Here is a 1,061,444-nt window from a genome sequence, read left to right as displayed (position 1 = left end):
CTTATCTCAAATGGGATGTCTGTCTCCTATGCCTATTAATTCAGAAGATATTTGTTGTATTATCCTGAGAATTTTCAGGGCCAGTATCATTGACAATATTTTGGTTTACATTCTGATTATGCCATACACCTTTTCATTTCGTGTTTAGGTAATCTTCAGATATCTTTGTTTTTTCATAGATGCCAATTCCCAAAGGATCCCCTGTTCAGGAGCATGCTCGCATTGTGAGATCAACCCCAATGCTATTGTTTCCATTTTAATTTAATCCTGTGATAAAAGCGCACATATACCCATTCTTGTCAAGGTTTATATGTCTCGGTATCAGGCATGTTTGCCTGCACGAAGCCCCATCATTGGTGGCATCTGAAATGTACCATAATCGCAATCTTTTATTTAGGTAACTCATTCTTCAACAGGGTTCTCCAAAGTCTGTCCCGGCGGGCCGGATCAATGCCAGATTTCAGGATAGCTACATTTATTTAAATTGGGATGAGATAAAAATCTAGCATGGATCCGGCCCTCCGGGACAGACTTTGGAAAACCCTGTTTTACAACTGTAGACTCTTGTGCTTTTTGCTACGTCTGGGTTGTCTGACGTTTGAGGAGCAAATGTTATCCTTGATAGTGGGTAAGTGCACTATTATCACATCCCCTATGAAAACACCATGGGCATAATCTGTTTTATTTCACATTTCAATGTAATACTTCACGCCCACCAACATTTCTATAGCTCAGAGCAGATGACATTGGAGTTCTTTACAATCCATAATCAGGATGCTGTCCTGTTCAAATGCAGCCAACCTACCACACCTTATTTGAAGGCACAGATCCTATCCAGCCACCAATCTGACTGCCAGTGAACATCTTTTTGTGTATGCGAACATTTCAGTTTGAACCCCATTTGCATGCCACATGTAAATACGCTCGATCACCTCAAATCGCTGGGACTCCTAGAAAATGTAATCCCTCAAGCCTCAACTAGCTTTAAGATAACTTATGAGCCAGGTACCTCAGACGGCATCTTAATGTGAATGTCTTATCCAACACTCCTGCTTCTTACGGTTATATCCTCCTATCTCCCATCCCTATAACATTGTGTAATGTGGGGGATCAGCAGGAGGAGAGTACCTTCCTTTTAGTACAACGAATGGCAGATTCTCTTTTAAAAAAATTTTTTTGAGGAGTAGGGGCCTCAGGATACACTTGTTACTGGTCTCACTGACTGGATTTTTCCCATTCAGTGATTACAATATCTGCTTCAGCATCAACCCCCACACAAATAACAGGTCCACTCTTCTTTGCTAAGTAAGTTCTACATTGGAAACAGCTATCTAGACTGACTGTGTCCCACCTGGGCCTATTGGATGCCCTCATTCAATTCCTGTGAGTTTGTTCTTATTCTATAGACCCATCTCTGCTCAAATTTCAACAGGATATTCGCAACATCATTAGTCCGGGATTCAGTTTTTCCAAGATAAACTCGCTGAAATGGTCTTCCTGATTACCTTGTTCCAGGAAATGCCTCATTTTTTGCAACTGTTTTTCTTCATCTGAACATACAACCTTGTTCCAGGAAATGCATAATTTTTGCAACTGTTTTTGTTCATCTGAACATACTCCGGTGTTCATTAATATGTATTCTTACTTTTCTCGTGGTCATTCCTATATATTTAAGCCCACATTTGCAGATCACAATGTAGACCACATCACTTGTATTGCAGTTATTATGATGTGTGATGATCCAAGGGGTTAGTAAGCCTAAGTCGATTATCTGGTTTCTTCTTGAGAAAAAACACATTACATGTGCCTCATGGCTAATTCCCTGTACCCGCAGGCATATCCCATAGGGCTCGTCTGAGTCTTGTTTTTTTTTTTTTTTTTTTTTTTTTTTTTTTTTAGTTGTCTTATGTCCCACTAAATCTTTTATGCTTCTACCACTTTTGAAGGAAAACCTAGGCTTGGCCAGCTTTAGTGGTCCTGAATTCAAGAACCAATTGTGTTTGTGTTTTTTTTTATTATGATTCATTTCTTGATGTTAGAAAATGATCTGCAAGCGGTTAAAATAGATTACACCCTCCCCCATGTTCCCAGATTCTAGTCTGTAGTTATGGGTACTGTTCCGTGCTCTTCTCTGCCCTTTTTATAATTTTCTCTGGATATCTCTTCGATGCAATTTGTATTTATAGTTTGCTACACCCTTTCTTTTAAGGTCCAGTGTACAAGCATGTATCTCATGAAAAGTTTATAGAACTTCCTGCATGGAGAAGGTGCCCAATTAGGCCTGGAAAAGAAATGGACTGATACTTCATTTTCTGACGTTTTCTGTTTTCTGATGTGCACTGGCTAAATATGCTTTTACTTCTAGTGGGACACCAACACTAAAACCAGCATCTCCTCCATGTATGGCAAGCTGCGTAGGGGCCTGGAGGGTCTGGAAGTAAAGATGCATGATGAACTTTGTGCCAAAGAGACAGCTCAGTTTGGGATACAGGAGAGTCTGAAAGAGGTGAAGGAACACTGTTTGCGGATTCAGGAGACCATAAGTGCTGCACAGACTATGCTGAATGAGCAAGATCCCCTTACATTCCTCAAGGTAAGCAACAGATCTATGTTCATTGTTAATAATCTTTTTTGCTTGAATAATGACTATTGATCAAAGTAAATAGCCAAGCAAAATGTGTTTGTTTATGGATTTTGGATCCAGCTCTTTGTTTGAAGGGACTAAACTCCTTTAAGCTTCTGCCATACCATGTGTGGCATTTCAGATTCTTTGCTTCATAGTCCATGCAAGCTAACATATAAAATGTATACGGTTGTTGTGATTTTACCCGCCATCCCATTAGATTGATTACCAGGTAAACTTAAATGGGATCAATATGTATTTATGCAGTTCATGCATTGCAGTTCTTGACGTACTACAGCCATCTGCTTAAGTTAGCACTAACTCCAGCTCTTAAGATGGATGTAGTTAGTAGTTGTGCTAGCCTAGATGGCCCCAACTCCCTCCTGCTGGTCCTCTGTGAAGCCCATCATTACGACCATTGTTTCTACGATTAAAGGCTAGAAATACCTGCATATTTTTGTTTGTGCAGCTCAGGGACTACAGTGCTTCATGGCGGTGCAGTTTCTGGAGCGCTTTATGCAGTTTTGAGGTAGTTTCTGTTGAGAAGTCTTACACCAGTCTTTTCAGCATAGGTCCACTGATGGTATCAGGAAGGTGGAGTTAGCTTCAAGAGAGCACAGCTGAGCCCTAAACCACTCCCACAGCTGGTTTTAGCTGCTGCACAGTTTTCTTTTGTTGTAACCTTCAGTTAGTTCCGCCTATGTCATTTGAACTGGGTTTGATTTCAATACAGTTAACTAAAATGGAAGGAAAAAATGTTCATGTTGAGTGAGTGTAAACAAACATCTCCTCCACCAGTAAAATAAAAAGTGGTAGATTCTAATAAGCCCTTGTCATCCAACATAAATGAAGAATTACAGGCTGTTTAAATGCAGATACTGTGTCAGAAGTTACAAATCTGCAATGACATGCCTAGTCTTTCTCTGATAGTGTCGAACAGTATAATTAATATTCAAGATAATAAATCCAAAATTGACAACGCCCATAGCAGCATCAATTTATCAATGAGTAATCTACTATTGTATTTACAAAATCGTAATCAACAGTATAACCTGTGCATCTTTAACTTGCCGGAAGAAGTCGACGGGAACAATAGCAGACAGTATTTTGAAAAAGTATTGCCTGGTCTTTTGCATTTAAAGTTTCAAGAGAAACTTGAAATTGCCAAGGCACACAGAATTCCCTCATAATCCGCGTCATGACTAACTGCGACAAATGTTTTTTAAACCTTTGCACTACAATCATTCAGTGATGATTAGGAAAGCAGCAAGAGATCCCATCTTTAATGGTGAATTGTAATAAAATGTATATCTATCAAGACTTAGCCAAGTAAGCTGTACAAATTTGCAAATAATTCAGAGTTTAAACCACAACTGAGAGGTTTTGGTTTTAAATATGGACTTTGTAACCTATCTACTATGAGAATCTGGAAAGATGGTATCTTCAGGTCATTTCAATGCCCAGAAGATCTTTGTGTGTGGCGGAAAGTAGGATCTGCTTCTTATAGTTACCCCCACTTTCGCTTGATGTTACTGTTTTTGACTAGTCTGACTGGGATCCTGCTAATTGGGCCCCCAGTCTATCTGCGTTCTCCCTAAAATGTTATGCCATGTACTTAGGTACACTCCAGATTGGATACTGGGGTCCCCTTGTCAGTCCCTAGTATCTGGTACCCATGTACCCAGGGCATAGGTAACCCAGAAGCCTCACATGGGCTGAAGCATGTATTATGCCACCCATGAGAGGCCATGCAAAATGGAACTACAGGCCTGCCATTGCAGCCTTTGTAACATTGTTCATGTACCTCTTACTTTAGATGTAGGTTTACTATCTATAGGTCACCATACTTAAAACCTATAAGTCAACCCTATAGCAGGCCTTGACAATCCTGAAGGCAGGGTGCTGGGTTTTACATGAAAGGTTGCCCCTGCATAAGCAGAGCACACCTGCAGCCTTCAGAGACCATTTTCCTGGGTTGTCGGTGACACAGCCAGACCTATAGGTAGAGGTGCATTATATGCTCGTGTAAAATTCTGTCTCAAACAGCTGCAACAAACCATGTCTCAAACAGCTGCAACAAACCATGTCATGTTTGGTATCAAACGACGTGGAATCATACCTCCACATTCGTAACCTGTGTGGGAGGTTGTAGTATCCTGATGTTATGGATTGCCTCTCACATGTTTCCCTTGAGAATGTTCTTTACAGGGGTTAGCTGCACTTCACATGGCCCCTACACAGGGGTGGAACCCTTTCACAGGGCAACGTTTCCTGTGCATGAGGGTTGGCCCTACGTGGGGTACATTTTTGGATTTTCTCCCTTACATACATTGTGTAAACTCACTTTGAGGTTGATTGGGTTTTGTTTTTTCCCCATGCACAAGTTTGTTTTTTAAGTCCCACTTTACGCCTTATTTACATTTGTACCCTTACGTGAGGGTGGTCTCTTTGACTTGTTGCAGGGGTGGGTCCCTGCGTGCTTAAGACGCCTTGCACCGCACAAATTTATGTTGCGGGGTGGTCCTTTTACGCTGCATGGGATTTTTGTTACAGGGTTTTCAACCTGTCTTGACTTCTCACATTGGAGAGCTCTCATGCTCTCTTCACAGGTTGTCGCATAGTTACTAGTTTGGGCAGGACATTGGGTTTAAGTCCCTTTGTTCACATTTATGTACACATTGTCCCCTGTTTTGTGTGGGGCAGGACTTTGGGTGCAAGTCCCTTCTGTCCACATTGACTTTACTCCTTACATGAAGTGGTGTGGCTCACTGGTTAGAGGCGGCAGGCCCGGAAGCAGAGGACGGCCCGGGACCAGGGTTCAATTCCCAACGCGGCAGGGTCGTGAACCAGGGTCAGCAGACTCGATAATTCTCGCCTCGGTGCCTACTCTAACCAGGGATCACACTCTGCAACTCTGGGCATTAGCATGCCTCATCTCCACAACGGCCCCCCACAAACGCCGGGGATGCCTGGTTTCACCTTGGAGATACCCAGGAGGGAACATCTCACAGGGAAAGCCAGGACGGGTTCCCCAGCGGTCTATAGCGCCAGGACGCCTCAAGGTAGCAGTGCGCTTTACAAGACACACACATTTACATTTACATGGAGATATTACATTTCTACGCCTACTCATTTTTTTTCATTAGAGGACGGAGATGGGTAGTATTGTCTATCTGTATTTCTCTTTTGTCATCTGTTCCTTTACCTCTTGTGATGTGTGTTTTCCGCCATCCCTGGGACTGGGCTTTAGATTCATCTTTGTTAGTTCTTTTCCCCTTGCGATGTTATTTTTTCCTCATCCCTGGGTTGTGAACTATTAATTCTTGCTGTATTTTGATGTATATAGTTGTTTGCTGTTTTTATCTCTTATGCTTTGTTTGTTACATCTATCTTCTGTTCATTAGGGAAGAGGCATGTAGTAATCTGATTGCCTCTCCCATGTTTGCCTGTCTGCTCAGCCTATGTGAATGTTCTGAATGGAATGTTGGTGTGTGGGCTATGAGTGGAATGCTTGGGTGACTGAATAAGAGATGACAGTTGATGGATCGGGCTGAGCAGCTAGCAGGCTGCTCCCATGGTTTTAGGTATGACTTACATCTGGACTTGCTTATCTAATACCTGAATAAACCTACATTGGCTTCATCACTCCAGTGAGGTTTCCTGATTACTACAGAGGTATTATTCCACCCCTCAGAAGCAAGCTTCGTGGGTCCCGGCCTTCCTGGAACCAGCCTTCTCGACCCGGACAGCACAAAATGGTTGCTGCCGACCAGAGACACATTTCTGCCCTCCTGCTGCTGAGTCAAGCTCGAGCAGAGGAAGGCAGCACAATAGGCATCCTGTCACAGGGAGGTGTGACCACCTCCCAGACAGGTTTTAGTGTGTTGGGGCTGGGTGGGTGCATTTCCAAAGTACCTGAAAGTCTGCACGAGGGGCACATTGGGTGTCCCTGGGCATAGTTTAGTTCAAACCAGTCCTGGGATCTGTTTGCTCCTGCTCTGGCGTGAAACTGGACAAATACATTGGAGTAACCTCCCCACTGTCCTGACCCTCCCCATGGAGGGTCCCCTGAATCTGTCAATCCCTCTCCCGTGGGTACTTAAGGATTTACCTGGCTGTAGGACCCTAGATGTGATGGAACAAGATTCTAAACAAAAAACCACTGACCTTCCACCATCTGGACACACTGGACTTTGAGTGGGCAGAATTCATCTCCCTCTTTGTCCAAAGCATCGTCTGTTCCTGTATACCACACAGGCTCCGTGCAGGACCTGTGAAGCATCAAGGACAACTGAAGAATCTCAATTGGAGTGAAGGAGTCCCTCCCCTACATTCACAGGCACTGTAACGCTACTGACTGGTCTGCTAATCCTGAGCTCCTGCAGACTGCGAGGGCTCCAGCAACACAGGAGGTAGGATCCTCGAGGTAGAGCTGCCCTCTCACCGAGTTTGAGGCCACTTTCCCTCGTGGGGATCCACATAACCCGAACAACTTTGCACCTCCTACTTTTGCAAGTGCATATGCTTGTTTTTGTTCCCCAACTTCGTCCATTGGGCGGTCGATAGACCCCACCTCTGCCTACTTTTTGTACAAAGGACTCCAACCTCCTCGTGCCCTGCAAGCTGTGACTTTGTGAAACTCTCACGGGGTCCCCTCACAACTCCTTTTCCTTCGGCCTGTAGGTCCTTTTGAGGGACAGCACTGCTTTACTTTGGCTCCCCTGGTTGCTCGAGGCCTGCCCTGACTTCCCTTGCTGTGGTGAGTCCTCTGGTCCTTGTTGGGCCAGACCGTAACCTAATTTGACCTTCTTCGTGGGTTGCCGCTTTCAAGGCTTGTTGGTTCTCCCGCCGGACACCAACCCTCTTAGCACTCTATATCCTTCAAGGGACAACTCCTATCCAGCTCCTGGTTGTCCTTGATGTCTCCTGTTCCCTGCAGCTGTAGAGTCAAGGTCTCATCACACCTGAAGCACCCAACAGAAGTTGGCATTAGTCTACTGAGCCCCTGGTCACTCCTGAGTGACCCAATCTCTGCCCCCTCTGCTTTCAGGTTCCTTCCTTCAAGAATCCACTTGCTGGTTCCACCGGACACTTCTTTCCAGCATTGGCATTTCTTTAAAGATTCCCATTGAAAACGACAGCAGTTTCTGACGCCACTTCAGCCCTATGCACCCGGCTTCCCTGGGGATAGGTAACTCTGGTACTTTGGTATAGACTGGTGGGGTGGCTCTCCAACCTTCTAGGTTTCAAAGGGTTTCCTCGTAATCCAATGGGAAGGGTCCTTGAACAGTAAAACTACAACCGCGACACTCCCATTGAATTGTGTGTAGCACCTGGTTGTGTTGTCACACTGCACCCGTCCTCTGTGGGGTCCCTACTTACTCACCTTGGGTGGTTCCTTGGTGTCCTAGCGAGTCTAGAACCTCTAGATACTGTCTTGACTCAAGTCGTGATTCTTATACCACTATTTTAGTATATGGTTTGGTCTCCCCCTGGAGCCCACTATGTATTAGTGCTACTTAAGATTGTTTCTTTGCTACGATATTGTGTGCTTTGTGTTTATCTGCATATAGCAGATACTGTGAGGTGTTCAAGGTGTGTTATAATAATGTTATTTTTATAACAACTGTGTGGTTCTCCTTTCATTTAACCAACACAAGGTTGCATTCTGGTAAACACAGCTGCCTAACATTCCTTCAAGACAGCCTGAAGGCTGCTCTCCACAGCTACCACATTGACAGCTTTCTAAGGTTCTTTGAACTCTTAAATCACCATAAGGGTGATTTGAACTGGTGCAAGGTGCCCACTTTAATTAGTGGACATCATATAGCAGGCTAACTTCTCGGTGTGTTAGGGTTTTTTAGGTCTCGCGACCTATTGATGTGCGCAAGCGCATCGAGCGGAGCGAGAATTCCTGTGGCGAAAACATCGTCAAACCAAAGGGCTTTCAGCCCCGCGGTTTTCATGTAGTTCACGTGAACCACGTGATTAAACATGCATGCGCATTCAGGGCCAGCCCAGCACATCAAAGAGCTTCTCCTCCCCTAATTATTCATGGCCGGCCGCAGGCCGGCCCTACTTTCAGTTTCCCGAAACGGCTTCTCCTCACCTAATTAGGGGAGGAGAAGCCCTTTGATGTGCTTCACACCAATGCGCCTCAGTCATTCCTAAGTCAGTACTCTGCCTCTGCCCAAGACCTGCCTTGTATGTGTTTTATTTATTTATTTCATTTGTTGCCACAACTCTTAGCGGGATGGCATAAGTCCTCAGACTCCACGATCTGCTCATGTGACATGGTTGCTCCACAAGACGCTTTACACATTATACTCATCTGCCTGAAGTGGGAGAGCATATGTCATAAGTACATATGTCCTCTTCTTTTGCCTCTGAGTTTTAAACAAGCAAAGCTGGTCCTTCTGTACTTGCAGTTTCACTTCTAATGTGTGTTGTTATTTATCATGATTTTTAGCTGAGGTGTATCACGCTCGTTCATGAGTTTGATCTTTTCATACTGTGAAATGTTTTCTAAGTTGTTTTTGATTGTCTTACCGCTGGAGGTCTCCCTGTGCTACATTTAGCCTCTGACACATGCAACGCCACTCAACCACGCAACGCCACTCAACCACGCAACGCCACTCAACCACGCAACGCCACTCAACCACGCAACACCACTCAACCACGCAACGCCACTCAACCACGCAACTCACACATGCAACGCCACTCACACATGCAACGCCACTCACACATGCAACGCCACTCACACATGCAACGCCACTCACGCATGCAACGCCACTCACGCATGCAACGCCACTCACGCACGCAACGCCACTCACGCACACCGCGCCACTCACGCACGCCGCGCCACTCACGCACGCCGCGCCACTCACGCAGCGCCACTCACGCAGCGCCACTCACGCACGCCGCGCCACTCACGCACGCCGCGCCACTCACGCACGCCGCGCCACTCACGCACGCCACTCACGCACGCCGCGCCACTCACGCACGCCGCGCCACTCACGCACGCCGCGCCACTCACGCACGCCGCGCCACTCACGCACGCCGCGCCACTCACCCACGCCGCGCCACTCACCCACGCCGCGCCACTCACCCACGCCGCGCCACTCACCCACGCCGCGCCACTCACCCACGCCGCGCCACTCACCCACGCCGCGCCACTCACCCACGCCGCGCCACTCACCCACGCCGCGCCACTCACCCACGCCGCGCCACTCACCCACGCCGCGCCACTCACCCACGCCGCGCCACTCACCCACGCCGCGCCACTCACCCACGCCGCGCCACTCACCCACGCCACGCCACTCACCCACGCCACGCCACTCACCCACGCCACGCCACTCACCCACGCCACGCCACTCATCCACGCCACGCCACTCACCCACGCCACGCCACTCACCCACGCCACGCCACTCACCCACGCCACGCCACTCACCCACGCCACGCCACTCACCCACGCCAGCCACGCCACGCACCCACGCATGCCACGCCACTCACCCACGCCACGCCACTCACCCACGCCACTCACCCACCCACGCCACTCACCCACCCACGCCACTCACCCACCCACGCCACTCACCCACCCACGCCACTCACCCACCCACGCCACTCACCCACCCACGCCACTCACCCACGCCACGCCACTCACCCACGCCACGCCACTCACCCACCCACGCCACTCACCCACCCACGCCACTCACCCACCCACGCCACTCACCCACCCACGCCACTCACCCACCCACGCCACTCACCCACGCCACGCCACTCACCCACGCCACGCCACTCACCCACGCCACGCCACTCACTCACCCACGCCACTCACCCACGCCACGCCACTCACCCACGCCACGCCACTCACCCACGCCACGCCACTCACCCACGCCACGCCACTCACCCACGCCACGCCACTCACGCCACGCCACTCACCCACGCCACGCCACTCACCCACGCCACGCCACTCACCCACGCCACGCCACTCACCCACGCCACGCCACTCACCCACGCCACGCCACTCACCCACGCCACTCACCCACGCCACGCCACTCACCCACGCCACGCCACTCACCCACGCCACGCCACTCACCCACGCCACGCCACTCACCCACGCCACGCCACTCACCCACGCCACGCCACTCACCCACGCCACGCCACTCACCCATGCCACGCCACTCACCCACGCCACGCCACTCACCCACGCCACGCCCCCACGCCACTCACCCACCCACGCCACTCACCCACCCACGCCACTCACCCACCCACGCCACTCACCCACCCACGCCACTCACCCACGCCACTCACCCACCCACGCCACTCAGCCACGCCACTCACCCACGCCACGCCACTCACCCACGCCACGCCACTCACCCACGCCACGCCACTCACCCACGCCACTCACCCACGCCACGCCACTCACCCACGCCACGCCACTCACCCACGCCACGCCACTCACCCACGCCACGCCACTCACCCACGCCACGCCACTCACCCACGCCACGCCACTCACCCACGCCACGCCACTCACCCACGCCACTCACCCACGCCACTCACCCACCCACGCCACTCACCCACCCACGCCACTCACCCACCCACGCCACTCACCCACCCACGCCACTCACCCACGCCACTCACCCACCCACGCCACTCACCCACCCACGCCACTCACCCACCCACGCCACTCACCCACCCACGCCACTCACCCACCCACGCCACTCACCCACCCACGCCACTCACCCACCCACGCCACTCACCCACCCACGCCACTCACCCACGCCACTCACCCACGCCACTCACCCACGCCACTCACCCACGCCACTCACCCACCCACGCCACTCACCCACCCACGCCACCCACCCACGCCACTCACCCACGCCACTCACCCACGCCACTCACCCACGCCACTCACCCACCCACGCCAAGCCACTCACCCACGCAAAGCCACTCACCCACGCAAAGCCACTCACCCACGCAACGCCACTCACCCACGCAACGCCACTCACCCACGCAACGCCACTCACCCACGCAACGCCACTCACCCACGCAACGCCACTCACCCACGCAACGCCACTCACCCCCACGCAACGCCACTCACCCCCACGCAACGCCACTCACACCCACGCAACGCCACTCACACCCACGCAACGCCACTTTCACACACACTGTGCAGTGCACAATAGGTCTCGCAGTAGGAAAGTTGGAGATATTGGTTTTGTAAATGACAAAGCCCTTTATGTTTTTAACATGTAAAATAAAAATAAAAGGCATTGTTATTTGCAATTGTAATAGCTCCAACTTTCCTACTGCGAGACCTATTGGCAACGCCAGTGCTTGTTCTTTTTAAGATCAACATTTTCCACTGTCCTTGGAAACAAATGTACCTGATATTTGTTTCCTCTGCTATGTTTTCCTTAGAACTTGCCTTTCTCATTAAGTTTCACTTTGAGGGCATTGTCGAGGCAGATCATTCTTGCTTATGCGTCTGCATGATTCATAAGTAATATTTGTTTCTATGTTGTCTTATTTGTTTGGCATGGTCTTTCATTTTACTCCTTTCATTTGTTATTAGAGCTACTCTTTATTCTTCTGCACTTTGATTTTCCTTTCTTTCCTCCTTGATTATGGATAATGTTAATAATTAAATTGTTTCTTTAAATGTTAACGGTTTAACACATCCTGTTAAGCACATTAAAGTTTTGGATTACTTAGCAATATATAAAGCGGACAGTTGTGTACTACAGGAGATGCATATTGATACAGTTTTAGAATACATGAAGAAAAAGTGGGTTGGTAATGTTTCTCTTCCTAAAGTAAACAAAAAAATTGTTGATGCAAAAAGATTACATATTCAGATAATGAATTAATGTTCAGATGCAGTTGGTCGTTATATTCTAGTCCAAATTTCAATCGAAAATAGTTCTTCACCTGATTAATCTTGACTTGATTTAAGCTTGATTAATGTATATGGTCCGACAATCAATGACCCTATTTTCGGTTCCTTTACCTCTGAGGTGCTCAAATTAGGTAATGTTTTACTTATCATTGGGGGTGACTTTAACGTCCTATGTAACCCTTTTAGATAGAACATTGCAACTGTCTAATAACTTTATTCGGTTTACAGAAACCATAAAAGCATACAAGCAATTGTTAAAATCAGAATATAAAAAACATTTGGTTTCCTGCATCTTCCATCGTCTATTGTGACCCGGATACGACTCGAACTAGCAAGCCTCCACACACTGATCCGTCCTTTATTAGCAGTTCTGGCGCGTTTATCCTCGCTAACCAGAATCGTAAGAACCGGCAGAAAAACATCCCATAAAAAGACGTGCACATACTTGGAGTCAGTAACAGATGACGTGTATCAGAGCCATCTTCTAACTATGCCGGTTCGGAACAGTGGAGGCGAGGCATATTAGTCTAACAATCACGTATTCTCTTTCTTAAAAAAAAGTACAACAGGAGAGCGTGTCTTTTATTTATCCTACACCCTTCGCCATCAAAGTTTCATTTTGAGCATATTTTTTTTCTCGAAGATCTTAGAATCCAAAAAGAATATCCTGTTCGCATTTAAGAACCACCGATGCTAAATTATTAACACGCATCAATTGAAAACGCCGTAGCTTTTATTTTATCGTGAGAAGTCTTGTCAACAATATATATTGTGTGCATGTACCAGTTTGCATGAACCTGAGTTTTGTTTGTCTTGAAGAAGGCGCTGGTCGCCGAAACGCGCCTCAACAGCATACCTATTTGTTTGACACAGGAATTAACATTATGCTTTTATGAAACTGTGACTGTTGTGGACTATCTTTTGTCTTGTATTTAATTTAATTGTTCATATGTATTGCATGTTTTCACATGCTTTCTTTAAAAAAAATTATTGTCACTGTGGTTTTTTTAATGAATTTTGTCCTAATAAAAGAAACTGTCTTTTGCTACGGAAGTGGGTTGTTGTGTCCTATCACTATTACGTGGGCAAGTCCCCTCTATTACCGCCTGGGTTGATACCTACACAGTGTTTTTTCCCTGACCTAGGGGTTATTACCGTATTGATCACAGGGAACCCTTGTTTGTTACAAGTAAAAAATACATTTGACCAGCAAGAATATGTGGAAATAATTGCAGAAAGTCAGAACTAAAGTGTCGAAGTTCTTCATTTAAATGTTTAAAAAATCGTTCCACAGTCTCCGCTTGATTTGAAAGTATACTACATGTAGACATCATCTGCTCTTACTTGCTATCCATTGCTTAGCTACTAAAGAGCTGATCTATAGCATAAAATTGCATATTCTACAGTAGTTCTATTCCTACCGAGGCATCTCTGACCCGGCTAGATCATATGGTACCAACTGATAATTCATCATTGAATAAAATACAGTACCTCTATGAAGAATGGTTTCAAGAAAAGTTTCAGAACACGTATTACTGGTCAATTGGACATCATAAAAATAACAAATAATATTCAGATTTCCCCACAATTCTCCAATGTTAAACAACGGAAGAAATACATCTATATACTGCTAGACGTACTAGGTTAGTCTGGAACAATATTGGGTAAGCCAAAGCCTCTTTACACTTTCTAATATTTAAGGTTCTCAAGAAGTAACAGACTATGGGTTTTTTATTCTCTATAAAGCTCACAGAAAAAAAGACCTGCAATTTTGGGGCAGTTCAGTTGTATGCGTACGGTATTGTATCTTTCACAGCAAAAGCTTTGGAGGCGTAAGACTTCAAATAGTGGGCCAGGCCTAATCTAAATCGTGTGTGACAGTATCTCTGATGGAGTGATACTTTTAACAAGTATGGCTCAATCTCAGGTGTTGTGCAGAGAGGGACGTAAGCTGTTGCCACCCCTTCCTTCACGCACCTTCCCATCTCAATCCAACCATCCGATTTAACAATTCTCCTTTTACCGGAGGTTTTTGCAGAATTTCTATGGTCAGCAGGTTGAGAAAAAATTCTGATCAGTCTATGGCATCAAGTTCCTTTTTTGACAAACCTAAGCCAGATGGCTTTTTTGCCCCCTGCTGGTTTTAAGCAATCAGAAATCACCATGTGTGTAAATGATTCCTCTGGTGTAAACCAGATTGACAGCCAATGTAAGGTTGGTGCCATACTTACTGCATCACCTATAAAATCTAAGACCTAACTTCATGCACTATAGTGGCCGGTTACGCTTGGAGTAAATGACATAAGGCTGCGCAAGAACTTATTTTCACTATTCTGCACGGGTGAAGGGTCAGTGTGCGCCCACAACCAGCCCCATAGGTAGAGATTGATGGCGTCTGGCATTATATATAGCAATCATTATATCTAGACCTTAGCTTGGTTGCAAATGTGCACAAGGACACTGTTGCTTGCTCGAACTGCGTGGCCCTTAACCCCCCTCTCCCGCCTCCTTAAGATACAGCCAAGTGTTCTGCTAGCAAATGGTACTCTCAGAAAAGAAAATGTGGAAACCCATTTTAGAGCTGTTCCGTTGATATGAAACTGAGTTGGCCGACATTCCGGATGCCCACAAACCATTGTGTATGATATAGTTTTATTGGGAAAAAGGCCCAGAAAGAACGCAAGACACAAAACCTTTAGGAAGTTTCCGGAGACCCCTCCCTGTTTGTACCATAAGGACGCAATCATCGGCATTGTCCCCATCTTAGGTGAGTCAGCTGCAGCTTCAATCAAACAATCCTCTATGCTATTGATGTAAAAACAAGAGTGCCAGCACACAACCTTGCATCACACCATTTGCTGATCCTACCTTCTACATCAGTGTGCAGCTGTGCAAGAAGATGTACAATTTTGAGTTTGGCACCCTTACATAACAGCAAGGTCCACGGATTCCGTCTAATGCTTCATTTAAGTCCATGAAAAATAAGCAACACTGTTTAGTGACCACGTACTTGCCCATAATTAACTGTAGGTTCAGTCACTGGTCACCCTTCCCTAGTTCCTCCCGGAAGCCATATTGTGCCGGTGTTAAAATATCTTTGGTCCAGTTTTCGAAATGATCAAACAGGACTCTGCCTAATATCTGTGTGGCATCTATTTGGGATATTGGATGATAGCATTATGGGTCGCTTCCATCTCCCTTTTTTTAAAATTGTCAATCGTTGCCCATGACCAAGACTTGGGAGGTGATGTATTGATCGGACTCCTTATTACATCTACCTAGACGGGCCCAGAAAGTTAAATTATCTCTAAATGATCAACCAGGACACCATCCGGTCAAGGAGCTTTAAGGGCAGAGCATCTACTTACTACTGTGATACCATCCCCAAGTGTTATTGTCAGCTCCTTATTACATGCTGGGCTGAATGAGTCTGGTTTGGTTATCTGGTCATTAAAATCGTACAGCTTGGTAAAATGATTCACCTTGCTCCGGTATTGGTACCTCTATGCTGCAGCTAGGGTTACTGGCAAGAAATGGGGAGTTAACTATCTTCCAGAACTGTGCCTCCTCATTCCTTGTGGAGGCACTGGCCAATTGCTCCCAAGACTTATTATTTTCTATGCCTAATAGCTTCTTCGTAAAGCACTGTACAATGTCTGATATTTGGCACCATTGAGAAACATTTGAGGTCTTGTAGGAGGTTAGATGGGCTTGGGATCAAATTCTATCAAACTACTTATTAGGACTCCAAGGATGTTGACCAATAGGTACAGTTAATTACTCTCTGGCCTTATCACTGCTTTCCCAGAAAGCACCTAGAATTGCCCCGACTTCGGCTTGTCACTAAACAGAGCTCAAACTGAGACCTTTGGTTCACCACAAGCTAAGCTAGGAATTTGCATCAAGATCCATGCACTACCATTGTATTACCCCATTCTCTGTGTATTTGATTGGGCAATGTATCGTATTCACAGGTATTGGCACAGCTCCACACTTGAGGATTATGGTCACTAGTCGGACAGTTCAGAATCTGGAAATGTAAAACCTTCCTGGACCATTACTTGGACAGTGACTATGGAGCAGCTACCTCTCCCTGTAAATGTTACTTCCTGTAGTAGTATGAACTTTATTCGATGAAAAATTATCATAAAAGCATGTACATATAAAATTCAAATGCTAAAAACATGTAACATCATAAAAAGGCATCATACTATACAATAAACATTAAATTCTATACCGATAAAAAGAAAACGAAGGATAAAAGAGGGGAATCCATTTTCACAAGGCCAATAATATCAGATTGGGGCCATAAAGGCTATTGCACTAGACATTATTCTCTCAGAGCTTTGCTCTTATCTTATCTATCAACCATGCGCATCCAGGGCGTTGGAACATGTCGCGTTTTTCGCCTGGATCTTTAATCTAATCAACCATGCGCATCCCAAACACTTAGCTACTCCACAGATCAATGTGAGAGAAGAAGTATCAGTTTTTAAAATACGTAGTGCAGCACAAAGGTTCGTTAGGCCTACCATTTTACAGACCGTTTTGAGCCATTTGACTCTAGCCATCCTGTAGGCCGGGCATGCAAAGAAAAAATGGGCAATAGACTCATTATGATAGGTGCAGCAGTGGGCAGGGCGCTGGTGTTGAATTGGGCCCTTTCCAAGATGCTGTCACACTATTGAGTGGCAGGGTCCCTAGTCTCGTCTTCATATATAGGACCCTGTCCCTGGGAACCTGTATAAAATCGCGGTAGGGTTCTAATTTGCAGATTAATTTATGCTCGAAGAACCCCTCAGTAAGTTTCCCGGTTTTGGGATTGGATAGCTCTTTTTTATCTGCACCCAATCCCAATAGGCACGCTTCAGGTTCTGTTTGGAAGGTGGGATCTGGCTAGCCCAAGCCTCTCAGAATCCAATATCTATTCAAAGCTGCCGAAGGTCAGCTATCCATTTGATCCTGCTCCCTGTATCCCCTATTACCAATAATCGAGGGCAGCGGCATAATTCGACTACTCGGCGGTCCTTCTTATGCGTGCCCAAAAGAGCAGGGGATGAAGACGTGCAATGTCCTGGATGGAACGTCTTCCCATATCATAAAATAAGGGGTTCAACGGGGTGGAAATAGGAAGGGAAATAAGATCTCATAAAAACTCATTTTGTGATTTAGCAAGCTCGCTAGTATTCTCGAAGCCCCAAAGTTCGGCCCCGTATAGGGCCGAGGGTAGTGCTTTGCCGTCATAGACCGTAAGCGCCGGGGCAACTGGCCTACTCGCAGACAGGTGTTGTTCTCTGACGATGGCCCCAGACACCCGCTTGTGGCTTAGGAGCATTATGGCTAGATGGGAACTCCATTTCATATCAGATAGTCAAAAGACTCGATGGTGTCTAAAGGGGTATCGTTCAGGGCGATGCCATTTCTAAAATGTTTTGATGGGTTGATAGTCATTAATTTGGTTTTGTTTGTATTGATTGTCATCCCCAGAGAATTGCAAAAAAAGACTAAACCATTTAAGAGTTTTTGAAGGCCACTCAGTGACTTGGAGATCAAGAGGGTATCGTCGGCGAACAGGAGGGTTGGTGTCTTCTCCCCCGCCAAAGTGGGAGCGTCAGCTGGTTCCTCTTTGAGATGGTCTACCACCCCATTGAATAACGAAAACCGGGTGGGGGCCAGCACACATCCACGATCCTCTGTCAATTGGCCCTGTGATCCCCACCTGATTTTAGCATAGTTGTCCTTATGCAAGCGTTTTGTGAAGTCAAGGATCTGAGTGGAGATGCCCAGTTGTTGTAGGACCTGCCAGAGCTTATCCCGAGGCACCAGGTTGAATGCAGTCTTCAGAACTGTGACGGCCAGGTACAAGCTGCCTTTCCCTATAGTCATTATTTTCCAATAGATAATGAAGAATCTGAACACCTGGTCCATTGTTGCCACCTTTTGCCTTAGCCCCGCTTAATAACGAGACCGGATGTTTCCATCCTCCATCCATGTTCTGATCCTCATAAGGAGCACCCTGCCAACCACCTTCTGAATCCCATCGATTAAACTAATCGGTCTGTAGTTGGCAGGGTCCTCCCTATTTACCTTCTTAAAAACCTCTGCACCTTTCCAAGAATCTGGGACAGGAGATGTCCTTGCTATTAAATTCATTACAAGTAAAATAAAATGGGCCCAAGGCTTAGGATCGTACAAAAGCAAGTCCCCAGGGAGACCATCAGGTCCCGCAGCCTTTCTGGGAGTGATGCTATTTATTGCTAGCTCCACCTCCTTGGAGCTCAAAACAATCCAGTGTCAGGTGAGCACCAGTGATAGTTGGGGAGGGGTCAGCATTTGGGGACGCATGACATTCTTCTCCCAAATTAAGATTGGAGAAGTGCTCGTGCAATGCTGACCTGTAATATGGTTAGGGATTGGGTCTGATCCTTTTCTATTCCCTCTATTAATTAGATCCCAAAATAGTGTTGCGTCTCTGTGCTTGGAAGCATGTTTGAGTACCTGCCAATGAGCCTCATGCCTCATCCCAATTGCGTTTAGCTTCCACCAGTGCCTAGGAGTAATCTTTTCTTGCTGTTTTTATTGTTGATAATTCTTTCTTTCTAACAGCAAGAGACAGTGCCACCCTCTTTTCCCTACAGCCCAAGGAATACAATGGGTTAGTAGGCCTTGCTCTATCCCGCCTTGGGGCCAGTTTCCCTTCTACAATAAAAAATGTACTTATCAATTGAATCCTATAAAACTGATGAAAGTTGGATTGCTTCCCCATTTCACTATAAAGCACCACAAGTTCCTTGTTCATAGACTCAAGGACTTCCCTTATGCTTTGCAATTTATATGCTTGTTGGGAGACTTTATGCCATTTGAGGCGTCTATTGCTATTAGAGGGGTTACCTCTCTAGATGACATTAAAGGAGGATTGTGTGCCTTTGTACCAAGGGATCGCCAAACACTGTTAACTTGTAGACAGAGGGGGTTATGGTCACTGTCTATAGAAGGCGTAGCTACCATATCCTGGAGGCCCCCCCCCCCCCCCCCCCCATAATCGAACATCCATAAGAATATAATCAATTCTGGACGGAGAGCTTATCCTATTAAAAGTATTGGCTCCACTTGAATCAGAGCATGTCCTCCCATTTGCAGCTCTTAAGTTAAATTCCAGGGTGAGGGCATTGATTTGGATGGCCCTCTGAGACCACTTCTTAATGGGGTCTAAACTAAGGGGCGGAAAGCCCATTTTACATCCTCTTCGGGGGCTCCCAGAAGATCGTCCGCACTCAGAGGTTTGAACGTACAGTTGAGGTCCCCAGCTACAATAATGTTGGAATGTGGCGAAATGCGAAATAACATACTTACCAATGCTGTTATAGTCGAAGATAACTGGGCACCTACAGAACCTCTTGCAAAGATGTTAAATAGTTCTAGGGCTGTACCATTGGGTGTACCTCTAACAGTTTTGTGCAGAATGTCCCGTGTCAGACAGGTGTGTGTGTGTGTGACAATCGTCCAATTTAGGGAAATACTAATCCAGATTTGTAACCCCCTTGAAGAGCGACCCTTGCCTGAACTAGTTGCTGGAATAAAATAAGAAGTATAGCCGGATTTGTATAAGGGAGTTAGACTTCATGTCTCCTGAAATAGACATATCTCAAACTTTTGAACAAATTTGTTCCATTCGGGGAGCAATAATTTCTTCTCTAACCCCGCTACATTCCAAGAGAAGATTAAGCACATTTGAGTTTGTCGTGGCCTCCACTGCTATACTATCTAGGGCACCAAGCGGTGCCCATACATCTTCCGCATCCAGTCCCTGTCCCTTTAAGATTTCTATATATCGGGAGTTAGCAAGGGCATTAATCTCTCTGCATCTGGCTTCTATTGTAGCAATAGTATTATTTTCAATGGACCCTAGAATTAGTCAATCCACCCTTTTCAGACCAGACCCCCATCCCGGTCTCCCTGATGTTTCATGGTCAGCCAACCTAAATGGTGTCCAAAGTGGTAAGTGTCTGATCTAAATGGCAGAATGCTCTGGAGAGGAGGTGCGGAATTCCAAGGCCAACAAATTCTCAGTGAGAACAGCATCAATTAGCAACAGCTCAATGCAGTCTGGCTCAGAATTTCGCAATTAAATCCTCGTTCTAAGGATATCCTTCCGAATTATGGATCTGCATCCCCTCACATGTCGCAACCAATGTATTGCCTTATTGCGAAGGGACTCGCTGCTTTAGTACCGCTGCCTTCATGAAGGTTTTGGGACTTTCACCATATAGACTGTAGCCTGAGTGTTCATGGTCATGCCCGAATGAAGTTGCCCCTAGGGCCCCATGGTGTTGGAAAGGGTGTGGCCAGCTCTTGGATCTTTCATTGAATCGGCATATGATTTTTTGGAGCTACAGACAGGGGCCATAGGAGGGATAGAATTTCCTTGATCTCGCAGCCCGGAGGAGATCCCACCACCCCCCACAGAGAAAACATCAATCGTTGGTCTGTTCAAATGTGGAGAAGATGTAAGGGGAAGAGTCTGAGACAATAAGATGGTAGCTGGAGGGGGAGTTTGGCCCTTCAGTTTAAGGCTTCCACCATTTTCCTCAAGGAGTCAACATCTTTTTGGAGTAATTCCATTTTCTGCAACAACCCTCATTGGAATCTCTACATTTACATCTATTTGCCAAGTCCACAGCGCAAGTAGGATTACATTTGTTCCTTATTGGGGGTACAGTTCAGTCTACCAAATACTCCAGCGCTGCAAATCTATTAGAACAAGGGATTGGTGGAGAATACTCATCCGCTCTACTGGCACTTATGACCCATGAATCGTTTCGATTTAGAAGTAGTGACGAAGATGTAGATGGAGGAAGTCCCTCAGTGCCCTCTGCCGGTAGGCTATGAAGAATTGGGTTAGTGGATTGGTGAACCTGTTTTTTGAACATAGATGGAATTATTCGTTGAGGATTATTAACGAATACCTCCTCCTGATGATCTATGCCAGTGTCAAATGCTAAATTGTTGCCTCCTAAAATCTCTTCACATTCGCTTGCTATTGTCTCAAATCAAGGACACAGTTGCTGGCTGCATGTCTCGCTTTTTTTACCTTTTTGCCATTCTTGTACCCGACTGCCCCCCCACCCTCCATTGACTTCCTTTTACCCATTGGGTGTGTGTAAATATCCAAATGGGGCTTTAACAACAACTTACTAACAGAACACAACTTTTGCTGCTTAGAGTTTGCTAATGATGGTAATAGATGATAAGAAGTCCTCCAGGTATGTACCGAAAAAGTCCCACGACAAATGATGCTAAAACAGTACCTTTGGTCCCGTAACCTAGATGAAAGAGGGGGGAGGGCCCTGCCTCTTCCTGACAATGACGGGCTAGGACAGGCCCGCCCTTGGTCCGGGCATCGCCCGGCACGCGTCCGCATACCTCCTGCGTTGCGGGAGGCATGTGATGTTTAAATAGCACTGCCGGTATTTAGGGAGGTGCTCAGACACACCCTGGCTGCTCCGCTGTCTCCTGGGGCTTGAAGTACTCACAAGGATACCCCCGCCAAATTCATGAAGCATCTCCCTGTATTTCATTTGCCACTAAATCTACACCACGGATAAGCTCATAAATCACAAGGATCCTATTCAGTTTTTCTCTGAATGTGTTGTGTACAAAGTGCGAGAAGTTGGAAACATCATTAGCCACTAAGATACAGTTCTGATCATCAGCGATACCACTGAGTCTCAAATAAAAATTCCCACCCCAAAATATTATATAATCCTCTAAGTTTCGATACAAATGCAAGAAAGGGTGGAAAGGCTCCGGGTGCAGATGGAGTACAGGTTGACCTCTTTAAACATAACATAGAGCTATGGGGTCCATTATTAATACGAGTGTTAACTGCCTGCTGCACGATTGGACTTCTAAAAACATGGTCAGTCCATCATGGTACCAATTTTCAAACTAGCATTGGCATAGCCAAAAGGTCTCGCCCTTTGGACCTTATAAGTGTTTAGCCATGCAACAGTTGATGTTTTTGCATGAAGGATATTGTGCTGCATAACTAAATACTTATAAGCAGGGGCGGCTGGTGACATTTGAAAATGGTGAGGCATAAACTAATTTGCATGCTGCACCGTAGCGAGCGACCCCGAACTCCATAAGGGGGGTTTGGGGGGGTTCTCCCCCCGAGAAAATTTTAAAAAGAGAAGAAAAATTGTGCATTTCCAAGCAAATTTGAGAAAGCAGGAAGGTTAATAAAGCAATTGTGAAAGTGCAGTTATTACATTAATAGATGCATAACCTAGGTAGCTGCTTATTCAGTATAAACACAGAGCTTCATACATTCCACCTATTACGCTGCTGAATTCAGACTATAAGACTTTCATGAAAATCTCAGCTCTAAGAGTAGAAGTCGCACAGCAGTTGGGAAACAGCCTTCACAAAGCATTGGGAACCACACATTACCTTTACCACGTTTCCATTAGAACGCATGTGACTTAATCACGCATGTCTTTCCACTCAGTTTATAGTGTTTAGGTGAAACAAAATGTACTTAATATGCCATTTGATCAGTAAAATCTGTTTAGTCCCCAAATAGAACAAACACTAGAAAACAACATAACCCTCCAATTCTTTCCTTGCAGTTTTAAGTTTGCATGCAGCTCTTAGATGACAGTTAATAGCTTGCTGTTGTATGTTAGGATTTTAACTTAGAAACTGCAAGTAACAAAAGGATCTTTCTGACAAAAGCAGTGACTCACTGACTCACTGACCTATTACATCATATACATTTTGTGATCTGCATCAGGTATATGTTCTTTGCAGCAGGCACATTAACCTTCTGCGCTGCCGCCGCCTGCTGCTATTTCACTACTGGGACCACAAACATAGTCTGGCAGACTGCCAACGCACCTACTATAGGCCAACAACTGATATTTCTATTTTTTGTTTTACATAGCGAAGTAGACCCGAGACATCGGGTATCAGAGCGATATATATGAGCACCGGTTTCGTTACATCACCATTATTGCCTAAATAAACATTAGAATAAACATAAGAATAAAGCTTAAAATCCATGCCGGGGTAATGTGGCCCAACATTGTCAGGAACGTGAAAAACAGAAATCAGATGAAACCAGGCAAGATATTCAATGGCACAGTTATGAAAACCACTATGCTTGATGAAAACATTAACCATTGTCAGCCAGAAGTAAATATTTGCGCTGTAATTGTTTTCCGGCATCACGCAAAACTTCATCTATCTGAATGGACTATTATCCGGGAATAAACAATCTGCATGCCTTGCATGTTCACATGTAAAAACAGTCTCGACGTTCACAGCTCTGCATCGCAAAGCAGTTCTGCAGTTCTGCTGAGCCATAATAAAGGGCACCCAGTTCGAGCTTGGGAAAATCCAATTTACAGCGATCATCTAGGCTACTATCAGGCACTCTGGCACTCAGCCCAATCCCAACAACTCAGTCCTCACCCCAAAGGTAGACACAATTGCATTTTACGATGCTGCTTTTCCTGGCAGCCTCTTAACTTACGTGCCTGATTTTTGAGTGATTGTCCTATGCAAGAGGCACAGGGAGCGATCATCATAACTGTGCCAGGACATAACTGTGCCTCTCTCGGCCACCCTACATCTGCACCCCCACCCATACCGCCATGTAGAAACGGAAGGCTGGATAAACTGCTGTCTCTGTTTTACATTTGCTTTCTGGTGCTGGTTACCATGTTTGAGCTTCATACATACATACATACATGACTACGGGTCCCAGAATGTAAAGAGAGAGGATGAGTCCGACACGATGAGGTCTGCGTTCTCTTTCCTTTTCTTAAAAGTGTTTTATGGGGTTTATCTACTGCGAAGACCTGGCCGGCTGGCCTCAGAAGATTGGGACTCCGTTTAAGCACAATGTGGTACCACGTGTGCCACCCCCTGATGGTTACCCATGAAGCACGTGCATTTACGAAAGTGAGCACATACAAAAATGACACTTTAACTAATTAACTCCCCTGCTAAGCTAATTACCAAACATCATGAAAGCCTCTGGAAATACTTTAGTGGATTCTCGCATACGCTGCGGTCGTGGTGGCAGGGACTGGGAGGTTTCATGGTGGAGGGGTGCGGGATTTGGTTTCGAGGAGGTGCGGCGTCATACGGCTCCTCAAACAGCCTAGGCCTCTAGCTGTACAAGGCCCAGCGTAGTCGTTCTAGATTAGATTGCACTCTTTTCCCCCAATCGGCTCCTTGAATCGATTGCCTTTTCTCGGGTGCTCTGGCCGCTCCTTCGCCCTTCACCTGCGGCTCTGGGCATCAAAGCCGAACACAAATAAGATCTCCTGAATGCAATATCTAGGGATAGCGAACGCTATAATTATTGCTCAATTGGCTTGAGCACTCTGTCAGGGCAGATCCGTAAAGCTGCCTTCACACAGTGTCAGAAGTGGAATCTACAGTGAGGGTGTCGGTAGTAAGAAAGTGAAGCACATTTTGTGTTAAGCCTGTGTGTGCGTGCCCGGGCAGCATTTATATCCTTGAACACTGTTCATGTGTTCAAATGTGCACTGACTTTTGTGGTGTGTGCCTGTGTGTTTGATGTGTGTGCACACGTTTAGAACCTGCAAGGCACCCGTGTCTGAAAGTAAAAACAGTTTAAGAGCCCCACACGAGTCAGGTGGTGGAGAGGTGGACCCCACAGAGTGTTAGTACAAGGTAGGAGAATGAAGCGAGAGGTCGTGGGGGACCGGCACTAGAAGATGCAGACAGCGAGGTGTGAGGGCGCCGAGAGGTGGACTGAAGACGGGCTCAAAGCGGTCATGTGTCCGGATACATTCCCCAGTGCACACAGAAATAATGCATTACATACTATAAAATGCTGCTTTGCGTCATGTGTTGAGCGAACATTTCCCTGGCCGCCGGGCCGGCCCCTGGAAATAGAGGCCACATTTCTGGTAGAGGCCAAGAGCGGATAGACGTATGCAAAAGTAATCAATGAGGATTTATATTGGTTATGTAAAGTCAAGAAAACCATATTCAGGCTTTGGAAAGTACAAAGAGTCATACGTGCGTAATAGTTTCCGTCTCCTAAGCATGTAGGGCCATAACTGTATTTTCCTCACATAATGTCTGTCCTTCCATCCATTATTTTATGAATCTTTACTGCACTTTACAATCCGCCTCAACAATAAATTACTTATAATTATATCAACTACTGAGGAGGTACACTATGAAAGAACTAACTGATACTCACTAAAAAAAGAGACTAGTGCTGAACTGTAGTAGTCTGGTGATGACGACGGGTCGAGAGCACAGGCTGGCTGAAGCGCACACACCACCAGGCGAGTCCCAGTCCCAGGGCCCCAGAGGAAGTATGGAACCGGATCCACAACGTCCGCAGCGCTGCGCGCCGCGAAATGGCCAATCACTGCATGACTACATGAAGTCAGACACAGTGTTTGGCCATTATGCAGTGTGGCTGAGCCACTCACGTGCGGCATCCAATAATGGATTGCCCTGCCCTGCTGCACGGTGTAGGCCAATCCTGGTGCTGCATGCAGCTCCAGGATTGGTTAGGGGGGCACACTGAGTGCTCGCCCTGTCGCCCTTTCTAACGCCGGGAGCTGCCGGCCGCTTAAACCAGCACCCCCCTGGTCACTCACTATCAGGGAAACTCAAATGCGCATGCTCGGGCTAGTTTCAGCCCCAATCTTCACTTGCACGCTACTAGGTACCTGTCGCTGCTGCTGCTGCAGCTGAGCTGAGTGCGTGGACTGTCACTCAACTCAAGCTGCGCAGCAGTCCAGCCCCCCTGCGTGCAGCGCACTTCCCAACTCCCGGATAAGTAGGGTGCTGCCTGGATTCCAGGAAGGCGCTCTGATGATCATGATCATTATTTTTAAAGACCGTGTGTGACAAATTATTTTCCTTGCAGCCGCGGGACCATGGGCTAGTGGAGCTACGCCCCTAAGCCCCAATGGACGCACCGCAGCTGCTTATCAGGCCCCCAAAGGCGAGACCTATTGGATATGCCAATGCTTGTTTACTATTGCTGTAATATCCCATGTGTTTTGGGTTGCTGTCCAAATTTATTACCACACACCTATTACCAGCGCTTAGCCTAATTCTGAGTATTTTTGAAAAAACTAGAAACGGAAGAATATGTTCAAAAAGTAATTGCCCAAGGGCACACGATTTGGTCACATGGGTAGACCGGGATTTAAAACAATTTCTTAATGTTTTAAAGCCGTTCCACAGCTAACTTCAGGAGGTAGTAAATAGAGTGATATCCAGAGACAGTAATGACACTGATAAATTCCATGTCTGGTCAGTGCTTAAGTTGTAAAAAAATAAGTTCCAGAGCCCTCGTCAGTAGGAGAGTGCATCTGGCACCATCCATCGATCCTGCCAGCACTACCAACTTCAGTACCAAGGCAACAGAACTACTAACCATCACACTTTTAAAAGTGTGGCAATTTATACTATTACAGGCCCCCATAGCTATAAGAATGGTTTGCGTGGCACCCATTAGTCATTGTACATTGTTTTAATGAACGATTGTTGTTGTGCACATACCTAAATTAAGCAAACAGCGCCACTATGTGGCAATGTCATAAGCACTAGTGCTGACAATTAAGTGCTGCGGCCGAGAACCAGAAACCACTGGCTCAAATTAAGCACTGGGTCAGATTTGTATATGCTAAAATGACTGCAAGCCTGGAGTGGCCAAATATCTGGGGTGGGCTTGGTCAATCAGGCGGAGGTTGATAGGTAGGCTTATTTAATCTAAGGTTATTTTTAATGTAATTCTAATGCAATTTTTTCTTATTTTTGTGTGCAATTCTTATTGTCTAGTATTGTATGAGCTTGCACAACTGTTTTTTAGAATATGTATAATAATGAATGAATTAACTGTTTTTATCTGTATTGTATTTGATTATATGTTGTGCTTTTATGAGAAGTTATCTCGAATAAAGCTTGTACTACTACTACGACTGCAGGCCTGATTTAAAGGCGGCTGATATGGAATGAAAGTCCAAAAATGTCAATTGCGACAAGTTCACCGGCATGGTTTTCTTTACTGACTAAGGTCTAACTCAAAGTGCCCTAAAATTCCATTTCTTCTAACTCTACATATCGCGGTGTGTCCTCGAAGTCTGGCCTCAATTTTCTTGTCACAAGGAGGAAGTACGTCATCAGACTGGTACATGGTCGGAAGAATTTCTGACCCAAACACTAATGCTTTGCCATCAAACTCCTCTTTTAACAATAGGCAGGGTCTAGACAAGAATGCAACGCATTGTCCTCTTCATGTCAATCCTCTGTTCTTTCTGAGCCCTGTTTTACTACCTGAACAGCAAGGAAGAAACTGAACAGCGGCAGAGCTTTACAACGCCCAGCAAATGAGTGCCATAGGTTTAATTATCCCAGGACTTCACAATGCCACTGTGAGGCATTTTGATTCATTTTTATGAGAATTAAAGAGCGAACGCCCTGGATTCACGTGACCTCACCACTCTCTTGTGATCATTGCTGATTATTTCTCTGTTAATTGCCACAGTCTCTGCAGCTGAGTGATTTGTGTGCACACTTGGAAGTTTCATGTACCAATCTGAAATCAACAGATACAAACCAAGAAGGACCTGCTCGCTAACACACAGACGCAGTGAAAAGTAAGCTCTACTGTACAAAACAATTTATGTTGACTTGGCCTCAGAGGAACAATTCAATAATATTGTTTCGGCTTACAAGCATCCAATGAATTCTGCTGCTGTGGAAATGATTAATACTGGACTGTGTTCTTCATATTTGAGGACTTGCTATATGGCGTACCAAGCAACCGCAATTGGACTGGTGAGATTGATTGGGCTACATTACAATGTAAATTTTGTTCTTGGGGAGAATATTGAAATAGACGGTCTCGTGGATATGTCTAGGAACAAAGTCCCTCTTTTTATTTTTTTTATACCTGATTTACTAATTACCGCCAGTGTGTCATGGTTTTTAGGTCTCGCCTTTACCATTCCGCAGGAATGGGAAATGGGGAGAATTCAAGTCGTCAAAATCCTCTTCAAACCAAGGGCTTTCAGCCCCGCGGTTTTCTTGCAGTTCACGTGAATCACGTGAGCAAACATGCATGCGCATTCACGGCCAGGGCTTCTCCTCCCCTAGCAGCACTCCTCCCACACCAGCAACTCCCCCCCTCCCACACCAGCACCTCCCCTCTCTCTCCCCGCAAACACAGCCTTGCCCTAGCAGCACTCCTCCCACACCAGCACCTCCCACACCAGCACCTCCCCCCTCCCACACCAGCACCTCCCCCTCCCACACCAGCACCTCCCCTCTCTCTCCCCGCAAACACAGCCTTGCCCTAGCAGCACTCCTCCCACCCCAGCACCTCCCCCCCCTCCCACACCAGCACATCCCCTCTCTCTCCCCGCAAACACAGCCTGGCCCTGAGAGCGGCTTCCTGGGGTTCAGAATATGTCACCCGTCAGCCTCTGCCAGCACAGTTCTCAGACTTACAACCGTCAGGGGGAATGGGTAGCCATCACCACCCTACCATGCAAGACGGGCATGGAAAACTAAAGAAATATGGATTCATTTCAACTCTTTATTACCATCAGAGACTTGGGCGGGGGCAGGACTGTGTAGCTATCACCACCCTACCATGCAAGACGGGCATGGAAAACTAAAGAAATATGGATTCATTTCAACTCTTTATTACCATCAGAGACTTGGGCGGGGGCAGGACTGTGGCATTGTTCCTGCGCGCACAGCTGCGTGTGTAGTGCAGACTCAATAACTAGATCATTTATGCTTCCAGTGTTTCCGTAGCTCGCATTGATTGACTGTTCTTGGCGCTCCTCAGACGTGAGTGCGCGGGATGCACCACGTCGTGCCGCGAGACCGCTCTACAGGGTGAATGAAGCGGTGCCAGACGTCAGCACACGCAGCGTCACTGATAATCGATAGGTCCATTCACAAGCCTGTGACAGTGCCCTCCTCCTATCCATTCATACCGGGCCTTCCCGAGACCAGGGCCAGAGCGCGTGACGGGGACAAAACACAGCCTGCCCGAGGGCAGGAAGCGCTTCGCGGCGGAGGCACGCGTGCTGCGCAGAACTTTCAACTTCCCCTCGCCCACCACTTAGTGCCCCCGCAGCAGACCTCGATTCTCTACTGCTATCCACTCTCGCAGCCTCCCGCCACTGGCAGTATCCTCCTCGTGCAGCCCTGGGCAGTGAAGGGTTAATGCTTATCTCCGGGACGCTGGCACAGCTCATCCACAGCAGTGACTCATCTGCCCATCACCGGCAAACCCCTCCAGGCCCACACTCCCCACCCTCGGGCCATTCCGATTTCCAGAGTAGGTAGGCAGGGACACGGCCACATACGATTTCATGACACCTGCACCTGCCCGCACACCTACCAACCAGATAGAGGCCGGTATCTATGCATCAACCACACCAACCACCTCCTCACGCAGGCTGCACCCCACCCAGAACTCCACATGAAAGCCACACACACTTCAAAGGCTCCACTCCCCGCCCCCCGCCTGCACTTCGCACTTTCCGACTTCCCTTCCCACCTCCCACGGCTCTTCCCATTCACGCGCTCGTTACCATTTGCTCCCGAGCCGCATTTCTCCTCCCCCCCCCCCCCCCTAATCTTAGCAATGCCAAGAGCTTGTTTTCCCCAAGGTCTCTGACCCGATTTCATCTTGTTCTCGTGCTCGCCAAGGATGTTTCACCGTGATCAGTTTGTGCCTTTGATTTCTCCAAAGAGAGATCCGAGTACAAGGGTTCCCTGGTAGTATTCTGAAGCAGGCAGGGATGTCTTTCGTATAATCCTGCAGCAGCAGCTGAATGACCCCTTACTCGGCGGTGCCTGAAGATCTGCCAGTGTGGGGAAGTCAACTGTCCTTTGCTGTGCTGAAGAAGCTGACTCAGGGCCGCCTCTCTTTTCAGGGTCTTTCTAGAGCTTTATTCTTCGCAGACGTGTATTTGTTGTTGTCTCATCATCTGTGCAGCACCCACCACAAGTGAATTAAATTATTAGCATCTTACACAGTTGTTTTTGACACCAAGACTCAGCCAGTGTTTTCGAAACACCAGCAGACCTGGCGCTCATTCATCGTAGCACTGCATTTGAAATAAAACCTATGATGGGAATATATGTTTATATGCAAGAATTAGGAGGGAACTTCACTCTGCCTTATGTAAATATAATACCACCGAACTTCCAACTTGCCACTCACCCACGCAACGCCACTCACCCACGCAACGCCACTCACCCACGCAACGCCACTCACCCACGCAACGCCACTCACCCACGCAACGCCACTCACCCACGCAACGCCACTCACCCATGCAACGCCACTCACCCATGCAACGCCACTCACCCATGCAACGCCACTCACCCATGCAACGCCACTCACCCATGCAACGCCACTCACCCCCGCAACGCCACTCACCCCCGCAACGCCACTCACCCCCGCAACGCCACTCACCCCCGCACAACGCCACTCACCCCTACAACGCCACTCACCCCCACACTGTGCAGTGCACAATTGGTCTCGCAGTAGGAAAGTTGGAGCTATTGGTTTTGTAAATGACAAATCCCTTTGTTTTTAAAATGAAAACAAAAATAAAAGGCATTGTTATTTGCAATTGTAATAGCTCCAACTTTCCTACTGCGAGACCTATTGGCAACGCCAGTGCTTGTTGTTTTTTACAGTATATTTCCACTTTTTGTATTTTGAAAATACGCACGATCGATTGCCATTAAAAAGATTTTCCAGGATATGTTTTTCATACCAGTGTTTCGAGTCTGCAAAAAATGCATTGGTTCGCACGCAGGGGCAGGAGCAGGCTTTGACAAAATGCACAGTTTTAAAGCCTTTTATATATACAATTTTTGATGCGAGCACTACTGCTAGCAGAGGGTCCTGAGAAGGAAGTGAAACATTCATGTTTCAGATCCCCAGTGGTCAGAGCTTGAGGTGTGATTAGGGCTAAAAATCGAGGCTGTTATATTAGGATGGTTCCACTAACAAACAGCAGTGCGGAAAACAGAGTTGGTGGCTGCCCAAATAAAAAACAGAAACAGAACAACCCACGCTCGATGACATGAACCTTGATAGCTTTGCACCCATAACTTTCACCAAATGCCAAATCATTTGGGTTCAACCTAGGTGCCAACCTCACCCTCAAGGAACACACTGCCAAAAAAGATGTCCTGGTACCTGTTCCCTCTTGCAATGCAAGTAAAATGGTTTAGTCTGTAAGGTGATTTCAAGCCCTTGTACTCTTGCATCTGATGGTGGTAATACCCTGCTACATGGCTTTGTATATTCCACACTGGCCATCCTTAAGGGGATCCCACACATGCAGCAGACCTCATCCGAGGCTAGAGGACATATGATCACAAAACCCCCATGAAAATGAAACTCCAATGATCCCCTTGTCGATCTGCACCATCTTCAAATTGAGCGGCATTGTTTACAAAGCCATCACGACCAGTACCAGACTTATCTTGCAGACACGCTCATCATCTCTGTGGGTTGTGACCACACCCACTGACTGCACACCATAAGCCTGGAGACTAAAATATGTTAAAAAGAAAAAAAACAAGGCAGCAGGGCTTTTCAATTTATGCATCCAGGATTTGGAGCCACATGACTATCAATCCGGCCTGCCTCAACGGTGCTTTGATTCAGGAAAGAGTTATAGTTGCACCTCTTTAAAGAACACTGCATCACAATCCAAAAACAGTACATTTCTACTTCCAGAGCGCAGCTACCTTTCCTATCACTTGTTGGCTGTGTGCTTGCATTTGATCCAGTACAGTAGTATACTGACTTTTGCTAGGTTTTCACTATAAAAGTAACACATACATTCTTACAGATGCTGAAGCAGACACAGGAAGTGCCCACCTATTGCAAAGGATGCTGGGAGAGGAGTAGAAGTGTGTTTGGAGGTCTTGGTCAGCATGTCTAGGAAATGACTAGAGTATTTTTTAAAATTGCCAGGCTAAGCAATGCTCTTGGGTTCTACTGTTTGCAATATAAAGAATGTACTTACATAGAGATAAAAGCAAGTGATCGCCAATTTTGGGGGGGGCCTCAGATACATGAAATAAAACACACCAGTATTATTAGTTAGGAGTCCTTATAACTTCAAAGAGGCTTACAACTTCATAACTGTCTTTTTTAAACTGCATGTGCTTTGTGAAGTGCAAAGTTCACAAAGTTTTAAAAAACTGAATGGGGAAACGCTGGGGGCTGTGGTCCAGTGGGTTGGGTGAGTTCAATTCTACCTCAGACCAAGACGAGAAACTTCATGGCTTCGCTGAAGCAACGTTTTCTGACACTGCCTAATACCAGGGGATTGGTGAAACCTTTGTCAACCTCTAGTATTGTTGAATTCATTGACTACTGATGGCGCATCTGTGACAGTCTGCTTTACACAACACTCTGACATACAAGTGTGTCACGAAAGGTGACAAGGGTATACAAGATAAGAGGCCTGCCCACGAAGGGGGTTTGGGAGCTCGACAATATATCCCGGCAGGGGCTTAAGTGCCCAGTGGGCGAACACGGAAGTGCCCAACAGCCAAAGTAGTGACAGGAGCCACAAGAACAGAGGGGGTCTCCTGGCCAGATGTTGGGAAGGGGAGTGCCGTGCAACCCATCAAGTAAGAGTGCGAAATTCAAAGGGCACAAACCTCAAACAATAATTGACCTGCGGGTCTTGACTGGCTCAACCAGGACCTCTTTACCAACCCCAGGGGATGCACCAATCAATCATTGGTGAACGGCTCTGATCCACTTACCCATGTCCTGAAGGAAAGACACGAAGGTGAGAAATAAAAGATCAGAGACATGAACAGTAATCTCACAATCAGGTGCATCATAACGGGGCGCCCGCCCCTACCTGTCAGGGAAAGGGTTGGGGTGATGGTGTACAGCAGCGAGCCACGAAAGGTCAAACGGCAGTGCCGGCTGAGAAGAGGACGATGTGGGGTTAACTCTAAGCGGACAGCGCTCGCAGGCCAAGCTCGGTCAGAGCCACCAAGAACTATCAAAGGTGCGAGTTAAGCCTACCATCCGCACTGGTCCCCCAAGACCGAACTACTCTGAGTGACTCAACTTCGCCTGATTATTGATTATTAACAAGTTTAAGAAATATTGAAATTCGTATACACTTGTGGGGCATGAGTTTCTTTAACACTTAGATGAACTACAGCCACAAGAATTCCAAGAATGGGCTAACGTCAACATTTAAAAACGAGCATGCGCGCGCGCACCTCGCGCTGGAAGTACAAAAACAAGGTGTGCAGGCTGCAGCTTGAGAGCGAGGCAGAGGGGTGCACCCACGAGTGGTGTGCGTGCTCTGGAGAGAGCAGCTTGTTCTTTTTCAAAGCACATACTCGTGCTTGTGGCCCGCCACTGCGCACTCCCGCAAGGCGTATGCCGCCACAAGCACGAGTATGTGCTTTGAAAAAGAGCTGCACAGTGGCTAAAGGTCCCCTATGCAGCGAATGCGTGCTGTGTAGGCGAGACCTAAAAAGGTGACAGGCAGAACCCGGCATGTTACCAACACATTTCTTTGCTGGATTCGGAAGGTAAAGTGGCAGGCCGTATAGTCCTCAACCAGATCCAACAATGGGCCGAGGACAATAATGTAATTTCTGACCTTCAATTTGGTTTTATGGAGGGTCTAGGTACACTAGAACAGGGTCTCAATTTAACCATATTAATGGGAAAATATACAAAAGCTAGAAAGGGAAAGATGTACCTGGCATTTGTTGACCTCACTGCCGCATTTGATTGCATATCCCATGAAAAACTTATGGAGTATCTTCGAGGCAATAGGGGTTGAGGTACCTTTTTGATTAATTTCTTAAGAGACCTTTATACAAATGCAAGAGCTTGGGTACGGTATGGGTCCAATGGAGAATGTACAGCGTCAATCCAAGTGGAGAGGTGGGGGTCATACACATACAAGGCTGTGTCCTGGCACCTTTACTGTTTACGCTCTATACAAATGGCTTGGAGAAAGCCATGCTGAAAGGGTGTCGGACCTACCTCAGTTGCAAAAACTCCTTGTACCTGCCCTACTCTACGCGGACGACACTGTATGGCCCAATCTCCTATAGGCCTACAGCGGGCTCGAAGTACCTAAAATAATTTTATGAAAAACTGAGCCCTAAAAAAAAATACCACTAAAACCTTTATAATGAACTGTCGGAGGGGCGGAAGGAAGCAGAGGGACATTTTCGTAGAGAGAAAAAAGGTAGAAACCACTACAACGTATTCCTATTTAGGAATTTTAATTGATCACAAGGGATCGTGGTTTCAGGCCATTAAAGCTAGGAAACTTATTTTCATGAGAATGACGACAGCCCTAGTAAATTTCTAACAAAAGTTAGGAAAGAGGCCCCAGTAGAACTGATTAAAACCTACCAAGCTAAGTGCGTTAGTACAGCTATTTACAGAGCTGGAATATGGGGATATTGTTTATTTATTTATTTATTTATTTATTTACGCAACTTTTATAGCGCGACAAATACCCGAAGGTGTCTCGGCGCTGTGGAGCAACTAAAGTTCATCATCCTACCGTCTTCTCACTGGTTAAACAACCATGTTTTCAAATGCCTACGAAAACTAATCAGATTCGGAGCGGCTTTAATGGCAATTGGCAAGAGGTTCCAAAGTTTTGGAGTGGCCACGAGAAAACGCCTGTCGCCCCAGGTGACTGATCTTGTACGTGGCACCGGCAGGAGACTGGTATTGGCCGATCTTAATTGCCTTCTGGGGGTATAGAGCTGAAAGGCTTCGATCAGGAACCTGGGTCCTGTGCCATGTATGGCCTTATAAGCAAAACAGAGGGCCTTGAATTTAACGCGGCTCTCAACTCTCAGCCAATGAAGCTGACGAATACCAAGAGTGGTAGATTTGCGGCGAGGGATGTTAAGAAGAATCCTGGCAGCCGCGTTCTGAATAGATTGCAGCTTCGTTATGACACGCTTCTGAGTATGGAGGAAGAGAGCGTTCCCGTAATCTATTTTTGAGAAGACTAAGGTAGAAACCAGAGTCTTCCCAGCTGACGGAGGGAGGTAAGGTAGCAACTTCTTAATCTTTTTCAAAATGAAAAATGAAGATGACACAACCTTATTAATATGGAGGTCAAAAACCAGCTTGTCAAAAATCACTCCCAGATTTCTGGCTTTTTCCACTGGGACAGGTGGATGGCCAAGCTTTTCTGGCCACCAACCGAGAGACCATTCAGGGGAGAGTTTTCCAAAGGTCATAATCTCGGTCTTGTCAGAGTTAAGCCTGAGGCAATTCAAGGCCATCCAAGTACTGACCTCGAGCATAGCTTTCTGGAAGTTGGCTGCTACAGTAAGGCCATCCTTATGGATACCCAGCACCAGCTGGGTATCATCTGCATACGATGTTAACTGTATCCCATAGGCCTTTATTATCCTCGCTAAGTCCGCTACATAGATGTTAAAAAGCATAGGACTTAGCGAGGAGCCTTGTGGGACTCCACAAGGGAGTGCAGAGATGGGAGAATAAAAGTCTCCGAGCCTTACTGTCTGGGTACGGTTTGCCAGGAAAGATGAAATAAGATCCTTGGCCCGACCATTGATCCCCAGAGCTGTGACACGGTCGACCGTGTCAAAGGCTGCTGACAGATCCAAAAGGATAAGGACAGCCGCCCCTCCCTGATCCATGATCGTCCTGATCTCATCAGAGGCCTTTATCAAGGCAGTCTCTGTTCCATGCCCTTTCCTGAACCCAAACTGCGTTTCGTCGAGAAGTTGGTGAGTCTCGACGAACTCTGAGAGCTGCCTATTCATCAGATATTCGCATACTTTGGCAGGAAAGGGCAGGCACGCAATCGGTCTATAACTTGCGACGGCTGTAGGATCTAAGGAAGGTTTTTTTAAAAGGGGTTTAATAACAGCCTTCTTCCATATACTAGGAAATTGGCCTGTTAGGAATGTATTATTGCAGATTTCCATCAAAGGGAGGGAAATCACTTCTGTGAGCTTCAGCATCACAGACTGAGGACAGGGGTCCAAGGGAGAGCCTGATTTAATAGTGGAGATGATTTTAATCACATCCTGATGTGAGACAGGTGAAAAACATGGGAAAGAGTCAGGATTAGGGTGCAACAGTACATTCCTGCTGTCACCTCTATGTTCAGTTCTGATATCATCTTCAAATGAAGCGTAAATATCTGCAACCTTGGTGGTAAAAAAGATGGCCAATTCATTGCAGAAAGTCTGTGAAGGCTCCACTCCAGGCCCGATGGAGGGGGTGAACAAGGTGGTGACGACGGAGAAAAGTTCTCTGGCAGAGTTAGCAGCGGTCTCAATTTGTGCTGAGTAAAAAACTGTTTTTCGGGCCAAGATCGCCTTTTTATAAATCATAAGGGCATCTTTGTAAGTTTGTCTAGCTGTGGGACAGTAAGCTTTCCTCCAACGCCTTTCTAAATTCCTACAATGTTGGCGATGTAGACGGAGATCTTCATTATACCAGGGGGCCGAAGGAGATACTCTATTAGGTTGCGTGAATTTCTCTGGGGCCACTAGATCAGCGGCACTTTGGATCCAGTCCTGAAACTCTGAAGCTGACGGTGCCAAGCTATTTCCTCCCTGAGGACAGGAGGAGGCCAAAGAATGCAACATCTGAGGGAGATCTGCAGTTTTCCAGGCCCGGGTACCCATCCTAGTGCGAGGTCTGGGGAGTGGAAAGGTAGCGGATCGTGTATCTAGTTGAAAGATAATAGCCCTATGATCTGACCATGTAATTGGAATAATGTCTGATACAGTAATGTCAGGATCATTAGTGAATAGCCCGTCAAGGGAATGTCCAGCTTGATGTGTGATACCCTTGACTAATTGGTGCAGTCCAAAATTGGCAAAATCAGTCGTAAGTTGGGCGGTGTCTGGGTTGTCCTGATCTTCCAAATAGAAATTAAAATCTCCCAGTATAGTGAATTTATCTGAACAGATGACGTTGTCACTCAGGTCGGAAAGGGTAGAGAGAAAAGAGTTACGGGGGCCAGGGGGGTCGATAGAGTATTATACCCTTTAGTGTCCGCTTGGGATTAATACTAATAGCAAAAACCGCTGATTCACAGTTAACCGAGTTTATAGGATCGAGTGTGGTGCGATATTTGTCCTTGTAAATAATTGCAAGGCCCCCACCTCGTCCTATAGGCCTATCATGTTTGGCGACACTATATCCAACCGGAGTAGCATTGCAGAAATCCGGACCTGACCCGGCATCTGCCCAGGTCTCAGTAACAAATAATAAATCCAAGTCATGGGTGACAATAAACTCACTGATGTAAAAACTATGACATGGGAGCGAGCGCGCATTGATAAGCGCAGCTCAACAACCATGTGGAGTTGTATTCTCTCTGACATATGGTATGCCATGGTTTAGATCAGAGTAGGCTGGTAGACAAGTTAGGGAAAATTGATAGCTACAGCCTGGGCACATGAAAGGGCGAGTGGGTATTGCAGCGGTCAGGACGGCACTAGTACAGGCCTGACATGGCTTACCGGGATTCAGCTCTTGTAGGTGCCGGGGAGTGTACAGCAGTCGGGGACCAGGGGTTGTGGCCCTGGGCCGGGTCCGGCCGCGGACGGACGCAGACGGGCTTGGCTTTGGCGCGGCTTCGGCGCGCGCCCGCTGCGCCAGCCCGCTGCGCCGTCTGGACATGGTTCCCAATATATGGGGCGTGAGGAGGGTGGGAGGCCGGCGCGACTGGAGCGCAGCCCCAGCCCACACCCAAGATGGCGCCCGCCGCCGCCTTTCGCGCAAACAAAAGCGGCTAGGCGAGGCAGAAAGAAAGTAGGTCAAGCGTGAAAGGTGTCAGTGTGCCTAACCTCAATTCCCGCTACAGAACAGTCTAATTAGAAGCCCCCAATGAATTTTCACACATTAAAAATTTCACAAGTTTAAAATCGATATTTCCAATTCTAAAATCAAGCAGAAATGATGGGTGAACACAGTTTGCTCGCAGCCCTAGTACTCCCGACTAGGGAGAGCTCTAAAGGTGTGATGTAAACGAAATACAGAGGTCTGAGAATGCATTTTTAAGGTGTTTATTGGCTGTTCCATGATGTACATCAACTTATATTTGCCACACGGAGTTGGGGCTACCATATATTACGGACATATTAAAGGTGCAACCAGTCTTATTATCCGATCTGGACCACCTTAAAAATGACATTCAGCCGGCACGTGTTAAGTGACAGTCTTAAGTTAAAACACACCTTAGCGATTAGGTGGTTGAAATACATAAAAGAATTTGACTGTACAATCTCTAGAAAGGTTTTTTAAAACCATGTATGAACCACATGGAGGCAAACGATTCGGCTGCGAGGCATCAAAGCCTACAGTTCAACGAAACCAACTGATGTGTTCTACACTCTCTATTCAACCATACTTAACATACACAACAAGAGGGTATGACAGATTTGTTCTCACACGCCTCAGACTCTATGCATTTCATCATTTGGCAAGCTTTCCGACCACAAACGACTGGTCTAAAACCTTACCAAATTGTCCTTGCGACGGGTCTCGCCCCAATCAACAATCCACACAGTATTTAGCAAATTTTATCGAGAGCAGAAGGCGAGGTGCATTAAAGCCATCTTGAAAATCTGAGGTATGAGGCAATGTCATGCGGCCTACCTTGCACTCCAGTTTTTAGACAATTAATGTTTTGTAAAAAAACATTGTTTTGTTTTTGAAACGCACTATTCGATGTAGGAAACATCTCTGAACTCTGTCCTACTTTTAATGTATGCTCCAAGATCTTAATTCTTAACTATTTTTAAACCTGTAATTTTGTTTACATCTTTAACTTCCCTCGTATAATCATTGTGGGTCCGATTCACAGAATTAACTTAAGACAAAATCCTAAACTTACTACTTTTGGTATTCACAGAAGGCATTTAGTAGTAGTAAAGTCAGGATTTTGACTTCAGACCGACTTCAGACCGGATTGTGTCTTGTGACATCAGTCTGACCTAAGTCAAAATCCTAACTTTACTTATTTTTATTTTATTTTAGAAGTTTTCTATAGTGCTGTCAAGACTCAAAGGTATCAGAGCGCTTTACAGTAGGAGCATAGTATATAATCAACAGAAACATTACAAGTGAGCGATGTACAATAAACAAATTACATAGTATAGAGCGGCATAATTGTCATGTACAGCTGCCTTGGTTTCAAGGTTCTTAGGGATCACATAACTCTATGCTTGCTGTCTGTCCCGTGTTGTCCACATCTAAGGGAACGGGTAAGGAATAAGTATTTGAGTTGACTTTTGAATTCCATAAAGGAGGGTATGGTTCTGATGTGCGGAGGGATGGAATTCCAAATGTTGGGGGCGTTTCCAGTGAAAGAGCAGTCAGCTGTTCTTTTCCTTTTAGTTTTAGGTATGATGAGTAGGAGGGAGTTAGAGCTTCTCAGATTTCTGGCTTGACCTGCCTTATTGAGTTTTTTTGCCAGATATTCGGGTTTGCCTGTATAGAGGGCTTTATGGGTTAGGCAGGCCTTTCTGAAGTTACTTCGCATTTCTACTGGAAGTCATTTGAGTTCTTTAAGTGCAGGGGAGTGATGATCAGATTTTTTGATGCCAAGGATCATTCTGGCTGCCGCATGTAATATTGTTTTGATCGGTGCCAGATGCGCTTTAGGAATTCCTGTTAGGACTGCGTTCCCATAGTCCAGTCTTGACAGTACCAGAGATTCTCCAGTATTAGGGGTGTCTTTCATAGATTCACATGCTTGAATATTCCCCGTCGTCGAAGTGGGAGTCCCACGGTACATAAATAGCAGTAATATATATGCATGTATACATGAGAAATATCATAAATAAAATATACATACATATAATGCAATAGAAATGAAAAAACTTGAAAAAGTACCATAGAACAGAATAGGCCCATTGAAAAGCCCAAGGGAGAATTCACTTTAGTAACATATTAGTCATTATGTGTTGGTCCACATTCCAGACAATCAGGCTGTAGCCTCCTCTAGAACCTTCTCCTCAGAAGCCCAAGTCCTCAGATTTTCTACCGCACGTTGTGTGAAGGGAGTCTCCCTGAGCTCTGCTCAGTTTTTTCCAGTTTCTAGCTGTTTTTCTCTTCAGAAGTGTCTTCTACTAAGAAAACCTTGTTCAAGGCTTGTCCATCCTGTGGTAAATTGCGCCTTTTTCATGAGGACCCTCACAGTAAGTGTATTTACTGTCTTTACCCGGATCATATTGCCTCTACCTGCAAGTTCTGTCGCACTTTTCCCCCTAAAACATTGAGGGATAGAAAACATCTGAGAATGTGGTTTCTGATGCTGAGAGTATGTCATCTGGATTTTCTAAATCCTCTCAGAAGCGTGGGTCTGAGACTGAAGTACCCTCTCCTTTTCTTAAAAAGAGTAAAATGTTGGGTTCTTTCAAGGATGTCTCCCCACAAGACTTGCTTCAGGGCGCGCCTACGGGACCTGGCTCTCTGGCGTCTAGACCCAAGACTTTGCCCTCCTCTTCAAAAACGGGCACTGGCTCGTCGACGGGCTCATCGACGCGTCCGTCGACGTCTTCAGCGACTACAAAGTCAGTTTTGGCGGTTTCAACGTCGACGACCACTTCTTCCCTGTCAACCAGCTCTGCAACGACGACGACCATCTCGTCGACGAGCAGCCAAGAGGTGAGACCCATCTCGTCTATTATTAAGATCTCGTCGACGATCAAACCGTCAACGAAGAAATCATCGTCGACGCGCCTTCCGTCGACGGTTCCTCCGACAAAGAACAAGCCGTCGTCGACGCCTGCTCAGACGACCGGATCTTCCTCGTCGACGACTGCCTCGTCGACGGTAACATCTTCGTCGACGGTGACCACCCAGTCGACGGCTGGTCCGTCGACGGCTACTTTCTCATCGTCAAACATCTTCGTCGACGGCGAAGAATGCAACCTCGTCGATGACCTCGTCAACGACCAAATAATCTTCGTCGACCAAGACTAAGCTGCCATTTCATACGCCTGTTTCTGCGGCGTCGACGCAAGAACAACCGGGTGGTGCTAAGACTTTGGAAATCTCGTCGACGGGCTCGTTGACGACGCACCAACCCCTACAGACTACTGCCACCTTCAAAGTGGTTACTGCCTCGTCTCTCAAGACTGTACCACTCATTCAGTTAAGTCCAGTAAGGAGTGGATCTCAGCCTCCGGAGAAATTGTTTCAGTCTGGAGAAGAGGAATCCGGAAATGATTCTGAAATGGATCAAACTTATGAGCCAGCATCCAGTCCTTCTGAATTGCACATTAAGTGTCAAGAGTACAGTGACGAGGATGAGGATGTGGATAATAACGTCGAAGATGGGAATGTACTTTTTCCAGTCGATACGGCACAACCAACTACTTACGAAAAGGTTACGCAAATTCCTCTGTCATTGGTGCAAAACCTGCAACATATGCTGGACGACTACAATCGTAGGTTTCCACCGTCGTTGCCTCCTTCTCCGGCACCTCAAGTGCACCGATCTCAGTCTCCAGTGCCACGACCTCAGTCTCCAGTGCCACGACCTCAGTCTCCAGTGCCACGACCTCAGTCTCCAGTGCCACGACCTCAGTCTCCAGTGCCACGACCTCAGTCTCCAGCGCCACGACCTCAGTCTCCAGCGCCACGACCTCAGTCTCCAGCGCCACGACCTCAGTCTCCAGCGCCACGACCTCAGTCTCCAGCGCCACGACCTCAGTCTCCAGCGCCACGACCTCAGTCTCCAGCGCCACGACCTCAGTCTCCAGCACCTCGGCCTCAAGCTCCGGCGCCTGTCGCACCTACGTCTCCTTCGGGTGCTTGCCCTGATACTGATAATGAGAACCAAACTCCTCATAACACTGGGGATAACAACACTGATGATGACATGCAGGATTGGGACAATTATAGGGCACAGACACCTTCTACTCCACCGGCATCACCAAGAGCTTCGCCGCCAGTGGATATTGCGAGTTTCCATAACCTTATGGTTCGTGCTGCGAAGAGGTTCCACTTAACAATCGAGGCGCAACAAACTGAATGCTTTTTGTATAATTTTAAGGACTTACCTCAACGACAAACGCACACCATTCCTATCATAGACCACATATGGAAAGAAGGTCTAAAGTTGATGGAACGTCCTAATTCCATACCAGCTGTTCTGCCCAGATTGGACAAAAAATATAAAGCGCCACCTACATCTCCGGCCTGTTTGGTTTCACAACCTAAGGCAGATTCTGTTATCACTCAGGCGGCACAAAAAAGATCTCGAAATCCGGCCATACCTCTGACCTCTCCGCCTGATCAGGATGGCCGAAAATTAGACTCAATTGGCAAAAAACGTTACCACTATGGCAGCGACAACTGTGAGAGCGTCCAACGCCTTAGCTATTCTAGGTCGCTACGACCGTCAAATGTGGTCTGAGATCGCTGGTCTGATCACTCAGATGCCCGACTCCATCCGGGATGAAGCGCAGGCCATCATTCTCGAAGGAGAAAAGATTTCAGCAGAAATAATCGACTGTGCCGTTGATATATCTTCCACTGGTTTCCGGCAACTAGCGGGTGCTGCAGTCTTGCGCTGTCAAGGCTGGCTAAAATCAACCACCTTCCGTCCGGAGGTCCAGTCCAGAGTTTTAGATTTACCTTACGACGGTGAATCTTTATTCGGTAAGCATGTTGATGATGCTTTGGAACTTATAAAGAAGGACACGGATACAGCAAAGTCCTTGACAACTCTACAATATCGGAAAAGGCCATTTCGTGGGGCAAGCGGTAGAGGAGGAGGAACCTCTACTTTTCGTGGAACAGGCCAATATCGAGCATACAATTACAATGATAACAGAAAGAGGGGCTCCTATCAGTCCCAAGGTCGTTCATCCACCTCCAGACCTTACCAGCGTAAGTCCAATTACAGAGGCGGTGCGAACACCAACAAAAAACAGTGACAAATCCAAACTTTATCCTCTGACGACTCTGCATCTTGGAGGTCGAATCTCAAAGTTCTTCTGCAATTGGTAGCACATTACCAACGACCAATGGGTCTTGGACGTTGTTTTAAAAGGACATACCCTGGAATTCACGAAATTCCCCCCCACTCGTCCACCTTCGGGTCCACCTTCTCCCCATTTCAAGGAACTGTTAGCCCAGGTGCAGCTTATGATCTGGAAAGGAGCCATAGAATTGGTACTGCAAGGTCAACGTGGCAGGGTGTTTTACTCCAGTTTCTTTCTCGTAAGGAAAAAATCAGGAGAGTGGCGCCCCATCTTAGATTTGAGAGCTCTAAACAAGTTCATCGCATCAGACTTTTCAGATGCTAACCCTACTTCAAATCTTGAATTTCCTCATTCCAGGAGAGTACTTTTCAACGATAGACCTTCAAGATGCATATTTCCATGTACCTATTCATCCCAGGCACAGGAAATATCTCTGTTTTACAGTCGGCCAATTTCTTTATCAATTCAAGGTCCTGCCATTCGGCCTTCGATCAGCACCGAGGGTATTTACCAAGATTCTAGCCCCGGTGGCTGCCTACCTGCGTTTACAGGGCATCCAGTTCTATCCGTATCTGGACGACTGCCTGATAAAGGCCAGAACTTTTCAATTAACGGAACAGCACACTCAAGTCTGCATATCCCTGTTCGAAACGTTGGGTTTCTCCATCAATTGCCTAAAGTCACACTTTCAACCATCTCAACAGCGAGATTTTCTAGGAGTCTCGCTCGATTCTCGGCTGGGGCAAGTGTTCGTTTCACAGGAGAGACAAGATCGAATGATACAGAAAGTACAGTTCCTGCAGTCAAGACAGTACGTTTCTGTCGGGATGTACAAATCATTCCTCGGCATGGCTTCTTCGTGCATTCAGCTAATTCCCAACTGCAGATTGCACATTAGTCCTACAAGAGGAACTAGACAAGCAGTGGAAGCAGATATCGGGGTCGTTCGAAGACAAGATCCATCTAATGCCCCGCATTCAAAAAGCTTTGGAGTGGTGGGCTCATCCTCCAAACCTAGCGACAGGTCGTTCATTCAAAGACAAACCACCAACACTTACGCTGACAACAGACGCTTCCCTAGAAGGTTGGGGGGGCACATCTCGACGGGATGTCCGTGAAGGGAAAATGGACGGCGTCTCAGCGCACTTGGCACATAAATCGCTTGGAACTACTGGCGATTTTCTGGGCCTTGAAGTCCTTTCAGAGAGTAGTGCAGGGACAAACATTGCTGGTGAGGACTGACAACACCACCAGCATGCACTCCATCAACAAACCGGGCGGCACAAGGTCTCTCGTGCTGTCACAACTGGCACAGGAAATATAGGATTGGGCTATCCAACAACAAATACATCTCACAGCTGTCCATGTGCCAGGGGTGGCCAATGTTCTGGCGGACTCGCTCAGCAGAGCCCTCTGACAACCACGAATGGGAAATCAACCGACCAACGTTGGATTTCGTCTTCCGACAGTGGGGCCGACCACAGTTGAATCTCTTTGCAACTGCTCTCAACAAGAAGTGTCAACGGTTTGCGAGCCGACATCCACACAAGGAGTCGAGCGGGAATGCCTTTTCAATAGACTGGTCGAACGACTTCATCTATGCATTCCCTCCACTTCCGCTCATTCCTCGTCTGTTGCACAGAATGAGGTTCCAACCGTGTCGGATAAACCTGATCGCACCCAAATGGCCGAGACGTCCTTGGTTTTCAGATCTCCTTCTGTTCTATCTGACAAATCCGATACAATTGCATCCTCTGCCACATCTTCTCACGATGCAGCAAGGTCAAATATGCCATCCGGACCCAGCATATCTCCAACTTCATGCTTGGAACCTGAGTACAATGAATTTGCACACATGAATATCAACAAGGATTGTAGGGCGGTGCTAGCAAGTGCTCGCGCTCAATCTACCATCAAAACTTACCAGCTGAAGTGGAAGCGTTTCTGTGCTTGGTGTTCCACTAAAACCCTGGATCCCATGTGTGCTCAGCCTGAACAGATCTTGCCGTTCTTTTTATCATTAGCAAGATCAGAACTATCACACTCCACTCTAAAGGTGTTTCTGGCTGCAATTTCTCGTTTTCGCCATGATGGCGTAACATCTTTGTACTCCTCCAGAATAATCAGACAATTCTTCAAGGGCCTCTTTCGGATGTTCCCACCAAACCGTTGGCCCCCACCTTCTTGGCGACTGAACTTAGTTTTGTCTCAACTACTTTTGCCTCCATTCGAGCCCATCCATTCTTCCAATCTAAAATTCCTCACTTGGAAGGTGGCTCTTTTGCTAGCTCTGACTTCATCTAGGCGCGTCCGCGACATCCAAGCCTTTACTATACAGCCACCGTTTCTACAGTTCTCCAACGAGGCTGTTACTTTGACAACAAATCCCAGTTTTATTCCTAAAGTTCCCAGTGACTTCCATCTCAATGAACCAATTGTTCTTAAGACTTTCTTTCCTGCACCTCAATCTGCAGCGGAACGCTCTTTGCACACTCTGGATGTGAAGCGCTGCCTCAAATTTTACATTCAACGCACAGCTACATTTAGAAAGACTGATCAATTATTTGTAGCATATGGCCCAGTGTGCAAAGGACAATCTGTAACCAAACAGACTATCACCAGATGGATATTGTCTGCCATATCCTACTGTCATCAACGGGCTGGCAAGCCCCTTCCTGCTCCGGCTCGAGCTCATTCCACGAGAGCTGTGTCGACTTCTGCTGCCCTCTTTGCGGGGGTACCTCTGAGACACATCTGTAGAGCTGCTACTTGGTGTAGCAGCCATACTTTTACGAAGCACTACTGCCTGCAATCAACAGATGCCGCGCATGCGGCAGTAGGTCAAGCGGTGCTGCGGAATCTTTTCCGATAAAGGTGAGCCTCTGTTTGCTACCCGCCTCCAGTCATAAAGGTTTTGTCATGATTTTTGGTATTTATTACTTATTAAGTGATATGTTTTGCCAAGACTTAAATTGTATACTTCCTTTATGACTAATGTATGATTTACTGCTTTCTACTCTTATTCAAGCTTGTGAATCTATGAAAGACACCCCTAATACTGGAGAAGAACAAAAGTTACTTACCTGTAAACTGTGGTTCTCCAGTATTGGTGTCTTTCATAGATTCACATGCGACCCTCCCATCCTCCCCTCAGAGGCTCTCTTCTCCTCAAGCATTTATACTTACTTGTGCTACAAAAATCTGAGGACTTGGGCTTCTGAGGAGAAGGTTCTAGAGGAGGCTACAGCCTGATTGGCTGGAATGTGGACCAACACATAATGACTCTAATATGTTACTTAAGTGAATTCTCCCTTGGGCTTTTCAATGGGCCTATTCTGTTCTATGGTACTTTTTCAAGTGATTTCATTTCTATTGCATTATATGTATGTATATTTTATTTATGATATTTCTCATGTATACATGCATATATATTTCTATTTATGTACCGTGGGACTCCCACTTCGACGACGGGGAATATTCAAGCATGTGAATCTATGAAAGACACCAATACTGGAGAACCACAGTTTACAGGTAAGTAACTTTTGTTCTTCTGTGGCCAGTTTGAGATCCTTTGTTGGAATATAGGGTTTGATTGTGTTCAGATGTCTAAGGTTAAGGAATGCACTTTTGGCCGAGTTCTTAATGTGTTTCATCATGTTCAGTTTTGGGTCTAAGGTGATGCCTGGAGATTTGACAGTCTGCTAGAGTAAGATTCCCTTTGAGCGCTGTTCAAGATGAGGAGTGTCTCTGTCTTGTCTGGATTTAGTTTCAGGTGATTGTTTGTCAGCCATTTTTGCATATCTTTCAAGACATCGTTTAATCTTTAGTTGTCTTTGAGAGAGGTTGTTTCCAGATAGATCTGCGTATTGTCCGCGTAAAGGTGGAAGCGGATGTTGGATTTTCTGAGAAGTTTGGATAGCGGTTCCATGTAGATGTTGAGCACCGATCCTTGGGGGATGCCCTTATTGACTTCCTGCGTTTCAAAGGTGAAGTTCTTGATTTTGATTTTTTTTGTGTGCGATTGTGTATAAAGGAGGAAAACCACTTGAGAACTACCTTGCTGAGACCAGCTATTTCTTGAAGAGCCCCGATGAGGAGTTTGTGGTCCACCGTATCAAATGCTGCTGAGAGGTCAAGGAGAATAAGGAGGCAGCATTTGTCAGTCTAGTGATCCATGGATATCATCCATGATGTTCAGAATCGCAGTTTCTGTGCTGCAACCTTTTCTAAAACCAGACTGGTGGGGGTCCAATAGGTTGATGTTATCCAGGTGCTGTTGGTTGATGAAGTACGCAACGTTCGAGTGTTTTTGAGAGCAAGGGTAGATTTGATAAGGGTCTGAAATTGTTCAAATCAGTCGCATCTAGACCGGGTTTTTTCAGCAGGGGGGTGACTTGCCCCTTTTTAAGGCAATTGGGAACCACTCCATTTTTTAAGGAGCTGTTTATGATTTTGCCCCAAAGCGGTGCAAAAGTGGGTTTCATTTTTTTGTTTAGAATGGGATCTGAGATATGCGCTGATGGTTTGGAGGTGGACATCAACAAGATTATCTCCGTTTCTTGAACGGGGCGAAAGCTCAGCCAAGGGGGTGGGCGAGGAGCCAGGAGAGAGAGCATGGGGATACAGCTGTGATACTCTTTATGGGGAGTGAATTGTTGAAGGCTAATGATAGTTCGATTTTTGTGATCTTGTTGTTGAAGTGGGCGAAATTGTCGCAGAGTTCTTTTGACGCCTGTACGGATGAGGTCACTGGCTACTACTAAATGCCTTCTGTAAATACCAAAAGTAGGAAGTTTAAGATTTTGTCTTGTTCTCTAAATCGGCCCCTGTATGATTGTGGCAATATGAAATGTTAAAAAATGTCTTCACATTTTAAATTAAATTTTAATGACTATTCTGCAATAATTATGATATGGTATTGTAAAATGTGTGCTTTTATGAGTTTTTTTGTGCACAAAATTAAACTGTATAAAGCTAAATTTGATTTGAGTGATACAAATGCATCTATACTGCATGCTAGTGATTCAAATATGAGCATTACTACTTAATAATATTATTGTGGTATAATTTTACAAGAACTGCCACAGCAGGATCAGTGAGACCGCTACGAACATTTTGCATCTGCTTGCAGAACGCTATCAGAAAGCTTCACCTATCGCTCGACACGAGAGAACACTTGTCCGGACTTTTTTTCATTTATGGTTTGTCCATGGCTATTAGGACTCTGCATTTCTAGCTGCATATTGAGGCAGAGATTATCGCCCTCCTCTCCCGTCCTACCCGTTTGAATTTGGGCTCCTTAAAGCTGTATTCTATGCCCAGCCACCTTGGTCATCAGAATATCTGACTTCTATGTGGATATTTATTTGATACTTCCCTTCTTGGATCCAAGGACAACTGTGGCATTTTTCTCTAGAATTAATGGCTTGTGAGCTTATGATACCACATATCCGGTGGTTGCTCCAGTTGTATACAGATGACCCCCGAAACTCCCGCTACTGTCTTTTCGCCCTGAAGAAGGAACAGTGTATAGGTTTGTTTTGTGTTCCGAAATGCGTGTAGGTGTTTTTGATAGTTTAGTCTGTGTATCTGTATTGTTGTTTATCACACTTATATATATATATATATATATATGTATATGTATATGTATATGTATATGTATATGTATATGTATATATATATATATATATGTCTTTGTTAGGTGTTTATTATTAATGGTTTCTTTCAGGTCCATGTCAGATATGTAACATTGTGTATGTTTAGGGTTTCTTTTAAGGGCCACTGTTTTGTACAGTTTATGCTGTCACATGTAAAAAGCAAATGATTTTTAATGTGTTTTTTAGTGTTTACCTGTATTTAACTTTTTGATACTAATACATGTGAATTGACAACATGGTGTAATGTTTCATAATCTGCGGGACAACAAATTATTGTGTGGAGTAATTACCCACTAGAGTTTAATTCTATGGAGGAAGACTCTGTTTTGTAACCTGTGTTTACCCCTGCTCTCTTCCTCCCCATTGAGATTTCAGGGTCCCTCCTAAGTTTTCGAATAATTTTACAACTACCAGAAGTTCCCCTGGCAATGCGCAACAAATTATTTGAAAATAGGGGGATTCCCCAAAGGTCTTTACCACCTTGGGTGTCAAGGTTTAAAATTTGAAGGTAAAGTTTAAAGGTCACTACTATGGTGCCCATAGGGAGATAAGGTTGCGGGTGTAAACCCAAACAAAACACCATTTATATGGATATTCATTTGTGACCAAGTCTCCTGGAGGCATACAATCTGATATTTAGAGATTGCCCAGTTTCAGTTAATTTGCTGCGGATTCCTTCAATGTTCCCAAAAAGGACACGGATTTCAGGGGTCATGGTTGCAGCGTTGGAAGCATCTTGCGCCATCCAGCAGTGGGCCAAAACTGCCCCTTCCATTAGAAGGCCAAGAGGTGACTGGATAATAGCTCATTTGTCATAATCCCCAACTTCGAGTGTTAAGAACTTGGGGTTGACCATTTGTTATAATTGATAAACTAGGTGAACAATCTGGGTTGGCAAGGTTAGAAATGCTACCAGATGATTCTACAGCCTCCAAGACCCATGGATGCAACTTCTACATGCTCAGCATTGGATCCTCTAAACAGTTAACATCGTCCAGGACAGTAAAACAATTGTGTTGGAATAGTAAATCTCCTGCTGTTACGTTGTGCATGAGCTGTGGCTTGTAAAAAAAACCAAGGGAACCAGTTGGATTCTTTAAAGAAGGCCATGCAGATTTCCAAGCCGTTCCATTATGTACCCTGCTAGGATTGTATCCCAACAGTAAACAATCTCCCGCATCCATCTTGTGTGTATAGCCCAGCCATTGCACCCTTCAGACTCCTAATATTCCATTTGAAAGAGCAGTTTGAGTGATTCAGCCACGAGTGGTGCCCATCCAATGGATCTCTTTATCCTTCAGCGGTTAACCTGATTCCTCTTAGGTTAGCTGTAAGGTTGGAAGTTCTATAAAACTACATATGGCGTGCACTCTAGGGAGAGCTGTAGTGTATGTAGCTTTCTGCTTGGGGCTCTATTTAATGAAGCTGCTTGGGCTTTTCTCTGGAGCCCTGCTCAGGATCAACCCTTGGGAAACGAGTTAATGTGGACGTGTCTGCCAAACTGAGAGGTGAATGTTGCCTCTTCTTGACAGCTTCTGTATTAACAGTTGAGGCCAGAGTAGTAGGTTTGACTGGGCAGGAAACATGCTTGATGGTGGGAGGTGGCAAAAAAGGTTTGGACTGCACATTTATGAGAAGCTCTTTCAATGTTCTAGCTATACTTTGAAATGCCGCAGAGAGGGGAGATAATAGTCTTGCCAGTAGACCTTCTAAGCACAAAGCCCCCCGCAATCATTTTCTCCTTGTTGCACACTTCCAGATGCCCCTCAGATTCTTTTGACTCCGGGGACCCTCCCTTGTTCGTCGCATAGGCTGGTTTAGTGAAGCTTTTCCCAGTGCTATTCCCCTCATGCCTTGTACATACAACAGCTTTTTTTGACTTTTGTTGGGCTGAGAGGCTGCTATATCTGAATGGTAATTTTTGTCAATGGTATACTGAAGTCTCGACTATTCATTAATATGGTCTGGACCCCACACAGGAACACAACAATTCGGTGGGTCAGAAGTGAATTCCCTGAGCTCGCTGATTTTCTCCCCCCCCCCCCCCTCCCCATTCAGAGCTAGTAGTTAAACCCGAATCAGTTCTTAGCAGATTAGCACTCTTGCTATCGCATGGCTGAAGTGTTGGGGATTTCCTTACAGCCCCCAGCCTCTCTTCCACTGACTCTATCCCGGCATTATTGCCAACATGGCAGTGGTCAAATAATGAGTGATTCCCCCTTGGTATCATTGGTACTTGCAGTAATAGCACTAGCTTTTCTCATACTCAAGGATCGTTGCTGTCTCTGGTAGGAACTCTCGGGGGTAAAATCTCTGCACCAGGAGAGGTGGCCCAGCCAGCCTCCTTCAGTCGCCGACTGGCCCGCTCTGGGCACTGCCCAGGCTCATCCCGCATAGCAGGTCAATGTGGTATTCTACCTTTACTTCGTGGCAACTACTACGATTTACCGTTTCTACACTTTTTTTAATTCGCAGGTACAATTACTTAGCATGCTTTTACTATTCATGCTTCAAGTACGCAAATGCAGTTACTTTGCAAATTGATTTGCAGGCTATCCACATCGTTTTTTTCATTTTGAGGTGCTTCTGATTCCAAATAACGCCGTGCTACTCTGACGCAGGAAGTGAAAGGTGAACCAGGAGAAGAGAGTGAAACACCAACTCAGCCATCAGTTTAGGCACACAGCGACATTATCCACTGTAGGCACAGCCATAGCGAAAAAAATATCACAGGTGCGTGTGTGCGTATGGGCACTGCGGCAGGAAAAGGTATGAAAACTGCTTTTTGAAAAAGAGACCGTGATCAGGGAACATTGATGAGCAATGTAATAAAAACTGCAGCGTTTTAATCACAAGCAAACATAATTCTTACAAGGCACACAAAGGAAGCACATAAATGAGGGAGATGTAGTGTCCTGTAACGCTCTAGTCTACATTACGCACACGCACCCATGCACCCGCAGGCCAGGCGTGGCCTGCGGCGTACAATAAAAGGAAGGGGTGCGCTCGAGCACGTCACTTCCGACAGTGACCCTGTGTCCGAGCCTCCTTGCTACTGCGGCGCTGCCAGCCCCCGCGCAAGGACGCTAAGCCACCAAGGCCATTGGTGGCCCTAAAAGGTCGCAGCAGAACACTGGCGACGAGCGGAGGGGGCCCAACCCTCGCCCGTGCACACACGACTTCCCGGAGCCGGCTCGCTCCTTCCCGCGGTGCCGACCGCGCTCCCGTGGCCTCCTGCTCCTGGCCGCGCTGGAGGCCTGTGCGTCTATCTGGGCCTTCGATTCAGGCCTGCCCACCCCACCCCACCATACTCTGTATGAGGGCCACCTGGGGCGGAGGAACCCCCCTGCATCAAGGGACATAGAGCGCAGCGGCTGAGTGCGGAGCCGGCCCGCCCATTGCGACTGCCTGCTGTATCTCACGCATCGCGCGTGAGACGTGCATCGGCTCGGTGCCCCGTCTTCCCCACGCATTGAGCGTGTGAAACCTGCAGCAAGCTGGGAGCAGAGTCAGTGGTGCCTGGGGATTGAGGACTCCGGCGGAGGGCGTGCCCGCCACGTCCCTGAGTGACCCCTACTGTGTCCAGCAGCGGTGCAGCTGAGGTGCCGACGCGCCACACCCTGTGCGCTCTTCGAGCGTTGTCTTCAAGGGAGAGACACACCCCACGGCTGGGTCATCACGAGGCGCCCCGAGGCGTACGAACACGACGGCTACAAGGAGGTGAGCGGCGCAACGTTGCAGGGTGTGCGCAAGGGAGGATAATAGCAAGAGAGATCCACTAGCAACCACGGGGTCCCAACGCCATGGCGGACGAAGTCGCACCGGGGCCGGTCATCACCATCCCATTCCAGCATGCTGCGACAGGGGTACTTCCACCATTTAGCGAGGCGGCGGACCCGTCTACGGCTTCCCCGAGATGGAAGATATGGCTAGAGCGATTGGAGAATTATTTCATCGTCACAAGGGAGACAGATAAAGCAGTGAAGCGATCACTTCTACTACACTACGTAGGCGATGAGATATTCCGACTGTTCAAACACCTGCCCAATACTGGAGATGATTACGACACGGCGGTCGCCGCGCTGAACGCACATTTCGACCCCCAACTAAATGTAGACTTCGAGGTTTTCAAACTAGGCCAAGCACGTCAAAGGGAAGGTGAGACGATGGACCAATTCCACGCCCGTGTCAGAGAGCTGGCCAGCTCCACCGATGAAGATCAACCAAAGGCCATAAGATGACCGATCATCCAGGGATGCCGGGACAAAACACTGAGAGGAGCGATCCTACGCAAGCCGGGCATATCGCTAGAAGACATTCTGATCCTTGCTAGATCCCATGAACTATCATGCGTCGAGGCCTCCGCCATGGAACAGGCCCTCCGCCCACCACAGGCAAAAACAGAGGCCATCAAAGTAGAACGGGCGGACGCAGTACGACCCCAGCCAAGGGGATCACCGCGAAGGGAATATCGGAGAGACCCACCGCGGACGCGATGTGGGTATTGCGGACATGAACCTCATGGGGCAAAAGACTGCCCGGCTCAAGGTAAAACTTGCGCGAACTGCGGGATACCTAATCATTTCGCCTCAGTGTGCCGCAAAAGGAACACGACGAAACCATTCCGGAGGCCACGGGCACCCGCAAAAGCCGTCCGTCAACTGTCATTGGAAGAGGCAGCACCAGCCAGAGCAGAGAAACACCTTCCCACGGTGTACGATGACTCGGAGTCGGAGGACGAAGAGGCGTACATCGTGTCATTCGCACGAGAGCTAAAACAGCGACGACGGCCTCAGCCCACGTGCATTGTGCAAATGGCGGGAAACTAAGTTAAGGCCATAATTGACACTGGAGCTACTGTAAACGTGATGGGTTTACAGCAATTCAATAAACTACGCCCATGGCCCGAAATATCACCGTCCAAGACCAGGATATTTGCTTATGGAGCGGACACTCCTCTGCCTCTAAAAGGGAAGATAACCATACCAATTCAGGCCGACGAGACCCAAGTAATGGCAACAGTCCACATTATCAACCGTGAAGCCGATACTTTGATCAGTAGCCACACAGCAGAAGATTTGAAGCTCATAGCTTTCGCCAACCGGAGAAGATCGCACCAGGTGGATGAACTTTTGGCGCGGTTTCCTGAGCTGTTCCAGGGCTTAGGCTGCATCAAATGCGAGCCTATCAAACTGCACATAGATAAATCGGTCACTCCCACCGCTTTGCGACACCGCCGAATACCTTTCCATCTGCGCCCGCTGGTGGAAAAAGAACTGGAGAAACTAGAGACTCTCGGGGTCATCGAGAAAGTCACGGGACCCACACCATGGGTGTCCCCCATGGTGATTGTCGAAAAACCTAAGCAACCAGGTGCTATCCGCCTGTGTATCGACATGCGATTGCCAAACGTCGCCATCCGAAGAGAGAGACATCTGACCCCGACCATGGATGACATCGTCGCCGACGTAAACGGGTCGAAGTGGTTCTCAAAGATAGATCTAAACGCCGGATACCACCAACTGCCCCTAGCGGAGGAAAGTCGTTTCATAACCACCTTCAGCACTCACCTGGGACTTCGGCGTTACAAACGACTAAACTTTGGCATTTCGTCAGCGGCGGAGGTATTCCAAAATACCATTCGTGAACTCCTCTCAGGGTTACCGGGAGTCATCAACGTCAGCGATGACATCCTGATACACTCGGCCACCGCCTCAGAACACCACAAGCACCTGAGAGACGTCCTAAAAAGACTCAGCGCCTATGGAGCAACACTCCATAAAGAGAAATGCCAATTCTTTCAGCCCTCAATAGAATTCTTCGGATACGTGTTCAACCAGGAGGGAATTCAGATTGATCCAAAGAAATCCAAGGCCATCAAAAACGCCCTTGCGCCAGGATCTCCGACAGAGGTGAGAAGCTTCCTTGGTATGGCCACATACTGTGGCCGGTTCATACCAGGCCTAGCCACCCGGAATGAACCGCTGCGAGCGCTAACGAAGACTGATGTCTCGTGGCAGTGGGGCCCGAGGGAAGAAGAGGCCTTCCGGGGGATCAAAGAAGCGCTTTTGGAAAAGGCCACGCTGGCCTACTTCGACCCCAAGAAGCGCACAGAGGTGATCGTGGACGCCAGCCCGGTGGGACTCGGCGCAGTCCTGACCCAAGAACATGTGCCGGGCCAATGGACGGCACTAGCATTTGCCAGTAAAGCCCTGACCCCGACAGAGACCAGGTATGCCCAAATCGAGAGGGAGGCCCTTGCCATCAAGTGGGCCTGCGGCCACTTCCACTTCTACTTACAAGGACACCCGTTTGTAATGGTCACAGTTCACCAACCACTAGTGCCCCTGTTCAAAGGAACCGCTCCACACCCCCCACCTTGCATTGAACGGTGGGCAATACAACTGCAATCTTACGAGATGGAAGTCACCTATCGTCCGGGAGCCAAGAATCCCGCGGATTATCTGTCACGCCACCCATCCCCTCAGGAACAGGAGTCAACGGAAGATGACCGAGAGGAGTACGCTCAGTGGGTGGCCCTTGCGTCATGCCCGAACAGCATGACCATAGATGAGATAAAAGAAGCCGCGACAGACGACAACGTGTACCGGAGGACGATCCAGGCAGTCCAGGATGGCTCGTGGACAGAATACCTACGCCCGCCCACATCCTGGGGCGCAGAAGACAAAGAGTCACTCACCAGGTTCTGGCGGATCCGGCATGAGTTGAGTGCCACGGAAGACGGAGTACTACTGAGGGGCTCACGACTAGTCATACCCCACAGCCTGAGACACCGGGCAATACAATTGGCCCACGGAGGACATCAAGGATCGACGAAAATGAAGGCGCGCATGAGAGAGGAGGTCTGGTTTCCTGACCTGGAGACCAGGGTGGAGGAATACGTACGTGGGTGCATGGCCTGTCAGCTGACCAGTGACCTGGAGAGACCCGTGCCCATAATCACAGAAGAAGCCTGCACCTCCCCTTGGACCAAAATCAGTATAGACTTCGGTAGTTTTCCGGGAGAAGGACACACACTGGTTGCCATTGACTCCTACTCTAAGTATCCAGTAGTGGAGAGAGTTGCCTCCACGGCTTTTGCTCACGTGGGACCGGCGCTAGAAAAGATCTTCTCCCTCTTCGGCTACCCATCGGAAATCTGAAGCGACAATGGGCCACCGTTCCAAGGGGCAGAATTCGCCACTTTCCTCACGACCAGGGGAATTCAACACCGCCGCATCACCCCTCAGTGGCCACAAGCAAACGGAGACGTGGAGAGATTTATGCGGACTCTCAACAAAGTATTCCGAATTGCCCTGGTGGAGCAAGCTGATCCCGAGCAGAGACTACACGAGTTCCTGAGGGAATACAGAGGCACACCCCACTGTGCGACACAAAGAAGCCCATGGACCCTGATGTTCCAGGGGCCACGGAGAGACCTCCTCCCGACTGCGCCAGGATGGGCGCCACCCCCGGCTGACATGGAAGAGGCCCAGTCACGGAGGCGACAAGAAAACCAACGTGCCAGCACACACCGGAGGGCCCAGCCGAGGAGCATCAGCCTGGGGACCCGAGTGATCGTTCGCAACAGACGTCCTGGTGGGAAGTTCCAAACCCGATATGAACCAGGTCCGTGGACAGTCACGTCTACCAAAGGTACCATGGTCACCGCCAAAAGAGGAGGAGAGGAAATATCACGGAACACGTCATGGTTCAAGACGCTTCCGCAGGAATCCAGTCAGCAACCGGAAGCGGCAGGAGAGGAAGCCCAACCCACTGGAGTGACAACGACCAACGAAGAAAACATCAACGTCCCGGAGTGTCGAGTGGAAGAACGTGACTCCGCAGCAGCGCCCCAAACACCGGCGGCTGCAAGCAGAGACACTTACCAGAATAATGAAGGTGGTAGGGGCAACGCCCAAAAATACAATCTGAGGCCCAATCCCCCACCGAGCCAGATGCTCAAAGACTATGCCTGCCGACTGATGTCCTGAGCTCCCCACCCGTGGACACGCAAGTACTCAGACACTGTCATCCTACACGTTATAAGACTGAATCTGCTCTATTGTTATCTGTTTTGAAAATTTGCAAGTTGGATAGGGATGTAGTGTCCTGTAACGCTCTAGTCTACATTACGCACACGCACCCATGCACCCGCAGGCCAGGCGTGGCCTGCGGCGTACAATAAAAGGAAGGGGTGCGCTCGAGCACGTCACTTCCGACAGTGACCCTGTGTCCGAGCCTCCTTGCTACTGCGGCGCTGCCGGCCCCCGCGCAAGGACGCTAAGCCACCAAGGCCATTGGTGGCCCTAAAAGGTCGCAGCAGAACAGGAAACACAACTAATCATTTTGTGTTTTATTTGGTGAGGTTTAATCTACTGGCTACAGGTGGGCCACGAAGACGCTGCATGTGTCTTCACAACGTATTGTCTTGGGTGAGATTAGAGCAATTGCCCCTTCATAGAAAAGCTTAAAGAATAATTCCATTTTCCGTTAACAGTGAAAAAAATCTCATTTAAATATTCCACGGGTGGCGCAGATAAAGCGCCTGGTGATTAATGTGCTCACATGCACAGATTCATGCGACTGCTTGATCAATGTCCCTCAAAGAAAGTGCCTTTCATTCAGTCGCTAAAAGTCCACACAAAAAAAACGCTGTCAAAAAATGCAGCTAAATGTTTAGGGTCAGTCAAAGCTACAGTTTGTGTTTAGGATTCAAAATCAAACGGAAGGGGTCACGCAGTGAATAAAACGGATTTTCTAAAGTACTCCTCAAACACAAGACCACTATTACGTACTAAAAATGTTTTCTTGTTGTGTGTGTACTAATGTTAAGCGAAGTAAAAGCATATTTATTTAATTTCAATGAACTTGCGAAGTAAAAGCATGCACAAAGAAAAGATGCGTACTAATGGTAATTGAGAAGTAAAAACATTGCACTAATGAAATGCGAAGTTACGTCATATATTCGGTCAACGCAAGTCTTTAATTAGGCTCAAGAGAGAACAGCTGTGGAATATGCAGGGATTGTGGTAGATGGAGTCCCCAGCGGCCGTTCGACACAGTGGCTTAACACTAACATCGTCTGGGACATTGTGAGAACTGCAGGTGTTGGCTCCCCAGCAGCCTTTGGTATGGAAAAAAGAACTGGTACATTTCCTCCGACTTATGCACATCAACCAGGACTCAAGTTTCGTTCATCGAAACTAAAATAAAATCCACTCAAAGCTTTTTATTTTGTGCTTTTTTTTTGTGCTTTTTTTTTTATACTTTAAAGTGTTTTTCTATTCATCTACTAAGTTGGTAGATATTTGCATTTACACTAGAACACAAATATTTTACAGTTTTCTCTAATATTCATAATTCATATTCATGAACCGTTATTAGTTTCCGATCACTTAATTCATTCAATTTCCACTCTTGGCACAACTCAACATGTTCTATATGGATGGCTTATGAATATACATTGTCCTTAATGAAAAAAATAAACCAAACCTTTTGCTGGCACTTCATAATTCTTCTTTTAATGCAGAAGGCTCTACTTCTATTGTAACTTGTTGGGATGCATTTATGGCATATATTAGAGGAGTTATCAAATCTCTTATGGCTCATGAAAATAAATCATTTAATTCTACAATTAAAGATTTGGATAACAATTTGAACGATTTATATTACATCCAATGAACTCGAATATAAAATACAATTGCAAAAACGTAATTCTGAATTAAATTTTAATATTAAGTAAAAGGGCTGGCATAATCGTTTCTAATAAGGTCAAAATGTATTTTAGTGCTAATGGATCTGGTGGACTTTTGGCAAATTACCAGCGTATTAAAGATAAAACACAAATTAAAGCAGTCCTTCGTTTGAATAGCAAGATTGCATTATTTCACAAAGACATAGTCCTTTAACTTTTGAGCTATTACTCCACCTTATACAAAAATCCTCCATCAGGTGATTCTTCACATTTATAGTTCATTGAACAGTTGTGGATTACCAAAAATATCCAGATTCGTTAAAGATGAATTGCATCTACCGATTTTCTGTGGAAGAATTTGAATTGCCTATTAAGTCCCTTAATTTTCAAAAACTCCTGGTCCAGATTGTATTCCAGTTGAATTTTACAAGGAATTTTCTTTACACCTCAGACCTCATTTGTTAAGCTTTTTATCCATTTAAAACCTCAGATTCTATATCTGGGTCCTTTACTGAAACATTAATTATAGTTCCTCCGAAACAAAGATCCCACTATTGTTTAAAATTATCACCCTATTTCCTTAATAAATCAGAATTGTAAACTTTATGCTAAAATGCTTGCAACCAGGTTGATCTCTGTGTATAATTTCCTTATTAATATTGATCAATCTGGTTTCATGCAATGGACATTCTGTAAATCATACTAGATTGTTATTCCCTGCTATCGAAGAAGGTCCGTGCTTATCCTTGAAAATCTAGACTATTACATTGTCATTACATGCTGAAAAAGCATTTGACAAAGTTCATTAACAATATTTATTTTGAACCTTTATTTGCATTTAATTTTGATGGTTCATTTATGTGCATATCAGCACTTTATTCTAACCCTGCTCGACTTTTCATTAATGGTCAAATCTCTAGTAAATATTTCCTTTTTTGGGGGACTAGACCAGGTGGTCCATTGTCTCCCTTCCCTTTTCCTTTTGTTATTTAACCTTTACTTTCATCTATAAAACTGTACAGCTGTTGAAGGCATCAGTATTGGTAATATAAAAACTATGCGAATGATAGTGTTAGTAATTCAGAATCTTCCTTTCCACCTTCCACCTTTATGATCTAATTTTTTCATTCTCACAGATTTCAGGTTACACTTTGATTACTGATAAAACATATTTTTTCCCTTTTAAATGTTTGTTGCACCCCTGGTATGCTACCCATAAATTAATTATGGCAAAAGTTAAAACGTAAATATCTTGGTATTTTATTCTCCCACCGTAAAAAATATGTTCACATTAAATTGTATAAGTAATATAAATTCTATCCAAGACAAAATTCATAAATGTTACATCTTGCATCTATCATGGTGGGGGAGAATTTGATTCTGTAAAAATAATTATTGCTCCAAAATATTGTACCTCCTTGCTAAAATACTTAATCTCCTGCTGTATCAATAATCTAAAAAAAAAAAAAGAAATTAACACTTTTCAAGGGCATCATTTTTGTATCTACATTTTGGAACAATGAACTAACCTTATTGTAATCTCTTGATATATGGAAGACAAAATTGAAGAATAATATGTGGTTAGTTGTCTCTGTACCAAACAGACTCTTTCATACTATTTAATTGCTTTTGGAGTCCCTTAAAATTATTTCATGCTAAACTTGTATCTTCTAATTGTAATTTGAATCCAGGTTTGGTAAAACATGTACTTTGTGAATGTAATGTTTTTTAGGTTTTGTTGGGGGGTTTTGGCTGTCAATAAAAAAAATATTTAAAATATTTAATTTCTCTGATACCCTTTGGTATAATATGCTGATTTGTAAATTGGTAGCTCTTCCCACACATATGTCTGATTTAAACTGCAAACTTCTGGATTTTTTTTTAAATCACTGCAGCTTTTAAATCTGTAACTGTGAATTGGAAAAATTCTTTGTCACTCCATACATTGTGGTCATGGATAATTTTTACTAGAAGAGGTGCTAATCTGTCTTTATCAAGTGTAGTAAATAACTCTACTTATTCATTTTGGAAAATGACTGATGACATTAGAAATATTTATAAATATATTGCTATGTATTTGTTTATTCATCGATATATAAAATTTAAGGTTCAGTAGCTCTAGGACAAAATATTTGTATTGACACTAATATGTACTTTCCCTTCCCTTCATTTTATTTTTCATGTCCTATTAAAATTGTATAGATACATTTATTATATCATTAATGTTAATCTTGCAAGTAACTTTTTGGTGCTTTGTTTTGTATAGCCTGTCTTATTATAAAATTCAATACAATATTTTGAACTAAAATATGGATGTGCTCCAAGGCCAACATACCTCCTGTTTTCTATTGCTTGTTGTATGAGGGACTAATTGAGGAGATACTCTTCATTGCTTTTTATTTAGAAATGATTGTGTTAATCTTCAACCACTTTTGAAGAGTATTGGTCTTCAGAGGTTCTAGCTGTACTGCTAGAGTTAGTTCAACTTGATTAATTTCCACAGTTTCCCTAGCCACCTACAAGTACAACTCTGGGAGGATTTGTAGGGCATGTGAGTTGAACTCTGACCCAAGAAAATGTTTCACTTACCGAATTATCAATGTTTCTTTCTTATGCTCTCAAATCCTGAATGTACTTCTCCCTCCTTACCCGTATGCTATTTGAGTTTAAAATTTGCCAATCTTATGAAAACTGTCCAGTACTATTTTTATTTCCTGGTCCTTCTTATGAAGACCCCTGTGATGCATTGATGGGTGTGGTGGAAAATTTGAAGTAAAGTGTAAAATGGGAAATCTGCGGTGACTTGGTCCTCCCAGAAACCTCTACTCCTATCTGGTGAGAAGAGACGGTGACTTCTCCCACATTTTCAGGCTGCCTTTCAGCCTAAAATAGACTGTGCTTGTTAACCATTCCAAAGTCAACTTCTTCATTAAGGCCCCATCTTTCCTGTACATTTTGTAGAGAACTAAAATAATTAAGTTGCGGTCACTTTCTGTGACTAACCACTTAAGTACTGTCATACAGTGAGCACCGCGTTCTCTCATTCATGCATTTGTACATTTCTCTGTAATGACAAGTTAATCATTTGCATCACCCTACATGGACGATCAAACAATTTTGAGGTAAAAAAACAATCGACCAAGAATCTCTATCAACTATTCAAGTTGGTCCTAAATCATTAAAATGGTGCCATCCTGTCCACTGGCTAGGCAATGATAATGCCCATAAATCTGGAATGCAGGTATGAAATGAAATGCTCTACTAGTGACTAAGCTCAAATTATCAAAACTGCAAAAACAAATCCCATAGATAGATGACGTTGAGGTTTGAAAGAATACAACAGCAGTGTTTAAGCCACTTCGTGCATTGGCTAAGCCAGGTCAGTATTTAGAGTAATGAATAAAGGCATTAATCCACCCGTTTTAAAAACCCAAAAGGGAGAGATCTAGCATTTAATGTATAGTGATCGGTGTACTTTTCAGATATAAAATGTCCTGCTTATTACAATACAAGCATGCCAAATGAGTTTGGGGTTGATGCACAAAACAACCAGTAGCGTAAAATGAGCTAGAACTATTCCTCTGAAGGATTTGACATTAGGTGCTCAAGTCAGACTTACAAAGGTGTGTTAGTCAAATGATCCACTGCAATGCATAACACCCTGGTTATTAACCTTCTGACTATTGTGGCCCCACACTGACTCACTGCTGGAAGTAGGATACCCCGGCCAAAGCACTTTTTACAGTTTTAACCTCAAAACCTATAAATACAGAGGCAAGAATGTTAAATACACAAATTCTGAAACACTTAATTTTGTTCACAATGTAAAAGAAGCATTTGCGATAGCCAATAGGTCTCGCCTTTGGGACATTGTAAGTATTTAGCCATGCAGCACATTATCCTGGGTGCTACAACATCTATTTGATACTTCATGTGCCACTGGGGAGCCTGAACTGCCGACCAACCCAGTTAAGGCTTGTATGGGTCACAAGAGTGAACAAGTTGTAAGGGTTGATTACTAAACCATAGAACACACAAACAATTTGAAAACTTAGCAGTTATCCCTATGAAAAAAGCTTAAATGTACACTGGAGCAACTCCCAAGGTATCTGGGAGGGACATAACCTATAAAGAGTATACCAATTACATTTTCCACAAAGGCAAAGGTCACATAATACGTAAGGGGTTGCAAACTCCCAAAAGTGGAAGCACTAACACTGCCTGTGGAGAATGGGTCACACACCCTGTCCCTGGTCCCCAAACAACCATAGTCCTGCGACACCAACTCCCAGTGCATGAAGCATATCAAGGCTTCCTACGCCAGTGAGCTCCTGGGAAACTGAGGCCGAAAGCAGCTGCAGCTTGGGAGCAATGTTTGAAGCAAAGATGAGGCACAGATCACTGTTATGATAACAGTGCAATAGTGACCACATTTAATCCAACACTGATATCGTACTATAGCAAATATGGTCTCCCATGTTACCCTCTGATTTCCCTTTTATAGCCAAATTGACACTATGTTGGTTCTAGATCGCATTCTTCCATCGCTGTCCTTGGCGGGGGTAATTGGCTAATGAAAGGCTCTGCTGGATAATCAGTTTGAAGTTCAGAAACGTCAACAGACCAGATTTCAAAAGCCAGTCCTTGGAAGTGTACATCTGTTTTTTTTATTTGTAACTCAATATAAATCACGTTGTTAAATAAATTGCATTAAATTAATAATTGCCTCTTTCTCCACGAAACGAGAAACTACTCTTGCCATGAAAATTTCTCACTTAATCTAGTTCACTGTGTTACCTCATTTGAGCAGAACACCCACCCTGCTATTTGTACGTTTGCTCTCATAAACCTGCTTGTAGCTCAGGATCGCTGGCAGGTGGGTTACCCCCACTGCGTACACAGCCCTAAGCTTGAACAATACTTTACTGGGCCGTGTTGTGGGTATTCACCTTTGATTAGATGAGTTGTTACTAGACTGTGTACCAGCCTAAGGTGCCCGGCCATTCAGAGCAATAGGTCTCTCCTTTGGGGCATTAGAAGTGTTTAGACAGAGCTACTGGCTGTAACGTTTTTAATGTGTTTTAGAGCATTGTGAATGTTGTGCAGCATGTTGAAAATGTGTAGGTTATAATAAACAAAGTGTTATAACTATTTCTGTCACCTTATATCTAACCGAAAAAAAACATTATATACAACTGAAGTATTGTACTAAAAACCAAAATGAATAAAAAAATGTGTTGTCGTTTATTGGTTTATTCAATGCGGTAAATTTTTCCTTGCCTGTTGTAATTAATTTTTGTTATAGTTTTTATTGTTGGATGTGGGATATAAACAACGGGAGGGTGGATGTTGTGAAATAGTATTTTAATTAGATAGGAGTAGTGGAGAGTTATTTGTGGAGAATTATTAGAAGTCAAATTTTTATGCCAAACTGAAGTGGTGTGGAGTGATGCTGAGGTGATTGTGAGTAGTGGCGGAGGTGATGCTCAGGTGATCCGGAATGATATTGAGGTGATGCTGAAGTGGTGGTGCGCTGGTTACGAGGTGATACATATGTGATGCTGAATGATGCATAGGTGGTACTGAGTGATGCTGTGGTGGTACTGAGTGATTTTGGAGTGATGAGTTCTGCTGATGTTATGTAGCTGAACTGGTGCTTATGTGGTGCCAAGTGATGTTGTTTTTGTTCTGTGTTGAGGTGTTTCTGTATTGATGCTGAAGTGGTGCTGCTTTCGTTCTGAATTGCTGCTGGTGTGGGGCTGAGCTGGTGTTGCACTGGTGGTGGTGCACTGATGTGGAGGTGGTGCTGTGCTAATGCTGAGATGGTGCTGTGTTGATAATGAGGTGTTGCTGCAGTGCATCGGAGGTAGTGCTGTACCGATGGTGACTTGTTGCTACACTGGTGGTGGTGCACTGATGAGGAGGTGTTACTGGGTTCATGCTAATATTTTTATGTGGTGATAAGGTGCTTAGGTGGTGCTGAGTGATGCAGAGGTGATGCTGCGGTGGTGCTGAGTGATGCTGTAGTGGTAGTGAATGATACCTAGGTGGTGTGGAGTGATGTTGAGGTGGTACTGAGTGTTACTTTGGTGCTGTGTTTAAGTGGTGCTTAGTAATGGAAGTCTGGTGCTGAGGTGATGCTGCATTTGTGTTGATTTGGTCTGTCTCCTGTTACAGTGGTGGTACTGGTGTGCTTCTTGTCTGGGCACCACAGGGGCAGAAATGTTGCTGCTGCTGATTTAAAAACGAACAAATAGTGTAATAAAGGGCCTCGGCTGGGGTGGGGAAGACGCGCCTTGTAAGGAAAGCTGCACGGTCCAACCACACCTTTCGGGCGCATTATAATCCAGCTTATGGCGTTGAGGTCTGTCTCTCAGCTGGGGTGGAGGGGACACACCTTGTAAGAAAAGCTGCGAGGTCCAGTGAGTTTACAAATGCTAACATCGGAAACCTGGGCATCTGTGTGTGAAATTTGTTTAAACAGAAAACATGAGAACCACGTAGGTGTCATGGAGGGGGCACGTGCAGTTGATTAAAGGAAACGCGCACAACAGCTGTGCAGTGCTGTGAAAGGAAGCACGCACCACTACTGTGCAGTGGTGAAAGGAAGCACTCGCTACAGCTGTGTACTGTGCAATGGTGGAAAAGGAAGCATGCACCACAGCTGTGTACTGTGAAGAGATGTCAAAGGTAGCACACACCACAGCTGCGCAGAGGTGTAAAATGAAGCGCGTACCACGGCGCTGAAAAAACGCGAATGTTAAAATGTGCAGTCAGTTTTTAAGCTGTGTACTGTGCAATAAGGGGAAAGGAAGCACGCACTACAGCTGTGCACTGGGTAGCACGCACAACAGATGCATAGTCATTATTTAGCAGCCGCTGCCAGCAAGCACGCACAAAAAGCAAGTGCTAATGAAGAGGTGCCCTTGTGCGCACCGGCAGACACCGGCTCAAATTAAGTCCCCAGCAAGGGCCTGCGTTATGCCCCTGGATCGAGCTAGCACCAAAAGCAATGCGGGGGAAAGGAAACCTGCACCACGGCTGTGTACTATGCAGAGATGTCAGATAGCACGCACCACAGCTGCGCAGAGGTGTAAAAGGAAGCACGCACCACAGTGATTAAAAAAACGCTAATGGTAAAAGGTGCAGTCCATTTTTAAGATGGTACCGAAAAAGAGGCGACTATAGAGGCCAACTACAGAGTACAGCAAATGTCTTTACAATAACATACTAATATAAAGATAACTGTACAGGAAGAGAGTGCTGACCTAGATGAAATGTGAGTGCTGGAAAAGAAGCGCACACTCTTGTGGCGGTGGGGTCTGTCTCTTGGCCGGGATGAAGGAGACGCGACTTTCAACGAAAGCTGCTAGGTCATGAAATGAAACATTATCCACAACAGATGGCACGCTGTGCACTGCTGCTCGCTCCTGACTGCTTAATGCTGTGGGAGTAAACATTTTAAAAAATGGTGGGACATGTACCCGCCTTTGGCCAATTGCGTGCTTTCATTTTTGAAAGCCACACGCAAAGGCCAATAGTATGTGTGGAAAATAAAACGCCACACGCACGAGTTTGCAGAAAGTCTGAAGTGATTCCAAGAGGCCTTCTCCTAGAGCAGCGTATGCGCGCTGCGCTAGGCTAGACCTAAAAAGGACGAGCGTGGAAGTAAGCGCGCATTCGTCAACTGTAAGCAAACAAAGCGGAAATCTTCAAATATTTTAGATGTGATGAAAATATGCTAGAAAAGTTTCATCTTACCACTAAACGGATTCAATACCTCCAAAAACACACATTTAGCTTAATTAACGAATACAAATAAAACACTGATAGGATGGAAACTAGTACATTCATTTCTAAATAATGTTTAGTATAATATGTTTATATATATATATATATATATATATATATATATATATATTTTTTTTTTTTATTCAACATCGCTGTCACCATTTGTCCCCGTGCGCTATTCACCCGATACACCAGGTATCAAAAGCAAATATACTCTAAGCCACAGAGACATGTGTGGGATCACCTCGCAAGTGTATTAGACATATCCAGTGCAACAGTACTTGGATATAGGAGGTGTCCATATAGCAGTTATAATTCCACTGGTGTGTTCACGATCTGAGGTATATCACCGACTATGTATTTGAAATGCCATGTGTCATTCTCAACATGTTTGAAATCCAACCCTTTGCAATCCTTTGTTTAACAATGACTTCTAATTTGTATTTTTATTTTAATTATGGTTTCACAATTTTTTGAATCACAGAACATTATGTGCAGAGTAATGAACTATAGAATGTGACATTAACATTTTTGTGGGGTTTATGCACATCACTACAAAGAGTTTTGAAATAACCATGACACATACAGTAAACTCTTCTATGTCTGTTTAGAGCTTCATGACAGGGTGGCAACCAGAACCAGTTGCAACCGGTCAGAAAAGTTATGCTAAGTATATAAACCTATGTATGGTGTTAGCCAGATGTAGTGAGCAAGGCGGGAGCTAACCGCCGAAACGTGTCTGAGCAGTAACTTACAATAAAAATCTTACTTTGGCAAGAATTCACGGTGTCCGCGCCTTTCTTGGATCAAGAAGTATGGACTGGTATTGGATAATAAGGATTCGAAGTCCTGGGAATCCTTACACTGCCCCTCCTCGTTTTGGATGCACTGTGTCTCCAGGATATCGTTTGGTTTTACTTTCGAGGAGAAAGATACACGGCTCCCCCCGGAACCGTCATTGGGGACCAGAGTATGCTGATCACTGGCACCGAGCTGCCCGGCCGAAAATCTGCAATCGCTGGAGGGTAATCGCAGGCTTTCAGGTAAGAAGGCGAGTGCAGAGTGTGACAGCTAGCGGGCCACGCAGGGGTTTATGGGAAAGGTAGTCTCTGTGTAGCAAACGTACACGGGCAGTGAATTCCCTAAGTGACATTGAATTTCCGAGTATGGCTGCGGAGTGGGAAAGGAAACTGGAAGAGGCAGCACTGGACATTTTTAACGATGTGGACACAGACACAACGGCAAAAAATAAACCTACAACCGAAAATACTGAACCAGCAACAGATGATATTAAAAAATTAACTATGGAACTTGAAAGAATGCGTAAAAATGTTTCAGAGTGGTGGGAAGTGAAATCCTTAGATATCAGGATGTGGGGCGAGTACCCAGAGGACTCAGAATCTTAGTAGCTCCCACATATGAAAACCCTGACCCAGCAATGTTACAGGACTGGGCAGACAACCGCGCGCAATCATCGCAAAACATGCTAAACATCCTCATAAAGTATGCGGCAAGTGACAGGGACAAGATAATAAAAAGAATAGAGGAAATCCTCAAGGAACTTGATTCAAGAGAAAACCAGGAAGAAATCACCAAATTGATTAAAGAAATCAAAGTGAGGGTAACTAAACATGAAGATGAAATAAAGGAAAGAAAAGCCATAAAATTCCAAAGACCCAGGAATGATTACATGAATGGAAGGATCTACACTTTTGCAAAGAAATTCGACAACATAAGGCGCCAACAATTGTCTGCAACAGCGAGTATCACAAGCGCCACTGCAGAACAAAGTGAAACAGAATGGAACTCAGTGTTTGAATCCGATGTGGAAAGTAATGCAAGCACCAGCATAAAAGGAATAATACCAACCCCAGTGCAAAAATTCGCTTTTTTACGCATGCAGCGCCTGACGTCCTTACGACCACGACCGCCACAGCAGGAATGGGTGAAAGGGAAACTAAATCCAAACCAAAAACAAAAAGTAGACGCAGAAAAGACAGACGCTGGGGAAAAAGCGGAACAAAAACAAACAAAGGGACAATACAGAAGAAAAAAACACCGATAATGGACAGTAACAGTATGGGGAAGTTTGGCAACACAGTAATCAACCTGACAAACATGGATTTGACTACCAAAGAATTGGAAATTTTATCGCTTGGACTGACATACCGCTCACACACAAACTTTGACTACGCACAGACTCTGGATCGACCAGTTCCAGTATGTGCATAAACTAAAACTGCAGCAATATTTCATCAACTCAAACAAAAAGAGCACAGAAACACCGTCAATTGGGGAACTAGCAGAGGCTTTAAACACAGCTGACATGGGGACGCTCGGGGATATGACTGCTCTGGAGCAAGAAGATATAACCAGCCAAATCTCACCCTATGAGACAGCAGCAAGATCGAATCTGGACATATACCAGACAATCCGGACTCCATTTAAGCCAAAGTCCGTGTTTATGCCCGTGCTACCGAAAGATGGTCTAGATCTCTTTTCAGACAACATAATCAAGGATCTGAAAGAACTGTCACTTTTGAGCACAAGGGATTTTACCCGCGGCCACAACCAAAGAATGAACTTCAACAGCCTGATCTCAAAAATACAAGTGAGACCAGATATCGTGGTGAGATGGTCTGACAAAGTTGGGAATATTGTCCTGTGGCCGCTCACAATGTACAACAAAGAAGCAATCTTGCAACTACAGGACCATGAGTGTTACAACCGTATCAGCCCAACTCACATTGTGGGGATACAAGAGAAGTACCACAATGAACTTTACCGTTGGAAAGGAATGGGCCTCATAAATAAACCAGAATTTGAATTTCTCATAAATGACTACCCAATAATCCCCCAACTCTACCTGATACCAAAGATTCCCAAAAACGCAGAACAGCCCCCAGGGAGACCAATAATCTCGGCCATTGGAAGCTTATTCGAGAACTCTAGTATTTTTATTGACCATTTCTTACAACCTCTAGTGAGGGAGTTGCCAGCGATCTAAAGAGACAGTGAGGATTTTTTGAGCAAACTGTATGATTTTGTTTAGAATGATGATTATTTGTTAGACACTTGAGGTGCAGTTATTATACACTAGCATAAGACACGATAATGGGCTGGGAGTACTACAGCACTATTTAGGTAAAAGACCCATATCCCTATACCAACACACCTGCATGCTACTAGAGATGACAGAATGGTGTCTCAAAAACAACACTTTCATCTTGGACAGGCTACACTACAAGCAGACACAGGGTTCTGCCATGGGTACTTGCTTCTCCCCCAGTTATGCGAATCTGCATATGGGCTGGTGGGAGGAGCAGGTATTGGGAGTCTCCCACTCAGAAGAAATGAAGAACAATGTAGTGCTTTACAAGAGGTTCATAGACGATATTTTCATCTTATGGAAAGGGTCGTGTGAGAGTGCAGAAACCTTTGCTTCTGAGATCAATGAAAATTCTTTAAACCTTAGTTTCACTTGCACCACCAGCAAAACCACAATTCAATTCCTAGATTTGGAACTCTTTATAGCCAACAACAAAATACAGACCCGAACATATAGGAAGCCCATGGCAGGAAATGCATTACTACATGCCCAAAGTTTTCACCCGACAAAACTCAAGGAATCTATACCATATGCGGAGTGCCTTAGAATGACCCGCAGTTGCAGTACCGAAACAGGCTTGACTGAGGCAAAGGAAAACCTTTTCTCTAGACTTAGAAATAGAGGTTACAGTCAAAAGACCCTAAATAAGGCGGAAACAAAGTGTAGGAATAAGAACAGAAAGGATCTCCTTTTTATGGATAAAACGAACACTGAAAACCAAAAGGAAAAAGGCTCTCAGAACATCCAGAGACTTATCATAGGCTATGACCCGTTCCATGCTAACCTACGTAAGATCCTAAACAGGCACTGGCCCCTGGTACGAAATGACCCGATCATAGGCCCCCTATGTGGAAGTTCACCTTCAGTAACCTTTAGGAAGGCCAAGTCCATGAGAAGCCAACTTGTCTGTAATGCCCCTACCATCATGAAACCAACCACGTGGCTACAGACACAGAAGGGTTTTCAGAAATGCACTAAGTGCAAAGCCTGTAAACCTGGGATCAACACAAGCACTGTAAAACTACCTTTCAGAATGAAACCATACACTATCAGTGGTATTTACTCGTGCAAGACCGAATACTCAGTTTATGTACTTATCTGCAGTTGTGGTAAAAGATATGTGGGGAGCACAATCCACCAGGCACATGTAAGAATATTACAACACCTGAGGGCAATAACTAATGATGATCAAGCATATCCTGTGGCGAGGCACATAAACACACAACATGCAGGAAACGCTCAGGATCTGTCGTATTTTGTAATTAACATACCCAAGAACATCAGGGGTGGGAACCGTCCACTAGCTTTGCGATGTTTAGAGTCAAGGTATATAATCTTACTTGATTCTAAGATCCCGAACGGATTAAATGCCGATGAGGCACTTAATGTACACCCCAAGTCCAGACTGCTTGTCCCAACTCTCAAACCACTCCGGTAACATCTGTGACTCGCCAAACTATCAATTTTTTAATTTATTAACTTTCTTATTTTGACACGTTAGAGCACACTTTTATTTGTACCAAGCATTGCTAACCTGGAGTAACTCTGGACATGTCACACAGGCCTCAATCACAGGCACAGATTTGCATATACCTTACAGCATGCCAAACACGGGCAGTAGATGTTAGAATTACTCCACTTGGAGATGATGCTAGCAACACTGTGTTACACACTGTATGTTGCCTAAATATATATTTCTTATATTTTATTCAACATCGCTGCCACCATTTGTCCCCGCGCGCTATTCACCCGATACACCAGGTATCAATAGCAAACCTACTCTAAGCCACAGAGACAAGGGGAGATATGAGTGGGATCACCTCGCAAGTGTATTAGACCTATCCAGTGCAACAGTACTTGGATATATGAGGTGCCCATATAGCGGTTATAATTCCACGGGTTTGTTCACTATCTGAGGTAGATCACCCACGATGTATTTGAAATGCCATGTGTCATTCTCGTAAAAGGAAATGGGTAACCCAATAGACCCTTGTAGGCTTGGGCAATGAACAATTGAGGTAAGAGGTGGCTACAAGGGATTTGGTTTGTATATTGACTTTTTTGATCAATTAGTGAGTTAGTTAACAAGGATCTAACTCTAATGTATCCAAAGGATAACAGCAAGACTTTCGTTGATGGAGACAATTAATGATGGGTAAGACATAAGGGAAAAAGTACACGGAAGAGTAATTTTATCTGAAAATATTGTATTGAATAAATCAACAAATAAATATACGGGGATATAATGAACAAATCAATATAAGCAAAAAATGTTATGGACAGATGTATGTACAAATCAACAGGTCAGTTCATAACAGTTCATCAGCTCCTTGAATTCATAGGCAATAACCAGGTCAAGCAATGTACGATGGTTAATTCTTGGTGCAGGTGAATTGCTTTTGAAGATGATGAATAGGTCGACGTTTCGGTCTTGGTTGCAGATGTCTAAAAGACCATCATCAGGACAAATGTTTTTGCAATGAGTGCCCCTCTACAATCAGGCGACATATATTCAAAGGGATTAATCACTTTGGATCGGTCACAGCAGGGCTCTAGTCTGTGGCATAGGATTACACAGATCCAATGTTGGAGTCTATGACCAGCAAAAATGTCACGTCAGAGGAAGGCGCGATCTGTGGTTCAGCAAGCGCTTATGCAAAGTGGCGTGTTCCGTGTTTGGGCTGTATAGCATCGGCGCCCGAACAATGAACACGCCACTTTGCATAAGCACTTTGCATAAGCACTTTGTAAGCACCTCGGCATGTCATTATGATTTGTTTACATTTCAGGCAGACGTGGCATACTTATATATTTTCTGTATGTATATCAGGAATTTGATTAAGTTTAATTGTTGGCATTTATTTGCTCATTGCGCAGAATGCAGTTATTCATATTCTTCAATTAACTTCTTGCACTTTGCACTTTGTTTAAGTGTTAAGACAAGTATGTTTTACCAGCATTATTTCCGCCCACACAGACCACTTTCTATGATCATTTATGCCTGATGGAGGTGTGGCGTTCTAATCTAGGATCCTGATCGATACTGTGACCTTATGCCCCTATTCGGCTATAAATCCATTTATTCCCTATATTGGCATAACCGTTCAAGTGCAATATTCAGAAACTCGTCTCTGGCCTCACACGAACAGAGCCACATTCCAGAATAGCTTTCTCTGCCACTTCCTTTGCAACCAATTAGTTGTCATGTTGCACGGTTGTTGGAAAACTGAATCCCTTCTTGTCTGTGCCAGGGAAGCTGATCACTTCCTATTTTAGTCAAGAAAGTTTCCAGTGACCTCTGAGCTAGTTGGTAACAAACCCAATTAAGTTTAGCATAGTCAGTAGAGGCCTGGAAGATCCGCACTTCTACGTCGATACTACTGTTTGTTATTCCAATGCGCAGGGCCTATTGGGAAAATAGGAACTACGCTACATGGCGCCCAACGTTTGGTAAGGCGATAAACTAACGCAAGACGTTAGAGTAACTCAGTCGTGCATATTTCACACAGACCCCTTTCTCCCGTAAATACTCCAATAGACGTCTGGAGTGGGTGAAAGGTTAAAATCCGCCCGAACTCAGTAGGAAGAGATTCCTATGTAAAGCTCTGGTTTATTCAACGTTGAAGGATACAGTGTTCCAAAATAATGTGCACCTAATCTTTGTCTCCTTGGAAACCTACTCTGCAAACCGTGCATTTATACAATGCCAGGAGAAAACGGAACCACTGGGGGCGCAGCAGATGCGACTCAGCAGGGTCCTGAAGACACTGACCCGGATGCAATTATCATCCCAGTCCATTTAAGAAAATCTATAACGTTAAAACTTATAGAAAACGGACTGACACCACAAGGTGGTACAGTAATTTTCGTGATAGAGGCTCACGAATATCGGCAGACAGAGGTATTCTATTAATGGATAAACTTTCCAGCAGCAAACGCTAGAACAAGAGTTTCACTATTACAAAATAGAGAAACCTCCGGAAGAGTACGCTCCTTTCGAGTAGACTGAAATCCCACTAAAATTCCAAGAGCACCTGCTCTCGTTTAATGGCGCCCTAAAACATAATGATCATATTACCAGGCTCGGTCCACTAGGTAGACCAGGAGCAACGTGGCCGGTTCTAGCCAGCTACACACCACATCCAGACATTGCAAAAATGTCTAGAGAAGAGCTGTTAGTACAGCTAAAAACACTTATAAAAATACATAGGCAATTAGTCCAATATGTAATGCGGACTGCAACAGTCCAACCAGCTGTTAATGTACCACAGCTGACCCCTCATCAGGGGAACACTAATAAAATTACACCACAGAACATACAGTCATGTCTTGGTAAAACACCCGTAAAACGGGAACAAATTCCTTTCTGGTTAGCACAGAAAATCACTCAAATAGAGGCAGTATTACCAGATACTACCCCTATAGAGAAACACAGAATCTTGACCATCTGCCTTCCTATGGGAATCGCACCACACGTGGAGGACTGCGACACTTGGGGTACAGTCTTTGCTTCCATTTACACAAAAACACACGGTGTTCCGTCTATGGCGGTAATACCAGAAGTGCTAAAACAGATTCAAAATGAATACGGTCCAGAGCCCGCTTTAAATCTTGGTATGAAATCACTGAAAGACTTCAAGCAGGTCTCGGCTATATTATTAGCCAACATAAAGGGAGAAGCAGCATCTGTGGCGATCCGCTAGAAGTTGAAGGAAACAGATATAACAGATCAGCCAGTTGAGCTTGCCAGAATCATAGAGAAATGCTATGAAGAATTAGGTAGAGACCGCTTGGGTGGGAAACCAGTAAAGCCCCAACTGCTCGAAAATCCTGAAATTTTTTTCATAAAAAATAATTCAAACACTCCTAAAAAGAGCTGGGATGGAAATAAACAATCCACTCCCAAGGAAAAAGTTTTCCAGTCCAGAGGAAGGTCTCCTCGACGGAGGGAAAGAACTCCGACTCGAGAACACCAGTCTCCCCAGAGGGAGCCCTCTGAGAAAAGATATAACCTTAGAAATAGGGATAATTTGAAAAAACCTGATAGATATCAAAGTATTGATACACGTCCCTCTCGATCTTTTTCGCAGAAATCGGAAAGAAGAGGACGGTCAGACCCAGGAGAGCACACCAAGTCCAAAGACAAGGAACCTGCTCAGAGTAAAAAATCTCAATTTCCAAAAAAGAAGGTAGCCAGTATTAGAGTAATCAACCATGCCGAGAATACTGAGGACACAGTTGAAAAACGGGGAGTGGGCATTGACAATGTTGGACAGTGCAGCAGAAATCAGTATAGCCCGCAAGATCTTGATGAGTCATCTGGAGACAGTGGACACGAATGAATACATTCAGGTTGAAACTGCCGACACCAGACTTAGCGAGCCCCATAAAATATACGAAATAACATTGCGTATAGAGGGTGATAAGACTAGGAAAATAAAGGGTCTATTTTGGGACAAACTCTCAAAAGGCTATGATATTCGGTTAACTGAAAAAGATTGGCCCCCAGAGTTTGTCAGGGAGTGCCCTCGTGGTGAAGAAATGATTATGCCTGCCTTCTCGAATCACATTCCGATTCACAAAAAATATACTTATGCAAGGAAATGGGCAGTAGCCCAGGCACTGGCATTATATAAAAATCATGTAGGATGGAATGAGGACTCTCCTCCTCACAAAATCCAATTAAAAAGTGAACCAACTGCCCAACTGCAGTATCCCATTAAGCAAGAAGCTAAAAAACAAGTCAAGGAGATCTTAGATCAACTCGAATACCAGGGGGTGATTGAAACATGCACCTCTCAAATGAACAATCCTTTGTTTCCTGTCTCCAAGCCAGACAATTCATATCGTCTAGTTTTGGACTACAGACACCTTAATGCATGTTGTAAAACATTTGCAGTACAAAACTCGCATAGTGCAGCCCTAATGAATAACATAGTTAGGAAAAAATATAAAACGACATTAGACATATCTAATGGTTTCTTTTGTCAAAACATTGCACCAGAAAGCAGATATTTGACCGCTTTCTCAGCATTTGGGTCGCAGAATAAATTCTGTCGACTCCCACAGGGGTTCAAGAACAGCCCAGGACTATTCTCAGCTAGAGTAACAGAGTTACTACAAATATATGATGATGAGGCATTATCTTACGTAGATGATATCTATCTCACAGACGACGACTTGGATACTCACTTGAAAAGAGTGAACACCATTATACTTGGGTTCGCAGCAGAGGGTTACAAATTCAACTTTAAAAAGTCTCGAATTGCCCATCTGACAGTACTATTCTTAGGGTACGAATTATCAAGTGAAGGAAAAAGCCTAGCGGACAACTTCTTAGAGAAGTGCGCTGTACTCCAAGCTCCAAAAACGCTGAAGAATTTACAATCCATACTAGGTTTTCTGAATTTCGGAAGAACATACATTCTAAATTAAGCAAAGAGGGTTAAACCTCTCTACGAACTAATTAAACCTGATTTTAAACAAATCAATTGGACTCAAAAACACACAGAAATTTTGAGATCACTGCAAACAGACATGTTAGCAAAAACTAAATTAGATACACGTGACAACACACGCGATCTTGTAATCCGAGTCATCCCAGGAGGATGCGGATTCACGTACCTGACCTCTAATGAGGGAGAAAAGGTACCAATTTCAATTAAATCTCACTTGTAAACACAAGTAGAAAAAACATTCAGTCACACAGAAAGAACTGTGAAAGCAGTGCAAATTGCATTAGCAAATGAAAGAGAACTAGCACACGGCAAACGGATTAATATCCTCACAGCGGAATCCGCCTTCGAGGCGCTATTCAGCCCAGTAAACCTGCCTACAGTGTCACTGGATCCGAAATGGATACAGTGTGTAGATTCTCTAGGAGCAGAAGATGTGAAATACTATTTCGCCCCGCAATTCGAAGAACTGAATGATTTAGAATATGAAGAATATCCTCTGCCAATCGAACTTCTGCCTCTCCCACAGTACACCTGTATAATCTATACAGATAGATTTGTACAGCATTTCAACGTAGAGAGAAAATCCTACGATGCAGCCGGTGCGATTGTTAAAGTTTGTTGGCTGTGCGGTAAATTCAGACCGAAAGTAACAAAAACGGAATCAGTAAGAAACTGTTCGGCTCAGAGAGCTGAAATCAGATGTTTAAAGATGGCGCTTGAAAATGCAGAACGTGAATTCCCGACACTTATCGTGTGCGATTCTCATTTATGCGTCAACTCTTACAATAATAAACTGCAGAGTTGGATTGAAAAAGATTACAAAGATGACACAGGTGCCACAATAAAGCATAAATTGCTCTGGAAACAGGTAGAGCTCTTTTACAAAAAGAACTACAAAAGACTCACGTGGTACACGCACAGAGTCTTCAACGTGATGGCGTTCACGTTGAAGGGAATTCATTGGCTAATACAGCCACAGCGGAAGCAACTAAACCGGCTTCCGTAGCCACAAAAAATCGTGCAGAAAAATACATAGACTGGGAAACCATGCTGGCAGTAAAAACAACCGTAAAAGGCGACTGTGCAGCACTACCTGTGAACTATCCACTCAATTATGCATACGTAATCGATGCAAACTCCGTTCCTTTTGCTCGAATCCCTGGAGTGGGGGATAGGGTAATTCCAAACACGAACAGGAGAATATTTTTAATAGCAGACGCACACATGGGTTTGGGTCCTAGGCACAGAGAGATCAACGAATCCCTGACTGAATTACAATCAGTATACTGGTGGCCGGGAATGAGTGTACAACTCCAAATATATGCAAACAACTGTGAAAACTGCAATAGGGATCGCAGTAGTGAACCATGCTACCGGCTACCAATCAGAAACCGCGTAACACTGTCTACACCCCATCCTGCGTCCTATTAATTATTAAGGCTGAACACACTTAAAAGATGTGGCCTCCAGCGCTCGGCTGACGCTAGAACGGTTATAAAAGATCTGCGAGTCTTTATCGGCACATACGCAATTACCACGTTCCATTCTGACCAGGGTCCTGCTTTCAGCTCTCGAGCTTATAAGGAGGCCATGGCCAGCATGGAAATTGGGTTGCGGTATTCTTGTCCGTCGCACCCCGAAGGGAATAGTGTGGTTGAAAGAAAAAAGCGGGACATAAAGCGATCTATAACAGCGAAGGTATTGGGTTTAGGTGCTGGGTGGGTCAAACATTTAATAAGTGTCCAGACCAGTCTTAACAATTTGCCAAGAAAATCTCTAAAAGGTTTCAGCCCATACGAACTATTGTTCGGAATTAGAATGACAATTCAGGACTTAGATAGTCAGGTATCAGTGGTACAAGAAAAAACAACAGACTTTGACATCAAAGATCGTTTGGCTGTTTTACAGGAACTGAATGAAACAAGAAAATCCTTAAGCAACATAAAGTTAAAGCAACAGCCAGATACCACTGACGAGGCACCACAAGCAACAGCCCCAGCAAGGCCTGTCTGGATTCCAAAGATTGGGGATCTAGTCAGAGAAAAAATCGCGGTGAAGAAGGAATTTGGGCCTTCTTACAGAAAAGCAGTACCTGTCTTGGCAGTCACCGGAACAAGATCAGTTGTACTACCGCCCCTTGCTGGTAAAAAGGAGAACAGAGTCGTGTCCATCGACCTGGTAAAACCACAACCATGTGGCCTATAATCAACAGTAGGCCCAGTGGACTCCCAAGGAACAACAGAATACCCAAACTTGCAACAATCCAAGAGGTTCAAACTGAAAGACTAATCACATTCGATCAGCCTGCAGTGCACAGAGATGGACTATGCAATAATGCCATGGAACTCGTGCCTCTTGAGACACAGATTGAAACAGTTCGTCAAGAAACACCAGTCTACAATAATGTGGCATCAAAGTGCTACCGAGAGACAGATTGAAAGAACAATCCCAACAATTGACAGAACTGCCTCTGGTTATTTCATCAACTTCGACAACTTCTCTGAAGATCAAAACGACCCCGAAGTGATGCCAGAAACAAAAAAGACTTTTAAAGAAAAAGCAACGGAACTCTTTCATCAACTGAAGGAAATCTACCTTATTTCACCTTGGTTAGAGTTCTGGTTCGGTCTAGGTGTACTTTTCCTCCTACTTTGGCTCATCATGGTACTTTGTTTGGGAAAATTCATTGAGGGAAAATAGTACAATGGACACAGCAAGTCAGAACATCAACCTAGTCCTCAAACCACACAGATCATCACACGTGAAGAAAAGAGAACTGTCAACAGTAAATGTCACAGCAATTCCAATACCTGGTGGGGTAGTATGGGAGAAAACTGACTATGAGATCTATGGTCCGGTCGAGATCCTGAAGTATCCTCATCAACTGAAGGTTTCCTTAAGTGACTTTGTAAAACCTAGTACATTCTCTGATGATTGGGACTTTAACAGTATTAATGACATGATGTCTGATTTAGTAATGTCAGCTAGATTCACAGAACATGATTATTTACAAGGTTCGTCTAGTTATGAACAGACATTCTGCTACACACATTATGGCGATCATTATTTACATAAATCTGCACAGCCTAGAAATGTTTTTAAGTATAATCAATGGGAACATTGTGCTACAACACCTAAAAGCAGTTCGAAAGCATTTTTTGAGAAATTCAAATACTTCTCAGGGTTTAACACCAGTGATGCAGAAACGTTTTATTACAAACTGTTAGATAAAACAGGAATGAAAACAATGCTGACAAATACTAAATTAATATATTCAGAAGCATTTTATGACAAAATGATGACATTTGGTTTTGATTATTGGAAAAATAACATTGAAACAAAAACCATTTGGGGTACAAAAGATTGGCAGGTACAAGGCCTTGAAGCACTATTCAGAACCTGCATGATACCAGAACAAATTATGTTTTTAAATGACACAATTCACCAAACATCCTGTCTTGGCCTAGCTAAGATCAAAGACCTTAACAAACCGTCTATTCCGAAGCCAATACCTGAAAATGCAACAACAGATATTGAGATAGACGTAACTAAAATTTTACATTTTAACAGAACACATCCTGATTGGAAAAAGTGGTTAATCTGGCCTACTAACACAAACAACTGTCAAGATAGATTCCTGAACGAAACACAGGGGTTAAAAATGACCAGACAAGACCCTAGATACTCCCAGAGACAACATCCAGGGATAGTAACAACATACAGTGTAGGGAAACTCTGCCTCGAATGGCTAGGAACATCCACACTGGCTGAAATTAAGCAACACTTGTCTTTACTAAAAGATGGTGCTGATTCGCGCGATTTCATTCTTGGACCACGCAAACAGCGTCAAAAGCGTTTCATAGCGGCCAGCATCTATGCTGCGTACAACGAGGCTTGGAAAGTCACACAAATTGAAACAGCAGAAAAAATACGAGCAATTGATCGTATTAATTTGGAAAAATCACTTTCTGTAGTGGACAATGGGTAATGACTCTGTCCTCCAGAATATATTCGTTGGACAATATTGTATCTTCTGCCTTTGACATAATAGACAGAGACTTGCTAATGTTACAGCATGGCCAATCTCAATTACGTTCTATTGTACAATTAGGCTGGACGCTGCAAAATCTTCATTCAGGCTATGTGCCTTGGCGTTTAATCAACACAACGTCATTATTTTCCATTTTTAACCTTACTGATAAACAAATCAGTTTGGCACAGAAAGGAGCAGACTATACAATCCTGAGCATCGAAAAACTTGAGAGATTACCATTGACAATGTCAGAGAGTCCTGTCATTGAATGGATAATACACGGAATTATCACAATTCTGATAACAACTTTCCGATTTAAAAAATGCCTTGAATACATACCTACTGGCCAGTATGAACGATTGGGTAAAGGTTATGTTAAATCAGCATGGAAATTACCATACACACATTCATGCTACAGTGACAGCGACAAAAATGTATTTCTTAGTGGTGAAAACTGTAAACGTTCACTAAGCGGTATACTTTTGTGCCAGGGTATTAATTTACACGGCGCCTGTGAAGGTAATTCTAACAACCTTTCATGCCACCAGCTTGTCACACCTGCAACGCAGATAGAGCCCTTCTTTATGCAACTCGCGAATGGGAGTTACATTGTAAGAACGGATCACAGATGTTGTGGCCTTGTTCCAGGGAAAAGTTATCTAGTAAGCGTAACCTCCATGGTCAAATGCTGTATGCAAGCATTGTTCCCGAGCGGGCCTGGAGACATAGAGACTCCCATCTGGCCTCGTCTGAATCTCTATTCTATACGAATTGATACTTTAAGCAAAATGAAATCTGTGCTTTTACAGACAACAGTGCCCATAATGTCATCAAAAGAGACGTATGATCTTCTAGTTGCAAGGACAGCTACGGAGGTTCATGACCTTTTATCAACAAATTGCCCCGTGCATTTCGTAGAAATGCTTAGCCAACTCCTTAACATGTCTAGTGCCACAGGCATCCCAGGCATATTTAAGACTATTTTTACGGGACTGCTAACACCGTTTCAAGCAATTCTGGGAATCGTTCCAAATTTTGTCCACTCTGTTTTTGGCGGCATACCCCTATTTTTGGGACTTGTAGCAGGGATTTTATTTTTGACCCTCCAGCTTCGTTATGGCAAGCCAAAGCTCAGACATGACTCCTATGGGAATGGAAGAGACAATCCTAGCAATACGCTACCGGGACAGAATAACTAGAGTCCTTGGATTGGCCAGGCTGAGAGATCTAAACATGACCTGGTTCCTTTCATTCAGACCTATATGGCAATCCTGTATCATACCGGTACTTCGATGTATGCTATGCGGAGATGAGTGCGTGTTGGACATCTGTCTTTCACTTCTATCAGCAGTACCAATGGACGTTGATACTTTGCTCAGTCCGATAACGGCTCACGCATTGTGTTGTCCCCAGCGGCTACCAATCCTGATGACGCCATTCCTTGAGACTCCTGTGCTACGACTAGGTGGTAACAGTGGAGCGAGTGACAAAAGCAGCATCACCCAGGTACGACCTTCTGAGAGCATTGCTGATCCCGACTATGATGACAGCAATCATTCTCACACTTGCCAAGTTACAGCACTATCGAATTTGGTCGAACTGTCACCTGATTTTGTAGACCAATTCTTTGAGAGCCTGTCTGATATGATGTACTCACCCGAACAGAAATAATAACTTTGGAGAAGCTTTCCGACACACAGCGTTCCCATGAACTCTGAATTCGGCCTTCAGTTTTGAACAACAAAAACTGCTAAAAGCGTTGGAACTCTATTTCCCCGTTCAAGCAATAATTCTTTTGAATTGAACACTTTTTAATATTCACCCTTTTTGGCACGAAAAATTCTTTGCTTAAAGTAAAAACTATTCTTAGAGAACAGAAGCTTCAACTTCTATTTCTAAACACATCTAGAGACATAGCAACTTTACACCAGCCTCTAGCACATGTTATTGCAATGCATTTATATGTGATGATTTATCTCGCCTTTCTTCTGTTTCAGAGATATTTCATGTGTAATTCTTTTGCATAATCGTTCATTGATTTCATATGCTATAATTTTTGAATGATATCTATGCTTCAAAAACGTACAGTACCTAAATTTTCACGTATTACAAATACGCCTATTTCAAATGCATTTATGTATTTTGGGGTGGGCAATGTTACACATGCATCTTATTGCTCTAGTTTTAGTAATTTGATGGACATGAATTCCTGGAGTGGGTGTGGCGTTCTAATCTAGAATCCTGATCGATACTGTGACCTTATGCCCCTATTCGGCTATAAATCCATTTATTCCCTATATTGGCATAACCGATCAAATGCAATATTCAGAAACTCGTCTCTGGCCTCACACGAACAGAGCCACATTCCAGAATAGCTTTCTCTGCCACCAATTAGTGCAATGACAGAGCAGAAGTTACTATCTGAGATTCCTAGATTAACACTGAGTTCTTCAACAAGATAAAAACTCAGCAAACCTGGAAATCCCCGCTTGCTGTGTTTTGACTAGTAATAGAACTCTAATGAGCACTGATAGACGATCACTTCCTAGTGACCTCTTTAGTGACGTCTTATGTCCAGCAAACTTACGTCAAACAAGGCACCTTTCAGGTATAAATATTACCAACGTTGCCTTAAGCAATGTTCTGTTGCCCATCGCCTGAAGTTAGCTGCCTCAACGCCATCGCTGCTATCTTCGCTGCTGCTGAAGCTATCGCTACTGCTATCGCTGCTAACTAGCGAACGATGGTGTGGTGAACTTAGGAGCTGAACAGCCGTCCCCTGCAAGAGCCCAGCAGATGCAAGCTGCCCGCGGACCCTGCCCCTCCTCCTCCTCGACGCGCTGAAGAAAGAGACGCTGCATTTCTCCTGCCAAGAAATCCAGCTCCAGCGTTTCTAGTCTACCCTTGCAGGTGACTGGGATATCGAGCCCTGAGGGAGATACCAGACCTCCATCATTCTATTCCAGAGGTATGGTGTTGACTAAACCCTTGAGAGAGAATTCTTGAAGCAAACCTTGGCAAAACCAACTTAACTTAAAGCTACTTACTTACTCCCCTCCCAAGTATTAGGCTTAGGTCAGGTACACTGGGGTAGGCGTAGTTAGAAGCACCAGTTGAGTATTTTAGCCTAATGTATATATGAATGTATATATGTTTTATTCCTTTTAAACCATTGTATGGCTAAGAAACCATATCAATGCTTTTACAGTATTATTTCGCAATACTTATCTTACTGTACGTACTTTTTATCATAACAAGTCTTGCAATTGTGGCAATTCATTTCTCTTGTACGAGAAGAAAGACTGTTCAATAAATGTTACCCTTTTATTGACAAACGCCCGTCTCTCTATTCTCTACATATTGTGAAAGTAAACTGCACTAACCTGACTGAGTAAAATAACTGTCTATTGTTTCACACGACCCTAGAGATTGACTCTTGATCTGAGGAGCAAAGTTGTCATGTTGCACGGTTGTTGGAAAACTGAATCCCTTCTTGTCTGTGCCAGGGAAGCTGATCACTTCCTATTCAGTCAAGAAAGTTTCCAGTGACCTCTGAGCTAGTTGGTAACAAACCCAATTAAGTTTAGCATAGTCAGTAGAGGCCTGGAAGATCCGCACTTCTACGTCGATACTACTGTTTATGTTATTCTAATGCGCTGGGCCTATTGGGGAAAATAGGAACTACGCTACAGAGGGAGGAGGGCTATATAATCCTGAAACTGTATGACGCCAATTAGATTGACAAAACATGCTGCGCAGGCGAAACTCGTCTCTTTTTATGCGGGATCGAGGGAGACCTGAAGAATAATAAAGAAGCCTTATCCATGCATACCTCGAGTACGTGCCTCTTCGCTGGAGCAGAATTGTTTTTTCTTTCTTTATATATGTATATGTATGTGTATATATATATGTGTGTGTATATATATATTACCTACTGGCGGTGGCCAGTAGGTAGTTATAGTTAGGATTTTTTTCAATGCAAAATCTCAAAATTCTATTGTGAATAACTTTGGCGCCGGTTGACGAATCTGCCTGAAAATTTCCTCATTTTCCTCGCGGAGCTCCGGTCCTTCCCTGAAAGTTTCGGGGGGATTCGTCAAGCGGGGGACGAGATAAAAGGGGGCCCCAAACGTGTTTTCCCCATGTTAATTTCCATAGGGCGGTCAACCTCACTTTTAGCCCGAACGGCTGAATGGATTTCCACCAAACTTGGCAAAATTGTAGAGACTGGTAGCCCGATGTGCCTTTGCTATGTCTCAAGATACGTGCTCCAGTGGTTTTTACGAAAATTACCTTTGAAAAAATATATATTGGGCTACATTGGGCTATGTATATGTTAGAGCCCAATGTAGCCCAAAGATGGCCACCAGAGACAAAAAAAAACAAATGTAGCCCAAATATCAGCCAGATGTAGCCCAACTATAGCCCAATGACAATGTCCCAGAGTGTTCTAAAGAACAACTAGATCGCGAACAGTCTTACTTATGACAAAAGTATGGCACACCTAAAGTCATCTTGATTGGAATAAAGTGTTAACACTTAAAACATTTAATTTGCAAAGGAACAAAATGAGGGGGTTCATTTTGCCATAGAAATTATTATTAGTGCTGAAGAAAGAAAAATTAGGGCACATTTTGAGTGACTTCTCAAATCCTCTTATATTTCTTTAAAAAAATTCTGATATGCAGTCTCCCAAGATGGCCACCAGAGACAAAAGAGCCCAAATGTAGCCCAAATAGCCAGATGTAGCGCAACTATAGCCCAATGACAGAATGTCCCAGAGTGTTCTAAAGAACAACTAGAACGCTAACAGTCTTACTTATGACAAAAGTATGGTACACCTGAAGTCATCTTGATTGGAATAAAGTGGTAACACTTAATACATTTAATTTGAAAAGGAACAAAATGAGGGGTTTCATTTTGCCATAGAAATTTTATATATATATATGTATATGTATATATGTATATGTATATATGTAGGATTGTCCTACAGCCCCTTAGCAGTTTTAATTACGTGAATACAAGAATAGATCTTTTTAAATTTACACGGAAATTGAAGCTCAAAAAACACTTTGCCAACAGCAAATCTCGTAATATTGGCAGAAGGTCGGTGGCTGAACCTGCTACTCAGGGATTGGTGGTGAATGATATCCCTCTGATGCAGGATCTGGCAGTTTTGCGAGCGGAGGCTCCAAATTCTCAGAACACTCAGAGGGAGCTGAATACTCAAACTGGTGGCTTAAGCAACCTCAAGCCACGATCGACATTCACTCCTGTTACCCCATACGACAACATAGACATTTTTCAGGATGCTGTTGTAAAACAAGTGAAGGCATTACATGTGAAGACGTTAAAATCTAACTATGGCAAACACCATGGCAGCAATGAATATCAAAAACTAGTCAAAAAAATAAAAACGGATGGCAACATGATAGTCAGGCAATCTGACAAGGGGGGCAACATCGTACTCTGGCCCAGAGCACTATACCTGGAGGAGGCTTACCTCCAGCTAAATGACCCGAACTGCTATAGACACTGTGATGTAAACTCACTCAGGAAATTGCAAACAGACTTTCATTCTCTCCTGATGGGATGGCGATCCAGTGGACTCATTAGTATGGATGAGTTGAAATGCCTAAAAAGTGATCATCCCATAACCCCTGTGCTGTACTTAATTCCAAAGGTACACAAAAATGCGATCAGGCCGCCAGGTAGACCCATCATTTCGGCGTGCGGGGGTTTGCTGGAGAAAGCCACTACTTACATTGACTTGTTCCTCCAGGAGCATGTATTGACGCTTACGTCATACATTCAAGACTCTAGTGATCTGATGAGGAAATTGAATGAACTACAATGGAGTAATGATTATTGGCTAATCACCCTAGATGTGTCATCTTTATACACAAGCATAGTGCATGCAGATGGGTCAAGGGCTGTTGAGTTCTTCTTGGGCAAGCGGCCAATAGAACTAGCCGAGCACAACAAGATGTTGCTTACTATGATCAGTTTTTGTTTACATCATAATTACTTCATGTTCCTGAACCTGTATTATCAGCAGGTCAGAGGGGTTGCCATGGGGGCCTGTTTCTCTCCCAGTTACGCCTGCCTCCATATGGGGTACTGGGAGAGACAGGTCCTCAATGGTATTCATCGAGACATCTGCACTCGCCATATCATCCGATGGTACTGATACATCGATGATATTTTAATGATTTGGCGTGGGACATATGAAGAGGCTGTCAGTTTCATTGATGTTTTGAATACTAATTCATTCAATCTGTCCTTCACATCTCATATTAGTCAGGAGGAAGCACACTTTCTTGATGTTACCCTGGGGATCAGTCAGGGCAGACTAGAAACCAAGCTTTATAGGAAGCCTACTGCGGGCAATACTATATTGCATGCTGATAGTCATCATCCCCCGCATTTAATTCGAAGCATTCCCTACGGGGAAATGCTTAGAATTCGGCGGGTCTGCAGTATGGACTCCCATTGTAGATCAGCACAAGCTGCTAGTAAACAAAGGTTTCTGGCAAGGGGCTATCGGGAGAATCTGATTGATACAGCTATCAGAAAAGCCAATGCCCTGTCTCGCAATGAGGCACTGACCCACAAGAAAGCTCAGAGAACCACAGCAGCCAGTAGTGAACAGCCAGTTAGACTCATTTGGACCTATAATAGTCAGCACGGGGCACTGAGAAAGGTTATTAACCAACACTGGAATCTGATCAAATTGGATCCAGTCATTGGAGAACATATGCCTAACAGACCCGCGATCACCTACAGGAAGGCATTTTCATTACAGGATGCACTAGTTAAATCTAGTCCTGAGGTGATTCCACCCAAAAACTGGCTGGCAGCCAGTCGAGGGTTTAGGAAATGTTCAAGTTGCAAAGCATGTTCTCAGGGGCTCAATAAGACCGAGTTCCTGACAGCTTTCTCCACAGTGCCTCGCAAAATTAACAAGCAGTTAACTTGCAAAGTATGTGGTTTATGTGCTGGAGTGCCCATGTGGCCTGCAATATATTGGTAGTACCAAATTGCAGGTCCACAAAAGGGTGCTCCAGCACATTAGGGCCATCAACACAAATGACGCCACATACCCTGTTGTGAGGCATTTCAAGGAGTTCCATAATAACAGTGGGCTCCTTAGATATTATGCCATTGACTCTGTAGGTCCTCTTAGGAGAGGTGGCAATCGAGATGGGATCTTAAGGGCTCTTGAGACCAGATACATCTTGGAGATGGACAGTAAAAGTCCTAATGGTCTCAACTCCACGGAGGATTTTTATACATGCCTATAAGGTCACCTACATATGAAGGTTTAACAACACCATCTCTCCACCTGTTTTGTCGCTGGCTAACATTTATGCTTACTGTCAAATTAACACTGTTTGTTGTTGATTAAATATAACTATACAAGAAAGGAAATACTAGGTTATATAATCAACCACAATGTAATTATTTGTTATAGATCCTCAATAGGTGTGTTTAACTGTATATAACATGATAATATCAGCAAGAATTGTTTTTAATCACACTTGTTTCTAACTGCACTTGTAACAGCATTTGTAAGTTAATAGCAGCAATGGAAATCGGGCAATATGGGAGAATGTGAGGTACATATTAGATCGAGCCTTTTTTCTATCCGATTAATCTACTACTACAGAATAGCATTTAGCGATCATAGGTAGTAGTACACAAGATTTCGATTGTGTATAGTTGTATATATATGAAATGCTGTGTATATATTTAAAAAAAAAAAAAAAAGTTTGAGGATTTCCTGATTGTGCATTATGGATTATTGTATATATTGTATTTATGCAGTTATCAAAAAAATCCATTCAACCGATTATATCGCTGTTGTAGAGTTGCACATGTTGTAAATATATGAATTTTGATAGGTATTTTAGGAATACCCAGAATTTCCTCATATATTAATGTTTGAAAATTATCGGATACTAATGTTTTTAAACATGTATTGCAATAATAGGCACTTTCATAAAATAACCTGTCTTCCCCTTTTGCAATTGCAAGCTGCTGCGTAATGATTATGTTGGACACTCCCACTAATTATTTTGTAACCAATCAAATGGTACTGTTAATGCACGAGCACTTTAAATTCACGCAACCTTCTCGGTGCGTCATGTGACCAAGGCCTCTGCGAAGGCCGAAACGTTATGCTGGCGTGGTGTACTGGGAAATAAAAAAACTCACCTGCACTCTGGGCCTTCCGTGTTCTTTCTGGTCGATGGCTGAGGATTGAAAGCCCGTCGCTGTAAGGGTACAAGTGCGGAAAAAATGTATATATGTATGTATGTATGTATATATGTATGTATATGTATATATATTCACTGAAAACACCATAGGTTTCACACCAGTTATAGTTAGGTGGAAATTTTACTCTCATAAAACCATTGAAATTCCCACGTTATAGTTAGTTGGACTCACAATAACTTGCGCGTGCAATGCACTGCTGATGACGTCACATATGACATGGTCAGTGACATCACTCATGACATCACTGATGACATCTCAAATGACATCACTGATGACATCATCCAGTGAATGTGTATCTTTCTGAAAAATAAATATTTTTTATATATGTATATCTAAAGGTTGATGGAAGAATAAATGGGTAAATAAATGTCTAAATGGATTTTTTTTGTGTAAAATTGATTGGTTAACTGACTTATTAAATGTATCTTAGTGAATACATATATTAGCGAGTAATGTTTAAATATTTAAATATCTGTATCTGTGTCTCACTTTGTGTATAAGTGGCTGCATGGGTTGGTGAGTAGCTACATGAGTGTGTATATGGGTTATTAGTTGTTTTTTTGAGTATCAGTATCCGTGTCTGTATGGTTCGTGGGGGATATTACTTAGAGCACAGATGCATGAATGAGTGACTCACTATTTGTATGTATTTTAAAGACCGCATGTGTGCAAGACTGTATGGGTGGATGATTGTGTGTATGGGTGGGTTAGTGAGTATGTGTTTTTATAATTGATTGTTTAAGAGAGTAAATATGTTTCCGTTTCTGTAGAAGTATGTGTAGTGGTGTGTATATAGCAGTATAATCAAGTAAATGGTTTTTTGATAGTTTATTTGCATGTGTGAATTTGTGTGTGAGTAACTATATGGATGAGTATTAATGTGTAACAGGATGTATAGGTGTATGAGTACATATGATGAGTAAGTACATGCATGAGTGACTATATAGAACTGTTGGTGAATGAGTGGATGTGTATGTAGATGTTGGAATTACCTAATAAGTTGTTGTAATTGGTATTTGTTTCTCCTTTTTTAAGAAAATGTTAGTTTCTATTTTTGAATGTGTCAAAGGTTATTTTATGCTCATAGGTCTGCCACTTTGTCACAAGGATGTCATCAGTGATGTCATTTGAGATGTCATCAGTGATGTCATGAGTAATGTCACTGACCATGTCATGAGTGATGTAAAATATGTGACGTCATCAGCAGTGCATTGCACGCGCAAGTTATAGTGAGTCCAACTAACTATAACGTGGGAATTTCAATGGTTTTATGCGAGTAAAATTTCCACCCAACTATAACTGGTGTGAAACCTATGGTTTTTTCAGTGAATATATATACACATACAAGTGATCTTAGGAATCCATGGTTTTAGACCGAATAGTCCTCGAGAGCAGACTTGCACAATTCCAAGGTGCCGGGAAACGTATTGCATGATGAAAGGACCATTTTACCCAGGGGTTAAAGAATGCTGGAGGTCTCGGAGGACAGTCTGCAGCAGGAGGGAGTGGAGGTTTTCGGTTCCCAAGGAAGCCTGGTGCCCACTCAAAAGCAGGGTCAGTATCAGTGACTCATGTGACGCAGGAAACGGCAAAGGACGGATGTTAGATAGGTGTGGCTAAAAAAATGCTAACCCCCCGACCCTGAAATGAGAGCCTTCCTACGAAAACAGCAAAAGAAGTGCAATGAAACGTAAGGCAATGATAGAAAAGCAATAATACGTGTAAGCGAGCCAGTCGCCAGGGACGGGAACCAACCGCAGAAAGGCAGTACAAATGGTAAAATAGCCAGACAAAGGAAGGGGATTTTTTAAAAGCACACAAAGGAATCCGTGGAAAGTGGGGGCTGTGATAAGTGACCGTAGATGAGATCCAGCATGCCAGGCATAGCAGTGCATGGGCGCTGCTAAGCTAAACCTGAAAATTGCAATTTAATTCGGAAGGTTGGAACTTATCATACACTTTTGTTTCTCGAATGAAGTGATTATGCTAGATTCTAGCATGTCCTTTGTCTCTTTCCTCCCAGTGCTTGTTTTTTGTCTGCGCTCATCAGTACTTCAATTGAGGCCAAAAATCGTACATATTCCATGCTTAGTAGCTCTCAGACAGTCAGTCATGCCTATGCAGCAAAAAATCCAGTCCTGAGTCTATTGATATGGCAGAACTCATCTACAAACTGCATTCTTGGTCACTTCTAGATAATTTTTTCAAGAAAATCCTAGGTAGCATCAAATCAGTTTCCCCTCATGACCTTCTACCTACCATGGTGTTGCAGCAACAGCGGCGGCCTTAGGCATGTGCAAGCTGTGCACCTGCACAGGGCCACCAAACCCCTGGGGCCACCACACCAATATAAATCCTTAATATAATAATCCTCTGAGGATGGATACATATTTGCGTGGCGGTCCCTGGCCGGGGTTTGGTGGCCTTCGGCTCTGTTCCACTTCCAAACACCCCACTCCCCTGTTCACTGGCCTCCGCGCTCCGCCCCACCAGGACCCCCTCTTCCGGGGCCCCCTACCAACGCTCCTTGCCCAGGGCCGCCATGAGCCTAGATCCGCCCCTGACAGCAACTTGATACATCTTCTCTCTAATCATGCACTTTCTTAATGCTTCCTTACAGGAAGCAATTGTTCTGTCTGAATGGAAGCACACTATGATCCTTCCGCTCTTGAAGAAGGCCAACGCTGATCCTGCCCAACCATCCAAATTCAGGCCTATCTCCCTACTTCCGATTATATTCCAAAGTTTTGGAAAAGCATATCAATTATCAACTCAGCCAGTTTGTTGAATCTTCCAATTTCCTACATGGTTCCCAGTCCGGATCTAGACCCGGTTTTTCAACAGAGACAACCCTACTGGGTGTTACGGAAATGATGAGACATCATTTGGATATGGGGACACAACCGCCCTCATATTACTAGACTTAAGCGTTGCTTTTGACACTGTGTCTCACATCGTGTTAATAAAATCCCTTCAATCCCTCTGTATTTCTGGCTCCGCACTGGACTGCTTGACATCTTTTCTTACCCATAGTCCGTTTCAAATTTTTTCTTCCGCTGCTACTTCTAAATCTCATTTTTCTCCCTGTGGGGTTCCTCAGGGCTCTATTCTCAGCCTGTTGCTATTTAATATCTGTCAAACCCCTGGCGACCATTGCAGAGGAGACCGGGTTGTCCCTTTTTTCATACGCGGACGACACCCAGATTATCTTCTAGCTTTCCACAGAGGTGTCATCAGTTCTTCAGGGTGGCCCTGAGAAAAATTACAGCATGGATGCAAATTATTATGCTCAAACTTAATGGCGATAAGACCGAGGTCCTCGTTTTGGGGAATAATAAAGATCTATGGGGCCCCCAGCATTGGCCTACCGACATGGGAGCCCCACCCCAGCCCACCCAACAAGTCCGTAATTTGGGCTTCATTATTGACAATCAGCTGTCTATGAGAATGCAGGCAGTAAAGGTGGCGGCTACCTGCTTTACTGTATTAAAATGTCTAAAATAAATTGTCTGGATGCTCCACCCAAAGAACTGGTTACAGTAGGTGGTGGCAGCTCCTGCGATAGCACTGGGGGACAGACTGCGAGGCACGCTGTTAGCAATGATTTAAGATTGCTGTGTTCTCTTCTGTTTTCTCACTCTCACTCCACCGCTATTCTCTGCCTGCTCTTAAATTGCATTACTCGCGCTTTTAAGAGCAACTGCTGGACTAATCTTCCACTTACTTGCTGCGTGGTGTGTTCCCCCTGCCCCGGTCCATCGCGGCTGCATTGCCTATTGTGTGGAGGGCAGAGGCCATCTTGGGTCAGTTCCTAAGCCCGGCAGGACCATAGGCTGCGGTCTAGCTGGAGGCTAGGCTACATATTGCACATGCTACCTCGAACGCGCAGCGGGCGAGCCGTATGCGCGCTGAAGGCCCGCCAAAGGCAAGCCCGTCTGCGCCCGTTCGGGGTCAGGGGCAGGGAACTCTGCCCAATTGATTACCTACGCGGCCCCGGCACTGATCCGCCTCCATAATCACTGGCCTCTCAACCCCCCCACACTAGCCCGGCTCAGCTCTCTGGGGATTCTTAGTCCTAGGCTCGAGCTTCAGGAATTAACATCTCTCCTACCCGTTGCCCAGCCCCCTCCTGGCCCCTGCGACCGCCCGACCCCCCTCAACTAAAAGCGTGGCCAGCCCGATTCTGACTGTTATTTATTTAAACACCTGCTCGCTGGCCAAACACCAGTTGGAGATTTTTCATTTATTAGATTCAGAGAAGCCTGAAATACTCTTTGTGACTGAAACCTGGCTCAATGAGGAGTCAACCCCTGACATTTTGGCGGCGGTGCCCCCGGGCTATTACATTCTCCAGTCTAATAGATCCTCTGGTAAGCCCGGTGGGGGGGTCGCAGCCATTGTTAGGCACCCAACCAGGTTTTCGTCTCTAGAGGCTGTTGATATTCCCTCAGTCGACTACCTCATCCTAAGACTTAATTCCTCCCTCTCCCCCCTTATATGTGTTCTTGTTTATCGCCCTTCCCAACACATGCCTGGCTTTCCATCGCTTTTTGGCGATATGTTTTCCCAACTGGTGATCAACAACTCGAAAATGCTGATCATCGGCGATTTTAACTATTGGCCCTCAGATTCTAGGGAGAGCACTTACTCTTCTGCCTTCACGAATCTCTTAGCGGGCATGAATTGTATTCAACATATCCAGTCGGCAACGCATATTAAAGGCCACGTTCTAGACCAGGTTTGGACGTCCAATTTGGACATCTTCGTACCTCTCATCTCTCCCTGCCCGTGGTCTGACCACTTCATTATTACGTTTTCCCTGGCCTTTTCCCCCCATATCAGCCAAACACCTACGGGGAACCTCCTGGCCAGGAACTGGAACAGGGCTGATCTTGATAAATTTTGCTCCTTACTCAGCGCCTCTTCCGCCATTGAACAGGACTCCCTGAACACCCAGGCTGCCAGTGTGAGGCACTGGCTTGATTCAGCTAGTAACACTGTGGCACCTCTTAGACGCCTTCAATTAAAGCGCCCCCACGACGCCATGAGATGGTTCTCGAATGAACTAAAAGCTAAAAAACGTACACTTAGACGGGCCAAACGTAGTTGGAGGCGTAACTACGCCCCTGAGAAAAAATTGCTATTCATGGCCCAGCTTAAAGACTATAAACTGTCCATCCTCCACGCTAAAACCTTGTATTTTTCTAAGAGGATTACTGACTCCGCTTCCAAGGCAAAAGATATTTTTTCCATATTGGAAGAACTTTCACACCCTGACAAGAGTTACTATTAAACCTTCCCCTTCCCAAGAATTATGTGACTCCCTTAATTCCTTTTTTGTGGAAAAAATTGCAAAAATCAGAGTATTCCCCGTCGCACACCATCCTCTACACTCAGTTGCCCCAACATTTAATATTAGCAACATAAACACAGTGGACCAGCTACCCCCAATTTCTGAGGAGGAATTTCTAGCCTTACTAAAAAAAGTGAGCTCTGGCTCACCTACGGATTGTTGCCCCCCCCCCCATATTCTATGTGAGGTTTTTACTGTTTGTCCCAAACCCCCCCTGGCACTTCTTAATAAATCCCTCCGGCTTGGTCTGGTCCCTGACTTTTTCAAAACAGCCGAAGTGATACCCATTTTAAAGAAACCTACTGCGGACCCCTCTCTTATGAGCAACGTCCGTCCCATCTCCCTGCTCCCCTACCTCAGTAAAGTACTTGAGACTCATGTCACCAACTTCTTGAGCTCGTTCATTGAACGCACCCAGTTCCTCGACCCTTGTCAGGCTGGGTTCAGACCGGCCCATTCAACTGAGTCAGTCATCTTGTCAGTGATGGAGGAGCTGAGGAGAGGAGCGGACCTTGGGATCAACCAAGCCTTGATATTTTGGTCGACCGTGGCGGCGACGCCGGCGTCCGGGGGCCGGCTCTTGGCTGGATTCGCTCTTTTCTGAGCAACCGTCATCAGGCTGTGCGTCTTTCCAACTTCTCAGCGGATAAGGTCAAGCTGTCATGTGGCGTCCCCCAGGGTTCCTCCCTTTCCCCCCTTCTTTTCAATCAATACCTGACTCCCCTCATTCGGGCTCTGCGGTGGTGTAATGTCACTGCATTCAACTACACTGACTATATCCAGCTGGTCTTTGATATTGACTCCTCCGAACAATCAATACATAATTTCCAGTCCACTTTATCATCAGTAACTGGATGGAAAACAACCACCTAAAGCTTAACCCCGACAAGACCGAGTTGGGCTGGTTTGGAGGTACTTCCAATCCCTGGAACCCTAATTTTTGGTTCCCCGCCTTGCCCTGTTAATTCAGTAAAAAGCTTAGGAGTCATCATTAGTAAGGACCTCTCGATGAAGCCTCAGATTAGTGGCGTTGTATCCTCCTGTTTTTTTCATCTTCGGAAAATCCAGAAGATCTCTCGATTTCTAACTACAGAGGCCCTGGCTTTGCTGGCCCTGGTAGTCTCTAGGATTGATTATGCCAACTCCCTCTATGTTGGCATCCCGGCATACCAGCTGAATCGCCTTCAGCTGGTGCAAAATCAGGCCGCGAGACTAGTCTTCCATCAGCCCAGACACTGCCATGTTCGTCCCTTACTCAAATCCCTTCAAGGCTCCCAGTGGCCAAACGCAGCAAATTCAAACTTGGCTGCATTATTTTTAAAGCCCTGGCCGGCCATGGTCCTGGTTTTATATCCTCTTTTCCATCGTTACTCTCCTCTGCGTCATCTCCGCTCTTCTCACTTGGCCCTTGTCACCACCCCCACATTTAACAGTAAAAATCACGGCGGTCTCAGATTTTCATTTCTTGCCCCGTCTCGTGGAATGCACTGCCCTTGGAGCTGAGACTCACTCCTTATCCCCATTTTAGATCCCTTCTGAAAACTTTACTGTTCTGTCAAGCTCATGCATAAACATTTCTTTCTGATCCTTCTTAAATCCACTACACTGTCTTAATGTTTTGCTCACCCAGTGTTCACAGCGCCATGAAACCGTTCAGTGTAAGTGCGCTATAAAAATATTTTTAACATAACTGTGGTCCAGGCACTTGTGACCTCAAGACTAGACTACGGTAACGTCCTCTATCTATTGGCTAATGAGGATGTACTACGGAAGCTGCAGGTGGTACAGAATGCTGCCGCTAGACTACTGTGGCAAATTACCAAAGCTACTTCCATTTCCAGCTATTTACGTGATCTTCACTGGCTGAAAGTGGAAAGCTGTGTCAAGTTCAAAGCCTTGAGCTTTTTATTTACGATAGTCTGGCACTGCTCCCCAATATCTGCAAGCCTTAGCCCAGCCTTACCAACCTACCTACCTGCCTGTTGCGTTGCACAACCCAGGGAAAAGGTTTGGTTCCCAGGGTTAGACTCATGGATGGGCGGCCGCTCATTTGCCTTTCTTGGCCCTACTTTGTGGAACACTCTTCCTGCATCCCTTTGTCATGAAACCACCTTTTGCAAACGTTCGCAAAGGTTTAAAGACATGGCTGTTCAACCAATAATACTGTTACTTTCTCTTTCCACTCCTCAGGCTGGCGATGGAAACCCTTTTTGTGTAGCTGTGCGCCTTATAAAAATAGTTTAACATAACATACTGGATTTCCATTTGCTGAACTTGTAGCTGCTCTGAAGAGTCAAGCTAAAGATCTGAACTTTAATTTCTAGCATTCATTTTCAAATTACTTCACAATGTGAGGTGGTTTTGAAATTTAAAATGTAGCTTTATGCATAAGTAGTTCATCCACTAATACAGAGTTTCTAAACAGTTGTGGACGCCAGGGCTCCAAGGACCACAGGTTCTGATCCTCTGCCGTACAGTAAAGAACTGTTAAGCAGATCAGATGTTGAACGTGATGGCATTCCTGTGCAACTGAATACTTGATTGAAAAGGGATATTGGACGATCAAAGGGCAAATTTAATTTAAATCCATTGCATTGTAACAGGTCTAGGTGCTGAAAGTGTGCTAACAGAATTACTAAAATATATTATATTTAAAGGTACATTTAAATATAATGAAGTATTCAAAATAGATGAAGGGGATAAAGGCAAGTAGTATCTTATTAAGCTATTGATTTCACTCGTTCCAGAGAGCTGTGGATAAAACTCGTGTTGTAGTGTTGGTTTCCTGCACTGGTTAAATTGAGTCTTGCCACCATTTGCCATTTCATGTAGTTTTCACTTTTACTTACTCTATTAGAGGCACTTGGGTATTTACAATTTTGTTTTTCTTCCACAGGGAATAAAATCCTGCCTAGAAAAGTAAGTACTAACTACATGTTTTTCAGAATCTTTCTTTTACTACTTTGATCTCTGTGCAGTAAAAGATGGCATGTTTACTTCTTCCCTCCTCTCGCTAGGTGCTCTGAAGAACATGCTGTGAGAGTCCCAGAGGTATCCATAAGTCAGTTGGCTCCCAGATGTCCAGCAGAATTTAAAATATGGAGACAGCTGAAGCCCAGCAAGCTAGGTAAGGAGTGAGGCCAAGTAGGGTCTCCCTTGGGTGTTAGGGGTGGTCAGTTACTACTGTTGCTCTATAGGCCTAGTACCTAATTTAGTGAGATTGCTATTCTACAACTTATGCCAACCCAAAAAATCAAACCAAACAAAACCAGGGAATCGACTGTATTACAAAACGCAATGCAAGGGCAGCTACGGACTATACCTCTGCAGTTCAGTCTGACGTTAGACTGGAGTAAGAGGCTTAAGCAAGTGTGGGGTTGACTTTCCTAATGAGCATGTGCCCCACACCTCAGGCAGCTCCATTACTGTGAAATGTAAGGACCAACCATTAGTTAATCTGTTTTTCTCTGGTTGACTGTCCTAATGAGCACGTGCCCCACACCTCAGGCAGCTCCATTACTGTGAAAGTGTCTTTTCTGTTGTAAGGACCAACCATTAGTTAATCTATTTTTCTCGGGTTGACTGTCCTAATGAGCACGTGCCCCACACCTCAGGCGGCTCCATTACTGTGAAAGTGTCTTTTCTGTTGTAAGGACCAACCATTAGTTAATCTGTTTTTCTCGGGTTGACTGTCCTAATGAGCACGTGCCCCACACCTCAGGCAGCTCCATTACTGTGAAAGGGTCTTTTCTGTTGTAAGGACCAATGTTGTAACTTATCCCTTGGTTCCTCCCACTCCCTTCTCCCCCCCCCCCCCCCCCCCTTGCCTCCTTCCCACTTGGTATGGCCCGTGCTGTCACCTGAAGGCAGCAGTAGAATGTTGTGGTTGTTACGATCCTGTCCAGCTGGGAGCACCTATGTTTAATAGAACTGAATAAACGTTCTGGAACCTTACAACGTGTGGACTTCATTACTACAACCAACCATTGGTTAATCTGTTTTTCGCGGGGATTATGTCCAAGCAGCGCTTTTTAGTGAATTGTGAATTGGTGCATCAGTCACAGCTGTTGCGCCAACTGTTCCTTTGTTTATTAAACTGTGTGGGAGGTTGTAGACTAACTATAAAACACAGGTATGACATTAGCAATAAAAAACAAGCAATGGTAAAGCTAAACTAGGCCTTCCTATTTGAAAGGGCAGAATTCAATGTGTGAGTGGGCTAATATGAAGTTTCGAGGTAAACAGATGGCTAGAGCAGTATGCACAGGCTGAATAGGTGATTCTGTTCAGAGGTGGTTAGAACAGGTGAGAGGGTGGATGGAAGGGACACAGAGGATAGAGGACAATTCACTGAGGGAAGGTCAATGAATTAATGAATGACTGAGTGCATGTATAAATGACGAATTCATGGATTTGTAGATGAATGACTCCGCAAATGAATGTTGCCAAGGGATTGGGGTTTAGCATGTGAAAATAGGAAGAGGTAGTCGGACTCAAGGAGGTAAGGAGAGGCTATTGACTGCGATCATAAAGACTTGTCGGGGCCTTACCTTGGTATACCTTGACGCACAAACATAGGTTACAAAGACATACCCCACAACATTTATTCATTTGCACATCATTTATCCATGTGAGCTTTCCAGTTGCATTTGGTGGGGGGGCTTGGCAGGTCATAAACTGTGGTTATTAATGATTTCCCTGCTTATTTGAGACTCTAAAATGCATAGATCACACGTCAAGGAAATCTGAAGTGATGTTGATGAGGCATTCTCGGTGCTCGAGAAGTACTTGAAGGAGGAGTTGTGCCGTGTCAGTTGTTGGAGACTATTGGTGTTCAGTGGCTTAGCTGGTGATTTAGCGGTCTCAAATCGCTATATAGTCAAAACTAGTTTCTCCTCCTGGGCGTAGTGCTCTCCATTATTTGTAAATTCTTATTCATCCTTACCAGAGATTGACCAATAGGACTTCAATATGATCACTATAACTGGTTAAATGTATTTATTCTTTAGATTCAAATGTGTTTTTATAGTATGCACCAGTATTCATTTTGTTTTGCTTTGAGCAACCAGTTTGAGAAGGTTCATAGCATCTCTCCTTGTGATAATTCAACACCGTGTTTCAAGATCCCTGCATTGAGTAGGGAGGGACCCGGTAGTCTTGGGTGGAAATTATTCGAACCACACCCCTTTCTTGACCAGTTCCCGATTGGGGCAACTTGTTTTGTCACTTATAACCAGAAGATTGAAGACTTTGAGTATATTTCCATCATTTATTCAGCAAACAGAAGAAATTGCTGAATTTCACGTGCAAGTCAACGAATTAGTAGGTGTACTTGGTGACCAATTTTAAATGCACAGGTTCCTTGTCTATAGTGTCAGGTGGAGGGCGTAAAGTTCACATAGCTACATCTGCCACAATCTCTATATTGTGCAGTTAGGAGCATAGGTAAGCCGAGAATATCCCAGTTTCATTTCCAGTATGGAGGTGACCTACTCTGGTTTATTAAGTATACGCTTAAGATGTTCATATCAAGCAATCGTCTTGATTTACTCCTTGAGCAGGAAATATCTGATGACATAAGTAGTACACCTGCTGCAGCAAGCACACTTTGAGAAGTCGGTGTGTTTTCTAAAATGTATTGATTGGCAAGTAGACACTTTAGTTGCAATGGTTCCTTACTCTGGTTTGGTAACATTACAGAAATGTTTGCCATCTTCATTTTAAAAATGGATTATTACTTTGTGAAGAAATTGCATTATCCTCCTAGTAATCTGTGAAATAACCTTCCTTATAGATGTACGAGCTTTTAAAGACATTCTTCTTAGCATACTGGAGAGAATAAAGTATCTCAAGATGTAACTAGACTGGCACAGTTTGAGCAAGTTCCCAAAGCTGTATGGGGGAATGGCCAACTCCTCCAGCCACGAACAATCTAGATCTATAGCTGAAGGTCTTTCAGTAAGGTATACTGTTGTACGAGGTATATGTTCACTGTGCTTCAGATGGTGTCACTCCAGTTGGGTCTTATGTTGACCCTACCTGGCTTGGGGTCTTCAAGCATTGTGATAGGTCTGACTTTCATTTTGGATCGATGTGCTTTCTTTTGGGCCCAGGTGATTAAGTAGTCTGTTCTGTTGGCAACATCTGTTGGCAAGTTCCCCATGCTTGCTAAATGTAGGGCACCCCCAAACGGAGCCTTCGGCCACAGCAGTCAAGGGTTTAACAGTCTGCACCCCACATCCACAACAGACTCACTAGCATGGTTGCTTTCTGCACACTAACCCCACCCCGTTCATTCCCACATTTGATGTTTGTGCAACATGTTTTATAATAAAGACCCTTTGGAACAGAGGTGCTCTGCAAAACTCAAGTCGGTAACTCTCAATCCTGTGCCAAAAATTCATCGGGCATCCGCACTAAAGCTTCGGTTCACATTTGTCAGGTCATGGCAAAAACAAACCAGCATTTTCAATACAATCGGTCTTGCCTTTGGCACCTTAAATGTATTTAGCTGTGCCACACATTAGCCTTGGGTTCTGATACATCGACTATTCTTTAACATTGAGGGAAAGTGAGCACTAAACTGCGTGACACACCAGGTATGGGAACACAAGGAGAGAAATATTGCCTTTCAACTGGAAATGGTATAGTCCAAAGCTCTGTTTTTAATATAAAATCAGGGCCTTCGGTGGTCATATCACTGAAAATACAAGATTTAAAAAAAATATTGTCTGCGGATGCTCGTGGAAGACTATTTCTATGGACTGGAATCTAGAGAATGCTAAAGTGATTCTGGTATTTTACATACCTCTGCTGGTCTTTTTCTATCAAGACAGTCAAATAGGGGAAGTTGAACAGAAAAAAAAGTCCATAAGCGGAAGCAGACCAGTCCTAGGGCTGATCTCCAGGGCCCTCAAAGTACATACACTTATAAGTATATAATCAGTATATACTAAAGTGTATACAAGAGGTCGCGAATGCTCGACCTAAAGACAGGTCACATTGGCCATCACCACCAGTAATTTATATGCTTTGTGGCTCTCAGGACAATGACTAAAGGAATGAGCTACAGTTTTGTCTTGTAAAGGAATTGTAAATAATGCTATTCATTACCTACTGGAAGGGCCTATAAGGGAACCCATTCAACATCTGGGAAACTTCTCCTGTCTCAAATAACACCAATCTTTGAAGAAAATATCTTGAACCCACCAACACAACACAAACCTCAAATTATTTGTTATATATATTTCTCATATATCAAAACACCTATATAATCTTTTCATATTTCTCTTTTCAACGGCTGTCCAGAAAACATAGAACAGTACATCACATTAACATATACATAGTGAAAATCAAAATCTACCAGTGTTCACATACAGACTTGAGACCTTGGAACAACGTATTATATGGTTCTACAATTTTAGATGCCGATAGAGGTGGAATGTGAAAACGATTAAGGGCCAGTCATTCAGGCACTTTACTTTCTCCCTCAAATTCAGATAGTTTAGTTAATAGTACCTCAAGAAAAAATGAGGTTTTACTCCCATAGAAAAGTTTGTTGTGGCGGTGGTAGTTGGGAAAGGGGAGGGTTGCCATGTGTCATTTATCATCCTGATGATTGTAACTGTTTGATGTGCCATCCAGATTAATCCATTTCCATGCTATGTTTTAGAAATGGTTATTCTCCAGTATTAGGGGTGTCTTTCATAGATTCACATGCTTGAATATTCCCCGTCGTTGAAGTGGGAGTCACACGGTACATAAAATAGCAATAAATGCTAATATATACATAAATGTGAGAACATAACATAAGAAAAACTAGAAGTAAATACACAACTGAACCTCTAAAACAATTCCACAATAGGAATGCATGGTAGAGAAAGAAAACACTAGTAACATATCACTGTCATTATGTTAGTCCAAACTACAGCCAATCGGGCGCCAGCACCCTCTAGAACCTTCTCCTCAGAAGCTCAAGCCCTCAGATTTTCTACCGCACGTCGTGTGAAGGGAGTCCCCCTGAGCTCTGCTCAGTTTTTTCCTCTACTGCTTCTTGTTTCCAGAACTTTCATCATGTCAAGTAAGAAGCCTTTATTCTGACCTTGCTCTTCTTGTGGGAAATTGCGTCTTTTTAAAGAAGACCCTCACAAGAAATGTATTTATTGTCTCTATCCTGAGCATGAAGTTGGCAGCTGCAAGTTTTGTAGAACCTTTTCTAACAAGACTCTGTAGGACAGAGCGTCGTCTTCTCCTTTGGCTCCAACATCTTAAAGACAAGGATTTTGTTCGGTCTGATGCTGAGAGTTTTCAATCTAGACCCTCATCTTCAGCCTCTAAGCGTGGTAGTGTGCAGGATATGCCTTCTCCTTTTCTTAAAAAGAAGAAACTGGCCCTACCTTTGGCCTCTGTGGTGTCCACACTAGCATCTACTACGGCTGCGCCCACGAGACCTGGCTCTCAGGCGTCTTCTGCTATCTCACAGCGTGTTTCCACACCTAAACATGCTTCGATGTCGACGGGAGCGTCTACGAGCATTCCGATGACTAGATCTGCAGTCTATACATAGTCGACGACAACGACACTGACGACGATGTCCGCTTTTAGCTCGTCGACGACTAGCTCGTCGACGGCCTCTACATCAACAAGAGTTTCTTTGGCTTTTCAGACTCTCGTCGACGATTCCTATCACCTCGTCGACGAAGAAACCATCATCGTCGACGAAATCCATCCAAAAGTCTTCGTCGTCGTCGAAGACACCGTCGACGAAGACTCCGTCGACTAAACCATCGTCGACGAGAACTCAGTCTACAGGAGTGACTACTGCGTCGACTACTTCGTCGGCGGTTATGTCAACTAAAATGGTTGTCGACGACGGCACCGTCGTCGACGGCTTCGTCTACGAGCCTACCGTTGATGATGGATTCATCAGTCATCTTTGACGTCCATTTCAGCACCGTCAACGATAACGTCGACGGTGGCACCATCTTCTTTTGCCTCATTGCCCCTTGTGCCTCTATTTGCTTCAGTTTCTGCATCCGTTGGCACTGATTCGTCACATCGCCGTCCACTGTCGTGCCACCTGTTGTCTGCTCCAGATCTGCAGCCTCCATCACCTATGTTTGCCACTACCTCTGAGCCTGACTCTGACAATGATGTGAATGACACTTTCGGGGCGGCTCACAGTCAGTCTGATCTCATCATCAAATGTCAAGATTCCGACAGTGATAACGAAGGTGGCAACCAGGAGTCTCACGCTGAAGACCAGTTCGTTCAAGTTCCAATGGCTACTTTGCCTTTGCTTTGATTCCGAATCTCCAGCATATCCTGGACGACTACAACCGGCGTTTTCCACCAACGCCTCAAGGTACTCCTAGACCGTTACCTGCTGCGACTGCGACAGCTCCGCCAACTGCTCAGCCGCCTTTGCCTCAGACGCCTTCTCCTCAGGTTCAAATGTCGGTCATGATTCACACTACTGTGTATCCTCAGGATGCGGATGATGAGGCAGTTCCAGAACGGGAGGACGGAGAGGTCCACGATGACACAGATAATGATGATGCCTCAACCGGCATGGCAGAGTGGGACTACTATTAGATGCAGACGCCCTCTCCTCAACCAGGAGAATCTGGAGATTCCCCTCCAGTCGATATTGCCAGTTTTCATCTTTTGATGGATCGAGCGGCTCAGCGCTTTAAATTGCCGAGGACACAGAGGTGGACTGTTTCCTCTACGTCTTCAAAAATCAGCCTTTCAAACAAGTCCACACGATTCCAATAATCGATTTCATATTGAAGGAGGGAGTTAAGCTCATACAGGCTCCGAACTCGTTACCTGCCCAAGTACCGCGCCTTGAAAAGAAATATAAGGCCCCAACTGGTTCACCAGAATGCCTGGTCTCTCATCGTAAGCCGGATTCAGTTGTGACTCAAGCGGCACAGCGCCGGGCCCGTAATCCAGCGTCTCCAATCACTGCGCCTCCAGATAGAGAGTCGGCGTCTAGACGCCATTGGACGGAAATTCTCAACCATGGCTTCCACTACAGTACAGGCAGCGAATGCCTTAGCCATCTCGTGGTCGGACAGATCTGCCCTGGTCAACCTCATTCCGGACGCTTCCAAGGCTGACTCTCTGCAGCTCATCCAGGACAGACAGAGAGCATCTGAAGAGATGATTGACTGCGCAGTTGATATTGCGGGCACTGGTTTCCGCCAGCTTGCTAGTGCGGCTGCCTTACGACGCCAGGTTTGGTTATAGTCTACCTCTTTCCGGCAGGAAGTCCAGTCCAAGATCCTGAATATGCCTTATGATGGTGAATCGCTCTTTGGTTTCCACATTGACGACGCTTTGGAGTGCATTAAAAAGGACACTGATGCGGCTAAATCACTGGGCACTTTACAGTCCTTTAGAGGTGCACGCGGACGTGGCACTTCAACTTTTCGAGGAGGACTATCTCAATATCGCTCCTGCAATCAGAGCTACCAACGTTACTCTTCCAATCAACAGCAATCCAATCGACAGCAGTCCTCAAAGCCTTATAGGGGAAAGTCATCCTATTGAGTATCAACCCCCAAACGCCAATGACTTTTGCCATCCCCTAAGTGTTGGAGGTCGAATCTCTCTGTTTTATTCTCAGTGGTCCTCCATCACCACAGACCGCTGGGTTTTGGACATTGTGATGACAGGTCATACCTTAGAGTTCGCCAAGAATTCCTCCTCATACCCCACCGTCTGGCCAGCCTCCTCCCCATCTTGAGGAGCTTTACCATCAAGTCTGTCTTATTGTTCAGAAGGGTGCAGTCGAAGTGGTTCCAGTGTCTCAAAGAGGGGAGGGTTTTTACTCTCGATTCTTCCTCGTACTCAAGAAGACGGTAGATTGGCGTCCAATTCTGGATTTGAGAGCTCTAAACAGATACCTAAAGAGTCAATCTTTCCGCATGCTGACACTACTGGAGATTCTGCGTCTTCTGGCCAGCGGGGATTTTATGACCACCATAGATCTTCAAGACTCATATTTTCATGTCCCAATTCTCCAACAGCATCGCAGGTACCTGCGCTTCAAGGTGGGGCAGACACATTATCAGTTCAAGGTGTTGCCTTTCGTACTCCGCTCCGCCCCTCGTGTGTTCACGAAGGTGTTGGCTCCTGTGGTGGCTCACCTACGCCTCCGAGGCATCCACATTTTTCCATACTTGGAAGATTGCCTCCTCAAGTCTCAATCACGCCATCAACTAAGCCAAGACACTAGTCTTTGTCAAGAAGTGTTTCAATCCCTCGGCTTGACCATCAATGTTGACAAGTCACAGTTTGCACCAGCGCAAACCAGGATTTTTTTGGGAGTGATCTTGGACACTATGCTTTCAAAGGCGTTCGTTTCCCACAACAGAAAATCCTCCGCCTAGTGTCTCTCATTCAATCAAAGCAGTCCGTTTCTGTCCGGAAGTTAAAGTCATTTCTGGGAATGGCAACATCTTGTATTGCACTGATCCCACATTGCAGACTGCGGACCCGTCCCATTCAAGAGGAACTGGACAAACAGTGGCGTCAGGTCTCCGGATCTTTCAATGACCAGGTCGCTGTTACAGCTCGCATGAGAAACGGCCTGTACTGGTGGGCACAGTCGACCAACCTGGCGACTGGAACATCCTTTCTCGTCAACGTGCCAGATCTCACTCTCACAACGAACGCCTCTCTGGGCGGCTGGGGTGCTCATCTTCACGGTCTTTCCATCAAGGGCAAATGGTCTCCACCCCAACGCTCTTGGCATATCAACAGGCTAGAGCTGATGGCGATTTTTCTGGGACTCAAGTCGTTCCTTCCTGTAATTCAAGGGGAGTCAGTGCTTATTCAAACGGACAATACAACCAGAATGCACTACGTGAACAAGCAGGGAGGGACCAAGTCTCAACGCTTGTCTCGGCTGGCTCAGTCGATTTGGGATTGGGCTCCACGTCATCAGTTCACCTTGATGGCAGTGCACCTGCCAGGCGTTTAAAACATCCTGGCAGACTCCCTCAGCAGGTCCACATCGTCGACACATGAATGGGAGCTGCATCAGCCGACTCTGGATGTTGTGTTTCATCGATGGGGTCGCCCACCGCTAGACCTCTTTGCGACACCAGAGAATCGGAAATGCCCATCTTACGCAAGTTGGCATCCCCAACCCAGATCATGCGGGAATGCCCTTTTGATAGACTGGTGCGATCTATTCGCTTACGCCTTTCCGCCGATCCCTTTGGTACCACCGGTGCTCTGGAAGATGAGGAGGCATCCCTGCCACATTCTATTGATCGCCCCTCGATGGCCCAGACAGGCGTGGTTCTCGGAGTTGCTCCTTCTGTCCCAGTGCGAGCCCATCCCTCTTCGTACTCGTCCAGACCTCCTGGCGATGGACAAGGGCCAGGTTTACCATCCGGATCCTTCCACTCTACAATTGTCGGCATGGAACCTTAGCCCCTTGAGTTCGCCAACTTAAATATCTCCCAAGACTGCAGAGAGATCCTTGCTCATGCTAGGGCTCCGTCTATCATCAAAACTTACAAACTCAAGTGGAAAAGGTTTTGTCATTGGTGCCTGACAGCAAATATCCATCCAATCCACTCTACTCCAGAGCAGCTTCTTCTGTTCTTTTTGAGTCTCGCTCAATCGGGACTCTCGCATGCTACCTTGAGGGTTTTCCTAGCTGCAATCTCTCGCTTCCGGTAGGATGGCTCCTCCTCCCTCTGCTCGTCCAGGATTATCTGCCAGTTTTTCAAAGGGCTTTTCTGGAAGTTCCCGCCTATTCGACGACCTCCTCCATCGTGGCATCTCAATGTTGTTCTGTCGCAACTTATGAACTCGCCATTTGAGCCCATCCATAGGACGGACATTAAGTTCCTTACCTGGAAGGTTGCTCTTCTTCTTGCTCTGACTTCATCTCGGCATGTGAGTGACCTCCACGCCTTTACTATCAAACCACCTTATCTTCAATTCAAACCTGACGGCGTGGTACTTCGCACCACCCCATCCTTCCTACCCAAGGTGCCTACGGACTTTCATTTAAATGAACCTGTATTCTTGAAGACTTTCTTCGCTGAGCCGAAGTCTCTGGCTGAGCAGCGATTACATTCCTTGGACATCAAACGATGCCTTAAATTTTACATTAGCAGAACTGCCTCCTTCCGCAGGTCCGACCAACTATTCATTGCTTATGGACGACTGCGTCAGGGGCACCCAGTTACCAAACCAACGATTGCCTGTTGGATCTCTTCGGCCATTGCTTTCTGCCATCAGCAGGCTGGCAAGCCTTTGCAGTCTTCGGTGAGGGCTCATTCTACGAGGGCTATGTCTTCATCCACCGCCCTGTTTGCTGGTGTGCCACTCCATCAGATCTGCCGTGCAGCGACATGGTCCAGCAGACACACCTTCACCAAGCATTACTGCTTGGACGCTATCAAGGAGGCGGATACCGCAGTGGGACAGGCAGTACTTTGTCATCTTTTCAAATAAGGTGAGCCTGTGTGTGTGTGTGTGTGTGTGTGTGTGTGTGTGTGTGTGTGTGTGTGTGTGTGTGTGTATATATATGCACAGTGCTTTGTACATTTGGGAAGAGATATGAATAATGTGAACAGTAATATTTTGCGATTAAATAGGTTATGCCATTTGATCACGTTCACGTACTGATTAACCTGTATTTATACAGTTATCAAGAATAGTGGTTTTTTAAATGTGTATATATATATATTTATATATTTTATTAATTAAGCCACTTGTACATACAACTTTGTATTCTTTGTAAAATGTTTACAAATGTTGGCACATGAAAATGCAGTATTTTTTTCATGCTGATTGAACCCATTTATGAAATTGCGCGCGCATTGTCACTTTAAAGGTTCGGCATTGGCTCTCAGCAACTCGCCATGTGACCAAGCTTTGTAAAGGCGAAATGCGTAGTGGCGGCGGCAGGCTTGCTGGCAAGAATAAATCACCTCGATTAAGCACCATAAATTGGGTCTGTTCTTTCGTCATTCCTGGATTGTTGTTCTGAGGCGGCTGCTTCAGTTGTTGGCGAATTTGCATGCATATGTGATACCGAAGAGGCTTCCACGGTACGAACAGAACCCCTCCTTGTTTTACTGGGCTAAGCGGCAGGAAGCACCACCTTGGCTGGTTACCCGGAAGAGGATCTACGGACTCCGGGAGGAGTAAGCTGCGTTGCCCCCGGGCGCCTTTAACATTCAGTCTGTTTGGTGCCGACATCCGAACGAAGAAAGCGCCGGCTGGCGCTAGCGGTGGTGATCGAGCGATAACGGACTATTCAAGGACAGCCCGGTAAGGAGTGTGCGTGTGTTTTGGTGCTTGCTCACTTGGAAAGCACCGGGCATTGAATCGAGGTGGAGCGATTGAAGCTCCCAGCCTAAAGTGCCGTAATGTCCGCAAGTAAGTTGCGTGAACGAGAGGAGGCGGGGGAAACTATGTTTCTGGACTCCCCGGCTGGGGGGTACGGCCAAGTCCCGCAAACAGCACAGATAACTACAGGGAACCCCACCACTCGGGACATGTTTAAGAAATTGGAGAAATTAATGCTATCAGAACAGTCTAAGTGGTGGGAACACAGGTCCCTTTCCCGGTATTTACAAGTCAACAGAGTACCGAGGGGGCTTAGAATAACATTAGCCCCTAGCTATGAGAATCCTGACCCTGCCATGCTTAAAGAATGGGCCGAATCCAATTTGGAGTCATCTGCCAAGTTATTAAAAATTCTGGTGAAGTACGCTCAGAGTGACCGTGTAAAATTACAAGATGAGATTGACAAATTGGAAGTAGAAATTACAGGATTGGGTATGAATGACCAAGTCAAAAAATTGCATGAAGAAATGATGGTCCGTTTAAATAAGGAAGAGGAAACAATTAAGAAAAGAAAGGCCTATAAGTTTGAAAGAGACCGATTAGACTATTTAAATGGACAAATTTTCACGTTTGCTAGACGTTACGATGGTGTTAAAGCGAGAGTAAAGGGGGCACAAAATAAAGCGCCTGCCGCGCGTGATAACTCCATCTCAAGTTCGGAGTTAAGTTCCAACGTCGAAAGTGAACCGGAGGGAGACAACAGAATGGACCAGGCATTGGGGTTTACCAAGCTTACCATGGCGGAGGAAGTGGATTGCCTATGCCTGGACCGGAGGGACACGTTGCGTTCAAGAACAAAACAAACACCAGGCGCAACTACAGGCGGAACCAACGCCGCAAAAAATGCAGGAGCCGCCAAAGGCAAAGCAAAGGGTCCCCCAAGGGGACGGTGGAATCGATCCCAAAAACTCATTCAGACGCAAGCGGAAACATCAACTCAATAATCAATCTCACGCAGACTATACTTACCAAACAAGAGGAAGCTGTATTGTCTCTGGGCCTGTCATATTGCCCACCAAACAATTTCAACTACGCGGATGCACGAATGGATACTTACAGATTTATTCGTAAGTTAAAACTGAACAAATTTCATTGTCTTCAATCCAAGAAACAAAATCCTGTCGAGACCTACAGCCCCACTTTGCTAACAGTAGGGGACCAAGAGGACGTGAATGCAATATGGTCCCTGCAAAATGAAACCATCGGCAATGAAGGGGGTGATTGTAATTTGGAGAGGGGTAATGCAGCGGCGGGTTTAACATCTTTCAAACCCAAGTCAACGTTTCAACCCACTATGCTCCATGATAACATAGACGTTTACAATGACCTAGTAACAAAAGAGCTGAAATAATTACATATTGCCACAAACAGTAAACGTCATACAATCACCAAACGGAATTGGAGCTACATGCAATTGGTGGACAAATTGAGTGCGGATAACAACATTTTGGTGCGCCAAGCAGACAAAGGGGGAAACGTTGTTTTATGGCCTCGAGAATTATACCTGGAGGAGGCTGAAAAACAACTTAATGACTCTGCATGCTATAGAAAAAGTAATTGGCCAACCCTCAAAGCAACATGGGGGGATCAAATAGCCAAACTTCAAGCATGGAGAAGTGGGGGTATTATCACGGAGGACGAGTTTCGATTCATGAAAAAAGACCACCCTGTGGTTCCTTCGTTTTATCTAATCCCCAAAATCCACAAGGACTGCAATAAACCCCCTGGGCGCCCCATAATCTCCGCAATAGACAGCTCCTTGGAAAATGTATCGAAATACATAGACTTCTTTTTACAGGATTGGGTGAAGAGATTGGGGTCATATGTTCAAGACTCTATGGATTTCATTCGCAAAACAGAACAGTTGGTATGGGGTCCAGACTTTTTGCTAATGACCCTGGATGTGTCATCGTTATATACCTCAATTTCCCACCGAGATGGTCTCAAGGCAATTGAACATTTCCTCAACAAACGTCCCATATATTATGGGGTGCATAACAGGATGCTGTTATCCATGGTCCAAATGTGTTTGGAGCAGAATTTCTTTCTGTTTAACAATCAAATTTACCAACAAATTAGAGGTGTCGCCATGGGGGCCTGTTTCTCCCCGAGCTACGCATGTTTGCACATGGGGCTGTGGGAGGAATAGGTCCTGGCGGGGGATCTGCAACCAACCATGGAACAGCATGTGGTCACCTATTTACGTTATATTGATGACTTATTGTTTGTCTGGAGAGGGACGGAGGAGGCGGCAATTCAATTTGTTGAGAGGCTAAATGTCAATGGTTTGAACCTTTGTTTTACATCTTGCATTCATGCTAAAACTGTTAATTTTCTGGATATGGAAGTCTACATTGCTGAGAACCGCATACAAACGAGATTATACAGAAAGCCCACAGCAGGCAACACCATCCTGCATGCGGCTAGTCACCATCCTGGCCACTTGATACGCAGCATTCCCTATGGGGAAATGTTGCGTATCAAGCGTATTTGCAGCAGTGATGAGGAATGCGAGTCAGCTCAGGAGGCATGCAAAAGTAGATTCCTTGCCAGGGGATATTCTAGATCCTTAGTTGAGTCTGCACAGAAAAGGACTCAACTGATATCCCGTGAAACTGCCCTGGTCCCAAGAAATAGAGAGGCAGAGATCCCCCCTGCTGGGGATATTATCAGACCGTGCATGATTGCCACATATAGCCGACAGCACTCAGCCATAAGAAAGATTTTCAATCAAAACTGGAACCTCATACTGGGGGATCCGGTCATTGGCAACAAAATATTGAAAAAACCACTCCTCACGTTTAGGAAATCTAAATCTATGGCCAATGCTTTGGTCCATAATACCTTGGAACCTCACATGTCAACTACGTGGAAGGCCTTAGGAAGTGGATTCAAAAAATGCACACAGTGTAAGGCGTGCAAATATGGGGTCAACAAGAACAACTATGTTGTCCCATTTTCACGAATACCCAAGAACATTACAAAACGCCTCACTTGCAAGACTGACTATGCGGTCTATGTGCTGGAGTGCACGTGTGGACTCAGGTATGTGGGTAGCACCCGCCTGCCGGTCCCCAAGCGTGTGCTCCAGCACATTAGAGCTATTTCTAACAAAGACCAAGCCTATCGTGTTGCCAGGCATTTTGAACAGGAGCATAGTTCCAATCCGGTGCATCTTTCTTATTTTGTCATCGATGCAGTATGGCCAATGAAGAGAGGAGGAAATCGTGAGGCAAAATTACGTCTCCTAGAGACGAGATACATCCTAGAGTTAGACAGCAAGCAACCGCAGGGACTTAATGCGACGGAGGATCTATACACTTGTCTATAGGAGGTTGGGACAGATGTATATTCATTCCTCATTAGCATAAGAAATCAAATGAATTTAGAACTCATGGAATATAATATAACTGTGCTGTTTTGAGGGTACTTGGCTTTTAATATAATAAGCAATGTTGATGCATTACCTGAATTACCATCGTCTCCTCATAATCTGATCTAAGAGCTTTTTTTCAAGTAAGGAGAGGTAACCCCATGGCGTAATAGCCAGGGGATTGACAAAATATGTTTTTTTTTAAAAAACTTAATCTGTTTTCTTTGAATCAATTTTCATTTTGGTTATAGCACTCAGCACTAGCACTTTAGAAAACGATTTAAATTCTGCACTTCTTTGTTGCCGATGATAGGACAATGCTTGAAGTACTTGTACGCAATTTTCTCAGGGTCATTGCCCACTTGGGCTTTGTTTTCTGCACAGTGCTTTGTACATTTGGGAAGAGATAGGAATAATGTGAACAGTAATATTTTGCGATTAAATAGGTTATGCCATCTGATCACGTTCACGTACTGATTAACCTGTATTTATACAGTTATCAAGAATAGTGGTTTTTTAAATGTGTATATATATATTTATATATTTTATTAATTAAGCCACTTGTACATACAACTTTGTATTCTTTGTAAAATGTTTACAAATGTTGGCATATGAAAATGCAGTATTTTTTTCATGCTGATTGAACCCATTTATGAAATTGCGCGCGCATTGTCACTTTAAAAGTTCGGCATTGGCTCTCAGCAACTCGCCATGTGACCAAGCTTTGTAAAGGCGAAACGCGTAATGGCGGCGGCAGGCTTGCTGGCAAGAATAAATCACCTCGATTAAGCACCATAAATTGGGTCTGTTCTTTCGTCATTCCTGGATTGTTGTTCTGAGGCGGCTGCTTCAGTTGTTGGCGAATTTGCATGTATATGTGTATATATATATATATATATATATATATATATATATATATATATATATATATATATATATATATATATATATATATATATATATATATATATATATATTCACTGAAAAAACCATAGGTTATAGACCATATATAGTTAGGGATTAGCATTTAAAAAACCTTATTTTATTTGCACAAAACCATTGAAATTCCATATATAGTTAGTTGCACTAACTATATATCGCGGACCCGCAATCCACTGCTAATGATGTCACATATTACATCATTCATGACATGGTCAGTGACATCACTGATGGCATCACTGATGACATCTCAAATGACATCACTGATGACATCACTGATGACAACACCCAGTGACTGTATGTTTCTGTAAAGTTAAAATATGTCTTACATATTGAAGAATGAGTGGATGTATAAGTGTCTGGATGAAGGATTTAGTAGGTGCATGACTGACTGTATGAGAGAATGATTAAATGTGTCTCACTGAGTGCATGGGTTAGTGATTAAAGTGTCTTAATTTGGCAATCATTATTTATGTTCTTCTGTAAACTGCTGCATGTTTAAATCAGTAGCTATATCAGTAACTATATGGGTTATTGAATGGTTGCCCAAGTATTTGTATGGGAGACTGAGTATGTGTGTGGGTGGCTGGGAGGTGTATAACTCTGTGCATAGATGTGTGAGCAGTTGATTCCCTAGGTGTATGGGTTCAAAAGTGCATGTAGAAACAGCTGTATGGACAGTTGACTGTGTGCATGAGTATATTGGTGAGTGAATGGATATCTCAGTTCTACATGTCAAAGTAAGTACATATGTAAAACACACTCCATGTGAGAGTTGACATATATAAATAACTGAACATAAGAGCCAGTGAATGTGAGAGTGGCTGTATGAATCATTGTGAACTTGTATCAAGGATTGTATAAGAGAGTAAATATGTGTTAGTATATGTTTGAATAAGTAAGGTGTGTATAACTGTATAGTTGAGGAAATGGAGGTGTGATTGATTCTTTGCATGACTGACTAGGTGTGTGAGTAACTCCATGGATGTGTGACAGTCTGTGAGTGCCTGTTTACACTGAGTGTATCTAAGGTTATATTAGAGTCTGAAGATGTATTATCACATAAATGATATCATCAGTGATGTAATCAGTAATGTCAAATGAGATGTCAGTGATGTCATCAGTGATGTCATTTGAGATGTCATCAGTGATGTCATCAGTGATGTCACTGACCATGTCATGAATGATGTAATATGTGACATCATTAGCAGTGGATTGCGGGTCCGCGATATATAGTTAGTGCAACTAACTATATATGGAATTTCAATGGTTTTGTGCAAATAAAATAAGGTTTTTTAAATGCTAATCCCTAACTATATATGGTCTATAACCTATGGTTTTTTCAGTGAATTTTCAAGGTTTTGTAAATGCAAATTCCTAACTATATATGGTCTATAACCTATGGTTTTTTCTGTGAATTTCATTGTTTTTTTAAAAGCTAATATCTATAGCTGTAAAATATATTCTTTATTAAGTGACGTATCACGTAGCCCGTGAGACGCCTCATGATGCATCGCATAACCGTGACGTATCGTCTCTGCAGCGCAAACCAAACCCAAAACGTAAGCGCGCCAGAACACGCTTAAAGATATATATATATTTTTTTAACCTTAATTAGACAAAATCCACACGTGCACATATCACAAACGTTCAAAAAACACAATATGTTGGACTCCCGTTACGCTGCCGGTTAGCTGCCCGGTTAACGTACCAGGAAGCACCTTTACCGCGAAAAATCGCAATTTGTTTTTTTTTCACCCCTCAGGGAACTTTAATAGCCCCCTCATCAATCCTAGGGGTTCAGGAGGGGTCTGCCTTACCCCTTTCATTCATTTACACCTTTTTTTTTTCCCACCTCTTGTCTCTCGATCCCACAGAGAGACAAGATGGCGGCCGCTCCAGACTGTTTACAATGATAACAGCCAATCAGCTTCTCCTCAGACTCCCGTTACACTGCCGGTTAGCTTCCCGGTTAGCTGCCCGGTTAGCTGCCCGGTTCGCGTACCAAGACGCGTCTCTACGGCGAAAAAATCGGATTTTTTTTTTTCTTTTTGGGCCCGGCGTGGCTCTATAATATCCCCCTCATCAATCCTAGGGGGTCAGAAGGGGTCTACCTTGCCCCCTTTCCTTCATTTCCCCCTTTGTTTTGGCCTCCTCTTGTCTCTCGATCCTACCGAGAGACAAGATGGCGGCCGCTCCGGACTGTTTAGAATGTTGACAGACACCGGAGAGCCAATCAGCTTCGCTTCGCAAAGTTCCGATACGCGAAAAGTTCGCGAACCGGAGCGCTGCCCGGAGCGCTGTTACAGATATATATCTTGTTTTAAACGTTAATTTCTCAAAATTCACTGAAGCACATATATTGAGACCTAGCAAAGGCACATCGGGCTAACAGTCCCTACAATTTTGCCAAGTTTCGTGGAAATCCATTCAGCCGTTCGGGCTAAAAGTGAGGCCAACCGCCCTATGGAAATTAACATGGGAAAAACGCGTTTTGGGACCCCCTTTTTTCTCGGCCCCCCCTTGACGAACCCCCCCCAAATTTACAGGAGCTGCTCAGAAACAAAATGTGCCATTTTCCTGAAAATTTCAGCCAATTCCGTCCACAAACGCCAAAGTTATTAGGCATAGAATTTTCAAAAGTTCCATAGAGAAAAAATCCTAACTATATATACCCACTGGCTATCGCCAGTAGGTAATATGTATGTATGTATGTGTGTATGTATGTATATATATATATATATATATATATATATATATATATATATATATATATATATATATATATATATATATATATATATATATATATATATATAGTTACTGCTCTCTATTCTATTCAAGCATGTGAATCTATGAAAGACACCCCTAATACTGGAGAAGAACAATTGTTACTTGTTACAGGTGGTTCTCCAGTATTGGTGTCTTTCATAGATTCACATGCGACCCACCCTCCTCCCCTCAGAGGCTCTCTTCTCCTCATGCACTCTGGGTCTCTTTGGTGCTACGAAAATCTGAGGGCTTGAGCTTCTGAGGAGAAGGTTCTAGAGGGTGCTGATGCCTGATTGGCTGTAGTTTGGACTAACATAATGACAGTGGTATGTTTCTAGTGTTTTCTTTCTCTACCATGCATTCCTATGGAGGAATTGTTCTAGAGGTTCAGTTGCGTATTTACTTCAAGTTTTTCTTATGTTATGTTCTCACATTTATGTATATATTATCATTTATTGCTATTTTATGTACCGTGGGACTCCCACTTCGACGACGGGGAATATTCAAGCATGTGAATCTATGAAAGACACCAATACTCGAGAACCACCTGTTTACAGGTAAGTAACAATTGTTCTTCTAGTTGGCATCTGTATGCACACTGTCCAAGCAGGAACCACAATCCTAGTCAGGGTCAGTCAGAAACACACCCTAAATTAACCTGTTCCCACGCTGTGGTAGCTTGGTACGGAGCAGTCAAGCTTAACGTAAGAGGCAATGTGTAATGCTTTTGTGCAACACTTAAAACTGTGAAACCACCACTCAAAAGATCCCATACCAGATTAGGAAAATCAAGCTTTATTTATTAAACAAAACCAGACCAAAATGACAAATCCATAGTATAACTGGGGTTATGAATTTTTAAAGAATAAACTGAAATGTAGTGCTTAAAAGCATAAGGCGCCAACTGAGATTAGTTGGTCGCGATAGTTCGGGTCCTATCTAAAAGTTCAGGCTGACTGCGATGGAGTGTGTCAACTACATGGACCAGCCTTGACCTGCTGTAACAGTACCTTGGTTTGCAGTTAAGTCGAGGGCGAAAAATGAGGAGCAAAGGCAGCAATGCATCGGCTCTGATCCTCAGAATGTAGGTGGTGCATCAGCTCTGAGCTGTGCAAATTGAGAGATTCATCAGGAATGGAGATGATGCCTGTCACTGATGCGATGTCCTCAATCCTTGCAGCGACGATGCGTCCGTGTTGGAGATGTGGTGTCCTCCATCCTCACAGGGTCGATGAAGATTCGCCGGTTCCAAGCATTGCAGTGATGCATGGTTTTTGGCAGTTGCAACATTTTATGCCCACTTACAAGGGCCCAGGACTGGATTTGCGCAACTTGGCATGGCACTACTCTCAGATGGCAGAGTCCAGGTGCTGTAGGCAGAGGAGATGAAAGTCTTTGTCCCCGAGACTTCAAACATGAGGTAAGCCAACTAGCCCTTGGTGTCACTTTGGTTCTGGTTTGGAGAGATGCAAGTCCAATCCTTCTCACACCCAGGCATGGAGGACAGCAGGTCAGCAGAGCAGTAGCCAGCAGAGTAGCTGTCCAGCAGAGTGGCAGTCCCTTCAGTACAGCAGACCTTCATGGCAAAGAATCCATAGGTCCAGAAGAGTACCAAAGTGGTGGTGTTGAAGGTCCAGTACTTGTTTCCAGTTGTTTCTTTGTCGTGCAGTGAGTCTTCAAAGAGTTGCCTTTGAAGTGCAGAGTCCCTGCACTTGCTCTAGACTCACTACACGGAGGGGGCTTGGGTATGCTGCCCTATGTGTACAGTACAAAAGGGGTGGTGATGGACGGAGCATCTGAATCAATCAAACACTCGCACCCAGTCAAAAGATCTGGGTTAAATCCATCACCGTTCTTTAGCCCACTCTGCCACCCCAATTCAGACATGGCTCTATGCAAATCAGTCTGACCCTGTGCCTCATGGGAACAGTCCAGCCCGAACCGCCAAGCCATGTCTTCCCTGGACCGGAAACAAGCTTCTGAGGACCGGTTTCTGGCATTCCAGCCCCTTTTGTACCGCTTTTGGCCCCCATAAGTGTCAGGGTATACTCAGACGTGAGTCCCTTGCTCACTTTGCCACTGGATTCAAGCAAGCCGGGCTGAAGACGGCTGGAATGCCAGAAACCGGTCCTCAGAAGCTTGTTTCTTTTAGTGGTGACCCCGTCCTCCTGGGGCCACCACGAGTAGAGAAAACACGGTTTGGACTTGCAGGCCGGTCCGGGCCTGCAAGGTATTATGGGACGCTTCCTTGTCTCCATGTATATTGTAGCAGTGGCTCCCCTGCTGCTTCGGGGAGAGCCGGCATCACTGCTGGCGGCCTCCCACCGCATCTTCCACCCTCGATGGGGGGGGGGGGCCTAGTCCCACCCGGACCCCCAGGTGAGTGCTTCCATGCGGCTCGGGGGAGCCCACCCCGGACACTCGTCCTCCTCGCTGGGGCCTGGTCCCTCCCAGGTCCTCCCGCATTGCCAGGCTCGTTGGGGGGCCCGGTCCCCCCTGGACCCCCGGCCGCTTCTCACTTCAGGAAGGCCCGGTCCCACCCGGGCCTCTCGCAATGCAACTACGCTGGAGGGCGGGTAAAAAAACATGGAGTGATTCAGTTTAGGACAAGTCAGAGGCCGGAATCGTAATACATGTGAAAAAAAAAATTACCTCTGACAAATTTCTTTCCAAAAGATTTTTTAATTATCCTTGGGTTATATTCATTTGTATTGTCTTACTCTTTTTCATTTTTTTTAGAAAACCTTCAATCCTGTCACGGGACAAGCTAGAATGGGGCCCACTTGCCTTCTCTTTTTATATATGTACACATCAAAAACGGGAAAACATTTTTCAGAAAAAATTGTGCTTAACAATTATATACAGTGCAATCAAGAAAACTTAAACAAACTGTGCATTTTTCAATGAAGAATATATATCGCAAACACACTGTTGCCTGACAGTGAATCTAAAGTACATATAACATGCTAAAAGTTACATCAGGCAAAAAGTAGTCCCACTCAATTCTGTCGCAGTGAAATAGAGTAGAGTGAGGTTGTTACTTTCCCGTTATCAACCTAAAATACTAGTTCAGGCAGAGGAGAGGTCAAAGATGGTGGTAAGAACTCAAGGGTAGAGCCCTATTTCATGGGTTCTATTTTGTCCAATTTCGGGACCTAGCTTCAGCTTGGTTCTGTATGGAGCCTCTCTACGGATGTTCCCGTGTGCAGCTGCAGGAGCCAGCACACCCATTCTGGTCTACCTAGACTTGCCGCTGGCTCAGCGAGGCCCTGGAGGAATGCGACAGCATTCCTCCCCCCTGATTCCCACTGCTGCGGGAGGTGCAAAAGACACCCAGCGGTGGCACTCCCCTCGCAGCATCACACGGGGGCCCGGAGTTGGGGATCCCAGGCCCCCTGGGGGCAATCTTCACCGGGAGCATGACTGCGCTCCCCGACTAGACATCTTGGCTTCAGGGCAAAGAAATGGGGTCCCGGGCCCCTCTTCTTCATAGGAGGCGCTCTGGCACTCCCCGTCTTGTGCTTCATTGCCGGGGGGCCAGAGTGGGCTCCTGGCACCCCGTAGGGACATGTTCATGGGGAGCGCGACGGCGCTCCCCGGCTTGGCTTCGGGACCCAGAGCTGGGATCCTGGGCACCCCAGAGACCTCTTTGTGGGGGGACGCGATGGTGCCCCCTGTCCTCAGTTGTTGCCGGGGGACAAGGTGAGGTCCTGGCACTCTGTGGGGGACATCTTCACTCCCAGCTTTGCTTCGGGCCCGGACATGGGGTCCTAGGCCCCCAGAGATCTCTACACAGGGGCGCAACTGCGCCTCCTCCTTTTACTTCATGTTGGAGGCAGCCCCCGGGATCTGACCCACCCCTGGGACTTAACCAGGACCAGCAGTGGAGCCCCACGTGCTTAGTCTGTCTGCCAGAGGTCAAAGGTTGCCTACCTTCTGAGAGGCATATCTCAGCCCCCAGTGGTCCGATATTCACACTTTTTAACTCTTCTTGCTCCTGGTGGTGCTCCCCAGCCCCTGGAAGCACTCTCCTTCGTCCTCCTAGTCTCCAAGAGGGTGGATTCAGCAGGGAGCTGTCTTCACTGGCTCCCTGCGCCAGCCTATCATCTGACTCTCCTCCTGGGCCTTTCTTCTCCTCACTGGTCCTGGGCTCCCCTCCTGGCACTATTCAGGATCTTGGGACAGTCAGGGGGTTCCTCCTTCCAACTGCCCATGGCGCCAGGCTCCAGCACCCTCTGCCGATCACACCCCAGAGAGCGCTCCTCTGCCTGTGCAAGTTTTTTTAAAGAATTGGGGGTGGAGACTGGCAGGAAGTCTGTTTGCCCTATCACACAGCGACACATCACTTCTCTGCCCCTGCGCCCTCCTTCCTGCCCAGGCCTCTGGGCTTGTTCAAAATGGCGTCGTCCAAGGGTCTCCTGCCACATGGACTCTGAAAGCCCCTTCCCCCTGCGCTGACTTCTCCCTTGTGCAGCTTGGTGCCTGGTAACAGCTGCTGATGGATTAGCCTGTAGCTCCATCCATCTTCCCTTCTTGGAGAGGAGGCCTTCGCTCTTGGACGGAAGGTCATTAATCCAGCCTGCCAGGGTCAGCCTCTAGCCAGGCCCTGGTTAGAAGCGGACTCAGAGAAATAGGACATTTCTGGATGACCCAAAAGCAGTACAGAAATGATTTTGGCAGAATACTTCTTCACACCAGTTACAGTGGATTTTAGTGCGTGTCTGGAATTTGTAGGCCTTGGGAAAGTGAAACTAGCCCATGGGCACCACATCCCCATAGGAGAATAATGAAGTGTAAAACACACTGACTTTCCCTGGCATGTTTCTTCCCAGTTTACAAAGCCTATTCCCTGTCACCACCCAATTCTGCATATGTCCTGCCACACCAGTCTATCTGCACCTGCTCCTTGGCTGCACATGACAGGAATCTCCCCTGTGCAGCCCCTACACGTATGCACATGCATGTACACATGTCTGCATGTAACCAGCCCAGTGCCCTTTACTCCAGCTGCAGTGCAGTGGCCTAGGCAAGCTAGGGGGGGACACCATTTAAATCCACATGCAGTCTTTCATAATGAGTTCACTGTGGGTGAGTCCCTACTTATGAGGCTCTGCCACAACAATTAGGTGCTCAAAAAGCAAACTATCTGGGTGGCTCAGATGGTCAGAACCACCATCTAACAGTAGTGTATACCAAGTCACTGTTTTGCACTGCACAAACACCAGTCCTATCCTTGCAGCTGATCACCAGCATTATAAATTGGGTTTCGGGTTGGCAGAGGTATGCACCCTGTCCAAACAGGAACCACAATCCTAGACAAGGTAAGTCAGATAAACACCATAAATTAACCTGTGCTCACCCACTGGTAGCTTAGCACAGAGCAGTCGGGCTTAACCTAAGCAGGAATTGTGTAAAGTATTTGTGCAACACTTCAAACAGTAAAAAAGAGAACGCATTTGGCTAGAAAAATAGAGCTTGATTTATTGACCAAACAGAAAAGAAAAAAATTTGATCCGTTTAACCACATCGCTGCTGTGGTTATTTTTCCCCTGTGCTGAAAAGTCTCCTTTTGCTTTATTCATGACGAGCTCAGCTCTTCATCAGCACAGCTCAACTGTGCATCATGACGAGCTGAGCTCGTCATGAGCATGGAAGGGGTTAAGCAGAGTTAGTAATTTTTAAATACTAAACTGAAATGTAGTGCTTAAAAACAAACTGTTGACAGACTTTTTAGTCATGCTAGACTGGGTCAAATCCTAAAGTTCAGGCTGACCCCAATGGACCGTGGGTCAGCTACAGGGACCAGTCTTGGCCTGATGACACAGTACCTTGGTTCGCAGTTGCATCGACGACGAGATGCAATGAGCGAAGCAGGCAATGCATCTGCATCTATCCTTAGGATGTAGGCGCTCCATCTGCTCCAAGCCACACAGTCTGAGATGCATCCGGTATAGAGGCAATGCGATGTGAGTGATGAGATGTCCTCTATCCTCGCAGCATCAGCGATACATTGATAGAGGTCCGGTATCATCGCAGCAGCATCAATGGAAATGCACTGGTTCCAAACTGCATAACCACTGCAATGTGTAGATTTTTGCAGTTTCTGCATTTTATACCCACTTCGAAGGGCGCAGGACTGGATTGGCACCAATTGGCAGGGCAAAACTCTAACGGCAATCCAGGTGCTGTAGGCAGATGGGTTGGAACGTCTCTGTATCTTCAAATAGGAGGCAAACCCTTGTAGCCCAGTCCTTATCACTCCCAGGTAAGGAGGGCAGAAGGCCAGTCCAGCATAGTGGAAGTCCCTTCATCACAGCAGCCCTTCTTCCTGCAAGAGTATCCACAGGTCCTGAAGTATACTGAAGTGACGATGTCAGAGGCCCAGTACTTCTACCCGATTGTGCCTTTGAAGCGGGGGAGACTTCAAAGAGAGGCCTTCGAAGTGCAGATTCCCTGCACTTCCTGCTCCGGCTCCAGACTCGCTACAGCAGAGTATGCAGCCATTTGTGTGGGGACAAGCCACAGCCTATTTTGGTGTGTGTCCACTCCTCCCTCCCATCCTGCCCAGTATGGCCTATCGGTATCTAGATGGCTCATCAGTCACACCTAAGCTTCCTTTGTGTGTGGCTGTCTAGAGGGAATGCATAACGCCCAGCTGTCAGCTACCCCAGATGTGTATTCAGAGACAGGCAGAAGGCCCCAAATGGCTAAAGTAAGATAATGCCAACTTTCTAAGTGGTATTTTCAGAATTACAATTTAAAATCTGACTTCACCATAAGTTGGTTTTAAATTGCAATTCCATAGACAAACTTGCGGCTTCATCTCTTCCTAATTGGAACTTACACTTAGAAAATGTAATAAGGTAATCCCAATGTTATCCTACAGGAGAGTTTTCACTAGGACATGTTCTACTTTTTACATACACTGCATCCTGCACTTGGGCTGTTCAGGTCCTTCCTTAGGGGTGACTTATATGTATTAAAAAAATGTTTAAAGGGTTACTTAAGTGGTTGGCACAATCAATGCTACAGGCCCACTAGTTACATTTGATTTACAGGCCCTGGGCATATGTAGTGCACATTTCGAAGGCTGTATAAGTAAATTAAATGTCAATTGTAGATATGCCCATTTCGAAGGCTGTATAAGTAAATTAAATGTCAATTGTAGATATGCCAATGTTGCCATGTTTTAAGTAGAAAGCACATGCACTTTAGCATTGGTTAGCAGTGGTAAAGTGCCCAGTGTCCTAAAGCCAACAAACAACTTCATTAAAGAAAAGGGGACGAGTAAGGTTACGTTTGGGGGTGACCTGCAGAAAGGGCCATTGCCCATCTTTTTTGCTCTAGAATATTGGGGCCGAACTGGTGACGGGTTTTGAACTGATCACCTATTCCAAAAGGCGTAACCTTCACTAGCTTTCTAAACCAAGGATCCATCTCAAGCTCCATAGGTTCAAGCAGGGAACTTTCTCACACAACTGGACCTCTAACGCCTTTGACCCTTCCCAGCTGATACAATTGCTAGGATCCTGTTCTGCTTTCAAGTTACCTGTTTGTTTCAGACATCCTCTGCGCCTGTGCAGGGTGTTTCGTGTTTGGGCTCCTACAGTCTGGAATGATCTTCCCTCTGCATGTATGTATGGCAGCCTTATTTTAGGGCTTTTAGATCTTCTGTAAAATATTTACAGACCTTCTTAGCCCACCCTTTCTTGCATAGCTAGGATGCCTGGTGATTATCCAGGGGCGATCTTCAATGTTTTCTTTTTCTCTGGTCTATTCCTAGCAGAACTATGCTTGGGTGAATCTTGTATCTAATAACTAAATTACTCTGTGCTCTGCATTCCCTGCTGTTGGATATAAAGAAATGTAAATGCATGGGATGGTCAAGCAATCAAATGGGGTAGTGCCTGGTCATGAAGCAGAAAAGTAGATTGAGGAAACGGGTTGCTTAGAGCGCTAGATGAGATACCATGGTTCCCTCAAGGTTTACAGACTGGCAAGCATCCTCCACTTTAAGGATTACACTGCACACACACACCCCTAACTGGCTTGTTCCTCAGTGCTAAGCAGTGTCTACTTCTAGTAAAGGCTAAAGCAATAGATCTAGCAAAAGCATTTCACAACAGGACTTATTTCTAGAAAGTAAGATAGAGGCAAAGCATAATTTTGTAGAACATATTTATTGGAAAACCAGTTAAGACAATTAGTCTTCTAAATGGGGATGCAATAAATTTAAAAAAACAGTTACCTTGGCTGTCTTTACAGCAGGACCAGCACCACAAAGCATGTCTGAGTCACAACCTGACATGGGCCACTTTAGCTAGAGCTTTTCTCAGAAGGAAACGTTGCCTTCAAATAAAAAAAATTGGGGGGGATGCGGGGTGGTCTCTGGGTTCAGTGGCAAGAGTCAATTTTGCAAGAGGTAACATGGTTACATGGTCTCTGATATTTATTACACTGAAGAGACAATTTAAATCTGCAAAAAGCAGCAAGAATGAAAGGTTGAAAGAAGTTGATGGTTGGACTTCATCCGGGTTAACCAGAAAGATGGTGGTTTCTGTGGGATCTTTCCACTGTGTGCTTGGTCTTTAGATCACTCCAACAGGTTTCATGGAAAGATGACAACTTAGTATTTTGTTGCCATATGATAAGCACCACTGAATTGTGCTAGGATTAGCTTTCCTGTAAGACTTTATAGCATTGCTTTTTTTCCTAATGTATAATCAATCTCACTAAAGATATTACTTTTTGGGAAATAAAGTTCAATACTTTTTTTTAGAACCTGAAAAAAGAACATAAGCGAAAAAGTTTATGCATTTTCCTATGTAATTTAAGTAAGTCCTTTTTTCTCGCTACCTGCAGTTCCATCACGCCTGACTCTGGATCCTGAATCTGCATACTGTCACCTTGTCCTTTCTCAGGACAGAACCACCGTGCATTTCAGTAATAGATGCCGGTGTCTGGCTGACCACCCCAAGAGGTTCATCAAGGAATCTGCCGTCCTGGGATCGGAAGGCTACACCTCGGGGATGCACTACTGGGTGGTCGATGTGAGCAGTGCAGCTGCATGGATTATAGGTGTGGTTGAGGAATCCATAAGCAGGAAAGACAGTCTTGAACTTTTACCCCGAAATGGAGCCTGGGTGTTGGAGTTGACAAGAGATAACACTTACACAGCTCTGCAAACCCCAGCCAGGATTCTGCCTCTTGCCTCCACGCCCACAAAGATTGGTGTCTGTGTGGACTTTGATGCGGCTGTGATATCTTTCTATTGTGCGAAGGAAATGACCCACCTGCATTCAATTGGCTTCAGCACTAGTTCGAAACTCTTCGCCTATTTCCAACTCTTTGCAGGTGCTCCAAGGAAGAAATGTGAGTTGCTCACCATCTGCCATTAGCCTACAAGGGATTAACTTTTCTTGTGTACCCTCAAGGAGGGCAACAAATGTGCGCTTAACTGTCTAAGTCCTGAATTCCATTCCGTTTGGGTTCACTTGGTAGTATATTGTTTGTTTTTATATATTTGTCTTTTTGAAAAATTATGGTTTCATGGATTTTTTTAATGACTTTGTGAGGCTGTTTTTCTTAAGTATAAAATCAAGCTGGATTTTTTTTATTATTAAAAGTTAGTTGCTCATTGAAGAGGTGTTAAGAGGCTGCCTAAAATTATATGAATTCCATGAAGATGCTATTTAAGAAGATTCAGGCAGTGTTATTGTAGAGCCTGTAGCTCATAACAGTTGTATAATTTAAGCTTCTAAAGGGCTAACTCTGCTTTAAGAAATTAATGGGTAAATGTATTTGAGTCGACAGACCTAAAGGTTGGCGCTTTGGAAGTTCTGCTTTTAGTGACCCCAGAGCTTGTACTAGTCTGGTACGGTTCTTTCTCTTTTAGGGAAGAGACTATACTGCTTACTTGATAGGCCCTACAAAAAGTTGTTCCTTGTTGCTAAGGTGCAGCAACACTGCTGTAAACATGTAGCATAGGCAGATCTGTTCTGGTGAGATTTCAACCTGATTTCCAACATCTAGAACCTACAAGTACAGTTGGTCCTATGCCCCAAAGTTCTAACATTGCTGTAAGTAGTTTATTTTTAATAGCTTTTGTTTAGTAAAATGCGAGCACATTTCCCCTAGTTCGAATCATGTTATTGATCTCTTCAATTACCTCTTTCGCTTGAGGAAGCACAATGTTTTCCCAATGGCTTCCTTAATGCAGGACAGACGCAAAGGTGCAGTGCTGCAGGATGAAGGGAGGCCTTCACTGTGCTGTGACTTTCTCTGCTAAATAATAGGACCAGGTGATGTGGGATTCCTCCTGCCCAAAATGCTTTCAGAAAAGCTGTCGCAGGGGTCGCAAGGGAGGAATATTCCGGGGTTTTAGATGAGACTGTTCTGGCCCTGGTTCAAAACGGATAGAATGATGATAGTGGAGTCGGGAGAGTTGGTGGTGGAACAGTGGAGTTTCGGGATGCCAGATTGTTTGTGCCCCAATTTGTCTCGAACGCAAAGCTAGTCCTAAATTTAAGTGGCTATGAAGGGCATTATCGTGGGATATGTGCTCTACTCTCAAAATTCTTTGCATTCCGCACTATCGAAACACATTGTTCATGAACTGCTTTGTTGTATTTATTTTGAGATTTATCATTCTATTTTTATTTACTCTGAGATTTATTATTCTATTTTTATTCACACTTTGCTGGTAAATAAATGTTATATTTGAATTAATTTATAAATTTAGCCTAATTTTTTTCATCACAAATGTGGAAAGTCTCTACTGTAGGATAACCGAGAGACGGGCAATGCTGCGTGGGTATTTATTGTAATTCAGACACCATTCCCTGGTGCCCTTGTCCTTTCCCTGTCTCAACCTGTGGACGAACCTGCCACTAGTGTAGGCAATCAAAAGTAATTACAGAGCTGTCCGTAGGTGTGCTGTATCGGTGTAACCGGTGCGGGGTTCACAGGGACAGAAGAGAAGGGCAACAGTCGGGTTCTCGTTACTACGGGCTTTATTGACTCCAACAGGTGATCAGAACACGTCTTTCTGATTAGGGTAGTACGTCGGGGAGATCGACTTCAGGACCTTCTCCTAGAACGGGGCTCAGCATGCAGCGTCCTCAGATAGCCGGTCTGGCTTCGTCGGGGCTTAGTGTCCTCTGGGTCCGTCTTGACTCCTCCTCTCCCCAGGGCCGTAAAGAAAACAAAAGAAATGCAGTACGTGAGGCGTTTGTCCTACTCGTACCGATAGGACCGGGAAAAGGGTGTGAGGGAGTTAGACCAACAGGTGCTCCGGATCTATGTACAAGTGTGGGTATCGGGGGTGCTCAGGGTAGGGAAAACCGGGAACCAGGGAATCCGCTATTTTACAACGGTACCGCCCTTTCGTCCCACCCAGCCCCTGATCTTGTTACGCACCTGGGCAAGCCACACACCTCTCCCGGGTGAGTGGCTGGGCGGCTCGTGGGAACGGTGGCCTCCAGGCGTCTCCTCCTCCGACGGGACCTCTTCACCAGGATACGCCTCCTCTCTCCAACCTGCTTCCTTCCTTCGCCGACCTCTCTCCACGTCTCCGCTCCGGGTGTACAAGCACACCTCGTCTTCTTGTCCTTCCGCTTTTGACGGCGCTCCGTCGTCCTGGAACCCCACCCACTCGTCCTCCGCTTGATGGTTAAAGGGCCAGTCCCTGTCAGTTTCTCTGTCCGATGCAGTCTCGGATCCAGCCCCTCGATAGTCCATCTGCTGAGGGAGACAAGAGGGGGTAAGTGAAGCATGTCTCCTGGTCTTGGGGTTGTGATCATGTCCAGAGTTGGTAACGGGGAGCAAGGTCGGGGACGCCCCGTTACAATCTGTGTCCATATGTAACCGAGATCCCACCCTAACCTTATTGGTGCCCTTACCAGTTCCCTATATGCGCTAACTTTTGTGGTTCAGGACTTGATTTGGCATGGTCAGCGAATTTCCCTAGCCATCCTTTGCCGCTTTCCTTCCCTTTGAGCCTATTCCTTTTTCGGATCCTCAAACTCCTTACCCCTTCAGACCAGTAACTTATGCTGCACCACACTGGCTTCAACCAATATACATACCAAACACAAGGAGATGATGCACGGAGCCCTGAAACTTTTCAGACACTCACAACCAGTCACAGATCTGGATTAAATCCATCATCGTTCTTTAGTTCTCTTCGCCACCCAAGGTTCAGACACAGCCAAATGCAAATCAATCTTGACCCTGTGGCTCGTAGGAACAGTCCAGTCCAAACTGCCAAGCCAGGTATTCCCTGGACCGGAAACCAGCATCCGGGTTCGGGGTAACACCCCTCATGACTCTACATAAGCGTACTGTATCATTGTCCATATGTAATGGGGATCCCAGCCTAAGCGTATTGGTGCCCTTACCAGTTCCCTTTATCTGTTCGCTTGTGTGGTTCAGGGCCAGAATTGTCATGGTCAGCTAATTTCTCTAGCCAGCCCTTGCCCCTTTCTTTCCCTTCAAACCTATTTTTTTTCTTCATATCCTCCGACTCCTTATCCCTTAAGACCAGTAGCTCATGCTGCACCACACTGTCTTCAAGCCATGTACATGTCACTTTTGCTGTTTGGAACAGCTGACCTGCATAATGTCTTGATCTCATGCTTGGTTGTTATGTGGTTAACACCTGTGCTCAGGCTGTTCTAGCGACCTTGTACGGATTGCACCCTATCTTGTATACAGATTAATGGTTTACTACTTTTGGCCTCTGTGCACCACATCAAGCACACAATCTGACTGTACAGAGGGAGGTGTTGCCTATACTTCCAGACTCCTGGACCTCCCTCAAAATACCATCCTTTCTTGTGGATCTCTCCATTACTGGCCTGGAAAACAGTGAAAGCCCTCGATTTGAAGACCATTTGTGCCTTATACTGGAGTTGCTTCAGCTGAACCTTAATACGATCTCAGAGAGTACCGGCTGCTTCTGGGAGCAGAGAGTGATTCTGAAAATTAAGCTTGCCAGTCAAGGAGGTAGATCTTTCTAATTTTGGACTGTCCTGCCATGGACAGCTTGCAACACCTCCAATGACTGTGCTTTTAGGAAAATATCAAAACCTGGTTGTTTCTGAATTCCCAGTATGGGGTGGTCCCTTTTTTAGGTGTCCTTTACACCTATCGGTAGCTATAGCGCTTTACAAATGTCATTCATTGCGGTTCTATTGTAATAAACACCCTCTGCTGTCTAGACTGTTTAGTCATTGTCTCGCCTGTTTCTGCTCCTTAGTCTTGCAGTCAACCTGGGTGTGTCTCTGCAGCTCTGTTGTACAAAGCTCATAACCAGACTGCAAGTTGAAACACCATGCCCCAATTCACTTTAGACACTTAAGCTGTGAAGTGTAGCCCAGCTTCCCCTGTGGGGAATTTGACATAGACCATGCTCCCACCTCCCTTTTCTATCCCTGTAGATTAGTTCAGCTCCCACACTGGCCTGCCAGCAAGTAGTGAGATGGGACAGTGGAGGTGTTAGGCCTTCCATGGTTGCCCAGAGTGTTAGTGGGCAGATGCACCAATCCCTACCCAGCTAGCTTTATATGTAGCCCACCTGCTCCAGCCCTTTTGAGGTTCTCTCTCTCACACATACACTTAACCCCAGTGCCCCCAGCCTCCCTTGCTTACTTTTTGCGAGGCTAGTTCATTCTCGAGCAGGACTCTGGGCCAGTCTCTGGTATAGCAGTACTGCAGTTGTCGCTAGTTTCTTCAAATGGCTGTCTCTGCTGGATTTTCCCCAGCTGTTTTCCCTCGGATGGGGTACTGACTTGATGGGAAACTAGTCCAGTTCATGCAGGTGCAACTGAAGGACAATCTGCTCCCCTCTCTGCCTCTGTGGATCTGGCTGCAGGAATTATCTCCATAGTATCCTCCAAAGCTAAACTCCAGTGGGTCTTCTACTCGAAGTTTCAAACTCCAACCGCTGCAGTCCTTGATTGTTCACTCCAGGTCAAAATTAGCCCACATCGCTAGCACCCCAGACTGTCTGTACCATGGAGTTCATGTAATGGCACAGACTTTAGATTCTGGCTCGCAAGGAAAGGGTTATTCCATCATAAATCTGTTTGCTGCCCCAATACGGCTTTGCACATTTATCCTTTAGAAAACACAGGTAAACAGGCTGATACAAGGGACCATGGGGGCAGGCCTAGGATCTGTTGCTGTGAAGTACTCCTGGACCAGGCATTTAGGCTGCTGTCAATTGCAACACTGCATTTGCCAAGACCAGTCCTAGCCATAGACGCTCAAGTTTTCAGGGATGCGTTTGGAAATTTAGGGGAACCCTTTCTTCTGCATCCTGCCGTTGAACACCAGGTACTGAACTGACACTGACTGCCAGTATTTGAGCAGGGAAACTTCTAGTCCCAGTTTATGGAGATGGCCGCTTCCTTGAAGCGCAAAATATTGGCTACCTCATAAACAATTAGTTGGAAATGAATATCTGAAAGAGACACGTTAGTGATAGATTCCTTACCTTAGAATATCCCCAGGCTGGATCCGGAAAGTTTTGCGTAGCAGTACCCTTGCACGTCGGTAGGCGTCATCTGCGGCTCCGCGTCCGTCGTCGGCGTCGTGGGCGCCGTGATGACGTCGTCGGAGTACTTAGACACCGCTTCCGCGTGCTGACGTCAGTTCTTCTTTTTTCCGCGCCAGCCAGCGCAGATCTGGAAAGAGCAGTTCCCTAGTCACTTTTTGACTAACTTTTGGTGATCTTTTGATCCAATTCGAAGTCTGTACGACTCAGACGGTGCCTGTAGGGATGCCCGGATTCAAGCATTGCGACGAGTGCGACCGTACCATGTCGGTCACGGATCCCCACCGCCTGTGCCTGACGTGTTTGGGCGTCGACCATGACGACGAGGCCTGCCCCGACTGTCGGGCCCTTTCGAGGAAGGCCAGGCAAGAGCGGTCCCGCAGGCGACTCGAACTCCGGCAGTCGGCCCGTGCCGTGTGAGGTCCCGGTCCCACGGGAGGTCGAGGGACAGGTCGCGGGGACGGAGCCGTCACAGCTCCAGGAGTCGGCACCACTCCTCCGGGTCCAAGTCGTCAGGTAAAAAGCATAAGAAGTCTAAGAGATATCATCACTCTTCTGACCCCCCGACGCTTGCGCGATGCGGCCGGGGGTTCGGGTGACACCGCCCACGCGGCTCCTCGGGAGTCGCGGGCGCCGCATTCGGCCCCATACCCCCCGGTCCCTGGACTAAATGCGACGCCGGAGGAGATTGAGCGTTTCCTCATGGCCATGAGGTCCCTTTCTCCTCCGACGGGTTCCGCGGCGCCTTCGGGCCCAGCGAACCCGTCTGGGGGCCCTAGTGGGTCGGGGGCTTTGACCCCGACGCCGTTGGGTGCTTCAGCCCCGACGCCGCCGACGCCTTCGGGCCCCACGATCCCGACACCGCACGTGCCCTCGGTCCCGCGCCGCAGGGTACAGCGGCCCCGGCGTCGTCGGCGCCTTCGGGCCCGGCGCCGCAGGACGCCGCTGGACCTTCCTCGGGCGATGGATCATCACTGGTAGACCTTACGACCCCCCCGATGCCGTCCCCGATGCCTCCTTTCATTCGGTTCAGACGTCAGGACGACGCCTATCTGCGCCGATCTCGACACCGTTTGGAGATTTTAGTTTCTATGAAACAACCTCATTCAATTACGACCCTGAATCTCAGGAGATGAGGGATGAGGAGGATTGGGAAGGGTCGGAGGACCCTCTGGCCAGAGAGTGCCAGTCTAACATGGACTGGACAGGAGACCTTGGGGAGGCCAGTGGCCTGGACACATCTCCAGACACTGGATTTGTCTCTCCTCCTACCGTGGCTTCGGAGGAGGGAGCTACCTATGGTGTGGTGTTGATGAGGGCTGCCAAGGCCTTGGGCCTTGAGCTCCCCGTCGTGGCCGTGAGGACTAACCTCCTCACTGAGGTCCTTAAGCCGCAGTCATGCTCCATGGAGCCTCTGCTGCCGTTTAATGAGGCCTTGACGGACGTTCTTTTGGGCACTTGGTCCAGGCCTGCTACAGGTTTGCCTGTAGATAGGAACGTGGCCAGACGCCACCGCCCGGCCCTGGGCGACCCATGTTTCCTGTCCTCCCACCCCACCCCGAGAGTCTGGTCATCCAGGCCTCTAACTCCCAGACCGCCTTCCCGACGGCCCTGCCGGACAGGGAGTCCAAGAGGTACGAGAACAATGGTAAGAAGATCTTCTCGTCCCTTAGCTTGGGACTGCGGTCTTCCAACACCGCATGCCTCTTGGGCCGTTACACCCACTCTCTGTGGGAAACGGTGGCGGAAGTGCTGCCAGAGTGCCCGTTGAAGGTACGGGCCAAACTCGGCCAAGCCCTTGTGGAGGGCCGGGACGGAGCCAAGTATTCAATCAGGTGTGGACTGGATACTACTGACTCGCTGGGCAGAGCGATGGCTACGACGCTGGCGGTACGACGCCACGCCTGGCTGAGATCCGCCAATTTTTCGGCAGACATCCAAAACACCCTCATGGACATGCCGTTCGATGGCCGTCGCCTCTTTGGCGACAAGGCAGACCACGCGCTTGAGCGCTTTAAGGACTCCAGGGGTACGGCCAAGTCCTTGGGCCTCTCGGCCCGCGCCAGCAAATGGGTGCCTTTCGCTCCTTTCGTGTCAAGGAAGGGGCGTCCCCACACGTGCCGCCAGCCACTCGCCGCAAACTGTCGTCCAGTGTGGCGGCGGCCGTGGGAACCGCCGTGGAGGCGGTCGGGGAACAAGCGGAGTCAGTCCACATCTGCCCCCGCGGCATCCACCTCTAAACCCTCCTAGTTCGTGCTTTTCGGCCCATGTGACGCCAGTGGGAGGCAGGGTTCGCCATCACCACTCTCACTGGCGCACAGTCACTTCGGACAGGTGGGTGCTGCAGATCGTCCAAAGGGGCTACTCCCTCCCCTTCGAGACGACCCCTCAAGCCATGCCACCGCAACACCACCGCGTATCGGGGGATCATTTGCGGCTCCTGCAGGAGGATGTTTCGGCCCTCTTGGCCAAGGGGGCCATCGAGCGCGTTCCTGGGCCAGAAGTAGGACGTGGCTGCTACTCCCACTACTTCCTGGTGCCCAAGAAGGGCAAAGGGGGCCTACGCCCTATCTTGGATCTGAGGAACATCAACGGCTTCCTCCGGAAGGAGAAGTTCAAAATGCTGACACTGGCTCAGGTCTTGGCTGCCCTAGACCCAGGAGATTGGATGGTAGCGTTACCTGCGGTTCACGGTAGGCCTCGAGCACTTTCAGTTTACTGTGCTCCCCTTCGGCCTTACCAGCGCCCCACGGGTGTTCACGAAGGTGATGGCGGTGGTCGCAGCTCATCTGCGCAGGTTAGGGGTCTCAGTCTTCCCTACCTAGACGACTGGTTGTTGAAGGCGGGCTCGCCCCAGACAGTAGTCAGCCACCTCCATAATACGGCGGATCTCCTGCACCAGCTGGGATTTTCCATCAATGTGCCGAAGTCACACCTGTGCCCCTCTCAGAAGCTCCTTGTCATCGGAGCGGTTCTTGACCCTGCGCAGTTTCGGGTTTATCCGCCCGAACAGCGAGTTCGGGATATTCAGGCTCTGATTCCGATCTTCGGGCCGTTATCCCGAGTTTCGGTCAGGTTGACGCTGCGGCTTCTGGGGCTGATGACCTTCTGCATCCTTCTGGTGCATCACGCACGGTGGCGGATGCGGGCTCTGCAGTGGGACCTGAAGTTTCAGTGGGCCCAGCACTGGGGCAACCTGTCCGACCATGTCCTGATCTTGGAGGGCACTGCGAGACAGCTGCAGTGGTGGCTCACGGACCGCGATTGGGTCAACGGCAGATCCCTCTCCCTTCCCCAACCGGAGCATGTAGTTGTGACGGACGTGTCCCTCCAGGGCTGGGGAGGCCACTAGGGAGAGGCGGAGATCAGAGGACTCTGGTCTCCGGCGGAGTCCCGGCTCCATATCAATCTGTTGGAGCTGCGGGCGATTCGTCTGGCACTGAAGGCATTCCTCCCGTCTGTCCGAGGGAGCGCATTGCAGGTGTTCACGGACAAAACCACCGCCATGTGGTACTGCAACAAACAGGGCGGAATGGGGTTGGGACCCTTTGCCAGGAGGCTCTGCGTCTCTGGCAATGGCAATGGCAATGGAACATCAGGGCGTGACTCTGGTGGTTCAACACCTGGCAGGTTCTCTGAACGCCAAGGCGGACGAACTCAGCCGTCGGTGCTCGATGGATCACGAATGGCGTCTGAACTCGGACGTGGCGCAAGGCCTCTTTCTGCGATGGGGAGAGCCTTGGTTAGATCTATTCGCCACCGAAAAGAACGCGCAATGTCATCAGTTCTGCGCGTTGGAATTTCCAAGGCGGCACTCGCTCGGAGACGCTTTTCGTCGTGAGTGGAGTTGCGGTCTGTTGTACGCCTTTCCGCCTATACCACTTCTGCCCAGAGTGCTGAAGAAGATCAAGCGCGACTGGGCCCAAGTCATCCTTTGGGCTCCGGACTGGGCACGAAGGTACTGGTATCCCGAGCTACTCAGTATGCCAGTCGATCCCCCGGTTCGTCTGCCTCTTCGGGAGGACCTTCTGTCGCAGCAGCAGGGGACGGTTCTCCACCCGAACCTGTCCAGTCTCCACCTCCATGCTTGGAGATTGAGCGGCGACAGTTGAGGCCATTTGACTTGCCTCCTGAAGTTTGCAACATCATTCTGGCAGCCAGGCGTCCCTCCACAAAGTCGGTATACGCCTGCAGGTGGAACAGATTTGTGGCATGGTGCACAGCAAAGGCTATGGATCCCCTCAATGCCCCTCTTTCTGAGGTTCTCCTCTTTCTTCTCTCTCTTGCCCAGCAGGGCTCTGCTCTGGGCACTGTCAAGGGCTATCTTTCAGCTCTTTCATTCTTTCTAAGGCTGCCTGACCAACCTTCTTTGTTCAAGTCCCCTATCGTTAATCGATTCCTGAAGGGCATAACTCATACCTTTCCTCCTGTTCCCTTTGTGATGCCTCAGTGGGACTTGAACCTGGTTCTAACATTTCTGATGTGCGCTCCCTTTGAGCCACTTCACAACTGTCCTCTTCGCCTTCTTTCTCTGAAGACTGCCTTCCTGGTAGCCATCACCTCTGCCAGGAGAGTGAGTGAGCTCCAGGCTCTCTTTTAAGCCTCCTTTCCTTTCAGTCCATCCGGACAAGGTTGTTTTAAGGACTAGGCCCTCCTTCTTGCCTAAGGTAGTCACGGCCTTCCACATTGGGCAATCCATCACATTGCCCACCTTCTTTCCGCCTCCGCACCCCTCGACAGAGGAGGAGAGGCTCCACCGTCTGGACCCAAAACATGCGCTCTCATTTTATCTGAATCGCACACAACAGTTCCGGGTGGATGATCAACTCTTTGTTGGGTACGTGGGCGCTAAGAAAGGGAAAGCGGTGCACAAACGGACCATCTCTCGGTGGATTATCTTGTGCATCCAGGCGTGTTACTCCTTGGCTAAGAAGGAACCCCCTGTTGGGCTGAGGGCTCATTCCACTCGAGCCACGGCCACTACTACTGCCTTGGGCCGAGGTGTGCTCTTGCAGGACATTTGCCAGGCAGCTGCGTGGGCCTCGCTGCACACGTTTGCAAGGCACTACTGCCTGGACAGTCAAGTCCGGAGGGACGGCTACTATGGCCGTTCCGTCCTCCAGGACTTTCTGGTGTGATTATTGGTTCGCAGACCCACCACCACGGGGATGGTATTGCTGGGGTATCTATTCTAAGGTGAGGAATCTATCACTAACGTGTCTCTTTCAGATGCACAAGTTACTACTTGTGTAACGATAGATCTGTAAGAGACATTAGTTAGTGATAGATTCCTTACCGACCCACCCATCCTCCCCGTTCTGCGAACCGATATCTAGGGTTAAGGTCATCCCCTTTCAGGGCCCTGGTTTCTTGGCACCAGTGTTGGTTTTTGTCATGGCTCTGCGCTTCTGGCGCGGAAAAGCTGTGGCTAAGAACTGACGTCAGCACGCGGAGGCGGCGTCTAAGTACTCCGACGACGTCATCGCGGCGACGCCGACGACGGACACGGAGCCACAGACGACGCCTACCGACGCGCAAGGGTACTGCTACGCCAAACTTTCCGGATCCAGTCTGACGCCTGGGGATATTCTAAGGAAGGAATCTATCACTAACTAATGTCTCTTACAGATATATCGTTACACAAGTAGTAACTTGTGCGATAGGAGTAATTTTCAGTCCAGAGGTCTTTCTCCAGCTCCAAGCTAATGCCAAGGCCATCCTGGCCAGGTAATGTTTCTCTTGTACAAGTTGATCACTGGCGTCCTCCAATAGGCATGGAAGAGAACTCGTTCAGGCTGAACATTGGCATGATAGCTGCTGATGTCCTGGAACTTCACTGAAACAGTTGACAAGACCATGTGTTCATTTGTCTTGGATGTTATCAAGTAAGTTAAACATCTTTTACATTTACAGAATAATCTTCGCATTAATCACCGCAGTTTACACTGAAAACAAAAATTTAATTCTAAAATCAAAATCTGTTCCGGAGAAACAGAAAACAACTCCTAGTCGATAGGCAAGACCTTTCCAGTCAACCAATCCACCTATTCCTCACAGATACTCAAGAAATCAAGACTGTGCTATCCCTCAAATAACTATTCTCCGATATTCTGTTATCCAATCATCCTTTGGACTTTTCGTGTTCAAGGACACACTCTACAACCACACCTACTCCCATTATGGGTTGTATTCCATACCACAGCAGACTTATTGAACAGCACCCTATAGAGGACTTCATCCCAATTGTATCTTGTCTATGCTATAGTTCCCTCTCTCACTCTCAAAACACCAGCCACAGATGTGGTGACGCCCACCAGCATTCATAGGGGAAAGTCTAGTTCCCGCTGTGTCAATTAGATCATTTCTACCCACTTCAGCTAGTCCTAAACCCGTTTATTATTTGTTCTAACTCGTGTCCTTTCAGTTTTACTTTCCAGCCCATTCCATGATGTCACTGGTCCAGCTGCCAGTAACAGATGTCTGGGACTAAGCCAGTGTTGTCAAGGACCATGGTTATCAAGCGGTCTTATGTCTCTAGATTTCTGACCAGAAGCTGAAAGCATATACGTTTGACCCTCACCCTTTGAATTTAAATAACATGTTTGAATCCCCCAACACTGTCTTCCTGTAGTAAACTACTTACAATGTTAAGGGAAAATTGCAGCGCACCATCCAAACAGTACTGATGGATCCACCCCACTTTTCAAGGTGGTGAAGGAATTAGTTTTTAAAGGCTAGGAAGTGTTGCCATTCAAAGACACCAGCTTTACCCGCTTCATCTGGAAGCACGCATTTGCTTTAAAGGCCAAAAAGTCACAGTAAATTCTTCGAACTAGACTCCCTCCTCTATACATTCTCAAAAGGCCCGTTTGATGTCTTTGGTGCCAGACATTTCCCCCACTACCATCATTGGACTGATGACAAGCCACCTAGCTCCTTTGAATGGTAAAAATTGCCATGGTCGTCAAAATATTACATTGGCAGCTACTTGACCCTGACAGCATCCTTCCTGTTATCCAAAGAAGGTTCACTGCCACTCAACCTTGATTATGCTCTCTTTTGAAGTGTCTGCATGGTCTGTAGTGTGCAGCCCACTGTGGCTCTAGCACGAGACCTGCACAAACAAGGGTTCTCTGAACAACCTGAAATCCTATTTCATTCCCGCCTGAATGGTTTCCTTCATACAAGTTAGTTTGGTTGCCATGCTGGCCAAGAAATGACTCCAGAAGGTACTGGATAATAAGTCATAAGCATTAAGCAAATACTTCTAACAGGTCTTTAAGAAATTAACATCTGTCACGGCCACAAAAAAAATCAACATTTTTGAATTTCATTGACTTTTTCCCATTGGGGTTAAAATGCAGGCTACAGCACTACAAATCCCAGTGGGCACTGGGGACTCAATCAAGTAGCCCATTGGAGGGCAAACATTTAAATAAAATGCTGTAGCAGCGCAAATCAATTGAGTGATGGCCTATAATTAAAGAATGTTTTCCGAAACGCGTCCGGCCGACACGGATGGTGGAAGTGTTCCTTGATGCCTGCTGGTTGATTTTTGTTTCCGGAGTGTGCCCTCAATTTGCTGAGCAACTGTGTTTTGAAGGCATACATATGCTAAATGCCGAACCCTGAGGGGTGCCGTGTTTGATGCTCCTAAAATCAGAGGGGGGTGGGGGCAGGGCAAATGTCTGACAACGCTCTGACAAATAGGAGCACAGCTAGTTCAATACAGTACCACATACTCTGATTGAGACAGTCTAGCCAGGAGCGTTTTGTGTCCAATGCGGCTGAGAGATCAAGTAATATCAGGACTGCTGCTGGCCTCTATCTACGAGCATCTTGAGTTTGTCCATGGCTAGGAGTAAGGCAGATTCAGACCCATGTCCAGGCATAAAACCAAACTGCAGCTTCTATAAAAGGGCATGATCTTCCAAATATTGGGATAGTTTTTACTAATCAAACATTCTAGAATTCTTACAGGGAAGGACAGCAGTGAAATTGGCCTAAAAAGCTTTGATCAGAATAGGGGTAACTGTGGCCTTTTTCCAGGCATGTGGTATGATGCCATAGACCAAAGATTGATTACAGATCTGCAGTACCGGTGGGAATTATTAGTCTGCTGTGGCAGGATATCAAGAGGTGAGCCTGATAAGGTGGACAAAGCTATCGTTTGAAAGCAGTCTTCAGTTATGGGATCAGAGTAGTCAAACTTGCTCCCATGGCTATCGGGGGAGTTTGCTAATGCCGACGTTCCAATCTTGGAGTGGATGGACATCGGTTACTGGACTTCCTTGAGGGTCTGTAACATTTACACTGGAATCAGTCTGCTGATGAATGTCCCTAATATCCTCCAGGGCTTGCCTATTTTTTCTCCAAGAATTCTGCAAGATCATCAGAGTGCTTGAGACTGTATAATTTCCTGTCTCATGGCCTCATGATATTGATACTTCTCGCATAATGTCGATTACCTTTTTGACATTTGTAGGAATGCATTGGCATAATAATCTGCTTTGACCTTATGAATCCCTCTTGTATTCATTTAACGATGTCCTTAGTCTTTTTTTGTCCTTCAGCTAGGAAGCAGGCCATTTTCTCTCCAATTCCATGCAATCTTGTTTCAACATTTTTAGTGAAACACTATACCATGGGGCAGAAGGTCAACTGCAGGTTTTTACATTTTAATAGGAATTTCTACATTTAGTTTATATAGAATTCTTCCCTCCAATGCTTTACAGTTATCTTCTACTGATTTCCCAGCATAAAATAGGGTAGACTGTTTAAATAATCTGCCTTGTTGAGTTTATGCCAAGCACTGCCGTAATGTAATTTGGCTCTTACCATACCTCGGTTTAATGGATTCGCTTGTATGAAGAGAAAAGGTTACAAATGCATGATCTGTCCAGCACAGGGGTAGAATTTCTCCCATAGGGGCTAGCCTCACTGGGGCAAAGATGAGATCCAGAGTATGCCCTCTTTAATGGGTGGGGCCATGAACTAACTGTCACAGACCTAGGATTTTGCCGGAGCCTTGTAGTTCCTTAAAAGGAAGATGGAGATCTCCCTCTACCCACATATTAGTCTCCCGAGATAAAGAAATTTGAGTGGGTAAGAGCCATTTTGGTAATGAACTCTATAAGGGGTTGCAGATATGGACTTGTAGGGCCTGCAGGTCGATAACATAGGATACCAGGAAGGATATTTCCTTTATCCGCTTTCAGGGTGAAATCATCAATTTGGGGCCAGCTAGCCGGTCTACAGAGATACAAAATTCCATCTTTCATAAAGGATAATTCCCACTCCTCTCCCTTTCTCCACCCCCACCCCCCCCCCTCTTAGTAATTTGTGGTGTATGAAGGATTTTAAATCCCAGAGGACAAGCCAAGCCCATATCAGCAGGTAGTCAAAGTTTCTGTGATAAATAGTGCATCCCATTTATCGGACCCTAACAATACATTAGTTTCTGCAGAGTGCTTTCCTAAGGGCTTTGCATTAAAAGGGCTACATATAATGTACCAGACGCTAAAGTATTTGTGAGATATGGGGAACTGGATTCCGTTTTGGTAAGCCTAGTTCAGAATAGGGTTTTTAGAACGCTTATCTACAAGTAGTAGCTAGTCTCTGGTATAACTCACTCCAATTTTAAAGGGCCCTCGGGGCTCGAAGAGGTGGTTGGTGAGCTGGCTGGCTTGCCTTTGGCGGCACTGCTGCCCTAGCAAACCACGATAAATAGCCTCCTCCTAGAGGAAGACTAGACTGTCGACAAACACGGTGGCCAAGGTTGTCTCGCTCCTACCAGCAGGAACAAAGTTTTTACAAAAACAACGTCCATGCCGCTAACACAATATTAAAACATATGCTTAAAACCTTTTAAGAAGTGTCCCTGAAGTCTGTGTAAAAATGAGATTCTTGTAGCAACTAGTCCCAGTAAATGCAGGTCAGTCGTGCTAGCATGCCAAATAAGTAACCTGCTCCTAGAGGAATCCTAGACTGTCAACAAAGATGGTGGACAAAGTTGTTTTGCTTTTACCGACGTGTACAAAGTGCCCTCAAAGTCAACAACAATGCTAATAACACAGCTGAACCCTCTGCCGTTTGCACACTTGCGCTTTACCACTCATCTTCCATTTGAACAAGCATTTGCAATACTCTCCTTTGGGACCTTGTATGTAGTTAGCTATGCAGCACATTATCCTGGGTGCTGAAACGTCTAAAGTTCTTTAACATGGAGGGAAAGTAAGCACCAAACTGTGTAACATGCCAGGTATGGGAACACATGGAGAGAAATATTGCCTTTCGGCTGGAAATTGTATAGTCCAAAGCTCTGTTTTAATATAAAATCTGGGCCTTCGGTGATCATATCACTGAAAATACAAGATTTGAAAAAAATGCTATCTACGGGTGCTTGTGGAAGACAATTTCTTAGGACTGGAATCTAGAGAATGCTCAAGTGATTCTGGTATTTTACTGACCTCTTTTGGTTGTTTTCTATCAAGAAAGTTAAATAGAGGCAGTTGTCAAAACAAAATTCCCTCAGCAGAAAGCAATTCTGGTCTTTTATTGACCTCTACTGGTCGTTTTCTATCAAGACAGTTACATAGAGGCAGTTGAACAGAAAAAAAATCCCTAAGTGGAAGCAGACAAGTCCTAGGGCTGATCTCCAGAGCCCACAAAGTACATACACATATAAGTATATACTAAAGTATATACAAGAGGTCTTGAATGTTCGACTTGAAAAGGTGTGCATACATGGGGTCCTGTTTACTTGGTACCAGCATGCTCAAACACTTGCCAGACCTGCCACTAGGTGGCAAGGGTACCCGCATTCTGATAAGTCCAGTGTAAGTCACAATAAAATGTAGCTTCATCCTTTGGGGTATCCAGTATGCTTACGAAGTCCATGGTGACGTGGCACAGCAACTACCTTATTACTGATTTTCTTCATCCAGTTAATCTGATTTTCTAGTTGAGAAATCTAACGATCACATGGTATTTGAAATGCTATTTCGTGTCTGAGCGATGTTTGCATTAACCTGTGCTGTGAAAGATTGAATCTTTCACTAAAAGCTGCCACGACACGCATTAGAAACCCTGCCCAGCTGCGTTTGAACAGACCATAAAAGTGATTTTTGTACTGCTCTTTTCAATTGTTTGGTTTTTGAGAGGACGCAAAGAAGTGAGGACTCCTGTTTTATAAAGATGGCGTTGTATAAACACGAAACCAACCCTATTGTGCAGATACGCTGAATTCTTTTTTGCTTATTTGAGAATAAATTGGGCAGGTCACTGTTTAAAAAGGAAAAACAAAGCAAAGGACAACTGCATGGGTTCTCTGGTTTCTGGGACTTTTAAAGATTTTTGTCTCTGCCTTCTGGATAAAAACAATAGAGTGACCGTCCCATCCCAAGGATGGATAACAATAGTAAAAAAAGTATCAAGATGGACACCCCTTTTAATAAACAGCAATATCTTGGTTGTCTTGCCTTCTTACTAAAGGTGATGTGGAAAACCTTCCTCATGCAAAGTATTCACGGTTAGGGTCTTTATGGGTTCCTGACTGGACCAAAAACAAAATGTATGTTATTTCGGTCTTCCTACGTGTTCACCTGTGATGCCTGCAGATGGTGTAGAGCAGTGGTTCCCAAACTTTTGACTCCTGAGGACCCCCATTGTGTCACCACTGGCAGCCGGGGACCCCCAAGAAAATTGTATGAGTAAAATTTCAAATATTAAAACAGTAATTCGAAAAAAATACACACGTGTGCACACAAAACAAATACTCAAAGTTCTAAGGAATTTGAGGCCAGATGTATGACCATTTCATTTAGCACCCCGCAATTGGCGACACATTGCGAGTGGCATATTGAGTCACTTAATGAAATGTACAACAGTGTGTTTAACACTGTTTGGGATTCCCAATGAGGTCGCACATTGCGAGGTTCATTAATATTAATGAGCCTCTCGCAATTTGCGAGCCCTTTGGGAGTGCCAGCCCTCCCAGGTATAGTGGCCTGCTGGGCTCTGCAGCCCAACATGTCTGGGACTGCTTTTAAATAAAGCAGTTTAAAAAAAATGCAGCCCGTATACAATGCATTTGAGAAAAAGAAAATGAAACATTTTAGTTTCATTTTCTAAGGGCAGGCAGAGGTCCCTGGGCCACTGCCTGCCCGTAAAAAATTATTTTGCATGTATTTACAAAGGGGAAGGGGTCCCCTGGGGACCCCTTTCCATTTGCGAATGCATTGCCATCTACTTGAAGTAGGTGGTAATTGCGAGTGTTTTGCTACCACAAAACATTTGTACATGGTTTTGAGACTCGCTATTTGGAAGGGAATGCCCCTTCCAAATAGCAAGTTGCAAAACCTATTTAGCGAGTCACAAACAAATTGCAACTCGCAAAATAGGCAATGTACATGGCTCTATAGGTTTTTGCATGCGCAAACGGGTTCGCAAACCCGTTTGCCCATATAAAAACGGATCGTACATCTGGACCCTAGTATTTTATATTGAAGTAATAGCCCCTCTGTCACATGTTTATCATTTGCTTCATAGCATTTCTCATACCATTGTAGGATGTCAGAGCACTTTACATCACACACATATAGACATTGAATCATACATGTAAATCAGTGTGTATATAAAATGTTTAAAGAGTGCTTGGTCTGGAAAAGCACAAATTCAGACCAAATACATCTTTTTAGCAGCATCAGGATAATGAATAACTGGGAAAAAACATAAGTTACTAACTGGTACCATGCAATTTGCAAGCAGCTCTTTGACAGTTTATAGGTCCCTCTGCTACATTATGATTGTCACTTATAAAGTGCACAGTAACAAAAGAATCTGTGACATAAGCAGTAACCACGAACCTATGCACATAAAATACTGCTTTTTAAAATGCATGTTACACATTCTTTGCAGTAGGCACATTAACCTTCTGCGCTACACTAGTTAAGTCAAAGCTGCCACTGAACAAAACTCTCCTTATGCTCCAGCAGGTACATTAATCACTGGCATTAACTTGACACTTTTATTGTTGCTGGAAAGCTGCTAATTATACAAGAAACTTTTCTGTGCTTTTAAGCTTTTAAAACTGTTGCCTACGGACCCCCTGGAATGTGTTTGGGAAACACTGGTGTAGAGCATTGGATCCCAAACTTTTGACTCCTGAAGACCCCCATTGAGTCACGACTAAAAGCCGGGGACCCCCAAGCAGGTTGTATGATTTACATTTCAAAAATTAAAACAGTAATTCGAAAACAATACACATGTGTGCACACAAAACAAATACTCAAATTTGTAAGGATTTTAGTATTTTATATTGAAAGAATTGCCAAAAAATGAAATGTTTATGGGAAGGTTGGTACTGCATCTCCGTGACTAACGTTTAAATGGTTGGGTTTATTTTGTAGTACGAGGCTCCTGCTCCTGCCAGGGCCAGACTGAAAACCCAAAGCAGCCTTGGCAAATGTTTTCAGACCAGTCCCCATATGGTGCACACCAAGTTCAGTGAGTGAGCCTGACCACAACATAGGGGGCTTTGGGAGGCTTCCCCCCCCCCCCAAGAAAAAACCTTTTGAGGAGCATCAGGACAATGAAAGACTGGGGTAAAACATGTTCTCTTCCAGGGGATCCTCATCAAAGTCATAAGCATTAGAATATTCCCGCCCATGCGCGGGACCCCGGAAACACTATATTATATGTGCCCCACATATATATACACATATATATATAAACAATATATATATAAAAAAAACAAGCAATAGCAGCCAAATCACATTAGAGCTGAAATATGCTGTGAATAATTTCCACCATACATGAATAATAAGCATTAGAAACATGAGAAACAACACCAAAGATTGTTTAGAAATTGTTTTAATGCTCAGAAAGCAGTAGAAATTCTCATAACTCACTGGAAGCATAGGAAGCTCCCAGGCTGCATTGCAAACACACAGTCTAACAAGACTGAAAAGCTAACCTGTAGCTGAATAGCAAAAACTGACACTGTGCCTTTAAGGCACTCATGACCCCCTGTATCCCATCATGCCCCAGGGGTGGCAGTTAGGTCAGTTGTTCTTTCCGGCTCCTTCAGTGAAGGACCCTGGTTACACAGCTCCACTATTTTTCTGGTTTTTGACAGAAAAATTGCTTCTTTTTGACAACTTTTGCTCTTACTTCGACGTCTTTCACCTAGTCAAGTAAGATACTGCTTGTTTTCAGCAGTTTGGAGAGCATTTTTCTCTAAAAATGCCTTCACTCTTTGATAAATGTCCTTCTTGTGGCAACAAGAAGGCCAAATCAGGCAGCCACGACGTCTGTATCGTTTGCCTGCCTGAAAATCATGATCCAGACACCTGTCCTCATTGTGAGAACCTGTCAGGAAGGACTCAAGGACAGGGAGAGAATTCGAATTTATTGCCTGGCTCACAGAGCTTCGAGAGGGAGATCTCCAGTGAAGAAGGGCTCCAAGAAGGCTCATACCTCTTCAAAAAAGAAGTCTTCACACCCTTCAACTTCAGCGTCGAACTCGGCGCTGAGAAAAGATCCACAGGTGGAATTTTCCTCTTCGAAACTACCGTCGACGCCGGGCTCGCCGTCGAGAAGAAGACCAGGTACGTCGACGACGTCGAAAGCACCAGCTCCGTCGTCGAAATCCCCTCCGCCGTCGTCAACCGGGCGGCGATCGTCGTCGAGGAAGGCTACTCCGCCTCCGTCAACCGGGCGACGTTCGGCGTCGAGATCCATTACTCCTCCGCCGTCGTCAACCAGGCGGCGACCGGCGTCGAAGTGTGACCCCTCCGCCGTCGACAGTGGCTCGTCGATCGGCGTCGAGGACGCGGTCTCCGCCGTCGTCGCACAGGCATTCGACGTCGAGACAGCGATCCCCGTCGGCGGCTGGCCATCGCCGTTCGACGTCGAGGCAGAAAGCTCCGCCGACGACAGGACGAGGTCGTTCGACGTTGAGAGAGAAACTTCCGTCGACGACAGGACATCATCGTTCGGCGTCGAGGCAGAGGTCCCAGTCGGCGACCGGACACGGCCGTTCGACGTCGAAGCAGAAAGCTCCGTCGACGGCTTCTCATCGCCGCTCGACGTCGAGAGACTACAGAACCTCTCATGGCCATTCGAGGTCGAGATTGTTTGATCCGCCGACTCCTCGAAGGCGTTCGGCTGCGAGAAAGGAACGCTTGACGTCGAGACACTCGGATACGGTCATGGTGAGGGAATCTGCTTCTCACCATTCATCTTATCGGTCCTCTGGCTCCTCTACTGAGCATTCCAGGTCCAGAAGCCCTATACACAGAACTCCTGAGCGTCGTCCAGATCCTTCGGCGGGGCGCATCAGGCTGTCACCTAGATGGTACAGGTCCTTGGACCATTGGAGAGACGAGGGGCCTACCAAGCGTATGCAGGAGTATGCCAGCCCACACCACAGGTCTCCTCTCCAGAACCTGGTGGATGAGATGGACAAGCGTAGCCCTCCCAGGCGCACATCCCCTGTGACGCTACCCTCCAAAGCGCCAAGAAGATCCCGTTCTCCTACAAGGGAACCTAGACTGGAAGGTCAGAGAAGATCTGGATCTCCTGCAAGGGAACCTAGACTGGAAGGTCGGAAAAGGTCTGTATCTCCCCGGGGCAGATCTCCCGTGCGGTCACCAGCCAGATCCCCCAGGGCATCCCGGTCCCCTAGAAGGGAACATCGGACAAGAGATCGGGTCAGATCTCGCTCCCCTAGACTAGAGGAGCGCTCCAGGAGGTCGCGGGAGCGAAGACTTAGTTCTCACCATCGACATAGACGTACTCCGTCTACCTCCTCAACTTCGTCTACCAGATCGTCCAAGAGGGACTACTCACCGACTTTGACGGACAGTCCAACGTCCAGGTCCTCCCCAGTGGATGATATTGGCACGTATCTGGATGTTCTGCAGAGAGGTGCGCTTAAACTGAACATCGAAATGTCTGTCCCTCAAGTAACGACGACAGTCATTTTTGAAACATTACACAAGAGGGCCATCTCCAGACCTCTACTGCCTTTGGTTCCGGGGATTATGGACCCTGTCAAGGAGGTTTTCCTAACACCAGCAGCACTCAGAGCAGTACCGGCACGCATTCAGAAGAAGTACAAGCCGGCGGCTTCTGACCCGGTGTTTGTGAAATCTGACCCTCCAGCAGACTCTGTCATCGTGGCAGCGGCGAGGAAGACACATGCAGTTGCTGGTTCATCTTCAGTCCCGCCGGATAAGGACAGCAAAACCCAAGACTCCTGGGGTCGGAAGGTTTGCAACTCTGCTGCTTCCACTCTTAAGGTCGCCAGTGCAGCTGCGCTCTTGGGTCGGTATGACAGAGCCTTATGGGACTCGATGGAAAGATTCAAAGCCAAGCTACCGAAAGAGGACCAGCAAGACTTTGAGGAAACTGTTACGGAGGGGTGTCTGGTGGCAAACCAGATGATAAGCACGGCCGCGGATGGGGCGGTGCTTTCGGCTCATTCCTATTCCCATGGAGTTTGTGCCAGAAGATCGGCCTGGTTGCGCCTTACAGGTCTAAAACCGGATGCTCAGCATCGGATTCTAAATCTTCCCTTTTCGGGTTCCGCTCTCTTCGGTGAACACGCGGACGAAGAGATGACCCGAATGAAGACTGAGCTGGACACGGTGAAGGCGGTGGGCTTGGAGAAGAAAAAGGAATTCAAGCGCTGCTTCAAAACCAACAGGGGGAGAGGGGCTCAACAGAGGGTTCAAACCCCTCAGTGGTCCCAAAACAAAACTCAAGGGAAACCCCAGTTTCGTGGCGAGCCCAGCAGAGGAAGGGGAGGCCACCAGCAGTCCTCCAACACCACGAGAGGAGGAAAGGCCTGAACAGTGGCTTCCTCTGACGCCGTTGCCCACTCCAGTGGGAGGAAGTGCTTCACAACACCTGGCAGAGTGGGTCAGCATCACAAGAGATCAGTGGGTGCTGAATATACTGCGCAATGGATACAGGATACGTTTCCGTGCTCTTCCAAAGAGCGTCCCTCCGAAGAGCTCTTGCCCTCACCAACTAAGCTTGCTCCGGCGAGAGGTAAAAATCCTGCTGCAAAAAAGAGCGATAGAGGAAGTTCCTCTCGCTCTAAGAGGAAAAGGAGTTTACTCCAGATATTTCCTTGTCCCCAAAAAAGATCAGGAGGACAAGTTCAGACCCATACTCGACCTACGACTCCTAAACAAGGTTATCGTCAAGGAAAAGTTCCGCATGTTGGCGCTTCACCAAATATGTCCTCATCTACAAGCCGGAGATTGGATGTGTTCGGTGGATCTACAAGATGCGTACTTTCACATCCCGATTGCGCAACAACATCGCAAGTATCTGAGGTTTGTCGTGGGAAACAAACACTACCAGTACAAGGTGTTACCCTTCGGTCTCAAGCCCGCGCCACAAGTCTTCACCAAATGCATGGCAGTGGTGGCAGCTTTTCTTCACAAGAAGGGTCTCTTCGTTTACCCATATCTGGACGACTGGCTCCTAAAGGGTCCATCTCCGGTACGGGTAACGCAAGATCTGCATCTGTGCCTGCAACAGCTTCACAGGCTTGGTCTCCATGTGAACCTGGAGTAGTCAGTCCAGCGGCCTACGCAATCCATCCACTACCTAGGCTCCGTTCTGGACACAAGCGTGGGAAAAGCGTTTCCTTCGGAGGAGAGACTTTCTTCCATGAACCTGAAATGTGGGATTCTGCTAGAGTCTCGACCTCCAACAGCACGACAAGTGGCGTCTCTACTGGGTTCCATGGCGTCCTGCATCTTTCTCATCCCAAACGCCAGGCTGAGAATGCCTTCTCTACAACAGGCTCTGGAGGATCAGTGGGACCAGGCAACAGGACGTTGGGAGGACCGAATCCATCTTTCCCAGGCGACAAAAGAGTCTATCAAATGGTGGACTCGGAGACACAATGTGATGGTGGGAGTGCCGTTTCACCAGCCCATTCCATCCCAATCTATAGTGACAGATGCCTCCCTGCACGGCTGGGGAGCACACATGGGTCTGCTTCAGATTCAAGGCCGGTGGTCTGCGCAGGAGCAGACATACCACATCCACATGCTGGAACTCAGAGCGGTATTCTTGGCTCTCAAAGCTTTCCTGCCAGCGATCACATCCAACTCAGTCCTGGTTCAGACGGACAATACGACAACCATGTTCTATCTGAACAAGCAAGGAGGCCAAAATCTCGCCCACTGTCTCGAGAGGCTCAGGCAATATGGCATTGGATTCTCGCTCGAGGTCTCACAGTAGTGGCGGTGCATCTTCCGGGCGAGTTGAACGTCAAAGCAGACACACTCAGCAGGCACTTCGAAGATCAGCCAGACTGGGTGCTAAACGACGAAGTAGTAGAAGAGCTTTTCCGTTGCTGGGGACGTTCATCCATAGACTTGTTTGCAGACGACGAAAACACCAAGTGCCACGCCTTCGCGTCCAGGTTCCACAGACCAGGGACGCAGGGGAACGCTCTTCTGTTGGATTGGGCGGGGATGTTCGCATACGCGTTTCCTCCTCTGACTCTGATTCCGAGAGTGGTTTCCAAGCTCCTCAGGACGAACATGGAAATGATCCTGATTGGTCCAGACTGGCCTCGGCAGTGGTGGTATCCGGACCTTCTACATCTGTCTGTGTGTCCACACAAACGACTCCCTTGCAGACCGGACCTGTTGAGCAAAATGAACGGGAGGATAATGCATCCCAACCTCCCATCATTGAACCGAACAGCATGGCTCCTGAGGTCCTGCAATACGGACATTTGAACCTGCCTCCAGAATGCATGAACGTCTTGAAGGAGGCTAAGAGACCGTCCACGAGAGCATCCTATGCCTTCAAGTGGAAAAGGTTTTACTTGTGGTGTAAGGATCATCATGTGGATCCAATTAAGGGGCAGGAGGAAGTCATCTTACCATACCTCCTTTCCCTCGCAACAGCTGGTTTAAAGTACGCTTCCATTAGAGTGCATTTGTCAGCTATTGTGGCTTACAGGAAGTCACCTGACCAGGTGTCTTTCTTTCAGGTTCCAGTGGTCAAGGATTTCCTCCAGGAATTGAAGAAAGTGTATCCCCCGGTGCGAAATCCTTCTCCTCCGTGGGAATTAAACCTAGTTCTATCAAGGTTAATATCTCCGCCTTTCGAGCCCATCCACAAGGCTTCCTTACAACATCTCTCTTGGAAGGCAGCTTTTTTGGTGGCAATTACCTCTGCGCGCAGGGTCAGTGAGATACAAGCGCTCTGTGCAAAGGAACCTTCTACTGTATTCCACCATAACAGGGTAGTACTAAGGGCTCACCCATCTTTCTTGCCTAAGGTCATCTCTGATTTTCATATAAATCAGTCGATTTCCCTCCCTTCCTTTTTTCCAAATCCTGCGAGACCCGGCCGAACGGTCACTTCACTCCTTAGATCTTAAAAGAGTGCTTAAGTTTTATTTGGAAAAGACTAAAGGGATTAGGAAAACGGACCAACTGTTTGTGAACTATGGTGCAATGAGAACTGGCTTCCCAGCAGCAAAGAGGTCCATTTCCAGGTGGATTGTCTCTTGCATTAAGTTGGCCTATCAACTAGCAGGAAAACCTTTGTTGATGTCTCCAAAAGCGCATTCCACTAGAGGGAAGGCGGCTACAGTGGCTTTCTTGCATGACGTTCCCATTTCGGAAGTATGCAAGGCTGCGACCTGGAAATCAGTGCATACCTTTACGAGGCATTACTGCCTCGACTCTGATTCCAGGACCGATACTCAAGTAGGGCAAGCCTCCTTGAGGAATCTGTTTGGGTAGTCTGTTTGTCTACTCAGGCTTATTGATGAGATTTCTGTCTTATCTTTCCTTTGCCCGCAGGGATGAGGAGAGGCTCGCTATTCTATTCTAATGCTTATGACTATTGATGAGGATCCCCTGGAAGAGAAGGATTAGTTACTTACCTGTAATCCTAGTTCTCTTCCAGGGGTATCCTCATCAAAGTCATAAGCAACCCTCCCGCCTCCCCGGGCAAAGGATACTCTTTCGTAAGGAGATATTGTTACCCTGTTTGTTATTGGGTTTGTTTTTCAGTCTCCGAAAAGAACAACTGACCTAACTGCCACCCCTGGGGCATGATGGGATACAGGGGGTCATGAGTGCCTTAAAGGCACAGTGTCAGTTTTTGCTATTCAGCTACAGGTTAGCTTTTCAGTCTTGTTAGACTGTGTGTTTGCAATGCAGCCTGGGAGCTTCCTATGCTTCCAGTGAGTTATGAGAATTTCTACTGCTTTCTGAGCATTAAAAAATTTCTAAACAATCTTTGGTGTTGTTTCTCATGTTTCTAATGCTTATTATTCATGTATGGTGGAAATTCTTCACAGCATATTTCAGCTCTAATGTGATTTGGCTGCTATTGCTTGTTTTTTATGTATATATTGTTTATATATATATATATATATGTATATATATATATGTGGGGCACATATAATATAGTGTTTCCGGGGTCCCGACAATGGGCGGGAATATTCTAAAGCTTATGACTTTGATGAGGATACCCCTGGAAGAGAACTAGGATTACAGGTAAGTAACTAATCCTTACTAACTTGTATCACGCAGTTTGCAAGCATCTCTTTGATAACAATTCATAGGTCACTGTGCTAGATTACAATTGTCACCAATGAACTGCATAGTAACAAAAGAATCTGTGACAAAAGCAGTAACCCACTGACCTAAGCACATAAAATATATTTTTTTTAAATGCATAGTACACTTTCTTTGTGGTAGGCATATTACCCCTCTGTGCTACATTAGAGCAGTCAAAGCTGCCACTGGACAAAACTCATGTCTCTCCAGCAGGTTCATTAATCCCTGGCATTATTTTGACACTTTATTGTGGCTCGAAAACTGCTAATTATACAAGGAACTTTGCAGTGCTTTTAAAACTGCTGCCTGAGGACCCCCTGGGAATGTGTCATGGGCCTCTGGGGGTCCCCAGACCACAGTTTGGGAAACACTGGTGTAGAGCTTGACTGCATGCCTATGCCACTGAAAGTAGACTGTTTAAATGGCACAAAAAGCAACAAAACTAAGGGGACGCAGGGTCAAACACTAAGGTCTTCATATATAGATTCAGCTTCATGCAAATATTTTTAATTTAAAGATATAATCCAGGGTCTCTGGAACACAAACCTCAAGTGGCAGGAAGTGGTTTTGTAAATAATTACCCAGGCTCAAAGTTTTGCTCAGAAGCCCATGGCTGCCGCAAGCGAAGTTCGCTGAATACTAGGGCTGCTCAGTCTTCATTCCACCTCATTCCTCTTTAATCCTCCACCAGAGACTCCCTGCTTCCTTTTCATTCTTCTAGGTTTTTTCATTCCTGCTTGCTCTTTGCCAATGTTTTTCTGACTTCCTCTTCCTTTCCCCTTCTTGTGCTTTTCTCTCTTGCCGTGGATTAGTCTGTGGTGGAAAAATCTTAATACCCAGAAATTGTGTCTCTGGGCCCCACCGGCTACCAACCACCAGCTCTAATTAAGCACTGAAGTGGTTTCTCCTAGACTTTCCTCTAGCTGCCTGTAGCTTTGCTTTAGTCAACCCTTCTCGTTCTGCCTACACTGCAGTTGCTGGAACATAATCCAAGTGGAACACTAAATATACGTACACCCCGCGATTATCATATAATCTGTGCAAACACCACAAGTCTATCCAGAACCAACCAAAGTATGAAGACGCAGTGCAACAGCAAAACTGAGAGGGGTGCCTCATTAAATACAAAGCAACATAGCTTAACCGTAGTCGTAACCCCTTTCTCCATGGGGTTTCGCAGGAGTTACTGGACCCTGCTGTGGTGAGGGAGGCTTCTTATTCCTGATGACCCGGGCCCCGACCTATTATGGATCCTGCTCAACTGGGCCAAGGACATATTCTGCGCATGACTCTCCATGGTAAATGTGGTCTAGCGGTCAAGGCTTCCTCTGCGGTGTGTATAGATAAAGTTAGTGAGCACGACTCTTAACTCAACGAGCACATGGTACAAACAATACATCAATGTCCAGTCAAATATTTGCTTTTATATAAAAAAATGAATCGTTTATTTCCAACTCTACACGTGTAAAGATATGAAATATTCAGAAGCAACAACACAATCCCCCCTTGAGGTCGGGCTTTAGTAGTTAGACCAATCCCTGTCCCACCCTGCTTTGTGTAACATGTACAGGGTTATTCCTCCTTCACTAGTGGCTGCATCCAGGAAATGTGCACTATTAGGCCATACTCAAGTGTTACCATTTGACTCTTCAGGATTTTAGGCAAGTTTCTGTGATGCCACAGCACTATTAGTAGTGAGCCCTTTGGGGTAAAACTGGCCCAGTTCTTATCTTACCCACTCTCGCAATGCAGAGGAGTTTGGTGGAGCAGTGTTTACCCTAAGAGCAAGCACCTGTAATTCCTGCTCAGTTTAGAGAAGCCAGGCTGTTCGCGGCCTACATGGCAGCACCTGGCTGTTGCTGGAGCATCTTCCGGCTTGGAAAGGCAATGTACATTGGCTTTACACAAAGAAAGGGGGTGGGGGGATATCGTGATTTAGTGCAGAGGGCGCTGGGACCCTGCATGCCACCCATGGAAGGGGGTCAGCCACCAGACACCACTTCCAGTCAGGGAGTGGGGACGGGTTATTGTGGGGACACAATGGGAAGCAAGAGGACGTGCCTGTGAGCACAGAAGAATCGCATGCAATAAAGAATAATAACCATCTACCAGTCTCTGCATGTTCCTGGGGTGCGAGGAACATCGGGGACACGACAACTGGAGACTAAAAGGTGGAATCTGCAATGGCCATCAGACGCACCTGCCTGTGGCCTCTGTCATGTTTCAACGGAGCCCACCCTGGTCCACCAGCCACATAAAGGGGAAACACGACATCAGGAGCCCTCCACCCCCCCCCCGATCGCTGGTCAGCATAGAGGAAACTGGTGCATCATCGGGTCGTCTTAGTCTTTTCCTTGCTTCTGGCTGGAGTCCAGTGAGACTGTGATGTCATCCACAGAGTCTTTGGCAGCCCTCTGGTCATTCAGATGCAGTTTCCTCGCAGTGTGAGTCCAACCCGCTTAATGTAGAGTCTCGCCTTCGGGTAGTGACCAAATCTTTTGGTGCGTTGATACTTGCAGCCTCTTGGCATACAGGTTGCCACACTACTTGGGAAAATGTGTGCTGACTTTATTGGTGACAATGCCTGTGCGGAGAAAGTCCTAGCAATTCCACATTGATAACTTTACTTATTTATTTATGAGCTTATAAAGCGCACTTTTCCCCGAAGGCGTCCTGGCCCTGTCTACTGACTCCGTAGCAAGATGGAGGAACTATTTCCTAAATAACCAGGTCTTAAGCCCTTTTCAAAATGAAAGTAGCTCTGAGGTATTTCTAAGATACCCCGGCAGGTTGGTCCAGGCTTTACTAGCACAGAAGAAGCTATTTTCTCCCCATCTGGTCTTTTTTACTCGTGGCACCACAACCAATCTGCCTTCGCTGATCGAAGTGCTCTGCCCGGCACATACCATTTGATACCACTGTTCAAAAACTCTGGTCCTATGCCCTTCAACGCTTTAAAGACTATGCACAGAGCTTTGAACTGAGCCCGTCTTGATACCGGCAGCCAGTGTAGTTGCCTAAGCCCCTCACGTACTGAAACCTATCTGGGGATTCCAAGCAAAAGTCTTGCTGCCGCGTTTTGAACCACCTGTAATCTGTATTCATGCTTCTTTCTCAAATTCAGGTACAGGCTATTACAGTAGTCCAAACGCGACAGTATGAGGGCAGTGACAGCCGCCCTGAATCCCTCCGCTGGAAGGAAACATTTTATTTTCTTTAATATCCTAAGGATATGAAAGCAAGATGACACTACTCTGCTAACCTGGTCTCCGAAATCCAAATTTTGATCAACAATCACACCCAGATTTCTGGCCTTCCCAGTAGGGATAGGGGGACTTCCCAGAACCTCCGGCCACATGTCAGGGGTCCACATGTTGGATTGTTTCCGAGCATAATAAACTCTGTCTTCCCGGCGTTTAATTTGAGACAATTGGATTCCATCCATTCCGCTACGTTCTTTAGACGGTTGTGGCATCACGCTGCCATTTCCACTTGAGACCCTCGTTGTAATGATAACACAATTTGAGTATCGTCTGCGTACGATGTCCATTGCAGGCCGAAAGATCTTATCAAGGCCGCCAGAGGGCTGACATAGATATTAAAGAGCGTGGGGCTCCGGGAGGACCCGTGCCACACTCCACAGGGAAGGATAAAAGGCTCTGATTTATCCACCTCTAGGTCCACTGTCTGAACTCTGTCGGTCAAAAAGGACTTAAGTAGACTCCAAGCCGGGCCCTCCAGCCCTGCCCCCGCCAACCGGTCCATCAACACTTCATGGTGGACCGTGTCGAAGGCTGCAGACAGATCTAACAATCAGCACAGCAGCCCTTCCCTGGTCCACCGCCGCTCTAACCTCTTCCGTGGCCTTGATAAGGGCTAGTTCCGTGCTGTGACCTGCACGAAACCCAAATTGCGTAGGGTCTAGGCCATTGGTTTTCTGCAAGAACGTGCTAAGTTGTTGATTAATGGCCTGCTCTAATGTCTTTGCCGGATATGGAAGACGAGATATTGGTCTGTAACTATTGGGATCCTTTGCATCCAAACTGGGTTTTTTTTTATAAGGGGGAGAATCGAGGCGGATTTCCACTTCCTGGGGTACTCACCCATATCCATGATCATGTTGAACACGGGTGTAAGAGTGGAAGCAATGACCTCGGGCAGATTTTAAGAACAGCAGGTGGGCAAGGATCATTGGGAGATCCAGACTGAACCGTACGCAATAAGTTTAAACATTCTGTGTATTGTAAAGAATTAAACCGATCTAATCTGTCCTGCAACTTACTAGATTTAAGACCAGTTCTAGTTCCTGCTACCACCGCCTCTCCATGGGTTTTGGAAAAGGAGGAGAAAATCCCTTCCACCTTATTCCTAAAGGACGAGGCTGGAGACTCCCTATGGCATACAGGGTCACTGCAGTGCGATGGTATGAGTTCGTCTAGCCCTGCATGTCGCTTCACTGTTGGCTAAGCCCCAGTGACCCTCTCCTGGCATACGGGGATTGTAGAGTCAACACTGCATATGAGGAACAACCCGATAGGTGCACAGCCTCACACCTCGCTCGGGGAATCCTCTCGCAGGACTCCCCGCTTTACCTCGCTCCCTCCAACACTCTCCTCTTCTGCAACGGGCACCCTGGTCTTGGCAAGCAGCCAGGCAATGGTGCTTCAGGCTCTAGGGAAGGTGACTGTGACTAGCAGGTCATGGCCCCCTACTCCTGGTCAGTCTGAAGTCTTGCAGAGCTTCACCTTCTCAAGCAGCCTGTCTGGCTGCTTGGCAATTGGCAAAGTTTGGGTTCTCAACTTCCCCTTCTTATAGTACATTTCCCGACACCAAAATGTAATTTAGGTCTTTGAAGTTTTATGTTGAGGCTCTGCTACTCCTTTTCTTCTTTCCTCATTAAACTGTCAACGCAGGCATGACTCCAAAGCGGATTGTCCCGGAACGTAATTCTTGGGAGCAACAAGAGTTCACACCTGGATGGCAGCAACAATGTAATCCCAGACCCCAACCCTACTCTTTGATTCCCTTATCAACCCCCTCTCTCAAAGACTACAGGCTTTAAGCCATGTAAAGACTGTTTGTGATGGGTCCCAATGAGGTGTGCCCCTGTTGCATGAGTTTCTTGCATAACTCCAAGACCTGCTGCAGAAGAACCCAAAAGTCCAGTTGAGATTGAGAGATTAAGCTCTGTGTGGCAAAGCACTGGAAGGCTGTTTGCAAGTCCTGCTCCAAGTCGGAAGAGTGGACCCATTCCTTAGGCTGATCTTCCTTGCGGTTCAGATCTTTGTGTAATTTGAAGATCACGCACAGGAAATCCAAGCTGAACCCGCCACTCTCCAGATAATGTGCAACAGAGGTCCTCGCCTTCAGATGCACAGAGTATGTAAGTGAATTGAAAGGACCGTTGTGCAGATTCCTACATTGGGATCTTCTATATGGAAGAGACTAATCTGTGTTTGGCTCATACCTAAAAGTCCTGCAGGATCAAGTGGCCAAAATGCCCATTTCAGAGGATCTAACTGTTCAGGCAGTAGTGCTTTGTGAGTGTGTGCACAGATGCCAACATAGCTGCCTGACCGATATCCAGGACCAGCACTGTGTGCCATTGCAGCAGTAGCAACTTTGACTCTGGTGGAGTAAGACTGTGGGCTCTCTGAGAGTGCTTCTTAGCCAGTGTATAGCAGATCTGATGCAGGGGTTCATCCATTGAGAGATGGTCCATTTCTGCACCACCTTGCCCTTCTTTGCCCCAGAGAATTCCACAAAGAGCTGAATGGCCACCCAATTTCCTTGGTCTGATCAATGTAAAAGCTAAGTGCTCTCTTGGGATCCAAGTGCTTTCTTCCGAGGAAGGCACTGAAAGGTTGGAATAGTACAGAGAACTCGTTACTGCCCCACGAGAAAGTAAACGGAGAAGTAGCCAGCATTCGCTTCCCAAACCCTCTATGCGGCTCCTTTGGCAAAAGAAGCCTGTACTTTGGTGTACGATAGACAAATGATCTTCTAGCAGATGTTCCACTGCAGGTGGCAGGTGTTGTGGAGTGGTTAGAAATAGAATAGTAGTGCATAGTCCAGTTGAATGATCTTTGTTTCATGCGTCAGATGTGATGTCCTACCACCTTTGCAGAAAGTGGCTTATTGTAATCCCTCTGCAGGTGCCTCAAAGTGTGGATGGCAGAATGTGAAGTGAATAACCAGTAGCATATCTTAAAGTTCAGGAACCAAAGATCCTAATAGAAACGGTGCCCTCCTTTGAAGACATCCAGAAACTGCTAATGCCCTTGTCAGCCTAGCCATAAAATGATTATCCCAAAGGCTGACGACATCTATGCCTCTTAGCTTGTTGGCAAAGGCCTTGTCAACATGAAAGTTTATCAGCATCTTCATTTTCAACTTTTCTTGTCATTAATTTGTCTCGGCCTTCTACATTTATCTCGATTAAAGAGAACGCCAATTCTTGCAGCACAGAGCTGTGTTATTAGAGAAATGTAATTTTCAGTGTGGATGAACTACACAAAGCGCCAGCACCGCATTAACTGAATGAGAAAATGGTTTCTTTCCTGAAGGAAAAGAGACTAAGCAAATCTAGGGTGTAGGTGCTACTGAGTTTCCTCTCATTGGAGTGAAACAACCGTTCTGTGCCCCTTCACCGCCAAAAGTGCACTATGTATTGAATTTACTAGTGTCCTAAATAATGCAAGAGTTTAGTTTTCCACACTGAAGACCAACAACAGAGACTTAAACCTCACTGCCAAATGGGGCATTAGTATTTTGACCACCACTGCTTATGACACCCGAAGTTCTGCAAACATCTGATTTCTCAAGAGGAATACTTTGGCTGATGTTAATCTATCCAACCCCCACCAAAAGAGAATAAAGGTTGAGCAGAGGATGTAGGTGATGAGAACAAAGGTGATGACCCATGCTCCACACCCCCAGATACAAACCAGCTGAGGGATCTAGTGAAACCTTTCAGAGATTTGTCATCTGATGAGATCTGTAAATTCCACACAGTCCCCTGGAGAGAGCATCATTTGCTTGATTTTCCTGATGCATGCTGCTAAGAAATCCTGTTTTCTGGTCCATTTCAACACTGAACCACCATACTTTCTTTAAGCAGTCCCCAGATGAAAGTTGCTCACATATGAGAGTAATACATGAAGATCTCTGCTATAGCCTCCCCTGACCTCACCGATATGGAAAAAACTATAGGGTGCCTGAAAATAAACCTGGTTGTCGGTTAAACCAAGTAAAATACACAGTTCATTGGTATTGAAGCCCACCACAAATAAACCGCGGTATGTGGCATCCTAAATAACAGATTGGAGTGAGATGAATGCTATAAGTAAGTTCTTAAATACATTTGCAGCAACTTCATTCAAGGTGGTAAATGCTGCAACAGGCCTACAAAAAGCCCCTGAACATCGAAGCAAGAACATGTAATGCAGTACTTCCTTTAGATCAAAGGTAGATGGTGAAATGTGTGACAAGCCCTGTGCTGACCATGACTTGCATGGCATGCAACTTTTCATTACAAGGAGTGAAACAGTCATTACTTTCCCTGTAAAGATGGCAGACGTATGCCAGCAGAGAAGGCTATCTTTGTGATTGTTTTGGCTATATAGTTCATCCAATATAGATGAACCGCATGAAGGCAGTCAGCAACGTTAACAAAATAGGAACAAAGGCAGAAAACCTCTGTAAGCAAAGAGCATAGCTAAGGAAGATTGTTTTGTATGGTTACTCTTCAAGACTTCCTTCTTTGTTCGGACAGTTACAAGTCTATCTAGTCAATGGTTTTAAAGGATGGACTTCCATTTCCCTATCCACCGAAGACCTTGACAAACTGTCTCCTGGTTAACCATCAGCAGTTTGTGTGTTGGCCACAAATCAGCACCTCTTACGTTCACCAGCTGTGTAGTGTCCTTGCAGAGTCCCTCTGGTGTCTTGGGGTGCACATTTATCACCTGGTTAGACAACAGGATACAGTATGTCCCATCTTCAAAGGCCAACAAAGTGATAACTGTAGATTTGAAATTAGCTGTCATCCCCAATGTCTACAAACGCTCATAATTTGGGGGGTGGACATGGGGGGTACCTGTGGTAACCCCCTGCATTTGCACGCACAATGCGGCAGGCACCGCGTGGTGCCTGCCGCTTTGTGCATGCAAATGCAAAATATGCATTTTTAACATTGCTGCGGGTGCTGCTTAAAGCACCGCCCGCCGCAATGTTAAATATGCATGATGCGCCCGCCTGCGTGGCGGGCGCATCATAATTGCCATGGCGGGACCGCCGCTCACGCCGCAGACGGTCCCATTTCCACAGGGATGGCGGACGGGCAAAGTCCGTCCGCCATCCTAATCTGCCCCTTAATTAGAAAAATGAGTCGTTTCAAACTCTGGACACAGTGCGCAGAAACATTTGTAGTTTCAAACACTGGGCACAGGCCCCAAAAGCAAAGCTCTCAAAGGATGCATCTCATTGTGCATTCCTGTAATCCTTCACTAATGTGCATTGTACAGGAAGAACTAGATCGTCTGTGGTGCCCAACTTGAGTGGTTGGAATGTGCATGTATGGACTGCAGACAGACTACTTCAGGAATTGAAATTGTGGCAAATCAAGCTGCATTTGTTCAGCTGCCAAAACGGACATCAGTAGAACCCCCTCCTAGTGTGTTTGATTCTATTGTGGAGGAAATGTACTTCATTTTTTAATCCATTCCTCTAATTCCTTACTTCCTCCAGAAGATGAAAGTCGTGCACCATCATTCTAGTGGCCCCAGCATGGCTCGGAGAACACCAATTCATGCACCTATGGACCATGTCTGCTGATGCACTAATTTCTTTCAGTTCTAATAATGTGGGAGGGGTAAGTTTTACATCACATTCCAGGTAAAACCATGGCTTCTGAGGACCTAGAGTATATCTCTCTTATTATGTCAGATAACTAAATGTATCTTCAAAGCAGTGGGCGCAAAACACAAAGTGAATTAATCTCATGCGTTGAAGTGGAATACATTTTGCATATGGGTACTTTAACAAAACCTTAATCCGTTCTGTGTCAAGCCACTTAAGATTTTGTCTTGTGCATTTCGTTCTTGCATACAGCTGACTTGAATTGATGCTGCTCGTAGCCGCGGACTTGCTGCTGATCGCCTGACATTGGAAGGGTGTTTTCCAGGAGCCCTCGTCCACACTCACCTGGGGATTTTACTGCCGTGCCCTCCTGCACTACAAAGCGGCTCGCTGCCCCCGCCGCGCGGGCGCGCGCCAGGCGAAGCCCGGGCCTGTTTGAGCCAGGTTGAGGCTGGGCTGGGCCCGCCCTCTAAGTCCTTGGACACTGTAAAAGGTAGCCTATATGTTGGTTTTGTTCTTATTGAAGCCCTGCTATCTGAAACAACTTTTGTTTAACATGCCGCTGCGTAATGGTATTGGAAGGAAAGGAGTGGGAGCAGGGTATGTTGCAGGGACCCTTGACCAATTCATTAGGAGAGCCTCCTCAGTCTTGGCACACGAGATAGTTGACGGAACGTCGCCTCTCAATGGACCCAGTATTTTCAAAAAGATCTTCCCTGGGGGCCATTGAGAGCGCACAAACGCCAGACAAACAAGGCCAGAGTGACATTGTAAATGTCCCACAGGAGGAAATTACAGGTACACAGACCATCCAAGCTCCCCAAATTTCACGGAACTTGGAGGCTAATTTATTAATTAATACATCTTTGCGGGGGGAGGAAACGCCTGATGAGTCCTGTTCACTAGCGGAGCATTTGAGGGGGGCCACAGCGAAAAGAAAGCGAGGAGCTACCCAAATGGGCCCCCAACAGAAATGGAAGAAGGCGAAAAACTACTGGTAAAGCACGCAGAAGGAAACGGTCATTGAGGAGAGCGCAAATGCTGATAATTTGCATGGGACACAGGAAGAAGGAATTGCCTCAGAGCTGGCAGTGGCCTCCGTGCAAACTGATGATCCATTCTGGAGGAAGTTGGAGGCCCTTTTAATAGCTCACCAGGAGCCTTTGGGGGACAGACTTAAAGCGATCGAACATAGACTTGGGAAAGCTGAGTATGTGATAATGGGCACCCTGGGAAACATTGATAAGCTAAAGAGGGATGACTACCTGAAAAGTACAGGAAGGGGGGATGAAAGAGAGGGCCAATCGGACCTAATTCTCATTGAAACACCTAGGTCACTCACTGCGGCAGAACTCCCAGTGAAAGACAAAGCAGGGGGGGACTGGAGGGAAAGGGAATAATTGATGATGATAGATCACAGGAGAGGCCTGGTAATGAAGGGACAGAAAGGAATAATGTAAATAAATTGCAGTCCAACTTAAATCTACCCCCAGACTGTGCACCATATGTCGCAGTCCTGACGGGGGTCCCAGAGCTTAAAACAGAAGTTGAGGAATCCTACGATCAATTGAAAAACAAAACAATACACTAGTTTAACTGTAAAAGGCCTCTGCCCCTAGAAGGTCAATGTACGGTTTTGTTTGTAAGGAGAGTGAGCTGGGTGGGAAATAAGCAGAAAATTATAGCAGGGGGACTGTATTGTGGTGAATGTCAATGTCCTAGGGCAGTACAGCATGTTACCTGTGCCCAACAGATAGGTATGCGATCAATTTTTCAGGCGCAAGATTTAAGTTATTTCTATAAGCCTGAACACAATTGGACCACGGGAGGGTACTGGGAAGATAGCGGGGGTGGACACAGCAGCTAAATAGAGGAAGGGGATGGACACATAGAGCCAGGAATGAGAACTGGTGCAACTGTACTCAAGGTTCACATACACATGAAAGTTTGACAGTCCAAATAAGGGAAGGATGTGCTCTTTAGTTATCCAACAAATATGCATCTCTGAGCTGGGGTAGACATCTTAGTGAAGTAGGCGGACTACCTAAGGATATGATAATCAAGGAAAGCGAGCCACAATTAAGAATACAAGGAGGAGAGGGGATCATAAAAGGAGAACCCGAAACATGAAATATGTGGCACCATGTAACTCATCCCAAGCCAGAGCCACGGACATGAATATATTTAATGGGCTCACTCTGACCCCAGGGTCCTCCCCCAAGAGCCATTTGAGTACCCTGGAACTAGTGTCCTGGAATGTGGCGGGTCTTTCAGCCAAATTCCAGAATACTGAGTGGCTGGAATACATCAATAAATTTAATGTAATCGGTGTTCAAGACACCTGGGAAGTTGAACCGACTAACTTTACCCTGGTCGGTTATAAAGCATTTGGAGTCCCAGCTGACAGATCAATGGCAGGTAGAGCTAAGGGGGGTCTCCTTTTATGGGCCCATCTGAGTCTGGATGGGACCTGGAAGGACCTAATTTGGAAATCAGACTGTATGTTAGCGGTGCAGTATAAAACCGAGGATCTCAAACTAACTAGTTAATTTTTATAATGCAGGAGGACGCAGAGTGGGAGAGCTGGAAGAAAGACTGGGGTCACAGAGAGCGGGTGAAGGACGCCACAGCCCCACTGATTTTAATAGCAGGGGATTTTAATTGCCATTTGTGTCCAAATTTGATACCTTTCACAGAAAATTGGACATCTTGTAACATAGAAGAGGGAGCCCACTTTGACCACACGGTGGAAGGAAGGGAGCTAAGTAGTGTGATGAAAAACCATGGTATGCAACATTCAATGGATCGGTTATCTATTAAACTTAACAGACCGGTCAACCCTACCTTTAAAGGAAGAGGATATTGTTCTTACATTGATTTTGTAATTGTATCCCACCTGTTAAAACAGCAAATTGTGGGATTTAATATTGACTGCAGTGGTTTCAGTGACCATAACCCCCTAACAGTGACAGTGTTACGGGTTAGTAGAGAAATAAGGAGGAGAATAGGACATGTTAGGGAGACAGTCACGGATCAGGGGTGTCGCCTAAAATGGTCTAAACTGGATGGAGCTAGCTTTTATAAAACACTTTTGGAAGAGGGGAAACAGCACCTAGAGGTGTGCTTAAACCTAGAGATTAGTGGGCCCCCGCTGGTCGAGGAATTCGAAGAGATAGGGCGGCTAGTAGATAGCCTAATGCATACGACAGGGAGAGGAAAAATAACAATTAAGCCTAGAGGGTGTTCCCTGGCCCAAAAGAGTTTAAGAGCAGCTCTCAAACACAAGCCCAGAGACGGTTTAAGGGTTATACACTGCAGACTACTTTATAAACAGGCAGTAAGGCACCGGAAGAACACGCTCCAAACCCAAACGTGGGAAGATTTAAGAGGGGCAGCAGAAAGAAGAGATCTTTCCACTTTTTGGTCGATAATTAACAGTCCTCGTTTCCAAGACGGAAATAGTCCTCAGATAACGTCTAACATGCTCCCTGAACGGTGGGTGGAACACTTTATTGGTCTATATAATAGAGGGACCTCCGTGATTGGGGAGTATGAGGAAACCAGGGAGAGTGGGTCAGAGGTGCCAGTGTTAACACTAAAAGAGACTGTGGGGGGCATTAAGGGCCTCACTCGAAACAAAGCCCCAGGCCCAGATGGGATTCTGCCGGATCTCTTTTTAAGTAATGTGGAACTATGGGGACCAGTGTTAACTAGTGATGAATGCGGCCACGGCTTCTGGCCTACCCCGCTCATGGTCAACGGCCACAATAGTGCCTATCTTTAAAAAGGGTAGTAGGGAGAGCCCCCAGTGCTATCGTCCTATTACTTTGATAGATGTAACAGCTAAAGTAATGGGCAGGGTTATCCTGAATCGTCTCATAAGCTGCGAAGAACACCATATTCTCACAGACGTCCAGTACGGTTTTCGGGCCGGCAGATCCACGACTGACCAATGTTTAAATTTATATCTACTGGTCACGAAATATACAGTAGCTAACAAGGAAAAGGTATACCTAGTATTCAAGGATCTGGCAGCAGCTTTTGATTGTGTGAATGGGGAGAGGCTGTGGGCCATAATGTCCAATTTAGGTGTTGATGCTGGCCTCATTAATATCCTGAGAGCCTTTCATCAGAACACAACTGCAAAAGTGAGGTACAATTTGAAAGGAGGGCACACTGAGTCTTAAGTGTACCAGTGGGGCCAGGCAAGGATGCATTTTGGCCCCTTCCTGTTTTCCATATACATTAATGGCCTAGAATTTTTTTTAATTAAATTAAAAGTAGACTCACCAAGAATAGGCAGCAGATCAATCCCTGTCTTGCTCTATGCAGACGATGCGATCCTGTTGGCATGCACCCCAGTGGGACTGCAGCGTCTGATAGATGGGTTTGTAGAGTTTATGAACAGCTTAGAGTTTATGATCTGCTAACCTGACTAAATCATATGTCATGGAGGTGGGCCCAAAATATTTTGGGAAACATTTTAATTATAAAATAGGTTCAGCGAACCTGGCAAAGGTACAGACCTTTTTATATTTGGGCATTTTATTTGATAGGGGTTTAACTTTTAAATCATTGATCGAGGAATGTTGTAACAAGTTAGTATGAAGCTCAGGGGTTATAATGAATTTTGGACGTAGACTGGGACGATGATCCCCAGAGCAGATGCTGACTTTGTACAAATTGATCTGTTGTGCTAAAGTAGCATATGAGGTAGAACTGTGGGTGATGGCAGAGGTATCTAAACTACAAATAGAGGAAAATAAATACCTGAGAAGGCTCCTCAAAGTCCCCCAATGTGTATCATCCCATATTGTACATGAGGAATTGGGATGTGATCACATGGAGGACAGGGTGAGGAGTAGGCCCCTTGCCGCCTGGTTAAAGATCTGGGTCAACCAAGAAGCAAGTCTGACTCAACAGATAATCACTGACTGCATGGGGAGGGAGAAAGGAATGTCAATCCCATGGCTCAAATATGTGAAGGAAGGCCTAGAGAGTATTGGGTGTGTAGACCTTTTTTTAACACCATCATGTATTACAAAACGGGACCAAGCTAGAGTAAAGGAGATGCTATCTAAATATAAAGCTACAGCACGTGACGTGGAAGCGAGAAACAAACAGTCAGTTCAGGCACATGCTGTAGTGAGGTCATGTAGTGGTTTGGAGCCCTACCTCGCCCTTGTACATAACCCCCAGGACAGATTTTCATTAAAACGTTTTAGGCTCAACCTTTTTCATCATTTACTAGCTGAGCCTGCGGGTTTCACTAATTCAGTTGAGTCAAAGGGTCCTTGCGGCTGCGATCATCGATCTCCGCAGGATACCCTTTATTTTGTACTATTATGCCCATTTTATCTAATGCCCAGGCGTCGCTTTTTAATAGGTTTGTTCAAAAAGGCCAATCTTAGATTTGTGAAAGAGGCTCTCGTATTTTTACAAATGGCCCGAGATCCCCTGACTATATTTTGTGTGATTAACTTTTTAAGAACCTCATTCAAATTAAGGGCTACCATAGGAATTTGTGGAGCGACATCATAATCATCCTGACTGTAGGGTGTAGAGGAAAATATTGTTTTTATATATGATCTGAAAAATTGGTGGCACTGTGTTATAGTGGATGTTTCTTCTTAAAAATGTTTCTATTCCCTTTTATATTGTACTTTTATGGTGTCATCGAAATGCCGAATAAAGAAAATTAATGAATGACTTGAATTGAAATATTCGTTGATTTAGAGGCCACATGGGTAACCCTTCCCTGATTCCCAAAACAACCAAACCGACTATGGGCCAGATGTATCTAGCTAAATTCGCAGAATTTCATTGTTTTCGATCGCGATTCAGCTGTGTGCAATGTAGGTAGACAAAAACCTACTCACAAAATAAGGAATCACAAAAGTTGGGATTCCCTTTTTTGCACATACATTTAGAGAAGTGCAATTTGCCATAACCTAAATGCTATGCAAGTAGGCATCGCAAATTGTGATATTGCCTTAAGGAATTGCAAAGTAATTTGCAATTTCACAGAAAAAAAGCCCTTTTTTGGCGTTTTTTCAAAGTGCTATGTGGCGCACACACAGGCCCTTAGGGCATGTATGTGTGCCACATGTGCACACATGCACATTTCAGGGGTGCAACAGGGTGTCCTTTTGGAACCCTTGAAATTGCGTGCGCAGTTAGCGAGTACCTATTTGGTACTCGCTAATTGCGCACTCAATTCCCATTCATTCTTATGGGCCTCTTGGCCCATAGAAATGAATGGGAAACAATTCCTTATTTGCGAGTCGAAAATAAAGAATGTGTAGAAATCGCTATTTTAAATGTGAATCCAAACCTACAAAGCAGTTTGCGAGTCCTTAATAGCGATTCGCAAAAAATCGCTATTAATGACTCTCAAAACTGTACTTCGATACATGTGCCCCTACGTCATCCCACTAGATTTCAGAATTTACTGAGATTGGTTAGAACCTCTCGTCTGTAGGTAAATCCGTTCTGGAAGCATGGAGACCTCCATTCAAACCCATTTACTGGGTATCTGTGTAGTTCATTTCGTTGAAGGCCATGCTCCCACTAAGACTGAATTCAATCAAAAAACAAAGTTGAAGACCTTGAAGTTCTTACAATTTAGGAATAATAGCTAAGATTTTACATGGATAAAGTTAGATTGCGATTTCGCAAATATTATTAAATCTTTTCCTTTTCACCTGGATATAAAGATAATGTTGCCTGTTTTGTTTACACACCCTCTCCCAGAAGCAGTAAAAACACTTTACACATCGAACATTAACATTCTACCTGCATTAAACCAAAGACTTTAAAAAATAGTATTTGTTTGCGTCATTTGACAGTCTTTCAAAGTGGACGTAGCATGCTGGCTTGACGTGTATAATTCTTTGCCATTAAAAAGCTGGAAGGCCTCTAGGAGCAAAGGTTGTTTTGACTCATCCAGATGCATGACTGCTTCTACAACTGTTGCTAGTCTTGCCGCTCACAAACACTTTCAGATCTGCAACAAGGAACATTTTAGATCTACAGCTAGGAAAACTGCCAAGCGATCACACGTTACTGGTTTTATGTGCAAGCAAGACACTGCTGTAGGACAAGTAGGCCAATGGAACATTTTGGATGAGTTGAATGTCGTTCCTTCTTACCAGTAGTGTAATAACTTTGCTTGAGTTGTAATACAAGCCAATGTTTATTGGGCTGTAGGAAACAATTGTGCAAGTCCTTACAAAGGTACCAGGGGAGACCTGGGCCATTCTCTCTCAAGCAGTGGCAGACGGGAGAGACGCAGCGAAGTTCACTATGCGTTGTGACCTGGACATGACTGACTCACTGGGCAGAGCGGTTTCGTAGATGGTGGCCATCCGCTCCATGCCTGGCTGAGAACATCTGGCTTTCCAGGGCAAGTCCAGGCTTCCCTCATTATCTTTCTACAGCGGTGAGTGGAGATGGCTGGTTGGACATCATGTTCTACCTAATAAAATTAAATAGTTTGATGACGTTCAGTCAGGGTCTGAGTTCCCTGAACCTTTGGCTGAGAATTCCACACAGGTAAGTGATATATGCCATGTGGATTTGGTGGCAACATTAAAATTCCCATGTTTTAGTGGATTATCCCCATGGAGGATTTTGACTGTCACTACCTACTTGTTTTTAATGTTTTAATTCACACTAGAGTTTGGACGGCTGATACCACTGCGTTGATATTAAGTCAGACAGCTATATTCCTGAGGAAAGCCCAATAATAATTAGGGGTCAAAACGTCAACATTGTTTCACTTGGTTATAAATCAGTAATAATTCTACATGTTGCAATACTATTATATGCACGTTATCAATTTGTAAATATTTCATAGTTTTTTTTGGTGTGTACCTTTTGTGTAAATTGTATATTTATTAACACAATTGAGCACTGCGTTGCCTGCACTTACATATTTATTGTTACATTATCTGCATATATATATTGGAGAATAATACAAAAAAAAACAGCAAAGTTTGTCAGCAAATTGGATCATTATTTTATTATTTTTGGTGTACAAATGCTACAAAAGAGTTTGTGTACGACTTGGATTTTTCAAATAACACATTATTACCTTCCCCAGACAGGGTGTGGGAGGGTGGCGTTTTTCCAAAAACTGTGAACTCTGTTATATAACTACTATAGACCCTGGTCCCCGTGAGCAAAAAAGGGATTGCCCCTGAGACGTATCCATCTAAGAGCGTCCTCGTTGATTTTGATCTGGTGCAGTCGGTTGATGGGAGTGAGAGGGGAGACGGTGTTGAAGGCTGTAGAGAGGTCGAGAAGGATCAGTGTTTCTGCTGGTGTGCCATCTTCTTTCCAGTTGTTTGCATCTGCGCCTCTCTACGCTGAGTTCTGGGTGAACCAGCTGGCTAAATTGGTGGGTCCTTGTCTTCTGGCTGGTTTGGTGGGGGCGACTCGGCCGGCAGCACTGGTGATTCTGGCGTTAAAGTTCTCTACTGCCTGATTAAAGCTGGAGACGTCTGGCTGAGTGAGGCTGGAGGCATCAGTCTGTTGTGGTTTAGTGACCTTGGTCCAGCTGCGGAAGAGGCCAATGTGGCTGTTGTGAGTGGTGCAGGGGGATCAAGAAATGGTGAAGTGCATAATGGATTGGTCAGACCAGTTGAGTTCTGTGGTGTGGCTGAATCTGATTCTGTGGCTGTCCGTAAAGATGGAGTCCAACGTTTGTTCTGCTCTGTGCGTGGGGCCTGAGATTAGCTGCATGAGACCGATGTTGTCCATTTGTTCCAGGAGGTTGGTGGAGTTGGTGTCTGTGGGGTCGTCTAGGTGGAAGTTGAGGTCCCCCAGGAAGACGTGGTGTTCGGATTCGATGGTGAGCGGGGTGAAGAATTCTGTGAATAAATCACTGAGGCTGGTTCACAGTCCTGGGGGTCTATTCGAGTGAGCATCTTTGATGGTTTTGTCATTGGTGTGAAGGTGGAAGTTCATGTGTTCCATGATTGGCGTGGTTTCATCTTTGATGGTGCTACAAATAATTGATTCCTTGTGTACGATGGCGAAGCCACCTCCATGTCTGTTGGTGCGGTTCTTGTGTTGCATTTTCCAGCCGTTAGGGGTTGCAATGGCAATGTCTGGCGCCGATGAGGGTTTCAGCCAGGTCTCTGTGATTAAGGTCACCTTGGCGGAAAGGGTGGAGGTGGTGTTCCAGACTCCAGTGGTGTGTGTGCAAAGTGATCTGGCGTTGATCAGAAGGCATCTGAGTTGTTCCTGGGTGGTCTTGAATGACGGCCTCTCTGCTCTCCCAGGGGCATTTCTTTGTAATGTTTGCCATACCAATGACCTACAGCTAGTCTCAAGTTGTAAAAAAACAGTACATGTAGTGAAATGTGACTCACTGAAGAGAAAATAAATATTTTCTCAGTTGTTTTAACCCTAACGTTTATACTGCTTTACTAACAAAGAAAAGTTGTTTTTGGACGTGCCTCAACAGACCTATGTCTGAGGGGCTGAGGGAAGCTTTTCCACACGTTGTGGACGTGCCCAGTGATCCAAAGTTTCTGGACCGACCTCCAGAAAATATTGGGGAAGGAGACTATGGTACCCACCACCCCTCCCAACAACAGCAAAGAAGTGCATCCTACATATCTAGGCAGAGGAGCCACCAACAAAATATCCAAGAATCTGGCTCTCAATGAGCCATATAGTAGCCACGCCGAACATAGCACAAATCTGGGGAGGGGTCGCGGCTCCGCGGATAGGAGGCTGGGAGTGGGAACTAGACTGTTGTATGATCCATGAGAAGTAAATATACCAGGGAAGGGGCTGCCCACGTAAATGGGAGAACATTTAGACCGGATGGTGCTTCTATAGCGACTTAGATATAGGACCCACCACAGGGTGATATGATGGTGAACATGATACACTTTGTGTCTAGACATGAGTAGACAGTAAAATATGTAGACTGCCTCCTTTCAGATTATTTCCCATAGGTGTTTCCTGGACGATTCCTCCACTAATAAGATATATCAAAAGTCATTATCTAATGGACTCTGCATGCTGCTTTTTGGTTTGCATATTTATATGTACTGTTTGCATCAAAATCGAAAAAAAGATTTTTGAAAAAAAATGTTGTTTGGAAAAATGGGTGGTATTTTCAGAAGGTCTGCACGCAGAATAAATTGTTTCCCATCTGATAAATAGTGATATAAATTAAAAATGTGTAAAAACAAAATGTTTTATGCCTGTTTACAAACTCTTATTCTTTTCAGAGTATACAGCCAGAAATTGTAACATTGTTACATTGTATTGCACTTTACAAGCTGTACATAGTTATTTTATATGCACTAAATTCAGTGTTCCAAAAGTATACTCATAAAATTGTTTGGTATTTATTGAATTTTTCTTTTACAAAGTATGACAATGAAAGAATGACAAAGTCCAATTTCATGAATTCCTTGTTTTTCTCCAGGTCGTGTGGAGAAAAACGTCCATGCAATGTACTCCGGAGTGATCCTCTGGTACTGTTTCTCTTCCGGAGGCACTTTAGGTTGTCCCTAGTCTCCTCCAGATGCCATATTGAAAAAGTTCTGAAGTTTGTTAATCCCCCTAAAACTCCCAAAACTACCCAAAAATATGAACGCTGCAGATATGTACACAAGTGCAGATCCCTAATGAGACTAATAGTGCAGGGCCCAAAACAAAATGAATAAAGACAGTGAAAGGAACCAATCGGAAGTTTTACTGTGAGTCATTTGTACCAAGGTACAAATGTTGGTTGCGGTACACAACAAAAGCTCAGACTTTCATTGAAATTTGAACTCACTTAGTTGCTTGGGTCCGTCAGTAAACTCCTAGGTGCAAATTTGCAACAACAAAAAATCGCCCTTTCTTAGTAAATGTATTTTTTAACAACTGGGTCCGACTGTACTTTTTGTTAGTACTGCAGGTTTCTGGTGTTTTGAAACCAATTCAAAAAGAACAATTGATGTGCAGAATGCAGAACAATGTCATACATTCACACCAGTACAGAGATCTGGGCCTAAATCCATCGTTTTTTTTCTCATCATGCCATTCCTGTTTGGACCCAGCCATATGCAAATCAGCTGTGACCCTGCGCCCAATGGGAACTGTCCAGCTCGAACTGCCACGCCAGTCCTCCCTGGACTGGAAACAAGCATCCTAGGACCGGTTTCGGGCTTTCAGCCCTCATCAGCCATGATAGCTTGACTCCAGTGGCATGGAGAGCACGGGACCCACGTCTGGGCATCCCCGTCTCACTCGGGGCGACAAATGAAAAAATAACAATTGATGGACAGAATGCAGAACAATGTCATACATTCATCGGAGTACAGAGATCTGGGCCTAAACTCCATAGTTTTTTTGCTTACCATGCCATTCCTGTCTGGACCCAGCCATATGCAAATTAGTCACATTTGTGTTGAGATTTTCACTTTCCGAAATATTAAGATTACAAGAAACTATTTTATTAACACTTTTAGTGGAGTTTAGGATGCAAATCTGTGTATAAAATGTTGTATGTATCAGTCTCATGTTTCTGAACAGTAGGTCAGATTGAAGTCCCTGTTTGCCAACAGGGTGTATGTGTTACCCCTTACTCTAGATGTCTTCTGATACTGGTATGAGTTTGAGTTTGCTGCAGTTGCTGTAATTATAAGTGCAAGTGCAGTATATGAGACTATGGGTGTTGGTTTTTCCTGGACCCTCTAAACTGTGTTCCTTTTCTCCATGCTAAAAGGCTTCAGAGCTGTGGCTTCTATGTTAATCTTCTGAATGTCTTTGAGGATAGGTCTTGCTCAGGTGCCTGCAGAGTTAAGGAAGTCAAATGCAACTTAAAGGTGGGTGACCAATGGAAAGCAATGGTGGTAATCTAGTGTAAATAGATATGCAGTGTCCTTTGCTGCAACATGTTGTTCACTGGGATGGTACATTACTTTGTGTTCATGGAAGTTTTCCTTGTATTTGGTCAGTCAATCAAATGTCTGGGTGTTTTATAGGGAGCAGTCGGATGACCTAATGATGCAGTGAAACTTGAAAGGTCTTTAAATTGGTTGTAGTGGCCTGACCTACCTTTTCAACAATAATCAATTCTATTGCTCTCCTCCAATGCAGCAATAGATATGGCACCTCCAGTATTGCATTTTTATATTTTATTTTTGCTACAGCCACCAGTAGAGCATATGGAGATGGGTTCTGTCTCAAGAAAGTTTGGTTGTAATCAGCAACTTTGAATATCTTTTCCTGTTACCATTCAATAGGTCTGAAAGAAGGATCAATTGGAGCCCCAAACCAGTAGGTACGTTGCTGTTAAAAATTAGGTTACTGGTTGACTGGGGTGTAAGCCCATGTCAAGCAGCTACCACAATACTAGTCCGGGTAAGGCACAAGCAAGCTCCATATTATCCTGTGCTTAACTCCTTAGTAGCTGGACACAGAGCAGTGAGGCTTAATCTGGAGGGGATGTGTAAAATATTTGTGCAACACTTCAAACAGTAAACCTGTGAAAACACCACATAAGAAGACCCTACACCAAACAATATAGCAACATTTAATAAATAGAAGACCAAAACGAAAGAATTCTAATCAGTAAAATTGGAGTTAGGATTTTTGATTTTTTTTTTTAAAGTGTAAAATAGAGTTTAAATGTATAAAGCGTCAGCCATAGCTATCTGGTCGTGGTGGACCCGGTTAACAATTGCAGGTCAACTACAGTCCCAGATTAGTCCTGCTGAAGTTTTACAGTCTCAAGTTTTGTGCCAAAAGTCATGTGTGTGTTGGAGAGGGTGGGGATAAGCAAGGAGAGTGGTGTGAAGAGCAGGGCGGATAGGCATACTAGTGCTTTGCACTGGTGATCGCCCTATACCAGTCAATGCTGCAATATAAAGACGTGCTAGTTGTGGCTCACATTGATTTTCAGTGCGAGTGGTGCAGTCTTGTTGCAAATGGGCCCGCTTGCAGTTGCAAAGAGCCCAAGAGCTTGATTTATGAGCTGGTAAACCACACCCAGTGCCCAGGGCCTGATAGGCACCACTAGGGGTCAGTAACGTGCTGCAGCTCTGTCCAGGAGCTGTGTGAGGAGCTGTTTATGTCTATGAGGCTCAGATCAGGAGCCCAGCAAACTAGCCCTTTGAGTCACTCTGGGGTCCTGAGTTCAAGAAGAAGTGTCAGGTCCAGTTCTTCACCAGGCAAGAGAGCAGCAAGGTATAATAGAAGGGCAGCATTTCCTTTAGAACAGCAGTCCAGTAGAGTGGCAGGTCTTCTAGCAGCACAGCAGTTCTTACTCCCGGCAGAGTATCCACAGGTCCAGAAGTGAACTGGAGTTGGTGTCTAAGGTCCTTCTTGTATACACAGTTGTGCCTTTGAAGAGGGGAGAATCTTTTAGATGCATGCCTTTTAAGTGCACAGATGCCCTGCCTTTTCTGTCCTGGCTCCAGACTAGCTATGCAGCCCTTTGTGTGGAGACAGAACACCGCCTATTCAAGTGTAAGTGGGCTATGCTCAGTTCCTTCCTCCCTGCCTGTGATGGCCCATTCAGTCACAGCTAAGCTCCTATTGTGTGTGGCTGTCTAGGAGGAATACACAAATCCCAATTACACCCAGTCATGTGACCATAGACAGACTGCATGCACAAAATGGCTAAGGCAAGAAAATACCAACTTTCTAAAAGTGGCATTTTCAGAGCTATCATTTTAAATCCAACTTCACCACAAGTTAGGATTTTAAATTGGGATTTGAGAGACACTAAACATGAACTAGCTATCTCTTCCCATTTGGAAATTACACTTATTAAATGTAATAAGGTAACCCCAATGCTATCCTATGTCAAATGTCAAAAGCTTTTGTATAGCGCAACAAATCACCAGAAGAGGTCTCAGGGTGCTTGGCAAAAAGAGAGGCAACAACCTTAGGGATGAGAAAAATGGTCAAGAAACGGGGGAATTAATTAGGAAAGAGCCAAGTTTTCAGACTCCTGCGGAACGCTTGGTAGTTGGAAAGAGACAACAAATGAGAGGGCAGATTGTTCCAAAGTTGCGGTGCCATGTAAGAGAATGCCCTGCGTCGATTTCTGGAGATTCGGGCCCTAGGCTGGGACAGAAGGGATTTCGAGCTGGAACGCAATGTTCTGGACGGTCTATACCAAACTAGTTTTTTTGCAAGGTAAGACGGGCCTGTGCCGTAAAGGAGTTTATGTGTAAGAGTTAGAATCTTAAATTGAAATCTCTGGCGCACAGGGAGCCAGTGTAATTTTTTAAGAATAAGTGTAGACGCAGACCTCGGCGGTAGTCCCAGTACCAGTCAAGCGGCCGTGTTTTGGAGGATTTGCAGTTTAGTAAGAAGACACTCATTGATCGAGGCGAGCATGGCATTTCCATAATCTAAATGGCTTATAATAAGCCCCTAAACCAGAGGCTTTCTTGCCTCTAAGGGAAGCCATTTAAAGATTTTGCGCAATTGTCTCAGTATTCCATAGCAGGTACCCGATACTTGGTTGACGTGTGCTTTCATTGAGAGAGTACTGTCAAGCAAGATGCCCAGGTCACGTACCACTTCTTTAGGCTCCGGGCAAGGACCTAATTCGTATGGCCACCAATCCTGTGACCAGATGGTTTTGGCCTTGCCGAATAGAAAAATTTCCGTTTTGCCATAATTGAGTTGGAGCTTATCACTCATCCATTTACTAATATGAACCATGCACTGTTTGAATCTTACACAAGTGTCAGAGATCTGAGAACTGCAGGTGATTAACGTCTGCATACGACACTGTGGAGAAGCCATATGATTTTATAATTTTGGCCAGAGGGGTCAAATACATGTTACACAGGAGGGGGCTGGGAATCGACCCCTGTGGCACCCCCACAGTGAGAGGCATGTTCCTAGATACAAGGGTGTTCATCTTGAGATAGGTATAGCGGCCGGCTAGATAGTCTTCGAACCAGGCTAAGGCGTTGCCCCTGACACCAATCTCCCACAGCCGATGTTTCAAAATGCTGTGGGAGATGGTGTCAAAGGCTGCCGATAGATCCAACAGAACCAGAATGGCAGACTCCCCTCTATCCAGGGAGAGTCGGATGTTATCGACTATCTCAATCACTGCGGTCTCTGTACCATGAGCAGCACAAAATCCTGACTGCGAGGGATCGAACAGTGCATGTGTTTCAATATAGGTGGAGACTCGTTTATTTACTAGATGGTCAAATACTTTTCCAAAGTAGGGTAAGAGGGATATAGGCCTATAATTGGATGGGGGTGGAAGGGTCGCTATTTGGTTATTTAAGAATGGGCTTAACCTGGGCTAGCTTCCAACTGCTAGGAAAAGAAGAACTCTCAAAGGAATTATTAAAGATGGTGGTCAGCGTGCTAGCCAGAAGAGGAAGTATAGCGCTGCATCTACGTGGGGACAGTGAATCGGTGGGGGAGCCCGATTTGATTTCTTGAGGGCTTCTAACACTTAATCTGAGGTAGTGGGCTCGAATTCAAGGGATAGGCCGTGTAGTCGTGAAAAAATAATTAAAGATTTTGGTACTACTAGGACATGTAAAACTTAAAACTACATCTCCTTCTGCTGTCCAGAACCTACCTTAGGGGTGACTTATAAGTATTAAAAAGGAAGGTTTGGGCCTGGCAAGAGGATTTCCTTGGCAGGTCGACATGGTATTTTAAAACTACACACACAGGCTCTGCAGTGGCAGGCATGAGACAAATTGTAAAGGGCTACTTACATTAATGGCACAAGCAGTGCTGTAGGCCGACTAGTAGTATTTAATGTACATGCCTGGGCAATGTTGTGCACTTTACTAGGGACTTAAAAGTAAATTAAAAATGCCAATTGTGGATAGGTCAATCAAACCATGTTTAGGGAGAAAGCATCATGTGCACTTTAGCACTGGTTAGCAGTGGTAAAGAGCCAAGAGTCCTAAAAACCAACATAAACTAATTCAGGAAAAAAGAGGATGAGAAAGGCAAATATTTTTTCATGCTAGTCAGAATTCATCCTGGTGCTTTTTGACATTTAGTTTAGTCACTTCCCATGAAACCTTCAATCACTGCAAGGTAACAACTTCCGAGCTGCACCAAAAAAGAGATTCATTTGTTTGGTTCCTAAACCTTTAAAATTAATTTGATCACTTATATCCTGTTTTCATTTAAAATTGATAGAACAGCAAACCCAATAATATTGTACTCCGTAAAATAGTAGGCAAATTGAATGAATCAAGTAAATAAGATTCAATTTTTCTCGCTTACATTTACTTATTTTCTTACATCTTGCTTATTATAAAGCTGTGCAAGTAGTAAATATGTAGGGAAACTACATTTACACGTGTATGTGTGTATGTGTGTGTGTGTGTGTGTGAGAGAGGGAGATTGCTTACATGATGCTGTTAACAGCAACAGTGAAACTTAACAATAGGCCTCGTTGATACCTGCAAAACACCTGCAAATGAAAAGAGAAAATTGTGCAAAGCTCATAATATTGCGGTGATGGCTCATTTCTACTGCTAGGTATTCCTTAAATTATCACCTAAGCAGACAATAAGAGTAAAGACAGCATTGTTTCCACCATATTTACTGAGTCAGATCATAATTCACGCCTTGGTTCTGCCCTCAAAATGAGCAGGAATTAGCTTCTTTAACTTTAGTGATATTGGGCATTCATAATCTTTTAGCTTGTTGTATGTTATTTTTGTTGCTCATTATTTGCCTTTTTCTTCTTTATAAGATATTGTGAAGTCAATAAGGTCTATGCAACGCAAGCATTAATGCTGGTATACTTTCGATTTGTGAATGATTGTTGTAGGACCCTGTACTAATTATAGTTCACAATGGCATCCCTGCAGCAAGATCAGAGCACTTGAAGTTTGTAACTTTTAAATTATCATGCGAAAGGTTCATTTGCCATTGCTGATAATGTGCAGGACAGTCATTTTCCTCATGTTGGATGAGTTCAAATAAATACATCATATGACCCTAAAAGAAGTAAAAAATGTATTACAGTGCGATAAATGAGCAAGTCGAGCCACCATTTCCCCACCCCGCCCCATTTGTCTAGTACCAACATGCAGAAATTCTTTGTAACAACAAGATTAATATACTTAAAGCCCTTCCCAGAGCTTGAGAAATGTACTGTTCGAGCCTGATCGCAGTGCATAACAATGTTCTAGACCCTTTATCTTCAACATTTTAACCCGCCAATGTTCAAAAGTAGGGGGTGTCTCAGACTTCCAGTTTTGAAGAGTTAGAACTCTGGCTATCAAAGTGACCAAAACCAGCTTCTTTCCATCACCGAACCAAATACTGGCATCTGAGGTATACGTCACTGGCATCTGAGGGATACCTTAATATGATAATTTGCATATCCTGCACAAAATCAATATTAAGTATGCGTGTGCAATATATCCATTAATGGATGTTAGAAATGGGGGTCTTTAGTTGGCAAGGGCTTGCAAATTTTTCCAAGTAGGGACCCTTCTTCCTAGTCAGGGAAGGGAGTTACACTCCTAAAATAACCCCTGCTCACCCCCTTGGTAGCTTGGCTCGAACAGTCAGGCTTATCTTGGAGGCAGTGTGTAAAGCATTTGCACATAACCAACAGTAATACAGTGAAAACACTACAAAAGGACACCACACCAGTTTTAGAAAAATATCCAATATTTTATATACTTAAAACAAGACCAAAACAATAAAAAACTACAACACAGTACAGAATATTGATGATGATGATGACGACAGGTATACTTTGCGAGAATACTTGAAAAACACAGTTCGTACAAGTCAGTAGCTCTGTCCAGGCTACCACGATGCTGAAAACAGAGTCCAACAGTTCCGACCGACCACGTCGTTAGGGCTCAGCGAAAACATGCAAAGACTCTGTAACAGTACCTGGTTGTGGCAACCGTTGTGGTTGCGTGGCAAAATGGAAGCGGTGCAGGGTGTGGTGTCCTATCGATGCGGTGCAGGCAGCAGCTTGGTGGCAATCATCCAGACGGCGTCAGTGAGACTAAGGCTAACGGTGCAGAGCAAGACGGTGCTCGGTGCTGTGCAGGCAGGTTGCGGTTCAGGCGGCAGAGCCGGTTAGCGAGAGCTAGTGTCAGTCGGCCCAGACGGCTGTTTGGAACGAGGTATTGCATAATGAAACTTACCATCGGTGCCCCTGCCATGATGCAGTTACTGGTGTCGAAGTCAGCAGCAGTGACAGCATTGGTGAGACCCGGATGGCAAAGTGAAGTGCAACTGTGCAGAGTGCGGTGCAGACAGGTCACGGTGCAAGCAGAGGCTCGGTGGTGGTGGTCGTCGTCATTGGTGAGACCAGGGTTGTGGTGCGAGATGCGGACGGTGCAGACTATGGTGCCGTCAGAGCACAGACCCGGTGCTGCAGATGGTTGCTGTTCCCTTCTCTGTGGCGCCTGACACAGTGGTTCCAGAAGCGGTGCCCAGAGGTTGTTGAAGTCTTTCCAGTCCCTGAGACTTCAGAACAGGAGGCCAGCTCGATTTCAGGCCTTTGTAGATACTCAAATAAAGTTGCAGAAAGTTCAGTCCAGTCCTTTCACTGCCCAAGACAGAAGCAGCCACTGCAGGCCAACACAGCAAAGCAATCAGCATAGTGATAGTTCCTCCTCACAGTTTCTCCAACTCTTCTTCTTGGCAGTCTTCTTGGTCCAAAAGAGTTCTAATGTTTAGGGGTTTGGGCCCCACTTTTTAGAGGCCAAAATCCTTTGTCCTCTCAGGCAGAGCGAGTCTGTGCCCAGCCAGAACCAGTTCTGTCCTCTCTGCTGCAGCTTCCTGGCAGGAGGTGGAGACAGCATTGTCCGAGGCAGACCAGGCCCATTCAGGTGATGGGAAATCTCCTCCCCCTACTCTAATTGCAGCCTAGGTCTATTCAGCCCATCCCAGACCTATCTAGACTCTCTGGAGCCACTGCTCCACCCCAGCCACTGTCACCCCAAAGCCAAACAGTCAATCCACAAACTCAGCTCAGGCCCACTGGATGGTTGAGCAAGAGCAAGAAAATACCTTCTTTCTAAAAGTGTGATTTTCAAACACAGAATGTAAAAATCACCTTCACCTGAAAGATGTATCTTTAGATTCTGAATTCAGGCATGCTGAACTTCAATTCTCTACCTTGTTCCCAAGGCCAGTTATGTTTATAAGATGTTCTAAACAAACTCCCCCTTCTGTCTGATGGGGTGTAGGGTGCGATGTTCTCTCGATACGGTGCAAGCAGTGGCTCGGTGACGATCATCTAGATGGCATCGGTGAGACCAAGGCTTACAGTGAAGGGCTAGATGGTGCTCGATGCGGTGCTGGCAGGTTGCAGTGCAAGCAACAGAGCCGGTTAGCTGGAGCTGGCATCAGTCGGCAAGACGGCTGTGTGGGATCAGGGGGTGCATCGTGAAACTTACAAGTTGTGCCTCCTGCCACGATGCGGTTAGGGTGTCGAAGTAGGCGGCAGCAACCGCGTTGGTGAGACCAGGATGACAAAGTGAAGTCCGGTGGTCACATGTCGCAATGCAAGCAGCGGCTCAGCGGCGGCGGCAGTTGTCGTCAGTGAGACCAGGGTTGAGGTGCGAGATGCTGATGGTGCGGTCTGCAGTGCCGTCAGGACACAGAGCTAGCGAGGGAGTCGATTGCATTTACCTTCTCTTTGGTGACTGAAACAGCTGTTCCAGAAGTGGTACCCAGAGGTTGGTGAAGTCTTTGCAGTCCCTGAGACTTCAGAATAGGAGTCCAGCTCGATTTCAGGTCCTCGGAGATACTCAAATAAAGAAGTTGCAGAAAGTCCAGTCCTTTCACTGCCGAGGACAGAAGAAGCCACCGCAGGCCAACACAGCAAAGTAATCAGCAAAGTGGTAGTTCCTCCTGCTTGGTCCAAAAGAGTTCTAAAGTTTAGTGGTTTGGTCCCCACTTTTTATAGCCCAAAATCCTTTGTCCTTTCAGGCAGAGGGTGCCTGTGCTTAGCCAGAACCAGTTCTGTCCTCTCTGGGGCAGCTTCCTGGCAGGAGGAGGAGACAGCATTGTCAGAGGCAGACAAGGAAATCTCCCCCTACTCTAAAAGAAACCCAGGTCTATTCAGTCCATCCCTGACCCATCTGGAGCCTCTGCTCCTCCCCAGCCCCTATCATCCCAAAGCCAAACAGTCAATCCACAAACCCAGCTGAGGCACACTGAATGGCTGAGCAAGAAAATACCTACTTTCTAAAAGTGGTATTTTCAAACACAGAATGTAAAAATCACCTTCACTAAAATATGCATCTTTAGATTCTGAGTTCAGGCATACTAAACTTTATTTCTCTACCTTGTTCCCGGGGCCAGTTATGTTTATAAGATGTTATAAATATAACTCCCCCTTCTGTCCTATGGGAACAGGTAGCCTTGCAATATTGAAAAACGAAATTGGCAGTAATTCACTATCAGAACATGCCACACACACCAGGGCATGGCCTACCTTTCACATACACTGCACCCTTCGCACAGGGATATCTTGGGAGTACCTTAGGGCTGACTAACATGCAAGAAAAGGGAAGGGAAGGGTGGGGCCTGGCAAGTGGGTGCGCTTGCCAAGTCGACACAGCAGGACCAGACTGTACACAGACTCTGCAATGGCAGGCCAGAGTTAAATTTACAGGTTTCTGTTGTGGGTGGCACAATCTGTGCTGCAAGCCCACTAGCAGCATTTGATTTACAGGCCCTGGGCACACACGGTGCACTGTACTAGGGATTGACTAGTAAATCAAATCAGCCAATCATGGAAACCCCAATCCATAATACCAATTTACAACAGGAGCACGAGCACTTGCACTTGACACTGAACAGCAGTGAGAAAGTGCGCAGAGACACTAAACCAGCAAAAACAGAGTTAAAACCAGGAGGACAGAAAGCAAAGATTCAGGGGAAACACGCCAAAAGATGTCCAGTCCAATAATAGAAGACCAGTGTCCTGCAATTTTAGGGCAGTCCCATACTATATCCCGCGAGCGCCCTTCACCCTCTTTTAATGATCTAACACATTTTGCTTGTATTTGGAGGTTAATCCAATGCAGACAATCGGGTGTTCTATGAAGGAGCCACTTTGCATAAAATTGCATCCGGCTGATGTTGGTGCCTTTTATCAAAGAAAATTAAACATGTTGATTTTGTTCCAAACCTCAGCCGAGATTAACACTCCTTCCCTTGACTGCTATTTCTGTCTAGCTTTATTAAACAAGTCCTCCTCCTTGTACTTTTGCTATCCAATATCTAACGGCTAGATTGAATCAGTTATTCCACTAATTATGAGCTAGCTTTCATTTTTTCCAAGTCCAACTCTTTTAACAAATGTCTAATACAAATAAAGGACCAACAACCGGCTGTATTACCGTATTTAATGCCTGGTTCTATTTCTGACCACTTTTTTATAAAAAAAAAATCACCAAGTTTTTGATGCCCATTTAGTTCCCATTTGTGGGCAATACTCATGCCGAAAAGGCATGTGATACCTTAAAAATATAGATTAGTTGAGTGGAACCATTAATAACTGGTACACTCAAATATTTGAATAATTGTGCTTTACGTTTTAAGACATTGCATATGTTTGTAACAAACTTTTTCCGGTGAACTTGTCAGGCGTAAGAAATTCTTAATTTTATATTCCTGCATGATTAAATTTAAAAAAAATTATCAATTGTTTTACCCGGACCTAAGGGAGAAAGGAAACCTAATGAAAAATGTGCAAAGTATTCCTTTATATTCTGCAATGCCAGTCCACCTTCTGCAAATGACATGCCACCTTTTGTTATTGGCCTCTGAAGGTGCAAAATGCTATATTTTATTAACCCAAATAAAAGTAGTCCATAATCCCTCAATTTCCTTACAAACTTTATCTGCAAAGAACAGGGCAGGATGGTGCATAAAAAGTGAAACGGAGACAATATAGACAAATGGACCGTTACGCGACCCGATCCATTAAAGATATTGGCAGACCTGACCACCAAAGAAGAGTGCCTTCATTTTCATAATAAGAGGTAGATAATTGAATATAAATAAATCGTCAAGGAACTCTCTAGAGTAAATGCCCAGATATCTCTTGGGCTTCAGATTCACCAACAGGCAGAATTCTGGGGGTAGGGAATCGGTTGAATAGTTACATAAAAGAATCTGTTATTAACCTATTTATTGTATAACCACCACTGACTGAAATTCATGAAAAATGTCCGAAACCCTCTGTTGGGTGGCAACATCAGGTTTTAAAAAGCATTGGAAATGCAATAGGTCTCGCAGTAGGAAAGTTAGAGCTATAGGTGTTATTTTTTTATAATTTTTTTTCTAAATAGCTAAATTAATAGTTTTCTTCTTTACAAAGGCAATAGTTATAATTTTTCTAAATGTGACACCTCTAGCATTTGTAAAGCAACATGTTTTGTATTTACGTGACTTATATGTATTGATATAAAAAAATCAATGGCTTTTAAATGTTTTTAATAATTAATACGTAAATAAAATGCATTTTATTTTATATTGCTATTAGCTTAAACTTTATTAAATATATTTAGTGAAGATTATGTTTATTTTATTGTGGCGAAAATCCAAGAACAGAAGTGCATTTTTAAGATTTAGTTTGACATTTTGAATACATTTTGTAACATTGGCAAAACATATTTGAACTATTGATGCTGTGGTTGCGCTGAGTGATGCTGTGGTTGCGCTGAGTGATGCTGTGGTTGCGCTGAGTGATGCTGTGGTTGCGCTGAGTGATGCTGTGGTTGCGCTGAGTGATGCTGTTGTTGCGCGGAGTGATGCTGCTGTTGCGCGGAGTGATGCTGTTGTTGCGCTGAGTGATGCTGTGGTGGTGCTGAGTGATGCTGTGGTGGTGCTGAGTGATGCTGTGGTGGTGCTGAGTGGTGCTGTGGTGGTGCTGTTTGATGTGGTGTTAAGTGATGCTGTGGTGGTGCTGAGTGGTGCTGTGGTGGTGCTGTTTGATGTTGTGGTGTTGAGTGATGCTGTGGTGGTGGTGAGTGATGCTCTGGTGGTGTTGAGTGATGTTCTGGTGGTGCTGAGTGATGCTGTGCTGTTGAGTGATGCAGTTTACAAAAAGGGGGTGGTGATGAACAGAGTGTCTGAGTTAAACAGACCACTCTTACCCAGTCCAAAGATCAGGGCTTGATCCATCACCGTTATTTATCTCACTGCCCCATCCCAGCTCAGAACCTGGCTATATGCAAATCAGTCTGTCCCTGGCCCAGTGCATCATGGGAACAGGGCAGACTAAACTACCAAGCCAATTCTTCACCAGAAAGGAGACAAGCTACCGGGGACCGGTTTCTGGCATTTCAGCCTTCTTCGGCCCGGCTTGCTTGAATCCTGATGGAGCAGTGAGAAAGGGACTCATGTCTGAGTATACCCTGCCACACCTATAGTGGCCAAAAACGATTTACAAAAAGGGGGTGGTGATGAACAGAGTGTCTGAGTTAAACAGACCACTCTTACCCAGTCCAAAGATCAGGGCTTGATCCATCACCGTTATTTATCTCACTGCCCCATCCCAGCTCAGAACCTGGCTATATGCAAATCAGTCTGTCCCTGGCCCAGTGCATCATGGGAACAGGGCAGACTAAACTACCAAGCCAATTCTTCACCAGAAAGGAGACAAGCTACCGGGGACCGGTTTCTGGCATTTCAGCCTTCTTCGGCCCGGCTTGCTTGAATCCTGATGGAGCAGTGAGAAAGGGACTCATGTCTGAGTATACCCTGCCACACCTATAGTGGCCAAAAACGATTTACAAAAAGGGGGTGGTGATGAACAGAGTGTCTGAGTTAAACAGACCACTCTTACCCAGTCCAAAGATCAGGGCTTGATCCATCACCGTTATTTATCTCACTGCCCCATCCCAGCTCAGAACCTGGCTATATGCAAATCAGTCTGTCCCTGGCCCAGTGCATCATGGGAACAGGGCAGACTAAACTACCAAGCCAATTCTTCACCAGAAAGGAGACAAGCTACCGGGGACCGGTTTCTGGCATTCCAGCCTTCTTCGGCCCGGCTTGCTTGAATCCTGATGGAGCAGTGAGAAAGGGACTCATGTCTGAGTATACCCTGCCACACCTATAGTGGCCAAAAACGATTTACAAAAAGGGGGTGGTGATGAACAGAGTGTCTGAGTTAAACAGACCACTCTTACCCAGTCCAAAGATCAGGGCTTGATCCATCACCGTTATTTATCTCACTGCCCCATCCCAGCTCAGAACCTGGCTATATGCAAATCAGTATGTCCCTGGCCCAGGGCATCATGGGAACAGGGCAGACTAAACTACCAAGCCAATTCTTCACCAGAAAGGAGACAAGCTACCGGGGACCGGTTTCTGGCATTTCAGCCTTCTTCGGCCCGGCTTGCTTGAATCCTGATGGAGCAGTGAGAAAGGGACTCATGTCTGAGTATACCCTGCCACACCTATAGTGGCCAAAAACGATTTACAAAAAGGGGGTGGTGATGAACAGAGTGTCTGAGTTAAACAGACCACTCTTACCCAGTCCAAAGATCAGGGCTTGATCCATCACCGTTATTTATCTCACTGCCCCATCCCAGCTCAGAACCTGGCTATATGCAAATCAGTCTGTCCCTGGCCCAGTGCATCATGGGAACAGGGCAGACTAAACTACCAAGCCAATTCTTCACCAGAAAGGAGACAAGCTACCGGGGACCAGTTTCTGGCATTTCAGCCTTCTTCGGCCCGGCTTGCTTGAATCCTGATGGAGCAGTGAGAAAGGGACTCATGTCTGAGTATACCCTGCCACACCTATAGTGGCCAAAAACGATTTACAAAAAGCTTAATTCAGAGACTCTGTCCCTCACCACCCCTTGTTGTAAATATTTTTGTCCACCCTAAGCGTGGAAGGGTATTCTCAGATGTGAGACCCTTGCTCATTGCACCATCAGGATTCAAGCAAACCGGGCCGAAGACGGCTGTAATGCCAGAAACCGGTCCCCGGGAGCTTGTTTCCTTCCCAGTGTAAGAATTGGCTTTTGTAGTTTGGTTTGCCCTGTTCCCATCATGCACTGGGACAGGAACAGACTAATTTGCATACAGCCAGGTTCTGAAACTGGGATGGTGCAGTGAGCTAAAAAACGGTGTTGGATCTAGCCCTGATCTCTTGACTGGGTGAGAGCTTTCTGCTTAATTCAGAGACTCTGTCCCTCACCACCCCTTGTTGTAAATATTGTTGAGTGATGCAGTGGCATTGAGTGATGCTGTGGTGTGGCGTAATGCTGTTGCTTTGATCGATGCTGTTTTTTTTGTTTCTGTGTCGTTGAGTGATGTCGTTTTTTTTTGGGCGTTGATGGATGCTGCACACTGAGTGTTACTGTGGCATTTTGTGGTGCTGAGTGATTTTGTGGCGCTGAGTGATGCTGTGGCGTTGAGTGATGCTGTGGCGTTGAGTGATGCTGTGGCGTTGAGTGATGCTGTGGCGTTGAGTGATGCTGTGGCGTTGAGTGATGCTGTGGCGTTGAGTGATGCTGTGGCGTTATATGACGCTGTGGCGCTGAGTGATGCTGTTGCGCTGAGTGATGCTGTGTTTGCGCTGAGTGATGCTGTGTTTGCGCTGATTGATGCTGTGGTTGAGCTGAGTGATGCTGTTACGCTGAGTGATGCTGTTGCGCTGAGTGATGCTGTTGCGCTGAGTGATGCTGTTGCACTGAGTGATGCTGTTGCGCTGAGTGATGCTGTGGTGGTGCTGAGTGGTGCTGTGGTGGTGCTGTTTGATGTTGTGGTGTTGAGTGATGCTGTGGTGGTGGTGAGTGATGCTCTGGTGGTGTTGAGTGATGTTCTGGTGGTGCTGAGTGATGCTGTGCTGTTGAGTTATGCAGTGGCATTGAGTGATGCTGTGGTGTGGCGTAATGCTGTTGCTTTGATCGATGCTGTTTTTTTTTGTTGTTTCTGTGTCGTTGAGTGATGTCGTTTTTTTTTTGGCGTTGATGGATGCTGTACACTGAGTGTTGCTGTAGCATTTTGTGGTGCTGAGTGATTTTGTGGCGCTGAGTGATGCTGTGGCATTGAGTGGTTCTGTTGCGTTGAGTGTTGCTGTCGTGTTGAGTGTTGCTGTGGTGTTGAGTGGTGCTGTGGTGTTGAGTGGTGCTGTGGTGTTGAGTGGTGCTGTGGTGTTGAGTGGTGCTGTGGCATTGAGTGAGGTGTGTGAGGGTGATGGGGTGTGAGGGTGATGGGGTGATGGTGAGAGATGGTGTGTGAGGATAATTGGGTGAGGGTAAGTGGTTGTGTGCGATGGTTATTGTGTGAGTGATTGATGGTGTGTGAGGGTGATGGTGTGTGAGGGTGTGAGGGTGATGGAGTGATGGTGAGTGATGGTGTGTGAGGGTAATTGTGTGAGGGTGAGTGAGGGTGTGAGTGTGAGTGAGTGGGGGTTGACTGTAAGTGTGTTGTAAATGTGTGTGTTGTGAGCTTGTGTGTGTGTGGCTGTGTGAGTTTGTATGTGTGTGCGTTTTGAGTACGGAATTTTGTATAGTCCTAGAATTAGTCCCTTTTCCCTTTTTTTTCGTGCGTAAAAATGGCGGACGCTACCCTGTGCGATAACGCTACCTATGTTATTTAGGTTAGCGTTCTAGTTTATTTTGCTGATTTACCTTGCATTTTGATTGACGTGTATTCCGTCCAATCAAATTGTAACGTTTTCTAACGTAGCGTTGCAATTGCGTCACGTTAATTGGGAAACTTCCAGATCTTCAGGAACCGGCGTATGTGTAAGGCGCATCGTGCTTCCGGCGTTGTAGCCGCGTCGTTTGACAGGTAAGTTGTCAATCTAATCCTTTTTTTTGCGTTTTTTACCTAGTGTTTCTTTACTATATATATATTTAGTAAGTTTTGTAATGTTTATTAATGTTTTTTAAAGAATTTACTTTGCGATCGTACTTGGCTTGTGTATATACCTATTATACTTTTATGGAATGTTTCTAATTTTCCTTATGTAATGTATTTTTGCTTACTTTTATGTAAGGTATGTCATAAAGAAAGCGTTTTGGGATGTACTCTTTCTACATGTTCCTATATTTGTTTAGTTGACAATGTTTTATTTAGGCGGTACTTTCTTTTATTGTTTCTTGTGTTTTTGTGTTGATTAAATTGTATTTATGTTTTCTATTTTGTTTTGTTTTCCGTATACTTTCTGAATTTCGACCACCTTTAAATATTTTTATTTATTGTAATGGTACGTAAAAGCTATATTTGCTGTATATTTTGAAACCTACATGTTTTGCTGCTTTTGAGCAGCAATTCCTTATTTATGTTTTGTAAGTACTATAACATTTTAAAGCAATACTTATGGAGTGTAAGCTTATACTTTTCAAAACCTGTATTTTTTTATCTAAAAGAAATGTTATGTTTTCAATATCATTTGAATGACTCTAAAGTAGTATGTATGTTAATTAATAGAAAAGTATACGTATGAAGCCACCTTTATTAATTGTTTAGATTTTTTTGGTTAGTTTGAGTGGAATACTTTATTGTAGTTTTGGAAGAATTGCAATTAGGCTGTGAAGTCTCGTGCTCTTGTGATTACGCACTTTCTTTGTTTTTTGGATTATTTCCGGCATTGTTTAATGGTTTATTTTCCCTTACTTTAGTAAGTGCTTTATGTTGTGAATTCGTGTCCTTTAGATGGCTTTGTCCCCTTTTAAATTGTTGTATTATTCGCTGTGTATTCAGATGTTTCCCTATTTTGTGTGCATTTGTTTTTTTTAAAAAATGTTTTATTTTACAATCCCTTTCTGCATTTTTATGTATTAATTGCTGCACTGTCCTCGCGATGCATTAAGTTTTTATTTTTGAATAGCTACAAGTGTGTAATCCGATTTTTACTTATAAAATAAATGTTGCCTAACGCTACTTATGTGTGGAGTTGGAGGGTGGGTAGTAGTTTGAGGGTGGAGTTGTAGTTGGAGGGTAGAGTTGGAGGGTGGTATTGTAGTTATAGGGTGGAGTTGGAGGGTGGACTTGGACTGTGTGAGTGTGAGGGTGAGTGGATGTGAGGGTCCGGGGGTGTGAGGGTGTGTGATGGTGTGTGAGGGTGATCGAGGGTGACTGTTTGAGTATGAGTGAGGGTGTGAGTGTTGTGAGGGTGTGTGAGGATGAGGAGGTGAGGGTAAGGGGGTGTGAGAGTGTGTGATGATAGGTGTTGGTGAGTGTTGTGAGGGTGTGAAGGTGAGTGAGGGTTTGCGAGTTTGAAGGTTGAGTGTGACTGAGGGTGAGGGTGTGTGAGGGGGTATGAGGGTGAGGGTGTGATGTTGAGTGATGGTGAGTGAGGGTGTGAGTGTTGTGAGGGTGTGTGAGGATGAGGAGGTGAGGGTAAGGGGGTGTGAGAGTGTGATGATAGGTGTTGGTGAGTGTTGTGAGGGTGTGAAGGTGAGTGAGGGTGTGCGAGTTTGAAGGTTGAGTGTGACTGTGGGTGAGGGTGAGGGTGTGTGAGGGTGAGGGGTGATGTTGAGTGATGGTGTGTGAGGGTGAGTGAGGGTGTGTGAGGGAGTTGAGGTTGTGAGTGAGTGTTAGGTTGTGAGAGTGTGTGAGGGTGTTAGGTAGGGTGAGGATGAGTGAGGGTGTGTGAGGCTGAGGGTGGGTGAGGGTGTGAGTGGGCGTGAGTGTGAGTTGTTGTGATGATGCTTCTAAGTGATCATTTTTTATCTGTGAATATTGTCTCAGAGACATACAGGCATTAGAACAGCAAAGCACAGGGACAAGGAAGCATATGTAGCATGAGAACAGAAAAGGGAAGTGAAAGAGATAGGGATAGGAAAGTAAGGCAGAGAATGTGAAACACGGGTGACCCAAAACAGGAAGAAACGGATAGATAATAAGTGTATCCAGCAGGTGTTTGGGACAATTATACCTTGTAAAGAGCACAGTTTTTGAAAAAAAATTGACATGGGGTGTTGAAAATTAGAACAGATGGACTAGTAATATACATGTGAGTGTGTTGCATGTTTTTTTGAATTTGAACGTGTTTGTGTATGTTTTATATATATGTATTTGCACAGTGTGTTAATGTATAGTGTTGTAACGTTTTTAATAACGTTTTTTTTTTAATGGCTGACGCGATGTGTGCCCTTTACGTTTGTTACGTTGTTTTAGCGTTCTAGTTTTTGTTGAGATTTTGTTATTAGTTGAGGTATGACGTAATTTTGAGGCAATCGCAGCGCTACGTTTTGTGACGTAGCGTTGCGTTTGACGTCCGTAAACTGTGACTTTCGTAGATGTTCGTGAACAGTCGCGTGGAAAAGGCGCGTTGTTCTTCCAGTATTGTTCCTGCGTCGTTTGACAGTTAAGTCTAAACTTTAATACTATATAGATTATTTTGCAAATGTGTTAGCCATTTTTTTGAATTTTTTGTTTATGAGTAAAACTGTTTAATAATAATTTGCAATTTTTGTGTATAGCGATTGTTTTTTTAGTTTAGCGTATGTACTTATTATTTACTTCTGTATTTATGGAAATGTGAGATTTGTTGTTTTGCAATGTTTGAAATTATTAGTATGTGATTGTTAGCAATGTATTTATGTAATGTGACTGTTGAAGTGTCACTTTTAGACAATTGGGGCTTTTTTTTTGTAAAATTTTTATTTAGAGTTTGCAAGAGAAGAGAGAAAAAAGGGTGAAGAAAAGCAGGAAAAGAAATACAAGCGACATTTTCATCAAAAGCCCCTCACAGGGATGCCATCACAGTTCCAAAAGGGGACATATGAGAGTGTGCAAGGTGGGGGCAACAAGGCTATATAGCAAAGTCCAGTTCAGAAGTCCAGTGCACTCTCAGAAGTCTCAGGCGGGAATTAAAGCTCGGCCAAGCGCCCGGTAAAGGACAAGTGTAGTACGGTGTGCAATGGTCTAACAGCCCCCTTGGGTAAACAGTGTCACAACTATAACAACCCCACAGAGACAACTGATTCCCCCCTCCCCGCCCCCTCCCCCCCTGGTGGTGGCAACCACACATTCAAGCATAACAAGGCGCAATATCCGTGTAAACCGATCAGACCTGGAAAAGATGAAGGGCGCGGATAGTGGGTGGGCAAACCGCAGATGGTAAGCCCCGTGGCAAAAAGCGAACTAAGGGGCCCCATCGGAACATAAAAAATTTAAAATTGCCCAGGAAGATGTCTGCCAGTCTCTCCATGCTCAGTAGACCCCAGAGTCTTGCATGCCACAGTGACAAGGCTGGGGCATGAGGCTTCTTCCATGCCGCCGCCAGCGTGAGTTTAGCAGCCCCCAAACACAACCACAGGATACGTTTATCCGCTTTGGTCTGATGCTCTAGCAGCGGGTCACGATGACCCAACAACACATGAGCTATGGAGTCCGAAATCGGATACCCCAGGACGTCCTTGATATGAGCTAGGATCGGGCAGTCCCACCAGATGTGGCGGAAATCCCCCAGGAAGCCACAACCCCTCCAGCACCTATCCGAGGATGCTGGGAAAATGCTGTGGAGCTTAGACGGATAGAGACACCAATCGTGCATGGTCTTTAAGTGGGCTTCCCTAAGTGCAACCGAATGGTTGTGCGTCATAATATCGCTCCAGAGGTGTTTCCACTCGTCATCCGAGATGTCACGGTCCAGTATGACCTCCCAGTGCCCCATGTAGCGGGGGCGCGGAGTAATCGCAGTGTCCAACAGCAGCTTATACAAGAAAGAGATCGCCCCTCTCATAGCGGTCGTGCGAAGAAGAAAGGATTCGAACTGGGAGGGCGGCCGGGTAGCAGCCTCGTGCAACCCCGCCGAGGTCGCCCAGTGAAGAAGTTGGTTATGGCGGAAGCGCTCAGTGGGCGGGACCCCATAGTCCCGCATGCAGTTGTGGAATGTAAGCGGGGTTGCTCTATGGAACAGATGCGTAAGTGCCCTACAGCCTCCTTCCCCCCATAGTCGGAAGGGTCCCTCCCGTAGTGCCGGCGGGAACGCTGGGTTGAAGTGAATTGGGGTAAATGGGGACGGAAACGTGGTCCATCGGTCGTCGTTAGAAACCGTGTCCCACACCTTCAGGACTGTGCTAGTCGGAGTGCTAATGTAGGCATTCTTTGGCCTGTCCACCTTGGGCTTCCAGACCAGGTCCCAGATCGATCTCCCAGCCACACTTCTATCCATGTGTAACCAGTGCTTCTCCGAGAGCTGCTGGGACCATTCCACTAGTACACGAAGCTGCGCAGCTTTATAATATAAATACATGTCCGGGAATCCCACTTCACCCTCCCCCCTCGGTCGTCGCAATGTCGAGAATGGGATTCGCGCTCGCCCTCCCTGCCAGACAAACTTCAACATCAACGTTTTCAAACGCCGAAAGAAATCCACCTCCACCGGGATGGGGAGGGCCTGGAAGAGATAAAGAAACTTAGGCAGAAGTACCATCTTAAGAGCGTGGATTCTCCCTAGCCACGAAAGAGACTTCGGTTTCCACCTGTCCAGATCCTTTCGTATCGCGGCCAGCATCGGGGGGAAGTTAGCAGCGAACAAGGATCCCAAAGTAGAGGTCAGGCGCACTCCCAAGTATAACAGGGAGGCAGACGCCCACGGCAAGGTCGTGAGCGAGCGTACCTGCTCCACCACGGCAGGGGGGAGAGTTAGATTCAGCACGTAGGACTTGTCAAAATTAATTTTGAACCCAGCCACCACTTCGAATCGATAAAGTACTTCCTGAACACGTGGCAGTGAGTGGACTGGATCCCCTAGGGACAACAACACGTCATCAGCGAAGAGGGAGATCTTGTGCTGTTCGCCTGTAAAGGGAATGCCTTCGATCCGTTCCTCCTCCCGTATTGCAATTGCTAGAGGTTCAATACTTAATGCGAAGAGGAGAGGGGAAAGGGGGCAACCCTGCCTCGTACCCCGTGAGTGAGGAAAACAGGCAGAGCGATGTCCGTTAATCATCACCCTCGAGCTAGGGCTGCTGTAATTGGCCCGAAGCATGTTGATGAACTGGCGCAAAAAGCCAAAAGCGGATAGGGTGCGGAACACGAATCCCCAGTCAACACGATCGAACGCTTTTTCCGCGTCCAGTCCTACTAGTATCGCCGGAATGCGGAACTTGTTAGCCTTCTCTATCAAATGCAGCACCCGTTGCAAGTTGTCATGCGTCTGTCGACCCTTAATGAACCCGGACTGGTCCGGATGGACAAGAGCCGGCATCAGGTCCTGAAGCCTACGGGCAATGATGGAAGAATACAATTTGGCATCCACATTGAGGAGCGCTATTGGGCGGTACTATGCGCACTTGGAGGGATCCTTCCCTTGTTTGGGAATCACAGTGATCATGGCCTCAGCCATAGATCCAGAAGTTGTTCCAGTGACCGCCATTTTGTTAGTGATACCAGGAAGTCAACCAGTTCTGCCGCGAACGATTGGTAGAAAAGGGCAGTATAACCGTCCGGTCCCGGGGCTTTGTTAGGCTTCAGGGCTTTAATAGCCTCCAACACCTCCTCCCTGGAGAAGGGTGCCGCCAGCAGCTCATTCCACTCAGGAGAGACCTGCGGCATGGGGAGGTCCGCAAGGAACACGTCTTGTGCCCCCCGATCTAAAGAGTCTCCTTCATATAACCCAGCATAGAACCGGCCAAAGATGTCCGCCTTATCCTTGTCCCTATGCCGCAGGGAGCTTCCCGGGCCCTGGATCCCCCCAATGTATTCCCTCTCTCTCTTTTCCCGAAGCTGACGGGCCAAATGCCTCCCCACCTTGTTTCCCTGCGAATAAGATGCACGCCGTAAGCGCAAGAGGGTGAACTCAGCGCGGTTAGTGTAATGGGCCCTCAACTTCCCCCTGACAGCCGTCAGTGGACGCAGGGACGCTCGGGATGGATTCAATTTATGTGCCCTTTCCAGACTGGCAAGTTCTGCCTCTAGTTCTTCCCTCTCTTTTCTCCTTAACTTGTTGAGATTCGCATTGAGGCCTATACAAGTGCCCCTCAAGGACACCTTACAAGCATCCCACGTATTGAACAAGGACGTGTCCGATGCGGGATTGAGGGCTAGGAATTCCCTAACAGCCTTCCTGAGTTCCTTACAAGAGGTATCGTCCCTAGTAAGTGCCGCAGGGAAGTACCACTTCCGAAAGCCATCCCCCCCCCCACCGACCACTGCAACACAAGGACCAGAAGACTATGATCTGAGACAGAGAGTGGAAAGACCCTGGAGTCACGGACATCTCCCCTAAGAGCTTGGCTCAAAAAAATATAATCTATACGGGAGTAAGACTGGTGAACGTGGGAGAAGAATGTATAATCTCGGGCCTGGGTGTGCACAGTACGCCAACCATCGATCAACCCCAGTTCGCCCACTCGGTCTTTGGATTCAACAGAAAAGATTCCAGAATCTGCCCTCTGGGCCCTAGAGCTGTCTAAAGCCTTATCCCAGACCATGTTGAAGTCCCCTAGGAGAAATAAGTGCCCCTCCACAAAGTCCCCCATCCTATCCATCAGGCCCTGAAGAAAGGTGTTCTACTGAGCATTGGGAACATACACCACCACAAACGTACACATACGGCCATACAGCTACCCCTTGACCATCAACCACCTGCCCTCCTTGTCACAACATACCTCCAGAGGCTGGAAGTGGAGGGACGCCCGAAAGAGAAGATCCACCCCCCTATGCTTGGTAGAGGCAGAGGACCTGTAAATGAGGGGAAAGTGCTTGTGGCGGAGCCGAAGCTCATCCCTACGTGCTAGATGAGTCTCCTGGAGACCCACAACATCAAGATGGTGGTCCGACAGGTATTTCGACATTTTTTGGCGCTTCTGCAGAGAATTGAGACCCTTCACATTCCATGTGCCAATGCTAAGAGGCATGACAAAGGTCCAGTCCCCACCGCTTCACACTCGCCAATACCACCCGCCTCCGCCCCCTTCGCACCCCAAGCATCCAGACACCCCCTCCCACCCTGGCCCCTTCCATACACGCTCGGTCAGACCCACTGGGTAGCATCGATAAAGGACTCCAGTACACCAGCTCCAAGGAATCGCCTCTACAGACCAAGTAACACTCACAACAAGCATCAGACAGTTGCCACCACCAATCCCCCTTTCCCAGTCCCCTTCCCAACAGCCCCCCCCCCCCGGGTCCCCACCCCAAAACCCCCAACCCCCCCCTTCCCAAAAACACAAACAGCCCACCAGGTCAAACACAACAGTCCCAGAGGAAAGTAATCCGAAGAGATCTCCTCCAGTTGGCGTCGGGACGCCCTTGTTGGAATACCTAGGGCCACAGTCCGGGGTGTCTTCACCAAAAGTACAATCATACCCCCGGTACCTGAGTTCCCGTGCCCCTCCAGCGCCGTCTGCCAATCATCCACAGGTTAGGCCGCTCCGGAGCTCTGCTGAGAAGAAGCCAGCGTCACTGAGGCTACCGAGGCCACTGCCGCTCCCCTCTCCTGCAAGCTGAGGGCGCGGTCCGGCCTCCCGCCGGACGTCTCCGAGCCCACTCTATGCCAAGAGGAGGATCGCCGCCGCCGCCTCCGGGAAGGAGAGCCGCCAGCCGCCGATGAAGGGGTCGGGTCATCAATGCCAAGAAGTTCCTTCGCCGCCTGAAGGGAACGGATCTGCTCCAGCCGGTTTTGCCATCGAAAAACGATTCGGAAAGGGTGACCCCACGAGTAGGGGATGTTGCGTTCTCTTAGAAATGCGGTCACTGGGTGACACTCCCGCCTCTTCTGGAGCGTTGAAGTTGCCAAATCCTGATACAGTTGGGGACGGTGCTCACGAAACTGCAGGGACGGGAGGTCCCGCGCCTTCCGCAGGATTCGGTCCTTTAGCTGGAAATCATGCACACAAACTAGAATGTCCGGGGGAGGGCCCCCTCCCCGTCGAGGCAATCCCACCCTGTGCCCTCTGTCCAGCTTGATGTCATGGAGATTGTCCTCGCCAAGAATCTGTAAGAAGAGCGCCAGGACATAACCAGGGAGACCTCCCGCCTCACCGTCCCACGGCACAGCACGTATGCGGATGTTGTTCCGGCGGGAACGGTTCTCCAAATCCTCCGCGTGGGTTTGGAGGTCCAAATTTTGCTCCGTGAGCCGGAGCACGTCCTGTTGCAGCTTGTGGACATCGTTCGCCATGCTCAAGTCGTGAACTTCCAGGGTGGCCAAAAGTTCACCGATGCCATCGACATCCCTGCGTACTTCACGGAGGTCCGATGCCAGCTGAGGCCGAAGTTCGGAGATGTCCGCTTTGATCGAAGTGAAGAGTTCCGTCATAAAGGCCTTGGTGGCGGGGGCTTCATCGTCCGAACGCCCGGAGGATGAGCCAGCTCCGGGTGACGCTGGCTTCTGGGATCCCTTGGGCTGACCCCAGGGCCGGACTGAGAATGAAAATCGGCCCTGGCAAAGTGCTCGGCCGGCCCCTTGGGGGTGTGACCGAGCTCTTTGCCGGGGCCGGTTTATGGCCGTTTTTGTTACAGGGCCGATTTTGCAGCTATGCTGCAAAAACGGCCCTGTAACAAAAACGGCCCCCAGGGTCCAAAACCGGCCCCCACCCTTGCGGCCCACCGGGGGATTGCCCGGTGCCCGCAAAGGCCAGTCCGGGCCTGGCTGACCCTCCCTGCCAGGCTTCCCCTTGCGCTGCGAGGCGGCCATCCTCACTCCCCTAACTCTTCCGGCACCCCCAGTGAATACCGTGTCGCAGACCAGGACACTGCACCCCCGTTTTCCAGCAATTTCCGGGGCCTTGCTTGAAAGCCAGCAGTCCAGATGCCACCGAGCGTCGCCAGTCGTAGCCTGCCGCCTCAAATCCACTGCACCCCAAGGCAGAAAGGGGCCCGATGACCAGGTCACCTCCAGTCCAGGCCCGCAGCTCCGGGAGACCTCAGGCCAGCTCCGATGGGCAAAGCTGCCAGACCTGCAGCGAGGCACCGGTTAGAGGCGGTCGATACAAGGCAGGCGCCAATTCCCCAGCATCCAGGTTCAACCCCCGCAGAAAGGGCACACTCCAGGCAGTCGGACAGCACTTATGGGGCTCCGTCCCCCTCAATCACACCCCTGAGCACAGTGCCACCTCAGCCCGCACCGGGGGGTCAAAAGTCCGGTGTAGCGCAGGCTGCAGCTCTCGCTATGTTCCTTCACTGCCACTAGGCCTCAGCCCTCAGCCCAATGCACCTCGCGTTGTCGGGATATGCAGGCTGCCCCTCCTCCACCTCCAGACACCGGTACCTGAGCAGGGGCCGCCGCACTGTCCGCCACAGGTCACAGCCACCTCAGGCTGCCGAGACACCGCTGCTCCGCACTTTGTGGGTCCCAGCCGCAACTAGGCCCTCAACCCAGGGCTCGCGTAAGCCACACGCCGAGGGTAGGCGCTCGCCGCCGTTCGGGCTCCGCCTCCTTCAACAGTAGGGAATCTCCGACGCTGTGATCCGCATAAGGACCGGTCTGTCCTCCGAGGGAGTGGACACCAACCTCCGATTCCTCCAAGCGTCACTAGTGCCGGACTATTCTCGGCGGTCCGCCGTGCAGCGCGGCCCACAGTGCCGCGCTCGTGTCCCGCGATGGGACAGGCCGGGTCCGGTGCTGCTCCGGGCCGTTCTTCGCCTCACGCGACGGCTATCTGCCCCACACGACCTCCATCTATTGCAGGCACAGTCAGGGGGCCGTAAGTGAGCTCCGGAGCGGTGCTGAGCAAGGCTATGTTACGCCTGGCGCAGGAGGGGACTTAAAACACGTCCTGCTCCGTCGCCTTCTTGGCCATGCCCCCGACAATTAGGACTTTATCCAATGTAGTTGGTGATTAGGAATTGAAATGTTCTTAATATTTTATGACCTGCAATGTATTAGTTATGAAATGTATGAAGGCTATTGTTACGCTGATGTCGTTTGTTAATTATTGTAAAAATTTTGGGTTATTTGTTTTTAATTTTGGCACAGCAGGGCCTGCAATTTATACCTGAGTTATATGGCAGTGCAGGCGCATGCTACTCCCTGTTGCTCTTGTATTTAAAGGTGTTCAGAGGGTTGTTGCCTATGTATCCTGTACGTGCTTAAAGGGGTGTTTGTACGATTGTGTGCTTGCGTCTCATAAGTGATTACTCTATGTTCGTAGAAGGTTGCCGTATGCTTTATTGTTATGCAGCAATGTTGCTTGTGCCTGAAATGGAGTATCTTTGTATACAGGAGACTTAAACCTTGTATTTTAGGCATTGTAAGGGGTGACAATAGGGGACTGCATTTTTTTTGGTGTTACAGCAGAGTAAAAAGTGTAGCTGTCTGGTGATATGGTGTCATGGACGGAATATGTAGTCCATTTCCAGAGTATGTGTGACTTTGTAGTAGTGTATGCAGTCTATTTTATTATTGAAACGTGTTTATTGGTGGTCTGCTTTCTATGTGTTAGATGATAAAGTGTATGCCAACTATCTTTGATGTATGCAACAGTGGGCATAAGTGTGTTGCTGCCTATTTATGGGCATAAGGGGATACGTGGTTGGATGTTTTTTTGTTCTTTGGACTTTGCTAGATGTTCGTGAACAGTTGAGTGGGAAAGCCGCGTTGTTCTCCCGGTCTTGTTTCTGCGTCGTTTGACAGGTAAGTTTAAACTTTAATACTCTATACTTAATTATGCGAAATAATTATCTATTTTATAGATGTTGTTGTTAATTTGTAACAATGTTTATTAATAATTTGCAACCTGAGGGGAGGAGCCAAGATGGCGACCTGAACGGACGCGCAGCCTTCGGCTCCGCCGGCCCCGGAATCCCGCACCACGATCCTGCTTGCCCGGCTATCCAGTTTTGGTGCTAAAAGGTGCGGGAGACGGAGCTGCTGCTGCCGGTGCTCTGCCGGCCTCTCCACCCGCCCGGGTTTGGATACAGTGGACGGACGCGCCCTGGCCTGAGACCCAGCTTCTTCCGCAGCGCCCTGCTGCCCTCGCGCCCCCTCCCGCAGCTGCTCCGTGACGGTGGGTGAGGCGGTTGGACGGAGCTTCCCAGGGTGATCGCGACCAGCGCACTGCCTGCCAGCGGGGACCGCAGCACACTTTCCGGGCGATATGATGCCGGTCGGCTTGGGCGCCTCACCAGCGGGACCTTTGTTCTTGGCCACCATTTTATTGCTCCTTGCTCCGTGTCCCTCTGGCTGCCGACGGCTGACCCAGCCCTGATCTGCGGACCCCCCCAAGCAATTGTCGGCCCTCGTGTGGTCCTCTGAGACGGGCGGCCCTTTGCTGACTGGTGGGTGATCGGCAACCGCCTGACCGCGCCTCGCTGCTTCCCCCCCTGCCTCTCCTCGCGCTGGGCTAGATAGAATTCATGAAGGCGCAGCAGATGGCTGCCTACTGCAACACAGTCTACGCAGCCCCCCATCACAGCAGCGAGCTCTCCGGCGCGAAAGGGATCGTAGCAGCACCTCCCCGCGAGTCTGCGACCATGGGGACTTGGCAGCCCACATTCACCCTTGCCGACGTTGTAGCAGCCCTGGGTGAGGTGCAAATGGAGATGTGGGACATCCGTAACGCGCTGGGGGCACGACTCGATGCCTGTTCTCGAGATTCCAGCCTGGAGCAGGGGCATTGTTTTCGACAAGACTCCAGGCGGGAGTTACTACAGCCTGAAGCCGCAACATTGTTTCGAGAGAGTGCAGTGGCAGACATTGTAGCCATCGCAGGAGCCGGTAATGGTCTGTTGCCTCTTATTGCTACCATCAACGACACAGAGTGTCTCCCTTGCTCCACGCAGACCTGTGTACAGCAGCGCGAGGGATCGTGGCCTGGGCTATCAGTGTTTTGTTCTCCTGCCTCACCACCGGCATGCTTGCCTTGGATTTGCTTTGTTCTGCTTTGCGACTTGGACGGCTGGACTATGCCAGAGCGGACTGGGACCGCGGTGGGCTCTTCTCCTGGGATCGGACGCCATTCTTTCTTCGATGGAGCACCTCCCCCCTCCCTCGAGCTGCCTTCCCTTTTTCTCCTGCACTACACCGATCTAGCGAGCGGAGGGGGTAAGAGACTGAGCCCCAGGACTGGCCAGGGATAAGGGACTTTCTTTGCTTAATTCCCGGGCGGGTGTGTGGAGGTAGGGTGGACCCCGAACTTGGCTTACTGTATTGCTGACTACGTATTGATTCACTCCCCACTGTATTGCTTGCTACAGCTTTATTGATGTTGTTATTGGGGTGGGGATTGCTTATTGGACTGGCGGAGCTGCGCGCATGTTTAATTGACCCTCCTCCCGGATCTTTCTTAGGGACGTTCAGGGACGGGGTTCCTGTTCATACTCCCTATGTCATTGGAATTAGTTCTTTATTCTTATTTTCACTTTCGCTTTCTCATCTTCTTCTTTTCTCTTTCCTTCCTATATTTCGGGTTTACGGGGCGACAGACACTCTGCTAGGGGGGGGTAAGCCATAGCCTCTGCATGTGTGTAGGGTGGGGGGTTATTATTAGTTGAGTTTTTTCTTTCTATGGTACCATTTTCGCTTTCTTTGATTTTTCCTTCTTTCTTAGGCCCGTGTTGGGAATGCTGGGGGATGGGTGGTGGTGCCATTGGAGATGGGTTGCTGGGATAGCTTCCTGTGGTCTTACTATTCTGTGGCCATCCTCTGGTCGGGACTTACATGTTGTTAATTGCTCTGCCACACATGGATGTTTTTGTCGAGTCCCGCCTACATGGACCTTGCTTTTTCTTTTCGTTGCTTGAGTGCGGAACAGTATGACCTGACTTTACTATTTGCGCAAAAAAGACTTTGAAAATTAACCTACATTGCTCCTGTGCCGAGGTATGACGGCGCTTTCCAGTCTACTCTTGTATTGCAACCATTGTCATGCCGCATTACCATGGCGTCGTATTGTATGCACCAGTGCTAAATGTGTGACCGTGGCCGGCCGGATGGTTGTGGGCCCGTATTTGTACTGTCTTTTAGCACAATAAAGGTTTTCAAAAATAAAAAAAAAAAAAAAAAATAATTTGCAACCTTTGTGTACAATTTTTTTTTGTTTAGCCGATGTACTTAATATTTAGTGATATACTTATGTAAATGTGATGCTTGCTGCTATCTGTCCTGCTTTTTACAATATGAAAGTATGCTGCTTATGTGTATTTTATATATGCATTTACAGGCTATTGCGAACATTTATTAGGTGTGTGAGGGCCAGAGTGCAAGGAATGATTGTGTGTCCCCTAAGGGAAAAGTGTATTATTGCATGACTAATCCACGTTTAAACTTGAAAAGGAGAAAGAAAACAGTGATAGTGGTGAGTCTTGCTATGTTGATGCAAATTGATGCTGTTTTGGTGCATGGTGTTACTGTGGTGGTGCACTTAGCACCCCCCAAACACTATGCGCAATCGCAGCATTATTCATAGGAACACCAGCATCACTATACAACACATGCAGCATCATTACCACCACCCTAGTAACACTTAACACACCAGCATCACTTATTAAACCATAGGATCATTGTGGTGTTGCTGAATGTTTATGTGGTGATGCTGAGTGGTGTTGTGATAGTGCTGAGTACTGTTGTTTTTTGGAGTTTTGGTGTGGTGCTGTACTTTGTTAATGTGGTGTTTGCGAGTGATGATGTGGTGCCGGAGAGTGATGTTGGGGTGGTGCTGCGTGTTGTTGTGGTGGTGCTGAGCGATGTTGTAGTGTTGCAGAGTGATAATGTTAATGTGCTGAGTGGTGTTGTGTTGGTGCATTGTGTTAATGGTATGAGCTGAGTGTGCGTCTGAAGTTGCTGTAAGCCTGTGGAGAGTGAGTTTCTGTGAAATGAATTGGAGAGTGAGTCGCGCATGCTGTCTATTTAGTGCGTTTAGTATGCAGGTGAATGTTATATTTGTGTGTGTTAATCGTGTTATAAGTGTAAGGTTAGGCCGTGGGCACAATGTTCACCTAGCACGCTGTAGAGGGAGTGGGCCCCTAGCACGCTGTAGAGGGAGGGGGTGAAAGACTAGGCCTGATGAATGGGATTGAGTCTGTGTGTTTAATTGTATTTGTGCACAACTATTTTGTAATGAAAGTTATCCATCCCTACTGTGACTCAAAGTTGTTACCTAATGATGCAAGCATGGAACGTAGAGTGTGAATGTATCCAATATATGCTGTTGAATGAGAGAGATGCTGGATGATTTGTGTATAAAGACCGAAATTTAGACAGAGGTGTGGCGAAATGGTATGAGCTGATGTATGCTGCTGAATGGGAGAGAGGCTGGCTGATTAGGATTTAAAGTAGTTTGCACGTCTTCTTTTCTTTGTTTAGGCTGTATGTTTGAGGCTAGAGTTGAATGTATCCAATGTATGCTGCTGAATGGGAGAGAGCATGGGGGATTTCTGTTGAAAGACCTAAATCTAGACAAAGGTGTGGCGAAATGGTATGAGTTGATGTATGCTGCTAAATGGGAGAGAGGCTGGGTGAATTGTGTTTAAAGTCGGCAATGTAGATAGTGGTGTGGCAAAGTGGTTTGAGCTGATGTATGCAGCTGAATGTGAGCGAGGCTGGATGATTTGTGTTTAAAGTCCTACATGTACATAGAGTTGTGTCTAAATGGTAGGCATGATGAATAGGAGTGAGTCTGTGCGTTTAATTGTATTTGTAGTCAAGTATGTGTTTTTAATGAAAGCTAGCCATCCCTCCTGCGACTTGAACTTGTGACCTAATTTTTGCTTGCGGTGTGGCGAAGTGGTATGATGCCAGCATAGAGCCTAGAGTCTGATTGTCAAGAATGTATGCTGCAGAATGTGAGAGAGGCTGGATGTACCGTAACAAAACGTAAGTAGTAAGTTGTAAGCTTCAAGTCTGTGTGAAAAATGTGCACTATTCTAGCTTTGTAAAAAAAAGCGTAACATTTCCAGTGCCTGTTATTTATTGTCAGGGGGATGTGTGTTGTAGCCCAACTTTTTTTTTTCTTTCTAGGGCTAACTTCCGCCTCGCATCCTGCTGTTCAATTTAGCATATCCCAAATGCAACTTCACAACTGATTAGAATCTTGACAACGGTACTTAAAGCACTCTAGCATCCTGTAGTTTCGTTTTCACAAGACTTAGTCTGTGAATAGAAGTGTATGCCAAGCGGTACAGACGGATTGGTGGGGGGTGGGTGGAGGGTTTAGTCAACTGGATGGGAGAGAAGCTCTGTGGTAGTTTTGTTTGTAAAAAATCACGCTCCCTTATGACCTAAAAGACATAGTGTAAAATTTTGCATGCAGTTCTTGTTGCAAAGCATCCGAAATGTTATACAAACGTTATTTTAATGGCGCCGACATAGTAATTAATTTTTATTTGCAAGGCTCTAGATAAAATCCCAACAATATCCATCGGACGCTGGAGAGGGAGGAGGGGGGAAAGAGTAGGCATGCTGAATGGGAGTGAGTCTGTGAGTTTCATTTAGTTTGTACACAAGTCTGTTTTTAAGTAAGGCTGTGGTGAGTGTGTTTATGTGAAATAAATTGGAGAGTGATGCGAGCATGCTGGAGAGTGTTTGCGTTTAGTATGCAGCAGAATTTTATGTTTGTGTGTGTTAATCGTGTTATAAGTGTAAGGTGAGGCTGTGGCAACAGTGATCCCCTAGCACGCTGTAGAGGGAGGGGGTCCTTAGCACGCTGTAGAGGGAGGGGGTGAAAGACTAGGCCTGATGAATGGGATTGAGTCTATGTGTTTAATTGTATTTGTGCACAACTATTTTGTAATGAAAGCTAGCCATCCCTACTGTGACTCGAAGTTGTTAGCTTCTGATGCAAGCCTAGAGTCTGAATGTATCCAATGTATGCTGAGAGGCGCCCAGGAGGGGAGAGACGGCCCGGCGGCGATTTCAGTTTGAAGTCGTTTGCATGTTTTGTTTTTTTGGACTGTATGAGCGTGCTGGAGAGAAAGGGGAGAGGCGGCCAGGAGGGTAGAGACGGCCCGGCGCCCGTCAAAGCGAAAGCCGTGGCATTTGCATGGTTTTTGTTGGACTGTATGAGCGTGCTGGAGAGAAAGGGGAGAGGCAGCCAGGAGGGGAGAGACGGCCCGGCGCCCGTCAAAGCGAAAGCCGTGGCAGCGAATAAATTAGGGGAGGAGAAATGCCTGAGGCACAGCGCATGCTGGGGGTAGCCGTGGGAGGGAGCCTTGTTGCTTTCATGTGCACGCGCTTTTAATGTCAATGCGCTTGCGCATTGAGCTTGAATTTCACGGGCTCTGCAAGGAATCGCCATGGAATCGCAAGTTGGTTAAAGTCTGTTTAGGCCCCCATAGTCTTGCAAGCTCAATGCGCATGCGCATTGACAGGCGAGACCTAAAAAGGGGGCAACATCATCCGCATATAACTTTATTTTTGACATGCACCCCAGAGGTGGATCTACACGCTCATTGTTTCTAATAGCATTCGCTAAAGGTTCTATAAAGATAGCAAAGAAGATAGGTGAAAGAGGGCACCCTTGTCTGGTGCCTCGATTATCAAACAGGTGCCGATAACATCTGAGTTTACGATTAGTCGCACCTTAACCCACACAAAGATTTTAGAAATGGCCTGATATTTTCTATTTATAAAGTGTTCCAAGTATGCCATCTTCCCCACAGGCAATTCTCATTGACTAAATATTTGGTGACTTCCAACCACCTCTTCTGAAGTGAACGGAGCAGTCAAATCCTGTAATTGTTGTTTTGTTTAATCCCGGGGGTAGGAAGACTACTCAGGAAGCATCCAAGGTGTTAAACTTCAGTCTCCTGCATCGTACTATAAATCTGTTCATAATGTTTCCAAAACTTCGTCAGACACGGTCGCTCCACCCACTCCTGGCCATCGCTTCCACAATCTCTGTGCCATATTGTGCTCTGTGCCATACTCTCCTGCGGTATCGTATTTGCTGCCTGTACATTTGCTGCTATTATTAATCTGTGTGCATAGCGTATTGGCTGCTGGGCGCATTTGCTACTATTATTAATTTGGGGTGCCAGCCTGTGCTTTACATTTGTGCTGGTATCGTATTTGCTGCCATCGTATTTGCTGCCTGTGCATTTGCTGCTATTATTAATTTGGGTGCCAGCCTCTGCTCTACATTTGTGCTGCTAATCGTATTTTGCTGCCTGATTCAGTGTCTGTGGCCCGATCTCGCCCTGCATCACCTTGTTGTTGTTTGCTGCCATTTTGTTGTTTCCAGCCCTCTCTCCTCCCCACTCCCAGCCGCTGCTCCCCCGTGGCCCCACCCCCGCTCCCTACAGCACCTTCTATAGATCCCCTCCCCACTCTTCACCCCACTCCCGACTCCCAGCTGCTCCTCCCTCGCTCCGCCCCTCCACTCTCTACTTATGACAGAGCCACTTACGCGCAGCGTACGCGCCCCATGCGCGCCGAAGGCGCGCCAAAGGTGAGCCCATCTACGCCCGTCCGTGCCTGGACCGCGCCCAGCGCAAGACCCCCTGGCCCCCGCAAAATCCACTCCACCTGCCTAACGTACGACGCCGCAACCCTCTCTGCACTTAACACCGGCCGACTCCCCGACTGCCACCAAGCCGCCCCAGGACGCACCCATGGACCCTTCACCTGCCAATCCTGCAAGTTCTGCTGCATCAGGACCCACACTGCAACCACTACCACCAAACAGAGCCCAAACAACAACCACCTGAAGTGCATCCTGCTCAACATGCGCTCGGTCCACAAACACGCCATTGAACTATGGAACCTACTCGACACCACATCACCGGACGTCACCTTTCTTACAGAAACCTGGATGAACGCCTCATCAGCGCCCGACATCGCCATAGCCATCCCGAACGGGTACAAGATCATCCGAAAGGACCGCATCAACCAAACAGGAGGAGGCATCGCCATCGTCCACAAGAACACCATCCGTATCACGACCAGCTCCGACGACACCCTCACAGTCGCCGAACACCTTCACTTCCAGATACACACCGACCCCAAGACCACACTTAGAGGCACTCTCATATACAGACCACCAGGACCCCGCACACAATTCAGCGAAGACATCACCGACTTTATCAGTCCACACGCCTTCCCCTCCAAGGACTACATTCTTCTAGGGGACCTCAACTTCCACCTGGAGAAGAACAACGACAGCAACACCACCACCCTTCTGGACAACCTCGCTAATCTCGGACTCAAACAACTGGTAAACACCCCCACCCACCACGCCGGACACACGCTCGACCCAATCGTCTCCTCCAGCAAGCATGTTTCCTTCAATCACACCACAGGACTCCACTGAACAGACCACAGCTGCGTCCACTTCAACTTTAGAAAGACCATGACCCACCACCACCCACAAGTCCCCCGCAGAAACTGGAACAAAATTACCACCGACCAGCTCACCACATCTCTAAACGAAAACCCTCCCGCCAAATCATTGGACCCAAATCAAGCATCCATCAATCTCGCACAATGGATCACCCACTCAGCTGACGAATTAGCACCCCTGAAAAACCATCACAACAACAAAGGTAGCAAAAAAGCCTCCTGGTTCAATGACGACCTCAAGAACTCCAAAACGAACTGCCGCACCCTCGAGAAAACCTGGCGAAAAAACCCAACCACAGACAACATGTCCGCCCTCAAGGACGCCACCCGCAAACACCACCAGCTGATCCGATCCTCCAAGAAATCAGCATTCAAGGATCGAATCGACAACAACGCCCACAACAGTAAGGAACTCTTCAGCATCGTCAAAGAGTTTACAAATCCCAGCGCCGTCTCCAACGACATCACTCCCTCTCAAGACCTCTGCGACTCTCTAGCCTCATTCTTCCACAGCAAAATCGCTGACATACATAACAGCTTCGGCGACCAGACCAATCCCCTTACCACCGAACTAAAGGCCCCCCACCACCACCCTTTGCGCCTGGAACCCGATCAGCACCAAAGACACCATCCGCCTGATGAACTCCATTCACTCCGGATCACCAACCGACCCATGCCCCCACCACATCTTCAACAAGGCCGACTCCATCATAGCACCCCATCTCCAAGATATCATCAACTGCTCCCTCAACACCACTACCTTCCCGGAAAGCTGGAAACATGCCGAACTTAGTGCCCTCCTGAAGAAACCTACAGCAGACCCCACCGAACTTAAGAACTACCGCCCCATCTCGCTGCTCCCTTTCCCTGCCAAAGTCATAGAGAAGGCAGTCAACAGTCAGCTCGCCGCCTTCCTCGAGTCCAACGGCTCCCTTAATCCCTCACAGTCCAGATTCCGAGTCAAACACAGCACCGAGACCGCCCTCATCGCAGCCACAGACGACATCCGAACACTATTAGACAACGGGGAAACAGCTGCCCTCATCCTCCTGGACCTATCTGCAGCGTTTGTCACAGTCTGTCATAGCACCCTAGTACAACGCCTCAGCAACGCCGGGATACAAGGAAAAGCATTGGATTGGATCATCTCGTTCCTTGCCGGAAGAACCCAGAGAGTCCGCCTCCCCCCTTTCAGATCAGAGGCCTCCGAAGTCATATGCGGTGTTCCACAAGAATCTTCGCTCAGCCCCACCCTCTTCAACATCTACATGAGTCCCCTCGCACCCATCGCACGCCAGCGCAACCTCAACATCATCTCCTATGCTGACGACACACAGCTGATCCTCTCCCTCACCAAAGACCCAAACGCCGCCAAAACCAACCTACACGAAGGGATGAAAGACGTAGCCGAATGGAGGAAGAACAGCCGCTTAAAACTGAATTCTGGCAAGACGGAAGTCCTCATCCTAGGATTATCCCCTTCAACATGGGACGACTCGTGGTGGCCACCGGCACTGGGCAGCGCACCCAAACCAACGGACCATGCTCGCAACTTGGGATTCATCCTAGACTCCTCCCTCTCAATGACCAGACAAGTCAATGCTGTGTCATCATCATGCTTTAACATATTACGTATGCTCAGAAAGATCTTCCGCTGGATCCCCACCGAAACAAGAAAGACAGTCACCCAAGCACTTGTCACAAGCCAACTGGACTACGGAAACACCCTCTACGCCGGACCCACAGCCAAATTACAGAAAAAACTCCAACGCATTCAGAACGCCTCCGCCCGACTCATCCTAGACATACCCCGCCACAATCACATATCCGATCACCTGAGACACCTCCACTGGCTCCCCGTAAACAAGAGAATAACATTCCGTCTCCTCACCCACGCACACAAAGCTCTCTACGACCTAGGACCCAAATACCTCAGCACGCGCCTGACCTTTTAAACCCCCACCGCCAACTCCGATCGTCCAATAAAGCCCTCGCCGCGATTCCACGCATCCGAAGAGCTACCATGGGAGGACGATCTTTCTCCTACTTAGCGGCCAAGACCTGGAACTCTCTCCCCACCCACCTCCGCCTTACACAGAACCACCTCTCCTTCAGAAAACAACTCAAAACCTGGCTATTTGATAAGTAGTGAACACCCCCCCCCCCCCCAAGCGCCTTGAGACCCTCTGGGTGAGTAGTGCGCTATACAAATCTTGACTTAACTTGACTTGAATCTGTCCTGAATCAGTAGCCTGGATCTTAGTCTCCTTGTTGTAAAGAGACACAATTTTACTATTGGCCGCCTTCTCTTTGGCTAAAAACCTTCCCTTATACTTATTGTAAATAAGCACTATCAGCAACATAAACCTTCTCATAATAATAATCCTGCATTAACAATCACAATCTCTTTAGACCAATCCTCATCCTCTAACTTGACCCTACTAAAAGTCCATCTAACAGTAGGCTTGTCTCCCTAACTGAAACTGCGACTAGGGAGTGGCCAGAAAACCCATTTGGCACATGTATAAAATCTCTAGTTCCAAAGAGTGTATAAAGTAGTCCAACCTTGCTGTTGACTTATACCGTTCTGAATTATAGGTGAATTGGCACCTGGATGGATGTTTATCTGGCCAAACATCAGTAGCGACTCCCCTGCTAAGTCGGCGGAGGAGCGTCGCCCCACTGCTTTGCAGCAGTGAAATAAAGGACGAATAAAAAGATAATATCTTGATGTTATTAATTTATTTTGTCTTGGTGCAGCAGCTTTGCGGGTGCTGCTCTGCTCTCAGAGCAGGGGGAGGAGTGGTAGGCACACTCTGCCTGCCTGAATGTTTGACCGTATCCGGCCAGACAAACATTCATGTACACTTTGCACGTACTCCACCAAGGCTGTATTGGGGGAGCCCGAGTGTGCTTCCTGTTCGGCGGAGTGAGTGACTACAGAGGAGAGATGAGGCGAGGAAGCAGCGATAAGGTACGTGTTTTTCTTTTTTTTTTTTTATACACTCCCCCGCCCCCAAACAGTGTCGGCCATCACTGCCAACCATCCACCAAGTTCAGAACCTTCCTAGAACCAAGTACAAGTTTGCCAGATCGTAGTTTGTTCTGCTTTAGAGTACTTGCTAGACACTCCTTTGCTAGCGCTTCGCCAAGGCCGCAGGCCACGCCCCCTTATAATTCTCCTACCATCTGCCACCTTTCAGGATTCGACAGCTGATATAGCGCTGCTCTACATCCGTGCTAGACACTCCTTTGCTAGCGCTTCGCCAAGGCCGCAGGCCACGCCCCATTATCGGAGGCCACGCCCACCACCACACACTATAAAGCGACGCTGACTGCTAGCGCCGCCATCTATATTGTGCTACACTCCTGAGGCGGAAGCCGGGAGTTTCCTCACTTTTAAAAACTAACTTTCATTGTATTTCTTGTGCTTTTATATTCTCCTACCATCTGCCACCTTTCGGGATTCGACAGCGGATTTAGCGCTGCTCTACATCCATGCTAGAAACTCCTTTGCTAGCGCTTCCCCAAGGCCGCAGGCCACGCCCCCTTATCGGAGGCCACGCCCACCGCCCATTTTCCTCCCTCCATAAATTATGTCTCCCCCTCGGACGCGCAGCGGGCGCGACGTTTGTGCGCCAAAGGCGCGCCTAAGGAAAGGCCGTCTGCGCCCGTCCGCGTCCGACCGGGGCCAAGGGCCAGTCATTCTGCCGTTCCCTTTCAATACTTCTCCGCGCAGCTGACTAGTCTCCAAGGCTCATGGACGCTGGATGAGATTGTTATAGCACACATCAGCAGGTTGGGTCTGTCTCCCCCACCCGCCTCCTCCCATCCCCATTCCTCATCCCCGCCTCCTGCTCGGGTGCTGCTCCACCAGCTTGTTCACCCCCGCCGTTTTCTCGGCTTTTTACCTCAATACCAGATCAGCTGTCAAGCATCACACAAACTTTTTACTTTACTCGATCTACACAAACCAGATCTTCTATTCCTCACAGAAACCTGGTTCTGCGACAGTTCCCTCCCTTCCCTACTGGCTATGCTTCCTGCATCTTACTATGCCCTTCGAGCCGACTGTCCCCCCGGCAAACCGGGTGGTAGCGTCGCTCTGATTGCTCGCAGAGAAATCACTTTTCAAACCCTAATTTGTCCCTCCACCGGATCATCTGATTGTCTAGTGGTCCACTCACTTTCTTTCAAATCCCCACTCACTTGTGTCCTTATCTACCGCCCTCCCTCTTCCCCTCAACTCTTTCTCTCGTATTTCCTAGACCTGTTGGCCACCCTAGTAGTAAATAACTCCTCCATTGTGGTACTAGGGGATTTCAATTTCTGGCCTTCCGACCCGGCCGAATGCTCAACATCCAAAGAGTTCTCGGAAACTCTCCTCTCTCTCAATTTCATTTCTGCTGTCCACGCCCCAACTTATAGCAAGGGTCATATCCTTGACCAGATCTTGTCCCTCAACTGCCCGGTAACCTCATTGCTTATTTCCCCCTGCACTTGGTCCGATCATTTCCTCATTTCCTTTTCCTTATGCCTCAGTTCAGCGTCCAAGCCCCTCCTGCAAAAAACATCTGGATGCGCTCTTGGAATCGTGTGGATGTGGCCTCCCTGTCTGCCACACTCTCCACATCGAGCCCGGACCTCCGCGGACTTTCATCTCTCAGCCAAGCGGACTCCAACGCCTGGCTCCGAGCAGGTTGCGACTCAGTCGCCCCACTAAGGCGGATTTCTTCTAGGCGCCCAAATGATGCGAATCGCTGGTTCAACGAATGAATGAATGAATGAATGGCGTTTTTATACCGCGCAAAACTTAGCCCAAGGGGCATCAAGGCGCAATACGAACAGACATAGAAAGTCCAGACTCCAGATAGGTAGACCAAAGGCCATTTGGGAGAGCAAGAATCTAATATGCTTGAGAGAAAAGCCAGGTTTTGAGAAAATGAATGAATGGCGTTTTTATACAGCGCAAAGGAGGAATTGAAGGCTCTTAAACTCAGCGTCCGCCGGGCCGAGCGCTCTTGGCGGCGAAACTACTGCCCAACTCTTAGGAATCAGTATACCACTCTCCTGGCCCTCTACAAAAAGTCTATTTTGACAACTTAGAAGGCTTATTTCTCGTCCAGAATCCACACAGCCGAAAATCGACCCAGAGAAATTTGTACCGTTGTGCACGACCTTGCATACTCCGACAGGGTCACACTCAAACCCTCCCCATCTCAGCATCTCTGTGATTCCCTCAACTCCTTCTTTCTTGATAAAATAGCTGCTATTAAAGCAAACATTCCCCCTCCCTCCCCCTCCTTTGTTAGTCCCCTGTGTCCCCCAGTTGCAGCCCGCCTCAAACCCATCCCTCTTCTTACAGAAGATTCCTTCCTATCTCTTCTGCCATTGGTTAAATCTGGGTCCCCTCTGGATCCTTGTCCAGCACACATCCTTAAACAAATCTACTCTACCTGTGCTCTACCACCCCTCACCTTTCTTAATAGCTCCCTTTCACAGGGCATTGTCATCTCTCCTCTTAAATCGGCCGTTATTCTACCTATTCTAAAAAAACCTGGTGCTGACCCTTCACTGTCTATCAACTACCACCCCATTTCACTCTTACCATTTCTGGCGAAGGTACTGGAACGTCATGTAACCAGAACACTGAGCACCTTTGTGGAGATGAACAATGTACTGGCCCCAAGGCAGGCTGGGTTCCGCTCCGTTCACTCCAGGGAATCCGTAGTCATATCGGTCCTTGACAATCTCAGAGAGGGCATGGACACCAACCATCCCCAGGCCCTGGTCCTCCTCGATCTCTCCGCCGCCTTAGACACGGTTGATCATACCATCTTACTTTCCCGTGTCAGAGCGGCGGGAATCGAGGGCTCGGCCCTGGTCTGGCTGTCCTCCTTCCTGCACGACCGCTCCCAAGCAGTGCAATTGGGTGACTATTCTGCATATTTCCGTGCAGTTCAATGCGGGGTACCCCAGGGATCCTCCCTTTCCCCTCTGCTATTCAATTTATATATCGCCCCACTTATCTTTGCCCTTCAACAGCTGGAGGTCTCCGTTTACAACTATGCGGATGACCTCCAGCTCATTTTCTCCCTATCTTCCTTCCCCAAGTCAATATCTAATTTCCACTCAGTCATGACCTTCATCCAAGACTGGATGAATCACAACCACCTGACGCTAAACCCCGACAAAACGGAGTTGGTGCTGACGGGTGGTTTGAGGTAATTAAAATTTTTATGGTAAAGTATGTCCCCTAACGTGTACCCCAACGTCTCCATGTACGTGCTTAAAGTACATGTAATTTCCCTCCATGACCGAATATGAAGACGCAAATACATTTGCGTCCAACGTTAACATGTCCTCTTTCAGATCCACCATGAATGGATCGATAATTCAGTTCCTAACCATACCATGCCAACGTCTTTACATGGTACACTTTTACGTTTTTCCTGGCTCTGCCGAGCTAGGCCCTGATTTCTGTCTCCGAGCCCTTTCTGCTTTCTGCCTCCTGCCTCTGAAAGCTGCAGCATGGACACGTATCCCTGACCTCTGCCTTACTTCCTGCCAAGCGAAGCGGTGCCTGGCTCAACCTGGCCTGCCTGCCAAAACCGTATTTTGCCTTCAAGTTATCTGTTCAGCCTCCTCGAAAATACATTCCTGTCTAGTGATTTAGGTAAACATCTCCCCGGCTGCAGAGCAAAGAGCAAGCCTTCCTGTTTCCATGCAAGTAATTTACAGTTCCCGTTGCCATAGTAGGCCCATGACCCTGCACGTAGACACGTAGACACATATGCACGCACTAGCATTCAGTATAGAATAGCCTCTGCCCGAGAGACCTTTTACTCCAGATAATACATCCTCTAAACATAAGATACCAGATATGTTATAGGTCCAGGTCGTTCTGACATCCCAGACTTCTGTCTCCTCTACTAGTGTTAAAGTTCTCCCCAGTTACACATCTATGTCACGTCATGCTAGCTGCGCGCGCATCCGCACTTTCTGCTGATCCTGCAACTTTCTCTATGCACCCACCCACATGTGACGATTCTTGTGACGTTTCTCTGACATGTACAGTGCACGCCTCCGTGTACGCCTATTACACTCCTTCTTTCACGCCTCTTCTTACGCACATGTGTTCTTATCTCGCTCTTTTTCACCTGTTACGCCTACTGTATTGGATTCAATTATGTTACTTTACTATATATAATGTGTAATGTTAATAAAACGTTGACTGTCCCTTCCCGAACCCTAGTGGTGACGGAACATGATCTCCAACCTCGAGGTTTTTCATTAAAACCCGTATGACTCAGATACCACGGACTCTGCCTCTCATTTGAATGAGCTGTCTTGTAATGATAATTATACGGTAAAAATGACTAGGTAAATTTATTTACCACATAATTTGGCGCCCGAATAGGGACCCCTCCCCCACCCCACGCGCCGGCGATGCGTCGCAGGCCTTGCCCCCTGCCACAGCCGTGACGGACACCTATGCGCATCTACAGGTTTTCCTGTATCTCCCTCAGGCCTACGGAGGTGACGGAGACTGCGGTCGACATCCAGACGAGGCGGTGCGGAGGATCCCGACCAGAGCCCAGCCGAGAGTAGCAGTGGCCGAGGTATCCAGAGGCCCACCTGTTCCGATGTGTCGAGGCGCATGCGTAGTAGCAGTACCAGTAGAAGTCCAGTCCGAGGCCTTCAAGTTCAAGTTCAAGTATTGCTCCCGGTGAGTACCGTTGCTAGGGACGCATCTTGACGGGTGCATTAGTTTGTGTCCGGTCAAGACAGGTCTGGGTACACAGTCCTGGTCCGTACGTGTTCACTTAGGTGAGCGCGGTATGACGTGTCTCTTTATGGGACCGGTCTGTACTGTTTAGCAGTGCATCTAGTAATAGTGATTCAGTGATTCAGTATTCAAGCCTTCTAGCATTATTCTCACGTGATTCTAAGTATTGTGTTTTATGTACTAGACAGTATCTATTCGAAATGTTTTAATGTGTTTCATGTCGTGGTATGAATGACTGTTTGCTTTTCATTGCTGTGTTTATTGTGTTAGAGTCAAAGTAAAAATGCCATTATTTTCAAAATTACGTCAGATAGAAACTAGGAAAGGGATACTCGAAGAAGCAGTGCCTGTCCCGCCTAGGGACACTCCAGGATATTTTATGTACCACAAGCACGGCTTAGACGCTGTGTTGTATTTAGATTTGTGGGTCGACTACACCAAGCACTTAGAAGAGAAGTTTAGATGGCCTGTCTCAGGGACATGGGATGCCGAGTGCATCATGAGAGTAGAAGAAGCATTATGGAAAAAGAAAGCCAGACAATCTCAAAGATGCCATAGAATTGTGGCGTAAAGAATCGCATAGAAGAACAGAAAAAGAATTCAGAAAAGCAGAGAGAAGTAGAGAAGAATCCGAAAAAGCCAAAGAAAAAGAGTTACTAGAAGAAGGAGAACAGGTCAGATCAGAACAATTAGACCGTCAAAGAAATGCACTCATTTACAGGCAATGTATCCAGTTCTTGCCGAGGGCCTGCCTAAGGCCAACCCGGAAGTATCCAGTAACTTGCCACCACCATTGGTTCCGACTAAAGTACGCCACCATAAGACCGCAGCAGATATTTTTCTTTCTTCCTATTTAGATGATGTAGCTCCCGCATATACCAATGTACCCGTACAACCTGCTAATAATAATCTGCCACAGCATATTCCTGCTGATCAAGCCACGAGCCCTCCACGTCAGCATATTCCCGCACCTGTTGTCACTTCCCCTACTGTTCCCCCTACTAATCCTTTTTCGACAGATGCAACCCAGGGTTCAATCCCGTTACGTATGCCTGCCCTACAGTCAGTTTATGCTCATGCTTCCGCCTCAGGAGGTGCTACAGGAGGTCCCTATCACACCCCGCCACAATTACATCGAGTGACAATGAGAGAATTAGCAATGCAGCGTACACCTAAAGCAAGCCCAGCCGAAAAGCTTAAACAGTTACTTACGGATTGTAGATATGATCCAGTACCTGGCAAGACAGGACCCATGATGTTAGCCTCATTACGTCTACGCCGTGTTACAGATTATCTGATGTTATTACCAGAAATGCCAGAGCATCTAGACAACATATATCATTTTATTAGAACAGGAGAGAGGCCAGGTTGTGTTCGTGAAGCCATGGCACATCAGAAAGTTGAGACACAAGGTTTAATATTGCGATTTTTGATTAATTGTTTAATAAGGGAACAAGACCAGCCAGGCTTTTCGCAAGAAGAGATGGAGGGATTGTCAAAATGGAGTCAGAATATTGCAGATTGTAAACATGACAAACAGAATTGTATAGATGTCATGTCAAGAAAGATCCGTAAAGAAATAGTAGCAATACATGCCCGACGGGAGGCTGATAGGCCTCCCGAGTCAGACAATAAAGATACCTCAGAGGAGGAAGAACCAGAGAATGCTACAGTAACTCAAGACCTGTTAGCGTATGTAGGTAGAGCGAAACCTCCTAAACAGTATCCTTTAAATAGTCCTTTTGACAGACCCATTCGTCTAGAAAGCAAGAAACGATACCTTTCCCCGATACGAGAGCAATGTTCTCTTGAACATATATTCCAAGTTACTGATAAAATCCTGAAAGAAAGAGTAGGTTATCATGAACTCACTACCTTACGTGATCAGGAACTAGCCCGGTCAGCAGTCCAATGGGCCGGGGATGACAGTATATATAAAGATGATCTAGTAGTGCAAACGTTTTTAAGTCTTACTCCAGAAGAACAGCGACTAGCTGGTATATACATGACCCAACATCTCATTACCCAGTATGAAAACCAACAGTCTGATCCAGGTCCGCTGTATAATCTATTGCAAGACTTACTCCTGAGAAGATGGAGAGGCCTAGGTACCGATTTAATTGATATCATTTTAGAACGTCACAAATATAGTACATTCCTGACTCCACGTCTTGTTTCAGTTCCACCCCCAGTTAGACAGCCAGATCACCTAGACAGACAGAATCCTTTATGAGAAGTACATCCAATCCGGAAGCCAGATGATACGCTTGAACGTGTATTTGTATACACTCCTTTGACTAAAATGGAATTATTGGAAATGAAGAAAATTGTACCTTGTCACGACAAAGATCCTGCAGGGTTCCACCGTGAATTGAAAGATATGTTACTTATGGTCGATTACACATATTCAGACATTCTTAAAATGTTAAAAGTATTATTGCCAGCAGGGATTTACGAAAAACTGAAAGAGAAGGATTGGGAGGTGGGAGATAAAAAGATTAATTGGACCGAATTAGAAGATGAAGAAAAAGGACGTACCCCAGGTTTAGGTCTTGGGGACAAAACTAAAGCATTACCAGGATTGTTAGTACAGGTTTTGCCTAGATTATTGACAGTTAAAAAGGAAGATTGGGATGCAATTTCAGCCTGCAAACAGAAACCAGACGAAGACACTAGTGATTTTTATTCTAGATTCGAGAAATGTTTTATTATTAATAGTGGCCTGAAAACAAGTAGCAAGTCATTCCCACATCTTTTCGTAACCAAATTAGTTGAGAATTCCTTACCCCAGGTTAAGAACAGAGTATTGAAAGTCGAAAGTACATGGCAAGCAAATACGCCTTCTCAAATGTTACAAATGTTACAGTACCACCAGAATAGAATCAGAGAGGAACACGATCATGAACAGAGACGCATGAAAGACACTAAAATGAAAGTATTAGTTGCTCAGTCTGTTCCAGCAGATGGTCAGAAGAGGGGTAACACGCAGAACACACAGACTAGTCGTCCTACAGGTCCTGTTAAAGGAAATTGCAATTATTGCAAACAGCCAGGTCATTTTATTAGTGATTGTGCCGTTCTGAAACATAATATTGCTACAGGCACAACGAAAGAAAGACCACGTCAACCTAGGCCATAATATGTTCAACAGACTATTCAACAGAATCCGCAACCTGCTCCACAACATGTTCAGCAACAGACCGTAGCGGTACCACAGCCCCAGCCCATTGCCGCAACACAACACGTTACACAGCAGATGTACCAGTATGCACAGTCAGAGTATCCAGATTACCAACAGTATTCATGAAACAGCCTAGAGAGGGAAGTGGGTTTGCCTCTCATCGAGATTCCTGTAGATCAAGACGGTCCTTATGTACATAGTCAAGTATTAGGAAAAGACAGAAAATTTTTGATTGACACAGGGGCAAGCAGAACTACCATTAGTCATGACGAGGTTCCAGGGGCACCCCTCTCAGGCTCACAGAATGTTTCCCTTGGATTTTCAGGAAAGCCTATTGTTAATGAAGTATCGAAACCAGTTCCCCTTGCAGTTGGTCCATTGTCCCGTACTACAGATTTATTGCTTACAAAGTCATGTCCAGAAAACCTGCTAGGTATTAAAACGCTGAAAGCTTTAGGAGCTGTAATATGTTGTTCTCCGGAAGGAGTGAGATTGTTTTAACGTGACTTCAAGGGTCACTATGTGTTGAGAGATTTTGATCCCCGATTACAGAATGTACCACAGCATTTATGGGCACAAGGTCCGACTGATGTAGGTTGTATACATATCACACCATATCATGTTACACTCAAGCAAGAAGGTGTTCTGCCCAGAATCCGACAATACAAATTGCCACCTGAGGCTGTAGCAGCCTTATTGAAAATCATTGACGAGCTTATTGCTCAAGGAGTAGTTGTAGAAACTGACTCCAATATTTGCAATTCTCCAATCATTCCGATTCTCAAACGTACTGATCCAAATGCACCTCCTGTATATCGTCTTGTGATTGACCTTAGAGAGCTTAACAAATGTATCATACCTCAGTTTCCAGTGGTCCCAGATATTTCATCCCTATTGACTGCTATTGATTCCGAAGCGGCGTTCTTTACTGTAATCGATCTTAAGAATGCCTTCTTTAGTGTTCCCATTGATCCAGAAAGCCAGTACCTTTTCGGATTCAGTTTAAATGGCCGAAGCTTTAAATTTGCACGTGCACCTCAAGGGTTCACGGAAAGTCCGAGTATCTATAGCCAAGAATTGAAAAGACAACTTGACAGTATCCACATGCCTGCTAACACTGCCCTACTTCAGTATGTCGATGATCTATTGATCACCGCTCGAAGTGAACAAGAATGTGAACAAGCATCTCTGACAGTTCTTTATTTTCTGGCCGACAAGGGACACAAAGTGTCTCCTTCGAAGCTGCAATTCTGTGTTCAGCAAGTTGTGTACCTTGGTCACTTGCTGTCCAAGAGTGGGAGACAGCTTGCACCTGACCGCATTCAGTTAATTGTACATATACCACAACCCAAGACACAAAAAGAAGTACGGGCCTTTATAGGCCTCACCTCTTACTGTAGACAATGGATCCCTCAGTACGCATATCTAGCCAAGCCCCTTATACAGTTGACAACCCAGGAGGCAGCGACATCGACTGTCCTCCCATGGACTCGGGAACATACACAAGCTTTTGACGACTTGAAGAAAGCCCTATGTCAAGCACCTGTTTTAGCAACACCATGTTACAGCAAGCCTTTTACACTTTTTGTAACAGAACGCGAAGGTACTGCATTGTCAGTACTCACTCAAGATCAAGCAGGTTCACACAAGGCATGTGCTTATTTTTCTAGTACATTAGACCCAGTAGCCCAGGCTCTGCCTGCGTGCTTGAAATCAGTTGCAGTAACAGCACTAGCAATTAGACAAAGTGATTCCATAGTATTAGGACACCAATTGACAGTACAGGTTCCACATTCCGTGGAAGTTCTTTTAAACCGAACACAGACTCAGCACTGGACTATAGCACGACTGACAGGTTATGAATTGACGTTATTCCAGCCACACATAGAAATCAGACGCTGCAACACACTGAATCCTGCTACACTTTTGCCGTTAAGTACAACAGACCCTATGGCACATGACTGTGTGGAAGTCATTAACACTATGACGAAGCCCAGACAAGACTTGACAGATATCGCATTACCAGATCCAGACCTGACACTTTATGTGGATGGTTCATGTATGAGAACAAGTACAGGAGAGTTAGTGGCCGCATATGCAGTGACCACTGAAACTGAAGTCATAGAAACACATCGTATTGACACCCTGTCTGCCCAAGCAGCAGAGTTCATCGCTCTGACCCAAGCCTGTATTCGAGCCAAGAACTTGAAAGTTAACATATACACAGATTCCCGTTATGCATTTGGAGTTGTACACGACTTCGGAGTCCTTTGGCAAGAGAGAGGTTTTTTAACTTCCCACGGTGCCAAGATACAGCACGGTCCCCTCATTCAAGCTCTGTTAGAAGCAATACATTTGCCTACAGCCATAGCCATCATGAAGTGTAAAGCACATACGAAAGTCACAGATACCATTTCCCAGGGTAACGACCTGGCAGATCGAACAGCCAAACATACAGCACAGACTCATACTCATACGACTGATATGACAAAGACAGTAGTTCCAACACATTGCATGACAGTTAGGGATCCCGCACTAGATGTAATTGACATACAGACACATGCTACCCCAGACGAAATCAAGAAATGGACAGAACTAGGAGGGATCCAGACAGAACAAGGATGGATGACGAAGGGAAAAGCCACATGGTTTCTCCCCGACTCTATGGTTCAAGTTATCATTAACACAGCACATAGTCCTGCACATTTAGGAGAAAAAGCTATGTTAGACAGTATTCAAAACCTTTGGTTCAATAAGCATTTACGAGCAGCAGCAAAACAGAAAGTGCGTACTTGCATGATCTGTTGTCAGTTCAACCCAGGTAAAGGCATTCCAGTAGAGCAAGGTGGATTTCATCCTCCTGATCACCCCTTTGAAGTCCTTCAGATGGATTATATCCAGATGGACCGTTGTCGAGGATTCAAGTATGTTCTCGTAGGTGTATGTGCACTTTCCCGATGGACCGAAGCATATCCAGTCCCAGATTACACTGCCGTGACCACTGCCAAGCAGTTGGTTCGCGAATTTTTCCCGAGGTTTGTTTTGCCTCGTGTCGTGTATTCAGATAACGGACAGCCATTCTCGTCCGTGCTCATGAAGCAGGTTTCCCTTTTGTTAGGGTACCAATGGAAGTTCCACTGTGTTCGGCATCCTGAAGCAGCTGGATTAGTAGAGAGACACAATCAGACTCTGAAAACACGTCTTGCCAAGGTCTGTGCAGAAAAAGGGAGTAGACTGGATAGTAGCCCTTCCAGTTGCTCTCTTCTATATGCGAATGGTAGCCCATTCTAGGACAGAGCTATCCCCGTATGAGGTTGTTTTTGGCCGGCCACCGAATATGTGGGGGACGCCTCTGCCCCGTAAATTAACCGATGTTGACAGTAATATGCTGACAGATTACCTTGCTTCCTTGATGTCTGCACTACAATCATGTCGTTCACAGGTCGCAGCAGCCTTTCCAGACAACACCGAGGTGAAGCCACACAAGATCGTCCCTGGTGATTACGTGTACATCCGTAATTTTGACCGGTCAAGCCCTCTGGAGCCCCGCTGGAAGGAACCTAAGATCGTTTTGATGACCACAAGGACTGCCGTGAAACTCGAAGGCAGAAAAAATTGGCTCCATTCGAGCCACGTCAAGAAATGTTATTGACTTCCGCCAAAAACTGTTTCCCAGGACTGCCGCATTCCAATCATTGATACTAAACTCCCCCTGGTAGAGAAAACTCCGTCCCAGGAGTACAAATTAAAGTTGAGGTCTAGTAAGTCAGACAGTTTAATTGTTTAAGTCCCCCCCTGGGTGAAGCGGTTAGACAGGTTCCTGACATGTACAAGCTAGACCCACATAGTGAGAGAGATAGACAGGAGATCAAGAAACAGAAATATTGCAAGAATCTCCGAAGCAGATGTATTGTTACTTTACTTGTCATGTTTTTTCTGAGTCTTACGATTATATGCCTAAGCTATATGTTACATGTATATTTTCCTATACAAGCACATTCTTCTTTCAATGACACTGCAGACTACACCTTTAGTGATCTGCCCCCGCACGAGCTTTCTTACCGACTTGCACTGCGTAACAATTTTTTCATCCGTATGTTACATCATTCTCACCAGACCAGCAATGCTACTAATTGTTGGGTATGTGGCCGACTCCCTCCCTATCAGAAAATGACGGGAGCCTTGCCTCTTTTTCCTTACCCGTTTACACATAATGGTTCATGGTTTACATTAATGTCCTCGTTAGACAGTAAGTCCAAAGTTTCCCAAGGTAATTGGATATGGGGAGACCTGAATACAGTTATGAACAAGGCCTGTTTCCCTGACAAGGAGGGTCTTCCCCAAATGACAGGTACCGATCTAGAAAACGAAGTATATGGATTAGGTAATTTTACACTTAGCCTCATGATTTTGAATGTCCAGTCAGAAACTAGTTCGAACTTACCCTCAATATCAGTTTTGCCAGTGAAAGGTGACCTATGCGTTAGAAAGAATGGTTCAGTACATCTAGGACACAGCGATTGTAATACAGTTATTGAATTCAGTGATAAAGGCAAGTCTACATTCAAAGCTTCCCGACATTCCTATTTCATTTGTGGCCATACAGCTCATATACGTTTACCTCCAGACTGGGATGGTACTTGTTACATTGCATTCCTATTGCCACCTGTTTTTCTAGCCCCACCTGATTACCATAGAAATTCTCATCTCATTCATGTTAGACCCAAGAGAGAACTCCCGATTGTCGATTACACTGAAACAACATGGGAACAATACACAGATTTCAATAAAGGATTCTTTCCTTATTTAGGAACTGTCTCAAACAGTAAACTGATATGTAAATTGACCAGAACCCTTGAAGCTGTAGTAAATGAAACTACTTCTGCCCTAGGTAACTTAACAGAAGAGCAGTCTGCTATGAGACTTGTCGTTCTTCAAAATCGTCTCGTCCTTGACGTCATCCTGGCCGATAGGGGCGGGGCTTGTAGTCATCGGATCCAGTTGTTGTGTTTTCATTCCAAATAACGCACCGTCAGTATACAGAGCCATAACTCGGCTCCACAAGATTGCAAGTCAGATACACCAAAATCCAGGCACCTGGACCTGGTCCGGTTGGCTCTGGAGCGTGTTATCAGCCTGGGGATGGAAAGTCCTATCCTTCCTTGGAATAGCCCTACTCATAGTATTCAGCTGTTGCCTATGTCTACAATGTGGGCCAGCGATTTGCGGCTTGTGCGCCACATCATGTATTCCCCGTCCAAGTTCACGTTCTCGTGCCCGAATGAAAAAAGATGAGCAAATGATGTTATATGAGCAGATAGATGGACTCATGAAGATTGATATATCCTGAAGGGAACGTAGGGGACAAGGAGGGAATTGAAATTTTTATGGTCAAGTATGTCCCCTAACGTGTACCCCAACGTCTCCATGTACGTGCTTAAAGTACATGTAATTTCCCTCCATGACCGAATATGAAGACGCAAATACATTTGCGTCCAACGTTAACATGTCCTCTTTCAGATCCACCATGAATGGATCGATAATTCAGTTCCTAACCATACCATGCCAACGTCTTTACATGGTACACTTTTACGTTTTTCCTGGCTCTGCCGAGCTAGGCCCTGATTTCTGTCTCCGAGCCCTTTCTGCTTTCTGCCTCCTGCCTCTGAAAGCTGCAGCATGAACACGTATCCCTGACCTCTGCCTTACTTCCTGACAAGCGAAGTGGTGCCTGGCTCAACCTGCCTGCCTGCCAAAACCGTATTTTGCCTTCAAGTTATCTGTTCAGCCTCCTCGAAAATACATTCCTGTCTAGTGATTTAGGTAAACATCTCCCCGGCTGCAGAGCAAAGAGCAAGCCTTCCTGTTTCCATGCAAGTAATTTACAGTTCCCGTTGCCATATTAGGCCCATGACCCTGCACGTAGACACATATGCACGCACTAGCATTCAGTATAGAATAGCCTCTGCCCGAGAGACCTTTTACTCCAGATAATACATCCTCCAAACATAAGATACCAGATATGTTATAGGTCCAGGTCGTTCTGACATCCCAGACTTCGGTCTCCTCTACTAGTGTTAAAGTTCTCCCCAGTTACACATCTGTCACGTCATGCTAGCTGCGCGCGCATCCGCACTTTCTGCTGATCCTGCAACTTTCTCTATGCACCCACCCACATGTGACGATTCTTGTGACGTTTCTCTGACATGTACAGTGCACGCCTCCGTGTACGCCTATTACACGCCTTCTTTCACGCCTCTTCTTACGCACATGTGTTCTTATCTCGCTCTTTTTCACCTGTTACGCCTACTGTATTGGATTCAATTATGTTACTTTACTATATATAATGTGTAATGTTAATAAAACGTTGACTGTCCCTTCCCGAACCCTAGTGGTGACGGAACATGATCTCCAACCTCGAGGTTTTTCATTAAAACCCGTATGACTCAGATACCACGGACTCTGCCTCTCATTTGAATGAGCTGTCTTGTAATGATAATTATACGGTAAAAATGACTAGGTAAATTTATTTACCACAGGTTGCTCCAGTCCTTGGTCTTCTCGCTTCTGGCCCCCCTCCATAGGTTCCCCCCCACCCCATCTTCCTCTGTAAAAACTCTTGGATTTAAACTCAATGACCAACTTTCTCTTCATTCCCAAGTTAGTTCTGTCGTTTCCTCATCGTTTCTCTCCCTTCGTACCATCCATAAAGTCTCTCGGTTTTTCTCCCCCTCCGCATTCAAACTCATAGTCCTGGCGATGGTTACTTCCCGCCTGGACTATGGCAATGCCCTGTATTGTGGCATGCCTGCGTACAGCGTGAGACGTCTTCAGCTGGTCCAGAACCAGGCGGCCCGCCTGGTTTTCAACCTACCCAAATCACACCATGTCACGCCCCTCCTCAAATCCCTACACTGGCTCCCTATACAGGAACGAGCCCAGTTTAAGCTGGGCTGCATCATTTTCAATACCCGGTCTGGGGCAGCCCCTGCTTATATCGCTTCCGAAATTCATTCCTATGTCCCTTCCAGGGAGCTACGCTCATCTACCCAACAATTGCTCGCAGTTCCCCGTTTTAGAAGGAAAAAATGGGGCGGTTCCAAATTTTCCACAATTGCTCCTACATTTTGGAATTCCCTCCCGGCCCATCTGAGATCTTGCACCCAGTACTCACTCTTTCGCAAGGCACTCAAAACCTTTCTCTTCGCCCAAGCCTTCCCTTCTTAACTACCCTTAGGTGACCCCGTTTTCCTCCCTCAGGAATTGTAGTACCTCACAGCGCCATGAAACCGCTCGGTGTACGCGCGCTCAAGAAATATTTTAAACTCAAACTCAACTCTTGTGGATGAGTTTAGTGTCGGATTCTATAGTAGATTGAAATCCCCACCCAAAATGAATCGACCAGGCATAGATGCGAGAGCCTGGAACAGTTCCGACAGCAGAGTTGGATCGTCATTTACAGGGGTAGTAAATTGTGGGGAGCGAGATTCTAATGTCATTATAATTCCACTTACCAAGGCCCATCTCACCACTCTTAGTCTGGGAAAAAGTATATGAAATTTAAGAATTTTGTTAAGATATACAACCACCCCCTATGTGCTGCTCTAGCACTTGATAAGCATACAATCCAGCCCAGTTTTTTAAACCTAGCATGGCATTGCTTTCTCCCTTGCCTAAAAAGGGTCTCCTGAAGCAAAAATATATATCGGGGAATGGCATTTTATCCAGTCCTGAACTGTCCTACACTTTCACTTGATGTTTAGGCCATTAGCATTATACAAAATTATTTTCATAACATCGGATTCTAACCTCATTAAGTTATATTTTAACTTGTTGCGTGATGGGGACAAAACGGGGTCCAATATTAATATATCTTTGACTAAAGTGTCATCTTTACCCTTAGTAGCCGTTGAGAACAAGCATTGGCATAGCCAATAGGTCTCGCCTTTGGGACCTTATAAGTTTTTATTTATGCAGCACAATATCCTTGGTGCAACAACATCAACTGTTGCATGGCTAAATACGTATAAAGTCCCAAAGGCGAGACCTATTGGCTATGCCAATGCTTGTTTTTCCTGACTGCAGTGACAGCTGGCACATTGATGTGCTCCCTTCTCACTAGTGGAGAAGTAATGGCATGACGTCATGCAAGATGAGCGTTGTAGGGGGAAGGGAAATCCTTTAAAGAGTAATTTCTCTCTGGATTTCCCTTCTTTTTTTGAAACTCAGGAGCAGGAACACCAGGGCTTTGAGTGCAAGCTTTTCCAATATTATATACAAGCCATAGTTGCTGCTTATTTATCTTATGCAACTAACAAACATTTACAAAGCCAATAGTCCCGACTTATAGGTATGATGTTAGCTGCTGTGTCATATCTGGATGCAATGACAGAAACAGCAAAATACAAGTCTAGCGGCACACTATGCAATGCACTGACTTTTAAGCCAAGCCCTTAATTACATTGGTCACGGCCCTTTAAGCGACCCCCCCCCCCCCGTTTTTTCATCCCACTTAAAGCCATGGTGTGCATGGTAACTGTGTCACCACAATTAATAACAAAAAAGCCATTAATCAAAACGACGTGGGATGCGCTTGAAAACTAATCACTACCTGAAGCCTCCAACACCCAAGCCTTCCTTCCACGTCGTACCAGCCATCTGAAAGTTTCAATGGGAGAAACGCTCTAAATTGAAGGCAGTTTAAAAATGTCTAACGAGACGATCGTGGGAATAGATGTCTGTAAGTGACATTTCCTAACCCAGAAGGTTCTGCTTAGGCAGAGCAGCAGCCGCTGTGTTTGCATAGGGCAGCCTGTCTTGCAGCCAATGAGGGGCGACGCTGGGGCTGCTGCGAGGCAATGCCACCTGAGGCTTGGTCACGACCACCACGCAAAACTCAACAAGTGGTGAGGGCACAGGCTCTGCCCGGGGACACTCTACGTGTCTGTCCTACCCCCAAGCTCGCAGCCGTGACTCGGGGCGCACTCTCACCCACCTTCCCAGAGAGCGCCTTACCCCACCTCTGCGCACAGACGCCTCCCGGCAGGAATCGAGCGCTGCTCACAAAAGGGTCCAGGGTAGTGAAGCAGAGCCTCTGCGCCTGCTGTGGAGCACAGGAGCCCCCTCCCTCCTGCGGACTTTGTGCTCCTCTTCAGGTTCGGGACCCCGCCTGCAGGAGGAGGTTCGGCGCGGACAGCTCGGGAGCCGGGCCTTGTCTCCCCCCTCGCCCCCTCCAGTGGTGCTCCCCACGGTGGCTTCCCAGGCGCCGGCCTCCGCAGGCTACAGTGGTTCGCTGGCTGCTCTGTGGGCGGCGCCTGCTGCATTGCATCAGGGGACGCTCATGTGGCAGCAGACGGATCTTGCTGATGTTGGAGCCGAGCTTTCGCTGGCAGAAAATAGTGCATATCAACGGAGGCTTCCAGAAAAAAGCTTCCTCTTTGCCTGGCGATGCCCCCTTGCCTCCGGTGACGTAGGCGGGACTTGGCCAATCCTAGCGGGGCTCCTCCGGACACGGTGGCCTGCTTGTCGATTGCCATGACAATATACAAGGACATTTTGTCAAGGTGCCGTAAAGCAGGTCACCCAGTCCTCGGGAGGCGGGATCGAAAGTGGACAAAACAACAAAACACACCGAAGTTCCAATGGCAGGCCTTCATTTCGCGAGGCCTGCCAATGGAAAAAGGGGGCGTGGCTTCACGCATTACTGAAATCCCCTGTTCACAATATCTCTCTGCCTGCAGCAGCGCATGCGCTGCAATGCAGGCCTCGACCTAAAAAGCGCTTTGCTAGCTGCCATCTTTAAATGTCTTGAATTCATCCGAGCTGTCTCCACTATGGCGTTACTAGGTCAGAAAAAGACTTCACTCAGGAAGCACAAACTGCTAAATGCCATGCAACAAAGTGCAAAAGTTCTTAATTATTTAAAGTACATAAAAGATCATTCGCCCTGTCCAGGCCACAAAAGACCCTTCTCATCCTCTTTCAACAACAAATAAAGTGCCATTAGACAAAGTATGTTGTGCAAAAGTGCTTGAGCATTTAAAATGATTGAAAGGCCTTTCGCCTAATCACGTCTAGCAGTACGATCTTGGGTATATACCAGAGGACGTGAACTCACCATGAAACTCTCCAGCATTGATATACAGCTGCTCATGCTCAATCTAAGAATTTTCTCATCGGTCACTACCTCCATTCACAAGAGATAAGATCCCCTAGACAAAGTGCAATGTGCCAAAGTACTAGAGTGTTAAAGGGTCTTAAAGAGCTAAAGAACCATTTATCAGAGAGTACTCCTCAGATCATTCTTGAGCAGACATAACTGCACGTATATTTTTCCCGAGTGGTTCTCCAACAAACAAATTTGCCTGTAAATTCTCGTTCTCTTAATTTTCTCTTCATGCCACCTCTTCCTATTTTCTAAACTTCTGTCCCCCACTTCCCTTGCACCCCCTCATACTAAGGCCCTCCAAATGTGAACCCTGGGTGTCTCACCCCCCTCCCCCCGATATGACACCTGAGACCCAGCCTTCCCCTGTTTGGCACCATGGTGCTGTGCCACACTTTCTCGAACCCCCTCCCACGCTTCACATACCGCCACCTCCTAAAAACAAGCATTTGCAATGCAATCAGTCTCGCCTTTGGGAACTTATATGTATTTAGCTATGCAGCACATTAGCCTGTGTGCTGAAACATCTACTGTGCTTTAACATGGGGTGAAAGTAAGCACCAAACTGCGTAACACGCCAGGTATGAGAATACATGGAGAGAAATATTACCTTTCACCTGGAAATGGCATAGTCCAAAGCTCTGTTTTTAATATAAAATCAGGGCTTTGGTAGTCATTTCACTGAAAATACAAAATTTGAAAGAAAATTGTCTACGGTGCTCGTGGAGACAATTTCTATGGACTGGAATCTAGAGAATGCTAAAGTGATTCTGGTATTTCCCTGACCTCTGCTGGCCATTTTCAATCAAGAAAGTTAAATAGAGGCAGTTGCCATAAAAATAAAAAGAAGGAAGTCCCTCAGCCGAAAGCAATTGTGGTATTTCACTGTCCTCTGCTGGTCGTTTTTGTATCAAGACAGTTAAATAGAGGCAGTTGAACAGAAAAAAGTCCCTAAGAGAAAGCAGACAAGTCCTAGGGCTGATTTCCAGAGCCCACAAAGTCAATACACATATAAGTATATACTAAAGTATATACAAGCGGTCTTGAATGCTCGACCTAAAGAATATAGGAATTACTCTTCAGTCTGCCAAGTTTAAACATTCTCTCAAAGTTCCTTCAGGAACGTTTTTGCTTTCTCCACCATGATGCACAAGTTGAACTTGCCTTTATGTAGATTTTTCAGCTTGGCAGAAAGGATAAGAGTAGCCTGTACCCCCCCAAGATGAAACTCTAGAAGAAATGGTTTAAAATCTTCTTTACTCTGATCAGATTCCAACGTCATATCTGAAATAAAAATGCATTCAGTACTCATTGTTCACCTCAAATGCTTTCTTCTGGATTGCTTTCATCAAGACTTTGTCTTTGATGCAGAAATCCACAAAATGTATCAACAGAGTACAAAGGTATTTGGGCGAGATTAGCCAGGTACACAATGCGCACACAAAAACCCTGTGAAAAATCCGGAAGTGTATGTTTTTTAATCAAATTGTTCACGTAAGCATTTGTACCTTCTGCATCCTCCTTATGTTCTGGAATACCTGTAATTTTATGGTTAGACCTTCGGGAGTGGTTTTCTATTTCTTCCTGCTTAATCCTTTATGCTGTTAATTGTTTTTCCATTTGCTGCACAGTCCCAGAGGCAATGGCATCTTGACCTCACATTCTCAAAGGAGTTGCTCCATTTCTTCCATTTTATCCAGAGCTTGTATAATCTACCCCTCTAAACTGGCTAGGCGGTTTTCCATTTGCTTATTAATTGTTTGTTTCGTTACCTTCATTGACTTTATTTGTTCCAAAATCTCACATGGAACCCCTTGCAGAGCACCAGAAGCCTCAGTCGCTTGAGCGCTGTTCCGTCCAAGTATTTGATGCATTAGGTACCGCTGCTATCAACAAGAGGGACTGCCCATTGATCTCTACTTGCCCTGATTTATGAGAGTTCATGGGGGTGGAGTGAGCTGGGCCAATATCCAAATCCTGAATGTATGTGTTCATTTTAGATGTGCCAAACTAGTGAAGAGATTTTTGGGATGAGTATATTAATACTCCGTCAAAGCACACAAACCAGTGGTCAAACCATTCCCTGGTCGAGATTGGCTTAGAACCCATTCATCTAGATGGGCAAGGTAAATACCATAGTGTATGGCTTTCCTGGAGTGTCTGTAAACCGACCAGCTTAAATTGTGAAAAGCAATTAAGACTTCATTCTTTTATAATCAAAACTGAGTTTGTAATCCAGTTGTTATTTTGGTGATTTCATTACTCAAAGAGGTCATTTTGATTGAGACAGTCAAAACCATCATTAATCGTGTGTGGGGGAAGTGGGGTTACTTAATAATAAAGAAAAATTGTACCTGTCCGCCGGCTGGGTCCTGCATTTTCTCTGTGTCAGTCCTGCTCGGTGCCCGCTCCTGCTCTCCTGCCTCCGGCAGGAACAGGAAGCAGGCAGCCTTCCTCCCCTCCCCTCCCCTAAGCCAATCACAACCCTACAATGGCAGCGTTGTGATTGGTGGGGACGCCACCCAGTCAGGGGCTTACGGGGAGGCCATTTTCTCCATGTAGGCTGCATTGCAGCCTGCACGGAGAAAGGGAATAGTGTGAGTATGACTGGTTTGAGTGACCCCAGAGGGCTGACCAAGCAGTCATTGTGCCCTCAGGAGTGAACAGACGACTCCTCCCCTGCCCGCAGAGCAGCTCCGCCCACAACCAAACACTTCTGTTCTGCTTTCTCGCAGTGCAAGAAGCAGAAACATAAAATGGTAGTTATTACCATTTTATGTTTCTGCTTTTTGCACTGCGAGAAAGCAGTGGGGCAATGCTCCTCGGCCGTAGTGGAGGAGCCGACCCTGGATTGAGAATGTGCATAAACTGACATTCCTTGACAAATCTTAACTATAAATGTGTAGTATGTGCTGTAAAATGCACCACTGAATTACCACCACTACTCGAGCTAAATTGGTTTGGCTTATTTACTGCACTTGCACTTTAGAAACACCTACATTTTTTAAGGCACAAATGACTTTATGGTGTGTTGTTCAGTGCCAGCACCACTACTTTGAAAATTGTTCCTGCGCCACTGCAGAATAGGGGGTGCCTCATGAGGATGTGGTTGGTTGTCCTTGTGGCGCTGTAGTCCCACAGAGAAGAATGAAGTTGTGAGGTGCAGGTATTTTTTTATTTATCAAGTTTTGTATAGCGCTGACAAAGTCCTAAAGGGTATCAGAGCGCTTCAAATTATAGGGTGAGTATGATACAGTTGTAAAAAAAGCATTCTTTACATAAATGAGTGGCAAGGTATGCGCAGAGATTGAAGGTGTGGGGTGTAGGTGTGAGGCTGGGGGGAATGAGCTGAAGAGCTTTATGGAGCTAACTTCGCCCTCACAAGAGGGCAGTTGTCTAAGACTGTTTTGTCATGGTTTGTTCACAGTCATGAAAGCCACCACATATTTGATGAGTGAATTTTGTGGACTAAAAGTAAGAATCCAACAGTGAAGTTACCTGGATAAGGAAGACTCTGGGCAAAGCTGTAGCGGGGAGGAGCATGTGTCACTGAAGTGGACATTTTGGAGCTCAAATATTGAGGTCCATGTTTTGAGGTAGAGTTGGCGGGATTGGACATAGGCTGTGAGTTACAGAAGTGAGTTTGGATCAGGGTCCTGCTTAACTAGGGCTGACTTGCACAGCATAGGACCCATGAGTGCTGTCCGCTGAAGAATTATTGCTGGGTAAGTTGTATGTCATGAAAAACTCAACAAATTGTGGGGCATATTTACAATAAAATGTTGTAGAATGGAGCTGTGCAAAATTTGGCAGCCCTGCGCTCCAACATTTTAAAAAAGCAGGTATGCACCGTATTCACAAGAATACAGCCGTCCCTGGGTTTCCCCTAGCGCAGCCGCAAAAAATCTGCCTAGCGCCACTGCAGGCACCCTGCTGGCATGCTGCAGAGGTGCCTGAACCAAAGACGATTGTTTGTGCAGCAAGGGACCCCTAGCTGCACCTAAAAAATCAATACTGGCGATTTGCACCTTCAATGTGTGCTGCCTTCTGCATCATAGAGCAAAAAACGAGGAGAAATATATCCTTTCTCTTTGTATTTGTATTCTAACGCCTGGTAGTCATGGCGTTAGTTTGTGGTGCTGCTTCAGCATTATAAATCTGGGGCAGCATCAAAAAAGCAATAGGTGTTGCAGTGGAATGCCCACAGAAATACCCATTGCATGCCCCTTTGCCGCAGAGGACTGCAGCAGAAAGGGGCATTTTTATAAGGTGGTGTTAAGCCACGCAAAATGGCTTAGTGCCACCTTCCAAATATGGAACATGACGCTATGTCAGCAGAGAGTCAAAAACAGTGACACTCCAGTGGCGGGAAGGGCTTGTAAATATGCCCCTTTTTATTCCCACCTGCATGACTCTCATCCAGACCAATATAACCTATTGCTGCACTCTCCTCACTGTTGACCAATGTTCTGCAGCCTCAGGAGGTTGCTTAGCCTCAGTGTGAAATTCACCCTTGAGTAAATAAACTGCTTTGGTTATGAGTACAATTAATCAATGTCCACATTATATCGCCCTAAAAACTGAAATCCTTCTGTTTGGCTAACTATAGATTGAATGTTTTGGTACTCACACAAGGGATTGTCATACTGCCCACGATTTTCAACATCTACATGAAGTCATTACCGGTACTGATCAATCAGTTTCACCTCACATGCTATAACTATGCAGATGACACGCAAATACTCCTTCAACTGGAATACCCCAAAGACATTGGAAACTCGCCAATTTTCAGTTGTCTCAGAGCTGTGGATCAAAGGATGACTTCGAGCCATCTCAAATTGAATGCTTCCAAAACGGAAATACTCACGTGTGGTGATTGGAAACATTATGGCCCACTTGCCGCCTGGCCCGATGTACTGTGATCACGCCTAAAGTCTCGAAAAAAGTAAGAAACCCCAATATAACCATGCACTCCAAGCTATTGATGAATACCCAAGTGGACAAACTAACAAGATCAAGATTTGTTACTATAAAAACTCTGCAATGAATCTTCCCCCTTTTGGATTTCCACACAAGGTCCAAGCTATTATATCCCTTGTTCTGTCCAAACTCGATTACGTCAATATCCTCTATCACAGATCACCTTTAACAACTATGAAAAGACTACAACGGATTTAGAACTCTGCTTCCTGACTACTTTTGCATATCAAACCGTGAGACCATATCTCCCCTGCCTTGAAAGCACTGTATTGGTTACGGGTTGCCAGAAGATCCACGTTCAAGCTGCTTTGTATCACTCACAAAGCGATTCATGGAATGGAAACGCTCTTCATCAGGAATAAAATCACCAAGCACATTCAACAAAGAAACCTCGGCTCTAGTGTGGCACCTCACCTCAAAATCCCAAGATACAAGAAAAAAATATGAGGCACATCCTTCTCTGTTCAAGTAGCCAAAATATGGAACTCTTTACCCCCCAACATAAGATCTACCGACAACAACCTTATCTTCAGAAAACTACTCAAGAATTGGCTCTTCCCCACATAAGCACTATACGCAAACATATATATACATCATATCCCTCTGTTTAAAAGCATTTTTTGTACTATAGATATGTACCAATATATGTGTATCGCTTTGTATAAACATGTAGAATAATTGCCTGAAAGTTTTTTTACAACTCTTGAAAACCAGAGTTTATCGAATGCCTCTTTAATATACATATATTTACTTCCTTTATGCATTTATATACCTTCCATGTACTTGGACCTATATATTTATTACTTTTCTCCCCCCCCCCTCCCCCAAAAGCATATTCAATGCACTACCCTATTTCTAACTCTATACCTCTATCAATATCTTCATAGACGTCCTTCCTTTTTTGCATCTATATAACTTCCATGTACTTATGGATCTATATATTTATTACTTTCTTCTAATTCAGCATATCCAATGCACTACCGTATTTCTCACCCTATACCTCTCAATATATCTTCTACCTCAATTCTCTGACTCATCTCAAACCTCTTTCCAATGCACTACCCTATCTCTCACTCGATACATCTATCAATACATACTCTACATCCAATCTCTCATTCATCCCAAACCCATACAACTACTATGGTCCCCAAAATTGCCCTTTCTAGACTCTCCCCTACTGTACCTCTCCTTGCACCATCTGACACCTCTTTTACTACACTGATGCCCTAAAGCAAGCCTTTCTAAACTCTTTCCTCTGACTCTTCCCCTCCACATCCCTTTTACTCATCCCAAGCATCCTACTTCTGCTATGACCTCCCAAAAAAAGAGAACGTCTGAATCCTTCACTTTTCTTTCCCTTCACTATCCTTTTAAATCAAGTAACAGACAAACATGTCCACTTCTCAAATTTCATATTCCACTATACTAATTCACCACAGAGCAGCCTGCTACTCGCCAAAAAAAGCACTTCAACACCTCATCAGGGGTTGAAAGCACTATATAAATGCAAACCTTGTTTCCCTCTTCTATCCTTCTGCTACTCTTCTCTATAAAAATAACTGAATAACATATCCACCACTCAAATTACTTTCATATTTCACTATACTAATTCACCACTAATCCTTTAATGGGTTCCGGAGTAGCGTGCTACTCACCAAAAAAGCACTTCAGCTCTATTCAGCGCTATACAACCCCATTGGGGGTAACAAGCGCTATATAAATGCAAACTTTTTTCCCCTCTTCTTTTCCTACACTATCCTTCTGAATCTAAATAACTGACTAACCGATCCAACACTCAAATTATTTTCATATTTCACCATACTAATTTAACACTAACCCTTTATGGGTTCCGAGTAGCGTGCTACTTGCCGAAAAAGCGCTTTGACACCTCGTCAGGGGTAGTAAGAGCTATATAAATGCAATTACAATACAATTCAATTACAATACAATACAATTAATGGTCCTCTGTAAAATCTCTCCTATCTAAAAAAAAAAAAAGATATCATTGTTAATTTCTTCAACTCCACATGACCACCATGAGCACTGGACAGAGGGATAAATGGTCCATGGAAAAAGTCAACAGGCAAGTGCTCTGGACAGAGATGTATAGGATACCTAAGGCGACTGACTCTGTCCTGTCCCAATTGGTTTTCAAAGACCTTCTCACCACCTGTCAAGAAATCTCCCAATACTCTTATCTGGCTGGTCTACTGATAAAAAAATATAGCAAAACAAACGCACCCAAATTCTTAATTTAAAGCCACCAATTCATTTGGGGTTCATGAACACAGACACAGCCTTCTAAGATAAAAGGTTTATTGGCAGAAAAATAAAGCAAGAAAGAGTTACAGGAATAACTGCTGCCAACAAACAGTCTGTATTAGAAGGTTTCCATGCACTAATAAAAACAATATGTGAAGAGCATAAGTTCTATGGAGAATATGGCTCCTGCTAATCACTACCAGAAAGTAATTTGGGTTTTTTCTTGATTGTAAAGGGGGCAAACTCAGTGTTCAATACACACCAATGCACACACAAGAGTGGCTAAAAGACAGGCTTTGATACAATTCATATTTTGACAAGTTTTGGGAACACCATGAAAGAGATGTCTAACGAGAGATGGTGAAAGGTTTCACATGTTCATCAAAACGTTCTCGAAAGGAGAACATGCAATATCCGATCAGATCCAAAAATCAACCTTTTCTAACATTTGAAAATTTAAAACTTCAACTAATCATGAATATTCCATTGGCATTGTAATAGGGGATCTACTGTTTGGCTAAATATACTGTGATAAAAGAAGAAAAAAACAATTATTTGAATAAGGGGGCACATTTATCTCAAAATTAATTCATCTTTAAATGGAAACACTTCAGAAGCCTATCCCATCACCAGTCCAGAACCATCCTCCACCGTGGGATCTTGTTTGACTCAAACATCAGTCCAGTTCCAATCGTGGCTGATGCTGCTCTGTCGTAATACCAGCCCAGTTGTCATCCTCTGTTGGGAAACTTCTCCTAGTTGTACACCACATTTTGAGAGGAACGCCCTTGTTCTCCTTGAGGTATTCTTCACTTTCTTCATGGACTTTTATGAAATCTGCCTCCTTTCCTGTTTTATAAAATATTTTTTTTATATTTGTTATATCGCATCCTTTGTACTTTCTGGCTGGTTCTTATATGCAACCTTTTCTAAAACTCTCCAGAGAAGGCATTCCATTTAATTCATCCTTATTTTGATAATCATCTTATCTCTAGTCCATTTTGAACCATCATATGAAAAACCCTTGTACAACTCAAGAGTTACTTAACACCTTCTTTGTAGCTCTCCCTTTTTCCACTGGATGATGACAGCATAATGAACTGTCCAGGAAATTAATAACCCCCTCCAGCGTGAATTCTCATTCTCTACTTTATCATATCACTGTGCCCAAGCTAACTACCAGACTTTCACATTCTATCTGCTCCTCTTACGGAAGTTAGTGGGAAATTCAGAGTGGTATGGGACAGTGAGCTTATGTGACCAAGGCCGACATGTACAACTATTTCCTTTTGCGACTCGAAAATGAAATACACTAATGAGTCTCAGACATATTTTGCGATTCCCAATGGGGTTGTCATTGACCTGCTTCATCAATATTCATGAGGCAGGTCGCAATTAGTGACCCATAGGGATGGGCAATTTCACAGGGATGGTGGCCTGGTGGGAACAGTAGAGCCCCATGTCTGTGTTGGCTTTTTAAATAAAGAAACATTTTTTTTAAACAACCTGTTTAGCCTAAAGGAAAATGGGATGCGTTTCAAAAACAAAAATGAGATGTTTCAGTTACATTTTTTAGGAGTAGGCAGTGGTCTGTTTTTTTTTGCAAATCACAAAAGGGAAGGGGCTTACAACCTACTTGAAGGAGGCGGTAAACTGCGATTATTTTGCAACTGCTTTCTGATCTCACATCAATCGTACATGCTCTTGCAACTCACTATTAGGAAGGGATGCCCCTTCCTAATAGTGACTTGCAAACCCTATCTTGTGAGTTGGTAACAGATTACCAACTCATAAAATAGGATTGATATATGCTACAACCCGTTTTAGCTGTTGCAAATGACGCAAATCTCAGTTTTCCGCTGCTAAAAGCAGTCATACATGCCCCCTTTCCATCCCAGGCAAGCCCAAAAAACACATGCCTCAAAACCTACTGTGAAATATTACATAGCAAAGAGCTATATTACGATAAGCTGGCAAGTTAACAATGTAAGGCCATTTCTCTAGCATCTATACTTGTGATAGAACTGTGTTGTCTCTGTCTCCACAGTTCTTCACACACAGGAAATTAAACACGACGAATTTTCATCTGTGTTTCCTTCAGGGAGTAGGAGAAGCCCTTCCACTGGTACCAGTTGATGCCAAGGGCACTGGCTTGCTGAGCTCCCCGTAAATAAAGCCCATTGAGGTTCGCTAAGTGGCAAGTCTTGAACCAGAAACCTCCAGAAGTGAGGGCTGCACAGCTCTGAGGATAAAGGTCTTGATCGCGGTCCATGGTAGAGAACTTCATCCCAGTGTGATAGGACAAGGCGTCTCCTATAGAAGAACAAAAAAGAAAAATGGTTTAACAGTGAACAATCAGATAAGTCCATCACACCTTCACAAACCCATATGTCCATCAAATAACAAATAAGGCACGTCAGTGGGATGTGCTGTAAAAGCATCCTCTTTAGGCACATCTGTTTATTGTGGTCTTTAGAGGTGACCAGCAGATCATCTTTAAGGTATTCACATTTCACTTGCTCAATTTAGTTATAAAGTTCTTTTAAGTACATTTGAACTATATTCCACTTTGAATGCATTATTTTGAACAGCAAGGGAATGACAAGAGATACTCATTACATCTTCTTTCCTCTCCTGCTGTCTTTTGACATTTCATTGTGTTGCTTCCCACCAAACCATCAATCTCCACAAGGTCATCACTTACAAGTTGCACAAAAATAAAGGAAGGAACAGCCAGCTAGGGCAGCAGAACCTATGCAATTCAGATATGATTGCGTTTGGATATGTGCAACTCAACCCACAAGCTATTTATTGAGACCAGGAATATGGCAGGTAAACAAAGTGATGTGATTCTGTCAAAAACCCTAAACAAACCTTTGAAATTTTGAATTCAAAAACATCAAATATTGGGCGGCTATCAGGATAAACAAGTTAAACTAAAACTGAAACGCTCGGCTGTCATGCCAAAAAAATAAAAACATTTGCTTAAGCCCAAGAGCACATATTTTTTATGACTCCATATTTGTTCCAGAGATAGAGGCTAAGCTATGAAGTCAACTTTGAGAAATTGTACAAGAGCTAGAGTCAGAAACCAGTCATGTCATTTATGTCATTTAAATGATAGTATAATTACCATTTTACCTAAACTGCTTTTTGGCCTAAAATCCGTCCTCCTAACGCCAGTTTTGAAACAAATTATTCAGTAAACTGCATAACTAATTTCTTGTGAGATCATAAAAAGTTCAGGCTTTCTCATGAAAAGCTTATGGCATTACAAGATGAAGGAAGATGGGAATTGCCAATTTAATGTATACTACCATGCAATGACCATCAGATTAACTAATGTTTTAGTCAACAGAAGCAACATTAACCTTCATTACAGGCTCTTTTAGAGAAAGAATCACCACAGAGGATATGAAAATGTTGCCATCATTTAAAAAAAAATAAGTTGAAGGTACTCAAGAAATGTGGAGATTTGGACAGGTTCATTTTCTAAAAGTATACTATTATGCATACTCCCCACATCCCAGTACGGCATAACTCCTTCCTGACGGATATCCTCCAACCTCGCATATTGGACTAAAACTAGGGAGGTGGGTTAAACATTTAACAAATAATTTCAAACCCTTGACTTTTCAGGAGGCTAGGAGGATTGGCAGTAAAACAGTTCAATATACCCAATTATTCTCTTTTGTAGCACCACGTTGCAACTCCATCACTGGTAGATCAAATAAAATAGAGGAAAGAGAGTGCAAGAACCTAATCATGAATCATACTTCCCAAAATGATTAAGCAATTCAGTGTAAGAAATATTCAGGAGATGGAGTAAGAGAGAAATGGTGAAAAGAACTGGAAATACTAATAAAAAAAAACACCAGAATAGTGGAAATAATCTGTTATGTTTATACATAATCTCGCACTGCTACTCTGTATTGTAAAACGTATTACTATGCAACACCTTTATCTAATCCCAAAATAGCTGATTCAAGTCAACAGATAACTGTGCAAGATGTCTGCAAGAACATGGTACATTTACTCATAAGCTTTAAACTTGCTTGAAGCGGGTGAATACACTACTTCTAATCAGAAGTATTATGATAACACCAAAGATAAACTGGCTGGGGATTGCCGGAGATTAGGCATAGAAGAAGTAATCTACAGTATGATGATAGTTGTGGGATAAACGATAATGCTATACTGGAAAACTACTCAGTCCATATCTCCATAGGTGCACGGGAATGGTTTAAAGACAACCATTTAATACAGGGTAACTACAAACCCTCTGAAACATTTCAACAAATCTGCCAAATGGCATTTTTTTTTAGAGAAGATATATTTATTTACTAATCTCGACGTTATCTGCAGAAAAGGGAAATAATGGTTCAAACATTCTGGTCCACACTAGACCTAGACCAAAAACGACAGAAACACCCAATACATTATGGAACACTCAACCAGTACGCGGCCATTTTCCATGTGGCTCCTGTAGCGCATGTCCTCAGACATATAAAGCAGACCAAGTGGACATAGGCACAGGTAACCCATGGTTACTCCGCAAACACACTAACTGTAACACCGAGGAGGTTATATATATATATATATATATATATATATATATATATGATCACCTGCCCGTGGTCACTCCAGTATATCGGCCATACCACACGGAAAATGAAGGTTCGCATTAGCGAACATAAAAGCACAATCCGCTGTCATAAACAGTCCACCTGTCTTACCAACCATTTTTTGGCGATGAAACATCGAGCAGAGGACTTGAAGTGGGTGATCTTAGAACATCCATACATTCCACCTCACATCGGTGATAAATCCAAGTTCCTATTCGTCAAAGAGCAAAAATGGATCTTCAAGCTCCATAGTGACAGTAGAGGATTGAACGACTCGATTCCATGGATTTCAATCTGAACATCTGACAATATCTCCAACCTTTTTTCCTGTCTCTAATTTTTTAAAAGGATGGAATATTCCAATGCTGTCACCTGTTCGGATCATTGCATTAGAAAGATTATATGTGGTGTTCCACTGCGGTTCCTTGCTATGTATGCACCATTAGGGACTCTCTCTACCACACTGTCCATCATTTGCTTATGTCTGGCATGGTTTGTTTTGTTTGAACGGATATACCTAGTCCAGTTCATAAATATCAGACAGATGAAAGATTTCCCCCACTTACATCATTTACTATTGGTAATTCATAATTAGGTCTATGATCCACCGCAGCTAGCGTTTTGTTGACTTAGTACATTATGACGCCCTGTTGGCCCCATGAAACACTACAGTTTTGTATGCGACTGATTTTATTTCAATTTTTATTTCAATTTTCCCTTCGCCGAATCTGTGGTGATTTCATTAGTTGATGCCAGTCAATCCCCCCTTTTTATCAACGTCAGCGGTATCCATTATTTGGGTATTTATGCAAGGCTCACTGAGCAAAGTGACTGCGCGAGGGATTAGCGACTTCACAGTTCTCCGATGCGTGACGCTTCTATCCTCATGCACATGCGTGAATGACTAGCGCACGCTCGTTGACAAGACTCAACAACTACGCAAGTATTTTGAACGAGCCACTACCCGGAAGTGATTATGTACATGCGCAATTTGACAAGCGCTTTGCAATCGCCTATTAGCCCTCATTTTGGCGGGCAATACGTAGCGAAACAAGCTAATTAACCAATCGATTGCGGTATATAAGGGAGGAGCTTGGTCCCACTCGGTACCTCCACTTCCTCTCGGATGTCAGAGAGAGGTACCGACGGACAGGTAAGGTCTCCTCCCTTTTAGGTACTGGGTATTTTTAGAATAAGTCCTCGTGAGGGGAGAAGAAGCGGGGGTACCGTATATGCGGAAGAACGCGCTATTACCAGAAAACAGCACCTGGCAAGAAAGGGATGCAAAGAAGAAAGGGCCAGACCGGTATATAGACGAAGCGGAGGAAGAAGGGAACTTAAAGCTATTCCTGTCTAAAGTTGTCTAAAGGACAAATATATTAAAAGAATTTTAAGAACACAAGTACCTCGACCTGTGCCTCCCCTGCACTCAAAGGAAAAAATAGGCCCCCAAATAACGAACTGCAAGAAGATAGCTGAGAATAATCATGAAGAAGACTTTGACAAATAAATAAACGATAAGAAGCAGTTCCATCCAGGTTCGGTTACGAGAATATAGTGGTGTCGTTGTAGCACTCTGAACAGAGATAGCGAATGATAGCAACTGAACAGTCCAGACAGAACCTGGCTCTCATCTAGTGGAAGATACCCTGCACACACGACATGAGGGATGAGTAAAACTTTTTCTAAGCTGGTCCTGAGGAAGGTGGTATGAACCCACCGAAACGCGCGTAGACCTGGCGTGTAACAAAAACACTGACGGTCTGGGTTACCTCAACCTTAGAAATTGTTTTAGAACGTGTATGACTGGGACACTGGATGAATGAGTGGTGTGTATGAAAGTTGGTGTGTGAGATAGGGTAATTGTTAGTTTTTTATTTAATTTGCTAAAATCAGAGTATACATTGTATAGACTGTTACAATTTCAGTATTAATCTTTGCACTTATTTATATGAATTGTATTAATATCTATGTTGATGAATTGATGTTCAACCTCAAAGATTAAAAAAAAAGAAAAAAATGTTTTAATAACACTTTGATAAACTTATCTCCAAAAAAAGCAATAAAATATAATTGAGAGAAAACACACTGGTGTCCCTGGACTAAATTGAAGGCTATTTGTAGAATTGTTGAAAGCAATGCCATAAAAGAAACTAAGATTTGACCATGGGGGAAATTTGTTATTTGTATTTTTAGAATAAGCCCTTAAACAAACTCTCATTGAATAACCATCTAGTTTGTGATGCTTAGAGCCTTGTGTGCTTGTCCTCTGCCAAGTCCTGTGGGGTTTTCACCATGGTTCGTGCTGACTCTGTCCACATTCAGAAAGTTAGAAATAGGATGCTACAGCTATAAGCATGGGGCATATAACTTTGGGATTTATGCCGTTTTCTTCCTTTTGCACCTTAGAGCGGGGCCTCATATTCCCGAGCGGTTGCCGGGTGAGGTGAGGTCATCTCCCACGCAAAGCGCGGTGAGTATTCACAGTTAGGCTATTTTCTTCTGTGAATGAGTGAGTATACTCATGAACAGTGTATAAATAGGGGGGTTTACCCAAATATAGTCACTGGGACCGGGGTTCTAAAGGTACTAGGAGGAGGGGGTCCCAGTGTGAAAATGATATAATGTACACAAATCAAAAAATATTCTACACATACACTGAATGGATCCACACTGTTTAATTCACAATGGGATTAGGTATACTGAATATACAAACAATTTATCAAAAGTTCTAAGCGGTTGTACAGTGCCCGGGGGAAGGAGCGGGGGAGGGAAGTGGTGATCAGGTGAGGATGTGGTGATGGAAGGAATTGGTGACAGTAAAATCAGCCAGTTGACAAAACTATATTGGTGAATTAGATACAAAACAAAAGGACCAAAATTCGGCGTTTGAATCAAAGTGGCATACTTCACATAATACAATGAATGTTATAATGGTGGCATGAAGTTGACAATGAAATAGGTTGTTGACGTTTCGACCCTCAGAGATATGCGCTGGGGTTAGTCATGCCCTTGCTGTGGGGTCTTCTTTTTTGATTTGTGTACATTATATCATTTTCACACTGGGACCCCCTCCTCCTTATACTCATGAACAAGCAGAGTACAATTTATTTATGCTGTTGTGTTGTCTGTACAGTCTCTTGTAAATATATGGATATACATGTGAATATGTATTTTTTCTTGTGCTTCCTTTCAACAGGATTAAGATATAATGCACATCTTCCTTGTGAACATTGGGGCTCCAAGTTCCTGGTAGATATAAGTATTCCTATATAATTTAAACACTAAATTTTGTTAACATTTTGGCACCTTCAACTTATCATGTTGCAGTAGCTTACCATCTAGGTCCTGAAGAAAGCCGGATAAACTTCCAATTTGGCTAAAACATGTTGACCGTCCTGCACAGCGCCATAGTGTAGTTATATATTCAGACTACCAGGCGTGATTTTAACCTTGACACTCAGACAATCCTTATTAAATAATTTTTTTGCCTGAGTCGTTAATTTTAAGTTTTCACCACAGCACTGCACCACACACCCTGAGCACTATCCTTTGAGTAACAGTCTGGCTAGAGTTTCTATTCCACATCCATATCCGCACCATCATTTGATGGTTTGGGCGGTTGGTTGGATGGATTAACAAATACCCCATATGATGAGACTCCGCCAGAAGGGTGGTCTGATGGGAATATCTCAGCCAGCTGTAACTCTCTCACTATTTGAGTGAATCCTGTTTTCTCAGTCACTAGGTGTAGAGAAACAAGGACCCCCTGGGTAGTGATTACGAAAAACTCCTAGGGCAGGGTAAATCAGATATGTGTACAAAAACTTCCTAGGCAGTCTAAGACCAGAAAACAGGTGATTGGACCAAATAGGGCTAGGAAAAGGGGCAGACAATACAAGAGACCTTAATAAAAATAGATCATAATTTTAATCAACATGTTAAAAATCATATAAAGAACAGGGGGTTCACATTATATGACACAATTACATAAAACAATACAGTATATACTCAATATAATTAAAAAAGACACCAACATAAATTTAATAGTGTCTGTAATAAAACTTGTGATCATAATTATCACAAGTTTTATTACAGACACTATTAAATTTATGTTGGTGTCTTTTTTAATTATATTGAGTATATACTGTATTGTTTTATGTAATTGTGTCATATAATGTGAACCCCCTGTTCTTTATATGATTTTTAACATGTTGATTAAAATTATGATCTATTTTTATTAAGGTCTCTTGTATTGTCTGCCTCTTTTCCTAGCCCTATTTGGTCCAATCACCTGTTTTCTGGTCTTAGACTGCCTAGGAAGTTTTTGTACACATATTCTCAGTCACTAGTACAGCAACACATAGAAGACCGGTCATTTCTATATTTTGTATAATGTCTGATGTAGGGAAATGAAATGACAGGTCGTTAAATATATTACCTTGACCTTCTTCAAATGTAGTTTTTTTTTACATACTAGAAGGCCCCATTTCAGAAGAAGAAATTAAGAGCAGTCTAAAAAAGGTTAAAAATAACAAAGCTGCGGGACGGATGCTGTCATGGGCGAAGTGTATAAGACCTTGGAAGACGTCATATTTCCTAGACTTAGCGAGCTGTTTAACTTTATCTATAATCCTGAAGGCAGGATACCCCCATCATGGAAGGAAGCAGTAATAGTGTTAATCTTGAAGTCTGGCAAAGATCCGCTTAGAGCTGACTCATATAGACAAATCTCCCTGCTGAATGCAGATTATAAGATCTTTACTAGCATTCTGGCAGGGAGGTTGGTCAGGGTTGCCCTTCGGCTGATTAACGAAGACCAAAAGGTTTTTTTTGTGGGAAGATATATTCAAGAGCAAACCTTGCAACTAATTGGCTGTATAGATCTGGCGGTGGCACGGTCGGAACCATTGGCGGTGGCTGCATACACCGCCGCCAAGGCATTCGATCGTGTCAATTGGGCGTACCTTTGGGAGACCCTAAAGATAATTGGGTTCGGACCATTATTTATATGTACCCTTACTAGGTGCTATGAGGGGGCTTCCGCTGCCATTCTCCTTAATGGTTTATTGACATCGAGCTTTAGAATACAAAGGGGAACACGTCAGGGGTGCCCCATTTTGCCCCTGTTATTTAACATCTACATTGAACCCCTGGCTCAGGCCCTGAGACTTGATGTACAAATCACCCCATTTCAGGTATCTGACTACAATTGTAAGCTGGCCCTCTATGCAGATGACCTGTTGGTATATACTAACAACTCAGCAGAGGTGCTCCCCAGGGTGGAAAATACCCTGAATGAGTTTGGCCTGTACTCTGGATATTCAGTCAACTCCTCCAAGACTGAGGTAATGTGTTGGGGTGTTGAGGGTGGACTGGGAGGTGCTATGGGGAGTTCAGCTATTTGGGGATTACCATAACACAAGATATAGAGGATATCCCCTTGATTAACCTGAGGAAAGTTTCCAAGGAAATTGACCATCTTTTCTTGAAATGGCAGAATCTCCCCAGCACTATTTTTGGCAGGGTAAACCTGGTTAAAATGGTTAGCCTGCCTAAGTTGACGTATTTGTTTGGTGCTATTCCCCTAAGCTTTCCGGGGAAACTTCTGGGTAAAATCCAAAGCAAAATAGGGAGCTTCATCTGGTATAATAAAAATTCCAGGCTATCCTGGAAGAAGCTAAAACGGAGGCTACTAAAGGGTGGTCTCACCCTTCCAGATGTGTTTTTGTACTCCCTCGCTTTTCAGTTTAAAAACATTTGTTGCTTAGCTCTAGTCCTGTTGGAACCAGCTGGGGGAAGATTCTGAATGCCATGGTCAATTTCGAGGGAGGCAGAACTGGGTTTCTCTATAAATATGGGGCTCCCAGATTTTTCAAGAAGGTATGACTAAAAGTAATAAGGTCAGCACTCAGTGTATGGCAAAACATTAATTTATGACTCTCCGGGTTTTCCAGTTTGCCTAAATGATAACTTTGCCATCCCTATTAAGAGGGTGGGAATTTCTATCTGGTTCGATTTAATATCTTCGGACGGAGTCCATCCATTAGATGTGTTAAGGGTAAAAATAGGCGATTCCTTTTCTCCCTTTAAATATCTGCAAACATGTTCTTGGTATGCTGCAGAGAAGGACCTTATAGGTGGAAACTGGGAGTTTGAAAACACACTCCAAAATGTAAACCCCAGAAAGAAGGAGGTAGGGCTATGGTATTGGTGTCTTCTTGATGCGGAGGACTCAGATCTCCCTCCCCCCCCCATACAGTATGGAATTCACCAGTTCTGGAAGATGCATCTGTTAATTTTTATCTTCTTTCTCTCCAAAACCTATACAAGTATGTTAAGTTAGCTTCTTTAAAAAAGAATCATTTCTATGTTATAAATAGGTTCTATTACCCGCCCAAAAAATTTGCAAGGTTCGCCCCAAACTCATCCCCTAAGTGTCCATGGTGTGGTTTAGTGGAGGCGGATGATCTACACATATTTTTTGTTTGTGTTCACTTAAGGGTTTTTTGGCGGAATGTGGAGAGGCCACTGGAGGGAATTTTTAACGTTAAATTGAATCTTAATCTTGCATTAGTTGTTTTTGGTACCGATAACAACCTTACAAACCGATTTCCTAATAAATGAATGGGTTTATTCCTTTGCTTGATACTAATGGCCCGTAGAGAGATTTGTAGGTTGTGGAAGGACCCCAGACCACCACACTATTAGAACTCGTTGGGAGTAGCATTCATGATTGCGAGATTGAACCAAGGAGGGAAAAATATCTGGTTACCACTAGTCACCTGGGGTACGGAAATGAGGTTGGTTTAAGCCCTCTATGGTCCAATGATTACACCAAGCCTCGCACAAAAGAAGCTGGCCTGGTCGGCCCAAAAGCGAATGCAAGAGCATGGACCCAGGGCACCCAGGTAGGAAGAGGGTCTTCATTGTGAAAATTGCAGATGCTTATGGTGAAATGAGGACTAAAAAAATAAAATAAAAAATTAAAATAAAGGCTAGCTTGTTTTACCGAATTAGCATCACATCAGAAGATGATTACTTATGTTATCTGCAAGTATAAAATCACATTATTAGAGAATAACATCTGTTCTCTAATGTTGGGTAGAGAGAGGTAGACTGGAGTAGATAGTGGCAGACTGGAGAAGAGTGGGTAGATTAGAGTGGAGTGGGCTGTGGGAGTCACATCAGTGGAGAATTATTGCCCTTCTCCAACATGAGTCACATCGGCAGAGAAGTCGTCCTCCATTGATGTGTAGCATCACATCAAAAGAGAAAGCCTTCTTCTGTCTATTGGAGTCACGTCAGATTAGTAGTAAATGGCTTTTGTTCTATATCATTATGTCGCGTCATTTCAAAATTGTATTCCACAAAAGATTTCTGTCATATAAACGGACAATAGTTTCTGCTTTTGATCATTGTAACATCACATCAATGGGGAATGACTTATTGTTCCACCATTGTTGTTTGCCATCAGTGTAATGTCAGCTTATTAGACTATGACTTGTGTTCTCCACCAATATGGCATACCATCAATAGAAAATTACTTCTGCTGTAGGCTTGGGGGTTAGGGCAAGAAGGCTAATGAGTAACCCCGCTACTGGCTGGCTCCCTCCTAAGATCCGGCGTGATGGAGGGTTGAGGAGCAATAAGCGTAGGCTATGGAGCTTGAATCAGTCAAATGTGCCTGTGCTTGCATCATGTGCCTGTGCTTGCATCATGTGCCTGTGCTTGCATCAGTTTGCCAGTAACAAATCTGCCAGCTGGGGGTGGTTTTTTTTTTTTACAGAAGCTTTACACACCTATGGGGGTGACTGTGCATCAACTCGGCATTGGTGGACACAGACGGTGCAGTAGAAGAGCCCGTTGCAGTGCCACAATGTGAAGAGGCACTCCAGGCATTCCAGACATCCAAGTCATTCAAGGAATGGCACCTAAAACACAAGAGTGGCTTAGGACAAGACGGTGAGAAATGGAAAGAGTCTTCGGCATCCAGAGTCTTTGCTTCATCCTGCTTCCGACTTCTAACCCAGAAGGAATCTTAGTGCGTCACTCCGCAATTGGCACGCAACGTGAGCGCCCATTTTGTTATGGGTTGTCAAAGTTACCAGATCTTCACGGAGCGAAATTGAAGGCTGGCAAAGGCATTATGTCAGCGACTCCAATGCGAGAAACACGATCTGTAAGTAATTTATGTGTGACTCCGGCAGGGGCGGCTCTAGGCTCATAGCGGCCCTGGGCAGGGAGAGTAGGTAGGGGGCCCCGGAAGAGGGGGTCCGGGCGGGGCGGAGCACGGAGGCCACACGGAGGAAATTCCTGAAAACCTGGATTTATTCTCAGTCTGACTCCTCAGTCCTCGCAGCTATTTAATCCATGCGCCCCTAGACGACCTTCTGTGTGCTCAGCGCCAAGATGCTCCCTCCGGAGCGATAGTTAGCGCTCTACAAATGCTAATAAATATCAAATATCAGTGAAGAGTGGGGGGTCTGGGTGTTTATAAGTGGAACAGAGCTGGAGGCTGCCAAATCCCTGCCTGGGGCCACCACGCAAATATGTATCCATCCTCAGAGGATTATTATATTAAGGATATATATTGGCGTGGTGGCCACTGGGGTTTGGTGGCCCTGTGCAGGTGCACAGCTTGCACATGCCTAAGGCCGCCCCTGACTCCGGTGTCTTTGTCTCATTAATATTGTGCTCCAGAGGAATTTCACTCGTTCGTCTCCGTGTTGCAGAGAAAGCCAGAGGAAATTGAGCATTTTCTTTCGAGGTTTTGCCAAAACCGAGCCTTTTTGAGTTTATGCCACATATTTAGAAGACTGTTATAGCATTAAATATGTCACAATACTGCCATCTTGTGGATTTGGGCGTTATTCCTTGTGGATAATATTGCTAATACAAGGGCAACGTCATGACTTGGAAAAGCTCAAAAGCAACTTGGCATATCTAAGGAACATACATTACAGAGTTCTTTGTGTCACATGTCACCATACAGAAAGACTGTATTTAGTGAAAAGAGGTGTTCTTGGACATGTTGGAAAGTGACGAATAGTATTGAAATATATTCACCTGGAGTTGACATGCAGTAAACTAAACATGAGCATTGGGAATATAATTTTGAACAAGTACAGAGAGTCAAGAATCTTAACAGTTAAGAAATGGAAAGAGTTGAGTTGCAATAGTGATGTGATATTGCACATATATGGTAAAGTCACAGATGAAGTGCGGAAAAACGAAGTCCCACGACCGGAGCGAGACAAAGGTCTCATAACCAGGAGAGGACAATTGTCCCGGAAGTAGTCTCATGTGGTAGTGGACTAATGCTCCAGTGCCTCAGTTAATCTGGATGGAGACTCCTGTGGTTTAAGGGGACATATCTTTTAAAAAAAAGTGACGACATAGTAAATTCCAGGACCCGGTGAACCAAGAGGTGGATGGGGACAGGAAAATGTCCCTGGACTTTTAGAGAACAAAGCAATTCCAGGACCCGCTGAACCAAGAGATGGGTGGGGACAGAAAAATGCCCCTGGACTGGAAGAGAACAAAGCAAATTCCAGGACCCGCTGAACCAAGAGTTGGGTGGGGACAGAAAAATGCCCCTGGACTGGAAGAGAACAAAGTAAATTCCAGGACCCGTTGAACCAAGAGATGGGTGGGGACAGAAAAATGCCCCTGGACTGGTAGGGTACAAAGGAAATTCCAGGACCCGCTGAACCAAGAGATGGGTGGGGACAGAAAATGCCCCTGGACTGGAAGGGAACAAAGTGAATTCCAGGACCCGCTAAACCAAGAGTTGGGTGGTGACAGAAGAATGTCTCTGGACTGTAAGGGGACAAAAGTTCCAGTTTTAGGACCAGGAGAGGACAAAGGATGTCCCAGGACCGGAGGATGAGTACCGGGAGTGGACTGATGACGTCCCAGGACTGGTGGAGGACAAAACTCCCACAACCTGTACCGGGAGAGGATGAAGAGCGTCCCAAGTCCGGCAGGGTTCACGACCGTGGTTCGTGAAGGACTAGAGCTTGAAAAATGAAATTTAAGAGATTTCGGAAGCCTAAAAAACAATCTGAGGCACTTAACCCGAAGGAAAGACCCAGAACCTGTACACCTGGTTCAGAACTAACTTTTGGACTGAAAGAAGTCTATATCCAAATTTTCCTCGGGAGTATTCTACCAGAACTGTCCTACCTTCAAAATAGCAAATATCTGCGATGGACAATTATTATTGGAGAAAGTAAACTCTCTATTTCTGTTTTTGGTGGCCACAATGATGGAACGTAGAGAGTGGACTGACTCTTCATTTTTGTCTTTTGAAGGGGAGAAGGTGGTCATAGCGATCTTTATCTTATTTCACTTCTTGATCCTGATTCTTTTCTACCTGTTCTGGAAGTTCATGAGGTCTTCGACCTCCTAAGTGTTATACGTTTTCTTCTTCGTGTTTTCCATGCTTTATCTTCTTAAGTGTTTGAGGTTTTCATATGTGTTGTTTGTAAGGGGTGAAGATGTGTTGTAAATTCCTACTTAGCTTTATATGGCTTCTTGGTTTCTTTAGTCCTTTCTTTGTGTTTCTATCTTCTTACCTAGCTGTGTTCTATCTGGTGTGTTGGGATTCTAGCCCTGGCAGTTGGTCTGGTCAGCTGTGAGGCTTTGTGCTCTGCTGTCTTATCTTATTCTTTGTAACTTAATAAATCCAACTTAACTACTAGAAAACGTGTCCTACTGCCTACTTAATTTATGTACAACAGCTACTTCAGGAACTTTTACGGCGCCTAGTTTGACAAGAATCTCTAGTATACTGAAACCTGATCGAGTGAGCAGTGGCTCGGGTGGAAAGCGAGAATCCGGGGCCATCAGAAAGCAGGAGGAGAATTTGGCATAACCAGGAAAAGTGCTGGTGTCTCCGCAGCCATGGAGGATTTGCAGCGTGGAACCCTGCAATCGGCAATTACATATTTTTTCCAATCAACCTTGCTGAGTAATCCCAGGTTCACCTTCTTGGATGACCAACCATCGATAAATTTCACTGACTCCGTTATTTCGGTGTCTAGTCCATTGTCCGTTATAATTCTTTTTACGGACGTCTTTTGTCCGTAATTCAGGGGTTTGCAGGAATCTGTGATGACCCCTTTGAGAAGTCTCAGGAGTTTCACAGCAGTCACAGTTGGGGGGGCAGCTCGCATTTTTTTCAAGTTAAGAGGCTTCCACAGCTCCACCCAGACCTCGCAGACTTGTCAATTAGCCCCATTGTCATTCTGTCTGTGCTGATTCTTTCATACAGAATGACTATGGGCCATGAGGCAGTTACAGCATGTGGTGTGTCTGTACCTGCATCTCCCTAGGGCACCACAGCAGGAATGCCTGCTCTTTAGGAGACACACAGACTATGAACTTTAAAAAGAAGTGAATTCAATAGAACTTGTCCGTATTTCAAATTAATAAAAACATTGAATTTAAAAAGTACACTTTTGACCTACTTTGTCATTTAAGAGAAAGGAACTATTTGTAGGTAAATATGAACAATGGCTGTGACTTTGTGCCATCGCTCACTCTGAAGGGCGAATGATAAAGTGGGTTGACCTATAGCCCCTTGCTGTATTCTGTGGTGGGCTGAAGCAAAGTGTAAATTTAACAATTTATAATTTAACAGGCCAATGAATGATGCGAGCTCACCAAAGGCCCCATTATGTATTTATACTACTACACAACTTCCACTGATGTGTCTGTAAAATGTACCTTTTTTCCCCTGAAGTTTTGGCCTGAATTTTGACCTTGTGTCCTGAATTTAAATCCTGAATTTTGAACCCAAGCCAGTTGGCCACCCTATAACCTTCAGAGGCTGAGTTCAGTGCTGTGAAAGATCACAAGTAAGGAGGGTAACAGGTTTGTTGTCTCCATGGGCCATTGCAGTTTAATTTCGGGGACAGCAGGGCACGAAACGGAGGCACAGGAGGCTGCGTATGATGAATCTGTCTTAAATGCCCAATTAACGATTGCCCCATCAAAGGCTGAAGCAAAAGGGGAAGCTCCTTCTATCAGGTAAATCTGGATCTCCACAGGATCTATGTCCAGCCACTACGATGGCTCTTGTGTCTTCTATATGTGCCCCAATGGTCCAACGTATTTTCAATGCCTCAATTGAGACCGGCCTCATTCCGAGGGCTTGGAAAGAGGCCTCTGTGCGGCCCATCTTGAAGAAACCAGCCGCAGACCCCCAGGAACTTAGTAATTACAGGCCAATATCCCTACTACCTTTACTGGGGAAATTACTGGAATCAAAAATAAACACCCAACTTAGTCAGTACATGGAAGCAAATGACTTGCTCGACCCTTCCCAGTCAGGTTTTCGACCTGGGCTCAGCACAGAAACAGCAACGCTGGCGGTCACTGACTCGTTAAGACGTACCCTCGATGCCGGTGGCTCCTCCATCCTGATCCTCTTAGATCTCTCTGCGGCTTTTGATACGATATCCCATCAGAGGCTAGCGAAGAGACTAAGTGAGTGTGGCATCGGTGGCACTGCCCTACAGTGGCTGAGAAATTTCTTAATGGACAGATGGTAAACTATTATACTTGGACCATTTGCCTCCAAACAGAAATTCCTGCTGGATAAGGGGGTGCCACAGGGCTCCTGTCTGAGCCCCACCCTATTTAATATATATCTGCCCCCCCTGGCTAAGCTTATCCAATCCTTCGGCTTCGAGATTATTTCGTACGCCGACGATACGCAGCTACTGTTCCCAATCGGTAATAGCATCACTGATGAGAAACAGCGCTTCAGGGATGGTATGCTGGTGATCGCAAATTGGATGAGGGAGCAGTGTTTACAACTCAACCCAGAAAAAACAGAGCTCTTGCTCTTAGGGAAGTCCGCTCACCTTTGGACCCCTGACTGGTGGCCCCCCCAATTGGGTTGAGCACCAAAACCATCTACTTCAGTAAAAAGTCTGGGTATCCAATTGGATGTCAAGCTTGACATGAAGGACAATGTGAAAAACATTGCAGGATCTTGCTACTGCAATCTACGTCTATTGCAAAGAATTATTCCATACCTACCTCTGGAGCACCTTAGAACGGTAGTACAGGCAATAATAGGGAGTAGGCTGGATTACGGTAACGCTCCACTGGCAGAGGTAGGAGTTACTGCTCTATCAAAGCTTCAAGTAATACAGAACACCTCGGCCAGAATGGTCTTGAACTGCCCCCCGGGCACTCCATCCTCTCCCTTGCTCAGCCAACTGCATTGGTTGCCGATTCAAAAACGCTCCCTGTTTAAAATCTGCTGCCTGTCCTTCAAGGCTCTTAGAGGGGAAGGCCCATCCTATCTCAGGGACAAACTTTATAAGAATTCTAGCGAATGTAACCTGAGATCCAACGCTCTCGACCTCTTGAATATCCCTCGGATCCGGCTAACACGTACAGGCGGCAGAGCATTCTCATTTGTAGCACCTAAATACTGGAATTCACTGCCAGTGATGTTGCAAAAATCTACCACTTAATTGTCCTTTAGGAAACAATTAAAAACATGGCTGTTCTGAAAAAGCTCGAACACAGTGTCATCCATTCTGTGTCCTCCGACTGCAGTATTCCCCTCTGGAAAGCGCTGAGATGCCCCTGGGTGAGTCACGCGTTATACAAAAGCCACTAACATAACATAACAAGGGCATTCTGTTTCTGATCAGTTTTGTGATGTTGCTGAGGGGACAACTAATCAAGTTAACTGTAGGGAGAAATCGGGGGAGAATACTGACTTAGCTGACTTTGATGCCCAGGAGTCAGCAAGTTCACAAAGGAAGGAGAGACACATAGAGCCAAGGTCTGATGATGTGTTAACTGGTGGGGGCTTGATTGACTGGGGAGAGATACCCCCAAATGGCACTGGGACAGAGTCTGAGTGATAATGTAATGGGAGTGCGTAGACTCCGGCATAAACAGAACCCATATCTCTCCCAGGAGGTGGAGGGAGAAATTCTATTCTCTCACCAATGAATCAGGCTCAACTGACTTAAACTCCATAACAAGGTTGGAAAAAATCAGTGATTCTCCGTTAGCGGCAGTAGCTTCTCTACGATGCCGGGAGGCACGATAAAGCGCAGGATACACCAGATGCAACTGAGGATATAAGGGGAGCAAGGGAAGTGTGCCACTACTGATAAGAAGGGAGACAAAGAATCCCAGAGGACTGCTACACTAAAATGGTATTATTCGGCTACGCAATTACTGGGCCAGGATGGCTTGCATGAAAATTCAACCATTTCTGGATGCAGGATCCTTCTAGGTACCTTAGAGGCATCAAGTGAGCATGCATTAAAGCTTATATATGGTATTATTAAGGAACATCAGGCAGAGAACAAGGCTGAGAGCAGAAGAGTCAGATTAGCCAATAAACAACTTCAACAGGTGGTTAAAAAAAAGTGGCTAAGTACTGTGTGGAGATTGGGGACAACCTCTGTGTTATAGAGTCATAGAAGAAATAACTAAGGTGGTTGAAATGGATTTGGGGTTCTCAGGGGTCAGGTTGAGACACAGGAAGGTCAACTCTTGGCTATCTTATGGAAGATCGAAGATTTCGGGACCTGCCAAAGGCATAATAATCTATGATTTCTTGGAATTAAGGAAAGAGTCGAAGGCAATGATATCAGATCCTTCATGCTTGATTTGTTAATGAGTGCCTTCTCAAAACTTGGGTCCTGGTACTGGGAGATGCATGTGCAAAGAATGCACCAATTTCGACTGATGCACAAAAATTTGAATCCTTCGGGGGGAGAGCAATTTAGATTCGGCCCATAGCAGTATTGGTGTACTTTGGGAACTTCCTTCCCAGGCAAGCTATTTTTGAGAAGGTTCAACATGATGCTAGGTGGAACTTTAGGGATTTTTCCTTCTTTGAACATCCCAAATTTGGTCATGACACTGTGGAACATCGGTGGCAGACGGTTGATTAAACCTTTCCAGGAAGTTGAAGTAAAGCTTTTTTATTAGCCCCTGCCCGACTGAAAACTATCTTTAAGGGAAACATTAGAATCTTTACCTCAGAGATTCTGGATAAGGAGTATTTAGTCAGCTTTGGTCCCCAACAATAGTTATAGCTATGACAGCTTCGCTAGTGGTAGCTATCAATTTTCATCATTTTTTTATTTGGGTGTTGATTGTTTGGGATGTTTGAACAACTCTGTCGGATGGGGATTGAACATTTCTTGTGGGGGTTGTTCTCTTTGATTTTTTTACTAAGCTTCGAAAAAAAGACTTAAGCATGATTAGCATGTAGATGCTCAAAAATGTGTTTATAGTAGTACACTAAAGACTGCTGAGGAAACATTCTTTAGAGAAGATTTGACTTAGCCCTCGAGGGCCTTTAGCTTTTTGTATTTTATGATGATGATGCGTTTGGTTTTTTGGGAGCCGGAGGGGGGCTGGTAGAGGCATACAAGGGAGCCATCACTCAGGTTAATGGGTGGTGTGATACTCCTTAGTTGTTGGTGGGGGGTAGAGTGTGGAAGGTTGGGGTTGGGGTGAAGAGGGGAGTCCAGGGAGGGTTCCATGGCTCCAGGGGGGGGAGGGGAGGGGGTTGTATTTCACGGCTCGTATGGTCAAGGGGAAAGTAGAGCAGGAGTTACAGCTGAGATGGGAAATGCAGATTTTTTATGGTTGAAGGAACAGGGTGTACATCTTTACTTGAAGGATATTCCCATCAGCACTGGGAGCCGGTGGGGTTTATGAGAGATCTAAGGGTTTTAGTGGGGTAGCCGAATAGATTGATGAGATGGAATCAAGATCATGGCAAAGATGTGTATCGCTACTATAAACAAATGTGGTCTCAATGATGGGGGTAAGCGACGTAGGGTGGCTGAGGATTTGAAAGCTCGTTGGGCCCATTTTTATTCTTTGCAAGAAACATATATAGATTGTTCAAATGTTTAGGCACTAGAATCGGTGGGAATATCTTTGATAGCAAGCACCACCCAGGATACAGAGACAAAGGGGGATGCAATACTGGTACATAGGGATGTAGAGGAGTATATAAATAGCAAGGTTGATAAATATAGACGTTGGGTTATTATTGAATATCGGTATCGCATGGGGTCTTTCACCCTTTGCTCATTATATGGGCCAGTTCTAAAGGATCCCCCTATCCTAGATTTCATGGCATTAGAATTGGCAACATGGACCGCACCTTATGTCCTTTGTGGGACTTTAACTTCATTGTATCCGGGAGTCAGCAGGAGGGTACAACTGGTAATTATGTAGGCCAGAAGCTGCAGGTATTCAAGGTTCTCCCAATTCTGGAAAGAGGGATCGGCCTGGTGGATGTATGGGAAAAATTACAGGTGACTGATCTAGGCTACACTTATTACTCAACTCCCCATGGTTCCCTAGCATGGCTGGATTTTTTTTGCCAACGCCTGATATATTGAAGGGGACCCAGATATCACTTTATCCTAGAGTGATATCTGATCATAATCCTATAGTACTCAAAGTGGCCATGGAAGGGATTATTAGGAATAATAGCTGTTGGTCTTTTGAAAGAGGCCTCCTTGTGAAGCCTCGCTATATTGCTCTTATGAATGTATGGATCCCAGAATTTTTAAAGCTAAATAGGGTAGGTGCCTCATTGGGTCTGGTATGGGACACCTTTGAGACTGGGGCATGAGGGGAAACCCTCAAATTCAGCCTTAATCAGCAGAAGAAGAGAAGAGCCAATTGTTTCTAAAACAATTGTATGAGGATCTCACTAAGGCGCAGGCCTCGCTTGTTACTGCAATCTTGGAAGGGACTAATCCCGAAATGGCTCAGCAGCAAATATCTGTAGCTAAAGCTGCTATTAATGAAGTCACTGCAAAGAAAACGGCAGAGAAATTTCTGTCTAGAAGGCAGAAGTGCTACAACAACAATTAAAGAGTGAGGCATGTATTAGCAGTCTGTACTCCCAGAAAGTAAATGCAGGTTATATAAAGGACATAAGGGATGCTGGACACAGATTGGTTTCAGATCTTGAGGGTATTCGGGATGTATTCAGGGAGTATTATGCAGATTTATATCAGGGTCAGCCTCAAGAGATCGACCAGAGGATGGATCAGGTGTTGGCCTGAATGCCTTTAGAGAGAATATCTCAAGAGGGTCAGGACATGTTAGGGCAACTTTCACTGCTGAGGGTCTTCAAGCATCTCTGAAAGAAGTACCCTCGGGAAAGCATGCTGGACTGATCATATTCCTTAAGAATTCTATAGGGTCTTTTGTACAATTTTAATTTTAGATATGCTGGATCTCTTCGTAGAGGTACAGAAGGATAGCAGAGCTCCTGACTCATGGTCTACTGCTAATGTTGTGTTTTTTTTAAAGAAGGGTAAGATCTCCAGTGATCCAGGGTCTTATCGCCCAATAACTTTAATGAATAGTGATGTGAAGGTTTATTCTAATATCCTGGTCACTCGGGTGAGCCATATTATTCCTAAGGTGGTATGTGTTAATCAACATGATCCTATCCAAAGAGTGATGGCACTCTTTGACGTGACCAAGGTAGCAATGAGTCCATGGCAGTGGCCCTTTTAGTTGCCAAAAAAGCATTTGACAGGGTCACATGGAAACATCTTTTAGAACGTATGTATATGCTCGGATTGTGGATACACTTTATAAAAGCAATACAGGCTGTTTATTATAACCGGTCGGCTCGGTATCCGATGATGGTGGCCAATTGGGTATAATCAGTATTATCAATATTGAAAGAGGAACTAGGCAGGGGTGTCCCTGCTCTCCTGTTTGCAATATATATCGATCCCTTCATCCGCAGGCTAGAAGCTAATCTAGTTATAATTCTGGTTAGATGTTATGGCTGGTAGATGAAACTTTTAGCCTATGCAGATGATATTGCAGTAATCACAACCAACCCAGATGCCATTGTTCAGATTGTGTAGGAGGAGGCCACTGAGTTTGGTAATTTCTCGGGTTATTCGCTTAATAGACACAAGACACAATTAGTGGTGAATTGGCAAATCACAAGTTGAGACCAAAATGTGGTAGAGTAGGCGGTATATCTGGGCATTAAATGAATGCAACAGTAGATCAGTTGGTCAAGAATAATATTTGGCTGATTCTTGGTAAAACAAAACAGGACTTTGGGAGATGAAATAATCTTCATTTATCTATTGTTGGTCGGTGCAATATAGTCAAGGTGCTATTACTACCTAAGATTTTATATCTGTTAGGTCTATCCCATTAGATATTGGGAATGTATGGATTAAGGCTCTAGATACTTTGGTCTCTAGATTCATATGGTAAAACTAGGGAAGGGGGAGTACATTTATGTCTCTGCCCAGGGAGGGGGGGACTCCTGAATTTTAAATCTTACCAGCTCGCTGCTGCTCTTCAACACATGAGAATCCTTTTGGAAAAAAACAATAGAATGTCATTGTTGATGCAGGGTACCTTCAATTCATCAGTTATTAATTGGTCCTGAGGCTAACGGGTGTCTGTGCTACAGTCGGTGTAACCCAGCTACTCCAAGAAAGTTAGATTTAAGGTGTTGGGGGCTGCCTAGAAAAGTAGGGTGGATCTTCAGAAGAAATTCAGTATTGGGAGACTGGACTGGTGTATTCCAGCACGGCGGAAACTTTTGTTGCCAGAGATATTCAATGATACCTGCCTGTTGAGAGTCAAGGTTTATATACATTGGGAGATTTTTTGAGATCAGAGACCAACATCATTTGAGGAGCTTCATGACAGGTTTGACCAGAGCCATAGGGACATTTATTAATATTAGCAAATCCGGGATTTTCTGTATAAGAAAACGGGGGGGCCAGCAGGATTTGAAAGAATTTCACTTCTAGATTTGCTGTTGGGGAAGGGAAAATCTCTATTAGATCAATATACGTCAAATTATGTGATGTGGTGCCAGGTGATCTAGAGAAACATAAAAGCAACTGGCAACAATCTTAATGTTTATGTCTATGGAGTTAAGCCGTACTGTACTCTGCTCCACAGGTACATTGCAAAACAATCTTTGATTTATATTTCATCCCAGCAAAGATTGCAAAGTGGGGGGGGGCATGGATGGGGTAAATTGTCCTCAGTGCCAGACGCCTGCTGCGGATATGATTAATGTTTTGTACATGCCCATAGCTTGTTTCACTCAGGTCACACATTTCAAAATTGTTTAAAGAAATTGTTGACGCTAGGTTGGTTTTCACTCCTCAAATGATGCTACTTGGGGTGGATGGGACGTTGGAGTTATTAGAGAGAGAGCAAGCTATATTTATTACAATAGCAGTATGTTGAATTTGCATTGCCTCAGCATGGCTGGACCCCCAGGCACCATCCTTTCATCAGTGGCAAGGCAGATTTCTCTCAGTTTTTCATTTAGAGATGGCATTATATCAAAGTAAGGGAAAGAGTGCTAGGCGGAAGGGGAGTAAGATTTGGGGGCATTTGGCTGAATGGCTTAGTTCCCAGCAAGAAGGTAAGGTGCAGGATGGGTGAGCAAAGAAAGGGCCCTGAAGCGTTGTTGTTAGAAAGTTTCTTAATGGAAATATGATACAGACAAAAGCACTTTGCCTATATGCCATCAGCACTTTCTTTTGTTCCCTCCCCGGCATAATGCAGACCACTGCAGGGGAGCGCTTGTAAGACCTTGACCTCGATCACAGGCCTGCACTCTCCCCGGCAGCTCCACTCACTCCGTAGCCGCAGCTGAGCCCCCCCCGCCTGGGTGTTCGAGGCTGCTCTTTGCCCATCTGCCACATCACGGTATTGGTATCTGTACTTGGTGACCTCTGACTGTACTGTTTTTTTCTCTTCTCCATTTGACCTCTGATTGTACTGTTTGTTCTCTTCCCTATTTTGTGCATTGTATTTTTATTTCTGCTCCTTACTCATTTTCGTGCTTTCACTGTACCTCTGCCCCTCTCCCTCCCCTCGCCGTTCCCTTCTCCCTGATTCTCGCTGCTGCTGACCTGTGGCCCCTCCCGCTGCCCTCGTCCATTTCCCGCCTCCCAGCTGAGCGCCCCTCCCATCCCCTACATAATGCAGACCACTCCGTGGAGGAGCTTGTAAGACCTTGACCTCGGTCATAGGCCTGCACTCTCCCCGGCAGCTTCACTTACTCCTTCGCCGCCGCTGAGCCCCCCCAGCCTGGGTGATTGAGGCTGCTCTTTGCCTGCCTGCCACATCGCGGTATTGGCATCTGTACTTGGTGACCTCTGATTGTACTGTTTGTTCTCTTCCCCATTTTGTGCATTGTATTTTTTCTTCTGCTCTTTACTCATTTTCGCACTTTCACTGTACCCATGCCCTCTCCCTCCCCTTGCCGTTCCCTTCTCCCTGATTATTGCGGCTGCTTCACTGCGGCCCCTCCCCCTTGCCCTCGCCCGTTTCTCGCCTCCCAGCTGAGCGTCCCTTCCCTCCCCTACATAAAGCAGACCTCTGGCGCACCTACGGCAAGCACGTCTGTGTCCGTCCGCGACCCGACCACGGCCAGCACCAGGAACCCTAGCCCTCCTAGTCCCCTCTGCTACAACCCCGCCACCCTCAACGCACTCAATTCCGGAAGACGAACTGACTGCGAAAGATCATGCCGAACACCACCCATGGGCAGTTCTCATGCTGACCTTGCCGTCGATCCTTCACCATTGACAAGGCCCCCACTAACGGCTACCAACCACTACTCTATGCGGCACCCTCATCTACAGACCGCCGGGACCTTGCACCCAGTCACAACCACCATCGCTGAGCTTGCTGCACCCCACGCCATCACCTCCACGGACTACATTCTACTCCGAGACCTTAACTTCCACCTCGACAACCGCAACAACCCCGACTCCACCACTCTCCTTGATAACCTCGCCAACCTCAGACTGAAGCAGCTGGTCAACACACCCACTCACAGAGCTGGACACCCTCGATCCCATCTTCGCAGGAGGAACTAACATCCAATTCAGCCACACCATCCAGCCCTACTGGATGGACCACCACTGCATCCATTTCACCTCCAACACCCAAGTCCGCCCTGCGCCCGCCACAAAGAAACTGGAGCAAGGTCACAGAGGAACACCTCAACTGTACCCTCCTCCAAGACCCCCCCAGCACTACAACCGTCACAAACTCCGCAGCCAAAGAATTTCACAGCGGGTTCACCTGCGGCACCGACAAGCTCGCACCCCTCCAACACCCAGCCAAACAACGCCCTCTGAAGGCCGCCTGGTTCACCAAAGAACTTCAAGAAGCCAGGCGAACCTGCAGACGCCTAGAGAATACCTGCCAAAACCAGAAAACCACTGAATCACAGAACAACCACAGGAGCGCCCTGAATGAATACCACCAGCACATAAGAGACACCAAATGGACCTTCATAAGACACATAGTCCATACCAATGTGGCTAACGCCAAGGAACCCTTCAACATCATACAGCAGTTCACCAAACCCCCCAGCGAAGCCACGGACGTCACACCCTCCCAGGAACGACGCGACAAGCTCAGCTTCTACTTTCATCTGAAGATCCAGGCCCTCTACGACAACTTCAGCGAACATATGCCGGACACCACCCCCCTCTCCGCCACCACAGACAAGCCAACCGCCACGACCTAGAATCCCGCCACCATCGAACACATCACCACAACCATGAAGAAAACCCACTCAGGGGCCCTGCACATTATCCACAGGGCTGCTGCCGCCATCGCTCCCAAACTAGGACGGACTGTCAACGTCCCCTTCAGATCCGGCACCTTCCCAGACGGCTAGAAGAAGGCAGAAGTTAAACCCCTCCTCAAGAAGCCAACGGCCGATCCAACAGACCTGGATAACTACTGGCCCATCTCTCTCCTCCCCTTCACGGCCAAAGTCACTGAGAGACTCATAAATGCCCAGCTGGCCCCCTTCATCGACTAGAACTCCATCCTTAACACCTCGCAATATGGATTCCGCAGTAACCACAGCACAGAGATCGCCCTCTGTGCCGCAACGGACGACATACGCATACTACTCGGCCAGGGACACACAGTGGCCCTCATCCTCCTAGATCTCTCCGCAGCCTTGGACACCATCTCTGATCGCACTCTTGCAGCCAGACTTCATGACACGGGTATACAAGGAATCGCACTCGACTGGATCCAATCCTTCCTCCAGCAGAACCCAGAGGATCCGACTCCGTCCCTTCCTCTCCAAACCAACTGACATCAACTGCAGAGTACCCCAAGGATCGTTGCTCAGCCCGACGCTCTTCAACATCTAAATTGTAAATTGATACTTGTATAGCGCACTACTCACCCGCAAGGTTCTCAAGGCGCTTGTACGAATACCGCTGTGGAACCCATCCTGGCTTTTTTCCCTGTGAGGCGTCCACTCCTGGGCACCCCCAGGGTGAAGGCCAGGCATCCTAAGCGTTGTGGGGGCCGTTGTGGAGATTAAGCAAGCTATTGCCCAGAGTTTCAGAGTGGGACTCTATGATTAGAATAGGCACCGAGGCGAGAATTATCAGGTCCGTGGAATTTTGAACCCAAGACCCGCCGAGGCGGGGAATTGAACCCTGGTCCCGGGCTAAACCTCTGCATCAGGGTCTGCCGCTCTAATCATTGAGCCACACTTCTCCACCATTGAGCCACACTTCTCCACATGGCCCCCTTGCCGCCTTCATCAGACAACATGGGCTCCTCATATTATCCTACGCCGATAACACCCAGATCATCCTCTCGCTCACAAAGACCCCGAAGACACCAGACTCTGCTTCTACGAAGGAATGAAGCACGTCGCAGCCTGGATGAAAGAAATTTGCTTGAAGCTCAACTCGGAGAAAACTGAGGCCCTCATCCTTGGCCCCTGCACCTCCACCTGGGACAACACCTGGTGGCCCTCCACCCTCGGGAAGCCACCCGCCCCTACAGACGACGCACGAAACCTCAGCATCATCCTCGACTCCTTCCTCTCCATGATCCGCCAGATCAACGCTGTCGCTTCCACCAGTTTCAACTGCCTGCGCATCCTCCGCAAGACCTTCAAATGGATCCCCCCCGATTGCAGAAGGACCGTCACCCACGCACTCATCACCAGCAGACTGGACTACAGCAATGCCCTATACGCCGGAATCAACAAAACTCTTCTACACAAACTCCAAACCATCCAGAACGCCACAGCCAGACTCATCCTTGGAACACCACACCACGAGCACATGACTCAACATCTGCGAGACCTCCACTGGCTCCCCGTCGAGAAGAGGGTAACCTTTAAGCTCCTCATCCACACCTACAAATCCCTCAACAACATCAGAACCAAATACCTCAATGAGAGAGTCTCCTTCCACGTACTCAAGAGGAACCTCCACTCCGCTGACCTCACCCTGGCAGAGGTCCCTCGAGTCTGCAGACACAGAGCAGGCGGGAGAGCTTTTTCCTACATCGCAGCCAAGACCTAGAACGAGTTCCCTGTGAACATCAGACGCTCCCCGACCCTGCACACATTCAGGAAGGACCTCAAGACCTGGCTCTTCGACTGATCCGGAGCTGCCCCCCCCCCCCCCGCCTTGAGACCCTCACGGGTGAGTAGTGCACTTTATAAGCCCCTGATTGATTGATTGTTGCGGGATTGCACATTAACATGCATTGTGTGTCTTTACCGGTTTTATGGTTCTTCAGGATGATGATAAATTATTGACTGTAACATGTTTATCATGTCTATTGTGGTTTCTGCTTTTTTCTTTGAAAACCTTCCCTGATTATGTAAGCTTGGAAAATGAAAAAGAGTCAATAAAAATATATATTGTTCAAATAAAATTACTTCAACAACAGTTATGTTGTATTAACATTAAGAAGTGGTAATGCTTTTCATTCTCTATTGATGTCAAGTTATAATAAACTTTTATTTTAATTGTATCTTAACAACAATGGAGAATGAAGCACATTTTGCACCACTGTGCAACACATTTATCAACACTATCATTAAATCGCTTAAACTCCTTATTAGAATGATTTCACATCAGTGGACAACCTCTAGGAAGGTCACTAAAACCAAACAACCACCTGCAACAGTCCATTCAAAACCAACATTATTGCTAGCACATTTGACTCCTACAGGAATCCAACGGACATTTTTTAGGTTGAGCATACTAGACAACACAGGCTGTCTGGCTGCAAAAGACATATTGTCAGCTTAGCAAGTTCTTACAGTGGGCTTAAAGCCCTCCCATAACTTACCATTGGTTAACATTATTGTCACTCTTGTTTGTTTGCTTCTTATTTGATAGTTTGCTGTTTCCATCCTGTGATTGTCCCTCCCATGGTGCACAACCTGTTTACTTGTATTTTCACTGCTCACTTTTAGGAATCTTCTTTTTAGGTCGAAGCCTACCAGACAGCGCAGCTGTCTGGTTTGCTTATGACTTCTTATGCGGATTCTGAAAGCTTCCCTGGGAATGCATTTCACATGTTGCTTGCAATTGGCGTTGTGGTTTGTAATTCATAGTTGCTTGCTTTCTATTTGCTGGCTTTATTTGTTTTAGGCTATCCAGCTTGAGTTTATCCCTCCCTTGAGCCTCTCTTGTTTACTGTATCCTTTCGAGTACTCATTTTCTGTACGCACGCTTTTAAATCTTGTTCTTATCTTGTCACATTTGCTGGGAATTCAAAGGTCAAATGTCAGGCTCTGTATTCGGAAGAAGATTAGTGTTTACTTTTCTTTCTCTGACTTCAAAGTCAGAGAATTTATGTGATAATTCTGAAAGGACCCATGTGAGAGGAGAGGGCGTAGGATGGGATTTGTTCTAGCACACAACAAAAAACATGCTTATGTTTAAAAATATATAGAAATTAGGAAAGTACAAATGAAGCACATTTGTTTTGTAACTCTGAAGTGTGGTAGAAACAAATATGTGAATATGATCAAGACACATCAATGCCTAAGGTGATGATGTATCCACACATGGTCATTTGTGTGCAGTAAAACGTTATGACAGTGCAAATGTAATAGTCATTTCAATTGGCTACCAAACCATGCATACTCCACACTACGCCATTCCACTTTACACTATTCCAGTCTACAACATTCTACTTCACTCTATGCCCTTCCACTCCACTCTACTCCACTCCACTCTACTCCACGACATGCCACTTCACTCTACGCTCCTCTATTCTAAGACACAATATGACCCACCAAACCACTCAACCCCTCTCCACTCTGCGTCACTCACTCACCACACAACATACCACTCTACGCCACGCTACTCTGTCCCTCCGCTTCACACCACTTACCCAACTCCATTCCAATCTACCTCGCTCCAATCTAATCCAATCCCTCCACTCCAAACGACCCCCCTTCCCTTCACTCCAGACCACTCAAATCTACTCCACTCCAATCTACCCTACTCCGACCATTTTGCCCCTTTCCAATGTACCCCACTCCACTCAATTTACCTCAATCTACCCCACTCCACTCCAATTTAATCTAACCCAATGTATCCCAATCCACCCCACCCCAATCTGCCCCACCAGATTCTATCCCATTCTACAGTGCCCGCCCCACTCCACCCCAACCTACCCAACTTCAATCTGCCCTACCCCACTTCAATCTACCCCATTCCATTCTACCTCAATGCACTCCTCTATGATACAATCTACCCTGCTACAATACACTCTACCCAACTCAGATCTAGTCCACTCCACTACAATCTACCCTACTCCACTCTACCGCATCTCCCCCCCACTCCAATCTACTCTACTCAATCTAAACCAACCCCACTCCACCCCAATCTACCCCCCTCCAATCTATCACACTCTATTCCAATTTACCCCACTCCACTACAAGCTCCACCCCACTCCACTCACCCCACTTCAATCTACTCAGTCAACCGTACTCTAATCTATCACAGTCTACCCCACTCCACCTCAATCTCCACTCCAATATTCCCCACTCCTCTCAAATGTGCCTCACTCCAATCCGCCCAAACTACCACAATCCACTCTACCGCAACCTACCCCATTTCACGTCACTCTAATCTACCCCATTCCAACCTTCCACACCCACTCAAATTTTCCCCACCCCATCTGCCCCAATTTACCCTATTCCAATTTACGCCACCTGAATCTACCCCACTCAAATGTACAGCACTCTGGTTCAATGTATTCCATTTTTTCCCACTCCAATCTACCCCACTCCACCACAATCTAACCCACTCCAGTGTACCCCAATATACTATACCCCAATCTACTCCACTCCAATCCACCCCACGCGCCCCCACGGCAATCTTCCCCACCCCATTCCAGTATACCCCACCCATCCCAATCTTCCCCATTCCACTCCAATCTATCCCACTCCAAATTACCCCACTCGACTTCAATCTACCCAACTCCATTCCAATCAACTCTACTCTAATTCACCCAATCTACCCCACCCCATTCTAATATACCCTACTGTAATTCACCAAATCTACCCACTCAAGTCGTTCCCACTGCATTCCAATCTACCCCACTCTACCTAAATCCTCCCCTCTTCACTTTAAAGAATTTACCTAACTCCGCTCCAATCTACCTCACTACACCCCAGTTCACCCGAATCCACCCACATTCAATCTATCCCACTCCAATCTACCCTACTATAGCCCATTCCACTCTAATCTACCCACTCTTCTTTACTTCACCCCACTCTACTCCAGCACAATCTACCCCAATCTAGTCTACCTCACTCTACCCAATCTACACCAGTACAACCATCACAATTCCACAGCAATCTGCCCCACTTCCCTCTACTCAAATATACCCCATTCCACTGCCATTGAACTCGACTTTAATCTACCCCAATTTACCCTACTACATTTTACCCCACCCCACTTCACACTACTTGATCTGTTCGCTTTGGGACTTTTTTGGTCTGGCTGCGCCAGCGCATGCGCTGGTCGGCGAGACATTTAGTGTTTGGGCTTTCAAAAGGTCTACTAGATGCTTTTGCTGGCCTCGAGCATGGGGTTTCGCGCACAAATGAGGAGCAGAGGCTCCATATGACTTTCCTCTCTTGTCATGGTGCGTGCACATCGCACACCACTCGCCAGCCAGCCTGCTTTCACTTTTGCCTCTCCGTCTTGTCTGCTCGGGCTTCAATACTCCTCCCCCTTTCCCACCACAGAGCACGTCTCGCGGCCGCGCAGCTTTATTCTTCTTCATATTAACACAGTTTAACGTGTCCTGACAATGCACAGCAACAGCATACTAAACATATAAACGCTATTGTTACCAAAGCACGTTTCCCTTACCTGCGTCCCTATCCAGTTCATGGAGCATGTGGTCTGGAGATATTTAGGTATGGGTGGAGGGGTTTTCAGGACACACTCTGCTGCTCACCAGAGGTATAGTGAAACGAAGGATCTGCAGGAGCACTGCATGGGGTACTCTGGGGGGGTGAGACTTCCCGAGGCTTATCAGCATTGTTAAAAAATCCAGTTCACTTCACGGTCAATATTAAAGAGTAAAAGTGGCCCACGCGCCAGCACCCCTCCCAGGGACAGCTTTTGTCTGGTTCGAGTGCTGCTTTCAGCTGAGGGCTCTGGCTGGGGTCGGGCAGTCAGCAGCCCTGGTTCACTCTGCTCACACTGCACATACTTTCTTTCCCCTGTTGAAACTTCCCTGAGGATGTTCCTTGGTTCTCATTAAATGAATGTGCTGCAGAGCCTGGCCGACCTGTCAGTCATCTGTGCTGGGAACCGGCCACACCCCCTGGACCTCCACTAGGTCCTAAAATAAGTCATGAGGTTCAGTGCTGGAAGCAGTGGGTGGGGTGAAGATGTTACAGATCCCCACCAAGACATTGGCGCACTGTAGTGTTGCATAAAAGCAACCAGTTGTTCAATCCATAGGTGGGCGAGCCAACATAATCAATCAATCAATCAATCATAACACTTGTATAGTGCGCTACTCACCCGGAAGGGTCTCAAGGCGCTTGGGGGAAGGGGGTCGCTACTGCTCAAACAGCCAGGTCTTGAGTTGTCTCCTGAAGGCGAGGTGGTCCTGGGTCAGCCGAAGGTGGATGGGGAGGGAGTTCCATGTCTTGGCCGCCAGGTAGGAGAAGGATCTGCCTCCGGTGGTGGCTCTTCTGATGCGTGGTACGGCGGCGAGGGCGAGGCTGGCGGACCGTAGCTGGCGGGTGGGCGTGTGGAAGGTCAGGCGGTCGTTGAGGTACTTGGGGCCCAGGTTGTGGAGAGACTTGTGTGCGTGGGTGAGGAGCCTGAATGTGATCCTCTTGTTGACGGGGAGCCAGTGCAGGTTCCTCAGGTGGCCGGAGATGTGGCTGCGTCGAGGGATGTCCAGGATGAGTCGGGCAGAGGCGTTCTGGATGCGTTGGAGTCTTTTCTGTAGCTTGGCAGTGGTTCCGGCGTAGAGGGTGTTTCCGTAGTCCAGACGGCTGGTGACGAGGGCCTGGGTGACCGTCTTCCTGGTTTCGATCGGGATCCATCTGAAGATCTTGCGGAGCATGCGGAGGGTGTGAAAGCATGAAGAGGAGACGGCGTTGACTTGTCTGGTCATCGAGAGGGAGGAGTCAAGGATGAAGGCCAGGTTGCGTGCGTGGCCTGTTGGCTTGGGCGCGGTGCCCAGGGCTGGGGGCCACCAGGAGTCATCCCAGGCGGAGGGTGATGGTCCTAGGATGAGGACTTCCGTCTTGTCTGAGTTCAGTTTCTGGCAGCTGTTCTTCATCCACTCGGCGACGTCTTTCATCCCTTCGTGGAGGCTGGTTCTGGCGGTGTCGGGGTCTCTGGTGAGGGAGAGGATCAGCTGGGTGTCATCGGCGTAGGAGATGATGTTGAGGTTGTGTTGGCGTACGATGGCTGCGAGAGGTCTCATGTAGACGTTGAAGAGGGTGGGGCTGAGTGATGATCCTTGCGGGACGCCGCAGATGACTTCGGTGGCCTTGGAACGAAACGGGGGGAGGCGGACTCTCTGTGTTCTTCCAGCGAGGAACGAGATGATCCACTTCAGTGCCTTCTCTTGAATGCCGGTGTTGCTGAGGCGTTGGACTAGGGTGCGGTGGCAGACAGTGTCGAACGCGGCGGAGAGGTCCAGGAGGATGAGTGCCGCTGTTTCCCCGTTGTCGAGAAGGGCTCGGATGTCGTCGGTGGCTGCGATGAGGGCGGTCTCGGTGCTGTGGTTGGCTCTGATATCATATTAATCAATTCAGAACCGAGCCTGTTAGGTCTGGCCTAACTCCAAGTGGCCGAGCACTAGCTGAGCCCTGAGAATGTTTTGGCACGTAAATCGTGCAATAAACGTCATGTGAGAATAACATAAAGACTATTCAACAACAAAACAATGAGTATCCCTGCTAAGTATGGGCGGAAAATCCGTTCCGCTCGCGGATTTTGCGGATTTTCGGTAAATTTGCAATCCGCGAGCTTCGCGAATTTCCCGCGAAATCCGCAAATCCGCGAGCAGCGGATTTTATGGCTTGCTCGCACTGTTCGCGTGAGTTCGCGGCTTCCCAGTTCAACTTCGCGCCCCGCGAATAAGCGCTAAATTGCAGAAATACGATCTTAGCAAAACTGAAACTACTTACCAGGTTCAAAAGTTCAAGCTCATCATTAGTAGCTATTTCCTGTAGTGCTTCCTGAGGGGCCCCTCCAGAGTTCAGTTGCCTACTTGCAACTATTATGTGACCCTGCTCTGACCCTCAGAATAGTTACACATATGCCACAAAGGTCCTGAATTACAGCTAAGGGAGACAAGCAGGAGCCAGGCTGGAAGTTCAAATCCAACAGTGACACATTAATCAGCCCCTAATTCATTATTGTTAGTTGGGGCAGGGCAGGTGTTGTAACTAATTTTGCAACAATGAAAGCACTTAGCAAGTGCAAAAGATCACTAATCAGGAAGCACTAAGGAAGCAGGTGCCAGCTAAAAAAATATTCTGTGACACATTAATCAGCCCCAAATTAATTCAGGTCACTTGAGGCAGGGAAGGTGTGCTTTGCTTTGCCACAATAATGTACACTGGACAACCAGAGGGTGCTGTGATGAAACAGAGGGTGGCATGGGTGGGCCAGAGGGTGGCATGAGTAGTCGGAGAGTGGCAGTGGTGACAGAGGGTGGCAGTGATGAAGAAGAGTGTCCCAAACAGGCTGGACACGTAGAAACAACAAGTTCGCAAAACTTGCGACCCGACAGGTAAGTTCGCGTTTGCGAAATTGTACAAAACCCTCGCGAACTGGCAGAAACCCTCGCGAACACAAAAAATCAAAAATTCGGAAATTCGCGAGAATTCGCGGATTTTTGCGGATTGCGAGTTCGCAAATCTGCAAAATTCGCGAACGCGAGATTCGCAAAATTCGCCCATGCTTAATCCCTGCCTGTTTCGAAAGTGCTGCCCTGCACCATTAAATGCAGTCCTGGTGAGACGTTCTGCCACAGTCTCATTAAAAGTGTACCAACCTTGCTGAGAAGTTATTATTCTCCTGCTGAGAAGCACTTGCATTGTCCATTAATGATATAAAGTGTCTATAAAGAGTACTTTACATTCTTAGTAAAAATATATCACTTCTTTCTGTTCGAAAAAAAACTGTCATCATTTTGGTCAAGAACATAAGTTAACCTAGACAGCAGAAATGCATGATCCTTAATTGACGAATAAACCACTGAAATACAAGTCTTATCTATGAGATAGAATGACGCAGTAACCCCTCATTGACATACTAGCTCATTTCCCCAGTCAATGTACACACGGCAGCCAGTCATGGGATATGTATATGAGTTTGAGGGTGATAAGTGACTGCGTCACATCCCCACCCATTTCACACCAGTACAGCTGCGTGGTGTAAAGGACAGGTACTTGTGTCCTCGAGCATTCTCACACCTGAACATTACAACTCGCCTTTAGAGTGCTCGTTGCTATGGCGACCTCTGGCCAGGAGCTCTTTTAAAGTCGCGGACAGTAGAAACTGATGGTTCCCTAAGATCCCTCCTCCCCAATCACTTTTGAATTTCTTCTAATAAAACAGTAATGCTTTATTGCCGTTCCTCCCGGGTTAACATTGTATGGGTTGCTAGGCTTGGACATTCCTGTGTTTCATCACTTTTAAGATAATTTTTAGCCTCTGATGACGTTGCAAGTGGACAAGTACTCCGCTTCCTTTCTCATCAGCTCTGTTATTTCCTCCAGGCATTGGCATAGCTAATAGGTCTCGCTTTTGGGATCTTATAAGTATTTAGTTAAGCAGCACAATATCCTTGGTGCAACAACATCAACTTTTGCATGGCTAAACACTTATAAGGTTCCAAAGGCGAGACCTATTTGGCTATGCCAATGCTTGTTTTTTTTATTTTTCTCGTCCACAAGTTGTTGGCTGCTATTCCTTGTTTCTTTTGAGGTTGCGTTATGTTTTTTTAATGCTATTTAGACCCCTGTACCTCCCTCCTCCCCACGTGCCTGCAGAGGTTCTTAATCTCCCCGTGTCGATCCCCTCTTCTCCTGTGTCGATCCCCTCCTCCCCCTACCCTATTTTTACTATTTTCTCAATAAGCGCCCCTGTTTGCCTAACAAATTTAATAACTGAGACAGGGTGATATTCAGAAGCAGAAAAATCCCTGCCAGAAGCATCTCCGGTTTACATTTGCAGTAGATTTCGGGTGTGTTTTTTCCCTAGCCCTTTTCTTTCACTCCATTTATGTCATGGAAGGAGGACCAGAAGAAGGTACTGTTCCAGGCATTTAGCTGCCACGCTACCCAGTGGAAAGTTAGGAGGGCCAGAGAGGTGGGCGTGCCCCAAGCCGCTACCCTTGAAGACACTGTCCTTTTGGTACATCCGGCGCTTGGCTGCTAACATGGTCGGATGATCCGTGTGCTCACAATGAAGAGCAGTGCTTCCCACCAGTCTCCTCAGGTAAGGCACTGCGGGCATCTCCCACTTCGGCAGATGTTTTTCCAAGTGGAGCACCGCACAAAGCGTGTCAATATTGTAGTGCGATTGTATATGTTTAACATCTCCCAGTATTGCATTACACGATTATCCTCATGGTCTATAAAGTTGCCTCCATGTTTTATGTTGGCACTATACCTCTGGCCAGGAGCTCTTTTAAAGTCGCGGACAGTAGAAACTGATGGTTCCCTAAGATCCCTCCTCCCCAATCACTTTTGAATTTCTTCTAATAAAACAGTAATGCTTTATTGCCGTTCCTCCCGGGTTAACATTGTATGGGTTGCTAGGCTTGGACATTCCTGTGTTGCATCACTTTTAAGATAATTTTTAGCCTCTGATGACGTTGCAAGTGGACAAGTACTCTGCTTCCTTTCTCATCAGCTCTGTTATTTCCTCCAGGCATTGGCATAGCTAATAGGTCTCGCTTTTGGGATCTTATAAGTATTTAGTTAAGCAGCACAATATCCTTGGTGCAACAACATCAACTTTTGCATGGCTAAACACTTATAAGGTTCCAAAGGCGAGACCTATTTGGCTATGCCAATGCTTGTTTTTTTTATTTTTCTCGTCCACAAGTTGTTGGCTGCTATTCCTTGTTTCTTTTGAGGTTGTGTTATGTTTTTTTAATGCTATTTAGACCCCTGTACCTCCCTCCTCCCCACGTGCCTGCAGAGGTTCTTAATCTCCCCGTGTCGATCCCCTCTTCTCCTGTGTCGATCCCCTCCTCCCCCTACCCTATTTTTACTATTTTCTCAATAAGCGCCCCTGTTTGCCTAACAAGTTTAATAACTGGGACAGGGTGATATTCAGAAGCAGAAAAATCCCTGCCAGAAGCATCTCCGGTTTACATTTGCAGTAGATTTCGGGTGTGTTTTTTCCCTAGCCCTTTTCTTTCACTCCATTTATGTCATGGAAAGAGGACCAGAAGAAGGTACTGTTCCAGGCATTTAGCTGCCACGCTACCCAGTGGAAAGTTAGGAGGGCCAGAGAGGTGGGCGTGCCCCAAGCCGCTACCCTTGAAGACACTGTCCTTTTGGTACATCCGGCGCTTGGCTGCTAACATGGTCGGATGATCCGTGTGCTCACAATGAAGAGCAATGCTCCCCACCAGTCTCCTCAGGTAAGGCACTGCGGGCATCTCCCACTTCGGCAGATGTTTTTCCAAGTGGAGCACCGCACAAAGCGTGTCAATATTGTAGTGCGATTGTATATGTTTAACATCTCCCAGTACTGCATTACACGATTATCCTCATGGTCTATAAAGTTGCCTCCATGTTTTATGTTGGCACTATACAAAACAAAAGAATACATGGTGAATATTTCTGTACCGCTTTGAAGGTGTTAGGTCCAAAAATGGATATACTTGTAGTCCTGATTTAATAATGGAATTAAAGAACTACAAATTCCAAAATGCAAAGTAAAAATCCTGGGCTTTAATTTACTGAAGCATGAATTTGGAAAACGGGAGAGCCACGTAAATCACTGGGGAAACTGAAGACTGAAGCTGCCCAAGACTCTGCCCCCCCCCCCCGTTAATGGACATCCAGCAGCATGTGTCCCATCTAGTTCGTTCCATGTCTTCCACTTTTATCACAATTCTTTTAGCGTTCATCTTAATTGATGGTCATATGTACTGGACTAGGGTACCTTCTCCCTTTCCCTTTGATACGTTATTTTTATAATTGGCGTAGACTGGTAATGCCTTGATGACGACTGATTGTGTTTGATTGGCAGGAGGTATTATTGGTGTCGCCTAAGTATGTGATTTTTGGTATCTGGCCAATGAGTAGCGGGATGTACTTCTCATGATGCCACAATCATATATCATGTAGAGCAGACGTCTGTGATGTGTGTGTGATCTATTGATGATCTACAGCTTTCTATGAAACCAGGGTCCCATGGAGGTTCCAGTTTTACTTTGCCAGTTTTACGTGATCTTTGCAAATCACCATATCATGGAGGCTCTTTAGTGTGAGTTTTCAACTCTGGAGCATCCATAACTCATTAACGGCTTATGTAGGTCAGCAGGGCCCATGGAAGTTGCAGTCTTACTTTGCCAATGTTTTTCTATTTCCATTCTTTTTAGGTCTAGCTTTACAGCATAGCAATAGAATGCCTTATTTGATCACCAGAAAAAGAGCTCTCAGAAGTACTATTGAGAGAGGGGCCTACGCTCCTCCCACCCGTTGGTTTTCTTCAGTACATCATTTAATGGGGCTGTAGTTCTATTGTTTAAAGTTCAAGTTTTATTTATTTATGATCTTGGAACTCCGAAGTGATCCATATAAATAGAAATCTTCAAATACAAAACATTAAAATATGATATACAATACCCTAAGTACTATAAAACATCAGATAAAACTAAATTTAGTAATTATATCCTTCATATAAATATTTTAGTACATATTTAAAAAACACTTAAAAAAGTTAAAAACCCTGTGACAAAACATTTCATTTGGTGGTTCATAAATAGAATCTGTTAGTGCAGAGGCCGAAAGAATAGATAACTGTAGACAAATTGGTCTCATCCATTTACGCCGATACAATAATAGCGCAGAGCAGATAAACAGCACATGATTAACAACCTGGATAGAATTATTGCACAGATTACAAATCAGAGAAGAACCAGACCATTTAGGTAGTACGTTGTTTAAAGGGAGTATACCCTGCCTCAATAATAACCAAAAGCGGCGCTCTCCATGGGGCAGGTTCCAAGAGATATAAGTCTGTACTTTATTTATCACACAGGAGTCAATGGCCGGGTGGGCACCTCTCTTTAGAATACGAGCTTCCCTATCCCTGGTGAAACTTAATTTCCAAGTGGCCTGCTTCAAAATGGCCTTTAATTGATATGGCGATAGGGTGAAAAGTACGGATTAATCCAGTTGTAGCAAGTCAAACGCAATTCTAACATTTTTAACAATTAATGACTGCTCCTTTAAGCTTTCTAATATTTCTTTCTGGATTAAAAATCTTAGTGTACCAAGCTCACCCTTTACCAGGCGTGTAACTCATCGCACTATCCCTGCAAGACCCTGTACCCACCTACTTCTTAACCACATGGCTGCTGGGCGTTTTCCCCCCCTGTGCTGGAAAATGCCATTTTAGTGGCACCATGACGAGCTCAGCTCGTCATCAGCACACGACACCTTTGGGTGATGACGAGCTGAGCTCGTCATCAGCATCGAAAGGGTTAAACCAAATTCTAACCTTAGTGCAGCCACGGGGCAAGCAGAGTTGACTGAGGCTAAGCTCCTTAGAATTTTGCCTTCTGTTGTATTTAAAAAGCCCCATTTTCCTATATCAAGTAATTCAATACCATACAACAGGGAAGCAAGGATATTTGCACAAAATACCTCCAATAAAAGTGCAAAGTGTTTTTTTCCAGTAGATCTGTAGGGGGAGCCCAAGCTTTCCCCCTGTGTAATAGCTTTATTAAAAGTTCTATTGTATTGTAATTGCAGTTGTATGGCGCTTACTACCACTGACAAGACATTGTGTGCTTTCACTGAAAAAGTGTTTGTATTGCACTTTTTGTCTTGTGGGAAAGCTTATGCTTAAAACAGCAGGAGTGAGTTGGTTATAGGGGCAAGGTTAGTGATCAAGGATATATGCCTGACTGTTTATAATGAAAAGTTACTATAAAGTCAGTGCGCCTGACATATTCAGTGTGAAAACCAAATGTTAAAATCATTAGGCTTTTAAGGGTGACTTGTTATTACTCTGTATTATAGCCTGCAGAGAGGTAAATTTAGGTCTGACTTGACAGCAAAGGTGATTCACACAAACAAAAGGGACAAGAGATTCCGCCTCCCCTCACTCTCCCTAGAAATCTATACAAATCACTACACAAGAAGGACTCAGAACATGGAGAAAGAAAAACAGGTCTTAAACCTTTGGGCCAGATCTCGCTACTGATGGATCACCTTGTACGACCCTTTCAGTACTTTCCCAATCAGGACTCTTTTTTTAGGCAGAGGGAGAGGAAGAGTCAGGAAGAAGGGACACCGAGTTCAGTGGGAGGACCTGAATCAGCAGGTCACTCGGAGTATAACCAGAGAGGTCCCACCAGGATCCAGCAAAGAAACACTCTGATTATTAACTTGCCAGACATTGCACTTAGCTATGAACAAGAGTGTTCTGAATAGGGGTTTGGGTTTTGTCCCTACTAACCAAATTGACCTCTTCAAACTCAGATGTGAACTTGCTATGTTTTTTAGGAAGATCCATTTAAGTGTCTTCTTCTGGAAAGACAAGAGAGAGAGAACTCATCACAACAGGGAGACACAGAGCTTCAACCAAAGTCTACTTTTGTTCCATCACTTGCTCATGGGGACAAAGATTTGCACTATCATAATCATTTTGAGATCCTCTGAGGAAGGATTTTGTTTTCATTTTGCAACTGTAATTTTGAACCGATTTGTCATTTTATTACAGAGTAGCTAATGTTTTCTTTGTGGAAAAGTTTATGCTCGATATAGTGGGTCTGAGTTGGCCATGGTGATAAAGGGTATTGGCCCAATTGGTTCATTGGTAAATGTTATTTCAGATTCATTGGGGTGTGATTTGCTTATAAAAATGACATGTGTAGTAAGCTTGAGCAAGAATGTGGGTTACTGGTTGAGGGGCATGAAACCCTACTCAAGTATCAACCACAATCCTTGTCAGGGTCAAGTCACAAGCCAACACCAAATTAACCTGTACGCAACACCCTCTAGTAGCTTGGCATAGAGCAGGCAATGTGTAAAGTATTTATGTAGCACTCCAAACAGTAATAAAGTGATACACAACACTAGAAACGTTCCACACCAGTTTAAAACAATAGAGTAATGTGTGATAAATAATTTAAGCCCAAAATGTTATAAATCCACTCAGTAGAACTGCAGATATGCAATTTCAAAGATGTAAGAACATAGTGCCAAAAAGCACAAAATCCTGATTGCTGAGAGATGCGGATTCCCGAGTCAAGGTTGAGTCATGCAGCAGAGGTAATGAAAGGTGTTGGTGTGGACATGCATCCTGTAGTGGTGGTTCGGGAGGCTGCGATGTAAGGCCCTGCATCATGGCTGAGGATGCTGTCAACAAGGGGCTTGTGATGCACAGTCCTGCATCAAAGATGCATGGCGCAGTGGTTCCAATGCAGAGTTTTGCGAGAAGATGCATTGTGCTGCATTGGTTCTGCTTGAGACCACAGCTGGGCTGGCAGAGCACCCTCAGGCCTACTCCCAAGGGTCCAGGACTGGCGTGGCACCACTGGGGAGGGTAGGACTCCCACTTGGCAGAGTCCAGGTCCTGGGTTCAATGTTGTTGGAGCTTTTTCTGTCCCTAAGGCTCTGATCAAGAGGCCAGCCAACTGTCTCTTGGAGTCACTGTGGTGGTCCTGGGTCCACAGCAGAGTGGCAGTCCTTATTCCAGCAAAGCAGCACACCAGTCCTTCTTCTGAGTTCTCCATAAGTCCAGGTGTTAATTGAAGAGTTGGCTCTGAGGCTCCTATACTGATACCTGGTGCCCCTTTGAAGTACAAGAAGGCTCTGGGAGTTTAAACTCCCAAGAGGGGTCAGGGATCCCCTTCCTCCCTGCCCTGGCCACAGCTTGTCTGGAGACATTCCAGACTAGTGACAAACTTTTTGTGAGTGTTTTCAGGCAGGACCTTTGTGATGTACAATTATAGTAGGTGAGAGCTCTGCCCCCTCGTTAAGTCAGAGTGACTCATCCTACCAACACCTATCTGCTCTTTGTCTCATTGTCTGGGAGTAATACACAAGGGCCACCTGCCCCAACACCTAGTCATGTGGTCCGGGCTGCAGGCACCAAATGGTTAGGACAAGAAAATGCCAATTTCTAAAACTGCCATTTTCAGAATTGTAACTTAAAATTCAACTTAACCATTTTAGAGGGCTATACAGTACAACTCCCCAGACACCAAACTCAACCTCTCCACCTTCTCCCAATTCATAGTTATCACTTATGAAATGTAATTAGGAAACCCAATGTTCTCCTATGGGAGTGGTAGACTTTGCAGTAATGAAAAACACATGTAAGAGTTTTTTCACAACAAGGACATGTAAGACTTAAAAGTACATATGCAATTTTTAATATGCACTGCACCCTGACCTCGGGGTTGTTCAGAGCCTACCCTAGGGGTGACATATCTAATACAAAGGTAGATTTGGGCCTGATGAAAGGTTCCTTTTGCCAGATCAAAATTGCAGTTTAAAATTGCCCACACAGGTCTCAATGGAAGGCCTGGGGCATGTTTTACAGGCTACCTAAGTGGGTGGCACAATCAATGTTGCAAGCCCACTAGTAGCATTTAATTTACAGGCCCTGAGTACATAAGATGCCAGTAAATTGAATGTGCCAGTTGGGTGCACGTCAATTTGATCATGTTTAGGTGGGAGAGCACAAGCACTTTAGAAATCATTAGTAGTGGTAAAGTGCTAAGGCTAACAAACATGAGATCCGAAGAAATAGGAGGGGTGTAGGCAAAAAGGTTGGGGAAAGATCACCCTAAGGCTGACAGTTCTAACATGTGTACCCCCAGCATAAAGTGGGGAGAACTACCCAACATCTTCGGAGTCCTCATCACAAAGACAGAAAAACCTGGAGATATCATCATCATTGGTGTGGTCTGACCCAGGGTGGTGTTCCACCGTGAAATCCATTTCCTGTAGTGAGATAGCCCTCCTCAGTAGTTTGGGATTCTCATCCCTCATCTCCATTAACCATCTGATGGGTCTGTGCTCTGTCAGAATCCAGAAGTGAGTCCCACACAGGTATGGTCTCAGTTTTTTCAGTGCCCAGACCATGGCAAAGTCTTCTCTCTCAATAGCACTCCACCTCTGTTCCTGGAGAAGTAACTTCCTACTAATGAAGGCTATAGGTTGGTCTATGCCCTCTTTATTTAATTGTAACAACAATGCCCCTATGCCATGCTCTGAAGCATCTGTTTGCACAGTGAATTCCTGGGAAAAGTATGGGGCCTTGAGTACTGGGGTGTACACATGGCCTAATTAAGGGAGTCATTTCTGAAAGGCTTCTGTCAAGATCACTGTCTTAGGCTGCTTCTTCTAAGTCAGTTAGGTCAAGAAAGCAACAAGGGTGCCATGCCCCTTCACTAACCTTTAATAACCAGTTAGGCCCAGGAAGGCCCTCACTTCTGTTTGAGGTTTAGGGGGCTCCTAGGTCATGATGGATTCTATCTTGGCTTAGAGGGGCTGCACCTTACCCCAGCCAACCAGAGACCCCTACTCTATCTGGCACTTACTTGCCTTGATAGTCAGGCCTGCCTGCTACAGAGACTCGAACACCTCCTAGTAGTGAAACAGGAGGTCTTTTGAGCTGCTAATGAAGACAGACATGCCATCCTGCACTTTCCAGCCAGGACCTGATTCATCAACCTCTGTAAGGTTACAGGAGCATTCTTGAGTCCAAAGGGAGTCACTGTGAACTGAAATTGGCCCTCTAGAGTGGAAAAGGCAGACCTCTCTTTTGTCCCTCATTTAGGGGAATCTGCCAGCACCTAGACGTTAGGTCAGATGTGCTGAGGAACTTGTAAGCCCCTGACTGATCAATGAGCTCATCAGCTTGGGGAATGGGGTTTGCATCAGTCGTCGTGACTGTATTGACCCCCCAGTAGTCCTCACACAATCGGAGCTCTAGGGTGGTACCTGGAGGACGGATCTTGAGTACCAGCACTACGGGGCTGGACCAGATACTACTGAAGTGCTTAATCACTCCCAACTCCAGCACCTTAGAGGTCTTCTCCTTGATACTGACCCTCACCTTGTCTGACAGCCTGTAGATTTTGTTCTTGATAGTGGGCTGTCACCAACATCAATGTCATTGGTACACAAGTGTGTGAGACCATGGTTGAGGGAGAACAGAGAAGCAAACTGCCTCAAAAACCACCAGCAGTCTCTCTACTATTCTGGGGTCAGGGTAGGAGAAAGGTTGACACCTTCCACTGACCCATCTTTGTCGTTAGATGATAGCAGATCAGGGTGCGGTTCATTACCCTCCTCTACTCCATCATCCATCACCAACAGCATGGTGACTTCCGACCTCTCATAGTGGGGTTTGAGGAGATTGAGATGGAGGATCCTTTAAGGGTTTCTGGGTAAGTGTTGAGGTCCGCCAGGTAGGTAGCCTTACCCTCCCTCTCAAACACCTCATAGGGCCCAGTCCAATAATCTTGGAGGACATTGGGCTGAACTGGCTCAATCACCCACACCGTCTGGCCAGACTGAAACTCGACTAGGGTGGCCTACTAGTCATACCACTGTTTCATTACCCCCTAGCTAACTTTTTATTTCTTGGAAGCCTTCTTCAAGATTTTCTGTATTTGGGTGCAGAGAGCTAGCATGTAGCCAACGACATCATGAGGGTGCTTCGTGTGGGCTTGTTTCCACCCCATCCTCACCAAACTGAGATGTCTCCTCACAGGGTGGTCTTATAGGAGTTCATAAGGCTAAACCCTCCTCCCTTCAGTGGATCTCCCTAAATGAAAATAGCAGGCATGGTAAGATGTCTCACTTCCACCTCATGGGCTCAGGCAGGTCCATAATCATCCTGGTAGGTGCCAACAGCCTTACCTCACAAACCCCTTTTTAACATTCCCAGCCAGGGAAGCGAATAAAATTATTTTTCCCACTAGCTAGGGAATTTATAATTTTTATTTTCACATCACAAGGTCCCTACACTTCACAAATCCTATTCACAATGCACTAACACATAGTCTTTAATCACAAAAATAGTGCTCCTGCGTAGCTCGTAGGTCGCAGCACGCCCCGCCCCGTAGAGGGACGGGAAGACCCCCATGATGAAGCATGACACTATGGGATTCTTAGTGTGTGAGGGGTATTTTAAAAGCACATAGTGCCTTCATCTCACCAATCTGAGGAAGAGCCTTATTCCACCCCTTCCAAATTTTTTTTAATACATATATAAAAAAAACAAAAACCAAACACTTGCACCTCTATTTTTTGATAGAATCTTTTTGTTTATGTAGGTCCATAATCATAACCTTGAAGGTCTTGTTGAACTTTGAAACCAGCACATTAGTCTCAGGATAGTAAGTGGTGGAGAACTTATGGGTTATCCCACATTCCTCCCACATGGACTTCATATACGTGGATACAAATCTGATGCCCCAGTCACCACTTCCTATGGTAAACACACTTGGGTAAAAATCCCCATCAGGGTCATAACCACTGTAGGTGCATTCTAGACATGGTCATTAGTGGGATGGCATAGTCCAACAAAAATAGGATTTTCATGTTGCCCAGGGCAGTTTTGGGGTCCTGGAGCCCAACAATTTCAATGCACATCCTCTCAAAGGGGGTGCCAATAAAAGGCATGGGATTCAAGGGAGCCTTGTGCTTCTTCCCTGTTTTCCCACTGACCTGGCAGGTGAGGTGAGTCCTAAAGGAAGCTTCTGAGGCTGTGTTCATTCAGGGACAATACAGGAGGATGACAAGCCTGGCAAAGTTGTTCTCCTTCATCAAATGTCCTGCTAACGGTATCTTAAGAGCCAGGCCTGAAGATAGGAACATCACAACAGTAGCTACCTTGCCTTCTATTAGTAATGAAAGTTTTTGGAACTCCTAGACAAGGTAAAGTTGGGTTCACCTTAACATCCCTGCCACCTGAAAGTCCATAAAACTGTCTATTAGACCCTCCCAGGCACCTGCTCTGCCACGCCTCAATACCTCTCTTCTTCAAGTCTGGGTACCTAGCTCCTTTAAAGATGCTGTGGTTATTCCACTACCGATGAAAGTTGGTGAGGATCCTTCTATACTAAAAAACTGTTGACTGATATCCCTATTGCCGTTCATGGCAAAATTATTGGAGGCTCATGTGGCAGTGTCTCTGCTCCTTTCTCAAAGAAATGAAGTTCTTAGAGCAGTGCCAAGCTGCTTTGCGTCTAGCACATTCCACTGAATCAGTAATCCTTTCAGTGGTTGATGATATGCGTCAGGAGTAAAACAAGGATTCTACATTGGCATTAGCCTTATTGGAACTATCAGCTGCCATTGACATGGTCCATCCCCAATATATTGGTAAACAGCATTGCGGCGGCAGGACCGCGGTTTGGCATTAGACTGCATTAAATCGTTCCTTAAGGAACGCTCACAGTCAGTATGGCTTACCCCCGTTAGGTCAGGAGAAGCTAATTTTGACTGTGGAGTACATAAAGGTTCTTCCCTCTCTCTGCATCCTGTTAACATATACATTTGGCCCCTTATTCATGGGCTACAAAACATGACTTGTACTATCTACAATTATGCAGATGATGTTCAGTTACTTTTTAGGTTAGACAATTCCCACTGTCTAAGGAAAAGTTCCAGAATTCTATGTACTTTGTCCGCGATTGGATGAATAGCAATCATCTCAAACTTAATGTAAATAAAAAAGAGATTGTCATCACGAAAAGTAAAATGATCTACTGGAATGCCCCTTTTTGGCCTACCAATATGGGGGATCCCCCACCCCTAAAGAAATGAGTCAAAAGCCTCAGAGTCATCATAGATAATGAGTTATCTCTGGGACCCCAGCTAGGTGCAGTATTTCATCCTGCTTCTTATCACTTTGCAGGGTCAACAATATCTCTAAATTACTGACTTTTAAAGCCTTGATCAAGGTTGTCATATCCTTAGTCATATCCTGTCTTCACTACGCCCTCTCTCTTTATCAGACTCCCTAAGACTCTTCTCTCTAGGTTCTAAGTTGTCCAGAATCAAGCAGCACTCCTGATACATAAACAGTCTAAAATGTATTACCCCCCTGCTGAGAGACCTCCATTGCCTCCCATTGAAGCAAAGGATTGTTTTAAAAATAGGGTTTATCATTTTAAAGCTCTTGCTGTGATTAGCCCAGCCTTTATAAATTCCAGACTTATGAAATACACCCCAAACAGGACACTATAATCATCTTCTCAGAATTTTCTTTTAATTTCCATGCTCAAAAAGAAATGACTGGGTGGTTCCAGCTTCTCTGTCCTGGCTCTCCAAACCTGGAATTCCCTTTCTCCTAAAATTCGGAGCCCCTAACTATATAAAGTTCAGACAGGAACTTAAGACCTGGCTTTTCCTACAAGCATACAATTAGGGTGTTTCATTTTTACAATAGATGGTTATTGTTATGCTCTCTCTGGCTATTTAGTGCCATGAAGCCTTACAGTGAATGTGTGTTTTATAATTTTTTTTAATATAACATAGCAGACCCAGTAGCAAAGTCCTGTACCATTGGGGGACCGCCAGCACCTGTACTGCCCCATGCTATAGTGCTTAAGGCTCAATGTAGAGGAGGCTGTTCTCCCTGTAAATAAGGTGATCTCCAGAGGTGTCATCAGCTGCCTAGGCTCCTACCTGATGCCTCAGCCCTCTAGTGTTGGACACGCCCTATGCACCTTGCAGAACTTCTCCCTGGAGGGTCCACCATGAACTTACCACCCAGTAAGCCCAGGCAGGTCTCCTAGGGAGCCAATGTCCTTCTATGCCCGGTCTCGGGGGTGTCCTCCTCTGGTGCCCAAGCCACTGGTACCACAGGAGCTTTAGGGGCTGGTTTCCCTCACTCCCTGCCCTTCTCCTTTCTTACAACTCCCTGGGCCATTCCTCCAGGCTCCCTTCTCTCTTGAATCTGCCTCCTGGGCAGCCACGGGCCAAGTTTTCACTCCAACCCATTCAGGCAACCCCAACATTTCCAGTTATGACCTGAGCTCCCTTTCTTTCCAGGGGGTACGCGCCAAGTCATTCCCTAGCAACCAATTCACAGGCATGGTAGGGCTCACAGCTATCTTAAGAGAACCTGAGATCCCCCTACTCATAGGAAACCAGAGCCACCAGGAAGTGGCTCTCGGAGTTTGCTACCACAACCTGGCGTATCACCTACTCTGAGGATACAAGATGACACCTAACAGTAGTCATTCTGGCTCCTGTGTCAATCAGAGACTCCACCTTCTGCCCATTTATGGTGAGCCACTACCTATGCTTGGAAGAATTGGTAGGCAAGAGCGCTTCAAGCACTATCTCTATGTGATCCAGACACACTAAGGAAACCTCAGCTGCCCCCGCCTGGGACCATCTCCTTCCCAAGCGCTACACCAACCCTGGGGACTGCCCACCACTGGGGGCTATGCCATCATAGGACACTTGGTATCTCCCTTGGTTTGCCCATACTGGTAGCATTCATTACACACAGGGACAAACTTACCAGTATCTAATGTACAAAGCTTATTTTTGTCTGGTAGACAGATTGGTAATGCTTTACTTCCCTTGTGAACTATTTTGGGGGCCTTGAGAGAACTCTGTCTTGTTTTTACCTCCCCTCCTTCTTCTGGTGGGAACCCTGACCACCCTTTTCAGAGTCTCCCCTTGATACCTTCTTGTGAACCCTGGTGCTGATACAGTGGCCCGCCTCCCTTGCAAGCTCTTTGGGATCAGTGAGCTTATTATCCACAGGGTGTTAGCGCAGATCTGCAAAACAAAGACTAAACATGTACTCTATAGAAATCAAATTATACAGCCCTTGGTATTTCTTCGCTTCATTGCCCTTCACCCAACCATTCAGTGACTTGCAACAATGGTCCACACAATCCACCCAGGTTAGCTGGGATAGATTGTGGCTGGCCTTAAACTTCTGCCTTTAGTTTTCCAAGGTCATCCCATACTTCTTGGGCAGGTCTTCCTTCATGAAAGAAAATATCTCTGTCCCCTTTCCCTAGGGCTATAACTGGCTATCCCACACGTATTTGGGAATATGACTCCAGAGACTAAAGGCCAGATGCATCAAAGGGTTTTACCCATTCTGTGTCTATTGAAAAATGTGTTCATACATATGGCCCTAACTCTGTTATCTATCAGGCATTCTCATAGGTCTCAAACCAGTTATCTATGTCATCCCCCAATACAAACTTAGGCTCTAGATCTTTTGGGATGTGAACCCACTTTTCTCCAGTGTACACTGGGGTAATGCTGCCACCATAGCTGTTGGACTCTGGGGCTTGTCTACCTTTGAGCTCCAGCTCCTTCAGGCTTATCTCGTGCTTTAGCAGCATTTTCTTTCTGCCAAAGCCCTCCCAGACTCAGCCTTCGCTTTCCTCTCTTCCTCCTCCAGTTTCATATTGACCAATTGCAGCTTGAGCTCCCTTTCTGCCTTCCTGTCCTCCAAGTTCTCTGGGGCTGCTCCCTGCCCTAACAAAGGGCTCTCTCGCAGTGGGCAGATGGTTTCTATCCTCTGGGAACTCCTGCTCAGCAAGGTCCTCCTCTGCTCCTAAATCAAGTCCCTCCTTATCAGAATCTTCCTAATTAAGATCCTCCTCAGACTCCTCAGGATTGGATTGCATCCTTGTAACCTCCAAGGCACAGAGGACTATATGAAGGTCTAGCTTTGTGGCCTTATTTCCTGCACGCAGCCCCCTCTCCTTGGAGAGTTTCTTTATCTCAGTCCTGCTGAGGCTGAACACATTGAACATCTCCATAGTACAATCCAAAGAGGTAGAGAACTTTAATTTAGAAAACAAAAAATAGCTAATCTTAAAACTAGGGAGGATTTAAAAAGGCTTGAAACAGTCCCCGATTACTTGTCTGGGATTTCTGGGAAAACTTGCGTAACACACAAGCTTTGGCACTGCACAAATACAGGTCCTAATCCTCACCACTGAACACTAATGTAAGAAATTGGTTGCTGGTTGAGGGAGGGGAAAACCTACCTAAGCAGCATCCACAATCCTTGTCAGTGTGAAGTCACAAGCAAACCCCAAATTAGCATGTGCTCAACCCTCTGGTAGCTTGGTTCAGAGCAGTCAGGATTAACTTAGAGGCAATGTGTGAAGTATTAGCAGCACTTCAAGTAGTAATAGAATGAAACACAACAGAAGAAAAATCCCACACCAATTTAGAAACAGAGTAATTTCTAGTAAATAATTTAATATGAAAACAACAAAAGAACCAGAGCTATGCAATTTTGAAGATTTTAGTGAAAATAGTGCCAAGAAGCACAAAGCCACAACTGTGGTTATCTGGTAGCGCTAGACTGAGACAAAGTTACAAATCCAGGCCGACCGTGATGGAGTGCGAGTTGCCTACAGGGACCCAGTTATATCAGATGAAAATAGTTAAATCCTAGTTGTGGAACATGCAGAGTCCTGTGTTGAGGGTGCATTGAGCAGCAGAAGCAATGCAAGGCCTTGCTATGGAGATGCATTACACAGCGGCATTCCCAAGAAGCTGAAGGCCTGCGATGCAAGGTCCTGAGTTGTCACTAAGGGTGCCGTCAACAAGACGCCATGCAAAGTCCTTGGCCAACATGTATCATGCTCCGTTATGTTCTGAAGAAGTTTCAGGACTTGTGATGCAAAGCCTTACGTCGGGAATGTGTCATGCAGAAGATCCGATGCAGAGTTTTGCAAAGTGATGCGTCACACTGCATTAATTCTGCTAAGAACACAGCTGAGCTGACAGAGGACCTTCAGGCCCAGGACTGGTGGGGGCCTATGTGGGAGGGAAAGACTCACAGCTACCAGAGTCCAAGTGCTGGCTTCAAGGTTGTTGGAGTCTGTTCTGACCCTAAGGCTCAGATCAGTAGGCCAGGCAACTAGCTCTATGAGTCACTCTGGTGGGCCTGGGTCCAAGATGCAGGTCCAGTCCTTCCCACTAAGGCAGAAGGACAGCAAGGCAGCAGAGTGGCAGTCCTTCCTGTAGAACAGCAGCAAAGTAGCCCTTCTTCTGAGGCTCCCACAGGTCCAGATGTGTACTGAAGAGTTTGGCTTGAGGGTCCAATATTTATACATGGTGACCCCTTAGAAGGAGGAGACGGTTCTAGAGGTTTTCCACCTGCCTGAGAAGTCAGGCAACCCCTTCCTTCCCACCCAGGCCTCAGTTTGTCTGAGGACACACAAGGCCAGTGAAAAACCCTTTGTGAGTGTGTTCAGGCAGGGCCTTTGTAATGTGCAAGCGTGGTAAGTGACAGCTCTAACCCCTCCTTAAGTAAAAGTGACTCATTCTGCCAACTCCTATCTTTCCTTTGTCTCACTGGCTGGGAACAATACACAAGGATCAACTGCCAGCTACACATAGTCATGTGACCCAGAGACAGGCTGGTGGCACCAAATGGTTAGGAGAAGAATATGATAACTTTCTAAAAGTGGTGTTTTCAGAATTGTGACTTAAAGTCTTACTTTACCATTAAAGAGGGCTTTAAATTACAATTCCTTAAACACCAAACTAGAGTTGTGTACCTACTCCCATTTGAATGTTATCACTTAATAACATAATAGGAAAACTCAATGTTATCCTGTTTGAGAGGTAGGCCTTGCAGCTATGAAAAATAGACTTGCACCTTTTTATATGCACAGCACCCTGGCTTCTGGGTTGTACAGGGCCTACCCAAGGGGTGACGTCTGATAAAAAGGAAGAATTGGACCTGGCAAAAGGATTGTTTTGCCAGCTTAAAATGGCAGTTTAAAACTGCACACACAGAATACAATGGAAGGCCTGTCTCGTGATTTACTGGTGTACTTAAGTTAAGTGGGTGGCAAATTCAGTACTGCAAGACCACTAGTAGCATTTAATGTACAGGCTCTGGGTACATGGGGTACCACTTTAATAAGGGACGTACAAGTAAATTAGGTGTGCTAATTGGGTAAAAGCCAATTCTACCATGTTTGGGAGCGAGCACAAGCACTTTAGCACTGGTTAGCAACAGTAAAGTGCACAAAGTCCTAATGCAAAGAAGAACGAGATAAGCAAAAATAATAGGAGGCAAGGCAAACTGTTTGGGGGTAGACCTCCCTAAGGCTGACCAGTCTAACACTCTGACTCATTTATTATTATAAAACATGGTATGTAATGTTGCAACATGTGTTTTACCATGATGGGCATTACAACGCAATCTTTACAATGCATGTACACATGAGGGACTTTTTCTTTGTTTTACAATGTAGATACATGTTTTCAGTTAATATTTATGAAGGGAAATAAGGGGAATCAAGGGGTGTAAATAATTGTAAGGGTTTAGGGATAGGTAAGTGCCTGGGGTCATAAGGGTTATGAAAGGTTTTAAGGGTTCTGGGATAGGTTAGGGAAGGGGTTAGTAAGAAGTGTAGTTAAGGATTCAGGGAAACGTAACGGTATGGATAGTATGGGGTTATAGGATTGAGGGCTGGGTAAGGGTTCAGGGATGTAGGGGCTTTAAGGTTCAGGGATGGATAATGGCATAGGATAGTAAGGGAGTATTTTGTGTTCAGGGATGGGTAAGGTTATGGGATAGTATGGGTTTTTAGAGTTCAAGGCTGGGTAAGGGTACAGGATAGTAAAGGTTTTAGGGTTCAGGGATTGGTAAAGGAACAGGGTAGTAAGGGGTATTTAGAGTTTAGAGATTGATATTAGCAGTAAGTAAGTATTGTTCGTCATTGAAAAAAAAGCAGTAGCCTTTATTCAAACAGTTAGTACAGTTCCTTTTTCACTGAAGTAAGCTCCTTAAATGTGTCCTTTTGCTTCCATTAAAGTGCTTAAGAAGTATAAACCTTTGTAGGTGGTGCTGCTTTGCATACTGCAAAATGTATCAAATAGTACAATACATAGGTAGAGCATACCAAAAGCACAGCAGAAGAAAAACAAATCAACATTCAGTTCTTTTGCAGACAAAGCTGCAGAGGTGAAGTTGAGTTAGAGCAAGGAGAATTATCTCATGCACGCCCCATGTTGGCCCCTCATACTACTCAGGACCCAGGTAGGCAGAAGTATTAAACCTTCACTGGAACAAAAAATAAACTGAACATTTTTCTTCTGGATCTGCTTTTGGGGTAACCGTGGGATAGTACTGGGATCCCTACAACTCTGTATATGCAAAGTATGGAAAGCTTCAACTCACATGGGAAATTAGCCTTGAACTCACCGCCATTCGTGAAGATATATGTAAGTGCTGGTAAATTACATAACTCACTCACTCTATGCAGCACAGACCTGAATCCAGCACTGCTAGACTTGTCATCCTTAGGGAGGTCTCTCCCCACACATTTTTCCTGCTTATCTCCTCTTTTTGCTGTATTTTTTTAATGGCCTTAGGACTCTGAACACTTTGCCACTGCTGACCAGTGCTAAAGTGCATGTGCTTCTTCCCTAGACATGTCACTATTGGTGTATACACAATTGGCATATTTAGTTTACTTATAAGTCCCTTGTAAAGTGGTATAGCATATACCCACGGCCTACAATCTAAATACTGCTAGTACCACCTACACAAGTAGCCTTTCAAAGCTGTCTCAGGCCTGCCATTGCAAGGCCTGTGTGTGCAGTTTACTGCCACATCGATTTGGCATTTACAACCACTTGTCAAGCTTTAAAGTCCCCTTTTATTACACATAATTTACCCCTAAGGCAGGCCCTAGGTAATTCTAAGGGCAAGGTGCTGTGTAAGTAAAAGGTAGGCCATGTAATTCTTAGTTTCACATGTCCTAGTATTGACAAATGGCTAAATTCGTTTTTCACTACTATGAAGCCTACTCCTCTCATAGGCTAGCATTGGGAATTCCTTAATACACGTTTGCGCTGTAATTTGTGGTTAGAAAGAAGTAGCTGCATCATGTTTCATATGTTTGGAATGGTAATGATAAATCCTCTTTACTGGTAAAGTTGGATTTAACATTACTGTTTTAGAAATGGCACGTTTAGGAAAGTGGACATTTTTCTGCTCTTACTGCCCTGTGCGCCTTGCAGCCTGTCTTCATTACACGTATGGGGTGGGTAACAGCTACACTTTGTGCATTTCCTCTAGACAGCCACAAACACAAGAAGTGTTGGTGTGACAGAGAACTCATCTACATTCTGATAGCTCTTCCGGGGCAGGAAGAGAGGGGGAACTTGAAATACACCTGAATAGGCAGTGTTCTTTTTCCCACACAAAGGGTTAATTACCCCCTACAGATAGTCTGGAGCCAGGGATATGAAGAAAGGAGGACCAGTGCACTTCAAAAGGCCTGCTTTGAAGTCACCCCCACTTCAAATGCACAACCTAGTATAGGTACTAGGCCTCTGACCCCACCAAGACAGTATACTACTGGACCTTTGAAGAACTCTGCCTGGAGTAGACTGCTGTGCTACAAGGATTCTCACTCTGCTTGACTGCTGCTATGGAAGAACTGCTTTTCTGCTTTGCTGTGCTGCCCTGCTGCCTGCTAATCTCTGCCCTGCTGAGGACAAGGACTGGACCCATCTCACTTGAGCCAAGAATTGCTCCAAGAGCTTGCCCCCAGTTCTGAAGTCTCAGGGTCATCAAACACTTCCCTCAACCCTGCAAGAGCACCTTGACTCTGCCATCTGTGAGTTCTGCCCTGGCAAGTGGTGCCAATCCAGTCCTGGGCCCATGAAATGTGACTTCTGCTGTGCTTATCTATCAAAACCAAAGCATTGTTGACTTTGCGCTGATCGAAACTGACACATTGCCCTTCAACACAGTAACTCATCAACAACATTGCTTTGATGAACTGCGCAGCTTGAGGACAGCGGACCTCGCGGCTCGATGGTGATGCATCACCTGCATCGTAAAGGAGTTCATTGACGAAATCTTCTTTGCTTGTGTGGATAGAAACTAACGCATGAGTCTTCGATGTTGGAGTTTCCTCCATCCAAAGTAATTCTTCAGTGGGACCTGCCTGAGTCTTGTAGCTAGCCTGTACTCCATCACAGTTGGCCTGAACTTTGAACTTTCCCCGGTCCAGCGCAACCTCAAGTAACCCCTAAGTGCTATTTGTTTCTAAACACTAAATATTGATTTAATTTTAAAAATGCATAACTCCGGTTCTACGTATTGGATTTGTGTTGCTTTGATCTTGTTTTACTCATAAACATATAATGTATATTTCCAACCCTGTGTGGAATATTTTTGTGGTGTTTTCAGAGTGTGTGTGTGTGTCAGGGCCGGACTGGGGGTTGCGGGCACCGGGTGTTTCCCAGGTGGGCCGGTTTTGGTGCAGGGGGCTGTTTTTGATGCAGTGCTGCAATATCAGCCCCCTGTACCAAAGGCAGCAGCAGTGCTTCCCACCAGTACCCCACCCATTCCACCACCCCCCGGCCAGTTTGACTTAATTGCCAGGGCTGGTTTATGTTCCCAGTCTGGCCCTGGCGTATGTGTGTGTGTATTTTGCACAAATACTTTACAGATTTCCTCTTCAGATAAGCCTCACTGCTTTGTGCTAAGCTACCAGACGGTGAACACAAGTTATCTTTTAGTGTGTATGTAGCTTACCCTAACTAGAGTGGAGATTCCTGCTTGTACAGGGTGCATACTCTGACAACCAGAAATATCAGTTCTAACAAATACCTTTATAGATGGTTCTGGATGCTCATTACTCTAATGAATGTGTTAACTAGCAAAGTGATATCCGCCATTTGGCTCTACGTGTGATGAACTATGTTCAAGTGCTCTCTTACATACTTCTACCATGAGCAATAGCTGAAGGACTAAAGTTGCCTGTTGGGGTTAGCAATCTTGGTGAAGTCTAGATACCAGTATAGACCCTGTGGCTTTCTAGTCTAGGTTTATTGTAGTAGAATGACTAGGATTAATTTCTTAATAATAAATTGTGGGCCTTATGTGCAAACAATTGATTCAGTAAAAGTGGTTGTAAATCTAGCACCAACTTTAACTGAATCGTTTTTGATTTTGGGACCCGACCTAGGTACTAATACGTTAGTTCACAAACTACAGAATTGTAGTAGGTCGCAATTTACCTTAATGGAAAACGGAATGTGTTTTAAAAAAAAATGTAGTTATACAAACGTTTTTATCAACATTGAAGCCTGTTTCTGTTTGCAAATGGGTTACCACCTTCTTTGAATTGGTTGTAAAATATTAATCTTTTGCAGCCGGATTTCACAAGCAAAGCATTAATACATACTTTCAGGAAACTTCGTTAGAAAGGGATGCCATAAGAACTCACCTTCCAAATACTGATTCCTTATTGTTTCCTAAACCTATTTAACAATTCGGAAAACCTTTTCGAAAATGGTAATTGGGTTAGTCAATTTCAAAGTGTTTGAGCGGTCAAAATATCGAAGATTTACCAAATGTGAGGGTTTGCAGCAGTTAAAACACTTTGTACATGAAGCCCTGTATCCAGTCCGAGTTGTCCATTTGCACCACAGCACAAGCCACACTCATAGATATGAAGCTAGTCTGCTTCAACGGGAAGAGAGTAGCACTATTGGCTCCAAATAATGGACCACTAGCACTGACAAGAGTTTAAAGTGCCACAAGCATCTTTTTAGGTCTCGTGCTTGCGCATGCGCTGTCTCAGCGAGACTTAAGTCATCTGTATATGTTGGCAAGCAGCCGGTAGTTTCTCCTGGTGCTTGCCATTGGCTTAGTGTTGTAATTGCATTTCTTACCGTTGGCAGTTCTGATTTACGTGTAGTCCGGAAGGAGCGGCTATCAACTACAGTTTTAGTCCGCACTGTTCGGACTTTTTGTTTGTCTAGCGCATCGCTGCCTGACCTAAACATGGCAGCGGCACATGCACAGACCGCTCCCTTTAGCGTTTGCCGTTTACTTTTGTTTGCATAAACCAACTCAGCTATGAGGTTACTCCAGTTTATTTACACGAGGCTTCCCTGCACGCGCCTTTTCTTTACACAAGGCTTCCCTGCCGCGACTTGAGCCCAGGTCGCACTTCGCAGCTGTTCATTCTTCAGAGGTCTACAGTATTAGTCTGTCTTTCACCACTGGCAGTTGATAATTTGATTAAACTGATATATATATATATATATATATATATATATATATATATATATATATATATATATATATATATATATATATATATATATATATATATATATATATATATATTAAAGCATGGAAACTCGCCACTGCAATGGTGTCAGTGCAGCAAACTTCAAATAAACGAGCATTTACAATGTAATGGTCTCGGCATTATTAAAGGTAGATCTATTGGCATTGCTCAGGACATTTCTTTTTTTAATTTTTTAAATCCTAAATAAATGGCATTGTCATTTATATTGCCAATAGCTTAATCGCTTGCATATGCGAGACCTATTGCATTAGCACCCACACACAGAGTAAGTAGTAGAGTGAGTAGTTGTTAGTGAGTAGGAGAGAGTTATTAGTAAAGAGAGTGTTAAAGAGCGAGTAGTAAAAAGTGAAAGCGTGAGTATTAAATAGTGAGAGTGAGTAGTAAAGAGTCCTAGAGCCACACACATTTACATTAATAGCCACACCCTTACATATACAAAGTGTATTTTTAGTTTCAGTAGTAAAGAGTGAGTAGTATAGAGTGACTAATTATGAGTGAGTAATGTTTAGTAGAGTGTGTGTGAGAGCGAGAGTGTGTCTGAGAGAGTGTGTCTGAGAGAGTGTGTCTGAGAGAGTGTGTCTGAGAGAGTGTGTCTGAGAGAGTGTGTCTGAGAGAGTGTGTCTGAGAGAGTGTGTCTGAGAGAGTGTGTCTGAGAGAGTGTGTGAGAGAGAGAGAGAGAGTGTGAGAGAGAGAGTGTGAGAGAGAGTGTGAGAGAGAGAGTGTGAGAGAGAGAGTGTGAGAGAGAGAGTGTGAGAGAGAGAGTGAGAGAGAGTGTGAGAGAGAGAGTGTGAGAGAGAGTGTGAGAGAGAGAGAGTGTGAGAGAGAGAGAGAGTGTGAGAGAGAGGGTTTGTGCTATAAAAAACTGCAACAACAACAAAACAATGCGGAGTCCATTCTTAAGGGAGTCCTTATCCCCCGCCAGAAATCCTGCATATTGTAATATGTCAAATCTAGTTTTTGTAATAAAAATCCCCTGCTGTTGGGGGGCGTGGCTAAGCACGCAATGGCGACGGACGCTTTTGGGTAGAGCTCCGTAATCAGCTCCCCTTCCCTGAGCCGATTCTCCGTTAATTTCCATCGTGGCCGCCTGAAACTGCGAGCGGACCTCCCCGGAGCCCATTGCGGCACTTTTGGCGGACTTTCAATTTCAGACGCCGACGGGGCCGACCCCGACCTTTCCTGCAGCCCTCCTGCGGGACTGGGCGCCCCCTGACCGGCGGAGCAGCCAGGGGAGACCGAGGTTTGGGCCTAGCGTGCAGGCCCCAACGGACCGACTACACTGCGTTGCCTGAGACCCACGGGCCGCCCACTGCCTCACCGGGAGCACACACCGGAGGTCTGGAGGCCGCCCCGCATAGCCGCAGGACACCAGAGACGGGCCCGGACGGAAAGGGGAACAGGCGCCCCCCACCCACATTGCGGCCTCCACACGCCTGCTGCCCCGGACAGAGGTGAGGCACAACCGGGCCCCCCCTTGACACACCCGAAGCAGCCGGGAGGCGGGGATCGACCCAGGAGAGGCGCGGGGAGTAGCGGGAGCCCCGATAGACAGCGGCCCTCCCCCGGGAAACCACACTGCAGCCGGCGCCACCCGGGGAGCCCACCACACTCCAACTCCGCAGAGGGGTCGGCGTGGAGCGGCCGCCCCCAAGCCCAATGCTGAGGACCTGAACCCCCGGCCTGGGAGTCACGCCACTGCCGGGGACGGAACGGCCGCCCCCCCTGCACCGGGGGCACACAGAGAGACATTCAACGCTGGGCCCGCCTGCGGGCCCCCTCCCACGGAGGTGGAGGCTGCCTGGGGGACAGTGGGGCACACGTGGCGGGAGGATCCGGCCTAGACAGTGACGCCCGGACCCCCGGGGCACACGCACCGCACACGCCCCCTCGGCCTCTGCTACACCCAGACCGGCGAGGCGCAGCCATGGGGCGGTAGGGAGAGGAACCGCCTGACGGACCCCCCCCGGCGCAACAACGGCGGCCTCGATTGAAGAGACGGCAGCCGACCGCTGAGCCCCCCACCCAGGAGAGAAGTGATTCCGGGGGCGCCACTGAAGCAGCACAGGTGACGACTCTGCCGGACGGACACCCCCTGCACATGTCCGGGGGAGTGCGGACCCGCACCGGGACTGGTGGGGCCCCGCCAAAGGGGAAGACAGACAAACTGCTGCACAAAATGGCCGCCGAACAATTGGCCACGAGGCTGGACTGCGTGCTGGCAGCTGTGGAACGCATGGAACAGTCACTCCAGCAGACCAGAACCTCTCTGGAGTCCAAAATAAATGGTGTCGCTGTGGACCTGACCCTCCTGCAAGACGACCACAGAAAATTATCCGACCGGACCAAGACCCTGGAAGGCGCAGTGAAGGAGATTGAGCCCAAGGTCACCCAGACGGACAGGCAGGTGCAGGATCTCCTGAACAGAGTGGAGTTCCTGGAGGACAGGGCCGAGGACGCGGAAGGGAGGGCGAGACGCAACAACATCAGACTCGTGGGGGTCCCTGAAAAATGGGAGGGGAACCACCCAGCGCAACATGTGGAAGAATGGCTTCGGACCCTGTTGCCCGAAGGCTCGCTATCACCCCATTTCGTTGTGGAGCGCGCTCACCGAGTGCCGACAAGGCCCCATACCACCGGCGCCAACCCGAGACCACTGCTCTTCAGGATACTGAATTATAGGGACAGGGACACGGTGCTGCGGGAAGCACGACGACTGGGCGAAATACGTATAGACAATGCGACGATCATGTTCTTTCCTGATTATACCATCCAGGTACAACGCCAGAGGCACGACTTCATGGAAGTGAAGCGGAGACTACGCACCGCGGGCCTCAAGTACTCCCTGCTTTTCCCTGCCAAACTGAGAGTGGTGGCGGGGGACAGCACCTACTTCTTCGGCACCCCTGAGGAGGCCAGTGAGTGGCTAGACGGGGGCACGGACACAGCACCCAAACACTCTTGTGGAGGTGAGACGAGGTCCAGGCCACGCGGGCCGCGGCCCAGGCCACGCGGGCCGCGGCGCCGCCGCAGGCACAGAACTCAACAGTCCAAGCGAACGGAGGAGGGGTCGCGCCACTCTCCCCCGCTAGACCAGATGCTCCAAGAACAACGCGATGCACTCCGGAGGGTTTCCCAGCTGAGCAACCCGCCCTCCCAAGAGACGGCCCTAGAAGACGGTCAGCAGACAGTACCAAGCGATGACGACGAGACCATATACGGGATCCCGAACTCGCAGATCTCAGAGGACCTGCCTGTCGTCACGCCACAAACCTCTGACCTGATTCACTGATTCCGCAGAACAACGCGATGCACTCCGGAGGGTTTCCCAGCTGAGCAACCCGCCCTCCCAAGAGACGGCCCTAGAAGACGGTCAGCAGACAGTACCAAGCGATGACGACGAGACCATATACGGGATCCCGAACTCGCAGATCTCAGAGGACCTGCCTGTCGTCACGCCACAAACCTCTGACCTGAGGCTGATTCACTGATTCCGCAGGTGAAGTTTGCAATGGTTTTGCCATGGCGGGGGGGGGCCGGCAGAGGTCAACTGGACGATGGAGCGCAGCTGGCGCCCGCCACTGCTGGGGGTGTCTCCCTCCCCCCCCCCTGCCTGCCGATTGAACAGTGGACATCTGGAACAGTGAGTAATGCCCCTGCGGCACTGGTGGTCGACGGGGTGGGTAATGGCGGGGTGGTCTTTCAGCATGCACCCAACCTTGGTCGTCTCCATGTGCGGGCCCGGGCGGGAGGGGGTTCCTCCTGACAGGGGCCCACGGCCCACATCACATGACACTCTGCCCCCCGCCTGCAGAGACTCACACAAGTGGGGCCCCACACGAGCAGAGTAACTCCGAGCACCGGAGCACAGACGGTGGCCACCAGCACCCCGTATCGTAAGGCTCGGGGAAGGGACTTGATTTCCCTAACTGACTACATATCCTCCATGCCGAGACTGTGCTTAGCGCACGTTGCCCCTTAGACAAGTAAGGTTGTTCCTCTCACTTGAGAGCATGGACGGTGGCCCGTTTTGCCACTGCCCTTTTGGTATTTTAGTGGGGGTCACCTGCTGTTGGTTACTGTTATTCATTGTTTTTCCCCGCCCTAATGTCTTCCCGAACATTGCTGAGTGTACTATGGGGGGTGGATACGAGAGAGCTGGGAGAACCGATGTGAGAGCACTTGGTGGAGCTGCTGTTAGTAGAAATGTTGGGGGGGAGTGTATACTGCCAAAATGACTGCGATAAAGCTGTGTACCTGGAACATCAGAGGCATGCACACACCTGCGCGTAGGTATCAAATATACTCCTACCTGAAAAGGCAACAAGTGCAGGTCGCACTCCTGCAGGAAACACATCTGTGTGGGGCGGAGGTGGCTGCGCTGTGGCGAAGATGGAGGGGACAATTGTATGCCACTGAGTACTCCTCGTTTGCCCGCGGGCGCTAATGTGGGTGAAGCCGGGCACTCCCTTCACAATGTCAGAAGTTCACACAGACCCGGAGGGGAGGTATGTCCTGGTAAAGGGCCGCATGGACGGGCAACCAGTAGTTCTGGCGTCCATTTACGCTCCAAACACGGACCAGGGTAACTTCCTGGCACGCATTTCGGAGAAACTGGCGCCCTGGCACGGCGTCCCATGGATACTGGGAGGTGACTACAACACGGTACTGGACCCTGTGATGGACCGCTCGGTCCCGCCCAGGCCAGAAGCAACATCCCTGGGGGCCACGAGGGCACTCACACAGTGGGCGACACAGTGGGACCTGAAAGATGCATGGCGCGCGCACAATCCCGACGCTAGGGTATACTCTTATTTCTCAGGGGCGCACGCGTTGCACGTCCGCCTTGACAGATACATGGTGTCAACGGAAATGTTGCCGCACATTACTGACTCCCAATACCTAGGCCGGACACATTCGGACCACAACCCCCACACCCCGCACATGGCTTGGGAACGCTCGCACCCACCCATCCCTACATGGCGGCTACAACCTGCTCTGCTATTAGACGCCCCCTTTAGGGACTCCCTGCAGGCCTGCGTAGCACAATACTTCACTGACAACTCGGACACAGCGTCCTCCCCGAGAGTGGAATGGGACGCCTTCAAGGTGGTGATACGGGGACACTGCCTGAGCGCTCAGGGAAGCATACAGAGGAAGTTGGAGGCAGAACTGCGCAGGGTAGAAGCGGACTTACTCCGCTGGGAGCAAGAGGCGGTGGGTGGCACAGGAGACCGGCTGAGGGAGGCCCGAGCGGAACATGAAGCATTGCTGGAAAGGCTGCGGCACGTTAACTTCGCGGCCCACTCGGCGCGAGTGCACCAATACAGTGACAAACCCGGGAGGCTGCTGGCCTGGCTGGTCAGACAAGAGACCCGCACGGAGCCAGTATCCGCTATCCGTACAGCTGAGGGAGAGATAGTGTACACCCAAAGCAAGATACATCAAGCGTTTGTGGGGCACTACCAGGCCCTATACAAATCACAACTGAGGGTCTCCGCGGCCTACATTGCGGATTACCTTGTAGACATCCCACTGCCTTCCCTCATGGACGCACAGCAGGGCGCTCTAGGGGCACCATTCACCCCGGAAGAAATGCGCGAAGCCATTTTCGCACTGCCCAATGGCAAGTCCCCTGGCCCGGATGGCCTACCCGCCGAATTCTTTAAGGCATGTTCGGACACGCTGATCCCGGAGATGCTCAAATTGTACAACAATGCAATTGAGGACTCGGCGCTCCCAGACTCGCTCAATGAGGCAAACCTGGTCTCACTACTGAAGCCAGGCAGGGATGGTACGAACATGGGGTCCTACAGGCCGTTAGCCATGCTGAACACCGACTATAAAATCTTCACCTCCCTCCTGGCCCGACGCTTGGCCCTAGAGGTCCAGACCCTGGTGCATGCGGATCAGAATGGCTTCATGCCAGCGAGGAGCACCTCCCGCAACGTGCGCCGCCTCTTCCGGGTTCAGGAAGCGGCCGCGACGCATTGGCCAAGATCGGGGTGTCTGGTCTTGGACCTGGAGAAGGCTTTCGACTCTGTGGAGTGGCCGTATCTGGGGGCGGTATTGGATAGATTCGGAGTAGGAGATGCCTTCGCAGACATGGTCGGACTGCTCTACCAGAGACCCAGTGTCTGAGTGCGGACGGGCGGGCTGCTATAGGAGAGGGTTAGGATACGCAGGGGCACCCGACAGGGCTGCCCCCTGTCGCCCCTCCTCTTCTCTCTGGGCATTGAACCCCTGGCGGCTCTACTACGGGACAGAGGAGTGGAATGGGGGATCCCGCTGGCCGATGGAATACACACGGTCTCGCTCTACGCGGACGACCTGCTGCTCTATGTGCGGGACCTTACCGCGGTAACCGCCGAGCTGTCGGACATTTTCCAGACCTTCGCAGAGGTCTCGGGCCTCAGGGTCAACTGGACCAAGTCCGGAATATACTCGTTCAGCCAAGACCAGGGGGAATGTGATGTGCACCTTGGAGGGGCTCAGCTCGCATGTTACCCAACCACGTTCAAATACCTCGGGCTACACATCTACAGAGACCCGCAGAACATACTGGAGGGTAATCTGGTGCGTGCTATCTCCTCATTGCGAGCCCAGGTGTCCTTCTGGAAGACTTTGCCATTGAACGTGCCCAGCCGGATAGCACTATCCAAAATGATAGCGCTCCCCAGGCTACTCTACCACTTTGCGAATATCCCAACGTATGTCCCCTCGCGGATATTCCGCGACCTGGAATCAATGCTTCGCGGCTTGATCTGGAACACGGGACGCCCGCGCGTGGCTCTGGCTAAGCTATACTCCCCGACTGCGGAGGGAGGACTGGCAGTCCCCAACATGGAGCTATACTACCTAGCTGCACAGCTACAATGGGTGACGTACTGGCTTAGCGACACACATCTCGACGACACGGCCACCGCGGACTACCAATGGACTCACCCCCAGGTGTGCGCCCTGTTTCACCCACTGACCAAGGGACCCCGCCCTCTACCCCTACATATGGCTGTGGCCCGCAAATGCTTTGTCCGTAGCCTGAAACTGACGCAGAACATTAGACCGTATGCCCCTGCCCTCCCCTTGATAGGCACCCCCAGGAGGAGTGGGATGGTAACACCACGCAACCTGGAACACTGGACTGCAGCCGGGGTAGAGACCATGGGCGACCTGTATGCAGATGGGGCCCTGCTTCCATTTGCGGAATTGTCGGAGGGCACGGGCCTGCCGGCAGGGCAATTCTTGCTTCACGCGTCGATACTACGGGCATATACTGACTCCTGGGGGGACATCCAGGAAGAGCCACCGATGCATCATCTAATCCAATACCTGCATGTCATGGGCAGAGGCTCACACATTACACACTGGTTGGCGCAGGCGCTTCTCATTCACACACAAAAACCCACGCAGCAGATCAGGGACAAATGGGCAGCCCACCGAGGGAGGGACTGGACAGATAAGGAGTGGAACCTGGTTCTAGCCAGCCCTGTGAACGTCCCCCGCAACTCCCGCTTCCGCATCATCCAGTTGTACATATTACACCAGGCGTACTTAACACCAGATAGAATAAATAAGTATTTTGCAATCAACACTGCCGCTTGTCCCAGATGCGACCTGCTGGGCGCGGACATCCTACATATGCTCTGGCACTGCCCATCTCTCGCTACATACTGGGGGGAAGTGACATCACTCCTGACTCACAGCACAGGCCTTGGATTGCCTGACACGTGGGAGGCATGCGTTCTTGGATTGTATAAAAGGACTAAACTGAATAAAACGCAAGCCCGGTTCTGGGATCTGGGCCTCATTACGGCCAAGCGGCTGCTCACTAGGCACTGGAAGCGACAGGAACCACCTACTACAGCACACTGGTTTGCGTCCTTCACTAACTGGGCCAGAGCAGAGGGTACGGCACTTCACCGGGAGGAAATAGCGGGTTTGAGGCAGTTCCCGATCGCACAGCTCTGGGATGGCATCCTGGGGTCCCTGCAGGGGGAGGGCGCGGTCAGAGGGCTCACGTAGAGAAAGCTGTGCTGGGCGAGCGCCACGGGGGAGACAACTCAGTAGGCGGAACCACGCATCGTGCCCCCCCCCCCCCGATCTGGACACCGACCCTTAAGCACGCAGGCCACAGACACGGTCAGCCACCCACACGAGTGCTCTCCATCAGACGCCGCCTCACAATTCGCCCCCAGCTCCAGGCCATTGACACCGCTCCCGCAAGTGCACTCCACCCCCCCCCACCCCTTCCCCTTATATGTTCACATGTTTGTAGTATCGGACTCCTGATTCCCAGCTGTAGCCTCAGCACCCTTCCACGTCACGGTGGACAGACGCCACTAGCCGCGCCCCCGACAGCGAGTCCAGGCGCGGGAGACATCTGCCACAACAACAGCTAGGCTACTCCACTTGACTGCTACACACGCCGCTAGCCAGACCGGCGAGGCACCACGGCCCACAGGAGCTGTCCCACTTCAAGTCCGCGATTATTTGCGCATGCGCACCACTGACCCCCAATATACTGACACATTATCAGTGTACACTGCACCGTATAGAGGGGTCTTCTTTTAGCACTGTGCAAGCAGGACAGTCACGACGCGGCGCAGCCACGAAAGGAACATTGGGACACGCCGATACGAACTGTTCTGTTTAGTTTGCTGAATTCATGGTTTAGTTCTAGAAAAATTGTAAAATAAGACGTCACTTATGGAACTGTTTATTTGCTGAACGAAAGTAATGTGACCGTAATACCTGAAGTCTAACATGCCAGAGACAAGTGGGGCGCAACAGCACACCCTCCCCTGCAGACTTTAGTGAGGTAGTGTGGCTCACTGGTTAGAGGCGGCAGACCCGAGAGCAGAGGACGGCCCGGGACCAGGGTTCGATTCCCGGCGCGGCAGGTTTCTGGACCAGGGTCAGCGGACTCGGTAATTCTCTCGCCTCGGTGCCCACTCTGATCAGCGATCACACTCGGCAACTCTGGGCACTAGCTTGCCTCATCCTCACTAAAGGCCCCACCAGACCGCCGGGGATGCCTGGTCTCACCCTGGAGATACCCATTAAGGGACCATCTCTCAGGGAAGCCAGGAAGGGTTTCGCAGCGGTCGAAGCGCCTTGGGACCCTACGGGTAAGTAGTGCGCTATATAAATGCCTATACATTTACATACATTTACATTTACCTTCACCCTTACGATCTACCGCTTTTTTGCAGCCGTCCCGCAGGGTTGTAGGCTTTGCTATATGTACTGCACTTTTGAACACTAATAAACATCTTACAAAAAAAAAAAAAAATCCCCTGCTGTTCAATTAAGTTAAAAGTATATAGCTCGTCTTTTCACCTGGCTTCTGCCCACTGTCCTGGGGTCATACGCTAATCTTTTACGTCTGCATGATAACAGGAAGAAAGGCAACCCACTCCAAGTAGAGGACATGATGCACGTTTACACAGACTTTAGTAGCCTTCTGACACCTGTTGATTCCAGGCCCCTTACTTGGGCTATTTTGCAACCAATGGTTAAGGGAAATGTTTAGCTACCCCCTACAAAACTCATCCCCCTCAGGAGATGGCAGCGTGCAGCCACATACCACACACAGAACCCTGGGAAAAACCTAGAAACCAAATGCAAGCCTTGGCAAAAACATTCAAACCAGCCCCACGTTGCAGGAGGCCGTGACCAGAATGGGAGAGCTGAGTTTTCACTGCTGGATCAAGACTGCCCATCTTGCTCTGAAAGCAGCCTCTTTGCTTCAAGTCCACCGGAAACTGGCCGAGTGGTCAGTCCGACCCTGGCAGCTCCCTCCATCCTGGCAGAGCTGTGCACATGGGAGGACCAGGCCGTCCACGTGTCACTGCAGCACGGTTCCTGATTTTCAATTCTGTGGTCTCAATTCAGAACCTCTTGGTGACACTCGGATTGACCTTTCCAGTCAAAGGTGTGCATAGATGTGCTCTCTGCCGCGAGACAACATTCCGCTTGTCCAGATGTACGGACCTCTGTAGGGGCAGCCCAATTAGAAAGGGGGGAGGTCTACTAGTATCCGGGGAAGAGTGGCAGGACCCAGTCTCAGGCATCCCTGCCACTTAACCCTTTTGCCAGTGCTTCTTCACACACCTTCTCATCTTCCACCCGCCTAGTCCTTCCTAGCTCACCCCCCCTCTTTCACCTGCCACATTCTCGGCATCTCACACAGATCACAGTAATACTACCCTAACTGTCCTGTCACACTCCTCTCCATTCAGTGTCGCTCTCATATCCAACTGGTACTTTTGTCTCAATAGCCCTAAGCACTCCCCTGCTCGCGGTCCTGTGCCACCTTCCACCCTGTGCCACCTCGATTAGAACTCTTTGTGAACTGCAGAGTCTGCAGTAGCACAATCCCATGCCCAGGCAACTCTCAACAGCCTTTCCCTTTCTGAACTTAAAATTGTGCTTTTCTTCTCCAACGTCATTCTGTTGCGCAGTGTAATCAGGCCCCTTGCTTTTCATGAGGGTGCATGGGGAGGTGTGGGGAGCAGGGGAAGGTGGCGCGCAGCTGGTCCTGAGTAAAGTCCGAGAGGCCTGTCTTGTCCACACAGCTGGCGGTTACTCTCAGCGGGGATGCGGAACAAGATGCCCCCAGGTTTCAGTCTGGACTGAAGGCGGTGGCTAGCTGGTTGACAGGAAACTGTCTCCAGCTTAATGCCACGAAAACGGAGGTAATGGTTGTCGGGAAGGGAGTGGAGCTTTGGGGCGATCAGTGGTGGCCTTCTGAGCTGGGCCCTACTCCGACCCCGGTGACGGAGGTGAAAAATCTAGGGGTCTGGGTGGACGCTGGACTCACCTTTGTAGGGCATACCAAAAAAACTGCAGCCTGTTGCTTTGGACTGTTAAGAGGTTTAAGACCAGTTCTTAAATTCTTTGACGCCCCAACCAGACAGCTTGTAGTCCAGGCAACTATCATCTCCCGCCTGGACTACGCTAGCTCTCTTCTGGCTGGGGCCAACCAGGCTGAGTTAACTACCTTGCAGCGGGTCCAAAACGCCGCGGCGAGAGCCATTGTTGGCCTACCCAGATTTTGCCCGGTGGCTAATGTCCTCCGCTCCCTACATTGGCTCCCTGTTAGGAAGCGTATTCTTTTTAAGGTCCTTTGTTTGACCTTTAAAATCCTGAGAGGTATAGGCCCTGAGATTTTGTCCAACTATATCTCCTTTTATGTTCCCACCCGCAACCTTCGATCCCAAGGTCAGGCCCTTGCTGTTGTTCCCAGATTCAGGCTCAGCAGGATGGGGGGTCGTTCTTTTAGGGTGAAAGCTGCACTACTTTGGAACACCCTCCCAGTTGAAATCCGTCTGCTTGAGGACCTGTTGTCTTTTCGGAGAGCCATTAAAACATTTCTGTTCTAGTTATCCCTTTTAGGTCCTACCTTTTCCTGTTGTGTTTCTCCTTGTCTCTGCGCCGGGACGCTCCTTCGCTGGAGTCGCTGTGCGCATAATAAATTAATATAACATAACATAACATAACACAGCTCACCCTCAACCCTCACCTGTGCGCCTCTGCATGTTGGTCTGCAGCAGGTCCCCACTGCTGGAGTCCGAAGTGCTTGATGATCCTGTCGGACACAATGCATTTCCCGGAACCCGGGGGACCCATGATCACAGCCCGGAACAGCATGCGAGTGGCCATGACTTCAAAAGGTGGCCAGGAAGTGGCCCGAGGGACAGAAGGACGCTCGGACAAGAGGCCAACACCCAGAGTGCAGGACTTACTCAAGAGGCGCGCGCCACTACCCTGACTGCCCGACCTTGCCTCCTGACTGCCTGCCCTGCTCTCTTTTTCTCCCCTCCCCGCTCCCGCCCTCTCCTGCTTTATCCCCACTCTGTTCTGCCTTATACCCTCCCCGTCTCTCCTCGCGCCGCTCTGACGCTGCGGGAGGCGGTGTTGTTCTGGCAAACTTCCAAGAAATGAATACACGCAATGCATGTTAATGCATACCTTTAAATCCAGCCTTGCCCCGACGGGAAATAATAATACAAAAAAACAGTACCCTTGTAACCCCTGGTAGCACCATCACCTATGCGAGCCTGTTCCCGGTTGATGTCTTCCTGTAAAAACAAAATAAACAAGCACTTGCCCCCCCAAAAATGACAGGCGTTTCTCCGAGCCATTTCTGAATGACCTCCGAGAAACATGGTGGGGTGGAGCGCTCCTCTCTTGCCTTCCGGAGATCAGAAAGCAAGAGAAGAGCGCTCCACATCACCATTTTTCTCCGAGGTCCTTCAGAAATGGCTCGGAGAAAGCATCTCTTTTTCAGATTTGGGGGCGTGACTTTCGTTCTCTCCTCTTCCTATTGGCTGGAGGGTAAAATTCCAGCCAATGGGAAGAGGAGAGAAAGTAAATAGAAAGAAGCTTAAAAAAAGGCCCCGAATCCGAAAAAGACAGGGCTTGAACCGAGTGACGCCCCTCTCCTCCAATGGCTGGCCTCCGTTTAGGAAGCCAGCCAATGGAGAAGAGGGGCGGGTTCCAAGCCCCCTCTAAGAAACATTAAATCTTCGGATCTCTGCCCACTGTTTACGCAGTGCGACGGAGTCCTCGACCTAATAAATCTTCGGAGCTCCGCCCACTGCTTACGCAGTGCAACGGAGTCCTCGACCTAAGAATACATTGTGGGACTCTGAATTCGTGGAGTCAATCAATTGACTCAATAGGAATTTGACAAGACTTAGTTTAGTTACCACACAAAAGCTAGGTTCAACTGTTACGTGCGAAGACTGGCGTCCCAAAGGTCCCCGGTTTGAAACTGGCTAGATGTCATTTTTTTTTTATGTGCCATTCAGCTGTGTTTGGGACCAACGATTATTCTTTTTTTTCCAGACTATCTGTGTCTTGTTACATTTTGGAAAGGCTGGTTTTCTTCTAATATACCCATGTGGTTATATGTGTATCCTACATTTGGCTTAATGGACATTATTCACATGTATTACTGCATTTAAGACTCAAGCCTCCCAATTCCACCACTAGGGATCACCCCACAGAGACGGTAGGTACCACGGTGCCTGCCTTTTTATAATTTTGCCTCAAAGGCTTTGCTGATTTCTAATATATGCGACCAATATTGTGGCGACTTCCCCTTTTAACTTCGGTAATATATCTTAGTGCACTCTGTACTCCCATGTCTAATACACATTCAAGCCTTTGTTGTGCAGCTTGAGACCATGCTGGTCAGCGTAATTGGAAAGGGTTCGGTTTTCACGTTAATCATAGTTGTGTACATCAGGCATTATTTCCTTAGTCACCAGGAATTTAAATAGGGCGCACGTAATCGTAAGCATCACGATTATTGGATGATAGCGGCACAGTAAAAGGGGAAGGTTTGACTGAACGCATGGTTGTTTACACTCTTACGTCTGAATCTCCTAGCAACCCATACTTCCTGATTAGGATACACATATACGACATCACGTTTTAGACGTGAAACAGGAAGTGCAACAGTGATTGGTTGAAACCAGTTTAAATAATGAGGCTATTCCGGTTTTCTGTTAACCTTGAACGCGTCTCAGCTCTCCGGTAGAGGTTCACTGACCCCTGCCCTTCCCTCACCTACTGATCCCTGCCCTCCCCCACGCACTGATCCCTGCCCTCCCCCACCCACTGATCCCTGCCATCCCCCACCACTGCCCTCCCCCCACCCACCGACCTCCCCCCACCCACCGACCCCTGCACTCCCCTCACCTATCGACCTCTGCCCTCCCCTTACCCACTGATCCCTGCCCTCCCCCACCCACTGAATCCTGCCATCCCCCACCACTGCCCTCCCCCCACCCACCGATCCCTGCCCTCACCTCAAACATCGGCCCCTGCCCTCCACTCACCCACTGATCCCTGCCCTCCCCTCACCAACTAGTGCTTAAAAACTGGCATATAATCAAGCGAAACGTGTAAAAAATATACATGTTTAAGATTCAAGACCCATGCCCTTGAAGGCAAGCTATTCCCATGCTCTGGTGCCAGCCTGCGCATTTGATGTGTTAATGAATCCTTTACTTGGCACACGGTTTAAAAGTCTTTCACAAACAAGTGGCGGGACATATTTATGACCCCCTACCCAGCTTTGGCCCTTTTCGATTTCCTGGTGTCAAGCTCTGTCAGTTATGAAAACATTCATTCCCCTGTAACACACCCAACAGTGTTCTCACTCTGGAAGGCGTGTGCACAAGTATGATAATGTTCAAGCTGATAAAACAATGCAAACCAAAGCTCAGACATGCAGGGTGTTCCATGTGTGATGATACACAACCATAAACAAGCATTTGCAATGCAATAGGTCTCGCATTTGCGAGAGTTTGAGCTATTGGCATTGTAAATGATGATGCCATTTATTTATGTGTTGGTTGTCAAAACAGATAAAAAAAGGCATTGCCATTAACAACGCCAATAGCTTAAACTTTCGAAAATGCGTGACCTATTGTATTGCAAATGGTTGTTCTTCTTTGGGGTAGTATATTTGTGCAACGCTATCCGTGGTTAGAATGTATAATTTTGGGGGCAATCTTGCCGTCCCTTGCTTGCCTAACCACGAAGCTCTATTTTTCTTTCTCTTGGTTACTCAGTAACGTTATGACCGCCCGGTCTTTAAATGCTCTGTAGTTGATGCTTTGTAAAATCTTTTATCACCCTTTATCTCGGAAAATGAAATTGGGATAGCTAATTGTGCATTAGGTCTTTTACACTATGTTATATAGCTTCAGAACGGATGTATCTACTCATAAGCTCAATATCTTTGTCTGCAGCTAGTGAGAAAACAAGATAATCAGAAAATCTGTTTCCACAGAATCTGCATCCCTCTTTTAATATTGCTGTGGTGTCACTCTGAACTCTTCAATCTCAGGCCATCAAATTGAGGTTACCTGCTCCCCCATCGACAAAGCCGTCTACATGCAGCATGTATCCATCCTCTTCCGCATTGATGGCATGAGGCGAGATGGCAAATTCAGTGTATGTCGCAGAGGCCGTGCCATTTTCAAAATCTGCCAGGTCCACCCTCAGCTCGTACTTCTGCTTTAGGGTCAATAGATAGATGTTGTGCAGTCCTGGAAGAGAGGAAATCATCTTATGCTGAGTGGTGGAGTCTTCCAGAGGAAAAGGTAACTTCATTATACATAGGGAGCCATGCGACACACATCCGTTCTTCATTCAAGGTCATATTACACATGGCAGATTAGAAATAGAAATGTTTCAATCACTAATGCTGAGAAAATAAGCTTTGTATGAGTAGCCAGATATTTGATCCCTTAGAATGCAAAAGTTGACACAATATGAGTGCGCTTGCACATTATAGCATTATAACCAGCTGCCGAGGGCTACACAGGTTGTTAAAGGCCCTGAACCCAAGTTATGGACCCGAGCCACAGGTGAGTGCCTATAATGAGGAAAAAGGCCCTTTTAACAACAGGTATAGTCCAAGGCAGAAGGGCTATAATGATATTAGAACATTCCACCCAGGGGAAAACAAAAAAGACAAACATTGGAATGTTGGAGCAGAAGGCTTATAGCATTTCATAAATTTCACTAGAGCTCTCAATATTCCATTGTCCTGATATAGGCTTATAGCCCGCTGCAGATGGCTATACCAGTTGTTAAAGTCTCTAAAACCAAGTTATAGGCCTTAGTCACAGGCGAGGGCCTATAACGAGTGAGAGGGCCTTTAACAACTGGTATAGCCCAAGCCAGAAGGGCTATAAGGCTATCAGAACATTCCAAAGAGTAAGGGTAGAATGTTTTAAATTAAAGAGGGATAAACATGAAGACAAACATTGGAATGTTTGGAGCTACTCCATTGTCTTCAATGGAGCTCGCAACATTCCAATATTCTAATCTGTGTTATAGAATATTCGCGTTTCAGCTTTGGCACATTCGTTTACCTCAGAGAAAACCGCTGCATTAAAATTACATGTGTAAGGCGTAGAGAAGAAAAATACAGTACATTTCAAATTTGGTGTTATACAAAAAGATACGTTCATTGCTGCAGCTGTGCATATTGGTGCTAACATGGCACTCATTCCTTTCAAGGCAAATTGACGTCATTTGTTCAGGTCTGGGTAAAGGCTTAGTGGCAGAGTTGGGGACAGCAACTAGAGTACCACTTGCATCACTAACTACAACCCCGCCTTGCACTCGTGCCATCCACTAAACCATATGCCACTTCACCATCTACACCCCACACCATCACTTTCATCCTACACCACCACTTATCCCTTGCACCACCACTCATACCACAAATACCTGTGCCATTTCCCTGTCAACATCCACCAACCCACAGAGCACCACCAGCTAGACCACCCCCTAACTCACTACCGCGTATTGATACAAGGATAATTCCAGGGAGCGCAAGTCACTGTGGTTAATAATCTGCAGCTGCCATTTAACCTCTTCTTCAGTCGGAGTTTAGTCTGTGGTGGAAGTAGGAGTGGGGGAATGTGCTTAAGGCTTCCTTCGACGGGCGAGGCTGCCCTGCTGGTGCCTACACTGACGGCAGGTCTTGAAAGAGATGCATTTCCTGAGCCTGTTGGTTGCAGGAGAAATCATGTTGACAACATTTAATAAATGAAGTGGCTTGGTAAGTACAAGTGCACAATGAAACAATGCCCTTTTGCTTACAAAGGTTCTCATGCCAGGACCCCTCACGTGACTGGGTGCCAGCTCACACACTTTTATCTCTTTGCAAACCCCTCTCCCTTGTGTAAAGCAAGGTGGGGCTGGGGAGGGACTTATTTCCCTGGCGTTCGCCTTCGAGGAAGGTGAAGGGGCGAGTGGGAACACACTGCTCCTCCTCGCCTTTGGGCACAGTGGGGATTGTGTAAACAGATTAAAGATATTTGGTTTTTGAAAATAAGCAGTGTTAAACAAACATCCCTGATGCCCTGTTTTTTTGTGTGGATGTTCTTCCAGTGTTTGTGAACTTTGGGAGAGATTTAACAAAGAAAAAACTCCAAAAAACAAATGTTGCCCTTAGGGAGAGGGTTTCATATAAATCCTCTGCATAGGGGAGCTGGGGACACAAAGAGACTGAATGGCCAGTGCCCAAAGTCTACAGTGATGGCAGGGCCCAACAGAAGGGTAGTGCATGGGGCTGGAGAAGGAGCAGGAGCACTCAGGAGCGGCGTTGAAATTCAAGGTGAGCTGTTGGCACCCAGATTTGCTTCAGTGGAGGGAGGGGGCAAATAGAAATTCTGCTGGGCAGGGCTCACCAGCACATATTCGTTGCATTGCTGGAGGCAATCTAGCACACTAAAATCAGAAAGAGCTAGGCTCCCGGTCCTATGATTACACCTTAAAACTCCAGTGCAAGGAGTCAGTCAGTCAGTCAGAATATCTTTATTCGGCTTATTTAAAAGCCATACAAAGAGGAGAAAAAGATAAAAACATTTCATACAAGGTTTTTTCTTAAAAACAGTAAATACAGACAGACAATTTAAAAAAGTATTTACAGACAATTAAAAGTGTTACATTCAAAAATGAGTATAAATAGTAAAACATTTGCTTTAAGGCGAATCTAGGCAGGCAGCTTTCACCCTTGAAGCGGCTACCAGAAAGTTAGCTATACAAAAAGTGATGTAGGGATTGGGTAGTAATTGTAGAAAGAGCAGGGCCGGTCTCACTTGAGTGAAGCCTGCCTGTTTAAGAATAGGCAACAAGTATTTTTTTCTTGGCTCTAAATACAGCCCGCAAAACATGACAAAATGCATTGTATCTTGTACAGAGAACTGGTCGCAGCTACAAGGCAAGGCTAATTCCGGCTTCTGCCAACTTTCAAAAGAACCTAAATAAAAATGTAACAAATTAAATCTGAACTTAGTTAAGAGGAACCTATGGAAGGGAATTGTCACAAAACCAAGATAAGGTGCTAGTGAAAATAGGTTAACAAGAAGGCAATGTTCCCTCACTGACGGTTTTGCCAGTTCACATTCTTCACGGCACGCTTCCCTCCTTCCCATGAAGGACTTTTTTACAAAATCGATATCATGTACCTTGATGATCTCGGGGGAGGAAAAAAGCTCCGGATGTCCCAGGTCTGAGAATGCCCTAGCCAGATAGGCCATCCAGGGGATCTTATTAAATTTGTCCAGGGACAGAACATCAGACATGATCTTATGGTTTAATGGGAGTTCTTCATTCATCCACGTTTTTAACCAAAAGATCAGAGGGGCCATGCTCAGCATGTCAGACAAAAAGTTTAGGCCCACTTCTTTGTGAATGGAGTAGGTTGGGGTCGACTGTGGTACAGAAAGCAGGGTTCTAATGAATCTATTCTCTGCTCTCTGGATTGGTTCCAAGTTTACATAACCCCACAATGCGGAACCATATAGTGCAATGGCCACAGGTTTACTCTTATAGATTTTTAACAGAGCTTCCATAGGCCTAGCCCCTAGCCTACCAGCAAAACCCAAAAGTGCTGATGATGATCTAATGACAGCCAACCTCTTGGCTCTTACCTGCGGGCCCCAGGTCCCTTTCTGATCAAACAGTACGCCTAAATAGGGAAATGTAGATACCCTTGAAACCGTGTCCCCCCTGCATGTGAATGTTTTGCTTCTCTTCTTACTACACTCACGGCCCGCCACCATTGTATGTGACTTGTTTACGTTTACCTTAAGATCCAATCGCTCCATAAACGAACCAAAGGCATTCAAGTGGCGCTGGAGGCCGACACCCGTGCGAGCGATCAGTACGGCGTCATCCGCATATAGGAGCGCTGGGATTTTAACGGCTCCTGCATGCGGGACGTCGGATTCCTGCTCCCCTAGGTGCGCGCCCAAGCCGTTGATATAGATGGTGAAAGAGTAAGGGGGCTAATATGCAGCCTTGCCGTACCCCCTTTAATGATTTAAAGAGGGGGGTACACCTACCCTCATTCGTTACACGTACGGCTGCAAAGAGCTCTTGGTGCAGAGTGGCCATAAAGGTAACCAATGCCTCGTCAATGCCCATCTCCAACAAAATGGCCCACAACTTTGTCCTATTGACCAGATCAAAAGCCGAGGAGAGATCTATGAAAGCTAGGAACACGGACCCCTCCTTGGCCACGGTATATTTGGAGATGAGCAAGTGTAAGTTGGCGCACTGTTCAATGGTCCCTTTTCTTTCCCTAAAACCATATTGGATCTCAGACAACCCACCACAGCTCTCAACATTTTCCCTTAACCTAGATAAAAGGACTCTACCTAAGATTTTTACAGATGAATCCAGGAGGGATATAGACCTATAACAGCCGGGATCATTCCGCTGGCCTTTTTTAAGAATAGGGACGATGGTAGAGGTGTCCCATGAGGCAGGTGCTGGGTTGCCATTGACTGCATTGAACACGTTTGCCAAAACCTCTGCCCACAATTTTGGTGAATACATGTAAAAGTCAGCGGGGACTCCATCGGGACCGGGTGCCTTATGCTTTGTGGTAGCCAAAATAGCTTTTTCCACTTCTTGAAGGTTGAAAAAGATGGGGCGGGCGGCTAAGGTTACCGACGGAACACTTTTAATTACTTCGTCAGTATCCCCGTATACATTTTTAAAATGACAACCATTTTTCGTCAGGGATAACACAGTCCATGGATTCATTATTATCATCTGAGAAAAAGGGTTGTTTAATAATCTCCCAAAATGTCCTACTATCCTTCAGGACTGCTACCGAAAGAAGGTTATCCCACGCTTCATGTTTGATGGTTTCCTTTCGTTTTTTTACGGCTAGCTTGTAAGTTTTCCTTAGTCTGGTGATCTCATCTTTTTCCCTAGGGGTATTTTTAAGGGCTGCCAGCAGTAATCTATGGGCTTTAGAACATGCTGAGTCAAACCAGCGCTTATTTCCTGGGGTTCCTTTTTTTGGCTTAACTAAGAGATCCTGTGACACCTGCCCACATATTGCCTCAAATGCCTCTACAATTTCTTTGCCCTGGGCACAAGGATTTTTACAAATCTCAACCAGCTCCTTAATCTTTAGGAAATTTTCTGCATAGAATTCTCCCGGGACCACCTTTGCCCATTTCACACGCCTGCCTTGATCAGAAGTCCTCAGGGGGTGAGCGGGCCTTGCTAACATTGGGGGTAACCCCATGTGGACTCCCCAAGCCACTTCAAGTACTACCGGGTTATGATCGCTAAAATGTGTTTGTACCGTACGATAGGCAATAACCCGGTTTAAAATACCTTGGGTTACAAAGATATAATCTATTATTGTACCTCGGAGGACACCAGTAAAAGTTGGCAATCTAGGGCCACCATCTGGTTCGTGCAAATTGAAGTTGGCAAGAAAATCTTCTAACTCCTCTCCCTCTGTAGTATGTTCGAAGTGGGGTCCCTCTGATCCTTAGTTCCCATCATCACTACTTCTCCTACAGACTAGGTTACATGGGTGAATGTTAAAATCGCCTAATAAAATATACTCTAAATCATACTTGGTATACTGGCTGGCTAATTTTAAAATACTATCTAGGTTAGCAATGTTACATCCTCAGTGGTCGCTGTTCCCAGAATTATAAAAGTTTATATATATAGTCCTGCTAGTATTATTAGTCACTCTTTCTACCATTAAGATGTTATGGGAATCAGTGCTAATCTGCCTGCAGCTTCCCTTCAGATCTAAGGAAAACAGAATTACAAGGCCTCCCTTAGCTCTCCCCAAACGACTGGGGACAGCTGCTTTAGTAAAACTGGTAAACCCATCCCACCAAAGATTGGCGGATGTGTCTCAGGTTTCCTGGAGGGCAATAATATGGTGGCCTAAAACAAAGCTTGACCATGCCTTATCCTGTCGTTTTGCATTTAGCCCTGCTATGTTCCAGCTTATCATCTTGCAAGAATCTGTGGGTGTCTTAGGCTCTGAGTACCGCGCCAATGCCCCTTCAGCTACTCGTGGCAGTTGGGTCCCTTCATTGGATCCCACTTTCGAAAGGCTCTGCAGGTTATCACTGGCAAGGCTCTGATTCGCACAGTGCTCAAGCAAGTTTAAATTTAAAGTGGGGAGATGTTCGTGTTTTGATGTGACTTGGTCTTCTTGCCATATCTGGGAGATGAACTCACTGGGATCTGAGCCATTAATAAGTTGGGTGCTCTCATCTAGTTGCTGATCTAAGGCATCTTTTACCAAATTAATATCCTCCATATGTCAATCGCAGTCATTTAAATTGGATAAGACTCCAAACCTATTTCCCGTTCCAAATCCCCAGTCAAAAGGGGTGGCCGCCTGACCCCATCCGCTTGCTGTCGTGTTCCACATGGGTCGTGGGGTATTTGGGCGCATCGAGAGATGTTCATGTCCCGTCTGGTCTATAAACCCATTTCCCTGACCTCTGTAATCATATCCCGGGGTGCTTGGTCCCCACCTGTTTATAATGGGCCAATTTAACCTAGGTGTTCTGGCAGTTAGCCCAGTTGGATAGTTACATTGCCCTGTCCCAAGACTAATCATAGGATGGAAACGGTCGTTGTTATATCTGGGTCGAGTATCCCCTCCCCAGTTAGTGACTCTTGTATTCCTTCTAGGTCTAGGGATGTTAGACGAGGTCGCGATCTGATTCTCACTATAAAAGAATTTCAGAGTAAGGGGGATTATGGAACCACTTCTTCGTTGAGGTGGGAAGAGGTTGGCCAGGACATTTGGGAGTACCTCTGTGTTAGCAAAGTTTAATACTACGCAGTCCCCCTTAAACTTCTTTGGCTTGTTCCCAATCCATGATACCCTCCTTGTCATTACAATTTCTCCTGCTAGCTGGTCAGTCCCCTGATATGCCATTTGCATATTATTAGTGAGCCAATGTAAAGCTTTGTCTTTTAGTCCTTGAGTAGATTCTATTTGGCCATGTGATAAAGTAGGGACGTTGGCCAGTACCAGAACTACTGGTGAAGCTTCCATGATGAATTGTGATGAATCATCCCCTAGATGCAGTGGTGCTGGCACAACAGGTGGTAAAGTGGGGTACTCTCTTACTGCTTCCTGGCTAGGCGCAGGTGGTGGTAGCTGCCCTGGCGGGATAGACTGTAGTTGGCCTTCCGTAGGGCCTATGTCCGCACCAGTCTCCTCCTCAGCTATAGCTACTGGTTTAATGACATGAGTAACCAGATTCCCCAATTCGTCAGCCAACTTACTTTGCGACCCACCCATCTTTTTCACCTCGGCAGTTAATTTGTCTATCTTCCCAATCAATGGCTTAATGATGGTCCTGATTTTCATGTCTATCATGTCTGAGATCCTATTGAATAGGTCGTCGTCAATGATATGTCTTAACTCATCGTCATCATCACACTCCACATTTTTCCCTTTGCGCCTAGGCGGTGTAGTGAGCTTTTTTCTTCCTGACTATTTCCCCCCACGTTTAGACTGAGATTTTCTACAGGTTCTCACAGGTCGTATTACGGGCAACGGGGATGAGGGAACTTCCACTACAATATTTTGCTGTTGATCAGGGTCAGACACTGCATTTGTTGACAAGTCAACTAGCAGATCTGAGTTTTCATCATCATTGCCGATGTCTTGAAAATTAAGGTCGGGTATATATGTTGTGGGGTCTTGTGATGTTGTATCAGACATTGGTGCATTAGGGGAAGGGCTCGTTGGGGGCAAAATTGGTGATTGGCTCAGACCTAGGGATTGCCTTCTTTCATTATTTATTTTTTTGACCACTTGTACTAAGAAAGAATCTAAGGTGTTAAGTGACTCTGTGGCTACAGGTGCCAATTTTCTAGGCATGTTTACAGCAGAATAAAGATGCTATCAGAAGTCAAAAACAGCACTCAAATAATTGACTATGGGAGCAATACACAATACTAACAATACTAATTCTAACAAAACGGGGGGGAAACACTATCATACAACGATAGGGAGATTCCTGCTTCAATCAGTTCAAAGGCCAAATACAAACGGCAGCTAGGATCCAACTCAGTATGAGATAACCTCTTCAAAGCGACCAGCACTAAGATCGTGTTCACCTCAGTTAGGTCGCCTGCATAACAGGGTTACTTTTCAGCAAAGTCCTACTTAAGTTCATATAAGGTAGATCAAATCCTCATCTTTAACAGTAACCCCTCCTACTAATCCGGGTTCCTGGGCGATTCAGTAACGGATCAAAACCGTCTTCCTACTGACCCCCGTCTGGTAACCGGCGAAATAATGGAGGGTAAGAATGGCTGGTAATACTGGCCGAAGAAAGTTCAGTAAAGATGTACAGCAATAATCCACGATATTTTCCACGTGTAGTACAGTACCTTAGCTGCTCGAAGATGGAGATATCAGGGAAATGGCCTTGCCTGGCCTTTTTGTGCCTCTGAGGGCCACAGAGGGCCTGCCCTTTACCCGGGCTTAGCCCTGGGCGTCCCGCGACGCGGGGGTGACTGCCAATTTAACGCGCCTTCTGGCGCTCCCTCCCCGCGTCTGTGTCATCATGGACGCGCCGCCGCGAGGCCTGCCGGGTGTTGAAGTCCCCGGAGCGGCGGCGTGATGTTGGAATGCTTCCTGACTCTCGGCGGTGGCGGCTCGTTCTCCTGGCTGCTGTGGTGACACTCGGCGGTGGCGGCAGGTAAGTAGTGCTTCCCCCGCTCTGCCGGGGTGACTGCCAATTTAACGCGCCTTCTGGCGCTCCCTCCCCGTGTCTGTGTCGTCAGGGACACGCCGCCGCGAGGGCTGCCGGGTGTTGAGGTCCCCGGAGCGGCGGCGCGATGTTGGAATGCTTCCTGACTCTCGGCGGTGGCGGCTCGTTCTCCTGGCTGCTGTAGTGACTCTCGGCGGTGGCGGCAGGTAAGTAGTGCAAGGAGTCAGTCGGGGGACCTAAGCATGTGCAGTCGGCCGGAGGGAGCCCATGTCCATAAAACGGCTGTAACATTTTGCAATTTGCTTAAAGTTGAGATGAGGACAAAAAAAACAATTTTTTTTAAAAAAAGAAAGAGCTAGGCATCTATAATCATAGGGGAGAAACATACTGCAAGATTGGCTATTTTGATACGTTACATGATACATGAAGGATGTTAGCTATAGAACAAATGGTGAAGACTGAAAAAATATTCACTGGGACTTAAACGTACACTGTTCAGAGCCATTGATATGGAACTCTTACCATATTGGCCAGAAGGAGCGGAGGCCCTTGAAATTCAGGGTCTAACGTGAAAGGTTCTATGTCACCTTCATTGTCCTGGAATGTGCTTTGTAACTGCTCTGGGAAGTTGTAGGTGCTAGGGCTCTCTTTCAGCCCCCATTCCCTCTTCAGTAAAGGCGACATCAGAACAGGCCTATGAGAGCACATGTTGCCCTGCAAAGAGCTGATGCTGAGACCTAGCGTAGGACAGAGATATCCAATGGAGATGTTTCAGCATTCCTTAAAACATTTACATAGTTCTCTCTCCAGGACTGGTAGCCTTTGGTAATGCACATACCGAGACTTATGTTTAGGCCTTTTTACCCATGATGGGTCTCAGGAGCATGACGAGGGAGCCCATTGGCTCCCGAGGTAATTCATCACTGATGCCTGCCATTAGGTAGATTTGGTTGCTTGGGAAATAAACTGGAACATGAGAAGAAATTTGCCAAGACTCAACTGCGTATCAAATGTCAAAGCAGTGAACGCAGGTTTTATAAGGGCTTGTGATCAAGTGGAATCCCACGTACCCTGCCTTTCGCAGCGGTCGAAGCGCCTTGGGACCCTACGGGTAAGTAGTGCGCTATATAAATGCCAATACACATACACACACACCTCTGGACTTGAATGCAGAGGCTGATGCCAGCCTGCAGTGTACAGTAAAAGGGGAAATGCACACTAGAAACATCTCAAGAGCCCCCATGGCTCTTGAGATTTTTCTAGTGGGCATCTTTCAGGGGCGACTCTAGGCTCATGGTGGCCCTGGGCAAGGAGCGTAGGTAGGGGGCCCCGGAAGAGGGAGTCCGGGCACGGGACAGGCGCAGAGGCCAGTGAAGAGGATGGGGTCAGGGTGTTTGGAAGTGGAACAGAGCCGGAGGCCGCCAAATCCCTGCCAGGGGCCGCCACGCAAATATGTATTCATCCTCAGAGGATTATTATATTAAGGATATATAGTGACGTGGAGGCCCCTGGGGTTTGGCGGCCCTGTGCAGGCGCACAGCTTGCACATGCCTAAGGCCACCCCTGAGCTACATGAGTGGAGAGAAGGTGAACCCAGGATCCATTCTGCACTGGTTAGAGTATGATCAGAGACTGAGGGTTAAGACATGCAGCCAATGAAAGGAGTGGAATTAGACAATCATTGAATGGAAGATATGTGGCCTTTGGTCGCACATGTTTAATCTGCTTATCAACAGTCACTTGTGCGCCACAATGCATCATGCAGTTTATACCAGTTCAGAATTCAGGGGATCCATATGAAATCACATGCTCAGTTTGTCTGCCAGCTGCTGTAAAAAAATACACATCGATTTCACCTTCTAAATCTGGCTTTGTGACATAAAATGAGCTTATTTTACTCACCCAGCCAATATTCCCCGTCGGCTCTTCCAAACCCGAGTTTGTAATCGGACCAGTTCCGGATGAAGCTGACAGAGCCATTGAATCTCTTTTGAAAAACCTGGAGATTGCCAAAACCGTATTAATACACTTGCATTTCAGGACACCATAACATTAATGAAGATCATAGGGGAAGAGAAGACGAGATAAAGTGGAGGGAGATGTAATATCAAACGACAACAAATTAAATATTCGGATATGCTTCTTATGTAGGGAATATATAGATAGAACTTCTGAAAGAAGACAACACAATAATGTGGGAAAACATTAAGGCTCAGTATGGCAAGTATTAAATAAAGACAGACAACCTATGAACAAGACAACAAAATGTGCACTGGAAAATGCAATGTTTTTAAACATATATTAGAATAGATAGGACGCTGTTTCTTCCATACAATCATATAGGTGTCTACAGCCCAACAAAGGACTGCATACAAATGAGTAAGGCAGTACTTTATATGGAATCAATTTTAGACTATAATATATTATAATTTGATTATTACTATACATTTAAATTTGAGCAAGAATTATTCCTGTACGAAGCTTCTACAGTGAGGAAACATTAACCCCTTAAGTGCTGCGTCGGGGCGTTGGCCGACGGCAGCACTACCTCCCCAGTGCTGCGCACGACTATTGGACGTCCATTCAGCACTAGTTCCAATGGACAGCGCAGCACTGGGGAGGGATATTTGCGCCGCATCTATGAGGTTAATGTATTCTGCTGGGTTTTCACCTACAGCCAACACGTGGAGCTCAGACATGTAATGCCAAAAAGCTTTTTCCAGGCACAGAACAAGCTTAGAGCCCATCAAGAAAGTTATCAGGGTTGATCTCAGTGCCATTCTGGAGTTCATACAGTCATTGTGGTAGAAAATGAAAGTCTCTAGAGTTGTTGAGCGCAAAGTCCATGATGCGCATTAGCTTTGTTATTCTGTTCCTTGAAAAAGCCCTTTGGTGTAGCATGCCCGAGCTAAACATGTGTCGTCTATGGCTACAATATTTGAAAACCTAGATGGATCCAGATGTTCCACTTTTCGGATTTTATCAACTCTGAGTAGTTCACCTGGAAAGCGGCACGAGTCACAGGTTTTTAGGTATACTGCTGGCAATGTCATGTGATATCTTTGCAAATGTGTACTTCCCCAGTGACTAATTATACACAGAGTGCAAATACATATCATGGTAAGGCAGGCCTACTGTTCAGGAGGACATTATTTTTCTTTTTGTTTTAATTTCCTTATCGGGAAATACTTTACTTCTGGAGAAACCCCTCCTCCTACACCCCTAGATTTGTGGGTGGTCCTTTCACCTTCTAGGCAGGCTCTACCTTTGTCTAGTGTGCCATATATGTTCAGACTTTTTGACTTTTAATTTCTCAAATGCAGCCTTTACAAAAGCAAAACTTATAAGGGGCTAGCAGACTTCTTTTTTTCTCCTGATAGCTGTACAACCACACATCTTACAATGGTTTTGATTAGCCATTGAGGGGGGAGTGACTACTCTGTAATTTGCGAGTCCAGTTTTTTAAATAGTTGAAGCGTCCTTCCCAGCCGGGACACCAGCAAAGGACTGTGTTATACACAGAACTTAGTAATATACGTCTTTATTTGTCCACGTGTACAGGGCCGGCACTAGGCATGGGCAGTGTGGGCAGCTGCCCAGGGCCTTGCGCTCAGCCCACCAGCATGGGGCCCCGCACCGATCGTGTGTCCTGTTGTTTCCCTACCGATCCAACTAAAAGATGGGTGTCTCCTTGCAATTAGGGTTCATGGGAGGGGTCCCCACCCCGGGCCTCTCAGGGATGGTGTCTGGAGGCCTTGGGGAGGGAGACGCTTACTCTTGCCCCAATTGCAAGGAGACTATTTAGAGACACTGCGGGATGCCTATTGTCCAGCATTATGGCACTCCCACAGTCGGAACTTTTAGCCCGCAAGCAATTGTCACACCTATCGGGCTGAAGGTGTGAGAATTGCTTGAGGGCTGAAAGTTAAAACTGCGGAGGCACAAAAATGCTGGACAATGGGCCTCCCGCAGTATCACTGAATGGTCTCCTTGCAAGGGGTCACTTATGTAAATTAGAGGGGCCTCTCATATTCCCTTTTGGCCCAGGGCCCGCAAATCCTAGAACTTGCCCTGCACGTGTAACTGCAAACTCAACATTCTAAACCAGTCTTCAGTGCACTCTGCTCTAACACTTATGTCACAGTTCTACAGAGTCCATTTGGAGCCAAAAGGATTCCATCATTTCTAAATCGCAAGAAACTACATCTCCCACTCTCTGTTAAATAAAAAATTAAATTATTTACAAAATATTTAAATACATAGACATATACAATCAAATCTCTTGAATCAATCTTCTTGGTGCTTTAATTGTTAGACCTGATCTTGCCCCGTTCCCAATGTCCAGGATCTACATCAATGGTGTAGAAGCAACAGCAGTTACTGATGTTTCAGACAGTCTCTCATTCAACTATTAGATTTGATGAACAATTAGTCTTGTGCCTAAAATATGAAGAGTCTCTGGTAATAGATTTCGCAGGGCGCTGGGCAGTCATCATGTGTCCCTTAGTAGACACCACTTGAAAAGGTTCTGCATCAAAAGTAGCATCAAATTTTGTTTTCTGCATTTGTTGTACGAGCACTGGATCCCTTTTCTTGAAGATGATGTTTTTCGCATTTCGTCTTTTGTCAGCATATGATTTCATCTTTTGTTTGTTAACCAACTCTTTCTCATGAGTTTCTGTCTCATCTTTCTTTTATTTATTGGTCCATTGAGGTAACTAGGAGTGCATTTCTCTACGAAACAACAGGACTCTCACCTGTTGTCGATTGGGGAGTTGAATGATAAGCTGTCAAAGTAGATTTCAGCACAGTTTTCAGATTGAGCTTCTCAAGAGTTGCACTGCTTTCTTTAGAGTACCCATGCAATGCTCTACAAGTCTATTGGCCTGCTGCCAAGAGGGGTGCTCTTCTGATGCTTTATAACCAAATGGTCCAAGAAATCTCTGAACTGTTGAATATTGAAAGGCGGTCCATTTTCAGAGTTAACTATGGCTGGAACATGTCGCAAAGATGCATCTAATCTTTTAATGACTCGTTCTTGAGTAGAAGATGAAAAAGATCTTTAATTAATGGAAATCGTAAGCATTCATCAATATTCAACAGCAGATGATGTCCATTATCTGAAAAAGTCATTGCCTATTCTCTCTCATGCATGCTTCAGGAGTTCTGACATGTTCAAGGTGTGGTGAGTAATTTGTATAGAAAGGCAGTTGCATAGATGGTAGACCTTTAATTCCTTTTCAACCCTGTCATCAAGGTAAGGAAGCCAGACTCAGACTCAGTCTTGGAGATCTTGTTTTGTGGCAACAATTCCATGATGTCCTTCGTGCGCCACTTCAATTATTTTTAGTCTCAGACTGTCCACAATCTGGATTTTTTACCCTTGTAGTGTAACTTCTTCCTGAGTTACGTACAGTTCATTCTTGATATTTGTGATATTCACCACCACTTTTGAGCAGTCGAGTGTGCTGGATCCAGGACTGATGTGTATTTATCCTTCAACTTTAACATGTCCCTTTCATGGCTTGTGGCAGTGATAATCAGGGCTAATGAAATGGCAGCTGGTGTGTTGATTTTACAATAAAGTTGAATCGGCCTCAGCCATCTTGGATGGAGTACCGAGACCTTGTATATGTACTCTGGAGTCAGCAGGGTTCTGATCCTTCCCTGGACAATGCACAAAACAGTAATTAAACTCCTGCAACCGTAGTCCCCATTGTTCAGAGTGAGGAGGCATTTTGGCTTTTGGATTTCCAAATATAATCAGTAAAGCTTGATGATCAGTTAACATCGTGAAAGGTTTTCCTTACAGGAATACATGGAAATGTTCATTAGCCCACACCACACCACAGCTAAGCTTTGTTTGTCAGGTTGTGAGTAAATAAGTTCTGTTTAGGACAAACTTATACTTGCATATGCTACAATATGCCTTCGAGCATTTGGGTGTCCACTGTGCTGTGCAAGACAGCACCTACCCTGACGGGGCTATTGTCAATAACAACCTCTGTATGAAGCTTTGATTTGAAATATACCATTTTATCGGCATTCTCAATCGCTCGTTCTCACATTCACATGCCCAATGAAATGAAACATTCTTTTTTGTCAAGTATCTCAACGAAGCACTTACAGTGGCAAAGTCTGGTATGTATCTGGAAATAACCGACCATGCTGAGAAATGAACACACCATAGAAACATCTTGTGGGGATCAGCATTTGACAGAGCTTGTGTTTTGGTCATACCCCTTCAGAAAAGATATGGCCAAAGAATTTCAGCTTTGTCTTTTGGAACTCTCACTTTTCTGCACTTTTCCCACAAGTAAAACCTGCTTCGGCAAGCAACAAAAAACATACTTGAGCCAGAGCTTTATGGTGTTCTTTTTGTGTAGCTCCACAAAAGCAATAGGTCGGTGCTGTAATTGAATGCAATCATGAGAGGCTGTATCATACATTGAATGACGTCTTGAAACAGTTCTGGAGTGGATGACACACCAAAACTTGGTCTTTTGTATGGCAACAGACCAACATTTGTAGAAAAGTTTGGAATGTACCTGCAATCGTGTTCAAGTTCCAACGGATGATAACCTTTATTTAAATAAAGGAGATAGAAGACCTTTGCACCATTTAATTGCGTTATCATGTCAGCAATGTGTGGGCCTGGATGTCATTCTCATTCAATTGCCTTGTTAGCCTGACGCATGTCAGCTCATATGAGTACAGCTTCTTTATTGTCCTTTTTGGGCATTACTGCTATGGGAGTAACCCATGGGGTTGGACGAGTAGACGCTAACAATATCATGCTAAAGAATCCAAGTTCTTTCTCAACAGCTTCTTGAAAATGAAAAGCAATTTGTCGATGTCTTTGAGCAACAGGACGGACGTCCTCATTATTATTCAACTTTACTTTCATAGTCTTAACTTTTCTCAAACCATGAAATAATAAAGGGAACTGACTTACTATTCCGTGATGAGCATTGATGTTGTGATTCACAGAAAGCAGTCTCATATTAGCGGTAGTGCTAAAATTGAGTCGACAGGCACTTGACGCCATTCCTTGAAGCACATGGATGAGTGCTTGCACCTTCCTTTTCTTGTTTTTCATAGTCGCTACAAATTAACCTTGTTTCTTTAAGGGTGTTGATGCAGCCCATGCATACACTTTGGTTTTCACTGGCGTAAGTCGCGGTACTGAGGAGAATTCATTGTATTTCTCCTCAGGCATAATGTTTATCGATACACCACTGTCGATAATGAAAGGTATCAAACAACCATTTTCTTTTGGTGTAATCTTCAGACAATGTTTGAAAGACTTTGGGGCTTTGGTATGTTGATCTTTCTTTGACTGACATTTTTCTTAACAAGAGGCCAAACCAACATGCACACTATTTTCTGAGGTAACAATCAACATGGCACAATCATTTTCTTCGCTCTCAATTGGTACTGATACAGAAGAACTGTTTGATGATGATGATTGGAATGACCATTGATTTTGTTCAGTGTTGATTTGTCTTCACTGATGTCACTGCCTGACCTTGTGGGTGCTTGTCTAAGGTTACTTCTCTAACTTTTCATGGGCCAATTTGTTTTTGTACCGTAATGCAATTACGTTTGTTTTGGCTTTGCAAACTGTCACAAAATGGTTCTACTTTCCACAGCCTTTACATATTTGCCCAAAAGAAGAACATTTACATACATGTGGAAACAAAAATTCACCTCTAAAACACCATTTCTTTTTACGGATAGGCATCACCTTGTGGGAGTCTTTTGATTCAGTTTACTTTTCACACTCATGTCCGATTCATTCTGAGCACCTCTGACCTCTATGTCGGTAGCTTGTCTATCAGCACACTCTTCAGCTCTGGCAGTCATTCACACCCACTCCAGACTAAGAGTCACTCTCAGAGTTTGTCAACAAAATGAATCTGACAAGCATCCATCAATAACTCTCAGACACATAGCTTCTTTATAAAAAAATTCACAGACCTTATAATGTCTGATGAGTGTGTTGACTCTCTCCACAAGTTCATCAGTGGTTTCTCCAACTTTCTGGCATTCCTGGTCGAAGATGTATTTTTCGCAATCAACATTTGGCATTGGATTAAACTTGAGATTCAACACTTCTTCAGTCTGACGATATGTACTTCTTCATGTGACACAGCAGTGAGGCCTTGTAACGTGCTGGCCTCAGGATCATCTTTAATGATTGCTGGAAACCTTACTTCCTTCTCTACCAGATTAAAAATTTCACTATTTCGAAGATATTGAAGACTGTGGTGATTTCCGCGCACTTGTTTGGTCTGGGTTGCAGCGCCTGGCGCTGAGGTCGTACTGGCTCACTTTACTCAGGTTCTGGTGAGCAAATAACTGTTTCATCCTGTGGTAGCTCTTTGCGCACTCTCTGTCTTCACTACATTCTAATTTTAACATTAATCTGCACTTTGTGGTTATCAAGTTGTATCTTCCTTTAGCGTTAACGCTTCAGATTACACATGACTGTATATTGCGGATCAGCTGAGTACCTTTCCAAACGGTCGATCATCGATATGAAGATTTCTTTGCGATGTTTCTGTAGTTTTTAACTTTTTTACAGAGGCTGGAGTTGCGCTTTGACTCCACATGCGCTAAGCGTCGGTTCTGCATTTTGATTGCAATGCACGTGGCACACACAAGCAGTTTGCTTGGACCACAACAAACTCTTTGGGAGATCACAGTCGATCTGTGGGTTACTGATCCCCTAACTTGTCGCCAGTTGTGGCGTCCTCCCCAGCTGAGGTCCAGCAAAGGACTGCATCATACACAGATCTTAGTATTATACTTCTTTATTTGTTTGCATGCAACTGCAAACTCAACATTCTAAACCAGCCTTCAGTGCATTCGGCTCTAACACATCACAGTTCTATGGAATCCATCTGGAGCCGGTCTACAGAGTCCATCTGGAACCAAAAGGTTCCCTCATTTCTAAATCGCAAGACCTTACAATAGTGAGGTCATTTAGCCCATTTTCTGAACATCTGGGAAGATGCCATGTCTTAAGGATGTGTTCATTAAAAGGTCTGAAACCTTGTGAAGATATGGAAGTTCTGTTTGATGTAAGTGGTTGGGGGACGTATAATGATGCAGTTTTCTGCACTGTTCCATCTAGTAAGAGATTTGTGCACTTCTCTCTGGCATCGTGGGCACCAACGTTAACTTGAAATGTATCTGAATTCATGCACGTTTTTCTCACAAACTGTAACCGTCAATGTGGTCTTCACATAGTCACATTCTCCATATTAGTGAGCACCTCAAGGCTGGATACCCTGTTGGCACGTCTTGGTGCCTTTGGTTTTTCATCAGTGCGTCTGACCTGGTCCACTCCTCCTTCGTGAACCTAGGTAGTTGTGGGTTTATTGTAGCAACTCCCTGCTGGTGGTTGATTCTTCTTGTGGCAATTGTTATCCCATTGGACTTCCTCCTGAGCTTTGGAGTTTGCAGGGGGCTGTTGACAGGCAATGTTTGCACTGCCTTTCTTCTGGAGGTATCCTTTTGCCTACCCATCCAGTCGGTATTGTTGTTGTTGGCCTGGGCTTTTGCCTGGAGCTGGGTTGTGTGGCTGTGGTGCATTTCTGCCTAAATACACCAGGTATAGTGCCATGCATGCCGCAGTGTTTGTATTCAGGGTTTCTGTGTTCCTTTTCTGCTTTTCCCTTTATGCTTTGACTACCGGGCACAAGGTGTGGTTCGTTTTTGCTCCCTGTAGTTCATGTTTCAGGTGATGCTGCCTGGCTCCTGATTAGCTATAGGGCTGTGCATTGTAAACGAGTGTGGTTCTGGTGGGGTGCTATTCACGGAGATGCTAGCTCCCTTTGCACAATCCCTCTCATGTTATGGGGGCATTGGGAGGCGATGCTCGAGGCACTCTTCTAGTTGCCCCTCACTTCTGAACTCTTGTGGTCCTCCCGAAGATACCTCTAGTCCCTGTTGCGATTTATGCTATCAGTGCGGGATAGGTTTGGTAGCTCTTTCTGATTCATCTTTCTGGATTGTGTGCTGGGTCCTCTGACCCTTTAACTCTTCAATTTCGGTGTGGGTTGAGTGGTTCACCACTTCCAGATATAAAGCCTTAGCCACCCAACCACCCTCCCCCTCCCCCATTCTTGACTACATTCCATCTTGCCACCATATGTTCCAACCTATAAAATATCTATAGGTGCCTTTGGAATGCAGAGAATGAATACAAAAGCTTTGGGACTGGGAGTCCGTTCAACACCTGTGAGAACAGACAAGCACTTCCCCCCTCCCTTCCAAAAGCATGATGGGCCAGGGCACTCCCACACTATGCGCTTAAAGCTGCCTATTTGTCTACAACCCCAGGAGCAACCTCCAGCTAGCTTCCCCTATTCGAGTCAGACACTCCCTGGTGAGGTGTGCCCTATGAAGTATTTTCAATTTCACCAGTCTAAATCCTGTTTTGGTTCACACTCCCTAGGAGAGCTCATCACCTCTTCCCATTTGTTTATTATATTTTTCTATATGAGGAATATAGCTTTTCTGGGGAGTGGCTCCAACAGTACCCTGCCTTCTATTGGCATAGATTCTTCTAGATGGGTTCGATTTTGGAATATGGGCTGCTAATGCGTGGCAAAGTTGTATCCACCTGTACGACTCAGTCTGCTAGTTCGTATGCGTCCCTATGCCATTCCCATGTAATGGGTCCCTCTATTCCCCTAATGTCCCCGAGTTTAATGACCGATCATGTCCCATTTTGTTAACACCTTCACAGTGCCCACCTCTCTTAATATATCTCTGACCCAAAGAGGGGTTTCTCATGTCGGAATTTCTTCCCATTTGGGCTCTGATAGTTTTTCCCAATATTTTCAATGGTGATTTGGTGTAGTCAGATAGTGACTTTGGTTTTTCCGAGTGTAGGAGGCCGCTAAGTAACCTTTTGGCACCAAGATATACCTGCCTACTCTTAGACAGGATTTGTGCAGTAGAATTAAGGCCCACTCGTTTCTTGGCACCATCTGGTGGAGAGGTGTGGCTCAATGATTAGAGCGGCAGACCCTGATGCAGAGGTCTAGCCAGGGACCAGGGTTCAATTTCCCGCCTCGGCGGGTCTTGGGCTCAAAATTCCACGGACCTGATAATTCTCGCCTCGGTGCCTATTCCAATCATGGAGTCCCACTCTGCAACTCTGGGCAATAGCTTGCTTAGTCTCCACAACGGCCCCCGCAATGCTAAGGATGCCTGGCCTCCACCTTGGCGGTGCCCAGGAGTGGACGCCTCACAGGGAAAGCCAGGATGGGTTCCACAGCGGTATTCGTACAAGCGCCTTGAGACCCTTGGGGGTGAGTAGTGCGCTATACAAGTATCAATTTACAATTTACATCTTCAAGGCCAATAGTATTTTTGGATATCAGGCAAGCAATGCCCGCATCATAGACCCGCTGACTAACTTTGCGGGTGCTATTTCTGGCAAGTGGGTAGGAATAAAAAAAAAAAGTAAAATGTAGAAGTGAAGATAAATAGCATGAAAATGAAAGTTTATGTGAAACTGAATCTGAATTGATTCCCATTTTAGTCAATATGTAAGAAAATTATACTTAAAAATGCACCATTTTGTAACCATTTTTAAAAGTATGTTCTTTGGACTCCTTAGAAGAAGTTGAGCTTTCTTCTTTTTCTCATGTGGTGAAATTCGGCATTTTCTAAGCACATCACATACTACTGATTGCTTACTAACAAGAGCGGTACAGGGTCACATCCTCTAACCCAACACATAAGCTTTACGGCTGTGAGATGCAGCCACCATCCTAAAGACGTTTATACCATTTTACCCAGCTTCGCTGCTGTTCCGTGCAATAATTCTCTAAACTATCTCACTATCCTACAAGAGAGAAGGCAGTATAGGGCATGAAGCTCACATGCATCCAGCAGTATGATAGTCCACTTGACTAGAGCATCCAGTGTATCAAAATGTGTGTAACCTAAATGTAAAAACTACTAATCTTTGTGGCTCCACTAAGACCCTCATTCTTCTGAGGTCTAAACAATGTGTACCAATTTGTTGAGCAATAATTGACACCTATTATCAGTTGATAAGACAATTTGTAATGTATGCAAACTAAGTGAACCCATTATCAATGTAAAAAGAACCCCGAATGAGGTATTTTACGTAGAAAATATATCAAATACTTCTGATATTATGTTCACATTGATGAATATTCATGAAACTGATCAAGTAGGGCGAATTTCAAGAGACATAACATCTTAATGGCCAACCATTTCCAGAAATACTCACCGTCCACTCCCCTCCATCGGTGGTCATGTCACAATAGACCGGAACAGGTGTTCCAGGTCCAGCTGGATAGATCAGATATACACCATCGACGTCATCTCCTTGTTCACTGATATCATCACAATCCAGGGGGAAGCCCTCCCTCTCTACCACTGAAAAAGAGACTGATTGATAACAGTGTCTAGAAAGGTTAGAGCTTCACAACAACTATAAGGATATTACAGTCAAAGAAGATCATGATTACACATCTCATTACAATCTCTATCAAAATTACAGTATGGGGTAAGCCATCACCTGGAGTTTCCGTCTGACTTCTGACAGTTGCATTACACAATCAACAACACAAAGAAGCAGCGAGAAGTATCTACTGGGGTAAACCCTAGGTTTCCCAAATTATAACCTAGAATCTACTCAAAGGAGGGTTAACCCAATTCTAATAAATCTCATCTCATATACAGTTGTGTGCATGACTGCTCAAATATTCCACGTGATTGAGCTGATGGCACCCAGGTTAATTAGTGCCCACACCACATGTCTTGGATATATTTGTGGGGTGCTCACACAGAGGTACCACTGATGACGTGCTTCATCATTGGACGCACATCCAACTCACCTAGTGTGAGTGGGTGAGCTCTATGCGCTTGTAAGCATAGATCTTAAAAAGTTAAATTGCAGGGCATTGTTGAGCGAGTTAAATTTGCCTCTCAGATCCTAAAGCACTGTTTTAATGAATAAAGGCTAGGGCAAGATTAAAAGCAGTGAGGTGTCATAAGGCTTCAATGGTCCTTGACATCAGAACGTCGACGTGTTTCAGCCGTGTAACTGCCCACAAGGTTCAATTGGTTTTTTTCAGGACCAAGATAAATCCCTGCGTGATATAGCTGGCCTTTCCAGCATATTATAATGCATTCATAGTACTTTTTTTAGAAGCATGCACGTGACATACAGACCATACATAAGGACCTTTTCCGGTAGTGGACAGGGTTAGATACAAATCTTTCTGTATTATTCACAAAACTCTGTATGAAAGGGATCTCACTATCATAAAAAAACTATTTTGATACTGTCCTCAACGGGTTCTACGGTCTGTATAAGCCTATCTGACAAAAGTCCTTCAGATAAAGAAATCTAGATAGGGGGGAATAAGGCTGTGCTATTTTTTTTAACAAATGTTATTAATTATCTCCGATGCAGCGCAGACTTATTCACTTTAAATACATCAACAGAGCCTACTACACTCCAGAGAGATCATGCAGGCACGGGCTCCATGAGGAGGCGTCCTGTGAGAGGCGCCATGCCCAGACAGCAGACTTTTTGCATTTGGCGTGGCACTGCCAAGGAATATATGCGTACTGGGAAGACATATTCAGGGAGCTGGGGAGAATTATAAAGGCGGAACTGACGCCAGACCCTGCAGTGGCACGCCTAGGATATTCCCAAAAACTCGCCAAGGCAACACGCAGGTTGGTGGATATGGGCATGCTTATTGCTAAACGGGTGGTAGCACTATGCTGGATGAGAGGACCGGTGCCCACAATTAAGAGATGGTCACATGACATGCTGTATTGCTGCACACAGTCGGAGAACTATAACAAATTACTCCCCCCCCCCCCCCCCCCCCGTAGCAGACCAAAAAATTTCTGGGGGCTATTCATGGCACAGAGGCTTAATGGAAATGGGGACACCGAGCGGGTGGAGATAACGATACAAAACATAGCGGAACTGCAGCACGGGGATCCACTACATGCAGTAAACACAGCAAGTGGGAGGGGACAAAGAGGGGGATCACGACTGAGAGGGAGGTCTGGGACACGGCTCATTTGTATCAGTGAGTATGCAAGGACGCTGCCTGCCCCAATCGGGTTGTTGGCATTACAGCTGTGTAATTATTGGATATGAGGGGCTCAGCCCGCGAAAAGGAAGATGTGTTAAGGTGTATGATTGTATGCATTTCTGTTTCTATGCAATAAAATTTACAAATATATAAAAATAAAAATACATTATCTCCGATGCAGCAGCTTAATGCATAGTCATAAGGCAATTTGTTTCATTTGGCATTAGTTTTCTCACATTCTTTTCACTTGCTACATGAGTGGTCAATTGGAATGCCCAAGCAACAATAAGTTGACAACAATAACTACATTCCCTTGAGACATCTTGTTAGTGGGTCTCTCGTGTAGTGCTGGGTCGTGTGTATTATTAATTTCCTAGTTGTGTGCACAGAGTAGGGTGATGCCAATGAGGTGTGATATTTGATTGTCTCGTGGTGGCTGGCAATTATGCATATGTATTTGTTGTTGACATGTTTATGTCAGGAGGGTTAATTTTTATTCTGCTTCTCTCTCCTCGTCTGGGGGCTCTGGTTCTCGGTATTCTAGGTTGTGCACTAGGGTCTCCCGGGCTCTAGCTAACTCTGTGTCGTAGCCCTCTTCTAGCTTCTCACATCAATACTCGGCCTTCACATCCCGCCCATTTCAGGACCTCCTTACGCCAGGCTGCTATCCTAGGACCTCTACTCATCTTCCAGTTCCTAGTTATCTGCCGTTTTGCCAAAATGTAGGCTAGGTCTTGAAATCTGCTGGTGGCCTTAGTTTTAGTCGAATCGCGGGAACGAGCCCAGGAGGCAGCGAGCCAGAGTGCATGTCAGTTCTTTGTCTATGACCTCGCTCACTTTTTTGCATTTCTTGTTTACAAAATTCCTGCAACTGGGGGTAATCCCAGAACATATGTATTATGTGGGCCTGGGGTACATCGCATCACGGGCAGGCCGCGTCCTCCACCTGAAAATATCTACTTATGCGTTCGGGGGTCAGGTATGCCCTGTGCAGGACATAATAGTTTATCAGTTTAAAGCGTGCATTTCCGGATACTATTTGTGTCCCAGCTAGTATGTTATCCCAGTCCTTGGCAGGATGAGTATGCGCTATCTTGGCTGTGACTTTGGCATTCTCTTCCATTGGCATTAAGAGCTCAATCCAGCTTGCCATGTTTCACGAAATTGCTCAAAACTTGGCTTTTTCCATCACACTTAAAGTAAAAGGAAGCTTGATTACAACTAGCCGGTTTCAGAGGTTCACCGTAAGCGCTAAGATACTTTGTATTTGCGGGCTTAATAAAAGTTGTAATTACTTACTTACCCACTCACAGTAGGTGAGTTGGGTGTGGGTCAATGATGAAGCAAACCCCATGGAATACCTGTGGGTGAGGAACTAACAAACATTTCAAGGAATGTGGCGGGGCACTAATTTACCTGGGTGCCATCCGCTCGCTTGGAATATTTGAGCAGTCACACATACAACCATACATGAGACAAGATTAAGGAGCATTGTGTTAACCCTCCTTTGAATAGGTTCTGCATTACATAATCAGCCTTGACAAAATTCAATCAGAATGGTCCCGTTTAAGGCAAGGCAAACAAATGGTGAAGTAAAATGGAGTGAAAATACAGTGACAAGAGTAATGTCATTTATACAATGATTCACAACAACATAAAACCATAAAGTAGAAATTGGCATTGCAAAACAGTTTTATACAATTACGTGGAAAATGTAGCTAAAAAATGAGTCAAGGTTTCAGGCCATAGGCAAGTAATTGAGTTGGGCCATCCTCAGGACGCCAGTTGTTTGATAATATCAAACACAAGGAGGAGATGATGGAGAGTGCGCTGAAACTTTTCAGACACTCACCCCTAGTCACAGATATTGGTTGAATCTATTATCAGTCTTTAGATTACTTCGCCATCTCAGTTCAGACCCAACCATATACAAATCAGTCTTGACACTGTGCCTTATGGGAGCAGTCCAGCCCGAACTGCCAAGCCAGGTCTTCCTGGACTGGAAACAAGCATCCTGGCACCAGTTTCGGGGTAACACCCCTTATCAGCAATGCTAGCTTCAATCCAGTGGAAAAGTGAGCAAGGAACCCACGTCTGGGCATAATCCGCCAACTTAGGGAGAACAAAGCAAACACAAGGAGATGATGGCCGGAGTGCTGAAACTTTTCAGATACCCATCCCCTGTTACAGATCTGGGTTGAATCGATCATCGTTCTTTAGTTCACTTCGCCACCCCAGGTAATATCAACCACAATCCAAGTAAATTAGAATGCTCCTAACTGGCATGGGATGCCTGTCTCCACATGCAAGTAAGTAAGTAAGTAAGTTTATTGTGCAGTTAATTAAACCATTACAAAAATTGATCATCTCTATAAGCAATAAAACCTCAGTTTAAAAAAAAAAGGCTGGTAGCCACAGTTAAAAACACACGTTTAAGATTGCAAAGAAGATCCACTCCCCCGGCCTTGACGACCCATAATCTTGTTTCTTCATTTCTGTTGGCAGATATTAGCAGCAGTTCATGAGATAGAATTACCCCCCTTATCAGAGTCTTGGCTGCAAAGTGGTGACAGGCCGAGAGGTGCAAATTTAAAATGCATAGTTTAAAGTCCATAGTGCCACCTCAACGTCAGTTGATTTGTGCAAAAAAATTCATATAGTTAGCTTATTAATGCTTTCCTTTGAGGCTTAAATGTGCAAAAATTCTTACAATTATGAGCGTAAAACACTGTTACGGCTGTATGCGCTTTTTGAATCGGAGGTCAGCTGCAGTAAAATTTTTTATCAGGTAGCAGCTTAGTTGAGTGTCTTCGCCAGAGAAGCTTGCAAGCACCACTTGTCTGCATGACCGTATTTGTTTTTTGTTGAAGATAGGTCTGAGTAGTGACCGGCACTCCCGCATCAGCTCACAGCAAATAGTTATAATATGGACTATGTCCTCCTCTCCTTCTCCGCAAAGGCGGCACATTGCTGGCTTTGGAGGGCAGAGCCAATGGGGCAGATGGTATTTCAGAAACTTCTCTTTGGAGGTTCTGGAGAAGTTAGAAAGGAGGTAGGCTTGAGGAGTCACTTTACTGTAGGATTGTATAGTGAGCCAGCCATGTGAACGTTCTGTCAAGGCCGCCTTGTCTTGTAAGATAGACTCTTTAAAAAAAATTTAATTTACGATTTTCTTGAAGCTTGCCATGGTCCCCGACGTTGCCCAAAGTTGCCGTAACCCCAACTAGTCCAGTGCAGTGTCCAGGAACTCTCTAGCTGGGCAAGTTTCTCTGGTTTCTACTTCTCTCCACAAGTAGAAGTTTAACTTTTCTGGCTGCCCTTTTTAGGGCTCGGCCTACGTCACCACGAAGTGGGGCGGAGCTCCGAGCTCTATTGTTATAAAAAAAAAAAAAAAAGGTTTCTTTAGGGCTCGGGCCAGAAACATTCCTTAGTGCGCGTGGTTGTTTTATGGCATCTGCATAGTGATTCGTCTTCGCTGTGCTGTCTTTGTAGTAGCCTTGATGCGATAGGCTATATGTGATTTGCGTCCGCCATTGTGGGCATTTTCTGTGCGGGTTCGCGCACGGCCGTCCATAAATATCAATTAGGAGCTGTCGGGGTGCCTCGTTAAGTGAATGCAGATGGCCGGGGCGCGTTCACCATTCAGCAGCGCTCCGCGCGCTGGCTCGCTCTGCACTGCAGCCTCAGCCTCACCTCTGCTCTGCTGCCAGACACTCAGTGCTGCTTTTATTTATTGTGCAAGCCGCAAACGCACGGAAGAGACTAGAGTCACTTTATCTCAACATTGGCAGTTGTTTTTAGTTCAGCTCGTCTGACCAGCCCTCATCTTACATCAGCACTTCCACTGCGGCAGCTCCCGAAATCTGGTAAAGACTGACTCGACTCTTCCAGAACTAGTCCGAGTTATTCGGCCCTTCTTGCCTCACTGCACACCGCCTCATCTGCCTACGTGCTGTAAAGCCACAGCCTTGGATACAGCACTTCATAAAAACAAAGTACATTACATTAAAAACCCACAGTGATGCAATCTGCAAAGCATGAACTTTTAGCTCAGTTCATCATCGTGAAGCTGACATCTGTGAGGCTAGCTCAGTGGGTTAGGCGCTGGTAGCAGAGATCTATCACTTAACTTTCCATTCTTCTTTTAAGTTTGAATTGGAAAACGGCAATACAATTTGTGTGTTTGCATGTGTCTGCTTTAAAAATTGTACTATTAATTACGTTTTGTCACCTGTAAAATCAATATAGAATATTAGTAAATTTTTTGGTTTTTCCAGGCTATGCCTCCAGGCTCATCAGCACAAGGCTGCATTCATACATCCTTTCCATTGCTTGTTACCTCATTAAGAATGCGGAAGTCGTCTGCTGTGAGTGTGTTTACGTCTGTCTTTGTTGCTCATGGGACATGAGGCGTGCAGAGTGGCGGTGAGTGCAGAGTGGCGGTGAGTGCAGAGTGGCGGTGAGTGCAGAGTGGCGGTGAGTGCAGAGTGGCGGTGAGTGCAGAGTGGCGGTGAGTGCAGAGTGGCGGTGACTGCAGAGTGGCGGTGACTGCAGAGTGGCGGTGACTGCAGAGTGGCGGTGACTGCAGAGTGGTGGTGAGTGCAGAGTGGTGGTGAGTGCAGAGTGGCGGTGAGTGCAGAGTGGCGGTGAGTGCAGAGTGGCGGTGAGTGCAGAGTGGCGGTGAGTGCAGAGTGGCGGTGAGTGCAGAGTGGCGGTGAGTGCAGAGTGGCGGTGAGTGCAGAGTGGCGGTGAGTGCAGAGTGGCGGTGAGTGCAGAGTGGCGGTGAGTGCAGAGTGGCGGTGAGTGCTGAGGTGACTGCAGAGTGGCGGTGAGTGCAGAGTGGCAGTGAGTGCAGAGTGGCAGTGAGTGCAGAGTGGCGGTGAGTGCAGAGTGGCGGTGAGTGCAGAGTGGCGGTGACTGCAGAGTGGCGGTGACTGCAGAGTGGCGGTGACTGCAGAGTGGCGGTGACTGCAGAGTGGCGGTGAGTGCAGAGTGGCGGCGGTGACTGCAGAGTGGCGGTGACTGCAGAGTGGCGGTGACTGCAGAGTGGCGGTGAGTGCAGAGTGGCGGTGAGTGCAGAGTGGCGGTGTGTGCAGAGTGGCGGTGTGTGCAGAGTGGCGGTGTGTGCAGAGTGGCGGTGTGTGCAGAGTGGCGGTGAGTGCAGAGTGGCGGTGAGTGCAGAGTGGCGGTGAGTGCAGAGTGGCGGTGAGTGCAGAGTGGCGGTGAGTGCAGAGTGGCGGTGAGTGCAGAGTGGCGGTGTGTGCAGAGTGGCGGTGTGTGCAGAGTGGCGGTGTGTGCAGAGTGGCGGTGAGTGCAGAGTGGCGGTGAGTGCAGAGTGGCGGTGAGGTGACTGCAGAGTGGCGGTGACTGCAGAGTGGCGGTGAGTGCAGAGTGGCGGTGAGTGCAGAGTGGCGGTGAGTGCAGAGTTGCGGTGAGTGCAGAGTGGCGGTGTGTGCAGAGTGGCGGTGAGTGCAGAGTGGCGGTGAGTGCAGAGTGGCGGTGAGTGCAGAGTGGCGGTGAGTGCAGAGTGGCGGTGAGTGCAGAGTGGCGGTGTGTGCAGAGTGGCGGTGTGTGCAGAGTGGCGGTGTGTGCAGAGTGGCGGTGAGTGCAGAGTGGCGGTGAGTGCAGAGTGGCGGTGAGTGCAGAGTGGCGGTGAGTGCAGAGCGGCGGTGAGTGCAGGTGCAGAATAAACAGTGTGTGACTATGCAGGGTGGCATTGGGAGTGTGCGGGTGAGCAGTGTGTGAATGTGTAGGGGCAGTGTGTGATCATGCAGGAGACACCACACACACATACACCACACACCCATAGCACACACACACACCATAGACCCATACACCACACACACACCACACACACATAAGGCACACAGAAACCACACACCTCAGTCTCTGAACACCACACACTCGTCACCACTCAACACAACACACTCACCACCACACTCACTCCCCAGGCTCACCCCCACAGACTCACCGCCACACACTCACCAGTACACAGAATACAACACACAGAACAACACACCCCCAGCCGTCAATGAATGCTTTCACCATGCACAAACACCAACAACAATCAGCCATCCGTGCACGCTTTTACCAAGCACACACCCACCAGCCGTCAGTGCACCCTTCCACCAGGCACACACACCTCCAGCCGGCAGTGCACTTTTCCACCAAGCAATTGCAGTATGGTACACTTTACTTTTAAACATATTCATATAAAACACAGCATGCCACCATTGGTAAAATTACAATCCAACCCACATAATTCCACTACACACCACATGCACACACTCCATAACACATGGCGAAAAGACATTGGCATTTACAATGCCATTAGCTCAAACTCAAATAAATCCGAGCCCGATTGCATTTCTAATGCTTGTTTGATCTTGAACCAGGTTTTAACAAAAGCTCCTTCTCGGGCTAGGTCCTGTCTTTGTATCCCGAATTCCAGCCTCCTTTGCGCCGGAGATGTATATCAAGGCAACCCATATATTATTCTCAGCGCTCTTGCGATGGTGCCATTTAATGTTTCCGCGTCCCTCCCATGGCTTCACTTCCATAGGTGATTGATGGTATAAGTTTAGCCTGTATCACCTTGGTCAGAGGGAGAAAGCTTGGGCCAGCGGTTATATATTTCAGGTTTCTTAATGCTACTGCTGTTGTAAATCCCCTCTTTTTTATTGCCTCAAATTGTGCTTTGTAATTGCCTTTGCTGTCGATCATGACCCCCAGATATTTGTACTCTTGTACGACTTCAAGCTTGACTTTTGCCAGGTGCCAGTTGTATTTTATTTTTATTTTCCGGTAATTTACACACATGACTTTTGTTTTGTCTTGGTTGATGCTTAGTTTGTTGGTATCTGAGTATTGAGATGTAATGTCCAGCAGGCGTTGTAATCCTATGGGTGTCCGACAGATGAGTACTAAATTGTCTGCATATAGGAGGTTGGATAGCTGGCGACCTCCCAGCTTGGGGGCATGCGCGTTGCTTCCATTAAGTTGGGCTGAAAGCTCGGCCATAAATAGATTGAATAGTGTTGGGGCTAATACACACCCTTGTTTTAATCCTGAAGTTGTGTTCATCTTTTTCGATAGATAGTCTCCTGCCCACAACTTTACTTGTACCCAGATGTTACTATGCAGAAGGATTAGTTGTCTTAGGAGCAATGATGGAATACCGAACATTTGTAATTGTTGCCAAAAAATGTTTCTGTTTATGTGATCAAATGCTGAACTGTAATCAATAAAGCAGGTGTACAGAGGCTGTTTGATTAAAAGTGCAGCGTCTATCATTAGTGAGAGGGCGGAGATGTTAGTGGCAGTGCCCATGTCTCTACAGAAGCCGGTTTGATTGTAGGGTATTGCTTTGGTTTCTGTGGCACATGTTGTTAATTCTTGAAGGAGAACCCCGGCATAATATTTGGCTTCCTTGTCCAAAAGAGATACCAACCGATAGCTCTTTGGGTCGCTCCTGTTGCCTTTTTTGTAAATGGGAGACATTATTGAGCCTCTCCACAATGAAGGTAATATTGACGTCTGCAGGATTCTATCAAAGACCGGTTTTAGAACTGTAGCCCAAAATTCAGGGTCTTGTTTGAATAATATAAGCGGAATCCCATTTGGGCCAGGAGCTCCTTCACGTCTACCTTTCAAGATTCTTTTGTGAACTAGGGTGTTTGTGATTGTGAAGTTCTGTCCGTATTCTGCCATAAAGTTTTGCTGGAGCGGTTAAATTTCCATACTAGGCGCGGTGGTGTTTAAGCCAATTTGGGGAGTCTGTTCTTTGTTAAAGTGAGATTCGAGGTAAGTTAACCATGCTTCTTCTGAGACATTGGAGGTGATGCACTGACCTTGCGCGTTAGATAGGGCAATAATCTTCTTCCAAAATTGTGCACTATTGTTGTTCTTGATATCGAACAGGAGTTTGGCCCAAAGAGATTCTTCAGCTTCCTTTTTGTTTTGCCAAATACGTTTTTTGCGAGTGGCTTTTAACTGCCTCAACTCTTGTAATGCCGTGGGATCTTTCTTCAACCTCCGCAGTGTGAGGTTTATCCGTGTTTTTAGCTTTCTTGATTTGGCGTTATTCCGTAGGTTGGAGCCTTGCCGTAGATTTTGCTGACATTTTATTCTCCTGTTTCGAGAATGGCCCTTTGGATCCCCGTAGTTGTTACGTAGGGCATTTGTGAATGCATCCCAGCCTCCAAATATGTCGTGGTTGGCTGCTTTCCCTTCTTCCCAGAGTTGTTTCGCTAGATAGAGGAGTCCTTCCGGATCGTTGGTGCTACATTTTACTCTTCTCTCGTTGTTGATGTATTCTGAGCAGAATGTGTTTGCTGGGGACAGTTTGTATGATGATGGCTCTTCTACCGTTATTTCCTGGGGTAAGTGGTCACTAAAATCTTCGCTCCCAATGCAATCGTTTTTTACTTTTGTGAACATGCAGCGAGAGCAGAATGTGTAGTCAATTGTGGACCTTGTTACTGCGTTATTGAATGTTGCTGTTTGTGGGCGATCTCCAGGAAATCTGCAGTTTAATGCACGTGCGCCCAGTTGCTCTAAGAACGACAAAAGGTTTTTTGAGATGTTTGTGAGTCTTCTGTCTGAGTTAATGTCTTGGGGCATTTCCTCCCAAGCAAATGGATCCTCCTCTGAGTTGATGTCATCTGCTCGTCTCCTCAGCATGTTTAAATTGAAGTCTCCTGTGATTATCTAGTTATTTGTTTTATCTTTTGTTATTATTTCACCAACTCTTCCTTTAGTTGTTGACTCCCTTTGTTTTTATCACGTGGGTGCAGATAGAGGTTTGCAAGTATTATATGTTCTTTACTTGTCTTCCCCTGTAGGGTAATTCGAGTTACTTGCATTTCATTTGGTTGCTCTAGGTTGTATGATAAGGGTTCCTTTGCGTAAATGCTGCTTATGGAGGTGTATGTGTATGTGACTAGACCTCCCTTGTTGTGGCCGAATTTAGCATTTCTAGTTGCCGGTAGATAGAGCATGTTAAAGCCGTGCAGTGCCGTAGGTAGTTCACTCCATGCTTCTTGGAGCGAAATTATATCCCATTTCGGCAGATAAGTTAGCAGTTCCGGGTCAGAGGTCTTGTCTCCCAGCCCATAGATGTTCCAGAAACAGATTTTCAATAAGTTCTTGTGTGGGGGTGCATTATGCTTAGAATGTCACGGTCTTCCAGAATTGATGTATATTGTCCTAGAAACACTGCTCTACTCTGGTGTTGAATTGCTTCTGTCCATGTGTGCCCTAGGTGCATTGTGTTCTCCGTTTCCCCTGTACTCTGTGCTGTTACAGCGCGCCCCTCGCAGTACTGAGAATAATCGTGGGCTCGGTTGTCCATGGCCAGGGTTTTCTTCTTGGCACTTTGATTCGGCCAGTAGGGGGTCAGGATACCTTGGTTTTGCAAGTGGCTGAAGTTTATTGCCCCATTTGTTGAACCTGTTTTGTTCCTTTAGGGCTCTCTCAGCTAGGTCTGGTGTAGCACATACTGTTTTCGTTGACTCTGATCCTGGGCGATCAGGTGACTCTTGGAACTCGACTGACTCCAGGTCAGTGGTTTTTGTTTTCTTTAACGTATTGATGGACCTCAGTAAATGCAGGATGTTGCCCCTGTTTAGTATATCAACCAGTCCCTTTGATATATACTCTGGGTGAAACATGATTGCTGTTGTAGCGCCTGAGTGCCCTATTTGTTGGTCCAAGATGTTCTCTGTCTCTGTTGAGGCCACTGCTAGCGGGGATGGCCCCAGTGATAGTGTAGTCAGGCCGAGTAGCTGGCTGTTGCTTACTGCAGTTTTCTCCATGCATGGTGCTGATGTTTTAGTTGTCTCCCCCTCCGCGCCAATGCTGCTCTGTGGTGTCTCCACATGCAAAACAGCAGTGCAAGAGAGCACTTGACATAACGTATCCATTATTAAAATCCAACCTTGGACATGTTAATGCATCTCTATGTGTTTTCCAGTTGTCTGTTAGCTTCAGACGGGTGATGAAATGATCATACACGAAGCTTTAGGGCCTTATTACAACTTTGACTTTCCTACAGCGGACGGTGCAACGCGCCATTTGCGCTGTCCACTGTAAGACTGCCCAAGCCATGGTGCTGCCGCCCGCCAGATTGGGACTTCAATCCTGATCTGGCAGGCTGTCTTGTGGCGGTCTGACAGCAGTGGTCTGTGAGGCTTATAGAAGAGCCGCAGACCGCCTCTGCCAGAGTGTCGACTGCACTTTCCTGCACCGAGTGGCATACATGCCACACCGTGCAAGAAATGGGGGTGCAAATAAAAGAGGGCATTACATGTGCCCCCCCACAGGCATCCCCTGGGCCAATTCTTGCAGGGGGCCCTAAAAGGGCCCCCTTTATTCCCATTATGCTGCACATTTCATGGTGGGTTCACCACCTTGAAAAGGGCAGTGAAATGGCAACTTGGAATATGTTCGGCAGTGCGGGCTGCGGTACTGCCAGCATATTCCGGCCAGTAAAAGACCGCTGGGCCAGCGGGATCCTTGATCCTGATGGTCCCAGCGAACTTGTGGCTGTCCTACCCCGCAGTCATAATACTGCAGGCAGGCCCGCAGTGTGGCAGTGGTCGGAACGGCACAAAGTGTTCGGCTGTCATATTGACAGCCAAACTCGTAAGAAGGCCCTTAGTGTTCAGCCCTGAATTTAAGAAATAATACCCCTGAATCTGCTATTAATTGAGAACTTAGCCTCTGAAACCTTAAAAGCAGCAGAAGTCAAAACCTAAAAGCCTACTCCTTAAATCAGGATTTCCTGACTTACCAGGTGTTTTTGGAAAACTCTGGGCCTTTTGTGAAGCCTGTTTAGGCGGCAACTTGAGCAGGAGTTCTCAGCCACAAGGGAGGTCTGTGGGTTTATACTGCAGGTCTCCTAAAAAGACTTACCAATGATAAAATCTGAAATGATTGTCTAAATAAAATTGTCTATTTGAAATGATTATCTTTTGGCTGATCTGGCATCTAAACAGGAAAGTGTTTTTTAGTAACAGACATTTGATTGGACAATTAGGTATGGCTGTTCAGCAGCAAGACATGTGATGATTGTTTTATGATAATTCGATTGTTGAATTTGTTTTAAGTGTTTGTGCTAAATTTTGCCACAGCACTTTCCGCAATTCCTCTTTGAAGGCGGGTTATAAGGCCTTTGGTTATGTGATGGTTTAGAGGGGCCCTTCACTCGTATTAGGAAAATTTCTCTTCCTACATTGCACATCTTTTATGTAGTTCAGTTTTTACATTTTTGATAAGGTAGTTTCCATTTTGGTGGCCTGGACACTGAATCATTCACTGGACCTTCCTAACTTGAGAATTGGGTTGAGGCTCATTTGTGGCTCACAGAAGATTGGTCTCCTTGATAATGGAGCTCTTCAGCCCTGAATGATTTGAACCTTCACTTCCTTTGCCTGGCTGTTGTATTCGTTCGTGCTGGTGAGTTCACATGGATGTGCATGGAAGTTGTCTAGCAATTAGACTTTGAGCTGTTGCACAACATTTCTCTCTTAATTTGAGATTGCACATCTTTCTCTTGAACCACACCACTACTCTGATTTTTGAGGTTGATGTTTCACAGAAGCCTCAAGAAGCTGCTTCAGTTCTTCCCAGCTGTTTGAGTCTTGTAGCTACACAATCCTCATATATATCACAAACCGAATCAATAACCTCTATAGTTTCACACAGGTTTAGATTCCTGCCCACTGCTATTTCATAGCTAGATTCTCCCCCAATAATTATCTCATTAGTAGGAGATGTATCTACTCTGACTATAACTAGTGAGCCCATTTGGTGATTCTTTGGTAATTCCTCCTCCTTTTCTACACTGCACCACGTCTCATTTTCCACACTACGCCATCCTGGGTTACAACAAGGTGAGAATTTACTTTGACTGTTTTTATAGGTTTTTCCGATCTGCAATCATCAGTCTCAACATAACCTAGTTTGTGGCTTCTCACTTAATCTCCTTAAAATTGGGAGAAAAAGCATTTCCTCTGCCATCATGTCAAGCCTTGGATTTAATTTGTTCATTTGCTATACACTCCACAACAGATCTTTTGAAACCCTCATATTCTTTATATTCATAAATTCCCGCTAATATAGATAGTGGAACAAGATGGCCAATGGTGAAGGAGCTCTTGCTGAAGGCTCTGGGGGTAAGGGATCGGCCATCGGCGTAAATCCCTGAAAAACCCAGCCCATCAAACCAAACCACCTAAGTTAATATTTAAAATAAATAGATCTGTACCTGCGACCTTTAATCACTGGACCCACACTGCTGAGGATACAAGCTGTGATCTTCGGCATCACGGTGGTGGATTCTAGGTAACGATCGCAGGCATCCTGACAGCTGATCCAGTGCTGGCTGACTGCATCTGCAGGGATCTCCCTGAGGATCTTCTCTAACCCTCCAGCCTCGGCCTCCATCCCCCACGACTGTAAACCACAGGTGGACGATCCGATCCCAGAGACACCTTCCTCACCCTATGCCCTCTGCCTTCGGACATGAGGTTTGGTTGAGCCCTGCTTCACCTTGTTGGGACGACGTCAGCCAACCTACCGGGGATGATCTGAGGTGCCCTCCTCTTCCCCACCCTCCGCCCGGGATCCTTCATTTTCTCGCTGGGACGACGACAGCCAACCTCACGATGGTGATCCAATATCGCAGGAGCCGCCCATGTCATCAGCCCCCCGCTCGGGATACGAGCCTGCTACCGACTTTGGGATACAGTAAGGGTGAGCCCTTGCCCCGCCCGCTGCAAGGGAGACTGTTCAAATGGATTCCCAATGAGCCCTGCCAGCGGAACTGCAGCGCCACCTCTCAAGGAGACCCGGCCGCCCTGTTTTGTAGGCTACTGGCCAGCCCTGACTTCCTCACCTGACCACCTTTCGACCAGATTACTCGAGTTTGGGTCTTGGCGTCCTAACTCAACCCATCTACCGGAACTGCTTGCTACTAGCCAGGTCGGTCTTCTTCTTCCCCTGACCTTCCCCCATACAGGGGTGCTGCAAGAGTCCTGACTTCCTTCTGGGGAAGGCCTCTCGAGTCTGGAACCTGGATGGTCGGTCCACCTCTGCCCCCAAGAGCCGATCCTGATTCGATTCACCCAACGGCTGCATGGACCCCTTGTCCTGCTGTCCAGAACCGCTTCCCTCCACCAATACATGGGTTGGAGCAGGCTGACTGCTTTTCCGGAGCATCCCGATAGTGTTGTAACCACAGGAGAGCTGTGTCCCTGTTAAGATTATGGCTTATGCGTGAAATATAATTTAGGTGGAGGGGCCGCTGTACTCCTACAGTGTGGGTCTTATCTTTAGTTGATTCCTGAACCTCACTTCCACTTTACTTACCTCACATTGCTCTTCACTGTGTGGCCATCTTACATTTTTTCCCTCAGCTCCCCAATTTCATAATGCGGCAGCCATCTTGGAAGGACCTGGCACACTGCTGCTGCCACTTGCATCTCAATATCCATCCTGGCATAATATAGATCAATGCTACAGTCCATGTGAGCTTTCTTTTCTGTTAACTCGCTACGACTGAGGAATCTCTGCACCTACTATTTCAACCTCATTTTGATGTCCTGAACCAAAAACTTGGGTTCCTCACACAGCTCTTCATTACTCAATCAGCTCCTCAATATCCTTTATCAGCGGCCATCTTGGAACGATATGGCTCACTGCTGCTGTCTCTTCGAGTCAAATTATCCATTCTGGTAAGGGGTACCACTGCAAGTTTCCTCATTTTCGTAGCTCCACTAATTTGGCACTCCCAATGTCCACATATGTACTAAAGATACACGCTGGTTGTAAGAGAATCCCCTCTCTCTGTTATCCTACTTGTGAGCCTCCTCACCATAGATCCCTACGTCCTCATTATAAATCATGGCCTCCTGTGCACCGAGCAGCCCAGTCTCCAGACTTGAGAGGCTAGGTCAGAATTACTACATAATTAACTATCTACCCAACCTATCAAAAAACGTGTCAAAATCCCTTAAACACAGACTTCTCAAATCTAACCCGGAAACCCTAATCTCTGATCCATATTTTTGCCTAAAAAAAAACTATCACAAATGATTTGATCTTCTACACTAAAAGAAGGGCACAGTGGAGGAAGGCTTTCTATTCACTACTAAGGATCTCCTCTGCTAAGAAATTTCCACGTGGCCTAAGGCTTTCAGCAGTCACTTCACACGCATTCAAGGCTGCTACCATATCCACCTATAATAATGGGACTATCCTCATACAAGCCACTGATCGTAATCTAGGAATCTTTGATGAAAGTTTCTCTGTCATTAAGAATTTCCTTAACAATAGAGACCCTCACAAATAATAAAAGGGACTCTAAGCCCTCACCCATTCCTCAGGTCCTCCATGAAGTCTCCTTACTCAACCCCAATCACGACTTCACTTGCGACCCAGAACAACATTCACATGCCCGCCTCCTGCATTAATTCCCCCACTAACAGTCTCCCTCTCATATCATCATGAGACTCTAGCCCCTCACCCACTCCTCTGGCCCATCAAGGGATCCCCCTACATCACCTAATGACTTCCCCTGAAACAGCACACATCGCTTGAACCTAACACCTCTGCCTCCCAAACTCCCTCACCAGTCCAAAACACCATCCCCCTTCTGCTGCCACCTGGCCAACACCAACAGAACTCTCCCTGCATGGACTCCTTATTGTCCTCTTTTGTGTCCTTCGACTACTACCACCCCTGTGAATGGCCCCTCTCCTTCCTCCTCCACAATCAATGATCCTCAGCCCTGTGCTGCCTCCAGACTTAAGGAAATCAACTGGGAGGTACAAAAACTCAAAACTGACATACAAACGCTCATAATCATCACCTCAGAGCTGGCCTCTGACTTATCGTCCAACAAGGCTTCGAAGTTGATCTTACAAGTGACCAACCAATACCCTATAACACCAACTCCTCCCTCTGAGAAGAGGAGGGACCCTAAGCAGACACCACCCGTCCGGAACTGGAGTACCACCCCCTACTCTAACGCCCCCTCCAGACCCATTAGATTTAAGATCTACCTGTCTGACCCAGACATTCTCTCTCTTCTTCTAGCATACAACTCCACTCAACATGAGATGCCAGATATACCTGGACCTACTCAAACTATGCCTCTAAACCTTTTAGAGCTGCTAGACCTAAGCCATTCATCACAGAGCCTATTCAAACTATTAAACTAAACCCGCATAGAGCCCCAAGACATAACTCTAATGCCTTAAACACTGCCAACCTCATGCAAGTTCACATTGCACAGATTATTTCCACTGACTCCAAAACACACTTGAAATGTATGATTCTCAACTGTAGAGCATCTGTGAAACATGCTGCGGACATTGCCAACTTCATCCTTGATCCGGAACTTGACCTCCTGATTCTCACCGAAACTTGGCTTAATGTCTGCTTAGGACCTGTCTTTGGCATCCTAGTCCCTCCAAGCCACAACTTTATCAGACTTGACAGAGCTAAGAGAACGGGGGAGGCGTCGCCTGTATGTACCATAACAGTCTCTCAGCAAAACAATCTCCCTCTGCAACTCTCTCATCTTGTGAATAGCTGAGCATTGACATCATCAGCAAACAAAGACCCTTATGCAACCTGCACATCTTTTACCATCTGCCAGGAGACAACCTCCCTCTGATCGAACAAACCATGGAAAACATCTCATCCAATTTAGGTCTCCATTGCCCCCAGATCTTCCTGTGAGATATCAATCTACATTGGAATGACCCAAATAACCTGGCCGTGAAAAGTGTTAAAAACTTCCTAGTTAACCTCAACCTGAGTCAATTCTGCAACAGCCCAACACACAACTTGGGCTCAACCCTAGACCTAATCATCTCTAACCCCCGCACCATTCAGATGGAATCCATCACCCCTTGTGACTGGTCTAATCACCACTATATCACCTTCCTCATCCTAGAATGATGGAACACCCAAAGACTCCAACCCTAGAAACTGAGACATTGCAAAAGATTGCTGCAAAATGCAAACATGAATGAGCTAATATCACGCAGCAATCTGTCCCTGCTTCCTCCCACGTGCATGCCAGATATCCCTGAACTCACCGAGCACTACAGGAACTCCATGTAAAAAGGTCTGGATGCAATTGCCCCCTTCAACTAAAAAGAAAATCCAACAAAGATTCCAAACCATGGTTCAATTACAGCTTAAACTCAGACAGACGCAATCTGAGATTAGCAGTTTGATCATGGAGATCCTCTCCATCTATGGAACTCCTTAAGATTTTGAAATTAAGAAGGAGTCTGTACAACAAACACATCAGAACTGCGAAAGCCAAGAATCAATCCAAAATGCTGTTTGATCTGGTTAAACGTCAATCCAATAGCACGCCCACTCAATCGCCAATCATTGCCAGTCCTCAATCTAACTGCGAGGACTTTGCTGCCTTCTTCCTGGGAAAGTCTAACAAGATTGAATCTGATCTAAGGTCTGCTCTGCTGGAACTATCATCCTTACCAGACTCCCACCCAAACCCGCAGTCCCTTCTTCCTACATGCCACTCCCCTAAAGATCCCTGCCTGCTTAAAGTCCGGGATGGTTTCGCCTTTTCTCAAAAAACCCACGGCTGACCCAGAGGATCTGAATAACGTCCGACTAATCACAAACATCCATCCCTACTCTGGCAAAGCTCCTTGAGAAATGTGTACATGTACAACCATGTAAGCACATTGAGGAATTCCAGCTGCTGGATCAATTCCAATCAGGCTTCCGTCAAGGCCACAGCACCGAAACAGCCATCACTCATATAGTTGATGACACTCTTACATTGGTCGACCGGAACGAATCCTGTCTATTAATCCTACTTGACCTCTCATCAGCTTTTGATACAGTCAAACATGACAATCTCTTGAGCCTTCCAGAACGTAGGATGGGAATCTCTGGCCCAGTACAAAATGGTTTGACACTCGTCTCCATAACAGAACACAGAGAATTAAAAACAATCATTCCCTCTCCAATCCCAGTCCTTGCACCCTGGGGGTGCCACAAGGCTCCTTGCTTTCGCCCAAACTTTTTAACCTATTTATTGAATCCCTTACTGCAATCCTCAAAGCATCTAACATCCAATATCACATCTATGCAGACAACACCTAGTTTTACATGAAAATCTCTTCGCCTCACGATATCAAGACACTCAATGAAACCCTGCATAAAAACCTTTAACTGGTTAACCTTAAACCATCTCAAACTGAACACCCGAAAAACAGAATTCCTCCTTATTTCCCTGCCCAAGCAAGCCCCCATCTTGGAGAAATATATGAAAAATCTTTCGGCTCTCAACTGCACACCACTTATTATAGACTCTTAAAAATCCCTGGGAATAGTGCGGGATAAGAACTTGAACATGCAGGATCACATCAGTGCATCTACCAGAGGAGCAAACTTCCAATTGAGCATCCTAAGGAAACAAAAACCTTTCCTTACCCCTGATGATTTCAAGTCTGCAGTGCAAGCATTAGGACTATGGCAGTGCAACCCTCTGTGGTCTTCCAGTATATAGACTGGCCCCCCTCAGAACTTCATTGAATGCGGCCCCAACAATCATCTAATCAAGAACAACCACATCTCCCCTGACTTGAAATATCTAAATTGGTTACCTTTCTTTCGAATCAAGGCTACAACTAAAACTTGCCAGCATGACACACAAAGCCCTTCACTTCAACACTCCTCTGTACCTCACAAATTAACTAGAGCTGTCGGGCGATGCCCATTCCTCCAGGAGCTCCAGTACCTTGTTGCTTAAACCGAAAAGAATTTAAAAAACGAAAACTTACAATCGTTTCTTCTCAGGAATTACCTCGAGAATCTGGAACTCCCTACCCACAAAAAGAAGACTGATTCCATCAACAGCGTCCTTCAAAAAGGAAGGGAAAGTGTTACTCATGAGTACTTTTCTGACTTAGAAGTTTAGCCGGGGTCCTGCATTATATCAGCCTGATACAGATGGGTCCTTCCTAGCCCATTGATCAGCTACACCTCATCTACTGTCACAACGACTCTTCTTGCTGTATTATACTTACATGTTCTTTTGCCCTCCTTGTCGTGCTTCTCTGCTTACCTATGGATATCCTTCATTATTATGCCGTAACGTACCTATTGTTACTTTTGTCTATTGCTGATGTTTGTGACACAAATGCCTCACCTTGTGTGTTGCATCTCTCTTTAAAGAGCTCTAATACCCTATAGGGTCGTGTTTGCGCTATACAAAACTTTTTAAATAAATAAATACAATAAATAACAGGCCAACCACCTTTTCAACCATCAAGGACATTTACCTGATATGTTTTCACACACTTCCATGATCTGTTTCTATGATATTTGTCAATTTTTGGAAAACTCCAAAATATCATCTTTGAAGCACTAAACAAAAACCTCCACAACTTTAAAGATTTGGTACATTGCCCTTTGAAAAACTGACACTATTGACACTAGACAAAACAACATTCTCTTGAATTGAAATAGTCCTTATGGTGTTTAAAATGTCACTAGCAATTTTGGTTCTGAAAGTAACTCTATTTGGTGGTAAGCAGATTCAAGATCGAAAGTAGAGAAAACAGTAGCACCTTCTAGTGTGGCGAGAAATTCATTTATATTATGTAGAGTATGGATTTCTGCAATAATATTGCTGTTTACAATGCCTTAATCTATATAATTTCTCAAACTAATGGGAAAATGTTGCACTATCCAATCCTTATTTAAAGACTCTTTCATGACTACTACTTGTCCTTTGGAACAGGGATTAAAAATTATCCTCAATCCCATTGATCTCTGCCGGCCAACACACCCACTCCCTTACTGCCACATAAAGTGTAGTGTAATGTTTGTGTTTCTGTCTTTGAACAATAAATGAACTCTGCAAAATTCTACTATATCTATGGTGTGAATTTCAAAGGCATCTCGTTCTATGTCAAAATAGTGACCATCAGATTTAAGATTCCCATGTCTTCCTTTCGCATTTCTGTCAGAGTGGTTGAGTCTATCTGTCTTGTAGTTTTTTCTGGATAAATAAAAATTATAGAACTTGTATTGTATACAAATGTATTTTCATAATCTCTTTCAGCTATCAAAACCTTTCTTACATTTTTGCTTTTGATTTCGGCTTGTAATACATTCAAGTTCGGTTTTACTCTGTTAAACATTTCTTCTGTTGTATCACCCAAAATCATAAATAAAAATTCCTGTTCTAAAACAATTGGCTCTTGTTTGAAAGTATCAAGAGCCTTCTCTGCATATTTTACAAGACTTAGCTAAGTCGCAAAGAGTGTAATTTTAAATCCTCATCTTCATATCTAGGTCACATTAAGATTCTCAAGTCATGTTTAATTCTCTTCTTTTATATTCCCACAACTTTTTTCAGTTCTTGTTTACAAAATGTTTCAATTTTCTGGATTTACTTCTCCACAATATTAACATATCATGCCTTACAATTTTTTCACGGAGAATACGGTTTCTTCTTTGGTGCTGATGTCGATAACCATTCACACAGTTTTAGTTCAAAAAGCCAACACATTTTTTATTCAAAAACGCTCTCATTGCACAGAGTTCTGACTCCATAGGATCTTCATATGTTAAAACAATTTCCATAAAAATCAAAACTTTATTCAAAATTCACATCCTATTAAAAACATTAACTTGCAGCAAATGCATCAGTCAGTTTGACCCCCGACTTGGCCCTTCTAATGGTCCCATGAGTAATGCAGATGTCAAAAGAGGAATTCGCATTTAAAGCCACCTTAAAAAGTTCCACAATTCATTATTCAATATGAAATAATTGGGTGCGTATGGCTCCAGTTAATCATCAACCTAATCAAGAATCTAAGTTTAAAATGTCAAGGTAATTAATTGGTCCATGTGTTCATTACTCTCTTATTGGTTCTTTCTAAAAATACAGTATTCAGACAGAATATCGAGTTGGAAATGTAGACTTAAACAAATATCGAGTTGTAAATATTGTGACACAGAAATATCGACAACAAGAATATTGTGGTCCCCAAGAAGACTATGCATCATATCGCGACACACTTGTGCCACATCTGGCCGGCCTGTTCCGGGAAGCCCTTGAAAATGGCTCCTTTCCAGCGGAGACGGATATTGCCACTATTGTGGTCCTCTCGAAATCTCAGCCTCCCTCCCATCCCTGTGCGGACTAACATCCCATATCCCTCCTCAATAGGGAGATCAAACTGTACGCCACCATCCTGGCCCAGCGACTAATGCCATACTTGCACTTGCTAGTCCACCCGAACCAATGCGGCTTTATGCCCGTACGTGCGACCCGTCACTGCCTTCGGAGGTTAAAGCTGGCTCTGGCCCATCGACACTTACTAACTCCTTATTTAGCTCTCCTCCTCATAGATTTCAAAAAAGCTTTCGATTCAGTGGACTGGGCATACCTCCGAGACGTGTTGGCCGTGATGGGATTCGGGCCGCAATTCCGAGCACTGGTCCGTGTACTCTACACACAGCAACGCGTGCGAGTGTTGGTGAACAGTGTGCTGTCTGAAGCCTTTCCTATTGCTAGGGGTACACAGCAGGGATGTCCCCTCTTGCCCTTGCTGTTCGATTGAAACCTTGGGTTCTCTGGTGCGGGCTGAAGACCACATTAAGGGCTGGGAGTGTCCAAACACCGAAACAGACAAGATCGCGCTATACGCGGATGATGTCTTGCTCTTTCTGGCCGAACACGCCTCCTCGGGCCACACTGCCTCCGGTTGTTGCAGGTGTTTGGGCAGGCATCAGGTCTTTGACTGAACCCAGGGAAATCAGTACTGGTCCCACTCCACTTATCAAGAGACTGTTACGACTGGCAGTCCAATAGATCGCATTGGCGCAACTTATTTAAGTATTTGGGGATATGGATTACCCTGCTTCCAGAGCTGGGCTGGTCCCTCAATGTTACCCCGCTGGTTAAAAATGCCTAAGAAGACCTTCAAAAATGGAATACATTACCCCTGAACCCTCTGGTTCGGGTTGCTTTATTTAAAATGATGATCCTTCCTAGGTTCCTCTATGTCCTCCAGAACACCCCTTTCTGTTTTCATAGGTCCTGGTTTAGGGGATTGGACAGCTTAGCTGCCAAATTTCTATGGGGCGGAAGAAGGACGCGTCTGTCCCTGGCCACATGCCAGATCCCCTCCTTTGGCAGGGGCATGGGAATGACGTATCTGTATCTATATCACGTCTACTGGTGGTCCACGATTGGTTTAATGGGGGGAACATCCGATCCGGCCTATTGGCTGGAATTGAGCGAGCTGGGTTTATTCAAAGTCCAGGCCATGATGTACGGGGGGCCCATCCCGTCCCAACTGTCAGACGTGACGCGGTCTGTATTGCTGGCCTGGCGAGTATCCCTATGCCACACCGGCTGGTCGGGTAATCTGACCCAATGCACACCCCTCTGGCATGGGGCTTGGCTCCGGGAAGTAAGTGTCCTGTGGGGGTTCAAAACCTGGGACCTCATCGGTATTAGGCAGCTGGGGGGCATTTGGGCTAGAGGCCATATCCTATCCTTTCAAGATATGCGAGCCCGTTATTCCCTACATCCCTCCCAATTTTATAAATATTTACAATTATGACACACCCTCACAGCACATATCACTGACGGCACTCGGCTCCCGGAATACAGCCCCACGGAGGCCAAGACTCTGTTGGTTTTTTTGGGTTGGGGGGCATCTCCCGCATATACTACACCCTAATCAACAACACCCCCACTTCACTGGACAAACTGAGGGATCAATGGGTGGAGTGGGTGGACCCCCTGGACGAGGTGGACTGGTGCGATGCCCTCATGGCACCTAAGACGATCACCGCCTCAGCCAAACACAGGCTAATCCAACTATATTATCTACACCCCGCATACCTCACCCCATTGCTCCTCCACCGAGCGGGTTTACGCTCTGACACGTCCTGCGCGAGGTGCGGAGTCGCACCGGCAGATTCTTATTGACGTGGTCTAGTCCTGTCCTCAGCTGGAGGGATTTTGGGGGGCCATTAAGGAGGAGTTTACAGAGGTCCTGGGGTGGGTGGTTCCCCATTACCCACGTCATTCACTATTAGGCTCTCGGATGGGTTAGATGGGTCCCGAAATGACAAGACCCTTTTTAACACAGCTATGATTGTATCTAAGCGCGACATAGCGCCGGCATGGAAATGTCCCGTTCTACCAGACCTGGGAAAGTGGCGCAAGGGAGTGGACTGGTGCACAACCCAAGAAAAAGCTCTGTACACGGCACGAGGATGCCCTAAGTAATATCGGAGGGTGTGGGGCAAATGGCTGGGCGATGTGGGAGAAATTGAGTGATTTGCTGAGCCCTTTTTTGTCGTTTTACACTCTATGGGGTGTGGAACTATGGGTTGCATTGATTTCAAAGATGTAATTGATCACTTGCCCTCCGTGTTTTTGCTGATTTGCTCGTATGTTTTAAAACCAATAAAATGTGAATATTAACAAAAGAATATTGTGGTCAAGAATATCGAATTTAAGGTAAGAAATATAGTTTTCAAAAATATAGCAGTCATTAATATTGTTTCCAAAAATATAGTTGCTTAAAAGTTTATATTTTAAATGTATGTAGTTATAATTTTTTTAAATAAAATTCTTGTTTGTTAGTTCTGTAGTGGGTTGTGGGTTTATAAGGGGAATAGAGTGGGAAGTAATTGAATTATAATAGATTAATGAATTGTATTTATTAATATTTATTCAATTGAGATTTTATAGTGTTAATTATGGGAAGTAATGTATTTGTAATAATTATTAGTTGGTTGTTGATTAATATTAGTTAAAGAATTGATAATTAATTATGGTAATTGTGTATTTTTTAGGTGGGTGTTGTGGGGTTATAGGGGTGAAGGGTGGGAAGTAATTTAATTTTAATTAATTAATAATTAGTTAGTTAATATTAATTAATTGAAAATGAAATACGGAAATTGTGTAATAAATTTTAGGTGCAGGTTATGGGCTTTATCAGGGTAAAGGGTGGGAAGTAATGTATTTTTCATTAATAACTAGATGTTAATTAATATTAGTTAATGAATTTAAAATTAAATGTGGAAATTTTGTAATTAATTTTAGGTGCAGGTTTGTGGGATTTATAGGGGTAAAGGGTGGTCAGTGATTTATGTTTAATTAATTCATATTTAGTTGTTAATAATAATAATCAAATTAACTCTAGCAATTTTGTAATTAATTTTAGGTGTGGGTTGTGGGGTTTATGGGGTAAAGAGTGGGAAGTAATTTATGTTTAATTAATAATTAGTTGATCATTAATAATAATTAGTTGACTGTTAATTAGGGTAGTGTTGACTTTTTTTGTGTGTGGGTTTTAGTTTTATATGGGTAAAGGATGGGGAGTAAATTATTTTTTCTTACTTTATAATTAGTTGTTAAATATTACCTTTTTAATTGAAAAGACATTTTATTTGTGTAATTAATTATTTTACAGTTTAATTTTAGCTGTGGGTTGTGATGATTATAGGGCTAAAGGGTGGAAAGGTAATTAATTTGTATGCGTCTTAATTAGTTTTTTTAATTAATAATATTTCTTTAATTGATAAATAATTATGTTAACTATAGAAGTAAATTTTTTTATTTAGTGGGTTGTGAATTTTGTGGTGCTATAGGCTAGGAAGTAAATAAAATAATTGTATGTAATTATTGATGTTTTATCTCTAAATAATTTCTAACAAAAAATATTTATTTGATTGAAAATTATGTTTGTGTTTTATTTAATATAATATTTGAAGGTATTTGTTATACATATTTAACATTATAATATGTTTTTAATTTTATTTTTTAATATTAAATATACTTGCATTTTAATTTTTAACATATGTATATATTTTTATTTATTTATTTATTTTCATTTTTTTGTTGTTTGTTTTTAATTTTGAATTGACTGGAGTGGGAATACTAATTTTTACCCCTCCGCAATCCAACACTTTCTATATATATATATATATATATATATATATATAAGTCCCAAGGTTGCCTACTGTGAGGAGGCCCTCTCGGAGCCTCTTAAAGTGCAGACTGCAGCCCTCATGACACCTCGTTAAAAACAATCGACTGGCTTGACGCGTTTCGGAAAACTCCTTGTTCACAAGCCTCCAGCTTAAGACAACATGGCAAACATGAGTGTTGAATTTTGTTGGTGCTCCAAAAGGTGGCGCCAAGGGTCCAGTGGCGTCGGGCGTATGAGAGAAGAAGTGAAACTAGAGGTGCTCTAGAGTCATCCCTTATTGGGCACACATTCCATTATCTTTCTGTGAAGAAAAGACTTCCATTCAATTGAGTTTGATAGTTTGCAAAAGGTTTATTTGTTTAGCATGTTTGTTTGATTTCCATCGTAGTCTATATCATTACACATTTTTTAAACGTTTATATCCCAGGCAATGTCATTGTCATTTGTCCTATCCAATGCATTTCGGGCATTTAAGGTCATGCCCTTCATCAGGGAATTTGACACTGTAAAAACGAAATAGGGTACCGTTATAATAATTCAAAACAAATAGAGTTGAACAAATTCACATCAAAGCATAAACATATGGTAATGCGAACTGAAAACAAAAAAATCAGTTCGCATTACCATATGTTTATGCTTCGATGTGAATTTGTTCAACTCTATTTGTTTTGAATTATTATAACGGTACCCTATTTCGTTTTTACAGTGTCAAATTCCCTGATGAAGGGCATGACCTTAAATGCCCGAAATGCATTGGATAGGACAAATGACAATGACATTGCCTGGGATATAAACGTTTAAAAAATGTGTAATGATGTAGACTACGATGGAAATCAAACAAACATGCTAAACAAATAAACCTTTTGCAAACTATCAAACTCAATTGAATGGAAGTCTTTTCTTCACAGAAAGATAATGGAATGTGTGCCCAATAAGGGATGACTCTAGAGCACCTCTAGTTTCACTTCTTCTCTCATATACCCAACGCCACTGGACCCTTGGCGCCACCTTTTGGAGCACCAACAAAATTCAACCTAAAATTCAATCTAACAAACTTTTTTGCAATCAATCCGCTGTGCATCTATCCGCCAATTAATTGTACTTTCCATGGGCGTATGCAACTCAGCATTGTGGTCTTTGCAGTTTCAACATCCTCAATAAATCCCCAGTGGGTGTTGTCATGTGTCCCAATGTTAAAACATTCAAATCCCCAGTGGGCAAACAAAGATTATTAAGTCTGCAATGTCATGTCTCACACTTATAGGCATTTCTCCGTCCTGTAATACGTCCAGTACTTGTGACGATTCAGGTCTGCTACTCTGCGGCGGTTCCTCCTCGTGGCTTGAGCATAGCCGCTCAACATAAGTCCAAATGTTGCCCACTGTGAGGAGGCCCTCCCGAAGCCTCTTAAAGTGCAGACTGCAGCCCTCATGACACCTCGTTAAAAACAATCGACTGGCTTGACGCGTTTCGGAAAACTCCTTGTTCACAAGCCTCCAGCTTAGGGCAACATGGCAAACATGAGTGTTAATCACCTGTGTTTATTAATGTAACCCAGCCCTTGTGGGTGTGTCTTCCATGGGCGTTTGCAACTCAGCATTGTGGTCTTTGCAGTTTCAACATCCTGAATAAATCCCCAGTGGGTGTTGTCATTTGTCCCAATGTTAAAACATTCAAATCCCAAGTGGGCAAACGAAGATTATCAAGTCTGCAATGTCATGTCTCACACTTTTAGGCATTTCTCCATCCTGTAATACGTCCAGTACTTGTGACGAGTGAGGTCCGCTACTCTGCGGCGGTTCTTCCTCGCGGCTTGGGCATAGCCGCTCAACATAAGTCCAAAGGTTGCCCACTGTGAGGAGGCCCTCCTGGAGCCTCTTAAAGTGCAGACTGCAGCCCTCATGACACCTCGTTAAAAAAAATCGACTGGCTTGACGCGTTTCGGAAAACTCCTTGTTCACAAGCCTCCAGCTTAAGGCAACATGGCAAACATGAGTGTTGATCACTTGCGTTTATTAATGTAACCCAGCCTGAATATGGTATTCTCACTACCAAATTTTATATGTATTGTTGAATCTTTTAGGTAAAGGAGGGAGCCAGGCTCTTCCAAATGATTGTGCTTTTTCAAAATAATTGTTACACAGCTGATCCTTACGAATTGGTAATTGTTATATGTTATAGAAGAATATTCAGAAATGTCCATTATTTTATCTTGAGTAGTAAGGGGCAATGTTTTTTTAATTAATTTTACTTATTTCCCTGTGACATGTATTATATTCTAGAATGTTGTAGTTTGAGTCAAGCTTTTGCTCCTTTTTTGCTACAATCTGTTGTTTCTTTAAGAAAAAAAACTCTAATAAGGGACTTTTAGCCCACCAATTACTAAGCATTGGTTGACTACCATGTGACTCATTTCCCTGCTTCTCATTGGTACCATTCAGCGTTTGGCAATCTTTGTTAAGCCATGTGGTACAGTAGCACGTCTACTGTGCAGCAGGGTGGGAGGTTTTTAAACAAACAAGCATTGGCAAAGCCAATAGGTCTGTCGTTGGCTATCAGCTTTATGGCTTTGTCAATGCTTGGTTTCCCATAGTTTTTGCAAAACTTTGTTGGGGATGCTGCTAGGACCTCATCAATATCAAAATAGTTCTCAAAAAGGACACATTGCCATAGAAGCCCTTGGCATTGATGGGAACTACTTTTGTGGATGCTTGTGAAAGGGAGAAATCACTCTGAGACACTGCCACTAACATATTTGGATACCAATTAATTACTTCATGGGATCTCTTTCCAGAAAAGGCTTTGCCTACCTGTTTCCCATGACCCTCACAGGCTTGAATACAATCATGCTAGCACTAACTTGTCCTATCAACTATCACGTATGCAGTGTCCCACAATTATCTAACATACCCTGACACCATTGAAATATTGGCACTATACTACATACTGCCTTTGAATATTAACAGTATAATATTTTGAGGAATACTATGCTTGCAAATTATTAATATTTCTTTGTTGTTTCTCTCTCTGTGCAATCTTTATATGTTGCAGGTCTGTCATTTTGTAACGTCACTAATTACCCGGAATTTAATTTTTAATGGATCATTTTCTTTACAATGTATCAATTTATCATGATTTTGTTTATCTTCTTTCTTCTGCTTCTTACTTTTTACCATATGAATGTATTATGTGTGCCTAAATGATACACTTTGAATGTTTGGTTTGGTAAATATTGATTTGCACATATTACAACTTGCTCACCTTAACAAATAATGTAGACAGGGTCTTGAGAAAGCCCCGTGCTTGTCTGCTGCAGGGGATGAAACACGTATTGGCTGGTTGCAACTCACACACCAAATATCCCTCACACTGATCCAATCTCTCTCTGAATTTAGCGATAAGCCTAGTATCCATGACCAGTGTACAGTGCGTCCCACGTGAAGGTATAATACACCATCAGTTAGCAGGGGCATACATACACTTATTAATCTGGTTTCACTAAATGCTGTATATGATGCAATGCACCTCTGACTCATAAAACAAGAATGTGTAGGTATTTGGAAAGCGAGCACACATGAGAATATGTTTACATTATAGCCTGGATTATTATCAAATCTAACATACTAATTTATGAGGTGCTTTGTTCTGTTTGCGTGGTTTTTTTTTTAACAAAGCCATAGGTTTAAACAACAATGCGTTTTCATAAGCCAAAATAGCCTTGGGGTGTATAGCACTGTGCTTGCCCGTTCCCTTGTCACTGCCGAGTGCAGCTTTTGTATTTACGGTGTGGGTTTTGCCAATGCGGGAATTATTGGTGGGGGTGGAGGTTCGGTGTGAAAGATTTAATTACATTTTGCTTTACTCTTGTGAGAAGAAAAATGTGATGGGAAGGGGTTAACAAACTTCTTGGAAGCTGTGACAGAGAGTCCCAACGAGGGGGAAGTGCGACGAGGATCCTCGAAACAAAGGGCCTTCAGCTGAACAGAATGGTAAAGGGAGGGGGGAGATCTAGACATTCTGCCATAGCACACCCCTTTCGCTTTTAGTTATATACAGGGCTCGAGTCAAGGGTAGATGCCGTCTACCCACTATTTTCAGAGGTTAGACGCTGTCTACCCTGCTGCAAAGCTGGCCGGATGCCACATTCGTAGAAATATGCTGAACTCGTCCTGGTGTAATTTTCTGACACTGGGGCACTTAAGGCATCGCCTGCACGGTGTCTGCTTTTGTTCCGAGTAGCAAAGGACCAACACTGCAACCGGCCTCGATGAACAGAGACAGAGGACTACACCCAGAGAAGCTGTTACATGAAAAGAGCGATAGGACCACACCCCAGATCCAAACCATCATTGGTCAAACAAACAGCCATCTTGGAACAGCTTTTCTATTAGTTATTTAAACTATAGCCTACCCCCGACTTCATCCTAGGTCTACCTAAACCACAAAACCACGGATGATGATAAGGCCACATATTCTGACAGCTACTATGTTCTAAGTCAGTAAGATTTACTTAGAATAAAATGGTTGCAAAGCACAAACTCATAACTAGTCCCCTCTGTCTGAGTTCCTCTTCAACGCATCAAATTCTCTCTACCTCTCATACTCTGACCCTTCCACCCCTATCTGAGTTCATCTTCAATGCATCAATTCTCTCTACCTTTCATACTCTCTGACCCGCCCACCCCTTATAAAAAATAAATAAAAATTCACTGTCATAACATACACTACCTTTCTTACTCTCTGACCCTTTCACCCACTCTCAAAAAAGGCTACACCTACAACATGGAGCTCATGGGCCTGCACACATACTCCATTAAATACCCCCCTAACCTTACAAAAACAGTGTCCAAAGGCTTCAAACATAGTCTATTAAAATCTCACCCAGAAATGCCAATTTCTAACCCCTATTTCTCAATCAACAAAGTGCATATGTTAATGTTAATGTTAATGTTAATGTTATGTTAATGTTAATGTTAAAGAAATTTTAGAGCACACTGTTGCCCAAGGGCGTCCTGGCGCTATAGATGATGATCCGCTGTAGGCACGTTAGGATGCCTGGACTTTATGTGGTGAACAGCCAGGTTTTTAGGACTTTTCTAAAAGCGAGCAGCTCCGTTGTGCCTCTAAGGAAGATTGGGAGCGCATTCCATGCCTTGGCCGCGCCCAGAAGGAAGCTTCTGCCACCCCAGTTGGCTTTCTTTGCCAATGGAATCCGAATCAATTTGGCACCCGAGGAGCGTAGAGGTCTTGACCGGACATACCATTTTATATTTTGAATCAGGTGTTTAAGACCCATTCAGTGTAATGCTTTGAGTTATGCATAGGGCTTTAAACAACACCCGTTTCCTAACTGGCAGCCAATGCAATTTTTTAATTTCTGCCGAGATGGATTTGTGTTTTGGTGTAACCGACAGCAGTCTGGCAGCAGCATTTTGAAGGAGTTGCAGTTTCCCAATGAGACCTTCTTGTGCATTAATATATAGGCCATTACAATAGTCCAGCCTGGACATTGCTAGTGCTGTGACTACCGTTTTTTGACCAGCAGTGGGGAGAAAATCCAATATTTTTCTGCAAGATTTGAGGATGTACGACGTTGTGGCCACCACTGAGTTGATATGATCTTTATGGGTTAATTTATTATCAATAATGAACCCTAGATTCCTCGCTTTTCTCACTGGTGTGGGGAGCAGGCCCAGAGAGTCTGGCCACCAATCTGGGGTCCAGAATTGCGGATTGTTTCCAAAAAGAATCACCTCCGTTTTTGCTGAGTTAAGTTTTAGGCAGTTTTGGGCCATCCATCCACCTACAGCTGTCATACAGTCATGAAACCGCCTTCCTGGCTCCTGGGTTTCCTTAGGGTGTACCACTATCTGGGTATCGTCAGCGTGTGAGGTCAAGTTGAGTCCAAATGAGCCAATGAGGGGAGCCAGATGCAAAACATAAACATTAAAAAGCCTGGGGCTCATGGATGATCCTTGAGGGACTCCACAGGGAAGACAGAAAGGCTTAGCACAAAAATTTTCAAGCGTAACTGTTTGCTCTCTATTGGTTAGGAAGGATTTAATCAATTTCTAGGCCGTGCAAGTGACACCAATCTCCTGGAGCCGGTCCATCAATATTTATGATGTCAAACGCCGCAGAAAGGTCCAACATAATCAGGGCTCCGTTCCCTCCTCGGTCGAGAGTGGCCCTAATTTCTTCCGTTGATTTAATGAGGGCCGATTCAGTACTATGGCTCCCTCTGAAGCCATTCTGCGTGGGATCCAATTTATTACCCTCCTCCAAAAAACGACTCAGTTTGGTATTTATAATTTTTTCAGTGATTTTTGCGGGAAGGGGCAGTCTAGATATGGGTCTAAAGTTATTGGCATCCATGGGGTCAAGTTTTGGTTTTTTGAGCAAAGGTAAAATTGATGCTTTTTTCCAAACTTTCGGAAAGTATCCTTCTGAGAGAGACATATTAATAATCTTGGTCGGAGTGTGAGTGACTGGTTCTGATCCCATTTATAATACGGAGGGGGGACAGGGGTCTGTTGGGGATCCTGATTTAATATTCATCAGAATGGCATGGACATTCACCTCTGTGGTAGGTGTAAATTGGGAGAACTGAGGCACAGTGTGCCCCAACTATTCTTCCTTGGCCACTTTTGATTCGGGAATGTAGTTGATATCTACTGTGAAGGTACTGTAGACATCATCCACTTTTTTGAGAAAGAAATTGGCTATTTTGTCACACAGTTCTTGGCTAGCCGCCACAGGATTTGATGGAGGATGCGCTAGTGTTGTGACTGTCTTAAATAGTTCCTTAGTGGAGTTTTTTGCCGACTGTATTTTCTTTACAAAGAAATCTTGTTTTGCTTGTGTAGTAATGTTTTGTAATCTACTGGACAGGCTTCATATTTCTAATTTTCCTCTACATTGTACTCCCTCCTACACCTCCTCTCTTGATGTTTACGGAGGATTTTACTGTTCCTAAGGTCCTGTGAGTACCATGGAGCACTACGTCGTTCTCTATTGCTACGGACTGTTTTCATAGGAGCTAGTTTTTTAGTAGCTCCTTCCAGCCAGGTAGTATATGCCCATGTGGCCTCATCGTGATCCTCTGGAACCCAGGGAGCCGTGCCGGCCAATTGATTCTATGTGTGAATGTGGGTGAATGTCGCACACGTTACTCAAATTAGTCAAGATATTTATGATATGTGTGCTGCTCTGTATTAATGCCTGCTAAGCATTGTAATTGACATTGAGATATGGCCTAACCCCCGCATAGGCTGTTAGGACTACAGTGCGCACTACTTAATTGGAATTCCAAATATTCAAAACAACTCTTCAATTTATCAACTTTGTATTTAATACATTTTCGTGTACTGAACCATCTATAAGATCAAAGATTCATTACATCAATTCATATTCAACGCTAAATCGGCTGAATCAAGTGGACCCTAGGATACAGTTCACATTCACTATCAGTCATGATGCAATTTCCTTTTTGGACGTCATGGTTCAATTGAAAAATCAGGTTATTCAAACAAGGTTGTTCAAAAAACCGCCAGACAGAAATAATGCACTACTGTACAGTAGTTTTCACCCTAAAAGTCTCATTGATAATCTGCCTATATCTCAATTCATGAAAATCAAACGTATTTCTTCGAATGAGAATGACTGTGCAGAATCATTGCTTGAACAAAAATTAAGATATATTCAAAGAGGATGTCCTGAGTCTAACCTTAACAGGCAAATCACAAAGGTCAACAACATGTCAAGACGTCTTTTGCTCACAAAACAAGGGAAAACCAGCACCAACAGAATGATATTTGTTTCTAAATATTCTTCAGCATCTAGAGACATTAAAAAGATCATCCTACGCAGATGGGAATTACTGGAAGTGGAATCTGATTTTGAGAATCTTTTCAAAGATAAACCACTATTTGCGTACACAAGAGCTCAAAACTTGAAAGAATTTCTAACAAAGCCCTCAAGAGCAAAATCAAAAGCAAAAGGAGGATCTTTTCGTGGCACTACTAAGTCCTGGAATTGTAATAACTGTAATAACGTGATACTGGGTAATACATTGTCACATCCCAGAACTGGTGAAAAAATACCATTATACCACACTTCCGATTGTAATACTGAATTCATTGTTTACTCAATCAAATGTCCGTGCGGACTTCTGTATGTAGGGAAAACTACACGTAAATTAAAAACACGATTATCTGAGCATAAAAGTCGTATACGCAATCAAAATTGTATATCACCATTGGCAGTACACTGGATTGAGAAAAGACATACGATTGCGCAAATCAAATTCCAGATTATTGAAGTAGTACTTCGGTATGAAGGCCGCGATAATGATCAGACCCTCCTCCGAAGAGAGGCTTTCTGGATCAAAAAATTACAGACTTTGACCCCATTCTGGTTAAATGACAAATTCGAAATGAGTTGTTATTTATAACACACTAATAGGTGGTCTGGATGCCAGCTTTAAAAGCCCCTACGAATCCTTCAAAGCACACTATCACATACCAGATAACACACCAGATAACACATCGGTTATGAATAATATCCATAGTCATATTGGGCAGGGTTAGCAATTTTGTTTTTGTGAAAGTTTATTATCATGGATGCACAAGGTGTAAATAGGAGGTAGGGAATTGTAAATTATTATCATGTTGCTATCATGAATGGATAAGGTGTAAATAGTAGGCAGGCAATTTATAATCTTCACTATGTTTAGTTTTAACACACACACAAATTATGTTTGTTGCTTTTGATCATAAAATACATTCTGGCATTAGAAGTGAGGAATTCAGTGTTCGTCTTGTTTTCGTTCGTCGATTGAGTAAAGCTTTGCGCTTTTGAATTAGGTCGTTTTTTTTGGTTTAGACTCGGGTTATACTTTTGATCTCGACGCTATAATGATTCGCGTGATTTCAAGAATATGTTTTCTCAACAGCAAGGCAATTTTTATGTTTATCAGCGCTAGTTACAGTGCGAGTGTTGCTATAGTAACACTGTGATTAGGCATAGCGTTTCATGGGTAGTCCGTCGTTGATTATGACTAGTCGCCCGGAAGTTGTGCTTAAAAACTAAGCATGATGACACGGAAGTGCATCGTTGAAACAGCCAGGCTGGATATTCAGGAGCTACTCCGTTTGAAAATAGGTAAGCTTGTCTTGTAACCGTTTATTTAATAGAGTGCTTCTCGGTCACTAGTATTATCTCTAAAGGTACTGATGTTACCTTTATATTTGTAGGAAGCGAGGATTGTTCGATCACATGTAGACGGTATACACTTTTTTCTTCTAGATAGAGGTGAGCATTTGGAGTACCAATGATACGAAATGTCATGCTTTAATATCGTGCTGGTACTGATCATAGACACTTGTTTTCAACAGAGTTGTCTACATTAGCTATTTCACGAGTTGATGATTCATGGCGTTTTTCCACTCTTAGTTGAGGTGAGCACGAGTCAACTAAATTTGTGTATTTATGCTTTGTCGTTCTTGTAGTTTAGTCACAGTGATTGGTTATCTACATTTTTTTTCGGGCAGTGTTCCTTACATCTAAACGAGGTACGCTTTTTTTGCTGTACTGTTATTATTTAATGTTGATCATTATTACAGAATTTACTGCTTTTTCATTCATGTTGTGCTTGTTTTATGATAATTAACTTCACATCTAACTTTTAATCGACCGTTTGCTATGACTGTCATGAAGTTTTTTTCATTGTAAAAGGTCATGAAGTTTTCTCATTGTAGAGAAGAAATGTCACCAGCTTATAGTTTGTAAAATTTGAGAATGTTTCATAACACATGACGTATTGAAAATATGTGGGATGGCATCGTTTATATATTGTTTCCTTGTTCTTTTCAGTTGACAACGGGAACCCCTGACGAAGGGACGAGAACGTCCCGAAATGCATTGGGTGGTGTTTCATGCAATATGAATGCAAAAAATATATTTAGCGTTGAATATGAATTGATGTAATGAATCTTTGATCTTATAGATGGTTCAGTACACGAAAATGTATTAAATACAAAGTTGATAAATTGAAGAGTTGTTTTGAATATTTGGAATTCCAATTAAGTAGTGCGCACTGTAGTCCTAACAGCCTATGCGGGGGTTAGGCCATATCTCAAGGCCAATTGATTCTGCCATTTAATGGCATTAATTTTATTCCATGCTCTGGCAGTTATTTCCTTTTGCCCCTTTCCCCAGAAGCCTTGGACTGGCCCTGTGATCTCAAAAAACACTACCTTGTGGTCAGACCATACCACCGGGAGCGTATGTGTAAACCTCAGATGGCTGTTGTTGGAAAATATGCCATCGAGTATATGTCCTGCTGAGTGTGTGGTCTCTGTTACTAATTGACCCAGATCTAGCGAATTCATTAGTTCTAATAAGTTACATGTTTCAGGATCCTCATTCCTTTCAAGGTGAAAGTTAAAATCCCCTAAAATGGTATGGGAAGTAGCATAAATCCCTCTTTCTAGCCATGAGTCTGCTTGCAGAAGAAATTGCCTCCTGGGCCCCGGCGGTCTATAGATCAGATAGATCAGGGTGCCTTTAAATGTGGAATGGTAATCCAGCCGAAAGCTAAAATCCAGTGCCTCTCAGTCTGTACTGTGCGACGGACTGACGTTAGCTTTCAGCGTCTGTCTATAGATTACTTCTAGTCCCCCTCCCCTTTTGCCTTGCCTGTTTAATGTATGGCAAGCATACCCTTTGGGCGTAGCTTTTATTGGTCAGGCCCTGACACCTCATCTGTCCAGGACTCAGTGATAAATGCGATCAGGATATTTTTCTCCAGGACTATCTCAGCTATCTCAATGCTGTGTTTAACTAGAGATCTAGCATTCAGGAGGGCGCATACAAATTGGTTTCCTCTCGAATGACTAGCTTTGCCCTTACCCGATTGAGTGGAGCAATCCTCCTGGTCAGTAATGTTGTGTGATACATTGTTTTTGCAGGCAGGGCAACTGTCAAGTCTTGATTCTGAGAATTGTAGGGGCCTCATGATAGTGCATACTTGGTTATGTTTCCTAGGATTTAGACTATGTAATAGTTTACTGGAATACACATGGGTATCATAGGTTCCTTTATCTGGACTGGCAGCATGGCTGGCGCTGTGCGCTAGTCGTGCGCGGACGGGCGCAGACGGGCTTGTCTTCGGCACGCCTGCGGGGCGCCCGCTGCGTGCCTCCGCTGCGCGCTTGCACCAGCTTCCGGCTTTGTAGCCCGTGAGCAGTAGAGACAAGCCCGGTACCCCAATTCCCTCCCAAGATGGCGGTCGCGAGAGGCTGTTCCCGATCCTTGGTTCGGGGAAGAGGTAGCCCAGGTAGGTGCAAATTCGCAATAGTTTTTAAAATGGTACAGGATCTCTCTAAATGTTAAAATACAAATAGCAGCACAATAATTTTAAAACAAGCAGCGCAGCGATTGTCTACACGGCTCACGCCTCAGGGGACATCAAATGCGCGCCTGCGTCAGCTTCCGGCTTTGTAGCCCGTGAGCAGTAGAGACTAGCCTGGTGCCCCAATTCCCTCCCAAGATGGCGGACGCGAGAGGCTGTTCCCGACCCTTGGTTCGGGGAAGAGGTAGCCCAGGTAGGTACAAATTCACAATAGTTTTTAAAATGCTACAGGATCGCTCTAAATGTTAAAATACAAATAGCAGCACAATAATTTTAAAACGAGCAGCGCAGCTCAGCGCAGCGCAGCGCTTGTCCACCCGGCTAATGCTTGAGGTGGTATTGCCTGCATACATCGGAACTACCTCTCAGTGAACGGTCCTAACTCCCTGGTTCTCTCCTCCTGTGAATACTTATGTCTAGACATCTCTTAACAATAACAAGCCAATATTCTCACTACACTCATTTTACCATCCACCAGGAAACAACCTTACCTTTATCAAACACATAATGGATATCCTAGCCACAAATGCCGGACACCAGAACATTCAGATATTCCTAGGGGACTTCAGCCTCCGCTGGAATGACCCGGACGACCCTGAGGTCAATAGCCTCAAAGCTTTCTTGGCTGAACTCAACCTGTCTCAAATTTGTGACAGCCCCACCCATGAAAAAGGCTCAACCGTAGATCTAGTAATCTCCAAGGTGTGACTGGTCTGACCATCACATCATCACTTTCCATATCAATGAATCAGTTAAACTACTCTCTGTCCAACCCAAGAGAATGAAAATCTGGAAGAGAAAACAAAAAAACGTCAATCCTATCTCACTCGTAACCGCTAGTCCTATCCTAACACCCCCACCTGATTTTTTATTTTTTTAATATCCTTTATTGAATGCACAGGAGAAAAGAACACTTGAAAGATACATCTTACTCATTTCCACATCTCAGGGATGCCTGTCATGGTCGCGGGGCACATCACAATACATAGCAGTGCACTGCTTCATACATCATGTCAGCGGTTCATTACAAATGTCCCAGCCATGCTGGCGCAACAAAGGAGAAGGCATAACAAGATAAACAACGAAGGAGATAAAAAACTAGGGGAATAAGGAAAAGGGGGGTTATGGTCATTGAATTCGAAAATGTGGTGCGTGTGTCGGGTGGAGGGTGCATCGATGCATAGGGGGCTCGTGGATGCTATTAAATCGCGGTTGTGGGCGTGGGTCCTGTGTTAGGGAGGGTAATGGGTCGGCGGGGTGGGTGTCAGGCGTATGGAAAGTGTTGGGTGGGACATCACCAAGGCGGTCAGTGTGGGATGTCGGCAGCCAGTGCATCGACATTGTCTTCGGGGTGATCGTGTATGGTCCTGTCGGTGGTGCCAAGGTTGTGGCCTATGTGTCCTCTGCTCCGCCCAGTGCCTCTTGGTCTCTCCTAGAGGGGGAATCATTTGGGGGGTTCCTTACTAGTTGGCATTCCTTGTGAAAGGAGCTTAGCGTCGCATCCCACAGCGTCGCGATTGGGAACTGTCTCAGTCCCGCCGTTTCCTCACTGTGTAGGGTGTTGCTTTCCGCTTTCGCCCAGTTGTCTAGGGAGGTACTCCAGTGTTCCGTCAGGGGTGGAGTGGCCCGCTTCCAGTGTTTCGTGATCAGCCTTTTGGCCGTGAGCAGGCCGAGGTCCCAGAAACGAGAAGGTACTTTATTTTGTTCCGCTTGTATAGGCCTAGGAGGCATGCCTCCCATGTGTGTGGTATCGGCGTGGCTGTGCATCTTTCAGGAATCTGTAGCACAGTCTGCCAGTATGCCTGAATATGTGGGCATTGCCACAGCATATGTAACAAGTCTGCTCCCACCAGTGCACATCTGGGGCAACTAGCTGTGGCGCCCGGGAAGTACTGGTTAATTTTATCAGGTGAGAGGTACGCCCTATGTAGTATGTAGAACTGAATCAATTTGAAGCGCGCGTTGCGAGGAATGTTTCTGGGGCCCATGAATACCATTGTCCACTCCTTATCCGTCCAGTCTCGACCCCTGTCAAGTGCCCATTTAGCACGTAATGGCTGTAGAGTATGTTGCGTGTGCGACAAAAGCGCCTGAGTCAGCCAGTGTACGACATGTGTGCCGTTTCCCATGACATGTAGGTGTTGTATCAGTTGATGTGTAGGTAATTCCTCAGTAATGTTACCCCACCGTTGCGTGTATGCCATGAATATTGAGGCGTGCTGTAGGAACTGTCCCGCTGGGAGGCCCGTGTCATTGGCCAGTGTCCCGAAGGGTAACAGGGTACCCTCGGCGTACAAGTCCGCCATGGTGTCCACTCCTGTGCGTGTCCAGTGTTCCAGTGCCACTTCCGTGACAACGGAAGTGGTCTTTGGGGTGCCTAGGAGTGGGAGTGCTGGGGCATATGGCTTGGTGTGTTTCGTGAGCCGTAAGCTTCTGGTGTAGCATCTCCCGCAACTTCTACATGTGGTTGTGACGATTTCCTCGAGTGTGCCAGGGGGTGGAATAAGGCATGTATCTGTGCGGAGGACAGCAGATCTGTTGCCGTGGCCGTTTCCTCCAGGTTCTTTCCCGCAAGCCAAGCAGTCACCCATTGTAGCTGTGCAGCTAGATAGTAGAGTTCTAAGTTCGGTACTGCGAGGCCACCATCACTGACTGGCGCGTACAGTTTCTGTAGGGCCACTCTAGGTCTCCCAGTGTTCCATATCAGGTCCCTGATCATGGATGCCAGGTCTCTGAAGGTGCGGGCCTGCACGTATACCGGGATGTTGGCGAAGTAGTATAGGAGTCTGGGTAGGACAATCATTTTCGTCAACGTTACTCTGCTCGGAACATTGAGTGGTAGGGTCTTCCAGAAGTCAATTTGGGACCTTATGGATGTTATGGCGCGTGTTAGGTTACCGTCCAGAATATCCGGGGGTGTTCTGTAAATATATATTCCCAGATACCTGAATGTGGTTTGATGCCATGGCAATCGTTCACCATTAATCCTAATGTCAGGATCTGGAATGTCGGGATTGAAGGAATACGCCCCAGATTTGGCCCCGTTCACTTTAAGGCCTGACATGGTCTCGAAGGACCGGAAGATTTCTGAGAGTTCCGGCGGTATGCGGGTGAGGTCCCTGACATACAAGAGCAAGTCGTCCGCATACAGCGAGACAATGTGCACACCGTCCGCTAGTGGGATGCCCCAGTGTGCGCCCCTGTTGCGCAATATCTCAGCATGAGGTTCTATCGCGAGCGAAAAGAGCAGTCGGGGCAGTGGGCAGCCCTGTCTGGTGCCGCGACGTGCCCTGATGGCGTCGGATAGCAGCTTACCCGTGCGGACTCTCACTATGGGATGTCTGTACAGCAGTCCAACCAGTTCAATGTAGTCATCCCCTAACTCGAACTTGCGCAATACTGACAGCAGGTAGGGCCATTCGACCGAGTCGAATGCCTTCTCTAGGTCCAGAACCAGGCAACCCGATCTCGGCCAATCCCGTGTTGCATATGTTTGCACCCGGAAGAGTCTCCGTATGTTGTGGGAGGTGCATCTAGTGGGCACGAAGCCGTTCTGGTCACCTTGTATTAAGGCGGGCACTAGGGCTGCCAGGCGATGGGCCAGGACGCCAGTATCTTATAATCTGTGTTCAGCAGCGCTAGAGGTCTATACGAACCCAGGACCGTGCCATCTCGACCCGGTTTAAGAAGGGACACAAGGGTCGACTCATTCATCGACAGGGGCAAGGCCGAGTCTTCCACTGCCGCTGCGTATACCCTGAGGAGCTCCGGGATCAGGCTATCGGAACAGGCTTTATAATATTCCGCAGGCAGCCCATCGGGGCCGGGGGCTTTGCCATTGGAGAGGGCAAAGATGGCCTCACGTAGCTCGTCCGCTGCCAACGGCGACCCCAGGTCGTCTCGTTGGTCATCTGTTAGGGTTGGCAGCGCAACGTCGTCTAAATACGCATCTATGGTGGGTTGTGTCGTTAGAAGGCGGGACTCATATAGCGCCCCATAATGCGCCACAAAGGCCTCGTGGATTTTCGTCTGGGTGTACACCTTCGGGCCGACTACAGGTTGTATCGCCGTCACAGGCGTTGTGCGCTCCTCACGCTGTATCAACCAGACCAGTAGCTTACCAGGTTTGTCTCCAGTGTGATGTGTGCGAGCTGAGTGGGCCGTGTAATTAATATTTTTCAACCTGTCAATCAGTCTGTCATGTTCCGCCCGCGCCTCTAATAAGTCAGTGTCTGCGCCCGTACCTGCTGCCTGTTCCGCTTGTAGCAAGCGCGATTCTAAGCGTCTGAGGTCAGCTTCTAATTGTCGCCGGGAATGGGCCTGAGTGCCTAGACATTGTCCCCTGAGGACCACTTTAAAAGCGTCCCATTCAATCTGTGGTGTCGATGCCGTGCCAGAGTTGTCCTCAAAATATTGTGCAGTTTGTGCGCTTATAGAGCCTCGAAATGGGCTGTCCAGTGGTAGGTCGGGTTGTAACCTCCATGTTGGTATCGGGGCCAGCGGTTGCTCCCATAACAGCTCTAATAGATGATGGGTTGTGATCAGAGTATGTGCGGCCCATATAGGTAGTGTCTGTGACGTGTGGCAGGATCTCACTGGTGACCATGTACCTATCTAGGCGTACATGTAGGGCGTGTGCTCCCGAATAATATGAGTAGACTCTGGAGCGCGGGTTGCGAGTGCGCCACGCGTCATGGAGATCCCATTGTGTGGACCATGCCTGGAGTGTGTTCGCAGTGTTTTGTGCCTGTGAGTTGGGTGGTGGAGGGTTGGAGCGGTCCAGGGCTAGGTCCAATGAGCTGTTGTAATCCCCTCCGAGCACCCAGGGGACACCATGCCAGGGGGCCAATGTGTGTGACAGTTGGGCAAGGAAATCTGACAGTCCTGTGTTGGGCGCATACACTGATGCCAGTACCAGTGGGTTCCCATCTAATCTGCCGTGGACTACTACGTATCTCCCCCCGGAATCTATGTGTACGTCCAGCGTGGTCCACGGAGTGCCCGGCCTGACCCATACCAATGTCCCTTTAGCATAAGACGAGAAACCTGTAGCATATAATTGCCCGCGCCATCTGCGGCGTAGCGTGGGTGTCTCCGTGGCGCTAAGGTGTGTTTCTTGCAGGAGGGCGATATGTATGTGGTGGCGTTTGAGGTACGAGTAGATTTGGTAACGTCGGGACGGTGTATGTATACCCCTCACATTCCACGTACAAATCTTAATGGCCGACATTACATTTGTTTAATAGCATCTCCCTCCCAGGCCGCCCACCACCCCCGCGCAACCCACGCTTGCCATCGAGCAAATATTCCTGCATCAAACAGACACTTAAGTTGGCATACCACTTCGCTGAGACCAGAGGGGGGGAAGGGAACATGGCTAAAGGAACAACGAGCCACTGAACATTATGAACAGTCAAAATGCCAAAAGGTCGGATGCGAAACGTGCTCCCGTCCGTACTCTCTAGGAGAGCAACCAAATTTAAGTCTAAGGGGGTGGTTATGCTATGCGCACTTGATCAGTTGTTTCAAGTCAGTAAAGTTATTGCATGAAGGCCCACTGCCTTCCCGGGAAGAATGTGCCAGTCTATACCGCCCTTGCATACAGGGAGTCCCATTTGTACATGCATTAAACATTATACGTTACGTGCTCCAATCGAACTGCTACCAGGCGAAGTGTCTCTGCAGCTGCACCCCGGTCGAAGGCGGGCACCCAGTGCCGGTTAATGGCCTCTTGCCCATCGGGGAGGCTCCTGGTGTGTGTTCGCCGCTCGTCCGACCTTCAGGGTTAAGGGGGCTTATCGCTGCTGCGTGTGCTCCCTGCAGTCGCTGCGCTTCGGTCCCGGTAGTGTGTTGCTCCAGAGCCGTTGTGGTGGTGTTGGGCAAATGTCTCGGAGGATTGCCAAGCACGTCGTGTGGTTAGCTGATGTAGTCCGCCATTTAGGGAGTGACATCCGGTCGTTCTTCCGATGCAGGGGAGTCCGGTACACCATAAATGGCTTCGTCGTCGCTGGGAAATTCCTGTGTGCCGCCGCCCGCCACGTCGCTCTGCGCAGGTGATCTGCTGAGTTCCATCACTAGGCGGAGGGCATCTTGTTTCTCCTGTCGCGCTGCGTCCGCTGGGGGGGGAAGTCCTTGTCTCGGTGCTCGCCCCAGCCCGCGACCTCTGGCGGGGTCCACGTCTTCTTCTGTTGCCTCCGGATTGTCGCCGGGGCGCAGGTCCCACAGTTTTTCTGGGGTCCGTATCTACTCCACTGTCCAGCCATGATTCCACATCCGCGGGGTCCGTGAAGAAATTAGTCCGTTCTCTGGCCATGACCCTCAGTTTCGCAGGAAACAGCAGAGAGTATTGCAGGCCTAACTGCCTCAGGCGCTTTTTCACCGCCATGAAGGAATGTCTTTGCCGCTGTACCTGTATGGTGTAGTCCGGGAAGAACATTACTGACGCATTTTCAATCCGGATCTCTTGGAGTTTTCGCGTTTCGCGTAGTATGGAGTCCCTGTCTCGGTAGTTCATCACGCGGAGCAGCATGGGCCTGGGTTGGAGCCTGTTGCTAGAGGTTTGGTAGGGACTCTGTGAGCTCGTTCTATTACGAAGTGTGGGGAGAGAGATCTCTCCGGTAGCATGTCCTTCAGCCACTGTTCCATGTGTTCCTCTGGGGATCTCCCCTCCCATTTCTCCGGGACCCCGACCAAGCGCACGTTATTTCTGCGTGTCCTGCCTTCCGCATCCTCGGCTCTGTCCTCCAGGAATTCCACCCTGTTCAATAAGTCCTGTATTTGCTTGTGTGACTGGTTGGCCTGAGGCTGAAGCGCCTGCATAGTGCCTTCTAGAGTCGTGGTGCATTCCGCCAGTTTCTTATGGTCCGCCCTTAGGTGCGTCAGTTCTATGACCACGCTATCAATTTTGGTGGCCAGGGAGGTGCGGGTCAGTTGTATGGATTCTTCCAGCCTCTCCATTGATGCCAACATGGTGTCTAGCTTCGCCGCTGTTTGGTCTGGGTCGTTGCCTTTCCCGGACTTGTCCATTTTGCCCTTTGAGTTCGTGCCTCCGGTCCCAGTTCGTGTTCTAGGCACGTTAGACATCTGTACCACGGTGCTGCTCCCGCTTCAGTGGCGTGGTCCACCTCCAGAGGGCCAGCCGATGCGTGGGTTTGCCGAGTGGCGGGGCAACAGATTATCTCCCGGTGTTCACAGCCTGTGTGTGGGCAGGCGTCAGTGTCGTTGTGGCAGCGGCTCACAGCGTCCGGCGTCAGCTAGGCCGCCGCGTCTCCGTCTGCATGTGGCGTGGGGCCGGCGCGTGCTTCCCCGTGGTGAGTCAGGTGCAACGGTGAGTCGTGCGGGCCACTGCGCTGCCTATGTGGTGCGGGTGGCGCTGTGGGCGCCGTGTTTCCTCAGCCGAAGGCGCCTGTGTGACCCCGCCGCGTTTTGTCTGTAGGCGATTGATCTATCTTGCAGGTGGAGCTATACAGGGCGCTTCGCAGTTGCATCGTCAGGGCCAGCTGCGTCCGCCACCTATTCGCGCGCCACCCGCCACTCGTGGCCGTGCTGCTCCTGTCCCACGGATCGCCGAGTGGAGGGGTAAGGTCCCCAGCCTCCCCGGAGGGTATAGGTAGGCCCCCGCAGCTGGTGGAGCAGCCTTCCCCTTCCTACCTCCGGCTCGTGTCGGTCTGGCCAGCTCCTTCCAGCTACTCTCAGCCTGTTGTCCGGTCGGGTATCGAGGCAGCTAGCACATGATGCGTGGGCCCCCCGGTCGGGCTAGGTCGGATCCTGGGCGCGGTCTCCACTCCACAGCTCCGTGTGGCCGCCTCGTGCGTAGGCCACAGCCTCAGGCCTTCCGGGTTTGTCGAAGCCTCGGGCTTTCCTGAGCGCCTCCCCAGGTCGGGTGCTTCGTGTGCGGCCTCTGTGCCGCGGAATCACCGGTGCTCCGCGTGTGCACCGATCTCTCTCGAAATCGGCAGGGTGTTGAAGGGAGACGTCCCTCTGCAGCGCCGGTGGTTTTCGGCCGGCTGCGAGCGGTGGATCCCCGGATAAATGTGGCCGGGAAGGGGAGCTCAGAGCGGAGCTCTACCCAAAGGCGGCCATTCCCGTTGCGCGCTTAGCCACGCCCCTCCTAACACCCCCACCTGATAGTCTACATGACTTACACAATCTGACTAATCACTACTTCCACTCTGTGAACATGTTATTAGACAATATAGCTCTACTACAATTGAAAAGAGTCTCCAAAAAAGACTCAAACCCATGGTATGACGGTAGGCTAAATGAAGACAGATGTTGTATCCTGCTCTTCCATCTTCCTTGTCCTTTCTAAGTTTCTTGTACTCTGCTGCCCAGCCAGTCTCTGTGAGGTCATCCACCGTTCCATTTTGTGTATGTTTAAGTGTACTGTCAGTTATTCCTGCGGCTGAGCAGCAGGGCAGCTGCTCCCGGTGGGGCCTTTACTGAAGCCTTTACTAGAATTTACCATCTATATTACATGCTGTATCTGTCCACCTTGTAATTTCATTTAATCAATAAATCTACCCCTTGGACACAACAACCAAGGATTCATCTTTATTTTATTGAATTTTGCAGAAGAGCACTAAGATCAATTGAACGTCAATGGAGAGCAGCACCATCTGCTATTCACCTCAAATTACTCAGAAGCACGAGAAACCCCTATTTCGGAAAAATTAGATGATCAAAAACTAACTTCATTAGTAAACAATTGGACCAATCCAAGAATCGTCCCAAAAGACTTTTCGAAATAATCAAAGCTCAATCTAAGGGTGTCTCCCACTCACCTCAAATTAATCCAGAAACACTACCCAGCTGCGAGGCATTCACGTCCTATTTCACAACGAAAACTGAAACCATAAAGACAGACCTACTTACCGACCTATTAGCCCTCACCGATCCTCACATGATCGCCTCAAGGACCCCCCTCAGGAACCCACTTAGTTGTTCCACAAAGCTCGACCTCAAAAACAACGCCGACTGGACCTCCCTCAACTTCTACAGCGAAGAAGCTATTCTAAAAACGCTTACGGCCTTGAATCCTTCCAATCAGTTCTCTGACCCACTCCCAGTATCCCACCTAAAAGACTGCACTCCAATGTTAGTGCCTCTATGTACTAGGATTATAAACACCTCTCTGCTGCAAGGAACCATCCCAGACATGCTCAAAGCTGGTCAGGTATCCCCCATCTCAAAGAAACCATCGGCTGACCCAGCAGACCTAAATAACTATCGCCCTATATCCAACATCCCTACTCTGGTCAAATGTTTAGAAAAATGTGTTCACACGCAGCTTACAAACCACATTGACCACTTCAACCTGCTCGATAAATTCAAATCTGGACTTTGATCAGGGCACAGTACCGAATCTGCCATGACCCACATAATAGACGACCCATTAAAAATATTGGACCAAAACAAAGCCTGTTTACTAATCCTGCTGGACCTATCCTCCGCCTGCGACACCGTCAAACATAACAGTTTACCAGACCTCCTGGCACATAGAATGGGACTATCTGGAACGATTTTCAACTGGTTCACTTCCTTCCTTCAAAACAGAACACAAAGATACAAGACCAATCAATCTTTATCCAACCCAACTCCAGTCACTTTAGGAGTACCCCAAGGATCTTCCCTCTCCCTGACACTCTTCAATTTGTTTATGAAACCACTCACCGAGCTTCTCAACTCTTTAAATGTCCAATATCACATGAGCGCAGACGACACACAACTCTACATTAAGGTCCACTTATTTGAGAACATCAAGTCCCTCAACTCAACGCTCCAAAAAACGCAGACCTGGCTGGCAAATAACCACTTCAAATTAAATACCCTAAAAACAGAATTCCTCCAAATAGCGCCCCCCAGTCAAACAACCATCATCGGAGAATGGATGAAGCAATCAACAGCACTTGACGACCAACTGCTAATTATCGACTCGGCCAAATCGCTAGGAATAACTCTGGATAATAAGGTAAATATGCAGAAGCACATCAGTGCAGCAAATAAAGGAGCACATTTTCATATGAACACCTTGAGAAGACTGAAACCCTTCATACCCGCAAATGAATTTAAACAGGCAGTCCAAACTCTAGTAATCCCCAGAGTGGAATATAGTAGTGTCTCTCTCTGTGGCCTACCCAGATCAACAACAGCTCCTCTAAGAGAATCAATCAACACGGCTGCAAGACTAATCACAGGCTTCAGAAGAAACTGTCACATCTCCCCAGACCTGCGTGCCCTTAACTGGCTACCCTTTGATGCCAGAATCAATTTGAAAATCGCCTGTATGCCACACAAGGCACTGCAGCACAAAAGCCCACAATACCTTGCGGAGAAATTAGTACTATTGGGTGGTAACAGAACTATCAGGAGTTCTTATAACCTTCTATTGAAACCACAACTATTTACCAAGAAGACAACTTATAACCGCACATTCTCAGGAATGATCCCCAGGATTTGGAATGCCTTGCCCCCAAAAACAAGACAGAACCCTCACACGGCATCCTTCAAAAAAGAAGATAAATCGATTCTCCTGGCCAAATTCACTTGAACTATTAGATGCAGTCTTGTAGATATTTGTTATGCTGTAATAGTTACCACAGTTGGACTAATATAACTTATAGTATCTTGTGTATATATATATATATATATATATATATATATATATATGTCTATTTCCTATATTTGTTATAAAGCCCTCTGATACCCACAAGGGTCTTCTTCGCACTATATAAAAATAAAAAATAAATAAAGCAATGTGCAGGCACGGAGGGGGCTTATCAGATGCATGCTGGGCCCATAACAAAAGCCGCAGTTAAGGTGCCTCCAGCCCTCTTTTTGATGGAGTATCTTGGCTGTGAGCGAAAAGGAGCCTCAACCCTAAACACAATGGAGGGGAAGCAAAGGCACCCACAGCTTATCACTTCACAGCTACTTAAGAAAGAAATGCTTTTGACTTTCTTCAGCTCCAGTATATAAGAGACATTCATACATTGTAAGCATGTCAGACATATTGGTCACCCCAGTATTTACACAAATAACAATTTAAATACCACTATTTTATTTCTTTCATAGTGCTTTAGCACTACAGTAGTGCTAAAGCGCTATAAAAGAAATAAAACAAAATAGTGGCGTCCCACCTCCACATGAGCGGATACTTCTGCATAGTATCTCAGGGCTGAATAAAGTGGGATAGAAAGGGGGGATATGGGGGAGAGGACAAAGGGAGAGGAGGGAGGTAGGGACAGTTTAAAAACTTCCTTTACAGATCAGTGTAAGTGGAAGCATTGAACAACTACTACTGAGGACTGGGAAGAAATAGGGGAGGCCATCCCCAACACCTCATTGGCTTCCATGGTCCAAGCGGGTAATGCCAAGGACACATAGGTAGGCCGGGCAAGTTAGCTCCCTGAATTCACCTGACAGGAATCTTACACAAGGCCTCCACACTTTATCAAAGCGTGGTAGCATTCTGGCAATGGCTGCTGTTTTAATTTCTTTATCCCCAGGAGATCCCATAACCTATGGAGCCAGTCTAGTTGTAACTGCACTAAGTCTGATCCCCAACAAGCCAGCAGGACCTGTTTGGCAGCACCAAACACTATTGCGATAGCCTGCCCCTTGAATGACTTTAATGGGTGTAGGACTTGGCCTTTTTGGCTAAAGTTCCCGAAACTTTTTGCTTTCCCCCTAGACCGTTTTCCTGACATAGAGTTGCCAATTTAGATGCTTTGGGTACTGTGCCCCTGCTGATATGTGTCAAAGTACAAGTGTTCCCTATGTAAAATGTAATGGTAATTGGCTGGCCATGATTGGTATGTTTGCCTTTTTAGTAAAGTCCCTAGTGATGTTCACTCTGTGTGCCAGGGCCAGTATTTCAAAGGGGCGCGGAGAAGGGAACTCAGGCCTGCAGTGTAGGGCCTGCACATAGTTTGCTAAGTTAGCATGTTGTCCTGACAAGTGCAACCACTAGTCAGGCCTGACTTTCCCTTTTACATCTACATTAGGCACCCCTGTGGTAGGTCCCGGGTAATCCCTGGGCAGGGTGCAGTGTAGGTAGAAGGCATTACATATCCTAACGTGTGTGTTATGTTCTGACAGTGAACAACACTCCATTTCATTTTTCACTGCTGAAAGGCCATCCTGCCCATAGGACAGAATGGGGGAGGCTGGGTGTTGTGTTTGTTAGACTAGTTTCCTGTAGGTTTATAATGGAGAGGTGAAGTTTAGTATGTATGAACTCACTGTGTCATAGCACATCTTTCTGTGAAGGTGGTTTTGTCACTGTGTGTTCAGAAACCACTCTTTTAGAAAGTGGCTGAGTTGTGTGCTCTAGGCATTTCTGTGTGTGTCTGCTGGAATGTGGGTTGTCCCTCTGGATCTGAAAAGTGAGAGGAGCTGGGAGAGGTCTTGACCCAGGGAGGGGTTGAGATGACACCAGGCTGCCCTGCACCTGTAGAGAAGGGGGAGGAGAAGCCCGGGAGGTGAAAAGGGATGGTGCTATACACCAAATGACCCATCTCTTGCTGAGTGATTAAGGAGCCAGACCCCAGTATCAAAGGGAGGGAGGTGACACTGGGAGGGAGACCCCAAAACTGATTTAGGAAGGGGTCAGGGACCCCTGAGCACAAACGAACTTCAAAGACAGTAAGGGGTATAACTATGAGAGCTGAAACCCCAGAACGTTGGAATGAAACAGAAATGGATTGAGGCTGAAAAGGCTAGGACACATTCTGTGGTCAAGAGGAACCTCTGCTAAAGAAGGTGCAACTTAACAGACTGCGGTGGAAAGGCCAATCCTTGCTTCGCGATCCGGGGCTGATCTGCAGTTTGCTGTTCTAACTAAGGGAGAGGCTGTTGGGACTGCGCTTGGAGGCACTGGGTCCCCCTGATTGAAGAAGACTGTGCTTTGTGCTGTGTCTTGTAAACCCAAGGGCCCGAGGTGAGCTGGCTCCCTCTTTGGAAATACAGGATCATAAAAGTTTCCAGAGAAGTCCCAAGCAACGCAGTGTGCACGCGCTTTTGCAGCTTGAGACCATCAGAAGTTTTGCCTTGTGATCGTGGGCACGCAGGAGTAAGCTGAGACTCGGACGCCCAGGGTATATGTCGTGGTGCAGGCCAGGGCGTTAGTGAGGAGTGCCTGTTCGTTGTGTGCACCAAAAGAAGAAGTGAGTCTTAGACGCGCAGCTTGTATGTCGTGGTGCAGCCAGGGCATTAGTGAGGAGCACCTGGACATCGTGTGCACTGAAGGAAGAGGTGAGACTCGGACGCACAGAGTGCGTGTCGTGGTGCAGCCAGGGCGTTAGTGAAGAGTGCCTGGACATGGTGTGCACAGAAAGAAGAAGTGAGTCTTGTACAGGCAGCGTGCATGTCGTGGTGCAGCTCCTCGGTTGGTGAGGAATGCCTAGTCATCGTGTGCCCGGGAGAAGAGGTGAGACTGGGAAGCACGGAGTGCATGTCGTGGTGCAGCCAGGGGGTTGGTGAGGAGCGCCTGGACATCGTATGCACCGGAAGAAGAGGAGAGACTCGGACGCGCAGGTTGCGTGTCGAGGTGCAAGCAGAGGCGCTGGTGAAGAGCACCAGGTCACTGTGAGCACCAGAGAAGAGGCGAGTCTCGGACACGCAGTGTGTGTGTCGGGGTTCCAATCGAGGCACTGGTGAGGAGTGCCTGGGTCGGGTGTGCACCGCATTTGAAGTAAGGTCTCCAAAGTGCTAAGGGCGGGTCTCTGTGTTCCCTGAGACCGCAGGAAGGAGGGCCAAGTCCTTGGGCCCTTGGAGGAAAACAGCAGTGGCCCAGACTGGCAGCTCCGGAGGAGCTGAGCCGCCAGCCAGAGCTCGCTACACCCGTGACAGAGTTCTGGATCAAGGACCAAGTCGCTGATGTCAGAGTGGAGAGTGTGATTGCGCCCCCCCAGGTAACTTGGATCACCACCTGGGCTGGGGTGCCGTCCCACAGGGACACTCTCTCGGCCTCTCGCTTTTGTCAGCTGTGTGAGCATGTTGCTTTGGCTCGGACCCAAGGAAGGCCAGTACTGGGGCCGGAGTGGGAAGCAGTACTTTTGTCTCATCATTGATCCATATTGGGGGCACTGTAACAGAGCGCCTAAACTGTTGTATTACACTGCATTATTGCTGCTAACTGTCGAACTGTCGTATGACGCCTGACCTTATTTGTGCCTGACGAACTACATGCCTGGTGCGCTTTGCACTGCATTATTTTTCCCTTGCAGATTACCTGATTGTAACGTGGCGCATTGTATTCATTCTTCATATCACTGTATGTGATTATAACGTGGTGCAGTGCATTATTTCTTTATTGCACAATACAGGATTGTAGCGTGACGCATTGCTTTGTTTCTTCCAGGTGCAGGGCATGCTGGTAGTGATATGCATTGCATTATTCCTTCTGTTGCAAAGTACATGACTGTGACGCTACGTTTGCCATTGTTTCGCTGTTGCACAGAACAAAAGAATATTGTTACGCATTGCAGTATTTGTTTTCTTTAGCAACGTGTGTGATTCTAGCAATATGACTGGCTTAACCTTTTGGAAATGGTTAGAAGTGATCTTAACTGTTGGTTAGAAGCGGTAGTTGGGATTAGAACCTACCAACCGACCGGAAAGAATACTACACATTCTTGTATGTTAATTTTGTAGCATGTGGTCATATCGTATAACCTCTTATATGAAGTTTATACTCATTTTCTAAAAACTCGAGTGGAGTGTATTTGTGGTGACATCATTTGATTGCTGCGAACGTGGTTGCACATACTGTACACTCATGCCTGGGAGATAAGCCTGTCTGCTCGTGCCAAGCTACTAAGGGGGTGAGCAGGGCTAGCTCAGACGGTGTCCTTACTTAGCCTAACGTTGAAGCGAGGGGTCGGTGACTCCCGCTTCCAGCATTTGGTGGTGGCGATAAGCGATAAGGACCCCCACTTCCAACAATGGGTATATGATAGTATTCGGTAGTCCTAGAAGGATGTAACTGGGGAATCTGAGGATATCTGTGTCATAAATCTCATTAGAACATTGAAATATGGAGCACTCCATTGAATACAATGGAGTGCTCCGTGCTTCTATGGGCCGGTAAAGGCCCGCAGAGCAACATTCCAATGTTTTTTTAACAAAGGCCTCTGAAGCCCGAGGGGATTTCAATCCCCTCGGGCTCCAGAGGCCTTTGTTTTATTTATTAGAGCATTATGCCCTCTAGTGGCAGAATGTTCTAATAGCCTTATAGCCATTCATAGTTGGGCTATACCAGCTATTAAATTCCTGCTACCTTTAACGCTGGAGCGGGCCTTTAATAGCCAGTACAGCCCACTACGGCAGGCTATAAGGCTATATTAGAAAATTGGAATGTCAGGAGCTCCATTGAAAACAATGGAGTAGCTCCCGGCTTAAAATGGCTGGTATAAGCCCGGAGCTCCAACATTCCAATGTTTCTTTGTTCATAGCTGTGGCTGTGAACAAAGGCTTCAGGGAGCCTGAGGGGATTTCAATCCACTCGCGCTCACTAAAACCTTTGTTTTATTTGGTAGAGCATTCTGCCCTCTAGTGGCAGAATGTTCTAATAGCCTTATAGCCCTTCGTAGCTGGGCTATACCAGCTATTAAAGTCCCGCTCCCTTTAATAGCTGGTAAAGCCTGCTACAGCAGGCTATAAGGCTATATTAATGTCAGCCAAGACATTCCCTCAGAATGATTTTATCTTGGAGCAGTGCCAAAGAAGATGTGTAAGTGTGTCAGGCTGTCCACATGGTCTCCAACAGGTCGCATCCCTGCCCTGCTTCCACTTAGCCACCCTCGCTGGTGTGTAGTATAAATAGTGGGCAATCTTGATCATCATTTCCTTACCTGTTGCACTGCATGCAAAAGTTCGGGCCCTGTGCCAAATTTTGCTCCATTCTTTGGTAGTAAAGGTGTGTTAACTTTCGTGCTCCCAGTGCCATTGCACCATAGACTTAGAGGGCACTATTAGGGCTTATAGAAACGTATAAAAATTATATACGTCAGAGAGTATTCATTTATCGAATGAGTGGGTAAGAAGCGGTTTTTCAAAGGAGGTTAGGGGTCGGCTCACGTGGGAATGAATGTGAGGCTGCAAGAGCCAGCCTCGAAGGGCAATGTATTGCCAGCGGGCAATGGACGGGAAAGCCATAATCAGACTGGAGTTGCGCAAATTCCATAATCCCGCAACCTCAAAGAGATCACCCAACCTTTTGCAGTTGGTAGCTTGTCAGGGAGCAAAGGAAGGTCCCTGTACTGCTGGCAGGACATCAGGTTTGCTTATAAATGGAGTTAGAGGCGATATGTAGGTATATAGTTTACACTAGGTTTGTACCATGTCCCAGACTCTTATTGTGGCACAGGTTACTGGGAGACGTAAACACCAGGAGGGTGGTAGGGTTTAGGCAGCCATGGTATTTTTTAGATGTGTATGCCAGCCACTGTCTGATCTATGAAGCACCATTCCTTCTCTGTGCCCGACCCAGACCATTCCACCATGTAGCGGAGTTGAGCTGCTTGATAGTATCTTACCAAGTGGGGGATGCCTAGTCCACCCTCCGAGGGGGCTAGGTAGGCCTGCTTTTTCGTCACATGCACCTCTTCCACAGGCCAAATAAAGTCATTTATGACTTGCTGCCATTTACCAAAGACGTGTAGGAGGCTAAAACTGTAACGTTTGCATGACATAAAGGATCTTAGGTAGAAGGTTCATCTTGACTGCTGCCAGTCCATTCTCAGCAGCAAGATGTGGTGATGCGAAGAGCAGTAAGTGGGGTTCTAACACAGTTTAGGGATTACCGTGATGGTCGCCAAATGCAATGTATCATTGAGTGTACCGGTTGAACTAAATGAGTTATATAAGCTAACCAAAATAGATGTCTCTATCTAGGTTAGAGGAATCGGTCAGGGGAAGATGGGTTAGGGGTACCTGCGCCAAATAGATTCAGCGTCCCTCCAGGACAGAGCTTCAGCTGTGTAGAGAATGGTGTAGAAGTGATCAAATGTCTGAGCTATGTGTTCCTCTTGGTCAACCTTAGTGCCCCGGGAGTCCTCAATCTCGAATATTTTATGTTGGAGTGTCCGAGACCGAAGACTGTGTTTTGCCCCCAGTATAAATTTCTGCTTCATATGCAGGAGTGCATATTCAGCTTTATCAATGTAAAGGGCTTTTGTGTTGCTTGCAGGCCACCGTTAGCTGCCGCCATGCTTTAAGGGAACTTGTGAGTTTATTTACTTCTTTCAAGTACTTCACCTCATCCTCCAACTGTGACTGTTTGTCCCTCCTATCTCTGTTCATCTGAGCCACCAAAGTGGCCTCAAATTACTGCTTTCAATGTGTCCTTAGCAATGCGAAGGGGGTTTCGGGAGTATCATTGGTGATCAGAAAGTCTCGGACGGCATTTTTCATTTCAATAACAGTGGCATCATGTACTAAATTTACATGATCAAGGTGCCAGGTACGATGTTGCGGTGTGGGAACCAGCAGGCGGCATGTAATGGATATGGGTAGATGATCTGAGAGCGTGGCTACTTTGATAGCAATCGCCTTAGTTGGAGCACTTAAATGCTGGGATATAAGGAATCAATCAACTCTAGCATAAGACTGGCGTGCCGTGGAAAAAATGTATATCTTTTTGTGAGAGGGTGGTGTTGGCGTCATATATCGACTACTCTGACATCTGTGGATCATTGCAGACAAGCTGGTGAAAGTGCTCCCATCTGTCTCATCCTCTGGGTTGATCTATCTAGGGAAGCGTCAGGGATCAAGTTGAAATCTCCCACCATAATAATTTCTCTATATACTGTCGAGCAGAGGGTTGCAAAAGGTTTTGAGTGGGGTTATGGGTCGCTGCCTCTGGAGGGGGCAGTAGTCATACGTGTTGAGACTAGGGAGGATTGTTAATCTGCAGTTCATCTATGTCCAACAGTGATATGGGATTCCTCCAGAGTGCGCAGGCTGCGGGTTTCATTATTCCACAGAAACCTAATGAAGAATGGATACTTCCACTTGTATCTGAACCCTTTGTCGCGTAGAAGACTGGTGAGGGGTCGAAGGGCCCTGCAGCATGGCAATGTAGTAGAAGACAAGTCCTGATATAACCACACTGTCATAGCTATGGGCTGCTTCTCTAGGGGGACTGCCACCATTTTGCCACCATCAGGTGATACTCCTCAAGGGTATGACAAGTAAATGTGCAGCAAGCCTATCTGTGGTAATGTGCATGGACCATATAGCACTGCCAGGTAATGGTGGTATGGCCCTCTAATTTAACCATGGTTTGAACAGAACATATACTCTAGATGGCTGGACTACCTGCATTTAGTGAAAACTGCTGAACGGTTTCTAACAAACATGCTTGTTGGTTTTGTTTTTGATTCTTTGTGTTTATTTCCTTTATTTCCCTTCAAGACTGGAATGTGCCTGATACAGCTCAGAAGCACACACACTGGACTACGTTTCCCGGTAGTGCAAGCCTGACCAGCACAATGGCCAGATTGGGAGGGGCTCGGGTATAAAACAAGCCCCGTTGTCATGTTGTTTCTATAGTACCCATGCAGGACCTGCACACTTGGATAACATAAACTGTGGGATTGGTGGCAGACTGGTTCCATGCACCCTCACCGAGAATGTTAGCATGTTTGCATTAGCTAGCTCACAGTGCCACTAGTGTCTCCTCTTCTCGGGGAGAGAATAGTTTCTAACAACCTTAGAAAATGACAACCCTGATCCCTCGGGATCGTGGAAACAATGTACTACTTTTTGCTCAGTCACTCGTGCTCACTTACTTTGTCTCAGAGATACACAGAATAAACAGTCTGGGTGTTTCAATAAGGATTTATTGAACAGTTGTTATTCTCGTGTAGAATATATGAGCTGCAACAACCGTTAGACAGTAGCAGAGATATATGATTAGCAGTAAAGTGAATATAAAAGGATAGTACAGTTCTACCACCTTGCAATAAATACACAAATATAAAATACACAATAAAAGTGTACGTACTCCTACGATGCCTGTCTAGATGTACCTAAGTATACCTAGCATGTGAGTAGGTGTGAAGCCAAGGATCCCTCTAGGATTTAGTTGAACCCCATTACCTGAAGTGTGAGAATGTAAGAGCCCGTCCTGGTCGCGAGTTGGACAACCCGCGAGGGATGTTTAGACCACTGAAGGCTGGAGCGTCTGCATGCAGGAGCCTCAGCGTCTCTGGTCAGTGTGACGGCCTGGAAGTCTTGGTTCACTCTAGCTAACACTAGTAAGATGTGCTGTATTATATAGAAAGTATCTAGGGCTCCTTTGTCCCTTTTCTTATGTATTAGCCATTGTTAGATGTGAGGATGATGTATGGGATGAACCTTGTACGTAGATATGGTGGGGTAGGTGGTGTAGCTCCTGCCGGATTTCCAAAAACCCTCATAAATATTTATTCATACTGTAAGAGTCCATTGATGAAGTTATAGGATGCTATTGTTCAGGAGAAACCCTCCTTCTGCACCCAGGACTAGAACTAAAGGTATGTTACTGTGTAGTATAAGGGAGATAATGTAGGTGAAGGTGTACCTATATGAAACATAGCACAGGCCGTTGTCATGCGCTCGCTATTCCTTTGGCTGATTGCGAAGAAGACGTGTATCGGTCCTCGTCTTCCGGCCTGCAAGGGGCATGATTTCCCAGGGTCACTAGGCTTGCAGCAAATGTTGGTGAGCGGAAGCTGGGAACCATTGAATAATTCTACGTACCACAATATTTATAGATTTTGATGTCCTAAAAGAGTGGACAGATCTCTGGGGTAAGAGTGCTTTGCTCATAACTAGATTTTATGTCAGCATAATTTTTGGTACAAAAGGGGGTGGTGATGGAGGGAGCATCTGAATCAATCAAACACTCACACCCAGTCAAAAGATCTGGGTTTAATCCATCACCGTTATTTAGCCCACTCTGCCACCCCAGTTCAGACATGGCTATATGCAAATCAGTCTGACCCTGTGCCTCATGGGAACAGTCCAGCCCGAACTGCCAAGCCATGTTTTCCCTGGACCGGAAACAAGCTTCCGAGGACCGGTTTCTGGCATAATTTTTGGACACTCCTTTGGCAAGGGTATCGTTTTTGAGTGCATATTTGCATTGTGCATTTATTTCTTGGACACTTGAACTCTCAGGAATGTTGTTCGTGATTTGGACTTGACAATCCATGTACAAAGTTGCGTGGCAGGTTCCACATAAATAATGAGGACTGCTGGCGAATGCATATCTTCATATGGAGAACAATAACCAGATGACACCATATTTCACAGTTAACAACCCAATCCCAATAAAAGAACAGTAAAGGGTGAAGTCTGGTAGGTAGATTTATCTCTAGAGCTATACATCTGTCATATTAATATTCTATGCTTAGATACACAAGGTGGCTGTTGTAGTGTTCAGCATTGTGCTTCATTTTTGTCTTCTAGCAAAAGATAGACATCACCTCACTATATTTCCAGTCCAATATCCAGGTGATTATCCTTTACTGTAGCACGATGGTGGTGATGGTGGGGGGGGGCGTTATGAAAGAGAGATTTAGGAAGATTAGTCACACTTTCGGTCTTCTTTTACAGGTCTCCTTCCCCGTTATCCGTGTCCCAACACCCTTTCCCCCACATGGCCACTCTAATAGTCTGTAATATAACAGCATTCAGACTTTGCGCTGCCTGGAGGTGGACCTTTTGAAATTGAGCAAGCTCTGAGGTCCTGTACAACCTGACACACACCTTTGCACCCTCAAAGCCAATAACATTTCTTTCACGCACTGAGGACATGATGACTTCTTTCTGTCTAAAATAATGAAGACGGTGAGAATGTCCTGTGCCTGCTATGGGGACAGGCTGAGCGACCAGCTCTGTGTGTGCTATCCAGGACAATCTCCTGGTCGGCCAGGGCTGCAACTACCTGATGAAAAATGTGAGGAACAGAATCTTCCAGCTTCCCAGAGTCGGCCTCTAATGGGGCACCTTTGATGTGGATTTTGCAGCGCCATGCCCTGTTTTCTAGATCTTCCAGTGTGTAGTTAAGATCAGAATGTCCCGGAGGGTAAGGATTTCCTGGCGATGCTCCTCCAATTCTTCATCGCGGGAATTTCTGGCCTGCTCCAGGGAGTCAACCCATTGGTCCAGTTCACCTAGATTCCTCCTGATGTCCTTGACATCGGTCACTAATTCCTGTTTAAGGGCTGCTATGTCATCCCTTAGGGTTCCAATTAGGCTTTCCAAGAATGTCTGCATGACTGGGGCATTGTCCTCACAGAAACCCTCCAAGGCGGTGACGATAGGGATAGATGCCGACGTTGATCCATCTCCATTTTGGTCACTTTTCTTTGTGAAGGACTTTATGAGCAAGTTTCTAATGGAGGAATCCTTCCTAGCATAGCGGGTCAATGACCTGGTGGCTGGGTAATGGTGTTGGTGCCAGACGAGAGCAAAGTGGGGGTCCACACAGGACAGTATCCCTCGTTAGTAGTGGGGGGCCGGGCCCTCTGCGACAAATGGTTCGCCTCACCGCAACGCTGCTGCAGTGGAGGGAGCACGCAATGGAGGAGGATAAATGCCGGATTCGAGGAGTCCAAGAAAGGGTGTCTCATTGTGACTCAATCCCACAGGCCACAGCCCGACAGGCCCTGAGCCAGGGACAAGTCCCGTTCAGGGGGTCCAGAGCCAAGGCCAATGTCTCCAGTGGCTGCTATAATTGGGCTCTCACAGCTGCAAGCCAGCACCCTGGGCGAGTGATCACCACACAGACCTGCGGTCGGTTTGGCAATGCAAGAACTGCAGGGAGCGATTGGGTCGACAAGTGCTCCTTCTGTAGCAGACCGGCAGTTACAAGATAGTACTCAATAACACCGATGTCGCACCTCTGCACCCAGAGCCCCTCCACGCCTGATGATAGCCCTGGGGCAGCAGAGTGTCTGCAGTGGATCATAGATTGCCCAGGCGTAGTGTTCCTGGGAGGCCCCAGACAACATGTTGGGGCCTATGGCCTTTCTGTTACATCCAAGAAGAGGTGCTGCTTACAGGCAGTGGTGCGTTTTGGTCAGCAGCGTGCCGCACCCACCCCACACAAGGAGTCTAGGGGCCCAACTTTGCTCCCAAGAATCTAATCTTGGGGTCTCCCAGCAACCCCCACGTCCATAAAGGCCGACAGGTTGCTCACACTCCACTGACTTGAGGCAAAGAAAGGGTGGGTATGTACAGGTCACACAACACTTCCGGGCAGCATCAATGGAGGCCTCAGCTGACAGCGGGGACCACGGTCTTCTCTCCTTGCACAGGTGGGTCCCGCAGCTGCCAGGAAAAGGGACGCCGAGGGATAGCAGTGAAAGGGGGTGACAGCCCAGTTTGCTTTACCCAGTTGCAAGGGCTCACAGGCCCTGCAGGTGGACAGCGGGTGCACTGGGAAATGCAGCTGATTTCATAGGTCGCTGTCCCCAGGGGGCACTCCCTGTCCTCCTCAGCCGTCCCCATTACCTTCTCCAACCATCTCTTAGGCAGCCATTGAATCCTCAGGGGCAGGCAGGCTCTCTGCTACCCACCGGTCCAAATGGGGAACGGGTCTCCGCACCATCAAGGCAGGGGGAGCAGGATTGCGCAGATCGGTGAGGTCACGTGGGCCATTGCTTCTGATGCAATCAGGGCAGTACCACTGCCACTGTCTTGTACGCAGTGGTACTCAACCTCACTCACCTGGAAAACTGGTATTAGCCGGGTCATCCTACCATGCAACAGGGGAAAGTCCCTGAGTTTTTTGGCGATGCATAGGGCCCTGAAGGGAGCCCGGACCGCCACTGCCGATGATCACAGCAGAAGGGGCTCAGTGAAGACATGTCTTACACAAGCTCCATGTTGGACATGCCCCCCATAGTCTTATATTATAGAGCTTTTCTCAGCAAAAACTACTTTACTTAATGAGAAGGGTTAGGCCTTACTGTTAAACAGCCTTCTTCTGTTGCAAGCCCCAAAAGTGTGCGAAGCTAGAATGGGAGGCAGGCCTTTTACTTACCTAGCATCCAAATTATGGAATTCCCTATCCATTGCTCTTAGGAAGTTCAGAATCCATCTTTAAAAACACTCAATCAATCAAACAGGACTTGTAAAGTGCGGCTAATCCCTCATGAGGTATCCAGGCGCTGAAAACCCTGCTGCTATGGAGGGATCAGTTGAACAACCAGATCTTGGGTCCCAAATTCCAACAGAGAGAATGAGGTCCAGAGGTGAAGGGGGAAGTCATTCCAGGCCTTGGCAGCGAGGTTGGAGAAGGAGTGTCCTCCACTGTTGCTTCTGCGGATACGGGGAGTGTGAGCGGGGGAGAGGGAGGTGGAGTGCAGGTGTCTGGAAGGTTGGTGGAAATTCAGTTGGCTGTTGATTATGGTGGTCCTTGGTTGTGTAGGGCTTAGTAGCTGTGAATCAGCGTGTTGAATCGGCATCTCCTCTGAATGGGGAGCCAGTGGAGCTTCCTGAGGTGGGTGTGCTGTGGGTCCTCTTTGTGGAGTCAAGGATAAGTCTGGCTACTGAATACTTGGTCTGCAGTCTCTCCAGGAGGTGCAAGGGGATTCTTACGTAGAGTCCATTGCCGTAGTCCCGTCGGCTGGTGACTAGGGATTGAGTAACGGTTTGTCTGGTGTTGACGGGTGAGCCATTTAAAGATGTTACAGAGCATGCGAAGAGTGAGGAAGCAGGCAGAGGCAACTCAGTTGTTCTGGATTTTCATGGAGAGCTTGCTGTCTAGAATGAAGCCGGGGATGCAGCATGGTCATGGTAGAGTGAGTATGGGTCCATGGTCAAAAGACCACAAGCCATCGGTCCGCGGGGAGGCAGTGTTCTCGAAGATCAACACTTCATGTTGTCTGTGTTGAGTTTTAGCAGTTGTCTTTCATCCAGTCAAAGGTGCTCATCATGCACCTGTGGAAGTTGACCATCATGATGGAGGGGGCTTCCTATAGCGAGATAATGAGCTGGGTGTCGTCAGCGTAGGATATGATATTAAGTTCATGTGTTTTGACGATATTGGCCTGGAGGGTCATATAGGTGTTAAACAGTGTAGGGCTTAGGGACGAGCCTTGAGGGATACTGCAGATGATGTTTTAGGTTCCGAGGTGAAAGGTGGTAGGCAGATTCTCTCGTTTCTTCCGGTGAGTAACAAGGCGATTCATTTGAGGGCATCTGCTTGGATACCAATTTGGTTCTCTTGCTAAACGTGTGGTGGGAAACTGTGTTAAACGCTGCTTGGAGGAGCAATCAATGAATTATGGGCTTGTATAGCACAGCTACTCACCCGTGAGGGTCTCAAGGCACTTGGGGAGGGGTGCTGGTCCTTGTGGGTGTAGGATCATTCAAAGAGCCACCATTTCTCCCCAGTCAAGGAGGGATCTGATGTCATAAATGACAGCCATCAGGGTGTTTTCTGTGCTGTAGTTGGTGCAGAATCTGGATTGGGTTGTGTCAAGGAGATTGTTATTCTATAGGTGTTCAGTGAATTGTCGGTTGATGGCTTTTTCTAGGACTTTGGCGGGAAAGGGTAGCAGAGAGATATGATGGTGGTTCTTGAGTTCACATGGGTAAGTGAACAGTTTCTTGAGAAGGCGTGTGACCTCTGTGTAGCTCCATGCTTCGGGGAAGGTGGCCATGGTGACCATGGTGATGTATGTACTGAAGATGGTGGTGAGCTTGTTGCTTATCATCTTGCTTCTGAGGTTGAAGATGTGGTGGGGACAGGGGTCCGTGGGAGCTTCTGAGTGGACAGAGTTCATGATGGCTGTGATGTTTTGAGTGGTGATCTGGTCCCATGTGGTGAGCAGGTGGTCAGGGTTTGCATCTGTGGGAGTGAGGAGGCTGACGGCTTTGGTTGCAGTGGGTTGAGGTTCGAGGTGTTTGAAGATGGTGGAGATCTTGTTGTGGAAGAAGGATACCAGGAAAGGAGTAATGTGTTCGGTGGCTGAGGGGTTGGAGAACTGTCTGACAATGTTGAAGAGCTCTTTGCGGTGGTTGGAACGGCTCTGATGCGGTCGACAAGGGCACTCCTTTTGGGCAGTTTAAGGAGTCGGTGGTATAGGCTGACAAATGTGTTGAATGTGGCTTGGTCTGTAGGTTCCCTGCTTTACTTTAAGTCACTAGCAGTAGCATTTAGTGGTTCTCAGTTCGGCGGTATACCAACTGGCTTGTTTGGACAGTCTATTGAGTTTGGTGGGCTTGACGGGGTAACTTCGTTGGCACAATTGATGATCTAGGCAGAGAGGTTATTGACAGCTTGCTCTGGGTTGGTTGTGGTGTCAGAGTGGGAAGTGTTGAGGGCGTTGATCCACTGGCTTTCTAATACTCTGTCCCAACTGCAGTGTGAGGTGTTGGGTTTCTTAGTGGCAGTGATGGGGGATCCTGTGATGGACAAGTGGACGTGGCATGGTCTGTCCAGGTGACCTCGGTGACATGGCTGTACTTGACTCTGTTGCTGGACGAGAAGAGGGGGTCGAGTGTGTGTCCTATGATGTATGTCGGGTCAGGGACCAGTTGAGGGAGGCCAATGTTGTTCAAGCTTTCGAGGAGGCTGGTGGTGTTTGTGTCATTAAGGTTGTTGAGATGAAAGTTGAGGTCCTGAGGAAGATTTATTGTTTGGAATCAATGGCGAGTGCTGTGATGAATTCTGGGATGGCGTCACAGCTGCTGAGGCGAGGTCCTGGAGATCTGTAGGTGAGGGTGCTTCTGATGGTGGTTTTGTCATCAGTTCGGAGATGAAAGTTAAGGTGTTCCATGATCGGGTGGTGTTGTCTGAGGTTGGTGGTGGTGCAGTGGATGGTTTCTTTGTGGATGATGGTGATTCCATCTCCGGGTTAGTTTATGTGGTCTCAATGAGCTATCTTGTAGCTTTCGGGTGTTGCTGAGTCGATGTCAGGCACGGATGCAGGATAGGGCCAGGAGTTGGGGAGGAAGATGATGTTGGGGTGAGGGAGGAGATGGTGTCCCAGATCTCAGTGACGTGCTTGCAGAGAGAATGTGTGTTGAGCAGGAGGCAGTGGAGTTGTTCTGAAGTGGTCATGGTCGACGTGGTGGTAGTTGTCATGCATGTGGGTTCTCTGGTTTTGCAGGAGAAGAAGCGGTGCCGGCAAGAAAACGGCCCTACTGTTGATCCTGGAGAGGTTGGCAGCAGTTGTTGTTGCACAGTCTGGGGTCAAGGGCTCGGAGCTCGGCGGCGTTGTATCTGTGAGTGGTGGGAGAGCCAAGGTGTTGGGCAATGTGCAGACACTACAGGCTTGCCTTTGGCCCGCCTTCGGTGTGCTGCAGCCTCCATTAAGTAGGTCCTGGGAGGATGGAGGGGCACTGGGACTCAATGAGTGGAGACGACGAGGGCAAGGATAAATGTGGGAAAAATGGAGGAAGGCAAGTGGCAACAAAACAACATAAATTACGACAGAAGAAACAAAGGCAGCACAGAACTACACAGGTTGAAAAAAATAAAACAAAGGTGAGTCGAACAAAGATGAGTACAGGCAAACAACTCGGCAACCAGAAAAACGGAGGGAAAATTGCGAGAAGGCGAGCGGGCAGAAAGACAACAGAAAATACAACAGGAGAAACAAAGGCAGCACAAAACTAAACAAGATGGACAAAATAAATGAGTCAACCAAAGAGGAGCACACGCAAACAAGTCACCAACCAGAGAGGCAGCAAGAGGGGACCTGCTCAATGGGACTGCACTGCACTGCGCCCTCCATTAAGTAGGTCTAGGTTGGAGGGAGGGGCTTTGGGAGGCAGTGGGTGGGGCTGCAAGGACGATAAGCAGGAGGAAGAAACAGTAGAAAAAATGGTAGGAAGGCAAATGGGTGGCAAAACAACAGTGCTCGAGTCGGGGTACCACGCGGGTGGACGGCGTAACCCCACTTATTTTACCAGGAGCTAGATTACTGGAGCAAATGAAGCCACAGATTCACTCTTTGGCCTCTCTGGGGCGAGATCGCAGCTCATTCAGAACGAGCTGACGCGCTGGCTTCTCTGATGCAATCGCATCTGAGGGGTGAGTGAGGGGAGGTAATGAGCCTGATGGTGCAAGCCATCTTTCGTGACGTCACTTCCTGACGTGACGTCAGCGTCCCCCCACTTATTTTTTTAGGACTTGTGCCCTGCTTGTTATAAATTTAATTATTACTATTATTATTATTGTTATCCTTCTAACATTCGTTTGTCTATGCATAAAAGCGAAGAAAGACTAGTATGTCCGGATACAACAGTTGAAATAATGGGTGGTCAAATTGAACTGTATACCCGAAGAGAACACGCTGCCGAACATTTGAGTGCACACATGCTAACAGACCCGATTCAGGTGGGAGATTCATGATTTTTAAAGCCAAATTGGCTTTAACTTTGCTCTCCTGCCAGAAATCAGCCCCACTTCAATGCAAGTCAATGTGGAAAATACATTCTTCTGATATTTTGTTTTTAAATCTCACTCTTTTTGCGGTCTCGGTGCTGGTATGTATGCAACATGCTACACCAGAATATTTATTGATAGCAAATCCATTGGAGTTTTTAAGGATGAAATCAGTTGAAATTTCTGGAAGAACTAATAAAATGATGGAAACGTTTAAAAAATCTTGGCTGTAAACTCCAGAAACTAAAAGCTAGATTAAACAGAATCAAATCCTTAAAAGGGGAGCATTTGTTACTTGGGCCCTACCTTGAATCTAAATATTTAGACTCAAACCACAAAATTCTAGAATATAATACAGATCACAGAGAAATTAGTATAATTATTAAAAAAAACATTGCCACTTATTATCGAAGATAAATAATGAGCTTCTCTGAATATCCTTCCATAACAAATACAAAATTACTAAGTCGTAAGGTTAAGCTCTGTAACAGTTATTTTGAAAAATCAGAACCGATTGGAAGAGCATGGCTGCCACCTTTACTTAAAGAGTTCTCCGCATATGGAATTTGATAACTATTTAAAAAATATATATATATAAAGTTGTTTATCGACTAAATTCATCTTTTCTTGTAAATTATCTAAAAAAATATTTGGCAGGCTGGTTTTAAACAAAATCCTTGACTGGGAACGTGACAATAAGATCTTATCACACTTGCAGGCAGGGTTCAGAAACTCAATTAGCACTGTCGACCAGGTGCTGCATTTTGCAATGCTCTACTGGAAGATAGTGACAATTGGTCATGGAAGCCTATATGCCGCTTTTATAGATTTAAGAGCGGCATTTGACCTGGTTCCTCACTCCACATTATGGAACGTTTTCAATAACATGGGTATGCCAGGGACTCTCTTATCCTTGGTAAAAAGATTGCATGAACAGAACTATGCACAGATTAGGTGGGGGAGTCCCGGGAATGTAACCTCACAGTTCCCAGTGGAAACTGGAGTACGACAGGGCTGTGTCCTGGCCCCAACCTTATATTCTTTATACATTAACGATGTGGCAAAAATGTTAATTGACTCCAACGTTGACGCACCAACCATTGCTGGAGCCAAAGTGCCCATTTTAATGTTTGCGGACGATTGTCTTTTAATTGCAAAAACCCCAAGTGGGATTCAAAAAGGTCTAGGTCTTTTTGAAGATTTTTGTACAGCACGTGGGTTAGAGGTAAATGTCCAAAAATCAAAATGTATGATTTTTAATGCCTCTAAATCTTTCAAGGGTACTGTGCTTATGAATAAGCGTCCTCTGGAAAGGGTCCAATCCTTCACCTATTTGGGAGTCTGTATCCAGCATAATTTGTGTTGGAATCAACAAATTGAGCTGGCTACCCTTAAACACAGACAGCTATCGGGTGCACTGAGTGTAGAACATACTAAATCCCTTACCAAACCAATATCCCCAGTATTGCAAGTTTATAATGGCAAAGTGGTTAGTTCCACTTTATACGGGGTTGAAATGTGGGGAACTGAAAACCACAAGGGGATGTCAATCTCAGAAAATTCCTTTTTAAGGAATTTAATAAAATTACCAAAGAGTACCCCCCTGAACCCTCTCTTTTATGATTTAGGGATGTTCCCATTAGCACTTATAGCTTCCTTTCGCCCAATTCTGTATTGGAGGAGGATTTGGACCACCCCGGAACTGGAAACCTACTCAAGGGGTTTACTTGATATAATCAATAGTAACACCTATCACAAAATTAAGTGGTTAACACACATTAGGTGCCTATTTTTTGATTTGAGTTTACAGGAGTTGTGGGTCGACCCTACAAATAGTAGGTTTACTCCCAAAAAGGCGCTAAAGAATTTGTACTGGCAGTTTGTGGCTTCCAGGTCTTTTAGGACTATCGATCAAGGGTCTTTGACAGGATTGTTTATGGACATTAAAAACGTACCCAAATTGGAAGCCTTTTGGGATGTGATCCTAAAACCCCTGGGTCGAATATTGTATTTTCAGCTGAGAATTGGGAGCCTTCCGGTTGGGGCATTTACCAGCAGTTGGTCTAAGACAGCCAAGGCAGCATGTCCGTCTTGCTCAGCGTCCATAGAAACCATAGGCCATCTGCTATTTGAATGCCCAGTGTATGCAGCTCCCCGGAGAATATGGCTTCGCCCAATGTGCAGGTTGATGGGCACCGATAGAGGGTCGGTGGCAATCAGAATTATCCGCTCCTGTACTGATATGCCAGTTTACATAGCTGTGGTTCCTGTGGCATACCAATTTATAGAATATACAATGCTAAACAGCTTAAATAAGCAATATTCACTTGTAGCAGAGAAGGGTTTGGCAAGGAAAGAAGCACACATATGCAAAATTTATAAGAAAGACTTCTTATATTTCAACTCATGAAAGTGTCCATATTTACAACAGCAACACATATACAATAAGGTTATATGTACAGGAAAGTGCAGTGCGTCCCAAGTGATTTCGTGAACAAAAACAAAACAAACACAAATAATAAATGATCTGTACAGTTTTTGCGTTATGGGTATTAACACAGGGAAATGACCAAGCAATGTGATACAATAATTGCTAACAGTGACTATATGAAATCATAGATCACTGTGCTAAAAGGGTTCCTTCCCTATAGCGTCGACGGCGTTTCGACCTGCTTGATGGAGGTCTCGTCAGGACTAAACAGTGAGGGACATCTCGTAGTGTCTCAACTTAGAGCAACCCATGCGTGATAAAATGAATTAAATTGGACTTACAGTGTACCCAGCCGGGCACACTGTGATTGCTCGTGGTAATGGAGTCGGGTGGCACTCAGGTTGCAATTGGAGAGGCAGGGTAATACCTGCTCTTAGGACGCGGAATCGCTCGATCGCACTTTCCCGGTCGGCTGTTTGGTAAACAGTGGACTCCAATTTAATTCATTTTATCACGCATGGGTTGCTCTAAGTTGAGACACTACGAGATGTCCCTCACTGTTTAATCCTGACGAGACCTCCATCAAGCAGGTCGAAACGCCGTCGACGCTATAGGGAAGGAACCCTTTTAGCACAGTGATCTATGATTTCATATAGTCACTGTTAGCAATTATTGTATCACATTGCTTGGTCATTTCCCTGTGTTAATACCCATAACACAAAAACTGTACAGATCATTTATTATTTGTGTTTGTTTTGTTTTTGTTCACCAAATCACTTGGGACGCACTGCACTTTCCTGTACATATAACCTTATTGTATATGTGTTGCTGTTGTAAATATGGACACTTTCATGAGTTGAAATATAAGAAGTCTTTCTTATAAATTTTGCATATGTGTGCTTCTTTCCTTGCCAAACCCTTCTCTGCTACAAGTGAATATTGCTTATTTAAGCTGTTTAGCATTGTATATTCTATAAATTGGTATGCCACAGGAACCATTGTTCTTTGGATATACACTTGCCCTGGTTCCGCTGTGAGTAGGGTTCCCTTGTTTCCCCTTTTTGCAGTTTACATAGCTGTGGCAAAATTTCTAGGCTGGGTCTGGACCATTAGAAATAGATTGACAAATGACTAACATGTACCCAGGGTGCCAAACTTAAATTTAAATTCTAAATCAATGTACAAAGATGAAATGGATACATATTTTAAATGTAAAGTACCTAGAAATTTTAACTCTGTTATATGTTTTATATTTATTTGTATGTTGCTTTTATGACAATCGTCGAATAAAGCTTGTTTGACTTGACTTGATAACAATTTAAAAAAAATATATATAAAGTTGTTTATCGACTAAATTCATCTTTTCTTGTAAATTATTGAATTACCTACCAAAAAATAATGTAGTGGGAGCACGATTGGAAGCCTAACATTACGAATTGCAGAACATGATAGAGCTATAGAATATAACGATTTTAGTTACGCTACAGGCAAACAATTTCTAGATATACATTTTGTTTGGGTCTGATATGGCACCTCAGAATATTAACAGAGGGAAACTAGTAACTGTAATTTACAACAATAGAGAGGCAGGGTGGATATTGTATTTCTGTAAGTAAATGAGCTTTAGCAATAATAACTTTCAGAAATATTGCTGCAAGAATGAATTCTGATTCTTCAGAATATTTCTATCATAGCTGGCAACAATTAGGTATTGTGACATCACAGATGCAATTAAATTATTTTAACGAATCAGTCTTCCTCCAGTAGATGGCAGTAGAGTCTTCTAAATTGTTTCTATATTACTTGGGTTGGCTTCCAGAGAATTCTAATATTACAGTTTCGTATTTGATTAGTTTTGGACTGGCTTGATAGTGAAACTGTTGCCAGACAATTATGTTAGCATCAGTAGAGAGGAGGTTTGACTCTGCCCACATGTTGGGAGCAAGGAGTATAGTAACATCATGGCAACCGGCCCCCATCCCTCGTATTATGCATCCCGCAAATAACACACTATACACTAGTGTTAACTTGGGAAAAGCTGCTGCAGGTTTATTACATACAACGTTATGTAATCATTGTGGGTTAGCTTACGGGCGATCCAAGGGCAGGCCGCATTCTCGCCACCTGCCCGCCCGATGAGCCAGGCAGCTCCGTGGCGAATCACCTATGTGCTGCCCCTGCTGGTAACCCTCCTGGATCACCTGAACCTTGGTCTTTTGTACTCAGCCCCTTTCGGGGCGGAGCGTAGCTAGGCAAGCCCCCAGTTGCACAGGCCCACAACCGCCAGAAGGACTACTGGGGCGCCGACACAGGTTCCAGGAACCTCCCATGTGGCCCCTGGTGTTAGGCTCTGGCACCCCTATGTGCCGCACTTAGGTACACTCTCTGCACCTATCTGCTTGCAGATTGCCCTGTAACTCCGCCTGCAACGAGAAATACAAACATTAAAAAGTTCTTGCCATATCCCCCATGCCGACACGCAGGGTGAGCGGTTGGGTGGGAGATTGCGTGTCCCCACGAGGCCACCACGGCGCGTCCGGTGCTACAAAGAGGCAGGCAACATGGCGAGGGGGACTGAAGTACCCCTCGCCCTGCCTGCTGCACCGGACGTAATGTCATGCCCCACGACCCCTAGGAGACTCCTCCTGTCTCCCGGGGGGGGGGGGGGTAGAAGGGGATGCGGGGGAAGCCCTCTGTTACTAGAGGGCCGCCCTCCTGAGTGGCCACCGTTGGTGGCCTCGGGCAGCCGTATAGTAACATCATGGCAACCGGCCCCCACCCCTCATATCATGCATCCCGCAAATAACACACTACACATTAGTGTTAACTTGGGAAAATCTGCTGCAGGTTTATTAAATACAACGTTATGTAATCATTGTGGGTTAGCTTACGAGCGATCCAAGGGCAGGCCGCATTCTCGCCACCTGCCCGCCTGATGAGCCAGGCAGCACTGTGGCGAACCACCTATGTGCTGCCCCTTCTGGTAACCCTCCTGGATCACCTGACCCTTGGTCTTTTGTACTCACGACTTTTTTGGGGCGGAGCGTAGCTAGGCAAGCCCCCGGTTGCACATGCCCACAACCGCCAGAAGGACTACTGGGGTGCCGACACAGGTTCCAGGATTCTCCCATAAGGCCCCTGGTGTTAGGCTCTGGCACCCCTATGTGCCACACTGAGGTACACTCTCTGTACCTATCTGCTTCCAGATCGCCCTGTAACTCCGCCAGAGCCCTGGAGGTGGCCACCGTCGCCGCCAGGGCCCCCCACTAAACTGCTCTTGTCCTTTCCTGCAACCCTTCTGCGCTAAACGCTTCCTGTAAGTCTAACAGGAATGCCATCACTAGGCATATGAGACCATGTACAAGGCTGCCCTCCAGCACTTGCCCAGCATCCCTTATTCCTTATGGGAATTCCACCCGCTCAGCTCCCTCTGGTGAAGCCCCCTAGGCATACCAGCATAGAGGAACTGTCTTATACGATACAGAGCGCTCTGTCTGTACTATGGTGCCTAACATATAATGTGGGGGATGCCACGCACCGCCTGGGTCATCTGAACCTAAAGGAACACACCATTTTCCCCCGGCGCACCTCTAAATGGGGCTGGCTCCACCCCGCTGGGACGCTCCTAATGGTAAATGCAGCCCAGGATGACTTTAAACCAACAGCTATGCCCATGGTGCTTGGCGCCTTGTTACCCCAGTATTGGGACAGCAGCACACTAGGTTGGCTGACTGCATCCACACCAAGCATGGTCAGTGTCGGAAACCCAGGTTCCCAGTTTCATGCTAGCTGCAGCACACATCCTGTGCGTCCGCCGGGAGGTACCCCAACCGCATTGGTCATGAGAACATAAGAAGCACCCTGGTCTCGCCTGGGCATGCCTCTAAAAGATAGTGGCGTCACACAGCTGAAGGCCAGCGACCCACCTCTTAAATCTACTCACTGGTTCTTGCTACTGGGCACCTTAGTGGTTGAAGCTCTGTGATTGAGCCGTGCAGAGCTGCTGGTACCCACCTGCTGGTACTTATCTACAGCTAACTGCCCTTACTTGGATTGACAGAATGCTGGATGCTTCCTAAGGGCTGTAGACTTAATGCTCCCACCAAGATTGACCTCATTGCTGTGGAAGACCCAGGTAGTAGTCAGGCCCTTCATGGTACATCTACCCCAGTGAGACTCATGAAATAGGGACACCAGGGCAGGAGATGCCCCTTCAAATCTCAAGCTCTAACCCGTAGAATTAGCACCCAGGGGGAAGGCCAGCCTGGGGACCAGATGTGAACTTTCACTTCAAAACCTGCCCCTTCCTGAAATCGAAAATGCCGGAGTCAATAATACCCGGTCGCCATATGGTTCTAACGTTGTGTTTACAAACTTAAATTACACCACCCGCCTGCTGCCCTGACTACGCGGGAGAATGAGTCATCACTGAAGTTACCTGAAACCTGCTCTTTGGGCCGAAGGGGTGCCCCCAAGATTATATCCCGACATGTCTCTGAATGGTGCCAGCCGATGTACCGCATAAAGGCCCTTGTAGGCAATTGCCATAAGCAGTCACAGCCTATCGCAGAGCCTCTTTGTGCATATGATTCTAGGTTGACCAAGTACTAAAGGGCCGGGGGCCCCGCTTACCTGGAAGATACCCAGTACGAGGGTACCGGCTGATGGCCAAATACTGCGACAGCCATTAAACATGGTACAATTTTGCACTATCTCATGCCCTACAAGGCCGCTCGGCGTGCCACTTTGCCTAAACTAAGCCAAGGGTGAATCACCCCTCCTTATAGCCTCCAACCCATCCGTCATCTGCACTGAGGGGTGCTGTGTCGGCACCTCCTAGATCCATGGACAATGCATATGTATGTGGGTGACCCATACGCTGGCATTTCGCAGTTTCTGGTTGAGGTCTGGGTGTCCTAAACTTTTGCTAATGAGTACCAGGGAGCAGACAAGTCAGAGGAACGAAAGGAGGGGGGACATTATGACCGCTACCTGCCCATGATAGGATACTGGAATGCCAGGTGTTCCTACTATGCCGTTGCCCCTTATGCTCTAAACCAGTGTTTCCCCCAACCTCTTGAGTACGGCGCCCTTTTAATGGTGACAACTCCCACACTCTCCATGCTGGCAAGACTAAAGGGCAGGTGCCTCTAGCTAACTGAAGCAACATGCCCAAGCTTGGCATCCTCGACCACACATTTTGGAGCTAAACTACTGCAGCAGTTGAATGGTTTCGATCTGGTTCGCACATGTATGTATGTATCCCCCTGAATCGCTTGCCATGGCTATTTTGTGCTATGTAACTGTGCTCTAATACTGTATCCTTTGTAACGGTGTAACCTGCAACTATGGTCGCCATTCGTGTAAAGCGCTCTGATACATCAGGTTCTAGCCAGTGCTACATAAAACCATTACAGTATAAAACCTTTCACATATAAACCATTCCAATAAATATGTCTACTGTGCACCGACCTGGAGGGGCCCTGCTGTTTCGGCTGGCTATAACCTGTTGCCTGCCCACCCTTACGGCCTATGGAAATTGTGCAAAACTCTTACTTTCTACACTGCTGAGGGAGCCTACAGCATTCCACCCCGTTCCTATAAAATTTCCATGCCCGACTGATTGTGGATATGTTAGCACAATGGTATCCTGGCGCTGAACAACATGGTTATTATTGCCCCGTTCAATGGTACAGTGTCGTTAACCTCTGAAGGATGAATGCTGAGTCCCTGCAGTGCCCCCGGGACCTCACCGGTTTCACTTGTTACGCTGAAGGAAGGATTAAGACAAAGAACCTACTTCACCTCAATATCATACCATGTGGCGGCTGGGGCAATCAGGTGTCCCGGGTTCTACACATGGAGCATGTTCCGACACTGTGACTAGCTAGGGCACCTGTACTACACTGCTGCGAATATACCTGGTGAAGTCAGCGCTGTGCTTCTGAGTGGAAACTGTCACTGTGGCGCAAGGAGAACACACCTCTACCCGTTAAAAGAAAAGTACCAATACTCGAAGAGCAAAAGCGAACGATTTAAACGTTGCAAATATCAGCACCTGTCCAAAATGTACAACTAGCTGGGTGACCCCTCTCTTTAACTTTCCCCGTTATATCACCGGTCACGTGGTATCCTCCTGTACTTAATTTCACAACCTTCCGCTAGACACCCGGGTGAACCAAGGCTTGGTAAAGAGGGCAATGCGTCGTCCTTGCCCAGATGAGCACTGGTTGCACCATCAACCTCTGCCTTTTAAACTGAGTGATCCTTCAGGTTGGCAATGCAAAAGTATCTGCGGAGGACAAAACAGGTTAGTAACTTACACCAGTTTCCCCTGTACTAACTTTAATTAAGGCTCTTCCAAAACAAAAGCACTTAAAACAGCATTGCCCATCTTGTAATGGTGAGTCACCTGACTGTCACCTATTACACTGGAAATGCAGCAATGCGCCAATAATACACTGCCTTCTTGCCTCGCGGGCATGTCTAACGTGATTATGGGTATGGCTTAACTTGTGCAAGCCGACTTCTGTTTAATAATCACCACTTTTAACTTCAAACTCATCCTACAACCGCAGTGGCTCACAGCGCAGCGCCTGGCTGTGATGGGACAGGCTTCCATCTTAAGCAAAAGTTGTAACCAAAATTATGCGAATAGCGCTTGCACCAAGCCAGAGAGATAGCTTTCCAGCAAATTGCCTTCAGTAAGGATGCTGGAATTTTGTACCTGCCGATTGATGCATTGGGCAAGCAATTATGAACCTCGATTCACTCTATTGTCACAATATGCATTATTCAAATTGTGCCTTTTATCTTATGAAATGCTTGCAAAAGTTCAAACAGTTTCACAACAACTCCTAAAGCCAATCATAACTTAGCTTCAGGCCGAACTAACTAGATGCAACTCGGGCGTCGAGAGGCTGTTGCGATATGAGGCAGCTTATCCCTTCTCAATATACATCAATAAATACAAGAATGCATTTCCCTGTAAAACAAGCACTGGCGTTGCCAATAGGTCTCGCAGTAGGAAAGTTGGAGCTATTGGTTTTGTAAATGACAAAGCCCTTTATGTATTTAAAATGATAACCAAAGTAAAAGGCATTGTTATTTGCAATTGTAATGGCTCCAACTGTCGTACTGCGAGACCTATTGGCAACGTGACTGGCGTTGCGTGTGTGAGTGGCGTTGCGTGTGTGAGTGGCGTTGCGTGTGTGAGTGGGGTTGCGTGTGTGAGTGGCGTTGCGTGTGTGAGTAACGTTGCCTGTGTGAGAGGCGTTGCCTGTGTGAGAGGCGTTGCCTGTGTGAGTGGTGTTGCCTGTGTGAGTGGCATTGCCTGTGTGAGTGGCGTTGCCTGTGTGAGTGGCGTTGCGTAGTTGAGTGGCGTTGCATAGTTGAGTGGCGTTGCGTAGTTGAGTGGCGTTGCATAGTTGAGTGGCGTTGCGTAGTTGAGTGGCGTTGCATGTGTGAGTGGCGTTGCATGTGTGAGTGGCGTTGCATGTGTGAGTGGCGTTGCATGTGTGAGTGGCGTTGCATGTGAGTGGCGTTGCATGTGTGGGTGGCGTTGCATGTGTGAGTGGCGTTGCATGTGTGAGTGGCATTGCATGTGTGAGTGGCGTTGCATGTGTGAGTGGCGTTGCATGTGTGAGTGGCGTTGCATGTGTGAGTGGCGTTGCATGTGTGAGTGGCGTTGCGTAGTTGAGTGGCGTTGCGTAGTTGAGTGACGTTGCGTAGTTGAGTGGCGTTGCGTAGTTGAGTGGCATTGCGTAGTTGAGTGGCGTTGCGTAGTTGAGTGGCGTTGCGTAGTTGAGTGGCGTTGCGTAGTTGAGTGGCGTTGCGTAGTTGAGTGGCGTTGCATGTGTGAGTGGTGTTGCATGTGTGAGTGGCGTTGCATGTGTGAGTGGCGTTGCATGTGTGAGTGGCGTTGCGTAGTTGAGTGGCGTTGCATGTGTGAGTGGCGTTGCGTAGTTGAGTGGCGTTGCGTAGTTGAGTGGCGTTGCGTAGTTGAGTGGCGTTGCGTAGTTGAGTGGCGTTGCGTAGTTGAGTGGCGTTGCATGTGTGAGTGGCGTTGCATGTGTGAGTGGCGTTGCATGTGTGAGTGGCGTTGCATGTGTGAGTGGCGTTGCGTAGTTGAGTGGCGTTGCATGTGTGAGTGGCGTTGCATGTGTGAGTGGCGTTGCATGTGTGAGTGGCGTTGCATGTGTGAGTTGCGTTGCATGTGTGAGTGGCGTTGCATGTGTGAGTGGCGTTGCGTAGTTGAGTGGCGTTGCGTAGTTGAGTGGCGTTGCGTAGTTGAGTGGCGTTGCGTAGTTGAGTGGCGTTGCATGTGTGAGTGGCGTTGCATGTGTGAGTGGCGTTGCATGTGTGAGTGGCGTTGCGTAGTTGAGTGGCGTTGCGTAGTTGAGTGGCGTTGCGTAGTTGAGTGGCGTTGCATGTGTGAGTGGCGTTGCATGTGTGAGTGGCGTTGCATGTGTGAGTGGCGTTGCATGTGTGAGTGGCGTTGCATGTGTGAGTGGCGTTGCATGTGTGCGTAATTGAGTGGCGTTGCGTAGTTGAGTGGCGTTGCGTGGTTGAGTGGCGTTGCATGTGTGAGTGGCGTTGCGTAGTTGAGTGGCGTTGCGTAGTTGAGTGGCGTTGCGTAGTTGAGTGGTGTTGCGTAGTTGAGTGGCGTTGCATGTGTGAGTGGCGTTGCATGTGTGAGTGGCGTTGCATGTGTGAGTGGCGTTGCGTAGTTGAGTGGCGTTGCGTAGTTGAGTGGCGTTGCGTAGTTGAGTGGCGTTGCGTAGGTGAGTGGCGTTGCGTAGTTGAGTGGCGTTGCGTAGTTGAGTGGCGTTGCGTAGTTGAGTGGCGTTGCGTAGTTGCGTGGCGTTGCGTAGTTGAGTGGCGTTGCGTAGTTGAGTGGCGTTGCGAAGTTGAGTGGCGTTACGTAGTTGAGTGGCGTTGCGTAGTTGAGTGGCGTTGCGTAGTTGCGTGGCATTGCGTAGTTGCGTGGCGTTGCGTAGTTGAGTGGCGTTGCGTAGTTGAGTGGCGTTGCGTAGTTGAGTGGTGTTGCGTAGTTGCGTGGCGTTGCGTAGTTGAGTGGCGTTGCTTAGTTGAGTGGCGTTGCGTAGTTGCGTGGCGTTGCGTAGTTGAGTGGCGTTGCATGTGTGAGTGGCGTTGCATGTGTGAGTGGCGTTGCATGTGTGAGTGGCGTTGCATGTGTGAGTGGCGTTGCATGTGTGAGTGGCGTTGCATGTGAGTGGCGTTGCATGTGTGAGTGGCGTTGCATGTGTGAGTGGCGTTGCATGTGTGAGTGGCGTTGCATGTGTGAGTGGCGTTGCATGTGTGAGTGGCGTTGCGTAGTTGAGTGGCGTTGCGTAGTTGAGTGGCGTTGCGTAGTTGAGTGGCGTTGCGTAGTTGAGTGGCGTTGCGTAGTTGAGTGGCGTTGCGTAGTTGAGTGGCGTTGCGTAGTTGAGTGGCGTTGCGTAGTTGAGTGGCGTTGCATGTGTGAGTGGCGTTGCATGTGTGAGTGGCGTTGCATGTGTGAGTGGCGTTGCATGTGTGAGTGGCGTTGCGTAGTTGAGTGGCGTTGCGTAGTTGAGTGGCGTTGCGTAGTTGAGTGGCGTTGCGTAGTTGAGTGGCGTTGCGTAGTTGAGTGGCGTTGCATGTGTGAGTGGCGTTGCATGTGTGAGTGGCGTTGCATGTGTGAGTGGCGTTGCATGTGAGTGGCGTTGCATGTGTGAGTGGCGTTGCATGTGTGAGTGGCGTTGCATGTGTGAGTGGCGTTGCGTGGTTGAGTGGCGTTGCATGTGTGAGTGGCGTTGCGTAGTTGAGTGGCATTGCGTAGTTGAGTGGCGTTGCGTAGTTGAGTGGCGTTGCGTAGTTGAGTGGCGTTGCATGTGTGAGTGGCGTTGCATGTGTGAGTGGCGTTGCATGTGTGAGTGGCGTTGCATGTGTGAGTGGCGTTGCATGTGTGTGTGAGTGGCGTTGCATGTGTGTGTGAGTGGCGTTGCATGTGTGAGTGGCGTTGCATGTGTGTGTGAGTGGCGTTGCATGTGTGAGTGGCGTTGCATTCGTGGCGTTGCGTAGTTGCGTGGCGTTGCGTAGTTGCGTGGCGTTGCGTAGTTGCGTGGCGTTGTGTAGTTGTGTGGCGTAGTTGAGTGGCGTTGCGTAGTTGCGTGGCGTTGCGTGGTTGAGTGGCGTTGCATGTTGAGTGGCGTTGCATGTGTGAGTGGCGTTGCATGTGTGAGTGGCGTTGCATGTGTGAGTGGCGTTGCATGTGTGAGTGGCGTTGCATGGTTGAGTGGCGTTGCATGGTTGAGTGGCGTTGCATGTGTGAGTGGCGTTGCATGTGTGAGTGGCGTTGCATGGTTGAGTGGCGTTGCATGGTTGAGTGGCGTTGCATGGTTGAGTGGCGTTGCATGGTTGAGTGGCGTTGCATGGTTGAGTGGCGTTGCGTGGTTGCGTGGCGTTGCATGTGTCAGAGGCTAAATGTAGCACAGGGAGACCTCCAGCGGTAAGACAATCAAAAACAACTTAGAAAACATTTCACAGTATGAAGAGATCAAACTCATGAACGAGCGTGATACACCTCAGCTAAAAATCATGATAAATAACAACACACATTAGAAGTGAAACTGCAAGTACAGAAGGACCAGCTTTGCTTGTTTAAAACTCCCACTTCAGGCAGATGAGTGTAATGTGTAAAGCGTCTTGTGCACATGAGCAGATCGGAGTCTGGAAGCAAATACAAACAAGAGGAATGACTGAGGCGCATTGGTGTGAAGCACATCAAAGGGCTTCTCCTCCCCTAATTAGGTGAGGAGAAGCCGTTCCGGGAAACTGAAAGTACGGCCGGCCTGAGGCCGGCCATGAATAATCAGGGGAGGAGAAGCCCTTTGATGTGCTGGGCTGGCTGGCCCTGAATGCGCGTGCATGTTATCACGTGGTTCACGTGAACAGCATGAAAACCGCGGGGCTTAAAGCCCTTTGGTTTGAAGAGAAAATAGCCGACTTGAATTCTCCCCATTTCCCATTCCTGCTGCTCTCCACTCTGTGAAACTTGCAAAATTGGGGGGCATACGTTTGAAAGCTCATATTGTAGACTTGCGCTTCCCTCTGTTGGGTAACCTGGTACAGTCCAGCCCAACATATATATATCACGGTGCCCAGTGACTGCCACCACTCGTGCACCACGGGGGCCACCGTTCTGCAGGTGGTGCAGGCAGGACACTAACTATAGAGGTATAAATATCATCGTTGGAGCCGGTGCCACTGGCAGGCTCCCTGCAGCTCCCGTTGCGGTTCGTAGGAGCGAAGGATGCAAAAACCTACCCAGGAGAGAGCCGCGAGGCAGGGGCCCCTGTTGAGAGGGGGTAGGTCACGCTGCCGGCCGCAGGTGTGACCCAGAGATGTAAGGCGTTATCCGGTCGGGATTCGACCCCACAGCCTATCCATGGCAAGTGCTTCACTCACCTGCTGGTGCAATTGCACTTCAGGAAGAAGACAGCATAAAAAAATAAGTGGATGGCCAGACAATTTAAAATTTAATTTAATTGCGGGTTTCTAACGCACTAGAATCGACTCCCGAAGGAGTATCTCCGCGCAATAGACCGCTGGGGAACCCGTCCTGGCTTTCCCTGTGAGATGGTCCCTATTGGGTATCTCCAAGATGAAACCAAGCATCCCCCGCGTATGTGGGGGGCCGTTGTGAAGATGAGGCAAGCTAATGCCCAGAGTTGCAGAGTGTGATCCCTGGTTAGAGTAGGCACCGAGGTGAGAATTATCAAGTCCGCTGACCCTGGTCCGCGGCCCTGCCGCGTCGGGAATTGAACCCTGGTCCCGGGCCATTTTCTTCTCTCGGGTCTGCCGCCTCTAACCAGTGAGCCACACCACTCCACCTGACTTCGGTCTAGACAATCCTAGAGGTTCGAAAAACACAAACCGTCATGGCCGCACCTCAGAAGAGACTAGGGACTTAATCATGCAACTTAGACCGCTCGGACACAGTGGAACCCTGGCGGCTTTAATCTTAATGCGGAATGCTCTGCCAGGCAGCGGGAGCTCCCCCCAGGGCATATATCGAGCTCTAACTAGTTGCAGGGTGTTATATAGTTACTCTGCAGCAGACAATAGCAGGAAGGGGGGCCTCGCTGCCCTCGCCACGCGGCAGGGTCCCCCTTCCTAGGGTGTTCTTGGTTTGATAGTCTGCCATTTATTGCAGTCTTATAACTCTACTTGTATTGTGTACTCCTTTGTAACATGCACACGCCACATTCCCTCTTGTAATGTATCGTTTGCTACCTCTTAAGTTGCAGGAAGGGGGGCCTCGCTGCACCCACCACACGGCAGGGCCCCCCTTCCCAGTGTGTTCTAGTGGTTTGAGGGTCTGCCATTTATTGCAGTATTATAACTCTACTTGTATTGTGTACTCCTTGTAACATGCACATGTCACTTTCCCTCTTGTATTGTATCTTTTGCTACCTCTTACATTGTATTTTGTTTGCTTTCGATACCTGCATCGTTATCACTTTTGCCTTATGTTATGTAACGTAACCTTTGCTTTATTAACATGCTCACTTTTAATTTTTTTCTCATGTATCATTACAGTTCCTATTGTAAAGTGCTCTGACACCTTTGGGTAAAATCCGCACTATATAAAAACGCATAAAAGGGGCCCTAGCAGCGGCCTGTAAGAACGACAGGCTAGGAGGGGTGGGGGGGCTGCAGTGGCCCTCACTGCTCCCCCAGCAATAACTGGCCCAGGCGATTCTACCTGTGGCGAGGCAGTCTCCTTGCTATATTCCTGAGCGGCCCGAGTTGCAGCAGGCCGCTCCACCGTTTGGGCATATTTATCTGCAGAGCGTAAACGGCTCTAAAGTGGCCACCATCTATGTTTAAAGTCCCCATGGGGGCTGTGATTGTTTTAGAGCCCCGGGGGCCCCAGCGTGAGGGCACAGGGTGCCAGACCTAGAGTGGCAATTCTAGCCGCTGTCCCGCTCGCAGAGGGAAGCTGCAAAGCTGCACCTCATGGGAATGTTTATAGTAGGGCCGTACGTGGTTCCATCACCTGGCCATAAGGAATGACAGTGCCAGAGGGGCCGGGAAAGGACAAGGCCTCGAGGACCCCCGTGTAAGGAAGGTGCACGGGGCACCACGGCCGCTGTGACCCAGCGTAGCAGTCTATCTGCCAGAAGCCCATAAACGTCACGCGGTCCCCACGGGGGGGGGGGGTCCTGGGGCTAGGAAACGCAGCAGCAGGGCGGGTATAAGCCTCTCTTTGGCTGAAAGTGTCCGCCATATCACCACAAACCCTAATCATCAGTAGCAGCTCTTAAAATGCTTGAGATAAAATGCTTTCCCCCTCCTTGCAGTCGCTGCAGACACTACTGACTATATAGCGCGCATCACTCTGCCGGGTTATGGCGCTATACCAGAGCAAAGGCCACGTTACAATTCAGGGTCGCACCTGTGTGCTGCCCGGGGATAACTGGTTTGTCTCTGTTTGCAAGGCATCCGTACCCAGGACGGCAGTGTGTTCAAAGGACCCAAATTTACCGGTGTTAGCTACGTTTGGGGGTGGAGAGGCAGGTAGTGCCTTCCGGATGAAACTCCCTTGCCTTTCAAATAGCGAGATATCGATGAATGTCGCGGTATCTTTACGTTGTTAGCAGGGGGGATGGGTAATTTTTTGGCATGAAGATGTTACCTAAGGTTTAAGGCCACCTCCTTGCCCCCTACCACGGCTCTTAAGTTAACCACCCGACGGCCCGACGACACTGTTGGGAACGTATTCTTGTTCACTCGAGCTGTCACAAGCGTTCAGGCGTGTCTGGCTGCTCGTGACAAGCTCGTGTTGCTGTTACTATATGTTATTGTTTGAACATCCAGAATGTTATCGGTTGTGCTGCATCTGTTGATGTGGCATTACAAGCTGTAACTTGAAGGCGTGAGCATCTAATAAACTCCGTCTCTGGCTTCAACCTTCTTTGTGCTGTTTTCGACTTCCCTACAGACACCAGTGCCAGAGCCTCGATGCGATCCCCCAGCCAGACCACTATACATACAGGAAAAGGGAGGTGGCGGGGGTCCACCGCTACCCACGGCCTGAGGTACGAAGCATCCCCAGGGCTTTTCCGGACAGCAAATGACTCACCCCCCCCTGCAGTGGCCCGCAGCTAAGCAGGCCGACAGCCGAGCGTCGACCCCCAGAAGTGGGGGGAGCGAGCCAAAGGGTGGGGTGGAACGAGATGCGAGAGGGGGTGGTAGATCAAGGTGCAACGCCCCCCTTGTCCCCTCTCGAGCCCGCAGCGCTTGCCGTGGCTGGGCCACAAGGCGACCCCAGGCTCCGCCTGACTGCCTCTATCTATGCCGCACCATGGGCCGACACCCGTACTAGGGGAGCCGTTGTCTCCCCTACCTCCCCTGATCTAAACATCCGCCTGGTGCTTGTTGCGCCTTCCCGCCATTGCTACCTCCTCGACCTGTGACTGCAGCGCCCTTAGGGGGGGGGGGCCTGCAGACAACGCCGCCAACTCACCCCCTACGGCGGCCCGCGCCTAAGCAGGCCACCAGCCCAGCTAAAACCCCCAAAGGGGGGGAGCGAGCAGAGGGGGGGTAAACAGAGCCGCACTCACCATGCAACACAGTTCGCGACTCATGCGAGAAGGAAACACAGCATCTGGGAGGGGGCCACAACAAGATTGCGTGTCCCCACGAGGCCCCCACTGGGCGTCCGGTGCAACAAGGAGGCACTCAACATGGCGAGGGGGACTTAAGTACCCCTCGCCCTGCCTGCTGCACCGGACGTGACGTCACGCCCCATGACCCCTAGGAGACTCCTCCTGTCTCCCGGGGGGGGGGTTCGAAGGGAGGGGGCGGGGGAAGCCCTCTGTTACTAGAAGGCCGCCCTCCTGAGTGGCCACTGTTGGTGACCTCGGGCAGCCGTAAATGTTTTGATTGTGCAGAAGTTGTGTGCTTCCTACACAGCGGTAAACATTTTGTGTATCTATCCAGTTGCAGAAGCTTGAGCTTTCTGGGGCACACACATGACACTGGAATGCTGTGAATGTGTCTTAGATGCCTAGATAATTTATGTTGTTGTTCTCTGGCAGCAGCACAGATGGGAGGAGGCAGTCATTAACCTGTGTGGAGTTTTAGGTCTGGCTTTGCATTGCTATTGTCAAATGGCCTTTCAACCCATACCAATATAGTTCTACAGTCCTTTGCTTTCACAGAAATACATATTCATTCCTATGCTATTTACCTGTAATGCTTCATTTTACCATACAACATTCTTTTAGAGCCAGACCTATTGGCATTTCCAATGCTTCTTTTAATTAGGTGAGTGGTGTGTATAATAGAAAAAACAATAAGAGAGGCCTGAACACTGGGAGCGATTGCTTATTTAATTTGAAAATTCTGAAACTACAATACAATACAATACAATATGTTTTTATTGTTGAATTAATAAAAATCCTTACAATAAGAAAGGTAAGATTAACCAGGTTACATTATAAAAACAAGAAAATAACAATTTTAAAAAAGAGTTAAAACTAAAAGTCTACTCGAAACCCGCCCAGTCTTACAAGATAAAGATTTATAGAGTGGGCTGAGGGTCACTAGCAACAATTCTGAAACTAGATCCCCAATTGATTTGATTAACTGAAACAATTAGAACATAATTGTTTCATAACGAATAACGGCTGTGAGTGAAAATATTTAAGATGGCCTCAAACGCTCCTTTTGACATTACCCCATGAAACCCTGAAGAGGGGCCGAAACACGTGCCAAAAGAGATTGAGCATTTGCTGCAAGGTTTTGTTTCTAGTGAGATATGAATTTGGAATAAAGATTGAATTTTCTGTGGAACCTTATCAGGATCATTTGCAGTCACAACACCGTGCCTCTTGAGAGCATTTTTGCAGTTAAGACTTGTTGGACTGAAACTCTCCGAGTGGTTATCCACACAAGATGCACGACTCTAGCACCGAGGAATAAACAGTACGCTCCATGTTGAGAAAAAACTTTGGAGATACCAAGTGTCGATTTTTTGAAGACGTTCTTGCAAAGGCAGTCTTGAATAAAAATAAAAAATAAACTTGCTCTGCTCCTGCATTATAGCAGGGGGTATGAACTCCTGTGGAGAGGTACAAGTTAAATGTAAAACAAAAATATTCCCCTCCGAATCCCTTTCTCATAACACTATAAAATGAGAAAACACAGCGGTTAACATTAACCCGTTAAGTGCTGCGAACGTTCGGCGGACGTCGCGTGCACTACCTCGCTAGTGCTGCGCACGTTCGCTGACCGTTCCAATTCCGCCCGCGCAATGGAACGTCCGCACTGGGGCGGAATTTGCGGCGCGCTTAACGGGTTAAACATTGTTACTTTACGAGTACAAAACAGGCTGTTATCATTGGCCATACCGTTCTGGGAAACGCTGGAGGATTGCTGGATGCTTGGCGAACTACTCGCCCACAGGAGAAGCAGCTGGAAAAGCGATACACACAGGGCCTGAAAGAGAAAACACAAACAGACTTGAATTGGAGAATTTTACACAGAGGTGATCCCCAGCTCATCCACATACATAGCCCCACAGTCAGTATAATTTAAAGAACACACAAGGCCCACCTTTCCTGTTTTTGAGATAATATGGGCCGTTATCTAGTAGAAAGAAGACAACAAATATCATTTTGCAACCTTTGCCAACATTGTACATCATCATCTGGCAGGAACTCACCTTTCTATTCTCAAAATAACATGTCCAGTGTAATCACTGGACAACAGCATTATAAACCTCAAAACAAAAAATGAAAATGTGTCAGAACTCCTTGGGCTTGAATTTAGGGGACATGGATGGGGCTTGTAAATTCCAATTATTCAGGGATCCTAATGTGTTGATGTGCTGTTCAGAATATTTTTACATTCAATGAACTTAAATCGAGCTTCTTAACTTAGCTGTTGGTCATCCTCAAAATCAGATATGGATCCCTTGCTCCTGGGTCGGTGTAAGACATCCTTCCTTAGGTAATGCCTCATCTTTCTCTCTTTTGCTCTGTAGTTAGAGGGGAAGCGACTAATATCTCGTGAAAAGTCGACTTTGAAGGCAAATGCCAGGTATTTAAAGCCTAATTTTCCCTAAGGAATTAAAACCTACCTCTTTGAGTCTCAAGGCCGACCTCAGCTTTCCTGTAGCCTAAAACGGATGTGTTGACTTTTTTTTTTTAAATCTTTTATAGTTTTCTTCTACTCTTAGTTCCCAGGTGGAGCCAAAACTTGAGCAGAATCTACAGGTGCCTTGGCCAGGTTCTGTCACAGAGGGGAAGCAACTCCTTTACCTCTACTTTCCAAGATCAAACATGTCATGAATTGAAAGCTTCAACATGACATTCTGCAGCCATGGCAGTTTCTTGTCTCTGAGTGCCGCCGCCTTATTCTGTCGGCTTGTGCAATCAGGAATTAGTGCCTTTAGATTGCTTCTGAGATCTATTAGGAGTCCGCGCCTTGCATGTTTGTGGTGGCCTGCTTTCAGGACACCTGGTCATGCCATAGAATGCCAAGGTGATGGTGGTTCCTTGGCAAGAAGTCAGCGAGAGATACCAGCGCTGAGCTTGGAGTTAGGTCTGGTCTTGGTGGCATCATACTTGTATCCATTTAACTTTTAATAAACCCTCTTCTGGTCAAGCAACATGTCTGCGTATTGAGGTACCAGTTCCTGGCAAGTGTTATGTTGCATTTTGTGATGGTGAAATATACCCATGCTGAATCTGCTTTTGTGTTTTTTATTTATTTTTCTAACATTGTCATGAGCACGTTAGCTGGTACACCCTGGTGATGGTGTATCATGTTTTTCTGACTGTGTGAGGTTATTCCATGTTTTAACGGTTATAAGAAAGATAAACGAGTGGTGATTGGTACTGAGTTTCTTGCTGTTCTGTATGGTGTTTATAGGAGCAGTGAATTATGTAGTGCTTTTTGGATAGAGTCTTGGGTGTATGCCGTTGTGTTTTTTGTGAAAGTCCTGTTTGTAGGTGTGTTCTACAGGGTTCGGAGTTTTGTTTACGTTTGGGTGTTCCACTAGGTGTATTCGTTGTTGTTTAGTTTATTTAGTGTGTGCTCCTTTTTCCTTTCATAAGAAAGGTGTGTGGTGTCCTGCTTTATTCACTTAGTGAAGTTAGAGAAGGCCTAGGCAATGAATGTTTCTTGGCAGGAAGTTTGAGCCAGTGCTGAGCTGAGGGAAAACCTGCTGCTGGTGAGGTCATTCTTGCATTCAGCCAACTTGTAATAAACCCTCCCCTAATTTAGGGATGTGTCTGCATACTTCTACAACTCAACATGCAGTACAACAATGAGATCAAAGAACTGACGTGTGTAAAAGAAGAGTGCACAGTACAGCCAAAAGGAACAACAAACAAGAACAGAAGACTGACAAAAGAGTGCAGAGAGTAAGAAGACACAATCATGCAGAAGGAGACAGCTAAAGGACTGTACAAAGGAAAGTTCACACCGCTGCCTTAGGAATTAGAAAACACCAGTGCCAAAAGGGAAGCAGCACTAGGCGGAACTGTATAAATGTAACTGTGTTCCAGTGCCAGCTGAGTCACTTAATCTGCTGCCGGGCAAGTAGGTGCAACTGTTACCAATCAATCAATCAGTGACATTTATAAAGCGCGCTACATACCCGTAGGGTCTCAAGGCGCTGGGGAGGGGGGGTGCCGCTACTGCTCGAACAGCCAGGTCTTCAGCTTCTTCCTGAAGGAGAGGTGGTCTTGGGTCAGGCGCAGGTCGGACGGGAGGGAGTTCCAGGTCTTGGCGGCCAGGTAGGAGAAGGACCTTCCTCCTGTAGTCGCTCTTCGGATGCGGGGGACGGCGGCGAGGGCGTGGTTGGCTGATCGGAGGTGGCGTTTGGGGGCGTAGAAGTTGACTCGGCTGTTGAGGTAGCTCGGGCCTTGGTCGTGTAGGGCTTTGTGTGCGTGGGTGAGGAGGCGGAAGGTGATTCTCTTGTTGACGGGGAGCCAGTGAAGGTCTCTCAGATGTCCGGAGATGTGGCTGGATCGTGGGATGTCGAGGACGAGTCTGGCTGAGGCGTTTTGGATCCGCTGGAGTCTCTTCTGGAGCTTGGCGGTGGTCCCGGCGTAGAGGGCGTTGCCGTAGTCCAGTCGGCTGGTGACGAGGGCCTGGGTGACGGTCTTCCTGGTCTCTGTGGGGATCCACCAGAAGATCTTCCGTAGCATGCGTAGGATGTTGAAGCACGCCGAGGAGACGCTGTTGACTTGCCTGGTCATGGAGAGGGAGGAGTCCAGGATGAAGCCCAGGTTTCATGCATGGTCTGTCGGTTTGGGTGCGGTGCCCAGGGCGGGAGGCCACCAGGAGTCGTCCCAGGCGGAGGGTGAAGAGCCCAGGATGAGGACCTCCGTCTTGTCCGAGTTCAGTTTCAGGCGGCTGGTCGTCATCCACTCGGCTACCTCTTTCATCCCTTCGTGCAGGTTGGCTCTGGCGGCGGCGGGGTCGTTGGTCAGGGAGAGGATCAGCTGGGTGTCGTCGGCGTAGGAGATTATGCTGAGGTGGTGTTTGCGTACGATGGCCGCGAGGGGGCTCATGTAGACGTTGAAGAGGGTGGGGCTCAGTGATGATCCTTGGGGGACGCCGCAGATGACTTCGGAGGCCTCTGACTTGTACGGTGGTAGGCGGACTCGCTGTGTTCTTCCGTCGAGGAAGGAGATGATCCATTCCAGCGCCTTGTCCTGAATTCCGATGTTGCTGAGGCGCCGTATTAGGGTGCGGTGGCAGACCGTGTCGAATGCCGCGGAGAGGTCTAGGAGGATGAGGGCCGCTGTTTCTCCATTGTCCATCAGGGCTCGGATGTCATCGGTGGCGGCGATGAGGGCGGTCTCGGTGCTGTGTTTGGCTCGGAAGCCGGACTGTGAGGGGTCGAGGGATCCGTTCGTCTCGAGGAAGGCGGCCATCTGCTTGTTGACGGTCTTCTCGATGACTTTGGCTGGAAACGGGAGAAGCGAGATGGGGCGGTAGTTCTTGAGGTCGGTGGGGTCCGCTGTTGGCTTCTTGAGTAGGGCGCTGAGTTCGGCGTGTTTCCAGCTTTCGGGGAAGATGGCGGTGTCGAAGGATGTGTTGATGATGTCTCGCAGGTGGGGTGCGATGACAGCGTTGGCCCTGTTGAAGACGTGGTGAGGGCAGGGGTCGGTTGGTGATCCGGAGTGGATTGAGTTCATCGTGCGGATGGTGTCTTCTGTGCTGATCGGGGTCCAGGCGTGGAGGGTGGTGGTGGGGGGGGGTGGCTGGTCGGTCGTGGTGTGTGTTGGTTGGTTGTTGAAACTGCTGTGTATGTCCGTGATCTTGTTGTGGAAGTAGGAGGCGAGGGAGTTGCAGAGGTCTTGCGATGGGGTGATGTCGTTGTTTCCTGCGCTGGGGTTGGAGAGCTCTTTCGCGATGTTGAAGAGTTCCTTGCTGTTGTGTGCGTTGTTGTCCAACCGGTCCTTGAATGCTGTTCTCTTGGCGGCTCGGATCAGCTGGTGGTGTTTCCGGGTGGCCAGTTTGTAGGAGGTCCTGTTGTCCGGAGTCGGGTCCCTTTTCCAGACTTTCTCGAGGGCTCGGCAGTTCTTCTTGGAGCTCTTGAGTTCGTCGGTGAACCATGGGGCCTTCTTGCTGCCGGGTCTGCTGGGCGGGGTCCTCAGCGGGGCGAGTTCGTCCGCGCAGTTGCTGATCCACTTCGTGATGTTATCGGCGGCCTGGCTGGGGTTCGCTGAGCTGGCAGGAGGGTGTTGGCTCAGGGCGGTGACGAGCTGGTCTGCTGTGATCTTGTTCCAGCTTCTGCGGGCGGTGTGTTGCTGGTGTTGGTGGGTCGTCGTTCTCTTGAAGGTGAAGTGGACGCAGCTGTGGTCCGTCCATTGAAGCTCTGTGGCGTGGCTGAAGTTGATGTCTGTGCTGGATGAGAAGACGGCGTCGAGAGTGTGTCCGGCGAGGTGGGTGGGGGTGGACACCAGTTGCTTGAGTCCCAGGTTGGCGAGGTTGTCGAGCAGGGTGCTGGTGTTGTGGTCGTTGTTGTTCTCCAGGTGGAAGTTCAGGTCTCCTAGGAGGATGTAGTCAGCGGAGGGGAGGGCATGCGGGCTGACGAAGTCGGCGATGTCCTCGCTGAATTGCGTGCGTGGTCCAGGGGGTCGGTAGATCAGGGTGCCTCTGAGGGTGGTGTTCGGGTTGGTGCACAGTGATAGAATGGTAAAAGTAAGAGCAGCAGTAGGTCAATTGACTGGTAGATCAGCACAGTTTGAGAAACACGCACAATTTTGGTCAACATCGCAAAGAAAAATGGCCAATCCCTTACAACCACAAAACAGACGCTCTCGCGCATGAAAAAACACATTATCATAATCATTGGGAGGGGTCAACATTTACCTCCAATCCAACAAGTTGCATGTGTGCACCGACCACAAAACAACTATTCCCATTGTTTCAGGAGTCATTTTCAAAGTCCCCACCAAGGATTGAGAAAAGGATTCTGCAGCTGTGGAAGGTCTTATTCATCACTACATGCATACCCAAAATAGAAACATGTGAAATTGCCTCTGACTTTGAATAGTATGTGTGCCTTATGGTGAATGGACTCTTGTCTCGATCACCAGTACTAGATCAAACGATCACCACCACGACAAATAGGCGTTTGATATCTGCAATAACTGCCACAGATCACACAAAATAGAAACATATCCTGGAAAAATATCCTACAGGGATAATCTCACATCGCAGAAAGTGCACAAAGGAGACTAATTAACCTCAAGCTCTCAAGATCCTAAAAAGGGATGCTTCCAAGATTAAACGTAATGAATATCTCTCCGACCCTAATACTACGCTTACTGATGTCGGCACAAATTTGATATTGAGATTTTATTCAAAATTAAGGATCTGAGAAAATGTCTGAAGAAACAGTAGTTTGCTGACTCCTATACCTAGCCTTGCTCAAGAAGAACCTCCATCCCTCAGTCTTTATAGAAGAAATCTCAAAAACATTGACCAAAGTTAGTGCCAAATTTGCTCACCTCACCAGCAAGTAACAGTTTTTGTACCAGTGGACAAATTCAGCCAGTACCGATGGTGCTGTCCAACTGAGCAGATGAAGTCAAGGCAAATGTTCTAAAAATGGTATTGACCAATCGCCTCCCAGCAAAAGTGAAGGCTGACAATGGCTCGCTATTTAAGGCAATGACTTCACATAATAACTCGGGTACCTGAGAATGGCCCACAGAAAAATAGCATCCAGAATGATGCGAGAGTTTAATGATTTATGAGAAAACTGAACAAAGTAATGCATTGCTGAAATGGAAAGAGATGATACTGAAAGAACCACATACCAATTCATTAGGGAACACTGCAACATGTCATGTCTTGAAAAGCAAAACTCAAGCATCAATGTTCACTGGCAGACACACTATCGACTCAGTTCACACATCGAAAATGGACCTGAGGAAATTCTGAGATGCAGACAAGATTGAAATAATCAGTTGAGAAAATGGGGATGCCAAAGAAATTTAGCATTCTATATGGAGATTTCAAACTAGTATGTGAATGTCACAAGATGAGCAACTTCAGAGTACCATATGAATCTCAATCCTGGACAGTGTAACATGAACAGGTACAATGACCCCACCCAACGTGAAGAAGTGTGTGAGTCGAGAAACATCACTTACTTTCAGAGAATCAGTCAAACAATGCAGTAACATAGTGGAATATTCCCCAGAAACTCTGGGAATTGTGGATAAGTAGTCACACAATCTTGGACAGATATGCTAACTATTGCCAGTGACCAACAAATACCACTCTAGCATCAGAATGTCCTAAATAACCTTTCCTGGACTACTGTTATATTCCAGGTTAGGCCCATGTAGCGAAGCGTCTTATTTCTTACACTGTCCTATTTTTCAGCTTGAACTTTTGCAAATATTTGCAATTTCGGATTAGTTTCTCTGAGACTACTTTGTTTATAAATCTAGCTTCGTACTACATTATCATGATGCCTCGAACATCATGTACTTAGCCTCTTTATGCACTGGGTACAAATGTCATCCTATCTTCATCCACGGGGTGACAGGGCTATGTACATATCCCTAACATTGCTAATCTACACATACATCGCAAGGCAGCTTTCTATTATAAATAATGAGCATCTCGGTAGATTAGCAGAGGAGGCACTTCAGCTGACACCAGGGGTATCTGCATGCTGAGACTTCACATCGTAGCAGTCTGACATCCCAGCGAGGGGGTGTCCAGTTTGTGACCAAGCCGGGCTACTACATTCCCTCTCACCAGGTAATGGGACTGGCTCGTCCCTTGGGGGGTTTCTTGCCTTCTGACCTACACAGACTATAGGTACATTCAGAGTAAGATTTTGCATATTAGGAGTACACCTGATTACTTCCTTCTCTGTATGCCTGCATATGTACACTTTTTTAGCCCCATGGTAGAACCGTATCTACTATTAATGCTCTTGGTGCTTCATCTGTTTCTGTCTACTGCTTATCGCAACACACTCAAATTACTTTCATATTTCACTATAGTAATACAATACATCTATTCTATACAAGAATAACATTGATTCAATAAATATATTAAAAACATCCCTGTGTGTATTGTATACTTCTCTGAGCACATGTAAGCACGAGTGGCTGAGTGAAAGGTTCCGATCTGTTTCCATGATCCCTGAGGGGTCAGGGTTGTCATGTTCAGTGGTTGCCAGAAACCATTCACTCCCTGGTAAGGTTAGTGGGGCTTACGGTAGCACTGTGAACTAGCTGGTCTATAGGCCAACATATACTGTGGGGTGTCCAGAATCAGTCTAGGCACCAAGCCCCTAGTTTGTTGTCCAAACAAACACGCAGATCCTACGGATTAGTAGGAACTACACTACATGGTGCGGCCAACGAATGTTGCCTTCTTATTTACCAGTCTATCTGATTAGTTCAGCTGTGCTTTTCTCAGAGACCGCTATTCACATCAAAACCAGAGACGTACATGGTGGCAAGGGAAATTTGCCTCAGCTGAGTTGGTATACACTATGTATTAGCTGTAGGCTATTCAGCTTGTAGGATAAACATTCCACCACATTGTGCTAACCCTGTCTCCATAAATTCATTTAATTAAATACCGGTTTCTTTAGCAGAGACCTAACAAGCTGAGGACATTGAAGAACAAGAAGTTAGACTAAATATTACAGAAAATTACAGATATGCAGTTACTGTGAAATAATTACATTATGCCCCCTGGCATCATGTGGGGACGTTACCTTTGTGGTCAAGGCACACAAGGCATTCAGAACAGAGGTATTGTATTCTTGGGTCAAGTTCCCGGCTGCACATCCATGCACGCACACAATTGTTTCACACTTTCATTGAAGATGAAACACCATAAGAATACTTTCCATACGTGGACATAGAAATTCCGTTAACTGGCCAAGAACATATAAATTGGTTTGATGGTGCCCTCCCCCACACCATAGAAAATGTGAGACTCGATCCCCTCAGTGAAGAAGGAGTAACCTTGCCAGTCTTAGCTGCTTATACACAGCATGGTAATCTTGCTAATTTAAATGCAGCAGAAATAAGAAAATTATACAAAGATCTTGTAAAAATGTACAGAAACCTCGCGTAATACATTATGTGAACACTTACAGTTAAACCTGTGTGAACAGCTCAGGCTGCACAACTACAATTCACTTCTATGGGTATAAGCCCTCGAACACTGAATGCCGTTATGGAACAAGTTCCTACCAGTCAGGAGCAAATTCCATTCTGGATAGCACCGAAAATTGGTAAGCTTGAAGAAGTTTTTCTCCATATAGGCCTGCAGGAAAATCACAAAATATTAAGTCTGCTTGCCGATAGGGATGGCTCCAGTTGTGGAAGATTGTGCCACTTGGGATACCGTCTTCGCTGCTTTCATACCAGAACACACGGTACTCCTTCAATATAAGTTCTACCTGAAGTATTGAAACTAGTACACAATAAGTACCGGGCAGCACCTGCCCTGGACTTAGGGATAAAACTGGTAGGGAACTTGGGCACAGTATCCTCTATATTTGGAACTAACAAAACCGGGGAGGCAGCAGCGTTGGCTGTACGCCAATGCCTAAAGGAACTTCCTCCTGCATTGCAGGAGCAGGAATTATTATTAAAGAAACCTATACTACACTGGGTAGAGATAATTTGATGACCATACATGGGAAACCAAAGGGTAAGGGTAATTCTGAAAAGGATAACTCCGAGCAAGCACCCGATTCTTCCAAGAAGAAGTGGAATAAACAAAAGAATAGACAAAATAAAACATGATCAAGGACTGGGCGTCCTCAACAGGAACCCACAAGGAAAAAATACAATTTAGGACACTGTGATAATATTAGAAAGCCTGACAGGTATCAGGATACTGAGACACATTCCTCTCGTTCCTTTCAGGATTTATACGATACACGTTCAGAGAGAGGTGGACAGACAGAGCATAGATCTGAAGAGCATGTGAAGTTGAAAACGGAGACACATCGCACTTTGTACTACATCATCAAAAAGGAAGACACAGAAAAGACTCCTAAACCTTGATGCAAAAATAAGAAGGTAGCAGGGATCAAAATAAGACATTCCCTGGCTACTGAGGACTCTGCCTCTGAACGGGGAATGGACACTGATGATGCTGGACAACGTGGCTGAGGTCACAATAGCTCACCGGAACCTGATGGATTATCTGGGGGTGGTTGCGCTGAGTAAGCATAACACCGGAAAACAAGGGTAAGTGTCCCCCATTCTTTATACAAAATTACACTCCAATTGGAGGGGACGCACCCAGGACAGTTAAAGGTCTCTTTTAGGAGAACCTGACTTATGAGTACGATATTCTTTTGGCTGAAAAGGATTGGTCACCTGAGTTCGTAATAAATTGTCTACCAGGAGAAACTGTAATTTTACCTGCTTTTTCCAAACTCGTTCCAGAATCAGTTAAACATTCATACACGCAGGATTGGGCATTAGCGATAGCCCCTACACTATACCGAAATCCTGTTGGGTGGGATGCTGAGTCTCAATGTTTTGAAATCCTATTAAAATCAGTCCTCAACCCCAGAGATAATACCCAATTAAACATGAAGCTAAAAAACTATTTAGAGAAACACTATATCAACTTGGAGATCAAGGTATAATAGAAAACTGCACCTCACCCATGGATAATCCCTTGCTTTCCGTAATGAAAGCGGACAATTCATACTGCCTGGTCCTAGACTGTAGACATTTTGAACACTTCCACATGCACATTTGCAGTGCAAAATATAGTGCCACACTAATGAATAGCATTGTGTGGAAAAAATACAAAACAACAATAGATATCTCAGATGGAATTTTTGCTAAAATATAGCACCTGGAAGCATATTCTTGACAGCATTCTCAACGCTAGGGTCTCAGCTGCAATATTTCATTTACCACAGGGGCATAAGAACAGCCCGGGCTGGTTTCAGCAAGAGTGACAGAGTTCCTTCAAAAAATTTATTTCTTTATTTCTTTATTTTCAAAAACCTTTATAGCACCCTCAAGTTACACAGCGGAACGCCTACAACCCAGTGGGCTGGCCGCTATAGCAGTTTGTAGGTCACATAGCAACACTATAAAATCAGTAGTACATTCTTCAATATTGTAGTCAGTAATTTAGCTGCCACGATGAAAGGGTGCAGCACATGCATATGTATCTCAGAGAGTATTGGTTTTTTTGTTTTTCTTTTCTTTTTTTCTTCCCCCCCCCCCGCCCCCTGAACAACAACAAATCAAAGTAACTGTTAGGAATAGTAATGTGGTCGTGTGTATAATAATACTGATCTTTTGTAGCCACCTCACTGAAATACCCCTTTCTGGTTCCCCTCTCATTCTCGCCAACCACCCCCGGCTGCCATGCTTGTGCTTGAGTAGACATCCCTCTCAATTGGTGATCCATGTAATCCCTCTACTGCCTATCCTGCATGCTAATGTGGCGAGACGCCACTTTCCCCGTCCCTGGTTCCCCTTTCTCACAAGACGTCCAGAATACTAGCCCTCTGTCTCTTCCTCGTCTGACTCATCTTGATCGTCCTCTGGCAAGGGATCACAAATCTCCCCTCTGTATACATTCCATTTGGTCCAGATTTTATTCCACTTCCCCGGGCAGGCACGGTTAGAGTATACCGCACTTTCCGTTATCATTACTTTATCCATATTTAGACACTATAATGATTTGGTTGGCACTTCCGCCACTCCCCATCTTTGTGCAATATCTCGTTTCGCTATCATCAACCCCACTGTAACCCAGAGTTGCCCATGCCTAGAAATATCTGTAGGTTCCCACACGTTTAAAAGGCACCTTTTCGGTTCTGGCAACAGTGATATTTCTAGTGTTTGTGAGATCGTTCGCTGTATTTGCCGCCAATATTCCTGAATCCGGGGGCAGTCCCATATGGTGCGAAAAAACGTGCCTTCCTCCCCACACCCACAAAGGCAGTAAGGGTGTTGTATCCGGTTAATACGATGCAGCATTGTCCTTGTGTAGTATACCCTGTGTAGTATTTTCAATTGTACTAGTCGCAGCCGCGCTGAGATGCCCACTTCCTTAGGTGAAGCTAGTGCTTCGTTCCACTCATGTTTGTCCATCTCACTGGTGTCCCCCTCCCATTTCGCCTTCAAGGATAGTGTTGGGTCTGGTAGGTTGTTGAGCAATTTGCGATATGTGAGAGATGTTGCGCGTTCAACCATAAAGTCGGTAAGGAGGCGGTCTTCCAGCGGGGAAGACTCGGGCAGGTCTGTGTCCGTGGGCAAGGCCGCTAGCAATGCATGTTGGATCTGGATGTATCTGTAGAGCTCCCTTTCACTAATTCTCTCAGTCTATGGAAGGGTATCACCCCTCCCCTTTCCCAAAGATCGCCCACCGTGGAAATTCCTATTGTGTCCCAGTGTGAGAATCCCTTGCTGTTCCTCATGTTGCCAAGGACTCGAGAGTCCCACAGCGGGGTTAGCTTGGTGATCCTCCCCTTCCAACCCAAAGCAGCCGTCGCTTTATGCCAGAGTGCTACCGTTAGTCTGGTGGGTCCCACTAATGCGCGAGTTTTGCGTTGGTCATATAACGGGGCCAGTAAGCTGTTAGTGCCCAGTTGCGCCCTGTCGGCCTGGAATGCCGGCTCGGTTTGTAGAGTATGGATCCATTGGTTGATGGGTTTAAGGTGTGCCGCCCAGTAGTACAATTTTAGATTGGGTAAAGAAATACCACCGTCAAACCACCCTCTATGCAATTTGGATTGTGTGATACGAGCTGGGAGGTTCCCCCATAGGAGGTTGGATACCATTGCTGCAACCTTTTGGAAAAACCTAGGGGCTACCGGGTCGGGTGTATTTTCAAGGACATATAAGAATCTTGGCAGGGCCATCATTTTATAAAGTGCAGCTCGCCCCAAAAGCGTCAGCGGGAGTCTTGACCAAAATTGAACGTCATGTTTGAGCCTTTCTAAGTGGGGTTTCATATTTTTGTCCATGAACTCCGCAGGGTCAGTGGTGACCTGAATGCCTAGGTACTTAAACGATGTACCAGCTATCCTCAAAGGACATTCTGTGTCAAGGACCGGGGCCTGCCCCTTCAGGACATACAATTCTGATTTGCTCCAGTTTGGTGTGTATCCGGATATCCTTCCGTGAGTATCACAGAGGTGTAATAGAGCAGGGATTCCGCTGTCGGGATTGGTTAGATATATCAGCATGTCGTCTGCGTACAGGGACAGCCGGTCCTCCCATACCTCCTTCCAGCATATACCCTTAAGTTGGGGTGAAGTTCTAATAAGAGTGTCAAGGGGTTCCAGCGAGATTGCGAACAATAACGGTGACAGGAGACAGCCTTGTCTTGTGCCCCTGCCCAGAGGGAACTCCCGTGATATATGCCCATTGGCCACCACCCGAGCTACCGGGTCGGTGTACAGCAATCTTACCCATGCAATAAAGCGGGGCCCGAATCCTAAGCGCGACAACGTCTCAAACAAGTATGCCCACTCCACAAGATCAAAGGCCATCTTAGCATCAAGTGCCAAGATCACTGCTTGAGTCGCCACCGAGTCTGCCCGTGCCAGTACTCCGTGCAATCTGCGTAAATTTAGCGCTGTGTTGCGGTGGGGCATAAATCCGGACTGGTCCGGATGTATAAGAGACGGTAGGTGGGGCAAAATTCTCATTGCTAGGAGTTTGGCAAGAATTTTGGCTTCTGCATTAAGCAGCGATATGGGGCGGTAGGAGGAGCACTCTTCAGGTGGTTTGCCTGGCTTGGAGATGGCCACTATTGTCACCGCTCTCTGATCTGGTGGAAGCGTACCCTTCCCCAGACATTCCTTAAACATCCCTAGCAGATGTTTACTGAGGGTCTCAGGCATCGCCTGATACCATTCCACAGGTATTCCGTTGGGTCCCGTTGCCTTACCCGGATTTAAAGCACGGATCGCCAGTTGTATTTCTTCAGCGGTAATGTCTGCGTCCAACTCTTTTGATATGTCCGAGGTCAACGTACTGACCTCGATTGGAGCTAATATTTCTCTGGCCATCTCGGGTGTTACTGTATGTTCAGGGGTGTATACCCGTTCAAAGTGGTCTGCGAGCAGTTCTACAATGTGTCCCAGGTTAGTGTGTACGGTACACAGACAAAATATCGAGTTTTAAATTTCGATATACAATTATATCGAAGTTTAAATATCGATGGGACATAATATACAAGGTAAGTAATATCGACAGTCTTAATATCGATATTAGTATGATATTAGTAATTTCGAAGTTTTAAATATCGATGTCAATAATATCTAAATAAATAATTTCAATGTTACTAAGATCGATTTTTAAATAAATTTTGTGTATATTATATTGTATTTATTATGTTTTATTATTTATTTTTAATATAACTTAATTAAATATTGTCTTTTAGTACTGTAGCGGGTTGTGGGTTTATAGGGGAATAGGGTGGGAAGTAATTTAATTATGTTAAATTAATTATTAATTAGTAGGAATTATTAATTAATTAATTGAGAATTAATTTTTAATGAATTTTAATTAATTGATTAATTGATAAATATGTTTAGTAGCGGGTTATGGGTTTATAGGGGAATAGGGTGGGAAGTAATTTAATTATGTTAAATTAATTATTAATTAGTAGGAATTATTAATTAATTAATTGAGAATTATTTGTAAATAATTTTGATTAATTGATTAATTGATAATTATGTTCTGTAGCGGGTTATGGGTTTATAGGGGAATAGGGTTGGAAGTAATGTAATAATGTTTAAATAATTATTAATTAGTAGGAATCATACATTAATTAAAAATAATTGGTAATTTTATTTAATTATTTTGGTAATTATTTATAATTAATTGATAAATATGTTCTGTAGCGGTTTATGGGTTTATAGGGGAATAGGGTGGGAAGTAATTTCATTATGTAGAATTAATTAATAATTAGTAGGAAGCATACATTTATTTTTATTAATTGGTAAATAAATTTATTTAATTGGTTATTAATTTTAAATAATTAATTAATTGATAGATGTAATTTATAAGTATGTAATTTAAACCCCTACGCTATCCAACACTTTCCCTACTGTTGCACTCTCTGGAGTTGGAATAGTAATTGTTACCCCTACACTATCCAACACTTTCCCTACTGTTGCACTCTCTGGAGTGGGAATAGTAATTTTTACCCCTATGCTATCCAACACTTTCCCTACTGTTGCACTCTCTGGAGTTGGAATAGTAATTGTTACCCCTACGCTATTCAACACTTTCCCTACTGTTGCACTCTCTGGAGTGGGAATAGTATTTGTTACCCCTACGCTATCCAACACTTTCCCTACTGTTGCACTCTCTGGAGTTGGAATAGTAATTTTTAAACCTACACTATCCAACACTTTCCCTACTGTTGCACTCTCTGGAGTTGGAATAGTAATTTTTAATCCTACGCTATCCAACACTTTCCCTACTGTTGCACTCTCTGGAGTTGGAATAGTAATTGTTACCCTGACGCTATCCAACACTTTCCCTACTGTTGCACTCTCTGGAGTGGGAATAGTCATTTTTACCCCTACGCTATCCAAAACTTTACCTACTGTTGCACTCTCTGGAGTAGGAATAGTAATAGTTACCCCTACGCTATCCAACACTTTCCCTACTGTTGCACTCTCTGGAGTGGGAATAGTAATTGTTACTGCTACGCTATCCAACACTTTCCCTACTGTCGCACTCTCTGGAGTGGGAATAGTAATTTTTACTCATACGCTATCTAAAATGTATTTCGCTTTTTTATTAGTATTATGTTGTTATTAATTGTTATTTATGTGAATATTTTATGTAAATAAATGTATTAGTAATTTATTACATTTTTATTTGTTTTTAAGTTATGACAATAATTAATTTAGTTATTATTAATGAAAAATATATTATGTATTATATATTTATTAACATTAATTTGTATTACATTATGTATTAATTTTAAATATTATAGTACATTTTTAAATATGTTTATTACATTTATAAGTATTATTTTGTTAATATTACATTTTTATTATATTTTTAAAAAACGATATTTTACAAAAAACGATATTTTTGTCATTCTATATTTTATTTTCGATATTTTTGTACTTACCTTGTTAGGGATGGGATTCCTATATTTTTGACTTCGATATTTTTGTTCCGATATTTTTGTATATCGATATTTTTGTTTTCGATATTTTGTCAGACATTGTGTGTACCCCCCCCCGCGTTCATCTTTCAATCTTTGGATCCCCCTTGAATTACCTTCTCTTTTATCGAGCCACGCCAGCATTCTCCCCGCCTTGTCGCCCACCTCATAGATCCTATTTTGAGTATCGGCTAGGCTTTCTTTGACATGTATGCGCAGGTGATCGTTGTACAGCTGCTGTTGTAATGTAAGTGCGTCTAAGGTAGATGGAGTGGGAAGCTCTTCATGAGTTTTAGTCAATTCCCGCAAAGTTAATTCCAGGTCAACTAGTTCCTGAGATCGTTCTCTTTTGTAGCCCGTGATGGAGTTTATGGCTTGACCTCTTAGGACCGTTTTATATGCCTCCCATAGTACCTCGGCGGAGCGCACCGAGTGGACATTCTCAGTGTAGTATTGTGCCGTTGTCTTTTTGAGAGCCTTGCGAACCTGGGGGATCTTGAGGATAGGCAGCATGTATGGGGTATATGCGTTTACGTGTTTGTCTCTGTGAGGAAAGTGTGAGAGTAAGTGGGGAGTGATCCGAGATCCCTCGAGGGTGAATCTCCATTGCATCTATATAATGGAGACCATCTCCCAGGGTCAGGAAGTGGTCAATTCTAGACAGACTACCATGTACTGCGGAATGGAAAGTGTATTGCTTCACCGCGGGGTGAAGGTGCCTCCAAATATCAACCAGTCCCATGGCTGTCAGGAACTGCTGGAGGCGGGGGACCACTCCCGTGGAGACTGGTGTTGGAAACCTGTCAAGTTGTGTATTCAGAATTGCGTTGAAGTCCCCCCCAAGGATAACCTCCCCCTCTGGGAGAGACAGAAGAAAATCACCCAGTTTAGGGAGGTGCACCGAGTGTAGCGCCGGTGGGATGTATACCGAAACTAGGTTAAAAAGTCTCCCTTCCCACTGGCCCTGCAGTGCTGCGAAGCAGCCTTGATCATCAGTCTTGGTTTGTAGGGGGATAAACCGTGTGTTTTTTTGCATCAGGATTCCGGTCCCCCTGGAGCCTGATGTGAAATCAGAGTGGACCATCATCCTGTATCCTCTTCTATCCATGGCAGCCCCCCCTGTTAAGTGGGTTCCTGCAGTAGCGCTATGGTGGGTTTTTGTCTCTTAAGCGCGGTTAGTACTAGCCCCCGTTTCACCTTGTCTCCCAGCCCTCTCACGTTCCAAGTCATTAGACGTAGGGAGGGACACTGTATCTCGGTGTCTACATTCCCTCTTTCAGGCGTTGGGATGTCAGCCATTCGGTACTATGGGTTCCATGGGATATCGGTGGGTAAATGTGTCATACGTGGTGGGTGTATAGTCGTGTAAGAAGATGCTGAGTGTCCTCGTGGAGGCTGTAGTCCCCCTCTCTGTCTTCCCACCTGGGAGTAACTCAGGTGGAGGCCTAGTCTTTGTCTGTGACCTAGCATACAAATTCCTAACTGTAAAAAAATAACCCTTCCCCCCCCTCCCTGCATCCCTGCCTAACGGACTTTCAACTGCCCGCCCCCCCAACTGAGCAGAGTGCTTAACCCATCCCACAACCAGAGTACTTGCGTGTAGGGGGGAGAGCATCTCCCCGAGCAGGCGGCATCCTTGCGTGCTTCAGGGGTAGCCATGCCAGAGTCCTTGTGCAGCAGTTGAAATGATAAGGCAATGGTCAGCGATTGTCACTAATACAGATCCCGGGGTAGGGGTTATTCCTCTCCACCCGCCCCTGCAAATCCACGGGAGGGAGAGCTCTCCGCTCCCTCCCCTCGACCAGACGTTTGTGAGCCATTCCTGCTGTCTCCTCTGCGTTCGTGATCCGGTCTGTGAGTTCTGCCCTGCCGGCCAACAGTGTGCCATCCCTCCAGCCAGTCCCGGGCAGTTTCCGGGGAGTCGAAAAACCACACCTTTTTGTCCGCTACTACTCTCAGCCGAGCCGGGAATATCATTGAGTATGGCAGTTCCTTCTCCCTCAATGTTTTTTTCACTTCCAGGAACGTCCTCCTCTTCCTGGATACCTCAGCCGTATAGTCTGGGAAGAAAGCAATTCTCGAGTTCTGAATTTGAATGGCCGGCGCCACTCTTGCGGCCTGTAGAATGGCGTCGCGGTCCCTGAAGTTGAACAGTCTTGCCAGTATTGGCCGAGGTGGGCCTCCTGTCTTCGGTTTCCCTCCTGGAATTCGGTGGGCCCTTTCTACTGAAAAGACGTTCGAGAGTCCCTTAGGCTGGAGTCGGTTTTTGATCAGGTCCTCCACATAGAGGTCCATTGCCCCTGTGTCTTCCGATTCCGGCACACCTAAAATTCGGACATTGTTGCGCCGGGAGCGGCCTTCTTGGTCATCCAGTTTGTCCCTGAGTAGTTTGTTGTTAGTTTGCAGTCGCTCCATCGCTGTTTGTAGTTCGGACACATCCTCGACCAGTGATTTAGTGACTACTTCGACCTGCTTGACCCTCTCGTTCATTTTCTGGAGGTCCGCCCGTATCAAGGTGACTTCAGTGGCCGTAGCTCCCACCGTCGCTTGCACCTGGGCCAATGCCGCCAGGACATCTTCAAGTGTGGCCTTTTTAGCCCCCTCGGTCTCCGTCGCTTTCCCCGCGTTCTTGCGTTGCTCTTGGGGCGGCGTCTGTCTTTCGTACGCGAAGTTGTCCAGCTTGGCTTGGGTAGTGCTGTGCTTGGGGCCCCTGTTTGACATGGTGCGGTGTGTTATCAGCGTTGCAAGATGTCACAGTGGGCCAGTGTTCGGGCCGAGCAGGGCCGTCCACGCATGCACCAGTAGTCGGCTGTGTAGCGGCCTCGTAGTTGAGTCCACAGTGAGGGAGAGTAGTGTCCCCTCGCAGGCTTTCGGCAGCTGAATGTCACCTCAGGAACGACTTGCAGGGTGTTATCTGAGGCCATGATAGTCTATGCGGCACCTCACCCAGTAGTGCTATTAATTAGGCGGTCTGCCGAGCCCTCATACCTGCATTGAGCCCGTTGATAAGTCCGGCGGTGTGCTGTGGGTCGCAGCTAGCGCTGGGTCAAGCCTCTGCGTTTTGCCGAGCCTTAGCGCCCCTTCAGTATGCGTGCTGCCAGGGCCCCATCCACTCCCATCAATGTCCTTCCAGTGGAGTGCCTTATGAGCGCTCGATCATGCCACAAAAGGGAGTCCGCAAAGAACCGCTGTCCCCCGCTTGCACTCCCGGGAGGTTGTAGTGATCGCTGCTCTGTGTGAATGTTCAACAACAAGGGGTGGGGATGGACAGAGTTTCTGAATTAAGCAGAATACTCTCACCCAGTCAAGAGATCAGGGCTAGATCCAACACCGTTTTTTAGCTCACTGCACCATCCCAGTTCAGAACCTGGCTATATGCAAATTAGTCTGTTCCTGTCCCAGTGCATGATGGGAACAGGGCAAACCAAACTACCAAGCCAATTCTTACACTGGGAAGGAAACAAGCTTCCGGGAACCGGTTTCTGGCATTTCAGCCGTCGTCGGCCCGGCTTGCTTGAATCCTGATGGTGCAATGAGCAAGGGACTCACATCTGAGTATACCCTTCCACGCTTAGGGTGGACAAAATATTTAACAACAAGGGGTGATGATGGACAGAGTTTCTGAATTAAGCAGAATACTCTCACCCAGTCAAGAGATCAGGGCTAGATCCAACACCGTTTTTTAGCTCACTGCACCATCCCAGTTCAGAACCTGGCTATATGCAAATTAGTCTGTTCCTCTCCCAGTGCATGATGGGAACAGGGCAAACCAAACTACCAAGCCAATTCTTACACTGGGAAGGAAACAAGCTTCCGGGAACCGGTTTCTGCCATTTCAGCCGTCGTCGGCCCGACTTGCTTGAATCCTGATGGTGCAATGAGCAAGGGACTCACATCTGAGTATACCCTTCCACGCTTAGGGTGGACAAAATATTTAACAACAAGGGGTGGTGATGGACAGAGTTTCTGAATTAAGCAGAATACTCTCACCCAGTCATATAGCCAGGTTCTGAGCTGGGATGGTGCAGTGAGATAAATAACGGTGATGGATCAAGCCCTGATCTTTGGACTGGATAAGAGTGGTCTGCTTAATTCAGACACTCTGTTCATCACCACCCCCTTTTCTGAATCGTTTTTGGCCACTATAGGTGTGGCAGGGTATACTCAGACATGAGTCCCTTTCTCACTGCACCATCAGGATTCAAGCAAGCCGAGCCAAAGAAGGCTGAAATGCCAGAAACCGGTCCCCGGTAGCTTGTCTCCTTTCTGGTGAAGAATTGGCTTGGTAGTTTAGTCTGCCCTGTTCCCATGATGCACTGGGCCAGGGACAGACTGATTTGCATATAGCCAGGTTCTGAGCTGGGATGGTGCAGTGAGATAAATAACGGTGATGGATCAAGCCCTGATCTTTGGACTGGGTAAGAGTGGTCTGCTTAATTCAGACACTCTGTTCATCACCACCCCCTTTTCTGAATCGTTTTTGGCCACTATAGGTGTGGCAGGGTATACTCAGACATGAGTCCCTTTCTCACTGCACCATCAGGATTCAAGCAAGCCGAGCCGAAGAAGGCTGAAATGCCAGAAACCGGTCCCCGGTAGCTTGTCTCCTTTCTGGTGAAGAATTGGCTTGGTAGTTTAGTCTGCCCTGTTCCCATGATGCACTGGGCCAGGGACAGACTGATTTGCATATAGCCAGGTTCTGAGCTGGGATGGTGCAGTGAGATAAATAACGGTGATGGATCAAGCCCTGATCTTTGGACTGGGTAAGAGTGGTCTGCTTAATTCAGACACTCTGTTCATCACCACCCCCTTTTCTGAATCGTTTTTGGCCACTATAGGTGTGGCAGGGTATACTCAGACATGAGTCCCTTTCTCACTGCACCATCAGGATTCAAGCAAGCCGAGCCGAAGAAGGCTGAAATGCCAGAAACCGGTCCCCGGTAGCTTGTCTCCTTTCTGGTGACGAATTGGCTTGGTAGTTTAGTCTGCCCTGTTCCCATGATGCACTGGGCCAGGGACAGACTGATTTGCATATAGCCAGGTTCTGAGCTGGGATGGTGCAGTGAGATAAATAACGGTGATGGATCAAGCCCTGATCTTTGGACTAGGTAAGAGTGGTCTGCTTAATTCAGACACTCTGTTCATCACCACCCCCTTTTCTGAATCGTTTTTGGCCACTATAGGTGTGGCAGGGTATACTCAGACATGAGTCCCTTTCTCACTGCACCATCAGGATTCAAGCCGAGCCGAAGAAGGCTGAAATGCCAGAAACCGGTCCCCGGTAGCTTGTCTCCTTTCTGGTGAAGAATTGGCTTGGTAGTTTAGTCTGCCCTGTTCCCATGATGCACTGGGCCAGGGACAGACTGATTTGCATATAGCCAGGTTCTGAGCTGGGATGGTGCAGTGAGATAAATAACGGTGATGGATCAAGCCCTGATCTTTGGACTGGGTAAGAGTGGTCTGCTTAATTCAGACACTCTGTTCATCACCACCCCCTTTTCTGAATCGTTTTTGTCCACTATAGGTGTGGCAGGGTATACTCAGACATGAGTCCCTTTCTCACTGCACCATCAGGATTCAAGCAAGCCAAGCCGAAGAAGGCTGAAATGCCAGAAACCGGTCCCCGGTAGCTTGTCTCCTTTCTGGTGAAGAATTGGCTTGGTAGTTTAGTCTGCCCTGTTCCCATGATGCACTGGGCCAGGGACAGACTGATTTGCATATAGCCAGGTTCTGAGCTGGGATGGTGCAGTGAGATAAATAACGGTGATGGATCATGCCCTGATCTTTGGACTGGGTAAGAGTGGTCTGCTTAATTCAGACACTCTGTTCATCACCACCCCCTTTTCTGAATCGTTTTGGCCACTATAGGTGTGGCAGGGTATACTCAGACATGAGTCCCTTTCTCACTGCACCATCAGGATTCAAGCAAGCCGAGCCGAAGAAGGCTGAAATGCCAGAAACTGGTCCCCGGTAGCTTGTCTCCTTTCTGGTGAAGAATTGGCTTGGTAGTTTAGTCTGCCCTGTTCCCATGATGCACTGGGCCAGGGACAGACTGATTTGCATATAGCCAGGTTCTGAGCTGGGATGGTGCAGTGAGATAAATAACGGTGATGGATCAAGCCCTGATCTTTGGACTGGGTAAGAGTGGTCTGCTTAATTCAGACACTCTGTTCATCACCACCCCCTTTTCTGAATCGTTTTTGGCCACTATAGGTGTGGCAGGGTATACTCAGACATGAGTCCCTTTCTCACTGCACCATCAGGATTCAAGCAAGCCGAGCCGAAGAAGGCTGAAATGCCAGAAACCGGTCCCCGGTAGCTTGTCTCCTTTCTGGTGAAGAATTGGCTTGGTAGTTTAGTCTGCCCTGTTCCCATGATGCACTGGGCCAGGGACAGACTGATTTGCATATAGCCAGGTTCTGAGCTGGGATGGTGCAGTGAGATAAATAACGGTGATGGATCAAGCCCTGATCTTTGGACTGGGTAAGAGTGGTCTGCTTAATTCAGACACTCTGTTCATCACCACCCCCTTTTCTGAATCGTTTTTGGCCACTATAGGTGTGGCAGGGTATACTCAGACATGAGTCCCTTTCTCACTGCACCATCAGGATTCAAGCAAGCCGAGCCGAAGAAGGCTGAAATGCCAGAAACCGGTCCCCGGTAGCTTGTCTCCTTTCTGGTGAAGAATTGGCTTGGTAGTTTAGTCTGCCCTGTTCCCATGATGCACTGGGCCAGGGACAGACTGATTTGCATATAGCCAGGTTCTGAGCTGGGATGGTGCAGTGAGATAAATAACGGTGATGGATCAAGCCCTGATCTTTGGACTGGGTAAGAGTGGTCTGCTTAATTCAGACACTCTGTTCATCACCACCCCCTTTTCTGAATCGTTTTTGGCCACTATAGGTGTGGCAGGGTATACTCAGACATGAGTCCCTTTCTCACTGCACCATCAGGATTCAAGCAAGCCGAGCCGAAGAAGGCTGAAATGCCAGAAACCGGTCCCCGGCAGCTTGTCTCCTTTCTGGTGAAGAATTGGCTTGGTAGTTTAGTCTGCCCTGTTCCCATGATGCACTGGGCCAGGGACAGACTGATTTGCATATAGCCAGGTTCTGAGCTGGGATGGTGCAGTGAGATAAATAACGGTGATGGATCAAGCCCTGATCTTTGGACTGGGTAAGAGTGGTCTGCTTAATTCAGACACTCTGTTCATCACCACCCCCTTTTCTGAATCGTTTTTGGCCACTATAGGTGTGGCAGGGTATACTCAGACATGAGTCCCTTTCTCACTGCACCATCAGGATTCAAGCAAGCCGAGCCGAAGAAGGCTGAAATGCCAGAAACCGGTCCCCGGTAGCTTGTCTCCTTTCTGGTGAAGAATTGGCTTGGTAGTTTAGTCTGCCCTGTTCCCAGGATGCACTGGGCCATGGACAGACTGATTTGCATATAGCCAGGTTCTGAGCTGGGATGGTGCAGTGAGATAAATAACGGTGATGGATCAAGCCCTGATCTTTGGACTGGGTAAGAGTGGTCTGCTTAATTCAGACACTCTGTTCATCACCACCCCCTTTTCTGAATCGTTTTTGGCCACTATAGGTGTGGCAGGGTATACTCAGACATGAGTCCCTTTCTCACTGCACCATCAGGATTCAAGCAAGCCGAGCCGAAGAAGGCTGAAATGCCAGAAACCGGTCCCCGGTAGCTTGTCTCCTTTCTGGTGAAGAATTGGCTTGGTAGTTTAGTCTGCCCTGTTCCCATGATGCACTGGGCCAGGGACAGACTGATTTGCATATAGCCAGGTCTGAGCTGGGATGGTGCAGTGAGATAAATAACGGTGATGGATCAAGCCCTGATCTTTGGACTGGGTAAGAGTGGTCTGCCTAATTCAGACACTCTGTTCATCACCACCCCCTTTTCTGAATCGCTCTGTGTGAATGGCCGCTTCTGGGACTCGGGGTGATTCTCGCGTGAAGTGTGTAAAATGGCGGCGTCGCGTCTGTAGTCCGCGGTGCTTTCCGCGCCCCTGGCCAGATCCTGCGGGTTTGTAGAGTACTGATGGGTGTCGCGGGGCTCCGTTCGTGTATTCGGGCCGCTGGAGGAAGTTCCGCGGACTTTCTGGGCAACGCGTCCGAGGGGCCGGCACTTCCTGCCACTCACTGCCTCCCCGAGGCCACTTCCGGCCGGCTATAGTCTTGCCGCGACTCCGCTGCTTTCAAGCTGACGATAGGTCCCTCTCCTCTCCGGTCTCCGTCCAGCGTTTCGAGGCGCGTTCAGGCCGTCACCGACCCCAAAGTTGCTGCGCTGATTGCCGCACGGACTCCGGGTCCGGTCCTCCCCCTAAAGCTCGTGAAAACAAGGATAATTATGACGGATTGCCGCGGGAAGCCGCCTCGTATCGGGAGCCTCTCTAAGCTGCGGCCGCCATCGTTGGCTGCTAGCCACGCCCCCCCCCTTCAAAATTTTGATGAGGAGGCATTGTCCTATCCAGATGATAATTATTTGACAGACAATAGGTTAATGGAACACTTGACAAGAGTGAACGACATAATTCTCGGGTTTGCTGACTTCTGTTACAAATGTGAAAAATCAAAAATTGCCCACCTCGATGTCCTGTTTCTGGGATATGAGTTGTTAAGTGAAGGCATAAGACTGGAAGCACATTTGTTTTATAAAAAGTGCACTGCTCCAACCTTCAACAACCCATGAAAAGATTACAATCCATTTTAGGATTCCTAAATGTTGGCAGAACATACATTATGGTTTATGCAGAACAATTTAACACAGTTTAAACAATTTATTCAGACCTGATTTTTCAATCAATCATTGGACACAGTAACATACAAACATTTTGCATTCCATAGAAGCTGACATGATAGCTTCTAAACATTTGCACACATGTGTAAACACGAACATGGTAGTCCGAATAGTCGCTGCACCAACCAGATATACCTATATCACTTTCAATGAGGGTGATACGGTACCGATTGCATACAAATCACATTTGTACACAAATGCTGAAATGCATTTTGCACCGGCTGAGAACATTCTCACAGTGGTACAGACTACTGTAGAGAGAGTGAAAGAGAAAGCACTGGCTCAGGGTAAGCGAATAATTGTTGTTAACCCTGTACCAACCTTAGAGGCCTTTACCAAAGCAAGCGTTCCAAACGCTAAAGCCTTGCATCCAAGATGGATCTAATGGGCTACCTTTCTCACTGCAACAGATGTAAACTACAGATTTGATCGATTCTACACTACAAACAAAAGCATTCATGCAGTACGAACAAGAATAACCTCTGCCAAATGAAATAATGCCTCTAGATTGATATCAATACATCATTTATACCGATGGATCTGCTCAGCCTGCCATAGGGACACAACAATAATATTCTGCAGCATGCGCAATCGTAAAGGGGCGCATGCATGACGTAAAGTTATGTCCCGAAAAAACACACACTCAGTCCCTAGGGGACTGTACAGCACATATAGCAGAACTAAAAGCCCTGATAATGGCACTACAAAGCACGGGTCCTAAATTCCCCACACGAATAGTGTGTGATTCTTACTACAGTGTCTGGTCCTAAAGCAAATATCTTCGCTATTGGGGCCAAAAACAACTTTGAGATTCAAAGGGTTGCACAATCAAGTACAAGATGCTTTGGGAACAAAGCATACATGCCAAGGTTTATTGTTATCCATAGATGGATTCATCATTGTGTTGGTATTCATGTTGAAGGGAATTCAATGGCCAATGAAGCCACTAAGGCAACAGTTCGTACTGCTTCCATTGCTGCAATCACTTGTTTAAGTATGAGAGACATCATTGTGGATGTCAACAACACCCATTTGCCGAAAGGCGCTGCACTCAAGTACCCCCACAAGTTGAATGCATAAAACATACTTTATGCTCATATTCCAGGGGTGGGGAAAGAGTTATACCAAACATTGATCGCAGATTGGGACTGACACTAGATGCACATGAGGGTCTGGGTACAGCTCACACAGGGATTTCGGCTACAGTATCGTTTGTTCGTTCACAAAAACTTTATTCGATTCTCACGAATGATAAAAGTACATGATTACAGTGATAAAATATATACAATGCATAAAAAATTATTCCTTATTACATTTTACAAAAACTAAGTGTAACCAAACAACATATATAGTTTCAAAACAAGGTTTTCTGTAGGCTGCCAATTTCTTTATATCAGTCCAAGGGTATCAGAATAAATAAATAGCTTAAAATTACTTAAAGCCCTATTCCCCGATTTCCCTATCACAATTCATATCTTTTCCTGATTCGCAAAGCAGTTCTAATAAAATTTAACACAGTGCAACAAATGACGCCATTGGACAGAGATAGTAAATGATTAAAACCGTCCAGATATGAACAAGGGACAATTTCCCTCAGAATGTGCCTAATAAAATGTGCCCTTACATCTTTATATAAAGTGCAAAACAGCATAAAGTACATTGTGCTTTGCTCGGCTGAATTATTGCATGGACAGGGAGTCAGTCTCTCACACCAACTCACTGGGATAGGAAAAGCCGCTAGAAACTGCAATGACCAGAGACGAAACCTCGTCAGAAGGAAGCGGGAATGTATATGGGTACTAAAATATAAACAAAATTGTTGAATTTTTGGCGACCCATAAAATGTGGTTTCATCATCCAGGTTAGGTCTAACTAACTCATTATATTAGGCTTTTTTAATCATTGATTTTATAGTAGATGGTGTGGCGTCCGGATTTCAAAAAAAATTACTAGACCGATCTTACTTAAAGCATTTTTGACATAGCAGAGCCAGGGAAGAGATGAAAAATGTTCTAAACTTAAACAATCCCTTATAATCGCTCTGGTAAATGATAACTCTTCGGATGACCACACTTTCCCCCATAAAATCAGGGGCGCGATTTTGACTCTATCTTCAACAAAATCCAATCCCAGCTCTGAATGGCAAACGTTTGTAGGAGAGTTGGTGGGAACCATCAGCAATCTTTTTATGAATTTATTTTCCAAAATTTGCATGTGAGGGGACACCGAACCGGACACATTCTCGGCCCGTAATATATAAGGAACTCCACTCACCTTCTGATTCTAGACGACCGATTCCTGTGCCCTGGACTATAAACACGCCCCTTCATCTGTCCACACAGGAACAAGCATCATGTGACGTCAAAGGAGGAGGGAGTGACCCCGTAAGGACTGACCTGGGGGCGGAGAAAAGGAACGAATCCGCATCCAGCAGGGTCGAAGACGGGAGGAAGCCGGAAGAGACGGAGAGGCGAGGAGACGCAAAGTTGCCGGACATCGGGGAACTTCGAGGTGAAGAAGACGAAGAAGATGACGAGCCGTGGAGCGAAGATTGGTGGACCCCACAGGAGGAGGCTGCAGAGCGGCCGCAACTCACTGGAGGGTTGCGGCTGAGTCAGCGAGTCACTCGGGTCGGGGAGGGGAGGAGGCAGGGGGGAATAGAGAGGGAGGGGGGGAAATTGTCACACGAGCACAAACGTTTTGTTTTGAATGGCACAACCCCGCACGCCCTCACCTTGATCTAAGCACTTCCTCATCCCGGGCATAGGTATTCATGGATTCACATCCTGACATAGTCATTTCCCCGAGTCGGGCACTATTGTTCCTAGGTATAGGACTCTTTTCCACGACCCTATCCCTGGTAAAACCACTGTAGTACTCAGGTCGATAAAGACCTATGTATCAGGTTTGCACAACTTACCTCGTCTACTTTAAAAACCAAACCTCCCGTATCGGCCGGAGTTTTGTTTGTAGCCATCCCACAAGTGGTGCATTGGTGACGGAATAGAATCAGAAAGTGATAGAAATAAATAGGACTGACGGCTCCTTCTTTCCATCTCTCTCATGAGCCTCCGTGGGAGAAACCAAGACCTAGAAGACCTAGTGGAAGAAGAAGACTCAGAGTAGGAAAGATTTGAAGACACTGAAGAAACAACTGAATCCCTTAGCCGTGTGCCTGTTATCTTACAACCTGTAAATAAAAACAGTCAACTGGCCCACTACATACAGCCTCCTCGTCTGTTTATCCGGCCCGCTCTCCCACATTGCAATTGACTGGTTTTTTGACTTCCCCATACCCCTTGCCCATAGGTTGTGACTGACCGACATTTTGATTTATATAAGGTAAGAATTTCTGCCACTGGCTTATGACCCAGTTTAGACGCAAAGCGAAACAGGCCCACTATAATTTTGCTGGTCTGTTGTGCCCTAGTCGCAATCAAATTGTCCCAGTTTAATTTGTTGTTAAAAACATTCCTTAAATATGTAAAAGAAGGGACCTTTTCAATGTTTCTACCGTTTGCCACAAATTTCCTTGTTTTTGTGTTTTTCGGGTCACAGACCATAATAAAAGACTTATTAAAATTGACCTAAAGATTCAACTCCGTCATAAAATCAGTAAAAGCGAACTTGGCACTTTGCACAGCAGAGCATAGCAGGGCAAACGGAAAGCACTGACCTCGTCCTCACGGAACTCCAGGACCTCGGACCCCTGCAGGCTACTTTGTTCTCCCTCCTGCCGCCGCAGCACATCATCTTGCGGCCGCCGGGTGGAGGGAGAACTACGACCCCCAGGATCCTTTGCGGCTGTTGCCGCGAGTTTGGCGCCCGGAGGCGCACAAAAGTGATGAGGCCCTCGGGGGAGCGGGAGAACTTGGCACTTTGCACAGCAGATCATAGCAGGGCAAACGGAACGCACTGACCTCGTCCTCACGGAACTCCAGGACCTCGGACCCCTGCAGGCTACTTTGTTCTCCCTCCCGCTGCCGCAGCACATCATCTTGCGGCCGCCGGGTGGAGGGAGAACTACGACCCCCAGGATCCTTTGCGGCTGTTGCCGCGAGTTTGGCGCCCGGAGGCGCACAAAAGTGACGAGGCCCTCCGCGTCGCGGGACGCGAGCGGGACGCCCGGGGCTAAGCCCGGGCAAAGGGCGGGCCCTCTACGGCCCTCAGCGGCAGGAAGAGGCTGCGGCAGGAAGAGGCTGGGCTGGGCCATAAACGCTGCTGAAAATTTCCTGCAGTCATCATACAAGTAAGACTTACTCTCCAGTTCCCCTTAATCTGCTGTTTAAATATTTGCCCTGTGTGAACATTGTACACTATGCCTAAGAAATCGGACGAAGTTTATTCCAACACCATAAATAACTATTTGGTGCAAACTGTCAAAAAAATTAACATGCAGAGAAGAGAATCCTTGGGATTGAGCCAATCCCCCGATATGAGATGTTTGTCACCTACTACATCTACTTTGACCGACGACATCACCTCGCAAGAAGTTCACTGCGTGGAGATTTCCAGCGGCCCTATTTCCCAGGGTTCTATTGACATATCTATTAATGTTACCCCAGCACTTGAGGGACTACACGAGGAATCTGAGGGTAATATAGACATGGATACTGAACTTGAACTGGAAAAACAGATTAGCGTATCAGCTGATGAGCATTCTCCCACAAGACACGGTCCTAGGCCAAGACGACTTTGTGCTAAAAATCCACCAAAGAGGGTAGGGCTTCGCTCAGGTGCAAAAAGAAAGAGGGTTACTACCCCTAAAGCTAAGCAAGTGATTAGCGATGATGATACACCAAAACTATCTCTTGAGGATGCTTTTTATGAAAAAATTACAGATTTCCTCGAGATAAAAATTAACTCTCATCAAACCCTTAATATCAAAAATTGACAAGTTACAAGCAGAGGTTAAGAAGTTGAGTGGACTTCACACTGGGGTTGCTGGTGGGATAGAAAACATTACCACGCTAGTTACACATCTAAGCGATAATATAGGGGGAAATGTTGTTGGAGATGTTGTAACTGAAAATGTAGTAAATCAATTACCAGGGGAGATATTACCATCTCAACCATCAATACCTACTGTTAACAGCGAGGGCCCCTTGTCTGTCAACATTCCCACAGATATAATCCCTCAGGCAAATACTCCCTCAGTGCAAATTCACCCATCAGACCCTCTACAATTTTTAGTAGAAGCTACACCTGTGGTCTTAGTTTTAGCAAATGTGCCTCCATTGGAAGAGGGCATAGTGGAAAGCCCTACCTCCCTTAGTAGTAAGGCCCTACACTGGCTGACCAGTAATACACGTTTTGCACCAGGGGGAAAGCGCCATCTGGCTGGTGTCATTAAGTCAGTAACCAGGGTCCCTTGGTTGGGAAACCGACCAAAAAAATTCAAAGGGGACTGTGTGGCAGTGAGTTTTTCAACAAATGATGTCCTTCCCAATATCCTTGCAAACATCTTTTCCCCCCCAACGCAGACGGGGTACTGTTGTTCCCTTGACCTTAAAGTTCTTTTACGGTGAACAGCAGAACGTTACTTATCCAAGAACCCCAGCCCCGGGATGGGATAGTAACTGGGATTCGAATTTTAGATGGGATCAGGACTCTAGGCAAAACATAGCCGCTCACCACCATTATCCAGGACATTTTAACCCAGTTGCTCAACCCCTCCAATTGTTCAACCGCTACGCTCCATTATCCTTTATGGATCAGAACGATTGACTCCCCCCAAGACAAGATAATACAGGTGATGGCCCTTTGCCTGCTCCCAGTTCATTAGCACAGAGTTCCGCAGGAGTCAGAGTTTGCAAAATTATGAGTTGGAACATCGCTGGTCTTAGAGCCAAATTAAATGACAAGAACTGGCTGGACATAATTAGTTCCTACGATGTTCTTGCTTTCCAAGAAACTTGGGAAACATCAGACAGCTTGGTTCTGGATGGTTTTTCCCACTTTTCGGTACCTGCGGACCCTAGTAAAGCAGGAAGGGCGAAGGGGGGCTTGGCTATATATATTTCTTTAGATCTCCAAGGAAAGCCAAGACACATTAAGTCTAACTCCACTAACTGCTTAGCGGTAGAACTATCCATGCCAAATTCCACCCCCATAGTTTTAGTTAATTTTCTACAATTCGCTTGTCAGTCAAACTATTAACGAGCATTTGGCAGCTTTAGAGGAATTCCTGTCTATCCACAGTGAGAATAGTACATATGGGTATGAGGTGATCCTTATGGGAGATTTTAATATTCATCCTTGCCAAGTGGATTGCCATGTGGAACAAGAGGATTTCTCTTTTTATTCCTCTCCACCACATTTTGAACATACACCACGTGGACAGATGTTAGAATTGCTTTTAGCCACTTTTAACTTGTATGAGTCATCCTGTTGCCCAACAGGCCCGAGGGTACCGACATACGTAGGCAATAACACGGGCACAATCATAGACTATATTTTTTTATCTTCTAGTTTTCTACCTGAAGTCATTAATTACAAGGTAGAAACTACAGTTTTTAGCGATCACAATCCTGTGATTTTAGAGATTATATCTCAAGGAGTCTTGGGAAAAAGAAAGGCCGATACTTTATGTGCGACAGATCTGGTCTTAAAAGACCAGAACCGTAGACTAAAGTGGGACCAAGTGATCCCTATCGCCTTCCTACAGGAAACCCTGGCAAAAGTCGAGGGGGAGGTTGCAATTTGTCTGGATAATAAGAACCCTGGTCCCAAACTGATTGAGGCATTTGACGCCATTTGCCATCAGGTTAACTTAGATCTAACTGTAAAGACAAAGGCAAACATGATCAGGGGCCCCAGATGGTTCGATTCAAACTGCTCTAAGGCTCACTCAATTCTCTTAAAGGCCTTAAAAAATAAACCAAGAGATAAAGCACAGATAGCTTTGCTGAGGAAGCAATACAATCATGCTATCAGGCTTAGGAAACTTGAGATCAAAAATGACGCCTGGAGTGAATTATTATTGCCCGAAACACAACGAGATAGCGCTAAATTTTGGGCAATCATAAATCATCCATATTTTGCTGGGAAAGATAACCAGAGAGCAGACTGTATCATACCAGACGATCAATGGGTGACACACTTTAGTAATATCTATAGCCACCCTGATACTCGCTTAGATTGCGAGATGTTACCTTTGCAATCATCAATGACTACAATCCCTCCTTTTACCCCTGATGAGGTTAAGAAAGCGATCAATGATACACTCTGTAAAAAGGCACCAGGGCCCGATGGGGTCCCTGCACATTTTCTTAAGAGCGCCCCAGAATTTAGCACCAAGATCCTTACAAACATTTTTAACGTTACAAGGGACCTGATTTTTCCTATTAGCTGGACAAAGTCTACCATAGTACCTATTTTTAAAAAGGGACAAAGGACAGATCCGGCCTGTTATAGGCCAATCTCCCTTATAGACTCAAGCGTTAAAATTTTGGGGAGAGTCCTTTTAGGAAGACTGACCCAGCTCATAGAGAGTAAGGGAAATTTATCAAACGCTCAATATGGTTTCAGAGCAAAAAGGGGCACCATAGACCAATGCCTAAACCTGGAACTAATTTTAAATAAATATGTAATTGCCAAGGGGGGCTCTCTGTACTTGGCCTTTATGGATCTCTCGTCAGCTTTTGACCTGGTCAACAGGGGTAAGCTGTGGGAGATCCTTTTGGTCATGGGCATTGACCCCCCCTTGGTCAATTACTTAGCGGAACTACACAGGGAGCTCAAGACATCGGTCAGGGTGACTAGGGAAGGAAGATGTACTTGCCACTTCAACTCGGAGAGGGGGGTTAGGCAAGGATGTATCCTTGCCCCCCTCCTCTTCACTCTTTATATAAACGATCTTGAGAAAGTCATGGCCGCATCTCACATCGATATTCCACGTGCAGGCGAGACAAAGTTACCCGTCCTCCTGTACGCGGACGATGCGGTCCTACTAGCTCGGTCAGGAGTGGCCCTAAATAAACTCCTCTCATCCTTTGGAGATTTCATGACCTCGTTGGACATGAAAACTAACACAGAGAAATCCCATGTGATGATTGCAGGAGCAGCAGGTAGGAAAAAAAAGACCAAAACATTTTACTGTACAGGGAAAGAGGTTAGGAGAGTCCCATCTTTCCCATATTTAGGTGTGACCTTTGATGAAAAGGGCACTTGGGGCCCCCAGCAATCCGTCAAAAGCAACGCTGTTGCTAGAGCGGCTGCAGGGTTGCTCGGTTTTGCTAAGAAATTAGGTGCCCGTCCCATGGAAAGCATCATCAAAATTTACAAAGCAAAATGTGTGTCCATTGCCCAGTATGGATCTGCTATTTGGGGGTATACCAGCCATGATAAAATCCAGAAAGTAGAAAATAAATTCCTGAGATCTCTGCTTTCAGTCCCCCAATCGACTCCCACTTATGTATTACATGCAGAGTTAGGTTTGGGCTATATAATGGACTCTCTAAAATTAGCCCCTGTTATTGGATGGATGAAAACTTGGCTCAACCAGGAGCTTACATTAAATCATATTATCTTAAAAGATTGTTTAGCCCTGGATAGAGCCTTATATATCCCGTGGATAAAATTTGTACAAACACAGTTGACTCTTGCTGGACGCCCGGAGCTTTTTTCCTCTCCAGACTTAATAACTCAAGATGATCTTAAAACAGTAAAAAATACCCTGACTGAGTTGTATGTTCTGGAGAGGGAAGCTACAGAGTTAAGTAAACCCACGGTAAGGAAACATTGTATGTTGAAATCTGGCCCAGGAATGGAACCATACCTCCTCCTGGTAACTAAACCATACCATCGTTTCCTTTTAACGAGATTTCGTTTTGACCTGATCCATCCTATCTTAGGCAATTATAAAACTTGGAGTAGACCTGTTGATGCTGAACCATGTGACTGTGACCACTTTTCTATTCAGGACACGACACACCTTATTATGTTTTGTGAACATTATATTGATATTAGAAAAAAATATCTGTTTCCAATCCTGCGTAACCAAGGTTTTACCCAGGTTAAATCAGCCATAATATTTCTGCAACTCCTTCCTAATGCAAAAGTTGTCTTCCATGTGGGTAGCTTTTTAGTCGCTGGAGCACGGATAAATAAAAACCGCACTAGAGTTAGGCACCTTACTGACCATTGAATAATGTCTCCCATTTTAAATTCTAATTCCTTGTCTTCCGGAGGGTCTCTTTTTAATATTTTTTTAATATTTCTTAATATATATAATGCATTTCGTTTATATATTGTGATTTTAAAAAGTTTTTTAAAGATGTTTGATTATGTAAATTCATGTAAACTCATGTATGAATTTGTGCTCTGATGAATTGCCATACAGTTATGCTCGTTTCTTTTATGATTTTTAATAATCGAATAAAGATAAATTGACTGACTGACTGACAGTAAAAGCGATCAGGGCTTTTTGTAGACTATTGGCTGTCAAGGTCATCAATACGGTGTCATCCGCGTATGATAAAAGGGGAACCGGATTTCCTCCTACAGTCGGGTAATCCAAGTGCTGCTCCATTAGGAATTTCTCAACCCCATTTGTGTATAAAAGAAATAAGAAGGGGGCCAAAATACATCCCTGAAGGACGCCCTCTGTGGATACGATGGACCTAGATTTTTCTCCTCCTGGTCCATAACATATGGAAACAGAGGTAGATGAATGCATCCTACATAGGAGGGTGATAAGTGCCTCTTCAAAGCCCATCTTTTCCATAAGTAAACACAGCTTCCCCCTATTAACTGTGTCAAATGCACTGGATAAGTCCATGAAGGCCATATGGATCGATCCTCTCTTTGCCTTCATGTACTTACCCATGACTGAGGCCAAATTGAGGCATTGTTCGTTCGTACCCATCCCCTTTCGGAAACCGTATTGTGAATGGGATATCAGGCCAGACTCATTCGCCCAAAGCTCAAGATGGGTAAGAATTACCCTCCCGAAGACTTTGCATGTTGAGTCAATTAGGGAGATAGGCCTGTAACAAGTAGGATCATTCCTGCTGCCCTTCTTGTATATTGGGACCACCACGGCTTCTTTCCAAGAATCAGGGATACTGCCCACTATTACTGATCTAAAAACATTTACCAGCAACGGTGCCCAAATTAGGGGATTACTTTTAAACATATCTAGAGGGACACCGTCTGGCCCTGGGGCTTTTGCAGAAATGCCCTTCAGCATTGCAGCTTTAACCTCCCCAACCGTAATGGACAGACTTAATTGGTTTGCAGTTGCAAAATTAACGGCTAAGTCTTTTTTTGGGTTTTGCAATGATACACCCTTGCAATTAAAACATTTTGAAAAATGGACTACCCATACATCTTCAGTTATTACTGATTCCATGTTCCTCACCTCGTCTGTAAAAAGTGGGCGGTTTATGACTTCCCAGAAGCCTCTGGAGTCTTTGACGGCACCAGCTCTCTCCAGGTCATCCCAAGCAAGGGTTCTTAACTCTTCTTTTCTTTTCCCAATTACTATTTTATAGGTTTGTCTTGCTTTCCTAATTAAATCCCCAGCACGAGGGACCTCGTGCAGAGCTTTTTTGAGATCTTTTTGTGCCTTGGAGCACGCGGCATTAAACCATTTTACAACCTGTGGTTCTTTTCTCTTTATGGACCTTGTCAAATTACTAGCCACGTCTCTACAAATTTCTTCAAAAGTCTGTGTGACCTCCTCCGAACTAAGAACATCGGATAGACATATCATGACCTTATGAATATTAGATCGTACGATGTTCTCTTCGAATTCAATGGGGTTTATTTTACTCCATTTTAATCTCAACCCTTGGTTAGAGTTATAATTTAGGGGAGATCATCACTATTACTCTTTGCTACCTTTATTTGTAAACTGACGACCAGGGGGTTATGATCACTAGTGGGTTTGGGTTCAACCACAACATTTTCCACCAAATGGGAACATTTCCTAGAAATCAATATAAAGTCTATAGTACTTGCCCTACCCCCTCCCTGGAATGTTGGGTACTGATTAAGTGGAGTACAAACCAGAGTATCAAGAAAACTTAATTTGTTAGTTACGATGATATCATCTAGAGCCTCACCCTGGACAGTGTGTTTGAAATGTGGAAGTGGTTGATTTTCAATATCTGGCAACCCACAAACCATGTGCGAGCTATACCGGCATATGGTGCAATTGAAATCCCCCAGCCAAATTATACAAGCATGAAAACATTTAACTACAGCCTTATTTATCTACTCTTTTAAGTTAATAATGACCCCACTATCATTGTGGTCGAAAATGTTATAATACCAATTAATTAGTAAAATTGGGACATCGGTTAGGTTTGAGACCAGAATGATCTGAAACCAAGGAGAGTCCGTAATATTCTCAATCTTTATCATTCCATATTTTACAGAGATTATGGTCACTATACCACCCTTTGCCCTCCCTGCAGCAGATGGAATTGCATGGACACTGGATGGGCAGAAACCATCAATAGCCACCTCATCCCTACTCCAAGTTTCTTGGAGGCAAATAATGTCAAACATCTTAACATATGATAGCCAGGTCTCATCAGAGATTCTTGATCTAATACCCCCAATGTTCCATGAAGCCACTCTTAGAACCTGTGCATTTTGAGTGGGTGTGACCATTTCACCCACACCAGCGTCCATATCGGGATGTTCTAATGACAAAGTACTCATTTCCATGTTGTGCTTCTCGCAGACTACAGGTAAGGGATGATCTGAATTATCTACCTGATTGGTTACATGTAAACAATCCACCAGGTCATTAAAGAGATCAGAAGCTATACCAGGGTTACTATTTAAAATTTCCAGTTTCTGCGGGCCGCTAATGCTAGAAGCCAGTCAGTCTATATCTCCAAGGTCACTCAATGGCTCATATCGATTTGAATGGTACCATTGGGGGTACATAGGATGTTGGTTAATTTGTTACCGGATGGGGAAGCTGGTAGAGCAGACGCTTTCTTTCCCACTTTGGTGGTAGGATTATCATTATTTATTTTGGAACAAGCGCGGCTGCGCTATCTATACCGCTAACATTTTGTTTTCTTGTGGTGAGTGCGGTTCAGTGGCGCATTTCTGCTTCTTGTGTTTGGGAGGTTATTATGCAGCATTCTTCGACCCCTGTGAAGAGACTATTTACAGGTCTGTCGGAGGAAGACTATTGATGAAAGGTACGAGGTACTGTCACTAAACAGTACTTATTATGTGTACACACCACGCTGTACTGTTTCTCCTAAGCTGTGATGTCTAACAGCTTTAAACTGTACTTTAGAGATTCTTGATACCGCCGCTGAACACTCAAGGCAGTTCAAGGATAAACTTTGCTGGCCCTATTATAAGTGCGTTTCAGAAATGGTTCCTCTTCCGTGTGTATGTGTAATGTGACGTTTTCCCTTTAAACCACTTCTCGTTTATGTCTTGTAGTTTCTTCTACGCTAAGAAGATACCAACGCCTTAGACCAGACCTAGGACGTGTGCCATTCCGGCAGAATCTTTATTATTTTGTCCCCTTCCCTTTTCCCCGGAGTGCTGCTTGCCTTAGTTGTGTTTACCTCACTGGGGCTGGTTGCATTTAAGGGAATCGGGAGGCTTCTCTTCAAGCTGTGGTCCCTGCTAGCTGTTACACGAGAGGTTAGTGGCATATGTGTATCTATCCTGGGCTACTAACATTTCTGGCAAAACCTGACACCCGTCTTCTCCCTCAAGAAATGGAGTGATTTGTTCCTCAATGAAGACCAGTGCTCAAAAGCACCTGGTGACAGTGGAGGTACATTGGCTAATATTACCGTATAGGGGGTGGCTTTAGGGGGTAGATGGAGGTTTGTAGGTGCACCCTCAAAAGATTTTTGCTTTTCTCCTATTGGGCGTGGGATATGATGTCGATTGCTCCCTAACTGGTAACCATTTGGGGTATTTACTACTAAATTCCTTTAATATGAAGTGTCCTCCACTCTATGCTGTGACAGCCCTTCCCCCCCTGTGCATGACAGGCTGTTCTGATCATTAACAGTATTAACAGTTATGTTTTTATCCATATTTCTATTAATAACATTAATCTTCCCCCTATTACAAGTGGTTGTGATCATGTTGCTGTTTGTCATTGTTCTTTCAAGGTCCGACAATCTAATCTAATAGCCAACAGCTTTTGAATCAGTGGGTCTAGAAGTGCCGTTACCGTAGTTTCAAGCTTTTTCCAGGAATCATCCTCTATAGGAAGTGGCCCACCTGGTGTTACGACCCACGGTGGTGGGACAATGTGAACACTGCTTAGAGCCATGATTTGCAGCAAAAGACTACAATTCCCATGAATCTCGGGGGCGAGCGACGCGTCTGGCTATGACGTCACTTCACGGAAGCCTCAAGACGGAGTGAATCCAGCATCGCCTCGCCGCTTATTCTGGTTCCGGAATGCTGTCACGGTAGGATACCATTTTCCCGAAGATTGGCTGCGTATCCTTTTCAGTTCCCACCTGTTTTCTACCTTCGTGTGCTTCGTTGTTGTCAAGCAGTAACGTGTTCCGCTCGGGGGGAATCCTCCTCTCAGCGGGTAGCGGAGCCTTGGTCCAGCGGCTTCGTGAGTGTGGTTCCGTTGTTTTTGATGCCTGAGCTCCCTTGACTTACAGCTCCTGAGTGTTATCAAGGGTTGCAGGGAGGTTTTCAGACTGCCGCATTTTACAGTTGACATTTATAGAGTTACCACGGGCAGTGGCAAATTCTTGTGTATTGTTTAGGTTGTCACCATCGGCAGAGAGAGTTTATCTGCTGGGGTGAATGAGACTTTGCTCGCTGGTTCAGGACATAATCAGCAGCGTATATCAACTTTGCTCGGTAAGGCTTCGGGTGACGTAACCCAGAAGTCTTTTATCTTCGTTGTCTCGAGGATACCCAATTCAATTATTGCTGTTATACGTTTTCTTTACACAACAGGGGTATAATGAGCTTCGCCTGGCTGGCTGATTACCATTCTGCCCTCTGTTGAAGCCCCTACATTTAGCAACAATGGTATGTGAATAATACCATAGGAATATAAGGCTGTATTACTGTGCATGCATTTAATAACGTATTGTCTTGTGTTTTAGGATTGTGCTGATGTATTCTACTCTTTTGATGGCCAGGCAAAGCCTACCTTTTCCTACCCTCCAGGTAACTAGCGTTTAACTCAGGACGGTATAGTCTAGAGTATTTATATAGGTCAGGGTAGACAGGTATGCATGCACGTTGTGATTATTGAATCTTGTTCTCATTGCAGCTCCTCCGCCCTCCCGTTCCTGCCCTGCAGTTCCTGTTATCCCTCGCTTGATCACCACTGTGAGTCTGTTTATAGTCAGACCCAGAGGTTATCGAGAGGTGGAACCCTTTTTGGCATCGTACCATCCTGAGGACATTGGGACCTGACAGAATAAGCGGCCCAAGAATTTAGTCCTCCCGGTAGTACGATATCATGTCCACCCTCGAAGACATAATGGCAGCTTTGGCCCTGGTGCAGGCTGAGTTGCAGGCTTCTAGATCTGAAACTGCAACCTTGCAAGCACAGGTGGATAGAATGAGTAGAAACCCTTTCAATGCAGGCACCCAGCCCGCTCCCTCCTTGGTAGTGGAAGTACCCGCCCCTATACCCTTGGCCCCTCCAGAACGTTTTCATGGGGATTGTGATAAAGTGCAGGTTTTTCTTACGCAAGTCCTTCTACATTTCTCATGCAAACCTAAGGTCTTTGGCACTAATCATGCACGGGTGGCCTTTCTTATCTCTTATCTGGGTGGGGAGGCGGCTCAATGGGCGGTACCACTGGTAAAGAGAGACGATCCTTTGTTAAGGGATTGGGAGGCTTTCAAGGCAGATTTTGAGAAAACCTTTAACCGTAGGTCTGCCACCTTGTCTGCAGATAGGGACCTGCTGGGGTTAAGACAAGGAAATAGGGATCTGATAGCATACCTTAATGACTTTAGGAGGTTAATTGCTGAAACAGATTGGCCTGAAAATAAGCGTTTAGCCATCTTTTACAATGGATTGACTGGCGAAATGAAAGATGTCCTGGCCCAAATAGACCCTCAGCCCAGTACTTGCGAGGACATGATTAGCTTGGTGTTGAGGTTGGATCATCGCCTCAGTGATCGAAGGGGAGAAACTCGGCAGAAAGACAAGACCATGTCCAGTTATGAGCACTCCCGAACCACAGAAGTAACGTCCGCAGCAAAACCCGAGCCCATGGAAATAGGAGCAGTCAGATCCCCTCTGACGACGGAGGAAAGGGAATACCGAAGAAAGAGAGGATTGTGTTTATATTGTGGAAGGAAGGGGCACTTCATACGGGAATGCCCAACGAGGACAAAAACCCGGTATGAAACCCGGAAGGTGTCTGTTCTGTCTTCCGATCAGAAGGCGGGAAACGAGAAGGCTTGAAGAGGAATGAAGGGTGCCCTTCAAGTACGTTGTATATCCCTTCTTTGGATAAAAACAGCACAAAAGAAGCTATTCATTTCTATGTGGATATAGGTGTGGACATTCAGGAGGAAAGGATATGGATCAAAGCAATGTTAGACTCGGGGGCGACTGGCTGTTTCATGGATCAGGCCACAGCCAGTAGTCTAGGCCTGGAACTGCAAGAGAAGGAAACCCCTGAAGCAGTGTTTGCGGTGGATGGTCGGAAGTTGAATTCCGGACCTATCCGGTTACAAACCAAGGAACTCTGTATGTCCATGGGTGTAGAACATCAGGAGAGGTTGTTCTTCAACATTATTCACGCACCACAGTATGGGGTGATTCTTGGACTCCCTTGGCTGAGGAAACACAATCCTGTAATAGATTGGGAAAATCAGGCTCTACATTTTTCATCGGAGTTCTGCCAGAGGAATTGCTATCCGAGAACAATAAGTCCTGCTATAGGTTTGGCTAGCATCCATCATATTGCCACGGCAGTTGAACATGATGTGGAACTCCCGGCTGAATATCAAGACTTGGCAGAGGTATTTAGTGAGACAAAAGCGGAATCATTACCACCCCACAGGCCGTATGATTGCCAAATAGATTTAATTCCTGGGGCTAAAATACCAGCAGGACGAGTGTATGCTCTGACGGAACCAGAGACCCTGCATCTCCGTTCATACTTGGATAAGCTGTTAGAGCTCGGATTCATCAGGGAATCTAAGTCCCCGGCTGCCTCTCCGTTATTCTTCATCCCAAAGGCCAATGGTGATCTTGGAGCCTGTGCTGACTACAGAGCATTGAACGCCATCACGGTGAAGAATAAATATCCCCTTCCTTTAATCAATGTATTGCTAGAGCAGGTGAAGGATGCAGTGATATTCACCCGGCTAGACCTAAAGGGAGCTTACCACTTAGTCCGAATGAGAACCGGGGATGAGTGGAAGACAGCCATCAAGACCCGTTTTGGGCTGTATGAATATTTAGTGATGCCCTTTGGGCTGTGTAACGCCCCGGCAGCCTTCCAGTTTTTTTTGGATGACGTTCTGAAGGAGTACTTGGATCGCTTCGTCATTGTATATATAGACGACATCTTGATTTACTCCTCCACCACAAAACAACATACGGGTCATGTGAAGGCAGTACTACGTACTTTATTGGAATATCGACTATACTGTAAGCTCAGTAAGTGTGAGTTTAACACTACCTCAGTGGAATTTCTAGGGGTCATGCTCACACCACAGGGCCAGAAAATGTCAGAAAGGAAGATATTGGCAGTAAAAGAATGGCCTACACCCAAAACCGTAAGAGATATCCAGTGCTTCATTGGATTTGCAAATTTCTATCGCAGGTTTATCGGAAACTTCTCTGCTATGGCCTGCCCTATGACGAGACTATTAAAGAAGAAGGTGGCCTTTGTTTGGACAGAAGAAGCCCAACGTAGTTTCGATGATCTGAAGAAAGCCTTTATTTCGGCACCTGTACTGGTACATGCAGATCCTAGCAAGCCTTTTATAGTGGAAGCTGACGCTTCGGATGTAGCAGTAGGAGCCGTGTTATCACAACGCCATTCTGACACGGGCCAGTTGCATCCAGTTGCGTATCTATCTCGTACGCTAAATCAGGCTGAAAGAAACTACGTGATAGCAGAGAAGGAGCTACTGGCAATAAGAACAGCTTTTCTGGAATGGAGGCATCATCTCATGGGCGCTAGACATGCTGTAACTGTTTATACGGACCATCGCAATTTACAGTACATGGCTGCAGCACGCCATTTAACGCCTAGACAGATGCGGTGGATGATGCATTTCGCAGAATTCGATTTCATCGTGACCTACAGGCCGGGAAAGGATAACCGAAAGGCAGATGCATTATCGCGACAGTATACTGAAATTGACCATGCAGACAGAAAGGAAGAGGCCATCATCAACCCAGAGAAGGTTATAGGGGTCACTTGTACCCAGATGTTTCTACGCAGCGTTATTAGAAATGTACAGAGAGAGGAATGGAAGAAATGGTTAACAGCACACAAAGAGTGGACAATGGTGCAGGGTCTCCCCATGAGAAAGAAACAGTTGCTATTACCCATCCAGGCCCTACGGAAGCAGGTGTTTCAGTGGTGTCACAATGCGCCTTGTGCAGGACATAACGGCAACAGCAAGACACTTGAGCGGATACAAAGACAATTCTGGTGGCCAAACATCAAAAAAGACGTGACGAATTGGGTGGCGGAGTGTCCGGTTTGCAGCCAGATGAAAACGTTGCATACAAAACAGTCAGGTTTATTACAGCCTCTCCCCACGCCTGATGTTCCATGGGAATGCATCTCAATGGACTTTGTGGTAGGCATGCCAGTAGATCAGGGGTGTACCGTCATCCTAGTGGTAGTGGATTATCTGACCAAAATGGCGCATTTTATTGCATGCAAGAAAGTACCTTCTGCTAGTGTGTTGGCGCATCTAATCCTCCAAAACATAGTGAGGTTGCATGGGTTGCCCAGAGTGATTATATCTGACAGGGGCAGTCAATTTACGGCCAGATTCTGGAAGACGTGGTGTACGGCTTTAGGTATAACATCCTGTACATCCACGAGCTTCCATCCTCAAACAGATGGGCAGACAGAAAGGGCAAATCAAACCTTGAAACAATATTTGAGATGCTACGTGGATGTCACTAATGAGGATTGGGTGGGTCGGTTATGGTTGGCTGAAATAGCTTATAATAGCGCTGTTCATGGGTCCACGAAACACGCCCCTTTCTACTGCACATATGGCTTTCATCCTAATTTCACTCCGTTTCATCACCCAGCTTCCGCTTCCCCTGTTCCCGAGGTTCAGGAAAGGTTGCAGAATATTCAGGAGACCTGGCTGAAGGTTAAGGGGCACCTAGCACAAGCCAAGTCAAAGTACAAGACCTACGTAGACAAGCACAGACAGTTAGGTCCAGTGTACAAAAAAGGCGACTATGTGTGGTTATCCACAAAGAACATACGATTCAGGAGGTATAGTATATTCAATCCTAAATATATAGGTCCTTACAAAGTCCTAAAACTGGTGAATCCTGTGGTGGTGAAATTGGCTTTGCCCTCATCCTTGCGAATACATCCAGCATTTCATGTATCACTAGTCAAACCCACGAATGTTGGTAAAAAGATCAGGCCTTCTCCTGTTGATGTCAATGGTGAGGAAGAGCATGAAGTGAGGGGTATTGTGGATTCCAAGATCTATCGCACCAGATTATGGTATTTAGTGGCTTGGAAGGGGTACGGAAATGAAGAGAATTCGTGGGAGCCTGCATCGGGTGTTCATGCTCCTAAGTATGTTCGGCTGTTTCACAAACGTTTCCCTCACAAACCATGTCTCTGTCAGTGTTCTTCGGGGGAGGGATGTACTGTTACGACCCACGGTGGTGGGACAATGTGAACACTGCTTAGAGCCATGATTTGCAGCAAAAGACTACAATTCCCATGAATCTCGGGGGCGAGCGACGCGTCTGGCTATGACGTCACTTCACGGAAGCCTCAAGACAGAGTGAATCCAGCATCGCCTCGCCGCTTATTCTGGTTCCGGAATGCTGTCACGGTAGGATACCATTTTCCCGAAGATTGGCTGCGTATCCTTTTCAGTTCCCACCTGTTTTCTACCTTCGTGTGCTTCGTTGTTGTCAAGCAGTAACGTGTTCCGCTCGGGGGGAATCCTCCTCTCAGCGGGTAGCGGAGCCTTGGTCCAGCGGCTTCGTGAGTGTGGTTCCGTTGTTTTTGATGCCTGAGCTCCCTTGACTTACAGCTCCTGAGTGTTATCAAGGGTTGCAGGGAGGTTTTCAGACTGCCGCATTTTACAGTTGACATTTATAGAGTTACCACGGGCAGTGGCAAATTCTTGTGTATTGTTTAGGTTGTCACCATCGGCAGAGAGAGTTTATCTGCTGGGGTGAATGAGACTTTGCTCGCTGGTTCAGGACATAATCAGCAGCGTATATCAACTTTGCTCGGTAAGGCTTCGGGTGACGTAACCCAGAAGTCTTTTATCTTCGTTGTCTCGAGGATACCCAATTCAATTATTGCTGTTATACGTTTTCTTTACACAACAGGGGTATAATGAGCTTCGCCTGGCTGGCTGATTACCATTCTGCCCTCTGTTGAAGCCCCTACATTTAGCAACAATGGTATGTGAATAATACCATAGGAATATAAGGCTGTATTACTGTGCATGCATTTAATAACGTATTGTCTTGTGTTTTAGGATTGTGCTGATGTATTCTACTCTTTTGATGGCCAGGCAAAGCCTACCTTTTCCTACCCTCCAGGTAACTAGCGTTTAGCTCAGGACGGTATAGTCTAGAGTATTTATATAGGTCAGGGTAGACAGGTATGCATGCACGTTGTGATTATTGAATCTTGTTCTCATTGCAGCTCCTCCGCCCTCCCGTTCCTGCCCTGCAGTTCCTGTTATCCCTCGCTTGATCACCACTGTGAGTCTGTTTATAGTCAGACCCAGAGGTTATCGAGAGGTGGAACCCTTTTTGGCATCGTACCATCCTGAGGACATTGGGACCTGACACCTGGAACAGCCTCAGCGTAGGATACATTTAACTCTTGTATGAGCTCCTTGTCAGTAGATTTATTCTTTCGAAGCTTGGGTGGTGGTGGCTGTTGTTTACCCGCAGCTTGACCCTTTCTCTTCTTTGAAGGTGGCGCGGAGCTATTCACATGGTTGGTTTTAGATTTAGATTTTTGACCCCGGGTAACCTCGTTAGACCCAGTTGGGAGGCTGGAGATATCATCATTGTCCCGTGTTTTTTGGATTTCTGTATTCTCGGTGTCTTGATCTATTATGACTAAACTATTGCTTTGGGTTACAGGTGCCTCTAGAGCAGAACATGAGGCGGGGGCAGAAGCAGTAGAGGCTAGGCCTGTGATATCAGATCTGTTGTCAGTATTTATTGCAGGCTCAAGGGAAAGTCTCCTCCATTCAATTTCGTGCATCAATACCGACTCAGCCCTTAATAGAAAAGCATCCAATGTCCCCACAACCCCCTGACCATTTCCAGGCCTGAACCTACTGATACTAGCAAGAACTTTGATACTATGATATGATACCTATGATACTGATTCTTTAAATTATTCTTTACATTTTTAAATGACTAAGTACATTTAAAAAAAACGAGAGTCCACTGAAAGTCCCCTGTCCACAGTCCGCAGTCCACATGCGGAAATAGATGATAGTAGTATGGCCCAGCCCAACCTCGAACAGTCTTGACAGCCCGCCCTTGAGGGGCAAGACAGTGCTTTAAGTGCAGGATGATGCCTCACCCTCGTGGGTGGCGGCGGCGGCGGCGGCTAGGAGAAAGTAATTAGTGCACCCTGGGACTTGTGGTCCCACCAGAGTGCGGTGCTCAAAATCAAAGTGCGAGTGGCAACTGTCAGGGCAACTGTCGGGTGCTGCCAAGGACTTCAGTCCCAACAGGAAGCTTGCAGGAATGCAGGAATGTCCCAGATATCAGCCCAGACACTGGAATCAAGGTAGCATTATCCTGATCACTAACCTCCTAACAGCGCTGCCAAGTGATCAGTATTGAAGGCATCATAGGAGATTATGGCGTCAGACCTTTGGCATTGATTATGTTGCAGGAAGTGATGTCTGTAAAATATCATAATATAATATTTAATAGAATTAAAAGTGGTCAAGTCTCGGTTAAATAGGCACAAAGTCTCACCGAGTGCCCAATTAATACACAGGTGTTCAGATGAGATAAGAAAAATGTGGCTGCCTGCTGTAGGGGACTCGCTCCTGGCCCCTGGCTCCAGTATCATTATTGAAGCATCGCTATTGGTGGCTAGGTCTTACCAAACAGGGAAAGAGCATTGGCCTTAAATGCAACATCTGGCAGCAGATGAAAGGTTCCACCGTAGCAAGTCCAGTGCCGACACCTCTATTGATCTCAGACAAGCATTTGGCTTGTATTTATTTGTACCACTGCGGCCCCTTAAACTCATTTGGGGCTTACAAGTATATCTTGGTGGCAGTGGACTCATGCTCCAGATTCCTGTGGGTTTGGCCAGAGCGTTCGACTGACGCCTGAACTGTTATAAAGGATTTGCGAGTCTTCATCGGGACATACACAATTAGCACACTACATTCCGACCAGGGACCAGCGTTTAACTCACAGGCTTACAAAGAAGTCTTGTGAAGTTTGGGTGTGACCTTGAGGTATTCCTCTCCCTGCCATCCCGAGGGAAATTCAGTAGATGAGAGGAAAAGCTGTGACTTAAACCAATCCTTAACAGCAAGAGTATTAGGCTTGGGTGGCAATTGAGGCAATCACTTATATGGGGTCCAGAGGGCACTTAATAACATGCAAAAGCAGCTTGAATGCCGTCCTTAATGAATCTGTTGACCCTCTCAACTTGACCAATAGCTTTTGGGCAATATAGTGGTGCTTTCTCTGAATCAATGCCACATTTTTTGAGGAACAACAACAGAAACAAACTGTACTCCATTATCTGACATAGTCACTTTGGGAAAATCTTCCACTTGAAAAATATCCTCCAAAAATGTGATTACTTCTTCAGTACTAGGATGTTCAACAAAGGCGTAATATAGCCACTTGAAAAAATTGTCAATTACAACAATTAAAAATCTGTTTTGGCCATCTACTGGCACCCTACTCCGGCAAGACTCAATCAGGGCAATCCTCTCCGAAGCGCTCTGTGTTGGAGGGGCTGCGGCGCAAGGGGCACTCTGACCCACCTCCTGTGGGACTGTGACGCTCTGCAAGGGTACTGGAAAGCGGTACTGGATGATATTGATTCCACCTTTGAAACTGAAGTCCCGCGCTTTCCTGCATACACTATCCTAGGGCTACCCAATGCGCTCACATTTCCCTTAAGGTCACTGCGGGGCAAACAGATGGGCATCGCCATGCAGGCAGCGTCGCAACACGTTCTGTCACTCTGGGGTTCCACCACATTACCCACCCACACTGGCTGGTTACACAAACTGTGGTTCACACTGGGCATGGAACGCATCCAGGCCACACTCACACAATCGACTGACTCCTTCCAGAAGACCTGGCACCCGCTCCTGTCCCTCTTATCCAGGGAATTTCACGAAATCACTTGCCCCAAATACCTTCGCATTCTGAGGCTCACAGACTCACCACAGACTCCGCCACAACCTTAAACACCTTGCTACCTGTCAGCCCGAGAGTGCACTCAGGGAGACTCCGAACTACTGGCATACTGGTCGGGGTGGGGGGAGGATGGAGGGGCTGTTGGGTGGAGGGTGGGGGGTTGAGTTCTTCCTTTGGTTTTGTTTGATTGTAATTCTTGCATGGCACCTTCAACTATATGCCGGCATCGCTATACTGTGTAGGTGTGATTTATATGCTTCTGAATGGCCTCTCAGAGAAGACGTGCCTGTCTGTCTCGCTCGATACATAACCCTACTGAATGCTTTCCGCCTTACTGTGCCTGTTATTCTTGCTCTTAAACTTAATAAAACAAATTTGAAATTAAAAATCTGTTTTGTATACCCAAACAATCATATGGTCCTGAAAAATCGACAGAAATTTTTTCCAAATGTCTTTGTGGACCCTCTCTCAAATGTAAAGGCTCATCTGAAATCTTCCAGTGTTTATGAGAACATATGCACACTTTGCACCTATCCGCATATAACAACACTTGCATTAAATCCTAGCCACCAATAGTGCTGTTTCAAAATCTTTTTAGTGCCAGACACCCCTAGATGTCCTGAATGCGCTAAATCAACTAATTTCTCTCTAATACCAGCAGGAGGAACAAATAAGTCCTGCCTCATCAAAATATTATTTTCGACACCAGTGGCCGCCTGTTCAGGTAGTGTGGTGAGGCGGGGTGAGAAGAGGGTGAAAGTGACATACAACGGAATAGGGAATATAAAATAAATAAGTAAATAAAACCACTTTCTTTGCCCTCGCTGCATTGCCCCGGCTATGCAGCACTCAAACACCTCTCACACTAACGCACTGCTCACCCAGCAGAAAGACGCTTTCACCTTGCTGCACTGACACAGCTCACCGTACACACACAAACTCTGCTCACAAACCTCTATCATAGCACTCACACACCCCTCACCTTGCATTCATCGCCTCTCACTCTACACCTACCCACTGCACACTCTGCATTAATGCACCACTCGTCACTCAGCAATCACTCACTGCTCACCTGCAGCCACCCACTGGTAATGAGTGTGAATGTATTTTTTTTTAATAATTATCACAGAATCTTTCATTTCATGCTTCTGGCATTTTATTGTTGGGTGGAAAGAAATACGGAGAAAAGAGTGAGACAATACAGAGTGTGGGATCAGCATGGACAACGGAGGGTGTGGGTGAAAAAAGGCTATTACTTGGCCATGCAGTGCCCACGTCATAGCACTTTATTTTGTTTTGGCAGGTGGAAGGACAATACAGATAACAGACTGGGGCTGATGGAAGTGGAAACATGGACAATGGCGGGAGGGATGGCGGAAGGTGCAAGCAACATGGACAATGGAAGGAGGGAGGGCCCATAGGGTAGGCAACACTGACAAAGCAAGGAGGCAGGGTAAATGAGGGCATTCAACACAGACAACAGAAGAGTAGAGTATGGGTGGAGGCAAGCAACACAGACAATGGAAGGAGTAAGGTGGGTGGGGCAAGCAATACAGAAACATAAGGAAGTGGGGGCAAGCAACATGACACTAAAGGGTAGGTGGGCAGAAGGAACATGAAAGGGGAGTAATACATGAGGGAGACAACTGAAAAACATAAACTCTTGTTGAGTGCTTAAATACAAAGAAAACAGTAGCTTCTAACAAAAAGAGCAGCGGAAGAAAGCAAGTAAGGCGTCCATGCTCCAAGGAAGGACAAACGCATGAAGAGGAAGGAACCCTCAGCGACTGACCAACTAAATGAGAGTGGCAATGCAGCCCAATAATGGCAAGCAATGGGCGGGCTCTAAGCCCACTGTTAGAAAACAATATGTCTTGTAATAGACGTTTCATGTGCTGTGTCAGGCGACACCTAAAAACGCCATTCCCTTAAGGAACTCCATGTTGAGGTATGTCAAAATGCATGTAGATTAGTACAGTCCTGGGCCTCCCATACCAATCTAAAACACATAACTACACTCTGATTCGGGACTATAACTCTTGGAGTCCAGCTTATTAGGAACTCTGAGCAACTGGTTTAAGTACTACCCCCCATTAACACTTGACTCTCAATGGTAGCGTAGGTCAAGCAGTCCAAGGCTTTCATCTGGGATTTAGATTGCCAGTGTAGGCATAACCATACAACTCAACTCGCCCTCGAGCATCCCTAATAAATAAATCTAGTCCAGCCGAATACTGAGTTTTATGGGAAAACAAGTATTTATTGCACACAACATTCCAAATCCACCACAGTGAAATAATCAACACAATTCCTTGCAGAGCCGCTTCTAGCGAGTTCACCCTAGTCCTTCCCATGTAAACCCATTCCCATGTTCTGAAGTGTCTAGGTCGTATGGGAGGCCAGCGCCTGCAGGACTATTACACAGTTCTCACATGCAGCACATTGTGCCTTCATTCCCAAGTCTTAATGGGCTCCTGCTCGAGGTTTCTTATCCAGATGGTAACAATAACGTAACAGTCCCTGTCAATACTCTGGTGTGTGTTCCGGGGATTTAAGCACTGGGACAGAAGTGTTGTTGCCTGGCTTCATGATGATGCAAGAAACTCATTTGGCTGAAGGACCCCTTCGGCAGGGGTCAGTGGTCCAGCAGGAAGGCGGGAACCCCCTCCTCTTGCAGAATCTTTCTCAGCATGTCTCACTGAGGCTCTGGCGTCCTGTGGACTCACGCAGCGAGTTAGCGGGGCCACACATCGTGCAGGCCACACACTAGATGGCATTTTCTCCAATGACCATCGTTTGACCACCAAGGATCTGGTGTATCTATCTTGGTCCGATCACCTTGCGGTTCCATTTCTCTTGGAATACCATAGGGTGGATGGAAGCAAAAAAGGGAATCACGTAATGGAAACTGCCAGAAATTTTAGGAATATCAGCAGTGATTCCTTTGCGCCTTGGGTTGCCAGCCTTTCTATTACGGGCATGGACAGCGTACAGACCGCAGTTGGCCATTTCGAACAGGTTACCACTGAGGCCTTGAATGAACTGGCCCCAGTACAGACCCGCCGCCGAGCCAGAAAGAGACCATCTGCCCCATGGTTCTCAGATTCCCTTAGACTCCTCAGGCAAGAAGTGAGGAGGAAGGAGAGGCTCTGGCACTCTAGTTGGGACCTTAAGAACAAGGAAGCCCACAAACTCCTTGTCAGGAAATATAAGGCTGAGATTGTGCAGGCCAAACAAGACTACTTTGTAGCCCTGACAACCTCGCTCTCCTCGCCGAAGGAGCTTTTTAAAATTGTTGATTCTTTAGTCAACCTACAAGCCCCTGACCCTGTTGTACCATCGCAAGATCTATGTGATAGGATTGCCTCCTTTTTCCACACCAAAATACAGGATATCCACCTGGCTCTTGAGGACCAAAGAGCTTGTATCAGTGTGCCCACTGCTCGGGTTGAGATGAATATGACCACCACTGACATCTCCCCATTGTGCACTCTGGACTCCTTTCCCCCGCTGGCTTTGCAAGATCTGGAGATCTTGCTTAATAAGACCAAATCTGGTTCCCCCCTGGATACTTGCCCACTGAAAATCATCAAGCAGTGTAGGGAGACCTTCCTACCACCGCTGCTAGAAATAATGAATCTAGCCATGAGAGACGGTATCTTCCCTTCGGAGTGGAAGAACGCAGTAGTGAAACCCCTGCTAAAGAAGGCCTCCCTCGATCCGGAGGTCCTAAAAAACTTCCGCCCAATCTTGCTGCTTCCTGCTCCAGCGAAGATGCTTGAGACACATCTTAACAAGCATCTCGCTGCCTTTGTGGAAAGCTCGGGCTGCTTGGACTCCTCCCAGCACGGATTCAGGAGGGAACACAGCACCGAGTCGGCCCTCACCATCGTGCTCGATAAAATCCGCACGACTGTGGATGGGGGCCAGACCACCCTCCTGGTCCTGCTAGATCTAACTGCGGCCTTCGACACCCTCTCCCCCTCAGTACTTACATCTCGCCTGAGGGATGTGGGGGTGAAGGACGCAGCTCTAGATCTATTGACTTCCTTCCTCGATGGGAGGGAACAAAGAGTCAAGCTGGGGGAGTTCCTATCTCCATCCTGACCAGTGCTATGTGGGGTCCCTCAAGGGTCGGCTCTTAGTCCGACCCTATTCAACATCTACGTGACCCCACTAGCCAGACTAATAAGAACTTTCGGGATGGAGGTAGTCTCTTATGCAGATGACACCCAAATACTCGTCTCTCTTTCCCCTTCAGATGTGCAGACCGCCTCCAAGTTTAGATCTTGTATGGAGGCGGTTGGTCATTGGATGATTCAGAACTCACTCAAACTGAATGGGGAGAAGACTGAGGTGATGGTGTTTGGAGGTAAAGAAAACATCTGGTCAGCCAGTTGGTGGCCCGACTCGCTAGGAATGTGCCCTTCCCCCACAACATCTGCTAAGAATCTTGGGGTGATGATAGACCCTGCCCTGGATATGGGCAGACAGGTGAGTAGAACCATCTACACCTGCTGGGGCTTAATTCACACCCTGCGAAGGATTAGGAAATACCTTTCTTTGCAGTCCAGAAAGCAAATAGCTGTCGCACTCATTGGCTCACGCCTGGATTACTGTAATGTGCTGTATGCGGGGCTTAGCAGGATCCTCCTGCAGCGCTTACAGGTAGTTCAGAATGCCACAGCCAGATTTGTTCTGGATGTTCCCAGACGCTCCTCGGCCACGCTGGCCAGGAAAACGCTGCACTGGCTACCGGTAGAACACCGAGTACGGTTCAAAGTCTTATGCATGACCTATAGAGCCATTGCAAAAAACAGCGACACGGGAGTTGGTTCCATCATCTCCTACTACACTCCTGGAAGGAACTTGTGTTCCTCCGGGAAATCGCTCCTGACAGTTCCCCGCATACGAAGAGCCAAGTGGGGTGGCAGGGCCTTCTCCACCCTAGCTCCCAAATGGTGGAATGATCTTCCTCTGGATCTTAGGTCCCTACCTTCTCTACAGAAATTCCGTAGTGCCCTTAAAACTCGCCTCTTCTTGCAAGCCTATGTGTAAGGATGTATGTTTCAATTTTCCGATCGTATTGTTAGGCGCCTTGATACCTGCGGGTTATTGTTTTGCGCGTTATAAATTTTTATCAAATCAAATCAGCAGGCTTGTCTGGAAATCAACAGCAAGTAAGCAGGGTCTGCCTCGATTTTGTGGTGCACACAGGGGGTTGTAGATGGCAGCCCCAAAGTCAAGAAGGCACCCTTTCCTGGAAGTGGGGTGGTAGGGAGATAGTTTACGCAACTATACTTGAGCCCTTGGGCAATGGCCCGTATGAAGCACATGGGGCGCGATCTGGTCATGGCAATGACACAGCTCCAACGATGTCCCCAGACGATAGCCCACAAGGTAGGCAGGCAAGCTGGTGCTCCAGGCTCAGGACAAAAGATCTTGGTGCCCCACGTGCCTAACCGGGGGCGAGCAGAGCTCGATCCCTGTTCCTGGTATGCAGTAGCTCAAGTCGTGGTGATCTTGTCCAGCTCTAAAGAACACGTGGGCTTTCAGGTTCCACTTTCACAGTCTCTACAGAACCAAACGTGATTTAGTGCCTGGGTCTTTGAAATTTGTGGTGTGGGTGTTGGGCTCCCTGATTTGCCCACTCCTTGCTTCTGTTCTTAGTCCAGGGGCCTGTCTGACTCAGGAAGGGTGGCACCAGAGCTAATGGCCCCACAATTTAAGTAATGAATGGAACAAAGAGTCACACCTGGGTGTCAGACTACAGCCACACATGCCTCTCAAAGATTCAAAGAATTAAAACGCTCATATCTTTTGATTCTGTTTTCCTGTAGTGTTTACCTTATCAGTGCGACCATTTACCATAAATACTGTGTTCTGGTCTCTCTGCCAAGCACCCTTCCCAAATCATAATATACCTTTGTGGTGCACAGAGGATGCTCTGTTCACATCCAAGTGTAGCTCTCCTTCCCAGCTTCAAGAATGTCAGTTATCCACATCTCCTGTCTGGGTCAGCAGTCTGAACCTCTATTTTAGAGTTTTCTAGTCCCTGTGCTTCCCACAATGGAGACCATGGGTCTGCAAGTCACGTATTCTCAGAGGCACACATACATACAGTCCAAGCACACACAAGCATGTGTGCACTTCACAGCACTACATAACTCTAATAGAAGCCAAGTGATTTGCGAATACAACCAAGTAACAAATTGAGAGGGCTTGTTGGGTTCACTCCTCTGGCAGGGAATACAATCGGGCTATTCTATTGTTAACAAAATGGGTACGCTGCCACCACTGCGCTCATATTCCATAACTCTAGTTGAGGACAGTAGCCCAACGCATTCTGAGGGAAGTGCTTTTGGCACCTTTCCTGGTCTATGCTGGAGCCCAATCCATCAGGGCAGACCTAGGTCATGGCACGCATGCATGATCAGTACATGTTGCATGACCATTTTGTAACCAGGGGTCCAGAGCTACATGCAGCTGGGGCACTCTGAGCTAAGGTGCATGTCTGTTACCATGCAGGTGGTTTTTCCGTCCCAACAGATGCCCCTCCCAGGTCAGACTACCCCGAACCAACTACTCATCTGGAGAGGCTGTGTCTTCCGATTTGTAAACAACAGGGGGGAAACTGTTTTCATTCAAGTAGCTCAATCGGGCTTGGTGTTCCTCTACAAAATCTAACCCTCCCAAAGAGATAGACCATTTCAAAATGTTGGGGTTCTCCCCCTTTCTCGACGTTAATCCAGGTGAGTAGCCAGAAAATTAAAATACCCCCCCTCAGTCATCCAACATTTCACTTATCCATCCCCTCTTTCATCCATCCACCCTTGCACTCATCCACCCACCTTTTCACTCCATCCATCCAGCTTTTCACTCATCCATCCATCCACCCTTTCATGCAGTCATCCAATCTTTCATTCATCCATCCACCCTTTGATCCATCCATCCACTCATCAATCCATTTACCCCTTCACTCATCCATTCATACTTTCACTCACTCATTTTACATCCATCTACCCTTCCTTACACTAACTCATATATTCTTTCACTCATCCTTCCTTACATCCATCCTTTTACTCATCCATCCATCCACCATTTCACTCACCCCTCTATCCACAATTTCAGTCACACAGCCATCCCTCTTTTCACTCACTCATCCATCAATCCACCCTTTCACTCATCCATCGATTCATACTTTCACTCATCCATCAGTCCACTCTTCGATCCAGCCTCCCTTTCACTCATTCGTCCATTCTTTTATCTCATCCATCTATCCATCAAGCCAGCCTTTTATTTTGTCCGTCCACTCATGCATCTATTCATTTACCCTTTCACTCATCCATTGATTCACCCTTTCACACATCCATTCATCCATCCTTTCTTCCAGCTACCCATCTAGCCTCCCTTTCACTCATTCATCCATTCTTTCACTCATCCATCCATCCTTTCACATCGTCTATCCATCCACCTTTTCACTCCATCCATCCATGCATCCACTCATCCACTGCTTTTACCCTTTCACTCATCATTTGTCCGTTCACTCACTCATGCATCCTTTCTCTCATCATCCATCTATTCCCTCTTTCACTCATCCATCCATACTTCTTTTCACTCATCCATCCTTACATCCATGCATCTTTCCAGCCACCCTTTCAATCAGCGATCCATCTATTCATCCATCAACTCACCCACCCACCCTTCCACGTTAATTAGGAGCCTTTGCCTGCTGAGTTGCAGACAGGAGAGTCCCATCAAGAAGCTTACCCCTTCTGTAGCTGCTAAAGTGGAAGATTGACTATGCCCCTGCTTTAACCACTTCAGTGGATTATGATTTGTTTGCACCACAAGCCTAGTACCAAACAAGTAAGGGGGAACTTGTGAAAGGGCCACACAATGACAAAACACTCCTTTTCATGACCCACCCATTTCTGTTTGTGGGTAGTAACCTCCCACTAATAAAAGCTCATCATCTAGTTGAGCTTACACATCCCCAACCCATTTGTCAGAAGCATCCGTTTGCACAATGAAAGGCTGACTGTAATAAGACATTCTCAGCACAGCAGCATTGCACAATGCCTTCTTCAGTTCCTCAAATGCCATTTGATACTCCTCAGTCCAAATCACGTTCCTGGTCTGCTTCTAGGTCATTGCAGCCAATGGGGCAATTCTATTTCCATAATTGGCCACAAAGTTCCTGTAGTACCCAGTGAGTCCTAAGGAGGCCCTTGTCTGAGTCATAGTAGGCACCTCCCACTCCAAAACAGACTGTATCTTAGCATCCAAAAGGTGAATCTTCGCATTGCCCACCTCATGCCCAAGGTAGACTACAGAGGACTGCCCCACCTGGCACTTGGTTGCCTTGAAGGTCAGTGTTACCTCCTGCATACTAGCTGAGAACTGTCCTAGGTGGCTCAGGTGATTCTGGCATGAAGGGTGATGGACAGAGGGTTGCAGAGAGATTCAAAACCGGGATGATCACCATCGGTGAGTGGATGGCAAGGAATTGCCTGAAACTTAATTCCGATAAAACGGAGGTGGTTATCTTTGGCAATCTCTCACCAGCCTGGTCTGTAGATTGGTGGCCATCGGCCTTAGGTACACCTCCCTCCCCCACGGTCAAAGTCAGAAACCTAGGTGTTACTTTTGATGACCAGCTGAACTTCATGGCCCACGCAAATAAGGTGGCAGCCAACGCCCACTTCAAACTTAGAACGGTAAGAAAAATCATACCGTATCTACCAGACTCAGCAGCCAAAACGCTAGTTACCACTCTAGTCTTGACTTCACTAGATTATTGCAACGGTCTGCTGCTCAATGCTCAGAGCAGAGTTATTAAAAAACTACAGACCGTGCAGAATGCGGCCGCTCGCGTACTATCAAAAAAACCCAAATTTGCACCTATCTCTGATACTTTGAAAAATTACCACTGGCTGTCTATTCACAACAGGGTGAAATTCAAAGCTCTATGCACAGTCTACAAGACATTACAGGATCAAGGACCTCGCTTCCTTAAAAATCAACTGATCCCCTACAATCCATCGAGAACCCTCCGATCTACCTCACTCAACCAACTAGTGGTGCAACGTAGCCGTACAGCTTCCTGGGGTGATCGCCGCTTCTCAATTGCGGCCCCTAGACTCTGGAACACCCTTCCAATTCACATAAAATCATGCCCTTCGATCCTTCAGTTTAGAAAAAAACTGAAAACGTGGTTATTTAACCAGTAATCCACATCTCTGTACTTCCGGTTCAGGGTGAGACAACATTTGCATTTCTAGCGCCGAGACGCCTACGGGTATTTGCAAGCGCTTTACAAATATCATTAATAATAATAATAATAATAATAATTGCTTAACACTGCAGTGGCATCCAGATAGGCTACACAAAACTGTTTCAGTCAATCAATCAACAAACTTCATTTTGGTGCAATGAACCATAAAATTTCACAGTGCAAAGGCATTATAAATACATAAAAACTTGATAGATATGAATCACTACTCATGACAATGTGAGTAGATAAAACAATTAAAATCATGATACAACGATTGTCAAAATGCTACCACAATATATGGATGATTGCAGCTGGTTCGGTCTGTACAAGGCATAGTACTGTACTGTTATCTTGTGCGTTAGGTTGGGAGCAGGCACGCAGGGAGGGCATGGGAGGGGGGAGGGAGGGAGGTTTACATATTGACTATATTCTGTGTTCGACAATTTTCCTGAAGGGACTTAATTGTTTCATATGTTTTAAATGTACCTAATGACTTTTTGCAGATACATTGATAGTGGCATTAGCCTCCGGGTAACGAAGCTGTGCACTAAATGTAACCTCAATTTAAAAAAAAAAAAAATAGTTAAAAAAAATGCTACCACAATACGCAGGCCAAAACGGAAAAAACTCAGAAAAATAGTCCTTAGAAGTGGACTCCTCAAGGGTCCGCTATATAAACCAAATTTTATTTATATTTTCTGGTATGGGCAGCTCAAAACTACTCACTGAGATAGGCGAGATTCAAATGTGCACTTACAATAGTTAAGAATAAACAATGTTACAACAATTGAACCTAAGTAGATGTCATTGTACTGGTGCATTTCTCCCAATAGTTCATCATCATCTCAAGGATTTATTCGATTCATCAAGAGCTCCCTGGCACCTTTAAAAGCCTGCCTCAACGCGGCTGCCAGACTTCTTACTAGCACAAGGAAATTCGATCACATTTCACCTCATCTGAAAGCTCTGACTTGGCTTCCTCTCGAGGCCAGAATTCAACTCAAACTGGCATTCATCACACACAAGGCTCTATACTCAAACTCCCCTGCATATCTTGCATAGAAACTCATGGTATCTGGAGGAACCATAAACTTCACGTCCGCCAGAGACCTCTTGCTCCAACCTGCGCACCAGCGGAAAAAAAAAACCCTACAATCGGGCCTTCTCTGGGGCCACACCAAGAGTATGGAACTCTCTCCCCCCCGCCATCAGAAGACTCCCTCACTGGCATGCTTCAAAAAGGATGCCAAAACCTTCCTTATGGGCAAATTCCTTGCTTAATTTTCGCCTAAACCACCCAGAGACATCTGAGACAATCGCTACGAGTAAATGTATAATGCAAAATGTACATTTGTATCCTCTATCCCTTATGTACCCAGCTCCCCACCACCTCATACCCTATTGTACACTTTTGAGACTATCGCCACGAGTAATATGTATAATGTAAAATGTACATAAGTACCCTCTATCCCTTATGTACCAAGCACCCCGCCCCTTCCTATACTATTGTGTACTTTTGTGACTTCAAACCTATTGTATACTGTTTTGTTCCTGTAAAGCGCTCTGATACCCTAACAGGTCAAGTGTGCGCTCTATAAAACACTAAAAATAACAAAATATAAATAATTCAAATAAACCATAAAACCACATAACCAAATAAACAGCAATTTAAACCGGATGTTCCCTCTTAGAAGTATTAGTCAAAGTCAAATATAGCTTTATTCGATTTCCGTTTAGAGAATCATAAAAGCACATAAAATCACATAGATATTACACAAGTTAGCACAGCAAAAGAAACATGAAAATAAATAGATATCATACATTGAATCAGTTAATTCTCAGACTTTTAGAGGTGCCTTATTTGGGTCCTCTTAACATAATTAGATTATGGACAGTCAAACAGTCACATTAAAATCGATTTCCTACCTTTCACTATACTCTATAAATACATTGATAAAAATCATACTGTATACATTTGCAGAAAACTGTAACGCTAAAAAAGCAGGGCGGCATTGTCAAAAAACAAGCTTTTTAAAAAAGGGTAAAATCTATTTTTTCCTTTACATATTATAAAATGTACAAAACAAAACCATGTGGAGTGTTGTTTGCTCTGAGCGGTCGTCACAAGGGCACAGTTGCATAACTCTTGACCAAACATTTATGTTCGAGAAACTTATTAGTCCATGCAGGTTCCCTAGTCTACATCTTGTCAAAAGGGGTCTATCATACGTGCTGCAGACTAGTGTGAGATATGGTTGTATGCTATGCGTAGTTAAGTTCATCTGGTTATGCATTACTGTACGCTTTGATATTTCTACTGTTAGTCTAAGGGATTTGAGTAGGGTTAAGCTTTTCACTTTCAGCACTTTTCTTGTTAAAGAGTCCATTGTACTTGGCTTAGTATAGAACTCTGGGCGGCCTAGATCATGCATGAAGTCTCGGACATGGGGGGGCGTGGCTTGCAGCCCGGCAAGATGGCCGCACGCTAGTGTAGCTCTGCTGGCCACCGCCGAAATCCTTCAGCTATCCTGCTCCACTCGAGCCATCTCCTGGGAGGTTTAGTGCCAGTGGTGTTGTGTGAGGCAAAGGAACGATTTGGGGCGTTCCTGGGTGACAGCGGAGCCCTGCGAGCTGAGATAGCCTGTCAGTGGGCACTGAATTCTTGACCCGCATGGCGCCAGAAAAGTAGGGCAGAGGACCATTGCTTGGGCCGAGCCCCAGGACCGCTCACCCTTGTGTGTGAAACTGCGGGGGCCGGGATCGGAGGCCGGTCTTGCCTTCCTCGGTCTGGTGGGGTGCGCAGTGAACACACCGTGCAGGTACGGCGGCAGCAGCGGTCCGCAAGGAGCGGCGGACTGCTGCGCTGCGCTGGTGCCCGGCGCGGGACTGGGCCTTGGGCCGCGCCGGAGACGCACGTCGGCGGGCCGGCGGCTCGTTTGCCCTGCCTACGAGTGGGGTGGATCTGCGCCTGCATAGCGGATCCTGATTGTGATCATCGGCCACCATCCCGGTGAGCGATCTTGTCAAGGCGCTGCGTGGGGGCGCCGAAGCACAGTGCAGCGGGCCGTGTGGTACGGCAGTGTACACAGCGTGACATAGGTGCCATTTTAAATGACTTGTGGGCCGCATAACAGCGCTCTATGAAGATATCTTCGCCCTGCCTGGGGTGCGGAGTCTGTTTGTTCCCCCCTGCCTCCTAACACTGGCATATCCTGTCATCTGCTGAGAGCTGTGCCGAGGGGGCCACGACAGACTGCTTCTCTCCCCGCTGCTGTGTGGCATAGGACGAGGCGCGATATTTCGCGTGCCTTCTTGTCACCAAAGTACAGCTCCACTGCACATCGAGGCCAGGGGTGCGCCTACTGCCCTAGAAGCGGTGGTGATCTGGGAAGCCGGCGCATTGTCAAATGAGCTTTACTACTGAACCTGGTCCTTGCCGAGGCACCCTGTGGTGCCATTTTAAGACCCCCACTAGTCTGTCTGCCTCATTCATCGGAGTGGCCCTGCCGTTCAGGATCCTTGTCTAGAGGTGCTGTGGCGGCTAGGCGGGCGTCTGCGAGCTGAGTGGCGGATGCCTGAAGTGTTCTCTACGGCCGACTCACAAGTTTTCATGACACTCTACACGGGGTCTGCTGTCTGGGGCCGGCGACTGTAGGGCAACTAAGGACCCGAGAGGGCTCATCTGCTGTGCTACTTGTGGTGATTGTTGAGGTGCCTCATAGGCTGCAGAGTCGGTGGGGGACGGAACTGGCCGGCTCTGAGGAGTGAAATCCGACCTTGACTGGGCAGAGCCTGGGGTGGGGGTCATGGGGAAACCGTACAGGTCCCAACCTCGCCTCAACTTTGAAACACGCAAAGGAGGCAAGCCGACACAGAATGCGGCTTCGGACTCAGAGGTGGAGGCGGCGTTGCAGGGCTCATCGGCCCTGGAGAGATCTCTTGCCGCCATTCAAGCCAGCCTGCAGGCCATAGATGGCAAAATTGAGGCTCTAAACGGCAGGATGGATCACTTCTCCGCAAAGCTGGACAAACATGATGCCAGATTGGATGAGGCTGAACAGCGTATAACAGATTATGAAGATGGGCTATAGCAGGTAACGACCAAGACAACAGAAATGGAAAAATTGCTGGCGGTCATCCAGGCGAAGAACGAAGACATCAAAGCGTGCTCTCGGCGCAATAACATTTGTGTTTTAGGTCTGCCAGAATCGACCAATGTGGGACGCTTGGAGGTCTATATGGAGGAGATGCTGAGAGAGATATGCGGATCGGATGGACTGTCATCTATGTTTGCCGTAGAACGAGCCCATCGCTCATTAGCTGCTTGGCCGCCTCCGGGTGCTCCCCCGCGCCCAATTATCGCAAGGCTCCTAAATTTTAGTGATCGGGACACAGTGCTGAGTGTGACTCGTCAAATGGGCAAGGCTACCTATCAAAATAATGAACTGTCCTTTTTTCTGGATTTTACTGCTAATGTGCAGGCAGCGCGGAAGGAATTCCAAAGCGCAAAGAAGCTGCTCATCAAGGACCAAATCCCATACGCCATGCTGTATCCAGTGCGCCTACGCATTGGAGACATGGAGGGCGGCAAAATGTACACGAACCCCAAGCAGACAATGGATTACGTCCGATCGCTGAGGCGGCGTCGGAAGACACCTGAGCGTACATCTGATGTGGATGATTGAACAGTAAGAGGGCTAGTGATCGGTGATGGATAGGGCTGCAGGTCCACTACATATTGTGAGGTTTCGAGTTATGATGCTTGGGGGGGTGTGGGGGGGTATATGTCCAATTACCCGCTTTGCTCCTATGTTGGCCCAGTATGTTGGGATCAGATTTGGTGGTTGGGATTGCCGGGGGTGTGCTGGGTAGGACATTGAATACTCCGATCCTGCCTCCTTCCACGAACAGTGACTATGTGTTTTTATGTCCAGCACCTCCACGATAATGACAATGTTTGTTCCCTAGGGTGGGCCCTGGGGTGGGCCTGAGATTGGTATATTTTGGTGACCCCCCCCCCTTGTACACTCTGGGAGTGGATTTGGCCGCTGCGCCCCCCAATGGGTATTCCCCACTGGTTGTACTGTTTTTTATCGCTGTTCTTAGGGGGACAGGTTGGAATGATGGGGATTGTCTTTAGCAGGTTGGGTGTGCTGAAGTGGGTGGGGGAGGGGGGTTCGGTTTGTTTTCCGTCTCAATGACACTGCCTTTGCTAACTGGCTATCACACAGAGTTGATGTCAATGTGTGCCTGCAAACACTACACCTCGTAATGCATTTAAGGCTTGACATTTTATATAGATGACAGGTAAAATCTACAACTGTATGACCAGGAATGTCCGTGGATTGAACACGCCCAGAAAAACCAGACAGGTGTTAGCGCAACTAGACAGGTGCAACATACACATTGCTCTTCTTCAAGAGACCCACCTAAACAAACACACGGAAGGGGTGGTTGCACACAGATGGGCTTCGTTTCGCTTGGCCTTGTCATTCTCCACATATGCAAGGGGGGGTCCTTACTCCCATTAAGAGGGGTGTCCCGTTCGCGACGATACAGACCCGTGTGGACACTGATGGCCGATGGGCTGTAGTGCACGGAAAATTGGTAGGTGCACTGGTAACAAACGTGAATGTGTACGGCCCAGTTGTGGATGACACAGCATCCTACATACAACTGTTTAATGTCCTACGGACATGGCCTGAGGCTGAGATTCTGTTGGGAGGGGATCTTAATACTCACCTTGACCCGCAGGTGGGTAAGTCTAACCCAGCTGGGGCGCGCACACAGAAAGAAGCACAGTATATCCATGAAAGTATGCAAGAGTTGGGGCTGGTGGACGCTTGGAGGGTGCGGCACCCGGGGGTCACAATGGGCACGCACATTACACCTGCATTCAACAGCTGGTCCCGATTGGATTACTGGATTCTCAGTCGGGGGGCTAATGGATGGGTTGAGAAGGCACACACACTTCCTAGAACACTGTCTGACCATAACTCGGTAGTCCTGGAAATGGCTGTGCCCCTCGCTCCGCATCTCCCGTTCACCTGGAGATTCCGGGCCGAGGCCCTACTAGATCCTGTGTATGCCGAGACCATTGTGCAGTATTTTGACCTCAACGTGGGCTCTGTTGATAGTGCAGCGACTTTATGGGAAGCCTTTAAGGTGACGATACAAGGGGTTTGCATTAGCACCTCGGCTGGTATTCTATGGGACATAAGGAGACAGTTACATAGGCTGGAAGAGACGTTGAAGGATTTAGAGGCTCAATACAGTGAGGTCCCATCTCTTGAGACACTTGCCTGCATTCGTGAGCATGTGGAGGAGTATAACACCATGGCTGAGACGGAAGTGAAATATAGGTCTAAAAGATATGTACCTAGGTCATATGGAGAGAGTGGTAGGCCAGGCAAAGTCTTAGCTAACAGGCTGCGAGAACAATGGGACACGAGTCCGCTGGATCACATTCTAGACGATACCGGAGTCGATCATCACACGGACCGCAGCATATTAGAGCAATTCCGCATATTTTATGAATCCATGTACAAGACCAGAGGCAGCATGTCGGAATCTGACATGCAGGAATATCTGGCCGACATGGAGTGTGTGTGGCTTTCGGATGTCCATAGAAAATACTTGAGTCTACCTATTGACGACGAAGATGTCAAGATGGCTATCTCCTCACTACCACACCCAACGAGAAGGCACCAGGGCCAGATGGCCTGACTGCAGAATTCTATAAGGTGCATGCGGACCTCTTGGCGCCGCACCTCTTAGCAATGTTTGCGGAGGCTCACAAGACCGGTATGCTCCCCCGGTCCTTGCGGCAGGCTTTGATTATTACCCTACTGAAGAAGGACAAACCCGCCTCATGGTGTGAATCTTATCGACCGTTATCCTTGATAAATCTTGATGCAAAAATATTGGCAAAGATTTTAGCAAGTAAACTGCAGCCCTTGATGCCATTGTTAGTCTTGACGGATCAGGCCGGGTTCATCCCGGATCGTTCTACATCCTTCAATTTACGAACCATATTTGCCATGTTCCATGTACTAAATCCACAATTGGTGGTGGCTGTCCTCCTTGACGCTGCCAAAGCGTTTGATTCAATCGAGTGGAGGTACATGTTTTTTATACTTCATAGGATGGGATTCCCCCCTGATTTTTATCCGTTGGGTACAGGTACTCTATACCGACGCGTCAGCGAGAGTTCGGGTAGGTGGTCTTATATCAGTCGTTTTTTATAGAGCGTGGTACTAGACAGGCCTGCCCCTTATCCCCATTCCTATTCGCCCTTGCTCTGGAGCCACTGGCTTGCAAAATTAGACAATCCCACAGAGCAGCGGCATTAAATTTCAATAACAGAGCGGTGGGCATTTCACTCTACGCGGACGATATGGTCCTCTATGTCCGTTAAACACAGAGATACCTCTCCCCGATGATCCAGGAATATATCAAATTTGGCCTCTTCTCTGGACTACAGGGAAATTGGGAGAAATCGGTTATTATCCCGTTGACGACGATAACGCCGGCGCCTCAGGTGGAATACTCCTTGGTGTGGTCGGAAGATCCGGTCGCTACACAGAGATCCTGAGGTGGTTGTTCGGGAAAACTATGGGCCTGCATACACTGACTTGGTGAAGTTAGTCGACCGCTGGGTTGCCCTCCCACTTTCTCTTGCAGACCGCATAGCGGTGATAAAAATGACTATTCTCCCGAAGCTGGTATAACTCTTCAGTACCATTCCCATTAGGCTAACTAAACATTATTTCAAAACGGTCCAGACGCAGCTACTGCACTTGGTATGGGGGGAAAATCGCCTAGACTGAGCTGGTCTACTTTGACATTGCCGTTTGAGAAAGGCGGCTTCCTGGCCCCGAATTTGTTTTATTTACTATCTATGCTGCCAAGCACAGTAGTCGTATTTCTAGTTTAAAACACAAGATTTTATTCCACATGTAGATGTTGAGGATGGGGACGCCCAACCTGTGCCTCTTCGAGGTATCATCACTCACCCCAATAGAAAAACGCCTAAGATGGAGATTAACACAATTGATAGTACAGTGGCGGCTTGGCAGGAGATTGGCAGGAGAGCCCATAAACTCCCGCTGTATGTCCCTGCGTTACCCGTAGAAGGACATGCCGCCTTGTCGGTGGCTGGCAAAAAGGGCTCGTTAACAACCCTTAGTGAAGCAGGGCTCACACATCTGGGGGACTTGTATGTCAATGGGAGATATTTTGCGGAGACAGATCTAGAGTATATACAAAACCCTACACCTCTTTTTCTTTTCACCTGTTATAGGCTTCGCCGTGCTATGCGAACTCATTATACTAGACCTACCGCCGACGCTGCAGGCGCTTCAGATGCTGGTAATAGCCCCGTCCACGAAAAAACGTACTCACAAAGTTACATAAACTGGTGCAGGAAGAGACAGTTCATGGGGTGGACGCCGCTAGGGAACGCTGGGGCACCATGTTGGAGTCACCGCTTACGGCAGACACATGGGAACAGATATGCAAACTGACAGGGTGCCTGACGTCTAATAGCAATTTAAGGATAATACATTTAAAGTTCATTCACATGGTATACCACACTCCCAAGATACTACATAAAATGGGCCTACGCGACTCAGCGGGCTGTAAGAGATGTGGGTTCGATGGGGCCGATTTCCTCCACCTGGCGTGGCTTTGCGAGTGGGTATATCGGTACTGGGAGAGTGTGGTAACACTTCTAAGCACCATGACTGGGCTGACAGTGTATTGCACACCCCTGGGTTGTCTCCTGGGATACCTGCCGGGTGTGATGGGCAGGGTGAGGAGATTTCTGAGGGTCGCCTTGTGGCTGGCAAAGAGGCGGGTATTATTCACCTGGCATAGTCGGCTACGGACGAAGGTTAATTTGTGGGTCCGAGACATGGTGTATTGTCAGGAGCAACTGGAGCTGTATGCTGAAGAACTTCCGACATCCTCTCGCTCAAAGGACATTTGGGCGCCATTGCGGGAATATTTATTGGCACAATGTGAGCAAGAGGAGGGCAGTCTGAGTGAGTGCTGACCCCTGGTTGTAATCCATCACCTTAACTATTCTGGGTACATGTTTCCACGGACTGGTTTTATAGTCAAGACTCTGAATATATGAACATTGGTGTGTGTCGGACATTGACGAGATATGTCATACTGGGATGGGGGTTACGTTACTTTGGTTGATGTTTACAAAGCTTTCTTTTTGCAATGTATATGCAATGGTAATCTGTGCTATGATATTCTGAACTGCTCAATAAAACTTTGAATAAAAAATGTTTTTAAAAAAAGTCTCAGACATACTTTAGCCACGCAATTCTTAAAATACCATCCAGTTTAAAAACATCATTTAAAATATTCTTGATGCTAGCCGTGTGAGATGGGAGCGGGAACTAGGCAGAACTCTCAGTCACAAACAGTAGGAGGGGATACTCCATAGGGCCCACCACTCGGCGTATCATACGGGGCTGACCGAAACACTTACAAAATTAGTCACCTACTGGTATTATACTCCAGAACGACTTCACTCCATACATCCCACTCAGGTTGCAGACTGCTGGCGGGGTTGTGGGAAGGTGGGCACCTTAGTACACCAGTTGTGGGGCTGCTCACATATCCAGACATAATAGACTCAGATAATGGATGAGGTAGACAAACATTTAGACACACAAATATCACGCTTTCCAGCTTATGTCCTTCTGGTCCTCCCAAACCCTTTGACCTATCCGCTCAAATCCCACCTAGGCCGACTGATAGCAATATCACTGGGTTCTGCAGCACAAAACATACTAACACACTGGCGCACTTCCCAACTCCCTAATTTCACAGGGTGGCTACACCGTCTGTGGCATGTCCTGGGGATGGAGAAGCTGACTTTAAGAATCACAGGGAAGGGATCCATGTTTAATGAGTTCTGGCAACCCTTTCTATCTCTTCTTTCCTCCGAGTTCAGGGAAATTACCTGTCCAAGGTATCTCCGCCTCCTACTGCGAAAGTAATATCCAGACTCCAACTATAAGACTCGAGCACTGAGTATTTTTGTTTCTTTGGTGGACAAGGGACAGGGTGGTGGGAGGGGGGAAGGGGTTATAATGGGTTTCCTTTGTGTTGCATGTTAGGTTTCACCTTAATTTTACTATGTTTTTCATATGCTTCAATCACCTAGCTGTGACCTGTGTTAAATGTGTACTATGGCTGTGATACAGCTTTTGCAACTCCGAACGTATAGTATGTTGATAAAACTCAATAAAAGATTTAAACCATAAAGTATCCTTGATAAGGTTGGTTTCTACAGATGCCCATATTCTAAGCCATAACAAGATTGGTTCCACTTTTATAAGATCTGTGATATATGGAAGCATTATTCAGGCCGCATTCTCATCCGATTATTTTCCTACGTCTCTGCTTTGTTTTCTTCAGTCCCAATTGCTAGGAATGTTTTTTCCTTTTTACTTGTCTAACCTGTTTATCTACTGTTTATTTTATTCTGTATTAATAACCAATTCTGCTGTGTAAGTTGGAATTTGTATTGTTTAATGTTCTTTAAAAGGAACACCCAATTCAGAGTGACAGACGTATGAGAAGGTACAACCCGGGACTGCCAATATGAATCATAAGAACATGGTTTTGACAACTTGGAAGGCCTGAAGATCAGAGTATCCCCAGATCCCGGCACCATACATGGCCGTCGAGACAAATTTGGCTCTGTATATCTGTAGTAGCTCACGCAGAGGTCTCCTACCCAGCTTTCTCAAAAATTAACTAGGGTTTAAGTTGTTTTCATAAACGCCAGTTTCCTGGCTTATACCACTTGAGTCCAGGCACCATTTTGATCAAAGAGAATGTCTGTAGTAGTTCACACAGAGGTCTCCTATCCAGCTTTCTCACAAAATTAACTAGGGTTTATGGTGTTTTCATAAAAGCCAGTTTCCTTGCTTGAGCCACTTGAGTCCAGGCACCATTTTGATCAAAGAGAATGCCCAAGTAACTAAATGTATTTGTAAAATCTATCTTCCTATTATCAGTATACATTTCTCCACATTTATGGCTGCCAGTGCCACACCTCATAACAAAGGTTTGTGATGTATTTACCCTTAAACCCAGATCATGCATAAAAGCCGAAAAACTATTTGGTGTTCTTGTCTTACTCCTCTCTTTATTTGAAATGGGTCTGTGCATTCTCCATTGGCTCCATTACGCACCCTCGCCTTGGTGTTACTATAGATTTGTCCTTAAAAAAAGGATAACGGTGGGCTCCACTCCTATGTCCTGAAGACACACCAAAGCCTACTGTGCCAAACGCAGTCAAGCGCTGATGTAAGGTTTATGAAGGCTAGGAACAGCCTGCCCTTCTTTGGCGGGGTATACTTCCCTATAAACATTTTCAGGTTTAAGCCTTGTTCAACTGTTCCTAGCTCCTTTCGAAACCCAAATTGTAACTCTGCAATAATCTTATTTTAGTCTGCCTAATCCTGGAATCTTACGAGCACTATGCGCCGACTTCTTTTACCTGTTACCTTTTAAGAATCTAAAAGTAATATCGGCCTATAACAGGCAGGGTCCTGGCAATTCCCGTTTTTAAAAAATTGGCACTAAAATTGATTCAGATCATGTGTCAATAAGGTTAGATGAGCAACTGGCTGTGTTAGGAGTGGGTCCATAGCGCTGTATTATTTTTTTAATAAATCTACTGGGATTCCATCAGGCCCGGGGGCCTTTCCACTCAGGGTAGCCATAATTTCACGATTGACTTTGTCCAGGGTTACCTGTAGGTCAATAGAAGTTAATAAGAGTGCCATTTCATCCTCGTACTTTGCAGACATATTGCTGTTAAATGTTTTTGTGAAGTGCTCTACTCAATGTGCCTCTGTTATTGCAATTTCAATAGATGGTGCATCCCCAGAGTCCAGAAAAAGGGCTTTTACAGACCTCCAAAAGGCCACATCATCTTTAGAGGGTGAGGCCTTATGCAGCACCGTCCAAACCTCAGTTCTCAACGTCGCCTTGCGCTCCTTTATAGGCCCTTCTGGCATCTCTTATATCCTGTGGACCTCTAGGGTTTTTAAGTATTTAATGTTTTAATTTAACTTAGGCCCGTGTACACTTTGCAGCAAACCATGCTTTTGTATTCTTACTTGGATTCATATTTTGAACAAATAGAGCCTTTTTTATGGCTCTTGTGATCAGCTAGAATGAGGGCAAAATTGTTTAATGGGGGGTATTTTCACCCAAGCAAGCCCTGAAGGCAGAATTGCACTTGGTTACAACAGTTCGTGTGATTTCTAAAGGGTCTACCCTCAACCGCCACAGGGAGCAACCGTTCACTCTATTTATTGTTACATTTTAAAGAACGTGCAAGGGTTAGGCTCCATAATTTTGGCTGAGTAAGGGAGACACTCTGTGGGAAGTGATCACACAAAATTATGTTATGAGTAGTTAATGATTTGACTGAAGTTGACTATCTGTTTGATACCAATATGTAGTCTATTATCATAGAACATCCTCTACCATTAAATTTGCATTTAAAGGGCGCAGGTGTAACACACATCTCGTTAGCGTAGCCTAAGTCATGGCCAAACATTATTTAATTCAAGGATTCCCCATATTGTTGGTGCAGGAAGTGGGTATCAGTATTCCTATCCTCATTCGAGAATCCGCATATTTCCCTCCGGTTGTTTGGACATAGGGCAGTGTTGAAGTCCCCCATACCCCCAAAAAATGATGAGCGTATCCCTTTTACTATCATTGTGGATGGATTTCCGGTCGACAGCTAATTTTTTCAGAATCATCCCGATCTGGTCAACCGTTATCATAAAAATGTATCAAAGCAATACAGTGGTTATTATCAATATTCAGTACAATCACTTGATAATATATATTGGCAGATTTCAGCTCTATTTTACTCACATTTACCATATTAGATATATATGTGGACAACCCCCCCTTTGCTCTCCCATGACCTCCTGCCACTGCCACAGTTTGAAAGGTTCGATACCCGTTGAGGTGTACTGCGTCCTTTACCCATGTTTCTTGGCAGCACATGATAGAAAATTTTTATATGAAATCACCCCGAGCGGATTTACCAGCTTCGACGGATACCTTAAACATTCCAATAAACCACCTTAGTCAGTTCACTATAATTGTTACCTGTAGTCTTCTTAGGGGTGGTCTCTACAGTGGTTACAGTAGGGACAGTAGTTAGTGTCTGATCGTGACTTATACCTAGAATAGGTGTAGTGTCCTCTGCTAATTGACTGTATCTGGCAATCTATCGCCCAGATTAAGCTGACTCTGCGGCTGAGCCACCTTCAATGATGTTACCTGTGTGTAATTAGGGGCCGAGTGACTTATATTATATCCATGTCTGCTTGATCTAGTATGCATATTTCTGTCTAGGTCTTTCTTATTTTTTAGATGTTGTTCTGCCTCCTTTTTTAGTCAGTCAATGTCTTCGAAAGTGTTAAGGCTATCAAAGCGATTACATACTGATACACCATACCTATAATGGAATCCAACTGGGTAGTTCCTTCTCAAGTTCCCACTAATCTGTACCTTTGGTGGATGATAGAAGTAACCTAATGGAACAATATTTACTTCCTGAGGCATAATAGCATGACTCCCTGCTCTTTCTAGAATAGTCTGCACCAGAAGGGAGATCTAAATGTTAACATCACACAATCCCCCGCCAGAGCTTACAAGTTTTACCTATCCCATCTATTCTTCTGACCATTTTGAATACTGAGAAAAGGGCCTCAGTTAATCCTATCTATTCTATTGTTCAACTGATGTACAGATTTGTTTCTCAAAGCAATGCAGGATTCACCTTCATGTACAGGGAGCTGAGGAACATTTACCAGAACTATTGTGTATGGAGTAGCCTTCGGTGGAAGATCTAATAGCTGAGTAGTGGGTGGAGGACAAATCTTTGGAGTGTGTATAGGGTCAAAGCAGGTTGGCCCGGGAGGGATGGCATGACATTTAAATCACTGCCCCGGAATGTGCTATATATATCTCTCCTATCATAGCTATGGGGGTACCTTGGTGGATCAGGGAGAGTTTTTATCCCTCGTGCTTCTAACTGGATCCCCTGATTCCCCTGGCTCACCAGATTTGGCTCTACTTGTTTCCCTTCAAGTTTTGTTAGTGTTGTTTGTCTAATAGGTTGTTCCTGTTCTGGTACGTGTGATGCTTTATTGGTCCTACTACTCAGAGAGACCACAAATTGTTTGGGTAATTATCTCTGCTGGCAGTTCCTAAGCATTTTTCTAAGCAAGATACAAAAGATTGTAATCTCTCTGCCATCTTGGCTAGGGATACTCTAAAAATGCTCTCTAACACCCCTATCTGCTCGGATAACCTCCCTATGTCATCTTTTGAGCAGTAAGGCTCAGTATAGATTGCTTGCTTCACACTGTAAAAGGAAATGGGTAACCCAATAGACCCTTGTAGGCTTGAGCAATGAACAATTGAGGTAAGAGGTGGCTACAAGGGATTTGGTTTGTATATTGACGTTTGATCAATTAGTGAGTTAGTTAATAAAGATCTAACTCTAATGTATCCAAAGGATAACAGCGAGACTTTTCTTTGATGGAGACAATTAATGATGGGTAAGAAATAAGGGAAAAAGCACACGGAAGAGTAATTTTATCTGAAAAATATTGTATTGAATAAATCAACAAATAAATATACGGGGATATAATGAACAAATCAATAAAAGCAAAAAATATTATGGACAGATGTATGTACAAATCAACGGGGAAAATGGGGTATTCAAATGAATATTAGGATTACAGGGGTTCTCTCCTTTTAAGTACTCACCAGCAATAAAACGACAGAAATCGGCCCATCAATGGAAAAACCAAGAGACGGGGCCCAGCCCGGCTTTTTCCGGTCTAAGACGGGTGCAGACTGGCCTGCCCTTGGCCCGGGCATGACCTGAGCAAGCCGCGCGCGTCCCGCGCTGCGGGGATCCAGCGATGATTCATGCGCCTCCAGGCACGTCAAACTCTTGTCGGCGTCTCCTGTTGCGTGGGCTGCTGGAGGCTGAAGTACCCCGGTTCCGGTTTTAGCATGCAGTAACGCAGCAATGAGGGTTCCCGCACTGCGGGGGGACAGCAATGATGTATGTGCCTGTGGACATTGCAATCTCTCATTGGCGCCTCTTGGTGCGTGGGCTGCTGCGGGCTGAAGTCCCCTGGGTCCGGTTTCAGCAGGCAGTTGTAGCGTCGTCGCTTCGGGGCCTGGTCGAACACAAACACGGGCACACACACAGGCATATAGTGGTGGCCAGAATCACACTGAGCCATGCCCAGGTCCTGGGCTATTTATTATCTACTTTGCGTGCTGGCCGAGCACACGCTGGGCCAGCCCATTATCGGGACTAAGTCGGGTTTTGCAGAGACCACCCCCTCTCAATAGTTGCGAGGTGGGCTGGTCTATTCTGACAACATTACATTCCTCCTTTGCCCAAAGAACAAACAAACATTACTGGGTAAATAACCTAAACTTAAAAACAGTAGTCATAAGTCTCTGACACAAAAGACACTCATGGAACAGTCTTACTTGGTTCACCAGGGTTTTTATGCTTCCAGCTTACAGTGGTTGACAGCGGGCCACAAAGTTTCGGTACTTCTGGGATGGCCTTGGATGCGGCCGCAGGCTGTACCGACTCTGACTGTTTCCGTCCGGAGGAGTCAAAGGCGCATCCATCGAATCTTCGGTCTCGGGCGCTGATTGGTCACTTTGGCGTTCTTGGCTTGGGCACTCCTCAGCAACCAGGGTGGTTCGGCCATCTTCCCCTGGCCTATGCAGGCTGTCCGGTTCCGCGGTGTCTGGCTCATCAGGCGTTATGAACTCTTCAAACTTGTCAGCGGGAATCCTCTTGAAAAACAATACATTCCTGGTTACCTTTTTGTTACCTCAAGAGGCTGTTACCATTGTGCCCTTAACTTCTGTAACAGTCCATGGGTCCAGCTCAAACAGCATTCTGAATTTTCCACCTTGGTGGCGGTCTCGCACAAGTCCACGGTCACCGACAACGATGAGACTGTCTTCGGCCCTCCTCCTCCGGAATGCATCTTGGTTGGTCTATTCCCGCTGGGCCATTGACTGATTCAGAGGGTTTGGGGACTCGGTCCACAATGGGTGGTGTGGGATGGTGTCGGTCACCACTCGGCCAAAACAGAGGCGGCTCGGGGAGATTCCGGTGGTGCAGTGAGGTGTGAGGCGATACTCCCGAAGAAATTGGTATATGGCTTGTTCAAGGATGTGGCCGTCGGATAGGGCTATCTGGATTGTTTTGTTCAGCGTCCGCATCAGCCACTCCACTTCTCCGTTCGCCTGGGGCCACCTGGGGGTCACCCGGCAATGCTTGATTCGGTGGGACGAAAGATATTCTGAGAGTTCAATGCTGGTGAAAGGTGGGCCGTTGTCCGTTCGGAGTTCTCCAATTAGGCCGTGAGTTGCCATAATCTTTTCTAGTTTGGGAATGATGTCTCCAGCGGCTGTGGAGGAAAGAATCTCCACTTCAGGGTATCGTGAAAAGTCATCTACGATTACCAACATGTATTTTCCTCCAGGGAGGCTGCTGAAATCCGCACTGGCCCTTTCCCACGGAGAGATTGGACCCGCTTCAGTGATTATGGGTGCTGGTCGGCTGGGAAGGCTGGTCGCGAGGCACACCGGACAGCACTGAATGATGGCTTTCACTTGTTGGTTCTTAGACTTTACTATCCCTTGGTGCACTACATGTTCGAGGAGGGCGGCTTGGTGAGTCAGGCGCCAGGGCAGGACAAGGTGAGGACCTCTTAGGAGGCAACCATCGGCGGCGACTGACAGCTCATTGCGCCCATGGTATAGATCCTTCAGCGTGGACTGCGCTTCTGTGGTTCGAAATTACGTTGGGTTTTGGAGGGGCCTCCAGTCCCCTGAGGAGAGTGCTTGGATGGCGATCTGGAGGCAGTCATCATCTTTAGGAGCCTGTATCACTTCTTCTAGCGAGATCGGGAGGGGCCTGGACGGTTCCATGATCATCCGTACGTACTCTTCCGTGGTCTCCGACGCTTCCAACCCTGTGACTGGCCGGGCGTGCCGAGACAGGAAGGTAGCTTGGTTGCGGGTAACTGGTCTGTACTCCACCGTGAATTGGAATTCCTGAAGTTGTAATACCCACTTCTCTATTCTCAGAGGGAGGCCATGATGAAGATCCTGGAAGAGTAGAAGTAGGGGTTTGTGGTCAGGTATTATCACAAACGGGTGTCCATACAAATAGATGTGGAAATGGCGACAACCCCACAAGATTGCAATGGCCTCCTTCTCAATTTGGGAGTAGCGCTGCTCCATGGGTGTAAGGGTCCTGCTGGCGAAGGCAACAGGGGCCCACTCTCCACAGGCTTGCTGCTGAGCCAGCACCGTTCCAAGACCTGTTGGGCTAGCGTCTACCACTAGCTGAGACGCATTCCTGGGGTCAAAGTATGCCAAAGTTGTGTTGGCTGAAAGGGCGGCCCTGGTCTTCTGGAACGATTCTTCCTGTTCTGCTTCCCACACTCAGTGGGTGGTGGTCTTGGTGAGGTCTCGCAGGGGAGAATTCTGATCCGACAAGTTTTGATGAAGCGTCCGCAATATGTAACCATACCCAGGAAACTGTGGACTCCGGACACTGATGTTGGCGCAGGAGCATTCTGGATGTCCTTGACTTTGTCTGGATCGGGGCCAATCCCTTTGTAGGAGAAACGGTATCCAAAGAAACTGATGTCCCTCCTCAGGAACTCACACTTCTCATGGTGGAGGGTGAGCCCACTGTCTCGAAACCGGGTGAACACGGCGTGAAGGCGTTGGAGGTGTTCTTCCAGGGTGGGTGCGTGCACATGAATGTTGTTGCTGACGTTTTGGACATCATCCAGCCCCAGGAGGATAGTCTTACTATGTTCTGGAACACCTCCACAGCACTGGAGATTCCAAAGTTGAGACGTGTGTAGCGCCACAGTCCTGTGTGGGTGGAGAAAGTCGTGATGGGGCGAGAGTACGGATGGAGCAGGATTTGCTGGTATCCTGAGCGGAGGTCCATTTTTGAGAACCATTTAGAACCCGACAATTCTCCAATGATGTCATCCACTGTTGGGCTCAATTGGCGCTCGCGCTTGATGGCGAGATTGGGGACTCTTATATCCACACAGATGCAGACATGGGGTTGTTTCGGTTTCATCGGAACGACGATGGGTGACGCCCAGGGGGTTGGGCCGCGCACCTTTTTGATGATTCTGGCTCTTTCCAGAAGGCGTAGTTCTGCTTCTACTTTGGGGAAAAGATGGAATGCAATTCTCCGTTGAAGGAGGGCAACAGGGGCCACTGACTTGTCGATGTGCAGACAAATTGCCGGGCCTCTCAGGCATCCAATTCCTTCGAACAGATTCTTGAACCCGTGTAGCAGATTATCCAGGTCATGGGCATGGACAGTGAACGCGAAGTGAATCAAGTTGAGGTCTTGTGCAGTCCTGCAGCCGATTAGGAATCTGGATCCTTCTTGAGAGACATTCACCTTGGCTTGCTGGTGGGTGGCCTCAAGGCAGATGTTGGTTTGGAACCCTCCACACAGCCTGGGTGGAGACTTGGTGCCGTAGGCGTAGACCTGTACTCTGGTGGGGTGAACCGCTGGGGGATTCGGCAAACTCCTGTAGACACTGGCCGCCATGAGGTTAATGGTGGCCCCAGTGTCAATGAGGACTGCCACTGTCTGCTCTTGTACCTTGACGTTACACATGGGCGTGGCAGGCTGGTCAGCTGAGAGGGTGTTCAACATCCTGACCACATAGACAGTGGCTGCATGGGGCTCATCGTCATCCATGTCACTGCTGGGCGGACATTCGGGAGACGGTTCAATCGTGCGCACTCTCCGAGGTGGGCCACTCTGTCTCCTTTGCGGTGTTGACCGACACACTTTTGAGAAGTGATTAACTTTCCCGCAGGCACTTCAGGTTTTACCTTGCGCATGGCAGGCTCGATCGTGTGGTAATGGGCCTCCGCACCATCCACATGGGTGGCTGCCTGAGGTCTGTGCGGGCGCGGTGGACTTTGGTCGGGCGGCCCTGGGCTGTGATTCCTGGGCTGCGGTGCGAAGGGCGCACACCGGTTCTTCTTTGGCAGTGACGGCTGGCTTAGGGTCCATGTGCGCAGTCCTGGCTTTCGACAGTTCTTTGGAGCGGCCGAGTCTCAGAAAGTACCTCATCAGCATGTTGTCCTCTTGCAGGACACGGTCGCGCAGCTTGGAAGACGCCCAGCCTTGGATGAATTGGGCACGGATCTCATAGTCTTTGTCCGGGAGGGTTCAGGTGCTTGCTAACTCTTTCAGCCTGGCATAGAACACGTCCACAGACTCTTCCGGGAGTTGGCGGGATTGGCGCAGTAGGAAACGCTTGTAGTCAGGGCTGGCGAATGGTTCGAAGTAGGCCGTGATGGCGTCGCGCATCGTGGCATAATTTCTGGGTGTGCCTGCCTCTCTGATGCGCTTGGAGATTTTATGGATGTCCACCCCGCCAAGATGGAGCAGCATGGACCGTCTTCGTGGGGCCGCGATCTCAGCGGCCTCGAAAAAGGTCTCTAGGCACTCCATCCATTCTTTCCAGCGTGCCGCCTGAGAGGGCAGGGGCCCCGTGATGGTGAAGGGCTCGAGCGGGGGCACTGTAGCCATGTTGGTGTGGGCAACGGCGATGTCGGGCTGGGTGGCCAACGCAGTCGGGGTGGTCCGCAGTGGGTCCTGTGGCCAGGTTCAAAGCTGACTGGGCGTGATGAGGCAGCAGACTGGGTGTACAGCAGGCCGGTGTGTGCCCGGTGTGACCATTGAGGCGTAGCCCAAAATCTGTGTGGGGGTGTAGCGCAGGCGGTGGCTTTGCTAGTACAGGACAGTCTGGCCGTATTGCAGATGGTGTGGGGGCGTGGGACCAACGCTTTTAGGCACTAGGCTACCAAACAGCAGGCTGGCAAACTCTTGGGGTGCTGTGGCCTGTGCAGGGGGCCAAATGGTTCTTCACCGGGTGTGTGTTGCATAGGAGGGGTGCCCAGGGGCTCAGTTGCGGCACGCGTGCCACAGTACACTCACCGTCGTAAGCGGGGCGGAGGGCCGAGGTACGACCCGAGGCCGCAGATGTGTGACTGCATGCGCAGCTGGCTGTTTTCTGCACAGGGACAGCCGCAAGCGGCGGATGGCCACCCTGAGGCGGGAGCTGTGACTCTCTGTGGCGTCCGGGGTGGCATCAGGAGTGAGGAGTGGAACTCCGTCGAGGCGGCAGGCCGGAGACAGGTCACGCCGTGGAGTCGCGTGCTCGTGGAGTGGCTCACCAGGGGCGAGGTAGGTCGATCGGGAGGCGTGGCAGAAGTGCTCTCAAGACGATAGTGCCGGCAGCGGGCACAAGGATGGCATATAGTGATGGCCAGAATCACACTGAGCCATGCCCAGGTACCTGGGCTATTTCTTATCAACTTTGCGTGCTGGCCGAGCACACGCTGGGCCAGCCCATTATCGGGACGTAGTCGGGGTTTGCAGAGACCACCCCCTCCCAATAGTTGCGAGGTGGGCTGGTCCATTCTGACAACATTACAGTAGTAGGGCAGCAAAGAGGGCTCCCATGCTGCGGGGGCCCAGCAATGATTTATGCGCCTCCGGGCGCAGCAAACTTTTTCTGCACCTCCTGGTGCGTGGGCTGCCGGGGTTTAATTCCCCCGGGTCCGGTTTAAGCAGGCAGTAAGGTAGCAATGAGTATTATAAAATCAAATCTAATTAAATTTCATGTTCAGAAGATATTGAAACATTTAGCTAGGACATCAACATGCCATAAAATGAGACATTGCCAATTTATGATTATAATAGTTTCTATGACAGTCTTTACCAATACTGCTTTCTAATTATAAAGGCGCTCCTTAAAAAGTTCATAAAAGCAGTACAGATTTCAATAGATACTAATGAATATAAATATCTAAAACCGTCTCTATAAGTACAGGAATGTTGCTTTTTCAATAGTGGGAGCACAAATCTAGCTCTTATTGTTTTATAAAGTGCACAAAATATTACAAAGTCCAGGGTGCTTGGTTTGGACAGATTATCACAAGGACATAGCATAAGGTTGCCCACCCAACCTCCTAAACATGGAAAAGCTACCAAAGAGAGCATTGTGCCAAGCCGAAACCTTGTAAGATATAATCTATATTGCGGGTTCATGATCAAATGTAAATAAAATTGTAAGTAATTGGTCACAGGGCTAACCTCAGCAGGGCTCAATATTCCAAGATGTGTCTGCGGCTGCCTGTGGTATATGCAAGCCCTAGCAAAACAAAGCCGATTTAATAATATCTTTTGCTTTAGAGGTCATATATTGAAGATTTTTTAAAGAAATCACATAAACCAATCTAAAAAAAATAAATTTTAGTTGGTAGAACCAGGGGATATTCTAAACACAGCAAGGCAGTCTCTGATGATTCCTCTCGAAAATGCAAAATCCTCTGCAAATCTTTGACCATAATAGCAAGGGTGAAAGGCCAATACGGTCCTCAATATGTTCCAGATCTGATTCAGAGTAACAGAATGGTATAGAAGCACTTTTGGGTACCATCAGAAGTCTTCTAATAAAGTAGTTCTCTATGGCTTGAAGCTTGTTGCACCTGCTATACCCCCAGACTCCTGCCCCGTAAGTGGTGATGGAAAGGCATTTTGCTTTATTGAAAATTAGCAATGCTTTTACTGGTTTCTGTCCCAATTTAGCTGCAATCCGAAAAAGATCATCAAAGGCCCTAGTTGTCTGCTGTGCCCTTGAGTCAACAGAGGGTCCCATGACGACTGTGTATTTAATAAATTACCCAAATATGAAAAATGTTTGCCTTTTCCATCTCTTTTCCCTGCATCATAAACGTGTTTGATGTTGTTGACCTGGATCCACAAACAATAATATACAATTTCTTAAAATTAACTTTTAAACTAAGAGATGTCATGAAATCCCTTTCCCTCTCAAATCCAGGCGTGGTCAGCACATGGCATTAGCACTGGGGGCAGCACACCAATCCATATTGTCTTCCTGGGGTTCAGACAGGGTCCCTACACGATTGAACTGGTTGCACCGTTTGTGGCATCTTCTGGGGATGGAAAGGCTATCTGTCATACTTACACAACAATGCGATGCATACGGCGCGATCTGGAAGCCTTTCAGTGCATTGCTGTCACAAGAGTTCACAGAATTAACTTGCCCGGGATACCTGAAACTTTTAAGATTGACAACACTGACAGAGCACAACACCGACACCCCAGCCTTGATGAGACACAAGTGAGTAGCCCTTACTGTACACCTTGTTAGCACTGCCATCCTAGGGAAAGGGGAGGGAGGGAAGGGGTTATCTCCATCTTTAGTTCATTCTTGCAGCCTTGACGGACCCCCACAGTTAAAGCAATTGGCTGTGTTTTCTCACCCTTACAACCGTATCACACCCTAACCTTTGTGTTAGTATGTACCCAGCTTAACAGAACCACCAATAATTCCTCCACTCCCATGTCTCCCATCATAGCCCACAATCTGTACCGATTGACAGTATAGTAAAGCATTCAATAAGTCCATGAAGGCCAGATAAACAGAACTCTTGGTGGACTTTGTGGACTTACTAACAATCAGTGACAGATTGAGGCAGTGTTCTGTCGTAGAAAAACCAAAGGTGGTGATGGACGGAGCGTTGACAATACAAACCCTCACCCCCAGTCAACTGATCTGGGTTTAATCCATCACCGTTCTTTAGCTCACTCCGCCACCCCAGTTCAGACATGGCCATATGCAAATCAGTCTGACCCTGTGCCTCATGGGAACAGTCCAGCCCGAACTGCCAAGCCATGTCTTCCCTGGACCGGAATCATGCTTCCCAGATCCGGTTTCTGGCATTACAGCCGTCTTCAGCCGGGCTTGCTTGACTCCAGTGGCAAAGTGAGCAAGGGACTCACGTCTGAGCATACCCTGCCAACTTAGGGCGAACAAAGAAAAACCAAAGGTGGTGATGGACGGAGCGTTGACAATACAAACACTCACCCCCAGTCAACTGATCTGGGTTTAATCCATCACCGTTCTTTAGCTCACTCCGCCACCCCAGTTCAGACATGGCCATATGCAAATCAGTCTGACCCTGTGCCTCATGGGAACAGTCCAGCCCGAACTTCCAAGCCATATGCAAAGTTGACAGGGTATGCTCAGACGTGAGTCCCTTGCTCACTTTGCCACTGGATTCAAGCAAGCCGGGCTGAAGACGGCTGAAATGCCAGAAACCGGTCCTCGGAAGCTTGTTTCCAGTCCAGGGAAGGCATGGCTTGGCAGATCGGGCTGGACTGTTCCCATGAGGCACGGGGTCAGACTGATTTGCATATGGCCAAGTAAAATGAGCTCCCCAGAAATCTCCTAAAAGCAAAGAATCCATTTGGGACGTATCGTCTGAAAACATTGGACGATTTATAACCTCTAAGAATTTTTTGTGTCCTTTAGGGCCCCTGCTGACACTGAATCCTTCCACACCCCACTCCTCAGTTCCCTTTTCTTCTCTTCAATCACAGATTTGTAGGTCTTCCTAAGGGTTTTCACTAGCTCTTTATCCCGAGGAAGGGTGTGTAAGGGTCCTCTTAGATCTTTATGAACTTTCAAGTATTCCTTATTAAACCAGCACACTGATGGTGTACTATTAAGGGGCATCAAGAGATTGCTGAACAGAGCACTTCATAATCTCGTACTTCTTCGGAGGTGAGGCCAAGACAGAAGCTGGCAGAGTGCGGCTGGATCAGGGCATAAGGCCCCACCCAACGCTCTCCACCAGGACTCTCACCCTGCATGCACCCAATGCTCTCCACCAGGCCCCTGAACCTGCACCCACCCAACGCTCTCCACCAGGCCCCTGAACCTGCACCCACCCAACGCTCTCCACCAGGTCCCCCACCCTGCACCCACCCACCCAACGGTCTCCACCAGGCCCCTGAGCCTGCACCCACCCAACGCTTTCCACCAGGCCCCCACCCACCCAACGCTCTCCACCAGGCCCCCTACCCTGCACCCACCCAACGCTCTCCACCAGGCCTCTCACCCTGCATGCACCAAATGCTCTCCACCAGGCCCCTGAACCTGCACCCACCCAACGCTCTCCACCAGACCCCTGACCCCGCACCCATCCCCCAACGCTCTCCACCAGGCCCCTGAGCCTGCACCCACACAACGCTCTCCACCAGGCCCCCCACCCTGCACCCACCCACCCACCCAACGCTCTCCACCAGGCCCCCCACCCTGCACCCACCCACCCAACGCGCTTCACCAGGCCTCTCACCCTGCACGCACCCAACGCTCCACCAGGCTCCTGACCCCGCACCTACCCACCCAACGCTCTCCACCAGGCCCCTGAGCCTGCACCCACCCAACGCTCTCCACCAGGCCGCTCACCCACCCAACGCTCTTCACCAGGCCCACCCACCCTGCACCCACCCACCCACCCAACGATCTCCACCAGGCCCCTGACCCCGCACCCACCCACCCAACGCTCTCCACGAGACCCCTGACCCTGCACCCACCCTATGCTCTCCACCAGCCCCTAACCTTGCACCCAACCAGCCAACGCTCTCCACCAGGACCCTGACCCTGCACCCACCCACCCAACGCTCCCCACCAGGCCTCTCACCCTGCACCCAACGCTTCCCACCAGGCCTCTCACCCTGCACCCACCCACCCAACGCTCTCCACCAGGCCCCTGACCCACCCACCCAATGCTCTCCACAAGGACCTGACCCTGCACCCACCCACCCAACGCTCTCCACCAGGCCCCTGACCCCGCACCCGCCCACCCAATGGAGGTTAAAGACAGTCATTTTATGCGTATCTGTGCTCCCAGAGAGAACACTGGGATACCGCCACAGGTTTATTAAGCAGCGCACGAAGACCCTCTCTCTCTCCCACTCGTTAAATTATTCCACCATTTAAAGAATCCAAAATATATGTCATCAATAATGTGATTTTTCTGCCTGATAATGGACTTGGTACAATGTTGCACATGAATTTGAAAAAGCCGTCATAATAGGAAAGTTTGTAAATGTCATTTGACAGTTGAAAAGTTTTACCCTTTTTCTGTGCTGGATTTTTTTATTTATTTTTTGCTGCAGATTTATATAGCGCAAACTCGACCCGAAGAGCACCAGTCACGTTACACAAGGATACATTCATGTATTCTGTTTTTGTAGGCGCTGGGAGATCAAGTGATTTGGCCAGAATGACACAGGATTCTGAGCTGACGTCGAGGGTCGAACCCGGTTCCCCAGCTCCAAAATTGGCAGCTCGCAGTTTCACTATATTTTGAGGATAATTATATATTTTTTTCAGACCCACATCCTGCACAGCGGCGCGGCGCCCCTGGCTTCCCTTCACGGCGCACCAGGGTGCCGCGGCGCACACTTTGGGAACCACAAATGTATGACATAGATATTAAGAGTGTACTCCCTGGACAGGTCCTGAGCATGGGTAGAGGAGGGGAGAAGATGGAGCTTGAGGTCAGAGCTACCCACTTTGGAACTGAGGAATCAGGTTTGATTCTGGTTTTGGCTCAACATCCTGTGATCCTGGGCAAATGACTTAATCTCTCTGTATCTGAAAAAGGAACATGTCCTTATGAAATGTCATTGGTGCTCATGTAAGGCACTCCAATATGTTTGGGTTGGGTTTGCTCTATATAAAAATTGAGGGGAAAAAATGAAAAAATTAGTTTAATTAACTCTTTCAATGCTATTTGCATCTAAATAACCAAAGGTGCTCGTGACTCCACAAGGAACATGACCCCCTCCTGTGCTGTAACACCTTCCTTTCTGCCACTGACCAGCATCTCTTTCACAGCTCATCAGCAGCTGAAAGAGTTGATTGCCTTTTTAATGGTTAGAACTGCCAGGCACCAAAATGCCGGATTATGGGCATCTTTTGCCTTTGAGTAAGAAGTGCCTGGATCTTCATTGGCAGGCGGGCCTCACAGCTATGTCTGTAACCGAGTCCTGTGTGCGCTGTTTGTGCAACCCCGCCGCCGTGATGCTCTGCTTCAGAAAGGCAGAGACTAGGGGCAGAGCAACCTATTCATCACGGAGGCGGGGGGGCGAAAGTGACACATTCTTAGTGCGACTTTCACACTTCCTTTCCCACATCGTGCGCGGCGCCCCTGGCTCCTGATACCAGTGCACCAGGGCGCCGCGGCGCACAGTTTGGGAACCACAGAGCTAACCTGATAGGCTTCCAATCAAGATAGAGGATTTTCTAAGGAGGGGGTCACTTCAGCTCTGGTCACCTTAGGGGTGGTCCTCGTTGTGAGGGGACACACCTCTCCTGTCTACTCATTTTCTTGCAGACCTTGTTGCCAAAGTGGGCGTGGTCAGGGGGAGGGAATCTCCACTGGCTGAAGAGGCCCCGGCTTGCATTACAAATAGCAGGAAGTCTTTGAGGCTCACCACCCTGAATACTGTTTCTGCTAGTGGGTAGGTGGAAAGCACCTTCACCCAAACAGGCTTTGTTCATGACCCACAAGAGCACAGGCGCTCTCACCTCAGGGAGTCAGAAACATATCTGTGTGTGGCAGGCTGGTGCAGGCCAGTCAGATGTACACTAGTGTGTGGGTCGTTTTTCAGGGGGCATCTCTAAGATCCCCTCTGAGAGCATTTTACAATAAATCCAAGACTGGCATCAGTGTGGGTTTATTGGGCTTTCAGCAAAGCCATTGTGGAGCTGTGGAGTTCGTAATGACAAACTCCCAGCCCATGTACTCAATATGGATTTACTGCACTTATAATGTCTAAGAATGGACTTAGACACTGTATGGGCATACTGCTCATGCAACTATGCCCTCACCTGTGGTATAGTGCACCCTGCCTTATGACTGTGTGGCCTGCTAGAGGAATGACTTACCTATGTCAAAGGCAGTGTTTGTGGGCATGGCACACAGCAATGTGTGCCATGCCGACTATTCAGTTTTGTCTGCACTTAAACACACAGTCTGCAAAGGCAGTGTATATGTCGGTGGTTCCCAAACTATGCGCCGCGGCACCTTGGTGCACCGTTAGAAGTAGCCTGGGGCGTCACGCACAGCTTGGGAAAGTGGAAAAGGCAGCAGGTTAAACTTTGTAGATTGTCTTTGTGGCGCCGAATAACCCATATGGGACTGTCGTGGGGGAGTTAAGAAAGCCCCCCTGTCAGCATCTCACTCACGCACAGCTCTGGTGGTTCCGCTTCCCAGCAGGCACTAATGAGCCATGAATGAGTGTGAAAAGCACAGCACTGTGGTCCCATTCACATACAAACACTGCAGCTCTACAGAGGCTGCCTCCCAGCAGGCTTACACTGCACCACCCACCCTTCCCAGCGCTCTGATAATATAACATAGCTGCCCATGGACAAGAGCTCGAGCAGTGATGGGCCCGCATTCACTATTGAAGCGCTTTAACATGAGGAGCTCTGACTAGTGCTCCTTAGGACATTCCTCGCAGATTCCCTGTGCGAGCCACAGTGCTCCTGAATGCTGGATACGTTCTGCCCCAGAGAAGTACACCACAGTCTGAAACCTCCCCTGCACTTACAGGCCTGAAGCCCCCTGTGTTCTCCCCAGGCCCCCTAGCTGCGACGGTCCAGATTAAAGTGTCAGAGCGGCTACAGCTGAGCCATATGTTTGGTAGCCACTGCCGTCTAAACGTCACTTGAGAGGGACCTAGTGAGTTCTCCTCTCTTCTATGCCATGTCTGCCATCCCCCATTTTAGCTCCTACGTTGGGGGCATTTGCTTGGCAGTGATAGCAATGACGGAGAGAGTCATCGACGGAGGCCCAGCATCATTGAGAAGCAAAGTTGCTAAATTACCAAATTCACTGTGGTAGGTATGCAGATGTCCCTGTCGCCTTCGTGTTGTGCACAGTACCATATACCTTGTATTTGGAGTGCAGGTTGCTGCTACTTGTACGTTTATGGCATGGCTTTGTGATTTCTGCGATACGGGGGACTTACGGTGATATAGATATGGTTATGCTTTGGGTAATTCTTCTGTGTTATGCATTACCTAACTGCTTCATATTTATGCCCTAATGTGTGATATATGTTGTTTTCCTCACATTTCCAGTAGCCATTGGAGAGAGGTTCGCACATTTGAAAGGAGCATACAAGAAGGGGTTATCTCAAATGTAGAAGTAGTGCACAGGGGTGGGGGTGGTACGGGCTGTCACAGCTGGTAGTGACACAGAGAGGAAGGTTACCTCTGACTTCAGGTATAAGGGTGCATTTGAGCACCTTCAGGGACTCAGACTAGGATGTGCATCAAAGCACCTTCTGGGACAGAGTAGCCGTGCATTCAAGCCATTTCAGATCAAAGACAGTGAGTACCTTTGACCATTTCCTTATGGGCCATGGTGGTGCATCTAAGCATATTTAGGGCTAAAATGGAGCATCTGGGCGTCTTTACAAGAGTGATGGGCCCCTAAGCATGTTTAAGGACATTGAGCTGAATCAAAACATCTTAGGCACAAGGGTAAGTCCACACTTCAGAGGACCGTTGTGCTCCAGCTAGGTCTCTGCTCTAAAAATACCAACAAATACGTACAACAGAGAGATGCACCATAACACATGGAGGGAAAAGGAAGTGAATAGAAGCACTAACAGATTCAAGGAGATCACAGCACAGGCACAGTGAGATTAATACAGGCACCTGAAGACGCAGGAATGTTTCTATGCACTTATCGTCACTTAACACTTAAAGTTTATTATAAACGACTGCTTTCATTTTTATTTTGTTACAAATATAATTATAATATGTTCATCGGCTTCATCCCAATTATTTTCATGGAAAAAGATGAAAGTACTTCTGAGTCCGGGCTTACATCCCCCCCACCCGAAAAAAAAGTGACATAATGGAGAGCCGCGGCCAATGACCAATAGGTCAAGGGAGCCGCTGGTCAAAAAAGTTTGGGAACCACTGGTATATGTGTTAGGTGAGGGGTCTCTGAGGGTGGCACAATACATGCTGCAGGCCCTAGAGACCCTCTCTAGTCACAAGGCCATTTGTTGCCAGTGGTACCTTTTTCAGGGGATCTACATGTGTCAATTGTGAAAACAAAGGTACACATTTTGTACTGCCTCCTACCCTCCTATTTATGGTGAGCAAGACTCAGCTTCTGCCTCATGTACTTTCTGGCCCTCTCTACTTCCTCAGCCTTTGGTTTCTGGAAAGCCTACTGCAAATGCAGGGTCTCTGCTAGATTTAACCTACCAATGGCATTTATTCCTGGAATTGGTGAAAGTGGAACCCACAAAACTAAAGTTGGTTTGGAAACTAACAGTGCATCAGGGGACACACTATGCATGTATCTGGGATGGATCTTTGCTAAGGAAATTCTAGAGCTTGACTCCACAGCACTCACTTTCAGAGTTCCCTTCATGGTTCCCTCCCTTGAGTCCGATAGAGAGTCTTCCCTTGTACCCAGTTGCCCAAACTGGACCCTAATTAAATAAGCAAGGGCCTTTTAGTCCACTTCTGTCCGTACATAGACCTTCGTCTGAACTACAGACATGGTGCTAAGGTCTACTCCCAACCCTGTGTTTTCCATTATTTACTGTACAGACTGTTTGTGAAACTAAGCTTGCCTTATGGTGCTGATGCGAATTTGTAAATGGTTGTATGCCTTCCTCATACCCGGACTCCTAACATGTTAAGCATTCCACCTGTTGTCTCCAATTGTCAGACTCACTTTTTAGACGGGCAGGGGTTACTGGGCCTCACAGTGGATGTTAGGGCCTTTTACTTCGGCAGTCCTGGGGTCCAGACTACTAGGAACCCTGCACAACTGGGCCAAGTACTACCCCATCAGCACTTGAATCAATGGTAGCGCTGGTCGAGCAATCCAAGGCTTTCGAGGGGGAGGCAGAGTGTGATGTAGGCATAAACACACAACTCAACGCAACCTCTAGCAACCCCAATAAATCTGGTCCAGCCCAATACTGAGTTTCATGGAAAAAACAGTATTTATTACACACAACAGTTTGAATCTACCGCAGTGAAATAATCAACACAATGCCTTGCAGAGCCACTTCAAGGGCTACGGGCAAATTCACTAGAGTCCCTCCCATCTAGGCCCTCTCCCTTTTCTGAAGTGTCTTTGTCATAAATGAGGCGTCTCTCCTATAGGTGCAACTCCCCTCTACTCTAAACATCCATTGACAACGTTTGGAACCAGTGCCTGGAAGTCTCTTATAAAGTTCTCACAAACGGCTCATCACACCTTAGTCCACAAGGTTTAATGGGCCCCTGCTGCAGGTGATTTGACCATGTGGTAGCAACAACATAACAGTCCCCTCTATGCTCTGACACGTGTCTGATGATTTCAGTGCTAAGATGGAAGTTCTGCGGCCTGACATCAGGCAGAGTCATTTCGGTGAAGCTGAATCCTTCTGTGGGGGTGTAAGACCCTATTGGCAGGAGCCGGCGATCCAGTGGGAAGGTGAGAACCTTACGCTTTTGCATAATCCTTCTCACCAGGCAGGTTGCACTGTTGATGGCAGGTAAGCAGCACTCCTTGGGCTTGATTGCCTACACACAGGTTCGCGGACGGGGGACATGATGTCAAGGTAGTTAGGGTCCCCTCAAGCTCACTTGATTCCTTGATGGCCCTGACAAAAGACTGGGACAGCAATCCAGTTGTCTCATGGTGATGGCCCCCAATCGGTACCAACAGAAGATGGCTCCCAACACTTAGGCAAACGGTCTTCGATGCACTGTGGCGGTCTCAAAACGTTGTCGATCCCAATGGACCTTCGGATTAACACTTTGCTCACTGGCATCCTTGTCCCCGTACCCCCGCAGGGCTCACACCATCCAGACTTTCCTCCTCCTTCTTAAGTGCACATTGGTCTAGGCAAGAAGGCTGGTGCTCCAGCCTCAGGGCAAGTGTTCTTGGCATCTATAAAAAAAACCTTGAAGGATCTACACAAATTACCCCTTGCTGAATTCAGAATTGTGTCTACTTTTCAGAAATGTATAGCTTTCAGGGGTCCATTACTGGTTTCACACACATTCTACCACTAACTGGAAGGTGGTTGAAAGCACAAAAAAATTGGCTATGTAAAATGCTAAAACTGTGTAGGAAAATGTGGTTTTCTGACAAAATTTTGCTTGTTCCTCAAAGCTGGGAAGACTGTAATTTAAGCACTGCAAACCCTTCGTTGATACCATTTTCAGGGGGGGAAACAGACCCTGTATTCTGCTGGACTTTTCCCCAAAAAGTACCTGTGTTTTGGCTAATTTCTCAGTCCCCTCCAGGGAAATCCACAAACCCTGGGTACCTTTAAAATCCTCAGGGAGGTGGAAATAAGGGACCAAATTTGGTGTGAATACCTTACATGGACAAAACGTTATGGGGCCTAAGCACGAGTTACCTCAAACAGCCAAAAAAAGGCTTAGGGGCTGGGGTGGGTGGGAGAGGCTAATGCCTAGCAGCGTAAAGGTAAAATGTGTTGTACAGATGCATCAACAATCTCTAATAATGAAAGTAAACAAAGACAGAAAAGTTGTGTTACAAACAAATGATACATAACATTTAGTTTACATTCCTATTTAATATCACGTACGGGAACTTGCTAACTCTTAAAATATCCGGAGAGGTGGCAACCTCCCTCACACAGCTTGCTCAAACATGAAAAAACTAAAACCTGACCACCGCTGCTTGGAGGTAAAGCCTTTTTCTGGAGAGGCAGGGCCGCCTTTTGGCATGGCCGACCTGGGTTTAGTCCCAGAGTGCCAATCCTCAGAGGGGCATTTGATATCGCCTGCATTAATGTCCTGCAGACAGCGGGATCCCTCTTGGTTCAAATGATTCGGAATAAACTGCTCTTTTTTAACTTGCAAAAGGGCATTTTTATGCTCTTTTATAAAGTCCTTATCATCTGCCCTTCCTCCACCAACACCGCCTCTGAATTACCAGCAACTTGCCACTAGTGTGTGGCACATAAAAACTTGGAGTTGTGTGAAGTTTCATAGGTAATCTTTATTAGCACCCATGCACTGGCTAGGAAGAGAGATAAAGCCAGTACAGCAACATATAGAACCTAGAACGCCCTTGAATACTAATACTCCACAACCTTGTATAAACAAGTGCATGCTGCACAACACCAGCACAAGCAGTAGAACATAAACATTAAATCAACACCAGCTTGGGGAACCCTCAAAACCCAAGATCACGCTGCCTGTGAGTGCAACAGCACCCTGAAAGCCTGGCTGAACGACGGCGAGAAGTTCATGCTCTGTAAATATGTAATATATAATTGTCCAACCCTAATCGCTTCTTAAAATGTAATCTTGACTGAATTTGGAACTTGCATATATTTAACTCTAACAATTAATATCTGTAGTAGATTTTTGTACTAACAACCATTCTTATGTGAGTTTAGTTGATCTTTTTGTATCTTTTATGTTATTCATGTACTCAGAACTCCTTATGTAGTGTAACTGGTTCTATTGAAAGCGCTCTGACGTCTTTGGGTAAAGTTCACGCTATATGGGCGTGGCCAAGCAACATGGCTGACATTATGTGAGCCTCTCGAGCTCCCAGTCTGTCCGCCTGAAATCCTGTTTTTTATCCCGCAAGCAGTGGCTGAAACCTGCCAAATAACATTGGAATTGACTGGCGTTGATTCCTGGATCTGCTGGAACCGAGCTTGGAGGCTCTGCGTGTCCCCTGGTGGTGGGGACTGAGAAGTGCGTAGGAGGCCTCCATCAGGCCTGTGGGAAACGGGAGCTTGTCACGGCTCCCCTGCTTGGGCCTGAGCAGAGCTGCCAGGCTGAGATGCTCCCCATTAGCACCCTGGACGATACTCGAGGCATTGGCCATACGCAAATCAAGCCGCCCTGGGAGCAGAGGCAGATGAGGTGAGGACTGCTGCAGTGTTCCTAACTCGAGCCGGAGTGGTCCGCTGTGGGCCCGGTCGGGGCGCCTGCTGAGCTCAGACTGCAGCTGTCAGGCAGGAGCGCTGGTGGATCTCCTCCACGCCCCTTGAGCCCCTCACCTATGTGTCCCCCACGCTCACAGGTGGTGTCGGTGGATGCTGGCCTGTGATCTGGCCCTGCGGAGCTTGTGGGCTGAAGCACTCTGCGTATTTGAGGCCCCACTCCGGACCTCTAGGAAGATGAGTCAGATCATGTGGAGGGGCCAACAAAGACAGCGAGGTGAGAGGCATCTCGACTTGGCTGATGAGCCCCGCGGGGGTAACGGGTTGTGCTCTTGGTGCCTAGGCTGGGCCTGTACCCTGGCCTGGCCCACTAAGGAGTGTGAGCCGAGGATCACCCCGCCATGCTAGCTGAAATACTGGACCCCCTGCACTAGTGAACTGCGCACAGCGTGGGTTGAGCTGCATTGGCTGGAGAATCAAGGAGGGAGCTGGCTCCATAGAGGGTGACTCTGTGGACAGGCGGTCTCCCATTATTGGGCAAAGTTATTGGCGGTGGAGTGTTTAGCTTGTTACCCCCGATAATCGTTAGCTTGGCAGGATAAAGAGGTCACAGATCGCAGCATCCCTGGGAACAGGGGGACTTTGAGGGAACCCCCACCCTTGGGACTTGGCAGCGGTGGGAGGGCCACCCCTGCAACTGTGGAATTGAGAGGGTAGCTGCACGTCCCCTGGTGGTGGGGCCTGCAGAAATGTGAACTGGTGCTGGGGGGACCAGCGCTTACTGGTCTGGTGGAGTAGTGGTCTCCCCCTGAGGAGGATCAACGACAACACAGCCTTCCTTGGCGGGCATACTGAAAGAACACAGCTGGCAGCATGATGGGCAAAGACAAGGCCCAGAAACTGGTCGGATCCAACACCATTACGCAATACACCACCCCAGAAACTGACCAGACAGACTGGAGGGACGGAGCGAGAGTCAGAGCAAGAGCCCGGAACCCACTAGGGCAGAACTCATGGCAGCTTTCCAGGGCTCTAGGAAGGCGCTAGAGGACCGAAAGACACTGTCTCTATAGATGTAAACCTGCTATGAGTGGACCACCGCAAGGTGGCTGACAAAGTTCTGAACACCGAAACAGATATAGCCGAGCTGAAAGGGAAAGTGGTAACACTCAAGCAGCCAGTGGCACAGATGTCCGTGACTAAGAGGGCACTGGAGAATCGCGCACAAGAGGCAGAGGGAAGGGCAAGGCGCAGCAACATCTGTGCGCTGGGCATACCGGAAGAAGCAGAGCAGGGGGCAGCTGAACAATTTCTAGAACATTGGATTCGTACCCAGCTTCGACCCAAGTGATTGTTGGATATGGTTGTCATAGACAGAGCTCATAGAGCCCTTGTCCCGCCTCTGCCCCCGGGAGCGCAGCCCTGGGCTATCATTGCCAAAATTCTCAACTACCGGGACAGAGACTGCATCCTGCAAGCAGCCCGAGAACACCAGAACCTCCAGTTTGTAACAAAGTCGCTGTGTACCTGGACTACACTAAGCAAGTTCACGAGCTCCGCAAATCCTTTCTAGGGGCCAAACGTAAGCTGTGCAAACTGAACCTGCAATACATGCTCCTGTACCTTGCTAAACTGAAAGTGTTGTTGGGATGCAAGGTGCATTTCTTCGACTCCCGAGAGGATATCTGGGAGTGGCTCGAGATCCAGGGAGATGGGCTGCCCCTTGGGGAGACGCGGGGTCAGAAAGGAAAGTGGGGAACAAGACCAGATAAGGGCCCCCGGAATCGCAGAGTGTACCTGAGTCTTCACAACAGAGGATCGCGGTGGGAGAGGATGGATCACTACATTTGAATTCCCCTGTGAACCAGGACACGACCACTAACTCGCTGGAAGCTGCTCTTGTTGGCCTGGATGTCCAGTCTCAGAATCTACAACTTTCAATAGATACTGTGCCTGAGACTTTGCTGGAAGAGGCCCCAGAGGGAGAAAAGGACTAAGTGATTAATATAAAAGCTCTGGTATTATTAGTAAAACAAAAAGAACTGCACTGTAACCACTTTATGCATGTACAATAAAAATATATAACGTCACTTGCTGATGTGGTGAGAAATGGTTGGGTGCTCGATCGAAGGGAGGGGGCGGGCTTTGGTCCCTTGTAGAAGAGTCCTTTGAACAATAGAATATAGATGTGCAAGAGGGGTAATGTCTCAAATGGCAGTGTGACCATGGTTAGGTAAGGGCAAGCGGAGGAGGGGTAAAAGCTTATTGGTTGCATCTGTTGGGCTTCTTGAGGATGATGTGCACGTCCTGGAACGAGCAGAGGGTGGGCAGAATCGTCAGTGATGTTAGCCAGGGATTGTCTGTAAGTGGAGGGGGGTTCTGTTTAGTTTTGTGTTTATGTTTTAAGGCAAGCTATGTTATGAGGATGGGAGGGTCAAAACATGATGGCGGTGAGTCCAGGCACATGCCGGACAGGAATTACGAACAATTGAATATGGCACGCGAGGTAAAGTTCCTTAGTTGGATTGTCAGGGGATAGGGCCCTGCACCAAACAACATTGAGTCATTTTGTTTCTTAAAAGGCACAATATAATGTGTGCATGCCTGCAAGAGACTCATCTAGACAATGCTGGGCCTACGCGGTTGGCGAAAAATGGAGGGGCCTGTGTTTCACTCCTCGTATTCTACTTATGCTAGGGGTACTCTTATCTGGGTGGCTCCTGGCGCTCCACTGATGCTACAGTATGCTGAAGCTGATGTTGAGAGCCGCTATGTACTATTGAGGGGGAAGTTGGACGGTAAAGCTGTAACCATACTGAACACTTATGCCCCAAATATCGATGAGCCCACCTTTTTGATGACGCTACAGGATCTGATCACTGTAGAACTGGATGACCTAGCACTGTGGTTAGGGGACTTTAACTGTGTATTGGACCCTGATCTGGACAGATGTCCACCCAGGAGGGGCACTAAGCCATGGATGACTAAGCAGTTGCAGAAGGTGATGCACAATCTGTGCTTAAGGTTTGTTTGGAGAGACCATCATCCAACACAGAAGCTATACACATGGTATACACCTACACCTAATACATACAGCCAGCTAGACAGGGTCTTAGCAACGGAACACCCCGCATTCTTAGCAGCAGAAATAACTCACCGACACGCTTCCTGTCTGATCATGCATCAGTGTGCTGCTCGGTGCAGTGGGCTGCTGGGGAACAAGGCCTGCGCAGCTGGCAGCTACCCACTGATATCCTGGAAGATCAGGTCTGCAGAGAGACAATCTCAAACACACTGACAGAATACATGTCTCTCTATTGGGGCACTACAGACAATAAAGCTAACTAGTGGTACGCAATGAAGGCGGTGGTCTAGGGGCAGCAATGGGATTGACGTATTGCGTTCTGAAGCAATTGCAATCGGAGCTACAAGACAGAGAAGACTTACTAGCAGAGCTCCAGTCAGGATCATACGTCAGGAAGACACCCAGGAGTGAGAGCGTGCACTGCGAGAGCAGGTTGCAGATACATGGGACAGGCTGGACAAGTACACACTTACCAAATATCGACAAAGATTACACGCAGAGGGAGATAAGTCCAGTCGACTACTGGCTTGGATATTACGCAAGGAACAGCCCCCCACCCCCCACTGATCACAAGCCTATGCAGTCAGGCCGGTGAGCTAGTATTTATCTTTGCATTTATCTTGGGAGCAATTTTAACAGCACTTGGAGAAAGTGTACTTGGCTGACTCGTTGGTCAGAGAAGAGTCCTACACTCCATTTTTGGAAGGTCTCCAACTGAGGAAGTTGTCTGAAGAAGCTAGGGTAGAGTTGGACGTGCAGATAACTGAAAAAGAGAAAGTGGAGACAATAGCAGACATACTCAAGGCAAAGTCTCCCGGGGGTGATGGGCTACCAATTGAATATTACCAGACATTTTCGTCAAAGTTAGCCCAACCGTTGTTACAGACATTTAATGAATCCTTTGAAAACGGGATATTGCCTCCAACGACATGAAAGGGTGAAATTTGTATGATACCTAAATTGGGTGGTGACAGGCAGGACACAGCAGCTTACCGACCGCTGACAATGATTAACACTGATGTAAAAATTCTATGTAAAGTGCTGGCCAAAAGACACGTGGTATCTAGTTCAGGAAGATCATTGCAGCTTTATTACGGGCAGCAGCATGTCCATGAATATACGACGCTTAACGCATGTACTACACGAGACACAGACGGCCCATGAGGAAATGATGCTGGTCTCCATTGACCTTGAAAAAGCATTTGATACCGTGGACTGGGGATACCTGCTGGAGATAATTAGGGTCTCTGGGTCGGGTCACGGTTCTCTAGATGGGTTAGAATACTATACATGAAATCAGCAGCCAGGGTGCGACTGGATCAAACCGGGTCAGTGCAGTGGGCACTGGGGCGAGGTACACAGCAGGGATGCCCCACTGTCGCCGTTGCTCTCTGCTCTGGCCATAGAGCCTATGGCGGTATGGGCCAGACAAGATTTAGGCCGCTGGAGTATACAAATAGGGAATGCTACTCACCTTATCTCGCTGTAGGCGGATGACATGCTTTTCTATGTCACATACACACAAGAGGCAATTCTGAAACTCCTGCAGTTGCTGGACCAATTTGAAACAAATTTGGGATTGCGCATTAACAGGCGAAAGTCTTTCGCTATCCCCCTGGCAGGCCTAGGAGAACTCGGACTGGAGGAGCTGCCCTGTTTGGGACTGAGGTGGGAGACAGAGCACTTTCGGTACCTGGGTGTACAGGTAGCACACCGGGACGCAAAAATACTTCAACTGAACATGAATAGGGTAGTTGAATCTTTGAGGCACTCAATAGAATACTGGAACACGTTTCCACTGTCCTTAATTGGCAGAATAGCCTGGCAAAGATGGTGGTGTTGCCTAGATGTTTGTACGCCTTACAAAATGCACTGTATGCTATCCCTATGCAGGTATTTCGACAATTGAACTCAATAATAATATCCCTATTTTGGGTGGGGAAAAGTTGCAGAGTAGCGCTATAATCCTTTCTAAGCGATACGAAGATGGGGGTCTGGGGGTACCCAGATTTGACCTATATTACTATGCAGTGCACTTTCAGCATGCAGCACAATGGTTAGATGCGGGTGACAACTGGGAAAAACTTTAACTTAGCGGCCAAGTGCAGCCAGAGAATCTGCCTGTCATGCTGATGGGAGGGTGCAGGTGTGAGTATGAAACTACCATACATGGTTCGACAAACTGCATTTATGTGGCAGTAGTTCATGGAACGGGTGCTTGGACGGGCTCCATTTCACCCGGAGTTACCCACCTAGTTACCCACCTAACAGTTAGCCCCAGTGCGAAGGATGGTACAGAGCATGTCCTTCTAGCCTTGGAGGGAGGGTGGTTGTATGGTTCTGGAGAACTTATATATAAATGACACTTTCATCACTTTTGAACAGGCGTGCAAGGGGTTTGACCTGGGACAGGGGCAGTATCTCCAATATGCAGGCCTAGTGAAACTGGCCAGGGTTACGTGGCCCACTAATGCAAATATGCCTCAGACAACCGAGACGCTTGACATACTGTTTTGGACTGGGTAAGAGTGGTCTGCTTAATTCAGACACTCTGTTCATCACCACCCCCTTTTCTGAATCATTTTGTCCACCATAAGCGTGGAAGGGTATACTCAGATGTGAGTCCCTTGCTCATTGCACCATCAGGATTCAAGCAAGACGGGCCGACGACGACTAAAATGCCAGAAACCGGTCCCGGGTAGTTTGTTTCCTTCCCAGTATAAGAATCGGCTTGGTAGTTTGGTTTGCCCTGTTCCCATCATGCACTGGGACAGGAACAGACTAATTTGCATGTAGCCAGGTTCTGAGCTGGGATGGTGCAGTGAGCTAAAAAACGGTGATGGATCAAGCCCTGATCTTTGGACTGGGTAAGAGTGGTCTGCTTAATTCAGACACTCTGTTCATCACCACCCCCTTTTCTGAATCATTTTGTCCACCATAAGCGTGGAAGGGTATACTCAGATGTGAGTCCCTTGCTCATTGCACCATCAGGATTCAAGCAAGTCGGGCCGACGACGGCTGAAATGCCAGAAACCGGTCCCCGGTAGCTTGTTTCCTTCCCAGTATAAGAATTGGCTTGGTAGTTTGGTTTGCCCTGTTCCCATCATGCACTGGGACAGGAACAGACTAATTTGCATGTAGCCAGGTTCTGAGCTGGGATGGTGCAGTGAGCTAAAAAACGGTGATGGATCAAGCCCTGATCTTTGGACTGGGTAAGAGTGGTCTGCTTAATTCAGACACTCTGTTCATCACCACCCCCTTTTCTGAATCATTTTGTCCACCATTAGCGTGGAAGGGTATACTCAGATGTAAGTCCCTTGCTCATTGCACCACCAGGATTCAAGCAAGCCGGGCCGACGACGGCTGAAATGCCAGAAACCGGCCCCCGGTAGCTTGTTTCCTTCCCAGTATAAGAATTGGCTTGGTAGTTTGGTTTGCCCTGTTCCCATCATGCACTGGGACAGGAACAGACTAATTTGCATGTAGCCAGGTTCTGAGCTGGGATGGTGCAATGAGCTAAAAAACAGTGATGGATCAAGCCCTGATCTTTGGACTGGGTAAGAGTGGTCTGCTTAATTCAGACACTCTGTTCATCACCACCCCCTTTTCTGAATCATTTTGTCCACCATAAGCGTGGAAGGGTATACTCAGATGTGAGTCCCTTGCTCATTGCACCATCAGGATTCACGCAAGCCGGGCCGACGACGGCTGAAATGCCAGAAACCGGTCCCCGGTAGCTTGTTTCCTTCCCAGTATAAGAATTGGCTTGGTAGTTTGGTTTGCCCTGTTCCCATCATGCACTGGGACAGGAACAGACTAATTTGCATGTAGCCAGGTTCTGTGCTGGGATGGTGCAGTGAGCTAAAAAACAGTGATGGATCAAGCCCTGATCTTTGGACTGGGTAAGAGTGGTCTGCTTAATTCAGACACTCTGTTCATCACCACCCCCTTTTCTGAATCTTACTGTTAACATGTGGCAGTGGGTGTAGGCTAGTATTGCTGCTATATAAAGCGATGAGAGTAGATTCTGGGTCCCAAGCCCTTAAGGCACGGGACGCATGGAACAAGGACCTGCAGGTTTCATTAGCTGAAAAAAGCTAGGTGAGGGTATGTGCATTAACACGCTAGATATCTTACAATGCCCCCTGAAGCTGCTGCATTATAACTTTTTGCAACTGGTGTTCATGCCCCACCACATAGATGCCAGCCGTCCTCATGAATGTCCTAGATATAATAGGGCCCATCCGGGGTTCATTCACCTGGTGTGGTAGTGTCCAGAGATACAGCAGTACTGGATCAATGTAGTATTGAGGATCCGGGTAGGGGAAGGGACTTTGGTAGAGGCTAAACCAGAACAATGTCTCCTGGGGCTGGCTCCGCAACCTAAGGAACGGAAAATGGCCAGTAAATTGTTACAACTCTCACTGGTATTGGCCAAACTGAGGGTAGCTATATGCTGAATGGGTGTACGGGCCCCAACATTCGAAAGCTGGATAAGGGATGTGGGGGAGTGGTCTCTTGCAGAAGAGCTGCATATGAAAACCTGTCTGAAAGACGAGAAGTTAGATGAGGACATTGCACTCGGGCAAGAGTTATGTGGGGAGTTGTTAAACCCAACGGGCAATGGAAATGGTCAGGACAATGGATCTGACAGCAGCAGTGAAATGTAAAGTTGGTAATTGGGTAATAACCTAGCTATGTGCGATGGTAAGCATCCCGTTGTGCCATAACTGAATATATACTTACAATTTGTGTATAGGATATAGATGCAAATTGGAAACATGCTGGATGGTGATATGATGTTGAACTCTATGTACGACTGCTCAGTTGTGGTGTGAAAAATTGAATATATTATTTTTTTAAGTTTGCGCTACATAAAAATGGATAAATTAATAAATAAACAATTGTAAAACATATTACTACACAGTGTGATAAACCTAAGACGCCAATCAATGCTCTGATACATGAATGGCGAAAACAAAATGTGCACCGTGCATAACTGCAGGGAGGGAGCCAAATTCATTTCTGGCACCGCTCTATCCGAGCAAGGGGCCAGCACGCTGTACTGAGGTGAGCCAACATTCTGCGGAGAGCAACTGCCCCTCTTGCTACAGATCTCCTGAAATCTCTTTATCAAGTCAAGTCAAAAATACTTTATTTCGACAAGACAGCCATAAAAGCACAACACATTTGACATTGGGTAAAATAAGACAAAGTATTAGACGAAAAAAGACAATTAAAAGTAGATGATCAAAAACAGCCATTCGTTTGTAGACAAAAATAAATGAAATGTATACCACAGCCTTATTAAACAATAGTTGGCTACCCAGGCCCCAAATTAGTGGCGAGCAGGATGTTAAAAAGACACAGATCGAGGAGGAGCAATGCGTCGAGCAAGATAGCCGCATAGGACCTCGGATACGCGTAGCTAGCCCCCCCAGCTTGATGGTCCTGCTGTCCCTTCTGTAGATGGAGTGTGACTCCCGATTTCCGGAGCCCTGCTGATACCCCCGCTGTAACTCCGGACCTGCTGCGGTGACGGAGACCAAAGTTGTGTGGAATGGAAGTTGGGACCTGAGAAGCGGGCGAGCCCAGGGACCCTAGTGACACTGGTGGCCGAGTTGCAGTTGAACAACAGCGGTACCGGCGACCGGAAGTGCCAGGGGTCGGCCCGCATGTTTTGGTAATGATGGAACTTATAGCACATAGAAGCAGATTCCCACTGTAGGAGGCTGTGTCTGCTCCGGCTAGTGTCTCCGATCCCGTTCTGGGGACGGGAACCGGAGCTGCGAAAAGTGAAGATTGTGGCCTGAGGACTGGACAAGCCCATGACCCGGGTGGCGTTGGGGGCCGAATCGTGACTCAACAATAGTGACACCGGCGATCGGAGGTACCTGGGCCAACCCTGCATGTTGCGGCGGTGATGGAGTTTTATGCGCACTGGAGCAGCCGCCCGCTGTAGGATGCTGTGTCGGCTCGGGCTTGTGTCTCCGATCCCGATGTGAGGACGGGGACCGGAGCGCGACATCTGCAAGGCGGCGCCCGGGTGCAGGAGGGATGAGCCCTGGGCTGAAGCCGGAGTCAAAGTGCCGGTAGCGCGCTGTAGAGTGAGTGACCGCTGAGGCAGTTTGTTTGTCATCGGCGGGGTCAAGGGTGCTGAGATTTGACGTTACCCCCCCCCCGCCCCGCCACCCCCCCCTGACATACATAAAGATATCTGGAACGGCGCAGAGACCGGCAGAGTGTGGTGTGGCTCGGCCCTCATTGCACCGCCAGTTGAGAGCGGGTTTTGCCGGCAGAACTGATGAAAGATGGCAGTTGGCACCGGTGTGTGAACCGAATCTTGACGCAGTCTTGATTATAAATGTGACCAGCCTCCTTTAATAACGTTTGACGAGGTCCTGGTGTTTGCTGGCGCCCCGGGCTCTATCAATGTCTTGAATTGCTGGGAGCTAAGGTGCTGCTGGGGCGACAAGTCTCACCAAGGGGTGATTAACGTGGCGGCCAGGGGAGATCCAGATAAATATCAGCCCAAGTCCTCTAGAGGTGCCAAGACTGTCCAATCCAACAAATTGGGCAGATATACCTTGCCCAAGGGTTCACTGGCGGAGATAAAAGGAGCCCAAAGACTGACTGGGGACTCATAAGCAGCCTCGGTGGAACTAACATTGTCGGATGTGATGGCGGCCATTGAAGGAGTACAGGCTTCGTTGGAACATAAGATGGGGTCCCTGGACGCCAAACTGGATACAGTCACAATAGAGGTCAATCTAATACGTGCAGACCTTGCAAAAGCGAATGAAAAAGTCAAGTCCTTGGATATAAAGACCACTAGTCTGGTGGATGACATGTCGCAGCTGCAGCAGGAGGTACATGATCTTAAGGCTTCCCGGGTTTTGATGGAGAGGAAGCTAGACGGTTTTGAAGGGAGGGCCAGTCGGAATAATATACGGATCCTTTTGGGGTCCATGAGAAGGCGGAAGACCCGGCGTCGGACCAATTTGTCGAGGATGTTATCCTCAACCATCTTAAACCCAAGGGACTGGGGAATTTCTTTACTGTTGAGAGAGCCCATAGAGTGCCTGGGGGCAGACCCAGGCACGGTGCCCCACCCCGCCCAATGATTGCGAGAGTCCTGAACTTTAGAGACCGTGATGCGATACTTCAGGCGGCCCGTGCAAAGGGACCCCTCAAATATGAAAATGCCTCGCTTTCCTTCTTTCCGGACTTTACACAGCTCGTGCAGAAACAACGTCAAAGTTTCCTGCCGGTGAAGAAGAAATTGAGAGATAAGGGCTTGCGATACGGAATGATGTTCCCGGCAAGGTTGAGAGTGGAGGCGCAGGGAAAGACCTGGTTCTTCGATAATCCTGAGGTAGCGTCGGACTGTAATGATTGTTTTCACTTCACTGAAGCGGAGGGACATGATCTGAGGGTAGGGGAAGACCAGTAGATGATTAAGTGATAACGGAGGGCAGAAATGAGACACTGAGACATGAACACTTGGAGACTGCCCCAACTGTGTTATAGCGATCTTGTAGCGGTGCAATGGGGGTCGGGAGGGTAACTCCTGAAAACTAGATTATTGTTTTGGTTCAGAGCTGGGGGGGGGGGCGTATTACATTGATTCTCCTCCTTGTTACTTTTAGTGAGTGGTAGAGTAGTTTTTGGGCGACACGCACACTGCTAGTTGGGGATGAGTGCAAGCTATATGCAGGGGTGCGGGATGGGGGTGGGGGGGCTCATTATTGGTGATTTGTTTGGGGTGTTTTCAGTTTTTGTTTGTGCAGGCATCGGTGTGATTGTAGCAATTGTGATTTGAAACAGACAGAGGATTATCGCTTCTTTTACATGTTTGATGATGGCGGGTAGGGGGCTGAAGGTTCTGAGTTGGAATGTGAATGGGTTGGGGGATAAAATCAAACGCAGTATTGTTCTTCAGTATTTTAGACGTCATTCACCGGATGTGGTCTTACTCCAGGAAACACATTTAGTGGGTAATTCCTGTAAGGCGATGCATAGAATGGGGTACAAGCTTGTGGCTCATGCTGGTTTCACTTCAGAGTGACGGGGTGGGCATTCTGATTCAGAAGGCGCTCCCATTGGTGATCGACTCCATGTTGGAAGACGATAGAGGCAGATATGTTGGGGTGACGGGTCGTTGGGAGGAGCATGTTCTTACCCTCTTATCGGTCTATGTCCCCCCGGGTATGCAGGCCACTACTTTCGTTGATCTGGGAAAGCTCATGTTGGACCTGCCAGTGGGCCTTTTGATCTTGGGGGGGGGGGGGGGACTTCAAAGCAGTGGTTCATGGAATTATGGATAGGTATCCCCAGCAAGATACGGGGCGCGCCCAGAGATGGCTGCATGACTTTCTTGATACAATGGGTTTGGTGGACGGCTGGAGACTGCTCCACCCTGACCAGAAGCAGTACACTTTTCACTCTGGGGCCCATGGCAGTCTCTCGCGCCTGGATTATTGTCTGGTCCCTGCAGCCCTTGCATCTTATATAACTGAGGCTGTCCATCTGGCATGGGGCGTCTCTGACCATTCCCCTCTTTGGTTCCGGTTTTGTATCGCTCTGGAGTCGGCAGGTAGGGTAGACCCCATTAACCCCTGGTATATACTGTCACGATTCGCCTTCCCCGACCTCTGGTAAATCACTGCCTGCCCTGTGCTGGGGAAAACGGGATGACAAAACTACAGATCCCATGATCCTTTGCACCGCGCGCTCCTATGACGCGACGCAGTGAAGGATTATCAGGAAGTCAGGCGGAAAGAGCGCTGCCGATTATTCCTGTTTGTGCCTTTGGTGGAGTGCTCTGGAATTGTTGCAGCATCGTGGTTATCGGCAGTGGCCAGCTTTGTCCAGCGCTGGAGAGACACGCCGCCTTCAGCGTGTGAGGTCAGCGTTGCTCGTCTTCGAGTCTCGTATTGGGATTATTCTGGTGAGGCTTAGGAAGCGCCTACAACGTGGGTTTACCGAGCGTGGCCGCTCGTTTTTGGATTTAACTGGAGGGGCTTAGGAAGCGCCCGTGGGTCATTACATCAGTCAAACTCCAGGTTTTTGCAGAGAAACGAGAGGGGCATTTTCAGTCCTCTTGTTCAGAATACATTTGTTGTGTTTGCACAGGAAGCGTCTTGCTCCTGTTAGCGCAGGACACCGTGTTCTTGGTGCCGCCTACAAAGAATACATTTGTTGTGGTTGTACAGGAAGCGTCTTGCTCCTGTTAGCGCAGGACACCTGGTTGTTGGTGCCGCTTTCAAGTACTGTACTTAATTACCTCTTTAAAGCGCGTACAGAGCTGGATCTGTATAGACGCTATTTCACATGCTTTAAGCTGGGTTTATGATTTGTTTTGCTAACTATTTGTTAGGGAATGCTGAGTGAGACCCTGGGGGTAGTCGCGTCTTGCACACCCTGAGGTCCGTTCTATTAGCATTTCCTCGGAGGAGAAAGACCTTGTTGATTACATACCACCGCTACCAGGAATGGGATCGCTCATTTGTTTTCATTGAATGGTGTTCTGGGGCAACATTAGGTTATCTGTATCCTTCATATGGGTAGGTGTTCATGCTGGCCTGATCATTTGGAAACTAGGAAGGGAGGGGACCAGGGGGTTTGCTAATGATCTGTGTGTTGTATTTTCCAGTAATTCACCAAGAGATATAGAAGCCGCCCTTAGATCCTTCCTGCAGATAGGCACCCCTGTGAGATATACAGGTGAGGTAATAGGGGTTTGGTTACGTTGTTCTTATCACGGTTGAGGGTACTGCAGTACTTATCCCTTGTTTCTGTGGTTACAGGTTACGGTGACCAGAGCCCAGCTGTTCTCCTCCGGACCCCAACTTTTCCCCCGCTTGATCACCTTAACAGTCTGGGCACTATCAAAGTCAGACTTGGGTTGATCTAGAGGTGGGCCCCCAATATAGCATCAACCCCATCCTGAGGAGCATCCTGAACCGAACCTGACAGAATAATCGGCCTAAAAGTTCTGCTCCTCCTGGTTGGGTTGATACAAGGGATGGCTACCTTAGACGAGGTAGTGACCGCCTTAGGCTTAGTTCAGGTTGAGTTGGCCGCCTCTCGTCAGGAAACGGCTGCGTTGCAGGCACGCATGGATGCTATGCAGCGGAACCCGTTTGATGCAGGTAACCCTGCCCCTCCACCCACCTCGCTGGTAGTCGAAATGCCTTCTCCAGTTCCTTTGGCCCCCCCAGAGAGGTTCATGGGTGATAGAAAGAAAGTACAGGTGTTTATGACCCAGGTGATGATGCATTTCACCTGCAAACCCAAATGTTTTTTGACAAACCAATCACGTGTTTCCTTTCTGATCTCCTATTTGGGAGGGGAGGCAGCCCAGTGGGCAGTACCCATAGTCAGGAACAATGATGGAATCCTATACGATTGGGATCTGTTTAAAACCGAATTTGAGAAAACGTTTGATAGAAGAGCGGAGACCTTCTCCGCTGATAAAGAGCTGTTGGTTCTCAAACAGGGCAATTCGGATCTCGTGACTTACCTGAATCATTTCCGTAGATTAATCGCTGAAACTGATTGGCCTGAAGCCAAACAGATGGTTCTGTTTTACCAAGGGCTCACAGACAATCTTAAGGATGTAATAGCACAAGTTGAACCCCAGCCTACCACATGTGCAGCATTCATCGATTTGGCCTTGCGCTTGGATCACCGATTGAGAGAGAGAAGAGGAGAAACGGGAAGAAGAGACAGAACCCCAGTGTTTGGGGAAACACCGGCTAGTGGAGATAAAGCTGAGGGTAAACCTGAACCTATGGATGTGGGGGTGGTGCGAGCATCCCTCACTACCAGTGAACGAGAGCATCGTCGCAAATTTGGGTTATGTTTGTACTGTGGGAAGAAAGGACATTTTTTACGAGAATGCCCGGTGAAACCAAAGGGAGGACGCTACCGTAAAGGTCCAGGGGCAGTATCCACTGTCGATAAGAGTTCGGAAAACTCCGAGGCTTGAGTTCTATAGAAGGGAGGGACTCAAGTGTACATTTCATCCCTTCAATTACCGAGGAAAATCGAGTCGGAAACCAGTTGTTCTTCATAGACATTGAACTATGGATTGACCAAGACCCAAAGTATGTACGTGCCATGGTGGATTCCGGAGCTACAGGTTGCTTCATGGATTTAGCTGAAGCACGGAAATTGGGAGTGAATCCAGTAGACAAACCCATCATGGAGGAAGTGTTTGCAGTAGACGGTCATGTGTTGGAATCGGGTCCTATCACACAGCATACCCCGGAGTATGAGATGTGGTATGGGGGTGACCATAAGGAACTGATTTCGTTTAACCTCATCCAGGCTCCTAATTATGGTATCATATTGGGACTCCCGTGGCTGAAAAAACACGAACCCCAGATAAAATGGAACGAACAATCTTTGGAGTTCTCCTCTTCCTATTGCCACGACCATTGCCTCCAGGAGAAATCCCGACCATCTATGGTGTTGGCAGTCACTCACACCGTTTCCACGGCTGCGGAAAAAGAGGTGGAATTACCCCAGTTTTACCATGAGTATGCAGAAGTCTTCAGTAAAACCAAAGCAGAAGTACTTCCCCCACATAGGGGATACGACTGTCGTATTGATCTAACCCCCGGGTCAGTGGTTCCATGCGGTCGTATTTATGCACTCTCCCAACCCGAAACTATGCACCTACGGGAATACTTGGACAATCTACTTGCTTTGGGATTTATCCGTCCATCCCGGTCCCCAGCAGCTTCCCCCCTTTTCTTTATTCCGAAGGCAAATGGGGAATTACGGTGTTGTATAGACTATAGGGCTTTAAATGCCATTACCATCAAGAACCAATACCCCCTTCCGTTAATTCCGGTATTACTGGAACAAGTGAGAACAGCTAAAATATACACCAAGCTAGATCTCAGGGGGGCCTACCATTTAGTACGCATAAGATCAGGCGATGAATGGAAGACCGCTTTCAAGACCAGGTATGGGCTTTTTGAATATCTTGTGATGCCCTTTGGGCTATGCAACGCCCCAGCCTCCTTCCAATTTTTTCTTAACGAGGTGTTGCGTGCATACCTGGATATCTTTGTAGTCGTCTACATTGATGACATTTTAATCTACTCCAACGACGAACCAGAACACATCCAACATGTGAAACAAGTACTGGAGGCTTTACAGTTAAACCATCTCTACTGCAAACTGACGAAATGTGAGTTTCATGTCACAACCGTGGAATTCCTAGGGGTTATGCTCACTCCGTCAGGGCAGTTAATGGCCGAAAGGAAGGTGCGTGCCATCGCGGAGTGGCCCCAACCTGCCAATGTTAAGGACATCCAAAAGCTCCTGGGTTTTGCCAACTTCTACCGAAGGTTCATCTCACACTTCTCGGAGCTGGTGGTCCCTCTCACAAGACTAACCCGGAAGAACACCCCTTTTGTATGGGGAACTGAAGAGCAAACAGCGTTTGATCTGTTGAAAACCGCGTTCACCTCTGCCCCGGTACTAGTCCATGCGGACCCACGCCTCCCTTTCGTGGTAGAGGCAGATGCATCTGAAGTGGCGGTGGGGGCTGTTCTCTCCCAGAGGAGTGAAGACACGGGTCATCTCCATCCCATTGCCTTCATGTCACGCAAGCTAAATCCGGCAGAACGCAATTATACAATTGCCGAGAAAGAATTGCTTGCTATTAAAGACGCCTTCACGGAGTGGAGGCATTGGTTGATGGGTGCCACACACCAAATCACAGTATTCACCGACCACCGCAATCTTCAGTTTCTAAGAGCCGCACGTCACCTCACTCCAAGGCAACTGAGATGGATGCTTTTCTTTTCAGAGTTCCATTTTGTGGTCACCTTCCGCCCGGGATGTGACAACCGGAAAGCTGATGCTCTTACCCGTCAAGAAAGCCATTCCACAGGGACGGAGTCTCCTGAAACCAGCATCATCAAACCTCAACAAGTAATCGGGGTGATCCATACGTCTGAATTCTTACAAAAGGTAAAGAAAGGCATCCAGACCTTCGCTTGGAAGACGTGGATTCGGTTACACCCGGAATGGAAGATACGTCAAGGTCTGCCAAAGAAAGGGTCGCAATTGCTTCTCCCTACTCTTGCTTTGAGACATCAGGTATTCAAGTGGTGCCATGATCTACCTTGTGCAGGACACACGGGAGGGCAGAAAACTCTGGAAAAACTACTACGCGCTTACTGGTGGCCCACCATCCGGCCGGATGTGTTTTCTTGGGTTCAACGTTGTGAGGTCTGCTCGCAGGCCAAAAGCGATCATAGACCAGCACAAGGGCTGTTGCAAACAATGCCCACGCCTGTGAGTCCTTGGGAAAGCTTTTCAGTCGATTTTATAGTGGGACTCCCTCGAGATCATGGGATGTCAGCCATAATAGTAGTCGTGGACTACCTGACAAAAATGGGCCATTTCATTGCCTGTAAGGGGGTACCAACGGCAAGTCAATTGGCCCAATTGCTGCTTATCCATATTGTTCGATTGCATGGCTTACCTAGGGTCATTGTTTCGGATAGAGGGGCGCAGTTCACCGCCAGGTTTTGGAGGGTCTGGTGTGATCGTTTGGGCATTGCTTCATCATTATCCACCAGCTTCCATCCGCAAACTGATGGGCAGACAGAAAGATTAAACCAGACCCTCAAGCAGTACTTAAGGTGTTTTGTGGATAACTCTACGGAAGCATGGGTGGAGTGGTTATGGTCGGCTGAGGTGGCGTATAACGATGCCATACATTCCTCTACATTGTGTACCCCGTTTTTCTGTACTTATGGGTTTCATCCCAGATTCAGTCCATTGAGTGTGCCCAGTGTTGAAGCCCCGATTCCACAGTTACAGACAAGATTGGTACAGTTGCGGAAGACTGTTTTGCAGGCCAGAAAAAATCTTGTAAAAGCTAAGCTTAGGTACAAGGTGCAGGCTGATAAACATCGTAGGCCTTGTCCTGGGTATAAGAAAGGTGATTGGGTGTGGCTGTCCACGAGGAACATTCGTTTTAAAAGGTTCAGTGTGTTCAATCCCCGTTTCATTGGTCCTTATCAGGTGGTCCGGCAGGTCAACCCAGTGGCAGTGAAACTTAAACTCCCCTCACATTTCAGGATACACCCGGTGTTCCATGTTTCTTTGATCAAGCCTGCTCAGGGCCCGAGTCGTGCCGCCCCTGCTCCTGTGCGGGTGGAACAGGAAGTGGAGTACGAGGTGCGGCGCATCTTAGACTCCCGTAGAGTCAGGGGGAGGCTCCAGTATCTGGTATCTTGGAAGGGTTATGGTCCTGAGGAGGATTCATGGGAACCGGTGGGTGCGGTGCATGCGCCTCGTCTGGTGCGGAGGTTCCATTTGTTGCACCCTGGTAAACCTGGTGGCAGTCAGTGAGTGTTGTGAGAGGGGGTGTACTGTCACGATTCGCCTTCCCCGACCTCTGGTAAATCACTGCCTGCCCTGTGCTGGGGAAAACGGGATGACAAAACTACAGATCCCATGATCCTTTGCACCGCGCGCTCCTATGACGCGACGCAGTGAAGGATTATCAGGAAGTCAGGCGGAAAGAGCGCTGCCGATTATTCCTGTTTGTGCCTTTGGTGGAGTGCTCTGGAATTGTTGCAGCATCGTGGTTATCGGCAGTGGCCAGCTTTGTCCAGCGCTGGAGAGACACGCCGCCTTCAGCGTGTGAGGTCAGCGTTGCTCGTCTTCGAGTCTCGTATTGGGATTATTCTGGTGAGGCTTAGGAAGCGCCTACAACGTGGGTTTACCGAGCGTGGCCGCTCGTTTTTGGATTTAACTGGAGGGGCTTAGGAAGCGCCCGTGGGTCATTACATCAGTCAAACTCCAGGTTTTTGCAGAGAAACGAGAGGGGCATTTTCAGTCCTCTTGTTCAGAATACATTTGTTGTGTTTGCACAGGAAGCGTCTTGCTCCTGTTAGCGCAGGACACCGTGTTCTTGGTGCCGCCTACAAAGAATACATTTGTTGTGGTTGTACAGGAAGCGTCTTGCTCCTGTTAGCGCAGGACACCGGGTTGTTGGTGCCGCTTTCAAGTACTGTACTTAATTACCTCTTTAAAGCGCGTACAGAGCTGGATCTGTATAGACGCTATTTCACATGCTTTAAGCTGGGTTTATGATTTGTTTTGCTAACTATTTGTTAGGGAATGCTGAGTGAGACCCTGGGGGTAGTCGCGTCTTGCACACCCTGAGGTCCGTTCTATTAGCATTTCCTCGGAGGAGAAAGACCTTGTTGATTACATACCACCGCTACCAGGAATGGGATCGCTCATTTGTTTTCATTGAATGGTGTTCTGGGGCAACATTAGGTTATCTGTATCCTTCATATGGGTAGGTGTTCATGCTGGCCTGATCATTTGGAAACTAGGAAGGGAGGGGACCAGGGGGTTTGCTAATGATCTGTGTGTTGTATTTTCCAGTAATTCACCAAGAGATATAGAAGCCGCCCTTAGATCCTTCCTGCAGATAGGCACCCCTGTGAGATATACAGGTGAGGTAATAGGGGTTTGGTTACGTTGTTCTTATCACGGTTGAGGGTACTGCAGTACTTATCCCTTGTTTCTGTGGTTACAGGTTACGGTGACCAGAGCCCAGCTGTTCTCCTCCGGACCCCAACTTTTCCCCCGCTTGATCACCTTAACAGTCTGGGCACTATCAAAGTCAGACTTGGGTTGATCTAGAGGTGGGCCCCCAATATAGCATCAACCCCATCCTGAGGAGCATCCTGAACCGAACCTGACATATACGTAACCCCAGACTTCCTAAAGATCTTATTAAGGCTTTTTGGAAAATGTAGGATCGGTGTCTTCCTCCGTGTCTCTCTGGGAAGCCTTCAAAACGGTCATTAGGGGTCAGGCCCTGTCACTGATAGCTGGAGCGAAAAAGGAAAGGAATAAAGATGTTGTAGAAGTGGAGGCTGAAATTGGTCGTTTGGAGGGAGAACTGGAGGAGGAGGTCACTCGGGCTAAACTGCACGTCCTGACTCTTAAACAGTATGATTATAGATCTCTGGTCACTGATAGTGCCAGGGTGCTCGGCAGGGAGCAGCAGGGACGACTTTACGACCTGGGAGATAAAGCAGGGAAACTTATTGCTTGGTTGGATAGAAAGGATAGGGCGGAGCGAGTAGTCCCAGAAATTATTACTGCTGAAAAAGAGCTGCTCACCGATCCCCAGAGTATAGTCGATGGCTTTGCGACGTATTTTCAAACAGTGTATACCTTGGTCTCCGATCGGCCGGAGGAGGACTCCCAATCTCTGCTTCGAGCCATACAGCTCCCAAGCCTGTCCAAGGAGGACAGTGATTTTTTCGATAGCGCCCTCACGTCTGACGAAATAGCTCTGGCTATCCGCTCCTTAAATTTGGGTAAGGCACTGGGACCCAATGGGCTTCCAATTTAACTGTATAAGCTTAGGCCGGATAAGCTGGCCCCTCAACTTAAAGGTATGTTTGTTGAGGCCCGGGAGGAGGGGATACTGCCCTATGACCAGAGAGTGGCGTCGCTGGTGGTTATCCATAAGGAGGGTAAACCGAAGTCTAACTGCGCCTCTTATAGGCCTATTTATTTATTGAACGCGGAGCCCAAAATACTTGCCAAGCTTCTCTCTAATAGGCTGATTAAGGTGATTAGCGGACTGATTCACCCGGATCAATCGGGCTTTATCCACATAGGACATCTGCTATGGCTAGACTTAAGCAGCTCTCTTCAATTGCCGGCGAAAACTTTCCTAGAGGAATCCCTGACTGTCACAGGTCTTAAAGAACTATGGGAAACTCCTTTACCACATGTGCAGTTCAAGCGTGTTGTAAACAAGAGCATAAAAAGTCAATCGCACTTGGAAGATAAAGCGACTTTTTTACAAAGGCGACACGCATGGATGACTCTGTCCACATACAAATCGCCTGGGCGACAGGCATACTTTGGTCTGGGGTACGGCAGGAAATCCAAAGAAGCCTTTTTAAAATACAGGCTAGGAATTTTACCCTCTATTCCACATCTGCAACCATGGTTGAGAAGGGACTGTGGGACAAAATGCAGGCTGTGCGGGGCAGAAAATGAAGATCTCGAACACCTATTATGTATCTGCCCAAGGCTGAAAGAGGAAAGAGCAGCCCTGTTAAAAACTGCCTTCAACGAACAAAAAATCCGCACACGTAGACAAGCGGTTCTTGCTTGTTTTGACCCAGGCCTTCCCCCACTAAACGGGATGTTGGTAAAATTCTTGAAATGTCTGGAACTGAAACTAAAAAATCTGGCAGAGAGCCCCAGACCGGACTAGTTGAAAATTGGCCAAGACTTTATACTATGACCACACACCCGTACCTAATTGTTTTTATAAAGTTCTCTTGTTTTAAAAAAAAAATAATATATCTTTCTTACAATCTTTTATCTGAATGCATGAGCTTTCAATGTACTTTTGTAATGGTTTTAATTAACCTAAAAACAATAAAAATACTTACTTACTTACACATAGGAATACGGCCCTAAACCTACGCAGGTTGCATGGCGTGATCGCCAGGGCTCACACCTTGCAGGAACCAGCCATAATCACCTCACTTGATGCAACAATAGCTTTCGATACCGTAGAATTGCCATATCTGTGGCAAGTCCTGGCTAAATTTGGGTTTGGCCCTGACTTTATCCGCTGGGTGCGTTTATTATATACTGAACCGCTCGCTCAGATAGTGGTTAATAACCGGGTCTCGGCGCACTTTCTTCTCGGTCGAGGCACTCGGCAGGGCTGTCCTCTCTCCCCCTTCTTTACTCGCTCACCCTGGAACCCTTAGCGGCCTGGATTAGCTGGGAGCCATTTATTCGAGGCATCCGGTGGTCCCCTGACTGGAAGGATCGAATCTCCTTGTATGCGAATGATATTTTGCTCTATTTGACTTCACCTAGGAAGTCCCTTATTGTTGTGTGTGATGTGTTGGCGTCCTTTGGTAAAAATTCTGGGTTATCAATCAACTGGGGGAAATCTCTTTTGTTTGTTCTTAAGGGTGGGACACCGGTTCCTCCGCGCAATTGCCCTATTCAGGTTAATACGGGCGGGTTCAAATATCTGGGGATTTTCATCTCGCTGGACCCGGCGACCCGGTACGTGAAGAATCTCCTCCCCCCTTTACAGAGGTTAAGGAGCGACACAGCTAATTGGAAGCAACTTCCCCTCTCGCTGTTGGGGCAAGCTGCCCTCTTTAAAATGATGTTGCTGCCTCGCTTCCTTTACGCCCTTCAAAATACTTTCGATGTAGTGCCGGACAGTTATTTTCGTGAGGTGGAAGGGCTGCAGCGTAGTTTATTATGGGAGGGCAGACCCCGTATTGCTCTAGCTAAATTTTTCGCTTCCATGGTGCGATGGTGGGGTTGCCCTCCCGGACATCAAGCGATATTATTGGGCTTCTCAGCTGGCTGCAATCAATCATGGAACGTACAGGCCGATGGCCGACCCCGGATATGCTATGGATAGATGGCTCCTCCCTGGAGCTAGCTACAACAGGGCAATGTATTCTAAGTCAGCGAAGTTTAATTTGACAGGACCCACTAAGCATGCCGTGAGGATCTGGCACGATGCCACGAGTTCTTTGGGATGGAGGGATCAGTTGACACTAGCTACCCCGCTGTTTGATTCGGAATGTCTGGGTAAGCTTTGGAATACGAGAGGGTTTGATAAGTGGGATCTGATAGGGATCACAACCATTGGAGATATCTGGGGCAAGGGGAGGATTAAGACATTCGAAGAACTTCAGGTCGAATATGAGCTAACGGGAACTGAGTACTTTTGCTATGTGCAAGTCCGACATGCATTGAAGAGGTGGATATTCCTGAAGCCTCTCCTCTCGAGGATAGGATTTTAGATGGCCATTTACCTGAGAAAACTATTTCTTTGATTTGTAAGAAATTAATTAATCAAAGGGCGGATCTCCTTACAGAATTAAGGGATAAATGGACGCAAGATGGCATAGAATTAGATGATGAGGATTGGCAATTGGCTGTGTCATCTCCAAAACTGGTGGCGATCCGGGCGCGATTACGTCTTATACAATTGAAAATACTACACAGGATTTATGCCACGGGCCCCCTCCTCGTTCGGATAGGTTTATCGGAAGAAGGTCTGTGAAGACGGATATGTGGCCTTGTGGGTACATTCCTCCATATTCTTTGGGAGTGTTGGTATATTGTAGAGTTCTGGGACAAGATCCATAACACTATACGGGAGGTTTTGGGGGTCACAGTACTGCTGGAGGCACGGAGATGCCTCCTTAATACATGGGAGCCCACTGATCTTAATTTGGCACACACACAATGGACCACACTAGGTAACATGATTGCAAAACTAAATATTGCTCAGCAGTGGAGATCCGATCGGCCTCCTACCCTCGAAGGCTGGAAGGATGGCATGGATTGGTGCATGTTTCGTGAAAAGTCTGTTTACATAGCGAGAGGCCGGCCTCGAAAGTGGGCGTTAGTTTGGGGGCTTTGGAACCAAAATAGGGGAGATGTTTGTGCGCCTCCTAGGGACTCTGTATTTGATGTGCCCCGGTCCCTGTGAGTTCTTGACATGTATGTATTTTGATCCCCGTTCCCCCCCTTCCCCCCTTGAAGGAAGTAATGTTGTCGTATGATGTGATTCTTCTGTACTGTGCTTTTTCTTTTGGTGCCTTGGTTTAATAAAACGAAATATATTTTTTTTAAAAGACACAGATCTCATAATTAATTTTTTTTAACTATTAGAAGACAATATCAAATCACATACAAAATTAATTAGACTATTTGTAAAAAAAATAAGTTAAAAAGAATAAGATTAAAAATTGACATTCCTATGCAAGCAAAGTAAACACAATTATTGTCATCACATTCTCTGAACATTACTATATAGCAGCAGAGGGAAATGGAGAGGTGATATAAAGGGCAACATCAACTTTTACCCATCTCTTTCCCCTTTAAAATTCCTCTACGAGTGCACCACATTGCAAAAAGGAATTTCGAGGTGGCGACTACAAATAATGGTTGTGTTTCGTATTTAAGTAGCATAAAAACCTCAAAATAGTTTCTAAGCCCTAAGTTTCTGCGCAGCTGGAGAACCCACTTCGATCTAGACCTATGGTATGCAGGACAGAAGAGCATTACATGGAGTTCTGTTTCTTCCAAGGCAGAACAGCCAGGGCAATCTGATTTAGCTGTACCCTTCCATTTATTCATATATGCACCTAACGGAAGGGTTCCATGCCTAAATTGTATAAACAGTTTTTTTGCAATGAATAGTTGAATACTGTTGAAGGTCTTTTCCGGTTTATATTACTGCTTGGCATCAAGAAACCTTGATGCCAAGGAGCATGTGGTTGTGCTTTGAATTATTTGGGCAAGTTTATGTTCCTTCAAGGTTAGAGTTAAGGATGTTTCAGAAATACTAGAACAGGTCTCCTCCGGATTTGACCACAGGTTACCACAGCCCAATGAAAAACACAGATTCCTGACATAGGACAGCCATGGTAGATTTGTAGCCCCAAGTTTACACATAACATCCCTCAGTTCCTCCCTATAATTAATTAACTCTGGCGAACTCCAAATACGGCGCCAGAAGAGGAGAGGACGAGAGGCGATTAGATCTGATATGGGGCCAATACCCAGGTCCATCCTAAGCAGGGTTAGGGGCGTGCTTTTTGGGAGACCCAACAATTATCCTTCATTATTTGAGTCCTCCAGTCCATTTTGTCATTCAATTTGATTCCCAGGTAATCGAATATGGGGACTCTCTCTAGGGGTCTATCATCCATTTAAAAACATCTCCTGATGATTGTTTTTCATCATCAGCATTAATTCTTGGTCTTGATAGTTCTCGGTCATAGAGAAAGCAAACTCTAAAAAAGGGATAATCTCAGTATACAAGGACGCCATTTTCTCGTCTGATGCAGCTATTATACCCCTGCGAACTCTTCTACCACCTTCTCTTACGATTAAATTTGTAGGGGATTGGGCGGGTGGCCCTGATCTTTCCTAAATTGAGGAATACACAAGTCAAGTATTAATGGATTATGATCGCTTTCACATCATGGTTGCACAACAAAATCCCGGGTTTTGGACCAGTTCTCAACATCAACCAAAATATAATCAATTATGGAGGCCTGTCCTATTTTTTCGAAGGTTGGGTTTCCCGGATTATCTGATGGGAATCGACGATTACAGGCCCTAAGCGAATAAGTGGGTGTAAGTGAGTTCAACTGAAGGACAAGGGGCGACCACCCTCTTGTTGGATAAGTGTTACAATGTGGGATTGACCAAACAGAGTCTTCTTCACTTGTAATATTGGAACTTACGCCATAGAGTGGTTCAAAATGGCAATTAAAATCTCCTCCAACAACTAGATGGACAGACTCCGGAAGGGTCGAGAGAAAGGAAGACAAAGAGTCTAAGGTCAGCGAGGTTTGACCCAACTGCACTGGCAGCGAGTATACATTTATAATAGGAAATTTAGATTGGTCATTAAGTTAGAGGAGAATACAAAGTATGTCCAAGGAACCAGAATCGAGGTCTTAAATAGAGCACCCCAAATGGGTGGCAATCCAAATACAAAGGCCCCCTGAGGGTCTCCACCTTTGGCCCTGTAGAGCTAAGATTGAGTAAGCTGCATATCCTAGCCTATATAGTGGAGTAGCAGACCATGTCTCTTGGAAAAGACAGAGCTCGTGGTTGCCAATATAAGCTCCACAATCAGGATGATGCAACTTGGAAGCAAGACCTGCTATGTTCAATTAGAGAACCTTTGTGTTGTGTAAATCTAGTGTATTTTCAGTCAGGAGGTCGGGAGTTTCCATCTCCTGCTAAATTATTTGACAAAGTATCCCCTCATAATCTTGTGAAGTTACCGTGAAATCCCCCCGTATACTCGATGGGGCTCCCAGTCCATCCGGATTTTCTGTAACCTCTGGTAAATCCCCCAAATAGCAACCCCCTTGCTCAATACTTTCACATTTTTGTAGCAGTGGTGCCTGGGTGGTTATACCTTCAGCAGCTTCTACTAAAGGATCCAGTCAATCAACTAAATCTAAGCTGCTGAATCTGTTACTAACTGGGATATTAAAAAACGAGATTGTTTCGGGCCCCATCTCATATTTGACAGGAGGTCAGTTTGGGCTTGTTTCCCATTTTTTGTATACGCCTCCCATTCTTTCCATCAGAGGAGTGGGAGGATAGAAATAACCAAAGGGAAGGGTCCTTATACCACTGGTCTCCCTTGCATGGTCCCAATATAAAATATGATGAACCGCTCTAGTATCCCTAAAGTTAATCTGTTATATTCGCCTTGTGCTTTGCGTCACTGTCCATGTCGCGCGCTGTGCTCGCGCTGCCCGACTTGGTGACATGTCCTGTGTTCGATCTAACGGTTGGCAGTTGCCCGTTTGATCCTGTTCACGATGGTTGGGTTTTCTACATCGCAACCTAATAAATTACCCTGAACCACACGACGCAGGTGTGCCACCTCGTTACTTCATTTACAACATTTTTGGCGACTGCTGGAGGCGGAGGGTAACGCGAGGAAAAAAGTGTCTGCCGGAAAAGACGACGCGAGAAAGAGAACCCGACCAGAGGAGATTTTCAGAAGAGAAAGCGGTTTGGAAGTGTAACGTAAGCCTCAACGGAAGGTATGTCACAAAATCGCTCACCGTGAAGGGAACTGTGATTAAGGCTGTCTTCGCCCAAGCGTGACGGAGCGTTAACTGTTGCTCCTTGGCCCGTCGACGCAGGCAACAGCGCCCCCTTGGTGCCATTAATCTTAAAGGGGAGATCACATTTAAAAGAAAGGCAGTACCAGTGAGCCCCACTGGTAGGAGAGCGGAACGCCTTAAAAGGGAAACGCACAACTAAAGGGAAAGCGTTTTTTTTAAAACAGATACCACCGAAATTCTTCCTACAGTGACACACTCACTTCCATGCAAGTTCGCCTTTGTGTGTCACGCAGCCATTAAGACGTTTGTCATTAAAGACCACTGTCGTTGGTCGAAAGCAAATTTACAGTGACACACTCACTTTTAAATCGACCTCATCACAGTGTGTTACTCAAACGTCAGTGACACACACACTTTAAATTAAGACATTACGAACATTGCTGAGTGTTTTAAATTTTGGCTGTTTAACTTGTCCTCTTTCGTGATTTGTGTATTACTCCTGGGTATTCACTATGAATGTGAGCAATGCTATTCAAGCGCCTGTCCCTTTTCTGAGTGCCCCTGGTGAACCCTCAATGGAATGGGATGACTGGTGTGAGGCGTTTGAGAATTATATCATAGCCTTGGACGGTACAAAGTTTTCTGCCATCAGGAAGAAAGCTTTACTACTGGGTGCCCTAGGTAAAGAGGGACAAAGGGTGTTTAAATACTTGCCGAATCCGCCTCTTGACATTGATGATGTTTACAAAGATGCTCTGTTTAGACTTTATACTAGATTTGCTAAACAGGAAAATGTTGTAATGCGCAGGCACACATTCTACACTGCCCCTCAAAGAGAAAATGAAACTATTGATAAATTTGTTTCTAGGCTGAGGGAACTCTCTGTGAAATGTCAATTTGGGAACATACAGGATGAGATGATTCGGGACCAGTTAATCGTACAATGTTTTAGCAAAAAAACACAGGAAAAGTTGTGGGCAGCTAAAAACCCCACCCTTACTGAAGCAATTACCATTGCTAAAGTCGCTGAAGAAAGCGATAGGTGTATGAAGGAACTTAAAAGAATACAACTGGGACACACTAGTTGTCAGGAAGTTGCAAGCTTGCAGGCAGATGCTTCAGAAAGCATAGCTTTAATACAAGGGAGACAAACAAATAGGGGGGGGAAACCCACAACCTCATTTAATAAAAGTGGAACAAGCAAGTTTAAACCGACCACACGATCTTGTAATAGGTGTGGAAGCCCTTTTCATTTAGCTGATTCCAAGAATTGTACAGCCTTGTCCAGAGATTGTTTAAAATGTGGGAAAAAAGGGCATTATGCACGAATGTGTAGAACAATTGGCTCGAAAAAGGTTGCTATGGTTGAGGGTGAAGTTACTGATGATGAAGCAGAAGTAATGATGATTACGTCTGCTGGCAACTTGGAGTCAACAGAGGATGTTGTCCTATCTCGGCCTAAAGCGGATTTTGAATTGAATGGTGTTATTATCAATTTAATGGTGGATACAGGGTCGCTTTACACAATCGTCCCTAAGAAATTGGATAATTCATCTTGCACTGGATCAATTTTGGTGAAATCTGACATCACACTAAGGGGTTACCAGGGTGTGAGCATTGGTGTCCTTGGATACTTTGAGGCAAATATTAAGTTTAAAGGGAGGGTCACTCAGGGGGAGGTTTATGTGTCCCCACATGGCCCTGCCATTTTGGGGTGGTTACACCAATATGAGCTTAACATAAGGGTGAACCCAAGAGCTGATCCACCTGTAATGTGTGTTGAGGTAGAAAGTGCATGCAATACAGTTCATGAGAACTTAGAAATTATTCTTAAGAAGCATGAAAGCATTTTCAATGAGAAGTTGGGGGAGGCCATTGGTTACCAACATGTCATCAAAACCAAAAGAGGTGTAGCACCTGTGAAACACACTGCAAGGAAGATACCCCTTTCTGCAAGAGATGAGGTCAGGAAAATCATCAAGCAGTTATTAGAGGATGATATAATTGAGCCTGTGGCGGCCACACAGTGGTTGAGTCCAGTGGTGATCACACAGAAACCGGACAAATCCTTGCGCTTCTGTGTGGACATGCGGAGCCTTAACAAAGCAGTGATAATGGATAACTTTCCGCTTCCGAACATAAATGAAATTGTCCTGAGTTTGGGTGGAGGTAAGGTCTTTTCAAAATTGGACCTTCGCAGCGCATACCACCAGATAAAGCTTCATCCGGACTCAAAGCAATTTACATCGTTCATCACTCCGGAGGGCACTTACCAATTTAAAAGACTTCCTTTTGGCCTCTGCTCTGCAGCAAGTGCTTTCCAAAGGATCATTTTGGATGTACTCAAGGACATTGAAAGGGTAGTATTTTTCCAGGATGACATCCTGGTTCATGGTTTGGATGTGGGTGACCACGATGTTATTCTGGACAAAGTTCTCTCTGCTCTTTCAAGGGCTGGTTTAACATTGCGCAGGGAAAAGTGTGTGTTTACTGTTGAGGAAGTGGATTACCTAGGGTACCACGTATCTGGCCTTGGTATACAACCCAAAAAAGACCTTGTAAGCGCAATATGTAATGTGTCTGAACCTGATGACAAAGACAAATTAAGGTCTTTTATGGGCATGGTTGAGTACTATGCGAAATTCGTAAAGAACTTTGCAGAGGAGGTTGAACCTTTGCGAATTATCATGCGGAAAGGGAAAGGTTTCACTTGGGGTGCAGATCAGCGAAATGCCTTTTTATTGATCAAACAGAACATATTAGATGCTAACATTCTTTCAAGTTTTGTGCAGTCATATCACACCATCCTCACTGTTGACGCTAGTTCCGTTGGGATTGGTGCGGTCCTAACACAGAAAGGGGGTGGCAAACAGAACACCATTGCATTTGCGTCGCGTTCTCTGACTGAGACCGAAAGGAACTACTCGGTCATAGAGCGTGAAGCTCTTGCAGCTGCGTGGGCAACTCAGTATTTCAGGGTGTATTTATGGGGAATCACCTTCACACTCAGAACAGACCATAAGCCCCTATTGAAGGTTTTAGCCCCTGGGGGGATTAGGAACTGCTCTGGGAGGTTAGCGAGACTTGCTGTTAGTGTTCAAGAGTTCACATGTAGTGTTGAATACTTGCCTGGTTGGTGCAACAGTGTTGCGGACTGTCTATCCAGATTACCTGACACTAAAGAGCCGCCTAAGGAGTTAGTGACTGAAAATGTGGTCGCGTTTTAGATGACTTGGAAAGTGATTTACCCAGCTCCATATCTAGGAGGGAATGGATTGAGGAAATGGGGAAAGATCCTGTTATGGCTGGCTTAATCAAGATGTGCAAAGAAGGGGTGTCAAGGCAGAGTACGGTCTCACCTGCTCTTAGGCCTTATGTTCAGTTACAGGACGAGATTTCTTTACAGGGCAAGCATATCCTTGTGCGGGGAGAGAAATATATACCTCCGGTATCCCTTAGACCCCGTATCATTGCCCTGGCGCATGAGGGCCATCTAGGCCAAACCCTTACTGGCAAACGTGTCAAAGCTGATTTTTGGTGGCCAGGGGTAGATGCACAGGTGAAGGGTTGGGTCGAGCAATGCCAGCCGTGCAAGGAGTCTGAAAAGAGGTTACAGGTGTGTGCAAGTAAAGATGGCATGGGGAAGATTATTGCTGACGATGGTGTATGGCAGAAGGTCTGCATTGATTTCATAGGTCCCTTTCATGATCTGACAGATGCTGAGAAATTCGCCTTGGTATTGGTTGATTCAACTTCTAGGTGGGTTGAGGTTGCCTTCATGAAAAGCATCACTGCTGAATCTACTGTCAAGGTCCTTGATGAGGTATTTCGACGTGAGGGTATTCCCTCAATGGTGTTAACGGATAATGGTACGCAGCTTACCTCTGCCATTATGAAGGATTATTTTGTTTTTCTTGGTTTGAAGCACTTGCGTACATCGCTCTACAACCCACAAGGGAATGGACTTTGTGAGCGAATAAACAGGCTTGTTAAGGGCACTATGCAGCTCGCTTTAGCGTCAGGTCGCCCTGTGCAGAAGGAGATCAAAGAAATGCTGTGGGCATTATTATTAATTATTAATGGCGTTTTGTTAAGCGCATACTACCCGGAGGCCTCGTAGCGCTACATTGTTGAGTCATGGAAAGACACAGAGCCAAGTTTAGGTGAAAAGAAGCGTTTTCAGTTCCTTACGGAACTTCAGCAGGTTAGGTTCGCCACGGAGGGTGTCAGGCAAGGAGTTCCAGGCTCTCGCGGCATTCCAGGAGAAGGATCGTCCACCCCATCTTGCCCGTTTAATTCTGTTGACGGTAGCCAGGAAAGCTGAGCTGGATCTCAGACTTCGTTTAGGAAGATAAGGGTTTGCAAGTGAGCAAACCATGGCTGGTCCAGTTTTCCACATGGCTTTGTGCATAAAGCACATGGATTTAAACACAATTCTGGCCTTGATGGGCAGCCAGTGCAGTTTCTTTAATGCAGCTGTGCCTGAATCTCGTCGGCCTTGATTTAGGAGAAGGCGAGCCGCTGCATTCTGTGTAATCTGCAGTTTTCTGGTGGTGGAGACAGGGGCTCCTAAGTATAATGAGTTTCCGTAGTCCAGACGAGACAGGATAATGGCTTGCACCATGATTCTACGTGCCTGGAAGGGTAGAAGAGGCAGCACCTTCCTGAGCATCCGCATCAGGCCAAAGCAGGTGGCGGATAGGGTAGTAGCTTGTTGTTTGAAGTCCAACTTAGAGTCCAACCACATGCCCAGACTCTTTATATGGGTCTTAGGTTGAGGTGGGGTCCCCATACTGGGGGGCCAATCGAGCATAGGGCTCGGAATTGGTGAGTTGCCCAGAATCATAAGCTTGGTTTTCTCACCATTGAGCTTTAGGTGAGAAGATGTCATCCAATAATTTATTGCTACCATGCAATTCATGAGATTGGGGGGGGAGGTATTAGTCTGATTCATGGATACCACTAGTTGTGTGTCGTCGGCATAGGTCACGATATCTAGGCCATACGAACGCACAATATCTGCCAGAGGTTGTAGGTATACATTAAATAGAGTAGGGCTCAAAGACGAGCCCTGTGGTACACCTTGCTCAAGAGGCCAGATTTTAGAGTGGGCATCGTTCTCGACTACCTCGAAGGAACGGTCCTCCAGAAAAGATTGGAGCCATGTTATGGCCTTCCCTGTAATTCCTATGTGACGTAGGCGGTCAAGGAGGATGCTAGTGTTGACGGTATCGAAGGCGGCACTGAGATCGAGCAACATAATTGCTACAGTGCCGCCCTGATCCATCTGTTTCCTAGCCATCTCCGTCACAGTCAGAAGGGCCGTTTCTGTGCCTAATTTTGGGCGAAAGCCTGCTTGGGAATCGTGGAGCAGGAGGTTGTGTTCCAAGTATTGAGTGATGGACACATTAATATGTTTCTCCAGCAATTTGCTAATCCATACCGCACAACTGTTCATAGCAACATGTCTGTAACACCTTTTGAGCTCATGAGGGGGAGGGTGCCAGGCACTAAACTCATTCCTACTTGGCTACATGAGAAAAAAAACAAGGTGGGAGGCGACATCATGGGGAAAGCTGTCTCTTCCAAAATAGCTGAAGGGGACCTGGTAAAAGTAAAACCTGGGGGTAATCAAAGGATGTTCAACAAATTTAGGGGACCTTACCAGGTAAGGTCCGTAGTTGGCAATTACGCTAAGTTACAAAATGGTCAAACGTGGAACCTCCGCAGGGTAGCACTTTACCAAAAAAAGCTTAGGTCTGTTCCTTCAGCTCAAACTTCTAAGGATGTGGTTGCTGATAGGGTTTGCAGACCTCTTCGCTGTAAGGTTGCTCCTGCCTATTTGAAAGACTATGTGTAACTTCGTCTGTTTAAGGGAGGATGTGGGGTTGAATGGCCTGTTTTATCTTGTCCTGCATTCTCAAGAGTAAGTAATGTGTTCGATGCTGCTTTGTTTTTCCTTGTGTTTCACCTTTTCTTTGTAAAAGGTTACTATGAGCTTTTGACTTATTTATTCTGTTGTATCCTTTTCATTCTCTGTTTAAGGAAAGGAGATGTGTTATATTCGCCTTGTGCTTTGCGTCACTGTCCATGTCGAGCGCTGTGCTCGCGCTGCCCGACTTGGTGACATGTCCTGTGTTCGATCTAACGGTTGGCAGTTGCCCGTTTGATCCTGTTCACGATGGTTGGGTTTTCTACATCACAACCTAATAAATTACCCTGAACCACACGACGCAGGTGTGCCGCCTCGTTACTTCATTTACAACATAATCACTACGCAAACCCCATGTATGTCTTTCTGTTTTTTGTCCCAGCCAGCTAACCCGCCTAGCAAAAAGGATTTTGCTCTGAATTAAAAGGAGCAATGGTCTGTTTTTGTTTAACCAAAAAATAACCTTTTTTTTTAATTCCGGTAACGCTCCACTCTATCTATTTCCAACTCAGGGACTCCAGTTAGAATAACAGTATAAGGAGTGGATGCAGGATGCAGGTCTATACATTGGAGATTGGGTTTAGGTGTGGGTCTATTAGAGTCATCATTATTCCCATAGTCTCCTCTACGTTTACTGGAAAAATTACATTCCGCTGGCGTGCCCATTGCTGTTGCCATTGTCATCGGGCCTTGGCCGTCCACCCTCTCCTTTGATGCCCCGGGTCGAAACCCCTCCAAGACCGTAGAGTGGTAAGCTAAAGAGAGGGGCTCCCTTACAGTGTTAGGTTCTCTGTAGGCAGTATAGGGGGATATGGTCACTTGGTTACTCTGTTGTATAGAGGCCTGTTCAGAAATGTTCAAATTGCCCAGAGTGTTAGAGAGGGCATCAATTTTGCTCCCCCATGAGTCGACCAGCAGTGTAAGCTTCTCTAAGTGTCGTTTAAGAGCTTCTATCTCACAGTGGATGTAGTTTTCCAAGTGCTCTTTGATTTCTCTTGGCATATTTGTAGCCCATGGCGGGGGCTCTAATGCTTGTTGACTATTTCCACCAGGTGTATTACTTGCAATCTGAGTCTTTGGCGCTACTCTCAAGGAGGGGTTCACTTGCTACCACCCCTTATTTGCCTTTTGTTTCCTTTGGACACCTTGCCTAGTTGCCCCCCCCCCCATCAGATTTGTCACCAGTAACAGGAGGTGTCCTTTCCAAAAGTGGCATTGGATCAGGAGTAACCGACAAATGTACTATCTGAGATGAGTCCTAGACTCCTGTTTCCAAGGTCAAGGATGAGCATGGAATTATTGGCGTCAAGGAGAGCCTACGTTCTGTGCGCTCTATCTCATTAGAGACAGCTCCTATCGCCTGCCGTAACATTTTGTCAATAGCAGTTGGTTTAATAGTGGGAGTGCGCACAGAAGCTTTGTGTAGGGTATTAGACCTTGAAATTGGAGGCGGACTCTCTCCCATACTTTGAGCGGTAACAGAAAGTTTCTCGAAGGAGATGGGCAAGAATGAGGAGTTCCAATAAGAGATATACACTCCCTGTAATACTTCTGAAGGACACTAACTGGACCTCTCGACAAACTGTGGTAAGCAACAACAATTAAACAACACTCAGACAGTCACATTGGGACTCACTTTACACAGCTTAACAGAGGGGTGGCCCAGTCCAGTCTCGTACGGGCTCAGACGGGCCGTCTCGCGGTGCGAGGGCCCTACTACACTATTCAAGCGCATCCTGGCGATGGTGTAGATAGCAGGCGCCACACAAGGGATGCCCGGACTTGGAGTCCTTCTTCCGTCCCGGGCTGGTGGTGGCGAGGCAGCGGGAGCGGCGAAGAACCGGGAGTGAGAGTTCCATTGCGGTCACCCAGGACCGATAACCAGGTATGTGCAGTGTGGTAAATGATTTCTATATCTTTTCTCTCTCTACCACTTCATTAGAATGTCCTGTGACATCATGGAATGTTTGAGTGCCTTACTGTGTTGAGATTGTCAGTTGGTCATCTCAGGCTGAGGAGCTGGTAGCCCGCTCCTGGTGGGGTTTCTCCTTTGTATCTTCTTACCTTATAACTTGCCACCTATCTACCTGCTAATAAAGAGGGATCTACTACTACACCTGGACTACGGATCATCATTTATGTACCACAGTTTGGCGACGTTTGTTGGACTAACCTATGCTGCTAAGAAGGAATACTGTAACTCAGCTATAAGGTAACCAAGGACTGTTCTAGATTTAAGTAAGTTTATCTCCTGGAGATCAGAGAAACGCCCAGTAAACCCCACCATTGTCCTTTTCAACTTGGACAGCCTGCAACCTGGGCGTTCGTGTTGTGAGAGATTCAACTGCCATCTCGCTGTCATTTGGAGACTGTCTGTTTCCAGCTACAGATCCACTGTCTCAGCGGGCCTGATAACCCTGTTGTGCCTTCCGGCTTTCTTGTGTGCATTGACAGTTCGCTTTCAAAATATCCACTGTGGATGTAGTGTGGGCACTTCTCCTCCTGTGAGCACTTTCTGTGTTTGCTCTTCTTAAGGTGCCCTTGCGCTAGCGGTACACTCTCAATCACAGCAACCATCATCTGTGAAGTCACGTCTTCTATGTTGGTGAGTGTTTTTTTTTCTAGTTGGTTTATGAGGAATTTTGCCCTGAGTGCTACTTGACTGTCATTGGGACTTGGCGGATCTCGCCGTTAATAACGGGGCGCACGTTTAACTTTTAAGGCACGAGTGGCCGCCCCTCCATCACCGCTGTGCCGGCATCTTACAATTTGGAAATGCACACGGTGCGCACGTATAACTTTGAAGGCATGAGTGGCCGCCCCTCTATCACCGTTGAGCCGTCCTGTTTAAATTTGAAAATGCGCACAAGCCGCGCACATCTTACCTCTTCACGAGCGGCAACTCGTCATATCTCTATGACGTCTGTCTTTGCTCCTCTTGCCTTGGCTGCCCTCAGAAGTCTTGGCGCAGCAACGTGCCTTGAGCCATTCGGTGTGCGTCATGCGGACGTACCCCCATTTTAGGATTGCAATAGCTTTGTCAGTCTGCGGCAGCTTTGTGTGCTTTGGCATATCGTCTCGCGGTTTCGTTGGTGCCTGTGCTGGGACTGTCGGAGTCATTATAGAGTTGCACATATCACTCAGTTTCTCTTCCTCTCCAATGCTGACGCAGGGACCGTGGATGTCTCAACTTTAAAAGAACTCCTGCAGCAGGCTTCTTGTCTTGGTTGGAAGTGTCCTTTCCTTAAGCAGAGTATCCCGTGGCCTGCTTTTCAGGACTTGCCTGCACGTCACCCCACTTAGTTTCCTAGTGTGAAGTCACTCATCGGAGATTATGGACAATCCTGGCTAAGAAGACCTCGGGTGAGAAATCGCTCACCGGAGCTAAACTCTTTTGTTTTTTTTTCATTTGCTTATGCTTCAACTTATTTGTATTTCAGTGTTTGTTGTGGGTTGGTGTGTATGTTGAGCATAATGGATTGTTCCATCTATTTTTGGGAGGTTGTTAGAGTGTTTTTCCGTTTGTGTATTCTTGTATGTGGTTATTTTATGCTGTACCCTATCATTGGGAGTTTGTGTTGGGTTCCTAAGGCAACATGTTAATCCTATGGTGTACCCTTACTTAGGGTAGGTTGTGGTGCCAGTCTATGCCAAATTTTGGTTCCTAGGGTCATGTTACCTCATGGTGTACCCTATATATTCATGTGGGATGTTGCTGTCTTGGTTTTACAGGGGGCGTTCCCTGTGTTTAATCATGCTTGGTGAGCTAGGTTGTTTGTGTTTAATCAATGCCCCATTCTTGTACTCAGGGTTAGTACCCTACGGTGTACCCTTATTTAGGGGAGGTTGTGGGGAAAGTGTGGTGTCAGTCAATCCAAAAATTGGTTTGCTAGGGTCATGTTCTCACCCTTTGAAGATGTTACATCTCACTTTTCACGTGGTGTACACTTTTATTAGGGGAGGTTGTTGGTATGTAACTACCATCTTCTGAAGTTCCATGGGTCTATATTCTGAAGTTCCATGGGGTGGTTGTGGTATGCGTTATCAGCGCCATCATTAGATGAACTTGTGTTGAACAATTATTACATTGTTCCATGGTGTACCCTTTTGTTAGGGGAGGTTGTCAGTGATGATCAGGAAGTTGCATCACTCTATTTTTGTGTTGTTCCACCATTAGGTGAAATTGCGTTGAACAATTTTTACATTGTTCCGTTGTGTACCCTTTTGTTAGGGGAGGTTGTCAGTGTTTGTCAAAGTTACATCACTCTTTTTGGCTAGGCGTTGTGCGTGGTCAGCGCTACCTCTTGGGGAAGTTGCATCACAGTTGTCAGTGTGTGGCTACTGTGTTCTTTGTTTCAGGGGCGTTGGTATCCTCTGGTGTACCCTTTCTTGGGGAGTTGCTTTTTTTCCCCCCCACAGTTTAAGGTTGCCTTTCTAGGTGTACCCTTGGAGGGGAGGTTGTTAGTGCACGTCATGCACTAGTCTTTATTGCAAGGCATACCCTTTTTCTGTGAAGGTTGCTTGTTCATTCATTGCACCGTTGCCAAAATACTTATTTACTGTACTTTTAGGTGCATTATCATCCTTGAAGGGTGTTTGTTCATCTTGTTATTTTTACTACAAGGTGTACTTTTCCTTTAGGGACATAGTTGTAGCCTCGCTGCTCTTAACTACTTTTCCCTTGGACATCTGGACCTGGCGTACATCTTATTGTGCTTATTTCCATCTGCACATATTTAGTTTTTTGGTTGTTACACCCTATTTGGCTTACCAGGATTGCTACCATGTTTTATTAAGGAGGGTGAATGGGCATGTAATGTAATTTGCATTCTTGTGTTTTGACCAACCATCACCATTTGTGCATTTTATGAATGTCTTTCTACATGCCTCTTTTAATTTTCTTTGTTTCTGCTTCCAAGCTATAGTTTCCTGCTTTTCAAATTATCTCTTTGACTTGCACTTGTGTCTACAGTTTCCTCTGAATCCTTCTGCTCCGTCTTAACTTCTTACTTGTTGTTGTTCGCTAACGGAAGAGGATGTGTGGTAAATGATTTCTATATCTTTTCTTTCTCTACCACTTCATTAGAATGTCCTGTGACATCATGGAATGTTTGAGAGCTTTACTGTGTTGAGATTGTCAGTTGGTCATCTCAGGCTGAGGAGCTGGTAGCCCGCTCCTGGTGGGGTTTCTCCTTTGTATCTTCTTACCTTATAACTTGCCACCTATCTACCTGCTAATAAAGAGGGATCTACTACTACACCTGGACTACAGATCATCATTTATGTACCACATGCAGCAGCGTCCTGGCGTTAGATGAGGACATTGCACTCGGGAAAGAGTAATGCGGGGAGTTGTTAAACCCAACGGGCAATGTAAATGTTAAGGCAATGGATCTGACAGCAGCAGTGAGATGTAAAGTTGGTAATTGGGCAATGCCCTAGCTATGTGAGATGGTAAGTATCCCGTTGTGCCATAACTGAATATATACTTACGATTTGTGTATAGAGCATAGATGCAAATTGGAAACATGCTGGATGGTGATATGATGTTGAACTCTATGTACGACAGCTCAGCTGTTGTGTGAAAAATTGAATATATTTTTTTTAAGTTCGCGCTATATAAAAATGGATAAATAAATAAACAATTGTAAAGCGCATTACTACACAGTGTGATAAACCTAAGACGCCAATCAATGCTCTGGTACATGACTGGCGTAAACAAAATGTGCACCGTGCATAACTGCAGGGAGGGAGCCAAATTTCTTTCCGGCACCGCTCTATCCAAGCAAGGGGCCAGCACGCTGCACTGAGGTGAGCCAACATTCTGCGGGGAGCCACTGCCCCTCTCGCTAGAGAACTCAGGACATCTCTTTTTATCACATAACCTAACGTAGCGCTCTTAAACTTCCCACCTAAAAAGGCTCCGCACTCTAAGGTGGAAAGAGAGCGATAAGTGGGCGTTTTACGACGGTGAAGCGGGAGGTGACAAGGTGCGTACGGTACCCCAATTAAAGAAGTATAACTTAGCGGCCATCTTGGATCGGCCTTTGTCCTCTTCCAACAGCACGTTACTATCGTTATTCTGGAGCTGCCCAATAAGACTCTTCGATCCATGCGTGGCGTATTTAAAACGAGAACGGCCCTTTTCCGTTTTATATATTTTCGTAGACTCAAGGGAAACCACTGGGCTTCTTTGTCAAGTTAAAAAAAAGCTTGTTTCGTTTAATACTTTCTGGTTGCGTTGCCGCTAGCACATGAGGGTTGTTACGTTTCCTTCTGAATGCATCAGTATGTGTCATAAAAATAAATTGCATTTTCTATTAACCACAACCAGAAAGTTCCGCTATATTATCCTATATATACTTGGGCTGAGACGTCAATTCTTCCATTGCCATTTCTTCCACTCCGTGTTTTGCAGGTCTCTTAGTGGGCGGGGTTTTATTTGGACACGTGAGCGCGGTTTCTGAGAGGCTGGAGGGTGATCTTGTGCGCACTTGGTTGCGTTGGGAGTGCGTTCTCTCAGTGGGGAGGTTGAACCGGCTTGCCGACATTATCCCCACCGATCCTTATAACGAGCTAAGTAGACCCCCTTTCCCCGAGGCTGATTAACTGTACACCTGCCCCCATGTAGAACTATCCGAACTTCCCCGACGACGCGCCAGTTCCTTGGGCACCACCATCTTTTACAACCTCCACTCTGGTTACAACTTCCCCCTAATCATATTTATCCCGACTGAACGCCCACCATCTTTAAAATAAAACACACACCAAAAAAATCGAAGGTAGCACCTCTACTCAGGATAGCTAACTAACCCCGCTAGAAACAAATCACCACTACACACCTGCATCCCCGCCTTCGTAAGCCATATTAACCAGCAACCCACGCTCTAAAAGGCATATTATCCAACAACTACCCCCACAGCCCATCGAGTGCCACACGATTTACACTGTTATATGTATAAACCTGGAATGAAAAGTCACTTGGTGCGATAACTCACTTCGGTAAGCTGCTGGGATAGACACCGTAGTGTCTTCTTATAAGACACAAACATCTTAATTCGGATTTTGATGACCATTATATTGGGAGGTATGCTGAACTGATTAGGTTGAGACCCCAGCTTTCACCCAGAAAGAGCGTTGTTTCCCTTTTTTAATACCAGAGTATCATTCTTCTCGAAGAGATACTGGCAGACCGTGCCACCAGCAGAGCAGTCCAGCAACGACATCAAGAAAGAAGGGCATCATGGAGCTAAGTGATGAGCAGCTAGTGCTGAAGACCTGGGAAGTGGCATTGCGAAAGGGGTGGGGATTTGTAGTCGATACCCTACTACGTGGTGGAGTGGAACTTTTCTCCCCTACCGGTGGTGATTCCAAGGACCAGGGATTCTGGGGTCAGTTTGGGGATTGGTCACAGCAAGGTCCCCCAGCAGACCATCCAATGGTCAGCCAGGAGTCTGGGGATGAAGAGGAGGAGGTCACTGAAAAGGACAAATCATGCCTGAATAGTAAGGAATGGCCTTCATGGTCTGGGCAGTGTCCTCGTTGTAGTGCAACCACTCTCTCTTCTAGAGAGGTGCCCAGAGTGCTGAGCGCCCGGGGAAAATATCAGGAAGGGGCGTCTGTGTACTCTAAGATAAAAGAGTTCATTGTTGAGGTGACCAGCGTGTTCCACAAATATTTTTCTGGCAAACAGGTGTCTGGTAGCAAGCAGGCTCTGACAACAGTCAATTTGGAAAAGAGGCCAAGTAAAGATGCACAGACCCAAGCCCCCTCGCGGGCATCTTCTGTTCCTGTTAAGCAGTTGCCTACAGTTGCAATCTCCAGAGCCAGTCCACTCCCTCAGCAGGTCGCACTGGTGCGGGCAATGCCTGTGTTGCCTTCAGTGGCAGTTACTGGGTCAAGCCCTCCAGCTCCTGCAGGGGTTGCTGACGACTTTAGTTGGGTTAAGCCATTAGCAGCCCATGTCTCCATGCAATTAAGGGAGACAGTGGGGTCTTTACGTTTCTTTGACATGTTTGCTCTTCTGCGAGGGCAGTCCGCCAAATTCACCGGGCAAAAGGAGGCTGCGATTGAACGGACACTTGCGAACTGGCTGAAAGCGTTTGAAGTAATGGGTAGCATTCTGCTAGAAGATGCACCAGATAAGATGGAGGGCTTCTTTAACTATAGTGTTACAATCCGCTGGGCCCATGACCATTTGTCTGAGGGGGCATGGCGCATCTACGATCAGCTGTTTCGTAAATTGAAAGAGGCCCATCCGGATATGAGCTGGGCAGTGGTGCACCCTCAGCTGTGGCAGAAGGTCTCCAAGGCGGTGCTGCACCCTCAAGGGGGGAAGGCATTTGAAAAAACCTGCCCTCTGTATGATGAAGATAAATGCCAACTGGCAGACCGCTGCCAATTTGCGCATCTCTGTTCCATCTGTGGGGGTAAGCACCCAAAGATGAAATGCAGCCGCAGCATGGCTCCTAAACCATCTTCCAGTGGGGAGGCCGTCATGGCTCCTAAACCATCTTCCAGTGGGGAGGCCGTCATGTCTCCTAAACCATCTTCCAGTGGGGAGGCCGTCATGTCTCCTAAACCATCTTCCAGTGGGGAGGCCGTCGTGTCTCCTAAACCATCTTCCAGTGGGGAGGCCGTCGTTAAGCCGCAGCCAAAGGTGGAGTGTAGCACAGGGAACCTAGTTGGCAAGGATACAAAACATGAGCAAAAACAATCATTAAAATCATTGAAGCCACGACCGGGGTATGTCATTTGTCGGCATTATAACAGTGGGTTCTGCAGGCTTGGGAGCAGCTGTTCCTTCAAGCATGCTTGCTCCGGCTGCGGTCAGGCGCATTCTTGGGCGACTTGTGGCAAGGTGGAGCCCAAGAAACCTAATCTAAAGAAGAAGCAGCCACCGGATGATGAGGCAGTGATGAAGAAAAAAATCTGTCAACCCCAGGAAGGAGGATTGGTGAAGGGTGGCCTCAACTTTGAGCTAATGTGTCCCAAATGTGGGGGTAAGCACCCTAGTGCGCAGTGTACCATTGCGAAACCTGGCTCCGAGGGGCTAAAACAAGACAGCCAAAAGAATCCCAGTGGTGGCCCAGAGAACCACGAATTATGCACTTGGTACAACCTAGGAGAATGCAAGGTAAGAAGGAAAATATGTCGCTTCAAGCATGCTTGTTCCGGCTGTGGGGAAGACCACCCACTGGTGATGTGTAGCAAATCGAACTCTACGCCTGAGCGGCCAAAAAAGAAGAAAAAAAAGCAGAAATTAAGAATACGTGTCTGCCAGCAGTACAACTTAGAAAAATGCAGGTTTGGGAACCTCTGCAACTTGAAGCATTTGTGTTCCAATTGCCATCGAGCACATCCAGTCTGGCAGTGTGCCACAGCATTCAGTCTTTGAACAAAAGATGTGTAGAACCGCGGAGCTGCTTCTTGAAGACTAGAAGCTTCTCAGTTAACTATACTCTTATAAGTGCTGTCTACTCTCTTTGATGTATATTTGTTGCAAAAGCAGGTAACCTGGCTGTTGCTCCTCGATGCCTCCATTTAAGTATGAATGTTAGTTTCTTTTTTCCATGGAAACACACTAGACTTTGTTTACATAAGTCATTCTTAACCTTTTGGTTCTTTTGCATGTAGGTTGATATTTTATCATTTGTTCCTGTTTTATACCCCCTACGGAGGATAGACGTCGCAACCCTTCTGCTCTTGATAGCCTAGTTTTACATAGGCTGTAATTTGTCATTCTTTCTTTGTAATAATCCCCATGGTCGTGCCACGACGCCTTGAGCTCCTTTACTGTTTTGTTGCCACCTGCTCTTCGTTAGTGTTGCTCTCTGAGAGAAACTTTGTAGTTCATTCGCCCCTGTTATATGCTATCATGACTCCTAGTTCTGAGACTCATTTTTCTGAAAAATACTTATCTTGTACATTACTTATGTTTAATAATTAGAAAGTCGTCGATTGAAATTCTGTAACATCCCTGATGCTTGTAGCTGAAACCTTCCATATTGTTGTTTCTCTTGGAATTTTAACCCGTGGCTGTTGAGAGGATTTGGCCTTCTGTACTGCACTTGATGCCTTGCCAGTGATTTGTACATAATGAAATGTCCTTCTCTGGTCTGCTGGCTGTACATGTACCTCTTCTCCCCAATGTTCCTCTTGTAATTTTGTTTAGCATTTTTGAGGTCCTTCAGTAGATTCTCACAATCCTATTTACCGGTTTGGAGACTGTCTGCACCTGGAATTTTTCAGTGGTCTGAATTTATACTTACTAGGCTGAATTTATTATAAATAGCTATTATTTCCTATAAAATAAACTGTGAATACAAGGAGCACAGTGTAAGCATACTGTGGAGGACTACCCAGCTTGTGTTTGGGCGTTTCATTTTCGTAAGGATGAAATGGAGAGATACACAGTTAATTGTATAGGACAATCATTATCCCCTGTCAGCTTCTAGCTGAAAGATTGGATATCAGAGTGAGACTGACAGGCCTACAGATACTTTGGGTTGTAAGTCTTTCTCCCTGACGCCCGGTATTCTAAAATCCTTCCCACACCTCCCAAACTCCGTCTCTTTAATATGCATTGATCAAAAAGAACGTGTAACCATTTGAAAAGTAAATTTTGGCTTGAGTTTGCATGGCCGCAAACGTTTCTTGGGGAAAATGAGCGCAAATCACACTTTCAATCCTGTGATGAATGCATCTTGAAGTATGCAATGGAAATCGGGGTTTACATCTCTTCACTGATGATTTTCTGCTTAATTTGTTAACCAGAGTGGTCCGCCATTTCCGGTTGCAGAGTTTATAGCTAGTAGTAGAGACTGCTGGGACCTTGTTCTCCTTTGCCCTGCCTATAAATGTAAACTGCTTGAGCTGGGCTTCTCTGTACAGCAGTTGTTTTGGCATTAAGCTCTCTAAATTGTTTGACTTTTCCTTGTTTTTAGGACCATCTCTATCTATATTTGCAGCTGATTATTACTGCAAGTCTGTTGATGGTCTTCTTATATATATTTTGTAGAAAGTTTTGCCCTTCCTTTGAGTAATGCAGGTTCCATACCGCTTTCTCTAGAGAATCGTTTGTGAGCTGTGCAGCGGAATCTTAAGAAAACATGTTACAGCTTTCAAACATAGACGGGCATGATGGGTCAACAGCGATAAATAAGCCAATGAAGGAGTTTAAGATTTGGCGGGAGATTAGAATCGGGTTATAATTTCAGGGTGCCTGGAACTTCATTAAACTACTGAAAATATCCTTTACACGTGTATTTTAGTGTTGGAAAGCAGTCTCAAATAAGCTATGTTAATCTGCAGGTCTCATTTTCTCTTCAGCATCACCTCCCTATTATAAGTCTCAATATAAGTGCAATAGCCAATATGCAACTATCTACTCACACTTAAAATCTACTTCCAACAGCTCACTCCATGCAGAAACGGTACAGGTGCCCTTCCATAAGTACAGTACTCGCCGATACTCCTGTTCCGTGCCTTCATAAATCAAAATTGGTAAGAATGCATTACTGCTGGAACTGGAAACCAAGCTCACAAGATTCAAAAGGCATAGTTTTTTATTTTTGACAAACTAAGTCAAAAGATAGGTTAGGGTGCCTTTTGCACTATCGTACCACAATGGTTGTCAGTGGGTGCCTTGTAGATGAGTTAATGAACTAAGTAAAATTTCTTTTCCATCCGCTCACCCGTTTGATCTGCCCTCTTATTGACAAAAAAAGTCACAACACTTGACTCCATCAAAGCTGCAGTGGGTACCCATAGCTTCCAACAAACAGCTTCTTTTACTGCCACAATTGACACGTGATCTGCCGACCCCTCTTACCCACCGCCCCCATTTGACTTACAATAGCTTCCACGCATTGAGCACATACAGGAAGATGGTCTTGAACCTAATCAGAACTCCTAACTTACAATGTAATTGGCCTACAGGATTTCCCAACGTTTTACTGGCTGATTCCATTCTATTGCATCCCAAAGACCCCAACTTCAGACCAATCCATCCTGGTCTTGTCCCTCTGATTAAGAAAGATCTTAGTGACCTGACCTCAGGATAGCTCCCACATACGAATAGCCACTTTTTATGTTGAAAAAGATCACCATAAATGTCTTTAAAAAAGCAAAAAGACACAAAGTGCTTTCATAACACTGACTTTTATGGAACTACTGCAACTGGAAGGAACAACGAGCTGGTGTAGCAGAGAGACAGCTGGGTTTACTAGATGAATCGTGGAACTATGATGGTCTAGAATGGAAAGGTAAGGAATGCTGAGATTGTGGACATAGTGATTTTTTGAGGGGTGAGGTTGGAAAAGGAACAGGAGGAACGTGGGCTGCTGGCATCAGGATGGGTTTGGTGAAAACTCTGTTATGTTTACTAGAGTGGGGTTAGTGTTAAGAGGTGAGGTGGAAATGTTTAGTGTCTCAAGACCGTCTGATACAGTCCACGTGCACTATCATGCTTTCTTTTGCTCATTTTGGCATACCACCTGATTTTTTTATCTTTGTGAAACTTGTGTTATGACTCCTATAAGGTTTGCACCAATTTGTATCTTTTAGTCCTATAACCGAATTCCTTATGCTTCTGTGGGGAGCTACTCCAAAAAGAGCCAATTCATAGTTAAGGATGGTTACATCCCCCGGGGGTAAAGCCAATCCATCACTCGTAACTGAAAGCCTTTCTTCCTCACCCCTTAGAGCTTTTAGATGTCACTAATCTATGTAGAGAATCAATATTACGACAGCCAAGATGATGGCTCCTAGTGCGAAAAAGAAAGCTGGGTTTCCTACCGCCCCCCCCCCCCCCCCCCCCCCCCCCCCATCCCCTTAACATCCTTGCCATAGAACACTCACCAAGACTCTGTTCTCCAGAGATGCGGTTTTGGTTTCAGAGTTTGAATCTACTTCGACCTAAACTTGCCGACTTTTATTTAGAGATGAGAAAACATGTTCTGGATGGGGTTCCTGCATGGTTTTGAAGAGCACGCTCACCTGCATCGAGCTCCCTGTGTCAAACTGAACACTCTACCGGCTTACTGCCAAGGTAAATAAACATCTGTTGCACTTGGCACTTTACGCATAACTGCTTCAATTCCACATCGCTGCTATTAGTTTTTAAATAGTTTATAATCGATGGGAGATCGCATGTCAGCACGTCAACAGATACTGTTTGTTTTAATGTCGCCGCTTTTATTTGCACTTCTGAGGGTTTTCTAAAGGGAGCGGAAAACCTGTCGGTAGTGGTGTTATATACTACAGGACTTGGGAGGGAGGGGCTTAAGCGCCATCTTGGTCAGTGTTCTAGGGTCTATGGAACTGGCCTTAAAAGCAAGGGCACTGCAGGATGGCTACCACGGTAAAAATCTGTTGCACTCAGGCACTTACCGCATTGCTGCTATCGGTATTTGGGGTTCACACTCACAGGCGATCTCCTGAAGAGTAAAAAGCATAAAAAACTAATAGCAGCGACGCAGAATAGGGGCAGTTATGTGCTAAGTGCCCGAGTGCAACAGTGTTTTGTTTTTTACCCTGGCAGCAATCCCGCAGCTCCCTTGCTCTTAAGGCCAGCTTCCATAAACACCGGGAACTATCTGTTATACTGGCCTTGGAGAACTTTGCAAACCAATTGAACTAGTTAGTATCATTGAGCAGTAGGAATAGACCTTTACAGTTTAAATTGTGGTATCAATTTAATTACGCCCCAGTACGGCTGCATAGATCAAATTGAACAAAGGATCATTGATGTGTGCCGGGGACAATATTTTTTATATGGCCGGAGATTGTCTAAAAATACAGGAGTAGTGGACACTGGGTCTAATCATGATTAAATCCGACCCAAAAGGGCAAGTCAAAGACACCCTATTCTGAACCGTGTTAATGTTAAAACTGATTCAGCACAGTCAAGGTGATTGGGTTGCTAATGTTCCTGTTCTGGGGAACCTTGGCAACTCGGGCTGTAAGTCCCTTTTGTAGCAGCACCAATATTTACTTGCCAGGGTTGGTATTCTGTAAAGAGACAGAGAAAGGATAGCATGAAATGTTCTTAGTGTAATTATTGATGGTTGAAATTGTATTCTAATTGAATGAATGATATTTATTGTTGGTTACTGAAAACCATTACATAAAACTAGAAATACAAAAGTCATCACTATACAAAAGTTAAAATCAAGAAAATATCGAAAATCGACTTCAATGGTTACTCCAAGAATGAGGAGATGCCAGGAAAAAGGTTCATGGGCCGGCAACAGACTCTGTGATCCGACCAGTAGAAGACATCAGCATTGCCCCTGCTTGGAAGATGAACTTTCCGAAAGCGGACATGTGCATTACCATGGACAGGGTGTAAAGGTGAAAAATCCCATCCTTTGCAGAGCGTAACCCAGAGTGTCTAAGTAATGGCCTAAGATAAAGACTGCGGGGCAACCGCAGGGCAACAGAAGAGATGTGCCAATGACTCCCGTTTATAGCTGCAGAGCCTGCATTCATGTGCTCCTAGGCTGGCCTTGCCACATGGGTATAGTTCTTTAAGGGGCAATGCGTGTAATCTATAGGCCAAGATCTTGTGGAGGGCTGCCTACTGCCTGCGAGGGATGCTGTTAAGGAGTGTGCAGGATGTGCGGGAAACACTGTATTCTAATTGCATTTATTTAGTGCTACCTACCCCATACGAAGCGTCAAAGCACTTTTTGGTGGAGTAGCACGCTACCCCGGAACCCATAAAGGATTTGTGTTAAATTAGTATAGTTAAATATGAAAGTAATTTGAGTGGCGGATAGGTTAGTCAGTTATTTGGATTTAAAAGGATAGTGGAGAAATAGAAGAGGGGGAAAAGGTTTGCAAAAGGTTTGCAGTTATATAGCGCTTGTTACCCCTAATGGGTGTTAAAGCGCTTTTTTGGCGAGTAGCACGCTACTCTGGAACCCAAAGGATTAGTGGTGAATTATTATAGTTTAAATATTAAAGTAATTTGAGTGAATTAGTTAAGTCCTTCCCTCAATCTCCTTTTGTTTCAAAGTATCAGTGGATGGAGCTCTGAATGGTCATCTTGTTTCTACCAGCAGCCTCCACATGGATGAATACCGTATGGCAGTTCTAGTTTGTGCTTACTGCATTTATCACATATTAGTCTCTGGAAAGAAAATCAAGAATTATTTTAATATTGGAGCAATGTCCCACATTCATAGCAGGCATCCTAACCGACTTGGCAGTGGATCTATCTCCTGCCATGGGCTTTAGATCTGTTCTAGGGCCTATACAATTTAGTCGTTCACCCATTTGCTATCAAAAAGACATTGTAGCCACCCAACCCACCCTGCATTTTCCAAAAATCCCTTTTGATAATCTGCTGAAGATGCTACATGTTTTTGAGGCATACATCCGTACAGGAGGCTGGTGGGCAGGAGGTGCACAAGTGTGCTGCTACCCATAGTCAAGGAGAGTACTAGTCCCCAGAAACCAAGAAGTGGGTGGATAAGGGTTTGTGGTAGCTAACTTTTCTTTCAGGTGCATGTAGTAAGGAGACTCACCAAAGGTAAGTTGAATTTCACGTTTATTAGTACTTACGTTAGTGCCTCCTGGGTGCCAGCGCTTAAGGATCGCACTGAACATTCTAAGTAAGCCTTCACATGAAAGTTCTAGGGTCAAACCACTGGGCTGCCGGGAAGGAGGTGGGAATGGGAGATGGAGACATTGAGGTTATAACACATCTCCCTTACCAACATAAAGGGAACATGAGCCGAAAGGGAAAAGAGATGGGGTGTGGCAGGGAACAATGGAAAAACATGTACACAGGTCTTGTACAGAAGACCACCAATATAAGGAAGCAGAAAACTATGCAGGAGATAAATAATCAAATCAACACATTTCATACTCTTTGTGCCAGAACGGCGAGACTCTGGGTCTATTTCCTGACCTAACCAGCATTCCTGCTAAGACTCTGTTTGGAGGACTGTCCCTCTCCATGAATGGTAACCCTTCCTCGGGCAGGTGCAACTTGGTCTTGGCTCCACATTTTACCATCATCAAGGATGACCACATTTTTTTCTGACTTCCCTGATGTTTTTTTGGGGGGGGAAATTTGCCTTCACTCTTGCTGAAATTTGCTGATTTCCTGATGTATACCCTCTGTCCTGGTACAAAACTGTTCCTTGGCACCTTTCTTTCCATCATACCACTTTTTAGGTTTCGCTGGGGGGCGGAGCCGTTAGGCTCCTCCTCCAGAGAAATCTATTGAGTATAGTAAGCACTATGGAACACGCCCCCCCGTCCCATTGGCTAGCTCCATAAATGGAGCCTAGCCGTTGGACGAGGGGCCTGTCCATCAATGCCGGACCAGACACGGGGGCGTTCCCGAGATTCTTTGGCTTTGGCGACGTCACGCGACGCCGGGAACGCCCCCGAGTCTGGTCCGGCCGGGCCGTGCTTGCTGCTGTCCTGCCTTGTGTCCCTCCTCCCGCCGTCCCCACGTTTCCCGCCTCCCTCCCGACGTCCGTGTCCTTTCCCGCCCCCCTCGTCCTCTCCCGCCCGCCCCCCTCGTCCTCTCCGAGGTTTCTCCGAGGTTTCTTCAGCCGGCCGGCCGGCCAATCCTAGCGCGGCCGGCCGGAAGTGCCCGCCCCCCCCCGCCGCCCAGGGGAAGAAGGAAGACGGCGGCCCACAAGAAGTATGGCGGCCCACGCGGGGCTCCCGTGGCCTGCCTGGAGGGAGCCCCGGAAGAAGCGGAGGACGTTGCCGGGCAGGTGTTGCCGAGTAGGACAGCTGCAGCCCCGCGCCTCCGCCCACGGTGAGTGCTGTGTTGCTCGGGTGTTGCGTGGCTCCGCAGGTCGTCGCTGCTCAGCTTCAGCTCCTCCTCCAGCTCCTTCCTCAGCTTCTCCGGGGTCCCTCCATCCATGATGTACCTGTCCTTGGAAAACTAGGGAGAATGGAAAAGAGCCGGGTTAAAACGAGCTGCCCATGCCTCGGCCTCACCTGCCTGGGAGATCCGAGCCTGCACTTTGCGCGCTGCGCCGATGACAGCAGCTTTCATTTTCTTTCACCCGGTGACTTTCCCGTGGGTGTTTCGTTTCACAGCCGGCCCCGGCACTTTGATGTCGAGCAAAGGTGAACTCGAAGGGAAAAGGTGCAGCGCTGACAGTAGTCACAGCGTGTAAAGGAAATACACGTGCCGGTACTCACTGCACACAGTGCTTGTTCCTTGTTTCTCCTCAGTAAGGGGAAAAAAACGTCGCTTGCAGAACAGCTGCGCATCTAACTACGTTCAGTGCTAACGCGAAAAATCCCTTAAAGATCCCAGAATTTGTTTTAAACAACGGTCTATTTCACACTGCAATTTGCAGTAACAACAGTGAAATGTAACAAACCTGTTTTGATCTGACAAGCGAGTGCCAGATATCACGTTGCTGGTTATCGTTGCATCCTTCCCTGGCTGGACACGATCAAACAGGACATGGTCAGGGTATTATTGTAGAATACAATCACAGACACCCACTGCTGCTCCCCCACTGTCGGGAACAGACAGGTACGCAGGTTTGGTTCTGAAGAGTTGATCTGTAACATTTTCCAATTTCTCCTGTATAAGCAAGTTCCTTGCATTTACTTGTTCACCAGAGCTTGGTATTTTAACCGCGATGTAGGGCGATGGTTGATTCGTAGACAAACCCACCCCCGCCCCTTCAGTGGTCCCTATTCTGTTTATTAAACACCACAGTGTTGTTACTCCACCTGTCACTGGCAAAGGGGAGGGCTTTATTTTCCCTAATAATTTGAATAGATATACACTGTAACAGCGGGGCGTTTAATTGTTGAATGTATCTATGTTTGTATACTTTTATGTATATCATGTATTTGCTCTGAATTCTACTTAGTGTTTCCTGCTGGTCCCTGAATAGGGAGCGGGGCAGGAATTTTCAGCAAGTAATTGCTCGCCATTGCTTTCTGCAGTGGACTGCCACTCGCTTTTTGTATATGTAGAATTATTTGTTTTGTGGTTTATCTCTCCATCACATGATAGATTTTTTTTCAGTGCATATCTGATTTTGCCACAACGAATGCATATGTTATATGTTGTTTTTTTGTGTGTTTGGGACGATCTCTTTTATTCTCTCTACATTCTTTATGGGTTCGATGAAAAATGATAAAAATCACCGAAAGGAAAATAAAACAAGTAACTGTGCGCCAATTGCATGAAAAAATATACATTGGTTTAAATACACGTATCCGAGTTAATTGCTCCTTTTTAAAATAGGGTTTCAAGCTACCTTAGTTGTGCAACGTGAAAAACAGTTTGTCCAGTTTTGAAACGTAAAGGTGAAAGCTACTGAACAAAGTTAATATTTTTTCAGGCATTTTCGAATGATAATATTCTATTCGTTTTGGCAAAAAGCTTGTTGAAAAGCAGTCTCAGTGAGGTATCATTGGTGATAGACTGAAACATGTTTGCCTTGGGTGACTTACGTTTATTTTTGTGAGCTTTCAAGCACAGGTTCCTGTTGCATTTTCTTTTCAGGCAGGGGGCCTAATTTAGAGGTCAGAATGAAATGGGTTAAAAATGCAAACTATTTTTGTGCATGTTTTCCATCTTCCATCTAATGCTTGTTGAGAGGAAGCTGTTTTTGTATGCTCATTTTTTGCCCTTAGTTTGCAACCAGCTTACTACATGATGGTGATAAAACATAGTGCACAACGGACGCAATGAAATGCACGAAATCAATTATACCTCATTCACTTTTAGTGGTACAAAATGCAAATATATTCATGTAGAGCACAGTGTAAAAACTCCTCTGTCAACTTGGCCTTAGCACCAGTTGTTTTCTCAATGCTGCTTGCATTCACATTACTGCAAAAAAAAAAGAAAATATGCTTTTAAAATTCGTCCGTGTTGTTTTCTGCCTACCCCCACCCGCTGTCTGTGTTGCTGCCTGCCTACCCCCACCCGCTGTCCTTGTTGTTGCCTGCCTACCCCCACCCGCTGTCTCTGTTGCTGCCTGCCTACCCCCACCCGCTGTCTGTGTTGTTGCCTGCCTACCCCCACCCGCTGTCTGTGTTGTTGCCTGCCTACCCCCACCCGCTGTCTGTGTTTTTGCCTGCCTACCCCCACCCGCTGTCTGTGTTGTTGCCTGCCTACCCCCACCCGCTGTCTGTGTTGCTGCCTGCCTACCTCCACCTGCTGTCTGTGTTGCTGCCTGCCTACCCCCACCCGCTGTCTGTGTTGTTGCCAGCCTACCCACACCCGCTGTCTGTGTTGTTGCCTGCCTACCCCCACCCGCTGTCTGTGTTGTTGCCTGCCTACCCCCACCCGCTGTCTGTGTTGCTGCCTGCCTACCCCCACCCGCTGTCTGTGTTGTTGCCTGCCTACCCCCACCCGCTGTCTGTGTTGCTGCCTGCCTACCCCCACCCGCTGCCTGTGTTGTTGTCTGCCTACCCCCACCCGCTGTCTGTGTTGCTGCCTGCCTACCCCCACCCGCTGTCTGTGTTGTTGCCTGCCTTGAGGGAGCTGTCTCTCAGAACTGAAGGTCCGCTCTCTGCGAGGTGGCAGGGAGTCTGCTGAAGGCACTGGAAGCTTGCTCCAGATAGTGGCAAGGAATGGCTGGACACAGGTCACATTGAGCACGCATCAGTCATATTCCATATCGAAACAAGGTGTGTGGCTTATTGCGAGTCTCCCCTCAAATCCCACGGCTCCCAATCGAAGCTGTACAGATTGTGAAGTCTTATTTTGGGAGTCAATACTGGATGTTTGGCCCACCTGTGCAAATTCAGCAGCACACCTGACAGAGCACTGCGGAGGCCCGTGATTAGTGGGTGGATCTCGTTGCCAGGCAACAGCAAGGCACTTTCAACTTTTAACCACCATAATAACTGCATTTTTTCTCGAGGTTTTACCTACACCTTAAAGAAGACAGCTGCATAGTTACCACATCCTTGTGACTGGGGGTGAATGTTTGCATTGTTCAGCATTCCGTCCATTGTTTGTTCTTTTGCTTCCGTTGTCCTAAGTGGTCTGAGATTGTGTGTCACATGGTGCAAACCTGGCTGGTGATGTTAGCCTCTCATCCTTCCAGACTGGGAAAACAATCACCAGCGTGACTGTTCATGAAGCTAACACATCTATGGAGTACTACATGCATGTTATGCTGCTTCATGGAGTGTGCATATGCTGTATATTGTGTGGTAATCACTTTTCTCATATGTAGTGCTGTGCTGCCGACACATTAAAATGTATAATTTACAGTGGCCCACTATTTGCCCATCTTAATAGTGAACAGAATGTTAGGGTAAATATGTAGCAGGCTGGAGAAATAAAACACAATACATTCTACACTGTTTAAACCTTTTCGTGTTTTGGTTACACTTATTATTGGAATGAGTGGTCGATTAGTATATATTTGAGCCCTTCTTAGAGATTTTATGTTGGGGTCATGTTCTTTATGGTAATATATCTTCCGAAATCCCGATCACTGGTCTTTAACGTAATTATGTTTGATTTTGAGGTTTCAAAAACAGCCATTTCCCAAGGGACCGGGTGGCACAGCATCCGGAGTCTATACACCTCTAGGTGATAGCTCTAAAACTGCCAAAGTCAGCAGGGAGTGTTTTTATTAAGGTGCGGAGGTGGGAGGTGCGTCTGTGCCAATGTACCTGAATGCGTGCGGCGCGAGGGGTGTTGCTCCGAGTGCAGGGATTTCTGTGCCAGTGCGGGGTGAGTGGTGTTATACAGGAGAAGGGGTGGGCCTGTGTGGATGCAGGAGAAGGGGGTGGCCCTGTGTGGATGCAGGAGAAGGGGGTGGGCCTGTGGGTGTAGGAGGACGGGTGGGCCTATCTGTGAGTGCAGAGGCAGGGGGGTTTCATGTGTAAGTGCTGATACAGGATGTGTGCCTATGTGAGTGCAACAGGAGAGGTGTTTGTGAAAGCCAGGGGAGGAGAAGTGGTTTCCCTGTGCAAGTGCAGGGGATGAACAGTGCTAGTGTGAGTTCAGAGTGATGAGTGTGTCTTTGATAGTGCAGCCCATTAAGGTCATACTTATTTGTACTGGCCATGCTTGTTTCTTAACTTCCTGACATTTTGACGCAGCGTGAACACATTACTTTTTGTGGTCCAGCCCACGTAGTTTAACTTGTCTGATTGCAAAATGCCTACTGTGTGCCTACAACCTGTCCATTGCTTACCATTGGTTGTGTTTATTGTCAATCTCATTTATTTGCTTCTTATTCAATGACTTTTTTGTCTCGGATTGTCTCGGATTTTGTCTCTCACTCCGTGAGAGTGCATAGGTTTATCAGCTCTTTTCTTCTGTCCCCAGTGTGATCCCCACAAAATTCCCCCCCCCCTATGTTCAATGTTTCTCTCTCAGAGCTGTTGGCAATGTAAATAACAATGCCATTTATTTATAAGTAAAAACAAAAAAAGAAATGTCATGAGCAATGCCAATAGCTCTAACTTTTCCAAAGGCGAAACCATTGCATTGTAAATGCTTGTTATTATATCTGTGTTGCCTGCAGTTGATTTTCTTTCTGAACTCTTCTTGGTTAACCTCGATCTGTTTTTTCGGTCCCATCCAATTTGGAGATAATTTAGAACCTGCTTTTCTGCCTCTTAATAGTTCAAATGGAGAGTGACCTGTCGTTGAATTTGGTGTGGTGTGATATGACTATAACATGTTCCTAACAGAGTCCTCCACATTTTTTCCTGACTCGACAGCTAGTTGTATGCACTCCTTCAGCATACGATTTGCTCTTTCCACTTTTCCGTTTGCTATGGGACAATACATTGGGGTCCGAATGTGTTATTGAACTGTCCTTCAAAAATTCCTTCATTTCCGACGAAACTAGCTGTACGCCATTATCCGTGATCATTGTCAAAGGAATGCCTTCTCTTGAGAATGTCTCTGATAGAAATGAGATCAAAGATTTAGTATTGATATTTTGAACAAATTTGTGAAATCCAATTGGAATGGTAATCAATGAGTACCAAGATATACTATTCTTGCGAACCTTTCAGGTGTAATGGACCTGCTATGTCAAACCCTAGCTTATCCCATGGGGTTCTGGGTACTTCCACTGGTACTAAGGGTGTATGTCTGGTGACTTTGGACTTGCCACTTAAGCTACATGCATGACAATCTTTAACTTTCTCTTCCATATCTCTGTCCATTGCAGGAAACCAGTACTCTGCTCTGAATCTTGCTTTACTTAAACTGCGACCCAAGTGTCCTTCGCGAGATAAATCAATTATGTGGTTCCTTAGAGCCTCCGGGGGAATTACTTTCCTAGACTTCAACAGGTAACTTCCTTCTATGGAAAGTTCATCCCTCACGGTCCAATAAGGCTGAATTTCCGCTTCAAGATCCTTGCATTTGTTAGGCCAGCCCCTAACAATGTAGTTCTTCACACTCCTTAAACAATTGTCTTGTTCCATGTGATCGTCCCATTCTTATTTGGAGATCGCTGCTAAATTCACCTCCAACACTATTTCATTCTTGATGCCCTCCTCATTATCTCCATCCACCGGTGACCTTGATAAATAGTCAGCTACTTCATTTTGTTGACCTGGACTGTAAATCGTCCTGAAGTTGAATCCTTGGAGACCGAGAAGCCACTTGGCGATGCGCGGGGTCATGTTTTCCATGTCCTTTTTTTGGAACATTGACACCAACGGTTTGGGATCGTGTATATTTTAAATGGCACTCCCCACACGTAGAATCCGTTTTTGATAGCCCAAAATACTGCTAGCGCCTCTTTTTCGACTGTGGAATAGTTGAGCTCAGTCCCTGTGAGCGTTCTGGAGGCGAAAGCGATCGCTTTCAATTTATTGTTGATCCTTTGTGCCAGAGTGGCTCCGATACCTTTATTGCTGGCATCCGTCATGATTACGGTGTCATTGTCAACATTAAAATTACCAATAAAGGGAGCTTCTATAATAGCTTGCTTTATGTTTGTCAAGGCTATCTCTTGTTCATTGCTCCAGCTAAAAGGTTTGTCTTTTTTGACCCTGTCCCTGAGTGGTTGGGACATTGTGGCAAAATTCTTGATATATTTAGCCATATACTCTGCTAAACCTAGAAATGAGAGAATTTCTTCTTTACTGGTGGGGGTAGGTGCATCTCTTACTGCATTGACAGGGTCAATCTTAGGTTTGAGGCCCTCCTCTGAGATTGTGTGACCCAGATAGTCCACTGAGCTCACCCCAAGTTTACACTTGCTTTCTTTAGTAGTGAAACCCACTTCTCTTAGTTTCTCCAGGGCCTTCCTGGCATTTTCGTTGTGTTCAGCTTCGTTCGAACCAAAAATCAGGATGTCGTCCTGAAAGCACATTGTTTTGACACAGTCTCTAAGTGCATGTTGTATCACCCTTTGGAAATCCAAAGCGGAAGACGCCAATCCAAAAGGCATCCTTAAAAAATTGAAATTCCCAAAGGAAGTCGTGAAAGCTGTCAAAGGTTGGGATTCTGGATGGAGCTTTATTTGGTAATAAGCCGATGAGAGATCAAGTACACTAAAAAACTTAGCACCTTGAATGGTACTAAGCATCTCATGGATGCGAGGTAAGGGGAATCTGTCCATCAGGATGTTGGCATTCAAATCCCTCAAGTCCACACAGAGCCTGATGTTATGCCCCCCATCCTTGGTTGTGATGACAATGGGCGCCAACCATGCAGCACCTTCTATCTCTTTGATGACCCCTTGCTTGACTAACTTCTCCAGCTCCAATTTCAAAGGTTCTCTCATGAGCAACGGAATTAAGCGTGTCTTGTGCACCACTGGTTCAGCATCCTTTTAAAATTATTCTGTGCATGTAGTTCTTCAAGGTACATACGTTCTCATTAAATACATCTTTAAATTCACTGACCAAGTTGGCACCTACCCTGGGAGGTTCCACCATTAATACTTGTTCTTTGTTGTTTGGGTCAAGTTTGATCCCTAATTCTCTCTGGTGCTTCCACCCTAACAGGCTAGATCCTTAAGAAGTGACATACACTTTCCCCACAGTGTGTCTATTTTTAAATGAAATCCTCATCTTGACCATTCCTTCTAAAGGAATGAGTTCCTTATTGTAACTGGATGGACGTATGTCAGCCTTCTCAAGCTTCAGATTATGCTTAGAGAATTTTTAATCAAATGTTTTTTTCTCCACCAGGGTAAATGGGGAACATGAATCTGCATATACATTAATTTTTTTCCCATCTAAACTTATTTCACATTTTGGATAATTGATATCTTCCGTCCATTTTCATCATCAATTTGAAATGCATATGTGTGCTCTGTATCCCCCTCATTTTCCTGACATTCTATAGCATGAACTTCCGTACTGTAAACTTTACATACCTTGGAATAATGACCTTTCCTGTTGCATTTTCTACACATTACATTTCTGGCTGGACATCTCTAATTATTGGCCAAATGACTTGGGCTCCCACATCTAAAACATAGTAACCCCTCAGATTTATTACGTGGTACCTATTTGTTCTTGTCCCCCTCCTTACAAACAGTATCTTCACTGGGTGAAGTTTTGTAATCCACTTTACTTTTACTGTCCCCCCTCATGAATCCTCATTTCCTTCATGCACATGGCTGTGTGTTCTAATCCTTTCGCTATATTCAATACTTCGTCAAGGTCAGGATTCCTAGTGAGTAATTCTTCTTGTATCTTAGAATCATTAGTACATCTTACCACTTGGTCCCTAATAAGTGAGTCTGCAAGGGGCCCAAACTCTCTAGTAGTAGATAAGCCCCTCAAAGCTGCCACATATGACATAACCTTCATCTTTTTTCTGTACTCTTTTAAAAAACTTGTGCCTCTCTAAGACGACATTTAATTTTACTCTGAAATGGGTTTCCAATTTTCTCAAAGTATATTCATAAACATTTGTTCCTTCAATCTCCTCCTCATTTTCTTCATCTACTAGTCTACCAGTTATGTCCTCCTATATCTTTCTACACTGCTTGCCCAGATTGTGTAGTAGAATGTGTTGTTTCCTTATGTTTGAAAAGTTGCCACCCCCTATAGCTATCAAGTATGATTTAAATATGCCTTCCCATCTCCTCCAGGGAATATCAGGTTCACCTAACTCATTAACCACATGGCTGCTAGGCGTTTTCCCGTCCTGCGCTGAAAAACCAAAATGACCATTATTCATGACGAGCTGGCCTTGTCATCCGCGCACGGCAGGTAAGCGCCATGACGAGCCCAGCTCGTCATTAGCTTCGAAGGGGTTAAGGAAAGGAGAGGGCTGACTCATTCCTGCATCTGCCATACTGAAGGATAGAAGATCAATAACCGGTAGTATAGGGTAATTAACAGTGCAAAACAGGGCAGGCACACTCTATTGAGGATATAATACACAGTAAAAAGCTTAAATCCCTAAGAAAATGAGAATACATCTGCACAGGAGACCACTTCAATAAAAGGTATAAAACAATAAACAGAAAAAAAGTTTTTAAAAAAACACTACAGAGAAACCAGTCCTATTTCTGTGGTTAATTTTGTGCCAATCAATCAGTGCTCCTAGAAGGCGGGAACTTCCTCTGAGGAGGAGTCTGTATAAGGAAGAGACTGCAGTGAAGGAGACTGTAGGCCTGCTTCAAACTTAAATCCTTCCCTACAGTTCCTTGGCGAAATTTGAAGTGAACCACCACAAAAAAGTTCCTTTAAAACTTCTCAGGCCATGGCTGGAATCACTTACGAGGCATGAAGATCAAAATTGCACCAACAGCCGCGAAAAACGCCACCTCCTGCTTTCCGACCTCAAGCCTACTGCGGAGCTGAGGAGACGGACAGGGAGACTACTCTGTGCTCGCTTACCGCGCTACAGGGGTAACGTGATGGCTAAGCACCCTCTTTTTTTCTGCGAGGCTGAGGAGAAGGGCAGACTGTGCTCGGTGCGGCCGCTCTGTGAACGCTTTACGCGGTTCAAGAGAAACGCGAAGACTGAGCGCCCACTATCTCCGCCAAAGCTCCCCTCTGTAAGTGGCTGGAACCTTACTTCCTTTGACCTCACCGACGCTGCAAAGGGGTGCCCACAGGTCCGCCTGTAAATCCAAGGGAGCTCACATACTTGTCTCAAGTGACTCCCTAAGGATTCCACCGGGCCAGATCTCGAACATCTGTGGATCCGGCTGAGAAAGACAACTGGCCCCAAGACAACCGGATAGCCGAACCCCTCACTGGTTGGTGAATATCATCTTTAGTCCAAAAGTTCTGGATAACTGGAAACTCACGAGTGAACATCCGCATCCAGGTTCACTGGCTCAGGGCACTAAGATCAATATAAATGATTGCACTTCCTACAAGCCGATCAAGGATCACTGGCAATGGCTGAAGGTATCTTCCTGGCAGCAAGCGTCTGCCATTCCGAAAAATTCACTTCAGGGAAAGTCACCGCACCGTCCCTGACCCAGTATCCCGTCCTCATCGCCAATAAAGATGTAGTAAGAGGACTCACCAAAGGTACGTTGAATTTCAAGTTTATTAGTACTTTATAATACCACGGTGCCTCCTGGGTGCCAGCGCTGAAGGATCGCACTGAACATTCTAAGTGAGCCTTCACATGAAGGTTCTAGGGTCAAACCACTGGGCTGCCGGGAAGGAGGGGTGAATGGGAGATGGAGAGACATTGAGGTTATAACAGTGCACCAGTGTTTTTACTTGCTTAATGGCATCGTGTCTGGCCTTCAGATTGTTCCCTGAAAAATCTATGCTGTCTGCCTTAGCTGGTGGCTAATCTTGCCCCCTCAGGCTGTTTTGGAGTAAAATGCGTTTTGCCTTTTCTACATCAGTAGTTTAACCTGGAAATTGTGAGCATCTTCTGGAGGATACTGTGTGCTTGAAAAATGTGTTTTTCCCTTGTGCACATGACAACCTGCATGAACATTGTACCTGGGTGACTGCCCCAAACAACTTGGGTTTCATGTGAGCTTGGAGAATATACATACAGTCCTTGCCAACTAGTTTCTACCTAATGTCATATCCAAGCTCAATTTCTTGTGTTGGGCATTACGTAGATACATAATGACCTTGGCTGCAAACATTAGATGTCTGTTGAATTTAATGTACATATCTGGTAACGCTAATACCAGCTCCTCTATTCCTTCTGGGAATGCACAGGATGTTGTATTCTGATTGGGAAAGTGTAACATGTTTATCGAATACTTGTGCTGTGTTTAGCCCTGGCATTCTGCTTGTGTCCCCAAATCATTATGTAAACTTGCCCATATCCACCAGATTTTGTGCTTTTGATGGAAATATTTAGCAACCTCGAGAGACTTAGGTGCGAAATGAGATACTACTGGTTACTGTTCCAACAATAGATAATACCAGTTCATTGTCTTACAGGAAGTAAAACATCAGGAGGAGGACTTCATCAGATACCTAGCAAGTGCCTGAAGAAATCCTCTGCCCTCACCTAGAGGGCAAAAAGGAAGAACCAACTGACAGACATTTGTATGGAGGTTCTCTAAAAGAAGTGATCTGATTTGAAGTACAAGGTCCATTTGGCTGAGCTCAGTAGAAACGAGCCAAAAAATAACTTTGTATCCTGAGACCGATGAATTGTGGACAAGCAGATCAGACATACAAGCTGGGTGAGCCTGCATTACCCTGCACATGTCCCGTGCCATCTCTGGCTTTGTGGGGAGCAGGATTGGACCCTTATCAGGTGAGGAGACATGTTTTTTTTTCTTTTCACTCCAGGGCTTGTGGTAGTCTCTGTTGGCTTTGGCCTAGTGCTGAAACCCTTTCTCTTCAGCCCTTACTGTTCTCAGGATATCCTTGTATGCCATTGTGTTGTGCCTAGCTCCAAATCCGAAAAACCGACTAACCTATCCACCACTTAAAATGTACTTGCATGTTTCACTATTCTAATTCAACACTAATCCTCTGTGGGTCCCGGAGTAGCGTGCTACCCGCCGAAAAAGCGCTTTGACGCCTCGTCAGGGGTAGTAAGCGCTATATAAATGCAATTACAATACAATACAATACAATATCCCAGTACAGTGGTCCTTAATACTGAATATTTGGGTATAGTGGATGGCTCTCCTACCAGGAATCTTGCTAGTCTCTGGCCAGCATTGACATAGCAGTGCTTGACTTTTTTCTACATTTAAGATGACATACTTGAGTACTAGTCAAACTCCAGAAGCAGTAGATTCCCTAGTTGAACTGTTACTGAGACTTGCATCACAACTGGCTTCACCTAGAACAGTGTTTCATTGTAGAAAAGAATATTTGACCTCCGGTTGCCTCGTTAGCTGCTCACTGAGACTTTGTGAACTACCTCACCATGCTCTAAATTTTCACTTTGAACAGTCTGCCCTTTTCTTGTTTAGGAAATTCAAAAAACAAACTCAATAATATTTGGATTTTTGGACCAGCTTACTGGCATCTCAATCCTCTGAGTTCAAATCCACTAAACAATGACGTAGTGAACATTGCACTCAGTTCCTCTTAAAAATGATGCTAGATAGCCTACTTTTCATAGTCCTCGTCGCACATTGTTGAATTCTTTGAACCAGTTAGTGTTGTGTAGTTCCATTTTCTAGTAGGAACTGCACATTTGTTGGGCAGCATAAATGTAAGGATGGTGCCAGACTGATTCCGTGCACCCCCTCAGGATATGTTGGCCTAGAGCCCAGTTAGCTCACACTGCCACCATAAGCACCCCTAAACCTAGACCGGTAGCTGATGGCTTGGACAACCTCAGAACATGGCAATCCTGACTGCCCCAGGAATCATGGTAACCGATCTAGAACCCTTATGCTCAGTCATTTGTCCTCTCCATCTGAGAAATGTACCAATAATATTTCAATATTTATTGAACTTTTGTCATTCTTGTATAGAATGTGCTGCAATGATCAATTGAAGCAGATAGCATTAATTAGAAGTATAAGGACAATGAACAAAATGCATAGTTCCATCATCTTGCTAAAACAGTGTATATATGCAAGCATATAAAATAATAAATAAATATAGGGTATTCCTACTATGCGTTCCCTAACCTAGATGCCTAGGGCGTTTGTGTGTGTGTTCAGTCAAGAATCCCCTATAGGATTACTTAACCCCTGTTACCTGAAGGGAAAGTATTTAGGTCCCCGTCTTGGTCACAGGTTAGTCATCTCTCCTTGCAGAGGGATCACCAAGCAGCTGGGCTGAGGTTTCAGCTTTTAGTGACCGTGTAATGACAGCAAGTGCTCCTCTGCCTCAACCCGGCAATGCTTTTTTTTAAATAACAAAAAGCATCCTTGTTCCTGGGCTGAGACGTTAGTCAGGCCGCTGTTGTTTATGATCTATTAGTAGCTGCATCGGCGCATTGACCAATAAAAATCACATTTGACCAATGTATGTTCAGACCATGTATGAGATGTTCAAGCTGTTGTGATATTATTCTTACTGTGGAATGTGTAAGCAGTGGCATTTCATGTAAACAAATCCTGTACTGTCACGCACGCAAATGCGTGTCAAGTCAGTGTGTGAAGAAGGCAATTTAGGAAACCGTGTGCATGTAAAATGGCAGTGTTTCTCCCTGGGCCTAACTGAGCCACATATTAGGACCATATTGGCTGGCTGTTGTCAACAGTACCCACATTGAATCAAAGTCCACAAAGCATGCTGTGGACACACAACCGTTTGCTCATTGATTAACTCTGGCCATAGGCCTCCCTGGTATTTTATTTTACCTCCTTGCCACGTAAGCAATATTTTTTCATTTTGGAGGGTGGGGGGGGGGGGGGGGGGGTGCGGGGGTGGATGTGTTGTATCTTGATCTCAAAAGGTACTAGAACCTTTTTGTGTGCTTATCACCTTAAGTGTACTTCTTGCATTCATGTGAACACAGTGTCTATTCTTTTTAACAGATATTGCTTTGACAATGGATATGAATGTAATTACTTATCATAAGACCAAACCTAAGGATCAGCTACAACAAGAGCTGCTGTGAGTGGCTGCACACACATTTTGAAAAGATCAGTTCAAGACCAACTTGCTAATTTGTAGGATGATTACAGAAGCCAATTTGCCCTGGAAATAAACAGCAAGAAATCCCAAGGAGCCATCTTCCTTCTGGTGAGTCCAGTTCTTTAGTCTACTCTTGTCCAGGCCCTGGGCTCCTGCCGCTGATATCTAGAAACTAATTATCCCTACAATGTGCGGGAGCTAGCCTTGCGTCATTGGAATTCTGTTTCTCATGAAGATCAATTCTCTTTTAGTGGATGTGACCTCTGACTGCAGGAAGACCCCTTTTATTTCTAAATGAGATATGGGGACCCTTCACATCTCATTTAACGTGGATTCGTTTTGTTAACTGTTTATTTCATTGGGTCGTGGTTTACATGGAGGGAAATCTGCTCCGAGTCTTGGATACTGTGCTGCATAATGACACTTTTAGATGTCAATTCAACCATGGTGGATCAAACCCACTACGCCTGTAACCATGGGAGACATTTTCAAGGGACAGGTTTGTGGATACCATTGGGTGGTGGGGGGGCAGCCCTAGAGAACTTATTTTTTTCTACAGAGACTGGTGGTATCTAACTATTCAAAATATTGCAGAAGAAGCCTTGCCCTGAGACGCAGACTGACCATATAGTGTCATCAACAATATATCCTAGTTTCTCCAGAACATGCTGTAAACTTCGCTTCTTGTGCTGCCTGTAATCTAGGGAAGTCTTAAACAACATGTCTTCAAAATGTACATCTCAATAGTTATTCATGCTATTTTTTTTCTTTGTGAATGTGCTGTACTTAATGGAATTTCCTAACCCCAAGCTGCATCATAGAGGTAACTGGTATGTCATGACTGGTCCCTTCTGAAAATCGAGACTCCAAGGAGAAAGACTAGCACTTGGTACATGAGGTCCCTGGACACAATTGGTAAACTGCCATCACTCATTCCCTACTGTATTTCCCTGTAGCTACGGACTGATTCAGTGTCTGTTTAAAAAAGGCATAAAATGTCAATGAGCCATAGTATACCCTCAGAGAGCTGCTTCTATTTTAGATGAAAAACAAAAATTGGGTGTTTTTCAATTTGCGTTCATTTAGTTTTGAATTTTATTAAAATAAAAGGTACTCCTGATGCTACTTTTTTATAGTATGGCTGAATGTTTGTATTTGTTTTATTCTATGCTTTAACTAAATGTCTTTTCTTATTGACATAGATCATACAGAACACCAAAAAATAGCAAAGCTTAATCAACGGTGGTTTCAAATCCTGACCCAGCAGCACAGCCGATCAGTTGCGCGAATCTGTGAAACGTACGGAATAAAACAATGTGAAAAGGGTCTTGACTACACAGAGCATTCGTCCTCTCACCCCAGTGGTAGGTTCCCATTGACTGCAGAACAATTGTACTACAGCAATTTTATATATAAAACGGTCCTAGCACCTATATATATTTTGTTTTGCCAAGTGACTCGCGATGTTGGCCCCTATCCATTCAAATGTAGAACATGTCAAGAACAGCAGCAGCTCTCCAACCAAATCTGACGGAAACTCTGGACCTTAAAACTCTAAAAACAATAAATCAGATTGCCCACCCAAACAAAGGAGAAGAGAGAAAGCCCGTCACTGCGTTAAAAACATGAAAAGCCAGAAGGACAAATTTGATCCAGATGCTTCTCAAGCAACATTCAGGCTGCAAAAGATAGTGATCATTGCTGTCGCCATAATTAGTCAAATTCCAGATATTCTGAGGGAAGATATCATCCCATTTCGCAAGGATTCCTATCCCTACCTGGCTTGTACCGACCAATCAACAGCCCCAATGTAATTGGCTGCTGTGTGCGGAATACCTACTATTCAGTCTTTCAAACTGGAGGAAGGGTAGAAGTCGACGAGGCCTTTTTGTTCCACGGTCGTCTTCATACATGGCCACACACCAGCAGATACTAGTTTTACTTTAAGGTACCTACTCGAGAAATATTTGAAGCTCTCTTGACAGCTTAAGTCCTTGAACTAGTACAGCGTTTAGCATAATCCTGTATAGCTGACGAGCCTGCATGCCACGACCAGGCACTGGGTATGCTTCAAAACTAAAGGATTTAAAGAGGCATGCAGACCCCTCCCCTAAACCCCCATCTTAAACAGCTATATTATCTGCAGATCCAGTGAAGGGACCAGGCAAAGACTGTACCATCTCCTTCCCCTTTTCAGTAAAGAATCCAAAAACATAGGAGGCATCTGTCTGGATACTGCAATCCTCAACAACAGTGCCTACTGAAAAGCGGCAAGGAACAATATTTATGTCAGCAAAACCAAAGATGCAACAGAAAATGGCTGTACAGCTTTTAGAAGACAGGCACCTGGCAGACTTTTACTTCTTTCGCTTGCTTTGTGGCCCTGTAAAAAGTTGTGATTGTCTTTGAATCGCCTTGCTGATAAAGTTTACTTCTGGCCTTGAATTCTCTTGATGGTCTGATAAAGAGCTTGTACTTGACACCAAGGGCAAACTCAGAATTTCATGGTGGAGAACCAACTGGTGTTATGTCTAGATACTGCACTGTTACTCTGTATGACTTTGGTATAGTGGACACTGATGAATAAGACATCACTGGAATGATCCACCCTACAGCCCCCCTCTCGAGGAAGCAGATGGCTTGCCTCTGTGATAACTCCTTTGGAACAAAAAAAGGTCACCTTCTCCAACCTTTTTGTGGCAACATCACTCTGCACAATTGCTGCTATTCGTGTATGAAGGATCCAGCGTCGGGCTCCTTTATGCCTCATCCTGAATCAGCAGTCAGATTTGCAGTGACCAGGAGCTCTGCTATGAAAATAAGGACAGAACCTTGCCTCTAATACGGCTGCACAGTGAATAAGAATCAAAACCAGTGATAAGCCCAGAACCCCATCTCATGCAACTTAACCGGAGACTGCATCAGCACGCTTCACATGCCATACTGACCATCGAATAATCCTCCAGCACACACCAAATTGGGCACTGCATTTTGATTCTGTGAAAGTAAAATAAGAAATGGCCTACTAGATGTAGCCAACCCATCTCAAAGCCTGCCTCTGAAACAGACTGATCGGGCACAAGACACATCAGTGCACCCATAAGCCTGGAAACACATCATCCTTTCTTCCTCACCCAAGAGTGCATAGTGATCTCTCCCAGCACCACCCGGCCAGCTCCACACATATACATGCCCCTTTGCAAATGTACAGAGACTTCATGGCCTTGGAGTCTACTGCTTTGTTGTAGCGCATCAAGAGGAAGCAGCATGCCAACAAGCAAAAGAGTACACCCGTGTGACTTCCGTCAACATCCATCCAGTGTGCTTGGAAGGCACAGAAACTCTATTTAAAAATCCTCACCTAAATGCAAAAGCTAAGACTAGAGGGGCACATAATCGTCCTAAGGATCATATGGACTACTGAACTCCTCCACCATGCTGTAACCTTTTTTTTCACTATGATTTCATACCCCAGAAACTTTAGTCAGAAGCTAAATAAATGAGTTTTGTAATTAACATGAATTTGACTCCATGGAAAAGGTGTCCTGCAGTGCTCTGTTGGGGTTTGATGTGCATGAAATGGATATCTCCTGTCAAAGCTTGTGATTATTAGTGTGCATGTTTTTGCTGTAGGAATGTTGTCTGTTACTGCCATGAAAGAGAGAGGGCAACCTCACAACCACATGCCTAGAATGTTTGTTAGAATGTATATCATCATCCTACTCCACAATGGCTCCTGAGATACTCATGGCCTCAAGCCTGTCCAACAGATATGGTCTTTGAGTGAACCTGACTTTAAATCTAGTCACAGGCAGTGTGGTCTCTAGTCACAGGCAGTGTGGTCTCTATCAGGCAGATCGCAAGCGCAACTATTTGGCAGACTGTGCAACAGGGTTGTTAGCCCTGTAGTCCAAGAACAGGAATGTGGTAGCCTATCTGGAAATCAAAGGTGTTGGCATGTCACTGCTCCCAATCCACTCCTCCATATGGATGCATTATTATTTAGGATGGAGGGGGCGGCCATTGGCTAATGTCCCATCCATACTGCACAGTTTTTTCCCCTCATGCTTGAAAGCATGTATCGAGGGATGTTGCACAACGTCCATTTACCCAAAATGGAGGGGATGGTTTTGTTTGTCACGGAGAGTGATGCCTTCTTGCCAATAGCAATACAGAAATATCATGAAATGTGAGAGTAGCACTTACAAAACGTGAGTGGCTGGCGCTTTCACTGAGCCAATATTTAAATATCTTCAACACTGCTAATAAGGTTGAGACTATATTTTGTCTTCCACTCTAGGAACAAATAGTTTTTGAGCATATGTTCTCGAAGTTGCACTGTTAGCACATAGTTGGAGGGGGGGGGGCGTGCATGTTCTTGTACTGATGCACACAGGAACATCCATGTGCAGACTTGCTGAGGTCCTCTTGCATAGATTAGCATCACCCTACCCAGCCATTTGCTGAAAGGAAGAGGGTAAATTCTTCACTCACTCCTTGTCACCCCTCTGTCTGGCAGAGATATGTCTAAAGTTTCGTAGGTTGGGCTTCAGTGGTGATTTCTCATTGACCTATATGTGGCAACATCTTTGGTTTCCTTACCTGCAGACCCCTGGGGGAATCTTAGTGGGTCCAGACCTGTGGGATCCATCCACATCGAAAGTTTGGCATAGATCTAGACCGGCATTCAGAAAGTGTCTAGATGTTCAACTTCTTGCACAAGAGTAGATCTTGATCAAGGCAGACACTGTCACTCGAAAAGGCCACGACATTCTGGTCTCCGACTTTCAAGTTTGACACCAGCTCCTAAGTTACTTCCTTTCCAAGGGTTGGTACCATTCTGCTGTGGCAAAATATGGGCACCAGTTCCTTTTTAGGTCGAGGTAATATCCGGTCTGCCGAAGGCAGACCGTAAGTCCGAGATCTATTGTCAGTAAGAGGGCTGCTTTATCCCTCCCTCTTTTTGGCTCTCCCTCCATTGGCTGGCTTCCTAAACGGAGGCCAGCCATTGGAGGAGGGCGCCGTCCCTCCGAATAGGCTCCGTCTTTTTCGGATTTGGGGGCGTAAGTTTTCCTGTTCTTTAGACAGTGATGTAGTCTGTCACTCAGAACCACAAAACCACGCCCCCAATTCCGAAAAATTCAGAAGCTTGCAGCTGCCATTTTGCAGCTGTCCCTCCGAGCACCTACAGGCTCGCACGCAAGTCCGCTCCCCAAAAACTATGGTGTTCTGGTGTAATGTGACTTGTTTCGGATCTCCTGCTTGCTTCAGTGACACGGGAAGGGAGGGGTTAGGAGTGGCGGAAGAGGAGATTTCCAATTCCTTCTGAGCAGCTGCCTGGACGGAGATGCCGCGCGCGCGGCTCAGAGTTCCTCACGCTGCATGCAAGGCTCGCGAGCAGTGTGTCTGAACTCGAGGGATGAGAGTGACTCCTGTCTGCCACGGTAAGTCCACGCTCTCGTAACTGCGACGTTAGAGGAGAGCTCGCATAGGGGTGCTTATGGGCACGGTGGGATTTTGCAGATATGTTATCTGGTTGCTCGGGCGTTTGAGGGGATTGGTGGATGGGTTGGGGCTGTGAGCGATGGTCTGGGATTGTAGTAATGAGGGGCTCACCTGTGTGACTTCTCTGTCTCTCTACGCGCACCTCCATGTATGTGCCTCTGAACTTTAAACACAACACTGGTGTGTGTGTGTGTTACTTCAGATTCAGCACTCTCTCATTTGAGACCGCACAGTGCTTAATTGTTCACCGAGCGGGGTTAGGCTCCTCATGTGAGACCGCACTGAGTACTTAAATGTACACCGAGCCGGGTTAGGCTTCAGAGACATGCAGTGGTGGAGTTCTTAGATATCCACTAGCCCTCCGCTGCCCTTTGAATCACTTCCGCCGAGTCACTCTCTGACATGACTGCTGTAGGAAAGAACGCAGCCACAGACTTAACGCAAGTGAAATACGTCCCAACCCCCTCGGCAAACCTCATTTTCTTTTGTTTTAGTAGTTTTAGCGCCAACTCGATCCAGAGATATTGGAGTGCTTGACATGTGCACCAGTTACATTGCAGAAAAAACACATTAATTGATATAGCCTGGCTTCATCGTCCAAGTGGGGTTAGGCTCCTCATGTGAGACGACACTGAGTACTTTAATGTACACCGAGCAGGGCTAGGCTTCGGAGGCATGCAGTGGAGGAGATCTTAGATAGTCACTATCCCTCAACTGCCCTTTGAATTAGTTCCGCCAAGTCACTCACTGACATGGCTACAGCAGGAAAGAACGCAGCCACAGACTTAACTCAAGTGGAATGCGTCCCTACCCCTCCGCAAACCTTATTTTCTTTTGTTTAGCAGTTTCATATAGCGCCAAATCGACTTGGAGGTATTGGAGCGCTTGACATGCACATCAGTTACATTACACAAAAACACATTCATTTATACAGCCTGGCTCTACAGTGCTCATGTGCCATCATCTGTTCCTTTTATTTCAATCGATTGCAGTACACATAACTCATTTTTATCTCGGTTTGCTTCTGTTTATTATTACTATTGAAAGTAAACATGCCTTTTTGCCTTTCTGTATACTCCACTACATTATTAATGTGCTGTGGCCAAAGACTTTAAAAAGCAAGAGGGGTTAAAGGCCAGGGGTGCCAGAACTCTCCATTCCCCCCCTCCCCCGTCCCCATAAGAAACGGATATAAAATAGCTGTTAGTCCCACCCTCCCCTCACTTTCCTTCTATTCAACCCTCTCCACAGGCTGAGCTACAGCTCAAGGCTGACAGACGCATTGCCGTATGCTGCTTATGAATGGCGGTGTATTTAATAAGATGTATTTAGCACTGCTTGGAGGGTCGGATGGGAGAGATGTAATTTATCTTAGAGGGGCAGAGGGTGAGCTCATTACAGGCTATCTCTGCACTATATCTTGTGAGGGGCAGCGTGCACGGAATGATAATGTGCCTGCTAATTACGCGGCACTTCTGCGCTCTGCCCGCGTGCCCGTAATCCATTCAATTTAGGGAAACTTGATATTCCTCATGTTTGCGCACACATAAAATCGTGCTTAATTGAATCGCTAGAGCGTTGGTCCTGCTGCAATAAAGCTTGCATGCAGATGTGAGGAGGAGAAGGGACGCAGTGCTGCTTTGTCGCCTGCTCTTGGCTTGCTTTGGAGGGATGGGTGGAGGAGAGGATGCGACTCCCCGTGGAGGTGTGAGCTGTGAGGAGGAGGCACCTTCGAGTTTCTTTTCGGCCTGCGCTTCCAGGAGGCTCGCTGCTTGAAGCAGCCCGTGGCCCAAGGAGGACCCGAAGCCTACGGTCAAGGCAGGCGTTGCGTGAAGGCAGCTCCCACCTTCAGAGGCGCTGGCTCCAAGGAAACTTTCACGATACCTGTTGTGGAGATGGCACATTGAAATGCAGAAGCAGAACGGAAACCCAGCCAGATCCGGCGAAATAAACAATTCAGCGAACCGTGCATGTGACCTAAGAACCGTGGCGCCTCGTACACTATTCTGCAAACAGTTATCGAATCTTTATGTATAACCAGTATTGTTTGAACTAGGGCGGTACGTTCACTCCTGGGCCAGAGAGCCAAGAAAACCTGCAGGCCACAAATGTGAATCCTGCACTGACACCCAGGCCTTCCTCCCTAGGGGTCGCGGAGATGAGTACTTTCGAGGTGAGAGACAACGTGTTTCTTAGTCAAATGTCAATATATAATTTAGCGTACGTCTGCTATAAAATGGTGCATGTCATTAATGCTTTCTGCAAACATTGACATTGCCATGGTGAAATTCGAGGCTGCTCTCCATGTTTCTGAAAACTTTGGCAGGTGCATAATCCCCTGATGACAGAGAGGGAAGCTGTTAGCAGAGAGAGGTGGCGGCGCTCACACATGCCTCCAAGGCCGAATACCAGGAGAGCTCGCTCCATACAGAAGACGTGCCCAAAGAGCCTAATGCGGCCCACTGGAGGGTGACTTGGAGATAAACAGGCAAACAGGAGGACAGAAAGTTGCAGGGACGGAATGCCATGCATTCCCCATCATTGTGCAACATCCATGGAAAGAAGACATGTGCTTTTCTTGTTGCATGCGGGTTTTTATGGGCGGTGTCATTTTAAGAGACACATATGGGTGAAAGGTACGATACGACAGCATGTGATGAAAATATATAGTAGAGGGTGCCTGTGGGGAAAAATAGGTTTACGTTCCTCTAGTCCCACACTTGCAGCAGATTTTCAGTGATTTATGGCCCGGCAATTTTGTCCGTTAATGCAGATGATCCCTTAGTAAGAATGTGGCAGAAAACAGGTATTGCTAATATGTTAAGTATAGCCTCAGGGAGAACCCATTTTTAAAATGTCCGTTAACTGATACAAAGGTAATCTGCGCATCAGCACTGAGCATGGGAAAGGGATTGTGATGAGGGGCATACATCACGGACATGCATCAGCAGAAAACTGTTGCAGGCTCGCATTGTTCATGATAGAACCTTAGTTGCTCTCTTTCCCCCGCTAATATCTCTTTCTCAGACACATACAATGCTTTGAAGCCATCATTAGGTACAGAAGGAGCGCCAATGATCTGAGATGCAACATGTCTGGGTATGACAGTCAGCAGTTAGACACATGCTAGGCTGGTGAATAAGGGTGGAATTCAACTGTCTTCAGATAAAGTAGTCAGCAGCCTGCACACTGTAATCAGGTACAGTTCTGATGTATGAGCAGAGTATAATGCAATTGGTCATGCATTTGCGAGCGATTAAGCTATTGGCATTGTAAATGACAATGCCATTTATTTAACGATTAAGCAATTGGCAATGTAAATGACAATGCCATTTATTTATGATTTTAAAAAAAAAGTCATGAGCAATGCCAATAGCTCTACCTTTAATAATGCCGAGACCATTGCATTGTAAATGCTTGTTATAAAATGAAATGTGATTTATTGAAATCCTTCAATTACATGATAGTAAAAAATGTGTGGTTGTCTTATCTTTTAAAAATGCACTTGTATGTAATTTCTATTTTGTGGATGCCGATAAAGGTCTGACAAGTGTAAAGTGCATTTGCTTTTTTTGTGTAAAAAGGTTGGCAGTTGCTAACTAATACCAATTATCTAGAGATAACCTTATGTTAAATGGTAGAGAAAAGTAGTTATAAATTTCATCACAATGTGTGATTTTAAGTCCGCATGTGGCCCTGTTGGTTTCTACCTGAAAAGGGCCTGAAAATTCCACTGGTCACAATTTTCTGTATGTATTATAAACGAATCAGTGAGGAGACCGCAAAACCAAAAGTTAAATATCAAAATATTCTTTAACCACAATGTCATAGAAAGTAATTTATTATTTCATATCTTTAATGACATAATTGACAATTGAACATCAACCATTACAGTACATTGGACTCAGACCTCCGACAGGATCATTTTGCATAAAATTGATCGATAACATCAACCTATTTATGGTATTTGTTGTCACATGACAGTGTTTTAGTTGTCAATGTCCGCCATCCATGTCGATGTTTGATGTTAATTTTGGTATTGGTATCCATTTTCCGTGTAAGCAGCCAGCATGTGTTTACCGAAAACCCCACTTCTTCAGGGTCGTGAGGTATGTAGATTACTTCCCTTCATATACCGGGTTCCCATTCATTCACAGCAATGATCAAAGAGGTAAGCATGCATATTTGCGCTGAAACAAAACGTTACTGCTCCATTTGAGATCATTTGTTGTGATCTGGGCACCCACCACCATCAATTACAGGTAAATTAACACAAGGAACGGGTTTTAAGTATACAGGAATTAATGGCGCTCAAGCTGTGTTGATGTAATATTTAGTGCTTTATGAATAAATCAGTTAGTGGTGCAGGCAGGCGAGGGGAGACCCTTGAACCCCTCGAATTTCGTGTGAAACCAAGTCACACAAACACAAAAAAAAGAATTCCTGCGCACTCAGGACAGTATATACACACACAATGTGTTCAGTAAATGCAAGAGAACAAACAAAGGAATAGGTCCCAGGAAGGTTCTGGAGTTCGTTTTCTCCTTTTAATAGGTCATCAAGGTTAGAGAAAATACACAGCCAGCCGACACGTGTTTCGTTGTAGATATACAAAAGTTTTTCTACAACTCTTCAGGGCTCAATGGCTGTATCCCAGGTGGGTAAGGCCCAATTCCGGTGATAATTCCAACCCGGAAGGGTAACCAAGTTCAAAATCAGTATTAGGTATTGGAATGTGGATGAGAGACCCTTGGTAAGGCCGATAGTATTAAAGCTCTTTAATGGTGAGGGAACGCCAGAGTAATCAAATTATTTGGGCAGGGGAAGGTATCGTGCACTTGCCTTTCGTTTATGTCGTAAGGCATAGAAATGTGACTCCGGGAGTATCCGGTAAAGACTTGGGTGCGTGTCTAATAAGAATCAAGCGGCTGAATCACCCTCGCTGTTCTGGCGTTCAGGTTCCGGAACCTGAACGCCAGAACAGCGAGTGCGATACCACCACTTAGTATAATTCTTCGTACTCATACAACATAAGGGCACTGAGTTGTGAGGACCCGGTAACATGCCCAGGATCACACAGTGCTTGCATATTTAGACCGCTGGGTGTAGCACACAGGTTGTCTTACTCCACAGTCGAGAAACTGTTTTCTGCATTAGATGATAGGTGAGTTTTCTAAAGATTTGCAGTCCGTTAAAATGTATTAGAATGTACTATCTGACAACAGTGCTATATCCTACAGATCTAAAAGTTTCCAGCTCTAATGTTTGCAAGAGAATCCTCTTTGTGATGTTGTGTTAGCGGAAGGAACCGACCCCTTTCACAATCGGTCACATTAAAACATGTGTAATTTCCTCCTCCTAGAACTGGGAAACAGTAGATTAAAGCAATTCAATGAGACTTTTTAGGTTTCGCTGGGGGGCGGAGCCGTTAGGCTCCTCCTCCAGAGAAATCTGTAGTTTCTAGTATGGGTGACTTGAACACGCCTCTCTGCTTCATTGGCTAGCTCCATAAATGGAGGCTAGCCATTGGAACAGAGAGGCGTCCGTCAATGCCGGACCAGACACGGGGGCGTTCCCGAGATTCTTTGGCTTTTGCCGACGTCACGCGACGCCGGGAACGCCCCCGTGTCTGGTCCGGCCGGGCCGTGCTTGCTGCTGTCCTGCCTTGTGTCCCTCCTCCCGCCGTCCCCACGTTTCCCGCCTCCCTCCCGCCGTCCGTTCCTCTCGTGTCCTTTCCCGCCCCCCTTCCGCCCCCTGTGTCCTCTCCCGCCCCCTCCCGCCGTCCGTTCCTCTCGTGTCCTTTCCCGCCCCCCTCCCGCCCCCTCCCGCCGTCCGTTCCTCTCCCGCCATAAATAAATAAATAAAAAAAGTTGTGATTAGGAACCTGGTTTCCGTAATTAAATCTATGTGACAGCGTAACCGATCAGCTCTGTTTCACGTTTATCCATCAGTATTCTCGCTGCTATATACGTTACTTTCGTGCGCTTTTCTTATTATTTTCGCTCAACGAACTGCTCCCTCTACGTCGCCTCCGAGAATGGATTTAACGCATTCTCTCCATAGAGACGTCACGGTCCCTCCTCCCGGCTGCGCATTTGTAGTAAATCCTCCTGTCATATGATCGGCGTAGTCACTCACCCTGCGCCAAAGGCGTTACTACTTGTATTCTATAAGCTAGTTTGCGGCACTGGGAGTGCGCGGCCGGGGCATGCGCCTTCTGTACTGCGGTAGTGAACTACGCACATAGCGGGAAGACTACGATTCTCTGCAGCTGCGGCAGGCATTCTCCCTGTCAGCTGCCTTCATCGGATATGCGTGTTTTACGTAGCGCGACCCAAGATGGCGGGTTTGAGCGAGGAGGAACGGGCGGAGGAGACCAGGCGGCGGCTTAGGCAGCGTTAAGAGCGGTAAAGCCGGAGAGAGAGCAGCAAGGAGGGCCGAGCCTGACCTAGCGCCCCCGGGGCCTTCAGGCCTCCCCGTGGGGCTCCAGTGAGGTACTACCACCTGTCCGGTCCCAGTGCTCCCCCGGCGGCTCCTACCCCCTCCCTCGGCCTGTCGCCACCCACTGGGCCGTCCCTGCCTACAGTAAACCCCCTTAACCTGTTACTACTTCGTGCTCCCTCTGACCTGTCACCCTTATTACGGCATTCATTGCGCCAGGCCTGAATCTGCCCTCGCCCGTTAATCATCGCAGCCCTGCCCTTCTACGTGGTTTACGACCCCCACACCCCAATCTAGTGCCGGCGTCTGTCCCATTTTTATTTTTGTTTTGGTTGCCACCTTTCCCGACCTTGTGCCTGCTTCTGTAACCGCCCCATTCAGCCCCTGGAGCTCCATACCCATCCTCCCTGTCCTGTTTATAACGGCCTACTCGTCCCCAGTCCGCCTTCCTGCCTTTGCTGTCGGCCCTTTCTCTTTAAACCAGCGCCCCTAGAACGCCCTGCCCGTGTTCCCTTGGACTCCACGTTCACACCAGCCTGTGCCCCGCCGCTAGAGAATGATGAAGCTGAAGTCCAACCAGACGCGCACCTACGATGGGGACGGCTACAAGAAACGCGCGGCCTGTCTGTGCTTCAGGAGCGAGAGCGAAGAGGAGGTGAGAGGTCACATGGGGCGGAGGGTGTGATGGTGCTATGGGGCGATAGATGGAGGGGAGAAAGGGTCCAGGATAACCAAGAGCTTAGGATAACCTCTAAAAGGGTGGGGCGATGGGGGCGGGAGTGGGGCCGTCAGTTCACCAGGGGAAGGTGTAAATGTAGCATGGAGAAAAAGTGGCCAGCTGATGGTGTACAGTGCGAGGGAAGGGGTGGGCGATTAGGTGAAGTGAACTGAAATGTACATTTTGGGAGGTTAAGAGAGGTCATTGTAAATGAGGAGACGGGGGAGCAGAGGGCAGTGGGCTGGGCTTGAGCTAGACATAAAGCATTGGTGCCACAAGAGAAGGAGGTGAATAGTTTCGGAGGCGCTCTGACGATGAGACATTTTCGTCGAATATGATGAAGTTGGTAGAGGAGCCTGGAAACAGATTCGGTGGTCTTGAAGAGTGGAAAAGATTTTACAGCGGTTGCAAGAACAGAGGGATATATAAGTAAGGCCGTCCTGTGGAGAATCCTTTGGTAGTCAATGGACTTATGTAAAAGTCCGCTAAAGGGACTAAAGAAAAAGGCAGCCTTAAAACATCTCCGATGAGAACAGAGAACGAAGCTGAAGAAAATAACAGTAAGTATGTCAGGGATGCTTGGGTAGTAGTTGAGGAGAAGGACCTATCTGGTGCTGTGATTACTTTGTGAAGGTAGTTGGGTTGTCAAACATTCGTGGTTAGATCAAGAGAATCGGAGCTGGCACAAGGAGCAGATGAGTACCTTTGAGGGAGGGTACCATAATGCCAAAATAATTGTGCTGAACATGGAGATCTTTCTCTGGTATGACCTCAATGATATTAACCCCCCCCAGAGTCTACAAAATATAATGTCCACGTTTTGCTACTGCTATTTGTCAAATTAGATGTAGGTCTATCTAGCAAGTGAAAGTAGATTCCCTTGCCCTCCATTTAACCTTTGCTTTCGATAAACAGACAGGAGGGTTGAGATTTCAAAGGAGTCTAAGTAGATAATAAGGTGATTAAATGTATGGAGTAGATACATGTTTAAGGGAGTTGTACATAAAAGGGATGCCAAGGAGATATGTAATGGTGCTCCTGAAACAATTTTATTTGATTTGTGCCACATAGGTTCACCCATTTAGTGATGGTTTACTTGGAACCTTGCTTTCTGTTATCTAAATATTTTTTTTTACACTGGTGTAGTTTTTCCTTCAGGTATTTAATGATTTACTTTTTATTACGTATGATAAATTTAGGGCAGATAATGTTTGCCATGTCAAATTATTTTACACTTTGCCCTACCTATTTTCAATACCACATGCCTGCCATGGAGTCAACATTTACCATGTTTCTATCCTTAGCTTTATTGCTTCTTTAAAAAATGTTCTCCTTCAGACAGCTTCTTTGATTTGTTAGCCTTTCTTAGACTCTATATACAGGGCGTTAGTATAACCGTAGGTCACCGGGGAGTAGTCTTGCATGCCTCCTTAGGTTTACATATGAAAGTAATTTTCTATCTCGTTTAAAAAAAAAAAAAATCTATCTATCCGTAGTTCCACTCTTAATTGTGGGGCTCTTTGCATGTGTGTGGGGCTCTTTGCGTGTGTGTGGGGCTCTTTGCGTGTGTGTGGGGCTCTTTGCGTGTGTGTGGGGCTCTTTGCGCGTGTGTGGGGCTCTTTGCGTGTGTTTGTGGGGGGGGCTCTTTGCGTGTGTGTGGGGGCTCTTGCGTATGTGTGTGGGGGGCTCTTGCATGTGTGTGTGGGGGGCTCTTGCGTGTGTGTGGGGGGCTCTTGTGTGGTGTGTGTGGGGGGCTCTTGTGTGGTGTGTGTGGGGGGCTCTTGTGTGGTGTGTGTGGGGGGCTCTTGTGTGGTGTGTGTGGGGGGCTCTTGTGTGGTGTGTGGGGGGGGCTCTTGTGTGGTGTGTGTGGGGGGCTCTTGTGTGTGTGTGTGTGTGGGGGGCTCTTGTGTGGGTGTGTGTATTGGCATTGTAAATGAGAATGCCATTTATTTATCTGTTTTCAAAACCAACACATAAATAAAAAGTTTGCCATTTACAATGCCAATGGCTCAAACTTTTCCGAAGGCGAAACCGTTGCATTGTAAATGCTTGTTTTAGGTAAGGTATAGAATAGACTTTTTTTTCTCTTACCGGACAAATGAGCACACCAGAAGTTGTTGCGTTTCGCATGTTGAAGCTAAAAGCCTTTGTGCCCTACCACTGCTTCTAAATGTACAAACACATTGCACATAGGCGTGCTAACATGTCCACATTATTATTCTCCCTGCTACTTGCTGAGACTAAGTTGAGGACACCCACAAATACACTTTCCCAAATACATGCAGACTAGAGCTAGAATAGTTAAGTATCCTGTCTTCAAATTTACTTATTTCTAAGCTTTCTCGCTGCTTATGTGGAGAACCATAGCTGCATAAATAATTATGTGAAGCGTATACTTATGAGGAGGGTTAAACTGCTAGAACAGTTGTGTTTTGATCGGTGGTGCTAAGGCATACAGAGGCGCATGTACCAGCTGAAGCAAAAACCTATTGGATTTAAGAGACGAGCCCCAACCCACAGCTACTGTTGCTCCTTCTGTTCCTAATCCTTCTCACTTTCATTCTCCCTTCTTTGCTAGTCCTCTTTCAGCCTTAAGGCTACAGGACATAGGACTGTGAGACGTTCAGGACACATTGCACACTACCGCCTGGCTCCTCTCTTTACACTGGGCCTTGCACTGAGCTGACAGTTACATTCTTTGTGTAAGATTGAGTAGTGTATTGTGTAGACTAGCAATGAACAGTGAGTGAGAAACGAGGCTATGGAAAGTGGTTATTAGTCACTGAATGTTTGTGCCATTAACATGGAGATGTCAGCAGGTGCCATTTGAATATATATATGATATATCATAAGAGGGCAGGTTTGCAATTGAGGACAACAGCCGGTGTTCAGAAGGTACTTAGCAATTCAGTTCTGCATAGCCACCTGATAGGCAGTCCAGCTAGAAGGTACTGCATTGTCTTTGGTGATCTTTTAGTCATTTCTCTGTGGAAGTAGCCACGTATTTTTAGTTCTAGAACATCACAGCCTATGGCTGGATGGGGGCTAGTACTTTTTTGGGTTTTTTAGTGTGGTGCATAGAAGCGGCTTGCAGTATTTTACAACATATAGTAAAATGATTTAGGAGGTAACATACTTTGGCCAGCTTAACAACTTGCCACAAAATGTTGACAAGCGAGCTTGCAACACATTAAAAGTTTACAGTAGTGGATTGAAGTTTAGATATAAGCCTACAAATCCATCCATGAATGTTTATTCATCAAATTTGCATTCATTGAGGGTTTTAATACTCTATAGATTTGACCTATGGCTCCAGGCCAGATTCAAGAGGTGAAAGAAAAATATTTTTGATAGCTGGAAATGAGGTCTAGCTATTTCTCCAGGTGCGGATCTTTCATGGAACGGGTATATTGGCAGAAAGAGTGAGCTAGGGAGATCGTTTGGAAGGTTCAGAATGGCTGACAAGATCTTGCTGCATACAAAACACATACCTGGGTGCAAGAGTGACCTTTAGAGCTGGTATAGGTGATTTCAGTGAGGTTAAATATTGGAGAGGCTCCAGATGGAAATTTGCACTCTTCTCAAAATAGATGATGCCTCTGATCAGTCAGCGTTGTTGGTCAAGTTAAGGCTGCGTGTGGCATTCTGTTCCTCACTTAGGCATAAGCATGTATCAAAGGTGGTGGTAGCCCCTCGCTGTGTGTGGAGAGGCTTGCAAAGATTATTGATGCCCAACAACCCCCTAACTGGTGAATGCAAGTGTGATTCCCGTTACTGAAGAAGGACCTGCAGTACCGGGGAGGTACACGTAAAAAAAAACAGGATTTTGCATTTGTTGTACTTTTGCTCAGTTACGGGTTCCTCATAATTGATGTGCTCCTGAGACTGAATGTGGGATGGATTGTGGGGCAGTCTGTGTCTATAGTTGAAGTATCCCATAAAGCCTTATTGTTGCTGGTTTAAAGTTTGGGCCATACAACCACCTCTTCTAGTGTCCCCAATGTTGGAGCTTGCTTAATCTTGACCTATTGTGTGAGTTAGCACAAAACCTAAGGTGTATTTGTCTTCTAAATCATTTGATGTGCTGTAATATTCAAGTCAAGAGTAACACTAATGTGTCAACTGTGGCATATTCCGCTTTTCATTTACATGTCACCTATCACATCATTAAACCGAACAAGGCACCTCTGGGCCTACTTTTATGGAAGGCCAACATGTTTCGCTGCCTAAAACATTTAGCAGATTCTACAGGGCCAGAGAACCCAGTCTGGTGTCTCCTGTGAGAAGTTAGCCTGGCATATGATGTCCACTAGTTCTAGTGGGCACCTTGTACCAGTCTAATTGACCCTTATTGATGGTGTTGTAAAGTCAACCTTATAGAAAGCTATCCTAGTGGTAGCATGAACCAGCAGTCTTCAGGCTAAGACTTCAGTAGGCGAGTTAAGCAAGTTGTTTTACCATATATAATCCCTTGAATACCAAATGAAAGGACACTAAACAAGGTATACATAAAAAATATATGTATTTAATCTAAATACAACCCCTCTGCACTATTTGAGGTCAGAGGTAAAAATACAATACAAGTCATACAGTTAATACACAATAAGTTGCACAGTATACGTTATGCCCTAGGGGCAACACTAACCATATGCTATGAAAGTGGTATAAGTACCACGTGAGAGAAAGCAGGCCTAGGGCCTGTAGAATCGCTGGGACTACACTAAACAACCAAAGGTTAGGAAGTAGGAGACCCACGGGAGCCGTGTGCAGTGTCTAAACACAGGCTTGGGTTTCCATTGACTTTCTATGGAGTTTCTAAAAGTTAGTTTAAGGACACTTCCGGATGGACTAGGATGGAACCCTCTTAGACTTAGACACTAGGAGGGCCAATACCCTCGAGACTACCAGAGTACTCTGGTTACCTCACCCACAGAAGCCGGGTGCATAGGTGTCTTTTGATGTCAGGGTTTCGTCGTCATTATCTATGGAGAGCTGCAAAGAAGTGCTGCAGGCGACCAGAGGAAAAGAGTCCGAGTGAATCGGAGATGTGAAGAACCTGAAAGCAGAAGGGACAGAGTCTGGGTCACTAGCCAGTGACCAGGAAGGAACCAGGCGATGTCGGGTGCTTGAAGGTGAAGAAGGTGAGTTTGTCTCTTCAGCCACGAGGTCCAGGAGGTATAGACTATGACCAGGAGCTGAATTCGAGCTGTCCCACGATGGATCTAGATGACTGCAGCGTCTGTGTCTGGATTGGACCCAACAAGCCTTGGCAACTGCAACCCACGCAGGATTTCGAGATTGGCTCTGTTGCAGACCAACATAGTCTGTGGCACTTCTCCTTTTTAGGGAAGCTGGAGCAAGCCTGGAGCAACCAGGATTGCAAGTTAAATTCAAGATGGCGCCTTCAAGGGGCTCACTAGCCCACGGGCAAGGAGCTGGGAGGACGCGTTGAGCACAAATGTAAAGGCGGGGCCCACGGGACACTCGCGGAGTGTATGGGCCTGAGCTTCGGTTCAAATTATGCTCAGGGCGGGGGCTTCTCGTACCACAATGCACAACTTACTGAGGCTTCAGGAAAGGAGTGCAGGTAGCAAAATGCAGGAAATCTAAGATGTCCGGTCCCGCGTCTCTTGTGTCCGCCACGGGTCTCAGCTTTGATGTGGATAGGGGTCAGAGAAGTCTGGAAGTCCAGTTCTTGAGTCGCAGAGTCTTCGGATTCCAACGGGAACCTTGAAACTGCAGACCGGTGAAGTTGCTATTGGTGCCTGTTTGAACAGGGTGGTCACTCCTTGACCACAAGGGAGATGTCTTCCGTCTTCTAGTCAGAATAGAATGTCGAAGGTCCAAGAGTTCTGTATCAAAGTTTCGTTCCAGGATAATCTAAAGTCCTGGGGACACAGCTTCTATACTTGTACTAAGGATGGGGGCTGGATTACATGACTAGGTCCCTCCTATGGGTGGACCTGAGAAGGGGGTGGTTACACCCCTTTCCCTTTGTCCAGTTTCGCGCCATAGCTATGGCTGGAGTGCCCCAGCAACTGGTTTTAATCTGGCTATGCATGGAGCACCTTGTGTGCCCCAGGCAGTGTCTAGATGCATTCACTGAATGCAGCCCTCCCTGCCCCAATACACAAAGCCCCTGTCTGGGGAGGTGCCAGCACCTCCCACCTATTGTCCAGGCCTCCCCTACCGGAGTTTCCCCCAGCAACAGGAGGTCAGACTCGTGTATGTGGCAGCATCATCCATTTTGTGATGCTGAGGCTCTGTTTAACTTAAACCGGGTAAAGCAGTAACATACATGTCTTTTCCCTCTAGATGGGTGGAATGCTACCCCTGCCATCAGAATTGGCAGGGGGTAGTATTCCAAAGTGTTTGACACCTTACATGACATGTTTTGATAAAGCCAAACCAAAGTTAGCCTTAACCATGAGGATTAGAATGCACTTAAGAGTATATGGTATGGCTATATCCTAGAACAGCTATAAGGAGATGGTTCCGAAAGCTGCAGAGGGGCTCAGCTCATGCTAGGGCACCCTCTCATGTAAAACCAAGCACTCTGCCTCCTGGATTTTCAAGGCCTACAATAGGAGTGGCTTATAGGTGTATATGTGTCTATATGTAAAGGTAGATATAGGTATACTATATCTAAGTAAGGGGTGGTTACACCACCTTACCCAGGCTGTGTGAACAGACCTGTGGTGTCAGTTTGGAAGGCACACCAGGGGTGGCACAATACATGCTGCAGCACCTGGTAGGCCTAGGGTGCACCTATGCCCTGGGTACCTATGGTACACTATACAGGGGCTCACAAGGGTGACCCAGTAACCAATCTGGTATGTACCTAAAGTACATGGAGTCCATTTTATAGAGAAAGCAGATAGTCTGGGGCCCTGAATAGCAGGGTCCCAGGCCAACTAAGTCGAAAACAAGCAAAACACCAGGAAAAAAGTTGGGGTAACAATATTGTCTGATTCCACCTTCCTACATCTCCCAAGTCATTTTTTTAAAATAAACTGGAAGGTTAAAATAAGAATTTCATTTTTAACCTTCAAAATGGTAATCCCTATCATTTATATGTAAAAAGCATTCACAAATCAATGAAGGCTGTTAATCTACCTGCACCAACCAACATCAACGCAATACCAAAGGGGATGATGGATGGAGCGGTAGAGCAAATCAAACACTCACCCCCAGTCAACTGATCTGGGTATAATCCATCATCATTCTTTAGCTCGCTCCACCACCCCAGTTCAGACATGGCCATATGCAAATCAGTCTGACCCTATGCCTCATGGGAACAGTCCAGCCCAAACTGTCGAGCCATGTCTTCCCTGGACCAGAAACAAGCATCCTGGGACCGGTTTCGGGTTCATAACCCTCCTCAACCAGGCTATCTTGAATCCAGTGGCAAAGTGAGCAAGGGACCCACGTCTGGGCATACCCTTCCAACTTAGGGCGAACAAAGCGATACCAAAGGGGATGATGGACGGAGCGTTAGAGCAAATCAAACACTCACCCACATCAAGGCATACCAGTGGGCAATAGTCAATGTAGTAATAATGTTCCTTTCCCTTAGAAAAAGTTCTGGCAAAGCAAGTGAAAACACTCACTTGTAAGGCATTTATGATGTGATGTCCTAAACCAACCAGGGATTTGTTATAAGAGTGCTCAACTCTGTTACTTGTGAGCAATTTGTAATTTACCTCGTAATCAAGTTATTATCCAGTCAGGTGCTCAATTCTAGGAAGTGTACCTCAACATCTTGATGAGGCAATGTTTACATTTTATAACACACTACATTTTAAGGAGTTCTCATATCTACTTGATATCAATTAATCTATGCTAACATTAATTGCATATATATGGCAGAGAAAGCACTAACAAAATGTTGTCCACCGATAGGGGTAGATACGGTGCCCAGTACTGATTTTAGTTGTTTTTTTAACAAGTATAGGATTAAAAAAAAAAAACCTTTTGGTACCCACATTCTTAAAAAGGTTTCTTACAGGATCAGAGGAAGCCCAGCTTCTTCTGTGTACGTCTGGAGTCTTCCAGGGGGAAGATGAACCCTGAGAGGACACCCGAGGGTTTAATAAGCAAGGTCCTGCTAAGTGGACGAGAAGTCTTGTTGGCTGAGGGGAAGATGTCTAGACCAATGGCAAACCCCAGTGAGTTTCGCCATAATCAGTGAGTGAAAAGCCATGTGCTCAAGTGGTAAAGCCTATATATATATCTATATCTATATATATATATATATATATATCTTCGTGCCATTGTTAATTCTGACTCCAGCTACCCTGTTGCACATCATTTCAAATTAGTACACCATAACAATCTTAATGATCTAAGGTACTTTGTAATTGACGCAGTCCCCTGGTCTAAAAGAGGAGGTGACAGGGAAAGAAAGTTACGGCATCTAGAGAGTCAGTATATTTTATTATTAGACAAGAAGATCCCTAATGGCCTTAACACCGGAAAGGATCTTTACAATTTGTTATAAGATCAACTTGTGTTTTGATCAGTCTGTGGGGCAAGTTTGTCCCATTTCTCATTGTAAGTTTTATTTTGTGACCTGGAGCATTTGGGTATATGAGCTGATATCCTTTGCTGCTATGTGGACGATGAGTGAGTTTTGGGTGTCTTTTAGCTTGGGTAGTTTTTATCTGTTTCCTTTTTATGCCTTGTTTTTATTGGATTTTTAGCTGGTTTTGCTAGTTCTCTAGTTTAACTGGTTTTAATTCTGTAATTGTGAGGTGTGAGGATCGGGTAATGATTAACTGAGCATGAGGAGGCTCATTGCACTTTATTGTTCAACATATCAACATCATTAGTACTGTTATAGGACTACTGATTGGGGTCCTTTCTATTCATGAGTCTTGCTTACATTGCACATTGAATTCAGAATTAGCACTTTATGATCCATTAAGTCTTTGACTTTATTTGAATCTGGTAATGACTTGAAAAATATGTTAAATAACTTTTTTCACTTTTGCACTATATTTGTGCACTGTGCACTTTATTTGTAATGGGTAACATTACATGGTGTCTTATGTTCCCTTTTGCTTGTGACTACTTGCACTTTAAAGTAAACCAGACTTATCTGGTACTAGTTTAATTAATTAGTTGCTTCATGTATTCCACTGAATAGGGCACATGCCCTTTATATCTATAAATATCGAGGTTTTTATATTTATAAGTTCTGTGGTTGACACTTGCAGATTTATAATTGTGGTAAACAAACTGATCCATTTGGATGTTTTATCTTTACTGATAATATTGACTGCTGGACACTTTATATTTGGAGCTTGTTATCGTTTTGTACCTGTAGTCTGTTGCTTTTTATGAACCTTTGGGAGGAGCATTATTTCAATTCACAACAGTATAAAATCATGTTTTGGTCTTGAGCATGTCATGTGATCAAGACCGGGAAACTAGTCACTGCTGTCTTAAGGAGAATAAAGCACTGCATTTTGAAAACCTACCGAGTGGTCCGTACCATTGGATTGCTGCCGGTTCGTGGACTCCCTCCTAGGAGATGAAGGTTTCGCTGCAAGCAGTCTGCTGCCCGTCAAGGTTCCCGGTTGGCACCCCAGGGGCACTGTGGAGTTAGGCAAAGGAAACTGGTGATGCCCCCCGGACACAGCCTAACATTGCAGGAAAAAAGCACGGAGAAACAACGTGGAGTGTTGAGCAAGAACGGTAACGCCGCCTGATGTAGATAAGTACCGCTCGGCTGAGTAGGTACGTGACTGAGGCGGCAACCGGGAACATCCTTGTAACGCGGTAAGAACACTCTGGCATTTAAACTGTGGCTGTGCGGGTCAGGAGGTATAAACACACAACAAAAAAACGGCAACGGTACTGGGCTAATATAGAACTGTCTGGACTGAGAGTCGAGCTGGTGACAAAAGAGCCCATTGCATATTGTGGTTTCTTGTGTGGAACAGCATATTTTGAATATTTTCTTCTCACACAATGTCGCAAGACGTGCGTAGAGCCTGTGACCTCACCGCTGATTAAATGTTTTCAGATGCCTTAGAGAATGAAACTACTGCCAACACAGAGGCAAATACAGAGATTAGTGCAGTCTACTAGTCTAAAAGATTCTTTCAGATTGTTGGAGAAATATAAATGACACAAACAGTAAGTGGTGGGTGGCGCGCTCACTAAAAAAAATATCTTGATGTGGGGAGAATCCCTAGGGGCTGCGTATCGTGTTAGCCCCCAGCTATGAGGCGCCAAACCCCTTGATGATGGCGGAATGGGGTGAATGCAAACTCGAATCATCAAGACGCCTAGTGCAAATCCTTGTCAAATATGCAGAAATTGACGGGGCAGATCTACAGGTAAAAATAGATTCCCTGGAAGTCAGCATAAAGCAGCAGGGAGGAGAATCCCGCCAGGAAGTTAAAATGAGAGAGGATATAACTAGCAGATTGGCAAAAGAAGAAGAAAAGATAAAGATGCGAAAGATTCAGAAGTTTAATAGAGATCGAGACGATTATGCTAATGGACAGATTTTCATGTTTGCATGCCGCTATGACTCACTGAGGGCAGCGACAGCAAGCAAACAAAGTGAAGGGAACAAATGGATTGAAAACATCAAATTGAACTTTCCTCGATGTCAGGCTTGGCACCTGAAAGTGAGTCGGATAATGAAGTTGCAAGAAAAGCTGCAGGAATTAAGCTGACATTGAGGAAGATTTGGATATTTTAAACCAAAGCAGGAGGGACACATTGAGACCCAGGTTCCAAGGAACAGTGGCAAAACAAAATGCCTAAGGAGAAGGGTGAGTCGCCAGGTCCGCAAACAATGGAGAGCCCAAAAAGCGGGGACGGGGTCGTGCCCGGAGAAATTAGTAACCCCAAGGGAAGAAGAACCATGCCCTGACAGTACACTGGACACTCAAGAAACAAAATCTATAATTAACCTGAGTACCATAGATCTGTCCAAGGCAGAAAAGCAACTGCTCTGTTTGGGTTTAAGTTTCTGCCCGGAATCAAACTTTAAATATACCAGAACAAGGGCAGATATCTATCAGTTTATCCGGAAGCTAAAGCTAAAGCTAAACAAGCATTTGCAATGCAATAGGTCTTGCATTAGAAAAGTTAGAGCTATTGGTCTTGTAAATTACAATTCTTTTATTTATGTGTTGGTTTTGAAAATAGCTAAATTAATAGCTTTGTTATTTACACTGCGAATAGTTATAACTTTTGCAAATGTGACACCTATAACCTGGGGTTGCGCTGAGTGACGCTGTGGTGACGCTGTGGTGGCGCTGAGGTGGCGCTGTGGTGGCGCTGAGTGACGCTGTGGCGGCGCTGAGTGACGCTGTGGCGGCGCTGAGTGACGCTGTGGCGGCGCTGAGTGACGCTGTGGCGGCGCTGAGTGACGCTGTGGCGGCGCTGAGTGACGCTGTGGCGGCGCTGATTGACGCTGTGGCGGCGCTGAGAGACGCTGTGGCGGCGCTGAGTGACGCTGTGGCGGCGCTGAGTGACGCTGTGGCGGCGCTGAGAGACGCTGTGGCGGCGCTGAGAGACGCTGTGGCGGCGCTGGGAGACGCTGTGGCGGTGCTGAGAGACGCTGTGGCGGCGCTGAAAAAATGCGTCCAGCACCCGAGCTTAATGTCGTGTCTGCCGTCTTTAGTTATTTCAAAAATATTCGCTATTAAAATGGGATCGTAGGCGGTACAGTTCCAATGTTTATAAACATAAAACAATATCCTGTGTTGGACAACTGTAGGGTTTGCAGCGTTGTGCCAGAGGACAGAAATAATTCCCCACAGTCAAAGTATAACAGATGAACAGTTGGCAAAGGTCCATCAGAGCTCACATAACTGTAGAATGACTCAAAGCTCCCAGGGCCACCAAGGATGAGTTGTTAGGACCAGCAAGTGAGAAAGGGTTTTGCAGGCTTTACTACACGGGGAGGCTGCACCACACCAGCATGAAATGAACAGGGAAAACATTTTCCAGAACGGCAAAAAACAAGTGTTGGACACATTATTTTAGCTCGGTGGAAAAACTGAACTTACATATGATACTGTATGCAGTGGAAGATAATAGGAGCGAGCGTTTGTGCCACACAACATTTTAACTATATAGTCAAAAATAAGTCTAAAAGTGTATATCAATTCCAAATCGGAAACAACCTGGTCAAACTCGCTTCCTACATATAACTACAGGTCGGTCCATATTTCGCTTACATGGAGTACAGCCAACAGACACCAACCACATGTGGCAGAGAATGTGGTAGCATAACATGCTCTTGGCATTGCTGTGGGGAGGGGGAGGGGAAATGTGAGACACGGCCTCCAAGACAGGATGTGGCATAACGGCTAAAGCAGTCGCTTTTGAAGATGGGGAACAGAGTTTGAGTCTCGGCAGGAGGGTCAAAATCCTGTGAATCTGGGCAAATCACTTAATCTCTCCATGCATAAAAAAAAGAATCTGTGTGTGTGTGCACTGCAACTAGCTCATCATGTAAAGCGCTCCGATTCCATCAAGCCGAGTTTTCGTTATATTAAAGTGAAGAAAAAACACAGGAGACTGAGTTCAAACACATGCACTTGTATGGAGTGTGAGGGCAAAAGGACTGCCGTATGTGCTAGCATAACATGCTCTTGGCATTGCTGTGGGGAGGGGAAGGGGAAATGAGAGACACGGCCGGCAAGACAGGATGTGGCATAACGGTTATAGCCTACGCTTTTGAAATTGGGGAACAGAGTTTGAGTCTCGTCGGGAGAGTCAAGAACCTGTGAATCTGGGCAAATCACTTAATCTCTCCATGCATTAAAAAAATTAATCTGTCTGTGTGCACTGCAACTGGCTCATCATGTAAAGCGCTCCGATACCATCAAGCCGAGTTTGCTTTATATTAAAGTGAAGAAAAAACACAGGAGACTGAGTTCAAACACATGCACTTGTATGGAGTGTGGGGGCAAAAGGATGGCCGTATGTGTTGGCATAACATGCTCTCGGCATTGCTGTGGGGAGGGGAAGTGGAAATGCGAGACATGGCTGCCAAGACAGGATGTGGCATAATGGCTAGAGCGGTCGCTTTTGAAGCTGGGGAACAGAGTTTGAGTCTCGGCGGGAGGGTCAAGATCCTGTGAATCTGGGCAAATCACTTAATCTCTACATGCATAAAAAAAAGAATCTGTGTGTGTGTGCACTGCAACTGGCTCATGTAAAGCGCTCCGATACCATCAAGCCGAGTTTGCTTTATATTAAAGTGAAGAAAAAACACAGGAGACTCTTCAAACACATGCACTTGTATTGAGTGTGGGGACAAAAGGACGGCCGTATGTGCTAGCATAACATGCTCTTGGCATTGCTGTGTGGAGGGGTAGGGGGAAAGCGAGACACGGCCGCCAAGACAGGATGTGGCATAACGGCTAGAGCGGTTGCTTTTGAAGCTGGGGAACAGAGTTTGAGTCTCGGCGGGAGGGTCATGATCCTGTGAATCTGGGCAAATCACTTAATCTCTCCATGCATAAAAAAAAAATCTGTGTGTGTGCACTGCAACTGGCTCATCGTGTAAAGCGCTCCGATACCATCAAGCCTAGTTTGCGTTATATTAAAGTGAAGAAAAAACACAGGAGACTGAATTCAAACACATGCACTTGTATGGAGTGTGGGGGCAAAAGGACGTCCGTATGTGCTAGCATAACATGCTCTTGGCATTGCTGTGGGGAGGGGAAATGCGAGACGCAGCCGCCAAGACAGGATGTGGCATAACGGCTAGAGTGGTTGCTTTTGAAGCTGGGGAACAGAGTTTGAGTCTCGGCGGTAGGGTCAAGATACTGAGAATCTGGGCAAATCTCAGAAAGGGTGCCAATTAGGTGACCATGGAGGAGGGATAATAGGGTCGGATTGCAAGGTAAAGGAGGGATGAAAAGAGTTAGGGGAGGGGTCCGTCCAGGACAATGAATGCAGAGAGATACGCATTTGGGTGCGGGCAGTGGAGAGACTTTTTGTTACAATTCCGAGATTTGTTTATTTATGCGTTTTGATATAGTGCAGACTTTACCAGAAGGTGTCATGCCTCCAAAAGAAAGGGAACGGAAGTGAGATACAAAAGACTTGCCTGGGTGGGAACGGGTAATCCGTGGCAGGATGAAGCCTCGAGTCTGCTTAGAGGAGAAAAACAGATGGCCTGAGAAGCGTCCGTGAAGCAGGGGGCGGGGAGCCGAACCCTTTGATGTAGCGCGGCCGTGAAAATAAGCAATTAGGGGGAGGAGAAGGGAAGCCAGCGCACGCTGGGGAAGCCTGTGGGAGGGAGGCTGATGGCTTTGAGGTGGGGAAATGTGCGTGCTTGTGGTCATGTAACTTCACGTGAACTGTTGAAAATCCGCACTCAGTGAAACTTTCTGGTTTCACTGCAATAGGTCTTTCTACGAGACCTAAAAAATGACACCTTCAAAAACCAGCTACGGAGCATAACATGAACCCTACAAGTGACAGTGAAACCCGAGGACTAATGGTCTCGGATCTGAGTCTATATCCGGATCTGTCAGTTGGCTTCAGGAGATGGGACAAACACCAGAAACTCCAATAATGAGGGGACATAGGAAACCAGTAACCCCTTTCAAATTCAAATCTAAATTCATCCCTTTGGCAGCACATGATGGTCTGGATACCTTTAGTGAACATGTAGTGGCACAAATCAAGAAATTAACCCACACAAGCAATAGAACAAGGAAAAAATATTAAAATGAAGAAATAAAATTTAATCAATTGATCTTAAAATTACAGAAGGAGGATTTGATAATACGAAATTCAGCAAGGGGGGGCCATTTGCGGACTATTTGAAGGAAGCATACAGCCAATTAAACAATATCCAATGTTACAAAAAAGTACCCCATTGAAATATAAGGTAATACAGGATACACTGTTCAAAAGTCTGTTGGCATGGAAAGGTTCGGGCCTCCTGAGTTGGGATGAATAAAAATGTATAAAAAAAAAGAACATCCGTTGGTACTGTATATTTATTTTATACCAAAGGTCCACAAGAGTTTAACAGCTCCCCCAGGAAAAACCATTATTGCGGCATGTGAAGGACCGCTGGAAAACCTTTCCAAATATTTTGACTATTTCCTACAGGCACAGTCTTATGTTCAGGACACAAGTGATTTTCTCAATAAAATCAAGGATTTATCTTGGAGTACGGATCTACTATTGGTAACATTGGATGTTCGCTGGCTTTATACATGTATAAGGCATAGAGATGGGCTACGGGCTGCTGAATACTTTCTAAGCACCAGACCTATGGAATATGCTCAACATACTAGAATGTTACTTGATATGTTGTCTTTTTGCTTAGAAAATAATTACTTCCTTTTTAATGGTCAATTTTATCAACAGGTGCAGGGAGTAGCTATGGGGCCAGTTTCTCCCCAGCTATGCCTGTTTGTTGATGGGCTGGTGGGAGGAACTGGTCCTCAGGGTAATTATGAACATATCTACCCTGAAAACATAGTCTCCTGGATGCGTTTTATTGACCTTTTTATTTGGCGTGGGACTGAGGAGAGTGTGTTGAAGTTTGAGGAAATTAATCAGAATTATCTTAATTTAAACTTTACTTTTAATATCAGTTAGCACTCCGTGACATTTTTAGATGTACATGTTTTAATACAAAACAACGTTTTAACTACCCTTTTTAGAAAACCTACGGCGGGTAACACATTACTCCGCGCAACAAGTGCTTCCCATTTAATAAGAAGTATACCTTATGGGGAGATGCTTTGTATCCGACGCTTATGTGGTGACTCATCTGATGCGAAGGAGAAGGAAATGGAAAGCTGTGCCTTTCTAGACAGAGGGTACAGTTACAGAGTATTGGAAGCAACCATGAAAAAATCCCAATCAAAATTCAAAATCAAGAGAGGAAATCCTCACATATAAAGCTAAGAACACACAGGGGGTTTTAAAGGATAAGGCTGAACCGGTCCGACTGATCTTGACATATTCTAAACAAGAGAAGGAATTGAGGAGCATAATAAGGCGTAATTGGCACTTTATCCAGGCTGACCCTGTGATTGGTGACCTAATGCCCTCTAATCCAGCAATAGCCTTTCGAAGATCAATGAGCATGGGCAATATGTTGGAAAGAAACAGTCAGGAGAGTTTTAAGAAAGATACCTGGCTGTCCTCCAGAAAGGGTTTTTATAAATGTTTAACCTGTAGGGCTTGCCAGTTTGGTGCCAAAACCTATGGAACAGCATTTTCCGGGGCAAACAGAGAAATTAAACAACATCTAACATGCAAAACTGAATACTGCGTGTATGTCCTGGAGTGTGAGTGTCATCTAATGTATATTGTTGTTGTAAATCTTTATTTTGGCATTTCAGCCATGAAATAAAGATACACATGTTTAAAACATACATAGATGACAGTTTCATTATTACATCCATAATCTAAAGGTGGCATTACAAAAGAATTAAAAAGTGTACCCAGGGAGCTCATTATGATGTTAAAAACAGTTTAAAAAGTATACCAAGGGACTGGTTATTAAAACTCATAAAACTTGTAATGACTTAAAACTGTTCCTCCAAGTTAAAAATGTATACAATCGTCAATAAAAATCGTCGCTTGTGCCACATAGCTGCCAGGAATTTCGATACAGCGAATACAATGGGTCTTGTGACATTTGTTTTGAGTATTCGGAACGCATGCATACAATGGACAAACCCCAGATTATTACATCAGGGTACGAGCCAATACCTCCTGGGCTTGTGATATTTCCAGTATCGCAATTACAACCAGGGCAGTTTTTTGGAGCGGGAGTAGACCATCTACTCGTAAAGGCTCTTAGCGGTAAAGTGCCGTATCTCCATTGCAAATACAATTTCCTGGCTAGAGTGGGGTAGATGTCATCCAAGAAGTGCTCAAAGTTATATGCATCTTTGATCTTTAAAAAAGAATCCGTTAAAGTGCCCGCCTGGTGATTTTGGATTGCAAAATTCAGTTTGCCATCATCAAACAGTGTCGAAAGGGGTTTCCAAGAAATCAGGTTACAGCTACTCTCGGGATCATCCCATAAGGCTAGTATGCCCAGCCTTCCACATTCGTTGTTAATATACATAAGCCAGGGTATTTTCCTTATCTTGGGCTTACTTAATATTTCTACCAGTTCCAGCCTATAATTTAATAGCTCAGGTGTTACCCATAGCCTTCGCCAGAACCTTAGGGGTTTGAGGCCAAGCTCTTGGACAATCGGTCTGATGACCAAATCTAGCCTTAGTGGGAGGAATAGAGTACTGGGTGGTAGCGCCAGTAATTGTCTTAAAAATGTATTTTCTGTCATGCTGATGTCCGACTTGCATGACAGAAAATACATTTTTAAGACAATTACTGGCATGCGAGATGTCAGACTTGCATGCATAGCCCCACAGTTCACCCCCATACATCACCGCCCCCCTGGCTTGTATTTTGTAAATCTCCAGCGGAGGTCCAATAGGCTTTATAGTTGACTTATTGGAAAGCTTAAGAATGCCCCCTGCCAGTTGGGCCAGTTTCAATTGGGACTTGATTTGCTGGGGGGCCCACGTCATGGCCTCATTAATAGTTACCCCCAGGTAGTCAAAGATATGGACCCTCTCCAGTCTAGTATAGTAGTGCCTATGGTTGGGTTAGGGCGAGTAGTAGCAGGGGGGTTAAAAATCATAAATTTAGTTTTTAGTGAATTTATCTCCAACCCTCGCTCGCTACAGAATGACTCCAATCCATCCAATATACGTTGGATCCCCATTGGGGATTTTGAGAGCAGGAGGGTGTCATCTGCAAACATGATTGCAGGGACGCTATTTCCCGCCAGCTTTGGGGCATCGGTGTTTCGAACCCTATTCAGGTGGGTGTTCACCCAGTTGACGTAGAGGCAGAACAGGGTCTGTGCCAAAATGCACCCCTGCCGTACCCCCCTGTCAACGGGAAATCTTGATGACAAAGCTCCACTCCTCCCACACCTAACCCGGGCAAAATTTGCTTCATGGAGACTCATCAGCATGTTCAAAAGATGATGCTGTATGCCCAACTCGAGAAGCACAGACCATAGTTTCCGCCGTGGAACCAAGTCGAAGGCAGCGCGTAGGTCCATGAACACCATGTAGAGGCTGCCACCCTCTAGCATGACCGTCTTCCAGAAGAGGAGGGATAAAAGGAAGATTTGGTCCATGGTGGACGTGTTTTTCCTAAACCCCACCTGATAAGGGCTCATGACCGAACAGTGGCGGCTGGTGACTTTTGAAAAAGGTGGGGCGTAAATGTTGTGCATGAGTTACCGGCGGCAAGAGAGACTCCCGCCAAAAGAGTGGTTCAGGGAATTTCCCCCTAAGAACATTTTGAAAGAAAAAGTGGCCAAACGGTGCATTTTCAAGCAAATTTGAGAAAGTAAGTTGGTAAATAAATCAATAAAAAGATTTCATATGATAATGACATAGTAGCTGCTTATCCAGTATATCTACAGAATTTCATAACAGACCTTGCGATAACACCTCTGAATATGCTAGTGAAGCATCTTACATCTGATGCTGCGATGGCAACAGTACCTCGTTACAGGAGCAAGACTTACTATGTGTCAGTGGTAGTTGGTGAAGTCTGACAGTAGTGAGCTGAGAGGGGGGCACAACATTTTTATGGAAGTCCGTGGCGATTTACTGTGCATTTTTTTATGGGGTTATATTAGTTCTCAGGCTGATTGACAGAACGGAGTTAAACATGTGGGGTTATTTATGTTTACACTTTTGTCTCTAATTGGGGTAAGTGCAGGCCATTATGGTAGCGTGCTGATGATGTGTAAAAAAAGTCTCAGACTTCCACGGATTTTGACTTTATTTACCATAAATAAAGTCAAAATCCGTGGAAGTCTGAGACTTTTGACACATCAGCACGCTACCATAAGGGCCTGCACTTACCCCAATTATAGAGCATATGTAAAGCGACAAAGACAAAAGAGAGTTGATCAGGCCTCATAACCACAGAAGCTTGAAAACACTGGTGTTTACAGTACCCTTTGATTTATAGCGAGGCAAGATTCCCTGCTCTTCACAAGGGCAAATAAAGCACACTTTTTTACTGTTCGCTCCGTTGAAAAAATTAAAATAAATTCAGTCACACTTTATCCATAGGACAGGCCAGACATTCATTGTAATCTAAATAGTTTATGCAGTGTGTCTGAGTCACTGCCAGCAATTCGTGCCCTACTGCCTAGTAGCAAGAAAAACAAAAGTCACTTTTCATAGCAGGGTTTAAGATGGTAGTAGAGTGCTTTACGTGAGCACCAGTTACTTTACACAAAGACACATTCATTTATTTTTAGGCACGTGGAGATTTAGATTGTGATTTGCTCAGGATCACAGGAGGTTGAGCGGACGCCAAGACACAAGCCTGGTTCCCCTGCTTGTAATTTATGAATAGTTACAAACACAATATATTATTAGCAGCACCCTTAAAAATAAACTGCACTAGCCTACAGCCGCATATTTGAACACTGGTGACGGCGGCATTGGCATACCATAGAAACACTTAAACTTAGAAAATGAACAAAACAGAGTTTACCTTTTGTTTTACTCTGTGGCCCGCCGCTTCTGTGACTTGGAATGTGTTTGTAATTTCGGCCGGCCCGGGACATGTCCAGAGGCAAGGGGACTCACGAGGTGATGTGCAAAACCGGCAATGTGCACGACGTGAAGTGAGAAGAGAGGCAATGTGCACGACGTGAAGTGAGAAGAGAGGCAAGAGCAGAAATGGCCAATCACAGTATGGCTATGGTAAAGCCATACGGTGATTAGTCATGTTACATTGCTGGCCTTTGCAGAGATGTATTAATTGGCAAAGGGAAAATAATTATTGCCAAACTGCACCTGGTGGTAAATTCACTACGGTTAAAACAACCATTGCTGGCGTTACTACCCCTGCCCCTTTAATCGCAATTTCTCTTTTAATTGGTTACATGTTTTGGAACTCCAATCCTCCATTGCATTTATTCACATTGAAGCTCTTCAGTTTTCACACTCGCGCGAAGATGAACATATTAACTTTCATTTAAAGCGCACACTCCTTTATTTAAAAAAAACACGTAGTCCTATAAATTGACTAAACGAAACTGAAATATAAAACCTACCTTAACCTTTCATTTGCAAGATGATTTGGAGGGGTCTGCTAGAGGCGCGTTTTAGCTGCACTTGCTCCTTTTGTAGAATTCGGAAGGCCCGGACCGTTAACCTCTAATCTGTTGTAGCTCCCGTGGTGGTATAGCAGCTCAGGCCGGCACTTCAGTCCGAGGCTGGCCTGGCAGACAGACACTGGGGGCGACGGCTGCAGTGCTGTTCGAAGGCACCCCCTGAGTGCGGGAGTACCCAGAGTCAGCTGAAGTACGAATGTTAGAGAAGGGCTGAACCCTCGCCAGTTCCGAGGTTGCTGTTAACTTGGAGGGGGGTTGGGGGGGGGGGGGGGGGGGAAGGGGGCAGGGGGCAATGTTAGTACCAGAATCTCCATGCAAACTTAAGGACGGCGTGGCAAAACTGTAGCAGTGCGCTGGAAACCAGTACAAAAACCAGTCCTGGAGACAGGAAGAAGCACAGGGCCACTACGTTGCCAAGCATGCAGGAATAAAGAATTTAGGGAAATTCCGAGATACAGGTTGGCAAACGTTACACACAAACTGGCACCACGAGGGGTGTCATAGGCAAACAACCGTGAGGGCCATCAGGCTAAGTTTCCCAATGCGCAGCTCTAGCCGGAAAGGTACGAGTATCGCGACGGTGGCCCAACACCTGCTCTCACACCTGCTCCCGCAGCGGTCATCAAGGGTGACAAGGCCGGCTATAGCGCTGTCTGGTGCGACCAGGGCGAGTGCCATCAGTAAAATCACTAACAGCTCTGTTTATAGAGGAAAGGGGAGCGCGTGCCATCACTCTCCTCGTGACTCTGTTGTTGTTCTCTCAATCAGTCCTTCTGTCCACGCCAGGGCGTGGTGACGTCCCCACAGCGCCGGCCAATCACTCACTACATTGAGCAGGGCTAATGCTGCCCCTGATGAGACCCGGCTCCCCCGGGTCTCTGCCTGTGTGAGTGCAAGGAGAGGAGGAGGAGGGAAGGGGCTATTGCGTGTGTGCGCATGCGGGGGCAAGTCATAAAAATGACTTGTCCTAAATGCGCACACACTGCTGCTGCCCCCTGCCCTCCCTGCCACGCTGCTGCTATCTGCCAGCCCAGCGCCTGCCACTCACTGCTGGCGCAGGCCCGCCCCCCACACCTCCGCCATGAGCGACGTCACTATAGTTAGTGACTCCGACCGATCTCAAGGAAGGAATTAAAAGCATTATGACGACTCTGTAATTTATGTATGCAGTGAAGGTCGTCCATGGCTAGTGGGGCAAAGCCCCAACGCCCCCAATGGACGAACCGCCAATGTAAGATCTTTTGCGGGACATCTATGAGGCTGATGGGCCTGTAGTTGGCTGGGAGCAGAGGAAAACCCTTCTTGAATATAGGGACTATCTCTGCGCCCAGCCAAGTACAGGGCACCTCCATGCCTCTCAGGACTGCATTAAACAGAATAGATAAATATGGGGCCCATATCTTTGGTTCGTCTTTGAAGAGATCTCCCGGGAGTTTATTCAGGCCCGGGGCTTTGCCTGGTATAACTTTGCCAATTGCCTCATGCACTTCTTCCAAGGTAAACTCAAAGACCTTGGAGTGCGAGGTGGATGTAAACAACGTCCTGTCAATACCCCCAGTTTTGGAACCCTCAGCTAGGCTATACAGGGTGCGAAAATGCTCCTCCCAAACCTCTGCTGCTATGTTTGGTTGAATTGCTGATACAGGCTCACCAGAGCAAGTGTTAACAATGGACCAGAATTCCCGAGAGTTTCTGGGCACTAGGGCAGCTGTTAAATTTGTCCACTTGTCATAGTCCCACTCTGCCTTGGCATGCTCAATCAACCGTCTATATATTCTACTCTCCTGTCCTTTATTTGGGGTTTGTTGCTGTTCAATTTGAGTGCCTGTATTAGCTCAGTTTTGGCCTTTCTACAAGATGCATTATACCAAGAGGTCGGGTAGGGCCTCTTGGTCCTTTTGAGCGCCGGGGGGGGAGGGGGTTAAACGCTTCAGTGGCGCTTAATTTGCACCGGCACTTAATTAACAGGGCCGGGTCTACATGAATTGCAGCACGTCATTGACTTTCTTTGATAATTTACCTGACCTCTATTACTATACTTGGCTGTGTGTATCACAGTGTGTTACTGTTATTTTATGGAACAGTGTCTGCTGCTGAGTTCGTCCATCTGTCTCATTCTCATCAATCAGAGTCAGTGCAATGAAATCTCTATGTTCCGCGGCTGCGCTGCCCTTTGTTCAGTGTTCCCGGCTGGTGCGGCGGGATGGGCTGGATTTTGGTTCTTCTACGGGTGTTGGGCGGCAGCAGGGAGCGTGAGCGTGCGCAGATTTACGATTGCGCATTGTCACGCCCTACCCTACGACTGAGTAAACATGACTGGTACTTCAATCAATGGCCGTTCAATTTAAGTCTCCAGCGACTGAGCGCGACGACCGATAACTACTACGTTGGTTGAGGATCGTAGGCAGCAGTAGTAGTGTGTGGCCCTACTACAGTAACAGGCAACAGCTGCAGCACAAGATGAGGCAGGCACTGCAGGCCCGCCTAGCCCAGTGTGCCCTTATTTTTCAGTTAACGCACGCACCGCAGTGCATTGTCTGCACTCTGCTGTCACTGCGTGTCTGCGTTCTTCTGACTTTGCTGTATTTTCAAACACTGACTGACGACCCACCCGGGCCCTGTGCCCTGGGCCCTGGCCCCCTCAAGTATGCTAGTTTACTGTAGAATGAACACCTACCTGGCACATTGTCTGCGGGAGTAGGTCACCTCTGGCCTTAAAATGTTAGCGCAATAATATTTTTTAAAAAATGCATTTTATTTCGAATGCTACAGATTTGTAGTAATCCAGGCCAGCCGCCCGCACCACCACGTCAACAAACAAACCCTAAGTTTAAGTAGAAGTAAGCAGGAAGTTAGTTAACTAAACAAGTAGTGTAGTAGCAAGTGCGACGTAGCGTCGCCACCAGGCGCCTGCCGTCCATGCCATGATGATCGATGATCATCTTCAGCTGGACAAACCTCTCCAGCGCTACAGTTACACTGAGCACTTCATTGTCTGCCTTGTTTTCCCTGCAATGTCACCTTAGGGCCCACAACATCACAGTGCGAATTTCCTTTCAGATAAAAAAAAAGTTTTAGTTTTAATATGTTTATGTAATCTTTTTATCGATCCACTTAAAGGACATCATTGCAGGTTTCCCCATTGACAGAAAACACGAAGTGACCAACAAACATATTGTGGATAATGGCGTGATTAAAATGAGAACCCGATGTTCAATCCATAAGTAATTTAACAAGACTGTTATTACCTTCCAAGTCACTGCTTAATACTCTGTTGCTTTTTTTTCGTCTCGTGTCTTCCGTGCCCCTGCTACCTCATCTCCCCAGGCCCCCACCACTAGCTGCTTTTAAAAACACTCTTAAGATGGCCATTTTTAATGTACACTGTTTGTGTGTAGACTGACTCATGGTCTATCAAGTTACCCAATCTGGTGGTAAGTGGTTTTATTTTTTAAACTGTTGTAATTCATTTTAATTTTCAGGCTGTTAAGTTGTAGTTTTGCTCCTGTTTGTTTTTTTCGACTCACTTGTTCGAATGCCTGTTTCACTTGTTCAAATGGAATATGCATAATGATGTTTCTTTCACCCTATTAAATAACAAACTCGTCCTGCTTCCTTCTTTTCTAATCACACTTTACGCTCTTTGGCTTGTTACCTGATCCGCCATGTTTTATTGTAGAAAGAACACCATGTCAGCAGAAATACTCCAAACAACAATTAATTTGCAATACAACAGGTCTTGCATTTATGCAAATTTGAGCTATGGGCATTATAATGATAATGCCTTTTATGTATGGTTTGGTTTTTAAAACATAAATAAAACGCATTGTCATTTACCCTGCCAATAGCTTAAACTTGCGTAAATGTGAGACCTATTGCATTGCAAATGATTGTTTTGTCTGCCTGCACAGTTCAAAGGGTGCTTGACCTTAAGTGATCAACAAGAAAGAGCTTTCAGAGTCCTACTGAGACAGGGGCTCCATCCACATATTAATACCTCTGAAGGCCTCGAAAAATCATAACCCCCAGGTATGCTAAGTTGAAAAATCCTTTAGATCTGTCCTGTACATGACCCATAAACTGGTCTCATTATGTCATTATATGCTAATATTTTATTTTTCAAAGCCACTTTTTTCTTCATCACATAGGAGAGCATGTTCCAATTTGTGAGTTCAGCATTCCTGCTGTACAAAAACATCTATTTGGTTTGATTTAATAGTCTAACCATAAGCTCTGTACATAATAAGAATCTAGGAGGGGCTGAGCTACTAGATTGGAAGGGGTTAGTAACCCAGTTCCAATGGTGGCTGGGATGCTGCTTTCAGGAGGTTTCTGTCTTTCCAGCCCTGAAAGCAACTCCCTCAGTCCTCCCTCATTCACATCACACTGCACCTCAGTCAAAGCAGGAGTCCCTCTCGCCCCTTTGCTCGAGGGTGCCAAAAACAACCACTTAAGTGGAACCCTATTATTAAAGCAGCAGCGCATACACACCACTATCCCACCTTCAGCTCTGTGGAGAACACCACCTACCACCGTACACTACCTATGTTTTCAGGATAGATTATGTCGCAGCCATGTGCATTGCAGTGCGTGTGCAGTTAATTTGGAGATGTTATAGTGCATATGAGGACTGTGTAAGCCTAATGCACTTGGATATTTGAAGGACATGACCCAGTATGTTTATTTTTCAAAGACATGACTCCCCTATATATTATGGAATCACTGGGTATTACATCTGGCTTTCCGAAGTGCCAGTTGAGGATGTGGGTAGAGCCAATAGAGTAAGTGGGTGGAGCCAGTGGAAGAAGTGGGTGGGGCTGGTATAGGCCTCCTAAAAAAATGTGAGCACCTGCACTTAATATTTTACAAATTAAGCACTCTGTAGCTTATAGTGGTAGTCGGTGGAGATTGGCTGGACAATTAAAGTACACACCTCGTCAAATACGGGAACTATCCTGGAATACAGATTACACAATTCTTTTGGGTGTGCTACCAATTTTTCCCACCTAACTCTTCGCCTATTGTTGGAGATAATTATCCTGGTGTCTAGTTCCTCAGAACTTGTCAGAGTGTCGTTTGTAAGTCCAATAGAACTCAGCTCCAGGATTAGAGCCTCGACTCTTGGGGAAACCCAAAAGTCGATGACCCTGGGCCATAACCTTGTTTCGACCATGATATAATCCAGGCGTGACTCATGGCCCAATTTGTTGAATGTACACTTTGCTGGCATGTCCGAAGGCATGCGACCGTTGCAAGCCCTTAATGAGTGGGTTAAAGTTAGAGATGTAATTGAATTGCTAGGGGGGGGGCCATGTCCCCGACACAGGAGCCTGGGGTACCGGAATTGCCCAATGGTCATCCTCTGCCATGGAGACGCCATCCCTCAGGCCAGCCAGGGGCTCGTAGTGGCAATTCAGATCACCCCCCACCAGAAGGTATACGTCGCTTGGGATGGTATGTAGGAAGGAAGACAGCTCTTCGATAGTTGAAGATTCATTGGCTGCACTAACCGGTCGAGAATATACATTTACCAGTACAAGCTTGCAGAGATTGGGCCATTCGAGAACAATGCATTGCACGTCTTCTGAGTGGGTGGTCAGTATCTTGGCCCTGCAACCCAGGTGTGAGCCCACCCAAGTAGTGAGGCGCCCTGACTGGCAGCCCTTCCCTACCCATCGCGCTGGCACACTAAACGATGCATAACCCCCGCGTAACTGGTCATCTCGGGCCCATGTCTCCTGAAAGAGACTTACATCGTTTTTGTCTATAAAAGAGCCCCATTCCGGGCATGTCATTTTGTTAGGCAGTACCGCTACGTTCCAGGACAGTATTCTTAATATAGGTCGTTTAGCATCCCCAGAGGAACTCACAACCCCTTCTCCTTCCCCACTGCACCCTTGGGTCATGCTTGCTCCTGCTGGAATGTCATTTTAATCAACTATCAAGTTATCAGCTGGGGACGGTTCACTATTGTCCCTATTAGTACGGGGAGGAAGAGCTTGCGGGACTGTGTAAATTGTACTGTCCATAGTATGGCCCATAGAACTACCTACTAGGTTATGTGGTAAGCGACCTCTAGGTGAAGTTGGTGATATGGTCCCTCCAGTTTTGTGCCCAAACCCCAGTGTAGTCCCTTGATTGCGCTGTAGTCAATCTGCCATATCCAGACAGCTGTACCGATTGTAGGTCGGAATGTGGTTGAGTATATGGGGTTTGATAAACCTGTCCTGTTGATCCTGCCCGCCCCTCTATGTACCACTCTCGTCCAGTCAGATTCCATCCCAGGGTTGTGGCAGGGGGAAATAGAAGGATAAAAATAGGACAAGGGAAATGTTTATATGGCTGTGCCAGTGTCATTATGGGACCAATCGCATATGTGGGAAACTGTACAGGGGTCCCTAAAGTTTACCAGAATACAGTCGTCAGTAATGGTTTTTGGACTACGGCCTACCCGGGATACCCTGCGCACCATGATAATCTCACTACTGACATAAGATGGGAGCGGTTTGTTTTTGTTTAACCAGTCAGCAACTTTATTTTTAAGGGAAGAAAAGGATTCCCCATTCAGGTCTTTTGGCTCGGGAACCCCAGTGAGAACCACTACGTAGGGGCTTGAGTCCGGGGGTAGATCAATTCTGATTTTATTAGCTGAGGCCAAGCCCTGTAGGGGTTGTTGTGGCTCATGGGATTTGACCTTGTTGGTCATATCTCCGCTATTATGAGTAAGAGCAAGTCATGAATCCAGTCTAGCGGTCACTGCTGAGGAAGGTGGGGGTGCTGGAACTGGCTCGTTTTGTAACGGTAAGCCTCCCTGGGTGCTGTTTGTCATCACACCATCCGCCACAGAAGTGGTGGTTTTTAAGCAGTTTGCTGTAGCTGTGGTTGCCTTCTCAATTTTTATTAGCCTAAGCTCTATCTGGGAGAGTCTAGTCTCGAGAGGGTGGAGAATGGACCTAAAGAGATCCGCCATTGTTTGAATTAGTGAATCCTCCCTAGCTGATGTTACTACGGGGGTGGTCCCATCTCTTGGGTTGGATAGGGGTGGGAGTGCTAGTGGGTAAGGATCCTGTCCTTGCCCAGGCCAATATAATCACTATTATTTGAATGTTTGGGAAGCTTTGGCTGCCTTCCACCGCCCTTTTGGGCACCACGTTTTATCTTGGGAACTGCCCCCTCCCAGTTCCCCCGTGTCTGACGTGTATTGGGCCTTAGTGGGCTATCAACAACTGACATGTTACCCTGGGTTGATACAGGACTAGACTCTAGTACGGTTTGTAAAATTGACACACCGGTTGGTGGTGGCATGCCAGAGTCCTGCGGAGCTTCAACACATTGTAAAGTACCCAGGGCATCGGGGACATCAATAGCTAACATACTTGGTATTTGTTCAGGTGAGCGTACATTCGCTATGTGTCCCAATGAGGATCTTTTGGCTGCGGCAATGTCCAAAGAAAGCCGACGCTCCATCAAAGTTATTTCATGCCCCAGCAGGGAGTTTGCTCTAATGATGAAGTTGTCCAATGTCCCAGTTACATAACTGCCCGAAGTAAGAGCCTTGCTCCGACTTTCCCGACCAGACATTTCGCTATAAGTATTACAAGAACAGCAATATAAATAGAGCTTACTGAGTGCCTAGACCGGCTCGGAGAACGGGTGGATGAAAGAGGGGGGCCCGGTCCGATCTCCTCCGGGCTACAACTGGCTAAAACGGGCCCGCCCTTGGCCCGGGCTTCGCCCGGTGCGTCCCGCGTCGCGGGGGAGTTTGCTCAGTTAAATACTCCGGTGAATGGTGGGAGGGGCTCAATCTGCTCGTTAGACCCTGTGCCTCCTGGGTCAGGTAGTCCGCCGGTAATGCCCCAACAGCCTCTGCACCTCTCGCTCTCAACGTGGTATGCGCAGCGTCTTCCCAATGGGATTAATAATATCCATGCCTATAGGCATTGCCAGTGTCGCCCTACAAGCTGGGGACCGCCTCATTTCTTTCCGTGAAAGGCAACTTTCCCTCCCTGCAAGGTATGACCGCCAACCCGCCCAGGACGAGCCAAGCTCCCGCTGTAGGAAGGACAGGCAGGGGCAGTCGGAGGGCTGTGGCTGGTTTGAGTGCACACCTTCAATCACGACGAGAGCTCATGAGGCTTGAGAGAATTCAACAGCGGCGGCCTGAGAGTGTTGCAAAGGCCGGATGAGAGACGAGAGCTCATGAGGCCTGAAAATGTTCAACATCGGCTGCCTGAGCTTCAGGCGGAATGTATATAGGTAGTACCAAACTGGCCGTACACAAACGAATCTTACAACATTTGAGGGCTATTACTAACAAAGATCAAAATTATCCTGTTGCAAGACATTTGCAGGCTGTACATGACAGCAACCCCCAATATCTCCAATAAAATGAGATAGAGTCCATACCGTTGACCAAGAAAGGAGGGGATAGAGAAGCCAGGCTTAGGCAAACCGAAACGAGCTATATATTAGAGTTCGACTCTAAGTGACCTGGGGGATTGAATGCAACAGAGGATCTTTATACATTCCTGTGATGAATTTTTGGGATGTATTTTAAAGCCAGTGTACTGCCCTACTTCTAACATTTTTATCTGTACATTTATTATGTTATCAGCTAAAGTAATGCTATGTACAGATTAGCTGAACCCTAGAAATCTAAATAAGCTGCTATTAGTGAAAAGGTGAATGAGCATAATGTGAACCTTTTGTATTAAGATGCTTTGTATACATTGATTTTTATGATTGGTTTCAAGACATTTGGGTAGGTTTTATCTATGTGTCTTGTTATCAATTGTTTTAAACGTGTCGCAGGGTGTTGTTTATTTATAAGGGTTTTATAGATGTTTAGCAAGTTTGCACATTCAGCCACTGAACTAGGGTAGTCCATCTGTACAAAAAAGTTATACTTATGAATTGTTTCCTCTAACTATTGAATCTCTATGGATTATCCCATTATCGGCACCTTGTTGGCATTAGTCTCTTTATTCTATAGCACTTAGGCACATGTCACTTTTATTCATAGTACTGTAGCACCATAGCACTTTAATTCATTCAATGAGTTTTGAATTGAATGATACTTATGAGTTTGACTGTTTTAGGCCCATGAGAGGGGCACATGAGTTTCTCCACTATATCTTTCAAATATGTAATTACTATTCCGTTGGAAACTCACAAGAATGATCTTATATGTTATGTTATGTTAAAAAGCTTGTACCGCGCACGTACACCGAAACGGTTCTTGGCGCTCATTACAGACATAGCGGGCCAGGGCAGGTGGTTTTTACTCAAAGGCAGCTTTGAAAAGATAAGTTTTTAATGTTTTCCTGAACAGCTCATATGAGGGGCAGTGACGGAAGGAAGAAGGGAGAGAATTCCAAAAGGAAGGACCTAGAAAGGAGAAACGTAGTCCGCCATGTTTTTTGCGACGGATGGATGGAATGCATAGGAGATTGTCAGCAGAGGAGCGGAGATTGCGGGTTGGGAGATACCACTTTAACTTAGAAGAAATGAACACAGGTGCACGGTTATGAAGGGATTTGAAAATGGTGCATCCGAGTTTGAAGGAACACCGTTTGGCCACTGGGAGCCAGTGAAGGCTCCTCAAAAGCGGGGAGACGTGCTGGTGTTTAGGTTGATGGAACACCAAGCGAGCGGCCTGGTTCTGGATTAGCTGGAGTTTTTGGAGCTGGTAGGCAGGGATCCCCACATATAGGATATTTGCAAAGTCAACCCTGGAGATGACAAAGCCAGGATGACTAATATGAGTGCCTCTCTGGTAAGAAATCGACAGATCTTGCGGATCCTGCGAAGCTGAAAGAAGCAGGAAGATGTTACAGCCGAGATCTGCGATTTCATAGATAGGTCCTCAGAGATGACCACTCCAAGGCTTTTCACAGAGCTGACCGGGCGAGGGGGGATGCCAAGAGAGGGGGGCCAGTAATTATTATCCCAAGGGTTGGTCGGGCCACCCACCAGAACAAGTTCCGTCTTAGACGGATTCAGCTTGAGCTGGCTGTGTGCCATCCAGTCAGAGATGTATAGCATTGTGTTTTGGAAATTAGTGCGGGAAGAGGGTGAGGTATCCAAAGGAAAGATCAATTGCAGATCATCTGCATAATTATAGATAGTAGCAGGGGAATGACGGAGAGAAACCATGAGTGGTTGCAAGTATAAATTAAAAAGAAGGGGGGATAGAGCCGAGCCCTGAGGGACACCACAGGAAAGGGGGGAAAAAGGAGCAGAAAAAGTGGAGAGGTGGACTGTCTGGGAACGGCCTTGAAGGAAAGATCGAACCCAGTCAATATCTTATTGGTGCAATGCATTTAAGACTATGAAATGATTACTGCTGGTGAAACATCAGCAAAGTGACTGCAAATGTTTTAGCTTTTATTCTGTTTGAGTTTACAGATATGTTAAAGTTAATTTCACCTTTAGGTGAGCACGTAGCTAATAAGGATCTATACAATGCATCTCATGAGTTTGACAAGAGATAACATTTGAAAGCATTTATGCGGAAAGTTTTGTCTTGAACAGATTTTATCTGTAGAAAAGAATGTTTAATTATGGTGAATTATTTATTGTGCACGCATTTAAGCTGTTATTTCACATAATAATGAAGCCAGGTGAAAAAATTAGTACAAGACATTGTGTATGTATGTAGACATGAAAGTAACTTGTCTGTGTCTACTGAAAGTAAGATGCACTGGCACTTTAAATATTAGGGCTTGTCATTACGCATGGTCAGGTGATCAAGGCCGCTTGGACGGCCGAAACGCGTCTTGACTTGATGTGAGAAATAAAAAATAATTCTGAGATAACAAGCCTTACCCCACACATTTACTGAAAGTGCAGAAAGTAATAAAGGACTATCCTCCAGGACCAACCATCAGTAGCAAAAGAAGCAGCCATCTTGAACTACCCTCAAGAACAATCACTGGCATTAAACGTAATTGCCACTTTGATCTGACCACTTATCCATGTTTAGCAATGCTAAAACCACCCATCACTATTAGATCATCGACACACCTCTCTGGTTCGCCTTGCTGCAAATATTCTGGTGAGACCCCCCCACTTAGCCTTACATCACCTACTACTTCCAAGTCTGGTTCCTTATAGATACAAGAGCTGCCTACATCATGGAACGCACAGGATTACACACTTATAACATTATATACCCGCAAACCTGTCTAAAAAAGCAACCAAGCTTTTTAAACATGCCGTCTGCCGTCACCTACCCAGCCGGACCTTGGGCAGATTTTCCCCTCGTCTCTACGTCATATCTTCCTCCTACCCCTTTAACCCTGTCCCCTTACCCTTCCTTGCTCCATTCACCTTGTCCCCTATGTTCTTTAAATGCTTTTCTTGATACTTATGTAACTTTTAATCCGATGCAAATTGCAACATATTGTTCCACATGTAAAACGCTCCGATTCCTTGGGTCTAGCCAGCGCTTTATAATAACTCATCAATTATATATGTTCCCATTGAGTACTCTTTCTCTCCTTCCCTAGCTCCTATCCCCTCTCCCCTGAATCTCTCACCTTGCCCGCTAGTCTGCCTAGCTCCCTGTCCTTTGCGCCCTTTGACTAAGCACTCCTTCTCCCCTTGTTGGGGAAAGATCCAATATTTATACTCTGGAGTCTCCGCGAACCCGCAGAGAGTCCACTGCGCCAAGGGAACCACTCACAGTTGAGGTATGGTATGGCACCCCTTGCCAAAGCACTCCCTCTCCCCTTTTTGGGGAAGGATCCAGTATGTAGGCCTTGGAGTCTCAGAGACCCCTTTGAGAGAGTCCCCTGCATAAAGGGAGCCTCCCACAACAGAGATAGGGAAGTGATACCACTACTCCTGGGATCACAGCTAACTGGACTTTGGACGTTGCTTTGACTCGTCTACCGGTTTGTGTCCCTGTCGCCCTTTCCCTCCTCTTTCCATGTGGTGTCCTTTACCCTCCCCTCCTCTTTCCTACCTTCATTACCTGTCTACTTCCCCAGCTCCTACCCCTCCTTCCCTGAATCTTTCCCCTTGCCTGCTTTTCCCCTGACGTATTTGTGCCTATTGTTTATCTCTACCTTATAAGTAACTATGTTGCCATGCTCCAATAACTGTGTAACCTTTGTAACAATGTAACCTGTAATTATGATCTGATGCTCATGTAAAGCGCTCTAATACCTCCGGGTCTAGACAGCGCTATATAAAACCTTTAAAATAAAATTAAATAAATATATTCGTTCGTATTACCTACTGGCGGTCACCAGTAGGTAGTTAAAGGAAAATAGCAAAATTCTATTCCCAATAACTTTGGCACTGATTTACGAATCTTCGCAAAATTTTCAAAACTCGTGGCCTGCTCCGGTCTGCTCCCATCTTGAAAGTTTTGGGGTGATACGTCAAGGGGGGTACGAGAAAAAAAGGGGTCCCAAAACGTGTTTTCCCAATGCAATTTCCCATAGGAAACTTTAGACATGGCTACAGCCCGAACTGCTGAACGGAATTACACCAAATTTGGCAAAAAGGTAGCCCTTGGTTCAGAAAGATCCCTTTTTAGGTCGAGTTTACTCGAACCTTTTGCTGTCCATCCAAAAGCTGACTTTTTACGATGCGGATTTTCAAAAGTTCACGTGAAATCACGTGACCACAAGCTCCTTCGTGCACGAGCTTGCATTTCCCCACAGGCTTCCCCCTGCCAGCAGCATTTGCCACATCAAAGGGTTCCGCTGGCCCCCCGCCGTCACTTATTCACGGCCGCAGGCCGTGACTTCAAAGGGTTCCGCTGCCCCGCCCCCTGCTTCACGTCCATCTGTTCCCCAGCACCTCCCCTCTCTCTCCCCCCTAATTATTCACTGCTGGCCGGCTGGTTTTCCACGCCTTTCGTTTTCCGCTTGATTGGTTGCTTTGCTAATGCTTGTTTTGTTTTTCCGTCCCGTGTCTAAGCTTGGAATGCGGCTAGATTCAAATTACAAAACATGCTGGCAAGACTCGTAGCAAAAATGCAGAGACATAAAGCTGTTCTGGAGGATATATAAGACCTGGCTCCTCAAACAATTTTATAAGTAAGATAAAGCGATTCATTGTAAGTTATACGGACGGCAGATTGCCCGGAAAGCTTAGCCTTCTAACTGCGACCTGCCAATCACCCGTAGAAGAAAATGACTTAGGAGGGCGACTGTAGGAATCGGACAATAGAAATAAATCAATTTAATGAAATATCGAGGACGCATGGTGACAATCACGTGCAGTAATAACCACGATAAAAGCCGTTGGGAAGTGCAGTTCGTTACACATTATGTGAACCTTGTGATGGTGAGGAGTCGAGTCAGCATAACGGGCCCGGCCTGTAGGTTGCAAACAGATCTTTGAAACCTGTTTGTTGATTGGCATCTCATCTAGATTAAAACTTGTTACCTGTGGAATAAACGTGCTCTTTCTCGTCCCCCACACACATGCCATATCACATCTTCTAGTTCATGAACCCCTGCTAACTGCCTAAGTACTAAAGGGATTCCAAAGTGGGATCAAGTCACCCCGTCGCTGACGCTACTGACCTCTGCCCTCCTTTTACAGCGCTTACCTCACTTCAAGATGTGCTGCAGCCTCCTCCACTTAGCATTACATGGTGCTATATATGCTCTGGTCAGAGAGGTACACAATCGAGAATGTTCCCCATAGCGCTGCTTTGTTTCCCAGCCTCTCTGCAAGCTAACCACGGCTTGCGCCGCTGGTGCATGGACCCGCTGTGCGCTGCATTAGCAACTGCTTCCTTCCCACCACCACAATCTGAGTATTTATACTTTGCCCTCAGCTCCCTCACTCCTCGAGTTTGCACCGACCTCTGTTGGGGTCACTCACAGTTTTGAGCAACGCAGCTTTGAATGTAACAGAACCACTGTTACACTGATGCGTATAGCGTAAAACAGATACCACATTCACAGGGTCTAGTCCTGATCGAATCCTGCCTGATAGGTCACCTGTATGAGGCAAGGACAGACTGGGGCGGGGATTCAACGGTTAGAATACTGCCACCCGGTGCGCGAGCCCTTACATAGTGGCGGGACAAATTAAAATAGAAGTGCTCGGACCACCGCCTAGAGTGTAGCCACGGCAAGCAATTTCACAGCCTTAGTTGGCAGTTCTATAGCACATGTACTGCCATTAACATAGTGTCGGGTACATTTGATAGTCGGGGGCAGGGCGGCGCAATCATACCTCCCGCCTTAACAATGTGCTTGTACTGTCAGAGACCTGAGATACTAACTTTGATGTGTATATTATATTAAGGATGTACATACATGTGTACTAGTATGTGGAAAAATGTATGTGAAAACAATGAATCTGACCTTGTGCCATGTAACTGCTGCTCATGTAAAGCAGCCCAATGCCCCCAGGCCAAGATATATATATTAATGCACATCCCTTCCCCAGAAAGACATGTTCACCTCCCAAAAAATCGAGGTCTTCCTAATGTAAAGCGCTCGGATACCCACGGGTCTAGCAAGCGCTATATAAAACCCATTAAATAAATGAATAAAAATACATGTTTGTTATGAGGTTTTGTATACAGTGCATAGAACACTATGCCAAACAAATCTATTTGCTTTTGAACCATAGCAGCTTGGTTTCTGTACGCAATTAAGGAACACAGAGATTGCTTTGGGTAGCTGTACGCAATTAAGCTGTTACTATTTCTCTTTCAGCCTCTTGTTAAGAGGAATCATTTTTTTGTTGCATTGAAAATATTACTTTAAGTATGATCATGTTTGTATTAAGTCACTAAATGTCACACTTTCTGAAGCCGAACGCTGATAGAGATGGAAGTGGCTTCCTGACTGCAAGAGCTCTAAAAACAATGACAAAGATAAGTCAAGGGATGTGAACTGTTAGTTTTAACCCCCCTGCCCTATTATGTACTAGATTCAGAAAAGGGGGTGGTGATGAACAGAGTGTCTGAATTAAGCAGACCACTCTTACCCGGTCCAAAGATCAGGGCTTGATCCATCACCGTTATTTAGCTCACTGCACCATCCCAGCTCAGAACCTGGCTATATGCAAATCAGTCTGTCCCTGGCCCAGTGCATGATGGGAACAGGGCAGACTAAACTACCAAGCCAATTCTTCACCAGAAAGGAGACAAGCTACCGGGGACCGGTTTCTGGCATTTCAGCCGTCGTCGGCCCGGCTTGCTTGAATCCTGATGGTGCAGTGAGCAAGGGACTCGTGTCTGAGTATACCCTGCCACACCTATAGTGGCCAAAAACGATTCAGAAAAGGGGGTGGTGATGAACAGAGTGTCTGAATTAAGCAGACCACTCTTACCCAGTCCAAAGATCAGGGCTTGATCCATCACCGTTATTTAGCTCACTGCACCATCCCAGCTCAGAACCTGGCTATATGCAAATCAGTCTTCCCTGGCCCAGTGCATCATGGGAACAGGGCAGACTAAACTACCAAGCCAATTCTTCACCAGAAAGGAGACAAGCTACCGGGGACCGGTTTCTGGCATTTCAGCCGTCGTCGGCCCGGCTTGCTTGAATCCTGATGGTGCAGTGAGCAAGGGACTCATGTCTGAGTATACCCTGCCACACCTATAGTGGCCAAAAACGATTCAGAAAAGGGGGTGGTGATGAACAGAGTGTCTGAATTAAGCAGCCCACTCTTACCCAGTCCAAAGATCAGGGCTTGATCCATCACCGTTATTTAGCTCACTGCACCATCCCAGCTCAGAACCTGGCTATATGCAAATCAGTCTGTCCCTGGCTCAGTGCATCATGGGAACAGGGCAGACTAAACTACCAAGCCAATTCTTCACCAGAAAGGAGACAAGCTACCGGGGACCGGTTTCTGGCATTGCTGGGATGGTGCAGTGAGCTAAAAAAACGGTGTTGGGTCTAGCCCTGATCTCTTGACTGGGTGAGAGTATTCTGCTTAATTCAGAAACTCTGTCCATCACCACCCCTTGTTGTTAAATATTTTGTCCACCCTAAGCGTGGAAGGGTATACTCAGATGTGAGTTCCTTGCTCATTGCACCATCAGGATTCAAGCAAGCCGGGCCGACGACGGCTGAAATGCCAGAAACCGGTCCCCGGAAGCTTGTTTCCTTCCCAGTGTAAGAATTGGCTTGGTAGTTTGGTTTGCCCTGTTCCCATCATGCACTGGGACAGGAACAGACTAATTTTCATATAGCCAGGTTCTGAGCTGGGATGGTGCAGTGAGCTAAAAAACGGTGTTGGATCTAGCCCTGATCTCTTGACTGGGTGAGAGTATTCTGCTTAATTCAGAAACTCTGTCCATCACCACCCCTTGTTGTTAAATATTTTGTCCACCCTAAGCGTGGAAGGGTATACTTAGATGTGAGTCCCTTGCTCATTGCACGATCAGGATTCAAGCAAGCCGGGCCGACGACGGCTGAAATGCCAGAAACCGGTCCCCGGAAGCTTGTTTCCTTCCCAGTGTAAGAATTGGCTTGGTAGTTTGGTTTGCCCTGTTCCCATCAAGCACTGGGACAGGAACAGACTAATTTGCATATAGCCAGGTTCTGAGCTGGGATGGTGCAGTGAGCTAAAAAACGTTGTTGGATCTAGCCCTGATCTCTTGACTGGGTGAGAGCATTCTGCTTAATTCAGAAACTCTGTCCATCACCACTCCTTGTTGTTAACTATTATGTACTAGGGTCTTACAGAGGAGGCCATGGTAATCCCAGGGATACCCCAATGCATAGTGTTCCCTACTGTATGTAGGTGTTTTAACTGTATTCTAAGTGTCTTTTAGCATAGCACTGGCTAGTCCGCGTCAGTTACCACCAGTACCCATCGGAAAAAGTTGAGGGTACAGGGTGATTTTGCAACAAGGCCTCTTTCTGCTCCTCTGTTTTTTCTTTCTCACGTCTTCCTGCACTTTTCTTAGTCTTTGAGGACTTCTGTTGCTTCTGTCTGCATTTCTTTTTCTTCTTTGTGTGTTTTTTTTTCTTCTTTCTTTACATGTCTTACCTCTGTAGGCATAGTTAGAAACTAGCATTTAAAAAACCTTTGAAATTCACTGAAAAAAACCATAGGTTTCAGGCATGTTATAGTTAAACAATTAGCATTTAAAAAACCTTAGAAATTCACTGAAATAGGATTCAGGGGCTTTATAGTTAGTTGGACATTTCACTCATACAAAACCAATAAAATTCCCCCGTTATAGTTAGTTCAGCTAACTATAACTCGCGCACCCGCAATGCACTGCTGATGACGTCACATATTACATCACTCATGACATGGTCAGTGACATCACTCATGACATCTCAAATGACATAACTCAATCAATCAATCAGTCACTGCATTTGTAAAGCGCGCTACATACCCGTGAGGGTCCCATGGTGCAGTGAGGGGGGGGCTGCTACCGATCGAAGAGCCAGGTCTTGAGGAGTCTTCTGAAGGCCAGTAGGTCCTGGGTATGTCATAGGCTGGTAGGGAGAGCGTTCCAGGTCTTGGCAGCGAGGTAGAAGGATCTGCCGCCGCCGCCGGCGGTGGTTTTCCGGAACCAAGGGACTGTAGCGAGGGCGAGGGTAGCAGAGCGGAGGTTGCGGGAAGGGGTGTGGAAGCTGAGCCGGTTGTTGAGGTATGTTGGTCCGGTGTTGTGTAGTGCTTTGTGTGCGTGGGTGAGGAGTTTGAAGGTTATTCTCTTGTTGACGGGAAGCCAATGTAGGCTTCTCAGGTGGGGGTGATGTGGCTGCGACGGGGGACGTTGAGGATCAATCGTGCCGAGGCGTTCTGTATTCGTTGTAGTCGGTTCAGGAGCTTGTTTGTTGTTCCTGAGTAGAGGGCGTTCCCGTAGACGAGTTTGCCGGTGATGAGGGCCTGGGTGACGGTCTTTCTCGTGTCGGGAGGGATCCATGTGAAGATCCTGCGGAGCATCCGGAGGGTGTTGAAACAGGACGCGGAGACGGCATTGACTTGCTTGGTCATGGAGAGGGTGGAGTCTAGGATGAACCCCAGGTTGCGTGCGTGGTCGGTGGGCTCCGGGGCTGTGCCTAGCGATGTGGGCCACCAGGAGTCCCATGTTGAAGGGGTGGGTCCGAGGATGAGGACCTCGTCTTGTCTGAGTTCAGCTTCAGTCTGCTGTCCTTCATCCAGTCGGCGACAGCCTTCATCCCTCTGTGAAGGTTGGCTTTGGCGATGTGGGGGTCTTCGGTGAGGGATATGATCAGCTGGGTGTCGTCCGCGTAGGAGATGATGTTGAGGTTGTGCTTTCGTGCGACGTAGGTGAGAGGTGCTATGTAGATGTTGAACAGCGTCGGGCTAAGGGAGGACCCTTGTGGGACGCCGCAGACTATCTCAGTGGTTTTGGAGCGGAAGGCTGGGAGGCAGACGCTCTGGGTTCTGCCGGAGAGGAAGGATGTGGTCCAGGCCAGGGCCATCTCTTGGATTCCGGCGTCATGGAGGCGTGTTGATAGAGTGCGGTGGCAGACCGTGTCGAAGGCAGCTGACATGTCCAGGAGGATGAGGGCGGCTGTTTCTCCTTTGTCTATCAGGATCCTGATGTTGTCGGTGGCGACGATGAGGGCGGTCTCAGTGCTGTGGTTGCTGCGGAAGCCGGATTGGGAGGGGTCCAGGATGTTGTTGTCTTCGAGGTAGCGGGTTAGCTGTTTGTTGACAATCTTCTCTGTCACTTTTGCCGGGAACTGAAGCAGGGAGATGGGCCAGAAGTTCTTGGGGTCCGCCTTGGGTATTTTCAGAAGGGCGTTGATCTCGGCGTGCTTCCAGCTTTCCGGGAAGGGATGCTGTCTCGAAGGAGATGTTGATTGCTTTCCGGAGGTGGGGTGCATTGGTTGTGCTGGCAATGTTGAAAACCTGGTGAGGGCACAGGTCTGAGTGGGATCCGGAGTGGATGGAGTTCATGGTTTTGATGGTGACTTCGTCGCTGAAGCTGGACCAGTTGGTCAGGCGGCTGGTGTGGGTGGGGGTCGTGGGGATGTTGGTCTTGGTGGTGGGTGTGGGGGGGGTCGCAGTCGAAGCTGTCGTGGATGTCGTTGATCTTGTGGTGAAAGGTGGCCAGGGAGTGGCACAGTTCTTGTGATGGTGGAATGTCGTTGGTGTTGGAGCTGGGGTTGGAGAGTTCTCTCACGATGCTGAAGAGCTCTTTGGTGTTGTGTGCGTTGTTGTCTAGGCGGACCTTGAAGGCAGTCCTGATGAGTTGGTGGTGTCTGCGGGTGGCATTCTAGTGGGCTGTGAGGCTGTCTGGAGATCGGTCGCAGAGACATTTCTTCCCCAGCTTCCGACAGGTGTGCTTGGAGGTCCGGAGGTCCTCGGTGAACCACGCGGCTTTCTTGTTGGTGTGGTTGGTTGTGGAGATCTTGAGAGGGGCGAGGGTGTTGGCGCAATCGTTGTTTGAGGTTGGTAGCGGCGGAGTCGGGGTCGCTGGGGTCGGCGGGTGGTGGGCAGTTGATCCTTGGTGACCTTGCGGCGTGGCAGATGTTGGGTGTGGTGGTGTGCGGTGGGTTTCCTGAAGGTGAAGTGGACGCATCTGTGGGCGGTCCAGTGGGGTACGGTGGTGTGGTTGAAAGAGACGTGGGGGCTCGCGGAGAAGATGGGGTCCAGCGTGTGTCCAGCGGCATGGGTGGGTGTAGTCACAAGCTGTTTGAGTCCGTGGTTGGCGATCAGGGCGGTGGAGTTGGCGGCGTTGTTGTTGTTCACTGATTACATCACTTGTGATAGTGGCAGACCTCTCACCCTACTATAACCTTTGATATACACACACTCAAAAATAGAAACTAACATTTTCAAAACAATGGACATACCAATACCACTTACAACACACCTATCTAGTAATTCCAAGATCTACACACACATCCACTCATTAACCAACAGCCCTATACAGTCACTCATACATGTATTCACTCATCATATATACTCCTACACCTATAAATCCTGTTGCACATTGACACTCATCCTTAGTTACTCACACACAGTCACACATGCAAACAAAGTATCACACATCCATTAAATTGCATATACAGTTATACACAGCACCGCACCTACTGCTACAGAAACTTACACATACATACTCTCTTAAGCAATCACTTATAGAAACACATACTAATTTATACAGGAACTCTTCAAATCTCTCACTCTCACATACTCACTTATATACACCAATACTCACATATACTAGTTTAAAGAAACACATAGTTACTCATAAAGACACTATTGAGACAGTCATTCATTCACTAACACACCTATACAGTCCTGCACACATGCTGTCTTCAACAGATACAAACAGTGAGTCACTCATTCATGCATCTATGCACTACCTAATACCCCCCACCGAACCATACAGACACTCATACTGATACTAAAAAAAACAACTAATAACCTTTATCCAGTATTATGGGTATCTTTCATAGATTCACATGCCTGAATCATTCCCCGTCGTTGGGGTGGGAGTCCCCGGTACATAACAATAGTAATGTCATATAGACATATACATACTATGGGCTGAGTTTGCGCGTTATAAATTTGCTTTTATTTCATTTCATTTCATTTCATTTCATAATAGGCCAGAGGCCTCACATTAGTAACCTATCTAAGTCCTATTGTAAAAAGGACCACACTTTGGCCAGGAGCCAATCAGCTACTACCACCATCTAGAACCTTCCTGGAAGGAGCCCTGGTCCCTCAGATTTTCTACTGCACATCGTGCTAAGGGAGTCTCCACTGAGCTCTGCTCAGCTTTCTGGTATTTCTGGATTTATTCCATATTTTTCTCACAGAACTTATTCTTGTGGAGGAGTACTTCAGTCCACCATGTCTGACACTCCTAAAAAAGGGCTCTTTAGACCCTGTGCTTCATGCAGCAAGTTGAGACTACATGTGGATGACAGGCATGAAGACTGTCTCTACTGTCTCTATCCTGAACACTCTGCGAAGGATTGCAAAGTCTGCTGCACTTTCTCTGCCAAGACCCTGAAGAACAGAGAGGGGCGCCTGCTTTTATGGCTCAAGAGACTTAAAGAAAAGGATCAGACAGTCTCTTCAGGTGAGAGCGATTGTTCCTTTAGGAGCTCACACTCCTCCTCCAAAAGTCCCAAACCGTCATCTCCAGACCGGTCTGCAAAGCCACCTCCAAAAGAAGACGCCCAAGTCTTTAGAGGTTCGTCCACAGGCCATGGCAGGGAAGAGTTCTCTTCAGGATGCCACCTTCAAGAAGCCTTTGCTGATAACTTCGGCCATGTTTGTGACGATGTCGACAGCAACTATATCTACGTCGACGTCATCGTCCTTCTCCGCCATGCCGACTACCACGGCGTCGACGGGTAGGTCTATTATATCTCTCATTGCTATTAAAAAACCGTCGTCGACGACGCCGCTGTCGACGACCTCTAACAAGTCGACGAAAGTAAAGTCATCGTTGTCGACGAGAGTCACATCAGCGTCGACGACATCCTCATCGACGGCATCTAAGGCACCGTCGACGGCTCCATCGTCGACGAAGCCATCAACGTCGACACCAGCGTCGACTAAGTCATCGATGTCGACAACAGCATCAACGAAGCCGACATCGACGCAATAGTCGACCAAGCCATCGACGACCGGTCCAGTGTCGACACTGCCGTTGACGAAGAAACAACCGTCGACGCTGCCTTTGACAGCATCGTCGTCGATGAAGACTACAGAGACATCTGCTATGGCTGTAGACGCTCCACCGTCGACGACCACCCCGTTAACGGGCTCGTCGACGACAGAGTCTCCTACGCTGAAGTACTCTTACACACACTACAGACTGACAACGAGTACTTTAACGCCTGAATTGACGTCGCCTAGCAGAGTCCAGCCACTGCCACCGGCCCATCTGCTGGACACGGAGGATTCTGATGACGGTTCAATGTTCCAAACTGCGACAAGTCCATCAGAACTCCACGTTAAGGTCCATGAAAGCTCAGACTGTGAAGACCTGGGTCAGGATGAAGGGCGATATCAGGAGGAATGTCAAATTACTCCGCTTCCTTCTTCACAACCTATGGTGTGCCTCCCAGCATCAATAGTGACGGGCCAGCAATTTCTCATAGCGGACTACAAGCAACGGTTTCCGCCCACTCTGCCTCCTCCAGTAAAGCAACCTACACCTGTGATACCTCACCAACTTCCTCGCCCTAGACCGCCTCCACTGGTCATTCGTCAAGATCCTGTCACTTTACCACCTCTACCTTCTTCTGATGAAGAAGAGGAAGTAGTAGAAGAGGAGGGACAGCAAGAGGAAGGAGAAATACATTACGATGAATGGAATAACTAAGTCATTCAGGATCCGGCATCCCCTGACCAGGCACAGGCGGGTTCACCCCCAGAGGATATCGGGGTGTTTCATAATATTGTGGAAAGGGCTGTGGCAAGATATAAATTCCAAATGACCACTCAAACCCAGGATTGCTTCCTGTATGACTTTAAAGAGCAATTCAAGACGGCTGTGCGATCCATCCCTATTATTGATTACATCTGGAATCAGGGGGTAAAGATAATGAATAACCCCTCATCTCTGCTTCCAGTTCCGCCCAGGCTCGACAAGAAATATAAGGCCTCAGACACGGCTCCGGCATACCTTATAGGCCAAACGAAACCGTACTCTGTTATTACGCAGGCTGCACAGCGTAAATCTAGTAATCCGTCGGCCGCGCTGACTGCGCCACCAGATAAGGAAGGCTTTAAACTTGATAATATTGGTAAAAAGTTTTCGTCCATGTCGGCCCTTTCTATCCGGGCGGCAAACTCACTGGCCCTCTTAGGACGATACAATCGCCAGATGTGGGCGGATATTGCCCCATATTTAGGAGCAATACCAGAAGAACAAAAAGAGGCAAAGAAGATACTCCTTGAGGGCGAGCGATCTGCCTCGGAAATGATAGATGCGGCGATGGATATCGCCTCTACAGGATTTAGACAGATGGCAGGGGCAGCAGTCCTAAGGCGCCAGGGGTGGCTTAAAGCCACATCGTTCCGGCCTGAGGTACAGACCAAGGTACTGGACATGCCGTTCGATGGAGTACTGCTCTTTGGGGTGCATATAGATGAGATGCTGCAGGGTATCAAAAAGGATACAGAGACCGTAAAAGCCCTGGGTACCCTCCAGTATAAAAATACTTCCTTTCTGGACTCCAGAGGAAGAGGACAACAGACAAGAGGTGGCTATCAGGGATGCAAAACCTCCTATGGCTCATCACAGCAATACAAGCCGCAATACCAGCAGAGACAGCAACAAGGCCACTCCTCGTACAACAAGTCTTCCTTTCGAGGACGAGGAGGTAAAAAGGACACAGCCAGAAGGCAATGACCTCTTTCTCCCACAGGCCTCCACTTTTTCTCCGCATTACGCAGTTGGAGGGAAAATATCGAACTTCCTCCACAATTGGCAAAAAATCACAACGGATCGTTGGGTTCTCCAGCTGGTTCGGTTCGGACATACTTTGGAGTTCGTAGAGACTCCTCCTCCGAACCCCCCTTGTCCTATGCAGCACAAGAATCTGCATCTCCTTCAAAAAGAACTCTCACTAATGCGCCAGAAAAGAGCCGTAGAAAGAGTTCCCTGAGGTCAGAGGGGGAAAGGATTCTACTCCCGATTCTTCCTAATACGAAAAAAGGAGAAAAAATGGAGACCTATATTGGACCTAAGAAGCCTTAACAGATACCTTAAGAAACAATCGTTCCGTATGGTATCCATTCAAGAGGTGTTACAGCTACTTAATTCCAAAGATTTTATGGTGTCCTTAGACCTCCAGGACTCCTACTTTCACATACTGATCCACAAGAGTCACCGACAATTCCTGAGATTTGTGGTGCCGGGAAGGCGCTACCAATTCAGAGTGTTGCCATTTGGCCTGAAGTCGGCACCACGCATTTTTACAAAATGCCTGTATCCTGAGGCAGCGTACCTTCGCCAACTCCATCACCAGGTTTTCCCCTACTTGGACGACTGGCTCGTCAAGGCTCCTACTCTGGTAGGCGTAACCAGATCTTCCAACGCCTGTCTTCAACTCTTCGAGAGCCTAGGACTTACGCTGAACCAGGAAAAGTCTGTCCTTCAACCATCGCAACATCTCACCTTCCTGGGAGCAACTCTGGACACACGCCAGGGAAAGGCCTTCCCTTCACAGGAGCGTCAAATCAAACTAAGATCTCTGGCAAGTCGAGTTCGGACCAAAAAGACCATCAAGCTGCGACTCTTCAAATCATTGTTGGGGATGATGTCCTCCAATATCCGACTAATTCCACACTGCCGCCTCCGTATGCGCCCATTACAGGAAGCGTTGTCATCTCAGTGGATCCAGTGCTCATGGTCCTTCGACGATCTGATCACGATCACACCAGTCATGACGCAGGCCCTGCACTGGTGGCTTCAAACAAAAAATCTGAACCAGGGCCTTCCATTCCTGCTTCCAATCTCACCTCCCGTAATAACAGATGCCTCGTTGGAAGGATGGGGTGCGTTCCTGCAGGAGCTCCGGATCAACGGCCAATGGTCACTGGCAGAAAAGCAGCTGCACATCAACCTGCTCGAGTTGAGGGCAGTATACCTGGCACTTCGAGCATTCCTGCCTCGGATTAGAAACTCCCCAGTGCTTGTGAGAACCGACAACACCACCAAAATGCACTATTTGAACAAACGAGGGGGGACTCGATTGATGACGTTGTCTCAAGAATCTCAACGAATTTGGAAATGGCTACTCCAACACAACATTTCTCTTCGAGCCGAGAATGTCCCAGGGGCAGACAATACCCTGGTGGACTCTCTAAGCAGACAACGCTTCATTTGCCACGAGTGGGAGCTCGACCAACATGCTCTCATCGCAGTGTTCTCCCGCAAAATGCCAACATTATCCAAGCTGGCTTCCCCAGACAGGATCTTTCGGGGATCCATTTTCGATTGCATGGTGCAACGTCTTTGCTTACGCATTTCCTCCATTTCCCATGATTCCCAGGGTTCTCCGGAAACTGAAAACAGAGCATTGCACCCTGATCCTGGTAGCCCCAGCGTGGCCGCGCCAACACTGGTTTACAGAACTCCACCTTCTATCGCTGGAGTCGCCGATTCCATTCAGGCCATACCCGAATCTCCTCACTATGAATAGGGGCAAGTCCAGCATCCAGATCCGGCATCTCTCAGATTATCGGCTTGACTCCTGAGTTCAGAGAGTTCCAGGACTTAGATATTCCTCAAGAGTGCAGAGCAGTCTTGGCCCGGGCCCAGGCTGACAGTACCAATAAGACGTATTCCCTTAAGTGGAAGAGGTTCTGTATGTGGTGTAAAGCTAACAAACTGCTTCCATTTTTGTCATCCCCGGCGCAAATGCTGCCTTACTTCCCCGAGCTAACTCGGGATTGGCCCACGCCTCAATAAAGGTCCACCTGGCGGTCATCTCTCGATTTAGGCGCTCTTCGTCTGGAACGTCACTATGGTCCAATAGATTGGTCAAGCAATTTCTGAAGGGGTTATTCAGAACATTCCCTCCGGTGAGACCGTTACCACCTACGTGGCAACTAAACATTGTCTTGGCTCAGTTGATGAAACACCCCTTTGAGCCAATTCATAAAGCAGATATCAAATACTTGTCATGGAAGACGGCTCTTTTGGCTCTCACGTCAGCAAGGAGAGTAAGTGAGCTTCAGGCTTTATCTATTCAGGACCCTTTCCTACATTTCAAACAGGACAGAGTCATCTTAAGGACCAATCCTAAGTTCATACCAAAGGTTCTGTCTACTTTTCATCTCAATGAACCTATTGTTCTAAAATCTTTCTTTCCGAATCCATCCACGGCAGCGGAGAGATCTCTCCACTCCTTAGACCTGAAGAGATGTCTGAAGTTCTACATCCATAGGACGGAACAGTTTCGAAAATCCAGCCAATTATTCGTTGCCTTTAGCAGGCCCAGGAAAGGTCATCCGTTGACAAAGCAGAGTATTTCAAGATAGATCTCTGCGGCCATCGCCTTCTGCCACCAACAAGCGGGACATCCTCTGCCCACCAAAGTTCGGGCTCATTCCACAAGAGCAGTCTCCACCTCCATGGCGCTTTTTGCTGAGGTGCCCATTGTCGACATTTGTAGAGCTGCGACATGGAAGACACCACTTACGTTCACCAGGCACTACTGCTTGGACTCGGAACTTATGAAGGATGCAGCAGTGGGACAAGCGGTGCTCTGTCATCTATTTCATTAGAGGTGAGCCTTCTTCCTCTCATCCCACCTTCCTATTGCCTTCTTGCACATTATTTCTTCCTCCTGATAATGTTTCCAGGTTCATGGTATTGCACTAATGATAAGGTATTATTAAGTGTCTTACATTGTGTATTATACAAAATGTGCTGACTATTGCTTGCTCCTCTGATTCAGGCATGTGAATCTATGAAAGATAACCATAATACTGGATAAGAAATGCGTTACTTACCTATAACTGCAGTTATCCAGTATTGGTATCTTTCATAGATTCACATGCAACCCACGCGCCTCCCCTGGAAGGGCTCACCTTGGTTCTCTCAGTAGGTACTACTTAGCACTGTGCTTAAGAAAATCTGAGGGACTAGGGCTCCTTCCAGGAAGGTTTTAGAGGGTGGGAGTAGCTGATTGGCTCCTGGCCAAAGTTTGGTCCTTTTTACAAAAGGACTTAGATAGGTTACTAATGTGAGGCCTCTGGCCTATTAGTATGTATATGCCTATATGACATTACTATTGTTATGTACCGGGTGCTCCCACCCGGACGACGGGGAATGATTCAGGCATGTGAATCTATGAAAGATACCAATACTGGATAACTGCAGTTACAGGTAAGTAGCTTCTCACCAACCCATGCAGCCACTTATACACAAAGTGAGAGACTGATACAGATATTTAAATATTTAAACATTACTCACTAACCCATGTATTCACTAAGATACACCTAATCAGTCAATTATACAATCAATAAAAAAAATCATCCATTTAGACACTTATATACCCATTTGTTCTTCCATCGACCTTGAGATATACATATATAAAACATTTAATTTTCAGAAAAATACACATTCACTGGATGAGTAGTAAGTAAAATTATTGTGTAGTTAATTAAAAACATTACAAATGAGATGCAACATTAATTTAAAATATATCAGAAGTAGCACTATCTTGTGCAATAATAAAACAACCGTACATTTAAAAAGGTGAACATGCTGTTGATAATGGTCTAAAGATTATAAGTGCTAATTCAAGTTCTGTAAAGTGAGTTAAAAAGTTCAAGAAGATCAAATTTGTTTTAGCTCTTGACGCAGTTTCTGGTTTTTTTCAAAATTAGTAACATATTTAATTGTTCGACAGATAAATTGTGGGTCCGCTGAGTTCAACGCTTGGACAATGGCTGAGCGGCATGTGCAAATTCCTAGTTCATTCAATTTTGTCTTGAGTAGGTGCAGACGTTCACTGTCTAATTGCGGGCAAATGCAGATCAGGTGAATGATGTCTTGTACTGCAGCACCACATAAGTTACACTCTTTTAAGCCGAGTGTCTTCCAGCCAGGTTGGTCGGCATTTGTAGGCAAATTACCTATTCGTAGGGTTGGGTATTTTGATTTGAGATGTGATGGAAAGGCTAGCCCTAGATAGGCTGCCGGAGTCGGCTTCCTATATTATTGAATTATCATCCAAGCGTGAGAGCGTTGTCTCAGGATTGTTTTATCTTCAATCAACGAGTGCCTATTAGCTGCCTTTTTTACAGCCTGCTTGAATGAGGATACTGGTAGCTTCTTTTGCCACAGTAACGCCAGCTCTGTGATTTCTAGGGAAGAATTTAAATACTTTGCGTCCTGGGAATTTGGGTTGCTTTGCATGGCTTCCCAGATAGCAAAGTTAATTTGTGACTCACAGTTCAGCCAGACATTATGCCAGAATTTAACTGTCGTATTTTTTTTGCAATGTTTGACACTGCAGTCCAAATTTGAGCCGAACCTGGGCGGGTAAAGCATCGCATGGCAATCTAAATATGCGTTTATACACCCTTGTTTGAATTTTGTCCAAGAGCGGCGCGCTCTTTCCAGAATGTACCACACTGCCATAAGCTATTGTTGGGAGTAGTTTGGCTTTGATGACTGTTAAGAGGGGCGTGAACAGGGGACCCTTAAGCGCTAAATGCATGGAGTAGCGCTGTTCCTTTCTTCTCAATGGGGTCGAAATGTGCGGAAAAGGTAAACCGTCTATCCAGATGTATCGCCAGGTACTTGTAAGTTTCAACTACTTCCAGGTTGTTATTGTCAATTGTATGATTCATTGATTTTGTACGACGATGAGTTATAATCATGACCTTTGTTTTCATGTTGTTTATTTGCAAGAGGTTCTGTTTGGTATATTCAGCCAGTTCATTCATGAGACGTTGCAGTCCTATTTTCGTTTGACTAAGGAGAACAATGTCATCAGCGTAGGAGAGATGCGTAAGAGGCATTATTCCTAGTTGTGGGGGGTGTGCGTTGATCCCATCCAGCCTTGATGTCAAGTCGGCCATGAATAAGTTGAACAGATGCGGGGCCAATACACAGCCTTGCTTTAGACCTTCACTGGTTCCGATCTTCCTCGTGAGCCGATTACCGTTATCAATCTTTACCTGCATCCAGGTGTTGGTGTATAGGTCCGTTATTGGGTTTAAGATTGCGTCCGGCAGCCCCTGCTGCTTCAGTTTTGCCCAGAGTAGTTGTCGGCTAACACGGTCGAAGGCCGCCTTAAAATCCACGAAGCATAAGTGTAGTGCTTGATGGTTTTGCAGGCTTTTTTCGGCAATCAAGCTTATTGCTAGGGCATTTGCCATGGTACCTATGCCACGGCGAAACCCTGACTGGTTTACAGGTATTTTGTTGTTGTCGTCGGACCATTTTATGAGGTCTGTTAATACCAGTGAGGCGTAATACTTTGCCTCAGCATCAATGAGCGGTATCAGGTGGTAATTTCCAGGATTTTTTCGGTCACCACCTTTGTAGATTGGGTTGATGATCGCCCCTTGCCAGCTTTCCGGTATCCGACCACCAATGTTTATTGTCCGGAACAATTTGAAAAAATTGCTGGCCCAGAAGTGGGGATCCTTTTTGTAAATTGCCTGCGGGATGCCGTTCGGTCCTGGTGCACTGTCTTGCCTGCTTTTCTTTATTTGTAATATTTCTACTTCTTCATATGGTCGTGTAAGATTTGGACCTTTCTGATTGATGTTAATAAGATTGAACACTGTTGTATCTGCATTAGGTCTTTCAAGTGCAGACATTTCTGTTAACGGAGAAGATTTTATAGGATTTATTGAGAAGGTATCAATTAGATGCTGTGTCCATGCCTTTTCAGTAATGCAGGTCATACATATGGAGCTGGCTGGTCTGTTAAGTGTGTTTACCTGCATCCAGAACGCTCTGGAATCGGATTTTTTGAGATTGTGTATTATTTTTGTCCAAAAGTCAGTGACCTCGATTTTTTTTCGATCCAATTTTTTTCTTATAGAGTTTCTTTATGAAACGTACGTCCTGCCATACCATAGATTGCGGACTGTAACCTTGTGCTCTCCTCACGGACTGTCGCAAGCGCCTTCTCGAGGAGCGTATTGTCTGGCGGAAATGGTTGATGTTCTTTGCCTTATACCTTGTTTTGACGTGGAGTTTGGTCTTTGGTAATTTATCCACAAAGGCAGCCCACATTTCCATGGCTAGTTCATTTTCCAGGGTAAACCTATTTTTTTTTATTTTTTTTTAAATATATTTTTATTGCAGGAATTAGTCGAAATTACATATCGGACCAGCAATATAGGCACAATCAGAAAAAATAGAACATATCCCATCTCCCCTTGGCAAGCGACATGTGTACACAGCCATTCAGCCCACAACCCAAGGGTCGGGCGGCGAACACCAAAGGGGATCCGATAGAAGGTCGAAGCTGGTCCGGATGATCCATAGGTCTTCATCTGCTTTTCTAAAACATCCTACAAAAAGAGCAAAAGAAACCCCCCCCCCCCCAACAACCCAGTGATTCGGGTAGTATCCCCCCCAACCCCGCCATCAGTGTGTTTGGTAATGCGTGTAGGAAAGCCTATGGGAAATATCCCGGAGAATTCTATAGGTATCTGAAGTATAGTTGGCTATCGGGACTCGGGATGTGCCGCATCTTCACTCTTGGAATCGCTGGAGGCGCAATAATCCCTGAGGGCCTGCACTAACGTCTCCCATTCTAGAGCTGATTCCTGCGCTTTCTCGTTGCGCTGCCGCCTAGCTAATTGATATCGCAGCGTGCTCTCCCCCGCCGCCCATTTCAAAAGTTCGCTGTGCCACCTAACCTCTGTTGGACCAACTCTTGCCTTCCAATTCCTGGTCACCTCCCGTTTTAGCAAGGAGAAGCCCCAGATCAATAAATTTACTTGAGATTTTATTCTTGGGGGTATGCGGGAACCAGTGTAGGAGCCCCACCGCCGCGTCAACCGATAAGGACCTTCCCGTTACCCTATTCAGGGTATCTCCTACTCCAAGCCAATAGGAGGACAACGCCGGGCAAGACCACAACATATGGAGGAGGTCCGCCTCAGGCGCCCGGCACCTGGGGCACTCTGCCGAATCCGCGGCAAAGTACTGTTGGATCTTCGCCGGGGTCAAATAGGCCCTGTGGAGTACGTAGAAGTGGACCAGTTGGAAGCGGGCGTGGCGTGTGCCCTTCCAGGCCCGTCTCATAAGTTGTGACCAGGTCGTCTCCGGAATCTCCTTCCCTATGTCTGCCTCCCAGCGGGTTCGTAAAGTGGTGAGGGGGGTCAACCCCTCATTATTCAATCTGCTATACAGGCACGTGACCGTTTTGACCGTCCCCGCGGACATCATAACATACTGGCACACCGGGGATGTGGGCGGTTCCTCCAGCCCGTTTTTCCAGTGCGCCTGAATCGCTCGGATCAGAGCCGTGTGCAAAAGGAAATCGCCACGAGGAACGTCGAAGCGGTCTATGATCTCTTGAAAGGGCAATAACGCCCCGGCCTCATAAAGGTCCCCCACCAGCTGCAGTCCCGCGTCCTCCCAGTGCCCCAGGCGTGACCAATCTCCTCCGTGAGGCAGGGCCGTCAACATACCCAGTGGTATTTCAGGTGCATATGGCAACCGCAACTGTCCCCGGGCGTGGGCGCGATTCCAACATAATCGAATGGTCTTTTCTTCGAGCGTCAGGTCCTGCAAGGCCAGACGTTGTTGCAATGTGATGAAGGAGATAATATGCCTAGCCATCCCCATGCCCCTCCCGGTCTCCGGGCCTCGAAACTCCCTCGCGACCTCCTGGGTGAAGGTCTGTAGTTGCGCCGCCAGATAGTACTTCTCAAAATCCGGCACCGCAAGGCCACCCTCAGATTTCGGCCTCATCAGGGTCTTGAGGGCCACTCTCCGGCGGCCCGAACCCCAGAGGAATCCCACCACCATAGATCGCAATAGCCGAAAGGTGGCCGGCGGGATCCAAATCGGCAGCGCACGAAAGTAGTAGAGCAGCCGGGGGAGTGCCACCATTTTCAACAGAGCGATCCGCCCTGCCACCGAGAGCGGCAAGGTAGCCCAGAAGTCCATGCTACCACGCAACGCGCGAGTACAGCGGGCTATGTTCCCATCCAGGAGGTCAGTTGGGTCGTGGTATATGTATACCCGCAGGTTCTTGAAACAGTCAGGTTCCCATCTGATCTCCCCACTGATGTCAGGGCTGGGCGTTCCCCTGCGAACCGGGAACAGACAAGTCTTGGCCCAATTCACCCGAAGGCCCGAGACCTCCCCAAAAGCCGTTAGCGCCGACGCGTCCCCATTCAAGGCAGCCACCGGGTCCTCAAGGAAGAGCAACAGATCATCAGCGTACAGCGAGACATGATGCGAGCCAGATGGCGACCGCAAACCGTTAAAGTAGACCCCTGACCGGAGCAGCAGCGCCAGTGGCTCCACCGCTAGCGCGAAGAGCAGCGGGGACAGTGAGCAACCCTGTCTCGTGCCTCTCACCACCGGGTATTGTGAGGAGATCAGCGGGCCTGCCCTTACCCTGGCCGCCGCCGAGGCATACGATACCGTGGTCCACCTGACAAAGCCCTCTCCCAGACCGAAGCGCAGCAGTACACTGCGCAGGTAGTCCCATTCCAGACTATCAAAGGCCTTTTCCAAATCCACCGAAAGAACCACCGGGCATGGGGCTTCTAAGTGCGGTTCCCCCAGCAAGCGAAACAGCCTGCGAATATTCATGGTTGTGTTTCGCTTGGGAATGAATCCAGCCTGGTCCTCGTGTACCAAAGAGCGCATATGCCCCAGCAGCCTCGATGCCAATATGCTGCTCAGGATCTTATAATCGACCGTCAGCATTGATAGAGGTCGGTAGGACGCCGGGTCGGTCGATTCTCTTCCAGGCTTGAGGAGGGGAACCACTAAGGCCTCACACATCGAGCCGGGGAGGCGACCCAACTGCTTCGCCTCTCTGTAAACTATCAGCAGCCGAGGCGCCAAGAGGTCAGCGTAGGCGGAGTAGAATTCGACCGGGAGGCCGTCCAGGCCCGGGGTCTTATTCCTTGCCATCCCTTTAATGGCGCTACGAATTTCACCTAGTTCGATGTCGGAGCCCAGAGCCTTCGCTACTTCCGGCTCCAGCGTTGGCAACTCCAGGGGTTGCAGGTAGTCCTCAATCAGGTCGGGGTCCCTGGCAGAGCTACTGCAGTACAGTTGTTCATAGTAGCGCAGGTAGCAGCCCAAAATCTCCGGTTGAGTGTGCACTTCAGCCCCCTCCGTCGTGCGCATGGACGTCGTCAGAGAGGTCCGGCGCGTAGGATTAGCTAGCCACGCCAATAATGCGCCCGACCTATCCCCCTCCGTGAGCGACCTAGTAGTGTAGGCCTTATAGTCGAAGCAGCGCAGCCGTTCGACCTCCGCCGCCACGGTCTTCCTCGCCGCCGCCGTGCGCTCCTGGAGTTCAGGATGTCCGGGGCGGCGAAGTTCCATCTCGCGGAGCTTCCGATCAGCCGCCGCCAAGTCATCAAGGATGACTCGCCGCATGCCCACTTTTTTAGAAATGCAGTAGCCCCTGACCACCACCTTAAAGGCGTCCCACTCCAACGCTCTCGATCCCGCAGTACCCCCATTGGACGCGAAATACTCCGAGATTTTATCCTCCAGGTCCGCCTTAAAGACTATGTCCTCTAAGATCTCCGGGCGCATTTTCCAGGTGGGCACAGTAGGAACCCCGGGAAACCAACGAAGGTCCATCAGGAGAGGGTTGTGGTCTGAGATGGTCCTGGTCAAATATTCAGAGCGTACCGCTGCGGATACTAACTCCGCCGATCCCAGAAACCCGTCCAGTCGCACGTGCAACTCATGTAGGCCAGAGAAATAGGAGTAGTCTCTAGTGCCGGGGTGTTGTGCTCTCCAGATATCCGTGAGCCCCCAGTGCGTCTGCCATTCCTTCCTCCCTTTTGCCACCCGGCGAACCGGGGAGTCTGGGAGGGGGGGGTGCGAGCGGTCGGCCTCTACGTCCACTACTGAATTAAAATCACCACCGAGTAGGAGGGGTCCCGAGAAGAAGTGGGCCAACGAACCCGATAACCCGGAGAGGAAGGCAAGCTGGTCCACATTAGGCGCGTAAATACAGCAAATGTTCAAGTCCCTACCCCCCAGTGTGCCTGAGAGAGCCACGTAGCGACCCTCCGGATCCACCATTGATTTCGTAACCTGAAAGGGGACCCCAGCCCTGATCCATATTAGCGCCCCCCTTGCATACGCTGAGTACGAGGTATAGAAGACCTGCCCTCTCCATCTACGCTGTAGCGCCGCCCCTTCCGCCTTGTTGAGATGAGTCTCCTGCAGCAGCGCTATCTGCACCCCTCTACGCACTAGATAAGCGTGAACTTTGTGTCGTCTAGACATAGTGTGAAGCCCCCGTACATTCCAAGTGATGCATTTCACATTAGCAATTTCAACCATTGTCCCATACCGTCCGTTCCGGGTCTCCCCACCATGGCCCCAACAAAGAACGAGCAACAGTCAATTCAACACTGATGGCGGCCATTTTCCCCAACAAAAAAACAACAACTCCCGTTTGAAACACACCCTTACCCACCCTCCCCAGAACAGGACCCAAATAGTGCCATCTAGTTCCCATCCAAACCATACCCCCAAAAATCCCACAATCCCCGACTAATCCTGCGGTCGCCACCGCAGGAAGGCCTTAAGGACTAGGTGTGGGCTGGGCGCCGGTAATGGGCCCCCGATTCTCGGACTGTAGAGACTAAATTGAGCCCAAAACAAAAAGCTACAGCACGATCGGGCCCCCCCCCCCTCCACCGGAGTCTATAATCAATCGCCTTCCCTTACCACCTCCGCTTCAAACCCCCACCCAAATGGAAGTAGCTCACCCCGTCATCCCTGTCCATCCAGTATGTCCTCAGCCGAGTTTGGAGTAATCACCGGCAAGTGGACACTATCGGTCTCCGATTCCTCTGTGTCCGTTTGTACCCCCCTCGCCTCCAGGGTCCGATTCCTCGATAATGGGGCCACTTTGTGAACCAGATAGAGTAGACACCATCTCCAGCACTCCCTTCCGCTCCGCCAATGTCTCCACAGTCGAAGGCCTGCCCGGCTTGCCGCGGCGGCTGCGAAGTCTTTTGGACCGACGTTGTTGCCCAGGTTCTACGGCCAGCTGAGACGACGAGCCGAAACCATCTTTGCCAGCCCTATAGAGTTCGAGCCAGTTGCAGACTTCCTCCGGGGAATCGAAGAACTGGGTCTTGTCATCAACGATAATGCGGAGCCTTGCAGGAAAAAGGAGCGAATATTGGATGACCTCGCTCCGGAGTTCGCGCTTGATCGCCAGGAAAGAGGCCCGTTTGCGCTGGGTCTCATATGTGTAATCCGGGAAAATGTTCACCTGGCTATTCTCCACCTTAAAAGGGCCATTGTGCCTGGCGGCATTAAGGATGAGGTCTCTGTCCCGAAAGTGCAGCAAACGCGCCACCACCGGTCGTGGGGCGCGGCCCTGTTGCGGTGGCCTCGCCGGCACTCTGTGTGCCCGCTCCAGGGTGTAAAAGGAGGATAGGCCCTCTGGGGCTACTGTGTCCCGGAGCCAAGCTTCCAAGTAGGCCACCATGTCGCCATCTTCAATCTTTTCCGGCAGGCCCACCACCCGAATGTTGTTCCGCCTGTTGCGTCCTTCAGCATCCTCCGCCCGTCTCTCCAAGGCCTCAATCCGGGACAGGGCATCCTTCATTGTCGCAGCCAGGGTTTTCTGTGCCGGCTCCAAGATCCTCACTGAGATCTCCACCTACTTAACTCTATCCGAGAGCTTACCGTGGTCTGCCCTGAGGAGGCCCAAGCTCGTCGCAACCTGGGCAATGTCTTGCTGTAGGGCCGAGCGCGATGTTGCGATCGCCTCCAGGACCCGGTCAAATTGTTGTTGTAAGTGAGGACCACCAGAGCTCTCCGGGTCCCCTCGATCATCCCTGTCCGGCGCCTCCGTATCCGAGGCGGCTGGGGTGGTCCCTCTGGGTCCCCTTGGTTTTCCCATGGCGGGTGAGTCCCGTGGAGGAAAGTCCGTCAGAGGCACCACCGAGTGCGGGCGTCGACTATGTCGCTCCTGGCACGCTGTCGTTGTGCCGAGGGTCATCGATCGCCGTCTCCAGGGCCCGCTGCTCTTCCGAAACCTCGGGCCGTGCCACCGCCGTGTCGTCGGAGGCCAACAAGGAGGAGGCGGGGACGATCGGCGCCAGGTCGGGCAGGCCCGCCTGGCCGATGAGGATCTGGAATGAGAGTCACCAGTGCCGCCGGAGACTCTATGGCGCCAGGGCGCTGTGCTGCCCATGAAGTTCAGTCACTCGGTGGGGGGCAGCCGGGTGCGGCTCGTGGGGCCGTCGTCACACACAGGGCCGCCGGTCGTCCGTGTTCTGATAACAACGAGAGTTCGGCCAACAGTCCGTCTGGGGACGGCCACCGTGCTCTAATCCTTCCAAAACGTCACCCAGACTATCGTGTCACAGGGAGATAGGATGTAGAGGATGCGCTGTGCCCTGCTATGCTCCTCCGAGTCTAGGGTCCCGGCCAAGGAGTCGAGAAGGTCCGAGCGCCATCTTGGGTCCCACTCCGCGGACCCCTGAACTTCGGTTTTTCGTCGGAACAACCGGTTTTCGAGTTTCACCGGGTGTCCCAGCAGGTCCCCACCGGTCCGATCATCGGTTTACGGGGGCCAGGGCGCCCCGCGGACTCCGATCTGCAGGATCAAGGTGGGCTCAGTCCCGGAGCCGAGCTCTCAGGCGACCATCGCCATCAGCGTCCAAGCTACGCCCCCCTTCCAGGGTTAACCTATGTATTAGATTCTTTGCATCTTGGGCTATTTGCGGGAGTGTGACACTTGTCAAATTTAAGCGTTTCAAGTTTATTGCTGAAGTGTCCCCTGCTAATTTTGGTGCATTGAGGTGTTTCGGAGGTTTTAGTTTAATTTCGATATGCTGGGCCGAATGATCGCTATCTGGAGAGCATATAATTTGAAACTTTTTGATTAATCCAAGGAGTGGAAGGGAAACAACGGTGTAGTCCAGGATTGTGGTTGAGCTAGGGCCAATGTGGGTGCTATTAACGGGTCTGTCCTGGCTTATTCTCCCATTTAACACACGAAGCCCTTGCTGTTCTAGCTCCCACATCAACTGCCGTCCCACTTTGTCCAATCTCTTCGCGCACAGGATTTCCTGTGTTTCGACGGCCAAGAGTTCGTTAGCTGTGATAATATTTTCTTCATCCTCATGGGGGTGTAGTAGATTGCCATTGAAATCCCCTGTAAGTATTATTTCCCAAGTTGGCTCTTCTAAGCGGAGTTTTGTTATTACACCGCTGAGTTTCTTGAAGAGCTCTTGTTTAACCTTGGATTTTGGGTGGGCGTAAATATTAATAAGAATGACAGTTCCTATACCAACCAGAGATCCCATTTCCAATTTAATGATTTGCATGTCTGGGGTGGATGCAGGTGTCTGGGAGGACTTAATGTTTAGTGCTGTGGAGATGTAAACCGATAGACCCCCCTTTGCTCGCCCATAATTTTGTGTTCGAGTGGCACTAACATGGAAACCTATCCTGCCCGGGACATCAACTATAGATGTTAGCCATGTTTCCTGTAGTACGATGATGTCATAGGTATCCGTTTTATTTTTGTCACTTACGATGTTTTTTGCTCCCGCGATGTTCCAAGATAGAATTTTTACTGGATTTTGATCCAATAGGGCGCCCTGAGAGTTACTTCAGGCCTCTCGTATTCAATGGTTTAATCGGAATTGAACTTCGGACTTCACATTTTCCGCGCCCCTAGCGCCTTGCAATACAGAGTATGTGGTTCCTTTTGCCACTGAGCTGTTTGCTCCTGTACGGTGTTTCATCAAGAGAGGGAACGGGTAACCTGGTGTTACCTCTGCTTTCTGGGTGATTCCCCACTCGTCAAATTTAGTCATTTCATTAAGTAACTTCATGGCTATTTCTGCGTTCCTCCAGGTTGTTAAGAGTGCCGTCCTTTACTGAATTGTTGTCTAAGTCTACAAATTCTATCGATAATAAATCATCAGATGTTAGATGGTTGAGACTTGGAATTGCGGATGTCGGGTGTAGGATGTTTCCTCTATTTAGGTAATCTTGTGGGCCTTGTGGTTTGTAATTTGGAATGAAGAGGATCCTTCCATTTATGTTTTTTTCTTTCCTTGCATTAGCTTTTGGGTGGGAAATGGATGTTCGTTAGTACCATATCTCGTTGTGTTTCTTTCTTTAACTTTGCTTCGGTGGGTGAATTATTCATGTTGTGCATATTAACCTCCCTCCCTGTGTACACGGGGCGGTCGGTTGCCTTTGTAGTTGGGTTCGAATTTTCTCTTTTCGGGCAAAACAACCCATGAATTAATGTGTGCTCATTGGTGGTTGTTGCCTGCAGTGGACCTGTCCCTATTCCTGATTCCAGCCCACCCTCCAGTTAGGGGCTATCCATGTCCGTTGTTACCCTAAGTGGTAGATATTCTTGCAGACTTTTGTCAGCTATCACTGTGACTTGCCTGTGAGTTTTGACGTCCCTTCTGGAGGTTGATATTACAGGACTTGATGTTGTATGCATGGTGAGGGATACTTTTTAGGTTTCGCCTGAGGCCGGAGCTTCTAGCTCCGCCCAGGAGAAATCTATTGTCCCTACAGTGTACTGCTTAGTCCCGCCCTCTGTTCCATTGGCTAGCTCCATAAATGGAGGCTAGCCATTGGAAGAGATTGGCTGTCAATCACGCTTTCCCCGTGAAAACGCGATTCGGGGGCGTTTCTGACTCTTTTTTTAAGTCCCGCCCCTTATCCCGGGCCGCGCTGTGATTGGCTGCCGGCCCGGGACACCCCCGTGACGTCATTCCCCGGGCCGCGCTGTGATTGGCTGCCGGCCCGGGACCTGACTTGTTTCATTTCGTGGCTGCATGGCTTTATTTTTTCGGCGCGCAGCCAATGCTTGTTATGATTCACGCCTGCTCTCCGGCCCATTCACTTGACTATGCGAGGCTCCGAATGGGTTAATAGCCCACAGCTCTCTGCTTGACCCAGCCTTAGCTAATCAGCTGTAGCTAATCGGAAATACCCCGAGGCTCATTGAATCGCTGCACAAGCTCTCCGGCAGCCGGTTTTGACAGAACACACCTCAGCCCGTCCACCAGAGAAGCCGGAAGGTAGCTCCGCTCTTCGCATTCAGAATGACTTATGCGCTCCTGTACATGTGAGATTTGTGCAGCATTGTTCCTCCCTTGTAATGTAGAGCGCCCACTCCCAGCCACATTTGCCCACTTTAATGAAACCTATCTCCACAAGGCACCATTGATATGCTGCACAACCTTGCGTGCATAAGGGATTTGCTGACGCCGGAGTGAGAATCTCTCCCCATTTCGTGGCTGCATGGCTTTATTTTTTCGGCGCGCAGCCAATGCTTGTTATGATTCACGCCTGCTCTCCGGCCCATTCACTTGACTATGCGAGGCTCCGAATGGGTTAATAGCCCACAGCTCTCTGCTTGACCCAGCCTTAGCTAATCAGCTGTAGCTAATCGGAAATACCCCGAGGCTCATTGAATCGCTGCACAAGCTCTCCGGCAGCCGGTTTTGACAGAACACACCTCAGCCCGTCCACCAGAGAAGCCGGAAGGTAGCTCTGCTCTTCGCATTCAGAATGACTTATGCGCTCCTGTACATGTGAGATTTGTGCAGCATTGTTCCTCCCTTGTAATGTAGAGCGCCCACTCCCAGCCACATTTGCCCACTTTAATGAAACCTATCTCCACAAGGCACCATTGATATGCTGCACAACCTTGCGTGCATAAGGGATTTGCTGACGCCGGAGTGAGAATCTCTCCCCATTTCGCGGCTGCATGGCTTTATTTTTTCGGCGCGCAGCCAATGCTTGTTATGATTCACGCCTGCTCTCCGGCCCATTCACTTGACTATCCGAGGCTCCGAATGGGTTATTAGCCCACAGCTCTCTGCTTGACCCAGCCTTAGCTAATCAGCTGTAGCTAATCGGAAATACCCCGAGGCTCATTGAATCGCTGCACAAGCTCTCCGGCAGCCGGTTTTGACAGAACACACCTCAGCCCGTCCACCAGAGAAGCCGGAAGGTAGCTCCGCTCTTCGCATTCAGAATGACTTATGCGCTCCTGTACATGTGAGATTTGTGCAGCATTGTTCCTCCCTTGTAATGTAGAGCGCCCACTCCCAGCCACATTTGCCCACTTTAATGAAACCTATCTCCACAAGGCACCATTGATATGCTGCACAACCTTGCGTGCATAAGGGATTTGCTGACGCCGGAGTGAGAATCTCTCCCTCGTGCAGCCCATACTATTTGGAACAAACACACGCTCCCATACGCCATAAGTGGAGAAGCGTGGCTCAGGGGTTAGAGGCGGCAGACCTGGAGCCTGAGTTCGGTCCGGGACCAGGGTTCGATTCCCCGCCTCGGCGGGTCTTGGGCTCAAATTCCGCGGACTCGTTAATTCTCGCTCCGGTGCCTTCTCAGCTCACGGGCTCACACTCTGCGACTCTGGGCAATAGCTTGCTTAATCTCCACAACGGCCCCTCGCGGCGGGATGCCTGGCTTTCACCTTGTGGATACCCTGCCAGGGCTATCTCACAGGGGAATACCAGGACGGGTTCCCTAGGCAAGCGCCGAGATGCCTCCGGGTAGTCGTGCGCTATATAAGTGAGTAATTTACATTTACATTTTAAGTGCCTCTCCATTTATTTGCCTTTTTTTCTATTTCCAACTGCCTTATTAGTCCTTAACTAATGTTCCTGTTTTCTCAGTTAGCGCTATTCACTGGCGGCTGCTAGACACAGCAGGAGCTAATTATCGCCCCTTTTCCTAGTAACAGATCTGACGCCCCCTGCGGCCATCAAGTATCAAGTGTATCAATGTCCATGAGTGGGGTGCTCTGTGCTGGATTATAAATAGAGTTTGTCTTTGGGGGCGTGCATTGGTTTGCACAGAGAAGTGCTTGTTCCAACGAGGCGCTATTGCGACAAAAGGGAAAGACCAGTCAATATCAGGCGCGCAACACAGACCCATTGGACTCAAAGGGCTTCAGCCCAACCCCCCCAACCCCCCCCCCCCCCCCCTCGTGTGTGGCAGCCCAGGGAGAGACAGATTCCCGGCGCACACACAGCCGCACCCGAGCACTTTACAGGTCTTTATAAAGACCATTTTCATGTTAATGTGGCCTTGCTGTTGTTTCACCCCTTCTAAGATTCCCTGCAGCTCCACTCTGCATGCTGCCTAAAGATTCAGCCCCCCCCCCGAAATGTTTTGTTAGCAGAGAGTTATAGCTGCCAAGGTTTCAGATTGTTTGTGTGTGATATTTTCATAACTTCACTTTAATTCTGAGCGGCATTCAGCGATTATGAGTGACACTATGTTGCAAGCAAAATGAAGAAGAGGGAAACATCAGAAATTACATGTATTTAAAAAAAAAAATTGACTGCTTCAGGTGACGTTCGACATCTTCAAATCGTAAATAAAAAAAAAGGCAAGGCATATGATGATTACATACATGCCAACATTTTAGGACAGAGACGTGGGACATTCAAAATAAAAAATCGGGAGAATGAAAATTCACCATTGACTTCTACTGTAGAAAATGCAATTTCAGGCAGGAGAAGCTAAAATAAAGCCATTTTAGGCTTGGAAAATCGGTAGTCTGCCGCCTTAATCGGGTCTATTTGCATATATGTGATTACACTTCATCACTTGCTGCTGTTTTTTGCTGCTGCTCCACAGTATTGGAAAAGCAAATAGTTTGACAAGCATTTGCCAAAGCGTGTATCCTTCTAAGTAATAGTGGCGGTACATACAACATCTACAATGGCAAATACTATGTCTTTAAACACTATGTAGTAATACATTCATCTTTAACTTAAATTGAATTGTGTGCTGCAACGCTCAGTTTATTGAGAAGGAGCGTCTAGCCTTTTGCAAGTGTCTAAGGCCTTAGTTTTAACAGTTCAAATCCTCTCTGTTTTAATGTCACTTGGGGACAGGCTGTTGCTAATGTAGGTTGTGTATGTGTAATGACGGTGAACACGTGGTCAAGTGCTCTTTTTTGGGGCCTACAGCTGTAATGACAGTGGGGTTCACTTCTAGATTGGTTTATTACAGTAGTGTTCCTGGCTGCTAATAGTCGAAGTGCGCTTCGTGGAGTCTGAAGCCCATGGGCAGGGCAAGCTCATCCACAAATGGATGCCAAGTATGTGGGAGAGCCCCCACCCCCTTTCTGCTCGCCAATAGAACATGGATATTGTTACACCGCCTCATTAGGGGTAGTAAGTGCTGTATATAAATACAATTACAAGCATTGGCATAGCCAATAGGGCTCGCCTTTGGGACCTTATAAGTGTTTACCCATGCAGCAGTTAATGTTGTTGCAACAAGGATATTGTGCTGCATAACTAAATACTTATAAGGTCCAAAGGCGAGACCTATTGGCTATGCCAATGCTTGTGTTTTCATAGTTTGGTATTTTGCAAGAATTTACTAGCTTCAAGTTTATTCCAGGTGACCTGTAACGTTCTAGCATCTTGTTGCCCGTCTCCAAGTGCACTGGACATTGGTTCTTGTTGGGCTGGTCGAATTTCCTGGACAATTCAATTTAATCCTTGGGGTTTCTGATAGTAGAATTCTGTGGGGGTCCTCTGTCTGTTGCCAAACATAGCATTAACTTAAAGTGGTCCATTGCTTATTGTTGTTGCTTATTGGTTGCCTTGTCAATTTAATTTTCTTGCTTATTTGTTAGTAAGTGTGATCTTTTACTTCCTTTTCATGTTTGTCCCGTCCATCGAGACCTGCTTTTTTGGGCGGTACCTCCCCCTCCACCCCTCCCCCCCCCCTTTTTAGGTTGCGCACTGCGAACCGATCGCGAAGCGATAGTCGCTGCGAAACTCTATTGTGATCGTTTCTGCTTTCAAGGAGTCAAGGGAGACAGGAGACAAGTGATGTGCACACGCGCGTAAACGGATCAGGTCACGCGCGCGTCCTGTCTCCCATGGCTCCTTGGAAGCAGACTCGCACGCATGCACACACACACACACACACATACAGACAGACCCCCCCCCCGCCGCCGCGCATACACACACTCGCACACACATAGAGACCCCCTCCCGCCGCCGGGCATACGCACACGCACATACACACATAGAGAATCCCCCCGCAGCCGCACACACACACATGCATGCACACACACACACACACACACACACACACACATACATACATACAGAACCCCCCGGCGCTTACACACACATATCCCTTACCTCGGCTCGGCTTGTCTTCTCATCACAGCTTGCGCAGGGACAGCCAACGTGCACGTGCACGGCGACGGCGTCTCCTGCGCTACAACTGTGGTTTCGGTTTCGCAGCCTAACCTTGCCATTGGCTGTACTGCCGCCAACCGGCACTTGATTCGCTGCAGAGCAATTACGCAGCTTTGTCCCTGCTTCTTGAAGAGTTTCCCGAGCGAGCAGTATAGCACACAGGTCACTTAGGGACATATTGCTTGGTGGGGCGTGAGTCTAATGTGGGGCATCTGTATTTGCGTATGACCGACCACTGGTTGGAATACGGGCGGGGTAGGTTCAGTCTTTCATCCTTCACAGCTAATAAAGTACTATCGAGTTGGCTAAAAGTTACGCTTTATATTGGTAAAAGTGACCTGGTGTTCAGAGTGCGCGGAGAGCTGCGATCCTGTCAGATAAACATAGTTTATAGAAATGATAGATAGATGTAGTGATTCGGTGTTACATATAAGTCATGTATGAAGAAATCCCCCCCCCCCGAACCCAATGCACATATAGTGCTTTGCTTTAGTTGCACTCCTGAACTCCCGCCATACTCTAGAAATCCAGTAGTAAATCTGGAGCACTGCAACAGTCGCCGCAAAATAAGTTCACGCTTCTTCCCCGCGGACACTGGGTGCCCTTTGCATGACCCGTGGCCTCGTCTCTCCCGGTGCCCGGGCTCCTTTCTACCCCAGGGTGCTTGGTGGCAGCTGGGCCTCGCCCGCTATCCCCTGTGCCAACCTCATCCCCGTGGGACGCCGAAACTACAGTCCGAAACCAACCGGCCTAATCTCTGCCCCTCCATGAGACCGGTATTGTGCGCTGAGTTTCAGTGCCTCCCCTCACATTTTTTTCTCTTTAAATCTGTTTGTTTTCCATTTTTTCTTGGCTCAGAGCCAGGTGCTGCCTTCTTGGGTTTCAAAGAATGCAGACTTTTTCGGCGCCCGTTGAGTTGTCATTTTACTCATTTATTACACTTCACCTGACCATACAGTGGACACATTGTTAGAGGAACACCATGTCAATCTGACCTCCCCCCCCCCTGCTTTGATAGAGGTTTGTGCTCCCGTATTTCTTTTACGTTAAATGGGGCGAGTTTAGCGATTCAAAGGAGAATACCACAGGTGAAGGCATCACGGGCATCTATTTTTCCACAAATGGTTCTGGGAGATTTTGATGCGAGGGCTCCTCTGATTAGTGTTTTTATATTTACAAGAACGCGGTTATGTTAAAATAAAAACAGGCATATTTGTAGGATATAAAACAACCTTTCAAGAGGCACCATAACACCCCGCACGGCCCTTGGGTGCCCCAGGCTGGGGGGCAGGCATACAGGGGCCGAAGAAATGTGTGACCGGAAGTTGGAAGCAGCGCCTCACTCCACTTCCTGCAACAGGTTCCTTTTTACGGTGACTGTGGCTCTTTCTACAGTCTGCCCCAGCGTCACTGCACCTGCTACACGGATAACTATGTCCCTGTGAATTATCGGGGCAGCGGCTGACGTGCCTCTGTTCCAGCACAGAACACACCTGGTTGTGGTTCGCCCACAGAGCAGACCGCCACCTGCCCAACCCCCACTCAAGCTAATTAGGTCGGAATAATTGTGCAGCTACAGATTAAGATGCTCATTTAGACTCCAATGAAAACAAGCATTTGCAATGCAATAGGTCTCGCATTGACACTAGTCTGAGCTATTAACATTGTAAATAACAATGACTTTTATTTATGTTTTAAAAAAAAATAAAAGGCATTGTTATTTGCAATGTCAATAGCTCAAACTCACGTCAATGCGAAACCTATTGCATTGTAAATGCTTGTTGTGTATTTTTGTCACCTTTAGCAATTGCCTCCCTTGGGTGTCCCTTCTTCACCATTGCACTTGAGGTCTGCTCCTGGGCTCTTATGGTCTGAGCCTGATCTGGTTGAGAAATTAGGACTGGTGGTTTTGATTTTGTCCCACTGTTTTTAAATTGACCCTTTGGGCTCTGCGAGTTTCTGTTCAATTGAGTGGGTTCGACGTCAACACTAACTATACTCCAGTTTGCACAATTTTTTTCAATAAAGGAGGTCGAGAGTTCATCGTTGTTGCATTCCTCTATGGACGTTAGCGCATTTGATGTCCGCTCCTCGGGTCTTATGTTGCAATTGGGTCCCATGACAGTTGGCTGTTGTACTTCGTTTCTTGGAATCTTGAGCATAGTATTGGACTTGTGTTCTCTCTTGTCTGTTTTAGTTTCAGGAATCGTTAGAGTTTTGGGGAGATTAAAGATTGGATAATTGTTTACGGCCTGCATATTGGCGGGTCTACTGCTTAATTGTTGCTTTCTGATTTTTCTTGCACGTTTTTTCTGTCTTTTAGTTAAAACTTGTTCCTGAATGTTTGTGGCTTTTATCTGCTCTGGGCTTGGTTGTTCTTTTGCTGTCAGATGTTGACGATTGTTGATCTGGTCCTGCGGTATAACCCCCGGCATGTTCTGTTCTTCAGATAGTTCACCAGATTTTGTTTTTGATGCCTTTCTCAGCTGAGTGTTTGAATCTATAACTTGTTGTAAAGTTTCTATTTCTACCAAGACATTTTCACTCCTCACATCTGAATTAACTGTGGGATTGTTAAGTCGGGCTTTATGATGGTCTCTTTCCTCCAATAAGCAGTTGGAGCCATGATTTGTAGGTCTGCATTCCTGTAGGATGCTTTTGAGTATTGACGGAAGGTCCCTTAGTTTTTCAAGTATGGGACTACATGTACAAATTGGGGAAAGAACCCGTTGGATATTTCGGTCCTGAAGGGATTCAATTGTATTTGCCATGGCATCAAGCTTTTTATTGATATCAGAGATATACTCAGCGATAAAAATCAGATTGATCCTGTGCTAATTTATTCTGTATCCAGGGCATGAATGAAGGAGAAAGTGGTGAAAATGCACACCTCCCACTGAATCTAGGATTCGGAGGATGCTTAGTTTTCTCCAGGTAATGAAAAAAAAAAAATCGCCAAGGCAATGGGGGGCTCATCCATACAAGGGGAATTTGTGGGAGGTGGGCATAGCCCAGAAAGAGAGTAACCTCAGTTTAGGGGACCATACAATTACACACTTACCACACAGGCTTTCAACAGCCAGCGACGTGAACCCCTCCCCCCCCACACACACACACAATCGCAGTACCACTCAAGCCTATCCTTTTGCTGGTGCGGAATCCCAAAAGGGGGAACCACACCATCAAGTTACTGCTCACAAGTAACCCATCTAAACTAGTCACCAGTAAGAGGGAGAATAGGAGACTTCTTACAAGAATGGACTGAATTTCCTCTGACGAAAGGATACTAAATATAAAATACGGCTATTACATAGTTACCAAAGTCACCTCCAACAAAGCAGCCACGGCTAAAGATAGATTACCAATGACTACAACACAAAGTGGAACAGTTGTTAAACAAAGAAGCTATTTGAAACTAGATTCAGAGAGCAAATTGTCGGGTGTTTTAAATTGGAGTCTGTGCTACGAAGTTTTGTCAAGCAGTAGACGCCGCATCTCCCCCCTCCACCTGCCTAACATCACTTTGTCCCTGCTACTACTCTCCCAAAGTCCCTCAGCTTGGTCAAACTAAAAATCATCATACTGTTTTTAGGCAATTCTGAACTTCGCGATTTCCTCATTCATGGAGGACGTAGAGCAAATGAGCAACTTTGGCTACTGAGATTATACTGGCTTGATCGCAAAAACAGTTTCAGAAGATTTACACCGGCACTTCAAGATACTACACTGGAAAGCATCATTGATAAAGAAACCTCTAAGTTTGGTGGAAGGTCAGTGCCATGGACCTGCACTGCCGATTACCAACCAAAAGTGTCATCAATCACACTGACTGTGTGAAACAGGGGTCTGATGTTATACTAATAGGCAATGTCCCTCATAATTACACTGAAATTATGAAAGTGTCACAAATAGCAATCTGAAACCTTGGCAGCTATGAATAGATCTCACTTAAACGGTCCTATTGGCTTTGCCAAGCTTGTTGTACTTGCATCTCCAATAGCTGCCGGTTCCGGCTTCAAGTGCAAACCTAATTTACAACACTCAGTTTTGTTGAATTAAAACAAGCGATCGGTGTTTGTTTTAAGCAATTCAAAACCATACTTTTATTGCAAGTGTTTAGTTTCGTTTCTACTCCTATTGCAGATTTTACTGGAATGAATAATTAGCTACTTACTATGCATCACAGGGACGGTGTTTAGGTCGAGCCAAGTGCCTATGCCCTGCTCTATGGGAGGCTTCTTGTGAGCATTCCGAAACTTCTCTGTGTGGGTCTGGCAACTCCCATGCCTTTGCATGTGGCTTTCAATATTGAAATCAGGCAAATGGCCAAAGGCGGGCGCATGTCCCACCTCTTTGTTTACAGGTCACTCCCACATCGTTTTGCTGTCGGGATGGAGCAGCGGCACGCAGAGTGGCATTTGCATTCCTTCCTCGTCGTGGATCATTTCACTAATTAAACACAGCGTGGTCGCTTTCCCAGCCATGTTAGTTATCCCTAGATTTCTCTTTTACTATCCTCAACTGATATCCGTTTTAATGCTCGCCCAGTTTTTTCTTCCACACTGGTCTGTGGTTTCTCCTCATGTTCACTCCTTCATTTCTTTCTCGCACCCTTTAATTTGTCACGCTATCTCCCATTGGTTTATTTGACGTTATTCCATTCCCTGATCGCTATCCATTTGTCTATTGTTCTTCCTCATGTTCACTCCTTTATTTCTTTCTCGCACCCTTTAATTTGTCACGCTATCTCCCATTGGTTTATTTGATGTTATTCCATTCCCCGATCGCTATCAGCCATCCCTTATACGTTTTTGTATTCATTTTCACCCTGAAGTTTCTTTTTCAATGCTTCTGGGCCATCTCGTGAAGCACAGAAACTACTGTCTGTAGTGACGATACCAACCAGCACAACAGATGTGCCCAACAGAGAACAACTGAACACGGCTGCGTACAAACCTACACACAAACTGTCAGAACAGCACATTCCAGACTCATGACTGTGAGAACAGGTTGGAGCAGCTTGAGAGTCGAAACCAGTTTCCAAAGGTGCACTCTGCAAGTTGCCAGCTCTTATTTGCACTTAATGTGGCAGCAGATAGAGAGCGCTGGGTTTGTGGCCCAGGGCTGCTCTTTGAAGATAAACAGGAGGCTCTGTCCAGACCTCAGATCTCCTTTGTGCCACCGACCCCTACACCGTCACAACCTTCACTCGGTTTTTAACGCTCCACCGGCCCTTGCACCGCTACAACCTTCACTGTGTCTTTAACGGGACACGGGCCCTTCCACCCTACAACCTGTACACCGTCTCTAACGTGCCACCAGCCCTTTCACCGTCACAATCTTCGCGCAGACGGTGCTTGCACCATCACAACCTGCAAGCGGTCTTTAAGACGCCACCAGCCCTTAAACTGTCACAATATTTAGGCAGAAGGCCTTACTTCACAACCATACCGGAGTCTTTAACGCACTACGGCCCTTTCACCTTCACAATCTTTACAGGCGGCCCTTCCACCATCGCAACCTGCATGCACAACCTTCACGCAGTCTTTAACGGCAACAGCCCTTTCACTGTCACAACCTTCATGCAGTCTTTAACACGCTGCTGCCCTTGCACCATGACAATGTTCTACAACACAGATTAAAGACGTTAACAAAGCCAATAGCTCTTTAATTACTGGAATAGTGGTAGTTTACTAGGTATTGGCGCCAATAGGGGATGTGCACCTGTCCAAGATTTGGATACTCAATTGTAATGGTTATACGGTGCTACAAGGAGAAGAGAACCACTACCCTCTTCTGGTTTAGGCAAAGCCACAAAATTGTTTGAAACTCCTTAGCACACGTTAAGTAAATTATATTCAATCTTATACATGTGTTTTCACCATACAGTTCACATAAAATTAAATTCTCAATCCTTTTGTTCAGGTTTGTAGCTTTATTTTCAGGAGACGTCACAGCCAACACGTGTTTCGTCGGTTTGGGGAATGTAACCCCCGACTTTCTCAAGGCTATTCTCCACTCTTTCCGTAGATATAATTTGAGGTGATAATTCCAACCCTCAGTGGGGTTCTTGTGAAGATGAGGAAAATACAAATGAATTTTCTTTCCAGCGTTGACCAAGATGTTGGTTCAATCTCGGTGAGCTTGTTGCCGTGTTCTTGAACGGGAGATAATAAGTCCCGTCTGCTCCGTATATGTTGCATATACGGAGCAGACGGGACTTATTATCTCCCGTTCAAGAACACGGCAACAAGCTCACCGAGATTGAACCAGCATCTTGGTCAACGCTGGAAAGAAAATTCATTTGTATTTTCCTCATCTTCACAAGAACCCCACTGAGGGTTGGAATTATCACCTCAAATTATATCTACGGAAAGAGTGGAGAATAGCCTTGAGAAAGTCGGGGGTTACATTCCCCAAACCGACGAAACACGTGTTGGCTGTGACGTCTCCTGAAAATAAAGCTACAAACCTGAACAAAAGGATTGAGAATTTAATTTTATGTGAACTGTATGGTGAAAACACATGTATAAGATTGAATATAATTTACTTAACGTGTGCTAAGGAGTTTCAAACAAAGCCAATAGCTCTGTATAAACACTTATAAGGCCCCAAGGGCGAGAAATATTGGCTATGCCAATGCTTGTTTAGACTATAGGTGGCTTTGGAGAATGCTACTCGCGCTCTTTTGTGGGCGGGGACTGCTTTGGTTCTGTTTTCTTGGCGGCTCCTTCAGCCACTGGTTGACTCCAACTGGCCGAGATCAGATAAGATCTAGCCGAAGCCCCCTGCGAACTTTGTGCCTGTTTCCGGTGACAGTATTGTGTGTGCTTTCGACCAGGATCCTGCGTCTTCTACGGGTAAGACGAGGCGTACACACGCTGTGAGGGGTAGATGAGTTCTGAATCCACATCCCTAGTAGCTACTTTTAGCTAAACTCGTCAACCGAAAGAAAAAACGTACACAGACCTGCATCGGCTTTCCACAGACCGGGAAGTCGACACACATCTCGCCCTCGTAGCAGTTGCCCAGCAACCCGCGCACAGGGGAAGGGTCCCTGCGTCTCTGATACGCACGGTACTATGCCTTATTGCGGTGAACCTCCGCCGTAGTAAGCGCCCTGTCCAGCTAAACCTCGCGCGTGATCATCAGCCGTCTGTGAACCCGGAAGCTTCTAGATTTCCGTGGAACACTGAAAATCGTGGTTTAAAATTTTCACCCGAGGTGAGCCTCGTTCTGCGAGCAGCTGCTGACACTTACTTTTTTTGGGCAGCTTCTATATAGCGCTAACTTAACCCGAGGGCATTGGGGCGCTTTACACGAGCACCAGGTACGTACATCACACAAGATCACAATAGGAGATAAGGTGATTTACTTAGAAAAACAGGATGTGTATGTATTTGTTTATTTGTATTTGAGATGTATATAGCGCTAGTTAGACCCGGGGTTATCCGAGCGCTTTACAAGATGTGATCATAGGTTAATTCACGATACTTGTGTGGGTCAAATACAGTCAAAGGAAGTATATACAAACCAGCAATAACAATTTTGCGAACCCTCAAAAAAAGTACATATCAATTTGGCAATTAAGTTAATAACGTTATTCCGAATGTAGGGACTTCCTGGGTCAGGCAATAGTAACAAAAGAGCCTGTGGATCTAAGGACTTTATGAATCGTGGATCAAACAGCAAGAGTTCTGATATAGTTAAGCAGTAGAGATTTGGGGTCCTATTTAAAGCAAGAAAAGGAGGGGTTGCAGTGGAGATATTGGAAGAGTAAGTTCAATTTTTTGGGAGCACTTCCTAAAATAGCGCCAGCATTGGTGGATTTTTTTTAAAGCTTAGGGGGTATGGGAAGAAGTGATATGTAATTTTAGGTTCCCGGCCACTACCTGCGCTCAAAAGTTTTGTTTCAATCTCCAAAAGACTGATCTGGTACTGGATCTCCTTCTGAGACCAGAGACCTCTGATCTTCACCTCTTCCAGATGCCTCCCTCTAGTGGGGTATATGTCACCATCATAAACTCTGGGCGGAGGTAAGAGATTCTTGGACTCTGGTTTTACTTTGGGTTTTGTAGTGATGACATCAGACAACAGGAGGAAAACTAGAAGTCTTTATTCTTCATAACAGACGACTGTAGTACAAAGTGTGATTCCACCATTGCCAGTCAAAGACCAACTGCCGCTGGTGGAATACTGTGACTTTCCAGAGAGGAAGAACTAGAGTAAGGAACAGCAAAGCACCACACAGTGCAAGAGCCACATTACAACACCCTCCCATCCCTTCTACCCTAAAATGAAGAACCAAACAGAAAACAAAGGAAACAAGAACAAGTAATGGTAAGTAAAAGGTGCAAAGTGCATGTGCTGAAGATAGGAGGGAAAACCTCAAGTTGGAACATAGTCCTCTAAATAGCGAGGCAGCCCGTGAGACCTAGAAGAATGGGTAATCTCGGCAACCGCAAGAGGAGAAAGACCACAGGGAAGGGAAGGGAAATGAAAGCATCCCCAGAGCCAACCTCGCTACTGACTCCAGAGCCACATCAGTCATCAACATGAAGCTGCTTAAACTCACCAGAACGCACGCCAACAAGTCTAGCCGCTTTAACAGTCACAATCTCCCCTTTGCGATACAACGCACACTTGCGTTTGTTCCTTTTGTTGCTATTGTCAAGAAGCACGCAGTTATCAAAAACTTGCCTCACTCTGAAGGGACCCCAGAACTTGGACAAACCTTTGCCAGGATGCCATGTTTGATTTTGACCCCGTCACCAGCACACACACCACCTGTGTCAAATATGACACCATCCACCTGGATGAATTCTGGCTTGGGAGAAACGAGCCACGTAGGCAAAACTTGGTGTCAGGCTTCCTCCCACACATTTTCCCAAAGGGGATAATACCTGTCGTACTGTCTGCGATTGTGCTATGAACTTAAACCATTTAGGCAACCACGTCCCTGACATCCTTTCCACTCTGTACAGGCATGGAAATGGCATCCTTCACCAGGGGATTGCCCATTCCACCATGTCATTGGCTTGGGGGTTGTAAAGAGCCGCGCACTGATGTGAAATACCACACTTACCAAGAAAGTCCCTCATTTCATGTCACAGAAGTTGAGTACCATTGTCCGTGACAAGATTACAGGGAAGACCCTCTTCTTGAAAAATAATCTTTAACTGCACAATGATCCTTTTAGTCGTAACATAAGACATAAAACGAACTACAAGTCACTTAAAATGATTATCAACCAGCACCAAAGCATTCCTTAACCTCTCCTCAACACCATGCTTAGGCCCAATAAAGTCCAAACATACAGTACCCCAGGGTACACCAGAATCTTCAATGTGACTTAGGGTGGCATGATACTCTGTCTTGAGTCTCTTGTCACTCTCCCTGCACACGTCACAATCCAAGATGTGATCTGTTCATCCGTGCAGGGCCTCCATAAATTCTTTTGCACCCGTTTCTTGCTCATGGTTTGTGTTAGAACTAGGGGTCTCTAGTTGGCTGAGGTAGGTAACTTAGTCCAAATAGGGACCCTTGCTTCTAGTCGGGGAAAGGAGGGACAAGCACTCAGATGGCCCCTGCTCACCTTCCTGTAGCTTTATTTTATTAAAAGTTTTATATAGCGCTAGCTTGACCCCTAGGTATCAGAGCGCTTTACATACACATTGTAAAAATCAACAGAAGGAAATTGCATTACATAGTAGGCAGGCAGTTAGGAAATAACTAGAGATAAAAAAATACAGCCTGAAAAATAAGTAAACCGTGTAGCAGAGGGGGAGAGAACTAAAAAAAAGGTGGTTAACACAGTCCGGTCACCAACTATCCTTGAATGACGAGAGAGAGGAGTCAACTCGGATATTGAAGTCTAGGTTAGTTGACGTGGGTCAGGAAAGTATTTGTTAAGGAGATGGAGATAGGCCTGGTTGCTTGTGCCAATCTCCAAGGCAATGTGTAAAGTATAGATGTCGTGTTACCTCCTCGCCCACTTCAGCATGCGAGAGCCTACACTTTTCCCTCGAGTTCTCACCTACAAGTACCTTTTCCGGTATTTTGGTTTACCGACCACCAGGCTCTCTCGGTGACTTCATCGCTGATATAACAGATTCAGCTGCTAACTCAGTGCTCACCTCAGCCAACTTCACCCTGCTGGGTGACCTAAATTTGCATTTAGACGATCCCCTTAATGTTGCCGCTAACAACCTTCGGTCAAATCTTCAGGCCATCGATTTGTCCCAAAAGGGTTTCCAGGCCACACACAATAAAGGTCATCTTTTAGACCACGTCTATAGCAATTTAGACAACTTATCGGTAGAAGTACCACTACCACTACCTTGGACCGACCATTTTTTAATTCCCCTTATTTGGTCCACTAACATTTCCTCTACCCCACAAACTCATGACAGGCACTGGGGTAGGAAATGGAGTTCTCTTCCGCTTCTTAAGGCTCTCTCTGAACAGCCACCTCAAAAATCCAGGAATTCCGATACGGCAGCTTTCAATTTTGACAGCTGGATTTCCACTACATTAGATCAAGTTCTTCCGAAGGGCTATCGGCAAGTGATAAAAAGATCTAAAGTTGCACCTTGGTATTCCCCTTCCCTTAGGACTTTGAAACAAGTTTGCCGCAAAGCGGAGAGAGCCTGGAGGAAAGACCGCTCTCAATTGAAGAAATTGGAGTATAGAGTGGCAATTAGGCAATACAAGAATGAAATAAAACTTGCTCAAGCCAAGTTCTATGAAACCAAAATCAACATGGCAGCTAACTCCCCTAGGGAAATTTTTAAAATTGCCAAATCTTTAATTTCCCCTCCTTCAGAGATCTTGCCATCAGAGGGTGCACAGGTTCGCTGTGAGAATCTGGCCACTTTCTTCTCTCAGAAGATTCAGGCCATCTATTCCCAACTCTCGAATGGTAGTGAAGATATGGCTTCCTCCGTCACCTTGGACTCTGATCTACCTGTATCTTGTTCTTTAGTCTCTTTTCCACTTCTGGATCCCAGCACTTTAGATATCCTGGCCCATAAAGTTACCTCAGGATCTCCAAACGATCCAGCTCCCCCACAGACCTTAGTAAAAGTGATTGATACCATTCGCCCGTTTATTCTGGAGACTCTTAACACCTCCATTACCTCCAACTCTGTCCCAGCCACATGGAAGTGCGCGATGGTAAGGGCATTGCTGAAAAAGCCGAATTTGGACCAGAACAATCTGTCCAACTTCCACCCCATCTCGCTGCTCCCATGGATGAGCAAATTGTTGGAGAGACATATTAATAAAATCTTAGGGGACTATTTAGAGTCCAACAATCTTCTACAGGTCTCCCAGACGGGGTTTCGTCCCCAGCATGGCACCGAAACTGCCCTTCTGGCAGTAACAGAGGCAGCCAGAGCTATAATGGACCAGGGAGGAAAAACAGCCATTATACTTCTTGACCTCAGTGCCGCGTTCGACACTGTTAACCATGCCACACTTTTACATCGTTTGAAGGGCATGGGAGTGTCGGGCGCGGCCTTGACTTGGCTGACCTCCTTCCTGGAGGAACGCTTTTTTCAGGTGTTTGAGGGAGAGGTGGCATCATCAAAACATCCGCTTAGCTGTGGGGTTCCACAGGGCTCCTCCCTGAGCCCCACACTTTTTAATGTCTATATGCAGCCTCTAGAGAAGATAGTCCTCCCTTTTGGTGTGCGAATTGTCACCTACGCAGACGATACCCAACTTGTGGTCTCTCTGGACCACAATGAGGGTTCGTCTAACACCTTGGGCCCTTGTCTAGAGGCTGTTGCTAAGTGGATGCAACTCTCCCACCTCAAACTCAACGGGGAGAAGACTGAGATCATGTTACTAGGTAACCCCTCCCCAACCTCCTTAGCCTCTAGCTGGCCTACATGCCTCGGTGTCCCCCCTCCTCCTAAGGACCAAATAAAGAGCCTAGGAATCTGGCTTGATAGAGCGCTGGATTTCTCAGTCCAAGCTACCAAAACGGCCTCCATTTGTGTGGGGCTAATGAAAATGCTCCGCAAAGTGCTCCCCCTACTTCCATTTCAGGCGAGAAGGGTCATGGTCCAGGCCCTGATACTCTCTCGCCTGGACTATGGAAACATTCTATATCTAGGAGCCCCGGCAGCAGTGACTAAAAGACTCCAAGTCACCCAAAACTGTGCCGCCCGTCTATTGTTTAACATCCCCCGTTGGCAATCAGCCAGGAATGCCTTAAAAGAACTTCATTGGCTCCCAGTGGCTGCCAGAACACAGTTTAAGGCCATGTGCATTTTGCACAAATCTTTCCATCGAACTGGCCCGGCAGTTCTGTACCCCCTAGTGTTACCTTACTCACCATCCAGAGCTCTTCGTTCGGCCTCATTGCATCTGGCTACCATGTCAAAAATCAAGAAAGCCCGCTGGGGCGGCCGCTCTTTCACTCATACAGCGGCGAAACTCTGGAACTCCCTGCCTCTAACCCTTAGACAAAATAACAACCGAATGTCATTTAGGAGAGATTTAAAAACCTACCTGTTTTCAAAAGCGTACTAATTCACCCAGTAGCCCGATACAATAATCAGTCTAAAGCGCTGCGAGGCCTCCGGGTGGTTATGCGCTATATAAATGGAATTTTTCATTTCATTTCATTTCATTTGCAATCTCACTCCCACTAACACAGTGATAACACCACAGGGAGACGCAGCGCACAGCCACAGCGTACCTGAACTGATCTTGTGTGGCTAGCAGGGACACCAGCGCACCAAGGAAGGGCGGCGGGAGCAGCGCGTGGGATTCGCTGTCTCAGGAACCATCAGCGCGAGCCAGACCCGCCACCCCCTGCTGGGCAGATTTAAAAGACCTCACGTCTCCCGCTTCGCAGGAGACGCAGCGCACAGCCACAGCGTACCTGGACGGATTTTGTGTGGCTACCAGGGACACCAGCGAACCAAGGAAGGGCGGCGGAAGCAGCACGTGGGACTCACTGTCCCAGGAACCATCAGCACGAGCCAGATACGCCCCCCCCCTCCCCCCTCCTTGCCGGGTAGATTTGAAAGACCTCGCGAGCCAGACCCGCCCACCCCCTACCGGATATTACCACCAGTTCCTCCCGCCCCGCGGGCGGCGCCCGGCAAAGGGCCGGCGTCTGTGGCCGTCCGGGGCAGGAGGAGGCAGGGCTGGGCCACCCCCAGACACCTTAATCTACAGAAATGGGTAAGCGTAAACTCCAGCGCTCACATAATCAAGGGTGCGCAGAAGCTAATGTTCCAAAAAGGTCCGCATCTATAATTTCATATTTAACCTCTGCGGTGGGTGTATTGTCATCTGAAATTGCCATAGCAAAAAAAGAACTTGGACTGGAGTCAAATACTGTCAATCCACTCAGCTTATCTCCTCCACCTTTGAAAAATCCTGTTCCTTTGGAGCCTACTGTTCTTGTAAATAAACCACCCTGTGTCCCGGAGATTCAGGATGTTACCCCGGTAGAGAGGGTGTCTGCATCCCTTAATAATACCCTATATGAACTACCCAGCACTGACACCGTAACCATGGGTAACCGTAATATACATAATGAGACAAAGAGAGTTACAAAAAGGGTGTATAAACGGGACAAACCGATTAAGGGAGACCCTCTGGATAATGACCCAGTTTTTACTAAGAAAATCCAGTCTACTGTGCAGGACATGGTCAAGGAGATCTTTACTAGCAGATTGGAGAAGGCTTTAACAACAGTTGTCAAGGACATTTTTGATACTTTGAACACTTGTGTTTCAAACTTGCTGGAGAAGTGTGACCGTATCAATTCCTTTTTAACTTTGCAAAATCAAATAAGAGGTATTACCCAATTATCTGTCCCGACACAATGCACCTCACTGCCAGGGGCAGGGTTAACCGGGAGGTCTGGGGTAAACCTTATGCCCGCGAAGCCTGTAATGGCTAAGAACCCCGAGTCAGACATTTGTCCTGACCCAACAACTATCCAGGAAGGGGAGCAGGCGAGGTTTGCAACAAGGGAACCCAACCCTGAGTTAATTACACCCCTACCTAAGCTAAATGAGAAAAGTGGGGCACTACTGCATGGGCATAACACAGTTAACCAACCCCATATCAACCTCCTGCCAGCGGCAGCTCCGCTAGTGGCAGTTCTTGTGAGAGTCCCCCCTCTGGCAAGTGGGGAGGTGGAATCGACTGAAGCATTATCATCGTTAACCAGAAGTTGGTGCGACCGTAATTGCTCGGGTGATTCCGAAATCTCCTCTTATATTATAATGGCCAGGCAGGTGGGGTGGATCGAGGGGATTAAGAAGGGTGTAATTGGGGATTGTGTAGTTGTGAACCTTAATAGTCCCCATGCAGCGCCCAGCATGCTGTGGGATGCCTCAGATCTTAAGGGGGATGCTGGTGGAATAAGAGCATTACCATTAGGTTATTTTTACCCCCGCATCCCACAAACAGAATAGCGGTAAGGAGCAGTTGCCTAGAACAGCCGCTGGGCAATGTAGCTCGCAACATACATAATGCTTCAATTGGGGTTGACCAGTCCAGTTGGAGTACTGTTAGAACTTCTACCCAGTTAAACTCTAATCAGTCAAAAATTAGAAATACCACCATCTCTCTTACTAATAGGTTTTTGTCCTTGTCACGGCTCGATGAAAATGACTGACAAGCCCAAACTGCTACTTGTACCCCGGTTAAGGAACCCAGTGTCCCCGAAGAGGTGGGGGTCATTATAAGGCTAATGAGCTGGAACATCGCAGGGTTACACTCTAAGAGGGAAGATGTAAACTGGTTAAGTTTTATCCGTACTCATGAGATCATAGCCCTACAAGAAACTTGGGACACGGATTGTAATTTGTGGGTTGATGGATATAGATCCTCCTCCAAGCCCTCTTGACCAACTACAGCGGGAGGGCAAAGGGGGGGCTGATGTTCCTCATATCAGTTAACCTTAGTGCCTCAATAAAAATAATAGATACAGCCTCACCAAACTGTTTAATAATTGAGCTTACCCCGGTGAATCACCCGAAGTTGTTAATTATCAATTTTTATAATTCTGGTGAATGTGTGCTCCCGAATGAACATTTGTGTTATTTGACATGGTTTTTAGATTTATATAAAGTTCAGCAGACCACTTTTGTTTATATTATTCTTATGGGAGATTTTAACACCCATTTATGTAATTTTAACTGTCGTATAAGTGATCCTCACGGACCCCCTCATTCTGATTTACCTCATTTTGAACATACCTCCAGAGGGGAGGCACTGGAAGAACTTCTATTACATGCAGATCTTTACGAGTCAGGCTTTTTTGATAAAGGTGAGTGGGTTGCAACATTAGAAGCCAGAGGTTGTGAGTCAATTATTGATTACATTTTTATATCCCCTGCACTCTTAGGGATTACACTGAAGTACAATGCATCCCTTTCCCCTTTTAGTGATCACAACCCAGTGATCCTAACGCTGGATAAGGGGTTCTGTCCGGAGGTTGTTAAATCTACACTGTTAGGCCCCGCCTCTGTGGTTCCTAACGACCAAGGGAGGAAATTGAAATGGTCAAAAATAGTTCCTGTTCACTTCCATGACAGTCTAAATCATAAAGTTAAGGAAGAAATCAAGGAATGTTTAGACATTTTAAACCCGGGCGGGATACCATTTCAGCTTTTGAAACCATCTGTAGACAGGTCGCTACCGACCTCACTACCACCTTGAGACCCAAAGCAGGACAGGTTAAAAGATGGTTTGACTCCAAATGCTTCAGGGCCCATCAAAATTTGATCAAGTCATTTAAAAGTGTCCCCCGGGACAAAATCCTTATAGCTCACTTAAGAAAAGAATATAAACTTATCATCCAGACACGTAAAAATGAGGTTAAAAAGGTGGCTTGGGATGCCCTAACCACGCAAGAGGTCCTTAAAGACAGTTCCAAGTTTTGGTCTAACGTTAGCAGTCCTCTGCTCGCGGGGGATGAAAATGGGGCACTTGACATTAGTATTTCCGATGACGAGTGGTTGACCCACTTTGAAGGAATTTATGCTAGCAACGAGGGGTTTGAATCTTTCCGGGTGCCTATTAGTTACCCCCCCCCCCCCTGCCCTAAGTTTTAATGTACAGGATGTTAAGAAGGCAATAATAGATTCTGCTAGCAATAAGGCTCCTGGACCTGATTGGGTCCCAGTAGATTTTTACAAGAGCAATGTGGAAGTTTGGCCCAATATTCTGAACAATGTTTTTAATGTTAGTGCCACGCAGGGGTTTCCATAGTCTTGGTCAAAAGCGAAAATAGTGCCTGTTTCTAAAAAAGGGCAGAGAAATGACCCAAGGTGCTACAGACCCATTTCTTTAATTGACTCTGCCGTATAAATCCTAGGTAAAGTAATCCTGAATAAGGTGTCAGACTGGGTGACAGAGGAGGGGATCCTGTCGGATTCCCAATATGGGTTTAGATCTGGAAGAGGCACAATGGATCAGTGCCTAAACCTGTACCTATTGATAAGTAGGTACACCTAAGCTACCAAAGGCTCCATGTATATGGGATTTATGGACTTATCCACAGCTTTTGATTTAGTAAACAGATCGAGGATGTGGACCATTCTCCTGGACACGGGGTTAGACCCCAGCTTTGTGTACTTCCTAGCTGACCTGCATCAGTACTTGTATGCGGCAGTAAGGACGTCCCATATGGGAAATTGTACACGACCCTTTAAATCAGGTAGAGGGGTGCGACAAGGATGTATCTTGGCCCCTTTACTTTTTACATTATATATAAATAGTATTGACAAAACATTAGGGGAAGCTACTTTGGACACTCCGCATGTGTGTAGCCAATCCATCCCGGTTCTCCTATACGCGGATGACACCGTTTTATTAGCACGCACCCCACCAGGTCTACAAAGACTCTTGAACTCCTTTAGGGACTTCATGAGTTCCTGGGACCTGGTTGTTCATATAGCAAAATCACAGGTGCTAACTGTGGGACCCCGAAAAGATAAAGTTAGAACATTCTATTGTAAAGGGCTGGAAGTCACCAAAGTTAAGGTTTTTACTTATTTAGGAGTCCTGTTCGATGACAGAGGGTCTTGGGTCCCCCAATTTTTAGCTAAACGTAACCGTGAAAGCAGGTCTTCATCTGCTATATTAAGTTTTGCTCGTCGTCTGGGTGGTAAGCCATGTGAGGCGATGTGTTGTAGTGTGCTTATTGCTAATCCAGTCTCCCCACTATGGTTCTCTCTCTGCCTGCTCAGCCTGTGGTGATGTCACATGGAATGTTGGGGTTGCTTTTTATGAGGAGAGATTCAGTTGGTGTGATGGGCTGAGCAGAGTGGACCTTGCTCCTGGTGGGACATGTACAGGTATTACTATAGATCTTTGTAACTGAGAGCCTGTAAGATTACTACAAGAATACATCTACTATCGCAATCTACAAGAGATGTCTGAGCTTCCATACTTCGTTTTAACACGATCCTTGCAATCTATAAAGCTAAATGCATCGCAATAGCGGCATATGGTGCAGGAATATGGGGGTACAAGAAAGCAGAGGGGGTTCAGCAGGTTGAAATTTATTTTTTTCGCTCCCTGCTTTCCCTACCCCAATCGTCACCTACTTTTGCTGCCCACCAGGAGCTGGGGATGGGTTATGTCTCAGATCTGACAAGCATGGCCCCTCTAATCCACTGGATTAAAACATGGCTGAACCCTGAACTCATTATGAATCGTCTGATTTTTAAAGGATTGTATGCTTTTAGATAGAGCAACTAACATTCCATGGCTCTCTTATATTAAGGAAATGTTTCATAAACTAGGGCAGACACAAATGTATGTCAACCCGGAGGTAGTCACCAAAGCTGATGTTAGCTGGGTAAAAACACTTTTTTTGACATTAATGGCACAGGAACCTGAGAGCGAGGAACTTAAAAAACCCATGGTACGGGCTCACTTTCTTCTAACCACATCCCCACTTATTGAAACTTACCTTAAGTTGGTAACCAAGCGGTTCCATCGCTGGTTATTGATAAGGTTCCGTTTTAACCGGATTAATTTTATATTGGGGAACTACCAAGGTTGGAATAAACCGGAGGATGCAGCACTCTGTGAGTGTGATAACATCTCAATCCAAGATACATCCCATTTTGTATTATTCTGTGACTTGTACTCTGACTGTAGAAAAAAGTTTATCCTGCCACTTTTACGAGGAAAGGGTTTTTTACATGTGAAACCAGCCTTAATGTATTTGCAATTACTGGACACCCCATGGGTTATTTATAACATTGCAAATTTTTTGGTAGCTGCTGCTAGGAAGAAGAAAATTAGATGCCCTGTATTGACTATTACATGAACGTTCTTTCGCATTTTATTGTATTTTAACATAATATATGACATATATTTGTATCTTGATAGCTTCTTTTAATAACATTTTGTCACCCATATGTATTTTGTAATGTATTGTGATATTGATGAACTTTTATGATTTTAATTAATCGATTAAAGTGGTTTTTAGGTCTCGCCTTTTCCATTGGAAAATGGCGAGAATTCAAGTGCTCGATCGAGTAGTCAAACCACTGCAGTTTCGACTGCAGTTTCTTCACAGTGCATGTGACCACAAGCCTCTCGTGAACGAGCCCAGCCAGCTAAGCCTCCCTCACACAGCTTCTCCCAGCCATATGGTTGTTCGAGTTGCCCACCCCCTCCCTCTCCAGCGCCTGCCTTCCTTGACTCGCATTAGATCATCAGAGGCAGCCCAGCCCCCTCTCCATATGGGCAGCCCACCCCCTCCCTCTCCAACGCCTGCCTTCTCTCTCTGCGTACTTGCTCCAAATTAAGTGGTTAATTGGGCCGCTTTGATTTCCAGTTTACTTCAAACTTCTATCACCAGTGTGCATAGGTGATTTCACACAATCTCTGTTAATCTCAGCAGAGCGTTTTTGACTTGGTTCATTTACACAAATAGCCCACTTCTGCTGCTGCACCAGGTATGACTATCTTGCCACAACCAAACCTATCCGCCACCAGTCTTCCTTTAACATCTAACCCATGTTTAACAATCTTTTAAAAAAAAGCCATAACATACAGCCTAACACTGGCTGCTTGGCTATAATTCGTAATCCATAAGCATCAAACTATTTTATAAGTAACTGGCTTAGTCCTAGCCTTACCAGCCCTTCACACCAAAATGCACTCTGACAGGCATCTGTTGCTTCCCCAGCGTCTCGGCCTCACTTCTCCTCCCCCTAATTACATCCCGCTTTCACTTGAAAGGGACCGCCAATGCTTGTTTCATTAGCTCCCCATCTCTCATTCTGTCACCTTCCCCCTCGTCCCTCCCCCCCACCGGGTCTCTTCTTTCCTTTTAAGAAGGCCCGCAGTTCACTAATGGAAATGTGGCATTGCATGGCATTTTAAACATTTTGTGTGTGCGCACGCACGCACCACTGGGATGTGCATCTTTGTATTGCAGAAATAAGCAGCAGATTTAGGGCATTGTTTCTGCAAAATAAGAAATTCCAATGGCAGTCTGACTTCATTATGTTTCTTGCGGGAGCCCCTTCTTTTGTTATGCCGCTCGGATTTCCTCAATATCTTGCACGTACAATCAGCAGGTTGCTTGTCAGAATGGTGTTATAAAGAATAACATTATCCCGGGGCCAATAGAGAAGAACCTTCAGATAGTTTAATATGCAATTTGACGGTATGAAAATTAACAAGGATAATCTTGTACAAAGGTACACCACATATTTGTACGCAAACAGACCTTCAATAATACTCACATGCGTGGGAATGCGCACATCAAGGCACAGGCTCATGCATGAGCACAGGCGCCTAAATAATTACATACATGCAAATAGACACGCACTCACATTTCTATAAACATGCACATTCATACATGCAGTCTCATATGCATACATTGCATTTCCATACCAAACACACATGCAAGCCCACACTGCACAATCACACGTGCACCCTCACAAACAGCCTTCTTCCTTCCTAAAACAGCTTATTTTTGTTAATGGCTTTTTTATATGCGTGTCTGTGGTGTTAAAAATGTCAGCATAGCATTCCCCATAGCTCCCCGTGACCCCCTCCCTCCCTCTTCTCTCCTCGCTCCTTGTGCTCCCTCCTTCCACTCAGCATTGAACATGTGCCCCGGTGCCTTCAGAGGAAACCACGACTCTTCAATCTTTTTGGAACAACGTCCGCTCATCTCATTCTACCTCTCCCTTCCCCCCACCCCGTGTTGGTCCGTCACCTCTTGCTTTCGGAGACAGTTATATGGCTGCAATAAAGCACAGCAGCAATGCCCCATTCTCAGCTCTTCACAGCGCACTCTAGCTGTGCTGTGACAAAAGGAGAAGGAAGGGCCCTCAGCCCAACCCCAGGGGGCAGCCACTTATCCTGATAGCGGGGCACTTACTGGGCAATAGTATCTCGTCCCAAGGGGATTTACAGAAATGAGGATTTAATGGCAGATAAGCACATGCAGCCTGCCAATTTCCGATCCAATTGGACATCAAGGCCCCATATAGGCACAAAGCTAGAAACTACTGCACATGCAACGCCACTCACACATGCAACGCCACTCACACACGCAATGCCACTCACACACGCCACTCACACACGCAACGCCACTCACACACGCAGCGCCACTCACACACGCAGCGCCACTCACACACGCAGCGCCACTCACACACGCAGCGCCACTCACACACGCAGCGCCACTCACACACGCAGCGCCACTCACACACGCAGCGCCACTCACACACGCAGCGCCACACAACCACGCAACGCCACACAACCACGCACGCAACGCCACTCACACACGCAACGCCACTCACACACGCAACGCCACTCACACACGCAACGCCACTCACACACGCAACGCCACTCACACACGCAACGCCACTCACACACGCAACGCCACTCACACGCAACGCCACTCACACACGCAACGCTACTCACACATGCAACGCCACTCACACACGCACACATGCAACGCCACTCACACATGCAACGCCACTCACACATGCAACGCCACTCACACATGCAACGCCACTCACACATGCAACGCCACTCACACATGCAACGCCACTCACACACGCAGCACCACTCACACACGCAGCACCACTCACACACGCACAATGCCACTCACACCCACGCAACGCCACACTCACCCACGCAACGCCACTCACCCACGCAACGCCACTCACCCACGCAACGCCACTCACCCACGCAACGCCACTCACCCAAAGCCACTCACACCCACGCAGTGCCACTTTCACCCACACTGTGCAGTGCACAATAGGCCTCGCAGTAGCAAAGTTGGAGCTATTGGTTTTGTAAATGACAAAGCCCTTTATGTTTTTAAAATGAAAACAAAAATAAAAGGCATTGTTATTTGCAATTGTAATAGCTCCAACTTTCCTACTGCGAGACCTATTGGCAACGCCAGTGCTTGTTGAACTTGATAACCCCACAAATGAACACCACACTGGTTTTATAAAAATAGCGGTATCTTTATCAAAAAGGGATAGGATGAGACCACACGATAACAATCCAACATGTGTATTCGTAATATTTCACTTTGCCGGTTATTAGGCCAACAATTCACTTGTAGGTTCTTGCGGTATTAATGAGCAGTTCCCGAGGATCTAATGCAATGCTATGCAGTTCGTAACACAGAAATGAAACCGTCCTTAATGCGAGTACTAATGCAGTCCTAATGCAAGAATTGTGCAGTACGTAATGCAATAATAATGCGGTTCGTAATGCAAAAATAAGGCAGTTCGTAAAGCAAGAATCAGGGATTTCGCAATGCAAAAATAATGCAGTACGCCAATCTGCACGGTCAACTCGGGCACCACTAGGCCCCAACAACAGAGACAACGGTCGTACGCTTAGAGGCGGCCCAGGTAATGCTGGGCAGGTACAGGCCGCTCGAGACTCGGCGCGTCTAACACAGTGCAGCAGGAGAGAGATCGTAGCACTCTTGCACGCCGCCCCATGCACACACGCTTGCAGCTCCCGACCGGAGTAAAAGCCTAACCTGGGGTGGGTGCGCTGCCTCGCTCTCCCCACTCATCGGACGTCCTGCAGGCGGCCCTGGTGGTGATCAGCTCCGTTGCTAGGTGACGCTGTAGCCGGACGGGTTACGGTGTTGCCTTCTCCTTCGTTGACGATCTTGGGCAGATTCCTCTCGGCGAACAACTGTCTCCATCCCTTTCACCTCGCAGCTTCCTTAGCTTCAAGAAATCCTTTAGCCCGTTGTGGCTCGGGCCGGTGGTGGCGATCCTCACTAACAGCCTCAGTTACGATGTCTGCTCGAGCCACAAATAGCAATGCAGCTGCGTGGATGATGTTTCACGCTGCGGGGGCAATGCGGTTACTGGGCACCTCGTAAACATTACCACCGACCACACGGCAGTCTCAAGCGTGCAAAAGCACATGCACTAAGCGTCGCTGAGACACGGTTGGAAACTTTGATATTCCTGAGTTTCCACAACAGGAAGCCAGCTGTCCTTGGGCCCTTGGATACAATTTACTTCAGGACACAGCAGACAGCAAAGTCCTCTCAAGCATGAGGACACAGCACACAGCAAAGTCCCTTGTCCTCTCCTCAGTCAAATCAGCAAATTGCAGGCCAGCCCCAGAACACACAGCAAGGGCAGTCCTTTCCTTCAGTCTCTTCAGCTGCTCTCCTTTGGCAAAGGTTCCTCTTGAGCACAAAGTATTTTCAATCCTGTTTGTCTGGATTGCAGTCTTGAGTTCAGGGGTTTCAGCTCTTACATTTATACCCCTAAATACTTTTGAAGTCTTTGTGTTCAGAGGGCTCTGAGCCCGGTCCAAACCAGTTCTGGGTGTCTTCCTGCCAGTGCACACCTTCTTCCTTTGATAGTGGGGGTCTGGTCCTCTGACATTCTGCAGGAGGTGGAGCCATTCCTTTGTGGCAGCAGCCTTTGTTGTCCAATTATGGACAACCAATTACCATAACACTTTATACAGGGAGCACTTGCACTTTGACACTGATCAGCAGTGGCAAAGTGCCCAAAGCATCTAAGCCAGTAAAACGAAATCCATCACAGCATTAAAACAAGCATTTGCAATGCAATAGGTCTCGCATTAGGACATTTTGAGCTATTGGTATTGTAAATGGGATTTTTTTTTATTTCTGTGTTGGTTTTGAAAATAGCTAAATTAATAGCTTTGTCACTTACAATGCCAATAGTTATAACTTTCACAAATATGACACCTATAGCATTTGTAATGCAATATGTGTGTTGTATGTGTGACCTAGCTTAGGGCACCCCCGCGCCGCACGGCCACCAGCTGCTGCGTGTGCCTCCCGCCTGCCTCGCTGACCCTGCTGCCGCCGTCTGACCACGCCCCCTGCCACCGAGCGGCGTGGTCTCCTGCGGTCGGGACTTCCAGGGCTGTGTCCGCTGTTGTTGCCTGTTAGGATCCTGTGCCCCGTATTTGTCCTGTTGTGTGCCCCTTTGCTCTGAGTGTTACTGCATCTGTTTGCATTGTTTGTTTATTTTTATTGCCTGTCCCCCTGTAACCCCGGTGTCCTCCAGCCCCGCTCCCCGCCTCCGTTTCTTAACCACGCCCACTTTCTTTCTGTGCCCTCCCTGCTCCCGCCTCCCAGCTGCTCCGCCCTCCCTCGCACTTGGCCATATATGGCGACCGTGCGAACGCGCAGCGGGCGCGCCGATTGTGCGCCGAAGGCGCGCCAAAGGTAAGCCCGTCTGCGCCCGTCAGCGACCGGACCGCGCCGCACGCCAGGACCCCTGGCCCCCGCTGTCCCCTGCCCACCTGCCGGACGTACGATGCCGCCACCCTCAACGCACTCAACGCCGGCCGATCCATGGGTTGCTACCGAGCCACCCCGAGACGCACCCACGGACCCTTCTGCTGCAACGCCTGCAAGTTCACCTGCATCCGGGCCTGCACCACTCCAGCAGTGCCCAAGACCCCGACGAGCAACAGCAGCAGCCACCTGAGATGCATCCTGCTCAACACCTGCTCCGTCCACAGGCATGCCATTGAGATCTGGAACCTGCTCGACACCACAGCCCCAGACGTCGCCTTCTTCACGGAAACCTGGATGAACGCCTCCTCCGCGCCTGACATCGCCATCGCCATCCCAGACGGCTATAAGATCATCCGAAGGGACCGCATCAACCACACCGGAGGAGGCATCGCCATCGTCCACAGGAACACCATCCGCATCACGACCAACACCGATGACACCCTCACTACCGCCGAGCACCTGCACTTCCAAGTCCACATCAACCCCTCATCTACAGACCCCCTGGACAACGCTCACAATTCAGCGAAGACATCGCCGACTTCATCAGCCCGCACGCCCTCTGCTCCGCTGACTACATCTTCCTCGGGACCTCAACTTCCACCTGGAGAACAACAACGACCGCAACACCACCACCCTGCTGGACAACCTCGCCAACCTGGGACTCAAGCAACTGGTGACCACCCCCACCCACTACGCCGGACACACACTCGACCCCGTCTTCTCATCCAGCAAGGACATCGCCTTCAGCCACGCCACCGGACTCCACTGGACGGACCACAGCTGCGTCCACTTCAGCTTCGCAAGGACCACGTTCCACCACCACCAGCAACAGGCTGCACGCAGGAACTGGAACAAGATCACAGCCGACCAGCTCGCATCCTCCCTGAGCACGAACCCTCCCACCAGCACAACAAACCCTAGCCAGGCGGCCACCAACCTCACGAAGTGGATCAACGACTGCGCAGACGAGCTCGCCCCCCTGAGGACCCCGCCCAGCAGACCCGGCAGCAAGAAAGCCCCATGGTTCACCGACGAACTCAAGAGCTCCAAGAAGAACTGCCGAGCCCTCGAGAGAACCTGGCGCAGAGACCCAACACCGGACAACATGACTGCCCTCAAGCTCGCCACCCGGAAACACCACCAACTCATCCGCGCCACCAAGAAAACTGCATTCAAGGAACGACTGGACAACAACGCACACAACAGCAAAGAACTCTTGAACATCGTCAAAGAGCTCTCCAACCCCAACGCCGGAAACAACGACATCACCCCTTCGCAAGACCTCTGCAACTCCCTCGCCTCCTACTTCCACAACAAGATCGCGGACATACACAACAGCTTCGGCACTCTACCGACGAGCACCACGACCGAACCACCGCCCCCCACCACCACCCTCCGCGCCTGGACTCCGATCAGCACAGAAGACACCGTCCACACGATGAACTCCATCCACTCCGGATCTCCAACCGACCCCTGCCCTCACCACGTCTTCAACAAGGCCGACGTTATCATCACACCCCCACCTGCGGGACATCATCAACACCTCCTTCGACACCGCCACCTTCCCGGAGAGCTGGAAGCACGCCGAACTCGGCGCTCTACTCAAGAAGCCATCGGCTGACCCCACCGACCTCAAGAACTACCGCCCCATCTCGCTGCTTCCGTTTCCTGCAAAAGTCATCGAAAAGACCGTCAACAAGCAGCTGGCCGCCTTCCTCGAGACGAACGGCTCCCTCGACCCCTCGCAGTCTGGCTTCTGGGCCAACCACAGCACCGAGACCGCTCTGATTGCAGTCACCGATGACATCCGAGCGCTGCTCGACAACGGAGAAACAGCGGCCCTCATCCTCCTTGACCTCTCCGCGGCCTTCGACACTGTCTGCCATCGTACCCTAGTACAACGCCTCAGCAACGTCGGAGTCCAGGAGAAGGCACTGGAGTGGATCATCTCCTTCCTCGCCGGTAGGACACAGAGAGTCCGCCTCCCCCCGTTCAGATCTGAAGCCACCGAAGTCATCTGCGGCGTCCCTCAAGGCTCCTCGCTCAGTCCAACCCTCTTCAACATCTACATGAGCCCCCTCGCAGACATCGCACGCCAGCACAACCTCAACATCATACGCCGACGACACCCAGCTGATCCTCTCCCTTACCAACGACCCCGCTACCGCCAGAGCCAACCTTCACGAAGGGATGAAAGAGGTAGCCGAATGGATGAAGAACAGCCGCCTGAAACTGAACTCGGACAAGACGGAAGTCCTCATCCTGGGATCCTCACCCTCCGCCTGGGACGACTCCTGGTGGCCCCCCGCCCTAGGCAGCGCACCCAAACCAACAGACCACGCACGCAACCTGGGCTTCATCCTGGACTCCTCCCTCTCCATGACCAGACAAGTCAACGCCGTCTCCTCGTCGTGCTTCAATATCCTGCGCATGCTACGTAAGATCTTCCGGTGGATCCCCACCGAGACCAGGAAGACGGTCACCCAGGCCCTCGTCACCAGCCGTCTGGACTACGGCAACACCCTCTACGCCGGAACCACCGCCAAACTCCAGAAGAGACTCCAGCGGATCCAGAACGCCTCAGCACGACTCATCCTGGACATCCCCCGTCGCAGCCACATCTCCGGACACCTGAGAGATCTGCATTGGCTCCCGGTCAACTAGAGAATCACCTTTCGTCTCCTCACCCACGCACACAAAGCCCTACACAGCCAAGGCCCAGGATACTTCAACAGCCGCCTCAACTTCTACACGCCCAAACGCCAGCTTTGCTCGACCAGCCACGCCCTCGCCGCCGTCCCCCGCATCCGCAGAGCCACCACAGGGGGACGGTCCTTCTCCTACCTCGCCGCCAAGACATGGAACTCCCTCCCCACCCACCTCCGCCTGACCCAGGACCACCTCGCCTTCAGGAAGCAACTCAAGACCTGGCTGTTCGAGCAGTAGCGGATCCCCCCCCCCCCCCCCCCCCCCCCCCCCCCCCAGCACCTTGAGACCCTCTGGGTAAGTAGTGCACTATATAAATATAAATACGATGATTGATTGATTATTTACGTGACTTAGATGTATTGCTATTACAAATAACAATGGCTTTTAATTTTTTTAAATAATTAATACTTAAATAAAAGTTATTGTAATTTATAATAGCAATAGCTTAAACTATTGTAAATAACTTTTGTTAAGATTGTGTTGTGTATTTTATTGTGACGAAAATCCAAGAACAGAAGTGACATATTAACATCTTTTTGTGACATTTGTAATTCAAGTTTGAGACATTGAGAGAACATATCTGAACCAGTTGTTGTTGAATGGTTGCACAGATTGATACTGTGGTGCCCCTGAGTGGTGGTGCTGAGTGAGGGCGATAGATAGAGTGAGGGCGATAGATAGAGTGAGGGCGATAGATAGAGTGAGGGCGATAGATAGAGTGAGGGCGATAGATAGAGTGAGGGCGATAGATAGAGTGAGGGCGATAGATAGAGTGAGGGCGATAGATAGAGTGAGGGCGATAGATAGAGTGAGGGCGATAGATAGAGTGAGGGCGATAGATAGAGTGAGGGCGATAGATAGAGTGAGGGCGATAGATAGAGTGAGGGCGATAGATAGAGTGAGGGCGATAGATAGAGTGAGGGCGATAGATAGAGTGAGGGCGATAGATAGAGTGAGGGCGATAGATAGAGTGAGGGCGATAGATAGAGTGAGGGCGATAGATAGAGTGAGGGCGATAGATAGAGTGAGGGCGATAGATAGAGTGAGGGCGATAGATAGAGTGAGGGCGATAGATGGATAGTGAGGGCAATAGATGGATAGAAAGTGCCTACAAATAAACCCATCAAAAACATAAACATCTAATAAACAAAAATGCCTGATTATTGAAAAGGAATAGACCAAGATATTAGATTTGTGCAAATACAATAAACAGAAGCCAGACAGTGAAGTGGCAGGAGAGAGTGAGACGGAAATAGAGGAAGAGTGGAGAGGCCAAGACAGTGAATGGGCAGGAGAGAGTGAGACGGAAATAGAGGAAGAGTGGAGAGGCCAAGACAGTGAAGGGGCAGGAGAAAGTGAGACAGAAATAGTGGAAGAGTGAAGAGGCCAAGACAGTGAAGGGGCAGGAGAGAGTGAGACAGAAATAGAGGAAGAGTGGAGAGGCCAAGACAGTGAAGAGGCAGGAGAGTGAGACGGAAAAAGTGTGAGTGAAGAGGTCAAGACAGTGAAGGGGCAGGAGAGTGAGGCGGAAACCGAGGAAGAATGGAGAGGCCAAGACAGTGAATGGGCAGGAGAGAGTGAGCCAGAAATAGAGGAGTGGCGAGGCCAAGACAGTGAAGGGGCAGGAGAGAGTGAGACAGAGGAAGAGTGGAGAGGCCAAGACAGTTAAGGGGCAGGAGAGAGTGAGCCAGAAATAGAGGAGTGGTGAGGCCAAGACCGTGAAGGGGCAGGAGAGAGTGAGGCAGAAACTGAGAAAGAGTGGAGAGGCCAAGACAGACAAGGGGCAGGAGAGAGTGAAACGGAAATAGAGGAAGAGTGGAGAGGCCAAGACAGTGAAGGGGCAGGAGAGAGTGAGACGGAAAAAGAGGGAGAGTGGAGAGGCCAAGACAGGGAAGGGGCAGGAGAGAGTGAGACAGAAATAGAGGAAGAGTGGAGAGGCCAAGACAGTGAAGGGGCAGGAGAGAGTGAGACAGAAATAGAGGAAGAGTGGAGAGGCCAAGACAGAGAAGGGGCAGAAGAGAGTGAGACAGAAATAGAGGAAGAGTGGAGAGGCCAAGACAGTGAAGGGGCAGGAGAGAGTGAGACGGAAACTGAGGATGAGTGGAGAGGCCAAGACAGGGAAGGGGCAGGAGAGAGTGAGACAGAAATAGAGGAAGAGTGGAGAGGCTAAGACAGTGAAGGGGCAGGAGAGAGTGAGACAGAAATAGAGCATAAGTGGAGAGGCCAAGACAGTGAAGGTGCAGGAGAGAGTGAGACAGAAATAGAGGAAGAGTGGAGAGGCCAAGACAGTGAAGGGGCAGGAGAGAGTGAGACAGAAATAGAGGAAGAGTGGAGAGGCCAAGACAGGGAAGGGGCAGGAGAGAGTGAGACAGAAATAGAGGAAGAGTGGAGAGGCCAAGACAGTGATAGAAACATAGTACGTGGCTATCCTGAAAACGTGTCATGGCACCAATCTTCCTGGACTTACGATGGACACCCCTGATGTACTGTTTTGTGTGCATGCATATGTCGTTATAACAGTGTGCTGGCATGCACTTATGATAGTGGATTGTGCATTATTTGGGGTTTGGGTGCATGCACTGGATGCTATGTATGCATGCAGTGTGTGTGAGAGTGCTTGGGCCGTCTGTGCATCCTGTGCGTTAAGGGAGCCCAGGCACAGTTTGACAGCATGAAGAGTGGGCCGCTTGTGCTGTGCTGAATGGGCGAATGCACCGATTTTATGAGCAAGCGCACTCTCTGATGTGCATGCATGCTGCAGAACACCCCTATGGAATGAATGACTCGAACATTCCAGTTACATATGGTGCCAGTGAAACACTACCATAGTTTCTGTCGTGAAATATGACTCGCAACCATAGAATGAGGAGACACAACTTAGGAGATGCGTCACTTCCTGCTATCGGGGAACAGTAGGGAAATTCGAGATGACTGGCTTAAGGAACGCTGGTTGTCCTCCGTTTTAGCTCAAATTTAGTCTGCTAAGCTTAGATTGAGGCAGAGGAAACAGACAAATTAGGAAAGAGGATGTGCGAAAGGAGGGTCCGGCTGGGAGCCACCCAGACAAATTTATCAAAAGTGCGGAGCATTTCACACTTTGTACTGGAGTCTTCAAGGGAACTTTACAAAAGTACACGTACTCCTGCAGAATATTATTTAAAAAAACCTTACGATGCTCAAGTGAGTCATAACAGAGAAAGCAATTACATGCGTCTCTTGCTTTGCATTCATAGCGCATCCAATCCTGTGCCACTCAGGCAGAGAAATTACATTTTCAGGAGGCCGCTGGTATTGTTCCTAAGAGCGCAGAGTCGTGAATGGGGCGGCACTTGAGTCCAAATATAGAGTTAATGAACTTATTCAGACAAAGCGTCGTGTTGGGATAATTGTTATATATTGTGCCTAATAGGCAAAAAGAGCATGTGTTTCTTTTTAGAAAATAACATTTTGAGTACACCTTCAATTTAATATCTCCCGATAATCAGAAAAAAATCTGACATTCTTTGCACCTTTTTTTTTCCCTCTACTGAAGAATGCTGCCGCAGGTGACATGGCCCTGCTCTCGCATCCAGACCCTGTTTGCTCGGCTGGTCGTATTTACACTGCGCGAGGCAGTAATGGAATTCGGTATGAGATAAGAGTGAAATATTTATGAATGACTGATGACGACTTGTCTAAAAAGGCCCGGCTTTGCAGTAGTGTCTAAAAGCTTTGCAGCATGATCTATCCTCTGTGATGGCTCGAAGTTAGAGTGTGGCGGGGGAGAGCTCTTTGAAATGTGAAGCTCTCGGTGAGGGGGGAGGAGAAGTGAGCTGATCCCTTTGAAGCACACACATCCTCGCGGTTGTGAAAGAAGTGTTAACAAGCAACAAATGGCTTTCATGTGGTGATGAGAGGCAGGCGGATAGAAGCGCGTTCACGAGACCACATGCACTTCTGGAAATCCGCATTTTACAGAGCTTAGTTTAGCTCTTAGTTTAGCCCCAATAGTCTCGTCCTATTCATTCCTTGCGGAATTGAATAGGACGAGACCTAAAAATAGAGGTAGTGAAGGCAAAAAGTCAGGGCTTAACCATACCGAGAATTGCCAGGTGTAACAGTTTGACTGAGGTGACCTTCATGGGCGAGCTTGATAACCTTGGACCTCAAGCCCTTGGGAGGTACAAACGTATCATTTCTTATGAGGACATTAGAATCACTTTAACTCAACTCATACAAGACCTTCACAAACCGTCTAACTGAGGGGGCCAAAGTGCTCTCCCTTCTTTCACCCAAGACCAACATGCGTTACACACTTTTGAGGACAACGTCTTGATCCATTAACTTGTGCCACTCGTCCACTGAAAATGCACAACCAACGCACTCCTCCACATCCCCCAAAGAAGCAACAGCACTATCTTGTTCCCAAAAGGTACTCTGATTCAGCAAACCTCTGCCTTTCAATGACAAGCGAGACAATCAATCAGCTTGCACATTTTTCCACCCCGCAATGTGAGACATTTGGTACCAGTATTCCTGGAGCCTTGAAGCAAGCCTGGCCAGGCTTGCAGAGCCTTTACCAGCACTGAATGGGCTCAACACCTTGACCAAAGGTTTGTGGTCAGTGCGCAGTGCGAATACAAAAAACAAGACCCCATAAGAAGGTCCTGAAATGCTCGACTGACCAGGCTGCTGCCAGAGCCTCGCGCTCGATGACCGAATAGTTACTCTCACAATCCGATAAAAAACGAGAGGCAAAAGCCACTGTTCTCAACACCAACAGGCAGTTGAGAAAGGACAGCCCCCAACCCACAAACGCTTGCGTCAACTGTTAGAAAGGTAGTAAGGTGAGTGTCAAAGGGTGCGAGAACACATGCCTTGCAAATGTCCTTTCTAATCGGATCAAAAGTATGCTGTTGAGTATCACCCCACAGAGAGGAACACCCTTTCTTCAACAACAACCTGAGGGCCTAAGTCTTGGTAGCAAAGCACTTTACAAATTTGGCATAGTACTCGATGAAACCCATGAATGACTGTATCTGGTCTTTGTCATAGGGAATGGGTGCATCACAAATAGCCTCTAGAAGAGCGACCTTGGGACAGACACCTTGCCCTGAAATGGTGTGTCCAAGATACTCAATTTCTTACACTTGAAACTTACATTTATCTTTCCTCAGGGTAAGGCCCGCCTCCCTCAGTCTGCCAAGGACCTCCCTCTAAGTTTTGTTGTGCTCTTAAATAGACTCCCCAAAAACAAGGATGTCATCCTGAAATTGTTTTACGTTGTTTACACTCGTGAAACAAACCAAAGGGCAACCTTTTAAACCGAAAGTGCCCTCCATGGTAATAAAGGCCATGAGGTTTTCCGAATCGTCATGTAACTTAATCTGAAGGTAAACTCTTTTCAGATTGAGTTCGGAAAAGTACTTGCCACCCTTAAGTAAAAGCAACAGTTATTTGATGCTGGGGAGAGAAAAGGTATCGATTACTGCATATTGGTTTAAACTACTCAGGTCCATACAGAACCTGAGCTTTCCATCACTCATTTTGGTGATAACCACCAGACAGACCCATTTAGATGCCTCAACCTGTTCGATGACCCCATCCTTGAGCATGTCCTCTAACATCTTCTTGACCTCATCCCTCACAATGACGGGACTCTCCTCAACTTATGCTTGACAGGGATAGTACCTTCCTCCAAAAGAATCTTATTTGTATACCCCTTAATTTCACCAAGATTACCACCAAAGACATCACCCATCTCACTCAAAACGTGTTCTGTGGTGACGTCTGCCAAGCACAAAACTTAACCGGAAACATGGGGATTGATGACAACGTGATTTTTTTTTCCACAACCTATCTAGAATTAAATACAATGGGAGATGAAAAGTAGCATAAAACATCAATTCTCTCCACCCTGGTACCCCCTAGAATCAATGTCCTTCAGCAAGAGTGAAACCAGTGGCCACTCTTTTCCACATCCACTTGGGTACGATGGTGTACAATGAACCACAGACCACCATCAGTTCCACTTGTTTGCCCATGATCCCAAAGAATGCCATTGGACAACGCTTTCTTTCAGCATCACCACAGTCCGGAAGAACCATCAACACACGATCTTCATTGTCTCCATCCAGACTCCATTCCTCTGCCACGGCAACTGTGGACCTGCTGGAGTCTCTGCACGTACAGGTGTAATGACTTCGGCAACTACACTCCCGGCAGTCTTGTTTGTAAGCAAAGCACTATTTAGAGTCACTCGCATGGTAAGTGCTGCCACACCTAAAACAACCCGTGGGCTTTGAGGACCACTGATACTAGGGATTTGGTGTGTCGACTGAGCTTTTAGGTCTCAGACCGGAAATGCTGGCTTGCCAGCTTCCGGTAGGAGATCTTATGTTTCTTTGTAGTGTGGTTTAACCCGCCTCTCTCCTCCATTGGCTGGCTTCCTAAATGGAGGCCAGCCATTGGAGGAGAGAGCCGTCACTCCAATTTAGCCCCGTCTCTTTCGGATTCGGGGGCCGACATTTTGCTGTTCTTTAGCTCGTGAGGTCGTCCGTCACTCAGGACAGCAAAACACGCCCCGAATGCGAAAATTACCATGCTTTCTCCGAGGCATTTCTGTTTGCCTCGGAGAAAGACGGTGGTGGTTTCCAGAGCTGCTCTGCTCGTCCCCCCTCCCTCCGCCCGCAGCTCTCCTTCGTCCCGCTCCCATCCCCCCCTCCCTCCGCCCGCAGCTCTCCTTCGTCCCGCTCCCCTCCCTCCGCCCGCAGCTCTCCTTAGTCCCGCTCCCTCCGCCCGCCCGCAGCTCTCCTTAGTCCCGCCCCCCCCCTCCTCCAGCCGGCAGCTCTCCTTAGTCCCGCTCCCCCCCTCCCTCCGCCCGCAGCTCTCCTTCGTCCCGCTCCCCCCCTCCCTCTGCCCGCAGCTCTCCTTAGTCCCGCTCCCCCCCTCCCTCCGCCCGCCTGCAGCTCTCCTTAGTCCCGCTCCCCCCTCCCTCCACCCGCCGGCAGCTCTCCTTAGTCCCGCTCCCCTCCCTCCGCCCGCCGGCAGCTCTCCTTAGTCCCGCTCCGCCCACCCGCAGCTCTCCTGGGACATGTAGTTTTTTGAGGAGATGCTTTGGCTACACAGGCCAAGCGGACCCTTTGAAAGGGCTGTAGCGGTCTGAGTGGCATTGGGGTCATTGCGTAGGCAGCGTGTGGTGCGTACACTACAAAGGAGGCAAGTATCCTCAATATACTTTCATCTGCTAAGCTTATTAAGGCAGAGTGGAGGAAATGACACCCTTCAAGGTCCCACAAGACGAGTAATAGCGCCGATTAGACGCTAAAGCCCGTTTTTTGCAAGGCTAGCAGCGGGTGCGCCCCTCAGCGTCGCCCATAAACGTGCGCTGCCGTGCGCCATTCAGTGTTGTCTACACAGGGGAGGCCCACAAACAGCAGGCACCAGCTGTGCCCCCATCTGTACTGGGAGATGGGGCATGGGCTGGCGGAGAGCGCCAGGAGCAGGAAGGGCGATGTAAATAACAGATTAAAATCAATAACTAGCAATTACTAGAGTCCCGCATTGGCAATAAACACCGCTCCCGAGCGGGGCTTTCGCTTTATTGCTGGTATTTAGCAGCGCGGATCGCTCCCTGCTGATCCCTCCGTCTTCTGATGTTTTAACACAACGTCAACATTCTCTCTTTGCAGACACAATAGGGTCACTGTGCTGAGCCGCGGCGTCCGCTCCTGCTGCATTCCACGGTTCCTACGCACAGCTCCACCAAGTTACCTCCACCCGGATTCGCGAACCCTTCACGGACACCAGGGGTCAATGTGTGCTGCGGCGCCCACCCCAGCTGCACTGCGCTGATTCGACACAATACTCTGCCAATCCACCTCAACCCTGGCCTGCGACCCTGCTCCAGCCCACACAGAGACACAGAGAGCAAGAGCACCCACTCCGGCCGCATTCCACTGCCCGACAAAGCTCTGCCAATTCGCCCCTACCCTGTTCTGCGAACCCCTCTTTCCTCAACACCCAGGGTCAATGTGCAGAGACAATGAGCTGGTTCTGCATTCTGCTGACTTATACCAGGGCCATTGAGATTATGAAATTTTGGGGCAGCAGCTTTTTCCGCATAATGATGGACTTGCCGCATTTTGCATACAATTCATCACCTGTTGCATAACAGCCCGCCCGCAGCTCTCCTTAGTCCCGCTCCCTCCGCCCGCCGGCAGCTCTCCTTAGTCCCGCTCCGCCCACCCGCAGCTCTCCTGGGACATGTAGTTTTTTGAGGAGTATGCCCCCTTTTTTTAACAAAAATTGCATGTTGCAAGGACACAAGGAGGCACAGGGAAGCATGGAGAGCCACAAGGAAACAAGTGTGATAGAAAGCACATGAAGGCACACGGAAGCATGGAGAGAGTCTGCGTTACGCCCCTGGTGCTACAAGGAAACGCAAGGTGGGCTTGTGCACAGGGCGGCAGTGTGACCAATAGCAGTTCCCAGAGGCGCAGAGAACTACAAGGAAGTTGCGAGAGGTACAAGGACACACGTACAGCAACAAGGTTTTTACTGTCGCCACTCCTAGTATGACTCGCCCCCCCCCCTGTTCACTTGCCCCATCCCATTGCACCCCCAATGCCCTGTTTATGTACCTCGGGTTACGGTATGCACCACTGAATGAATGAACTGGAGGCTGTGTATGTCCACTACGGGGTTCCAAACACTCTGAGCCCTCAGTGCGCATGCGCGGGTTTTCTAGGCGCTCGACGCTCCTGGCTGCGGGTGAGCGGCTGCTCCCAGCCGGGCCAGGCATCAGCTGCCCCCCTCCGCTGGGATGTTTGATTTAATCAGAGCCGCTGCCCCCACCCCGGGCCCCGAGGATTATCCGCTCAGCCTCCTGACCAATCCGAGAAAACCCCACGCCGCATTAATCGCAGCCGGGGGTCTGCCAGGCGCCTGCTGGGGGGCAGCAAGGAGGGCTCTGCTGACGAGGAAGTTTAAAGAGTTTCTTTCTTTATTTTTATTGCCATTTATTTTTGTTTATTCACGCGAGGGTGTTAGGCCAGCTGTTCACTGTAGTAACTTCACTCCTTAGTTTCACTAGGGGGTTCCATGGCGCCCCACTCTGTTCAGCCAGTGTGACGGTGGCAGAGCGTGCATTCATGGCTTAATTTGTGAAACACTAAGTGCCGGGGCACAAAGTATTTCTCAGAAGCGCAGTGCTTTAAATGGGCCGGTACTCACCGGTACTGAGTACCGGCACTTCCGAATATTTGTGCTGTCAGTACCGGCACTTTTTCTGTAGACCAGGAGGGTACCGGTACCATGACGGCAGGCTCAGGCTATGAATCTCCTGCACCTCAGGGCAAGGCCATCGCCTCCAGGGCTTCCGAGCAGCTTGCATGTAAATGATGCGTGAAGTAGCCGCCCTTTTGCAGAGTTGCTGCTGAAGATTAGCAGCGCCCATTTCATTGTTCCGAAACTGCAGGGGTTTGAGTGGGCACTTGTCACACTGTGATTAACAGGGCAGGGTCTCTAGACAGACCCTGCACTGTCAATCTGGTGTGCAGCGATGAAAGTGCTTTAGCGCCCCTACCCCCACCCGGACTGCGTTCAATGCCATGGCTCCTTGCTTGGGAGGTAGTCTCTCGCAGCTCACTTCTTTGGATGCCCTCTCAGCTCCTTACGTGCTTTAAAAGCAGATCAATGAAAACGCCAGGATTTGCATACATATTGAATCGGATTACTGATACAGATCTAAAAGTACCTAAAAGGCGCTTTCCTTTCAGAAAGATAACATTATATTTATATTAGGGTAATAGTGCGACCAACTAATTACAATGATTATTTACAAAGTTAAAACCCTGTAAATTGTATTTCTTTGGCACAAACAATGGTGAAACGAAAATTAATTTATGTTCCATATTTATTTAATCTCTTTCCGTATTCCTGTCCTGATCATTGGAGGGGCTGCAAAGGAAAGACCCTGCTGCCCTAAGGAAACTTGCATGCCGTATTCGTTTACTTTCACAGGCGTAGGTTTCTGGACCATGAATAATTGTAAATCAAAAGAGAAAGAGTTCATTTGGGAACCAGCTTGATTAGTATTCTGCCCAACAGAGTCCCGGCGCTCAGTGGCGTCACTAGGGGGGTGCAGACCGCACAGGTGACACCATGAGTTACAGCATTGGGTGACACCAACCCTAGTGACGCTGCTGCCCACCCCTCCAGCAAACACCTCAAAACAAGGAAATGTTAACATATCACTGTTTGGCTGTCATTTTGTGTAATGAGGTAATCTGTTTTGTTGACAAACACATTTCTCATGTGTTTTGATATATGCTGCAACTCGTACAGAAGTCATTATGTATGATCATATCTTCCAGTAGCCCCGCCCCTAACCCCGCCCACTTGCCACGTCTCTAGCTCATTTTAATGAGTACCTGCACTTTTTTTTCTCCATTTAAAGCACTGCAGAAGCCCATGCTGCGGTGCCAAATTTCCGGATGGCTGAAAATCAGTGCTGTATAGTCTTGATTCCACCTCGTACCTCTTTTATTCACCACCCCTCCCTTCTGTCTCACTCTTGCAGGCTTTTTAGGTCTTGGACCGGAAATGCTGGCTTGCCAGCTTCCGGTAGGAGATCTTATGTTTCTTTGTAGTGTGGTTTAACCCGCCTCTCTCCTCCATTGGCTGGCTTCCTAAATGGAGGCCAGCCATTGGAGGAGCGAGTCGTCACTCCAATTTAGCCCCGTCTCTTTCGGATTCGGGGGCATACATTTGCTGTTCTTTAGCTTGTGACGTCGTCCGTCACTCAGGACAGCAAAACACGCCCCGAATGCGAAAATTACCATGCTTTCTCCGAGGCATTTCTGCTTTGCCTCTGAGAAAGACGGTGGTGGTTTCCAGAGCTGCTCTGCTCGTCCCCCCTCCCTCCGCCCGCAGCTCTCCTTCGTCCCGCTTCCACCCCCCCTCTCTCCGCCCGCCCGCAGCTCTCCTCAGTCCCGCTCCCCGCCCGCAGCTCTCCTTAGTCCCGCTCCCCCCCTCCCTCCGCCCGCCCGCAGCTCTCCTTAGTCCCGCTCCCCCGCCTCCCACCGCCCGCCGGCTGCTCTCCTTAGTCCCGCTCTCCCTCCGCCCACCGGCATCTCTCCTTAGTCCCGCTCCCCCCCTCCCTCCGCCCGCCTGCAGCTCTCCTTAGTCCCGCTCCCCCCTCCCTCCCTCCGCCCGCAGCTCTCCGGTAGGCTGCTCTCGCTTTCCTAGTTTGGATATGACACCTGTATCATGGTGTCAAGGATCGGGCAGGAGTTCCGCACTTGCCTCGGTACACCCTACGAGACGTTCCACCTTGCAATCACCTGCCCAGTACACCTTGCACTCCGGGTCTCCAAAGTGCCTCGAGGACGCCAAGTACGCTGGAGGCGTACTGAGAGGCTGCATCGCCTCCGTGATCCTGTGAACTCCGCATCCAGAGAGAGGAGTCCGGCCACAAGAACCACGAGGTCCCACAGCCAGTGAAGGGAGCCGCCGCAGAGGAGCCCCCGCTACAGCAGCCCGGTGAGTGTGGGCGTCTGGGGGGCTCAGCAGTAGTGCAAGAGCTGCCCCGGATGGTAGAGGGCCGCTCCATCGTCCGGTGGCAGCACCCAGGGGGCATTACGGTTGTAGAGCCCTGAGAAGGTTCCATGGGCATCTACGTACTTCAAGTCCCCCGAGCGGGACTCCCACGGAGGTGGACTGCTTTATTTTATCGAGGCTCAGGGAATTTGCAATTTCGAGCCACGGAGGCTCCTCCTTGGCAGTGTTTATTTAGAGCCCCGAGAGACTCACGCCGCACCTTTGCTGGATTCAGAGCCTCGGAGGGGCAACTAGACGGGGACGACCGGGATGTGCGTTATTTGGTATGGAGTATGCTTTCAATACTAGTCATCTTGGTTGGGGAATGCTGGGACATGTAGTTTTTTGAGGAGTATGCCCCTTTTTTTTAACAAAAATTGCATGTTCAATACTTGTCCTTTTGGAAGGGGAATGCTGGGACATGTAGTTTTCTGGGGTAAACTCAGTCTTTATGCGCTGGTGATTTAGTGTAAAAAGAAGGACCAGGATTGGCAGTGTTATCTATATTCGTTTGGCATTCTTGAACTGACCTTTAACTTCGCGACTATTCTGTTTGGCTTTAAATCTTGATGTGTGATTCTTTTGCAATGCTATTTTAGATATCACAGTAATCCTTATGTATTGTTCGGTCTAGATTGCAGCTTTTGCGCCAACGTGATGCAATACACACGTTCCTCTTGACCTTTCACTACAGAGGCTGTGGTTCTGTGTCAAGATATTAAAGGTAATTACCAGCAACCTGACAACGTCACTAGACCCTGTCCCCAGCGCCTCCATCTCACCCTTAGAAACGTTTGGGCAGGGGCACTTTTAGGACAATTCCCTGAATGACCTAGACTAATCTTTACACTGATTACTATCTGTTATTCTTTCTGTCTATTCCCATGTAGCTTCCACTATCCGTGTTTTATCTGAGCTATTGTACTAATTGAATGCAAACTCTACAACCTTGAACTTTATCAAGTACATTGACTTGAACCATCGACTCGGGTAGGAGGTTTTGGGGTTACTACTCTGACAACTGCCTGTAAGTTGTAATCGAACTATCATATGGATTACTGTTTGTGACCCCTTTTTCTCTGTTTCCCTGCAGCCTGTCATTATTCTTATTACAACTGAGTTATTTTACTGCCAACGTGTGACCCTATTGAACATTTTTACTCGGGTAGGAAATTCTTTCTGGTCTCGTGAACTTAGGATTTGGGTCTGGCTTTCTGTAACTGCTCTCTTATTGCTTTTCGCATACAAGGGTGTGTGAAGACTGGTTTTCACAATTGCGGAGTTCTGTATTTTTTATGCTATTTAGCTAAACGGCCTCCTAACTTTGCTATTACAATATTCTATTGTGTTTTATGACTACAGACTCAACTGGGGAACTGGGTGAAGCCTGCTCTTCCCAGAATTTTTGTTGTTGCGCATATCCGACGATTAATTTGAGCCGGGGATGCAGGTGGGTGATGTGAGAGACACAAATCGGTGTTTGGAGCCTCTTCGCCAGTTACGCCCTCTGTTGTTGATATGATAATATAATGAAATATTTCTAATGATATGTTTTTCTCTCTGTTTATTTGGTGTTTTTGGAGCATAGAACTAGAAACTCTCTATCAGGTGGTCGTTGATATAATCTGTGTGTGTGTGCGTGGCTCTGTCTGTATGTGTGCGTGACTCTGTCTGTGAGTGTGTGTGTCTCTGTGTCCGCAAATACTCTCTACTACTCTCTAATGCTCCTCTATTGCCATTGTAAATGACAATACCATTTATTTATGTTTTTTAAAATAGAAAAAGTCATGAGCAATGCCAATAGCTCTACCTTTAATAATGCAGAGACCATTGCATTGTAAATGCTTGTTGTGGTTTAATTTTGTTTTCCAATAGCAGCTACATCAGATTTAAAAATTTTTAGGTCTCGCCTTTTCCATTCCGAAGGAATGGGAAATGGCGAGAATTCAAGTGCTCAAAATACTCGTGAAACCACTGTTTTTTTCGTGCGGTTTTCTTCGAGTTCACGTGGCCACAGGCACCCGCTTTTGGGCCATAAACTTTCAGCTTCCCCCAGGCCGTGTTCCCTCCCCTGCTACCCCATCCTCACTCATCCCTCGCACCCCCTCCTCCTTCAGGCCCCCACCATTTCTCAGGACATTGCTTGTTTCTCTTTGTGCTTCAAGGCTGTTGTGAAGCTTATCTGCTTGTTTATTTAACAAGTAGATAAGAAAAGTCTTCACAAGGGCTGTGAAGCAGACGAGCCACGGCACACAGGCATTCTGAGGGTGCCTGTTTCCAGCACCCTGCCCCTCAGTGTCCTGCATGAATGCAGAGTGGACTAAGGTCGATTGTCTTGCTCTGTTCATAACACGTCTGATGCTGTGGTACCTGAAATGCGGGGGTCATTCGTGTCTGTCACCAGCCCGGTCATGCCTGCCTCCGTCAGTGCAGGGGGCGGGCGTCTCATCTCCCTGCCACTCTCAAGCATCTTTAAATCACTCGGGTGTCATCTCATCCCTTTGCATATTAGGCCAGTCTTAGTTTTAAAAGTGGGGTGTGTGGGACTGTCATCTCATGCCTACCGCCATCACTAAAGCAAGGGGCGAGGCTCCCGCTCTCAATGGCCCATGTGCGGTGATGACACCACGGTCAGCTCACCACAGGTGTCTCCCCCGCACGTTCGGCACTTTCCGAGTTGAGGCCGTCAAAGACAGGGAGACATCACAGACCGGAAGAAGGGCGCGATCCGGAACCTGGGCCGCGACCCTGACCTGAAGTTTCCTGCAGTCATCCCTGGTGGAAGCAGAGCGGAGCCGGAGCCAAGAAACCCGTGCAATGGAAATGGCCGCCTGGTGGCGTACAAAGGTACAAAAGGCAAGGGGCTGTAGTCTCGATCTGGGATGCTCTGCAGGGTGCGGGTGTCACTGGGACCGTTCCCCAAGTAGCATCCAAGAAAAGCGCGAAATGCGGAATTAAGCGTAGAGAATTATAAAACCTAAGAATTTTTATTTTCCATCAGTATAATAATAAAATGGTTAAGATCGTGATCCTTAATGTATTCCTGCTTGGGTTTTTAGCACAGGGAAACTTGCCACATGTAGTACTACAATCCTGCGTTGCAAAAATGTGTATTGTGTGAAAAGAGATGGTAGGTTGTGCATTAAGTGGGCCAGCTGGACTCCTGGCAGTATGTCCACATCTCATGTTTGCCCCTTTTAAGTAACACTTCTTCATGTGGGAGAGTGCTGCCACTTTCCGCGTAAATGAAAAGAAGCTTCAAAGCAGCGGTTACAGCTCCGTGTGCGTTCTCTTCCTTCTCCATCCAGTGTCTGCTGCACTACAAATTGGCAAGTCCACCCGAACTTTTGTCCTAACCTAATCCTCAAAGCTATTGACTCAAGCGCACATCTAAACACCCATTATTTTGATCTTTCGCTGCAGGACGCCATGGGAAACAATAGAAACAATTAGTCACATTAAGAACTTTCTGATGGTGAGGAGAAGCCTGACTCGACTTTATACGAGGCAGCGGGGATGGAGAAGAGGGCAGTCTGCGGTGACGAGATTGAGAGAGCAGTAGTGTGATACCAGATTGAGTATGTGGTGTAACAGCCACAGCTGCCATTTTTGAAGCTAGGGAAGCGTTGGCTAAACATCCTTTGATCCCGGCACATCACTTAATCTCCCCGTGCCTACGAGCAATTAATATGTTCTTGTGTAACGTAACTGGTGCTCATGTAAAGCACACCAATACCTTCGGGTCGAGTTAATACCCGATTTCCTTTGCCCTTTCTCTGTTTTCTTTAGCTGCCTGACCTGCAGAAACAACGGATGCAGGCTGTGTTTCAGGCTAAAAGGGTGCATGGCCCGGGACTTCGAAAATGCCAGAAGAGACTGCAACAGGGAACCAGGAAGAGCCATCGGGGTTAAATTGCAGCTGCGCTTGCAAAGCAGGTGATTGTTCTGATGAGCTGAGGCCAAGAGTCTTGTGCTCCGTCCGGATTTCTTTTAAAGACAGTTCTCTCAACGTTCTAGAAGCGCACATGGAGGGTAGGTGTGCTGGTGACTACATGTCCTGGCAGTTTATTAAACAAGCTGTCGACATCTGTTGAAGTGAATACTTACACCACTACAAAAAGGACCAAGGTGAGAATTCTCGCCACCACTGGCATACCACGGGGCAGGGGGAAACATAGCTGATTGCACAGGAAATATGACGCCTTGGATGGCGAGCAAGCTTTGCCTTGTTCCAGGCCAGAAAACAGACCGATTTATCAAATGCTCTTTCACTCATTCGAGTATGTGGGTTTTCCTGATTGTGAGATTTGCCTGTGACGGAGTAACGGCACAGCGGGGATGTTTGTCGAGGACCTGATTTCGTGTGTGTGTGGGTGGGGGGCGGAAGGGGAACGGGGAGATTGGAGACCAGATGTCAACTACACTGCTGTCTTCTACAATTCACCTTCACCGAGGGAGGGCGTTAGTAGGACTTTGAAAGCCAGTGTGTTCAGTGCTTTAAATGGGCCGGTACTGAGTACTTGCACTTTTTTATATTGAGCTGGACAGTACCAGCACTTCTCATGAGAGATATAATACTTTTAATTGGCGAGTACCAGCACTTCTTTGAAACCTGCAGGCACTCTGGTACAGAGTACCTGCACTTCTATTTTTCCATTTTCCACTAGCAGAGATCATGGGTCTCCGTGTAAACGTGTATTCTTTAGGGCAGTTGCCCTAAAGAATACACGCATAGGGTCTGCGTGTAAACATGTCAACCTCTTAAGGCACTAGCAGACAATGGTGTGGGTGCAAACGTTTCTGTCCTGTGTGCAAGCTTGGAATTTATAGTGCACAAAGGCACAGATTATTTTATCATTTAGAAAAGAAAGCAGTAAAGTATAATAAGTGTCAACTTAGTGCCTGAGTGGGGTGAATGGATGATCTGTACATTCCAGATTCAACCAGGGGTCACTGTTGCAGGCGTTACATAATTTTGCATCTGGAGCGCTCCACATTTACATCCACTAATTAGGTTCTTCTTTTTTCTTGTAATACCCTGCCACCGAGTATTAGCACTAAGGTTGTACCTCAACTCGTCCTAGAGTTGCACAAGTCCAAATCTCAACGTAGAAAACACATGCTGCATAGTGCAGCAACAATTTGAACAGGTGAAGTAACTAGGCTGAGTTTGTACCCCAAACACAAGCTTTTAGTTGTTGGTGGTGTGCATGTGTCGTATGCTGAGCCTGCGCACTGGAGGGGACTGCACAGAGCACTGGAACCCGTTCCAGTACTGGTCCCAGCGCCATTTCAACTTTCTTTTGACTCCTTGCGTCACCTCCTGCTTGGCTCCCCAACGATCCAAGTGGTGAATTTGCCTGTGACCAATCAGCGACCCCATTACAAAAGTCAGGCATATGTAGTGTCACCTAATTTATGGACAATCCATCTGTGGATGTTGTGCAGTCTTGTTTTACAAAGTAAACATTATAACCCCCTAATTAGGGACCAACCTTTTAATTGCATATTCTAAAATCTTTTTCATTTCAGAGAAAAACACGCATCTGCAATCCAATAGGTCTCGCATTTACACGAGTTTGAGCTATTGACATTGTAAATGACAAAGCCTTTTCTTTATGTTTTAAAAAACATAACAAAAGGCATTGTCATTTACAATAACAATAGCTTAAACTTGCGTAAATGCGAGACCTATTGCATTGCAAATGCTTGGGTTTTTTTTGCTCATCTCCAACATTTAACGTTTGGACTCTTCCACACCTTTGGCAATGGAGATCGCATCTTTCAAGGAAGGATTCTTTGCAGCCCAAAGACGTTCCTGAGTTTTCTTACTGTGACATTGAACAATCATCTGATCCCTGATGAGTTAATCAGACCTTTGACAAAATTTGCACTTTATTGACATTTTCCAGGCATAGTTTGGCCTCCACAAACACGTACCCCGTTGGTTGTCGTTGCCTAACATCTGAGGTGAGTACGATGCACCTCTTTACCAATGGTACCTAACAGTAATACCTTCTTCCTTTCAGGTGAAAACTCAAGACCATCCAAATCTATAATGTAGTTATCGAACAAGTCAATCCACTCCTCCCACTGCATAGACTGTTGTCCTGGATGAGCAAGAAAAGGATGTGGGATAACTGGAGGAGACATCCATGTTAAAAACCGACAGAAAGGTGCACAGGAACATAGAATTGATGCTATGGAAGAAAGCATCGAATTTGTGAACTTGAAAAAACAAAAAAAATATGTTGACACAAGCTGAATAGAGAGGTTTGCAAACATTAAGGTGGCCAGTAGGAGGCTTCTTTCTCAAGTCAAGTGTCTGTCCTGTAAATGATCACATGACCGGCACAACTTTGCATGTGGGCTTTAGGAGAAGCACAAGGGAATGGCACGAGGAGAAGCTACTGTGTGCTGCCGCTGTGAGCACCAGCCAAGTCTTTCAACATGCTGTTGACCCCAAGGAGTTGCAGGTGAGCTAACATCAAGCGTGACTTGTTGAAGCGCAGCAGTGCACAGGCATAAAGCGAAGCTAAAGGTACGAAAGCGGGCCTCTGCTAAACTTCACAACATCTTTTCCAATTCACCAGAGATTAGCGGCTGTTAGGCTCATGTGCATCTGAAAGCAGGCCAATAACCAACCACACCCTGAGTGCTGTGAAAATTGATGCAGGCTGACACAGGCAAACATTGCGGCTACCTCTCACCTCAGTGACTTGTGTTCTTGCTTTTAAGACTAACAGTGGCAGAACAGCTAGCCGATACCCCCACACGCTCATTGCTAGTAACTTGATGCCGATCCCTGGCAAAATCCTTGCTGCCGCTTCTCACTTCAGAGACGGCGTTGACCAGCTTTATAACAAACCTTTACAATGCAACGGTTTCGCCTTTGCAAAAGTTAGAGCTATTGGCATTGTAAATGACAACATTTTTATTTGTGTTGGTTTTGAAAACAGATAAATAAATGGCATTGTCATTTACAATGCCAATAGCTTAATCTCTCGCAAATGCCACACACACACCCACAGAGAGCCCCCCACACAGAGCCCTCCCCACACACACACACGAAGCCCCCCCACACACACAGAGCCCCCCCCCCACACACACAGAGCCCCACACACCCACACAGAGCCCCCCACACACTGCGAGCACCCCACACACAGAGCCCCTCCACACTCTGCGAGCCCTCCCCCACACACTGCGAGCCCCCCCCACACACTGCGAGCACGATAGCGCCTCGAGACCATATGAATGGCAATGGAGCACTGCAAAAACGTCAATGTAAATGGCCTATTTCAGAGCAGCCTAATTTGCAGAGTGTTACTAATGTGACCTTTTGAAAGTTTTGAACTGATCATGCAGTTTTCATCATGCCTTAGAGACTATTACACTGTGGGTGGGAGGGAATCATAGAAAGGATATCTCCGCCCACCAGTCATAGGAGCTATATCTGATGGTGTTTCAGATTGAAATCTGAGATTAGACACATGCAAACTCATGCTGCCTGCCAGTGAGACTGAAACACAGGCCCCCTGAAGCTGGACTCGGACAGACAAGAGACTGATGAACTGTGGTTGGAAGCATGATCCCTAACCAAGACTTGTGTGTTTTCCTCTACGAAAGGGCCAGTGCCAGCTGATCTCCTATTAGCTGTGGTGCGCCTGCTCTGAAGTCGACCTTCTGTCCCGGTCTTGACCTACTCGAAGTGCAGAGTAGGCTATGTCACAGCCATCGTGTTCTCGTAGTTACGATAGTTATTGCATGGTGATAAAACATTAGCTCCACCGGCCTCCTACAATAACAAATGATCGTGCACACACGGCCTGGGTGCCACCGTGCAGGCACGCCTTATACATTAGTATCTTCATCTGTCTATAGATCACTGTGGGCAGTGCTATCGGCGCTACTTTTTTTATATTGAGAGGGGGAGTACCTGCACCTCTCAAGAGTGACGTCATAAGTTTAATTGGAGAGTACCGCACTTCTCAGAAACAGCAGGTACTCTGGTACAGAGTGCCTGCACTTATTTTCCCGTGTCAAGCACCGAGTGTGGGCTGCGGCTGCCCACGCAGGCCTAGTGCATTCATCTGTCTGTCCATCATTCCAAGTGCGACGCAGTCCCTTGTCCTGCACTTGACAGGCAGACAGAGCTACTGCAGAATAGCGTCTGGAAAACATGCAAAACCAAGCCAGCGGAGCGTGGCGAGGAAAACAATGGGGAGGATTTCACAGGATTATTCTGTGTGTTCTGATGTAGATTTAATCCGGAAAGGAGCATTCAATATATTGCTGTTCCCTCCATCTACCGGGTCTGGTGTAACCGCTTCTACATTTGTTAACATTAGGGCTGATTTCCGTGACAAAGGCCGCCGGCCGCTGTCTTGCCGCATTTTAAACCCAGATAAGGCAGCGTTCGGATGTGAAGGTGCTCTGGCTGGGGTTGGGATAGGGCGGGTGGGAGGGTAAAAAAGGGCCACGGACAGTGGGCGGGTGGAAGGGAGAAGGCACGGACAACGGGCGAGAGGAGTGTTCGGATGTGAAGGTGCTCTGGCTGGTGGAGGGTGAAAGAGGGCCACGGACAGTGCAGTAGGCGCTCGGTCTGTGCGGACACAAGCAGCTGCTCACGCGGCGGTGCAGTAGGGTTCCTGGCCGCTAGCATAGCACGGGCTCTGTCCTGACTGCTGGTAGAGCGCGAGCCTGACTTTGAAGACAATTGACTCCTATTGAGAGCCAGAGAGGTTGGACACCAGACGCCGTAGGTGCAGCTGCTGTTTGAGTGGAGCATAGCGAGAGCGGGTGGGAGAGCCTGCACTACTAAGGCACTAACAAGGACCTCTAGCAGCCCCCGCAGCCCCCACGGAACCCCGCTCTTCTTCATTGAGATTGTGTCAGATCAGGTCAGCGCCAGCCGCACCACAGCGGTCCCGGCGTTGTGCCTTGTGCTGCGGCGGTACGAGAAGAGAGCAGAGAGTCGACCCGGGAGCGGGGGTGGGGGCGCAGAATATCAGAAAGGGACTCGGTCCCCCCTACCACACCCAGCTCCTGCAACTCCAGCAACCCCCGCAAACGTATAACACTTGCTGGGCTGCCGACCACCAGGGCGAGTGCTGGCGCCATTAGACAGCAGAAGTGGAGAGTGTGCTCCAGGCAGGCGCAGAGGCGGTCCGGATAGTCCTGGGTATAACCTGCGCCAGCTTGTCGAACCCCACTCGCTTTTTGGTCACATTTCACATTTCATTTGAAAACAATGTGGACTATGTGTACGACGTCATGTGGTCAACAGTGCATCCCGGGCTCTTCGCATGCGTGGTCGGGGAGCGGGACAGTGGCTGAAATCACTCTCCACCGGGCGCCATCTTAAAAGAAATGACCGAAACAAACGTATTAAAAAAAAAAAATTAAAAAAACACCTTCCACTGCCGCAATGACGTGCTAAAAGGGGCTGGATGAGAAAAAATTGCAGGAACGCCCACGAGTCACCTCGCAGAATGACGGATGCCTCTCTCTTCCAATGGCTAGCCTCCATTTATGGAGCAAGCCAATGGAAGACAGATGCGGGACAAAGCCCACATACTTGTAAACAAAAGATTTCGCCTGCGCGAAACGCTGCTGCGCAGCTTTCGACAGGCGAAACCTAAAAACGGCACCAGGACAGCCTTTTTTTATCAAGTTCCTTACAACTGAGCGCCACCACAGCCTCGTGCTGCGTCTCCTCACGCCTTCGTGCAAAAGGGGTGTCACTACATGTGGCTGCTGATCGTCGCCAAAAATGTAGTAGTGACACCAGACAACAGGAAGAAAACTAGAAGACTTTGTTCTTCATAACAGACGTCAGTAGTACGAAGCATCGCCAGCCAAAGAACAGCTGCTGCTGGTGGAATCCCGCAACCGTGACATTCCAGGGAGATAGAACTCTGGAGCAAGGAACAGCAAAGCAACACACAATGCAAAAGCCACATTACAACAGACTTCTTGTGCCAGCCTGCATTGTGGGCTAAAGAGAAGTAGGGTCAGCTTAGCCCAGCCAGGGCACAAAGTACACTAGCTTCTCCCGCAGCACAAGATGCTTTCCTTGAGTCTGTCTTACTTTGTACTTCTTGAACCTACCTGCAGTGTTGAGAAGGAGCAGTCATAGTTAAGCCCAGGCCGAGCTATTAAGAGCACCACCTGCTCCTGCAGCGGAGGGCGTGCACTGGTGAAAACTGGGCCAAGAGAATGCCTGTCTGGCCTGGTTAAAGCCCGGAGGAAGTTGGGCTACCCCTCTTGACTCTCTAAGAAAAAAGAAAGTATGGTGAAGAGAAAATCCTCCTCTCTGGCAGGAGGTAAGCCTAATCCTCACCCTGTATCTATCACTAAACTACGCTTGAGGGGTTAGTTGTTACATCAGTGAGCTTAGAAAGAATTGTGGGCAAGCAAAAATAAAGATAAGTGAGTCGCCTTAAGACTCGAACCTCGTTTCCTAGTTCCAAATTCGGCAGCTGTATGCGTAACACGACATCCTTTTCCAAAGCCTTCTTCAGAGAGTGTTAGATTTTGTAGAATGTTTGTCATCAACAAGCATGTTGTGTGGTTCTTCACATTGGTTTCTTTGTGGCCTTGGTAGTACGTCAGTTGTCTCTGGGGTGGCTAAGTGCCTTGTGTAAGCGGTTCGTACCACGCTCAGATTAACAGATCGCTTCTTCAACAAGGATGCTTTGCTTCAAACTGGGCTTTCATCAACTGCTCAATGCATGCTGGCTGTTTAACCAACATTCCTGAAACTGATTTAAAAGAAAGGCCAGGCATTGGAGCATTGTGTCCTTCGTGATCCAAAGTCACCAGGTAACCTTAAACCTCAAGCAATCATTGCGGGCACTGTTACTAGACCTCTACTTTCAGGTGACATCCCAGTGCTTTCTGAGTGTTGTAGTTTTCCTTCCGTTTAACTAACAAGACTAACAGATATTATAGCAAGAATTGTAGGCTAAATGTGAAGGACTGGAAACCGTGTTTGTGAAAACCTGCAGTGAGGCTGCTGTTGTTTTTGGATGCTTTAGTTGTTTTTGTTGTGGTTGGGTATTTTACAGGCTGCCAGTAAGATTTTACGACTTGACACCTTGTGATATGACTGGGTGCTGTAACAAATTGGTACTCGCAGACTTTTCCCCTCAGGGGTCAAAAAGTATGATCCACTGGGCAACCAAGGGCCACATTTTCAGTTGCAGTGTGCAAGCTTGGAGGAGGTTGTAAAGTGGGTATAGGGGAAGCGGAGCATGTACATGATGTGGACATTGAGTCGTAGAATTAGTTGAGGGTTTCATTCAATACCAACTACTAATTTGGGAGCCTTGAACAATTTCTGTAGTAATAGGAGCTAATTGTGTTTAATAAAATCATCCCACTCTACTATTTATTAATAGTGTTGTAATATTGACCATATTGGGCAAGATTACGTTTGTGGTGACCATGAGCTGTATTACTAGCAGAGATCAACTCAGTTCATCAGATGGTGTTACCGGCAGTAATATTAACAAACCTTTGAAAAACAAGTAGGATTTGTCAATGTTTTTTTTTACATGTTGCACGCTGCTGTGCAACGGGCCTTAAAGGGAAAATAAGGGACAATGGACGGCCACCAGTGCCTGCATTATATCTCTTTTTTTGTTTGACTTAAAACTCAGACACGTCTGTATCAGGTAGTCTTTTTCTTGTTGACATGCAATGTGGTGCACTGACTAAATTGCTGACCTTTGGAATGAGGACTTTAGGATTTACCACTTGACTGAACTTTATGCAAGTAAGGGCAATCACTTTGTTTCAACTTGCCTATAAATGTTAACTTGAAACGTAAAAATTAATAAAATCAGTGAAGGCAAGCTTAGGTCAAGATCATTTACCAAGCATTAAGAATTGGATTCCTTTGTTAGGCCTGTTCCCTAGGGATCATGATTTAGGGTACCACTGGGCAATTCTTTTAACCGCTACATAGAAACCACTGTGCACTGAATAAATGGTCAAATATCTCCTATGTTTAGTCTGTGACTTTCAAAGTAGAGCAAAGTTGAACAATCTTGATTTCATTTTGGCAGGTGGTTTGGGATAGAACTTCAGATACACGTAGAAGTACTCCATAGGGGCTATTTTTAGGTTTCGAAAAACAGGCTAGGCAATGGCGGCAAGTGAGCTTTCCGCTGCACCACTATGTGTGTTATATACAATAAACAGTTTGCTTGTTAAGATCCTTGATTTCTGCCTCCCTCTAAAAGCCAGTCACCATTAATAGCCTTTTATTGAACAGTCTATTTACACAAATAGAGAGGAAAATAACCAAGAATTTGGACAGTAATTCCAATGTAATGTCAGTGTTACGACACAGAAAAGTACGATGCGAGATGTCCAATGTTCTTTACAAACATCTTATACTTCTTTTATTCATTCTGTATGAATCAATACAGCAAGACCCAGCCAATGCGTTTCGCCTACAAAACAGGTTTCTTCCGGGCTGTGGACATGACGTAGAACACTGTCAAACATAAGGCAATGCACGTAGACCTCAAACAAAACTCACATGTATTTACAAATACACAGTCACAAATCCAAATAAAATCAAAGTACGGTGCAAACGGTAGACACACAAATACTTATTTTGGCTGTTACACGTGAACTAATGTGCTGTATTAGACACCGAGAGTAACAAAACCTACAATGACAGGGACCCCCTTCAAATTGAAACGTGTTAAACAGTTGGGCATAACTTGTAGCAAAAGTAGAAATATGGTATGTTGTCTCTTATACATTTTATATGCACATGGAATGCGTAGAACCAGAAAAACATCTCAAGGAGAGCCTGGTACCTAAATTGCTAAAGGTCATAAAATACAAGGCATCCCCATAGACTGACACCATCTCTTATGTCCTATGTAAAAAGGATTCTAAAGGCAAATGTGTTCTTGCTAGACATCTGCAGCTTCGCAAATTATTAATTTTATACCTAGCACAGTCTCTTACATCTGTCATCGCCCTCATCAGTTGAATTTCAAGATAAATGTCAACATCCGATATCCATCATCCTTGCAAACCAAAGCGTCAAAACCAATGAGAAAACGGGCAGTGTAATGCACCCACCATAAGACAGCTGGATATTCACCTCAGCAGTTATCGTTTGCCATTCCAGTATTTCCCTCTCGTTCTGGTCAATGTCTGAGGGGTGTACATATTCTGTCGTCAAAAGACATCATACTCTGCACACTACAATTAATCACATGTTAGTTATATAAAAAAACAGGGGGGGGGGGTGTCGAGGTTGCATGCTGCACCTCTGTGATCGATCAATGACCCATCTTCTCAAGGTGAAGTAGCGCATGAATCTCATTCTTTAAGCGATTAGTTTGCATATAGGGTGTCAGCTTGCATATAGGGTGTCAGCCTATCATAGAACCCCCCTGCCACTCCATCTTGAGAGCAACTGAATGCATATGTGCTCTCATCACCCCGTATGTCGCAATATCAGAACGCCCTCCTTACAGTGGCAGAAATTTAAATGTCATTTCTATATGAATGAGTATAATAAATCTGAAGCAAAAAGTGCAGTTCCTCAGTCTGAACTATCTGTGTAACATATAAAAGACATCTGTTACTTTCGCTGATTAATAACAATGCACGCCCAATAGAGGAGATCATTGATGCTGCATGCACACGGCGGGGCAGCCCTGGTGGCCGCCTAGTTGTTACAGAACTTATTGGGGACACTAGAAGTAAGTGACAAATACCTCAGGTCTAGGACAAAAGCTTGTGCTCATTTTATTTATTTATTAATTTTGTTATTTGTAGAGCGCTACACTCATCCCTAGGGATATCAAGGCGCTTATACCGGTGCTGGTAATTCTGCGGAACTGACGTTAAAAGCCGATACATTAGAGTTTGAGGAAAAAGGTATGTTTTTAATTTTTTCCAGAACTGGAGATAGTTAGCGGTGTGTCTTGGGTCCTGAGGAAGCTCATTCCATTTCTTGGCTGCTAGATAGGAGAATGAGCGACCTCCTGTCCTCACTGTATATATGCGTCTTGTTCTGGCGAGGGCTGATTGGAGAGATCGAAGATTTCTTGTGGGGACATAAAATTCGATTTTCTCCTGGAGTATTGTGGGGCCAGTTTTATGAAGAGCTCTGTGAGCATGGCTAAGCAGCTTAAAAACTGCTCTCTGACGCATTGGTAGCCAGTGCAATTTCTTCAGACAGCCTGAAGCAGACTCAAGCTTTCCTTTGTTGCAGACAAGTTTTGCCGCTGCGTCCTGCAGTACTTGAAGGCGTGTGAATAAATGCTCATTCATGCCTACAAATACAGCGTTGCCATAATCCAAGAGACTGACCAGCAGAGCTTGTGTGACCGAGAGTCTGCAGGCCAGTGGAATCCAAGGAATCTAGCTAGAAGCTTCAAGATGGCGAAGCCTTTGCCACAGAGAGATCGCACATGATCCTTCATCCTCATTGAAGTGGGTATCTCAACACCAGGCAAAAATAACATCCTCTTGTAAAAACAAGCGCTGTATAAAAGGGAGAACAGAGGAGTTTAACCAAATTCCTTGGGGTATTCAGACCAAAGAGCAGGGAGTGATAAGGAGCAGGGGCTGCGGTAGAAAGCTGGAGCATACCCAAAATCAGACCAATAAAGGGTCTTCTTTTGCCCAACAACAAATGTTTCACCTAAACACGCTTTTTTATTTTATGATTTCATGCCCCGAAGATGTGAGGCAAGTGAACACAAGCATGCAGTTGCCAAAGGTGCTGGATTAATGAAGTCGGTATGCAATAAAACGCAATGGATGTGTTCTTAACCAGGCATAGCTACAAAAATTACATGCAGTCATAAAAAGAGCAGAATAACAAAAAATTTGCTCCAGTACAAAAATGAAGACAAATGAAAACTTCAAAAGGAAGGAGTACTTAGTCCTGGCTCCACTAAAAAGATATACATTTTCAAAGGTGGGATGCACCTTTTTGCTTGTCCATCTTGAAACTGAATGCGTGCAGTTTGGCTGGTGCCATGCCAAAACGGTGCCCCGAGCAGTGAATGTTATTTACACAGGTGCCATCTCCCCCGTCAAAATGCACAGCTGAAGTCTCCTGCTAGGCTGTCATCTAGTCATTCCAATTTTATCCATGTAATCCATAATAATCCAAATTATAAACATATTAGTTCACCTCAATTTTAAACTTTTTTCCTCCACACGCAGAGTGGATTTGCCAATTTTCACAGTTTCTTATGTTTAAGCTGGGCCATCCGAACCTCTTGCGAAAAACTCAAATTTGTCTTCGGCAGTGCTGTTTATTTTAAAACCCAATGCATTTCCGGCCGCTGGTGCCCTTCGTCCGGGATCACCACAATGACAAGTAAAATAGAACAACTATTAATATTTGAACTTCTAATATAATCACTGTTTCACAAATAGTTATACATTTATTCAAAATGTTCCATGTGATGTGACATACTTTCTAATGTAACGCTTTAAGACCTAAAGCTGCTCGCTTGTGAGACTATTGTCGTCTGTTTTGCCTTGGAAGCCGGGTGGATGCTCCACCCATGCTTTTCATTGGCGCGCAGCAAAAATGCTGGCTTTCGATTGGAAGGGAGGCATGTTTGTTCCCTCCCTGTCTCCTGTATGCCGTGCCTGCCCGGTCATCTCTTTTGCTCGCGGCGTTCCAGGCATTGTATTATGTGCGAAGTGCGTGCTTTCACTTTCCTTCGCACACGGTGTCTCTGGCGATCTCAGCTGCTGCTTGTTAAGTGATTCTGGCGGGATTCGGTGCTCTGTCCGCCGTTTTGAAAGTGAATCTGTCAGCTCCTCACTACGGGCGTCTGTCAGCATGTGTTTGACTATGTCTGTTGCCAATCTGTGTCTGCCTCTCCCCTTCCCTCGGCTGCGCTCAGTGCCGTCTCTTTATCTCCTCCTCTCAGCCATACCTTTTACCTAGTGTTTACCTGTGATTCAACATGCCGCCACCAACCCATTCCTTTGACTAGAGCCATCCCAGGCCTGCCCCTTCCTCACTGTCTCAGCCTGTGTTTACCTTTCCCTTCCTCCCTGCCCGGGGGCCCGCCTCAGCCCTGTCTTTGCACGCATCTGTCATACGCTCTGTTTCCCGCCCTCGGCTAATCCTTGATTCCACCGCCCTGACAATTCTGTCTCTCTGACAAACCCTGTCCTCCTCCAGTGATCCTCCGTTGTCTTCCGCCTGTCCAAGGTCGCTCTCTTCCGCCATCCGAGTCTGTCAGTCCACGTCAAATCCAAGTTTGTCTGTTCACGTCTCTGCCCAGCAATTTCCACCCTCCCTCTGAAACAGTGTGTCGGACCCTTCCCCCTATGCTATTTACATATCTGGGGTGCAAAACCAGTACCCTTTTTCCTAGATTCCTGTCAGCCCATGCTCGCCCCCTCCCCCCCTCCACTGTCTTGCTCGGACCCTGGACTCTTCCATCTGAGGTGATCTGTCTACCCCACCAGACTCGCTCCTGCCCATGGATTCCCTCTGCCAGGTTTGCCCCGGACCCCCAACCGCCAAACTACCTCCTCTCAAACCCCCCCCCCCCCCACCCCCTCTTTGTCTTCTGCCCTCCAGCGGTCGTTGTCATTTCAGTTATATTTAGTTGAGAAGCGGCATATTTTGCATGATATTACCCTCCGACTGATGGCTGCCAGTCGGAGAGTGTGTGTGTTGGGGGAGTAGGGATGTTCTACGGGAGATAGGGGAGTGGAGGTGCAGATCTCAAAACAAATGGCAAGCATGTTGACAGCAGAAAGGGGCAAACAGCCTACGGCTGCTGCCTCTTCCTGGCACCTCCCATGTTAATACCTTGTGGTGGCGCGCTCTAGTGGTTGCACGTCACGTGCCGGCGGCCATGTTTAGGCTGCGCGCGCATCGCGCATTGTGTGGCGCGAAAGCCGAGGCTACGGACGTGGCGCTCGGCGCTCTTTAGGCACGATATATTAATAAATATATAACGCAATCTACACCAGGCTGCAGCGTCATTATTGGGGAAGATTAGGACGTTACAATGGCGACGAGGGTGGGATGCTAAGCCCTGGCATGCCACAGAGGACGAACTTTACAACAAAGGTCACCAAGGGAAACATCACCAAACCGGGCACAGCAGAATCCCAGCAGCAAGCAGGACCACGAAGCCAGAGGGGCCAAAGGAGGCACACGGTCAAGAGGAGACCAACAAGCCACCAACAGGTACCCTGCCCTAAAGAGCGCGGCAGAGCCCACAATCACCCCAAATAGAAGCAACAAAAAAAATAAGCCTAGGGGGAGTGAACGGAACCCAGGGGAACAGAAATAAGCGCGCCAAGCCACTCAACAGATCCCATACCGGGATAATCCGCGCTGGCTGCCCTACAAAAGAGCGAGGGGGCTGACTCAGGTAGTCCCCAGTCCCACACAGAAAAAGAGGAACAAGATAATACACCGGGCAGTCCCAGAGGCCAAGGGAGCACACAATCCACGGTCAAGAGTGAAAAGATGAGTGCGCAAGCAGGATACGCAATGGCGCCAGTGCAATTTCTGCCCAGGCCAGGTGAACCACTAATGAAGTGGGAGGACTGGAGAGAGTATATCGATAACTTCATAGGAGTATTGGAAGACGAAAATGAGGAACAGTTCAACCCCAAGAGGAAACAAGCGCTTGCATTGCCAATAGGTTTCGCATTTGGAAAGTTGGAGCTATTGGTTTTGTAAATGACATTTTATATTTATATATCGTTATTGACAATGCCAATAACGATATATAAATATAAAATGTCATTTACAAAACCAATAGCTCCAACTTTCCAAATGCGAAACCTATTGGCAACGCCAGTGCTTGTTACAATTCCAGCACTAACTACATTATACAAGACGAATATTTACATTAGTAATTATCAACACAAAACTGGGTACCAACCTCCAAAATGTGATACAGTCGGTCCCCTGTGAATAAACCTACTGACTTATCTGCGTTACTTCACATGTGGATTCCCAAAGCTAAAATGCAAATGAGCATGTGTTCATCACTACATAAGTGGGGAATAAAAGAACTTTTCACTAAAAGAAAGTTGGTCTTTAAAAGTCGGCGCATCTCATTACCCATTTTTGAACTCCTTCAAATTGGAACCAATGCAGATCTCCTCCAATGTACAGCTTTTAATAACACATGTACAACAATGGCCAGACGGCAGACACGCTCTCCAGAGACACTTGGAGATGTCACATGACCCCAAGTTTCCAGCGATCATCATCGGTAGCGGGTCTAGGCCCCTAAATTTGAATGTGCAGATCGGAGTGAGGTCCCAAGACCACACTTAGCTGCCTGACCCTCAAGGCCGCACTTACTCTGGAGGATAGAGCCGCAGCTCTTCGATGTCCCCCAGGAAGGTGAAGAGGTTGCGCATCTGCTCACTGGTGACAGCGGCGGACAGGTTGGTGACCTGGATAACGGTGGTTGGAGGGAGCCCGGTGTTACTCATCATCATCATAGCGGTGCCGGTGGCGGCAGCTGAAGAAACGTGAAAAGCGCTGCACTGTATACCGCAAGCGCTATTCCTGCGGCCGCGACTTAAAGGGCCTCGGCAACACGCATGCGCATAACCGCCAAACACATTGGGGGGGATCTCCGAGTGAACGTTAAAGTACGACATTAACGTGAGGCCGTAATGGCGTCCGAGACTAGACTGCTCATCTCGGAATACTGCCATCTTAAACGTGGGTCGTAGCAGCTTTTTACTTGATAAGTAGGTGTAAACTCGCCCATTGAGAAACAATTTGAAATGTATCATTGGAAAGATTACACCGCATGTGTTTAAAGACACTGGTTACGGGATCTGGAGTGATTTGAATGGAATCTGAATGGGAGGTTTGGATGGATTCCTTTTACCCTCGTGTTCTATTCAAACAAGTCTCACGTTAGAGATGAGAATAAAATTAAAGTGCCAGTACTGTGGCCGGAGGTAAGCCGGATGGGGGCGGGAGAGCCTGGTGGGGGGGCGGGTATGCGAACGAGGGGAGGAGAATGGAGGGGGAGGCAAGACAGAGGCAAGGAGTTTGGCAAATGGCCGGAGGGAAGCCGGATGGGGGAGGGAGAGCCTGGTGGGGGGGGGCGGGAATGCGAGTGAGGGGAGCAGACGGATTAGGGAGATACGCGTGCTTGTGTGGTCACGTGACCCGCTTTTGTGGTCACGTGACTCACATGCACTGTGAGAAAACCGCAGTGGTTTCACGAGTCGATTGAGCCCTTGAATTTTCGCCTATTACATTCGCAAGCGAATGATAATAGGCGGAACCTAAAAACGCATCCTATTGCTCAACCTAGGCCCAGAAGGTCTGAGAATCTATAAGAGCCTAGTGCCAAAATAAAGAGGAAGCACTGACGATGATGTATACGCCCACGCTATTGAAGACCTGAACGAACACTACAGGCCGGCGGTGTGCGTTTCTGTGGACAGGTTTAATTTCCAACAAAGGAAACAACGCCAAGGTGAGACGGTAGAGGAATACGTTTCGGCCCTGAAGAGACTAGCGGCCACGTGCAAATACGACAATTGGGAAGAGGAATTCATCAAAGATCAGGTAGTGATGCACACCACAAGCACGGGCGTGCAGGACAAGCTATGGGCCAGTGGGGGCACGACACTAAAAGAGGTGATGGTAATCGTCAAGAGAGCAGAACTGGCGCGCAGACGCAACGAAGAAGGAGACGGCGCCCAACACCATGGTGAACAAAGTAGATGAAGAGGAGCCCCGCAGAGACTACAGGTACAAAGGGTCGGTGGCGAAGGGACCCAACAAATGGCAAGGCAACCCAGGCCCCCCAGGAAAACAAGCAGGGGGCGGCAAGAAATCATGTTACAGATGCGGGAGTTGGTCCCACGAGGCGCACGACAGGAAGTGCCCAGCGTTCCGCGCCAAATGCATGTACTGCGGCATAGTGGGCCACTATGAGAAAGTATATCGGAGGAAGTCTTCTAAAGGCATGGTGAAATACGTCGGTCAAGAAAGTGAAGAACAAGACAAAGGCGCATAAGAGGACGTTGTCACGGTACTCTGCATTTATGACCAAGTGCTGAGCGTAGACGGACAGGTGCTGAGTGTGGACGGCAGAAGAACGATGAAACCCGTCTTGGAAATGTCGATCGGGGGTGTACTGATAAAAGTGGTGTCCGACACAGGGTCGCCCTACACCATTGTCCAGAGAGCGGTGTGGGAGGAGAGCTTTGCCCCACATCTAGGCCCGGAACTGGAGAAGTTGGACACTCGCCCAGTCACGTACAATGGGGACCGCATACCCATGGCTGGATTCAGACCATTAAAATTTGAGTTTAGAGGCCGTTCGGCGTTCTGCAAGCTCTACATATCAGAGAGAGGACCCTCGGTCCTAGGTTGGCTGGACCAAGGCGACCTAGGCATCAAGCTGGATCCTGGCGGAAAGGAACAAATACTACTTACCGAACTAGAAGACTGGCCCAACCTAGAGAAATGGAAAAGCGAGTACCCCAAAGTATTCGGGGGCACGGTGGGAAGGATGGAGAGGTTCTCCCACAAGATAATCCTAAAGGAGGATGCCGTACCAGTCGCCCACAAGGTGAGGAATGTACCGCTGGCGGTGAGAGAAGCAGTACAGGAAGAACTGCAGGACTTTGAAAAGAAAGGGATCATTGAACCCATCACGTGCGCGGAGTGGCTGGCACCCTTGGTGGTAGTTATGAAACCAAGCGGGAAAGTCAGGTTGTGTGTCGACCTGCGCGAATTGAACAAGAACATTGTGGTGGAGAAGTTTCCCTTGCCCAGAATCGAGGAAATGCTGGCCAGGACGAAGGGAATCCAGTGGTACTCCACTATAGACTTGACCTCAGCCTATCACCAGATTGCACTGCACCCAGAGAGCCGAAAACTAACATCGTTCATCACCCCATTCGGGTGCTATCAGTTCTGCCGCATGCCGTTCGGACTGGCCTCGGCGGCTGCGGTGTTCCAGAAGCTGATGCACCAACTGTTTAAAGACACCGACGGCGTCCAATACTTCCAGGACGACATCCTGGTGATGGGGCGAGACAGACCAGATCACGATGGGAAACTCAGCAAGGTTCTAAAGATCCTAGAAGGGAAGGGCCTCACCGCGGAATGGTCCAAGTGCCGGATAGGAATGGAGTCGGTGACCTACTTGGGACACGAAATAGGAGTACGAGGGGTGACCCCGAAAGCAGAGAACGTAAAGGCAATTTGTGAAGCACCACCGCCTACCAATAAAGAAGTCAGGTCGTTTTTGGGCATGGCGTAGTATTATAGTAAGTTCGTGCAGCACTTTGCTTCCAAGACCCACCACATGAGACAGTTGACGAGAGACAGTACGGAGTTCCGTTGGACAGAGGAAACACAAGGGGAATTCGAAGTCCTCAAGAAAGAAGTGGCGGGAGCAGTACCACTCCAAGGATATGACCCCCAAGGCAAGACGGTACTCACCACCGACGCCAGTGACAAAGGTCTGGGGGCTGTATTGATGCAAGACAAAGGACAAGGAAGGATGGAGACACTCCGCTTCGCATCCCGCACACTGAGTGAAACGGAAAAGAAGTACAGTGTAATAGAAAAGGAAATGCTGGCTGTCGTGTGGGCAACGACCAGGTTCAGGCAGTTCTTATGGGGCACGAGATTCAAATTGAGAACGGAACATAAGCCTTTACTGAATGTGCTGACGTCCAGCGGACATGCCAATGCAACGCCCAGGATCTCCAAAATGTCCATAAAACTGTTAGAATTTCGATATGATGTGGAATACATCCCAGGCAGAAGGAACAGAGTGGCAGACTACCTGAGTAGAGCAGCGGCCATGGAGCAAGGCGGGGAAGATCAAGCAGGAGCAGAAGAGCTGGTAGCGCTCACGGAAGACCTGGAAAGAGTGATTGGAAACCAAGAATGGAAGAAAGCGTACGATGAAGTGAAATCATACATCACAAAAGGATGGCCAGACAAAAGACAAACCTGTGAGGGTCTCAAGCCATTCTATAAAATCAGGGATGAGTTGTCGATGGACGACCAAGGAGTGTTTGTGTACAGAGGGGAAGAAGGTAATCCCCCCAGCAGGCATCATCCCCAAGTTAAGCATGCTCCATGAAGGACATTTGGGGATAGGAAAAATGAAATTGAGAACCAAGCAGAACTACTGGTGGCCTGGAATGGATGTGAGGGCCGAGAGACATGTCAGAGACTGCTCACAGTGCCAAGGAGCAGATAAAACACTTAAGCCTCTACGCCCGGCCATAGGCAAATTTGACCCTCCGCTGAATCCATGGGAGGAGCTGTCAGTGGACATCCTAGGCCCGATCCTGGATATACACGGAGTCCAAAAGTACGTGTGCGTCCTAATGGATAGGTACTCGAAGTGGCCGGAGTTGAAGGTAGGAGAGGCGATGGACACAGAGACCATCATAAAGTTCCTGTCAGACACCTTTGTGAGGGAAGGCATCCCAAAGTCCATTCTGAGTGATCATGGCCCCCAATTCAGATCGGAAAAATGGAACGACTTCATGCAGAGAAAAGGTATCCAAGTCAAACACACGTCCATCTACCACCCCGCGGGGAACGGATTAGTAGAGCGATTTAACAGAGTGGTGATGGGCTCGGTCCAAGTGGCTATCTCCAACAACAAGGACTGGGAAAGGGAGATATGGCACATGGTGTGGGCATACAGGATCACCCCCACAGGGACTGGATATAGCCCCTTCCAGATATTGAGCGGCCGCGAACCCTTCACCCGGGACAATCGTGTATGGAAAGAAAAAATCATAACGAGTGAGTGGTCCCCCGCGGGGGTGCGAGCCAATTTGGAGAAAGCACAAGCCATTTACTCGAGGCACTACTATAACCGGAAAAACGTGAAAGAGACAGAACTGGAAAAAGGAGAATGGGTATGAGTAAAATTGGCCACACTACAAAGAAAAGGAGACCGTAAGTACAGTAAGCCCATGCAGGTCAAGGAAGTGCTAGGCAGAGCGGCCCTGTTAAGTGATGGAAATGTGTGGTCACAGGATCGCATGGCAAGATGCAACAGAATCGTACGATGGAACCAGGGTGGAGCAGACCTAGGAGACATGGAAGAAGGAAACGAGGAGCAAAAACAAACAGGGGAGGAACCAGATGGCAGGAGAGGAGAACAGCGAGAAGAAAGAGTGGAGGACAGCAACCAAAGGGCTGTGAGTGCTAGAGACACAACAAGTCCAGAGGGAAGCGCGGCTGCGCTTGGAGGTGGAGAGACGAACGAGAGGACTCAGGAGAGGAACACCCCACCTACCCGGTAAGACTGACCCGGAGGGGTAGAGCGGTGGTCAAGCCAGCGAGGTTCAGAGACTTTGATATGGACGGCGGACTGTGAGTTAACAGTTTCATTGTTGGGGAAAAAAGGGGAGATATGTGGTGGCGCGCTCTAGTGGTTGCACGTCACGTAATGACGTGACGTGCCGGCGGCCATGTTTAGGCTGCGCGCGCATCGCGAATTGTGTGGCGCGAAAGCCGAGGCTATGGACGTGGCGCTCGGCGCTCTTTAGGCACGATATATTAATAAATATATAACGCAATCTACACCAGGCTGCAGCGTCATTATTGGGGAAGATTAGGACGTTATATACCCCACCCTCTATCTATCATTAGGGGAGCTCGGCCGCAGGAAGGATGCACTCAAGTCAGAAAAAAATAGAAGGCGCATCGAAGCCCCGAGTCGAGAAGTCGCAGGCTATTCCACAGCCGAGGGAACCCGTGCATCCTGTGAGAGTCGAGTCCCCTCCACTCAGCCCCTCCTCGGTCTCTGCTCTCCGCTGTCACTGACAGCTCACCCCTCCCAGGGATGCCCGTACACCCACTGTTTGACTACTGACTCCTGACTGCCGGAATCCCTTTTCGCACCACAGACCATCTCACTGGCAGCTTCGCGGACAAGCCCCTTCTGCACCGCGCACCCTCCCACTCCTCACCCACAGCTAACCCTGCCCTCGTACAGCTCCCACTCCCTTCACAGCCCACCCTGCCCTCCTCACTCACAGTTCAGCCCACACTTCTGACAGATCTTCCTCCCCACAACTCACCGCCTATACACTCTACCCTCTCTCACCCACCCTACTCGCCACCCTTCCTCCAGGCCTACCACTGCTGCCTACGGGCAGACCACCCCCTCACAGACCCCCGCCCCCACAGGTCCGAACCCCACACCCCACTATTCTCACATTTCTATCCCCTACCTTCCTCACTTACAACCCACCCTCTTCACGGAGCACCCACATTTCCACAGGCAGCCTTGAACTCCACTATCTGCACATTCTACACCTGCCCGCTTCACTCACGGCTCACCCTCCTCTCTAGTCAACCCCCCTCTTCTCCATTTCCTCTCAAAGGTCAACTCAGCACCCCACTTCTCCCCTTTCCACTCAACCCCCCTCTGCCCTTCTCTCTGCCTGCGTGTGCTTCTTCTAGTAACAGACTCATTGGACTCTAAGTGCTCTCTAATCACATCAACGTCTGGGAGCAGAGAATTTTCCCTGTGTTCAGACATGTGTGTTTCACCTCCCGCGTCCATCTCGCACCCCTTCCCCAGTACACATACACACCTCCCTAAATGATGACGCATGTGTCGGTGTTCACGCGCAGCTATTACTGTTTAGAACAAGCATTTGCAATGCAATAGGTCTCGCATTAGTAAAAGTTTGAGCTTTTGGCGTTGCAAATAATAATGCAACACCAATAGCTCTAATTTTCAGTAATGCGAGACCTATTGCATTGCAAATGCTTGTTTATCCATTATCACAAACAGGAACACTTTGAAATACCCGAGTTTAGGATGTGGGCTGTACATAACCCATGTGTTTCATTTAACAAACTATAACGTTTCATTTTAATAACTTACAACACCTAGGGCCTACACAAGACAAATGGCTTGCCTCTTAGTTTAAAAATGGCACTGTTGGGGAGGAGGGACATGAATACTTTAAGGTAATGTTTGGAAATGTCTCCTTTAATAAATGTATATCATTGCAATGATATCTGATGTAATAAAGTGAAAGGCATGTTACTGAAATGCACTTTTTCATTTTAAAGACACTTTATTATATATATATATATATATATAGCCCAATGTCTTTAAAAATGAATCTGTTTCTAAAGATATGTGGTTAAGGACACCTTCAGTGCTTATTTCGCTTTACTTCTGTTAATGTGTAAATAAACACTTGCCCATTTAACAGTTTCTGAATGTTGGGGCTTAATGGAGTAAACTGCAGCCCAAAGTAAAGGTCAGGAGGGCTCTAAGCGGCCTCCATGTCAAACTTTCTGTGACCCTGCTCCAAGGGGTGCTAGTTTGGTTGCGTACATTAGTTTCTTGTCTGGGTGTGTGCACTTTGGGAGGTGCTGGTGTTTTTGGGAGCAATATTGTTGCTCAGGTACTTTAGAAGTTGCTGTCTGGGTTGGGTCTATTGAAAGTAGCTGTTCTTCTCAGGTGTCGTTTTGGGGATTTGATCTAGCTAGCTTGCAAGTGCGCTTGCTAGTCCTTACAGAACAGGATCCCACACACTCCGATGAGATTCTGTTTTCATTTTTATTTTAATCTACTCATTATTGCTGTCCCTATAAAAAGAGATATCCCCCTATTATTATTATTATTATACTCATTTGTTAGGCGCAGCAAATTGTTCCCAGGGGGATCTCTCGGCGCCGGAGAAGAGAATACCAATGAGCAGAATAATCCTAAAAGAACCAGGTCTTGCGCAATTTCTTAAATTGAGACAGATCGGCACAGGCTCGGATCTCCTCTGGAAGACTGTTCAGTGGCTGGAGGCTAGATGAGAGAAAGCTCGCCCACCCATTGTAGCCTTGTTTATTCGCCGCGTGCAGAGCAGATAAGGATTACTGGATCTTAACTAACGCACAGGTTGATACAGGACCAGTTTCTTTTTGAAGTAGGCAGGACATTTCCCCTGCAGAGACTTGAAGACTGCTCATTTCCTAATAGGAAGCAAATGTAGTTGGCGTAGGAGAGTTAAAGAAGGGGTGCGCACCGGTTTGTTGAGGGCGAGGCGGGCTGCTGTATTTTGCACCACCTGTAATTTTGATAATAGATCTTCCCTTATTCCAACCAGCAAAGAGTTGCCATAATCCAGTCGACTGGCCAAGAGCAACTGCAGGAGGGTTTTTGTTGCCGAAAGTGGGATCCAATGGAGGATCTTTCTAAGCATCCGCATGGTTTCGAAACAGGTGCCTGACAGTGTCTTCACCTGCTCATCCATTGATAGCTTATTACCAATCCTGATGCCTAGATTCTTGGCCCAGTTTTTGGGAGAAGGTGCTTCTCCCAGCTCTGAAAGCCACCAGTCGGGGGTCCATAATTCCACAGGCTTCCCAAACAGTAGTATCTCTGTTTTAGTGAAATTAAGTTGTAGGACTGTTTTAGTGAAATTAAGTTGTAGGAAGTTCTACCTCGTCCATATCGCAATATTGGACATGCAGTTTTCAAACTTTGATTTAGGTGTGGCAACGTCCTCGTCTATGGGGACAATCACCTGCATGAATGACATCAGCGTACGTTATGGTCTCGAACCCACATCTTCTGATTAATTCAGTCATGGGGGCCACATATACATTAAACAAGGTGGGATTTAGAATGGATCCCTGTGGTACTCCCCTATCCACCAATTTAGTCTGTGACACAAAGGAGTCCAGCTGAATGCATTGTGATCTGTCTGATAGATAGCTTTGTATTCATTTGGTAAAACTTCTCTAGTGAAGATACTCGCACCTAGAAGTACAAGTCACACCTAAGTACACTAAAGCCCTCCACATAGACATTTTGTAGTTCTGCAGTTTTGACTCTTGAGCACCTGAATTGGTTTGGGCCATTGAAAGTGGCAGCTAATTACCCACCATTCCAAAATGTAGCCTTTGTAGCTATGTCAAATGAAACCATGTGCACACATTGAGGCTTTGGTAAAAGTTTATCCGCTGGAGGGAGAGCACTTAGAAACAACTATGTCCTGGCTAATATGACACAGTAAAGTTTTCAACCATAGAAAAATCTTTTCGCATCTCCCGAAGTTTTTAGACTGGTGTGAACCTAATAGGAAGAGTCATTTAAGAAAGGCGAGACCTGGAGACTATCGCATTGGAAAGAATACAGCCTTCGTAGAACTTGGAAGGAGCACTTTTGCTGAACTGAAGGGTAGATAATATGCTAGACAATAACACTGATATTTGTGAAGAGATTTGCAGCCTCTCCCCCTTACAACCCAGACTCTTCCAAGCCAATCAAGGTAACAAATTGTGAGCTGAAGTCTGAAGCAGTGGTGATTGGAAACTTCACAGCACTTTGGGAAGCATCCATTCTGGGGCAATGTCTAGCATTCGGCTGGCTGGTAACTACCACATCCTAACCCAACAAGGAACAGTCTGAAGCACCAGTGCCCCCGAGCCCTCCCCCATGAATTTAGAGTAATCAAGAGAAGAGGAGGGAAAGGAAGGAAAGGCATGGATAAAATGGTCAGCACTGCCCTGGCCTACTGCCCTGGCCTCTGCTTTCGGAATCTTAGAGCTGAGTTAACTTTAGACTGATCAGTCGAATTACAGACTGGTAATCAGACCCTCCAGCATTTCGTGATTCACAAAATAATTGCGAAATCAGCAGAGGAGCGTGATTTCTGCGATTTTTACCTTTTTGACTAAGAAAAAGGTCTCCGAAAGCCAAAAAGCCAAAAATGTACATCCTATTGGCTGTACAACACACATCACTACGTAGCGCCGTTCAGCTGTAAATACCTGCCTGCTTCTTACAGCAACCGGCATTGGGGATTGCAGAAATTAAATGTACAGTCTTGTCAGTGGGCCCTGCCCATTGACACGATTGTACACCTTAAGAGACTGCATTCTCAGCTGTGCTTGCCATCTCGCTTTTACCCCTCGCCGTGACAGCATCCCTCCCCTTAATAGACTCCTTCCCACGTCTCTTCTCCTGCTGTCCCTTCACTCTAGCCCCTCCTTTCCTTTCTAGTTCCTATTTGTCTGTGGCAGGAGGGGTGCAGGGGAGGGGATAGAGGATTGGAGGGTGTAAACAATTCTGTATGGATGACCTTTATCTCCTAACTGCCACTTTTACTTTGCTTTCTCCATGTCTTTTAATCACCAGTAGCTCTGTTAAAGCAAAGGGCTGGTGCTTGTGCTTCAATAATTACATACAACGAGTTGTAGCTGAAGGTTCCACAAGTATCTCGAGGGGTAGCTCTGCTGTCCAATACCTGTTGAGTGACATTAATCCAAGGGATAGGCCTGCGGTATGACACCTCGCTGAGACCAGTTTTAAATGAGATATATTCATTGGAAAATTACTAACCACAGTGACTGCCTTCTATGGAGTTACCAAGAGCTGTGTACCATGAGCATGCGTGCCAGCACACCTGGTTCAGGCAGGAGACGCCCATTTTTTAAGCCCCAAATTATTTTTTTAACCATCTGCTGCCTAAAATGTCTTTTGCCTGAATGTACCAGAAGGAGGAACATAAAGCCCCCGTTTTTTATTCTCTATCAAAATCTTCCTCTTTCTATTTAAAAATGTTGGCATGTATGTGTGAGAGCCAGTTGTGCAGTGCAAGGTCCTGCCATAAGGGCTTACTGAGGACGCCCCTGCTCTCTCAGCCTAAACTAGAAGACGGATTATTGGAGGGACATCTCCACTCTACGTGTCCTTACTGGCTGATATTAGAACTGAGGGACAGCTCTACTCTGCAGGTCCTTTTTTTATTGTTGCAGTTTTATATAGCATGGAATCGACACGAAGGTATCAGAGCCCTAGTTGCATTACCGAAAGACACATTTATTTTTAGGCACAGGGAGAAATACCTCTTCCCCCGCCCCCTTGGCTGTGCGGGTATTTGTCTGACTTCTGCTGCGGTCAGAAGGTGGACTGCTCTGTTCAGTAACTATGGGAGTTTGACAAAGTTCAGCACCTCTGACAGGTCCAAAGGACTGGGCAAGGGCGTAACATGGGAGGGGACAACTCTTCAGGGGCCCCAAACCCTTCAGATGGGCCCCATTCCTCCCAAGGCCATTGAATGCAGTATAATCTTGCACTGTATGCTTGGTCACATAGAGACACAATGTAACATTGACACAGGGCGGGGAGACGTAAACCCTTGCTTTGGGGAAGATGTGTGTAAGGTGAACAGGTGAAGGGTTCTCTTCTTTCCCATCATAGTGGGAATGAGCGACTTGAATACTTTTCAGCTTCATGAGTCGTGCCGGGTGTCTGGGTTGAATACCACAGCTCACATGGTCGGGTTGCCTCTTTCTCTCACTTATTAATCAGACCCTCCAGCATTTCACAATTTACGCAAAAATTACGAAATCATCATACTAGCGATATGGCCACAGTATATACAATTTTGGCTGCGGTATTAACAACAAGCATTTACAATGCAATGGTTTTGCCTTTGTTAAAGTTAGAGCTATTGGCATTGCTCTTGACATTATTTTTATTTGGTTTTTTTAACATAAATAAATGGCATTGTCATTTGCAATGCCAATAGCTTAATCTCTCGCAAATGCCACACACAAACACCCACACAGAGCCCCCCACACACACACCCACACAGAGCCCCCCACACACACACCCACACAGAGCCCCCCCACACACACAGCCACACAGGGCCCCCCACACACACAGCCACACAGAGCCCCCCCACACACACAGCCACACAGAGCCCCCCCACACACACAGCCACACAGAGCCCCCACTACACACAGCCACACAGAGCCCCCCCCCCACACACAGCCACACAGAGCCCCCCCACACACTGCGAGCCCCCCCCCCCCACACACACACTGCGAGCCCCCACACACACTGCGAGCCCCCACACATTGCAGGCAACAGAGGCACGTAAACAGCTCTTAGGCGTAAGGCATTCTGAATCATAATTTGAGTAAGCTGAGGTGGGGTTGCTTTTGGAGAATTGTATGCTAGGAAGGTCATTCTATTGTAGAAGACCAAGGCAAAAAAAGTAGAAATAATATTTCAACAACAATAGAAAATGTAAGGGAAATATATTTGGAGTTTCAAGATCATAGTTCTGACCTATAGAGAGAATATTTCAACTAGGAAGTTGAGCTACTTTGTTTAAGGATATCCAATTCCCTAAATTAACACTTTAGAAAATACTGGAAAAAATAAAAGAAAATCTGCAGAGCCAGTTGGTTTTCTGGAAAAGATATACTAGTTATTAGAGGAATAATGAGTTACTGTAGTTCAAGAAGTTATTAACCAAAAATGGGAACATAAGGACGGGGACAACCATAAATGGTCAGAAGCTTCCATCCCCTTAATAACAGCAACTCAGAAATCCCATGAACTATATGGCACGTAGACCAATCCGAACACAAGTCAAAGACCAAGATATTAGAACATGTGTTAAACATTTTTTTTACCTTGCACTGTTCTAGATAAATAAAAAGTGTGTCATTCCAAACAGATACCAAAGCCATGCCAGGATTGCTGCCACCAACCCCACTTTTACAGCTTGGTTACATCAGGTGGTCGATATCATCAAAGTCACCAAAGGTTACAACGGGGTCAAAAGGACTGACTTAAGGTAGCTGCAAAGAAGTTCTGTGAAATATTCAGACAGTATCAACAATAAGTCTGACTTACCTCCTCATTTCCAGACTTCGAAAGAAATAGTTCTTAAAATTGGTAATCTCTCAGGCCACTTCAACAAGCATGAGAAGTCAGGGCTTATGATCTGGGTTCAAGTTGCATCCTGATGAGACAGGACCCAGAGTTGTTATCGTCTTTATTCTCATCAGACCAAATGATATATGTTAACTATGGTAGAATAAATTGCCATCATCTGTATGGCCCAAATGAAAGGCAAAAGTATATTCAATAAAATAATGATCTGTCCCAAGCTCAATTCCTTTTTCAAGAATAACCTTCTGGATGAAGATAACTAATATTCAAAGAAAGCACAATTCAGAAAGTTCATTTTGGCCTCAAAAGGGGTTAGGATGCCAAAGGAAGAAACTAATCAGAACTATATAACAAGCATTTGCAATTGAACAGGTCCGGCAATTGCAAGATCTAGAGGCATTGACTCGCGCGGGGTGAGGGGGGGGGACTTGGGGGTGGGGGGGGACGGGACAAGACTTGGGGGGGGGGGGGGGGACTTGGGGGTGCGGGGAGGGGGCTCGCGCGGGGGGGTTAAAAAGTACATTTTTAAAAAATAAGAAACTCTCTTACCTCGTGAAACATCCCTGGCTTGTGTGCACAAGTAATCACACACTGGGTAAGGACACCCTGCCAACGCTCGCCGCACAAACACGCCCAGAAGACACATGTGCAACTGCACAGCCCCCGCCAGAGTTTCCACCCGGGCCTGTAGAAGTTACACATACACACACTCGACAGGAACTCGCACTTGTATGAGGAATACCCCCCCGAAGTTCTCTCAAGCGATAACAGGCTGTGTTAAATAAGTGTGAAAGAGGGAGGAAGGTGAACACTGACCTTTGAGCATTTCGATAACACGCATGCTTAAGTGTTTTAAGCCACAACCTTAATTACAACGGCAACGCCCCTATGAGAGACCCCCCCAGGTTTTTCATCCTACTTAAAGCCCTGCACAAACCCCTCTGCTTTTACTTAATTGCGGACTTCATTCCTAACCTAAATCCCGTGCAGATGGAGACGTGCCGATTGGTAAAGAACAAACACTCTGACCCGAGGCAAGCACTCCTCTTGGACCACTGGGTGTAGCACATCCTGGACGGGTCCCGGCAGTGGTGCATACATGGGTGCTAAAACACCCCGGGGAGAAATAGGGCCCACTCTCCGAAGGTGCAGATGGGAGCTGTGCTTTTGTAGAGCAACAAACACTTTAAACATGCCTATTTCAAAGTGGAAAACTCTGCTAAATCAGCTTAAATTGGTTTAAGTCTGAAAAGGAAACATTTCAAGTAAAATTAAGTGCCTCAATAATGCCGCTAAATTCCCATTTTTGTGGCGCTAAATTTGCAAATCTATGCTGAAATATCCAGGGGGGGGGGGGGTTCTGGGTAATGCACCACCTGTAGAGTGAACTACTCGAACCCTCTAAAGTTCTGGGTAGAACAGAACACGGCAACAGCCATAATGGATGCCCATCGTACACAGAAATTCTCCCATCTCAACAATGGATGACTCTCTTAGTAGAGTTTTTTTTTTTAATTCAGTTTTCTTGCTAAGTTGTTCACCACTATGAGACCTGGAATTGTTCTCCCCTCATTGGGTGCCTTGAGAACCAGGAAGTGAATTTAGTGGAATTCTTGACTCATTCTTTTGAACAGCAATCATTTCATCATACAGAAGCAGTTGTTGACTTCCCTATGGGAAAGCATGCTCTATGCGTTTTTGTGAAGTGCTGCTGGAGAACATTGCAATTGAACCACCTGCACGGCCCATCTGTTGAAAATAGATTTTACACCGAATGTTGCTCAGAAGCCAAACATAATCCCACCTAGCACCCCACTGACCCACCCAACCCCAGTGGTAGCAGTAGTGTTACCATCCATAACAGTATGTGGTATGACTGAGGCTGAGCAATGGCTGAAGGTATGCCAGATCATCCAACATGTAATATACCTTTCACTCCTGGGCGGTCGGAGAAGTCAAACGACAGAGTAAAATGAGAACCTGCAGGTTTGTGTGGTGTTTGGATAGCCTGTGTTCATCTTTATCTCCATAATATCGTCTAGCTAAAAGCCCCCCAAAATTCTCATGAATGGTAATCTCAACATGCTGTACATTTTATACTATTTCTGACTTCAGAATCTAACCCCATACTAAGTGCCAGTCGTATGTAGAACCCTGCTCGCCCCTTCTCATCCCAAATTGCAGTTTGATAGCTAAAAGATGTGTTTCTCTGAATTAAAGCCATGTTCTTAAAAAAAAAAACTGTTTGTGTTTACGCCTTGTGACCCACCAGAATAGATTTTCACATAGCTGCCTGATTTGGTTCCTCTTCTTCAATGCACAACCTATGGACAGAGAAATTGTAATTAAGTCAATCTGCTGGCACTGGAAGTTCCTTGCCCTGAAATGGTTGGCCCCAATGCAATGGTTGACTGCATTGAGCCAAACGCCATTCTCCACCTGAGCCCTCTCATCTGTAAACTGAAACCTATTGGTGTACATCTAACCTGTTCTTTCCCAGCCTTTAAAAACAGCCTAGCCATCTCTTTTGGGCCCCACTTAACCATTTAAAGCCTGAAGCAGCACAATTCACAGATCTTGTTCTTGATTCCATGGGTAGACGGCAGGAGAGCTAAACAGGAGCGACCGCTCGACTTAATTTTCTCTTCAAAGACAGCACGATGCCTGTCTTGCGGGTACAGATTCGTCATTCATAAGGTTTGGGACCAGTAAAATTATAGCATAGACTGGCCATATTCAGTAGTAATTTTACTTTTAAGTAGATCTGTTGCCGGTTATTACACCAGGAGAGCTGATTATAATGGCAGCTTCCCTACATAATCAAATATTCTAGCTTAATCAAGTTTATCGGAGCAACAATCGCTAAAGATTAGTGTGCCTAAGTCTCACAAGACTCTGGATTTACAGTCGGGCTCAGTGCTGGAAATGTTTTGCATGTTATAAAGATACCAGATTGGGTACTCTGTTTAGTTGACTATAAAAGGTGGTTATCAGAGTTATTTTGATGATTGAGACATGGGTTTATGCTCTTGAAAGATCAGTATGTATTATTCTTCATTAGGGGATTTTCTCTGTCCCTTTGTGCCCTTAGTGACTAGGTTATTTAGAGCAACCTGTGGCACATTGGTTAGCCAGTTTGATCAGGACCACTGTAAACACTCATACACCTTACTGTCTGTATTTTGTTCTCCCTGCAGTTCAAAAAGGACGGTATCCAGACCAGAGAAGGGGAGAGTACCACTTATAAATCAATCCATCAGTGCTGCAGCAGCAACAGAGAACAAGAGCAACATGGAGCTATCTGATGAACAGATTGTGATAAAAGCCCGGGATGTTGCCATGCGTAGGGGATGGTCATTTGTAATTGAAATCCTTCTGCGCACAGAAATGGAATCTTTTCCCCATACTGTCACTGAGGAAGGTGAGCAGGAAAAGTTGGGGAAGTTGGAAGGATATTGTCCGCAGAGCCCGCATAAGGCTGAAGATTTACGGGCAAATGTTGATAAGTCCAGTTTCGGTACATCCACAGTGGATAGTAACAAAGAAATGCCCAGTCAGGAATCTAATTTCTTTACATCTGCAATGGATGGTGACCAACCGATGGTCAGCCAGGAATCTGAAGATGAAGAGGAGAAGACCTCAGATGTGAATGTTCCTGGGCTAAATATTTCTGAAGTAGGTGTTCAGAAGAGCAAGTTATTACTGACTGAGGACAGTAGCTCGACAATTCCTTCTTCGTGTAAGAAGTCCACCATCCAGAGAGAGGAAGAATGCCATGTAGATAAGCCAGTTATGCACTCTAAGATACTAGCGTTCATTGATGAGGTCATCATAGTGTTTAATAAATGTTTTTATGGCATGAAGGAGCCCACTAGTACTCGTGCACCTTTAAATATGGATTTCAAAGAAGGTCGGTCCTATACTTTACCAGACCGCAGCATGTTAGACTCTAGTGAGGTTGCACAAACAGAGGTTCTCTCTGTGTCATCAGAAGACGATAAGGAAATGACAGAGCAGGCAGAAAGACAGACAGCTAAGTTGGTACCACAAATGGCTGCCACAATGCCAGTGCAGGTAAAAGCACTGGGAGAGCTACAAGTAAGTAACATAGGGAAGAGACAAGGAGGTTTTCCAAGCGGAGATGGACCAGTGCAAAGGAAGAAAAATGGGTACGGGGCAGAACAATATTGTTATTATTGTGGTACTATGGGTCATTCTGAGAGAGTATGTAATGCGAAAAAGAAATATGAGCAAGCACAGGGATGGTTCGCTCTGCAGAGCCAGTTGGGTCTGCAGCAAATGCAGTATGCTCCCCAACAACCTCTGCAGGGTCAGTGGACCTTACAACAGGGGCAAATGTTATGTAATATGCTCCAGGTAGTCGGAAATACTTCAGTAGGGCCAACACCTGGCTACATGGGAGGAGTAGCAGTACAAGAAGGTTATTACTTTTCTGCAGAACCCCAATGTCCAGAGGGACATCAACCAATAGCTGTACACAATGAGGAAGCTCATACACAACCATTATATATCCAGTCCTATTGGTAACCCACAGATCAGATGAGGATCCCACTGTGACAGTAGTCATAGAAGGGCGCCCCTATAGATATGTGAATGATACTGGGGACATTAAATCTTGAATACAGAAAGGAACACTACAAGTTTCTCACCTAGAAGTGGACACACAGGGTTTTCTGGGGCCATCGAGTGGGTTCCTTTTACTGAATCCGTGGCAATAGGAGATTTGTAGATTGAAGGATCATTGTTACATTCCCCAGAGGCACCGGTCAATCTTCGTGGAAGAGACCTGATGTGTAAGCTGAATATGACCATTTTTTTTGTGAAGCTGGGTCACTGGTATATTACGCTCCATGTATTACACCAGGCAGAATGTTCTCACTCGTAGCTTAAGAAGACTTGGGACGATAAGTCAGAGAAATTCCTGTGGATATGGAGGCCTTTTTGCGTGGGATATATAAGTCTTGATAGTGCATGCATCAACGCTATTGAGGAAAGCAGTGCTGATACCAAAATAATTATTGTTCAGATGGGAGAGGCCAGTGGATCCTGTAGAAGAACTTGACATGGTATTGGATATAGTGGCCCTTGAAATAAATCCATGTTAAGCATTATTGGTAGCTTTTCACAGAAGACCAGTAACGTGGGCATCAGCGGTATTTACAGATCCAGCGGTTAAATTGAGAGACATAGAGGAAGAAAGGTTTGAAGGTAGCCCATCAATTGAGCCAGTGGTATTTCAAATGGATGTTCCCCTTAGAGTACAGTTCTAATACATGACCTTGCCAAAACATGCACAAGACAGTACAATAAAAGGAAAAGATTTGGCAAAACTACCAGTGAGTCTGTGGACAAGGGGACTACATGATGTGGCATTCGTCAAAGGAGCCGAGCCTATGAAAATAAAGCCTGTAACGATACTGCCTGGGGTACCGCAGTATCCCTTATCCAAAAAAGCAGATGAAGGCATCTTTCCCACATTACAGGTGTTAACTGAGCATGGAATAATATATGAGGGAGCCACACACTATAATATACCGATTCACCTGATAAAGGCTAAGGGGGGGGGGGGGGGGATTTTTTTTTATCCCCTGAATGATATAGCAATACCAGAATTTCCAGTAGTACCAGACCCATCAGTCATATCAACAAACATTCCTACTGATGCCATTTACCTGCATGGAGGACACTATTGGGCGTCTATGCATGGTTGCAAAAAGAGGATACAAAGTGGACAGCGACAAATTGCAGTATGCACGCAAAGAAGTTCATTATTTGGGGCAGATAATATTCGAAGATGTGAGAGGGGTGATACTTGGCAGAGCAGAACGCAGAGAAATATGCACAAGCCCACTGCCCCAAATCGAATGCAGCAATTCTTATGACTTTGCAATTATGTAAGAAAGTTGGTATTTGATGATGCCACCCTGACTGCACCATTTCTGACTGCCTTAAAAGAGTCCCATACCAATGAGAACAAAATAACCTGGACTGATGAGAGTGAGAGTGTTTCAGGAGCTAATAAAAACAATTTACTAATGCTCCAGTGTTGGGTATGCTTAACAACTTTTTCTTTTACTTCTTCAGTCATTTTCATGGAATGACAATGAAGGCTCTGCCTTCCCAAAAACGAGGGGTTGGTTGAAGACGCTGCCTAAATGCCTGTGTGATGCCATATCTAACCAATCTACCATGCACTTTATTCTGTTTTGTAAATATTGCAATGATTTAAGAAAGCATTTTCAAAGACCGTTGTTTAAAGCTGGAAAGGGTTTTTATTTCCAGGAATCTTAGTATATATGTGCATTGGACAATCTGAATATATACCGTTCGTTTTTTACTTTTATTGTATCTGCCTTTTTTTTTTAGCAGGAAATCCCTGTCATATTTTGAAATATTAACATATGAGGGCTGGCAATGAACTTGTATTGCGATATGAAATTAGATGTCATCATAGTGCTGCATTTTAAGATCTCAAAGTATAGCCTATTAATATGTAATGGATATTGTTTTTATAAAGTATTCTTGTTCTACTGTTTATGCTGTGTGTGTGAAAAAAAATAATATATATATATATATATATATCTATATCATCATCATCATCAAACAATGGCTCAGCCTGCGAGGAGCACTCAGGAGGTCAAAATCATCCGAGGGCGCTGCCAGTACCCCGACCACAGAGTATGCCTGACGCGTTTCGAGTTTCTTCTTAATCATAGGCAAAAGTACTCACTTCACTCGGCTGCAAACACTTTATTAAAAATTGTGGCCCGCCAATGGGCTTCTAGATAGAAAGTCCTGGAGACTTCTAGGACTTGCAGTGTTGTAGCCTGTAACTTAACCCCAATGGGTATGGTATGTAATAATATCCCACATCCGCTCTGGATGGGTCGCGAGGCCGTGGCAGTGTCCAAATCCGTGGGCGGCCTCCCCACATCAGCGCAACATCATCTATTGACCTCCTGAGTGCTCGTTGCTGGCTGAGCCATTGTTTGATGATGTTGGAGGATGCACCACCCCTGGACAGGAAGGGGTCTACGGGTGCAATACACATTTTTAATTTGCAGAATTTTTTTTATGCTGAAACACAAGGAAGTGTATTTCAATTAATTTTTCTTACTTTGTATCTCTGATACTTTTATGGATATTATTATATCCGAATAAAGAAATTAACAACAGCAGCTCTGTTAACACAGAAGTCCTCTATGGGAAACAAACAATTGCACACTTCAGTGGGCTGCAACATCCTGTCATGAAAGGTTATTCATTATCCATGTGAGCAAGCACTCACTACAGCAGCATTTTCAGTTCAGAATATCACCACAATAGTGATGGGATCACCTTTAAGACTGCATGCAGCATTTGCTCTGTAACAAAGAAGCAAGAGTACTCTTACGACACCGAGGTAATCTGGGTACGAAATAATACTTTCGGTGCCATCTTTGCAGGTGGTTCGATGTCACACAGTTAATCTAGAAACATTCTTTGCACACCCAGTTACTGATGAGAAACAAGTACACAGCTGTGCTAATTACATATCAGATGAAGAGAGTATGGTAGAGGAAGACCCAGGGAGTATGTTACTTTTTCTTGATGGATCCTATTACATAGACCAGAAAACTGGGACCAGACATTGAGGAGCAGCAGTTGTAAAACCTGAACAACCTGGATCATCAGAAGCGTTACTAATTATTAGCCAGATGCCACTACCGTCTTAATTTTCAGCACAAGCTGCTGAATTAGTGACCATCATTGATGCACTACAGCGAGGGCTTTAACACTCCAATCCAAGGTGGCAGTAATAAAATGTTCAGCGCATACTAATCTGCAAGATCTTATCTCTAGGGGTAATGCTCTGAGAGACTGGGCAGCAAAAGAGGCAGCTAAAGCATCCCCAAATTATACTGACTGTGGTGAACACAAATTGGGTATGATGACAAGCAGAAAACAGGATGTTGCAGATGACCACCTCCTTACGCAGAGGCAGCTAAATTACATTTGCTTGAATTGCAAGAACAAGCACCCCCTCTTGAACTGGTGGTGTGGGAATAGTGCGGTTGCGTGCAGTAACCAACGGATTTCTTTTACAGACAAGAAAGTACAGACAAGCTGGTAATGTCACAAGCCTTGCTGTACACAGCAATAAAATGAGAACACCTTCCCACACACACTGCAAGAGAGTATCTTCTTTCAACATTGCAGGCAGATTGGTTCATTCGACAATTATCTAAAATTATTGCTATGCACCTTGCAGAATGCGCGATATGTCAACAGTATAGTCCCAAGCCATCCTCAAAAGTAATTACCCATGCCCAACAGGTCCTTTTAAACATATCCATTCAGAGTTAGTCGATATGAAAGATACAATAACTACAGGTACCTTATAATGGTTGTGTCTATTCTCACAATGGATATTTTCTTGGAGTATGCCTTTATTGACACTTTAGCAGCCATCTCTGATGATCGTGTACAAGGATAAATCACAATAAGCTCTACATTCAAAGGAGGTAAACTCAGCATTGGGGGGGGGGGGGCAGGGAAGTGCATGGCACTTTAAACTATGAACAGGGCACTTAGTTAAGGGAAATTATTATTTATTTTTTTTGCGCTCCACTATATAATTGGTTAGGTTCGTCGTACTTGTTTGTTTGATGTGGTGCTACTAGGAAAGGGGTGACCCTAACAAACCCCTCGACAATGTATTACAAAGCATACATTTACAATTTGAGAAAACAAAACCTGGGCACACACAATCTGAATATAAACAATTAATATTTTTTCAGTGTTCATGGAAGCAATGAAGAAGGGCACTCTGTATTGGCACTTGTATTTATTGCGCCAGGGAAGTGTATGGCAGCAGGATAAACAATAGTATGTTGATCAATCGGGTTCGTGAAATCCCAGCCACGGTAAAGACCCACGTAGGGAATAAAAATGTCAAATGCCACCCACACCAGTTATTCTCACAATGGATTGAGGTAGAAAATTGCGTACATAATGATGCTAAAGCAACAGCTAATTTCCTGGTAAGAGGGGGTGTTGCCTAGATGGGGCAGGAAGGAAGCATTTCGCTCAGATAACGTCCCTTATTTCGTGAATGCAATTTTATTCTTTTCAGAACATTTGTACTGCCTTAGGAATAAAACATAAACGGACATCTGCCTTGCACCCCCAAAGTAATGGAATAGCGTCCACGAGAATAAAATAAGAAAACTATGTGCCACCCTGAACAATAAGTAGCTGTCCTACTGCTTACCATTGGCTTTGTACTCCCTTTCAAATCAACCAGAAAGCAATGACCATTTAATGCAACATACATTTTTAGCAGGACGTCCTATGCCCACCCCATCAGCGATAGCAAGGCAGAAGCCAGATGCCCATAAACTAGCTGGAGTTTTAGGGGAAGAAATTAACTGTTATTTGAATGAGTAAATTAAATCTGTCAAGTACTTCTCTAAACAGGCATTGTGAACACATAAGATTGCCTCAGTCCAGCACAGCAGTCCAATGCCCATTTGTCAAAGTCTAAATTCGGAACTTTGTTAGCAATAGAACGAGCTGAACTACAGCGATCCCGTCTCAGTGATGAGCACTCCTACTTCTATGAAAGCGGATTGCAGGAAGACAAGTATCCATCAGCAGGACATGCGACTGGATCCTGCTTTGCCTCCGACACTTCTTCAAAGATAAGGGGAACAAGAGGGAGAAGCGTAACACAAGAGTACAAGTGTCAACTCTTTAAACAAATGTTGAGTATTGTGTCGATTCTACGAACGCCAGTTATGTATTACAACTTTTTCTTCTTATGCTAAAGGCCATTGAAATGGTATTTTGCTTCATGTATGGGATTGTGAAATAAGATTATGCGCTTGCAGTGAGCAGTATCTGAGCAAGAAAATGTATCCCATGGAATTCATGCTAGCTTGTTAGATAATATGTGGAATCAATACATGTCAGAGATAGATATGCAAACGTGTTTCCGTCTGCTCTGATGCCCCCACACCACTGACTCGGGTAGGTTACACATGTCTATGGCGGTGCCCTAGAATATTACTATGAGTTTGTTACATCTGTCATGTGTACAATAAGAGCACAGGTGCAACCACTACAGGTCCGACAGGGAGCATTCGTAGTAAACACCACTCATTATGAAAAAAAGCTTGAAGATTAAATGAATGTCTTAACCGATCATAAAGAACTAGTAGGGAAGTAAGATGCAATGGATAAGATAAGGGTTTATGAAGTACAAGGATAGAAATTGGAGAGCTAAAATATTGCAGCAGGGATTTTGAGGAGCATCCTGACCAATGCTTCTTTCCAATAATTAGTCCACCTCCCCCCAACCCTATGGTTGTCAGGAAAGGCCATATTTTCGAATATACAGATCAGTATATGTTCTTGGTCATTGGCACCAGGGTGCTACTTTTGGCTGTTGGGCCCTTTTGTTGTGGCAGGGAAATCATACTGATGATAGCATAGCCCAGAGGTGTAGGGTAGTGTGGGATGCGAATATATCTAGGCTAACTCTGGTAGAAACTCCTACAACTCTTCGAATAGGTAGAAACCCCATTCTTTTCTCTTTGTGTTTCAGGGGATATGGAACAGTCACTATAGGGAAGAACATTAACTGCAATAACACAATCTACAATTCTGACATGTAATGGGGTCCTGTCTGATTGATTATTACTGGAGTTGTGGTGAGTGTCTGTATAATCAACTTGGTTTGGGATGGCAAGGATTGGATGGGAAGGATTGTGCACACTTCCTCTCTGGTAACTCCAAGAGTTGATCTTTCCAAGTGACCTGATCATGATCATTCCGTAAGCCATCCAATGACCTTGCTACATCATCATTAAAAGAAGAAAACTGCAGAGTATTGCGGTACTACAGCCTGGGAAGACCTTCCACGTAGTACAGGCTGTTTAACGATGCCCAACTTTTCTTTGGAAGCATCCTAAGTTCATCCATGCAAAAGCAACTGCACGTTGGTTGCAGATAACCCGTAGGAAGCTCTTCAAAACTATTCATGCCACCAAAGATGGCTTCAATGCCGTCAAGGAAGAATTGTGCGCAATGAGAGTGATGATTATGCAGCACAGATGTGTTAGACTTCATGGCAGCGATGGAAGGAGGAGTATGGACCAAGATTCACAGCCTGCTGCATGTATATCCCGGCCAATTACGCTGATAATGCAACACTCACCAAAGCTATACAAGCTCTGCACACTTTGCAAAAGAAGATGGTGGACGAGGTAGGTGCCTCGGACGAGTGGCTTGAAGGTTGGTTCACTTGGGTTCCATCCTGGATGTCAGGACTTTTTAAGGCCTTGTTGCTGTGCTTGTAATATCACTGTTAACGTTCTGTGTCCTTCAGATAGTGATAGGATGTTGTAAAAGGGATAGTCAGAAGTTAGGAGGCCTGTTCAATAGTAGGTTGGCCAATAGAATGCAGAATGTTGAGGCAAAGGCATATACATTGATATCTCCAAGCAAAAGGGAAGGTGAGGAGATGGTTGAAAAATCAACTTAAGGGGGAAATGTTATGATAAACGTAGGAAACCAAGAAGGCCAACTCATGTCCCTTCAGGCGTCAGTTGAAAGTAGTTTACAGAATTACATATTAAAGAAGAAATACAGGCCTAAATTGTCTGCACCAATAAAATCAAACCAGCTCAAAATGGCGTAAAGTTTCAGGGGAAGGAAGTATTATTTTTTGGGGGGGGGGGGGGGGGGGGGTTTAAATCAATTTATTACGTGTTTTCCAATGTACACTGCCCTTTTCCTACAACCCTGGGTCCGGCAGCTAATTATATGGACGGTAATACACAGCTATATCGGCCAACATCCCGAAGGGCAGGCAGCGAGGTATAAAAAGCATGTAATTCAACATATTATGTAGTTCACAATGCAAGTGACGGTAGTCCCCAACATAATCCCAAGTAAATCATACAAGCTCCCCTCCCCCCCAATTACCGACCCCTTAACAGCAGGAAGCGCACTTCATAAAACATCCGACATAGTCTCGCGTGCCCTGTCCCTTGCATCATCCAGGCACTCCGCTATTGTCCCCTATTCTCGTAAACGATGCACTACAACACTCTTGCACTCTGCCTTGAACGTGTTATCCTACGGGATTCGTTACAGAGCCCCCGGGCTTCCGCACAGGCAGTCATTCCCACTGGGTGTCAGCCCCCCCCGATCGCAACAAAGCAGAGAATGGTTCCCAAATATCAGTCGGTCTGGACCCGTTCAGCATTAATTCCCAAAATACGGACAACTGATCCCTACAATACGTCACCGCCCTGACCCAGTCAGCCACCGTGGGTGGTCCTTGATTCTTCCAATGAATAGCTACTTGTTGTTTTGTTAACAGCAGCAATATAGCCACAAGTTTGCGGTGCTTGCTGGTTATTTCCTGAACATATCCTAATAGTGCTACCATAGGTGTAATCTGTAGTGTGACATTTGTTATGCGTTCTATATGCTTAAAAATATCAGCCCAGTATTGAAACAGGTGTAAAATCCCAGGCCAGGTGGGTGAACGTGGCGCTCTGGGCGCCACATCTCCAACATCTCGCATCCTGAAGTAAGCCCATGCCTAGAAGCTGTAACAGTGTGCGATATAGTCTATGCCGGAAATTAAAGTGGATTAATCGGAGTCTATAGTTTGGTGAAAGGTGTTCTAACTGTGTGCAACAAAACTGCACATGCTTGTCAGAGATAACCAGTCTTGCTTCGTCTTCCCATTCTTTTTAAGAGCTAGTGTGCGTGATCGGAGATTCACTTTGCGTGACGCTGTATATGCGTGTAATGAATTTCTTAGGTGATGGATTCAATATGACATTCTCCAGTGCAGGCAGGGTCGGTGGTTCACTCGGAAATTGTTTTTTTATCTAGTTCTGCATGCCGCCCTGATCTGATAGTATAATAACGTGTCCGATGCCGTAGGCGTCTGAGAAGTGCACATATGTGATAGTGTTAAAAACTCTCCATCAGGAAATAGGTTGCTCCCTTTTTCTAGGTTGTGTGCTCTTGCCTGCAGCCCAGTTGCCTTATCCAATAAAGGACCAATTAAGGGGTTGGCTTCTAGGGGCATAGACGGCGCGTATAGTCCCTCCAGCTTTGCTCTCTTCGCTATATTATTCAATGCCCACTTCACCACCTCTACTGTGTCGATCTCCTGTTGCGGACGTTTATAAGGCTGGAATACCGCCGTGTTCAGTGGGAGCGGCGCAATTCTGTCTATCTCTACTGCCACATGTGGTTGAAACGGTGTGGGATGGTGCCAAATATTTAAAAATTGCGCCTGTGTGCTATAGGCATATAGCTCGAAATCCGGGGCTGCCAGCCCACCTTGTGTGAAAGGTAGTGTGAGTGTGTTCCATGATATTCGGGGTTGTCTGCCCGCCCACACCAACTCCAGTACGTTAGAGCGGAGCCTCTTAAAGAAGTGGACATTTAATGGCATAGGGATATTAACAAAGAGGTATAAGAATTTGGGCAGAATTACCATCTTAGCGATGGCTATGCATCCTGTTAAAGACAGCGGTAGTTTCCTCCACCTTGGCAGCTTGCCTTCTAGCCAGTCCATTGGCTGCGCATATTTCTTGCAAAAACCTACTTATATGGATGCCTAAGTAGTTCGTTTCTCCCTCTGATCACTGGATTGGGAACTCCGATACAAAAGGGGCAGTAGTGTTTGTTAGTGGCAGTATCACTGATTTCTTCCAATTTATCTGTATTCCCGTCAGCCCTCCGAATAGAATAAACTCCCTTATTAATACATTGAAGGTGTCGCAAGGGTTTGTCAAGTATATGGTCATGTAACCTGCAAACATTGATATCAAAATACCCCTGGTCGTTAATCCAATACTCTTCTGTGTGTGGAATTGCTGGAGTCTTGCCGCTAGGGGTACCATTGCTATGGCGATCAACAATGGCGACAGTGGGCATCCCTGTTGCGTCCCTCTAGAAATGTTAAAAGGCACAGACATCTGACCATTTACCTTTAATCTGGCTGTCTTGTTTGTATATAGAACTTGGATTTGCCTTATAAATTGCGGGCTAAAGCCCAGGCGCGCCAGCACAGTAAAAAGAAATTCCCATTCAAGAGAGTTGAACGCTTTAGTGGCGTCCAACAGCACGGCAGCGGCCTTTATCTGGGGGGTCCAGGTAATAAAGTACACCAAAAATTGTCCTTAAGTTGTGAGCAGTAGAGCGACCAATCTGTTAGCAAGTAACTTTGCGTATATTTTAGCGTCTAGGTTTATAAGGGATAGCAGGTGATGTCGAGTCTTTGTCTGGTTTTAGGATGGTTATTATAGTGGCCTCCCGAAGTGTCGGGGGGAAGCGTTCCGGTCTCCATGGCCTCCTGATATACCTGTAACAGCCTGGGGGCTAGGATATCTGCATATTCTTTATAGAATGCTGCTGTTAGGCCGTCCGCCCCTGGAGCTTTGTCACTAGGCATTCTGCTTAATACTTGTTTAACATCTTCTAGGGTGATGGGCAGTTCCATGTATTTCCTAGCCCCATTGTTAAACCAGGCCAGCCCTATATCATCCAGGTAGTCGGTTATGTCCATATGCGTTGGGCGTGTTTGAGAGCTATACAAGTTAGAGTAGTATTTGGACATCACGCCAAGTATGTCAGGCGGTGTTCGAACTGCCTCACTACTTTCTGTGTGCAGTTCCGTGATATAAGCCGAGCTTCTGGGAGTTTTCAACAAGCCAGCTATTGTTTTTCCCAGTCTGTCGCTCTCTCCACACCGTCTTGCCTGGGCATGTTTATAGAGGTACGCCGTTCCCCTCTCAGCCTCATCCTCAAATTCCATCAGTTTGGCTCTAATAGCTGCTACGGTATCCGAGGAAGGGGTCTGCATTTGAGAGCGTTCTAGCGCCTTTATTTCAGCTCCAGACGACCTAGTGTGTTGCATATGTCGACTAGTACGCCTGATTTCAGCGCTATGCAGTTTCCTCTTGTGACTGCCTTGAAGGCCTTCCAGAGAACTCCTGGCGAATCAACTGTACCTTCGTTTAAAGTAAAGTACTCTATCATTTTATTGCGTAGCTCTTCTCGGAAGACCAAGTCCAGCAGCGCCTTTGATGGAAATTTCCAGGCAAATGGCTGGGCATATATAGGGGGTAGGCGTAAACTTATCTGAGCCGGGGCGTGATCTGATAACGTGCGGGGGTGATGCGTGGCCTCAGCCAGAAAAGTGTGTAAGTCCATTGATGCTAGCCAGTAATCTAGGAGCGACCATGCGTTGCGATGGTGCGTGATGCATGTGCCCTCCCTCGTTGTAGGATGCAGGGCCCTCCAGGAGTCTTAGGTGTAGATCTTCTATGATATTATGTAGTGTTTCAGCTGCTTTCGCATGGTGAACCCTGTCGGTCCACCACCATTGACAGGGCCACATTGAAGTCGCCTCCCCACAGAATCGTGTCGTACCTCAGTGTCTGTATTTTGTGCCATAGGTCCTGAAAAAACTCCGGGCTGTCCGTATTCCGACCATATATGTTGATTAGTGCTATTGGTGTGTGACATAGTTCTCCCTGCAAAATGAGGTATCGTCCCTCACGGTCTACAATCGTGCTGTGAGTGCGCCAGTGTAGCCCCCTGCGCATAAGGATCGTGACTCCCCTAGAATAATTGATATATCCAGCCTCTACAACCACCTCTCAGGGATTATTCCTTAGTGTCCCCGCTGAGGCGCTCGTTAGGTGCGTTTCCTGTAGGAAGCCTATATCTACCTCGTGTCTCGTGAGATAGGAATGAGTCAGTCTAATTTTCCTACGATCGTTTAATCCCCGGACATTCCACGTAAGGCATGTCAAAGTGTTCTCTTTACGTGATTGTGCCATTACCGTTCATCCATTCCAAGCATCCACCATTTCCTTAATTGGGACCTCGGAAGTGCCATCGCAGCGTACATAAACAGTTAAAAAAATGTAAGCTTTTCTTCAACTCAAAAGGGGATATCGGACACAAGAGACCAGTCACGCGTGCACAGAACCTTGCCATCCAAAACAACTTGAAAAACTAAAACCCACAACAGTCCCCCCTCCACCCACACCAACCCCCCAATCAGGTTGTGCAATCCCCCCCCCCCTGTCCCATGTCAACAACCATATCAGACAGATTGTCCGATCTAAGGGAAACATCCCATGGGGTGCGTAGGGTCTCTGGCATCTAACCCCGTACTTATGACAGGGTGGCCGAGCTGCAGATACCACGCACATACACCCAGAGCTTAACTTATTACAATAGTCCATAACAGTCAGTAGGGAGATCCTCAAGATTTAGATCGACATGGGCCCCTCAAAGGACAAAGCAAATACACCTTACCAATCTGTAGTCAATCCGCTGTTCTCAGCACTCATTATATACAATCAGTGTCCGTGAGTTTTCTACAGACACCCGTTTTTCACTCATGGTCGCTCAGTCTGCCCTGTCTGGTCCTCTTCCGAAGTCTTTTGGTGCTTGTGTTCTTTCGCCATCTGCTTGCATGGGTGAGCGCCGCTTTAGCGTCCGTAAAAAAGGTGGGTCTGCCAGGGCCTTGAACGCGCAGCTTGGCTGGGTAGATTAATGCATATTTTGTTCCCTGTTGTTGAAAAATTTTCTTCACAGGGATGAATTCTCTACGGGCAGCTTGCACCTGCAGGGTAAAGTCTGGATACATAGCCACATCATTTCCATGGTATTGGATAGCTCCCTTATCCCTGGCAAGGCGTAGTATTGAATCACAGTCTCTGTAGTTAAGCACCCGCGCCAAAATTGGCCTTGCCGGTGCGTCAGGTTTCGGCCTAGGCCCTAAAGATTTGTGTGCTCTTTCTATAAGAAACATTGGAGACAGATTCGTACCAAACAAGTCTTTCATCATTGTTTCAACGTACTGCTTCATGTTGTAAATGTCCGTCCATTCAGCAGTTACCGTGATCCGTATGTTGTTCCTTCTCAATCTCGCCTTCAAATCTTAATTCTTCTGTTGAATTAGAGCTAGTACCTTATCCATTCCCTTCAGTTTCTTCTCCATGTTGTTTTGGCCTTCCTCCATCTCCGTCACTCTTGTCTCAAGGACGCTCACTTGGCCCTCCTGCTTGTCCATTTGTTGTGTGATTCTATCCATACGTTCAGCCAAAGTGTCCATCTTGGAGTCGATGCCCTGAAGGGTGGTTTTCAGTTCCTGAAACATTGATCGGACGGCGTCCACCGGCAACTGGGCCGTTGCTCCAGCGTCCGTTGATTCACTATCGGGTGTCGCAGTTTCAGTAGACTTGTTCGATTTCTTATCGAAATTGAGTCGCGGTTGCCTCGTGTTCGGCTTCCCCATGACTAGGTCGGGCCAACCGCGTCCACAATGTATCCGTCTACGTCTGGTATGGTCTATGCCAGCCGTCGTCCTGGCATGCCCACAGGGTGCTCACACGCTGACCCTGCTCAGGCGATGGATATATTGACCTCAGGTTCCCCAAGTCAAGTTAGCCAGGCTCGCGGCCAGTTACAAGTCGCCAGCATCCAAGTTCAGGTCGCCTCCTGTATCTCACTGTCTCGCAAGCAGCAACATTCCCCAGGGCATACCTCAGCCGTGTCACCTCCGTCCGTCCCACAGTGCAGCTACCTATGTCTCAAGAAGGGCGACATAGGGTGTGTGCCTGTACTCCACAATCTGCCGTCTTCTCAACACCGCAATGTGTTCCCGCAGCCAGTGCCGTTAGCAAGCAGCCGAAAAGGGAACCCGGCAACCTTGGCAATGCTCCCCGCGATCTTGCGCCACCAGGACAGACTCTGCATGCAATGGGAGCAAAACTGAGGTCCTTACAGATCCCACACTTAGGGGCCCTCTCCTTAGCCTCACTGCAGGCGATCCCTTACCAGCAATGTCTCTCAGTTGGCACGTTAACTTCTGCCTTGCAAGCCCCCAGACACTGTTTCCATTACTGCCCGCGTGCTGTATGGTGCTCTGTTGCAGGTGTGCACTATTTCATGGCAGCCCGCCCCAGGGGGCCTATAACGTGCAATTTTAGTCATGGCCCAAGCGCTTCTCCAGTGTCGGCCACCGTTCATAAAATGGCGGCCATCCAACCATGTGTTCCCGGCGGCCGCCGTTGTAAGAAAATTGTCCCCTTCAGCCTCGCGCCTTAGTGGTCTGTAAAATGTTGGGTCCTTTATCGCGCGAGCTCGCCGGCAGTACCGCACACGAAGGAGCCTACCAGATCTCGAGTGCTCCGCAGCTCTCCAGTCTGCGCGCTCCCGGCCCGTTGTTATGCGTTGGGCAGGGGGCCTACAGAGCGCTGCCGTCCTCCGCTTCTAGGGCTCTCGCTGCAGTCCCCAGGTGATGCACTCTTCTCCTACACGCTCTCTGTGTAAGTCCCGCCGCTGGTGCGACGGTCCGCCACTCTTCGCCAGGGACTGGCGCCGCACGTCTCCAGGCAGTCGGCCATGCATGTCCCCGGCTGCCACCAGCCGCTTAGGCCTCACTCTGGACCCGGGACGCCCGCAGCCATCGCTTCGCACTCACGCCAGCCCCAGACTTCGGGAGTGCACCGATGTACGCAGGATCGTCCCCTTATCCGAGTCTATGAAGTTTGCCCCGTGTATGGCGTGCGGGGCTTGGACGGATTGAAGAGCTTGGTCGGCGGAGCTGCGTTAGCAAGCAGCCATTCTGCTACACTGACAAGCCACACCCCCCCCCTCAGGGGAAGGAAGTAGACGTGAGCTTCAGTAGAATAGAGAAATATAATTAGACCTCACAGAAATGGAAAGTTACAGGCCCGTTTTGTGAGAACACGCTTTTGAGAAACTACATAAAGTAGCTCAGAGGCACAGCTTAGGTGGGATGATTAGACCTTGCAGAGCAATAGTTATGTAGGGAGTAGAGCATAGTTGGATTTCAAAGAGACAAGTCAAGGACAAGCAGTGAAACAAGCGATAGTGTAGATGCGGAGCTAGTTAACGTTCACATTAATTGCATTCCTTAACCATGTGATTTGCTGTTTTAAAAAAACCAAAAAGTATTACTTTTATTACAGTTTTGTGTTTGAACAGACTTGTTATCAATATGGGAAATGTGTGCCGTATTACGCTTTATACTAGTGTATAAAAAACACTGTCCGCCCCTTTGTAAACTCAAAGCTCAGATTCCGGTTTTGTAGAGCTGACTGACCTTTTGCGTACGCTTATCAAAATGTATACTATATTGCCAGCAGAAGTTGTGTCGTCATTTCTTTTATCCGGCAACACCACTCCAATCTGAAACACAGTACAATCCAATCCTCACCACAATCTAATCTAATCCATCTCAATCCAATCCAGTTCACCCCACACCAATCCTCCCCACTCAATCATATCCCCCTCACTCTAATCCACCCCACTCCAATTCACCCCTCTTCATTCCACCTCACTCCAGTTCACCCAAATCAAATTCACCCCACCCCATTTCAATCCACCCCACCCAAATATAATCCAGTCCACTCCTCTATAATCCGCCCCACTCCACTGCTGTCCAATCCACTCCAGTTCACCCCAGTTCACTCCACATCAATCCATCCAGCCTACCATACTCCATTTCACCCCACTCCAATCCAGCCCACTAGTCGAAACCATCTCAATCCACCCCACTCCAGTCTAGCCCACCCCCTCCGCTTTAGTTCACCCGACTCCAAACCACCCTACCTAATCTAAGTCCACCACACCATAATCCACCCCACCTCACCCCATTTCAAGTCCACCCCACTCCAATGTATTCTACCCCATCAAATCCACCCATCCCACTCTACCCCTAGCCACCCCTATCGACTCCAATCCACCCCACTACCTTAATTCACACAACCCACTCCACTCCCTGCCATTCCACTCTACGACACTCTCTGCCACGGAACACTAAACTCTACTCCCCTACTCCATTCTACTCCAACAAATCCAGTCTGACACTTCTCCCCCCACTCCACACAATGACACTCCACTAACTTTTGGCTATGCTGAACAGCAGCCACACTGGTGTACATCATGGCAAAAACACATTGCCAGAGCTAATAGCTCTTGTATTGGTGAGACCTATTGCTGTTGCTAATGCTTGGATTTAATTATTGCTGCTCCATCTGTACAAATGGCATTTACCTCCTGTGAACAGGGACAATTAACAGCGTTCATAGGGGAGTACTGCACAGGCACTATTCTCACCATATCACACCTCCGTGGTCGCAGTATAAACGGGTGGTGTCAGCATCCTGTGACCACGCAGCATGAACAGAGAGAGCAAAGAGCTGTAACAGTGCTCTCCTCAGCATATCATTCATCCCGATCAAATGTCTCAGTTGCTCATTTGGGGCCATGAAAATCCACTATAATATACTGCAGGCAAAACCTGAATACGTGCTTTGGGAAGGACAGGTTTGCGTGCCTCCTCTGTGCAGAGGAGTTGTGGACATGCATATATGCAGTATGTACTCGGTTCCAAAAGCCCACTCTGTGTACACACTAACAGCACAGACCCTACTTGGGCTCTAGTTTTGTCCCTGGACACATACAGACTGTGCTCCTTTGCTTGAGAGTACAATTGCTTGTAGCCATCAATGCAAGAGCAGTCAACATTTCCAGATCCAAGCATAACATATCTAGTTTAGATGTGTTTTTGCCGCCTGTGCATTCTGTGATTTGTTGTCCTGTTTATATCATTAGAAAATTGGGACTACAAGTACCAGAATGCAAAGAAAAGTAGGCACAGATGTCCCAAACTGTGGGCGTGGCTTGGACGCCGATCGGGATGGCGGCGTGAGCTCGCAGCTCCGCGCGGAATCCCACTAATTCTCCTGTTTTCGGAACCCTAGGCGACCCGAAGACGATGCTCCTGCCCTCTGAAGTGTAAGGGGACAGCTGGGCACAATCGGAGAGTCGCTGGGGGACTGCTGGCCCCGAGACGACCGAGTTGAAGAGGCGGCCGAGGTGTTGCCGAGGGCGCGAAGAAAATGGCGGCGAGGAGGTCGGACGGCTCCGAACTTCAGCCCTGAGCCAAGTTGTCGCCGACTGGCAAGAGATCCTGCAATCGGTTGATCGTAGGCCTGCCGGAACGGATTGAGGGGGAGGATGCGGTGGCCTATATGGAGAACTGGTTCCGCACTGTGGTAGCGCCGGAGGGGCTTACTCCTTTTTTCACTCTGGAGCGGGCTCACCGGGTACCTGCACGCCCGCCGGGGCTTGGCCGCCCCCCCCGACCGATGGTGGTGCGGCTCCTCCACTACAAGGACCGGGATCTCCTCATCCAGCGGGCCAGGATGTCGGGCCCGTATGAGGTGGAGAACAGTAAGGTTACGATCTTCCCGGACTACACTCAAGCGGTCCAGAAGAACAGGGCATCGTTCCTCGCGGTGAAGAAGGAGCTCAGGGAGGAAGGCATCCAGTACTCCTTGCTCTACCCGGCTAAGCTGCGGATCATTATGGATGGCTCCACGCACTTTTTTCAGACTCCGGATGAAGTTTGGCAATGGCTGGAGTTGTATAGAGCGGGGACGGACAGATCGCATAAAAGTAGGCGAGACCAACCCAAGCAGCCCCGGGTGAGGCAATCACAACGCATCAGATCCCGCAACAGGCGCCAGCGGGAGAAACGGGAGGCTCAAATGGCGGCGGAGAAGAGGGATGCGCTCGCAGCGACGGCGGCCATTACAGGGTCGCAACAGAACAGTGAACGGGCAGAGACGGACTCGGGAGGGGAAGGCAGCAGGACGGGAGAGGAACTCTCAGAGTCAGAAAGCTCGAAGGGACCGATAGTGACCCCACAGACATCGGATGGTATCTTCTGCGGCTGAGATTGAATTGGGACTAGATCTAGACTTCATGGTAGGGTGGTATCCTGTTGTTGGAGGGCGGGATGCCGGGAGGGGGAGCTGTGTGCTTCGGAGGGGATGAAGGTGCGGGGCGCGGGCTCCGCTTGCTGGGGTCGGCGGTGACTCACCCCCCTTGGGCCCTTAAGGCCGACTGTGGTGGAGACCACAGGGTAAGAGTGCGAGAAGTTGGTTCAAGGTTTGGATGGGGGCGGCCATTGGGTTTGTGTGCTCTGTCCTGGGGAGTGGGGTTTGGGAAGTTTTTCTGTTTTGGGTATGTTCGGGGGGGGCAACTGCATTGGGGGGGCTATGAACCTTCGTTATTTGAATCGGACTGTACGAAGCTGGAATGGGGACATTACCTAATTTGAAATGCCTGACGTGGAATGTCCGGGGGCTACGAACCATGGTGAAACGTCACAAAGTCCATGCATATCTAGTACGCAGGGGGGTTCAGATTGCTATGCTCCAGGAGACTCATCTCACCAAAAAAGAGTGCGCTGCCTTGCAGAAAAGATGGCGGGGCCAGGTGTTTGGCACCACTTACTCAGCGTATGCCAGGGGGGTGCTGATCTGGGTGAGGGCGGGGATACCCTTTCAAGTGCTGAATCAAGTAGTGGATCCGGATGGCCGGTTTGTGGCGGTGGAGGGGAGGTTATATGGAAGGGATGTGGTTTTCTGCTGTGTATATGCACCGAACACAGAACAAGCTCGTTACTTTGATAGCCTCTCGGGGTCCTTGGCCTCTTTCCTGGCGGGCCCGATAGTGTTAGGGGGGACTTCAATTCGATCACGGATGTGACTCTGGATAGGTCCCATCCCCCCCTGGTGGACTCCCCGGTGCGCAGGCTGGCCGCGCACAGGAAGGATTGGCAGGATAGATGGGGGTTGCTGGATGTCTGGAGGGAGCGGCACAGGGGAACCAGGGATTATTCCTTTTACTCTGCTCTCCATGATCTGCATGTCAGGATTGATTCGGTGCTCTGCGGTGGATCCCTAGCCCCATTGATTTCCCATGCGGAGTACCTGGCTAGGACTATCTCCGATCATAACCCCCTATTGGTACACATTCAGTGGCAGAGAGAGCGCTCAGTGATACCAACATGGCGGCTTCGGCCGGAGACGCTTGAGGATTCTGTGTTCAGCGACGCGGTTCGGCAAGGCATTGATAGCTATTTCGGAGTGAATGAGGGCACGGCCACGAGCAGGTCCACTGAATGGGATGCAATGAAAGTGGTGGTGAGAGGGGTGTGTTTGGGTAGGTTCTCGAATGCTCGCACGACTGTGTTGAACGACCTCATGAAAGCGGAAGAAACTTTGAGGGACTTGGAGCGCCGCAGGCCGGCTAGGCCAGATTTACAGGCCCAGTTATTGGAAGCGAAGGAAGTGGTTGCCACCGAGACGGAACGTTTAAGGTGTTATGACTACAGGCAGTATATCATCAGGGCACATGCAGAAAGGGACAAGGTGGGTACCCTCTTGGCCAGACTAGCTAACCCGGAACTTAGGGGCTGCCCGATCCTCAGCATTAATAATGCGCAGGGAGAAATGGTGTACTCCCAGGCAGCGGTATTGGAACGTTTTAGGGGGTATTATGAGGAATTGTACCAGAGTCAGCTGGGAGTGGGGGTTCGGGACATTGCGGAATACCTGGGGGAGAGGCAGCTTCCGGTCCTGGACGAGGAGGACGCGAAGGAGCTGGGTAGCCCGATCACGCTCACAGAAATACGGGTGGCCATCAAACATATGGCCCGCAACAAGACGCCCGGGGTGGACGGACTGCCGAATGAATTTTATCAACAGTATGTGGACAGCTTGGCTCCCAGGCTGCTGGTGGTGTATACGGAAGCCTTCGAGGCTGGGGCGTTGCCTGGGTCCATGCGGGAGGCCTTGATTGTACCGCTCCTAAAGCCTGGCCGGGATGCCGCGGATGTGAGGTCTTATCGCCCGCTATCCATGCTGACGGTAGATTATAAGATTCTGAGCCGAATCCTAGCCACCAGGCTGGCCCCACATATGACGGGCCTGGTACACAGGGACCAGGCCGGGTTTATACCCACGAGGAGCACGGCGCTGAATATCCGCCGCCTGGTGGGAATAATGGACGCCATCTTGGACGGGGAGGGAGCTCCGGCGGTCCTGTCCGTGGACATCGAGAAGGCCTTTGATAGTTTGGAATGGTCTTTCCTGGATGGAGTATTAGAGAGGTTTGGCATGGGCGAAGGGTTCCGCAGTTGGACGAGGGTCTTATATACCTCGGCAACGGCGAGAGTGCGTTTGGGCGGTCTGGTGTCTGCGGCGTACCCGGTTGGCAGGGGCACACGACAGGGATGTTCTCTCTCCCCCCTATTGTTTGCTCTGGCGATGGAACCCTTGGCGGTCCATGCGAGGTCAGGTGACAGGTACGTGGGGGTAGCCAGCGGCGGGCATTGGCATTATATATCGCTATATGCGGATGACTTGCTCCTGTACCTAGCTGACACCTCGGGGGCATTGGTCGGAGCGATGGATCTGTTGTCTGAGTTCGGCCGGCTGTCGGGCCTTAAGGTCAATTGGGCGAAGACTTGTGTGTTTCCGCTGCGAGCGGGATCACCAGTCCCTGGCAGCGATTTGGGCATGGTATGGGAGCCCTCTTGCTTCACCTATCTGGGTGTTCGCATCTACCACGCGACAGCGGACTTATTGGAGGGCAACATTGGTCGCTGTGTCCGGGCACTGAGGGGCAGCTTGTCTTTCTGGTCGACCCTCCCGCTGACGGTTCTGGGTAGGATTGCACTTTTGAAAATGGTGGCGCTCCCCCGCTTCCTCTATTATTTCCGAACGCTGCCTGTCTGGATTCCCCAAGGGGTCTTTAGAGATCTGCGGTCAATGATCATTGGCTTCCTATGGGGGCATGGCCGCCGTAGAGTGGCCCTGAGCACGCTACTGCGCCCCAAGCTAGAAGGGGGCATGGCTGTGCCCGACTTCGAGCTGTATTATCTTGCGGCGCAGTTGCAGGTCCTTACTCAGAACGTAGCTAGGGTGTTTCGGGGTCCAGAGGAGGACCGAGATCGGGGGATACAACGCCACGTGCTGTCCTACATCATCATGCAACAGAGGCTCGAGTTGCGGGCCCTCACCATGGAGGAGCGGACGCTCCGGCTGTGCTGGCAGAGGAGCCTTCGGAGAGCGAAGGCATCGCGGCCTTATGCACCGGAGATCCCGATTGGAATGCTGACGGCTTTGCCGCACGGGGGAGATTGGTCCCCGTTGTTGGATTGGGAAGAGGCGGGACTGCAGGTGGTAGGCGACTTATACATAGACGGGGCTTTGGCGCCGTTCGAAGCGCTCCGGGACCAGTTTGGGCTGCCAGATGGGGGGTTCCTCCTACACGCGGCGGTGGTGGCTGCCATACAGAAGCACTGGAAAGGGGGGCTCATGGAACCAACAACGACTATGGCGTGCCAGTATGTGGTGATGGCGGCAGGTACGTTCAAAGCTGTGACGTGCCTCCATAATAGGATGCTGAATGAGGGACTGGAACCACTCCAAGGGCTCAAGGCTAAATGGGAGGAGAGCGTGGGCCGGCCCATACCAGATACGGCATGGGGCCATATCCTGCGGCGCACGTGGAAGGGCACGAGAAATGCGCGCTTTCAGCAAGTACATTTCTATGTGCTTCATAGGGCTTATTTAACTCCTGAGAAATTACAGCGGTACTTTCAGGTGCCGGATGCCCGATGCCCACGGTGTTCGTCTCTGGGCGCGGACATGGACCATTTGTTCTGGGGGTGCTCACACCTGGGGACCTATTGGGCGGAGGTAGGGGAACTCCTGAACGAAGTAACTGACAGGGAGGTGGAATTTGATATGGCGGCGTGCCTGCTGCTCTGGTTCCCGCATACTAAACACACCAAGGTGACAAGCAAATTCATTGACCTGGGTCTGATATTGGCGCAGAGGGAAATATCGTGGCATTGGAAGTCCAGGGGGGGACCCTCACTGCGTAGATGGAAGAATGAATTGCTGCGGTGGTCTGACTGCGAGAGTGTGCTCCGGATGAAGCAGGCTGTCAAGATGGGGAATGAGAAAGCATTGGATGCGGCGCGTGCATGGGAGTTAGTGGTACAAGCGTAGCGTGATTCTTTGGTAGAGGATGAGGATGGTGAAAACTAAGCCGGTGGACACCGCGGGGCGAACACAAAAGTATTGTACCACGCACTGTAGTGGATCCATCCAATTCGACAGGACGAGGCATACACCTTAGCAGTTGCCGGGGGTGGGGGGTCTGGTTCATGGGAGTTTGGGGTGGGCCGGAAGCCGTTCGATGGTAGCCCGTTAGGGCACCTTGGATCTACTAGGATGGTGGGTACTGTGTGGAGTGTGGAATGGCTGGGGAGAGCGGCCAGGCGTGACAACCCATAGCGCCTAGGGCAGGTCCCGACAAGGGCGGTACCACTGATTATCACAGGGATGGCTGACGGGAGTGATGTTGTGGGTGGGGGGGTAAAAGCAGATACGCAAAACGACATTTCAACCATGGTCCCTATGGGACGTGCACCGTGATGTTTTCCTATTGAATGAAGTAATATGCCGCCCGGCCTCCGGGATGCGGGCTGAATGGCTGTGTACGATTTGGATTTCTTATTGGACGGGGGGATATCACGAGTGAACTGGCTGATTAATTGTATCCTGTGGTTTATAATTCTGCAATAAAAATATATTTAAAAAAAAAAAAAAAGATGTCCCAAACTGTGATACTATAGGAGGCGACCAACTGCTGCCTGCCAATAAAGGATGTACTCGGTAGTGCTGTGCCTCCTCTCCTACACCCCCATACCTCCAACAGAGGAGTCACTCCTCAATAGGAGGCAGGCAGAACGCATGTCATACAGTGAGTGTCGAAGATGAGCAGCGCATGCATGTCCCTCTCTCCCACATCACAGGAAATCCAGGGCCCTTCACTGCATGCAGTAGCTGCAGGCACACGCATGACGAGAAGCACTTGCCTGTCAAATGCTCGACACACTACACATTTTAAGCAGCATCAAACTTTAACCTAACTGTGCCCCCTATGCACGTTTATTTAAATCGAAAGCAAAGCAGCTGCTGGACTTCTGCACAGTTTTTTCTGTACCCCTTATTTGAAATTGCAACTGCTTCTATTTTTAACTACAAAGTTTGGTATCACTTACAAAGGAAATCATTTTGTCAGCTCTTGCTTATCTGTGTGTCCTTGCAGGTGCATTCTCGGTTTACAGCAGAAATATGAGGCCGCGTTTTTAGGTTTTGCCTGGCCATGCGCTTTGCGCATGCGCCAAAAAACCTCTTGAGTTGTGTGTGTGGGTCGGGATACGCCCCCTCCTCCGATTGGCTAGCTCCATAAATGGAGCATAGCCATTGGACGAGGGGCCTGTCCGTCAATGCCGGACCAGATTCGGGGGCGTTCTCGAGATTCTTTGGCTTTTGCCGACGTCACGCGACGTCAGCCAAAAGCCGGGAACGCCCCCGAATCTGGTCCGGCATTGAGCCGGCACCCGCCTTCCTGCTTCGTTTATTTTGCAGTTACACACAGCCATGAAAATAAGTAACTTCACATATTGTGAAACTCGTTTATGTCTGCCCCGAGAGGATGAGTTGTCAGGCTCGGGCTGTTGCGGTCGGAAGAAGGCAGAGAGCTGGTGAGTTAGTTCAGCGTGAAAAAATCGCAGCTCTGCAGCAGCAGTTCCCCTCTTCACTGCCTGCTGTAACTTCAAAAAGACTCATAGTGCCTCAAATCCCATATTCTAGAGACACTGGTGGGTGCACTGGACGCCAGGCTTTGCCTTCTCTTCGCCTTGTTAGATGTACCTTTGTTTACCCTGTGGGCAGGCAGTAATGCCTCCAAGGTGGTTGATGACCAACTCAAAATCCATTGAACTAGCATATAGCAGTTGGCGACCCAGCAAAGGTTTTAGGAACTCTTTGCATTGGAAAAGGCCCGCCCCAGGTTGGTGAACATTCGTGACCCTTGTGAGGCTTGCACCATTAACTTGACACGTGCAAGATTCCACAACCCCGGTGTGGGGCCTTGCAAAGACTTGCTGCAGTTATGCCGGAGAATTGTTGTGCCCGTCCCGGGGGACTCAACTGTGACTGCAGCGCCTCTAAGGTAGGGGGCACTCGCGAAGTGCTCTGAGCGCATTAGACTACAAACGACACACCACAAATTGAAGAGAGCGCCTTGTTTTACAGTGCGCGCGGGCATCTCATTAGTCTTGCCTCCCGTACACTGTCTATGTGCAGGCCATATAAAATACAGCAGGCAGGCTAATTAAAATATGACAGATCCCATCTTCAGGACCGGCCTCCCAGGATAACATGTTTTCTATTATTAGCAATGAGCCTTATCTGCTCCCCTCCCCCCAGACACCCGATCCCCACAAAGGCACCTTGCCGCCCCCGCCGCCGATGCCACGGCAAGCGCTTCACGCGATCACAACCAGCGATTTGTCTGCGTGGCGCTCGGCGGACATACATATATTTTTTTTAACTTGCCCAGCGCGTGTAAATTACAAGACGCTGGCGGGGTGGGGGCGCTTGGCCTGCCTTCGCTCAGTGGATAACCCCGTGGCAGGGCGGTGCCACGCCGGATGACGGATGGCACCGGTGCCTGCAGTACCAGCTCTCGGGGGCCCTCCCAGGGCAGACAGGGAGGCAGCTGCGCTCTCGAGACGTCAGGAGCCTGGCCTGCCCCGGCTCAGGTTATCAATGGCCTGCAGTGTTCCAGCCGGAGCCCAGCTACCCCCTGCAGCTATTACTTTTACAGCTGAAGGCGACCTTCGTCTCCCGGCAATTAGCCTTCAAGCCACACACGACTTCTTAGTAGCCAGGCATAGGGTGTCTGCTGAAGCTGCACGGACTGCAGCGGGGCTGATATCTATATATTCGCAATTAGTTTACCAGCTAGTGCTGCGTTTCTGTGGCCTCGCAAGGTGTTTGGGAAGCGCTACACAAATACCATTTCAATAGCACCCACGATTAAGCTTCTAACTGGAGCATAGCCTTTCATAGTCAGGAACAACACTGGGGCGAGACCGGAGTTGTACCTCCGCCTAGAGTCACGCTTGCCCTAGCTGTGACTACCTCCTACGGCCACGCCCATTCTTTCGGCTCATGCCAACATTGTGCCAGCGTTGAATGGAGCAATGCGTGTCTAGTACAAAACAAGCATTTCCTTGCTAGATAACGGAGTCACTTCTCATAGCCTTGCTTCGCTGCTCTGGCAAGATTCTTGCAGAAGGGTCCGGCCTTACTGCTAGCGCCGAGGGTTTCCTTGAAAATGTCAGCAGTGCCGTGAAGCCTCTTCAAAGCCCATCTAGGCGCTGCAGCGCTCAGCCTTTCTTCTAGCAAAGACCTAATGCCAACAGAGCATGCTTTCTTGTAGTGCCTAACTCTTACAAGCGGATACAAAACGAGGCAGGTGGAATACTTGAAGGAATCTCAGCATTGCTGATAATGCAGGGCCGCATTCCAGTACACATCATGTCACCTCAGTTTCGACCCAGCTATATGCAAATCAGTCTTGATCCTTGCGCCAATGAGATCAGGCCAGGTCCTCCTTGAACGGGAGCGCAAGAAACCCAGGACCGGTCTCGCTCTTATTACAGCCAGGTAATGGTTGATTCCCTTTTTAGGTTTTGACTGGCGATGCGCACGTAGTGCACATGCGCCAAAAAACCTTATGTTTTGTGTGTGCAGTCGGGTATCCGCCCCAGTCTCCCATTGGCTAGCTCCATAAATGGAGGCTAGCCATTGGGAGACGGCTCTGTCCGTCAATCCCGGACCAGATTCGGGGGCGTTCCCGAGAATTTTTGGCTTTTGGCGACGTCACGCTACGTCAGCCAAAAGCCCTCAGGAACGCCCCCGAATCTGTTCCGGCATTGAGCCAGCACCCGCCTTCCTGAGCTTCTCGGTTTCTTCCCTCAGGCTCGGACGGGAATAATTATCCTTCCCCTCGACTCCTCTTCACACCCACTCACTCCCCTCCTCCGAATTCCGCCGCCGCCCCCTCCTCCACGCAGCCGATTCTACCCCTTCCCGCCCCTCCTGCCCCCTGCTCCTTTCCCCGCCAGCACCAAGACACCAAGGTGACTTAAACTTGGTAGAGTTGGAGAAGGGAAACTACGTTTTAAATATTGTTTGCAGACAAATTCTGGTTTTATTGTCTATTGAATTACTCCTTACTGCCTTAACTAAACATTAACCTAATGAAAGGAATGTTGCGATTTTAATTTTGGCACGTAATGCACCATTTGACCAATGACAAAAACGCCTAAAAATTATAAAGTTAAAATCCTAGAGACTGGTTGTTAAATTAGTGCTTTGTTCCCCTATTTACGCCAGCATTTATAACGATTCTTTAAATACAAATGAGAAAGGGCCAAATAAAAAAAAAATAACAACAATTGAAAATAGGTAGCGGTAGACAGAGGCAGTGAATGGTGGGCGGATCCTGGGGTGAGATAGAGGGTCACAGAGGGGAAGTCAGCGAGGGCGGTAGAGGCAGTGAGGGGTGAGTGAAAGGTCTAGATGGCGCCATAGATTGTGAATAAGGGAAACGGGCTGTGAGTGAAACGGGATTGAGGGGCAGCTAGGAAGACGGAGGTAATGCGGGAGAGCCGGTGAGACCGAGACCCTCTCACAATAGCTTATCCTGCTCACACGGGCCTCGTGAGAGCAGATAATCCGCGGGAGCATCTAGAGGCTGCTTTCCTCTGGTGGCTGCAGCATCGAGGAGAGACCAGCCCGCCACCCTCCTCAGAGGAGACCGTATCTGAGCGTCAGCTGGTGCCCCCACCGACCGGGGGAGGCGCCAAGTATCGTGGGAGAGGAGATTCGCCCCGATTCCTGCCTCCACCGGAGAGGAGAAATGAGGCCACAGCAGCAGGAGGCGGCCGGGCCCGGCGATGCCTAGGACCCCTGGAAGGAGTGCATGGACACCGCCGTGCAGCTGGCACTGCGGGCTGGAGAGGTGAGCACAGAAGCAAGCGGCCATAAGGTGGAGGTGGGGTGAATCTGGAGGGGGGAAAGGCTACGGTGGATAGAAGGGTCAAGATGGGAGGCACGGGTCCTTTCGAGGGAGCTTTGGGCTAGCAACGATCAGGGCTTTCAGAGTTAGGGTAAGGGGGCGTGCGGACGATCAGCAACGCTCTCGGCTGTGTAAATCACTCAACGGTTAAGGGATGTTATAAAAGAACCCCTTTTCATCCATGGGAATGAGTGAACTACTTGCAGATATATGGGGTGGGTTCCCACGCCTTAAACCGATTTAGAGTGTGACACTGTAACCCACCCCAAATCTTCGGCTGGGTGATTCAAACCCCGATCGAGACAGTGTGACGCCCCATAAAAAATTGTGGTGGAATCTGTAATTTTCGATACTATTCTTTCCTAAGTTTTAATTTGTCCCTGGTTTTTAACATGGATATTTCAGCTGCTTTGAGCTATGGCCATGAGTTAAGTGCGCCAAGCTAATAATTGTGATTGACCTGCTGGATACATGTTCTGATCCAGGCAGGCCCCCTCACCCCTTCATCCTTCAAAGGTTGATTGGAAGGGTTTCAGTCAAGTTGGCAAAAAAAACAGTGCAGCAAAACTGCAGTCAATGCAATTTAAGTCATATTATGTCGATTGCAAGAGTGACAGATTATTTCTTTTCTTCTCCTGTGAGTCACAGAAGAAAGCTGGTTGGTTTCTGTTTTGGTAACTTTTGCACTTGGCATAATGAACATTTCTTTTTTTAGCATTACAAGCTATCTTGTGCGTAAGTACAAAAGTGACCAGCTGTTTTTTTTTTTTTGCAGCTGTATTTTCCAGTTTTGGACTTTCCATCCTGAAGTTACCCTGCGTTTTGATTTTTGGCTAAATATAAGCTTCCCTACTCTGCAGTTACAGGTGTCGTGGGGGGGGGGGGGGGAGGGGCACGGTGAAGGGTTGGTGTATTTCCAGTGGTTAAGCAATAGGCGAAGACAAAATGTAAACACCCATTGGTAAAGAATTAGGAAGACCGCATGGAGAATTTCCAGGTTTGAGCTAATAAGACAGAATCAACAATATTTTGGCGTATAGACTGAGTAACAACTGGTGAAAGAGGTAATGAATGTCAGTGCTGGAAGCGAAATTAGTGCACACCCATAAGGCCTAGTACCACATTCAAAATAAAAGCCGTTTTTTTTATGGACTCTGCTTGTGCCTCCGTGTGCCCCTGTTGCGCCTCTGTGTGCCCCTATTGCCTGCTTGTGCCTCTGTGTGCCCCTGTTGCCTGCTTGTGCCTCTGTGTGCCCCTGTTGCCTGCTTGTGCCTCTGTGTGCCCCTGTTGCCTGCTTGTGCCTCTGTGTGCCCCAGTTGCCTACTTGTGCCTCCGTATGCCCCTGTTGCCTGCTTGTGCTGTGTGGGTGTGTGTGGAGGGCTCCGTGTGGGAAGCTTTGTGTGGCTGTGTGTGTAGGAAGCTTTGTATGGCTGTGTGTGTGGGGGGCTTTGTGTGGCTGTGTGTGTGGGGGGCTCTGTGTGGCTGTGTGTGTGGGGGGCTCTGTGTGGCTGTGTGTGTGGGGGGCTCTGTGTGGGTGTGTGTGTGTGGGGGGGGCTCTGTGTGTGTCATTTGCGGGAGATAAAGCTAGTGGCATTGTAAATGACAATGCCATTTATTTATGTTAAAAAAGCATTAATAAAAATAATGTCAAGAGCAATGCCAATAGCTCTAACTTTAACAAAGGCAAAACCATTGCATTGTAAATGCTTGTTCTGAGCGTAGTGACAGGCCACAGGTCCAGTGTGCAGGAAATGTCTGCAAACAGCGTGTGAGTGCACATTTCTGCTGATATCCCTCAGTGCATAATTTGAGCCTTTGGTTTCCGGAGCTCATCATCAACAGCAGTGCTTTTCATGAGCACCAGTTAAGGACACATTAATTTACAGGGAGTTAAAGTGATTTGCCCAGAATCACAGAATGTTTAGCCAACGCCGAGTCTTTAACCTGGTTTCTCAGCTCCGAAGTTGGCAGCTCTGGTCAATATGGCACATCATTTTCCCCACTTTCATGGCCAGTAGTTGGTTCTGTTTTAAATGGCTCTAACAGGAGAACTGGGCTGGTGCAAGCTGCCGTCTGACGAGAGCCCCAGTACTTATTTTTTTATTTTTATTTTTTAATTAACCACTGTGACTGATCTTCCCAGGCCTTTCCATACTCACATTGTTAGGTGTTTGAATACCTCAGTACGATATTGTGTCTGCTGCAGTGCCTCCAGTGCAGTCTGTAGGATGTGGGCTAAATTAAATGAGTGCATCTACTATTAGCATTGCATATGAAAGGACAGCTATTGTTATATGCAGCCTCTTTATAATGGCCGTGACCCAATCACTTCCGGTTTTAGTTTATGGAGTCTGCTTGCTTTCTCCAAGCCATTCAGCCTCTGCTTAAAATAATTTGCACATTATATACAATCACACACACTATCCACTCAACACTACTGAGTGGAGGTTTGTATTACAATAACAGCTTCTCCATCTCAAAATTTCTGAACTTTGGCAGTCACCTGGTTCCATCTTTACAAATTGCACGAACAGGGGTTTATACATGGGTCGGAATACACCAAACGCCTCTGATCCTTTGTCGCAATTTTAAATACACCACATCTAGAATGAAACGGTGTGCCCTGTGGTAAGCATGATTGTTTACTACACAGGAGATATAGCAACGACCATGTGAAATGCAACCTGGTACTAAAATAGGATCTCTTGCACTGACTTTTGTACCACCTGAAAATAGCAACAAACAAAAAACATTCAGACCGACTGGCCACTGCAAAAACTGCATTTTGCAACAACTGGGTAGTAAAAATGTCAGTCTAAATAATGTTGCAAAAGGCACTGGCACCAGGAGAAAACTGTGTTATACTAAATATCGGTGCAAAATATTAGTAGTGTGGTTATGGAAATAGCCCATAGTTGGCTGACAGTGGAATTCCACTTAGACAACGAAACAATAAGGGGCTATTATTTCTACTGGATATCGAATATAAACTCCTTTGTGCTGCACGACAAGAGGTATTAGCCAATACGATTATTAAACGGCCCCTGACTTTGTAAAAGGATAGCACATTATGTCAACAGGCAGTAAAATGTGTAACAAGCATTAGCAAAGCCAATAGGTCTCACCGTTGCAAGATCTATTGGCTTTGCCATTTTTTTTAGATATGTTCTGTTTAGCATGGCGGTAAGTAACAAAATAAATCAGAAATATAATAGCGTTTTGTCTGCACATCGCTTGCAAAGTGTTGTTTTTTTTTAAACAAACTTTTAAAGGCGGCTTAGAATGTTGTGTAGTCCCTATATGCCCTATACAGGATCTGCACGTTTGGATGACATACACTGCAGGTTTGGTGGCAGACTGACTCTGAGCACCCCCACCAAGAATGTTAGCCTGTTTCATATTAGCTAGCTCACAGTGCCACTAGTGTCTCCTCTTATCAGGGAGAGAATAGTTTCTGGCAACCTTAGAACATAACAACCCTGATCCCTCAGAATTGTGTAAACAATGTACTACTTTTCGCTCAGTCACTCATACTCACTTAGTTTGTCTCAGAGATACACAGAATAAACAGGCTGGGCATTTCAATAAGTATTTAATGAACAGTTCTTATTCTTGTGTAGAATATATGAGCTGCAACAACCATTAGACAGTAGCAGAGATAGATGATTATCAGTACAATGAATATAAAAGGATAGTACAGTTCTACTATCTTGCAATAAGCATGAATAAATACATGAATATAAAATGCATGGTAAAAGTGTGCGTACTCCTACAATGCCTATCTAGATGTACCTAAGTGTTCCTAGCATGTGAGTAGGTGTAAAGCCAAGACTCCTTCTAGGATTTAGTCGAACCCATTACCTGGAGTGTGAGAATGTAGGGGCCCGTCCTGGTCTCGAGTTGGACCCCCCGCAAGGGATGTTCAGACCACTGTCAGCTGAAGCGTCTGCATGCAGGAGCTTCAGAGTCTCTGGTCAGTGTGTCGGCCTGGAAGTCTAGGTTCGCTCTGCCTAAAGCTAGTAAAATGTGCTGTTTTATGCAGAAAGTATGTAGGGCTCCTTTGTCCCTTCTCTCATGTATTAGCCATATTTGGATTTGAGGATGATGTATGGGATGAACCTTGTACGAAGATATGGTGGGGTTAGGTGGTTTAGCCCCTGCCTGGTTTCTAAGAACCTTATGAATATTTATTTATACTATGTGAGTCTATTGATGAAGTCATAGGACTCTACTGTTTGGGGAAAACCCTCCTTCTGCAGCCAGGACTAGAACTAGGTAAAGGTTCAATCCTAAAGGCTTGTTACTTTGTAGTATTTATTTGAAAAGTTTTATATAGCGCTACTAAACCCGGAGGTAGCAGAGCACTTTACATGACTTGCAGCGAGTTACAGGTTACATAGTTACATCAATTAAATGAAAGAGTCACAGTGGGAGGAGGAGGGGAAGGGAGGGAATACACAACGGGAAAAATGAGGAAAACAATTTCAGATGTCCAGCTGGGTAGGTGACGGCCGAGGGGGTATAACCAGGGCCATACTCCTCTTTAGCTGCATATGACAGCTCCACCAGGCATCGGCCAAGGTTGCTCATGTATCGAGGTGAGTACAAACAATATTGATGCCCATGGGACGTCGTCAAAGGTCCACCAGAAGTTCAGAGGAATGTTATTTATGAGTTATATATAGTGCTGGCTAAACCGGTAGGTATCAGAGCACTTTACGTTAGGCTACACAATGTTACAGAGAATGAAAACAAATACACATTATGTCAAAGATTAAGCAACAAATTAGGAGAGGAAAGAAAGGCGAGACAAATAGAGAGGAGGGGGGAGGGGGGGTGTAAAGATGAAGGAAAAGACGGCAGAAGAGATGAAAGGAAGTCTGCCCAAAGTAGGTGACTTCCGAGTAGGGAATTCACAGCCCATCACCCCAATAGATAAACAGGTAGCTCCATAGGGCATCATTCAGATTGCTAGGTCTCAATTGACGAGGGAAAGTTACCAGAAGAAAGTCCAGTGTATAGACAGGGTGGGAACTACGAGCAAGGATGGGTGAGGGCAAAGGTCAATAGCTGGAAAGAGAAGAATAGTAGAGAGTCGGGGGTAGGGGGTATGGGGTATGGTGAAGAGGATAAGGGAGAAAAGTCCAGTAGAGAGACGCAGGAGAGTTTGCCCAAAGACCGGCTGGGTAGGTTATGGTCAAGGAGGGAAATCCATAGCCCATCTCCCCTTTAGCTCGTGAGGTAGCACCATCGGGCGTCAGTCGAAATGTCTGGGTCGCAGCTGCCGATGGAAAGATCTCCGAGTCAAGTGTCATGGTGAGTGAGCATGAGCGGGGTCAGGGGAAGGCTGATCCAGAACAGGACGATGACCAATGATTTTAGATCAGGAGAGATACTTGACCCCGTGGAATGTCCTACCAGCTCAGTTTGGGAGTGCCCGGTACCTCAGGAGTCCCCCGCGGCGGTAGTCAGGACTGGCCCCAGTTGCCATCTTGGGGACAGGCACTGCAGCAAACTCCACCTCCACCTGAGATGCAAGCAATGTGAAAGGCAGAGGGGAGGGGGGGGGGGCCAAGAAATCACTGTAGCCTTTCCAGCAGGAGACGTGGACCAAGGTCAGCAGGTCGTTGGGCCAGGAATCCGAAGGTGTAACAGGTACTCACTGTGGATGGTAAAGGTTCAGCTGAGCATCGGGTGCTCCTCACGGCAGTGATGGCACAGGCCCAGGATTCTACGGCACGGGGCATCTACCAGCTCCCCAGCCTTAGCGACGGTGTGCAACCTAGGCTGGGTTTGGAATTTTGCATTGTTATTTATTTCGTTATTTTATTTATTTTTGGTATTGGTGTCCCACTGCTGGGGGTTTGAGCAGATTTCAGTCTTTCCATCGCGCGTCCTGTACCCGCGCCATTTTAGGGACCGGCATGAACAGAATGGTGGTGGAGTGCCCGTAATTGCTGCACTGCCTCGCACAAACAGTCCCAGTGTCAGAGCAGGAGTAAGTAGGATCAAGTAAAGCACTGGCGATGGGCGAGCTCCAGATCCAACATCGCAATTCGAGATTCCATTGTCATTGCGCGTCCTGTACCAACTCTATTTTAGAGTCAGGCATGAGCAGAATGGTGGTGGAGCACTGGTAATTGCTGCACCTGGCTTGCACTAACAGTCCCAAAGTCAGAGCAGAAGCAAGCAGGATCAAGTAAAACACTGGCAATGGGTGAGCTCCAGGCTAAATAACGCAATTTGTAATTTCCTTGTCATTGCGCATCCTGTCCAGCCACCATTTTAGGATCAGGCATGAGAAGAGAGGCATATAGTGGCAGCCCTGCTTGCACAAAACCCCCCAAAGTCAGAGTGATTGCAAAATTGAGCAACGGCGATGGTGAGTATAAGGGAGGTAATGAAGGTGAAGGTGTATGATATTACCCGGGCCTATATTAGGGTACGTATATGAAACATAATAAGAACCCGTTCAATACTTACCTGAACTTACCATTCAGTGATTCTAATGTCGCGCTTATTTACTTGCTACTCATTGGCCATGTTTCACTTCCAGCTCTGCTTTTGCTGTAGATGCCGTTGTGTGGAGCTTGGACCAAGTACACCTTCTGGTCCCTGGCTACTTCACTCTGCAGGTGTTTTTATTTATTTACGAAGGAGTACTCCATCTGCACTCCTGCCCCCCTCCAGGTTTTGTTTTTACTTCAACCATGCACCCCCTTACTTGTGAGCTTCGGTGGTGCCTAAGCTCTGAGAACAATGACTGGAATGCTGCTTCTGTGATATTGGTTGTTCGGTCTACCTTTGCTTAGTGCGTGTTATCATGGTTTCTTGAATGGTTACCCTGTGTGCTCTTTTTATAATTTTAAACAAAGATTCTCCACAAATTTACTTTTGCTTACATTTGTTTGCTGAGATTTTAAACACCAACAAAACCCTAAAGCGTAAATAAAGCCAAAATGTTTATTTCTCTCATATTTATCCCCGCCCCTACTTAAACCCACCTAATCAATCGGCTCAAATTGGTTCTTAGTAAGGAGTTCAAGTAGTTAATCATAATGTAAGATGACGTTCTTTCTCGAATGCCAGTTTTAAATACTAAATTAAATTATAAATATATATAAAAGATGTATTGCTGTGTAGCACTTGATGTTGTAGTGTTCACAATGCTGCAAATAACGAGACACCATTAGAATTTGTACCCATGCTCATTTTGTTGCTTGTGGAACAATGAAGATGGCGTAGTTCCATTGCATATGACGGGGATTTAAACCTGTGAGAAGTGCCGTTATTTGACATCTGAAAGAAACAGGTTAGTGTTAGATTCCTTATCTTAGAATATCCCCAGCCGTCAGACTGGATCCGGAAGTTTTGCGTAGCAGTACCACTGCGCGTCGGTAGGCGCCGTCTGTGGCTCCGCGTCCGTCGTCGGCGTCGCCGGGATGACGTCGTCGGAGTACTTAGACGCCGCCCTCGCGCGCTGACGTCAGTTCTTCTTTTTTCCGCGCCAGCACGCACAGATCCGGGAAGAGCAGTACTCCTTAGTCACTTTTTGACTAACTTTTTTCTATCTATTTTGGATCTTCTCGAGTATTTATAGACTCCAGTGCCGATAGGGATGCCCGGGTTCAGGCCCTGTGACGATTGTAGCCGACTGATGTTGGTTACCGACCCCCACCGTCTGTACCTTTATTGCCTTGGGCCGACCATGATGACAAGTCGTGCGCCGACTGCCGGGCCTTGACGTCGAAACTTAGGCGGGAGCGGCCCTGTAAGCAACTCGAGATCCGGCAGTCAGCCCCGCGCCGCTCGAAATCCCGGTCCAAGAAGAAATCAAGGGACCGGTCGCGGGGCCACAGTCATCACAGCTCGGCGAGTCGACACCACTCGTCAGGTTAAAAGTCCTCAGGTAAGTCGAGACACAAGAAGTCGAAGAAGCGACATCGCTCTTCTGACACCCCCCGACGCTCGCGTGACGCGCCCGGGGTTCGGGCGACACAGCCCACGCGGCTCCGCCGGAGCCGTAAGCGCCGCGTCCAGCTCCTGGGCTGAACGCGACGCCGGAGGAGATCAGCACCTTCCTCATGGCCATGAGGTCGCGCTTCCCTCCGTCAGGTCCAGTCGAGGTGCCTTTGGGCCCTGCGGACCTGTCTGGGAGCCCAAGCGGGCCGGCGGCTTTGGCCCCGGCGCCGTTGGGTACTTTGGCCCCAGCGTCGTCGGGTGCTTCGGCTCCGGCACAGTCGGCGACTTCGGTCCCGACACCACAGGGCTCCTCAGGATCCAGGCCTGGATCTGTGTCGATGCGGATCAACCTTACGACCCCTCCGCCTGCGTTGTCACCAAGGCTGTCGCCCCCGGCGCCGTCCTCGGGAGGCGTCGTCCCCGATCCCCACCCCGGTCCAGATTCGTCGTGGGAACTGCGCCGACCGGCGCCGTCTTCAACGCCGATAGGTGAGCCCTTCACCGACGATCCGGCTCCATCATTTCTTCCTGACCTTCAGGAGATGGAGGACGAGGGGGATTTGGAGGGGTTTGAGGACCCACTAGCACTGCAGTGCCAGTTGAGGCAGGACTGGACGGACGAACCTGGGGAGGCCAGTGGTCTGGACACTTCGCCCCACATCGGTTTTGTCTCCACTCCTACTGTGGCTACGGAGGAGGGGGCTGCATACAGCATGATGTTGACTCGGGCAGCCAAGGCCTTGGCTCTTGAGCTCCCAGTCGCGGCCGTGAGGACTAACCTCCTCACTGAGGTACTCAAACCGCAGGCAAGCTCCTCAGAGCCTCTCCTGCCGTTCAACGAGGCCCTCACTGACGTTCTGTCGGGCACCTGGTCCAAGCCCCCCACAGGCCTCCCTGTGGATCGGAACGTGGCCCGACGCCACCGCCCGGCTACGGGCAACCCCAGTTTCCTGTCTGTTCACCCCACCCCTGAGAGCCTGGTGATCCAGGCCTCAACTTCCAAGACCCCATTCCCGACCGCCCCTCCGGATCGGGAATCCAAAAGGTACGACCAGTTCGGTAAGAAGCTGTTCTCCTCACTGAGTTTGGGGTTGCGGTGGGTGAACACCGCCTGCCTTTTGGTCCGTTCCTCTCAATCTTTGTGGGATACGGTTGCGGACGTGCTGCCGCAGTTCCCGGCGGAGGTCCAGGCAATGCTAACCCAGGTCCTCGCGGAGGGAAGGGACGCAGCACGATATTCCATTCGGTGTGGGCTGGATACCACGGACTCGCTAGGCAGGGCGATTGCAATGACGGTGGCGGTTCGCCGCCACGCCTGGCTGAGGTCCCCCAACTTTTCTGGCGATGTCCAAGCATCCCTTATGGGCATGCCCTTTGATGGCCGTCGCCTTTTTGGCGACAAGGCGGACAGCGCGCTGGAACGTTTTAATGAATCCAGGGCTACGGCCAAGTCCTTGGGCCCCGGCCAATGCCAGCAGACTTCCACCTTTCGTCCCTTTCGTGGCCAAGGAAGGAGCGACCCTCACGTCCAGCTAGCCACAGGCCGCAGAACCCACCTCAACGCAGTCGCGGACGTGGTAACCGCCGTGGCGGTGCCGGGGGACACAGGTAAAGCCAGTCCACACCCGCCGCCGCAGCATTTGCCTCAAAATCCTCCTAGTCTGAGTTTTCAGGCCCATTCGACGCCAGTGGGGGGGCAGGGTTCGCCATCGCCTCCACTGGCATTCCATCACATAGGACTGGTGGGTACTGCAAATCATCCGAAGGGGCTACTCCCTCCCCTTCGAGGCGACCCCTCCAGCCATGCCACCACAGTAGCACTGCATGTCGGGGGACCACTTGCAACTTCTGCAGGAGGAAGTTACGGCCCTCTTGGCCAAAGGGGACCGTAGAGCGCGTTCTAGGACCAGAAGTAGGACGTAGTTGCTATTCCCACTACTTTCTGGTACCCAAGAAGGGCATAGGGGGCCTACGCCCTATCCTGGATCTAAGGAGCGTCAACAGCTTCCTCCTGAAGGAGAAGTTCAAGATGCTGACTTTGGCTCAGGTCCTAGCTGCCCTGGACCCAGAAGACTGGATGGTAGCGTTGGACTTGCAGGAGGCGTATTTCCACATCCTCATCCTGCCGGCCCACCGGCGATACCTGCGGTTCACGGTAGGCCACGAGCACTTTGTTTACCGTGCTCTCCTTCGGCCTTACCAGCGCCCCACTGGTGTTCACGAAAGTGATGACGGTGGTCACAGCTCAACTGCGCAGATTAGGGGTTTCAGTCTTCCCCTATCTCGACGATTGGTTGTTGAAGGCGGGCTCGCCCCAAACAGTCGTCTCCCACCTCCAGACTATGGCCAGCCTCCTGCACTCACTAGGGTTCTCCAGCAACGTGCCAAAGTCACACCTGTGTCCTTCTGAGAAGCTTCTCTTCATTGGAGCGGTTCTGGACTCAGCGCAGTTTCGGGTTTATCCTCCCGAACAGTGGGTTCGGATATTCAGGCTCTGATTCCGGTATTTCAGACTTTATCCAAAGTCTCGTTCAGGTTGACTCTGCGGCTCCTGGGGCTGATGACCTCCTGCATCCTTCTGGTGCATCACACCCGGTGGCGGATGCGGGCTCTGCAGTGGGACCTGAAGTTTCAGTGGGCACAGCATCAGGGCAACCTGTCCGACTACGTCTGGATCTCGGAGGGCACTGCAAAACAGTTGCAGTGGTGACTCACGAACCGCGATTGGGTCAGCGGCAGATCTCTCTCCCTTCCCCACCCGGAGGACGTAGTGGTGACGGGTGCGTCCCTCCTGGGTTGGGGGGGGCCACATGGGAGCGAGGAAGATCAGAGGCCTCTGGTCTCCGGCGGAGTCCCGGCTCCACATCAACCTTCTGGAGCTGCGGGCGATCCAGCTTGCACTGAAAGCATTCCTTTCCTCTGTCCGGGGAAGTGTAGTGCAGGTGTTCAAGGACAACACCACTGCCATGTGGTACTGCAACAAACAGGGCGGGGTGGGGTCGTGGACCCTCTGTCAGGAGGCTATGCGCCTCTGGACATGGCTGGAACCCCAGGGCGTCACCCTGGTGGTTCAACACCTGGCAGGTACCCTGAACGCCAGGGCGGACGAACTCAGCTGCCGGTGCATGATGGATCACAAATGGCATCTGAACTCGGACGTGGCGCAAGGCCTCTTTCGGCAGTGGGGAGAGCCTTGGTTAGAACTATTCGCCACCGAAGAGAACGCGCAATATCATCAGTTTTGCATGTTGGAATTTCCAAGGCGGCACTCGCTCGGAGACGCTTTTCGTCGCGAGTGGGCTGCGGTCTGTTGTACGCCTTTCCGCCTATACCACTTCTGCCCAGAGTGCTGAAGATCAGGCACGACCGGGCCCAAGTCGTCCTTGTGGCTCCGGACTGGGCACGAAGATACTGGTATCCCGAGGTACTCAACAGGTCAGTCGATCCTCCGATTCGTCTGCCTCTTCAGGAGGACCTTCTGTCGCAGCAGCAAGGGACGGTCCTACACCCGAACCTGTCCAGCCTCCACCTCCATGCGTGGAGATTGAGCGGCGGCAGTTGAGCCCATTTGACTTGCCTCCTGAAGTATGTGATGTGATTCTGGCAGCCAGGTGTCCCTCCACAAAATCGGTAGCAGGTGGAACAAATTTGTGGCATGGTGCACAGCAAAGGCTGTGGATCTTCTCTCTGCCCCCTTTCAGAGGTTCTCCTCTTCCTTCTTACTCTTGCCCAGCAGGGCTCTGCTCTGGGCACTCTTAAGGGCTACCTCGCTGCCACTTCTGCCTTCTTGAGGCTTCCTGATCAGCCTTCTCTTTTAAAGTACCCTATTGTTAATAGGTTCTTGAAGGGCATCATGCACATGTTCCCTCCTGTTCCTTTCGTGATGCCTCAATGAGACTTGAACCTTGTTCTTACATTTCTGATGTGCGCTCCTTTCAAGCCACTTCACAATTGCCCTCTTCGTCTTCTTACTCTTAAGACTGCATTCCTGGTTGCCATCACCTCTGCCAGGAGAGTGAGTGAGCTCCAGGCTCTTTCTTCTAAGCCTCCTTTCCTTTCCTGTCCATCCGGACAAAGTTGTTTTAAAAAGTCGTCCTTCTTTCCTGCCCAAAGTAGTTATGGCCTTTTACATTGGGCAGTCCATCACCTTGCCCACCTTCTATCCGCCTCCGCATCCTTCTAAGGAGGAAGAGAGGCTCCACCGTCTGGACCCAAAACGTGCGATCTCCTTCTACCTAGATCGCACATGCCAGATCCGGGTGGACGACCAGCTCTTTGTTGGTTACGTGGGCGCAAAGAAGGGGTGGGCGGTGCACCAACGGACCATCTCGATGGGTCTTGTTGTGCATCAAGGTCTGTTACTCCTTGGCTAGGAAAGAGCCTCCGGTTGGGCTGAAGGCCCATTCCACTCGGGCCACGGTGGCTACTGCTGCCCTGGGTCTGGGAGTCCCCTTGCAGGACATCTGTCAGGCAGCTACGTGGGCCTCGCTCCATACGTTTGCTAGACACTACTGCCTGGACAGCCAAGACCGGAGAGATGGCTTTTTTAGCCGTTCCATTCTCCAGGACTTTCTGGTGTGATCTTGGTCCGCAGACCCACCACCGGGGTTGGTATTGTTGGGGTATCTATTCTAAGGTAAGGAATCTAACACTAACCTGTTTCTTTCAGATGCACAAGTTACTTACCTTCGGTAACAATATATCTGCAAGAAACAGTAGTTGTTAGATTCCTTACCGCCCCACCCATCCTTCCCGTTTAGCGGACCGATATCTAGGGTTAAGGTAGGTATTTCCTTTTGGGGGCCCTAGTTTTATGGCACCAGTGTCGGTCTCTGGCATGCCTCTGCGTTCCTGGCGTGGAAAGCTATGTACAAGAACTGACATCAGCGCGCGAGGGCGGCGGCTAAGTACTCTGACGACTTCATCCCGGCGACCATGACGCTGGGCGCGGAGCCGCAGGCGACGCCTACCGACGCGCAGGGGTACTGCTACGCATAACTTTCCGGATCCAGTCTGACGCCTGGGGATATTCTAAGGTAAGGAATCTAACACTTACTACTGTTTCTTACAGATATATCGTTACCGAAGGTAAGTAACTTGTGCATTAGGTGATAATTTCACTGGGCTTTGCCAGAGGGTTTCTGCCAGTTGCAGTTTTTAAAGAGGTGGGCGCTCTCTTTTTTTGGCCTGAAGTAGCCATATTTCTGAGGCAGGCTTGTTTACAGTGGTAGATGGCTTGTACCGAAGGTGGTGGGGCACCAAAAATTTAATTAAATAAATTCCCTTACCTTGGCAGCACGACGTCCTCCTTGCTCGGGTGTCTTCAAGGAAGCTCCCGATGCAGGAAACTGCACTACCCAATCCTGGTGCTGATCTCAGCATAAAAGCATCCCCAGGATTGTATAGAGCAGGTTCTCCCGGTGCTCCTAAGAGCACTGGAGGCCTGAGGTTTCTCTAACCCAGCTAAGGCAGTTACGTTTGAGAACTTTCAAATGTGCATGTCTGGCTAGCCCAAGACGGCTGGACAAAGAGAAGTGCATTTAAAGCACACAGCTCCCTGCTGGCCCTGCCCCGTCCTGACACTTACTTTAGGATGGGTTGCTGAAAAATAAAATGGTAATACATTTTATTACCATTTTAGGATCTTCCTCTCTTGGCACAGAGGGCTAATGGGAAGATATGCATCGCACAGCTTTCACTGAGTTTGGGACACAACGATTTATCAGACAGTGTTCTGCTGCGCACTATCTGAAGTGATTGGGGCACGTGGCCGCCGCAGAATGGTGCCAGGTCCATCAGCAGCCTGGCCGCGGTCATGCACTGCAGTCCAGTGCAGCAGAGTGAATGCAGACGTGCAGGTCAGAGTCGGTCCTCTACCCTTGGCCGAGCTACCTTGTGCGCGTAACAGCGTCGGATTAGGATCACAATTTGGCCCGGGCACTGACGAAAAAAGTGGCCCACATTTGCGGGGCGGGCCCACATTCGCGGGTGTGCCCTTTCATGAAACACACAAGGAATGTAAGTGGGAGTATATTGTTCTTGGGAAGGACACAGGGCCAAGATGACAATGTCCTACAAGCTGAGAACCTGAAAAACAGCCAAGCCCCTTTCTATTACCAAATTATTCCTCAGCTCTCCAGCGCAGGAGCATCTGAAAACAGCGAGGCCCATTTCTCTTAAAAAATTATCCCCCTGCCCCCCAGCGCAGGAGCATCTGAAAACAGTGAGGCCCCTTTCTATTTCAAAATGATTCCCCAGCCCTCCAGCGCAGGAGCACCTGAAAAGGGTGAGGCCCCTTTCTCTTAAAAAATGTTCCCCGGTCCTCCAGCGCAGGAGCACCTGAAAAACAGCGAGGCCCCAGCTATTTGTACATTACTCAGCCCTCCCCAGCCCTTCACTGCCTTAGGGCAATGGTGTGGCAGGAGAGGGGCTAAAGCAAAAACACAGCTTCTGGGCCGTCCATGGGGGTGGGGGGAGGCTAAGGTGAAGATGGTGCGAGTTCCCCTCATCACCTGGCCCAAAGAAGTGAGACCCATTCTTCCTCGCCCACTATTGGACGCTCGAGGCTTACTTGAGCGACTTTATGGGATTTATGCTACTCGCTTGACGTAATTCGCGCATCTCGCGCATTTTAATGCAATTTTATTGATTGTGCTCCTAATTAATTTTTTGTTGTGCAGGTACCTTTGTGGTTGCGCGCTGGGCATTATTTGCGCTGCACCATCTCCCCTTCTTCACCACTCGGCCCCTGCAGGAGATCAAAGTCCTGCCGGGACTCGTAGTTGGCCGCCATCTTGGGTGAGGAGGGTCACTAGGCGAGCGGTATAGCGCTCGGCCCCTCACACCATCAGCCCTATAAAATGGCGCCCCCCTACAGGGAGTGCAGCGGACGGGCGCAGCGGGCACGCCGTCAGCGCGCCGAAGTCGCGCCAAAGTCCAGCCCGTCTGCGCCCGTCCGCGGCCAGACGGGCCCAGGGGCGCTGCCCCTTCCATCACTTACTCTTCTGCCACACTTAGAGGTTTGCAGCACCCCCCTTGTGCCCTTCTGTCTACAATCTGGGACCGCTTTGTATCCCTTGGCATCTCAGCGGATATACCCTCTCCCAGGCTTGCCTATAAACCCTTGTTGGTCTCCACCCCGCCCGAGACTTCTATTCGCATACTTTACCTTAACACACGTTCCCTTCCCCAACACCACGCTGATATCTTTCTCCTGCTGACAGCTGAGAACCCCGATGTCCTGCTGCTCACTGAGACTTGGCTGTCTGACCTCTCCCTCCCTGACATTCTGGCTGCCCTGCCCCCTAACTACTACATGCTGAATGCCAACCGGCCTGCAGCCCGCCGTGGCGGGGGGTGGCGGCAATCATACGGAAGGATCTGACATTTATTGCGTCTTCCTCGCTATGTCTTCCCGAGGTTGATAATCTTGTCATCAGCCTGGCAACGGAAGCAGGTGCCTTGACTCTCATCGTTTTATATCGTCCTCCCACCTCTATGCCCCTGTTCCCTGCCGCCCTCAGTGAACAGCTCGCCGCTCTGATGACCTCTTCTGCTCGCATCGCCATGTTCGGTGATTTCAATTACTGGTTCAACCATGCCGATGCAGGCCCCCACGCTACTGAACTGTTCGAGGCACTCCTTAGTCTAAACCTGACCCAGCATGTCACCCCCACTCACACTGGAGGCCACATCCTGGATCACATTTGGACGCAGGGGGTATCGCTCACTGGGCCGAATATCTCCCCCTGCGTCTGGTCTGATCACTCGGTGATCGACTCTTCCATTTCTGTAAAGGGCCTTTCCAAGCCACCACCGCGGGAGGGCGGGATTGCTTGGAAATGGAACGCCCTTGATTCCTCTGCTTTTCTCTCCTTCCTTGCGGAGACTCAGCCCCCACCCATTAACAACTCAGGCGTCAACACACTGGACGCCAATATTGCCCATTGGCTTACTACCGCTAGCGACAAATTCGCCCCCCTGTCCCGCTTCCCCCGTTCTCGCCACAGTAAATCTCACAAATGGTTCAACTCAATACTGAAGTTACAACACCTTGAGCTGCGCCAATTGGAGCGCAGGTGGAGGCGTAATTATCTCAGTACAGACAGGGAGGTGTATGTGCTCGCACGCAAAGCATATAAAAAAGCCATTATCACAGCTAAGGCTGCTTATTTCTCGGACAGAATATCTACAGCTCCCAACAAATCCAAAGAGATATTCAAGGTCCTCGGCGAACTAACATCGGACACCAGGACACTCCCGAACCTGCCCCCTTCCGCAGAGTCTTGCAATGCCTTGAACACCTTTTTCATCGACAAGATCTTGGCAATTAAAAACTCCATCCCTCACTCCTCTCCCTCAGTAATAGCTGCAGCTCCTCCCATCAACACCTCCACTCTGATCTGTTTCCCCACACTTGATCTCGACTCCCTAGCCAAGTTGGCCACTCAGGTGAAATCTGGCTCCCCCAAGGACTGCTGTCCCCCTTCTGTGTTCCGCGACATCTGTCATACTCTCCCGCACTGTATCTTACCCCTTCTCAACACATCCCTCAACTCCGGCACAGTTCCTAGATCTTTCAAGGAGGCTGTACTGGTGCCCTTGCTAAGAAAAACTGGCGCGGACCCAGCGGTCCTCGCCAACTACCGGCCCATCTCTCTCCTGCCCTACCTGTCAAAAATCTTGGAGGCACATGTGACCACTTGCCTCTCGCAATTCATCGAGGAGTCCAACTTCCTGGAAATGAACCAGGCCAGCTTCAGACCAGCCCATTCCACCGAGGCTGTGCTCCTTGCCGTGTTGGACAACCTCAGATGTAATGCCGACAGAGGCCGCCCCCAGGCATTGGTCCTACTGGATTTGTCGGCGGCTTTCGACACGGTGGACCACAACATCTTACTCCACTGTGTCGAGTCCGCCGGAGTCCGCGGGCCTGCCTTGTCCTGGGTCAAATCTTTCCTGGAGGGTAGATTCCAAGCAGACAGTTTGGGCCCCTTTAGCGCCACCAGTGCACCTTCATCTTGCGGGGTTCCCCAGGGTTCTTCCCTCTCCCCCTCCTTTTTAATTTGTACCTTCAGCCTCTTATTCACTCCCTGGGCAGCTGGAACGTCACCGTCTTTAATTACGCGGACGATTTACAAATTATTTTTCCCCTCTCCTCCCCTGAGGCCGTCACCAACTTCAAGGCGGTCATGATACACATCCAGCATTGGATGAACCAAAATCAACTAAAGCTCAACCCTGGGAAAACTGAGCTCCTCCTCCCTGGGAGAAGCGTTTCCCATTGGGGCCCACAATATTGGCCATCTGAGCTTGGTCCATCTCCTCCCCCTGCTGGCTGCGTAAAGAGTCTCGGCGTCATTATTGACTCTGAGCTCACTCTTAAGGCCCAGGTGAGCGCCGTAACATCTTCCTGCATGTTCCAACTACACAGGATACGGAAAGCCGCCCACCTCTTGACCCCTGAAGCTCTGCTACAAGTTTTAATAGCATTGGTGATGTCTCGTCTGGACTTTTCTAATTCTTTGTATCTCGGCCTTTCTAAATCCCTGCTGTCTAGGCTACAGATCATTCAAAACCAGGCTGCCAGACTGGCATTTAAAATCCCCAGATGGCAGTCGGCCAAACCTTTACTACATCAATTATATTGGCTACCAGTCAGCGAAAGAATAGCCTTTAAGGTCGGCTGCCTGGTCTTCAAAGCCTTGACTGGTCCCTCTCCTGCTTTCCTGAAGTCCCTGGTTACCCCCTACTGCCCCTCCCGAACTCTAAGGTCTACTCACCTCCAGCTTCTAGTCACTCCCCGGTTCAAACTTACCAAATTAGGTGGCCGCAGTCTCTCTCACCTGGCCCCCAAATTATGGAACTCTTTCCCACTCTCACTTAAATCCTCATACTCCCTTGTATCATTTAGGAAGTCTCTAAAAACTCTGCTCTTCTCACATCCCCAATAAAATCCCTTCTGCTCAGTCTCAGTGTCCTATCAGCGCCAGGAAACCCACGGTGACGGTGCGCTCAACAAATGCCCATTAACATAACATAACTATGCCCTGAATGAGAAGGGCTGTGGGTGAGGACTAATGCAAGCACTGTTTCTGGGCTGCGTTCGCCCCAGGGGGGCCGAGGTGAAAATGGCTCATAGGCCTGAGCAATACCTGGCCCCCTGGGAGGCCTATTCTGGCACACAATCACCCCTCCCCAGCCCACCATCAGCATGATTGCTTGGCAGGGCAGGAGGTCAAGGAGAGGCCACAGCTGATCATCGCTGAACAGCCCTCAGTACAGCAAAGCTGCTTTCCTCTCCCTGTCAGTGCTCTCTGTGGACTGGTAAAGGGAGGAAAAACCGGCCCACAGAGCGCGCTGAGACACCGGCCCTTTGGCCCATGCCCAAGTGCCTGCAGTGCCAATCCACCCCTGGCGCGTAATGACTGAGCCCGTCTTCCATGTTCCTTGTTCCATCTTCAGTCCCTGCTCGCTGACACAACACCCCAGGTGCGGCTCCTCCACTAGGGCGGAGGAGCATCTTCTGCTTTCTTGCAGTGCGAGAAGCGGAAACATTAAATGGTTATAACTTCCTTTTATTACCATTGTATGTTTAGTTGCGGGTGGACTGGGCTGCTATGTGAGCAGGAGAGGAGTGGTGTGCCCACTCCTGAGGGCGCAATGACTGTTTGGTCAGCCCTCTGGGGCCACCCAAACCAGTCATGCACACTCTTCCCTTTCTCCATGGTGGCTGCAATGCAGCCTACATGGATGAAATGGCCTCCCCATAAGCTCCTGTCTGGGTGGCGTCCCCACCAATCACAATGCTGCCATTGCAGCTTTGTGAGTGGCTTTGAGGAGGGGAGGGGAGGCTGCTTGCTTCCGCCAGTGGACAGGTACGTTTTTATTTATTTATTATTAAATAAACCCAGTGACCCCTGCCCCGATTAATCGTTTGGGGAAGGAAGCTGGGGGTCATCGCAACCACCAGAAGTGAACCTCTGAGCCAACAATTTGCGCTGGAACCAACCATGAGTCAAACTGCAACATGCGAGGAGAAGGGCAGTAACACCAACTATGCATTGTTGGGTAAGTGTCACTGACCCATCCAATTAAATTTACTTTTACAGGAGCACATTTGTCCAGTTGGGCAAGTCCTTCGGATCGAGTTTGCGCTAGATAAATCTGCAAAAAAAACAAGCATTTGCAATGCAATAGGTCTCGCATTTGCCAGAGTTTGTGCCATTGGCATTGTAAATGGCAATGCATTTTATGTATGTGTTTTATAGCCATTGCTTACGAGAAGCAAGGCTGGCAGTACAAGAGGCGCAGTTACTGCCAAGCTTGGTTCTAGTAAGCAATGACTATGCAACGCTTGCAGGTTTTTCAAAACACATACATAAAAGGCATTGTCATTTACAATGCCAAAAAAACTCTCGCAAATGTGAGACCTATTGCATTGCAAACCACACACAGCCTATTGAGAAGGAGTGAAGGTTGGGTGATGGTGAACAATGAAACAAACAGGTATTGGTGAAATTTAATAGAACAGTCTAGACTAGCATCTGCTTGCATTCGTAAAGTGTAGTGAGAGGGCAAGCTTGAGATCCATGGGACTATCAAAATATTTTAAAATATACACAACCCCCTTCACTGTAGGTACCACAGTATTAAACCTTTGTAGCCGCAAACTCACATACACTCTTCCACAAAGTAATCTCAGGAGCGTCCAGTTGTGACACAGCAGGACGCCTAAGTAAGGGCACGTTAACAGTTGTGGATAACTGTATTTAACCAAATGTGTGAATGGGACGTATCCGATTTAGCTACAATCAGGGGATTAAAACCAAAACACACTTTGGCTGGCATGTTGTTAATTTATGTCAAAAGCAGTTTTTAATGGAAATGTGTCAAAATACATGCAAAGAGATAAAATTAAACACGTACTAAATCAACCAACTTTATACAGTCTTGAAAAATGCTATTCTCTCTGTGATGAGGTAAAGCAGAGATCTCCATACAGTTAAGAAATATAAACACAGATCAATGCATTACAAACACGAGTGCATACGGCAGAACATATCAGCTAACGTGGCGCACGCTGGGCGAAAGCAGATGAGTGTTCACGTGCCCTTGAGTGTCTATGATATGGTGAAGTCCTGTAGCTGAGTTACACAGCATTTCCCATGGTTTGGGAAGGGGGCATTTTAGTCCACATCCGAAAGAGCCCTTATGTTTAGCAGTCTGGGAGTAGGGCGTGATTCACCCGATCCCACCCACATAATAACTTGGCAGTGGAAGCTCTGGGCGAGGGGGGGTTTCTTTCTTCATTGGTGGCAGTATGAGAAGGGCACTCATGTGCTCAGGACAATCTGATCACCTCAGCCAGCACCCTAACAAATGAAGGGGGCATGAGTGGCAGTGTGAGCCAGCATAACCTTCAAAGGCCATGGCATATAAAATAACACAGCCCAGCTGAAGCATCCTTGTTCTGTTTTTTTACTGATGCGTTATGGGATTTGTAGGCCAGCTTTCAAAATGGAAACAGCCGGGGTACAAATGTAATCAAGAAAAACATGCACACAGCAGACATAGCATAATTAGAAGTATGATCATTACCCAAAGATCAGATAAGAGTTTGGCGGGGTCAGAGGACTTCATGCATCACAATCAGTGATGAAATGGAAGATCTACATGTAAATGTGGGCAACACGAAGGAAGAAGCAGCGACATTTAAAAATCAAGTGTTGTTTTATTAAAAGCAGGAGGACAGCTGTAGCAGAAGGTACTCGGGGCAGAACAAACGGGGCGCATGCGACATAGCGCACAGAAGCTCCATGAGGGGTGGCAGGGGGACACTGAAGAAACAAACAGGGTGGGGGTACGTGGAAGCAACACAAGGATGGTGGAAGATGATAGAAGCAACATGGGGGGAGAGGGAATCAACACAAAGGGTGCAAGTGGGGAAATCAACAACAGGCATAGAAGAGAAGTGCATGGGTGGAGAGAAACGTAACAGGGGAGGTGAAAAGCACATGCGCTACAGAGAGCAAAACTTTGCTGGGGGAGAGAAGCATAGGGACGAATAGTAACCGCTGCAAGCAGCAAACGGAAAGCAGTAGGAGGCTGCACTCATCTCTCCTGGGCTGTACATGTTTAGCCCCCCTCTCACTACCTTCTCCCTCCACAGACACATCTGCTTGCTGGCATGGCCTAGCAGTAGATACCAATGGCCCGGACTATGCCTTCATCTTCCGTTGCTGTTTGCTTCACTCACTTGCACGTAGTAGCATTTTGGTGCAGCAGGATTAGTGGTGCTTCGGTGAAACGTTAGAGAGCTGCAGAGCTGCTGACTTCATGAGCGGGGAACTAGTTCAAGTCTCAGTGTCTGCTCTATCCCGTGCCTACAAACAATGCGCCATCAAATTAAACAATGGAAACAAAATTACAAATGCCGATCATTCTGGGATTTTTTTCCTAGTATGAACGTAATTTGTAGTTTTGTTCTGATGGCATATTTCCAATCCAAAGTCTGTGTCTCAGCACTCTCACGTGCACTAACAAATCCACAGCTGCGTTTGTGCTCGATGTGAGGGCTCCTATCATGAGGCTGTTCCTCTGCCTCCACTAGTCCCAATCCATTTCTCGATAATCCTTCAAATTACGTTGTGGTATAATGACCCCCAGCTACATCACAGCCAGGGACAGTTCCAACAGCCAGTCTCTGCATTCAAAACCTGGAACCATAGTATATCATATATGGAATACTGTTGTGTCACATGAATCTCAGCATGGCTGAGATTGGCTAAGCAAAATATGACAGACCACCTATTTACTGAGCTTTTCTTCATGCTAAATCAACCCTGGACTATACCAATTATAAAGTTGTGTATAACAGTCTGCTATCTCTTCTTTGTATTTATCAAAGTTGTACCGTTCGGATCAGTATTCAGTTCGTAGTTTTGTTTGTGTTTTTTACTGATGACGATTTCACTATGTACTCGGGTAAATGTCACACTATCGAACAAGTTGAATATAAACACAGCACTTTAATTCATATTAAAAACTTTACTCGAACATTATACTTGCATTGCGTCCCTATACTTAGTGGATGTTTTAATAAAATAAAATGTTCCAACTAAAAAAAACCATAAACCGATGACTTATGCTTTTGCCTATCCACGCCAACCAAGAACACAGAGCTTTTAAGGTGACTCTGCATACACAGGCCTGTCTACCCCACAAGCCACAGATTTACAAATGCCCACAAAGGGGGGGGGGGGGGGGGTGGTGAAACCAGAAGGGCTGCCCGACACAAGAGGATGCTAAAAACTGGAATAAACCACTGAGCACAGGAGGATGCTAAAAACGGGGATAAGCCCCTGGCTGAGGAGACCGATTGAGATTAATCCTAAAGGCTGGCCGAAACAGCACTTAGAACTGGGAGCGGCTTGAGAAGCCAAGCAGCAGCATTCATGTTCACACCAATAACTAGCAGTGAAAAAGGACAATGTCATAAAAAGTATTCTGACATCAACTTTGGTGGTAAAAAAGCGCATCTCGGTCATGCTTCAATGAGGGTGTTTATAAAATAATAAAGAGCTTGACGGAAACATTTTTATTTTCGTTGTTGACTGGGCAATTGAGGTCGTCGTCATCCTGGTAAACAGTACTGGGAAAGCTCCGGAAATTATAAAAAGTCACGCGAAAGCGGTGGTTTCAGTGCATTAGTGAGGGGAGCAGCGAGATGCTATAGCGAGCTAGCTGGAAGGTTCTCACACAGCGTTGTGACGTCGTTTCCAGGGATTACGCGCGGATGCGCTCTTGTGACTCAGCAGCAACAGAGAGGGGGCTGTAGTGGTGGAAAGCATCCATCAGTGAAGCAAAACGACCCGTGGGATGGTGTAAAGGCGTAATCACCGATTGTAAAAAGAGCACCCGGCACCCGCTCCTGTGTACTTAAGAAATTGAATGAGGGAGTTTTAGATCCCGCCAAATACAGGGGCGGCTGGTGACATTTGACAGTGGTGGGGGCGTAAACTAATTTGCGTATTGCACCGCAGCGAGCATGTCTAAAAACATTGCATTGCATAGGCAAAACGTCTTGGCTTTGCCAGTGCTTGTTTCCCATTTCCAGCTTTGGTTAAAAGAGAGACCTAGAAATAGTCAAATGCATTTTGTTGTTGGCCATCCATCCGTTTCCCACTCATGCTTTTTTAATTCCCCACAATCTCTCTTCATTTCCCGCTTTTATTTTCGCATTATTTCCTTCCTTTTTTCCCTTCACTGCCATTGTTCCCTCCCTCTTTTCATTCCCTATCCCTCTTATCTATGACTTTTCTCTTCCTTTACACGTTTCTTTTAACAATCAATATTTCCGTTGATTTTTTTTTGGTTTATATGGCTATCAGTGCAAGTAGTCATAGCTGACCGCAAGATACCTGACCCCTTTCTGTTCTTTACAGGGACCCTGGCTGGGGGGGGCACCATGACTGCTCGCCCAGTCGGCCTGTGCAACCCCGGGGGCTGCGGCCCGCCCCCTGGTCCTCTCTCTAAGGGGAACTGCACAGGGGAAACAATCTGCGCATGCGCGGGCTAGTTTCTGCCCAAAAATCCACTTGCGCAGCTGCAGCAGGCCCAGCCTCCCCCCCCCGCGACGCCCCCCCCCCCCCCCGCACTACGGAAAAGGTGTCTCCCGGCCGGCGGGTAGCGTGAATATTTTAATATTTTAATTTGTATTTTAGTGACGACGCAGTGGGTCCATGGGGCTTAGTGGGGCTACGCCTGGCCAAATATCAATAACTCGAGATCAATCCAGCGCGTTTCATTATCCACTAATGTACTGGACGCTCAGCTAAGAGTGAACTAATGGAGAGGCGGGAGATGCCTCTCTGCAAATTACTTCTAATGGACCAGGGCATATGATGTGCATCTTGTCCAAGTAAATACATGCATGCTGTCAACAGCTGGAGACCACAGAGACGCCTGCACAAAGAATATGTAAAACAAGATGAGCGTTTAATCCAGTGCTTTAAATGGGCCGGTACTCACCTGTACTGAGTACCGGCACTTATTAATTGTATCCCTTCAAGTACCGGCACTTCTCTCCACGCCAAGGAGAGTACCTGTACTATTGTCAGATATATATATATATATAGTTCATTGCTGATTGTGCGGAGGCGATGCAGGGTGGCGCCTGCCTCTATGATGTTACTCCAACAGCCAAAGTGCCCCTGTAGCTTGTGCTGAGCCCAGGAGGAACCGGAGCCTTTCAAATGCAGCTCAGTTGCGTTGCAGGTGTCGAGAATGTCAGCTTCACGCTGAGCTTGACAGAGCAGTGTCCACATGATTCAAACACTGCTGTGTCCATCACATTTACACTATGGTGTGAATTGTGCACACCCTGAAATCCAGGCGACCCACTGAGAGCGGCAATTAAGGAACCACGGGAGGCAAAGAGGTAAAAATGTCCTTTACCGTGCGTGAGCCTTTTGTGTGAGTGTGTGACTGCTTGTGAGTGTTTAACGGCTTGTGTGTGCGTCTATGTGTAAGGGAAAGAGGAAGATAAAGAATCTGGATAGACTAAGAAGGTGTTTTAAAGAAAGTGTGCGTACTGCTTTGTACGTGTATGTGTGCTCGGGCCTGTGTGAGTATGTGCGCACACGTGAATTTGAGTATTTAAGCCCAATGCAAATAAATAATAATAATCGGAGCCACTGTAATTAGGCATTAGAGTTGATTAAATTAAGCAGCAAGAAAAGGCAATTTATGCTGCATAATTCAGAATAGTTCCTGAATGATTCTATTACTTTATTACTTTGTATACTTGTTAACACTGTCTGGGCATAGGTTGCCCTTCAGTTTAAACATAATAAGCAACAGAAAGGTGAGAAGTCAACCGTTGGAAAGGACATTCCAGTGCGCAGCAGCACGTATTGGTACAATTTTACTAACTTTGTAACTGTTTGAGATAGAAACTTTATTTGTTAAAATATGAAGATTATGCATGATTAGATGATGTGGCAAATGGAGCAGATCCATAATTTATGTGAAAAGGGATCGCATAATTCCACTTTCCTGACAATAACATTGTTGTATCAAGAAGCTGCACTAGATAAACAAGTATTGGCAAAGCCATTAGGTGTGGTCTTGGTAACGCTAGTGCAATTGTTAATTCAAAAAAGATTATTGCACTAATATGCCACAAAAAAAGAAAACATGCCTCCTATATGTGGGGAGCTGAAGCATCCAAAAATTAATTTAAATAAAAAAGGATTTACCATTGCATATAAATTAACAGTATCATTGCGCCCTATCGGGCATGTGAATTAGAATTGTTTTTTGGTTTGCGGGTTGTGGGGGGGGGGGGGGGCGGTTAATACAGTGCAAACTAGACTCCAAGGTATTAGAGCACTTTACATGAGCACCAGTTGTACAGATGGGACACATTACTTTTGTTGCAAGGCACAGGGAGATTCATTGATGTTGAGCATCCCTGTTGAGACTCAAACTCTGTTCTCCAGCTTCAATTTCAGCTGAAGTTACAGTAAGTTCAGCAAATTGCCTATTAATTACTAAGCATGTGTTATGTCACATGTGCAGAGGGACATATGGGGAATTTGAGATTACCAACAAGGACAATGCAAATACAAAATGAATACACATCAGATGGAAGGAGTGCCATTTTATCATATCCCACCCCTAGCCCCGCCCACTAGCCACACCCCTAATTCAATTTGATGAGTACCTGCACTTATTTTTTTCCATTTAAAGCACTGGTTTAATCCAGAGGTTATTGGAACACACGCTTGTGAGCATGCGAGAGAGGCGCATGTGAGAGAGGGGGGCGCCTTTATACGCAGTCTGCTCATTTTCAAGCACTGCACCCGCTCCCACAAGCACAAATGTATGCTTGAAAACGAGCAGAGCGACGGCTAAAGGCCCTCCTATGCACGCATGTGTAGGCGAGACCGAAAAAAATAGGTGTCTTTGGAGAATGCTGTTCATATCCTTTTGTGGGCGGGGACTGCTTTGGGTCTGTTCTCTCGGCGGCTCCGGTCACAGGCCGGGCGCACAGTTGATCGAGCTGAAGCCCGCTGTGGACTTTGTTCCTGTTTCTGGTGGCGGTATTGTGCGTGTCCGCCCAGGATCCTGCGTCTTCTACGGGTAAGACGAGGCTTAAACACGCTGTGAGGGGTAGATGAGTTCGCAATCCACATCCTTAGTTGCTACTTTTAGCTAAACTCGTCCACTGTGCACAAACCTGCACGCATCGGCTTTCCACAGACCGGGAAGTCGACACACATCTCGCCTTAGTAGCAGTTGCATAGCAACCCGCGCAGAGGGGAAGGGTCCCCCTTCTCTGATACGCACGGTACTATGCCTTATTGCGGTGAACCTCCGCCGTAGTAAGCGCCATGTCCAGATAAACCTCGCGCGTGATCGTCAGCCGTCTGTGAACCCGGAAGCTTCTAGATTTCAGTCGAACACTTAAAATGGCGGTTTAGAATAATCACCCGAGGTGAGCCCCGTTCTGCGAGCAGCAGCTGCTGACACTTCCTTTCTTTTAGGCAGCTTCTATATAGCGCTAACTTGACCCGAAGGTTACCGACTTTACAGTATCCGAACGCTTTACACGAGTACCAGTTACTTTACTCATGATCGCAAGATAAGGAGATTTGCGTAGAAAAAAGCAGGCTGTCCAGGCGACGAGCGATTCGAACCTGGTTTCCCAGTTTCAAAGCCGGCTGCTGTATTGGCAACGCCACATCCTTTCCAGAGCATTTATTCAGAAAGTGTGTTATTAGAGTGTTCGTCTTCCACAAGCGTATTGTTGTGCGGCTTACACATTGGTGTCTTCGTAGCCTTGGCTGGATGCCAGTTGTCCCGCGGTTGGTTGGGTGCCTCTTGTAACGTGTTCGTAACACACCACACCAAGGTTAACAGATGGCTCTGTCACAAAGGATGCTTTGCTTCAAACTGGACTTTCATTAACGGCTCAATGCATGTTGGCAGTTGAGCTAACAAAACGTACACTCCCGGAAGTGAATCGAAAGAGAGGGCAGGCCTCGGAGGAGCATTGTGTTCTTTCTTCGTGATCCAGAGTCACCAGGTAACCCTTAAAACTCAAACTATCATCGGGGGCACTGTTGCTAGACCTCGACTTTAAGGTGACGACCCTGTATTCTGAGGATTGTAGTCGTTGTGTTTCCTCCCGTTTGTCTAACAGATGTTAAAGCAAGAATTGTAGGCTACAATTTAAGGACTGGAAACTGTAAAGACCTGCAGTGAGGCTGCTATTATTTTTGGATGCTTTAGTTGTTGGGGCTGGGGACCTTGTAGGCTGCCGGTTTGAGTGTACGTCTTGGTACCTGGTGATATGACTGGGTGATCAAACGTATTGGAACACGCACACATTTTCACAGGGGCTGAACAAGTATGATCTACTGTGTGACTACGGGTGGCTTGGAAGTCAGCAGTGTGCAGGCTGGGAGGAGGTTGTAAAGTGGGCGTAGGGGAAGTGAAGCATGTACGCATGTAAAGACGGGTCTCAGTCAAGTTCGCATTATTAGTTTGAAGGTTTCATTCCATACCACCTACTAAATCATGAGACTTCAACCAGGGTAAAACGTGACACTTATTTTAACAGCTACAGAGGAACCACTGTGCACTGATTAAATGATCAAATATTTCCTATGTTTAGTCTGTCACTTTCAAGGTGAAGTAAAGTTGAAACATCATGATTTTCTTTTGGCGGATAATGTGATAGAACATCAGATACACGTAGTAGAGGCACTCCACAGTGACCATTTTAAAAACTGTTTCATGTAGAAAGAGGCAAAACTTAATTCCTGCTAAGTTTGATTGTGTGCTAATAATGTTATATCTACTCGTACAGCTGCAATGTTACATATCACCCCAGAAGCACAATCTAGGTAATATGGCTTAAGCACGACCATGGATTAGTGTTCAGACTGTGTTTAACACAGATTGTTTTTGACCACAGCATTCTGGTGTAAGCCCTAACAGCATGTGCTTATAGGCCTATACTTCTGTGCTTAAATGTGGAAGTTCTCAGCATGCCAGCTAGTCTACCTCCTACTCCTTCAGGTCTCAGCAACAGCAGGTATGTTCCTCATTCCTGAAGTACGTTTCTTACTTACTGTGTTGGTACCTCAAAGTAAAAAGGTGAAATTTCAAACCGAATACATTGGCCAGGTTCTATGCAGAAATGATGGCAATTGTGGATTAACATGCTAACCACTCAAATTGAGAGTTGTTCTCAAACAATTAGGGCATCCAACCTGCAGGTTTCCTTTCACACTCGAGAGCAAGGAGGGGGTCCAGTCATCACTGGCTACACCAGTTTTATCTGGTAGCACCAGTAGGCATTCTTCTGGGATATTGGCCAGGTTGGAGGAAGAGAGTAAAATTACCTCTTCCTAAATTATACATCAGCTGCTACCAACCGTTAGTCTATCATGCACTAGTGATGCAGATGGTAGGCTACTAAGACCAGAACAAAATTCCTTTCGTGCTGATACCTTTCCCAAGGACCCCTGTGTGTATTATCTTGGCTCCATGGACCTGCACTGAAAAAAATAGGTAAACATTCACCGAATGTTTATCAATAACTGACTGACTCCGTGCTGTCTGCATGAAGTGGGGGCAGAAAAGAGACTCACTGTGGGGAATAAACTGACTGCACATTGTAATACCAACACACAACAGTGTGTGACTGACAAGTACAAACCCTTTGTTAACCCTTGTATAAACGCAGATCTGCAAACACATCATTCGCTTTAAACTTGAGTATGCAGTGCTTTGACCTTATTAGCTCAACAGTGTTAAGATTTTAGAACTCGTTTTTTTCTGACAAATATTAAAACCTAGGAATTTTAAACATACCCGCTGTTTAGCACTAGGACAATAAATTAATTATATTTTTGCACATAATCTTGAAATCTAAAAAACAGTGGATATATTCCGAAAAAAGCATAGCTACAAAAATTACATGCAGTCACAAAACGAGCTTAATTACAAAAAAGTAGCTCCAGCCAAAAAGATAAAATATAGATGAAAACTTAAAACTGAAGGAGTACTTAAACCAGACTCCACCGAAAAGATAAACGCAGGAAGTTGCATGCGAAAAGTAAGGCATACAAAGTGAAAAGCAGCCCAACAAATGGTAAGTAAGGGTAGGCAGTAAGCCCCTTTTAAGATTGAAAAAAATATATATATTTACAGGTGATGTGCAGGCAAAACCTAAAAGAGCTTTGTCTATTTTAAGGGTAGGCTGTAAACCCCTTTTAAGATTAAAAAAAATATATATATATTTACTAGAAATTATGCAAGCAATGTGCAGGAGAAACCTTATAGGGCTTTGTCTATTTGAAATGCCTCTACATGGGGAGTGCAGAGGTGTTGAATTTAATAAAAACATCTACTTGTTGATGGGACAGGTTTAAAAAAAAAAAAATATTTCTTTATTAGGTTTATCTCCAAAGCAGTAAAACAAGTAAGGTACAAACATACAGCTTATCCGCCTCTGCCGAGGTGGTTCGTAGATCAGCAACAATGCAAGACAAGTCTTTTAGCAATGGTTATGATTGTGGAGATTCCTTTGTCCACCATATTCGCAGCTTCAATTTCGCTTAAACAGAACTCAACTGTAAAAAAACTCACCGCCACCACTCTCTCCTCTGCTGCCGGGTCTCTAGAATTTGAGGTCTAAGCAACCTAACCCCTATGTTGGGTCATCGTGTGTCTCTCACTCGTGCTCTGGAGCCTCCCCCTGCCCAGGGGGCGTTGACCCGGAACTGTCCTGCAGCGACTGGGAATTCTGTCCCACCATCTCCTGAAGCATTGCCCCCCAAGCCAGTAGGACTTCAGGTAGTTTGTCATCCCTCCTGGTGTTCCGCATGTGGCCCTCCTCCGCCGGTGCCCACTCCCGCAGATCCGCACTCCCATTTTGTTAGGGACTTGCCCTGTTGGGACAAACAATGGATCGCAATACGCCGCCTGGCTACAACTAGGCCCAACATCAGAAATTGCCTGCTTACTTTCCGCTTGGGATCCCGAGAGATAGGGCCCAGGAGACAAGCATACGGGTCCAGGTCTACTATCCACCCGTCACCCTTGTCAGATCCTCCAGGACCGACACCCAGTACGTCTGGATTACTGGGCACGCCCACACCAAATGTATAAAGTCTGCCTGTGCACTACGACATCTCGGGCAGTGTGAGTCTCTAGTATAATCAATGGCCTGGAGTCTCTTGGGCGAGAGATAAGTTTGTTGATGGGACAGGTTGCTTCTTAAATCTACTTGTCCTGTAACAAAATCCACTAGTCCCCTTTGGTACCTTGTAGTGCGGCTACCGATTGTGGCAGCAATTTCATTATATAAGAACTCTGATAACAGCCTCTCTGATTATGACAGGGCTCATACTATAGTAAAGTCTAAATAATAGCAATTCCCTTATTTTGCCACTTTTCTGCAGATCTACATACTAGGACTGGAGGTGGCTTTAAACAATAGATCCAGGGTTGGAATTACAGTTAAGTCTGTGCAAACCTACTAACTTACATATTTGAGGGGCTTTCATCAGCTCGTCTCTAATCTTTTCCCATACTGAGACAGGTCGGAATTTTACTCCTTGACAAGGGCGGAAGTAAAACTTCTTCCAGAGATGAAAAAAAGTGATTGGAGGGAAAGTGAACTTGTAAATGCCTGAGCAAATATAGACATGCATATTTGCTTGTGTTAAAATGGAGTACACAAATATTTTCTAAGAGTATGATTTCCAGGCCTACTTACGTAAATTCCTGAAAGCCATAAATCTGACTAAGGCTGGGGTACGGAATTTAATAAAGTATCTACTTGTCCATGGAGCAGGTTGCTTCATAAATCTTCTTGTCCTGCATCAAAATCCAGTTGTTCCTTTTGTGCCATGTAATGCAGCGACTAATTATGGCTGCAATCTCATTTATAAGAGCTCTGATCTAGCCTCTCTGTTTATGCCAGGGCTCATACCATAGTACGGTTTAAATACTAGCCATTCCCTTATGTTGCCACGTTTCCGCAGATCTACATACTGGGGCTGAAGTTAGTGAAAGCAATAGTTCCTGGGTTGGAATGCCCTTTTGAATCTGTGCAAACCTACTAACGTACATGTTTTAAAGGTTTTCACCAACTCTTCTCTAATCTTTTCCCATATTGAGAAAGGTTAGAGCGTTACTCCTGACAATTGTAGAGGTGAAACTTCTTCCAATGTTGGGGAAAAAAATGGCTGGAGGTGAAGTTACAGATCCAGCATGAGCAAATCTACGCATGCATATTTATTCATGCTAAAATGCAGTTCATAAATATATTCTATGTGTACTATTTCTTGGACTACTTCTGTAAATTGTTATGAATTCAGTACTTTTGTATACCTGCATTTAATGCAAGGATATATACCCTGGGTGCCCTTTTGAGACCTACTTAATTATTTGGGCCCATAATTAGGTCTTGAGTTAACTATGAACTATTGCGTTTATTACAATGTTGCGTCTCTCCTTCACTGTGAGAGACCGCATTCTGCTTTTTCACAAGGAGCATATCGATCAGCACACAAAGTAGGTTTTGTTCAGTGCTAGGACTATTTTGTGTTATAGGCAGGGGAAAACCCAATCAACCCTTGTAGGCTTGGGCACTGTATAGATAAGGTCAGAGTATGCTACAAGGGACTTATTTAAGAAAATAGTCGGTCTAAATTATGCGTTGTACATATGTAACACACTCAAATGTATCCACAGGATATCAATCTCAGTACATAATCGAAGTAAATCGGTGGAAGGTACAAAGAAAACACACAGAGGAAGGAAATATATAAAGAGAATTTATATTTACTAAAGGAACATAAAGTTGGGGAGACAAATACAGAAAAATGAATTCAAGCAATAGTAATGAACAGAGATGAGCAATAGTTTCTCTACAGTTCACAACTAAAAAATCAACTCCTAGTGGATATAGCAAACAACCAAAATTAATTAATAAAGAATGGTCGTGAGTTTGTGCCAATGCAACGTTTCCGGAGATGATGGAGGTGTCGACGTTTCGGTCTAGAGGGAAGTCGTCATGTAGACCATCATCAGGACAGAATATTTCAATTCTGAAAAAACTCCCTACATTAAAACAATGAATAAAAATTATAAACAAATTCTATTAAAAGTCACTAAAATCATGCATACGTAAAAATCTCCATTTGTAAAGTAATAACTTCATGTCTAATCTAAACCCAAACAATTACCCCTTCCTGGTAATGATTGGAGAGCAATCATTAGACAAACAGTAATGAATATAGCTCGATCGATTTTTATCGAATCTTAAAGTCAATATAAAGATGCTCAATATGTTAAAAAATGGCAAGAGAGAGACATAATATATTGCTTATTTTGATAACATAGTTGCCAAAAAGTGAAATATTTCCATGTGTGTAACACTAAAAAAAAAACAATGAGAAGAAAATAACAAATCCTATTAGATCATCATATAATCATCTTATTACATCAAACAATCAGAGAGGCAGTTAATTTGTCACCTAGAACTTCTGAAAAGGAGCCGTTTTGAGGTGGCAGTGAACGGCACTGGTTGTAGAGCACAGTGTCAACAGAAAAGGAATCTGAAAGAGTACAGTACTTCTATCAGTTCAAACTGTATAAATCAAAACTAAGGAAAAGGTAGCTTCATCAGATTGCTACGTAAGACGGCCTACCTTCAATGTAGATTAGTGGGGCCACATCAGTTGGCCAAATTTCGGGAAACAATTAATTGAACAGCGTAACCAAGTTGCTCTGTAAGGGATAGACATATCATTTCAGAATGCTAGTCTCTATATTATCCGTATTGATGTTTCATGCAGGCAGCATGGGACCATACCGGCAATTGTTTATGAGGCTGTCAATACCTCGTTCATCCCCCGTCACGACCCCTCTCTGGTCCGCACCTCTGATGTGAGAACCAGTTTTTGACATAGATATGATGCAGGCGTAAGGCATCGCCCTTTACCGTTTTCTAAGCTTTTTCTGCTTCTGACAAAGTTCTAACTATATAACAGCGGTACGACAGCAACGCTCAACCGCCTCTCATATAAGCCATCGTCACAACGAACTAAGCTAGAATGCATGACCTGCTGCCTGCATGAAATATCAATATGGATAATATAGAGACTAGCATTCTGAAATGATATGTCTATCCCTTACAGAGCAACTTGGTTACGCTGTTCAATTAATTGTTTCCCGAAATTTGGCCAACTGATGTGGCCCCACTAATCTACATTGAAGGTAGGCCTTCTTGCGTAGCAATCTGATGAAGCTACCTTTTCCTTAGTTTTGATTTATACAGTTTGAACTGATAGAAGTACTGTACCCTTTCAGATTCCTTTTCTGTTGACACTGTGCTCTACCACCAGTGCCGTTCACTGCCATCTCAAAACGGCTCTTTTTCAGAAGTTCCAGGTGACAAATTAACTGCCTCTCTGATTGTTTGATGTAATAAGATGATTATATGATGATCTAATAGGATTTGTTCTTTTCTTCTCATTGTTTTTTTTTTTTAGTGTTACACACATGTAAATATTTCACATTTTGGCAACTATGTTATCAAAATAAGCAATATATTATGTCTCTCGCCATTTTTTAACATATTTAGCATCTTTATATTGACTTTAAGATACTCGATAAAAATCGATCGAGCTATATTCATTAGTTTGTCTAATGATTGCTCTCCAATCATTACCAGGAAGGGGGTTTAGATTAGACATGAAGTTATTACTTTACACATGGAGTTTTTTACGTATGCATGATTTTAGTGACTTTTAATAGAATTTGTTTATAATATGAATTCATTGTTTTAATGTAGGGAGTTTTTTTAGCATTGAAATATTCTGTCCTGATGATGGTCTACATGACGACTGCCCTCTAGACCGAAACGTCGACACCTCCATCATCTCCGGAAACGTTGCATTGGCACAAACTCACAACCATTCTTTATTAATTAATTTTGGTTGTTTGCTATATCCACTAGGAGTTGATGTTTTTAGTTGTGAACTGTAGAGAAACTATTGCTCATCTCTGTTCATTACTATTGCTTGAATTCATTTTTCTGTATTTGTCTCCCCAACTTTATGATCCTTTAGTAAATATAAATTCTCTGAATATATTTCCTTCCTCTGTGTGTTTTTTTTGTACCTTCCACCGATTTACTTCGATTATGTACTGAGATTGATATCCTGTGGATACATTTGAGTGTGTTACATATATACAACTCATAATTTAGACCGACTATTTTCTTAAATAAGTCCCTTGTAGCATACTCTGAACTTAACTATACAGGACTATTTTGTGGCAATGTGTGCTTTTTGATACCAATACCAACTTTTACTTTTGCCAATGTTTGTTATAATTGTTAGGGATCCGGCACCTCTCAAACCAATAAGGTTTTACAGAAAAAATGCCAAAATTAGTCACACATTGACAAAACCAAAAGGCTGATCACCATTTTCAGACCTTCTGGCTTTGCCAATGCTTGTTTATTTTTGTTTTTCATTATCTTATTGAAACTGGTTGCACTGAATTTCTATTATGAATATCTTTGGGAAATACTAGTATACATCAACATACATTACCAAAGCGTGCTGCAAATGGTACCTAAACTTTTAGAGTAGTTTAGCTAAATGTTTTTTTTTCCTATTTGCATTTTTTATGATCATTTTATTTCGAAAGCAAAGACTCATTAATCTTGCTTTCAAGCTTCTGCAAATATTTGATCTAATCATAGAGCATTCTGGGACCATTATTCACATCCTCATATTGTTAAACTTTGAAAATGTGTGTACACATTTTTATACTGGAACCACTGTCAGTAGTGCAGTCCGAGCTTAAAACATTTACTTGGAGCACTTGCCCTAATAATAAACGCTTTGCATTAATGAACCATAAATAAAGGTTTGAACAGCATTAACACATTAGCAGCAGACCATGCTCTACCCTGATCTAAAATGTGTTGCTGTAAACCAGAAGCAAAAGGGTTTGTGCTGTGGGGGTTGGGCCTACGTGTCCCAAAAATAAAATGCACATTAAAACGTGTTGCGCTTGACCCCAAACAATATGTGCTGGCCGTCGTCGGGCTATCGGAATTCCACATCCCTGCTAATGCAAGTGTATTCACCATGGAGGCACCTTTGTGACTTTGGTTAAGAATTGGGCATGTAATTAGGTCTAGTACTAAAAGATCTTTTGTTTTGTGTCTCTTTCGGCTGGCTTTAATGTGACATGCTTCTTGTGAAAGAGGAGAATGCTATCTGCACATTAAATTTTGTTCACTGCCAGGAACTGCTGTAGTTATGTGTGCTTTTTGAGAACATTTTTTTGTATTTTGCTGATGTTTGTTATAATGGCGAGGGCCCCGCAGCTCCTCCAACAATGCATTTTTTTAAAAACCATGTCAAAACAAGTCATGCATTGACAAAATCTAAAGGCTGACCACCAAAATCTATTGGCTTTGTCAATGCTTGTTTCTCATGTTTCCAATAATCATATTGAAACTGGTTATACTGATTTTGCATTATGAATATTTTTTGGGAAATGCTAACATGTATCAATACATTTGCCAATCCGGCTTCCATTATGGTCACAGCACAGAATCTGCACTCCCTCATATAGTTAGTGGATGACACATTGAAAATGCTGGACCAGAATGAACCATGTCTTCTAACATCTGCGCTCGATACTGTCAAACACGACATCCTACTAAAACTACAAGAATGGAGGCTGGGGTTATTTGGGTCTGTCCTTCACTGGTTTACCTCATTCCTCAATAATAGAACCCAAAGCATCAAGACCACTCGATCCCTGTGCAAGCCAACTGCAGTCACCCTTGGGGTCCCACAAGGATCTACGCTCTCACCCATTCTCTTCAACTTATTCTTGGAACCTCTAGCAGATACCTTGACATCTTCTAACATTATCACATGTATGCTGATGACACTCAATTGTACCTGAAAATCTCCTACCAAGAAGACCTCATGTCCCCCAACACTGCATTACAAAATTCTCAGAACTGCCTATTTGCAATCATCTCAAACTCGGCGCTAAAATGGAATTCCTCCTTATTACCTCTCCCATCCACAATCTCAAGATCAACCTATGGATGAAGTATGTAACGTACCTCAACTGCTCTTCTCACATTATAGACTGCAAGATCTTTGGGAGTTACCCTAGACGAATACCTGAACATGCAGAACCGCATCAGTGCTGCCACCCAAGGAACAGATTATCGGATAAGTATTCTAAGGACACTTAATCCCTTCCTCCCGCAGGATGAGTTTAAATCTGCGGTCCAAGCTCTGGTTTTGCCCAGGCTGTACTACGGAAGTGCTACACTCTTGGGCTTGCCTAAATACAAGTTGGTCCTTCTAAAGGCCTCTCTTAACTCTGCTGCCAGACTCTTCACCGGAACAAAAGGAAATGCACTCATCTCCCGGAACTGGCTCCCTTATGAGGAAAGAATACAACAAAAAATTGCATGCATGTCTGATAATACCTTACATTCCACTACCTCTAGGTATTTGGCACAAAAGCGAAAACTATCTAGCGGATGCTGAACACTGTGACAATCTACCTCCCTGCTGCTGAAACCACAGATTTTCCACAAAAAGAAAACATTCAACAGTCTTCTCGGGTTGTCGTCCTAAAACATGGAATTCTCTGCCTCTAGAAATATGCCTGTTTCAGTCTCCCACCTCCTTAAAAAAAAAGTGAAAGAATATCTCATGATCCAAACTCTTGCCCTAGGATCGCTCCTGTTTGTTTTGTGCTTTTTTTCAGTGACCATTATTCATTTTCTGACCATAAACACTTTATTGCGGACTTCTCTGGAGATCAAACTCATCAACCTGTTGATCTTTTGTTTGCATCTCTCATAAATATGACTGCTTTTCCTTTCTCCTACTTATCTTTTATGTCCCCCTAATGTAAGACGCTCTGAAACCATCACAGGCCATGTTCGGATTCTATAAATAAAACTTTATAAATATATGAATAAACTCATGCGTCAAAGAAGAGAATTATGAAAGCAAAGAATCATCAGTCTTGCTTTTAACTCATGCAACTATCTGCATTTTATCAGAGAGCATTCTGGGAGCTTTATATGTAGCTTAATATTGTTAAATTTGTGGAAACGTGTACACATGTTTATAGTGGTACCACTGTCAGTTGTGCACTTGAGCTTACAGCATTTCCTCTGAGTGCTTACCCTAATAATAAAGGCTTTGTATTAATGATCCATAAATACTAGTTTGAATAGCGTTAAATATTACCATAGCTGCAGACCATTCCCTTCCCTGATTCATAACGCGTTACTGTAAACTGGCAGCCAAACGGTTTGTGCTGCAGGGGGTTGGGCCTACTTGTCCACAGGACAAAATAAATATAAAAACCTGTTGTTCTTGACCCCAAACAATATGTCCTGGGTGTTTGGCTATAGTGATTCCACTCCCCATGGAATATATAACGGCTATACCTTCGGCCCCTCTGGCATCAAGGTGATATTCGGAAATTCCCCGAACCCCCCCCCCCCCCCCCCCCCCAAGCCACGATTTCTCACTTCCATATCAGCTTTAAGCATATTTTGGAAATCCTGCCATTTCTCTGCAAACACCAGTTTGCAAGTCCTGTAAATGCACACATTTTTGTCTTGAATACACTCAGTTTTGGTATACACCTGCTAATTCAGCCAAGCAAAGTTTTCTAAGTTAGTAGGCTGAGCTGCACACAGGAGAGCTCCTTACTGGTAGCTGGAGAGCTACCAGTATCTCATGAGATACTGGTTAGAGAAGCTTGCTTTAAATTAAGCTCACAGTCTCTAAAAGATTTGGCAATACTGTGTTTTGATGTGTCTAAATCGCTATCCTTCCACCGCAACCTGGTATAAACCTCTGTTGTCTACCTTTGGTGAGTTGTGTACAAAGTAACACGATTACTGAATCGTAATAAAATAGTCTTTGGTCTCTCAATCTCCTTGTCTTTAGTCTCTTATTCTACATATTAGGAATGCTTTGAAACAGATTTTTATGGTAGCAAGTGTTATAAAAATCCTTGACTAGGATCTGCAGTTAACCCAGGTGGGCAGACTGAAACACCCAACCTCCACAGCTAGACATTAGAAGGTGGGAATATTTTAGCCATGGCCCTGTGAGACATCACAATTAATTCTGGCGTTATCACTTTGTCAAAATATGCTTGTTTTCTTATTATATACTTACTATCAGTGTTTGGTTCAATCATTTGATTTTACTCATGGAGGAGAGAACACAGTCTGAGTCCACTTGCACTGTGTTGTTGGTATTCCTGCTTCACCAAATTGGTGGTTGATAGATTATGTACTTCCTATTCCATTGTCCCCCTAATTGCAATTATGCCCCGACTGCTCAAGCCAAACTCGAGCTAGATACCTCATTCTGCTTTATTTTCCCTTGAATTCCCAAGCCCAAAATGAGCTATACCTTAAAATGGCTTCTGTCTGCCACTTATTGTCTAACCTCATGCACCAAGTATTCAAGACCAAGCATTAACTTTTGATGTAAAACGAGAGGGGGAATCAGACACTCTTCTAGAGCTGAATTGGACAACTTGAAAGTAGAAAATATGGGATCAACCTGGCTTTCCCACTTCATAAAATTTTGTGAACTTGGGCAATTGTTTTATTTCACTTTGCCTCTTTTTGTCCATTATCACAGGAACACTGTGAAATTCATGAGTTTAGGATGTGGGCTGTACAAAACCTCGTGTTTGATTTAATAAACTGTAATGTTCCATTTTAAACAACTTGGAACATTTGGGGCCTACACACGACGATTGGCTTGCCTCTTAGTTTAATAATCGCATTGTTGGGGAGGGGGGGGGACATGAACATGTTATGGTAATGTCTGAAAGTGTCACTTTTCATAAAGGTCTCTCAAAGCAATGATCAAATAATGTACTGAAGTGAAACGCTTCTGCATAGTACTGAAATGCACTTATTTATTTTGAAGACACTTTATTTTCTTTTCTTTATATATTTGTAGCCAAATGTATTTGAAAATGAAGTTTTTCTTAAAGATATGTGGTTAAGGACACCATCAGTGCTTCTTTCCATTTCCTTCCTTTAATGTGTAAATGAAAACTTGCCCGTTTAACAGTTTCTGAATGGTAGTGCTTAATCAAGTAAACAGCAGCCCAGCGTAAAGGTTAGGAAGGCTGTAAGCGGCCTCCAGGTCATACTTTCTGTGTCACCCTGCGCCAAGGGGTGCTAGTTTGGTTGAGTGCATTAATGATTCTTGTTGAGGTGTGTGCGCTTTGGGAGGACCTCGTGTTTTTGGGTGCAATATTCTGGATGAGATTCTTCAGAAATTGCGGTCTGGGTTGGGCCTATTGAAAGTAGCTGTTCTTCTCGGGTGTCATTTTTAGGTAGCGCCTGACCCATCGCTTGCGATGGTCTGGCCAGACCTTGAGTAAGGGGCTTTCAAAAGTGCTCCCAAAGTGCGGATCAGCTACAGTGCATGTGTACCGGGCGCACGCACCATTTGTCCGCCCTCGTGATCACTTTCGCGGCCGCTTTGATGTTCTCAGTGAGTTGCGCGGCCACTGAAAACATCATAGTGGACGCGAAAGTGCTCCCCACTTTACCTGCTGGCATTCCCCCCTCCCTTCTCGCCCAGTCCTTGTCACCTCGGTGTGCACTCACCCCTCCTTTCTCCCCTTTCGGCTGCTTTGATGTTCTTGTGCTTGTTACTCATGGTGCAGTGCTACGTGAGAGGAGTCCTCTGCCTCTGGAGTTGCGCCGTTGTGATGCTCATAAATGCACCTCTCTGAAGGGGGGGATGGAGTTCAGTGAAACAGCATCTCTTCAAGCGTGACATGCCGTCGTGAAGTAATCTCAATGCTGAGCAGCAGGACAAATTATAGAGTTAAGTAGAGCGCCTCGTTAGTTGTGCTGAGGAGATTATGCAAATGATTTTGAAACTAAAATGTCGCCATGAAGCGCACACATTTATGCCAGCCTTTAATTAAAAATTGAAGGAAAAGCCAGAAATTGTCAGTTAACGGGCACTGAAGAAGGCTCACGCATGATGCTTTTCAACAGCACCCTTCTGTTTCCTTAATATTACACTATTCGGTTCCTTCCTTTGCCTTGATGCGTCTCTGCACAGACTCTGCCATCACTTTTAGTCTCTCCAGCGTGGGCTGAGTCATAAATGTTCTATCCGCTGACGTTTGAGTTAATAGGACCATGACATGTATTATTCACTTCAGCGGCAGCTTCCAATATTATTATTTGTACCGTTGGAGATATAACTCTCTAAACAATAACTTTTTTTCTTTCCACTACCAGTAATTGAAACTTTAGCAGCAGGCTGTGCTTGTTTGTTCCTTGAGAAGCAGCCTATGGCGGCAGCAAGCCTTTTTTCAGCAACAACCTCACCTCCCTTCCCTTTACAATCGGAACCGAAGAAGGCCTCTCCGTAGCAACTAGCAGTTGGAAGCAGTCACGTTCAGAGTCAGATTTCACCTCTATCAGTACGTTGAAATGCTTGTTGTACAAAGGAGTCTACAAAATGCTCTCACTTTTGTACAGCTTTTTGAACAGTATTCTGTCTGGCACGTTTGTTTCTAGCAGCTTTCTTGTTCTGTTTCTTGCTGCAGTACATTGCAACCAGCTGATAACCGCGCGTTATAATCATCACATTCATGGTGTTGACAGGGTGTTTCGTGAGTTCACACTTTTATCAGGCCACAATCCGGGATCTGCACGTTTGACTGCTACGTTAAAACACTTTAGAGAGAGAGTTCCTGTTTTTCCATGAAAAGCAAAAAATGCCAATACTTTTTGCATGATCAATGTGAAATGAGGCTTGTATGTCTGACCGTTGCAAGCCCCTTTAAAGCAGCCGTGAATAAAAGTAATGTTTCCCCAAACACCGGACTTGAGTCGGGAGCTTTCCATTAAAGCAATAGTAAGAGTGTGTTATTTTACCGCTGGTCAATGCACCAAGGCGCAATCCTGGTTAAGGATTTTGTACCAGCATAAACAAAGCGTAAAGTAGCTAAGCCATTGTACAGTAAGTAATTCCATATCGATGTGAGCTAGAGTGCCAGTGCTAAAGGTCTTCGCAAACTGGCGTTTTTTGCTTTTTTCTTTTAGATTCTTTTAGGTGCGAACAGTGCCAGCTCATGCATGTTTGCCTCCCAACTAGCCCACTCTGTAAATCTTACAAATGTGTGGGAGCCCAAAGTGTTGTGGAAAAGTTCATGGACCTAATTTGGGCCAGCCCAAAGAACTGATTGTGTTTCCTGGCATGAATGTCTTTGACAAACATTTGAGTCTTGTTTCTGTACATCTAATATCTGACGCAACACCTTTGTGAGGCATGCTGTGTTCAGCTATGGCCTTGCATGATGCTGATCATGCCTAACAATATTACAGCACCTAAACACAAAGCTCCACTCCCCAGCCCATGCCAAATGCATATAGACTGCTCTTCCACCATCAATTACATATCTAAGTGAGCAAGCCAACACAACCTAGACACATACATCCACTCCATACAAAAAACGCATAGGTAAAAGACATTGTCATTTACGACGTTGATAGCTCTAACTCACACAAATGCGAGACATATTGCAAATGCTTGTTGGGATTTGATCTGGCTAGCCTGAAAGTGCGCTTTGCTAGTCCTTAATGGATTTCACACATTCAGATGAGATTCTGTTGACATTGTATTTTTAATCCATTCCTTTCTTGCTGTCCCTAAAAAAAGATATCCCCCAATTAAGCCCATATGTGACAACCACATCTTTAATGAGGATACTTGCACATAGAAGTGCAAGTCACGCATAAGCTCAGTAGAGCCCTTCACATAGACATTTGTAATACTGCTGTTTTGACTCTGAGCACCTGAATAGTTTGGGGGCTGTGAAAATGGCAAGGAATAACCCAACACTGCAAAATGAAGCTTTTGTAGCTAGGTCAATTGAAATCCTATGCATACATTAAGGCTACAGGGAAGTTTATCCACTGGAGAATAGAGAGAGGTTAGGAACAACAATTTCCTGGCTAATGACTCAGTAAAAGTTTCAACCTGAGTAAAGTATTTTCTCAGCTCCTAAACTTCTTATACTGCTGTAAACATATTAAGAAGAGTCATTTAAGAAAGGCAACACCTGGAGATTGTCACGTTAGAAAAGAATACATCCTTCATAGAACGTAGAACTTGGAAGGAGCACTTTTGCTGAACTGGGGAGGAGATTTGCAGCCTCAACCCCCCACCTGCACTCAGTCTTTCACGCCGGGACACTCTTGAGTAGTCGTGCGCAATATAAAAGCCAATAACATAAGAAATAGAAGCTGAAGTCTGAGGCAGTGGTGATTGGAAACTTCACAGCACTTTGGGAAACGTAGTTTCAGGGGCAATGTCTAGCATTTGGCTGGCTGGTCTACTACATCATAACCCAGCAATGAACACTCTGAAGCACCAGTGCTCCCCGAACCCACCCCCTACCCCGAACTTAAAGTGATCCAGAGAAGTGGAGGCAAAGGATGGAAAGGCCTGGGCAAAACACAGTACTGCCGTGGCTTCTGCTTTGAGAATCCTAGAGCTGGGTAGACTTTAGACTGATCAGTTGAACTACAGACTGGTAATGCACCACCTGTACAGTGAACCACTTAAAGCCTCTAAAAGTTCTGGGTAGAACAGAACATGGCAACAGCCATACTGGATGTCCATTGTACACAGAAGTTCTCACATCCCAACAATGGATTTATCTCTAAGTATTATTTTTTTTATTCAGTTTTCTTGCTAAGTTCATGACTATGAGACCTCGAATTGTTATCCACTCAAAAGATCCAGGAAGTGAATTTTAGTGGAATTCTTGACTCACTCCTCTTTTGAACCACAGTTATGTCATCATGCAGAAGCACTTATTGTCTTTCTTGTGAGAAAGCTTGCTCTGTGCATTTTTGTGAAGTGGATTAATCACTTCATCTGCTGCCAGAAAATATTGCGATTGAACCACCTGAGTGACCCATTTGCTGAAACTTTAATTTACTCCAAATGTTGCTCAGCAGCCAGACGCAAACCCACCCAGCGCCCCACTCACCCACCCAGCGCCCCACCGCCCCACTCACCCACCCTACCCCACTGGTAGCAGTATTGTTGCCATTCATAACTGTATGTGGTGTGACTGGGACTGAGCCATGGATGAAGCTGTTCCAGATCATCCAACATATAACATACCTTTCACTCCTGGGCTGTCAGAAGTCGAGTGACAGAGTTAAATGAGAAACTGCTGGTTTGTCTGGTGTTTGGATAGCCTGTGTTCTTTATCTTCATCTCCATCATATCCCCTAGCTAAAAGCCGAACAATTTTCTCACAAATGATAATCTCAACATAATGTAGGTCTGTTTCTTCCTTCAGAATCAAAACCCATACCAAGTGCCAGCCATAAGTAGCACCCGCCTTGTCCTTTTTTAATCCCAACTTGCAGTTTGATTCCTTGGGGGGCGTGGCTAGCCGAGCAGCGAGATGGCCGCTCTTTGAGTGAGCTCCGCCGGCTACACTGATTAATCCTGAATTTATCCTGCTCCTGGTGCCTGCGGACCCTAAATATCCCCGGGGTCGAAGCCAACCACCCAGGTGCTCCTTCGGCTTCAGTTTGGGGCGCGGAGGCAACGATCCTGAGGAGCGGCGGCAGCCCGAACATTTGCCGACCTGCGCGCCCGTTCTGCTCCCAGCCGGAAGTGCCGGTCTCTGGGCGTTGCGGGGCACTGCGGACCGCGGCTGCGGAGGCCTCCGGTAACCCGACGCACTGTGCTGCGGGACGTCGCCTGCAGAGAGGCTGCCGCCGTGTGGGATGCCGGTGAGTCCCGGTTGCAATTGTGGATAGATCTGGCTGCTTTGGAACTGTGCAGTGCGTGGGGAGACCGTCGCTCCTTATCTGGCTGAAACACCAGCCGGGGTGCCGCAGAGTGTTCGGACATGCACCCGGAGCGGAGTTGTGCCGTGGAGGGCCCCGGGACTTGGCTGTGAGGTGGTGTCTGTGCTTTTGAATCTACCACGCAGGTTGGGAACGGCGCACAGTGAAGCTGCGGCGAGGCGGGGACCGTTAGGAAATCCGCCCGCTACGCCATTACACCGAACTACATCGGCTGCCGCCCGGTGGGGAGTGAGGAGCGCCGCTGGAGCATTTGTGCACCTTGCTGACCGGGTCCCCGGGGTTCCACTAACATCTCCGCCATTGCACACTTATTGGCTGACACGCGGTCTCGCTACTGGAAATCTGGTGCCCGCCATTTTGAGAACTCGTGCAGCCCCATTTTGCGCGTTGCGGCCTAAAAGTAACACTGGGCAGCTACGCCATTTGTGCACAGTACTGGACTGGTGCATCGGTATCCCTCAGATACGTCCGGCACACCCTGGCACCACCCGGGCCATTGCACGGGGACAAACAAGCTGCTGAATTAGACGCAAAGAGACGCTACTCCTTCACGAAGCTTGCGTAAACCTCCAAACTGCAGGGATGGGGAAAAACTAGGCCAGGCAGCCCAAGATCAGCTTTGATAACAAGAGGCCCCCGAAAAACCCAGCGACGGAGATGGCGGGTGGCGAATCGTCATCGCATGGAACACCTCCGGACATTGACTTTGGGGCACTAATTATGGAGGTGCGGTCCAGTTTAAAGAGTATTGACGCTAAACTTGACACCATGGCCTCGCAGCTAGAATCTGTGAAAACTAAAGTGGACGCCCACGAAACCAGACTGGACTGCCTGGAAAACAGACAAACTGAATGCTGCGAATTCCAGCAACAGGCCAAGCAACAGATCACATCTCTGGAGCGGGAAATCTATAATCTACGCGCCAAGTCAGACGATTTGGAAGCGCGCTCCAGGAGGTCCAATATCCGCATTACAGGTATTCCAGAAACCACAAACATCGGCAAGATGGAGTCGTTTGTGTCGGACCTCCTACATGAACTATTTGACCCGAATCTGTCCCCAGTCTTCAGTCGAGAGAGCGCACAGATCCCTTGGGAAAAAACCTCCGCCGGGCGCCCCTCTTCGCCCCATCCTGGCTAAATTGCTCAACTACCAGGATAGAGACCTCATCCTGCGATTGGCGAGAGAGAAGGGTAAGATCACGCATCAAGGGAATACCATCTCCTTCTACCCGGACTTCACCCCTTTAGTGCAAGCAGCCCGTAAAGAATTCCTGCCGGCGAAGAAAGTGTTGTTACAGGCTGGTGTGCCATACTCTCTACTATACCCGGCGAAATTGAAGGTGCAACATGACAACACTTCACACCTCTTCACGGACGCCAAATCTGCACTCAAGTTCGCTAAACATATCTGCGCTGGGGCCAGAAGAAAATCGCCACGGCTGGAGGATGCTTCGGAACATCTTAGTGACAATGACTGAAGGGGCCACTGCTGTAAATCTGTGCGGCTGCACACTCACCCCTTCGAATCTCGATTGCGAGTCCGAGTTCACCTTGGACATGAGACTGTTACATCCGAACTGAGTACATGGAGGGTAAGTCGCTGATGCGCCCTTGAGAGCCAGACTGCAGCTGCTGCCTCCATGCTCTCTTTGTGACTATGATTCATTACGGGTTTTGTGGACCCTGGGATGGGGGCACTGTTAGGACCCAGGAGCTTTAAAGTTTGTATGTAGCCACCCCGTCCGTACGGGGTGTATGCTGGGCGCACCACGCCTCATGGGGTGCTTCCCATTATTACTGATGTTGGGGTTTTTGCACGCCATGCGTGCCTGCTTTTGGGGTATGTCACGACCTGATTGGGGGGTTGCTGAGGGTGGAGGGTGGTGGGGGGTGTTTATGAAGTTGCAAGTTCTGGTTCTGATCTGGTGCAATGTACTGCTACAACTGACTACCTATTTGCGCATTGTGCTGATAGTCATGATGTCTAGGCGACCTTATTGCTTTGGGGGATGGGGTCTACTGGGGAGGGATCCGACTCTACGAGCCTTCTAGATGGGGGGGGATTAAGCTCTGGACTTGGAACATTAGAGGCCTTGGGGATTACAAGAAAGCCCGCTTGATGCACGGAATACTGTCCAGACATAATGTTGACATTTGCTTCTTGCAAGAAACTCATCTTAACGCGACCCCTTCGCCCCGTTTGAAAAATTCCCGGTGGGCTCATGTATACTCTTCCATTTACTCCAACTATGCGAGAGGCGTAGCCATACTCATACGCAGAGGGCTGGATTGGCGGGAACACTCTCAGGTGCGAGATGTGGAAGGGAGGTATGTTTTACTGCATGGTACTTTGCAGGGGCGACCTATTGTGCTGGCTGCTGTTTATGGTCCAAATGTGGACGATCCAGACTTTTTCAGGGGTGTTTGGGCGGAAATTGCGTTGCTAGACTGCCAGTCGATCGTGCTGGGGGGTGATTTCAACATTGTATTGAATGATGACATGGATCGGAGGGGTGTGAGCAGACCACCGCATGCTAGAGCACGTCAGGCGGTCTTGGATGTGATGAGTGAGGGTATGCTTTCTGATGTGTGGAGAGCTAGGAATCCAGATGTCAAAGTGGGGACCTGCTATACATGCCATAAAGCTGCTTGGTCCAGATTAGACTTCTGGCTGGTGTCTCCTGAGGTTGCGACTTGGGTGTCGAATGTTGATATCCTAGCTAGATCACTGTCGGATCATGCCCCATGTATGTTGGAGCTGCGCCCCCCCCCCCCCCCCCCCCCGACACTGTACACAGGGCGTTCCAATGGCGCCTTCCGCCACACGCGCTCACGGACCCGGTATTTGTAGAAGAGATTAGGGAAGACATCATTAAATATTTTGCCGAAAATGCTGGGTCTGTCTCGTCTGAGGCCATCGTATGGGACGCCTTTAAGGCTGTGATCAGAGGCCAATGCATAACACGGAAGGCAGGAGTCCTACGCGCCATCAGAGACACGTTAGCTAAACTGGAGGGAGAACTGAGAGAACTAGATACTGCTTTTAGCGCTGACCCGTCGCTGGAGATTGCTGGGACTCTGAAAACCAAGCTGCTAGCCTTTAATGAGGAGGCGGAGCGGGAGGTACGGTTCCTGGGAAAACGGGCTGAAGCACGAAGGTATGGGGAGAGTGACAGGCCGAGCAGGACCCTTGCTAGATTAATAGCTCCTCGCACACAATCCAATTACATCCACACCATCTATGACAGGGCCGGGAACCTGGCAGTAGGTCAGGAAGCTGTGTTAGGCGCATTCGCGGATTTCTATGCAACCCTCTACACCTCCAAGCAGCCCACGACACCGACCTCCTTGCAAGACTTTCTTGACTCCATTGCCCTCGTATGGTTTAACAACAACCACAGACAATACATGGACCTTACTGTAACTGTACAAGACATCGCTCAGGTGATTAAAAGCATGCCGGCCAACAAAGCCCCCGGCCCTGATGGCCTGACTACATCCTTCTATAAAACTTATGTTGAGGAACTGGCGCCGAAGCTACACTCCGTGTTTGTCGAGGCCCTTGAATTGAATTCCCTGCCAGACTCCATGCGTGAGGCATTAATAATCACACTCCTAAAACCTGATAAGGATGAACAGCGCCTGGATTCCTATAGGCCCCTGTCTCTCATCAACGTAGATGCTAAAATATACGCAAAGGTAATTGCAGATAGATTACAGCCAATGTTACCTTTGATAGCACTCCCTGACCGCGCAACATCACACAACCTCAGAACCATTTTCTCTGTCCTCCACTACTTGCACCCGTCTGTACAGGCGGCGGTGGTGTTCCTGGACGCCACCAAAGCCTTTGACTCCTTAGAGTGGCCTTACCTCTTTAAGGTTCTGGCACGGATGGGCTTCAGTCAAAACTTCATGACCTTGATCAGACTACTGTACACGGAACCTAGAGCTAGGGTGAGGGTGAACGGACTCGTATCCAAGCCCTTTAGTATCTCCAGGGGGACCAGACAAGGCTGCCCTCTATCCCCTCTCCTTTTTGCTATTGCAATGGAGCCGCTTGCGGCTAGGATAAGGCAGCACCACACTGCAAGGGGCATTGGATTCAGCTCTAGGAGCCTGCTAATCTCGTTATACGCGGATGACGTCAACCTATACATCATCAATCCCAAAGACAACATGAATCCACTACTCCGAGAATTCGTGAGGTTTGAGGGCCTGGCGGGAGTATCCATTAACTGGTCTAAGTCGGTTGCCTTCCCCTTGACGGACGAGACTAGTCGCCCAGCTCCGGACTACCCCTTGAAGTGGGAGACTGAAGCTGTCAAATATTTGGGGGTCTGGATCAGTCGGGATGTGCAAGAGTTATGGTCACTAAACTTCGGGAGGGCGGTGGACTGGCTGGAAGGGAAAATCGAGGTTTGGAACAGACTACCTCTATCCCTGGTTGCGAGGATAGCCTTAGCGAAAATGGTAGTTCTCCCCAAATTCTTGTATTTGTTTGTGAACGTCCCGCTGCCAATGACAGCACACTTTCACGCTCGTGTTCGCTCGCTGTTGCTGAAATTGGTGTGGGCCGGTGGACAGGCGAGAGTTTCCTGGGACCTGCTCACGCTTCCGCTCCGACAAGGAGGCCTTGGGGCTCCTGACTTGAAGCTTTACTCCCTCTGCGCACAAGCTCAATTTCTACATTTCTGGGCCTACCCCACTCCTTATCAGCCGCATGTGGCGGTGGAACTCGCCGTGGTCGCCCCATTGCCGCTACGCGTGGCATTATACGGGAAAGTTTCATGCCCGTCGCGAGAGGTGGATACTGTGGAGATGGTTCGCTGGGCCTGGCGCGAACTTCAGAAAAGAGCTGGACTCTCCTTGCTTTATGCGCCGGCCATCCCCCTAAGGGGAAACTCGATGCTGCCTTGTTTGACCGCCAGAGGCGACGTCCTAGTGATCCGAGGTAAAAGACTTATCACATTTGCTGATATATATCCTGACGGCACCTTTGTCGAGATGGGCGCGAACGAGGATGTCCAACCCGACTCTTTCGCAGACGCGTTGCTGTACCATTCCCTTCGGGAGTCCTGCAAAAAGATAGGGCCCCAATTCCCGGAGGAGCCGTGCACCCTGGACGCCCTCCAAAATTTGCTTTCACGGCCTTCACCCAAAAAGCTGGTATCGAGACTGTATAACTGCATGCAGGAACAGGCCCCGCTGACAGTGGCCACGGCCAAACAGGCTTTGGCTGCGGACCTGGGAGACCCATTATCAGATGACACATGGGAGTACTGCTGTAAGCAACTCACGGCACTATCTCCGAACTATCGGCTGCGGCTCATCCACTTCAAATTCCTGCACCGATATTATCGCACGCCGACACTGTTACACCGAATGGGCATCCGCGCGGACGCCTCATGCTGGAAATGTGGGGGAGAAGATGCGTCCTTTCTCCACGTTGCATGGAGTTGCCCCAAGCTGGATGCATACTGGTCGGAGGTCTTCACAGCCATTAATCAAATCACACATAGAAATGATACACCAACCCCACTCCTGGGATTGCTAGGCTATGTTAAGGATACTGAACCCTGCGACAGGAAACTACATGCACTACTCCTTCTCTACGCCAAAAGACAAATCTCGCTGCATTGGGGCAGAAGGGCTCTCCCCTCATTCACAGGGTGGATTAGGGATGTGACATACGGTCATACACAACTGACGCACTACTGGGAGACCATGCCCACCGCTTCCAGACCTACTGATATCTGGGACCTATTCATACAGTGGACTAGAGAGCGTGCGTGCTCGGACGCCTCGGGGGGGTCACCTGCCACGAGTATTTCGGATGATATGGGCTGATTGTGTTCGTCACGTGGTTGAGTGCCTGCTGCTCAGTGGACCTGCGCTGGTGCGGACCTGCCCTGCCCTGCCCTGACCCGCGTTCTAAACCTGTCGCCCCACTACTCCTGTGTATGCCGCTGGCCCTTTCCCCGCTGGCCTTCCTGCGACCTCCACCTAGATTGATGGTCCCACTCAACGTCCTCCTCCACCCCCCTCCCCCCTCCCTCCCCTTCGTCTACACGTGTAAAGTGTGGAAGTCGCCACGCTCCCACCCTCACCATGGCTCGTCTTTGCTCATGACGATCCAGCGCAGGTCCGTAAGGCCCTGTGGATGGATGATGTGTTGTATAGCTGTTTTTCTGTACTTGCACCGAAGCTTGCTGTTTTCGTTTTCTGTTTGTTGGCGGGGTACGTTGGGAGAAAACAGTGCTGTTAGGCGTATCCTTTCCACATGCCGCTGCAGCTGGTTGTTGACCGCTGCTCGCTCCGAAGCGGCCTAGTTGCTTTCTGATACCTCTATGTGTCTACAACACTGAAAGAAAAGTAAGACCATTTACGCGCTGAAGTTGCACTGCTCACATTTAAGGTATTACTGTATCGATATCTCTCTGGGGGTGCTGGAATCGGCCAGGTCAAAACCCCTGACCTGTTCTACTGAACCTTGTGCATTGTATACCTGATAGCGGCCTGCCTCCGGGTTGTTGGCGTGACGCAGTGTAAATCTTCTGTCTCTTTGTTGCAAAATAAATGTCTTACACCAAAAAAAAAAAAAAAAAAACTTGCAGTTTGATTCCTTGACGATTTCTGTCTTTCTCTTCATGAATACTAACAAATAACAGTTTGTGTTTACGCCATCTAGCCCACTAGAATGCATTTCCCCACCCTTGTCTGGTTCGGTTCCTGTTCTTGAATGCACAACCTTTGCACAGAGAAAATGTAATTACGTCAGTCTGCGCACACTGTACGTTCCCTGCCCTAAAGTGACTGGGGTGAGTGTCTGAAAAGTTTCAGCGCTCTGTCCATCTCCTTGTTTGAATCTGGCCTGCTGAGTCACAGTGGAATATAATTCCCTTAAACAACCTAGACTTCTCTGTTGGACCCTGCTTCACCAGACTAGTCTAGACAGCAGGAGAGATAAACGGGAGAGAGATCTTAGTCCAGCCTAAAGGTGCCTTCGAGATCATTTTTGCTGAAATAATCGACCAAAATTGCAATTCCTAGCAAGTTAACTTTTTTTATAGACACAGCTGGACATCATTTTCTTTTTGGAATCAAACATTTTATTGTGCGGGCAATTATCATTGTACACAGCCCAGCTGCCTACATCAACTCGCCGGTAGGACGTATTCAAGCAAAAGTCATACAAAGCGTCCGGACCTACAACCCGGAGGGCGGTCCCGCGTATTAAAGCAATATCAACCCCCACCGGATACACTTCGTCCGCAGTTTTATAGGGGAAAAGTCCAACAAAACCACAAAAAAACAGCACAAACAACCCATTCACCCACCCGCCCAGCCCCACTCCTCCCCACCCGACCACCCCCGCCCGTCTCCACCCACCCCACTCTGCATCAGACATAACTAGGACCCACTTTGTCATAGGCATGTCCCTTTCCTGGCACCTCAGGTCCCAGCGTCTCACAAGCTTGGTACGGCGCCCACCGGCTCCAATGGTATGAGTTGTAGTATTTGCAGATACTTTGGGCATGTAACTTCCCTAAGGTCTTTGGACAGAAGCTGTAAAAACGGAGCCCACAGGGTAGCATATTCGGAGCCTCTACCATCCACACTCAAAGAGAGACGCTCCATAGCCAGGGCGTGCCACAAGCGCATCAGCCAATCACGTTGGGAAAAGACATCTTCTGCCTCCAGTGGAAAGTATTCCTCCCGCAGCGCGGGAAGGGGATCAAACCCTCCTGATCAAAGAGCATGCCCACCCTCTTACACCCCTTCTCCCGCCAGCGATTCATTGGTGAGGGGAAAGAAGTCCACCCTTTACAAATCGCTAACTGGTCCCAGGCTTTTAGCGTCGGTGCTGTCACTGGCGAGGAGTAGAGCCCCCACGATCTATCTTTACGCGGCAGCCAAAGCTCTCTCCAAATATTGCATCCTGCCACCGTTTGATCCATAAAAAGCCAGTGTTTACTGGGCATGGTCTATTCCATTCCAATACATACCGTAGGCAGGAAGCCTGGAAGTAAGCCGAGAGTTGCGGGAAGCCCAAGCCACCTGCCGTCTTCGGGAATGTAGTCGCTGTGAATATGGCACGGGGACGTTTATTGTCCCAAAAGAACTTACTCAGCAAACCTTGAAGCTTCTTCAGCGCACCTTTCGGCGGCGACAGGGGCAGCATTTGGAATACGTAAACAATTCTAGGAAGGAGGGTCATCTTAATGGCCGCTGACCTACCAAACCAGGCTAGGTTGAGGTGGGACCATTCTGATATGGATTTGGAGGTCTGCTCAATCAGCCCGTTGTAATTCAGAGAGAGCGTTTTAGCCAATGTCGAGGCCAGACGAATGCCCAAATACTTGATGTCAGACTGGGTCCAACGGAAGTCGAAATCTCTCTGCATGTCTTCCACCTCCGCAGGCAAGATAGATATATTCAACATTTGAGATTTAGAGGAATTAACTTTAAACCCCGCGGCTTTGTGGAAGGCTTGGATCTCTGCAGATAGGTGTCGTAAGGAGGAGGAGGGATGTTGTAGTGCTAAGATGACATTGTCTGCATTCAGACAGATTTTATGATCATCCGCCCCAAAGCAGATACTGGTAATATCTGGATGAGACCTGACTCGCTGGGCAACTGGCTCCATATAGAGCGCAAAGAGGAGCGGCGAGAGGGGGCACCCCTGCCGCGTCCCCCTGGTGATGGAAAAGGGTGCTGATTTACAGCCATTAACTTGTACCACTGCTTTGGGAGCCGCATAGAGACACTGAACTCGGCGCAAGAAATTGGTACCAAACCCGTACTCTTTTAGCACCTGGAAGAGGAAACCCCAGCTCACACGATCAAAGGCTTTCTCTGCGTCAATGGACAGTAGAAAAGCCTGCGCCTTCGACCGGTGTACAATGTCCAGCAAATGTAGGAGCCTTTTGGAGTTATCACCACCTTGCCGGGTGGGGATAAAGCCCGATTGATCAGGGTCAATCACTCCATCCATGAGGGGGCTAAGCCGCGCAGCAAGGATTCCTGTGAACAGTTTAGCATCTATGTTAAGGAGCGAGATTGGCCTATAGGAGCCGCATTCGGCAGGATCCTTGCCAGGCTTAAGGATGACCGTAATGGCCACGTCAGACATAGAAGGGGTGACCGAGCCAGTGTCGAGAAAAGAATTAAAGAGCCAGGTTAAGAATGGCGCCAACTCTCTACAGAAGGTTTTATAAAATATGGCAGAGAAAACATCGGGCCTGGGGGATTTGGCCAGCTTAAGCCGAGGGATGGCGGAGATGACCTCCTCCACCCGATCTCCGCTTCCAGCTCCTCTACCGCATTAGGGATCAGGGGTGTGATGCCAGCTGCCTCAAGATATTGGGTTACACCTCTCGGCGACGTCTCCTCACCTGTATACAACGTCTGGTAAAAAAGACGAAAAGAGTCAAAAATCGCAGCGTCATTGTTGTGGGCCGTCCCCTGGCGATCCCGGAGATAGAATGGGCCTGGGCCCGCGCGCGTAAGCTATGTGCCAGCATCCTGCCTCCTTTATCGCCACTCTGGTAGAATTTGTGACGCAAGCGCAACAGCGCATGTTCCGCCCTATCTAGGTCCAGATGCTTGAGCATGCGCCTCTTTGCCTCAAGTTCCCTCCAAACTCTACGTGCCCCCGTCCTCTTGTGTATAGCCTCAAGTCCCGCACTTCACCCTCCAGTTCCCCTCTTTTCTCCTTACGCAGCTTAGCATATGTGGCCGCAAGCGCAATGAAGTCCCCCCTGACCACTAGCTTTAGGGCTTCCCATATTGACTCCATTGCCGTGTCCTCAACCATGTTTTCAGCCAGATAGTGAGTGATAGTGTCCCTAATCTTTGCGACTACGGAGTCAGCGTGCAGCATGGAATCTCGAAGTCGCCAACCTGTCGAGGGAAGACGTGGGCTGCTCAAGGAAACCTTTACCGATAGAGGCGCGTGGTCGGAGAGAGAGCGGGGAGCATGGTCGGAGAGAGAACGGGGAGCAATGTCGACTTCAGAGAGGTGAGGCAGAAGAGCCGACGTGCTAGAAAGAGGTCAAGGCGTGCATACGTCTTGTGCGCAGCGGAGTAGTAAGTGTAGTCGCTCACCTGGGGATGTTGCACTTGCCACACATCATGGAGCCCACTGTCCGCCAGCCATTGCTTCCCCTCTCGGGACCAAGCACCGGAATGATACGCCCTATGTTCAGATCTGTCCAGCCCTTCTTCCATCACAAGGTTAAAATCCCCCCTTTCAAAAGGAGCGCATCAGGGGCAGCAAGGACCTGCGCCAAGGCCATGCGTAGGAACGGCTCCTGCTGAGTATTCGGGGCGTACAAAGATCCAATGGTAAAGATCGTGTCCCCCCCACTGCACCCGCACCGCTAGGAACCTCCCTCTAATATCCACCAGCTGTGCCAATACTTTGCATCTCACTCGTCAGCTAAACAGCAAGGCTACCCCATTTTTCTTGGCGGGCCCGAGGACCACAGCTGCAACGTGTAACGCCTGTCACGCATGCACCATTCATCCCTAGGGAGGAGGTGGGTTTCTTGCAGAAGGCATACATCCCCTCCCGCATTCTCTAGTAGGGATAGGACTGCGGAGCGCTTCACTGGATTGTTGAGCCCACGAACATTGAGGCTCACCACCTTCAGTTCTCTAGCCATTACTCCACAAGCAAGATAGGAACAACACCTCAGGCCCCCTCCGGGACGTGCAGCAAACCCCGACCACCCAGCCAGGCACCCTCCCGCCACTAATAATGGACAGTGCAGCACAGTCTCCTCCATGATCCCCCAGCGTCTGATGCGGAGCCCCCCCTCCCACCCTGGACCCCCCCTAAACATTCTGAACCCAAACCCAACAACACAAAAAGTAAGAAGATGGGAAAGTAACGTACGAAAGTTCGTAATACAGGCCTCAAAGGCAAGGGGAGGTGGCATCAATCGTCAACCATCCAAATCCCGATGCGGGGCTCACTCACGCAGCAGGACATAGAGTTCGAGGTGTACCTGTAGGGGCCGGACCCCTCCGCCAACAATCCACCCTCCCAGGACCTCACGGCACCTCAGCATTATCGTCAGCCGCCGCCTCCGTCACAAGGACCACAGAAGCCACCGCAGCTCCCCTCTCCTGGAGGCGCACCGAGGGGTCGGGCCCCCTCGTCGGCACAGACCCGCCCACTGTCTGCCACTCCGATGAGCGTCGTCGCCGTCTCGGAGCCGAGCTCGCCCCCTCCTTCTCGGGCCCCGGCTGGTCTATGCCCAAGAGCTCCATGGCGGTGGTGAGTGAGAAGACTTGGACCAGTTTGTTCTGCCACCTAAAGATGAGTCGAAACGGGTGCCCCCAGCCATATGCAATGTTACGTTCCCTCAGGTGGGCTGTGACCAGTCTGAACTCCCTCAGTTTCTGCAATGTTGAGGGCCGCCAAGTCCTGGTACAGCAAGGGATGTTGATCTCAGAACTGCAGGGGCGTCATGTCGCGTGCCTTCCTGAGGATTCGTTCTTTCAATTGAAAATCATGCACACACACACGAGGATATCGGGTCGCGGGGCCTTTGCCCCCCCGCAGCAACCCAACGCGGTGTACTCTGTCCATGCGAATCTATTGCACTTCCTCATCACCCAGCATTTGCTTAAACAGGGCCTCTACGTACTCCTGTAAGTCAGACCCCTCTCCTTTCCACGGCACTGCACGAATCCTTATATTGTTGCGGCGGGACCGATTTTCTAAGTCCTCTGCATGGGCTTGAAGATCCAGATTCTGTTCCGTCAACCGTATGACATCCTGTTGGAGCTGGTGTATGTCCGCCGCCGCTCCCAAGTCGTGCTCCTGTAGCGTTGCAACACGTTCCCCCCCCACTCCATCTACTTCTCTCCGGACCTCCCGCAGGTTCGATGCTAGTTGGGAGCGCAGCTCCGCGATGTCCTCTTTGATTACCGTGAAGAGTTCGACCATAAAGGCCTTGGATGCGGGTTCCTCTGCTGATCCCTGTCGCGGCGACTTATCGGCCACTGGCGACGCAGCGTTCGCCGCACTCTTCGGCGGTCCGTCTTTCCCCAGCTTGTCTTTTTTCAATCTGGCCGCCGCCATGCTGCCCCCGGCGCCCTCCGCTGTTAATGCACTCTAGAGGGGAGGAAATGAAGTGAGTCCCCAGGAGACAGGGGAGCACCGTCGCCTGTCCAGCGCCAGCAGGGGGGTCCTAGCTCCAGCCACCCAGGTCCTCCGTGCGCCACGTGTCTGCCGATCCACCACTCTGCTCCTCCAGTAGACGCCTCACTCCAGGCCGTCGGGGCAGGGCCCGCGTATGAGCGAGGTATGATGTTGGGCCCCTAGTTAGGGCCACCACTCAAAGTGTCAGGCCGCTCTCGCCGCCTCTAAAGTGCTGACCACCAGTCCACCACTGCTCTGCCCCACGGGTATCGGGTATGCCGCTTCCCTCCTCCTCTGACCTCACCTCAAAAGTTCACTCCAGGCAGGCCGCGTAGGGTCGTCCTTCTCAGTCCACAGGCCGCACCAGATCGTAGGCCTGTCAGGTTAGGCCTAATGCAGCTTCGCGGCCCGTGCCGACCACTCACAGCCAGTGCTCACATCGGGCGAGTCTGAGCTCCTGCTCCACGAGTCCTCGCCCGCAGATGTTCACCCGCGGCCGGGTGTAGGGGCCCCGTCGTCTGGTCGCTGCGGAGGTCCTCGAGGCGATTGGCAGCTGCCCGGTCCGCAAGAGTGGGCCCACAAGGCCCCAAAGCCCCGGCCTCAAGTAGTCGGCACTGCCGCGCCTCTGCGCCCCCGGGGCCGGCAGCTGGTGCCAGCTGTTCTTGTCCTCCAATTAGGCACAGGCGGCCAGCAACTCGACCCCCGAGATGCCCGGCTCAATCCGCCACTAGCCTCAGCCTGTAGTGGCACTCCGAATGTCAGCCCCGGCCCGGGAAGCAGCTAGGCCGCTCCGCTCTTTCCACAGCAGGTCCGTCCGCCTCCAGGCCCTCCGGCAGCTCCGCAGTCCGCCTCGCCGAACTCTATGAATCCTGACTCGGCAGGGCAGATGAAAGCACCAGTCGGGCGGGTGCCGCAACGGGAAGCACACAGGTGGACAGCCACAGGTGGATGATGGCCCAGGGAGAGTGCTCTACAAAGCTTTAGTTGTTGTAGCGCCAGAGGGGCTCTGATACACGTCCTACTCCGCTGCCATCTTGGCCACGCCCCCCCATCATTTTCTTTTTAAAGGCAGCACGGTGTCTTTCTTGTGGGTACAGACTTCTCACTCCTAAGGTTTGTGACCAGGAAAATTCTAGTCAAGACTGGCTATTTTCAGTAATCGTTTTTTTGTTTTTTTTAGTCAGTAAGTTGTTTGGTATGACACCAGTAGAGCCTATAAAGGCAGCTTCCCTGAATGATCAAATGTTCTTGCTTGACCGAATTGTTATCTTGGCAGCAATCACTTCACATTGGTGTGGCTAAGTCTCACCAGACTCTCTGGATTTACAAACGGGCTCAATGCTGGTAATGCATTGCAGGTTATAAAAACACCAGATTGGCTACTCCGTTTACTTAACTATGAAAGGTGGGTATCAGAGTTGTTTTGATGACTAAGACATGCGTTTATGCTTTTGAGTGATCGGTGTTTTTATTTTTCTTTCTTAGTGGCTAGGTTATTTAGAGCAACGTTGACAAATTGTTTAGCCAGTTTGCTAAGGACAACTGTAAACACTCTCTCTCCTAGACCATGACTGTATTTGTCTCTCTGCAGTGCAAAAAGGATGGTATCCAGGCCAGAGAAGGGGAGAGTGCCACTCGTAAACCAATCCATCGGTGCTGCAGAAGCAACAGAGGACAAGAGCAACATGGAGCTAAGTGATGAACAGCTGGTGTTAAAAGCCTGGGAGGTTGCTATGCGCAGGGGATGGGCATTTGTAATTGATACTCTCCTGCGCACAGAAATGGAATCTTTTCCCCATTCAGTCCATGAGGAAGGTGAGCAGGAAAGGTTGGGGGATTTGGAAGGAGACAGTCAGCAGAGCCCACATAATGTTGAACATTTAAAGGGAAATGTTGATAAGTCCAGTTTTAGAACAGCCACGTTGGGTAATGACAAAGAAATGCCCAGTCAGGAATCAAATGTTTTTACATCCGCAATGGATAGTGACAACCCGATGGTCAGCATGGAATCTGACGATGAAGAGGAGGAGACAGCAGAGGTGGATCTTCCTGAGCTAAATATTGCTGAAGTAGGCGTTCAGAAGAGCGAGCTATTACCCACTGAGGACAGTAGCTTGACAATAACCTCTTCTTGTAAAGAGCCCACGATCCAGTGCGAGGATGAGCCAGTTATGCACCCAAAAATCCAAGAGTTCATTGATGAGGTCACCATAGTGTTTAATAAATGTTTTTTTGACATGGAGGAGCCCACTAGCACTAAGGTTCCTTTAAATGAGGAGTTCAAGGAAGGACGGTTAGATAGTTTACCAGACAACAGCACGCTAGACTCTAGAGAGGCTGCACAGCCAGAGGTTCTCTCAAATGATTCTCATGCTTCGTTACCCAAGGTTCCTCAGACTCCCCCTCCCAGATACAGTCCTCCACTGCAGCAGGTGGTGCCAGTTCCCGCAATGCCTGCAGTTCCATCTGCAGCAATTTTTAAGGCGCGCCCCCCTCCTGCCGGATTTTTCGTATCTCCTCCGCTAGCAGGCCATGTCAGTAAGCCATTACGAGAAATGGTGGTTGCACTGCAATTCTTTGATATGTTCGCTCTCCTGCCAAAGGATAGCGTAGATATATTAATAAGGGGTCCCGAGCGAAGGACCCTTGAGAGGTGGCAGAGAGGGTTTATAATTATGGGGAGCATTCTGCTGGAGGATGCTCCTGAGAAACTGATAGGCTTCTTTAACTATTTTGACACTATCCGCAAGGCCTATGAACAGGCAGCATGGGGAGGGTGGCTTATCTATGATGACAAGTTCCGAAGAATAAAAGCGGGTTCCCCAGGCCTGAGTTGGGCTTTTATAAACACTGAGTTGTGGTTGCAGATGGTTAACCCTCAGCGGGCATTTTTCCCGCCCCCACCACCTCCTATGAATCCCTATACGGGGATGCCAGGACCACCACCTCCTATGAATCCTTTTATGGGGTTGCAAGGACCACCACCACCACTACCACCTCCTCCTATGAATCATTTTACGGGGTTGCCAGGAAGAATTGGTTATTGCTGGCACTACGATAGAAATGAATGCATAAAAGGAGCCCTCTGCCGCTATATTCATAATTGTTCCAACTGTGGGGGTGATCATCCAGGAGTCATGTGCACTACATTTAACATAGCCACCGGTGAGCCTGAAGCAAAGAAACAAAAGTAGCTCAGAACTACACTCAAAAAGAGAATGGATTGCTGGCTCTTTGATCAGTCCATCTGAATGTATTTATCTACAGTTGTCTGAAGGCCTGAATGACACTAACCTTGTTTCCTTATTTGATGCCATTTAAGCGTCCCCTGTGAATTCTTCGTCATGCCAAATATGAAAATCTGGATTTCATGATTTCCTACTACAGTATTGATTACTTTGACTTCTGCACTGGAAAATGTACGTAGTTAAAACCTGACTTATGTTCTACAATAGTTAGTATTTTCAGGCTAATGCACTTCGTCCATACACCTCTCTGTTTTTATGTTTTCTATGAGTACCTTCTCCGAATCAGTGGTGCTTTTTCCATATTCTGTTCCGGGCTTTTTATAGACCTGTACTCTTTCTACACAATTTTCTATCGTATCCTCCCATTCCTGATCCTTTCACCCAAAGCTCCGATGTTGACATCCAGGCCCATTGTTACCCTTTTGCAGAAATAATTCCCTCTTGCACTGTTGGTATTCTTCTCGAGAAATTAAACAGCAACATTCTATCCCCTATTCATTCTCCCCATCAGTCGGTACGGTTTCAAATATTGCGTCTCTTCTCAAAGGACATGTAGATAAACCATCCTCTGCTTCCTTTGGCACACACTGGACTGTAGGGAGCTATCTTTCATACTTAAATACATGTGGCCTCGAGAACAGGTTACAGCAGTCCCAATGAGGCATTACCTGCAATGTGTTCAGAAACTGCAACAAGGGATGCACTCAATGGAAGTCATTAAGTAGCATTTTTTTGAGTGCACAAGGCTTTCCACCCTGTGGTCTACACCGAATTAACTTTTTCAGTTTACTGCCCTTTTTGATAAAGAATGTCCCTGCAATCCTTTAGACTTGTCCTTACGGTGTTGCCTGTATTGGAGGAGTATACTGCAACATTCTGGGTGATAGTGTTGCGTTCAAACTGTCACGTTACAAAATCCAGCAAGAACTTTTTATCTGAAGGGAAAGTGGATTACTTCTATCATGAAGTAAGCAGGCGTAAAATAGCTCTTTTTATGGCTGTGATAATTGTATCCTAGGCTCAAAATCAATCTGTCTCTCTGGGTGCGTAAGGGTATCCCAAAATTGAAAACTCTAACCCTGCGCAGTTACTCTTAACCCACCTCCCCAATTACATTTAGGAGCCTGGGCCCCCTTGAACAACATGTTAACACACACAATCATTATTGGTGCAGATGGATGTCCCCAAGGTGAATTAATGGTTCAAAGCTATCCCTGGTAGATGGGATGGAGTGCCGGTCGCCTGTGTCATTAGGAAGCTACCACTCCTGAAAGAAAGTATGTTTGTATTTGTCATGGCTGATGTTTTTTTCAGGCAAAATAGTTTGCGGCTAGTTAATATCATTGTGGCACACGATCTCAATGTAGTTTGCGTAGTTTAAAAGTTGAAACAATAAGCGACCTACTAAAAATACAATTCACCATTGGGAACTATTTCAATCCTGCTCTGCATCCTCCATTTTCTAGTTGAACCACAGGGGCCTGTGAAATGATCTACAGTCTGGACGGACCAAAGAGTCTTGATCAAAAAATAACTAAAGTAGCACATTTAATGTTTTTAACCATCTACGTTCGGCATTTTAGAGGCTCATTATTCATTTGTTAATTAGATGCCAATTAAGCTGGGCTGTTTTTATAATGCTCTCAACAACGTGCATTAATGTACAGACATAAATAAATGGTGAAATATTTAACTATGGATAACCGTTTGGCCATCTCGACAGCTAAACAACTGCCCTTTATAGTTTACTAGCCCATGTGATCTGTAATGTGCAAGCAATGGGAATGTATACTGGTAATGGAGGAGAGATGTACTGGGTAAAAGTTCCAGGTGTTCCCTGGAAGAGGGAACTAGCTGTTTTGTATGTGCTTCGATTGAAATACGCAGATAACAGCCCCGATAATCATATAAATGAGCCAAGAAGAGGGAATGCGTTCTTAGATAGCGAGAGTGTTAGTTTGGAGTGAAGTTTCGAGACTGGACATATGTGGTTGGTGTTTACTAAGGCATTGTACACACAGCTGTCTAATTGTTTCTGTGAGGCATAACTTGTGTAGGGACAGATTTCCACACCGTTGTTAAAATATCAAAAAAGCATGGACAATTTAATAGAACCCAAACATCGTTAGTGTGCATTTGGAAACAGTAAGTAAACTAATTGTGTGCGTAATGGTAAAAGTAAAAGGTTTAGTTTACCTTTTCTACCGAAGAAAAACATAAATTGCAGCTAAACGCTTTCAGTGAGACCACTGACATGAGCCTGGAAAAGGGGAATTACTTGTTTTTGATAGCAGAAATTGGGCACTGCAGCATCGTAATATTGCGTATTGCCGTTTGTAAACAGGGACTGTGCATAATGTTCAGATACTGGTGAAATGTGGGGAACGTTCAATGCGGTCCCTGAAGGACCTGCTACGTGTTTCTTTCTTCCAAGCTATATGTATGCATTTAGCCCTGGTTTATCTTGGTTCAGAAGTCCATCCATTGTATATGGGGTGATGCTGGAGGCACCCACAACCGGTTCAGGCCGAAGAGGCCTCCCACTAATCGCCCCCTTGGCGGGTGCCCCTCTGTTTTATTTTGCAGTTGAACAGGAGTGCGTTGGATTAATGGAATACTCCGAAGCAGAAACGTCTCCGAGTTTGTATCGTTCTTTTTTTAGTACCTGGAGTCCACATATGTTGTATTTGAATTGGTTCGGATTACATTGAATTTTTGTTTTTTTGTTTATATTGTAGGAAATGGGCAACCAAGCGGCGGTGCGAATCTATATAATTTTAATAGAAATTGCTTAGTTTTAGTGGACATATTAGGAACGGTACTCAAATGTTTATGAAATTATCATGTCATTTGTGAATGAAAATGTGTCCATTTTAACTGGAAATTGTTTCAATTTCTACTAAAACTGTGGTGAAAATATATTTTACAGAAACATTTTGTATATTGTCAGTCAATTTGCATTGTATTGTGCTGTCAGATAAATACATTCTCGCATTATTCTCCTTCATACAGTGCTGAGAATCGCTGTGTAAATTTGAAGGGTTGTATAGGGGCCATTGACTGGTGCTGTTAACCTGCATTACAAGCTTTCCCTAGTTCACTGAAATTGTGGAGTGGAAACATGGAACCACGACAGAGTCCATAGGTGTTGAGCAGCAGATGGTAATAGATTTAGTAGTCAGGTGCTGTCAGTCCACCTTAATATGTATGTTTGGGCCTACGATTATTTGGTGAGCAGTTGACTGCCTTTCATGCCTTAAGAAGAAGGCAATAATGATTTACCCGCACATTATTTGAAAATTCGAAAATGTGATTTCTTAGAACAAATGTGTAATGGTTTGTGTACAAATACTGTGGGAAAATAACCAGGTGGGGAGGTATCACTGGCAAATGAATGTGCCACTAGCATGCATAATGGTCAATTAGGCTAGTTGGTGTCCCTTCACTTATTTATGCATCCTCTGCTCGAAGTTAGGTCTGCAAGCTGAATGAGGGACACGAGCTAGCAAGATTTATTGCATCTATGGTCCGTAAACCGCTCACATTATGCTCATGGCAAAGATAGACTATAAAGGACTGTGCTTTGACAGCATCAATTTAAGGATCAGACAGGATAATGTTAACTTAATAGTGAACTTCATCACCACCGCCTGAAGATGCCTGAAGCTAGAAGATTAGATGGAAAATGGAATACTTGTCTGCTGCACCGGAAATCCTTCTACCCCCCCCCCCCCATGAACTTTACAATTATTATTTTTATTTATTTTTTTGGTTTACTTTCCTTTTTCGTTGCAAAATTAGTATGCACCCTATGTGTACCTCACCATATGCATAACCAATTAGTTATAACATTTCCAAAATTGTGGGTGATTTTAATTTCAAACTCAAATGTACAAGCTCGGCTGTCTTGAGTTGGGTAAGGAATGTGTTTGACATACCATTTGGGTGGGAAAGTACAAACTGTTTGGACTTAAAAGGCATTTGTGACATTGGACAAGCACTGTTCTACGTGGCAAAACTCCACATTTTTGAGCACCTGGGACTTTTTTTTACTATGTACAAAATGCTCAAGTTTAATTTTTTTCTTGGTGTAGTGGCTAGTTTAAAATGCGATCTGAATAGATTATGCTGGGTTTCTTTCCTTTCAGTTTGCTTGTTGAAATGTAGAATTTTTATTATTTTTGTTTCCATTCTTTTAACCGTTTAAGAATACAAATATGCACCTTGCAGTTCAAAAACTAGATATATTGCAGTGGCACACCTAGAGTTTGTTGTGTGTTCGTATGGCACAAGATGTGGTATTAGCTTTTCGGACAAATGTTTAGTGGGAAGTGGTAAAATGAACTAGAATACATTTCAGTTTTGCTTTTTTTTAAAGTTATTTTTATAAAAAGCTTAGAACATACCTAAAACAACTCCGATCTTAAGCACAAATCCATAATGCTGCCTTCTTAAATTCTGAGAGATGTTATTAATAATCCTGTAATTGTAATTTTGACATCTCTTTTCCTCAAGTAAGTTAGGGATTCTAGTGAACAGAGCAAGAGTAGGAGTTTTTATGGCATTCTTGAATTTCAAAATAAGCATATTTGATGGAATCTATATACCAGATTTTGGTATTTCAATTCCCAGACACACTTCCTTTGGACATCTAATGGCATCTGTGGTTGCGTGGAATTATTCTCCAGAGAATGTGGCATTGGAGTCGAGTATCGGAAGAAGGCAAATGGAAACCCTGCTAAGAAACGTGTTTGAGAGGTCATTGTTTTTTCCGAAAGGATACAGGTGCGTCCAGGGTGCATCCAGAAGATGTCACTGTGGCCATGGTAACATTCTGCAGTCGGGGGTCATTGAAAAGCAAATAGATTCATCGGACAATGAAAGAGTCCTTTTCTGTCTGACCGGAAGCTGACAATTTCATCTGCCATGGAAATTTGACAGGATTGCCTGGCTTTCAGAACGTTTGCTGCCCACAAAGACTTGTGACCCTCCTCCTTGCTCCCCCTTGAGCCCAGTGTGCATATGGACGTTACAATGCTGATTTTCCCCTGGACCAGCACATTTCATCTACTTTGTGGACGACCGAAGAATCTGCACTATGGATTCTGGAAGTGGCTAATTATCAACATGCTATTGGTGCCTCTTTCAACCTTTGACTTGCTTGAAGTGGTTCAGAGGAAGTCTGTTTTTACTTTTAAAAAAATGCAGATTTGCAAACCGCTTTGTGATATGGAATTCATGGATGCCATAGGATTAGATCCAATTTCCATGCCGGATACATTATTATTATTTTTTTTACAATAGTGTGAGGAATGGCATGTGCCTGTACAACATGTTGGAGTAGACCAAGAGCCCTGAACCAGTGTGTTGACCAGTTTATCGAAACTTTCATGTTTGTACTTTTTTTTTTTTTGCTATAGCTTTTGATTACTTTTTTTATAAACAAATATATTTTTCTTTTATAAAGCCTTTTTGTAAAAAAAAAAAAAAGTGTAACTGGCTTATGTAGGAAGGCTGTGTCAACATGTTTTAATGGATAAGGCTTAGTTAAGTGTAGAAAGAGTTAAACTCAACAGTTGTAGAATAAACATTTGTGAGATGGAAGTCTAAAGTGATGACAAATGAAGGAAGAGAACCAACATTTCTGAGGTATGCGGACAGTCTAATTTTCAAGAAAGGGGCAAATATGGAATGGGGTTCATACTCCTATTGGCTAAACTATAAAGGGGATAAGAAGTCAGACACCAGGTTAAATTTGGGGAAAGTCAGCAGCACAGATTGAAGCTATAACATTTTACTTTGAGACCGAAATGAAATTATTTTGACATTTCTGGTGTGACAGCCATTGACAGATTCATGAAAATGTCCGATGCAACTGCGAGGCACCTAGGTGAGCTACATGGAAACTTACTGTTTATCATATTTTCCGATCTCAGAACTATAGACTGGACTCTAGTAAAGACTCTTTCACTGAGAAGAACATGTTGGAAGAAGAATATATCTAAGCAATGAGAAAAAGGAACTAAAGAGTTTAATTAGCTACTGTATTTTATTATACTGGGGCTTGGGTCACACAGTTAGTGATCTAGAGTTTATTTATGCATTATGTACAAATAAAGATGTTTCCAACCAGCAGATCACAGAAGATTATTATTTTGTGGATGTTTTAGGCGAGCCTGTAGGGTTTGTTTTTCGTGAGCCAATCCAGTTGCCAGGTGTAACTTAAATGAGTGACCACCTGATTTCTGGAATTCCAGATGTATAATCTCCCCCTGGCCTAACCACTGGGATAGCTGAGACAGGGTGTGACCGTTGTGAAAACATAACTTCCCATCTCCAGTCTGGAGGTTAATGCTTTTCCTGGTCCCAAGGTGGGCAAGTTTATTTCCTTAGCCTGGGTCACATTTTGAATATCTCTTTTCGCCTATGAACCTAAATTGGCTTGACGTTCCTGTCTCTGGGGATGGCTTGTCCAGTATTTAACATTGGCATCTTTGGGGGAGGCAGAATGTTTTACTGAAGAGTCTGGAGGGCGCGAGGTTATAATGTATAATTTGCCATACTTTCCTTACTGTCATAGCAGCAGGAAAGTGCCTGGTTTGATCTAGGAATATGGTATCACCTTTGATTCGGGCTTCTTACTTCTGCCTTACCACCACCTTTGTTGGAACCTGATTTATTTGTTTTAAGCCAATCTTCTCTGTACCTGTTGGATAAGTGATGTCTCTGTGAAAGGGAAAAGGGGACGTTTGTTATTTTAATTAAAGCAAACCTTTTTTTTACTTTTGCTCTCAAGGGGTTAGGTGCGAGAAGGGAGTGCAAGGGTGAGGTACCCAATGGATTTTCTTTTCTTTTGCAAAAATGTTCTTTTGGTACTGAAGGGGTGTTTGAGGAAATGCATGTGTTGGTGACTGGGAGTGTAAGACCTGGGGGGAATCCAGTTATGGTTTGATTCTGAAAAATTATTTTAAGCAGATAAGGTAAACTTGGTTTCACACAAGAACCATGGGGTTTGAAGTGTTTAAAACGTTTAGTCACTTATTTGTTACTAACTTATGTTCACCTTGGTGATTAAGTTAAAACTGGTGTTTACTTTCAATTCTTTTTTATTTCTTGATTGTGAAGCTTTTTGTTTAGTATATTTTTTTCGAAAAATATTTTTTTTAACTTGTTCTAATTTTGTTGCCTTTGTTACTCATTTAGATTGATATTACAACTTTATTCATTCAGGCTTTTCACCTAGATTTGTATGTCCTGCTGCCGAGATTCAAATAATTCCTAAATGTACCCTTGGTTATGCATGAAATACATAGAGTATGCTATCTCCCAGTTTTTTTATTGCTATTTTATATAAATTAATTCTTGAATGATTTACTTTTTTTAGTTCTGAATAGTAGACCGTTTCCTTTGGATCTTAATGTTTTGTTTTTTTCTCGACAAACTTATGCAATAAATCAACTGGCTGAGTTTGAAATACACTTGATGTGGACATTTTTAATGCTGCATTGGGTAGTCCAGACAACTGCAGAGTTGATGCACTTGTTTATATCCTTTTCCTAAAGGAAAGCCAGAAAAGATTTAGTGCTACATGATCCATCCCAAAATTAACTCTTAGACATTACCTCTTGCATTTAGTGTGCCAAAGACTTGGAGTGCTTGTTTTTGCCACAGTTTGCAGCTAGCGCTTTGAAGGCTCTGGATTTTAAAGGTGGAGTCACCCACTCGGGTGATGAGAATAAACAAACTAAAAACCATTGTAGCTCAAAGACCTATCAGATCAGATGGTTCTATAGAGGGATGGGTCGACATGTGCCAACCACAGATCCTCTTTCAGCCGTTAGTGGCTCTAGAAAGCGGCTACCTTGTAACTTGCTTGTAGCCTTCTGGCTCTGTGTGCACAGCAGCAATGAAAATATGTACTAATGGTGCTTCTTCCTAGATACTGGTCCCCCCTCACTATTAACCTTCACTGTGTCTAAAAATGCCAAAGCTGTTGCTTGATGAGGGAAAAGGGATGGGTTCACCCTCTGCATATGTTGTGCTGAGTGGGCAGGAAAGGCAATCTCTGGAGAGTTCCCACAGCAAATTCTCCTAAGGTGTGAAACATTTTAGTTTTGACAAAGTTCATGTTTAATGGAACATCTTTTATTCTGAAGCGTGATGCTATATAAAAGCAAGTTTTTTGTTAGAGTGAGTGATTTGTGGCTCCAAAATTGTTGATTGTTCAGCTAATTCGGTATACATCTTGGAACGCAATACTGATTCATTTAAGGATGGTGCTCATTTTTGCAGCTTAGTGTCTAATTTCCATAATAGCTTACTTTTTTTAATGTCTCTTTTTCTAATGTTAGTATTTTATATAGCACCGCTTTGCCTCTTTTTTTTTGCATCTGCAGTACACTCAGAAACCAGAGGAGAGTGAAAGGCAATACCATAATAGGAGTTGCCAGGTGAGTCTCAGTGCACCGAGTGTGAGAACGGAATACTTGAGCGCTTCAACAACCCATCATTAGATATGGAATAATGTGTACACCGGTTGGTGAACACCCAAATGTGGATAGTGCAAGAAGAGAGCCCAGTAGCAGTATAAACAAACATTGACAAAGCTAATAGCTCTTGCCTATACAAGAGCTATTGGCTTTGCCAATGTGTTTTAGCAATTTTGTACACCAGCATGGCTGCTGTTCTGCATGGCTAAAAGTGGCATAGATGGGAGATGTGTGGTGTGGCATGCGGTGGAGAAGAGTGGAGTGTCCTCTCCTAGAGGGGAGTAGAGCGTATTAGAGTATAGTGGAGTGAAGTGACATAGAGTGGAGTAGTGTAAAGTGGAGTGTCATAGAATAGATATACTGTTGTGGAGTAGTGTGTTGTGGCTTGTATTGGAGTGGAGTATGCATAATGTGGTATGGCACTGCCATTACAGACAACACATTTTCAATTGAAATCGCCATTATATCGGCACAGACTTAGTTTTACGGATAAACTGTACTGTGCACAAACTATAACTTGTGGAAATCAACATCACCTAGAGTATTTATTTGTTTTATTCGTATTAAAATGTTTCCACCACACTACAGACCTTCCAAAAATGTGCTTCATTTGTGCTTTACTAATTCTGATATGTCTGTATAATTCCTTTACTTGCATTTAAATTATGTTTGTGTGCTAGAAAAAAAGAGCATCTCACAACCTTTCCTTTCAGACTACCAGTACCCAGCAATATTGTCTCATAAATCTTCTCATTTTGCAGTCAAAGAAAAGTAAACATCAACACCCTTCCCCCGCAACCCCCATGCGACCTGTCTTTGAATGCACAGCAAATGTGACGAGATAAAACCAAAATGTAAAGGCCTGTTTATTGCTCATTTTTTTCTGAACTCCAGCGTGGTTATTTCGGGGACGCTTCAGCACCCCCAACTCCTATGAAATGTGTGTGATATTAAGATGATTGTTTGTTATGCTATTAGACCACAGACCAAAAATCAACAAGCTTGTAGGCAGAGCATTGCTCCTCACAGGCATGAAAAATTGATGACTGGTAATGGCAGAGAGAAGGAAAATCTGTCAAGCAGAAAGATAGGAACGGGAAAACCTTTTCAGAGAAATACAGCACATTTGCTGCTATGAACTAAAATGAGGGAAACGGAGCACTCATGGAAGACCAGATGGAGCCAGTCGGAGAGGTGGTAAACAGGCTATCCCCCATGGGAGGGGCATGCCTAAAACAAATGAAGTAATCAAATAAAAAGCAAGCAAATGTGAGTAAAAAAAAAAACAATGGTTAGCAATGGGCAGAATGCATTTCTAGAGAATCTTTCAGTATGTCTTTGCAACCAGACTCTTGCTCGGTCTTGTAGGCTTCGAGCAAATAGTACAGGACCATACAAATATATGTTTTCAAAGACTGTGAGATTCAGAAAGGGGAGTTGAGGGCAAGAAGGATTAAATGGGGAGGGTGAAATAGGGCTTGGAGTGGTTTACCATCCTGGGGTTCTCTCTGACAGGAATCAACAGAAGAATATTTCCAAACAATTTTTATTCTTAAACCCATATTGCAGTACTTTTTTTCTATTTGAAAAATTGTTATACTGTGAGCTGCCTCCTTTTCACTGCACAGATCTAGAAGGGGTTAGATTGTGGGAGAAATCACGGGATGCTTCTGAAAGGAAGGGGGGCAGTGAACTAAAGGCAAATGACGACAGTAGTAGAGAAACCATACCAAAATAGGCATTGGCAAAGTTAATATGCCTAGTCTTAGGAACTTATTAGTTTTGCCATTAGTTCTAGCCATGTTGTAAAGAAAAAAAAATATGCTGCACACTACATTTCGTAGGCACATCCACCAAGCATACATGACCCTATAAAATGCTGTGTTCTTTTTTCTCTCTTTGCCGATCCGAGCTGGATTGGCAAACAGAAAAAAAAACTGCAGCTAGCTGTGGGGAAGCAACAAAGGAGAGGCAGAAAGTGGGGAAAGCAGCATAAGAGTGGTAGTAACAGAATGGGGTCTGCTGGTGGGGAGAAGCATCAGGATGGCTTGGGGATGAAGCGCAGATGTAGAAGCAAATGCGAAGAATGAAAACTGGATGTGGTAAGCACGCAAGCAGTGAGTGCAGCAGAGATGTACTTGAGGGAGACGGGAGAAAAACGTGCTCTCATGTAGAGCGCTTCAAAGAAGCCATTATTGGTAGAGGCAATAGGTCTGTTTGCAAGAGCTATTGGCTTTGTCAATGTGTACAGCAATACAGTGCAACATAAAAAGAGACATGAGATGGTCAATGTTGAGCATGTCATAGCTCTTTTTTTTAGGTCTCGCAAACGCACGCAAGTGCTGCTTTGAAGTGACCTCTTGGAATCCCTTCAGACTTTTTCGGAAACTCGTGCATGTACTGCACTGTTTCCAATGAGCACTTGTGCATGTACGGCGTTTATCTTGCAGGAGCGAGCAGCAGCGCCATCTGTTTGCAATTATTACACCCGCGCTTTGGAAACAAATGGTGCCGCTGCTCGCTCCCGCAAGGTAAACGCTGTACATGGACTGAGCCTTAAAGCTGTGCCCCAGCTCCCCACCCTGGCGTTGCCGGCCTCGCTCCACTCAACCCCCCTCTTGGGTTTACCTAGAAGAACGTAAACTTACACGAAAAACCAGAGTGCGCGTCACTTTAACTTTTGCGTCTGCTGGGCTGCGCTTGTTTTTACTAATGTGTATTCCCTTTAACACAGCCGGACGCTCTCCTTCTGGGTCACGCCCTCCTTTTAACTAGCAACTTTCTCTGCAGCATGCTCTCGCCTTGACAGCATACGCGCGCATTTCTACCTGCACGTGCGAATGCCCTGTAGAAGACTAAGTTACAGCTGATGTGTGTACTTTGTGAACAGTACCATCCATAAACCTGCGTGAAGTGGATTCACTCTGGCAGTCTTTGTAAGTTTGTGCCGGCAGAGTTTTGTTTATGCGCCGATGCACATTTGCTCAGGTTCTGATGCAGGCTTACGCAGTCCACTTGTGCATGTTTGCGCTGATTGGTGCACGTGCACGCTGGTGCCAACTTGTTTTTTGTACAAGCGTATTCAGGTTTCCGCAGGGCCTGGTATACGTTTTTGCCGGTGATGGGGTAGCCATGTGTGGGTACTGGGTCAACTGTTGTCGTGTGCTAGTGCAGTCAGCGATTGCTATAATATTATGTGGGCTCTGCAGGAATGTTCCAGCTCTGATGCAGGGTTGTACCAAAGGTGCTGCAGGGTTTGTGTGAGGGCAGTACTCGAGCGTTTGTGAATGCCCACATTAAGATTCGGGCTGGTGGTGGTGGTGGTGTTGGTTTGTACAGACGCTGGTGGTGGTATGTGCATTAGTACTGGCACAGTCTTTTAGAGGCGTGGGCACTTGATTCTGTGAGAATAGTACAGACTTGTTCAGAGGAGCTAGGCAGGCTCGAGTTGGTGCAACTGCTCAGGTGTGCACGTGCAAGGAATATGCAGTGTGTGCCTGCACGCGCAAGGAGTATGCAGTGTGTGCCTCCGCACACAAGGAATATGCAGTGTGTGCTTCAGCGTGCAAGGAGTATCTAGTGTGTGCCTGGGTGCGCAAGGAGTATGCAGTATGTGCGTCTAGTATGGAATTGGGTCATATGGCCCAGCTTGATATTGACTGACTCTTTGGGGCGCTCTGTGGCGTGCCTGTGATGTGAGCTGGGAAGGTCCGTGTAGTACTTGCGATTTGAGCTGGTAGGTGTAAGAGAGGGACTGCGGTATGCTTAGTTTTGCAGCGTGAATCTTTCTGGATTCACTATGCTGTGCACATTCCGCCATCTAGTGGTTGGAGTTCGGAAAGTGCTTTGTATTTATTTATTTTTTTGCTGTGGGAGGTTCCGAAACCTGATCCCCCTGGTGAGGCTACAACCCCCATAGTGTGTGTGTGTGTGTGTGTGTGTGCAGGCTCTCCGATTATTTTTTCCGCCATGGAGATCGGAGGTTCACTGAAGACGTCTCGGATGGGACAGCAGCAGAGGCTGGCAAGAAAAGAGAGCCCACCAGAAACCCTCGAGAGGGGTGGTACCAGAGCAAGTACTGTGTTCGCTGGCAGAATGCAGTCTCCAGGTATTTTGGGGGGTTCTCCGCAGGGAGCTAATATTTCATCTGATAATGAGGTAAGAGTTTGCTCCTTTATTAATTAGACTATGAGCAAACCATGGATGATTTGCTCCAGGTACCAGCAAAGAGCCTTAAATAAAGAAACACAGACACTCCTTTTATTACAAGGTTGGATTTTCCAACACAGCTACCGTGTAGGGCCTAAGGCAGTGTGCCATTGTGCGGTTTACTTGTACACTTTGTGTCTTCGTTACTGAAGCCTACCTCTTAGTTTGTGCTAGGTTGGGAACGCACAACACATGGACAGCACAGCACCTCTGGTAATGGGACAGGGGGTGTTTGTACATTACGTCTGTGTCTTTCAGTGGTTTACAATCTGAATTTCAAACGTTGGTAAAGAGGGGTGGAAACGCACAACTGTGCCTCTTCCACACAGCACAACTCTGGGAACTATTCATTCCCAAATCCCCACCCTGTTCAGAACATTGCTAACGTGTAAGGTTAGAGCGCAATGCCTACAGGCAGGGCCGGCGCTAGGCATGGGCAGTGTGGGCAGCGGCCCAGGGCCTCGCGCTCTGCCAAAGATTAGGGGGCCCCCCCATCAGTGTGAAAGGCCATACTTTCACATTAGCCAACCTATTCTTGCGAGGCCCCCTGCCCCAGCTGATCATATTACATAATGAATTTGCTGGCGTGGTGACATTCAGTTTCAGTTTCAAGTTTCAGTTTCAAAAGACCTTTATTCGAATTTGTTAAAATTCATAAAAGTACCGAACACATCAAAGAACATATACGTACACATAATACAAAACAGTTGAATAATTTACATTTCATAGTGACAAAGCAATTCATACAGAGGTTAGACAATAAATTTCATTAACTTATAAGGTTTTAGCAGTAGTATTTTTTGACTGAATCTGATTTCAAGGACTTTCCATAGTCTTGCGTGCGCGTATGGCTAGTCTTAGAAAAGTGCTAGTGCGAAATGTCAGTTCATCATTGTCCAGGGTGAGCAGCAGCATATAGGATTCCTGGAGTGCAAGAGGTCTAAGTTTTCTAAAATATGGGGTTAAAAGCCATTTGGTATATCTCGCATAAAATTTACAGAAAAACAGAAAGTGCAAATCGTCCTGAGTGCTTGTACCGTCACAGGGGCAGGGGGTAAGGTCAGTATGGTGTTGATACCCCAGAGGAAAAGAAAGCAAAAATTTCACAGTTCCTGCCCTTAGACGAAACAATAGAGATCGTTCCCAATTTGACATAGGCAGTGATAGGTAGGGTGGCATGGTTTGCATACAAAGACCATTACCAATGTATTTTTTGACCCCTGATTTCTGTAGTTCAATTCCAAGCCGTTCATTACGGTAAAGTGCATAGAGTGCCTTTTGGACCTCATATTTGTCCTTTGGTTCAATAGCCGTTGGCTCAGTAAACAAAATGCCTCTACCAATTTCATTAAATATTTTAAAAACTTCTTTAAGCCAGGGGATCTGCATGCCTTTTTCACTATTAAGGCAGTCCCTAATGATGTTTTGCGTAAGGGCAGCAGCCTCATTCCTCCAGATTCTGATCCAGAAGAGTGCTGGTCTTACTTTAATAAAGTCGTTTATGAAAGGGAGGTTGAGTTCGTTATGACAAATGAAATTGGAAGAGGAAATTGGTGCTCCCAGCAACTTCCTGCAAAAACGGTTTTCCTCTCTTTGAATACCAATGCTGCTGGCCGATCCCCAAACTTCGGCTCCATACGTGGCAACAGGGGAACACTGTAGTTTAAAAATTTTAACAATAGCTTTAGTGGCACCGATTTTCTTAGGGCGGGGGAGACTCAGGACAGAGTTGTTGGCTTTCGAGAACTTGCTCGTGGCGTGGGCCACATGCCCACTCCAAGAGCCGTTCGCAGCGAAAACCAACCCCAGATAAGGGAACTTATGGACAGATTCAAGTTTATCTGTTCCAATTTCAATAGTGCCGAGTTTCCTTTTGCCCGGCCCACAGGGCATAATAAAAGACTTTTTAAAATTAACTTTCAAATCCAGTCCCTCCATAAAATTTACAAAACTATGTACAAGCAGACGTAAGGCGTTAGGTGTACGTGCCATAAGGACAGCGTCGTCTGCATATAAAAGTACGGGCAAGGGATTTCCTAAAATGATTGGGACATCAGGGGTAGCTTTCTTTAAACAGTTGGACAGGCCGTTAATATAGATGATAAACAGCAGGGGTGCTAAAACGCACCCCTGTCTCACCCCCCTCCCTATCTTGATGGCTCCCGATACCTCTCCGCCCATCCCAATACGTACCCGAGCTTTCAAGTCAGTATGGAGGTAGGCTAAGAATCTAACAAGAGTGGCATCGAGACCGTTTGACAGGAGAGTTAACCATAGCTTGGATCTATTCACAAGATCGAATGCGGATGAAAGATCCATAAAAGCTAGGTAAACGGGGGATGAGCGAGCAATGCAGTATTTATCTATTATCAATTTTAAGTTTAGGCATTGCTCGACTGTTCCTACCCCACTCCTAAACCCCATCTGGCAGGGGTCTAAAAAGTCAGAGTCAGACGCCCATTCCAGTACCCTGTTATAAATTATTCGTCCTAGTATTTTTAAAGTATTATCCAGGAGGGAGATGGGACGATAGTTTACTGGGACAGATCTGTCTCCCTTTTTGTAGATGGGGACAATAATACTAGTAGCCCAGGTGGCAGGCATGGCTACATGTGGAAGACTGTTAAAAATGTTTAAAAGTATTGGTGTCCAAAGATCAACGTTAAATTTGATGATATCAATGGGGAGGCCGTCCGGCCCGGGCGCCTTGTTACCTAGGCTCTCTTTGATAGCTTTTCTGACTTCTAAGTCAGAGATCTCTAAGCCTGCTGTTTGGTTCAGGTTAGGGAGAGGTTGCTCATCAGAGGGGGCAGCATAAATATTAGAGAAATGGGTCTCCCAGGCTGTACTGGTTATGTTGCAGCTAATTTTTGTAAGCTCTTTGCCCATTTCCCTTGTTCTCCTAACCGCCGTCCAAAATGGGCCGCTGCCACCCAGATTGGCGCTGATAACCAGCTTATCCCAGTGATCGGAGAGCAAATTTGCCTTCCTTTTCGATGTTTTATCTTTATAGTTTTTCCTGGCAGCTCGAACAACGTCCTTACACCTGGGATTGGCAGAGAGGGCCTTTCTTAACTCTCTATTGGCCACGGAGCAAGATGTATCAAACCACCGTGGCTCTTTATGGTCAGTAGAGAGTGGGACTGACAGGAGATTTTTTATATTGTTGCATAAAGCTTCAAACTCAATAATCAATTCTTCATTATTTGTACTTGAGGAAGAGAGGCGTTTCAATAAATCCGGATGTGCCTCCCGAATCGTATCTATAATGGCCCCACAATCAATTCCTCTCCATTTAAGGCGAAGACCATCAATTGAGGGTGTGATATCCCTTGCTCCATTTAAATTCATAAAAATCGGACTGGGTGCGAGGTTAAAAATAGCAAACAGAGGATTATGATCACTGAAGGACGTTTGCACCACAGAAGATTTGATTAAACAGTCCGTTAGCACAGGTGATGTAAAAATGTAATCGATAATTGAACCGTTATCCCTGCCCTTAAACGTAGGGGCATAGGGAAAATTCATATCATACCCTACACTCATTACATCAGCAAGATTAAAATCAGAGAGTATGCTAATCAGATCCAAACCCCTGCGGTCATTACAGTGATCAAAATTAGTGGATCCATAGTTATCTATAAGTTTCACATTAAAATCTCCCCCGATCAGAATACTAGTCTTAGTGTCTACTGACAAGGAACAATCAATCATGTTTAAAACCTTAGATAAAGCAACAAAATTTTTGTTCGGTACACCATTAAAATCATTGTTATAAAAATTGATTAAATAAATTGTGGTCTTTGATTTCAATTTATATTCCAGAATTTGAATGTTGGAATTGGCAAGGTTGTCTAACTTCAAAACATTAATTGTACCGCCTGCCAAAATTCTAATCCCCGTGAAGAGTCCACCCACCGCTCGGCCAAAACTAGGTTTTGGAGATGTCAGGCTGAAGCAGTGGTAGCCTTCAATATACAGGTTATCAACTGCCCAAGTCTCTTGGAACATAAGTATGTCTATGTCATTAATTAGTTCGGTCCAAGCAGGGTCAGAGAGCTTAGATTCTAGACCTGCGACATTCCAGCTTAGAATTGATAGGCCGTGTTTGAACCCCTGGTTAATAAATGTGCACCTAGTATTCCCATTATCATAGATAGTTGGTCCGTTTGAAATGGCCGGAATACTATCCGACAATATGATTTCTGGAACTGCTGTTTTAACATGGAGCGATGCAGGTGAATTTATAATTGTGGCATCCTCTTGGTTACAGGCTTTTGCACTATTGCATAATTCTTTATTGAGGGGTGTGCTCAGTCAATCCTGTTCGTCTAATGATGATAGATAGTCGAACCGATTGAAAGTTGGGATATTGTACATTGGCCTAGCTTGTGTCATCTGTGCAAACTGGAATGGGTTGGGGATTGGATAAGACCTATCCCTGTGATTGCTCTGGTGCATAGTTGGGGCTTGAAAATACTGCGGATGGTTGGGGGTAAGAATTGGCATTAAAGGTTGTGGATGCCAATTGTGGTTGTTGGAAAAGGCGGCATTTTGATTCTGGTTTTGGGCAAAAAGGGGTGATTTAACCCTTGCACCAAAATTCATCTCTGGGTGTGAGTTAGTGGGGAAATTGTTGGGAAAGTTAACCGTGGCTTGTTCTGGGGGTATCAGGTGTCGATAAAAATATCCTAAGGGAAGGAGCGTGGTGTTAAATTCCCATGGCGATGGTAGAGGGGCGTTGGCTAGTGTTTTCTCTGCCCAATGTGGTTTTCTAAAACTAATAATGACACAGTCGCCCTCAAATTTTTTCCTAAGTGGTCCAATCCAACCCACCCGCTGTGTGTTAATAATCTCCCTTGCACCATCAATCGGGTAATTGCAGTTAGTAATTAGCCAGTGCAGGGTTTTATTTTTGAGTGATGTGGGATTTTCATCCTGATTCTCTCTTAGTTTGGTAACGTTTACTAACACTAATACATATGCACCGCATTCCGGAGGAAGATTGATGCGGGCAGGAACTTGTCTGGGTGTTTTTGGGATGGGTTGGGTCAAGATAGGATTGCTTGTTGAAATTGAAGGGTGACCTGTGGTACTCACAATTGGGAGTGTAGTATTCGTGGTGGTATTGGTGCCAGGATCCTTCCTTTTATCTGTGGATTTGTTATTGGTGTGTGGTGTTGCTGTTTTTTGTTTAGTAGTTGGGCCGTTGGCCGACGCAACAGGTACAACTTTATCTACGTTATTTGGGACAGCTGGGGGTGCTTGTAAAATAGTTGTTTTGAGACCTGCTATATTGGTGGGGTTGCTATTTTTTGTACTGGTTGCAGGACCTCCCTTTAGGAAATTCTTAAGAGGGTTGCTCAATTCATCTAGCTGTTTTTCTAATCGAGCAAGCCTATTTTCGATAGGGGATAGATAAATGCTTAATAAATCCCCCAGTCTTTCCAACAGGGGGTCATATGCCTTGTCTATATTTCCGTTAGTGTTTGTTGATCTTCCCTGCTGAACAGTTTCACTATCATCCCTCTGGGATATTACCGTAACCTTAGTCGCGTTATGGTTATTGTCAGGGACAAAGTTGGTATTTTTCCCAGGTTTCCTTTGTGTCCGGCCATATTTCCTGATCGTTGTGACCCGGGGCTTGGGTGCGTGTAACTTCAGTTTTTGAACTGCCCCCTCTCGCCTACCTCTAGCATGCCTGGTGTTATCAGCAGATTTTACTTTGGGAGAGGGGTTAATTAGTAAGTCAGGCGTTTTTTCCAGGTCTGTGCTACTGTCGGTGTCTGTGTCTAACAGGGGAATGGAGGCTGAGAGGTTAACCTCGCTGGGAATGGTGTGTATGTCAGCACAAACATCAAGTAGGGGTCTGATGTTGTTAGGCATAGCTTGTGCAGGTGTAGTGGCGGTAGCAATAAGGCCAAGCGAGGAACGTTTGGCATGCGCCAGGTCTTGTGATACCCTGCGTTCTAGTAGGTTAATGCCTTGATTAATGGCATCATTGGCCTTAGATATAAAAAGGTCAATGGGGCCAGTCACAGCGGCAGCAGTTTTGCTGCGGGTGCCTCTTGGGGACATGCTGGCAGATACTAACCCCTGTTCTGCGGTTTGGGTTGTTACGTAGGACTACAGATACAAGTGTCAATGACACATAGCAAACATGATAGTTAAAAAGCAGATAGTCCCGGAAATGATAGCAGTACCCACAGTTCCCAAATGAGGAATGGCCAAAGACCAATGAACAGTACCTTCAAGTTGTAACGAATGGGTGACAAAAAGGGGGTGGCCCCGTCCCGTCCTCCTCGTGCCTCTGAGGGCCACAGAGGGCCCGCCCTTTGCCCGGGCTTCGCCCGGCTGCTCCCGCGCGCGACTCGCGGGGCGAGAGGGGGTGTCAGCCTTTTACTGGCGCCTCCGGGCGCTCTGTCCGCGTCACCGGAGCGCCGCCGGCCAAGGGGTTGCTGGGGAGTGTGGTCCGCTGGATTCGACCGCCTCCTGCTGCCTCCCCGACGTGTTGTGCCTCGCCGTTTCCCTCACGGCACTGCCCGATGGCAGAAAAACAAGTAAGGACTCCTGGTGTTCCCCCACTGGGCTCCCGGGGGGTCAGCCTTTTACTGGCGCCTCCGGGCGCTCTGTCCGCGTTACCGGAGCGCCGCCGGCCAAGGGGTTGCTGGGGAGTGTGGTCCGCTGGATTCGACCGCCTCCTGCTGCCTCCCCGACGTGTTGTGCCTCGCCGTTTCCCTCACGGCACTGCCCGATGGCAGAAAAACAAGTAAGGACTCCTGGTGTTCCCCCACTGGGCTCCCGGGGGGTCAGCCTTTTACTGGCGCCTCCGGGCGCTCTGTCCGCGTCACCGGAGCGCCGCCGGCCAAGGGGTTGCTGGGGAGTGTGGTCCGCTGGATTCGACCGCCTCCTGCTGCCTCCCCGACGTGTTGTGCCTCGCCGTTTCCCTCACGGCACTGCCCGATGGCAGAAAAACAAGTAAGGACTCCTGGCGTGGTGACATTCCTGGGGTGCAGGGGTGTGGGAAGGTACCTAACTGAATGGGGGACAGCACACCAGCTGGGCCAGCAATTATCTCGGCTCAGTGTCAGAGGCAGGCAGCGCCTCAGTTAAGTATCAGCCATTCTAGGTCCTTTGTTTCCAGGGGAAGGCGGACACAGGTCAGAAGAGGTGGGTGATGGGTGGAGGGGGCAGCCAGATCAACTTGTTTTTGACCTTTCTTTGTGTATAAACTGTGTTGTGGGAAGTGTGTCCTAACTGTTTCATGGCCCAGGGGAGGGCCCCCCCCTCCCTGGGCCTTGAAGCACTGGATCAAGCTGCAAGGTTCAGGTGTGGGGGCCCCCTTCCCTGGGCCTTGTAGTAATTATGCAGTGCCAGCGTTGGATTGGGAAGGGAGTTATTCGGCTGGTGCGAGAGGCCCAGTCCCTGAGGCTTAAGTGGGCCGTTTTTTTTCCTTATTTATGTTGAGGCTTGCTCAGCTGCTGTGAACTCGAGAGGCCTCAGCAGCTTCTTCCACTGCCCATTTTCATATAAATAATTTGTTTTTCGATTTGTCCTTGAACAGCAAAAGAACTGAATGGTTTTTGGGATTGATTTAATATTAAATGTTCAATCTTGGTGCTCCATGTAAAGCAAGCATTTGCAATGCAATAGGTCTCGCATTTAAGCGCGTTTGAGCTATTGACATTGTAAATGACAATGCCTTTTTATTTATATTTTGGTTTTTTAAACCTAAATAAAAGGCATAGTCATTTACAATGCTAATAGCTTAACCCCTTAAGTGCTGCTGACGGCCAACGGTCGTCAGCAGCACTACCTCCCCAGTGCTGCGCACGACCATTGGACGTCCATTCAGCACTGGTTCCAATGGACAGCGCAGCACTGGGGAGGGATGTTAACACGCAGCTAAGGTGTTAAATTCGCGCAAATGGGAGACCTATTGCATTGTGAATGCTTGTTTCCTTCTGGCACTCCGAGCGCCTAAATTCGCGCAAATGGGAGACCTATTGCATTGTGAATGATTGTTTCGGAGCGCCGCAGAAGGGAAGTAAAACTACAGGTCCCAGAACGCACATGTGTGAGGCAACTATAGAGCTCTAAGTATCTGCTTGATACCTGCCCACTAAGTCTAGTTAAGCATATTAGTTGCACAGAGAGCCAGTGATAGCACTGTCCACCTTTGGAGCTGAAATCATCCATAACAATTACTCAGTGAGAATTATCATGGCATACTCATCCTCCTGTGTAACCTTTGACCCACAGTGTGTCCGCCTTGCATGACATCTGGCACTGCAAGTGAGAGACCAACTTCACCTCTCTATTAATTTTTGAACTTCCAAAGACTCTTATTTTGCAGTCATATTTAAGTATTATGTCCCTTGTGGTTCTCGCTGAGTCATGGATTAGGAGCCTGTGGTCCTAGACCAGTTATCTTATCTGCATAAATGAGCTTTGCCTGAGGCTTTTTGTCCGTAATTTAAAAAGAGAGAAGTCTGACAATACCATCTGCATGTATGTATTAAGCGGGTATATCGCTCCTTGGTACGGGGCCTGTCCTTTCACCAAAAACACACGATGTAGCATGCAGCCTGTCAATAAAAGAGACAAAAATAAACACACCCAGCCAGCAGTGGTCTGCAGTAGTTTATTTATAGCTGGCAGAATAGTTTCAAAGAGCAGAGCAGTGAGTGCTTAATTTGTAACAACATAAGTGCAAGGGCTCTCATCAGGCGGTCACTGCAGCTTGCACCACACAGTGCCCTCGCCACACAGCCAATTTGATTAACAACATAGCTACTAACCATCACGCTACTGCAATTTATTAATGCAATTTGTAGAGCGCATACGTTTGCCTATGGGCGTCTTGGCGCTATGAATACAAAACAGGATTTCTGAGGGGGCAGCGTCTAGACAAAACCCATTACTGGTTAAACAACCAAGTCTTCACCAGTTTGCGGAATTGAAGGAGCGATGGGGCTGCTCGGATTGTCAGAGGGAGGGAGTTCCAAAGTCTGGCCGCAGATACCGTGAAACGCCTGTCTCCCCATGTGACCATCCTGGTGCGTGGTACCACTAGTTGGTGCAGTGACATTGATCTCAGTGGTCTAGATGAACAGTAGGTAGAGAGCTGGGTTTGCAGAAATCTAGGGCCCTGGTTATGAATGGCTTTAAACGCTAAGCAGAGTGATTTGAATTTAATGCAATTTATGATTGATAGCCAAGATAGCTTTATATGGCTGACTCAATTAAATTTTGGAGTTTTGGAGAGTAGTCTTGCTGCTGCATTTTGGATCATTTGTAGCTTGGAGATTACCCGGGATTGTGCGTTAACAAACAGGCCATTGCAGTAATCAAGCGAGGAGAGCACCAATGTACTCACCACTGTTTTTTCCCACACAATCCGAGAGAAAAGGGATGATTTTCCTAATTAATCTGAGTTTGTGATGAGCATTCGCCACTATTTGATAAGCATGAGCTACAAAATTGAGCTTGTCATCAAAAACTATGCCCAGATTTCTAACCTTAGCAGAAGGGTTAGGTAAAACTCCTAAAGAAGGAGGCCACCACACCAGTGACCATTGTGGGGCAATCTTCCCAAAAATGACTACCTCCGTTTTCTCGGAGTTCAGTCTCAAGCAGTTGGCTTGCATCCAATCCTTAATGGCCAGCATACCTTCTTGAAATTGTGCTGCTACATGTTCCCTATCATTATTTATAGCAAGCACCAGCTAGGTGTCATCAGCGTAGGAGGTCAGGCTGATCTGGTGGATTTTAATAACTCTCGCTAAGTCCAACACGTAGACATTAAACAGTGTTGGACTTAGCGATGAGCCCTGGGGTACTCCGCAAGGCAAGCTCCGGTGATTTATAAGGTCCCAACGTGACTGCTAGAGAGAAAGGAGGTAAGCAGCTCCCTTGCTCTGGATCGGATGCCCAAACTTCCGACACAGTCAATCAAGATGGAGTGATTGACCGCGTCGAAGGCCGCAGATAGATCCAGCATTATGAGAATAGCTGTCCCACCTTGATCCCTGATGGTTCTAATATCATCTGCAGCTTTGATAAGGGCCGTCTCCGTGCCATGGAGCTTTCGAAAGCCAAACTGCGTATCATCCAACAACTTGTTTTGCTCAAGATAGTCCGCCAACTGGATGTTCATTGCCTTTTCGAGCACTTTGGATAGATATGGTAGACTGGCTATGGGCCTATAGTTTTTTAACTGCTCCTTATCTAATGATGGTTTTTTAAGGAGCGGTTTTAAAAGGGTAGTTTTTAACATGTTCGGGTATATCCCACACCCAAGAATCACGTTACAAACTTGCGTGATAAACATGCTGATTGTGTCAAGAACTGGTAAATAGACTCTGGGGGGACAGGGATCCAGGGGCGATCCTCCTGCAGTGCCTCAAATTGTTATAGCGTACAGGTGGGGCACGTGATATGAGTGGTTGGGGATGCAATATTATTAGTGGAAAACTCGGAGTAGATGTCATGGACTTTGGTGAAGAAGAAGTTAGCTAAGGAGTCACAGAGAGCCTGCGATGGAGTGGGGGCTATATCTGTGAGCTTCCCGGCTAGATGTTTTACTACTTCAAACAACTGTTTACTGGAGTTTTTGGCCGAATCGATTTGATTTCCAAAATACTTTTTCTTGGTCTCTAGAATCATTTTTTTTATAGGTTAGTTGTGTTTCCTTATAGCATGTTTTGCTAGCTAGATCATAGGACCTTCGCCAGTGTCTTTCCTGTCTACGACATTATTGCTTTTGCCTCCTAAGTTCTTCTGTGAACCATGGGGAGGATGGTACTGTTCTATTCCTAGAGATAGTCTTAAGTGGGACAAAGAGGTTTATCGCGTTATCTATCCAGTCTGTAAACTGTTTAGCAGCTAAATTCGGATCCATGGATATAGTAGGGCGGGACTTGATCAACAAGTCAATAAGGGCTACATTGTCTATATCCCTCCAAACCCTGAAGGGCTCCGGAGTAAAATAGGCTGGTTTAGTTGGAGGCATAATGAGAGTTGGAAGGGCACAGAGAATAACCGAGTGATCGGACCACGTGAGCGGTAAGATATCCAAGCTGGTTAGGCCTTGTATGTTAGTAAAAATGCCATCCAGCGTATGGCCGGCCTCGTGTGACGGGGCATTAACCAGTTGAACCAACCCCAAGCTTTCCAAATCTCCATTTAGTGCTTGGGAATCCGCATCGTCCTGTTTTTTAAAGTGAAAATTCAGGTCTCCTAATACAATAAAAGAGTCCTCAGTCACAAAAGATTCGATAAGTGAATGAAGATTAGCCAGGAATGTGGATCGAGAACCTGGCGGTCTATACATGAGGATCCCCTTAAGATTATATGAAGGTGTAACATTAATAGAGAATTGAAATGCTTCACAACATTTGGACAGAATCGGAAATAATCTAACGGAGAAATGATTCCGCGTAACAACCGCTAAAACGCTTCCTTTTTTTCCCTGTCTGTCGAGTCGATGAGCTGTATATCCCGAAGGTATAGCAACCGCCAGATCGGGGTCGGATTCAGCATCCATCCATGTTTCAGTTATAAATAACATGTCAATTTTTGTATCTAGTATTAAATCATGAATATCCTGTCTGTTTGCCCAAAGATTTAACATTGATAAGTGGAATGATTATTCTACTAGTATTGTTATTATTACAGGAAGTGGCGCGCACTTTGCCGTTGATAAACGGCAGAGATGAAGCACAGCTGGGACAGGTAGAGATAACCGATTGAGCAATGTGCTCGGGATTATAGCATGGTCAGCTACTACATGGAGCTATCCTTAGATGTAAAAGATCCCTACCAGAATAATACCTCTGGTCAGCATTGCCGTTTAGGCCAGGGGTCATGGCCCTCGGCCCGGTCCCGGCGCGGACGGGCGCAGACTGGCTTGCCTTTGGCGCGCCCGCTGCACGGTCGGGATCACTTCGTCCTTAAATCCAGTATGGAGGAGGGCAGGATGTGGCCAGCGATTCGACCGCCACCCTTTTCCCCACCTAGTATGGCGGCTGTGAGCACTTCTAGCCCCTGCGTCAGCACGTAGTCTGCTGCGCCGTGGGTAGCGATGTCAACAAGATAAAGTTAAAAAGAATGACCATTTAAATAATTATGCTGCAAAGTAAATACAAATGCACACGTTTAAAAAGAATTCCGCCTCAGTGGTAAGCTAAGTAGTATTCAATCAGCACGCTTGTGCTTGAAGGCGTTTAAATACCTTGGGAGGGCGGGATGTGGCCAGCAACTCCTGGCTGGTCTGGCTTGACTGCGTACCGACCAATCACAATGCTCCCATTGCAGACTTGAGATTGGCTTTGGGGAGGGAGGCTTCCTGTTCTGTTCCTGTTGCAGGAGAGCAGGTCAGGAGCAGAGACGACGCGAGACCTGGGAAGGTAAGTTTATTTTATTTTTAAATTATGCCCCCGCGTGCGAACACCTACGTGACCCCCCACTCACGCATCAGGCGGCCGCGATTGGATGTTACATGCAAATTCAAGGGGCCTCACATCTTTCCTTCCGCCCGGGGCCCCAGAAGTTCTAGGACCGGCTCTGCCTACAGGTACGGAACCGAGCAGAGCTCCTCAGATAAAGGGCAGGGGTGTTTCTTAAAATGGTTGTAGCATCTAATTTTCAAGCTGTGGTACATAAAGTTTTTTCCTTAACAGGGCTAGGGCGTAAATGTAACGCTCTATGCTTACAGTTAAAAAAAAAAAAAAACAAAGGCGGGTTGTTTTCTAACTTGGCACAAGCCTTAGCAGATACAACAAACGATACTCCGGCCTACACGATAAACAGGCCTAGACCAAAAAGTTCCCCCTCACGAACGGGGAAAAAAAAACACAGCAGATATTAGTAGGCCTCATTGCAGAACAAAACCTTTTGTTCAGCACAACTGGGAATATCTGGACACAACACTTCGAGCGGGCCGCCATATGCTGCTCACGTCTCGGCAGATGGAGGGAAGGGCCATAAAAACCCCCACTCCACTTCAAAGCGGGCACAAGGGATTCTTCAGAGTTGAAGTCAATCCCCCACCCATAAATTATCAGTTTATCTCCAAGAGCGCATTCCTCTAATGCTCCCTGAGAACAGGCAGAGACACATGAATTTGGAAAAGGGGCCCCAGCAACAACATAAAATGTTTGTTACCGAGTACCAGGGCTATCAAATATAGTACATAGCCCCTCTATAATATAACGCAAGGGCCCAAAAAACGCGCTACAAACTTTGGCACTATTTATAGCCGCTCGAGGCATTTAACTTTATAGTAAGCCGCAGCTCACCAATAACAAATGCAAAAGTGATACAGATCAAGTACATGCGAAATGCCCTGTATTGCTCCAGAAACTGCCAAGCTTTAAACTAAGAAAAAAGTAACAGTTCACCTATGCGGGCGCATCAAACACGCATTAACACGTGGGCCAGGGAAAAAGCACATGGCCAGGAATACCACAATAACACAGGTAATATGCAAACAGATTACCAGTGACTATGGCCACTTTCAAAGCATTATTGTCCTGCTGCAGGGCACTGCATCCGTCAGAATCACAGAGGTGTTCACACCACAAGGTACAAAGGCGCGCAACATTACCTACGGAGCCCCTGCAACTGGTAACGTGGCAAGGCTATGTTAATCCCTGCTACAAGGCATCAAGAATGAATAGCATTAATCTTGCACGCATAAATACAGGGGCTGTGCCTTACACTTTATGAAGGTTACACCAATAAAGGGCAGAGTAAAAGGAAAATATTCGGGGTTGCATTTGCATGCACCCAAGAGATATACAGTCAGCCCTTATTGCAGCTCAAACATTGGAACATATCACACATATAATAACCACATCAAAGGTGGGTTATATATTATATATATGTGTAGATATTTCATGGGCGCATATATATATATCTAGGTATTTCAATGTACAGGGATACATGTAAAAATATATCCATGAAGAAAACACTAAATACATAAATAAAAGATTTATAAACGTGTGTGTGTGTGTATATATATATATATATATATATATATAGTTGTATGTATACATATATATTGGTACAAAGGTACATTCAACTATAGGGGTGTGTACAGTTTTCGTATAGGGCTGTATATATGTGGATATATGTATACAGGTATGTGTGTGTATATATATATATATATATATATATATATATTTGTGTGTAGAAGTGTAGGTATGTATAGGTGTATGTATGCGGGCATATACATTCCACTTACCAGTAACACTCCGCGCATGGCGCCTGGGTAAAATATACAACATACATAATTTTCTGAAACAGACCGTGCTGCAGATAGGACACAATGCGTACTCTAAGCACACTGTTACTTCTAAGGGGCATTGGAGTCTCACTCAGCAAGAGTACAAACCCAAAAATGTGTGTTCATATCTACGCACGCTACACAGCATTTCCTTCACCAATGCAATATATACTTGCAGCACAACATTGTTTGCTTCAATAACTAGGGTGATTCAACATCATTAAATGGGCTGATCACCATGAGAGGGGTGGATTCACCACAACCGCACTCACCGCACACAAAACTATGGCAGTACATCATTATGGTTGCTTCCATAACAAGGGTGATTCAACTTCAAAAAATGGGCTGATCACCATGAGAGGGGTGGGTTTACCACAATCACCTCACACAAAACGTTTGCATTACAACATTATGGTTGCTTCCATAACAAGGGTGATTCAACTTCACTAAATGGGCTGATCTCCATGAGAGGGGTGGATTTACCACAACCACACTTGCCTCACACAAAACTATTGCAGTACAACATTATGGTTGCTTCCAAAACAAGGGTGATAACTTCACAAAATTATCTGATCACCATGAGAGGGGTGGGCTTACCACAACCACACTCTCCTCACACACACTATGGGCGTGGCGAGCCCAAAAGGTGGAAGTCTTCTCCTACCACAGAGACTGCACTTCACACTATAAGGGAGCCGGCAGCTCTTCAAGGGGAGTTAGCCACCGATTCCAATCAGAAAGCCGGCAACTGAGGTTCACTGCGGCCTTTCTGAACACCATAAAGAAGCTGGGGGCTCTTCAATGGAGTTCACCGTTACTGCCAAAGGCATCCCATGTGGCCGGCCAATTGCGGTTCGCCGCGACCATAAAATTCGCCAACTACAGTGGGGGGATGCACACCGTACCACCACTTGCTGCACATACACACAGTAACACAAACACAATCAAGGCAATACCTCAAACATTGCACATGCCTACCATATAGCAAGTAGGTTGACTGGGATTATGTAGGAACACACCCCACATGTGGCCCACCGGAGGGGCCCACCTACTCATCACAAGGTATAAGGGTAAATGCAACACACACCTAACTAGGGCGTGTTCCGGTTACAACTACCATTACCTTCCATAAGGGCACAATGAACACAAGCAGGGTGTAGTTCTTCAGGCTTCCTGCCTACATGATAGAAACTACACATGGTCTGCACACGCCACAGTGTTTCTCCCTTGCACGGAATCACAAGGCAGCTAAATACCAAATGACACCAGGCAATGGCCTAATAAACATTAGGAGACCATTCGCAAGTAGTTAGCCAACAGGCCCACGTTGCGCAATTCACTCAAAGGGCCGTCGCCTTCCTTGAACCCAGTGGCCAAACTAAGTCCAGGACAACTTCTCCTGTACAAGTCAATATTTGGATAGACCACATGGGTGGAGTATTCTTCATAAAGAAAGAATAAGCGCACAAATATGTGGGCCTCTTCATCCAAAATATATATATTAGATATATGGCTGATATAGCATCAGGTACACTTATATGTACAAGCTAAGGCAGATAATAGGGTAAGGCCTTTCTTTCCTCTACCCTCTTTCTCTCTCCTAAGAACATAAGCAGGTAATGGCGCCCATGTTCTACAATACCATAACCACAGACGGGTGGTAACAAATTTCAACAGGGCATCAGCATGCCCCTGCAGGGGTCTGGGCTACCAAGATGAGCATCAGACAACAAATACGTACTCCTGTAAATCTGTAAGGCACCCCAAAAAACCATTAAGCCTTATCTACTTATGGTAGTAACAACTGGCCCATTGCATCAAAAAAAGGGAGCTAGTGGTTGGTAAGGACCATATTAAAAATAGCACGCACAGAATATAACAAGGAAATCAGGTGTTAGCCTACCCTGGGATGAATGGGCCTAGAACGTTTAACCATTTGAATAAAATATCCAATGGGGTTGTTCCTGGTCACATCTAACAATTTTTTAAAGAAATACAAATTAATAGGCAAAGTAGTACGTATATGGGTACTTTCCTCAAAGGAAAGCCGTATGGATACCTACTAGGTAAACAGGTAGGCCAATAACTTGCAGGAGGGGCACGGGCCCACTCTACCAGGAAGAAGGGTGCAACAATAGCCTTCCTGGCTAACACACCCTTTCAAGACATATGCCTGGCGGCAACATGGGCTTCGGTGCACACGTTCACGAAGCACTACTGTATGGATATACAAATGAACAAGGAAGCACAAGTCGGACAGAAGGTGCTTCAACATATATTCAACAACCAACGCTAATCTTCCACCCAGCCGCCACAAACGTAACTAAACCGCTACGAAGTCTATGCACAGCATAGTGAATCCAGAAAGATTCACGCTGCAAAATGAATAGTTTCTTACCTGTCTGTAGTTTTGCAGCTTGAAGATCTTTCTGGATTCACAAGTGAACCCACCCACTTCTGCCAGAAAGATGAGGCTGGAGAATCAGGTGGTAATAAAAGAATATATAGAGATATAGATGTTTGCATACGTATGTGGACACATACATGCAACAAAAAAAACAGGTGTGTACATGTCAATATGTATATAATAATTATATAGAAGTCACCTTTTAAAAATCTACAAGTGTCCCTGCACTCTCCGCTCCTTAGGCAATATATATAGTAGACTTATTAAGCGATGTGAAAAAATCGCAAGGCAGAAGGGGAAAAAATAATCTGAGAGCCTGCACACACACGATGGGGGTTGTAGCTTCACCGGGGGGGGGGATCAGGTTTCGCAACCTCCCACAGCAAAATAAAATAAAATATATACAAAGCACTTTCCGAACTCCAACCACCAGATGGCGGAATATGCACAGCATAGTGAATCCAGAAAGATCTTCAAGCTGCAAAACTACACTGACAGGTAAGAAACTATTCGTTATTGAGCTCCGGGAAGGGAGTGATTGGCACCATTCTAATGTATTCCCATAACTAGTGGGAATAATTTAGACCTTGTGATGTGCTTGTAGTGTTTATGGGCGGTGTTGGGAGGGCCTTGTGCTGCTTTGAAGTGTGAGTAGGAGGGAGAAAGTGAGTGCTATAGTGGGCTAATGGGGATCTGTGTATAAGTTCTACCGTGTGATCTCGATAACAGGAAGAAGGGCTGTTTGCATACTCGTGTGTAAAGTGAGTTTAAGAGTCCGGGGCAGTGACATGGTTATGATGCGAGTTGAGATTGGTTTGTGGTACATGATGATTCCACAAGGGGGGTGTTGCAGGTCATGAGGTTGAAAATAATCGGGAAAGTTGAGCAATGAGTACAAATGTCAACAGCTGCTATACCTGTTTCACTGGATACCACATAACATCTTTTTTGTGTTTTTCTTTGTGGGGATTGTAGTGTACCGTTTCTTTTTGTTTGGCGACAGGGCAAGCGTGATCCTGTTTTTAGGTCTCGCCTACGTAGCGCGCATGCGCTGTATAGGATGGCCTTTAGCTGTAGGTCTGCTCATTTTCAAGCATACACTTGTGTTTGTGACAGCATCCATCTTGCAGGAGCGAGCAGTGGCGCACCATAAGCACGAGTGCAGTGCTTGAAAAGTGAAGAGAGCGCGCACACACCACTCCCAGGCACGCACGAGTGCTTAACCGGACTTTAAAAAAAATTCCTTTATAGCGCGCACGACCACTCCCGGGCTTGTTTCGGTTTTCTTGTAGTCCATTCCATTTGACAAAAAAAACCACAAAACTATAGCATGGCGGCATAGGAATTGCTCACTATATACACGTAAAAACTCCCTCTTTAGACAGGAGACATCTGATTTACTAAGATAAAAAAATGGTTGTTGTAACCTCTTCCCACTTAAAACATTCTCTACTGCTTCAATGTAAGTTAATTCTAAACCAAACTACAGCCACAGCACGTGCCCGCATTAGCCCTTTTCAGTGCATTCTTTAGGCTCCCTGTGCTAACTCAGTTTACGTGCATAAGCCATTAGAGCCTGCATGGGGAATCTCCTGAGTGCCTGTAACGGAACGCTGTGTTAGTTTTAGGTAATTTACGCTAGTCTGCGATTGGTGTGGCGCTATTTAGCAGGGAGGCTGCTCAGGCCAGCAATGCTACGGTGCATTACATCATTAAATTAGCACCTGTCAGAAGGAGTCTTTCAGGGTGCAGTCCTCATACAATTTGACATCCTCATCTTGACCCAAAGATTATAAAAACACCTTTGGTAATGGTCCCTTCAGCAGTAGGGACAATGGACTGCATGAGTCATGCGCTTTATAAATACAACTACTCAGTCCCTCGCCCATACCTACCCATATCTAGTTTTGTTTTCTCGTCTTATTGCTGCTTGCCCTCTGACCAGGTAGTGTCTCCCTGAGTGACTTCACTGCTCCTATTAAAACAAGCATTGGCATAGCCAATAGGTCTCGCATTTGGGACCTTATAAGTATTTAATTATGCAGCACAATATCCTTGTTGCAACATAAACTGTTGCATGGCTAAACACTTATAATGCCCCAAAGGCAAGACCTATTGGCTATGCCATTGCTTGTTTGTGATGTTTTCGAATCACCAAGCAGAGGTTTCTTGCCGTTGTTGTTGGGCAGACGCCGGTAGAGTTTGGCAGTGTGGCACTGCATTCATTTACTATATTGACATATTGGGCTTTGGCCTCAGTTCACAGTACACAAGGTCCGTCCCCACTGTGGAATATTTAAAGGTCACTGCGATTGCTCTGTGAGAGGAATTTCACGAGTGGAGTTAGGCTGGTGTTCAAACGTTTAGCAAATGTACACTCACTGCTGTGAACAGGGTCTTTGGTTTCCAAGTATTTACAAAACCCATTGCTGTGAACGAAAACAGCTGCCTGGGGGAAGAGAGAAAGTAGATACAGAAAGCTATTACTGCACACAATCTATCTCAATCCTAGTTTGTAATGGTAGATGAGACTTAGTCTGGAACTATGTTGGGTATGGATAAAATCTTCCTTCCGTGCAAATGTACCTGTTAAACATGGATCCCAGTGTTTCGTTTTGTAATACAGAGGCCGTGCATTGTAGTTAGCAAATTGCACATCTATATCTTAAATCCACGTTTATATGTGGGAGCAGGTGAACCAAATGAAACACTTCCTTTTTGTTATATATAGTGTTCTTACGCTAGTGACCTTCGAAGTGCAGCGTTCTCCAACTAGTGTCCTTCGTAGTGGTGCGACTGTTCGAAGCAGAGTGTATCTCCGTGGTAGAGTTGTTACGTGGCCATTTTTTCCCGGCATGACTAGTTTCTTCAGGTCGTGCCCCTGAATGTCAGTAGCCCGCAAATGTATAATGCCATAGAGATGGTTCCCGTCTCCATTAATAGTGTTTGAACCATTGATTGGCAATGCAAGTGCTCCATTCTAACAATCACATTAACTGGTGCATGCTGGATGCTGTAGTTTCTGTAAGTCTGATTGGATATGCCCGAGCACGTGATAGTGTTAAACGCTTGCACCTGAAACAAACAACACACGAAAAATGGCAACGCTTACTAGGCTTTCAAACTACAACAATACACCATGTTCAAAGTACGGGTGTCCCAACACAATTCCTTACATGCAATTGCTCTGTGCATTAGAAGTGTGTAATTTCCGCAGCACTTGGCTTAACCTCCATAAATCACACCTCTATTACCTATCCATAATAGAACACACAGAGTTCTCTCTCACCGCACTCAGCAGTTACCTCACTTCAGTAATACCTCCCTAATTCACAGCACTACAAAGCTAAGAAAATGCGCAGATTTGCTAGATCAAGACAAGTTTCTTTAAACAAAAAAAAGGCAGTGGAACCCCCTGTACATAGAAAGGACAACCAACTCTGCCCATTATTTATAGTCATTTGTTCCACCTCTCTGCTGCAAAAGGCATTGAATGTGCTTGCTGAGGTACTCTGCAAAGTACTGTAGAGGCTGCTTTATGTGTGCTGTAGATGTTCTCGCACTGTTTGGAAGTCCAACAGGTGAGTAATTAGTGATAAATGGGTATGTCTGTGCATTTTATGCAGCGTGAGGTTTACAGAACACAGAAGCTAACCTGCACATACTTAACACCTGGTCCGATGCCTTCTGGCAATTAATCAAAGTATCAATCAATTTCTGACAAAACTGTAATTATTGCTAAGTGTGCTTATATAACCATTCATTTGAAAGTTTTTTCTCGACAGTATATTTATGATGTCTCCCGCCATTAATCGACCACAAACTTTAATGTCTAACGTAATGGTTAATGTGCTATATGGCTAAAAACGTATTGGGTCCCGAAGGCGAGACCTATTGGCTATGCCAATGCTTGTTTTCCTTTACTTTCACCCATGTTGCACAGCAGCCAGGCTGCTATGCATCATGGCTAAAAAGACATTGAAATGGCCAAATGATCTTGCATAGGTGAGACTTCTTGCGTGTCTTAAATGGAAGACTTGCTGCGCACACTTGTGGTTTTGATGATCTGTGGCTGTGATCTTCAATCTAAGATCAGTTCGCAGATTTACAAAAAGGTTCCTGTCTTTTGTTTCCACTAAGTCAGATTAAATCTATGCAGCCGCAAATTATATGTTGGTATATCAACCGACAGAACAGACTTGCTGGTGACTCCTATGCTGCAGACTTCACAGATGAGATGCAGGCAGGGCCAGTTCTGTCCTTCATACTAAAGTGATCAGCAAAGATGGTACCACTCATTTGAGTCATTTACAGCTCTTATGTACCTGAAATATTATGTTTTAAAGAGTAATAGTAAAGCCTTGCTCCTAATACTGAAATTTAAACATGCTGTTTGTTGGACTTGGCCTTTTTCCCCCAAAATGTTTCGCTTTTGACCCCCTTATTTTGAATGTCTCTCCCATGGTATTAAATATGTATGGACCATGTGTGGTAAGAGTTGCCCTATTGTAAAATTAAATGTTATTAAATGGTGTGCAGAAAAACGATCCCCATTTTAAAAATGTACCTGACTAAAATGTACTGTGTTCTTAAAATGGATGCCATGGCCCTGGGTAGTGCCACCTGACTGCGTTAGGTCAGCGGTCTAGATAATAATACCCAGCTACCCCTAGCTTTTTATTTTTTTTTAATTTTTTTATATTTTATTTTTGTTGTTGCCTTCACATGGTATACAGTAACGTACATTAGACCTACGGTGCAGCGTCAACATTCAGCTGCCATAATCATTAGAGCAACTTTTTTATATTTTACCCCCCCAACTTCAACTTGCTACTTTCAGGGATAACTCCACGATTCCTAGCATTGGTTTATATCAACATCAGAGTGCCCAAATGCAACTATCAGGTCTCGGTTCAGATATACATTTCAGTAAGTTCATCTACTGGCAGGTTCCCAGGGCCCTGTAACATTCACTGCCTCCACATTTCACACCCCCCTCCCTCCCATCAATCCAGACCTTCGTCATCCTCTGAGCTGTCCCCATCCTCCTCCTCGGGCAGGGGCTCACAGAGGTCTCCCCTATATGTGTTCCAGGGTGACCAAATCCCGTTCCATTTGCGAGGATTATGTCTCTGCTGATATACTGCCCGCTCGGTCAGCATAATCACATCCATATTTCTGCACCATTGCGCCAGTGTCGGTGTTTCCTGTGCCCCCCAGTTTTTCGCGATGTCACGCTTTGCCAACATCACACCTATGACCACCCACCTCTTCGCATGCAGTGAAAGATCTGTTGGTCCCCACACATTCAGGAGACAAACCCTAGGGTCCGGTGCAAATGGGTTCTGGAGGGTCTGACCGATCGTGCGCGTGACACGCCGCCAGTAATCCTGTATATGTGGACATGTCCATAAAGTGTGGTATAGCGTACCCTCCTCCCCGCAGTTCCTCAGGCAATGTGGGTGTTCTGCTCTATGTATTTTATACAGTGTTGTGCGGGTGTAGTAGACCCTGTGTAGCACTTTGAACTGGATCAGTCTGAATCGAGTGGAAATACCCGCCTCCCTGGGCGAAGCCAGGGCTGCGTTCCAGTCTGCTTCGTCTAGGTCCCCTATCTCGTCCTCCCAGTACTCCTTTAGCTTCCCCAGGGGGTCCGGCAGGTTATTCATGAGTTTCCGGTAAGTGAGGGAGGTTGCACCGGCCTCCATGTAGTCTGTAAGCAATCGGTCCTCTAACGGAGCCGACTCCGGAAGCGTCGCACCAGGTTCTAGCACCGACAGGAGTGCGTGCCTGATTTGTATGTACCTGTATGTTTCGGTCTCCGCAAGGCTGTATTGTTCCCTTAGGGCCGTGAAGGAGAGCACACCCTCTCTGGTCCATAGATCGCCCACCGTGGAGATCCCAATGTTGTCCCATTGGTCGAATCCCTTGGAGCTGCGCAGGTTGCAGAGGGCCTTGGCGTCCCATAGTGGCGTGAGTCTGGTGATCACTCCCTCCCATCCCAGCCGTCTCTGAGCTTTGTGCCATAAGGCTACAGTGTGTTTGGTAGGCCCCTCTAACTTCCTCACCATCCCTTTGTTATAGAGTGGGGCTAGCAGGGTGGACAGGCCTAGTTGGTGTCTATCTGCCCTGAACGCTGGGTCGTCTTGCGCTGCGTGGATCCATTGGTTAATCACCTTAAGGTGAGCTGCCCAGTAATATAGTTCAAGGTTGGGGAGGGCTATCCCACCGCTATACCAGTCTCTGGTTAGTTTCAACTGCGCGACCCGGGCCGGTTTGTCTCCCCACAAAAGAGTGGACAGTTGCGCCGAGACGTGGCGGAAGAACGACACGGGAACCACTGCCGGCGTGTTTTCCAGAACATGAAGGAAGCGAGGGAGCGCCAGCATCTTAAAGAGTGCCGCTCTACCCAGCAGTGTTAAGGGGAGATTTTTCCAAAGGCGCACGTCAGCCTTCAATCTGTCCAGCTGGGGCTTAAGATTCAGGTCAAGGAAGGTCGAGTGCTCCCTTGTAATCCGTATCCCTAGGTATTTAAAGGTGACGCGTTCTACGAGTAATTGGCAATCTGCAGGCAAGACTGGAAGGTCGCCCTTTATCATAAAGATCACGGATTTGGACCAATTGAGTTTATAGCCCGAGGCCGTACCGTGGCTTTCACATATTGCCAGTAAGACCGGGATACTGTTCGTGAGGTCCATGAGGTAGACGAGCATGTCGTCGGCATATAGGGAAACTCTATCTTCGCCTCCACCTTCCCATTGTATACCTTTCAGCAGCTGGGTGGTTCTGAGGATCGTGGCCAAGGGTTCTAGCACTAAGGCGAACAGTAGTGGCGAGAGAGGGCACCCCTGTCTCGTGCCCCTTGCCAGCGGAAACTCTCTCGATATGTGTCCGTTCGCGGTTACTCTTGCCATGGGTTCGGTGTATAGCAGTCTGACCCACGCTATGAACGTTGGGCCGATACCAATATGTTCCAGGACTGCAAAGAGATAGCGCCACTCCACCATATCAAATGCCATTTTGGCATCTAGCGACAGTACCGCTGCCGCTTCCTCCAATTGCGGGGCTCGGGCCAATACCCCATGCAGCCGTCGCAAGTTCAGCGCCGTACTTCGGTGTGGCATAAAGCCCGATTGGTCCGGGTGTAAAAGGTGTGCCAGATGGGGCAGTAGCCTGGTGGCCAACAGTTTCGCCAGGATTTTACTCTCGGCGTTAAGGAGGGAGATCGGGCGATATGATTCGCACTCCTCAGGGGGTTTGCCGGGCTTAGGTATTGCGACTATTGTGGCCGTGCGTTGATCAGGGGGCAGTCGTCCCCGTTCCCGGCACTCCTGAAACATATCGAGCAATGGTGCGGACAGTGTCTCGGACATGAGTTTGTACCATTCTATTGGCACACCATTGGGGCCCAGTGCTTTCCCGGGGTGTATTGCTGCTATGGCTGTCTGTAGTTCTTCCTCTGTCAGGTCGGAGTCAAGCTCGTCCCGTTGGTCTGGGGAGAGAGTGCGGGTCGGCACTCCCACAAGGGAGCTTTCTGCCATTTCCCGTGTGACCTCATAGTCAGGGGAGTATACGGAGTGGAAATGGTCTGCTAGGAGTTCCACTATGCGTGCCGGACTGGTTTGTACCTCACCCTTAGAGTCCCTCAGTTGCAATATCGCCCGCTGGCCTCCCCGCGCCCTTTCCAACCATGCCAGGAGCTTCCCAGCCTTATCGCCTATGTCGTACACCCTGCTCGCCGTTGCGGACATATTGTCTCGCACTCTGCGGCGCAGAAAGTCGGTGTGACTCTGCTGGGCCAGTCGGAGTGTGTGCTGGGTGTCTCCAGTCGGGTTCCCCTCGTGTTCTCGTGTTGCCTTATCTAGTTGTTCCTCTAGGTCCGTTAGCTCCCGACGTTGTGTGCGTCTGTGCTGTGCGATCACCGAGATCGCCTGTCCGCGGAGGACTGTCTTGTAGGCCTCCCACAGAACAGTAGGCGACTCCACCGACCCCACGTTCTCTGCAAGGTAGGACCGTGTGCTTTTCTTCAAGGCCCTGGTTACGCCCGGTTCTCTAAGGTAACCCGGGTAAATAGGGTAAAGTCGTCTGCGGGTTTTTTCTTGACTGGACAGAGTCAGTGTAAGCGGGGAGTGGTCAGAGATCCCTCTCGGCCTAATTTGGGAATCAGTGAAAGCGAGGAGACCCCCCCCCAACGTCAGGAAATAGTCTATCCGCGACAGGCTGTCGTGAACTGCTGAATGGTATGTATATTGCCGATCATCTGGGTGTAGTCGCCTCCACACATCCACTAAGCCCTGCGCTTCCATGAAGTCGTGCAATTTGGAGGGCCCTGGTGTTCGCGTGCGCGTCGGGTGGCGGTCTAGGGAGTCCTGTGCCACCCCATTGAAATCCCCCCCCACAACGAGATCCCCTTCAGGAAGATCTAACAAGAATTTCCCTAGTTCCGGGAAAGCTATGGTGTGTAGCGCTGGTGGGATGTAAACTGAGACCACATTCAGTGGCTTCCCCTCCCACTGGCCGTGTATCGCTGCAAAGCGCCCCTGTGTGTCTGTTGCCGTTGATTGGACTATGAACCTGGATGAGCGATGGATTAATATCCCGGAGCCTCGGGACCCCTTTGTGAATCCAGAGTGAACTATCATGCTATAGCCTTTTCTGTCTAGGGCCTTCGTAGCTGTGCCGGTGAGGTGTGTCTCTTGTAGTAGGACCAGGGCGGGGTGCAACCTCTTTATATTTTGCAGGACCAGCCCACGTTTAATCTTGTCGCCTAGGCCCCTCACGTTCCAGGACATGAGGTGTAGCGGGGACTTCTGCCCTACATTAGTGTCCTCCCCCATCCCGTGTGGGTGTACGGCCTGTGAATTTACGCTCGTGGACGACCAGGAGGTCTGTGCAGTGACCCTGTGTGTTGCATTGTGACAATACCATCCTATATTCGTGTGCCCCATTGTAGCTATCCTGCCCCTGTGTAGAAACTAAAAACCAAAACCCCCTGCTCAACGGACTCAGAACTGCCCGCCCCCCCAATTCAGCAGAGTGCCTGATCCCGCCCCATAACATAGTACTTGCTCGCTGGGGTGAAGGTTTCTCCGTGGTCAGCGGCCCCCTTCTTCAGCTGCGGAGGCCTTTCCGCCCAGTGTCCAAGGCGGCGTTGCCTGTTCACGTCATCTTCCGTTCAGTCGGACCGTGGCTGCGACTTATTGATCCCCGTCTGCATTGTCCTCCTGACGGTCGGATAAAGGAGAATGTATCTCTGCATCTTCGTCGTTGGCTTGTGAGCCCTGTCGGGAGCCAGCTGTACGGTGTTTGTTCTGTCTATTTGAGCGACGAGGGCCCGCCGCTCTCCAACCCTCCAGCCAATCCTGCGCCACCTCTGGGGATTCAAAAAACCAAGTCTTGTTGTCCGCTACGACCCAAAGCTTGGCCGGGAAGAGCATCGAGTACGGGATTTCTCTGGCTCTGAGTTCTTTTTTTACCTCAAAAAAGGTTCGCCTCCTCCTCGCCACCTCGGCCGTGTAATCAGGAAAGAATGCCAGCGTCGCATTCTGGATCTTAATGGGGGGCGAGTTCCTTGCCGCTTGTAAGATGGCGTCCCGATCTCTGAAATTGAAGAGTCTCGCTATGATCGGTCTGGGGTTAGCTCCTGTCTTGTGGCGTCCCCCCGGTACCCGGTGCGCCCTTTCTACTGTGAAAAAGGCGGAGAGTCCTTTGGGCTTCAGGGTGTCTTTGATCAAACTCTCCACATACAAGTCCATCGCCCTCGTGTCTTCCGATTCTGGCACACCAATAATACGGATGTTGTTCCGCCTCGAGCGTCCTTCCTGGTCATCGAGCTTGTCGCGTAGTTCTTTGTTCTCCTTCGAGATGCGTTCCATACTAATCTGGAGTTCCGAGACGTCCTCGACCAGGGACTTGGTCACAACCTCCATATTGTTCACCTTCTCCGTCATTTTATGGAAGTCCGCCCTTATTAGTGTGATCTCGGCCGAGATCGACCCCACCGTGGCCTGTACTTGCGTGAGGGCCCGCATGACGTCATCAATGGTCGCTTTCTTGCCTCCGGTCACTTCGGTTGTCTTGCCCACTTGTGCTTTGGCGTCCTGTGAGGGGGAGGGGGAGCCGGGTTTGTCATAGGCAAAGCGGTCCAGGCGTGATTGTGTCGCCCCGCCTTTATGCCCCTTGCCAGCCATCCTGGAGTCGCCCGGGCCAAGCTGTCTCCCTCCGCCGGCTACCGGGGGGTCGTCCCCGGGCCCCCGCTGTGGTTATGGGGGTAAGAGTGGCCCCCGTGAGGTGTCCCAGTAGGTCTGCGGAACTGAACGGGTCTCCGGTGGCCGGCCGGGTCACGGATTCATTAACGGGGCGCGCAACCGATTGTCGCCGCCCCGGAGGACTCTCTCTGTTCCCTTCCAGCACCGCGTACAGCGTCCCTGGCTCGCCGGGGCTTCGTGCTCGGTTCCCCTGGTGACGATGGGGGGGCCCGGGTTGTACCCAGATAGGTCCTTCCGCTGTGTGGACGGGTGCCCCGCGCAAATGCTCCGATGGTTCTTGGGCGGGGGTGCCCTCGGGTCTGTTTCGCCTTGCCAGGCGCTCCGATCGGCCAGGGGGGGGCCGCCGTGCAGACACTGAGGCAGCGCGGTTCCTTCGCTGCCAGACTCTGCGCTCTGGCCGCCGCTGCTGAAGATGGCGGCGTCAGCTCCCCCCGTCGTCGCTTTGGGCGCCGGATTCCGTCCTCACCGGGCGTCCCCCTCACCTCAGCCGAGTCTCCCGTCAGGCAAATCGGCTCCCCGCGGTCCGGTGACGGAGGCTGGAAGGCTCGGTCTCTGTTCACCCCGTCGCTCTCCGTGGTCGGGTGTTTCCGGCGGATGGCTGCCTGACCCAGGCCACTTCCTGTCGGTGCGCCGCTCACTGTGCCTCCCGGTCCGGACGTCGCCCACAGGCCCGCTCGGGGCGCTGACAACAACTGTGGTTCCTGACCTCGGATTGAGGTCCAGCGATTTCGAACTGCCGCCGCCTGGTCCTGGGCTTCGCTGCCTTCCCGCCTGGGAAGTTTTGTCAACGGATAGGTGTGCGGATTTAATTGGGAGCCGCCTCAATCACGGAGCTCTCCTTCTAGGCTGCCGCCATCATCGGCTGCTAGCCACGCCCCCGCTACCCCTAGCTTTTGGAGGGAAAGCCTGGCACCCAGGGTGCTCACCCCCTCCCCTAGACCCAGTTTAGGCTAGATGTGCCAACATTCTAGAAGGTCCTGGCACTGCCTGGGAGGAGGGTATAAATAGGGAGAAGTGTCACCAGAGAGTCAGTCAGCGCTGTGACAAGAACGAGAGGGGACCTGCTGTGAGGTGCTACCGCCACATGGGCCTGTGAGCTGGGCCCTGCACCCCTAAAACCCCCCTACTCTGCTGTCCCCATGGGCCCCTGACAAGGAAGGGCCCCTACCCAGGTCCCTGACACTGTGGGGACCGTGAATTACGCCAGCACTGCGAGGAAGAAGCGCCCAGGAGGTGAGGTGAGGAGAGGGACTGTCTACCCCCCCCCCCCCCCCCCCCCCTTAAGAAGCTGTGGCACCTTTGAAGCGCCATCTGGGGAAGATTATGCCCCTAGGAACTGTTGCTGGCTGAGGTGTGTGAGGCACCCTGAACACCATAATTGACTAGGTGCCAACCTGCCCCCGGAAGCGCTGTGCCTGGAAGCGCTAGAGCGCCGTGTGGCATCAAGGAACTGTGTTTAGTGAATAGCGCCGGGGAGCCTACCCCCTGTTTTGGTGCGCTTGCCGGAATACCAATAATTAAATAAAAGGGAGCCTACCCCTCATTGTTGCCGACCTCACCGTCGCGGCCCGGGGAGTGTTGGCGCTGCCTCGCGCTGCCTCACGCTGCCTGGTAGCTGCCTGGGAGAGCCCCCACGGGGTGTATCGTTGCGGCGGCCCCCGGGGCCAGAGGAGGGCCGCCGATGTAAAGAGAGGGCCGCGCTAGGCCCTGAAGCTGACCTGGCCCGCATCACGTGGCTGGGGCATCGGTGACGTCTTCCGCCACGCCCCCATCCACTCCGCGCACGGATTGGCCCAGCGGCCGCGCCCCCTGAAGGCCGCGCAGCAATTGGCTGCCGGCCGGGAGACCAGAGGAAGAGGCCTGAGACCGGAGCGGGAGCCTACCCCGCCGGTCCGGTGGGCCAGGAAGCCTGGAGTGGCGCCACGGGGCTCCCGAAGTGAAGAGGGAGTCCCGCTCGGTCGGAGGGGGGGGCCAGAGTGAGGAGGCCGCGAAGAGCGCCGGTGTCAGCGGGTCTCTGAGGAGAAGGAGAGCCCCGCGGGAGAGGTGACGGCTGCCTGGAGGGGCATGGGAGAAGCAGGAAGATACCGCCGGGAGGGGTGCCCGAGGACGCGCTAACCCCTCCTTCCTCCTGCCACGACGGGAGGGTGCTGCAGGTCCCGCGGGGCCCCCGGTTGGTCAGGGAAGCCCCGCGAGTGAGCACTGTGCAGCAGGGGCCTCGAGGCACATTGTCGGTGCCTGCCCCTACCGCCAAGGAGGCCCTGGACAGCCCGGTGAGTGTGGGCGACAGTATACAGTGTGGAGGGTGGAGAGGGCAACGGGACACAGGGTCGGTACTCCGCCCCCCCCCCCCCCCCCTGTTGACTGAGTGGGGCCCAAGTGCCCAGAAAGCGGGTAAAAGCTGCTAGCGACTGCTGCCACTGAATCCCAGGATGCCGGTTAGGCCCCGCTGAACTGCCTACAGAGACCCCGGTTAATCATAGAGGCCACGGGGGAAATGTAGAATGTTGTAGGGGCCCGCAGGGAAATGTTTGATACACATGGCCAGGTGATATGCCTATAGAAGTGCACATTTTCACCTGTTGCCTGATGTTCCCTGAAATGTTTAGGCCTGACATCCCAACTATATGTTTATGGCCCGAGGAGGGTTTGCCCTAGGTTGAGGTTCATAGGCCTAGAGTCAGGTCCATGTTAAATGCATAAGTGCCCCCCAGGTTCAATGTGATTCGGGACTAGTGTTTATGTGTCTGCTACCTGCCTGACCTCCCAAGTTAGGGCCAAGCCTTATGCTAAAGCAGGGTGCCGAGCGTACTGCGTCCCCTGCCCAGGATTGGGGATGTCTGGTGGCTAATGTGAATATGCAAATGTTATGCCTACACTAAAGTGATTGAGGTCCAGGTATACTGTTGTTTTACACATGCGGGGAGTTTGGATGCTTTGGTGCCCACAGGGCAAGTGAAGGTGCCTTCCCTTACAGGTTTGGGCATGGTGAGCCCCCTTGTTGGCCTGACGAGTTATTCCAGGCCCCTGTTCATGCCCCTTGTTAATGAGCCAGCCAGATTGATTCATGACAGGTGCTCCTGTCTAATATTAAATGTGCTGTGATGCTCTGTTTTCCCTTGCAGGGGTGGGGTTTGGCGTTTTAACGCAGGAAGTGTGTTTATGCATAATGTTGGAGTTTGCAATTACAGCCTTCCCCCGAGGATGAGAGCCCGAGTTGGCCCCGCCAGGTTGGCCCCAGGTCTAATGTTCATTTAATCAACCTTTTTCCTTTCAGCATGAACTTTGGACTCAACCCCTTTTTGTCCCATGTAAATAATCCCCCTCTGAAGTACTTGGCTCTGGTGCCAGTTGGCGCCTTGTTGTGACTACCACTATTCTATTCCTTTTTACCTTGCAGGTTGGAGACATAACTAAACGTGATCTTTTTCCAACCAAAGGTGGTGTCGTGACTCTTTTGTGGTGTGATTGGTGTGTCGTCTGTGGGTACTGCGTGAATGCTTACATGTCCTCGAAGTTTGGCCTGCCCGCTTGATGCCATGCTACCCCCTTGGAGATTTGGGCAACCCCCATTTCTTACACTGTTCAAGTATCTTAAACCACCGATCTCTCCCAATCCCCCCACCCGCCCCAGCAGTGCCACAACTTCTAGGGTGCTCTGGCAAATCGCTCGATTTTAAGGGCCTCCTTTGGGGTGAAAGTCACAAACACTCCAGAGAAAAGTGCATACCCATAAATGCCTCTGCTTGAAGTGCTGGAACTGGAGGGTTTATGAGGCGGGGGTCAATAGAATGGATGCAAATGTACATTACAAGGGTTGAGGCTAGGCACTGACTGTTCCACTATAATAGTAGTCTGTGCCTAAGTATGGAAAACGGTGCGAGGCTGGTTGGGGCATACTGATTCATAAATTTCTGGGTGTAGAAGTAAGACACCTCAGTTAAGAATCCCTTTGACTTCTGTTGAACAAACTGTGTCCTCTGGGAAAAGTGGTAAGCTCCCAGGCAAGGGGCAACAAGCAATGGGGTAGGTGGGGCGTGAGGGATGGATGTGGCAAAAAGCAACAGGACAAGCGGAAGGAAAAAACTGTACCTGAATCCGAGCAGGACTGGGAGGACACATATAAATAAATTAATCAGTATTTGGTCCATGGTCCTTCGAAGGGACATGAAGTGAAAGTAAAAGCAGATGCACTGACCGTTGTATAAGATGAAGAAGACAACCAATGGTAAGTAATGAGCTGGATCTAAACCCCGCTTTTAAACTAATTTAATAGGAGGCCTTCGCAAGTAACTGTGTATGTGCTAGTATCAGGAGAGACCTAAAAAGTCTCACCTGAAAACAGAGCAAACAATACAAGTAATCTGGTCCATGCTCCAGGTGAGGGACAAACCAAGAATAGGAAGTGAAGCCCACTTGCAGTAACAAAATCACTTAAATAGCAACAAAAAAGAGCAACCAGTGATGAGTGGTTGGCGGTGTCTAACTGTAGTAAGGTAACCATATATAGTTTTCTTGTTTGGTGTACTTCCGGTAGCCATAGAATTACAGGTTTAAAATGGCGGATTGCAGGATATTGGTACTAGGAAATGGTAGCAAATGAGTGACGATATTTTAAACCACGCTACAAGTGTTGGCGCTGAGAGCACATTCAGAAGATGGAAGGGTTTGGAAATAGTTTCAGTTTCCGCTGGAAAAAAATGAAGATTTGGCCTTTACCTTAAAAATAACTGTACATACTTGTATGTTTAAGTTTGTGATGGGCCGAATACAATTTTCCGACTTAAACTACAATTATAGTGAATATTTTAGATTTGTTTTTCATACATCACCTATACGCCTGATTGCATGCTTTATATTGAGTGGTTTAATACTTTCACCGCACTTTCGTATAAAAGTGGGTATTTCAAGAGAAAGCATCAGTGTCAATAGAACAGTTGATAATGTTTAGATTTTCCTGGAACAGTTACCATATTACTAGGTGTTTACCTTAACCTAATCACCTATCCTCATTTCGAAGGATACATTCATCAACTTGTAGCACAATATTATCTTGCTTATTTCTGTTTTTTATTGAAGGGTGGGTTCGTCTCGAGGCCCTCAATACGTTTCTCAATGTTATTTGCATGTTTTGGAATGGTTGTTTTGTGTGAATAAAATAATATCTCCACCCTATTTCTATGTCGTTTTTTTAACCTATTTTACCAATCATGCATGACCTGTCCCACGCGCCGTTCAATAATTCCCTTTCTTGCACTCTGCGCTGATGAGTGATTTTCTGACTGGACTGCTCTTTTGGATACATATTGGAATTGTATCATAGATTGCAAACCGGTCTACAGCATGTTGGCTGATTTTTGAATTACATATTGGCAATTAAAAAAGATCTCACCTAATCTCCAGTTATTGATAGAATTCCTGGTGACTTATATTTGTCAAACAGATGTGTGGGTTACTTACTTTCTGGTTTTTTTCAATGTCATCATGGAATGAATGTACATCCCACACTTGGATGGAGGCCGAGATGATCCCGATTTTCAAAAAAAGGCTCTCCCTTGCCTCCATCCAATTATAGACCACTCAGTCGTATTAATAATGTCCGTAAGACATTTAGTAGAATGATATTGGGAGGACTGCAAGAGTGGATGGCTGCAAAGGAGATTTTAACTCTCCTAAAAGCTGGCTTCCGTAACTCGATCTCTACCGTTGACCAGGTCTTTAGATTGCACCTTCTCTATTGGAAAACTGCCATCTTGGAGAAAAGCAGACTACATGGTATTTGTCGATCTTAAATCAGCTTTTGACTTGGTCCCAAAATCAATTATATGGCAAGTCCTGGTAGATACGGAAGCTCCAACTAATCTTTGTCCAATCCTAAAAATATTACACTAGCAGAACTTCATGCATGTCCGTAGTGGCAGGCTGGGGGAAGTTACCCCTTTTCTGTAACCAGAGGCGTCGGGCAAGAATGCCTACCGCCCCCAACACTTTTTACATTGTTTATAAATGGTCTTGTCCCCTACCTGAACCAGTGTGATAACAATGGACGAAATAATGGTGCCTGCTCTAATGTTTGCGGATGATACCTTTTTCATTTCCAAATCTCCTATGGGCCATCGGAAGATTTTGAATCCATTAAATAAATACTGTACTTATGGGGGTTTGAAAATAAACATTTGCATGACTAAGTACATGATGTTTAATCCATTCCCTCTCCACACGACCTAAACCCACTCTAAACGGGATCCCCTAGAGCAAGTTCACACATTAGAGTACTTGGGTATTACCTTGAGTAAAATATGGGTAGGCAAGCACACACCACCAAACATAGGCACATCCATGAGTGGCACACCGGTGGACCTTTTAATATATTTAGGAGGGTCTTTTCATAAACCCATCTCCCCGATAATGCAAGTCTATAGACTTATGGCTTTGGGCTCTACATTATATGGGACAAAATGGATTATAACTATCTGTGGGAATATGGGGATTGTCCGTAATACAGAGGCTTAGAGAATGCTTCAAACTGATACAAGCCAACTTATTGTATTCGGAGTGTCAAAATACTTGATTTCAGTATGGTGTATTGGGATGAAGTTTATTTTAACCGCTTCATTTGACCATAATTCATAGGATCGCGGAAGGAATCATCAGTCAACATGTACGTGCACTTTTAGAGTGAAGAACAAGAGCTTGATTTCAATATTTGGTCAGTAACGTCTGGCTAAAATAGAATTTATATTGTTTGTAAGGACACACTTACTTTTTAAACTAACGGATAGAAAATTCTCTATATCATTAACTATACATATGGATATTTATTTGAAGTTGTGCTAATTTAATAGGCTTTTTAATGTTCTTAATGTTTTAACCCTTTCGATGCTGATGACGAGCTAAGCTCGTCATCACCCACGGGTGTCGTGTGCTGATGACGAGCTGAGCTTGTCATGACACCAGCAAATTGGCAATTTGCAGCACAGTGCAAAAATCACCGCAGCAGCGATGCGGTTAATGAATGAATATGGAGAATGATAATTTCATTTATGGACTTTTATAATAGTTTGTACTTTCAATGTTTTAATCTGTTTTATGTCTTTTATGGCGTTAAACCAAAATAACGATTGCATAACGTACAAATTACATATTGGGAATTTGATCACTTTTTTGCCAATACAGATTTAATTGTAGACATTCTTTTTTCTGGCTCTTTTCTGATCTGAACTGGTATAACTGGAAAGTGCTTCTCTGGCAGTTTAATAGATTTGTATTTGTCAGTGCTGCTTACCTTAAATGCATCAAACTCCATATTTGCACCCTTTCTATTTCCCAAATTGTGTGGTTCAAAGCATGCTTTTCACATTCCATTTGTGTGGGTTTAGCCCCAATTCTATGAACTTTTATGATGAATTATTTTGAAACTTCTTCCCTCGCAGCCATTAAATGCCATTGGCTAATCGCAGCAGCTGAATCAGCATACGCTTTGCATCTCATATTTTGTGAAAAGTCATCTGATTTAAATCTCAGCTGTGTGCTTTGCTATTGGTTGAAGTGTCTCTATAGCTGCTGGTTGTGCATGCAGACGTCTGTACTGATACCAAAAGACCCAGTGGATTTGCTCACCAGACTCCGCATGAAGGTCAGTACAGGGTATTGGTCATTGGGCAGGTTACTATGCATCCTCATAACTGGTGCGGTAGCAAGGCATTCCTCCAGGAAAGTGTTTTTGTGAGGAGTATTAGACTGGCTCCATAGCTAGGTGCTGGAGACTGTTGCGCAACTGGGGGCTAGCATAACGCCTTGTCTTAAAAAGTAGTTCCAAAGCTGCCATTGAATCTGAGGGTTAGGTCAGTGTCTCATGGACGTGTTCTACAGGTCTTGCACTGAGAAGTGGAATCTCTGTCCTGGAGGAGGATCAGGGGCGCACGACTCAATCCACTCCCTGGATTCCAACGTCTAATACAGGGGGGTGAAGCCCTGTTCTTCTGTGGAAAGCCTTTGCTGCACTTGTAGTCTTAACTGGAAAGCTCCATATCCTAACTTCCCTTCCCTGTTTAGCTATGCTCCTTTCTCTATACAGGTGAAGACGAGTGCCACCAATTCAGTGCTGGAGATTTTCTGCTCAAGAAGCGGGGATCAAGTTTTTGTACACATCCAGATTTCCTTCAAAGCATAAGCGGCTCAAGAAGGATGAACCCCTCTTCAGTTTTTTCCTTTGGAATATAACTTATTCCAGTCCTGTTGGGATATAGCCTCATAGAGAGAGTATGTAACCTAATCACTTGTTGTGTTGGTTCACTTCCTTCATAAGCAAGTCTTTGAACCAGTATCTCTCAAATCTGTTCTAATACTGGTGGTCTATCTCCTTTAGAGACCGTCTCCAGTGGATCTGTTCTTCATTGACCCTTAATCTGGGGTTCCAGCAGGTAATGTGATTTGTCTGATGTTTTGGACCAAGAGCAGCTAGAAATTCCACAAATCATCCAGCACTCTGTGGATGTGGTGGCAGGATTTACATTTATGAACTCTCTTCTGGATTTTCTGCAAGCTCTGAGCAGGAAGTTGGGGACCAGAGAGAGACACACAGTGTGTCTATAGTCCTGGTGGAGCTCACACCTCTATCACAGGGGTAACCTTTTTTTTTGCTGCTTAGGACCAGTTTACATACCAGCCTATCTGATTTAGCTGGCACTACTAACCTAATCCAGGTAGCTACACAGAGTCTGTCCCCAGTTACACCTACTGGGCATTCCGAGTTAAAAAATTCTTTCATGGACCCTCAGTATTGGATCTCTCTCTACAACTGGGCTCACTTGAGAGGACCGTTCAGTTATATATGCTTTGGTCGGTAAATGTCACGCCCGCTTCTCCCCCCCGGCCCCCCCCCCCCCGCCCCCCGCAATTTGGTCGTCTTTTCCTGTGGCAAAATAATGCTGGTGCCATTGTGGCTACTAGGGCTATAGACCAGGTTCTTGCTTTGCAGCTCCACAGTTGTGGCTCAAATCATTTTGAATGAAACTGGATGTCCATAGTGAAAGCCATCTTCCCTTTATTTAATGAGAGGCATTTGTTTCATTCTATTTTTGATGAGGTTTTTTTTATCTTATCAGTACAAGACTTTCATGTTCCCTGCCAAATCATTGAGCGCATGCAAGCAGTACCGACAATCTAACTCCTCTTGTCCAGCCTATGATGGCTCTTGAGTTCTTATGACTCAAAACTCAGCTGCATCTTTCTCTTGAAGCAGACAGGTGAAGGGGACAAACAACTCTCCATCTAAGTTTCTTCTGCACAAGTCTGCACCTGGTAGAGAAGAGTATTCTTTTAGCCTTAGTTAAGCTTGTTCCTGCCTTAGAGGAGGCAGGTGTACTACTTCTACCTTGCCCTGCGTCCCAGGGTTTTGCTTAAATCCAGTATTGCACCAATAAGATGACACATAGTCATCCCTGTGACTGGTTCAAGAAGAGTGCATTTGCTGCCTACCCTTCCAGGATTACCGAAAAAGGCACAGCATACTGAGTAGACCTAAACATTTCCAGCCCTTTGTTTCCCCTTCTGTTAATGACTAGGCTGTGTTAATTACAAAACATCAAGTATAATTCCATCCTAAGAAACCTGGTTCCTGGTGATTCTGGGTTACTGAAAGTGGCATAAAACAACTTTGAAGAATTGGTGTTGCTGGTTTATGGGACAGGGGCTGCAGGGAATGCTCTTCAGCCAGTATAGTTAGTGTTGATGATCCCCTTTCATTCTCCACTGTTCTGGAATGTTAGCTCCATCATCGTCTTGTTTCACTTGCTGGGTTTCTAAAGAGGACGTCGATTTGATGAGCTGGTCTTATTAAATGATGCAGTTGGATGCTAGAAATGTTGATTCCTTTTCTAGAGTTCTAGAGTTTGCGCTGTCTCTTTAAGGCATGCTGTATTCAGGATATGGGCATTCAACACTCCCAGCGCTTTTGGTTGATTAGTTGGCCTACCTTTCTAAATTCCTTTACTCTGGTTGGTCAATACTGTCCTTCTGTCTTGCCTTTGTGTGCTTGGTTCCCTCCCAGTAGACCTCAGCAATAGGTTTTTTTTTTGGTTGGCCATCTGTTGCCTCCTCGCTCACTCCTTCCCTCCCATCATTGCTGCTATCCTTCCTACGCTGCTGCTGATATAATACATTGTATTTTGGTAACTTTACCAACTGTAGCACATTGTATTTATGGTGCACTCCGGCATGCCCCATCCACAACACTACATTTACTTTTGTGACCATGGCGACACCCCGCGCTATAGCTTTAAACATTTAAAGCGCGGCATGCCACCATACAAAATCAATAAAAAAAACAGGCGGGCGGACGCTTCATTTTTTTTATCCATTTATTTAATTTTATAGCGATGGCGGCATGCAGCGCTTTAGCTTTAAACATCCAAAGCTAAAGCGCGGTGTACAGCAATTGCTACAAAAGTCAATGAATAAAAATACAAAGGCAGGCGGATGCCGTATTTCATTTCCATTTGAAAATCTAATAGCTCAACATTTAACTAATGCAAGACCTATTGCATTGCAAATGCTGTTTACCTACAAGAGTGGGACGTAAGAGGAGACTGTTTCTTTTTCTCTGGACGGTTTAGACTGCTCCAATCTTTTATCCAGTCCTTTCCAGATAAGAGCGTTGTGTGTTTCCTGCATTTGTTTGTATGAGGACAAACCAGTAAATCTTTGGAGTTCAGATTAATATCTTGTTTACTACAAAGCATAGTTCCAGACAGCCCTGGTGACATATCTTGTACAATGGGTGCATCAAGTCACTGCCATGCCAATTATGCATTTCCAAGTGTCTCGTAGATATGTGGCCATCAAGATGCTGAGATCTGCTGACTGCCTCTGCAATTCAACATTTAAGATGTTCCATTTATGATATTAGAATTGTGTATGGAGATTGTACCTCTTGCTTCCATGGAAAGCGCTCCTCTGCCTCTGAATCACTATACAAGTGAACCTCAGAAGCACATCTGTGAACGTTATTGCAAGATTTTATACTTGCATAATGATTGCTTGTGTGCCTTTCTTTTCTAGATAGAAAATAGTAGTGACGACTAATAGCTGGAAACTTCACCTTCGTAGTTCCTTTTTGTTTTTCTTTCTCAGCTGGATGTCTTTAAAGAGATGAGTTATCTTTTTACTGGCCTATCGTTTCTTGAGAGTGCTGCTCTTCTCATCAAAACAGGAGGTATCTGTGTGATCACTACCGAATTCCCCACATGTATGAGTCCAGCCACCAGTCTTAATGATTTATCAAAGCAGTAAAACCATTTGGGAAACCTGGAGGCGGCAATTTTAACTACAATAAAATTACAGATATCATAAAAGGCGTACTGGAACAAATTGTGCACGAGTCCACGTTCATCATGATGTACATGGAGTTGCAGGTCAGTAAGGCTGACTTGATGTAATATCTCTACAAAGGTGTTCTGTTTTTGCAGTGTCTGCTCCTGAGACCAATTACTTTTGCCGCAATGGCATGTAATAACTGCTATGTTGTGTTGGTTCACAAATCACCTATTTTGCTATCTCTTAGCAGTTTTCAAGCAAATTCATGTGGAATTGGGTGCTTCTCATTTAAGCCGCCAATCAGTGCCTGTAATGTACACCTCGCAATTAAAAGTTTAAACAGCTGAACAGTTATTTCAAGTGCTATCAATTACATGGCGATTTTCCCCGTTTCATACTATTGATACACTTTAGCATTGTACCAGACTACTTTCTCCCTTTGACATATCCTGAGATCTCAATTTTCCCTGGTCCACCGGTCAGTAGCTCCCCAGCCCAGCATTTTTCATTGTATTCCAAGATTTGTCGTCCTCATTTTATGAGGACGATATGACTATAAATCCCACAGTGCAAGGAGAAAAAAACTGGGACTGGACGACCCATTGACACATGGAACTGGGAAAACCGATACATATGTTTACATTAAATATAATCCCACCACATGACTTCACTCAAATGTATCCTTCCCTGAATCACAATATCAACATTACACAATAAATCTCCACATATCTGAGTTATTGGAAGTCCCACCTACATGTCAATCCTGATTTCAAACCCACTCTTCCTACTGTTTATTTAATCGCTGTAGTCATTTTACTGTTCCTTAGAGTTTCTCATAGAATTACTGTTTTGTATATAGTTCCATTCTCCAAATGAGTTTCTTAATGTCATTAGTATGCATGTGAGCGCTTGTTTTTGCATACAGTATAAATAGTGCATTGTTCTTAATCATTGTACATATGAAGATCGTCCCCAATATTAACCTGTTAACATATATGTACAGATTTTCTCACAAGCTGATTATCTGCTTAGAGAAATAATTAACACAATGCCTTTGACCTTGAGAGACAAATCGTTCAGAATGACCCACTGCATCTACTGTTATGTGGGTATCTTGGGGTGAATGCATGTCTTGAAACATATGTTATTTCATAATTGCATGACATTACAGTGTGACACAGCCCCTGGAAATCTAAGTAAATGTCCCCCAAATCACCCTCTCCCTTCATTGACAATCTGAGATGAAAATCTACTAGAAAAGTTCTATTTCCTGGAACATAACTTCGAACAATTTCAGGTTCATTGACAAATGTACTGCCCCTGGGGTTGGTTGCCTACCTTTTGGCATATTCAGTGCTTGGATTGTTTGATAATTGTGTTTGGAGAACTTTATTGGTGGGGAAACCACTAGACCCTCTTGTCGTTAAAAAAATAAAACAACATTGAATACATGCACAAATATAGTTTGGTCACAAAATGCAGACAATGCCATAGTAATCCCACGACTTGATTTGGACAAACAGTTGGTTGCATGAAAAATGACTCTTTGCCTATTCCAAGGAAAGCGGCTAAAAACCTCAGGGTCATTTCTGATACTTTTACATTTGAGGCACCGGTTAATCTTACAGCAGCTACTTGCTTTCTTTTAGTCATGATTATCAGGAAAATGTTTGCTTTCATCCTGTTTGAAATGTGTTACTCTGTGACCATTGCTTTAATTTCATCCAGGTTGGATTATTGCAATGCCCTTAACTTGAAGATTAATGATTCCCTATTGGACAGACTGCAAGTGGTGCAGAATGCGTTGCTTGCCGTATTTTTAACATACTTAAGAGTGCCTCTGTTAGAGAGGGTATATGCTCTGTACATTGGCTCCTTGTCAAATAAGCATTGGCATAGCCAATAGGTCTCGCCTTTGGAACCTTATGCAGTTCAATATCCTTGGTGCAACAACATCACCTGTTGCTTGGCTAAACACTTATAAGGTCCCAAAGGCGAGACCTATTGGCTATGCAAATGCTTGTTTTGTGCAAGTCTAGGGCGTACCCATGACCTGATTCCCCAGGCTGGGGGAAAGAACAGGCAAATGCGTGGCAATAAACTGGTCACTCACAGCCTTATCGCAGCTCAAGAGGAAAGACTGTGAATCACCAAGAGGAGATTAAAGAATCCAGGTGCCTCTCAAAGCAGCCATCGCTGGCTGCAAAAGTTCTTTCTCACTTTTTTAGCCAAGTGTGTACATCTGGAGAGATGTTGGCAAAAAGAAAAAAACAATAGGGGAGCCAGGAAACCGAGTGCTGAACTCTGATGGAACAGGGGAAACATGGGAACTTGGAACCACCGAGATGTGGATCTCGGAGATCTCTCTATTGAACAAGGGCGGGTAAACATCAGCCATAACCTAACAGGGAGATTGCACCCATGAGCAGAAGAAACAGTGCAAGAAAGGGACAGGCTTTCTCCAAGTTACTGTGAAACGAGCACTATAAGATGGGATATTTCCGTTGGTACCTTGTTCAGACATATTACTCCCCAGAAGACCCACACACATTGAACTAGGAAGGTTGACATACAGTCACAGGTTGTTTGTAAGGGCACAAGATATTTTACTCCTAAGCGGTAACACTACCAGACCTGACACAGGTTAGGTGATGTGGCTAAGCATTACTGCAAACTACCATGAAGAGACAATAAACTGCAAACTAATCAGACAGACTAGAATGGATGGTCTAATTAAGTCTGCTGGCTTGCTGAACTGCTCATGATCAGAAATTTTAATCTCAACGGGTCCACTCAGCCTTTCATCCTTCAGAGGTTGATAAAATGAGTACCACTGAGATGGATAACAATAAACGTGTAGCCTGCGCCAAAATGCCCCAACGGTTGATTTGTGCTCTTTACAAATACAAGTTTTGTAAGACCCACTCGTCTCTCTGCCCTTCAGGAAATACCTCTTTAAAAATAACACGCCTTTCACAACACACACCCTTCAAACCACAGACCCACACCAGTGTGGTTCAGGAACAAATGCTTAACTGAGAACCTGCTCTAGAGAATCGCAAGTAGTCAAATTTTTTCAGAAAATGCACGGAGGCAAAGTAATAGCCGGCTGCTGTGTTATACAGCTACCCAGTAGAGTAACATAGCATATGGTTTACAGAGTTAGATGGGAACAGTAGACTAGTATGCTAGCTAAAGTTTTACACAAATATTATGTGGCAGCAATTAATCATTTTCCTTCAGGTGCTGTAAGTCACGGTGTGTGCCAAAATTCATCAAGGTTACAAATATGCAGTTATGCACTGGTTAAAACAATTTAAAACTATTTGTGAAGTGTTGTGTTTAGTGGTGTAATCGTTACTTCGTCAATGATGCTGAGAGTACAGCAGTGTGATCGACCCGCATAAAAACTACCAGTTTAATTGCTGCTGCTCCAATGTTCATATACAACGGCAATTACAACAAAACCCCGATTTGCAACAGATTGCTTGTGATGCACACAGTGTTCCTGCTTTTTCATATTTTGCATAGCAGACTTAAAAACATTTTTGAAGTTGCAATCAGTTTCAGTTTTAAGCTAATAAAATAGTTGCACTTTAGAATCGTTAATGTTTGTGCCAAGTGTAAGTTTAGCACACTTGCAGTTAGAAGCCTGTAAGTTGTACCTAGAGGTTTGTCTGTGTTGAGTTCATATACATTGTCTGAAGGGCATGAAAACAAGAAACTCTATGACAGCGACTCATCACAAATTCCGAAATGAAACAATCGGACTAAAACTATGAGACAACTTAATGTGCAAGCAAGCTAATGATAATTTGAACCAAAGTTTGTGCTCCGGGTTGTCTCTGCAATTACCGTTTTGCACAAACATCGTGCAAAAAAACACTGGTGCGATTGCAACTTGAGACATGGAAGGGGAGCCACGGTGATTAAAGTGAAACCAGCCATGGCATCTCTCTGGTTGATGTTTGGGATGTGGGAGGGGTCTGTGCAGGTAAGCATTACTGAGCTCCTGTAAATAAACAAGGAAAAACTCAAGCTCCATCTGTTTCCAATTAACGTGAACGCGATAATTGGAAACAGATGGCATTGATTTTTTTTAATACATATTTTTATTGCTTTTCATACGCCATATGAACAGCCCCATGGGCAGTACAGAGAAGCAGTTGAGAGGGCAATATGTATTACAATTACAGACATTAGTATACCTAAGGCCCTCCCAGAACCGGATGCAATCAAAGAGTCTCATCTAGGAGCCCCCATGAGCATTCTACTGGCCCCCCGTGAGCAATTCAGCATACAGCTCGGCTATCCTTCACACATGCTGCAGTCCAATAGTCATATTCAAGTAGGAAACTCCCAATATCCATCCCGCCCCCCGGTCGTCAAAGAAACAGATGCCATTGATGCTCGAACCCGAGCACCCTAGACCAGGGAACAAAGAAGGCGGGACAATCACCTGCCTTGGACCAATTGCGTGCTGTCTTTTTAAGAAAGACCCATGCACAGGCCAATTGCGGGTTAATAAAAAAAAAAAAAGCACATGCACGAGTGTGTGTTCAGAGTTCAAAAGCCCTTACTAATGCCTTACAGAGCAGCGCATGCTCGCTGGCTGAGGCGAGACCTGAAAAGGGTGTTGAAGGCTTTATGCTTGGTATTTCTAGCCTGTCATCAAGATGGTGCCACATATCTCTCTGCACTTATTAATTGCTATGTTGCTTGCAGGTCATGCAGATCTTTTTCAGCCAAGAAAGTAATCCGTCCTAGATTTTGCAAGATCAGATGGGGCGGCTGTTCCTTTTCCAGGGCAGTGGCATGGATTTTGAACACCTTACTTGCCCACATTGCTAAGCTTGATGCTTTTGATGTTTTTAATAAAAATTCAGAAAACATGGCTTTTTTCCTTCTAAGTTGTGTTGCTGGTATTATCGAGTCCTGCTTGGCTTAGCGCTTAGATACCCTTGGGTTTTCTGCGCTTTATAAATGTTCTTTTCTTTTAATTTCTATAAAGGTAACTGTTAGTATGGGTGTGCCCCTTGTGAAAGGGCACAGTGCAGATGCTCACCTTAAAGTAAGCCAGTGACTGAAATGGACTGATCCATTTCCCATACTATATGGGTTGGTGGGTGGAAGAAAAATGTTAATGCCAAAATAAAAGACCAGTGTATGAAGAGGACTTTTTCTAACTATAATATATATAATTTTAGCAACATTAAAGGGTCTTGGTTAGGCTTGGGGGAGAAGATGGTGGCCGGTCAGTGAGTCCGGTCGGGAGCTCCGTGTTTGCTCCGCGTAAAATGGACTAGAACGAACTAATGCTCTGCAGATAACGGGAAAATGTTTCTGATCACAGCCAGGTGAACCCATGATGTTGAACCCGTGAAGTCGTCAGCTTTGGGGGAGTCACAATTTTTTTTCCCAAACTCTCCACTGTGTGCGGACAGGAAAGCGTGGTGAGAGGGGGAAAGAATTCAGTCCCGGATATCTTCATGAATAGACCGGACGCATAAGGAAAACATTTAAGCTATCCGGCGGCGGTCAGGAACACAAAAGACTCACCGAGAAATGCCAAAAGTCACACGCAAGGCAGGAAAGTGGAATTACCTGGGGTAGCTCTCCCGCAGAGCTCCGTGTCCCCTGATCACACGCCTCACGGTCCGGAGCATCAGACATACGCCAGCTGGTGGGAGGCGGCTTCTGCAGCCCACAGGAATTGCTGTAGGGAAGCAGGTAGAATTGCGTTTTTCTTCTGGGGCAAGGGGGGAAGTGATAGAACCTGCAGTAGCGGCGGAGCAGGCTCTTCTGAGACGAGGTCCCATGCAGGTCGGAAGGGACGAATCTCAGCCCACGAGACAGCGCTTGGACCAGCAAAGGGGTGCGATATAACCCAGCAGATGGTGGAGACCGAAAAGAAGTCAGCCGGGGGGCTCCCCATTACCAGCACATGAGCCGGGTACGAGGTCAAAAGGTGGAGGGAGGGAAGGAAAAGGCTGCAGCAACAGTAGTGGGGGAAAAGAGTTCTGGCTATAGAGAACAAGTTATAAGTTTTGGAGCTGCATCTTGCAAACTTTTTGAGGAGGGCGGTGAGGCATCTGTTGGGGGCATAAAAAAGGCAGATATAGTTTCCTCTGTCGAGGTGGCCCAAGTTGTAGAGGAAGGAGCACGTCAAGGCTTAGAGCTAAAGGGGCGATCCACCTATTGTTTAAGGAATAGGCAGTTTTTTAAAACGAACCAACCTCCAGATATTAAACAACCCGTTACCCTGCGCAGCACAAAAAGAAAAAATAAGAAACCCCCCAAAATCCAAGTGAAGACAAACGAAAAAAAAAACAATTTGGGAGGAAAGTGGATATAAGTGAGGGGCCTGACTGCTCAAAAGTCAAGATAACTCCCTCTTTAAGAACTTTCTTTAAAATACAAGAGCAGGGCCGAGAGCCGGGCTAGGAGAAAAAACAAATACAGAGACCTCAGGGAGGGTCGCTAAATACCAAACAAATTAGGATGGATGATACTCACAGGGGCCTGACTGCTCAAAAGTCAAGATAACTCCCTCTTTAAGAACTTTCTTTAAAATACAAGAGCAGGGCTGAGAGCCGGGCTAGGAGAAAAAACAAATACAGAGACCTCAGGGAGGGTCGCTAAATACCAAACAAATTAGGATGGATGATACTCACATTTCCCTTAATCTTCCAGCACGCTCAGCGGATGTAGATGTGATAACAGGGCAGGCAGACAGACCTAGCGAAAGCCCAGCTCAAAGCCAGGCCCAAGTCCAAACCCAAAGCTAAGCTCAAATGAAAAATTCCACAGAATCCTTTTTAGAGAAAATGCTAGAAGAAATCAGGTCTAGATTTGAAATCTCAGAAGGGAATCAAAACAAGATTCAGGACGCTTGTGAGATGCTAGACACCAAACTAAATGCCCTTGGAGAAAGAGTAACAGCAGTAGAAGCAGCGGTGGACTCACTAAACAGTAAAGTAGAGGCAAACCAAAAAGAAATTAGTACCTTGAAGGCAAAAGACAAAACCGTCAATGACAAACTCGAAGCATTGGAAAATCAATCCAGAAGAAGTAATTTAAGAGTTTTAAATGTACCAGAAGGGCGAGAAGGCTCAGATATAAAAAAATTCATCATTACACTTCTGGAGGAACAGTTTCCATGGAGTAAGGATCTTGGTCTAGAGGAGGACATCCAACGGGTGCATAGAGACCCGTTTGGTAAAAAATAAGGAGAGCAAAACCCCAAGGAGAATACTGATAAATTTCAGAACATATTCTCTCAAAGAGAGAATTCTAAGCGAGGCTTTAAAAACTGGGTCTCACAACAAAGATGACTGGTCCTTTAGAATACGTTCGGATATAGCAAAAGCAACCCAAGACATGCAGTGGGAGTTGGGGCAGATGATGCCGGAATTAAAATCTCTTGGGGGCACAGTCCAAATGAAATTCCCGGCTTCCCTCCGGATCATGTGGAGGAACAAAATGCACAATATCAGAGACCCAAAAGAGGTCGAAACATTCCTGGAGCAAATGCGTGATCAAACGCGAGATCAGACTCAGAAATAACCTTTACTGAAAAGAATAAGCAGAGTATCTTCTATAAATATTGTAAATAAGTAAACACGGAGCTCAAAGTGGGCTATCAACAAAGCCCTAAGAAGAAGAAGGGAGGCTTCTCCAGGGAGGGGAGTGTTTTTAACTTGCACATAACAAAAAAGAAAAAAACTGAAGATAAACATGCACGGGAGATGGGAGCAAGTTAGGGAAAAAATACAAAAAATATGTCCTCAGCATTGTACAAGATATAAGAAAGAGGGGGAAATCGGGGACTGGCATGAGGAAAAAGGTTGATGGAAATGATAAAAATCTAAAAAATGTGAAAATAACTTCCTGGAATGTTAAGGGTTACGTACCAAGAGTAGACGAAGGAGAATACTAGAATATTTAAAAACAATAGATAGTGAAATACTAATCCTTCAAGATGAAGAAAATAGTAGGGTCTTTGATAAATGATAACCAAAAGGACTTTGTGGCAGGAAGGCACCTACAAGATTTGACGCATGAATTGATCGGTGCAATCGACATAGCTATTAAGGAGAAACTCCCCCTTTCAATAATAGCAATAGATGCTGCTAAAGCCTTTGACAGAGTCAGTTGGACTTACCTGAATGAAGTTTAAAAAAAATTTGAGCTGGGGGTAAATATACAGAACATGGTAGAAAAAATCTATTGCTCCCCTAGGGCAAAAATCTTAAATAATAGCAATCTCACTGATAAAATCCAGATAAAAAGAGGAACAAGACAGGGATGCCCGCTCTCTCCCATGCTATTTAATTTCTATATAGAACCAGTGGCAGAGAGTCTTAGAAACCATCAATGAATATCCCCGTTTTTTTATCAAGGGTGGACCAAGAAAGTGGCCCTTTATGAAGATGACCTAATGATATTCACCAGTAACCTGATCGGGTCCTTGAACACGATAGAAGAGACCCTGCTAAATTTTGGGAAAATCTCTGGTTATCAAGTTAACCAAGTCAAGACGGAGACCATGAGCTGGAATGAACATGCAGTCAGCCCCTATAACAAGGATAAAATTGGGTACTTAGGTATAGATCTTGTTAAAGACCTGGATAAAGTAGCACAAATTAACATCCACAGACTTGAGAGTGAAGTAAAGAAGTTGTTGAAAGTGTGGGGCAGTCTACCGTTGACAATATTGGGCAAATCCAACATAATTAAAATTCTGTCATCCCGAAATATACATTTGTCTTTGGTGCTATCCCGCTGGAATTCAAGAGAGAGACAATAAAGAAAATCCAGGGAGAACTCACAAGTTTTATTTGGTCTTCGAAAAAGACCCAGAATTGCATGGAGCAAAATAAGGGGAAAGAAAGAACAGGGGAGGATTGCTAGCCCAGATCTTTTGGAATATTGCAGAGCCTTCCAATTTAAACTGGGCAGGGTGATGCTAAACACATACGACAAGTACCCACCATATCTCCAAGCAATGACCAAAAAGACTAGTTATTTCCTTTATAAATTTGGCCATCCGAAATATTTAAAAAAAGTGAAACTGAAGATTTTAAAGTTGGTGGCAAAATTATGGTATTGCATAAGATGTACTTTGGATATCCCCTATTTCAGCGACTTTGCCCCAATATGGGACTCCCCTGGCACTCCGGAATGTTTAAAAGATTAACTTTCATTCCCATTAAAAACAGCAGGAATAACAGAATGGGGATAACTCCTGTCACAAAACAAAATAATGCACTGGGAGATACTATCCTTAACAACAAATGCTTCCCTATCAAAATTTAAATATTATCAGCTTTCAAGCTGGGCGAAATCTTTAAAAGAAACCAGAAAAGGAAATACGACCATTGAATCCGTGATATTGCAAAAAAAACCTTTCCACAAAGAAATCTACTGGTATTGGGCCTTAATCTCAGCAGGGGAGGAGGAATTCCTGATTCCAGAAAGAACTTGGGGGAATGAACTGCCGTCGCTGGATATAAACAACATATGGCAAGTATCTATGAGCAAGTGCTGGTCAATTGTAACGTCGGCTGCATTAAAGAGAAATCATATATTTACCACCCATAGAGCATATTGGACCCCGAAAAGACTCTCCAAATGCAGCGCGGCCTCAGTGAAGAAATGTCCAAAATGCGGGTTGGAAGAGGCCGAAGACTTACATATGTTCCGGCAGTGCCCCCATCTTGATGGCTTCTGTAAGGATGTGGGTAAGACCCTAGATGAGGTGTTGGGAAGACATCTGAATGTAAGTATTGACCTAGTTATTTTCGGGGTAATTAGCTCTAATCCCTTAGAAAATTTGTCTAAGTTACAGGAAAACCTATTATTCCTATTGATATTGTTGGCTAGAAGGGAGATTTGCGTGAAATGGATCAGTCCAACTCCACCTCTCCAAAGAGAATGGCTGGCTTCAGTTTTGAAAATATATAAATTGGATAAAAGGAAATTAACTAGTAAGAAGTATATATTTTGGGCGATATGGGAAATTACCATCTGAGATAAAATCAGATAATATAACGGAAATGTCGGAACAGAAAAGGTTGGCATAACATATCCACAGTCCAATAATTCTGTGTTAGCAACATAAAATCCGGTGAAGGCCTGCAGGAGTAGCCAGAGAGGCTAGCTCAACCCTTCTCGGAAAAACCTTCTTTAGAGTATTGGAAATAAGGGGACACTTCTATCTTTAAAGCTCCGTAGGGTAACTGCCCAGATCCAGCTCCATGGCAGTAAGGTAAAGGATAAAGAAACAAAAGGGACCCCGACAACTCCTTACTCACAATGTTGCACAATGAGGACAACATTGAAGGGTCTTAGCTAATGTCACACCTAGCAAGGGGAAGCCTGTCACTCATTCTCCAACTATTGAACACATTTCGGCAGTGTCTTCTCTAAAACAAACTGTTAAATTGTTTAAATAGCTCAAAGCAAGAACATTTTAAGTGAGATACTCCGGTGGAGATTCATACTCTTGGTAATCACAATGTTAAGTTTGGATACTGGTTGCCTATTGATCATGTGGTGTAATATATAAAGTATTGACTTTGTTGTTGTTTAGGGAAAGGAGCAAGAAACATGCTACAGAAAGGTGTTCATGATTAGCAATTGACAAAAGGTGTTAACCCTTAGCATAGGCAGCTTAATAATTTTCCTTCCGAATGGGAATTTTCTGACATTTCAGAATTCATACTCCTTATCTAGCCCAGCTTTAAGTACATACTGCTGTGTTCTTTGCTTCAAAGGACCGCAGTATTTTGTGTGCCACTGAAGAGACCAGTACCACGCATGCCAGAAAGGCATCCCTGGGTTCTTTGACTTGTACTCAAGAATTCCTCTGGGGTGTTCCTGTTTCCAACTAGATGCTTAACTTCCATGCTCTTAGTGGGTTTTTAGGCCTTCATTTGTTTGGTGGACTGACGCTTGAATTGGAAAGGAAATGTTGATTGTAGAGTACCTGTCTTCATATTAAATCCTTAAGCAGTTTTCTCCAAATGTTTACATCTTTGTGTGGCAATTCTTACAATCCATTTTTCATTCTAAAACTGTGCGAGACTTGCTAAGTGAGGGCAGTCTCAGTCCGCTTCCTCTTTTAGTGAAGCCCAGAACACTGCATTGCAGGTAATTAGAGTTTTTAATTGTTGAACGGTTGCTCAGCAGACTGCCAGGACTACAGAGTCTTCCTTAATTGCAATATGGCCATTAATTGAGGTCTTCTTGTAGTGTAGTTCCTAGTTTCCCACTAGGCCCTGCGCATTGGAATAACATAAACAGTAGTATCGACGTGGAACTGCAGATATTCCAGGCCTCCACTGACTATGCTAAACTTAATTGGGTTGTGTTACCAACTAGCTCAGAGGTCACTGGAAACTTTCTTCTCTGCATAGGAAGTGATCAGCTTCCTTGGCACAGACAAGAAGGGATTCAGTTTTCCAACAACCGTGCAACATGACAACTTTGCTCCTCAGATCAAGAGTCGATCTCTAGGGTCGTGTGAAACAATAGACATAGATTTCACTCAGTCAGTCTAGTGCAGTTTACTTTCACAATATGTAGAGAATAGAGAGACGGGCGTGTATCAATAAAGGTTAACATTTATTGAACAGTCTTTCTTCCCATACAAGAGAAATGTATTGCCACAATTGCCATAACTGTTATTATAAAAAGTACGTACAGTAAGATAAGAATTGCGAAATAGAACTGTAAAAGCATTGATATGGTTTCTTAGCCATACAATGGTTTAAAAGTAATAAAACATATATACAGTCATATATACATTAGGCTAACATACTCAACTGGTGCTTCTAACTAAGCCTACCCCGGTGTGCCTGACCTAAGCCTAACACGTGAGAAGGGGAGTAAGTAAGTAGCTTAAGTTAAGTTGGTTTTGCCAAGGTTTGTTTCAAGAATTCTCTTCTAAGGGTTTAGTCAACACCATACCTCTGAATAGAATGATGGAGGATTGGTATCTCCTTCAGGGGTCTCTCTCGATATCCCAGTCACCTGCGAGGGTAAACCGGAAGCGCCGGGACTGGATTTCTCTGCACGAGAAAGGCAGCGGCTTCTCTCAGCGCGTCGAGGAAGGAGGGGTGACAGCGTCCGCGGGCAGCTGGGCTGGATGTCTTCGCAGAGGACGGCTGCACGGCTCCTCAAGCGTACTGAACCACAGTTCGCGCTGTAGCGGCGATAATGGTAATCAGTAGCTTCACCACCACAGGATAGCAGGCTGCAGCGACAGAGTGCTAGTTGTTACCAACACGGGGTCATGCAGGCAGCTGGCATCAGCAACAGGTTCGCTCATTGCTTAAGGCAACGTTGGTAATATTTATACCTGACAGGTGCCGGGTTTGACGCAAGTTTGCTGGACATAAGACGTCAATTAAAGATGTCACTAGGAAGTGACAGTTATCAGTTGCTCATTAGAGTTCCATTACTAATCAAAACATAGCAAGCGGGGATTTCCAGGTTTGCTAAGTTTTTATCTTGTTGAAGAACTCGGAGTGTTATCTAGGAATATCAGATAGTGACTGCTGCTCTGTCATTGCACTAATTGGTCGCAAAGGAAGTAGCAGAGAGTCATGCTGGAATGTGGCTCTGTTTGTGTGAGGCCAGAGATGACTTTACAGAAAATCGCACTTGAACGGTTATGCCAATATAGGGAATAAAGGGCTTTATAGCCGAATAGGGGCATAAGGTCACAGTATCGATCAGGAACCTAGATAAGCTCAAGTGAGTATCCAAGTCGTCGTCTGTGAGATAAATATCATCTACGTAAGATAATGCTTCATCATCATAGATTTGTAGTAACTCTGTTACCCTAGCTGAGAATAGTCCTGGGCTGTTCTTGAACCCCTGTGGGAGTCGACAGAATTTTTTCTGCGACCCAAATGCGGAGAAAGCGGTCAAGTATCTGCTTTCTGGTGCAATGTTTTGACAAAAGAAACCATTAGAAATGTCTAATGTCGTTTTGTATTTTTTCCTAACTATGTTATTCATTAGGGCTGCACTATGCGAGTTTTGTACTGCAAAAGTTTTGCAACATGTATTAAGATGTCTGTAGTCCAAAACTAGACGATATGAATTGTCTGGCTTGGAGACAGGAAACAAAGGATTGTTCATTTGAGAGGTGCATGTTTCAATCACCCCCTGGTATTCAAGTTGATCTAAGATCTCCCTGACCTGTTTTTTAGCTTCTTGCTTTATGGGATACTGCCGTTGGGCAGTTGGTTCACTTTTTAGCTGGATTTTGTGAGGCGGAGAGTCCTCATCCCATCCTACATGATTTTTATACAATGCAGGTGCCTGGGCTACTGCCCATTTCCGTGCATATGTATATTTTTTATGAATCGGAATGTGATTCGAGAAGGCAGGCATAATCACTTCTTCGCCACGAGGGCACTCCCTGACAAACTCCGGGGGCCAATCTTTTTCAGCTAACAGAATATCATAGCCTTTCGAGAGCTTATCCCAAAATAGACCCTTAATTTTCCTAGTCTTATCACCCTCCATACGCAATGTTATTTCGTATATTTTATGGGGCTCGCTAAGTCTGGCGTCGGCAGTTTCAACCTGAATGTATTCATTCGTGTCCACTGTCTCCAGATGACTCATCAAGTTATTGCGCGCTATACTGATTTCTGCTGCACTGTCCAACATTGTCAATGCCCACTCCCCGTTTTTCAACTGTGTCCTCAGTATTCTCGGCATGGTTGATTACTCTAATACTGGCTACCTTCTTTTTCTGAAATTGAGATTTCTTATTTTGAGCAGGTTCCTTGTCTTTGGACTTGGTGTGCTCTCCTGGGTCTGACCGTCCTCTTCTTTCCGAATTCTGTGGAAGAGATCGAGAGGGACGTGTATCAATACTTTGATATCTATCAGTTCTTTTTAGATTATCCCTATTTCTAAGGTTATATCTTTTCTCAGAGGGCTCCCGTTGGGGAGACTGGCGTTCTCGAGTCGGAGTTATTTCCCTCCGTCGAGGAGACCTTCCTCTGGACTGGAAAACTTTTTCCTTGGGAGTGGATTGTTTATTTCCATCCCAGTATTTAAATTATTTTGGATTGTTTATTTCCATCCCAGTATTTAAATTATTTTTAATAAATAATTTTTCAGGATTTTCGAGCAGTTGGGGCTTAACTGGTTTCCCACCCATGCTGTCTCTACCTAATTCTTCATAGCATTTCTCTATGATTTTTGCAAGCTCAACAGGATCTTTTATATCTGTTTCCCTCAACTTCTGGCGAATCGCCACAGATGCTGCTTCTCCCTTTACGTTGGCTAATAATATAGCCGTGACCTGCTTGAAGTCTTTCAGTAATTTCATACCTAGATTTAAAGCGGGCTCTGGACCGAATTCATTTTGAATCTGTTTTAGCACTTCTGGTATTACCGCCATAGACGGAACACCGTGTGTTTTTGTGTAAATGGAAGCAAAGACTGTACCCCAAGTGTCACAGTCCTCCACGTGTGGTGCGATTCCCATAGGAAGGCAAATGGTCAAGATTCTGTGTTTCTCAATAGGGGTAGTATCAGGAAATACTGCCTCTATTTGAGTGATTTTCTGGGCTAACCAGAAAGGAATTTGTTCCCGTTTTACGGGTGTTTTACCAAGACATGACTGTATGTTCTGTGGTGTAATTTTATTTGTGTTCCCCTGATGAGGGGTCAGCTGTGGTGAATTAACAGCTGGCTGGACTGTTGCAGTCCGTATTACATATTGGACTAATTGCCTATGTATTTTTATTAATGTGTTTAGCTGTGCTAACAGCTCTTCTCTTGACATTCTTGCAATGTCAGGATGTGGTGTGTAGCTGGCTAGAACCGGCCACGTGGCTCCTGGTCTACCTAGTGGACCGAGCCTGGTTATGTGATCATTGTGTTTTAGGGCGCCATTAAACCAGAGCAGGTGCTCTTGAAATTTAAGTGGAATTTCAACCTCCTCGAAAGGGGCGTACTCATCCGGAGGTTCCTCTATTTTGTAATAGTGAAACTCTTGTATTATAGCGTTTACCGCTGGAAAGTTTATCCATGAATAGAATACCTCTGTCTGCCGATACTCGTGAGCCTCTATCACGAAAATTACTGTACCACCTTGAGGTGTCAGTCCGTTTTCTATAAGTTTTAAAGTTATAGATCTTCTTAACTGGACCGGGATGATAATAGCATCCGGGTCTGCTTGTTCGGGACCTTGCTGAGTCGCATCTACTGCGGCCCCAGAGGTTCCGTTTTCTGGCATTTTAAAAATGCGAGGTTTGCAGAGTAGGTCTCCAAGGAGACAAAGATTAGGTGCACAATATTTTGGAACACTGTATCCTTCAACGTTGAATAAACCGGAGCTTTACATAGGAATCTCTTCCTACTAAGGTCGGGCGGATTTTAACCTTTCACCCACTCCAGACGTCTATTGGAGTATTTACGGGAGAAAGGGGTGTGAAATATGCACGACTGAGTTACTCTACAAGTCTTACGTTAGTTTATCGCCTTACCAAACGTTAGGGCGCCATGTAGTGTAGTTCCTAGTTTCCCACTAGGCCCTGCGCATTGGAATAACATAAACAGTAGTATCGACGTGGAACTGCAGATATTCCAGGCCTCCACTGACTATGCTAAACTTAATTGGGTTGTGTTACCAACTAGCTCAGAGGTCACTGGAAACTTTCTTCTCTGCATAGGAAGTGATCAGCTTCCTTGGCACAGACAAGAAAGGATTCAGTTTTCCAACAACCGTGCAACATGACAACTTTGCTCCTCAGATCAAGAGTCGATCTCTAGGGTCGTGTGAAACAATAGACATAGATTTCACTCAGTCAGTCTATCAATCAATCAATCAGTGACACTTATAAAGCGCGCTACATACCCGTAGGGTCTCAAGGCGCTGGGGGGGGGGGGGGGGGGTGCCGCTACTGCTCGAACAGCCAGGTCTTCAGCTTCTTCCTGAAGGAGAGGTGGTCTTGGGTCAGGCGCAGGTCGGACGGGAGGGAGTTCCAGGTCTTGGCGGCCAGGTAGGAGAAGGACCTTCCTCCTGTGGTTGCTCTTCGGATGCGGGGGACGGCGGCGAGGGCGTGGTTGGCTGATCGGAGGTGGCGTTTGGGAGCGTAGAAGTTGACTCGGCTGTTGAGGTAGCTCGGGCCTTGGTCGTGTAGGGCTTTGTGTGCGTGGGTGAGGAGGCGGAAGGTGATTCTCTTGTTGATGGGGAGCCAGTGAAGGTCTCTCAGATGTCCGGAGATGTGGCTGGATCGTGGGATGTCGAGGATGAGTCTGGCTGAGGCGTTTTGGATCCGCTGGAGTCTCTTCTGGAGCTTGGCGGTGGTCCCGGCGTAGAGGGCGTTGCCGTAGTCCAGTCGGCTGGTGACGAGGGCCTGGGTGACGGTCTTCCTGGTCTCTGTGGGGATCCACCAGAAGATCTTCCGTAGCATGCGTAGGATGTTGAAGCACGCCGAGGAGACGCTGTTGACTTGCCTGGTCATGGAGAGGGAGGAGTCCAGGATGAAGCCCAGGTTACGTGCATGGTCTGTCGGTTCGGGTGCGGTGCCCAGGGCGGGAGGCCACCAGGAGTCGTCCCAGGCGGAGGGAGAGGAGCCCAGGATGAGGACCTCCGTCTTGTCCGAGTTCAGTTTCAGGCGGCTGGTCGTCATCCACTCGGCTACCTCTTTCATCCCTTCGTGTAGGTTGGCTCTGGCGGCGGCGGGGTTGTTGGTCAGGGAGAGGATCAGCTGGGTGTCGTCGGCGTAGGAGATGATGCTGAGGTGGTGTTTGCGTACGATGGCCGCGAGGGGGCTCATGTAGACGTTGAAGAGGGTGGGGCTCAGGGATGATCCTTGGGGGACGCCGCAGATGACTTCGGAGGCCTCTGACTTGTACGGTGGTAGGCGGACTCGCTGTGTTCTTCCGTCGAGGAAGGAGATGATCCATTCCAGCGCCTTGTCCTGGATTCCGATGTTGCTGAGGCGCCGTATTAGGGTGCGGTGGCAGACCGTGTCGAATGCCGCGGAGAGGTCTAGGAGGATGAGGGCCGCTGTTTCTCCATTGTCCATCAGGGCTCGGATGTCATCGGTGGCGGCGATGAGGGCGGTCTCGGTGCTGTGTTTGGCTCGGAAGCCGGACTGTGAGGGGTCGAGGGATCCGTTCGTCTCGAGGAAGGCGGCCATCTGCTTGTTGACGGTCTTCTCGATGACTTTGGCTGGAAACGGGAGAAGCGAGATGGGGCGGTAATTCTTGAGGTCGGTGGGGTCCGCTGTTGGTTTCTTGAGTAGAGCGCTGAGTTCGGCGTGTTTCCAGCTCTCGGGGAAGATGGCGGTGTCGAAGGATGTGTTGATGATGTCTCGCAGGTGGGGTGCGATGACAGCGTCGGCCTTGTTGAAGATGTGGTGGGGGCAGGGGTCGGTTGGTGATCCGGAGTGGATTGAGTTCATCGTGCGGATGGTGTCTTCTGTGCTGATCGGGGTCCAGGCGTGGAGGGTGGTGGTGGGGGGGGGTGGCTGGTCGGTCGTGGTGTGCGTTGGTTGGTTGTTGGTTGTAGTGCAGTTTACTTTCACAATATGTAGAGAATAGAGAGACGGGCGTGTATCAATAAAGGTTAACATTTATTGAACAGTCTTTCTTCTCATACAAGAGAAATGTATTGCCACAATTGCAATAACTGTTATTATAAAAAGTACGTACAGTAAGATAAGAATTGCGAAATAGAACTGTAAAAGCATTGATATGGTTTCTTAGCCATACAATGGTTTAAAAGTAATAAAACATATATACAGTCATATATACATTAGGCTAACATACTCAACTGGTGCTTCTAACTAAGCCTACCCCGGTGTGCCTGACCTAAGCCTAACACGTGAGAAGGGGAGTAAGTAAGTAGCTTAAGTTAAGTTGGTTTTGCCAAGGTTTGTTTCAAGAATTCTCTTCTAAGGGTTTAGTCAACACCATAACTCTGAATAGAATGATGGAGGATTGGTATCTCCTTCAGGGGTCTCTCTCGATATCCCAGTCACCTGCGAGGGTAAACCGGAAGCGCCGGGACTGGATTTCTCTGCACGAGAAAGGCAGCGGCTTCTCTCAGCGCGTCGAGGAAGGAGGGGTGACAGCGTCCGCGGGCAGCTGGGCTGGATGTCTTCGCAGAGGACGGCTGCACGGCTCCTCAAGCGTACTGAACCACAGTTCGCGCTGTAGCGGCGATAATGGTAATCAGTAGCTTCACCACCACAGGATAGCAGGCTGCAGCGACAGAGTGCTAGTTGTTACCAACACGGGGTCATGCAGGCAGCTCGCATCAGCAACAGGTTCGCTCATTGCTTAAGGCAACGTTGGTAATATTTATACCTGACAGGTGCCGGGTTTGACGCAAGTTTGCTGGACATAAGACGTCAATTAAAGATGTCACTAGGAAGTGACAGTTATCAGTTGCTCATTAGAGTTCCATTACTAATCAAAACATAGCAAGCGGGGATTTCCAGGTTTGCTAAGTTTTTATCTTGTTGAAGAACTCGGAGTGTTATCTAGGAATATCAGATAGTGACTGCTGCTCTGTCATTGCACTAATTGGTCGCAAAGGAAGTAGCAGAGAGTCATGCTGGAATGTGGCTCTGTTCGTGTGAGGCCAGAGATGACTTTACAGAAAATCGCACTTGAACGGTTATGCCAATATAGGGAATAAAGGGCTTTATAGCCGAATAGGGGCATAAGGTCACAGTATCGATCAGGAACCTAGATAAGCACATAACATTCTTAGTAACTGATGTCATATAGAGACGTCATGGCACTGTGACCAGTTGATCTCTCCTCGGGACGTTACACCCATGTTCTTGTGGAAAGGATACTGGGCAAGATGTGCCCTAGGTAAACTGGCCAATCCTAAACTGGGAAGCTGAGAGGCCACATTTTAGGTACCTCTACCAAGAATACTGGCAAGAGTGCTACAGAGGACCTAATAAATAAATGCAACGCAGAAGATTGACCAATAGAATTGGGAATGAGTACACAGAAATAAGGTGTTCTAATTTAGGGGTGATTGATTAAATGAGACATGCAGTAAAATATAAAGGATGGATGGGGTTTAAAAGCTGGGGAATTTTCATTTCTTGGTAAACTGAGACATTGTCATAAAGAAAGAGTCTTGTTGAGTTCAAGTAGCAGGTTTATGCTCTCTCAAAGCAGAAGGACAACAGTGGTTGAATCTAGCCTAAGATTCTGCTCAATTGGTGTGAGGAAGATAGTACTCTTTTCTAAGCAGTACAACTTCAAGCGGGTAATGTTTGAAGCGGTAGCTTGAATGATGGACTATTGCTAAGAAGTGTAATAGAGAAACTAAAACCGTACTCCTCTCCTTGACTCACCAAACAAATCTAATTGCCTTAATCCTATCATGGAACTTTACCTAATCAAGACAAAGCTTATTAATTCACCTTCACAGCATGTCCACGAATAACCTCATGCATTCAATATTCTCGCCCACATGCAGGATCCTGGAGCACTCTGAATATATTTTGTTCTATTTTCCATTTTCGCCTTGCTTCAGGAAGGGGTATTTTTCCATGTGCCATTAAATGTTATTGCAGCTTATAAAATAGCCTGTATTGACCATTTCCGTTCAATTACTTTAAAAGCTAAAATGCTATTTTTCATTGCAGAATCTCTTCAGTTCTTCATAAGTGCAACTTCCACAATTTTTCGACCTCTAGAATGTTTTCTGTAATTTTGTGGCAGAAAGTATATATTTTTCTGCTTCACAGACTACCATTTTTATTTGCAAAGAGTCCTGCATGTGGGAAAAAAGAGGCAAAATCTGCCCACCCCCCACCTGAGCTCTGTATACTTTGCTTTCCTGACCGTCACATTCCAAAAAGGTGAAAACACTGCAGGATCTTTTTGGGGCACACCCTCAAGGACCGAGAGATGATTTTTCCTTCATGTAATGGAGAAAAGGTGCAGACAGCATGAGGCCGTGTCAGAAGGAGCAGGGATATTACAAGAGCGCGAGAGGGTCAGTTCTCTACCAGTGTTTTACTTCTACTTACTGAGCTCTACCTCAGAGGGACATCCAAAAGGAGACACCGCCTTGGGAAAAAAAAACACTTCTGGTCGAGGTAAGGTGTGATGTCATCTTGTTTGCCGTCAACAACAGAGTTCAGTTTGAAGAGAAGAGGGCACTTTACATCAAGGACAAAAAAGGTGTTCAACATCGACAGAAACCATGAAGTCGAAGCACCCATTGATGTCAAGGCATATACAATCTTCCTTCTCTATTCAAAAGTCTGAAGACTGATTGGAAAAGATGACGCGAGAAGGGTACATGCTACATCCGATTGGGAGTATTATAGGACCTAGTTGCCACCTAGACCATCATACCCAATGGTCATACCAGACTCCAGCTGCCAAGCCTTCTCGAAAGCCCTCTTCACAACCACGGCTATCATTGCCTCTTCCACCACCAATTCTTCTGCAACACCCATTTTCTCCAGCAGCTCACCACCAGCCCCCCCCCCCCCCCCCCTTACCAGCCCATGGGGATCCTCATACTTGACCACCTGAGGCACCAAGGAAATTGAAGATGCCTCTTTCCTTATTCACATTTTGTTACAAGTCAAGATCAAGATGCCACTCTATTCAAGGGATACCTCTTCATCAAGGTGTTATTCGAAGCCTAGACATCACTCTTGACCCCATTCTTTCTCTTCTTGGTCATCAACCTCATCTAAGAAGAGAAGGTATTTTACCTCCCTTAACACAATCTCCACCAGCAAGAATCTTTTTGGTTGACGAAATCAGCACTGTTCAACAGTTGCTAATCTGAAGAGCTCCTAAATTAAATATCCCTCTACCAATGACAACTACTTTGTTGATTTTTTAAAATACTTCACCAGTGGTCATCCATAACCTTGCTACTCCTATTAGTGGCAAGCTTGTTGGAAGTGGCAATAGAATTATTCAAAATTCCAGCTTCAGCTAACACTGTCATCCAGACTGCAAAGTACACACCACCTGACCAGAATCCTCTCTTCATTTTATTGGACTCTTCTCATTCATTTGTGGTATCTGTGGTGAATACTTTTCATGCCATGACTCTCTCCCAGAGAGAGAAAACAGAAACTTTGATTCTGCAGGGAGAAAAATGTGTGCCATGGCTGCTACCATAATGAAGACTTCCAACTGCCAGTGCCCATGTGGGCAGATAACAGATTCTCATGAGACTGTGTCCTACAGTTTGTCAATGATCAACCGAGAGACTGTATCTATTCCATTTTCACATGGATATTAGGGGGTCTTTTTGGTTGAGGTTAACAGGCCTCCAACCAGAAGCTCAGCAGTGGATTTTTAAATTTACATCTTTCATACACAACTTTATTTGGCAGGTATACTAATGACAAAATGGCCCATATCAAAGCCTAAGAGGAAACCTTTAAAACTAGAAGCAGAAGAAACGCTCATTTAGGTTCTCTGATACTACCCACAGAAAGGTCAAACCCCTCGAGGTCCGCAACAACATCAATAGACCTTTCCACCAACAGAAGCGACAACTCAAAGGCAGAGGTAGTCACCAATCGGTTGCTTCTGACAGTAAATCTCCATCAGGGACAAAACAATGAGTCACTACTCCCTGTCTTCCATTATTCACTTTGGTAGGAGGAGGCCTTTCAAACTACATGGAAGAGTGAAGTTCTATTATAATGGGTGCTGCATACTGGTCAGAGAGGCTACTGTCTAAAATTCAACCTTCCTCCACCATTCGGATCTCCAAAGAAGTAGGCCTAGCAAAATTTTGAGATCCTTCAGCAAGAAGTAAACACATTCTTGCAGATGTGAAGACTGCTCCTCCTTCCCAGAAATTAATGGGAATTTATTCTTGCTGATTTCTCGAATAAAAGGAAGGCTCAAAGAACAAATTCAGACCTATTTTGGATCTGAACCTGGCAAACAAATGGATATGATAATTAAAAAAATGTTTAGGATGCTAACATTACATGATCTATACCCGCAGACCCATTAAGGGGATTAACTGAGCTCCACAGATCTTAAAGCGATACAAAAGGGGATGATGGACGGAGCGCTTGAGCAAATCAAACACTCACCCCCAGTCAACAGAGCTGGGTTTATTCCATCACCATTCTTTAGCTCACTCCGCCACCCCAGTTCAGACATGGCCATATGCAAATCAGTCTGACCCTGTGCCTCATGGGAACAGTCCAGCCCGAACTGCCAAAGCCATGTCTTCCCTGGACCAGAAACAAGCATCCTGGTACCGGTTTCTGGCTATTCAGCCGTTATCAGGGTCAGACTGATTTGCATATGGCCATGTCTGAACTGGGGTGACGGAGTGAGCTAAGGAATGGTGATGGATTAAACCCAGATCAATTGACTAGGGGTGAGTGTTTGATTTGCTCAAACGCTCCGTCCATCATCCCCTTTTGTACCACAGATCTTAAAGGCGCATACTTCTATGTACATATATCCAAGATACATCGCAAATTCCTGGAATTTGTGGTTGGCAACAATTGTTATCAAACAATCTGAGCAATCAAACCACATTTGTAAAGTGTGACACTGTCACCCCTAGGGGTATCTGGGCGCTGTGTCTCAGTCGAAGAGCCAGGTCTTGAGTCAATTTCTGAAGTCTGCCAGCGAGGGGGCTGCATGGAGTTGGAGGTGAAGGTTGTTCCTGGTCTTGGCAGTGATGTAGGAGAAGGAGCGGCCACTGCTGTGATGGATATGGGGGTGTGTGAGGGCGATGGAAGAGGAACTCGGGCATCTAGAGGGTTGGTGGAAGTTCAGTTGATGGTTGATGTAGGCAGGTCTTAGGTCATGGAGGGCTTTGGAGGCATGCATGAACTGACATCTTTTCTGGATTGGGAGCCAGTGCAGGTCTCAGGTGTGGGGCAATATGGGTTAATTTGGGGAGATACAGGATGAGTCTGGCTGCAGCGTTCTGTATGGTCTGGAGTCTTCTGAGGAGCTGGGTGGAGATGCCGGCATACAGGGTGTCATCCTAGACGAGGTTACTGGTGATTAGGGCTTGACTGACCGTCTTTCTGGTGTTGGTTGGAGTTCATCTGAACATTCAGCATAGCATGAAGAGTGTGTGGAAGCAGGAGCAGGCAACTGCATTGTCTTGTCCTTTCATGGTTAGTTGGCTGTCGAGGATGATGTTGAAGTTGCATGCATGGTTGGTCGGTGTGGGTGTAGGTCAGAGTTCTGCTGGCCACCAGCTGTGGTCCCATGCGGAGTTGTTCTTCCTGAAGATCAGTAATTCAGTTTTGTCGGAGTTGAGTTGGAGCTAGTTGTCCCTCATCCTCTTGGCTATGTTGGTCATGGCGTAGTAGAAGTTGGTTTTGGCATTGCGTGTCCTTGCAGGAGATTATTTTGAATCCGTGGGACATGATGACGTTTGTGAGGGGGGTCATGTAGATGTTGAACAGGGTGGTGCTGCGGGATGTTCCTTGCGTTTTTCTGCATAAGATGTTTTTAGGTGCGGAGGACAAGGGAGACTGTCGGATGCTCTGTGTGTGTCCTGTAAGGATGGAGGCGATCCACTTGAGGGCGTTGTGCTGTATGCCTATGTTGTAGAGTCTGTTGATGAAGGTGTTGTGGTAGATGGTGTCGAACGTCGTGGAGATGTAGAGGCGTGCCAGGGTCACAGTTTCTCCTCGGTCGAGACGTGTTCTGATGTCTGTGGCGGTGATCAGAGTAGTCTCAGTGCTGTGGTTGGCAAGAAATCCTGATTGTTAGGCATCAAGTAGGTGTTTTTGTTGATAGCTTTCTCAAGTACTTTGGCCAGGTAAGGGAGTAGGGAGTTTGGATAATAATTTTTGAGATTTCTGGGGTCGACGGAGGCTTTCTTTAGGATGGGTCTGATGTCTGCGTGTGTCCATCTGTCCAGGAAGGTTGCTGTGGAGATGGAGGTGTTGAGGATGCTGGTGAGTTGTGTGCTGATTAAGATTGTTGCAAGGTTGTAGAGGAGGTGGGGGCAGGGGTCAGTGGGTGCCCCGGAGTGAATGGAAGACATGATGGATGAGGTGGTCAGGGCAGTGAGCAGAGACCAGGTGAAGATGGTTTGACTGATGCACGCTGCTTGGTTGAGGTCATTGGGTCGGAGGGTGAAGCTGTTGTAGATGTTGGTGATCTTGCTGTGGAAGTAGTCTGAGAGGGTGTCACAGAGTTCTTGGAGGGGTGGGTGGTGTTCTGTACGGCTATCAGGTTGGAGAGTTATTTGACTCTTTTGGAAGAGTTCCTTTGTGTGGTTGGCCACAGAGTCAATGCGGGTGGTGATGGCTGCTTTCGCTGCGTCTTTGATGCGCTGGTGGTAGTTGCTGAGGGCTGTATTGTGAGCTGCTCTGTCAGTGGGGCTCTTGGTGGCTTGCCATCATTTCTCCAGTTGGTGGCAGTTGCGCTTGATGGTCCTGAGTTCTGGAGCGCACCAGCTGGCATGTCTGGAGGTCTTGTTGGATTTTGTAGGTTTCAGTGGGGCGACTGTTGGCGATCCAGGCTGCGAAGTTCTGGATAACCTGGTCGAGGTCTGTTAAGGCCCTGGGGTTTGAGGGCCTGTGATCACTATGTTTTGATGACCTTGCTCCAGCTGTGTTGGGAGAAGATCCGATGCCTGGTGATGGTGTGCTGGGCGTCGTTGATGGTGAAGGGTACGATGGTGTGGTCAAACCAGGTGAGTTATGTGGTGTGGCTGAATTTGATTCTGTCACTGTGGGTGAAAATGGGGTTGTGTGTCCGGCTTTGTGTGTGGGTTCGGTGACAAGTTGGGTAAGGCCGATGTTCAAGTTCTCCCGGGAGGAGATGGAGTTGGCATTGGTGGGGTCGTTGATGTGGAAGTTGAGGTTGATGAGTAGGATATAGTGGTGACAGTCGATTACTGTGGAAGGCACCACAGAATGTTGCTTGGGGTCCCGGATGTCTGTAGGTGAGGGTGCCTCTTATCATGGTCTTCGCGTCAGTTTGTAGTAGAAAGTTGAGGTGTTCCATGTGAGGCGAGGACTCGTCGTCGGTGATCGTGGATCTGATGGTTTCCTTGAAGATGAAGTCCTTTTTTGTTGGTGAGTCTCTCTGTATTATCTGGTAGCTTTCGGGAGTGGTGGTGGTGATCTCAGGGTTTGAGGAGCAGTTGAGCCACGTTTCGGTGAAGAAGGTAACGTCCGTGGAGAGGATGATTATGGTTTCCCAGATTTCCATGACTTGTTTGCAGAGTGAGCGGGCGTTGAGCAGGATACAATAGATCGATTGGGGTTGTTCTTGCCCTTGTGGACTGGAGTGGTGCAGGATCTTTCGTAGGTTGTGTCGCTGGAGAAGTGACAGTGTCGGCAGGTGAAGGTTCCTTTGGTGGATCGTGGGGGGAGGAGATGCAGCTGTTATTTTGGTGTCCAGGGTCCAGGAGTTCCTTGGCGGTGTACCATCGGGGGCCGAAAGGGACCGGGTCCTGGCGCTGAGCGTTGTCCAACCGGCGGTCCTTCCATTCGGCCTTAAGTCTGCTCCAAGGACAGTCCCAAAGTGCACGGCCGTGTGTCTCAGGCAATAAAAGATTGCTGTCTGTTTTTATTTGGATGATTGGCTGACCAAAGCATCAACATCTCTGCAAACCAGTCAGCATTTCCAAATGACACTTTCTACTTTAAAGTGCTTAGGAATGCACATCAACCACAAGAAATAAACATCAACTCTAGAACGCTTGCCTCCCCATGATATGATTACAGGAATATCTGCCCAGTGGTGTGTGTTCTCAGGCAAATGGTAGGGCACAATCATTTTTTCTTCCAGTGCATCCTAGACCCTCAAATGGTGGTATCAGTTGGAAAACCTCCTTAGTGGAATGACTTTTCATCAAGATGTTGCATATCTGACAAGTGACCAATGCCTTCCTTTTTGGTTGGGGTGGGCCCCCTTCAATTTCAAGGAATCTGGGAAAGGAAAAGGCATACCATATAAATCTGTTGGAGCTGAGGGCGCCAATTATATAATTACCTGGAATAATGGGATCCGTAAAAAAACATTGGTAACGCCAATAATTCTTACCTGTTTGATTTGCAGTTGCAGCCCTTCTGGCTTTGCAACTGCTCTTCGGCACCAGCAAACAAAAAAAAAGAAATAATAGCATGATGAGGTGTATGACTATGTTTTACAATGCCCGCGCATAGATGCATCATACCACTATCGTGGCTCAGCATGATTGCATGTTATCTTACGTGCATGCACCATGACGAGGCTTCCATTTTGATTTTTTGATTTACCATTCCAAGACGGTGCAAACGTGTGTTTTTAAGAATGGATGAACTCAGCAGCTGCTGAACCCTCCCCCAAAAATGTTAATAAAGGAAATTGCTGGGAAAGGGCAAGGGAGCAGCAGTAAAGCAGGCATGGGGAAATGTAAACGCCGCTGAGAGCTTGGGGGCCACACTGAAGAAGTTTGGTGGAAGGAAGATGGGTGGGGGCAAAAATAAAAAGCAACGGCTGAGGGATATGGGTAGGGCTGTGTCAATCTGTGGAGCAGCTTGAGAGTATTAAGAGGGAAGGTTGAACACAATGCATTTGAGGGCTGACATTTTGGTGGGGGAGCAACACGCAAGAGAGAAAGAAAACATGCAATCCAATGAGGGGCTAAAAGCAAAAGAAAACTGGCATTGGTAAAGCCAAAAGGTCTTGCCTCTAGGACCTATCGGCTTAACCAATGGCTTTTCATGATGCAGAACATCAGGGGGATGTCTAAATGCGGATTCTTACAGCTGTGCGAGCTAGAGACTTCTGGGAAGCTCTGCATACTATCTACGCTCACTCGTCATGATGAAATGCTTCTCCTATTTCGATGGACGAAAATGAAAGAGCAAAACATACCCATCGATCCTATCTGATTGGTTATGCTGGCCCTGTTGCACAGTTGGTGGTGTTATTGGCATCAAGGTAAATCCTCACCTGGAATAATGGGGGTGTAGGCACAAGATGAATTTTTACTGCATTCCGAATGTTGTACCTTGCCTTGCCACTGTCATTGTATACATCTCAATGCTTGGAGTGATGCATATGCCTATATTGATATGAATTGTCTGCTCGCTGCTTGTAGTTTTTTTTTTCTCCAAAAATGCATGAATAAAATGTTTTTAAAATGCTGTTTCTTGATCCTGTGCAACATTTGTAAAAAAAGCAAAAATATGCGATGATGTGACCAGTGGTTGCGTCATAACCCTGACACGAGCCAATGGAATGACGCAGGCATTAATTTCTTTGTTTTTTATTTCCTTATGCAAGTTGGCAGACTGCACATACGTGGCTTGCTAAATAAACAAGCATTGGCATCGCCAAGTAGATCTCACCTTTGGGACCTTACAAGTATTTAGCCATGCTGCACGTCATCCTGGGTGCTGCAACATGTACTGTTATTTCACATGCCACTGGTAACGGCCGCACACACCCAAGGATGGACTGCTGCATGTGGACTGCAATTTAAGGAAAATGCAATTTGTAACACACCCTGACACACTCAACTGGTCTTAAGGTAAGGTTGCAACTTCCTGGAGCAGGGCAGTGAATTCAGTTGTCGAGAAGATGTTTAACTTGATTATATCACCTGAGGTTTAGAAAAGGATTTCTTTTTAAATCCATCTCCCTTGATTCCACATGACACTCGCATGCACCCAAATAAAGGAGCTTGAAGTAACTCGGCGAGTAAAACTCTGCTTTCTAAAAAAAAAAGTATTGATTTTGTTAGCAATATGGACTGCATCCCCTGCCTATAAACCAGGCAGATGCACCAATTGAGGAATCGCAGCCCCAAAGTGAAGCAAGCTCGTACTACACTAGTTTTTAACGTGAAAATTCAACTACTGCACCCATTAGTCCACAAGCTCTGCAGTAGATGTCCTAAAGGCATATTTCAGACACACCCTGACGATAGACCTCCAAATTAGCTACATGCCAAAGGCTTATGGAGGGCCGGTCCTAGCAATGGGCGGTATGGGCAGCTGCCCAGGGCCTTGCGCTCAGGGGGGCCCCTCCGGCGCCACCTGCCCCGCAGTTGCGGGAATAATAAATGATGATGACCTGGGGAAAAGCGCTGCGGGCCCCCCTGAGAAACACACACTCTCGATATTATTGGACGGACGGAAGAATGCACTGTGCTGTGCTCACTGTGCAGCGCTTTTCCCCAGGCCATCGTTTTTTTTTTGTGGAAAATTTCTTTATTGTGCTAATACATAGTACAGGAGGCTGCAACAGAAGAAGCGGGATAAAGGAAGATACAAAGAGAGTAGGGGAGAAGGTGAGATGTATGTTAAAAGGCTATTGATGGAGGTGAAAGTAGGGGGACGAGAAGGGCAGAGGAAAAGATGTATAAACTAAATAAGGCAAATGGTAAAGTGAGAGAATAAGACATGGATGGAAAATAGTGATGTTTAGAGAGGAGAAGAGAAAAGCAATAAGAAAGGGAAGGAAGCAGAATATGAGAGAGGGGTGTGTCAGAATGAGACCAGAATTAATAAGTAGACCGCTTGGGCCATATTATAGAAACTTTGGAGTGCTGCCAAAACAGTATACAATCATTTTGCACTGTTTTTGCTATGTATCTAATACAAATAGGCGAGTTTAGGTGGAGGAAGACGAAAGGAAATGAGAAAGTGGGCGGGATAGAACAGTAGATTTTTTAGAGGGGTTTAACTGGCAGATTTAAAGTGTGAGGTAGGACAACAGAGCCAGAGGGGAAAGGTGGACAGGCGAGTCAGAGAGGTCACGTGTATGTCTGCGAGTAAAAGAGAACGCGCGTGTGTTCAGAATAAAAAAGAGACCAGTGCTGGAAGTGGGAGAAAAAAATGTACATAGGGATACCGTAAATACCGGTAAGCATAAAAGGGGTGGGGGTCACAAGGGGCAGAGTCTGACTGTCACCGTATCCACTAAAAAAACCAGCAGCACCTAAATAAATTTGCAACAAGTACGGATGTATGACGTTACAACGCATACTTTTACTCCGCAAACCATTACAACGCGGTATTCACAACGCATACCACTACAACGCATAGCGCTTTGGGGTGCTGGATAGTGGTAAGTATAATTTACTATTCTAACTCCAGTCCCCGTGGACCCTAGGGAAGGTGTTGGATAGTAAATTAAACTTACCTCTTATCCTAGAGCGCCCCCCAGCGCTATGTGTTGTAATGGTATGCGTTGTAATGCCTGCGTTGTAGTGGTAGTGCGTTGTAAAAAATGCGTTGTAACAGGTGAATGCCAACAAGTACTAATATTTGCTCAGCCCCTGAGGGGTTGCAGCTCTGAACGCACAGTACACAGAAAGCAGTGCAGATAACTGTGTCCTGGTACCTGCAAATTGCACCGGCGCAGGAAAAGGCAAGAAGAAAGTGGGAGAGGAATTCAGAGCGAAACGAATGAGGCAGGGACAAGAGATGTGGAAACGGAAATTCACAGCAAATGGGTAGCAAGAGATGGAAAAGGCAGAATTGTCAATTTGGCGAGTACAAAGTAGAAGAATCAAGAGACCTCGATAAAGAAAGGTGGGGTATAAACAATGGGGTGATGGGGAGAGGGAATTCTAGAGGTTGAAGAGGAGACAGGAGAGTTGAGAGGGTGTTTGGAGAGTGGGTACATTTGGCGATGGTATGGGTAGCGGTATCAGTGTGGAGGATAGAGATGGGAACGTGGAAAAAGGAGGCTTGGAAAGTGGACGAATGGGTGGAGATGGAGACAGACGTAGAGAGAGTGATAGAGAAATACAAATCGGCAGAGAGAGAGAGAGGTGGACAGCAAATAAATGGTGGGGGAGCATGGGTGACGGGGACAGAGAGATGGAAAGAATGAGATTGGGGACCTCGAGCAGACAGAGGATGAATGGAAACGAGATGGAGCTGGAGGGAGAATATATCGAGATGTAGGCTGAGAGAAGGGACAGAGACACAGAATGGAGCAGGAAAAGTGGATTAATCCGCTGGAAGAAGCCACGCTAGAAACATCGCAGGCGATTTATTTAAGGCTGAGACCTCCGAAAGTGCTTCAGATCTATCGCACAGACATTAATTCTTTCAACAAATGAAATGTGTACCCAGAGAAGTCATAACAGGATCAGCGCTAGCGGAGACGTGCAGAGGATAGAGCTTCCAGGCGCTCGCTTGCTGCTGTTTTCTTGACCCTCTGGTTCCTTTGGAATTTGGGGGCATGTCCGACTAATCATTTAAGGAGACGGCAAGTGTTACACTCATGGATATTTGCTCACCTGTTTTCCATTCCCTCTACTTTTGTCCATGTTACTGATATCCACATTAGTTTGCTTCACTGGTGCCAAATAACTTAGATCAAAAGTCCTGCGAAGTCACTTTCTGTGATGTCACTTGGAGGGGCCTCACATCTTCCCCTTCGCCCGGGGCCTCAGAAGGCCTAGGACCGGCACTGATTTCTACAACCAACATCATACCTATTAAATTGCTTACTTATAGCAGCTGCTAACTAGCACAACTTCAGAACACCCAAAAACGTGCCTCACTGTTTTCAGTGGACCCCGTCTAAAAACCAGGACATGAGCCAAAATTACCAAAATCTGCCGGGACAACTGGTGAAAAAACGGAACTGTCCGGGCAAATCCAGGACGTCCGGCCACCCTACAAAGACTGCAAAGAAGCTGGTTGTTGCTAATCAGATTCCGACTTCAGTGTGGTACTTGCAAAAGCAATACTACCGCCCCACTCTCGTGCAGCCGGGCAGTTAGACCAAATATTCCAGCTGCAAATAAACCTAGCCAAAATCGAACTCTTAATCTTCTAAACTCATAGAGTCCAGCATAGCGCCCATTAACCCCTTGCGTGCTGCCATTGGACGTCGCGAGCACTACCTCGCTGGTGCTGCGAATGGCCGACGCGGCCCCACCCGTTTTTAAAGTGCCGCGAAATCGTGGCCGCGGCAAAGGGGTTAACAGAGACAAACCTAAGGGCCAGAAGACCAATCAAACTTGAGTGTTTTCATGCTGCCTTTAGTACATGGAGAACTATTTCCAGTAGTAGCCAGGTCTCAGTCAGAAGAGAAAAGGGGTATAGCTGCGGTCTTTGAGAATTCACAATGGTGCATATCTACAAGGACGGCGATAAATAGACGCAAAGCGCACTTAGCGCTTTTCTATTTATTGCTGTCTATCGCTTGATTATATCGCCCTGTCAGCGCGTTATTTACAACTCGTTTCCCCAGGGCGATATAATTACCAGCAATAGCGGGGAGATCGCCGTTTTGCAGGGAATATAACTGGTTTTCCAGCGATGTTCCCTGCAAAACGGCGATAACCTTGCTGATACGACCCACCAGGTCGTATCAGCACAATCCACCCCCATAATAGGTATGCCTAAGTCTGCATTTTAGTAGATGTTAGTTTCTGTCGAAAACAGCGGTTTTCGCCCAAAACTAACGTCTGCTAAAATGCGTTGGCAGCATTGTAAATATCACAATGTGCACATCAGCGATATTTACAAGGTTGTCCTGCCCAGTGACGCTTACTTTTCATCTCATTAGAGATGCAAAGGGAGGCATAGGGTAAAAGGGTGCTAACAAGCGCTAATGCATGTTAACACCCTCTTGTTAACCTCTTAAGTGCTGCGTCGGGGCGTTGGCCGATGGCAGCACTACCTCCCCAGTGCTGCGCACGACCATTGGACGTCCATTCAGCACTAGTTCCAATGGACAGCGCAGCACTGGGGAGGGATGTTTGCGCCGCATCTAAGGTGCTAATTGGGCGATAGTTTTATCACTGCTTTTTTGGCTTTAAAAGCCAAAAAAGTGGAGATAAAGCCCTTGTAAATATGCCTCTATATGTGGAGAATCTCACGCTAGAGTGAAAGTTTGCAGGGTGTCATATTTTGAAAGTTCTTTCAGTGGATGTGTAAAGAGGTTGTAAAACGCAAGACCATCCGTGTTAAAACAAACTTTCAGATTGTAAAACACTGCTTTATATTATTTGTGCGGTGAAATAAGATTTCTGCAGATGCCAACGGAGAGAGAGATCGACAACAAAAAAATGACAGAATTTAATTTCCATGTTGATTTGCACCTAAGTGGAGGGAGGTTTGCGGGTGAAAGCTAAAATGAAGCCCCCCCCCCAACCACCCTTAACAAGCATTGGCATAGCCAATAGTTCTCACCTTTGGGACTTTATAAGTGTTTAGACATGCAACAGTTAATGTTGTTGCTCCAAGGAAATTGTGAGTGATGCTGAGTGATATTGTTGTGGCACTGAGTGATGCTGTCGTGGCCCTGAGTGATGCTGTGGTGCAGTTAGAGTGTTTGACTTCCCTCCCGAAGTGTGTGATTTCATATTGGCAGCTAGGTGTCCCTCTACAAAAAACATTTACGTCTGCCAATGGAGCAAATTTGTGGCTTTGTGTGTATCTGAATCAGTTGATCCCTTGTCTGCACGGCAGCCTGAAGTTCTGCTGTTTGTTCTATTCCTACCCCAGCAAGGCTTTGTTTGGGCACGTTTAAGGGGTACCTTTCTGCCATTTCCACCTTCGTGCAGTTGCCCGATCAGCGTTCTCTGTTCAAGTTATCTGTTGTGACTTGCTTCCTTAAATGTTACAACACGTTTTCTCCCACACCCTTCATTGTATATCTCAATGGGTCCTTAATTTAGCCCTTACCTTCCTCATGTGCTCTCCTTTTGAGCTGATGGAGAGCTGCCCTCAAAGACTGCTGAGAATCAAAACGGTCTTCCTTGTGGCGATCATACCTGCCAGGAGGGTTAGCAAATTGCAAGCGCTTTCTGTTAACCCCCATATGCTACTTTCTTCCCAGAAAAGCTGGTTCTTAGAGCCCAAGCATCTTTATTGCCAAAGGTGGTGACACCTTTTCACGTTGGACAGGCCATCACACTGCCGACTTTTGTCCCCCCATCTCACAAAGGAAGAGGAGAGACTTCACCGTCTGAATGAACCCTGAAAGAGCACTGTTTTTTTTATATTAATTGCACCAAAGAATTCCAGGTGGATAACCAACACATTATTGGTTTTATAGGTGTGAAGATAGGTACATTAGTTACACAATGGCTAAAAATCAGCCCCATGAGGACTTAAGAGCTCATTCTAATAGAGCTAAAGCTGTAACCACTGCGTGCGCGAGAGGGGTCTGGTTCTGGATATCTGTCAGGCAGCCACATGGGTATCACTGCATGCTGGCCAAACACTACTTCCTAGATTTTCAGATGTGATGTGATGGGCATTTCGCCCCCTTGGGCCTCTAGGACTCCTTAGTTTAACACAGACCGCAGACACATCTCCAGGAATAGATTGCTTTTGTGTCTGTTTTAAGGTAAGGAATCTGCAGTTAGATAGATTCTCCACCAGATGGGGATTTACAGAAAGTAAGTAACTTGTTCTTTTTAGCACTGGATTTTCTCCTAAGTTAAATAGTTCACATGGTAGAGTTCCACATTCTGCAAGGCCAGCACTTCTTGCAATAGCGTTTTATAGGGGGGGGGGGGGGGGGGCGGCAGCTGACCCTCCTTGGGCGCCATATTCTTTGAGGAACTCTTTTCCCTCTTCCCTCCCAAATCAGACTCCGAAAGTAAAATGTTGGTCACCATTTAGTTTTTCGAGTGCCCTGCTCCCAAGGGCCTTGCACTGCACCCAGGAAAACTTTCTCAAAACAAGGGGCAATGATAGACCTACCCAAAAAAGTGGGATACTGTTTTTATCAGAAGTGTGGGAATAGATAATAGAAGAAAATTTGTTGTCTACTTGTCTGTTGCATTTATCTCTATTTTTGGCTTTCAAATGTAAGTCAGTGTGCAAGAAAGAACATATTTGGCAAAACCCCATCTGAATCATATGATATAATTGGTAACCCCCAAATTCAGAGCCATACGACTAACCACTATTCTTCATCTCGGATTCTGGACAAATCTAAAAAAAAGCATAGATTTACTTCAAACCACTTTTTTGTTTATTAGATTTTATATTCTGAATTGATGCATGGTTAGTACACAGTAAAAAAAATCATTGTTGTTGATGACTCTGGGTATTGTGTGTTTCTGGACAACCACCAAACACTTTGTGCTCGTTAACGAAAGAGTCTGCCAGAACTAACTGCATACACATTTTGTAGGTCAAGCACCAGGGCAAAAAATTACAATTGAAAATACCATCTATTTCTTATTTCCTACTTACTTTCATTAATTGTTAAATGCAATGATTAGGAAAGACAAAATATTCATAGAACTAGCAGAAAAAACAGCCTTTGCAATTTGGATGTTACATCGTTAGTGAAATACCACAGGGGATGAATGTTCTTATTGCATATTTTTATATGTTTCCTGAGTCACTGAGCAGACAGGCATGTTGCTGTTTATAGTTGAGACTTTGTTATATTGAACACTGTAGTTGGGTCTTTTGTCTCAATGTTATCTGCTATAGATTTGATGGATTTTATTGCGTTCATGTAATTGAGTTCATTCACTTTTATTATGCGCTGTTTGATCAGGAACTGTGTTTCTTACCAGTGCATATTATCAGGCTCAGGCTGGGTGTACGCAGCAATCTGGTTGCCTATGCTGGTCCTTCTGGGTGGTGCTGCCGTGCTCCCCTAGTGGTTAAGATTTATTACGGGATCAGCTACTGTAGCTGCTGTTTCTTGGAGTATTAGAGGGTATGGATTGACCAGTGATATATTGCTTAACGTCTGCTTTGGCGGAGTAGGGTGCTGCGGGCATGCTTGAAAGAGAGTTGAAGGCTCTCTGTGATCGGTCTGCATGCAGTTTCAGGACCCCACACCAAAGCTTTGTTATCTCTACATTCTCTGAAACTTTACTCTGTTACTTTTGCTCTCATTTACCTGGTTTCTCTGCCAGTTCAGGATTAATCTGGCATCTTGATTGCAGTTCAGATCTTGCGCTTCTCAATGTTTTATTAGACGTTTTTGATGTGTAGTGGAGGAGCATAACAGTACAAATTATGACTTTTTATGGATGCCTTTGGTAAACCGTAAGCTCTTGGTAGCTTCCCCAATGTGTATTTCAGATTTACTCTCAATTCCGTTTTTCTACCTTTAAGGATTTAGCAGTAGCCGACCTTGTTCTCTAGATCTAAACGCATCTTTCTGGAAATCCATTCACATTTTCTTGGTCGCATGAGTTACCTCATCCTTAGTGAGGATTTTGTTTTAGATTAGATATACCTTGGTTTAAATGATTATTGTCCCTACTCTAACTGTGGCCTTAAGGGGAGGTTTTACATTGAGGTTAGTTATGTTAATATCTGGATTGCAGCATCTTTTTTTTTTTTTTTTTTTTTAATTTTTTGAAAACCTTTATTGTGCAGAAATAGCAGACAAATACGGGCCTACAACCACCTGGCCGGCCACAAAACTGTGAGCACTGTTGCGAGCAATACGGTACATCGGCAGCAAGGCGATACTATTAAGCAAGCATTTGGAAGTACACTGGACCATGCTGTACCACCGACGTGCAGGGGGAATGAGGTTTATTTTAAATTTTATAAAAACACATGAACAAGAGACAAGTCCAGGAGAGCCATAGTCCAGTCCATCTCACTACAAAAGTAAGCAATAACGTTCAGCAGGCGAGTTTCAGGAGACACAGGAAATTTGCAATCAAAACATCAGAATCGCAAAGATAACGACAGGAGAGGGAAGCAAGCACTGCGACGAATGCAAACAGGAACCCACCCAGCTACAAGCCAAACTATAGCCCGAGGACAGAAATAGGCAAAAAGATAAAAGAAAAGAGAACAAGGCCCATAGAAACGAAAAATTAACATATAATCCCCCCACCCTACACGCATGCAGAGGCTACGGCCTACCCCCCCCCCCCCTTGCAGGTGCCTGTCGCCCATCAGAGTACCCGAAATATAGAGACACAAGAGACAAGAAAAGGGAAGAAAGGAAAAAAGAGAATCGTCGTAGAAAGCCTGAGGAGGGCCAATTACAGGTATTCCCAGGTAAACCCGCCATGCGATCCACCACCACCCCGTGATATAAAAGAGACAGTATCAACATCAGTTATATTATAAGACGGGGCGAGGCATACCAATTCGCACTGTTCAACTTAGAGTCATTTGTGTTCCAACCGAATCCCCGCCAGCCCTTCAGTCCCAGCCTTATTACACAATTCTTCAGCCTTGGCCAGAGCGCGACAGTCCCCGCAGACACGGCGTCCGAGGGGGGCCAGATCCATACAGTGCCGGAAAACAAAATGGCCACCATCGATGAAGAAGAGGGAGGTAGGGACAAAATGGACGTCCACAATCAGCATCCGAGCAGCAGGCAATCAATAAAAGTATCCCCAAACACCAAACTCGAAATCCGGACCGTAAATGGAGAGAGGAGGCAGTAGGCTCAACGGGACACATTTGTAGCAACATCAAGGGTCGGAAACCCACCTTCAGTCCCGAAAACAAAGTCTCAAGTCCCGTGGATGACTGTAACAATGTATCCCCAACAGAGCTACCGATCCGCCCAGCGCAAGAATTGCTGCATCGGAGGGCAATCTCCACCTCACCTTCAGCATCCGGCTCGTCATACTCCCTTGTCGCGACTGAAAAGGTCGAATCCGTTCCATGCCGAGGATCAGCCGCCCGGGTCCGCTGCAACTGTTGAGCTGCTTCGTCCAGCCGTTTCCCTAGCTGACCGGACAGTGATCGCATTTCCCCCCTGAGCTCGAAGAGCGCAGCAACAATGTCCCGGCAGGTCAGCTCCTTCTGGGCGCAAGGCTGTCTCTCTGTGCGCGGTGGGGCTTGCAGTGGAGCTTCCCGCCCGCCGCCGAGCAGGGAGACACTATCAGAGGGCGAGATCGCCCTCACCACTGTAGTAAGGGCAGCCGCCATTCCAATCGATCGGGGGGCACACACAGGAAGAAAGCCGACTCAGCCCCTGAGAGCGTAGGTTCCAGCCGCGTGGATCGGGCAATTCAGGCGAGCTGCACCGAGGATATATTATCACCTCGCAGCGAGTCGGGGGTGAGTCATAGGGCGGTCCGTCCAATGGCCACCGCAAGTCAGTCTCCGCGCCGACCAGGGGGACAATAGCTGCAGCAGACACTTCTCCCCCAGGCGCCGATCTCCCGAAACGGGGCTCCCGAGCGCAGTGGAAGTGATCCGTCCAACAGCCCCTGTGACGGCATCAGGAAACAGGGAATCCGCGCTGTCAGGGTTCCAATGGGCGGCGGCCGTTCTGAGGGTCCACGGTGGCAGGGAGCGGCGCTGGTCTCGGAGCCCGGGTATGGCGGCCGACACCCGGCCCGACGATATCTCCGGGATTCTGGCAGGCAGGGACTCCGGAGGAACACCCAGGGCTTCAGTGCGGCTGTGGCTGCATTCCGCTGCGGCTTAAACACGGATTCACGGACAGGATATATGTGCAGAACGCACAAGCTTGCGGAGCCGGGAATCGAGCGTCCACTCAGGTCGCCATCTTGGCTCCTCCCCCAGCGTTCTTTTGCAGCATCTTTTAATGACATCACCCATCTCGAAACAAGGCAACCACTCAGATTCCATCTGCAAGTGTTGGGAAGAAGATGGCGTTCAGCTTATAATGATCTAATGGGTGTGATAAAGTTATTTATAGAGCAGCAATTAAGTAGTATAGCTCCTCTGTTAGAGTTTGTGTGCTCTATATTATTCAACTTAAATTGAGTTTTCCAGAAATTCTACTAGGGAATTTGACCAGATTTATTAAGAACTATCACTGCCAAAGATCACTTCTTTTAATATTGTTCCTTTTGAGGGATACCTCTGACGCCTGATTCCTCACCTTCAGAACATTCCTCAGGTATCGGACTGGATCTAGAAACTTTTCACCAATGCTCCTGTGCCACTAGGTAGCTCCGTCTTGGTTTCGTACCTCCGCAGAAGTGACAAAGCAGCGTCGCTTTTAGGCATCACCCTTGCGTGCAATATCAGTTCCTTTTACCTACACCTTCCGACATGGTTTTGGAACTTCACTTCTAATTTCTTCTGATTTCTGATGACTTCTACAACAAGAACATCCAGTGTGCTAAATAACGGTATCCTCGCCTAACACTACATGTGTCAATCAAGGTTGGGTATCTGTGTTAAGAAGTATCTAAAGAAAGTCCCAATTTAGAGATTTCCACGCTGGTCATGACAATCTCAAGATAGGTTTCAGAAACAAACAAAGCCAACTCCAAAGTATTTTATATGGGTATTACTCCACGTCTTTAGTTCAAAAGTATTATTTCATGGGTAAGACATTCTCAAAGTTAATTTTACTATAGTAACATTCTTGTTTGTTTACAAGGAGTTTATTTTTTACTATCTTATACGTATCATACAAAGCAGAGATTCATATAAGAAATATATATTTCACTGATCAAAGGGAAATATGTGTGCTCTAACAAGATTTTTTAAGCAAACTTGCATGACAGGATCCCAATCCAAAAGCATTGCTAAAATTTGACATCGCACTATCTTCTGCCATACCACATCCAGTCATGCTCATTCACACCAAGAGACATTAAAAACAAACATTAATATCCCAGTGAGTCATATCCTGAACACAAATCAATTTGCTCAACAATACATTTAAAATGGTCTCTTTGCTCAAATGTACACTAACAAAACATATCTATACTGTTTTAGACAAACTTTTTTATCGTTGAAAACAAACCAGAACATTGTGTAATACTTCATTCTTGGTGATCCACTCAAATTAGAACAGATTAAGAATGCACCCGCGTGTGTTTCAGTGAAGAACTAGAATATCGGTCACCTTCTGCAGGGCGTCGAACGAAGAGCTTTCCCACATGTCAAAGAAGACTTCCAGATTCAAACTATGTGGTGCATGCCACTGCACCATGTTGGTGACGAATCAAAACCCGATTTGTCTTTAGTGCCTAGAGCGCAACCACGACTCAAAGTCATGCTCCGACTGCCGGGCCATTGCTCCGAAAGCTTTCTTAAAAGTGCTTGCAGCTCGGTGCTCGGCACCACTCCGTTAACTCAGGTGGTCTCATTCTCGTCCTGGTCCTGAGGAAGGTCCGGGGACCGTCCTTAGTCTTCGTCCTCCCACTCAAAGTTGTCGGGTCATTCAGGTAAGAGGCATAAGAAACACAAGAAGTTGAAGCATGCTTCAACTTCTCCACGTCCACTTGGCGCTTTAGGCCTCATTCTGCTGAACCTATGCCTGGGTTGGCTCTGTGCTTCCCTGCCTTTCCAAGGCCCGAGCGACTCCCACCCAACTTAAAAAAAGTTATGACGCCATGTGCCTCGTTTGGGCGACCTGACCCTCCCGGCGCACCTTTGAGCTCAAGAGGCTCTAAGGGGGCTCCCTCAGGTTCTGCGCCAGCGGTTCTTGCACTGATGCTGCCCAATGGATCCGGTGATGGATCCAGACCGGTGCCGGTCGTGCCACTGCAGCCTTCCATGACGTCTGCGCCAGGACTCCTGCCCCATTCTTATCCCAGGCGACCCCAAAGCTGGATTAGTGCCTACCGACACAGATTCTGGTGCCAACAGCACCCTTGGGGCCTAGGTCAGTTCCTCATTCTTATTTTGATGGGCTAGGAATGGAGGAGAGATAGCTAGGCCCTTCACAAGACCAGACTGAGCATGAAATGGATAGATATGAGGAACTGGTCAATGCCAATGGACTGGATACCTCTGCAGATTCTGGCCTTCTTTCTCCCCCTACCGTGGCTACTGAGGAGGGTGCTTCATATGCTATGGTGGTGAGAAGGGAAGCTGAGGTCCTGGACCTTCAGCTAGCTTAGGTGGAAGTAAAGACGAACATCTTGACAGAGGTCTTGCAGCCATGTGTCTCCTTGCAACTCCTCCTGTCTTTTAACAAGGTCTTGACCGATGTTCTTCTGGGAACCTGGTCCAAACCCAGCTCAGGGACTCCTGTGAATAGGACAATCGCCAGCTGCCATTGTCCTGCACCAGGCGAGCCAAAATCCCTCACCAACCACCCTTCCATAGAGCTTGGTGGGCAAAGCCTCTTCCTCACAAGGTGTGTCCCCTTCCGCTCCCCAGGGCATGGAATCCAAGAGATTGGATAGTTGGGGAAAAATAAATGTCTTCCTCCGCCAGCCTTGTATTGCTCTCGGTGAACACCACATGCCTATTGGGCCGTTGCTCCCACTCCATGTGGGAAATGTTTGCACAAGTGCTGCCACAGGTCCCGTAGGAGGCCTGGGCCCTTCTCTCTCAAGCAGTATCAGATGGGAGAGATGAGGCGAATTTCACCATTCGTGTGGGCTTGACATGATGACTTGCTGAGCAGAGGGATTCCATGTGCGGTGGCTGTTCGACGCCCAGTCTGGATGAGAACTTTTGGCTTTTCTGGGGATTTCCAGGTTTTCTTTATGAACATACCCTTTGATGTCACCCATCTCTTAGGACTGAAGGGCTACGGCCAAGTCCTTGGGCCTCTCAGTGGCCACCAGACCTCCCGTCTGCCTTTCTCCCCTTTTGCGGCCACTGAAGGGGCTTTCAGTTGCGCCAGCCATATCCCAGCCCTAAGACCGCTCACGTTCAGCAATCCTCTGTGCAGCGATTAATGCACCTCCTTTCGACCCTGTGGGTTGGACGGCCAGAAGTTGGGTCAATCCACTCCTCCCTTGCAGCCTGCAAGCCTTCCTAGTCCGGCCCTTTGAGATCATGGGCGGCTAGTTGGTGGCAGGATCAGCCATCACCTCCGGCACTGGCAAATCATCACATCGGACAGGTGGGTTCTTCAGATAGTCCGAAGGGGCTACTCTCTCCCCCTTCAAGACTAGCCCTTCCTCCCCGCATCCAACTTACTACCAGCTGACGGAGGATCATGTGAAATTGCTTAAGCAGTAAGTCAGGGATGTCTTAGCCAAGGGAGCCATATAAAGGGTTCCTATTCCCTCTACTTTCTGGTTCCGAAAAAGGACAAGGGCTTTTGTCCTATCCTAGATCTGTGAACCTTCAACTACTTTCTCAATAAGGAAAAGTTCAAAATGCTCACTCTAGCTCAGGTCATGTCTGCCCTGCACCCAGGAGACTACAATGGTAGCGTTGGACTTGCAGGACGCCTATTTTCACATTCCTGTCCTACCTGCCGGTCGGTGCCATCTGCTGTTTACAGTAGGCGACAAGCACTTTCAGTGCAAGGTACTCCCCTCTGGCATTACCAGCGCCCCTCGAGTGTTCACCAAGGCAGTGGCGGAGGTCGCTGCTCATCTGTGCAGATCAAGGGTGCCAGTCTTCGCCTATCTCAATGACTACCTGTTGAAGGTGACTTTGCCCCAGGCTGTCCTCTCTCACCTTCAGACTAGGGCGAACATTTCTAAACTAGCTGGGATTCTCTATCAATGTGCCAATGTCACACCTGATCCCATCTCAGACCCTTTCTTTTCATCAGAGCTGTTCTGGACACAGTGCAGTTTCGAGCCTATTCTCTTGAGCAGGCTATGATACCGATAGGTCAATTTCTATCCTGGATTTCTGTGAGAAAGACTGTGAGGGTGCTGGGCCTCATGGCCTCTTCCATCCTGCTAGTGACACATCCCAGATGGCATATGTGGGCTCTGCAGTGGGACTTGAAGTTTCCATAGGCACAGCATCAGGAAAATCTCTTCAACATGGGCCAGATCTCGGAAAGGACTGCACATGACCTGCAGTGGTGGCTCACAGACTGCTATTGGGTCAAAAGCAGACCCCTCTCCCTTCCCGAACCAGACCACACTCCGAAGTGGCACCTATATAGGTGTCGCTGCTGATGATGTCAAGCTTAGCCGACTGACACCACTTACTGGCGCACAAGGGTATTACTCGAACAAAAACCTTCCCAATCCAGCTTGATGCCTGAGAAATTCTAAGATAAGGAATCTGCGGCTAGATTATGTATCTACCAGATAAGGCATTACTGAAGGTCAGTAACTTGTCCGTCATTACCAAAGGTACATTATTCTTTGCTTATAGGCATCTTCCCAGGACCATTCACTCAAAGACAGAGCACTGAAATGCTGTGCAATGTCAATACCTGTTTGTAAGGTTACGTCTATTGTCCCTAACTTCTCTAGCCCTTTTTTTTACTGTGGTTTGTTTAACCAACTATTGTGCTTAGTTTGCATCGCCCACCTGAGGGCATATGCCTTTCAGTGGATGAACTGCTGCATTTGTTAGCTGCTGCTGTATCTAGGACAGTCACACATCAATGCATACTAGATATTGTGTCCCACACTAGTGGAACCTGATCCTGTCAAGTACACATGTGACTGGAGATTTACATACAACACTTCTCTCCTGGGATAATGAACTTGCAATGCAATTTATAGGAACAACAGCCTCCACTGGGTTCCAGCAGGACTATTAAAATTGTCCTCATACTGCTGCTAGCTTAGATACTGATTGAATATTATCAGGCGTACTCTGCAAAGCAAGTCCAACCACTACTACAAACATTCAATGAATCCTTTGAGAATGGAATACTGCCCCCAACAATGAACCAGGGGGAAATTTGTGTGCTCCTTTAACCGGGCAGAGACAGTCGGGACCCTGTGGCGTACCGACCATTACTATGATTCACACACACCTGAAAATATTATGCAAGGTGCTGGATGAGCCCGTGCATGAGTCATCTGGCACAGGAGGACCAGTGTGGGTTTATCCTGGGATGGAGCAAGTCTATGAATATTTGGAGCCTAGCACACATAATGCATGAGACACAGGCAACCACCGAGGAGATGGCACTGGTCCCCATCGATCTCAAAAAAGCATTCGGTATGGTGGACTGGAGTTGCTGAGAGTATCAGGGTTCGGACAACACTTATGTAAGTGGGTTAGAATACTGTACATGGAACCAAATGTTAGGGTCCGACTGGTTCAGACTAGATCTGTGCAGTGTTCTTGGAGCAAGTCACGCGGCAGGGATGCCACCTATCCCCATTGCTTTTTGCCCTAGCCATAGAACCCATGGTGGTATGGGCCAGACAATATCTCAACCATTGGGGAATACGAATAGGGAATGATACCCATATTGTCTCACTATATTCGGATGATGTCTTGTTTTATTTTGCATCTCCCCGTAAGGCAATTCCCAAACTCCTACAGCTTTTAGATCACTACACAGTATATACAGGATTGCGCTTTAACAGGCAAAAGTCTTGGTGTTTCTGCTGGCAGGGCTGAAGGAATATAACACTGAGGAATTGCCCAGTTTAGCGTTGAGATGGGAGACAGGCCACTTCCGGTACCTGGGAAACAGGTAGCACATGGGGACACACAAGTGCTGTAATTGAACATGACCATGGTACTTGAGTCCCTGTAGTGTTTAGTAGTATTCTGGAACATGATGCCCCTGTCCTTAATGGGCAATATAGCTGTGGCAAAAATGCTGGTACTGCCTCATTTCCTTCATGCCCTACGAAACTCGCTGTGCAATATCCCCATGTCGGTAGTCAGACACATTGAAATCAATCTTGATATCCCTTTTGTGGGCTGGGAAATGTAGCAAAGTATCGCTGCAGGTCCTCTCAAAGCGCTGGAAGAGGGGGGGCTGAAGGGACCCAGGTTGGACATATACTACAATGCAGCACACAGTAAACACGCAGCGTGGTGGTTGGATGAGGAAGATAACTGGGAGAAGCGCCTACACAGCGGTCAAATTCAACCAGAGAACCTTCCTATTATATTGATGGAGGGGGCATGTGCAAGTGCAGATCTCCCACATGTTGTTAAAGAAAATGCATTCATATGGCAAAGGTTTGTGGAACGGGTACTCAGGCACGCACCTTTTCATTAGGAGTTAAGCATCAGGCCCCAGTGCGTAAAATGCTTGAGAATATGTCCTTCCAGGCTTGGAGGGTGGGCAGATGTCTGGTCCTGGCAGATTTGTACACAAAGGGGTAGGTGAGGCTTTCAGTTTGGCATTATCATCTACATTTTTGTCCCCTGGTGGTATTGGGAGAACTTTAACAGGGCTTATTTGCATGTCAAGGTGCATTATGAAATTGTGCATTCTGGGTTTGCTGAAGATTCTAATCACTTGTTTCATGATCGTAACTTTCAATGAGGGGCAGCTCTTTAAAAAACAACAATAGTGATAGCCAGTCCTTCATTGGGAAGGTATTCTGTGGTTCCTTCAAGGAGGTTTGATTGTTTTATGTCATCTCATATCGTTTTATGTCACTAGTTCTGGGTCAGTGGTGCATGGTTTCTATTTGTGGTTTCGACTGGTTGTATCAGACTATTTGCATAGCTTTGCTGGCTATCTTTCATTTAAGACTAGCAAATGATCTTTTGTGTGTTGAATTTGCTCTTTTTCTGATCTTGGTTCTTGTTGTTGTCCACTCCTGTCTATGAGCTATGCCATATTGATAGCTGTTGTTTTGGCAAAACTGAGTTGAGGGTTCTCAAGCACAAGAGTCCATTCTTGTTAATCTGTCAGTTATTTTCTGTTCAGGAACTTCTTTCCTTTGCAGAGTGGTTTTCTCCTGTGCAGGCTTACCTGAATAGTTTCCAAGCTGTTGTGTTTGGCGGATTTTCTCCATCTTGTCTGAGGTACAATTGGAGCGGGCTTGGGTTGCGCAAGGGTGTAAGAAATTGGAATATTAGTTGTAGTGGTAAGAACCCACTTTAAATAATATTCTCAATCCTTGTCAGGGTGAACCTCTAAAGTCTCTAAATAAACCTGTGCTTAACCCTCTGGTACAGTGGGACAAAGCAGTCAGGCTTAACTTGGAGACAATGTGTAAAGTATTTATGCAGTACTCAAACAGTAATAACGTGAAAACACAACATAAGAAAAAACCCAAACCAATAGAGTACATTTTTATAAATAAAATACATGAAAATGACAAGTATTGTTTAAAGTTTGAAATAACAATAGCTCATAAAAACAGAAACCATCAGCTGCTGTTATCTGGTTATGCTAGATGGGTCAAAGTCAAAAGTTTACACCAACCGTGATGGATAACCTTTGGATGCAGGGACCAGGTTTGTCCTGGTGAAAGTTTACTGTTGGGCTTAAAAACATTTCTGGAGAAAAAGTGGCTATCAATGAGTTGGCGATGCTGCAAGGTTGATCCAAAGCCAGAGACGGAGGGTTGCTGATGTGCAGGGTCCCAACGCGTTCACCCATGAAGGCAGAAGAGCTCTGAAAGGGCAAAGTCTATACCTGGGTAGGTCTTGATGTTGATGTAATATTGCTTGGTGTTTGTCCTGATAGAACCTGCTATGTTTGGACTTAGAAGCTTCTCTGTAAGACAGATCTCATTTAGTAGGACAAACCAGCAGGCTAAGGTTGGCCATGGTTGGATGTCTGCAGCATCAAAGGCAATCCCAGTCCTCTCAGTTCTCCAGGCAGAAAGTAAAATGTTTCTAAATCCCAGCTTTTGCAGTTTGGGCAGAAGGAGTAAACTCTTAACACCAACCAAAGGTCACAGACCTAGGGACAATCACTTTGGAGTAGGAGTCACTTGAACAGCGGCCAGCAGCATGGTCCAGAACAAGTCCAGTTGGTTCCTGTCAGTTGAATATTTGCAGGGTCTCTGGAAGAGTATGTCCTTGTAGCTCAAGCAGATCCTCAGCAAACTGACCCATTGAGTCACTTCTGGAGTCCTGGGTTCAAGGCAATCGGGTCCAGCTGTCCATCTCTTTTGAACACAGCAGGGCAGTTCTTTTTCTGATCTTCATAGGTCGAGGACTGTTCTGAGGAGAGGTCTGTGAAGTCAACTTTTATGCCCAGTGCCTGCCAGAGGGTGGAGGGAAAGTCTTTGTCCTCCCCAAACCATTTTTGGTCATTTCCTCAACCCCCAAAAGGTTTGGTGCCAGCCTCACTAGAGACAAAGATGAGGCAGGCCTATTTGTAAGCTTCATCTGCCAGTGACAAGGTAGGCATCCTTTGAAGCTCGGGAAGGGGCTGAACAGAGCCTCCCAGGCCCTCCTGTCAAGCGTGAAGTCCATACCCACTTACAGGGCCCTTTGTGCTCTTTCTCAGAGCAATACATATCTCACCAAAGGGAGCTGTCAGGTGACAGCGAGACACTGGCAGGACAGCCTTTTGGTTTTTGCAGGAAAGGTAGAACTTTCTAAAAGTGTAATGTGCACAACGAGTGCTGGAATCCACCAAAAGCATTTAATTTAGTGGTCCTGAGTGCATGGAGTATAGTATGCGAAGTACTTAGAAGTAAAGTAAATGTGCCAATTAGGTGTATGCTAATTTTACCAGGTTTAAAAAGGAGATAATACGCTCTCTACCCCTGGTTAGTAGGGTAAGGTGCACAGAGTCCTATGACCAATAAAAAACAGGTCCAGCAACAGGAGGCAAACATCTGGCCTGAGGTTGTAGAAAGGGCAAATTTCCAACAAGTGGGCATTTCTGGTTTGTTTGTACAGGTGTTGTACATGTATGACATCTAAACTTAACTCACCGTATCTGCCTCCAGGTTGCATATGATGACATGGTTACTATCTATTAATAGGGAGAGTGAACCCTTATTTGCCCTTAGATACTCATCTGTCCCTGTTCCTCCACAAAGGAGGATTTGGAATTATTCATTGTTGGTTAACTGTCTTCTGGACTTTAGTCGTTTTGGCTTAGATTGCAGATTTCTGCTTGAGCTTGTACATTTGCTTTGTCTGGCTCTGCTGGCCTCAGGGATTGAACATTGCATTAGGGTGCAGTTTCAGTTTGTACACGTATCTTCTGGGACTAACAGTGCATTTCTATAGCCTTAGAGCCCGCTGTAGCTATTTCTACCGGCCATTAAAGGTGCTCTCTACCGTTAATGGCCTAAGCCAAAGACCTTTAACAAGGGAGCGGGCCTTTAATTGCCGGTAGAGCCCCCTAGGAGGGCTCTAAGGCTATTAGAACATTCCAATCCCAGAGGGCAGAATGTTCTAATTACTAAAAACAAAGGCCTCTCAGGGGTCCGAGGGGGTTTAAATCTCCTTGGGCTCCAGAGGCCTTTGTTCAACAAAAACAACATTGGAATGTTGCTCTGCTGGCTTCTACCGGCCAGTTGATGCCCGGACCACTCCATTGTATTTAAAGGAGTGCGCCACATTTCAATGTTCTAATGGGCAGTAGACCCCACTACGGATGGCTGTAAGGTTATTATAACATTCCACCCCTAGATGCAGAATGTTCTAATTGGTAAAATACCCTCTGGCTCTGTGAGGCCTTTGTTCACAGCTACAGCTGCGAAACAAGCATTGGAATGGTTGATGCTCCGGGCTTCTACCAGACATTAGAAGCCTGGAGCACTCCATTGTTTTCAATGGGACGCCCAACATTCCAATGTTATAATGTGGTTTATGCATCTCATCACTAAGACCTGGAAGGAGGAGGAGGTGCATAGCGATAATAACTTGATTCCTGACAGATAATTATTATTGCACTACTCCTACTTTTCATTGTCCTGCTTCTTATGAGCGTTTCCACCCACCCTGCTGTGGTCTGCTTTTGATAGTTTGGATTTTCAAGAGGATGCAGGGAAAAGTCAACACCATCTTCGGCACCCAGTAGTATTGAAACAGCCCTGTCTGTATTCTTAACAATTTCGACAGGAGATGCCTATCTGGCAGCTTTACGGACTATGAAGAACGCTTTGCCTAAAGAACACTGACCTGACTCAATTGTGCTCCGTGCTCTGGCGCCAGTGATTTGGCTGAAACACGGTGCTGAAAAGTCTGTCGTTCTTAGAATAGAAGAAGTTGTTATGGCCATAATTCAAAAACAAGTCCAGCAGGTAGGACAGGTCATGTACACAGACAACTATCACAAATCCTGCAGTTTAATGCTGCCTTAGACACCTATTTTTAATATTTATATAGAAGTGTTTTATGAGGGATCCTTTATTTTTGTCCTGCTTTCTACACTCCCCCTTTCATCCGTAAATTCTCCACTAGGTATTTTCACTTTTGAGCTGTTAGCCTGCCACGTGCACACCTGATCTCTGGCATCTGTAGAGTTGCAGTATCACCTAAGCTTTCATTCACATTTACTGAAAACAGATTCTTCCGCTGGCTCCCATTAAGTTGCTTCTCGTGCTATCCCATCAAGTTTATATTAGCACACTTACCCATGAATTGCCTCCAATAATTTCAAAATATGGTGGCGTGTTTGTTGGCCTGGATCACACGCAAACCCAAACATAAACATGTTTTGAACAATGTTGACTCCCTATTAATGAGTGAGTGGACTGTAAGTCATAAATACAGATAAAGATGTATACAAATAGCTTCTGTTAGTGTGGACTTCCAATAATAATATAGTTTCTGTACCCTATTTAATATCTATAAATGTCTTGTATTTCACTATAATAGATTTTGCATTTATATAGGGCCAGATGTATTAAAGGGTTTTACCCATTCTGTGTCTATGGGAAAATGTGTTCGTACATATGGCCCATAGAGTATTCAAATGCTAGGTCAAGCTTTCTGTGGTTGGTAGAGTGTATGTTATAGATTTTCATAAGGGGGAAAGGTTTGGTGCTGTGTGAGGTCTTGAGGAGTGCTCTAGTCTTGTTCCTGCAGATTTGAGATGCATGTAGGTGTGTCACTGGTGCAAGTAAAGTAAGAATTGCAGAAATCAGCAAAGAATAGATACATGCTCCTTGCAGAGACCTTTGAATTATTGACCGATTGCAAGACACGAGAATGCAGAAGCTGTTGTTTGGATCTCTTGTTGCAGACAGGCACCCACTTAAACATCAAGTTGCTGGTTTATACGTGGATGGTGACAAACAAGTCTACAAGGGTATTTCGAATTCCAAATGATTACAGAGAATTTCCAACCCAGACTGCATGAAGTTCTAAACCTTCATTATCTGTACAGAAAAGGGGGCTCCGCAGAGAAGGCACTAATTGGACTTGGGTATGTTCAGTAATGGTATGCCTCTCTATCTGAGATACTTTTTGGCATGGAATCAAAGGACGCTGTCCAGTGGAAGAACTAGGCCAGTGCTATGAACACCTCAGTGTGCATGTAGAAAGTCTTGAAGGAGACAACACCTGGTCGCTCACAGCCACTGGACAGTATTAAAGGTTGGAGTTTTAAGATCTCCAATTCAACTATGAGATAGAAATTTATACGTTGAGTTCTAAATCCATCGTAGTTAGAAAGCAGGTACCACAGAATAAACTTTTTTGGGGGGATTCAGGCAGAACATACTTTGGGCTATGGACGCCTGGACTCAATGACCTTCCTGATCTGTGGGATTAGGAAGGGATCAGAATCCATGTTCACTCTGAGATTTCTTACCTAACAGGGAATGTTTGGGGCATTTCTAAGTTCCAGGGTTCATTGGGTGGGAAGATAGAAGCTAGACCATTTACTGCAGTCAAGGATAAAAGTTTTAGACATGTTGAATTGATGTTTCTTGAAATTCAGTTGTACATTGGATGTAGAGGCTCAAAACACAGTTGTCCAAAGTAGGTGTTTCTAGCTTTAAGGTGCTCTGGGTTTCCTTTTCATATTTTAGATTAAGAAGAAGTTGCAAATGTTGCTATTGTTCATTTGAGGGTTCGCTCTGGTAAGAATTGACGGGAAGGGGTGCTATGAGGAATCTTGTTAGCTGTCAGTTTTACTCTTGAAACAGGAGGGTTTAATAAGTGTAGGATTGTTATATATTATCTTCTTTGAAAGTAGGGGATCAAGTCTTGGCCATAGTTTTGGTGGTGGACTGTATCAGATGCCATGAAGACATTAACAAGGAAGAAAAGAGAACCCCATTATAGTAAAAAGTTAGATAGTGGTAATCCAGGTTGAACCTAGGTCAAGAATTTGAAATCGTGATGTTAACTTTGAGAAAGATGTTTTAAAACTGCTTTTCATCCGCTCGTCAAAAACAAGCATATCTGCAATAGGTTTGACATAAGTCTGGTTAATGGGATTCAATTTCATATTTCTAGTCCATTCTATTTATTCCTTCCTGGTGTGTTGCATGTCTGATTCTTAATCCCGGGCGTTAGTAAGCAAATATATATGTGTGTGTATACATATATATATATCTTTTTAAACCACCCCTTATTGTGTGGAGGTTGACATCAAACTGCCCTTTTATAGTGATTTTTTTATTTGGGGGGGTAACCGTCCCAAATCCCCCTTTGTTGTAAAACCGCCCTTCACTCCTGAACCCCGACAAACCCTTTCCCATTTACTTCTATTTATGTATGTGTTTGTATATAGTGCATATTTTACCCGAAGATGTCAAAGTGCTTTACAATAGAACCAGTTACATTATATAAGCACTGAAATGTACATAGATTTCATATAAGATATGAAACAGATACGTGGTCTAAACACAAAAAGAGAACGTTAGAATGGTGGGTACGAGAGATGTGCAATTTGAACTAACAGCGTAGATGTAATCTGCTAATATTGGCGGGAAGTGAGCTCTAAGAATACAGTAATAGCATAATGATATCATATAGCATAGCATTATGATATCAACAGGTTGGTCAGATTGTGCGTCCAAAAAGCATCCAAGGGCCCCATATGCTAGCCCTTTCCCCGCAATCAGCCTGCAGGACGGGCTCACGCTATATTGGGGGATCAAAAGAACATATAGGCCTGATGTAACATAATAGCCTAACAGTGATGACATATAGACATAGTATAATGATATTATATAGCATAGCATTATAATCTTAACTGGTTGGTTAGTTCGAAGATACGTCCAAACAGCAAGACAGTTCCAAAAAGTAAAGCACACAGCACTCCTTTGGGGTTCTGAGTGGAGCAAGCAGGTGGCAGTGTCAGGCTTACCTCCTGATCCTCCACTTTTTCCTGCAGCACCTCTCATTTTTATTTTCGCTTTTGGCACCCCTTTCCGATACTGGCATCTGAGTGGGGTCAGATGTCCTCCCAGTTTGTTCTCTCGGTTTCTTCAATGTTATCCTCATTTATCTCTACCCACACTTTAACTTTTAAATCCCCTTTACCTCTACCCAACTTTTACCCCTAAAATCACCCATACCTCACCTAACCCCATTTATCACTATCCACACCTGAATCACAACATTACCTTCACCTCTACCGATCCATTAGTCCTAAAACAAAAACAGTTTTTCCTGCGGAGTAAAGGCATGCAGAGTAAAGGCTAATGCCTCTAAAGACCTCAGAGTAAAAGTTACTTACCCTGGTTCTGTGAGCTAATGTGTTCAACACCTCAGAAAAACATCTGGAGAAAGGACTAGGACCATGAAAGTAATTGAGGTTTATTAGGTTAAAGCAGCCGGACTTAATGAAAAGAAAGATGTTGAATGAACCCACAGCCACAGGATTACAAAGGCAATCTGCACATACAAAGCGGTGAGTAACAGTTTATTTCCAACTTGAACAAACATTACTCCTAAGCATTCTAAAATCTATGACTCGAGTACAGAACAACAGATTACAACCCTGACAGATCTGCTGAGACAAAGCACATCACCCTTCACAACAAGACACAAAGACAGACACTCAAAAACCCAACAAGCGAGAAAAATAGGCCACCTTAGCTATTCAACAAAGAACCCTCTAACCACTTGAAAAACAACCTTATATCCATTTGGGTCATCTGCACACCAGCTCTGGTTTCTTCATGCTAACCTCCTTCTGTTGTCCCTTGGAAACACACCTTCGTGACTTCACATCACACACAACGTTCACCTTTGTCAGTCTTTCCTTGTTTCCTCCACATTCCTGATCCAGCACAGATCACTGTGCCATCTCGTTCACCACCTCTTCTGGACCAAGCCTTGGACCACGTTTGAATTCCTAGTTCTAGTTTGCCACTGAGTCATGCATACCTATCCTTTGCTGGCTTGCTAACAAGCTTCCTCCTGAAAGCTACTGGTTTGAACTTTGGCAGCAGAAAGGGAGCAGCGCTTGTCTGCAAGTGGTCACTTAACATGAAATAGCCTTCTGGGGGAGGGAGAGGACCAGCCGGCAGAACAGAGGGCAGTTTTCACTACTCTTCCTTTAACTTAGGAATACCAAAGAGCACTGTCTGGAACTGCAACCATTAACTCTCAGAGCCACCCTAGAATTTCTGGATCCATCCACAGGAGGAGGGAAAGGAGGGAACACCAGTTTCAGTAATGTCAGAGGGGACACCTGATTGCCATAGGAGGAGGGCCAAAATTCCTCCTGTGACAGATAAAGTGAGTCATTTTGCTTCGGGGACCCTTGTAAGGTTTAGCAGTAAACCAAGAGAGAAAGTGCTGAAAAATAAATAAAAATTCTGCAAGAACTTGGTCAGGACCAGGTGTAGGGAATTCTCCTATCTCTGGCTAGCACCCAGGATAATTTTGGCACTTCACCACCACCTCCTCTGATTATTCATATACCTCTGGAAGAAAAGAAGGCTCTGCCAGGCTGTGGGAAAAGAAGACTAAAGGATCCCAACTCCTGCTGTCACCCACGGACTAGAACGGATCTCTAAGACTTAAGTTGTTGGTGTCCTCCTGCTGCAACATGGACACAAAAGACAGGTGAGCTCCCTCCTCTGAAAATTGCCTAGCTATCCACTTAGGTCTGTTCGCTAGGAGAACCATGACTGAAGAGAGACTTGGTGACTGAAAGCTTTGTCTGTGGACCTGAGAGACCAGGAATGATTTTACAGCATCAATGACGTTTTGGGACTTTTTATTGTAGCAGGAAACCAGGGCAGAGAGAGTTGCCTCCCATTGTATCTGGAGATCCCCAGAAGAGCACCAAATAGATTGAAAGCACTGGAGTATACCAGTATGGTAGAATCATGACTACCGCCAGCGAAATAAAAGATCTCACTCCTCGAAAAAGAAATCAAAAACTTGGAAAATAGGAACTGCAGAGGAAACCTCAGGATCTTTGGTCTGCCAGAACAAGCTGAGAGCAATTATAACTCATGTGTGACCTACTTAGAATCCTGGATACTGAAAGTACAGAAAAAATATTTTGAAAGAGACTTTGAGATTGAGAGAACCCATAGAGTGTCAACCCGAGCTCCCTACCAGCTAAAAGCACCCCAGCCACTGATGTTCAGACCACTATGCTACAAACACACTGAAAGAATACTAAGCCCAAACACACTAAAAGAATACTACGCCAAATAAGAGCCATGAAGTCCCTCACAAGGAAAGTTCACAAAATTGGCATTTCACAGGACTATGCGAAAGATACAGTCAACCACAGGAAGCGATTCCTAGCTCAGAGGAATAGAATGAAAGCGATGAACATCTCGTTCTCCTTAATGGGTCCCGCAAAAATGAAAATTACAAAAGATGGAAAATCATTCTACTTCGATGAACCAACAGAGCTGACAGCTTTCCGGGACAATTATTCACAACAAGATGTGGACACTAACTGTCATGGTCTACTCTTTTAGCCATCAAGCTAATTAACCAGTTAGGCACCCTTGACTAACATACTAACATCTCTTACCCTCTGAATCACCGGGTTCTGCCAGCTTCCTGCTTTGCACACCAAGCCGTTTACTCAGGCAACCAGATAACCATTTCATGGTGATGTAAGTAACCTCCCCAACTTACTAATGTTTACTAAGGGTCATCACTGGATGTTCCAGGATATTGTTATTTCCCAATCCTCTAACACCAAATGCACTAACTGTTGCTCCTCAACAACAAATGCGTATGAGCTACCAGAATGTATGTCTACTGATATGATAATATCTGTACATTTTGTACTGTTCTTGAGAACTTTTTTTCTACCTACCCAATTATGTTGGCTCCAACTTCAGGAATGATGAGAATATAATTCCCATAGTAATGTGCCTGTTACGGTGATGTAGGTCATAATGTCCAACTTACTGATGTTTACTAATGGTTGTTAACGGATGCTACTGATCATTAATGATTATTAATGCTCTAGGATCGTTACATACTTTCTTACATGATCGTATTGACTAGCTATTCCTTCTCAACGACAAGTGTGTTGGACTACAAGGATGTTTGTTACATTATATTAACATCGGGGAAGTTTACAATGTCATTATGAAGTTTTTGAACTTGCCTAAATCTGAAAGTTCTAATTATATGACTCTTACAAAGTTAATTAATATGTTGTACTACTTGTTATTTGCTGGGACATATGTTACATATGTCACCTAATACATTTGGTTGCTAGAAATAAGTTGCTACAACTACAATATAACCACCAACACATCCGAGTCCTTACACACCACTTGTAAGGCATAGCGCAAAACGCAGCTCAAGTCGACTATATCCAGTACAGCCAATTGACTATTTACATACACCATGCAATTTGCTCTCAGTACATTATTTCAAATCAGTACCAAGTTTTAAAACTATCTCTTTAGAATACATTAACTGTCCTGGCCCCGGACAACTTTTATGAACCCTATATACCATCTTTACTCTCACCGCTGCCTAATACTTATCCATGTACCCACTTTGTTGACTACTACAGATACTCCTCCAGCAGATCATGTACTGCCCATTAAAGCAAATTTTTCGCCTACTATTATACTTTTTTTAATTTACAGACAAATACAATCATTCTTATATAGAAACAACATATACAAATGTACCTCACCATATTCTGTATATGTTCAGCCTTGTATTGTTATGTCTATTATTTTATACATGTTACATGCAGTTTAACGAGATGCTATTGTAGAAGCGATTATTAATATTAACTTAACATTGACATCTACTCTCTCCTCGCAGCTATAGCTGCAACCTCTCTTGCTTCTCCGTTGACTCTGGCCCTGGCCCATGTGGCCATCACCGCCTTCAATTATTTCCTGGAAGGTCTGTACTGGGCAGGTTATGGGTGGCATGTGGGTTTCATCTTGAGGTCTATCTCTACTTATATTTTCTCTATTTTTACTTTCTACCAGTCTGCTGTCTTCTCACTCAATAGGTACCTGTGGGCTGAGTATCTGCCATAAGCATAACTCTTCCGTACAATTCCAACACATTCAGCATACTCTATAATTTACACAATAAATATTATCTGCAACAGCATAATCACACAATATCTGATCACTGCCTCAGCAATACGCCATTCACTAACCACCCCATATCTAGGCAAAAATCAGACAAGACACATTCTCAGTCTTGATTATAACAGGGGGCTAGTCTCTACATGAAATAATTCTAGTTCTCAATGCTCCATGACTATATTTTACAACACACAACTTCTCTAATCTCAATTGGATTGTATACATTCCACTTAATCCATGACTAATAACATGCTTAAGGTTCTCTCCCTTAATACAAAAGGCATCAACCACCCTGTGCGAAACTCAAAGGGGATATAACTCTATACATCATCACTGAATACACAGAACTTTCTCTTTCCCTGCCGGCAAGAAAAAGAATGGGGTAATTACACTGATAGCTAAAAAGCTTGGACAACTTTTACGATAACAAGGGGAGATAATTAGTCATGATAGTAAACAACAACACCACACACTCTACATAATAACCACATATGGCCCACGGCTGATGAACCCCAATTCTTGATTATCCTGCGTACAAAATTGTGCGAATTACCAAATGATTATGAGATTATTATTGCAGGCAATTTCAACCTCCCCTGGAACACTATTAGACAGAAGCTCTTCCTGTAAATACAGGCCCAATAATTCACACAAACAGATGAGAAACCTACATAAATAAACACTGTCTAGATGAAATATGGCATCTCCACAAACCGACAAGTAACAAATTTACCTTCTACTCACACTCCCACAACACGCTCTTCCGGATAGTTTACTGTTAGAAATTGAGGTCTCTAGGTGGCAGAGGGAGGTACCTTTGTCCAAATAGGGAACCTTGCTTCTAGTCAGGATAAGGGTTATACACTTCTAAAATAACCCCTGCTCACCCACTTTGTAGCTTGGAACAAGCAGACAGAGGCAGTGTGTAAAGCATTTGTGAACGCATACAGTAATGCAGTGAAACCACTATAAATGGACACCACACCAGTTTTGAAAAATAAGACCAAACAACAAAATTCTACAATACTGGGATAAAAATAGGACGTTCAAATGCTAGGAATAGTTCAGTTCAAAGCAAATTGCAGATGCAACACTTTTCACACAAAGTACCTTGGATGAGTCACACAAACAAACAAAAAGGCTCAAAGGGAAAGTGATGCGTCTGTTCCTTATAATCAGGGAAGGTGATACGTTGGTTTCTTCCTCCGGGGGAGGTGATGCATCGGTTCCTTACTGCTGCGCAGGGAAGGTGATGCGTCTGTTCCTTACCGTAGAGGAGGTGATGCGTCAGTTTCTTACTGCATGGGGAGCTGATGCATCGGTTTCTTACTGCATCCCCCAACAATGCGACAAACTTGGCACCTCTATGCGAAGCGACGATCTTGAACGATGCGTGAATTCTTGGAGCCGCACAGCATGCCTTGCTTCGAGATCGGGATGGTGATCCCGAACTTTAGAGATCGGTGCACTCGATGCGGCGTGCAGCAATTTCCTGAGCCACAGGCAGGTGATGCGACTATTTCTTTGGCGATGCTTCGGAAACAGGTGCAGATGTGTCTCGTTCTTGAAGTTGCGTTACTTTTCCCAACTCCCAGCGGCAAATTACCTCCAGAGATCCAAAACAACAGCAGGCACCTCTGAGCAGGTCAGAACTCCCAGCAAGGAAGTTCAGGGGAGCTGGTGGTGAAGTCTTTGTGTCCCCAAGACTTCAGAACAGGAGGCAAGCTCAATTCAAGCCCTTGGAGATCTTCCACAAGTCAGCAAAGTCCTTTTCTCTTTTCCGTCGCAGCAAGTAGCCATTGCAGGCCAACCCCAGATAGCAAACAGCACAGGGGCAGTATTCCTCCTCAGCTTTTCCAGCCCTTCTCCTTGATAAAGGTTCCTCTTGACTCCCAGAAATGATCTGAAGTTCTGTGGTCTGGGCCCCAATATTTATACCACAAAATCATTTGTTCTCTGGTGGCAGAGAAGCCCTGTGCTCAGTCAAAATAAGTTCTGTGATCTCTGGTGCAGCTTCCTGGCAGGAGGTGGAGACAACATTGTCGTTGGCAGACCAGGCCCATTCAGGTGAATGGAAATCTCCTCCCCTACTGTAAATGCAGCCGAGGTGTATTCGGCCCAGCTCTGACTCATCAGACTCACTGGAACCACATGCATTTTACAGACCTAGCAGAGGCACACTGGATGGCTGAGGAAGAAAACGCCTGCTTTCTAAAAGTGGTATTTTCAAACACAGAATGTAAAAATCCCCCTCACTAAAAGATGCATTGTAACATTCTGAGTTCAGACATACTAACCTTTTTTTTCCTATCTGGTTCCCAGGGGCAGCTATGCTTATAAAATGTCATAAGAAACTCCCCATTCTATCTAACGGGATCAGATAACCTTGTAATAGTGAAAAACGAAATTGGCAATAATTCACTATCAGGCCATGTTACACACATCAGGGCATGTCCTGCCTTTCACATACACTGCACCCTGCCCACAGGGGTACCCTGGGCCTACCTTAGGGCTGATTAACATGTAAGGAAAGGTGAAGGGCAACGCCTGGCAAGTGGGTGCACCTGCTGAGTCAACATGGCAGTACTAGAATGCACACAGATACTGCAGGGGCAGATATGAGTTACATTTACAGGCTGCTAATGTGGGTGGCACAATCAGTGCTGCAAACCCACTCGCAGCATTTGATTTACATGGCCTGGGCACACAAGGTGTACTGTACTAGGAACTGACTAGTAAATCAAATAGCCATTACAAGAAAGGGAGGACTTGCACTGAACAGCAGCGGCAAAGTGCTCAAAGCAAATAGACCAGCAAAACGGAGTCCAACACACAGTCAAAACACAGGAGGCAAAGGCAAAAAATGCAGGGGAGACCCACGCCAATGGTGCCAGGTCTAACAATTTCATACTCACAAACAACGTTGCATCCGAACTGCCTCCGCACCGACTATCAAACCTATATTAGTTTCAGACCAGTCACGCATTACTGTGGAATTACAAATATCCTGCAATTCCCCCAAAATGAAACATTGGAGGTTCAATGAAGGAATACTCCAAGACCAAACATTTATAGACAAAATAAGGCTAGCCATTAATGACTTCTTTCATGAAAATTGCACCAAGGAGATACCCCAAGAAAACCTTTGGGATCCCATGAAGTCCACGATTAGATGGGAGCTCATTAATATCATGGCTAACATAAACAAACAAAAAACTAAATGAACTAGAACACTGAAACAACTAGAAAATAAATTCATTGAAACTAAAAAAACAAGAGTTCCTGTTTCAACTAAAATATGAGTACAGCTACAAAATGATAAGTGGTCGAACCCACAACTGGGTTCCAAGCAATAAAATGAAAAAATTGAAATAATCCAACAAAGCTAGTAAAAATTACTTGAAATTCAAAAATAACACCACGCAACGTACGCACCTGGTCCTAACCCGGCATTCGAGGTGGACAAGTACCTGTTACTGGGTGGGAACTATAATAGGGAGCTCTATTCTGAGGCAGTAGGGAGGAAATTATCTGGACCTACCAAGATCGCTGTACGAGTCTGGCATGATGCGAATGTGGCTTTGGGATGGAGAGACCGACTGACCCGTGCAACTCCGTTATATGCGTCTGAAAGATTGGGATGTCTCTGGAAAACGAAAGGTTTTGAGAAATGGGACATGATTGGTATTAGCAGGGTGGGTGACCTTTGGGCCAAGGGAAAAATTAAGACCTTTGAGGCATTAAAGATAGAATACGAGTTGAGTGACAGGGAATTTTTCAGATATGCACAGATTCACCATGCTTTGACCTCTGTTTTCACTGTTGGCGCCGACATCCCTGAGTTCTCCCTGCTCGAAGATCGTGTGCTTGATGGTCATGTGCCCGATAGCACGATTTCATTAATATACAAGAAGCTGATCAACAATCGAGCGGATCTACTGGTACGTCTCAGGGAGGTTTGGACTGGTGATGGTTTGGAGCTGGATGATGAGGACTGGCAGTCCGCATTATCTTCGCCTAAGGAGGTGGCTATTCCTGCCCGCTCCGCCTTGTCCAGCTTGAAATCCTCCATCGTGTGTATGTTACCGGTCCGCGCTTGGTTCGTATGGGTCATTCCCCCGACGGGTTATGTAAGTGTGGCTGTGGAATGGTTGGAACCTTCCTTCATATAATTTGGAGTGTCCGGAGGTGGTTGCATTCTGGAATCGTGTGCATGCAGTGATGGAGAGGGTCACAGGAGTTGTATTGCTGCCTGAAGCCAGGCGCTGCCTGTTGAATGTGTGGGAACCAAATGATTATAATGTTGCTCAGACCCAGTGGGCGACCCTTGGGATCATGATTGCCAAGAGAGACATCGCACAGTTGTGGGGTTCCCAGCGGCCGCCCACGGTATCGGTATGGAAGGAAAACATGGATTGGTGTATGTTTAGAGAGAAGACTGTATATGTGGCTAGGGGTAGACCTAGGAAATGAAATAAAATCTGGAGCCAGTGGAATGCCTACCGTGGAAATATATGTACGCCCCCTCTAGTTGAGATCCTAGATGTCCCCCTCTCCCCCTGATTTGACATTCCATGTATCTTTCACTATATGTTGTCATTGACTTGCTTCCCCACTGACCCCCCTACTCTCTGTATTAGTTATATGCTGAATAACACTGTACTCAGAAGTCCTTCCTTTGCGAACACATGTCCGTGTATATTATGCTATTGCCTTGTGTATTCTTTCTTTTTCTCAATAAATGTTTTTTTTTTTTTAAGAAATTCAAAAATAACAACAACTATATCTCGGCAATCAGGAGCAAAATGGTAGCAACAATTGTTGACCGACTGGAAATAGTCAAGATCTTCCTAGATCACTGCAATGAATTATATAACCCTAAAATTGCATCTTCAACGGTTTTCTCTACAAATTAACTTGACAGAAGTCAACTTCCAGTACTCATAGACTCAAACAATACAACACTCAACCTACCCTTCTCCCTCTCAGAGATTAAGAATGTGATTGACTCTCTGAAACGTGGTGAGGCGCCCGGGCCTGACGGCTTCTCAACCAACTTCTATAAAACGTTCGAAAACGAACTACTACCACACATGAAATCTCTCTTCCAGCACTATAAAATGAATGGGAACATATCCAGTACAGCCTCTGAGGCCACTATTACTATAATTCATAAAGAAGGGAAAGACACTCTAGACTGCAAAAATTACAGGCCCAGTTTCCTCTTAAACATAGATTGTAAAATCAACGCAAAAATGTTGGCAACAAGACTGGAACAAGTTCTCCCACCCCTTATAAATCAGACCCAAACCAGATTTGTTAAAGGCAGACTTGGATCAGATAATGTTAGGTTGTTCTGCCACATCTTTGAAAGAGCTAAAGCTCCAATTTTGCCTACAATTGACATGGCCTTAGATGCAGAAAAGGCATTTGATAAGGTCTCGAGGCTATTCCTAAATGCCGTCATGCGCAAATTAAACGTAGGTGATACCTTTATCCAGCAGGTCTTTGCTTTATACACTCAACCTCTTGCTTGTATTCAAGTGAATGGCTACCTCTCACACAAAAAAAACCTAGCACAAGGGACAAAACAAGTCTGCCCTCTCTCCCCTCTGCTATATCTACTAGCCATCAAACCTATACTCTTTGCAATAAGATCTAACACATGTGTTAATGGTCCACTATTAGGGAATGACTTTTAACAAATTGCTGCATATGCAGTCGATGTGCTTATTTTTTCACAAGATGCTGAAACCGCCATTTATACAATATTGGATGAAATCAACTCATGCACTGGTCTCAGGCTACTCTCTAAACTTTAAAAAAAAAACAAAGTCTTCCCACTCAACAAACTAACCTTACCATGCATTGTGAACAATGCGAAACTTAGCTTGCAATCATCACAAATTAAATAACCTAGAAGATACAAGGAAACTAACTGAAGACAACCCCTCTAAAAAAGTTAAAGAAATATTCTCAACCTGAAAGCCTAAATTTATGACATGGTGGGGTCGCACAGAATGTACCAAAATGATGATTTCCCTACAGATAGCTTTTTTCAACACCATGCTACCCCTACAATTGTCTGTTAATTTTTTAACATTATAGACTCCATAATATCTAAATTCCTATGAAAAGGAAATACAGGCAGAACCGCTATTAAAAAACTAAACAAACACTATGGAGGCCTGAATATCTCCAGCTTTCATAGATACCAATTACTTTTCTAATCAAACAAGTTACTTGGTGGTCCCAAGCTAAAAGACAAAACCCTTTGGTTACATATTGAAGAAGTTCTCGTAAAACCATACTCACGAATTTCAATGCTAATTATCAAATCTATTAATATACAACATTGCCGTATCATACTCAAATACGCCATTGCAGCCCTCAAAACTCTTGATAAAAAACTCCCCAACAAAATCCAACAATTACAATACGCATCCCTTTGGAACAACTCTAAAATCAAAATCGATGGAATATCCCTCTCATGGACCTTCTGGGCAACGAATAACATTTTAATTATAAAGACTCTGTTGCCAATCCCAAGACATTCGCAGAGCTACAGAAATCCCACAATTGAAATATTGTTGACTTCTACAATTTCCTTACGATAAAGGTCGCAGTGAAGAAGAGTTTTCTCATTCCCTTACTCTCAAAACTACCCACTCTACCCCAAGCAGCTGTCGAAACATACAAGATTTTAAACTCCCCTTATATCAACAATAAAATCACTACTAAAATCCCAAACAAATGGCTTAAAGCACCTCCAACTACCAGCCACTCAACAATAAATGAAGAAACCTTGAAGAAAATATGGACTTGCGCCCCCAAAAACAAAGTATCCCCCTTTCTCTCACAATGCAAGTATTAGATCTTTCAAAAAGTACAATGGCCACCTGGAAAATTCTTTAAGCTGGGTATCGCAGACTCATGCAAATTTTGGAATTGTCAGGATTCACCAGGCACCCTCAGCCATATGCTTTTTCACTGCAAGATGCTGAACTCATTTTGGAAAGAGATTCAAAACATAATGACTGGAATCTTTAACATTAAGATCTCCCTCAAATTCCATACAGTAACATTACGACCGTGGCCCCACACCCCTGCCCTGAAGATAAACACCACGGACATGAGTCACTTGGATCTCCTCCTAACAATGGGAGTAAAAAACATTCTATGTGAATAGAAGTCATTCCAAAACCTAACTCATCATACAAGCTAGACCTATTTATCCAAAAAATAAAACCTTACTGCGCCCATCTCCAATATCCTGTCATTTCTACTCCAACATGTTCCATGAGGGACAGAAACCCCTACTAATACAATATAAAACATACACAAATCTTTTGGCTCTACACCAATCTGCTCATCCATCTAGAGATCGCTCAGCCTACAGGCACCGTTCTATCCCTGACATCGCCCTATCTCCCCCTCCTCCTCTCTCTCCTTTTATTTTCACTGGGGCATTCTTTGTTTTCCCCCATTCCTCTCTCTCTCCCTTCTCTCACATTTCGTTTCTCTTCTATTAGGGCTAACAATCAATAATGCTGAACTCTACACAGCTGTATCGTACCTATGCTCCTGCATCTTGTATGTGTCTTGCTTTGCACCTGTTTGAATGTATACGTATTAACGTTTACTTTTGATGTGATCATGTACCCAGCTTGATCTTAGGTGATATATATGTTTTATGTGCTTTTATCGTCTATAGTGACCGAATAACATTTTTCTTTTTTTGGGGGTATTTGTAAGATACATACAATAACTGACTGACTGCATCTTGCTTTGCACCTGGAAAATGCCTCTCATGTAAGCATTCGATCCACTGCAATCGATTATCACCCTACACTCTATTTCTGTATCCTCAAAATTAATAAAATATTTGGAAGAGAAAAAAAACTCTGAGTGCGAATGTTCTGTGCATGGTTGAAGTGTGTGCTCTCTGTGCTGTATTTTTTCTGTTTGTGTTACACTCTTGCGCTGCTGATGTCCATACTTCGCCCTTGGCTGCCAAGTGGTTCAATGTCATGTGTGCACCTTTAGTCAGTGGCATTTTGTGTGCTATGCTTATTGAGAATTACTATAAGTGTCAAAAGAGAAACTATAGGTCCAATAATGCAACTTTCTGGAGGCTAAAAGGGAAGAAGGTATTACACATGACATACATACTGTTGGTAGCAATGAGTGACTGTTCTATGTGTTTAAGAAAAACATGTACCACTGCTTAATACATTTTCATTAAAAAAGCGAAACGGATTCTCAAATTTTCTAGGTTTATGAATGAGTAGCCCGGCCTATCCAGATATTTATCTTTGTATTCTGGGATGTGTAGACTTTTTTTGTCCCAGTTTTAGATCGTGACTACGTCTCAAAATATAGACCAAAAACCTGTTCCGGCAGAGCCAGTCACACATGAATCGGAGAAACGAGGGCTATGGCAAAAAATAATTTTCTGTTTCTAATTTCCTCTCTTGCTTATTTTTCATTTGTTCTTTTCCCTTAACCTTTACTTTTTCTTTAGATACTGTTGCTTGTTGCCCCTTCTTGCTTTCTGTTTTTCCTCTGCACTTCACTCAGCATTGTTTCTCTCCTTTTATTCTGCTCCCCTTATGTTTATTTTACCTGGTTTGTTCCACTCCAATGTGTCCTTACCTTCAGTTTGGCTCAAGGTTTACATTTACTTTTCTCTTTCATTTTACATACTTACCAACCTTACATATTTAGTTACCACTTTTGGGCCTTTCAGGAGGCCTGAGCATGCCTTTTCAATTAATTAACTGCATAAAATGCAGTGAAACAAATAAAAACAATGATCATGGAAGGCAACTGAAAATTACAATCAGAGGTGTTCCTGGAAAGTGAAACTAGATGCATTCTGCATTTGAGAGTAAAGCAGGGCAGTGAAGGTAGAGACAGTGAATGTTCGCTCTTTTGCTTCATGTCTGTTTAAAATCACATTTGATAATGTGAGCAAAAGGCAACAAGTCTATTAGGTGTTTTGCATTTAATTATTTGGAGAGACACTGTCTGTGTATTGACTAACAGACTTATATGATTTTTGACCTCATGAGCTGAAGCACAGTAAAACATGGTGTTGCTACTTGTCCACCCCAAACCTTAAGACGCCCCTGAATTTGGCCACACTATTTCACAAATGGATTCAAACCCGGTCACCTCACTTCCTCAGGTAAGATTTGGAGTTTGGTGGATTTTTTCTTTATACTTTTTATTTGTTTAACTTATTCTTGTTAGAGCAACTCAAAGCCATTAGTACATTTTCTTTGTGCTTATAACTCATATGAACCCGAAATATGCTTCAAAACTAAAAGGGATTTCTGTGCCTGTTCTATATCTGTACCTGCCTGCCAGGAAGCACCCGCATTTTTACATTTAAATGTTTTTTTTATTGCGAATGTATGTTGCCTCATTTATATGGTCTGTGTTGTCTTTTTCTTCAACTAGCACATCTGCAGTAAACATTAAAAATACATGTAACTATTGCACCAGCTTGCCAAGGACATATTGCATTTGCCGAAGCTTGTTGGAACAAGTGTTTGGCCTTAATAACTGTTGTCAGCACGCGGCCTCTCATTGCTTTGGCCAGGACGGCTCCTCTCCGAGTGTCGTGATTTATTTCATACTGACATCATCACTGTGGAAAAGGTCATGTGATATTATTATTTCTGGTGGTGCCATCGTTATCCCAATTAGAAGCTTTGAAACCTGAACAGTCCTACCTCTTTTAGTCGCAGAATGTTAGAACGTATAATGTTATGCCATATTGTCCCTCACTTGATGGGCCTTTCTGTGAGACTTCTGACAATGTGGGCCATAACTAAGGGTGAAAACATGCTTTGACCCAACAGTGGTTTAGGTTTCCCCAAAAAACATATGCTGCCTTGCTTCTTCCCAGAGGTCGCCACTGACAGTAAAATAACGACCTTTGTCTCAACTTAGAGCATTACTGCAGCTGAGAGCTCATGGCAAATAAGGGCAGAGGTACACCTGTCCCCAAAGGGGTGGGACAAATGTCCTGCTGTCAGAGCTGTCCAAAGGTAGAGAAGAGGAGTTCTGAAGACCAGTTGCGGCTGGTGTTTGCTAGGAGTGGCAGGACGGAAAGCAGCACCAGGATAGGAGGAAGCGACCTCTCTCCACTCTCAGGGGCACTGGAAGCCTATGCTGTCTTTAACCCAGCTGTCTAAGACAGCTGAGTTAGATAGGTTCAAACTACACATATCTGGCTAGCCGTCGGACGGCCCAAAAAAACACGCACAGTTTAAATCTAAGTACCCTGCCTATCACTGCGATATATTCTGAAATATTTGCACAGTTTTTTTACAGATATTAAAATGTTGTTGTGCGCTAGAAAAAAACTTTCCTTTCCCACCCCCCATACCCAGCAAGATTGTCACATAAACCTTCTCACTTTGAAGTCAGAGAAAGAAAAGTTAACACCAAGCTCCTCTGGAAGACAGAGCCTAACACTTGACCTCTGTCTTTAAGTGCACAGCAAATGTGATAAGATAAGAAAAAGATTTCAAAGCTTGTTTACAGAAAGCGAGCATTATGGAAGAATACAAGGGGTGTGTGAGAGAGGTGGTAAATATGGCCCCTCATGGAAGGGATAAAGACATGCTGGACAACCTAAAACATATAAAGCCAGCAAATAGAAAGCAAGCAAATGTGAGTTAAAAACGACAAAGCCAAAGGTAGCAATGAGCAGAATTTATTTCCAGGGAAGCTTTCCCAAGAGATTTTTTCACAACCAGGCAAGACCTGAAAAGTATGGCTATTCGCACTAGGGCTTTTGTGGTTCTGGGCGGTCTCTGGACATGAACTACATGATATGTGGGCAGGTGTCATTCTGGGAAGGATGATGTAATGCACAATGTGCACTTAAATGCTAAAGAATAAAGTAATGCTTAACCACAGCTCCCCTGGACGAGATCTCCAATTACCGACCCATCTCACTACTCCCTCTCCATAGCAAAATACTTGAAAAACATATTAATACACACCTGTCCACTTTCATTGAATCCTCTGACTGCCTTGACCACTCACAGTCAGGCTTCTGCCCTAGACATAGCATGGAATCAGCCCTGGTAAATGTCACAGATGACATCCAAATGCATGCGAACGTTGGCCAAGCAGTAATACTCATACTGCTTGACCTGTCCGCAGCATTCCACACCACCTCACACCATATCCTACTAGAGAGACTACGAACCATTGGCATTCAGGATAATGCACTAAACTGGCTGATGGATTTCCTGAAGGAGAGAACCCAAACAGTCAACCTTGGTCCTTTCAAATCTCAAACCACCATGGTATCTAAGGGTGTACCACAGGGCTCCTCACTTCGCCCCACATTATTTAACATATATGTTGCCCCACTTTCGGCACTTCTGAGGAACATTAGATTCACACCTATATCCTACACGGACGACACTCAAATTCTCCTTTCCTTCGACAAAAACACCCCTAAGATCAAGAGCATCTTCGCTGAGGGTATGAAAACCATAACAAAGTGGATGAACAGCAACTACCTTCAGTTGAATGCAGAAAAAACTGAAACAATGCTATTCAAAGATGCAGTAACAGATGGTCACCCAACTGGTGGCCTGAGGAACTGGGACCAGCACCTTCCCCAAAACCAGTGGTTAAGAATCTAGGGGTCCTAATAGATAACAAATTAAACCTGGATGAGCGCATCGTGGCAACCACACAGGCATGCTTCCATGCACTTAGCCTGCTTCGCAGAGTCTTTCAACTCCTCCCCTCCTCCACACGCAAAACCTTGGAACATGCTCTACTCCTAAGCCGCCTGGACTACAGCATTGCTGTGCTAATCTCTGCAAAGGAAACCTCCCTGAGCAGTCTACAAATGGTCCAGAATACGGCTGCCCGCCTAGCAGGGGCGGCTGGTGACATTTGAAAGTGGTGAGGCGTAAATGTTGTGGATGTAGACACAACCTCAACCACTGAGTTACGTTTTAAATCTAGACTGTGTTTCTACCGTCCATGCACTCTTAACATATAATGCCTACTAGTATGGATGATATTTGACTTCTATACCTTGTAACTCTTGTAGTCTTAGGCTACATGTCCATTACCTTGATTTACAGACTTGTATGAGTTATTGTCTCTTTATAATGTATGCGTGCAGTGCTTAATTTGAGCTTGTGGTTCCCGGTTAATCATCAAAACTGGCGCTTATAGCACCAGTTAAGGACACACTACAGGCACCCAGAGCTTCAGTGACTTGTCCAGAATCAAAGAATGTTGAGCCACGCCGAGCCTAGAACCTGGGTCCCTAGCTCCAAATCGGCAGCTTTGGCCATTACGCCACTTGCAGGGTTTCATGGTTAGTAGTTGGTTCTCTTTTAGGTGGTGCTAACATAAGACAGGAGGATGGTGCAAGCTGCCTCTTGACAAGAGCCCTGGCACCTATTTGTTTACAAATTAATCACTGTGTATGAATGTGCTCTAAATTGCTCCGACACCCTATAATGGGATGAGTAGCGCTATAGAATATTTATATAAAATAAATCAGTGCATTTAAATTGTTTTTTGTGTTGTTATTCATTCAGGCAAATATGTCTGACAATGACATTCTTAGAGTGAATGCATATTCAAAAACCTGCCTCTAAATCGTATTTTCTCTTAGGTATTTAGGAAGTGATAACCTGAGTGCCTTTTTTTCATATCCAGTGGAGTTTGGACTAAGCTGGAAGAGAAAGTGAGAAAGCCACCTCACCCTTTTAGGCTGTTGCTCTGAACAGAAAGCAGACACTGTATCCCATTGTTGGCAAGTTATATTTAACCAAATTCAGCATACTTCACTGCATCAGCAAGACACCAGAGCCTGCCCCATAACAGCTGCTGGTTCCCTGATCCTGCTTTATCCCCCTCATTTCCTGCATGTAGCATACCAATATGTGAAACAAAAAATATGAATATGAACCCACTGAGCTGTCATACATAAAACATAAATCAGTGACCCACATCCATAGGTAATGCTGTGCAGCAGGTACATTACCTTGCTGAGCTATTTTATGATTTAAACATGAGATAAAAGTGCACACAGATCACTCCAGCATATGGATTAACACCACAGTTCTCGTCTTACATCCAGAAAGTTCTGGTTACTCACAGATCATAGCAGCAGCCTCAAAACTTGGTAAAAATTATCAATATGTTGAGCTAAATTAGGCTTTCTTTTCTTTTTCAAGACGCCTCCAGACAGAAGTCAGTACAGACCCAAAACTGAGCTGGTGCTCCCGTCGCAGGGCCGGAAATGAAACAGCAATTTATCCCCCCACTCCCCGAAGACCAGGAGTGGACCGACCCTTGTGTAGCTGTAAATAAATCCCATTCATGGCAACATCTGGCAGAGGAGGAAGACAGCCTGAGACAATGCTAGACATGGGTTCGTGCTAGTTTTGTTGCACAGGGAATTGTTAAATATACCTGGGGCCACTGGAAATCTGCGATTCTGCTGCTGCAGCGTTTTCCATATAATTATGGATTTCGCGCACTTGCCTCATAATCCATCATCATCTGCATAATTTAACAAAACAAACTGTGAAACCCTACTGCACATTGACAGGCGTCTAACACAGTGAGAGACTAATCGTTTTTCGCTTACTGACGCTGTATTTCAGTGTTAAATCGATATTAATGTGGTGAAATATATGACCTCGAGTAAAAACGATAAAAACAGTGAAGTTAATACTGTTTCGAAATGTGCTACATTACAACTATAGTTAGCCTTTTCTTGACGCATAAAATCAGTCGCGGCTCGAAGGGGGTTAGATGCGCAGGAGGGGGGGGTCGCACGGGGGGGGGGGGAGAGAATTATATAAAACAAAACTTATCTCACCGGCCATCGGTCCGGGTCCCCTCCACCTGCTCTGCTCCCCTTCTTGGCGCCTTCACTTCACAAATGACACTAAACTGACAGCCCCTCTCAGCCAATCCTGGCGCTGCTGCAGCGCCAGGATTGGCTTGGGGCACAGGTTACTTTTCGCCCACAGCACGCCCATTAGGAGTCCAAAGGACTCCTAATGGGCATGCGCAAAAAAACGCAAACACAAGTGCGCATGAGTGGGCACGGGTACAAAATTCACCCTCCATCCCCACTCATGCGCACTTGTGTTGCTGCCTGCTGGTGCTGGCCCTGGTGACAATCCTGCAATCATGTCAATCAACATGATGCCAGACCGCCCACCCCTACAGACTCTGAAGGGGGTGGACAGTCTGGCGTCATGTTGATTGACATGATTGTCAGTTCTCCCTCGGCCTCTCTGAACGTAAGTAAACTGATTCAGTTTACTTACGTTCAGTAATGCCGAGGGAGCTGCGGGCGGGGGGGCTACGCCCAATGGACGGACCGCGGCTGCCGCCTAGTAACCAGTGCTCCCCCCAGAACACCCTTACTCTCCATGCTCCGTAAATTACACTGGCTGCCCGTACGAAAAATAATTAAATTCAAAATCAGCTGCATCTATGCTGTGTGGCGACAGGCGTTACGTCGCATGGGCTGGTGGGGTAGACTGACTGCAGAAACGCCGCTGTGGCATAATGGACGACTCCCCGAACTTACCACGTTGTCGGGATTTGACGGCTGGGACACAATCGGGATCTCGTTGCTGGGACATGTAATGTCCGGGGTTACGCTCAAATCGTTCCAAGAGCTCAGTACAGAGTTCCATATGCCCCAGACCCAGTTCTTTCGCTATCTGCAATTTAGACATGCACTGGCACCCAGCATTGCCAACCTAGACTCGCTTCCTGAATTTAGTCCAATTGAGGCGAAGGTCTTCATGGGTGACCTCGGAGATAAGAAGGTCTCCCGTATTTACCAAACGATGGTCACTCACTGCTCCTCCACCCTTCTTCCCCTGAGGGCGGCCTGGGAGGCTGACATTGGTCCCCTAGATGAGGATGATTGGAGGGAGGCCCTGGAATCCCCGCGGGGGACTGCCATTGCAATGCGGCTTAGGTTAATCCAATTCAAAATTCTCCATAGGGCTTACTATACCCGTGAGTGGCTGTGGAAGGCAGGACTGATTGGGTCACCGGAATGTCTGCGCTGTGGGGCTGCGGTGGGCACGCTGCTCCATACGGTATGGTCGTGCCCTAGAATAGTTGGTTTCTGGAGGGGTGTATGGAGCTGCCTGTCTGAAGTACTGGGTTGGGACCTTCCACGCACTGATCGCCTAGGACTACTCCACATCCTTGAGGGAGTTGGTGGGAACATATATAAACGTCACTTGTTGTTGTTGGGGCTAGTGGTTGCCAAAAGGGATCTGGCCCGTGCTTGGAAGGATGAGAGGGCGCCCCCCCTGGGTGCATGGAGAGCCGGACTGGACTTTTGTATGGGTCTAGAACGACCAGTATTTGAAGCACGAGGATGCCCCCGTAAGCACTTCAAGATATGGAAGAGGTGGGCAGACTATAGGGGGTTGACACTAGATCCCCCAGCGGAACCTGAGGAAGATCTCTAGGCGCACGATATCAAGCGGGCCTGTGAACTGCGTCATGCCTGCCATACCACGACCAAGCACTGGAGCTCTCTATACACACGTGCACAGGGTTAGGGAGGGAAAACGGGGGGTAGCAGGGAGGTTGGGTAATGGGAGTTGGGGGGGTAGGGGTGGGTGTGGAAGTTCCTTTCATTTGTGTTCTCTATTATTCTTGATTGGACACTGGTCCTGTGATGTAAACTGTACCAAGATGCTTGGTGGCGTTCTCCTGACTGTGGGGTGCCACATTTATTACTCTGCCTAATTCAATCAATAAAATTTATTGTGAAAAAAAAATCAGCTGCATGGTGTTTAAAGCCTTGAAGAAAATGGGACCAAGATATCTGGAGGACAAGGTGGGCAGATACAGATCCCTCTCGAACCCTCCGATCTGGAGGCAAGGATCTCCTTATCGTACCACGTATAAAACAAACCAGATTAGGAGGCAAATCTTTCTCCTACTTAGCCCCTCAAATCTGGAACCAACTACCTTTGGACATATGTCACTGCAGTAACTACATGGCCTTTAGGAAAAAACTAAAAACCTCACTGTTCTGAGACAACTACTTTCGCTGTCCCAAATGTGGCCATAGCGCGGAGATACTCTAACCAGGGTGATTCATGCGCTCTATAAATGACATAAATAAATGCTCCAGGGCTAGAGAAGACTCTACAACTGGCGACGAGTAGGGGATATGTGCCCTAGAAAAACAAGACTGCTCTCACTGAGAGTTCACAACAGTACCGCCAACTGCTTGTGTGTGCCATATGTGCCCAGAATCAATGCAAAGCAGTCTGCAACTGGCACATGTTGTGCCAAAGCCCTGCTCCATCCCATTAAAGGCCGCTGGTGAAACCGAAGGCCCTGCAGAGGAGCATGCTCAAAACACCTTCCAAAACCGCTGGCGAGGTGACTAACAGAGACGCTTTGCTGTGCCCCAAATACAGAGCAATCAGTGAGACGAAGCAAGAAATAATGATAACGTCAACAAGGTACAGGAAACAGAGAACTTACTCACCATCAAGGGCGATTGAAGCATACTGCGAAACCTGCTTCTGCAGCAACTTCTGCTTGCAGAAGTTGTCGTAGCCAGACTGCACCAAGATTGTTTGAATGACGTGCTGACGCAATGGCGGCAGAATGGAGTTTGAAATACAATGCAGCCGTTTGCCTGAAGCCACCACTACCTTTCAACTCTTCTAAGAAGCAGAAGTTTGGTTCCAGGTGGGCTGCGTGGATCAACTGTATAGATGCACAAGAGGAGGAAGATGACAAAAAGATCATCAAATACTTGAAAAACCTTGCAGGTGTTGGAGTGAAAAGTGCTAAATAAAGTTTCAGAGACTGATGCAACAATGTATCGATAAGTAGAACAGCTGGAAGCCAAGTCCATTTCAATGGCGAATGTAAACTATGAAAGGTACTTCTTTAACCAAGCTTGACAACAGGCTAGTGAAACGATGGTTGAGTTTGTTGAAAGACGACACAATTATTAAACATAGCAAGTTCTGTGATTTTACCGATGAAGAAGCCATGCGCCTCTGATCCATCGATGGCTGTCTTTCAGATACTTTTTTTAATTTTTTTTTTAATTTTTTGAAAACCTTTATTGTGCATGAAAAAAGGGGAACAAATACGGGCCTACAACCATCAGGCCGGCCACGATACTGTTAAGCACTGGTGCAAGCAATACGGTTCCCCAGCGGCATCAGGCAATATAGCAACAATTAATACCAGTTACATTAAAGGAACCATGTCGCCAAGGAGAAGGAGCATTAAAGGTTAAATTTTTAAAATGTTTTCGATCTAAATAAATCAGTGAAGAATAGAATCAAGGAGAACTGAGTCCGCACATTTGCTTCATAACATGAGCAGGCCGCATCCATAAGCAACAACAGCAGTGATGAACACCCCGTCAATATGGCAGTACAGTGCAAAACAGCAGGAGCATCAGTCCGTAGTTACGTACCACCCACATCGCCACCCACTCCCTACTAACCCCTGTCACAGACCCAGAACGGAAAACAGAACAAGAAAGCGCAGAAAGTTTAGAAAAATAAGGCCCATAGAAACCAAATAAGAAAAATTAAATCTACCCCCCCACCCTACATCAATGCGGAGGCTACGGCCTACCCCCCCCCCCCCCGACAATGTGCCTGTCGCCCACTAAAACCCGAAATATAGACCAAGAATAAAGAGAAGAGAGGGGAACGAAGAGAAAAGTAAAGGAGAGAAAGAGAAAAAGAAAAAGGAAGAATTATAACATCTGTATATAGGGAGTAAGAAAAGACCACTCTAATCTATAACTCCCAAAAAAGAAGCAAGTCGGGAGGAGGTCAGTTCCACATACTCTCGGTCTCCGCCAGCCCCATCAACTTCCGCCACCCCAAGTATCATCATAACATTAAGAATAGCAAACAATACTGCAAATGGGGTGAATCATTTCCAAATAGGCATACAAATCAAGCAATAAGCAGTCCCAATCCAGTCCCCACCCGCCGGTACAGCAATTCCCCAAAAGAAGCCGCCTAGCCCTGGCCCGATCGTGGATGTCCCCCTATACCCACCCCCCATGAAAATCCAATACCTACAGAGACAAAGGAACAAAATGGCTCCATTGAGAGAGGGGGAGGGACATGAACGCAAGATCGACGTCGCCAGCCTCCAAAAAGTTCACTGTCCCCAGTTGAAAGATTCTCCGACACATCCAGTTGGCAAAAGTTCCACAATGGAGAGAATGGAAACCTCAATGGCAAAGCAGGCAAATGGGCGAGAGGCCACGTAATTAGCGCCCGAAACAGTAGCGATACCAGACAAGGCTGAATGTCAGTCACAGAACGGGAGGGAAACAAAGTATCATCAACCGGTCCAACCGGTGGCCTCGATTTGCTACAAGTTGCAGTGAAATCAGTAACATCATTATTGCGGACCCTCGAAGACACTGTATCCCAGGCAGCCAACTGTGCGGGGGGGTCCGGACTGTGTGGAGGATAGACCTTCCGCTCCCGCCTCAAGTCGAGCACAATGGTGTCAAGCTTCACGCCCAGTGTAGCATAGCCACGTTCCAGCGCCGATCTCAGGTCACCCAGAGCGGCCATAACATCACCAATTGAACACGCAGGCTGCTGTTCCATTAATTCCAGGTCAGAGGAGGGTGAATGTGTTCTGGCCCCCTGTGTGTTCATGGGCTCGCAGTCACAAAGCGAGGACGGGCCGTCCTCCTCACGATACAGGGGGACAGGCGTCGCCATCTTGTCTACGATATAGCGCTGGAGCTGGGGGGTGGGAGGCCCCCGAGGCACTGCCGATAATCGATGCAAGCCCACGGTGTCTCCAGGGCCGTCTCACAGCCAGCAAAGTTTCGTGCGGGCCGTATCAGCTTTGGTAGTTAGTCAGGGCGGAGGGGGAGGGGGGGGCTCGCCGTTGCCAGGCAGGAGCAGCGATGGGGTCGAGGCAGCTCTCCGTCAGCGCCTTGAAATGAGTCTGTCACCCCACGCGTCCGTTCCAAGTACTCACGCTACAATTCCAATGCGCGATTAAATCTTTGGCAGACTGTGCAGGACAATCTGCATCTCGAGCGAAGGCAGCGCCCCTCACACCCCGGTTACAAGCGAGCAGCCCGGTCGAAACAACGCCTCAGAGGTCCGGCGGTGCGCAGCATACAAGCTGGGGTCCGGGGCAGTTAGGCAAAAACAGGATATCTTCGGACACCGGGCAGTCAGAGGATCCGGAGGAACGCTGGCTAAGTCAGCACACTTCACCGCACATCCCGGAGGTGATTTGCATCAGGATAGCAGGCAGGATGACGGCGCGGGATTCAAGGGCCGGCGGAGCCGAGAGCTTACACGTCCGCTCCGGTCGCCATCTTGGCTCCTCCCCTCAGATACTTTTAAAAGGTGCATGTTAAGAGAGAAAATGCCAATAATTGTGAGTAGAAGATCAAGCAGAACAACAAGCTGCTGACATGGAAGCATGGAAAGCTCACAATGAGTCCGCTTTGACAGTGAAAAACAAGTACAAAACAGATGCATGCAAGGCGACGACTTCGAAAAAAACAGAGCTATGCTTTCGATGTGGATTTTGGTTTCTTCATGAAGGTAAGTGCCCAGTCCTAGGACAAATCTACAAAGGTTGTGGAAAAAAGAACCATTTCATAACAGTGTGCCAAGCTTAGGAAAAATCAAGTGCATTATGATGGAAAGAAAAGATTGACTAACGAATGTTCCAGAAGCACTCTTGCCACACACACAAAACCAAAAAACAACATCAGCTACGACAAGTAGAAACCAAGCAAAATCAATAATTGTCAAGTTCGTTGTACCGAGGTCCTTCACTGTCTCTACTGAGTACCAGTGAAGAAGATGGGTGTGTGCTGAAATCTATCAAAGGACGGCCTGTAGGGAAGCTTGAAGTTCAAGGAAAACTTACCAAACAAAGCGACTAACTTCATTTGGACACTGTCCTAAAATTACATTGAAAGTGTGCCGCTCGCAGAAGGACTGCTAAGGAATCCTATTTGCCCTCTAAACCCTGAATACCAGCGTCTTGCCTGTGGTCTGGGAGTCCGTGTGCTCGGCCATTATCTTGCCCTCTGAACCTTGTTAATCAGCGTCTTGCCTGGGGCCTGGGAGCCCGTGTGCTCGGCCATTATCTGCAGCAAGGTCTTCACTTACAGCAACTGGAAGCGGGACTGCGAGGACCAGGAGCGCTTGCGTGCCATCATTCCGCGCACCTGGTGCCTCTTCCCGCCCCCTCCTCCCTGCAAGCACAAAACGTCTCGCGGCCCCCGCTTCGCGGGAGCCGCTCGCAGAAGGACTGCTAAGGAATCCTACTTGCCCTCTAAACCCTGAATACCAGCGTCTTGCCTGTGGTCTGGGAGCCCGTGTGCTCGGCCATTATCTTGCCCTCTGAACCGTGTTAATCAGTGTCTTGCCTGGGGCTTGGGAGCCCGTGTGCTCGGCCATTATCTGCAGCAAGGTCTTCACTTACAGCAACTGGGAGCGGGACTGCGAGGACCAGGAGCGCTTGCGTGCCATCATTCCGCGCACCTGGTGCCTCTTCCCGCCCCCTCCTCCCTGCAAGCACAAAACGTCTCGCGGCCCCCGCTTCGCGGGAGCCGCTCGCAGAAGGACTGCTAAGGAATCCTACTTGCCCTCTAAACCCTGAATACCAGCGTCTTGCCTGTGGTCTGGGAGCCCGTGTGCTCGGCCATTATCTTGCCCTCTGAACCTTGTTAATCAGCGTCTTGCCTGGGGCCTGGGAGCCCGTGTGCTCGGCCATTATCTGCAGCAAGGTCTTCACTTACAGCAACTGGGAGCGGGACTGCGAGGACCAGGAGTGCTTGCGTGCCATCATTCCGCGCACCTGGTGCCTCTTCCCCCCCCCCCCTCCTATTTAGCCCAGCCTCCTAACGCGTTCGCGGGACGCGCGCGGACGAAGGCGCGGGCGAAGACCGGGCAAAGAGCGGGCCGTTTGAGGCCGTTCGAGTACGGCAGAGTCCGGTCTGGGCCCTCACCCTTTTCACTGTCACAATCAGGATTCGTAACTACCAGAACAATGAGTACTAGGGAAACTAGAAGCAAAACTTCCTCCTTAGCGGCGGCGGGAGCAGTAAAGGGCCCCATTGACACTTACTTTGCCAAAGCTGGTTCCCTTTTGATCGAGGAAATTGAGGTGCTGGAGAGAAGAATCTCCCAGGAAATAGACTGGGTAAGGAGATCCTCAATGGGCCCAATGGCCCAAGCCAGAACTCCAGAAGGTAGACCCGGTTTGCCAACCAGCGTAAGGACTGATCTAGCACCGTGTACACTCCCAGGTACTACAACAACTGACCCTGAGCTCACTATTGAAGTCCCGATTGAATTCGAGGACTTGAGCCTAATGGCCCTACCTAACACCCAAATCTCCCAAACAATACCAGTTAACAATACAGAGGCAGCTAATGATAAAGAATCTAGCCTAGATAGAGATAGGGGTGTGAGAGAAGGGGCAATACAAAAAAAGAAGAGGGGGGTTCAAAACAAAGAAGATAATAGGACAAATTAGCCAAAACCCAAACAGTCGAGAGGTAAAGGGGGGAAAGGAGCTACTACCGCTTCCATGCTAGAGAAGGCGGGATCAACAACCTCCCCTAGAACTAACTACATAACGCCATTACCCCCGCCTACTAACACCGCTCTAGTGGATAATTCCCCCGATGATATTACATTGGAGGACATAGGTATTCTCCTTAGGTCCCTATTGAGCCCCCTCGAAGCCAGATTGATTAAGATAGAAGCTAGATTAGTCATCATTGAGAAATCTACTGTCCAACTCGCTGATTCGAGGAAACTCGACAGCAGTGAAACTAAAGCAGCAAAAGGGGGACCGGAACAAAAGTCCGTCAAGGGAAAAGGACCTCCCATAGTTGCTAATAACAAGCCACCACCCACAAACCCTAAAATTCCTCAAGTCATCCCAAACAAAACACCGCAACCCCCGAATGCCAATAATGCCCAAACTCTAATTAAGCACACAGCAACTGCCACTCCTAAAACAATTCCTCCTCCCAAAGACACTGCTTTGCCCCTGAATGATTCTAAGGGTGATCGACCATTCACTGGAGAAAAGCCAAATTCCACCCGTAAACAAAAACTCGTAAATCTCCCCCCAGAAGCAGCCCCCTACACCCTAGTCTTGGCGGGTGTACCGGAACTAAAACCCTTAACATCTGAATCAACAACTTCACTTAGGAATAAAGTCATTAGCTGGCTCTCCATAAATAGACCACTCCCGAGAGGAATAACCAGCGACATCTCCATGACCAGGCGGGTTACGTGGGTGGGCTACACCAGAAAATCTATTAGGGGAGACTGCATTCTGGTCACCTTTAGAGAGCAGAACACAGCTGCATATATTTGCTCCTGGGCTTCTGATGATTCTGACAGCAATATCCAATCACTACCTCTATCATTCTTCTACCCTTCAAGCCTCTATAATTTGGAGGACCAGAGATGGGGGCACCACCAAGAGTTGCTGGAGGATTGGGAAAGTTGTCATAGGGAGAGAAATGCTTTTCAACATCATAGGGGACGAGCAATAGACCATTTCTTACCGTATGGGGAGGAGGCTGGCTGGGAAACGGTCACAAGGAGGAGGGGCGGTGGTGGGGGATATAGGAGAGGAATTCCAGGGCCCCACAGAACACATTATCCGGCCTATCTACCTACTCATAACAGATATAGTAGTCTGGAAATGGTAGATTGACAACTGGAAGAAGTGGGGGGCGAACTCATAGTACCCCCTAGGATTGAGACTAATGTACTCCTATCATCTGCTTTACAGAAAAGGGTTAATAATATAGTGGAACTTGATTTGGCTCCTGAACCAAGCATGGATGATCCTATTGTAACCCCCATTAATATAACATCTGACATGAGCCATTCCCCCACAAGTCAACTGGCGCTCATGGAGCATAACGCTAACAACTCCGTAACTATAGGACCAGCCACTACCAAATTGTACCCTATAACCGTGATCTCATGGAATGTGGCAGGCCTAGCTAATAAAATCGACTCCACGGAGTGGGGTTCTTACATCAGCTCCAAAAACATATTACTTTTCCAGGAGACTTGGGCACGCGAGGAATTAACATTCCAGGGCTATGCAGCCTTTTCCAAACCCGCAAAGTGGGGGGGAAGGGGCAGGCCATCGGGAGGACTTACGACCTGGGTAGCAACGGACCTAGGCTGCAACGCTACCTGCCTAGAGACCGCCTCAGATGATATATTGGCTGTCCTTCTAGAGTGAAAAAAAAAAAGAGTGGCCAAACTCCTCGAAGTTGTTAGTTATCAACATATACTCAAGGCCGGTATCCATGCTTAAAGAATCACGTACCATAGATGAACTATCTATGTTCCTAGAAGGCATTCCAGGGGAGCTTGCATGCTTGGTGGGAGGTGATTTAAATTCACAGTATGAACCCCTGCCCGGCCTACGAGATGGCCCCTCCTTCGAGGAAGATTCATGTTGGTTTGTCCCAGAGACGGTGCCCCCCCCCCCCCTCAGGGCATGGAACCCTCTGGCCTTGCAGATAACTGCCCTTACCTTAAACCAAGGCCTAAGGGCCTGCAATGGCCGCTGCAAATTGGACATTCCCAGCACTTACACATACAATAAAATAGGTAGTGAATCACGACTGGACTATATCCTGGTTAAATTGTTTATGTGGCCACAAATAGTTGATTTTAAAGTCACCGAAAGAAGGGATAGTGACCATAACGCTTTGGAACTGACCTACTTTATACCGGGGTGTGAGGCCACACCCTACGGAACGGACAAAGACAAGTCGGGGCTATTACTCGAAAACAACCGGAGGAAAGTGAAGTGGGAGAAGCTGGTCAATAGTACAGATAAAATACCACAGCTATATGCAAGGATTATTCCGTTTCTGGAGAGGGCCTTCCAGATTGGGAAGGAGGCGCAAGATGTTGATAACAGAGGAAAGCTTGCACAGGCACATGCAGATATCATCAGTACCTTAGAGCTGGATCTGTTCTCAGTGACAGGGAAAAGGAAAGGCCCCCCGGCTAAGATGACCTGGTATAATGCCACCTGTAGGGAATCAAAGGCCCAATTGCTATTTGCTATAAAAGGACGCCATAGTAAGGAGGACATACAAGCTAGGAGAAGATCCTACAAAAAGCTCCTAGAGAACGCGAGGGCGGAGTGGGACCAAGAGTATTGGGAAAACCTTGTTAGATCACTAACCAACAGAGACTCGCGCAAATTTTGGCGCATAGTTTCTAATGGTACAGAGGACTTATCTTCCGCAATTGAACCCAATATAGCCCCTACGATATGGCAGTCCCATTTCGAGGCGCTGTACTCTGAAGAAGAAGGGGCTCCCAATATATCTGGCAGTATAAAGGCTTCTGATGCAATTGGGGCTCCCTTCACTGAAAAAGTGGTGAGGGAGGCCATTACCGGTCTAGCCGCAGGGAAAGCCCCTGGCCTCGATGGGGTGCCCGGGGATCTGTTTAAGCAGGAACCAGGGATATGGGCCCCATATCTTTCATTGATATTTAACGCCATCCTGGAGGGAATGGAGGTTCCGGATACTTGGCTGGGAGCAGAGGTGGTCCCAATTTATAAAAAGGGGTCCCCTCTGCTACCAGCCAACTATCGTCCAATCAATCTAATCGATATATCCCAAAAGCTTTTTAGAAGACTGATTTTGGACAGGCTACAGGCCTGGATAGATGAGATGGGCATCTTATCCCCCTACCAGGTGGGTTTTAGACAGGGTGTATCAACAGTAGATCAAATTTTTAGGTTGAATCTCCTTTATTGGAGAACAGCGGTACTTGATGGCGGCACTTTGTACACTGTTTTCGTAGACTTACGTGCCGCCTTTGATTTGGTACCCAGAGCGAGGTTGTGGAGAGTCATGGAAGAGTTGAACGTTCCTCAAGAGATCTTGGCAATCCTGATGAGACTACATCATAATAACTATGCCCGCGTGAGGTGTGGCAGAGGTGGCAAATTAACCGAAAGGTTCCCCGTTCGCAGAGGGGTAAGACAGGGTTGTGTGCTTGCACCGACCCTGTTTTGCCTCTTTGTGAACGGGGTTGTTGCCCACCTGAACAGGATCGCCAACACCGATGCCCCAAAACTGACAGGCAGCAGGGGGCCTGCAATTATGTTTGCAGATGACACCCTGCTGCTGTCAAAATCCCCCATGGGCATCCAACGTGTTCTGGACGGATTCTTACAGTTCTGCTCAGAGCGAGGACTTGAAATCAACCCACAGAAAACTAAATATATGATTCTTAATCCTAACCCCCATAATCGAGCCCCACCTAGGCTAGGCACAGTCCAACTAGAACGAGTACATACTATTGAATACTTGGGGATTACTCTTAACGAACATTTAACGTGGGCGTCTCACCAGACAAAAGTGACCATCAAACTGGCTCAGTTGGCGGGTGGCACTATGCGACTGGCGAACAAATCTCCCTATCGCCCACTTACCCCAATTATTCACATTTATAAAACTCAAGCCCGGGCGGGTGTTACATATGGGGGTGAGCTGTGAGGACACACTCAATCGTCCAAATTACAATCAACTGAAAATAAATTTCTGAGACAGATTGTAGCCCTCCCACAGAGCACTCCACTTCTTCCTCTTAGATTGGACTTGGGAATCCGACCAATAACGGAGGAGCTGGGTCTCAAACCTCCGACATTTTGGAGGCGTCTATGGAGTAGCCCAGATCTTATAAGCTATAGAACGGAGCTACAGGAATTCCTGCAGTTATATAATGCCGAGAGTATTCCGTGGTTGATCTACATCAAGGGGATGCTGGAGGATATTGGCTTTCCGGAACTATGGTTGGACCCTTTAAACACCTGCTCAAAGATCCCAAAAAAGGTACTTGTGAGAGCTTACCAAGATCTGAAGCTCACCAGAGCCATCAACGGTACACGAGAGGGATCTTTGACCCACCTATTCATAAAAGCTAAAGACTCATATCATCTTGAAAGTACTTTAGACGCCATGTCTCCTATTCTAACGAGGAAATTATTTCTCCAATGGAGATATGGAACTCTTCCCTTAGCATCATTCACCGCGTCCTGGTCATGCCGCTCCTCAATTGAAACTTGTCCGATATGTGCACATCCAAAGGAGAATGATGTTCATGCAGTCTTCTTTTGCAAGGGCTATGAGAGGAGCAGGAAATACTGGTTAGTTCCTTTACTTAGAAATTTGGGATTTAGATCTTTCCAAACTGCTTACAGAGTTTTAAAGACTGACCTATCTCCTACTGTGGTTTTTGCTCTGTCTAAATTTCTAACTTCTATGTGGTTTACTCGAAGTCGATGGGTAAAAAGGCTTGTATAAAAAAGATTCATCGACTTAAGATAAACTGAAATTCTGGCAACTTGTTTTATCATTGTTTTAATCATGCGATCACCACTCTTGTTTAATACTTTTTAAAAATTTTGTATAAATGTAATGCATCTTTTATGATCTGTGATCAAAATAAAGATTTCTTGAAATGAAAAAATTGAAATGAATAGTTACTCAATAACCTTCATCATAGACAGTGGTGTGTCGATTAATATGCCATTGAAAATGTTTAACAGCCTATCCCCTGTGAGCCGCCTCACTCTGTCAGACACAAAGGTATATACCTGGACCACTTCTAAGCCACTATGAAGCCAAGTGTCATTCGTAGCGACAGTGAGGCACAAAACAACATCAGTGTAGGCTACCATTCATGTTCTACAAGAACCTCGTCTAGTGCATGCTTGCTCAGTTTTGCCACTGCTGCCGATATGGGGTACATATTCCTGAACTACAGCCTATGTGCTCAGTCTGAGATCATGATTCAATTCCTGTTGGTGTTCCATGGCCTGAGAAAACTTAAGAAAATGAAAGTGCTGTTTCATATGAACAAAGATATTCGCCCTGTTGCCCAGTGGCACCATAGAGCTGCTTTTCATCTGCAAGAATCTGTAGAAAAGGAGTTGGAAACACTTTTAAAACATGACATTATCAAACGCTCCACAGGCCCTCTGCAGTGGATTTCGCCCATAGTAGCTGTACCAAAAACAGGACATAAGTGGAGTAGTGCGCATTTCTGTTGCTATGCGATAGGCAAACAAAGCAATTTAGAGGGAAAGACACCCTGGTCCACATGTAGCGGACATTGTCATGCAATTGATTAGAACCAAATTCTTTTCATGTCTCTACCTAAATAAAGGATACCATCTACTCGAGCTGGATGAGAACTGCGGGTATATTGCTACTTTTTCGACTCATGTTGGTTTGTTCAGCTATAAGAGACTGAGTTTGTGAGTGTATTTGACTGCTGTGATATTTCAGGATATTATTCGCCGAGTAATCCAGTCTGTTATGCATGCTTTCATTTACAGTTACAACATACTGTTTTTTGTGAGAACACAGAAAGAACACGACAAAGCATTTACCCTATTGTGCCAGTTACTTCCTAATGCAGGTCTCACTCTGAATGCAGGTAAGTGTGAGTTGCAAAACCGAACTTATGTTTTTTGGGCACATGTTTTCCGAAGGGGTAATTACTCCAGACCCAGACAAGGACAAAGCACTGTCATCCACTTGAGCCCCCCAAGATGTTACCATGATGTGATCCTTTCTAGGCATAGCCAGTTATTGCTCAAGATACATTTGTAATTTTGCTAGCGTGAGTTCTTCATTAGGAGACTTGATAAAGTGAAATTACCTGTTTCAGTGGTCTCCTGAATGTGACCAAAGTTTCAAAGAAATAAAGCATGCGATTGAGAGTGCAGCTAAAACAGCCTACTTTGACCCAAAGTTACATACCAATATAACAGTTGATGTGAGCCTGGGGTGGCTGGGGGCAGTTCTTGCTCAACACAATGGCCATCCGAATGCTCGGAGTCACATTGTGACCTATCCCATTCAAAGTCTGTCTGAAACAGAACATGTCTACTCTCAGTCGGGGAAGGAGAGCCTGGTTGTGGTATGGGCCTTGCAAAATCATTTTTGTATTTCTCTGTGGAAAACGATTTACTATCAACACAGATCACTTAGTGTTGCTCACTGTCTTTGGAAACCCGAAGGCTCACATGCCCCCTCGTATCAAGTGGTGGGGGGTTAAGGCTGCAACATTACGACCATGAGATCGTACACAAACCTGGGATGGATAAAAATCCAGTTGATTACTTTTCATCATCATAGTTCGACATCTAGGATGGCTGAGGAATATCTTGATTTTATTGTGAGGCCCAGCACACCGGCAGCTCTATTTGAGGAACAAATCATTGCTGTCGCAAATACAGACAAAGACATGATCATCATCAAAGAACGTATTAAAACGCAATCAAGGAGAAGAAGCACCAGGCCTCTTGTCGATGATGTTGAATTTTAACATTTCAAAATTGTAAAGGAAGAGTAATTAGTCACCCGAGAAAGCATCATACTTAGAAGCACGAGAACGGTCATACCTGAGAGCCTTAAGCAGTGGATCATCGAACTAGCTGATTTATTTATTTAGAACACCGTGGTTTTGTACCCATCAAAAGAGCTGTAAGAGATTGAGTGTGGTTCCCATGAGTAGATGAGCCAGATGAAAAGGAGTTGAAAGAGTTGAAAGAGTGGCACTTGCAATTGCCTGTCCCCAAGGTGATGCAGCACCCAGTGACAATATCTGACCTTCCTACCCATGCCTGGGAGAGAGTTGCATCTGACTTATTTGAGGCTTCAGGAAATGGACACCATCTCATGGTAGTCGTTGACAAATACTTGCCTTTTCCTTCTATGGAAACCCTCTGTTCGACTACCCATGACAAAGTTATAGAATGACTTGATGACATCTATGCACTTGGGGGTATCCCTGGGATCCTCAAATCTGATAATGGCCCACCCTTTAATAGCAAAGAGTTCAAAGAATGTATTGTCTGACAGCATCAAACAGGAAAAGAGTACAACCCTCTGGCCCTAAGCCAATGATGTAGTTGAACGATTTATGGACACCCTCGAGGGTAATTCAGCGAGCATCCATGGAGGGAGTCGATCTGAACCAAACCATGGGCCAGACTCTTTTGGCCTACAGAACAACTCCTCACCACCACTGGTGAGAGTCCAGCCACCTTGCTATTTGGGAGAGCCATCAGTACAAAACGACCTCAAAGGACCCCTAATTGATCAGTGAATACTAACAAAGTTTGTGACACCAACTCAATTCAGAAAAGAAAAAGTATGCAGATCAGCGCCGCCTTCCCAGGAGACAGTCTTTGACAAAGGAGACTGGGTACTGGTTAAACAGGCACGAAAAAGGACACTCATGTGGCCGCTGATTCTTTACAGGTTGTGGTGTGCAAAGGACACATGGTGACAGCACATCGCTCTGGAAAATCAATCAATTAGGACACATAACACATACACACTTGTTGACTCATGAAACCACATTTGAGGTGACCCCGCCAGAGGGTCCGCTCAAGGGCCAGAGCCTGTGTTGCCGTTGCCCGATCAAGGTGAACCTTGATCATCTCTGATCACCCTAGCCGGTAGAGAAGTGTGAGCGCCTCGCCAACTAATTGAGGAGATGTGACTTTACTGATGTCTGCCACTTTTTATTTAGCGTAGCGGGAGATGTAGCATATTGATGCTATACATGCTGGGACCCTCGTGGTTCTGGGCGGAATCTGGACGGGAACTACATGATATGTGGGGAGGTGTTAGCGTGTGGTAATGGGAAGTATGATGTATTGCGAAGTGTGCAAGTAAACGTAGGAGTTTAAAGTAATGCACCAGTGTGGCATGACCTATTTGCATGCTTTAGGGCTAGGGAAGATGCTTGGTGAAATAAGAGTATTTACCTAGGTTCTTACAGTTTGGTTAAGTAATGAAGCCAGGATCGATCTCAGATTTTCCTGTTTCACAGTCAGTTCAGCCTATAGGTAGGTCTCCGATATCAAAGGTCAATCCTTAATTCTTGGAAGGTGAGATTCTTGGAAGGTGAGATTCTGTCTGATGACAGACAGAATCCACATTTTATTTATGGCAGTTTTACCTAGCACAAAACTTTCTAAAGGTCACAAGAATTATCCTTTGGCACAGGGAGCTTTTTTGGGACTCGCATGTTGCTAAGCCTCGAACCTGGTTCTCTATGTTATATAGTCGGTAGTTGTAGGCACTAGGGCACATCGCCTCTGTGGAAGCTCGGGTCCTTTTTGGCTCGAGGTTTAGCATGACCAGACATCCCAGATTTGCCAGGACAGTCCCAAGTTTCCACTAGCTGTCCTGTCAGATATGGATACATTTAGCTCATATTCTGTTTTTTAGAGCATCGAGTGAAAACAGAAGGAGGAAAGTCTTTATGTGCTTAAAAGCAGGATAAGTTAGCAACTCTTATAAGAACACAATTTAAATAACACCCATGAGGCTGGTTCTAAAAGTTGTTTTAATTTAGTTCCTTAGTACTTCATTGTCTATGTTTCTAAGTTGATTGTGATGTAATTTAAGTCATTTTGTTAACCTCGGTTGATGTAGAAGTGTAGTCCTTTTTAGGTCTTGCCTGTAGACAGCGCATGTGCTGTCGCGAAGACACATGCTGTATCTACTTTGCAGGCTTCAGCCTACCCATAGGCTTTCCGTTTGCTAGCTTCATCGTTGCTCAGCTAATCTTTTTCTCCATGACATGCATTTGACATGCCTCTTCCTGTGTTTACCACTCCTCGAGAGCAGGGACTAAGTACGCTACCCCTCCACTGTTTCCATTTTATAACGATGTAAGGACTCCTTTTTTCTTTGTTAAAGAGCCCTCCTTAGGAGTGCTTGTGTTTTAAATCGCTCCAAGCTCCGTCTGTAAACACGGCAGGAAATAATGTTCTCAGAGGGCACCTGTTCCGTGCCCCACAGCCCTCCCCTCCCTGTTTGCCATTCCCTTTCCAACCAGTTCTATGTTTATTTTTTTGTCACCCTTACAGTTCTGTTTGTGCAACATCAACGTCAGTAGACAACAATAAGCACGTAGGGCTGAGACGTATGTAGTACAGCATGGGAGGGGTACTCAATGTAGCAGGCCGCTGGGCCGGCCAGCCCCTTAAAAAATACTGTATAAGGACAGAGGTTCTGCCAGGAAGAAGGGAATTACTTTAGAGTCCCTATAAGAGGGACACACTGCCAAGCAGTTCCGAGCTAACATAACGCTGGAGGATTCAAGGAAGCAACGGTTGCTCCTTTGAGTAAATTTTATGAAGTAGAAGAGGTCTGCAGTAGAGGAATGCCTTTGATTGGCTCCTTTCTTGATTTGTCATTTGTGTATTGACTCCAGGCATTGAGGTTTTGATTGACTCTGAGGGATAGTGCGTGATCTATTTTCATCATCTCCCCAAGAGAAATTTTCTTAAACTGGCTGTAAACTCTTGGTTTCTAGTCCTGATGAAGACCCCACAGTGATCTTGCCTACCCACACTCATATTTCGGGGGTCAACACATTGATATTAACTGCACAAGCGTTCTTTGCCCAAATAGACATATTAATGCTTGGAATGAAAATTGCATGTCTATCTAGGGTTATCTAGTATATATGGGTGCTGAAATAAGTTCTTGTTTATGTGTTATTTATGTATACATTTTGATGTTCTATTTTCGTTGATATTTGTGTAATTTTGTAGTCTCTTTTTTATGTTGCTACTACATATTTTTTTATTTCCTGTTCTGAATGTGTACAATGTGTATTACACCTGTCACTCATTATTATTGATATGTTTATAAATCACATACAATATATGATTTTCTAATATATCGTACACAGTTTTTCAAGTCAAATTGAGTTTTAGTCATTTATGATTTGAGTTAATGTGTATGGTCAGTTGTGTGTTTTCATGCATCATTAATTGATAGTCCTACATCAGTAAGGACAAATTGATACTTTTGATATTCCCCCGGTTCTGCCTGTTACTGGGACACCCCATTGTTATTATTGACCTTAAAAAAATACAACACACAGGAACCTGGGAAATAACATGAAAGTAGCAGTGGTCAACAATGGGGTGGTGTCATCACTGGACGCATGCGAGAAACTGGACACGGCGAAAAAGACAAGCAACACAGAGTAGCATAAGACACATATTTTTTAATTCTTGCATTTTGGTGAGAGCTGCCTGTGGCCAATCATCATCCACACACTTTCTTTTGGGGAGGTGCCCCCTCGCTCATCCTTCTGGACGAATGATGTTGCCTTCCTCCTGTATTAGTGGCCATTACATTGACAAAGTGCTGTCAGAGTCAGAGTGCCCCGGCCTCCATTGGGCCAAGTAACTCAGCTCTGCCTCTCCCCGGATCAGAGCTGCCGTCCATTCCTCAACACTTTAAACCATAGCATCATGTTAGCCAAAAAGAAAAAAACTATTTACGATCAGGCGAGTCGTAAAATGAATCTGCTGTTGCCGAATGGTGAATTTTTGCACCACATAAATTAGAGTTATGGTGCTTATTTATATAATCCTGCAGGGTGAAGGAGGGGGCCGTACCAACAGTTCAATGGCGGTGCAGTGTTGTAGGCAGCTTTCTATGTTTCCCTTCAGTTCTTTCCATTTTTTTGACAACTTCACTCTTTGAATGACTTTTTCTGTTTACATTTTTAGTCCTTTTCTTTCTTGTTCTTTCAGATCTCAGGTGGGCACAGTGCTCTGCTGCTGACTTTTGGAAAACAGGAAGAAATCTCCTTTACGATGATGGCAGCTGTTGAACTACTGTGCATGTAATAAGGGATGAATAGTTTTCCCTTGCCGAGCCTCATCGCACCCTCCTAGTGCTGGAACCCCCTGTGTCTCGTTTTCTGGCTAATTACAGCCCCAGAGGTTCCGTAGAAGAGAGCAGCAGGTACTGCTTGTTTATAACTTCACTATGTTGTTAATGCTAGGCTGTAACACCGACACAGCTGGTTGCCTTCTGATTGCTGCCTCTTGGAAGCCCCTCAACAAATCAGGAAGATCTTCGTGCCCCCGGATACTGCAGAGCATCTTCCAATTACCCTGCAGCTCCCAACGCAGCTGGAGCAAGGTCACCAAAACTTCGTTGGTCACAGGCTCTCATCACCTCCCACCCCGAGGCCTCAACAGATCTCGATCAGGCTGTCCAGAACTTCGACGCCTGGATCACCGTCAGCTCCAACAGAGTTGCCCCACAGAAACCTACGAAATCCAACAAGACCTTCAAACATGCCAGCTAGGACACCCCAGAACTCATGACCACTGAGTGCAACTGCCACTAACTGAAGAAATGATGGTGCTTCACCAAGATCCCCACCGACAGAGCAGCACACAAAACATCCCTCAGCAACTCACCAGCACATCAAAGAAGCCAAGAAAGTAGCCATCACCACCTGCATTGACTCCACGGCCAAACACACAAAGGAACTCTTTAAAATAGTCAAAGAATTCTCCAATCGACAGCCATGGAGAATACCATCCACCCCTCCCAAGAACTCTGTGACACCCTCTCGGACTACTTCCACAGCAAAATCACCAACATCTACAACAATTTCAACCACCAACCCACCACCCTAAACCCCAACAACCTCAACCAACCAGCGAACACCAGCCACCATTACCACTAGGTCACTGCTCACTGTCCTGACCTCCTCTGCCATCATGGCTTCCATCCTCTCCGGGGCGCCCACCGCCCCCTGCCCCCACCACCTCTACAACCTCGCAACAAACTCAACAACACACAACGCACCAGCATCCTCAACACCTCCATCTCCACAGCAACCTTACCGGACAGATGTAAATACGCAGACATAAGACCCCTCCTAAAGAAAGCCTCCGCCGACCACAAGGATCTAAAAAATTATTGTCCGATCTCCCTGCTCCCCTACTTGGCCAAAGGACTTGAGAAAGCCATCAACCAGCAGCTACTGAATTCCTGGAACAAAAACACCTACTGCACGCTTCACAATCAGGATTCCACACCAACCACAGCACTGAGACCACGCTAATTGCCGCCACAGACAACATTTGAACACTCCTCGAGTGTGAAGAAACTGTGACTTTGGTCCTCCTCAACCTCTCAGTGGCGTTCAACACAGTCTCCCACAACACACTCATCAACAGACTCTACAACATAGACATATAGCATGATATCCTGAAGTGGATCACCTCCTTCCAGACAGGATGCACACAGAGCATGTGACTGCCTGCACTTCATCTCCACACCCAAAGACATCATATGTGGTGAACTACAAGGATCATCCCTCAGCCCCACTCTGTTCAACATCTACACGACCCCCCCTCGCAGACATTAACAGAACCCACAGACTCTACATATTCCCCTATACGAATACACTCACTGATCCTCCTGCTCACGAGGACCCCTCCTTTCCAAAACCAACTTCTGCTACGCCATGACCAACATAGCCAAATAGATGAGAGACATCTGTCTCCAACTCACCTCTGACAAAACTGAAGTACTGATCTTCGGTAAGAACACCTCTGCATGGGACCACAGCTGGTTGCCTACAGAACACTGACCCACAACCATGCACGCAATCTCGGCATCATCCTCAACACCCGAACTGACCATGAAACGACAAGTCAACACAGTTGCCTCCTAATGCTTACACACACTTTGATGCTCCGCAGTATCTTCAGATCCCAGATACCCCAAGTTGTGACAGAGTTGCGCTTTACAAATGCCGTTTGACTGATTGATTGAATAAAAGAATCTTTGAAATTCATTGGAGCCAAATGGGTCCAAATAGCCTCACACTACACATATGAACCCCAATTTATTCTGCAGTCCATTGGCCCAGCCCTTCCTTCACTTGCCTTCATTGGTTCCATCTAACTCCGACTCCTCTCCATCAGTCCTGTGCGTACATACCCTAACCGTCAGCCTTATGCTACTTTTTCTGTCCATCACTCAGTCCCACTGTTGCTTTCCATCAGCGGACCAAGTTGCTCTTGCTGTCAATCGGCCATAGGCAATCATTGCTCTCCACCATCTCCATGTCACTCTTGCTCGTTGCTTCCATTGCTGTCCCAAATCTGCTCCATATCATTCTTCCTGTGCATCGTTCCCTTGTCTGCATCCATCTTCATCATCAACCCCTACCACTCATCCTGCCCTTTTGGCCGTGTTGATCAGACCCATGCGATCATTGATCTTACTCACTAGCTCCATGTTACAACCATCAACCTCCCTAACTGACCTCATTCCCCCTGTCCATTGACCCACTGCCAGCACTTTCTGTTGTCGGTACTATAGCGCCATTGACCTGTTATTATTCCCGCCTTATTCTTTTCTCACTGCCTATACCCCTGATTGTAATTCTTCTTAATCATCCTCTTTTGTCTATGTCCCACTCTCACCACCTCTCTGCATATCCTTTAGTCCATTGGCATTCTTCCATGCTTCAAAGCCAAGGATCACTGTCACACTATATGTTGTTAGCTTTCTCTGGCTTTCCACCTCAACCTCCAATCCCTGCAGCCCCTTTGCTGCATCATTCTCCTTCTTCTAATCAGTCCTCTCCTCTACATGACAATCTTCTTTCCTCTTCCTCATCCTGTGACTCATTTCCCTCCACTGTCTCTCCTCATTCTAGCTCTTTAATCTCAACGTCTTTCCTTTCTCTCCCTCTTTTGTCAACTTTCTTCAAATCCTATAGTGCATTCATCACCCTTTTCTCACTCTTCCTCTTCATCAACTGCCTCCAGACAGTATCCCGTCATCAGCCTCCACCCACCCATCATCGTCCTCCTTCACTCTTCTCCATCAAGGGTGTCCTGCAAACTGCCATCTCCATCTCTGCTCACCTACACTCTTCCTCACTACCAATAAATGTTTTCCAGGTGTTTCTCTGTACCACTGGTTTCCTTCACTCCCTGTCAGTCCTTTCTCCTCGCTGCCCTTCACCTTTATATAGACTTTATTGTCACTATTCAGCTCCATTTCGCCATAGTTTCCCTTCTTCCGAGCATCTTCTGGATTCTCTCTCCCGTCCTATTCCTCAGCCCACGTTTCCACATTAAAGCTTAACAGCATTATTATAACAATCAAAGAAACTTCATTTTGTATAGTCAATTTCCTCTAACGTTGGTCTCCATGTGCCCTGTTTCCGTCTTCCTTTGCACCATGTCTTTCTGTTATCTTATCTTCTTGGCCTCATGGGCTTTATTGGTATCTTTTTCATTATCTTCTCATTGTTTCCATTTTTCTGACCATTTTCTTCCTTTTTTACTTATCTCCACCATGTTGAGACAGAATCTATTTCTGGAGACACTCAAAAGGCCTTATTGATCGTAATGACTACAAGTTACTACACAGACATTATCTAGATCATATCGCCTTGGCTTAGAAAAAATTCCTTGGGGAAAGAATCAATAAAGCATCCAATTCTCAAAAAGAGTTGTTTAAGATTCTGAAAGAATTCACAAACCCTGCTTCTCTTTAGTCCCCATTAAGGGCTTCACAGGAGTGGGTTGACTCCCTATCTACTTTTTTGCAGAAAAAATTGATAGTATTTATAGTCAGTTTTCCCATGCCACTAGTCACCTATTTAGAGACCAGGCAAATCTTGTTCTTCGTTGGATTCTACTCTCAATGAAGTCCCTGAATTTACACTGGAAGAAGTTACTTTGGCATTCAAAAGGGTGAAATCTGGCTCCCCGAACGACCCAGTCTCCCCTCAGGTTTTATAAAAAATTAGCCTAACTATCATTCCCAGTTTAACCTTACTTTTCAATCTTTCGTTATTACATTCTGCGGTACCTATTAGCTGGAAGGAGGCTATAGTTAGACCTATTCTAAAGAAGCCCTCATCAGACCCTGAACAGGCAAATAATTACCAACCAGTTTGCCTCCTCTCTTTGTTTGGTAAAATCTTGGAGTCACTGATAACTGGGAAATTGACCAAACACCTGGAGAACAACAAAGTGCTAGATCCCTTTCAGTCGGAATTTCGGACCTTTCACAGCACTGAAACGGCCCTACTAGAAGTGGTGGATAGCATCAGATTATTTCTGGATACCCGTAACTCTGCCATCCTGGTCCTCCTGGATTTGTCGGCTGCCTTCGACACCATCTCCCACGGCATCCTTCTGGAGCGCCTACGGGAGTCGGGTGTCGGAGGCTCCGCATTGGCTCAAGTGCTATCTAAGTGACCGTTCCTCCAGAGTCCAAATTGGTGCCTATACTTCCAAGAGTCATTCCATCAACAGGGGTGTCCCTCAGGGAACCATCCCGAGCCCCACACTTTTTAACTTATATGTATCCCCGCTGGCCAAAGTCATTAAGGCCCACGGCTTCAACACTTTTTCGTGCGCTGATGATATGCAGTTGTTAATTACTCTCGGTCCAGACATTGCTGATAGCAAATATAGATTCAGGCAATGCATGCTGGACATAAACAACTGGATGCTAACTAATAACCTCCAACTAAAAGTAAATAAAACTGAAATTGTTCTTTTTGGCGACGCCCAATCGATATGGACAAAAGACTGGTGGCCCACGACCTTAGGTACCTGCCCCTCTCCGAAGGAAACAGCTCGCAACCTTGGAATAATGATTGATAATAAACTCTCCATGCGCTCACACGTCAATCACGTTGCGCGCACCTGCTATGGGCTAAGGTGTGCACTCCGCAAAATATTTTAATGGGTCCCATTGCCATCTCGTATGACACTGATCCAGGGCTTAATTATGAGCCGATTAGACTATGGCAATGTTCTACTTGCGTCCATTAACGAAGAACACCTCTCTAAGCTCCAGGTTCTTCAGAACACAGCAGCTAGACTCGTTTTAAACCTTTCTTCTCGCTCCCCCTCTGCTTATAGTCTAAAGGTCCTTTACGGACTACCTAATAAGAAGCGAATTGATTTTAAAATCTGTTGTCTTGTCCATAAAACTCTCGATGGATAGGGCCCTCAGTATCTGGTAAATAAATTAACAAGCATTGGAAATGCAATAGGTCTCGCACCATTAGAGTTAGTGCTTTTAGAATTGTTTATGGGTTTTTTTTGTAAATGTTTAGCATTTTTGTTTCCTGTAGCCAATGCTAAAGTATTACAAATAAAAAAAGCCATAAACATTTCTAAAAGCTCTAACTGAAATGGTCTGAGAACTATTGCACTGTGTGAGGGTGAGTGTGAGTGAGGGTGAGTGAGGGTGAGGGTGAGGGTGAGTGAGGGTGAGTGAGGGTGAGGGGTTGAGGGTGAGGGTGAGTGAGGGTGAGTGAGGGTGAGTGAGGGTGAGTGTGGGTGAGTGAGGGTGAGTGAGAGTGAGGGTGAGGGGTTGAGGGTGAGGTGTTGAGGGTGAGTGAGTGAGGGTGAGGGTGAGTGAGGTGTTGAGGGTGAGTGAGGGTGAGGGTGAGTGAGGGGTTTTGGGTGAGTGAGGGTGAGGGGGAGTAGTTGAGGCTGAGTGAGGGTGAGTGAGAGTGAGGGTGAGTGAGGGGTTGAAGGTGAGGGGTTGAGGGTGAGTGAGGGTGAGGGGTTGAGGGTGAGTGAGGGTGAGTGAGGGTGAGGGGTTGAGGGTGAGTGAGGATGAGTGAGAGTGAGGGTGAGTGAGGGGTTGAGGGTGAGTGAGGGGTTGAGGGTGAGTGAGGGGTTGAGGGTGAGTGAGGGGTTGAGGGGGAGGGGTCGAGGGGGAGGGGTTGAGGGTGAGTGAGTGAGGGTGAGGGTTTGAGGGTGAGGGGTTGAGGGTGAGTGAGGGTGAGGGGTTGAGGGTGAGGGGTTGAGGGTGAGTGAGGTTGAGGGTGGTTGAGTGAGGATGAGTGAGAGTGAGGGTGAATGAGGGGTTGAGGGTGAGGGGTTGAGGGTGAGTGAGTGAGGGTGAGGGGTTGAGGGTGAGTGAGGGTGAGTGAGGGTGAGTGAGGGTGAGGGGTTGAGGGTGAGTGAGGATGAGTGAGAGTGAGGGTGGGTGAGGGGTTGAGGGTGAGGGGTTGAGGGTGAGTGAGGGTGAGGGTGAGTGAGGGTGAGTGAGGGTGAGTGAGGGTGAGGGGTTGAGGGTGAGTGAGGATGAGTGAGAGTGAGGGTGAGCGAGGGGTTGAGGGTGAGTGAGGGGTTGAGGGTGAGTGAGGGGTTGAGGGTGAGTGATGGTCAGGGTGAGTGAGGGTGAGGGTGGGTGAGGGGTTGAGGGTGAGGGGTTGAGGGTGAGTGAGGGGTTGAGGGTGAGTGAGGGTGAGTGAGGGTGAGGGTGAGGGGTTGAGGGGGAGGGGTCGAGGGGGAGGGGTTGAGGGTGAGTGAGGGTGAGTGAGTGAGGGTGAGGGGTTGAGGGTGAGTGAGTGAGGGTGAGGGGTTGAGGGTGGGTGAGTGAGGGTGAGGGTTTGAGGGTGAGGGGTTGAGATTGAGTGAGTGAGGGTGAGGGGTTGAGGGTGAGGGGTTGAGGGTGAGTGAGGTTGAGGGTGGTTGAGTGAGGATGAGTGAGAGTGAGGGTGAGTGAGGGGTTGAGGGTGAGTGAGTGAGGGTGAGGGGTTGAGGGTGAGTGAGGGTGAGGGGTTGAGGGTGAGTGAGGATGAGTGAGAGTGAGGATGAGTGAGAGTGAGGGTGAGTGAGGGGTTGAGGGTGAGGGGTTGAGGGTGAGGGGTTGAGGGTGAGGGTGAGTGAGGGTGAGGGGTTGAGGGTGAGTGAGGGTGAGTGAGGGTGAGGGGTTGAGGGTGAGTGAGGATGAGTGAGAGTGAGGGTGAGTGAGAGGTTGAGGGTGAGTGAGGGGTTGAGGGTGAGTGATGGTCAGGGTGAGTGAGGGTGAGGGTGGGTGAGGGGTTGAGGGTGAGTGAGGGTGAGTTTGAGGGGTTGAGGGTGAGTGAGGGTGAGGGGTTGAGGGTGAGTGAGGGGTTGAGGGTGAGGGGTTGAGGGTGAGGGGTTGAGGGTGAGGGGTTGAGGGTGAGGGGTTGAGGGTGAGGGGTTGAGGGTGAGGGGGTGAGGGGTTGAGGGTGAGGGGTTGAGGGTGAGTGAGAGTGAGGGTGAGGGTGAGTGAGGGTGAGGGTGAGTGAGGGTGAGGGGTTGAGGTTGAGGGTGAGGTGTTGAGGGTGAGGGTGAGTGAGGTGTTGAGGGTGAGTGAGGGTGAGGGTGAGTTAATATACAGGAGCTCCTAAGCGGAGTTGACAAAAGCCATCTTCGTTCCTGTGAAATTGAATACTCAAGGCACAATTCACAAAGCTGTGTCTATGAGTAGTTATATTAGACGTGATTTACAACAGAATATCCAAGCCTGATTTATAAATTATTTTTTGAGAGTCCTTTTGAAGAGTAGGATGTGCTTTCTTCCGGAAACCATGAGGAAGCAAGTCTTACTCCTGGTAATTCTAAGTAAATCACATCTAAGATTGGAGAAAGATGCACCTACTTTTTAAAAAAGCATTACTAATCGTGCCCCTTCTGCTGAAATCTTTGTAATCTGTAAATTACAGCTTTGAATTCCAGAATGGCTGTGTTACGCTCTCTTTCATCCATCTGAGGTCTAGAAACGGACTTTCTTTCAATTGAGTAATAATAGCATATAGTATGTGCTACACTATGAAACTGCAAAATATGTCTTAGCAAGGTCCCTATAAACTCATCGTGGGCTATTCAGAAAGATATTTGTAGGTGACTTACTCCCATAGTTCTCTGTCTTACTCCTGGAATCCAGGACCAACGCAAGAGTGAGTACTGCAAGACTAAGTCGCTGCAACCCCTTTATGAATTGAAGTAATTCTATTTATTGTAGTAATAATAATCTTCCATCGTACTTCCCGAGGTTGCCAGCTTGCTGTTTGCATGTTCTACAGCAGACGTTTAAGCCGTATTCATCCGTGGGGTAGCTATCGCGTCCCGTTCGTTTCACTCGGGGTGACCTTTTCATGAATAAAGTGACATAGGATTAAGGCATGAATTTTCAACAATAGGGAAAGCAACAGATGCAGCCGACTTTGGACGTGGGAGGACTGTTGATGCGGTCTTGCCAAAAGGGTGTGTCTGTGTTGACAAAATGAAAAACAACTCTAGAATTCTAGGTACTTTAATGAGGGGAGTAAACGGCTAGTGGGACTATATGCAGCATGCTACCACAGTGGATGCTTAAGAGAGAGAATATTCTGGAATGTCAGAGGGAATTGCGGGAAAGGAAAGGCTGTCTGTTTTTATTTTCGTATTGCCGATACGATATATGCAGCATGCTACCACAGTGGATGCTTAAGAGAGAGAATATTCTGGAATGTCAGAGGGAATTGCGGGAAAGGAAAGGCTGTCTGTTTTTATTTTCGTATTGCCGATACGATTTCCATCTGAGTTGCTCTGCTGCTAAGTGTGCTCGAAGTCCCTCCCTCCCCAACATCTTACAGATGTGTGTGCTGGCTGTAGGGGTGGCTAGTGAAAAAAAAGCGAAAGAGAAAGCAGGGTAACCTGACCCAGGAGGGGGGAGGAGGGAGGAGAAATGCGTCTCGGCCGGAGCAGGGGGCGGAGCAGGGAGAGCGGGCTTTGGAATGTAATTCACACGGCCGGCCGGTCGTGAAACTGAAAGCATGGCCGGCCGGCCGTGAAAGCCTTTGATGCGGCAGGGGAAATGCGAGACGGCGGGAAGGGGAGGGGGCGGAGCGGGTAAACCAAGACGGACGTGCACGCGCTTTTAAGCTCAATGCGCATGCGCATTGAGCTTAAAAGTCACGGGCACTGCAAGGAATCGCCACGATTCCTTGTAAGTTGGGGAAAGAGTGGATAAGTCCCAATACTCTCGCTTGCTCGATGCGCATGCGCATCGACAGGCGAGACCTAAAAATATATCAACCAGTTAGAACTCTTCATTACGCAGATAAACATCTTTTAATAACTCCTACGGTTCGCACAGTCAGAAATGAAGGCAGACATTTTCAAAACTGGCTTCTACTCTTTGGGACACCTTGCCAATTCACCTTCCGACTGAGATTGAACGCCAGAAGTTCCGTAAGTCCCTGAAGATGTGGCTATTTTAATTTATCTCTGTCCCTCTAGTCCTCCTTTGTCTGTTCTGAGTCTAGGCAAAGCGCTATGTGACCTCTGGGTGAAATATGCGCTCAACAAGAATCATTACATAGACATAGACAATAGACATTTCCTTTCTACAGCTCATTATCATGATCTACCAGATGTCCCTCTCCACCTGGATAAGCCTGTTCACATGGTTCTGTCTAATCCTTCCATTTGTATCTCAATTGTCTATGACACTCCATGTTTCACTGCTACCGTGAACAGGCATAGTGAGGATAATTGATTTCTTGAAGGAAGACCCTTGATCTGGCTTTGACTTCTCTTTTTGACCGTTCACTTTTCAAGCATTTAGAAAAGAGCAGGTGATATGCCGAAACTCTCAGGGATGAGTTCTTAAAATACAGGTCTGAAGACAAACTATGAGACCTGCCCCCAGTTGAATCTCAGTTGGCTCGGTATCGAGAGCTGTTATACCGGATATTCCAGGTGGTGATGTAACAGGGAAATATGTTGTGGCTCAGTGACTGCTTCTCCGGCACTGCAGCATAAAAAAAGGAGTACCCTACACACCTTAAGGTGTTGTGTAGTTTGCACTGATCAGTAGGAACTGTGTTTTGTGGACAACATAAACCTAGGATGGGCCCAGACTGATTCAGATTTTATGTGAAACTATCCTAATGTTTTGTACGTGAAAATGTCTTTTGTAAACTAAATAATCAAAATATATATATAAAAAAGATAAAATAAGGAGATAGAAAAAGAGAAACATAAAGAGAAAAGAATATCAAAGATGCATAAAAAATAAATAACATCAAATAGATCTTTATGAGTGGAAAATGAATTATTACATACATGTCTAATATACTCAGAAATAATTAGTACACATAACCCGGTGTGTTCTCGCCTTTTCAAGAAAATACTTTACCTTGCCAGGGTTCATCCTTTAAGGCAGGGGCACCAAACTTTTCCTACAAAAACCCAGACTGATTCCATGCACCCCTATAGGATATGTAGTCCCTTAGACCAGCTAGTTTACAGTGCCACTATAAGCCGCCAACCTAAAGAGCGAGCAAAACGTTCTGGCTACCACTGAACATGACAACTCTGTTCCCTCAGGAACCGTGGTTACAGATCTAGAACCTTTCACTCAGACACTCTTGCTCTCTTTTGCTCAAAGAAATATACCAAAAATACAAAGAGGGACGTTTTCAATATTTATTGAACCAAAGTGATTCTTGTATAGAATATATGTGCTGCAATAAAAGTGTCACAACAGTGAATAGAATGAAAACTTCCAGGCTCTACAGCTTCCTTTTGAATCCATAGTCTCTCCTCTGTCGCAGGGGGTGCCACAGGGTTCGTCGTTCAGCCCTACCCTATTTAATATCTATATGCGCCCCTTGGCAGATATTGTGTTGAGACGTGGGGTAAAACTGGTGTCATATGCTGATGACACTCAGTTGATTGTCACCCTGGAACAAAAGGAGGCAGGAATGGCTGCCAAGTTTAAGGGGTGTCTGGGGGAGCTTGCTAATTGGATGAAGTTCAGCTGTTTGCAACTGACTGACTTCTCTGTGAGGGATGTCCCGTTCTTGACCAAAACAGGATCCTACATTCTTACCCAGCAGGTAACGGTGGATCGATCATCTTGGCAGAGAACATTCATCTACACTCTAGATACATAGGTTAGGGTTTTGCACAGACGGCGTATGCTAGATTGTTATATAATTATAATTATATATCTCGAATGGACTCTTTCTTGTCAGTCTTGGTTGCAGGGTGTCCGGTAGCCTGGGGATTGGGGCACTGCGGCTCTGGTAGGTTTGGTGTCCCCAAACTTGGTAAGGCAACAGGACTGACCTTTAAGAGCAGGAGTACCTCTTCCTAAGTGGATGCTGCACTGGTCAGGCCAGGGAGAGGGAAGCTGATAGACCAAACTCTGTGGGTTTGGTGTCTGCGGCTGCAGGTGAGTAGCTTCTCTACTTCAAGGGACTTCTCAGGCAATTTGTGAAGAGCTGGAGGGCCCCTCAAGCTTTGAGATAGATCACAGCAGCAGGACGAGATACTTTACTCTGATTGTTGAGTCTATGCAGTAGGCAGAGTTTTGCACAAAAAGTCCACAGCAGGCACTCGGTTCTAGCTCTTCTTTCGCCGTTTCTTCTTGGGTCCGTGGAAGCTGAAGTTCAGGGTTCAGGGGTGCCACCTAAATACTAAATTTAGGGGCATTAAAAAGGAGTGACAGGTGGTAGCCAAATGGGCTACCAACCTTTAGGGTATAAAGTATGCATTTTTACCTTTAGGGTATGAAGTGTGAATATAGTGGTTACCTACTATATGCACACTTCATGCAGGAAGTGGGCATAACCCTAACCCTGTAGGCTAATTACTTCGGAAAGAAGATGGAGGAATGTGAAAAGTGGGGTCTACATCAGCTACCCCACCTTAGGGGTGGTACTGGCTGGATTGGGCCCCACCTCCTAATATTACTAATTTTCCCGCCTGTCCTCCCACCAAAAGTGGAGACAGGACAGGGGTGTTCGCATTTCCCACTAAAAGGAGCAGCCTGGCTCGGGTTTCAAAGATGGATTGGCCTTTGAAGATTCCAGCCGTGGCCAGCAACTCCTGCCTGGGGGAAGTGTGAAAATCTCAGTCCGGGGCAGGCTTTATTCTGGACCATGCGAGCAAAGGCTCTCCCTCCCTATGAGGTCAGAAACATGTCTTGTGGGGGCAGGCTGGATGAGACCGGTCAGCAATGCACTAGCAGGTGGTAGGCTTAAGATGCCCTCTGGGGGATTTAATAATAAATCTGACAGTGGTATTAGTGTGGGTTTATTAAGATGAGCTGTTTGGTACCAAACATCTTTGGGTTCAGTGAAGCCATCTTGGAGCTTGCGAAATTGTAATGATGAATGTCCAGCCCATGTACTCAACATAGCTTCCATGCGTACTAGCAATATCCAAGAATGGGCTCAGGTATTGTAGGGCCACATCCACTCATGCTTGTATGTCCACCAATGGGTCATAGTGCACCCTGCCATAGGGCTGTAAGGCCTGATGTAGGGGTGCTAATATCCATATCTCATGCAGTGTCTGTAGGCTTGGCACACATCCCTCTGTGCCATGTCAACCCTGGGTTTTGTCTGCACCACGAAATGCAGCCTGCAATGGTAGTGTGCATGATTTGGGTGAGGGGTCCTTAGAGTGACACAATTTGTGCCGCAGCCCTAGTGGACCTACTTCAGTTCCAATGCCCTAGATACCAGAGATACCATTTACTAGGGTCTTGTGATGGGGATGACGTTGTGCCAATTGTGGAACAATGGTACAGTTTACTGAAAGAGCTCTAGCACTGGGAACCGCTTTCAGTCGAAATCACATCAATACCAGGCAAAAGGTGGGGGTAACCATGTCTAAAAGTGGCACTTATCTACAGTTCATCCTAGATGAGGGACTGTGGTCATCCAAGAGAAATGCCTGGGTCCTATCCTGACATAGGCCTAGTGGTCCATGCAACATACTGTCCATCATAGGGCACTTTTCCTATTCCAGCATAGGGAATGCTGCCTATCGCACAAGAGATCAAGAACCCTATCTCGGCATTGATCCATTTCTTAAACAGCAGAGGTTATTGACTGGTACTGGGCCTGAGCCCTATCCCAGCATACAATCTATGCTGGATTCCAGCCTAATTTATTATAAGAGACAGTGGTCATTGAGTTAGTGAAATATACGGTTGAAATCAATGTAGCCCCAATCTGTACTATATTTTAGCCGTTATCCAGCCGGATAAGGGCAGTTTAATATGCAAATAAATTAAATAAAACAAACGTGAATTAATTACAGTGGGACACAAGCCTGTATCCATGAACTCACATAGCAAACAAACACAGTGAAAGGCTCCGGCAGCTTGTAGTTGTTTGTATCAAATAATTACAATAAAACAAACAACAATTGCAAAAAGGTCACCTTTACACATAATATCATTTACAATTCACTGTGTATAAGGTTGACAACTTTGTTGATGGCGTTTCGATCCTTAACCAAGGGATATAGGACCATCATCAGGACTTTCAGGTATAGTGCCTGAAAACAATTGCCTGTAATTTACTGTATAATAGCATGGAAAAATATTAAGAAGAAAAAAGGGGAGATTCCAGCCTAATGACCCTGCTCTGTACGGGATTCAGACATTTGCCCTATCCCAGTATAAAGACACTACCCTTTCCAAGCAAGTAGCATGTTTCTTAATTGTGTGTATGGCCTGTAAGCTTTTCTAGCATTGGTCCGGTGAGTTATCCTGCTGGATATAAATTAAAAGTGTGCATTTTCTAATGCATTTATCTACAATATGCAGTTTTTTCCCCACGGGAAACCCTGTTGTTCAATTCTTTCCCAATACATTTTTTTAAGTATCGAGTTGTACTTTTTAGGCCTCGGCTAGACAGTGCATGCGGTGTCTTGAAGAGACGTGTAGCGTTCAATCTGTAGGCTAAAGCCCGCCCGTAGGCTTTCCATTTGGTTGCTGTATCGTTTTCTCTTATCCGTTGTCCCCCATTTATCCATGGCATGGATGCGTCATGCCCCTCCTGTCTTTGGCCCTCTCCCCAGAGCATGGACCAAGTACTTGTAAACATCCACTGATTTCTTTTCGGGAACTACTTTTTTTTTTGTCTTGGAGCCCTCCGTACAGTGCTAGTGTTGTCAGTTCATTCGCTTCGTCCTCCTCTTTTTTTTAATGCATTTTCATATAGCGCGAATGCTACCTGAATGTATTAAATGTATTATTAGAGAGCTATATGTGAGCGCCAGTTACTGTAAACAAGGACATGCTTGTTTTTGTAGGGACGGGGAGATTAAGTGTTTTGCCCAAGATAACAGGATGTTGTGCTGATGCCGTAACTTGAAACTGGTTTCCCAGATCCATTGTCGGCAGCTCTGGCCGTAATGCCACATCCGCTCCTCTTGTCCTGAACCCCTGACTGCAAGGGATCTTTGCACTTTTTAAAAAAACATTTAAAATCTATCAATTTGAACAAGTACCTCTCAGTGCCGTGACATAATGTGCTGTATTAATAGTTCCACATGTTAACGAAATACACTCAAGTATTTTATAAACCCCATCACTCACTCTGCCTCTTGTTTTTCTATTTTTTAAATGCAGTTTTGTATATCGCGAATACCACCCGCATGGATTATTAGAGCACTTTACATGGGCGCCAATTAGTTTACACAAGGACATGTTCGTTTTTGTAGGACCAGGGAAATAAAGTGATCTGCCCAAGTTCACAGGATTTTGTGCCAACGCCGAAACTCAAACCCAGTTTCCCAGATCCATAGTCGGCAGCTATGGCCATAACGCCACATCCTCTCCTACTGTCCTGTACCCATAACTGCAGGGGCTCTTCACACTTTTTTAAAAACCATGTAAAAGCTAACACTTTCAATAAGTACCTCTCAGTGCCGTGCCATAATGTGCCGTATTAATATCAAAGTTTCCACATATTAAAAGAATACACTCTTCGAGTATTTTATATGCCCTGTCATATTTTATGTGATGTATGTTGCATGATCTACATTGCAAACACTTTCAGAGCTTTGCGCGGACTGTTGGCTCGCCCATCTCTAACCATAGAACCTACAGCTCCTGCTGTTGAGAACCCCTATCTCGGCCGTAACCGGTCTTAGCTGGGCCAAGAGATGGCACGTTCAGAGGCATACCGGACATGTGTTTACCCACTGGGTACAGCAGTGCAAGAATGATCCAGAGTGATTAGGCACTGGATCTGAACTCAAGAGCCGGGAGTTGGCTTTCGGCAAGCATCCTTAACTGTGACAGAGAGCATTATCATGCAAGAATTTGAGGAATTATTTTCCCTCTGGATATATTTACCATCAGGAGGCAGTGAAGGTGATGGCTGAGCTGCCTATTACATGGGCTGATGGCATTTGATTAGAGCCTGATTTTTGTTTTGTTTTGACTTAAATTAGCTGGATTACATGCGTATCAAATGTTGACACTGAGCTTGTTGATCCAAGCCACCACATTCACTAGATGGGCTGCGGTAAAGGATTCTAAGCAATGCCTGTGCCTGTCTTTGTGAAACTCGACATTCTCTGAAGCTATGGGCTTTGTTTGGACTCTTGTAAACGATTTGGTAGCTTCAGAGCACTGAAATAAATGAGCCATGAAAAGCAAATGTATGGACCCCATCTCTGTTGTTTGAAAGCTACTGTTTCAACGAGGAGCGCAGTTGCTTGATCTCTCCTGCGCCCCAGTGGCTGCTTGCACCGTACGTATCCCACAATCATGGGGGGGGACGGGGGGAGGGGGGGGATTGCTACTTCCTGCTTGCTGCCCATCGTCTTGTTTATACCTACAGTTAGCCATTTTTCCCTAATTGTTTTATTGTCAGCCAACTGTGGTTACACAGTTACAGTTGTGTATTCATAATCTACTGCATGGTCTGCCATCCTTAAAAGGCATTTCAACCTCCCCTCTGTCCGAACACACGCCTCTTTCATGTTGTGCTATTTTTGCTTTGGGCTGTAGGTGAGGGCATGCAATCAACCTAAGCATGCCAAAATTGGCAAGCATTCCCTGTAAAGCCAAGCTCACAATCACAACACTGGCCGTGAGAGTTCTATGGTGACAAGAGGCACTGAGCCTCCCCTCAATCAGAAAGAAACGCTCACTCCTTTCACAACAAGTGTTACTCAGTCTCCACCGGTACAGCTCAGCATTCTCCCCACTTTTCAGAGCAGTGTCACAAAAGATTGAAGAGGGCAGACGCTGCCCTTGATCTCGCAATTCTGCAAAATGGTATGAAAGTGTGTACTGGATTTTTTCAAAAATGCTCTAGTAAAAAAAAGAAGACCAATACCAAGGAATTCTAGTAACAAGCGTACAAGATGTGGACACCAACGGCCAATTTTATGGAATTTATAGCCTTTTAAAATGTTTTTTAATTCCACATAATTACACTCTACACAATACCACATAAATACACCACCATAAATCCACTCTATGCCACAGAGTAACAATCCACATGAATACACCCCACACCAGGCCAAATAATTCCCCTCAACATAATTTCACTCAGCGCCACACAGTTCCACACCACATCATTCTATCACAAATGACATAATTCCACTTCACAACACAGTTCCAATACACACCACCTACATCCAATCCACACCACAGAATTACACATCATGCCACAAAATCCTAAACCGCACCACATAATCCCACTCCATTACGCAAAGCATTCCACAACACACAATACTATTTCACATAATTACACTCCATGATACATAATACCACTCCACATATTTCCAGTGCACTCAAACCCACATATTTACTAACCACATATTTCCTCTGCACACCATGCAACATAATTCCACTACACAAATCTCAACTCAACACTGCACAATTTCATGCTACATAATTCCACAACAAACAATTCCAATTCCAATTCAATCACCAAAATTCCACACCAAATACATCCACTCCACTCCATAACACATAGCTAAAAGACCGCGTCATTGACAACACCAATAGCTCTCGGAATACCGAGACCTATTGGCTTTGCAAATGATTGCTCTATGTTTACTAGGTGTCCCAGTTTTTGGTTTTCAAAATCTGGTCACCCTATCAAGGTTCCAAGAGAACCTGGAGCTAAGCCAGGTGTCTGGCTCAAAGTTTCAGTGACTTACCCTGTAAAAATGACCCCACACACCTGGAGTAAACATATTTATTGTACTCCAACACATGAGAGAGGAGAAGTCAGGAACACCTCGCCTTGAAGTCCTCTCTGGTCAGTTTGCATTGCAAGTTCTGTCAACATTCCAGAAACTCCAACAGGTGACAATACCATAGAGATGATGACACAAAGTTTGGTGTCTCACCGGAAACATAAGTTGATTGTAATAACACAACACATCACCCACTTTATTGACAACTGATATGCTCCATATACAAAGTCCCGGTGAGTGAAATCATAAGGTCATGGTATAAGTATGCATCAACTTCCCACAACATGTCAAATACAAAATAATTAATACATATAATATAAAACAATCTTACTAACAGCTAATTCCTCAAATTCAGTTAACACAAAAAATCACCTACTATTATACCCTCAAGTATTGGAACTACTCACAAATGTAATCCTGTAATCTCTTACGTTTGACTACAGCGCAACCAACCCTGCTCATTTTATTGCTAGTAGTTGCACCTTCATTGTCTGTTTAAAGAGATACCTCCACTCTTCTGTTGATCCTGCTGAATCTGATGACCTTACACTCATATTTTTTCGTTTTTTTTCGTTTACATACAGAGATGGAAGATATATGCCATACCTGCCCATTACGTAATAGTACTGTATTGCAAAACATGTTCTCTACTTCAAAAGGTTGTGAGAACCTACTTTGCTTCTTTCCAATGTGCCCACTTCTTTTTACTTGTACTGTATCCCCAATATTCATTTGCACTGCTCTGCTGTTTTGCTTTAAGTTATGATACTTCTGGTGACCAATCCACCCTTCTAGCTGCTTTCATCCAGCCAATGTTATCCTTGGACATTGGGGTTCTCTCCCTCATACGTTCAAAGGGGCTTAATCCTGTGACCTCGCACGGAATGATCCTGTAAGCCCACAGAGTTTTAAGTAATTCTCTCCTCTAGACTAAGCTATTATTACTAGCTAATTGGACGATTCCTTTGATAACACAGTTAAACCGATCAACTGCACCATTCTCTGCTGGATGATACACAGATGTAGTCTTGTTTTAAATGCGCCTTAAAACCATCAGATTTAAATTGAGGGCGGTTGTCACTTAAAATACTCTTAGGCAACACTTCTCTCATGACAAACTTGTCAAATAAAATGTATAATACTATGGGTGTCAACTTTTTGCACCATTTCTACTTCTGGCCACTTAGTAAAGGGATTGACTCCCCCATGTCGCCATAAAATGGGAACTACACCTCACCCCTATTATAGAAAACCTGATAGGGGAGCTGAGCGAAGTGTGATGGTTTTTAAAGTTAGATCTTAGATCTGGCTACCACCAACTCCCACTGGCATAAGAGTCAAGATAAATAACCACGTTCACCACTCATGTAGGTCTATGGCTATACCACATACTAAATGCTGGCAGCTCAAGCGCTGCAGAGGTGTTTCAAAACACAATACCAGAGCTTCTAGTGGGTCTGCCTGGGTGGTGAAAATCAGTGATGACATCTGTCTATGCCAAGTCCATAAACAAACACAACACCCAGCTGAGAAGTGTACTTCAGAGAATAAGAGACTCAAGGTTCACTCTTCATCAAAGCCAATGTGAGTTTCTTAAACAATGATTAAACTTCTTTGAATACAAATTCTCAGCAGATGGCGTAGCGTCTGATCCCGAAAAGGTGCATAACATTAAAGAAGCAGCCCCACCATTCAGTGTCCGACATTTACAGCTTTCTGGGCATGGTCAATTACTACAGCTGATTTATAAAAGACCTGACAAATCTGACGCAGTCTCCCAACGAGCTTACCAAATCTGTGACCCCATGGAACTTCAGGGGAGGACCAAGAAAGAGCTTTTCAACCACAAAAGAAGCTCTATCTACTGACACCACGTTAACCGACTTCGATTCCCTGGAGGGAGACTATGATTGCTGTAGGTGCCAGAACAAAAGAACTGGGAGCCGTGCTGATGCAGTGATTGATGGAGGGGGTGGACTTCAGGGGCATTTGCTAGCCGATACCTCACTGAAACCGAACAACGGTACTTGCAAATTGAAAGAGGCAATTGCAATACACTAGGGATGCCGTCATTTTCACCTCTACACGTTTGGTCAACGGTTTGTGGTCATCACCGATCACAAACCGCTCATCCCCCTATTCTGAGGTACAGCATCAAAACCTAAATAAAACAAGAAAGAGGGGGGACCAGGTGCTTATTGTGGTCCAGTGCCCGTGCTCCAAATCAAGTGTTATAACCAAATAGGGGGGTCACTGTTCCATCGGAGTGCGTGCTGTGAAGTCACACTCACACTCAGATAAGGAAATGGGTAGAGCGAGAGATCCTATAGAAGAAAAGAAAGCTAGGTTTTGTCTAGGGACCTCTCACAGTAAGAGAAGGGGGAGGGAGGGGAAGAACACTTTCTGTCTCTTGTTGCCCTCACACACCCCGAAGGATGTCATGCTTCATCATCGGGCGGTGTTCCTCGTAGGGCCGGCGCTGCAATGCCCTATGGGTCCCCCGTAGGGTTGCTTTTGTGGAGATCTTTTAAGAGAACATCCGTTAGATGAGTGCGGGTATGTGGAGAGGGTCCTTTTCTTAAAAGTGCAGGTGAAGGAGTGAATAAAAATGGCTAGGGGATACCAAGAGGCAGTAATTTTTAATATAGGGGTTCCCCTGTCATTAAAAAAACCGGAAGGTGGTGTGTTACAACATGGGTTATAATGTACCCTGGGTAACATAAGGTTTGGTCAGGTCAACATGTTTCGTGCTAGCGTGGTCAGGTTGATCCAGTGCGCTTCATCAGGACCAGTGAAAACAAAACAATAACAGTGTAGTCTAAACAGTACAAGTGTAGGGGGAAATTGCACCCTCCTCTGCTGGATGTAAACACGGTGATCGCCGGCCCGGATCTTGATCTGGGCCGGCGTATGGAGGGTAGGTGCTAGTCAGCGCCTGTTAACCAACAGAAACACCGTGAGTTCGGCGGTGATACCTACGCCGCCACCCATGGAGTAACACTCCAGCTTCAGAGAGGTTTCCCTGAAGATAATTATCTGTTAAACTGCGGTACCCTAATAGGAGTATTATACCGCGTTTACCTCCAGCAGAGGAGATTAGCAATTTCCCTCTACACTTGGACTATTTAGACTACACAATTATTGTTTTGTTTTCACTGGTCCTGATGAAGCGCACTGGATCAACCTGACCACGCTAGCATGAAACATGTCGACCTGACCACACCCTATGTTACACAGGGTACATTATAACCCATGTTGTAACACACAACCTTCTGGATTTTTATTATGACAGGGGAACCCGTATATTAAAAATTACTGCCTCTTGGTATCCCCTAGCCATTTTTATTTATTCCTTCACCTGCACCACTAAGAAAAGGACCCTCTCCACATGCCCACACTCATCTAATGGCTGGTCTCTTAAAAGATCTCCGAAAAAGCAACCCTTCGGGGGACCCGTAGGGCATTGCAGCGCCGGCCCGACGAGGAGCACCGCCCGATGATGAAGCATGACATCCTTCGGGGTGTGTGAGGGCAACAAGAGACAAAAAGTGTTCTTCCCCTCCCTCCCCCTTCTCTCACTGTGAGAGGGCCCTACACAAAACCTAGCTTTCTTTCCTTATATAGGATCTCTCGCTCTACCCATTTTCTTATCGGAGTGCGAGCGTGACTTCACAGCACACACTCCAATGGAATAGTTACCCCCTATTTGGTTATAACAGTATCAAAACCGCCACCCAGGATTTAAAAATTGATGCTTCAACTCCAGGACTAAAACTGTCAGATAGAATACCATCCAGGCATTTCCAATCTTGCAGATTATCTGTCGAGGCAACCCCGGCCTGCCACACAGGAACAAGAGGAAGAGGCCAGTGAGACTGAGGAGTATGTCAGATACATAGATGATCACTGGTGCTAAATTCAGATAGTGCAAGGGTGCGTCTTTTGAGAGAATGATTGTTTATGTGCAGGAAGGTGTCCCTTCCTGCACATAAACAATCCAGAATGGCAAATTGTAACTTGTGTGCTGCATTGCGCAGCACACACATAAGTTGTGAATCGTCATTTTTTAAATGATTGTTTATGTGCAGGAAGGAACACCTTCCGCCACATGAACAACCATTCATGGCGATTTGCTGTTCCTATGTGTGCTGCTCAATTCAAAACACAGAGAAACAGCAAAAACTAGGAGAAATTACAATTTCTCCTTGTTTTGTTTCTGCCTCCTATTTACGCCATCCTTGTAAATAGGAGGCAGCGCCAAAACCAATGGGTGTTGCAGTGGACCAAAAGCCAGCCATAGAGACACTCTTATTATTCAGGTCAGGCAGCAGGAGCTGGACATGAGCTTAATGTGAAGACTCCTGGCTGCCTGACCTGAACTTTCACAGGCTGAGGATTTCACAGCCCTGTGGGTGTGACCTCCTCAGTCTGGCAAAAAGAGCCCTGAGGCCCTCCCCCTTGTGATGAAGGGGAGCGCCACTGATTGCCTCAGACCTGGCCGCTTCAGTTTTAAGCAATGAAGTTGCCAGGGCAGAGTGTCAATCAGTGGCACCTAGTCACAGTGTGGGGTGGGGCCAGCAGTCTCACTGACCCCATCCAACTCTGTGACGAGGTTGGGACTGCTGCTTTCCAATCAGCCAATGAGTGAATGCAGCAGTCCCAGCCCTCCTGGGACCTCTGAGGCTTCCCTCTCACAGAGCTGCAGTTAAGGTAAGTTTTGTATGTTTCTTGTGTGTATGTATTAATGTATGTGTATCTAGCTAGCACTATATGAAACACTCAAATAAATTAATAAATGTGTTTGTGTTTTTAATGGGTGTGTGTGTGCATGGATGAATGTACGGGTGTGTGTGCATGTGTGGCCACTGCCCCTCCCTGGTAAAATCACCGGCCCCAACTGCTTTTAACACAGAGATCCTTTTGTTATTTGCAGCTAATATGTCACAATGCTTCTAATATAGCATAGTGAGGTATGACCTATTATCAAGGAACCGCATGCAAACTGAAAGGCATTACTTTACAAACTTGTTTTTATACTCAATCTTTTGTAATTCCAAGGTTGTTAAAAAGTATTACTCTGGATAACAAAAATGTATTAACACAATCAACTGTCTGCATTGGGCTACATGTGGGTTTATATTTGAGCGTCTTTGGGCTTGGAATAGGTTTCAAAATCTGGCAACTGTCCAGCTGGTGACAATGACATACAGGTGAAGACACCAAGTACGGTGACCAACGCGGAACCAATCCTGGCAAGTATCACGCATCATGCATCAAGCTTTAGACTAACGCATTTTAATGTGGTGCTCCTCATCATGGCACTGAAATGCATTGTCATGCATATGCAAAGTGCCTCAGCAACCTTACTAAAGCACTGCCTAAACTATATCATGGTGAGCGTGGCAGCTGCCACTGCGCCGCCTAAGACTGCGTGCACTGTTCCCAGTACTGGTTTATTTCTTGCAGCTGAGGTAAGGTTGCTGGCAGGCTCACTGCACTGTGCAACTATGTTTAATTGTGAATATTTTCTGTGGCGCGGCTCTCACAGCCTGACGTCATGGTACTGCCCAGTATGATTATACATCTATTAGTCCGGCCCCAGAGCCTGCTACCGAAGGCGGGGAGTTTGTTTTGGGAGGAAGGGTTTGTGGCTTCTGGTTTACAGGCACCGTAGCAATCATGGCACTCGCAGCACTGTCTGTCTGCTCCTCGGACGTTCCCGGGCCGTCGCCACATGCTTTAAAAAACTCTTCATCTTTTGAGCCCGCAGTGAATTCAATTATTCATTACCGAGCTCACGTCATGGAGTCGATGACCGGCGGTTGCAGCAGCCGCCCAGGACTGTCTGTCACATGAGTGCAGCAGACTCTGAAAACAGCCCTGGACTAAGGAAGGAGGCGGGCGTCTAACAACTCGTAAGTACCAGCCACCCGAGTTTTGAATCATACCATGCTGCTGCAGTGCTGAGAGAACTTTAAAACAGTTTCAGTTACAGTTGTTCCCGGTTTATGAGCTCTAGTTTCCGTGTTTTTACAACACTTGCCTCCAATATTCATTGTCTGTTTTTGCTCTTTTATACAGTGCGAACCGGAAACAAAGAAGCGCTTTAACCCTTTAAGTGCTGCCGTCGGCCACCGGTCGTCGCGAGCCCTACCTTGCCAGTGCTGCGCACGACCGTTGGCCGACGGGGCCGCACCCGTTACTCGAACGTTCAGCACTGGGCGCTGAACGTTCGACTCTGCTAAGGTGTTAAAGTAGCACCAGTTACGTGGCACGGGCCACAATCAGTTCTTAGGCCCGAGCAGATTGGAAGATTTGGCAAGAATAATGGAATGTTTTTCAGGTCCATCCTCATGGCCGTGCGCGCATTCGTAGACTGTGTCATGATGCCAAGGCCCGAAGATTCGGAAAGCTCAAGGTGCTTAGCTCTGGGCTGATGAGTAGAGTTGCGACGCTGCGCAGCTACAGGTAAAAAAAGATGAAATATGTAAATAAGATATTTTTGGAGGAGAAGAAGTGTTTTTACCAATGTGCTTGTTATCATGTTACACACAACGTCTACAGTCAGTAATTTGCATGTTCTATGAGGCTTCAATCAGCCTGAGTTTCTGTTGCACATACCTTGCCATCCCTTTTGTAAATCGATTTTGGCCACTATAGGTGTGGCAGGGTATACTCAGACATGAGTCCCTTTCTCACTGCTCCATCAGGATTCAAGCAAGCCGGGCCGAAGAGGCTGAAATGCCAGAAACCGGTCCCCGGTAGCTTGTCTCCTTTCTGGTAAAGAATTGGCTTGGTAGTTTAGTCTGCCCTGTTCCCATGATGCACTGGGCCAGGGACAGACTGATTTGCATATAGCCAGGTTCTGAGCTGGGATGGGGCAGTGAGATAAATAACGGTGATGGATCAAGCCCTGATCTTTGGACTGGGTAAGAGTGGTCTGCTCAATTCAGACACTCTGTTCATCACCACCCCCTTTTGTAAATCGATTTTGGCCACTATAGGTGTGGCAGGGTATACTCAGACATGAGTCCCTTTCTCACTGCTCCATCAGGATTCAAGCAAGCCGGGCCGAAGAGGCTGAAATGCCAGAAACCGGTCCCCGGTAGCTTGTCTCCTTTCTGGTAAAGAATTGGCTTGGTAGTTTAGTCTGCCCTGTTCCCATGATGCACTGGGCCAGGGACAGACTGATTTGCATATAGCCAGGTTCTGAGCTGGGATGGGGCAGTGAGATAAATAACGGTGATGGATCAAGCCCTGATCTTTGGACTGGGTAAGAGTGGTCTGCTCAATTCAGACACTCTGTTCATCACCACCCCCTTTTGTAAATCGATTTTGGCCACTATAGGTGTGGCAGGGTATACTCAGACATGAGTCCCTTTCTCACTGCTCCATCAGGATTCAAGCAAGCCGGGCCGAAGAGGCTGAAATGCCAGAAACCGGTCCCCGGTAGCTTGTCTCCTTTCTGGTAAAGAATTGGCTTGGTAGTTTAGTCTGCCCTGTTCCCATGATGCACTGGGCCAGGGACAGACTGATTTGCATATAGCCAGGTTCTGAGCTGGGATGGGGCAGTGAGATAAATAACGGTGATGGATCAAGCCCTGATCTTTGGACTGGGTAAGAGTGGTCTGCTCAATTCAGACACTCTGTTCATCACCACCCCCTTTTGTAAATCGATTTTGGCCACTATAGGTGTGGCAGGGTATACTCAGACATGAGTCCCTTTCTCACTGCTCCATCAGGATTCAAGCAAGCCGGGCCGAAGAGGCTGAAATGCCAGAAACCGGTCCCCGGTAGCTTGTCTCCTTTCTGGTAAAGAATTGGCTTGGTAGTTTAGTCTGCCCTGTTCCCATGATGCACTGGGCCAGGGACAGACTGATTTGCATATAGCCAGGTTCTGAGCTGGGATGGGGCAGTGAGATAAATAACGGTGATGGATCAAGCCCTGATCTTTGGACTGGGTAAGAGTGGTCTGCTCAATTCAGACACTCTGTTCATCACCACCCCCTTTTGTAAATCGATTTTGGCCACTATAGGTGTGGCAGGGTATACTCAGACATGAGTCCCTTTCTCACTGCTCCATCAGGATTCAAGCAAGCCGGGCCGAAGAGGCTGAAATGCCAGAAACCGGTCCCCGGTAGCTTGTCTCCTTTCTGGTAAAGAATTGGCTTGGTAGTTTAGTCTGCCCTGTTCCCATGATGCACTGGGCCAGGGACAGACTGATTTGCATATAGCCAGGTTCTGAGCTGGGATGGGGCAGTGAGATAAATAACGGTGATGGATCAAGCCCTGATCTTTGGACTGGGTAAGAGTGGTCTGCTCAATTCAGACACTCTGTTCATCACCACCCCCTTTTGTAAATCGCATTTGAGGTGAGTAAAATATGCATAGGTGATAACAGACCCTACTCAGGCCAGAGACTCCTGATTTTTTAGCCAAAAATGATTTCATTGTACTAGTTGTCTTCCGCCTAAAATGCCTCTGCTTCAATATGGGTCAGCTGGCTCACAGGTATGTGTGTACACATTTGAGAGATAATTCTGTATGTTTATTGTTGTACACAGGATGTCATGTGGGCATGTGCATATTCACCAGATACAGAGACGGTTCAGGTATTGTGGTAATCTCAGATGTGCAGCGATGGCAGGAGTATAAATGCACATGCCACGATAATCTCAGGTGAGTAGACTTCGATGCACAGATTGTTGTCTGTGAGTATATACATTAGAGAATGTAAAGTCAGTGCATTGCAAGTGAATAAACGCAGATGAGTAGTGTAGACAGTGAGTCCGCCGCTGCAAGTTACATGTGAGTTGGGTTGTCTAGTGACTCCTCTGCGAGTACACTTTAGTTTTCACCATATAATACTTTGCCGCCCCCCCCCCTCCGCCGGCCAACAGTGAAATGCTGCTCTCTGTGTGCTACCAGTTTGCTGCCTGTCCTCATGGTGAACATTGGGAGAGCAGACGAAGCTTGCTGTGTTTGATATTGTGTTCCTTTTGCCTGCGTTGTTTTGATTCTATGGCCTGCTATTTTTGTTCCATTTTTGTAACAGTTCTCTCATGTAACGTAACTGGTTCTATTGTACAGTGCTCTTACACCTAAGGGTCAAGTCCGCGCTTTATAAAAATGCATTAAATAAATAAAAGTCACCTCTGCTGAGGCAGGATTTCAAAAGATCTGACTGCCTTCAGTACCGTGTTCCTACTTGCTTGAGCCGCTCATACAATCATGCCTGTCATTTTGTGGGCGGTCCTACGTTTTGGATCGTTTTCTCCTTTGGTGGCTGTGGCTCCACGTACGTGATTACGTCTTGAAGCGACCCCGCGTCGTGTACAGTGCGCAGAGTTTCGTTGGGAAGAGCGTAGAAGGTGAGAGGAGAATAAATCTTCGATGCCCCTGTTTCGGAATTAAGTTGGTCGATTCCTACCTTAACTGGAGATACACAAACAGCGCCACAGCAGAGATTCGTCTTTGTAAATCATACACGCAGTGACACCAGTTGATAACTAGCCCCAGCAAAACGCAAATCCTCTTCACGTGTTCTAGTTCTGCTTTAATTGGACCATAATACTTCCTCTTGGTGGCGTGGTCAGAGTTAACGGGAGGCGCTCCTGTCCTGTTTGTTTACTATAATGCAAAAAAAACGCATTTAAAAGACTAAGGGAGGGGGTAGGGGAGCTTGACGATGGGTGGATAGGTAATTGTTGAGAGCTGCTGCCGTGATTAGTCGGTCGTAAACATCTTTACATTTAGTGAAATCGAGGTAATAATTGGGCGAAGGGAACATTTGTTCGATCAAGACTCGATCTTATTTCTCTATAAACTTTGTGATTTGTCTCCAGCACAAAGGGGCATTTTCCAGACGAAGCGGACAGCATGGGAAAGTGGCAGAAGTACCCACCGGCGTCAATTCAGTGCCAGTGAAGGGATTAAGACGAAGAACGATATGGAGCTAAGTGATGAGGAAATCGTGCTAAAGGCCTGGGAGGTGCAGGTGCGAAGGGGCTGGGACTTTGTAATTGACACCCTCTTGCGTGGTGGAGTAGTTCTTTTCCCCCCAGAGAGCAGGGAGGACCAGGGATTCTGCGGTGATTTAAGAGGAAGTACGCAACAGGGAACTCCCTTTGGCAGTGTTCCACAGAAAAACTTTGATATTTTTGACCCCTTAACATTCAAAGCAGATCCTGACCACCCATTGCCCAGCCAGGAATCTGAGGATGAAGCAGAGGAAGAAGAAGAAGAGGCGCAGGAGGAGAAAACAGCTGACCTGAGTAGTAATGATTACGGAGGTCAAACGATGGCAAGGTCATTGTGGAGAGAGCAAGACCTCTCCCAGGCACAGAGTATATGTCATACGAGTCTACCAATTTTTAGCGAGTCAACACTTCATCTGAAGATACAGCGGTTCATTTCTGAGGCAACCAGAGCGTATTATGACTGTTTTTACAGTAATACAGACATACCGGCAGACAATCTGGCCCTTGGAGTGTCGGCGACATCGGCAACAGAGTTAATGCATGGCCCGATGGACCCCTCCACTAGTAGAAGCCTAGTTTGTTCATCTGAGGCTGCATCAATCCATGGTCCTGTGTTTGACAGATCTCCCGATTCTCTGGTCAAGCTGTCTATGGCTCCCCCCCTTCTAGCTAGATCAGTGGCGGCGCAAGTGGCGCTAGTCCCAACAATGCCTGTGTTACCGTCAGTCGCAGTTGAGAGACCGATAATGCACCTGCCAGATGGGTTTATCTTGTGTTTGCCATTGGCAGCTCGTGTTCCCGAACATTTACGGTTGACTGTGGCAGCTTTGCAGTTCTTCGATATGTTCGATTTGCTACCAGGTAGTGGTAGAAAACGACGCAAGAAGCCCAGTCGCAAATCTATTGTGGTGTGGCAGAGAGGCTTTGCTATTATGGCAGCCATCCTGTTGGAAGATGCGCCGGACAAGATGAAAGGCTTATTTGACTATGGTGAAACTATCCGCAAGGCCCAAGAAGATGGGCCCGATGGCGGGTGGCTGCTTTATGATGAAAAATTTCGTAAATTGAAAGCCGCCCGGACAGATATAAGCTGGTCAATGATACACTCAGGGCTTTGGTCTGAGCTATGTGAATTTGCATTTACTCCAGGACAATCATCCACACCTACAGTGGCTCCAGCACAATCATCCACACCTACAGTGGCTCCAGCACAATCATCCACACATGCAGTGGCTCCAACACAATTGTACAAACCTGCAGTGGCTCCAGCACACCTGTACAAACCTGCAGTAGATCCAGCACAGCCGCGCACGCCTCTTGTTGCTCCCGAACAGCCCTGTAAACTTGCAGTGCCTCCACCATTGCTACAGAAGCTTGCAGTGCCTCCACCGTTGCTACGCAAGCGTGCAGTGCCTCCACTTCTGCTACGCAAACATGCAGTGCCTCCAGCACAGCCTTGCAAACTTGCAGTGGCTCCAGAAAATACCATTGTCCTAAAAAACATTTGCTTTGCATACAATCAAGATATCTGCCTCTTTGGGCCAGATTGCTTCTTCAAGCATATCTGTTCTAATTGTGGAGCTGAACACTCAAGAATGGTGTGCTCAACAATGACTCATGAAGAACCAGTGCCAAAGAGGAGCAGGTAGCTCAAAGCCACATTAATGTAAGGGCTGTAAGCATGTTATTCTAACACCTGTGCAGTTTGTCCATAGGTGAAACAATGTAATCTCCTTGTTAACTGGTGGTGCCCTTTCATCATGGGATGTCAACACTTGTATCAGGGAAGCATATGTCTGACGTACACAAACAACGTTTCTTTTATTGACATTTTATTTAAGCACGCCATTATATTTCGCTAGTTAAACTTCAGATTGTTGAATATTTTGTACGGCCCTCAAGAGATTGGGAGAGAAGAACTTTTTTACTCCAAAGAGAATGTTGATGTATCGACCATTTACATATTTAAGTACCTCAGGTTGTACAGGAGCCTATGAATTTTGTAAATTGTATTTAAACAGAAATATTTTGAAACATTGCTTCAGCTTGAAAGCTAGTTAACTTTAAACATACAAAATGAACTTTGAGACTTAACATTTAATTAAGATAAATACTTTACTTTAATACATTGTTCATTATATTTGCTTATCCTTTACTCATTTGTATGTTTTAAGTTCAGCTTTCCCTTTTATTTCCAGCAGTAGGACCCTCCACTCTGCAGTTTCTTTGCTTATGCCTGACGCAATGGCCCCAGGTGAAAACCTAACTGTTCCTTGCTCTGTCTGCTTCTGTCCCATTCCTCTTGGACTTCCTTTACTCTCTTTTGTGGTTGAACCTTTGTAGTGCACTCAGTTTCAAGTGATAGTCCTGAAAAAGTCTTAACAATTTGAATATATAACCTAGCCAATCCCATTCCTGTTTATTTGTCATGCATCTCTTTGTATTTCTCAACTGAATTTGAATTGTCTCTGCAAGCAGGCAGGAGTAAAGAAAGCTTCTAGAAAAAAACAGTCACTTCAAGAACTTTGATCTTTGGAGCTTCTTCTGTTCACATGAAGGCTACTGCGTTGTGTGTCACAAGCTGCCAAAGATGGTGGATACAGACTGAATCTACCGGTTCAGATGATGAGGATGCACCCTTTCGTACACCTAAGAATATTTACTCTTTCATGAGAGAGGCAACAGTGTTTTTGTTGCGCACTTCAACATTAGTTACTTCTACCTTAATTTATAAACTAGCATCATATACACAGAGATAACTTTTCTTTATTTGTAGAACAGCAATGATTAACACAAAATACTTTTCACTGTTTTAAAAGGGAGACTGCCATTTAAAAAGAAAAATAAGATATGCAAATATACAGTCTTGTATTGGTCACTTTGGCTGAAAACTGCTTTGCTGATGTCCCGAAAAATTTGAATATTTTTATTTCCAACCTTTTTAATTAATTCAAGAGCACCTCCTTGTTTAATTTACTTGAAAGCATTTTATATGTGTGAGTATTGTGTAACGTATGCACCAGTTTTTCAAAAATCTGAGAATATGTGCAGACCACCTTTGCTGAGTAACCTCTTCAAGGATGAGTTTATTGCAGAGTTGGCTAAACTAGCCAACCTGAATCATTAAATACAAAATATCCAACGCTTATTGGTACCTCTTCTTCCCCTCCATGCATGTTACACTGAGAAATGAACAACCCAGTCCTGTACAGTGTTCTGAAGAGTAGCTGCTCTATAACATTGTTTTGAGTTAATTTGACACACTGTGACAGCTTGATTGTGACCACAGGTATCGATATTTTAGCATCATATTCACTTTACAATCTCCTACTGTTAGTGATGATCATAGAGTGTGCAATGAATGTTGGATTGTTATATGAACAGCCTTTTTTAGTAGCGTTTGAGTTCGGTCACTAGCGATGTTTAGTTTAATTATTCTAACCGCATCATCACTGCCTGAAGCTGGATGAACACATGAAATATGGAACATTACTTCACCCACTGAGAACCCAGTTAATAAATATGTTTTATGCTAATAATTATTTTGTTACTTTTTTTTTCTTAAAACATGTAGTGCACCCATTAGTTTCACAACTTTGTGGCATGGTATTATGTGTGCAGTGGACACCATATAGGGAGGAATTCATTTAATGTCAGACTGTGCTGTCCCACTTGTCCTGGTGAGGGCTTCAATTACATATTGTTTGGTGTGCCGGAGACAGGACTCTCAGTTTAGTCACTGAACAACTGATTTGTAGCACAGCCCCACTGGAACGACAATACAGTAGCAGAGTGACACTATCTGTGCATACTTCGAACAGCAAATATAAATAGAAAACACTTTTAATTGTGTTCTAGGGCTGCCTCGATCCATGACTTACAAAGAGAAAAAAGACAGAAAAGTCACATAAAGAATGCATACACACTTTTGTAATTATAAGTCTACTAGCAGCCCGCCCCGACGTTGTCCGGGGGCAATCAGGCTTGGTGGTATTCCACCCGCCGACATGTAATTGCACTGGTCCCGTACTTTTAAGCAGAGTTTTGGGCGCTGGTACTTATTCTTAACTCTGCTTCACCCCAGGCTCACTTCCATTCCCACGTTGTCCGGGGGCAATCAGGCTTGCTCCCAGTCGCCGAAACCCAGGCCCCCAACCACCTCCTCAGCCCAAGTTCACCGCCACCTTTAGTGCCCCCAATCATCCGCACACGCCCTGCTCCCTAACACTGTGGCCACGCATCCGACGCTGCAAACGAACAAAGGCAGTATATACGCCCCACTGTTACGCTAAAGTTTACCTGTCATCCCGCTCCAGTCCGCCTTACTTCACCGCTCCTCCCCGCGGTTCACGTACCTCAGGCCGCTCCAGTGTGGCTAAGTTCTCCGCTCCTCCCCGCGCTGTTGTCCGCCGCCGCTGCAGTCCAGTCCTTCCTACTTCACCGCTCCTCCCCGCGGTTCACGTACCTCAGGCCGCTCCAGTGTGGGTATGTTCTCCGCTCCTCCCCGCGCTGTTGTCCGCCGCTCCTCCCTCCGGTCCTGTCCGCCGCTACTCCTCGCGCTCCCGTCCTCCGATGATGTCAGCACGTATGTGGTTAGCGCACACGGCCAGCGCTACTTTGAAGGGACTACTTTTTTTTTATTGTAAATTTTTTAAATAACGTATATATATATTTTTTTAAATAGCCTATGTCCATCTACTGGGCCTCCCCTTTCCAATGCTGTATTGGGTGTTGCGATTGGTGGTGTACTTTTCGAGTTTACCTGGCTCAAAGGACACAGTTCTCTCTTTATAATAGTAGTATAGATTTAGTGTCAAGAGGAGGTCTTTCCAGACTCTTTAAACAAAACAGGCAGGCATTTTTCTTTTGGCAACCCTACTTTATATTCCTTTTCATTAAATGCATTCTCACAGTACAACAGTAATTGTGAAATACAGATATAAGGATCAGGCAGAGTGGGGCCCCAGGGGGTACTGGAACCAGGAAAAAAACTAAACCTATTTAACCAGTTTACAAAACCATGTAAATATGCAAATGGTCTTTAAAGACCTGTGAAAAACTCGGGCTGCTGGAGATGACTCCAGACACTGCCCAGCCGAGCTCCCAGCAGCTCGAGTTTCACTGCAGCAGCAGCCGCCGGGCTGAGACACATGATGAGGAAGGAGGGGGGCTGAAGCCCTTGGGCCTAGGCAGAAGTGTGAAAGGGAAGGCATGACCCCCTTTGCATCACGGCCCCCCTGGGGGTTGCGCCCCACAGTTTGAAGACCCTTGCTCTATTCTGAGATATTAGGTGCTCACAAATATAGACCGCTCTCCAGATCCGTCATTCACGACTGGGCACAGCACTTGACAATACTCTAAATAAAATATCAAAAACTGAATAAAATGCGCAATCCGAACCTTAACCAGAAATTGGGTCATTTTTATAGAGAAACATGAATAGGCCAATTTTCTTCATATAGAATGCATTTGCTCTTAACGAACAGTTTGGAGGTTCAGGGCAGAAAAGTGCATTTTTAACAGGCTTTTTGCTTAAAGTGTGTCTGGGACACTTAATGATGCGCAGACATATAGGGGGCATTTTTGCTAGAATTACGTGCTCCTTATGCTAAGCTTTTAAGGATCCATTTCTTGCATGTGTAATATGACCAGATTTTGATATACAGAAACCCAAACATTTCACAACTAAAGAAGGACTACAATTGAGCATCGATCAAAGGAACAGAATGACTTTATTTAAAGTACACACTGACATAGAAAACACCTAATATTAAGGCAATAAATTGGAAATTGTTGCCATTTTTACACACAGTATCATCTGTGCTACATAAATTACTTTCAAATATGGGGTGCTAACTAGTCCTCCTTTGGAAGTAAAAATAAACAAGTGCTAGCTAAGCCAATCGGTCTTGCCTTGGCCACCCACCTTTTCGCTTTCACAATTCTTGTTTTGTTTTGTCATGTTTTTACCTGAACTTTTTTGTTTAGGGACTAAACATCACTCATCAATCTAAAAAAGTTAGCTATAATCAAAAATGTTTTATGGATCTCAAAAAGCACTCATTGACATTAGTTCCTGGCACTCAAGGTAACAACATTGAGTAAGGTTGTACTTTTTTGTAAAAGTACACCATGTCAGAGATCACAGTAAAGTTAGACAATGAATGAATGGCCATACTGTATGCTGCAGTGGGCGGGAGAATATGTGAATGACAGGATAGCAGACCTATGGAAGAAGAGGGCTGGCTAAAAGCCCCTTCTAAGTATATAAGTAATTACATATAAGTTTATTTAAATCAAACGGTCTTGGCTAATGCCAGATCTAAAAATTGGCTCCCTCTGTGGTAGTCAAGTCAGAAAACCAGGATTTGTTAAATCTCCTGAAATTTGCTGGTGCAGATGGTGAAAAATTGATACTGTCCTTGCAGACCCTGGGCCCCTAGACACACAGTGCATGTGTGTGTTCTGGCCAAAGCACTTGAAATGAATGTGCATCAGTTCCCTTATCTGCGAATACTGGGAGAGCCTGGACCAATGCATAGTTTTTGGAGGTGCTGGACACTGATCCTTATTTTTTTCATCAGACTTTGGCCAAGAGAAAGAGACAGAAAGACAGAAAGGGGAAGAGAAAGGTATGGAGACAGTGACAATGGGAAAAAGATGGAGTGAAAAAGAGCCTGGGTCCAGAACTATAGGGTTGTTCACATGAGAGGCTTGGAGTGGAATCAAGAGCGACCACCATGGTATTTGGCATCACTTTCACTTATTTTTTAATTTTAATTTGACAAATTAGTTGGTTGTTTGGTTTGGCCCCATACTGCCAGAGCAGAAAACAAGGTATACAAAACTACACATATACAATCTCCCAGAGAATGATAAAACGCTGAAAATTAAACATTTGCATTAAATTGTCACAGTGCCAGTGCTTAATTTGTCTAACAAATATGTGCCTGGAGCCTCTGAGGAGGCCACTGCAGTGTGCACCACCTATTGCTTCTAATAATAAATAATAAAGGAGCTTATAGAGCGCCTGGTAACCCCGTCCCGGTGTGTCCCCGCGCTGTGGAGGGGAAGAACCTACCAGAAGTCAGAGACCCACCCCCATTTCCTGCTCATCCCTAAGAAGTGAATAAATGAGTTTTAAGAAGACTCCTAAATCTGGACTCAGATCTTTCCAGCCTGAGGCATGTTGGGAGTTTATTCCAGCTATGTGCGGCGAGGAATTTGAATGAACGGCCACCCATCCTGGCTTTCTGAAACCTGGGGATTACTAGGTGTCCAGTTCCTACTGATCTCAGCGCTCTACCTGGCACATATCTAATAACCAGGTCTCCTAGATATGGGGGAGCCCTGTGCCAGAGAATGCGATGGGATATAAGGAGGGATTTAAACAGGATCCTTTTTTTTTTATGGGAAGCCAATGGAGGGCTGCCAAGATGGGCTTAGATACAGCTTTTCTGGGGAGTCTCATTACCAGCCTGGCTGCCGCATTTTGTAGAACTTGTAGGCGACCAAGATTCTTTTCAGTCACACCCAAGTATAATACGTTCCCGTAATCCAGACGGGACGTAATGAGCGCTTGGGTCAATGTCTGTCTGGCCCCAAGTGGAAGCAGATCCAGGGTTTTATTTAAGGGTTTTAAGATACCGAAGCATTTCCCTACAAGCCGCTGAATGTGCCCTTCATAAGAGAGGGTGAAATCCACCCAGATCCCTAAATTCTTGGCCTCCTTGCAAGGAACGGGTGTGGTGCCCAGGCATGCAGGCCACTAGTCATCCGACCAGTTGAGTGTGTTCCCACCTACCACCAGCACCTCGGTCTTGCCCCCATTTAACTTTAGGCAGTTCTTATTCATCCAGGAGGCAAGCGCCTCCATGCATGCCCTAAAGTGGGAGGCCTCGGCCGAGGGAGAATGGGATAGTGATATCAACAACTGAGTGTCGTCAGCATAAGAGACTAACTCCACTCCATAAGCCTGTACCAGTGCTGACAATTGCAGTACAAACACTACTACCAAACAAGTATGATAATTCGTGCAACTGTTGTGCTGATCTCTAAATTAGACAAACAGTGCTACCATCTGGCAGACCATCATAAGCGCCGGTCCAGGGAAGACATAGATTGGCAGTTCGGGCTGGACTGTCCCATGAAGCACAGGGTCAACCTAATTTGCATATGGCCATGTCTGAACTGGGGTGGCGGAGTGAGCTAAAGTATGATGATGGATTAAACCCAGATCAGTTGACTGGGTGTGAGTGCTTGCAATGTTCAACACTCCGTCCATCATCCCCCTTTGATTTTGCTTTGTTCGCCCTAAGTTGGCAGGGCATGCCCAGACGTGAGTCCCTTGCTCACTTTGCCACTGGATTCAAGCTAGCCTGACTGATAACGACTGATTAGCCAGACACCAGTCCCAGGATGCTTGTTTTTGGTCCAGGGAAGACATGGCTTGGCAGTTCGGGCTGGACTGTTCCCATGTATCGAGCTATCGCGGAAGAGGCACTCGGACTCCCTTCTCCTGCCACGACGTGACGCCGGATTAATTTCAGGCGCCAAAAAACCCCTTCACTGCAAAAGCGACGATTCGCTATACGGAACCCCTTTGTATTAACTCGGGGTCTTTGCATTTAACCCTTCAATTCAAGTAGGACCCTCGTCCCAAATAGACGTGACCGAGCGCTACTTGTCTCTCTTCATTGGAAGACCCATGTTTTCATTAAGTAAAATATTCAATTGAGAACAGCAACATCCAATCCACTGTACTGCCAATTATTCATCCTTGCATTAAAAAGCACCGGCAAGTTTCAGGAGGCTCATCTGTCCTGATGATGATCTAAAGCAATATAGATCGAAACGCCGTCGACCTACCCAAGGAATTTCACCCGTTCTATTTGTATATAATTGTTGTGTTTTTATCCTTGTTGTTGTTGTGTGACAGTTCGTTCACTTTGATCACTTATGTCACGTCCTGCACCATACTATTCACTTGAGCACCTGCAATACAGTATAACTATTTATGTATACCCTTGAGAAAAAAAGAGTAAAATAAAAACTCCTACCAGTACCTACTACTTCTGCTCCCCAGCGACTTATTAAGTACTCGCTCTCTGTTCTATTCCCCACTAAGTACCTCTTAAGGCCTACCTTGAACCACTGTTCTTTCTAAAGCGGACTGTTCCCATGAGGCACAGGGTCAGGCTGATTTTCATATGGCCAAGTCTGAACTGGGGTGGCGGAGTGAGCTAAAGAATGATGATGGATTAAACCCAGATCAGTTGACTGGAGGTGAGTGCTTGCAATGTTCAACACTCCATCCATCATCCCCCTTTGGTTTTGCATATATATTTGGGCCCAGATTTATTATGAATTTGCATTTGGGTGGTGTCACTTTTGTGGTGCAGCGCCAACCCAAAATCCTTTCTGGTATTTACCAAGCCACAAAGCCATTTTGCAGGTAAAGGCCTCACTAACTTGAAATCTAACAATACTGTTTGAATAAAACTTTACTCCCTCTCCTGGCCCAAAAACGAAGTGCACAGTCCCTAGTAAACACAGTTTAATCAGCTCAAAGAAGCACCCTCTGATGTAGAATATCCCTGTTGCGGGGGGAGGGGGGACAGGGGGGTCTGGTTTCACTGGTTTGTGAACACAAAATGGTGGCTGGGGGTGCACTGTTTTAACATACGGGTCTTAGCACAGAGCTGCGGAGGAATTTGGAGGGAAAACTGAATTGTCAACAGGAATGAGAGGAATAAACTACAGAGTTTGGACTGCAAATCCTACAATTCAACACATTAAATGGATGCAATCACATGCAGGGAAAACAACAAGTTTAAAACAAAAAACAGGTGATAAAATATGCAATCACAGGAAGGTTAAAACTACAATTTTAAACTGTAACAACCACAGCAAAGACAGTAATCACAGAAAGGGAACATCGTTTTTTTAACAACTTTTGTTTTGGGAAGAGGCAGCACTAGTCTGTCTCCTTATCACTTCCTGGACTCTGCTCACTGCAATCTGGGGCACAGGAAGGCTGCAACTCACAACTCAACTCAATCCAACCAACTCAAGCCCTTGTGTAGTGAGTGCAAGCTTTCCAAAAGTCAACCTAAACAAAAACACTCATAACAATCTAACAAGTATTAATGCAGTGTATATCTTATGTATCCACAGTTTGTTCCTGTGGATAGACAAAAATTCCTGTCTATTAGTGTAATCTGTGAAATTCCATGTAACAAAATACCTGCCTACAGGCTTTAGCACAGTTTTATAACAAACTATCCATAAAAGCCTATTGCTTTAATGTACTCTTCACAATAAGTAGGTCAATCCTACTGGTCTGGTCATACTTATCCTATAGAACCAATGAACCTTTACCGCTTTACCATGGCATAACAAACAGTGCAATCACCATTCAAGGAGATGTAAATTACTCAAGTTCCGATGCAAACATGACCCTGTTGCTGTGACCAAAGATCCTCCATAAGAGGCAGCCAAATGGGAAGACCGATGCTCATTGTCAGAAGTCCTGGGTACCCCACATTCCTCACCCAAGCTGGAACCACTAGGATGTCTTGGACCTGATCTTCTTGAGCAATCTGGACTGAAGTGGTATGGGAGAAATGCCATGAGAGTCCCAAACCCCAATGTAAGCAAACAGCATCTCCTAGTGAGCACCGTCTTGGGAACTAGAACACGCAGAATTCTTTACCGCGTGTTTTCTGCAGTGGCAAATACAGCTAGGGTTCTCCGCAATGCTGGAAGTTCTCTCAAGCCATCTCAGAATGCAAATGCCAATCGTGACCAACTAGATATCACCAGCTGAGTTGGTCTTTTCTGACATTTAAAAATCCCATTAAGTGTTGGACAACTCAAGATATGCCCTGATCACCCAGCCACTTGCAAGGACGGAGCTTTCAAGCATAGAACCCATGACACTGCTCTACCCAGTTTGTTGCAATACCACACAGCAATCATATGGTCTGTGAGTACCTATACTAGCTCTAGCTCAATCTCTGGAAGTAAAGCTTTTTAAGCCAAATTGATTGCTCGAAGCTCCAAAAGACGTATGTGAAATAAGAGTCCTCTGATCTGCATCTCACAGAGGACATCCCCAATGCAGTAATGGCACATCAGTCACAAAGGTCAGCTCTGGGAGGGGCAGGTCTGCCGCTGGGGCAATTGCAAAAAACACAGTTGATGGACAGAATGCAGAACAATGTCTTATATTCACCCCAGTACAAAGATCTGGGCCTAAATCCATCGGTTTTTTTTTGCACTCCACACCACCCTAGGTCAGACACTGGCTATATGCAAATCAGCCTTGACCCTGTGCCTCATGGGAACAGTCCAGCCCGAACTACCAAGACCGGAATCAAGCATCCAAGGACTGGTTTCAGGCTATCAGCCTTCTTCAGCCTGGATAGCTTGACTCCAGTGATGTGGAGAGCCTGGGACTCACGTCTGAGCATACCCAGCTGGGGCAATTGCAGTCACGAAGTCCCCACTGCAGGTCTCTTGCATTTTCCTCCGACACCCTAATTAAATCTAACATTTTCTTAGAATTGAGCGTACTGAAACTTCCGATTTCACTGCAGAGCCTTTGTGTCACCAGGCACAGTCCATAACCAGGATGCAAGAGGCCAAGAGATCTAGAAGTCTCAGAACTGCTAAACTGAGAAGCAAAAACATCAGGATCACAGACCAAATCTACTGGACTAGTTGAGGTGGAGGTGTTACTCAAGACCATGTCTAGATTAGTTCTTATGACAGGAAGCCTCTGCGAAGGAGTTAGGTGTGACTTCAGCAGACTGATGGTAAAACCCATATATATTAACAAGTCGGCTGTCTGGAGATAGCTCACAACTGTTTGAGGTGAGAGCACCTTTAAGATCCAGTTGTCAATTTATCTCATCTGGTCATACCTGAACAGGGATGATATGTCTCTTTATCACTGAGACTCATACCCGATATACTGGTACCAACTGGGTCTGGCCCCCAATCACTATCTGACCATGAGAATAAACAATGAAATGTATGGGAATATAGTGCAGTGCAAGAAAGTGGTGAATAAAATAGGGTGAAAAGGCAAAAAATGAAGATTTTTAATGAATAATGACTCTTCCCCTAATTAAAAACAAGAGCAGTTGCAAGAAAAAGCAGTTTCAACAAATAGCTGCTGACGGCCCGTCAGCAGCTATTTGTTAGTGATAGTGGGGCCAGACCCAGTTGGTGCCAGTACATCGGTTATGAGTCTCAGTGATCAAGAGACATATCATCCCTGTTCATGGATGACCAGATGAGATAAATTGATCACGCAATTAATTTGATGGGAATCCACTAGTCATATACTGGGTCTCGCTAAACAATCTTTTGGGTTTCCTTATTTTTTGTTTTGCCCTGTTTTCATAGGCTAGATCTGGAACTGTGTCCTGACTCACTTGATAAGGAGTCCTAGCCGTCTAAGAGTTGACCTGTTGGGCTCTTTCTTTTAAGACCCCCGGTTTTGTGTGTGTTTTTTAAATGAATGTGTAGGGGATTACAAACCAGGGCTGGTCTCTAAAATTATCCCTGAGACACTCCATTCTCTTAGTGTTCTAGTATTCTAAATAGGTCTTGGCGAAGTCTTATAATAAGATAGTGTAATTTTAGGAATCTCACATTACACATAATTCCCAAAATTACGCTGATATGCCACTTTGCGTAATTATGCGCTATACGCGGTACAAATTTACAGTGAATGGTGCAATTCACAACAAAAATTTACAGTGAAAGTACAGGAACAACAGAACGCGAGTGGCATCCTCCAGCCAAAAATTGACATGAAGTTCCACAAAATAAGGTGCGGCCGGCGCGGGTAACAGCGGTGAGGCAGGGTGGGTAAGTCAACAGAAGACGTGATTGGGGGAAGTAAAATAAAATTAAAATAAATAAAACCACTCACCTTGCGCTCATCCTTATCGCCGATGCGGCAAGCACAAGGTAAGTGGTTCTATTTATTTTTTATTTTACTTTCCCTATCCCGTTATCTGTTGACCCCCCTCCCCCCCCCCCCCCCGCCCCCCCCCCCCCCAGCACCGCCTGGCCCACTGATGTTATCTGTGCCAGCTGCGCCTGTATAAAATATAGATCATAATGACGGATTTGCATGTCACATCATTTTGCTGTAATTTCATGTAATTATGCAAAAAGGAGTTATGCAAATTATGCACACCCCTAATTCCAACCCATTGTTTTTCGCCCACTATGCCACGTTAGACAGGGGTCCAGTTAATGCAAAACAGTATTGGCCCTGTTCATTAGATGAACAGCCCTTTCCGAACCATGGTCATCCCAACCCTTCACCCTGTGGTCCATCGCTTTTTGAGTTGGGAAGTGTGAGATTCACACACCTCCAATCCCACTGACCAGGCTACGCCCCTGGGACTCCCCCTGCCTGGCTTCAACTTGCTGTAATTAATATAGGCAGGCAAGCCAGCAAATGTAGAAAAGAGAGAGTCGAAATAATTGAACATTTGCCACCTACATTCCAGAATAAACTTCATGTAAATATGTGGTGAAGACTTTAAAACGCTTAAGAATGTTTCTTTCGGTTAATGTGAGTTTCAGTTTAACACATCCGATTATATGACTGGATTGAGGTGAATTTATAATAGTTTGTAAATACAACAGTGTGAGGAGTGGACCGTGCCGCGCTGTTTTGGTTTGCAAGAGCCAGAGGTCTGACAGGAACATTGCTTGGCATGTCCACCTCTCATAAAGAAGCCACTCCACTTCTGGATTCTCGCTGCCAGAACATGTTTTTGCGAGCTCTTCCTGTAAAACGACATTTTACGACTTTAAGACTCTGGGTAGGGGCACAGGGGTGCAACGTTCAGCTACGAACAAAACATGTACAATAAACGAAATACAAAACAATTAAGTATTCACTGAGGGACGTAACACAGGACCCTGCAGCTCCCTCCACCTCCCTCCTCAACCCTATAAGGAGCTCTCACTGAGCCCAAGACCTATGAATATCTGTGAAATATGAGACACTGGAGGGGGGGGGGGGGCTTCATCACATTCTGCACATTGGCGCAGACCTCATTGCAAACCCACTTATTCACAGTGCGTATGCCTATAATGACACCTGGCATGCACAGTGCTTTGAAGCTGCAAACCTGTGGCACTAAGAGCTGTGAAAATACCGTCACCTGACATCCTCGGAGGCAAGCCAGCAGCTAGCCGTAGAGAAACTTGATTGGGCAGAGAGGCTGGCGTCTGCAGCAGCTCAGATGTTCCCGTATTCAGCAGGTTAATGCGCGTACTGCGGAGATTTATGTAACCAAGTGGCCACGGGTTTAAATCCCAGCCGAACGGCTCAGTTGGTTGTGCGCCTGCTGCACAAGCCAGGCCCGTATGTCAATGTTTAGATTGTCTTAGTCAGGAAGGGCTATGTACCTCCAAGGCAAACGGTTATTGAACCCGTGGGACTGGCTGAGCGAGTCCTTTGCATGCCTGAGATTACTGCAAAGAGGGCCCTTGTTCTGAATGGTCACACCCGTGTATTGACAGTGCTCTGATAGCTGTGACTCAGTGCTGTATGCAAAGACGGACTGTTAAAGCCGGGGTCCTACCTGCATGGTTCTGCCTGCAGCGGGCCGGGTCCCCCTTCTGTTCTGGAGCGCTGTGATCCCCTCCTGCGGGGGCAGACGGTATATATCTGCCCAGACTCTGCTTGTAACCAGACACCCGGTGCTTCGGGCCAGCCAGCCGGTGATGTCTGCCAGGTTCTCTGCTCCCCACCAGGGAGGCTTGAAGTGCGTATGTGTTTGGCGGAGAGTCGGCCTTTCTCTTGCATTCCATAAATAATAACTATTTTCATATAGAGCTTCGCTTCGCTGCCTCAGGCCTCAGACCATGTGTGCTGTAAATAAGATTGTACTCGTATCAAACACATTTCACAGTCATCACCAGCGTTTCAGTTCCTCGTAGCAAGGAGATGCTTCCCTGCAACAGGTGCACTAGTCTCCTGTGCTTTCTTTGATGAACTGTATCAGTACAATTCAAACAAGCATTGCAATGCAACAGGTCTCGCATTTGCGAGAGTTTAAGCTATTGGCATTGTAAATGACAATGCCCTCCCTAATTTATATGTTTTGATAATTAACACATAAATAAAAGGCATTGTCATTTACAATGGCAATAGCTCAAACGCTTGTAAATGAGACCTATCTCACTTCAAAGAAGCGGCCGCCATTGTCTCGGGCTGCTTGGAAACTTAAAGCGCGCATGGCGCGCTGAATGTTGTAGGAAAGCATCTCTTGCCTGTAGTGGGAGAAACTCATTAAAGAAAATAGGGCTTTCCCATTAAATAAGCCATACCATGTAACAACAGAAGTAAAAAGGCCAGCCCTCATGGGAGGTTACAAATGAAGAGAAGGCGGTACTACGGAGGGACTAACAAACCTATTAACGAATCAGAAGCCCGCATTAACGAAGGACAATGACACAAGCCAATGAAAAACATGGGCGGAGAGTGGGCAGGGCTTTAAGTCCATACTCGAATACAGCCTCGCAGAGCAGCGTATGCGCTCCCCAGGCTTTACCTAAAAACGATGGGGTCTATTAACAGGCATTTTGGAGTACCTAAAGTAATCCTCTTGAAGTGCTCCTAGGTATTCTTACATACCTTTGTGAACTTGTGCCAACATATATGCAATGAGAAGATTTCTATACAGTTAGTTACAAATAAAAAAGGAGCGTGCCCTCTTTGTGCTTCTGATAATAGGGAGTTGGATGTTTTGGAGCGGATTTCCAAAGGCAGGTAAGAGTTTGTAAAAGAATACTGTAGTACTTCTTACCACGGCAAACACAAGGAGATGATGGACAGAGTGCTGAAACTTTCCAAACACTCACAGTCACAGATCTGGGTTGAATCAAAAATTAGCATTCGCGCCAAGAATTTTCAATTCTATTAAGAACACGGAGGTGAGGATTATGCTTCTCTTTCTTTTACTGTAAACTCACAGCAGCCAATAAACGTAGAGTTTCATAAAAATAAACCACATTACCCATGAGGTTCGGCCTAAGCCACGCCTCCTTAGCCCTACAAGAGCCCTGGTAACAGTCCCAGCTTCCTCTTTCTTTGCACGAACATGTAGAATAAGTCCGATATCCAAAAGTCTTATACATTCTCCAACATGGAATAACACGGAAATCTCTTTCCAACTTCATAATAATCTCCAACATGGGATAACGGGGAACAGCGTTCCAACTTCAGTCTTCAGCAGAAGAATCTTCAATCCTTTTTCTTGTCATTACCTAGAAAGACATATAAATAACCCGTAACTTCTGTATAAACCAGTATCAAGCATATAATAACGGGTGGGTAAGCATGATCATACCATGGGATAATCCTCGCCTCCGTGTTCTTAATAGAATTGCAAATTCTTGGCGCGAATGCTAGCTAATTTTTGATTCTATTACAGGACCGGAGGCTTCAGATTATGCTGATTTAACGCTGAATCAAAAACAACAGAGGTAATATCTCCCACCGGCTTATAGTAGAACTGTTTGAATGTCGACTCAGACGACCAATCAGCACAATGCATAATATCTTGAATATTAGCTCCCAACAAATATGACTTTGAAGCCATAGCACTCCTCACTGAGTGCGCCCCAAACAGTTGAACATCAACACCAGACTCTTTCATGATAAACTTAAGCCACCTAGCAATAGTGGCAGAGGACACGGTCGAAAAACATGTGTAGCCCAATTCGAGTCCAAATCCTACCAAATAGTAGCCCAATGGACATGATTGACGCTACACGCGTCTGCCGAGTGGTTATCAGCTCTCCTAGGCGTTCGAGCGATTAGGGGAGCCCTGCGCCTTCCGCGACCCGGTAGAAGCGCCGTCCGAGGAGTTACAATCCCGCAGAGTGGGTCGGTACTGTAAGCGCTGCAGCGCGAAGGGCAAGGAGCGAGGCTCCGATCACGAGCGCTGAAGCGCTCCTCACACGGCCGCAGACCCACTGAAAAGTCCCAGAGTGCGGGAACACCGCGATATAAGCAAAATTAACAAATATGGCATAAATACGACTCGTGCACAATACAGCACCATCCACAAACCTCAATCAGGTAAAATCTATCTCAATTAGCGTAACCCTACAGTAAACATAATAATCAGTCAAATGCAAAAGAATAAGGAGCATAGCACTTATCTCTTGCTGTTTGAGCAGCAAAGAAAGAGGAAGCTGGGACTGTTACCAGGGCTCTTGTAGGGCTAAGGAGGCGTGGCTTAGGCCGTGCATCATGGTTAATGTGGTTTATTTTTATGAAACTGTACGTTTATTGGCTGCTGTGAGTTTACAGTAAAAGAAAGAGAAGCATAATCTGAAGCCTCCGGTCCTGTAATAGAATCTATCATCATTCTTTCGCTCAATCTGCCACCCCAGTTCAGACACAGCTATAAAAAAATCAGTCTTGTCCCTGTGCCTCATGGGAACAGTCCAGCCCGAACTGCCAAGTCATGCCTTCCCTGGACCAGAAACAAGCATCCTGGGACCGCTGCATTTACTAGTACTCACCTTTACCTAATTTGAAATATATGATGTTAGAACAGGAGACAACTCTGTTGCTGCTGGGAACAAGAAGCTCTGTGTCGGAGAGATATAAAACATTGTCCCTAAGCATAAAGCCATTGGGGCATATGAATTCACTTAAGTGTTATTCCCAAACGTTTTACTCAGAGAGAAGTTTCTGTATGAAGAAAGCTCATCTGCAGGAAGGCCCTGAAAGTTTGTGACCACACACTTACATGTATGTGGGTATTGACAAACTCCTCTCCTAGCTCCCCAAGCACCTCCTTCGAAAACTGTCAGAGATTTATTCCAGTTTAGGGCAGGAGTAAATCCCCTTCCAGGATGACAGTGTAGAGGAAGGGTATCCCTTGAGTAAAAAGAATAATATTTTACTGGTAATGAAACATTTAAGCAAATGCATTTCTACTTGCTTTTTTTCTTTCTGCACAATTATAAGCGTGTATATTTTCACTTCCGGAAAAGGAATTGGTAAGGCTTTACAAAGATTGCGTCATGGAAAACTGCGCCTGACGCAGTTTGTTAGGTGTAACTTGTAGAAGTTTTGAAAAGTCTAAAAGGTGGTAAATCAGCACCTGTACAAGGCTCTAAACCTGCAGATGCAGACATAATATTTTTGGGGAAAATCAGATCCACTGATAAACGGTAAGTGGCCCCTTTTAACGACTTCTTAATTCTCTTCATCATGTCTCACCTTCCTTTCTCCTGATCCCTCTTTTCCTTCTCTCCTGAGCCTATCCACATTCAAAGCTTTGAGGTCAGTCAGTCAGTCAAAAGTAATGTTTATTTAGACCGTTTGTCTTAATACAGCATAAAAACATAACATTTTTGTATATATATTCTAAAATCATTACAAATTCATCAACCAACGCCATTGTAGAAGTCCGATTTCCATATACTTCCTCTCAAATTTACACAAAATTCCACACATAAGTCATAAAGACACCTATATATAAACATAAATAGTTTTAAGAACGGTAAAATTCCTCTTCTAAAATATTTTTGAAAGGTATATATCAAGTAAAAGTTTTCTAAAATCCCTATCCATCATAGCTTCTTTCCTAACTTACAGAGATTTGAGGTGACCCTCTGGTGACTCATATGCTAGTGTATTTTGCTGTTACATGTACATAGCTTTAAGAGCTAAATAAATAATGACCACACCTCAGGACAGTCAGAACTAACAAAGCCAATATACACTGCTGTGTAAAGGTGGCTCTGGAGGTAAGGTTTGGTCTCTGGCCAGGTCCTTTGCCCAGTCTCTGTTCCAAGCAACTCAACTGTGCATGGCATTTTCATGTGTACTGTGAGCTCCAGGTGCAAGGGTTGGCAGGCAGCCAAGCCCCTTGTTTCTCCCACCCGCACCTGCTTAGCCTAGCCCGCATGCCCACTGCGCTCTATGGGTGGAGCATCTGGTCATGCGCATGAAGTTCTGAATCTTAGCATCAAATATAACAAATTACATATAAATAAGATAATATACAATTTCACAGTTCAAACATGATCACAAAGGTTGGAATGATGGTTGAATGAGGACAATAAAGGTGAGATAAAATGTTAAGTTATTGCATTAACTCCCCTCCTCACCTTCAATTGTGAAAGGTGTAAATAGGATGTGAATGAAATACTGAATAAGAATGTGGCTGAGCATCTTTTCATTAAGGTGTAATATGTGAAAGAGTACGTTATGTAAGGTGATATGGAAAGTTGTTTACTGTTCGGAATGCTTAGTTGTTGAGGTTGGAGTATGTCAGAATCCCTTTCAGAGGGCCACGGGGAACATAGAGGTTACTGTGCCCTATATGGCCCAATTGGCCCAACTTGCGTACTACACGATCTTGTATCACAGAAGAGTTCAGCGATGCAGCAGGAGCCTCCAACGTGCACAGTTCGGAGAAGTTGGGCTGCACCCTGTGGTGCAGGCTCTTTCGCCTCCGCTGCACTGCCAGAGGTTTCTAACATGTTGGAGCAGCTCCATACTTGTGCAGATGCAGTAAGTTGACTTTGCTCCTTTCTTCAGCGCCTGACTGGAGTCTATGGCAGTACTCTGTGATGAGTCCGGTACAGTTCCCTCACAGCGTGGGTCCATCGCGTGGATAGTAGCCTCAGTCTCTCCTTCGGGCAACATTGGTACTGGCAGCCGGTCCTGGCATACGGGGTTGCTGCCGCGTGTAGTTATAGGGGCACAGGCTTGTCCTGCACAAGTGCCACTGCCCAGATGGTAACACGTCTTGGAATGCCTTGTGTTAACTTTACCAGTGGCCCCTCTGGGATTCAGAGACACTGCAGCTTGGTGGTATAGGAGTAGCAAGAGTCACACAGAGCTCAACACATGGCTCAGTCTATGGTGGCCCTCTCCTGGCATACGAGGGTTGCCAAAAACAAGCGTGCACACAGGTGACGGTCCCATTGGTGCACACCGACTCCTCACACCTCGCACAGGGAGTCTTCACCAGATGCCAGCCACAGGGATATATGCATCAAATGGTTAATCCTTGGCTCCCAGCCCTAGTCATTTTGACCCCCTTATCAACCTTATCTCCCTTCCTGAGATGTGTCCAGGTTCCTTCCTTGTGATCACAGAATCAAAGAACAATCTTTTAAAATGTAAAGGAAGTATCTTTCTTTTCCCTCCAGTGTGTGTCCTTCCCAGCTCACTGGAATGTAGTAATACACATTCTGTCAGGAGGGTGGGATTCCTCGCCTCCTCATGTCTTCACCAGACAGGCCTGAGCTTCCTGAAATGGAGCCCAGGGTCCTCCATACAATGTACCATTGCAGGCACACTCACTTAATATACTTTCACAGAACACTTTCGGCACAGCCTTGTTACCTCTATGCATTGTACCTTAAAGTGTACATATGCATTCAGTACACACACTCAGTGCTGAACAGTACATGCACATTGACACTTTTCAATCTTTAACTAGGATATGTTTTGTACAAACACACACACTGCCAGAACACACACTATCTATGTGTGCCACAATTCGTCATGCTTCATGTTTTGTACTTCACGCAACCACACAAACACCCAGCACACGCTTTCCCTGCGCATGCACTGCACAGCACTACATCTCTCACATAATGTATTCCTCTCTGGCATACATACACCCAGTACATGTACTAACCACACATTTACTGCACAATACTGCTCCATCATTGTACTGTATTCTTCCTGGGCACACATACAACAAACGCAGAGTTACTAATCCTCCTCTGTGCAGCACTTCACATCTACCTGATGTAGGCCAAGGTTGAGTTAAGCACACATCAGCAGAACTTTAAAAAAGATGAGTGAGCTTGTAGGCCTCACTTGAGGTACAAAGAATAAAAAGGTCCTGTTCACTAGTACTGGTCAGTACATGGTATGCTGACACCACCGTGCTGTGGTGCTTAACTGGGGTTGAAAACAGTAGCCGTCCACCGCTGTGAAGGTAGCGGTTTGTAAATTTCCCCAGTCCAACAAGACCACAATCTGTGGGACAGGCCTGTGCACACATATTCCATGTTCACCTACGACAAAAAAATCTCAGCATTAGCGATCCAGGCAACAGTGCAGTTGGGCACTCAAGGCAGGGGTACGTGTCTTTACCAGACAGAGAACATTTCCATTCAAACAGAGTACAGGTTGCATAAGGACAGCTGACGTAAATGTATTACCATAACTTGAGAAGTTACTGCTTTTGAGGTTTTGCGCTACACCCACATTACACATCTAGCTAACATAATTAATTTCATTGCCTTCTTTAAATAAAAACATACAGCTCTTCTACTGGTGTAGACACAGAGGGTAATTGTTCGGCTGTTAGGTGCCCCGGTCATCCTTCACAATGATTATTTTTACATTAAAAGAGGTATAGGGACAACTTAAACTGTCCTATCTTGTTTACAATGGCAACACGCATTGGCAATGCCAATAGTTCTGGCTTTAGAGAAATGTTGTATTTTAAAGTGAATACATTTACAGAAACAATCTATAGAACCCTTGCAAGTAAATACCTGCTCAGAAAAAAACATTTCAACCATTGGGGTAACCTAGAATACGTCAAAGGACTTGTGTACAGTACAGTACGGTAAGATGACAATTGGTCTAGATGGGTCTCTTTTGGAGACCAAAGAGGCAAAAAGACTCTTCAAATTAATTTATTGAGTCACCCAAAAAACTTTCTTATGATTACTTTAAACAAGAGAGTAAAAATACTCTTCCAACATATACCAGAGAGAAAGACAAAACAACTGAACTCAAGAGACAAAATGATCTTTATACATTAGTTATAAACATTGCATAATCAATAGAACAACCGGCTGTATAAAATGAGAAGTGCAGGAAAAGTGCTCATGTGCGAGGTGAGTGAAAAAAGGGGAAATCAGAAAAGAAACAGTTGGAGATCATGGTATCTTCATTTTACACAGAGAGCACTGGTTGCAATGATGCTAACAAACAGTAAACCAGTGATCCTGGGCCTGTTTACAACACAATTTAATGGGGGAATATAACTAAATTGTGTTTTAAACAGGCCCAGAAACACTGGTTTATTCTTTTGCCAAGCAGCTATCCTTTGATCAAGGGCAGGGGTGGAATCTTTTTTCCCAGCCCCATATTGTCCGATCGCAAGGGTGCTGTGTTTTATTGCCCTACGTTGCTGAAAGCTAGGGGGTATATATCTTTCGGTACACCTAGGTCCTGCTCAAAGGTGCTGAGGAGTGTGTGTTAGCTCCTCGCCTTCTCCCAGGATCTAAGATGTCTGTTATCCCCCACATTGCTAAGGACGGGTTGTTTAGTGCTCTGAACCTTTACAACTAACTGTTGAGATCTGTTTGGTCAATCTGCACCAAATTTTCGTTCTAAAGGCTTGAGTTAAAGGGGTGGAGAGCACAATTGTTAAGAGTGAAAGACGGATTGTCTATTGAAGAAGGCGTCACCAATAACCGCAGTGGTGGCACTGCAATTCTGTAATATATACCCCCCACAAGTAAAATACTGCACACCATGAGCAGAAGGGATTGATCGCAACCTGGGGTGGGTACTGAGTTGGTTTTGGCTGCAGAGTGCGTTGGTAATTGTAGTATAAAATAATATGGGAGTTTGATATAAAGGAAGGAAAACAGATAAAAAAACATCAGTGTGTACTTTGTAGTAAGAAGGCCTTGGAGGAGCCAATGCCCTCTCTTGGGTTGACCTGGGCTGGACCCATGTCTTGCACGTTCCCTGGAAGGATGTAGGGTGATCCTTGTTGTCCTTGCTCTGATGTCCAGATCTAGTTCACCCTGGTTAGAGCATCGACAGGCTTGTTACTTTTTGTCAAACATTTCATTATCTATGTGTGCTGTTATTATTTTATATGTAAATTGTTTTCGTGCAGAAGTTAGTTGCATACAGTACTACTACAGAGCAATGAGGAGGGTGGCTTTTACTCACACTGTTATTTGATGACGATGAGTCGAATGGAGAAATCGATGTGTTGTCTCTGTAATGATCCTGTGAAGGCTGCAGGATTTGAATCAGGTGCACTGGAAGAGCTGCATGCGTATCTCAGTCCTGGGACAAAAGTGCGGACTGTAGGTCAGATATCAGAAGCCAAAGCAGGCTGGGATTGAGATGTACGGGCCAAGGGCATAGCACAAACAAGGAAACAGCCCCCACGACCACAGCTTGGGTAATATATACCAGAGAAATGAGGGTTCGTGGGCCATTCAGGCTTCTGAACCCCGGCGCCTCTGCACCGGCCGCACCACTGATAGCCACATTTGTGCAACATTGGCAGAGGTGGGCCCTTCGCCAGTGCTGAATTTGTGCTGGTGCTTTCCGGTGCGTAGCACCGACACATATTTATCAGGGCCGGGTCTAGACCTTAGTGCCTGCCACTGCCAACTCACATCAATGACTGACGTCTGCACGTGTGTCATTATGACCCAAAAATATAATCAACTGTTGTTCACTTACATTCTGTCCCCCCGGTAAAGTGTGCTTCTCCAACAAAAAATGAAATCCATGCACTGATTTGGGTGGATTTAGTCCTCTGGGGCTGCTGTGACAGCATGCATAAAGCCGTAACCAAACATAACCTTTCTAGAATTCACACTGGTCCCCGCCCGCCTTATCATTATGAGCTGGGGGTATGGGCGGACCAGAATAACAGGTGTGGAGGCCGTATGTAGTGCGCTATTGCAGCTGTTTTTATTGTTCTCAAACAGGAAAAACAAGAGGGATTGGAAGGAGGTGAGGCTGGATGGCTGGAAGGTCGTTCTCGTCCGTATAGATGAGTAGGTCTTCGGATCGACTTTGGGTCTTAAGGCCGGGGTCCGGTGTCGCTTCGGAGGTGAAAAGAGAGAGAAAAGGGCAGTTAGTCCTTGACTGTTTATGGAGTGTCGGAGTACTGTCACCGTCCAATGGGTTGTGAAGGGGTCAAAGAGAACGTGAGGATGAGGGAAAAGAGGGGGTTCAAGGATCGGAGCAGACGAGATGGGGGAAAAGAGGAGCGTGCAGCGGTGAGGGAGGGGTGCAAGGGCTATAGTACAATGGGCTAAGTGGAGTGAAACCTTACGTATATACAGTGCAGCGGTGTATAGTCTGTGAGGGGGTCTACTAGTATACACGCATTTACAGGGAGACACGGAGAAAAAGGTAACAGTGTACTCACGTGCCCCGCCGCAACGCTCCAGTGAGTTGCGGCCGCTCTCCAGCAACCTCCGGAGGACACCACCAGTGTTCGGTCCAGATGTCCTCCTCCTCTTCGCTTCCGCGCTTGCTCTTTCCGCTCTCCGTCCCAGGTTCTCCGCACGCTGTCTCCTGCCTCGAGTCCGCGGCATTGAACGCTCCCCTCTCTTCGTCGTCGGCTTTTCTGTGTGTCGGGCTGACGATGGGGGCGGGACTTCCGGGTTGTTGGGTGACGCCGCTGGTTGCTCTGTGACCTGCATGGGAAAAAAGAGAGGAGGAGTCTGGTCGTCAGGGACGCAGGAGGGTCAGTTGTCATGGAATCCCTGCTCGAGGGCCGCGCTACCGGGTTGCGCGGCGCTCCCCTTCCACATCTCCTTTCCCTAGCTGTCTTTCTTGTGGGGGAGATAGGTGGGGGATATCGAGAAAGATAGTCCGCGTTGCCCTGGTCAGCCCCTTTTCGATGCAAGGTTTTGAATCTGTAGGGTTGCAGGGATAGGAACCAGCGTAGTACTCCGTCGTTGTGGCCACGGTTGCGTGTCATCCACTCCAATGGGGCGTAGTCTGTGTATAGAATAAACTCCCGCCCCTCCAGGTAATAGCGAAGGCTTTCTACAGCCCATTTAATGGCTAGAGCCTCCTTCTCTACTACCGCATAATTCAATTCCTGAGGGAAAGGTTTCCTGCTGAGGTAGAGAATGGGTCTCTCCACCCCGGTCTGGTCTCTCTGGGACAGAATGGCTCCCAATCCCTGTTCTGAGGCATCTGTTTGAAGGATGAAGGGTTGTGAGTAGTCGGGGCTAATCAGTACTGGCTCAGACACCAGGGATTGCTTGAGGTTGTGAAAGGCTCTCAACATTTGGGGAGTAGGGTATTGTAGCAGGGCCTCTGTTCGTGTGCTTTTCTTCAGTAAATCAGTCAGGGGGACTGCTGTTTGTGAAAATCCTGGGATAAACCTCCTGTAGTACCCTAACAGTCCAAGGAAAGCATGGAGGTCTTTCTTGGTCTGTGGGGAGGGGATGGCCTGTATGGCCTTTATTTTGTTGTCTTGCGGTTTGATAACACCCTCCCCAAGTAGAAATCCCAGATATTTTACGGACTTGGCAGCGAGAGTGGTTTTGGTGGGACTGATAGTAAACCCGTATTTTCCCAGGGACGTGACCACTTGTTTTAAATGGGAGAGATGCTCTTGCCAGTTGTTACTATAAAGGATGATGTCGTCCAAGTATGCTCCTGCGTATTGGGCATGTGGCTGTAGGACAATGTTCATGGCCCTCTGGAACGTTGCCGGGGTGCCGTGGAGTCCGAAGGGCATGACTCGGAATTGGAATAAGCCATCCGGCGTGGAGAACGCCCTTTTCTTCTTGTCTTCCTTTTTCAGGGGTATCTGCCAGTAGCCTTTGCAGAGATCTAAAGTGCTAATATATCTGGCTTTGCCTATACGTTCTATCATTTCATCGACCCTGGGTAAAGGATAGGTATCGAAACTGGAGACTTTATTAACCTCTCGAAAGTCTATACAAAATCTTGTGGAGCCATCAGGTTTGGGGTGGCCATCGATCTTCACTGGGCACCGGAAAGGAGGAGGGCTAGCCTCTGTGGTAAGGCAGACATAGTTCCTGGCAAGCCCGACCTCCATGGGTTCTTCCTTATGGGGCACGAACGGGCAATAAGTCCATGTCCTCCACAGTGATAGCATTGGGGTCTGGGAGGGCTTGGTCGAGGCATCACCGGGAAGGGAAACAAGAGAACTGGGTCCGGTTTTCGGGAATCAGCGGGTCTTTGGGCCCGAGGGTGGTTTCCAAGGGGCATACGGGGAGGGTGCTCGTCTTTTTTCTGGGATTCCTGAGCTCGGCTGAAAGCACTAGCAATTTCCACAGCACTGTCTAGTGTCAAGCGGGCATGTTGTCGGACCCACTTCTGGGTGGCGGGATGAAGAGAGGTTAGGAATTGCTCCAATAAAATTTTGGACAGTATCTCTTCTTTTGAGGCGGTGGCAGGCTTCAACCAACGGTTGGCCAGATCCTGGATGTGAAAAGACAAGGCCTGGGGTGTCTCTTGGGGTCCTTCACGGGCTTGCCGCAGGCGAACCCTATATGTCTCTCCGTCAATCCCTAAACGTTCTAGGATGCAGGTCTTTATATCCTGGTAGGGTGTTTGGCCCTGTATGTTCGCCTGTTGGTAGGCCGCCTGTAGTTCCCTCGTCAACAGGGGACCCAAGTAGTGACCCCAGCGGTCGGCCGGCCACGAAGCAGCCTGGGCTAGGCGTTCAAAGTTCGTAAAGAAGAAATCCGGGTCCTCTCTCGGAACGTACTTCTGTAGGACCACAGATGGTAGGGAGGCGGCTGGTCGTTGTTGTCCCATGACATTGGCTAGCCTCCCAAGGGCCTGATCCTGCGCGGTTCCCTGATCCTTCAGGACGTCGTGAAGCTGGCAGCGATCGTCTTCAGCTGTCTTAAGGAAGCGTTCCATCATCTTCCCTAGCAGCTCTTGGCTTTCTGCTAGCTGCTTGACCGCGGCTTCCATGCTTCCGGTTAATCCCACTTCTGACTCCAAGTTTGGGCTGAAGGTATGGGCGGACCGGAATAACAGGCGTGGAGGCTGTATGTAGTGCGCTATTGCAGCTGTTTTTATTGTTCTCAAACAGGAAAAACAAAAGGGATTGGAAGGAGGTGAGGCTGGATGGCTGGAAGGTCGTTCTCATCCGTATAGATGAGTAAGTCTTCGGATCGACTTCGGGTCTTAAAGCCGGGGTCCGGTGTCGCCTCGGAGGTGAAAAGAGAGAGAAAAGGGCAGTTAGTCCTTGACTGTTTATGGACCGTCGGAGTACTGTCACCGTCCACCGGGTTGTGAAGGGCTCAAAGAGAACGTGAGGATGAGGGAAAAGAGGGGGTTCAAGGATCGGAGCAGACGAGATGGGGGAAAAGAAGAGCGTGCAGCGGTGAGGGAGGGGTGCAAGGGCTATAGTACAACGGGCTAAGTGGAGTGAAACCTTACGTATATACAGTGCAGCGGTGTATAGTCTGTGAGGGGGTCTATGTACAGCTAGTACACACGTATTTACAGGGAGACACGGAGAAAAAGGTAACAGTGTACTCACGTGCCCCGCCGCAACTCTCCAGTGAGTTGCGGCCGCTCTCCAGCAACCTCCGGAGGACACCACCAGTCTTCGGTCCAGATGTCCTCCTCCTCTTCACTTCCGCGCTTGCTCTTTCCGCTCTCCGTCCCAGGTTCTCCGCACGCTGTCTCCTGCCACGAGTCCGCCGCATTGAACGCTCTCCTCTCTTCGTCGTCTGCTTTTCTGTGTGTCGGGCTGACGATGGGGCGGGACTTCCGGGGTCAGCGGAGTTCACTTCCGGGTTGTTGGGTGACGCCGCTAGTTGCTCTGTGACCTGCATGGGAAAAAAGAGAGGAGGAGTCCTGGTCGTCAGGGACGCAGGAGGGTCAGTTGTCATAGAATCCCTGCTCGAGGGCCTCGCTACTAGGTTGCGCGGCGCTCCCCTTCCACAGAGCACACTGCAGTTTGGAGCAAATGCACTACGTGTCGTCATGTAGTATGCAGTGTGCAGAAGAGCAAATAATATCAGACTATAGGAGGTAGCCCATATACCCTACTAAGACTAGGGCAAACATCTATAACGTACAACCACGTCTCAAAAGGGTGTCAGTACTCCCTGACTACTGCCGGCTTTATGATCCTGCTCCCGCCACACAGAACTTGACTAACGCCGGCTCTGCGATCCCTTTCGCACCTACAGCTGTCCACCAAGCCGCCTGAACTACAGCCTTGGACGCACATGCCACTCTGCATTTCTCCGTCACCTATTGGGACCTCCTTTCTGCCCTGATAACCCAGCCTTGGCACGTTTAGGTTCTTCTTAGACCTTACGCCCTTACACTCCGTACTTCTGACGGTGTGGCCCCAGACCACTGAGATTAAAATCAGTGTAACCTGGTCCGGATGATGGCCTAACATCCCTACAGGCCGAAATGCTGTCGACTTCACAGCAAAACACTCGGTGCTCCCCTCAACTATACCATACTTAATTACTTATATCACATTATCATTTACTGTTTGGTTATCCTGAATTTGCACAATTTTAAAGCTCACTTGTTCGCCGTACCGCCCTTCACCGTCGATGTATATGCTACCTCACGTGTCACTTGCGCCGTCACAATCCTTCACGAGCACTTGTGCACAGTATCCAACAGGTTACATGACATTTAATGTAACGCAGCACAACCCTTTATTTGTTTGATCATATGGAATTGAATATGTCAAATATGTGAATGTATCAATATAATTTGTTTTGCAAAGAATCTGGTCTCCCTGGTTTTTTCCCCTTCTTCATTTATTCTTCAGTAATTAATTGTACTAATTCTAATTGTTCTCCTACTGACACCCTTTTGAGACATTGGTGTGCAGCAGAGCAGCAAACCTCCTAATAAGGAAGTGCCGGTCTGTATCTACAGTAATGTTACAAAACCGAGTAAGTAGTAACCAACGCCTGGAGGGCAGGAGCTGGACTGGTTTTGGAATGGTCTAGTTTTGTTGCAGGGCCTATTTTTTTTTTACCAAAATCGGTCCACAGTAACAAAATCAGACGGCCAATGTTACAGTGCTGTTACCTAAAAGTGTTCAAAATCTTGATGATTAAATCCCCCTAGGCCCTTGTGTGACCAAAAATGTCAGTTTATTGAGTGGGATTCGAAGTCTTCCCACTCCCCAGTTCAGATATGCCAGCAAGTCATCTAAGTCATATGTTCGTTCTTGGAAAGCACTCCGGAAGGTGTGAATGTCACGTCACCCTTTTGTTTTGTTCCACCACCCTACACAGTCTTTCAGTGAGTGCAGTGTTGCTTCCAGTATCTCAGTTAGTACTCTTAGCTCAATGTAATGGTAAATGTGCATTGCGTACATACACACAGATCCCTAAATATGCGTGTTTTACAGGTAGTGTCTCAGTGGTTCATCATCATCAACAGCTGTGTGTATTGGAAAATGTATGGTTTCTCGTTTCTTCCAATAGACAAAGAGGTATGACTGTTCCATGAAGAGAGTCAACATTTCGACTATGCCTGCTCGCACTTGTCACCTAAAATAAAGCAGGTGAGCTGTGCAACTCTATTGTAACCCTCCAGGGCTCTAGGCTCATGGTGGCCCTGGGCAGGGAGCGTAGATAGGGGACCCCAGAAGAGGGGGTCCGGGCGGGCGGCAGGGGGTCAGGGTGTTTGGAAGTGGAACAGAGCCGGAGGCAGCCAAATCCCTGCCAGGGGCCGCCACCCAAATATGTACCTATCCTCAGAGGAATATTAGATTAAGGATATAGATTGGCGTGGAGGCCCCTGGGGTTAGGTGGCCCTGTGCAGGTGCACAGCTTGCACATGTCTAAAGCCGCCCCTGAACCCTCTCACTGCCCCTTTGTTTCTCAGCATGTTAACAGGGGGTTCCAGTCAAGAGTGTGACTAGCATGGTTGATAGCTGGCATACGTGTTCAGTGCCACGTGAAACTGCAAAGGTGATTATATTATTTAACCTGTCTTAACTCTTGCTGATGGTACAGCATTAAATAGGGAGATCCTGTGACATATCCCCTCACCAAATCCTTGTGTGCCGGAATATTGCAAGCAAAAATGGCAAATTCAGATTATCAAATTCTTTCTGTTGGTCTACTGACTCGGCCATGGCCTCCCGGTGCAGATGCATTTGCATAGTTCCTTCAAGAACCCAGAAGTGGTGTCTGAGGCTTAGTGAGTGATTAAAAACGTTCTGATGTTGGTGTAACAGGTGTAACGAAGTCGGAAACAGTGGATATAGACATCTTGCTAATATTTTGCTCCTTATCTTATTTTCTGTATTTATCATGGACAAGAGAGTCTACTAGGCACCTTCCATAAGGTTATGCTGTGGTTTAAATTGACAGATAATAACAGATTCACAGGTTGACTTTGGAAAACCTTCCAATTACAGCACTGTTTAGTACATGATAACCTACCTGCAGGCAGGGCCACTGGAATTATGCGATTGTGCTGCAGCAGCGTTTTTCACATAAGTATAGATGTGCCGCCTTTGCCACATAATGCATTATCTGCTTCATAATTTGCCTATTTCAACAAAAAAAAATCCTAGCTCGATTGATTCAAAAGTTATTAAACATGCAAGGAACACGTGTTGCTGAGCAGTTGGAGGCGTTTTCAAAAGTTGACTGGCCACCTTTCTTTTGCTTATTGCTATATTTTTCTGTTAAACTGGTACTAATAAGGTGCAGTCAAAGCCCAGGAAGTGTTAACAAGTGTAAAACTGACAAAATAATTAAGTTTCATGAAATGTCCCTCATTATGCCGCATAATTTGCCGTTCCTTCCCCCGCACAATTTTCTCAACCCTGCCACATAATTTGGCCCTTCCTTGACACAAAATTCTGGTGGACTATAGGAAGTGGGTGGAGCCGAGGAAAGTGGGTGTGGCATTTGACAAACATTTGAACACCTGTACTTCATTTTTTACCAATTAAGCACTGCCTTTACCACTGGACTGGTAGAGGGCTCTGCAGGACATTAGCGAAGCTGCATCGCAGCAGTGATGTAATGTAAAATGATGCGCCCCTCCTGCAGAATTTCAATTGGGGCCCCTGATCCTTCCATATTCCACATATAATCCTTGGCCTTGTGAGGAATGTGGCCCCTCTGAAAGTTTTGCCCCCGCTGCTCGCGCCGCAGGGCCATTTGTTACTCCCCTGGGTGCCAGAATCCTTGCCTCAGACTTTTAACGCAGATCTATGACTCGTTCTGGACGCCTGCCTCGCGCCTGTCCACAGCACACATCTGGATCCTAGCAGTGTAATCGAACCCTCATTAACGCGCGCACGGAGAGGCTGCCAAGAATATCCCGAGGCAAGAAAGCGCGTTCCGTTCCAATCCAACACAGCTGGAAGAATCCTCTGCACGTGCCAGGGCTACGTCACCACAACATTCCAAACGTGGAGGGGCCTATTACCGCGCAATCACTGGCCCTGGACACGAGAGCCTGTTTGCACTGGAACGTCTTTCTCTCCACAATAAAGAGCCATCGCGGACGGATCTATTGTAAATTGTGAGTGCATGCCCAGTTTTTAAGAGGGACGAAAAGGCGGGGGAGGGGAATCTCTAAAACGGGCATTACCACACAACAGTGACTTATAACACGGTAACTACAATCCCGTGTTTCACACAGGATGACCCCCTGCCCAGAATTTGGGTTGTTTTTTTTGTTGCTATTTCATCCATACATATAAACACAACAACAGACTTAGGCCTAAAACAAGGCAACTTATTATTTTTGGGAAGACTTTTTAGAGTTTGAATACATTATATTGGCAATTAGTTCAAACATTCAATGACAATTGAATGTACTGGATCAACAGGGAAATCTCCCCCCCCCCCCCCTACCCCCCCCCCACACAGAATCCAAACTCTGCCCTCCTTTAACTCCCCTGCCCCCATTGGCCCTGATCACTGCAGATTGCCATTTTGTTCTCAGCAGTTTGTTTATCTGCCTCATTGAGGATTTAACTCAAATACATCAAGTTTAGAGTGTTCAAGGACTCCTAGCACTCTTAAGACTCAGTCTGAGTCCTCGCCTTTCGCCATTTTAGAAAGTTTTTTCATCCCTGAAAACCACCACGTACAGCCCCTCAGTCTACTTGGATTCATAAGGACCAGGCTTTAGCCCCACAGGGAGAGAATCAAACAGAAGGTGGTAGATGAGGCTTCGCTTCTTCTGCCAGTCCTTTTTAGAATTATCACATCAATGATTAACAGTAATGATTTTTTGAACAAATAAGATTGAACATTTTTTAATACTGAATGTATGAGGTAAGACTTAAACATTATTAAGGGCTGTTGAGAGGTAGTGGCCTTCGAAGCGTCTCAATCGCTCCTGCCTTCCCATTGACACCACTTTCTGCTGCAGTCTTTCACTGTTAGACACGTCTGGCCTTTTTAGGTCGAAGGCCTAAAAGGCTGCGCTTGCGCAGTCTTAGGCATGAGATTTAATGATTTGTAGTAGCGCAGAAGGTTCCGCCTCCCTGCCCTCTCTCTCCTTCATTGGCTGGCTTCCTAAACGGAGGCCAGCCATTGGAGGAGAGAACGGTCACTTCAAACAAGCCCCGTCTTTTTCGGATTTGGGGGCGTGATTTTTTGCGTTCTTTAGACAGTGACGTTGCCTGTCACTCAGAACCACAAAACCAGGCCCCCAAATACGAAAAATACAGAAGCTGGCGGGCGCCATTTTTTCTCGTCTCCCTGCGCTCTCACTCCTCCCGTTCCGAGCTCCAGGCGTAGGAGACACAAACTCTGGCTTCCCGTTCTTGCCTTCTGCCCCCAGGTAAGGTTCCTAACTGTTTTCTGTTTAGCCATATCTCCGCCAACTCGGAACCCTCCCTCTCGTGTTGTATGTCCGTGTTTTTTATTTCAAGGTGCGGGTAGAATCGGGCTGCTGGCGGGCGCCATTTTTTCTCGTCTCCCTGCGCTCTCACTCCTCCCGTTCCGAGCTCCAGGCGTAGGAGACACAAACTCTGGCTTCCCGTTCTTGCCTTCTGCCCCCAGGTAAGGTTCCTAACTGTTTTCTGTTTAGCCATATCTCCGCCAACTCGGAACCCTCCCTCTCGTGTTGTATGTCCGTGTTTTTTATTTCAAGGTGCGGGTAGAATCGGGCTGCTGGCGGGCGCCATTTTTTCTCGTCTCCCTGCGCTCTCACTCCTCCCGTTCCGAGCTCCAGGCGTAGGAGACACAAACTCTGGCTTCCCGTTCTTGCCTTCTGCCCCCAGGTAAGGTTCCTAACTGTTTTCTGTTTAGACATATCTCCGCCAACTCGGAACCCTCCCTCTCGTGTTGTATGTCCGTGTTTTTTATTTCAAGGTGCGGGTAGAATCGGGCTGCTGCCGGGGCGGTAGTTGCTCTCCGGAGGCCGGCTCGGGCTGTTGCCACACCGCAAACCTTGCTCCTTCACCAGCCGAACAGCCAGTGTCCGCTATCAGAAGAGACTCCACCGACTGAGGTACAGCGGCCATGACCTCCGCGCACCCGTCCCTTACTCCCCGCAGAGCGCTGTAAAGCCGTTTTGGTGTAGGCGCTACACACCTCCGGAGGCCGGCTCGGGCTGTTGCCACACCGCAAACCTTGCTCCTTCACCAGCCGAACAGCCAGTGTCCGCTATCAGAAGAGACTCCACCGACTGAGGTACAGCGGCCATGACCTCCGCGCACCCGTCCCTTACTCCCCGCAGAGCGCTGTAAAGCCGTTTTGGTGTAGGCGCTACACACCTCCGGAAGCCGGCTCGGGCTGTTGCCACACCGCAAACCTTGCTCCTTCACCAGCCGAACAGCCAGTGTCCGCTATCAGAAGAGACTCCACCGACTGAGGTACAGCGGCCATGACCTCCGCGCACCCGTCCCTTACTCCCCGTAGAGCGCTGTAAAGCCGTTTTGGTGTAGGCGCTACACAAAAAGTAAATCGTATTGTTATGCATATTTGCACAAATGGTAAACGCATTTGGGCTCCATTTTGTTTTGCTCAAAAATGTGACAGGGATTATCCAGGACGGCGTAGCTGATTCTTTCTCGAGGCGCACACCACAGACCCCCGTGGACAGGTGTTCCTCGTCGTTAAGAACATTCCTCACGACAGGAGCTCTCTCTGACCGGAACAGATTAATCCACACTCAGCCTGCTCTGGTAGAAGCCAGGTATGCGCTTCCAAGTGTCCCCTGCTCCTCTTGGCACGGGGCCCTTGTACCACACACCAGTGGAAGCAGTGTCGACATGGCAACGCCGATTTCCCGCCGATGATACCCGGCTGTCGCTTTAGGGGTGGATGACGGGCAGTTGTAGGGGACCTAAGACCCGGGGAGTTTACAGCCCCCCTCTCTTCGGTTAGTTGCATTTGGCTCAAGGTCAGCAAACACCAGCTCAGCGGCCGAAGCCCGGCTCCAGGCGCTACCCAGCAGTCTGCTCAGAGGTCGGCATGGCCATTTGCGTCGCCAGTCAGTGACATGTATCGTGTAATTAGGGCACACTCTGCTATCTTGTAATGAAAGGCTAATAAACAGGCTTGCGCAGAGCGACTTCATTAGTCGGGGAAAGCAACGCGATATGGCGGGGTGATGGCCTGGAAGTGACAACTGTGTCTGCACACAGGAGAGCATGGCTGGAGGGAGAGGTGGGCGAGGCAACAAGTAACATGGAGAGTCGAGCCAGACTCGAGCTAAGAGTCCGGCTGGACTCTCAGAGCACGATTCGAGTCAGGATCACACAGTTTGGTCACACGTGGAGCCAGGATTTTTAGTTTATCATTATGCAATTCACCTATTAGGTGGCTACCTCCGTCTCTCGTTTTTAACATCAACTGTTTATGCTTTGTTTTTAATTCTATGTGCGTGACCCTCACAGCCTCTGTCCCTGCAGCACATCTCGCCTCAGCCTACCCTGGGCCTCGCAGTGTGGGCTCCCCCTCTCTCACCTCACCCGCACAGTCCCTCCCCTCTGTCCTCTTGCACCCCCATCCCTCCACCACTTCCACCCCTCTGTCTCTGCGCACCCTCACAGTTCTCCCCCCCCCCCGTCGCCGCCCACCCTCACAGTCCTACTCCTCTGTCATCTCGCACCCTCACTGTCCCACCCCTCGCAACCTCACTGTCTCACCCCTCGCACCCTCACTGTCCCACCCCTCTGTCACCTCTCACCCTCACAGTCCCTCCCCTGTCATCTTGCACCCTCACCCCTCTATCACTTCCACCCCTCTGTCACCTCTCACCCTCACAGTCCCACCCCTCTCTCACCTCTCACCCTCACAACCCCACCCCCTGCATTAAAATACTGCTTTCACTCTCTGCGGTGTCTCTTCCCATCGTCCTCACGCCCTCTTCCTCTCAGCCCCCATCCCCCCACAGTGTTCCCCCTGCATCACCACAAACCGTCTGCCCACCGACACCCCTTCCCTGCATTTCTCCACCCTTACATCCTCACCGTGTGCAGCCCCCCACCTCACACCTCCCACTCCTCCGTCACCCATCCTGTCACACCTCCCAGCCTTGCGTCGCCCTCTCCCTCGCTTCACTCTCACAGTGGTATCCCTCACCTGTCACGCGCCTGCACGCTCTCACCATCCACTCGCTTCCTTCCCATCGTACCTCTCACTGCCTGCATCACCTTGCCCATACCTCCTCCCCCCCGCAGACTCCCAGCGCCTGACCCTATTCATGCTGAAAGCTGGCAGTGTTTGCTGCATCTCGTGATTAACCCCTACGTGTCCTCGCCCTGCCTGTCGGTGCTGCTGGGAGCTATGCCTGCCCTCCTCCGGAGCAGACTCCGCACTCTGCCTTAAACATCTGCCCTTTGGGACTGCCCTTGAACTCGGCACCGCTGCCCTGCCCCTACCTACGGTGGGCAGGAGCCCCCAATGCCAGAGGAGCCCGCTGGGGGGCACTGAGCAGAGAGGAACTTTTCATTTGTGGAGTAAGGGGAGTTTCAAGGGCTGAGGATGACGTCACACGGGAAGCTGCGGAAGGAGCGAGGGGTGCTGGCGGAGTACGAGAGCCAAGTCAAAGGTAAGTGCCCCAAGCCGCCGCTCCCCCTCCCCCCCCCCCCTCCGTAGGTGTGTGTCTGAGGCCTGCTGGAAGGGTGGGAGCTTTGGTGTCCGTGAGCGGGAAGTGGTATAAACATCATCATTCTGTGGGGTCTACACTCCTCTCAGTGCATCTCATCTCCCCCCATAGAGCATTGATGTCTATACCACTCTCAGTGCATCTCATCTCCCCCCGCTACAGCACTGAGGCCTTATCATCTGTCAGTGTATCTCAAGCATCCGACTGTCAGAAACTGAGGCTAACACACCTCTCTCAGTGCATCTCACCCTCTGCTGCCAGAGACTGCGGCCTTATCATGTCGGTGTATCTCACCCCCTGCTGCCACAAAACTAAGACTGAGGCCTGCACACCCCTCAGTGCATGTCAACTTTCCTTCTGCCCGAGAAATGACACATACATAGCTCTATCAGTGCATCTCACCCCCCCCCCTGCTGCCAGAGAACTGAGGCCTGCACAGCTATTGCCATTGTAAATAACAATACCATTTATTTATATATAAAAAAAAATGTCTTCTTCCTTCGCTTTTTCCTTCTGATCCCTTTACCTCCACCTTTTTTGTGCTAAAAGAATGATAATACCTGTAATCAAGTGTGTGTATCCGTGCCTTCCTTTAAGTTCGCTGTGCTGGCTCTCCTGCCCCCTGGCTGTGCTTGCTCCCCTGCCCCCTGGCTGAGCTTGCTACCCTGCACACTGGCTGTGCTTGCTCCCCTGCCCCCTCGCTCTGCTTGCTCTCCTGTGTGTGTGGCTCTGGGTGTTTGTGTGGGCTCTGAGTGTGTGTGTGGGCTCTGGGTGTGTGTGTGGGCTCTGGGTGTGTGTGTGTGGGCTCTGGGTGTGTGTGTGTGGGCTCTGGGTGTGTGTGTGTGGGCTCTGGGTGTGTGTGTGTGGGCTCTGGGTGTGTGTGTGTGGGCTCTGGGTGTGTGTGTGTGGGCTCTGGGTGTGTGTGTGTGGGCTCTGGGTGTGTGCGGGGGGCTCTGGGTGTGTGCGGGGGGCTCTGGGTGTGTGTGGGGGGCTCTGGGTGTGTGTGTGTGTGGGGCTCTGGGTGTGTGTGTGTGGGGCTCTGGGTGTGTGTGTGTGGGGCTCTGGGTGTGTGTGTGGGGCTCTGGGTGTGTGTGTGGGGGGTCTCTGGGTGTGTGTGGTGGTCTCTGGGTGTGTGTGGCTCTGGGTGGGTGTGTGTGGCTCTGGGTGTGGGTGTGTGTCTCTGGGTGTGTGGGTGTGTGTTACTCTGGGTGTGTGGGTGTGTGTGGCTCTGGGTGTGTGGGTGTGTGTGGCTCTGGGTGTGTGGGTGTGTGTGGCTCTTGGTGTGTGGGTGTGTGTATGGCTCTGGGTGTGTGGGTGTGTGTGTGGCTCTGGGTGTGTGTGTGGGGCTCTGGGTGTGTGTGTGGTGGTCTCTGGGTGTGTGTGTGGTGGTCTCTGGGTGTGTGTGTGGGGCTCTGGGTGTGTGTGGGGCGTTGGTTGTGTGTGTGGGGCGTTGGGTGTGTGTGGGGGGGCGTTGGGTGTGTGTGGAGGCTCTGTGTGTGCGGCTCTGTATGTGTGTGTGGGTGGCTTTGTGTGTGTGGCTCTGTGTGGGTGTAAATGCAATAGGTCCTGCATTTGCGAGCGATTACGCTATTGGCATTGTAAATGACAATGCCATTTATTTAACGATTAAGCTATTGGCAATGTAAATGACAATGCCATTTATTTATGAATAAAAAAAAAAGTCAACAGCAATGCCAATAGCTCTACCTTTAATAATGCCGAGACCATTGCATTGTAAATGCTTGTTTTATCTCCACCTCATTTTGAAATCCTCCCTTGGCAGACCACACACATCATCTGTTTCTTCTTCCCCATGGCTTTTAGAATCTCCTTCTGCACCTATCTTTTTTCATCCCCTCACGTAACCATAACTTTCTGCACACGACCAACCTCCTCACCTGCAAGCACTGCATTTTCTTTCTTATTGTCAGTATTTTAACACTGCCACACACTATCTCACTCAGTGACAGCAGAGCCGGTCCTAGGCCTTCTGAGGCCCCAGGCGAAAGGGAAGATGTGAGGCCCCTCTAATTGCATATTGCGTCGCAAGAAGTGACATCACAGAAAGTGACTTCGCAGGACTTTTGATCTTAGTTATTTGGCATCACTGAAGCAAACTAATGTGGATATCAATAACATGGACAAAAAGTAGAGGGAATGGAAAACAGGTGAGCAAATATCCATGAATGTAACACTTGCCGGCTCCTTGAATGATTAGTTGGACATGTCCCCAAATTCCCGCCAATATCACTCCGCTCGGCTGCGGCACACAATCTGGTAGTCCCTGAATTTAAAAAGTCTCAATGGGGTGTAAGAAACTTTGTAGGCAGAACATCACGACTCTGGAACTCCCTTCCACTTTCACCTGAACGGATAACAAATCTGTTAGCATTCAGAAAAGCCTTAACACTTGGATTTTCAATCAGTAGCTTCCTTTCTTCACTGCTTACCAATTTAGATGGTTACCTGTTTGCTCCGAGTCCAGTGCCTAGACACCTCAGGGTATTAGTACGCTCTATAAGTCTCACTTTCATATTATTTCATTTCATTTAGTCTGTTTAGTGAATCACCATTTCAAGGGCTGGCCTCACATTTGTCTAAATGACGGGGATCACACACTTTCAGGGACACAATCCTCCCTGTTCACAGAAGAGTGACAGAACTGAAGTGGATGTACACACTTCAACAACTTGGCTCATTTAGTAATGTGCATTTGTACATTTATTTATTTTTTCTACCTGTCGAGAAACCTCTTCCATTCCCTGCATCTTAAGTGCAATAATTTATGATGATTCTTTGAGTCACAACATGGATTTTTGAACTGGTATTGCCTGTTTAGCGGTCTGAAGCACCACATATGTGTGTAAAACCCATGTGACTTGGACCCAGCATCCCTTATCTCTGAATGTCGTCTAGACCGTAATTTGGCTGCCTTTTTTTTTATCAGCCTACTCACACATTTTTTTGGAACGATTGCAGACATTTTGAATATTTTGCCTTTCTTTTACCCCTTTTCTTGTGTGGTCAGACACTTAATCTTCTGAGATTTTCAAGGTGTCCAAGTCCGCGCGGTGGCACTTGAGGTAAAACAGACTCCCAGAGGGTCTCCTGACGCTAGGCCTCTGCAGGCAGGCCATTATATTGAAGAGTCTCTCATCACAGGGGCCTTCTCCGAAGCCACCATGCCTGGCGGGACTGGGAGCGGCCAGGCTTTAGCAGCCTAGCTGATTTCAGAGCCATGCCCGGTGTGGAGGCCTGGACTGCTTTAAACTTGACAGACGGCCATCCAGAGAGGTATTTTTGGCTGCTTGATGCCCTGAGAGCCGAAAGATCACCTGGCCTGACAGAAATCTTTGTGGGTTTTCAGAAATGCTCTTTCATAGAATGTGAGGATATGTGGTGTAATGGCCTGAACTGCCGCCTTTGAAACTGGGGAACCAGGTTCGAGTCTCAGCGTCCGCTCAACATCCTGTGATTCTAGGCAGATCACTTAATCGCCCCTTGCCTTAAAATAAACCTTAGTCAGCTGCAATCTTTCCAATTTCTTTTTTGAGCTTACCAAACGTCGCTAGTTATTGACTCGACGCAGGTCAAAATTCGGTCCCCTCGCTCCTAAAACACGCCCACCACGCTGCCCTAAATCTAATGTATAATGTCTGCAGTTTCAAGGTTCTGCATAGTGAGATAGCTAAATGAATAATTACAAACAGTCCCTTAGTTTTGTTAACTTTTGAAAACTGCGGGAGAACCAAGTAAGGGGGTGTATGAGTGACGTACAGCTCAACTCTCTAGAGGACACACAGACACACACATACAGATGTAATACATATTTTATATTGGATGTATTTATTATAATATATACTAGCAGGAGCGGAGCAGGTCTCATACCTTAACGTACTCAGTCACAACGACCCAACGAGGATGCCCGAACCAACTCCTGCCCTGCCCACGCGGCCCGATCCGAGTAGTGACTTCAACCCGCACGTATGGCGTGCTTGCTGCGTCACACTCACACTGCAGAGCGGGGGCTGGCCATAAAATCATCTCCAGGGCCGTCATTGGTAGCGCTTTCGCGTGCCACCAGATTGACGGCCCTGGGACCCACTGTCTGTCACCCACATCATGAATTAGCAAGGCCGGCCGCCTGCCGCCCGCGTACTGCGCACGTCACCACCACTAAGGCACCACCACCACCACCACCACCACCACTAAGCTAGGTGGTGGGGTGCGTGCGTCACGGTGCTTGCGCAGACAGTGACGGACTAGTTCCCTTCTTCCCTGCCTCTTACTGCCTGCGGCCCTGCGCGAGCGCCAGAGTGCTGTGCGCAGCACTTTTCCCATTCCCCGCAACTGCGGGGCCCCCTGAGCGCGAGGCCCTGGGCAGCTGCCCATACCGCCCATGGCTAGGACCGGCCCTGAGTGACAGTGACAATTGGCAAATGTATGACCATCACTTACTGAGGTCAGCAGAGAGGCCATGTATTGGATGTGCATTTAACCCGAACACCTTCATGACCTTCTGGCAGCCACTATGAGAAGTTCACAATACCTTCAAGCCTTTGCTTCAGAGCTCTCAATCGTGCCAGTCGGAATAGCCAATCACACTACCTGAACTCACCCAGACAACTAGATGCCACTCCGTTCACAGTATGTACTGCACAAGAGTCATATGTTGCTTGGACACATATTACAGAAACACATCTGTAAAAAGCAAATACATGTAGGGAATGCAAAATTAAATAAAGCGTGAAATGGAAAATGGCCTGCATCAATGGCATGGATTACCGTGAGGGTTTTTTACCGTCACTGCTGAGAAATTGACCTATGTTTTTGCCAGTAAAGTTACGGACATGTGTATATATAGAGTCAGATAAGAACCCATTTCAAAGTCAGTTTTTAATTTCTGCTGTGCCTGAGACCCAGCAGGACCTCCCTCTTAAAGCCCTGTCCATGTTAACTGTCACTGTCACCTGTGGCATCTAAGCCCTGAGAGCAGCCATAAGTGGGCCTCGGTGTTGGCCACTGCCAGCGGTCGGGCTTAGGCAATAGGCACTGTGAAGAGAGGGGCTGGAGTACAGGCCACTGCGATGGGTGAGAAGGTGGGAATTAAGTAGAGGGAACTTCCTTTGGTGGTGTCTGGTCAGTGGTCACTCCTGTGGGTGAGGTCTAATCTATGGACACTGCAAAAGGTGTAGCCTGTGTGGTGATCCCTTCAACAGGCCATGCCTAGTCTGTGACCACTACCATATGCGAGTCCAATCAGTGAAGACTTCTGTTGATGTGGTCTGGTCAGTGGTTTTTGCACCACATGGCAACAAGGAGAAAAGGTACCCCTATGTACATTTCCAGGTCCAAGAGTAAGGGGGAAAGATAATTACTGTAAAGAAGAACTCTTGTCAGACCTATATTTCTTTATATAGGGCCTCCTAGGGCTCACATGCAAGACAGTTCCCCAGCACAAATATCATACACTGCAAATCATTCAAAAAGACATTTTATTTATATATTTCTTTGCATATAACATTTTTTTTAATCATAAAATGATTTTCTGCAGTTTTTTTGTTCATATCTATTTATTATTCACAAGTATGTCCCTATGTTACACAATCCATATGTAAACAGATAAACAGCATGTACCATTACATAAATGAAAGGATTTCGGTTTCTTTGAAAACATTATATCTTTTGACATAGGACATGAAACATAAGAATCAATATACAATATATATAAAAATCAACAATAACCCCACTCTCAACCATCAAGCAATCACTCTCACCAATCAAACCATCTCACCCATACCAACATTCACGCACAGAAAAATCTAATTGTATAGGGGAATCCTAAGGTTTTATCAGCGACAAACACTCTGTCTTTATTCTGTGGTGTGATTCAATCCGAAAATTTTCCACCAGTGTGTTGTCTTTTTTAAGGGATTTTCCATATGAATAGTTGTGGTCAACGCACTTTTCAGTGGAAAGGATATGCAACCACCTTCATCAGGACCATATTGGATAGAAGGATAAATCTCAAGAGTGGTCCGGGGTTGTCTTATATATGGGGGAAAACTTTCATCTTTCTCTTTCAAAGACTTATGCGGACCAGGCAGGACATTAACTCGAGGCATGCAACAACACTTTCTCATATGGTGGTAGGCACTGCACTATTTCATTCCTATTTCCAGAGGAACGAGGATCCGCTAAAATGACCAACCTCATAGTGTATGGCGGGAGACCACACATAAGAGGCACCCAAGCGTCCACACACCGACTGCTACTCTTTCCCACCCTGTCTAAAAAAAAGGCCTGGGGGCAGAGCAAGCTGCCAGACCAGGATGTAGTCCACACTACAGATGGATGCTCTGGTGCTGAGGGATCAGCTGAGTCCTGCATTCCTTACATGGGAACCCAAATGCACTAATCAGAAACTGAATGCATGTGTGCAACTAGTGACTCAGAATCCAGCACGCAGCCTCAGCTTGTAGTCTTCACCAAAGAACACATGAGTAACAGAAATCATACATTGCGTATGAGCATGTTAGCACTGTATCTGGAGACAGCATGCACATTAGGGTACAAGAAGCCTGATTCTGGGAGTCACTGCTGAGCGTGAGAGAACAACACACAGACGTATCTCAATAGTTGTGTAATTAAATGAAAAAAACAGAAGCCACAAAGGTGTAGCAGCAAACTCTCCTGGCAAACACCACTTTGAGAAAACACACCAGAGACACCTCCCACTGTGTCAGTATTTTACCCACTTCTGGAGGCAACGTTTATGTCAGAACAGAGCTGAATCAATGTCATCCACGTAACTGTCGGACAATGTCCATTGAGGAGTGGCTCCCAATCATGGCATTGAAACACATCACAAAGTAAGATCCTAAGGATAGTGAGATTTACGGCCTGCATTATGTAAATGGTGCACTCTTTCTGTTTGCTTATTGGTACACCTTTAAAAAAGTGTCCCCTATATGACACTCACTGAGACAGTCGCTCTGTCGTTCAAACCCGGCCTGCTTGACAAGTGGGGCAGAGATCCCTCTATAGGAGGACATCTGGGGAGCGGCCATGGGATCCACTATCCCCCCCTTCCATGGGGTGCTCTTACGGGAGCCTGGACTGTGCGCATGTGCAACCACTTTGTGGTGCACAGTCAGTGTGCTCTCCAATAGCTTTTATTAGCTTTTGTCTCTGCGCTGGCATCCCAAATATAGCTCAGGAGCAGAGGCAAAGTGTTTCTGTCATTTGCATGGTGCCACACCACCATGCAAAAAAGGGAACGTCCTTTTAGCATCGCACACGTGCTACATGTGCCTTGTGTCCATCATGCCTCTCAGTAGAACTAATTACCTCAATGTAGCAAGTATGGAACCGGAAGGTGGTTTAACTTACACCTTATTTCCGAACGGTGGCGCGATGTATCAAACTGCGCAGATCGAGGCACGTCTGAGAGATATGTCCCTGTGTGCTCGAACCTTAGCATATGTCAGTGTAAATCACCACATGTCCAATCACTACGTTTCCAACATTTACACTGGCACCTAGACATCATCATACCACTACATCGTAACTAAACATGTCGCACACATTTACCACTACATCAGTGTACTCCAACATCATCACCATTTTTGTCAATGCATTGATTTCAGCATTTGCGTCAGGCTGCTGTTAAGAACTCCGACCAAGATTTATGTTCATAAGTTCTATTTATTAATTAGCCAACACGGTGCTCCTACAGACGTTGGAGCGTAACTTCCAGTCAGCTCGGCGATCAGCTGTTAACTGTCATATCTGACAATTCCAGCTGATGACCTCACTGCCGGTATGGTGTCCACGCAGGGGCACTGGTGTGCACACACTATACGGTGTCCAGAGAAGGACACACGTATGATAAACATAACACATCTTCCCCTTTTTGGGTGAAGAAAACCCAACGAGGAACCAAAAGGAGCATAGGACCTCACTACCCACAAACATAGTCTTTGAGTTTCGCCGGCGGTCCCAATAGACTTCCTGCCCTGCTTCTGTCAATTGGTTGCGCAGGTTCACACACCGGAATGGAAGGTAACTTGCGCCTGACCCCTTCTGGTCTGGTCCGATCGGTTGTACGGTCCTCTTGCATGGTGTCTTTTTGCACGCTGCTTCCGTTTCTCTCCGAAGAAGGCGCAGGCCATTCATATTCTGATTCAATGTCAGTAATGTATTGTTTATTCACATTACCTCCCGATGCTCCAGGTTGGTCTTCAGTGGACTCAATGGGTGGATTGTCTTCCATCTCATCTATAGGATGTTTGTAGGCAGAGAGAGCAGAGAAAGGCCAGATGTGGTGATGGCATGTTACTTTAAGAGCTGTTAGAATTGTAATGTGTTATGGAATCTACTGTATTGTACTGTACTGAATAGGAATGTTATGATTCATTTATGCTGTTCCTGCTTGTGTTATTGCATGCACTTTATATCTCCTGAAGTTCATCTTGAATAAATACCTAAATACCACTTCAAGGAGTTCATCTCATTTATGAAGAGGTCACTACACCAGACTTTCCCATCGCTTAAGCGTGCAGAATTGCAAAACACCTCTTGCACTATCAGGGGTTTGGTGTACCTTTCTTGACCCTTACCTATGTGACCGCTCTTCTTCACTTTGACAACATCTCCTGCTTTGATTACCACATCCTTGCATTCCGTGTTTGTTATCGTTATTGTTTTCACTTCCCAGAAATGCTTAATTTGTTTGTTTGATTTATTTTTGCTTGACCAACCTTCCTTGATCATTTGCATCACTTTTTCAATGTCTTTGTCTTTACTCTGTTCTATTAGCCACTCCTCCTTTGTTATTCCACTTGAACACTCCCATAAGCTTGCTATACAAGAATCATCCACCTCATTGTTTTCTGTGTTGGTTTCTGATTCTAGTGGCATTCTGCTCAAAAAAGTCTGCCACCACGTTTTTCACACCTGGGACATATTGTATGTCATACATGTAATCAAAAAGGCGCATTGAAATCCTTGCCAGCCGTGGTGATGCTGTATACAATCCATTCATAGTGAGCACCTTCGTTAAGGGTTTGTGGTCCGTGCAAAGATTTACCTTCCTACCCCAGATGTACTGTCGGAAATGCACGAGGGCCCAGACACAGGCCAATGCCTCCCGCTCTATCACGGAAAAATGTTCCTCTGCTGTTGTTAGAGATCGCGATGCGAATGCAATTGTGTACTCCACTCCTTTTGCATCCTTCTCTGTGAGTACGGCTCCTATGCGTTTGTTACTGGCGTCGGTTGTCACGAAGTTTTGAAGATTGGGGTCGAATCCTTGTAAGGGTAGAGTTTTGCACATGTCTTGTTTGAGGTCTTTGAAGGTTTGTTCACATTCTTCAGTCCTTTCAAATTTGTTTTTGAGTTTTAATTGCTGTCTCAATGCGTATGTTTTTATTGAAAAATTCCTGATGAACTTCGAGTAGTACTCCAACAACCAGAAGAATGATCTCAGGTCATCTTTGTTGGTGGGTACAGGTGAGTCCTTTATAGCTTGAATTAGTTTGTTTTTTGGACTGATGCCATCACCAGTTATTTGATGGCCCAGATAGTTGACTGAATTGCTCGCGAATTTGCATTTTGAGTGCTCAGCTGTTAATACTTTTTCATTCAATATTTCCAAAACCTGCTCCACTCAGCTGTCATGTTCTTCTCTCGTTTTTTCCATCACTAGGATATCGTCCTGGAACAATAATATACCAGTGACACCCTCAAATATGTTGTTCATTAACCTTTGGAACATTGCGGCCGCTGAGGCCAAACCGAATGGCACTCGGGTGAATCTGAAGCATCCAAACGGCGTCACGAACGTGGTTAGTGATTTACATTCCCGATGTAGCTGTACCTGGTGGTATGCTGATTTTAGATCGATGGTGGTAAACCATTTTACACCCTTGGTGGTGGACAGCATCTCATTTATTTTTGGTAGTGGATATTGTTTCACTATGATGTTTTGGTTTAAATCTCGAAGGTCTATGCAGAGTCTCAACTTGCCATTAGGGCGTTTCGCTACGACAAGCGGTGCAACCCACTCCGAGGCCTCCACTCTTTCTATAATTCTGTCAATAAGTAGCTTGTCAAGTTGATTTCTGACCTCTTCCCTTATAGCAAATGGTATGTTTCTTGCTTTGTGCACCGTAGGTGTGGAGATTGGTTTTAATTTTATTTTTTGCTGGTACCCTTTCAGTACTCCCACACTTCAACCTAACACTTTTGGAAATTTTGTTAGTATTAGGCTAGCATAGTCGCTGGTGTCTAAAAAACTCAGTACTGGTTCACTACTGTTTGGATCAAGCATGATTACCAGGCTCCCTTGGTCCATCCACCCTAGAACGGATGGTCCCACCTTAGAAACATAAAGTTTACAATCTGCTTCTCTTCCTTTGTATATGAACTTGAGCCTTCTGTACCCACGCATTTCAATGGCTCATTATTGAACGATTTTATCACAATGTTCGGTTTATTAAGTCTTTCTCCAATCTTTTCTTTGAATTTCGCACTATGTCTATTTTCACACCACCAATTGTCATTTTACATACGGGTTTCCTAGTCTTTGCTTTACTCTTGGTTTTAGTTTCATCGTCCTGTTCATCATCTATGTTAAGTATGTACATATTGATGTCATCGTCTGACTCGTCCACTAATTCATCTTCCTCGTTCTTGACTACTTTTATTCGTTGTGGTCTTCTTCTATTGCACAACTTGTTGTAATGCCCTATTAGACCACAGAATGTGCATTTAACTTCACGGGCAGGGCATTTAGGATCACAAATTATCCTGAATGTTTTAATTGGAGCCTTGCATTACAATCTGATCTCTTATCAATTCGTCATGTAGATTTCCAAAACGGCAGTTTATTGCTAGATTTGTAAGTGCGGACATGTAGTCATCCACAGACTCCTCTTTTCCTTGCTTCCTGTTTGAAAATCTTATACCTAACCACTCCCACACAAACTGTTGGTTTGTAGTATGTATTTAAATCATCAATTGCATTGGTGAAAACGTCTCCTTCATTTTCTGCTCTTATGTTGTTGTTAATTGAGTTATACACCTTTATTCCCCCTGCCCCTAGACTGTGCATTAACATTTTATTCTTCTTCTCTGGTTTTATCTCTTCATCGTCTTCAAGTGTGGAGATGTAATTAAGGAAATATTCCCTCCACTCTTCCCACTTTAATGCTGGTTCGCTACCTGCACGTAAGAAGGATTCAGGGGTTGAGAGATTCCATATACAGCCAGTAGCCATCTTAAAGGAATCTAAACACTTTGTTTAGTAAGGGCGTAATATATTGTATTTAGTTATAGTTTAGTGGTACTAGTCTCTTTAAGTATAATTTTTTTACCTGGGTACAATCGTTCACTTTATGTTTTTACAGGTAATATTTATGAGTTGTAATCTCCGTGTATAATACTGTTTTTTATTTGCTTAGATCGTTCTGACACTTTTAACATTACCGTCTTTAAATTGTGTATGTTGTCCTCCTCGAAGTCTCTGCTCGCCCGGTTTTGTTCTCCTAATCGTAGGGCGTTTATCTCCTTCAAAATGGCCACCACGTTGTTTACATCAGCGTGGTGACGTCGCTGTCAGCTGTCGTTGATTCCACCTGGTGATGACAGTTGCTCGTGGCGGTTTTTCTTGGCAGTTGCTCGCTTCAGTTTATCAATCTGGTTGAGGCCTGACACACTATTTATTCTTCTTAGTGTTTTTCTTTGTATTGTACAGCATGTGCGCTCACTGATTACGCGATAAAGTCCCAGTCACATTACATCGAGATATCAGCTGATCTGTTTTTTTTATTTCTCTTCAACGATACATTGCGCATTCACTTCAAAACTTCCATGAGTGTTTTTCACCACTAATTATTTTTGCCATTAGCGTTGTTGTATTCGCCTGCTCTATTGCAACCTTTGCTAACAGTCATTATTATTTTTTTTTGTGACAATTTTTCACAGAAATTTCATTTTATCTCCTTGCTCGTACCTTCATTTTTCTTGGCAATGTTTTCCACTTGAAATTCTTTCCAGTGTATTTCCGAATATTTTTCTTTGTAACACCGACTGCTGTTTGTTTACCCTTTCTTCTTTTTTTTTATGACGCGTGGATTTCGTGTTGGCCCTCGTCGCCAGTCTTGTTAAGAACTCTGACCAAGATTTATGTTCATAAGTTCTATTTATTAATTAGCCAACACGGTGCTCCTACAGACGTTGGAGCGTAACTTCCAGTCAGCTTGGCGATCAGCTGTTAACTGTCATATCTCACAGTTCCAGCTGATGACCTCACCGCCGGTATGGTGACCGCGCAGGGACACTGGTGTGCACACACTATACGGTGTCCAGAGAAGGACACGCATATGATAAACATAACAGCTGCATGGCAGTTAAAGAGGGTGTAACAGTGCCTCAGTTTGAACCAAAAAAGGGTACACCTTAATCCCTAACCAAACCCTCACCAAGTTTTGAAATTCATTTAAAATGTTAAATGGCAATGTAAATGATGACAATACTTGTTTGCTTTGTAAAAGTAGGTGTTCACTGAATGGGACAAATAAAATGTCTGACAATGTAGTTGAGACAATGTCATTGGTTGCCCTGGAGGGAAGACTTACGCTGTCTGTGATATGAGACAATGTCATTGGTTGCCCCGGAGGGAAGACTTCTGCTGTCTGTGATATGACACAATGTCATTGGTTGCGCTGGAGAGAAGACATCTGCTGTCTGTGATCTCAGATCTGGACCTCTCTGAGAAGCTGCTCTTGGCCTGGAGCCTGGAATGCTTGAGCATTTTCCCGATGCGACCCCCTCCCTCCCTCCCTCCGCCGGCCATGGCTCTCAGCCAGGCCTTTGCTCCAGCTGGAAGGTGGCACAGAGTGAGGGCTTTGTGGAGACCAAAACACAGGCCATCTGGACCTGTGAGCACAATCTGCGCCCGCAGACAGGCACGTTCTGACACTTGCGGCTTGGCGGGACACCATGCTTGGTGTGATGCACTCTGGCTCTGTTGGAAAACAGCTGGACGAGGACTAGTTCCTCCATTCACTTCCAGACAGACTTGTGTGCTTCTGCGCATGCCACAGCACTTGGGACTCCTGACCTAGCTTACTCTCTCTGACTTTCCTTTCAACTCTTCCTTCTTCTTACTCCCTCTCCCACAAACCCTTTCTTCCTTTCTTTCCCTTGTTTTCTCTTCCTCCCTCCATCTTGCCTCACTCTCACCTCATCCAATTGCACTCTCTTTGTTTCTCTCTTTCAAATACCTGTAGGGCAGACTCACTGGTTTGTCCAGTTGAGGTTGATAAAATAGAAACAAACCGTCTTGGGTCCTAAACATCCAGGGTCCAGGGCTGGTTTAAGCGCTGGTGGCACCCTGTGCGACAATGTTTGTTGGCGCCCCCCCCAATGACCACCTTTGCCACGGATTCCTTCACTACCACCATTTGACAATGCCCCACAAGTCTCCATAACCACTCTCCCACTCAGATGCATTTAATTAGGTTTATAATGCCACTCATACCAGTATAGGGTGTCAGAGCACTTTACATCACACACACGTTGCACAGAGGCAATCAAACATAAGAGTGTAAATCCCTTTATAGGAATGTTACCTAAGACAGAGGACTGCAAGGCTTAGGAGGCACATGTTGTCCATACTGATAGACAGTATAGTTTAAGAATGCTTGTTCTGGAGACGCATGGACAAAGAATTTACAACATAATACTATGGCTGGGGGTTTACATATAAACAGAAGAATTATTTTTATTTTTTTACAGCAAAGAACCCTTTTTTCAACATTAGAATAATGAAAGCCTGGAGGGAATAATCATACACTCTAATAATCTATACCTTGCAGTTTGCATGCAGCTCTTTGATGACAGTTATTAGCTCTCTGTTCTATAGTAGGATTTTAACTTAGGCGCTGCAAGCAACAAAAGGATCTCTCTGACAAAAGCACTGACCTATTTACATTTAATGCACTTTACAATCTCCATGGTACACCTTCTTTGCAGTAGGCATATTAACCCGCTGGGCTACCTTAGGCTGAGTCAAAACGTCCATTAGACAAAACTCTGTGCTCTCTCCAGGAAGAAAAATAATCAATGAGTGATCTTGACAATTTTATTGTTGCACGAAAATTGCTAAACGCGAGTAACTGCACCAGGTGCTTATAAACTATAATATACTTGCCCCTCGAAGTAGCACTGGTCGCACCTCCTTAGTGCCGGCCCTGGCCTCATTTATGAGGTTTTACCGTATGGCAGCGCTGCAGGCCTCCCTGCTGCGTTGCCCTATGGTAAAAGAAAAGGGCAGGAATGCAAAGTTTCTATGAGATACTATGCATTCCTTGCCATATCCCCAACGCCACACACAATGGGCTGCTGTGCGCCAATGCAGGCACCTTTGCACCATGGTGCAAGGGGGCTTGCGTTGAGGGGATGGTTGTTTTTGTGTAGTAAGGGGAACCATCCTTCATGAAAACAATCACAAGAGGCTTTTATCCTTTTTCTATGCCTACTACAGAATGCAGCACACATAGAAAAAAGGAGAAATAAAGATATTCCTTTTCATTGTGCCTCCCATTCGACCCCCTTGGGGAGATGTAGTTTTTGGCGCTGCCTCAGATTTACGATTTCTCATAAATCTGGGGCAGTGTCAAAATGCCAAGAAAGTTGCTGGCAACGCCCAGCAACACCGATTGCACGCTCCTTTAATGAAGAAAACTGTGTTAAAGAGGACAATATTTACGAGGCAGCATTAGGCCAAAAAAAGTGGCTTAGTGCTGCCTCGTAAATATGGAGCAGGCTCCTGTGCCACGGAACGCCACAAAAAGCAACGTTCCGGCGGAGCAAGGGGCCTTATGAGACCCCCAGTTACTAACTTTACTACGTGCCTAGGTACTGAGTATAAATCTTTCCTGTAACATTTGTATATTGCCTTATCCTCCTGATGAGGTACAAAGCACTTCTGAGTGGTTGAGTAAGAGACTATTTCATTTCTGATGGATACTTCTAACTGCAGATACCTCAGAATATTCCCAAGGTTTGACACTGGGTCCCCAGATTTTTCACAGCAATAGTTCTGCACTCAGCCTGATGGTGTCTCCGCACAGCCACGGAACTGTACTGATGTCAGTTCCTTTTTATCCAATCCTTTTAACATGACTCTGGAGCTCAGGGCCCAAATTTGTTGTTTTCCTATAACTTCCAAATTTCATACAGTGTGCTAGGGAATAATGCCCACCCCTAAAATGACAGGTTTAAAGCTGTGCCAAAAATACAGGAAGCAGACGTTGGTCATGGATCCGCATGAGGTGTGTCTTTTGTGCCTGGCCTCGGGCCACGTTGCTTCAGTAGTTTGATAAATGTGCTCTCAAGCATCCAAAAGTGATTCAAGAATGAGAGGCGAAGCTGTAAGTACAACTTTATTTGCATAGTTACTTAAAACCATTGCAGTACATACAAAAAATAAAAACATGTTTAAAATATTCGGGCTCCCTCATTAGCGTCGCAGAATAAGTGGCTAAAAACACTTCTGTGTCATTTCAGTTGTAGCGTCCCAGCTTATTGTGCCTTTGCGATCTTTAGGAAAAATACGATCCATTGTCACAGTTTATCGACTGTGTAATAAGATTACCCCCATGAGCAGATGCCCTACACCTTAAGGGTCAGATTGGCATTTTTGCCCGAGCTGCTTCAAGGAATTTGACTAGCCTTGTGTTCAATTGTGGCGATGAGGGATCAAAGCATGCCAGGACTGCTTGTCTCCTTGACCTGTAGCCCTCTTTGATTAAGGGGAATTTTTAGCAGCTGCCTCCATTCTTGACACATCTCCGTGCAAGTGCAGATGATGTGTGTGATGTCGCCCTGATTCTTTTTGCAGAGGCTGCATAGATTAAAAGCCTGCACCCTTTTCCAGGGAGGGAGCTGCTGCGTGGTTGGTAGTTTCCCTAGCCGGACCTTTAGGAATTTTAATTTCAGTATTTTTGAGTATCCCAAGTTGAAGTAGCGTTGAGGGGCTAGGGATTTATATGTGGCCAAGGTCATCCAGGTGTGCGCTCTGGCGGAAAAGGTCGCCTTATCCTCTAGCAGAGAGTGTATCTTCAGCGTCTTCCACACTGTTTTTTTAAACGCTGAATTGAGGCAGTGTGTATCCCAAAGAGGGGAAAGGCCTGTGGTTGTCAGAGCCTCCTGGAGATATTGAGCTGTGGTTGAGTTCTGCCTCTGTTGGATTCCTTGCCAGAGAAGATGGTTTAGTGTGTTGTGGTTGGCTGACCTGATCTTATGCCAGCAGTTGATGAAAGTTCCATAGCTGGCCCAAGTTTGCTTTATGAGACAAACTCCAATCAAATTTGTGCTGGTGAGGTGTAGGTCGGGAGGCTGAATATTGATCTATATGCTTTGGCAAGTGTTTTATCCAGGAGGATGCTAGCTCTCCCACATAGTGCCTCGGTACCGTAAGTAATAGAAGGTAGTATTTTAGCCCAGGCTACCATCAAGAGTAGACTAAGTGTTGGGCCGAGCAGTTTAGCAGATAGACCTTTCAAAGAAAGAGCAAGGATCATCCCTTTCCTTTTGATCTCCTCTTGCTGGCGGCTAAATAGATCTTGTTTGTCTATATAAATTCCCAGGTACTTGTAAGCCTCTGCTGTTTCGATGCATTTATTACCCAGGTACCAGTGGTGGATCTTTTTACGTTTGTTATTGATTGTCATGGTCTTCGTTTTGCTTAGGTTTATTGAGAGACTGTTTTCTTCAACATAGACCTCTAGGCAGTTCAGGAGATGTTGCAGGCCCACTGCCGTGTGGCTGAGTAGGACAACGTCGTCCGCGTAAAGTAAATTGGATATTGGGGAGCCCCCTAAACTAGATGCATGCGAATTGCAGTTGTTGAGTGCCAGGGTTAGGTCTGCCATGAATAGATTGAATAGCATGGGGGCCAGGATGCACCCCTGTTTGAGGCTTTTCGATGTTTTAATTTTTCTTGAGAGGTGCTTTCCTGAGCCCAGTTTGACTTGAAGCCATGTGTCGGAGTGTAGGAGCATGATCATTGTTAAAAGGTTGTTGGGAATGCCGCATCCGGCTAGCTTAGACCATAATTTGGGCCTCTCCACATTGTCAAACGCGGCACTATAGTCAATGAAACAGGCATGGAGCTGAATTTTCCTGAGTTTAGCCAAGTCCATTAACATTGAAATTGCCATAATATTGGTTATTGTGCCGCAGCTTTTTCTGAATCCTGTCTGGTTCAGAGGAATTATTTTGTTCTTTTCTGCCCAGATCGACAGCTCCTCCAACAATGTGCCCGCAAAGTAATTGGCTTCATTGTCAATTTGGGCTATTAACTGGTAGTTGGCTGGTAGATTCTTGCTGCCCGTTTCATGGATTGGGACCATAATCGACCCTTTCCATGAATCTGGAATTATGCTCAGATGTCGTACTTCCAGAAATAATGAGTGGAGTATTTTAGCCAGTCCTCCGGCTTTTCCTTAAACACTGCAGGTGGAATTCTGTTCGGCCCTGGTGCTCCCTCCTTTTTTCTCTTCTTGATCTGTTTTTTAATTAAGAGCTGTTCAGTAACTGGTGAACATTTGTCGCTGTATGGCTTTCCTCCGGCATGTTGAGATGTGCTGTGAGCATGGAACTGTTTCGGCAGTAACAAGAGGGAAGCTACCGCTTTCCCTGCTCCAATTGATGGTATCAACAGCCTCCCTGGGTGTTTTGTTCTTTCCCGACATTGAATCAGTGACACTTTGGCTATTAAAGTGGGATTTTAGGTAGCTTGCCCATGTTTCCTCTAGTATGAATGAGGTGAGGCCCCCATGATTCGGATGTATTATCTTATTTACTGTTTTCCAGAATCGGTCACTGGCATTGTGCTTGATGTTGTGCAATAGTTTAGCCCAGAGATCCTGTTCATTATTGTTGTTAATAGTCCATTTCAACTTCTCCAATTTGGTTCTCTGTTCCCGCATTTCAGAAATGAGCAATAAGTTACCTGGGTCATAGCGTAAGGATCTTAGCGAGCCATTTATCAATTTTTTAAGTCCTTTGAGTTGTATTCTTTGACTTGTTGATAGGTTATTCTGTTGTGACTGTCCAAAATAGGACCTTGGTTTTATAACTGTTGCCTTTTGGGTGCTGAGGTTGGTTATGAAACATTCCCAGGAATGTATCTGGTTCTTGCCAGGCAATTGGGCAGATATGAGATTGATTGCTGTGTCTGTCAAGGTCTTTATAGATTCTGTTGAAAACGTAATCCTCTTATAGTTTGTTGTGTAGCTTGTGCCTAATTGTACAGCAGGGAAGATGCTATGCGTAGCTGTACCTGCTGGAGTAGCCTCCTGTGGACAATGATCACTATCCCCTATATCGCCCATTTTGAAGCCTGTTACGTGTTGCAGGACTGAAAGACTGACGAACGTATAGTCTATAAGTGAGCTTGCTTGCTCAGTGTGGTAACTTGCCGCTGGAGAGGTGTCGTTGACTGTTCTTCCGTTGAGGGCCCTCAGGTTTAGGTGTTCCAAGTCTTCCAGGAAGCGTCGGTTTAACTTGTTCGACCTCCCATGCATAAAGGTACCTTGCTGAGGTAGGTTGTAATGTGATGATTGGAGACAGACTTCATTTGACTCAGATGATCCCATTAGAAATAGGTTAATGTCCCCTGATAGAATAAAGTTCAGAGCAGTCTGCGTACGAAGTTACTAGTTCAATTATTTTTGCTGTGTCAGTAGTTGTTCGTTTCGGATGGATGTAGACATTGAACAGGATTACTTCGGTCTTTACCTCTGCCCATGGGAGAGTGAGTTTAACTGCTAGTGCTACATCCATTTCCGGCCCGTCACTTCCGCTGTTGGTAAGGATGTTATTGAGATGTAGGTCGCCAGCCCTCCTGAAGCGTGGCCCATTTTGCTGCCCTTGGTGGTGGGGCTGGCGAAGCAGCGAAATCCGTGGATGAACTGGAGTTCAGTGAGCCATGTTTCCTGTAACATGATGATGTCAAAGTTGTTAAGATATTGAAGGAAGTCTGGATCCTGGGTTTTTGTTGCCAAGCCATTTACGTTCCACGAACAGAGGCGTATCATTGCTTCTTTCAACACAACTTTATCCTGAGCTACGTGGTTAATGTGTCATTGGGTAGCTGTTTCAGGGGTTATTGTTCTTACACAATGATCAGCAAACCCGGAGTTCCGCCTACTTGTGAGTTCCGCCTTTAGAGGCGCAAATTGTTTGGCTTGGTTAAACGCCCTTCTAGGCTCTGAGCAACTGATAGCCCTTTTAGTACCGAAGTGGAAGGCCGAGAGCATTTTTGTGATGCTTGTCTTCTTGGGCTCATGATTAGTAGTGGTGCCGGATAAGCTGGCAAATGATAGGGACTGATTTGGATGCCCCAGTCTTTAAAGGTGGTATAGTGGTTTAATACTCTTTCGGCTGTAGCCACTGATTTCCATAGTGCCCTTGTTGTTTCCGGGTTTGCTGGATTATCTGCAGACAGGAACTCAATTGCAAACAGATCAGAGGTATTCAAGTCATTCAAGGCGGGAATAGCTCGAAGTAGTTTTAGAATATTCCCACGATTCAGCAAATCGTGGCGACCTTTTGTGGTGTACTCTGGTTTGAGCAATAAATAGCTCTGATACAGCGTCTAGTCATTTAATGTATAAGCTGTGCTTTCCCGTGTCCCTGGTTGGTTGGCAGCGATTTGTAGCTGTGATGGCTGGTAAGACACGTTCTGGTCTTGATGCACAGCTACGCATTGGTCATTGGGCCCCTTTCTTGTGAATGTTGTCAGGGTTGGAATTCCCGGAGGTATCTGAGCTTGCCCAAGGAGAGTAGGCTGTAATAGTCGATCGGGGCTATCCTCGCTTGGATCCCCTCCGGAAGAAGTGCCACTGCCTGGGATATCCAGGGCTTTCTCTTTGCAGATTCATTATTTCCGGCTGGTGCGGGTGTTGTGCCCGGCTGAGTCTGATCGTGCATGAGTGAAGGTGGCTGAATCGGCAGATCGGAGGTTGTCCTTGCTTGGTTCCCTTCTGATACGGGTGCCACGCTCTGGAATGTGTCGATCTTCTTCTCTCCCATTGCCTCATTGCCCACCTGGTAGAGAATTATTTTTTGCCCAGTTGCTTGCCAGGTGCTTACATGAGGAGACTCCTCATCTTGAGGTGTTATTTCAAATTGCCTAGGCAGACCCGCTTGGCTATGTATCTCGAAACTGGTGTTAGGAAGCGGAGGGCCAAAACCAGTTGTATTGGATGTTTTTTCATTTACTGAGCCTAGGTCTGTGTCTTCTTGGTTAGGAGGGTCTTCCTTTGTTCCTATTGGCTTGGTGGCTGGGTTAAGGGATGCTGCTGTGTAAGGATGAAGACCTGTGAGGGTCGTTTTTTCTTGCTTGCTGTCTTCTTTGCAAGCTGTAATTAATTGTGGGCTCTGTTTAGTGAAGATTGGGTAAGGCTGTGTGGTAGAGATTGGGTAAGTCTGTGCTTGCTCGAGTGGCAATAATTTCTGATTGCGACCTTTTCTTTTCAGCTGACGGCATTGTTTTGCGTTCAATGAAGTCTCTCCCATAGTTGCCGTTGCTACCTTCGGCGAGTTGCCGCTTTTGTTCAGAATGTTTACCCTTTGCGGTGAGCCAGTAGCGATTCGTTTGCAGGGTTTCTCGATTTTTATTACTGCTGTCGGGAATGCGTTGCTGTCGTTAGTGGGGCCAGTATTGGCCCTAGCAGTACCAGATGGTTTTTCCTTCAGCTCATTAAGCACGGTGGAGAGCATTGCCGGAAGGGTTGATAGCTTGTCCACATATTGGCTGCACCCGCATTGGAGATATGATGCTGTTTGTGTCCTTCTTATTAATGAATTGAGGTCCCCCAGTTTTTCATCAATCCCTGATGTAAACACTGCCAGTGTGTTTAATAGTGTGAGCTGTATGTCCATCTTATCAGATTGATATTGTAGTGCCTCCACTGACAGTTGCATAGTTTTTAGGAGGGAGGCCCAAGCCCCTCCATTTTGCGCATTTGGGTCCCCCCGCTCCTCGGGGCCCTCTTCCCTCGCCCCCCCCGGCGACTGAGAGTCTGCTAGTCTAATCTGCCGGTGGTTCAGCTTCAGCTTCATCAAGAGAGGATCCTGGTGTTGGACTGGGGAGTATGCTGCCAACATATCCTCCCATTCCTGAGTTTCTAGGTATGACATAGCGGTTGCATCTTCCTCCTGCATTAATTGTTTTAAGTTGAGTGACGGGGTGTGGGCTTATGGGTAGTTTCAGTGGTAGTTCTGATGTCGCCACTGAGTGTGAAGTTCCTTTCGTTATTGTGATCCTTAGAGTCCTTGTGGCCAGGGGCCACCCCTTCAGTGGCCACAAGGGGGCCCTGTTTAATCTGCTTGTTTTCTAAAGTGATAAGTGCTGAACCTGGCTGCTTTCTCTGGTTAGCCTGTGGGTTTGTTTCCTTTGGCGGTGGCTGACCTTCAATTGAGGGCTTCGGTGCCTGAATGGATTCCGGAGTTTCTGCTGATATCGATAAAGTTGATGCCAGTGTGACGCTGGTTGCTGATGGCGAGTGCTGTACTGGTAGTTGTAGTGGTGGCTGAGGCTCCTTGGGTCCTAGTGCCTTTGTTGATGCATCAGGGTCACTTGGGGTTGGACCAATAGGTTTTGCGTCTCCTGTAGATTGTATAAACTGTGCAGTGCGATGCACTGAAGAACTGACTGAGGAGTCGGTTGTGAGGGTTCCAGTTTTATGTTGTTTTGAAAATTTCTCAGTATTAATTTTGGTTGGTAACCCTTCAGTTGTGGAAACCATCCTTACAGGTGAGATTGTGTTGGTGTGCGGAACGGTTGTTAAATGAAGTGCGGGGTCTCCATCTTATCTGGCTCGACGTAATTATGAACTTGATTGTGGACTTGTGCAGTAATTTGCTGCTTCTGCTTGGTTTGTAGAGTTGGCTGGCTTAGCTGCCCTTGCAGTAGTACTGAATCTGGTGCTTGGTCTGGCAATAAGGGCGTCTGAAGACCTTTCTCCATGTTAATACTGGAGTACAGGGCGGCCCCTATGTCCTTTATGAAATTGAATTTTGAAAATATTTTTGGTTGGACCAGTGGTGCTTTAGGCTTCGTTCTTTGTGTCTCTCCTGCACTTGGGTTGCTTTCTATCGAGATTAATGCTGGTTCCTCACTGCTTCGATCGGAGAAGTCCAAGGAGAGGCCTGGTTTGCCCTTTTTACTCCGAGCTGCAGGCTTCGGGCGACTGCTCACCCGAACCCGACCTGACCTCATGGTGGGCAAGCAGACAAACTGCCTTGTCAGGTGAGGTGGGGGGTATAATGTTATACAAGGTAAGCAATGCTTATTGTTCTTGTTATTCTTTTTAGGTCGTAGCACAGGCCAGCTTTTGTCAGGCAGCCAATGCTGCCCCAAATGCCCAGTGTCCAAGTGCCCGATGCTCTTCAACTGCTCCCCACTGCTATCACTGCAGATTCAGAGGGGGCGATGACCGCACGGAGGACCGCACAGAGGTATATGCTCCTGGGATGGTGGGTTCTGTCTTTTCTGCAGTGAAGACGAGTGGGGCACGCACAGCAGAACGCAGGCTACCCCCGACCTAGTCGGGCCACCTCAGCAGAATCTGCCACGGGCACACACTTACTGGCCGCCAACTAATGACGGCCGCGCTTGCCCAGCCTGCCTTGCTCACTGGATCCCTGTCCTGGCCGGTGCCATTTAGGAGGCTGGAAGGCCGGATGACTGGAAGGCTCCACTGCCCCCCCTGATAAAGAGCAGTACGGGTTCTGGTAGCCGTGCCGGCTGTTCAGCCCTTATAAGCCCTTAAAGGCCGGCTTGTCGTGGGGGACGGGAGCTACAGGGCACCAGCAAGAGGCAGCAAGGAGCGGGCTGCCGCGGGCTGGCTGAGAGCTGTGCAGGGGGGGAATTCGGGCAGTACAGACTCACCCGCTCACCCACCTGTCGGCTTCGCCACGCTCCACGCTCCTCCCGGTTGCCTCGTCCACGTCCTGCCTCGCTGCCTCGCCTGGAGCGGCTGAGCAGCTGCGAGCGAGTACGAAAGTCCTGCTACCTTATGAGGCACTCAACAATGCCCTGCAGGTCCTGTCGCTTTTCAAGAGAGTAGTTTGTCGCTCCCACTGCGCTGGAGCTCCCACTGAACTGGGGGGCAATTCGTGGCTGCCTTGGTAGATGACTCGCGGCTCCTGCCACACCAGATAGCTGTTGGGGGCTCCTACTGCCCAAGGAAAAAGTCTGTGGCTACCGCATACTGGAGCACTACAGTGCCTGCCGCACTCGCTGCCTTGGAGGATGATTTGCGGCTCCCGTACCAGATGACCGATTAGGGGCTCCGCACTGTTCCAGTTAGCAGTTTGCTCCTGCCGCCCAAGGTGAAATGTTTACGGGCTCCCGCCACACTAGAACACTACACGCGGCTGCTGCCGCACTGAAGAGCAATTTTCGCGGGGCGGCTCGCGGCTCTCCTCTCTCCTCACAAGAGTTCCCAATACGGCCGCGTTAGGAGAGGGTTTGCCGTGAATGAGGAGCCCAGCTCGGGGCTCGCAGGGGGTCACAGAAGAGCACTCTGCCCCTGCCCCAGCCGCACAAGCCGCACCAGCCGCAGCAACGGTAGTTTCTGGCGTTCTGGTGTTTTAGCGTTCTAGCGCCCGTAGCAGTAGAGAGAGGACTCAGGAACCTGTCAGTGGCTAAGCTGTATGTTGCTGAGCACAAAAAATTGCCACGTTGATCACATTTCAAGTCACAGTCCTGGACTTAGTCCCAATCTCTAAGCCATTTCCACTCAGTGCTCACTTGAAGTCTTCAGATAAATCCAAACGCAAGGATAAAAAAAGCAAAGCAGGACCTGACCCAATCCCGCCATTCTGACTTCAAGGAGCAGGCACGAGGGTGTCAAGATACAAGTTGCACCTCAAGTGAGGATGCATGTCACTTGGCTGATTCCTCAGCTGATCCTGACAGGCCCCAAGTTTCCGGGCCATCGTAAACCCCACAGCAGATTGAGACCTTCAAAGAGGCCATGCTGTAGATATTGAGCACACTTCCGTCTGCCTCTGGCAAGCTTTCAGATCCCAGTGTAGTAAAGTGGATTATTATGTGGTGAGGCAAAGTAGGCTTCACTATGTAATAGTCTCACAATACCCCAATGATGGTCCTTAGCTCAGTCCTGGTAGTGTGACCACGAGCAGTCAGGCTTTATTAGAGGGACATTTGTTAAGCATTTCAGAGTACCAACATGGACTATAAGTAATTGAGACGACTCGAAACAAATACAAGACCAAATAATAAAACAAAAGCAGATTTTTATATTCATTTAGACACCAAAACAAAGACAATCGGATAAGCAGAACCTGAGTTATGGATTTGAGAAGGAAAAAAAATCAGTGCAAATCAATACTGCAAAATTTTAGCATTGCAATCAGTGGTAAAAAGCATCAGTGAGAATCAGCCACTTGCAAGTCGATTTGCATAGTACCCACTTGGGGTTTAAGATGACGTGGGTCCCAGGACTAAGCCACAACTGTCAGTTAAATTTTACCTGACTCGAGAGGCCTGAGTGCAGAGTTGTCCTGGCTATGCTTGGTGCTAAAGTGGAAGCCGCCGGGGAGGTGGTTTTACGGCTTACACAGTGCTGGTGAGGAAACAAGTGCAAAACATTGAAAACGAACCCACTGCTGTAGTAGGTTGAAACCTCTGTAGAGTTCCCTTGGGTTGCAGCGTCGAGTAAAAGTGGTGGTAGCCGGATTGGCCACCAACAAGCCTTGGCAGTGGTAAGGTCAGCAATAAGTTATTTCTACGTTTGATGATCCGGGGCAAAATGGTAGCCACCTGAGACTTGCCGGAGGTCAGGACTACATTTCCCACAACGCCCTGGACCATCTATTTTTGGGCGACCGCTCAGAGGGCCCCATGGCCAGCAAATCTTTGGTTCCACAATATTTACAAACGGTAGCAGTGGTCTTACTGGTAGCACATCACTCTTTGTATGCATTAAAAATTGACATTACAGTATTGGTGCCCTTCAAGGTTAAGAACCTACACCCCACTACCTAAGGTGCCAGCCCGCTGTGGTCCAAGAACCCAGTGTAAATGTCAAACATAAGAGTAAACCTCAGCACTTTAACCAGTTCAAAATTGATTCATAAATAGTTCTCTTAATATTACCTGCTCGGGGCGGCTGCTACATGCGGCGGAATTCGCCCGGACAGGGGCATATCATAGCCCTACTCCTTTGCCTATCAATATAAGACAATTATTGGATCCACTGAAATTGTGTGTTCCCATTACCGTTCCGGCCAAGAGATACAAAATAATCAAATAGGAACTGGTTATCTTTTCACTGGAAGACCTTGGACGTCTACGGAATACTTCTGAGCTTTATCCAATATTTATTTACGCCTTGAAACAGTTACTCTGTAACGAAACACGTGTCGGCTGCCCGTACATCGGCCTACAAGAGGATTACTAAATTGTACCCTTCATCTATGAAATATAATATTATTAAAATTCTCTGCTTCCAAATACATTGTCAAACTTGGATGTTCCACATATATATTAAATTGAACAGCAAGTCAAATACTGTTTATTGTTTGTTGCAATTGATTTGTGTAATAATAAGAGAAGTATTTTTGAATCAATATTGAACCGAATAGAGTGCTGAGGTTTACTCTTATGTTTGACAAATCTTTGGTTCCGGTAGGTTGTGTTTACTTGAGGAATGCAGGGGAGTAGTGCAACTAGTCCAATGGAGTCTGGAGTTGCCTGTGATTCGCAAAGTGGTCCCTCTGGGTGGGGGAACCGGCCTTTGATCCAGGACAAGTTGCAGTTGTGCAGTATCAGGATGGTTGCCACAGGTGCCAAGCATCATACCTTTGTTTTGTGCAGGTTCTGTTGTTGCAGACTCAGGTCTCTTCTTTATCCTCTGATGCAATTTGAATCTGAATCGAGGTAATGGTGCTAATGGTGTCCCTTAAATCCTAGATTTAGGGGCATTGGGGGTGTGGGTGCACGTGGACACTGGGCTACTAGCTCCAGAGCTAATCCACCCTGAGTTGACCATATCCATCAGTGTATGTCACCTTTTCTACCCAGAACCCTCTATTCTGCCTCTTTTCAAAATGGGAGAAACCTTTTTTGGTTGTACAGTCCAGGGAAGTGGCTAGCCTTCTGGGGGGGTGTTCACCTCCAAACTACATCATTTTCCTGCCTGCCTGAGCGCAGGGGGATAGCTGTGCCCTCCTCTGGGAGGCAGCCTGGATGCATATCAGAGGTGGTGTAAGCTTTCAAGCCCACTGTCTTGATGTGCCTCTACACTGGGCATCCTGTCAGGGAGGGAGGTGTCACCTCCTTCCCATCCAGGCAATTGTTTCTGAGTTCACACCTCCGGGCAGGGGGTCAGATTCCAGTCTTGGCAGCAGCAGCTGGGGACTGTCAGCCAGGGCATAGGAAAGGCTGGGGCAACCAGGTGGGCAACTTCTAAGTCTGAGTCTACTTTTCATATTTTGCTAAAAAAGAAATGTTGAGTCCATTGCAATAGATGCATACAAGGATATAATTTTAGTCAAATTTTTTGCTTGTTTCATTTTGCACTCCGATGTGTGACTGTTTCACAGTCATGTTCGTATTTGGCTACCTTGTGACACCAGTATTTTGTTTATTTCTTTTCTTTTCATTCGTGCTTGGAGCACCCTGGGGTCATGTGATATTAATTAACTTCAGGGCTTGTAAACCCTGCCCTAATCAGCTTGGCTGAGAAGATGTTTTGGTGTAGTTATGCGATGGTGCTCAGTCTTTGCAGACCCAGGTTTTTCACGGGTGACATGATTTGAGAAATTAGCTGTATCTGCAGCAATTTTAACATTCTGGCACGAAAGGCTAACAAAAGAATGGTATACCATTTTTCCAGAAGTTCGATGATTTCACTTCCACAGCGCACATAATGTAAGTTTGATTCGTTGTTAATTTTAGTTAAGCGTGGGTTTAACAGAGGGCATCAAGCTATGTGCATGTGGGTCACTAGGTTTTATGTTTCTGTTTTTAATAGGGGAGGTAAATATGCTTTCTTGGATGGATATTTTGGGTGAGTTCATAGTATGTGACATTATTTTTAAACTTTAGAGGATAGTACATATTCTTTTGTTTAAGGGTCACCTAATAGGTATAATAAGTTGTGGGAGCACATTATATTGTGAATGTCGACATGTAATGGTGTTTTAATAAGTGTTGCGTACAAGTTAACTAATATGCAATGTGATAGTACCTTTGAATAAAAATGTTTATATTGCAAGTACCCCTGAAGAAGGGAGCTTTCCCAAAATGCATTTAGTTTTATGATTATGGATGACATCAACATTGCAATTTGTGTTATGGAATCATCACATTGAAAATAAATCTTGGAAAACTTGAATATTACTGGCTCATTTTGTTGGATTACTCAATTACTTTTGATGAAAATGGATGAAACTAGACAAAAGAGTTGGTTTGAAGCACAATGGCCTACGGGACGATTTCAGGCTGTGCACCCTGTGCTGGTGTATTTATGCACTGGTTTTGTTGCAACCTCAAGGTAGCCTTCTGGGTGCATGACACATCAACTGTGACTTGTGAATCATGTCAGGGGTGCCAAGGCCAGTTGTTTGATACCAAACATAACACATTTATGTGGTACCATAATGGAGCTGGCTACCTCAAGGTTGCCTGGGTGCCAGCCCATGTTATCATATGACCCGTTGATCACTTAAAGTAGCTTTTAATGGAAAAGGCTACTATTGGGACATATAAGCTTGCATATATATATGTCCTCACCTTTATTATAATGCACCCTGCCTCCTGGGCTCAGGAGGCCTTCCTTAGAGGTGACAGGCAGATATTAAAAATAGTGCTTTCACTCTGCCACACATGGTGAGGGCAACATCAAGTTTGAGCAGATTGCACTGCTGTTGAAGTCTGCAGCGGCAGGGCTGCTGTCATCCATTTACTTGGGTCACTCAGGATGGCACAAACAATGCTTCAGGTCCTGGTGACCCCTTTAACTTTCATGCACTGAGTACCACTTACCAGGGACTTATAAGGGGGCTAAAGTCCCTGCCAATTGGAGTTACCAATTCACATGTATCTGTTTTACAGAGCGAACACTGGCACTGGAGCCTGGTTAGCAGGATCCAGTGCACTTTCAGAGTCATAACCTTCAGCATTGAAGCACAGAACGTGGCCTAACATTAATTTCGCCCGATGCTAGTTGGTTACTACGTTCTGCCCATAATATGGTCTTCACTAATCTTGGGGTTTGGCATGTGAGGACTATACAGTCACCATAGAAAGTCTTATCACGGGACCCAACCAGTTGTACCCTTCTAGCCATCTTGATTTCACTAAACAGTTTATGCGGTAGCCCCGTCCTCTCCCCCAACCAATACAGTGATATATTCTTCAGTAAGTCCCAGTTTTCTTTTTGCGAAGGAGCTAGTTTTGGAACGTTTGTTAGAACTATTACATACGGGGTGGCCTCTGGTGGTAGGTGTAAGTGCTTAGGTGTTCTCTGGGGGGAATAGGACCAGGATTAGCCTTAGGTTGGCGTTGGAGAAAATTACATCTGGTGGTAGTTCCTGCTATTGTGTTGGTCCTGTGCTCTCTTCTTAGCCCTATTTTTGGAAGCAAATTTAAAGTGGTCTCCTGTGTATGTGAGTCGTTTGCTAACTGGTTGATACTATTTTGCGGGTTCGAATGGTGCATTGGGTTTATTACTTTATTGTCAGACTGTGTAGGACAGGGCTGACTAATTTGTGTGTTGTTATCTAAATTCACAGGGGGTGAGTCAGAGTTTACCAGGTTTCCAGGGTTCACATGGTCAGTATTTTTAGGTCTCATGGCGGGTACAGCGCGAAAGCGCTGTCTTGCCAGAGACCTATAGTCACCGGCTCAGCTTCCCAGGAGACAGGAGGTGGCCACGCGCATCTTCAAGAATCGGATCGGAGCGGCCGCGCGCGCGTGTGCACATCTCCTGTCTCCCTTGGAAGACTCCAACACACACAGCCACACCTCCCCCTGCTTTCGCACACGCTCGCGCACGCGCACACACACACACACAGGGACACACAACGAGCGCACCTACACGCACGCACACACACGAGCGCACACAAACAGACACACACCACACCCCCCCGCTGCACCCACACACACGCAAATTACGTCATTGCCATGTCTTCCGCGGATTGAGGCTGGTGGAAACCGGGTTTGAGAGGCGCTTCAGCTTCCAGCGCTACCGCCCGGGGTCCGCTGGAGTACCACGAACATCTTGGAGACTATTTTGTGGACCAAAGTGAGTGTGGAGCTCTTTTAGGTTTAAAGTATTTTATTGCATCATTGAAAAGGAGTAACAATACAAACCAACAACTACAGTTGTCACGTTAGGGGTAGTGCAAATAGTTCGCTACAGGGGTGCGGCCTGCAAATACAGTGCGATAAGTCCAGCATTTCTCAGTGCTTTATATCAGGCGCACAGGCGGGTGAGACAATTCCAAAAACCAACTCTCCCTTACCCAATTCCCCCCTCCCCCCATTACCGAACCCCACCCCCCACCCTCCGTACTGTGCTAAGAACGCCACACTTCTCCAACTTTGCGGTATGTCCACCCCTTCGCTTCTACTTTCTTCTTGAATATTTCATGTGGGCGTGGCTGCCGGGGATGTCAACCGTAGCAGCCTGAGGTATCTGGGACAGGTAATCTCCCTGAATTCGGATTGCAACAGTGTATGGAATGGCAACCACAACTCCTCAAATGTGTCTACCTCTCCCGCCACCATGAGGGACATCTTTTCCATTTCCAGGACATGCCACAATCGGTGTAACCAACCAACAGCAGTGGGAAGCGTGGTAGTACGCCAGTGAATAAGTATGTTTTGGATTGCCGAGCCTAAAGCGATCGCTATCTGTCTACCTTTCTTAGATTTCAGGGGATACATCAGGCCGTTGGGCAGACCTAGCAGAACATAGGCAATGAAGCGTGGCAACTCAATTTCAAAGCATCGGTCTACCTCCTCCAACACCTCCTCCCAATAGGGACTCAATAAAGGGCATTCCCATAGGACATGAGTAAGTGTGCCAATCTGTCCACAGTCTCGCCAACAGGTCTGTGGAATGTTATGATTCATTTCGTGCAATCTTGCGGGGATATAATACCAGTAGGTGGAGAGCTTCATGAACGTTTCAGTGAGCCCAGTGTGGTAAGCGGAGTGTTGTGCGCGGTAGGAAATGTGATCCCAGTCAGTGTGGCTCAGTGGCCTTCCAAGTTCCCGTTCCCAGCGATCCCGTCCGGGATTGTAGATGTGAAATGGAGGGGGCTGCAGGAGCTTATAGAGATCTGAGATGAGCTTGGCGTCTGAGGAACGCGTCACCAGCCATCGCTTGTAAGGCGTGAGCTTCCGGTCTGCTAGGTCGCGCACCTGCGGTTGGAGCGCCCAGTGACGCACCTGCATATATCTCATGCGTTCCGTTTCGGGCAGGTTGAATTCGCGACGAAGGTCCTGGAAGGGTATGGCGCCCTCCGGGCCATACATGTGAAACAGTGCGGAGCACCGAGTCGCTCGCCAGGGCTCCATGCCGGGGCCAAAGTCTGGGTTCTCCACTGTCAGGGTAAAAGGAGATGGAAAGGTGGTGAGTTCATGTTTGCTATTCACAGCATCCCACACCTGAAGTGGAACCCACGTAACGAAGGACGCATAAAGGTTGGGGGGCAGTGGGGTCTGCGCAAGAAGGGCACCTCCTGTAGCGTCCTGCCCGCCATCGCCTGATCTTGAAATCACCAATGTTTTCAGATTCCTACCTCCTCTACTCCACCAGATACCGTAGTTGTGCCGCCTGAAAATATTTGTGCAGGTCCGGAATGCCGAGCCCACCGGACTCAGGTGACAACGTGGACAAGGCTCTCTTGAGCCTGGGTTTGCGGCCATGCCACACAAAGCGTGCGATATCCGTCTGGGCCTGTCTAATCCACCCCTTGGGGGGTTGAAGCGGGAGGGCCCGAAAGAGATATAGGACTTGCGGTAGAAGGGTCATTTTCACCGCGGCTATTCTGCCCAGCAGCGATAGCGTTCCTTTGTCCCAGCGGGTTAATTCTTCCTTGAGTTTCTTGCCTAAGGTCGTGTAATTGGCCGTCACCATGGCAGGAATAGAGGGCGCCAGAAGGATGCCCAGATAGGGCACCAGATCCCTAGACCAGCTCAGGGGGAAGAGTCTCTGCAGTTCAGTTCTTGTGGTGGTAGACAGCGAGATATCAAGGGCCGCCGATTTCCCCAAGTTCACTTTAAAGCCTGCCACCGTGGCAAAGTTCTCCAACTCGGCGATGCAGGCGGGAAGCGACTTCCCAGGATCATCAAGTGTTAAAATCACATCGGCCGCATAGAGTCTGAGGGTGTGAACAAATTCCCCCATTCAGATGCCCGTCACTTCAGGGTTCTGACGAATCCTCTGAGCGAATGGCTCCATATAGAGGGCGAAGAAGAGCGGTGACAGCGGGTACCCCTGTCTGGTGCCTTTCTCAATCACGAACTTTCGGGAGCTGCAACCATTCACTCTCACCACTGCAGATGGGAATCTATAGCAGCTGAATATCCAGTATCGAAACTTCTCCCCCACACCCAGCTTATACAACACTTTCTCTTGGTATGGCCAGTGCACCCGGTCAAACGCTTTCTCCGCGTCTATGGAGAGCAACATGCGTTCTCCGGGGATCCTAGAGGCCTTCTCCAGTATATGGACCACCCGTTTGGTTTTGTCAATCGTCTGTCTACCGGGAACAAACCCCGCCTGATCCGGGTCAACCAGCCCCGGCAGGTGGAGTGCTAGACGTGCCGCGAAGACCCCGGTGTACAGCTTGAGGTCCACGTTTTGGAGTGAGATCGGGCAGAGGAACCGCACTCAGTCCGGTTCTTGCCCGGCTTCGGGATCACCGACACTGTCGCCTGGAGTAAGTCCGGAGGGATAGCCCCCGGCTCAGAGAACGAATTGAAGAGGCGCGTCAACAGCGGCGCTAGGTCTTGGCAGAATGTTTTATAGAAGAGAGGGGTGTACCCATCAGGTCCCGGGGCCTTCCCAAGTTTGAGTCTGGAAATATCCGTGATTACCTCTTCACTCCTGATCTCCCTCTCCAAGTACTGGGTTTGTTCTGAGGTAAGGGAAGGGAGATCGACCGACTCCAGATAGTCATTCTCGGCTTGCACCAAGGGGGGCACACCCGTGTAGAGATCGGCGTAGTACCGACGGAAGCCATCCGCAATCTGGTCATCCTCAGTGGCCGTTCCCCCGTCGGGAAGCAACAGCTCTTTCACCCGGTGTTTCTGGTGCTGTATGCGAAGCTTATTCGCAAGGAGCCGGCCACACCTATCACCGCCGGTATAGTACTTATGTTTCAGGCGTAACACCCCGTATTCTGCTCTATCCATGTCCAGTGCGGACAGAAGTTTCCGGGCGGCTTTAAGTTGCCTCCAGACTCTGGGGGCCCCTGTTCTTTGGTGCACCTGTTCTAACTCCCTCACTTTGCTCGTAAGTTCATCCCGTTTTAGCTGTTGTTCCTTATTCTCCGTTGAGGACACTGCGATGAAGTCGCCGCGGAGTACCGCCTTCAAGGCAGCCCATCGCGTCGCGCGAGTGGTGTCGTCATTATCAGTGTGTTGTCGGTATTCAGCTATCGAATCGCGTATACGTTTTACTACTGACTGCTTATGTATCAGGGCGTCCCTGAGACGCCAGACCCCTCGCGAGGGAGAGACAGGGGGCAGTCGAAAAGTGCCCACTACCGGGGCATGATCCGATAAGGAAAGCACCCCCACATCAGAGGCCATGGCCAGCTCATAGACTGGACCCGTCACCAGGAGATGATCCAGCCTCGCGTAGGATTTATGGACGTGTGAATAGTATGAATAGGCCCAAGCCGTAGGGTGGAGGCGTCGCCACAGATCATGTAGATCAAGATCTTCCATGCGGGACCTGATCAGTTGCGAGAATTCCCCCGCCTGTAAGCGTCTCTGTGTCGACCTGTCTAGGGGTGCGTCGAAGACCATATTCAGGTCTCCCCCAAGAATAATATGCCTATCCGGAGTGGTCGCCACCTCCTCCAGGGCCCTGTGTAGAAACTGTTCCTGCCGGTCATTAGGGCTATATATCGAGCCAACAGTGAACACCAGACCTCCTACTTTGACCCTGTAAGCCAGGAGCCTCCCTCTCTGTTCGGCCACTTTATGTAGAATCTCCCCTTTAAACTTTCTCGACACCAGAACTGCAACCCCCGCTGTTTTGGAGGTATTGGAGGAGAAGAACTGCGTGGGGAATTTCGGTGTTCGCAGTCTGTGGCAATCTTTGGCTAGGAGGTGGGTCTCCTGTAAGAGACAAATATCTGCCTGGGTATCATCAAGTAGGGCCAATACTGCCTTCCGTTTGACTGGGTTATTCAGCCCCTTCACATTTAAGGTTAGGGCCATCAATGAGGAGGATAAAGGCAGAGCTTAGCAAGGCGGGCTCGGCCTTGTAGGGGAGGCCTCATGGTCAACAGTGTGTGATGTGTGGTGAAAGCAAATGGTACTACAGCACAGTGCGGTTCCCGTTTCCCTTCCCCCCCACTCCAAGAACTTCCCCCCCAAACCCAACTCCACCCCACCACCCCCTCTGCTGTGCAACTCCCCGAACCCCGAACCCCTCAAATCAACTCCCACACCCACCCCCTTCACACCCAACCGTTCAAAGAACTCCAGTGTCCCAGTCCGGTCCTTAACGGACAAGTCTGTGGAAAGTTAAGCAAGTGGACGTCCAGCTACAACCCCTTCCCTCCCGCCGCCCTCCCTCCCCGGAACCCTTGCACCTGCAATGAAGATGAGTCTACTGCAATCTCCCCCCGGAGTACGTTCAAGCCGTCAAGGCCACTTCACCAGTCGATGTGCTTCTGGACGCCTCCTGAATGGCGCTGTCCATGTCTGCCCGGACTGTAGGTGAGTCGGGCCTTGTGGGTGGAGGCGGGGATCGCCGTCCTCTAATCGATTGCCAGCCGTCCCTTGTGCTGGGCCTACGACGAGGCGTTGGAGTGTCTTCATCCGTTGCGGTAATTCCCAGCACCCCGCAGACGTCTTGGAGGGATCGGAGCTGGTGCAGAGTCCCATTCCATCGGAAGATAAGCCGAAAGGGATGGCCCCAGGAGTACTGCGTTTCATGCTCTCGTAAAAAGTCTGTGGCTATTTTGAAGGCTTTGCATTTTTGTAGCGTTATTGTGGACAAGTCTTGATACAGGGCCACTTGATGGCCCCGGAAACGTAAGGGGTGCTGTCGCCGGGCTTCCCGGATGATCTGCTCCTTCAGGGGGAAGTCTGGTAGAAAGGCCAGAATGTCCGGAGGTGGCGCCGAGGCCCGCCGCGGTAGGCCACCCTATGAGCTCTGTCAATTCGGATAGGGAATTCTCCAGCTTCGCCCAGTATTTCGCGAAATAGGTCCTTCAGGTAAGCAGCTACATCCTCCCCCTCTTCTCTGGATGGAACGCCACGGACCCGGATGTTATTGCGCCTAGACCTGTTTTCAAGGTCTTCGGCGTGGGCCTGGAGGTCGATCTGCTGATCCCTGAGTCTCAGGACCTCCTGCTGCAGATGCAGATGCAGATGCTGCTTTCAGGCAGACCTTTTCCTGCCTTTGTTCTCGATCTGTCTCCAATCCTTGGAGTCGTCGTCGGTGCCAGAATGTTGGAAATTAGCAGTAGTGTCACCTCTGCTTAAAAAACCTACTCTGGATCCTGCCTGTCTTTCCAACAACAGGCCCATATCCTTGCTCCCTTTTCCTATCAAGATTCTGGAAAAATGGGTGACCCGTTCACTCTCAGGTTTCCTGGAAAACATCGGCTGGTTCGATGAGGACCAGTTTGGTTTCCGCCCCGGTCACGGGACGGAGTACGCGTTGGTGACTGTGCTGGACAATCTTCGTTCGCGTGTCGACAGTGGTCGGGCAGCCTTTTTAGTGCTGCTCGACATGTCGGCCGCGTTCGACACGGTCTGCCACCGGACCCTTGTCAGGAGACTCGAGGAGTGCGGGGTCACTGAAGGGGCAAGAGATTGGCTGACATCTTATCTTGACGGCAGGCAACAGCTGGTTTCACTTCCACCATTCACCTCTGAACCAAGGAGTGTAGGACAGGGGGTTCCACAGGGTTCGGCCATCAGCCCTATACTCTTTAATTTGTACCTCCGCCCCTTAGTCCAGCTAATAAAATCCTTTGGTATCTCGGCATTTAATTATGCCGATGATACCCAGCTGGTCTTTTCATTGGAAGGGAATAATGCGGTCTCGCTGGACACTTTTCATCGATGCATGGCAGCCACAGCAGACTGGCTACGAGCTAATTCTTTACAATTCAATAGCTCCAAGACGGAGGTACTCCACTGTTCTACTGATAGGATTCCGCGGGCACTCCCAGACAACTTTTGGTCTAGTACCTTTCTTGAGCCAGTACTAGCGGCGGAATCAGCCCGCAATCTGGGGGTGATTTTTGGCCCTAACCTACAGCTTGACATACACGTCAACAAAACCACTGCTACGTGTATGATGCTGTTGCGCATGGTTTTGCCCTTTCTCCCCGCTCAGGCAAGGCCGGAAGTAGTTCGTGGGACCATACTAAATCGCCTTGACTACTGTAATGGACTTCTTTTGGAGGCCCCAAAAAATCTGACCGGTAAGCTTCAGCGGGTGCAAAACATGGCCGCCAAGCTGGCTCTTTCTCGCCCTAGGTCTAGTTCCTCCACTCTTGCCTTAAGAGACCTACACTGGCTCCCGAATCATCTGCGGGTACAATACAAAGCTGCATGCCTTGTGTTTAAAGCGATTCACCAACTAGGCCTCGTCCCTCTGCAAAAGATGTTCGCTTGGTACTCTGCATCGCGACCCCTCCGCTCTTCTACGGCGCATCTTCTTGTAGTCCCGAGGTTTCACAGAGTGAGGATGGGTGGCCGCTCCTTTAGTGTCGCAGCGGCCAAACTTTGGAACTCCCTGCTACTCTCTCTGAGAAGCCACAAGGACTACTTACCTTTTAGGAAAGCGCTAAAAACCCACCTATTTCCATAAAGGCTGAGCGGTTAAAGTTATGGTTCCTGATCAAAGCGCCAGGATGCCCTCTGGGTGACAGGTTAGCGCTCTACAAATACACCAAATAAATAAATAAATAAATAAATGTGCGATCTCATCTCGGGAGTGACCAGCTTCCTCTATAGTGTTCACTCTTTCTCCCAAGGAGTCAACCTCTCTTCGGATTTCTCGGACCTCTCCGGTCACCTCCTGCTTCAGCGTCTGGAAGTCCTCCCTTAGTGAGCTAAATAGTGATTCCAAGAAAGATCTGGTTACCGGAGGCTCCCCTCCCTCCGCACCTCGAGAGCTGGTCGGGGGACTCGGGGCTGGTTGACTCCTGTCCCGTCTCGGGGTGCCCCTGCTCAGCATGTCTGTCAAGGTCCGGTCTCCTTTTTTACCCCCTCTGGCGTTCGACATCGTGGCGGTGGGGGCGCGTTGCAAGAGGGGGGCACTGACAAAGTATTGTGCGGTATGATAGTGTATGGGTCAGGACCCACTCAGCAGTCTTCCCGGGAGTGGCGCTCCTCCGTGCAGGGCCTATGGGTAGTTTCCCTGGGTCGCAAAAGCGTCGATTCAAGTAAGGGCCCGGATAGTCGTCTCCAATTTAGGGTTTTTCCAACTGCGTCACAGGGCGGTAATAAGTGGTTCGCCGCCGTGACAATGAAGTAATCCGCGTCTTCTCCGGGGGCCAGTCATTACGGAGGTAGGGCATCAACTCCCACTCCTGGCCGATGTTACTGCACCTCTATCGGTTACGGCGAAAGGCGCCAAAGGCTGGACCCCCTTCTGGTCACCGCTCAGCACCGCAATCGCCGTGGCGGGCTCAGCCGCGCCCAGGGTCGGTTTGCCTCTTCCAGGGCCCAATGCCAAGTGAGGGGGGTGGTGAGAAGGCAGGGGCCCACTCTCGACTCGGGCCTCGTGTCCGTTTGCCTATTTCACACCACAGGCCCGGTATAGGAGTCCACCCACAGCGTGGGGCCGGGCAGGGGTCAGTCTCTCACAGACGTGAAAAGTGGGACCCTTCTGGATTCTTCTCTGCACCTCGTCCACCACTGGACGGCCGGGACTCAGGGCTGTGGTCCGGGGCAACCTCGGCGATTCAGGCCTCACGGCCTACCTGATCCCCGGCTTGGCGTAGTTGCCGCCTGCCGGCTCTGCCCCCGTCGTACTCCGGGTAGCTCGTCTCCCTTCCGCTGGGTGCCTTTGTGTCTGGGGCTCACCGGAGGCCAGCCATAGGAACGACTGTGGGCCGTCGAGTCACGTTATGTCTCCGCAACTCCCCGCCGGACTTATCCCAGTTCGTGGCCTCGTCGTCACTGCGGCCCGCTCCCGATTTCAGGACGATGCCGGCGTAGCACCTCCGCTTCAGCAAGGTCTCCGGAGGTTTCGGGTTGCTCCTCTGCACCGTCGACTGCTCTGGGCGTGTAATCCGCTCGATCCGGGGGAGATTGGCGGTACAAGGCGGCGCAGGGTCACAGGGTACTCGGGAGCTCACGGCAAGAGCGTCCTCTCAGCCCGCCATTTTGGCCACGCACCGTGTGGAGCTCTTTTGAGGAGATTTGGGCCGCTGGTTGCGGAGGGGGTTAGGTCACGGTTGGGAGAGGCTCGGCTCTGCTATGCTCGATCGAGACTGCTTGAAGTGAAGTGCATGGAATGTATGTTGAGAAAATAAAAACACTAAATCACTGGCGATCGAAGTTGGTCCGTCTTAGGGGGGATAGGGCGATAGCACCTGGAGACGTTGATATGTCGATGCCTCTGAATGAGGACTTATAGGGAAATTACATAGGCGCCATTCAGCAATTCCGGTATTTTTATTCCTCGTCATTTTCATTCGCTTATATGCAGCTTACCCTTTCCTTTTAAAATTATTTACTCAAAATGCTCCATACAAAGTGCTGTCAACTATAACGCAAGGCCTGTCAGTTTGGACCTGACAAAGGACTTGTTTGTTTAGGAGTACTTAGATGTTAATGGCAAAAATGCATATTCGTGTATAAAACTATCTAGGCCATTCAGGTAATTGAACGCGGTGACATTAAACCTACGGAGGGAACGGATTAGCGGGGCCAGGTACAAATTAAAAAGGAGGGGGGATAAGGAAGAGCCCTGTGGGACACCGCAGGTCAGCTCGACCTGGGTAGCGGAGAACTGGGACAGCCTGACTGCTTGATGGCGTTGAGTCAAGAAAGACCGAACCCAGTCCAGGGCGGTGCCCTGGATGCCAGCCTCTCCGACACGGTCGACCAAGGTGTCATGGTCGACCGTGTCAAAGGCGGCTGACAGATCCAAGAGGACCAGGGCCTGGCAGGTGTTGGCGTCGGCATAACAAAACATTGGAATAGCATAGCATAACAAAACATAGCATAACACAACACATAGCAGAACAAAACCTAGCAAAACACAACAAAACATAGCATAGCTTAACAAAACATAGCATAGCAAAACAAAACCTATAATAGCATAGCAAAACATAGCATAGCATACCAAACACAACAAAACATAGCATAGCATAACAAAACACAGCATAGCATAACAAATCAAAACATAAGATAGCAAAACATAGCATAGCACACAAAACCAAACATAGGATAGCAAAACAAAACATAGCATAGCACACAGCATCACTCAGCACCACTACAGCTTCACTCAGGGGCACCACAGCATCACTATGCTCTACCACAGCATCACTGAACGCCACAGCATCACTCGTTCGCCATCACAGCATCACTCGTTCGCCATCACAGCATCACTCGTTCGCCATCACAGCATCACTCGTTCGCCATCACAACATCACTCAGCGCCACCACAGCATCAATCATGTAAGTCACGTAAATACAACACATTTTGCATTACAAATGCTATAGGTGTCACATTTGCGAAAGTTATAACTATTGGCATTGTAAATGACAAAGCTATTAATTTAGCTATTTTCAAAAACAAAACATAAATAAAAATGTGTCATTTACAATACCAATAGCTCAAACTTTCCTAATGCGAGACCTATTGCATTACAAATGCTTGTTTGTAATACTTTGCTCAATTCGATCCAATCTGTCCCCCAGTTGGTCTAGTCTAACTCTTAAATAGAGGTCCAATCTTTCCACCAGGGTCGTAAGATTTCTTATTTCATTTAAGTTATTTTCACTCTTTCAATTACTGTCATCCTCCCCCCTATAGGAGCCTTTTTTTGTTCCCGTTTTCTTCTTCCCTTGCTGACCCTGTTTTATAGCCAACGACAAGGTCGGCTTCTGTGCTTTTAGGGGGAGGCTAGGGCCTTCTCCCCGGCCCTGGGCACCCGTTTTTCTGCACCCAGAGCCGGGTTCCTCTGTTTCTTCTGAGGGGGCTCCTTCGGGGAGTCAGAGTCGCTCACTACGATCTCATCAGAGTGATCCAGGACACAACCATTTATGACTGATTTTGTTTTTAGGGTACCTCCCGTAGTTTCGGGTACCTTCAGTTGATCCTTAGGTAGGTCCGGGGCCAGGGCAGAGCCTGCTTCCAGCGATTCAACCACTGAAGATATTTGTTTATCTAAAGCACCCATGGCCCCCGTGAGGTAACTTAGTAACGTTTGCTGCGTGTCACCCGTTGTTCGCACCAGACCCCACACCTTGGGGATAGGCATTTTTCTCTTGCCCATTGCCCTTTTAAAAAATCAAGTCAATCTCCGGGGTCTAATAAGTATAGATTGGATTTCAGTTTCCAGTAACCCTCCGCTATCAGCTGTTACTCCCTAAACAAATCCACACAATTCTGTTAAATATTTCACGAGACCTTGGTTAAAGGGGTAATGGGGAAAAATAGGCAGCACAGATAAATTAAACACATTAATAGGATCAGACTTGGGCAACATGGTGATTCAGTCAATCGTATGAGGATGAAAACAGTTCGTCCTTACTGTCAGTTCTTGGAACAATCCTGCAGGAGGGATTAGGGAGTGGGCCCTGCCCGGCTTCAACTGGGTGCGGACGGGCCCGCCCCGGGCAGGGCCCGGGCACGCCCGCGCACTTCCCGCTCCGCGTGAGGGCTCTGATGTTTTTGAGCACCTCACGGCGCTCCCAGTGACACACTGATCCTGCGCCCGCGAGAGTTCTGGGAAATGTAGTCCCTCAGCGGGGGGAGTAGTTCAAGATGGAGCCGCGTCCGTCGCAGGGGTCTCCCTCGGGCAGAGCAGTCACCCCCTGGGCAGCAACAGAAGGAAAACCACAAAATAGCAGCAGGTAGGGTCTGTGGAAAAGAGAGACTTTCCACTTGCTGCATAGCCAGAGTAGCATATCCTGTAGCCCTGCATTGCTTCTATCCTCAAAGTGCTCGATGCAGCTGTGGACCGACACAACTTTTGGGTGCCATGGCGTCACCTGTAGAATCCGTGCACTGCACTACAGCATGGTAATTGCTGACAGTGCGTGAGTCCAGTAGGCACCACAGCCATACTTACCGACATTGGCAGTATTACGGCTGGGGACAATGCCTTTTCTGTAGCAGGCAGGGTCACAGCAAGCTGTGCAGTGGGTGCCGATGCCGTCACAATCCCTTGACCTACTAATTAAAGGCAGCACTAGCAATGACATCACCTGCTGTGCTTGAGCAGCGGTCTGTTCCACAATAAACCCAGTCATACCGCACTGTTTAATATATGCAAAAAAAGCATTTTCATTCGGTGTACATTTTGTTTTTGCACTCTGTAGGTAAGAAAGTAAAACACGCCATCTTCCACTTCTTTAGGAATGAGAACAGGAAAACGCAGAGTTCAAAATAGCAGGGACATTTACAGGCTGACGACAGGGGTCACAGGCAGCAGCAGTGTTATAAATGAGAGAGAGAGAGCAGGAGTAAAGAGGAGAAATAAATAACAGGAGAGGAGAGAGATAAGACGGAGCTAAGTAGAAGAAAAGGAGAGCAAATCAGATACAAAGAGAAAGCAGTCATGATGTGAAGAAGAGAGCATTAAGAAGAGAGAATATAGAATGAAAGGATGTAGGAGACAGTACAGAGGAAAAAAAGCAGACAAATGATAAAACGGAGTCACAGCTAATCACTGCTGGAAGAGTGATAGTAAAGAGCCAAGATCAAGGGGAGAGAGAACAGAGCATGGATAAAAGTGAGGAGGAAAAAGGGCAGTGCTAGAATGAATAGAGGGCAAATCAGAAATACATGGAATAAGGTAACACAACAGGTGTGACAAGGATGATATAAAACCGTTAGAGAGGTGAGAGGACAGACTCTTAGAGCAAAGACGTAGGGGACAGACAACAGATCAAGGTTAGAAGCTAGAGACTGAGGCAGTGAGAGTGTTGAAAGTGGGGCTCACCGGAGGAAGAAGTGAGCTGTGGCCTCCTTGGCAAAATTTGCAGCACCTGCACTATTTTTTTTTTTTACAAATTAAGCACTGCATCTATGGATTCCTTACCACGTTAAATTAGTAAGGAATTGGGAACAGAATTATTCCCAATACTTCGGCAGATCTGTAACCAATCTCTATTGAGTGGATCAGCACCGGCTGGTTGGAAACAGGCATTGGTGACACCTCTTTTGAAAAAGGCAACGCTTGATCAGACTAGTCCAAAAAATTATAGGCCTATCTCTTTGCTGCCTTACCCTGTAAAGATCGTAGAACGATTGGTTAGTAGAACGCTCTCAAAGCATTTGGAAACCAATAACGTTCTGCAGGATGTGCAATTCGGCTTCCGTCCTGGACACAGAACGAAGACCGCCCTGGTGACTCTGATGGGCGATCTTCGAATGCGCGCAGAGGTAAATCAGCAATACTAATCCTGCTTGACATATCTGCCGCATTTGACACAGTCAACCATGAGGTTCTTATGGACAGACTTGAAGAGGTGGAGATAGTGGGCACAGCTCTAAAGTGGTTTCGGTCCTACCTGTCTAATAGGAGACAGGCAGTGGCCCTTCCCCCTATCAGTCTGAATTCAACAATATCCTGCATGGCGTCCCCCAGGGATCCGCTATTAGCCCAATATTGTTTAACATCTATATGAGCCCTTTGATTGCTGTCATAGGGGCTCATAATGTCAATATTGTAAACCATGCGGATGACACCCAACTTATTATATCATTAGAGGGGGAACAGTCTAAATCCCTGGAAGACTTTCATGCCTGTCAGCAGGACACGGCACACTGGTTGAGAAAGAACTCACTACAATTCAATGCTGACAGGACCGAGATTCTCTATTGTGCAGCAGGGAAGTCTCCCCATTCACTTCCCAGTAATTTCTGTCCATTAGCCACAGCCAGTCTATTGTCTCCCTCGGAGAAGGTGCAGAATCTGGGAATTATGTTTAATAACAAACTGACCTTCGAATCATAAGTAAATTAAACCGTGGGGAGCTGCTTCTCTATTATTAGGGCCCTATGTAAGGTTCTTCCAGTTCTGCCAGCTCAAGCTCGAGCACTGGTAATGTGAAGTACCATTCTGAGCAGGCTGGATTACTGTAATGCCTTGCTTCTGGAGTCTCCAAGACATTTGATCGAGAGGCTCCAGAAGATTCAAACTATAGCAGTTAAACTAGCCTTGCGAAGGCCTAGGCAATAATCTGCCTCCCTGGCCTTGTCGGAATTGCACTGGCTTCCTAAACCGCAAAAAGTTATTTCTTTTTTGTTGATCAAATGTATTTTATTGAGTTCCACAAAGCAATACCATACATACAGTAAACGAAAAGAACAAAGCTGAAGTACCCACCCCAGAGGCAACGCACATTTGAACCATCCACCTGTTAAACGAGGGGTTGCCAGGAGTCCATGCATGCTCGTATGGTGGTAGACAAACCTCGCTCTGTCCTCTGGAACTCTTTTCCACCAACCCCCCCCGGGACCCCACCCATCCCAACCTACCCCAACCGTGCTCGACTCCCGTCCCCTACCAACCCTCCCCACTCGGTGTGTTCCTTGTAGCGCCTAGAGGTGTCCATACGGGGTGCAGGCTAACCCTTGTGGCCTCCTTTGGTCTTCTCGTCGCGGAATCCCTCCGCCAGTTTCAGAACCCTGAGATACTTCGGGCATGTGAGTTCCGTGAATTCTTGGGAGAGCATGGAGATGAGTGGCTGCCATACCTCTCTAAACGATTCCGATGTCTGTGTGAGTGAGGCCTGTATCCTCTCCATCCCCATGATGTACCATAATCTATGTAGCCACCCCGTGTGAGTGGGTTTCCTTGTAGTCCCCCAAAGTGACAGGATGTGTTGGGTCGCCGCCCCCGTCGCCAACCCCATCTGTTTACCCCTTATGGATTTGAGCGGGAACGTCAATCTGTTGGGGAGCCCCAGTATCGCATAAGCAGGGAAGCGAGGAATGTCGGTGTCAAAGTGGGTGTCTATGTCCTTAAGCACTGCCTCCCAAAATTCCCGCACCGCGGTACACTCCCATAAAATGTGTATCATGGTTCCCGTTTGTCCACCCCCTCTCCAGCAGTTGGGGTCTTTGCTCGGGTTCCCGCGATGCAGTCGTTCCGGGGTCAAGTGCCAATAATAGGCGATCTTCACTGCCGCCTCCTTGCTAGCCGTGTTTCTGGCCGTGTGGTGAGCCCGATAATATATGTCCTGCCATTCCTTGTCAGAAAGGGCACGCCCCAACTCCTTCTCCCACCTTTTCTGTCCGGCAGATCTCTCCGTGGGGGGAAGCGGGGACAGCATTAGGTAAAGTTCCGTGATGGACCGTGAGTCCGATGTTTTGGTCATAATCCACCTCTCATATGGGGTGAGCAGGCGACTGGCCAGGGGCGCCACGTCTGCATGGGTCAGCCAATGCCTAAGTTGGAAGTACTGGTAGCGGAGCGGTTTGTCAAGTGTGTAGTCCGCTGTCACTATGTCCCATGTCAGAAAGCCCTCTGTGTCAAACAGGTGGCCCGCAGAGCGGCACTCAGATTGTCGCCATTGGGGGAACGAGCCTGGAGGCCTGCCTGGGGGAAACGCCGGATTATCTAACAGGGGTGTCATAGGGGAGGGGAAAGTTGTCAGGCCACTCGGGACCGCGGTTGCGTCCCACACTTGTAGGAGAGTTTTGGTAATAGGGGATTTCTTGAGGTACGTTGGTCTATCCGGCCGTGCCAAAAAGGGGACCTTCCATAGGGGCAGGCCCGCTATGGCCCTGTCCTGAAATAACCAGTGCTTTTCTGAAGTCGGCCTAGACCACTCCAGAAGGTATCTGAGCTGCGCTGCCTGAAAATAGCGCCGCAAGTCTTGGACGCCCAGGCCCCCCTCTGCCGTTACCCTCGTGACCAAGTCGCGCCTCATCCTGGACCTCTTGTTAGCCCACACATATTGGTTCAGGACGTCCTGCAATTTCTTCAGCATCTCCAATGGGGGAGTGACCGGGATGGTCTGAAATAGGTACAGGATCTTGGGCAGAAGGGACATTTTGATGGCGGCCACTCGTCCTAGCCACGAGAGCGGCTGTTGTTTCCACCGCGCAATGTCGCCCTGGGCACGTGACAGGAGCTTAGTGTAGTTAAGGTCGACCATCTGGGCAGTCGCTGGCGTCAAGTCTATCCCCAGGTACTGTATTGTGGTGCTTACCTCAAGACCCCCTATGTGCAGTGACTCTCTGTTAGCCGGCCGGGTGTTGCTACCCAGCGGGAGGACCACAGACTTTTGTACATTCATTTTGAAGCCCGACACCGCTCCAAACACCTCCATTTCCGCCAAGAAGGCCGGTAAAGAGACCCTCGGACTATCCACCGCCACAAGAATGTCGTCCGCGTACAGGCTCAGCGTTTGTTCCACCCCCCCAAACTTGATCCCCGTGATGGAGCGATTGTCCCGAACTCGCTGGGCAAAGGGCTCAATGTAGAGAGCGAACAGGAGCGGCTAGAGCGGGCAGCCCTGCCGCGTGCCCCGTTGGATGTCGAATGGCTCAGAGCTTACCCCATTGTCTTTGATCGTCGCCCTTGGTGACGAATAACAACCTGCCACCCAGAGCGGAAACGGGGGCCCACCCCGAATTTTGTCAGCGTGTGATCCAAGAAACTCCAATCCACCCTGTCGAACGCCTTCTCGGCGTCGACCGATAGCAGTGCTGCATCAGAGGTGTTGAAGTTAGCCTTGTCTATGACATGCATGATGCGTTTAGTGTTGTCTGCGCACTGCCGGGAGGGGACGAAGCCTGCCTGGTCCGGTTCGATGATGCCTGGCAGGCAGGGGCCCAGACGGGAGGCCAGGATGCCCGTGAAGAGCTTGAGGTTGAGATTGAGGAGCGATATCGGCCGATATGCCGCACATCGCGAGTGGTCCTTGCCCGGCTTCGGCAGGACTATGACTTCTGCCTCGAGCATCTCCTTTGGGATCGAGCCCGGGCCCCCAAACGAGTTAAAAAGTTTCGTGAGGACCGGCGCCAAGAGAGGGCAAAAGGTCTTGTAAAAGCCCACGGAGAAGCCATCCGGGCCCGGGGCCTTCAGGGGTTTCAGGCGGGCAATGGCCGATATAACTTCTTCCAGGCGGATAGGGGCATCTAACGCCTTGGCGTTCGTGTCATTGAGAACGGTGACATCCACGGTCTCCAGGTAGGCCCTCCCCGCCTCCTCCCCCGGGTCTGGGTCAGCAGCATAAAGCTGTGCGTAGAAGGCTCGAAACGCCTCCGCTATGCGGTTGTCCTCTCGAACTTCCTCGCCTTCGTCTCCGCGTATAACGGGGTTTTGGGAGCGAACAGTCTTAGCCTTAAGCTTACTAGCCAGTAGGCGACCAGTCCTGTCTCCCCCTACATAGTACGTGTGGCGGAGGCGGAGCGCCGCATATTCAGCCCTGTCCAGGTCCAGACCCGCCAGTTGTGCCCTGGCAGCTTTCAGTTTGCGCCAAATCCGGGGGGCGCCTGTCCGGCAGTGAACCCGCTCTAGCTCTAACACCTGTGTCTCCAGTTCCCGCCTCCGGTCCATACGCTCCTTGTTGTCCGCCGCCGCAATCGCAATGATGTCGCCCCTAACGACCGCCTTGAGCGCCCCCCACAGTGTCGCCTGGGCTACATCTCCGGTGTCGTTCAGGTCCAGGTAGCTGGCGATGCTTTGGGACAGTCGTTGTACCACCCCCTCGCGGGAGTGCAGACTTTCCCGGAGTCGCCACTTGCCCCTGTGTGGAGGTGTGCGCTGGACTGTCAGTTGGAGGACCACCGCTTCGTAGTCTGAAAGCGCCGCAGGTGTAATGTCGATGTCTTGAATCATGGGGATCATTTCTGTGGAGCCCAGAAAGTGGTCTATCCTAGCATAGGTGCGGTGCACATGCGAGTAAAAAGTGTATCCCGGGGTGGTATGGTGCCTTTCCCGCCAGACGTCAACCAGCCCTCTGTCTCTCAGCCACTGCCTCCCCGACTCCGAGAGTGCCCCTGTGTCCCCAAACCTCTTCCCAGACCTATCCACTTCGTTGTCCATGACCAAGTTTATGTCCCCTCCCACCAGAACAAGCCTCATGTCCCCCGACAGCGCTTCGGATAGCGCCCCCTTCAAAAAGGCCTCCTGTTTAGTGTTGGGTGCGTAGATAGAGCCCAATGTGAAGGAAGATGTGCCTATATGGACCGTGTGCGCTAGGAGTCTGCTTCTAATCTCGGATACCTTGCCCCCCACCCGTCCCCTAAAATGCTTGGCTACCAGAATAGCCACTCCTGCTTTTTTCTCTGTAGTTGTGGAGTAAAATTGATGGGGGAAGGCTCTTGCTTTCATGCGGTGCCAGTCTTTCGCTAAGAGGTGTGTCTCCTGTAATATACAAAGTTCCGCCCCAGATCGTTCGAGGAACGAAAGAACTGCCCTCCTTTTGATAGGGTTGTTGAGTCCCTTCACATTAAGGGAGAGGATACGAATGCTGTCAACTGTCATGAGTGTGTGATCGTTCCGCATGCCCTAGTGTGGGCCCTGAGCCACCTCTCCCCAGGACGCCTGGCCATAGTCCGTATTGAACACACAGAGTTCCCCCCCCCACTCCCGCCCTGACCCCAACTCCCCCCCAACATTCGCCCCCCTCCCCCCTCCTCCCCCCAACTGGTGAACATAGTCCCAGGCCAATCATTTGAAACAAGGAGTTTAATCCCCAAGCCATAGTTTCCACTTGCCTGAGGCAGAACTGTAAATTGTATCATGTGACAAATGTAATCCATTTAATACAGTTTTAAAATATATGGATTTATTTAATTTGTATATTTACTTTTTTGCCCATGTTACTAATGTTCATGTTAGGTCTCTTCAGGGAGGCCAAATAAAATCAATAGTCCTGCGGTGTAACTTTCTGTTATGCCACTCCTTGTGATGTTACCAAGGGCGGCCCCTGCACTAGGGCGGAGTAGCGTCACCCCACTGCTTTCTCGCAGAGCGAGAAGCAGAAACATCAAATGCTAAATCTACCATTTTATGTTTCTGCTACTACACTGCGAGAAAGCAGAAGTGTTTGGTTGGGGGCGGGCGGGTCTGCTTTAGGGCAGGGGAGGAGTGCCTTGCCACCTGCTAAGGGCCCTGACTGTTTGGTCTTGCACACTCTGGCCTTTCTCCATGTAGGTACCAATGCACCATACATGGAGAAAATGGCCTCCCCATAGGCGCCTGGCTGGTCGGTGTCCCAACCAATCACAATGCTGCCATTGCAGCGTTGTGATTGGCTTATGGGAGGGAGGCTGCCTGCTTCCTGTTCCTGCTAGAGGCAGGAAAGAAAGAGAGCAGGTCAGGAGCAGAGATGACGCAAGACCTGGGAAGGTAAGTTTATTTTATTTTTAAATTACCCCCCCCCCCCCCCCCCGCGCGAACCCCTGTGAGACCTCCCACCCACGAGTCATGCTAGCCGCGACTGGATTTTACATACAAATTAGAGGGGCCTCACATCTTCCCTTTCGCCCGGGGCCCCAGAAGTTCTAGGACCGGCCCTGGTAACTCGTACCATTTCCATGAAGCAAATAGATGAAAACCCCATATAATGGGCAGAGGGAAGCTGCTCATACCCCCTGTCTGACCCTAAACCTTGACCATGATGGATATGTACACTCAGAATCCCCAGGGCAACTATCAACTAAGTTGGCAGCCCAAACTGTGTATATTTGACAGTACTGTTTCGGTATTTTTTAAGTGCTTTTTTTATAGCGTCCACAATTTTCTAGTCTTACATTTTTTTCTGAATAAGTGACACTGACCAGTACCACATACGCTCTTTATTTTCTGAGATATGGGTTGTGTTGGGTGAGAGCGACTGTCTCAAGAAGAGTTGCGGCTAATCGTTTTACATTGTCAGAAGATGTGCAGTATTTAGATGAGAACAACAATATCAAATACTATGAACTGGCTTGTAATTTATATTTAGTCACACACATTTATATTTAGCACTGTTAACTTAAACACTATGGAGCATATTAGCAAGAACCTCGTTAAAATTATTGCTGTTTTAGCGGCAGGAAACTGCTGCTAAAACGGCGATAATGGGCTTGCTAATATGCGTTATAGAATTCCAATAGGACATCTAGCCTGGGCTTCTATTGGAATTCTGTAACCCATATTAGCAAGCCCATTATCGCAGTTTTAGCGGCAGGAATATTTTAACAAGGTTCTTGCTAATATGCCCCTATGCTCCTTGGACCGGAGTTTTCCATCTCCTCGCGGCCTCGTGCAGGACCATCAACAATCATTAAAAGAATGACAAGTTGCAACTTCTATGTGTGCTGCAAAATGCAGCACACATTGAAGTTACAAAACGCCATTACTGATTGTTTATGTGCAGGAAGAGACACCTTCCTGCACATAAACAATCTTTCCCTGCAATGCAGGCACCCTTACACAATGGTGCAAGAGTGCCCGCGTTGGCGCTAGGCGCCTACATTTACCACTCAGCGCTAAGGAAAATGCAGGGGTGCACCGTATTCTTGTGACTACGGTGCATCCCTGCATTAGGAAACAGTCAGGGTGCGGCGTTAGCCTTCTTGGCTTAACGTTACATTCCGAAAGTTTTCTAGTAAATATGCCTCACTGTGTTTTGCTTTGCATGAGTGCTAAACATTAGGGAGAAGGGGCCACTATGTAGCGGGCAGCAAGAAAACAATAGTTAAATAAGATTACAACTTTAAAAGGAAAGTCTCAGTTGGATAAGTGGCAGCTCCCTCAGTATTGGCTAAGGCTGTTTCACTGTGAATATGACATGACACCTTGGATGCGAGCGACCGGCAATAGAGGGGAAATCACCAGTATCATGCCTATTTACCTTGTTTCTCTTAACATCGCAAACACCCATTGATTCAAGTCTTGAGTCTTCTTCCTCTCTCCGACTGTGGTTTTGGCTTGCTCTCAATCCCTCTAAGGAATTTAAGACTTCAGAATTTGCTGACTCAGAATACGTTCTGTCACTGGATGAGCGAATGTAGGTGGACCTGAGGATAGGCGGGGCGAGTTGAAATGCATGCTGATATTTGGAAGCACAAGAACCTAATTTGGGGGGATTTAGAGGAAGGCTTTGTGATCTTTTAGGAAGAAAAAAGGGAAACTGGGTGGATATATATCAACATTATAGGGGAAAAGGCTATCTCCATAACAGGGAGAATTGACTTGTATGTGGTTTAGCCATGTGTATGTGTGCACATATGATCATGAAAGTGTATTCGGGTGGAGGGTCACCTTTCTATTACCAATGTTCCCTCCCTTCTGTACACCTTCACAAAAGAAGGCTGAAGGCCTCTTGCTTCCGCGGGGCTGGTGCTGCCATTCCAATTGAAGCCCATGTTAGATGTCCTTCATATCTAACATGGGCTTCAATTGGAATTCCATAGAGCATATTATCAAGCCCATTATCGCCGTTTTAGCGGCAGGTTTCTGAGAGTAAAGCGGCGATAATTTTATTGCCTGTCTTGATAATATGCCCCCAAGAGATTTCACACAGCGCACACATTTTAAGGGACAAGAGAGATGAGCAGGGAACAGCCTTAAGCATGGGAGAGCTGGGCTCAGGCCCAGGGCGCCAATTTTCTAAGGGGGGAATGGGGCTGTGTGCATTAAGGTTAAGCCAGCAGCAGCGCCCTTCCCATCTTGCGCCAGCCTTGTCCCTGTCTGTTCCTTTCTGTCTGCTTTGCCAGTGTAAAGTGGTTTTAGTCCTTCATAATCATCGGGCGGGCGATGTTCTTAATTCCCCTTCCTTGCCTCCCTTCACCCTCTGACCTCTGCTGACTGACACACATCAACAGAAGCATCATCCCTGTGAGGCAGCCAGCTACTGGTGATTTTGATGAGCTGGGGGAGGTCTGGGGACGTTTGTGTTCAGGAGCCAGTCACTGCTCGGCCAAGGCTGACCAGTGAACTCAAAAGCCACCCCTGCTGTCTCATTTAATTCGTTAGCATCAACAAGGGCGCCAAATTTCTCTGCGACCAGGCGCTATCTAAGCAGAGGCCGGCTCCGGGCGGCAGTGCTATCTCTCCGGCTATTAAACCTGTCGCAGCCTATTCTGCGTTCAGCAGCGGACGCAGGCCAGACTGCTCTGGACTCCGACGGGCCTTGTTACCGCCGCCCCGGGGGACACCCTTCACTCTCTGACTGATGAGGCCCGAGCTCCGCGGCTCCAGCACGCGCGGGAGGGGCCGAGGCCGGTGTTTCTCCTGGAACACACAATCTCAGACTAAACACAAGGCCCGAAAAAATAACTTGGCTCAAGCGCAAGTGCGGTTAGAAACAAATGAAAACTCGTAGGGACTTTATTGAATGTACCTAATAAGGGAGAGCTCGTTCTTTTGCTTCAAACCATCCCCTTCTGCCAAAATGAATGTCCTGGACGGCTAAAGCGAGCAGACAGCTTGACAAGACCGCAGGGAGAGAAGGATAAATGTAGTTATTCACAGAGAACAGGGTCGGGCTGGCCTACAGGCCATCAGGCCGAGCCCGCGAGGCTGATCTGACAGGTCAGTGTGTGGGCCGGATTTTTGGCTGTTTGTGGGACGCTTTTATAGTCTGCTCGGCTAGTTTTTACAGCTGATTTCCCTGATACCAAAATAAACATTGCCATCAGCAAACTCCAATCTAGTCACTCTCCAATGCCTTGCAAAACACTTATACAGTCTGTCATTGCAAGTTCGAAACTGCCCAATTTCCAAACGTGAGCACTTTTTTTTAGCTACATAATTCACTAAGGGGGAGGGGGGGCTAAGTCACTTTTATTTTGGTGACTGGGCCTATTTTCTGTCCTAGTCTGACCCAGACAGGTAAACTTGCCAGAGAGCCAACAGCAACCAGGCTGCATGTAACGCAATGGGGACAACTATTCTGGAGTGCCGCGTCTGGTGAGTGCCTCACCAAGAGAATTGAGCCCTGCTAAGCCTTCCCCATTTCTCGACGCTACCTGTTGACAGTGGCGTAACCAGGTAAGGACTGGGAACTGGACACAGCCCTGGCAAATTAGGTCAGGCAGCTCTCTTTCAGCATGTAGCAAGCTCCCCAATAGGGGAGAGGATGTAGTCTAACGGCTTAGGGCGGTCAACCTCAAATCTGGGGAAAACAGTTCAAGTCTCAGCAACGACGCTCAACATCCTGTGACTCTGGGCAAATCACTTAAACTACCCGTGTCTAACACAAATTAATGTGTTGTGATGCCGCACAACTGGTGCTCATGTAAAGCGCTCCTATACTTTCGGGTCAAGATTGTGCTATATAAAACTCTGAACAAAAACAAACAGGCCAGGCCACTACAAGGGGTGTTTGGAGGAGTTCTCCCCAAAGAACGTTTTGAAAGAAATTGCAAAAATCGGTTTACAACACATTTCTTAATTACAGAAGCACAAGTTACTACTTGTGTAACAATATATCTGTAAGAGAGATTAGTTAGTGATAGATTCCTTACCTTAGAATATCCTCAGGCGTCAGATTGGATCCGGAAACTTTTGCGTAGCAATACCTCTGCGCGTCGGTAGGCGTCGTCCACGGCTGTCGTCTGCGTCGTTAGCGCCGGATTGACGTCACCTGAGTACATAGACGCCGCCCTTGCGCGCTGACATCAGTTCTTATACACAGCTTTTCCGCGCCAGATACGCAGAGCCATGCCAAAAACCAACACTGGTGCCATGAAACTAGGGCCCTGAAAGGGGATGACCTTAATCCTAGATATCGGTTCGCAGAACGGGGAGGATGGGTGGGTCGGTAAGGAATCTATCACTAATTAATGTCCCTTACAGATATATCGTTACACAAGTAGTAACTTGTGCATCTGAAAGAGACACGTTAGTGATAGATTCCTTACCTTAGAATAGATACCCAGCAATACCAACCCCGGTGGTGGGTGTGCGAACCAATATTCACACCAGAAAGTCCTGGAGGACGGAACAGCCAAAGAAGCCATCCCTCCGGACTTGACTGTCCAGGCAGTAGTGTCTTGCAAACGTGTGCAGCGAGGCCCACGTAGCTGCCTGACAAATGTCCTGTAAGGGGACTCCTCGGCCCAGGGCAGTAGTAGTCGCCGTGGCCCGAGTGGAGTGGGCCCTCAGCCCAACTGGAGGTTCCTTCTTAGCCAAAGAGTAACACGCTTGGATGCACAACACGAGCCACCGAGAGATGGTCCGCTTGTGCACCGCCCGTCCTTTATTAGCGCCCACGTAACCAACAAAGAGTTGGTCATCCATCCGGGACTGGCGTGTGCAATCCAGATAGCAAGAGAGCGCACGTTTTGGGTCCAGACGGTGGAGCCTCTCTTCCTCTTTCGAGGGATGCAAAGGCGGAAAGAAGGTGGGCAAGGTGATGGACTGCCCGATGTGGAAGGCTTTGATTACCTTGGGCAGGAAAGAGGGTTTTGTCCGCAACACAACCTTGTCCAGATGGACAGAAAGGAAAGGAGGTTTAGAGGAAAGAGCCTGGAGCTCACTCACTCTCCTGGCAGAGGTGATGGCAACCAGGAAAGCAGTCTTAAGTGTAAGAAGACGGAGAGGAGAGTTTTGAAGCGGCTCAAAGGGAGCGCACATCAAGTAAGTTAGAACCAGGTTCAAGTCCCACTGGGGCATCACAAAAGGAACAGGAGGGAACATATGAGTGATGCCCTTTAAGAATCTGTTTACAATGGGGGACTTGAACAAAGAAGGCTGATCAGGTAGCCGTAGGAAGGCTGAAAGGGCAGAAAGGTAGCCCTTGATAGTGTCCAGAGCAGAGCCGTGCTGGGCAAGAGAAAGAAGGAAGAGGAGAACCTCAGAAAGAGGGGCATTGAGAGGATCCACTGCCTTTGCTGTGCACCATGCCACAAATCTGTTCCACCTGCAGGCGTATACCGACTTTGTAGATGGACGCCTGGCTGCCAGAATGACATCACAGACTTCAGGAGGCAAGTCAAATGGCCTCAACTGTTGCCGCTCAATCTCCAAGCATGGAGGTGGAGACTGGACAGGTTCAGGTGGAGGACCGTCCCCTGCTGCTGTGACAGAAGGTCCTCCTGAAGAGGCAGACGAATCGGGGGATCGACTGACATACTGAGTAGCTCGGGATACCCGTACCTTCGCGCCCAGTCCAGAGCCACAAGGATGACTTGGGCCCGGTCGCGCTTGATTTTCTTCAGCACTCTGGCAGAAGTGGTACAGGGGGAAAGGCATACAACAGACCGCAACTCCACTTGCGACGAAAAGCGTCCTGAGCGAGTGCCGCCTTGGAAATTTCAACGCGCAGAACTGATGACATTACGCGTTCTCTTCGGTGGCGAATAGATCTAACCAAGGCTCTCCCCACTGCAGAAAGAGGTCTTGCAACACGTCCGAGTTCAGACGCCATTCATGATCCATCCTGCACCTTTGGCTGAGCTCGTTCGCCCTGGCGTTCAGAGAACCTGCCAGGTGTTGAACCACCAGGGTCACGCCCTGATGTTCCCGCCACTACCAGAGGCGCAGAGCCTCCTGGCGGAGGGTCCACAACCCCACCCCGCCCTGTTTGTTGCAGTACCACATGGCGGTGGTGTTGTCCATGAACACCTGCACTACACTCCCCCGGACAGAGGGGAGGAATGTCTTCAGTGCTAGACGAATCGCCCGCAGCTCCAGAAGGTTGATATGGAGCCGGGACTCCGCCGAAGACCAGAGGTCTCTGATCTCCGCCTCTCCCATGTGGCCTCCCCAGCCCTGGAGGGACGCGTCCGTCACAACTACATGCTCTGGTTGGGGAAGGGAGAGGGATCTGCCGCTGACCCATTCGCGGTCCTTGAACCACCACTGCAGCTGTCTCGCAGTGCCCTCCGAGATCATGACATGGTCGGACAGGTTGCCCTGATGCTGGGCCCACTGAAACTTCAGGTCTCACTGCAGAGCCCGCATCTGCCACCTGGTGTGATGCACCAGAAGGATGCAGGAGGCCAGCAGCCCCAGAAGCCGCAGCGTCAACCTGACCGAGACCCGGGATAAAGGCTGAAAGATTGGAATCAGAGCCTGAATATCCCGGACCCGCTGTCCGGGAGGATAAACCCGAAACTGCGCCGAGTCGAGGACCGCTCCGATGAAGAGGAGCTTCTAAGAGGGGCACAGGTGTGACTTCGGCACATTGATGGAAAACCCCAGCTGGTGCAGGAGGTCCGCCGTTGTCTGGAGGTGGCTGACCACTGTCTGGGGCGAGCCCGCCTTCAACAACCAGTCGTCGAGGTAGGGGAAGACTGAAACCCCTAAACTGCACAGATGAGCTGCGACCACCGCCATCACTTTCGTGAACACCCGTGGGGCGCTGGTAAGGCCGAAGGGGAGCACGGTAAACTGAAAGTGCTCGTGGCCTACCGTGAACCGCAGGTAGCGCCGGTGGGCCGTCAGGACGGGGATGTGGACATAAGCGTCCTGCAAGTCCAACGCTACCATCCAGTCTTCCGGAGGAAGCCGTTGACGTTCCGTAGGTCCAAGATAGGGCGCAGGCCCCCTTTGCCCTTCTTGGGTACCAGAAAGTAGTGGGAGTAACAACCACACCCTACTTCTGGCCCAGGAACATGCTTGATGGCCCCCTTGGCCAAGAGGGCTGTAACTTCCTCTTGCAGAAGTTGTAAATGATCCCCTGACACGCGGTGGTATTGCGGTGGCATGGCTGGAGGGGTTGTCTCGAATGGGAGGGAGTAGCCCCTTCGGACAATTTGCAGCAACCACATGTCCGACGTGACAATGCACCAGTGGAAGTGGTGATGGCGAATTCTGCCCCCCACTGGCGTCATATGGGCCTGAAAGCACGGACTAGGAGGGTTTCGAGGCAGATGCTGCAGGGAAAGGTGTGGACTGGCCTCGCTGTTGTCCCCGACCGCCGCCACAGCGGTTTCCACGGCAGCCACCGCGCTCTGTATTAGTCTACGGTGCGTGGCTGGCAGCACGTGTGGGAGCGCCCCTTCCTTGGCCAGGCAAGGAGCGAAAGGCACCCGTTTGCTGGCGTGGAGCCGAGAGGCCCAAGGACTTGGCCGTAGCCCTGGAGTCCTTAAAACGCTCAAGCGCATGGTCTGCCTTGTCGCCAAAGAGGCGACGGCCATCAAACGGCATGTCCAGAAGGGTGGCCTGGACATCAGCCGAACAGTTGGCGGTCCTCAACCAGGCGTGCCGTCGAACTGCCACAGTCGTTGCCATCGCTCTGCCCAGTGAGTCCGTGGTATCCAGCCCACATCGGATGAAATAGCATGCCGCATCTCGACCCTCCGCAAGGGCTTGGGCGAGTTTAGTCCGGGCCTCCTCCGGACATTGTGGCAGCACATCCGCGACCGTGTCCCACAGGTGTAGCGGCCCAAGAGGCATGCGGTATTGACTGACCGCAGTCCCAAACTCAGGGACGAGAACACCTTCTTACCGAATTGTTCACACCTCTTGGATTCCCGATCGGGCTGAGCCGTCGGGAATGCGGTCTGGGAAGTAGATGCCTGGATAACTAGGCTCTCGGGGGTGGGGTGGGTGGACAAGAAGCAAGGGTCGCCCGGAGCCGGGCGGTAGCGTCTGGCCACGTTCCTATCTACAAGCTGACCTGTAGCGGGCTTGGACCAAGTGCCCAAAGCAACGTCACACAAGGCCTCATTAAACGGCAGCAGAGGCTCAGCCGAGCTTGCCTGCGGTTTAAGGACCTCAGTGAGGAGGTTAGTCCTCACGGCCGCGACAGGGAGCTCCAGTCTCAAGGCCTTGGCCACCCGCGTAAACACTACACTGTAGGCAGCCCCCTCCTCCGTAGCCACGGTTGGCGGGGAGACAAAACCAGTGTCTGGCGAAGTGTCCAGTCCACTGGCATCCCCAAGCTCACATGCTCAGTCCTGCTGAGACTGGCACTCCTGTGCCAGAGGGTCCACAGATCCCTCCCAATCTCCCTCTTCACCCAACATCTGAAATTCAGGTTCAAAGGATGGGGCCGGTTCGTGGAAATAAAAATCTCCATACGACGTCGAGAGCGGCGCCGGAACCGAATCGAGGGCAGGAACGGGGACGGCGTTGCCGGGGGTGACACTCTAGGGGCCGGCGTTGGTGATGTCGACCGGCGACAACCTGGATCCGGAAGCGGATCTAGTGGGGGCCTGCGGCGCCGGGCCGAAGTCGCCAGCGGCGTTGTGGCCGAAGCACCTGGCAGTGCCGGAGCCGAAGCACCCGACCCGCTAGGACCCCCAGCCGGGACTGCTGGGCCCCGAAGGCACCACGGAGCCCGACGGAGGAGGGAGGGACCTCATGGCCATGAGGTACCGCTCGACCTCCTCAGGCAACGCATCGTGCCCAGGGACTGCAAGGTGTGGGGCAGGCTGCGGCGCCCGCGACTCTGTCGGAGCCGCGTGGGTGGTGTCACCCAAACTCCCGGCCGCGTCGCGCGAGCGTCGGGTGGGTGGGAAGAGCGATGACACCTTTCCAATCTCTCATGCCTCTTACCTGAGGATCTTTATCCTGAAGACCGATGCTGACTCTCGGAGCTACGAGGGCTCCGACCCCGTGACTGGTCCCTCGACCTCCTGTGGGACCAGGACCTTGAACGGCACGGGGCCGGCTGCCGGATCTCAAGTCGCTTGCGGGACCGCTCCCGCCTAGCCTTAGACGTCAGGGCCCGGCAGTCGGAGCAGGTTCGGTCTTCGTGGTCGAGGCCTAAACACTGAAGACTCGGGTGATGGGGGCCGGTAACCAACATCATTCGGTTACACTTGGAGCAGGGTTTGAACCCGGGCATCCCTTCCGGCACCGTAGGAGTCGAACGACTTGAGAAAAATCAGATCAAAAGATCAAAAAAGTTTAGTCAAAAAGTGACTAAGGGGTAGAGCTTCTCAGGATCTGCGCAAGCTGGCGCGGAAAAAAGAAGAACTGACATCAGCACGCGAGGGCAGCGTCTAAGAACTCCGGCGACGTCATTCCGGCGCGAACGACGCGGACGACGCCTACCGACGCGCGCAGGGGTATTGCTACGCAAAAGTTTCCGGATCCAGTCTGACGCCTGGGGATATTCTAAGGTAAGGGATCTATCACTAACGTGTCTCTTTCAGATCCATGTTTTATCATTGAATGGATATATGGGGATTGTAGACATGCTATATGGCTCCATGAATTCATGAATAGTTGGATGGGTGAGGAGTAGGTGGATGAATTAGTTCAAGAATCGATGAAAATTAATAAACCCTTTTAGCTATATGGAGCAAATGCTCTTAAATAAATTGAACAATATTGCATGCTCTTTTTTTCGTTTTAGCTTCTGTATTAAAACATCACCCTCCCCAAACACTACCACTACCTATACTTATAAAACATGCATATTGTGGATCGTGGCCAATTACATTTTTCGCAGCGCCACCTTTTCCTTCACATCATGTAAAAGCTTCTCTAAATACATCAGTTCAGGGAGTGCGCTGCACTAAAAACAAATGACTGTAATGTTACTCCATCTACAGTAACACTCTGGGTCACATGTATGGGGTAAAAGACAACTGACTTCCCTTGTGGTTCACTAATCGCATCATCATCAGTAGGAGGCAGAGGGGCATTAATGTTTCTAAGTTCATGATTACAATCACTTCTAACAATTGCCTCTCACTGATATTAGTCAAAACTATTGTTCTTGCCTTTGTTTGATTCCTGTCTTCTGCAGGGTTGCCCCGAGCAGCACTGCCATTGAGAGCTTCAGAGAGAAGGGAGGTGAGGGTGTCTGCAGTCTGATGTTGCTTGGCTCAGAGAGTCCAAATCCATATATAATTAAGAGGACCTGGTTTGGCAGTTTGGGCTGGACTGTTCCCATGGGGCGCAGGGTCAAGACTGATTTGCATATGGCTGGGTTCAAACTGGAATGGCATGATGAGCAAAAAAACGATGGATTTAGGCCCAGATCTCCGTACTGGGGTGAATGTATGACATTGTTCTGCATTCTGTCCATCAAGTGTTGTTTTTGCATTTGTCACCCAGAGTGAGACGAGTATGCTCAGACGTGAGTCCCGTGCTCTCCATGCCACTGGAATCAAGCTTTTCTGGCTGATGAGGGCTGAAAACCCGAAACTGGTCCTAGCATGCTGGTTTCCAGTCCAGAGAGGACCTGGCTTGGCAGTTTGGGCTGGACTGTTCCCATGGGGCACAGGGTCAAGACTGATTTGCATATGGCTGGGTTCAAACTGCAATTTCATGGTGAGCAAAAAAACGATGGTTTTAGGCCCAGATCTCCGTACTGGGATGAATGTATGACATTGTTCTGCATTCTGTCCATCATCTGTTGTTTTTGTATTTGTGCTGAAAGAGGCAACTGCAGTGTGGAAAACACAGTGAATTATGCAGATCCCTTTCTTGTTGTCCATGTTTGTGCTTTTTTTTATGCAACCTGTTGGCCTGGCGATGGTAATCTTCAACATGACCTGCTTTTAAAAAAAAGTTATTGTGCACTTTTTTTTTTACCGAAGGCAGTGTATTACCAAAAACGCTGGAACTATGAGGCCAGCCTTGCGATTCAGCCCTCTAATGCACAAGTTATTACTTGTGTAACGATATATCTGTAAGAGACATTAGTTAGTGATAGATTCCTTACCTTAGAATATCCCCAGGCGTCAGACTGGATCCGGAAACTTTTGCGTAGCAGTACCCTTGCACGTCGGTAGGCGTCGTCTGCGACTCCGCGTCCGTCGTCGGCGTCGTGGGCGCCGTGATGACGTCGGAGTACTTAGACGCCGCCTCCACGTGCTGACGTCAGTTCTTAGACACAGCTTTTCCGCGCCAGAAGCGCAGAGCCATGGCAAAACCAACACTGGTGCCATGAAACTAGGGCCCTGAAAGGGGATGACCTTAACTCTAGATATCGGTTCGCAGAACGGGGAGGATGGGTGGGTCGGTAAGGAATCTATCACTAACTAATGTCTCTTACAGATATATCGTTACACAAGTAGTAACTTGTGCATCTGAAAGAGACACGTTAGTGATAGATTCCTTACCTTAAAATAGATACCCCAGCAATACCAACCCTGTGGTGGTGGGTCTGCGAACCAATAATCACACCAGAAAGTCCTGGAGGACGGAACGGCCAAAGTAGCCATCCCTCCGGACTTGACTGTCCAGGCAATAGTGTCTTGCAAACGTGTGCAGCGAGGCCCACGTAGCCGCCTGGCAAATGTCCTGCAAGGGCACACCTCGGCCCAAGGCAGTTGTAGTGGCTGTGGCTCAAGTAGAATGAGCCCTCAGCCCAACAGGGGGTTCCTTCTTAGCCAAGGATTAACACGCCTGGATGCACAAGATGATCCACCGGAAGATGGTCCGCTTGTGCACCTCTTTCCCTTTCTTAGCGCCTGCGTATCCAACAAAGAGTTGGTCATGCACCCGGAACTGTTGTGTGCGGTTCAAAGAAAATGAGAGCGCACGTTTTGGGTCCAGACGGTGGAGACTCTCTTCCTCTCTCGAGGGGTGCGGAGGCGGAAAGAAGGTGGGCAAGGTGATGGATTGCCCAATGTGGAAGGCCGTGACTACCTTGGGTAGGAAGGAGGGCCTTGTCCGTAACACAACCTTGTCTGGATGGACTGAAAGGAAAGGAGGCTTACAAGATAGAGCCTGGAGCTCACTCACTTTCCTGGCAGAGGTGATGGCTACCAGGAAGGCAGTCTTCAAAGAAAGAAGGCGAAGAGGACAGTTGTGAAGTGGCTGAAAGGGAGCGCACATCAGAAACGTAAGAACCAGGTTCAAGTCCCAATGAGGCATCACGAAGGGAACAGGAGGAAACGTATGAGTGATGCCCTTCAGGAATCGATTAACGATAGAGGACTTGAACAAAGAAGGTTGATCAGGCAGCCTCAGAAAGGCTGAAAGAGCTGAGAGATAGCCCTTGATAGTACCCAGAGCAGAGCCCTGCTGGGCAAGAGAGAGAAGAAAGAGGAGAACCTCCGAAAGAGGGGCATTAAGGGGATCCACAGCCTTTGCTGTGCACCATGCCACAAATCTGTTCCACCTGCAGGCGTATACCGACTTTGTGGAGGGACGCCTGGCTGCCAGAATGATGTTGCAAACTTCAGGAGGCAAGTCAAATGGCCTCAACTGTCGTCGCTCAATCTCCAAGCATGGAGGTGGAGACTGGACAGGTTCGGGTGGAGGACCGTCCCCTGCTGCTGCGACAGAAGGTCCTCCTGAAGAGGCAGACGAACCGGGGGATCGACTGACATACTGAGTAGCTCTGGATACCAGTACCTTCGTGCCCAGTCCGGAGCCACAAGGATGACTTGTGCCCGGTCGCGCTTGATCTTCTTCAGCACTCTGGGCAGAAGTGGTATAGGCGGAAAGGCGTACAACAGACCGCAACTCCACTCGCGACAAAAAGCGTCTCCGAGCGAGTGCCGCCTTGGAAATTCCAACGCGCAGAACTGATGACATTGCGCGTTCTCTTCGGTGGCGAATAGATCTAACCAAGGCTCTCCCCACTACTGAAAGAGACCTTGCGCCACGTCCGAGTTCAGACGCCATTCATGATCCATCATGCACAGGCGGTTGAGTTCGTCCGCCCTGGCGTTCAGGGAACCTGCCAGGTGTTGAACCATCAGAGTCAAGCCCTGATGTTCCAGCCATTGCCAGAGGCGCAGAGCCTCCTGGCAGAGGGTCCACGACCCCACCCCGCCCTGTTTGTTGCAGTACCACATGGCGGTGGTGTTGTCCGTGAACACCTGCACTACACTCCCTCGGACAGACGGGAGGAATGCCTTGAGTGCTAGACGAATCGCCCGCAGCTCCAAAAGGTTGATATGGAGCCGGGACTCCGCCGGAGACCAGAGGCCTCTGATCTCTGCCTCTCCCATGTGGCCTCCCCAGCCCTGGAGGGACGCGTCCGTCACAACTATGTGCTCCGGTTGGGGAAGGGAGAGGGATCTGCCTTTGACCCAATCGCGGTCCGTGAGCCACCACTGCAGCTGTCTCGCAGTGCCCTCCGAGATCAGGACATGGTCGGACAGGTTGCCCTGATGCTGGGCCCACTGAAACTTCAGGTCCCACTGCAGAGCCCGCATCCGCCACCGTGCGTGATGCACCAGAAGGATGCAGGAGGCCATCAGCCCCAGAAGCCGCAGCGTCAACCTGACCGAAACCTGGGATAAAGGCCGGAAGAGTGGAATCAGGGCCTGTAGATCCCGAACCCGCTGTTCGGGCGGGAAAACCCGAAACTGCGCCGAGTCGAGAACCGCTCCGATGAAAAGGAGCTTCTGAGAGGGACACAGGTTTAACTTCGGCACATTGATGGAAAATCCCAGCTGGTGCAGGAGATCCGCCGTAGTCTGGAGGTGGTTGACGACTGCCTGGGGCGAGCCCGCCTTCAACAACCAGTCGTCGAGGTAGGGGAAGACCGAGACCCCCAACCTGCGCAGGTGAGCTGCGACCACCGCCATCACCTTCGTGAACACCCGTGGGGCGCAGGTAAGGCTGAAGGGGAGCGCGGTAAACTGAAAGTGCTCGTGGCCTACCGTGAACCGCAGGTAACGCCGGTGGGCCGGCTGGACGGGGATGTGGAAATACGTGTCCTGCAAGTCCAACGCTACCATCCAGTCTCCTGGGTCTAGGGCAGCTAAGACCTGAGCCAGAGTTAGCATTTTGAACTTCTCCTTCCGGAGGAAGCCGTTGACGTTCCTCAGATCCAAGATAGGGCGTAGGCCCCCTTTGCCCTTCTTGGGTACCAGAAAGTAGTGGGAGTAGCAACCACGTCCTACTTCTGGCCCAGGAACGCGCTCGATGGCTCCCTTGGCCAAGAGGGCCGAAACTTCCTCCTGCAGGAGCCGCAAGTGATCCCCCGATACGCGGTGGTGTTGCAGTGGCATGGCTTGAGGAGTCGTCTCGAAGGGGAGGGAGTAGCCCCTCCGGACGATCTGCAGCACCCACCTGTCCGAAGTGACAGTGCGCCAGTCAGAGTGGTGATGGCGAACCCTGCCACCCACTGGCGTCACATGGGCCGAAAAGCACGGACTAGGAGGGTTTAGTGGTGGATGCCGCGGGGGCAGGTGTGGACTGACTCCGCCTGGTTCCCCGACCGCCTCCGCGGCGGTTTCCACGGCCGCCGCCGCGCTGGACGACAGTCTGCGGCGAGTGGCTGGCGGCATGTGTGGGGGCGCCCCTTCCCTGGCCACGAAAGGAGCGAAAGGCACCCGTTTGCTGGCGCGGGGCCGAGAGGCCCAAGGACTTGGCCGTAGCCCTGGAGTCCTTAAAGCGCTCAAGCGCGTGGTCTGCCTTGTCGCCAAAGAGGCGACGGCCATCGAGCGGCATGTCCATCAGAGTGTTCTGGACATCTGCCGAAAAATTGGCGGATCTCAGCCAGGCGTGGCGTCTCACCGCCACTGTCGTAGGCATCGCTCTGCCTAGCGAGTCAGTAGTATCCAGCCCACACCTGATTGAATACTTGGCTGCATCTCGGCCCTCCACAAGGGCCTGGCCGAGTTTGGCCCGTACCTCCAATGGGCACTCTGGCAGCACTTCTGCCACCGTCTCCCACAGAGAGTGGGTGTAGCGCCCCAAGAGGCATGTGGTGTTGGAAGACCGCAGTCCCAAACTAAGGGAGGAGAATATCTTCTTGCCATAATTCTCATACCTCTTGGATTCCCTGTCCGGCGGGGCCGTCGGGAATGCGGTCTAGGAATTAGAGGCCTGGATGACCAGACTCTCGGGGTGGGGTGGGAGGACAGGAAACATGGGTCGCCCGGGGCCAGGCGGTGGCGTCTGGCCACGTTCCTATCTACGGGCGAACCCGTAGCGGGCCTGGACCAAGTGCCCAAAAGAACGTCGATCAAGGCCTCATTAAAGGGCAGCAGAGGCTCAGTAGAGCATGACTGCGGTTTAAGGACCTCTGTGAGGAGGTTAGTCCTCACGGCCGCGACGGGGAGCTCAAGGCCCAAGGCCTTGGCAGCCCTCGTCAACACCACACCATAGGTAGCCCCCTCCTCCGAAGCCACGGTAGGAGGAGAGACAAATCCAGTGTCTGGAGAGGTGTCCAGGCCACTGGCCTCCCCAAGGTCTCCTGCCCAGTCCATATTAGACTGACACTCCTTGGTCAGAGGGTCCTCAGACCCCTCCCAATCCTCCTCATCACCCATCTCCTGAGATTCAGGGTTGTAATTGAATGAGGTCGGTTCATAGAAGTGGAAATCTCCAAACGGCGTCGGGTCGAGGTATCGGGGGCGGCGCCTCCTGAGGACGCGCCGGAGGTGACACCAGACGGACCGACGCCGGGGGGGGTCGTAAGGTCCACCGGTAACGATCCAGAGCCCGAGGAAGGCCCAGCGGCGTCCTGCGGCGCCGGGCCCGAAGGCGCCGGTACCGCTGTTCCCTGCGGCGCCGGGCCCGAGGGCACCGGCGGTGTCGGTACCGCTGTTCCCTGCGGCGCCAGGCCCGAGGGCACCGGCGGTGTCGGGATCGTGGGGCCCTGCGGCGCTGGGCCCGAAGGCGCCGGCGGCGTCGGGCCGAAGCACCCAACGGCGTCGGGGTCGAAGCCCCAGACCCACTAGGGCCCCCAGACGGGTCCGCTGGGCCCGGAGGCGCCGCGGAGCCCGTCGGAGGAGAAAGGGACCTCATGGCCTTGAGGAAACGCTCAATCTCCTCCGGCGTCGCGTTCAGCCCAGGGACCGGAGGGTATGGGGCCGGACGCGACGCCCGCGACTCCCGAGGAGCCGCGTGGGCGGTGTCACCCGAATCCCCGGCCGCATCGCGCGAGCGTCGGGGGGAGTCAGAAGAGCGATGATGCCTCTTCGACTTCTTGTGTTTTTTACCTGACGACTTGGACCCGGAGGAGTGGTGCAGACTCCCGGAGCTGTGACGGCTCTGTTCCCGTGACCTGTCCCTCGACCTCCCGTGGAACCGGGACCCCACGTGGCGCGGGGCCGACTGCCGGAGTTCGAGCCGCCTGCGGGACTGCTCCCGCCTGGCTTTCCTCGAAAGGGCCCGACAGTCGGGGCAGGCCTCGTCGTCAGGCACAGGCGGTGAGGATCCGTGACCGACATGGTGCGGTCGCAATCGTCGCAATGCTTAAAGCCGGGCATCCCTACGGCACCGTCGGAGTCGCAAGACTTCGAAAAGGATCAAAATGATCACCAAAAGTTAGCCTGACACGTTAGAGGATCTGGTGTTCAGCGACACGGTCAAACAACAAGGCATTGAGCATTATTTTAGCGTAAACGAGGACACAGCCACCACGAGGTCGGGTGAATGGGATGCGATGAAGGTGGTGGTGAGGTGTGTGTATGGGCAGTTTCTCGAACGCAAGAACGACTGTGTTGGCTGATATTGGGAAGGCGGAATGTGTGCTGAGGGATCTAGAGCAGCGCAGGCCTGAGCGACCGGACCTGCAGGGCCGGTTATTGGAGGCGAAAGAAGTAGTGGCGACTGAAACGGAGAGGCTAAGGTGCTATGATTACAAGCTATACCTCACCAAGGTGCATGGGGAAAGGGATAAGGTGGGCACACTACTTTCTAAACTCGCTAACCCGGAGCCTAGGCGTTGCCCGATCATGAGCATTAAAACAGAATCGGGGAGGTGGTCTATTCAGACTGCGGTGTTGACTCGCTTTCAGTCATACTATACGCCTCTATATGAGAGTCAGTTGGAGGTGGACAACGCTGTGATAGGCGACTACCTTGACACTGTTCAGCTCCCGATACTGGATGACGAGACGGCGAAG

General features: G+C 46.8%; 6 protein-coding genes and 1 pseudogene across 14 annotated transcripts in view; 6 read left to right on the top strand and 1 right to left on the bottom strand.

Moving 5' to 3' along the window:
• Positions 1 to 126,155, top strand: part of LOC147703621 (zinc-binding protein A33-like) — a 336,075-nt gene extending 209,920 nt beyond the window's left edge. For both annotated transcript variants that reach the window (XM_086931961.1, XM_086931962.1), the window contains exons 4-7: positions 2,366 to 2,593; positions 96,855 to 96,877; positions 96,976 to 97,085; positions 124,290 to 126,155. In XM_086931961.1, coding sequence (XP_086788087.1) covers positions 2,366 to 2,593; positions 96,855 to 96,877; positions 96,976 to 97,085; positions 124,290 to 124,825 — 897 coding nt within the window. In that variant the 3' untranslated portion in view covers positions 124,826 to 126,155. The remainder of the gene's footprint in view (positions 1 to 2,365; positions 2,594 to 96,854; positions 96,878 to 96,975; positions 97,086 to 124,289) is intronic.
• Positions 126,156 to 233,026: 106,871 nt separating this feature from the next.
• LOC147703615 (microfibril-associated glycoprotein 4-like) lies at positions 233,027 to 975,176 on the bottom strand. Its single transcript, XM_086931960.1, has 6 exons — positions 975,062 to 975,176; positions 409,616 to 409,703; positions 326,121 to 326,269; positions 315,743 to 315,839; positions 305,174 to 305,356; positions 233,027 to 235,302 (listed from the first exon to the last, which is right to left on the bottom strand). The coding sequence occupies exons 1-6, from the start codon at positions 975,065 to 975,067 to the stop codon at positions 235,055 to 235,057; spliced, it is 771 nt and encodes a 256-aa protein (XP_086788086.1). The 5' UTR covers positions 975,068 to 975,176; the 3' UTR covers positions 233,027 to 235,054.
• LOC147703620 (uncharacterized) lies at positions 536,638 to 563,649 on the top strand. 2 transcript variants are annotated; one of them, XM_086931952.1, is made up of 5 exons: positions 536,638 to 542,453; positions 543,130 to 543,238; positions 557,518 to 557,839; positions 560,034 to 560,241; positions 561,336 to 563,649. In XM_086931952.1, exon 1 carries the CDS (start codon positions 537,431 to 537,433, stop codon positions 539,582 to 539,584), a length of 2,154 nt encoding a protein of 717 aa, XP_086788078.1. In that variant the 5' UTR covers positions 536,638 to 537,430; the 3' UTR covers positions 539,585 to 542,453; positions 543,130 to 543,238; positions 557,518 to 557,839; positions 560,034 to 560,241; positions 561,336 to 563,649. The 2 variants fall into 2 exon arrangements, with proteins under 2 accessions (XP_086788078.1, XP_086788077.1); XM_086931951.1 differs by lacking the exon at positions 543,130 to 543,238.
• On the top strand, positions 642,526 to 710,980 carry LOC147703619 (uncharacterized). Of its 6 annotated transcripts, XM_086931954.1 has the most exons (4): positions 665,916 to 665,949; positions 674,537 to 674,626; positions 679,932 to 680,378; positions 707,819 to 710,980. In XM_086931954.1, exons 3-4 carry the CDS (start codon positions 680,353 to 680,355, stop codon positions 709,167 to 709,169), a joined length of 1,377 nt encoding a protein of 458 aa, XP_086788080.1. In that variant the 5' UTR covers positions 665,916 to 665,949; positions 674,537 to 674,626; positions 679,932 to 680,352; the 3' UTR covers positions 709,170 to 710,980. The 6 variants fall into 6 exon arrangements, with proteins under 6 accessions (XP_086788079.1, XP_086788083.1, XP_086788082.1 ...); XM_086931953.1 differs by lacking the exons at positions 665,916 to 665,949; positions 674,537 to 674,626 and adding an exon at positions 642,526 to 642,688; XM_086931956.1 differs by lacking the exons at positions 665,916 to 665,949; positions 674,537 to 674,626 and adding an exon at positions 643,036 to 643,052.
• Positions 715,466 to 716,169, top strand: LOC147703618 (syncytin-2-like; annotated as a pseudogene).
• Positions 761,523 to 801,010, top strand: LOC147703617 (uncharacterized). Of its 2 annotated transcripts, none has more exons than XM_086931949.1 (2): positions 761,523 to 761,618; positions 793,217 to 801,010. In XM_086931949.1, exon 2 carries the CDS (start codon positions 793,227 to 793,229, stop codon positions 794,817 to 794,819), a length of 1,593 nt encoding a protein of 530 aa, XP_086788075.1. In that variant the 5' UTR covers positions 761,523 to 761,618; positions 793,217 to 793,226; the 3' UTR covers positions 794,820 to 801,010. The 2 variants fall into 2 exon arrangements, with proteins under 2 accessions (XP_086788075.1, XP_086788076.1); XM_086931950.1 differs by lacking the exon at positions 761,523 to 761,618 and adding an exon at positions 768,711 to 768,776.
• LOC147703616 (uncharacterized) lies at positions 959,791 to 963,979 on the top strand. The gene is made up of 2 exons (XM_086931959.1): positions 959,791 to 959,831; positions 960,306 to 963,979. Exon 2 carries the CDS (start codon positions 960,410 to 960,412, stop codon positions 962,087 to 962,089), a length of 1,680 nt encoding a protein of 559 aa, XP_086788085.1. The 5' UTR covers positions 959,791 to 959,831; positions 960,306 to 960,409; the 3' UTR covers positions 962,090 to 963,979.
• Positions 975,177 to 1,061,444: the final 86,268 nt, after the last annotated feature.

Source organism: Lissotriton vulgaris, chromosome 7, assembly GCF_964263255.1.
Source record: "Lissotriton vulgaris chromosome 7, aLisVul1.2, whole genome shotgun sequence".
Taxonomy (NCBI): domain Eukaryota; kingdom Metazoa; phylum Chordata; class Amphibia; order Caudata; family Salamandridae; genus Lissotriton; species Lissotriton vulgaris.
The sequence above is the reverse complement of the archived record's forward strand: the minus strand, read 5'-3'. Positions and strand labels throughout refer to the sequence as shown.

Coding starts and splice junctions, on each gene's coding strand:
- LOC147703620 (XM_086931951.1), top strand. CDS start 537,431: ATGGAGCTAAGTGATGAGCAGCTAGTGCTGAAGACCTGGGAAGTGGCA.
- LOC147703619 (XM_086931953.1), top strand. CDS start 680,353: ATGCTGTTGACCCCAAGGAGTTGCAG. Junction 680,379..707,818: donor TTGACCCCAAGGAGTTGCAG/GTGAGCTAACAT, acceptor TTCTCCCTGCAG/TTCAAAAAGGACGGTATCCA.
- LOC147703617 (XM_086931949.1), top strand. CDS start 793,227: ATGGTATCCAGGCCAGAGAAGGGGAGAGTGCCACTCGTAAACCAATCC.
- LOC147703616 (XM_086931959.1), top strand. CDS start 960,410: ATGGAGCTAAGTGATGAGGAAATCGTGCTAAAGGCCTGGGAGGTGCAG.
- LOC147703615 (XM_086931960.1), bottom strand. Junction 326,270..409,615: donor CTCCAGCGTTTCCCAGAACG/GTATGGCCAATG, acceptor TCTCTTTTTCAG/TGGTAGAGAGGGAGGGCTTC. Junction 235,303..305,173: donor CTTTGTCGATGGGGGAGCAG/GTAACCTCAATT, acceptor GTTCTTCTATAG/GAGACGCCTTGTCCTATCAC.